Genomic DNA, 1,049,035 nt, shown 5'->3' with positions numbered 1-1,049,035 from the left:
ATATATTATTTAAGCTTTTTACTTTATTTTAAAATAAGGGAGTAGATTAGCTTATATAATAGCTCTTTTCTATTAATAGTATTAATTAAGTATTTTATACTTATAAGTATAAGTAATTTTTTTATTATTTTAAAAAGATAATTTTAAATTTATCTAGTTCTAGTAAGAGGTTAACTTTAAAGTCTTTCTTAGTTAGCTCCTTATTACTATTTAGTTACTTATCTTTCCTATTTAAAATAATAGTTATATATATAAATAATATAAAGTTTACTTTCTTCTTAAAAAAGTATCTTTATAAACTAAGTAATGTTCTTATTTATTATAGTATTAAACTACTAGCAATCTATTATTACTACTACTATAATTCTTAAATCTTATATACCTAAGTAATTAATTAAAATATTAGAGATATTTCTTTTCTTTTTAATCTAAAATAAAAAAACTATAATATCTTTTTATTTTCTTCTATAATTAGTTAATTTTATTTAGATCTTATATATTCCTTAGATTTTAAGCTATCTCCTATTAATACTTAATAGCCGTAAGTTATTAAATTCTTATATATACTTAAATATATATTACTATATAAAATCTATTAGTATAATATTTATTACTACTCTAGTATTTAAGTCTACTTTAATTTTAATTTATTTTTTCTTATTTTTCTTTTAGAGTCCTATCTTAGTTAATATAGCTATATAGAGAGACTTCCTAAGTAAGCTTAGCTGGAGTAGTTTTTTTACTATAGTAGATTAGATTAAATATTTTATTATATAGATTTATTTTTTTAACTTATTTATATTAAGATCTTATAAGTATTTTAATTAATTATTAAGATTAAATATATTTATTATATTATTTATAGCTAGTTCTTTATAATTATATTTATAGTATAACAGTAGAAAAGAAGACATTAGTAAAAAGGGAGACATTCTCAAGATTCTGCGAGGATAGGGGCGGAAGAATATTATTCCTTACTATAGCCCAGGGCTATAGTTATTTCTCTTCTTTCCTTTCCTTCTAAAGGAAATTTCTAAAGTTCCTCAAGTTCTTTAACAAGTTTCTTAAGTCCTTCAAGCATAATAGTTATTAGTTCTTCTTTCAATTAACTTTATTATTATCATTTCTTATAGATCATCTTATATAGTAACTCTAGATAATTCTTTTATTATTTTATATATAAAAGTATTCCCTGTTTAACACTTTCATAATCTCTAGCTTCCCCCTATTTAAAAGCTTCTTTTAATTATAATATAATTCTATTTCTATTAATCAACTATTTCTAATATCCTATTTCTATTTCTATAAATAAAATTATAATAGCTTCTTATAGAAACTATTCTTAATTATTTAACTATTTATTTCTTATTTTTTTTCTTATTTCTTATAGTATTTTAAGTAGACTATACTACTCCATCTTATCTAAAAGTCTAACTAAGATCTACTTAAAGAGTTTTATAAACTTTATCTATAGGTTATTACTATTACTATAGTAAATAAGTTACTTAAGCTAGAACTAGAAAATTAAAATATAATAGATTATAAAAATAACTTAGTATATTAGTACCTAAAAAATAAAGTAAATACATTAGCTAAAAGAAAACCTATTAATTAACTATTTCTAAAGGTAGTAAGATTTAGTAAAGACCTATTTAATTTAAGTATTAAAGAGTTTAGATATAATAAGATTTAGTTAGATTCGAGTTTTCTCTTAGTTTATTTAAAAAAAAATTAAAATCTAATTTTACTTAATTTAGAAAGCTTATATCTAAATTAGTTAATTAATAGAAATTATCTAATAAGATATAAGAAATTATAATTAAAATCTTTATCTAGCTATTTTTATTAAAAATAGCTTTAATAGTTAAATAGCTACTAATAATAAAACTTCTAGATATATTATAATTACTATTTCTATATTAGTAATCAAAAATAAAATAAATAAAAGAAGATTTTATTAATATAAAAACTTTTCTAATAACTATTCTAATATAGTAAGAAAAGCTCTTATTAATAGCTCTAAATATTATAAGTAATAATTATCTTTACCTTTACTAATTTACTTATTATTAATATACTAATATAATACTTATTTCTCTAAAACCTAAAACTTAATATTATAATTAATATTATTTTAATTCTAAATTCAAATATAGTTTTTAAAGATCCTATTCTAATAATAATTAAGAGAGGTAGCTTTAATCTAATAAGACTTTATAGTAATTCTAATTATAAAATATCCTCTAATATATTTATATTTCTTATTATATAAGCTACTAAAAATAAAGAAAAATTCCCTTCTTTTAATAAAATAAATATTATATTATTTATAAAGTACTATAAGAAGAATATTTTTTTTTTAAAAGAAGATAATAAATAAAAAGCTATATTTCTTAGAGAAGCTATCTAAAAAGCCTCTCTAGCTATAAAAGTAATAGTCTAAAAAGCTATTAAAAATTTTATATAATTAGAAACTAAAAAGGACCTAGTTTACTAATTTAAAAATAAAAATATAAAAATATATAAAAACTATAATAAGTAGTATATAGTACTAATTAATAAGAGCTAGCCTAAATATAACTAAAATAGAGTTACTAAGTAGATAAGGAACTAGTAATAGCTTACTAAAAAATATAAGATTTTACTATTAACTAATATAAAGAAAAAAAATCTTTTAAAAACTATAAATAATACCTTTTATTTAAAATTTATAATAGATTATATTATATTATATCTTATAGAAAACTTAAAAATAAAATCTTAAATAAACTAATTAACTATATTTAAAATATTTTTAAAAATAGATTAGAAAAGGAAAATATATAGTAAGATAATATTAGTTACTAATAAGAAAAACTTTTTAAATTAAAAATCAGCTTTAAAAAAGAAAAATAAATAATTAACTATAAAATTAAGATTTTTTAATAACTAAAAGTAATTAATTAATTATTTTATATTAAAAAGAATATAATAAGTACTTAAGTTAATACATTAATAAAGTAGATATATAAATTATAGATCTAACTTATATATATAAAAGATTAAAAAGAAAGCCTTTAGATAAGTAAACTTGAAATAAGCTTTTATATACTTTGATATATTTAGTTTTTATTTTAGGTCTACTTCTAAAGTTAATCTATTAGATAGGGTATTATTAATAGGGTAGATTTTAAGAGCTTTTAATTTATAAAAAGTCTATATATTAATAGCCCTTTAAGCTTAGTTATTTAATTTTAAGTTAATAATATTAAGATTTTCTATATTATTTATTAGATATTAGTTAATTAATTAATATATACTTAATTTATTATTATTTATCTTTATTTCTAATAGTAATTATAGATTAAAGACTTTTTTATATATAGAGCTCCTCTTCTTAAGTTTTACTAAGATCTAATATATATATTTAGCTATATTATATAGTACTTTATAGATAATTATCTTATTATATTTAAGGAAATTTTTAAATAATTAGGGAATATTTTCTAAAGTAGATAATAGGAAGAGGTCTAGTAGTAAATAAGTAGATACTAGTATAGCTTCTAAGGAATTTCTCTTAGTAGGAGATTTCTCCTCTAATTTTCCTAGTACTTAGCTATTCTAGAAGATCTTAAAAGTAATATAATAAGCTAAGTTTTATTAATAATAATCTCCCTTCTAATAAAGTTTAAAAGGTTATTATAGTTAAAAAAGAAGTAAGATATTCTTATAAAAGATATTTCTAGTATTATAAATATATTTAAGAAGTTATTTATAAAAATATAAAACCTAATAGAGAGTTTTTAGCTTCCTATTTATATTAAAATCTTATAGTAATTTCTTAAAGGGAGAAACTATTAGTTAGTTATTAAATAAATATAGAATTATATTAGTTTTAATATATAGAAGATTATTTTTTTTATATAAGAGGTATAAAAGATATTAATTTCTATTTTAATATTAAAAATATTAATAATATTTTTATTTATAACTTTATTAATTTTAATTTTTATATATAGTAAGTATTATATTAAGTAGATTCTTATTAGATTAAACTTAATTTTTAATATCTATATATTAGCTTTTTAATTAAGAAATAATTAATTAATAATTTTTTCTCCTATAAAGAGAGATTTAATAATATTTATATTAAGATTAGAAAGTATTTTCTAGGTATTCTTAGCTTTTACCTTAGATACTTCTAGTATATTAACCTTAGCTCCTTATAAGGGCTTCCCTCTCTAGTAGTTCTCTTTCCTAGTAGGTTTCTTAGTTAAGATCTATATCTAAATACTATTAGTAATATTAATTTCTTACTTTTCTAGTTTTATTATTATTTAAAGTGATAGTTATAGTATTTTTATTATTATTAGGTTGATCTTGAGAATAAAAATCTTATCTATAATAGTTTTCTCTAGTAGTATTAAAAATTTTATAAATAATATTTTTTAAAGAAATATTTTATTAGAGCTTTTAAGGAGATTACTTAGTTTAAAGTCTTTTAGCTACTTTCTATTCTTATCTAGGTTAGAATCTAATTAATTAACTAAAGTCTACTCTCTTTTAAAACTATTTATATTAATAAAGATATCTATAGCCTTTTATTTTTCTTTAGTAAAGGAGTTTTTAATATTAAACTATAACTTTTAATTATCTATTAGCTTACTTTTCTTTCTTATTAAGATTAGAAATATATTAACCCCTTTTCTTTCCTTTTTTTTTTTTTAATTTTCCTTAGCTATTTTTTTTTCTTCTTTATTTTTTAATTTTAATTTTCTTTACTTTTTATTTAGCTTTTTTAAACTTAAAGAACTTATTTTACTTTATATCTATCTTTATATTATAAAAATAGGACTTAATTATTAACTTATTATAAATTAGGTTTTTAAAAATATTATAAAAATTATTTACTTTAAGTTATATTTTCTTATTAATATTAGAAAATATATATTTATACTTATTTAATTAGTAGCTATCCCTCTCTAGAATATTTTACTTAGATAGGACTACTATAATAAATTTTATATATAAGAGTTTATTATATTAAATATTTATAAAGATCCTTTTAGAAATAAATAGTTAATATTTCTTATATTTAGCTTCTATTTCTAAAATTAGAGTATAAGAATAGGAGTTATAGCTATAAATCTTATTATTTTTATATATAAAGGCTATATATTTATTTTAATTATACTTTCTTTAGTAATAGTAATATAGAAAGTTACTTTTTTTAGTTAATATTATAAATACTTTAGCTTTATTATTTTCTTTAGAGGTTTTATATTTTAATAGGAGTCTTATCTACTTTTTTTTACTAAGTATATAAAGTTTATTACCTTATAGTTTATAAAGCTCTAGAAAAGCTCTAAGTTAACTACTATACACTTAGAAAGACTCTTTACTAAAATAAAACCTCTAATTAAGAAAAAAGAGGTAGATCTTTTCACTAAAATCCTCTATAATAGGGAAAAAGCTTTAGCTTAAAAATTCTCTAAGATTAGATAAGTAAAATTAGAAGTTACTCCTCCTTAGAAAATTAAGATTATCTCTTATAAAGCTTAGTAAGTACTATTAATCTATATTCTACTAGCTATATTTAAGCTAATTATCTTTATTTTAAAAAAAAGTAGATAAAGTAATACTTAAATAAAGTTATAGGCCCTATAAGAATAAGATCTTTTTTATAGTAAAAAAGAATAGTAAAGCTTAATTAATTAATAATTACTAAAAAATAAACTAGAAGATAATATAAAATACCTTTACTTTTCCTAAAGCTAAAGAGTTTTTAAAGTAAATAGCTTAATATTTTATATTTATACTTATTAACTTATTCTCTAATTATAATTAAGTTCCTCTTATAGAAACTAATAGAGATCTAATAGTATTTAATTTTCTTATTAAGCTCTTAAAGATATATATATTACCTTAAAAAGCTATTAATTCTATTAAATAATTTATAAAAATAGTTACTATAGTTCTTTATAATCTTATACTTTATATTATTATAGCTTACTTTAATAATATAATTATAAAAAGACTAATAAAGAAATATAATAATATAGAAGTATTTAAATTACCTAGAGTAAAAATATATATTTTTAAGTATTTATAAAATATTAATAAAATACTTTTAAACTTAAAATTAGCTAGCTATATAATCTTAATAGAAAAGATAAAATAATTAAAGCCCTCTTATAAAGTAGTAAGCTATCTCTATAACTATAAAAAGAAATCTTTAATTAATTAGAATATCTAGAAGATTATAAAATAATAAACTTATAAAAATATTAAAGATATCTAATAATTTCTTAATATTATTAAGTTCTATAAGATCTAAATACTTAAGTATATTATTATAATATTACCTCTTACTAAGCTCTTAAAAAAAGAAGCTATCTTTATCTAAACTATTAATTAATAGAAAGCTATAAATTTTCTAAAGAAAGCTCTTTTATCTAAACTAATTTTAAAAATTTTAAACTATTCTGTAGATACTAGACTAATTTATTTTTCAAGGTTATAAAGGGTTCTAGGAATTAAAAGAAGAATAGTTATAAAACTATTAGAATTTTAAAAGAATAAAGAAGTTAAAGGTGAAAATAATTATATGAAAATAGTTATTGTATTAGAATTGTGTGTAAGGAAGTCCTTATTCTTCTATTTTTTAAACTGAAAGGAAAGAGGAGGAAAAGGGCCTATATATAATCGATTTCTTCCTATAGAAAGTTGAAAAGTGACTTAGTTACTTCTCGGATGCCCCGGAATTCTATAATCGTCATTTTCTAGTTTTTAGTTTCTTAGTTTTATTAGAAATAGGTTTTAAGTTTCTAAAAACTTATTTTCAGAACTAAAACTTGTTTCTAGTTTTTAGAAACTAAGACTAAGTTTATTAGTAAACTTTGTTTTCAAGTTTCTTGTTCCGGTTCTTCCGAGAGTTAGTTTTTAGATTTCTTAGTTAAACTATTTCCTAGTTTCTATTTTAGTTTTTTCTAGAAACTGGTTTTTAGAATAACTTCTTTTATATTATATTTTTCTTTTTTCTTTTATAATATTCTTTATATTAGAGTTATTTACTTAAATATAGTAATATTATTTAACTATTAATACTTTATTATTAAGATAAAGAGCTATTCTAGCTTAACTTTTTAAAGTAAAATAATACCCTATAAGATTTAAGAATAGAATATAGATACTAGTAAAGTAAAACTATAACTAAACTAAATAGGAATATTAAAAAGTATTAGTTACTTTCTATAAGCTCTAAACTTATCTAATAAAAATCTATTTTATCTTTAAAACTAATTATTAAGTTTTTATTTACTAGCTTAATAAGTAATCCTTTAAAATTTTAAGTACTTTAATTACTTAATAGATTATATATATTTAACTATTTAACTTTAAAATCTACTATATCTAAGAAAAAGATAATATAATAGTAGATACCTTTTTAAAAAAGAAACCTAGCTTATCTAATATATAAGAAAGAGAGAATAAATAAGATTTAGATAAATTTTATTAATTAATAGATCTTATATATAAAGATCTTATAGCCTCTTAATAAAAACTACTTAGATAAGTATTAATAAATTACTTAATTCCTACTCTCCTTTAAAAAGCTAAATAGTATAACTACTAAGTAGTTTTATATTTTTAAAAATAGAGCTCTTAAGTTTTAGATTAAATTAAGTATCTTATAGTTAAAAAGTAGTAATAATTATAAAAAAAGAAAAGTAATTAGTAGTAAAGAGAAGAAGAAAGTTATTTAATAAGAATTATATTAGAAACTAAATTATAAAAAGAAGGATAATATAAATTAGTTTATTAATAAGTTTTACTATTAGGAAGGCCTCTAGGGCTAGGTAGTAGAAAGATATTAAAGCTATTTAGAATATAAGAACTTTAATATTAAAAGATTTTAAGATTAAGTAATATTAACCTCCTTAGATTACCTATTCTAAAAAATCTATATTAATATCTAATATATACCTTCTAGCTATAAGTACTATTTCTTAGTAGAAGTTAGATATAATTTAATAGAGTATATAATAACTATTAGTTTTATAAATATTATAGTAAAAAATATTATTAAATAGTTTTTAAAAGTAATTATTAGTTTTTTTAAGCTATTATTAAGTATTACTATTAATAGTAGCTTAGAAAATAAAGTAAAATTAGTAAAGCTACTAAAGAAATATAAAATCTACTAAGTATAAATTATAGTATATAATTCCTAAGTAAGTAAATAATTAAAGCTAGTTATTATATTCTTACTAGTATTCTTATAAAGTTAGGAGGAGGAGAAAGAAGATAAGTAAAGTTTTTTAATTTTACTTTACTAGCTAATAAGATTACTATTAGGGTATTAATAAAATATAACCTATTCTATTTAGTCTTTAGATATAAGCTAATATTACTAATAAAAGTCTAAATTCTTATATAGAAGTTAATTAACTAGGAAGAAATTATAGACTATATCTAGTTTATCTTATTATAAATTAAAATCCTTAAATAAAAAAAGACTAATATAAAACTAGTAAAATAAAGAATTATAAAGTACTAGAAGAAGCTAGCTTAGAAGATAGATAAAAATAATATCTATAGGAAAAGGATAAAACTACTTAAACTTAATAATTTAGTTTTCTTATATAATAATATAAGATAGAATAATATATTTACTAAAAATAAATTTAAGCTAAAATAGTAAAGGCTATTTTAAATTACTAAAATCTATAAAGAAGGAAAGAGTTTAAAGCTAAAAGAGCTTAATAATATATTAATTAACAACTTTTAACTATTATATTAAGTTAAGAAGTTCTATAAGGATAATAGGTAGTAGATAAGTAAAATAAACTTACTAGATAATATTCTAATATTTAATAAAGTTAAAGAAGTTCTAGAGGAAGATAATAATTATAATTTTCTATTATATCTTAAAGTTTAATTTTTAAAGAGGCTAGAACTTAATCTAAATAAATATAAGGATTTTATAAGTTAGGGGGAGGATTAGAATAGTAAAGAGTAATATAGTATAGTATTAGTAGTAGTTAACTAAAAAGAAAATTTCCTTTTATTAATTTTATTTTTTATTATTAAATTTTCTTTAATTAACTTTCTTTTTATAAATTATTCTTATTTTTATTTTCTAATTTTATTAATTAATTAGTTTAAGCTTTACTATTTCTTTAAAAGTAAAGGACTAGGGATAGGGAGTTGTTTTCTAAGTACTAGGATAAAATATTATTATAATAGGCTATTATTTCTAGTAGCTTCCTAGTAATCTTTATTAAAGAAATTAATATTATAATTAAAATTATTATTATCTTCTATATTACTAAAATATCTATTTATATTTAAGACTAAGTAACTATACTTATAAGCTTTTATATAAAAAAGATAATTAATATAAGCCTTACTCTAATACCCTACTAAAGATATATATTTATTAAAAAATAAAGTAATAAATATAAGTATTCTAGAAAGCTAACTAAACTTAATAAAGAAAAGCTTATAAGTATATTTATTATAAGTAATTAGGTTTTAATAGCTATAAAAAGCTATTATAAGTTTCTTAATATAATTACTTTACTATTTAAGAAGCTACTTTATTAAAATACTATAAAAATATCTAATAATTTTAAAAATAAATATATAATTATAAACTTTAAAGATCTTTTTTAAAATATTCTATTTATTAATGACCTTAAAAGTAGCTTTAAAATTATATCTAACTTTAATAAATAATAGAAAAAGTTAGTAGATATATTCTTTATATTATATTTCTTAATAACCTTATAGTTAATAATTTATTTTAAAAGAGTTAGATTATATATTTCTTAAATATAGATAATCTTATATAGCTAGAAAATAATTAATTAATTAGTTTTATATCTTTCTTATCTTATAAGAAAAATAAAAAATAAAACTTATATTAAAAGCTAGTTTTAAATTAGTATACTAGACCTTAGAATTAAGTATTTAAGTAGGATAGTTAATAAAAAAAAATATTTAATCTTTAAATTAAACTCTTTAAGAAAATTATTATCAAATAAAAACCTATAATCCCTTAAATCCTTAGCTTAAGACTAGCTTATAATTATAATATAACTAGGAGATATAAAGATATAGAAAGAAAATAATTAATAATAAAATCTAAAGGCTATTAGCTTTTTAAATAGATATTTTTAAAGAAAAATATTATTAATTAATTATAAAAAAAAGATAGAGAAGTTAATTATAATTTAGTTCCTAAAATAGTTTACTATTAATTACTAAAAATTATAAGCTAAGCTTAATTAAAAATATAAGATTAATAAATAAATTATTATAATAAATATAAACTAATTAATATTTTTCTTTTTTTTAATTACTTAATATTTTTATATAAAAATATTAAACTTATTATCTTCTTTAAATAACTCTTTCTCTCTCTTTCTCTTTCTCTTATATCTTACTTTTTTATTTTATTTTAATTCTTTTAACTTTCTTTTCCTTAATAATATCTACTTAATAAAATAATACTTTTATATATTAAATTTCTTAATTACCTAATTAAAATCTAACTCCTAAACCTCCCTCTCTCTAATTAATATAAGCTTTTTATATTATAATATCTTAATATTTTATTAGAAAAGATCAGTTATATAATAATAATAAGTCCTCTTTTAATTATTTTCTATTTAATAAGAAAGAAGAGGCCTCTTTTAGAATACCTTAATCTTCTAAACTAGTAAAAATACTTAGATATTAAAATAGCTACTTAAATAGAAAATACCTATATGATCCTATTTTAAGATCTTATAGATAATTTCTATTTTCTAGATAAATAGCTAGTAATTAAAAAGTAGCTAATAGGGGATAAGGTAACTATAGGCCTAGTCCTAATTATATTAGGGCTAGAAGATATTATTTTCTACTGATTATACTATTTCTTAATAAAAACTAATCTTAGAACTTTTTTTAAATAATTAATTAACTATAAAGAGGAAGCTTTTAACTATAATTAAATAGAAGAAAGACTTTAGATAGGAGGGGAATAATTCTATATTTTAATCTTTTATTATTATAAAAACTAGTATTAAATAATTATAATTTAAAATAATTAAAATAATAAATTATATTATTAAGATATCTTTAAAATAAGTAGAAGAAAGTAGAAGGATATTATTATAAAAGTATAAAAGAAGACTTTAAAAGCTTAAAAAATATAAAGGTAATTTTTATTAGTAATACTTTAATAATATCTTTAAATTTCCTAAAAATATAGATTTTTATATATCTTTAATATATTCTTCTTCTTCTACTTATAAAGTAATAAATAAATAAGTAAAAGAGAGTTAATAAGTATTTATATAACTAGAAGCTAAGTAGATAGAGGATATCTAATAAAAGTAAGAGCTAAAAGAGAATTTTAATAGCTTATTAAGTAGCTAAAGAGAATAATCTATTTCTTTTTTAATAACCTTATTAATATTTCTCTAAATCTTTTCTTCCCCCTTACTCTTAAGAAATCTAGTAATCTAATATAATATAAGATTAATTAAAAATATTTTATATAATATAAAATAAAATTTAATTTTAAAAATAAAGCTAAAGATCTAAAGATAGTTATATAGGAGAAAAGAAAGCTAGAAAAAGAAATCTAAAAACTTATTTAGAAAACTATTAAAAAGAGAGAAGGATATTAAATAATTAAAGAATTAAGCTTTAAAAAAATAGTTTAATTTAAGAAAATTAAGTTATTATAGATTATTAAAAAATAAATTATAAATTATAATTCTTATAAAATAGTAATTTTAGGAGATATTTCTAGTTAGCTATATCTATTAATTATTAATTTTCTAATAAAAGCTATTTTAGAAAGCTTAATAGCTTCTAAATCTATTAATTAACTAATTCCTATTATTAAATTAGAATAGAAGGTAATTAATATCTCTAATAAGCTAATAAAGGAAAAACTTTATTCTTATAGAAGCCCTAAAACTATAGAGCCCTTTAAGAAAACTACTAAGCTAACTATATCCTACTAGTTTGTAAGACTAAGCTCTTATCTACTTCCTATATCTAGTACCCTAATATAATAACTCTAGCTAAAAGAGAAAACTAAGTTTTAGTCTTTTATACTATCTCTACTACTATTTTACTTCTAAGTTCTAGAGGAATAATTACTAGAGCTAATTATTAAAAATTTAATTAATAGTCCTATTTTTAAGATAATTAGATAAAGTATATAGTCTTTTATTACTATCTAAGGTCTACTTAGATATAAGTAGTAGCTATATATAAAAGCCCCTAAGGGTATAGAGTTTAATATTAAGAAGTTTTTAAAATAGGAGAGAGATTTCTTAAAGACTAAGCTTATTAAATACTTTTAAGATAGTTAGAAATACTAATAAGTAACTTACTAAATTAAAATATCTAATATATATAGGTAGATAGTATAGGATACTCTCTTTAAATACTTAAGGGAGAAGGTATTTAAGTAAAAGGTAAAATCTAGCTAATTAATAAATCTTTATTATTATAGTATTTTTCTTTATATCTTTAGAAATCTTATTTTTATTTTAAGTTCTTGCTTGAGATCTAGAGTAATAACTTAAGGGGAGGGATATAATAGTAAAAAAGGAGATATTAATAAAAAGGGGAATATTTTTAAGATTCTATAAGGATAGGTAGGGGTAGAAGAATATTATTCCTTGCTATAGCCTAGGGCTATAGTTATTTCTTTTCTTTTCTTTCTTTTTAAAAAGAATTCTTAAAGTTTCTTAAGTTTTTTAATAAGTTTCTTAAGTCCTTTAAGTATAATAATTATTAATTCTTCTTTTAATTAACTTTATTATTATTATTTCTTATAGATTATCTTATATAGTAACTCTAGATAATTCTTCTATTATTTTATATATAAAAGTATTTTCTATTTGATACTTTTCTGATCTCTGGCTTCCCCCTATTTAGAAGCCTCCTTTAGTTATAATATGGTCCTATTTCTGTTGATCAACTATATCCCATGTCCTATTTCTATTCCTATAAGCAGAATTGCAATAGCTTCTTATAGGAACTATTCTTAACTATTTGATTATTTATTCCTTGTTTTCTTTCTTGTTTCTTGTAGTGTTTCGGGCAGGCTGCACTGCTCCGTCTCAATAGTAGCCCTTTTTACTATAGTTAAAGTAAATAATATATTTAGTATTTAGTTTTCTTATATTTTATATATATTATCTCCTAATACCCTTATTTTAGGAGTCTTATAATTTCTCTCTACTAGTTTAATTTAAGGCCTCTTCTTAATCTCTTACTTATTTATAAAGTAGCTAACTAAAATTTAATTACTTTTAGTAAAAATATTAAAAGTTACTATAAGTTAAGTTAGTTCTATCTTACTTTATATTCCTCTTCTACTTTTCTACTTATTTAATATAATATTACTCTACTTATAGCTACTATATATAGGCTTCTAATAGGACTTCTTTATAGTTAGTAATTATCTTAAAAAAGGTTTTAATTATATTACCTAAAGGTTTATTAAAGTATTTTTATAAGTTAAATATATTTATATTATCTTTTTTTTTTAGAAGTTCTCTAATTATATTATAAAACTTCTACTATTTAGTAGTAAATTTAATAGGGTATCTCTTTAACTATTATAATTCTTCTAGCTTAAGTTAAATTTTAAATATATATTATTTAAAATTATAATATAATTTTTCTATAAAAATAAATAAATTTTCTAAAATAACTTTCTCTATACTTAACTAATTAGTATAAGTTCTTTATTTTAAGTAGAAATTATTACTAACCTTTTATAGGGCTTATTAGATATAAATTTACTAGTTAATTTTCTTCTTAATAGTTTAGTTGCCTTCCTAGATAGTAAGCTTCTAGTCCTAAACTTCTATAGTAGTAAGTCTTTATATAAGAGGTTTTATAGTATATACTAGGCCCCTAGGGGCTATATATAATATTTTATTTAAGTTAAGCTTAGTTTTAACTAATTTTTAAAAGAGGTCTTCTCTATTTTATATTTATTTAATTTTTCTTTAAAATTCTTAGTTTTTAGCTTATAATTTATCCTTTATAAGCAAGTATATATATTCTATTTCTTCTATAGAAGGTACTTACTGTATAGTTAGTAACTAGTTACTATATTTATTTAGATAATCTATTTCTTATACCTTTAAAAGTTTAGAGCTCTCGGATAGAGTCTATTCTTTAGGAGTAGCCTCTTAGGCTAGGATATATCTAGTAATTCTTAGTAGTATAGTCTTAGTTTAAGCTTAGTATAGCTATAGAAGTTAAAAAATTATAAAGATATACTATATATAGCTTAAGAAAAGGCTAGTATTATTTAGAATTATATTTTAACTAAAAGTTAATTAGATATATAAACTTTAACTTACTTCCTAGATTCTTTATATACTATATAAGCCCCTTTTTCTCCAACTATACTCTAACTGGGCTCCGCAGCTGAGTTATCCTAGTAGTAAGTCCTGTGCTATAGTGTGCTCTCGCTTGTGCTTTATATAAATACTACTTAACTACCTTACTTTACTATCAACTGACAACTACCTTGACTCTGTTACTAGTTATATCTACCTAATACTATTAATAAGCTAGTATTAGGATTATAATATTCCTTATATGCCTTTCTATAATAGTAAAGAGGAAGCTTAAGGGTATTGAAATTAATACTAGGATTGCTAGTAGTAGTGTTTACGAGTGACTTTAGCTCTTACTAGATATCTAGGAATAGTATTAGGCTATTAAAATATTTTAAATTTAAAAGTTTAATTTTAATAATATTAAGTAATATATTAGTATATTAGATAGTATCTATTATTTTAGTAATATATTAATAGATTAATAGATTGAGACTATAAACTTTTATATTATAGCTAGTTATAAGCTAGTATATAAAATAATAGAATATATTCTAAATATTACTCTTAGACATTATTAATTAGTAATTACTTTTAAATACTTTAAATTTTATATTATTAAAGTCTAGATAGCTTCTATATATTTAGTATTTTTATAATTATAAAGCTAATAGTTTATAAAAATTACTTACTCTATATTAGAGACTACTACTTTTTAAAAAAAAGTTAAATATTTTAAATAGATCTCCTCTAAATATATTTAAAGTATTTATTCTTCTTAAAAGTATTTACTAAGTTTAAGCTAAATTAATATAAACTAGTAAAGTTTTAAAATAATAACTTTTATATTTATAATTATTTCTAATATAATCTACTTAAAAATATAAAATTTTTTTTAGTATATTAAAAATATAGATTTAATTTTCTAATATATTAGTTAAATATATAATAAATTAATTAAAGTTATTAAAAGTAATATTATAAAAATAAAAGATAATTTAAACTATATAAATACTTTTTATAATAATAAGATAATAAAAAATCTTTTTTAAATATATAATTAATAATTTATTAAAATTAATATAGATAAAATAAATAAATAACTATAAGCTTAGATTATAAAATTATTAATAGACTATATAATCTTAATATCTTTTCTTCTCTTATTAGACTAGTAAGAAAATAAAATATTAAAGTTTAAATTTTTTATATATTTAAAGATTATAAAGAAAATATTATTAAGTAAGTCTAAGATATTTAAGTTTTTTTAGATATAGATATAATAACTTATTAATATAAGATTAGAAATTATTTTATATATCTTTAAATTTAGCTTTTAAGGCTTTTATTTTTTCTAGTTTATAATTTAAATTACTTTTAGACTTAAAGAGACTATTATATCTTATTTAAGTCTACTATTCTAAGTTAAATATATAAAAGTTATCTTTAAAACTTTTAAGCTAGTATTTTTAAAATTGTTTTAATATTTTAAGCTAAATATTAAAATATATAATCTTTATAATTATTAAATAATAGATTTTATAGTTTACTTCTTAAAACTACTTATCTATAATAATATAGAGATTATAATAAGTAATAGTAAGAGTATTATAATTTCTAGTAGTTAAGAGCTTTTCTATTAGAAGATTTTATATTATCTTAAGACTATAATTAAAGTAGAGAAAGCTAGAAAAAAATAGCTATAATAAGAAATATATAGATTCTTCTTATTTTAAACTTAATAAAATATAAAAAAGTATTATTTTATTATTAAATAAATCTAATGGCTATTTTAAAGTAAATATTATAGAAGTAAAATTAAAATATTACTAGTTTACTTTAGCTCTATTATTATATTTAAGTAAAAAATAATTTATTAAAAAGAAAACTATTTTTCTATTTTTTTATTAAAATAGAAACTAGCTTAGAACTAAGAAACTAGTCTGGAACTAAGAAACCAGCCTAGAACCAAGAAACTATAGAAATAACTCAAGAAACTAAAAATAAGTTTCTAGACTTCCGGAATTCGAAAAGCGAAAAATAAGTTTCTGGACTTCCGGAACCCGAAAAGTTAGAAGTAAGTTTCCGGGTTTCCGGAACCGAAAAACGGGTTCTAAGAATAAAAAAAAACAATTTTTAAAATTCTGAAAAACTAAAACTAAGAAGATAGAAGGCATGTAAGAAGTAACTAGGTTACTTTTCGACCTGAAGGAGGAAGAAAGATAATTATATATAGACCTAGATTCCTCCCTCTCTTTCTAGGAAAAGGAAAAATAAGGACTTCCTTATATATAATTTATTAATAATATAATAACTGTTTTTATATAATTATTTTTACTTTTAATTTTTTCATTCTCTTAAAAATTTTAATAGTTTAATAACTATTATTCTTTTAATTTTTAGAACTCCTTATAACTTTAATAATAGATATACTTATATATACTACTTTCAAATTAAAAAAAATTTCTAATCTAATAAAAGTTTTTATTGAATAAATATTTTTAAGTAATTAGGAAATAAAAGTAAAAGCTATATATAATAATTAATAAAACTTTATAATTAATTTAACTAATAATAATTAAAATTAGTTTTTAGTTCCTAGATCTTATAAGTTAAATAAAAATATTTAATATATATTAAACTAGTAATTTAAATAATAAATTCTATCTTTATATATATATATATATATATTTTTTATATCCTCTTCTTCTTTTTTTTATATCTTCTAATCTCTTTTACTAGTCTTACTACTTTACTTATCTTTAATATTTTTCCTAGCTTCTTTATATACGTTAATATAAAGAGTTAGATTATAAATTTTACTTTTATTAAAAGGCATAAAATATTAAGTAGTATTTTAATTAAAACCTTCTATTAAAGTTCTTAAATAAAACTATAAAATAACTATCTTAATTTTTACTAGTAATTAGTTTTTATTAACTTAAGATATTTTTTATTAGTAAGCTAAGTATTAGAAGTAGGTACTTTTTACTAGTAGAGTTTTCTACTAATAAATTAAATACTATTAATTAAAAGCTTATAATAAGCTAGTAAAATATTTACTAGTAGTAACTAACTATTACTAATATTCTAATTTTAAAATACTAAAAGTTATTAGTAGTAAGCTATTACTAATAGTAGCTAGTTATTAATTATATTTTAGTTTAAAGTAATAAGGTATTACTAATAGTAAGCTATTATTATATTTAAGTAAATAGTTTTAATATAAAAATATTATAATAAAAATAAGAAGTATATAAAATAAAATAAAAATTATTTTAAAACCTAGTTTTTAAAAAAACTAAAATAAAAACTAAAAAATAATTTAATTAAGAAAATTAAAAACTAACTTTAAAAAAAACCAGAATAAAAAACTTAAAAATAAAGTTTACTAGTAAACTTAAAATTAGCTTTTAAAATTAAAAATAAGTTTTAGTTTTAAAAAATAAGTTTTTAAAAACTTAAAAACCTATTTTAAGTAAAACTAAGAAACTAAAAACTAGAAAATAATAATTACAGAATTCCGGGGCATTCGAATGACGTCTATAGTATTCCGGGGCATCCGGGAAGTAACTAAGTCACGTCTTAACTTTTTATAAGAAGAAATTAATTATATTATAATAGAGAAAAAGGTAACTGTAATAAAAAAGGTGATATTCTTACATGACTATAAGGATAGGGTAGAAGAATGTTATTCCTTACTATAGGCTATAACTATAATTATTTTTCTTCTTTTTCTTCCTTTTAATAGGAAGAATAAGTTCTTAAATAAGCTTTTTAAGTTATTTAGTAATAATAGTTATTAGTTCTTCTTTTAATTAACTTTATTATTATTATTTCTTATAGATTATCTTATATAGTAACTCCGAATAGTTCTTCTATTGTTTTATATATTTAAGTATTCCCTATTTAATACTTATATAATCTCTAGCTTCTCCCTATTTAAAAGCTTTCTTTAGTTATAATATTAAAATTATAAGAGGTTCTAGAAATAAAAGAATAATAGTTATTAAACTATTAGAATTTTTAAAGAAATAAAGAAGTTAAAATAGAAAATAATTATATAAGAATAGTTATTATATTAGAATTATATATAAGAAAGTCCTTAAAGTCTCCATTTCTTCTATTTCTAAAACTAGAAGAAAAGGGGAGGAAAAGGGTCTATATATAATCGATTTCTTCTTATAGAAGTTAAAAAGTGACTTAGTTACTTCTCAGATGCCCTAGAATACTGTAGACGTCATTCGGATGCCCCGGAATTCTCTAATCGTCATTTTCTAGTTTATAGGTTTCTAGTTTTATTAGAAATAGGTTTTAAGTTCTCGAAAACTTGTTTTTTAGAACTAAAACTTGTTTTTAGTTTTAGAAGTTAATTTTAAGTTTACTAGTAAACTTTATTTTCAAGTTTCTTGTTCCGGTTCTTTTAAAAGTTAGTTTTTAGGTTTTTTAGTTAAACTATTTCCTAGTTTCTATTTTAGTTTTTCTAGAAACTAGTTTTTTAAAATAACTTTTTTTATATTATATTTTTCCTTTTTCTTTTATAATGTTCTTTTATATTAAGATTATTCACTTAAATATAGTAACAGCTTATACTACTATTCTAAAATACTATTTTAAAATATTTAAGATAGAAGTCTTAAAAGTAAGCTAGTCAAAACTAGGTTTAGTAATTCTTTAGCTTTAATAGCCTAGGTAAATAGTATTATAGTATAGTAGTAAAGATATTTTTTATTTATAAAATAGCTTTAATTTTTATATTTTTTTTTTATATCTAACTATAAGAAACTAATATTTTTAGTAATCTATGTATTTAACTAGTAGCTATCTTACTACTTATACTATCCTTAAATTACTAGTTTTATAGTATTTTAGAATACTTATATTAATATATTTAAATTAGAATTTAGTTTACTAGTTATATAATTTCTAAAAGCTATAGAGCTAGCTATTCTTAATAAAGTTTATTAGCTTTTCTAGATAAAGATTAGTATAGTTTTTATCTTCTTAAATATAATTTACTAGCTAGCTACTATAGAATATAATAATAATAAAGTACTTTCTTAATTATTAAATAGCTATTTTTCTTAGTTTTACTTAATTAAGGTTAGTTCTAAGTTTATATTTAAGCTAAGTTAAGAAAGTAGTCTTTTTTTTTTTACTATATAGTTATTTAGAAATTATTCTATCTAGCTAAGTCTAAGGGTTTAGGAGTTTATATACTAGAGTATACCAGTATTTTATTTTGTAAGGCTATTTTCTTTTATTACCTAGTATATAAGAGGCTTTCCTAAAGTTATCTTTTAGGAATTACTTCTAGGGAGCTATTTTTTAATTCTACTCTTAGTTAGTTAATACTTAATATAATAATACTTAGTACTAGCTTATTTTAAATATATTTATAAGTTAGTTTAGAAATTAATTTAAGATAATAGATAATCTTTAAGTTACTATTTATTTCTTTTTTTCTCTTTAATAATATTTATTAGAGTTTTTAGAAGTCTTTTATCTTATTAATAGTTAACTTTTTTTAATCTTTCTTACTTTTAAATATTTAGTTTATTTTAATATATTATTATACTAGTTCTTATATACTTATTAGTTTATTTATAAGCTAAATATAGTTTACTTATATTATTAATATATTCCTTACTAGTAGCTCTTATAGAGCTTTCTTAGCTAGTTTTAAGTTATTAATTACTTATTTACTATCTTAAAGAGAAAAGAAAAAAGAGAGAAGGGGGGAAATAGAGATAAATAGAGCCTAGGATTCTTAGAGAAACTAAGTAATACTATTACTATTATAGCTTTAGTATACTACCTTACTATTATATATAAGTAATAACTTATAATTATAGAAGTAAGGGAGTATAGTTTACTTATTTTAAAATAGATATCTATTAATAGATTACTTATAGAGCTAGTAATTATTTATATACTAGGTATATTATTATTAGTAAGATTATATACTAGATTTTATAGTTAAGTAAGTAAGCTATTAAGAAAGTTAGATTATTATTCTTCTTTTTAGTAAGTAAGTATAGGAGTGCTTATATTTATAGATAGTAGTGTAGGATTGCTGTTTAGCCTGTGATTATATACTGTCTGAGGTAGTATAGTAGTAATACCTAATAGCTAGTTTCTATTTTAATAAAGAATTAAAAAAATAGATTTTTTTTAATAAATTATTTTTTACTTAAATATAATAATAGTACTAGATCTAGCTTATATCTTCTATAAGGAAGTTAAATATTATTTTAAAATTTTTATTAATATTATTAGTAAAAAGAAGTAGATAAGATTTTTATTAAAGTATAAGATTTCTAAAGAAGATAATAGAACTAAAGTATTTATAGTATTAATTAAAAAAAGTAACTTTTTATATTATTATTACTAAAGAAAGTATAATTAGAATAAATATATAGCCTTTATATATAAAAATAATAAGATTTATAGTTATAACCTCTATACTTATATTCTAATTCTGGAGATAAAAGCTAAATATAAGAAGTATTAATAGAGTTATAAGGAATTCTAGGAATAAAAGAATAATAATTATTAAACTATTAAAATTTTTAAGGAAATAAAGAAGTTGAAGGGAAAATAATTATATAAAAACAGTTATTATATTAGAGTTGTGTGTAAAGAAGTCCTTATTCTTCTATTTCTAAAGCTGGAAGGAAAGAGGAGGAAATAGGTCTATGTATAATCGATTTCTTCTTATACAACATTAAAAAGTAACTTAGTTACTTCTCGGATGCCCCGGAATACTATAGACGTCATTCGGATACCCCGGAATTCTATAATCATTATTTCCTAGTTTTTAGTTTCTTAGTTTTATTAGAAATCAGTTTTTAAGTTCTCGAAAACTTGTTTCTTAGAACCAAAACTTATTTCTAGTTTAGAAACCTGATTTTAGATTTACTAGTAGACTTTATTTTTAGGTTTCGTGTTCCGGTTCTTCCGAAAGTTAGTTTTTAGTTTTCTTAGTTAAACTGTTTTTAGGTTTCTATTTTAGTTGTTTTTAAGAACTGGTTTTTTAGAATAACTTCTTTTATTTTATATTTTTCTTCTTTCTTATATAATTTTCTTTATATTAAGATTATTTACTTAAATATAGTAATAATTTAATTATAAAATAAGCTATATAAAAGTAGTTTTTTAATAATTAAAAAAAAAAAAATAAGAATATAGATAGATAGGTAGTTAATTAGTAAAATAAAAAATAGTTAATAAAGAAAAAGAAATATAAGTAATAAATTATTTTACTTTTAATTATATATATATTTAGTAAAAAAATAAGTAAGTAAGTTAATAAAAATATTAGCTATCTTTTAAGTAAAATAGAATATTATTAGATATTATTAATAAGTTACTTAAATATTACTTTTTAACTACTTTAAATAATAAGTAATTATAAGCTATTATTTAATATAATTAAATATAAAAATTATAAATATTTATATATTAATATATTTATTTAGAAAATAATAATTTTACTTTTTTAATAGCTTACTTTTAAAAATTAAAAAATTTAATATATAATCTTACTAGTAGTAATATATCTAGTATATAAATAATTACTAGCCTTATACGTAATCTATTAATAGATATTATCTTTAAAGTAAGTGAGCTATACTTACTTACTTTTATAGTTGTAAGCTATTACTTATATTTAATAATAAAGTAGTATATTAAAAACTATAATAAATAGCTACTATTTTTTAAAGAAAAAAAAAATATTTTAGCTATTATTAAGCTAACCTCTTACTTTTATTAAATATAACTTCTTTATAAAAAAAATTATATTAATTTTATTATTATAAATTTTTTTTAAATATTTTTATAAAAATTTAATTTATTTTATTAAGTTTTTATATAGTCTTTTTATTATAGTAAAATTTATAATTTAAATAATATTATATTTTTATTATAATATAATAAATTAAACTTTTAATTATTTATATATTAGGTTTTTATAAATTTATTAAATAATTTCCTTATATAGTTATATGATCTAGTTACTAGTGTGTGGCGCGGCCACTTTAATTGATAAAGGAATGACTTTATTAAAAGCTCTCTTCCGAAGCTTTTCGTAGCTGTCGTGGGAATCCATCTCTCTACTCTTCAGGGAAGCCCCCAATGCAGCGCAAACGTGAGCCACCTTGTGTTTGAGAACCGCGCTCATGTATACTAATTCGGCCGTAATTTGTAGGGCGATGGGGTGTCGCGATCGACGCAGGTTCCTCTGGGACCCGCGTTCATGTTTACCGATGGGATGCTCAGGGAGAGATTGCATCGATCCCCAAATCCAAAGCGCTCCCTCGCCTGACACCCACCAAGGTGTATAAGATTCACCCGGGCCTCTCAACTTTTGTCGACAAGATTGCCGAGGTTGGCCCAGGCCATCTTCAACCCCTCCTTGATGCTGCAACCAATGCCATCCCGTTCAGTGAACGATCCGGAACCCCCATCTTTTTTATGGCAACTGCAGGTATGCGCATGGTTGCACAGGCACAGCAAACCAGTTTATTGCGTGAGGTTTGCAACTATATCCGGAATTCCAGCCAGTTTCTTGTCAGTGATTGTGAAACGCATGTGCGGATTATCACGGGCGAGACAGAAGGAGTCTATGGTTGGCTTGCAGCCAACTATTTACTTGGAGGTTTGGCTAATAATGTCAATGGACTGCTGAACGATAGCCGTGATACATATGGCTTCTTGGATATGGGAGGAGCGTCTGCTCAAATCGTCTACGCTCCTAATACTACAGAGACAGAAAAACATGCCGATGACCTGAAATTAGTTCGCTTGCGAAACCTAGATGGGAGTATGAGAGAATATAGAGTCTTCTCTGCTTCATTCCTGGGATTTGGGGCGAACGTTGCGCGACAAAGATTTGTCGATAGCCTTAGAGAAAAGTATATCGCGGACGATAGCCACGAGTTCCCCGACCCCTGCATGCCCCATGGCCTACGAATTACGATCGAAGGTGGCTCGTCAGACCTGGAGGAGACGGTTGCCGATAGAGATATCCTTGTTGGCACGGGCGATTTCCTGGAGTGTCTACGCCTAACACTTCCACTTCTTGGAAAGGACACTGTTTGCGAGGAGACTCCCTGTCTCTTCAACGGAAAGCATGCGCCGGCTATCGATTTCCGAGTTAGTCGCTTCGTTGGCATATCTGAATACTGGCACATGACTCATAATTTCTTGAAGACGGCTGGAGCCAAGTCTTATGATCTAATGACCTACCAGGAGACGGTAATGGAATTCTGCAACAGGGATTGGAATGACATTGCGAATGATATCCTACCCCGGAAGAAGGATCCGTCTGAAAAATTACGGAATGCGCAAGATGCTTGCTTCAAGGCGTCGTGGCTCATCAACATCCTTCATGAGGGAGTTGGTATTCCTCGATTGAGATTGGATCCTCCATCAGTGGCTGGGTTCAATATTTCCCAACAAACAGGCCGCAAGGGTACGGAAGCAGGCTTTCCGGATTCTTTCAGGCCGCTCAATAAAATTGACGGAACGGAGCTTAGCTGGACTCTCGGACAGATGCTTTTGTATGCCTGCGGCCAGATAAGGCCTGTCGGTGACAACCTCCCCGTTGGATTAGGAAGGAATCTCCCCGGTGTTCCGCTTGATTTTGAGTATTTGCCTGGAACTTTTCCGGACGGCCTGGACTCGGATTCGAAGACCTACATGACAGGAGGTCAGATGCGCCCGAGGACAACTCTCCCAATTCTTTGCCTCATTGGGCTTGTCCTTGCCCTGGTACTACTTTGTCGCCGAGAAAGAAGGACGAAGATCTATGCGCGGCTCGTTTCGGCACCACGCCATTATCGCCGACGTTGCTGCCCGAGGTTAACCGGCAGGATATTCCCTTTCGCAAGAAAGCTGTTTGGGGATAACCGGAACGTTTATGAGAGGATTCTAGAAGAAGGTGGTGCTGGAGAACATAGCTTATCCGAGATAGATACCGATGACTCCGAGGCCTTCGGCGGGCCTCTTACGGCTATGTCTTCTGGTCTTCTTACGCCAAAAACGACAGCGGAACGGTTTGAGGAAGCGCATACAGGCCTGTTTCTTGGCCGTAATGGACTAGCTGCAAGGACCGAGGGCCGGGAGAGGCTGGCCGTTCAAGCACAAATACTGAATATTGGACGAAGGAGCAGGGCTGGGAGCCCAGCCAGGGCAAAACGCCAGCCATAATTTCCATGCAAAACGGCTAGATGAGATCGTGCGGCTCCTTTATCTTGCCCTCGCACCTACATCGACACTCGATATCGTACACTCTCGAGCTCTGACTAAAGATAACCAATGACTTCTCTTTTTGCAGCGGGAGGAGGAGGAGGAGGAGAAGGAATTGGTTCAGTTACACGGAACATGTTTTTAAAGGCCTGCCAATGCATGTTAGATTGTAATTTTGTATATTAGATTCTACTTTGTATAACATCGATCCCGCTGATGGCGAGGCTCGAATCATGTCCACCTTTGCCTAAAGGAAGGACCTGCTTTGGCCAATTTTAGGCTTGACTTATTCTTTGGGCTCCTTCAAGCGGCCAAAATAACATGGATGGCACACGCGCAGGTATTAATCACTCTTCCTGTCTATCGAGAAAGCTGGGGTCCGATCTAAGTCGGCTCTCATATTTGTGCCACCATTCCTCGAACGCTTTCAGAGGAACAACCTCGGGCTGACCGGGACCGGCGGAGCCACTAAAACCCGACAGAAAATTAAATGCACTTCGTATGATCTTCTGGGCCAGCAAAACCGTGTTGGTGGTGGGTGCAACTGAATGGCCAGACGTCTTGGTATTTGGTACACTGGCTAAGCGATTGGATATGGAGGCCGAGGACTCGATAGATATACCAAGCACCAGCTGGGTTTGCGCATCCAATGGCTTTGGTTCCGAAGGGGCCGTGATCTTGAACACGGCGCTTTCCTTTCCCTGGCCCACCGCCCCGAGAAATTTGAAGTCGGGCGTGCGGCCGGAAGATGATGCGGTTGCTACCTCTTCTGTTGTGGCCATGTATATGGCGGCTGCAGTGTCGGGTGGTAATACCACACCGGGCAAGAGAAACACTACAATGTGAGAGTATGGCCTATTCGGGGGAACTGTATATAGGAAGGATGTGTCGGAGAGAACAGTGGTCGGTTCCGTGATGACTGGATTTCCAGCTGGGATGACACCAAAAGGTAACGCTGACATCGTAGATTGGCAGGCGTTCTGCAAGCGCTCTGCGGTTCTTTGTTAATTGAGGCGCTCGGCGAATTCAACGTGTTGAGCTGAGTATTTTTCTTTTCTTTTTTTTTCCCCCTCCCTTCGCGATACCCCGTCGAATTTGAAGTTGCGAAGCATCAAATGAGTTTGCACCTGAATGTGGCATGTGCCATCATAACGTCAGCAGCTCATCATTGATAGCTGATTGATCAATGGCTCGGGACTTGGACCTTTGTGGGAGGGTATTGCAACGGGCTCTTGCCTTTCAATTGTTGTCGCTTGGGTTGTGGTGGGGCTGCGCTAATTCGTCACCAACTACCTTTGTGTAATGCCACCATTAATTCCTTCCATCAAGATTCTTCTTCGCTATATTCTTCCTCCGTCCATGTCTTCTTTTGTTTAAGAGTCGAAATGAGCCAGTCGAAATCGAACTTGGATCTTGCTAGAGAAGTTGATTGGTGAGTCGTCTTTGCCCCGTGCACAGCAGCGATTTAAACTTATTCGATGGCTCTCAAGCTTTCCCTGGGAAGGGCATGGGGGAAATGCCCATCAGGAAATGCCAAACACCCTCTATAAGTGGGTTGTGAGAGACGGGAGCCAGGCGGTTCCCATTGGGTATTTGTTGCCCGTGGTTTTAAGGAGGCTTATGGAGACATCAGCGTCATTTGCGGGTCGGATACAGATTGACCATCATAGCCGGACGATGACCGTGGTGAGCGACGGATCGGCAGCGGATGTGGGCGAGTGTATCGCTGAAATTGTCCAGTGCTGGAGAAAACAGCGGGTATTTTCAATTCTTGAGACCTCGACACGGGAGCCTTGGCCTGTCTATAAGAATGCGGATGACCTCGTCTGCACCATCGAGAGGTCTGCGGCTGGTCTCTTCGGTGTTAACAGATACGGTGTTCACCTCACGGGATACGTGCGCTGCCCTAACGCCAAGTACGGACTCAAAATTTGGGTTCCGACGAGATCTGCTTCGAAGTCGACCTTCCCGGGAATGCTTGATAGTACAGTTGCGGGCGGCTTGGTGACAGGAGAGGACCCCCTCGAGTGCGTCATTCGAGAGGCGGATGAGGAGGCGAGTCTGCCGCAGAGCTTTGTCCGCAGCTCGGCCAAAGCTGTCGGCACGATTACATACGTCTATATCACAGACCGGCGTGCTGGCGGGGAATCTGGCCTCATCTATCCCGAATGCCAATGGATTTACGATCTTGAAATGCCTGCAGAGATAATCCCAAGGCCTAACGATGGTGAGGTCGAGTCGTTTGATCTCTGCACGGTGGAGGAGATACAGGAACAGCTTTCCAAGGGGAGGTTTAAACCCAATTGTGCCTTAGTTATGGTCGATTTTTTTATCAGGCACGGAATTTTAACCACGGCTGAGGAGCCAAACCTGGAGGAGATTTGCCAGCACATCCACCGTGAGCTGCCCTTCCCTGGCCCGCACGAGAAAGAAAAAGTCACATCGCAACGCAGCGAGTGCTCCATATTTCCATGAGTGGGATGGGAAAGGGTGACGCAGAGAACCCTTGGTAATTTCGCATTGCTTCAATATAGATTGATTGCTGCGCGGGCTTCATCAAGATGCATCTTTGAAGTGTGCTGTAGCTTACTCTGTTGAGAGTTGCAAGCTGGGGAGTTGAAAACGATTGGCCGTGATTTATTTTTTCACTAGGAGGTACGCATACTCAACTCTGAGGGGACTTAGTTTTTTGTAAGGGCCCTCCAAAGACATGAGAAGGCCTCCGAACGAGACGTAAGCCTTTCTGCAAAAAAAAAAAAAAAGGTTAGCCTCGAAAGTCCTGCGCTCGACGAGGTTGACGTCTACTTACATTGTCTGCCCATCTTCGCCGTCCTCAAATTTGTAGATTTTGCCATGGCACACGTAGTCAAACATCTCGGCGAGGCTTGTTTCGGGGTGAACACCCTTCTTGTTATCTCTCCAACCCTTCTCATCGTCCTTGGAGCCATCCAAGGCGAGGGAAGTGGCGAGTACCACGTTGATTCCTTCGCTAACTTGACAAGGAAATAGCTCTACATTGACGTCGAGAGAGATGACAGTCTGATTATCCGTGGAGGTCGCATAGATCCGTGCAACACGGTCATACTTCGACTGATCGATGTTGGTGATGGTGAATGACTCTTCAAAGAGAGTTGCGTCCCCGCCTGTTGTCGTCATCATGGGGATATCGTTCGGTAATGGACAGGGGATCCGGTGATTAAGTGGGAAACGCTCAGAGGAAATGTTTATTGCTGGAAGAAGCCGTCGTTGTCTCATCGGCCTTCCCTTGAACGAACGGCCTGAAAAAAAGGCGTTGGCGTCGGGTAAATCATGGCAATTTTGTTCGCCGTTGCTGCCCCACTACCCAGTTAATTATGTTTTTGGGGTTGTCTTCAGATTGTTATTCGTTTGGTTGAATTGTTTTAAGATTTTCTTACCCGCACAAGGACGGAAAATGTTGAAAAAGGGCGACGAGACAGGATAGAAAAAGAGGGGAAAGATATTAGAGAGCACCCGTGAAGCCTTGAAACAGGGATCTATCCCACGGAGAGCTCAAGCCGATCTTTGAGTTTTACTCCCTCCAAACCGCCCAGGCTGTCGCACCGCACTTTTCCTGCCAATGCCTTTCCATCGAAAGAACGCTGTTGTGGGGACTCTTACTCGCTCGCAATCCCAGTCAATCCCGGTTGGGAGGCGAAAACAAGCCCTTCCTTCTGGGGTTCGACCATCTCCATTGGACGGGCGACCAACAATATCAACAGGGACTGCCTCCCTGGACACCATCCTTGGACACTCTGGCCTGCCTCTTGGAACGTCCATGCTCGTGGAAGAAGCGGGCACAACTGATTTTGGTGGTGTTCTATCCCGGTATTATGCTGCCGAAGGTCTTGTCCAGGGCCACGATGTCCATGTTTTTGGCCCGAGTGATGGGTGGGTGAGCGAGCTCCCTGGGCTCGACGGGGCCGGTGAGAGTTCCAAAGTCGACCTAGGTAAAGATAAAGTTCCAATGAAAATCGCGTGGAGATATGAAGCGCTTGGGAACAGCTACTCTCCCGAAGCAGGTTCGTGAGCCCGTCGGTCCTGCAAACTACCCAAACCCTTGACAATCCACAGCCTTCGGTTCTAGGCTAGAAGCTGTTGTCACATGGGATAACCTAATTCACGACATCAATTGATGTTCTACCGTTCGACTAGATACTTCTATGTGCTTACCCGGAATTGGTGATGCAGATTATCGTCCGGCGGGGACCTTCTGTCACACGTTTGACCTTGGAAAACGCCTCAAGACTAGCGATATGCGAGGAACATTGTCCTTTTATCCTCTGAACCGGGTCGTTGGGACTGGTCAGAATAATATTCCTGACCCCTCTGGCCGCCGCCCGCCCTTCATGGATTTCATTTATGAACTTGCCAGAAAAATGGAGACTTCATCATCAGATGCTGTTCACCGCGTAATACTGCCTGGCTTTCTGTCACCAACACTTTATGGCATGCACGTTTATCAGGTCGACGATATCCTGCAATTTATGCATGGACTCAGAGCACTGTTGAGGCGATACGGCGCGCAGCTCTCTGCGATTATTGTTTTCCCCACCTCGTTGTACCCTCGCTCCTTGGGTTTCACGCGTTGGATGGAACTATTATCGGACTGCGTCTTGGAGCTCTCGCTGATGACGACCACATCTCAGGAGAGCGCAGGGATACTCAGTACTCATACCTTGCCTGTCCATAACGAACGTGGAAGGAATTCTCAAGTCGTGAGCTCATTCTCGACCCTATCGTTCAAATTGAGCAGATCCAGCGGGCTCGTTATCGAAGCGCTGAGTCTTCCACCCTGTCTGGGCGACAACCCTTCAAGCGAGAGTAGCACTTTGACCCCAGTTCAAATTGCCAAAGATCGGCTCCAGTTTTAATGACTAAGCCTTACCTTTGTCAGCTCCAAGCGAACGAGTTAAGACACAAAATTTTTGAAACGAGAGCACTTTTTTCAATTTTTTTTTTTCCTTTGCAAAAAAAGGCAACTGGAAGGATGTTGCCAGAAAATCGATCAAGCACGCTGGTTTCAACATTGTGATTCTAAGTTGCTGCTAACCGGCAAAGGTCAGTATTTATCTAATTGTGATTCCTATCCCTGCAACACATTATGATTATATTTATACCATAATCTGTCAATCCACAGAATACTTGTTTGTGTGTGTTGATAACCTAAGTCTGCATGAACAACCTATCATTACCCGATCCTGGCGGAAAACGACGCGTAACATTCCTCAAAGGCTAACTGGGAAATCTATTCTCTCTAGGTAATGTTGCCAAATGAGAGAGGCAGTCGAATGCGAGGCTGACGGCGTTCTGATCTCCCAAATCGCTGGGCGACATCTTGTCTTCGATCGTCGACACATAGCCTTTCTGCGCCGCCATCATGCCACTTGTGGTATTCTCGTGGGAACAGTACCTCAAAGTCCGACACAGAATGTGTTCCTCGGCGTTCCCCTAGAACTTTCTGCAGAAGATGCACTGGTCCTTGTTGAAAATGGCGTAGCGAGGCTTAGAGCTGAGGCTCCATTTCAACTCGGAATCTTTGATGGCTCTGACATTGGCGGGAGGCGTGAGTATATTACGACGCTTCAATGTAGCCGTAAAGGCGTGGAGGCAAGGATGGGACTAGAATTGGCCAAGAAGCAGCACCTGTCGAATGTGCTCAATGGGCCCATCGCCGAGCCAGACTCAACTCGGACGTCCGCCCCCGATCGAACTGCACCGACCCCGCAGATTGTAGACCAACCTTTGGTTCCGGGGAGCAGACAAACAACAAGGCGGGCTTCGTGTGCTACTACTTTCACTTGCTTTGAAAGCCGGGCCTCCCTGCCCCTGCCGAACTCGGGGTTGTTTACATCCGCGCCGCTCATGCGACAGCTACGGGCTGACGGGTACTACATGACGCCAGGCCTACGCTTTGGTGCGCAACTGAGTGTTTACCCCGGCGATCCGCTTCGATTTCACGCTCACTATCTCGCTAATCAGTATGACTGGGAAGATAAGATTCCCTTGTTAGACGTGGTTAGCGGTGGGAGATTGAGTACCACCGTCAAGAAAGGTTTCCTCATTGGGGGAGGGGATACCCGTCCCGGATCACAGCTTGATACTGGTCGCATTTTCTGTATCGAATGGGCAGGCATGTAAAGTTTACCTTTCTAAACGTCAACAATAATAACAATGATGGTAACTTTGTAAGAGCTTGAAAACTTCTATAAATGGGCACCTTGTGACTATCGTACACAAACGTAACGGTTATGGTACGAAGATGCGACTGAAGCTGCTCACCTCTCCCCGGCAGCATACGCATTTATCAAAGTTATTCATTGCCAGAGCGACTCGACAGTCGTCGCATAAACTGAGGCAGCGACAAGGCCAAATAATGATAGTTCTTGGGGTGCTCTGACAGACGACGCACTGAGGACCCTCTGCGCCCATCCCGGAAGCACCAGTCGCCCACGATTGAGACTGGCGATCTGGTAACGATTCCGATTGTCGCGTTTGTTGTCGTCTCGAGAGCAAAATCCGTTCCAGGAGCCTAGACTCCTGATCAACAGTAAGCTTTGCGAGATGAGACGGAGAAAAGATGGTTGTGACTCTTGGCAGCGCTCCGGCGAGTATGTGCGATGACTGAAGGCGGCGAATCCTTTCATACCGCGATCTTGTCAGTATTTCATCGCTGGCGAGGTGAGCGGATAACGCATCTGCTTCTTCCTGGTCCTCGAGTGTCTTCGGGTGTAGAAGACGTGCGAGATCCGATAGCTGAATTGGGCTGTCAACAGCGGGGCTTGTCTCTCGATCTGAGGGAGATCCTAACTGGAGTAGGGTATTTTGGTCGTACTCTTCACCCCATTCTTCATCATCCTGATCAGATCGACTTCTAGAAATCACGCTTGTGTTGTCCGTGATACTCTCACTTTCGCTGGCAGCGTAATCCCCACTGCGGTCCACCGAACCCCAGGTGCCACCGTGCAGCCACCAGGAATAGAGGCGGGCGTCAAGCTCCTCCTCACTAAAGCTTCTATCACCCCGGGCCGTGGCTTGCACGCGTTTTCTCACTTCTGCCTCTACATCGACATGGTCACCTCGAGGGATCCAGATGCCGTCAAGAGTTTGCGGAGCGTTTACCGACGGTGGAGGGTTTAATTCGGGCCGTGCGAGTTGTCTCCCAGTCGATGATTTGCCCCCTCGGAACAGCCAGAGTAGCCATGGTGGTTGCGATCTTATCCCTAGCTTCTCAAGGATCTTGAGAAACATGAGTGCCCACGTTTTCATCACAACGCGGTAAATGTTGAGCATGTAATCCAATGCTACCAACCACCTACCGCTCCTTGCAGCGGCGCCCACGCCATTTCCTGACTGTCTATCCAGACTGGCCCTTTCTTTGTTGTTTGCTTGCGTAGTTTTCTCACGGGAATACCCGTTAAATGCCCCCACACGAGCTAAACGCTGTGCGGCACCGGATTCCGCTGGCGATTTACGACTGCTGAAGGTCACGTCTGCAGTCCCCGACAGTCTAGCGTGGAATTCCTCCAATTCCCGAGACCGTTGTTCCTCAAGCCAGGTATGGCGTGGAGTGTTGACGGCTGAGTCTTCATTTAAGTAAACGGCCTCGCTTGCAAGCGTGATCGCTCCAAATCCAGTCCTGAGTAATGCGGTGTAAAAGTCCATTTCGCGGCTAATCCGGAGATCGGAGAGGGATATATTGGCTTGAAGATTTCCTTGTGCCTGGGCAAGTCGCTGACGGAAATTTAGATTCCTGAAATCAATTCCCTGGGGAGGGGCTATTGCGGATAGCAAAAGCGCAAACCCGTAGATGGACAAACAGACAACAATGCCTGATAAGACAAGAACGTGGGGGATGAAGCCGATGATACACACGGTCGGAAACCGCAGCAAACTCTGTCTGTCGAGAGAGTCTATGGAGAATGTGGCAACGCTCCACATAATACTACCCATGAAGGAAAGACCCCAAAGTGTAGTGCTCAAGAGACGAAACTTGGCCTGAAGATTGAACGTGCCCAATAGATGGCTCGTTATATGGGCCATTGAGGACAAGAATGCCACAAGAAGTACCTCGGGGGAAGTGTTAACTCTCTGAAGAATCATAGAACGACTAACGGCCATGGTATAGTTGAGGGAAGTTGCCGAGGTGCCCACACTACTGTGGGAGTTGAATACACCCCAGCCGAGTTGGTTGCTGATTGCTGCATCAGCTTCCGCAAAGGCAAGGGAGTGCTCGAACAGAGTCATGCCCGTTTCTGCGGAGAGCGTCCGTCCCTCAACGGCGCACACGATAGTTTCTAGGAGCTGGCTTAGGCAAAATGTACCAAACAAGGGCCAGAGGAGGGAAAGAGATCCCTTGAGCTCCCGAACGTCACGGCTGGGGTCGGTATTTTGTGGGATCATATGGATTGAGACGCAAGATTCGCGATCCGTCGGGTTAAGGAGTAGAGTGGAACTGAGGCCATGAAGAAACGTATTGGTCTGGGGGAACATAAGCTCTGAGTGCTTACTTGTGTCCCCCCAGCGCATAGAGGGAAATTCGGGAGAAGTTTGACATTGGATAGACTGAAGCAAATGTCTCGCCTGCAGGCCGAGGAGAACGATCGGAGCGCCACGTATAAGAACACGTATATGCCAGGGTAGTACTAGCCTCCGTCGGGTAGCCGCGAAGATGTAAGCCCGGTTCAAGATAATAGCCATCGCAATGCAGCAGAGGGCCCATTTACTGGTCGCATAGCTGAATACGCTGCCAAACCCCCTTGTTCCATCGACAGGGCTGTGGAGTGGTCCGGGTAACGGATTGGCGCTCGATCCCGAAGCATGTCTGTTGATGCCGACTGTATTCGGAGCGGAATCCGATGCCATCATGTACGCATTCTGAAGAGAATCTGAGAGGGCCGGGCCGGAGACATGTGGTCCTTCAATAGCGTCGGGAAGGAAGATGATCGATCCGAGCCGTCTCACAATGCGCGGGCCTGCCCAGACAAGATCTTCCAACGATGGCGCGTATTTAGTCACATTGACGGTATATTTGAGCTGTTGTGCTGTCCAGGTTGTAAAATTATACCAAATCCCACGCGATGTGTCTCCGGAGGGAAGATCAGGAAGATGATCATCCATTTTGTTGGCGTCGCGACGGGAACAGAGGCAACGGTCAGGTCGCTGGTGGCACGCTCAGGACTCGCTGACTGATTAATAGTGGGGAGATGGTTCCAGCATCAGTCGATACCATTTGAAGACTAAGCACCAGCGGGCACATCGGGGAAGGAATATTGGGCCATCTCTGGGAGTTCGTCACTAAATTGGGATTTGAACAAACGGATATGAGAGAACGAGAGGGAGGGTCCCCTTCAATAATAACGACGACAGATGAGCGGAGTCAGCACTGTGACGATACCATCGGTAGCACTGTACTGTGGTGGAGTGGATGAGGATGGGATGGTGTCAAGCGCTACCACGACATGCATGAGGCATTATTAATACACCTGACGAATTGCAGCTATTGGCGAACTAAAGAGAAAGTGCCCAAGGAGCGTAAGATACAGCCAGGCAAGACTACACTTCGAGTTGCGACCGATGACGTCACAAAGGCAAAAGGGCGCAGTCCTATCCCAAGGGTCTCCAGGACATTGATGGCTTCAGAGAGGCTTCAGGTCTCGTTATTAGTAGAAGCCAGCTCTCTTAAGCTCTCCGACAGCGTGAGCCCGGTTGCTTTGGCGGACCGGATCGCCGCAGCTATGAGCCGGGTACTATTGACAGAATCTGAAGGGGGAATGTGGCCTTTTACCCACAATGCGGCAACCTCTTCTCTAGAAGGGAGATATGCCACGCAACAAGCTGCGAGAACTTGAGATAGGTCAGATGGCTCTAGAACCACTTCAGGATTACCAGACACTGGAGACGCCGTGAGTGCGGCAGCCCCTGCGGACACGGAGTCAATACAGTCAATACCAGCATCCACAAGTGACGCGGATGCGACCGTGATACAGGCGCTCAAAGTATTCACAAGATCCCACATCTCATGCCCCCCGCTGTGCGCCGCTGCTCTGTCTTGTTCACCCTCCACGATTGTAACAACAACATCCACGGCACTCTTGGGCCACCGATCTGCGATGAGAGCTGCCCGGAGAGCCGTTTCAAGGTGGCCACCAAGGTCTCGTTCGCTAGAATCGCGGAGGTACCCTCGTCGGTGCCAAGTCGCAAAAGGCGCGAATTTGACATGTGTCGTAAGTACAAGGTGCGGAGAGAAGGGGCCTGATCTTGGTAGCGCGCGTGGGCCATGCACCATACAGATAAGCTTTAGGCCGTTTGCCTCTCCCGCAACCGTGGAATTGGTGTGTGGGAGACCAATCTCCAAATATGCAGAACCTGACGCCGACGGAGTCACCCCGGTTTTCAAGACTAGATATGGACGGTCGAATTTAAGCATTTGGCCTTGCCAAGACGGAAGATTAATGTTGAAAAAGGAGCTTTGGCTCTTACAGATGTTTCGAAATTCATCCTCGGATCTTGGTTGGGTTGGCAAATCATCATCATAGAACGGGGGGCAGGTAATCCCAGAGGGCCCATTGATCCGCCGCCTGTCGGCCATGGCTATCGAGCCAGTTAGGGTTGCGTGCGAATGATTGCGAGCTTTGTTGAGCTGTCCTCTCTAAAGTTTTGTCCGAGCACAAAGACGCGAGGAGATGTTTGCTCTGGGTTTATGGGGAAGAGTATTCATGAGTAAGCCCCGCCGGGCCTGTTTGACTATTAGAATATTTCATTATGAGATACCGAGGGGTATCTATTCTTATACTTCGGCTGAACTAACACAGAAAGAGAAAAAAAATTCTGCCCACTGCTTTAAAGCTTTCTCTTTCTCGATTTTTGGCTACAAGTTTTCTCCTCTCTTCATGTCTTCTCCGTTTCGAAACAAGTTTAATGCTGTCTCGCAACCTCGGTCTCTGTAAGTACTAACCTCGCATTGATATGTATCTTGACTATGATGAAATGCAAACCACAGTTCAAGCGACCACCTGAGCTTTTTGAACACATGCACTACCATCTGATTCCGTTTTGGCCTCGCCAATGTTGCTGATACTTTTCTTCCTCTCTCGACTGTCAGTCAGACGCTAACTTGCTCCAGTACAAGATTCCGAATTGTACTCGTATCATCCTTCATCGAACAGGTTTCACAGTGAGTCAGGTCCCACATTTCACTTGGTTTTTTTTCTAAGCTTCATCATCCTATGATGAGTACACTTTCCAGTTCTGCTTCTGATCTCTCTGAAGAGAATCTTTTATACCAAAATACCTGACCTAAAAGCTTTTTTCTACTTATATCGGAGAACGATTTCTTTTTTTTTTTTTTTTTTTTTTTCCTCGAGACTAATTTATTTTATTTAGATAAATTTAAAAGGAGAATATATTAACTGTGTAAATAAATATTCAATCAGACATAACTTTTTTAATATTATCTTTGATATGTCAATACTATTGTTAATTTATTGGATTAAAAGTAATTATGGATCGTAGTAATATTATTATGAGAGATGAGCTCGAAACACTGGGCGAATCCTGGTATCTAATCCACAATTACGGGGCAATACGTAATACACGTTTCTAGATCTCCCTTCAAATCCTTAGCATCAAGTATCCGACTGAGCTTCATCCCCTTTCGGTTCATCGCGTCTCTCCGCAAAGACGTCTTCGAATGTTACCCTCATATGTATCGTCAGAAGATTCGATAAAGATGCCCCGGCATCATCCTGGTTCGTTTGCCAATGGCTATCCTCGTGGCGGCACATTCGATATCTCACCCCATAGGTATGGCCGATCTCTTCGCATAGGATTTTGGAACCCACACTGAAAGATGCCATTCATCAGGTTCGAACCGCGGTCTTCTACACCAGCCTTCCGTCGCCGACGAGCTCTTCTGACTAGAGCCATCTACGCTTTGGTCGCGATTATTGTCTTCGGCTATTTTGTTTGGCCCCGAGGGCCTGTTGTGTCTGTTATTTCCTTGGGACTCCTAACAGTTGGAGGCGACAGTCAATTAGAGACTGTTCGATACTATGATCTGAGCAACGTTCAAGGAACAGCTCGTGGGTGGGAACGCGAAGAGCGTATTCTCTTCTGCGTCCCACTTCGCGATGCGGAAGTGCACCTACCGATGTTCTTTTCTCACCTACGCAATTTCACCTATCCGCACCACCTCGTCGACTTGGCCTTTCTAGTCTCTGATTCAAAGGACCGGACTTTACAGGTCGTCATCGACTCTATGAACGATATCCAATCAGATGAGGATATAACACAGCACTATGGCGAGGTCTCTATCATCGAGAAGGACTTTGGCCAGAAGGTAAACCAGGATGTCGAAAGCCGCCACGGCTTTGCAGCCCAGGCGAGCCGACGAAAATTGATGGCCCAAGCCCGGAACTGGCTACTAAGCGCTACGCTACGACCCTATCACTCTTGGGTTTATTGGAGGGATGTCGATGTGCAGACTGCCCCCTTTACAATACTCGAAGATCTCATGAGACATAACAAAGACGTCATCGTACCCAGTAAGTCTTTACAGACGTCGATATTTACACACTCGGCATCCTACTCACGTGTAGTTAGATGTTTGGCGACCGCTGCCGGACTGGCTCGGAGGAGAACAGCCGTACGACCTGAATTCGTGGCAGGAATCAGAAACTGCTTTAGCCCTGGCGGACACCCTTGATGAAGACGCGGTCATAGTTGAGGGATATGCAGAGTATGCCACTTGGCGTCCCCATCTTGCGTATCTTCGAGATCCCTATGGTGATCCTGATATGGAGATGGAGATTGATGGTGTTGGTGGTGTGAGCATACTCGCGAAAGCACGCGTCTTTCGATCCGGAGTCCATTTTCCTGCATTCAGCTTTGAGAAGCATGCCGAGACGGAGGGTTTCGGGAAGGTAGGAACGGAATCTTGTTCTCGGCACTTCGAAGCCTAAGCTAACGTCCTGAACATGTTAGATGGCCAAACGTATGGGGTACTCTGTGGTTGGACTTCCGCATTATACCATTTGGCATCTATACGAGCCTAGTGTGGATGATATTCGACATATGGAGGTATGTGCCGAAGAGACGGAACACCCGTGCTTCCTGAAGCTAACTTCAGACAGGAGATGGAAAAGGAGAGACTCGCAAGAGAGAAGGAGGAGCAAGAGAAGGCTGAGAGAGCCAAAAAGTTAAAGGAAGAATTCGGCGATACCAACAACCAATGGGAGAAGGACAAGAGCGAGATGGAGAACTTGGCGAAGCAAAAGAAGGACCAGCCTCATCACAGGGGTGAGGCGACTGTGGATCGGTAAATGGACCAGGCGTCTCCAGACAGGTTACACTCTCCTATTGTTTCCATTTTGGCTTGGGTTTAACCGGTTAAGCTCCCATGCTCGTTTGGCCTGTCAAAAATAAATGTGCAATGTATTTCCTCGCTATATGTCTGGTTGTATTATAATATTTATAACGGCATCTATAGATTTGATGGTACTTTCTCTTTCTCTTTCTCTTTCTCTTTCTTTTTTTCTTTCTTTTTTTCTTTCTTTTTTTTTCTCTCTCTTTTTTTTTTTTTTTTTTTTTTTCCCCTCTAAATCAATGCCTGTTGATGCTGACTTGAGCACTTGCTCAAAGGCCTCAACGTGTCCCCAAGAATTTGAACACGAACTTGGGTTAATGCTCTGGTTAACTAATCCTGGATCTCGGCACTGTGCTTCAAATTGATTTGATGGAGACTGCCAGCAGTCAGCCAGCCTGTGACTTGTGCCTGCGAGCCAATGCTTCAATTGTTAGGGCCTTTTTGGGGGGGTTCTTTTTCTGCCTGGCTCTGTAATGTAACGTGCTAGAAGCTGTAGAGGACCCGGGTCAAGAAGCCCGAGCTCTAGCCAAAACCAAACCTCAACTCTGAACTTCGTAGTAATCCAGAACACCTTGCTGCGACCTCGCCCATGCCCGCATTCAGCGCGGTACGAATTAATCTACTAGGAGACGTGTCGACTGCTCGATTTTCTTCCTCGATCTATGAAAAAGATCTGTCAAGTAGAGCCCAACCATCTAGGTAGGTTTTACATATTATGCCCGCACTCTTATCCGCTAGCGTATCCCGAGAACAGAATCGAGGCAATGATGCTGACCCGTCATGTTTGATCAGTATTCAGTTGAGGTCGCCGACTCTATACCTGTTTCCCCCCCTCTTTTCCTCTCCTCTTCTGTTCTTCTCTTTCTTTCTTCTTGATGACGCGAGAAAGCCGAGATGCGCATCCACTGCTACCGAAAATGGATTTGAAGGAGCGCCAGCTAAGGCTCCAGGAAACCCCGACCTCTTCCCGCGCGCAATACCGCAGTCGCCCGGTCTCTGTTGCTGTTGACCCGACGTCCCTAGTAATATCTGAATGCATCTCGATCACGTCTGAAATCCGGAAGCGAGTCCCGTCAGCACATTCGTCCGTATCCGCCATCTTAGGTGGCAACCCAAACACGGTTCAGCTGGGGCAGCCTCACCCCCCCTCGGATTATGGGAACCAGCATCTGGACGGAAGTACAATCCAAGATGTACAGGAACTTGGCCTCGCGAACCGGTGGGGATTAAGGGGAAGGAAAGGACATAATGTTCGGGACAATCCTCTAATTTCGAGCTTCGGAAAATTACGCTATGAGCTCTCCAGCGTTAGAGGTGAATTCTCAAACATCTCCTTGGGATAGGTTGGGGCTGACGGCATATATAGACATACGTACCTTTGACGCGCCGTCACTTTTGCAGCCATTCCTGCAGATCCTTCAAACCAAAGGCACGGCCGCCCCAATCACGATTTTAGCGTTGGGTGCCTTAAGGAAGTTCCTGGCATATGGGTTTATCTGTCCCGAATCGCCCAGGTTTGCACTGGCGATGCAGTCCTTATCCAGCGCCCTTACCCATTGTCAGTTCAGCGACTCGGGTCAAATGGAAGTTGTGCTTCTGATGATTCTGAACCTAATGGAGGACATGCTATCGGGTCCAGGAGGCGATATTCTGAGCGATGAGAGCATCTGCGACATGATGGGTCGGGGACTTGCTATCTGCTCACAGACTAGATTCTCCCCAGTTCTCCGCCAAACCGCGGAAGCTTCGATGGTTCGTATGTGTCAAATCATCTTCGAAGCTGTTAAGCATCTGGATGTCGAGGCAAACGAGGCGGCTGGGACTTTTCGCGAGCCTAGTGGTGAAATGGATTCTATAGTGATTTCTACCTCCGAAGCAGCTATTCAGGGACTACCAGGCACAGGTCGTCACGATTCACCTGACGAGGCGTCCGCCAGCAGTTCTCAGAATACTACCCAGGACTCCAACCCGAGTAGTGACATCTCCGAAGCAAGCTCAGACGCCGACTTACGCCATCAAAGCGAAGAGTTGGAGCGACCCGACTCCCTAGACATGCCGCCCTACTCATTACCAAGTATTAGGGAACTCTTTAGAGTTCTTGTTGGTTTTTTGGAACCCAACGACAGACAGCAAACAGATACCATGAGGATCATGGCGTTGCGCATCATACATGTTGCATTGGAAGTTGCGGGCCCAGCTCTTGTTCAATACCCCGCGCTCGGCATCATAACGGAAGATAAGCTGTGCTCCTATCTCTTCCAGCTAGTGAGGTCCGACAATCTGGATCTCCTTCAGGAAGCCCTAGTCGTCGCAAGCACCCTACTCTCTACCTGTCGCAGCGTCCTAAAGCTTCAACAGGAGCTTTTCTTGTCTTACCTTGTCGCATGCCTCCACCCGGCGATCGATATTCCTAGGGAGCCAGGTATCGACCCATCACTGTACGCCGATATACCCCAGGCTCCCAAGCTCGTCAGACCTCTCCCGTCGCAAAATGGTAGTGGCCGGTCAACGCCGGTACCAATCAAAGATCGCCAGAAACTTGGACTAGAGGGGGGAATTCGCAAGCCAGATGCGAGGCAGGCTATGGTTGAATGCATCAGCGTTCTTTTGCGCATGCCCTCTTATATGGTGGAGCTTTTTGTGAACTACGATTGCGACGAAGACCGGGTGGACCTGTGCGAGGATATGGTTGGCCTCCTAGCCCGCAACGCGTTACCGGACTCTGCGACCTGGAGCACTACGAGCGTGCCACCACTCTGCCTCGATGCGCTTTTGAGATATGTTCAGTTCCTCGCTGAGAGACTTGAATGGCAGCCCACCGAAGTCAATCTTCCAGACGCAGACCTTCTAAGGACCCGACGCAGCCGAAAAAAGATTATAATCAAAGGTGCAAACAAGTTCAATGAGAGCCCAAAGAGTGGGCTTGGTTACTTGGAGGCCCACGGCATCATTGACGACATTCGGAACCCTTCATGTGTTGCCAGCTTCTTAAAACGTAACCCAAGGATTTCAAAGAAAATTCTTGGCGAGTTTCTCTCGAAGAAAGGCAATGAACCCATTCTAGAAGCATTCTTAGACCTCTTTGATTTCACTGGGAAGAGAGTGGATGAGGCGCTCCGAGTACTCCTAGAATCCTTCCGTCTCCCTGGAGAATCTGCGCTTATTGAGCGCATTTTAACTTGTTTTTCCGAAAAGTACTGCGCCAATAGCACTCCGGTCGAGGTCGCTGATAAAGACGCAGTGTACGTATTGACATACGCCATCATCATGCTCAACACCGACCAACACAATCCGCAAATCAAGTCTTCGAAACGCATGGCGCTTGAAGACTTCTCGAGGAATCTCCGCGGTGTAAATGGTGGAGAGAATTTCTCACCCGAGTACCTGAGTGATATCTTCAACTCGATCAAGTCGAATGAAATTATCCTTCCGGACGAACATGACAACCAACACGCCTTTGACTACGCATGGAGAGAGTTGCTCTTGAAGGCGGATACCGCAGGGTGTGTCATCCAATGCGACACCAATATGTACGACGCCGACTTGTTTGCCTCAACTTGGAAGCCCATTGTTTCAACATTATCATACGTGTTCATGTCGGCCACTGACGACACAGTCTTCGCACGTGTCGTGACTGGTTTTGACGAATGCGCCCGAATAGCCGCGAGATACGGCACAGTAGAGGCGCTTGATCAAATCGTTCATTGCTTGAGCCACATGACCACTATAGCTACCACCATTCCGTTTAACACTTCGCTGAATACCGAAGTACAGGCTGGTGACAATAGCGTCATGGTCAGTGAACTAGCCGTGAAACTTGGTCGAGATTTCAGGGCTCAACTTGCGACCCTGGTCCTGTTTCGAGTAGTCTCGGGAAACGAGCATATCATCAATAGTGGTTGGAAACACGTAGGTCGTCTTCGCCCAACGCGCCAGAGAACAATGCTAATCAACAGGCCCAGATTTTACGTATATGGCTGAACCTCTTCCTCAACTCTCTCATTCCACCATTCTTCTCCGACAACCAAGACAAGTTGGGAATTCCCGCGATCGCTCTCCAACCTCCATCACAGGTTATCGATCGAGCTTCACGACCGAGTGAAGTGGGTTTCTTTTCTGCATTCACTTCCTACATCTCCAGTTATGCGGCAGATGATCCACCCGAGCCATCACAGGAGGAATTGGAGAGTACTCTCTGCACTGTTGACTGTATCAACCAATGCCGCATGGGTGACATATTCGCCAGGATCTCGTAAGGCTCTTCCATCACGTTTTACCACGCAATAGCTAAACTTGGCTCACATGGAAACAGCACGCTTTCTGTCACAGAGTTGACTCACCTTATCAATGCACTCCTTGACGAACTCCCCGAGGACCACGGTTCGGCCGTCATTAGCGTGAAAGCCCCGAGCACATCACCGGGTCCTCCCGGAGAGTTGAAATCAAACGACGCGCAGCTGCGCTATGACCCGGGGTTGGTCTACCTTTTGGAGTTTTCTACGATCCTAACTCTTAGAAACCGTGAAACTATATGCGCCTTTGGAGAGAAACTCGCCGAGGCGCTATTTGGTGTCCTGCGAAATGCGACGATCCATCACCCCGTTGCTGTCGCCCGGACAGTATTCTACTTACTAAAGCTTCTTCGTGCCAGCTATGTAAGCAGTGTGAAATTCCAAATCTTCCCACTTGCGTCAATACCACTAACACCCTGGGGGCAACCTAGGAATTTGATTTTGTGAATGTCCCCATCCTCCTGCATACACTGTCAAGATTTCCAGATGCACTATTGGGGAACACTGCATCCCTCACCCTTCAGGGGATTTGCCTCTGCATTGAAGAGCCGGGTCCTCTGCGGAGCGAAATCATGACCTCCCCAGACTTCTGGGCGCTGCTGAGGACTCTTGCACAAAGAAGAGACACGAGTGCAATCGTTTTTGCGATACTAGAGCGCGGTACGACGGGAACGCCGCCTTCCATCATGGCAGACAATTACGAAGCTGCCATTTCTCTTCTAAGTGATTTCGCATCAGCGTCACGAACGGTGACATCGCGTAAATCCGCCACAATCCCCAGAGGGGCAAGGGAAGCCCCCAGCACACAAACGCAGGGACTGGAGTAAGGCATCAACTTCTACGCCACCACCAAGTCCTTAACCAAGCTAATACATGCTATTTCCTATAGCGCCGGAAAGGATGTTATAATCACCAGGGGGACTAAAGCTGTCACCATGATTTATAATATGACTAGTCGTATCTCATACCTGATGAAGCATTCCCACCTCGAAAGCAGCGAAGGTAAGTCACGTACACTATAGCCACCTCGCAACCTTTATCTGACGCGGATCTATGGTCAAACAGCCTGGGCTGCCTACTGGTTGCCGATATTCAACGCTCTTACAATCCAGTGTACGAATCCTTGCAGGGAGGTCCGAAATGTCGCTCTGACATCCCTGCAGAGGACTCTATTATCCCCCGAACTTATTTGCAACGATCACAAAGAGTGGACAGCCATTTTTACGGAGGTCCTGTTCCCATTAATCTTAAATCTCCTGAAGCCAGAGGTCTTCCTCTCGGATCGAGATGGTATGGGTGAGATGAGGGTACAAGTTGCGTCCTTGCTCTGCAAAGTATTCCTCCAATACCTTGTTCTGCTTTCGGCATGGGATGGAATGCTGGATTTATGGCTACGAATAGTTGATATCCTTGACCGCTTAATGAACAGCGGCCAAGGCGACAGCCTGGTAAGCCCACTTGTTATCTGTTCTAAAGGCGTTTGAGCTAATACATTCCCCCTTGGAATATAGGAGGAGGCTGTACGGGAGAATCTGAAGAACGTCATCCTATTTATGGCGACTAGCAAATATCTAGTACCTCCCACTACTGACCCATCGAAGGAAAAACTCTGGGTAGAGACGTGGAAGCGGATTGATCGATTCTTGCCCGAGCTAAAAAGCGAACTGGCACTGGATGGGCAGGATGAGGCATCGAGCTGACGAGGAAATGGGAACTGTTGATAAGGGTCAATGAGAAGGAAACAAACCATATTTGACAGTCCACTCCGCCACAGTCGGTCGCTTCACCACCATAAGAGTTATGACTAAGAACGTGATGGCAGCGAAGGCTCCATTGTCGCTTGCGCTTGCGTAGGTAAATATATATATGAATGTTGCTTTCACCGAGTTACCTTCTTCCACACTTTTCTGCGCACTGACGGGGCCCCGTGGACTGGAAGTCACTGTCTTGGTCCCCCAATCCAAGCTGTCAGGCTCCAGTGGAGCTTGCACCTAATAATAATAGTTTTCTGATTTTGGAATAACCTCCGTATGCATATAACGGGTCAATTAGTTTATACAAGGTCGTCGCTCAATGATTTACTCCGTTGTTCTATTCTTTGGTGACCATTCTCTCTCATCCTCGCCTTCATCTTTCCGTCCATCCCGTTCTTCGTATCAGCTCTGACAAATCGAATCAAGATGACACCCTCTGGACCACCGATTGCTACGTACGCGTCATTGCACTCCGACATGTATCTAGCATTTGGCTGACACCTGACTAGCATTTACGTGAACAACCTGGAAGAGCGGGTCAAAATCGAGACCCTAAAAGAAGCCCTCTCCCAAGTCTTCTCAGAGTACGGAAACGTAATTGAGATAGTGGCGAAGGCGAATCTCCGGGCCAAGGGGCAAGCTTTCATCGTCTTTGACGACCCCGCCGTGGCGCAGGAGGCTATTGAAGAACTTCAAGGGTTTCAGCTCTTCGAGAAGCCAATGCGCTTAGCCCTCGCGAGAACGAGAAGTGATGCAACTGTCCGAGGTCTTTGCTCCGATGAAGACTTTGAGCAACATAAACGAAGACGTGTAGCTGAGAAAGGTAGGCGCCCTTGTTATACTAGCAACCTTACGCATTGCAGACTAATCCTGTTGGTCCCTCACGCAGACAAACGACGTGCCCTCGAGGCTGCCGACGAGCAAAAACGACTCAAGAGAGTTGCCCCCTCTCAAGATCTAACTTCCCGACCTGCTAGATTGACCCGCGGTGCAGGCCTCAAGTCTAGCAACCCTCCCTCGAACACCTTGGTCCCCGACGAGTATTTGCCACCAAACAAAACTCTTTTCGTCCAAAACATACCAGAAGATTACGATGTGGACTCTCTAACGTCCATTTTCGGTCGTTTCGATGGATTTAGGGAGGTGCGACTGGTCCCTGGACGCAAGGGTATCGCATTTGTAGAGTACGAGGCAGAACATGGCGCCATCACCGCGAAGGAGAATACTGCCGGGATGGCCCTAGGGGAATCGGGACAGGCAATGAAGGTTACCTATCAACGGCAATGAGGCTATTATGCTACCGCCAAGCTCCTATCCCAGTCCTATCAAACCTGAGTTGCCCCCGGAAAACCCGCTGAAATAGGAGAAACAACTTCAACGTGTGGGTGGTTCAAAACCGCCCCAAGTAGGAAAGCTCAACGTGCTATCGTGAACGAGGGTCTAGAAGATGACATCATCATCCTCAACAGCCAAAATATTCGTCGGGGTGTCCTCATCCGCACCCACGAGATTACTATCGGCACCACGTCTCTTCTTCAGCTCCGCATCAAGCGCCGCATTATCCCTCTCCTTTTTCTTGGCCACCTACATAGATGTTAGCCACGAACAAGAATATAGGTTAGCCACGAGGCACAAACCTTTTTCAGCCGGTAAAACTCTTCTCGGTCAAGCTCATCGAGTTCGGCGTTGATGTCTAGAGCAAAGTTAGCCATTGAAGTAGTAGCGCAGTGCAACGCGCAAATCCTGCAAAGATAGAGGGGGGACCTGCACTTGATTGTGTTTTCCGTTCTCGGGATTACGACGTGTTCGCTAGAAAGGGCATTAGAACGATGAACAGCAGCAGCTCCCTCGGTGGCATAATAGATACATTGCGTTAACTGTCGCCATGATTAGTGTCGGCATCCTGTTGTTTGCGTTGAGCGGTTCTTACCTCGCCGGTTAACCATCTTGATAACTTCGTCGAGCATAACAAATGCAGTCTTTCCCCCCGGGATGGAGACATTAGTTCTTCAGATTCAAAGTGTGTCGCGTAGCTAGGTAGGTCTTGAAACAAACCTGTAGAGTGGCAAGTTCAACCAATGCCTCAACAGCTCGAGCATATGTCTCTCGGCATTTCTGGACCTGCTGGCCGCCTTTCCCTAGACCCGTGAGGCCAAAGTCACTATTCCCATCTGATATATGACTCTCATATCTAGGCAGCAAGACCCCGGATACGTTATCCTGTTTAGTGGTGAGCCGGAAGCGGGCCGACTTGGCGGACTCCTGCACCTGATACCCGATATCTCCCCCGACGGCATAGGTGACCTCCGCTAGCGAGAATGCAGCTACTGACATGACACGTCCAAGCTTAAGCTTCGCATCGTGGATTCGTTTCGTGATTTCTGAGCATGGTAGTTTAGAGCGCGGTTTGAAGCAACAGAGAGGACTAAAATACCACACCTCTGAAACGCCTGAGGGAAGAGCCCCGTTAGAGAAAATAAAATTAACATATAAATATTCCCAAACCTACTTTGTCAGTGCCTCGCTCTTCCTTTTCAAGAGACTATGTCCTGTTTCAGCACCCTTAAGCTTCGCTTTCATCAACCCAAGTGACTGTCTCGTCGGGAAAACGGCCTCACGTCCCTAAATCGACAACGTTAATCACGGTATCCATCTGAGGAATGTAAAAAGGGATCGTACCGCTGCCTCGGCCATGGTGGTGTATCTTCAATATTCGAACAATGCACGACGTCAATGTTGCCACAAGTTCAAAGCATTTGTCAGTTGTAGGCTGTAGCTCATTGAGGCCGCATCTATGAAGTCCCTGTGATCAATAACTCGATAAGCAGGCTAGTTACGTCACATGTACAAAGGTATTGAATCCGATCCAGCACGAGCCAGGACTTGACTGTTAGTGCGATGATGACATGACCGCCTCGAGTGCTGCCTCTTCGAATCCGAATAGAAGCGCGTTTGATGCATATTTGCAATTAACCGCATTCTCCCGTCAGCCAACCCCCTCCCCCAGATGGGCCAGACCCAAACACCATGAAGCGAACCTTTTCTCATGGCACCGTTGTACTGCTGTTACCCGCCTTAAAAGCGCGCCGATCGAAACCACTGGAATTTGCCTTTCCTTTTCACCAAAATGATGCATGCGTGTCCGACTGTGGTCTCCGCTTCGAATTCCTAGATTCAGTTGCCTGAATCGTCTTGACCCGCCTCACAATCTCTTCAACATTCAACCTCAACTATGCCTCCCTTTAAGGACCAGGCTGAAGCGACCACGAGATGTCCATCTTTGAACCTAGTGGTATGTGAATCCAGAGGATCTAAATCAACCTTCGGTAGTAGTTACCGTCCCTCTACTGACATGCGACCCCAACCTGTAGTCCGAGGAAGATTCGGTTTATGAACAGGACATCATCCGCAACCCTGGGAGCACGAAGCCCTGGCTGTCCTACATTAGCTTCAAAACCCAGCATGGCACAGCACATGAGCAGGCCTTCGTTCTGGAAAGGGCATGCCGGCAATTGCCACGCTCGTATAAGCTTTGGAAAGCAGTACGGGCCTCTTCCCAATCGAATCAACCCAACGGCGATTTTATACTGACGATGCTCTCCTAGTACCTCGACTTTCGAACGAGACATGTTTCTAAGCTCAACCCAGCTATTTTTTCAGCCGAGTTCCGGAAGGTAAATGCTCTTTTCGAAAGAGCATTGATTCTCCTGAACAAGATGCCGCGAATTTGGGAAATGTATTTAAAGTTTCTGATGCAGCAGCCTTCCCTCACCTTAACCCGCCGGGCATTCGATCGAGCTCTTCGAGCTCTTCCGATAACGCAGCATAACCGGATATGGGCTTTATATCGTCCATTTGCAAATTCGGCATCGGGAAACACTTCGATCAAGGTCTGGAGAAGATACATGCAGGTTCATCCTGAGGACGCCGAAGATTTCATCGGGCTCCTCAGCCATCTTGAGCTCTACACCGATGCAGTGCAAGCTTATTTGGCGATTCTAAATAATCCTCTTTTTTCGAGCAAATATGGCAAGGGAACCTATGAGCTCTGGAGTGAGATGGTGGATCTTTTGGTTGAGCATGCTACAGATATTGACTCAAGTGCAGAGTGCGGAATTGATGCGGAACGTATCATACGGACTGGGCTCGCTCGGTTCCCAGATCAGAGAGGCAAACTGTGGTGTGGCCTAGCGGCCTACTGGGTAAGAAAGAGTAACCTTGACCATGCCAGGGATATTTTCGAGGAGGGAATAACTACCGTGATGACGGTTCGTGACTTTGCACTCATTTTCGACTCCTACATAGAGTTCGAAGAGTCTGTCATCGACAGCATGATGGAATCGGCCGCCCACCGTGGCGATGGGCCCGCAGATGCAGACGCAGACTTCGAGCTTGATTTAAGGATCATGCACTTCGATCAACTCATGGATCGCCGGCCCTTCCTTCTCAATGACCTCCACCTTCGTCAGAACCCTAATAATGTCGCAGAGTGGGAAAAACGGGTTGTCCTCTGGGGCGATAATTCCGAGGAAGTCGTGAGGACCTACACCAACGCTATAGCGGCAATCCAGCCAAAGAAGGCGTACGGCGCTTTCCATCAGCTCTGGGCAAACTATGCGAGATTCTACGAAAAGGGGGGTGACCTTCGGACTGCTCGGATCATTATGGAAAAAGCGGTCAAGGTTCCTTTCAAGTCCGTCGCCGAGCTGGCAGATATGTGGATCGAATGGGCGGAAATGGAGCTCAGAAATGACAATTTCAGCGACGCTGTCCGTATAATGGCAAAAGCAGTCCAAGCGCCGAAACGATCAACCGTTGACTACTTTGACGAAAATCTATCTCCGCAGCAGAGAGTCCACAAGAGTTGGAAACTCTGGAGCTTCTATGTGGACCTTGTGGAGAGCGTGGGCTCTCTCGAAGAGGCTAGGAAAGTGTATGAACGCATTTTCGAACTGAGAATCGCAACTCCACAAACCGTCGTGAACTACGCCAACCTCCTGGAGGAGCACAAATACTTTGAAGAGTCCTTCAAGATCTACGAACGCGGCCTTGACCTGTTCAGCTATCCGGTCGCATTCGAACTCTGGAATCTATATCTTAGCAAGGCAGTGGACCGCCGAATTAGCATTGAGCGTTTGCGGGATCTTTTCGAGCAGGCGATTGAAGGCTGCCCTGCGAAGTTTGCCAAAGTCATTTACCTCATGTACGGGAACTTGGAGGAAGAAAGAGGCCTAGCGCGGCATGCGATGAGGATTTATGAGCGGGCCACTCGCGCGGTTGCGGAAGAAGACCGCGCAGATATGTTTAATTTCTACATCACCAAGTCTGCATCCAACTTTGGCCTACCATCGACGCGGCCCATCTACGAAAAGGCGATATCTACGCTGCCAGACGGGGAAGCAAGAGACATGTGCTTGAAATTTGCCGACATGGAGAAACGTCTTGGAGAAATCGACCGAGCTCGCGCCATCTACGGTCATGCTTCTCAATTCTGCGATCCCAGGACGAATCCCGAGTTTTGGTCCAAGTGGGAGGCTTTCGAGGTACAGCACGGCAATGAAGATACTTTCAAGGAAATGCTACGCATTAAACGAAGTGTACAAGCGCAGTACAATACGGACGTCAACTTTATTGCTTCGCAGGCTATCGCTCGAGGCCAGACCCGACAACCAGAATCTGGAGAAGAGGATGTCGGCGACGCCATGGCCGCCTTAGAACGACAGGCGAGAGCCCCTGTTGGTTTCGTTGCAGCCACAAGCCCAGGACTCAAGGCTCAGGGGGTGGTGGCAACTTACATCCATCCGGTGACAGCCAACCCCGATGCCATAAACATTGATGAAGCCGATGAAGAATGACATGCATCTTACAGGCCAGTCTTTATTCCCTGCAGCCATGGCTGAATTTCTCATTTGTTGTTTCTCGTTTCTGTTTCTCACCTTGATTTCCTCGTCGGCTCATCTTGGTGGAAATGACTTGGGGTTGAAAGAAGATCAATGATGGCTTCGGCGTGGGGAAAGAATGATTGTATGAAATGGGCTTCAGTTGAATCTGTATGTAGATAGAATATCTCACTCAGCCAGCAATAATGATACCACCCTCAGACCAGACTCATCAACGGTTTTTTTTTTTTTTTTTTCAATCTACCTCTAGTTTTCTTCCTAGATGTGGAGGTCTTTTATCATGGCGTTTATACTAGGTCCCGACACCGACGGCCCGAATCCCCAAGATAACCCCTTCACAGAATTGCGTCTTATTATTGTACGCTTCTTGCTGAGCCTAGTACAATTGTACCACAACTGAAGGAAGGAGTGCAATTGTGACAAAAAGGAAGCTTATGTCATCGAGCGCACATTTCAAATTGCAACTTTGCCGTACCTGTGTACCTTTATACAAGCCGGGCAGTACAATTGTACAACTGTAGACAATTGTCCTAAAGTTCACAAGGCCCCTCAAAGGCTGCGACCCCGACAATGGAGCAAGGTCAAACAGTCATCAATTGATTCCATGTTGTGTTTATTGTTGTCTTCAACCTGCAATGAGTCAACGCAGGTAAACCAAGCCTCTGTGGGTCAGGCATTGTGTTTACAGGCTAGAGCGAAGGAGATGCAGCGAGCCTTTCTCCGATATCCAACATTCGGCTTCCCTTTTCGCATACATTTTTTTACCATGAAAAGGAAGTTTGGATTGTATCAAGAGGCCAGTAGTCCCAAGCAAAGTATAGCGACCATGGCGCCTACCATTCAACTCTCCCCAGGTGAGGAACGGCTGAAGCGCCTTCTTCTAGATGTTGCCTCATCTATCAACACCACACAGACGGACCTGGACGAAACTGCCTCGGGTCAATCTCGCCGCAACCCTGTACTCCTACGCTGGGCTGGGGGTTGGGTTCGCGACAAGCTACTGGGCATTGAGACGCACGACATTGATGTAGCAATCAATTGCATGACTGGTGAAGACTTCGGCCAAAGGTTTCGCGAGTTCTGCCATTCCCCCTCCATAATCGAAAAGTACTCGATTACAGAGACAGACCTAGGCAATATTCACACCATCAAGGCCAACCCGGAAAAGTCTAAACACCTCGCCACCGCTACTTGCCGCATCTTCGGCGCCGACGTGGATTTCGTCAATCTCAGGAAGGAGACCTATTCTGAGGGCAGTCGGAATCCTGAAATTGAGTTTGGGACCCCCCTCGAAGACGCATTACGTCGAGATGCCACCGTCAATGCTCTTTTCTACAACCTTCACACGGATGAAGTTGAGGATTTCACTGGAGGTATTTCGGATATGAATGCTCGTCTGATCCGAACTCCATTAGACCCATTCCAAACATTCATGGATGACCCTCTTCGAGTGTTGAGATTAGTGAGGTTTGCCAGCCGCCTGGACTTCACGATCGCGGCCGACGTCGAAAAGCTGATGGGCGACGACCGTGTTCTGAAATCGTTCCAGGCAAAAATCAGTCGCGAGCGGGTGGGGATTGAGATCGGGAAGATGTTAAGAGGTGAGTTCGAACCTCAGGCTTCACCCATGGTGCGCTCTCCCAATTTCTCACCAGCTTATACTCCTGGTCTATAGGCAACCGCCCCCACGCTGCCCTCAGTCTCATTGACAGGCTCGGGCTTTACCACACGATATTCACAGATCCAACATTTGAGCGGATGCCTGTCCCAGATATATCCTCGTGGCACGTTGCCTATGGCCTCATGGAAGTATTGCGATCCCATGACGTCATCATCAAGCCTTTATGCAATCAACTCGTCCAAAGCGACGCCGATGCGTACCTCGCCTGGAATCTGGTGGCGCTTGCCCCTTGGGAAAGTGTCGATGACCCGCAACCGCCCACAGGAAAATCGAAGGCACATGCGGTGCCTTTCATTCTGCGAGCTGCCAGGGAAGGGATTAAGGCGGCCAATAGATTGTGTGCCGTTATTGCGTCATCGCATCTCCATAGGAGAAATATTCTACAGCTAAAGCAGCTAGCGTGTTCAGAGGATGAATCTCGTAACCGACGAGATCTGTTCGCCATGGCAATATGCAAGTGGGACGGCTTTGGGGGCTACTGGAGATTGCAAGTTCTCTACTGCATCCTGATCGAAGCCATGCAGGAGCTTGGGAAGTGGCCCGTTTCTTCCGATCGTAAGTACCCCTGCAATTCATCGTCAGGACGTTGGTTAGAGCCTAATTTATGCGCAGGCCTCCACTCGTTTATCGGGGAGTGGGAGAAGTTCCTCGTCCACCTGGCGGACCTAGACGTGATGGAGGCACCCTCAACCAAACCATTGGTCGACGGGCATATGCTAGCGAGATCACTTGGAGTGAAACCGGGACCTTGGATGGCCCAGGCACTTGACGTCTGCCTCGCATGGCAATTCAGGCACCCAGATATTACAGATGCAGGCAAGGTCATAAACGAGGTCCAGAAACGAAGAATAGAACTCGGGGTTCCACAAGCTTAGGTTGATAGCAGGTAATCCGAAGCTCGCCCCATCTCGCCTCATCCCGCATTAAGAACATACACTGGTCCGTATTCACTTACTGGAAGTGACTTACAATAGTCCCCGGGAGCTGACGCACGTCAACCTTCATTCTTCCAGTACACTCTGTTGAGGTGAACTCAGAGGTCTCACAGTGCATCTTCACCAGGTGCAATATTTCAATGTTCCCTTTTCAGATTGGGGTCGTCTGATTTCCTGGCCTTGAATCCCCCCAGTGAGGTTTCTCCATCTTCCAGCAGACTGTCTGGCTAGGATCTAAAGGAGACTCGGGCCAGCTTCAAGAGTTGGTATTTACAAAACTGTGACAGTATTTTGCAAACATGCGTGTGCTGTAGCCGGCGATGTAGTTTCCTTCTGACGACTAGGAGGTGCCCAGATCGGTCGTGGCTCGTATCAGTTGGCGACCAATGATGTATTCGCATCAATTAATTGACCTTTCTCGTTGCACATCTGCCAATTAATGCTTGGTATTTACGATTTTACACCTGTCGGTTTTGGTTGACATTTCTTCAGCACACCGCGCCTGTGTCCGGACTATTCATGGACACAGTGTGAGATAATTGGGGGAAGGGTAATTGGCGGCACACCATCAAGTGCATTTCTCTTCTTCTCATTTGATGCAAATAATAGTGTACGACACTCGTTCATGACTTCATAGGACTCGCTGCGTCTTCGGATACTATTGTCGTCACGTCCTCCGGACCACACAATTCGCCGACCTGAGTGGAAGCTGGTTCACTACGAGTTCCCTGGCAGACACGGCCAGCGTCGTTGAGGAAATAACGCCATCCCCATCCTCAACGCCCCCTTTCATGTGATGCAAGAAACTGGATACAACCAAGAGCCAGGATAAGATTGACTTCGTCTCTCGCCATGGGCGACGAGAATTTAGCTGGGCTAGTTGCGGTAGACCACCCCTATCCACTAAACTCAAACCCAACCACACCTAGTGATGAGCCATCATTTCCCGAGCTTCGAAATGATGACGCCGAGTCATCTTTCTTGTTTGATGGAGGGACAGCAGGCCATTCAGTTGAGGATGACAATGATGATGAACCGGCCGTTGCCAAACCATTTGTCCGCATCTCGAGCCCCAACCAAGGAAGTCAACCTGTGTATCTCGAAGACGACAAGGTAGGGGGGAGTGTCAACTACAAGATGCATAAATTTAGCTTGTATGAGACAGCTACTCGGTATTACATTGTAGGCGGTGATACGACGGAGAGGCGTTATCGCATGCTCAAGATCGAGAGGACTAGTGACGACTCCGAGCTGAGCATTACAGATGATAAAATCGTCTACAGCCAGCGGGAGATGAACCAGCTACTCGACACCATCGACCACGGCAACAAGGCGACTGGGGGCATGAAGCTCCGTTGCACCACCTGGGGCCTGTTGGGATTCATCAAGTTTACCGGCCCTTATTACATGCTCCTCATTACCAAGAAGTCCACCGTGGCCATGATCGGCGGACACTACATCTATCAAATTGAAGGAACAGAGCTCATTCCCCTCACGCCTGCGAGATTCAGGGCGGACGGGAGAAACACCGAGGAGCAGCGATTTCTGGGAATACTGAACAACCTGGACCTCACACGGTCGTTTTACTACAGTTACTCCTACGATATTACGAGTACCCTGCAACATAACTTGTCCCGAGAGAGGGAGGCGCTCGCGAGGGGCTCCCACATCCCGGTTCACCACGACTTCAACTCCATGTTTGTGTGGAATTCTCACCTCCTCCAACCAGCCGCCAGTGCCTTGCAGGATCCCTACGACTGGTGCCGTCCCATCATCCATGGATACATTGACCAGGCCGGTAAGACAGCGACATGGATGCCACTTCTTAGAGGCATTTAGTACTTGTGATAAGAAGTTAACACGATACATACGTAGCCCTTTCAATATACGGCCGCACAGCGCACATAACAATCATTGCACGAAGGTCGAGATACTTCGCAGGTGCGAGGTTTCTCAAGCGTGGGGCCAATGACCTGGTAAGACGGGGTTCCGACATCTCTCTCAATTCAAAACTGGTTCTAATTCCTGAAGGGATATGTGGCAAACGATGTGGAAACCGAGCAAATAGTCTCAGAGGCCCTCACGACTTCATTTCATGCACCAGGCCCTAAACTGTTTAGTAACCATCAGTTCACTTCGTACGTGCAACATCGTGGGAGCATTCCTCTCCATTGGACGCAGGAGACGGCAGGCGTAACTCCCAAACCTCCAATAGAGTTGAACCTCATCGACCCGTTCTTCGGCGCCGCGGCCTTGCACTTCGACAACCTCTTTGACCGGTACGGAGCTCCTATTTACGCCCTTGATCTCGTCAAGGCGAGAGAGCGCATACCGCGGGAATCCAAACTACTCGTTGAATATACGAATGCCATCCAATACCTAAACCAGTTCCTGCCCTCGGGTAAGAAAATCATTCACAAGGCATGGGATATGAGTCGCGCGGCTAAGAGCCGAGACCAAGATGTTATCGGCACTCTAGAATCCATCGCAGAGGAGGTTGTTACCACCACTGGGTTTTTCCAAAATGGTGATGGGGTTGATGTAACGGGTAGAGTTCAAAATGGGATTGCCCGCACCAACTGCATCGATTGCCTAGATCGAACAAACGCCGCTCAGTTCGTGATTGGAAAGCGAGCGCTCGGGCATCAGCTTCATGCCCTGGGTATTCTGGAGAACACTTCGATCGACTATGATACGGATGCTGTCAACCTCTTCACTCATATGTACCACGACCACGGCGACACTATTGCCGTCCAATATGGTGGCTCCCAACTCGTCAACACAATGGAGACGTACCGAAAAATCAATCAGTGGACAAGTCACTCGAGAGATATGATTGAGAGCTTCAAGCGCTATTACAACAATTCCTTCCTCGACGGGCAGCGCCAGGAAGCCTACAACCTCTTCCTCGGCAACTACAAATTCGTCCAAGGGCAGCCCATGCTCTGGGATCTCACAACCGACTATTACCTACACCACTCTGATCCCAGATCATGGGCAGACAAGGCGAAGCATAACTATATACATTGGTATACACCCGAGAACCTTGCCACTCGGGTGCTCCCGAGACTTACACGAAATTTGCAAAGCCGAGAGAACGTCCTCCAAGCTGTCGTCGATGATTACTGGCTAGAATATTACCGGCCATCAACGTTATCATCATTCCTCAAGATGTTTCCGTATAAGATGAACTCCACCATAAAATACATACCCTTCAGGTCGTCGCAAATGGGAAAATACGACCTGAGTCCGTTTCGGGTACGAATGATCTCGGACATTGACGACCAGGATAAGATCAAGGCGAAGAAAGGGGTAGCTGTTGTGGTCCCATCTTCTGATGGTCACGTACCGCCCGACCCTGGAATAGCTTCCGACATGGCAAGTAGGGCATTGGGTGGCAGGGGTATCTCAATCCATCGATGGTTACAACCCACCCAGCATGGCTCGTTGGCCGACCACGCCGCTAGCAAAGAAGTAAACGCAACTGACGAATCGCCCAAGCCGCCCAAGCAGTCGGCCCTAGAGAAATCGAGAGCCGCACAATGGACGTTCAAAAAGGCTGTCCACGAGTCCCTGAACCCCACAGTGAGCGCCCAAGAGATGGATGACTATGCCAGATACATCGCCCATCCTCAGAATCTCCCGCTCGTCGTGTCTGCTAACCTGCCAGAAGAGTATGATTCGGAATACCAGGAATATGTAGCTGGCAACTGGCAATCCAACAGTCTTTTACCGAGCGGAGCGGAAGACCAGAACGAAGTGTATACGGAATTATTGAAGGTCGGTGAGAACCCTTTGACGGTGACGGAGGAAGACGGAGAGAAAAAGCGATATAAAGCTTATCGCAAGTGGCTGCGGGGAAAGTCGTTCTTCAAACAGCAACCAGTCGATTAAAATAATTGACCAGTAATTAGAGCGCCAAGCAGACACGGTGATTTCTGCGCACGTTTCCCTATCCTACCCTTTCTGTAGCTAGCACGCAAGTCCCGATCAAACCATGTCTGATTAAAGATTACCGCTCTCAACATGTCTTTCATAGTATCGGGTTGTCCACATTCGGTGGTGGAGAAGACCATAGCAGAGTCAGTTTTTGCAAACGGGTCTTGACAATGTCCAAGTCCTCACATGTGTGGCCATATTGCTCTTCACCCTCGAGGTTTATCGGGCATAAAGCACTGGCCCGCATGATCTGGGCCCGATAACCATCGAGAGCTCTGGGCCAACAATGAACAACCGCGGATTCTAGGACACCGATGGCGGCCATTACGCATCCGCGGTCGGTGCCAGTGAATGGATCCGTCATGATCGAAGCACCCATGATTATCAATCCCTAACATCGGAGCGTCAATGGGGAGACAAAATCGGAGCACCTTGGCAAGGCAGGAGTCTAACCTTTAGGTGTTTCGCCGCGTAAATACCCAGTTCATCGGTTATTATTCCCGCTTGACGTGCGAGGAACCCGACGATACTGGTGTACTCGGACGAGTGAGCATAGGATAGAAACACGGCGTCTTTTAAGAGTCGGTCAAGTAATCGTCGCTTCCTAGGCAAATCTAGTTCACGGTCGAATGAAACGTGGGCTAATGCAACGAGTGACCGGTACGCGGGTTCCAGGAGCTGCAAAGATTCAACCTCCCCAGTTTGTGCTGGAAGAAAATGAAGTGTTGGAAAGATGACATCCTCCAAAAGCTCAACAATACCGCTGTCCCTCAAGATATAGGCAGGGCATCGGTGTATGAAAAGATCTGTCAACTCCAGCCCATGTTTTCTGAATGGGGTACGACTGTCCTCCAAAAGGCCGAGTAACAAGGGCATATATAGTGGCCAATGTTTTTGGACAAGAGCGGCCTATCAACTTATTAGCAGCTGCCATCCAACGAGGCACACTTGGGAGGCAGTCGCACGTTTGACTCGGCTAAGGCCCATTGAAAAAGTGAAAGGAGATAAATTCCGTCACCTGTGAATGGCGATTCAACTTCTGACCCTGGGGGTTGGATATTTGCTAGGCCGTCGTCAAACCGCGCAACGCGCCCGGTGGAGGTTAGCTTTGTGGACCTGTAGGAATCAAGCCGTTTTTTGATCGTGGCCTCCAGTATTGTCGAGACGATAAAGCCGGCCTTGTCAAGCTGACGAAACTGTCGAGACAATATCTCCGAGGAAACGCGGGCCGATGCATCTGTAGCCCAAGGGGCATTTGAGTCCGCGTGGGCAACAAGGCTTATAAGAATGTCACTTTCCAAGAGGACTTCAGGATCGGACGTGAGCCGGTCGAGAATTGCCAGAGAAAGCTCTCTAACTCTAGGGCTCTCGGTGCGAACCGCATCGTTTAGATAGAGGGTTGAGAGCTGATGGCCCGCAAACTCGATAACCTTGGTGATTCTCGATGCAGCTTCCGGTTCTCCAAACGGGATCTTCTCTAAACTGCTTATCTGATCTGCAATGGTTTCCAGATCCAGTAACTATATTTTGATAATGCAGGATTAGTCTCGCAGGAAGTTCTGCCCTCTTAGTAGGGAACGCAGAGCTTCACCCACGCTGCCTTCGTTCCCCTCCAACTGAGAAACAATATCTTCTAGAGTTGGGTGGGATTGAGCTAAAATTTCACTGGGGTCAGTCTCGCAGTCTAGCAAGGATTGAGGAGGGCAGTCAGGCATGCCTGGACTCAAAGAACACTCTCTGTTCGTAATGGACAGCATCTTCGGCATTTCAAAGAATGTCTCCCATCTGTGACATCAACAAGCAAGTAGGAAAAAACCAGTCCGTTTCGGCGGCGGTACCGTGTTATTACGAACAGCTCAGTGTTCCGTCTAAATTGATGGCTGATGCAGATCCATTGAATTGTTAAAAGCTCCATCAATTGATGTTGCCAATTCCATCTAATTGTCGCTGGTTGTCCAAATGAACGTCCTGCATGTGAGATTGTATGATTAGTCATCACCAAAGGCATCAATCGATTGATCCATTGTCGTATCAGGTCGTATTCGATAGAGGATTGATTGCCTGCCTGGAGCTTCGCCTCAAATCCCCATGCTTCGAATGAGTCGCTGACTTTGTATTTGGGAGGCAGCTTGAGTGATTGAGCCTCCCCGAGTTGAAAGGAGAGAAGTAAACGACAAGTTCAAGAGAAAACGGGTAAAAGGAAAAGGAGAAGAAACCCCCAATTCTTTCTTGCCCTGCCTCTCAACGACCAAGGCTAGGAGTCAAGGCTGGGGATTTGCTTCACAACCTCGCCAAGCTCATCCTTGCGACTTCTGTGGTGGTCTTTGCCTTCGGTGCGCTGCCAGTTATGGTGCATGCTGGAACATCAATAATGGCGGAAAAGGGTAACATACACGCTGAATATGATGGTCAAGGAGGCCCCTCGACGGGTTCTCGTGGAGGGACGGAGACCACACGAGTCGCTACGGTGCCTGTCTCCCTCGCCAGCTTCGGTGATGTCGCAGACAGGCCAATAACCCCGCCGCCTTATTCAGGCCCTACAACTGATATTCAACTCCCTCCAGGCCAGAGACGCAACAGGCATGGTCCTCAATTCTACCCCGGACTCCCCAAAGTGGATTACCAGCTCTATTCGCCTCCACTGTTCGAGCTCTCGGCGGACTGCACTACACTATCGTCCAAGGCACAGTATCTCAGCGAATCTGCTACCGCATTGGTTGACTTGATTCGCAGCCAGGCTAGTATACCGCCAAAGCCGCAGATACACATTGTCGGTTCTCGCAATAGGAAGGCGGACTTCGACATCAAATTCAATCTCATGAGCACAATTATCCCCGACGACCCCAAACAACGCATGGATTATGTTCGCTGCGTGGGTAACGGGGAGGTCGCGTACCGTGGGGGTGTCAAGCCGGATGTTCTCCCAGAAGTTGGCGATGGGGGCCTCGAAGAGTGGTGCCGGCGATTTGTGGAAGACCCCGCGCAAGTCAAGTCCTTCACCCTCAACAGGGTCGTCGCTAACCTCGACACGCCTTGGATCGAGGGTCAGTTGCGTAGTCTCATCGCATCAACCGGATACAAGGGGGTGGTGACGATCACCTTCCCTGTTACGCATGCGCGGGTCGTCGTGCAAAGCCCAGACAGGGTCAACCGCTTCTTCACTAGTGTCACTACCTTGTTTGCCGGGAAGAATAAGTACGAGGTAGTACAGGCTGTGTGGCCATTCGCGACTTCCCGGAATGGAACTGACGGTCGCCGATGCATCGTTCAGAGCGAGGCTGTTTGGTGGAGAGAATGGCGGGATTCTCTTAAATACGCGGTCGCCACGAAGAGGCGTGGATGGGTCACCAACGAAGATAAACTCGAGGCGCTCATGGAAGGAAAAGGTAAAGGCGTGGATGTTGTGGACTGGGGCCCGGAGACAGAATAATAACACATTACCTCGGGCTTTCTGTTGGTGGGGATTTGTGTTATGGAATCCCAGTTGGACAACAAATTGCCTCAACCATTACTCAGTCTTGCACGGCCAGCAACCGAGGCCGTTGTTAAATGTGATGCATTCCCAAAACGCTATATTAGACTTCACTTCTCGTTTTACCAGGCCCCATCTCATCTACACTAATACATCGCGCTCTCTATGTTCGGATCGATCCTACCCTAGGACAATGGTGAAGACAGACTACATGAATCGTCTCCCAGGGGTGCTGGACAGAAACGTGGTTCGTCATGGGTTCGGAAGGTGGAACTGTTTTCAGCTAGGATCAGATACAGAGATATTTGTATACGAGTGCTACGTTTATTAAAAAAATCTTCATTTCAAGCCAACTTTCAAGGACCACTGGTACAACGCGAATCTCGCGGAAAGGCGTCGCCTAGTTGAGTAAGCTGATTCCTACCGATCCCTACCCCAAATGTAGGCCCGCTTATTGACAAGGAATTAACAAGATATGGAGTAGAGTTAAGAGCGAGCGACGGCGAAGGGCGAATGTGGCCGCTCTCGCCGAGCATGGGCAGTTGCTCGACCTCGAAATGGGTAGCCAAATTGAGTTATTTCCGACGACCTGCAACCAAAATCCACGGGCTGGGATGTAAGTGGGCGCATCCTTAAGCTTATTATGAGTTGCCGCTAACAAAATAGTAGATGCCGAAGCACAAGGGATTACGATCAAACTGTCGCTCCCGGTCATATCCCCGATTTTGGAGGGGTACCAGAATGCAATCAAGAAGGCTGTGGCTTGATAAGTTGATAGTCGATGCGACATCGTTTGTGGGGGAGAACAGCGCAACAAAGCATTGTTTGTTTCGGGTCTTCTGAGATGAATGGCCCTTCAGAGTGTGATTAAAGGAGCGGACAGAGGACACTGAAATTAAGACATTCATTGTTGGCGGCCTGCCGAACCTCACACCAAGTAGGGCGCTGTTTTTCCTAGTTCCACAGGAAGTTGCCTTTCTTGATCAACGACGTTTGTTTCCACATTCATGGCTGAATCTAGATGACACATCCGTCTGATGGTGAATCCGTATCGTGTGCCCATGAATCCATCACTCTTTACAACCACACCCCAGTGAGTTGGAGTCTTCTTTGTCCTTGTAGTCACTCGCCACTAGCAATCCCCAAAGGAAAGAAAGAAACAAATAACTGTACCAGGTCCCCCGGCATAGAACAGCGTGTTCCCGTGTAAGTGAGCTGCTGCTTCATGCATGGCCCCACATTACACCCGGCGCTCAGTGTTCAGCGGTAACATTTACCAGCAAACAGAAACTGGACATCATCTCGTTTGATACCATTACCGTCACCGATCCCCATCGCAGGGACAATCTCCTCCTCTCTCCCATGCTGGTTCTACGAAGTAAATCCATGTGCCTTTGTTTCCTCGAAGTCACCAATCTCAATCCATCTCGACGAAGTCCCTCAGTTGACCGAAACAGTTCTGCATAAAAGGACGATTTGAAGTATCGCACGGGATGCTGCCGAAAGCCCCTCAGCTGGCCTTGTAGGGCTTAATTCATCAGGTTCTTGTCTGGAAGTAGTATTGATATTAGTGCTCATGAAGAGATGCAGGAAAAGAGGCTGGAAGAAATATCAGAAGATATACTGGAAGACATGCTGGACGAGATCAAGCGAAACTCGGTTGTGAAGTTTGTCGTTTGCTTTTAGAAGAATTAAATTCACAACTTCAAATAAGCAAACGTACTTCTCTATACATAGAAATTTGGGAGGTAACTAATGGAACAGGCAACAACTGAACGGTCAGCTGTATCGTGGTGGTGAGATGCGACCTCCATATTGACCTGGACGACAATCATCCTAACAATAGGGGACCAATGCAGTCGAGCTGAGTTGTGTGCACAGCCCCCACATTGACTCAACAACCACTCACGGCAGGGAGTCATTTTGATTGCGCCGATGGATTCATGGTGCGGCTGTGATGAGGGCCAAACCGCGAAGGAGTGAGTTGGTTTTTTGAGGCAGGCGACAGCAATGCCACTCCTAACGAACTAATTAATGAATATAAAGCATTTGCCTGTCCAGCGCAGGCCGCCTCTGGTGTGGAGGGACTGATGAATACTGGGAACACGGCTTCGAACAGCGATTTATTGAACTTAGCTCCGGTGGCGTTTCTGCCCCAACCGCTTGCATCCTTTCTTCGATTCTACCTAGCCGTACACGGGTAGTTATCATGGATCCGACTTTGATAGAGCCGACTTCAGACCTCTCGGGTCCCAAACTTCCCACTAATTGCTGGGATACGGCTCTCTGCATCGTGCCCCCAAAGACGCTATGGCCCAGCATTGAGGCATTGCGGAGCCTTTACGACCCAGCATTTGAGAAATGGCCTCCTCATGTCAACCTCATCTACCCTTTTGTTCCAGTTTCGGCTCTGGACCAAGCGGTAGATAGAATAGTTTCATACTTGGAGAACAGAAATTTTGCGTCGGTTTCGCGGCCTGTCAACATACGCCTGGACGCTGCTGGCATGTTCACGCATAAGAAAACAAACACCATTTACGCCTATGATGACAACCATGATCGCTCTTCTTATCTCACCGACCTCCGTGCCGGGATCCTGCGCGCTCTCGGCGAGGACAGTATCTCAGCATACCAATTGCACATGTCTCTCGCCTTGGTAGACGCTACAGAGATAGACATGTCCGAATTTATCCTGGACAAGGTGCGGCTCCTGCCTACGATGGCATGGTCGGTTGACCATCTTGTCGTTCTGAAGCGGGACAGGGACGGCGGCCCACCCATGATGCGCTTCTGGAAAGCCATCGGAATGGAGTCGTTGGACGTGATACGTGAGCCTAAGAGCCTCGACCTCTACGAGGACAGGGTTCTTGAGCTCAATCCCGAATCGGATGCACCTACACCCCGGGAAACCTATCGGCACTCCTCCACCCAAACCCGGTGGACTGTGTGGGACTCTACACTTGCCAAGAACTCTCCGAGTCCCGGAGAGATACCGGAAACCCTGGTAGTCGCATCTTACAATGTCCTGGCAGAGTTTACCTGGCCACCTAGTCAGACAAGGCATCTATCTCTGGTCCAGAACCTCCTCACAGAAACAGCAGTCTCAGACATACTAGTTCTGGAGGAGGTCACCGATGATTTCCTATCCTACCTTCTCGCCGATGATCGAATTGCAGAGCGATATCCATTCTCGAGTCATGGTCCGCCCTGCCAAACGGATCTGGGCCCGTTACCAAGCCTTCTTAACCAAGTTGTCTTGTCCAGAATACCGTTTCACTGGAAGCAACTGAAGTTAAAGAGGCGTCATAAAACCTCGGCAATTGTCCAGTTTCCCAGTATTGTCATGGGAAATGGCCAGCAGCGCCTGCCGCTCGTTCTTGCTACCTGTCACCTTTCGCAGGGCTTGACCGATGGCGCAGTCGCCGCGAAGATAGGGGAATTGCAGAGAATAGTCGACCATCTGCATTCCATGCACGCGAATAATCCATGGATTATAGCTGGTGACTTCAATCTGACCACTTCTCGGTGCACCATAGACGCTGCGTTGAAGAAGAAGGCCATTTCCAAACCAACAGCGACGCGTATCGCTTCATTTGACGAGATTTTGCGCGACTTCGGCTTGCTTGATGCCTGGGTTACAGCAAGGTGTGAAGTGGGTGAGTCCTCGGATGATATGCGCCATCCCAAGGATGTGTGGGACGCGTTTGAGGGGGAGCAAGGCGCCACTTTTGATCCCTCCGAAAACTTACTTGCATCCAAGTTGGTTGGCGATGGGGCAGGCAACCGCCCTCAACGATACGACAGGATCCTGGTTAAGACCGAGAATGCCTTTACCGTTGCTGGATTCAATATGTTCGGCTTTCCTCTCCGGAGACAACTCGATGGCGAGAGTGATGCACTTCCGGCTAGTGATCATTGGGGCATTCGATGTCTACTCCGCCGCAAACCGAGTACCCTAATTGACAGGGCCGATACTACAGGCCTACGCATGGACCCCGTACCGTTGCCGTTGAAATACGCTTCTCCAGAGCTGCGCGACCCGGAGAGCCTAAAGACATACTTACAGACGTTGGGTAGCTTCCCCACCGAAGAAGATGAAGCCCTTCGCAAACAGGCTTTCGGGTCTCTGCGATCTGCCATAATGGACGCCATTGGCGTCGATGGCGTGCAAGGCGATGGTTCTACACGGAAACGACCTCCGTTGGTGATGGATTCCGTTGGCTCATATGCACTTGGAGTCTGGAGCCGCGACTCTGACATTGATTGCCTATGCGTTGGGCCTTTCAGTTCTCGGACTTTCTTTTCCGTCATTGCCTCGCACTTCAAACAATCGAGCGATATTAAGATATTAAGAAGAGTGAAGGCAAACACTGGAACCATGCTCGAGCTCGAGATAGCTGGGATACGGGTTGATCTTCAGTATTGTGGAGCTACCTCGATAGCAGAAAAGTGAGGACATCCCTTCCATCATATTACCGCTCATATGGAATAGTTCTTTTCATTTTCTTCCATTTTTTTTTTTTTTATTTTTAAAAAAATTTTTTTTTTTTTTGCTCTCGTTTCTTTTTCTTTCACGTATGGCGCGCTAACGATGTCTAGTTGGCCGGATGTACTCAAACGCCCGGCGAACGACCCAGCTTTCGCCCTATCTACCCAGACCCTACTCAAGTTGAAACCAGCCAGAGATGTAGCCTACCTCCGAAGGTCCATTCCGGACCTCGCCCAATTTCGTCTCGCATACTTGCTCATTAAGGCATGGGCCAAGGAAAGAGGGATCTATGCCGCTAAGTTCGGATATTTGGGCGGCATTCATATTGCGTCAATGCTGGTCCCGATCTGTAAGATGTTGCGGCATAGCGGCGCCACTGTATCCACGGCAGATGTCATTGTGACATTTTTCAACTACTATGCGGTGTTCAAATGGAATGAGAAGGCTGTTCTCGATCCTTTTTTCCACAAAAAATTGATGTATACAAGAACGCCCAGGGAGGCGATGTGTCTTCTGGGATGGCATGCTCCTTCTCTCAATACTGCACTAACAGCTTCCCCATCAACGACCAGAACAATCTCTACACAGATACAGAGAGCCAACGCTATACTCTCACAGCAAGGGACGTCGTGGCCCGTCTTTTTGGGTGTACAGGAGTCTGAACTGCCTAGCTTAGGATTTGTCCCAGGGCGCAGTGGAGCAGCTGCATTCCTCCGGGAGTTCAAGAGCTATATCAGGATCGACGTTCAATACTGGGGCAAGTCTCGATCAAAAGGAAAGCAGTTCGTGGGATGGTTGGAGTCACGGTGTGTGATAGTGCTCGTTGGTACGTATATCGTTCTTCGCCGTAGCCTCATTCGCACGACTATGCATGAAGTCCATGGCCTGTCGGCTTGTATTAATCATGAGTCTAGATATCGATCGACGAATCCCTGGGTTAGGAACCCGGATCTGGCCAAGCAAGTTTTCCGAGAGCCACGAAAGGGAGGCCCGCGAGGGAGAAGATCTTGACTTCCGAGTATCTATTTTGATAGGGCTTGAATGGCACGATGACGGCGGTATTCGAACGAAGGAGGATTTGAAAGCAGCCGAAGGCACGCTGACCACGGTTCTCAATCAGTTTGAAAGCCGTATACGGGGCGATGAAACCTACTACGATGCTAAAACTTGCTGGATGTCTGCAACGGTGGCGAGCCGGAGAGAGATCAGTGAGTTAGAGCTAGACGGGCGGGAATGGGCGGAGTACACAGGCCGTGAAGATGATAGCGAGTCTGACCTTGACGATGAACCTGTTGGTCCGGAGGAGGAAGGACACACATTCCCACAAGCATGCATTCATGAACACCACGAGCTACCGTCGTCCGAGGGAGGCGCAAGGGCGGGAAAATTCCGCACTGCTATGGACGTTATGAACCGTCTAAGGTGGGATGAGAATATGGATAGCACGGATTACATAGTGGGTTACGAAGATAGGTTCCTCGGAATCAAGGAGAGGGCCTTGGATGAATGGACGGGCGAGCAAACTGACGAGGAATTTATCCCACAACATCGAATCCAGTACTTCAAGCGGAGGGGTGACGGGGTGATAATATGGGATCGAGGCTCGAGGGTTGATTTGATATTTGGGAGTGGCAAAAAGGCTGCAAGGATAGATGATGAATAGTTGAAGTACGGGCTTACAAAAATACCGAAACAGCTCAGCATTGGTATTGAACCACAAGGGGGAAATCTAATAGATGAGAGTATTAAAACTGCAGGCCCTAGTCCTAGCATCGGACGCATGGTATTGTACCGCGACCTCTGCACAACATGAGAAACTGCTGCCAATAAACAACTCCAGAGATATCGCATCGCGCATTTCGCTACTCATTGACTGACAGGCGCCACTGTATTTGTAGGGTCGGCATGTAGTATCGAAGGTACAACGTTGCTTCCGGTGCTGCCAGGCGGCTGCCTCGCCCGCAGCTCGCCTGGGGGCATCTAACAACCGCAGCACCCTCGGTCGCGTAACTGCCGTATTGGTGGTGCCTGCGAGATTGACAAATTTCGGGGAAGCGGTAAAGCCTCTTGCTGCCAGGGCGCGCCCAAGTGCATCACCGGGGTAATAGCCTCAGGGATGGTAAAAATTTGGGGGGGGGGGGGGGGGGGGGCTATATCGATGATCCACAGCCAAGCCCTAGGGGCCCTCGACTTCTTTGCGCGGAGGGGGCGAGGCACCAGAATGCAGTTCAACGACTGGGCGGCAAACAGCAACGTCGGCGTTACCGTGTACACGGTCGCCATATCTGTGAAGGACGCGATCGGAGAGTTTAAAGTCCACGTCGCGTATCATGCACTTTATAGAGCAGTACTAGAAACTAGGCATATCTAGTCTCATGTTTGCTTCCTGTCAAAGTTTCGAAGCAAGTGCATTATGCGGCGAGGGATGAGATCAGCCTCGGGCATGTGTGTGGATCAGATCAAATGTGTTTGGACTGATGGGAGATAGGTAGTGCTGGGCGTTCTCGTTGAAGTTCTGGATGCGAGCCAAGGTCTTCTGTTGAACCGCTCGTATTTATTTTGGCTTTATATCTGTATTTGCTGCTTCGAATCCCAGGGGCTTCTTGACTGAGAAGTATTTAGTACCCCTCTCACCTAGCGACATAGGGAGCCGTGAAGGAGCGAGGTATATGGGCGCACCAACAGTTTGGGGTTTATCTCAGAAAGCTATAGTGTGGTCCAATTCCCCGCACGCGCTGGGATAGGGATGAATCTTCAGCCAAGCTAGTAAAGACTCATAAAGACTGCGGCAATCGATGACTTGTCATACTTGACGTGTTTACCCTTCCCTTTATCAATTTCGTGGTACCGATCCCAGAACCGATTGTATAAGGGCTCGAGCATTTGCTGAACTGCCCTGGCAAACATCTGGCGGACCTCTCGCTCCATACTATACGTCCGATGGCGGGCAACCATCTCATCAAAGCTGGTGTTGAAAGCCTGGAATTTGCTCTTGATGCTATCTCGGTCCTTTGTTGAGAGTCCCTTCAAAATGGACGCAGAATCCGCTTGGCTCGACGTGGGTCGCTGGGCGCGATTCGTATGGATAACGTCGAATAAGTGTGTTGATATGTCTTTGCACGTGTCGGTGTAGAGGGCTGTCGCCTTCTTGCGCCATTGATCAAGCATCGCCATGCGAGGTTCCAGCAGGGGTAAGAGGTCCGAGTCGCGCACCATACGCTCGATAATGACCACGCAATTACCAAGGAACACCCCCTGTGTGGATTTGCCCCTAAGCAAGGCAGTTGCCTTTTGACTAAGAGTGGTGAGGAGAGTGTCGATGGTGTCGATACAGTAGTTTACAAAAATCTCTTTCCCATCAGCACCAATGTCAAAAGAAGCTAGGCTCGGGGCGCGGTCGCCTGCACGCTTGGCCATGGCGCTTGACCTCCATCCGCCATCTCCAATTGAGATCATGATGCCGGAAATCGCGCCAAGAAACTCGGCCATGTTTTGGAGCCTCTGCATGGCTTCGGAGACGAGAGGAATCGGGGCGCCGTCTGGGGGTAGAGTCTGAAGTCCGATGGCCTTTCTTCGAGTCTCCTCCAGAACTTCAGCGAACGATGCTTTGGCTGTTTCTCTGACAGGTTTGAGAGCTGCTGCCAAGGCCGCTTTTAGTTCACCAGTGCGAGTCTCGATGCGACCAGAAAGGTTGGCCATGACCTCGGTGATTTCGTAGGCCAAGAAGCAGTCAGTATTCAAATGGGCCTTCACATGCAAGTTAAGTTCTCTCAAAGTTCGCGCAAGTTCTGCGATCGATGCTTGGCATACAGCCTGGAAAAGGGGACCCCACTCGTCCCGCGTAAATATGTTGCATATATTATCGTACTCCGCAAGAAACATGCCTTCCATGGCCGTGGCGTATGAGCCGATGGCGTTAGCCCCTGCACGATATACGGCATCGAGTGTCTTCTTCTTGGCCGTATTGACACTTGCCGTGGCTAGGTTGGAAAGGCTCGACAGTAGGTACGGACTGCGGATATCGACGTAGACCTTGCCAACCGACGAGTCTTGAGGGGAAATCGAAACACCAGTCTGGCGCAAACTTGATGCCATGTACGCGTTTATAAGGCCAAGTCTCGCGAATTTATCCTGGGAAAGGACAGGGAAGAGTTTGTCTTTGGTTATGAAATTAAGCACTTCCACCTTTGGGGGAGTCTCGCCTTGGACGAGTTTCTGGAAGTGGGATTCGAGAAGGTTGTTCCCGAACTTCACGAGCCGGGTCAAATCTGTCATTGTCTGCTGATTCGCCCGGAGATTTGAAGCTTTCATGTCGGCGAGCGATTTGTTTAACCTCTTCATCGAGGCCAGGTAATTTGAGAGGCCAATCTTGTCCGGGCCAGCCCGAATAATTTGTTCCTCATCGTTCTTAGAATCGGCCGGTTGCCGTAGTTTCTCAATCGCGGAAATAACATTATCAATATCTAGAGAGAACGTTGAGAGAGTTAGGATACATCTGGGAAGATGAGTTGGGTAGGGGCCGGGGGAGTGGGAGGGGACGCATGCGACAGACTCTGGCTCAGTGTTTGTAGCCGCCTTGTTTCACCGCCGAGGGGCCCAACGACGTCACGAACGCTTTTCCCACTATCTTCGAGGCGGCCGAGACTGGCCTGGATCTTTTTAGTCAACTGTGTTGTCTTCTCAAGGCGTGAGTTGAGAACATCGACCTCGGCGCGAGCTTCCTCGTCAGCTGCATTGCGAGTGGAAGCTATCACCAGAGACATCGTAGATCGGAGTTTAAGTACGCCTGGGGAAGCTGAAAATGCAATAAATTGTGAAAAGACTGGTGCAGCCAACTCGGGAAATCATTACGGCTACGGCTCATCAATGCTCTCTCTCCTTCATACTTCGGAAAGCATCACCTTCTCTAGCAATTGTACCTGAGTACCGTGTTCCATGATGACATTATCATTGACTCCTGGCCGGAGTTATATTTTTCCGGAACCAATCTCCAAATGTCAATGGTGACGCGAAAAAAGACCACTTAACGCGTTCGTTTTCTCCCACGCGTCTTGAGACCACCCCTCAATTCTTCCCCGGCGACGACCAAGGCCTCGACTTCTTAGTTCTTGCCCTCCCCTTCCACCAAACTTGTTTGTATCCTTATCCACGCTTATCCACTCTATTCAACATCTTTCAAATTTACAATTCGGCACAAGAAAGATATCTCATTTCCTTGCGCTCTCACAGCCTGCGGGGCGCTGTCGGCATCATGGATTCTTTCATGCTGCAAGATGCGGCGACGAGAGACCGCATTCGTCAAGCCGAAGAGTTCCTCGATCCGCGTAAGAGCCGCTCTCGATTCTATTCATGGACCGGGTCTAATACTATGTACAGATGACTCGCCCAATCGAAGCTATAGATCGGAGATCATTTTGATGTTACAGAAAAACCAACGGAGACTGACTGTCAATCTTGACCATGTCCGTGACCACAACGCAGACCTTGCCCAAGGCCTCCTGACCCGCCCGTTCGACTATTCTCTAGCGTTTAATCATGCATTGAAGGAGATTGTGAAGACTATCCCGCAAGCACGGCCGGACCAGACTGCTCCTGATGTCTTGTACTACTGTGCATGGGCTGGCAGCTTCGGCTTGAACTCTTGCAACCCAAGGACGCTTTCCTCTCATCATCTCAATCACATGGTTTCGGTGGAGGGTATCGTGACACGATGCTCGTTAATTCGGCCAAAAATCACGAAGAGCGTTCACTATAACGAGACGAAGAATATCTTTCAATTCCGAGAATACCAAGACCAGACAATGACAAACGGTGTAACGACCTCGAGCGTATACCCCCAAGAAGATGATGAAGGAAACCCATTAATTACAGAATATGGGTTTTCGACCTACCGGGACCACCAGACTGTTTCTATTCAGGAGATGCCCGAAAGAGCCCCGGCTGGCCAGCTGCCTCGGGGTGTCGACGTCATTCTCGATGATGACCTCGTCGACAAAATCAAACCTGGAGATAGGGTTCAGCTTGTGGGGATATATCGCTCTCTCGGAAACCGAAACACAAACCACAACAGCGCAGTCTTCAAGACGATGATACTCGCAAATAATGTGGTGCTGCTGTCTTCCAAATCGGGCGGCGGCCTTGCTACTGCGACCATAACGGACACGGATATTCGGAACATCAACAAAATTGCCAAAAAGAAGAATCTTCTAGACCTGTTGTCACAATCTCTCGCGCCGAGCATTTATGGCCACGATTATATCAAAAAAGCCATCTTGCTCATGCTTCTCGGTGGGATGGAAAGGAATCTAGAGAATGGAACCCATTTGAGGGGTGATATCAATATTTTGATGGTGGGCGACCCGTCTACTGCAAAGTCTCAGCTTCTACGTTTCGTCCTCAACACCGCGCCGCTAGCCATCGCCACTACAGGTCGAGGCTCTTCTGGCGTTGGTCTAACCGCAGCCGTTACTTCTGACAAGGAAACCGGCGAGAGGAGGCTTGAAGCGGGTGCTATGGTCATGGCCGACAGAGGAGTTGTGTGTATCGACGAGTTTGACAAGATGTCTGACATTGACCGAGTCGCCATCCACGAAGTCATGGAGCAGCAAACTGTCACCATCGCTAAAGCTGGCATTCACACCTCCCTCAACGCTCGTTGCAGTGTAATTGCCGCCGCCAATCCCATTTATGGCCAGTACGATACACGAAAGGATCCTCACAAGAATATCGCCCTCCCTGACTCGCTCCTATCGCGATTTGACCTTCTTTTCGTCGTGACGGATGATGTTGACGATTCCCGGGATCGGCGAGTCTCGGAGCACGTTCTGCGCATGCACCGATATCGACCTGCTGGGCTTGAGGAGGGCTTGCCAATCCGAGAGAATGCGGGGCAGTCCCTAGGTGTTGCGGCTAACAGCCAAGCGGATTCTCAACGCCCCACGGATGTATTCGAAAAGTACGATCCCTTGCTCCACGCTGGGGTCACACGGACGTCAGGACGAGGCCAGAACAAAAAGCCGGAGGTGTTAAGTATCCCATTCATGAAGAAGTATATTCAGTATGCGAAGAGTCGAATAAAGCCTGCGCTTACCCAGGATGCCTCGGACCGCATTACAGATATATACGTCGGTTTGCGTAATGACGATTTGGAAGGTAACCAACGACGCACTAGCCCTCTGACGGTCCGTACGCTAGAGACCCTCATCCGGCTTTCTACTGCCCATGCGAAGGCGAGACTGTCGAGCCGGGTTGAGGAACGCGATGCTCTGGCAGCTGAAGCTATTCTGAGATTTGCTCTTTTCAAGGAGATTGTCGAGGATCAGTCGCGAAAGAAAAGAAGGAAGACCCAAACAGTCGATTGGGCATCATCTAGTGACGAGAGCTCGGATGATGAGGACGGTGATGATGACGACACTAGGAGCTATCGTGCAACTGCTGGCCGACCGTTGTCTCAGGGCAGAACGACGCGGGCCTCGGGGCGTGCCGGGACCACCGGTCAAGTGTCAAATGGCACCGGGCAAACGAGCGCAGCACCCAGCTCCCCCGGGATGCAAGCGCAAAGTGAGAATGGGGACGAGCTATACGACGCAACACCTCGGCGGTCGGGACGAAGTAGTGGTGCACCCCAGCGCAGCGCGGAGCTGCAGACGCAGCCATCCTCTGCATCCCCTGGCTCATCCTCTCAGCTGCAGACGCAGCCGGATGATAGTCAGGAAGATGAACGTCTTGCTAGTGTTGCAGCCGGACTCACTATCGACCCCCCAATCACCCCTCAACGACTTGCTGTCTTTAGAGCCGCCTTGGGCCAACTTCTGAATACGGAACTATTCGGGGACGACGACTCGGCTAATGTCGATGAACTCATCCGGGCTGTGAATCGCAAGGTTGGGTCTACCGGAGGCGGCAGCTTTAGCAAGCGGGAGGCCATAAAGGCACTCAAAAAGATGGATGAGGCAACCCAGATAATGTAAGTGCAGATTTCCCTGGGTAGACGGTATTGTTCCTTTGATGGACTAAACTTGCTAATTGGGGTCCCTCTAGGTTTACGGACGGCGAGCTTGTGTACAAACTCTAGCGAGCTATAGTGTCATTATCACACATTGATCGCATACGCTCCGGAGAAAGCCTAGGGAGATGGTTCCCCCCCCTCCTCCTTTTTTTTTTCCTTCGCTTTTTTTACGCTGTCTTAGATGTGTTTGGCAAGGCGAATAGGCTCGCAGTGGGGAATTGTGGATAACCGGGATGGGATATTTTGGCGTTCAGGTGGTGACGAGTGCCGCCGCTGTGCTTCTGTCGAGCTTGATAATCAACCGGGCCAAGGTCGGGTTTACGGATGAATAAGATGAATGTGAATCCAGTGTTGAATATCTCTATTATGATAATTTCGATGACTATGAATCAGACCACGATACCTTGCTTCTCCAACCTTTGTCTAAACTCCTTTAACCTCTCGTCTACCCTGACCCCGTTCCATCTTTCATGACCGTCTTGATCTTTCTCTAGCACCGGCAGCCCTACCTGTTCTATGACAAAACTGGCTGCAATGGTGCCCCAGACTGCGGCTTCTTCGATACTTTTACCTCTCGCTAGAGCAACGGAAAGGCCGCCGAGAAATGCATTCCCGCCTCCTGTAGGGTCCACAACCTTTGCGGGATCCTGATGGTATGCAGGTATCCACCTTTCAACTCCCGGATCAACTTCGATCTCCTCCCTGGCTATAGATCCGTCTTCATCCTGCATGAGCCCAGCAAATAAGGCCTCCATGTCGATATCCGGGCGCAGCCCACCGTGCGGAAGCTCTTTCTTGGATCGTTTAAGGCCGGTTTGAGTATCTTTTCTTCTTCTTCTGCCGCCATTGCGTGCTATGTAGCAACCCTTTTCCGCTGCTCGAACTACCAGTGTAAAAGACTGGAGGCAGAGACTGGCGAGGAGTTGCTCGGCATGGCGCTCGACGGAAGCCGTTGATATCTCTCCCGTAATGGGGTCTAGCCCGTCATCACCCATGAAGCCCGCCAGTTCGGTATGGTTGGGGCTGCAGATATCCACGACAGGCAGGGTGTTCGTGCACGCAAGAAGCTCTTCGGGCGTGCACTTGTCGGGGACTGGCTCCCAGATGATGAAGGGCCTGACATACTCCTCGGGCCGTGAGCTCTGCTTGCGCAATTTCTTGATGCCTGCGACGATTTCCTGGCACCGAGCGGGGGAGCAGACAAGGTGAAAAGATTTGGCACAGAGAAGGGCTGGAGTGAGATCCTCGGCGTTGATGCGGCGCTTGGGAGTCATGTATTTGAAATCTCGCTTTCCCACGGCCTTGTACCCATTCCAGGCGCGAGTGGTGAGTCGGTCCTCGTTGGGGCGGAGCACCACCGACGTTTCCCAAGCGTCTATGATCGTGGTGAGATGAGGCGGAAAGTCCGTTCCCACATCGACGATCCAGGCTATTGAAGATGAAAGGGGCGGGGGAGACATGAGCCTAGCCCCAAGTGCGGCATACGTGCCCGCTCCCCCCGGCACGTTGTGGACGGGTGGAGTTGGGGGAAGGAATTCAATGTCGTCTATATGATCGTGAATTGTCAGCCCAGGACGTACTTGAGAGGAGCGGCTTGCGAGAACACGACGCAATAACGGAACTTGCCAATTATGAACATGGCCATTGATACGAAGTCGATCCCGGATGAACCGATGTGAGCTGTTCCCCGAGTCTCAACCTTGGTCTGCGCTTGTGAATCCCCATCATTGTCCTTGTACTTGACTGGGAACCCTCCCGGTCGAGCCTCCTGAATGTCGTCACTTTCTGCCATGCTGCAAGGAAGATCATCTATATATAAATATTATATTATATATATTATGATTAGTAGTAGTATTATTTGAAGAGGTTCTTGGAGTTTGCGATCGGGTTGCGGGTGTCAGAAGCCAGAAGCCGGAAACACCCAGGTTTGGGCAACGACCAGGCAGCGGTGTGAGTGGGGAGGCTTGGTGCAGGAGTGAATGGAAGGGCCAGCCCAAAGCCGACATGAACGTTTGGCGACAGATAGGGCTGGCAGGCTCGAGACCAAATGTTCAATTATTGATTAAATACTTCGTAGAGATTGGCAGGACGAAGATTAATACTGCAATAGTGTGGGCGATGGTGGATCCCTTCCCTTAACTTCCGCCCGCGAGAGTCTGGATATTCTAGGCTTGCCATGGTCCTCTCGATGTCCTTTGACCCTGCTTGTCAGCTCCTCGCCTTGATTGATCAACCTCGCACTCTGAACATCGATCAATCCGCTGGCTGGCCGGCTGACAGCGTAAGCTCTCAGAGGTGTTATTTGATGGATAGTGAACGTGATCCCGGAATACTGGGCGTTTATTAGTACTTTATTTCTCAGCTGCTGGCCTTCTTTTTTTTTTTTTTTTTGTACTCCCTGGAAATGGAGGCGTTAGTCATCACATCCACCTATGTACATCATTCAATTGTTTGAATTCAAGTTGATCTCGTTGTTTAATGTTTGAAAGGGAGAAGCCCCGAGAGGAAAATGCATAATATGAGAAAGTACGAAGTACAGGCAGTGGGTGGAAGTACTTTGTCGATGAGGTCCCGCTATGAACTCCAGGCAATTATAAACTATGAATTCGCCAGGTAATGACAAGCCGTTGCAGGCAGCACACCGCTAGCAGTGCATGCAGTGTACGAAGTAGTGTACGAAGGACAATTGGATGAAGTACCAGCTGCAGGTACAGCTTAAGCTTACGAAGTACCTGTGTACAATGATACAACTGTACTTGGACTAGAAGTGTCCAGGGTCCAAGGTAGAATTAATTCAATGTTATTAATACTTCGTACTTTGTCTTGGAGGCGCAGGCTACACTACCAAAGTATTCATTTGATGCTGTTCTGACGAAGATCTCCGTCTATCTGCGCAACCAAGCTCATTCCAGGCAACATTGAAACAAGTGTGTCCCCCTCCCCCAAACTCGGGATAAGAAGGCAGGGTTTCTATTTTCCTACTTCACCCTGTTGTGCGTTGAATTGAATATCCTCGATCCGTTATTGCCCTCGAGCTCGAGCGCCTCAGTTTCCGGGCTGTTTTCTTCTCTCTCATTCGACTCTTCTCAGTACCTACGAAGTAGCTCCCCCTGAGCTGTCAACCTTGCATTGATCGCAGCCATCTCGAGCCTCAGCCCTTTTCTCTCCCCCCCCCCACTCCCCTTTTCTTCTTCTTCCACGCCTGCGATCTATCATCATCCTGCATCTGGAGAGTTTTTCGGTTACCAATTTGCCTCTTTTTTTTTTATCCGTAGCTGTAGTCTTACGAGAACACGACCATGGCTACAAATGGCATGCACAACCTTGCGACCCTCATCAAGAGGTTCGTTAGAACAGGGGCATACCCATCCTCTATTGCGCTTTGCGTTACTGATGTCTGAATAGGCTCGAAGCTGCCACAGCAAGGCTGGAAGACATAGCCGAATCTACTCAAGGCCTTCCGCCTGCTTCCGCCTCGTCTCCCTCTTCTTCGTCTGCTCAGGCCCCGGTAGCATCAATCTCCGCGAACGCTCCTGCGCCCCCAACCCCGGTCGTGCCCGCCGAGCCCGTTCCCGAATCAGTCGAAGAATTTGACCACTTTGTTAAAGAGTCAGTAATGAAATATGTGGATATTGCGAAGGAGATGGATAGCCAGGTTTCCGAGCAGGTACGACACTTCGAACCCCGCAAGTATCCTCTCATGACGCCCACCTCCGCAGGCCGCAACCGCCCGCCATAATACTCCGCTAACGGATGATGTATTCTCCCTATAGGCTCAAGCCTTACTCGACGGATTCCGTGGTCAACGTGACTTTCTACTCATCTCAACAAAGGCAAAGAAGCCCGATATGACCGGTTCGGAAATGTCTGTATTTCAAGATCTCGTTAAGCCCATCAGCGAATCCATTGCCCGCGTAGGCTCGATCAAAGAATCGAATCGCGCTTCCAAATATTACAATCATCTTTCGACCGTCTCCGAGGGCGCTCTAGTTCTCGCCTGGGTCACTGTGGACAACCGGCCCTGGAAGCATGTCGAGGAGAGCCTTGGATCTGCTCAATTCTTCGGTAATCGTGTTCTGCAGGAGTTCAAAGAGAAGTATGCCTGCCTCCGCGTTATATTGACGACACGCGACAGAAGAATCTCGATCTAATCCATAAACCTACTAGGGATCCCAAGCAAGTGGAATTCGTTCAAACATTCTACCAAGTTTTCCGACACCTCGCTGAATACGTCAAGCAATACTTCCCCAACGGAATCATATGGAACTCTAATGGGAAGCCCGCCAAGGAGGTGATGGCAGAAGTCGCTTCTCGCCAACAGCAACACCCCTCAGGCCCTGCGGCACCAGCCGCTGGGGGACCGCCCCCTCCTCCGCCCCCGCCTCCGCCTCCAGCCTTCCTCGTTGACTCGGCTCCTCCGGCGCCGCCCACCTCGACTGGCATCGGCGCTGTGTTCTCCGAGCTTAACAGAGGAGAAGCTGTCACGAAGAACTTGCGCAAGGTGGACAAGTCAGAAATGACGCACAAGAACCCGTCGCTGCGAGCTGGCTCGACGGTGCCGGACAAAGATTCATCGAGCCGTGGTAAGAGCCCTGCACCGGGCAAAAAGCCCAAGCCGGAAAGCATGAGGGTGAAAAAGCCCCCCAAGAAAGAGCTGGTGGGCAACAAGTGGATTATTGTAAGTTGGGTAGCCCCCCCACAAAACCTCGACTTTACAACGAGAGTAGATCTAACACGCCCGTCCAACGAGCAGGAGAATTACGACAGTCCACCAGACCCTATTGAGATCGAAGCCTCCATCTCACATTCGATCCTTATCAGCAAGTGCAGCAAAACCACTATTATTGTCAAGGGCAAGGGGAACGCCGTGACAGTAGAGAACACCAACAGGTTATCCCTTGTTATTGATAGCCTTGTGTCAACCGTCGATGTCGTCAAATCACAAAACTTTGCACTCCAAGTCATGGGGTCGATACCGACGACAATGATGGACCAAGTTGATGGCGCTCAGGTCTATCTCAGCAAAGAGAGCACAGGGACCAAGATCTTCTCAAGCAAGTCGGCTGGTATTAACCTGAATATCATTTCCGGACCGGAAGACGACTACAAGGAGGTGCCTTTGCCTTCCCAGCTCTGCTCTTACTACGATGCGGAGAAAGACGACCTCGTCAATGAAATCGTCGCCCATGCCGGTTAAGGCACAGGCTCTAGCGAGCTGGTCTCTTGTTCCGAACATGCTTGTTCGATTTTTTCAAATGTTGCTTCATGCTGTCCGTCACGGCCAACCCTTCTGTTCTAGAGTTTGCATTCCGGGGGGCGTCATGACAAGACTGCGAGACAATTTGTTTGGGCGGCTAGGGAGGAAATCAGCAGCCAGGTCTCTTGTAAATATTAATCTAGTTCCCAATCTTACCCTTTGGATACTCTTCTTTTTATTTTATAGATATCAGTTCCCAAGATCATCTTTGAGTCGGCGATAGTCACAGTTATATATATATATGCGCCCAACGAAACACTAATGCCAAATGGTAATGTTTGGCTGAAGCCATCTAATTCCTACTCGAAGGACTCCTGCATACCAGACATGCCGGTAAGTCGACCCACGAGAAAATGCTGATAAAAAAAAAGTTACAAAGTATACATGTACATATACGGGTCCATCCGCATACGATGCACACGCAGTTCGACTGATATTGTTTTTTTGTATCCAAGTAGCAGGCTTCCCCCCCTTCCCAGATGAACTCTCGACTCCTTTACAGCTTGGGCTTCGACGCCTCGAGAGTGGGCGCGAGGAGATCCCGAAGCTCGTTGGCGGCTTCGCTGAGGTAGAAGCTCATCCTATCGCTGCCGAGACCCTTGGATACGATGTTGAAGTTAAGGCTAGAAGGCAAGTTAGTGATTATGCATCATAGAAAAAAAAATGTATATGTGAATGAGTAAGGAGAGAGAGGGCGGTGCAAAGTGTAGTAATAAGGAGAAGTCTATATAAAGCGGCGGAAGTGCTTACCTGTTCTCGTTGATCATGTATGCGATGCCGAAGCCCTCAGGGATAACCTGGCTCCATCCGTAACCGTTGAAGAACTCGGAGCTAAGCTGAGAAGTCGACAAATACCACGAGCTCGAGTAGCTGAAAGCGGGGTCCTGGTAAATGGCGGGCACCTGCTCACCGGGCTCGAGGAGCCTCTTCAATCCGAAGAGATGTCGGTCAACGCCCTTGCCGTCCGAGGCGGCCGCGATGTACTCGAGGTGCGAGTCGACGGCAGTGCGGAACAGCTTGACCTTCTCCGGGTCGGAGGCGTTGGGGTCAACCATGGCATTGCACCAGGCAACGGAGTCCGGCGACACGGTTCGGCAGGTCTCGGTGCGGCCGAGCTGGAATCGGCGGGTGGCGGCCGATTCGTATGTGGGGCGGTTCTTGCCGTACATCTTCTTGTAGGCGAGCTGGATGATCATCTGAACGTAGGCGTCGGGAGAGCACCTGAACTTCTTGATCAGGCCCTTGCCGTAGCCCTGGTAGGCCTGGATGGCAAGCTGGTGCTGGCCGATGACGTCCCGGAAGTCCTTGACAGCGCGGTCAATCTCCGCCTGAACCTCCTTCGTGATGTGGAACTTGACGGCCTCCGGCTCGGGGAGGTTGGAGCGAATAGAGGGGTCGGAGATGTCAATCTTGTTGTTGAAGATCAGGTCGTTGATAAAGTCATTAATCCTGTGGGTAGGGGTACCGTCCATCATGGAGTGTTCACCCATGAAGCCGGAGGTACCGTTGTCGTTGATGATGAACTGCAGAGGCTTGTCGTACCAACGGTTGGCACCATCTCCGTGCCAGTACTGGTGCGCGCGCTCCTCGAGAGTCACGGGGGCCGCATCGTCGAGGCAGACAACGAAGGACGACGCCTCAATCGCCTCAATCGCGGCAGCGTGGCTGGGGTGGGCATTGAGGAGGATCTGGCGGGCATCGGACCAAACATCTCGGTTCTCCGACGTCAACGCGCCGACGGGGGGGACGGAGCTCGACGCCAGTTGGTAAATCCTGTTGAACTGCTGCTCAAGCTCCGCAGCGTTGAGCTGCTTTCCGCCAACCTCGTGAGCCACCTTGAAGATCTGGTTCTTTCGGATGACGATGATGTGCTTGTTCTCCTGGGCGGGGAACTGGATAGGGTAGTCGGCGGGACGAGCGGCGACACGGCTGGTGTTGAACATCCACTTGTAGCTGTCCATGCAAATGGGCACCTTCTTCATGTATTCCGGCTCGAGAGTGCCAGAGTCGACCAACTTCTTGAACTCGAGGACGGCGCTGGAGATGGCAGCGGCGCGCTTCGCCGGGTTTCTCCTGTGGCGGTCATCGCGGTGAGAGTAGAAGTAGCTGACGTAGGGGACCACGGGGTCGCGATAGGCAAGGTACGCCGCCTCGTTCCACCAGTCATAGATCCAGTTCTTAACATTGGGGTCCTCCCGCCTGGCGATAAGCTTCTCCTGCAACTTTCGGCCAACACCACCGGGCTTGATGAATTCCTCGACTGCCGCCTTGCTAGCCTCCAGCTCGGTGGGAGTTAGGATAGCGCGTAGGGACTTCAAGTACCTGGCGCTAGTCTCTTCGAGAGTGGGAACGGGTAGTTTAGGGAGAGACTCCTGGAATCGGAGCATTGGTCCCTTGCTCTTATCCTCGACATATCCTGTGCGGCGAGAGAGAAAGCGTTAGGGACACACGACGTATAGAAGAGCAAGGAGACATCGGTGTATGCGATTTTGGGGCAGCTTACCTGCCGGGAGAGAGCTGTTGTTTCGCCGAGCCGCAGGAGCCATTGTCGCAGCGATCTGTGGAAGACGAAAGAGTTGGTTAGCCGACCTTGCCCACCAATTCCTGGGCCAAGGGAAGGAATGGTAAAACATACCCGAGTGGAAGAAGGTGAGTGCTTGGAAAGGGTCCTGGATGATGCCGCAGCAAGACGCCTGGCAGCGAACATGGCCAATAGTCTGGAGGAGCGTGGATAATAGTTGTGGAAGAGTAAGGTTGAAGGACGAGAGCGGGCAGGAGGAGTAGGATTAGTAGAGTCCTTAAGCCTTCTTCCCGGGCCAAAAGATGGCTAACGAGCAGGTGTTAGCCTAGGTTACCAAGTCCTACAGGCTATGAGGCTGGCGTGTGGGGGAGAGGGTCGGGACAGCTACCTACTACTACGAGGTAGACGAGCTTCTTGGTATAACGACAAGGCCCGGTTTTGTCACTCACAAGCCTGCGAAAGTACGAAGTAGGATTAACGACGCGGGCAGGGATGTTGGACTGGCCGGTTGTATTGGAATTTGGAAGTCGAATGGCGTCTCCGAGTTGCCGGGGGGCGTGGACTCAATGGCGCGGGACAAGCAAGATGAAGATGCCGAGTAGCATTGATGGGCGACGGACGAGGTACTGAGGTACGAAAAAGTACACGACTCCGAAAGTGGAAGGTTTCAAGAGGGGCAGATTTCCAGCATGTCCGAGCCGCGGCAACGACCTGGAAGTAACCGTGGTGTTCAAAGAAAGCAATGTCAAATGCCGCTTTGATAGTGAGCCGTCTCTGTTTCTCTTGTTTCTTTTTTGTTCTTTTATCTTGTCTCCTTTTACTTCGTATTTCATTGTCCTTTTCTGTTGACCGACTTATATTGAATGCGAGCAAAGGCCCATCTATGGTCCACCATGCCGCCGTGCTATTGCTTATTATCAAAGAGACCCCGAAGACGGCGCAGATCAATTGATCTTTCCTCCTGTCCGAGTTAACCCTACGACGAGTGTTCAACATTTGAGCGACACTACATCCTTCACAATAAACTTAATTGGAGGCAAGTGAGGCAGTAATTCATGTACCTGCATGTACCAGATCTCTTGGTGAGCTAAAGAGGACAACCCCACATGCCGAGGTTAAAATCCCGGCATTTGCCGAGAGCCATTTTTCGAGATTCGACCGCGGAGCTGCGAAGTGGTGGAGTTGCTGGGGTGTACTTCGTAAACTACACTACTCCGTACAGAATAATCTAGATCACACGACGAAGTAAATAAACTACGGAATACACCACTTCTTCAGGAAGGCACCTTGTTTTCAGAAGCCTGAAAGGCGCAAATTCTGGAAGCCTGCGTGGGGTAAGGATAAAAGTAATTCGAGTGGTTTGTGGTCCGTTGACAGATGTCATCTCGATGTATATCGTACGTAGTGTAATACAACTCCGTTTACAAGTAGTGTACAACTGATAGAGGCGGGAAAGTTCATGTGAAAATGCCATGGGCCGCCGGAATCCAAGGCGTACACTACGCGATATGACGAGGACGTCTCAAGATCGTGTCGCATCGGTCGATAGAAGCAAGTTATAAGGCTACTTTTACTCGAGTTTTGATGAGCCGTAATAGTACATCCGAGCCCGTTTGGTACAAATTGGAGAAGCACAAGACCAAAAACTGCAGGTACACTACAAGACTAGGTGACAGAAAAAGGCAAAAGAAAAAGAGAAGAAAAGAAAAGGAAAAGAAAGAAAAAGGAAAGGGGGAAGGGGAGCCCAATACTACCACCGAGGGAGTACATGCGCACTCATGTCAAAGTAGTCGGCATAAGGCTGCATTCTAACCCCAGTCCAAGGATGGAACCAGTGATCCTAACCCGCTCCACGACCATCACCAAACGCCAAGATTATCTTATGATTCTTCCATTAATGTTTTGCGAGTTTGGCAGGTCGTCCTGTAGAAAGTAGGACTAAATGTCAACAGCGCAAACAAGAACGAAACCCAAAGCCCTCATGACATCCCTAACCCAATTCAGAAACACTGTCGACGCGAAACGTCTGCCTCATTCAAGCATCGTACGTCTTAACTTGCCCCTCGCTCGAGAGTGGTTGGATCGTTGTGCCAGCGTTGTTTGCTTGTTGGAAGCCAAGCCGTTCGCTATCACCACCAACATCCAGCGCCATACGCACACCGGTCTCGCCACCAGCGGCTACGCTCGCCTTCAACGCCTCCTGGGCCTCGCGCACTCGGCTTTTGAATGCCAGCCGGTCCAAGAAAAGCTGCTGCCTTCCCCGCTCGAGCTCGCGCTTCTCAGCTTGGAGAATCGCTTCCATATCATTGAAGTACTTGAGCTTCAGTTCAAGCTTTTGAAGCATGACGTTAGCCGCTGCCGACACAAGCCTAGTCATTTCCCTTTCTTCGTGCGAAGCGAATCCCGCAGCACGCGCGCCGATAGATGCGAGAGGAATTGAAGCTAATGCACTAGTCGATGTGGTAGTTGTTGTGGTCGTGGTCGTCGTGGTTGTGGTGGTAACATCAACTTCCATCGACTCGGTGCTGTCGCCCGCCTTACCCTTGCCATTGGTAACTGTCGACCCTTGCTTTTCCCCCGCGAGTTTGTCTCGAAGCCGCTGCTTGAGCTCTTCTGCAGATTTATTGGCCGCTGCGGCGGTGCTAGCCGGGTCAGCGAGACTTGCAAGGAAGCCGACTACCGACATAACGGGATTATCCGCCTGGCTGAAAGGTAATTGGCCGCCCTGGCTTCCGAGTAACGGAAGCCCCACAGGCGCATTGATAGACGCAAAATCGCTGTCGAGATACTTCTCTTCAATGTCCAATTGAAGGAATCGCAGCACGCACTCCTCTCGTGTGCGGGTGCCGACATGCTGCGCAATCTCTCCCCAATCATCGTCATATCGCTCCAGACCCTCGAGGAGACGGAGGGTTTCCGCGTCAGTCCAGGCCGCGTCGCGATCAAGTGTGCTCGTGTAGGTGGGGTTGTCGACTCGCGTGTATTGCGACTTCAAATGGTTGTTTGGCATTCGGCCTTCTAAACAGCAGCCAGGGCAGAGGTCGTACTTGGTATTGGCAGCCGGGTCGCTCTTGGCGTAATGGTAATATGTCCGAGTGCAATCAATGCCACACTGATAACAATTCACCTTGGCGATTGGCGCCTTGGTGACTTCTTCGATGGATGTCGAGCCTACGCCATTCGTAGCAGGCGCTTCGCCGTTCGTCTTTCCCTCTCCCTTGTTCAACTTCGTACCCTTGGCGGATGCCTCGTAGATGTTTCGTCCGATCTCTAGGTTGAGATCAGTCTTGGCGGCTGTTCCGGCTACTGTCTTCGCTTCCGTGTCATGATTCTTTTTGCCCTCCAGTACAATGGGGTCCGCGGACGGTTGCCAGGGTTGAAGACCTCTGGGAGTGTCGCAAATGATCTTGAAGTGACCAGTAAATGGGGGACCAACGTGGGATGATCGCTGCTGCATATCGACCTATAAAGCAACAGAACGGTTAGTCCAAAAACGGGCATGTACGCGCAAGCTGGGGAGGAAAACTCACTTGGTAGTTTATTAAGCCCCATTGCTCAAGGAAGGCGTGGACACGCATAATTGCGCACACATCTCCCGCCAGATTTCGGCGGCACGCAGTCACAGTTAAGTACTCCGAGGGATTGAGGCGGTATGTGTTGATCATAAAGTCACGGTAATCCTTGTAGACTGCTGGCGTCTTGCTTCGGTTCCTGTTGTTGAAGAACTCTGGTAAAGCCTTCTTCTCAATGGGATGAATATCCGTCATCTCAAACCACGTGCTGTAGCTGGGCAAGATGATGGCATGAGTCTGGGAAATTAGATGCTCTCGAGCTGCTGATTCGACTGTCTCCTTCGTTTTCGTCTCCTGTTTATCGGCTGCGCCGTCGGTTGCGTTCTCGTCGGCCTGCTTGTTGGCATTTTGTCCGTCTTTGCCATTCTCCTGAGCCTCAACCATCACCGCGTCTTCGATTCCCGTCCCTGCACCGTGGCTTGGCGCAGATGCCTGGTCGGCGGGCTTCTCGCTTCCGGATGCGGGGGTAGCATTATCCTGTTTGACGACGGCATCCGCATCGCCACCTTCAGTCATTTGGACATCTGAATGAGAGCGAGAATTAGCAATCGATAAATTCACGGCCGCCAGAATACTCAAATACAAGAAAGATCTTGATGGTTTGAGATAAGGTACCTTCGGATCCGTCGACCTGCTGGAGCGGGGGCTGCGCCAGGATAGCGTTAGCACCGGGTGATGCGGCATTGGTCGGAGTGCCGTATTCTCCAGAATCGTCCATGTTGGAGAGGCTGGGAATGGTAAATGCGCAAGGCGCAACGATATTTGGAATGCAGTCTCAACCAAGTGCCGTGACACCTCCTCAGCAACGACTTTTTTGTTGGTCGCGATAATCGGTCAACTATTCTCAAGCTGTGCGCGAGGGTCGAAAAAAAGATACAATGGAGATGGTTAGAGGAAGCGCTAGATGACGCGATGGTCGCAAGGGGTGCGAAGTGATAGGGTCGAGAGTAAATTGATGAATAGCCTCTTCTCCAAGGTCGCGTTTGGAGGATGAAATTTTGGCGCGCCTTTGGTGAAGGGGGAAAACGAACACTGACTGGCTCCAATGTGACGCAGGCACTGTACGTAACACAGTGTGGAGGCATGAGACAGCCGCGTTGACCCATAACATAACCTGCGAGTGAAAAAATTGTACTGTGTACAAAGGTACACTAGACTCGTAGAAACGGATTATTATATCTCCGACTTGGTTGCACTTCCGGGATTGAGCCGCCGATTATCCACGCTCACTGCAAAAGTTGATAAAATGTCGAAGGATCGCACTAAATCGGTACAATCGACCGGAAGTATATCGGCGTGCAGAATGAACTTTGGCCACGGTGAGCGGGTCAGCGTGACCTCGGGCCGCGAACAAGCGCACCCTCGTCCTAGCTTTTCCAGACCCTTTGAAATCTCTCGAGAACTCCCAGATAACATCCACCATAACACCCAGCCTTGAGGATTCCTTCTTCGCCTCTTCCTCATCCCCACCGCTGGCCATTTTCACCTTATCTCGAGCGGCAGTCTCGCCCAGCGCAGGAGGGCGAAACCAGTTACGATGCTTTTCAATTCGATTCGGCCGTCCCTCGGCAATGTGAGCCGCGGTCTTCACTCCGCCCTCCGCACCCCCAACTCTGCCTCGCTGCTGTCCACCCTCGCGATTCTCGAGCAGCGAGATGGCCAATTGAACCAGGGGTCACTGAGCGCTATCACAGCTGCGAAGAAGCTCGGAGGTTCGGTTCATGCCTTTATCGCTGGCAGTGATGTGAGCGGGGCCGCCCAAGAAGCTGCTAAGGTTGCTGGAATCGAAAAGGTCGTCAAGGTGTCAAACAACGCCTACGAAAAGGTACTGACAGATCAATTACACCATGGCACTGGTAGATTATTACCTAGTTCTATGTCTAGATCTTTTCTTGACTCTCGGTAGCTAATTGGAACCCATTTCTCCATATAGGGTATTCCCGAGAGCTTCGCCCCGCTCCTAGTCGAGAACATCAAGAAGGGTGGCTATACACATGTCATCGCCGGAAATACAGCCTTCAGCAAGAATGTGTTGCCGCGTGTGGCCGCTCTCCTCGACACCCAGCAGATTTCGGACATTACCGCTATCGAGAACGAGAACACTTTTGTGCGCCCCATCTACGCTGGTAACGCCATCGCGACAGTCGAGTCTTCCGACCCCCTTAAGATCATTACCGTCCGAGGCACTGCCTTCCCTGCCGCCGCCGTAGAGGGCGGTTCCGCTACCGTTGAGGATGGTGCGGACCCCAAGGCCGAGACATCTACTGAGTGGTTGTCGGAAGACTTGACCAAGTCTGACAGGCCTGATCTGGCGACGGCCAGCAAGGTTGTCTCTGGCGGCCGTGGTCTGAAGTCCAAGGAAGACTTCGACAAGATTATGACTCCCCTCGCCGATTCTCTTGGTGCCGCCATCGGTGCCTCCCGCGCGGCTGTCGACAGTGGCTACGCCGACAACAGTCTCCAGGTTGGCCAGACCGGAAAGGTTGTGGCTCCCCAATTATACTTGGCCGTTGGTATCTCGGGTGCCATCCAGCACTTGGCTGGTATGAAGGACAGCAAGGTTATTGCGGCGATCAACAAGGATGCGGATGCGCCCATCTTCCAGGTTGCCGATGTCGGCCTCGTTGGTGACCTCTTCACTGAAGTGCCGAAGCTCACTGAAGAGCTTAATAAGATTGAGAAGAAGGCGTAGTCTATTTTATATGTCTATATATCATGATATTATTACAACACATCCCTAGCATGTAGAGTAGTGAATAGATTCGATCCGGATGGTTTAGTCCAGAACAGCGAGCATATCTCTAGTGTTCGTGAACTTGATTCGCTCCCGGTTGGATTCAGCACCTCTTTCCTTCTCAACCCGATCAATGAGCTGCCAGTCCTTCCAACTAACGACGTGGGGGATATTGTCACTCGGGGTGTCCGCCTTGACTCCTTCCCATCCGGCAAGCTCAGACCTAGCCCCGGAGTTGAGGAAAGGTGCGCCAGCATTGAGGTCTTCCACGATCGTATCGGCCGTGGCAAAGGCATCTTGCATCGTAGAAGCAATTACGCCAGTAGGGCCCCGCTTGACCCAACCGGCGCAATAGATTCCAGAGACAGGCTGCTTTGTCGTGGTGTCTCGAACAACTCGCCCTAGACCATCGTTCAAGATAACACCGCGCTTATGGTCAAACGGAATCCCGGCCTCTTCGAACCCTTGTAACGCTAGAGATTTATAGCCTATAGATCTAAACACGAGCGACGACTCGAACTCAACGTATTCCCCGGTCCCGACAGCGCTTGCATGTGGATCTGACACTGAAGAAAGAGCCGTTCGTTCAAAGATTGCGCTGGTTAGACGGTTGGGATCGCTCCCGTTGGCGACGAACTTATTGGGGGTTAGGCAGAATTCCAGTGACCATTTCTTGTCCGCTGTAGATGAGTGAGTGTCTGATCCCGACTGGAGGAGACTCATGAGCCGCTTTGTTGGCCTTGGGAGACTGGAAAGGTCGGATGGGATAAGGCCTTCTTGAATTGGTTGGAAGGCCACATTCGGGAGTTTCATCAACTCGCGAGCCTCTTTGATGGTGAATGCGGCCTAGCACGAGTATTAGCTTACTAGCTTTGAGTTTGACGGGCAGGTGGTGGGCCATTTTTAACATGCCTGCATCGGGCCTCTCCGCCCCACGACCCTCACCCTCTTGACTCTGTTCCTGGATAGCTTATCCAATGCGCCCTCAGTAATGTCAGTCTTCCGCAGGGCATCAACATCAGTCAAGAGAATTCTCGCCACATCGAGAGCAACATTTCCTTGCCCAATGATCGTGGCGGTATCACCAGACTCGAGATCTGGGTCTAGACCCGCATGCTCCGGAAGACCGTTATACCACCCCACAAACTCTCTGGCAGAAAAGATCCCCTTCAAGTTCTCTCCAGGGATACCTAGAACGCGATCCTCCGCCGCACCGTAAGCGAAGGTTGCCGCATGGTAGTGGCTGAGTATAGTGGCAAGATCAACCTTGCTGCTTCCAGGGGTGGCCAGCGGATTACCGACGGAAACGTTGCCCAGGAAGCGGAAGTTGGGCGATGAGGCGACTTCTTCAAACTTTTCTTGACAGTTCTATAATCGGAGGTTAGCGGACGACGGCTGCCGAGTCCACGTGAATGAGGCAAGGCAAGACGAGTTGCCTTTTAGTTGCACAACAAACCTTAACCTCCGGGTGATCAGGAGCCACCCCGAATCTTACAAGACCGTATGGAACAGGAAGAGCCTCGTACATGTCTATCTTTGCCTGTGGTACCCGGGCCATCACCTTGTATGCTGTGTAGAAACCTGCTGGCCCAGACCCGATGATCGCCATCCGAAATGGTGTCTCTGGGTTGCTGGCCGCAAGCGTTCTAGTGGTGGACAGGCATCGTCGGGCAAGTTTGCAAGGCGAACAAACCCAGGGCTTAACGCCTCGGGAGATGTTATTCATACTGCAATGAGGCGCATGAACCACCACTAAAGATAGATAGCAAGGAGGTAAATTCCCAATTGTCCGTTTGTCAATGAAACTTATCAATTGTTGACCTCGACGGAAACAATTGATCTTCACAAAGGACCGAATTTACGGGACCTTCGGAAGCATTCAACGCAGTGAGTCACTGATGTCCACGAAAAGTGTGATAATACCGGAAACTACTTACGAAGTCTTACAAAGTCGGTCCTTTGCGCCAAGGCCGGATGGACATTGGATTTTGATTGAAACCGAGAGTCAAATGAAGTAAATAATTGTCGTTCTTATGCCGCGGCTGACTCATCGACTCCGATCGTCCAGATGCACTTCCAAGTCTTCGTCTACTTTAGTCGACTGCTCTGCCGTGGCAATTGAACAATTGATGGATCAAATGCAATTATGTTACGCAAGTTGAAGATCGGGTTCTTCAATTGTCAATGCTTCGATAATAAATCCTAACTTATACATTATCTAGATAGTCATGTAAGCATGAATCTTGCTCTCTCAGTGCTGGACTGTCTTCAAGCGCTTGGATACCTTAGACTGACTGTCCTTCGTATGTACTAGCGGAAGTGGCCCACCGGAATGGTCCGGAGGTTGAGGCACATGGGTTTCGGTGTCGTGGAAGCTTGACCACATCCCGTCCCGGGTTGCCTTTGCGAGGCACTCCATGCCAGTCCACGCATTTCCAACCTCACACAGAGACCCTTGTCGCCATACCAATGACCCAGGGCAGAGCATCCCGGTGAAACTGTGTCAAAGACGTATACTTACTCCTTTTGTCTTTTATGTCGGGGGCGGAGGTGATACGACTATAAGTCCAAGTCCAGGCCCTAGATGTCGAGAGGGGCCGATCCAGGTTCGAGTTAGTCAATTTTTGACTCAGTTACGCTCATCCCAAGGATGTGGTGTGCCGAGAAGGTGCTCGAATCCGCTTGTTCCTTCCCAGATTCCACAACTCCCTCGTAGTAACTTTGTATACCAGGATCTGGCAAGAACTTCCAACCGAGTAGTTCAAGTGGAAAGACCACGACCAGGGGCCAAGTGGTCATTGGAGCGCTCAGAAGGTTAGAAAATTGCAGTTTTCGTAGCTCGTAGGAAGAAACTGGGATTCGATCCCGGGAGCGACCTGCGAGCGACTTTTTTTTTTTTTTTTTTTTTTTTTTTTTTTTTTTCTCTATATATATATATATATATTATTTCATTTTTGTTCTTAATTCCTCATCCTAACTGTACATCTGGGCCTCATATATGCAACAGTTATTATTTAACACGTCATAGTTTCCTTTCTTTCCTTCAATTTTTCTTTTCTGATTTGATTCTCGAACCTAGACGATACGCGATGTGCCTTAGATGGGGGTTTCTCTTTCTATCTACCATCTTGATCTCCTAGACGAAATATCACAGGTCGTTTGAAGCGTCAATAGTGTATTAGTCACGTCCTCGTGTTGCTCCATTGTACTTCGTATTGTCCAGAGCTATGGCTGCGTGAAGAGCTTTAGTGGGGGAGTGTTGACAGCGGAACTGGTTGCTGTGGTAACAAGCTTAACCACGCTTCCTCGTATTATCTCGAGGTGCGATGCTACCTGTTGACGTATCTCAAACTCGAGTTCCCGCCGCGCAATCGTGCCCCATCCATCGACAATTTAAATCATTTACAAAGTGACAATAACACGAAGTAACCCTATCGATCGGATGGTGTAGGCCTCTCTCACCCATAGTTCCCCTCCCGCCCATCAAGGCGAGACTTTTATATTTAGCCTCTCCAAGCAACTTTACGGCCCGCTCTATCATCGCCTTAAACACTTCGTATCGCTGGTCACAGAACTGTCTGTTTTCTACGCGATGCCGCCGCCTCGAGAGCCGTTCCTCGACGGCGTCGAACGTTACGACCCGATGTCTCCCACTAAGCCTTTCGACCCCAAGGCTGTCACCAGGGCGAGCTTCGAGCCAAAACCCAAGAAACCAAAGCCAAAGGGACCACTGGTTTCATTCAACCGCCATCCTGAGTAAGTGGCTTTGCTCATCCTGTCACAGAGATAAGGGATACTGACATAGTCTCCTCTCGCGCAAAGTGCCCACGTTCCTCTGAGCTACAGGTCGTCGAATTATAAACCGATGAGCCGACGAACGAAACAATGGATTGTGTGGATGCGCAGGGTTCAGCTATGCCTCCGGCTTCTGGCCCTCGTTGCTAACCTAGGAATCTTGGCCATGATGATCCTCATCTCTGGGATCGACAACAAGACCTCGTGGGTTCTGCGGATCATGGTAAATTTAATCTTCTAAACTTTAAGCTCGATAACCTTGCGGGGCTTCTAGCTAACTGGCCTTAGTCTGGACTGGGGGCCCTCCATTGTCTTTATGCCGTTTACCACCTCGCCCGTCCCGCCGGCGGCCGTACTCCGTCGTCCTCCGCCGCCTACCAGCTCTTTGCGGCCTTGTCTGATCTCTGCGTCGTGCCGGTTTATGCTTTTGGCGCCAAGGTTGTTAACGATAAATCCCCCGAGTGGTCCACCATCCTGGCCGACAAGGACCTTGTGGAGACATTCTCCCTCGTCTTGTACTATCTCCTCTTGTCGTCCGGAGGCTTGCACACCTTGTCTCTCTGCATATCCATCTGGCTCGGCGTTATGTTTAGGAAGATTACTCTCATGCCCCCGGATATGAACCCTCTAGAGGAGCACCTCACGGCTCGTTCGCGACACAAGAAAGCCAAGTCTTCGGTTTCCACGGTCTACACGGACTACTCATCGGAGAAGCGACTGTCTACGCCGTCGGAAAGCCGTGGTCCGACCGTCCCATTCCACCATACGCGGGCTGGGTCATCTGTGACGTTTGGCAGTAGGGATTCTCGCCTTGACCTGCCAAGCCGTCACTATCAGATAACACCTGGAACATCAACGCCAAGGCATTCGACTTGTTCGATAGATGTTAAGCGCGCATCCTTGCCGGCATCCCGTTCTTCGAACCGAGGATCATATGTCGGAGTGCCCGTCGACGAGCCGCATTTCGAAAATTCCTACGATAACGACTCGCCCCGATCGAGCAAGCAGCCGAGAACGGGCAAGTTTACGGAGACATGGCATGCTACCGACTCGCTTATTTCTCGTACCCAGCAGCGCAACCGAGCCCTGGCCGCCCAAGAACGAGACAGAGCAAGCAAGTCTTACGAGATCCTCAACCAACCATACACCTATGATGACTCGGGCGATGAGGCTGAGAGGGACGAGAACATCCTCACGGGTAGTGACTGCGAGGATAGTAGAGGAGCGTATGACCAGCACCCTAACCCTCTTCGTCTTAACCCTGCGACACCGCCGAGGCCAAAGACACCCTACTATGCCTTCCCGTCCAATGTCCTGTCCGAGACAAGCCTCAATAAGCGCACCGTGAGTGGTAGCATGGATATCACCGACGAGAGACCCGTAGGGGCGCCGACCACGCGAAATTCCGGGTACAGGAATAGCTCCATCCAGCCAGAGAGCGCCTTTTACTCGAAGCCCTATGGAGAGCTCAAGCCCGCGACCCCACCGATCATGGTGGGAAGCAATCGCCAGGTCTCGTCCGGTAACGATTATGACTCGCAGGCGGCTTCCCGGTTCGGTCGACGGAATGTCAGTGGTAAGGTTGCCGAAGAGGGAAGGGCTGGACGTGCCTACGAGAGGCTGTCTAGGTATGGTGATTGAAGAAGAGTCTTTTCACACACTCCCGGCGTTTTGATATTTGCATATGGTCGATTGACCAGAAGGGAAAGGTAATTGGGTTAAAACTTGGGGATGGACTGGGTTGGACGCCGAGTGGTTGGGATGGGGCAGGTTATGGATTGCAGGATGAGGTTGATGGATCTTTTGTTTTTGTCTTGTTTTGTTGGCAGTGATTTTATTGCCGGATTAGCTTGTTATGTCGCATGTACGAATAAGGTCGGAGTTAGAGAGAGCAAAGATGAAATGGAAGCGTATCAGACATTACTTTTTATTATATCAGTCCTCGGTGAAGCTCCGTGTGCACTGCAACTATTTTCCTCTCGATATCCAAGGCAAGATAATCCTATCAGCGGCAGAGATGAAGAGCTCTGGGCCCTGGGATAGCGAGCAAGTCGTCCATCAGCCTCTCACTACTCACCAACGTAGTCGGCCCATGAAAGGTCAAGACCAGAGGTTGCGGGACCGCAATCTCCAACCCATCGCCGATTGTCCCAGGCATCCATGCTGCAAAGATGCCGCATTGTCGGCCTCCCATGCGGGCAGTTCCACGGCTTGTCGAGCTCGCCCATGTGTCTCACAACCTTCTCCATCTTCCGGTGCTGCAGGGGATTGCCAATCATGATGCTGCTACGGCACGCTCGCATAGCGAACATCTTCCGTACCTTTGATGGCCTGGGCACGGCCGTTGTATCAGAGGTCGCGTGGCTGTCTCCTAGCAAGGAGATGAGTTCCTCCAGGTCGGCAATTGTAAACGTGGTCTCTTTGCTGAGGGGAAGAGCGAGGAGTTGGCATCTTGCGCCGACGGGTGAATCCCCAGATACATCGATAGTTACCTTGAAACCGTTCGCTTCAAGGGCTTGGAGGTTATTCAGAACGATCTCTTCTTCGAGAGCAGTTAGATCCAGTGTTTTCGGGTGTACGAGACGCTGCGATTCGACTACGGTCGATGACTGGAGGCGTTCGAAGTTATACTTCTCGTCGGAGGCGTGTTGGTCGATGATGAAAAGTTCGTCACGTCTCTCGGCAGCATTCTCATCACCCTCCTCACCTGCTGGCCTTACGGCTAAGATGAAACCGAGGTTAAACTGCCCAACAATCTTCATTTTGTTAAAGTCGCCTTTGGATATTGTGAGGGTCAGTTTTTGTTCTGCATCGTTGGTTCCAAGATCGCTCTCTTCATTCGGTGTAGTAGAGGCTGACCGAGGGGCTTCACTGAAACACCCACTCCAGGCAGCTACTCTCGCTCCTAGACTTTCCGCATCCAGATGCAAGCTCTGTTGGTACTGAAGGGTGGCATCTTTCCTTCTGCCTACGTTTCTTGTCGTGATGGGCCGCGTTTGTCTAGTTTCGGCAACCACTGGTGGGCTTTCATCCCGTTCGATAGATGGCTCTCCATCCAGAATCATTCTCTCTGGGCTGCCTTCTATCCCTAGGTCCACGCCATCATCCATGGCAGTCTCTGACGCTCTGGTGTCAGCATCCGCTTCGTCGTGCTCGTCTTCGTTAACCACGGTTGCGATAGGATCCGCTCCAAATTCCGATTCTTCTTCGGGCTCCTCCTCCACAACGATATTACGCGTTGCCGTCCCTAGTGCTCCTAATAGTTGGGAACTATCCGTACCCGATCTCGCAGCGGGTGAAAATAGTTGAGAGAGCCGCCCGCCAAAACTTGGCACGGCTGAGGGGGTCGCGGTTCGATGCTTTGGTACGGATCCTAGGCTGGGGGCGGGCACGGTTGTAGAGTCTATCCGATGACGCTTTGATGATGGAGGTCCAATTAAGCTGTTTGCAGGCGCTATGTCTAGAGTCATTCGCTTGCGAGAGTGATGTTGAGAATTAGCCGCCGTGGAGTTCACCGGAAAATCGCTCGAGTATGGAGGGCCCGCCTGGGCGCGTTGATCGGCCTCTCTCTCAGGTTGTTCAGACAATTCGGCGTCAGGCTCTGGGCTGGGATGTCCTCGAGGAGACGCAGTACCAGCCTCATTCAAATTTCCTGGACGGCTGGTTAGGGATTCGCTGCCAGAAGACTCGTTGTCGGGGGGTTCTGGCTTGAGGGCGTCCTCCAACCCCGCCGGCGCTTTAGAGGGCGTCTCGGCTTTGTTGTCTGGCACCGGGCTATCCCCCACACTCGTCGCTTGACTAGATCGGGAAGACATAAATAATTCTTTGATGGATCCACGGGTAGCCAAGGAGGTCCCTTCAATCTCAGAAACGATACTAGGGTTATGTAACTCGGGGTCACTTCTGAGTCGGTAGGGCTCGGGAGTGGTGATGCTAGACTCATCGCCAATGGCCCTTTTGGATGATGACGGCGTCGTCGCACTTGCCCTGGCTAGAGATAGTGTTTTTTGAGTCGCGAGCTGGGATACGGGAACTGTGTAGTCTTGCGCTTCAAAGAGAGAGTTGAGAGACTCCTTTAGATGTTCCAGCATGCTACCTTGCTCATGGAGGAGGATTGTGCGCTTATCCGGGCTGACGTTTACGTCGTACAGGTGTGTGTCAAGCTGTATGTCGGCGAGAATGAAGGGGGACTGGGAAGAATTGAAGGCTTTGTAGACTTCATTAAATACCTTGGCAAACTGGGGCAGGCCGCAAGGACGTCCGTTGACAAAGAACATTTGACGATCGGGGGCCTGACGGCCTTCCCCATGGGCTGGACGGGAGACAAATCCCTTAACGATAACATAATGTGAGGCTGGCGTGCCCTTGCTACGCCGCGATAATGTTTGCGACTTTGTCGGCTCCATTTCCAAGACAAGATCCAAAGGTATTAGGGCGGTCATGGTTTTTGCGCCAAAGATATTGACTATGTTTTCGCGAGTTGTAGGGTTTCCTTTCGTGGAGAAGAGGACGATCTTCTTCCCCTTCGTCGGCTGCTGGGAGACGGTGAATTTGATACCAGTCAATATGCAAGCATACTGGTTGAGAAGGGAGATGACTTTGGCCCATTCTCTTTTGATATGGCGCTCCAGCTCTCGGCGACGGACCGGGAGATTGTGGAATAGACTGTCGACGATGACGGTTGTTCCCTGCTTTGCAGGCACTATGGATGTGCTTTCAAGGGCTCCTGATGAGGCGAACTGCAACTTAGACCCCTTTGGAGCATCATCCGCCACACAGGTAATGATGGATAAGTGACTTAGCGCAGACAATGACGAAAGGGCCTCACCACGGAAGCCAAATGTCTGCAGGTCGGAGAGGTCATCGTAGACAGATAGTTTCGAAGTATAGTGCTTTAGTGCAATGGATTGATAGTTGTCGGAAGTTATGCCGCTACCATTGTCCTGAACTTCAATAGAGTCCAGCCCTTGATTTTTGAACCGCACCTCTGGGGAAGAGCTCTGGTTAGCCGTGATGCGACCCGAGGGGAGTGGGCATGTCCAGTACCTATGCTTGATGCACCTGCGTCCACACTATTTTCAACAAGCTCCTTTGCAACGGAGCAAAGGTCAACTATGACCTGACCGGACTGGATGCGGTGGATCTACACATCGCCACTGTTAGAGAGATTTGTGATTAGAGATGGCTCAAAATGATGGCCACTTACAGAAGAACTATCTATTGCTTTAATTGTAGCCATGTTTATCTGAAGAAAAAAAAAAAAAGATACTTGGGAGAAAAGAGAGAAGAGTCCGGTATTAGTTAAAAGTTTAGAGCGTCAAGATTGAGAGACGGGTTTGATGCTGTGGCAGGGGCGCGTTTTGCAGAGTGTGAACAGGTACATGGCGAGTTATCGCCAGCTGCAAGAGGTCGCGTATCTTTTGAGAAGGGCGCCTCGGTTTGGAACTGGAGATGAGCCGTTTTCTAAGAGTTGTGCAATTAACCATCTCAGTTGGTGATATTCAAAACTCTCTCATCCAACCCTTCCGAGCTAGACAAGCCGGAATGATGGTCGTCACCGTCCAGTCCACAGTTCACACTCTAAATTTAGGAAGACGATAGACACCTCATCAAGCTCGAGTTCACGCGTCGCAACAGGTCGAGTCTGAATGGTTGGACTGGACTAGACCACTCGGTGCAAGAGCATTGTAGGCTGGTCAAAGCGTGCTGCAACAGGTCTGAGGTCAAGGTGGGTGGCAGGAGGCTTAGTCAGGAGGAGTGGGCCGCCCCGTTGCATGTTGCAATCTTGATGTCCCCTGCAATCTGCATTGTCAATTGTGCTTACAGGATACCTCGGTACATGCAAGCTCACAATTCCATCGGTTGGGAAAGATTCAATTCCTCCATTCTTACGGAGCACTTCTTATGCACCCATACGAAGTAATACTCCGTACATCACGTCCTCGTGTACGAAGTACTTCGTAGAAAGTACTTCGTAGTTTACTTCGTCTTCGCACGAAGCAGTGTGCCTCGTAATGTCGAGGACCGGAGTGGATCATCGCCGTTTCCGTTCTTCCTTGTCCCATCAAAAGAGAAGAGGAATAACATCACGAAATGCAAGTTCTGAGCCCTTATGGAGGATTAATCTTTCTCTTCGACAATCTTATGATCATCTGGACTGGGGAAATCCGCATGTTTGCTCGCGGGCATACTTCGAAGCCGCAATAATAGGAACAAATCGTGCATTTCATATCATCCTGTCCTGGCCGGGATGCGAACTTGGGAAGCGATCTCCGTTATCTTGGTTTAATTGGTGAAGGTTAAATCAACTGTGATAATCAGAGGCATGATGGAGCCGGGCGTTTAAGGATTCGGGACACCTATGCTTATATAGTAAGTAGAATTCTACTGAGATTTGATAGACTGATGACTCGGGCGCTCGCTCTCTCCAAAGACAATGGACCCGGGTGACCTGCTACATCCAGGGCCGCTGCGTGGATACGAAGAAGCCCTTCTGGTATCTCCATGAGGCAGTTCGCACGTGCCGCCCGCCGGCCGGGGACTGGATGGGTCTTTTCGGACGAATTTCCGACTTCTTCACAACCCTGCCCCAAGATATGGGTGATAATCGCACGATGAGAGCGCCATTCATGAAGTGGAATGTGAACATACTTCGTCCTCGTGTCTGCGGGGTATGTTGGTCTATGACCGATGACCCAACTGCGAGCAAAGTTGAGACATGGTGACTTCAGTCATTGAAGTATAACAGCGAGCTTGCCTAGTCGGCTCTTGATTGAATTACAGTACTATGCATGTTGCCAACAGCCGCGCAGATTTGGCCTTCTACTTGCCTCATGGTACTACAACGAGCACCGTTCTAAACCGGAGGCTGAAGGGTTGGATGGACTTTGCGCTGAAAATGCAATGTTGAGCCAGAGCCAAAGAATGAGGTCCGACTCCGTAGAAAATGCGGGCGGATTTGAACTCGCGTGCTGCTGGTTCTCGATGAATGAATAATGCTTGTGCAAAGAATGTGTCTGTCCATGTCCCGTCCATCGTCTCCATCGTCTCCATCGTCTCCACCACCCGCTGCTGCACTAGCTGCACTGCATCCTCAGACTCAAGACTCGAGAGCATGGCGTGCGTGTAGCCCGGCTATTACCAAGCAACGGCCAATCATAACAAAGCGAGAGCTAAGAAGAGAGAGGCTCAATTGATCAATGTATCGTTACAAATGGACAGTGGCCAGCGGCCGGACCTAGTGGGTGGTGTCGCTTGATAACCCGCTGTTATCGATCGTCCTTGAAAACCCGTCCTGTTACTCGTAATTCTGCTGTCTGTGTGCTCTCGGGTTGTCCAGAGACTCCTGCCCCAAAACCGCCGTTTGGGTGTCCTGCTCTGCTCCGCCCGCCTGTCCTGAGGTATTAATCTCGTGTATTAATTCTGAAATCCACTACGGCAGGTACATAATAGTGTGTACAAGAACCATTGCTAGAACCAACATTCCAGAATCCACATGCAGCCAAACGTTTTCCCTCAATGGTAATCTGCTAAATCTAGCGAGCGCTGTCAGTGGCCACTGGTCTGGTTGCAATCCATGTCGCAATAATAACACGCCTCTGCTAGTCCCACCCTCCCACAATTTCCCTGGTGCAGTACGAAGTACTGCGGTACAATTGTACCTTCGTCTCCAAGAGTCCCAAAGCTATCCTGGGTTAATTCAACCATACGAAGTAATAATTCTCGCCTCTCCTCTTCTCTTTCTTTCCTTCCGCCCCCTTCACTCCGCCTTCGCTTTCGCCATCTCGGCACCTTCTCTCCCTCCCTCCCTCCCCCTCCTCAAACCTTCATCGCCGGCACCGTGAAGACTCCTACTATACGGAGCCTTCTGCCCCCATGAAGGGCCGGCCGTCTGCGTCTTCTAAAGACGCTGACGGATCCTCTGTCGACCACGACAAACCGCCGCCGGAATCTGTCGACGAAACGGCCTTGTCCAACGACCGCCCCCAGCCGGATATTCCGCTCTCCCCTTCTTCTGCGAGGAGTAGACGCTCAACCAACATTAGTTGGAAAGTATCGAAAGATCGCAATGGCTCCGCCGACCCCCCTTTCGCCGCTACCACGAAACCGAACACCCTCGGTCGCGATGCCAAGGGTTCGCCTTCTTTGAATTCTTCTACTTCGATATCCAATACCAGGTTACGTCGCAGGCTATGGTCAATCACCCCTCTCATTCTGCTGGTGTCTGTCATCGGACTTGGCTTGCTGTCAGCCATTCTTTATTCCCTGGTTACCCGGCAGCTTGACCCCAAGGGCTGCCGAATGTCCTACATGAGACCCAGCTATATCAAGTTCAGCGAATTCGACACCGAACACACTCGTTTTGCTAGCAAGTATTCTCTCTATCTCTACCGCGAGCAGACGGTCGACGATGACAAGGTACGCGCTTCCCGGCGATACATCCCTGCCCCCTCCCCCGTTGTGCTTCCCCAAACCCGTGGTCATTAACCCCCCTGGCGCCCACCGACATAGTTAAGAGGTATACCGGTGCTGTTTGTCCCCGGAAACGCCGGGAGTTACAAACAAGTACGTCCGATCGCTGCGGAGGCCTCGAATTATTTCAACGATGTTATCCGGCATAATGAGGCGGCAATCGCCGCTGGTACCCGCAACCTTGACTTCTTCACTGTCGACTTCAATGAAGATATCACGGCTTTCCATGGCCAGACTCTCCTCGACCAAGCCGAGTATCTGAATGAAGCAATTCGCTACATCCTCTCGCTATATATGGATCCCCGAATGTCTCCTCGACCGTCTGATACTCCCGATCCTACCTCTGTCATTGTTCTAGGCCACTCGATGGGCGGAGTCGTTGCGCGAACCATGCTCGTCATGCCGAATTACCAGTCTAATTCCATCAACACAATTATCACCATGTCCGCCCCTCACTCTCAGGCTCCGGTCACATTCGATGGTCAAATCGTGCAAATATATGATGCCATAAACTCGTACTGGAGGAACGCCTACGCCGAGAAATGGGCTAACAACAACCCACTATGGCACGTCACTTTGGTGTCTATCGCCGGAGGCGGTTTGGATACTGTCGTCCCATCTGATTACGCTAGCATCGAGTCGATGGTCCCCGAAACCCATGGATTTACAGTCTTTACAACCACTATTCCGACCGTTTGGACGAGTATGGATCACCAGGCGATTCTGTGGTGCGACCAGTTCCGGAAAGTTGCCACTCGGGCCCTGTATGATATAGTGGATGTGAGCAGAGCATCGCAGACTAAACCTCGCGCCGAGAGGATGAGGGTTTTCAGAAAGTGGTTCTTGACCGGCTTGGAGCCTGATGCTGAGAAGGCCCTACCTTACCAAGCACCATCAACGCTTCTCACCCTTGGCGACAGCTCCAATACAGTCATCCCTGATGGGGAAAGGCTTACAATCAGACAGCTCGGCCGTGATTCGAAACCCAGAGCCTACCTTCTGCCTGTCCAACCTCCCGGTTCCCCCAAGAGCACACGATTTACCTTCCTTTCAGATACCCCGTTGAGTTCCCCTGGGGGTAGTGGTAACTTGGAGGTGCTTCTCTGTAGTGTTGCCCCGCCTCAGCCTGGTCAGTCTACCTTGGCACTCCCGATAAGCGTTGATCTTTCGACAGATGGCGACGAGTCTGCCAAGTTTGTCTGCAACAGCGCAGCATCCGATCTCATTATACTGCCCCGCTCGACACCATCTTCAAAGTATCCGTTTACCCCGGCTCAGGATCCGGAGAATCGCCCTTTTTCCTATCTCGAATACAACGCAGAGGAGTTGGCAGACCATCAGTTTGTTGTTGTTTTAGACAAGTCGACGTCACCTACAGACGGGTTTGTTTTGGCAGAGTTTGCGGATCATGCCAGCTCCGTGAGAACGAAAGACGTCGTCCTTGAAGACTTGCTCGCGTTTGGCCTGACCATGACCCTGCTGCCGAATCGGTCTACCGTCTCGCACATTCGCATTCCTGCCATCGAGTCTAGTCTGCTCGCCTATAACCTGCACATCGAGTCCCAGAAATGTGCTAGGAATAAGGAGCTTTTCTCCCCGCTAGTCAGGCAGTACTTGAGTCGGCCATATGAGTCCAAGTTTTTCGTCAATGCTAGAACGGCGGAGATTAGCATCCATGGAATTTCACCATTCGTGCCGCCTCCACTCCGGCCCTATGACGACGATGACGACGACAGAGGCCTCAGTTTTCAGATTTGGGCAGACCCTACATGCGAATCAGAGATTCACATCAAGCTCGAGGTTGACGTTCTGGGGAGTATTGGCAAGCTATACATGCGATACAGAACTGTCTTTGCGGCCTTCCCACTGTTAATAGTGGCCCTTGTCCTCGCGAAGCAGTTCCAGCTGTATGACGAGACAGGCGTTTTCGTGTCATTCACGGAAGCCCTAGATCTTTCTCTTCGAGGGTCCTTCCTGGTCACCGTGATCTGTCTGACCGTACTATCAGTCTCCGGTTGGGGAGCGACCAGGACCATTAGCCCGGGAAGCGGAGCAAACAGCACGTCCGGTGTCGACTTTTACCAGAATGACAGCGTGACCGGCATGAGTGATCCCTTCTTTTGGTTCCTCGTCCCAATCATCGCCGGGATCAGTGTTGGAGTCTGCGCTGGACTTCACTACGTGACCCTTTTACTCACACAAATTACCGCAGTTGTTTGTGGCTTTTTCACCCGACACTCGAGTAGTGCTGATGAAACACCCAAAGGAACTTCATCTCCCGGCCTATTCTCACCAACGTCGCCGCAGCGCCGCGCGATAACGACTGGTATTCTCTTGCTTCTCGTGTCGACATTCATCCCATATCAGTTCGCGTATCTTGTCGCTTGTCTTGTGCAACTTATCACCACCATCCGCGCACTGCGGACGTTTTCGCATCATAATCAAATGATGAATTACAATTTCTACAACTATGCACACTCTATACTTCTACTAATGCTCTGGGTGCTGCCTATCAACCTGCCAATTCTGGCCGTGTGGCTCCGAAACCTTGCGGTTCAGTGGCTAACGCCATTTTCTTCCCACCATAATGTCCTCTCCATTATTTCATTTATTCTTCTCGTCGAGAATATGACGACTGGGAAGATGATTCCCCGAGTCACCGGCCGTCTCAGGCACGTCACAGGAGCCTTATTCATTGGGACCGCATTCTACGCTGGAGTTTACGGCATCACCTATGCTTACCGGCTGCACCATCTCGTGCATCTAATCTCGACTTGGTTGGTTCTAATCTACCTCACTTCTGGTTCGTGGTCGTTGGGCAGTCTAAAGGCTCTTTTCGAAGATGACATGGTGGACGGCCGGAAGCGCGGGAAAACACCATGAATGTGTCACCTCATCATCAATACCTAATTCATTCCATAATGCCTCTCCTACTTGTCACTGTCTACCCCCTTAGTACCGCGCTATTCACTCGGACCGTGGGCTGCTTAGTTCTCTGTATATACTGAACCCTTTATAATTCTGGATACCCCATACTTCTCGCACTACCCGTCCGAAACCGAGATCGACCGCCAAGTGCACGAGGTACGCCAGAGGAGTTGTGGCGTGGAGGGCACTAAGAGGACCTGCCTAGCCCTTAGGCGGCATCTGGATACAAGATGCTGAGCCTGACCGCCGTGGGACGTGGGACCCCTACTTACTCCTTGAGATTGGCGACCTGGCCGGCTCGTCACGTCTGGAGACCCCACCGCACCTGGGAACGACGTGATCTGGCCAAGGGAGCAAGAAATGGACGCGGATGGATCGACGGGACAGAAAAAAGGGGGGGAGCATTTTACTATCATGTAGTATTGAATGATGGTCTAATTGCCTGGGATTAGCTTTTACGTGGTAATCTTTCCTATGTTCTAATATTGTACATAGAACTTGATGGCGATAGGCCCTCATCCGTTACCTATATTTTTAATTCAAGAACATGCATAATAGAGATTGCGTCCCAAGCTATATTATGCGACGAATACGAGCAGTGCCGATAGTGACCATTTTCAAGATGATGGACTTGTAATTGGGGTCGAACAAGGAGAGTTACCAGACGGATTCGGCAGTCATAGTAAGAGCATCGGAAGCAGCTCGACACAGGGAGCACTCGAACTAAGTTAGATCTCATTTGTGCAGGGACTAGTCAAACTTCAGCCGAAACTGAGAAACTATAAAAAAAAGAACACATCCTCTAGTCTAAGTCGTTTTAAGTGACAAAACGTGGCTACCAAGTCCTCGGCCCAACTCCTATACCCAACGCCACCGGCCGTATTGTGCAATTTATACGCGAGATCCATCTCTAGTCTTCTTCCTCCCCCTTGCCCTTGATCGGGTCTCCGTTCCTATCCCGTTGAATAAGCCAAAGAGAGAGCCCAAGCCCAATGACGCTGGCGCAGAGCGTAGTCACATATGTTGGCTTGTAGCAATCCAAGCCCTCCTGGCAAATTCGTTGGCCTCCCGGCCCAATTACACTATGCTGATCGTAAATCTTTCCGTAGAAAATGTTAAATATGTTACCAGAAAGGGCAGGTGCTAGAGTTATAAAGCCCCAGTTCTGGCTGAGCCCATGAATTCCAAAGGTTTCTGCGATGATGGATGGATATACGCCGAAGAGGAAGCCATAACCAAGACCGGACAAGCCGGATACAAAGCCGAGTAAATGAGGGTTGGTGATCACGACTCCGGAGAATTGGGCGAGGAAGAATATGGTGCTCGCCACAACGATGCACCAGAGGCGGTTGGCTTTGAGAACCTTGACGAGGAAATCGGAACCGACACCTAAACGAACGTGTGTGTGAGGCGAGAAATCCAATGGAGAAGTGTTGTCCTCGTCGGACTGGTGATGGGCCACATACCGCTTAATAGTCTCCCAGCAAAACTGCCCAAGGACAGAATAGAGACGTGTAGCTGTTGGATCTGCACGACATATGCTTCGTCAACAGAGTCGTCATATCGTCTCCAAAGTGCCTTGACGACATTTCCGATGTTGCTTACCGACAATGTTAGTTTGGGCCGACAAGAGCCGACAGCGTTTTTGGGGGGGGGGGGGGGGGGGGGGAGGAACATACTTGATCGTCATGAGGCCAATTCCGGAGAGGATGCCCATGAGAGAAAACAACTGCCAGAACCTAGGAATTGGCAGAATCTTTATGCCACGGATATCTACACGATGAGAACGGTCCATATCAACACTGCTCTGTACTAGAATTTCGCCCGGTAGCGACGAGGCTTGCGATATCAGAGAAGACGATTCATCCGAGGCGGCCTCGTCTGGTGTCCCGTCAAGCGGACAGGCGTTCGGTTCGTTTTCAATGGTATGATTGGCCTCGAGCGCTAGGGCTTCTATGTCTTCCTCCTCGGAGGATCTAGGTGGAATCGTGTCGTTTCCGACGGTATTGTACGACGTACCAGGTTCCGGACAGCGTGTGCCTGGGCAAACTGGCCTATCCCCGTCACCGGTCATCGAGTTCTTACGAAGGAGGGAGCCAGATGCCGTTTCCGCAGCCGGAACAGAATGATAAGCATGGTGGGGAATAACGCGGAGGAAGAGAGACCCGACCAAAACCACACCGGAAGTGCCACACGCCAGGAGCATCAGGAAAGGACTTGTATCACCAGCAAAGAAAACAGCTCCCAAGGACGAGAAGAAGAATGCGCTTAGGCCAAATGCGGCGAGTGGAAAGGCAGTGGCGGTTCCGCGATGGTCTGGCCAGTTGAGGGCTGATGTCTTCATGGCGGCGGTGAAGGCCATGCACGAACCCAGGCCGGTCAGGAAGGAGAAGAAACAGAGTAGGGGGACGGAACCAGCGCCTTTATCGTAGGCCTCATGCAACGGGAAGTAGCCTAGAGCAAGCAGGATCATGCCGGAAATGATGGCTGGCCGAGGTCCACGGCCGTCGATTAACACGCCAACAGGAAATCCCAAGATGTACATGCCCATGTTTCCAAAAAGCCCGATCAAATTACTTTCGGTTGATGATAGCTTGAGGCGGTCCGCGAACTGGGGTGCCCAAGCAGAATAGACATACTGATCAAAGCCGAAAACACCAATTGTTAGTTGGTCTCTTGGTAAAGAGGAAGTCCGGTTCTGGAGGAAGGGAATCTGGTATCAGAACGAACATTGGTCCCGCAAGCCAAGGATATGGCCGTGGCAGCAACGCTGGCCACAATCCGGGCGCGATGAGCGCGTCGGCCCGTCATTGTTGTAGGTTATCTAAATATATCGTCCAAAGACAGAGGCATGCTGTATGAAGGATTGGGGCGGACGGGTCTAGTCGATCGATGCTATCGTCAAGTCTAGGTCGTGTGGCGGAGCAGAAGAAGCTATTCAGAGGATCGAATGGGAGTGGTTGACCGCAGCGCAATCTCAGCTCGTATCGGGGAGCGGCATCGGACCTTGAAGTTATCGATAACTATCCATTAATCTGAACGTCGGCGTGAAGAGTTGGCATCGGTCTAGTTTAAAAGGGAGCTCGGTTCAGCTCAGAACCCCGAGATCATCATGTGTCGTCGGAACTATTGATTGGGTTGACTGCCGGCACGCATGACTGACTTATGTCAAGGTGTCGCTGACAGTTTCAGGGGGGTAACTCGGCTTGGCGAAGGGTGTTGACAGGTACCGATCCGGTACATCACGGGCCCGCTAAAACAGCGTAATATTGAAGTCATCAATGACGATAGGACGTCAACTCTAAGCGCCAAGTCCAATCGTCAATGATGGCTGATTAGATAAGAAAGCGTGCCGAAAGTGGAGTCATTGTCTCGTGGACACTACGTAATGTTCACGTGAACATCTGCTTTGTCCATCCCCTCGCGAGCCTTGAGCAACCTTGCGACCCAGCCTCCGACACCAACCGTGCGTTGCGTTGTTTGGAGTTCCCGCTCCACTCTTCCACTTCAACGACTCCAAGTCATTCAGTCCACCCCGCCGTCACCATTCGTACTTCCCACTGAATCCAACCTTCGAATAAGAATATCAGTTTTAACCTTAGATTGGATCTTCTGAACAAGTCGGGCGCCTTTCGATAATGGGTGCTTTCCTTTCACTACCGCTTCTCGCGGTCCCGAGCATGGGCACGGTGAGCTTGTATTGGTGCCTACTGACCTGCGAACAGCCTTACTGATAGCACTCTTCTTCTCTAGGTATTGTCCTGCGTCGCGAGCTGCTGCGGTGCAGCAACCTGCTCAGCTATATGCAGTGCCTGTGGGAAATGCGGGAACAGGTAAGAAGTCAAATTCCGGACTCTCTTGCTCTTCGCCACACCGTCCTGACTGACCATTCCTGTGCCGTAGTGTCGCAACGAGAATCGCATACGCTCTCATCCTTCTAGTCAACTCGATCCTGGCCTGGATAATGCTCACACCATGGGCAATTGAGAAACTACAGCATCTTACTTTCGACTACGTTAAAATCAACTGCCCGAACGGCGAATGCTACGGCTGGTTTGCCGCACACAGGGTCTGCTTCGCCCTTGGACTCTTCCACCTCCTTTTGGCAGGCCTCCTCATCGGCGTCAGATCCACGAAGAACCCCCGAGCAGCCTTGCAGAACGGATTCTGGGGCCCGAAAGTAATTGTTTGGCTGGCCTTTATTGTTCTCTCATTCCTCATTCCCGACAGCTTTTTTCTCTTCTGGGGTAATTATATCTCCCTGACTGGCGCCATGGTGTTCCTTGTTCTTGGCCTCATTCTTCTCATTGACCTCGCTCATACCTGGGCCGAGTACTGCCTGGAGCAAATTGAGAATACGGACTCGAAACTCTGGCGTTTCGTACTCATCGGCTCAACCCTGGGCATGTATCTGGCTTCGTTGGCCATGACCATTGTCCAGTACATCTTCTTCGCCTCGAGTGGCTGCAGCATGAACCAAGCCGCCATCACGATCAACCTCCTTCTCTGGATCATCGCCTCTGCCATCTCCGTCCACCCGACCGTCCAGGAATACAACCCCAAGGCTGGCCTTGCTCAGGCCGCAATGGTTGCTGTTTACTGCACCTACCTTACCATGTCCGCTGTTTCCATGGAACCTGATGACAAGAACTGCAATCCCCTTGTCAGGGCTCAAGGAACCAGAAGAACATCTGTTGTTATTGGAGCCATCATTACCATGCTTACTGTTGCCTACACGACCACACGTGCAGCAACACAAAGTCTGGGCCTCGGGGGATCTGGTGGTGGCATCCGCCTTCCAGAGGAGGACGAGCATGATCTAGTCACTCAGCAGCCTTCTGAGAGGAGAGAGATGCGCGCCGAGGCCCTCCGCCGGGCTGTGGAGGAAGGAAGCCTGCCAGCCGACGCCTTGCTCTCGGAGGACGACGATAGCGACGATGGAAAGTCCGGGAACCAAGACGATGAGCGTTCCAAGACGCAATATGACTATTGCGTATTTCACATCATTTTCTTCCTCGCCACGGCCTGGGTGGGTACCTTACTCACCATGAATTATGACGACTCGACCAAGGATGGAGACTTTGCAACGGTGGGTCGAACCTATTGGGCGTCTTGGGTGAAAATTGTTTGTGCTTGGGTGTGCTACGGAATGTACATCTGGACGCTTGTGGCACCTGCGGTGCTGCCAGATCGTTTCGACCTTTCCTAGATTTGAACATTCATGTTCATCAGTTCATAACTTGTTTCTTTCCTTTTTTTTTTTAGATCATGCATAGCGGTTTTTATTTTCCAAGTTAGTTTGTATTCTAGGATGTTGGAGGACTACTCGAGCATAACTACCGAGCTTCTCGGGCGTATATATAAGAGAATTACATTTAGCTCAAGCTCTTCCCCTCCTTTTCCGGCATGGCTGTCTTGAAATAGACCTCTATGCTACGCAAAAAAGCAGTCGGCATACTGGTCTATCAGGGACGACCATATCGTCTAAATGCACAAGATAGGTCGGTCGTGCAAGCCTTATCTTCAGACAGAACGCGTAATCGATTTTCGCATCAGAACAGCTGAAGGAGAAGGACTGCTTTTCATCCCCTGCCGTGGCCGGCATAAGCTGCGGGCGCTCGCCTCAGCAAATGGCAACACCATGATGATAGGATAAGGAAGTGTAGATCACGTACATCGTCTAATTTATCTGCTTATGCTTATCTAGGGTGGAAAGCTCAACGGTCTTGCAGTTTCAAGCACTTTTCTCAATATCAAAATCCCTTTTTGTTTAAGCAGTAGCTATTTGAACATGACGCGGCAAAACAGTTGAAAGGAAGTCCCCGGGGTTCGCACCCGTCCCAAAGTCTGATCAAGGTCGGCATGCCGGACGACTAAACCTCGGCCTCCTGCTCCCCTCGGTTCCAATTTGAGGATACCCCACACCCTGATTCAGCAGGAGTTGGACTTCGGGAGGGGCGCTAGGGCGTATCGCAGCAGTAGAAACAAGCTTGCGGTTCGGAGCTGGTATACCCAAGCTTCGACATAGATGGGGTGTTCGATCTGGTCGCATAGAGTTCGTGCACCCATCATCTCGGGGTATTCGAGCGCGGTTCCATCTTTTGCTTTCCATACATGTAGTTATAAACCTGGCGAGGAATGGGGCGGGAGAGTGCACGCATGGCACAATAAAGCGCAATGATATATCGCCTCGAGGCTGTCCTCAAGCCTAGGCAGTATTGTTCGTCATATCTGCGATGTCTTCTGGCCGCTCCAGGAAAATCAACGACTTAAAGATACAGAACGCCAGACCATACGCCTCCCAAGAATAAGTCCATCTCTAATCAGAATTGTTCCAAACTTTGGGCTTCAACTGCTGTTCGGTGCCTGTGATTTTGGGTTTACAATGACCTTTTCAGCTCAGCTACTATTCCACAGAAGTTTAGAAACTCGAGGGAATCGAAAGAAGCAGACATGGTGCCTTTTTAAGACAGCTATTGACTGTCCTCGGTCGCCGGAGTTTCTGAAGATTCAGTGGCAGGTCCAACCGCGGTGAAACCTTCCAGGGTAACGTTCGCAGCGCCGGCTTGCACAAGCTACATGAGAGAGTTAGTCAAGTACGGTCCTGAAAGGGGCTTCATCATGTCCTTTTATACATACAGCGCGCGACAGGTCGTCGATTAGGTCATTCACGTCCTCAATGCCGACGCACAGTCTGATAATATCCTCTGGCATATGTCTTTCTTCTCTTGTCTTCGCATCTATGCTCGCGTGGCTCATCTGGCAAGGCATGCTGATCAAGCTGTTGACACAGCCAAAGCTGACACTGATACCCCACAATCTAGCGGCCTCCACAATGCGCTCGGAGAGTGCGGTATCTCCTGTCTCGAAGGAAAGAACGGCACCGGCACCCCTCGCCATGGAACGATGGAGGTCGTATTGCGGATGAGACTTTAGACCCGGATATCGTACGCGGAATCCATGGGATTCCAAGAATTCGGCAATTGCTTGGGCATTTGCCTGCTGTTTCTCCATGCGGATCGCGAGTGTCTTGACACCACGCATCAAAAGGAAGGCATCGTTGGGTGCGAGTCCACATCCCGTCGCATTAATGGTGAAGAACAACCGATCGCCAACCGACGCATCATTGCAGCCGATGACACCGGCCATAATGTCGTGATGGCCTGAGAGATACTTGGTTCCGGACTCATAGACGATGTCGGCTCCAAGATCGAGAGGGTTGCAAAGCATGGGAGAAAGCATAGTGTTGTCCACAACAACAAGAGCATTCTCATTGGCCTCGTGGACCATCTGGGCAATAGCGGGAACGTCGACGATCTTGATCAACGGATTTGTAGGCGTCTCCAGAAGAACCATGGCAGTTTTGGGGCAGATAGCTTTGCGGACGCTCTCTGGGTTCGTTGTGTCGACATGATGCACGACAATGCCTTGGTTTGCAGCCATGTAAGTAAGAAGTCGGTGAGTGCCACCGTAGAGGTCGTCACCGGTGATGACATGGTCACCGGGCCGTAGTAGTCGGCAGATCACATCGAGCGCACCCATTCCTGAGCTGACTGCCAGAGCCCTTGTGGCATTCATGATCTTCGCCAGGTGCCTTTCAAGGTGTGTTCGCGTAGGGTTGCCTGAGCGGGTGTAGTCATACTCTTGCTGGCCACCAGTAGCCTTAACTTGCTTGAAGGTGGCGGTTTGGTAGATGGGAACGCTCGACGATCCGTACTGGTCATTGCTATCGGTATAAACCAGTTCCGTGGCGAAGGCATATCGGCGACGGCCACTGAGAGGGCTGGAGGGTGCTGGGGATGGTGGAAGCTCATGACCATCAAGATCTAGTTTCTTGAACGGCTTCGCCGTCTGGGGTGGATTAGAGGTCATTGTGCTGGAGGAGCGGGATGAAGGTGGAAGGATAGAAGAGGTACGCCCTACGCGGACGCAAGATGGAAAACGACGGGGTGTTAGGTACAGTAGAGGAAATGTCAATTGATCTCGAAGAGAAAAAGGAAATGATCTAGAGAAGGATATCGCGGGAAGAGTCAAGTCCAATCCGCTTGCGATTGATGGGAGAATTCGACATGACATCTTGGGGAAGTACTTAGTCAGCACCGCTACTCTCGGGCGAAAACTGCGAAAATGTCGCCATCGCTGTCCCCGCAAAGGGAAGTTCAAACGAAACGGGAAGTCATACTTGGACAGCCCGGCCCATCTCTAGAAGTATAGATGTAGATTATATCCTGGGTGATGGCTTCGTATTGAAGGGTTACTTTGAAACTGGTCATTATCGGTTTTCCGTGCAAACCCTAGTTTCCGAAGTGCCTACAGCATTTCGGCGGTGGTGGTAACTTAAACATCTACCTACCAATTGATCCATGACGGCGATGAAGAGAAAGGACTTCTCCCTACTTCTCCTTACTTCTCCTGATAGGCTAAAGCCCCTCTTACACTCCGCAGTACTTCATTGTAAGGGCACCGGGTAAGAGGGCCGCAAGTAGACGTGCATGCTCACGCTGGCCTCTCATACGGCGCTCAACCATGCAAGTCCACGGCTGGCCGAGAACCGGCACGAGAACCTGCGAGGCGGCTCGCGGACAGCATCGGCATTTCTGACCAGCCAAGTATCCCCCGCAAAGATGGGGTAGCTTGATCTTGGAACCTGAAATATCGGGCAGATGCCGGGGAATTGTCGGAGAATTGATGTCGAGTATTACTTCATCGAAGCTGAAATAAGTTTGGAGATATATGGTAAAGTACAATTGTACAGAGAGGGAAGAGATGACTCTTCCAGCAATTAAGAGTCGTGAGCCTACCACTTTCCTTTTGACCTTATTTCCATCTATTTCCCACACCAAAAACAAGCCCAATATCAGAAACAAGGAGGTTCGGCTCTTTCTAGACGGGTGGTACTAGGACCCGTCAAGAACCAGCCAAAGCCATCCATTTATTTGGGAGTATGGGAAGAACAGGTGAAACAGAGCTCTTAGAAGTAATGATAGCCAATAGAATGATAGAAAAAAATTACAGGTGTCTTGGATGGATTTGGATGGGGTTTGATCGTAGCCTCGTAAGAACTGACGGTCCTTGTTTCTGATATTGGACTTGTTTTTGATGTTGGAAATAGATGGACGAGGTCAAAGGGAAAGTGGTAGGCTCGGTCGCTTACTTATTGAAAGGCATGTTTTCGTCGAAACTATCCATAAAGAAAGAAAAGGAAGAAACAAAAATTAAAAAAAATCGCCGTTCAGAAAGGTTCAATGTACAGATCAAATAGCAAACCTTGAGCCTCACATAGACGAAACCACTCTCGAAAACGCTGTTTGCTCCGTATTGTGTTTTGAAGCGCAGCCGACTAGCTCAATTCGACGCATGCATGGTTGCATGTTGAAGACACGATCACCTAGAATGTGGACAACGTTGAGTTAGATATTGGCCACCTGCATTCTCATAGCGATAAGTATCTATATGTGTACATCGATTCTAAAACAGCATCTACAATCATCTGTCCGAATCCTTCCAATATCTCGAGACATAAACCTAGTTATAACCCATAGCCAGACGCCATCCACGCTCTAATTATCTCGTCCAATGACCATTTTTAGCCCAGAGATTCCGCTTCCGCATCAAGGTATCCGTCCGATGAACCCTTCTCCGCATCGGCGGTAGTCTGATCGCCTTGCTTATTAGCCTGAGCATGTAGTACCTGGCCACCCATCCTTCCGAAGAAGTCTTCCGTGCGAATGCCGCGGATGTGATCGGGGTTAATCGACCTAGTTTGAACAGCACCATCACGGTTCTGTCGGATGTACTCCCGGACGGGCACCATCGCCGCGTCACGGCACGCCTCCTTGATGTCGCTACCTGACATGCCAGCCGTCACCCTGACAATGTAGTCGAGATTGAAGTTTTCGGGATCCGTCTTGGTGTCCGCTAGCACGAGTTGAAGAATGCGGCGCCTCTGCTCCGCGCCGGGGAGAGATACGGCGAACTTTTTGGGCATTCGCCTAAGGATGGCTTCGTCGATGTCGTGGATTCGATTCGTTGCGCCGAGCACGACGATCCTGGCGGGGAGACCGGACGTGTTTGCCGATGTCAATCCGTCCCAGAGGGTCATAAACCTTTGAAGACCTGTTAGCTGCTGTTGCCCATGAACGATGGTGTAAATTACAGTGGACGTACTCTGCTTTAACCATGGCGCTCGCTTCGTGGTCACTGTTGGCCCGCATCCTCAGCACAGCATCAATCTCGTCAATGAAGATGATGGCAGGCTGCATCTTGCGGGCCAGGGTGAAAACGGCTCGTACAAGTTTGTTCGAATCTCCGTACCACTTCTCGAGGAGGGTCGAGATGTGTAGATTGATAAACGAGGCACCGCTCTCACGCGCAAGGGCCTTTGCAAGCATCGTTTTGCCACATCCAGGAGGACCGTAGAGAAGAACACCAGACGGTGCTGATAATAACGCTCCACCATGCGAGTATAGTTGTGGCATCGTTAGAGGGTAAATGACGGATTCTTTGAGTTCTTCGATAATGCCATCGAGGCCGCCGATGTCTGTGAAGCATTAGCATTAGTACACGTAAACTGGACAATTCAATGACGGGGCTGGTATGTCTAACCGTTGAAGCCGACATGTATATCTTGCGGCGCCACCATATCCATGGCGACGATGTTCTCATATTGATTCAGAGTCAGGTCTTCCACACGAGGGCCTCGTTGCGCTGTATCGTCCGAGCCATCTCCGGATCTCCTTCGATCTTTTTCCCGCTGCAAACGTTCTAAGTGCGCCTTTGCTCGCAGGCTTGCTTGTTCGTGCTTCTCGCGTTCTGGATCTGCGATTACGTTGGAGATGACCTGGCGGATCACGTAGGCACCGGTTGCGATCTGGGGATAGTTAGCATTCATAGACGTCATCGGGATGGTTTTAGAACGGCGCATCGTACAAGACCAGCAAAAAGCAAAAAGTCAACGGCCAGACTGTCTATCCTGCGTTTATCGGCCATGATGACGCTGCGGACGGAAAGCCTAGTATTGAGGTTCTGGGAAAGCTCGTGGGTTTGAACAAGCCCGAGGATGCCGAGGGTAAGGCGGGATGAAGTCTAAATAGGAACACGACTAGCTAGCTATAGCATTCGCGTCTGGCGGCGTCGAAAGAAGGGGCGAAGAAAAAAAAATTAAAGAAAAATAGGAGAAAAAGAAGTAACCCTCTAAAGGGGAGAGGGATTTGATAGCTGCCCAAATACCAAGGAGAATGTTAATCTGCTCGTCAATGAGAAGGATAGATGCCCATTTTTGACTTTCTCATCGCCTCATGGGCTGTGGTCGAGGAAGGCGAGCACGAGCCTTCCCTTGGACCAACTGCTGGCACCACACATCAAATTTGATGGCAACTTCCGCCACATGTCAGGTGGTGTCTGGACTGGGCGGCGAGAGAACAATTTGTTAGACAAAATTGCTGGACAAAGTAATCTACGTATCTCGCACAAAGGTACAAAGGTACCAGCGTAAGTACCTCGGTACACAGTATTAACTTCGTGACAATCCCATTGTTTATGAATTTCCTAATTCGGACATTATCTCAACCCACTGTCAACAACATTTTGCGATGGGCAGCAATTGAAGAATTTCACCGCTCAAGACAGCATACTTCGAACTTTCATCAGAGAAGCCTCCGTACTCAAGGCTAAGTATACAACACTTTGACGCCGAATAATTACGCAAGACGCTCAAATAAGCCGACTTCGTGACGACTCGACGCGCTCGATCCCTAAATGCCCGGCACGAAATCTCGAGCTCCCCTCATGCGCCTGGTGGGTTCCGACTTGGAGGACGAATCGTCGGATTTCTCTCTTGCACCACGACCGACAGTCGCGGTAGCACCAACGATGACAACCAAAAGACCTCGCGGCCGACCTGCCGGGTCAGCGAACAAGGTGACGAAGCCGGCTCAGAAAACTACAGGGCGCCGGACCAGTGATAGAATCGCTGCCGCAGTGGCAGCCGAGCTCAATCCGGGAGAGACGAATGGAGTTTTATCGGAGAAGAGCGCCAACCAACAAAACATTGCTGCACCGAAGAAGGGGGCGAAAGGCACCGTTCCAAAGATCGTCGAGAAGCCAAAGCCTACACGTGGAAGGCCACGCACCGTCAAAAAAACCGCCGAAACCCCCACGGAGGTTGACCTAGCCGAAGGCGAAAGCATGGCCGTTGATACAGCGTTACCCGCCCCTACTCCAGTTCCGAAAGGGCGTCGTGGCCGGAAACCAGTGTCTTCGAAGACGGAGATCCCGGAGACTCAGCCTCCTCCAGAGCAGATGGACATCGATGAGGGAGAGGACGACGAGCTAGGAGAGCTTCCCCAGCATCCATCAATTGAACCCGAAGCGCCCGCCGCTCTCCCAGCTGTGCCCTCAAGCGTTAGGAGTCAACGTGTGGTCGATCTAGATTCCAACGATCCATCGATTCGTCGAAAACTAGGGGATCTTAGCAAAAGATACGATATCCTAGAATCCAAGTACCGACACCTACAGGAGGTTGGCGCACGGGAGGCGGAGCGGAACTTTGACCGGCTTAAGAAACAGGCGGAAGAAAGGGCTCAGAGTAAGTATTAATAGTCAAGAGTACCCGCTCCAGCATTCACTCTAGGACGCCTGTTAACACGGACCGCTTTATAGCATCCAAGGAACTGATAGCCGATTTAAAAGCCGAGTTGGCGTCGCAAACTTCACTCGCCAAGGAGGGACAGAAAATGGCAAAGACAGTCGAGCAACACGAAGCGACAATTGCCGGGTTACAGCAAAAGATTACGGACCTAACGACATCTCTCTCGGAGGCTAGGGCAGATAATAAATCTCTCACCACGAAGTTAGCGGCTAGCCGGTCTGAAGCTGCTGCTCATGCCAAGGTGCCTAGTAGTGCCGTTAAGTCTAATAGCCAAGCGGCGCGCAATGGCGGGAACTCGGAAATCATCCAGGCGGCTCAGATGAAGGAAGACCTCTATAGCGATCTGACCGGCTTGATTGTGAGAGGGGTAAAATTCCACGACAAGGAGGATATATTCGACTGTCTGCAGACTGGAAGGAATGGCAGTAAGTAATCCCCCTGTCTGAAATGGAGGAAGAGAGGATGTTGGCAGGTACTAACCCGATCACCGTAGCACTGCATTTCAAACTTTGCATCGAGACCGACATGACAGGGGATGGGTTCGAGGAAGCTCAGATTACGTACCAACCCCAGCTCGATGCCAACAGAGACAGGACCCTGATGGAGCTGTTACCGGATTACCTGACGGAGGAGATAACCTTCCCCCGCCCCCACGCAGCCAAGTTTTACGCCAGGGTGACGAGGGCTCTAACTGACTGAGCTTCCAGAGTAGCCCATCCGGGTTGGGGGTTTTTTCTTTTTTCTTTTTTTGGTACTCTTAGGTTTATGCTGGCAGTATACCCTGGGAAACGGCAAGGACCATCATAGCGGACTGGTCTTTGCTTATGATTTAGCATGCGGGAGGCGTACCTTGATTGTGAAGATGTCAAGGCGATAAAGGGACATGGAGTTATGGAATTAGCCATGAGGTTGGGCAAAGCAATTGTTATAGGATGATGTATGCGGGGCAACTAGCAACGGGCGATTGATGATTGTTTCGGTTTCGATGATGGGTTATAATTGTTCGGTTCATTGATATACCACTTCTGGGATTTGCTCGTGTAACCCCTCACCTCGTATGGGAACAAGAGCTGCTCGCAACCTTGAAGGCTTCATCGTTCAATTGTCACTAGCTTCAGGAAGAGAGAACCACTTGATGCCTCATACCTGTGTATTACTGTGCGAAATACCTGTCAGCGTACGAAGTATGGGATGCTCATAGGAGATGTTGCACTACGACATCCATTGCATCTCCACCTCCCCCTTTTTATGCATGGACACCTGCATCTTACTACATATGATTACACTAGTGTTTGGTACGTACACAGGTACACTCGTCCAGTTCGGCGGGCTCGGAGAGTGGGGAGGATTGGAGGACCCGGAGGGTTCTCATTTGACGTGACATTGGAACCAGGAGTTAAGCTCTTAACAATGGACACGGTTGCCACGAAGAAGTGGACCTCGCGCCGCGTCCAAGTTTGCAGTGGATTTCGAAGTGTAGATTAGATTTGTAGCAGCATTGAAAAAAGTCTCCCACATGCAACTTGCGACTTGCGGTTTGACTTTACCAGGCATCCTCTCCTTCGTGCTCGTAACAACCATTGAGGCTTGCCTAGTGGAGTTGCGCTAATTAATTGGGTATCAAATGGCCACAATTTGAACAAGTCGAACTTGAATCCTCGATAAATCCGACTCGATCGGCCACCGCTAGGCTTGTGGGTAGGTTGCGACAACCCGGATCGCCAGTAATAACCGGAAAGCAGCCCACGCCGCGCCGCAGTCTTAATGGCCGACACTCCTTAAATCGCTTCCTGTCGTTATTCAGCCGCCGACGCCGCGTTCTCGCGATATTAGAATTTCTTTGACGTTTTCGATACGCTCTTTCAACTGTTCTTTTACATAGCGGCTGGTGGTAGATACGATTCACTCTTTTATGCAGCCATGGCCGGGGTCACTCGCTTAGGCTTCTTAGCCGTCGCCGTGGTCTTTCATCTGGTCTATGTTCTGTCCATTTTCGATGTCTACTTTGTTAGCCCGATCGTGTCGGGCATGCAATTGTTCCAAGTTGAGAGGAAGGCGCCCGATTCCAAACCACCGGCTGACCGCCTTGTCTTGTTCGTCGGTATGATGCATCCCTGCCTGACATGCAGCCGCGCCATCGCCTCGAGGATGTTGCTTCTAACCCCAGACTCTTGACTCTAGGCGATGGACTACGTGCCGACAAGACTTTCCTTTCCTTCCCCGAGCCGTACCCGAAAACAGAAGAGGATTTAGTCCCTCGACCACTCGCTCCCTTTTTGCGCTCGCGCGTCCTCGAACACGGAACCTTCGGCGTCTCCCACACAAGAGTCCCCACCGAATCCCGTCCTGGCCATGTCGCCCTCATCGCGGGTTTATATGAGGATGTATCTGCCGTCACTACGGGCTGGAAGCTGAACCCCGTCAACTTCGACAGTGTGTTCAACAGAAGCCGGCACACCTGGAGCTGGGGAAGCCCTGACATTCTGCCCATGTTCCAACATGGCGCTGTACCCGGACGCGTCGATGCTTATACTTATAGCGAAGAATTTGAAGATTTCTCGCAAGATGCCACGGCTCTCGACTACTGGGTTTTCGATCATGTGAAGGAACTGTTCGCTGAGGCTGCGCAGAATAAGACCTTGAACGACGCTCTTCGCCAGGATAAGGTCGTCTTCTTCTTGCATCTCCTCGGCCTCGACACCACTGGACACGGATATCGGCCCTACTCGAAAGAATACCTGCATAATCTCCAGGTCGTTGACAAGGGCGTCAAGGAGATGGTAGACCTCATCGAGCAGTTTTACGGCGATGATCGCACAGCCTTCGTTTTCACTGCCGATCACGGCATGAGTGACTGGGGTAGTCACGGAGACGGCCATCCCGATAATACTCGAACGCCTCTGATCACCTGGGGTTCTGGAATTGCCAAGCCCGTCCTTACGCCGGATACCGTTGCCCCTGGCCATGACGAATACTCGGCCGAGTGGGGCCTGAGCAACATTAAGCGCCATGATGTCAACCAGGCCGACATCGCGGCGTTGATGACATACCTGATCGGCGCCGAATTTCCGGCCAACTCGGTGGGAGAGCTGCCCCTGTCGTATTTGTCTGCGGACATCAAGGAGAAGGCGGAAGCGTCCCTTGTGAATGCGCGCGGAATCCTCGAGATGTACAGGGTGAAGGAGGAGCAGAAGAAGAAGACCGAGCTGCGATACAAGGCCTTCGCGCCTCTCAGCGCCGCTGAACTCACGCCGAGCGCCCGCCTCGCATCCATCCAGAAGCTGATCGCGGGTGGAAAGTATGAAGAGGCCATTGAGGAGTCGGACTCTCTGATGAAGCTCGGACTCGAAGGTCTCAGGTATCTTCAAACATATGACTGGTTATTCCTCAGGGCGCTCGTCACGGTGGGATACCTAGGATGGATGGCCTTCGCCCTTACCACCGTCATGGACGTCTATGTTCTCCAAAGCTCCACACCGCCCTCGAGAACACTACTTAGTACCGTCGTGTTTTCGTCCGCTCTCGTGCTCTTCTACGCATCATTCATTATTTCCAAGTCTCCCATGACTTATTATGCATACGCCTTCTTCCCCGTCGTCTTTTGGGAGGAGGTATATGCTCGGAGGCATAGTCTAGTAAAGGGACAGAGGGCACTCTTTGGCCATATACAATCCAGTGCCGCACTCTTTTCCTTGGTGTTGAATGCGACTCTTTACGTCGGCGTGGTGCTGTCCCTGGTGAGTTGGTCTTCTGTACACTTCCCCGAAGCTCTACTGGTGGGTTAACGCTCTGAACTTTCTAGGCGCTCGGCTATATTCATCGGGAAGTCCTCACGGTCTTATACGTGCTTGGAGCCTTCTGGCCCCTAACCCGTGGGGTCAACTTCATCCAAAAATATACTGCTTTGTCGGCAACTTGGATTGTATCCTGCCTCGTCATGAGCACATTTACCCTGCTCCCAGCGATGAAAACTGAAAGCATCCCTCTAATGTAAGTTTTTAGGCTGATGAAAGAACCGGTCCCTAGTGCAGTTTACTAACAGGATACCAGCATGCTCGGTGGTATTCCTATGGTTCTGATTGGCGTCCTGTACCTCTTGTTTGAGGATTTCGTGTTGTCAGACTTTGGGACCCAAAAGCCGACAAGCTCGAGTAAGGGTTCGGGCAACCTAACTAGCCGGATATTGACGGGAATCCAAGTATGTTTCGGTCAGAGTGAAAATGCGATTCGGCCCTTCGCCGTTACTGACACTTCTTGCTAGATCGGGTTCGTCCTCTTGGCCATGGTTGTGACAAGATCGAGCGCTTTGTCGCTCCAGGCCAAACAGGGCCTCCCCCGCGGGAATCAAATTGTGGGATTCATAGTTCTGAGTATGTTTCCAGCGCGAAGCGAGCATCCTTGGACCCCGCTGTTGCGGACCTAGCTAACATATATATCTAGTCGTTCCTCTCTTCATGCCGCTAGTGTACCGCGGACAGGACAGCCATCATTACTTGCACCGGTTACTCATCATGTTCCTCACCTGCGCGCCGACATTCGTCCTGCTAACCATCTCCTACGAGGGCTTGTTTTACGTCGCATTCTCCACCACACTTGTCTCATGGGTTAGGCTGGAGCATCGAGTTTACACAGACAGGGTTGCAGCCGAAAACGCAGCCGCACAGAAGCCGAATGGCTCCATGGGTAGTAGTGAAACGAAGGTGGCTGATTCCGAATTCCGCCCCTTGGACCTTGCAGATGCAAGGGTCGCACTCTTCTTCTTCGTGCTTCTCCAGTCAGCATTCTTCAGCACGGGAAATATCGCCTCGGTATCGGCCTTCAGCCTCGAGAGCGTGAACCGGCTCATGCCCGTTTTCGATCCCCTCTCCCAGGGCGCATTGCTAATTCTAAAGCTTATCATCCCGTTCGCGCTCATCTCGGCCAATCTCGGCGTGCTGAATAAGCGTCTGGGTGTGGCGCCGTCGGCGCTCTTCATGCTCGCCATGGCCGTCAGCGACATCCTGACGCTCTACTTCTTCTGGGTAGTCAAGGACGAGGGGTCGTGGCTGGAGATCGGATCGACGATTAGCCATTTTGCAATTGCCAGCTTCCTCTGCGTGTTCGTCGCGCTGTTGGAGGGTGTTAGCGCGTTATTCATCTCCGGGATGGAGGTGGAAGTAGGCGCCGTTGAGGTCCCCGTCGCTAGTGGGAAGGGTGCGGAGAAAGCTTCGCTCAAGACCAATGGTGTGGCGGGTAATGGAAAGACGAAGCGCATCTCAGATAATTAGACAAAGGAGTGAATTTAGCCTCGTGGTCTATTGCAAGTCGAGATAGAACACATCACATCGGGTTGGGAATTTTCATTGAAGGAAGCATCTCTCTAGAGCATAACATGAAGCATTAATATTAGTGACTAACTTATCCGTCATTTCGTCCAGTTATGCACGCCGTAATTATGAACACCATGAGCATAAAAAATATTTTGGGGGCTGAGGATCAAGGAGGAGGAAAAATGGTTTTGCTTGAAATCATTCCAAGGGTCCCTCAGCCTTATACAGAGCTCGACTTACCTCGGCTGAAGTTGGGAACCCACAATCGCGAGAGCAGACCGGAAAAGCTCTAGCCGAAAATCGGGGGGAGCCATGTTGAAAGAATTTGATCCCACCCTGGGTTTGGTGGACCAGCATCCAGACAAAGTAAGCTGTCTTGCGGTCCCGCGGTTCCCGTCCTCACCCTCATACTCCCTACATGTCACGACTCCGTAGACTCCCGAACGTCACACTAGGGATCTCAAGGGAAAATCAAAAATCAGGGGAGGATAGAGAATTGTCCTTGCTTCGTACGAAGTAAGCTAAAACTTACAATGCACTGAATGTAGCTTTAATCAAATGTAGGGACAGCGTCCAGTAAGGTACCCCAATCCCCTTTCGTGCATGGGCTCTTGTTGATCGATCCTGTTACAAGTCATTTACTGAGGTACACAGGTAAACTTCACTACACCTGTTAAGTACGGGGTCTGGGGGAAGACACATTTGTTGGGGGTTGTGGCCAGGTTTGTGGGTCGAGAGACAAAAGAAGTGCGGAGAAGGACAGTGGCGAGGGAGTCCAGAGGACCCTCTTAGTAAATAACGGTGACGTTTTGGGGCCATGCAGCGAGGACTGTGATTGATTGAGCGTGTGTCCCCTCCAGGTTGGTCATTTCGTCCTCGAGTTTTTATTTACACAAAGGCTGGATGGCGGACGAAACTCGGGCGAGGGGAGAATAGAACCCCGAAAGGCAGATGGTTGTACGAACTTCGACTCGATCACTTCACTTTTCCATCTCGTGCGCAGATTTCATTAGTTCACATGCACGAAGTAGGTCGATAGTTGCCAAGAGAGAGCCTGACAAACTTGCGTCGACGTCGTAGGTATGTCGGTACCTTCCTCTTTCCCGGGTTTGAGGAAAATGCGACTGCCCAGGAGGCTCTAAGGGACCAGGGATTCGATTCCATCCTACGAGAATCGTCTGGTTTTTGTGCTGGGCAAATCGTAGATTCGATTGAACAGATCGTCCCGAAAAGGGTAGTGGCTCCGGGATGAAACGGGGTGGGACAGGAAGCTAGTAACTCAGGCACCAGTGAGAAGACGCCTTTTCTTTTGGCCTAGAGGTGAGATTGGTGGCTTGGCTTGGCCTTGCTAAAACTACGACGTCGATGTGATGGGGGGGGGGGGGGGGGGGGGGGGGGGATATTGCATTGGAGGGTAGTTTGCTTTCGAAGGATGGTATCAAATCAGTTAAATCTGGTTCGTAGCGGCTTTCGCACTGGATGTGAACCCCAGAACTCGGAAGCCGCTAATCGTAATCCCCATCAGACACCAGGTTCGTTAGTAAACTACCAGACGCTAGGCGCATTGTGTCAGGCGCAAGCCAGCTTTAAATGCTTGGGTTTTCTCTGGCATGGTTCGTGGACAGCATCGTGGCGAATGCGTGGGAACGTGACTTGCATCCGAACTCGAAGAACGGATTCACCTCGACCTGTCCGAAGCATGCCTGCTGTTGACTCACTGCAAGGAAGCTAGTTTACGCCCACAGTCATTCTTTCGCCGACGTATGCGACCTCACGGTTCGCGTCAATCTTGGCGGACCAAGACGCTTTGGCAATTTCCAAATCCCACATTCCCACATCCTTCACGCCGCCTTGGATGCAGCGCGCAGCATGATGGATGGCTCCCTCATCTTCACATGTGAATTTGATTCCTGCTTGAAAACACCTGGTCCTGTTTCTGCAACCCCAAATCGCAAATAGCAAGGAGCATTGCATGTGGGAGCAGTGAGATGAGACGCGGCATCCACATCCACGAGGTGCCTTCCTCACGTCACGCGAGCTTATGTTGGCTACTTTCTGGAACCTGAAGAACCTGAAGACTCGGGACCTTCCAGGACGTGCGGGGGACAATATGCGGGGCAGTGATCCCCTTCTCGTGTTAAACTGCAGAGTGTACGAAGTAAGTACGAAGTACATCTCTGTGTAGTGTGGTGTAAGTGTGCGTGTACAAGTTCTGTATTAAGGGTACGTACTCTAGTACAGAAGTACACCTCCAGGCATGTACAGTGCAACACGACCACGGGTACATGATAGTAGTGTGGCGGGTGGTGTACTTGAGGTGTTCTCTCGATCTACCTCCGAAGGACTGCTGTTAGCTCGGGGATAGACTCCCAATCAGGATCGGCTCCGATTAACTGCGCTTTCCAGCTTGTTGACTCCAAATTATGCTTGGGGCTTGGATAATACTGAGTACACAGGTAGCTTGCACTCCATTGCTTCGTGCATGTGCTCGTCCATCACAGACACCGTTTTCTGGATCCACATGGTTCTCCTCCACATTCAGCAACTCGATTAACTTCCCATCTCCATGCTCGCTCGTTTCCCCCTGAGATCCGGGAGAGCGAAGTGTACCCCGTAGTTTACTTATCCACTATGGTGGCAATTGAATAATCTAGATTAGAATGTGACCGGACACTTGATGCTAATTCAGAGCCATGGCGATAATGGCGGCGAAAGTTTACCTTTGCGAGGAGTTATGCATAGTGTGCTTCAGGAATGGTCCTGACGCAAACCTCCGTCTCGTCACCGTAATGCCGTTCTTCGACTAGCCCCGGGTCCGTTCTCTCGAAGTACTTCCACCATCCTGTATGACATCAACGCCGTGCAATGCACGAAGTATCATGTATCAATCCCACCGGAACCAAGCCCTGCGTGTAATCATGGTCAGCTCGTCCGTCGGCCCTTGCAAGAACGGTGCTGCCGCCGTCGATTTTGAAGGGCTTTTGAACCCAGCATCCATGATCCCCCCTCCCCAGGGCCTTCGAACACTTGTTCCTCCTGATAATCTAAGGAGTGCTGCTCTCGCTCTTACACCTTTTGTGATTTCCAGGTCTGCGCCTTCCAAGACCGACCCACTTCTGAGAAGATCCTAGGTGCATGGTACAATCTTGCTTGTACAGTGTCTGTCTGCAATGGGACTAATCAAGCTACCTACGAAGTCATAATTAACATTTGAACAACGACGGACACGGACACGGACGGCCACCTGAGCAATTTGAAAGTTCAAGTAGCCCAGTAGCCCACCCAGACCTGTGCGATTTCCAAACACCGAGTTCTGTAGCCCCCCTTCTCCCCACTTACCTCCACAAAGCATATCCACAAGCACCCACAACCGCCGGACCCGGGAATCCCAATTCCAAGTCGCCGTGTTGACTTCAACCGATTTCTTCTCTCCCCAGTTTTCATCGTCTACTCCCAACTGCTGCGCGTCCCCCTCCGACCCCAACTTCCCGCTCCGATACGTAGCCACCCCGGCATGACTTTGCACAAGTCTCCGTAGCTCACATTGCATTCATCGCGTTGAGACGCCCAAGAAGCCGTCCACTGAACTGCTAACTGTCGACCCGTCTTTGGCTCTGGGCAAACCGACGGAATCTGGAGCCATGTCGTCCGCCGACACTCCCAACTCCAACAAACAGGAGTCCAGCTCGCCGCCTGCCGCCGTTCCGACTGCTCCCAGCTCAACCGGCGGCGCGACCCCGACCCCGTCTGGTGCGGCGGGTACTACTGGTGCTGGACAAGTCAGTTTTCGAAGGTTCGCCTCCTCCCCGTCCCTCTACTCCTCTACCTTCCGCGGATCGTTACTCGAAATTTTGAAAGATCAAACTAACATAGATTTGCGGGGAGGAATAGACAGAGAGCTTCGAGAGCATGCGAGGTACGTGATCGCTTGTCGCATAACCTAACGAGGATCCCTCCCATACTCCCTCTCCGTCCCTTCCGGGCCACATCACACAACCCCAACCTCGAGGCGTTTAAGAGAAGATCCGCCCGGGGCGCGGACAAAAATTCACATGTGTGCTTTGTCATATATTTAAGTGATTCCGTACTGACAATGTGCCACTTTGAAGACGTGCCATGCCAGAAAGGTATAATACCCTGTGCAAACGCCTTTACATCTTCTCTGGGAGTCATGTTAACCAGCCAAGCTAGGTCCGCTGCGATGCTGCAAGTCTCGGCGTGCCTTGCACAAACTGCGTGGCTTTTCAAATAGAATGTCGCATTCCGGTTCCGAAGCGCAAGAAGGGACAGCCTGCCCCTGCTGCTCAAAAGGATCCTGATAGGTGCGTTGCCCTCCCACCGAAGCCTTTCACATATCTGGACTCCATCGCGTCTTCTCACACTAACCACGCGGCCGTCTCCAGTGACCGTGGCGAGCGTAACGAAGGCGCCAACGAACAGTCCCCCCAACCCCGTAACATGACTACCGCTACCAGTGTCCTACCTCACAGAGCTGCCGTCCCACCAGCCGTATACCACACTACTGAAGGAACTCCCTCGACCACACTGACCGAAGCGCAAACCCGGCAAGGCGAGATCGACGACGGAACCTATTTAAACCTAGTCATGAAGCCCAAGTTTACGAGAGCCCCAATCACCGAAGCCGGAAGAGTCGCTTATCTCGGAGAGTCCTCGAATCTCACACTCCTCGTCCACGACCGCCAAGGCTCCTCGGACGTCGTCCACTACCCGCTACCAGAAAACGTGAGGGGCTCAAGGGCCCGGTTAACAGAGCTTGACAATATCGAGATTGAAATCCTGCATCAGCGAGGCGCCTTTCTCCTGCCGCCTCGCAACCTATGTGACGAGTTAATTGAATCCTACTTTAAATGGGTACATCCCATCGTCCCTGTGATCAACCGTACGCGGTTTATGCGACAATATCGCGATCCGAAGAACCCGCCGTCTCTGCTGTTGCTCCAAGCGGTCCTCTTGGCCGGATCCCGTGTTTGCAACAATCCGCAGCTCATGGATGCTAGCGGCTCGACAACCCCGGCTGCGCTTACGTTCTACAAACGGGCCAAGGCGCTTTATGACGCCAACTATGAAGATGATAGGGTTACTATTGTCCAGTCTCTTCTCCTCATGGGCTGGTACTGGGAAGGCCCCGAGGATGTTACTAAAAACGTTTTTTACTGGAGCAGGGTCGCCACGATTGTCGCCCAGGGGTCGGGCATGCACCGAAGCGTCGAGCAGTCACAACTCAACATAGCCGACAAGCGTCTCTGGAAGAGGATATGGTGGACCCTCTTTACTCGGGATCGATCTGTCGCCGTCGCTCTCGGCAGGCCTGTCCACATCAACCTCGACGACTCGGATGTAGAGATGCTTACCGAAGACGACTTTATAGAAGACGAGCCCGACGTCCCTAGCGACTACCCGCCCGACCCCATTCACGTTCAGTTCTTCCTACAATACGTTAAACTCTGCGAGATTATGGGCCTTGTCCTTTCGCAGCAGTACTCAGTGGCCTCAAAGGGCAGGCCACGGAATGCCATTGACTTGACTCACAGCGACATGGCACTCGCTGACTGGCTTCAGAACTGCCCTAAGCTGGTGTATTGGGAGATGCCCCGGCATCACTTCTGGTCGGCGCTTCTCCACGCCAACTATTATACGACGCTTTGCCTTTTACATCGTGCTCATATGCCTCCTCATGGCACATCTCGAACCCCCATCGACTCACCATACCCGTCTCGAAATATCGCATTCCAAGCCGCGGCTATGATTACCTCGATCGTGGAGAATTTGTCTGCTCATGGAGAATTGCGCTACTGCCCCGCCTTTGTCGTCTACAGCCTGTTTTCAGCCCTCATTATGCATGTCTACCAGATGCGATCGCCGGTCCCGTCGATCCAACAAGTCACGCAAGACAGGCTCCGCACTTGCATGAATGCCCTAAAGGAGGTGTCTCGCGTATGGCTGGTCGGAAAGATGGTGTACAAGCTTTTCGAGGCTATTTTGGGGAACAAGGGGATGGAGGAGAAGCTCCAGAAGGCCAGCGGGAAGAGGCACCGTAGGACGCAGCAGAGCTTGGGACAGCTTGAGCAACAGGCTCGCGGAGCGGACACGACCAAGCGCAAGTTCAATGATATGGCGATGGATTACAGTGTTAACAATGCGCCGACACCGCAGGAGTCCTACGAACGATCCCGGCCACAGACTCCCAATGCCAAGGCCGAAGCAGCATCCCAGGCCGTGGTGAACTCGAACTCGAACTCCATGCCGCCGCCGGTGGCGTCCCCCCACGCCGTTCGGCACTCGACGGATGCGTTTATGGGCGGAACAGCATCACGCCCGCATACTCGGCCGACGACGCCTTTCAACCCGTCGTTCTCGATGCCAGGAACGCCTCCGGATCTTTACCTTGTTACTCGCAACTCGCCCAACCTCTCGCAAGCCATTTGGGAAAATTTCCAACCGGACCAACTGTTCCCGGAAAGCAGCATCGTTCCGTTCCCGCATCATTCACCGACGGCGACGCATCAGAACGTGGATCCGAACCTAGTATCACAGATGCACTCGACGTCGGGAATGAGGACGGCTCCAGGAGAAGCCATGGACGAAGGAGGCGACCCATTCCGTCAGCAGCAGCAGCAGCAACAGCAGCAGCAACATCAAGATGCCGGTAAGCTCCTAAACTATGGAAACCTGAATCAGAGGAATAACCCGGTACCACCCACTATGGCAGGATATACGGCGGGACAAATTGGGGGCCTTTGGCAGAACAACTTCGATTCGAATGTCCAAGATGGAATGAGCCCGAGCGATAGCTGGAGTACAGGATCCGGCCAGGGACAGCCTATTCCGACTGGCTTGAACGTTGAAGACTGGTAAGTAGTCTCTCTTGCCTGGAGACTTTTCGTTTGCACTTTTATTTGTCGGAATACTGACCCAGCCTTTTCTTCCAGGTTCCAATTCTTCGGCATCAATGGCGACACGCCCAATCTGGGTCTTGATGTTCCAATGACGTAATGTCTTGGATACCTAGACGGCGAGTTTGGTTAGATATAATGATATATGTATGGATGGAGGATTACGGCGGTACATATGAACGAATGCAAAGCGTTGGAGGTGGATCTGTACAAAGTTGTTGTGGGTTAAGTGTTTGATCTGGCTAAATCTATCTAATGGAATCAACCCGCGGGGGCACGCAGCGGGTATGGGAGTCGGATAGGTTACTGCTCCGGCACAGTCGTCTATTCTGTTGGCTTTTTTCTGCTTTTATTCTTGCTTGTTTTCCTTTTCTTGAGAATATTGTCAGGGACATGCTTCGCGAAGGGAGTAATGGGATAGGAGATCAAAAAGGTGGATTTGTGTATTATTTCCTCTGACTTTTTCTATTTAACGCCCCGGACGTCTTGTCCTTATCTTCGATTCCCATTGTCCCGGTTCTCACGACACCGTCACGGCCGAGTACATGAGAGTGACACTCGAGTTGTGAGATCTGATGTTCGCGGTCGGCATCTATAGATGTTTTTGACACTTCTTTGGGACTCCCGTCTTGACAGGGCTGACGGCCAGGCGATGAAGTTGTTTCATGGATTTACAGAAGTAGGCGTGGCCGGTGATAGGGGCTGGAGATGAGATTGTGACATTGGAGGGAAGAGATTGATGTAGTATTACACGTCATTTTGGAGGCACTGTAATAATACTGCACCCACTCAATAAGATGGTCAGGACTGGTCGAGCATCATCCCTCGGAGCTGTGGCACTTGAAGGATTTGCAGGCGCATCAAGTATCCGGTGACGGGCATGGATCAACAACACTGAACCTCCTGGATCAGATTGCGGAACAATCATTGGCTTGATTGATCGGAGCTGGCAGGCACGGTATCGGGGCCAGGCCATCTTCCGCCGGAATGCGATGAGTGGGCTCAACTTCTCTCAGGAGCACGACCTGTCAACTGTACAGTACTGCAATTACACTTGAACCTTGTAACAGTGCCCGGTTGCAGCGCTAAGGACAATGGGCAATAACAGCCCCTCCTACCTATCAATTAGCTCCCCTTGGGCATGAGCCAGCCAGCGCCAGCGCTTCCTCGCCAGCTCCGGGATCGCCAGCTGCTGGGACTGCCAGCCAGGTTATCAATTACTGGCCCACTGGAGCGCTGGCGATAAGCGTGCTGTCGTCACCATCAGCCTGGGGTCATTCCTCACCTGGCTCTAAGCACCATCGATCCAAGTGTTCTTCAATTGCGCCACCCTCAGATTCGTCGCCTCTTTCCTACTTCCCAACCACCATTTCTCCTCATTCGAGCAACTTCTTCATTTTTTTTTCTGTTGCTTTGGCATCCTCAATTCTGGCCACGGAGTACACTATACTTTCCGATGGACGTTGGACTCCCGCAGCCAACCCTGGCCCCAGACCCCGTCCCCTGTCTGAAACCGCCCTTTTCTCTTTCTGGCGCCTCAGAGCCACCCACATGCGGTTACGTAGTGCTAATAACCGGCCATCCCTATTAACGCGGAAATACAACATTAAAGTACATTACCTCAGAACATAGGTACACCACCGCTGATCTGAACACCTCTCGGGCTTGGCGGGGGAAACTCAAGAGTAGCAACTTACTCGACAACATCACACACAAATCGGCATCGGCATTTCTTTTGTCCCCGTTTATTCGAACCCTGCTACGAAGTTCCCCTTCCACCGCAGTTCCATAATTAGCTACGTGCACTGATGCCCACTTCTTCCCTCCATCTACTTCTGCCGCGGCCACCAGCCAAGGTCTAAGATCCCTTGGGGAGGGAAGAGTGACGTGACTCGGCAACCCTATCTACCCAAGGACCAGCCGAACTCGAACATTCCACGAAGCCACCCCCCGGGGGCTCCCCTCTTTCCGGAGGTCTGTTCACATGGCCTCATCAACCCTCGTCTCCTCGACAAACGACCCCGATTCGAGCTCCATCCGACCCCGCAACCGCCGATTGATTAGCGTCGAGAGTACCAACGCCGCCAGCTCCCCAGAACCCTCCATTCGCGGTACTGCCCGCCTCGCTCCCGGAACATCAACCCCTTTGCGCGATGCCAGCCCCCTTCCGACGAGCCGGCTAGATGTGGCGGCCCCTGAACGTGGACAGCGCCGCAACAGCAGCAGAAGGAAGAAGAGCCCAGCTGGCGGTGGAGGTGGAGGCGGCGGCGGGTTCGGATTTGGATTGCTTGATGGATCGTGGGCGACAGGCTGGGGTACCGTTCAGGACATTGCTACAGGATGGCTTTCCGGCGCTAGTACCGAGAACAACCGCAACAGCCCTGCGCGCGCAGGTAGCAGGAGCGCAAGCCACGGGAGGGAGCTTGGTCGGAAAGCGTCGTCTCGGCCATGGGCTCAAGAGACGGCCGCGACGGGGAATGTGCGACCCACTATCCAAGACGTAGGCGCCGGCATCCTGGCCGAGAGGGAAGCCGCCCTGATTGCGGCAAGAACCGCGAGTGTTCTGGAAAGCCACGACGGCGTCAACGGCGGGCTCGATGTTGCTGGCAGATTCAAACGTAGGACGTCTGATGACATAGCGAGACGGTCGACCGACGGCGCCGGCGATGCCGAGGAGATACTTGCTTATATACACCATGTCAAGCCGACCGATACCTACGTCGGTGTCATCCTCAAGTACGGGTGTAGGGAGGAACCTTTTAAAAAGTTGAACGGGCTGTGGTCACGCGACAGTCTCTTGACGAGGAAATGGGTCGCGATGCCTGTCGATGCATGCGAGGCGAAGGGAAAGCCTTGTGCCGGTCCGTCGGCCCCTGATGAGAAAGTGGATCTCCTCGCGCCGACGCCAGAGGCCGAAATTGACGACTACGGGTGGAGAGGGAGAGCCTCGTCTTCCGCGACACAGCAACACGCGGACGATATCTTTGGACCTTCCGCGAATGGTTCTTCCCACAAGCCCCCCGACTCGGAAGAAGGAGAAAAGGCAAGGGATTCCAATCAGCCGTGGTCGCACGTGAGATGGGTTTCGCTCGACTCTTTCCCCGAACCTGTGGAGATTGGTCGGGTATCTCGGAAAGCGTTCGGCTACTTCCCGCCGCGCAGGAAAAGGAGCCTCCTTAACGCGAGTTCCACGTTTTCTACGCCGCGCCAGAGCTTCGACGTGCAGAGCTCGATTTTAGGGTCGGGCGATGGGGGGCCTGATCGGGGTGGGCCGTCATCGCGCCGGCAGAGCACACTGAGCAACCGGCCGAATATCTCGGGAAGCATCGCCGGCACCGACATGTCGACGCCGACATCGGCCCGGAGCCGCGTTGGAAGCGTCGGGGCGGATACGAGGCCTATGTGGATGCGGCGGCCGGGAGGTGTCGGATCGCTGAATCAGAAAGTGAGGACGCCGGGCCCAGACAAAGACCCGCTTAACACGTGGGCGAAGAAGCACTTTCCTTCACTTATACTAGATAACCTACCGTCCATGTCCGTCTTGGGGGCCGAGACGGCGCATTTTGGGTTCCCGGGCGACATCGGAGCCATCGCGGAGAGCGCACCGGCTGAGTCCGGGCGAGACGCTGCAGCACTAGCGCGGCAGGGAACGGGGTTCGACCGGGCAGCGGCCGCCGTGGAGACTTGGCTCAGGGGTGCGTTTACCAAGAGGCCCGGAACGCCGATGATGGGAGGACAGGGTCAGTGGGGAGGAGACGAGGACGTGAGCGACCTCATCGAGCTTACGGATACCCAAAGCGAAGACGACAGGAGAACCCCGACTGCTACGGAGCCTGGTCATGCTGCGCGCCTGCCCACCCTGCCGAGGACTGGACGAGATGGAAGTCGGGGGAGGCCAGATGCCGGGCCCTCGACATCGGCTGGCGGGACAAAGTTGAGGGCGAGTGGCCGAGTTGCCTCTTCGGCGTCGCTCGGCGGGAAGAGCATGGGGAAGAACAAGGACGATTGAACGGCTGCCTTGAAAATATTGAAGAGCAGAACTACTATCTGCGAGGATGCCGCAATAAGGGGGGTAGTTATTTTCTTTTGTCCCCCCACCAGAAACGCACAGGATATCCAACGAAGTGCTCGAGATGGATATCTGATGCATACATTCTTACATGGCGTGTGGGAATAGATGACACACGCCCAGACTTGTTTTTTTTTTTTTTTCTTACTATGTAGTTGCTTTGGTTTCGTTTTTTCTTTTCAGCCCTGTTGCATTATATCCGGCATCGCTTGCTTATCATGCAGCGTTTTACACAGGAAGAGAGGCTTACTAGAATAGGTTTATACTATACCAATGGTTGTTTGAATTGTGGTGATTTGAAGCCTTTGAAGCCAGATGGATGTCGCGCAACTTGATTGATTTTGGTTGAGACTGACATTATGACATTAGTGCCTCGGCAGACGTCAGCAGCCGCGACGCGACGGTGGACAGGGGACCCACTCTTTACTAAATCGTGCAACTGCAATTGACGACACCTTCAATTGTCTGCCTCACATCGACCCCATGAAATCAATGCGACAGGCTCCGGCCAACCAAGAGGGCCCGGTGTTAACAATCTCAACCCTCGGTACGATACGGCGCTGAATGACGATGAAAATAGCATTATCGAAAAACCGGCCAGATTGCCTTCCCTAACCTACCAACAACTCAATCTATCATCGCCCCTTTCGCATGTGAACGCGAAGCATTTCCCTCGCCTCTGCACCACCAACGCCCCGTCCCCCCCGCGCCGAGATCGAGATTCCCCCTGCCGAGAAAAGAAGCAGCGGCTCCGTTTCCGTGAGACATGCCCATTTGCATCGAGTGCCGCCACCCCGTCAAGACGCTATGGACCGAGTACTCGGGCGCTGGCGGGGCGAAGGGCGGTGGCGGGCACAACATCCGGTTGACGGTGTGTCGCAACTGTGGCAACTTTTGCGACAAATACGTCGAGCATGACTTTGTTGTCATGTTTATCGATCTGGTGCTCATCAAGCCGCAGGTGAGGGCTTTCAAACGAGGGGATGGCGGGATGTGTTAACGGTTTCCTTGTATTTCGCTAACGCAGGCGGGACGGACAGGTCTATAGGCATCTACTCCATAATACCCTCATGCGCGAGAATGATCAATTCGACGTGAGTCCTATTTTTTCTACAGCGGCCCCCCCTTTGCAGGAATTGCCTCGTGAGATGCTAACATGTTTGGATTTCCGACAAGCCGTCCATCGTCCGCCTCGGTGTGCTACTCCTCCTCTTCGACGTCTACCTTACATGGGCGCGCATAGAAAAGAACGCCCTCCCGCCGTCTTCAAGCCGAGCCTTGGGCCGACTCGCCGAACAGCCCATCATCCTTCAATACATGTTTTTCCGTAAGCCAAATACAACCTGCCTATCCTTTTCCCCGTCTAGCTCGGCATCCCTTCGCCAGGGCATAGAAATCCAACTAATATCCTCACCCTCAGTCATCCACTGCACCCTCTCAACGCTCGCCTTCCACCTCAGCATCCGAACCCTAACCTCCTCCCGCTTCTCCCCCCTCACCCTCCTCGGCCTCCTCCCCCGCTACCCCCGCCCCAACTCCGTCTCCACCGCCCTCCTCGTCTCCTCCTCGACGAAACTCTTCCCCATCCTCATGGTCATCTGGGAATACGACGTCCCGGCCGCCGCCCGCTCGCTCGGCTGGGCCGTCGTCGCTAACAACGTCGAAGCCCTCAAGATCCTGCTGGACTGCGGCTACGGCGTCGCCGGGTTTCTGACGCTCGTGGGCGCCTTGTCGAGGTGGGCCGTGGGGAAAGGCGTGTTTTGGTTGGCGGGGATGGAGGGGGTTGATGCTGTGGGGGAGCTACATTTTGCTTCGGCGGGGGCGAAGGCTGCGGAGGTTTTAGGGACTTTTTTGAGGGATTGGACGGGGTGGCTTGGGGCTGGATGAGAGTTGAGGAGGTAATTAGAGTTGTGTTTTGAACTCGAGTTTGCATTTTAATAGAATGTTGTTTCTTGGTACTGGAAGTGGCTTCCCCAGGGATGCCGAGCCTCTTTTCTCTGTTAACAGCCAATGAACCCTTGAAGGGTTCCGTGTCAGGTTGAAATTCACTGTTGGAATCTCAGTCGAACAACGTATGAAGCACTTTCCCCAGCTCAAAGGTATAGAACCCGGAGCAGTAAGTTGTATTAGATGCCGAAAATAAACCCCGAACGCCCCTCGTTGAATGATGGAATATCTGAAAGTGAAAAGAAACCCAAAAAAGGTCCAGAAATCCCACGCAAATGATAATGATACAAGTAAAACAGGATGCCGTCAAATTCCAATAGCACACTCCATTGACATCGTTTTCCGAAGCGCCATTTTCCCTACTACCGCCGCTGACCCCATCCCTCTGAGGGGCTCTTAGAAAAGCGGATTCTACTCTCCTTTGGGGGATACGAGAACCCGATTGTAGCATAGGATGAGAACCGGGGCCTAATAACCCAGAAAAGGGTGGTATATAGACACTCGCGGGCCGGGGGGTTCAGCAGAAAGGCTCAAGGATGCGCCGGAATAACAACGTTTCGTGGCGCAGTTTTTTTTCTCATTCTTCCGCCCGAAGGTCGGATCTCCGGGGTGCGACGAGGGGGTGCAGTTGAGCGAGGTAGGTGATGGCCCACATTAAGTAGCAGCTCACTATGGCGAGGATGAGAGACGACCGCCAGACTCTGGAGGTTCGAAACAGTTAGTTAATCATAGAAGGACACGGAGTATGTGTTGGTAGTGGTGGTAGTGGGGTGCTGGAGTGGGCAGGATATAGATATATACCAGGGATCGAAGGAGAAGAAGAGGAACGTACAGTTGTGTTTCCCGGGGGAAGACGCGCGGGACTCCGATGTAGGTTGCGATGCAGAGGGCGGCGACGAAGGCCAGTACTACGAAGATGACGAGGCTATTCCCGAGTAAGGCTGTTAGCATTCGAAGCGGAGGAGCTCCGTAGGTCTGGACGATCCCACCAGATCTTGGTGGAAAGCTTGGGCATTGGCTACTTACAGTCCCATGGCTGCAGTTGTGGGAGAGATGGGTGTCGTGGGGAATATGCCGTCCGCGGGTGGAGCTGCGATGATGTCTCGTATCTCGATGGGAATAAAATGAGGGACTAGATCGATCGATCTTGGAATCTGGGAGCTTTGCTTCTGATGGGGAGAATCCAAGAATCAAGCTGTTTGGAACGAGTTCGTCACAGGAAGCAGGCATCCCAATTCATGTGCTTAGTCATCACAGACGGCAGGTCAAACGTAGTGTATGTACAAAGTACCTGGGTACTCATGTACCCATGTACCCATGTACCCATGTAACAGTCTCTCAACTCTTCGTTCCAACTCAACTCCCTCCTCCGCGAGAGCGAGATCTAGATCTAAGAAGAGTTTATTACTTCGTAGGCCCTTTTATGCGATTGATTCAGCTGTGGCTCTCTCGCTGTTGGCCCACGACTCGATTGCGCCCCGAAAGAAACTACTTTAATACTCGTGCTCCGTATCACTCGTAGAGGTCGAAATCGAAAATTAAATCTTGAAATTGAATCCCTGTGTTCAAATCCAGCTCACGCCCCTCCATATTCAAACAAGACGATCTCAAAGTCCCTCACTCATTCTCAAACTTCAGTCCCGCCTCCTTCCTCACAGCGCCATAAATCCCCGCAATATCCCCCATGGCACCAGCATGTTCCTTCACCATCTCCAAATGCCTCCCCGCCGCCTCCGCATTCTCCATCTTGACCCCCGCCTCCTTCGCAATGCTCTTCGCGTGCCGTAAATCCTTCAGCGCCAAATCGACGGCAAACAACGGATACTCCCTCTTGTAATAATCCCCCGACACCATCCTGTGCGCATACCCAGAGTAAGGACCGGGGAACAGCGCCTCGACGAAGCTCACCATGGTATCCGTGCCGAGCCCGGACTTCTCCGCAACCACCAGACCCTGCGACAGCTGCTCGACCATGTTGAGGATGAACGTGTTGCCCAGCACCTTGAGCGTCAGCGCTTTCGAGTACGGCTGATCCGAAAGATCAATCTCCGCGCGCCCCATCACGCCCTTGAAGTACTTCCTCACCGAATCCACCGCCGTCTTCGGCCCCGCCAACACGCAGACAAGCTGCCCTGCGTCCGCCATAGCGGGAGCCCCGAACACCGGCGCCGCAATAAACTGCGCTTTCCTCGCCATTATGGACTCCGCGATGCCCTCCGTCGTCGCGGGGTGAATCGTCGAACAATCGACAAAGATCTTGCCGGTGACGTCATTGTCCGCCAGCGCCGCGGCGACGGTCGATTGCACGGCGGCGTCGTCGGCGATGCAGGTGAAGATGATGTCGGCTTTGGAGACGCCTTCGGGGATGGAAGGGGCGATTTCTACGATGGAGGGGCCGAGGGCTGCGGCGAGGTCTTGGCTTCGTTTGGGGGTGCGGTTGAAGATGATGAGGGGTTCGGAGAGGTTGCCTTTTTCGACGAGGTTTTTGCACATGCCCTGTGAAGAGGTTGGCATTTATTGTCTGGTTATTTGTTTATTTTGCAAGCTGTCACTCACCCTGCCCATGTTCCCCAGACCTATCCACATAATTCGGGGCGCCATGATGTTGGAATCGTGAGTGGTGAGAAGCTGATTTACCAAAGCAGAGCTGTGTGTAATGTTACGAGCAATGACGGCGAGAGAACGGATAGCTTCAGTAGTGATAGAAATAAGAGGCCGCGGAAATACGGCAGAATATATACGTTTATATTTCTCGGAACGATGCGAGATGATGCATATAAGTGTTTCGAGCTTCCAATGGTGCCAATCCCAATGCGAAGTGCTGCTAAATGCTGATAAATGCTTTGTTTGCTCTTTGCCTTTCTTCTTCTTACCCAATTTATTAGTAAAAGCTTCCAATTCCCGCTACGACCAACAACTAGAAGCTTTTAAACGCTCTCCCCAGCCAGCGGCAGCGGGGAGACGCGGAAGCAAAGAGCTAAAGCCGATGTCAGTAAAGGCCGAAGTGACGAAGTCTACATGACAGGTCCACTCGCTAGTTATAGAGGAGCGAACCGACCCGAATTATACGTCATAGACAGGCCGTGAACAGAGTCAAGGATGGATCAACACCACTCACTACCGCGCCGTGCCGAAGCGAAACACACTCGAAAACGAAGTCTATTTTCTCGTTTACTAAACAAGACCCTCTACTACAGCTTATCGTACTAGTATATGATATTCGATTCAAAAGGGCGCGCGAAAAAGTGGGGATTTCTACTGGCATTTCCGAGTTCGTGATGGTCTCGGGGACGGTTGAATTCCTAGGTCTTTACAAAGGGCGAGTGAGCACCTAAGTCATGGGCTTCGCTGAACTGAAGATCGTTCTCTACGTTTTGCCTGACATGAGCACACATCTTCACATCTTCCATCTCCATCAGACCGATGGGCAACAAACGGTGCCTCGCATGCATGTCACAATTGGGGGCATTGTATCCACAATACCTCGGTATCCACTTGAGAGTCCAGACCCAAGGAGCGAGCTTGGCAATTGTGGTAAGTGCTTTGGGTGTATGAGTGGCCGGTGGTGTCCTAGAAGGTGATAACGGAGTCGAATCTATCCTCTACTGTAGTCGCTATGTATGGTATCGGCTGGCTAAGGCGCTTCGTGAGTGCCTACCTTTGCGAAACGGTCAACCTTTGGCGGATTTACCTTTTAGATTTACCAAAGAGCCTCTCGGGAACCAGCTGTGTATAAGGAATGCGCTCCCTGTCATTTTTGGGTCGTCAATCTCGGGAAGTTCGTTGCTGATCTCAGGCACAGCCCAGCCATATCATGGTGCACTGGTTCTTGCTCCACTAAGCTCCAACTCGGTGGCATACAGTCTTTTGGTGATGTCGTCGATGCCTGTCGATCTCGGTTTTGTTTTCCAAGGTGTCGGATTCAACACCCTATTCGTCCAAGGCGACCTTCTCAGCCAGAACACTGAACTGGCCACCGCCTCCCGCCCAGAGAAATTCCTTGCCTCGCGTCGCTTTACACTCGATCTTCGTAGGAACTTCAACATCGTTATCATCCTTCTGGCCCGTCTGATGGCCACTGTTGAAACCCCAGCTGAAGGGTTGACCATCTTGACAAATGGCGATGGAATGATCACCACAGGCAGCCACGAAACTCACCCTCAAATCCGGGAGAGGAGTTGGTTGTGTTAGAATGCGCGGGTTTCCGCGAGCGTCGCGAATCACACCCTCGTCGGGAAGATTATCCAGCTTCATTCCAGTAGCGTAGCCGTCAAGCTGGCCCCAGGCATAACAGTGTCCTTCGCTACTGCGTGCGAGGCTATGCTTGTTCCCCCCCGAGACCTGCAAGATTGTACCCGACTGTAGATTCGTCAGACTCTCCACCACAGTGGGAATGGTTACCGTAGCCGAAAGTCCACCGGCATTTGTCGAGATACCAGTTTGTCCAAAGTTATTCGAGCCCCAGCTATACACTTTGCCACTCGCATCAATGGCAAATGAATGGTCGGAGCCACTTCCGAGATCGACAATGTTCTTCAGGCCAAGGTTGCGAGGGATGAGCCCACCCCAGCTGCCCATGCTGCGTTGAAGAACGCGGCGTCCGAGCTGACTCTGTTCGCCGAAACCCCAGGTGTAGACTTTCCCATCCGAGGACAGGGCTAGGATGTGATTACACCCGGCAGCGATCTTGGTGATGTTCTTCAATCCGGGCATTGGGGTGGGGGTTCGCTGGATATCAATATCCGGTTGAAACCTGATGACCCCGTCGCTTGACTAGCTTGAGTTAGGAAATGTAAAGATGAGCTTGAAAAAGAGGGAAACATACTCGCATAGTTCCCCAGCCATAGATGGTACCTTGACTAGTCAACGCAAAGGTGCAATTGTCGCCAGCAGCTACTTGCGTGAAGATAGTATCCTCAGGGACACCCGTCAGATCCACCTCACCAGGCGTCGACTCCTTAGGATTCCTCTCAGCATCAACATCATCCTCAGCATCGCTAATGTCCACGAGGCCACCATCCCAAGTAGTGTCTCGACCAAGCGCACCAAGGTCATTAACGCCCCACGTTAGAATTTTGTTGTCATGGGTAAGAGCAGCACAATGCATGCCGCCAACCGCCAACTGCACGACTCCAGCGCCCGCGAGATGAGGGTTCAATCGCGGTCGAACAACCTCATCATCTGCCGATGGTCCAAGCCCCAACTCGCCATTTTCGTTTCCCCCGAAAACATAGGCGTTTAGGCGCTGCGTTGGAGGGTGATTGAGGCCTTTGCTCGCGGCTTTTTGGCGCTTCGGGCCAGCTTTTTCTGGGAGTGTGTCTTCTCGCGCCCTCTTGCGCGAAGAGGAAGTGGTCGAAGCTTTAGCCGAGGCTTTGGTTGGGGCTTTTCGATGAGAGCTTTTCGCCGCTACGGCGGCCGATCGTTTGGGTGGCATTTTGTTAAGCCAAGTCCAAGAAATGTTGAACGAATAATAAAGGTGGACAGAGTTATGGGAGCGTGAAGATGGCGAATTGTCAGGATGTCGGATTGTGAAGATGGTGAGTTGTGAAGATGACGAGTGGTGATGGGCCGTTTTTGGGCAAGACTCGTTGGAAACATCAAGATCGAGTCGCGGTTGGCGCCGAGATACGTGGATAACGAGGTATATTGCATATATATTAAACCGGGGGAAATTCTTTAGAAGATATAAACACAGCGAAGTATCTTGTTGAATCATTCCTTCCCGGTTGGCATCTATTGCAGGAGCGACCGAGCTCTCGCTTCTTCGCACATGTAGTCAGTGGGCGTAGAACCATACACAGGCAGAGGGAGCGTCAAATCTAGAATACAACGATTCATGCACGGGAGAGACGAGGATATGACATTGAAAACTATAACTTAACAAATCGAGAAAATAGAAGCGACTATATCGAAAAGTATACACACTCTCTCTCACGCACGCAACGTATCCCCATCGACTTATGCCCACCTAACCACCGTATCAACCAAACCAACATAAAGATAATCTTCCACCAAGAAAGAAAACGAAGTGAACCCCAGCTCCTCAGCTTCTTCGCCGAAAGGAAGCGGAAACGAAAGAGAGTCCAAACGGCTTAGTACCTAAACACTACACCCCTAACTTCCTCCTGCGGCTGCTGCTGCTGCTGCTGCTGCTGATTAACCGCCATCGTATCAAGCCAATTCTCAGCCTGCGGCTCCACGGCCTCCTCGCGCTGCCACATCTGTTGCGACGGCGCAAAGACCGGGAGCGCCTCCTCCGTCTCCGATGGGCGGGGCCGGCTCGAGTTGGGAGGAGTCATCTCTGCAGCGATGGGCTCGCCAACGGTCCTGCTCACGGCTCCCTCGCTCCAGAGGTCTGTAGTATTGGCCGGGAGCGTCTGGGGCTCGCTGTTGCCGGGGTTCTGCCAGAGGTCCGTGCTAGAAATCTCTAGGGAAGGAAGGCGGGCCGGAGACCTGGGAGACGGTGCGTACACTTGAGGCTCGGGCATGAGGAAGGAGGATGGCTCCGGTGCTGGCTTGGGGGACGGCTGAGGGAAGCGCATGGGAGATGGCTGGCGGGCTGGGACTCCCCACTGCTCTAGGTAGCCAGGAACCACGGGCATCTCCCAGGCGGGAGCCGGTGCCGGTTCAGGGACGGCGGGTTGGAAGTACTCTTGATAGCCGGCCACGACGGGCTCCACCCACTGCGGCTCCTGGTAGCCTGCGACTACGGGCTCAACCCAGACGGGAGCAGGGGCTGGAGCTGGCTCGGGAACAACTGGCTCAACCCAAGCGGGTGCAGGCGCCGGCTGGACAACAATAGGCTCAACCCAGACTGGTGCGGGAGTTGGCTCAGGAATTGTAGGTTCAACCCATGTCACGGGTGCTTGTTCACGAACGACAGGCTCTTCCCAAACGGGCGCCGGAGTTGGTTCGGGGATGGCAGGCTGGAAGTACTCTTGATAGCCCGCGACGACCGGCTCCACCCAAGCAGTAGTCTCTTGTTGAGCAGGCGCAGGCTGCCACTGCTCCTGCTGCTCCTGCACGTTCTCAACCTGGATTGACGTGGACTGCCACTGTTCCGGCTGCATCTGCCGCTCTTGCTCAAACACGACCGGTTGCTCCACCTGAGCGATGTTCTGCCAACCGCCAAGAGCAATCGCTTCCTCCAGTGCAGAGTCCCACTCCTCCTCACTAGCTGCAACCGGCTTATTCGCCTTCGCCTTCGCCACCACGGGGTAACTCTTCTCCAGCGCCTCATTGAGAGCAGCCTCCCAGTCAGCCTTGTCAGCAGCATTCTGGCGATGGCGAGGCTCTTGCGCCTCGACAATCTTGTCAGCCATCAACCAGTTCCTAGTAGCGCCCTCGGGTGCAGAGTTCCTGTTGTTCTCAGCCTTCCAGAGAGTAGACGAGTTAAGGGCCGGAAGAGGGTCACGCGAAACGCGAGACTTGCGCTCCATGTGGATAGCGGCGGGTTCCTTGCTTGTAGTCCTGTAGTCTGTCCGCTTGTGCTGGAGGTTAAAAAGGCCGGATGGCTCTTCCGTGGATCTAAGCCGCGCCGGAGCAACCCAGGTCATGGCGCGCTGGACCTGGGGTTTGGGGGGCATACTGGAGTTCAGATCCAGACCAACAATGATGGAGTCCTTGCGGCCGTCGCTGTCGGCATCGGCATCGTCCATGTAGTCACCAAGGACCGAGGTAGATTCTCGAGGCTTGTTCTCAACTCCGGAAGTAGGGAAGAGAGAATTCTTGGACGGGATCTTGTCGGTCTTGAGCAGGCTAGCAATCTCCCAGAGGGTCGTCTCGTCAAAGTCCTCATCGCTCCCATCCATGTCGAACTCTGCATCCGCATCTCCGGGCAACTCCTCATCGTAGTCGTCGAAGAACGAAGACGAGTATTCCTGCGACTCGAGCTGCCGCGAGCGGGCTTCAAGTGCAGCGGCTATGGCAGGTCCACCCGTAGACATGGTGCCGGGCATGGCCATGAACATGTGGCTGGGACGCGAGTTGAGAGTTGCCGTGTCGGACTTCTCACCCCATGGGAACTGGAAGATGCCGAGGGTTCCGTGGTTGTCAGGGAGGGGCTGCGGGCTCTCGAGGATATCCGGGAGCATGGTGACACGGCGGCTTCGGCGCGCCGGTCGCTGAGTCGTGGGCCGATTTTGGGTCTTCTGCTTCGCCGGAGGAGCAGTCGATCCCCAGAGACGACCGGACGAGGAATGGGCCTTTTTGGGCTTCTGCCACAAGCTAGTGCTCTCAATCTTGGAGAGGGGTTGGCCAGTCAGCGATCGCTTGCTGGCCTTCCTCGGGATAGAAGAAGTAGTCATAACATTCAAGGTGGCAGTGTCACGCTCCTTCGGCGCTGGCCTCACAGGGGCCCAGAGGAGATGGACGATCGTGTTGCGTCCAACGGCCGCAGAAGGAGCACGGGTCCATAGCCTAGCAGGTGCTGCAGGTGCGGACTTCCTTTCCTTGGGCTGATCCAGTATCTTGCTAGCCTGCACACGCTTGTCGATGGCATCATCATCAGACTCATCAGTATCCGGTGGAGTGGGGCTGCTAAGCGGGACACGAGCGACTTCGGTCGGCTTAAGCAGGCTGCCCTTCTTCGCAGCAGCTTGTCCACGTGCAGCAGCCCTGGCGGCAACCTCATGGATGGAGTCCCTCCTGGGAGAGGTCCTGACTGTTGACACGGAGTCGCGGTTGATATCATTCTGTCTTTCAAGCCAGTAATTCTCCTGCTGTCCCATCTCCTGTTCCAAGTTGTCTAAAAGTGCTTGCTTGCGACCTTCGCTTCCAACGGAGTCCCGGTTAGTGTCGTCGAGCTTCTTCAGCTTCAACTGGATATCACGGTAAGCCTCACTGGGCGATTCGAGAGGAGACGGCTCCGCGGCTCGGATGACGACCATATTCTTATTGCCGACGCCACGGAGGAGGAGTGGGGTAGGTGGCACCATCTTCCGTGACCTCGTCTTTTCCTTGCGGTCGGAGAAGGTCGGGCACTCATCACCGACTCGGCGGTGCCAGCGGCTCTCCCGCTTCGAGTCGTCCGAGAGATCCTTCGGAGAAGTGTTCAGGGCTGTTCGGCCGTCAGCGAACCACGACTCCCTCTCAGCGATATCTCCGCGTGCACCGTTAGAGTCATCGAGCATGATTGTCATAATCTCCTTGTCGCTCTTCTTAGAGACGTATGTCTTCTTCGGACCTCCCTGCTGGTGTGCGTTCCTCATATTGACCGCCTTGGCGGGTGAATGGACGGAGCCCCAGTTCGTCGTAGCATCATCATCGTACATCGTCTTGCCGTCGCTGAAGACGGAGGCGTTGTCAGGAATGTAAGGGAGCACGGGAGAGGACTGCCTCTTCTTGCCCTCCTGCGTCGGGTACGGTAGTCCCTGTGTGCTAGGCACAGGAGGGAGCCAGGCCTGGCTGACACCAGTCGTAGTCTCAGTATCGACGCTGAATTTGGCGGTGTTACGTCCGTTGAGCCCACGGTTCTTGAGATCGGAAATCTCCACGATGCTCTGGGTCTGGAAGGAGGTCTTGGTCGTGCGGTCCGACTTTTCCTTCTCAGATTCGCCATCCATTTCTAGGAACGAGGCGGGCAAGGCCGGCATAGCAGGGATGGGAGAGAGTGTGGGCTTTCCAGCGCCGTTGTTGCTGTGGCTGGAACCGGGACGGCTGGGAGGCCCGGCAGGGAAGAACATTGCCATCTTTTCATCAAATGTCATGCTCTTGGTGTCGTTCGGGAGAGGGCGGATCGGATTACCGGGGCGCTTGGGCATCGGCGCGGGAGGGAGCGGTGGGAGTTGCGTGGGGCTGCCAGGGTTGGACCTTAGGATGGACTTCTTCCTTTCCGCTGTGGCGCCGGACCTGGTGCGCTGGAGCACCGGAGACTTAGGAGAAGGAACGCCCTCATTCTCCTCAGCATTTCTTGTTCTGGGAATCGGTCGCGGCCTGTGTAAGACAGAAGCCGTCTCCGTCTTAGCATCGGCCGCTGCATTCTTGGCGGCCACCTTGTCGGCCGCACCCTGAAGGATGTTGCGAACTGTGACAGGGTCGTTGTACTCGATGTTGTTTACAAACATGACGGTCTGGACACGCTTGTTCTCGGCCTCGTTCATGAGAGTCTTCATAGCCATAGCCTTGGGGTTTCCGGGAAGGCCAGCTGCAACTCTCCGCTGGACTGCAGGCTTCTCAGGCGACGGAAGATCCTCGACTGAAGGAGGTCGTTGTCTCGATGGCCGGATATCCGTCTTTACGGAGGTCTTCCTTGGAAGAATCGACATACGGGCATCGACTTTCTGTGTCTGGCTAGGCTCCTGAGAAGGAGGGGACGGCGGCGGCTTAGGGATAGCACTGGTGCCAACCCCGGCAGGTGGGCTCCGACGACCTACCTGGGGAGGTGACGGCATTCCTGGGGGAGCAGACATCTTCTCCGGGGAGACCGCCCTAGGAAGAGCCTCCGCTTGGGTTTGTGGAGGGCTGGGAAGTCGAGGAGGCGGCGAGCTGCTCGCAGGTTGGGGTTGGACTGGCTGAGCAGTGACTACAGCCTCCTGTGTTGGAGGGGGTCGCCTCCTCTCCTCTTCCTCCCAGGGGAATCGCGGCGGGGATTGGCTTCTCTGGACCGGCTTCGGTACCGACTCCGGGGAGAATCTCGGAGGGGCCGGAGCTATCGGTCGGAAGACCTTAGAAGGGGCAGGAGTGACGTCAATGTCTAGACTCTCTGGGCGAGGTGGTCGCTGGGGTATGGTCTTTGCTGACTCGGGCTTCGTCTGGCCCGGCTTGGGAGGAGCAGGTCGAGGATTTTCGAGCTCGCGAGCGGGTTGTTGAAGTTGAGCAGGTTCTTGAGGAGTAGGCTGGGGAGCAAGCCTTGGCGACCTCCTACGGATCTCCTCCACGCCAGGAGACAGCTGCGCAGAAGTTGTGACAGCGGTCGGCACCGCATCCTCAACACTTAACCTTCCGCCGGAAACCTCGTCAGCTGACGGGGTTGTAGAAGCAACCTCCTTTCTCTTGACACTCTGAGATCGTTTCATGGCTTCCTCGGGTGTAATTGCGGGAGGCTGAGGAGCGGGTCGCTTGGCGATCAGACTGGAGTCTCTCTGCAATGCGTTCTGATCCCTTCGCTCCCTCTCGTTCTTGGCGGCGGTGGCCAAGTCGACGGTGGCGATCTTGTTGAGGGGGTTCTGATCGTCAGCTCGGTTTTGCAGGATGGGTCCGGAGATGGCAAGTTTCGTAGCCGCAACTCCACCAGCTGGGCCCTTGCCGAGATCAAACAGGCTCTTCTTTGGTCGAACAGAGTTGGCTCGGCCCTCCGAAGGCTTGAGCTGCTGCTGCTGCACAGGAGGAGGGGTGGTCTCGGCTCGCATTGGCGGGAAGAGCTGGCCCTGGACAGGGAAGCCACCAACCCCGGTGATGGCTTGTCCAATGATGGGTTGATCAATGGTCGGGAGACTGTTTTGCTCAACGGGGCTTTCACCGGAATTAGGTCCTTCACGACTCGGCGGAGTAGGGAAGGCGGAGATGGAAATAATTTCCCCTCGCTTCACGTCTTCGTAGCGGCTTGGAGGGTATTCTGAAGACGCGGATGACAGGGTTCGGCTCGGGAGGTCTCGAGTCGCAGTTTGGCGTGTAGGTGAAGGCGCTTCCGGCGGGCTCGAGAAGGGGCGAGAGTTATTCAGTGAAAGAACGCCACAGAAAGCGGCAATGATAGCTTGATATCCGGGTTAGACTCGATGCTCTTCGAATGGTCTACCAACTTAAACTGCGCAAATAAGACGACTTAAAAGGGCTTCGCGACGGAAACTTACCAACAAGGATGGCCAACGCGGCGGCGGGGAGAGCAGTTCTCAGGATTAGGGGGATGCCGGTAAGTCCCAGGTGCATTGGGATACTCGCCTGCGGCTTATAGTCAGTATTCCCGCCTGCAACGATAAAAGAAAAGAATAAAGATTTAGTCTCAAAAAAAAGTGAGAACTTACTGCCAGCCAAAAACCATAGCCGGCCATAGTCAGCGTGACGCCCTTCGCCTTCTCCTCGCTCTTTGCATCATCCTTTGCATCCCTAAGCCCACCAGTGGAGAAGAGTCGAAGAACACACGCCGTGAATACGACGGCGTCGACGATGATGGTGGTAATAGAAATGGGAAGAATCTCGGTGGTCGTGACGCAAGCGGGTTTGAACTGAGGCCTCTGCATACCAACCCACACGGCGCCGACTATAAATCGCACGAGCAAGAGACCCTGGGGGATGAAACGCTGCGTTGCGGTCTTGGCCACGGCGGCAGTAGCCCACAAGAAGTATTGCAGTAAAGCGGTCCTCGCGATCTGGTCGAAGGCGGCGGCGATGACTGTCGCGACTTGGCAGTTGGAAGGGGAGGAGGGGTCGATTGCGGTTGCGATGAAATCGATTCCAGCCCACAGGGCTGCTGAAATGAGGGATATCGTGAGGACCAGCCTCTGGCCGTCCTTGGATAGAGACGTTGTCTTCCCCCTAAACATAAGAAAGGCAGCTGCCGATGCCCCATTTATGGCGATACCACTACAAGTATTCCAACCCGCGCTGTTAGTATGGCATCGAATAGAACACTCTCTTTCCCAACCTAGAGATCGTAGGAGCTACTGACAAGGCGAACGCGGCGACGAGAGCCTGAGTATCTAGGGCTGATGTCGCTTGGTTAATGCCGGGACTGATGGCAGCTGGAGTCACCGGGTTGGCGACCGGAGGAGTAACACCTGTCGTCGCCATGATGACGGCAGAAGCCGACTAGCGGCCGTAGAAAAAGAAAGAAAAAGAAGGGATAGAATCGAAAGCCCAATCAATGGGGGTCTGAGAAAAAAGAAGAATGAAAATTAAGAACGAGAGTTCATGAGGTCGGACTCGCGGCCACAGACAAGAAAGGAAAGGAAGAAACGATGTTTTAACGCTAGGAAATACGGACCATCTCAACGGTCAAAGATGGTGATGTCTAAATCACGACATGGTTAAACGAACAACATGCCGGGCAACGTCGACGATTGCCTCCCTCACGATGATGATTCAAGATGGAGGAGAAGATGTCAGTAGGGAGGAGGGAGAGAAACACGTTAGACGACGGGGCCCACACAATGCAACCGCAAAGAGCGGACTGGTCCAAGGTGGGATTGTCTACTACCAAAACACGCAAACATACAAAGTAAGGGGGGTTCAGGGTCCAGGGACATCAAAGAGCAGCAAAACGAATGCTGGGCTCAAGGTTCACGTTACAACTCAACCATAGCAAGTACGAAGTAGGGACCCAAGAGAGGGTAGCCAAGGATGAAGAAGAGTGACAGGCAAGGCCATGATTGGGAGATGGACCGACCCCAAATGCAAGGAAGATCAAGAGAAAACCATACTGAGGGGGAAAAAAACCGCCGCGGATACTTCGTACAGGCCAAGTACCCCCGTGTTTGTACGGAGTAAGAATCTGATTTTCTGTGGAGGTCTGAAGCAAGCAAGGCGGACTCGCGTGCCCCTCTCAAAGACACACACACACACACACTCTCTCTCTCTCTCTCTCTCTAAAAGTACTTGTACGATACCTCAATTGTGGTGTGTTCTTCAGCTCAGAGCCCGTCTCAGAGACAGAAGAGCCGTGAGAGAAGGTTTTGGCGGCAGACATTGATTGGATTAGAATGCAAGGCTGACAAGGGGAAAGTGAAGTCAACCAGTCGTGAGGTTTCACTTGAAACCCGAGATGTCGGAAGCTAGCGGGGCGTCGAGCATGGCGAGCCAGGGTCGGTCACTCGGCAGCCCATTTTGGCTCTTGGCTGCAAGGTACGAAACGGTGGAGCGTCCACTGATTATCCACCTCCTTGTACTTGGACACGGATACACGGTGCCGTCAAGCAGTGATGATAGTGGCGTGGTACTTGGCAACATGCCGCACCTTCCTTGTTAGTAGCAATGGCCCTTGTCTCTTACCTTTTCTCTCTCTTTCTTTTCTATGCAACGCTTTTCTCCTTCGTCGATAGCAAATGGATAAAATTTTAGAAGAGTGTTCCTTGTCTTCAATTGCGATTAGACTTTCTCTTGTTCCGCGCACGGGCTTCCCGCTTCGAGCGAGGTCGAACAACAGAAACTCCAGATGGCAGGTCTGGCAGGCTTGATGAAGATGCAACTGCATCCGAGAGGTTCTGCATAGTAACCCTCCCTTTCCTGTATCTGCGCCTGTGCCTCTCGCTGTGGCCCCTTTATTCCCAAGGAGGGGCTGAGAACTGTGGCTCGCGATCCGGAGCGAGGGACTTCCAGAGTGAGGGGCGGCATAAACGATGGGTGATCATGATGGTCATGGAACAATCATTGTGTTTAAGCGGAAGATCCCGAAGTAGGGAATCAGGAGGTGCAGGAGATGAAGATGAGGAAAATGGGGGTTGGAGATGGAGATGGAGATGGAGCGCTGACTTAAGGAATTTCGCTGGTTGATCAATTTCTTTGCTGATTTAAGTCTACCCATAAGGTACTCAATCCGTCGTGCTTCTCTCAACTGTCGACAGGTGTGTTGGCGAATCTAAATAACATCGACATCACGACGGACGACGGACGACGGGCGGATGATCGAGCTCTCCCTCAACCTGAGGAGCTTGAGCTATATTCTCATTTCCGGCAAGTCCCCGTATCAGTCTCGATCTCCCTCTCTGCGATCATTCGGCGTCGTATCGCATTCTTTGGTTTCCCGACAGACTTTCCAGATGCTCGGTGCATCTCCCACCCACTGGCTCTTCCAAATCATGTCCTGACGATCAACCCCCTCTCCTCTATCTCTCCCTTCTCCTCTGAGCGAGAGATCTCCAGTTCTACAAGTAACGTAATTCCCGAACCAGAGCACACCCAACGGATTTTCCGTGGCACATCGAGCTGCGCTTCACTGCGCTGCTCTCTCTGATCGACCCCAATATCACCCTCGCGTAGCCTCTAGATGCCCACCTCCCACATCTCCCACGGTTAGCCAAAATGGAAGAATGTGTAGAGCTGGAAAATCTGCCTCAATCTCAGATAGCCATACCTGTAGAAGCTAAATATAAGATGGTAAATATGAACAATAGAACGCCTTAAAGTCACGCGAAACCTGCGGCCCGACACGAAGATCTCTCAACGCCCCGACACCGCCTAATAACACCAGCGACAAGAAAAGACGAATGGTGCACAATATCGATCTGCCATCTTCTCGGATAAGAGAATCCTCGTACGAGAGAAAATAGATTAGATTCGTGAGCTCTTGCTTATACATTGATGAGTGAGAGAAGAGATGGCCGCTCTGCTCACGACCATTTGTTCTGCTCCCCTCAGAGAATATCAGATATACTCAAGCCCCGAGTAATTACGTGAGGAATTCCAGTGTCAGGACCGTTATCTCATGCGGTCGGAAGCCTGTGGCCAGGTCGATAAGAGTATGTAGTACCTGGAAAGAGAAATGGGGACAGAAATGAGGTGTCGTGAGCATTTGAAATGACTCTAGACCAACTTGTAACTTAGTGCGCGTCTATTAATCCAACATTCTTGCAAGAATTGCGAGAAAGAGGGAGAGTAACAGATATCGTCATCACCAACGTCGTACACACTACCCAAACCGCCGGGCTACCGGGGTATACCACCCAAGGCCTCTCCATCACCACATCTCCCATACCTTCGCAGGCAACACAATTCTCATAACATCCCAATGCCCAACAGCACTCTTCTCCTGCTCCCCCGCCAACTCCTGCGTGCCATTCGCCATCAGCAAGCCCACACCCTCATCCCCAGCCGTAGTAAACTCGGACAGGTCTACCTCGTGCTTCGGCACAAGGAACATCTCGCGAGACCTGCTCCTCAGGAAATCCCCCGCCACGGGCTCCCTGAACGCCACGGGGTCGCTGGCGCTCTTCCTGCAGAAGATGACGGCGTTGATAAAGTCCTGGCCGGACTCTTCCATCTCTTCGGCCGACGGCTTTTCCGACTCGCGGAAGACGCGGCAGGATGGGAAGACGTGGCGGATGGTTTGCATGACCATTTTGGGGGCCGGAAGGAGGAAGTCTCCGGCGTAGTTCTGCGAGGAAGATCCATGAATTAGAGTCTTCACAAAAAAGCATCAAATATAGACAGTGTTTCGGATTTTTTTTTCTGAACACTTACAATGGCAATAACACCGCCGGGCTTCAAAAGAGCATGAAGCCCCTCAAGGAACTCGAGCGTGAAAAGAGGCAACGGTTCAGCACCGCCAGTAAAGACGTCGTGAACAATGTAATCAAACTGTTCCGTCGACTCCTTGGCCAGCTTCTGCGTGTAGCTGACGGCATCATCGATGACGGCGGTATGCTTCTCCGGCAGCTGGAAGTACTTGCCCGCGAACTCGTGCACCACGGGGTCAATTTCGACAATGGTGGTGTCGATGCCGTGAGCGATGAGGGCGGCCGGCGTCGTGCCAATACCGAGCCCGCTAGTAAAGTTATAGTTAGCAAAAAGGTGATCCAGAGTAAAACAAAACAGGGAGTCGCCGTACATTACAAGAGCTTTCGCCTGGCTATCCTCAATAGGCTCCGGCACCTCCACAAGCCTAACAGCCTCCAGCATAACAAACACGCTATAAATCGGCTCAGCCACAACAGGGCCCGCAAACTTGACCCATTCCCCTCCAAGAAGGCTATGATCACATCGTAAGACCCTATATCCGTGGTCGACGCTCTCAAGCACCGAGATGTACCCGGTGAGCGACTCCTTGCGGTCCAGGAGCAGCCAGTTGTCGGCTTCCAGCTTTGCCTGCAGGGCCGTCGTAGCCGTGGGCGTGGGGAGGTGGTAATTGAAGAAGGTGGTGTGGATGATGGCCGGGATGGTGAGGAGGATGAGTCTGGAGGGCGCCAGCACGGTATAGATGGCTGCTAGGATCATTTCCAGACCAATTCTGGTCAGGAAGATGGACCGGCCGACATAGTGCAGGAACAACCTTAACGACAGATTCTCGATGAACTTGAAGTACAAAAGCGAGACGAGACCGGGAGCCGAGTCCCCGAGGAACTTGGGCAACGGCTTCAAACTCATTCCCTCCAGCAAGCCCGCCACGCAAGAGGCCGTGAGCACCGTAACGGGAAACAACGTGAGCGATTCAATGACCAGAGGACCCCATCTCGCCGTCAAAAACCCGCTGAACTGGCTCAAAAAGAACTGCACAGTTGGCGCGTAGATGGCAAACACGGGGATCAGCTTGGCAGGACCCACGGGCAACGCTCGCTCAATGAACACGTTCCCGGCCCATCCCACAAAACACGCCGCGGCTGTCAACTTGGAATTCCAAACGGCCGCGGGGAGCGAGCCGAAGACGGGAGATAGAGCCTGCTGGGATGCGGTGGAGCTGATTCCGAGGAGGGTGAGGAGGAGGAAGGGAACGAGATAGCGCACTACGCGTTCGGTGCTTTCCTTGGCCCATGTCTGCTCTTGGGCTTTTGTTGCGAGGCTTTGGAGCTCCTTTTCAAACCTCTCGGGCGTAAAGCCCTCCGGAGCCGGTCCGGGGTTCTTGGAGGATTTGCTTTTGGGCGGCATGGTGAAAGTTTAGTTTTCCAATGGGCAATTCCCTCCCGGCCCAGCTGAGGTGAATGAGGCTTGGGGCCAGAATCAATGGCTAATAGAACAAATCAACGAAGGGAACTGAAGGTGAAAATAAGAAAATATATATATATAATACACAAAACGAAGACAGAGCTCAGCTGCCCCTCACAGATATGACCCGACGATTGTTTCAAACAGCCCGCTGTTCTCGAGGTCTCAATGGTGGAATCGCTCTCTTTGGTTCACTGTTCTGTTTCCCCTGTCCTGGGAACGTGGCACGTTTCGGCGCGGTGTCTCAGAGAGGTCCGAACACCAAAGCCACAATTGATCGTGGCGCGTGAATAAATCCTTTGGTCGTTCAAACATCAGATGTGGCGTCAAGCCCCTGTTTGGGGTTCAGGTCAATTGACTTGCGAGGTTCAGGTCCACGGAACAAATCCACCAATCATAGGCGAACTCTGTCAGGAACTCGACCTCATTGGTAAGAAGTGCTTGTACTAGTACATCTTTCGGTTCTTCACAAGAATCAACGTTCAAGACCACTCAGCACTCGAGGTTGAGATGGGCATATCATGACAACCTCATTTCCGACGAAAGAGTGAGAAGAACGACTTATCCCAAACCATCTATTCCTAAAAGCTCCAACAGACATGCAAGTTGGCGCGAACATACCCTCCTTTCGGCCCTCCGCTCGTATGGTCGTTTACATTCGTACTCGATCTTTCTAAGCCACCGCAATTAATCTATATCCAATATCTGGTCCTTTACCTTCCATTGGGCTGCCCACACCCCCATCCTTTACGGCATATCCCGATCTCGTGTAAGATGTTGCTTGATTTGATTGATTTACGAGTGTAACGAGCTCGATTCTTTGGCCGGTTAAAAACAGGAACGTGGATGACTTCATTTAAGTGCCTGAGTGAATCTCACAACTCCGCAATCTATTGATCGGGGAGTCGTTAATCCGGCCTAGCATCTACTCATTTCATCTCATATTCTACCCAACGTTATATCATTTATGCTTATAACACGCCTAGATATGCAGGTAAGTTCCTGGCTTTGAAAGATGGGGTGTTCAATGTTTGTATGTGATCAGCAATCTCCAGCATCGGTGCAAAAGAAGAGCGCAAGAAGCCGAAGGCGTACAGATGAGTTGTAGACTCATATGAATCTATGTCCATAACCAGTCTCATCTTTGCCGCTAAGGATTGCTACAATACGAAGCGACGTCGGCCGCCTGTAAAGCCCCACGACAACCGGAAGGTGGCCATTCAATATCGGCGTAAATGATTGCGGCTCGGAACCGCTGCACAAGCTTGGTAATGCTCCTACAGATGCGAATTCCCGGAACAATGCTGTCACGAAGGATTCGCCGTTGGAGCAACTTCTCGTCCGATGTCTCCGGCCGGAATTTTCTTCTCTTCGCAGTTTGGGTTTTGCTTTCTCTAAATATATCTAGAGTCCCCTTCTTTCTTTCGATTTCTCATCCGGGTATAAGAGGCGGCTGGTTTCCAGGTTGAGGAGGAAGCTATATCCGAATCATTAATCAGCGGTAGCTCCTTACGTCTTTCCTTCCCTTCCATCATCGTTTTCTATACAACTCGTTGCACCCCCCAAACCTGCAAGGTCTATCCAGTCACCATGCGGATATCTATGATAGCCAACCTCCTCTCCTTAGGGAGCTTTGCCTTGGCGGCCTCCAAATGCAAGACCAGGTCCATCAGTAAGAACCATTCTTATCCACATCTCCCTTCACCGAACAAGACTTCCCTCAAGAACCCGCAAGCTAACAATACCCCAGCCGAGAAGATTGAGGTCCTTGACCCAATCCACTTCAAAGATCTCGGTGCCGAGCGCCTCAAAGTCCGCTACGGCCCCTTCCTCGTCCCGGGCGTGCACGACCCAGAGACCATGGGCATGAAGAACTTTGAAGGCCCATTAGAGGTCCCCTGCACGGATTGCTACATCACCAACTTCCACGCGGGCCTCGAGTTCCAAGACGGGTCCGTCGCGAATGCCGACACGGGAATGTGGTTGCACCACACCCTCTTGGTGGACTTTAGTGAGCCGGACGTTACTTGCGATGAGGCACCGGCGAGGCTTTTCGCTTCGGGGAATGAGCGGACTGTGTTGGACATTTCGAACAACGGGTATGTTAATATGAAGTCAAGGCCGCCCCCCAAAAAACTGGTTACTCACTTCGCTCGTAGAACCCGAAACGTAGGCGTCTACTTCAGCCCAAACGCCAACATCACCCACACCACCGAACTCATGAACGAATCCGCCCTCCCACGCGCCGCCTTCCTCACCATCGACTACGAATTCGTCCTCGCCTCAGACAAGTCAGCCGCCGCCAGCTTCCGCGCCGTCACCCCCGTATGGATCGACATCGCGGGTCTGTGCAGCAACGCCGAGTACAACGTGACGCTTGATGAGCCCGTATTCGATGCCGAGATTGTGTGGGAGTCGACGATTTCGGGGGAGATGCTGAGTGTGATGGGGCATTTGCATGATGGTGGGGTGAGACAGGATGTTGGGGTCAATGGGGAGGTTTTGTGCGAGCATGTGGCTAGGTATGGGGAGTCTGCTGGGTTTATTACGCATGTTGGGATGTATGGGGATGAGGACGCAGAAGGGCAGGAGGGGGGTCATGACCACGGAGATGGATCGCATTCTCATGACGAGGGAGAAGCCGGCCATGACCATGGAGAGGAAGGCGAACCAAACCACGATCACGGAGAAGGAGAAGGCGAGGCTGGCCACGAACATGGCGAAGAGGAGGACGGCCACTCCGACGAAGGCCACGACCACGGTACCGACGGCCACATTCTGCACATCTCCTCCATGAGCTCCTGCAAGAACCTCGGCTCCATCAAGCCCGGCGACGAGCTGTCCATCAAGGCCTACTACAACCTTACGCAACATACTCCCATGGCCGGGCACCACGGCGGCCTGGAACCCGTCATGGGAATTACCATGGTGTATGTTCTTGAGGATGAGAGCGAAGAGAGCGAAGCCTAAAGGATCTGGTGGATTCTACATGATACTCGCTGAGGCGAAATGATGCGAGCGTTTCTCATCTCGAAACGAGAAATTTCATAATTAGGGATTTCTTCAACGAGTATTTTTAGCCAGCTAGACAATACTCCTTTCTTCAGAAACACATTTTCATAGAAAAATAACACCAAGGGAATACATTTGTAAAAAGAGAACAATTCTAGTCTAGGATACGTGGTATGGCGTCTCTCTTTTAAAACCAGCACAGACGGAAAATTCGAAATCAAAACATTTCCCCGTCTTTTCTTTTTCCCTAGTCCCCCTCGGACTCCCATATGAAACGCCACGAATCCATCCCTCAGAAAGAAGTTTTTTTAAAAAAAAGGGGTGTCAAGAAGAAAAAACACACTCCCCTATCTCCTCCCAAGATTAAAAAACAAAAGCCAACCTCCCAAGAAAAGAGAAAAAGAAGGCCTTAAGCCTCCTTAAACGCCCACCGACTCGCAAACCCTTCCTCCTTCTTCACCTCCACAACCTGTCCCGGCGGAATCATCTCATGCTCCAACTCCCACCCCATCCTCCTACACAGCTCCACGACAACAACGTCGCAATCGCCCAACAAATCAATGTCGAAATTCAAATGCTCGACGGGTGTCCTCGAGATGTAAATCTGTGGCACATGGGAGGGGAGATAGCTGACGATCTCGCTAACGGGCGACACCTTTAGCGACGTGCCGATGACGACGACGAGATCGACGACGTCGCGGTCGTGCTCCGTGAGTCGTAGGGCGAAGTCATCGGGCAGCGCCTCGCCGAAGAAGATGATGTCGGGCTTCATGACGCCCGCTTCGGGGATGTCGAATTCGGAGCCCGAGTCGTCATCGTCGTGGTAGCCTCCGTAGCCGTTTCCGTTGCGCTTACGCCTCTTGTTGGCGTCCGAGCCGCGGGAGCGCTTACGCTTCGTCCTGCCGTTGGAAGCCGTGGAGCGGAGGGTTTTGGCGCATTCGGGACAACGGGGAAGGGTGCCGGAGCGGATGTCTGGGAAGATGGATTCGCCGTCGGTTTTGAAGCCGCACTCTATGCAGCTAGCTGTGGCGAAGGATCCGTGACACTGGACAAGCTTGGACGGATGGATGCCGGCCTTGGCTTCGAGGTTGTCGATGTTTTGCGAGTAGTTTGTCAGGAGTTTACCTCGTTGTTGCAGCATGGCGATGAAGGCGTGAGTAGGCGTGAAGCGGTCAGTTGAGGGTAGGATATCCTTGGCCACGGAGTAGAAAATGGACGGATCGGCCCTAAACTGTTCAATATCAAAGACTTCCTGTGGGTCGTTGAGACCCAGGTACTCCAGCTTCGAGTACAGACCGGTTCCCTTGGATCGGAAGTCGGGAATACCCAGACTCGTGGAAATGCCAGCGCCGGTGAGGCAAATGATGTTCTTGCTGCGGCTGATCAGGTCGGCAGCATCCTGGACGGTGTTAAGGTGGGGTAGCTTGGCGCGCTTGTTGAGCTCGCGGGCAATGGCGGCGGAGAGGAGGCTGAAGTAGGCCTCATCGGGGCAGCCGTCCAGGAAGGAGGGCGGGCGGATGTTGAAGGCGGATAGGAGCTTCCTGGCGGTGTAGGTGCCTGAGTCTATGGTGCGGCGACAGAACTCTTGAGGGCCTAGTTGGCGGAGTTGGTGGCGAAGGCCGGCCGCCTCATCAGGAGTGCAGCACTCAGGGTCTAAAAAGGATGTTAGCAGAGAGCCTGGTATAGAGAAAAGAGGGGAGAGAGAGAGAGAGTGAGAGAGAGAGAAAATGGAAAGGGGAAGATTTAAAGAAGGTTAAGAGGAAAAAAAAAAAAATAAAATAAAATGCGACAGTGCGTGAACAAGAGCCGAGGGCATGTTCCTCCCTCTGTCCTTCCAGCAGCCTGTGATAAAGGGGCAAAAGACAAAGCAGAAAACAAATAAGCTCACCATCTGATCCATCTCGCATATCTGTCAAGCCCTCAATGACCTCAGCTAAAATTGACTCAGTGTCCCACGCATCGATAATGTGATCCTCCAATTCCTGCAACGCCGACGCCCTGCTGCTATTGGTGCCTTCATCATCACCATCCTCCCCAGCCTCACCTTGATCGGACGTAGAAGCCGACCGAGACGCGGGTTGTTTCTTCGTCCTGGGCTTCGCCTTGGCTTTGGTTCTTGTGCTGCTGTTCTTTGCCTTTGTCTTGGACTTGGACTTGGAGCGCGATGAACGCGATGAACGCGACGACACGGACGAGGCGCTGCTGGTGGGCGACTTGGTGCCCTTGCGGGTGGTGGGTTCTGTGGGGAGAGTGTGCTTGGTTAAAGGGGCCGCGGTCGTAGCCTTGGCCGCGGTTTTGGAATTGGCCATGAGGAGGATGTGGCCTGGGTATGTGAGGGTGCGAGATGGGGGAGTGATTAGATTCTAGATGAGTCGTGAAGAAAGTTGATGAATGGTGAAAAACAAAGGAGAGGAAAAGGTTTCGGTTTCGGGCGAGGGTTGTGAAACAGGATGGACTGGGGGAAAATAGTTGAGGAAAGTGATGAGACAAAAATAGGTTGCGAGAAGTTGGAAGTTACGCGTCGAGGAACCTAGCGGATGAAGGATGGTTCTATGCTGGTTTCCGAGCACACGTCAAAGTCAAAAAAGCGTGTGATGGGGTTGCGCCAGTCGCCTGGGCGAGTTGAGGTTTATCTTGATGCTTTGTCCCAGTCCCGGTTGAGTTGTCGATAAATTCTCAGTAAAACCAGCCAAGTCCAGCTCCTAGCTCCAACTGGTTTCCGGCTTCTCGGTTATTGGATCTCGATGGAATTGAGATGCCAGCTTTGGGTCCCTTTTCGAATTAGTTGTAAAATTGGAATTGGCGTTTGCCCCAAGAAATGAAATGGAGCAGGGACCAAGGGTTGAGAGAAGGTTTGGAGGAGACAAAGGGGTTGTGGTTCCTCTTGAGGCGAAGAGGAAAGAGGATGGTTTTAATGTGGTGGCGGAATCTATCGTGTAGATGCAGAATCAGGCTGAAATTAATGGATCAATTAGAGCCGTAGTTGTGGTTGTGGTTGTAGCTGAGGTTGAAGCGGATGTTGGCTGTGGATGGGATGAAGTGTAGAGAAAGAACAAGGGAGAGAATTAGAGAACAAGAATAAGAAGAATAAGAAAGAATCAGAGAATCGGACGACTAAGTCGGATAACACAGGAGAGTACTTTTCTGTGTGTACTTGTAAATAGTATAAGACTCGAGACTTGCTCTGCCCTCTCCCTCTGCCTCTCACTCTCGTGATCTTGCTCGTGCTCGTGCTCGCTCCTTCCTCGATTGGTAAGTGAATAGAACCGAACCGATCGAGAGAGAATTCCAACCAAGCCCAAACCTTGATATTTCAAGAAAGAAAAGAGAGCAAGGGGACGAGTTGAGCAGTGCAAAGGAGAGACCGGAGAAGATGTGTCTGTAGTTCGATTGCTTGCCCGTTTCGCGTTCCGTCTTTCGCGGTTCTACGTGCTATGTGCGATGAGGGATGGGGGAGAATAGCACGGCCGCATCAATATCACCAATATCACGACCCGGTCGATGCAGGCAGTGGTTGATGGATTAGTGGAACACCTAAACAGTCCTGAGGTAGACTCGAGGATGGTGAGGGTGGATGGTATCAAGCGTGATGTACCAAGATCTGGTTATGTCCAAGGTTAGATAGAGATAGGCCAACCCGGTGAATAAAAAGAAATAGAGGAAAAGAAGAAGACAGTTGGTGTAAATGGACAAAACGCAAGTTGTGCGTCTTGGTCTTGGTGCAACTAGGAATATTGAATGGAAGAAGATGAAGAAAGGAAATAAGAGAAGGTTAAAAACAAGTAAACCTCTCGGACGACGCTAGGAAGAAACGTGGCTTGGGGTGGACGAGCCAGCACAGAGCAACTCGATGTCATTCACTCAATCACAGCCGAGTCCTAGGCACACTCGGTCACTCAAAACTCTCACGCGTACTCTATCTCTGTGTATCTCCCTCCCTCTCCTAGACTTATACCAAGTACTTGGCCGGACAGGGAACCGGGGAACCTTGAGAAACCTTGATCATAGGCAGCAGCACAGTGGCTATCCAACATCGAATCCAACATCGAATCCAAAATCGACTGATTCTCTTGCGATTTGCTGTTGCTCTCTAGGGAATCAATATCAATATCAAATTCCGCGGGAGCGCCGCAGCAAGTGTTTCGCAGACTATATGTGTCTGTGCTGTAGATATAGGATATGGGACTCGACGGTTTATAAGCCTCCAGTCCCAAGATTTGATACAAGCACTTACATGGAAGAAATAGTCAGAAAACTGAGGAAAAAAAATCTAGCGCGCTAAAAACCGCGACGTGGCAAACGCAAACCCGCCACGGAGAACCCAGTAACCCATATTCCATCGCATCCGCCATCCACCATTCGCCATGTCCGAACTTGCCCGACACCACTGCCCGGATACATGGATCGATCAATCGATGTGCTTCGGTCGACTCCGGGAAATCTCCGAGTTTCTAGAAACAAATGATAGGACTAACAAACGAGGAACCATGACGAAACCAACTGACAAAAAGCCAACTCGGAACGTCCGCCGATCATGGCCTGGTCCTGCCCAAGATCTCGCACGGTGATAGGGCATGCCGCATCTATGTCTATCAATCGCATCGCATCACATCACGATGGCCACGTCAGGTACGGCATGCAGCAACACACTCACACCGACATCAAATCACCAACACCGCACCAACTCGGGCATCAACGTCGCCATGATCGCATCGCATCACACACACACATTTTGATGCAGCCAATATATAGACAAAATCCGTAGTGTTGTGTAGTCCTCTATTCAAATTCCCGACTACGATACTATACACACAGATCCCTCTTCCCTTTCCTCCCCCCCCACCTCCTCTCCCAAAAAAAAGGGGATTAAAACAAAATATGGCGATAATAGGCACAAGAATGTTATGTCAAGAATAACAAACTCCCCCGTTCTCGAAAAAGGGAAAAAGGCAAAAAGAAAACCGGAACCAGGAAATTCCAATTCTCCAAACGCCCACTCCTTATTTTGTTTCTCTCTTTTGCAGAATAAAAATATCAAGGCCAACTCCTCAAGGCGGAAAATCGAACAAAACAGAAAAGAAAAATACAAAAACGAAAGTCTATGTGTGTTGCGAGCGAGATACCAATCAAAATAGGAAACTGGTCACTGTCCCCGTCTAGTTGCTCCACTGGGGGGGTGCTATATCGTACAGGAGTTTAAGGAAAAAGGAAAGGTAAAAAATGACGGTAAGAGACAAACACAAGGGCATGGATTCGCACGGGAAGGCCCTAGGTGCAGGACCTGAAGGAGGTATGGTGTGTTGTATGTAAAACGACGGGAAGAAAAAAAAAAAAAGTTGGCGACAAAAAAGACTTAACGAGACAACCAACTCCTGGATGAGCAATTGGTAATGGATGGTATGCATGTGCAAGTGTGTGGATTTGGGTATATGTGCAAATGTGCTGTGAAATCAGTCATAAAGCGATTCATGCCTTCTTCCTCCCTCACTCCTCGGTCCTTTGCGTAATCAGCGACGCTTCCCTATTCAAAGAAGCTTCTCCGCGATCCTCCCTCGAGGTAGACCGGTCGATGGGCGACCATCCCGCGGCGACACCAGCCGCCACGATACCCGCCATCACCGTCGGCGCGCCCAACGCCGAGTTCGACCTCGATCTTATCGACCTCGACCTCTTGCGGTTATCCGGAGAAGGAGGTATCGTGGTACCGCCGACAGATCCGAAGCTGTCTTCTCGGTCCGGCGTCCGCGGAGGTCTGATGGAGTTGGTGCGCGAGTGTGACGGGCTGCGCGATCGCGACATGAGCGTCTCGCGCGGGTGCCTCATGGCAAACTTGAGGTTGTTGAGCCGCCCACCCTTGATCCTCTTGAGGAACGCGAGCTCGTCTCGCACGTCGGCGAGTGCCGGTGGGTAAAAGTCAAACATCTCCTCGTTCGACACCGTCAAGTCTGGAACATTGCTGCTTCGCCTCTTGAGGTAGTCTGGCACTAGCTTGAGAATCAACCGGTCGGGGATCAGCCGGATGATGATACCGAACGGGATCGAGATGAAGCCTAGGACAATAGCGACAGCCCACAACACCGGCCCCTGAGGATCTCGCGTGCCTTCGGGTGCGTCATTAATTTTGAATGCTGGGCCACCCACGAAGACGATGAGGATTTGGCAACCGCACATCAGCGCGCTAATGGCGAGGAAGATTTTGTTCTTGAAGACACCTTCAAAGATGTTGAATTCGTTGTCCAGACGTCGATTGCTATTAGAAATATTGTTAGTATCTCGGATTCTTGAAGGGACCGTGAGGTGAATAGCCGAAAAAATAAAAAATTCACTTACTTCCACTGGTTAAAGATTTGCATCCAGACAAACGTGTTGAAAACCAGCGTTCCAATCGTCGCATCGTCGAGTACATATTTGCCTGTCTCGGGAAGAACTTTCTCGCGCCCAAAGTAGATGAGGAACGTAATCGCGAGCTGATACACAGCCTGACCAAGAATCATCTTCCACATCGTGACCGAGATGATCGATGCGTTTCGTGGCTCCGGCAGCCGGTTCAAGACGCTGTCGCGTGGCGGATCAGTGGCCAACGCGAGGGCCGCGAGCGTGTCCATGATCAAATTGACCCAGAGAAGCTGCACCGCCGTCAACACCGAGGACTCGTCTTTGTTCACCACCGCCGAGACAAAAGTAAGAATAACCGCTGTCACGTTAACCGTGAGCTGGAACTGGAGGAATCGCTTGACCGCATCGTTGACGGCCCGTCCCCACTTGAGAGCCTTGACAATCGAGTTGAAGTTGTCGTCCATGAGAATAATCGACGACGCCTCCTTGGCAACCTCTGTTCCTGCAATACCCATAGAGAAACCGACATCAGCCATCCTGAGGGCCGGCGCATCGTTCGTGCCGTCACCGGTGACGGCAACAATGTCACCCTTGTCCTTGAGCCGCTTGACCAGGATGCGCTTGTCCTCGGGGCTCGAACGTGCGAGCACGTGGAGTCGGGGGATGATTTTCATCTGCTCGTCCTTCGACAGGTTTCTAAACTCGGGCCCTTCCATGACGATACTGTTGTGCTGCATGATACCGCATTCGCGAGCAATGGCTTGGGCCGTGAGCTTGTTATCACCAGTAACCATCCGTACGACGACGCCGGCCTTCTGACATACGCGCACAGCCTCCGGCACACCGTCTCTCAAGGGATCCTGAATACCGACCATACCGACAAAGACCATCTCGTGGAACAATTCCTCAAAGGGAATCTCATTGCTGTTCTCGTCGCCGGTATTTCGTCGGAAGCGTCTAGGAGGCCACTGCTCGAAATCCCTGTAGGCAAGGCCAATAGTTCGGAGAGACCGGGAGGCGTAGTGATTGATGAGGTGTTCGACGGTGCGCGTATGGTCCGAGGTCATTCTGGTGAGACCCAAGTCGTGAGCGGGGTCCTGAATCATCTGCGTACACTTGCCGAGGACAATCTCGGACGCTCCCTTGATGTAGAGTCGCGCCTTGCCCTTCTCGCGAGCCACAACGATACCCATGCACTTGCGGCCAGAATCGAACGGAATTAGTTGCAAAGTAGTAGAGTTCTCCCGCTCAATGTTTACAGGACCCATGCCGAGGAACTGCTTGGCAAAAAGGAGAAGCGCAGTTTCGGTTTTGGAGCCGATAAATGTCAGCTCGCCGTCCACCGTACTTTCGAACGCGGTGGAGTTAAGGGCGATCGAGTCAACTAAAAGTTTCTTAACCGGAGCAGAGAGCACAGAAGCAAACTCGCTAGGCGAAACACCGCCGCTCGGATCCATCTCTACGGACTCGGCGTCGGATTCGCTTCCGTTAGACTCACCCGAGACTGTCGCCGGCCCGCTGGCTCCAAAGCGATGGCTCGTGCCGACTGTTCCAGCGACGACTTGCATCTTGTTTTGAGTCAAGGTACCTGTCTTGTCCGAGCAGATAGTCGTGGCGTTACCCATAACTTCGCAAGCCTTGAGATGCCTGACCAAGTTGTTGTCCTTGAGCATGCGGTTGGTGGCAAAGGCAAGGGCCAGTGTGACGGCGAGCGGAAGACCTTCAGGAACAGCAACGACGATGATGGTGACGACGACGATGAAAATCTCCAAGAAGTTCTGGCCCTTTTCTGCTGGTGTGGCGGTAGATTTGGGTAGGCCAGCTAGGAACTTGATGAAAAGGACAATGAAAAGTAGGAGACCAGCAGCACCACCAATCTTGGCAATGTAAGTCGCAATCACGTTCAGCTTCGACTGGAGAGGAGTAATCTCGGGGTCTTCGTTGAGCGCCATTAGGGTCCTGCCATAAGTCGAGTAGACACCAGTAGATGTGCACATAAAAGTGCCGACGCCCTCCATAACGCGAGCTCCGGATTGAATAAACGGATCGAGCTTCTTGACACTACCGTGGTTACGGATGGCGGCGTACACTTGATCGGCGGGTTGCTTCTTGATGATGTCCGATTCTCCGGTAGCTTGAGACTCGTCGCACTTCACGTTGAATCCTTCGATAAGAATGCCATCAACGGGCACAAGGTCACCGGGCTCGAGGTGGAGGACATCTCCAACAAGAATATCGAAAACCGAAATCTCCTGAGTCTTGCCGGACCGGATAACTTTGACTAGACGATCTTGCTTCTTGCGGTTGAGACGGGCAAATTGGCGTTCCTTCGAGTAATCATTCAGAGATCCGACAACAACAACGATGACAATGGCGGCGATGATAGCAACTCCTTCAACCCACTCGACCCTGGGCTCGTCTTCATGACCGGGGTTCGGGGCAAACGTCTGGTAGAGACCGATGGCGAGAGACACGACGGCAGCAGCAGAGAGTAGCATGAGGACCTTGTCGTTGTACGTGATCCACATAAGCTGGAGCAAGGTCTTTCCCTTCTTCTCGGGCAACCTATTGTCCTTGAAGACCCGTTTCCGGTCGACAAACAGATCGCCTCCGCTAGCATGGTGAGACTGGGCAGTAGATGGTCGCGTATCCCCGTCCTTCTCCTTGCTATCTACCACCAACCCCTCGGCAACAGAGATCGTGTCGGACGCAGGCTTAGCCCCATCTACGCTCTCTTCGGCGACCTTGATGGCTTCGGCGTACGAGACCTTGTTCGGAACGATCACTTCTTCGACGCTCAAACCGGCCTTGCAGTCGGTCTGAAGGCCCCTTTCCATTCCTCGGAGACCTCCAAGCTTGTAGAAGGCGGACAAACTCTTGGGGTTCAGCATTTTGTTCAGCTCACCAGGGGTGAATGCGAAGGGGTTGTCCTCGACCTGGAAATCCTCCTCGCGGCCCTGATCGGGCTTTAGGGCATCCGGATCGTTCATGATCTTTTCATTGGAGAACTCGTTGGACTGTCTCTTTTTCGTCGAAGAGATGACGGATGGGGTTATGGTCGCGGCGACAACTGTTTCGCCCTGCGATGATACAACTGACCGCGACGCGTCGTCCGACTCGAGTGAGTTTTGTCTCGACCGTAGATTGCTGGGTACCGAAAGAAATGTTGGCGCTCCTCCTGATCTATCGGCTCCTCTGGAAGGAAGCGTGCTTGACACATTGTGCGGGCTAGTGGGTCGGCTATCCTTGCTGTCGAAAGAGGTGGTATCACGTAGCTGGAGCCCGGATGTCGTCGCAGGGCTCCCGCCATCGTCCTGGGGAGATACCGGAGAAGCATCCGAGGCACAGGGAGCTGGCGCTTGGGTGCTGTCCGGGGGGTTTATCGCGGTATCGATTGTGATTGTAGGGCTATAAGATAGAGTTAGAGAAACCGGCTCGAGTTTCGGCAACGGAATCGGCGACACGTCGCGGGTAATGAAAGAAAAGCCCCCGGCAAGGCTCATATCGAGGGAGAAGAGGAAACCTACGCTCTTGGCCGCCTTACTGGTCCAGAGTCAGCCTCCGCCGGAGTACGGGTCTTGTCACCCATTTCTTCCCCTGGTCGGTTTCGTCTCAAGGCCGTCCAGGCGAGGTGACTTCGTTTCTCGTGGTAATAGTGTCGTCTGCGGTGTTGCCAATTCAGGAGGGTTCGCTAAGGAGTTGGGATTAGGGGAGACGAAGCAGACCCCAAGGAGATTTCAAGAGACAAGAGGGTTCCACGAGAAGAAGATGTCAAACAAGTGAAAGAGAGAGGGCAAAACTATGTTCCCATTCCCGATTTAAGAAGTGAAGAAGTCGGCGGAGTCAAGGCAGGACCTCGGTGTAAGTTGGATCAGCAAGGCCTCCTCCGATGCGAAGGATTCCTATAGAATAAGGCCAGGTCTTCAGCTGTCATGAGCATGGGCTAGGCCAACTTCATGCTAATGTCGACGCAGTCAACGACGAGTGTGTGGCTGTACCGAAGAGCGCGTGGTCGATCAACGGACTCGTTGACGTTAGTCGAGGCTGAAGGCGAAGTTTCGATCTATAAGAACATCGGTTGCCTCTCTTTAGTATTTGGAAGACACGCACTCTTGCGATAATACCAATTGCCAAACACAGAAACACGAAAAGTGAAAGGGAAGGTTAGGAAGGTCTCAACCTCAGAGGAAGTCCAGAGCGACCCGTCTCCAGAGCACCAGTGGAGGCCATTGAGGCTGTGCAAGCTGGGTGGACTTAATTGGCCGGGAGAAACAAACGGATGCAGAGCGGGACATCGCTAAATCACTATGCATACACCCCTGTCGCCTCAATACTAGCACCCGCTTCTGGCTAGGAAGATCCAGAAGTGGTAAACCAAACACAACCTCAAGTACCGCGGTACTTCAGTGCTAAGATATGTATGGGTCTCATCATGTACTCTGATAACAAAGACTGTGCTTGTATTGAGAATGAATTTGTAGCAAATACCTTCTTCTTTCATGGTTAGCTCACAAGAATTAGAAGTAACTAGTACCTCTCTATACGAGCGGGTCCAAGTTCCTGTGTTTATTACTTTGTTTGCAACGCTAGCGCAGGACCAAAGCAAAAGTAAAAAAGAAACAGGAAGGACAAAAAGGAAAGAAGTGAGAATAAGAAAAAACTTGAGATGTGATCTGCACTCTCCGCTTTGGGACTTACCTGCTACAATCGCACGGAACATTGGAGTAATGATATTTTCCTTGCTGTGATATACGAAGAAACACACAATTTCGTATGATCGTGGTCCACCTCAAAGTACACATTATTTATTCACTCCACTCTTGTTGTACTGGTAGCGCTCGCCCCTATTTTTTGACTCCTGGCTGGTCTCCCCGGTCCACTTCTTCGTACATAGCTTATATTGAGCAGGGTCACCTTCCACCTCACAAATGGAGTGGGCCTGGAGGAAATGGCACTTGCCAGTTCTGGACCTTGGCCGTGATCATGAAAGAGAGAGGGAAATATGTAGCAAGCGAGGCATAATGACGATGATTTCGTCACAAATGCTCGAATGGCGATTCGCGCCACCCTCCCACAGATTTTAAGCAAGACAAGGAAAGGGGACAAAACAGTCAGGTGCAGTGGCAAGTGAAGGACAAACATCCGAGGACAAATGTGGAAGGACGGGCAGAGCGATGACATGAAGTTACTTGCCACGGGTTTCAGCGCCTTCCTGACTTGAAAGTCAGTTTAATCCTCAACTGTCACTCGAGGGAAGAAGGGGGGCTTAGATTGAGTTGTTCTAGAGTCGGGCGGTAGTGGAGGGGTGCAAGGCACTTCTCTTGTGAGCCAGGCACGGACGGCGGCTGGTACTTGGTACTTCAGTTTTAATTGTTACGAGTACGAGAAAACGCCACAGCAATCAACCTCCTGTCAAAGACTAGTACTTTCCGGATTTGTCATTGAGGTAACCAAGGCGAAGCAAGGTGGAATAAAGTTCAGGGGAAAAGACAATGAACCAAGGACGAAGCAATCTTACGTCTTGAAAAGTGTTGGAAGGCCAGAATTGCAGAATGGCGAGAACATGCCAAGTACGAAGGTAAACCAGAAAGAAATAAAATAAATTATAGAAATTATTTGAGAATAAAAACAAAAAGATGGGATTTTCTGGGGAAATAATTGATGAACATCAACAAATCTCCAGTCAGGACAACAACCTTACTTCAATGTTATGCAATAAGCAGTCTGCCACTGTCAGGCAACTCGGGTACTGAACAAGGAGCATCAATGATTGGTGACCTGCTAAGGGTACCTGAGTACTTCGAAGTGGAAAGGGACATCAAATTGACGATCCCAGCACAACACCATAGACAAACAACAGTTGTCATCTCAATCAATTATACTGACGAAGTCGAACCTCCACTAAGCATGGCGATCTATCACAAGCACCAAGTCCCTTAACAGTTTTGCATATTCTCCACATCAGTGTTACAGACGGACGGCCAGCACAGCGGCATTGATTTACGTGTACCTGCTTGTCCCACAAGCCTCGTGCTCTTATCGATGGTATGACGGCGAGTCCGTTTCAAAAATCCATTCGCCTGGAGCGGCATCTGGAGACATCGCTGTCCGACCATCTTGTTCTGGGCATTCAAGCTGAAGTTTGCATGATGCAAGACATCACAACCAAGCAGGAGGTGGTCTGTCTCTACGAATAGTAAAGGCAAAGGCTTATGGGGGTTACCTCGTCGTGCCCTCCCGCTTGGTTAAGCCAAGACATAGATCCCACACCTCACCTCTACTATCGTACCTCCTAGTTCGGGAAGTTGGCACGATAGCAGCCTTCGTTTTTTTGTCAATACCGCGGTCGAAGTCCATGGCCACGGTTGTCGGGTCTTTGCCACATCGATTGGATAGAGGAAGCGCGATGCCATCCTTCGTACTCCATATTGCGAGGCATCCAATATCAGGGGACATAAAAACTGTTGAGGATTGTGACAGCGCACTGAGCACAGCTAGCAACGGGGCATTTTAGTCTTCGGGGCATTGGCTTCTATTGGTACCCACTTTGGTGGGATGTGTCCTCGGTGGCTGAAAAATCGGCGTCGCCACAGCTCGAGGTGGCTTGCGCCTCTCCGATTGGACCCAAGCGGCTGGTGAGCCCCTGTTTTCGGTCTTTGCTCCGTACGAGTCGGAGGGTCAGGTAACTTTACAACCTCGCATCAACGTTCACCTGCGCCCACGAGGACACGCATTCTTCATACGCAATCTGCCTAATCCACGTGTATTATAGGTCTTGAGGATTAATGTCTGCCGCCATTGACCGAGGACGCCTGAGCTGAGAACTCCGCTTCCCCACAAAGCTTGACGATGTTCATGGTAGCGGGTCACATGTCAGCAATAACACAATTGCGTACGAAGTACGAGTCCTCCTCTGCTCTCGTATCCTTCCGGGCCACTGAGGGCTCTTCTCGGCGACTTGCCTCCTACACCGAGTTGTGTTTTGACAAGAATATCGCAGAACGCCTTGCCTTCAGATCACCGTTTTCAAGCCAGAGTGGTCGAACCTCCTGACTGTGGCGCAGCCTTCTCGAAGACCTCACTAGTGGGGAACTTGTTTCGAACTGAAGAAAAAAGAAAAGCTTATTCCGTGCGATATGAACTAACGTGTACTCTCCTTGGCACTGCCAAGCTCGAGGCACCAACTTGGCATCTTTGACTTGACGTTTACGAAGTACGATACGCGTTCCATGTTTCGCAAAGTCGGGCGTGAGCTCTGCATGACTGGTCATTGAGGTCTTCGTCTTCCATTACCCCTTGCGATCGCTGCCCGATGTTGAGATAAAACCGATTACAAAAAGCTGAAGATGCAGTCTCCGCCACCTTTGTAAGACACTAAGACACGACAATTGCCATACATACCAGGATATATGGGAGAATATACAGAATCGTGCTTGGAGTGGAGATGTCATTCATGCTCGGTATCAACCAGCGTCGTAATCGCTCTGTGACTTTGTCGGCGTCTTGACTTAACATATTAATGTAAACGCTTAACCCGAGGATTGACCTCCCTCTTGGACTTGATTGTCGTTCTGTACGAGTACGAATGAACGAATCAACCTAAGTTAGCAAGAAAATAACGAAGCATACGAAGTAGATCAACCGTTGAATGACACCGACCATCTTACATGCAGCCTAGGTGCAACCAACGGCGCGGCTCCAACGCTTCCTCGGCCCGCCTCATCTTTCCATTGCTCGCCGACTTTAATTCGACAAAAGCTTCTTGGTTGGATCCAACATCCAATACAAGAGTCCGCCTCGCCTTTCCCCCCAAAGTTCCAAGCCCACGCACACCCCCTTCCACATCTTCGGTAACACGTCCAAAGTGGAATTACAAAAATATCTCTGGTCATTGCCCAAACCGTCCAACCCGATTGATTCCATGAAAAGTCATGCAGCAGCTCAGCCTTGCCTACTCCACGCCTAACGACATCGGTCGACAGCCAACCGATCTCGCACATTACACACAGCCGACATCTGCGGCCTGGGGAGAGACGAAAACTATAATCCGGGGAAAAGACTAAGTACATGTTATATCTATATTTCGATTCGATCAACGGCTTCCGTGCTGTGCCATTTTTGGGGGCCAAGATTTGAGTGTGCATTCCATCCGGTCTTGGGGCCAATATATTTTTAGCAATGCCACAATTGTGCACCCTTCCCCTTGCTCCAACCTTAATTTCCCATTGCAATTTTGGGGGAAAAGGAGGTGATATTCTAAAGGGGAAAAAAATATGTTTTAAGAGAAACAAGCAGGCAGCAGATGAGAGCAAATGTGCAGGGCAGAATTCTCTCCGTCCGACCTGACCCGTGATGATGATGAACAGGCGTTTTTTCTTGGAAATGGATCCATCAAAAATGGAACTTACATCAATCGTGCTGTGCTTCGCCTCAATCCAACTTCCAACTTCCCGTCAAGGTTAAGGTAATACAAGAAAAAAACGGCCGCCGCTCCCTGCAAACCGATCACCCATGCTGACCCGGTGCGAAGGAGTGCAATGATCAAGAGAGTTGCACTTCCAAATCCTCCTTTGGATAAATGTCCATGACGAGGAAGACTTGGAGCCTACGAAATTACATTGCCCGATCCAGCCTAAATCGAGCTGTACGTAGAGCTAGTTCTTCGGGAGATGAGCCGCACACACTAGGCGTGCATCATGGAAAGTTCGTGAATGGATCTTTTCGCCCCCAAACGGCTTGCCGCCGCATGGTCCTGGTCCTCTCGGGATTCATAAGCTCCGAGTTCCAGTCAAAAGTGCCAGGCGTTTTGGGGTGGGCCCGGCGGTACTATCGAACATTCCGGGTTATGCAAAAGCGAACTGGCACACCCTCTACGGCCGCAGGATCTCTCTTGAAAAATCGAGCTTCGCTCTCAGCGAATTGGAAATCTGTCGAACTGCAACTCGAGACATGCTAAGCCCCGTCAGAGTGGGCTTCAAACTTTGAGGCCAAATATGCCATGGGGTAGGATCAGCGGCTCACCGCTGGAAGGAGGGGCATCGACAAAAGGATCCTGGGGGCGTGGAAGTATGAAGAATCATTCTGCTCTTTCGGGAGGCTTTGACAAGCCTGGCTGTTTCCCAGAATTGAACCTCGTGAATGTTCGGTGACGTCGGGCGGGAACTATCCTCGACATGGGAGTTGAAGGAACACATCGTGAAAACATCCCGGGTGGGTCTCATCTTCCTTCTTCCTATATTGTCATATACTTATAAAGGCCCCGTCCAATATGTCCACAGTCGTGTAGTTTGAATATTCAGCGTTCGGTCTAAGCCACCACATCTCATCCTAATCCCACCTTGTCTCAGCCAAACGGGCCCGGTTCGCCCAATCTCCGCTCGAGGAGTTGTTACTCTGGCGTGTTCGGTGCCCGAACTATCAACGCCCTTTCCCCACAACCGATCATCCTCTATGATTCCATCGCGCAGCTTCGATGCAAGTCTTCGGGGTCATACTCAAATCACAACCTCTGTATCCGCTTCTCGAGGACTTTTGTAATAAGAAAACAAAAAACCTTAACTTCAAGATTAGATCTAGAAGGTGAGTTCATACTATGCGAGAACCTACTTTGTAAAGTCTGCTCCTCTGCTAGGATCCGTTTGATCTATCGTCTAAGCCCCCATGCGTCGTAACCCTACTAGTAAAACAAATGAGATTACACGTTCTTCCTTGGAATTAACCCATATCAAGATTTATTAGTGGCGATACTGGTGGCGATGAGAACTTCTGGGACATTGGGATATATCAACGATGTTAGAAGAAGACTGAATTGACGGGCAGAAAAATAAATACAAAATAGCCAAAAAAGCAGGCGATCCGTCTCGAACGGACGGGGAAGGACGTTTCATAGCATCTTCCATGGTTCAGATAGATAGATCTGGAGAACGTGTGATTCGTAAACTAAAAACGACCTTCCCCGACTCCCGCCGCCATCGAAGAAGATCGTCAACATGCATTAGTAGTCTCTTCGACCACCATCCACAACCCCCTCCTCCTTCGGATCAGATATGGTTTGCACTTCTGTCCATATCTCGAGTCATTCCAAGTCAAAACAAAAAGTCTCACAGTTGCAACAGACTTGCGGTAATTATCATGTCGAACCCCTCTTTTCCAAGACATCTAAGCCTCGCTGCTAGCTGGCTCCCTGCAGATAGCGTTTTCCTATAAGTCGCTAAGTGAGGACGAAGATGCAACTTGCCCATTCCAGGCAATTTCACGGGAGACAAGGTCGAGGGATTGGCTAACGGTGGGCAGATGTCTATTTGCACCCTCCTGTTTCTCAACGTATTAGCATCTCTTGTAAGTTGTGAATTTTCATCTCGCACACCACCCTTGCAAGAAGCAAACGCTTCTACGCGCCCTCTTTGATATACACTCGAAACCAATATTCAAGGCTTCTCACTGAGGTAGCTCAACCTTCTTCACAAGAACCATATCCTCCTCCTCTTCCCTCTTAGCGCCTTCCCTAGCCTCAACCCCGAAAAACGAACCAACAGAAATCCTCACAACCTCCTCCCAAAACCCAGCCACCACGCCCTTCAACTGCCCACCCGTCTGCTTAAAGTCAGGGAACGCATTCACCTCAAGCAGCCACGCAGTTCCCGCCTCATCAACGAGGAAATCCAACCCGTAAACCTCAAAGGCATTCGCGAGCGGCTGGAAATGCACAGTCATGCCCAGGGCTGCCGCCTCGAACAACTCGCCCACCACGTCGAAGATTTGCTTCTCGACGCTGCTCTTGACAATCTTGTCGAGGGGCAGGGCGCCGAAGAGCTGGACGGAGGCTGCATCGGGCGTAGATTGAAGACACGTGTTTGTCAGATGCTTCTCGAGATCGTCCTCCTCCCAGGGTGGGGAGTATTCCTTGGCCGCGAAGAGCGCTAGCATTTGCCTATAGACGTAGACGTTTAATCTGCCCATGCAGAACACGTAGGTTCGTATGTGGAACTTGCGCCCGCCGACGAGGAGGGGCGGGTGGATGTAGGGTTGCGCAACGAAGTGGCGGAGGTGAGACGTCGTAATGAAATCTCCTGCGGTTGCCTGGTCATCCTCAACATTGTCGGCCGCACCCGTCGAATGCGCATCGTCGTCCTCGCCATCAGAAGGCGGTTCCCACTCGTCAAAGATGGATTGAAGCTCCGCCGTCGTGCTGAATAGGCGGATTCCTTGGCCGCGATCGCTCATGGACGGCTTCAGTATCCACCACTCACGCTGGTGAGGTGGCTTTGCTGATAAGTCCACTTCGTCTTGCTCATCGTCATCACCATCCTTCTCTCTAATTTCCGACGCTTCCGCTTCAACTTCACCCGCACCGTCCTCGTTCTTCTCCATGCTCTCCCTCAAGTCCCAAGCCTCCACGAGCGCATCGTCCAGAAACTCTGCAAAGTCCACCTCGAACGCCTCGCTCCTCTTGACGTGGTCCCTGAGGACGCTCTCCGGTCGCTTCGCCACCCAAATGTCCACCGTCGTAGACAGGAAGTGTTTCCGTATAAGCGCCTTGCGTATCACGTAGCTGTTGATAAGGCACGTATCCCGGTGATCGTTCGCGAAACTAAAGTCGATGGACTCGTAGGACGTGATATTCAGGACTTTGACTCCTGGTGTCGGTAGGTAGCTTTTGAGGTTTGGCTCGCCGTCGTTCGTCGTCGGCGGTAACGTGGATAGGACGTTGATGTCTGGGTAGAGTTTTGATATCGCCTCTAGGATCAGGGGCTGAACATATGGATCTTCGTAGGCCACGACGGCGTATATTGTTTCCTTCGCGCCCGTCTTCCCGGTATGTTGCGAGGAGATAAGGTGAGCTGTGCCTGGGCTGTTGGCCACAGGTGCCGTTGGAGGACTGTTCGAAAGAGAAGAGAAAGTGTAAGATTATGATCTATTGTAAAAGCTTCATGGTAACTCTAATGTATGATAATGCACATTAGAGGGCTACGCATGTTGATGTCTTATGCATGCCCTATTACAGAATACCTGATAATATGCCTTTCTTGGTCTCTTCCGATGCCATCCCTATCAAAGTCTTCTCCTCGGGAGTTCGTAGTATGGTTGGCATCTGGCGAGACGGCGGTACTGAGAAACGGAGAGGAGAGGCGGGTATGTGAACGGATATGCGCGTGTGTTTTGTTACTTACAGTTCCAACTCTTTACCATGCAGACTCGTAGCGGCATGCCAAAAGTTTGCCTTCAACGGTGTAATGCTGTTCAAAAACGTGTTAGCAAGAGGTAAGTTCCAGACGGCGATATGGGCCAACGAAGAAACCCTGCGACGTACCTGGTGTTGCCCTCCTTGACTTCCCATCCATCACTCCCCGGTCCGGCATCCTCGACGCTCTTATACACATCTCCAAACTTGGGCGCCCACTTGAAATGCTTATGAACATGGCCCGGAACGGCACCGGCCTTCCCAACGACCTCTCCGAGTATACCCTCACGTATCCTCTCCTCTTCCTCATCCTCATCCCCAATACTTCCCTCGACCTCCTGGAAGCAGCTCCCCCCACCCCAGTAATTCTGCAACATCCCCGTCCACAAAGCCTTGCTCTTCTCGACCCCCTCCACCAGCGGCACGTTGACGCTGTAAAGGTCCACGCTCCCATCCTTCGGCCACTGCTTATATATAGCCTCCAGAACCCGGACACTATGCTTACACGCCCCCTTAATAATAATAGGATCATGATTCCTCGAGAAGAAAGCAAAGCTCAATGCCACAGCCTTCCACCCACAAACAGCCGCCTCAAGCGCCGCCCCCAACGTCCCCGAACTCAGCGCAAACACAGCCGTGGAATTCCGTCCATAATTGGGCCCCGAGACGACGAGGTCGATCGGTCCGCGATCCTGGAAGAAGTGGTGCAGGCCGATCTGCACGCACGACGCGGGCGTTCCGTCGACGAGGATCCATTCCTCCACGGAGCCGTCGGGGCTGGGGCGGTGGTGCGTGCTGCCCTGGGCGTCGTCGCCGTAGATGGATTCGCTGGGGCGGTAGTAGAGGGGCTTGACGGTCTGGCCGATCATGTGGGCTTTGCCGATCCAGGATCGTTGCGTGTGCGGGAGGCAGACGGAGACTGTGTGGCCGGCCTTTTGGAGGGTGTCTACGAGGCAGCGGATGTATGGGGATGAGTGGGGGGACGGAGGGCCGTCATCGTTGGTTAAGAGGATGTGCATTTTCTCTTTTCTCTCCTTTTAGCTGTTTCCTTTGAAATGTTGGGAGGAGTGAGTATGATCTTCGACAGTCGGGAAGGCTTTCGATCTTCAGATTGACTTTGGTCTCGGTGGGGTTTCTCTGGAGTCTACAAAGCTCCAACACAGATGGATAAACGAGGGTCTAAGGATGGACAAGGGTTATATATATGGCCCAAATATCTAAGGGTATAAACTTGCGAAAAATCTGCCAAGCGTTTCCGGCAAGATACGAGGTTCTGCCCGTCTCAATGCGTGACTGAAGCTTTTCAAAAAAAACGTTGGGTTTCGAACAAGAAGAGAGAGACCAGTGACGATGGTGGGGTTCCTGACGACTTAAAGGTGCCACTTTCCCCGAAGGCAATTATTACGTTACCATGGCGGGGCATGACAACAACCCACCATTTGACGAACAAAACCCGAGAACTCAACGAAATGTTTCTTTTTTTTTTACGAAGTATTTTTCTTCCAGAAGGGGGAGGGGATTCTTGGCTGGCCAGCGTTAACCTACATCGGGCCACAAACTGACCAAGTCTGCTTCCACTGGCTGGACTAAAGCATTGTTGGCAGTTGGGCACCGAGGCTAAATCCGATCTACGGAGGCGCATCATCTCGTACCACGGCGTGCCTGGCGTGTTCTTCGAATCGAAAAACAAGTTTGCCCCAGTCAGACTACATCGAGATAACAATCACAGCATCAGAGATTTTTACACTCCCACTAGCATCAGGGGCAACGGTTCATGTTACCTTTAACGGCGCACATTGCGGATCGTACCAAGTGCTGCTTAACTGGGCGGAATTATCCTCACCCTTTGCGCATTTTGAGTATCTGAATAACTAACTACGTTGCCCTCAAGTTAGGAGGGTCTTTTTTCGTCTGCCCGTGGCGACTCTGTGTAAAAAACAACCTGGGTTTCATTCCATCAATCCTCAAACGCCCGTTGTCCTTCCTGTGTAGACGTAATAAACCTTGTTCTCATCGATCCCATGCATAGTAGACGGGTGAGCCCTTCCTCTAGGCAGATCCCCGCTGATTTCGTTCCTCTTCTGGTAGAAAGTGAAAGAGAGAGTGGAAAAGAAAAACAAACCAATATACACAGGCAAAAGTCATAAACCGGAACCCCAATCCTAACGGGTTTCTAGCCTAGATAGAAGTGGCGCGAGAGCAGCGGCAAACAAAGAAACCCAGATAAAAAGACGAAAAAAAAAAGAATAAAAAAAGGAGAAAAAGAAATCGAGAACCTCGGCCCTTCTGTGGCTCGTCCATGAATCGGGAAAGAAAGGGCTGACATGATTACCGGCCCAATGCCTAGTCACGACTTGGCCTCGAAACCCAGATGGAATGCCAGAAATGGAAAAATCGTATCGCGACCGCACACGCCTAGGGGCGAGCCTTCTTGGCCGTGCTGGAGCTTAGGCTCGAACCGGGTCGTTTCGAGGGTAGACTGCTCTCCGACCTGCTCTTAACACGAGGCCACGAGTCGAACGGGCTAGTCCTGCCTTGACGTTGAACGGGGTTAGGCTCGTCGAACTTCTTATCTCGGGCTCGGGTGACTCGGCGCGTATCAGGAGGAGAAATCGGCGAGAAACGGGGAGCCTTGGGGGTCTCGGACTCCTCGACCACTTCCACAACAGTAGTAGGCCGAGGGTTCTTGCGGGGTTCGGTCGTCTTCTTTAAGTGCTCTATCTCAACGTCGGTATCGGCCTCTTCCTCCTCGAGGGCGCTCGGTTCTTGAGGCTGTGGGGGGAAGAGCAGACGAGGTTTAATGGAAGATCGCGTCATTCGTCGAACGGGGGAGCCGCTTCGTTCCTCGCCGTTATCTTCGGTATCGGCGGGGTCTGCCTCTGCGAACTTGCGGAAAAAGCGCTTTCCTCGGCTAGAAACAGAATTAGCTATTGTCGCAGTGTTGGGAAGCAGAAGGTCGTCAGGGTTAATCGAGTCAAACTCACAATACGTAAACTAGTCCATCCTCACGTTCCATGGCTTCCTCAATGGTCTGGCGACCTTCTCCGGGAACGTGAACCTTGTGACGCTTGCTCCTGCGCCTAGCAGGCTCCTGGACATCTCGACCAGCGTTTCCGTAGAAGGGGTTATCGGCGCTCACGACCTTTTGCGGGATACGCTCATTGGAGTCGGTGAAAATCTCAATTGGCGCTTCGTCGTCCTCAGCGGTAAAGCTCTCGAGCGAGATGCCCGTGTACTTCTTGGCGCGGGTCTTCTGGGGACTAGGCATGACTTCTTCTTCGGTCGCAAAAAGGTTTCGAGCGATGGCCTGGATTCCAGGATTCTTCTCTGTCGGAGCCTTCTTGGGCGTCTTGGCGGGGGTAGGAAGCATTCCGGTCCTACGAGAGATGGTCGTGGTCGAGGTTTGATGGGTAGAAGACTTGTCGTGATCGAATCCGAGCGACGAAGCGGCTTTGGAGGAAGACTCAACGGTTAGGCGACCGGTGGTGTAGGAAAGAGAGTTAGGATCCATGGCGGCGGACGTTCGAGGCTTTTTCTTGGGTGACTCGAATGGGGAAACTATGCCAGCGACGGAAGAGGCGTGGGTTCGTGACTTCCTGGTCGGGGTCGGGCCAAATGGATCTGAATTGGCGAGAGAAGAAGGTGGAGGAGGAGTTCGGTTTGCAGCGCGCTGGGCGGAAATGCGTGCGGATTTTCGAGGGGAGTAAGGTTCCCAGGGGTCGCTGAAGCCGTGTTTGGGTGTGGGAGGGGTCCGAATACTCGGAGGTGGAGACGGCGTCGAAGGCATCATGGCTCGAGGCATCTTGTCCTTGGTTGCAGGTCGGTCGGCTAAAGGTCGAGGGTGGTCAAGCAGGTTGTAGAAAGGTGATGAATGAGGAAGATGAGAAACTGTGTTTGAGAGAAACTAGGTTCACAGCTTCTCTCTGCACCGGTAGATTTATCCTCTTCGCACAGTTGGTCCTGCTCCCTTTGTCTCAATGTCCCCAAGCTACCAGAGCCTTTGCGATGGTGATGATTGGCTTTTGTGGGTTGCTGTGATGCTTCAATCCCGCAACTTGTTGGTGAGGAGAACAACAGTTTTTTTTCCCTATCGATGCCTCGAAACACATGAAACACACAACGAAGATGTCAACAAAGCGGTGAGAGAATCGACTGAGGGATATCTCCAGAGGGATAGTAAATAGAATGGAGGAGGTTAGGTCGTAACAGAAGAATAACTAGGGAAATGCAGGAGGATGGGGAGAGTCAATTTCCGAAGCATTAAGCATTACGAAGTGTACAACAATATGATGGAGTCGGCAGAGGCAGATAAGGAGGTTAATCGAGGAGGTGGGTGGCATCGACCTACAACTCTGCAACTCTGGTGGCTGGTGTTTGTTGGCATGGGTCGGGGTTACCTTGTTCCTTTGCAAGCCCTTTGGTTTGGGCGCAGGAATTTTGCAGCGGAGGCCCTGCAGACTGCACTTCCGGACAGCCTAGCCAGTCAACGCGTACGGTGCGCTCTCCGCGCCAATTTCGTGTTGGCAGGGCAAAAGTCGACCAATGGGAAGCAGCTGTTGCCCCTTCCAACCACAGCAACGCGTCTTTCCCAGTGGAGCAATAGCTAAATACAGTGCCTAAATGGCAAATAATAACACGGAGTACATACGAAGTGTCGAGCAGATTACCCCTCCCATCTCAGGCGGTCTTCAATGCTACCTGCAGCGAGACGTGGAATTCGTACAGTAGCCAGCAGGGCCTGACGGCAGTGGATGGTTCAATTGCCCCACAATCAGGTCCCAACTTGAACAGTGCATTCGACTGTGGCAGTATTCGATTTGGTCTGACTTCAATGTTGCTCCGTCGTCACACATTGACCCCACCAAGCGCAAACACCAAGTCTAGCTGTCAAAGTCCAACATCCATTCATTGCCTCAGCCTTAACGGCACTGCAAACACCCCGGCGCCAATATTGTTCCGTACATACAGCACAGACAGCCTCATCGCAACAGCGTCTGGTACAGCCTAACCCCAGATCCACCATGGCTGACCCCGCCGATGACTCGTTGACGGAGGATATTTGGGCCTCGCCTACGACCACAAAACCTACCCAGTCTCAACCCCTAGAAAGGCCCAAAACACCAAAGACGCCAACGAGGCCGGCCTCGCCCACGTATGACCATGAGGCTGCGCTGCGCAAGGAGCTCGAGGGAGTTAGGGGCGTGAATCATGCAATCGAGGGTCTCATTGGAACCCTTGAACGGGCCAAGGGCAACATGAATGTAAGTGGCCTTCGGGGTCTTGTGCTCTCATGCATACCCGGACCACTTTCGTCTTATCCCGCGATAGATCGTGACGCTAACTTGGCTTTTTGTCCTCCCCTGCTCGTAGACTGTATCCGGTACCGTGTCTAACGCATCCGCTCTCCTCAACACCTGGACCCGAATCCTATCCCAAACCGAACACAACCAACGCTTAATCCTAGACCCGAACTGGAAAGGCTCATCACAAGACCTCCTCGATATCGAGGCCGAGGCGATACAAAAACAGCAAGCCGCCGAGCGCAGAGCTGCCGAAGAAGAGAGGAGACGCGAGGAAGCGCGGCGGCGCGCAGAGGAAGAGGAGCGGAAGAGGCTGGCTGGCGCTACCGGCGCGCCTCGGGCGACCCGCGGAGTACGTGGTCGGGGACGTGGTATCGGTAGGGGGACGAGCTCATCGCTGGGCTACCACAGTGAAAGCAGCACGCGAGGCGCGGGCAGCAGTAGAGGGGCTTCGGGTATTGGTAGGGGGCGAGGTACGGGCTCTGTGAGAGGTGTGCGCGGGAGAGGGGTGAGATAGAGAAGGGGGCTTTAGGGGAAAAGAAAAAAAAAAAAAAAAGAAAAGAAAGGAGACAATCGTAGAGTAATGATATCATGATGCAACCCGGGGTTTCGGTGTATGATTATATCAGGTTGAAATTGAGGTCCCAATGGCCTAGAAATCCCCAAGACCCTTTTACGCCCTAACGCCGGCCCCGCTATCTAATACAAGATCCAATAAGCCAAGGAACCCTGTGAACTAATTCAACCACCCCCCCATTCACTTCTTCTTGAAGAACTCGCTGAGTTTCTTCATCCCCGAGGTATTAACCTTCCTGAGCTCGCGCACGCCCCTGCTCTCCATAGACTTCTTCTTCTTCTCCCCCTCCAACTTCCGCTTCTTCTCCTCCCGCGCCGCATCTTCATCCTCGTCCCTAGCATGTTTCCGACCATACTGACCCCCACCTCTCACGGCCACAGCCTCCGCACGGATCTTCGTTAACTCGGCGAGGTATTCCTCTAGAGGGGCAAAGTCGGTACCTGACAATTTCTTGTCCGCTAGCTGCTCACGGAGACGGGAGGTGAGCGCGGGAGGGATGTAGCTGGCGCAGATGAAATCGAACGAGACGCGTAGCCTTTGGAGGGCTTGGACTTCGGACGAGGCTTGCATTGCGGTGGTGATGGCGTCTTCGGTTATGGCGTCTGCGTCTTCGGGGATGGATGTGGCTGCTGTTGAGGCCTGGGAGGTGAGGGAGCTCGCGTTGCTTTCTGTGGTGGCCGTTGAGGTTTGTGAATCGACGGAGTCGGTGCTCGGGGTCGAAGTTCCTGAATCTGCTGAAGGCACATCGCGCCGGACACGTGCGACCATGGGCGCTTGGAGAGCCTTGGTGACAAATTTCTCTTCCATACTTCGCGGCAGTGATCCCTCCGCAAACCTCCTCGCCTTGGCTAGTATCTCCTGGAATAGTTTCTCCTCGTTGATCCGGAACATGGATTCGCTTCCAGCCTCCACCATGTCACATACGGCCTTCATCCTCTCCTCAAACAACTTGCGCGTCTTCTCCTCCCGTAGGATATCGTTCAAATGAGACGACTCCTCGGGCAGCTTGTCGAAGTGGTCATCGCTCGCGAGGAATAGGCGCTTGGCGTCGGTCTTGGGGGCTGTTTCAAGTAGGGCAGGTAAGACGAGGAAGAGGGGGTCGAACGGTGTCGCTATGAAGAGATCTGAGCTCTTCGTCATGTATCCATTGACTTTTTGCGCCTTGCTATCGGTGGTCTTGTCATCGTCGTCATTTGGAGCGTCCTTCGATTCGAAGAACCAACTCCGCGGTGTCGAGGTGGGCGCAGAGACATGGGTGAATTCATAGACGCCCGTTTCGGGACATACTAAGTATCGCGTAGGTTTTGAATAGCGCGGATTGGGAAGGGTTACGATCTGCGCGGCGGCCGTGGCTGCCCGAGGTAGTATGAAGGCGAGGGGAGGGTTGGGAATCTGAGGGGGAAGCGTGTAGATGGATTTCGAGTCTGTTACGGCGGGCGCCGAGTCTTTGGCGGCGGCCGATGGCTTTGAGGATCGAGTTCTCGCCATGAAGGGGAAATTGGCGGCGGCGACGGGGAGTAGGTTTGCAATTGAATGAAACGGGGCGGGAGACGAAGAAGATTGGAAGATGAAAATGGTTGTAAGTGGTGGTTGTTTGAAGCTGAAGGCAATGTCGCGGGGTGAGCTCGAAATTCTAAGACGCGTCTGGAGCCGGCACCATTGGTGTTAGTGTGTTAGTGCGCACCAGCGTATCAAATTGTAGACGGCAATTCCCTACGACAAAGTGCTGGCGTCTGTAACACTTATTTCCCAGTGTCTACCCTGTGTCCACCACAGGCTATGCCTCCCCTCTGAGATCTATGTTACTGCACGTGTGGTTTCGATTTGGCTGAAGGTACGAAGTACATACACGAGTAAATTCGATGTTCCCTACCTTCACATTACCCGCTTTGTAAGTGACCAAAGTGAGGATTCTTTTTCTGTTTGAACACATCTTTCTACTTGGATGCAGAAGAAGCCGTGGAGCTTAAACCCCAGCTGAGGGATAAGCTTGCGTTTAAGCGCCAATGGCAACTTGAAGGTCAAACTTTCTATCCATTGCTCTTCCTCGTTGTCAACCGAAAGGTATCAATGGTATTCCGATATCACCAGTTTCCCCCATCTCATCTTCGACAGTCGATATTATTGAAGAGACCTCGAATTGTGAATTGTGCTTGCTGGTCTTAGGTACAATTCTACAATTGTACAGTTGTAGCACAGTGTCCGATGTCTCTGCTGACTAAGATTCCAATTTAACCCAGCGCGACTTAAACGCGTCGTCGCGTTCTTCAAACGAAAGATCCACGCGTCGCCGTTGGAGAAATCTGGCAACCATTGGACCATCATCCATAACCCTGCAGTGATACAAGATGATTCTTGCATCACAGACTCTTTTCTAGAAAAAAGTGGTTTCCGCCAAAGTATCACGTGCCTACGAAGGGAGGTCGGTCCATTGCCGTCTTGTGTGGATCAGTGCTGCAACTGCAACTGTCAAGGCTTGGAAATTTTGAGATGCTGTGTCGAGTGGGACTTGGCAAGTGACACTTGGATAAATTTGATACTGCATGGCCAAGTCTGCTTTGTATGAAATATTCTTGACGGGTGTCAAACGCTTGTTCCTCAGTTCTCTTTTCCATCCTCACTGCTGCCAACGACTGGTAGAGCAAGTGACAGTCATCCCTGTCCTTGGTCTCCCCCTTCTTTTCAGAATATCTAGTTTCTGCTTTCTCTTTTATCGACGATTCTCGGGGTCGGATATTGCAGGGTCTGAGTTGTGTATCATGGCACCCTGCTATCATACCTCTTCTTTTTGATCCGGCTCTCAAGATTCGAATCTTTGCCTTGGAGGCGATTTCGGCCCAAAGGGCTTCGAAAGAGCCCGGTCTTTTCTCCTGCCAAATTCGCCGACACCTCCAAATCCCACCTTACTCACCGCCTTCGTCATGCCTCCACGTACGTTTTAAGCTGCGGGAGATTTTACCTTCGGTCTTTTCCACTGACTTGGACAGATCAACCCGCCGCCGAGCCGCAATGGCCTCCCCGATCTCCTCACGAAGCCCTCATAAGCACCCCCGGCGGTCGCGAAAAACTACGTCGGATGGCCGAGCGGACCTCACCCTCGCCGTCGCCCTTGCGAAAATCGAGAGCGATGAATAGTACAAGAACCTTATCGAATGCCTTATCGCTGGGGAACGAGATTGATGACGAAGGGGACGAAGACGAGGAGACTCTTCAGCTTAAATTACAGGAGATCCAGGCTCGGTTAAAGCTGAAGAAACTACAAAGGGATAAGTCGCAGGCCCGGTCGTCGGCAAGCGGGAGCACGGCGACGACGTCGAGCCTGGGTTCGGCGCCACCACTCGCGAAGGGCGATGCACCGGGGACCAAGGCAGGGCCGAAACCAGGCGACACCGATCAGCGACCATCCGTACCCACCGTTATACCTGCCTCTCCAGTTCGCAGAGTCCAGCCGCCATCCGCGCAAACATCACCGAGCCGAGTACTCTTAGGTATCGACAAGGGTCTCAGGGCGAAGGATGTTTCGTTGAAGCGGGCGCCGAGCTTGCGACGGCCTACCGAAAATCAAGCGGCTGGGAATAAATATCTGAGAACCTCGAAGACGAACCATCACGACTCTTCACAGTCTTCCGTTGAAGCGCCTCGTCCTATGAGCTTTAATGAAAGACTTGCTGCTGCAAGAGGAGAGGAGGAAGAACGCCGGGAACGTCAGGAGAGGATAAGGAATATTCGGACGAACGCTTTCGGGATATCGAAAGACGAAATGGACAAGTACAAGTCGGCCGCAGTGAGCATTCCCGACGAGGAATTACGTCCCCCGGAGTTCTCGCGCACCGATATCTTAGGTGCACAGTCTAACCTGGCCGGAGGCTTGAGGAGAAGCAACACTACATCAGGCGTCTCTTCACAGAGAGAGCAACAACTACAGTCTGGAGTGGCTAACGAGAACATGGCTGGAAACAAGCCAGAAGAACCCAAAGAATCCGAAAGCGCCTCGTTCGAAGTGTATTCGTCCTTTCACCTCTCCAAACGAATTGTACCCCACCCAACTCTCGCGCGGCACCTCAAAGGGAAGGCGATGTTTGGGATTAAGGACTTACTGAAGCAGGTCAAGTCTCCCGATTATGAGCTGCCGGATCTCGAAGAGGATATTGTCGTCTTCGCAATAGTTGCTAGCAAATCGGAACCTCGATCCCACAAAGCCCCGGAAAATGGTGGAACGAAGAACCCCGAGCGGACGAAATACATGGTCGTCACAGTCGTCGATCTCCAATGGGAACTTGAGCTATTCCTATTCAACTCGGGATTTACTCGGTTCTGGAAAATCCCTGAAGGAACCGTGATTGCCATACTAAACCCCACCATCATGCCACCGCCCGCGTCCCGAGCGCATTCGGGCAAATTCAGTCTCGTCATCAACTCGGACGCCGACACGATTATCGAGATCGGAACAGCGAGGGACTTGGGCTTTTGCAAATCTATGAAGAAGGACGGAAAGCTCTGCAACTCGTGGGTGAATAAGAAGCGGACGGAATTCTGCGAGTTTCACTCCAACGAGATTGTAAGGAAGGCTCGCTCGACGAGGATCGAGCTTAACCAGATGGGCTTTGGGAGCGAGTACAGGAAGAAACCGACGGCTAGGAAGAATTTCGATCCGATGGCGATGTCGAACGGGCGTGGAGCGTACGATCGCGAGACGCACAGTCATTGGTATGCGACCAAGTCGATGAGCGCAGCGGATCTTATCGATGGCGCGGCGGATAGGAAGGAGCGCGAGGAGGCGTTGAAGCGTAGGCTGATCGCTAGGGAGAAGGAACAGCAGATTATGAAGGCGCTTAGCAAGACCGGGAGTGGGACGGGCCAGGAATACATGCGCACCGCGGGACGTAAGGCTGGAGCTATATCGTCGTCATCGGCGGCGACCTCGGCGTGCTCGACCCAACAATCCGCACAAGAAACGAAACCCCCCGATGCGAGAGAGCTCGGCCTCCTCGCGCCAAAGGGCGCCGAGACGTCCATACGGCTAAGCCCCATAAAACGGAAGCGGACAGATAGTTCCCTGTCCTCGCGATCAGGTGGTGGGACTGTGTCGGCGCTCGGGTGGGGTACTTCGTTAAAGGACAAGCTGGCGCGGATGAAGGAAGGCGAGAAGCTCGTGCGGGAAGAGCCGCAATCCCCCGTGAAGAAGAAGACGCGTTTCATCACGGAGAAGGGGATACGCGAGGCGGGGAGGGAGAGTCTCGGGGAGGAGCTGATGAGTCGGCAGGTGGTCTTGGATGATGATGACGATGACGAGTTGGTGATCCTTAGGTGAAGAAGTGGTGAAGAAGAATACTCGGGCGTTTTCCTCAGCGCCCTCCTTGCTTTCTCTTTTGTTTTATTTTGTGTATACCTCGGTTTGGCTGGTGCATAGGGCTCGGTTTTTGCCTGTGTGAGTTTGTGTAGAAATACCCCTTGAGAAAGAATCGCTGATGAATTCAGAAGACAGGCAAGCAGACCTGCATTTTCACTTGTGTCTTGAACGATCATATATATATCAGTGCCTCATATCGACACAGAACTTGAGACGAGTATATTTCGCACAAGTGAAACTCATGAAACCAATACCTTTTTCCCATTCCCACCCCGATACTCCCAAATCAAAAGTCCTACCCGTCCTATATGCCTATCCCATGGCTCAGCCTTCTCTCTCTCTCTCTCTCTCTCTCTCCCCCTCCCCCTCCCCAACGCCCGAACCAACCATTCCACATCCATTTCTCAAGAAAGATAAACAGCCACATACTCCACCTCCAAAGCAGCCCCCGCCCCACCCCTTGTCCTCGAGTCAGGCGTCCTCCTCCCGGCAAGTGCATCAGGGAACGCTCCCCCCACAGCAACATTCACCAGCAAAAACTTGCTCTCATGCGCCAGCGCCGTCCAAGCCGCCAAATTCCCAACCCTATCCCCCGTGATCCTAAACGTCTCCTCACCATCCACGGCCCAGGAGATGGATTCCTCGCGCCAGGAAGTAGCGCGGCGGTCTACATCAACGGAAACGACGTGGAACTTGCCGTCCCTGGGAAAGGACGCGCGGGAGCCTATGCCGTCTGGTTCGTTGCAGGGGCCTTGGGGGTTCGTACCGCAGTGGACCGTGTGCCAGGTGGCATTGGCGCCGTTGGGGGATTCGAGGATGTCGATCTCCCCGACGGAGGGCCAGTTCGTGTAGACGTCACGATAGGCTGATCCGAGAGCCCAGAAGGCGGGCCAGATCCCCGACTGGAGCGCGGCAGGGTCGGCGCCGAGGCGGAGGTTGGCGGAGATGCGGAGGCGGGAGGAGGCGGGGCAGGAGATGTCGTGGCGGGGGTGGGTGCGGATGCGTGCGGAGGTCCAGGTTCGCGCGGTGGTTGTGCCGTTGGGCGGTAGGGGCGTTATGATGAGGGTGTTGTTCCGGATGGAGATGTTGGATGTGGAGTTTGTGTAGGTTTGGATTTCGTTGGTGCCCCATTGGGGAGGGCCCGAGGGGTAGGAGGTTCCGAGGTCGAGGATCCAGGAGGAGTTGGGGGCTGTGAGGGCTGTTGGGGAAGTGAAGTTGGAGTAGAAGAGGGTGGTTTGGTAGCCTTCGGGAGGAGATGGGATGGCGGCAGCGAGGATGCCCGGGAGGAGGAGGAGGGTGGGAAGGATCATCGTGGAGGATGTTAGTGATGCTGGATGAGTAGAAGCTAAGGAAGGAAGGTTGGAAACCAAATGGAAGGAGGATGAGAGTGTGCAAAGAGGATCTAATCGCTTTGGTATAAGAGGTGTAACGAGGGCTGATATCGTGGCGCTTGTCGATGCGATCTCAAGCTCACCACCAACGACGAAACGGATATATTTATATCCCGTTTGTATCCCGACTCTTGGAAACCAGCCTTTGTATATCCCAGCCGTGATGGATCAGAGCAAGAACACAATCAATATTGCCTCTTTGTGGCATCCCACTCGAACGACTTCAATGTCCCTCACGGCATGGACAAAGAAGACCAAGGACAATCCCCTTCAAACGAGGGTGGGGTCCTCGTTTCTTTTCAATCCTATTGATATATATATATACCGAGATATATACCACTTGGCCAGCTCATTGTCAAATATCCTCCTTCGTGCTCTCCCACGAGAACAGAAAGCGAACGAAACGCGACGTGGAGTCCGGAAAATGAGCAAACCAGCCCACCATTCTCACTCCCGGCGAAACGTATGGCAATATTCACAATTCAATGCCCTCATGCGGCACAGTGCTACTCATATAGCTGTCAAGCCATCCCCATTAACGGATATATTAAGATCGACCTGCACCCGGGAAAGGTTGGGCATTTCCAGCCCGCCTCCGCGCCGTCTGGTTTATAGGGACACTTTATATTTCATTATCCCGCTGACCATAATCTTCATGCCATTCCTGGTATCTCCATAAATGCAACAGGTGTTCGCCTTGCTGTCCTGCCACCCTTTGCTTTTCTGAAATTGAACGGATTATCCTCTGTCGTCCTAGTTCGCCGACCTCTTTTCGGATAAATAATGACTGAATCTGATGAAGAGAAACCTAGAGAGGAGCATGACATAACTTCGTAATCGCTTTCTCTCATGAGCGACGCTTGGTGTCGCCTAGAGAATAGGTACACGGTGGTAATACATGGAAGGTCCACGTAGGATCATCCGTATCCATATCACCAAGGCAGATCCGATCGTGAGAGGTTGTTCTCGTTTGGGAATGACAGAATCTGGGGCGACGCATGTAAGAAGGCGGACTGCAGCGAGCAAACTTCCCCCAGACGCAACACATTCGCTAAATCGGGCATTGGTATTGCGCAACGATGATGGGCAACCCTCAACGTTGGCCGTTTGTGGCGGGTTGAGAGGATTCTCTCGTCCCCAGCTGGTTGAAACCATCATGTTTCGGATCGTTCGACCAACGAAAAGAACAAACTAGAAATAAAGTTGATAAGTGAATACGATCCTTTTTCCTACCCAAAACCAACCATCATTGAGCCCGCTACTAAAAGAGAAACCCGAAAAGAAGAAGACGAGAAACAGAGCTGCTGCCGCCCAGGTCTATTCATGTTGGCATTGTAATGCAATGTCGAAAACCACATGCGGACATCAAAAGAAAAAAAAAATAACTCTCCTCTCCCTTGAAGGTGCCAGTCTGCCGTTCCAATCCCCCTATTCATTCGTAAATCCACTTCTTTTTTCCCAGGCATAACATCATAAACGTGCAGCGATGTAGAAAAAGAAAACATTCCATCGTAAAAGAAAAAGAATCTAGATAATCCATCCGCTCAGGGTATCATCCGCGTCGATCAACACCTGGATGTCCTACTCCTCTTCTTCCCCACCAATTAGAAGTGTAACGAGAGGATCCCTTATCCTCCCCTTTCCCCCGAGAACAGCCAGCCACCCAACGCAAGACCTCTTAAGCAACTCGCCATAGAAGCTTTTGTTGCTATTATCAAAAGTGCCAGCTCTAGGATGCTAATGACTCCAGCCCCGAATGTCATCCAGCAGTATTGTCGTACATATCATCGTCGCTGCTCTCGCTCTCACTTCTCGGGCTCACAGCCTCGCTCGCTTCAGTCGACGGGAGTCCGCTGAATCCCTCCGGAGAGAACCAGTCTCGAGGCCGGGACGGACCGCTCGTAGAAAGGGGCGCAATGCTATTGAGCCCCGCGATATCGGACACGCTGCCGCTCCGGCTTAGAGTTGGCTTCTCCGGAAGCTTCTTCAGCAACCCCGTGCTGATGTCTAACATGGTCATGGCGAACTCCGTCAAACCCCTAGACCCGCCTGGCTTGGAGCTCACGCTCAACGTCCACCTATATTCTCCAAGACGCCGCCGGTACCATTCTGCCTCCTCCTGACCGGGACTCGTGGCCCACAGGAGGGACCCAAACGTTCCTATCAGTGCAAAATTCGTCTTGGACGCGAAGTACCAGAACGCTCGGAGGTGGTTCGGCGAGAGACGGTTCACAAAGTCCATGGCTGAGATCAGTCGAGCCTTAGCTGCATTGCGGCAGATGTGCTGGAGATAAGGGTCAACCGTTCCGCCGGACTCTCCTGCCGAGAGCGACCGAATGATGCGCCGATGGAGTGTAATTTCCGTCGCAAAATACGCCAGGTGGAGATATCCCACGCTCGATAGCCGCCCGCTGGGGACTCCCTTGGCCGAGTAAGACGAGTCCATACGAAGCACCGGGGGCAGGGCCGAAAACCATTCCTTCAGCTTCAGCTGCACGGGTTTGGCGAGGGATAACACCATATGGGTACCTTGAGAACCCGCGTCGGCCACCGTCTGCATCGCCTGGATGGTGAAAAAGGTGTCGAGGATCTCCGCGAGAATCTGGGAAAGCCGTACCATACCAAGAAAAATCAGGCGGCCCGCTTCTACCTCACGCCTGTCCTCTATATCGTCCTCGTCCCAGTCAACATCCGGAAAATCGTGTTCTGTTAATTGCTGCACAGCCCAGTTCGATGGAAAGATATGAGACGGCCGTCCGTGAACCAAAGCGCCCCATTTATCCTGCATGTACAAGGCCCATGCCAACCGCTTCCGGAGACCCTTCTCCCACGGAGGAATCTTCCAGGTCGAGCAGTCGAGATGCAGTCCCAATTCCTGGGAGATGGCCACTAGCTGAGCCGTCGGTGCCCACTGATCGCCCTCCGGTCGTTGCGACAGCAGCAATCCCGCTTGAACAGTCGATAGCTTCGGTCGGTACATCGCGTCGGCAAGAGTAGATCGCATAAGCCTCTCGAGCGATCTTATGTCTGGTCGCGGGAACGGAGCCAATTCCACAGAATGGTGCCACCAGTTGACAGCAAGCAGATATACAGCAGCGAGAAGAGGCGGAGAAAACTCCCGGTAGGATCGTTCGTACTTTTCCAAAAACACGCCCTTCTGGATGATGGGAAACGCTGGATGGACGACCCTAAAGTAGAGATCAATAAGTTTCCTGCCGTTAGGTGCGACTATCTTCTCGATTTCGTCCACATCCTGGAGCATGTGTTCGTAGCCAGGAGTGCTGTGATCCGGCAGCATCAAAAAGGTATCATTTTCGCCGACTTTTCGCAGCGTTCCTCTCGAGAGAAGACTTTCGTCGTCGGGATTGAAGGGCGAGAGGTTGATGAGGGACGGTTCGAAGTCGGTCGTGGGCCCAATGTACTGACTATACCGGTCGTTCTGCATACCCAGCGTCCGCTTCAGCAGGGTGGGGCCTCCGACGTTGGCCATTTCTTCGATGAGTGAGGCGCTCGTGGATGGCGAAGATAGTGCGGAGGCCGTCTGCTGGCGCCTTCTCCTGCTGTCTTGAACCAGTGGCGAGCTGCATTGCAGACCGTTTGTTAGTTCTCGTCGTCGGGCGCCAGGAGCATGCTTTATGTCGGCAGCAGCACGACGATGGCGAGGGGAAGGAGGATCCAGCGTGGCAGGAGAGTGACAATGGTGACAGGTGGCAGTGGGGGATCGAGGAGGTATCTTCATGGCTGTTTACGCTCGTGAGGCATAAAACATGCCCGGTGGAATGGGGGATGCATACGATCGTGCGCGTGGGAGATGAGATTTGTATGAATTGTACATGTAGAATGATACATATATATGCAAGGAGACTGGAAAAGGGAAGAGCAAGCACGAGGTGGGACGTTTCGAATACTCATGATACGAAACAATGAGGGAAAGATAGGGAGCCGTTGTTCAGACTGATAGGCGATAAAGCCCCAAGACTCACCTGCGTCGCTGTGTCAGACCGTTCGGACCGACAGCTCCCTTCGTTAATTTACGTTTCCTAGGTCGCGGGCTAACGACCAGCGAGCACTCTGAACCGCTTCTCTGGCAGGGAATGCAACCGTCGTCTTCGTCACTAGCAGTGGTGCACTTGAGGCGAAGCCTTCGACAAGAGTCGCAAGGAATCGGAGGGGAGCTAGCGAGGGAGTGGGGCGCAGACGCGTCAAGCGATGACATGCTACTCTTAGCAACATCAAACTTGTTGTTTCCGTCTAGTTGATGTTTCTGGCGGCGCCCAGCGGACCCGGATAAGGGTGCGGAAGTAGATACGGCGGCGGCGGCGGTAACAGGGGCAGCCGGCTTGGGGGCGATGGCGATTGGAGCCGTCCTGGGGATGGCGGGGGAGTTGGACATGGTGGGCAAGGGCCCAATCTAAGGCAGGAGGGATATGCGACGATCCGACCGGGTCTAAGTCAAGAATATCGAAGGCTATTTGCTGGCCGTCCGGTAATGGGATGGTGAGGGGCCGAGCTTGCGGGCGCTGGAGCTCGACAGGTGCAGGAAGGGATAAGCAAAGAAACCTTGACCGGAGGTTGTAGGTAAGTAAATTTTGTCACCACCTTGTATAAAGATAGGGGACCAGATTGGTCCATGGGCTAATCAGCCCAAAACGGGCTATCTCTTACAAGATACAGACGTAGCAAGGAAGGTGACGAAAGACGTCTTCCCTTCCTTTGCTACTCAGAAAGAGCTGGCTATAATAAGTAGCGCGGAGTTTTGGCAGGAAATGCTACAACCACGGTGTAGGGTCCCCGAAAATGGTAATTAGAGATGTGCGCGTTAATCCCATGCCCATGGGGTATGGGTTTTTTTAAGAGGAGAGGGTATAGACGGGAAACCCAACCCTGTTGCTCGGAACAGAGAAGTCTGGTGGACCCACTAGTCCAACCGAGCGCGGCTCCCGAAAGAAGCTCTTCTTGTTTCCGGAGCTAGGGTGATGTAATTGTGTTGATATCTCAGTGGGAGAAAGGGAAAATGACAAGAGTCCCGTTCCCTACCTGGCCAGCTGATACAACAGAGAGGTAGGGTATAGGGCCAGGTGTAGTAGGAGAGTAGTGGGTTGGCTCGGAAGAGGAATGGGAGGTATACTCCACCAAAGGCAAGTTAGGGCCTTCTTTTCTCTCTTCCTCTCTTCTTCTGTTCTTCTTCCTCGTCTTCTTCGTCCTCTTCCTCTTTTGCAAATGCTGGCCCAATACACAGGTATGACCAGTCAACAGGCATCCCACGCCCGTCAATACTGATGGGGAAACGGGAAAAAGGATTCAAGTTTCCAATTCAAGTTTATTAAAATGGGGTCTTAACGACACAAGGTAGAGGTTCCCCCGTGAAGAGGGGTAGGCTGCCTTCCCAACTGTTAACGCAGGAACAAGGCGTTACACGCGCAGCGGAGGAAGACACGGCACCGAGGCTCTCCGAGGATGCGGAACGACTCGCGTCAGTTAGCGCAGACTCAATTCGAGATAAGAGCTTCAGGGGTGTCTGATAAGACCGAGGTGCTAGTTGGAGGGAGGAGGGAGGAGGGTGGTGTTAGGCCTGGGAAGAGCAGGCTATTGTGGACCGGTGATGTATATTCCCATGCGACGTGGTTACTCGTGATAGATGGTCGAGAAAAGCAAGCGCTCTTAGGCCCGTATCGATCCGAGGGGTGTGTGTGTGTGAAGATGATGGTGGTTTGGGCGTATCTAAGAGTCGCCTTATGCCGGTGTGTCCTGCGGGCCTATGAGACCAGGGGGGCCAGATCGGATCAACGAGACATTGGGGTCTCCAAAGGGATCGTCCAATATCGGAGAGAGAAAGGATCGATGATGGAGATGACGTGCGGATAGTTTGAGCAAGTGTTGGGGAAAAGACGAGAAAGGACAAAAGTCAAAAAGTTGATGGGAAGACGACAACGAAAGGGGGGCGTGTGTTTAAGTGATAACAACGGAAGAGTGAGAGATAAGATTGCCTTATCTCAGGGATGGCGGCTGGTGTTGAGATAAAAGAATGAGAAAATGGAAAACCGGCGCAGAGTGCAGATTCGGGAAAAAGTATTTGTACAAAGTTGAAAGAGGAATGAAGAGTCCCAGAAACGCTAGAGGGACCTTGGATTATTATTCAAACGCTTTCGACTGGCGGACCCCATTCAAGTGTCGAGAGAGAGTCAATGAGTCGAGGTTTGTACAGGTCAAGTTACTAAATCATAACCATTTGATCAAAATCCATCTAGTGCCGGCATTTACACTCCTTCATACGGGTGTGCCTGTCCGGATTAGGTAGTGGGATGGGAGAGCCAGGAGCAGGAAGAGGCATCTGCGAGAATGGGAGGAGGAGAGGGGGAAAGAAAAGGTGAGGCAAAAGAAAGAGTGATGTGGCTTCGAAGACTGAAGGAGAAAAGGAAGAAAATAAAAGTTAGTCTAGTGCAGTGTGCCGTGGAGCATGGAGCATCCAGGATGGCAGGGGGTGACACGCAAACGGCGCAAGGCAATCCGATCGAGTCTAGTGCGGTGTAGGTTTAAGGGCGCAAAATATAAAAATAAAATAAAATATAAAATAAAAATAAAAAAGCGACGGGATTTAGAAATCCGGGGTTCTGCGGCCTTCTCCAGTTTTGGTGAAGAAGCCAGCAAGAGTGAATGTGATGTGGTGTGCCAGGGAGTCTGAGAAGGAGAGTTGAGTGAGGTAAGGTGAGGTGTGGTGGTTGTCCCTGGGCTGGTTGGTGTGGGTGTACGAAGTACATGGCTAGTACCAGCCAGCCGGGATAATGTTCTTGGACTTCCATCGCAGATTATTGTATTCCTGTACTTGTACACTACACTGCTTCGTACGGAGTACACTATTGCACACTAATCCTCGGGGTTTGTGGGCCGGCAATGGGGAGACTTTTTGATCTTGGCCTTTGCTGGGTGGGTTTGGGATTTCAGTTACGGCATCAGAACGGCGAGTGGAGGGCTGGAGGATGGACAAGCCAAGAGGCTCCTCCCTCTTAAGGTTCAATGTTCCAATGTCCATCCATCTAGCCCATCATCAGTCATCTAAAGTCAGCGACTCGGCATCACCAATTCTGGCCATTAGGTCGGTCAATGAATTGATGAATGTACCAGTACACCTGGCTTCTCGAGGTTGTTTCCTTGCGCCTGGCCTGTAACTGGCGGCAGGAGCGCTTCATGAGTCTTTCCAAGGCAGTGTAAGTCGCTAACAAGTTAGATACAATTGTATGAACTACGAAGCAGGAGGATCAGAAACCACACTGCAGCGAACTCGAGACACGTGCCAAGCCATCAATCCGTCTTCCTCAGTACGAAGTACTTGGTGCAATTACGTAGTGGATGGGATCAGATTTGATTGATACAACCCGCACCTTCTTCCTTTGTGTGACCACTGACCAGCTCCAAGCTGTGAGCCTGTGTGATGTACGCGGGCAAAACATCCAATTTACAAATTTACATTGAGCTTTGCGGAAGGAGCAGGAAACCAGGTCGTCCTCGTTTCGTTCCTTCAGGTCAGGTTCATTCCTTCTCTGCTAATTGGTAGACTTCGGTCATCGACATCAACTGGAAGGTACGATCGTGTTAGTGGAGGCAGCCAGATTGGGTGTCTAGAACTGCCGTTAACAGTCTAGATTGGAGGCTAACGTGCGACACACGACACTAGTCCGCCGGATTTCTCGGTCGCCCGTATCAAATTGCGGCGGGGAAGCCTACGGCATGCGACAGTCCATAGCCCCACGATCGTCGAGGACAACATGACAATGACCTTATTACGGATCTGGCCAGACGCAGGGTCCCGGTAGGCTAATGAAAAATATCAGAGAGAGACGGGCTGACACGGACTGTGATACTTGGAAAAGCGTAGCAGGAAACCACCCAATCACGTCGTCACTTTTTTGATTGTAAATGGTTTATCTTTCTCCCCCTTAACATTTCCCCTCTTGCAGCCACACATACTTCGTAAAAATCGAAATTGAAGAATAAACCTGCATGTTGGGAGGAACATAAAAGTGGAGGGAGCGAAAAGAGCCAACGCACCCCAGCTTCCGATATTTCCCGAAATGTGTAACGATTGCACTGAATCCTGGGGTCCAAGGGAAAGAGATGAGAAAAAAAAAAGACGCTGTTACGGTAAAACGGGAAAAAAAAAAAAGAGGGTCTCCACCAAAAGAAGAACTCCAGGCACTATGAAGCACTCTAAGAGTAGGGAACCTTCTTATCTCTGGATATCTCCGCTTGTTTTCTGGAGATTAAAATACATAATGACTGAGATAGGAAAGCGGGAGACCTTGGAGCATGGCATTGAGCGCCAAGCACGACGCCGACATGCAAGCATTGGTGGAGTGTACAGGTGCAAAGGGCCGAGAACGGGCACGACGAAGTCGTACCCTCCGTCGCTTTGTGTGTTTGATGATATAAACTTGCTTGGCCGACTAATCAGAGTCGAATGCGTCGATGCGGGAGTTCAGCAGAGCCAATGACAGCCACCGACCAAGATACGAGTCTGTTCTTGAGAGGCAGGACAAAGACTGAGCTAATCTCGAAGTACACCGCTCAAGTGAATTGGCAAATTAGCGACTTCCGGTCGATGACAAGTTAACCTGACGAGACTACTGTGGAAGGACCTTGCACGGTTGATGACGTAGTTGCTTTTTTCTTAGGTAGGCGCAGGGCATGCGAGGACAACTACCCTCTTCAGACGGAGAAAACGTGCCTGATGGGGACGTTGGGGTATGGCGGGGTTGATTCCCGCCAGTTCAAAGTTGCAATTGATGCCACACCACACACCCGGTTTCTGGAAATCTCCAACAAGCAGCGATGAACATACTTCGTCGGAAGATGAGAACCCAAAGCATCATCTCCATTGACCTATATACCTACCGAGGCAGAGCCACCTACATTGCATTGCACCGCCATTCCAGTGGCTCGTTGCAGGAATCAAGATTGTCGATAATCTCAAGCGTTCGAGTCGCAGACCAGGGACGGCACAGGACTGAACAAATCAGAGCAAGGGTTACCTCAGCCCCGACATCATTGTCTTCATCAAGAGGGACGAGTTGTTTCGCCATGCTTGAGCGACCTCGGACCAAGCAATTGAAGCTAAGTTTACCTACTCAGGTAAGAGCTAGTTCCAGGACAAGATTACCACGACAGTACAAAGTACGGGGATTCGGTCGAATAGCCCACCGAGCACACCTTGGGTTACGGATGTACCTTCCTTCAATGCCATCTTGATTTTTCCGCTTTCGGTCTCTGGGGGGACGACATACAAAGTAGGACGGCGCCTCGAAGCCTCAATCGAACACTTCACTTTTGCCCAGAGTTGTGCGACTCCTTCTGCCGCACCACATCACTCCGACGGGCGCTCTGAGATCTCTTGATCCTCTTCTTATGTCTGCTGATAACGGCGATAAAGAAAAATGCGTTTGTTCCAGAAGCAAGCAGATTATGATCCACGCACTGTCATCCTTTTCCCTTTTCGCTTATCCACCGCCTGTTAGTCGTACCCGCAAATGCTCGAGGCTGGTTACACGGCACCCTCACTATCAACGCCCGAGAGCCAATCCAGAATATCTTATTACGCGAAAAAGCTGGAGCTCGGGTCAAAGCCACCTATGGAGCCCCGTGGGGGAACCACACACCACTACCCCTCAAACTGACCTATCCCCTCCAGGGCCTCCATCTCTCCGACCATTTACCGTATACTACCTGCCGGTCTGTCGAAATTCTTCCCACCTTACCTGCAGCATCCGGGAACTTTAGGAAAGTAACCAAACCGGCAAGCTGGCGCGAGACCATTGCATGCGATTTGTGCTTCAAAGGGTCGTGGCGTTCTTAGCCACCGAAGTCGGGCCACGCTGGTCAGACTAAATTATAATCGTAGCTCGCCGTCGAGAATCTGTGAATTGGGTTTGCATTGGGCCGCCGAAATCTGAAGATATGGTGAACATGCTGTAAGTCTGTCGATTTTGACCGAACCATTTTGCTGCTAAGCCTCGAGTATTAGAATTCTTATGTCACGTAGCGGGGCTGCTCCTGGGCTAAACACCCCCCCAAACTTGAGCCGCGCATCACAATGGATCGTGCCGTTGAATCAACATTTCGGCGTTGTATATATTTGAGAGTAGTAGCTTGCTTCGTAGATGACCTGAGTAACGTCAATCCGTGAGGTCTAACTCTTCCCGCGTAAAACAAACGTCGAGATATCGATGCTATGATTCACATTATTACTCTAGTCCACGCTTTCGTTGAGCTTAGCTTGGTTCGACAGCATTGGACAATTGAAGAGGCCTCGGCAGAGCTGTTGGCATCTTTGCCGGGCGACCTCATCTCTATAACGTTATCATCGAGCCTCACAGTGAGGTTAAGCTGTTCTTCATATGAAATCAAATGCCTCATAGCGCCTATTGCCTCCTCGAAGGCATAGAGCAGCGGTAAGAGGCAAACCATGCCTGGAGCTTCACTACTATAGCCTCGCGGCATGTAGTGCGGCATTTTGGTATGTAGAGCAGGCGCCTCACGGAGTAAACTAGTAGGAACGAAGCGTGCGATATCTTTCGTCGCGGTTACCACGACTTCGTGTAGGGTAAGTTGAGCAGGAGGAAGGGATATTGCTGATCTTGGAAGTATTTCATCTTCAGAGGAAACGGGTAATGAAGCTAGCATGGCGGGAACATCAAACTTTTTGCTTCTTTCCTACGCTAGACGTCTGTGAACATACCGCCTCAGTTTAAATGAAATAAATGTTGTTGAAAAGCATGCCGTATGAGATGCGGTATCGCTTTACCCAAACCCCGTGCGTCCTTGTGCTATATATATATATATATATATATATATCAAAATTTAGCTCTGGATTCTCAACGACTCGTGGGAGCTCAGATGGTCGAGCGGTGACGCACTGCCTAGAAACTACTTTCGCAAGGCGCCGGCGTGGAACCCGGTCTGGTCGCGGAGGAAATGGGAATTGGGGAGGGAGAAGTGGGAAAGTGGGAATTCTTTTTTTTTTTTTTTTTTTTTTTTTTTTTTTTTGGCTAGATCATCTTCGTATATTTTCTTTTTCTTCTTCTCCTCGAGAGGCCTTCTCGTGGGGGCCTGTTCAAGTTGTGAGGCGTTTCGAGGCACTCGGTGATGCTTAGGGTGAAGCTGAGGAAGGAGAATGTTAGCGAGACTGTCTGTTCGAAACGAGGCCTGTGGGGAGGCACTTGTTTTCCTTCTGCAATATCACATGGGAGAACCAAACAATGCGACGCCTCTGCTCATCAAATATATTATTATCTGGGCCCATGACATGGGAGAATCGAACAGTAATATTAGGAAGGGATATCAGCAAAAAAGCAAAAAGCATCAAGATTTCCCCACTACAACCCAGGCAGCGCGACTCATCCATTTCTCTCGGACTCCCGTAGAAAAACCACCTACTCTCAGCCCCCGGTTCCACCACATCTCACACTCGGAGCTTAACGCCGGGGATATCCGCATATCGGTTTCGGCGTCCGCACTTCTTCCGGAGCGGCGCCGGCTTGGCGCGGACAGGCGTGTGACGGCTCTCGCCGTACTGGGGGAACACGTCGGGGCTGGAGTCGAGGGTGACGTCGATGTCGACGAGGTCGATTTCGAATTCGCTGTCGTACTGTTCGTAGGGGATGGCGGTTCCGTTGGGCTACAGAACACTAGGTTAGCTGTTTTCAACACTCTTACAGACACAGTGTGTATTTTCGACTTACGTGCAGGATCTCGACGTGGACGTTCTCTCCCAAGATAGAAACGGCCTGGATGCCCGTCTTCGCGATCGCACCAAGGCCAATGGCCTGGACAAGACCCTCGAGGGGAATCTCACCCTCGACGATTCCTCCGCCGTGGGGCGCCGTCAGGATATCGAAACTGCCGGCTACTTTTCCTCCGATGTAGACGTTGATCTCGCAGGGCGTTGGGATGTGGCTTCCGTTGACGCGAATATTGGCGAAGAATTCGACATCCAGGAGGTCGTTTACCAAGTCCACCTCGTCGTCGACAGCGTTTTCCACTGTGTCGACAACCTCGTCGACAATATCGTCTACGTACTCGAGGGCCCTGCGAGTCTTGGGCTTGGGGGCGGCAGGCCCATAGAGCTTGTTGACGGTGGCCTTCATGGCGTTACGGCGGGAGGTAGTGCTCTTGACGCCCTTGGGGATCTCGGGATAGGTGTAGCCGAAAGTAGAGATGTCTTGGACGTGCGCGCTGGTGTGTACTTTGTTGCCGGGGCCGTAGAAGGGGAGCATAGGGGAGGTGTTGGAGATGGTGGTGCCGCGGGGGATGGCGAAGGTGCCGCCGGATTTGTAGGGAGGGGAGAGGGCTTTCTGGTTGGGGTAGAGTTCTTCCCACATGGCCCAGAGGCGGTCGACGTTGGCGTGATGGAGCATGCTGTTGGAAGGGTTAGCAAGAGAGAATCCTATAGGGTTGACTAAGAAGGGGGAGAGGGGCGTACAAGAGAGGATCGAAGGCGGAATCCGAAGTGTAGGCAAAGTTGTTTCCACAAGCAGCTCGAACGTGGATGGAGTTATGGGGCTGCTCAAAGGACATTACTACGCCGTCACTTCCTACTGAGGCAACCTTGGCAAACGTATCGCTTCGAGTGAATGCGTCATACTAATGAGTTTTTCCAAACCATTAGCTCTGGGAAACTGCCCCCTCAGGAGAGAATAGGGTCGGTCCAAATACTTACGACGAGACCTTTAAAGTTCACGCCTGCCATGCGGGCATTCGCCTCTGCGGCGGAGCACCTCACTGTCTTGGTAGCGTCACGGTTACCAGTTATCGAACCATACTTTCCGTCGACAGCTTCCTTGGGGAAGTTGTAGCTGTACAGGGGATTCCGGATCGTCTTCTTGCCCTTGGGCGTGTCGACTTGGATCTGGGCCTGGCCGACGGACGGGGGAATAGTGGCATCATCGGCCCAGTCCCAGTAGGGAATGCGGAGGGTTTGGGCGGCAGAGCGGTATTTGGCCCTGACGTTGGCCGGGTACTCTTCGGCGAGGGTGAGGGCGTGTTGGACGAGTACTTGCTAATGGGGTTGTGAGTGGAAACGTTGGGAGTAGTCAGTTGAGAGCAGGAAGGGGCACCAACCTCGAAGAGTGCTAGGTATGAGCGATGCCACGGCAGGAAAAGGTTTTCCTATTTCTAACGTTAGATGAACCTCCTGTCAAGCGGCCGGGCCTGGGAGCTTTTCCGTACCGCGTGAGGGCAGTATCCATTGGGCCCAACAGATTTGCCGTCACCATCCCACGGTATCAAGGGGCGTCCATGAATACCTGTTCATGAGATATATCAGTAGCCGTGTTGGATGTTCTGCAAAGTTGTCTTACCGGCGATTTGGAAGTACGACGAAGCATCAGACGACTTCGCCTCTTGCATAGCGGCAAGGGCTCTCACGTAGAGTGTCCTACGAAGGGTGGTCAGTTCAGAACTTGAGCAGGGTTCCTTTCTTCTCTCATATAACCCAAAAGAGCATCTTACCATGCCGGACCTCCCTGCTTATGCAGAGTATTAATATTGAGCCTAGGAGGCGCCTCGCCGCTAGCGGAGTTGATGCCGGTAGTTGCGCCTGTGATAGAGATCCTCGCCGAGGTGAGAGACGCCAGGCAGAGCGTTAGAAGGGGAATGAGCTTTTGTGGAGACCACATGGTGACCCGCTAGCAGCTGATTTACCAAAAAAAAAAAAAAAAAAAAAAAAAGATGGACTGAAGAAAAGAAGAAAAAAGGACACGGAAACGACTGAATATAGATCGGCGATGGAGACAGAGTTCAAACGAATGGCAGGAGCGATAGCATTAACGCTAACACTAACACGCTCAACGAAAGGGAAAAAACAAAGAAGGACAGAAGCAGGACTCAAGTCCCGAGTCTATATATTACCGCTCTCACCACTGCCCCTTTGAGCTTCGAAGACATACGAAAAGAGATGGATGATACATCCCTCTAAGAGGCTCCTCCCAGGGAAACAGAATGCAACGCTCCAAATTTGATCTGGACCACCGGACTCCCGTCCAAATCAATAATAGGTTCGGACCCGTGTACCAATGACGTGGGCCCATCAGCCACCTCCTCTCATATGAGCAAGCCAGCCCTGCCGGGAGTCGAGAGAGAGGCCGAAAACCCGCTAGGCCATTGGGTGAGATTCCCCGGGGTTCCTGCGTCCGTGTCAACCCTTCCATCTCCGTTGGCCATGCAGAGCGCTAAACACGAGACGAAGAGACGGCTTTCCCCGGGCAGGATGGAGGACTCCTGTGAGCATTTCCCTCTTAGGATGATGTTAAAGTCAATTGGAGAGTGGATCCCCCGCATAGGCCCCTTTGTTCCAATGTAAATCATTACCCTATTTATAGGACGACGAAAATCCTGGTCGAAGCTTACTTCGTACTGCATGTCCCTCCGCGAATCTCCGGGTCGGCATGAAGCAGAGTTTGCCCTACCGGTGCTGCTACCCTATTCGGAGATTTGAGGAAGATCAGAGACAGCTGTCCGGGCTAGGCTACTCACCCTCCAAGTCACGAGCGGAAGAAATAGCATGCTGATCTCAAGAAGTAGAGCGTGCGCAAAGCTGTTTGGCCGTTTCGAGAACACGGATTATTTCCTTAAAGAGTAGTTGGTCGATGAAGAGGCACGAAATCGAAATCCATTGGCGAGGAAAGGACACTACCTGCTTGTGGTGCCAACGCAAGTGGGAGCTAGTCTAGGCTAGTTCTCCTGAATTTCAAGAAAGAAGCAAGATCGGCATCTGGTCGTGGACAGGGACATGGGGGTCGTTGGCAACGTCGTATCAATGCTCAACGTTCAGGGTCCAGTCTCGGCCCCTAGCCCCTTGCCCCTTGCCCCTTGTACGGTAAGCTGCAGGAACAGCTCCTCAGGGGCCTCGTGCTCCGGGAGGCAGCATTCAGCTCGTCTAGAATGATGGCTCTCTCCAAAGAAGTACAATTGATGGTTTGATTCGTCGGCGGAGGCAGTAATTAAGTTTAGGTGGTACCTAAGAGGCCAAGCCCAACGTTGTCTTGCCTGATGACCATTGGAGAGGGCAAATTCCGAGAAACGCCAATCATCAGCCCAGTCCAACGAGGTTCTCACCAAACTGGGAGAGAGTCATTTGTATATGAAAATCTAAGAAGAAACACAGAATCAAATTAAGCCAAAGCCCACTGCCGACAGCGACACGATTCGGATGAGGAAGGCATAATAGGTAATCTTATTATTAGGCTATTAAATATAGCAAACCAAGTAATACAACGATTTTCCTCCCAGGAAATCAACGACGTTTTTGATCCTCAAGAGATATCTCGGGTGGTGTGGTCACCTCTGCTGCGGCTCTGTATAACACACGATTGGAAGGGGAGTGCAGAGTGAATGCCTTAAGCTGTGTTATGTTGACACGGTGGGTTTTTGGTCTGCTGTACGAAGTAGCCTCAGAAACCGCTCTTCTCGTCATTAGAGTTATCTCCGTTCATCTCGGTTCGCTGCGTTGATGACCCATCCTCTCCTTCAAGTTTGAGAATGCCATCGACCACCCGTTCGACAGTCAACGTAGCATCGTCGCGGCGCTAAGATTCGTCCATCAGCGATTTCCAACTCACGGCTAGGAAAGGGGGCATGAGGCGAACGTAACTGCCGAGGTCACGAAGAAGCAGTAGCATAGCAAACGCTGATGCCCGGCCGCGGCTGGCGGGCGCGCCCGATGGGCTGCGTGAATCGGATGAGGCTCGGGCGATGGGCGGGGGGTTCCGGGATAAGGGCATTACTCCTGCTTTTGACACGCCTGCTTTAGAAGAAGGGTTCGTGGATGTGGATGATGAAGAGTTTGCCCACTACCAAGAAGTCACAGCTGGAGCATCCCCAAAGAAAAGGGAACCCTCATATATCAACATGTGGATCGATGACACCTAAAGGGTCCGCGGGCCGACCCGAGCCTGAATGGATTTGTGCGAGTCAAATCTACGATAGAGGTGTTAACCAGTTAACATGTCCTGGAGGCGGCAACGGTCTGTTCTACCATATCCCAGTTTTGGAGATCGGGTTAGAAACTGCCTCGCACATTCGCAGACTCCTTAATTAGACACTCAGGGTATACGAAGTACAACCAGCTCATCTTTCTGGTGCTTGCTCTCGGTCATGCTAGGCTTGTTCCTCGCCATAGCTTACCATCCGGCTCCTCGAGGGTAACCACGGCTGCTCTCCGATCCATTACTACCCATCGAGGACGAGCTCCAGTTACTGCTGCCCTCTCCATCATCCGATTTTCCTGTTATGGGACCTCTTAGTCACGAGAGGATGACATGCATCTCGTGTGGGAGGCCCGGCGAACGCTCCTCGAGCCCCACGTCGCGGTTCTAGCTCGAGACGCACTTCCGGTTCCACGATATTTCGTGTGCTCGTGTTGCTGTTCTAGGGAATGTGTCCGAGAAATGGATTCCCGCGCCTTGGAACTCGTCCCACCAGGCACCGGAAAGCTTCGGAACTGCGCCGTGGATTGAGTGCCCCAAAAGATCCTATTGACCGACGTGTCTACTGCTCAGTTACGTTCTCCTCTGAAGCTCAATTCGCAGCCGCGCGGGTCATTTCAAAAGAATTCGACATCGTTCTCAGTAACAAACTATTGGAAGCGGACTGGAAGCTAAATGCTTGTCGTTGCTATGTCCTTTGGTGAGGCTGCATGAGCGGGTGGGTGGCTGCCGTCCAGTCTGAGGCGCACCGCCTGCCAGCCTGGCCGTGGATACCTTACGGCATTTCACCCCGCAATCAGGCCGCCTCATTTCCGATCAGCAACTTCGCCGCATATTCTTTCCCAGAAAGGCCGACCTTGAAACCAGTGTCTTCTTGGTAGTGCCTTTAGTCCTGTGGGCCCCGAATCCGGCTTACATCCGTCAAGCACTACCGGAATTTTCTATCTCTTCTCCTTGGCACTCCGATTGATCCAAGGTGATTGATCAAAGGTACCTCCAATGATAAAGAAACCCGGGTCTATCTCGCGGTTTTTCGGGAGGTGGTGGGAGACTACGCCGGGAGCCGATCAACCGGGAGGAACAAGCGACGGCCACCTTACCCTCCCGAATCTGGAATCACAATCCGAGACAGAGTACCCACCAAAGTCTCCGGGGTGCCCTCCGCCGGTCCTCTTCCCCGACGGTATTAAAGTGCTGCACGACCCTCCAGATGCCACGGTTGACATCTGTTTTGTCCACGGCCTGACAGGTGGCCGGGATAGCACCTGGACCGCCTATGGAGAGTCCACGCCCTGGCCAAAGAAGCTACTCCCGCCGAGGCTTAGCACCGCTCGCGTGCTTACTTATGGGTACGATGCATACGGAGTACGAACCTCGGTTGCATCATCAAATCGGCTGATAAATCATGCCGCGAACTTTCTAGCCGACTTGACGACGGACAGAGCGTCCGTGAATGCGTCATCTCGTCCTCTCATCTTCGTCGCACACAGCCTGGGCGGCATCGTCTGCAAGGAGGCCATCCTGCTCTCGCGAAACGACCCTGAAGCTCATATTCGAGATGTATTCAACTGCACCAAAGGCATCGTGTTCATGGGTACTCCTCACAAGGGGTCCTGGATGGCTGACTGGGCCAAGATGCCGGCTTCGGCTCTGGGGCTCATAATATCGACAAACAGGCCACTGTTGGAGATCTTAGAGACAGATAGCCAGTTCCTAGAGTCCATTCAAACGAGGTTTTGGTCGATGGTACGGGAACTCCGAGAAGCCGGAAGGCCTTTCGAGGTTACCTGCTTCTTTGAAGAACTACCTCTGCCCGTGGTCGGGGCAGTCGTGTCTAGGCAATCAGCCACTCTCGAGGGTTATAGATCACTCAGTATCCACGCCAACCATAGAGACATGGTCAGGTTTAGCTCCGCAGAAGATAATGGATTCAAACGGCTACTTGGCGAGCTGATTAGATGGACATCACAAATCAGGGATTCGGCCGCAAGTCAGGCTATACCATCTATTATAGGAGAAGTCAATAAGCCAGTCAACCCACCCCCCCACAACCACGATCTTGGGCCCCAATTCAACTGTTTTGGGGGCACCCAAAACAACAATACAGGCAGTGGTAACCAATTCTTGGGGGCAACTTTCACTGGAAATGTGTACTTTGGCAAGAGTCCGCCTTAGGCAGCAGGACTGGCCTTTTGTATGTTTCATCATAGTATTGGAAGAAAAGCTGGAGCGGAAGAGGAAGACCGACTCGCGACCATATGTCTCGTTCTCTGCTACTCTTCAACGTCGGGGAATACATTAAGTAACCTGAAGCACAAGGTAATGGGGCAAGAACCGTTCTAACCAAAAGACACAGACCCGGTAAAAGTGGTCCCAAGGAATTGGTTGCCACTGCCTGTATTGTTGTTTTGAGTACCCCCACGAGTGATGAATTGGTTGCCAGAGCCATGATTAACGTAAGAGCCGCCCCCATGCTCATTCGGCACGGACGGTTCCATCGCTGACAACCTGTCAATCGCATCGCGCAATCCCTTGACTTGATCTCTCATTGCTGCTCCGACCACGCCGTCCCTGGCCAGGTCACTCACATCCTTCATCATCCCCTGCACCAAGACCTCCACCTTGATTTCTTCGCCCTCTCGTCGCACGGCCGCTTTATAACGCTCGAACCTCGAAGCCTCTGCTGCTTGAGCCACGTCCTCGAATATGCCCTGGGACAGCTTTGCTTTTGTGTTGCAGGCCTCCATTGAGCTCACGGCGTGTTGGAGATCTCCGCCTTGTTGTTTTTGGGCAGTACGGAGCGCTGTTTCGATAAGAACTAGCCCTCGACCTGCTTCGTGGAATGTCCCCGGGAGGTGTTCATCATCACTGACAGCATTGTAGGCATTTGTTGTGATCTTAATAATGTCGATCGTGCTGGAGATCCAGTTGTTTATGCCCGCCATTTTCATCCTTGGAGAGAAAAGACCAAGAAGCTTAATATGCGAGAGAAAACGTGCTTCTTCACAGTGTCGGAGATGGAAAAGGAAAAGGGCAGCCAGAGATGCTGGTTGAATCTCGTAGGAGTGAGAAATGGCCGCTGGGGGATGCTTTGAATAAGATATCTGCGTTCCCTTGGTTGGCCAAGTTCACCAAGATCAACACAACTTTCCTTAACTAATATGATAAGAATGAGTTGGGACGCGTCCGGCTACATATCTGGTCATGATCGGGCCTTCAAATTCCCCCAATTTCGAGGACCTACCGACTCTACACCCCCTTGATTGTGATATTGGCTGCACCTGTGGCCCGAATCGCCAGCACCGAATGGTCTGCCCAGAAGGAGGCGCAGGAAGGAATATGCAGGCTAGGCCAGGCTACCAATCAGCACCGCCTTCAACAGACCGACACACACACCCACCCACATTTGTGTCTGCTGAGCGGGCTGCGCCTGTAAACAACATGGTCGTGGCGAGCGGGGCTGGGCAGGTTTTGACACCGCAACAGTTTCCTCGGTGAGATGGCTGGATGGCCCGTCTGCAGGGGTTAGACTTGATACCGCCAGGCTTCCAAACGAACCTCTACATTTTGTCCTCGTACTTGTCTTTTTGTTTTTCGTGACGACTGGAGTTCCATTCGTATCCTCTATGTTTCCGTCTGAAATTAGCTGCAAGGCTCCCTTGGCAACGCCTCGCTGACACCCTCCTGGCCCCCAGCCCCGCGCGACAACCGCGTTGTTAGGACTGTTGGGTAAAAGCTCTCGAACCTGCCAGCCGTGATCAAGCCGACGTTCGTTAGGCACAACTCCGGTTATCCACACTTTAACGGACAATGCTGGGATCCGCTTCCGCGACCGAGACTTTGCGGCAGCAGCCTCGAGCTGCCCGCTATCCCTTGCAAAGCGAGCAGCCGAAAGCGAGAAGTGGTCTCACTGTACCCAATCGACGATCCAATACTGAGACGAAACAATCTCGGCCGTTTTCCAGCAGCCAGTCCTTTAGCAACTATGATGGTATCCAGAACAACAACACTGGCGGTGGCAACCAGTTCCCTGGGGCTACCATTGGCACTGTGAATATCGGCATCCAGAATGACCCCCGGAGAGAGGAGAGAAAAAATATTCTGAAATGCCTCAACGTATCACCATACGAAGATCGAAAAGACCGAAACCCACCTCGGGTCCAGGGGACTTGCCAATGGTTCGTGTCCCACAAGCTCTTTCGAGACTGGCAAAAAAGCACGTCGTCGACAATGCTCTGGGTTTCCGCAGACCCCGGATGCGGAAAGTCGGTTTTGGCAAAGTATCTGGTTGATTCTGTCCTCCCTACTACAGAATCCAGAACCGTGTGCTACTTCTTCTTCAAGGACGACTTCGAGGATCAGAGAAGTGTGACTAGCGCCCTCTGCTGTATCCTCTATCAACTTTTTAGGCACAGACGCATCCTCCTCTCTGATGCTATCCTCGACCAGTTCGATACTGTCGGTGAAAAATTCACCAGCTCATTTAGCGAACTCTGGCAAGCTCTTATCAATGCTGCAGAAGACCAGAACGCTGGCGAAATCGTCTGCCTCCTCGATGCGATCGACGAATGCGAAAATCAAGGAAGGTCTCAGCTTCATCAAGCGTTACGCAGATTGTATGAGACTAAGAGAAGCTTTAACTTGAAGTTTCTCCTGACAAGCCGACCCTATGGTGATATTCGCCTGGACTTTAAGCCCTTGCTGATCCCAGGGTTAGAGTTGCCAGTGATTCATTTGAGTGGTGAGAGCGATGAGGAGGTGGAAAAGATATCCGAGGAGATCGATATTTACATCAGAGCAAGAGTCTCGGATATCGGGGCACGACTAAAGCTTCCACAAAAAGAGCAAGACCTTCTATTGCGAGAACTTATGCGTGTCCCTAACAGAACGTACTTATGGGTACATCTAACGCTAGACTTGATCGAGAGCAATATCAAGAGCAACAGCGACAGCAACAGCAGTAAAACCGGAATAGCTGAAGCCACTTCTCGGCTCCCCAAATCAGTTGACGAAGCATACGATGCAATCCTCTCTAAAAGTTCCGATCGCAAAGAAGCCAGAAAAATACTGCACATCATTGTGGCAGCAGCACGCCCTCTGACCCTGAGAGAGATGAACTTGGCATTAGCTCTTCGGGAACGCGACCGGTCCTATGATGACCTCGATCTCAGACCCGAAGATCGTTTCTCGCAGGATGTGCGAGAAATTTGCGGCCTCTTCGTCACGATCATCGACTCGAGGATCTACCTACTTCACCAAACGGCTAGGGAATTCCTAGTTCGGAATAGGAAATGGAAATTCCCCAAATACATTTCCGGAGATCCCAAATGGAAACACGCACTATGGACGCGAGAATCTCATCGTATTCTGGCTGAGATCTGTGTCTGGTACCTGCTCCTTCAAGAATTCGATAGCTATCCCCTCGTCGAAAGCGCTTCGTTATCCCAATACGTCGAGGGCCACACCTTTCTCGATTACTCTGCCAAGCATTGGGCTGCTCACGTCCGCGAAATGCACACTGGAAGACAACACGAAATGACACAATCAATACTGGGGCTCTGTGATACAAATTCAAGGCGTTGCTTGACTTGGTTCAGAATCTATTGGACGAGTACAAACACAGACTTTCCCGAGGGGTTCACCACTCTCATGATTGCGTCATATTTCGGACTGAGAACGGTGGTGAAACATTTGTGCAAGACGAACGATATTAGCGTCAATTCTCTGGATACAACATATCAGCGGTCGGCACTATCCTGGGCTGCGGGAAATGGCTTTGACGGAGTTGTCAACCTACTGGTCATCAAGGAACCTGGTATTGGCCCAGAAGAACCCAGGCTATTGTTTGGGACCGATGTCGACACACGAAGCAAAGATGGTCGAACACCGTTGTCGTACGCTGCTTGGAATGGGAACGCAGCGGTCATCAAACTTCTAATTAAGGCAGGGGCTAGGGTGGATGCGAAGGACGAAATTGGAGGAACTCCATTATCTTATGCTATCTGTAACGGGCGCAAAGAAGTGCTTAAGCCACTGCTCGCGAAAGGAACCCAGGTTGGTTCAGCAGATGATGTTATTGAAGAGCTATTCCTCTCTGCTGTGGGGAACGGCTATGAGGAAATTGTTAAGCTGCTGCTTGAGACAGGCAAGGTCGATATTGATGGGAGAGATGCATATAGTAAGACGCCGCTGATGTGGGCAGCTTGGAATGGGCATGAGGCTATTGTTAAGTTGCTACTTGAGAAGGGAGCTGATGCTAATGGAAAGGATGTTAGTGATGGGACGCCGCTGATGTGGGCAGCTAGGAATAGGCATGAGGCTATTGTTAAGTTGTTACTTGAGACAGGCAAGGCTGATGTTAATAGCCAAGATAGAGATGGTCGGACACCGTTGACGTGGGCAGCTGGGCATGGGCATGAGGCTATTGCTAAGCTGCTACTTGGGAAGGGAGCTGATATCGGAAAAGATATTGGTAGTCAGACGCTGCTGATGTTGGCTGCTAGAAGTGGAGTTCAGGTTATGGCTGAGCTGCTGCTTAAGACAGACAAGGTCGATATTGATGGGACAGATGCACATAGGAAGACGCCGCTGATGTGGGCAGCTAGGAATGGGCATGAGGCTATTGTTAAGTTGCTACTTGAGAAGGGAGCTGACGCTAATGGAAAGAATGTTAGTGATGAGACGCTGCTGATGTGGGCAGCTGTGAGTGGGCATCAAGATATTGCTGAGCTGCTACTTAAGAAGGGAGCTGAGGCCAATGGAAGAAATGTAAATAGTCATATACCACTACTAGTGCCGAGAGGCCGGGGGGAGAGAAAAGCGAGTCTAGTATAAGTGTACTTGTACTTGATGTTTGATGTTGGAGCGTTGATATGAACAGGAGCGGGTAGTGGGATCAAATCGATCTGTCAATGACAATGCAATTTACATCAATTTTAGCTCTGTACCTCGGTTTAAGCTTAGTTCTGTGACGGGCCAGTAATTTTGGGGTTTAGGGTTTGGGGGAATGGGGGAGCACTTGAGCACTACACCAAATCGTCGAGGGGCTTCGACCGGCTGGCCTCAGCTCTAGTGCGTGTTCTAGCGCTCTAATCAGCAATTGGTTCAGTCACTGACGGTGAGGAGGGTTCTTCCTCAGCAGGGTCGGCACCTCTATTTATCATTGCCATCGAGGCTCCTATAGATTGATATTTGATCCAAGTCGGTCCGTGAACCACAAAGTGCCCACCGTGAAGCAAGTCCTCGCCTTATCCAAACTCGACTTCATTCTCGCCGCCAATTTATATTCGGGAAGCCCAAGCATTCGTCGCACCCTTGGTCATTTCACCCGAGATACTACAATGCCCTCCCAATCGCCGATGCCTGATTTCGGCCCAATCCCGGATTGGGCGATGGATCCTCTTCATCGCGAGCCTGGAGAAAACCGGACAATGATGCACGGTTGGGATGCCGCTGCGAGACACCTGACATACGTCCAAATGTCCGATCGCTATACGAGATCGCCGTCTTCATGGGGCTACAACCTATACCGCGCAGTGGATGGCCCCGGAACTGACGAGAGATTTGAAGAGGCAGTCAGACGCCTGACCGCCTGGGTTCAGTGGATGGTGAAGCAGTTTCGCTATCATGGATTTAGTGAGGGTGAGGTTAAGGAGCACCCGGAGCGGCTACCTATCCCGGGGGAGCCCCATCCTTCCGACGAGCTCGCGCGCCGGTTCTACCTTAAAGTGATCGAAGACTACCCCAATCGAGACAAAGTCCGCGCTGGCCTTAACGTCGAAGAAGGGGATGAAAATTTTACACCCGTTGGAGCTGCGTTCCTGGACTGGGTTGACGAGAATGCCCTGGAGGTTGACGACCTGTATGTGCGGAACGACCACTGTCTTGTTATTGACGAGAGGTCTCTTGTCAGCCTGGAAACGCTCCCAGACGTCCCTCCTGTCAGGCCGCAGACAGCAGCAGAAGAACGCGATCTATATTCAATCAAGGACATGGCTTGGGTCTGGCTGGTAGATAGGAAGACTACCCTTGATGAAGAGGATGGAGAACCGCCCCTTCGACTTTTCTGGATGGAACCGGACCACCCATCGTTCCGACCGTGGTGCCGTATTGAATTCGTTTATCTTGTCGATCTCTGGTTTGGTCGCCCGCAGGGCCATTGCATAGCCCGTTGGATAGGCGTTCTTGCCGAGGATTCGGATATCACGAAATTTGGCAAGGTTCGCTGGTGGCTCAATGTTGGCGCCCAAACGGAGAATGCACTTCGTGCGGCTGCCAGAAAGCGGAAGAGAGAGACTGCCAAAGAGTCTTGAGTATGAAGGGTCATTGTCACTTTGCGGTATCTTCTCGACTTGTAATCTTCAATGCCCAAGAACTGATCATCCGAAAATCTTAGAATCTTACTAGGGTAAAGGTTTCAAGTGTTGTAACCTGGAAGTTGCTCCTTTCTCTTCTTTCTTTCCTTCCCCCCCCCCCCCCCTTTTCCCCCCCCCTTTTTTTTTTTTTCTCCCTCTCTTGTAGTCGAGGAGGCAGGGCGGGGTAATATTATTACAGATTACAGATCATGGCGTTGGATTGATGTGTCTTTCTCACACTATGAGCCTCACATGCATGACTATAGCCATAGTCACATCACCTTGCCGGTGTGGTATATTTCTCATGTCTCTCTCTCGTGATGACGTTTAAATCAATGTTGGTCCGTCCGTTCCGAAGCTCAATGTCGCTGCGATTCTTTGCGTTGGGTGTGGCGCGGTTGAGAGAAACAAATGGAAGAGCCCCAACTGACACTGACACGCTTCTTTAGCCAATTCATGCCATCTGGTGCGATCACGAACACATTGTTTTTATCCAGGCTACTCAAGTGCATTCATGAAATCTTCTACATGACACCTAGTGACACGCTGCGGCGCGCAAAACTGACATTTAGCGGGCTTAACCACCTACTCTAGACTACAGTGAACTTGCGTGGGCCGGGAGCGGCCTGGCCCAACCTGGCCGGCTGTTAGCCAACCGACCTTCAACGAAGAACTGCGCCTTCGCGCAATTGTGGCATTTCTTTGATTTTGAGCACGCGGTCGGCTACTGGTTAGCCTGATTTGAAAGTCCAGACTCGACGCCGATGTGGAAGTAAGTTGTGGGGCATCGAAGGAAACAGATGCAGGCTGTATTAGGAGCATCCACGGGATTTACTAACTTGAACATATCTGTCCACCGGGCTGGTGACCAATGATTCCTACAAGTCGATCTATAGTGCTGGTAGCTAGGTTGGTGCTCGGAGGCTAGGCATCAATGATCTCTCAATCCTCCAGATACCTACGTGGGGTTCGACACCAGGTATCCTTATTCCCTAGCTAATAGTTTGATACCGCAGTCTCGAAGAGAAGGGAACCCCAGGGCGCCAACAGACTTGCCTCGGTCCCTGCTCCATGGCTTGGTGCGACACAAGACCAACAGACATCTTCATCTGCTAGTGTGTGTGACCTGTTGTTGGTCCAGTTCATTAATACATTTTGTCTGTCACCACCTCTATCACGTTCTCTAGGCAGAGAAAGATCGCAAACCGGCATTGCTGGAATCGAGTATAAATGACACTCGACTGTCGCAACAGGAACCTCATTATCGCCATCCCTTCCTCAAGCTCTCAACTGCCCTTAGAAACCGAGCAACTCTCACATTCTACGTCCAGACCATCCCAACATTCTACATCCTAACATCTTGCCGTCCTGCCATCCTGCATTTCACCCCCTTCGCTTTTGCCTCATTTGTTTCCCGACAAGTATCAACTAGGCCAGGACACCCCCACAACGAAGATGACCGACAGTGGCGGATTCATTAAGATCCCCAAGTCCGACGAGGAGGAACGGATGCGCAAGGCGGCCGTCGAGTCCCAAAAACGCCGCGAGGAGGCCAGGAAGAGACGAGAGGCGGAGGAGTCGATGAAGAAGGCTGGAGAGAGCTCGCAGAAACGCAGGGCAAAGAAGCACTAAGGCTACTTAAGTTGTGTGCTGGCCTAGTCTTCGGTGAGCCTCCCCAATACACACTACGTATGATACACATCCTCCGCCGAAGCTGTTTGTTCTAACTCGGAGATAAGAAGAAATAGGGTAGCCAGCTTCAAGTCGTAGAGGGAAAGGGGCTACATAATGGCAGGCTCGCGATAAGCTGACGAGACTGGATGTTCTGACTTGGAGTGTTGTGTATTTACCTACATATCTCTTTTTTTTGCATGTGCGGGTTTGATGCAGACAAACTATTTTATTTCGTGAACGAGAGGATGGTCCTTGCTTTATAGCATTGCTGTTTCTTGTTAGTCGTTTTATCAAATTTATCATCATCATCTCACTGTGGAGCCAGTTTGGTAGGACGTACTGTCGTCGTTCGCATAACAGAGTAGGTTGAGCCTAGAGTAGACCATAATAGAAGACATACCCAAATAGAAACAACCGTCCTTAAGAAAACATGGCGCGACACTCCTCCTTGTAAGCCTTCAGTTGTTCCATTTTGTCTTCAACGAGCAACTCCATCTCAGCCCGTGACTCGTCGTCAAGCAGCTGCTCGTCGCTGCCACCACCATCCTTATCGTGCAGCGCCCCCCAGTACACCATGTCGATGTCGAAGCTCTTCTTCGCTGCATAGTCAAACCAGAAACGCCCCGTCTCCCAGGACTCGCGCATACTAGTAGAAAGAGTGGGCCCGTCGTGTCGACTCGACGACTGTGACTTCCCCTCAACACGCTCCAGTGCCCGTAGAAACTGTTCCAGCCGCGGCTCATAGCAAGCCACGAAATCGTCCACGGCTCCTCTTTCAAGCCACGACTCCGGGCCTGACAACAAGAGCCACCAAGGCGGGTCCCGGGCGAACTGAGCCGGCATAGCATTCGTGAACTCGAGGTCTATGAGCGCAGTGATTCGGAGAGTCTCCGGGTCGACGAGCATGTTCGCCGGTCGCAAATCGTCGCAAAAAAGGACGAATCCCTCGTCCTCGAGGCAGTACTTTGGGATGAGCTTTGCAAACCTGTGGCGGGCGATGAAGCGTTTCCGCGCGATCTCTGCGTTGTCGGCGAGGTTGCGCTGGGTTTTGAGATGTGTGAGGTGTTCCTCGGCGATGGATTCGAAGTAATCTCTAGCTCCGTTGAAAGGCGCTGTGGGAAACTGGTCTGAGGGATAAGTTGTAACAGATGCCAGCTCGTTCATGTTATAGGTTAGGGGCCTTTTGGTGACGGACCAGCCAGTGGGAGAGTCCCTCTCTTTCGAAATGGCCCCGACGCAAGGAAATGCGAGTTGTGACAGCTGAAGGAGGTAGTCGGCGATTTGGTAGTAGATTTTATCAAGCACGGCATTGTCGATATCCGCATTTAAAATATGCTCATCTTCTTCGCTCGCCGTTGGCGTCTTCAGTACGGTCGACAGAAGCACACCATCAACATAGTCCATGATTATGAATGGCCCAAGTCCCAGCGGGCTCTCACTCGTCAAGCCCCAACTATGGATGCGCGGAAGGGGAATAGTGGTGTTCTGGCGCAGGTACTCGATGACTGCAACCTCATTCGCAACCTTTTCATCCCTCAGAGCCGTGGCTATGTGTCCTGGTTTAGGGAAGCGGATAATAGCGTCAGGCCCTTCCTCGAAGCTATAGCGGAAGCTCATGTTGAATGAGCCTTTTAGAAACTCCACGTACGTTCCCGTTCCACCCCCTGACCGGCGACTCGCGACGAAGGTTGCTAGTTCTCCCTTTGCATCAAATAGCAGGTTTATCCAGGCTCTGCATTCGTTGTCGCCTCTGGTTTCGGCCATCTCGTCGAACCATGTCGAGAGCGACGATATATCAGCCAACATGTTAAGGAGCTTCGAAAACAAATAGGCGAGGATTAATAAGAATTTATAGCTTTCGCCTATAATTCGAGAAAAAAGACGCTCGAGAGGGAACAAAAAATAGATGGGCCACTGGTTTGGCGAGAATTGAGAGCGAAACAACAGTCCGATTCTTGTACATCATTGATGTTGGTGCCTGTAGGGGCCCATGATTTCTTTAATTGCATTGGATCGTTTAGAAACAATATCAAGCATCAATTGATGCATATATCCTGGAAACATCATAGGAGGGGGATTGCAGCCTACTCCTTCGTGCTGCCGAGGTTCAAAGGTACGGAATCCGCCTTTACAATTACAGAAAACCCACAGATATATACGAATTACAGCGACGGTATTTCACGGTTTAATCGAGAAGATGAAGGAGATTCTGGTATATTCGATCTGTCGAAGTTGGGGGTGTGGTTTAACAACCGTTGCAACTGTCGCGGGAGGACCTTCGTTCCTGGACCATTCAGGGATGAGGAGGAAGGAAAATATTATTGTTGCGGCTATTTACTGCCTGTGTATTTCATAACCCTTCCCTTTTTGCAACCCTTCCTCACCTGCAACCGTTGATAATGTGCAACTTGTCCGCAGGCGGTAACTAGATCCTTTCGGCTTCTACTCTTGATGGTACCTCTCTGAATATTATGCATAATGGACTCAAGAATGAAAATCAAGGAGAGGTTAATTTCCTCGGTCGTCTCCTGCCGGAGTATGATCCAGCTGAAGAGCGCAGATCAATTGATGTCGTTTGTAGATGGCCCCGGGTGGGTCGAGAATGGGCAATACGATTAGACTTGTTGACTCCTCAGCAATCTCATTTTCGCCAGGATCGCGACACCCACTTCGACGGAAAAAACAAGCAGACAGAATTCTGAGCAGCTTCTGGATAAACCCATAAAAGACGGGTTATTTTATCTGGGAGAAGCTCGGCGCCACCTTCCTTATGATGTCAATGACATAAAGTCAATATCGGGAAAAGTTGCCCGCTCTTGGCCCCACTCCGTGTTGGTGGCCCCGCCCCGAGTTCCGAACTCTGACCCGCTTGCGCCGATCCGGAATGTTTCTTTGTCCACCGATCTCCGGAACAGGTTCGGTCGTCTGCCCCGAGTGGAACGCGGGAGTGTCTCTGCCTATGGCGTGAAATAGCGGGAACTGTATCCACTACCCTGCGTCTTGCAACCACCTTCTATATCGCTTCTTCTCATCACCCGCCTCTAACCGGAGCCTCCGAAATTTCCATCAAGTGCCACCCATTTCCTCCTCTTCTAGCCCGTCCGCCCGACAAGTCCGGTTCTTTCGGGTTTCCTGCCTCGGAAAATCATTCTCAACCTCTTCCCAGAAAGAGCATGCTCATTCGGTTCTCTTTATCTGGCTTGTATAATCGCTTCCGCCCGACTTTCCGCCAAGTTTGGGATGAAGGAGAAAAGGAACGTGGGCGTAAGATCTCCGACAGAGAAATGAGGTTGAAAAATATCTGCGACTTTTTGATTAAACTCAAATTCTACATTGTAAAAATGAGAAGGAATAAGAAAAGAAAAGAAAAAGAAAAACCAGATTACAAAATTTGAAATATCCAAGAGGTGACACAATCATGTCAGCTCTGTTTAAATCAAGCGAGACAACCAAAATTCTAGGAAAATACTAAGAGGAAATCCAGTAGCAAATGCAACACCCCTTTGACCTTTTCTCTTCGTACAACGCCAGACCAGCTTTTCCCCAAACCCTCTAACCTCATCATGAAACATGGTCGTGTCAAGACATGTACCGAATTTGACATGTCTCAGTCCAAGCGAAAACTGAGAAATGAAGAGACAGTCTCGAGAAAAGAATTAGATAATAATTCGAAACGCCCTTTAGACCATAAATGCCGTAGCGTGGGGTGGGCTCACGGCCATTCGTGAACGTAGTGTGCGGTATTATGTTGGCGACCGAAAGGGGTATACTCTGTAAAATCGATTGCAAGGAGTCAGATGTCCAGACAACAAACGAGAAATTATAAACGCCTTCCTCAAAATTGGCGCAAATTTCCCCCAAGGCTTAACCCGTGCCAAGGAACTTCGTTTGCGACGTAACTTCTTCAGAGTCTCTTCTCCAGCATGACAAGATTCCTGAATCCTTCCTTCCACTTCTCCACCTGACCACTTGTCGGTCTCGGCAACGGGCTTCTCGCGAAGCCTCCATAGGCCAGCCACGATTCCATCCCAGCCTTCATCCCGACCACACCGCTCTGGATGGCAGTCCAGTCTCCATGCGAGAGCACGTTTTGCATCTCTCGAGCCTCTTGAATCTTGCCCTCGTGGAAGAGTTCTAGGGTCTTGACGCAAGCCTTGGGCGCGAGGTTCGCCAGACCCGCGAGGATACCGTGGCCTCCTGCAATGGCGGCCTGAAGCGCAAAGTCGGCTGAACCCGCAAGCACAAGGAAACCGGGATCAGCGGTATCACCGCCCATACTATCGTCTGCGGACTTGCGAAACCTGTTCCGCGTAGCATCAACGACTCGGTTCAGCTTTCCTGTGTTGCCACAGGTGAACTTTACCCCGACAATGTTGGGATGCTGAGCTAGCGAGATAATCACATCCGACGTGAGGTCTAGGCCACCGGCGCCACCAGGATAATTGTAAATCATGATGGGTATCGGCGAGGCGTCCGCGACCTCCCGGAAGTATTGGAGCACGGTCTCCGAAGATGGTGCGAAAAGCGGCGCATAATATGACGGCGGTAACACGAGAGCATAATCGCCGCCCGCTTCCCATGCCTCCCGGCAATATTGGATAGTTTCGCGAGTGCTCTGGCACCCACAGCCAACAATTACCGGGAGGTCACGGAACCCATTCTCGTTCAAGGCCTTCCGTGTTACGGCCGTGACAAGCTGTCTCTCGGAGTGGGTCAGGTGCACGGCCTCGCCGTTGGAACCTTGTGTTGCGAGACCGGCTACCCCGGCCTTGGCGAGCCGTACGGCGTGGCGAGCAATGGTCTCAACATCGACGTTTTCCGTGCCAGGCTCAAAAAAGCAAACGGTGGGAACGTAAACGCCGGGTTTGAGGCGACGTTGGCGGCGCTGAGATCTGTTGAGGTCTGTGTCGATCGACGAACTGTCAGAAGAGCTATCGAGAGGAGAAGAGGATCCGTTGGCCACCATCAAGCCTGAAGAGGGCCCAATAGGGAGATTGACAAGTTCGCCAAGGAAACTGTTCCGAGGGGAGGACAAATCGTTGTGGGGAGACATCTTTGTGCCGGGAAAAGACTTGGCCTAGACGATGGAGAATGAACACTCTTGGAGATGGGAATCCGAGCGTTGAGGGGGTTGGTGTCTTAAACTCGGCTCAATACCATAACAGGGCTTGGGAGTTCAAGGCGAGTGGGCAGTGTGAGGCGAGCTGAGGTTTGGTGGCACACCCGGTAGGCGAAAAGACTATGGCTCAAAGCACCAAAGGAATGGTGATGGCTTCAGTCCATAAACTTGAGGGGGGAAGGGGGGAGACAATCTCAATTTAACTAAAGGCGAAGATATTAACCCAATCATGGCAGGGTCGAGAGCAGAAATTTTCATCCCGTATTTAGTCCCGAATCGGACCCGTGGCTCTGGCAGGCATGATACAGGGAATAGTCCCGGGCATGGGGTCTTTCAGGTAGCTGGGGCTAGGACCCCAACCCTGTCCTGTCCGGTGTTGGGATTTGTGTGTTTAGACATGCGACTGCTGCTTGGGCTGGGCGAGTGCAAGGAGGTGAGATTGTGGTGACGCAGGACCACGAGGATGAAGGTAGGTGACAGGAGGGACGGGGATTACAGATGGTGTGCTGGTGGAGGAAGCACAACACCCTCCCAACACCAACCACATTCGAGGACCACACCGGGGGAAGAGAAGAAGTGCCCCGGTGGCGTTAGAATGAGGTCCTCTTTCAAGGAAGAGGCCGTGGAATGGAATGCGTCGTAGGCGCCTGACCACCTATGCTCTTTGGAATCAGTGGCAAACAGGGGCAGGGACCAGTCTCGTACACAGGAGATTTTGAATGCGGACAAAAAGATGGGAATGGTAAAGGGGGTAAGCACCTGGGGGCAAGGGTTAGGATAGGTCATAGGCAAGAGATGAGTATGCGAGGATCATCGACCAAGAGCACACTCGCTGAGATTGTCTCGTACGAAGTACGGGCTGTGCACTTCCATGGCACTCGCATGATGGCATGTTCCTACCACCTCCCTAGAGGCCAGTGCTGGGAGGGTTTACAGTACTTCATGGAGGCATGGGAGTCGCTTCCATGTCTCAATTACTTAAAAGCTGTCCGAAAGAAAACAAGGGAAAATCCTCGAAGCGAAGAGAGGAGTGTGTGATTCACCTGGGATTGTGAAGACCATGACACAGCGACGTACTTCGTACAACCTCGACCGGTGGTCGCTGCCAGGGTTGTCAATGAGAAAGTGTGGGGGTCCTCAGTCCTTCACCCCAGACTTGCTTTTTTGTTGTTAGCACCACGGAATTTCCGGTCATCGTTCCGTTCGAGTTCGAATCCGCGCCTGGAAGCGAGGCTAGAACAATTGTGGAAATTCTGCGGAAATTCTCTTTGCACATTAACTCGAGAGATGCAGGAGGTCCAAGCCTTGGCGAGTGGATCAAAGGCTTAGAAACTCTCATTGCGCTCATTAATACAGAAAAAGATTCAATATCTTGTTGTCCGATATTGACTAGGATTCGTGTGGGGGTTTAGTGACTTTGGGGTCTCCTAGACACCGGTGACTGCCGGCCAGTCCATTTGCACGTACCTCCTCGTAGAGCGATCTCGGTATGAAAATCGAGGATCTCCTGCTAGTAATACCTCAGCATGGCTCTCGATGAAGTAGTATAGGTGAAATGGAAAATGCACAATCCTGACTGCAGCCAGTTCCGCCTTTCCCGGGTGTGATATTCCATTATAGGATCTTGTTACCAGGCTATCCCGACCATTCGGTACTGAACTACTCTCCCGCTCCTGAGACGCGGCATCTCCAAAGAGTTCTGTGGTGTGCGTTTCGGAATGTTCCAACAACGACTGCAGATACGTGCGCCCCGGGATTTGGGTAGGGAGGCAATGCTGGGACTCAACATGTTCCATGAGGCCAAACTCTGCGATGAAGAGCAAAAACAACAGCAGTGGCTTCGTGGCCTACACGCCTTGGCGACATGGGTCAAGCTGAAGCCAGCAATGACAAACTGATGTGGGATGGTACTACCCGACACCCTGGGATAATATTCTCCTGCGATGCAACGTCATGGGGAAAGTCGCATATTACCAGAGTTTCCCCCGGCATGGGTGAATGAGAAGGAGCGGCCAGAGACGTTGTTATCCCGCATACGATTTCAGAAAACCGGGTCAACGCTAGCACAAGCATAAACAGACTATTGGGAGTGGCGACGGGATCAGACCCAATTCCACGGTCGCGTCTTTTCCAGATTTTCCTTGTTGGGCCTCGGTCTAGCCAGAGTGCAAGCGAATTGAAATGTGGGTTCAGGTAATCGACGTTGTTGGGGACCCCGTATTATTACCCCATGGGAGACCTGGTCGAGATCAGCGTTGGGTTGATGTTGGATCAGGCAACGTCCATTGGGGAGCACAGCAGGACACCAGGGTTGGAAGAAGCGCGGACTGCGATAATACCGCCTTGCCGAATTTGGCTTCAATGGCGCGGAAATTAAAACGAGATGAACAGCCAGCAGAAGCAAGATGGGGGGGGGGGGGGGAATTGCTCGTTTGGAACGTGGTTCCTTTGTTATATCTGAATTTGGAGTCTGGAAGCCACCCGGTGAGGCGTGTCGGATGTGAGCTTTCCAGCACCTTCCTCATACGAAGCGCAAGTAGGAAGTACGTCCGATAGTGTTTGTGAGGAAGGTGGAACCCAGTCCAATGGTCTGGGATTGTCGTGCGAGTTCGATTCCGATGTTCCAGGATGACTTGGACCGAGACGAGCCCTGAGCTTTGATAATGTGTGCGAAGTGAGGCATGGGATTTCCTTGGACAAAGGGGTGTCGAGTACTGAGGTATTATGAAGTAATAAAATGTCGGATTTGGAAAGCCAGGGTGACAGGAATCTGAAGGAAGGTCAGGATGTTAGTTCGAATTCCATTCTTGCCCTTCAATGATAGGAAAGTGCCAGGCGGGGCAGGCATGCCCATCCACAACACACAGGCTCCTTCAAGACGAGGTGATGAGGACTCTTCCTCTGATTCCGAGGTAAGGAAGGAGCCATGGATTTGTGACAATATCCCCAACATTCTACAAAGTACTATCACATGAAAAAGTCGCAGGCGCCTTCCCAGTGATGCTCGCATCTGTGCCTCGTGCCTTCTCGTCTTCCTCCAAACCAAGCCAACTCTGGTGGCATGCAAACAGTTGTCTGGAAGGTGCTGCATCAGTACCATTGCCCTGACTTCTTCCACGCCTCGCAGAAAATTGAAATCGGCACTCTCCGCTGTACATTTGTGCATTTGTTAGGAAACCCGTGGTCGAGTCGGGAGGAAAGTGTCAAGTTTGATAGTACCATGCTCCCGACAGGCTGTTTTGAACCACGAAGCTATCTCTAAATTTCCAACATCGGCTCATGGAGGACAGAGACAGCAAGTGCCAATTGCACAACGTTGTGACAAGAGATTTTCTGGAAATTATCACCAGGGGGCTTCCCGTGGGATTCGAAGGAAACGATACACAGGTACGAAGTACACCGCATTGTTTCTAGCTCGGTTTGAATGGTCAGACATATAATGAAGCTGATTTGCCCTCATGAAGTTGCAGCTCTCAGTACTTCGTACTTTGTACGTTTCCCGCATGCAAGCACTCCCCATACGTATCATGTCTGTCCAAGACGAGATCAGATACTGAGAAGCAAGTAATTCCCTTAATAAAATTTGGAAAGACAAAAAAAAAAAGAAAAGGCTCCCGGAATTCTCGTAGGAAAAATACATTTGGCGTTTGCAGAAGGCAAAGAAGCTCGGAGAGATTCACACTCTAGAGAAAATGTGTCAAGTACCTTTTACATGCACTTACACAACTGATTGCGAGGGCGGTGAGGGGCGGCACAAAGCCCATTACGAAGCTCGCGATTCTCGCATTGGGCTGAGGCCCGAGCCGCGCAAGACGGCAAGACAAGATATCAATTGATCGCAAAGAATTATCAAGCCTCGTTTCATCCGCCAAATTTCGTGATTCAACTGCGACACAGGCAGAGAACAGCGCGAACGTTCCTTACGAAGGCACCGAGCGAATCCCCATCTGATTCCCCGATCGGAGCACGCGGCACCGGCGGTGGCATTTGGCCAACAGGAGATATTCAATCTCCCCTTGCAGCTCGATCGCGAGTCCGTCCAAGTCTCCACGACGCATTTCACTCGATCCATCATGTGTAACTAGGCGACGCCCGCCTCCTAAATCCACCACAATGTCCATGTTCTCCTCAGCCTTTAAATCCATATCTGCCACCAACATTACCGGCAACTACTCCATCTCTCCAGACCCCACATCCACGGCCGGCCCTTGGAGGATACACGATGCCAAGAAAAAGTCCACCGGGAAGGCATACAGCGTCTTCATCTTCGACAGGAAGTCCCTCGATTCGCACGGGAACTCGCTAGGTCGGTCCGGAGCGTCCTCCTTCAAGCGCGCCGCCGATGAGGTTGTCGAACGGTTGCGGAAAGAGGCGTCGAGCCTCGCGAAATTGCGACACCCGAATATATTAGAGCTTGTTGAGCCCGTGGAAGATACTAGGGGCGGAGGCCTTCAGTTTGTCTCCGAGGCCGTTACTGCGAGTCTTTCGAGCTTACTGGCCGAGAAGGATGACAGCGAGAGAAGCGGCGGTCCGGGCGGACGATCCAGCCGGTTCGTCGTGGAGGATGCCGATGGTGTGAGAAGGAGAAGGGAACTCGAAATTGACGAGCTGGAGATACAGAAGGGCTTGTTGCAGATTAGCAAGGCTCTGGAGTTTTTACACGATAATGCGGGGCTAGTCCACGGCAATCTCACACCAGATGCTGTCCTCGTGAATGCAAAGGTAAGGAAGACGCTTTGATCTCAGCCCGCGCAACATTCTAACAACCGTAAAGTCCGACTGGAAGATTAGTGGTCTCTCTTTCTGCTCTCCAGCAGAGGGCTCGAATAAGCCCACATCTATCCAAGGGATCAGCCTCTCCGAGGTGCTCAATATTGATCCAAGACTTCCGCGATACGTTCAGTTGAACCTCGACTATAGCTCGCCCGACTTCATACTCGACAATAATCTTAATACATCCGCAGATATGTTCTCGCTAGGGTTACTCTGCATCGCTCTGTACAACTCGCCACATCGATCTCCTCTGGAAGCACATGGAAGTGTATCCACGTACAAGCGGCTGTTTTCTTCCTCATCAACTATACCATCCATATCTAATAAATTTCTCGCCTCGGGAAACCTGCCTCGGGATCTTTCCACCCATGTGCTACCACGCCTCATCACTCGTCGGCCCGCCCAACGCATGACGGCAAAGGAGTTCCAAGAGAGCGAGTACTTTGACAATATCCTTGTGTCTACCATCCGATTCCTCGACGCCTTCCCCGCCAAAACTTCCGCGGAGAAGTCTCAGTTCTTGCGCGGTTTGGTAAAGGTCCTGCCTAGCTTTCCGAAATCCGTGATGGAAAAGAAGCTTTTGCCGTCGCTATTAGATGAGATGAAGGATAAAGAGTTGATTTCTCTCATTTTACAAAACGTCTTCAAGATTATCGAGCTTCTCCCATCCGCTAAGCGCGCCTTCGGAGACAAGGTGCGCCCAGCTCTAAGAGAGACTTTTGTTGTGCCTCCTCCTAGCTCCAAGTCAGCGCCACCACAAACACATGAGAAGGATCCCGCTAAAGATGCCGGCCTCATGGTTGTGTTGGAGAATATGCCCTCTATTTGTAAGAACTCGTCTGGGAAAGAATTCAAAGATGGTAAGCCGCGAACGCCCCTCTATAGCATTTCTGTGACGTGACGGAATCTAACTCGGGTTTAGACATTCTCCCGGTGGTCGTGACCGCCATTGAATCTCCTACTCACTCGCTTGTGGATGCTGCCTTGAGGGGCCTTACCGTTATCCTTCCAGTCCTCGACTTTAGCACCATTAAGAATGAACTCTTCCCGGTTATTGCGACTGTATTCAGCAGGACAAACAGCTTGCAAATCAAGATCCGCGGCCTACGCGCATTTGTCATCCTGTGCGGTGGATCCCCTGATTCACCCGGAGACGACGGATTGGATGGATTGAGTGGAAACAAGAAGTCGTCGTCCTCCTCAAGCGCCCTCGACAAGTATACTATGCAGGAGAAGATCGTACCTCTCATCAAGGCCATAAAGACCAAGGAACCAGCGGTTATGATGGCGGCCCATGAGGTCCTCAAAGTCGTGGGTCAGACGGCGGATATCGAGTTCATCGCCCTAGACATTCTCCCTATTCTCTGGAACATGAGTCTCGGCCCTCTCCTCAGCCTCAAACAGTTCCAGGCGTTTATGGATCTCATCAAAAGCCTCTCTCGAAAAGTCGAAGATGAGCACTCGAAGAAACTGCAAGAACTCACGGGGCCGTCCAACGGCGCCACGGCGGCGCCTGCCGAGGATTTTATGGCATTCGGCGGCCTTACTGGCACGGCGTTCGATCCGGCGAACGGCAGCGACGAAAACGACTTTGAGGCGCTTGTCAAGGGGAGGTCGTCGACGTCGAAGGACACAAGTCATGGCGGGACATTCCCTAGCTGGGACGATAACCCACCTAGCGCATCCGCGTCAGCTGTCAGCCGCTCGGCGGGTTCCCCACAGCCACCAACATTCTCCTGGTCGACGCCGACTGCTACGCCCAAGCCTGGGCAGCTCGGTGCGATAAAGACCCAGCAGCAAGGTTCGGGCTTTAGAACTGTCACGCCCGATCTTTCTGGTTTCGGCGCTCTCACTCCGACGTCCACCCAGTTCTCGAAACCGCTACAGCCGGCGCAACCGATGCAGTCAGCGTTTCCACCCCCTCCGCTTTCGCAAAGCCATACTGGTACGTCGACATCTTCCATCAACTGGCCATCGGGCGGCGCTCCTGCCGCCACTTCCTTGTCCAATCCATGGGCCTCCACGACTAGCTCCACGATGGGGCAGCAGCAAGCTTCTTCCTCGGCGTTTGGAAACCTCGGTTCGTCAATGAATAGCCTCGCGCTCAACGCACAGCGTCCGATGGGCTTGCAGCCGTCATCGTCGTCAACGTCCTCGTTCTCGTTGCCACCGCCACCAACAACGAATACGGGTGGCTCTTCGTCATTTAGCCTCCCACCGCCCCAGGCGTCAGCGCCCGCCGGCGGAAATGTCTGGGCAACTCAGACTTCAAAGGGAGGAATGGGTATGGGTATGGGTATGGCATCCATGGCAAAGCCGGCCATGTCTAATCTGCAGAATACAGGGATGGGAATGGGAATGGGCGCTGGTGCACCAGTTGGAAACATGATGGGTATGGGAACGGGTATGGGAGCAGCTAATAACCAGGCGAAGCCGAAGAGCGGACTTGATAAGTATGAAAGTTTGCTCTGAGAATGGAGTTGCAATGAAGGGCAGGTACCCATATCCAGTTTTTACCTAGACTCGTCAGTCATAGCGAGCATGTATTTTGGCATATGGAAAATGTGATACAGTCATTGGCGGATATTTGCACTTTCCTTGAGTTGTCACCATTCAGAAACAGAGGATTTGCATACGTTTTTTTATTCCACCCCTTGGCTGCTCTTCAAATTCAAGTTTCCCCTTCCCAATGAGGGCTCTAATGTGCTAACCTTCTAATTTTGAGAAGGCAAGCCAGATCTGCGCCTTGGACCAAAGCATGAAAATGTCAAAAATCAACGCCTGCCATTATGCCACAACTCCTCGCTTTACCCTCTAGTGAAGAGAGCTTGTATCCTGTATCACCAGCAGAGCCACTAGGGACACGAAGAAAACTCGGAGCGACACGCGGGGAAGGGGCCACTTAGGATACCATCATTGTTTTTGATGTGATCACCTCAGAAAACAGCAGAAGTTAGCAATCTGGTCTACTGAAACAAGAAGTTGACTTACCAAGGTTAACGGTAGAGCGGTCGAAGGTCTTGCCTTGGAGATCGGTGCAGATACACGATAGCTTGGCCCTTTTCTGGTCGTACTCGCACAGCTTGCAAGTATTCGGGAATTCTCTATAAGGAGTCCAGCGATCTCCACTGATAGCGCCAGTAAAAGGTCAGAAACAATCGAAACACACGACACGTATAGAATCGATCCAAGGGAAGAAGAAACAAGAGACGGAGGGAGCAAATCAAACCAACGGAAAAAGGAAGGCGACACTCACGTCATGATGCTAAGTTGACCATCCTTGTTTCCCACGCACTTCGTGAGGTCGAGCTCGACGCACTGGGGGGCCATGCCGCCCACGCGCCCGCAGACGTACTTGATCTTGGCGGGAGCGTCGTACAAGGTGGACATTGAGTTGAACTTGCAGGAGTCCAAGCCGCCGACCTTGACGTGCTCGGGGCTCGAGAAGGCCGCGAGGCCCGCGAGAAGAAGGTTGTTGATGCGCATGATTGCGGGGATGGTTTGATGGGCTGGATATCGAGTTCAAGTTCAGTGGTGAAGAAGTTGGAATGTGATTTGGATGTTGGAGATGGAGATGTTTTGATGATGAAGGAGGAAGAAGTGGAGGAAGACAAGAGGAATCTTTGTTTATATCAGGCTGCGGGAACAGGGATGATTACAGAGCGATGAAGTGGAGGAAAGAACAAGTCAACGTCAAGAGGAATGGCATGCGGGCAATGAGGATCATCAGCTGGGAGCATGTTTATTTGGGCAGATATGGAAGTCTCTATCTCGAGTTGGGATCCTGGTATACAGCCTCCGTCTCCTTCCTCCCATCTATTCTAGTCCCAGCATGGCTAGGAACTGAAGGCTGAGCTGATCAAGGTATCTCCTACTTCTTGATGGTGCTACCGGAATATTGAGCGGTTCATTTCTTCTTCAGCAATGAGCTGACTCTTGGGGAACCAGACTCAGATCGCGCTTCCTTCCCAGTTACGGCAGTCCACAACCTTGGCAATACAATTCTTGTCATTGACATTTTGGAGGGTACCATCCACATTGTCAAGGGAAGCAACTGCAAAATGAGCGCATCGGTTAGCCGCGATTTGTAGCGAAGTCAAGTAGAATTGCAGTTGACGTTATCAAGTCCACCAAGAGGAAGCGAGGACGATAAACTTACGAAGGTTGAGGGACGACCATTTTGAGATTTGGCTTCCTGGAGATACCTGGCAAAGGCAGCTGAGGTATCTGGCATATCCTAGGTACGTGCACTCGCAGATTTCCGAAATGGAATTGTCGTCTTTCTTGGGCCTGTCGAGATCGAGCAGGTTAGCCTTGGCAAGGAAATGTTTGAAAACAGAAAGTTGCAAGTCTCAAAGGAAATTGTTGGGGAGGGGATGAGAGTGCATGCTCTTACGACCCGATTTGCAAAATTCCGTCCTTTGGGTGGACACAGTTGTTAAGAGGTAGCTCATTGCAGAAAACATCATCTCCAGATTTGCAGCGGTAGAATGTCACCATATCGGGGTGTGTAGCTACAGCTACGCAGGATGGCGTCTTTGCTGCAAGGGCTGGAAGGACAATGGCCCCAATGGTGGAAAGGACGGATGTGATGCTGAGATGCATGATTGTGGTGTTTATGTTGTGATGGATTCCTGTTTGTGTTGAATTGGGAGATGTTGAAGAAGCTTTCTGGTGATGGAGAGAGAAGATATCTGACAATGGGATTTTCCAGAAAGATTTCAAAGAGCAGGTTTATATACTGGTATATATATACAACCGGTATACTTTCTAGCTCCAGCGATTCTTGGGTATTCGCAGACTTGTGATGGAGGTCCTCGGTTGCTCCTGCCAGCTTCGGATTGCACTTCAGCTAGAGGGCTATCCAAGGGCATCAAACCATGAAAACCCAACCCAACCTATTCACAAAAGAAGAGGGATTCATGGCTATGGTATATTCTGGATCTATGAAGAAGAGGTGATATTCAGGAATCTAGACAAGGAGAAATATTTAAGAGTCGTTTTGACGAGGTGCACTTAGATCCCAGGGAAAAAACCTACTTAGCCCTTCTGCAATACTAGGTAGAACAACATCTAGGCACTATGAAGAATGTCCCCTACTAGATTTACAATGACTTCAAACATCTGGAGAGCATCAATTCGAATCTGCTGGGCTGATGACTTGAGTTGAACTGCAGAACTGACCTGACCTACGAAGTAGAGCTGAGGTTAAGCTATGCTGTCTACTAGAATATTCCAATAAACCTTTCCCGAGCTTTCCCCAGAAAATCGGTATGCATGTATCCACCCGGGCCGAAGCCATTGGTACAAAGGCCGCTGATTGCCGCATTTAGTTCTTATCTCTAGCGCATTGGCCAACTAAAAATTACGAAATCAACTGAATTTTGGCCCGGCAATGACTCAAGTCACGATACTTCGTACCTCGTGGGTGGGTTTGCGCCGGCTTTGGTACTTCCGGCTCCAAGTCGAGCCCCCGTCTTGGTGGTAATTATCTCCTCCGGTTCGGCCTTCATCCCTCCCTCCCTCTCAACCCTCTCTCCCCGCCCTCAACAACCATACTCATTCCCATCCTCCAGGTCCCTTCACAATGCGCTACCTCGCTACGCGATGGCGCTCCGCCATTCCTCGCTCGGCGTTACTAGCTAAGCGATCCCCAGCGCTCGCATGGCAGGCTTCGAGGTTATACAGCGCCGCGGCCGCTTCGCCGCCTCTACCCGTTGACGTCTCGAAGCTTACTATCCAGAAGACCGAGAAGCCTTCGGAGTTGAAGAAGCCCGAGGAACTCGTCTTTGGAAGGACCTTCACAGGTATGCAGCCTCCAACATTACTGTTTATCTAGGGGCTAGGGGAGAGTTGCAACTAATGTATTAATTTTTATTTTAGACCACATGCTCACGATCGAGTGGACGAAGGAGGATGGATGGAATGCCCCCAAGATCACCCCCTACCAAAACCTTTCCCTCGACCCCGCCACCTGCGTCTTCCACTACGCCTTCGAGTGCTTCGAGGGAATGAAGGCCTACCGCGATTCCAAGGGCCAATTCCGCCTCTTCCGTCCCGACAAGAACGCCGCGCGCCTCAACAAGTCCGCCTCCCGCATCGCCCTCCCCACCATCGACCCCGAGGCCCTGACCAAGCTCATCGCTGAGTTCGTCAAGCTCGAATCCCGCTTCATCCCCAACCAGAGGGGCTACTCCCTCTACCTCCGCCCCACCTTGATCGGCACCCAGAAGACCCTTGGCGTCGGTCCTCCCGGCTCTGCGCTTCTCTTCGTCATCGCTTCCCCCGTTGGTCCTTACTACCCCACTGGATTCAAGGCCGTCTCACTCGAGGCGACCGATTACGCCGTGCGCGCTTGGCCCGGCGGTGTTGGTGATAAGAAGCTCGGCGCCAACTACGCCCCTTGCATCGTCCCTCAGTTGGCTGCCGCGAGCCGTGGGTTCCAGCAGAACCTCTGGCTCTTTGGAGAGGAGGAGTACGTCACCGAGGTCGGCACGATGAACATGTTCGTCGCGCTCAAGGACAAGGTTACCGGCCAGAAGGAGCTCGTCACCGCTCCTCTCGACGGAACCATTCTCGAGGGTGTCACTCGCGATTCCGTCCTCAGCCTCGCTAGGGAGAAGCTCATCCCCGAGGGTTGGAAGATCTCGGAGAGGAAGTATACCATGAAGGAGCTTGCCGAGGCGTCGAAGGAGGGTCGTCTTCTCGAGGCTTTCGGCTCGGGTACCGCTGCTGTTGTGAGCCCCGTTAGGGCCATCAGCTGGAAGGGCGAGCTCGTGGGCTGTGGTCTTAAGGATAACGAGGAGACCGGCCCTGTTGCTCTCAAGATGAAGGAGTGGATCGAGGCGAGGCAGTATGGTGATGAGGACCATGAATGGAGCTATGTTGCCAATTAAATACAATGGCGAGGGTAGGAGGGAGCGCTTAGATTTAGACTTTTGGTTCTTGCTGGCCTTTTTTTTTCGATAGACGGAATGGAACCATTTGTATATAATTTATGAACACAATTTTTGGTGATTTCGTTTTCATTTTTGTCCTACAATTCTAAGCCGATCTATTCACAAAAGACATGGGAGAGGGTCTTTAGGCCAAACATCCACCAGGACACTGACTCATTTTCAGCGATGGAATGTGTAAAGAGGACTGCAGGGATCTGGGAAACAAGGTGGCGGGCTGGTCAAGCACCGCCATTCTATGTAGCGCAGCGTCTACCAACTCCAGAAATAACAGAGCGTGAAATCGGAGGGGCTGTATCCCGGGGTCGTAGAGATAAGAACAACCGACACATGATGACAATAACAAAAAGGAGATATAGGATTTGACCATGATACAGATCCTTCCCACTAGCGTTTTAACAGGGTTCGCAGGTGACGGCGGGAAGCATTAAGAAAAAGGAGGTGTTGTTTTTAAACAGGAGGACCTTGTTCCGAGAATTCCTTGTCGTTTCCCACTTTGCTTGATTTCCATTCCATTTAGACGGGGGGATGCTTTCCCTCTCTCGTGCTCGTGTACTCGTCAACGGGGAGGACGTGTTCGGGACTGGGATCCTCGAGGATGCCCTCGGCCTCTAACCTCCTTCGAGCCTCTTCGAGGGCCCAGGTGTCGAGACTAGATGGGGAAGCTTGTTAGCCGTCATGATTCATCATATCAAAATGCCTCAGAACGGGGACCTTGATAACGCCATTCCGGAGAGACCGAAAGGAATGCATTTCCAACTCAATTGGTTCGCAATTCCCCTTTCCGGTATTCCTAATGGAAGAGCAACAGGGCAAAGACAAAAACTCACGAGGTATCAGGCTTAAAAGCAAGCGCAACGACGAGAAGCAGACAGCTGGGAACGAAGACGTAAAACATGAGGTTCTCCCAGCCCTCCTTCTGGTACTTCTCGCCGGGCTTCACACCAAAGAGGTAACCCGTGGGAGGCTCGTAGGGCGACTCATGGTGGTGGGCATCACCGCCCAGGCGGCGCGACGAAGCCGTGAAGGGTCGAAGGGCGACGGTGGAGGGGGTCGCGGCGAGGGTGCGGGACCGCACGTTCCTGGCGGCTCGTATCGCCGTGTTGGCTCGGAAAAGCACCATTGTTTCGTCTCGTGTGTTCAATTCGAGGAGGGAGGAGAGATTGGTCTAGTTTCGTTGGCGATCCCCCAATTGGAATTGGGCTTTTCGTATGGGGCGGATTGGGGTTCTCCTTGAGGTTCTTGATGAAGGTTTCTTGATGGTGGTTCTGGCTCACTTGGCTTGAATCATCGGATGGCTACGGGCCGAAATTCTGCCGGTTCTGGTTGAGTGAATGACTGACAGGTACCTTTGTACACACCCAGAAGAAGAGTAATATATCACGTGGTTGATCATTACTGGGTTCTTTGGTACCCTGCACTGTGCACTAACGCACTAAGACCATCATGAGTGGTCAATTGATTTACTTCATCAACTACTGGATAGGAAAGAACGACTTGGATCCACTCTAGACTTTCACTGATCTGAGAAAGTAAGAAAACCAGGGGTTGCCAAGTTTGAATCCCTCGAGACGAAGAGAAAGCAAAGATGGCAAAAAGGACACCCTGAGACATTTCAATACCCCTTTGCCAGATTCAGCAAGCCACTCACTTACAGCAGCCTCACACCAAAGGACTCATCTCGAGTCCTGCCTTCATGAGGAAATGCCAATGTCCAGATCTATGAGATGAATCTTACTCTCTTTTTTCCAGAATATATAGATCAAATATTCTATGGCCGCTCATTTAAAAGACTGAAATGAATCATCTCCACTCATTATATATCGGCGAAAAGGGATCGGATATTTGGTAGCAAGGCATCACACGAACCATGCCTACTCTTCCAGCGGCGGATGAGCCGGGCGAGAGCTCGGCCACCACGGGAGCATATCCCTTCGGCGCGGATTCTGACTGGGCTCCTCCCTCACTACGGAAACATGCGATCTTGATGGGCGCCATGCGCCGGCGGGCCACTGTCTCTGGGCCTCGACCGCACAGAGATAGTTGGGATGAGGCGCGCCGAGATGGAACCCTGACACCTCCTCCAGAACGAAGTTCGGTATCCAGGGCCTCCTCGGCCGTGAACTTGGCGCTGATCGAAGAGCTGCTCGAGGACACGATGAGTGAGACGGACACCTACGACATTCACGAATCGAGGGATGGGTTCTTTGATGCCTTCTTCCTGCAGCCGCCCAAAATTGACTACGCCGAGCTCATGGAGGGCGTCGAGTCGACTCTCCCCGAGAACATGCGCCCTCAGAACGTCTTCTCGGTTTATCGATATCTACGCCGGCAATGGACTGGGATTCAAGATGCATTTACAGATGCGTTCGAGACGCGGGCTGGTCTTCTTACTTGCAAATCTTTCATTGCTTTCTACATTGCGTATTTTCTCTGCCTTTCACCTCCCATCCGGTTTTGGCTGGGTCGATATAGCTACATGATGGTTGTTTCTACCATTATCAACCATCCCGGCCGCACGATCGGATCGCAGATAGACGGTGCCGTTTTGACGATTCTTGGCACGGCGGCGGGCTTGGGATGGGGTGCGGTTGGTTTACAGCTCTCTACTTTTACGCCTTGGGTGTACGGCGTCATGTTGGCAGTGTTCCTTGCTATTTTTATGGCGTTCATCGCCTATCTTCGATCATATTTTATCCGGCTGTACCAATTGGTACTCTGCGCTGGGATGGCAATTTGCTATACTTGCCTTGCCGACGTTGATGGAGGGAAAGTCAAGTGGGCGAAGATCTATGAGTATGCTATCCCGTGGGGTCTGGGCCAGGCTATTGCCTTTGTTGTTTGTCTTTGCATATCGCCGGATGCTGGCGCTTTGCCAATGGCTGAAGTGTTTCATAAAGCATTTCTAGCCATGGATGTAAGTGGAACCCTTTTTCTCACCTGCCGTCCCGTGCCTCTAATTCCCAAGGTAGGAAGGGTTCATCGTTCCCCGTTCTAGAGACTACGGGATGCGCCATCGCCTGTCTCAAGCCTTTTTCGAGCTCAGTACTGCCTATCGTGACATGAAGCTCGACATCACTGTTGCGAGGTTCAGTATGGATAACCTCGCAGAGCTGCGAAATCTTATGCAAGGTGTGATTAAAGGCATCCTCTATATGAAGATCGACTCGGATCTTTTCCTCGACATGCTATGCGGTCGGCCATTAACCAGCAGGAGCTCCATGCTTAGCGAGAGAAATTTTGGTACTAGCCCCGTGCAAGAAGGCCGCCCTCCCAATAGCCGGCGAGTCTCTTCCGTCTTCTCGAATACGAGTACGAGTGCTCTCCAGTCCGGAATTACAGCACTCCGGGAGCCGACGCAAGCACTTCTAGACGGAATGCGCGAGGGTTTACGGACATGCGATGCTGTCTTCGTGGACATAGCGGGATACCGCGAATACCTAGGCCCACCGAAGGATGTTTCCTCGGACCTCAAGCATGCCGAGGAGGTTCTGCATGAGGCGATGAGGGCTTACGATGGTGTCGAGTCTGCTCTTGCCGATTTGCAAGAGTTGCGCGATTATAATCCCGAAATCGTGAAGATGCTCAGCCTTGCGAGGTCGGTTCGGATGGCTGCCAACCCAGTTGTTAGTCTTATGAGGAAATTGGAGCATATGCAGGAAGAGTCGAATGATGTCAAATTCCACCCCCCTGCGTATGCGTTTTGGAAGTCTTTGACGAGGACGAACGCGCAGGTGCGGCATGACCGTGGAGCCGTCACCCCCAGTGAGTATATCTGCACACGTCTCTCCATTCCTAGCGCTACATTCTCGTACCGATGGATTACTAATTATACCGAATGGCTAGGCTCTTATAACCAAACTTTCGTGCAGACCTTGGACCTCATCGAGAAGATTCAGGGACAAGAGCACCTCCCAGTGATACAAGAAGAGCTCGAGGAAGGGGAGAGCATTGCGGAGAAGGCGGTTGAACCCTCGCAGAATCCACAGACTGTACGTCATAAGATATGGAGGTTCTTGCACACCTTGCAAGGATTTGAGGGCAGGTATGCTCTCCGAGTTGTCGCCGTCACTGGATGTCTCGCTATTCCGGCATATTTTAGCAGTGCCCGGGGGTGGTGGAATACATACGACTCGTGGTGGGCGGTCTGTATGGCTTGGATTATGTCCCATACCATGTGAGTGGTCTTTTCCTCTCCTTAAAGGGGCTCATCTTGTACCTGGAGATAACTGACATCCCTTCGGTCCAGGGTTGGAGGAAGCATTCTGGATTTAACGAATCGCGTAGTCTGCGTGATTTTGGGCGCTGTTTGGAGCGGAATTGCGTGGAAAGTTGCATCCCGAAATTCCTATTACATGGCTGTATTTGCACCTTGGTATATGCTACCTATGCTGTACCGTCATACCCGGAGTGTTCATGCCGTAAGTCTGGCCTTAGTCTTTCTTCTCTCACCAATACTGACAATTCGAGCATTTAGCGGTCTGGGCTTGCGGGATGTCTCTCGTTTACTATCGTCTCTCTCGGATTGGTAGCCGAGGGAGACCATTCTCCATCGTTCGCAGTGCGCGGCGTATCGCTCCTTGCGGGTGTGGTCTCCGCCACGATAGTCAACTGGATAATCTGGCCTTTCATAGCCAGACATGAACTTCGAAAATCCCTTTCCTACATGCTCTTTTTCCTAAGTGTCATCTCCAGAGGCATGTGCAGAAAAAAAGACCATCCCCCACCTCCCCCTCCCAAAACCAATCATTAACCCTCTTCTAACATCCCTTAGATATGGTCGCCAAATACATATACTACGAAGAATCCGAACCAGCCACCGCCACCGACCTCCGCGAATCCGAAATCCTCGAATCCCACCTCCGCGAAGGCTTCATCCGCATCCGCCAACTCCTCTTCCTCACGCGCCACGAACTCCGTCTCCGCGGCCCCTTCGACGGCCTCCCCTTCGCGGCCCTCATCAACGCCTGCGAGGGCTACTTCAACGACCTCAGCATCGTGCGCCAGGCGGCGCTGTTCTACGCGGGGGAGTTCGTAAGGGGAGGCGAGGAGGCCAAGATGGTGCTCGAGTTTAGGAGGGATGCCGTTGCTAGTATTTTGACGAATTTGTATGTTTTGGCGGGGGCGTTGCATGCTGGGAGTAAAGTTCCTGTGAGTTTTGGTCTCTTCTTCCTTTTTTCGGTCTTAACAGTATATTGATTGGGATGGCCCTGGTAGCGATATCTTCCGAGCGCAGCCGTTGCGCGGAAGAGACTCATCGACGCCATGTCAAAGTTGGATTCTGAACACGCGTATCCTCTCGGGCCCGACGAAATGTCGAGGGAGAAGCTGGCGCTGATACATCGGTATACGTATAACGAGAGCATGACGCGGTGTGTTGCGTATTTGGAATCTATCGAGAAGTACTCCAAGTTGATTCTTGGTGAAAGGGGGTAAGTTTCTTGTTTCTCACCCTTTTCCTCTCTCAACCCCTTTTTCTTAACCCCTTTTCCTTCCTGCCTTTGCGGTTCTTCTCGCGGTTCGCTAACTTGGGGGGAAATAGATTCGACGATGAATTTAGAGATGAATCTGATAACGAGTCAGACAACGAATGAAGTTTAGATCACGAACCATGACTAGAGAGAATAATCCAAATGGAATACCTAGAATAGACATGATGATGCTCTTCGCTCATGATAATTATCCAGCAATGCCCATATACAAGAATACAGTAAAAACAACACGCGCCTTTCCATCCCATAGTAAACTCCGACCCCATGCTCCAGATCATAACATCCTCCACTCGTACCAAGAACCCACATGCGTAAAGTAACAACATATGCCACCCAGGCTTCTCGTTCTTACAACTGACGTCCAGCTTGCCCATCCGTCAACTCATTAAGAATATCCCTCCCAACAACAAACCTGCTCCCCAGCACCTTGTCACTCATACCGACCCTCTTCGGACCCGCCCCCGCCATATTCTCCTTGCCAACCCCAGCACCAAACAACTTCCTGCCAGCCCCGAGGACTTTCGCAGGCGACTTCATCCTCCCTTTCAACGGCGAGCGCTTACTCGGCGACCCCCTCCCCTTCAGCGGCGTTCTCAAGCTCTGCGTAAGCCCCTCCTCGAAAAAGTGACTGTGCAGCGCATCCCCGGGTAAATCCAACACCCAAGCCTTCTCCTCCATCAACCTGACAAACCTGGCCACCATCTCCGTCCCCGCCCCGCCGAGCGTCTCTCTGCTCCCGACAACGAGCAACTTCGTCTTGGCACGCGTGAACGCGACGTTGATGCGCCGCCAATCACGCAGGAGATCGCCGATGTTATTCGCGTCGTTGCAGCGCACGAGCGAGAGCACGACGACATCTTTATCGCGGCCCTGGAACCGATCGGCCGTGTGCATCTCGACGCCTGTGTGGCGCAGCGAGTGCTTGAGGAGCGAGAGCTGCGAGCGGTAGTGCGTCATGACGCCGATTTCCGAGGCGGGCACGCCGATCGTGATGAGGGACTCGACGAGCTGTGTGACGATTTGAGCTTCGGAGGGGTTGACGATTCGACTACCCTTGGCTTCTTCGCGGATGCGGGGGACGAGCGTGTCCGTGTTGATGAAGCACACGCGGGTTTCCGGCCGGAGCGCTTTTTGGAGCCAGCACTGGGATGCGCCGCCCTTGCAGACCGAGGTCGGTGCCATTGCCGCTATGGTTGGGTTCGCGAGCGCCGTGGCATCATAGTGCCGCTGCTTCAGCCCCGCCATGTTTGGTACCTCCAAGTTCCTGGTCTTCAACTCTTCCGTGCCGCAGCGAAGTCTGCCGTTGTAGATGAGCGTATTGCTGAGCGTCATGATGTCCTCGTTCATTCGATATTGATGCTCCAGGTTGACGACGCTATCGGGGTGCGTATCGGACAAGAGTTTGAAGAGCGACACGTCGAGGCCACCTTCGCGAGCCTTTTCGTTCTGCACGAGTGGGGGCAGCTGGTTGTGGTCCCCAACGAGTACGAATGTGCGCGCCATGCGAATGGGGCCGAGACAGACGGGGAGGGTAATCTGCGATGCTTCGTCGACGATGCAGTAATCAAAAGTTCGTTCGTTGAATATCGGATGGCTAATGCCCAGACAAGTCGTGGCGACGACGGGAGTGCCATGCCACGCCTCTTTGATCTCCTCAAAGGATGTCATGGGATTGCCCGCGAGGGTAACAAAATCTTGGACCTCGGGGTGGACCTTGACGGGAGCTCCGAGACGCAGAATATTGATCTTGTCTCTCATGAGCTTCAGCAAGATGTTGTCCACAGCTGTGTGCGTGTACGAGGTGAGCAAGACGCTCTTGCCCTGTCCCACCAACGCGCGGATAATGTGGGCGATGGTCGTCGTCTTTCCAGTTCCGGGCATGCCTAGAACGAGTGCGTAATCCTGAGCGCTCATGACCTTTTCGACGGCGCGCTTCTGGTCAACGTTGAGGCTATCGTGTCCTGGAATATGGTATTGCGTGGGTGCTGTCTTGAATCGGGGGGAATCAAGGTCTACGACAAGCCGGCGAATTTGCTGCGCACCGAAGACGCCATCTGCCATGATTTGGACTAGGTTGTTCCGAACAACGGACATGCCGTTGCTGAATTCGTCCTTGTCTATCCGATACCTGGTCATTGGCAGCGCATTCGCCTCGTCGAGAGATGCCTGATCGCCCTTTTTGGTGTTCGTGTCCATGATTCCAGCAAAGACTTGGTTGTCGACTTCATCGAACCCGGGTTGCCGAATGCGCGCGTTGTGAAGTCGTCGATCTACGGCCACTGTAACCCTGTTCTTTCGGACGCCAGTAACATACCCGAGAGCCAGGGCAAAGTGGCCCTGCTCATCAGACACAACCACGGGCTCACCAACCGTAATCTGCGACTCTAGGAAAGAAAAGCTTGATGCGGGGGAGTGCTTGACAAAGGAATACTGGAATCGGTTGATTTTCGAGCTGTCCGACTGCCCTAGGACCTGGTCAATAACCACATCCGAAAAGCAGCGACCCACTTTCTCGCGGGCAGAGCTAATCATCGTCCAGAGTTCGCGCTTCAGCTTCTGGCTCTCCTTCTCTTCCCAAGTCAAGAGATTCTCCCACTTGAGGAAGAAGTCGCGGTGGATAGGCGTCAGATGCTTCACAACTTCGTTGAACTTGGTACCCATCCCGCTCGTCTCGCCGTCCCCTTCGTCTGCTAGCTTGTGGTAGATGAAGCACGACGTCTGGGCGTAGCATTTCCCGCACATATTTTGCTTCTTCATCATCGGCGGAAGCTGGACGCTTCGCTGGCGAATATAAGCCGCAAGCCTGTTGCGCTGCATAATCATGTGCAGAATCTCCCGCCGAATCGTGGGCACTCGCATAGTTGTCGACGACTCCATGTAATACAATAGACCAGAGGTAATATCGATGTCGTAGCGGTCGGAAAGGAGCAAGTTGTAAAGTGCCGTTTGAGCAGTGTGATGGGCACTGGCGTGCTTGCCAGTCTTAACTTCCAACGGCACCGTCAAAGTCTGTGACTGGAGACCATCCTTGAAGGTGGCTTGTACAGTGGCGTCGATATTGCCTTTGAGCCCGTACATGGGTGACCAGACATGTTCTTCGACGTCGAGGAGCTTGCTTATACACATATTGACCTTCTTTTGGTTTCGGTCTTGGACGAATGCGTCGGGCTATGGGTCTGTTAGTGGGCGATTGCCTGGGAATATATGTCTAGTCAAACGTACCTTAGGGTAAGGAGAGACAAAAGTCGCCGCCCAATTCCTGAGCTCGGGCATTTTCGACTGGAGATGCTCTCGCGCCGTCGGTATGGTAACCTTGATGGTGTAGAGATCCTCGACATGCTTCTCTGTGATTCGGTTGATAACGTCGGTAAGGAACCGCGGTTCCCAGCACCTGGCCGTGAGAGCTTCCTGGAAGATTTCGTGGAGGAGAGTGCCATAAACGAGCGGAGGCGTAGGCTCGCTCGTCGCCTTGACGCGATCCTGCAACACAGCACGCCGCATACAACCAAAGGAGTCCGCCACGACAGTTGCCGAGATGAGCTGATCGGGGTGTAGGATTAGTATATTCTGATCATCGTCTATGACACAGCGCCCGGTACTATCGAAGTCCCCAATGACGTGGACATAAGACGATTCTTCCACCTCGGTATCGTACCACTCTCCTCGAAGCGAAGCTAATTGCATCTTATTTGTACCATCGACCTCGAGTAGAAGCATCTGTCATGCATGTTAGTCGGGAAGTAATAAATATATCTGCCGTGGAATCTGTCACCTTCTCCGGAAGCTCTCTTCCATGCTTATCAACATATTCACTAGGAATAACAGACGTCACCAAGTACCGCTGGATAGCTCGGGGCTTTTGGCTTCGCTGGGATTAATCTTTAGCATGTGTCCAATGGGAACCAGGTTCGAGTCGATCGTGGTGACATACAGGAATGGATTCGGAAACGTTCGACGGCTTCGGAATGTGCTGGTGTGCTGCCTGGCTAGCTACTGCTTGTGTAGCTGCCAGTTCTACCGCATTCCAGTCATCATCGTCGCCGAGGTCATCATCCAGTAGATCTTCTTCTTCAACGGCCGGTTTCTCTTGAGACACCAGGTCGATCGTAACAGCGGGCACAGGATCCCTCACAACGGCCTGCTCAGCGAGTACAAACACGTCGTCATCGATGTCGTCAAGACCATAGTCGGATGTGTCGTCTAATATCGTCTGATCTTGAGCTAGAGGGTTGGCCTGTTCTCTGGGAGACTTTCGTGGAGATCGCCTCGGTGCTTGGTTTGTCGCTCCAGGAGTAACTGGAGGCGCCGCAACGGCCGTAGAACTAACTTGAGCGTCGATCGCCATTAGGATGTCATCATCGAAGTCGTCGTCACCATAATCAGATACGGCGGGAGCAGGTAATGCCGGGGCGGGTGGAGTCTGGTTCGAGTTAAACTGGATCGGTTGGGGAGTGGGGACCAAGGCCGCCCGTGTCCGCTTCGCTGGCGACGGAGATTCTGCCGGAGGTCGCGGGTGAGATTGCCTGGTGCCTTCCCTCATGTGCAGTGGACTCTGGTCCTGATTCTGGGGTATGTCCTGCATACTAGACGTGACAGAATCCAGAAGAGAGGTTACCAGTGAATATTTTGACTGGCCACCACCAGTCGTCATATAGGTCGGCGAGTCGTCTTCCGTCTCAATCTTCCGCCTCTTGTTAAAGTGAAGACGATTGGACGCCACGGCTCGTCGCAAAGCGGATTCCTTCTGCGGGGTGATACCATTTCCGTCATTCGGTGGCCTCGGCGACGAAGACACAAGAAAGTCCGCCAGCCCGTTGCCACACCTGTCCTGGGGAGAACCGTCACCAATGAAGCATCTCCGAGTGTATCGGTCCCAGAGTTCCAAGGTGGGATCAGGATGGGGAGACCTCAGAGCTTGTGCTAGCTGCTTGATATTGATTGCCGGTGAATTCGCCTTGCTTATGGGCGAAGAAGTGGGCGACGAACTTCTGGCTCGCTTCCTTCCTTTCCTACGGCGCACAACATCTCTCACCGAGGTATACATGTCTCGGTCATCTTGCATAGCTGCGGCCCACATGACTCTATCATTTGGGGACGTATGCCCGTCATCGTCGAAAATTGAATCGAGCAATTCATTCGTCTTCGTATTGCTGCTAACATCGTTTACGGGGGTGGAGGTGGGTTGGTTCGTTCCATCTTCTGCCGTCTCTGCATTATTAAGGCCGGGCCTGGTGTTTTCTTTGTTCGATGGGTCTGCTGTCTTTGCTTCGGCCGGGGAGTCCTTTTTCGCACGGAATTTGAGCTTCTCGAGCTTCTTTCTCGTGGCCTCGGATATTGTTGTCGGTGTCCTATCAACTCGATTCGACACGGGCGTACTGTATGATCTCTGCCATGGTGATCTCTGCAAACAGGATTTAGACCGTTGATTGACAGGCACTCTGGGGACTGGCGACGTGGGACGGGAGACACGAAATCTTCACGGGGGAGGATCAAATAACCTACCTTGACCTTCCCGACGGCTGGGTTGGTAGGGAGAGGCATGTTGATCAAGGCACATGGAATATATGTGCCTTGATTGTACTTGGTAGTATTCTACCTCTTCATTGAAGTTTGGAGCGGGCTAGGTGGGAACTGGGGATATATATTATTCGGAGAAATCTACGAAGTAACGGGGTTGGCAAGCCGAGTCCAGAGGCTAGCAGGAATTAAGGCAATTGCTCTTCAGGCAGGTAGTTTGACCAGGGTCTTGATGGAGACGCGACCAAAACACGCGTTTAATTGTTAGCGTCATAAGTGTTGTCGTGCAACTGTGCTGCCCCACCAACAACGTACTGAGGTGCGAAGTACGAAGTACCTTCAACACAATTGAGAGCTAGAATTTGCCGAGTTATTACCGCCACCTCGGAGTGTACCAAAGTACACACCTTTGCACCTCTGCAGAGAAAGCTCAGATGACATCGTCATTCCATTCAAGCATCAAGCTTCAACAGACGATGCCAACCCATTAAACCATGGCATCCCTCCTCACACACCACGTCTAAGCCAACTAAGTCAATTCAATATAACCATCGATCCTTACATCGCCTCCATCTCAGAATCCAATTAACCGCCCACCACAATCATGTCGTCCTCCAGCTCCCCACCACCCGAACCCTCCCTCTCCGACCCCTCCGGGTCCCCCCAACCCCAATTCGAACCCCTCACCCCCGAACACGTCCAATCCATCCTCGAAGCCCGCGGCCACCACGTCCCCTCCCTCATCTCCATGAGCTACAGCAACGCCGCCAAGCTGCACTGCTCCACCATCACCCGCAACCTCAACCACTTCCAAACCAACGTCCTCCGCTCCCGGCCCCTCACCGAGGAGGAAATCGGCGCCCTCACCGACCACTGGAACTCCTCCACCAACATCACCCTCATCGCCAAGCCCTTCTCGTGGGCGCTGGCCCTCTTCCTCACCTGGCGCGGTAGGAAGACGTTCCGATTTCCCTTTTGGCAGCCGAAGTGGGTTAAGACGTCGCCTGATGCCTTTCCCACCGTGGCGAGGCCCATCTTTACGGGGCGCACGGCGAGATTCACTTGGGGCGTGAGTAGGTTCTCGGCGTATTTCTTGCTATGCAATTGGTTGGCCATGCCTTTCTTCGTCTCGTATGCTAGACTTCAGGCTACGGTGGGCATCTCCTCCGATCCGAGGTTGCAGGATATCATGAGGGAATCTTTCAAGGATGCCGCGGACCAGAGGAGGATTCATCACATGCAGAAGAGGACGGGCCGTCTTCCTACGAAGTTCCCGCCCCCGGAGCAACAGGGTGGCGCCGAAGCCTCTCCGGCCCCCTCGGATGGCTGGACACAGCAGGAATCCCAGCCCAGCAGTAGCTCCGGCTGGGACTACCCCCAGCGCGAACCCTCCAACAAACCCGAGCCGGCCCAGCCCTATAGCATTGGCATTTCGCGACCTCAGCAGCCTTCCCCACCCCCGCCGGCCTCCGAGCCTTCTGCGTGGGAAGCAGACCCCTTCTTGGAGGAGCTCGACGCTGATGATGCCTCTCCCGTGGCACCCTCTGCCCGTGCACAGGATGCGCAGCGGAGGAGAGCCCAGCACGAACCTCGCCGCCAGAGTCCTCCCCCCGATGATGGTGTTTCGGCTTGGGAGCGTCTCCGGGAAAGAGCTCAGGCTGAGCGAAACGATGACGAGGCTAACAGACGGAGGTAAATCTGGCGACCGAGAGTCGCCAAATGGACCTTTCCACCTCACCACTCCGGGTGCTGGAGTTGTATTTATTTGGTCTCCATTCATGCGTTTTTAACATCACCGCTGTATATTATTAATGAGGTAAAGAGCTAGGCAGCCCGCTCTCCATTAAAATAGAACATCAAGTACATGTAACCCAGCCATCCTCAGTAGGCCCGCCCAAGCTGGATCCCTTTCGACATGAGTTGAACCCGTACGCCGCTCGCTCGTGCGGGGGAAAAGAGATATGTATTAGACGTCTACACAAAGCAATGAGACTCTCTAACTCATGCCAAAATCTCGTTTGAAGGAGTGTATAGTTTCTACCCCCAAAAAAGAAACACCAAATGCTACAAGACCCAACAGTAAAATACAGAAAAGAAGAACTCTCTAAACACTGTCTTGTGCAACTCTCTTGTGCGAGGAGACACGAAAAGGAACTGTTCGCTGTTTCAAAGTGAGGAGTTATCCTCTTTAACAACAACGTTTTAAACCGCCAGGCAAATAAACAAAAGGCCGTTCAAACGCTTATCCCTTGGGTGGAGATCCCAAGAATGAAAAAGATACTCCGCTACGCCCTGATATTCTCGGCATCGAGAGGCTTCTCGGCACCAGCAGCACTCGACTCCTCACCGACAGGCTTATCCATATCCCCGACCTTGCCGATCGTGACCGCCCCAGCATCCACTTCAGGTACCTCGACCTTGTCCCCTATCTCATCCACAGACACTGAGCCCACCTTTGGTTCATCAGCGGGAGCCTTGTTCTCGGCCAAGTCAGACTTGGAAACCTCCGGGATCGCAGCGGCTACCTCCTCGGGCTCGGACTCGGGAGATTCGTCACTCTTCGGTTCCGCTTCAGTGGGCTCTGCCTCCGGCTCCAGCTCCGGCTCGGAAACCGCAGGAGGAGATGATTCTTTTTCGCTCTCAGACGTAGAAGGCTCAGGCTTCAGAGGCTCCGCCTTAGGGACCTCCGCAGCCTCGACTGGCTCGGCAGATCCAACAACAAGGTCACTCTCCTCCGGATCAATGCTCCAAACAGTCTGAGGTTTCGAGAAGGAAAACGAGAGAGTCCTGGGTTTCGTCTCCGTGGAGGCGGCCGCAGCAACGGCAGGCGGTGCCGGGCTCTTAGCGGGAGCTCTCCTCTGAGGACCCCTAGCTCGTCCCTTCCTAGCGTCGGCGAGCGGCTGCTTCTGCACAGGCTCCTTCTCCTCCTCAGCAGCGACTTCAGGCGCGGGATCCTCCTTCTTGGGTGCCTGGGGACCAAGCTGCAGACGCCTATTCAAGTCCGACATGAAACCAGCCTGAAGCGCGGCAATCTTACTGCCCATGGGTCTGGCCGGAATCGCAGGCTTCGCCTTAGGGACGGCGGGGGCCTCCTTGGCTTCGGTCGCAACAGCAGCTGGTGCCCTGTTTGGTCGGGCAGGAATAGTAGGTCTAGACTTTGGCAGAGCCGGTTGCTCACTAGCCTCTACTGGCGAAGCCGAAGCCGACGACGCCTTCACGGGGCGGGGAGGAATTTGGGGCTTCGGCTTGTCCGATACGACGGGCTTGCCCTCACCGCTGAGTTCCTTCTTCGGCCTAGGCCGCTCGGGAATGACTGGTCGTTCGGAGCTTCTCCTAGCAGGACGCTCGGGCACAGCAGGCCGTTCCGCACTTCGCGCCGGCCGCTCGGGGACGACGGGCTTCTCGGCGCTCTTCGTCGGGCGAGGCGGGATCTCGGGTTGATCCGGCTTAGTTTCCGGCTGTTGGTCGGAAGACACAGTCGTCTCGTGGAGAAGGCTGTCGGGTGCATCCTCCCATATGTCACGGCTGGGAAATCTCTTCTGGATGGGCGGGCGTTTCAAAGGCTCCTTGGGGAGTTCTTGCACGGGTAGCCAGGATTGGCTGAGGTTCTCGCCCCTCGGGACAAAGTTCTTCGTCCTCTCGGCTTCCTTTTCTGCCAACTCCTCTTGGTACTGGGCGAACGCTTGGACTGGAGTGGGGATGTGTCGCTCGGGAGCCTCGACGGGCTTAAGACGGCCTTCGTCAGCAGGAATATCAGGCGTCGAGACCTCGGCCGTATAGTGCACGCTACTAGGGGCGTCCTCCCAGACATCCTTGCTGGGGAACCTGTGGACCGTTGCATCTTTCTTGGCCGGCTTCTCTTCATCCTCAATGGCCTCTTCTTCGCCGTCCTTGAACAACGCTTCATATTCTATGATAGGGACAGGGGCCTTCCGGGCCTCGGGGCGAGGGAAGTCACTAGGAAGGACCTCGGTGTTAATGGACGGTCGCCTGATTGGTTCCGTAACGGGCTCCTCAGGTCCCGCAGGCACGTCCAGCGATGGTTCTACAGCAGCGTGCAACTCGAAATGGGGAGGGCTCTTCGCGACCTCATCGTCCGCCAGGATCGGGGCCGTGTAAGGCTTGCGACCGCCGACGGCAGCTTTGACATCCTCGGGACTGATGCTTCGTCGAGGCTCATCGATATGTATTATGTCTTCCTCGGCGGCAAGACCTTCCTCGGGCTGTTCGTTGGCAGCAGCGAGAGACGTGTGGTTGGGCGAGGCGCCGCCGATTCGGGGCGACGCGATTCGGGCGACATACTGCTCCTGGCCTTCGAAACCGACTTCTTCGCTCGGCGTTCCTAAGAAGTTGGATGCTCCTGTGAATCCGTTTGTTAGCCCAATGGCCCAACAAACCCAAGGGGAGAGCGCTGCCCATTTTCTCCCAACGGGTGTAAGCGACTTGACAAGAGGGTAGTCGTACCACGGGTAGCTGTGTTGTGCACGATCTCGTTGAGCTCGGCACTGCTCATTCGTAAATCGGTGTTGTCGCTCATCGTCGATAATTCATACAATCTCTGGTCTCTTGGGTGAGATTTGGGATTAATTCGAGAAAGAGAGAGAGGAGGATGCCGGATGTCAAAGCAGGGCGTTTGAAACAGGGCCGTGACGGTGGGGGACTTTGAAGGGACTCTGGAGTCTGGGAGCTGTTGACCTCATAGCTTCAAGTCCTTATCAGGTCTCCCTAAGTACCGGGGTACGTATTTCGTACAGCGGTCAGATGGGGAGGTACAGCATTCTGGTGTGCATCTGCAGTAAGCACAGGGCGCAAAGCAACGCATTGCAGGCGTTGCAGAAGAGGGGACGCGCTAACTGTGGCAGCGAATCACACTTGCAAACTATCCCGACGCCCCTGAATACCCTCAACGAGATGTATCGAGGTACTTCGATTCGTGATCAGTCCAAGGTCATCAAGCAAGTGCAGAATACGAAGGACGCAGATAAGGAACCTGCTCAACACAGGTTTTTACGCCATGATATATACCAACCATCAAGCTAGAACAGATGAACCTGGCGGTGAGAGTGATCTTTACTACTTGGAGTAGTAAAAGTCATCCAATGACAGGAAAGTTCATTGTAAGCTGAGATCAATCAATTAGTGCCTCCGTTATTAAGAGTATCTCTCACAGAGAAGGCCCAAGTACGAACGAAGTACACAGTAACAACATCCGAGCTGTCCGTCTTCCTGAGAATTCAATTGATGGAAGAACGAGCCAATGAACCCGCATCGAGTTCGAGTCTCTCTTTCAGGATTCCAATCAGTTCCAGATGCCTCACTCGTGATGCCAGAGCCCATAATAGTGGCCCAATATTATTAGTGCTCTCGAATGTTCTTGCCCTCGCCCCAGTACCTACGATGTACACTAACTACACTACGAAGCAGGGCTGAGGACAACGGAGGACAATTGACAACTTCCAGGCTCTGATGGTCAGCTGCCACTCGCTACACTGCAAGGAGTCTAGTCCGGCTAGCTCTGGCTTCGGAGGAAAGCGCCAACATGAGATGGCGCTCATCCAAAGAGAGGCACAGAATGAAGAATATTCTCGGGGGCAGGATCACGCGGCAAGCAAAAAGAACAGAAATAATGGCTTTAGTTGCTGCCAGTATCCAAGTACTATAGAAGGAAACAGCTCTTGGTTTTCATCCTTCTCCCAGCTCTCTTACCAGTTGAGACGGTGGGCTGCCCCCGTTATCTTCTATTCCCAAGCTATTGCTCGTTGGGGTCATGTTCACTTCTGTCAAGTCTCTGTAGATGAACGACCAAGATATGGAGCTCCGAGAGTCCTCGGTCTCGCAGGCGCTCGACAGCATTTTAGGGCATTTCATGCGTTGCCCAGCTCGTGTGCCTTAGCTATTGAGAAGGGAATACCGGAACGGACGGGGAAGCAGAAGAAGACTGAGGAACTAGGTCTCCACCGAGACTTTCATCAATCTGTCTTAAGTGTGGCTTCGTGGTTCTGTTTTTTTCTGCTTTGTGATTCCTCTCCATAATAGCCACACCCACGAATACATCGTTAAACCAGTGGTCCGTCGCAGACACGGTTAGTTACAAGGAAATAGCCATTCATTGTCGGCCCAATCCGTCCCTACCTTGAAAATGAAAATAATCTTGTTTTCCTTGAGAAACTGGGTGTTTCGGGCTTCAACATTGAGGAGAACTCATTTCATTCATCCGTGGCTCGCATTCTTTGAAAAATCCTACTATACTCCCGCAGTCATCAGACCTAGGTCAGTGCCGTACCGCTGAGGAATAAGAAAAAGAATAAGAATCAAATTTCAATAACCAGGGCGAAACGGAAAAAAAAATACCACTCTCTCCATGGCCGCCAGGGGGCTTAGAGATAGTCGTAACAGAGATACAACGAATAATCATAGAAACCGAACGCCAATTTCCCCATAAACCGACTGATGCGCATCGTTTCCACTTTTATGCGGTAGGCAGTTCAAACCTGAGGGTATAAACCGCCCATCAAGCATTTCTCCTTCACCATATCACATTTCCTCGCTCCCCGGCGCTTTCTCCAACCACCAGTCCCCCGCTCTTTTCCCCGCACTCGATCATGGCATCTCAAGGCCATCGAAAAAGCCACCCTCTCCAAAGTCGTACAAATACGTCCCCCGTCGGTGCGTAATCGAATCCAGATTGGCTTTCCTTGAGACATCAGCGCTGCGACGCAGAGTCGACGCCCACAAGGATTCATGATTCGATTATACAATCATTTGCGCGACACCCTGACCACCAAGGGTCTTGCTTCCAACGAAAGCCTGGCCCTTGATAGCGGCAAGGAGGTAGCTGAAGGCAGCGAGGGCGAGCACGACAGCGGCGGCGATAAGGCTGGTAGCTCTCCTCGAAATGCTAATGAACTGAATCGCAGACATGATTCCATAGGCGGCGGCACGGGTGTAGTTGGTCGAGATCTTACGGAGGGTGGCATCGAAGGTGGCCGAGGTGGGGCATATTCTCAGGAGGAGAGGGACCTCGATGAAGAGAATGACGAAAGCCGATGCCCTAGACGAGTGGTATGGGGTTAGCAACTAGTCTTGTATGTGGGAGGGCTGGAGGACGGGTTTGACCAACAGGGCGAATGCGCAGAAGATGATGATGATAGCATCAAGGGTGAAGATGTTGGAGATTCCTACTGCGAGGCAGAGAATCATGGCCAGTATGCCGAGCCTGCCAAATTTTGTTAGCAAGGATTGACTCAGAATCGAACTATCCCGCATTTCTAGCTTGTGCCGTCATCGTCGATGCCACAGTTCTAACCCCCAAGCCACTAGGCTTCCGAAATCGTGGAAATCGATATGGACCGACTATGGAGCTAGGCGTGGATTGGAAAACGTTCAGTCATCTTTCTTACCATTGCCCGTAAATACCTATTAAAAAAAAAAGGGTTAGCGAAAAGTACGATTCCGACGACGCCGTGCCAAGTTCAACGTACTGAAATTCCTTGTCGCGAACTCCTCCTTGAGAGACATTTTGACGGATGTAAACTATTTCCTTCGGCTAGACAGCCGACTGTAGAATAAAAGTGTTCGGGCGCTGTTCCCAGGTCCCACGACGGCAGCTTTTGTGTATCGGACAGCCGACGAAGACGACGGATTCTGCGGCTTGCGTTGCGGCGGGCGGGACGAGCTATCGTGGAGCTACCCCCGAAAAGCTGTTGAATTGGAAAATGGAAGACTCGGAAATTGAATTCGCAAGAAATGTTCGATTTCGCGGCGTTGGCAATCGTAAGGTTGTTGTCAAATTCGATGTTGGTGATGAGGTGACGATTTGTTTCTTTGGGGGAAGTGGTTGCCACAGGAGGAAAGTAGCAGTTACGTTTTAGAGGAGGAATACGTAGCCTCTTTTTTCTGGCTTTCTGGATGGCCCGGGAGATGAGGCTGGGCCTGGCACAAGCTCAATGTTTCTGAGGTGACTCGAGGTACCTCGTACTGTCCAAGAGGTTACGTGTACAGCGTGGCGAAGGGGGCCTTCTATTCTGGAATTAGAGTCGCCTTTCAGTTCCCCTGCAACGGCTTCTAGGTCAGCACTCAAAGCCACTACCAGTGAGTCGCGCCACCCCAGTGATTCGTGGACTCAGGTTCCGGTACATCCAGGATACAAATCCAATGAATGAGTTTTGTCTTGGCCAAGGCTGTTTCCGGCCGAACTTTCCTTGTCGCTTCAACGGTAGATGAATGAATGAACTTTAATGTGGTCCCTCAATGAAAATCCCGCTAGGGACACGAGAAACTGGGATCCCTTAAATGGTCCCCTATAGTGTAGTTGTTCTGTTCCTGGCGACCGGAATTCGAATTGCAAAAGGGGGGTTATTCGCTTACCTCTGTTGTTTTCGTCCAATAAAGTTTTCTGGTGATCGGGAGGGAGGATGATGAAGCTCCCGTACGCTGTAGTGCCCAAAACGTGTGGTCTGTACTTCGTAGTTGTGGACGGTTTTATGCTTGTCCGGTTCCTTTCGAAACAAGTTCCAGACACTTTGAATCCCCCAGGAGATGCACTGTTGATCTGTTCTCGAAAACTAAACAGAAAACAAGAAGATCAAGGGAAGGAATTGCAAATCATCTTTGACCACCAACTAGGCGATACAAATTTTACTTATATTTGCTTTCGTATTTCGAGTGTTAGTTGAAGTTGTTGGGCATCTCCAATATAGCTGACGACGCCGGTCTTACGAGTTACCTGCAGGCAGCAGAATAAAATGGCGATCGATCCAACACGGCTTAAGCCTCTGGAGACCTCTTCTCCTTTGATGCTGGGAACATTCGCTAAGGATTGCGATTAGAGCTGGCGAACACAACCAATCAAGGAAACTCCCGATGGTCTAGTTGGTTCATGACATCTGACTGTAATGGCAACAGTTCAATCAGAGGGTCACCTGTTCGATTCAGGTTCGGGAGATTTCCACTTTCATTTTTGCTGTCTGTCTTTTTTGGGCCGACTTTCTGATTTCGAGGAGAAGGATCGTGGGATTTGTTCAGCTTGTCTCATCTTACAATTGTTTGTGATTATGTCTGCTGCGGCTATGAATCGAGTCGCGCATGCTCTGCTGTGGATAAACCCCGGTTCTTCTGTCAGGTTCCTGAAGATAAACTGTCAGCTGCCCCTTTGCTAATGCACGTGGCGGAGGAGAGGTCTAGGCTGCATAAGAGCATCAGCTGTCTTCCCTCAATTGGCCTTCTCCCTCCATCCTTGGAGACTGTCTCCTCCCCAGATCCCAATCCAATGCCCCCTTCAACGCACCAAGTTTCAACATGACCGACGATCGCCTTCTCGGCCAAGATGCCGATGAAGACCTCCGACTGTCCGAACACCCGCCTCCTCGCTACGCTGGAGAGGATACACGCCCGACTAGCACAAAGGAGCTGGCAGGGTGGTACATGTATGCGTTCGCGGCTGAAACTTACGTCATATGTGGTGAGTCGACCCGCCTCTCAACAATTTAGACTCCCAACTTTCAGAAGTTTAAGCATCTCGACAGGGATGAACGCGAGATGACTGTTGTTTTGAGCGTGTTTTTGCTAACGTTGATACTGTTCCTTTCTAGGAATCTGTATGTTTCCCCCAATATCTCCAGTGCTGAACAATCCAAGCCTTCCGCGCCCTAGACCGCCCCGTTTTGTTCGCCTTTGGGATCAATACCGCTGGGTCATCACTTTTAGTCTTATTCCGGTTTTATTTGACAACGTATTGTAGGCTAATCCACAGTCCTGTAGCATCCTTCATCCCTATCCTCTTAGAAACTCTTGCTCGAGAGAATGGTGTCCTCTTATCCGATCCGTCGAAGCCGTGCCCGAGCTCGACGAGCAAGGAACCTGGCCAAGACTCGCAATGCGTAGTACACGTCCTTGGCATGACCATCAACACTGCCAGCTTTGCCATGTATACCTTCTCCGTCAGTGTCCTGATACAGGCCCTGCTGGTAGTTAGTATCAGCTGCGCTGCGGATCACGGCAACTACAGAAAGAAGCTTCTCCTCACTTTTGCTTGGACCGGGAGTCTTGCTGTCGCCTGCTACATATTTGTCACCTCTTCCACGTACCTCCTCGGAGGTCTCCTCGCTATCGTTTCCAATACGTCCTTCGGCGCGTCTTTTGTGCTGCTCAACTCCTTCCTCCCCCTTCTTGTTAGGCACCATCCTGACCTTCCACTACGAGCCCGGAGGGCTCTTGGCGGAGACTCTTCCCCTGATGACCGGAACCACCATCTTGACGATATAGCCGGCGACGATGATGGCGAGATAACTCTTGTAGACTCGACGACCAATCTGCTAGCAGACAGCGAAGGAAACCCACCAACTCTAGCTCTGCGCCGCGAGCACACGGAACAAGAAATCAATTCCATCGAGGTTCAGCTGTCATCGCAGATATCCGCCAAGGGCATAGGAATCGGATACATAGCCGGCCTGTTTGTGCAGTGCATAGGCATTGTCATTCTTCTGTTTATGCATGGGACCACGTTCGCCCAGAGACTGGTCTTGTTGATCATTGGTCTTTGGTGGACCTTTTTCACCATTCCCGCCGCCATGTGGCTCCGACCTCGACCGGGTCCTCCGCTGCCCGATTATCTTGTAAATGGACGAAAAGGATCGAGCGCGTGGCTTTCTTACTTGAAGTACTCGTGGACGTCGCTTTTCAAAACCATCCACCTAGCTCGCCGACTCGTGGATATTGTCCTTTTCTTGGTCAGCTGGTTTCTGCTATCGGACGCAATCGCGACGACATCCTCGACGGCAATTTTGTTCGCCAAGGTCGAGCTCAAAATGGAGACCTGGGCTCTCGGCATGATCAACGTCATCTCCACTTTGGCGGGAGTGTTCGGCGCCTTTAGCTGGGCCTACATTTCTCGAAAGTGGAACATGCGCCCGCATCAGATCATCCTCATCTGCCTGGCGCTCTTCGAGCTCATCCCCCTCTACGGACTGCTAGGCTACCTCCCCTTCATAGAACATCTGGGCTTCCTAGGCTTACAACAGCCTTGGGAGATGTATCCGCTCGCAGCTGTCTACGGCTTGGTTCTCGGCGGCTTGAGCAGCTACTGTCGATCGTTGTACGGCGAGCTCATCCCGCCCGGTTCCGAAGCGGCGTTCTACGCGCTTTACGCCATTACTGATAAGGGCTCGAGTTTCTTCGGCCCGGCCATCGTCGCTGCCATTATCGGCAAGGCTGGCCACATCCGGCCGGCGTTTTGGTTCCTCGGAGCCCTCGTCGGATTGCCTGCGCCGCTTATCTGGCTTATTAACATTGATAGGGGTAAGAAGGAGGCGGAGAGCCTTGCTGAGGTGATTGAAGGGTTTAAGATGGGCAACGCCAATGGGGCTGCTCATGAAGATGCTGATGAGAGGTGATCTCTCTCCGCGCCGTTCAGTTCTAGAGAGATAGAGGAGGCTGAGTCTGGCTTCTGTTGTTCCGTGCGGGTTTAGAACATTCCGTTAGAATAAACACATGGCCGGAGTCGGGTTATAATGTTCTGTACGCTTATTTTTTTACTACCATTCGAACATTCGCCCATTTTAGCAGGGCCTGTTCTTATTTTTAGTTTGATTGGTTTTGCTGGTAGCAAGAATACTAATAGAGATAGGGAGTAAGATCAAATGGAACATGAAGCATCAATTTCATGCATTCTTCATGTAGATACAGGTGCATGCATTAGTAAGTAGTTTCGTTTGCGTGTTACTGAACAAAGTAAACGGAATCGCCGCGGCGGGCGTTGATATCAGTTACGCCGTTTCTTGCGTTCTGTGCACATGGGGAAGTTGGTTGGACGAGACGTCTGTCTGTCGGCGAATTGCGCCTTCCCTCTCCCTCTTTAACATGACAGCACTGGCACACTGGCACACTGGCACATCGTGAGAAGCATCGACCCAGCTCGGAGCTTGTCAGCCGGGTTCACGTGATTTGACCCCGGAGTACTACGCGTGCCACTGCCATGGTGACAGTGTGTCTTAGCGTTGCACTGGTGTGTTCCAAGTCCTCAATGTTATCATTTCCCAACCTCCCTTTCCTGTGGCGTAGCCGTTTCTGGTAAGAGTCAATCACACTATTTCCTACAGGTCAGACCGCATTCGTTTCTTGGGACGCGACTGCTTTCTCCTCATCTTGCGAAAGACTCAATCAGGTCGGTAAGCTGGAACCAGCCGCACATTGTGAAATTCCCTCGTCCAGTGGACTGCTCCCTCTTGTCGCCGTCCAAGAGAACACAGCGACGAATCCTGTCTTCATCATCATCACCGCATTGGCCGCCCAAGGTCTCCGCGCGGATTAATTTTTCCCTTCTTTTTTTGTTCTTTCCCATCGATCGGTGTTTGGTTTGTCGGATTTTCGATTCGTGTTCCCGTGTTTTCCGACGACGAGTTGACGCCAAGTCATCCAATCCCTCCTTCCCCCCTCCCAAATATCGCCATCCCTACCACCTTCCACTATTTTCTGTCGGAAAAAGCGTGCGCATCGACCCTTTCGACACCCCAACCATCACAATCCAATTTTACTATTCCGACCATCTCCGTTCACGGGGAAAAAAAAAACTTATCCCACGACGAGGCCACGCATTTTGGACCCCTCATCGGTGTGCGGGTTTGTCGAGGTGGTCTGCTTCTCCATAAGCTAAAATAAGGGCGGAGAAAAAAAAAGAGAGACGTGTTTATAATTTTCATCGACGGCGCAAACCTTGCCAATTTCCCATCCACTCCGCCCCCCGCGCCTCCTCTCTTCGACTTGATCACGAAGAACCGAGGAGCGACTCCGATCATCCGTTGAGATTCGCGACAACGTAAAAACTCGCCTCATCTCTCGCGGAGATATTAATTTTCCCAATCAAAGATGCCGGCTTCAGCGCGGAAGCGACCGCGGCGCGATGTCGAGGAGAACCGAGCCGATTGCCCCTTCACCGTCACCCTCGAGACCGACGTCAACAAAAAGTCCAACAAGCGACGAAAGCGAGGGGATCAGCCGGAGCCTCCTAAGAAGGTCTACCAGCAACTCTCTCCGTTTGCCCCCGTTGGCAAGTTCAAAACTCATGAGACTCTCGACCTGGGTTACTCGGTTGAGCCCAGCGCTAAGTGGCAGGAGATGACGCGCTATAATAGCTTTGTCCGTAAGTCTTGCCCCCCGAGAGCCCAATGCCGCATTCGTCTCCTTTCCCATCCATCTCGGAGATGGCAGATTTAGCTCGCGCATCTTTATGCGACCGTAGTTGATGCTAACGTGATGGCTTTCCTCACTTCTAGTCAACGGCGCCAAGTATTTCAGCGAGGGTTTCATTTACGTAGCCAATGACGCCAGCATCGAACGTCAACAGGACCCCACGGGAAAGTCTAACCCGAAGAGAAGAACCGAAGACGAATGGGTCGCCCGTATCTTGGAGATCCGAGCTAGCGATGAGCATCACGTCTACGCCAGGGTCTATTGGATGTACTGGCCAGATGAGCTACCCGCGGGCACGACGGACGGACGAAAGTATGTCCAGGGCAGGCAACCATATCATGGTGCACACGAGTTGATCGCTTCTAATCATAGTACGTCTTTCTTCCTCGTCTTTTTTCTTCTTTTCACTCCCTGTTGGATTGATTCCGAGTTTCAATGCTAACCGTGGCTGTGCTTCTACAGTGGACATTATCAATGTCGTCAGCGTTACCGCAATGGCGCATGTCAACCACTGGGTCGAGGAGAATGACGATGAAATTCAGAACGCGCTTTACTGGCGGCAAGCTTTTGATTTCAGGAATTTGGAACTCTCGGTATGTCGCCTAGCTTCGACTCTTCCACCTCTGCCAGCTTTGTGTCGGAGATTCTCGGATGCGCTACTTCTGTTTTCCCCCTCTTTGCCTCACTGGCTTTGACAGTAGCCGTAACAACGCCAATGCTAATAACCCCCCTTTCTATATAGAGCGTTGAGCCAGTCTGCAAGTGTGGCCAGCCCGAACACCCCGACAAGACTCTAGTGGGATGCTCGAACGAGTCTTGCGGAAAGTGGCTCCACGATGACTGCCTTCTCCACGATGCCCTGATGCGTGCCTACGAACGACTCGGAAAGGATACGCCATACATTCCTTCCGGAGAAGCCGCCAAGAAAGTTGAAGAGGATAGTGATGGGACGAAGAACCCACCCCTGAGCCCTACCGAGACGGGTGTAAACGAGACACAGCAAACAATTGATGTGAAGGCTGATGTCCAGGAGAAACCTGACGTCACAGCTCTTCCCGAGGAGAAGGTGGAGTCGAGCCCAACCGCGACGGCAGCCGAGGTAGCAGCGAAGGGGGATACACCTGGGAAAAAGAAGAGGAACAAGGTGGCCAATGGCTTCACAGCGCGAGAGAAGGCTGCGAAGCCGTACCTCGGACTCTTCACTGGGTCTCTCAAGATGGATTCGAGTCCACCTGAAGTCGAGATTGTTGATCTTCGCGAGGACGTGAAGGGTGGTGTCAAGACCTGGACCGAACCCTTGAAGTGCCTCATCTGCAACACACCCATCAATTAGAATGACGGCGTCCGGCCAGCAAGCATACACCGTTCGGATGTCTTGTCGAATGTCGGATGAGCACCAGCCTGCGCGGTTTATTAGTGTTAACACTGGCGCTACCCACACACTAATCTGTCAAAGTCCTTACCAAGTCTCGGGTTTGTTTTTATCTTTTGTCTTTTTTGACCTCTTTTTTTCTTTTTTCTTACCCCCGTTTACGGTTCCGGGGAAGGGTGAACCGAGTTACTCCTTTGCTGTCGAGTCTTGTATGTTTACCGGGGGCGTTTACAGGTCCATTTTGTTAACTGCATATGCGCTTGCAGTCTGACTCTGGTCAGGCCTAGGACTCTTCAAGATTGGGCCTGTTATTAGGACAGCTGCACCCGCAATTCTTTGGAGCGATGGTAGTGAAGTTTGTTAACTCACGGTGTAAGGGTGGTCACAAAACATTATCCTTTTTACTTCTTTTGTTTTCTTAGTTTCTGCCTTGTTTGTTTTGTCTCTCTTTCTTTTTTTTCCTTATTCAGACAAGATGTATGGTATGGGGCGTGTATGCCTCTGCTCAATCTTTTGTTGGTTTAACTGTTACTTTCGCTGTACGGGTATCAATGTTCATTTCTTGTTCTTTTTTTTATCTAGTTTAGGCGATTCACTTGGAGAGTGATCACACAGAGAGGCGATGGTTTCGCTGTTTAAGTTTCATGATGAGTTTCGTATCTTATTTTTGTTTTTATTCCGTTTATTCTGTGCCTATTATCCAAAGAGATAGCCGAAGAGCATCGTTTACCCAGGCTTGTGATATTCATTGAATGCGAACTGGTAGATTGATTGATGGCGATGTTGCTGGTGTATTTTGGGAGTCGAGGCGCGGACACTTTAGACTCTGTGATTCTTCCATCCTCGGGATACAACGGGAAACACACATTTACGCAACGGGTTCGTTCAAGAGGGTTATTTTGTTATTCATGTATTACAAGTAAACGTCCGTCTCGTCAGAACTAAATTGACCGGATCAAATATGTCAACTATTAGAGCTTAGAGCAGTCATCAGGCGGAGTTGGTCGACGTTGAGTCGTGGACGACTCCCTCTGTAAGGGCCTGATGTCAGCTGGCAAGCCTAAACAACCACGTCCCAGCTGCCCCGCACTCCTTCGCAATTGCAACGACTCTCCCCCCACCACATGAGGCAGCGAAGCAACCTCCAAGTTCAAATCGACAACCGTCCTCCATAGCGTTTCTGTGTTGAAATCCTCCAGAGGGGAAAACACCCGACCATTTCCCTACCATACAACAGTCTCCGAAAGTACAATTGCCAACCTCAGTCAAAATGGCCCAAGACCCCTTCGACTCGGCGCTGTAAGTCCTTCCCTCCTCCCCCTACTTCCCCCTTCTCGCTCCCCCAGCCCGATTCCTAACCCCAAAGCCTCCCCCTGACATAGAGACCTCCTCCGCCGCCTCGACCCCAAACACACAACCAACCACCTCAACGCCATCCTCACCCTCGCGCCCGACCTAACCGAAGACCTCCTCTCCTCCGTCGACCAACCCCTCACCATCAAGCGCTGCCGCCAAACCGGCCGCGACTACCTCCTCTGCGACTACAACCGCGATGGCGACAGCTACCGCTCCCCTTGGTCCAACCGCTTCGACCCGCCCCTCGACGAGAGCGGGCCCGGCGGCGTCGGGTTGGGCGGGAACGAGGGTGCGGGAGAAGGGGCCGTGCCGAGTGAGAGGGTGAGGGCTATGGAGGTTAAGGCGAATGATGCGTTTGATATTTATAGGGAGTTGTACTATGAGGGGGGCGTGAGCAGTGTTTATTTTTGGAATTTGGATGATGGGTTTGCGGGGGTTGTTCTTTTGAAGAAGGGTAAGTTCAGGGAAGAAAAGGTCTATTATATATCCATAAGAACCTATGAAGAAGCTAACAAAAAGCGCTCAGCTTCCCCGTCCGGCGGTTCCTCCCAAGGCGTCTGGGACTCGATCCACGTCTTCGAAGCCATCGAGCGCGGCCGAACAACCCACTACAAACTCACCTCCACCGTCATCCTCCACCTCTCCACGAACCCCTCTTCCGCCTCCGGCGGCGGCGACATGGACCTCAGCGGCAACATGACGCGCCAGATCGAGCAGGAGCTCCCCGTCGAGTCGGACGACAGCCACATCGCCAACGTGGGCCGGCTCGTCGAGGACATGGAGCTCAAGATGCGGAACTTGTTGCAGGAGGTGTATTTCGGCAAGGCGAAGGATGTTGTTGCTGATTTGAGGAGCTTGGGGAGTTTGAGTGAGGGGGCGAGGGATAGGGAGGCACAGAAGGAGATTATTGGGAGTATGAGGAGGTAGAGAGAGAGAGAGAGAGAGAGAAGGGGAGGTGATTAAGAGGGGCACACAAGGCGGGCAGAAACGGAGGAAATCATGTAATGGTATGGTGTTTGAGAGGTTTCGTGAAGATGCCTCGATTCATGACTTAGTGATGGGGATTGGGGTTCTAAAACGAGTTTTAAGCCAGCCGTCATATTTCGTCGATTTCCGTCCCCGTCGTCCGACGGCGGGATGAGAGACCTAACCGCCCGACGTTTGGTGTACACGATGCTTTGGCCTTGGTGGCTGCAACCATTCTTCTATATTCTAGCCTCTGCTTCACAATAGTCAACAAGCCCCCCCCCCAAAACGTTGCGAGCACTCAGCCAAAGCTACAGAGGCTCGATTCAGTCCCCGTTGTTTGAGTTGAGAAAGAACAAGGAAGGAGCCCTGTTGCCGCAAGCGCGCCTTCCCATCTTTCCAGCTCAGTTTTCGAAATCCAGAATATGCCTTATATACCAAATTCGGGGCCAAAATTTCTAAGAAAGGAACCTGAGGGGGTCTGTAGTCGTCATCGCTTGAACTTCTGGGATCTCCAATGGGACTATCTAGGTTCGAAACGCACAGCGTACGAACGAACCTTTTTTTTTCTTTTCTTTTTTTTTTCTTCAAACACCCCCTAATCGTCATTGTTTCCCTCTCCTCTCTTCCTTTCCTTCTTCACTGCCATTTGATTTCTCTTCGGTGTTAGCTTTTCTGGCCATTGTCTTTGAAAATTTCTTTAGAAACCCCCCTATACCGACAGAGGTATGAGTTCAATGTTTTATTAGGCCGGGCAAAGAGGCCGAGTAAGTGGGAGTCGCGGTGATGAACGAATCCACTTTCAAGGAGAGATCGCGACTGCAAGTTGTTTCAACTCCCCCTCTCCCCCGAAATGCTCTAGAGTAGAGAACCCATTTCGGTCTAGCAGAAGAGAAAAGATGGGCTTAAAAGTCGAACCGAGGAATCTAAGGTGGGCTATACGTAGGCTAACAACAGGACGGGCTCATCGCTCCCAACTGCTCCAAGTACCACCGTCAAAACGAGCTAAGAAAAAGGCCAGAAAGGCGGGAACCGCCGACGACGGAACCTCCTGTCAGAGACAGACTAAAGTCCGCGGAGCGGGGATTCCCCGGAGAATGGAGACGGGACCTTTTGATCGGGCTTTGTATTTTGCTTTTTTTTTCATTTTACCTCTTTTATTCCACTGGTCCTCCGATGGTTCTTGGTCGGCGTTTAGGTTTGTGACTACGCCGGATTTAGATATCGGTGCCCGGGACGGGGCGAACGTTTGGCTTGAGAAGGGGGCCTTAAAGAGTGGGACCACGGAGCGGTTCCTGTTCTCTAGCTCGCGGGCTTTCGACGATGAGAAGGTGGGAGAGGTCTGAGAGTAATGTTAGATGTCTAACTAAGTTCTAGGAGGCGGTTGGTTCTTTTAGATGAAAGAGCGTCAATGAAAACCTTGGGGAGATGCAAATCCGAAGGAAAGAGAGAACGAAAAAAAAATTCGGGACATCTCGAGAACCAGGGTTCCGGGGTCTTGTTTCAAGCGTTTGCTGTTCTTTGTGGATGCCGTTGAAGCTCCATCGGTGTGATGATATGAAATTTGGCTCTGTCATTGTCACACTGGGGATAAAGATGATAAAATTTAGGTTTCCTCTCTTTTAGTCCCCCAGAGTCGCAATGATATTGCTACAAGGTGCTTCTCAACCAGGGTCTGCATGGCCTGGTCAAGCCGTTCCTCCTGATGACCCGATCACAACGATGATCATATCCGAAGACACTTCTTTTACAAATAAGATTACGAACAGGAGAATATTAGGGTCATCGTTGCTATCAGAAGCGTGGGATCGATCGCAGCCCGCAAGCCACCCGCCGCTCGGCGAGTTCCCACCGGTCACCGGGAACAGAAAAAAAAAGAAAAGATCTGCCGTAGATCTGCTTTCACTTTACTCTGCGGATCCACTCTCGACCCTAGATGCATATATGGCCTGGGAGGGAGACCTGCAGGAGCGCATCGACAAAGCAACAAGAGTTTGCATGCAGAGGGTCTTGGTCGAGCCCGCCGCGGTGAGGTGCGAAGCACATACCTGGTCCGCTGGTCAGTGCGGCATAATGCTCCTGAAATGATGGTATGGCGATGCCAATATCGCTGGCGGGCGAGGAGTGAAGGTGCATGTCGATCCAAGAGTTGATGGAATGGTCCGCTAGGACAGGGGATGTTCATGAAGTGTGATCGAGCCGCCTCCTTGGCGGAAAATCTGACAAACACATATTCCGTAAATGACCTAGTTTTGGACTCTCCGGGCCTTCAAGGGGGGGGGATGGGTATGTAGATCGGATGAAGCCTGCCCGGCCTCAGTCCGAACCAATATCCCCAACTACGGAGTAAGACCGTAGTACGATGTGGAATATGAACTACATGTCATAAGATTCTGGCCGTCTGGCATGCTCGAGGTGCGCAATTGTATTGGCAAAGACGAGTACGAAGGGATACTTCGAAGTTTTCCCCGTTGACTGTGAACGCAGAGTGTTAAAAATGACAATATCAATTGATGGATCAGATCAGGCCCTTAAGAGTACAGGTAGCATCGGCGATGACTCTTTGAGCGTGTACATATATTATACCTAGTCCAGGGGTCTCGAATTCCGGGGTAGCCTGCCCGCGCATGGATCAATATACAGACGACCCGGAAATACGTTGGACAAAGAATCGAGTTCCATCACGGCACGATGTCTTTACCCCTTGCTGCAGGATGAGCTCTCCGGGAACACGAGGACACTAATGCCTTGGAAGGTCAGTGCAGGAAATCAGACCCCAGCTGCGCATCTGCTTGTACGAAGTACGTTAATAGCCCACATTCTTTGTCGCCGACGTCTAATTATGCCGATGCGTACTTCGCAATCCTATCTTCTTCCCGATAAGGGTCGAGAAGGACCACGTCTCGGCCTGGTTGAGAGAACCCGAGGAGTCCGAGATCGGGACTCGTGCACCGGGCTCCCACCATCAAACATGCGTCACGGGAAAGCTGATTGTTGTAAGGATCACAAAAGTTCAGAGGGCTCAAAGTTCGAGGAAGTACGCATACTATCAAGAATGGATCGATGGTCGACCATCGTGCCGCTGCGCGCCTTACATACATCAAGTTTTCCATGCTCCATTACTTCGTAGTGTACTTCCCTTTCAAGGTTAACCCGGTTAGTTCTGCTTACCCTCTTCTCTGGATCATCACTAGGCAATTACACATGTGGAATGTGGAATGTCCCCTGAACAGGGGCCAGGCCATCGGGTGAGCATAGCGCAGGCATAGCCAGGCCAGGCGGATCGTGCCTCAACCAGGTCAGGGTAGGTATGAGTCGGTATGAGCCCTGATGAAGCGGGATCAAGCGATGCGGCACACCTTGACCCCCAAAGGTTGCATCCCTCGAGCGAGACATTACTTCGTAAACATTGCTTTGTACTTTGACATGGTACGTCGGGGTTCCGAGGTCGTTTCTCATCCGAAGCCCTCCTCTTCCGAAGTCGAGATTCGCTAAAACGAAAGGAGGAAGGCGAGAACCCGTTCCGTCACGGCCTACTCCGTAGTCGGTTATGGAGCGGGACATCTTCCAAGTTTGTCAGGTAAATCCTAGCTAGTACCGATTCGAGTCTCTCGAAGTTCATGCTGTTTCCCGAGAACTCCGCCCCGGCTTGAAGCTCCAAACGATTGATGTACCCTTCCCTGCCAGGCGGGTTTTGACTGTGGAAATTGGGCTAAAATATCCCGGCATACCAAGGTAAGAGAGGCCTGAATATCTCGTTCATCGTATTATGAGATGAACTCCAGGGGAAGGGGGAAAGGAAAGGAAAAGAAAAGGAAGAAGCGGTATTCAGATATACAGAGAGAGGGGTGAACTCGCAGGAAATTTTCGAAAGATCACGAGCCCCATATTCCAGGGTCTATCCGTGAGTCTTCGTGGGCCGCAACCGCAAGGAATACAACTCTACAACTCTACAACTCTATACACCACCATACAAGCAAGTACACTCTGCTACTCCGCTACTCCGCTACTTCGTACATTACTGCTTCAAGAGGAAAGGGCAAATTCGACGTTAGTTCTTCACGAAGTACTTGTATTAGTTAGTACTCCGGGAATCATCGTCTTCATACAATTGCATGTACGATGTACGCTATTGTCCAAGCACCATGTATGTTCAAGATGTGACGACTCCTTCCAATTAATTCCTGCTTACATCGCAGTAGCTCCCTTTGCTATTGCCAAGTTCGGTGCCAGCTTGCCTGAGATTGGAGGCGCGATGTCATATGTCGTACATCAGCATGCCTTCACCCTGGATATCCCTGGCAGGAGTGGCAGGGGCAGACTCGACCCGCAGCTGAGGAAACCCTCTCACGAATCTGGAAGCACGGGAAGTGCGCCCTTGGTCCTGCAGTTTCGGGGCAGACTAAACTGGTTTGGAAACTCGATGATTTCTAGTCTGATGTTTGGTCTGAGCACGACACTTCGAAGTACGGAGAACAAAGTCTTGGCTTATTGCTTCTAAGGGTTCAATAATAGCCTTTTCCATGCATCAATCGCGCGCCTGCTCCATACTTCTAAAAAACGTGCTTGCTGAAGTCTATTCTCTCAAGTCTTGCTCGCCTGGACTTGCCTGGCCGGAAAGATCCTAACATGCCGAACTCCTTCGCACTGAGGCATTGAATTTCCGAACTGATCTTACTAGGCGTCCACAGCATGCCAGAGCAAAGCTGCGAAGCAGCTCCTGTTTCCTCCACCCACCCTCCTCCTTCTCCCTCACGCCATCAATTCAATGCACATACGAAGTACCTTTTCCGGAGCACTGGGCAGGGACGAGTCTTGGGGTCGGCATGAGGGCTCGGCCACGGCCACGGCCACGAACAATGGGTTTGATTCCATCAATGGATTTTCCCGCGCCCGCAGCCCAGAAGTCCTCATCATCCCACTCTTTCCTGACTGGTCCGTCTGGTTTTCTTCTTCTTCTTAGCCCCACCATCCGACTCGAAAACAGGACACTGCCATGCAGTGCTTGTTGTGCTGTGGTCCTTTTTAGCTCGCTGCTTTCATGGGACTGGCAGGTTCCCGGTGTGATGAATACATTTGATTTGTCCGGTGAGATTTTCTTCGTCTCTCTCTGACTGTCCTCTTTTGTCGAGTACATGCTCATTAGTACACGACGAAGAAGCCAACTGCGAAGTCCGCACTTCCCCTTTCATTATAGCCCCTCCTCGCCCCTGCCCCATCCAAGCACTCACCCCTGGCAGGGAAAAGACCTGACCAGACCACATCTGGTGGAGAAGGAGTATTAGTGCTTCGTACTTGTACATATTCGTTTCCCACATCTCCACCTGGTCTGGGCTTCTGGGGGGGTGTCGTCTCGAGAATGTAGGAAGTATTGCTTGTAGTGTCGGCGAGCAGTACACTAACACAGCCGGCTAGGAAGACGATTGAGGTATGGAGGAAGTATTGCTGTAATATTACTGCTATCAAATCTGTCCCTGAGCATTGTCCTCTTTCTTCTTTGTACTCGAGGTACGGGAACACAAATTACCCCATTCGGTGCCGCATAATATTACCCCTCCAGCCCTCTCTCTTTCCTCCTAGCAAGCGGCCTCCTCCACCTCCACTGTCCTCTCTTGATCTGCCCTTGTCATTGCTATCGTACTTTCGTTCCCACCATTATTGCGTGTGGTGTACTCTTCCTCCTTTCTCCCTTGCGACCACGACGGAAATCGCAAATATCCAAAAAGCCTTTTTTTCAGGGGCGCTAGCTCCCTTCTTTCCGAATTTAACTAGTCCGCTCCCGCCCAAGCCACCATCCTCCTTTCACATCAAGCCAGCCAGACCACCCTTAACTTCCCTCCCTCTCCATCTCGAGGCGGGGCTCCAACTAGCAACCGAGTGCCAAAGGTCCCTCCTCCTGCCTGGGTCACTCATTGCCTCACACCTTCTTCGAACACTACCGAATAGCTACCGACGCCGTCTTCCGTTTCGTGTCAACTCCCTCGATTGCTCTCCGGTGTCCTCTCGTATATTCTGTGTCGACGCTGCTGCGGTCATAGGTGGGCGAGGGCAGCAACCATCGTTGGGTGAATTAGCCCCGCACATACCCGTCTAGTCGACCGAAACCGACATTCGCGACAGCGACCTTTGAATCATTCACCATGGCGGAAAAGCCATCAGTGCTCATTATTGGAGGGCTGGGATATGTCGGCCGCTTCCTCGCCCTTTACATTCACAACAACGACCTTGCCTCCGAGGTGCGAATTGTCGACAAGGTGCTCCCCCAGCTGGCGTGGCTCCCACCCGAGTTCAAGGAAGCCTGCTCCCCGGACAAGTTTATGCAAGCTGATGCGAGTAGAGAACGTGAGTGCGGCCTATCTTGCCCGATAAATCTTGCATCAGCCAATTCTCCCACCCCAAATCAACCCGCGCCCGCCTCCGAAACTCGGACTCAAAACGTGTCACGGCGACTTGATCATGGGTTTTTTAAGTTATACCGCTGACGAACAACCTTTATTTGCCATAAAACAGAAGCGTTAGAGAAAATATTTGACCGCGGCGACGGGAAGTCTTGGGACTACGTTTTCAATTGTGGTGGTGAGACCAGATATTCTCAGGAGGATGAGGTTTACAGGATACGCTCTCTTGGCCTGTCAGTCGCGTTAGGGAAGGAAGCCGCAAAACGAAACGTCAAGGCCTTCATCGAGCTCAGCACCGGAATGGTATATAAGTCGGATTCGACGCCAAGCAAGGAAGGTGACAAGTTGAAACCCTGGAGCAAAATTGCTGTTTTCAAGCTGAAGGCCGAGGAGGAGCTGGCTAAGATTGAGGGGTACGTACCTGAACCATTTCAACCGCAGCTTCTACATGCATGCTATGTCCTTTTTTATACGAATATGCTGACTCGAAAAACTCGCTCTCAGCCTCAACTTGGCCATCGTTCGACTGGCTCATGTCTACGGCCCTTATGCATCTCAATGGGTTGCCACGGGCCTTTGCATTGCCCGAGTCTACCAGTACCTCGAGTCCGAGATGAAGTGGCTGTGGACCAAGGACCTACGAACCAACACTGTGCACATCCACGACGTGACTCGAGCAATATGGGCTGTTGCGAAGTGGTATGCTGACGGCAAGGCGAACTGGGACAGCAAGACGATGGGCCCGACTCCTATCTTCAACGTTGTCGACAATGGCATTACGACGCAAGGCACCATGGCCGAGATTGTTGGCGAGATCTTCAAGATCGAGACCGGTTTCCAGGGCCAGCTTGTTAGCACATTTGCCCGGTTGAACATGGACAGTGTGGTGGACGATATCAACGACGAGCTACTTGGACCGTGGGGAACTCTATTAGAGGAGGCGAAGATCACACGCCCAGGCCCTCTCACACCTTTCATGGAAAAGGAATTGCTCAAAGATACAGACTTGAGTATGGACGGGAGCCGACTAGAGGCAATTGTTGGCTTCAAATACGAGAAGCCCACAATCACCAAAGAGCTCCTTGAAGAAGTCATCGAGAGTTACAAAAAAATGAATTGGTGGCCCTGATCGCCGGCATTCGTCAATAGATGGACTACCTAGAGATAGGTGCGGACAACTCATCCTTCTCTCAGGGTCTAGGCACGACCTTTGCCGAGCAAACATCCGAGGCATCGTAGCTTACACTGCCGTTCCTCATCTCTGTCTCCGTCAGCTCTTCGTCAGGTATTTCTCGGTCTTTTGACGGGCGGCTACTTGCGATTTTTATGCTCGTCCCTTGGGACCGACGTTTGCGCACCTGTATTATTACGATATCCTCTTATCGGACTGAGACACTGGGAGAAAGTGAGGAAGGGGAGGACAAAAAAGGCGAAAAGAAGGCAAGGGGAAAGTCAGGATAGGAGGACATTGCTCGACGAGACATTTAGCATGGGAGGAAATACTTCGTTCCACATCAAACAACATTGTTGTGCGAGACATCTGGATTTCAGCCTGACATATAGTTGGTTTCTTTTTTTACTCTTCATATAAACTAGATATCCCATCTTATCATTTTCTTTCCTGTGTGGTATTTTTGATGTACCTCTCGACTTGTGCCACACACCATAGAGTCACGGCCAAACTACACTCAAAGTGGACACGACCTCACGGAAGAACGCAACTGATCGAAAGCTTTCTATTGTATATGTTCGAGGATGAGAATACACAGATCCCGTCACCGCCTCGGCGAACCGGGGGCTCTTGGGGCCGGGGGGTTAAACTAAAATAGAAAAAAAAAAGACGGAAAATGATGCTATCCCTTACATTCTCAACAGACCCTGACCAGTCAAACCACACCACCACCCTTCCCCCTTCCCATTTATTTCAGGTAAACCCGCATGTTTTTGTCGCATTCTCATAAGACAACGAGACAAAAGAAGTTGTCTCTGGAAAACAGAGGGGTGGGAAAACAGTACAACAAAAGGGAGCTTTCATTCTCTTTTTTTCTTCTTGTTTTTTGTTGCATGATTTTTTGTTTTGGAACAAAAGGAAAATTTTCGCAGCGCGCCTTGCCCCATGAGTTGTTTTCCAGAAGAACAGAAGAATAAAAAGAAGGCCCTAAAACACATTATTATCCATCCCTAAAAGGATTTATAAAAGAAGTTCACACTCTTCAACAAGCTAGAAGAGGTCTAGTGTGATCTCTCTCATCTTTTTCCTTTCGTTTAGAGGGACAGCTCCTTCTTTATCTTGGCAATGGCAAGACCGGGGTTGAGACCCTTGGGGCAGGCACGAGTGCAGTTAAGAATGGTGTGGCACCTGTAGAGAGCCATGTTGTCGTTGAGGTTCTGTCTCCTCTCGGCCGTCTTCTCGTCTCGGGAGTCGGCGAGCCAGCGGTAGGACTGGAGGAGGATGGCGGGGCCGAGGTACTCCTCCGAGTTCCACCAGTACGAGGGGCACGAGGTCGAGCAGCAGGCGCAGAGGACGCACTCGTCGAGACCGTCGAGGCGCGCGCGTTCTTCTATCGATTGACGGTATTCCTTGCCCTGTAGGTGCGGGGTTTAGTACAACGTGACTTTGAATTTAGGGGGCACAGGAGCTGGGGGGCAGCCCCGCCTAGGTGCTGTGCTGGAGGGAGATCCAACTTACATCAGGAGAGGGAGTAGTGCGGAGGAGAGTAGGCTTGATGGACTTGAGCTGAGCATAGAAGTGGGTGAGATCGGGGACGAGGTCACGAATGACGTAGGTGTGAGGGAGAGGGTAGATCTTGACATCCTTGCCGTCATCGGGGATACGGCCTTTCGAACCCACGTTAGCTCTTGGTTTCTTCAAGTCTGAAGCAAGAAACAGGCCATTCCGTGGGCCAATGGGTTTATAGGCTGAAGCTTACAAAGGCACGCGAGATGGTTCTGGCCGTTAATGTTCATGGCACAGCTTCCGCAAATGCCCTCACGGCAACTCCTCCTGAAGACGAGCGAGGAATCCTGCTCATCCTTGATCTTGATGAGGGCGTCGAGCACCATCTCTCCCGTCTCGTTGAGGTCAAGCTCGTAGTTCTGGAGACGCGCCTTCTCGGTGGCGTTGTTAGGGTCCCAGCGGTAGACCTGGAAGGTCCTCATCTTCTTGGGCTTCTCAGCCTTGGGGGGTTCGCTGACGGTCGCCATGGTCCTAGCAAACATGGACGCCGCGGGCCGGAAGGCAGCACCAGAGAGCTGGGCGCCGAGCACCCGAGAGGTGGTAGAGCGGAGAGCGGCCATTTTTGTGTGTGTGGGCGATTAGAGCGAGAGGGGGAGAGAGAGCAATTGCTGCGAAAGAAAGTCCCTAAAGGATCGGAATATTGACCCTTGGGTAGCAACAAGAGCAATTGAGGGCTTTAGAATCGCCAATAAAGCCTGGGTGGTGGTGGGCGAAGGGGGGGTTGAGGAGCTGCTTAGCAAAAAGAGATCTCCAGAACCTGGTGAGAATTGGACGCTGGGGAATTTCAAGGTTGACGTTCCTTCCGATGCTTCATGACATTTGGAGACGGGTTTATCCTCCACCTCGGTTATAGCACCAAATCCACGACCAATCAACTTTGACTTATTGTCAATGATCCCGTGCGTGGTTTGCTTAGTCAGTCCGGAGCCTCGAATCCAAGTGCATCCAGACGGAGACACGGACCTGGAGAAGAGACATGTGCTCCTTGGCAAATGTACTTCGTACCTCCGGCTGTTCTTCGTGCGCCGTTCGCCCTAAAAGTTTGCTGGCGATGTCATCGTCCATTGTCCAGTCCTGAATCGATGGGTAAAAAGAGTATACAATTTTAGTCTTGTTTCTACGTGGTAGTGGCCAATGGCTATAAAACCGTATTGTATGCGTAAAATCTAAGCATTGAAGTACAATTCGAGTTATTGTTAGCACAAACTGCCGTACTCCCAGCAGATATCGGAACCTTTCGAGCGAGAGAGCCGAGGCTTTGTTCCAGTGAAGTGGAGTCGTCGAAGTGGCCCAGGAAGAACACTCACGACCCAGAACAAGTTAATAAATACCACGGTGGATCTGGGAATGCCCCCCCCTTCTCCCCCCCCAAACGATTTGGACGGTAAAGAGAGAAGGCAAATGGTCCACCAAGACAGCTTCATGTCCTCAAAGACCCGGTCGCTCCCGATTTCGCGGGTCCGGATCGGCTGGGACCGAGCCGGCTGGCAACATCTGGCCAGATTTCTGCCAGTTGTCGGACATGACTACGATGATCTGTCCTTCGATCTTGGATTTTTCGATGTTCCAATTTCCCTTGTGAACGACAAAAGTTGCACAATTTCATGTGCCAAGTAAACATTAGGTAATTGGAGCTCCAATGGACCCTTGAACGAATCAATTGTTCCAATCGTGGTCCCTTGCATCGAATTTTCCTTGAGATTGGTTCTTCACAAGAGCGCCGCTAGTGCTGGACCGGCCTGCGAACAGGATTCTAATTGTTGAGGAGTGGGCAGAAAACCAAAAAAAGAGCAGAAAAAAATTAAGAGGTGGACTAAATCGAGGGCCTCAGAGCTTCCCCTCTTATCACTGGTCACCGAGCAAACTCCGCGGAGAGCTCTGATTGCTATCAACTTCTTTCTCTCTCCCCGCCGCGCATCTCCGATACGACTCGCATCTCCGCGAAACAATACATTTGCGACCTTGGGACCTGATAATATCTAGCGTTTGATTCCTTTCCCTTCGTGATTACGGCGCGTCTCCCGATATCTTGTTGGTGTGGCTATGGCCACATTTGCGTCCCGGATAGCGAGAGCGTGCTATCGTCAACCTGGCCAAGGTATGCATGCGATCCCTCAAGGCGAGGCGAGAAATCCCTTTCTCTTCGAGATCTACATTACGCGCTGGAAGCCTTCTTTACCTCTTCTCCCTCTGTTCTAACACGTTTCGACCAACTCTAGGCTCGTTGTCGACGCACATCCGAACAAGCGTTAGCTACGACATGCCCCTTCCCCCATACACCCACATCAGCGGCTGCACTCGATACCTCTCCTCCCAACCCATCGAACCCCGATACAACTACGGCATCGCGGCCTCCTTCATAGCTAAGAACCACAAGTTCGACCCTGCGACCCACACCTATCAGTTCAACCCCTACCACCGCATCCAGCGCACCAAGAAATCCAAAAAGTCGCGCCCGGACAGCGGTCACGATGCCTTCTTCGTCAGCAGAATCGGCGACACGGGCGCCGTGGCTCTCGGCGTGACGGATGGTGTGGGCGGATGGGTCGATTCGAATGTCGATCCTGCTGATTTCTCACACGCGTTTTGCGACTATATGGCTGCGCAGGCGTACTACCACGATACGGACCCGGAGCAGCCGAGGGAACTACTCACGGCGCGGAGGTTAATGGAGAAGGGGTATAGTGACGTGCTGCACGATAGGAGCATCTCCGCGGGAGGAAGCACGGCGTGCGTCGCCATAGCCTCGCCGGACGGATGTCTAGATGTGGCGAATCTGGGCGATTCGGGATACCTGATCCTCCGGCTCAACGGCGTACACGCGTACTCCCGCCCGCAAACGCACAATTTCAACACACCCTTTCAGCTCTCGGCGATTCCGCCCATCATGCTCTCGCGCATGGCCATGTTCGGCGGCCGCGGGTTCAGTGACCTGCCCCGCGACGCAGACGTCACGCACAAGTGCCTCCAGCACGGCGACGTCGTCATCTTCGGCACCGACGGTCTCTGGGATAACCTCTTTAACCAGGACGTCCTGCATATCGCGAGCCGGATCATGACGAGCTCCGGCGCCTGGCAGATGACCGAGTTTGGATCCATCCGCGCCGCTCCCGACCTCGCGAAGTATATCAAACAGAACCAAGACGAGGTCAATGATACCCCATCGGGAGGAGCGCAACAGCAGCCCCGAACGCTCCAGAACTCCCTTGCCGCGTCCATCACGGCCGCCGCGAAGTCTGCTAGCTTGGACAAGAAGTCCGAGTCGCCTTTCTCCAAGTCCGTTAGGGAGGCGTATCCCCACGAGCGATGGGACGGCGGCAAGGTCGACGACATTTGTGTGCTCGTCGCTGTCGTCTGCGAGGACAAGGGCCCCCAGCCTCATCTGTAGTCCCCTCTTCAGGTTGGCCTCATTTGCAATTTTGGTTTTTTCCTAGCGATTTTCTCCTTTGTATGGTTTTTGGGTTAGATCTTTTGTTTTCCCCTCGTTGGCAACTCTGTTTCCTTCTCCCCCATGTCATATCATTCCATCCATCTAATGAAAATCTGGGTAGTGTGGCTTTCCTTTTTTTTTCTCTTTCCTTTTCCCTTCACTATTATATACTTTGCCATCACTGGCCCTTCTCATCCCTACCCCCCAACCCCTTGTCACCCAACTATCGCCATCTTCCCTTGCATCCACCCGGAGTTCATGGCTGTTTGCTTAAATCGGTCGCATTACAATCGTCAAAAGGAAAGGGGGAAGAAACTAAAAAAAGAAAGAAGCAGGGAAAATGTGGAAGAGGAGAGGAATATCGAAAGGGCAAAAAGAATAACAATAGGATATCAATATAATCAAAAGAGGTTATATCTCTTTCATGTTACCAACCCCATCTCGGCTTTGTGTGAGCCTAGCCCCCCTCTGTGCTGCATAGTTTTACAGATTTGAAAATCATCCCTTTTGCCATTTGTTATGGATGCACGATGCACCATGGGAGTAGACAAGACTCGAACCACAATGCTTTGTGGAGAATTCATCGGCTCTTCTACAGTCGACGTTTGGGGAGGCAGAGACAAACCTCGACAGCCGAACCGCCCTCAAACATCCGCTGCCATGCATCCTAAGGGCCCAGTTGCTGCACGAGTAAGTTAGCAACCGGTGAGAAGTGAACCCTGCATATTGACGGAGTCCAGCAAGCAACCTCCTTCCCCTGCCGCTGACCGGGTACATCCATCAATTGTTTGCTTCTGCAGGAAGCCGATTGTCAAAGCTCTCGTTGGTTCACCCCAGGCTTGTCGGTGGAACCCGAAGACCCACCGCTTTCCACGGCTCTTCAATGCCAAGTTGCGACTGACATCTCCTTCAGATCCGATGAAAGGTTTATGGGTGGGAACGTCTCGGATTCGATGTGTGTGTGGTATTGGCCTGCGGTATCAACTGTTTTATACACATGCAACCCATTCCCTAACGTACTACACAACACGACCAGAGAAGAAAAAATAATCAAATCGAAAGAAAAAAAGAGACCGCTGTAATTCCGTTTTTTTCCATGAGCCATGACGATCCGGTCCATGGCTATATGTGCCATCCATTATTAATATACGGTATCCTCAACCCTCTAGACGCCTGCGCAAAAGAAATCACAGAACTGCATTCCATCCATCCATCCGCAAGTCGCTTTCATAACTTCCGAACCACTCTCGGAAATGCCTCTAGTTCAAGTAGAACATGGCGGCAACAGTGACAAGGACGAGCGCGAAAGAAGAGGTGAGGCGACCACCGGCGCCGGTATCGGGAACGGAGGTGGGTTTCTCGTCAGCAGCCGAGGACTGGCTAGCACCTACAAGGTGAAAGAGAGAGGTTAGCATCAAGTTACAGGGCGAGTAAAGCAGGTTGAACATGTAAATAATAATAATACATACGGGACGAGGAAGTGCGGGTGGCGGACTCGCTCTCAGAGCTAGAAGCACTGGGAGAGGCAGAGGCAGAGGTGGTAGTACTGGCAGGAGTGCTGGAGGTAGGTGTGGAGCTCGCACCAGTGGCAGTGGCCGTCGCAGAAAGGGTACCACTGCCAACGATGTTAAACTGAGTGCTGTAGTTGGGAGCTCCGGGGTTACCCGAGTCAATAATCTCGAAGGCGTAGGTGCCGGAGGGGTACTTCTTGGGGTCAATGATGACCTCAGTCGAGCCGCCAGTAGCACCAGCTATGGAAAAGTCTCGTTAGCAAATGGCCTCTTGCACCCACCATCTCTAGTCAATGCGGATCATCACTTACAGACGAGGGTGTCGACGGTCTGGAGGTTGTCCTGGGGGCCGTTCTTCAAGAGAATGGTGACTGAGCCGGTAGCACCGGACCAAGTAAGCTCGAATGGCTTGCCGGGCTCGACATCGAAAGCGCTGTTGGTGAACTGGACAGCGTTGGCGACAGCCGCAAGGGCAGCGAGGAGGATGGTGGCGAAAGACTTCATTTTGATGGTGTTGGGTGATGAATGTGGATTTGTTGAATGCTCTAAAGAAGAGATCTGGACCAGCGAAGGGGAGATTGTCAGTATTTGAATGTTCTTGGCAATCGGTTGTACAGATCTAGGAACCTGAGACCTGAAATGTCACGCAGCCAGTCCAACGCAGTCAGTTGTGACACTGGGGGCACGGCAGAGGGAATCGGGAGCAACAGAGATTGCTGCTTTGGAGAGAGGAAATGAAGGTAGAGGGTGAAACTCACGGTGATATACAGATTATTATTAGAGGCGATGCTCAAGAGTCAAGTCGAAAAGAATTCCTGAAGAGAGAATGTGTCGAAAGAAAATGTGGGAAAAGAATGGTTACAGTTGATGGATTTCGAGGAGGGAGAAGAAGAGGGAGTAGAAAAAATAGGAAACGAGACGGGCGTGGAGGTCTATTAATTTCCCCTTCGGTATAGTAGGAACGATGGAGAATAGGAGCCCAGGGGGGTTGCAGGGAAGGGAAGGTACATTGATGGAGGCGAGCTGTGCTTGGAAGGAAAGAGCGAGTCTGGGGGTGTTAGTCTTGTTGACGATGGGCAGGTCGATGTCGAAGTACGCTACGGAGAACGAGGTACGCCACAGGCCACAGCTGGAACAGGGCAGTTGCAGCACAGGCGAGACGGAAGTTGCGAGGTACCTTCTAATACTCTTCATCACCACCAGAGCAACCATGATGCAAACCATGAAGGACAAGATGGGTTACAATTGAACGCGTGTTGCTACGGCACGCGGGACTCAGTTCAGGGAAGTCAGGGACTCGACTTGTATCTCGACTGTACCGGCCATGGTGTAACACCGAGACCCCATGAAATATTTGCTCTTTCTAACACACTAGTGGTACATATACTAGACGCTACGTCCCTGAGCAAGGCTTGTTCCTGCGCTAGGCCACTTGGGGGATTGAACAGGGGAAATTAATTGAGCTCGACCCATCGCTATTGGTACCTTGGTGTACTCCCCGCAATAGATTCCCTGACAAACTACAATACAGGGCCCACTTTGTACAAAATCTTGCAATTGTGCTTTCCTGATTCCGCATGTTGCAATTAGTGGAGTGTACTTCGTAATGTACATCAATACACGGCGTCGGAGTGGATTCATTGATGCCATCTGATTTCCTGGGTGGAGCATTTGCATGGATCTCTCCAGAGGAGAGGCGCTATCCTATCATTGATCTCTTCTGAGATACAGTCCGAACTCTAATGGACGGCGCTGGGGGCAGTTCCTCTCGAATGTAGTATGTGCACTTCTTACGAGGGAAAGTCCTCCAACCTCCGATGACCAAGAGCTTGTTTACAACGTAAAAGGAAAGAGACTCGTCATCCATCCGGCAGAGGCGATCAGCTCAAGTGAGAACTTTGCCTAAGTCTGTAAAATAGTGCTGACATCGTTGTTCGTGTTGGGGAGACAACGTCGCAAGAGCGACGTACAAATCGGCTTGGTGTGGTACCTCCCGTCCAGTGACAGTCCAGTTTGTTGATGCACTCCAGCTCCTTCATCCAGCCAACACAGCTCGTCCTACACCCATTCGGGCTTCAACCCATCTATCTCGCTTCGTGTTGCCAGACGTGCATTCATCCGGGTGCTCTTGCGCATGTAATCGAATGCTTCTGGACCAAACTAGATTGCAGGTGCGGTCCACAGAACCATGAACAATTTGTTGCGGGAAGGAGGTATGTGTTTCCCGACTTGAGTAACCAACACACGTCGTCTCGTCGATTTTCAGCGAAGCGCCTGTGCCTCTCAACGGCAGTGACCTGTCTTCCTTCGTACTCTGGTGGTACTTGCTCGTCCGGTCAGAGGGGCGATTCGTCTCTGAGCTCACACGGACATGCAGATTATTGAGGGGCCATTGACATCTCGATAGGAACTTTCGGCGATCAGTGATTCTTGAGGGGACGATCTTGTCCGCAGTGGCTCCCGGCAATGCGACCCACTAATATTCAATTGCATCATTAGAGCATGGAGTATCAAGATCTTGCCCACTCCACGCTTCCTGTTGTACATACGAAGTACAGCATCCCTTGGCCTCAGCAACAGCAAAGGCGGAAAGCACAGGGTACGCAGGGACCAAGCTGTATTCACATGCAGTTGTGGCGCCTTCGCTAATTGAATCGTCATCTCCTCCTGGCTCTCCAGTCATTTATCGACCTGTGTTTCCTTTAGAGACTGCTTCCTGTTTAGGCCCCGGTGAACTGACCAGGCTCTCCAAAGCGGCCCACCTGGCACCAGGGTAGAAGGAATGGCCAGGACTGAAGTTCTTGCCTTTCTCTGCCGGCCAATCGCTGACATCTCCCACCGTCTACACTAGTCCTGTGGCGTCGAGGCATTTCTGTCCATCGTTAGCGCATGGATTGCACTACGGCTCTCCTTGCCGTGACAGCCAGCGTTGACCTTGCTCAGAAAGGTTCAACAGTTGATGAAGGAATAGCGTCCCTCCAGGTCCTAATTAGCGCTCACTTCCCGATCGCACCGGAGTGGTGGCAGTGCCAAGTACGAAGAAGGAAAAAAAGTTTAATCTCACGCTTGCATCATCGCATGTCTCTCGTAGAGTCCGGCAGCCCGGCAATATCTTGGTCTCCATGACACATGGAGAACACGGACGAAGCAGGAAATAATCATGGAAGAGTAGACCACCACATCGTGGAAAGAGACTTCCTCGCAGAGACGAATCGCCACCCACATCAATCCTCCATTCCAAAAGAGGCGTCACTCGCTCATATGCAGCTTCCTGGAAGCCTAGATGCGAATGGCATCACATTCCACGGCTTCATAATCATAATTTCCTCTTGTGAAATGTACAAAGCAGACCCCTTGTGCATGCATGCATGTGACCCGGATCGATTCTCGTTCTAGTTACCAAGTGCAGCCAGCTGTATCCACAATGAAGCAATCCCTCGATTCGTTGCTGCTTCCATATGAACAGAGTCATCGCCATCTGCGACAAGCCTGAAAACCCGGCTGTTCCGTGTTGCAGTGTACATCTCTCACGGCGGCGACCGTGGGGCAGTAACAAGACGCGTAAGGAAGGGGGCAAGAAACGAACGATGATGCTTCCTTTACAGAGACAATCTTGGCAAACCAAGGCATAGAGTGTTTGATATGCACAACATGGCGGAAAAGAAATTTCGAAACACACCCTGCGAGATCAATCGGTTTTGGCCATACAGGATGCAGAATCTAGAGCTTGATTTTCTAGAAAGTTTCCCGGATTCAATGCCACTTCTGTTGCGGCGCCTAAATTAGGATCCCTGTCAAAGTTGGTTTCCTTTCCGCTCGCTGATTAGAAGAAGCCAGAGGCGGGCTTATCAAAGGGCCGTTATAACCTCTCGCTTTTCATCAGCCGGCCGCCTGGAACTCCTCCGAGGTCTGGGAACCGAAGGAGATCGTCCGGAAGTAGGGTTAGACGGCCCGCTTAGCAACATATCTCGCCAATCTTGCTCTTCTTTTCTTTTAATTTGTCTTTTTCTGATTTTTCTTATGGCGCGGCTAGCCTACACTGAACCACGCCCCTCCTGACACCATCCGTCTCCTCGGCTAACTGCTCAACCACAAACCCGCCGCCTCTAGCCATCTCGACAAAGTCGTCCAGGGATCCACCGACACCAAAATAGTGACGCTTTGCACCGACCAAGACTTGGGCGTCAGATCCCGGCCTTTCTCGGTGCTCCCGCTGTAGGATCTCCACGAGAGTCTCGTAGAAAGCCCGGAGCGCGAAGGGCGAGTATATCGTTTCGGCACCTAGGACCAAGGTGGTGAGCGATGTAGGCAGACCCCTTTCTTCCGCAGCGGCATAGAGGATCTCCACAAACTCGTGGGACCAACCCCCGGAGATCCAGGACAGGGTGACGTTGGCTGCTGCTAAGGAATGGGAAAAGGCTTGCTTCAATTCATCAGTCAGTTCAAGTTCGTCCTCTAATTCGAAGGCGTCTTTGAGAGCCGGTTCGGTGTCTTTGAACAGCAGCGCCCAGGTGAGGATGAAATTGGGCAGAGTGACGAGCTGCAGGACTGATGGGTTGTAGTCGGCCACCGTCATGAGCAGCGCCGGGGGAGGAGCCGCCCCGGGCTCGGCTGCAGATTTCCTTTCTGACATTACTTGCCGGAACAGAGCGAGCGAGGGTAACGCGGTGCCACAGCCCAGCTACGGAAGTAAAGGTGACGTTAGCTCTCAAGTTCGATTCGCTAGAAAATCGTAAGGGATCGGAGTTGAGCCGTAGGGCGTTCCGGTTTCAACGCACCTCGATTACATGAAGCGGCTGGGTGCTGCCATCATGTCGGCCATAGTCGAGACTAGCGAGCACCTTGACGAGATCGACGCTGCTTTCCCAGCTCTTGAAGCCGCCCTCGTAGACTCCCGTCTTCACATCATGGCTACCGAGACCTTCGGTAGTCGACCCGCTCCCATCGTCCTCCGCCATGAGTTGAACGCGGACGTCCCAGAGCTCTCGACGAGGTAGGCCTATGATGCGCCCATCAACCAACGTGACACTTAATAGATCGTACGCGATCTTAGAAGGTAGTAAGCTTAACATCGAGTCCATATTCTGGCGCGTGGGCTGCAGCTGTGGCTTTCCCTCTACGGGGAACGCACTGGTTGCCTGCTGCCGTTGAGTTGAAGACGGCGCAGCGATGGGCGCAACGCTCCCAGGTCCCTTCGGCACCTCGACTTGCTGAACACCGTCATCTTGGCCTTCTATATCGTCGCCGCTAAATGAAAACGAAAAGGACATTATGGCGGTTGTGAGCCACCAGCTGCGGGGCTCAACGAAGCCGTTTCTCGATATCCGCCGTCTGCTGTGGCACGCCGGCTCGCGTTCGCGAGATAATCCGTTATGGTCGTACGGAAGATTATTGGAACAGGAAGTCCCAGGCCGTCGGCATTACCTGGATGGGGGATACCATTCAAGACGTAAGGTCTGAAGACGTTGATTCCGTGGTGGTTGCCACGTTCAGCTATTGGCTAATTTTGCATGGTGGGGAAGCCCAAGAAAAAGCTTCCGACATGATAAGAAGCTAAAAAGAACGGATGGACGCCTCCTCCGCACTCAATTCATCCTACCCAATCTGCTGCATCTGTGCCCTGGGATTGGGCTTTTCCCCGAAAAAGCCAAAGCTGGCCTACAATGTCGACAGATGCTTTTGCTGTTTGTCGCCATCAACCTTATTTGGACTCAAGAAGAAGAAGAAGGAGGTGATGATTGCGCAACGTCGGTCAGCTACTCATCAGCCGCACTCTTTTCTGCCTTTGATGCTTCCATAGACGAAAAGATTATCGCCATGATAATGTTCTAGACCTTCGATTTGAATGCGTTTCCGAAAATTGATCAACCTACTCCAGCTGAGGCAGGGCCAACGAGGGGCCAGTCCCCGGACTCGGACCCCGACCCCAGCTCTCAACGGACGGATCAACGATGCATTCGACAGCGGGGTTCGTTCTTCTCCCAATTGAAGCTCCCAAGCTTGATGTGACTGGCTTATGGTTGGATGATTTACGACATCTCCGACTTGGCAGCAAACATTCTCACCATCGGACATGGTTAGATATTTCCGGATGCAATGCTCAGTTTGACCTTTTGTTGAATCGAGCAGCACTTCGCGTGCTCTTCCCTAGGACACACATCCACGGAAATATTTTTCCGGGGAGCAAAGAGGATGATGGCGAGATATCGTGCTCTCCTCCCTCAAATCTGGGGAGCCGCAGCACAACCATAGATGTACGACAACGCAAGGCAGGTGCCGTATCTCTCCCATCCCACGGTCGTAAAAGGACCAAACGAAAGTATTGACTCCCTCTTATGAAGCAGTCAGCCAGACTGTGACCCTGCAGGCACGCTTCTCTCCGCAGCGGGGAGGAAACTAACCTGTCACCCTTCGGCAGTTCCCCCACCACCCACCTTGATTGCTTCCCTCTGCTTTCTGACCCGCTGGATACTAACTGCAGGTGAGTATGGACTGTAGATATGACGGGCATCGGTGAGGGGGATCAACTTATGGGTCGAGGATCGATAAAGTTCTCATCTCCCCGGGTCGTTCCGTTCTTATGCTTCAAATAAAGACCTTTCCAAACCAGGTTTTCATTTCCTGTGGCTCACTCCCTTTGCTGGGTCGCGGAGCTGCTCTTCTCTTCTTACAATGCCATCTCCCACTCAGCCGGGACTTTGACTGCATCTTCCCCACTGTTGTACAACAAACATCCATTCCTCCACGTGGGGTCATTCCATCTTGACACCCGAGACCGGGTCCAGCCTTTCTTCGACTTAGAAACCCCCGGCTGCCCGTTACCCGCACTTCTAATTGTGTGTGGAATGCGAACTTCCGAAGTAGTAGCCGCGTCTAGGATCTAGATAAAAATACCAAGAAAGGGCTGTGTATACCGCCGTATCTGATAGCATCTCCTCCGCATTGTAAGAAGTAGTTACGAAGCTTACTCCTCAGTATTGGACGAAGAAGCACAACAGACTTAACCACTCATGTGATGGTTGATGTCGAAGCTACGATTCCGGGCGGAAGCCGATGAAGGGCCGGTTTGCATGCCCTCCAAGGGATGCGGTTGCTTGCGCAGGGTCCCTTGGCGCCTAGCTCTCTTCTCCACCTGCATCCCTTGTAAGTCAAAGGTAGGATTTTCCGTGGCGTGGAATGTTGGTACACGCTTCGCTTCCTCCTCTGGATCTAGCGGGTTCCCGGGAGTCCTTATACCTGCACCCTTCCCCCCTCTTTCTCTTTCATCTTTCTTATTTCCATGTAGTTTTTGCCTGTATCACCATATTACCATGTTACCGGGCCCCAAGATTGATCTCCCGGTCGTACTAGGATTCTTAGTTTAGTTACAGTGCTCTATTCACCCTGTCACTCGGGTTGTACCTTCCACTCAGTGAAAGCGGCGTTGACGGCCATCTACCAAGCTTAACCTCCAACCTCTGCCCCCTCTTCCGCATCCAATCCATCATCATGTCCCGCACAAGATTCCAGCCGCACCTCTCCCAACACCAAGACACCAACGGAGGCACCATGCCTCCCACAACCACCAACCAATATGCCATCCACGAAACGCCTCTCTTCTCCCCCCGACCCCTGCGCATCATCACCATCGGCGCCGGCGCCAGCGGTATCAACATGATCCGTACGCTCCGCCAAACCCTCGGCACCCTACCCTACTCACACGTTTTATACGAGAAGAACTCTGACGTCGGCGGCACGTGGTTCGAGAACCGGTATCCCGGGTGCAGGTGCGACGTGCCCAGCCACAACTACCAGTTTAGCTGGCGGAAGAACCCAGAGTGGACGAACTTCTTCGCGTCAGCGGGGGAGATTCATGGGTATTTGAGGAGGATCTGCGAGGAGGAGGAGATGTGGGGGGAGATTAGGACGGGGTGTAGGGTGAAGGGGGTGAGGTGGCATGAGGAGAGGGCGAAGTGGGAGGTGAGGGTGGAGAAGGGGGATGGAGGTGAAGTTGTGGATTTGGGGGATTTTCTGATTGATGCTTCTGGGATCCTGAAGTAGGTGCTTCCTCACTCCCTTTTCTCTTCTCTCCCTTCCTAGGGCATGTTGTTCTGAAGGTGACCTGAGAATATCGGAGGAAACGAAAGACTGACTTGAGTTTCTCATGACAGCAATTGGGTGTGGCCGGATATTCCAGGACGAGAAGAGTTTGAGGGGCAGATGGTGCATACGGCGGCGTGGCCGGAGGACTTCACGTACGATGGCAAGACACTCGCCCTCATCGGAAACGGAGCCTCGGGTGTCCAGGTGCTCCCTCAAATAGTACCACGTACGTTCTTCCCACTAGGGAAACGGGACAGAGCCTATTGTCTACACCCCCTTGTCTCTTTCCCAATATCTAACCGGGCCTACTTATACAGATGCCAAAAAGCTCTATCACCCCATCCGCACACCAACATGGATCCTCCCCCCACGCGTCCAAACCATGAAAATGGGCGCCGCCGCCCCAATCGTAAACCAAATCGAAATGGACACCTCAGAGAACTTCACCCCCACACAAATCGAGCGCTTCAAAACCGACCCAACCTTCTACGACACCTTCACCAAAGCCCTCGACACGGACTCAAACCTAAAGTTCGCGCTATCCCTCATGAGCACGTCGCCGCAGCAGGAGTGGGCGGCGCAAAAGTGCCGGGAGTACATGGCGGCAATGCTCGGCGGCGACGAGAGGCTCTGTGAAGTGCTGATTCCCAAGTTTCCTATTGGGTGCCGGAGGCTTACGCCAGCGCCGGGGTATTTGGAGGCGATGCGGGATCCGAAAGTGGAGGTTGTGACGGAGGGAATCAAGAGGTTTACAAGGAAGGGCATTGAGCTGGAGAATGGGGAGGTTTTGAATGTGGATGCGGTCATATGTGCCACGGGGTTTGATCACTCGTTTGTGCCGCCGTTCCCTGTGGTAGGGCGGAAAGGGAACCTTCAAGATATTTGGAAGAAAGAGACGCCCACGTCGTACATGTCCCTAGGCATCGCCGGAATGCCGAACTACTTCAGTACGTATCAAAAGTCGACGCAAGGACACCCTGTCTCCATCCCAATGCCACCTAACACAACATCAACAAGAAGATACTAAAACAAAGGCTCTCTAGAATTCCTCGGCCCCCACGCCCCCATCTCCCACGGCGACGTCTTCACCCTCAGCGAACACATAGCAACATACATAGCCCGCGCCATCCGCAAGTGCCAAACCGAATGCATCCTGTCCATGACGCCCTCCGACGCCGCCGTGGCTGACTACGCGGAGCACGTCGCCGCCTTCATGCCCCGGACGGCGTGGGCCGGATCTTGCCGGTCGTGGTATAAGGCCGGGGGTGATGGGGCCGTGACGGCTTTGCATCCGGGGAGTAGGTTGCATTTTATTGAGATGTTGGGGGAGTTTAGGGGGGAGGACTGGGAGTATGTTTATGAGGGGAGAGGGAGGAGCAATAGATTTGGGTATTTGGGGAATGGGTTTACACGGTTGGAGATGGATGCCATGAAGGGAATGAAGATGTAATCGAGGGTAGGATATATACATCTTCACTCCTCACCAAGTTCATCGACCCAGCCGGAAGAGTAGACTTGACATTTTTAAGGCAATTCGAGACCTGATGCATGTGAACTCATGCACCAGCTTTCCATTTCTGCGTTTTTGTCCCGGATGCTACCTGATTCATTAAGCTTAACTCTCGGACGAGCTCATGCACATCTTGCTCCCAGCCCAAAGAGGCGAAGATCGACGTTAGATGCCAACGAAGCTCCAGAGACTTGTATTTCGGAGCCTCAATAGAAAAACTTGGTCACTGAGGTCGTTCAAGATGCCTCTCCACTTCGAGTAATAATACTGGCATGGTTTCTCTTTGATGTATTTTCCGAGACTTCGTACAGCTTTTTTTTTTTTTTTTTTTTTTTTTTTTTTTTTGAACATTCTCTCTTTATTTCGTCTTCTGTCTTGTGACGCAAACATCCGTACTCCTCCCATCCTGTTTATAGACCACGACCGGCAAGGCAATGATAATAATGATAATGGTTTGAGAAGAAGAAGCAAAGCATAAAAAAAAAAACGAAACAATCCGCCTCCTAGAACTAAGATAAAGAACCAAGTAGAAGAAGAAGAGGAGGAAGAGGCAGAAGTAAAAGACCATCGACACACCCAGCGTCGACGACAAAAGAAGAACCATGACTCGAAGAATAAAAGTTCCCTAGAAATATGCTTCTGACAAGAAAAGGCTTCCAGTTAAGGGAAGTAAGCCGGCAATAAAAATGACATTGTAACATTATATGTATCCACGGCGCCGAGCCTCTTTATCCCTTTTGTGTGTTGTTGTATCCGTCAATGCAGTTTCAAAGGCATTACCAGTGTCCGGAATCGTTACTGTCGCAAGCATTGGGGTATACTGATATGACAAGTGCGAAATCAGTCGTACAGGAGAAAACCAAAATAAAAGAACAAATCCTCCTCTCTCTCTTTGCCTAAGGAAAAAGAAAAAAAAGGTAGTAAAAAAGGGGGACGGAACAGTTCTGCTCCGTAAAAGTGCCTTCAAACAAGAACCGAATCGACGGATGTCGTTTCAAAAGAGCCGATGCAACACCAATTCTGTTCAAGGGTCCAGCCGGGAACAATCGACAAGAATAGGCGGTCCTCTCGGGTACTGAAGCTCGAGGCAAGTTCGACGAAAGTTTTCGAGGGGAAAATAAAAGCTACGCGCCCTAGGGAGAGACAAATAGCGCCAGGCAAAAGAGAGAAGAAGAGTAAAAAGAAACTTCGGCGTCTATAACTTGACCTTTTGGCCTGTAATCTTAAACCAGATAACAGCCACAAGATCCTCCTTGAACCTCTCCCAAGGATTCCTGTTGAGGTAGTAGCTGAGCTCGCGATATTGGTATATCTCGCCCCAGCAATCTCGGCCCCATTCGCAGCCTGCCATGTTAACGAGAAAATCGCGATCCTTCTGATCGTAGTGCCATCGGGGATTGGGTCCGTTGTCGGCGCAAGCTCCGGGAGGAAAGCTGTTGATCTTGCGCTGCGGTAAGAAGGCCGTGTGCTTCCTCACCCAAGGCTGATTCGTGTACAGCTCTTCGAGGGCGTCCTGCTCGGCATGGTCCCAAGACATGTGTCGCTGCTCGTATGAGACGGGGTCCCACCATACGTCTAAGAGCTGTGTCGTCCACTCACTCCTGCGGACCATGAAGGATCCGAGGTTGAAGCCAGAACAGTCTTGAGCTAGGAGAAGGTTGATCGAGTCAGGGTTACCGTCGCCGACTGGGCTTCGGTCGGATTCGCTCAAATATTTTTCGGTAAAAGGATGAGAGATGTTGAGGGGGTTATATTCGTTGATATCGCGGTAAACGTTCTTTTCGAGGTTCTTAAAGATGTGGTCCTGAAGCGTGTACGTGGGTTCCATTATGTAGGTGTTAAGATCGAGCCACCAGAACCTATCAACGCCATCAGTCACACAACAGAACTCGGGGACTACGTCTTTCCACCCAAGGGACGGGAAAGGGGAAAGGGGGAGAGCTTACCACTCGGCATCGGGATACTTGCGCATCGCCGCCCGCAGGTAGTCAATCTTTTGCCAGCCCTCGCGCCACTCGTGGGCGTACTTCTTCCTCTTCCTCATGTCGACAATCTCGAGCTCGTAACCCCACCTCGCAACGTACTTCTTCTTATTCCTAATGCTGTCACGTTCGATAGCCCACTCGCGGGCTCCCTTCCAGTCCATCACTCCACCACCAACATTTGCGCCGAGCACTATAACGAACTTCTTACCACCGCCGAACTTTTCGGATCTCCTGAAGTAGTAGGGGAGCGCTATAAGTTGATGGAAAGTTAGTCACACGTATGTTCATGGCTCATGAATCGGCGTTGCGAGCGGATGATTCGGTCCGACTTGTGGTAAGAGATGAGTGTTCAGGGTTGGTGGAACCTACGTGAAAGGTACCACGCAAGCACGAGCAGCAAGAGGACCAAGGTCACCAATAACCTTATCTTTAGCTTCCTGCTCATGCGTGATAATATATTCCTAACCACCAACATGGGCTTAAACCCTCGCAGGGACCATTGGCCGCGACCAAGCTTCTCTTTTTGAGCATATGTGTGATGTTCGGGTCGGAACTGCGGTAAGCTACTCGAAATCTTTCGAATGTGTCGGCTGAAGAACCCTCGATTCCTACTCGAGACGGGCGGGGTCAGCGTCGAGGCGCTCACTGACTTCCAGCTCTCGGGAGCTGCAAGTATACCCGAGGCAGGACTCGATCGACCGCTGGGTGTGTGGAGTCCGGGGCTCGACCAGCCACCTCCGCCCAGGGCTGGGGAAGGGCTTCGTGATAACGGCATGGGCGTCGCAGGTGTACCTGGATTCGTGGGCAACTGATTAGTATAGGGTGAAGCCAAGATTGTGTTAGATCGCGAGGGCGGCAGTCGGGCGGCAGCTGTTGTTTGTCGGGAGGATTCCGCAGATTGTGGCAGCTCGGCTTCATACTGACGCCTGCTTCCTCCTTGGCCATCTCCTACCACCACCGCCTTCGACTTGTTCCGGCGTGGAGGCATGGGTCGCCGGAGACAGGGAGACTGAACAACTCAAGCAAACACACAAAGGAGCCGCAAAGAACGATGCCTTAGTAGTTCCGGGAGGAGGGATTACGCTGAGGTTGGAAGGGGAAATAAAGGAAGGCGAAGATGGGGGATCCGGGGCAATCAATGATGGTAACATGAGAATAGTACGACATCGAAATTGATGTACATCGTAAAGCAGTAGTAGCTGGGATGGAAGCATTCTGAGACATACCGGGAATGGGAGGAAGCGAATCAGCAGTTAGGTACTGAGCGGACCTCTTCTGGTCCGGAGGGCCGACAGTCAAGTGAACGGAGGATCGGCGACGGTGATGGGATTTTGCTTTGCGGTCGTTGAAGGAGGAAGTGGAAGCCACTCCGGATTCCTGAGAGGTCGCCAGTTTGGAAAAAATGCCGGAAGCGGGATGGGACCAGGTTGGCGCTCGAAAAGGCCAATCTGGAACCAGCACGCTAAGGAATCCGTTTTTTTATTTTTGGTGGACGAGTGGAAGCGTTGGAATGGTGAGAAAGGGTGGCGGTGGTGGGGACTGAATCAACTGGGCTTGGGCCTGAACTTTGAACGGGGGCAAGACGGGGACAACAGGACAATACGAAGAATTGAGGACCTGGATCAATGGATTGAGGTGAAAACGGCAGATGCTGAGGGCCTCGTAATCTTATCGGCGTAACCAGCTGGCAGCGCCTGGTCTTCTGGTTTCTGGTCCGTTCAAGCTGTCCTCGTCTGAGTCCGGCAGTGGGAAGATCAACGGCAAACTGCTGCTGCTGGCGCCGTCGTCGGCTGTTGATCAAGGTGACGAATCTTTCAGATTGTTGTAGTCAAATTTTGTGGGGACTTCTGCTGGAAACCTGAAATTTTCCTTTTCGCAATCTTGTCTCTTGCTCGGTCTCTTCCCCTGGCTTCTTCAAGTTCTTGGCCGTTTCCAAGAATTGCTCCGTACTTTCGTACTTTCGTACAATTGCGGGTCCCGGTCTGAAATGGTGACAATTGGACAGTGCCAGGCCTGTCCGGGCGTCAATATCGGTGCTGATTGATGCCCCTGCAAGGGCCTGTACTTGTACGAAGTAGTGGGCTGCACTTGGAATAGCGTGTACAAGTGCTTGGTATTTGTTGCTCAGGGAATTAACCCCCACTGCGCTGCCGATAATAATTGCAATCAATCTCTGCTGGCTTCTAATTTGATCCCCACTAATAAGCAATAAGCAAGCTGACTGTCTGGCCTGGCGATCGGGGGCAAAGTATAAAGTACTTCAGCAAGTGCAAGGGGATAGATAGTATACTTGTACAAGGTCGGAGATCTTAATTAAGCCTTGCAAACCTCGAGCGTGTGTTGTTGTTCGGGGCTTTTCACGCGTGGAGTTGCAATTGCAAACTGCAACTGTAACAGTATCTGAGAACGTGCTGCGACGTCCACAGACACAACCTCGCAGGTGACAGCTTGGCGAATGCGCCGCTCCCCTTCGCGCTCACAGCCTAGCTCGCTAACAGACTCCGTACAAGACTCTCGGGGCCGGAGAGGGTTCTTTGCAACTCGACCACACACGAAGAGGAGCAGGTCTTAGATTTGTTTGCGGAAGACCGCGCTGTTCTCCTGCGACGCGAGGGGGGAGTTAGGCGGGGCAAGGGAGGAAAAGAAGTAAGACAGGTTCTGTCTTGGTGATGTGATGGTGTCTCTTTAAAAGTTGCCGCGGGCACGTTTTAGTCTGTATTCGTGAGGGATGGGACGGATCAACGGAGCGTATGGCTGCAGAGCGAGATCGCAATCGCTGTTTCGTTTCGTTTCACGGAAGAGTTCGCTCGAGAGGGTTGTGAAGTTTCTTTGACGGGAAGGGAGAGGGTTCAAAGGGCCGATCACGATCTCCGTGTTTGAAGGCAAACCGAGTGGCTATCTACCCAACGCAAGGAGTGAGCAGGTCCGAGAGGAGAGGAGACTCGAGGGAGAAGAAGGAGACAACTTCCCGAAAAGGGAAATGGAAATTTCTTCGACGGAAAAAACACCTGCGAATATGATTGAACGAGACAAGGACAAGCTACTAATGATGCTCCAGACGTAGCCGCACCTGTCGTCCCAATGTAACTGAAGAGGATATCATTGATGCATATTGAGATGTGCCCCTGACAAGACGCCATGGCCGGCCGAATGAGGATCCAGAAACGGCTCAAACTTCAATTGACCGATTCTAGGGGCTAATTACTTCACAGCGCTAAGGGATTTGGTGACCCTCCTTGATCTTTCAACAGTCAATGAATACTATGAAGCACAAAGTACGAAGTAACAATAACCCGCACAGATTGGACTCCGGCCCAGATCGAATATCGCACCTCTTGTTGGAGTCAGGGTTCATGAACAACTTCAAGGAAAACGAACAACCAGGAACCGAAGCCTAGTATACTTCGTACCAGGTTTGGAGCAGTACTACATTATCACACGGCCCACTGCGCTGCAGATGCAGATCAAGATTAGACTGGATTCGAGCCAGAAAAGATTGATGACCGGGTCCATCTCTGATAAGTTAATATCAATACTCCTCGGCTAGCTTCGATCTCAATCTCTCGCCAAGCGCCGTGGCCAAACAGATTGATGATTGGGACTAATAATACTCCATCCAATAACTCCCCCTGCCAAGCAAGAAAACCCCCTTGAACCCCTATTTTTACAACTGCTCCAACTCAATTGGTTCTGCCACGATAACCACTCACGCGTGGACGGTAATCTTTGGTAATGAAAAACGCCATTGAAGCCAAATTTGACGTTGTCCTGTCCCTAGCCCCTGCGTGATACTTCATGGTTGGAATCGCCAGCTGTCCATATTTCCTTATCTTTGATGACTGGATCAATCTTGATGCGTTTTGTTTGCCGTCGGCAAGTTTAGATGCAAGGAAGCCTGGTAGCATTGAACTTCCCCAAGACCACTTCAACTGGCTGTATTCACGCCAATGCGCGAGCCTCTTTTCCATCATGACAACCGCCTATCTCGTAGGCTGGACTCCTTTGGAAGGACAAGTCTCGTTTGTGAATTTTCCATGCCTTTTGGTAGCTTGAAGTTTGCGGATGCAATTTAACATCACCGAGCGCCTCGAGCCTGGTCGCATGCGCGACATGACTTCCGCTCCTGGAACGGGCCGTCTATTTTCCATCCACTCTGTCCTTGCTTGACATGCCCGACGGCACTTTTCCAAGTTGAAATTCCGTGCATGTTGTCTTAGATCCTCTCCTCGTTACGGTGCCCATGTCTTTCGTATCGCAATGGTTCTTCTGTCTGGTTTAGTTCTCGTATTCCATCGCCCAACTGAGGTTTACCCACTTCGTAATACGAGTGTGGTCCATCTCCTAGGCTACGGAAAAGAAAAGATTTCCGTAATAAACTTTCGAGAAGATCAAAATATGACATGGATCCAATTTTAGTACTCATCTGATGCTTCGCAATTGAACAACTGTCTCAAACCCAATTTCTGGGCTTGTTTGAGCTCGACGCCGCACCTCAATCAACTCCCCATTGTAAGCCATAGCTCAGCTGGCTTAAGCCCTCGGACCTCCCCCGCTGCTTTAAGAGAGAGGAGGGCCCGAAGTCATCCCTGTGTTCTGCCGTTTCGACCGCGTCGCGGCGTGTCTATACGAAGTAAATCGTCGACCCCTTCCAAGATGCAGACAAAAAATCATTGAACAGTTGAGGCTTAGTCAGTAAGGGATGTAGACCGCCTTCTCCATTGTCCTTACCTCACCCGCCTCCAAGCCCACCCTACGGGGCACGTAATTGATGGCCACCCTTGACCTCTATCTGCCAGAGCCCCCGGGCATTAAGGGTAAGGCTATTAAAGATGCCACCGATACGCAGGCCTCCATCATCAAGGAATGCACTGACGCTGGCAGAGAGCCGCCCCCCTATGTCCTTTCAGAACTCATTGGCAAGGGGAGCTTCGGCCGCGTATACAAGGCGATCACCACGAAGCTTCCCAGTCGGATTGTCGCCGTCAAGATAATCAGTATCGAGGAAGGTGATGGCCTCGTCCCTGGTGCTGCGGATACGTTCGGGGATATCCTCAAAGAAATACAAACACTCAAGCTCCTCGGCCAGAGCGGCGCGAAGAATATAAACATTGTCGTCGATTCTCTCCTCGTCGGCCAGTCGGTATGGATGGTGATGGAATACTGTGCTGGTGGCAGCGTCGCGTCCCTCATGCGGCCAACGGGCGAGTTACCGGAGAGATGGATCATCCCTATCTTGAGGGAAGTTGCGGAGGCTGTCCACTGGGTCCATAAGTACGGTATCATCCATCGAGACATCAAGTGCGCAAATGTCCTAGTCACTGAAGCTGGTGGTGTTCAGCTCGGCGATTTTGGCGTCGCAGGTATCATCCAAACTAAGTCTGATAAGAGAAACACTGTCACTGGCACTCTCCAATGGATGGCACCCGAGCTTTTCGACTCAACTGTATCCTACGGGACGGAGGTCGATATCTGGGCATTTGGCTCCATGGCTTATGAAGTCGCTTCGGGCCTACCTCCCAACGCCACTACGAGGATCGATCTACCCCAGTTCGGCGCTTATCTGAAGCAGAACTGCCCACGACTCCAGGGCAATCGATACTCGCCGCATTTGAAGGGTCTTGTCGCGTACTGCATGGTGGAGGACCCAGCACAGCGGCCCCCTATCGAGGATGTACAGAAGCACCCATATATATTCAACACACATGATGAATATCCGACAGTCTCGCTCCGTGAGCTCGTTCACGCGTATAAACTCTGGGAGGCCCAGGGAGGCGCTCGGCAATCCCTCTTCTCTGCGGGTGGCGCTCAGGGACCAGCCAGCACCGGCTCATCGCCTGTTGAGGATGAGTGGGATTTCGATACCCATAAGAACCAAGTAGCACGAATTTCATTCGGCAACGCAACGGATGCACAGGCCGTGTTCGGCGCCTATGGCCCCGGCCCCGGAGTTCTCCCCGGGCAGTCGCCAGGTCTGCAAGGCCGCCGTCGTCGTCGACCCCCACAAATGAAAGAGTTCAAGGGCCCACTTGAGAGGGTCTTCGATCCAAACACGATGTCAAACTACAAGGACAACATCCGCGCTGCCTTCTTCAGGCCGAGCACCCCGCCGGCATCCGACTTGCCGCTCAGGCAGAACTCGGAACAACTTCCTCCGCGCGAGTCGTTAATCGATCTAGATTCATCCCTTGAAGGGGGCGAGCTGGCAACATTCGTAGACCTAGAGACAATCAAACCCTGCTCATTCTCGGGCGAGCCGTCGGGCTGGAATCACAACCGCCGAACCCAGGACTGGTCTTTCCCTGTATTCGCTCCTGTGGACGCAGAACCAGACGACGATCTTGAACTCCGAGAACCAAACAATGTCGACACTGCGGCGCCGTCATCACGAGCTGCCACCGCGTGGGATGGTCACCGACGGACCCAGGACTGGACCTTCGCGACGGCGATTCTATCTTCTCCTACGCACCCTGCGCCGGCCTCTGTACACCCGGACATCCTGCACCCCGGCGAGGGTAGGGATTCCGACCGTTCTCTAGTGGGCCCAGCCAACCGCACATCGGCCATGAGCCTCATCGATCTTGATGGAACGATTCCGGTAATTGACAGACCATCGTCTGCCGACTCGGACGCCCCTTCGACCCGCTCGGATATCGGGAGCGCTTTCTACCTTGAGTCATCTGCTAACGTGCGCAACCTCGACCATTTTGTCCTCCCTATGAGCGCTAGCCCTTCCGGGAGCGAGCAGCCTTCCATTTTTATCACTGTAGATGAAGCTGCTGCCGCCAGCACTGCTCTTGGCGCCTCGGTGGAGAAGCCAATCTCTTCCCTTCAGCTCCACCTTCAAGAGCTGCCCCCGCCCTCAAAGAGCGTGATGGGCGGGACGGCCTCGCCGGACGAGGTGAAGGATGAGTTTCGACGCCTGGTGTCAAGTTTAAGGGAGCATCTACAGGCTTGTAGTGATGCTTTCACAAACCAGCCCGTGTGAGCTCATAAGTATTGGGAACTAAAGAAGAGGATCTGTTGGCATACAATGTAAATGTTTGGTAAACAAGTCCTTTCTGCGGAGGCTCTTTGAAGCATAACATGGTATTTCTATATGCTCTCGCATTCGGCGAAGGAGAGCACGCGGACGAATGGCTCTTAACTCATCCCCTTCTCGCCTTCTCGCTCACAAAACACATCAGCTGGCTAGGGCGAAGAGTCATATTGTGGTAGGCTCATAATACGCAGTACACCACCCAGAAGGTAACAGGCTTCATAGCCAGACGTAAAAGCTACAGTACCTGCACTAAATAATTCTTCCTATGAGCCTTGAGTCTATCTAATGGGAGAGGATGGCACTTAGGCCTTTATATATGCGAATGAGAGAGGAGAAATTGAACATACTACTAATGGAGAGAACAATAGGAAGAGCCTTGTAGAGGATGGCGAGGCTATATTCAAGTCTAATTAGGTTCTACATCTCCATAGTCTAAATAGTTTAAGAATCCAAGAAGACGAGCCCTCCACCCCAACCTATTCCGAAGGAAGTGCCAGCATCCTCTATTTCTGTGATGCTCCGAGGCAAAAGAATGAGTATGAGTATCGGATTGCAGGATGAAGTTCGTTGGAGGTCGCCACCAAGATCTCACCCGAATACCTCAATACTGGAAGTAGGGGTGTGCGGGACACGAACATCCACAAACCAGAGAAATTGACCAGGCAGTCGGGCCAGACTGGCACCGAGGAACGGCTCATAGTAAGAAGGAAAAAAGAAGGGGATTTGTAGAATAATTTACCCCCATTTTATTCTTCTCTGGCCGAAGTCCTTTCAGAGTTTGAAACTATTGTGAACACTGAAGCCACTATTCACGCTGTCATTGATATATCAACGTTTTTATCAGTTTCTGCATAACATCTCAATCTGGGTTCCTAAGCGAAGAGCTGTCGTAAGCGCGGGAAGCGACTCTGGAGGTCTGTACGGGCTTGCGACCTGCACTTCACCCGCGAAGCTCCGCCCTCCTGTAATGCTCCTCCCGTAACCCCAGAGCAAAATCCAGCAGCCCAAGAGCACATCGCAACCGGTGCGACAGGAGCCACAAGAATTACGCCCACAATTCCGCCCGCACAACCAATCATGCCTCCAAGGAAGGCCTTCCCGCACTTTTCGTTTCTAGGCTTAATAACGTCGGTGTTCTTCAGACACGCTAGCCGGCTCATTATGGCGCAACATGTGGATGCGGCTGTCTCGTCAGTCAGAAGACAGGCAAGGCTTAGCGCAACATCCGCATCATTCCACCATATGTTGAGATAGCTCCAGTTGGTTCGAAGTTCCAGATAATCTGCGAAATAATCAGCGTATGGAATATAAGCCTCGATTTTTCCATCATTAGACATGTGAAACTCACGCTTTGTGCACAACTGGGCACCATCTCCGTCTGATATGGCGATCCCAAGCTACTGAATACAGAGGCGGGAGTCTGTGTGTCAAGTTTTCTGCCGTTCATATTAGCTAGACCTCCAGATTAAGGGCGGGCTATCATTACCTCGTAGTTGTGTTGATGAGAATGTTAACTACGTTGATTTGGCGATCCAGATCCTTACGAAGCTCCTGAAGCATAGTACCGTGCTGGTGCCATCGGATTTTGGCTACCGCAGTCCGCGGGGACTTTCTGACGCGCCCCAGGCCTAGGTGCTCCTGAAACGCTTCGATTCGGCTAAAGTACCTCTGGAGCAAGGTTTCAATATTGCGTTGCGTTGATCTGAAGTCATCGTCGTCCGGGAGGCCGATCTCCTCGATGAAGGAGTTGATCCGCCGGGCCACCGTCGTGAAGCTCTTGTATGATTCCGCACATCGCTGGAAGCTATCCAGCGCCTCCCGTCCAAGAATACTGGCGAGCTTTCCAAGTGCCCCGAGAGGGGTGATCACATCGCTACAGCTGCCCCCGAAAGACATCGTCCCGGAAATAACTGTTGCCACTAAGCGCTGTTCTGAAGAAGTGGTTTGGGCCTAGTGTTTGAAGCTAAGAACTACGGGTAGAGGCGAGAAAGAAATAGTCTTTACCAGACAGCCTACTGCACAAATGCGCAGTTTCATAACTTGCGAAGAAGATAATGATTGGTCCTACACAGATATGCCATGGGGGGCATATGGCATTTTGAGGCGAACAACTCTGCACTTGTATGGCCAACGTTCGGAGTGTCATTAGTCCTGGTCCTGGTCCTGGTCCTGGTGCAAGTTGATGGGACACGAGTCTGCTCTTCTTGTTTGGCGTCTTCATGCCTAGGCGAACTTAGGACCTCTGTTCAAGGACATTAGATGCGTCCTGGTTGGTTGAAAGTGCATACCGCAGGTTTGATGTTATCCACTGCTTGTTATTTTGAGGGTAGCACAACAGGAGTAATTGAGATTACCAAGGCGCAGTTTTCTTTCGAATATTGAACTACTTTATGCCTCGCCACTCGACGTGTAGATCCTGGTTGGTAGTAGCATGAATTAACTGGTTCTCTGGGAAAGGGCCGCAGCAGCTGAGGTGCTTTTGCGCATACGAGGATGGTCAAGACGTTGAGGAGTGTGACGAGGGAAGGACGCAATTCTCGGACTCGACATGCCGTTGGTCTCGATCGATGACGGCATTCATCACTATCCCCGCACTCAAGAAGCCTGGCATTTCCTAAATATCATCAATTCTAACTGGCTCTGTACTCTTGCTAGAGTTTAGAGAAGAGCGATGACCGTCAACGTCTTGCTTTCGCACACTCCAATCGAAGCATTTCGGGACTGGTTAGAATAGAGGATTTGTGAAAGTAAGGGCGCCGACATGGCCAGGATGAGAAACAGGAATGAAAAATTGGAATCGAAGACATGCTTGAGGAGGGAAGTGGTTTTTGATGTTTGTCGAAAGAGGAACTCGGGAAAATAGAAGAAGTAGAAAACGGATGCCTCTCGATCGAGGCTTTCATCTACGCTATTGCATATCGACAGTCACAATGCAATAGGGACAAATCCCTCTAAAAGGGAGAAGAATCATGCCCAACAATGAAGCCGCACAAGCTTTCATAGTAGCACAACAACTAGCCAATAAGCACGCCAGAATACCACACCAAATCGCCAAGAAAGGGAAAAGCGTCCGAGACCGAAGGTTGCATCGAAGCTTGGTTGCGGTAATCGTGGGGTACAGCTTAAGATCAACGCAGACTCCACACTCCACTGGCGAGGAGCTCTGATCACAACTGAATCATCTATGGAATCAAGAGCACGAGAGGATCCATTTTGCAGACCTCCTCGCAATGGCAACAGTAGGAGCAGGAAAAGGTAAGCCATGCCTCAAGAGGAGGGTTCACTCTGGCCAAACTTGAAGAGGAGAATTTGGGTTACGATTCAAGCGCTTGAAGTCATTCAAGCATTGTATCTCAAAGTCGGGTAGGTGTCAATTTGTTTATTTTCTTAGCTAGAACTGTGACTGGTCTGACCGGATCAGATCAGCAAGTCCAATGGCAGCGTTACAAGCAGTGTGACCTTCAACCTTCCCATGAGAACGGTTCCTCTAAAGCGAGCCGGTTTAAACCGTCTCCGGTCACTGGGACAAGTCGGCACCCTCTTCAGGGAGGTTCTCTGACGGCTTCTTCCCCTTGAAGGGACTGAGAATGTCAAAGATATTCGGCAAGCCGGCACGGTAGCGGCGGTCATCCAGGTCCCACAGCCACTTAAGGAGGCCCTTGGAGTCATAGCTATCGACGAACAGGCGGTCGCCAGGCGTCCCAGTGCGATCCAGGATAGCAGTGGCCGCTAGTCTGCGCGTAGGTAGCACCGATGAACAAGTTCTCAATGTCCGTCACCGCGCGGGGCTGACCGCCCCAGGTACCAGCCTCGGCGCCGAAGAGCGGCTCCGCGTTGACAACGAGCTTGCCCGACTCGTAGCGGAGCAGGCGGCTGGCGTCCCATTGAAGCACGTTGGAGCGATCAAGTTTGCGCGAGTTGGGGTGAGGTGCCACGGGCGTAAGAAAGAAGACGATGCGGCAAGACTGCTAGACGAGCCTCACTGGCAGAAGAGTGTGTAGAGCGTCATAGTATTCACAGTGCTTGTGACCGCTTTGTGGAGAAAATTTAAGAAAATAGTCTATTGCGACTCGCATTGATGCTGCCTCTCATTCGGATGCGGGCAAGCTTGTACGATGATGGGGATTGTGCGAAAGTGCGACTCGCACACCTCTTGGCATTGCCATTCGTATCCGGCCAAGACTTGGGGAGCATTGAAGTCGATGGGGGTCGTTGATCGTGCAAGAATGCGGCTCGCACGCAGTCTGGCTTTGGGGCTGGCTGTAGAATATCGGCGACTCATTTGGTATGACTCGTGCAGGAGCTCTCGCTTCGCCAAACGGGCCGACAGCCTTCAATCGCTTGCTTTACACCTCTGTATATAGACCGATCCTGATGGGTTTTTCTTTTCCTCTTCTTCTTTTCTATCTATTTTCCCGCTTAGAACTTGACCTACGAAAAAGCCTTCAGACCAAGCAAGATTCCTTCGCTTTCACTTCCACTTCCACCATCTTCATATCATCTCATCGTCAATCCACCTCGAAAATGCCTGTCACAGCTACCGTCGCATATCCCAACGAACCAGACGCAACGTTCGACTTCGATTACTATAGATCCAAACACATGCCCCTCGTACAGGAAAAATGGGCCAAGTACGGACTCAAATCATGGAGTACCACCAAATTCACCGAAGACGCCGGATCTAAGCCGCAATTCAGTATCATAGCCACTATGGTCTTCGATTCGTTCGATCAACTTCTTGCCGCGATGAATGCGCCGGAGTCTAAGGCTATTTTCGATGACGTTGCTTCTTATACCAATAAGGCTCCCGTTATCTGGTTTGGCGAAGTGATTTTGAGCTCTTAGATTATGCCGAGGGAAGGGGATACGTGTACTGAGTTGGAACTTGGAGACCGAATGCACGAACACACCACCACCTACAACCGAGAAAGATCAACCTGTGCATCGTATCTTTTGCCCAGATGAGGAGTGGGACCGGCTGCCTCTCACCCTCCTCTCCACGGACAAGCTTGCAAGTATGTCGATGTCGACATCCCCAATAAATTCCTCGAGCGTGGCAAGATTGGAACGGATGGGCATCGGGGTATACTATGTCGCTTAAAATACAGAATAAAAGAATAAATAGAGAATGTTCATAAAATGTTCCTTCATATTATCTATCCGTTGATACAAAATGATGATCAAGCCTGGATCATTGATCCATCTTGCTGTGATTAGAGTGTGTCTTAAAGTACATATAAGATCGCGTTCGTCTATCTGTAGCAGCGTCTGCTACCCGCACAACACGAGTCTCTCTTGGGAGATAGTTCTTCTTCCATATTGTGCCGGACATGTGGGTTCATCTCGACTCGGAGCCCGGCCCCGGACTATCTTTGTACTGGTGCCGGAATGATCAATACTCAAGACACAGTGTGAAGCGGTAGCTTGGTATCTCCATAGGTACCCAATCACGTGGCCACTGGCTTCGTGAGTCGATGACTTCCTTCGTAAGTAAAATCAAAATAATGAAGAGTCAAATTCAAAATCACCACCATGACTCTCACAAGAGTCAAATCGAAGAGGAGGATGGAACTAGGAGTCTGCCCTTCAACAACCCTGCACCCTGCCCAGTGCCAACCCTGTGTCAAGACGAATCCTTGGGCCTGCTAGCGAATGCAGGGACGCGACAAGCAGCCAATGAAAAGGGCCGAAGCATGCCAACATTGCCAAGCCACGGCTTCGAGCCTTCATCCAATGGCCAAGCTCGGATCCCCTTGGTCGGCGGCTAACTCATACAACTTCGGTGGAGTGACCAGTCGGTGCCCCGTCCTGGCGCTTGACCACGACATCCTCTCCTCCCACTCGTCGACACATCATGCAATCTCTCCAGTTTGGAATTGCTAGCCAAGCCCTCTTGACCACTGGAAGCATGGAGACACGACGCTCATGGGATGCTTTTTTTGGAGTGTGGGAATTGGTCATGTAACGCGAGTCGATCCAAAGCAGATGAGTCCTCAATGGACATGCCACTAATTCCAATTATGGACAAAGGCTGGCTGCAAGTCGTTGCCTGTCTGCAACATGGCCCTTTATGTATGGCGCTCCTTGGCCCAGTTGAGCTTTTCTTAAAACACGAGGGTCAAGGCCGGTCGAAATGTCCCTTATGACACCCATTCCCCTTCCTCTCTTTTATTGTCTCCTTGCCTTTTGTTTGTCTGGAAGGAGTCGTGTTGTACACATACTGTTAATACTTCATACACTCTTTTCGTGACTGGCCTTTTCTGCGTTCTTTAGCATTTTCATCCTCTGCCTCCCCTTCTCGTTCTTACTGAGGCCTTTTGAGTGGTTTCTTTTGATAGATTCGTGCTGTTGTATTATAGTCCTATTCATTGTTCGTCTCTCGTTTCATCCATCTCGATGACTGCGTTTCCAGTTCGCTCCGAGTCATCTTTTCTGGCACTCTGATTCTTTCCTTCATTCCATCCCGTACCAAAAGCAAGTTAGCCGAGTCAAGCGAGCAAACTAAACTATTGCTGATCTACTTCGAGCCACTCGAGTCTCGCATCATCGCCATATACATGCCATTTCCAGCTCTCCTCGACAACTGCAAGCAATACCTACACCATGACCTTCTTCGATATACCGAGGAACGAGGGGCCTCAGCCTGATCCCATGCCTTCACCGCACGACGATAACAAGAGCAACGACTGGGATGAATGGGAAGACGAAGGCGCTGTAACTCCTATTCAGGATGACGAACAACTCCTCCATCCCGGCCCAGCAGCTCCTGCGTCAGCAAAGAAGCAACCGCTGAGGAAACTCTCGACGAAACTCCACATAGCCTCGCGATCCTCAATCCACAAGCCAAGACGCCTCAAGTCTCGCCAACGACAAAAGGCTCAGAATGCGAAGGCCGGCATTCGAGTCATTACCGATCTTCCAAGATTTCAAAGACCCCCCGTTCAACAACCTCAGAAGAGCCCCAATACTACTAAGCCCAAGTTCGTCGACCTTGCTGCATTGAGGGCCCTGGAAGGTAGCCCAAACTCCGCCTCTGTTGGGACCTGGAACTGGCTTCGACGCAAAAAGTCTATTGCTTCCTCAAATCACCCTCATCCTCCCCGGGCTGGCCCGGGACAAGACTTATCCCCGGCAGACGGACCTATTGTCATTGGAATTGCTATGAATCCCGAAGCTCTTGAGGGCCGAGAGATCAGCCCCCACACTGCGTTCATCGATACCCCTGTTCAGTTCCCACCCGCCCGTGCTGTCGCGGGGCCTACTATAACGACTACGACAACGACCACATCGCCGCTTACACCATCTCAGATGAGATCAGTCTGGTCTCCAGACACCCCAAGCACAGCAACCACAATTTCCTCTCGACCTGCCTCTAGTATTTATTCACAGATGACCGGCGCGGATCAGACTCGGTTTGCTTCAGCTACCCCCGTGCCACCTGTCCCCGAGGTTCCTGCCGGTTATCGGCAGAGCCGGCGTAATAACCTTATTAGCATTGCTTCCGAGGACGACCTCGACACCGGCACTCCTTGCACTCTCTTTGAAGAGGATGGAACTCTTAGCCCCGAGAGGGCTCGTCGCCTTCAGAGACAGCCATCCTTAGCTGCCACGATCCTAACTTGCTCGCCGCAAACTGCCGGGAGCCCAAGGGGTTGGTGGGATGAGCATATAACCAGTCCCACACCTACGGTACCTACTCCTGTCGCTCCATTGTCCCCTCCTGAGCCCTCACCCGGCCCTGCGTCGCTTGTAATGGCAGGAGCCTTGCCTCTGCCCACAACCTCGCGCCAGGTAGTGCCTCTTCCTCAGCAACAAGAACAAGGATCAGATGACCAACAGGAGACAAGGAACGGTGTGGATGATTTGTGGGGAGGATCTGGTGTAAATCAGCATCCGGGTGTGGTTGAGCCCGCAAGAAACTGCCCGAGCCCGCAATCCGTGAGTACCCTAAGGTCTGGTTCCACGCCGATAATTCGGACCCCGAGTCCAAGACGTACGCCGTCACCGCATACTGTTCCATCCCGTAGCGGATCACCTCTATTGCCTTTGGGATCTGCCACTATGGCTTCTTCGCAATCTCCCCTGAGGCGCGCCGAGACCATGGCGGACAAGGCAGTTATCCTGGAAGAGGAAAATGAAAAGCCGTCAGAGGATCCCCCTCCGTACTCACCGCCACAGCGCCAAAATCAAGCCCCGGTTCGATACCGAGCAGTGTTCCCGCCGGATCACCCACTCTACAACCAGTTCCCTCCGTCTCCAGGTCCCGTCTCACCAGGTATTGTGCGATCCATGACGGCCCAGGGAGCTCTCAGCATGACCGAGATCCCGTTGACCCCGGCACCGCAGGCGAGTGCGTTCAACGATCGGCCAGCTGGAACTTTCGTTCCTCATGAGCACTCTATTCCTGCCGATGGCCCCCAGAACCGCGTCGAAAGGGAGCGCAGGCGTCATGAGAAGGAGGAGATTGCGGCCCGCAAGATGGGCGGAATGTGGAGGGGCCGATGCTGTATTCCGGCTAGCGGATGCTACGGCCGACCTGGTCGTGAGGGGCGCAAGAGACGCCGGATATGCCTCGCCGTAGTGACGTGTGTTATCGTCATGATTGCTCTCGGTGTCTCCCTTGGAATTATGCTGTCGAGGAAGCGCCTCGCGCCACCTCCCGTTGAGCAATCCCTCTTTGTGAATCTCACGGGGTTTCCTCCAATGCCGACGGGCGTCTTGACCGTTGCTGGCCCCGACAACTCCCGCTCCTTTGACGGATGCACGGCCCCCTCGACCTTGTGGAGCTGCGAGCTTCCCAAGGAGTTGCACGATTCGGTGTCGCCTTACAACCCCAACCAGCCGACGGTAGCTTTCCAGATCCAGTTCGACAATAACCCTGGACTCCACTGGCATGTTCCGAATGGAAAGCCGCCGACCCCTAACGTGACGGAGAGTTCCGGACCGTCGTCATCCCGACGCCGGGCTAAGAGATTCGCTCCTGGCATCTCGCCCAGCCCCGACCCGCCCTCGTTCGAGGAGATGTGGTTCTTGGGGAACACCACGGATGGTATTGTTTCCGACGACAAGGCGGGCGAGCCCACGCCGTTCTACATCAGCCTCTTATCGTCGATTAGCCAGCCTGTGGGATCAAACATCATTGAGAAGAGAGGGAGTGGCCTTGTTACGCGTCAATTCGGAATCGAACTGCCGCCACCCGACCGAAAGGAAGACGGGACAGGTGCACCGGCCCGATTGCTTCCGGAAGTGAGACAGCAGCCCATTCGGCTCTACGACAGAGGCCTCCCGACGGAACACTACGGGTTCTACACGTACTTCCGGCGAACTATCTATCTCCGATCCGTGACGACTCTTAACCGGACGGGCGTCATAGACGATGTTCCTCTCGACAAGGAAGGTGGGTCTCGCGAAAGCGAGGCCAACTTTCTCGTCACCTGGGCCGAAACCCGGTTCCTGATGCAGATCTGGACCAACAGCGACGCCACCAAGGGCCTCCTTCTCAAGGGCGACAAGCCCGGCATCGAGGACACCGCCAATCTGACCCGACCCGGCACGATGCCGTACCCAGTAACGATGAAGCTCGACACGCACGGCGGCGACCCTCAGAAGAAGTTTGTGTGGGCGTGGCCTATCAACGAGCGTCAGCAGATCGATACTGGTAGCACCAAGTTTCTAGCCAATGACCTAAGCAAAGGCGGCACGGTTGTGAACCTGCGGAGCTCGAAGAATCCGAGCTTCGGAGGGTTTGATGGTGGCTCTGGGGGCTGCCGGTGCGAATGGTTGAACTTTGTTGAGAAGAGATGAAACGACACAGACATATTTATAGCTTAATATTGCATAAGGAGGGAAATCGGCTTGCATCATTATATCTATCAACCATTTATTGCCTTTTTTTTTTCTTTCCTTCTTATTCTCGATTTGCATCAATATATACATACAATGGAGGGAGGCGGCTTGTGGCATTGGGCCAGTCTGGAACCATCAACTACGATTTTAGAGTTCTACCAATGCATTATGAATAACCAAAGTTAATCAAATCAAAATAAAATCTTTAAAATATATTCCAAGTCGCTAGCAATTGGAGCCTTTTCAGCATCTCGTAGTTCTGTCCGGATTTGTTAGGAAAAAGAGTTCCAGGAAGAACACGGAACCTTTTGCACCGAGTTGACCGAGGTCCCCCGAGCTTTTTAACTTCAAAATTTCCCACGCAACGCTGGGTTCACCTTTGGAACATCACATCGCCGCCGATGAGGTTACTCTCTCACCACAACCCTCGCTTGCGCAGCTGCCCACCGATGTAAGGCAAGGAAAGGTATTACTGAGGAAAAAAAGGATATAGAGCCCGCCGCCGAATATGGGATATTCCGGTCTCCAGAGGGAAGTCCTCTCTCTCTACAGGCAGTGCCTCCGTGCCTGCCGCGCCAAACCAGCCGTACGTCACACGACACACAAACCCGCTTTCGTTCCGATTCAAACCTCAATTACGAGGTCGCTAAATGATGCGAAACTGACAAACTGATCTCCGATAAATTAGGACGCGAGACCGGGCTTCAAGGCGTTTGCGAGAGAGTCATTCGAGAAGAACCTGGGGATGAGTAAGCGGGATTTCGGGCTGATTGAGTATCAGCTGAGGAAGGGGAAGAGGCAGTTGGAGCTTTATTCGAGGCCGGAGATTCGGAAGATTGGGGTGCAATAGAGTGTGGGCTTGATTGTGAGATGGATTCTGCCATTGTCGACGCCTACTGGGAGGACGAGCGAAGCAGCGATCGATGGCTGGGCACTTTTGCATGGGTCCTGGAGGGGACGAGGAGCTGCATTTGTATGGGGGTTTAGGGATCATCGCGTCCATTGTACGATTAGGCATATGGGAAGCATAGGAAGGTGTTCATCGGGTATCTTCATTCAGCTAAATTACAATATATATATATAAGCAATCATCACCGCAGCCGTGGCAATCGTTTTCTAAAGGCATAGAGCTACACATAATAGTGACGAGTAACGGTAAAAAAAATAGTGGTTACGAAAAAGACCACAAACGAGTCGATCACCCCGAGCTAACGGGAGGAATGATTGCAACTTCGTCGCCCTCGCCAATCACCATCGTGTCGTTGCCTTCCTCCTCGCCCGAGATATCCACATATTCTAGATTCACGGTGACGAGGCAGGATCCGAGTAATTTGGCCTTGATGCCGGGATACTTGTCCTCTAGGACATCGAATAGCTTGCCTAAGGGCAGAGGGGCTTCTAAGGACTCGGATTCTTTCGACGTGTACGAGGAGACGGCAGCAAAGTAGAGTACGGTGAAGTGGTCGGCGGGTGGCGTGGGCACTACGGAGGTCATCGTTGGGAATGGTCTGGGGATGAGAGTAGGATTTGATCTAACAGTGTGTCCGAGTTAGCGAATTTGCTTCGAGAATTGGTGGACAGACGGGATAGTTGAGATGATAGGTATGGACTCAGAGATCTTGGTGATAATGAGAACATCATGTAGTTCAGGTACTTCATGCATATTTGACATCATGTTCCATGTTTTGTGATTTGAACAATAAAAGAATTAAACTTACCCATTGAGGTTGGACTGGTCTGCGGTCTTGACCAAGAGAAGAGAGCTGTTGGAGAAGGAGAAATTTTTATCGACGAGCTTGAAGGGGGGAAAATTGCTTCAAATACTTCCTCGATGGGGCTCGGTTGCCCCACGTGACAGGAAAGATTGGAACTTCAGTGTCTCGGTTCCAGGAAAAAAAAAAAGAAAAAGACCTATAAACGCGTGGAAAATGCAGAATCGTAAAGATCTCACTGGCGGCTAGCTAGCAAATCCTCGACGTGAATTTCCCATATTCTGTTTTTCATCACCCTAGTTCTTCTCCATGCTGGCGCTGGGGTCGCCCATCCACACGCAAATCACCTCGAACATGGGATATCTTTTTCGCGAAAACGAGAAGCGCAACTCCCTCAAGGGGAAGGATATAAAAACCGAAATTTCAATCCCTTTGTAGGAGAAAAAAATATGTGTCCTTCGATTCGTAATGCAGATGCCGGTGACTCCTCTAACAAAAAGAGATTAGGGCCTCAGCTGTATAATGTGAATGCCCGCCCTCCCTTGGACAAAAGTGTTTTTCCCTTTTCCTGTAATTTGCCCTTCCTTGAAAAGCCAAGTTTCATGAACACCACCAACCCGTCGCCGAATTCCTCAACCTTCTCTCCCCAAGATTCTCGACAAAACTCCCTCCCCATTGTGGGGGTTGTTTATCGTAGACGCCTGGCCTCACGTTCGGACTCGAGGAGGCAGAGGATATCGTCCTCACGGACTAGAACGTCAAATGTTAGTTCACACAAAACACGCCCATATCGCACCGATTGTAAAATTCGAAGAATTCTCGAGAGGGGCCGGGGCTGGAGGGGTATATCGTACCGGGTCCCTTGACGTTTCGGATGATGGATCGGGTAGGGTCGTCCATGAACTCGACGCGAACCTGGGTAACACCTCCACGAGAACCTATTTGCATTTCCCAGGTCAGCAATTATAACCAAACCACAACAATCTTGTGACATGTATATTTTCCCCCTCCTCCTCCACCTCTGGGGATCCCCAATCCGACGAGACGGTCCCCCATCATCGGCGCCAACAAGATATCAAAACGACGGGTTCGAGAGCAGCATACCGGTACGGCCGAGGACTCGGGTGACCTTGACGAGCTTTACGGGAGCCTTCGAAGCATCCATTTTTGCTGTATTTTTTTTCGCGTTGGGAAGATTGTTCGGCGAAAGGGGGTGGACGGGACGTTGGGTGTGGTTGAAAAATGGGTGTTGTGAAGGATTGGTAACTCGGACACCTGTGGTTAGCTGGGCTCACAGAGGGGGGTCTCCTTCGACTTTTTTTCGGTCTGCGAATTTTTGATGAGGGTTTTGGTGGTGGGAAACCCTCCCTACTGCCCCACGGATGGTCCGTGCATGAGTGTGTGTGGGAAGTTCGATGTCACGTGGATTTTATAATCAAGACCAGACGTCACCAGGTGGTGGTTCTCCAATTAAGTGCAGTTTTGGTCACCTTCAAACTTGCAATGAGTTGCAAAGTTCAAAGGACGAAGTCGGCGAAGGCATCGAGCTGCAGAGACATGGCTTGCTCCAGGGATTGATTGCCATTTGATTGAAAGCGGTATCCGGACATGCTCGCCTTGCCGTTGCTGACCTAAATCACTCAAACTGGCAAGAAATGAACGGAGAACTAGGGTATCTTAAGTACACAATCTACACAGTAGAACTAGATCAACAGTAGCACAGCGCCACCATCACAACTTCTCGACTCGAGCCTCCAGATCCTTGATCCAAGATTCCATCACCTTCATATTTCCCTCCATGACAGAGCCTCCTTCTTGCATGGCTTCGGAAATCCTCTCTAGCCCGCTCTTCCACTGCTTCAGTTCCGCCGCAGTCTCGGCCTGCTGCTTCTCGATGCGATCCAGCGTCTCGCTCGCCGTAGCTGCGTCGGTGTGTATGGCTCTTAGGGACCTGAGGCGGTCGAGAAGGGGCTGGAGAAGAGGAGTAAGGGCCTCAATGGTAGCCAGTGTCCCGTAGAGCGCGTTGATTTTGGACCGTTGTTCATCCTCTTCCCCCTCGCCTGACTCTTTCCCTGTGTTCTCCTTGATTCTGTCCTCTACATACCTCTCAATGTGCTGTTGTTCACCGGCACTCGCTGCACTACCCTTGGCCTTGTTTAGATTCTGGACATCTGTGACTAAGGTCCGGACCCGACGGCTGATCGAGTCGAGGTTGGCCGTCGAGGCCTGCGCTAGAGCAGAGATCTGCTTGTTTAGCATATCAACCGTAGGCAGCACGGCTCGAGGCAACCCGTTAACTCCAATCTCCAACCCCTTCGTTGTCGTGCCGATTCCTAGAGACTTTTCTAGAGCAAGCAGCCTCTGGTCGAACTCGGCCGCTTTGGCTAGAGCATGAGACTGCTCGTATGATGGTGCATACGTGACCGTGTACGTAGCCTCGCTGACGGCAGCATTGTGACCGGAAGTACCGTCACCCCCCTGAACGAGGGGTTTAGAGAGCCTCACGGGACGCGCCACGCCCGCCGGGCGAGAAATCTCCTCAAGAACCCTCCCCAACGACTCTAGTCCCTCCTGACCCCCCTCTTCGCCGCTCTTAGTCTCACCACCCGTAGTAGCCCTTCTCCGCGCATACTCCTCCTTAGCCTCCTCCACCTCGCGCTTTAACCTCGCAATCTTCCGCTCCAGACTCTCGGACGCTTCGTCGGTCTCGTCATCCTCGTCGCTGAGGTCGCCGAGCTCCTCGGTACCGTCGTCAAGGACGCGGTGGTGTCGGGATCGGTAGGATCTGCGCTTGCTATCTACGCGGTCGGAGAAGTCGACGCCGGCGGAATTGTAGCGGGTGGATTCGAAGCGGGAGCGGGCTTCGTCTATGCGGAGCTTGGCGCGGGAGATGCCGCCGTCTTCGTCGGCTGTGTCTTCGTCGGAGGCTACGTCGGAGGGGGAGCGTAGTGTTGTTCCCTGGAGGGGGGAGGGGAAGGGGTTAATCTCTGGGAAAGACCGGAAGAGGGAGCAGGAGGGTACTCACGGGTACGGTGGAGTTGTCATCTGTTAATTCGGGGGTTTCGTAGATGTCTGGCGCGGAGTCCTGTGGAAGAACGGTAAGTGGTCTGAAGAAGGGAGCTGTCTTGTGATTTGGAGTTCCATACCAGATCGGGCAGCGCGGCATACTTTCTGTTGAGAGCCATTACCGGTGTCAGGGGATGACTGAAATACAAAATGAAGTTTCGCCCTTGCCCCCAACAGTTTAGATGGAGGAAGGAAGAGCGTTTGCAATTCAAGAGCCAGCCTTATTACTTTCCCAAATGTTTTGGGTGACGTTGATAAATGGTTCCGAGTTCAGGGGTCTGCCAACTCCCTATCAGCCTCTCTGGAGCTCGGACTTTTCCCCACTATGCCAGAGCGCTACCCAACAGAGGACAACCATGAAGTCACTGGTCGGTTCTTTTCAAATTACGATTTATATACACATAAACAGGGCAAAATAAAGAGAAAACTCCTAGTTTGATTTTTAAGAAAATCTTAAATAATATCAAAATTATTTAAAGCTGATATCACAATCGATCAATATCTCTCTCACCTAAGGGTCAAGGACATTGCATCAATGAGTATGGAGGGGTGAAGTGTGGGGTGTTTGTTAGCGGGCTTATAGTGGGTTCACGTGATACTAGAGAGCTGGACCCGCTGTGTCAGACCCAGATTAGCACTCAACATTCCCCTAGCAACCAGCATCAATACTACTCAGCTTGAAGAATTTATTGTTCACTTCATCGATCGCATACTGAAGGACGGAACAGGGCTATGTGGCAGGAGGGCTTAACTCGGTTAATGTAATCATCTTGAGATCTCTTCTTCACCAACCATAACAGCCTCAAATCACGTTCTCGCCCCGTCCTTTCCCGGCATCTCACAAGATGAGTGCTTACACATGGAACCAACGGCGGGTGGGAATGAGCAAGAATGCCAGGCCGCCTCAGCTACTGAAATCACTTAATCGGCCGGAGACAACATCTCGGGAAAACCTCCACAGCAAGCCAGCAATTCGGGAGCCCGACGACATCGAGGCACCCCCAATCAGCTCGGACGAGGAAGAGGCGGAGTATGCGGAGAAGGACAAGGCATCAAAGGCAGCTCCAGGGAAGAGGAAGGGAGCTAACCATTCATGGTCCAGCGACCCTGAGGAGGAGGATTCTCCGCCGCGGGGTGATATACGCCCCACTACCTTCTCCAAACCGGCGAAAGAAAGGACGTTTAGCAAGCAGCCTGCGAGATATGGGGGTGTGCGATCATTCAGGGAGGGATTGGAGCGAAAGAAAGAAAACTCGAGCACCAAATCGTCGGCAAAAGCTACCTCTGGGGCTGATGTCAGCTTCCAATCTGGCGTTTTGGAAACAAGCCTTCTTCGAGATTCTGAGAAGACGTACAAGGGGGCCAACAAGCGATGGATAAGCACGCCTCCCAAACCCCGCGACCAGAAGCGACCGAAAAAAGTTAAAGGTGAATACATCAGCCACAAGTTTCTGTACACAATCCGCTAAATCGGACTAACCTGAGGCTGCGTAGCTGTTGGGAAAGAGCTGGAGTTGCCAAAATTGAAGCTGCCCGATGATCTCTTCGATAGCTTCGATGCGGGGACGCCGAAGGCGCGGGTAACATCTTTGCAAATTCCCAACAGGACGGCAGACTCACCATCCCCTACCGAGGCCACCGCATCCACAAGGACTCTCCGCTCGCTATCTGCTTCTCCACCAAAACCCACCGCGCCTGTCAAACTTGACACGAAGTATTTGGACTCACCATCGAAGGATTCTAAGGCTAAGAATTCCAAGAAGAAGTTGACCAAACCGGCATCACCCGACGAGAAACCGCGATTGAGAAATGTGGGGGACTCCGTGAACTCTGGCGCACGCCTGGACGGACTATCAGACAGTGATGACTCCCCACTCTCAGATATCGATTTGAGCTTTGATGAGATTGAAGAGAATGCCGCAGCAGTGCAGTGCCCGTACTGCAAGAAACCAGTGGACCCTGACCTCTTGCAGACTTTCTCCAAGGGGAAGCGCATGCCAATCCGAATGCAGAGGCTCTTCTGCACCGAGCATAAGAAGGTCGAGGCGAGGGACCTCTGGAGGTCCAGAGGCTATCCCGACATCGATTGGAAGGCTCTGGACACGCGCATATCGGATCACTACAACTACTTGGAGAGGATATTAAAGGGCGGCCGCAGCCATTTTGGAGATCTACTGGCGCGAGACATCAAGGAAGGAATCAATCGCAACCTCATGAAGGCGGACTTTAACTGTTCCCCGGGGTATTACGGTACTAGAGGCTTCAGGGTCATGCAGGAGAGCATCTTTGGCCGGTTCTCGAGCCTGCTGCGCAAGAGGGCCGTGGAGGACAGTCTCGTGTCGTCTCGCGGATACTCGCTCTACGTGCAGGCGGTACTGGTCCCGGAGCTGGCGGTGCGGCTCGTGATGGAGGATATGGATGTTGAGGCGAAGGAGGCTAGGCAGATTCTGGAGGAGAGTGCTTGGATTGGCGAGCTTTTGTGCGAGGATGTGGGCGATGTCGTCGATGAGGACGACGATAATTTGTTTTAGGGGCTGTGGCGTTTTCCCCTCCTTGTTTTTGTTTTACTTCTCTTGATCATCCAGTCATGACTTGTATGATTTGTATGACTATTGTACTAGGAAAGGCGTAACGGACAAGGCACAAAGGGCGAGGGATGTAGACTTGAGCATACACGACGAGGGTATTGCATGAGGAACTAGGGCAAGAAATGGATCCAGACCGACTACAACATGGCCGGCGATATTCACTCTCCTAGACCAAAAAGAGACGATTCCCAATGAGTAAACTGGACCTCAGGTCGGTGAGTGTGTCTTTTTGACGGATATCCACAAGAGAAGCGAAATTGGATGCTCTGCTACTTGGCATCGGTGAGCTCTAGACTCGAGCTGCGGTGTAATCCCTGAGCATAGATGACGGGCACTCAGGGACTCTGTGCCAGGCTACCCGTGGTAAAAAGCAAAGAAATAAGGGAGGCTTAGGGAGAGAAAGGGCAGTGACATAACAAATGTCATCAATTGATACAGGCTGGTACCGAGTACAGAGTAGTGCGATTATCATCACACTAGCGTCGTTGATCTCCGATTAAAGTAGAGGTCTGAGCCAAACGCTGAAGCCAGCGTAGGGCTAAGAGAGACCCCGGAATGAAGAGCAGCAAGGCTAGGCCGCCTGAGGCAGCTGCCAGAATAACATCCCAGACATGGTGGGGAAAAACTGACCAGGTCCTTCACAACAAACGACGCCACATTGCGTAGTATCTGAGATTGCATTGCTGCCTCTATTATTCTCATGGTATTCTTACGATGTGTTTACACTTGGAGCGATGAGCCGTGGGTCGGCGGTGTGGCTCAGGAATGGTGCGTGACGGCAAATGCAAGATCTTCGCAGTACGTCGATCGATCTGCTTACGAAGTTTAGTTGTACAGCAGGGTATACGACTCTCTTCCCTATTTACTACGATCGTCATGCGAGGAAAGGGCCGAGAGGGAGGAGGGGGGCGCGGCCCAGTTTTCTCCTTTGGAACGGGTTCTCGGGGCGTGGAGGCGAGATGGTCTTGGTCAGGGCTTATTTCGGACCGTACTCGGTGCGTCGTTCACTAGCTCCGGGGCATTTGTGGGGATTCTTTTTGGTATGTAAACTAATAAATGAGCAGTAGATATCTTGGGGAGAGCGCAGACCGAAGGTGTATCGACGCGAAAATGATGGGAGGGCTAATCCACTACTTGTGGATGAAACACTCGAAAAGAACAAAGCCTGGCAACATTGAACATTGGCGGAAGCGAACATCAGAAAAGTCCAAGCTCACCGGTCTCGAGATGTCTCGAGCTTCCTTTAGACCCTGGTTATTTCGTAGCGTCCGAACCGTTAGACAAGGACCTCCCTTAAAGGGTCCTCTTAGCGGGTTCTGCACAGATCGCGGAATGGTTCGTGGGAACGGCAATTTGAGTTGAGGCTTTCTCGGCCCTTCAGGGTGATGTCGCGGTACTGTGATACGGTGCCATCGCAGCTGGGGCGAATTCTCCTGACAGTCTTTAAGCCCAATGAAAAGGTTGCGTCGGGACCGCCTTGGAAAATAGCAGTAGGTGGTGGACTTGGCACACGTCCACGGGAAGGACGAAGTATCACGAAGTACAAACTAGAGGGGATTCCCGTGATGTATGTACTAGAGACGACGCCTCGGGAGTATATGCGGTCATTCTTCGTACTTCGTACTTCGTCTTGGTCCACCCAAGCCAAACTGCGAAATATGTACAAGCGTTTCCGGTTCTGCGCGGAAGGGAAAGCGGAACGAGTGAAAATGAAGGAAGAAGGTCGTAGTAAAGGCCTAGTCCGCATTGGCCAGTCGCCGCTCAGTTCGACGACATGCTCGCATCCACTTGCCAACGGGGTAATTACTCTCGATTTGATGCTGGGCAGTGACTATTACGGTCGGTCGAGTTCGTGGGCGTGTGCGATCGAGTCTTGATCAATCTACGAGTACATCCCTAACTATTATTCACTCCACTACTCAAGGGCGTATGCTCAATGTTACGCCGTTACACCTAGAACGCTGCCAGGGTCGTCCATCCAATTGTACGAACAGGTTCGAGGATCTATTGTTACCACCAGATGTTACTTCGTACATTCTAATATTTGTACTCGTCCGGGAGTCTTTGATTAGTATTTGATGTTGTGAACAAGACGACGCGAATGTCCCAGGACTCCAGGAGTACTGTGCCTGCCTAAACCTAGTCCTTTTCGCGATCCTTGTAAAACGAATCGAGAAAAGGATGTTTGAGGAGCTCCTTTGCCGTCTTTCTCTTTTCCGGTAACCAGTGGAGCATACAAGATGCGAAGTCGAGAAACGCCTCCTTCTCATTGCCCTCCAGTTCTGTCACCGTATCAGCCAGACTCTTCTCTGGATGAACAAGGTCCTTGCGGAGAATTTGGCCTGCCAAATACAGCGCCATGGGTTATTGCAGTCCTTACTATTGGCGATTTAGACAGTCGGGCAACTCACCATCATCATCAAAAAATGGGCCGCCCCAGAGCTTGTTCATGTTCCGGCACGCTTCACCACGTGGGCTTATCCACGGCTTGTCCACTAGATGTTCGCGAAAGAGTCTCTCTCGTGTGACTACTTCCTCAGGCGGATCACCAAGCAAAGCAACCATCTGGGCTAGGTGGACATGCGCATCATATTCCCCATCTTCGCCGGCCGGTCGGTCAAATAAGGTAGTGTCCTCCAAGAGGTTCCACATCTGCTAGATTGATTAGTTTTAATACTGGGGAAGGGGTACCATGGTGGAGAAGGCAATTCTACTTACGAGAAGTCCTAGGTTCCATATATCAACGCTATATGACCAAGGGCAGCCAAGCAACACCTCCGGGGCCCGGAAGCAGTGGGATTGGATGGGAGCAAGATGAGCAAATCCCTTTTCTAAACCGGGAAAGGCCAGGTTGAAATCAGCTAATTTAGGTAGTAACCTAGAACCTCGGAGAGGACCAAAGTCGCCTTGCGAGAGATACGTTACGCGCCCATCCTCAGGCCTGATATGCCTGGGCTGTGGGACTCTCTGTTGAAATCTGATAAAGTCTTCTAATACAGCATCATTCTCGATTGTAACCATGATGTTGTCGGCCTTGATATCTAAGAAGCCATTACATTATTAGGATTATAGGGACGAGGGTGCTGTATTTCAAAAGAAGAAGAAAAAAATTAACTTACCCGTGTGGATGAGCTTGCACTCTGTGTGCAAGTAGTCAACAGCTTGAAGAAGGCAGTAAATGAAAAATTTAAATAGCGCCGGTGCTAGCCTTTTCGTCCGTAACCTATGTTGGAGCTTGAAAAGGGTTTCTCTCGTCGGCTCGTATACAAGACAGAAGTGCATTCCACCCTGCCCCGGTAACTGAAACTCATCTCCAGGAATCCTGGTGAAGTCTATGCCCTCATGCGATGGATTGGCGTTGCAAATGATCTTTGAATTTTCCGTCTCCCTGCCAGGGTCAGTATCGAGCGCTGAAATTTTGATGCTGACGTAGCGCGGCACGTCCGACTTCCTCCATCGTTTGCTGTTCATGATGTTAGCTACTGATGTGCTAAGATAATTTGTGGAAGGTTACAACTTGAGGTTCTCTGCAAGCCATACCGTCGAGCCTGAGCCATAACCAAGCTTTGCGATTGTTTTGAACCTACCGTCCAATACCTGTCCCGGATGTGTCTGATGAAAATACTTCAACCGATCGCCTGGGAACAGCTCCTCGTCGATAAACTCATCAATGATGCAAGGTGCAGTTCCATATTGATTGACAGAGAAAAATAGCCAACGGGGCACTAATCTCCATGGCCGTTTCGATGCCACCGCTAACGCATTCGCCATCTTCGAGTTCGGCGCGTTTGTGAGCTCTCACGGCGCCTGGGTTGTGTGCGATGTCTTGTCAAGGGTCGAATGTGTCTTCGAAACGACGCGTTGGCAGGCAGCGCTTAATTATTTGGCCGATGTGCTCCACCGCCTGGTTACCCCTGGTCCGGGCCGGGCCAGTCCCACCCATCCGCGCTCTCTCAGATGAGCGTCGCCCTCATGGAAGCAGCAGCAAGGGCAATAATGCGGACTCCTCCCAGTATAGTCGGCACCCGCAAACTGGCCAGCTTTACCGTTATGCGGCGGATGGCACGGTGGTGTACTTGGATCCCAGTACCAAGAAGGAGTACTGTTATGATGACGAGGGGGAGGCTGCATGGCTCCGAAATGCTTGTCAGGCTCTGACGAGTCACAAAACTCTTGGGTAACCCGCTTCCCGTTCCTACCAAATAAAACTAGAATATCATCTTGGGAATCAGTCGATGGGGCTCCTTCGAGGGATCTTCCGACATCTCGGTGTCTTGTGAACCATCCGGTGACTGATAGAATGTCTGGCGAGAGCTCGACCATTATTTGCTATCGTTCAAAATACATCTGGGCTGATTTAGTGTAGACCGAAGCTGGAGATGAAATTGCCCGATCGAGGTAGTTAAAATAGTACCGTCTGTCCCATAACTGGAGAGACCTTGTTTGAGCGACCGATCAGCAACACGCCAAAGGTGCTGCTCGTCGACTTCTGCAACAAAGGTCAAGGCGAGGCTTTGACTGTCCCACTTTTGGCTTTCTTTTTTCTTCCTTTTTGAGTCTCAATCCTGCGTTGGGGACTCGGTCCATCAATGACGATGCTTTATTATGTATTATTGGTCTGAATTGTGCTTGTATGAGGCAGCCACCCGCCTAGCCTGTCTATTTGAATGATTGATACTTCGAGGTGGCTTGCATTTTTGGTGTGATGCTGGTGTTTATTTAGCACCAACACTTTGTCTTCAATGACACTCCCCGCAGCAACATCATGGAGCATTGACGTCCAGCGGGTGTTAATGAAATACAAGGAGTTCCAGCATGGCGAATAGGGCCGGTCTTGTACACTAGTATTGGCGAAACGTTTCTCGTCAAGTGTAACTTTTCGCGGCATGGATCAAGAGACCCGCCCCCAGCCGCTCACTGCACTAGTAAAACGATTGATACCCCCAAGACCAGGTCAGACCAGGCAGGGCAGGCCATGTCGTGGGGACAGCTCGAGGTACTTCGTACTTCGTAGTGAAGTCGGGTAGTCAGGTACAATTGTACACTACTTACTCTGGACTCCTTGGTTGGTACAAATCAAATTGTACATCTTCTCTTCGTCCTCATGTATAACACTGCATGTACTTTCGTGTACCACAATGCACCTTCACCCTGCCTTGAGTATTTGATATCTTCAGCCTGTCGTGTCATCAAATGTTGTCTAATGTCTCAAGACTCCCTTCGCAGCAATGTACGAAGTACAATACACAGAATACGTCGGCTCTACTTTAGAGGGTCTACATACGATTGATACCTCATAGCTCGCAGGATTGGCAACATGCTGCCGAACTTGCCCGCCCCACATAGGCAACCATGGGGTCGAGGGGTCGTTCCAGCCATGAGCCCAGTTCTCATTGATCAATGTTCTTGAATGGAATCATTCATTCGAACCTTGTGCTGCTACTTGTACTTCTTAGCTGTACCTGGTACACTACCTCGTACTTCGTACTCCTCGTTGTACCTGTGTACTGTGCTAGCTCAAACTGGCTCAAAACTGGCACATAACTTCTACACACTGACCACCTCCCACATTTTGACTCTCACCAACCACGCGGTCGCTCCAAGGTGCCCCAGCATCCTGCCGCAGAAACCTTGAACCTCTTAACTTCGTACTCCACTTCTTTCGACGATTTGATCCATCATACCAAAGGACAGAATCAGCACACAGCACAGGTTCAGCCCCATCGACGTCGACATCATCATCAGCTTCTCTTTGCCCCCAAACTCCCCCGCTAGAGCCTGCGATCCATCTCCACGTCCCGACGACGACAACGAGACCACAACACCGCGCTGATTGATTGGATTAATCTCCCGACGAATTTCTCTACGAAACACGCGATTATCTCCCATCTTCTGACAGCCCCAACTTACCTGGCGAGATGACCTGAAGGAGACACCCACGCTTGTGCCTTTTCTTGTTCTCTCCGCCACCTTCTCCGCTACCTCTACCGCTAATTACCTCTGCCTCGACCACTGCTGCCGTTGCCGCCGCTGCCTCTCGCATTTCGTGGGCCCCTCCCACTTCTTCTCGCCGCACCCATCTCTCAGCGCCGAAATATCGGAATCACGCTCTCCGTCGTTGCCGATCGATCTTCCTCGCTCGTCGACCCATTCTACCTCTTCGCTCGAGATGCTTCTTGACTCCAAACGACAGCAACCATGACTCGGAAGGACTCCAAGTCCTCCCGCTTTAGCTCGCTAACGGGCTCAAGCACCGATAGTGGTCGGTCAAATAGCACAATAAGGCCTTCGATATTCCACTCCTCGTCTTCCTCGTCGAGGAGAGCAGTCCCTATACGATTAAAGTTGGAAGAGAGTGGACTTTTAGCGTGAGCATTCTTTTTTTCTTTGTTTCGTGCACTCGTTTCTTCATGCAAATGGGAGCAAAGCTTCTCGGCTGGTGCCCTCCCCTGCCCTGTCCGGAATCCTAAAAATGCCAAGCCTGCCTCACAAGTGTCCTGTGCTTTGTCATTCCAAAGAGCTCCACGATGGCAGATGGCATATGCCAATGCCAATGTCACTGTTGCGCTGGTCCCTGCTACCCGAAGTGGTGCTTTTGCCTTTTGATGCTTGTGTTCTGCTCTCGTCCTTGCCCACTGGTCGTCATCGCATCCTATTTCTGTCCATCGTGGTCTATGATTCCAAAGCTTGTAGACTGCTGCTGACCCAACACTTCCTCTTTTAGTCGATCAAATTCAGTCGATGACCAGCAAGTGTCGCCTACCTCTACGAGCTTCAACCGCCGTCCGTCCTCCGCCTCGAGCGTATCGCTGCGTGATCGCAGGATGAGCGACCTGGCCAACTATCGTCAGGATCTCGCCGTTCTGGAGCCCGCCGGCTCGCGATCTTCTCGAAACAATCATGGCGCCCCGTCGGCTGGTCATTCTAACCTTGGCCAAGTAGCGCCCTGGGCGACTTCATCATCAAGTAACAATAACAACAACGTCACATCTCCTAACGTGCCCATGAGCTTCTATAATGATTCGAGCGACAGCGTTTCGGTCAGTTCCCACGCCTCGCCAAACTTCAACCCCCCCCCGAACTACCGTACCGGTACGAGCTCCGGTCCGAATTTGAACGTGCCTGATTCTCCTGATGCCGGTTATCCTGATGAGAGGCGCCCGTCGATCGCTAGCATCACGACGCTTAGCAGTCAAGGTTCGAAGAATAGCTTGGCTCGCGGCGGACTGCGGAAGCTCCAAGGGTTCTTCGGCGAAGAGTTTCCTGGATCAGACACTAGCCTCCCCCCGGCTGTCCCGCCAAAGGACAACCGGCCGCGGTCCTATAGCCATAGCCGGGGGCATCGGGATCGCAATTACTCCAACGCAACTGATCATACCCGTGATGCCTCGCCTTCTTCCTCGAGACCGCGAACTCCCGTACCCGCGCCCGAGGTTGTTCCCTTCCTTTACCAGGAGGCTGAGGTAAGCGCTTTGCTTTTTTGCTTTTCTTCTTCCTCTCTTCTCCACCACGATTAAGATCCTGCTTTGAAAAAAAGACGCGAGCAAAGACTGATCCGAAATATATAGGATATTGCACGATATGGCGAGGCGCCGGTTCGCGACATCTTGACCGGCCCTGACCGGGATCGATATATGAGTGAAGGCGGCGCATCTTCGCGAGAGCCCCCGAAAACTGCGTCATCTTCGAGATCCGGCCACTCCATCGTCCACCTCTCTGGTCACCATCACCGTCACAACAAGAGCAATGACGACCCACGGGCTCTTCGTCCCTCCATAACAAGAGAGGATTCTCTGCATGCGCCTCGGGACCGCGGTGGTTCGGCGGCTACGTACAGCGGCGCGAGATCCCGAGCTCATAGTCCTACACCCCCCGTGAAAGCGGGCTCGTTTGATGGGCAGACTTCGCCTGTCCACCCACCGAAGCGAAGTCTTCTTGGCCGCCTGCGGAGGAATAGGGAGAAAGATGAAGATGGGAACAAGTTGCGCGATCTCCCCAAGTCGAGCCGATCCCTCGCTTCGAAATCATCCCGACCCGAACTGAAGAGGACCGATTCTCCTGCTTCTAATTATACTATCGAAACTTTCGAGCCCCTCGAATTACGACCGGCGGCCCCCCGCGGTGCGACATTCAACAACAAATTCCCTTTCTCTTCCAAAAGGTCGAAAGCTCCCCGAACGTATGATGCGACCGACGAGGCGATCGGCCCTACGGACCAATACAAAGATGGAACCGTCTTCTATCTTGATACGGACCTGGGCGACATGGACGGTATCCTGAACCGACCCGCCGCGGCATTGACTCCGATGGATGAGACCGCCAGCACGAGACATGATAGCGAGCAGCTGGAGCCGGGTATCGTCAACGGCGCCTGGAATGCCCCTGACAGCTGGGCTGTTCGTCGCAATACCGAGGACAACTCGTACCACATTCCGGACGTCGACGAACTAGAGGCCCCGGCGAAGGGTGAGGGTGATATGCCGTACTGCATCCGTATTTTCAAGGCTGACGGTACCTTTACAACCCTCTCCGTACCGCTCGCATCCACAGTATCGGACGTGATCGATTCTATAGGCAAGAAGATGGGCATAGGAAGGGATGGCCTACCCAATTTCCACATCATCTTGCGCAAACGAGAGCTGGTGCGCATTCTCTCGGCCATGGAGCGACCGCTGATACTGCAGAAGCGCCTGCTGCAACAGTTTGGCTACGAGGATAGGGACAGGCTAGAAGAGGTTGGTCGCGAGGACAATAGTTACCTCTGTCGGTTCATGTTCCTCTCTGCCATGGAGAGCGAGTTCCGGCCCCAAGACTTTGGGCTGGGCCGCATGCAAAAGTTTAACAACGTCGACCTTTCTGGCCGCAACCTCTTCAACATTCCTCTATCGCTCTACCCCAAATCTGGCGAAATCGTGTCGCTCAATCTCTCGAGAAACCTGTCTCTCGATGTACCCCGAGATTTCATCCAGTCGTGTACAAATCTCAGAGATATCAAGTTCAACAACAATGAGGCACGCAAGCTGCCTCCGAGCTTGAGCCGCGCATCTAAGCTTACTTACCTCGACGTGTCGAACAATCGCCTGGAGCAGCTGGACAATGCCGAACTCGACAACCTTCCCGGCTTGCTCAAGCTGAATCTCGCCAATAACCGACTCAAGCGCCTTCCCTCCTACTTTGGCTTGCACAAGTCACTGCGCACTCTCAATATTTCCTCTAACTTCCTGGACGTCTTCCCCGACTTCTTGTGCGAGCTGGAGAGCTTGGTGGATCTCGATCTCAGCTTCAACTCGATAGCAAGCCTTCCCGATGACATTGGCAAGTTGAAGAACCTAGAACGGTTCGTGATTACGAACAACAGGCTTTCCAATGCGCTTCCCGACACCTTTAACGAGCTTCTGAGCCTGCGAGAGCTCGACATCAAGTATAATGCCATCACCAGCATCGACATCATCTCACAGCTGCCCAAGCTCGAGATTCTGTCGGCGGATCATAATTCGGTATCGCGCTTTATCGGCTCCTTTGAGACGCTGCGAACCCTCAAGCTGAACTCGAACCCGGTTACCAAGTTCGAGATTATGCAGCCTGTCTTAACGCTAAAGTCGTTGAACCTATCGAACGCCCAGCTTGCTAGTATTGACGAGTCGTTCCATCACATTCTCAACCTGGAACGTCTTATTCTCGATAAGAACTATTTCGTGTCCCTCCCGCCGCACATCGGTAAGCTCACTAGACTCGAGCACTTCAGCATCGCCCATAATACCGTCGGCACCCTCCCGCCGCAGATTGGATGCTTGACGGAGCTACGCCATCTCGACATCCGCGGCAACAACATTCGCAAGCTTCCGATGGAGATTTGGTGGGCGAACAAGCTTGAGGTTTTAAATGCCTCATCCAACGTGCTGGACAACTTCCCCAAGCCTGCTTCGAGAGCACCGCGGTTACCGGGTGAGGATGGAGGCCCTCCTGGCGCTGGAAGCAAGTATGGGTCTGTGTCTGGTACTGTCACGACGAAGCCGAGCATGGAAGACCTTAACGACCCGTCGCGACGGCCTAGTCAGGCATCGAGCACATTGTTGAGCGTCGGGCCGTCGCCGGTGCCCGGCGGACCGGACAGGAAGAATTCCATGGTGTCTGTTTATGGCAAAGGTGGCCGGAAAACGTCGGTTGTGTCTCGGTCGACGTCTGCCGGAACCGTGTCGACCGGCATGCCTTCAAGCGCAAGAAAGGATTCGAGTTTATCAACGAGACTTGCGAATACCTTTGCTGGATCACTTAGGGCTCTTCACCTGGCGGATAACCAGCTCGACGACGATGTCTTCGATCAGATTGTCCTGTTGCCAGAGCTTAGGGTCCTGAATCTATCTTACAATGAGATTGGCGACATGCCGCAGAGGCTAATTAAGAGCTGGCCTCAGCTGGTTGAGCTGTATCTCTCGGGTAACGAGCTGACGACCCTTCCGGCGGATGACCTCGAAGAAACCAGTCTTCTTCAGGTCCTTCACATCAACGCCAACAAGTTTACGAACTTGCCTGCGGACATTTCGAGGGCGAAGAAACTTGCAGTGTTTGACTGCGGAAGCAACTATCTCAAGTACAACATTTCCAACGTCCCCTACGACTGGAACTGGAACCTCAACCCCGAACTGAGATTCCTCAACTTGTCCGGCAACAAGAGGCTGGAGATCAAGCAGACCGTGAATCAGCGGGATCATTACTCTATGAACGGCGAACAGTATGCCGACTTCAACCGCTTGCAAAACTTGCGTGTCCTTGGCCTTATGGATGTCACTCTAACCCAACCGCGCATCCCTGATCAGAGCGAGGACCGCCGTGTGCGAACCTCGGGATCGATGGCTGGACATCTACCGTATGGTATGGCCGATACTTTGGGTAAGAACGAGCATTTATCGACCGTCGATTTGGTAGTGCCGCGCTTCAATTCGTCAGACTCGGAAATGCTGTTGGGCTTGTTCGACGGACAGGCTCTGTCGAATGGCGGGTCAAAGATTGCCAAGTTCCTACACGAAAACTTTGGCCGTATCCTCACGACTGAGTTGAAGTTGCTAAGGACGTGGATCGGGGAGACACCTGTGGATGCGCTTCGCCGAGCCTTCTTGTCGCTAAACAAGGACCTCGCCACCATTGCTACGCAACATATTGACGAACGTTCGCGGTCTTTCAAGACCATGCGCAGTATGTCGCAGCCGGCGCCTCTTGTTTTGAGCACCGAAGACTTGAACTCGGGTGGTGTGGCGACAATCCTCTACCTTCAGGGCATGGAGCTGTATGTGGCCAACGTTGGCGACGCGCAGGCGATGCTTATCACGGAGGGTACACATAAGATTCTCACCCGGAAGCACGACCCTGCCGAACCGAGCGAGCGACAACGTATTCGAGAAGCGGGCGGCTGGGTCTCTAGGCATGGACTTCTCAATGACCAGCTCGAGGTTTCGCGAGCCTTCGGATACGTCAACCTTATGCCGGCGGTACAGGCTGCACCGCACGTCAGCCACATCACTATCCGAGAGCAGGATGATATTATCCTGCTAGCTACGAGGGAGCTCTGGGAGTACCTGTCCCCCGGTCTCGTCGTCGACGTGACCAGGGCCGAGCGGCGGGACTTGATGAGGGCTGCCCAGAAGCTCCGAGATCTTGCCATCGCCTACGGCGCTACAGGCAAGATCATGGTGATGATGATCAGCGTGGCCGATCTGAAACGACGAGTGGAGAGGTCGCGCGGCCGGCCTAGCATGCTGTGGCCGTCGGGCCTGCCGGAGGACATGCAGATGCAGGCAACCAAGCGGTCCAAGAAGAAGGGCGACGTCCTCGACTCTACGCTACAACGCCTCGAGGCCGAGATTCCTGCACCTATCGGCAACGTCTCTATCGTTTTTACGGACATCAAGAACTCTACCACGCTATGGGAGATGTATCCCTCGGCTATGCGCTCAGCCATCAAGCTGCATAACGAAGTCATGCGAAGGCAGCTTCGGCACATTGGCGGATACGAGGTCAAGACTGAAGGAGATGCTTTTATGGTGTCGTTCCCGACTGCAACGTCGGCCTTATTGTGGTGTTTTGCCGTGCAGATGCAGCTTCTCGAAGTCAACTGGCCGGCGGAAGTTGTCAATTCTCTCTCAGGACAGGCTATGTTCGACAAGGACGGCAGCCTCATTTTTAAGGGTCTCTCGGTTCGAATGGGTATCCATTTCGGAGAGACTGTCAGCGAGACCGATCCGGTGACGCGCCGAATGGACTACTTCGGTCCCATGGTCAACAAAGCCTCGCGTATCTCTGCGGTCGCCGACGGCGGCCAAATTACCGTCTCATCAGACTTTATCTCGGAGATCCAGCGCTGTCTCGAGAACTACCAAGACACCGACCGGAACGGATCGGCCAGCACAGAAGAAGACTTCGAAGACGAGACGTTCGCGGCGTCGATTCGCAAAGACCTCCGCGCCCTCAGCTCGCAGGGCTTCGAGGTCAAGGAAATGGGTGAGAAGAAGCTCAAGGGCCTCGAAAACCCCGAGGTCGTCTACTCGCTGTACCCGCACGCGCTCGTCGGACGCATCGAGTACCACCAGATGCACGAGCGACAAGAGTCGGCGGGCGCCTACGAGAAGCAGCTCACGGCGTCTGTCATGGGCAGCGCGGGCCCCTTCGCCGTGGATCCGGAGATGGTGTGGGAGCTCTGGAGGGTCAGCCTACGGCTCGAGATGCTGTGCAGCTCGCTCGAAGGCGGGGCGAGCCCGAAGCCGCCGGTGGTGGATGTCTTGGAGAAGATGAAGCTTCGTGGTGGGGATGTGACGGAGGGGTTCTTGATTCACTTTTTCGAGCACCAAGTGAGCCGAATCGAGGTGAGTATTTTTACCTGGAGGGAAAAGAAGAAGGAATTTGTTTATGACGTGTTACTGACCTTGTTTTTTCCTTCTAGACCTGCGTCAATACCATTGCGATGCGTCACCTTGCTGCAGGTGGCGGCAGGATCAACAGGCTTCAGGATCTCCAGGGATCTTTCCCGAGCGTCCTTGATAGTCTCAAGGAGCAGCTTCTCGAGCTGCAGGAGTATAGGGCTAAGTTTGGGCCGCTTAAGAGGCAGAACCGAAGGCCGGACTCTATTGAGGTGGAAGAAGTTGATGGTGAAGATGAAGATGAGGATGAGGGAAGCGATACGGAATCGGGGTAGTCTGGTGGGAAGAGGAAGAAGGAGAGTTGAAAGCGATTCGGGTTAGGAAAAAAAGAGGAGTTCTTGTTTCCTTTTTTTTTTATGCTCTTCCTCGATGCGATGGCGTATAATAGCGAAGGGGTCAATATTGGGCTGCGTTTGTTTCTCTCACTAACGGCGGCGGGAATGTTATATCTTTTCTTGGAAACTTGGAATGGGGTTTTTTTGTCTTGTTTTTTTTTAACCCATGTTTTCGGAAGCCCTTTTTCATTCCTCGGGTCTTGCCTTTTTCTTCTTCTTTTTTGCACCTTATACTTTCACTTCATGTTGTACTAATGACGGGGTGTGTTGGTATGGAGCTTGGGAAAAGGGAATAAGTTTGTATGGATATTTTTGTGTCCTTTTTTTTTTTTTCTTGTTAGGGAATTGGAAGGGAAGGGAATGAGGTTCCCTGGTTATTATAGCTTTTTTTTTTTATATATATTATGAGGAACTGGAAGGGGGGGAGAATGAGATGGCTTTGGAATGATGTCCGTTTTTGTCTTTTCTGCTTGGTGCTATGAGATCTTTGGATGGTTAGGAATGTCTTTTTAGGGGTTGTTCTGGTCTCGGTCATCTGTGATGATCGGAATTGGGGTTCCTTTTATCTCTCTTTGGCTTTTGGGGAGTCCTTGAGGGTAGAAGAGCATTGTCTTTTGAAACCTAGGTAGCGACTGGGTTGGGGATGCTTTCTGCGCCTAAGAGTTGTCCATTCTTGAAAGGAGGACTGCTCTTCTCAACGTCTGGGTAGATTTTGTATAGCCTTCCCGATACCATTCATCAAACGATATGACAATCTTACCACCTAGAATCGAATCCGTGAGAGTCAAATAGCTGCCCAGGTATCCATCCCATAACCCTCAAATTCAACGCGCATAATCGTACAAGAAAAGAAAGTATCAAATCCCTCCGAAACCTCCCATCTCCCTACACCCCAAAGCTCCCGCTCGGTTTAGCCCCCGAACTCTCCCGCCTCCCCAACACCTTGATCCTCGGCACCATCCTCGGCCCAACCCACCAACCCCCCGTAGCCAGCCTAACCCAATGCCTCAACCACGCGACCTCCTCGCCCTTCCCCACTAGATGTCCCCTAACCTTCGCATCGTGGGGATCCACGTCGCGCGGTTTAAGGATCTCCAGACCGGAGAGGCCCTCTACGACGGCGAGGGTCTCCCACGAGCCGCTCGGGGGAGTGGTACCGGTCTCGACAAGGAGGTAATCGAAGGAGTTCCAAAATTCCGGGTCCTTTAGGGTCTCTTCGTCTTCGGTCTTGTCGAAGCGCACGGTTACGCCGTTAGGCTGCTTAGATCCGTAGGGTACACCATAAGGATTCGTAGTGAAGAGCGTCAGCCCCGTCATGCAGGTAAAAACGTCGGCGTGCACGGAGACGTCGGAGCGGGGGTCGTTGGCGAGGACGTCTGCGAGGTGCGACAGGGCGTCTCCGCCGGGGTAGTTTAGCGATGAGAAGAGAAGCATAGCGGAGGAGGCGAGTGTGGTCGCGAGCACAGAGAGGACGAGCGCGAGCGTCATGAGGCGCGCAATGGTGGATTTCGCCGCGCGAAGGGACAGCGTGGATGCGCCCAGCGAAGCGGTGGCGGTGAGGGGTGGCGAGACGTAGAAGATGAAGCGGGTTTCCTTGTGCGGTTGCAGGGAGTAGATGGCTACGAATAAGAGGCTGGGGACGAGGAGAGAGCGCGCGGCGCGGGATGTGGCGGGGTTAAAGACGGCTAGCGGGATGAGCACGAGTAGGGCGTACGGGTTGAGGATGATGCGCGGGATGGCGGAGGTGAAGTAGTAATGCCAGGGGGAAACGCCCCAGTCGGACGAGGAGCCCAGGATGGCGTTGAAGTAGAACCCCCAGAGTTCGGGCCAGAGGGGCTTTTGCCAGAAGTACGAGTCGATGGGGACGGATACGGCGAGGGCCACGAAGGAGGAGATGATGAAAGGCTGGATAAGATTGATGAGGTTCGTTTGGCCCGTTAAGAGGAGGTAGAGGCCTGTGGTGCCGAGGAGGATGGCTAGCTCGGCGCGGAAGATGATGGCTGAGAAGACGAGGAGGGTGATGGCTAGTCTCTGGCGTCGGGGGGCTTCCTTGGCTTCTTTCGGAGGCAAGAGGAATGAAAATGCCAGGGTAGCTTTATTTGTTTCTGAGGTTAACACTTTTGTCGTGTGGTGGAAACGAAGAAGAAGAAAAGAGGTTAATAACTCACTCAGTCCAAAGGCAAACATGTTCGGCAACGTCCTCGACGCATAAAACATGACATGAAACTGACTACTCAACAACATCACAAACCAACACCCCGCCCACCCCCCAAAAGCCCTCCTCACCCCCCTCGCAAACACCACCAAACACCCCGCATTGAAAAGTCCCAGCACTGCCCTCACGACGAACTGCGCGCGATGGAACCCCAGCACGGCCACGAGCGTCTGCGACACGCCCGCCAGGAGCAAGGGGCCGATGAAGGAGCGCGGCACGGCCCCCGGGAAGGTGAGGTGGTCATAGGACTCGCGCAAGCGCGTGTTGATGTCTGTGGTGGGCGTGCCGTAGACGAGGATGTCGTGGGCGGCTTGGATGGAGAAGGATTCTTCGACTTTGGTGGAGGGGGCGAGGAGGAGGTGGATGAGGACGGTGAGTGGGATGAGGTATTCTGCGGTTTTGGGTTAGCCTTTGGGGAGGAGGGAAGCGGCGGGAAGGGAATCTGGGAGAGGCAGTGTTGGGTCTCGGACCTAAGTGCATCATTTTGAGGAAGTTGATTTATGATTTTGGGTATTCCCGGTTGAAGGTGGTTATGGTGATGTATAATAGTGCTTCGAGCTGTGGTTCACATGGGACTGGACGGATGAGCCTCCAAGGGGAAGCTACCTGGCACTATTGATACTATTGATAGCTCCGAACCCCAGGGATGAATTGAAAAGAAGGACTGAGATAAACAAATAATCACAAGTAGTGAGGAAAGGATGAGTAATTGCCCCCCTCTCAACCTTTCTCCTCACAATTCCCTGCTGAGTGGACGATGGATGAGGTTGGGATGTCTGTTTTGTGAGAGTGAGACTGTACGGGCGAGGCGAGGTTGTTGTGAAACAGCTGTTGGCTGTAGACAGCTGCCAATTCTGGGAGTTGCCAGGTGCCGACACTGTCCATGTTTATATCATAGCCAGCCGAGAAACTCAACGATGTCGTCTCTCAAACGTCGTCTCTCAAACGTCGTCTCTCAAAGGGGTCGAAATCACGAACATAGCTTGGAACTTTTGATTTCTTTTGAGAGCAAAGGTTGACAACACTGGGTATATTATATCAACGCTTCGCGGCAACATATCCCGCCTTAGAATGGTTCTCTTTCGAACATTCCAAACATCATCCCCTTCCACTCATATTCCTCAGGTATATTGATCAACACCTCGGGCGCCTCTGATAGTGCGCTTCGTCTTCAAGCTCCACCTCCTTGCCCATAATGCCCTCAATACGGGCTGAAGACCTCACTAAATATCGATATCCCCCCCCCCCCCAAAAAAAAACATTCACATCTCTTCGCCTCCCCACTCTCACAAGTATTCCGCCCATAGATTAGAGTAATATTTTGTCTTTTTTTTTGTTCTTCGTCATCTTCTTCTTCCTCCTCTTAGTCCCCTTCTTCTCCTCCCCGCCATCTCTCGATATCGATAACTGAATGCTTCACAAAAAAGCAAAAGGCTCCTCGACGGGGGAATCAGAATAAAAAAAAGAAATCGTACAAAAAACTTTCCAACCAGGGGTATACCACCAAAAAGGTTCGCCTCCACCCCGTTTTTCTCTGTCCAAATCAGCCGAGCCACATGCGCTTAACCTATGCTTGAAAATACCGAGCGTCTAGCAACAAAATCGAAGACCAACTCACGTAACCCACATCTTCCTCCATCTACTTCATCTTACATTTCCTGATCGTCGCTATCATCATCGGGCACTTCGTGTCGTTTTGCTCTTTAAAACCAAACATGTGGAGGAAAAGAAACTTAAAAGGGAAGAGAAAGAATAAGAAGAAAAAAAAATGCTCGCGCTATGATAAGACGTTGCTACTCTTTTTCCGCCCTATTCCAAACGTAAACCGGTCCTTGAGCTTGTCGTGCCTATCATGCTTGTCGTGCTTGTCGTGTCTGTCGTGCTTTTCGTGCTTTTCGTGCGCAAGGGTTGGCGTTAGGGGTGCGCTATCCCCATTCGTCATCGGCTCTCCCTGGAGGGTACTCGAGCTCTCTCCCGCATCCTTTTCCTTGTTCAAAAACATGAAGCTCTTCTTCGTCATCATCGACCGACTACCGCGAGATGATCGGTTAAGGAACGAGTTGGACAGCATCCCCTCTTTGAACGAGTTCGACAACATCCCTTCTTTTCCTTTCTTCTCCTCCGCTCTGCTGAGTTCCGTCGTTTTGCGCACGTTTTCTTGCTCGGCTTTTAGTCGCTCCTTCGCCTCTTTGCGCTGCTTCTCATCAAGCTTCGCCGCATGCTTCCTGGCCTTCTCCGCCGCCTTTTCCGCCGCCTCCGCCTCTTTCTTTTCCCGTTTTAGTTCCTCCTTCGTCTTTGATACCTCCAGCTTAGTCGTCGTCGGCGTGGCTGTCGCGGTCAACGGGGTTGCTGGGGTAAGAGGTGGTGCGGGTACCGAAATAGGATTGCTAGTAGTAATCGTTGAAGGGATGGGCTCGGTATACGAATGAACTAGCGGCGGTAACGTATCGCCGTCAAGCTCGGCGCTAGCCGGTTGAGGCTCGTGCTTGATCGGATGTGCTCCGTTGGCACCATTCGCAACGCCATTTTCCTGCGCCGGCACGTCGCAAGCTGCCTTGTCGTTGCTAATTATAAGGTCGTCAAAGCCTTCCGCCTCCTGCTCGGCTCGGACTTTTTCAAACGTCGTCTCCTGATAAAATAATACATAGGCGCAAGCCATTCCGGGCTTGTCGCCAAAGAAATTCCTCACAAAGTGTTTATCGACAGGCTCAACCATCTCGTCATCGAACAGGAGCCAGCCGCGATCCTTCGTCTTGATAACCGACACATAGTGGCCATGATATGCATTGCCGCCGATATGCACCACTACCGCATAGAGCTCGTACAGCCTGTCGGGATCTTCGGCGTCATCCGTCGTGTTGAAGAGTCGCAAATGATAAGGATACACTACACGGTGGAAGAGTTTTTGCAACCTACTATAGTCTTCGGTATACTTGAACCGCTTCAGATGGAACGCGAGCACTTTCGGAAGCTTGTGAATCTTCATCCGCTTCTCCGCCTCCTGGAGGCCGCCGCAGTGATCGCAGTGAAATTTGTTGCGCTCGCAGAGCATTTCCTCGGCCGAGAACTTGCCAAGGCAAGACGTTACCGATGTGTGCTCCTCCAGATCAATAGAGAGGTCAAGGAAAGTTTCGTCTCTTTGCGATGTCGTCTCGCAGGTCAGGCACTTAGTTTCCGAAGTTAAGACTCCTTCAAAGATATCGTGGACCCATCCCGTAGATGCTAGCTTGGAGTTCCCATTCGTCACTACGGTAGGTGAGCTGACTGCCACCGCCGTCGACTCCGCTAAAGCGCCACTGCCTATCTGCTTTGCGAGCTCCCTCTCGCGTGTACGCTTCGCATTCGCCTCGACATTGGATATTACGTCGTTCAACACCAAACCATAGAACTCGTGGGCGTCCTGGTGCATCGAGTTTCGAAACATCTCATTATCGCGCTTGAAGATTTCGAGGAAGCGCTGAGGGCTCAACACGCCGGTTCGGGTTTGGCTCTCGAGTAAAGCGAGAAATATATCCTTGAGACCTGTAAATGTGCACTCCTCCATCCCGTAGGCGGTCGTATTCTCGTGCGACACTTCTAAAATCGGCCCCTTCATCATAGCCTGCTTCTTCTTATACTCGGGCGAATCGGGCTTGTCCTCTGGTCGTGTGCCCGGCTGGTTGGGGCCTCCAGCTCCGCTGACCTGACGGCGCTTAGTTGAATCGGACGATGTGGATCCCTTCTTATTCGGAGGCTGTGTCGCGCTTCCGTTCAAAGGTGGTCTCATGGTAACGTTGACCTTTGGTCGCACGCCATTCGTATAGTCTTCGACGGGTGGATAATTTACGACGTGGTTGCGAAACGCTTCCGAGTAGTATAGTGCCTGCACAATGGAATTGCAATAGCTGTACGAGGGCACGCAAGCATCTCACGTGTTAGTTACTTCCGGCGTCCACGAGTGGAGGAAAAAGGAGGTTTCGAGTAGTACCATGTATTGCCAAACTGATCTCGAAAACGTCTGTTAGCTGAAAATTAAGAACCGGGCCTACTTCTCTGCCTAGCAAAGAAGCACAGGGAGATAACGTTGGGCCAATTGCAACAGGGCCAGAGGGGAGTCGACATACGTTTTCTAGGCCGAAGAACTTGTCAGTTCCGTCTTTTCGTAGAGGGCCGGCATTTTGGAGCATCTTTTCTAAGGGAGTAAGTTCGGGAGGCGGTTCCTCCTTCTTCTTGCTGGCAGACTCTTTGCCGCCGGGCGCTGACGTCCCCTAGTAGCACAACATTCCACATCAGCGAAGGGGTCGAAGTCACGGTCAAGGAGGAGAGGCCGGGAGAGGTTTGGTGTCATATCGGTAAGGCACAGAGAGAGAGAGAGAGAAGTAGCCTGAAATACGGCGACAGTTCGGCTGGCGCTTGAGGGTCGACCGAGGTATGGCATCTTGTCGCGAGGCATGGATGTGTACACAACGGCGAGTATACTAGGGAACGGCAGCTAGGAGCGAAGGGCCTTACCACGCTTGTTCCTTTAAATTTGGTGAAGAAAGACATATTCGTCGGACGTTTTGCCTGCTCGAGGCAGGCTCGACGGTTGTGGATTGGGGTCGGGGGCAGCCGCGGTTTCGAGGTGATCAAAGGTTCGTTTGTGTCGAGGTACGAAAGGTATGAAGGGTGTTATGACAGAGGGCGGGTCCCTCAGCGACGGGAAATACGATGAAGAACGGGTATCATCCGAGGAAATCGAGGATAATGATTGGACGCTGCTGCACTGATAAAGTAAATCGTCAAGAATGGTGAACGATATGAGGCGAGGCTAGGCTTCGAGAAATCGCGTGCTCGAAGGGCGGACTCGGTTGGTGGTAGGCGAAGATGAGGATTCGAGGGCTGAAGAAAGGGAACCAGGTCGAGAAGCCTATTAAGTCAAGCTACATGGCTTAGTAGCTATGCGACGTGCAGAGCGATGCAGTAATTGGAACGTGCAGCAATTGAGAGCTGATTAGAGGGTGGTGGGCATGAGGGAGGGGCGACAGACCACGGCGACGGGTGGTGTTGGCGTAGGCGTGGGGTTCATTGAGGGTTTTTGTTCTCGTTGGGGGAGCGGGCTTGCCGGGAATGCTGTGCAGGACACAAACGAAGGGAGGAGTTTATAATACAACGGATTCGGGAGAGAGAGAAAAGCACATACCATAAATACGACGATAAATGCAAAGCCACCAAAAAAGAACCCCAGAGAGAAGAGGGAAGAGCAGAGTAAAAACAGAAAAATAAAATCAAGAGTTTCCAAAGGGCTAAATTATTGAGGGACGGCTCGAGAGGATAAAAAGGAAATAGAAACCGGCGTGGCAGAAAAGGGAGTCGATCAATGCTACATGTACTCAAAGCGGTTGGTGTTTTGGGGGAGGCACTGGATTTTTGCGCAAGGTTCCCGATGTTGCGTTCCTCTTGTCGTCCTGTCCTCCTGTCGAATCCATGGGCCTAACGGACGCCTGGAATGGGAGAGAAATGTACCAAGTAGTGTAATCCAATTGGGGGGGAAATGCGAGGCACAGGAGTAGTAAAGATGCCCGTTACTGGATGCGGTTAACGCCAGGCTCCTTTGGGAGAGAGGCCGGCGCTGGATCAATCTGTGATGCCACTGCCACTGCCACTGCCACGTCGGATTGGTAGGTATGTCGCAACCGATTTCGTTCTCACAGCGTTGAGGTCCGTTTTCGTCTTTTTATTATTCGGCTGCCTGCATTGTGTAGCGTCACCAAAATTATCAAGCATCAGCAAAAGAGCCCCGAGTCCTAGCTGTGAAGCGTGAAGCGTAAAGTGGTGAACGTCGTGGATCGTGATTGACCAAATGTCATAGGACACAACATCCACTCCGTGCCTCCCAGTGTCCAGTGCCCAGTAATACCCCGACTTCGTACCTTCCCACGCGGACGGAGGCAACTGGGATGAAGCAAGAGTGGAGACGCACGGAATAATGCAGCTGGGGCCAGACCAGGCCATGGAGCATTGCTAGTGGAGATGGGCTGGCGTGGGTGGGAACATGGTGAAGTCATCAAATCAATATTGGGAAGCTCGCAGCAGGAGCACAGCACCAAGGCCCTGCAGGGTGGGACCGAGCCAAGTCAAAGTGCTCATCCTTCATACGAAGCCCATTGATTGATCCCGACTTGCTTGTCTAGACGAAGTATCCACGTAGAGGGCAGACTTGTCGCCAAAGTCTGGGTATGTCGGGTCGCCAACCGTTTAAAAGCAAGTGTCGCCGTCCCACCGGGATGAGCAATACCAACTTCAATATCAGATCCAAAACTCTGCTTGTATGGGAAGATTGCTACCGCCGATGGCGGGGTCAAGTATCATTTCAGCCCATGGATTACATTGATCCACGCAACTTGCTTTCCTGTCGTTCACCAAAAGAATTCCAGAGTACCTTTCGCACCCACATTGTCACGGGTTATCCCAACAATCACGAGCACCAGCTTTCAAGGAAGGAGCCGTTGGCTTCATTCCACTAGTTAGACCAATGAGCTGGGCCTGGTTTCAGGGTAGGTGCGATTAGAGTGTGGATTGACGACTGACCATTCGGCAAGAGTAAACGAAGCACAGGGGGGATTCATCCGTTCTTCATTCCGCTCCAGGTACAATCATACTACTGTAGATGGATGATAGAAGCAGTGATCGGCAGGAAGATGCCACAGGCATTCAGCAATTGAGTCTTCACCACATTTGTACTATTACCCGTTCCCCGTGTCAGTTTGATGCCAGTGGCGCCAGACCGGGCCAGTCAGGGCTTAGTAGGATCGTCGATCGGTTCGTCCTAGTTGCAGATCATAGCGATGTCAATCGAGCCCCATCCCATCGTCTCTTCTGTGATGGGTAAGAGCTGACGGCGAAGTGACGAAATATGTCTTGCGCAGTAATGGTCAGAAGGACCGACCGAGTGACCTTTAGACGCCGCTTCTGTCATCTGAGATGATGTGTATCTTGGAACACGTCCATTGCAGAACGACAGTCTAACACTTCCAGACCTAAGGGCAGAGAGCTTATTGGGTTGGCAAACGTTCTTTGCCGAGACGCCGACCATGCGCGCTCACTTATAAATCCTACCTACTCTCTGCCAGGCCTGCCAAGCGACCACGACGACCTGCCTCGTTTCCTTCGTACTGCATGAGTTCATTACGAAGGGAAGCTTGGATTGTACACTACCGCTTCCGGTTGATCTTTCCAAGGAACCTCTGAAGTAGACAGGTACCCTTGCAAGATCGCGTGTTGGGAGTGGATCGAATCGTCGCCCTATCACGGGCTCACAGACCACTTTATCGCGTTGGAGCGACTGGTACGTAATTACTACTTTCTCTCCCGGACGTTTGGTCCTCCCAGGACTATTCGTAGTGCAATGGTTGGAGACGGTTTGCCCATCGTCAAAATAAGGTGGCAAGATCAAATCGTGGGCGTGTGCCCGTGGACGCATGCCAGACACCAATACCCTGTCCCTTAGTGGTTCCAGTCTCTTGCAGCTTCTGGTTCCGTCGGTCGACCGTAGAGGGAGGATGCGTCCGATCTGCAGGAGGTAAAGCAAGAACATTTCCCTCAGGACTGGCTTTGTACTTTCCCAAGTTACATTAGTGGTTCCTGCTAGTGTGAAGTACAAAGTACTTACATTTGATCGACGGCCTGGCAGTACGGATTGATGACTCCTCTGTACTCTCGAGTGTACTCTCAAGCATTCCAAGTTGGGACGGAAAGCATTGCCCGACTTGACACGCGGCGTCATGGATCAGACCCCGTTTGCCCCTGCCTAGTTTTGACGTTTTGATGCACGGATACACAGAAAAAGAAGGAAAGAAGGGGTTGTACAAGCAGATGTCGCTTTACGAAGTACGCGCAATATCAAGATCTACCAGAGTTCGTCGTGGTACAGTTTTGTCCAGTGGTCCATGTCGCATCAATTCGATCCTTTCTTTCCAAACTGCCACTCAATTTCTCGAATGTTAACGGCAATTCGGGACGGGGCAACCGCCGTGGACATGGTCGTTACGTCAACGAAGTCACACACCCCTCCTCAAGCTCTCCTGCCCCAGCTCGGGTACAAGAGTAATAATACTTGCGAAGTAGTCCATACGAGAAAGGAAGGAGTACCTGTGTACGATGTACGTACTTCATGTTGGCACACTGGTGATATTACTACATCAATTCTGCCCTCCCATTCCAATTTGAAGTCGAGCTGGATGGTTCCCCTTTTAAACAAGGTCCGCGGCGCACCTTGACTCTACCAATCACGGCCATCTCGTTGGTTGCGCATATTGCGCCAGACTCGCATTTATTACTACCCCAGACAAGTTGATGAGAGAAGACTCAGCGGCGCGAATGACAGTTGCCGTCCAAAGTAGCAGACGGCGATACTCCGCACGCCATACAACCCATCCACCAGGCCCATGGGACTCGATTCTAATCAAGTCGCACTGATCGAACTTTCCGTACCCCCATAACCGGGAACAGCTAATACTACCGCACGTAAGTCTATGTCAAAGTATTATTATTGACGCCTTGACAGCATTTACCATTTTCCGGGGAACGTGATCATATCCAGATACGAAGTAGTTTCCACCGAGTTGCTGACCTCGATCGCCTGCGCTGAAGTCGTAATATTGGCTGCCATCCCATCCCACAGACTCAAAGGATGACAGGCAAGAGATGGACACCCTCCATTAGCATCTCGCTAACGCCAAGCCTACATGCTTCCCTGATTAGCCGCTACAAACCCGGTCTTGCAGACCGTCAATTTAAAACTGACCTTCGGATCTTCCTCCTGTAAAGTTCGATGAGTACTATAGGCTTTCGGCGATTACGAAGTACGAATCAAAGTGCACCCGGCTCGATCCCCGACTCGGTAGTAGCACAGGCTGTACCAGACACTTCTCCCGTCAAAACGACACAGAAGGGAACTAGCTGCGCAACATTGGCAGCAGGCGAACTGTCCCACAGTTCCAGGCGAGAGACGCACGCCAAGTGGTAGCAGAGCTGGAAGATCCGAGCGGGAGAAACATTTCTTAGCTCTCCTTTCTCCCTCCCAGTCGGCATGTTTTGTCGGGTCCAATAGCCCGAGCATACGAAGTAAAATGACGAAGTAAGCACTTGGCCGGCGGTTTATAGTTCCAAACCTTGCCGTGACCTGGCGAGCGCTGGAGGGCTTCCCCCCAGTCACCCCGACCCTCCCCCCGCTTCAATGCAAGTTCGAGAACACCAACACGATACTAAATTAGGGGGTGCACACGAGGGCAGAAACTGAAGCGGACTAGCGTTGAATCGAAAGCGTCCTGCGTTTCCGACCCCAACAATTCAGCAAATGGGCTAGACTCAACCTCACGTTGGCACAGAGCTAATGGTTTGCAGGGGAAAAACGTGGGAGACTGGAGTCGTTGTTTGCCGGGAGTCCTGTCGAGGGGAAATAAACCCCGCTTCTTGAGAGAAGACGCCTTGATATGCGGCACTATTCGCGGAGAGAATGCCTTTTAATGACATCTTCTGCGTCAGCCGAACTACCGTTTCCTGCAAGAGACATCGGCCTTGCCGCTGGCCTGACGTAATTTTTCTTCCTGGACTTGGTCTTCGATTCGTAGTTCATGTTCGCTTTCTAACTCGAGGACTACACTCCTACACCATCCTACACTCGCTGATCGGAAGACTACGATCAATAACGTTTCTAAAGACAAACAGGGGATGTGAGTCCCGCCAAGGTGGTTAATGCTGTTGAACCCCAGCCCAGCATCATTTCATCTCGCAGCTTGGCCTCGTGGCAAAAATAGCACGAGCCCGATGCTGGTGCTCGCTTCTTCATCCTACGGACACGTTATACGGTAGTATCGCTCACATCGGCGCACCGGACATGATCGGATCTTCCGGCCTGCCCCAGCCTGGCACTTTTCCAGAGCTTCTCTCTTTGAATTTGTAAACGTCCTTTTCCTCTTGTCCGCCAATCGGTCGGTCGCATCCTTGTTCTCAATCAGACTCGCTGCATCTTTCTTCTAGTCCGGCTGTGGAGGTGAACGACCAACTCGGAAGTCCCCTCCTCCCACCCCCTCCACTCCTTCACCCCACCTCACACTTGCCGCCAACAGCTTTTCCTGGCATGAGAAGCATGCTGATGCTGTACCACACAACATCGTCGGGCTACCCTAGGCGGGCCGATTGGCAACAGGTTTTTTTTGACCAGCTTGATGTGGTTACCACCTTCCCTTCCCCCATCTTGTACTCCGTACTCACCACCCCAGCCATCGTCCGGAAGGATCCGTCTGCGAATGTCAAGTCGGCCGATGTTTGCCCAAGAAGAAGTAGTCTAGAATGGAAGAGAAGGACAAGACGACGCCCTTTTCTTTTTCGTCCATCTGCCATGTAACGTTAAACAATTAAGGCCTTGCAGTAACTCTCCTGACGTAGGGTAACGGTCGAGTTGCCCCGTTTGGAGAGATGGCGAGCGTATCATGCAAGTCTTACTTATTTCTAGAGTTTCACCGGGGGGTTGCCAAGTCCTTCGACTCCATTGCGGGTTCCCGATGCGGAATCCTTTTCCTGAGCAAATGGCAACGTTCAATACTTTGCTCTTCCTTTCACAGCCAGAGGACACGCCTCTCTCATGACCTCCTGAAGGCGGACGGGAAGCAAGTCTATTTAGCAATTGCTTAGTTACGGTGCTGATCCACACTTTGAAGATCACTCGAGATGTTTTCCACTCCGGGACGAAGAAATGTTTTCACGACCATAAGAACCAAGGGCGCCAAGTAGCTAATCATAGCTGCATCTAACTTGCCATGAAGCAACGCGATCCGAAACTTGGCTCAGAATTGGAGAAGCCGAGCACGAACTGGGCGGACGAGATGAGCTATCTTCTGGAAGGTCATTCTCTCACACCAAGATATTGGAACGCAGCGCTTCACTTGCCTCCTGAGCTAGGTATATCGTGGGTTTGGAGAAAGACACCCCTAGTCCCCAACGACCAAGTATACAAGAAAACAAATATTGGATTCGTCAAAGCTGTTAGATCGAAGTGTTTAATCTCTAAGGTTTCAAGGTACTCGGCTGGTTTTCAAGTCTGTCATGTCATTCTGGTGTCCTGCCCGGTGTGATATGGGCGTGTGTACGGGACCAACAACGGCCAACTCTTCATCTAAGTATCATTGTTGATACCGCCGACTTCCGCTTCGTTGCAACTTACTAGGTCTAGACGAGAAAGGGGCCAAACGAACTGAGAATATGCGAACATCGATTCTAAGTGGATCACAGAGCCTCATATCTGAAGGGGGACGTGGATGTCGCCGACTCAACCGGTACGCTCCATAGCCAAACGCTGGCCACTCTAGCTGTGCAGAGCGAGCTCGATTTGGGGTAGAGATTTAGATCAAATATAATAACTCGAGAATTAGTTTTTGGCCTACCTTCAAAAAAGTCATAGATGAAGGGACAGTGGGACGGTTCGAAGCACTCGCCTCGACTTACACCCTTCTGTCAATGATAGAGAGAAGACGCCTGGCGACTCATGTGGAGGATACAGCATGGAGAGCAGGTTAGAACCCTGGCCAAATGCAGCAGTAACGGGAGCTCATCGCATGCGAGGACGTACGAACACGGATGGACAAAGTCTATCCATCCCTCGCGTCATTCATCGGCGAGACAGGTAAGCCTCTTTCCGAGAGAAGTTTGGAGCCCGGCTAAGTAAATTGTACTATTGAAATACAAACAGGCGCTAGCAAAAGCGGTCTCATCAACCTTTTGATCAAGGTATGTTACTACATTATACCCGTTCTTTGCTGTGTTGCAGTCACAACCGTGGACAAAACGAAGTCAGCCAACTGACAAGTCGCGCCATGTCAGGGCTTGAACAGGAGCCACCGAGACTTCGAGGCTCCTATTGTCGGGGTGGGTCAGAACGAGCAGCGACCTACCTCGGGGGATGTTCATCTTCACATAGACCCGACGATCATCCAGTCTGATCATCCCAAGCTCTACGCCGACTGTGAAGGGCTCAACGGAGGGAACAGCCCGCCTCAGAGCCTTGCCGCCGCTGCCAAATATAGCACCAAGAAGATGCTGCAAAGGCTAGCAAAGAACGTTAGGCTCTATTGGCGGGGAAGCGAAGACGCAGGACGTGAGTTTATTGTCTCGAATCTATTCTCTCGAATGCTGTACACATTCTCGGACGTAGTGGTATTTGTTCTTGGGAATTCTAGGTAACCCCCCCCTCCCCCCATGGTTCGTTCTAAGATGGCCTCAACTGGGATACTGACTCTCCTGCAGGACAGTCGAAAATGCCATCGAGCAACTGCTAAGATGGGGATCCGAGTCCGTTTCTCACGTTTCGAATCAACAGAAGATGTCTCACTGCAGACCAGATCAGTCCTTACTTCGGATTCGCTTTTGATCACTTTGCATCGGAGAACGGGCTGAAGGCCCCGTTCGACTTTGTGAAGGCCTCTTTCTCCCTTCAACCTGTTTGCCGCGACTTCGGGGACAACATCGTCTATCTCGCATCTGTCTTGATCAAGAAAGAATTAAATTCGGACCTAGATGCGGCAGCCATTTTCAACCCCATGAGTAGGGTCATTGCGTCTAGTATAATGCTGGACGCGGAGAGAAAAAGGTACATGGGAGATGAGGCCGAGCTCATGACCAAATATAAAAAGTTCTGCCTGGATGCATTCGAGTCCATTCGAGACAATCACTGGCTTGCAAACGCCCAAGATGCATCAATCGGAAGTCCGGCCATGCGAAGAGTTGTCAGGATGAGAAAGGAACCGTTCTGAGAAGGCCCGACTCCGAGCTCGATGACGGCTATGAAACCACATTGAGGAAATCAGATGGCGATGACTTCGTTCGGAAAGTCGAAGTCCAGCTAAGAGAATTGCTGGAAGCGCGGAATTCTATCTACCCGTAACTGGCAATGTCTGTACATCTGGAAATCATTTGGGACTTTTATGGTACTCACATGGGCGCGTCCTCCTTCAAGGACCAGCCCATGTGTCTTTCGTGCCTCATGAACGTCCCCGAGTATGTGCTGCCGTGCAATCACATCCTCTGCAAGGATTGTGCTATTTTTCAAGGAAATCTGGTCGACTGGTCTGATGATCGACTTATCAAGAGCCGCCAGTGCCCGTTGGACCCGTCGGATGAAGGCGAGACCCATATTCGGCTTCAGAAGCCCGACATGGGGGTCCGTGTTCTATCTCTAAATGGGTAAGTTTTACGCCAAAAATGGGAGAAGGACCTGGACGAGGCTTACCAAGACAACAGAGGAGGAATAAGGGGAATAGTCACGCTTGCCATTCTCCGAGAGCTAGAACTGCGTCTAGGAGGGATCCCCATACACTCGTTCTTCGACCTTATCGTTGGCACAAGGTAAATCTTCGTCCACCACACTCGGCCTTTGAACTTACTACCGAGAATGAAACTTCCAGTGTGGGAGGAATCATTGCGGCCGGCCTGGCGAAGAAGGGCTGGACTGCTACTGAGTGCGCCGAGAAGTTCAAAGAGCTCTGCGGCTCGGCGTTTGTCCCAACTTTCGTAGAAAAGTACGTGGGTCAAAGTCTTCCTTTCGACCGTCTCACCTTTCTCATAGGCTACTTCTTACCTCGTTTCGACACTAAGGGTGTGGTGAACGCTCTGATTGAGGCTTTTGGGCCTGGTTCCAACCTCTTTGGTGGCGGGCACGACCTTGCGACAGCATTCCAGCCAAAGGTTGCTCGCGTGGCAACTGAAAGTGCTGGGAAAGCAGTCCTTGTAGCCGACTACAATCGTGCAGGATCCGGTATGCATCATCTTGGTGATATGGAAAAAAAAAAAAAAAAAAAAAAAAAAAAAAAAACCTTTCGCGATGCTGATGAATCGCAGAAAATACCCACTGCGGGTTTATACACCAAACGAATCTTTCCGCCAGGTGGAAGATCTGGGAGGCGTGGGTTGATCCTGGATCCAAGCTCTTCCTCTCTGTACTTGCTGTCTAACTCATAATTTAGTGCTCGAGCAACATCCGCTGCGCCAACTTGGTTTGAGAGATACAGTCATGCCTCAACTGGGAAGTCGTATGTTGATGGCGGCCTGAACCACAACAACCCCGTCTACGTCGCACGGCAAGAACACCAATTACTCTGGCCGCAGTCTCCACTGGATCTTCTCGTATCCCTGGGAACCGGCTTAGTTGAAGATATAGAGGACACGACGCCTGCCGAGGAGCCTCCACCAAACCAAGGAGGCTGGATCCGCTGGAAAAAGTGGTTAGGCTCGTTGGAGCTCATCCAGACCGCCATCAACCACATCTCGAATAGCCTCAACTCACAAAGGACTTGGGCTCAATTCGAGAAAGACAACCAATCTGAAAGGGAGCGGATTATCCGCCTGAACAATAAGCTCAATCCCCCCTTTGCTGAGTTGCACGACGTCCACAGGATTCAAGGCCTCGAAGAAGAAACACGCCAATACTGGCAGAAGGACAGGGAATGCAAAGAAATGCTCGACAGCTTGGCCAGAAGATTGCTCGCCAGCTCGTTTTACTTTGTGGTCAACAGCACCGCGTCATCGGAGCATCATTATAGCGTCCAAGGTAAGACGAGACCTCGTTTGATTGCTGTAGACTCTAGTTGACCTGTCTTTAGGAGAGATTCGGTGCCGCTTCAGCAGGAGTGCCGATACCAAAGAGATCTCCAAGCTTGGGCAGTTATTTGAGAGCATTCAAGTTCAGGATCCGTCCTACCCTTGCTTCGAGATTTCGCAGGAGGGCTTCATGTCCCAGAAGACATTAGCGGTGACGGAGTCGGTCATCAAGAGCATGATTGACTCCAACGAATTCGTATTCCCAGAGGGCCAGAGTGTTTCTATTCAGCTTGGGGATCGCAATTCGAAGTGTGAGGTGGTGCTTTGCCTTGGACAGGATGAGAGGTATCACATTAGCGGTTCCCCACGCACGATGTCGAGGATCTGTTGATCCTCTTTTCTTCTTCTTCTCAACTCTGCGGGCTCTTGTGTCGTTTTTCTTGTGTTTCTTTCAATATATTTGACATTAACTACGTCAATCCTAATAAAACAATGCTCCCGACAAGTTCGAATCTCTCTTCCACTTTCGAAAGAAGCAGGACTATAATCAAAGAAGGACCCTTCACCTCTGGAACAGCATCCTCCTCTGGCTGCTGTCACAGAGCCGGGGCGAGGCCTGGTTCCTTTGGCGCTGATGCTTCCTGTTCACTCGAAGCCAATAGGCACCGGATTTCGGTGATCATGGAACGGAATGTCCTCATTCAATCCCTTGCGATCAACTGTCGAAAAAGCCTCAAGGCGATGGATAGACCAATTGAGATGGCAGGAGCTCTCGCTTCCATTTCGGCTGAGGATATTGTAGTCTTGAAAGAGGTGCTGGCGTGTCTTGATGTCTTGAAAACCGAAACCAAGATGCTGAATTTGCGCCCTCACCCGGCGCCTAAGCGACGAAGTGGGAAACGGGAATTGGCCGGTCCTCCCCCGAAAAAAATTAGACAGCGTGGGCGGCTGTTGGGATCCGGTATCGCGACTATCGACGAATGCGGCATGGGCTTGCTTAAGAAAATCCGACTAACTCGACGACACTAGGCCCCGTAAATTAAAATGGGACTGTTCCCGTTGCGCCTTAGACGCATGATCTAGCGTGCTAGACTTGCACCAAGCTCTGGTGCCAACCCCGCGGCTCTCTTTCGAGCAGTCGCCTCTCCCTCTCCAGGCGCAAACCAGTTAACCGTTAATTCTGGTTGCGTCGCGTGCTGGAAATCTGCCGAGATGGGAACAGTCGAGCCGCAATCGCCTGCTGCCAAGGAGCCTCAGATCCGGCTCGTGATCGCTTGCCCTCGAAGCGGCTCGGGTCTTCTTATGCGAATCTTCGCAGAGTCCCCCGACTGCGCCGTCACGAGCGGACTCTTCCCAACGGGAAATGAGGGATCAAGAGAGGCCTTTCGGCCTGACTACTCGATCCTGGATAACCCTTCTTCTCAAAAGTTCCTCATATGCAAAGAAGAGCTTAGCAACAACAGTCAACTGTACAGCGCGTTCTTAACACCCGCCGTATATGAAGTAACTCGGCCCGTCTTCCTAATCCGCGATCCCATCCGGGTCTTCGACAGTTGGAAGCACGTCGGATGGACGGACGCGCAGAGTCTGATCGGCTGCTATACGAAAATGTTCCGGCTTCTCGATCAAGCCCCTTCGCATCCCGTCTCGTGTCTTCTCTACGAGCGACTGGTGAAGAAGCCCCGGAAGGAACTCGAGGGTATCTGCGAGAGGTGGGGAGTACCATTCTCTGAGACTATGCTCAAATTCAAGGAGCCGTTTAGGTCGTTGCTCTCCTCCTCCTCCTCGGCGAATGACGAAAGGGGCATCTCCAGCGAGGAGGAGAAGCCATTGGGTTTGTACTCGACTGTGGAGGCTAGCTCATCCATGATTGCCGATGTACCACCCTACGGCCTCCTCTCCAACAACGAGAAGCAAAACCTCGAAGAGCATCTAGGCCGTCTATACATCCGCTGCTGGCAGTCCAACGTCCTCCAACTGCGGGCCATCCTCTCGCAGAAAATGTGGATCGGCTTCGACCTCGACGACACCCTGCACGAATTCCGCCGCGCATCCTCAACGGCAACAGCCAAAGTCCTCTCCGCCATCTCCTCGCGACACGACATCCCCATCCCTACCCTCAAAGAGGAATACTCCAAAATCCTCCGAGCAAAGACGGCAAATGCCTTTTCCGATGGAAAGACGTCCTTCGACTACCGTGAAGAAAGATTCCGTTCCCTCCTCGCGCACTTCTCCTTACCCCACGACCCACAATTCATGACTAGCCTCCTAGAATCTTACGAAGATACCCTAACTGCCTCCCTCGAGCTAAAGTGCGGCGCGGTATCTCTCCTCTCGACCCTGAAAGATATGGGCAAGAAGATCGCTGTCATAACTGAAGGACCGCAGGACGCGCAGGAGAGAACGATCGACGCCCTAGGTATAGGCAAGTATGTCGACTTCCTCGCTACGACGAACCGTTTTCGCGTGGCTAAGACGGACGGCCTGTTCGCCGAGGTCCTCCGGCACTTGGGCATCTCCTCGGGAGATATGGCGTACGTCGGCGACAGTGAGGAGCGGGACATGAACCCTGCCATGGCTAAGGGCATCTTCTCGATTCATCTTGCTGAAGCGAAGCATGTCTCGTTGGACTCCTCTCCGCCACGGATCAATACGTTAAATAAGCTGCAATACATTCTTACCGGATGACTTGGGCTTTCATGGTGCGCTCCGTAGGAATTTAAAAGGTCTGTGTTCTGTAACAACGCCTCGTTTTATCGATTTTATGTATTTCTTTAAATAACATACACAAGTACAGCCCATGAGTTCCAACTCGCTTACTATTGGTCTTCTCTTTTTCTGGTTTCTCTATCACGCCAACCCATCGAGGCGATGGGCTAAACCCGAAGTAAACAAATCTATTTGAGCTTGGCCTCCTCCACCTGCGCTGTCTTCGCCGGTCCACCGGTCGTCGGGAGGCCCATGAAGATCTTGAAGTAATCCTGCAGCAGTCTGTTAGCCAAGAAGAAAAGGAAGGGAAAAAAAGAAGGGGGTTAGTCTTGGCAGCACTTACATAAATCATCCACTGCAGACCCGTCAGAGTACCAATCATGACAATCCTCACAGGCAAACCGTTCCAGAGACCCATGAATCCGATATCCTTGTATATCCTACCCATAGCGGCGCCGAACGCCTCTCCAGGTTCGCGGTTGGCATTGAGCTTGCTCACCATCACGTCAGCCGGGTGCGAGACGATGGCGCAAAGAATACCAGCGAGATAACCAGCCGTGAAGGAAACACCCGTCTGCGCAGCCTTGCCGTAGTCGTTCTTCTGTCCGGGGAGTCGGTCGTAAATCATCTCAACAATGGTCTCAAACGAAGCAAACTTCATCATGGTGTAAGGGATCTGACGGCCCCAAAGGGGATACAAGCCCTTGTACAGACCGGCAGAGCCCTCCTTGGCCAAGACGCTGCTGATGCCGTGGAAAGTGCCCCTGTAAGGGTTCTGCAGGGCACCCTGCATGCGGACCTTGACGGCCTCGAAGGGGCACAGGGCAATGTCGGCGAGGAATTCGGCAGAGGCCGAGGCGGAGAGGTACAGCCAGGTCTTGTGCTTGTAGGCGGCCTCAGGACCGGCTAGGTCGGAGTAGGTCTTCTTGAAGAATTCATACCAGCCGTACTTGAAGGCGCCCTGGGCCGAGTAGCCGAAGAAGGTCGGGCCCCAGCCGGTGAAGATGCCGCGAAGGCCTTCTTTTCGGTAGATCATGGACCAGCCCTGGATGTTGCTCTTGTAGAGTCCGGGATCGACCTGGCGGCGCACCTTGACGAGATCAAGTGGCGTCACGGCCGTGTGGGTGAGGCCCTGCAATTGGAGACTGTCAGTTTCTGGAGTTCCCGTGGAACTTCCCCTAGACAACGACGCCTGGGCGAAAGATGGCTACAACTAGCATCTGCAAAATATCGCCGGGGAGAGAGAGAGGAAATGAGGTGAATTAACGATAACAACTTACACAGGCCAGCGTACCGCCAAAGGTACAGGCAGCGTAATACTTGGGCGAATAAAGCGCAATGGTGCCCGTGGCACTCTGGGCCTTCGCGCTGGCCTTTTCAAGCTCATGGGCAGCTTCCTCACCAAGCTTCTTGGCCTCCTTTTTGGCGTCGTCGATGATGGAATAGTAATCGAACGAAGTGCCCATGCGCTTGCGGGGAAGGGCGGGTTCCTGCGAGTGGGCCGACTGGCCCGTAGCGTCGTCGGCGGGCCTAGAGGCCAGGGGGCTGTAGAAGAGCCCGCGGAGGGTTTCTTGGCTGGGCTGGTTTTTGGACATGATGTTGATCTACCGCCGGAAATGGCGGGGAGGGGAAACGGGTAATGGATTCAAAAATAGGAAATGGAGAACTAGAAGGAATGCCTGGAATCAATTGAGGGGTGTGTGAGGCTACTGCCGATGGGTGACGAGTCGATAAGTGAACCCGCGCTGGAAGCTTCACGATGCAGGGATGAGGGGAGAGGAAGAAGGAGAGATGGAAAATAATACTGGAAGAAGAATTGGAAAAAAGAGTAAAATGGCTCTTGAATGTTACTGATGATCCGGAATAACCCTAGGAACGAGAAAAACCCGAGGATAGAGACTTGGGCGGTACAAACATGGGCGCCACCAACGTGCGACCTGCGACCTGCGACCTGCGACCTGCATCAAAAGCAATACTTGTTATCACTTCATTGTTATCTCGTTCAGGCGGAAGGGACGAACCGGGCCTGAGACTGGGAGACGTGGAGACCTGGAGCTGGGTGGAGTGACATCACAGCTTTCCTGATTGACTGAGCGTGAGCAAGTATTCAGAGTACGTACTGCAGTACCTTAGTACCCTAGTACAATCTGGGGTACTTGTTCATTCGACGGATTTGAATCCTTGAGGACGGGAGGAAGGAGGAAACGGCAGTACGTACTGTTTCGTAGAGCTGAGTTCGGACTTAAGACGTCGCGACAATTCTTTCCGGGAGGACAAACGACCGCCTGACCTGAGAGATCCAGGAGGATCGTAATGCCAGCAGTCCTTGCAGGGAGTGGCCGAAATACCAGCTCTGAATGGCTAATTTGGAAGCTCCAATACTGGCCCGATAAAAAAAAAAAAAAAAAAAAGCAAATGAATTGAGCTGACACCAACAACCAAGGATATCGCGCTGGAGTTTATACAGGCTCGCTACTAATCTCCAGGCCGAGTCGATGAGATCGAGCTGGAGGTGTCTGAGGGAGACGGTTCAGGTTACAAGCTATTAAGACAGTATTGAAATGTTCCATCCTTGTTCGGTAGATTAAAATCGACATCGAACCTTGACTTCTTACTGCTAATACTTGTAATCTAGATACAGCTGAGGCCTAGTCGAGCTGACAATAATTGATTCAATGACCGCCTTGATCTCTACCAGCCTAGCCAAATTGGCCCACGCTGCTTTAGCCCTTCTAGGAAATTTACTTGTGCTTGACCTCACCAGAATGACAAACCGACACCCCCACGAATCGAGAAATCCACGACCTCTTCCCAACCCATTATTTCGATACGCCTACTGGGATTTTTTTCCTCTTCTTTTTTCGTCGGAGTTCTTTAACCTTCCCACCATCCTCGACACCGATCAATCACGAATCCGCTCCCGTCAGGTAGGTTCCAAGATCTGAGGAACATCAGAAAATTTAAAACGAACCATCCGCATCCCGTTATCCACCATCTCGATCAAAGCCAAAAGTCTCACCGAACCCCACCTCACACAACCACCCACCGCCCACCGCCACGATGACAACCCACACCTTTACCACCGCGCCCCAACCCGACGCCGCCTCCAAACTCTTCTCCTCCAACTGGTCCTCCCGCTACCGCGGCGTAAGCACATCCCCATCAACCTCACCCTTCCCCCCCCCCTCTCCCCTCTCAAACTAACAGTCCCCTGCCCCCCAAAAAATCAGGCCACAGTCCAAGACCTCGACCCCCCCGCCGCCCTCTCCGTAATCCCCTCCGACTCCATCTCGCACGCCCTCATCTCCGCCTTCGAACGCGAATACACCCACCTCACCGTCGTCTCCTCCACCACCCGCTCCCTCCTCGGCTACGTCTCCATCCCCCACCTCCAGCGCCTCCTCGACTCCGGCGCCGTCCAGCCCACTGACGAGATCTCCAAGGCCATGACGCGCTTCCGACGCAAGGGGACAAAGTATACCGTTATTACCATGCAGACGCCGCTGGAGGAGCTCGAGGCGTTTTTTAGGGGCGAGGGGAGCGGCGAGAAGCAGGATTTTGCCGTTATTACGGATGAGAAGAGGAGGTTTGTGTTGGGGGTGGCGACGGTTGAGGATTTGGGGGAGTTTGTGAGGAGGAGACCTGCTTAGGATGGGGATGAGGAGGTAGGGGTGGATGTGTTGGGTCTATGAGATATTGAGAAGTGAGGAAGTAGCGGTATGTGGTTTCTAGGAGAGCTTGTCGAAAATCGGGGCTATTTAATGCCTCTCGACAGTTTATAATGAGCCCGGGAGGTCTGCAAGAAACATGGGCGGACAGAAAATATCTCATGATATCACCTCCCTCGGCTATATTTCACATAGGGTGTTGTACACCCTTACCCTCAAGGAATTAAAGCGACACGTATAACGGGCAACATGAGGAAGCGAAGGGTTCATATTAGGAAAGGAAAGGTTTCAACACTGGCGCAATTAGATGGCACAAACTCTGGCAACGTTTCGGGACTCGAGCTCATGGAACTGCGCGTTTATGTATAATGCTCAACACAATACACATCTTGGTTCATTGGGATTTTCACCTTTTTTGGCTTGGAGATATAATGCGCCCTTCATGTCTCCCTCTCCTTAAAAAAGGAAAGGAAATTATTCTCGCGCGTGTTAAACTCATTCTGTCGGCAAAAACAAGATACTCAGGATACTACTTCTCATTTCTTCTCCCCCCAACTAGGTCCATCAATCCTCTAGGTATAAACGACCCCTAAAAGCCCTCGCCCAAGCAAGCTCAAGCATCAAGAGGACCGAGATAATCATAAACCAATCTCATATCAACCCTCTTATCCCCCTTCTTAATAACAATGTTCCTCACATACCTCCTCTCCCCCTTGACCTCCTGAAACCCCCAAATCTGCGTCGCCGTCCACCCATTATCGACGCTCTCAACATGACTCAAAACATGCTTCTTCCCCTCGGGGCCAGCCTCCTCAGCGTCATCGATGGTCCACCCCTTCTTGAGAAACTCGTCCTCGACCTCCTCGAGCGAGATCCACCTCGACTGGCCCCTAACGCTGCCGAAGATCCAGTCCGAGTGCGGGCGGAACGTGTTGTCGAGGCAGCGCTCCTCGCGGGTGCCCTTGAGACCGGCCGTGGCGATTTGCTGGATGTCAATGTGCGTCACGGGGTCCGTCGAGGTGTTGGGGGCTTTGGGCGGGGCCGTGAATTGTTTGATTTCGAGGGTGACGGAGGCGAGGGTGATGGTTTTGCGGAGGAGGAAGGAGATGCCTTGGAGGGAGAGACCGGGCTCGATACTATCCGAGAGGGTGTGGTTCTGATGGTGGGGGCAGGTTTATTGTTAGTCGAGGGGTTTGGTGAATAGGGGAGTTGGAGTATACGTGTATGGCATGGCAGGGGTAAAAAGAAGAAGAAAAGAAACAAATAAAACTTACCATGAGCCAACGGCCCTCGAGGTTGCTGATGTTGCTGGAAGCTGGGGCAGCCATGGTGAATGATGATGATGCTACACGGAATCGGGTATCTCGGTGTCTAGCGGTGACCTTAGGTAGTAGGAAAAAGAGGACCACAAATATATATGGTACGTACGGACGTATACCAATTCGAGAGAACTATGCAAGTGAGATGAGGTGATAGAGCCGGGAGGAGAAAGAGAAGAGGTAAAAGTCAAGATGGACGAGAGCGACGAGAGGTTGTCGATATATATAATTGATCTCTAATACTTCAACGAGCAAGGCTCGGACGGATGTTTTCCCCAAAGCGTCTAGTCGTGACGCTTTCCCTCGTGCTTTTTCTCTCGTGCAATTGTACCTAGGTCATTTAAATCCACCTCCACGTCCAAAATGTAACTCCACGCTCTTGAAACAAGCACGTATGCGGGAAGGTAGAGCCACGAGTGGTTTAGTACTTGTATCTCTTTTCTCTTGGGGGTGTGTCTTCTATTTCCAGAGTAGGAAGCAGGAGCGGGCGAGGGGAGCTAAGAGAAGGAACCATTGAAACCACATGAAGGAAGTCGCGATGGAGTTGGGGGGGCGTGTAGGACAGCCAGCCTGGACCTGGAGCAGCCATGGCCAGCTACCCCGCGCCCACCACCACATCCACAGACCACTACGCAATTGTGCTGACCCCCCCCTGGTACCTGTGGGTTCCTTGCTTAGTGTCTTGGTCCCCGGCGGACTCGGGCTCATTTTTCTTACTCTGCCACTATCACAAGCTAAATTCACGGGTCCGAAACCATCGTCCAGCCTTTTCTCACATATTTTTGCGCCTCACCCGAGGCTCGTCGATGCCCACGCACTCCAAACATTTGAAATGCCCGTTCCCCCATTCCCCCTAACGAGATGAATTTAATTTCATGACTCCATACTGATCTAAACTGGGGAAACTGGGACGCCAAACATGGGTTCATCTCCGCAAAATGCTTCCCCGCAAAGACGAGCATGGGTTGGCATGTTACATTCTTATCCACTTTCACAGCTGATCTTTCCTCTTCTCTTGATATCGATATACTTGGCTCAATGATGCAAGGGGTTCGATGATGGTATTTTCGTCTACTTGTATGTACAAATGGTGCCTGCCTTCTTCCCCTTCCTCCGCATCGCCGGGTATGCTTTCTTCTTCGGATTAGCCGTCTTCTTGGCCCTGCGGCTGTGTATGCCTACTTCTTCTTATCCCCCCTCTTCCCCCGAGTGACAAAAGAAAGAACAAGAAATAACAACAAAAGAATCCTTCTAAAATCCAATCCATCCTTCTTATCATCAACTCATCTGCTAGATCTACATTTCGACGTGTGTTATGCTGACTCGTAGGGCCGGGGGGCTCTCGAGCCGAAGCTGCCAGGCTTTGTGATGTGATGCCTGGATGGGACTTTTTTTTTGTTCAAAACCAGGAAAAAAAATGACCAACCTCCCCCTTCTAAGTTGGAGTGGAACCATCTATGTAAACACCAGAAAACAGGGTTTGTGCCATATTATGGGATTAAAAGCTGTTGGTCGGAGGGCTTAGGCCGTTTACTCCTTGTGGACCTGCTCGAGCTTGTCGAGGATCGCCTTGGTGAACTCGAGAGTGGAGGCCTGGCCGCCCATGTCGCGAGTGAGGAACTTGCTATAGAAGGGGAACAAACAAGTTAGCACACATACTACTATATCAATCCTGAGATGGGACTGCAAAGTGACGACTTACCCCTCGGCAATAACATCGTAGACAGCCTTCTCGATGGGGTCGGCGTGCTCGTGGAGACCGAGGTGTCGGAGCATGAGGACACCGGAGAGGAGCATGGCAGTGGGGTTAGCCTGGTCCTTGCCCTTAATGTCAAGACCGACGTGACGGCAACCGGGCTCGAAGACGGCAATATCATCTCCCATGTTGCAGCCAGGGACAACACCAGGGCCACCGACAAGGGCAGCACCGATGTTGGAGAGGACGCTGCCGTAAAGGTTGGGGGTAACGAGGACGTCGAACTGCTGGGGCCTGCTGACGCACTGCATAGAGGCGTTATCGACAATCATGTCGTTGACCTCGAGGCCGGAGTAGCCCTCGGAGACCTTGTGGAAAGCGCTTCGGAAAAGACCATCGGAAAGCTTCATGATGTTGGCCTTGTGGATACAAGTAACCTTCTTGCGCTGGTTGGCCTTGGCAAAGTCAAAAGCAAAGCGGGCGATGCGCTCGGATTGCTTGCGGGTGATAATCTTGAGCGACTCGACAACGCCGGGAACGCTCTGGTGCTCGAGGCCGGAGTACTCGCCCTCGGTGTTCTCACGGATGATGCACATGTCAACACCGTCGTGGCGCGTCTTGTAGCCGGGGATGTTCTTGATCATGCTGACGGAGGCGTAGATGTCGAGGTGCTGGCGCATGGCGACGTTGAAGCTCTGGTGGCCGGATCGGGAGATGGGGGTGTGGAGGATACCCTTGAGACCGATCTTGTTGCGGCTAAGGGAGTTTACGCACTCGTGGAACATGGACTCGGTGCGCTCGACGGGGGTCTCGAGGGTGGTGATGTCAATCTCCTCCCACTGCACGGGGGCATTCTCGGCCTTGAAGACGGTCTTGACGCTCTCGGCGACTTCGGCGCCGATACCGTCACCGGGAATGAGGGTTACTGTGTACTTTCCGCCGGTCCTGACGGGGTTGACGGCGCCAACCTGGAAGGTCGAGTTGGCGCGGGCGAGGAAGGGCTGTCGAGTGGTGGCTCGCACCAGCTATAATGGGAGACAAACACATCAGTCAATTCGCGTCCTTCTGCCTCCCTCTCTCTCTCTCGCCTTCTCTCCGCCCTGCAGCTAGCCCAATTGGGAGCTCGGAATAAGAGAAAACTCGAAGATACATATTTTACATACCTGCGACGCCGTCGATTGTCCACGAGCAAACATTTTTGTGAGATATGTGGGAGGAATGAAGAAAGGAGACTAGGCGATACACGGAGGTGTTCGATTGAGTTGGTGAGCGGAAAGAAGGAGATCGTGGGTGAGGATCGGATTTTGCTCGTCCTATGGCCTAAAAACTCCGAGATAAGCAAAGTTAGTGGGGGTGGTGGACTAGATAAACTGGGAGAGCATCATGAAATGCATGATGAGGCAATTGGACATACCTCTAACTTCTAAGTCTATGCCAGGTTGAGAACAATCATAGAAGGGAAGAGATATCTAGAAAAGAGGGAATCACGGATGAGGGATAACAGGCACAAGAAAAGATGGAATTGGGAAAAGAACAGGGAAAGAAAAAATACATGTGGAAGAAGAGAAAAAAAAAAAAAAAAATCTGAGAGGTAACACTCGTGGTGTTGTTATGATGATGTGTGAAATGCCGCAGGGACAAAAGACCAAGCTTGGCCAGTGTGGCCCAGCCGAGTCCAGCCCAGCCCAGCCCAGCCAGACCGTCCAAGTACTTCCGTAGTGTAACTTCGTACCAATCCAATTGTATGTACTTCTTGCAAAAGAGAGCCTGGGCAACGACCCGGAATGACAGGAGCAATGGACCGGAAGAAGACATGGAAAGACCGATTGACAAGGCAAGCAGCGGCTTGAGAAGGCAAAAAGCGGCAGGTACCACCGCAAGTACTACTCTACTTCGTGCCCAGAGCCTCGACTGCTACTTCGTACTTCATACTTCGGAGAATAGCTTCTCCATCGCTATTCCACTGCACTGTGACAGTACTACGCTGTTTCATCAATGATCTTTCTACCTTCATCTTTGGGTCCATCTGGTCTCTTAGTCTAGAACTTCGCCAAAGCGATACGTCAATTGATGGTCCCTCAAATCTCTCCCGGATCCGCCGAGAAAAAAGCTTGTCACCCAACACTCGGCGTCCGCCGTTTCGAAGCTCCACGAGAGAAGCGCTGATGACGGAGAATTGGCCCAAGTAGCTTCTTTTTTTGCGCCGTGCTGGCACCTTGCCCGATTGGGCCTAATCAATTCAAGATTGGCGGAACCATGGCCCTGCTCGGAGCAAGGGAGCAAACGAGCCGGATCTAATTGCTTGTATGAGGATACTATTTTAGAGGGCTTCCCACCACAGTTACAGCAGCACTACCTACGTACAGCAATTATTCGTCTGAAGATTCGAGCTCAAGCAGATCACTTGCGGCTCGTCTCAAAGATCAGATGCATCTTTTATTCTCCTGCTTTTAATTGTCGTGTTTTTGACCTATTCAGAGCTCTTTGTCGTCTTCTCCGAGAGATCTCGTTGTTGCTCGGCGATATCGAGGCGCGGCAAACCCAACGCGCAATTTTCGGAGATCGGCATCGGCTCCGCTTCGGCTTCCGAGCCACCTGAACGCCGCCGCCCGTATCAGCCGCGACGAAGAAAAAGAAAGAAAAAATATGGTACGAAGCTACGGATACCTCTGGAGAAACGACATCTTATCAAATATGACCGAGAAAACAGGGGCCCATTATTGATTGTCCCATGTAAGAAGTACTACCCCCTCGCTCTCAAACGGACATACGAAGTAATTAAGAGGGCTTTTTTGCTCCCGCCAAGCGGAATGTCCATGTGGAGCTTTAACAAGGCATCCAGTAACTATTCCTACATTGGCATTCCCTTTATCGTGGACCTTGGGCAATGGATCGTGGACCTTGGGCAATGGATCGTGGACCATGGCAATGTCTCGGGTCCACGGCCGGACACACGCGGACCAGCTTCCACTTTGGCGCATCGGTTCGGGACAGCGGATCCCCGGGTTTGCCGCTAACATTTGATGTCATGGGTACTACAGACCAAGAGAGAACCCCTTTGGATCTTCACATTCTCGTGACGGGTAATAGCTCTTATCAACAGTTTAATTTCCCAGGTATATAAAGCCTCATCTGTTTACATGCAGTTAGCGATTGCTCCAACAACCGGCTGGTTCGGTGATGCCCCGGTTCAGGAATGGGAAACTGCTCTTACCTATGTTCTATCCCACTAAACCTTTCTTGCCATTGCTATCTAGTGATAGATTCTCGGCCCTTCCTTATAATAGTTACATACGAAGCAGGAAGAGATCGATCGATTACTGCCCCTTGACGTCGACTTTGTCGTCGCCGTACTTGTCCATGGCCCTGTCATTTCTGGAATAGAAAGTCGACATGCGATACTTGGTCTCACCCTTGTACTGCTGAAGATCCGCAAGCGCCTGCTCGCCCTCGCGGGCAATGGTGGCGGCAATCTCGGGCGATCTGGGAATGATGTCACATTCGAAGGGCTGAGGCCTCATGTTGAGACCGTTGCTACGCTGTGTGTTAGCTGCGCTCCATCTTTTGAAGAAAGGCGCTGTTTGTGAGGGTGGATGAACTCAGAACTTACGTGTAAGCGTTAATGTCAACCTCGACGACACTTCCGTCAGGCCTCGTCTTCTTGGCAATCTTGAAGCCCCAGAGCAGCCTAGCAACGGTAATCCAAGTCCCCTGCTCCGCTAAAGCCTGGCCCGAGCACACGCGCCGGCCCCACCCAAACGTCATATATCCACGCTCAGTAGGGAACGGCCTATGGTTCTCATCCCCATCAAAGAACCTACAAGGGTTGAAGCGGTCCGGGTCCGGAAAATCGCGCTCATTGTGATGAATAGCCCACACGTTCCCCTGCGTCCAGGTCCCCTTGGGGATGAGGTAGCCATTATAGTAGTCATCCTCGATAGGCGCATGGGGCTGGCCGCCGATAATGGCCACGGACCTCCACCGGAAGACCTCCTTAACGAAGGCGCGAACGTAGGGCAGGTTCGGCTCGTCGTCGAAGTGCGGGCTCCGATCGGGCCCCACGACGCGGTCGAGTTCTTCCCAGGCCGGGATTAGCGTCTCGGGGAAGGCGCAGCAGGCGAGGATGAAGGTGATGAGGGTGCTGCTGCTCGTGTCGCTGCCGGCGCCGAAGAGATTGCCCGTCAGGCTAGAGATATCCTCTTCCTTGAGCTGGTACTTTTCACGTTCGGAGAAGAGGTACTTGACGAAAGAGTCTTCGTGGCCTTTTTTCTGGTTTGCCTCGTCGGCGAGGGCGTAGAAGAAGTGGAAGCCGCGCTTACGACCTAGTCCGCACTTCCACGGGGCCAGAGCATCGGGGAAGCGAGCCAGCCAGGGGAAAGTCTCCATGAGCATGGGGAAGGATTTCCCGGGGACGTTGAGATCGGCGGCGAGGTGCATGGTGGCGATGACCTCCGTGATGATGGGATCATCCCAGCTCTCGACGCGTCTACCGAAGCCGATGATGGACACGACGCTCGTAGCGTAGCGCTCAAACGACTTGACGTAGTCGGCCGGCTTGGCCAGCATGTCGAGTGCCACGACGCGGCTCTCATCGTTCTGGAATGAGCGGTACTTCCGGACAGACTGCACGCCGACACCATGGTGAATCAGCTTCCGGCGCGCCCGCCACTTTTCGCGCTGCTCCTGCGTCCCAGTGTACATATTGACGAGGTTAGCCTGTCCGGAGCCCAGCTCGGCGAAGACGACCATGCGTGGGCGCGAAGAGTAAAGCCCCGCGCGCTTGTCGAGGAGCTCGGAGGCGGCCCAGGCATCGTTGATCCAGACGGTGGGGTTGCGGCCGATCCAGAAGGTGATGACGGGAGAGTTGTGGTGTTTGGAGAGCTTTTCGAAATAGAGCCAGGGCTTGTTCTCGGGGAGCTGCCAGGTATTGCCGATTATGGGGAGCGGGAACGGGCCGGGGGGCTGTGAGTGGAAGAAACGAAAACCGGGTCATGGTTAATAAAATAACAGATATGAACTTGCGTGTTGCATGGAGAGGGATTGGAGGCTCATCTTGCATCTAGATGGTCTGATTTTTTTTTCATTTTCGGGAACGGGAAACAAGAAAGAGGGACTTACCATTTTGAAACGCAGCCATAGCATTCGGCCATAGTCGAGGATGAGAGCCAGCAGGGCGGCTTGTAAGATCAAGATGCCCAGGGTCTTGTTTGAGTTGAGATTCTTTGAAGACCAGCGAAGGAGATGGTCTGCCATGACGGCGACATCTTGGAAGTGGTCCGCCAGCATGGTTATGGCTGGGTTAATCAATCTATCGAAGCGCTCGTGTGTTTTCCTCCCTCCTCTCTCTCTCTCTCTTCTTTTTCTTCTTTCGAAATCAGTGCTATAATTCCTCCCAAGATTCCGTTCGTAAGACGCAACAGGCAGATGCGAAGAAGGGTATAATCGACAATCGAGAGGTAAGGAATCTAAAGAAACATTTAAGAACTTAATATCTTAATATCCTCTTCTTTTTATTCTTATTTGTCCTCCGCACCACCAGGCCCAAAGAAGCACCAGTTCCCGCTCCCGGTTGGAAGCAGAGAAACAAATATATATATAACTAGCGTTCCCTGGCCTTTCACGCCTCTTTTATCCTACGAGGTAAAGAAGAAAAAAAATTAGCACTAGCTCTTTCGCCGAACGCGAGGAGCGAGTGAGGGCCGCAGGGGAAGAGCTACTCCACGGGGGGTTTGGCCGTGGATGGCTTGGCTTTCTTGGAGGCTAAAGACGTCAATTGATGGGAGGGACTTGGCGATTTGCCGATCGGGATGGAGAAGCCGTTGCGGGGTGTGGGACGCTGGAGAGACGCTAGACTCGAGGGAGGGAGCGGGGGGAACAGGGCGGCTTGAAGCTGGGATCCATGGATTGTGTCCCCTCGCGGCAATTCTACGATTGGGGGATTGGGGGAGCCTGGCCCGGGTGGGAGCAGCACAGCGTGAGAGTGTGGGTATGAAAGGGGGATCGTGATGGGGCGACTCGACAGTCAGCTGGTTCAGCGAAAGTCGGACAGCTTTCTGGTTCTTGCTCCGTAGGGGTCTTTTGTTAATAAACTGATACAGACTATTTTTGGCGTCGCTTGTTTCTTCTGTCCTTTCGAACATGGACAAGAACGCCAAGACAGCTTCCTACCACGGTTAGCACTACATAGACGCCGCCTCTTCTCCAGACGGCACTGCGGAGAGAGAACTAGAGATATCAGACTTCGAGCGATCAAACGCTCTCTCTATGTTGGCAGCTCCTGTAGATGTTCGACTTGATGGGAATAAACAAATAGAATCAAATAAAAATAAAATAAAATAAAAAGCTCGCTCGCGGGTCACTCCCAGGATCGAATCCTGGTTGCTTCCCACGAGCTACGAAAATTGCAATTTTCTAACCTTCTGAGCGCTCCAGTGACCACTTGGCCACTTGGTCGCGGTATTGCCGCTTGAGCTATTCGGTTGGAAATTCTTGCCACAGACTCACATATAAAGCATGGGGCTGGGGTCCTTGTGTGTCGAGGAAGGTGCGGAGGATACTCTTTCCTTTGGGTTTACATCGCCACCTGCCTTCAGGAGAAGGAGGAGGAGAATGGCGTCTATGTTTCAAGTCAGACGAATTTTTCTGGACACCGGACTTAATAGGTCGTGTACTGGGATCAAGGCTATTTAGTCTATTCCAGTGTAAGTCGCCTTTCTTCGCCTGGTGCCCTGCCCTGCTTTACTCTCCCCCTCCCCAACCTACACCGTAGCAGCCACCTCATCGTAGACCTCCTCGGCATGCTTCTCGGCATCATGCCCAAATATCCACTCCGGTCTCGGAAACTCAATCAGCTTCGGATCCCTCCTCACAGCCTCCCAATCCGTCTTATGCCACATATCCCTCGTCGACTCCCCCGTCTTCTGCACCTTCTTCACCCTCTCGTACCGAATCTTCTCGTGCGTCCTCAGCGCCGTGCTCACGCCCGCCTTGCCTCCCCTCCGCAGACAAACGGCAATCGTAGCGGCGTCCTCCAAAGCCTGCGCCGCACCCTGGGCACTCGTGGGAAGGAACGGATGGGCGCTATCGCCGAGCAGGAGAATCCTTCCCTTGGGACTCACCCAGGTGGGTAAGGGGTCGCGGTAGACGAGCTTCCAATCCACGAGGCGGTCTTGGGGTGTTTTGGAAATGATGCGCGTGCAGAGGGGATCCCAGCCTTCGAGGGCCGCGCGGACTTCGTCGAGGTTTCCCGGGAAGGACCACGATTCGTCGATGTCGTGGATGTCGCGGTGGGTGAGCACCCAGCAGACGTCTTGGCCGCCTTTGATGGTGCTGAAGAGGAAGTGTTTGTCGGGGCCGATCCAGCCGTTGAAGGTGTCGCGCGAGCAGAAGTGGGCTGTTTCTGGGTCTGCTACCATGTCCTCGTTGGAGAACCTGATAGTGTTTCTCTTAGGTTAGCGGAGAGGAGGTCTAAACTTGCTGCGGGGGTAAGGGGAGTGGAACGTACCAAGCGCGCCAGACGGCGTAACCGCTGCTCTTAGGCTTGTCTTCGTAGCCGAGAACAGCTTGGCGGGCTTTCGACTTGACTCCATCGGCGGCAATGACCACGTCCGCCGGTACCTGTTGTCGCAGTGTTAGACTTGGTTTCAAAGAGAAAAGGAGAACCATCAATATGCCACGATCTCTCTACTACTCACCCTCTCCCCCGTATCAAGCACAATGCCCACCCCCTCATCATCCTCAAAATACTCCTCAATCCTCCTCCCCAAATGCACCGGAATCCCCAGCTCATCCCTCACATGATTAAACACAACCTCATGCAACTCCCCACGGTGCCCGTTCAAACTAGGCGTTTCCCACGGATACTGCGCCGCGGGCTGATTGACGACGATCTCGCCTGTGTCGAACTTGCGGATGTTGAAGCCGTGCTCGCGCGTGTCGATGCTGAGGGGCCGCATGCGGTTCACCACCGAACCGGCGCCGTCGCCCCAGCGGTAGAAGATGCGGCCGGCGTTGGGGCCGAAGGAGATGATGTCGCCGAGGATCTTGAGCTCGGGGAAGGCTTCGTAAATGGTTACGGTGTGGCCTTGGCGGTGGCATTCTATGGCGGAGGCGAGGCCACCGAAGCCTGGGGGGGAGAGAGGGTTTAGTTAGGGGGGTGGATTACATTGGTGTGCGACTTTTCGGTATCGTGGAATTGGAAGAGAGGAGGAGGAAGGAGAGGACAGAGAAAAGAGAGAGAGAGAGAGAGAGAGAGCTGTAAGAGATGATGCTAACCTGCGCCTACGACAATGACATTGATGCCCGTCTTTTCTTTGGCCATTCTGATCGTCTAGACTATTGAACACTCGGTAATCTTTTCGAATGGATCTATGGACTATACTGAAAGAAATAAAAAAACATGTAAAACAATGGCCTCGCCAAAACGCAGAGTGCTTCGCTGATCCCATCACATCCATCGTCTGCCCCTCGCGATCATCCCACCCCTCCTTCCAGGCTTCCCTTCTCCCTTGTCAGCCTATATTCATGTATAACACAAAGTCTTAAGAGGCTCGGACGAGACGAGCTCGCGCTGGTGCAGAGCAACCTGCAGTGCAACCCGCAGAGGAACCCGGCGTCTCGGCACGCATTTCCACGTCGTCCTCCTGAATGCCTTTCCCCCGCATTCCCCACTCGGAAAGGAACGTTGAGTCTCTTTGCTTGAAGCTGGACATTCTCCGGTTCTAGTGTTATTACCCCCGTGCGTGTGCCTGTTGTGTGTGTTGCGACTCTCTGCCTCAGACCACACACGCCACGGCAATTTCCTAGACGACTCGCGGACCCTTCGATTGCAAGTGCCAAGGGGCGGGTTCTAAATCTAGGGAGCGATCGCTGAGTCCACCTTTGTGCGGGGGAGGCACTTCGTCTCTTTGGAACCCAAGTCCTTTTAGGTGTTTCGCCTATAACGAATTAGCCTATTGATACGAGGGCCGAAAAGGGTATAGAGCAAGCACGTTGGCTAGAGGGCGGAGGCGGGATTGCCTACTGCCGGCGTTCCTGAGCTTTGAAGGCGTAAAGCCGGCCGGATGTGCGAGCGAGGGCGGGTCAAAGTGATAGTTGGGGGTCTCCTTTCTTGCCTGCTTCGGCAAGTGGGAGGACGAGGATGTGGGAGAGGGAGAGGGCAAGTGATGTGCTAAGAGGGAATAGGGAATATCAATATTGGATCGCTTGTCTAGGTTCCGGTTCCTTCTGGGGAGCTCTCAATTGTGTTCTTCTAACTGATCTCGTCTCTCCTACTCAATTGCGCCGAATACTCAGCTCCAACCAGCGTCGTCTAAGTTTCATCACCACCGCCATCACCATCACCATCACCGCAACCATGACCACTCACCCCGAATTCGACATCAAAACCTCCGGCCTCCACGTCGCCGAAACCTATGCCGACCAGATCAAAGGCAAAACCAGTTTCGTCTCCCCAAGCCCCAATAAACCAACAAATGAAAACAGAAAAAAAAAAATGATAAAATAAACAGAACCCTCACTAACAAAATCCAGTCCTCATCACGGGCGTAAGCCCCAACGGCATCGGCGCCGCAACCGCCACCGCCATCGCCTCCCAATCCCCCGCCCTCCTCATCCTCGCCTCCCGCACACCCACCAACCTCTCGACCGTCGTATCCTCCCTCCACGAATCCTACCCAACCGTGCGCATCGAGCCCCTCACCCTCGACCTCGCCTCGCAAGCCTCCATCCGCGCCGTCGCGGCCCAGGTCGCGGAGCTCACCCCCAAACTCGACATCCTCATCAACAATGCCGGGTTGTCCGTCATGAAGCGCTTCGACACCGCCGAGGGAATCGAGGGACAGTTCGGGACAAACCACGTGGGGCCTTTCCTGTTGACGAATTTGTTGCTGCCGTTGCTCGAGAAGGCGGCCAAGGAGGAAGGGAGGAGACCCGGGGAGACGAGGATCGTGAACCTTGCTAGTGGCGCGCATGTTATTAGTCCCATCCGCTGGAGTGACTATAACCTCGAGGGCAAGGAGGTGCCCGAGGAGGAGAAGTGGAGGAAGGGCTTGCCAGAGGTGTATTTGCAGCCTGTGGATGGGTATCTTGGGATTGTTGCGTATGGGCAGAGTAAGACGGCGAATATTTTGTTTACCGTCTCGCTGCAGAGGGAGGTGCCGAAGAAGGGCATCTCGGCGTATTGCTTGCATCCTGGTGGTGAGTACAAACAAGTCTATCTCTTTTGTTATTCCTTTTTTTATACGCACGATCTTCGAGTTAGGAAGACTCCTGACACTGGCATTTCTAGGTGTGAGGACTCAGCTCGGCAGAGAACAAGACGACGACATCACAGCGGCCATCGAGAAGACTGCATCCTACTGGAAGGACATCGACCAGGGCTCGTCCACTACCCTCGTCGCTGCTCTCGATCCTGCCCTTGACAGTGAGTATTTCCATTACAGTACAGGAGAAAAAAAAAGATGAAGAAAAAAAATAGAATCTAACTCTCACTCTCTCCGCCAGCGCAAACCGGACTGTATCTCGACAACTGCCAGTTCAGCAAGGCGATGCCCCATGCTACCGACCCCGTCGCCGCTGATAGACTGTGGGCTCTGAGCGAGGAGCTTGTCGGGGAAAAGTTCACGTTGTGATGAGAGTTTTCCAGTAGGATATTCACTTGATGTCATAGCAGGAAATAGTTCTTATAATGCAGAAGAAATTTGATAGAGCACAAAAAGTCAAGGAAATAATGGAAGAGCCAACCCTCAAGTCCTGACTATACCTAACCACCCCTACTTCAATTCCTCCAAAACCTTCTTCAACGCCTCCTTGACCGAAAGACTCCTCTCCTCCCCCATAATCCTCTCAACCGCCCCCTTCACAACACCCCCGATACTCCCTACCCCCTCCCCACCAAACACACCCCTCTTCCAAGCCCTCGTGATAGCCCCAACGGCCTTCGCCCTCTCAATCCTCTGCGCTTCCGTCCCAATCTCCACAACATCAAGACTCAACGTATCCAGATATCCTTTCGCAAGCGCGCTCTGATCCTTCCCATCTTTACCTTTCTTAGCGTCGTTCATGACGTCCACGAGGGCCGTAAACCACACCTTCCGCCTAATGAGCGAAAACCTGTGCTCCGCGAGGTACGGCTTCAACGTCTTCAGTATCATAGACAAAGCAGGGATCGCATCCTCCGCCATCGCCGGCCGATTATACCCCCTCGCAATAGCCTCGACCGCCTTCTCCGCCAACTCCGCAGCGTGGTCGTCATCCCCGTCGTCTTTGGAACGATCCACGTCCATCTTGTCGGCGCTCGCCTCATCCTCGAACTCGTCGAGCGCCGGCTGCACGACGTCAATGATATCCTCGAGGAGATCGAGGTCCTTCCTCGCCTTGGCGAATTTCCAGAGACACTCGTACGCGTGGACTTTGTAGCCCGCATTGTTCCTCTTAGCTTCCCTTATCGCGATCTTGCGCTGTTTCTGCGCGATGGCGGACGAGCCATCCTTCCACAGCGCCTCTCCCTTTTCGACAAAGGGGGGAAACGCCTTAAGCAGCCTCTGTTTCCCATCAAACGTCTTGAGTGCCAGCGCACGATCAAACACGGGCCAGACAACCTCAAGATTCGCCTCGCTAATCTGGCCCGTCGCCTCCGTAGACCCCGCTAGCGCCTCGACGGCCGAAGAAATCGTAAAACACGCCGTATGCTGGAGGCTCCATCTAGGTGCATCCAGCCCGCGAGTCACGAGCGCAATTATCTCTTTCAGGTGCCACGCGACGGTCCTGCTCCCTCCCGCGTGCTGATCCCACGCCACGCCGAACGCCGTCCGCGTATACTCGTCGACGTCGTTCGAGGCAAAGTACGCAAAAGGGAGTAGAAGACTCGCGAGGGATGTGAACTGATCCGGTGAAGTCTTGGACAGCGCGACGACCACATCCGCCACCTTTTGCCGCCGCCGCTCGTCCTCGGCGTTAAAGTACAGATCGATAAACTTTTCACAAAACTTCTCCTTGGCCGCGCTGGGGGCCGACCGGATGATGTACGCCGCTGCGCGCGCATACGCCTTGCTCACCTCATCGTTGGCGTCGAGGGTCTGTTTCTCCATGAGCTGGAGGAAGCGGGCCGCCAGCGGACGCATGGAATTCGCGTGCGTGGAGAAGAGCGTGATGAGCATGCGGCTGCAGCCAATCTTAGTTGGCATGCCTAAGGCGGACTTGATCGTCGCCTCAAGCGTCGGTGCCAGCTCAACTAGGGTCTCCTCGTCGACGAAGCGGAGGCAGTTCTCGATGGCCTCGGATATGGGCGACTGGCTGACCATGGCCGCGCGGCGCTTGTCGATGAGTTCACGCCCGCCTTCGCCGACGCGCTGGTAGTAGAACCCGATTTGTGCGGGTTCGATGGTGCTTAGGAGACCGAGTAGCTGCGGAATCATCTCCGACATGAACGGCCGGAGATTCCTGCCGCCCTTCTTTGCAATGTTGATGAGGGTCAGAGTGGAAAAGAGCTTGACGTCCTCGACGGAATTGTCCACTCCCTGACCCGACAGGAGGAACGGAATCACCTCCTTCAGCATGGCCTGCACAGAACTACCTCCCGTCGACTCCTCCAGGAGTCGGAGAAGACCGTTCGACAACCCAATACAGAGCTTGAGCGCCGCGGCTCTCACGCTACCCTTGACATCATCCATCAGCTTCAACGCCACCTCCCATATCTCCGTATAATATTTCTCGTACTTGGGGAAAGGCCTTCCCTGAACAAGATCAGCGATAGCGCCGCAGCTCGCCTCTCTCATACGCCACTCTCGACCCAGAGCACTCTTGAGTAGGTCCTCCATGATGGCGTCAAAGTGCTTCTCGAGAACGGCGTTGGAATCCTTGACAATGGACTTCCAGATATCATCCATCGATCGCTGCACGTTGGGATTCGGATCGAATCGATACCTGTATAGCTTAGGGTACAGTTTCGGGTCAACCTCCGACTCGGAGAGGATATTGCTGAGGCCGAACCGTCCAAAGGCGGATCGGGTCGTCCACATGGCCGCGTTGGCAGCGAGCGACATAAATTTGTAGACTAGTGTCTGGTCTCCAACCTCCGATGCGAGGTTGACGATATCCTTGTAGGACGTGATAGACTTGCCGTCGCCTGTGGGAAGTGCCCCGGCATCAAAGAGTTCCGTATCCTCGTCCACCTTGAGAGTCTTGCCGTTGCCGGTAAACGCAGAGACCAGATCCTTCGTAAGCTGTCCCCTAATCGACTCGTCACCCTTCTCGTAAACCAACGAGAGCCCCCTGGACGCGGTCTCCTGCGTCAGCTCATCCCTAGTATGCAAGAGCCTCATGAACGACGCCTGGATTTCTCGTAGTCTCGATTTCACCTCCTCCAAGTGCGGGCAATACTGCACGATGCAGAACAGCCAGATCCCCGAAGCCTTGAGGAGGGATGGCTTCGTGCCCTTGCAATCTTGAATGAGCTTGTTTAGCACACCGGTTAAGTGTGCAGGGCGGTGGGGTTTCTGAAAGCTACCACTGGGGTCGCTATCGACGTTGAGGCCGAGCTGCACGCAGCTGGCTTCCCAGCGGCCAACTACCGCCGCAATGGCTTCGCCAACGGCGAAATGGACTTCGGCTTGTTTAATTTCGTAGAGTTCAAAGAGCCCCTTGAGGATAGAGCCGATCAATCCATCGTTCCACTCTTTGCCTTCCTCTTCATCCAGGGCAATAGCCAGCTTCCCAAGCGCAGAAATGGCCCGCTCGTTACTCTTCTTCGCCAGGCCTAGCAGGAACTCGATGACCTCCTTTGCTGGAATGGTGTCCGGGCTAGGCGTAGCCAATCCAGCCGACCAGAGCTGAGGGAACGCCTCCAAAAGAGTCTCCTTGAGAGAATGTGGGATGCGCTCCTTCACAAGCAGGTCGAGCGGGTAGGTGATCCCCGCCGGCACCTCACGACCATAAAAGACGAGCCTCGAGCAAAAGTGCGCAAGTGCGAGAATCGCGCCTTCGGCAGCATTCAACTCGGAGCCAAATTTATTCTCGCTGCCCTTGGTAAGTTCCAATATAGGCGCCACGAGGTCGGAAAGCTTCGCGTCGCTGTTCGCAGGATGAGCCGCGAGAATTCCGAACGCCTCGGCCGCGAGGACGCGCAGCTCCTTTTTATTCGATTTGATGAAGGGGACCAGCTGCGGCGCGAGGTGAGCGAGGTACGCAACGGAATTTCGGGGGCTTAGAGAAGCCACGTCCACGAAGGAGCGAGCAGATTCTTCTACCGTTGCCTCGTGATTCAGATGCAAACCGTCAAGACATCTCTTCAGGAAATACATGTTGTGGCCATCATCGGGAAGCCCACGAAGGTACTCTCGGATCTCGTTTCTCGTCTTCAGATTCGTCTTGACTAGATTCTGCAGATTCCGAGCCCAGTCGGGATCCATCTTGAAGTCCTTTAGAGCGGCGAGGAACATCATCTGCTTGCAGTAATTGAGGGCTACAGGATAGGCGAGCATTGTATCGTCCGAGAAGTGGAACCGGGGGATAGGATCTGTGTCGACGTCCATCTCGTCACTGTCATTCCGTGGCGGCGATGGCGATGGCTTATTATCGGCAAAGTACATGACAAGCATCTCCTTCCAATCCGGGAGTTTGACGTCGTCATTAGAGGAGTGCGCGTATTGCGCCCACGGATCAAGACCCTTGTGTCCCTCCTCGATGACATCACTCCTCTCGTCTGGACGAGCTCCGACGGCGAGAATATCTATCCAACGAGCCTGCGCCGAGTCAAACGGCAAACATTTATTCGCCCACTTCACGGCTGCATGGCGCGTGCTCCGAACAACGGGCGGCTCGACTTTGACCGTCATATAACGCAAGAGCATTGTTCGAACCCCAAACCTCTTCGAATTCGATTCCTCCTGAGAAGGGGGATACAAAGCCGTCAGCATAGACAGCGCGCCGTCGATGTTGACAACCACCTCCGGATTGGGGTCTTCGGCTAGAGCGCGAAACATCCATCCAGCGAGACAAAACCGTTGCTGTCCCGTCATCTTAGCCGCCTTTCCCAGTATCCCTATGCTTTCGTAGGCAAGCGACCGGAGCGCAACATCATCCGCGGACGTCTTTTCCGCCACGGGCCAGCCCTGCCCCTGGATGTATTCCTGCATCTTCTCCAGCAACTTGAAACCGATGTCAAAGTCTCCCTTGGAGGGGCCAACGGTCGCAGCCCAACGGAGGTATTGAAACAATGCGCGATGAAGCTTTGTCCTCTCCAGTGTCCCTTGTCTTTTTCCTTGCTCTGAATTACCCGCCTCCGCAGGTGTAATGTCCAGTTTCGCCGCCTCGAGGATTTCCGCCGTCATGGTCGTAGAGACGGTGGATTTGCTCAGGATGCCCAAGATCCTCGTCCGGTAGGCTGGGCCCAGTCTTGAATGGGAGTCGAATAGTGACTTTGTAAGCGTGACATCCTCTAGATCCACAGAACTCTTCTTGAGGAGCTCATCGCCGACGGATGCGACTCTTGAGTCAGCGGCCGATGCAGCATAGAGCGCTGGAATAAACCTCTCGCTATCCTTGAATGCACCGCTGGCGAGGAAAGTAATCACCTTCAGCTTCAAGTCTGCTAAGGCCGTAAAGGCAGCCGAAACAGGTCGGTGGGTAGGAACGAGGAAGTCAAGCTCCGATGCCGTGAACGTAGGAGGAGGATTCGCAGCCCGTAGAGCCTCCGCCGTCGCCCCAGAACCCGCAGACTTTAAGAGGATTACCTTGCCTAGCCACCTGGAGAGGTATCGGGCGTCACTGTCGGTTAGTCCGAGCGTCTCTCGCAAAGCTAGATCATCCTTTGTACCCCTCCCAGGCAGCCTAACATCGGTGAGTAATCTCAAAAACACATCGAAGAGCCCTGCGTCGCTCGAGCCAGCAGCATCAGCATCCCCATGCGATATCTCCTTAGTAACCTTAGGGAACAGATCTCTCCTATCAACGACATCCATCCGAGGAAGACCGTGCTGTATGAAGACGAGATCAAACTGTTTCACCACGGGCGAAGAGTTCGCCTTGAACTGGTCTACCAATGCGGCAACCGGCAAAACAATCCTGCAAACCGAGTCAGCTAACTTCTTATCTCCATTCCCTCATTCTTTCCAACCATTCATTCCCTCCTTTCTAGCGTGCGAAACACCTTCCCTCGGACGAATAAAGCAAAGAACATACCCCGGAGGCTGCACAAAAGTCATCACCCTCTTTAAAACCGCAATCACCTTCGCCCTCACACTCGCATGCGGACTCCCCGCCTTGAGCATCAACGGCGCAAGATACCGCGACAGCAGCTGCTCCAGCTTCTCCTCGTTGTTGGCGACCTCGAGGATGCGGAAGTCGACCTTGTCGACGAGGTCGAGCTCGCGCTGTTCCGTCGATTCCGCCATGGTCACTCTCCTCTTTCTCGGATGGGTATGTTTGGTAGATAATCGTGTATTCTAGTGTCGTGGGTGGTTCTCAAGTAGGTGAGGCTCCGTGTCTATGAGAGTGGTTGGTAATGCGGGATGAGACGGTCACGGAATTTCATCAATTTCAACCCCTCTGGCACTCTGGCGGGGCAGTGAATGAGTGAGCAGAGCTCAGGGAGATGTCGGAAAGTTTGGGTAGCGTCTCATTTGTTTCAGGGAAAATAATAAACACAGTCTAGGTCACACAAGAACCTTCGAAAGATACCAATTCAAGTCTCGATCGAGTATGGGGGGTTTATAGCTTCGAGAAGTGGCGATTCCGACATCTCAAGGCAGCGTTGAGTGACGTTGGGAGATGATGCGGCAAATCGTACCTGCTTCTGGAGCGGAGAGAGCTTGAGACTGAGTTATATATTCGCACTGTAAAAGAACACATATATCGGTATGTGCGTACAGTGTAGTCATATTTATTCACTGCGCGGTCGACAGCTGAGCCGCCTCGACCGCAGCTCGAGAACATTGCCTCAAACCTCATACTAAACACAAGACCTCGCAATGTCTAGGCCGATTATATACAGAGTAACAGAGTAACATACCACATACCTAGGCCAGTGAGCATATAAGCAACATCCACTTCTGAGGCATCCCACTTCTTCCCCCAAAGCACATTCCAGACAAGTAAAACCAAAACAAACATAAGAATAGAATCTATGAACGGAATATGCTTCGTCCATAATGAAATGGCCAAAGGCCTCTACTACATGAAGAAAAGAAACAAGTGCCAACCATGCTCGCTCACCCACGCCATTGATCATAAAAGACAGAAAGAAAAGGGGAAAAAGAAAAAAAAGAAATAAAAGGAAAACCATCCCATATCCGAACACAACACATGAAACACCCATAACCATGCCCTGATGAATGTACTTATCAGGGTGTTACAGGCTCCATTTGCCCTGCTTTGCTTTGCCAGGGCAATGAAGTCATCCGACCATGCCTGCTGGCCCTTCGTGCCTAAAGAAAACTCCCCCAGAACCGTCTTTTGCATGTAAATGACAGAACCACGAAAACGCCAACCCCCAGTTTTGTTGCCATCTATCGCCTTTACACCTCAGTTTCATCAAATGGTTCCACTCTCACAAGAATCTCCTCGAGAAGACCCTCGAGGAACATGCCCACGTCCCTACCCATACCCACCGGCTCAGCCTTGTCATAGTGGTCGATCTCCTTACAGACGTGGGCCAGCTTATACACAAGGTGTCTGATCCTCTCGTGCGCCGCCTCTGCGCGTTGCTGTCGAGGTGTAGGCGCCGCTCCCGGAGCAGTTCGGCACACGGTCTGCAGGCGGATCTGCCTCCTCTTCAAGGCCTCTTCCAACGCAGGGAAGATGACGTCATTGAGAGCGTCGAGGTCGCCGTCAGGGTTGGCGGGCGCCGGGGAGGGGAATGACGACAGAAGCGCGGCGCTGGATTCCGCCACGCTCGGGGGCTGGGCCTTGGACAGGAGGCCGGGGGGTTGGGTCGGTACCTGTACGGGCTGATAATGTTGTTGGGCGTGCTTCGGAGGGAGTGGAAGCGCGGAAGCTTGGCCAGAGACTTGGCGCAGCTGAGTTTGAGGTGCTTGATTGGGCAATCTATGCTGAGATGGATTCTGTTGTTGATAGGCGGCACTGCCGCCTCTGTAGGGGGGTATCTCTGGTAGGTCAATAGGACCTACGCGCGAGCTGGATGACGAGGGTCGCAGCTCTGGTCCATTTTGTAGCGACGCGTACGCCGACGAAGAGGAGCCGGCTGACGAGGCCTGGATAACCGGTGCTAGACTCAGCACTCCCATATCACGTTGGAGTTGTTGCTGTAGCAGGTGGTCGTAATCCGCCGACTGGTCAAGAGGAATTGGTGGCATGGGCTTAACAACCCGCCTAGACGTGTCGTCGCGTCTTCTCTCTGGTGAGGCGGGAAGGGGTACCCTAATGGGCGATGGAGGCGTTTCGGTAGGGAGGGGTTTCCTCTGGGGAGAGGTTTGCCGGGACGTTCCACTCCCGGCTGCCTTGAGAGTATCTGAAACGGTAGGGCCGAGTCCAAAGTCCCGTACCTTCGCCGGGCCCGCATTCTGCTCTCCATAATGATGATCCTGAGGCTCATAAGGTCGCGAAGAGGCACGCGCGTTCGTGGCTGAATCGTCCATGGGATTCAGACTAGGCCTGTGAACGACGTTGCCCCGATCGTTAACCAGCCGAACGGTACCGAAGTCCCACATATCCTCGTTTACGGGCTGCCTCTCCATAATCTCCTCGTGTCCTTCCATGTGGTCTTCCTCTTCGCCCTTGTGCGTAGCCATATACCTAGTATGCCTCTCGATGAGCTCCGTCAGGTACGAAGTCTTCTTCGCCTTGCGGATGAAGGGGTGACGTAGCAGCTCCTTGGCGCTGGGCCGCTCTTTGGGATCTCTTTGGAGACATAACTCAATAAAGTCTTTGAAAGCCTTCGTGAAGTTGCCCTCGAGTCGAGGCGGAGGGTTCTTGGGGATTAGGAACAGAACTTTCATGGGATGAATATCGGCGTATGGAGGCTCTCCGTTCGCAAGCTCGAGCGCCGTGATACCTAACGACCAGATATCTGCCTTGTGGTCGTAGCCGGACTGTTTAATCACCTCTGGCGCCATCCAGAAGGGAGTGCCCACAAATGTGTTTTTCTTCGTCATGGTTGCAGAAAGCTGGCCAGACACACCGAAATCAGCCAGCTTGACTTGTCCGTTAGAGCTCAGGAGCACGTTCGCCGCTAGGGATATCGGAGTTAGTACCAGACCGTCAATCTCAAAAATACGTGTTGGTTGGAGGAAGAACCGAAGCGTAGGAAGCGGCGTACCCTTAACGTCTCGGTGAAGCTTCTTGTCGGAGTGAAGATAATCGAGACCCAACAATAGCTCCCTGAGAATTATGGCAATATAGTCCTCTCCAATCAAGCCTGGCTTCATGAGGTCGGCACAGCTACCTCCAGAACAAAACTCCATGACGATCCATAGCTCGGCGCCCTTGGCGTAAGAGCCGTAGTACTTAGTTACGTAGGGCGACTGAAGCTCGGAGAGGATAGCAATTTCCTGGATAATATCCTCGACTTCGTCTTCGGCGCTCTCGATGTCAATGACTTTGATCGCGACGGCCTGACCGGTTCGCTTGTCGACCCTATCCGCCCAAGCACGAGTCAGCAAAAGCACAAGATAAATAGGAAGCAAACCCCGAGAGACGGAGAAGAGCCGTGGGTCTGCAAAAGAGAGAGAAAGACAAAGAGAAAGAGAGACCTAAGGGTATCGACAGGGGAGGGGGACGGAGACCAAGAAACTTACCCTTTGTAGACTTTGCCAAAGCTTCCACCGCCTACAGCAGCTTTCTGTTAGGGCTCTCATAATGCAACAGCCAAGGACGTAGACAACATCACGAACCAATGCAGTACTCCTTCGTGTAGAGAAGCTCCGGGTCAAGAGCCTCGTTCCCCTCCTCGTACTCTCGCTCCCTCTCCGCCATGGTGGGCTGGTGCTCCCAGGTTCGGGACGGTGTGGTTCTTCTGGGGTATGTTCAGGGATTGACGTAGGGGCCTGAGACAGTCGGTTCCGCTTCTCGAGGCACTTGGGTAGGCAGTAAAGAACGTCTTTCGGTCGGACAAAAAGAGTGTAACGAAAAAAGAAAAAGATCGAACACGGCGCAGTCGTTGGGGTTGGAAAGATCGTTCTTGTCTGGCGGCGTGTGGTTGCAGGCGGTGGGAGAAGTAGTGACGATGGAAGGAAATCAGCACTGTTGCGGGGTCTGGCTTGTGCTGGCTGGGGTCGGCGCCAGGTGTCGTCACAAGTCAAAATTGGGCTGGCGAAGAAGGAAGGAAATAAAACTCAGACCGAGGTCTTGTTTGAAAGACAAAGAGAAACTTGAGTTACAAGTAGCTATGCGCCTCGAGGGGATTATCAAGTCGGTGATATCGAGGAGGGGCTCACGGGTAGAATCGTTTATCGTAGCATTAGGGACCAACAACCGACATCATTGATCGCCATCAGCGCTAGGACCGGGGACGGGGGCGTGTAATAATAGTGGACGCGTAAAAAAAGTAGTGATCGTTTTCGAGGACAAGGATGATAGGATTGATGGGAGAGAGACTATGATAGCCAGGCTGGCAGGACAGAGCACCAGGCTTTCCAAGGGATCAATTTCTATGGTACAGAAAGTACAGAAAAGGACCACCCCTAAACAACGTCAAAACACGGCACGAAGGACGAAGAAGGCAGTAAAACAACATTGATCATCGATATTATTCCATAGCCTATAGGTGCCAGGTTGTCCTGGCTACAGCGTACAAGTACCTATGTAAGATCCAACACTTGACACTCTAATCACAGATGCACCACGCGCCTCTGTGCCAGCGCACCTTGGGGATTGTTTACTTGGTGCTATTGAATTGACCACAATACTGGGGATATGGATAATGTCCAAGGTCGCCAATACAACGGAATTGAGGAAACGGCACAGATTTGACCAATTCAATATTGATACGAAGTAATTGACTTGACCCCAGGCAACGACGAGGACAAACCCCAACGAGAGAGGTCCTCGCTCGCCAGTAAAACCCTCAGGTCTCAGCCTGCAGCGTTGACTAGCAACCAGCCAACCAAACATCTGCAAGGAGTGAATCCTCCGAGAACCAAAGATGAGGCAAAGACGAACAGAACCTTTGACAACTTTATCGTTCAATCCCGCTTAGACTGAGGCGGAAGCCGAGTCGTTGCCTTCCGCCCACGCTGTCTCACCAAGCACACAAACCCCTCCCCCCTCCCTTTTCGAGGAATCGACGAAGCAAGAGTAAGACCTAGGAACCGTCGACTCCCGGCTTCTTTTCTTCGTTTTCTTCGGGACCTGAAGCTAAACCTCTTGGCGGCCTTCGAGACTTTGATGCGCCCGTGTCCCTTCGCCTTACACGTCCTCCGCCCTCTGCTGACCTGCACGTCCCCCCACCTCCTGGCCGTACTACCTTCTTCATTGGTCACGAATGAGCCTGTCAGATCGAGTGAGGTGAGCCTGGCTGAGAACAGGGAATGAGCCAGAGTCTGTCCTCTCGATATCATTGGCAGACAAGCGTCCGTTGGGAGGGAAAAGGGAAATGAGGAAACCTGGAAATTCGGTCGTGGAGAGGGTTGCACAGACATCCAAGGGCTCATTCATTCCTGTACCTGCTTCAAAACAGACACCGAAAGCATGAAGTATTGATTTCTCACCTCACATTCAACCGGGATACTTGCCAAGTACAATCCAATGGATCTCTTCCCCGGATTTCTCTGCGAGAGTAGGAGGGAGGTAATACCTGTATAGGTCGAGTGCGGTCTGCGGTCGATGGTCTAGAGCACGAAACCAGCTGACTCTTGCTCCTTGTGGCTGGTCGGCGATGTACCGTACCTGCGAACCCCCTCTCTCTCTCTCTCTTTTTTTTTTTTTTTTTTTTTTTTTTTTTTTTCTCCTTCTCATGTTACTTTCTACTTCTTCCTCCCTTTCTCTTCGTCGCCAGTCTGCAAATTCAAGACTCGGGAATGCTCGAACGTCGCGTCGTTAACTTATCCGTGAAAATGGCCACCTCGCATCGCCTGCCTGTAATACTTCATAGTTTCTCAACTTGAGGGATTTGGTAATGTATTGATGGTATACTCAACGGGATGCCGCTCCCACGATATGTCTTCCCTGGCTCATCACTCTTCTATATGCCTGTACCTTTGCCTGTCATCGCCATGAAATTCATCATCACCTGCTTACGGCACAATCTCCGCCTTTTACCTCACTTCAACCTAGGTCCGAAGATCCATCACCTTGTCCTCTTGCTCGGCATTCCCGGATATAATTCGAGCTGAAAGAATCCCTCATTTCCTCTAAAAAGCGTAGCATCTCTTCTCTATTAATATTTGCAAAAAAAAAAACAAGCCATGTCGTAAAAAACCGTCGGAACCGGAACAAGGGACGAAAGAAAGAGGAAACATAGGAGAGTAAGAGAAAGACGCGGGAAACGAGGAGGGGGGGGGGAAGAAAATAACACCTCCTGTAGAAAACCAGCCCAGAATATCCCCAAGAGTGTCATTACTCGAGGAATTCAATCATGACGGTTCCCTGCTTCAGCCCCACTTCCTCGATAGTACCATCGAGGTTCTCGATAAGGTCATGTCCCTGAGGCATCTTCTTGAGCTCAAACTCAACGCCTTCCTTGCCCTCCATAGGCTCCGCTTTCAACCACTCGTAGATCCTTCTGACGGGATCCTGCGTGTTGAACCGGCGAATAATGCGGCCGGTGGCGTGGCGGAACTGAATACGCGTGGTCGTTGCGGGATTGTGTTCGGGCTCGGTGTGGGGGTTCGTAATTGAGATGGCGGCAAAGGCACTTTGGCTCGCGCTCAGTTCCGGCTCGGCCGTCGCTTCCCGGAGGGGCGATGTCACTCTCTCGCCACCGCTTAGCAATGGCGACTTTGTCAACGAGTCGGGATCGACGATATTCGACTTTTGATTCTCCGAGCTGCCGCCGTTGGGAGCTAGACTGTTCTTGAGCGCCATCTCCAGCATTTCCTCCTCCGTCATCCGGTCCACATCTACAGCCTTTGACTGCTTGCTCTTCACCTTGACGACGGGGTTCTTGGTGTTCGCGTTAAGACTGTACCGGTCAAGGAACTCGACAAGTTGGCTGTGAAAGTCCAGCGCAGATGGGAAGGGTCGCCCACTCCAGATCTTGACCTGCTCACCAGTCCGGGGATCAACGATGGATACGTGAGGATAGTTTTGAGGATTTTCGTGGTTGGGAAAGTAAAAGGTGATGTAATCTCTCGCGAGGACGTCTTCATTCGAATACTGGAGGAAAATAAAGTTCTCGGCCACCAGCTCCTTAATGGCCTTGTCCTTCCAGATGTCGCGGTTGAGAGCCTGGCAGGTGAAGTCACTCAGATCTTGAATGTTGACGAGGATCCATTTCTTGGTATCCTTGCCCTCCTCCCTCGCTTCGTCCCAAGAAAACCTCGAGATGATATCGTGGGGTGGTCGGAACAGATCCGTGAGGCGCTGGGCACGGGTAGTGGGGGCGCCAGCCGTGGCTGGTCCTGGTCGGGCGTCTGGATCATCCCAAATCGACTGGTTAAATGGGTTGGGTGCTCGTCCTAAATTAGCAAATCGACATCGTCAGCATTCAACGGCCTATTTGGGGGGGCGAGCCAAGGGAGGGAGGGAGGTCTTACTGGCTCGGGCCTGTCTCTGTCGTAGCTGCTCGAGAAGGTCCGACTGGATATCGTCGTCACCATCAAAGCCCGATCCCCAGGCAGGATGAGGTGCGACTAACGTCTCCGTGGTGCTTCGAATGGGCGACCTTATTTCGTCATCAGGGGCTGAAAATAACTCCTCTTGGAGTCTCTGGGCCATTGCAGCATCTTCCTCCTCCTGCGCGTTACGAGCCACGGCCTGGACAGAATCGACATCCTCGTCCTCGTCATCATCACTGTCTATGTGGATAACTCCATGCTCGTCTTCGCGCACCGTCTGGCGATGTGTCCCAGAAGGAGCGTTTCTGGTAGTTGTTTGTGTGGTCGCCGAAGCAGAGTTAATGCTGTGCTGTAGATCGGGGTTCTCAAAGAAGAGCTGAATAGCTTGTTCGAGGTCATTATTCGTCATTTCTAGGAAACCTCGCGCCACGTTGGCGGAAGACCCTGTGATGTCGACGAAACTCGAGATGGTCGCGTCCGCCATGGTAGGTATACCCGGTGTTGTCTTTTTTTTGTGTTTATCGTTGATTCGGGAGGTATCGAGTAAAAAGGAAGGATCTAAGTGAAAGCGTTGGACACTGTCGCGCCGGATGTTGGATGTGGCGATGCGGGGTGGTTTATTGGACAAGGAGGGGTAGGTTTTGGACAACAAAAAGGGAGAGCGTGTCCCCGCCTATTGTGAAAATGCGATGTAGACACGTCCGGACTTTACTGATACTGAGATTCGGAAATGCTAGGCTGGAGAAGGTTAGAGAGGAAGCTGGAACTGGCCCCAAAGCGATTCACTGAACGCCAGGCGACAAGCACCTAAAATATCTGTTGCACAGTTCTCAGGTTGGGAGAGCCCAAATTATAGACGGTGGTCGAGGGATGGTGGGAGGCGAGTCGATGGGCCACAAAGAGTTTTGAGAGGCGGAAACAAAGGCTCGGGCGACTAGGTAAGTGGAGAGAAAATATTGTACGCGATGGTCGGAGTTCAGGTCACAAAGGAGTGGGAATGGTCATTGCAGAGGTTAGCAATAAATGTTGCCTTCTTGGAAAGGCAGGGGGCTTTGACAATCAATCAATGGCGCTTCGAATTTCAGGTTGAGAGTGTGACGCAACCGCATGACCGGGGCAAAGAGGGCCAGACCTGTTATCGACTGTCAACAGCTGTTGACAGAGCATCAGGTCAATTAGGCTCTGAGGCTGAACTTGTCTCTCAAAAGTCAACTGCAATCGCATCAACGATTGAAACAAGCTCTTCTAGTGCGCCCTCTTGTGAGCTCAATCTTTTATAAGACGATATCGGGAGAAGAGTAATATATGGTATATACTATTCGAGTCGTATAATTTCTTTCGTTTTCTCCTTTAGCTAGATATCTAGGCAGCTCCAGTCGCTCGTTCAGTCATTACTCAGGCACTCGTCTAATAACATACATATCTAATCACCTCGTCGAGAACAATCTGATACAATTGTACTCAATATCCTTATCAAAGTTAAAGTTAGGAATGAGAACATCCAACTCCGTCTATGACTGTGGAGAATTGTGTTCCCTTTTAACTTGTAAAGACACTGCTGATATTGTTAATCCACTTGATGCCCTTGGTTCTTTCCCTGCCATTCCTCCATTTCACAGGCGTCAGGTTGCTGGTGTGGCAGTGTTGTTCGTCACCATTGTCGTTTACAAGCGGAGCAACGCGATCCTCGTGGTCGTCGGCCCCTTCCATTCACGAACAATGAAGCAGGGGAACCAAACTAGAAATATGTGAACGATTGGAATTAGATCCAGCCTGTGGAAGGAGAGGGCTTGAAATCAGATTCATGCTGTTGAAACTTGGCATTGTTCCTTCCTTGGGTGTTCTAAACCAGCGGCTCCGCAGCTTGTGTATCAAGGTAATCCTATTTCATTGTTGTGTTCTGATTGCAAGAGTAAATCCGCCATAACTCAAACTCGGTTCGATTTGACAGCTGCGAGTAGTTTCCACCTCGAAGTCCTAGAAGTCGTTTCATGTTCTCGAAGACGACATTGACAGCACCACCCTGAGCTTGCTTCGCCCCTCCAATGCCATCACCCCGCCATGTGATTTCTCCCCCGACGCAGTCACGGGTAACGCAGGTCCCCCAGATTTGCACTTTCCCACCCAACGGCAAATAGAAAACGGGTGCTGCATTGAGGCTGGTACGATAGCTCGCTAGGTAGGCACGCACAGGGCAGGTGAGAGCGAGGCAACGGTGTTTTCTGCCCTTCATCATCAGTCCCACCAACAGTCTGGGGGAATGCACTGTACCTGCGTTCCGTACCAAATACCGGTGGTCTGTTAGCAGACAACATCAAGGAACCTCAAGTCAGTGTCAGGTACTCCAAAGTCGTACAGTTGGGAGCTTGGTCTCGCCAGCCCAAAAAATCCCCACCGTAGCCGAGGAACATTGGTTCTAGGTTCCGGCTGTTGCGCCCTTTACAACACTACACTAGCTTTTTCTAATCTACTCAATCCACTGTGGCGGAGCTAAAACACGACAGACCAAGAGGGCAGCTTCTGATTCGCCACTACCGGGGAGAGTCTAAGACTCGCCCATCTTAATTGACGTACTCAAGCTGTCGTTGGCCGGCCTAAGGAATCGATCAGAAACACTTGGAAGTGGGATGTTTCCCGAACCCGTGCCTGGTGGGATGTGTTTGACCGAAAATCGAAAATCAATTCATGCCTTGCATGGGGTAATAATATGATGGAGGATTAAGGGAAAAGAAGGGAAGAAGAAAAAGAAATGGAAGAAAAATATATTCTTCCGCTCTTATGATAAGGATGGTGGGGGAGTGTAAGAGCTCTCTCTCCCCACAGGATGGCCTGAATATGGCGCTTTAGCCTTTGGGGTTAAAAAGCTTGTGGCTTCGGAAAGGCCATGTGGTGATGTGGTGATGGGCATGGAAGGATCGATTCCTTCACCCGCGGACTGCTGTACGATCATACCAGCCGGACAATTTCCTCTATTTGATGCAAGGGGTACGAATCATTTATCATCTGCGGGTGCATAAGGACCTGCAGGTTCCTGCCTGGGAAAAGAGCCTCTTCCCTAGCTTCCAGTCGGTCCGTACACCACCTCAAGTCACAGTGCAATTGCCAAGACAGAGAGTACAGAGGTGACCAAGAATCTAGATCTGATGCTCTTCACGGTGCCAGCTCAGGACATCCATCCCCCATCATAGTTTACTTCGTACGAAGGTACTATCATACGAAGTAGGCCGCGGATATTGATTCATCCCGTAATACCCCAACAGGCTGTACGGTCATCGGGGACATGGAAGTGAAGTTGAAATCTCAGGCGCTAGCAATGCCTAAAAGATCGGCGCGCTATTATCTTCTCCATGCCTTCCGGTAATAGGAACACACGAGGTTCTTTTTTTCTCCTTCATGCGACTTGATCCGGTTCCACGGAAGATTCAGGCGGAGCGGAAACCTTTTGGGCCTAGCTTTCATCATCGAAGAAATGGACAGCGCGTGTGCTCGCGTTCTTTGGCTCCCCCATCTCTTGGCCTGCAGGACTGCCAGGACTGCCAGGACAAAACGTTGTCTGTGGGCGGTCTGTGCATGAACAAGTGTCACCAAACTGTCCCCGAGAAGGGGCCGGGGCTCGCAGCGCATTCAGAGGATCGTCGAAACAGTGTTCTTCGTTCATGGGGACGAACGACGAAGGTGAAAAATAGTGAGCCTCTTTGTCAACTCGCCTGGTTCTCCCTTCCCATTAGAGTGTACGAAGTACAAGTTGAAGTTAGTCGGCATTCACCCAAGCCACGAATCAATGATACCCATTCTAGTATCGCCTGTGAAAGCAATACCGTTTCGATGGAGCGGGCCGTAAATATTTAGGAAACGTAACATTTGACACCAAGGACGCACTTTCCCAGGGTATCCTTGACATGCCGGCTTCCTCATATTTGTGGTACCATTCGTGTGGAGAGGATCTCGGACAAGTACGAAGTAATACACTAAATTACTTCGTAGTTGTCATATTTCCGTTTGCACACACTGATCTTAAGTACGTACTTTGACGGAGGGAAATCGATCGCCAGTTCACGGGAGCCGGCCCCTTCGGCTTTGGAGGGACTTCAGGGACAGGGGGTGGTAGTGAGCATGAAGTTCTCACTAGCGTACAGGTACACCACTTGTAGATTACCATATCCAAAACCGCACTGGCGGAACTGAGCTCTTGATCTTGCTGTTGGAGTTCTCCGGAGGTTCGGGTGGTGAAAGAGAATGATTAAAAAAGATCGTGCCTATCCGGACTTAAAGCCGAGAGCCGCCGTTTGAAATATCTACTGTTCCCTCATCGACTGTTGACATTTCCGACTGGCTAAGTCCCCAAACATCATTTATCGATGACGGACTGGTCATATTGGCGAAACAGCCTGGACCGACCGTTTCGAATTTTAATTCCTGGAAAGACGTGTAATTGAATCGTGGCTGTTTCGAAACACCAGCCAGGGTCCAGGTATTATATTGTCCTCCTCGAAGGCTGGAGACGTCGACCAAGTAGATTCGTGTCACGGGTGGTGACTGATGATTCAAGAGAAGTGTTCAAGAGACAAACACTTGCGAGGGACCTCCTGTCGAGGCTTTCACGGCCAGAGACAGGATGTCTCTCGTTCATTTATCAACCCTCACACATGGTTAGTGCCAATGATCCTTCGAAGTTCTGCCAGATTGTAATTGTCCGTATCATTGAAGAAGGTCCGATTGATCAACAGCATTACTCGTGTCAACCCAAATGGAATTGAAGGGAGGCTCGCAGACCGGCTTCCGTCTTTCCAAGTTTTTCAAGTCAGTAGCTTCTCGTAGGTATCAATTGCATTGCAAACATCAATGCCCGGCTGTATCCCAGAGGAACTGATATATTATTGATCACCAACTTGAACGGGAAGGTTCGGGTTGAGAATCCCGTCTAAATGATGGGCTGGACGACTGTCTGCATGGTACCAAAATTAGGCGACAGGAAGATCTCTCTATCCCTACACTATTATATCAAATCTGGCATTTGTTTGGGGCGATGTCCGGATGTCAAGCTCCTGCATGTCTTAAATCTGTCTAAAGAGCTGCTCAAAGCCGTCATGATGGTCTCCGACTAACCTCGATATCACAGCTTCCCACCTAACAAACGGAGGGAGGGTATGGGCAGTAATGATAATGGAATTGATTGATTTGTGATTTCATCGTTGGTTCCACGTGAACCATGCGGCTTGCAGTCCTTGGAAAAAAGTACTTCGAAGGAGCCTTGACTTGTCACTGGGGTCAGTGATTGAGGCCCTCGTACCTTTGGACAAAGGGTGCTTGCGAAGTACGAATGTACCTCCAAGTACCTCCTTAGGGTGGGGAAGGACCCGGCCTTGGTTCTCTTTCGAGAGGATCGACCGGTCCTTCCAATTCATGCCAGGCTACCCCATAATACCCCTCCCTTCGATGTTCCACATCAGAAACTCCAGAGAGCACTGACCTAGAAACGTCATTCAATTCCTCTCCGGAATTTGGACTTGCGTTCCTGTCGCTTTTCTTCGAGAAGTAGCCATAGAGGGAGGGTCGCTTTCAAGCTATATAGGTACCCTCGATCATCCCATCTACTCCGTAGGATTGCAATGTACACTACAACATGCATTGATCCGATCTTCTCTTATAATCAGTGTGAGGGGAGATCGGACAGATCCTAGGAAACTGGGGGTGTATCTTTCCTTGCTTTCTACTCAACAGTAGCTTCGATATCTGGTGCCTCCCAAGATTTGATCCCACCTGTTTTAGGCGATCCGTGGATTGGAATCGCGTTTCGTTTGGTGAGCTGACAGCTCTAATGGATGCACCGCTTTTATTGATTGTGCAAGACCTCGCTTTCGTGGAAGACCGAGGTCGTGATCAGGAGGTTACATGGGGCTCTAAGATACAGACTGGCCAGGCCACACCTCTTCTCTGGTTCCAATCCAATACAATCCTGCTACCTCGATAGATCTGCCCCTACACCCCTACACCCACTGTAAGTGCCTCTCGCAGCTTCCTAGCCACCAGCTCAACTTCGACGAGACACATGCAAGTACAGCTGATGCTGCAACGAGCCGCGGGGACTACGACTTCTCACACACCAATCTCCCACCACTGGTACCTGAGATGTTGGGTGTCGTGCATTTGATCAGCGATGTACCGAGTACTGAGGCACCTACGACAGAGACTATGAAGTACGAAGTATATTGTACACCTGGGAGAGGACCGCCAAAGATACTTCGTACTTAGACCTGTGCACTTTTGGTTCGGCTTCTCGTCCAAACCACCTTCATTGTCCGCAAGAGGCAGCACAGGGCTGGGACCCACCACGAGCTTTGACACGCTGAACTCAAGGGAAAATACAGTGCGAGATCCCAACTGATTCTGAGCTTCTCGCGTCTCGTGGGTAGCTCTTCCGCGCATCGCAACAATGGGGTGTGTTGGGGCTTAGAAAGTAAGAGCTAAGACGTCACCTGGTCCAATTCAAGAAAGGCTATTATATATGGAAGCCTCGTGCTATTAAGTGCTCCTCACTCTCAATATTTGTCAACGTAACATGAGCCGAGAACGATTGAGAACGGATGATTCCCGCGAAGCCAAGAAGAAGCATTGTATCGCCAAACAGGCGCATACCGAGCGATCCGTTGAATATGAATTGAAGTGCTCCGTGGTAGGAATTCATAAGGTGCGAGTGGAGCCTTGAGAAAACCTTGCTCACTTAGGAGGTGGGTCTAGAGTAAGACACAACTTCTGAGTATTCCCGTACGGCGTACGAAGTACAGTATTGGTTTCGCAAGGACCGGAATACGGTGCGGTACGGTACAATATGTAGAATATGTCTTATGGTACTTGATACGGATTAAGTTCGATATCAGTGTGCCACTTCATTCTGTCTGGTGTATGACAAGGCTTGGAGGTTAAGTGAAGCGGAGTGTTGAACTTGGTGGTGCTGCTTGGGGATTCGTGAGATCAACGAGAGATGCTCATTGAATGAGGTACACAAGACTGGTGTTCAACACTGCCGAGTCTCTTCGCCTATTGCGGTGGGTTGTGAGTTCCCCCAAAGAATGCGGGATATCGTCGTAGTTGTCCAGGATGCCCATAGGAACTGATACGTGGTGTACGAGTACGAAGCAATAGCAGGAGCGCAGCCCTGGCTCGTTCGCACTTTCTATGACTCCGCGCTCCCTCATCGCTCCTGTCGTTTCAATGTTTCGTTTGTTTCGTTGGTGCTACTTCGTACTTCGTTCGCACTTGCCAGGCTAGTGTACTTCTCCGAGGTACCCAGCACTACTGTCAAGTTAGTGGGGCACACCCATGCACTTTGCCTCGATCGATTCCTGCTCAGCTCTTTGACTTCTTAGCCTACTTTCCTTTTTTCTCTGGCCTTCGCATCCTTCCCTCTTTCCTTCCGTTTTCCATTACCTCACCCGCTCCACCATTCATCGACTTGACCAACTCGCCTCTTTTTCTTTTTCCTTTTTCTTTTTTCCCCCTTCTTCTTTTCCCTCCTCGAGCACTTGGTTGTCTTTGCTACTCCTCCTCTTCTCAGCACATAAATCCTTTTTGTCTGTGCCCGTTGAGCGTTTGTCAGTGCTGCGATTTCAAGAAGCATCTTTCGTGATCGTTTTTTTGTTGTCGTGCCACCTTCTGCTCTTCTCGGGTTCCCACTATCAAACGCCCTACAGCCGGCTCGCTTCAACACACGATTTTTTTTTCTTCCCTGATTCTGCGCTTGCCGCCCCACGACCAGCAAACACGATTTCATTTCCGAAAACCAGCCAAGTCCTTTTCGAAAGTCCTTGACTTGTTTTCGCCTTTGTTCTCTCGTCTGTCTTTCCGCAGGAACGATTTACGACTCGCAAGCTATTCGCGCTCTCCTACGTCGCCGTGTCTTCTGCTCATCGTTTGTCGCCGTCCTTTGGTCTTTCGCAAACTCCAGCCTTCGAGACGAAACACCTTTCGCATCGCATTTTAATATCATCGTCAATCCGATCTCGATAGTCACCTTACTACCATCTCGAGTCTCACTTGTCTTGCGCTTACTTGCCTCATTCAACTCCCCTACTGTCATAATCCTCGAGAGCTTTTACTCTTGAGTAGTTCGCATCAATTGATTCATCCCGGAATCCACTGTACACTGTCGCGTCTAAGGACAAGCGAAACACCATCTCTTGCTGCTTTCTTAAGGGGCGCCCAAAAGTAAGTGCTACCTAGTTCTTCGTTCTTGCTCTTTTTTTTCCTCTCTCTCTCTCTGCAACTTCTCCCCTCGTTTGTTGTTTCGTGCCATGATCAGCCCGGTGGCTCCGCATGGGACGGCAAAGCTGCCACCACCTCGGAAATATTCTTCCATCACGCAGATCATCATGTGCTTGGCCATGATGGGTATTCCCACCATTCTGTCAGGATGAGACATGCGCCTGTCGCTCTCCCTATCAATTGAGCGCTTATGGTATCTCAATTTGCGCTGGTCGATACTGTCATCCCAGTACGGAAAATTGTGTTTCTGAGGGCTGCCTGAATCTTATTCACGAAAACACCGAAATATGGCCGTAACATTCACGATGCTTTTTATGCCGATTTGCGCGACCATATCTAGAATTTACCCGCGGAAAGCCCATCTATTGATCGATGCCCCGACTTCCATTATTGGCAACTTTTCGCGATGCTCACCGATCGTTGAACGCCGGTATTCGCGGAGCTTCAATTCGGCTGTAGGAGTTTGCGGGGCACCTGGGAGCAAGTTTCACTATCAAACACGCTTGGGGAGTCTCACCAGGCTGCCTATATCACGACACCAGCTTCCTACCCCCTCGGGTGCTCCTTCCTCCAGGCGAACCTCGATGCTTGCAATCAAGCGATGCACGTGGCGCGCAGGCCAGACCCATGAGTGTGGGTGTTGGTTGCTGGTTTTCAATTGAGATCTCGTGGTGATGAGGGCAGAAGGGTCAGGGCTACTTTGAATCAAGGAGCGCTGCGCTAGAGGACTTGGCTTTTGAACCTCAATATGACTCTTGGTACCAGCGTTCCAGCCCTCGGATCTCCGTATAGTCCTTGGACCGTGATCACCAACATGCCCTTATACAATAGATTAATCTCTCTGTTTCATTCCATGAGAAGCAACTAACGGATCGGCGTCTAGGTTTGAGTTCTTACCTTGACCGTTTCGGCTCTCGTTATTGCTCTTCGTCGTCATCAGTCTTCTAGCGACCTTACTGGGAAACCAACTCGGCGTGACGGTGTCATACATCTCGGCTACTGCTTTCTCGGAGTCACGGTATCAGGCCTGGATAAACGTCTCGGTTCCGTCCGCACTATCACAGGAGTGTTTTGTTTTACTCGGCGTAAAGCGAAGGTTAGTCCACTTGCGATCCCCGAACCCAAGCTGAACCTGCAACTGGTGAATCCACATGATGAGCTAGCTGTATATGCTCGCTCTTCCATGAGCATACCCGCCAGGCCCCGCTCATCGTCAACGTTCCCCTCACCACACACACACGCACGCACGCACACTCTCTGTGCAATAAACATGCTCTCCCGACCTTGGCTAACAAAACTTCTCCAATGCTGTAGTTTTCCAATTTGACTTGCCTCGTCCTCAGCTCTTCTACTTGATTTGTTGAGCCGTTAACCTTTTTTTTCCTCATCCTCTTGACATTGATCTTGTACGTCTTCCTGAGTCCCTTCGCTCAACCCCCCCCCCCCCCCCCAAAAAAAAAAAAAAAAAAAAAAAACCATCTGGGCTTGGTTTCCGTCCTGAATGTTTTTACCTCGTCCTTTCATATTCGAGATATATTTGTCAGACCGTCCGCAAGCTAACACCTTTCTTGTGCAGTTGAAATTCGTACAAAATGAGTTTCCCTGCTACTGCCCCTGCTGCCGCCCCTGGCGGCGAGATCCAGCCTCTCGGCTCGGGCCCTAGCGAGTCCGCCAAGAATACTCTCTGGTACGTTCTTTTCTGTGACTGTCTATGATACCCTTGCCGCAACATGCATACTTACTTTTCTGCCCTATAGGATGGGTGAACTCGAACCTTGGATGGATGAGAACTTCATTAAGGGTGTGTTCCGTACCTGCTCCGACCAAACGGTCAACGTCAAGGTTATTCGCGACAAGAACTCGGGGTAAGTCCGTCTGGTAACTATGTCCCGGCCTCAATCTCATCTAATGATTTTCGCTTAGAAGTGCCGGCTACTGCTTTGTTGAGTTCCCAAACAATGAAGCCGCTACGTCTGCTCTTGCCCTTAACGGATCTGCTATCCCCAATTCGACCCGCGTCTTCAAGTTGAACTGGGCTTCCGGTGGCGGACTAGTCGATCGTCGGTAAGTTGTGTTGACCTCATCTTGGAGGCGTGTGCTTTTTGCCTAACATGTTCTATTTAGCGATGACCGTGGTCCCGAGTACTCCATCTTCGTCGGAGACCTTGGCCCTGAGGTCAACGAGTATGTCTTGGTCGCACTCTTTCAAGCTAGATTCCCCAGCTGCAAGTCGGCCAAGATTATGACAGACGCTGTGTCTGGCCAAAGCCGAGGATACGGTTTCGTTCGATTCTCCGACGAAACTGACCAGCAGCGAGCTCTGGTTGAGATGCAGGGTGTCTACTGCGGCAGCCGCCCCATGCGTATCTCTACTGCCACACCCAAGAACCGGTAAGTTTCGAGTATAACCATCCGCGATGCCCTCCCACTGACTTCACCTGATGGCCATGCTAACGATTTTTCTAGATCCCACGGCTTCCCCGGTCACCATGCTCCCCCTTCAATGATGAACAACGTTCCTCAACAGCACATGTGGCCTGGTCCCTTCGCCCCTCCCTATGGCGGTGGCGGCGCATTCAACCCTGCTACTCAGATGAACCAATTCACCGACCCCAACAACACCACTGTCTTCGTTGGCGGACTTTCGGGCTACGTGACCGAGGACGAACTCCGATCCTTCTTCCAGGGCTTCGGTGAGATTACTTATGTCAAGATTCCTCCTGGCAAAGGCTGCGGTTTCGTCCAGTTCGTCCACCGCCATGCTGCTGAGATGGCCATCAACCAGATGCAGGGCTACCCCATTGGTAACTCTCGTGTCCGCCTCAGCTGGGGTCGATCCCAGAACAACTCGGGTGTCGGAACTCCCTACCGCCCTGCCCCCCCGCCTCCTCACTACATGGGAATGGGACCGAACCATGGCCCCTATGGCGGCCACCAGTTCGGCGGTCCTGGCATGAGCCCTCAGGGACCCCAGGGACCCCAGGGTCCTCCCCAAGGTCCTCCTGGACCCCTTCAGGGTCCTCCCGTCCCTCCCGGCCCCCCGGGTCCGCAGGTACGTCTGCCCTAGAAGTTTTCCTGGGGCTTGCGTTGAGTTGGGCGTTAGGCTAACCTGGTCTGCTACAGTAATCGATTGATCCTCTCTACGTGGACATGAACTCGACTTTTTTTTTTCTTCTTTTCAGGCCGCGTCCAGTTTTGAAATGAGGAATGCAACGGAAATGTCCTGATAACGAACGAGGAAAGAAAAGTCAAATTCGAGTATGAAATGGCATGGATTGTTTTCCTTTCCTTTTCCTTTCGTTTTATTTTCCCCATTGCGTGGTTTTCTCCGGGTTCAGGGAGGTGGTCGGTGTTCGTGAGGCTGGATTTACACTTGGGGTCCAGTTGAAATTAAAATGTTCCAACATGGAAGCTTCTTTTTAACTCTCTCATCATCATGGACACTATGGATTTGTCTTGATACCAGCCTGCATGCCGAAGTTGGCGCAAGCAAGTTTCCATTCTCCTCGAATATTACTTTCCTTTTTTTTCTCTCCTTTTTCTTTTGTTTGTCCTAAATCATGATGTCTCTTTTGACTGTTTACTCAATGTGCCTTTGAGCCGGTGATGTCCTAACTCTGTGATGATTCCGTGATTTAATATGTTGTTTTTACATATGTACGTGAAGCCTTCTGACACTATTGCAGGAGTTCATGTTGATGGTGGTCAGTTCATGAATCCAACCCAACTAAGTTGGGTATCATAGCCCAAGTCTGGCCGGATGGTCCTTCTCACATCTCTCATGCCCACCAAGGGCAGGTTAGCACACGATAGCCATCCAGCCGTCGAACCGTTGCTATTTTCCTCTGGTGGCCACATTGCAGCACTCGCCTGTTTGTTTGTTCCCCCTCATTCTACCATGGAGAAGAAGGACTCTAGTTCTTGACCTCTACTCGAACCGTAGACCAAACCAACCCGGATCGAGCTCGTCTAGAGTGTCGCTCCGCATCAAGGTTAGCTGTTTCAGCAAACCGTAACAACAAGCACGTACAGGTTTGACCCTAGCCGTCAATATCAAGTACGGGGGAATGAGGAATGCTTTAAACTGACACGTCAATTCTCGATGGAACTTAGTAGATAGACTCGTCGCGCCCTTCGATCCATTTCTACCTCTATTGACTCGTTACGAAGCTGGAAGCAAGTTCCGAGTGACAGGATGGAGCAAATTATCTGGTTTCTCTGCTTTCTGCTTATGGCGACTCTGTTCACCATCTTGGCTGACATTTACTGCACCATTTCGACGGTACGTTCCCATCCATCCTGGGGATGTCTACAAGATTTATAGTCTCCTTCCCCCACTTCCACCTTCTTCATTTATCCCTTTCTGTACAGTTTCTATATTGGAAGAGAAGTCTAGCTAACATAGGGAAATGGTCATGGCCTTGGCGTCGTAGCGACGAGAGACCCACGTCTACTCGATCAAAGCGGAGAGTCGATTCGGAACTACATGGATTCACATCAAATGCCAATGCCACCTCGACGGCAAGACCGAAGCTCTCCACACTCGGTACGTTGTCCGACAGGACCGTCTCTCGGCTTGGGTTTATGATGAGGAGAATGGCACCTACGTCGAGATGCCCAACGTTCATGGCTGAGTGGGGAGATTGACTGACTGCCTTTGGGTGGTTATATATGTGACGTACGATGGAAGGCCATGAAGGTTTTGGAGGAACTAGGGTCCTGTTAAATGATGGGGAGTTCTGGAGTCTGGTTCGATTCATTTCATGAGGCCATGGACGTTACGTCAACTGTCGTATAGTTAAAGGAACAATTCAACATTCTCAACTGGTGCCTTCTGGGTGATTTGGCTTTGTGCTTGAGATTTGCAAAGATTGGTGATTTCGTCGCATCTTTGAGGATGCTCAGCACATCTCTCGACTACATACCCACTCGAGGCATCCCGAGGTATCTTGAGGTTCTCTAAGTCATCCCTCTCCAGCTTACATTTCCATTCTCCAGGCAGCCTCCTTCAGTACAACGTCGTGCACATGATAGAACCCTGTCCACCCCTATAACAGAGGCCATGAATGAGGTAGGGGACGAAGCTATCTCGAAGAATACCTCGGACGACCTGCGTAATTAATCCTGTTGATATTAAGAGGACCTGGCTCCTCGTTTGGGCTCCTTCAACCCCGCAGTTTTCCTTTTATATCCCTAATATCTTGTTAATCTTTTCGTCAGCAATACTTGAATCGACCTACATACCTTCGTTCTGGGGCTGGCTCTGGTGAGATAGGAGTACTTCTCTCATTGGAAGTCGAGTCAAGGGTCGGCATCAGTGCCTTGGCAACGGTTTGAGGAGTGTTCGCCTCTCTCGATTTGAAGTCGAGGCAAGGAATGGTTGAAGATCGCAAATGATGATGGAGGGCCTGCTTAGAAAGCTTGAGTGCTTCTTTCGATGGAAGTCGAGGAAAGCTGGGAAAAGAAGAAGGAGAGAAGAGGATGGTCTGTCTGGTCTATCTGGTCTGTAGCTCAACAATAGTAGACATACTTGATGCTAACCCCCACCCCACCCTCCCCTTCCTGTCCTATGTCTATCAGGGACTCCTTCTATATTGTCTGCTATGTGTAAGTTCACATGCTCACCTGCACCAGCGCTTGCGCTTTTGCATGAGGAAGACCCAACTGGATCAAGGGCGACTCCAGGGAAAGAGCTCTTCAGATGAAGGTTCAAGTGGCAGCTACAGTCTGCCTTCAATCAGCCGCTTTCTGTTTTCACTTCTGTTTTGATGACGAGACTCTGCCTCTTTGCCTTCCACACCTGAAAGAAATGAGCATTTGATTAGAAATGTCTGAACACCAACTCTCCAGCCCCTTCCAAATATTTCAAGACTAGAGGGACTGAAGACTGTCTAGCTCAGGTTGCTGCGTCGAGGAGGGATGCCATGTCTTGCTTGTATCTAGATTACCGTCAACCATCACCACCCCGTTCCATCCACTCGGTGAGTCAAGCTCGACAAGGTATAAAATACAAGATACAAGATACAAAAATACAAAAAGAAAATAAAATGCGGGGGAGGGGCAACCCACAACCGGACAAAACCTAGCAATAGCAGCAGCCCACATCCTCAAGTCCGACATCGGGCCAGTCGCATTTCTCGGATTTCACACCACAACCATGCGATGTCAGAGAGAGGGAGCGTACAAGTCGTTTTAAAATACACAATTAAATATTGAAAATAAGAATAAATAATAACGGGAATAAGCTGACCCAAGCCATTGGTCACCCTTTCTCCAACTATTAGGGACACTCAGGCGAGATAAGCTGAAGCTAAAGCTTTCTGTTGGTTCCCGTTGTGCCTTCGGGTCCGTCTGATACTCGCCTGCTCCCAAGCTGAAGTCCGAACTTGAACTTTCTCCACCCTCGAGCTCGACCTTGACTCAACGCGGAACCTAACCCCGACATCTCAATTCTCCTCCTCCTCCTCCTTTCTCTCTGTCCAATATAACCTACCTCTTCCTCTCCGTTTCCCATCATCTCCTCTGAAGCGTTGAGACATAACCCTCCTCGAAAATGGCCGCTTTCCCTCCTCCTGCTACTACCAGCATCGACTGGGCCAATGTTGGCTTCAAGATCCGTGAAGGTAAACGCTAACCCAAGTCCCAACCCCATTCGCCTCTCCCTTCTCCCAACCCAACCAACTCAGGAAACCCTCGTCTCATTAACCACTCCCTTCAACAGTCAACGGCCACATCGAATCCCACTGGTCCAAGAAAACTGGTCAATGGACGCCCCCCAAATTCGTCCGCGACCCCTTCATCCGCATCCATGGCATGTCCCCGGCCCTCAACTACGGCCAACAAGCCTACGAGGGTCTCAAAGCCTTCCGGACCCCCGGCGACGCCGCCATCCAAATCTTCCGCCCCAATCGTAACGCCCTGCGCATGCAGCACTCCGCCGCTGTGGCCTCCATGCCCGCCGTCCCCGAAGACCTATTCGTGGCCGCCTGCCGAGCCGCCGTGGCCCTCAACGCAGAGTTCGTCCCGCCCCATGAGACCGGCGCCGCTATGTATGTTCGTCCTCAAATTTACGGCTCGAGTGCCCAGCTGGGTCTGAACCCTCCTGATGAGTACATGTTCTTGGTCTATGTCGTGCCGACGGGCGTTTACCATGGCGTTCATCCCGTCAAGTGTTTGATCTTGGATGAGTTTGATAGGGCTGCGCCGAATGGAACGGGTAATGCAAAGGTTGGCGGTAACTATGCGCCTGTGTTGAGGTGGACTGACAAGGCGAGGGATGAGGGGTATAATATTACCTTACACTTGGATAGTGCCAAGCATGATGAGGTAGATGAGTTTAGCACAAGCGGCTTCGTTGGCGCTCTGGTAGATGGCGACAAGGTCACGATTGTTGTGCCGGACTCCAAGGCTGTTATTGATAGTGTTACGAGCGATAGCGTGCAGCAGATTGCTCGTAGCTTGGGCTGGAACGTGGAGAAGCGAGCGGTAAGTACACTTCCAACGCATCTCACATCCCAGGATAATATTCTAATAAGCCCCTTCGCTGGCGCTCTACACAGATCAAGTACGCCGAACTCCCCTCTTTCTCCGAAGTCATGGCCGCCGGAACCGCCGCCGGCCTCGTTCCCATCCGCTCTATCACCCGCAACATTTCCGCTTCTCAACCCCTCTCCCTCGCCTCCACCGTCAAGAGCCACGAGCGTCTTTCCCTTGGCGACAACACCGAGACCGTCACTTACATCCCCGACAGCCAGGAAGATGCCGGACCTATTTGCTTGAAGCTTTTGGGCCAGCTTAAGGGTATTCAGGTTGGCAAAGTCGAGGATAAGTTTGGGTGGTGTTTCGAGGTTAGGGAGGCGGATGGTAACGTCGAGAAGGAGTAAGAAAAAGAAACGATGGAAAAGGGAAGAGTGGAGAAAATGGTGAGAGGAGGGTTTGGATGTATATAGACTAGGGTTTTCTGTGTCATTTTTCTTTTAGGATATCTCTGTGCTAGAGACAAAAGGTACATGAAAAAGAATCAAGAAGATATACGCCATCAGCAGCAGTTGGTTATTTTGGAACCGAGGACTTTGGTCATTTTCGTTTCAATTGTAGCTATCTAGTATAAAGTATAATCATGCTTGTTGTTCATCCATATCTCAAGCCCATCAAACGGATACCAAGAAACGCCAAAACTGGGAAACTAGTAAGACTCTTATACAAGCTCATCTAAGGAAATCAAAAGAAAGGAAAGTATCCGCCCGTCCCACAGCGCATCAATCAAAGCCCCATTCATCGTCCTAAAATGTTAAGCCTATGCCTGGTGCTTTCGCGCTTAGACTCATGCCTCGAAGGCGAGTGCCCCTGGTACGAAGATCGAGGCGTATCGGGGTATCTGTCGTCGTCGTCGGCCTTGGGGGGCCTAGGAGGCGGGGGAGGTGCCGAGACGGGAGCCTGAGGAGCGGCATTGTGGTCTCCGGAGGTGGAGTAGTAGTTCTGGGCCCACTCGGAGGACATGCGTTGGGAATCAGCACGGGAGAGGTTCTGTCCCCTTGTCTGGATGGGAGGCTGCTGCTGCTGCTGTGACTGCTGGGACGGCGGTCTCTGCTGTTGCTGTTGTTGTTGCTGATACTGTTGCGCCTGGGGCTGTTGCTGCTGCTGCTGAGAATAGTTCCCATTCACCTGCCTCGAATCAAGCGCATACCCCCTCGGCTCCCTCTGCAACGGCACACTCTCCTGCGTCTTCGCCCTCTGATACGCCGCCGCCGCCGCAGCCACAGCCGCCGACGACGTATTAGAATACCTCCTCGTATCCTCCTCATCTTCGGACTCCTGGCCCTCATCCTCTAGATTCCCGTCGAACCCGCGGAGCTCGCTGCGCATGGCAAGGCTGGCGCAGAGGCTCTTGGCCTCCTCGATGGCCTTCTTCTGCTCCTTGAGGGCGAGGCGCCGGTCGCGCGTCAGCTTGTCCTCGGCGGCTATGCCTTCTACTACCTGGTTTTCCATCTTGAGGATTTGGAGGGGGTTGAAGAGGCGGAGCATGCCGAGGAGGAGGTGGCGTTCGACGACTTGGGTGATGACGTTGCGGATGAAGATGCGGGCGGTGAGCTGTGAATTATGTTAGTCTATACAGATAATAAAAGAAGGTTGTTGGATATGGAAGAAGTCAACTTACATCGTAGTAGATCAACATCTTTTCGAGAACTTCCTCAGCCTCTGTGTACGTGGAGCCATTCTCAGCAGCCTTGACACGCCAAGCGCGAAGCCTCTCCTCATACTCTGGATCAAAAGGCTGCACCTCAAGCTCCATATCATCAATAAGCCTCGCAAGCTCCTTATCCGCAAACTGCACTAGCTCGCTCATATTCGGTTCTAAGAAGTGTGCGCGCAGGGGATCCCGCATGCGCATCGGCCACACGTACTCGATCACCTCAGCGAGGAACTCGTTGCAGATGACGCCGACGTTATCCCTGTACTCCTGCGCAAGAACGGGCCAATTCTCCGAGTAATCCTGGAACAGGATGTATGGAGCGCGGGGGTTCGAGTCCATGGGCAACTCGGTACCCCGGATCTGCCTCAGCAGCGGCTCGACCTCGCGCTTAGTGAAGTCCGCCTTGGAGCGGTTTCCCATCATGCCGCTGGGTAGGATAGGTTGCTCGGTCTCAGAGAAGCCGACCTTCCTTCCGGAATCCCTGAAGCGTTTCGAAAAGCGCTCACTCTCCTCGCGGACACGAGCGCGGAGCTTCTGACCCGGCGTCCCTTTGCGCGTGGCGGCCTTGGGGAAGAACTTTTCTCCCGGCGGGTTCTTGTAGTTGCCGTTGACGGAGGCCGTGACGAGGTTGTTGCAGGCGGAGAACAGCTCGCCCATCTGGAAGCGCATCTCCTCGACCGTGTCCTTGCCGACGCCTAGGGCCTTGAGCTCGGCTTCGCAGCGCGCGTGTGCGTCTTGGATCTGTTTCCGGAGAGTGTTGACGTGCCGGCCGATGTGTCTTTGGAGTTGGATGCTGAGTTTCTCGCGCAGGGGACCGACGCCGCACATGTTGGGTGGGAGGGTGCTCCATTTCCCCGCGCTGAAGAAGGCGTCTTCACGCATCTTGCGCTGGTCGGGCGTGGGCCATTCTTCGCCGGGGCTGGGGGGTCCCGGATTTAGCAGGACGTACCAGCCGAGCTTGAAGTGGTTCTCTTTGTCTTTGTTGGTAACGAGGCCGATGAACTTGTCCTCCAGACCAATCTTCTCGGTGAGGTCGGGCTTGGTGAGCACACCGATCGTGCGGGATCCCGAGGGGTCGAACTGGCGGGCCTTCTTGAGAATAGGCGCTTGGACGTAGTCGTTGTTTCCGCCGATGACGGCAAGGATAATGGTCCGCGAGCTCTTCATGTACCTGTCAGAGAGGGCCTCGATCGTCTGGATATCGGCCTCCGACTGGTCCCGGTTGGCAACGCGGACAAGACCGGGAAGGTCGACGAGTGTAAGGAGCGGCATATCCGGACCTCTCTTATCAACGACGAGTATATCCCTGGCGGCGAACCTCCCAGGAATATTCCGCGGCGCAACGAGCTCCGCAGCATCCCGCATCATAGCATCGAAGGGCGTATTCTGGTTAACAGTGCCGCCAAACTGCTTAAGCCGCTGCTGCTCGTTATACGGCCTATTCTTATCAGGTATGATCGACACGCTGAGCATCTCGTCCTTGGCCCTCCTCATACGAATCTCCGTGGCGAATCTGGTGCAGGCGCCAGCATCGCGGGGGAACGGCGTGCCGGTGAGGGCCTCGAGCACGGAGCTCTTGCCGGCCGACTGGTCGCCAACGACGACGATCTGGGGGAGCTTGACATTGTCGAGCTGTGCGAACTGGAGCTTGTCGACGAGGTCGAGGAGCCCGCGCTGCTCGTCGGCGAGCCCTGTTGTGTTGAGTGCGGAATCGAGTGTTTGTCTCATGATGTTTGTCTCTTGGGGTCTGACAAACAGAAATCCCATAACCTATAGGTTACGAGAGAGAGAGAAAGGGAGATATGAAGAGAGAGGAAAGGTGATGGAACTTTTATATATTCCCTGTTTTGCTAAGTAACGTAAGAAACTAAATGGGAACAAAGCCTGGTGTGTCCGTCTTTGTATTTATACACCTCAAGCATCCATTGATCAGCGTGACGCAACTCGCCCTTGCACCAGTTCGCTCGCCTCGCCACTGTTTGCCGGATCCGCCATAGTACAGGTACCAGCTTGGCATGCCCCCGGTGAAGTGGAGGGAGCAGGTTGCCCCAATTTGCTGGGGCGAACCACTGCGCAATTGTGCTGCCTTGCGTTCCAATATCTTCCTCCTCCTAGAAACATTTTGCTAAAATTGCACAGCCTGTCAAGCGGGGCGTTGCTCTATGGTAAGTTTTTCTTCCTGAGTCGTTGCATGGCCTTCGAAGCCATGTTTGCGCGGTGAAGGGGATCTGGGGGATTTAAGGTTCTCGGCTGCCTCAAGAAAGTGACGTGTGGGCGTTACGTATGATGCATGTTGGTTTGGCGTATCTCTTCGCGTTCTCCGTCTTGGGGATGCATACGCTTTTCCCCGAAAGTCTTGGCAAAGATTGACTCTGAGGGAACCAGACCGGAAATGTGGACACCTGAGGCTATTTGAGTGCTGCGCCACAGTGTCCCGCCACACCAAAATTGGAAGAATCACATGCAAGAAAGTTCAAATGGGATGGTTGATTATGTAAAATTATACATTCGCATTCCAGTCCAAGTCTGGATTGCTTCATTGCTTCGTGTTGGAGGACTTGACTTGACCAGCTCGGAATCCGAACCGCGATGGATACCCCTGGGCATCAAGTCGAAAAAAAAAATACAGCAACAAAGTGACCCCGGTATCAGGCTACCGATGCCTCTCGAGCTCTACCGCGTGAGCTTTAGACAGAAGCTGCAGACAACCTCACAACCACGCATGACTATTCAGCCCATGAGCTGGGACAGGCAGACTCGCTGACTAGGAGTGATACCACATCGAAACATTCCCATGGATTTGCAAGACGACTCCTCTGGAGTTGACCCAGGACCCTAGACAGCCCCGTCTCAATACCAGCCGGCGCTAGTGGTGCCGTCGTTACCCACCAGCACTATTCCGAGGTGGGGGCAGGACCCTTGTAAACAACGCCGTTGGTTCCATCATGCTGGACACCATGGACCGCGAATAGAGCCAAGCTTAGGCGGTTGTCCCCAGAAAAATCTGTTGAGCTCTATAGGGCACTGGAGCGAGGTATACTTCTGTAAGGCAGCTTTCACGCCAACCCGCAAGCCGCTCCTAGGCCCTATCGTACCCCACCAGTGGGAAGCTGGGTGGAGAGAAAACACCTCTTTCCAGTGCATTCCGCCTGTCTTGTATCGAATCATTAGCGCCTCGCCCAAGCAAAAGTGAGAGAAACAAGATCAGTGGGATGACAGCAAAGGCAAAATGCCAAACAGGTATCAGAGTAACTATGACATAAAAAAGAGATAAGATCATGCAGAGCAGTGCTCTGTCAGATAACATCTAGCGTAAAAAGGAGACTCATCATGCAAGCGTGGAATTGAAACAACAGTGCAGAAATCAAAGACAAAAACTCACCGTGTAATTTCAACTTCGCTTTCAGATGAAACAGCACACGTCACGTTTGATGACGAGTTAGCATTTCCCGCCGTGTGAGTACAGCGGAAGAATCGGTGCGCACGAGCCCCAAGGCATCATGGCATTGAGACGCGAATCCCAGGAACGCTGTCAATGTGGGTTCTGGATGAGATCGATTGAATTCGAACCGAAAAAAAAAAAGCTGAACCGTGAAAAAAACGCCCGCTAGCAGCCCAAAGAGAAAATCGTTATACATCTCGCCTTCCCTCACCTTGACCAGTGATCTGGCCAATTGCACCCAAAACGCCATCAACAACGGCCTTGACGAGTCCCTGCCTCCGGCCCTTGACATCTCCACCAATACGAGGTTCCGAGGAGCCCATGGTAGGCAGGACATTGTCGTTTGCAGACAAGCTCACGAAAAGGGAGAACGGGACGAGCCAGACGCAGATTCCGAAAAAGGACGCAATCTGTGTGAAGCTGGGAACATCGGGACGGTCATAGTAGGATGTCATGTTACGGTACGATTCCTTCTGGAGGGCAGAAAAGTGTCGGAACCAGACATAATGGTTAAGCATCACAAGACCTAGGGATGGTAGTTAGCATGGTCTGCTTCTATAAGACGGTTGGTGAATATCGAGGACATACAACAAGAGGCAATAAATAGAGGGTCCGTCAGTTGGACAAAAGGGAATCTCCTCATGTTTCCGAGGTAGATGACATGGGAGAAAATGCTCAGAAGCGTCAGGCCAAACGGCAACCTGTCCACGGCCCAAGCCAAGAATAGTAGTCCAATGACGAAATAAATTACTCGCAGGAGAAAGCGTTTTGCTAGAACGGTGTGTTCTTCGACGATTTCAGACAGGTAGTAGAGGCCAGATGCTAAACGGACCGGTGTTAGTTGATGGGCTTCTGGAGCAAACCTAACACACGCGAAGGATTTTAGTTCACTCACCAATCGCTAAAGTCAGAAAGCAGAAGCCCAGGAACGAGCCCAGGTATCCGACTAAAAGCATAATAAACATCATGATGGGCGTACTAGAGCTTGCCACAACATGAGGTGGAAAATCTCAAGCGTTGATGGACGCGCTGCGTGTGGAAAGGTGGAAACCACACGAGGTTGGTTTTGGACACCTTTGAAGTTTTGCAAATTGAAGGACAGGGGGAAAGAAGCTTCTTGTGTGGTGCGAAGCTGGAGCTCCTGACGGTTAAATTTCGCTGCAAACGAATTCTTTAGCCGCAGATACCCCCGATAAGATAAGCGAGCGAGAGACCTTGTCGATTGCTGCAGCCAATTTCTGCCCCACCAAAAAATCGAGGAATTCCAGTGACTGCCCACGGAAATTTCCTTGCTCACCGAATCCTCTTGGGCCGTCGAGTCGAAAAGCGACGGCGTAAATAAAATAGAAAAAATCGTTACGAATTACATAGGGGAATCCCACAGTCAAGATGTCTCGGCCAGAGGACACCCTGTAAGTCAATTGTCCTGCTTGGCCATAGTTTCTTCTCACAGTCGACTAACACTCCCCCTCAGCGCTGCCGACATTCACTACGATGACACGGAGGCGCGAAAGTACACCACATCCTCTCGGATACAAAATATTCAGGCCTCAATGACCCGTCGGGCGCTCGAACTCCTCGACCTGAAGAAGCCGTCATTCATTCTCGACGTCGGTTGTGGAAGTGGATTGTCGGGAGAGATATTATCGTCGGTCGAGCCCGACGAGGGCGGTCCTCACACATGGGTCGGCATGGACATTTCGCCGGCGATGCTTGATACCGCCCTTCAGAGGGACGTCGAGGGAGACTTGATGTTGGCGGATATCGGCCAAGGGATCCCGTTCAGACCGGGTACCTTCGACGCAGCGATTAGCATCTCCGCCATTCAGTGGCTTTGCAACGCCGAAAGTAGCGACACCTCGCCTGCGGGCCGCCTGACTCGATTCTTCAACGGATTGTACGCGTCCATACGGAGAGGTGGTAGGGCGGTTTGCCAATTCTACCCCAAGAATGACACACAAAGGGATATGATTACCCAGGCGGCGATAAGGGCTGGCTTTGGCGCCGGTCTTCTCGAGGACGACCCCGGAACGAAGAACGTCAAGCTGTATCTGGTTTTGACGGTGGGTGGCACCTCCGACGAAGGTGTTGGTGGAGATATCACCAACGTTGTTCAGGGTATGGATGGCGTCGACGTCATGGACGTCAGGAGGAAAGCCAAGAGCGGTAAGGGCGAGATCAAAAAGGGCAGCAGAGCTTGGATTGTGAAGAAGAAGGAACAAATGGAGCGCAAGGGGAAAATTGTCAAGCACAACTCCAAGTACACCGGACGGAAGAGACGTGTGGCTTTCTAGCTTCGTCTTCTCTTTTCTGTCAGTGTTTGAGGGTTACGCCTTTCGTTACGCGTTATGAAACATCTCACGGCGTTTATGGGGTTCGGAAAATATATATCTCGATGAGGTCCATTTATGGCACACTGTTCTTTTTCCTTTTTTTCAATACAATAGACAATCTTCGATACCCAAGCCCGCATCTTCGTGGTCCAAAGTGATGATGTGCTCAATCCACGCAGAAATAGCTTACCATTCCTCATCTTCACCGAGACCAGCAGCCTTGCCTGCCGTGGCCTCCTTATGAATGGTGTAAACGCCCGAATAAACCGGAACACCATCTTCACCTAGGGTCACCGGCATCGAACAAACACTCACCTTGAGTCTAGGTACCTGATCAACTGCATACTCAGTCCCATCAAACAGCTTGACTCTCCAGTGGAGATCCTTCTTCAAATGCGGAACCACATCCTTTGGCTCAAGGCTCTGCAGCTTGCCCGCGGCGATATCCTGTAGCAGCGCAGAGGTAAGAGGTACAGCCCCAGCAATCATGAGATCGTTCTCTTGGTCCTCCTGACACTTGCCGCACTGGGTGTCCGAGTTCCGACCAAGCATCGTGACACGGCCAACCGTGTTGTACTCGGCGTTACCTGCCCAGTCAGCTGGGCTGGGGCTGAAGTCACCGAGGAAGACGATGACGCGGAAGGTTTGGCCGAGGCCGTGTTTGAGTGTGCGGACGTTGACGACCCAGTCGGTGTAACGGCCTTCGGGACAAAGACGCTTCATGCTATCGGGGATCGGCGCTAATGATGTTCGTTAGACTCATTGTTGGACAGGATTATACGGGGGAGTGAGTTCATTTTCTTACCTGAAAGATCACCCTCTTGGATCGGATTCTCGGGAGGCTTCAAGCTCTCGCCGCTTGGCTCCGGGTTAGCAGCTGGGTTCTCCTTCGTGTCATCTTCCACCACCTTCTGCTCCTGCGGTGGTTCCCGTGCCGCGGCCAACTTGACACCGGCCGCCAAGGACCTCACCGGCAGCATGGTGGTCGGGAGAGCGGCAAGAGACTCAAAAGTAGGTCTCTCCGCAGCGGCATCCTTCGGAGCGATCGTCTGCGCAAAGTTAAGGAACGGGTTACTTCCGTACAGACGCGCGATAGTCTGGCGCAGCGCCCGTTGGTAGGCCTCCACGCTAGCGTACTGCCAGCGCTGCGTCTCGGGATAGGCGTAGCCAAACGTCGTCGTGCTCTTGACCCTATCCGAAGTCCAGAATTTGGTACCGGTCTCATCCCAGAACGGAGTAAGCGGCGACTGGGCGTCCTCCGTAGAGCCCCGCCTCACGGTGAAATTCGAGAACGGAGCAGGCCGAGGGCTCATGAATTCATCCTGGTTAAGGTCCTGCCACATGGCCCAGATCCTGTCGACGTTGCTGTGATGCAGCCAGAACACGGGATCCATGGCAGAGACGTCGAGGGCACCCATGTGGCCGCCACTACCGCCTGTGCGTCCGTGGATGTCGTCGTGGACGCTCTCGAGGCTGGTGGTGGCGCGGACGCGGCTTCCTTGGCGCCAGGTGCTGTTGGAGAAATCGTCGTAGTCGGTGAAGGAGAGGAGGAGAAGGGAAAGTTCCTGCCGAAGGGAGGCGGATTCGTTGTCTAGTTCTTGTTCGATGACTTCGTTGTGGGAATTGTTCCTTGAGTCTGGATGACGGAGTGTTTGGAGGCGAGTTGCCCACTGAGAATTCGTTTAAGTTAGAATAGATTTCGCCAATGGCCATGGCCAAAAAATAGAAAGGAACTTACACGGCCAGTAAGGTCACCTCGGTCAGGCTGGACCTGGCCAATGTTGAACGAGTAGAGAGGATTTTCGATGGTCTTTCGGCGTCCATCGATATCCACAATGGCAATGCGCGACTTTGCAATGGAATCGGGGAAAGAGGGAGCTGGCTCTCTGACTCGGGCGGCCCAGTCAAAGAACGGGAGGCGAAGTTGCTTTGCGGCCTCGACGTAGCGGCTGCGGACGTTCTCTGGATATCGTGCTGCTATGCCTTGAGCAGCGGCATAGAGTGCTTGCTAAATGGATGGTTAAAAATGCTTCTTACAGTCGACCATATAGGAGATTTAGATATACCTCGAAGAGGGCCAGGTAGGGTCTATGCCAAGTGAGGAAGAGGATTGAAGAGTGCGTGCAGTAGCCTCCGAAGTCGAAGTTTGAAAGTCCTCTGGCATTATTCCAGACCTTGTACGGCATGCCATGGATCCCTACAAAGACAAGACCGTCAATATTCCAATCCTATATCTCGACTGGTCTGGATGCATACCGGCAATTTGATAGTAAGAGGTAGGGTCAGTCTTGTCCTTGGCCTGGAGAGCTTTGAAAGCCAGAATGAACAGACTGAACTGTTCGGGAAAGTTGGCCTCGAGATCTCTGATCTCACGCCTCAATGGAAGAGACCCTATTAAGATGTGTTAGAGAGCTATTCAAAAGACACTTCGATGAGAACTTGCCATCGGTTCCAGGCGTTGGCTGGGTACCAACAACTCGGATATTTCCTTGAGAACTCATGGTTTCTACGAATAAATGTGATCACTTGATTATAGGAGCTGACTGTAGAGATTCCGAGGACGAAGGTGATTCCATGGAGAGGTCTACCGCCTTATATATTCCGGATGCCCTGGGTGAGCTCTTCCCCAAGCTATCTACAACCAGCTGGAGATGTCATTCATCCCTCATCCATTATTCTCCAACCAGCCCAGTTGCCGTCACCACACCCCCGCAGTTCAATCCCCGTGTTCGTCGTCTCCCTGCCTTACATACCGCACCTCTCATTAGCTGAAGATGCACCAATATATCAGCCGTGGCGTCGCTGGCCCCTCCGTAATCCCATTTACCCCTCTCATCTCCAACCTCCCATTCGATCCGTCATCCAGCACCTGCCAAGCAAATCATCTCCTCGCAGATCCATTCCAACTCTTTCTGGTCACTGGAAAGCTGCGTCGCCAAGAGGCTGAAGAACGAGATGCGTCTGACGCGTCGAGGAACCCCGCATCAAAAAGCAAAACGTCAGAACCTAAGCGACATCTGAGCTCATGCAGGGTCATCTTAATAGAGGTGAGAAAGGGACGAAAATCTGACACCTTTGGATTATGGTGGTAAGACGCTGGGAGGAACGGTGACCCGCCACACCCATTCTCGTCTTTTCCTGTCAGACTCTTTCCAGTCTTTGGATTTGCTGCATTGTTGGGTTGGGATGTTCTGGGCATGTTAAGGCTGACTTGGGCTTCGGCGCTTGACAAATGCATAGTGTCTGCACGAATTGGGTGCTGCGAGTGACCTTGAATTAGTTTCATTCAGATTATGTTGCGGTCTCTGGACTTCCCGAATATCGGGAATGGGGCCTTGGTTTTGGTGACACTCTTGTTTCTTGATTTGTTTGCCGATTCCTCTTCAGCAGCTTGGACGGATTCCATATCCACTTCCATCAAGGCATACTCGTAGCGGTGCTAGTCGGTGTAAGTTTTGGAATAAATTCCGAAAAGGAAAAGAGAAAAAATTATCCAAGAAGAATTTCACGGCTAAGCTCTAAGTTCGATTAAGTGGATCAAGATCCCTTCCTATATTTGGTGCATCGAGGCTTCATACATGACAGTGGAAGAAGATTGGCCAGGGATGTTAGCCTCCCTTAAGACAACAGACTTTACATCACATGTCTTTCCTTAATCCTGACTACTCCATCTCCGCAGCAAGCTCCTCGAGAATAGTATCTGTCGCCTTCTGGCTGATGATAAAGGTAGCCACAACAGGGAACACACCTGGAATGCGCGGGAACACCGAGGCATCAACAACTCTGAGGCCCTCTACACCCCGGACTCGGAATTTCGAGTCTAGCACCGCTGTCGGGTCGTCATCCGCGCCAATACGAACCGTAGAAGTAGGGTGATGGCCGAACGTATGCGCGATGATCCACTCATCATCCTCCGACTCATCCGTGCAGTGCCCATCTTCTGTGATGCCGGAGGGGCAAGGGGGTTCCAAAGGCTCGATTGGGCCCGCTGGCGCCGCAACGTTCGCATACACTCTGCGAACCCATGCGATGCTGTCCCTCATACCACCAAGGTCAGTCTCACTGCCCTCGACATACAGATTAAAATTGATATCCGGAGTGTCCAAGGGGTCGGCGGACTGCAGGCGGACGTAGCCGGCTCGATTGAGGGGATGCTGCTTGACCATAGAGGTACTGTAAACACGAGGGACTTCTGAGGGCAGCTCATTCGTCTGGTTCGATGGCCAGAAGCCACGGAAAACGCCACCGGAATTGTGCATGAGGAACATATCGCGCTCATCGTACGTGGCATGGTCGGTCTGGATCATTATGAAACCGGGGTCCCCAAATCCAACGGTGCCCGAAGCCTGACCAACAACAGGCATCTCTTGGTTGTCCATGAGGGAAGTGCCAACGCCGGTCGCCTCGACGAGGACCGGGATGTCGAATTGCTCCAGTTGTTCTGGGTCTCCAATACCGCTGAGCATGAGGATTTGAGGGGTGTTGAAGGTTCCCCCTGAGATGATAACCTCTCGACGGGCAGTGGCCGTCTTCTTGGTGCCTTCGGAATCGGGGCCTCGCCGCGGGTCTGCTCCGTAGATGGCCTTGCCCTCGAGATACTCGACTCCAATAGCCTTAGGCTTCGCTTCCTCCGATTCGCTGGTCTCGAAAAGAACCTTGGTGGCAAGAGAATTGACGGACAACGTCAAGGGGATACCCTCTTCGATAGATTCGAGGATATAGTGGCGAGAGCTGTAGCGCTGGCCGTTAGCTCGCTGGTGCCTCGGCAGGCCGTAAATACCTTGAGTGGTATCGCGATCGGGATCTAGAGCATTGGGGTCGGAGGATACGAGCTCGGGAACGTCAGCCGGATCGAGACCCAGCTCCGAGGCCATAGACTCCGTGACGGGGTTAGCTGGACCATCGCCTCCGCTGCCTGGAGGACCGAATCCACTGGTCATCATGGTCTGGAACCATCCATCAAAACCGTGGCCTGGGGTTCCCTCTGGAAGATAATTGTTCTTCTCGATACGCGTAAAGATTTCCCGCATATTTTCAGCTCTGAGCAGCAGGTTAATTGATTGATCGAATGCAGACTCTGCTCTTCTGGGGGGGCTCATGCTCGACTTACTTCCAGGATTCGTCGCCAGTGACCTCAACGACATAGTTCCAATCGCTGTCCGTCGGAAGCCACGTCGCCATGGCGTTGATCATGGATGATCCTCCAACAGTGGCACCTCTAGGGTAGTAGATGCCCAAGAATTCGGCTCCTTCCGGAGGGTTGTCCTTTCCAACCCAATACCTTCCCTCGACTGTCTTCCAGACACCGTAGTCGTTGGCTTTATTCTTCTCATCATCTTCGAAATGTTTGACGAAGAAATCCCAGGTGATTTCGGGTGGATATTGGCTTGATCCTCCGGCGCTGGTGTCTCCCGCTTCGAGGAGAAGTACGGAATGGCCGGCCTTGGCGAGATTTACGGCGAGGGGGCCTCCTCCCGGGCCGCTTCCGACGACTATGTAGTCGTATTCATCGGAAGTTTCCTGTCTCGCAGCAGGGGCCGCGAGAACAGCTCCTGCTGCGAGCAGAAAGAGGGGGGTGATAGCCTTGGCGTGCATAGTATCTCGTCCTCACAAATTCGGCCACATGAGATGAGTACTAAGAAACGTCTTACGGATCATGTTGAGTGGGGAGCCTTGAAATATATCAATAAGCTTAACAGAGTATTAAGCCTAGCTTTGATGCTGCTTTAACCGTGTAAGTTGTCGTCTAATTGGATCAATATATTGGTGACCTGGCTTTAATATCTTCTCTGTGGAGACAGCGGCTCCGAGGAGTTGAATCTGGACGCAGCAGTAGTTCTATCTGACATTTATTATTACACACGGGTCGGGATCTTTCCGACTATTATTATGCGCGGGAAGCAGATGATGTTCATGTGGTGTTGGCCTGGTTAAATAGGTAAGTCGCTCTCCAGTGAGATCGGAGTTGGCAAAGGTAGTCCGAATAATCTCCCCGAACGGGTATTCATCCAAGTGTCCTGATTAGAGGAGGATTCCCGGGAATTCTAATATCCCAGATTTCTAATTACGAGGGTCTGTTTTCACCGTTGTCAATGAAGTTTCTGCTTATCCGAATGCGATCAATCGATCCTGGTATCCCCACCCGGACATAGAGGACGATGGCTGCCTGAGCATCTTGCATTGAACTCCGTCATCTACTTCGCTTAGCTACGAGATGTCTTGATGCTGGTGTGGTGAGATTTCTAAATTGGCACCATTGGATCGCTCTTTCATTCGAGAGCCCATCTACCTCTCACATGCCAACTGGTACTTCTTGGTAACGACGGACGGGAAAGTGCGACATCCTGCCTTTCTCCTGGAAAGGGCGGTACTTTCCTATCTAAAAAGCGGCTTGAAACTCGGGGTGCCCTTTACACTTCTGTCTACTCTAGAGTTCGGTTCACATGCCTAGACTTGCTCGTATGGAAGGAACACAGCTCTCCGATGAAATGCAGAGCGGTGCCATCTCACTTACGACAACTGGAAATCCGACTCCAATGTGAGCAGGTTGCCTGTCTTTAATTAAAATTTCGAAATAGCATTCCAGTTAAGATGGATCGTAGGTTCTCCTCATCATCGAGAAGTTGGGCGTCGTTGTCCTCCGATGTGCCGCGATCTTCTGCGTCCAGCAGCGGGAAAACGGCTCAATCTGCGGGCTTCTCTATCTCTGGATCGTATCCTTCTATGTCCAGTGCTCGCTCTACAGATTCGACAAATATCCGGAGCATGGGCGGCACGGCTCGCTCATCGAGTCGGCCCCGAACCCGCACTTCTTCGGTTGCAAGGCCAAGCACTTCCTCGGGACGGAGATCACGGATGGCTTCGTCTCTTGGAGTCAGAGAATCCGAGGACATCATATGCGCCTTGAGCGAAGGCCGGGGGATCTCTCCTTCTGTCGGCATCTGCTTCATCAATATGTCCATGGGCGAGGTGATTTTAAGCCACATCTGCGACAATCAGTTTTATGTCCGGACGGTTCACAAATTGCAGGTGTACGAGCCGTCCCGGATCCTCATCCTAGCCACTGCGTGCCCACCGTATCCAAAGTCTACCTTGTATTCTCTGGTCGAGGAGCACGTCGTGGGTCCCCAGTTAGTCCCTGTTGATCGACGATACTGGTCCGAGGCGGCTGGCCTAGAATATATCCAAAATCTCGCTTTTAAAGAAGATGCAGAAGCTGTCAAGGTTGCCATCGAGGGAAATTTTTACGCGACTTGTTCTTTTGCAGCTGTAAGTCTGCTCTTAACTCCACGGTGTTGGTGAGTAGATTCTGACCGGAAGGAGGTCATGGCGTACCTGGAAGGAGAATTCAGCATGAGGGTTCACCCACATTCTTTGCGGATTCGATACCAACCTTCGGAGGATACGATGATGATCGACATCTCAACCATTCATTCGCTCGAATTAATCCGCAACCTAAAAGATTTCCAGTCTAAAAGTTCTCTGTACGGCTTGCTTAATACTACGTTGACACCGATGGGAGCTAGGATGTTGCGCAACAACATTGTCCAGCCGTCAACTCTGACAGAGCCCTTCTTGACTCCAAGGTACGACGCCGTGGAAGAGTTGATGGCAGACGAAGAAATGTTCAATTTGATCAGGAAAGGTGAGGATATTTTAGCGTTTGACAAGAAGTTTGGAGCGAGGCTGATGCTGGTCTAGGGCTTCGTGGGTTCTCGGACATTGAGAGAATATTGACCAAGGCAAGACAAACTTACAGATCCTCGTCGTGGGCTGGGCAGGCTGACCTTCCCGTAGCTCATCATTGTCCCGACGAAACCATCAATTCATGAATCTGAACAGGCAATCAACAACGTGCTTATGATTAAGAAGTTCCTCGAACTTGTTTCCGGGCTCTATAAGGTCTTAGCCCCGGCCAAGAGCGCTCTCCTTTCAAAAATTCGAAATCTTTGCTGTCCGGAAATCATAAACCCCCCATTTACCCTCATAATGGACACGATCCAGGCCGATGTAACATACGTGAAGAACCCACTCGATCTGCGCAACCAGAGAACCTTTGCGGTCAAGGTATTTATTTCCCCATGTCCGTGAACATTGCTCAGAGTTGCTAATGGTGGTTTAGCCTGGCACAAACGGGATGCTTGACGTTGCTAGACAGACATACCAGGAAGGATCCCAAGATGTATTGACTCTTGTGGAGAGTTTACAAAGTGGGTGGTTCAGCTTTCCTCCAATCTGTCTTCTTCTAACCGTGCCTCTTTCCCAGATTCCCTTCAACTTGATATCACTCTCAAATTCGACAGCAGCCGACTGTTTTACCTCAGGTTGAAGCCAATAGATTTTGTCAGCAGACCAGTTCCTGAAATCTTTGTGAATCAGATTCGGAGGAAGGGCGCTATCGAATGTCAAACAATGGACCTCAAGAAGTTGAACCAACGTATCTCCGATTCTGCAACGGAGGCTATCCTCCAGAGTGACAAGGTGATACAAGAGCTAATTGATAGCCTCCGAGTTCAGGTGCCACATCTTTTTAGAGTGTGCGAATCAGTGGCCCTCCTGGATGTGATCGCTTCTTTCACCCAGCTAGCCGCGCTGAAAGGGTACTCGCGGCCAGACATTTCCGGGACCTTAGCATTGAAGTCAGCGAGGCACCCTCTTCTGGATGCGGTAAGATTCCCGTTGACACACAATAGCTAGTCCGATTCTCTAACACATACTCTGCAGAATGTTTCCGAGGTATTCGTGCCGAACGATTATTACGCCACGGAGCAATACCGCTTTCAGATCGTGACGGGTCCTAACATGAGTGGCAAAAGTACTTACATACGGTCGGTTGCGCTGCTCCAAATCATGGCCCAGATCGGCAGCTTTGTGCCGGCGGATTACGCTGCTTTTGGAATTGTCGATAAAATCTTTGCAAGAGTGACAACGGATGACAGCATCGAATCGAACCTGTCAAGCTTTTCGTTAGAAATGCGAGAAATGGCTTTCATTTTGAGGTGAGTGATGCCAACTCTAGAGGGTGAAATCAAGCGATGTGTTAACTTCAAACTCAGAAATGTGGACAGCCAAAGTATGGCAATCATCGATGAACTCGGGCGCGGAACAAGTACCAGAGATGGGCTAGCCATCGCGCTTGCCATATCAGAGGCTCTGTTGGAAAGCAATTGTATGGTTTGGTTTGCTACGCATTTTGTCGATCTCGGTACGTTCACGCCTGCCTTCCTTCCATTGGATGGGCCGGGCGCTGACTGGTTACCGTCTAGCGGAGGGACTCGCCGACAGACCTGGAGTCATGAATCTCCACCTTGCTACACAGGCATCCCTTGCGGGGGGCAAAATGCCCCATATGTCAATGTTGTACAAGGTGGCAACGGGAACGGTCAAGGAGAGGCGCTACGGAATCGCACTTGCGAGAGCCATTGGCCTCCCCGAAGACCTAGTCAACGACGCCGAGAGGATTTCGAAAGCTCTGTCAGAGAAACGGCAGGCGAAGCAGCAAAATTCCGAATACAGCAAGACCCTGCGACGAAGAAAGCTTGTCTTAAATCTCCAGGAGACCCTGCGTCACGTAGTGGAGTCGGACGTGGACGAGAAGGCCTTCAAAAGCTTCCTAATCCGCCTTCGCGCAGAATTTATTACGAAAATGTCAGCGATCGACGGAGGAGACGTTGAAATGTCTCACATTGAGACCTGCGAGCAGGGCTCCGAGCAGCAGGTTCCAACCGATATAGAAGATGGGGATATTGAGGTTGAGAATGACTGGGATATTTATTCAAGCTAAGAGAGAAATTCACAATGCCGAACATCAATCGATACCTAATTGTAAACTAAATTACTCCCCCTTCCATACTGAAGGAAAAAAGACAAGCAAGAAATGCAATTTAAAATTTGTTGGTGGGACTGTCCTCCGGAGCTAAACCGAGAATGACCGACTCCTGCCGGGAGTAAGTGGGGCCGGTCCGGCCCAGCAGAAGGTGACCTGCCGGTGGTTTCCGTTTCGGGAAGAACAAGATTCAAGATTCAAATTCGGAGCTTGCTAGCCGCCGGAGACACCTAGGCAGATCATCAGCTTCGACATTTCACGCCAAATATGAATGAGCGCCGCACCCTGGCATCCAATTACGTGAGAGCCAGCTAGGAGAGAACTACTTCTTCAGCGCCTTCCGCATCTCTCCCCATGCTAGTTGCCAAGTATCCAGGAAGGGCTTAGGCCTTCCTTTCTTCACCTCACGCATGGCGACAGTGTTTTGATTGGAGGCGGAAGAAGCGAGCATCATGAGCCGCTCAGGGAGAGTCGGGGGGTTGGCGAGGAATATTTCCAGCATGGCTCCGGAGCCATCTTTTCGTTGTCTGTTTCCTTAGTTAGTTTGAGGCGGTACATGACTTCAATTAGAATTACAATTCGACATCCTATCAAAGGATTAGGTACGTATCGGCAATTTCTTACTTTCGGTTTCCAGTTGTCGTACTCGATGTGTTCTGCTCCGAGGACATCGCGATGCCAGCGTATTTCGGCGAAGGAGAGTTAATTACCTGTCTAGTTGAGAAAACAAATGTCGATCAAATGAAGACACTACAAAAGCTTTGGAGCCACTGGATCCCCCGAAACTCGAAAGCATGATGATATACCAGGGCTCTGCATCTAATGCATTCTATGGTGGGAGGATGTTTTTTTTCTATCTAATCCCGTCACTGACTTCGCCTTATAGTTCACACACGAAGATCTATGACCACAAGCGTGGGAAGAGTGGGCTCTTGAGGCTGTCAATAGCCCCCATTGCGATGGGAATGGATTTAATGGTGCAAGAGAGGTCGGTGTAAGAGGTAGGGACGTATTACACATTGGAGGTCAAGGTCCCTACTTCATTCGACTAAATGGAACCGTTTCCACCTGCGCTTGTCCAATCAATCCTGTGGGAGAGCTCCTTCCTCATGCCAGAATCCAAGGCCACCGATGTGCGTTAAGCACAGCACTTATTTCCGAGTCGCCAAGCTCTCTTCGCTCGAGCCAATAAGGCGCAATGAACACAAATGTGGCATCGGAGCCTGGTGGCCTTCCCTATTCCTCTTCCTTTGCTCTGCGTGCCCGCCTCACTTTTCCCCTCATGTTACGAACCCGAAGAGGTTGACAATAAATTATCCAGCGTTCTAAGATGAAGTAGGCCTATGTGGCCACGACCTTGAGCGGAGCAATTGAAGTCCGTCTACTGCAACTGACCTCCCACCACGGACGCCGAGCTGATAGAACCAATGGATCCGAGCGAAACCACGAAGCCAACTTCGCCTAAGAGATATATAAGACGTCGACGTGATAAGCGTGGTGGAGGGCAAAAACAACTGGGACAAAGAAGTCGACATGTCAATAAGGGGCGCTCTACTAGGCTAGTGATATTTGGAGCTATCTGGCCGACTTCCAAGATGAAGCTGGGTCATGATGACGATCACTATTCTACACCAGCGGGAAAGCAGGATTCTGCCTACCATCAAAATCAACCCGTACATGTCGTTCCTTTGCCCGTCAAGAGATGTATTGATGAGCTCTGCCAGGATATTGGCATGAGAGTTCAGCCGCATCTCGGGTTGGACTGCGTGGATATTCTGGAAGAGGACCTGCAGCGATTTATCGAACACCTATCCACTCGGATCCGCAGTGATAAACCATCCGGGATGGACAGTGACATTCTAGATTTCGCGAGGGAATACTACAGGTGACTCTGTCTCCAGGTTCATTTTCTTTCCCCGAGATTGGTGATGGATACTTACGGTAGATAATAGGGAAATCGTCGACCAGCTTCGAAACCTCTTAGGTGGGAAAGATGACGGCGTACCGAGGCCACGCGAAGACAAAGGCCTTTTGACCTTCGAGAAAGAAGTCCGACGGGCAAGTAAAATGGCTAAGGCAATGCTAAATACGCTGCGGCAACCCAAAGTTCCTGAAGAATATGACGTTGACGTCCACGAAATAAGCCTATTAAGTCGGCATCTATTTGACACGCCCGAGTATCACCACTTACTTGACGTAGTGAAGAGACGGCTTTGCCGGGGATCAAGTCCATCCGACTTTTTACGCGAAGAAATGTTCTCCGTTTTGATGAAGGATGAATTCTTTATGGGGCATTCTGCCAAATTCAAGTTGGAGTGGAGACCGATAGCCGACCGTATTCGGTATGAGAATCTCAAATTAAGGACGCTGTCGACGCCTGCGACCGGAATTTCTGATATCATTACCGTTGTTGCTTCTTGCGGGGAAGCTGAAGCTGTTCCTGTGTCTGAATATATTGGCCGACAATGGGGAGTTTCCGGCCAACGCCTCGTGGATTTCATTCAGACCGCGATGGATAGAAGATCGGGACAATTAAGTAGGATAACTAACTTTCCAACCGCGAACATAACTAACTGTTCCTAAGGAACCGCTGGAGATGTCACCACGCTTGAAGCAGTGATAGACGGCAAGGACCTTGTCATCACCGCAACTGGACCGGTCGACTCCGTTTTGGATTGCGGCGAGCTGCTCGGTTGGTTGGCGTCGGCTCTTCGGCCCCAGCCGACGGACCCCATGATTTACACCTCTCCCATGGTCGTGACGCATCGGGACCTGCTTTGGACTCAGCCCGAGTTCAGAATAGATGTTCGTGAGGAGCTTGTTCCTCATAATCAGCTGCAGGGAGAGTGTTGGTACAAGTTACTTGGTCCTACCATTGCTCCCGTCATAGTCCGTGGGTATCCTACAAGGGGCCGACCAAGATGCTGTTCGGGTATCGAGATGTCATATAGGACGCTTCTGTCTTCAGTAGCAGCTCAGCCTCCTACGGCTATGAGCTACCCATTCAGGCTTAGGGGCTCCCCGGCCGAGTTACAACTAGCGAGTTGGGACGGAAATCTGTTTTATTGGCATGCATCTCGTTGCCAATATAGCTGGAGAGACCAACACTTTTCACAAGGAGAAGGAGAAGCCAGAGGGTTAAGCATCACCCAGTTGCAAACTGGCAGGCATATAGTTTGTGCCTGCGCAGGCCCACGCCCCATTAAACCTGTTGAAAGCGAGGCCGTACTATCTGCCTCGAATATTAACTTTCAGGGAGACGGAAGGGGAGAAAGTCATGTGAAGTCACCGACGCCGAGCGAGTCCTTGAGCTCTGGCCTTCTCTCAGCATCTAGCGACTCTGAAACTGGGTTTGACACAACTGATGATAGCCCTGGTTTTCAATTCTTCAAGCGTGTGTTGGAGCGGCTCGTCATTGGATTCCGAGGGGAATCGACCAGACCAACTTGTGGAGATTCCTCGCCCTCGGCGATCATTTTGAAAAGCAATCAATCCTCTGGAATACGACTCGAGTCAGACGGGAGGCGAAGATGTCGAAGAAGAGGCGATGGCAGCGATGACGACGAGGACGGGGAGGGTTCTCCACATAAAAGAGCAAGGCCCGAGGGGCCCCGGAGTCCGGGGAGGCCCGTCCATTTCGCCTGTCCGTTCTGGAAGATGGACCCAGAGAAGCATTGGGAATGTTACTTGAAGAGAATTACCAGTATTAGCTACGTGAAGCAGCATCTTCGCCGGTGCCACACCCCTAGTTATTACTGCCAACGCTGCTTCACCATCTTCGACGGCATGGAAAGCCGAGACTCACACGTCATGGCTACACCACCCTGCGCTCCTAAGCCTACGGCTCGCCTGGAAGGAGTCTCCTCCGACCAAAGCAACAGGTTGTCACGAAGATCGAAGGGAACAGTTAAAGATCAATGGTTCACCATTTGGGAGATTCTGTTCCCAGGCGAGCCACGGCCGATGTCTATCTACGTCGACTACGACCAATCAGAGGACTTTACGCGGCTGTGGGGATTCATCGAGCGCCAGGGTGTGGCTATCTTTCGAGAACAGCTCCGAGCTGATGATCTCGTGCTGAGGCCGGACGTGTCAGATGAGCGCGTAGAATCTACGCTTCGGCGGGCCATGGAGAACATGCTGGGCCGTTTCCCACCCAAGCGGCTGCGTCTCTTGGAGTCTTCCGATTGTAGCCAGCTCCCTACCAGAGAAACGTCGAAAGTGTCGCGAGAGCCGACGGAACCTTTCAGAAGTGACCGGGAGACCACACTAAACTCGGAGGGTCTGATCGCTAGCTCGGAGCCACGCGGTATTCGGGATTGGGAGAATGTAGACGCAGAGACTGAGCCTGAGTTTCGTGATCACGGCGAGGTTTTCAGCGGTTTTCCTGATGCCCAGTCGAGTATGGCAGATGGTAGTTCTGATGACATCCTGGGGGGTCTGGACACTGACTGGGATTCCCTCTTGAAAGAAATTGCAGTTAGTGAACAGATGGTGAAGGTAGACTTGAGTGTGAGATGAGGAGCTATGGTCCAGTCATCAGATAGCTTATAACAAGGCGGAGAAGAAATGCAGTTTAATTGTAGTTCATAGTTGAAGTGTAACGAATATTAGAATACAAACGCCAGCTTGTTATCTCACAGCCCGTCCCCATCAGTAGACTCCCCACGCCCTATGGCGGCGTATCCCTCCGAACCCGTGTATATCTTCTCCTACCCTTACTGCTTCCATTGCAATGAATCTTCTCATGCCTATCAACGTTCCATCTATCCGTATCGCTGTAGCCGCACCCATTCTTGCAGTTGACCCTCTCCGCTTCACCCGAATGATGCCTCTTGATGTGTTTGTTAAGATTGCCCACCGCGCATCGGCCCTTGAATACCTTGTTACAGGGGATGCACCTAGGCCAGTTGTCTTGTGAAGACGAAGAGGATAGCGGCGAATCGTTGCGAAGGGTTCCGTTGGAAGGTGACGCTGAGGAAGACGTTGAAGTTGGGGGAGAGAGTTCGGGCTGTTCGCTAGTGGAGGGTGTAGAGAAAAACGGAAAGCTTCCGATGTCGTAATCGTTTCTGGCAACATTGTTAGCTCTCGGAAACCTAAGAAAGCTTGGAAAGCTTGGAAACAAACCCTGGTTCAGTGATGATCGGGAGGCTGTTTACTAGTGGCAGTATGGATGCCGTGATATCCATACTGCGGTTGTCATGACTTTGGTTGCCCTGGACTGGACTGCTAGATTTACCCGACTTCAGGGTGTCAAAACAAGAAGAGAGTCCGAGAAACGCCATGAGAACTGCCAAGTTTCTGTTCAGAATTCCCTCCGAATCCCACTGTCCACTGAACGCCAAAGGATGAAGACGCGGCATGGTAAAGCCAAAACGAATCACTGGTAAACTGTCAGTCGTGGGGGAAGAAGGGGATGAAGGGCGCCCAACACTCACAGCACAAAAATAGAAGAATAACGCCAAATATCGCACCTGCCATCAACACGGTGATTGCCGCAAGTTTAGCCAAATGCTCGCTCTCGCCTCGTAAGGCGTATTTGTGGCATGGCTCCTGCCACAGTTTCCTCTCCGGTAGATCGGGTGGATCCGGCGGATCAGGGGGAGGAGGCTCGACTGGTGGTTCTGCATACTCCTGGACATGTGGTTGGGGCGAAGAGTGAGAGCGTTGCTCTCGAAGAATGTGTAACGGAGTACCGCCACCGGGCACCATTTCCTCATCGTCGTCGGAATATGTTCCTGCTACATTGACGAGATTACTGACCACCTCTTGAAAGATTGGTAGTACATCGGATGCAACAAGAGGAGTGGCTTGCTGTCCTGTCGAGGGACCCTTGCCCCAAAGGAAATGGGATATCTCCCAGAATAAAGGCTGGTCTTCGTCACTCAATAGCGCAGCCCATCGGTCCAAGTCGTTAATGAAACTATCTAATCGTTAATAGTTGAACTCGAAGTCTGAAGGGCGAGGATTTATATATACTTACACTTTTTTAGGACACTTCATCTTTCTCTCTGGAATTGCCGAGCGCATAGCGTTCGTGGCAAGCACGCAGTCGACAATGTCCAGAACTGTATTTGGCAACTGGCCATCAACAATGCTTCGAATCACTCGTACTGCTCTCCTGAAAACAGACCAGGCTCCACCTTGTTGTTGAAGAAATGCTTCCAAGTCGACAGAAGCATCTGAACTGGAACTTGATTCTTCCAGCCCTTGCAGAGACCTTGCAAGCTTCTTGAGGACTTTGATGTAGATCCTCTTCCGTTCCTGGTTTCGTATGGCTGTCTCCATTGGGCAGGCCTTGGGCACGTCTATCATGTCTGACGTTTCCCTGATTGTTGGAGATGATAAATAGCGACTCTGAAGCATAAAATCCAAAAAGTGGGACATGCTGATGAAGTCAGCGACGGCGAAGACGGTGGCCATGTCCCTGCCAGAGGATTTAACAATGGGCTCTGAGACGACCGCAAGATCTGCCAAGTCGAAGAAAAAGCAGTAGTCCCCGAGATGCGTGTAAAAGGCACTCGGGGGCCCACTGGGGACATTGGCGAGAGCAGGAAGTGTCATGTTGGTAGAGATGGCCGGATTAGTGAGGCCGAAGGCAACGAGATCGGGGTTGTCATCACGATAGCTCCAAGCAAGCTGCACTCGACATCGAGCGCCCCGGGCTACCAGATAGTTGGCAACATCGCAATGGCCGTTCTCCATAGCGAGGACCAACGCGGTTTTGCTGCCAGGCATCGAATTTACATCGATCCTTTGGCACTCAACCAACCATTTGACAATGTCACTCCTCCCTAGCTCTGCTGCTTTGCAGAGGAGGAGCTCGGAGTTAGAACACCCAACATAGTGCACATGTTTGACGAAGTAAAGGGCAACGTCCAGGTCACTGCTGTTAACGGCTCCGGAAAGCCCGTCGCCATCCCATTCGATTCTCGCTCCATGTTCGACGAGGTATTTGATAATGTGAATGTGGCCATGTTTGATGGCTCGAGACAAAGGCGACTTCATTTTCTCGCTATTGATGCTGGCTCCATTCTCGACTAAATATTGAACCACACCAACGTGGCCGCCTGAAGCTGCGCCGGTGAGCGGACTGGAACTACCCCGGAAGGAGTTCCCTTCGATGCCGGCACCAGCTTCAAACATGGCCTTCACTGCGTCCAGGTTCCCTTCTTTAGCGGCACGGTATAAGGGTTCGGCTGAGATATGACCTTTCCAGTCGGCATCAAATACGCAACAGTGTTTGATGAGGAGGCTAAAAACAGAAGGGTTATAGGACCGTATGGCGAAGCATAACGTTATCGGGTCGACCCAGCGTCGGTTGTTCTCGAGTATGGAAGCCACAGCTTGCGAGTCATGTCTCCCAATGGCACGCCGCAAATCTCGTCGCTCGGGGTAGCATAATAAACCCTCCCCATTGCCTATAGAGGTTCTGAGCTCGGGCGGCAGGAGCACGCTCCATTGTTCGAGCAAGGCACGGAATGGCGTTGAGACAGTCGAGAATTTGATGTCTTTCCAATGGTCATGAGTGAGGATGCCCCGCTTATAGAGGCTTTCACAGTCGAAGCCTAGGAATATAGAATAGTCCAGGAGGAAGCTATGAGCGAGCAGTTTATATTCGAAATAGTCGTCGAAGTCAATGTCCCGATGAGACTTTCTGCGCAAGAAGCTGGACTTGATTGTCGGGTATAATGGGAGTAAATCCTCGATGTAAATAGTAAGAGACGAAGGACTACGTTCGAGGCTGGCCAGGACAGGAGTAGGCAAGAGTGCTTTTAGCCATTTGATGAGATTGGCTGAACGAAGAACAATTCTCAGGGAGGATCTGTCGAGGGTTTCCGACACGCTGAAGCACACATAAAAGTGGCTTCGGTTCGGAGTATTGCGGAAGTAGTTCCCTCCGAAACACCAGTATCTCTCGAATGTACTACTGGTAGTTGTTAGTGTTGAATGTAGACTTCAACTCCAGGTATAAACGGATGGGACGGTGCACATACTCTGGGCCGACTTTATCAAAGGTAAACACTGGCCTCAGGTGAGGTCCGCGAGCAGTCTTATATGAAGTCGCTGCCATGATGCAGATAATAATAACTTAATCTTCAGAGTTCATATGGCATCGAAAGTTGTCCCTCCATCCACGGTTGGCGGTGAGGCCGCAGATACAGCGGCAGCGTTCATGAAGGTGGCTTGGCGGATGCAACTGCCGTGGGTGGGAGCCAAAGGGTGGTTCATTGGAGAGAAGGAGAAGAAGAGATGAGAAGAGGAAAACTGCTACAGCTGAGATGAGGGAACACCCGGGGTTTATATTCCACGAACGCACGAGATTGCCTGGCTATTTTCCTGTTCGTCTTAGCCAGGCTCGGGACTTCGCATCATGCATCTATTTAGGAATACAGACCAGGCTCGAGCCACGTGAAATGACAGGGCGGACGACAAGAGAGCGGGAGGGAGAGGGAAAGACAGAGTGAGACCAATGACCTCCTTGTTGCTGCATGTCGGATCGGTGGCGTTCATCGGTCGGCCAATAGAAGAGTCCCTGGTCCCTGAGGAGGGTGTTCAGTATTCCTAAATATTCCTCGTTTCAACCCTGCATTTTACGGAGCAGAGGGAACCGTCGGATCGGCTCATCGAGCTGAGATGTGGACAAGTTTGGTGTAACGCCAATCGCCATCTCCTCTAGACGAGATGCAGCCGATGCCTTGGAGGCTTGGAATACCCTTATATTCTATTTATTCCTCAAAATTGGCGAATATGAGATTCCTCAATATTGAGGAATAGCTTGACCCGCGAATGTATTCTAGAGGGCCTCATATTCCAAGTTATTTCAGGGAGCTCCTTCAGCCAAAGCCTCCTCGCCATATTCCTAACACCTTTGACGTCGTGTGAAGGTAAGCCCTTGAGCCGGGTATAAAATCGTCCCTGAGGACTCGTATGAATCGGCATGAATAGAAGCCGCGTGTGCATCATCTTTTGAAGACTTAGTCGCCCCACTCAGCCGAGCCTCCAAACGCCTGAAACCGGACGCAGCACAAGTGGAAGCCATCCAACGAGCCATCGTCATTTCGGGAGTCTTGACAGGCCCATCCCAGCTCCATATGGGGAAATTGTAGGTCGAGTTCATCCTGAACCCTCTGCTCTAGGTGGTCTTGGGCACTACCCGAGAAGCCCAACACTAACGACTCGTCCTTTGTTTAGATCGATGTGGTTGGGCGCGAGGGCGATGGGAAGCTACATGTGGCCGCTAACCTACCTCTGTCTACTCCCCGCCGTCGTACTTCCCTGTCTCTGCCTCCTAGCCTCCGAGGAGCGCCCCAAGAGGATCTTCGAAGAGTTTGGCTGCTTCTTCAACACCGTGCTGTCCATATATCTTAGCCTCATCCCACTCTCTGCCGAATCAAACCAACGCCCGTTGATACCCGCCTTGGCTGTCTTAGCCTTGTCCACTGCGACAGCACTGTCGGCAGTCGTACTCTCTTTCTTCAAAGAGGAGGCCAAGGTGAAGGCTTCCTACGGTATGCAGCTGATTTTGGGGCCAGCGCTGAATTATGTCTTTGCCACCATTATCAGCGCTTATGCCCCGACCCTAAAGAATCAACCGGACGCCGTGAACCGTAGCCCGGACCCAATGTTCGGTATGGAGACGAGAACAACTGTCTATCCACGAGGAGAAAAAGGCTGTGCTATGTATTTGGGTGTTAACTTGAAGGGGAGGATAGAGATCGCATGCGTCGAAGACTTGTACAGTATTTCATCTGGGTAGAAACACTTGACCACCTGGATTCCCAATAGAACCTGAATTGCAAGTTTATCCTTCCGAGCCTTGATATTTGATGCTTTAGTCTTGAATCTCGCCTCAAGAGCAATTGGACGAATCCAAGCAGCACCAACATGACTAAGCTGAGAAAAAGCTCCAAGTCCTTATCGATAAGACTTGTCTTGCCGGCCCCACCTTATCAAAGGCAAAAAAGTTGAAAATGGACCTGAAATTTTCTAGCAGCGTACCCCGCCATTAACGACAGAGAGCCTGGAGCCCAGCCACAAACCTTCAAAATGTCGACAATCCTGCCGCCTCCGTCCAAGAAACAAAAGAGGGAAACCCTCGAACGTACCAAGACACAACAGGATGTATCCCGGCCAGTGTCGACAGAGGCAGGGTCCTTCAAGGCCCGCTTCGTTGACGGGGACGGCAACCAATTGGCCGATGTGATTGAAGTGCCGCTCGCAGATGCGAGCGAAAAGAATATTTCGCTACTGCTCAATACTTTATTAGGAAGGGTACGGAAATTCTTGGTGTAGCAGTTAGTAGGCTCTAGACTAATGCCCTCGGCGTATAGGATCGAGAAGAGTTCTTGCCCTACCGCTTCCGTGTTCACATTCCCGACTCCGACATCATTGTCGACCAATACCCGACAGATCTCCTCCAACTCCTCAGAAGCCATGGTATATCCAACCCTTTCGAGACGACAATCACCCTCGGCGCCGAGCCGCAGGCCGTCTTCCGCGTGCAGATGGTAACGCGCATGGCAAGCAAGATACCGGGCCACGGCGAGGCGATCCTAGCGGCCCAATTTAGCCCCGCGAGCAGTAGTCGGTTGGCGACCGGGTCGGGCGACAAGACGGCGCGGATATGGGATACCAATACGGGGACGCCAAAGCATACCCTGGCGGGACACGACGGCTGGGTGTTGTGCGTGTCGTGGTCGCCGGATGGCAAGCGGTTGGCGACTGGGAGCATGGACAAGACGGTGCGGCTCTGGGATCCGGAGACGGGCAAAGCTATCGGCGCCGGGGCGTTTAGGGGCCACGGCAAATGGGTCACGAGCTTGGCGTGGGAACCGTATCACCTCTGGAGGGACGGCACGCCGAGGCTGGCGAGCGCGAGCAAGGATGCGACTATTCGCGTGTGGGTTGTGAATACGGGTGTTACGGAGCACGTCCTCTCGGGCCACAAGAGCAGCGTCAGCTGCGTAAAGTGGGGCGGTACAGACCTCATCTACAGCGCGAGCCACGACAAGACGGTCAGGGTATGGGACGCGATCAAGGGAACGCTCGCGCATTCCCTTTCTTCGCACGCGCACTGGGTGAACCATCTCGCGCTGTCGACGGACTTTGCGCTGAGGACGGGTTACTTCGACCACACTCCCGTTCCTGACAGTGAGGAAGGGAAGAGGAAGAAGGCGCTGGAGAGGTTCGAGAAGGCGGCTAAGATCCAGGGCAAGGTGTCGGAGAGGCTTGTTTCTGCGAGCGATGATTTCACGATGTATTTGTGGGATCCGTCGCAGGGGACGAAGCCTGTGGCGCGATTACACGGGCACCAGAAGCAGGTGAATCATGTCACGTTTTCACCTGATGGGACGTTGATTGCGAGTGCGGCGTGGGATAACCATACCAAGATTTGGAGTGCAAGGTTAGTAGTGTTCACTGAATCAAATCACCATCGTGTGCTAACGAATAATCAGGGACGGGAGGTTTATCAACACTTTGCGGGGCCATGTGGCGCCGGTGTACCAGTGCGCATTCTCGGCCGATTCGAGGCTTCTCGTGACGGCGTCCAAGGATACGACGCTCAAGGTGTGGTCGATGGCGTCGTTTAAGCTGGCTTCTGACCTGCCGGGACATCAAGATGAAGTCTACGCAGTGGATTGGAGTCCGGACGGACAGCTTGTTGGCAGCGGAGGCAAGGATAAGGCGGTGAGGTTGTGGAGGCATTAGATAGACACACATCAGATACCCCTTGATAAACATGGCTCACAGTTTCTTGCATTGTTGGTCAACTTGAAAACACCGTCTCGGTTTTGTCACTCAACTTGGAGAAGGGGAGTGTACACCACGTGACCAACGTATTTTCTCGTCGAAACTGCGACTGTGAGTCGCGCCTAAAATATGAGGTGAGTGCGACTTGTTGCTGCGGAAGCTTCAATTGTTACATTTCTTAGTCCCCACCTTACGTCATGTGGTCAGTCTTCAAGGGTCATGCTGCACGCTTTCCACAGGCAACTGCGACCGTTTAAGTTGAGCCTTGAACCGTTGTGAGTTCACAAAGAGCTTCCCTGGAAACTCCATTTATTCTCCCCTCCCACGCCGACGCTTGACGATTCCGATTCCGATTCCTATTCCTAGTTTCATGTGCCCTTTGTAGCTCCGAGAAGCTGGTAGAGAGTATCACCAGTCCATCTAGCATCTCTTTTTCTGCATCCGCCCTTGTCCTCGCGCCGGAAAGAATGATTTCGCAGACGAATACTATCAGCCCGACATGAGTGACCCTACCTCATCGGAGCCTGCTCCGACCTCGACCCAGAGTCTCATACCGAGCGAATGCCCTACCGAAGAATTCCTCTATCCCGGGTCCAAGGACATATTGTTGATTGTCTACGTGTCGCTAGCCCTGGGAATCTCCTCCTTCCTATGCTTTTGCGTATGGCTTTTCTAATCACTACTGCATCTGTATTATGGGTGACTGGCGGCTAACCTTTTCGTTGATGCTATTTTGTAGTTTTGGCGCCCACGATGGAAAGCCTTATATACGGCGCGAAAGCGTCGCCTGCACTCCGATGTTGACCTGCCGACCTTGCCGGATGGCTTCTTCAGCTGGATCCCTTCGCTTTACAAGATTACAGAGGAGCAGGTGCTTGCCTCTGCTGGTCTAGACGCCTTTGTTGTACGTCGGCAACCTTCGTTACTCGGATGACTTGGTATCTGTGTACTGACGATAGGTTCAAGTTCCTCAACTTTTTCAAAATGTCAATTCGCATTATTGCCATCATGGCCTTCTTTGCGGCTGTCGTTTTAGCGCCTATCAACGATCACTTCCTTCCCCGTATAGAGCCCAATCCCGGCGATGGTGATGGCGAGACGTCCAGTTTTACGACACAATCCTCTGTTTACCTCGATCCCTGGGACGAACTGCATGCCGCCATGGACAAGAAGGGAAAGAAAAACAAGGATATAAGTTACCTCTACGCCTACCTCGTCTTTACGTATTTCTTCTCTACACTTGTCCTCTACATCCTTAACAGGGAGACCGTCAGAGTCCTACGTGTTCGTCAGGAATACCTCGGAACGCAGTCTACTGTTACCGACCGAACTTTCCGTATTTCTGGAATTCCGACCGACCTACGCGACGAAGGAAAAATCAAGAACCTTATCGAAAAGCTCGAGATCGGTCAAGTGGAAAAGGTCATACTCTGCCGCCAATGGCACAAGCTTGATGCCTTACTTGAGGAGCGCGACCGCTGCCTGAGGGAGCTCGAAAGAACCTGGAGCGAATACCACAGGAAACTTGAGTCCACTAATTCTGGCATATCCGGCCGCCTCGACGGAAGCGGCGAAGAGGGTTCCACGGACACTGGCGGCGGGGATGCTTCTCCAGATCCCGGACTGGAAGAGGCTGGGTACGGGCTTGAAGAACGGGAGCGGCCTAAGATCCGCCTCTGGCACGGATTTCTTCGTCTTCAGTCTCGCAAGACGGATGCTATCGACTACTACGAGGAGAAGCTGCGGCGTCTTGACGAAAAGATTATCGAGGCTCGGAAAAAGACGTACGAACCTGCCGACCTCGCTTTCGTCACGATGGATTCTATTGCTTCGTGTCAGATGGCCATTCAAGCTCTGATTGATCCGCGGCCCGGGCGACTTTTGACGAAACCCGCGCCTTCACCAACTGATGTTGTATGGAAAAACACCTACGCCGCCCGCGGAGTGCGGAGGCTGAAGTCGTGGGTGGTCACCCTATTCATCACAGTTCTGAGTCTCGTCTGGTTTGTCATCGTCGCCACGCTTGCCTCGCTCTTGAGCATCTGCACTATCAACAAGGCCTTCCCGAAGTTCGGGGATTACCTCGTTCACCACGAATGGATCAGGTTTCTTGTGCAGACCGGCCTGCCTACAGGTGCCGTGTCATTGCTCAACGTCATGGTACCGTTCCTCTACGATTTCTTGTCTCACTACCAGGGCATGATCTCCCGAGGCCAGATTGAACTCTCAGTTATTTCCAAGAACTTCTTCTTCACCTTCTTCAACATCTTCTTCGTCTTTGCCGTTTCCGGGTCGACAACGCAGTTCATTCCCGTGCTCTGGGGTGCTCTCGATAATACCCACGAGCTGCCCAAGCTCATTGCGCGGTCGATCATGAACATTGGCGACTTTTACATTAGTTTCATTGTCTTGCAAGGTGTTGGGCTGATTCCTTTCCGTCTCCTCGAGCCTGGCGGTGTTGCCCTGTACGTCTGGGGCCGACTGACAGCCAAGACGCCGCGTGACTTCCACGAGATGAAGGCGCCTCCGCTGTTCAGCTACGGATACTATCTGCCCACGGCTCTTCTCATTTTCATCCTCTGCCTAGTGTACAGCATTCTTCAGAACGGCGTGTTGGTACTCCTCGCCGGACTCATCTACTTCACCTTTAGCTACTTCACGTACAAGTACCAGCTGCTCTACGCCATGGATCAGCCCCAGCACGCGACGGGACAAGCATGGCCGATGATTTCCTACCGCATCGTGCTGGGGCTCGTCTTCTTCCAGCTGACGATGGGCGGTGTCCTCGGTCTACACGAGGCCTTCAAGGCCGTCGTGCTCGTCATCCCGCTCATCGCCTTCACGGTGTGGTACGGCTTCTACTTTAAGCGGCGGTACGTGCCGCTGACGAAGTTTATCTCTCTGCGGAGCATCCGGGCGGAGATCGATCCCGAGGATGCGGCGGCGGTTAACGAGGGGATGTCGCCGAGTCGTCTGACGTTGGGGGTTCTTAGGAGGGGGAGCACGCTGGATGAGGAGAGGGAGAAAGGCTTGGAGTATGTTAATCCAAGCCTCAAGATACCGTAAGTCATCCGGTCTCTTTCTCCGCAAATTTTTTTTGTTTTGTTTTCTTATTTTTTTGGGGACGGTCATGGGATTCTAACATCTCTTTTCAACATCTAGTCTCGTCCAGCCCTGGATATACCAGGATCCGCCTCCCGTCCTTGACGAGTCAACGTCAGGGACTCGCACACCTCTAGACATTCTAGGACCCGAAACCCACAGCTCGACGAGCTCCCTGAGCCTAGGAGACACTCACATCTGGAGGGATGAGGGGGCTTAGTAGCGCCGCGGTCCCCCCTCGTTCTTTGCCTATTTCGTACGCGGTGGTCGGTTTTGGAAGGCATCCGCTCGTGAATTGTTACTGGATCGGCGTTTGGGAGCATATTTTTGATACCAGAGTATAATAGACGATGAGACCAACCGTTAATGATATGGTGGGTTCGTGGAGGTTTGTTGAGCATACGGGATAGAAACACATTGGTACGGACGGCTTGTATTGCGTCTTGGAGTTTAGGAGAGCATAACCCCTTTTCCCCCTCGTTATTACCGCCGGTGGATTGAGAACTTCTATTTTTCCTTAGAATTGAAAAGGCATTAATCTAGTCTATTTCCGTTTTATCTCTTGCCTGGGGAGTTTGGTGCTGCATTGGGTTGAGTCGCAACGCCTCGTCGACTCTTCTCGGCAATGCCCTTCGCTCTGTTGTTCATTATCATACATGCGCGGGTGATTAGTATTGAGTTCAACACCGCAAGGGGAAATGATGAAGATTGCACTTTAAGGAAGAGATTTATGCGAAATGACTTTAGCATAAAGAGGTGAGGGAGGGGGACGGGTAGAAGCGAGGGTGATCAAGAGGGGGGACGGCGCGGCAGAGGGGGATTCCTGGGACTTTGAATGCCGAATGCAAGAAATTGGGGGGAGGGAAAGCGAAACCAGAAACCAGGGATTCGAATGAGGATTGGCTGGGTTAAGCCCAGAGTATCGGGACGAGAGAGCGAGGAAAGTGACAGGAATTGCCGATGATAGCGGGCATTGTCCTGGTTGCAGGTAGCTTTGACGACAAGACGGGTTCGTTGCAGATGATCGCCTCGGCAAGGCATGTTCACCTCTTGCCCTGACAGGCCCAGATCGAGATGACAGGGCCGGCAGATGAGATTTAGCCCAAATTTAGGCCCTTTTTTTCTTGGGAGAGAGGCATTTACATGTTTAGTGATTATGCGCGCGGCTCTTGACGATACTTGGCGCGCTTTGTGGGCTGTGCCTCGAGGTGAGCTTGTCGTGATGCGTGTTCAAGGAAGCTGTGGGAAGTGGATCGAGGTTCTGCATCAATGAATGGTGATAGACTATGGGGAGGTGCAGCATCATGAGATGTCCAAGATGATGCGAGTTGCATTCTTTGGCTTATCTCTTCTTGAGCATCGAGGTAATCTAGATCGAAATGCCCATCAACCTTGTCCTTCATCTACCTTGTCATGGGAAAACGACGACGATCCACGGCAAATCCACGAAGATGTCCAAAGATGAGCCTATCGTGAACCTCACGATCGAGGATAAAATGGCCTCGAAGCTCCCTCCATCTCTCCATCTTCTCCCCTTTCTCACCAAGCTTCCAAGAGCCAGAGCAAACAACCCATCCTTCAAACCCAACTTCAAAGCTTCCCCTTGATTATCAAACACCACAACCTTCACAATGCGCAACCCATTCTTCCTCCTCTATCTCACCCTCCCCCTCCCCCTCCAAGCCCAACACCTCATCTCCCTCGCCCTCGGCGCCCCTTCCTCCCCCCTTCTCATCGAAGAAGAACCTCTCCCATTGATAAGCGGCCGCTCCGCCATCCTCTCCCTCCGCGCCGAAGCCCCGCCCACCTGCTCGCCCAGAGAATCCGTCTGCGACACCGGCTGCATCCCCCGCGGCGCCAACTGCTGCCGCTTCGGGAACAATGCCTACTGCGACGAGGGCGAGTACTGCTCCTCAGATAACATTTGCTGTCCGTTGGGGAAGGCTTGTCCCGGGCCTGGGGCTTGCAAGGAGGGTTTTGTGAGGTGTGGGGAGGGATGTATTCCTGTGGGGTTTGTGTGCTGTACCTCTTGGTATTGTAAGTTGATGTTTTTGTTTTCCCTTACGAAGTGGAAGCAAGAGAGGAAGAAGGAGAGAAAAAAAAAAAAGGAAAGAAAATCAAGTTGTTTTGCTGACAAGAGAAACTTTCAAGGCAATCCGGGTGATACTTGCTCAAACACTGGATGTGCCGGTGTTCCCAACGGAGGAGGCAGCAGTTCTACAAGGGTCCCGGGATCTCCAACGGGTGGATCTCCCCCTGCCGGTCCTTCTCCTACTAGCAGCCGTGGGTCGGGTGGCCCTCCCGGGGGGCCCCCCGGTGGATCATCAGCCAGCAGCCGTGCTCCAACCGGCCCACCCTCTGGACCCGCACCTACGAGCAGCAGGGGATCCGGTGGCGGGCCTCCTCCCTCAGGCCCCGAGCCCTCCAGCACTCGAGGCGCGGGCGGTCCGCCGTCTGGTGGTCCCTCTCCATCGAGTACTCGCGCACCTGGTGGTCCCCCTCCGTCTTCCGGACCCTCCCCCACTGGCAGCAGCAGAGCTCCAGGTGGTCCGGCCGGCCCTGACGAAGGACCTTCCAGCAGCCGCGGAGGTAGCGTCCCCGTCCCCACCAGCAGCGCCGGACGAGGCGGACCTCCCGGCGCGAGCTCTAGTGGGGCCTGCGAGATCAGGACGGTAACCGTCACCGTCGGCGCTGGAGGAGTTGGTGGTGCAGGAGGTCCTGGAAGTGGTGGCGCTTCGCCTACTGGCGGCAGCGGCTCCGGAGGTCCTGGTAGTGGAGGAGGTTCAGGAGGCGGCGCGGGAAGCGGAGGACCCGGCCTTGGAAGCCCTAGCGCTGGAGCACCCAGCGGTAGCGGAGGTGCTCGACAACCGCCAAGCTCGGCGGCGAGCGCAATTGGTGGACCATCTGCGACGAGGCCTGTTACTGTTAGTGGTGCGAGGAGGTTGGAACGTGGCAATGGGGCACTTGTTGGGATGGTTGTTGCTGTTGTTGGGGGCATAGTTCTTCTCTAAGTGACTCCGTCCCGATTGTGGGGCTTTGGGTTTTTCTTTTCTTTTACTCTCATGATCTCTCGTATATATTCGGTCATTTCTGTTTATTTCTATTTTTATACCGTTACCTTGTCCTTCGCTACCATATGAAGTAGTTGCGCATCTGGCCGAATTGACCAGGTACGTTATGTCTCACCAGGCGACGGAGTTATTCTACCCCCTTAATCAATACGATGAATGCAGACAGTACGGCTAGACAATCAGAATAGCATCCAGATTTTGGGTTACTCTTCCAACCGCGAGACTGAACTACCGCATGGTGGGCCTTGAGAGCCCCGTAAGCTTTCGCCGTCTACCGAAAGGTGCCGAGACCTCTCGGGGCGGACATGCCGAATGTGCGCTCAGACACGGGCAAGGGGCTCGCCGTCCTTGATCTTCCTTGCACCGTACTTCTCGAGGCGGATAGATTGTATGGAGATGAAGCCCGACGCGTCTTGGGGCGTCCAGTTCATGTCTAGAGTGTCCATGCTGCTCTCATCGGCAGAGTAGAGGTTGGAGGTCTCGCTGGAACGTCCAACGACGTACGCGCAACCCTTATAGGCGACGAGACTTACCTTGCCCTCGACTTGACGCTGTGAGAACTTGATGGCATGCTGGACAAACTCCCGTTCAGGGCTGAAGTACATGCCTAGTTGAAGAGAGTTAGGATGTTCTATTCAACGGCAAGACATGAGCGTGGACGGAGATGACTAACCGTTGTAGATCGCGTCTGACCAGTCCTTCGAAAGACGGTCGCGGATGGAGCGTACCTTGGAGTCCATGACGAGTCCTTCAAGATCCAGATGAGCCTGTCGAAGAATCGTTAGGCCCGGAGTATCTATAGACGCGATGTTAGATTAGAAATTGTATGGTCATTTGGAAGTAGATTTAGTTGCATACCGTAACAGCCCCTACTCTTCAGGCCTGCAAGTCGTCAGCGGATGACACAGTTGACAGAAATACACTTCCTGGCGAGCGCCAACTCACCGATAAACCTGGACTCGACAATGTCGACACGTCCGATTCCTAATAATTGGTCAGCAGGGATTCAAGGAGCTTTCGTAAGCCTGAAGCCTCACCATTAGCCCGGCCGATCTCATTTGCTTCCTTGAAAATCTCCAGCGAGCCGGTGATGACCTTGCCGCCGACCTCAAGCTTGACGGGAACGCCTTCTTCGAAATGGACGGTGAAGGGTGTCGGCGCGTCAGGAGCCTTCATCGGATCTACAGATGCACGTCAGCGTCTACCCGACTTAGTTGGAAAGGCAGAAGCGAGCGTCTTACCAACAGTGCGCTTCCACATATCCTTCGGGGGCTCCATGTCTGTTTGCTCGAGGATCTAATAGGGTCAGCACGATGCAAGATAGAGTCTATCAAGTGGATGGAAGGTGGCTTACTCCGGCCTCATAGCTGCAGTGGATGATGTTGTCGTCCATGGACCAGGGGGCCTTGGGCGTAGAGCTAACGGGGATGTTTTGCTCGGCAGCGAACTTGAGTAGATCCGCACGTCCTCTGTGCGCTCGTCAGCTTGGCTGCTAGAAAGTGAGGGATGAGTGATCACGAACGCGAATCGGTTGTAGAACTCCGGCATACGCCACGGAGCGAGAACCTTCAGGGTGGGGTCGCAGGCCTTCCATGCCAGCTCAAAGCGAACTTGACTAAAGAGAAAGAAGTAAGTATCGACAACAGAAGATCCTTGGAGATATAGACATACTCGTTCTAGGAAACGTTAGTATCAGGACCGTGCAAAGATAGGATTTTGAAAACTTACACCCTTGCCGGTACCTGAGGAAATAGGACACCTGTGTTAGCAAATTACCGATACGACAAGCGGGCTGTGACCCAGCCGGGAGGCCGCTTACATCCGTGGCTCAGGATCGTGCAGTTATACTCCTTCGCGACCTTGACCATCGCCCTGGCAATCACCGGGCGGGCAAGACTCGTCCCGAGCAGGTCATCTTGGTGTTAGCTGGGATGTCGATAAGCGGTCAAGCTGAGTTATCTTACATCGGTCCTCATAGATTGCGTTGCCTATGAATGTCAAGTGTCAGCAGGCTCGTAGAACCCAGTCCAAGACGCAGAGCGGGCGGCGGACGCACATTGAATGGCAGGCCAGACCAGTTCGTCAATAAGCTCCTGTTGGACATCCTGGATGATCATGCGCTCAGCCCCGAGCTTAATGGCCTTGGACTGCACAGCCTCGAAGTCCTCCTCCTGGCCGCAATTGGCAAGAAAGCACACGACCTCATAGCCTTGCAAAACCAACCACCGGAGAATTGTACTAGTGTCAAGGCCTATTACGTCCATGAGTACAAATTTGTGATCTTCTCTTAAGCGTGTTTAACTTACCACCTGAGTAGGCACTGAATCAGGTCATTCGTCAGTCAAGCTGTATCTTACACGGGCGTCGGAATGACTCACAGACAAACGCGTTCCGGCGCCATTATAATGATTTCTTGAAGTTAAGAGGTGACGTGAAGAGGGAAGTGCGAGAGATTGACCCAAGGGTTAGATGCAAGAGGTATACGGGAAGCGAAGCAACTTGGTGTCTGGCACAAAGTAGGTGAAGATGCTGTCTGTTTTTTGTGGGACTGTCTCCTGATAGTGGATTGATTGTCTTATATAATCTACGCACCGCAAATTGATAAGGGCTGGTCGACCCCATGACTCACAGCGCGCCCAGTTGGCGGCCCGGCTAGCTGTGGCGGCTGCCCTGAGTTTGCCGAACCTTCTGGGAACAAACGTTGGGGAAAGGAAGTTTCCTGTGGCACTAGAGAAAAAAAAAAGGCGCCCTGTATTGCACTTAGAGGCCAATGTCTGTCGTTCCAGGCAGGGTGTTCCCGGCTATAAGCAGATGATATTGCAATGAACCTCTCCTAGCTACTACCTTCGCTGCTAATAATGAGAAGGGCATATATTATCCTCCACAGGTCTTTACAGGCCTTGGCCACTACGGCTGAAGGTGGTGAAAGCGAACGAAAGAACGCAACGCAGGACTAGGCGGAACGGCGGTCAAGTGCGAATGCGGGTCGGGTCGGCTTAGTCATAAACCGCACGGCGGGCGGTCGGGTGCGAGTTGCAGCTTGCCATTGAATATGAAATCCTCGTTGTGCCCACGTTTTCTTCCATGCATTAAACCTGACTGGCCATGCAAGCGATTTTGGTAGTGCTTTTAGCAGTAGCACCAGCAATTATTAGGAAGCCAGGCTCTTGATTGATCTTTCGCAAAAGGGGCATCAGTTGATGTGGATGGGCGTGGGCGTGGGCGTAGGCACCATCTTTTCAGCAAGATCCCAAAATCGCCGCTTTCGATATCCACAAAATAAAGGCCCGTGAGACGGGTCAAGGTGAGCGAGCAGACAGCTCAGGGACGCGTGGATCATGGCGTTGAGACGATGGGTCCTGGGTGGAGAGGGACGAGTAGGCGAGTTACAATTGGAGGAGGGGAGGGTAATGAATGGTGGGAACAAGCCGTGGGCCGGCGTGCCTGTGTTCCGCAGGGTTTTCACGTATACGAGGTGCTCCCATACGATGAATTACTCCGTCGTCGAGGCACATTGGAGTACCGCAGTCCGGGCAAAGTATCAATTGATCTCGGTCGGAGAAACTAACAACTGACGGCGCCGCCCGATATACCAACTTGGCAGTCGTGGTCGTACTCGGTGATAAACCCTCCAATGTCCTCGACAATACTACTCCAAACAATGAAAACTTCATCCGTCACCCGTTCCAGGTCGTCTCATTGTTTCGTCGACACCATTTTGACTCATCGGGATCGGGTTTCATTGGACTCGCACCTTCCGATGCTTCAAATATTCTTTTGAAGTAGTTAGTAGTTTAATTCCGTGCTCGCTTCTTAATCTTGTCGATATCGTCCATACCTGTACCTTTTGTAAGTACGAAGTACAGGGAAGAAAATGATTTTCACATGCGGCCGATACAATCGATATATGATGTCATGCGTGGCTGAACGAACTGCGGGGGTAAAAAGAGGGGGAGGGGTTGGAGGGGAAGGGGAAGGGGAAGGGTTCTGGTCGATCGAGGAAACCACGCCCAGGAGAGAGACGTGGAAACCTGCGCCGCCAAAGTTTACAAAGGTAGACGCCAGGGACATCAGGGTGTAAGAATAGGATTGTCCCGTAAGTCAAAGTCAAAACCGCCGAACTCAACCACCAGATTATGGTTGCTTTCTTTTAGCCGCCCCATCCACACAATTAGGGCGGAGGAGCCGTACCAAACTGTTTCCGGGTTCAGGGTCAGGGGTCCGGCGAGGTCTGTCCATGGATAGTGTATCGCCTGAGAATCCGAGTAGCAGAATTCGCCCCTCCGATGTCCTCTTTCGCTCCTCTCGTTCCCACACGTTCCCACGCAGAGCTAAAGATTTCAGGGTCCCTTCGCCAGTCAGTCTCAGGCACAGATGGCAGCACCGAAAAAGAAAGAAAAAAGAGAACTCGTGTGTCCAGTCAGTTCCCTGCAACGTTCCTTGCCCAGACTCGAATCGAACCTGCCAATACGCCACATGTACCGATTGCGCACAGCGACTGGCATCGGCCTCGCATCCGGGCCTACAGCGGCGCCGCCGCACTTGCAGGTCCGTTATCGACCAATTGTCTCTTGGATCTGGCTGGATCGAACACCCCATTCGGTGGCCTTGTTCGCCTTTTCGCTCTATCGCCATCGAGTCCATCTCACCACTTTCTCTTTCAGGCCGAAGCCGGACAGCTCCATCCCGTATTTGCATATTTGCATGACTGTTTTGACACGTGAGACTATATTTTAATTCTATCTTTAGAAAACTGTTCCTGCGAAACTGGATCATCTAGATTACGGCAAACTAGCATGATGTTCCGTAGTGTTCTTCGACCGGCTTCCATCATCTTACCGCCTTGTCGGAGACGAACCACCGCCGATCGCCGTCGTTACCCTGAACCCTGATAAACTCCGAAGTAACAAGCAGTTTTACCTTATTGGCAACAAGAGTCTCGGACGGAACGATATCCTAATGATGTCACTTTGATTCTCCGAGCTGTCTTTCGTAAACGCCTTCTTTTGTATCTATCCGCCAAGCTTGCTCGGTGTTGAAACCTACACCTTAGGACTGTTCCTAGTTCGACGTCTCCCGTGGTGTGTTTCTATTGATTTTAGCTATTTTTCCACTTCAATTTTTTCTTCTCTCCCCTTTCCTTCGCAGTAGTTTGCCACCGAATTCTGTCATTCAATGACGAAGTCTGCTGAGTTCAAGACGGCTTCAGTTCGGCCGGATGCGCAACGATGGTAGCGAAGGACAAGGTAACGGTATAAAATAGAAATATCAATAGAAATGGCCGAATATATACGAGAGATCATGAGAGTAAAAGAAAAGAAAAAAAAAAACCAGTCACTTAGAGAAGAACCATCCCGCCAACAACTGCAACAACTGTCCTAGAAGGACGAGCAAGATAACAGCTGGACGGGGGGCTTAAAAGATATCAAGATCGTATGTTAAAAGAGGATCAGATATATATTTTTTTTATCGTTATAATCGCTAAAAACCCCAATTACCGATTGGCTTTGGCTTAGATACTTTGGGCGGGATGGGGTCTGTGTAGTGACTCTGCCTCCAAGATTGTTAATCTCATGTCGTCTTAATGGGAATGCAACGGTAATGGGGGCTCTGGACTTCCCGTTCCTGATGGCTGGATGGCCGACGGTGGACAGCGGACGGCGGACGGCGCGTGGCTGATGGATCCGATGGACCATTGATCGCTTTCTTCGTATGATGCATGATTTCAATGATGCATCCGCGGATTCAATCGACGCAATCCAACCTCAGCTCTTCCTTGCTGACATACCTGCATCAACTGTCGTTATCTCGGTGCCGATAAATAGCTGCAGGTCTCCTCCTCCCCTCCCTCCAAGACCAAGTGTCTGACCCTGAACTCAATTCTCATCACTCAAGTTCATGAGCATCCATTAGCATCAAATTGACCCTCACAAAGCTCATCTTATCCATATATATATCTCTATACATCTGTACGATATTAATCTTTTGTGGATAAGCCCTTTTAAAACCTTACAGCATACAATCCCACATCCAACCTCACCTCGCACAACTATTCAGTCAAATCTACAACCCAGCATTGAAACGTTGAAACAATGAGACTCGCCGTCTTCAGCGCAAAGCCTTACGACAGGGTGTTCCTAGACCGCGCCCACCTCGCGCGGAACGGCAACGCCTCATCCATCAAGCTCACTTACCACGACTTCGCCCTCACCCCCTCCACCGTCGACCTCGTCAGCGACGCCGACGCCGTGTGCGTCTTCGTCAACGACGTGCTGACGGCCAAGGTTCTCGAAATTCTCGCATCCAAGGGCGTCCGCGGCGTGCTCCTTCGCTGCGCCGGCTACAACAACGTCGACCTCGAGGCCGCCGAAAGGCTCGGTCTCTCGGTCGCCAATGTGCCGTCCTACTCGCCCGAGGCTGTTGCCGAGTATGCCGTGGCGCTGATCCAGACGCTCAATCGCAAGACGCATCGCGCGTATAATCGCGTGCGAGAGGGCAACTTTGCGCTCGATGGGCTGCTGGGGCGCACGCTGCACGGCAAAACCGTCGGCATCATCGGCACGGGCAGGATCGGAATCTCCTTCGCGCGCATCATGAAGGGCTACGGCTGCACCCTGTACGCCTTTGATCCCTTCCACAACAAGGCTTTTGAAGAGTACGGTGAGTACCTCGAGCTCGATGATTTGCTGCCGCGCTGCGATCTCGTGTCGCTGCATTGTCCGCTCATGGAGCAGACCAAGCACATCATCAACGAGCGGACCCTCGGGCTCATGAAGGACGACGCCATGCTCGTCAACACGTCGCGTGGAGGCCTCATCGACACCAATGCCGTCATCGCGGCGTTGAAGAGCAAGAAGCTTGGTGGGCTTGCACTCGATGTGTACGAGGGCGAGGGCAAGATCTTTTACAACGACCACTCGGGCGAGATTATTGACGACGACCTTCTCGCGCGACTCATGACGTTCCCGAATGTCATCATCTCGGGCCATCAGGCCTTTTTCACTGTTGAGGCTCTGCAGGAGATCTCAGAGTGCACGCTTAGGAACCTCGAGGACCTTGTTAAGGGGAGGCACTGTCCTAATTCGTTGGTGAAGGAGGGCTTTACGCGGCTTAGGCGAGACTCTCTCCCGGTTAGGAACGTCTAGAAGAGGCTCCATCGGGTTGAGGAGGAGAGAGTTTGCGTGAAGGAGGATTTTCTTAGTGTTCTTCTGTCCATTTCTTCATATTTCCTTACATTTCCTCTTCTTTTCTCTTTTCTTCACTATTACTCTTCTCCTTTTCCTTTTTTTCTTCTTCTTTTAATGATCCAAGCTGGAAACAAAAAAAGATGCGGTCGGCTGTTGTCTATTTCGGAGATACCTGCAAGTAATTCGAGGCTTGGGGCGATTACAATGTTTGTAGATGCTAGACAGGAGGAGCAGGTTTTCTCCGCTCAACTCGGACAGGATAGATTGACGATTTGAATAATGAAACTACCAAACGGCGTTAGAATTAAGCCATCTTACAATTGCTTGAGCTTGTCCGCGAAACTATTTTCCATCCTGCGACGCACTATTAATGGTTGGCGCGCCCGACAATTCGGCAATTAATAGTCCATCGGACTTGAACCGGCCCATGAGCTAAAAGTCTTAAAGTGTCGCGATGATTGATAATCCATTGATCAAGCTCAATTCTCACTTCTCAATTCTCACTTGAGCTAATATTTTCGTTGTTCCCCACAAACTCGTCCTCAAACCCGATATCCGCTCATCGAAATCCAAATGCCGCTCAGATAAACCGAACAATTTGATCAATATCCTCCATCCCCCATCCTCTAATGCCACGCTCAGTCTGCATTATCGGTGAGTCCCTCATCCCCCCTCCGCGTGCCCATCTCAATCTCTCACACAGCCCCTCCCCCTCCACCAGGCGCCGGCCCCTCTGGCCTCGTAGCGGCAAAAACCCTCGCCAACCACCGCCACCCTCCCACCCTCGAGGGATCCCCCGTCTACACCGTAACCGTCTATGACGCCAACGCCGCCATCGGCGGTCTCTGGCCCCTCGATGCAACGGACGACTCGCGGCCCATTCACCCCTTGATGACGACGAACCTGAGCAGGCACACTGTTCAGTTTAGCGATCTTGCCTGGGAGGGACTGGAAGAAGGAGCGGAAGGCCGGAAGATGAGTGCGGTGCCTGAGTTTCCGAGGGCTTGGATGGTGGGGAGATATTTGGCCCGGTATGCGAAGGCGTATCTGGAAGGGAGTGCGAATGTGGAGATGAAGCTTGGGACGAGGGTTTCGGGGGTGTGGAGGAAGGGCAATGGTTGGGTCGTTGAGGCTGATGGGGAGGAGAGGGAGTTTGATGCTGTGGTTGTCTCATCGGGGTATTTCGGGAAAGAGAGGATCCCTGAATGGCTTGGCCCAGACAGGGCGGGTGGTGAGACCGAGCGGAAGGTTCCCGTCGTGCATAGCACTGCGTATCGCGATTTGAAGCGGTTGTTGACGAGGACGGATGGGACGACTGCTGCGGGGGGCAAGATTCTCGTTGTTGGTGGGCAGATGTCTGGCGTGGAGGTTGCGGCGACCATTGCGACGCAGTTGTCCTCGGCCGTGAATTCTCCTCTCGAGAGTCCGATTCCTAACCCCGACAAGTACTCAGTGCACCATCTCGCAGATAGGCCTGTTTGGGTTCTGCCTCTATTCACTACTCCTACAGTACGCGTCCTCTTTCTCTTTTCATCCTGCCAGATACTGACCGTCTTTCCAGCCAGCAAATGCTGCGCCCTTCTTCTTGCCTTCGGATCTCAACTCTTTCAACATCGCAGGAAGACCCCACCCCCTGAAAAATACCCGCGGCGGCATCATCTGCGAGGAAGCAGCCCGAACCGCCCACGAAAACCTCCGCCGTTCGCTCGGAACAAACCAATCCGAGTTCCACCCCCTCGCCGTCGTCGAGGATACCTCGTCCCCAGCCTTCGTCGCCATATCTCAGCTCTACCTTCCCCTCCTCCGCGCCAAACTCCTCGACCTGCACCGCGGTCAGCTCACCGGTCTATCCGGCACCACGGCCGAAACTACCTCAGGGCCCATCGAGGACGTCGCAGCCGTTGTGCTGGCGACGGGCTTCGATCCCTCGCCGTCGCTGAGCTTCCTCTCGGAGGACGTTTTGAAGGCGATTAACCACACGCCAGAGTACCCTGATCTTACTCCTGCGCTGGCTTTCCACAGCACGCATCATCCTTCCGTTCCCGGTCTAGGTTTCGTGGGCTTCTACCGCGGACCGTACTGGGGCGTTGCCGAGATGCAGTCTCGATTCCTGGCCGAGCTATGGACGCCGGAAAACATCGCCCCGCAATCCGAGGCCATGAAGAAGGCTCTCGAAGCAGACCGCTCGATAGAAAACGTTCTCGCTATGAGAGGCAACAAGCAGACGGCGCAATTCCCCATGGGCGACTACCCCTTCCTCATGCAGGAATTCTCCACCGCGCTCAACCTCCCCATCTCACCCTCCGTGGCTCCCCAACTCTTCATCCCCGACTCCCCTCTATCTCTCGACCCACTAACCCCGGCTCGCTACACCTCCCCCTCCGCCAACGCAAACACCTTCTCCAAGTCCCAAACCGCCAAATCCCTCGCCCAAGTACACTCGTCTGCCAACTCGGCCCTCACATCAACAAAATTCATCGCCGCCTCCATCTTCAGAAATCTCCTCGGCACATGGCACCTCGAGCGCGAAATCAACAGCAAACTCCCCTCCCACCCCAGCGGCACCTTCACCGGTACGGCGCGCTTCCTCGTGCGACAAAAGACCCTAGATGGCTTCGACGGCCCCTCTTCCGAATCCACCAACCCTGCTGTTATTTCCGAAGACGGGGGGTTAGAGTATCTCTACATCGAGGAGGGGACATTCAACTCTACCCTCGGGTTCTCGTTCTCCGCTACGAGGAGGTACGTTTATAGATATGATGAGGTGACGGATACGCTTAGTGTCTGGTTCGTGCGTGTCGATGATCCCAGGAGGGCCGATTACCTCTTTCACGACGTCGAGTTCTTGCCTCGCGAGGAAGATGATGACGCCGGTGATGGTGCTGGTGCGTTTGATTCGGCGGGCGTGCATGTGGGCGCGAAGGCGAGGGGCGTCAAGGCGAAGGCGGGTCATCTGTGCGGCGGGGATTACTATTCCGTTGAGTATGAATTTGGGTTCAAGGCCGTGAATCTGGAGAGGTGGACAACTGGGTATCAGGTCAAGGGGCCGAAGAAGGATTATACGCTGCATGCTGTCTACACGAGGGATTGAGCGTTTTTGGATTCCTCCACGATCTGCAGGTAGACCTAAAATTCTGAATTAGACATGATTCCTCCTTCCACTGCGTGCCTTCGTATCTTCACTTGTTGCTGGTAATGTACACTCAGAAGTAAACCTGTTCTGATATTTTGAAATTCTCAACCAACCCTCCTTCCATCCGTACAAGTCATAATCCGTAAACCCGTCATTAGTTGTTCAAAAGAATAGAAGTGAGGGCCCCTCGATATCCGGGCCCAATATACAAGAAAAAAAAAAAAAACCTTGAACCCTCCAGACTAAAACTCGAACGGCACAGCCTTCACAAGTATCATACAGCACCTAAACAATAAAAGGAAGCAAAAAGAAGAACAACCGTGTCGAGACAGTCACGAATGTGAACGAACGCGCTCGGGACATTCGCCAGCCAGGCGCCCCCCTTTCAAGTTTGCGCTTGCGGACGACCTCTAAGCCTCCGAGGTGGAGGAGCAGGAAAGTGGTGGAACTGGCCGACGGGAGGCGTACCAACACCCGCCTGTGGTACTTGGACCTGGAACTGGGCTACGAAAACAAGATGAGAGTCAGTCTCCAAAAGGTCCAGTGAATAAGAGATAGGGTGACGAATAACATTACCATGTATGAACGAATCAACCTCATCCTGCTGCGTCTGCCCCTCCATAAGATGCTGCCCATCCCCCATCTGCCCCTGATCCAACTGCAGCCCCTGAGCATCCTGCTGCACCACACCCCCCTGCCTTCTCCTAGCAGGACTACTACTCGGCAACGTCCTCCCCTCATCATCCCCTTCATCCTCGACCATCATCGCCGAAGTTCTCCTCGCGCGCTTCTCAGCTACCGTCGTCGACTGCCTCCTCGTCTGGTCAATTTGTCTGTGTCGCTTCTCCTGCTGCTCCATGCGCACCTGGCGCTGCACGTCTTCGTTCTCGATGGCGTAGATGGCGGCGATGCGCATTTGGAGCTGCGCGAGCATTTGGACGCGCTGTGGTTTGGCCATTTTGCGGTATTCGCCTTTGAATTGTTGGAACGTGTCGCCTGTTAGGCGGAAGACGGCTTGCGATACACCTGCTACGGCGAGGGCTGCGGACGTTTCTGCGTCTGGAGTCGGACCCTCCGCGGCGGCAGCTAAAAGGGACTCCAAGTTAGCCATTACCCCCTCAAAACCCGTTCGCATCAAAAGAAAGAAAGAAAGAAAGAAAGAAAGAGTGTTTACCCTCGTTCCCATCCGGCTCCCCATCCGCATCCCTCTCACTAACCCCCGGCGTCGGCGGCTCCGGCGTCCCCGGCTCATGATTATGCTGATCACAAATAACCGTCAAGATCCAACCGCCCATCATCTTACGATTGACGGCCTTGGCCTTCCACGGACAGTCCGTCTTCTTGGTGCTCGTCTTGTGCTTGGTCGCCTGGCACTTGTAGGGGCGTCCGCCGCGGTCGCACACGAGGTCGCACCGCACCATCTCGTTGTTGGGCACGTCGGCGCCGCCGATCTTGCCGCGGTGCGAGCGCGCTTTCACGACTTTGTAGCCGTCGCTTTGCATTCGGGCGCTGAGGTCGGCGAAGAGGTCGTCGTAGGTTTTGTAGACGTAGGTTGGGCCGGGGGCTTGGGGGCCCGGCGTGAGCATGCCAAACATGGTGGGTGGGAGGGGGGAGGTGAGGTGTAGCTGCTTTTCGGCTTGGTACGTGTAGGAGAGTCGTGGGAGCCGGGTAGTGTCGAGGTCTCCGGAGCGCCCGGTGGAGGGGGAGCTTGTTAGAGCTTGTTGGAGAGCTTCTCGTGGAGCTGATGAGTGGGCGTGTGTGGATTTAGAACGCGATGGGTGCGAAACATGATGCGCCACTATGACCCGGACTTGGCAGCTGTCAGCCCACGTTTTCCTTGGGAACAGTCAGCGTAGATACATTACCCCGCCAAACCTGTTGACCCGATAATGGAATAATTATCCTCCTTTTGTAGAAGCCAGGACTTTGCATCAAAGCGAAGGCACTTCAAAAGGAGATCGTAAAACGTCTTCAACATGATCATTAATATTACTCGTACTCCGTAAAGCTGTAAATAAAATCTGGCAAATGCCCGTTTCCTGCCCCATTGCTTCGAAATGTCCCTAACTTCCTGACCCAGGATCACGGACAGTGGGGGTCTGGATCCCGCACTGACTTTTTTGCCCCTGCACCCTCTTAACGCGTCTTCAGCCCTAGAGACGCGACCAGAAATGAAAGTCTACTTTCCAAGTCCTCTATGCAAATCCACCTCCTTGATCCTCCCAAATTCAAGGCAGAAGACTACATATCGACGGCCCGCCAAGATGACAACTCCCGCATCAGGGAAGAAAAAACAAGCCTCCCTAACGAGCTTCTTCTCGCCGAAATCTACCACCCCATCCAGCAGCCAATCCCAGAGACCCAAGCACCCGCCGACCTCTAGTCCGCTCCGACCCTCCGAGCCGCTACCGGCGAGGAAGAGACCGCTCGAAGAGGATGCCGATAAGGGCAACAACGGATCCGGAGCTTCGAAGAGGCAGAGGCCCGCCAAACCGGCTGCTCCGGTGATAGATGAGGATGTGCCAGCGGAAGACCTCGAGAATAACAAGCCGAGATCGTCGCCGAGGACTGATTATTATCTCTTCGGATCGAGCCAAGATGGACTAGACGTCAGCCCCGAAGTTGTGCGTCGGCGGGAGGACCTACATAGGAAATTCGTGAAGAAGTTGGGACATCCAGACAGTCTGGTTTCTCTGCGCCGTCTTGTATCAGATCAGGATGCAATAGTCGCGGGTGAAGATGGCGGCGATGATGACGCCGAAGAAGAGGAAGCACCACCACCTCCGCCGAAGGGTAGGAAGACTGCCAAAGGTGGAAAGGCGAATAAATTGACACCAATGGAGATCCAGTTCCTGGACATAAAGAGGAAGCACATGGACACCGTTCTCATTATGGAGGTCGGATACAAGTTTCGTTTCTTGGGAGAGGATGCTCGCATTGCGGCCAAAGAGCTTAGCATTGTCTGTATACCCGGGAAATTCCGATACGATGAGCGTATGTATATCTACTACCTTGTTATCTGTACCTTGATCTGAGAGCTTGTCGATTTACTAACAGCCGTGATAGACCCCTCCGAGGCCCATCTCGACCGATTCGCGTCCGCGAGCATCCCCGTTCATCGCCTACCCGTCCACGCCAAGCGCCTCGTCGCCGCAGGCTACAAAGTCGGAGTCGTCCGGCAGGTGGAAACCGCCGCGCTAAAGAAAGCTGGGGACAATCGAAACACCCCCTTTATCCGGAAACTCACCAACGTCTACACAAAAGGAACCTACGTCGACGAGATCGGCGAGCTCGACCAGTCTACCACTGGAGCGCCGTCGGGTGGCTACCTCCTTTGCATCACGGAAACTCCCAGCAAAGGTGGCGGTACCGACGAAAAGGTTGACGTGGGCATCCTCGCCGTCCAGCCTGCTACGGGCGACATTATATATGACAGCTTCGAAGATGGCTTCATGCGCAGCGAGATTGAGACGAGGCTCTTGCATATTTCCCCCTGCGAGTTCCTCATCGTCGGCGACCTCACCCGAGGCACGGACAAACTTATCAAACACCTTTCCGGCTCGAGCACAAACGTCTTCGGGGACAGGAGTCGAGTCGAGCGGGTGGGAAGGTCCAAGACCATGCCTGCCGAGTCACACTCGCATGTTACTCAATTCTACGCCGACAAGCTGAAGCAGGGTATGGGTGACGACGATCGAGCAGGCGCCTTGCTCGATAAGGTCCTCCACCTTCCCGAACAAGTCACGATTTGTCTCTCTGCCATGATCACGCACCTGACGGAGTACGGCCTCGAGCACATCTTCGACCTGACCAAGTACTTCCAGAGCTTCAGCACACGCTCGCATATGCTCATCAATGGTACCACGTTGGAGAGTCTTGAAGTCTACCGTAATGCGACCGATTATTCGGAGAAGAGCAGCTTGTTCTGGGCTCTCGACAAGACGCACACGCGTTTCGGCCAACGATTATTGAAGAAGTGGGTTGGCCGACCTCTTCTCGACAAGGAGAGACTAGAGGAACGAGTTGAAGCCGTAGAGGAGCTCCTCGAGAACCAGTCCACTGCCAACGTCGATCAGCTCGAGAATCTCCTCGCCCATACCAAGACCGACCTAGAGCGTAGTCTAATCCGTATCTACTACGGGAAATGCACCCGCCCCGAGTTGCTCTCCGTCCTCCAGACCCTGCAAAGGATAGCGACGCACTACGCTCAGGTCAAGACCCCCGCCGACACAGGATTCCACTCCCGTCTTCTCGGCGATGCCATCTGCTCCCTCCCCCTGATCCTGGACACCGTCATATCCTACCTCGACAAGATCAACCCCGAAGGCGCGCGCAAGGACGATAAGATCAACTTCTTCCGCGAAGAGGAGCAAACGGAGGCCATTCAAGACCACCTAATCGGCATCGCCTCTGTCGAGCAGGAACTCGACAACCACAAAAAAGTCGCCACGGAAAAGCTCGGCTGGAAGATCCCCGTGAAATACGCAACAGTCGCCGGCATCGAGTACCTCATCGAGGTGAGCAACTCCGACATCAAACGCGTACCCGCTTCGTGGATGAAGATTAGCGGTACGAAGAAGCTCTCGCGCTTCCACACGCCGGAAGTCGTGCGTCTGATGAGCGAGCGAGATAGACACAAGGAGGCGTTGGCCGCCGCGTGCGATGACGCCTTCAAGGATCTTCTGTCCTCCATCTCCGCAGACTACCAACCCCTCCGCGACGCCGTATCCTCCCTCGCGACCCTCGACTGCCTCATGTCCCTCTCCAAAGTCGCCTCCCTACCAGGCTACTCCAAGCCCACCTTCCTCCCCTCCGACTCCCCGCCCACAATCTCCATCAAGGACGGCCGCCACCCCATCGCAGAACACACCCTCCCCCACGGCTACATCCCCTTCACATCCACTCTCTCCTCCCCCTCCCCGCTAGCCTACCTCATCACGGGACCCAACATGGGCGGGAAATCCTCCTTCGTCCGCGCTGTAGCCCTCCTCGTCCTCCTCGCCCAAATCGGCTCCTTCGTCCCCGCCACTTCCCTCTCCCTCACCCTCTGCGACGCCATCCACACCCGCATGGGAGCCCGTGACAACCTCTTCGCGGGAGAATCGACATTCATGGTCGAGGTCAGCGAGACCTCTCGCATCCTCCGCTCCGCCACGCCCCGTAGCCTCGTCATCCTCGACGAGCTAGGCCGCGGTACATCCACGCACGACGGCGCCGCCATCGCACACGCCGTCCTCGAACACGTCGCGCGCGAAACGAAGTGCCTCACCCTCTTCATCACGCACTACCAGAACCTCGCCCGCGTCGCCGACGGCCTCGGGGGCGGCCTCGTCAAAAACGTCCACATGCGCTTCCAGGCTACCACCGCCCGCCAAGACGACAACCAGCTTTCCTCTTCCTCGCCCGCTGAAGCCGCCGCCGCACAGGACGGCGACGCCGACCCCGCCGACGAGGAAATCACCTTCCTCTACGAAGTAACAGAAGGCGTCGCACACCGCTCCTACGGCCTAAACGTCGCCCGTCTTGCGCGCATCCCTCGTCCCATCATCGACCTCGCCGCCTGCAAGTCGCGCGAGATGGAGGCCGACGTGCGCGCGAGGCGTCTTCGCGCTGCGTCTTCCCTTTTGCAGAAGCTCCTTGGGCCGGGGCTGTCTGGCGAGGAGGGTTCTTCGGAGAACATGGAGCAGCTCGTGTCGTGTATCGAGCAGCTGTAGGAATTTTTTTTAATCTTCTCTTCAATGCTAAAGTTTCCTTGTGTTCACATTCAAGTTGATTAGTTTGTAATAATACTCTATTGCGTCTCGGTCTTGTTCTACTTCGACCGCACTCTTCCTTTTTCTTCCTGTGACCTCAAGCCTTGTGTGCCATGCCACTCCGAGATCTTGCGAGTGTTTCGATCTCTCTCTCTGTCCACGTCTCTACAGTCATCGTTTCTGACCGGAACTGCAAAAGAAGCCCCAAGACCTACGTAGAACTATCCTTGCGCATTAGAAAGCCCACTACATCACAAGCAAGGGGCACGCCGACGGAATATGGAGCGTGGACCCCACTGACGATCACTGGCAACATGGTGGAGGCAATAACAATAATATATTTACCGACCTTGAAGATCCCCGCATGTACAGATGGGAAAGACTTTAGCTCAAGGCCATTGTAAAACAATGAAAAGTGAGAAAAACTACATGCTATATGCGGGGTTTCGTGTAGGATACTCGAGAAGTCGAGATTCCATGATGCATATGTCGGGCAAAAAACGAAGTAAAAGAAAAGAAAGCAAAAAAGACTGGAAACAACTTTTCCCAACAGCCCTATCACTGCCTCGGCTCGATCGTGCCGAGCTGGTCCAGAATTGGAAATCAAGCATGGCATGCCTCAACGCCGTTCATAAACTTCGTTACTCGTTCTAGGACCCGTTAGTCTCCTCACAATAAGGTCGATAGATGCTCAGAGACACTTACAATCATTCGACAACAAGAAAAAGAAATGAAAACAATGAAAATGCCGAGTATCAAGGATGATGCCCGAGAAGCCGAGGGGGAAATCACGGAAGGAAAACAAAAAATCGCCGCAGAGGATGCAAGCTGTAGCCGTTTAGACTCGTTGCACACAGTTGACGATAAAAGCTAAGGGAAGGCTATTCCGCGAGGAGTTCAGACGGAATTCTCATAAAAGGCGTCCCCTCCTTGAGTATTGGCATTGAGTGCTTCACGGCCACGGCGGATAGCCAGGTAATGACTGAACATTTCCTGTTGACTCATGCCGTTGACAGGTGTGAAAGTGCTAGAAACGACATCGGGCCGATAGGAATTCGAAATAGAGCCTCCAAATGGGTTCAGATGAAATTCACTTGGTTGAAAACACAGAGGATTGCTATTCAGGCGAGTCGGCATCCCATGGACGCCGTCACCCGCCCCAGAACCAAAGATATTGCCATTTCCCTGGTGATGGGAAAGTCCATAACCAGAAGAAAAGTTCTCTTTGCCAGACTGGAATACCCTCAGAGGCAGCTGATGTTTGGGGACAGTGGTGGGAGAACTGATAATTGAGTTGGAGCCAAGGCGCTGAAGGGCAATCCGATGACTTGAAAAACTAGAACGAACAGTTAGCTTTAGGCATCTCACCTACAGTCCCCCTCTATCGATTGACAAGGCTCGAGTAAGATCTCCGTACCTTTTACTAATGCGGGAAAGCTCGCTGGAAGGTGCTCGGTCTGGACAAGAAGGCGCAATAGTTAGTATCCTCATCGCAATCAAGAGGGGCCACTCGTGATTCCGATATGCCGCACTTGCGTCCGCTCATTACAAACAAAATTCAGTGGTGTTCCGTCATGGTCGAAAGGCAGTGAAATGAGGATCTTCTCAAGGGTGTAAAGTCGAACAAATATGGCAATGTGTGGAGGAGGGTGGTTTTGCGTGACACTAGTCAGTGGGCGGGCCAGATTGTGCGCCTTTACTGACAATGAGAGAGATTTCCTCCGACAGAAGAATCATCTCCGTCGGCGCCCTGATCCTCCGGATCAGCGTCCTTGGAGGAGTTCTCCTCGTCCTCCACCATAGAGTCCTCAGCGCCAGTGGCGGACTAGATAAAATGTTAGGTCTCTGAAAGCCAGCGTTAGCGGTCTGGGGGATGATACTTACAGGGCTAGGGGGCGGCGAAGGGCGATCGAAGACGCTACGAATGCGCATAAAGTTGAGATTCATATCGAAGACCATCTCGATAGGCTCGACTGCATCAGAGTTAGCCTTCAACTGCGCCGTGAGGGACGCACTCTTGCGTTGGTTCCGGTTCTTTTTCATCTCATCCGTTGCGGCATCGAAAACGCCCATTCCGGGGTAGACGGTGCCCTTAAGCTTAGGGCCGCTGCGTGTCTGCACGGTGTCCTCATCTATGTCCTCTGAGACAATAGAAGATTCGTCCGTGGGAACGATAGCGAGACTGACTCGCTTCTTGGCACGCGGGCCGTCGCCTGCATCGTCCTCGTCCTTAATATAAGGCATCTTGTCCTTGATCTATAACCATGTTCCATTAGTGATCGAGATAGGTGGACGGTTTGGGATTATGATCTTTCTCTCTCACCTGCTGGTTCAGATCATCTTGGGCCTTTCGCTTCTTCTTGTCCTTCTTCTCACGCTCTGCCATACGGGCGGCGAGAAGAGATTGGATCTCGTGCTCGGCATACCACTTGTTGAACTTATCGATCGACGCCTTGGCGTCGGTGTCCGTCATGGCCTTAATCAAAAGCTTCTGGTGAGCGCCAAGGTGGCCCTTTGAGCCAACGTGGGTCAAAAGATGAGAGGGGTCCGAAAACTTGGGCTCATCAGGGCAGGCGTAACAAATGAGGGGGATCTTGCTGAGCTTGTTGTCCGATCGACCCTTGGACGCGCCTGTCTTCGAGGCAGAAGAGTCCTACTCGTGATGAGGGCACAGTTAGCGAATCGACTTTCCCACCTTGAAGGAAACAACTGAGATAGACCGAAAACAGGTGTCTGACGCATTTCTGGGCGTAGGGGAGAAACGAGGAAATCGGATAACCGACCGGGGAAACGCGCGATATGTGCAGGTACCCGTGTCACAGCTGGCCATCAGAAAAACAAAGGCCAGTCCGAGGACCAGGAAAAGGTAGATAGACAATGATTGAAACGTTTTGAAGCAACTTACCGATGAATTACCCTTCTTTCCACCTCGAGTCTGCTTGCCCGGCTTTCGAGGCGAGCTAGGAAGGGGGGTACGTCCAGACTTCGCCATTGTGTCTGACTCGTTTTCCTCAAGCTGGTTGCTCGGCTCGGCTTCAGTGAGATTCTGATGATGAAGGTCGGACTGAGGATCGACCTGATAATCGAGAGGAGGTTGAATCGAAGCCTCAGGAGACTGGGGTTGATTGGAGATGAAACCTGTTGCAGCTTCTTGGCTCGAAGGCAAGTCGAAGGACGGGTTCGCGTCAATCAGAGGCTCCTGGTACTGGAAATGGCCCAAGGGGACGGGTTGAAACTCGGTAAGCTGCTCAGATGGAACAGCCGGGGCGATGCCAAAGTTATGGTGAACGTAGTTGGGATCAGACAAGATCGTGTTTGGGTCAAAGGACGCGGGATCAAGGTTAGTAGACGTCGGAACGAACGCGTTTGGCTCGAAGAATGTGTTTGAAGGTTGGTCAAGAAAAGAATCGGTGTCGAAAAAGTTCCAGTCGAGCTGGTACTCGGTGTCAAGAAGATCCATGGAAGCCTCCGCCATCAGCTCCGTAAAGGTCCTCTGCATATCAGCATCTCCTTCGTTGCCTTCAACTTCCTGAGGAAGGAGGCCAGGGGTAGTGAGCTGCCCATAGTTATCCCCTGTGTTCAGGGCAGTAGCTGTTGGTATGTAGCTCTCGCCCGTTTGAGACAACATTTGGTTATCGTAGGCAAGGTTGTCTTCGCCCTGGGGCAGGATGATGTCACCAGGCATGTTTTGGTCAACAGCACCTGAGTTGCTGCTGCTCTCACCTGCCATTCGGGGCTCGGGAGAGCTAGGAGGGGGAGGACCTCCCTGAATCAAAGTACTAGAGTCTGTATTCTCCATCTCTGTACCCTTGAGATGACACTATTGTACATGTCAATGGGGGTCCAGTGCAGCATAAGCCAGTCTTGCCAAACCAGGTAGTGGAGGGGGGTGGATGCATTTGATGGAGGGGGTGAAAGTGAAGATACCTTTGATGGTGAAAAGGGAATTGATGAAGTTCCAGACAATGACAGTTGATCTGATGGTGGTCAAAGGATGTGTGAAGGTATCAATAGATCCACTTGGATGACCTGTATCAGATGTGAATCTGGGGTGTAGTATATAGTAAGGACTTGGGAAGAGGAAGCCAGAAAACGAGACTGCGATTCTGACTGGCGACAGAGGGCGTGTGGTGTGAGAGTGGAAGAGTTTGGGTTGGGGACCCCAGGGGTGGAAGTTTCTTCTGCTCACCTGGGAGACGAGACTCCATGAAACATGTCAGATGTGTAGATGTGGAGGAAGGTGCTTTCAACTAAATGTCAGGAAGGTGCTTGGTAGTGACTGGAGCAAGAGCTTGTGGGCAAGGTGAGGAAGGTGCTGGTGGGAATATGAGGAAGGCGCTGATGACTGAGGTGAGCTGAGATGTTGCAGAGGAAGGTGCTGATGGTACAAGTGTAGGTTTTTGGGGCCTTGGGGAGCCTAAGACAAGATACAATTCAATCAGCTCTGTAGCTCCCACCAGCGGTAAGTGTATTAAATCCCGAAAATGGTCGGCAGACTTGAGTAAGGATGGACGGCTCATCTTCTGTTTCTTGGGGAATTGGATTTGGCATTTCCTTGGCTTGGGCGGTAGCTCGAACCGGTAAAGTACATTTAGTTGTTGAATAGAAATATCCTCTGTATCCATGGTCTTGGGCATTTGGTGAGAGACTCAGGGTGAAAGGGAGAACGAGGCACCGAATTTTGGGTGTCAGCAATGTTGGCCACTACGGGCAGGTGAACGGGCGCTCATGGTAGATTTAAGAAATTATTTAGCTTGGTCTTGGGAAAACGATAAAAGATAGGTCCGCCGGCGGGTCTGCAAGGAAAGGATCTTGACAGGATTTGAATATGGACTTGGATTAGGAATTCCTCAAGGTGGATGGAGAAGGGGTGACGATGTTTTCCGCCCTGGCCGGATCGTAGAGTGTCTGATCTTGGATAGCAAGTTACAGGAGTTTGGAAATGGATGGAACAGGCATCATCTAATGGTCGAGTTGCAGTTTTTCAAGTCTTAGAAGCCGGGTATCGGCTATAGATGGCCTGGTTGTGAAAGGAGCAGGGTCGGCTTAGGATCTCGTCATGTCGCGGTCAATACGGTATGAGATCCGCGTCCCTCATGCCCAGCGGCAGTCTCCCGATACTAGGCTTCTTATTTGGGGATCCTTAATCCAGAGAACTATTTCCAATCGAGGAGCGGAGACTGTGTTTATAACTACCACCGTCGTTTGGCGGGACCCATGGTGGATTTCTGGGATGAACAACATGGTTAGTCAAACCGATCGACTGGACAGCTAGAAGTGATGAGACGACTCGCCAATGGCATTAATATTTCCTTTTTTTATTCTAACCTACAGGATACGTATGATGCAAAGATGTATGGCTGCTAAGCACAGGGCAATCTCACACAATGTCAAGTGGCGCCCTTGAAAAATGACCATTAAGCTTGCTCTTCTCTTGCCTTGTATCCTTGCTACCATGGAACGCATAGCTAGCAGGTTATTAGATTGCAAGAGGTACACCCACATGAGCTCGACCATCTGCTCGTGCGTGAATCAAGGTATATGATCTCTCATTCTCCACGAAATATCATTGCTACTTCCCCAATACCCTTTGGATAGTCTTCTTCGGTAAACAGTAGACGGGGTCCACAGGCTCAAGGCCCGGATAACCCAAGAGACTCAACCCTGTGATTCCAAAGAGCGTATGCCAGACGTCGACCATATCTCCCGGCCTGTCGGAGATACCGCCAAGTTCAACGTCCTGGCAACGCAAGATAAAATCGACGAGCTTCTGTCGGTCTATCCAGTGGGCTCGGCCTATTATCTCGAGGCTGCTCAGGACCCACCAGCTGTAACAGACATCCTCGTCCTTCTCGGGCCGTCCATTCAGGCCGCCAGAGGGCAGCTGCCGTTCGCTCAGCCACCGCCCAAGCTTGTCCTTCTCGACGAGATCTAGTCGGCCGGCAATAGCAAGGGCGGCAACGCAGGTGAAGATCTGACCAGAATGAGACTCTGCTCCGGGACAGACGCCGTAGCCGCCGTCAAAGTTTGCGCACGCGGCAACGTGCTGGACAGCTTTGTCAACATCGACTAAGTGCAAAAGACCTAGTAGGGATAACGCGTTCAAAGCGCCGTATAAAAAGCGTGTATCTTCCTCTCCCCATTCATCCCCAGCAAAAGTTCCCGTCTCGCGGCTTTGTAGATCGGCAATGACTGTAGACATGTCAGCGGTCCTTTCGCAATTGCTCGAGATAGATGTGACACCTTCTCGGAATACTCGGACATACACTTTCCAACCTTTGCGATGCCCTTTCCCCGCTTCTCCAGATCATCCAGGGCATCAATCATCACTAGGATTTGGACTGCGCTGACTGTGGAGAGCATGTGGGCATCGTGGCCAGGCGCGGCACCGAAGCCGCCGTTATCGTGCTGACAGGAGAGGACGAAATCTATCGTCTCTGCCCTTGGTAGGGCGTCTGGATGTCCAAGGAGATGCAAAGCTGTTAAGCCCCAGTATACACCATTTAACCTCAAGTGCTCGGTCAACCAATAATTGAAGTCATCCTTTTGCGTATCCAGGCTCTGGATGTATTTTACATGCGCATCCACTGCGAGCTGAAGCTCATTAGGCAGGCTCTCTTGGACGGCAGCCATTTCGAATACTGGAAAAGAAAAGACCTCTAAGAACTCTGGGGACTCGGCAATATCGGTGCATAGAAGAGCCTTCGACTTATGAGGAGGATTGCGTACTGGACGTGTTAGAGTTTTCTGCTATTCTGCAGCCTGGATGAAGGTGAGGTTAAGAAGGGCATTATATCCGATGATTTCCCGGCCGTTGTTTGAGGAGCCATTTGGAAGGCAACAGCAACATTTGATCCGAACGTTGTACTAACATCGGACCCACACTAGCGATCTCAATTGGTTTGACCCTAACCGAGAACAGTTTGGATACCAATAGAGTCGACAGGAATTCCCATAGCATGCAAGGGTCTATTCATATTCTGGCATCCGAAATGCGGACAATCGGTGATTGCGTTTGGCCACCGGCTCTGGCAATGCGACATCTACAAAGCGCCGAGTGCGACCATGCAACCTGGGTCATCGTGTCCTTGTATCCGTCTATTAATCTATCTAGGTTAGGTGGAATGCATGTTAGGATTTCCATTCTGTAAGTGCCGTCTTACTTGGTCACCAGTTGAAAGTCCGCCAGTACGTCTTTGTGGGGACAGCCCATAGCACCCGCCCCCAGGATGAATACGAAGTAGGTGTAGTCTCGAGGATGAGTGGGCCTGACGCCCTGTCAAGTCCCTTTCAGTCTTTCATTTCTCTTCCCCTCATGAAAAACCCATCGGAATTATCAATAACCATATTCAAAGAGCTGGTTTCATGCTGGTGAGGATGATCTCGACAAGAGGAGGGAAACATTGCCGAGTTTCAGGGGCTGTTCCTGGTCTAGGCTGGATTGGGTTAAATTGCTCAGAGGCTCACGACACTAAACAACCATCTGTGTCTTGCCCGTCGAACCTGTCTTGCTCTTTTCTTTTTTACTTCCTTTTCCTCCTCGTTCTCATCGGGATATGGCAACGGGATTGGCAAAAATCCAAGGGCATGGCTTGAGACGAGCGTCACCGGCTGTTCTGCGAGTTTCTTATCGTGCTCTCGTTCGAGGTGAGCGCATTGCGGTGACCATTAATGCCTCCCGCAAGTAGGCTTGGTGTGCCTGCAAGACAAATATAGCCAAATTGGAGAAACATACATGAGGTGGCAATTTCTGAGCGGATTTCGGCTAGATAGAGGTTTTCTCGAAGTTCGCTTCCGAGAAACTTCATCATTCTTTGCAGCGGTACGGGATTCAGCTGATGTTTGATGTCGGGAATCGATGAATTTGATGCAAAAGGCGATATTAATTAAATGTGTACAGCGTAATTTTGGACGAGAATCAAGCGAGATATTAATTAGAAAGGTCATGAGGCACACTCGATGGACTATCACACAGAGGGGAAATCATCACAGTCAAGGACAGCGGGGTTGAACAGCCAGCGCACTTGTGGCATCTAGATGGCAGGATTAATATGCAGGTGGATGACGATTGATGAGGGACTCGTGAGAGGGCTATCGTTGCCCTCGTCCATTCAAACGAAAACATCAATCTGCACCAAGACACGCAAGCCTGACCCACTCCGGTTGAGGCCATGGTGGCGGTTGGCGCAGTCTGTAAGAGGAACATCTGGAAATATTGATCTGTTGGGTGACTTTCTTTTTCCAAATATAATTCCAATGTTTGAACCGTTAACTGCCCTGTATCATGCTATTTTTGTGGAGAAACTTATTTGGGTCTTGATGACAATGGCTGTTTCAGGAAGAGCTTCTCACGAGGATCTGAATGGTCAATGCGTGGTTCAAGGTTTCTAAAATCCCCACACAACATTGACGTGTGAATTGACTTGGGGGATAAAGAATACTTTGTTCACTCCCATGACCAAGTAGACTCCTCACTGTGCCGGCCTTCACAATGGCTGCCCAACTACAACGTTCGAGGTCCCTGTTGCCGCGATTACTACGTCCGGAGGGGACTTTGAAAGGACACAGCGGAGATTTTTTGTGAGTCACCAAATCAATGATCCCGCTTATCTGTCAAGATGTACGCGTACAACTTTGAGATGTGGTCTTTCGTAGGGCGCAGCGCTATAAATATCCTCAGTCAATGAAGTGCGTGGACGTTCCACATCCAGCGACAAGCGTAGGATCAATCGATGCACATATTAATGCGATTTGTGTACTGCCCGGTATGGCGTGAAGAAGTGTAGAGAGGGGAAGCCGACCATGTGTTAGGTGTTGTGATGATGCTGACTGGAGAGAGGCGCAGAAGCATCGCCAGCAGCACCATGTAGACGGCACCCAATGAGATCCTCCAGGATGCCGTGTTTTGGAATCAGCAAAGATGAGGGCCCTGTGTCTGGTTTCAAGGCTCACTGAGCTGTATGCAATATGCTGTCCAGACTGCTGTTATTGTTTCTCTTTCCCTACCAACCTGAAGGCATTCGACACTCGACACTTCGAGGCTCAATACAGACGCCAATTCGATGACGGACTCGTCTTAGGGCTTTCTGCAAAGTTGGGCCAGCCAACGCCCGACTGTGCCTGGCTAAGACGTAATCTTCGTAACACACAGGTATGGTACTTCGGAGACGGAAGTCTAGACCAACCCGATCAATCGCCGCCTCTTTTTTCTGCTAAGTTTAAAGTTTGGGTGGATCAACTACTCCATGTATATGAAAGCAAACGCATGCAAAGTAGTGTCCACTAATCAGTAGTGGTTGGGCTGTCTTGGCGTCTCCATCTTGGGCTGTTCAATGCTGGGTTTACCACAACTTTGAAGTTATTATCGGCTCGTCTCAGCTCAACCCAGGCATGTGCTGACAGTCCAAATCTCTGCTGCTTCCTGCCTGCTCCATCTGGAACAGAGGTCATTGCCCTACACGTACCTGATTCTGCTTGGCTACTGCCGTGTACTTTGTAGGGTTCCTATGTACACTAGTAATACTTCCGAAGTTGTGCATTGCACTTTCCCCAAATCAAATTCCGAGGAGACAACCCCACCTGCCGTGTTCAAGTTGAATTGAACAATCAGCAGACGCAGGGATTGATCGAAGGAGGAGAGAGGGATCGATGGATGTATAGTACCTACGAATGTAGAGTGTTGAAGCTGTACAAGCTGACAACCAAGACCAAGCTGTGGAAGCAAAACGAGAGAATGCTACTTCGACGGATAATCTGTTTCTAGCTGTGCCCAATAACAATTCAAATTCTCCATCCTCGATCTCAGAAAAGGTTGCTCAAGTGCTGAAGTGCTCAAGTGCCTCTTTCGTTTATAGACTTGGTAATGATATAAGGGTACTTATCAACCCCCTTTACACTCTCTTAAAACCGCCCCGCTCCTAAAAACCTCCGCCATTCAATCTTCATCCGCCTCTGTCTCCGCCTCCGCCTCCGCCGCCTCCCTCCACTTCAGCTCCATCGACGATCACAAAAATTCCATGTTTAGTTTTTCATTCCCGCCAGTGTTAGGTGGTAATGATGACCAGACGCCTCTAGCAAAGAAACGAGACTGGCGACTGCAACAAGTACGAGCTCGGAGCGCGGCGCAATCGAGAGCCGTTGTTGATCTCTAAATTTAGGGATTGCCCCTCAAACCTTGGTTCCCCGCCTCTTCCCCCCTTCGACGGCTTTCGGACGGTACATGCGACTGGCTCCAGCCTGGCGTCTCGACGATTCGACTCTTTCTCTCATCGAAGTGAGGTACTGAATCTCTCACACGTCTCAGATCAGACTGCGCAATACACCCTCAAATTTTGTCCTCGCCAGCCATCACACACAAACACCGCGTCCCCCACCCGCCACACTACGCCGTACTTTTGATCTTCTTATTTTTGATTTTTCTTTTTTGTTTCCCTCGGTGTAGGCTTCTTGCTTTCTTAGTCTGCGCGAATGAACCTCCCTTGTCCATCCGTCTCTTAATATTAGCCCGGCTACTCTATCCTTAGTCTTACATCTTACGTTTTACGAAATACAATACTGAGGTACCGGGAGCTCGCAAGCTTTCTGGCATACAGTGATAATAAAGTTATAGGCACCGTGTCCCTGGGAGGTGCCAACTGCGACCTGTTCGTTCGGTTGACTCTTAGCGCCTCTCGTACCTGGCTGACCTGGTCCATCCAAGCCCGGCTGCTGCATCTGGGTGAGTTTGGTCTGAGTCTGCCCCAGTTTTCTCTGTCTGCGCCGCGCAAACAACCACACGAGACAGAATTGGCGAACTCAGGCTACAACCACCCCAAACACACACACCTCTTCTTTGTTGACCCCAGCACGATCTCCGCACTCCCAGTTCTGCTCTTTTGGCAGTAGTATCGCCCACGGGTCTCTCACTCCCTCAAGGCATTGTCTGGTCGGACCTGCGCTGGCGCCAGATCCGGTGCTACTCAGGCCCCCAGATTATTGCTAGGGTCCATTCAATTAAACCTGCCTCCTTTGTTGTCGACACCTCCCCCCTTTCTTCGCAAAACTGAGTTTCTCTCCTTGTTTGAGTGTTCAGGATTCAGGACCATGGGTCGCAAGCCAGCTCCACAACCGCTAACCCTGTCTGATTCGGCGGCGACCCCGGCGGATGCTTCTGACGTTCGCCAAACCATCAGACAAGTCCATTCACCGACCGCTGCTGCTGCTTCGACAAGATCTCCCCGATCTCCCCTCTCCCCCTTTCGACTAAGCCCCAAGAGATCCCCCCGTGATCGCGAGAAACAATCGTCCGACACTGCTCCTAGACCTCGGCAGCTTCGAAAGAACAGTCCTAGCTCAGCCCTGACCAAAGACAAATCGCAAGCCCAGGCCGCAACTCAGACCCAACCTCAATCCCATGTTCGTAATCGGAGTCAGAGCCCGAGCCCTGTTCGCCCACAACACGACCCTACCATAACCTCTGTCGAAGAAGCCACTTCTCCATACCTTCCGCTCGCTGCCACTCTCCACCAAGCTTCTCAAGAGCCGGCGACGTCGATGCAGCGCCAGCCACTTCCGCCCGTGATCAATCAGCCCCCGGAGAAAGACGAGCTGCGGTATCAGGAACCTCGAGCACCCAAGAGCAGCGGTTTCTTTTTCAGTTTCCACAAGTCGAGCAAGTCGAGTAGCGGTCAGCGTTCGAATTCTCCCACTTCACAGCAGTATCTGTATCCACACGCGCAGCGACCGAAGCAGCAGCAGCAACAACAACAACAGCAGCAGCAGCAGCAACAGCAGCCACCCGGGTCCAGTGGAAGCGAGACCATGTCACGCGGGCCGGAAAATTCTATGATGCCCGCCAAGGCTTCTCAGTATCCAGGTAAGCGCAAACACTTTTATTGTTTTCTTCAATGCCCATCTTCTTCTTCCTTCAATGCTGCTCCCTGCATTGGCGATGCGATGTTACACTATCTCCGCTCTTTATCCCACCAACCCCCTGAACGAGCCAGGCAGTCTCTGTCCGTCGTTCCACCGCCAGCCAACAGAGAGGGTTCCAGCCTCCAATGTTTGTCCAAGGCAGGCTACAAGTAGTAGTGGTGCCATACATTGATCAAGTCCTCATTCACGCCCTAATTGCGACGCTCTGGCCGGTGATGCTTGCAACGGTCAAATCTCTTGTAATTTCGTTACGGCTGCCCTGATTATTGGCGCAAATAGAGACTCGTGTTGAGAAATCAATTCTTCGCCTAATTTCGCATTTTTCTCTAATTGCGCCTTGTTTTCCATTAATCCTTTCCCTTCCACCCCTTCTGCCTTATTTGCTTACTCTTGTTTCTATTGATGTTAATATTTTATTTGTTTGTTGGATTCCTTTCCAATACATTTTCCTTTTCGCTCTCTTTTTTTCGTTTCCTGATCCTGTGCTCTCATCTATCCTATCCCAATCGTTCCCCCTGATCCACATCAGGTGCAATCGATTTGATCCCTACCTGTAGAATCTGCAGGGGAGCAGTTTGCCTTGGACTAGCCGTTTCCAGTTATTATTATCCGGGCTGTTAGCGCTAACCCCCTCGCTCACGCTGCCCCTTGCGAAACAGATGCGTCGTATGCAGATCACTCACTTCAGAAACCAAACCCCTCCTTACCTTCCAAATCCGATTTGTCGCTCGCCTCCTCCACCGACTACGAACCTGCTCCTCCACAGCACCAGCAAGCGCAAGCCGCTTCCAAGAAGGGCAAATCCAAGCCATTCGGCCTTTTGGGACGAACAAAGTCACTCCGCGACAAGGATCGAGACGCCAGCCCGAGGTCGCACTCGCACTCACGCGATCGATCTCGAGAACCAACACTCCCTCCGCCTGTCAAACTCTACGACCAGAACCAGGTCGAGCGATCTTTCTCCTACGGGGTCCAGACTCCCAAGACGGCGCCGATGCAGACCCAAGATAGGTCTTTCCGCGAAATAATGACGTCGGCCTCGCGCAATCGGTCGGAAGACCGGGCAGGGTATCGTGACGTTTCCAACAAGGAGAATCAGAACCACAGAGAAAAGGACCAGACGCGGACGCAACCGTCCTCTGTACGCGAAAACGGCGGCGGCAGCACATTCTTCAGCGGCCTCAAGAGCTCTTCGACGAGAGCGGCTGACATGATTCGCGGTGGTCTTTTCGGCAAGGCCCAAAGAAGCGCCCTGGCGTCCGAAAAGGAACCTGTTGTTGATGACGAGCATTATGTTGTCAAGGTCATTAACCTACCGCTTATCGAGCAGACTAGGCTCACGCGCATTTCCAAACGGCTGGAGGATTCTCGAGACAAGACTGAATTCTGGATGCCCGCGTTCCCCTGGCGTGCGATTGACTACTTAAACTACAAAGGATGCGACGTCGAAGGCCTGTATCGAGTACCTGGTAGTGGCCCTCAGATTAAGAAATGGCAGAGGAAATTTGATGAAGGTATGTTTACTTGGCCCCGAACAGGAATCTCCTCAACAGTTCGGTGGAGGGAATCTTCCAAATATGATGATACTAATCCGGATCCTGTTGCCCGGCGATAGAATATGATGTCGACCTCTTTGCCCAAGACGATCTGTACGATATTAACATCGTCGGCTCGATGCTTAAGGCATGGCTTAGAGAATTGCCGGACGAGATCTTCCCGAAGGAAGCGCAGGAACGTATATCTCGGGAGTGCGCTGGCGCCGAAACCGTCCCTCAAATGCTAATCGACGAGCTCTCCGAGCTACCACCCTTCAACTACTACCTCCTCTTCGCCATAACCTGTCATCTAAGCCTCCTGCTTGCGCATTCCGACAAGAACAAGATGGATTTCCGCAATCTCTGCATTTGCTTTCAGCCCTGCATGAAGATTGACGTTTTCTGCTTCAAGTTCCTCGTTTGCGACTGGCGCGATTGCTGGAAGGGCTGCAAAAATGAGTCCAAGTACATTGAGGCAGAGTACATGCTCTTTGACCAACCGCCTCCCCGTGGTCTTGCCGAGCCTAAAAAGCCTGTGCAGGATGAGCAACCGGTAGTAGAAGAACGAGCCATCTCCTCATCAGATAGCAGTAACAAACCGCCCAGCAGCCAAGACGGACCCAAATTGCGGTCGAAGAAGAAGAATAATCTCCAACTATTGGAAACCAATGGCAGCAATTCTTCCTCTACGCCGTCTATCAACCTCACCGTCAGCAACGACCGGGAGGTGCCCAGCGCCACCACAAACACCGACTTACGTCCGCTCTCACCTATCAAGCCTTTGTCGCCCTTGAATTTTTGAACCTCGAGACGGCCGATTTGTCCGGTTGCCGAATTGGCAATTGGCGGGGCGAGCTTTCCGTGTTCTGCAAGCATTCCTTACTCTTCTTCGTGGGTGCGGGCGATGGAGCTTTTTGTGTGTCCACACTGTCGATTAGCATGTTGCCGATCTAACGATCTCACGCCGTTTACGAGTCTCCTTTGTCCTTAGTTTCGTCCCGCTTTCTACTCCGCCCTTTTCATCAGCAGATATCGTATTCCGTTCGACTTACAATACTATTCGTCTCTTCCTTTGGGTGTTTCGACCCCAAAAGTGCGTCGCTACTCGCTCAAGTTTGCCCAATGACTTTACCGAGATCTGTTTGCAAGGAAGATGCTTTCCATCCCGTGTGGCGTTTTGGGATAGAGGAAACTTTTGTCGGCCCTCTTTTTTCGCCTTTCTCGTTTTACTTCGTTTGAAGCCTCAGGATAAGCAGCAGCGTTCTTGCTTCATGGCCCCTCGATGTCATTGGCCGGTTTCTCGTGCAGCAACTAGCAAACACGATTTTTCGTCTGGGTTGCGGCCGCCCATACACCGGTTCCACGTATGTTGACGCGGGCAATGATGATTACAAAGGGCTGCAGGCGGCACTAGATTCCAAGATGCTACCTGATTATTCGAAGGCTGCAGCTTTTGGACACACGCGGCACTCGGGGGACAGACCTTGATGTTTCGCTCGACATATGGAGTTTGGGCGGGAGGGGAAAATGCACCTTTTTTTTCTGATTTCGCTCCAACTCAATTTCGTTCATCTGTTCAAGAGCCGGGCAGTTTGCATAGTGAAGAGAGTTAGGATGTTCATCTTTTTTTTTTTTTTTTTTTTTTTTTTTTTTTTTTTCCCTTTAAATCACTTCTTTTCTTACATTTTTCTACATTTCTTTTCTTCAATGACTGGGTGTTGACTTAAGGGACATGGATTTGTGACGAGATGTAAGAGTGTATAATAGTTGTGCATGGCTTGTCTTGTGTCTCGTTTGTCGATGCAACAATATATGGGCCCGAGCTGTGGGTGGGTGCAATACAGGGACGGATAATTTGGAATAATGAAGAGCTTCTTTTCATCCCGGGTTGCCTTTTCCTCAGTCGGTTGCCGGACTCTTTGAGTAGCATTGACTTGTGTAAAAACATTCCTCGACCGTGATAACACGCCATGTTCCAAAACGCCAATCGAATAAGAAAAACTGCCATTGCCGTCTTTTCCCATACCAGTTTCCTTCGTAACCCCCCTCTTCTCTCTCTTTTCAACTTCTTCACTTCTTCTTGCCCTCCTTTTGCCTCATATTTTTCCTCATCTTCCTCTCATTCCTCTTCACCTTCTCCACCCTCTCCCTCCTCCCCTCGGCCCTAGGATTGGTCTCCTTCCCTTCCATTTCCTTCTTCATATCAACCTCGACAATAGGATAATCCTCCCCCTTCTTATTAACGCCTCCATGCCCCCACTTAGGCCTCCAAGCGCCTGACTCCTCATCATAGACCAAATTCCTCCTCTGCTCCCTCGTCTTGGGCGTGATACCCTTCTTCGCGGCGAACTTTTGCCATTTAGTCAATGGCTTAGGTTGAGGTAGGGGTTTCTCCCTCGGTAGCGGGGTCGAGACGGGCGGGAGGGTCAGGACGACGCCCTCGGAGGTGGAGGTGATGGGGCATGTTGTTAGGAGCTGGTTGATGAGGGCTTGGGCGCCGTCGCGGGCGACTTCGGCGAGGGATTGCTCGAGCTGCGCGGAGGAGGTGGATGGGTCGGATGGGTTGGGGCGTGGGAGGGTGATGGGGTTAGGGTCTGTTGCGAGGAGGAGGCCGAGGTCGAAGGTGTAGGGGGTTGGTTTTGAGACGACGACGGGGAGTTTTGGGGGGGCGTCGGAGACGGCCATGATTCCGGTTTCGTTTTATTGTCTTTGTGTGGTTGGTTGTGTTTGGATTTTTGGGCGTGCGATGGTGTTTTCAGTTCTTCATCTCCGTCAAAAAAAAGGATTTTGAGATGCCCAGGTTTTTTTTTCCTTTTTCTTTTTTTTTCGTTTGATAAGATAAGGACAAGGATTATGAGGATTTCGGCAAAACAATGGAAAAGTGTCAACTTGCGCCCCACGCCGTAGCTCCGTAGCCTTGACACAGATGGACAGGACGGACGGCCTGCCCTGTCTTCACCGCTTTCTGAAAGTTATCGGGGTGTCATGAAGAAAGACCGAATTCGTCACAGGTTCAATCAGTGATGTGGTTTGTATTGGGAAGCGGGGTGTGTGAATATTTTTTATTTTTTATTTGTTTTTAAAAAGCGAAGAATGAAACAAGAGAAACATCAGACCCAAGTCAAATAACAAGTGGCAGCTGCTCCGTCCCTGGCGAGCGCCAATATTCCAAGCACAGATTAGAGATGTCGAAATTACAAAGTTAGTCGCGGCACTCTTGCAACGTAAAGGCATACATCAAAGTCGCCAGATTCCGCATGTGTTTGTGGTTATCGACATTGTACGGGCCAGTTTCTTGGATCGTGAGAAATGCTTCGGTCTCGTCGAAAGAAGGAGATCCCCGAATATAATCAACGTACGCTGCGCCGAAAGTCGCGAAGTTAACGTAGATTTCATGGCGGTCTTGGGAGATGAGCAGCCGACTGTAGACATCCCGGTGAGTAAAATGGCTTAGAAAAAGAGTGGGGAGTGGTGTGGCTGGCTTACGTTGCCTTCTTTTTTTTATTTGCCCGTAATTCATCGAGGTTAGCAGGAGGATTGGTGCATATCCACGCAGCCATCTGCGCGGCTTCCTGCATCCTGACATCGTTGTACTTTTTCTGGTGGCGTAGATATGGCTTGACTTCCGCGATGGCCTTGACTTCGCGGCCCTTCCTCATGCGAAGGACCCCGTCCACCCGGGCCTCGAATATTTTCTTCGAACCCTGCGCCTCGTCCGAGACACTAAAGGCCATTCGCGACAGAGACCAATCGGCCTTGATTTGAGGGGAATGGAGTGTGACGGCAATGAGAAACGAGATGAGAGCGGTGTTGACGATTTGCTCGTCCTCTATAGCCTTCACTTGACGTCCCGTGACGCTGTTCATCGGGGATTGCGGGGTCATACTCAGATCAGATATTTTCAGTTTGCTAATGTCAGGGGTATCCCTTCCAAGCAAGTGGGTCATTACACCAGTCGACTTGGTGGGTGTGGTTAGCATATCCCGAACGGCGGCTTTGGCCTTGACAGCAGCCTCTCGTGGCGCTGGCGGGGCGAATTCGAGCTTGGGTGTATCCTCATAATCGGTGGTGAGCAAATCCATTGATGCGAGCTGGAAGTAACGGACAAGTGTGAATGTACCCAACTCAGGGAAGGCGGTATCTGAAGCGGAGAAAGGTCGGCTTGAAGTGGGTTGGCTCTCGATCGAGGCGTGGTACTGTGCAAATGACGTATTGGACTCTGAGGCAATGAACAGAAAAGCGCGTTTTATATAAGACTCGGCGATGAAGTCCTTCAAATAATCTTTGCTGAACAATTCACCTGCGTCCTGTAGCGGTCTGTGAAGCACACGGAGGAGAAGAAACTGCTTCTTGTTGATCTTGGAAGCTGAATCACGGAAGCTTGCCTGGTGGATCGTCTTTCCCCCGAGTCCATGCGACGCCACCTGCTTTTGCCAAGCGGTATTGGAATCAGGGAGGGAGGCATCCATGGCTGCTGTGGGTGGAGCGAGTTGAGCGAGTTGAGAGAGTTGGAAGAAATTGCTAAGGGTTTGGTACTGGGTGGTGGGAAAGGGAGTAAGCAAAGGCTGGGAAGCGGGAATCAATGGTGTCTATCGATGCTAGCTCTCTAGCCCATAGACGGGGTAGGGCGTGGATTCATAGGCCCTTATATAACTCGGGGGGACAGGTTGGGAGATGGATTGATGCGGCGTGTCGGCCGTTTGATCACAGACGCCTTCGACCACGCGAAGTGGGCATCGCCTCCCTCCCCCCCCCCCCCCTTTTTTTTTTTTTCTTTTTTTTTCTTCTTCTTCTTCTTACTCAAGACTTGCCAAATCGTAAGTAGGTCGTATGTACGAAGTAGTGAGGCCTGAGAAGCGGGATATGATTCGTGGTTCGAACCTCAGAGCAAGAAAGCAGGACGGGAGGTAGACTGTGGGCCGGGCCAATCGCAGAGTACGATGTTCACAGCATCACACTCACCGGGCGGTAACTGTTTGAACTCGACGCTGCGCACAGCAGGAGTCTAGGCGAGACACATCTTGCCGCGCTCTCCCTGCGCTGCAGCTGCATAGTTACGTCGCCTGCAAGGTCATATTGTGACACTGGAACCGGAAATCCAACTGTCGGGGTGATCTGGGCCTATGAAAGGATGAGTGGGGGGACTCCATTCCCAAGCGCTTGTTCAACCCAAGCGATGCTGCTTCGCTGGTCAGCTCAGAGGATCCGACGAGGACCGATTTGCCAATAATGTGGACGGAACAAGCGCTCCGGGCGAGGATCATCACACCTGAGACTTGCGATATCGTGAAGCGGCGTGGTATTGTGATCCAAGAATAACGCGAGCGCTTAAAGGAACATAGGGCGTTGAGTTAATTGGCTCAGCGGCCTGAATTGAAAGGAGAGGAGAGTGGATGCGAGGGGGGCAGCGATACGGTTCGATGGGTTCCTGGTCTCCGGTTCCTGCAGCTTCGATTTTGGGTGTAACACGCACCACACTCGTTTCTCAGCTTTTCCCATCCGTGCCACCGAGGTAGGTGTTCCATTGGCGCGTCGCCAACCTGTCCAGACCCCAACACAAGGGGCCGGATGGTGGGCATGGCACGGTGGGCCATGGTGGAGACCTCCGCGGGATATCACGCGGGCTGTGCCTGGCGGCGGCAATTGTTTCGTTTCCTGGCGTCTGTCGGCCTGTCAAACATTCTCGCAGTGTGATCAGCTCAACACGCATGATACGACATTCGATTTCCGGCCGAAAATAGCTCCAGTGAGTCGGCAACCGCGCGGTGGCCATGGACCACAATGTTGCAGGAACTGAGGAAGGAAGAATGGACTCGACGGAGTGCCTTTGACTGGAGCTTGGTGTGACGTAACAATTCAACGGCGACTGTGCCACTGTGGGGCAATTGTGTGGTTTGAGAACAATCTCAGCGCTTATTCTGTGGCTTGTGTGATTGGCTCCAAACACCATCTCTCCAGCTTCCCAGCCAACCATCAGTTCGGATTGGTCGATCTTTCAATTGTTATGACAACATTGTGCTGGCAAGAAGAGAAGACTCGACTGTCACTCGCCCATCTTGGCGTCTTCTCACCGATTCGGCATCCACTCATACCAGGCACGTACCGACTGCGCATAAGTCAACAGTCAATCGCTCCCTCGCCTACATAATGCGGACTGCTCCCCGGCCTCTTAGGGGCAACCCCGTACCTGTAGGAATGGATGACCAGTGCCGACTTGAACATCAGCAACACTCTCAAACTCTGGAAAATACCATGAACCCGGCAATCCCTCCTCATGTCTCATTCGTGAGAACCAGGCTTGCTCCGCTTGTCAAGTTGAAAGATGACTACGTCAGTCCAGATTACTTGGACCAATACGCCATCAAATGCCGTGGTCTCGACTTCTACAACGGCACACCCTTGGACCCAAGGTCGAATAAACCTGTCTCGCACGCCGAAAAGTTCACGCAGCTCATCCCTTACGAACGTATGAACCAGTCCATCCAAGCTACTCAGCCCTGGAAAGATCCCGACTATGGAGATTCCTCCCACCTTGGGTACTGGGACCCGGGTCTTGATAACTGGTGGTACGCGAATAAAATCGGTGAACGTCTTAACATGTACTTGTTCAACCACTACAAGGCAAGAACTGAACACGTCATGGGCGTAATCGGTGATACAAAGTGGGATGGCATGGCGTGAGTAACTCACCAAACTAGATAGTGTACTGTCCAACATAATGTTAACTAATGCTTAAAACTAGAGTTCCACCCGAATACGAGCTGAACCAGCAGGATGATGTCGTCAAATGGGCGGTCACCCATATATGGCAAAGACGGACCCCCGAGCCGCCGCATGTTGTATGCGCCCTAGCTGATAGAGTCCCTCTTCGAAACGATCGTATTTCCGTTCCTGAGTTGAGGACGATCTTGACCCTCGGTGGTGTCAGGGTTGTAGATGAGGGCTACAGTAATTGCAAGCGTATTCCGGTAAGTGGGAGGCTTGTGCCGAATGTCTTCATATTAATTAACCCCGGACAACTAACTTCAATGGCAGGTTACTGTCGTTTCCGCAGCAGGGACACAACTGCGCATTGTGGTTGGCGTTGTGGATAGCAGGAATAAAACGGTCGAGGTTCGGAAGGGCCCGATTATTGACTTTGCAGAGGGTGAGGTGAAGAAGTGGAAAGAGTGGATAACCGTCTTGAGTTGGATTATAGGCGATCCCCTGGGGAAGACCGACTGAAGGGATTGAACTTCTTCCTACTGTAGATAGGATTGTTTTGATATGAGAACGGCCGTCTTGGGGATTTCAATTGGTTTCGAGTTCTGGTTTAAGCAGTTTTTATTTACATTCGTCGAATTCCTTTTTGCAACTTCTCTTTGTTCATAAGATTATGATTTTCTGCCGGTTTTTATTCTTCTCACCGCTCTCGGGAAATTATCGGGTCGTGGGCAGTGAACCACTCGCATGGAATTTTCGGGCCAATGAAGAAGAGGAATTCTTCGACCTCGCGAGCGACGTAAAAAAAAAATAGGTTCATGGGCGAAGCTGTCGGGGAGAACTTCGAACCGCCGTGGGATATCCGGAAAGAACAAACCATCCCCCGGTAAAATCCATGATGCTCCAGTCCATATAAACCTCTTCGCCAATTGAACCGAAAGAACCCCAGAAAAGAAGCGCAAAAAGCTAGGCCCACAATGGCCTCAATCGCCCTCCGGTGCCTCGCCAAGGCCCGCCCAACACCTACTCTCCCGACGACTTCACGACTCGTCCCCGTCCTGACACTCCTCGCGACGACGACCGTTTCCTCCTCCTCCTTCTCGACATCCACGCGCGTCAACGCGTCGGACAACCGCGGCAAGCACGTCATCAAGGGACGACACAAGAAGAACTACAAGAAGAAGGGAACGCTCACGCGAGCCAAGACGCCTGCACCCGGCGAGCGAAAGGCTTTCCGGAAGAGGATCCAGCTCAGTAACAACAATGCCATTACCGTTACGGGGCTCGGGGACCTCGCTCCCGAGTCGATGGCGTCGGAGGAGTCTCAGGGTCGTGTGTTGGGAGTGCCTGATGCTGTTGTGGATCAGCTGAGGGCTGTCGAGGCGTTCCGGCCTACGCAGTCGTGGGGATTTTTTAAGAGGCCGCATGTGCTCGTGAGGTCGGAGACTGTGGAGCTCGGGAAGATGATGGAGAGCGCTAAGAGGGAAAAGAATGTGCTGAAGTTGATTGTGAATGGTGGTAAGGCCACGGGTAAGACGACGCTTTTGCTGCAGGCGATGGCGCATGGGTTCTTGAACAAGTGGGTTGTTATCAACATTCCTGAAGGTAAGGATGAATCACCCCCGACCGCCTGAAATGTCTTGTTTCCTCCCCAAACCCTAGCTAACCTTCACTCTTGCAACTGTAGCCTTCCAACTTGTTAACGCCCATACCGACTACGCCCCCGTCCAAGACACCGACCCCATGCAATTCAGCCAGCCCTCCTTCGCCCTCAAGCTCCTCCAAGCCATCTCCAAAGCCAACGGCGACGTCCTCCAGACCCTCCCCTTGACGAAGGACTACTCCAACGTAACGTACCTGGCCCACCTCCCCTCGAACCCTACCCTCGCCGACCTTGCCGCCTCCTGCCGCGAGCTCGAGTTCGCTTGGCCCACCCTCTCCACCTTCTGGACCGAGCTCACCACCGTCCGCGGCCGGCCCCCCGTCCTCTTCACCCTCGACGGCCTTGGCTTCGTCATGAGGGACAGCGCCTACCGCGACCCGTCCTTCAACCCCGTCCACGCCCACGACCTCACCACCATCCGCCTCTTCACCGACGCTCTCGCCGGAAAGACCGCCTTCCCCAACGGCGCCGCCATCATCGGCGCCTGCGGTGGCAACGACAACGTCAAGATCCCCTCGCTCGATCTCATCCTGTCCCAGCTCGAGGCCGGCGCCCAGGGTAAGGAGATCCCCCAGCCTGACCCCTATGAGCGCGGCTACGATGATCGCGTCTTTGATGTTCTCAAGGACGCGAGGCTTCTTTCGCTCGAGGGCGTCAGCAAGCCCGAAGCTCGCTCTATTATGGAGTATTGGGCTGCTAGTGGGGCATTCTTGGAGGCTGTTACGGAACCGGCTGTTAGTGCTAAGTGGACTCTTGGTGGACATGGTGTTCTTGGGGAGATGGAGAGGGCTACGCTGAGGAGCATGAGGGGATGAAAAAAGGCTGAAACTGTCCATCTTGTACGCATAGTAGAGAGGTTATTTCTGGGGAGTATGTAGAATTTTTGTATTATGTACAAGTATAGAATATAACTCCTTTTTTGTATTGCAATCCGAGAGAGAATCCTACAGAGGGCGACCAAGCCGAAGACTACGGGCTTGAGAATTCCGACGGAGTGATCCGGTGCTGGAAGGAAAGAATAGCATGATAACTAGATATATTGCTTTCTCCATTCATTAAACCTAGCCACATAACCCCAACCATCCATCCATACATCCACCGAACCCAGCAACTGCTAGCAATCCTCCGACCCGAAGTGAATTAACAGCATGATATTTCCCTATCCAGACGCCGACGCCGGCACACACAAAAGGTCAAAGACACTTTCTAATCTTTTGATCAAAATCAATCAGTAAGTCGAGTGAGACAGGAAACCCAGTTTACTCCGACATGTCCTCGTCTGAATCGTCATTGGCATGGATGAAGATGAGGCGAGTACCGTTGCCAGCAGTTTGCCAGACCTATATTTCCCGAGTTAGTTTCAATTCGTTCGCGATGCAAAAAGAGAAGCAAACTTACGTTCAACTCGGTGTACTCTTCCAACGCCCTCAACCAATGATCCTCCGTGAACCCCTTAGCAATAACCCTCTCCTTCACCTTCCTCATGCTCAACTCAACGCCAAGCTCATCATCCTCAGCGTCATCAGCCCTGCAAGCACCCGAATCAGCAAGACCCTTAACGATGTTGTAAATCTTGCTGCTGGCATTGAGACCCCTGTTCCGCTTGGGATCCTCAGCCTGAAGACTCTGCTTGCTAGCCTCGATGAGCCGCAGCGCCTCGTCGACATCATCCTGGATGACCTCGTTGCTGAAGCGCAAGCGCGCGAGGGCCTGGCTCAGACGCACGACGCCGAGCAGCGTACGCGGCGTCGTGTGCGTGAACTGCTGGCCTCGGCGCTCGGCGCGGCGCTGCTGGTCTCGGAGCCGCACGTACGTCTTGACCATGTACTCGCTGACACGCTCGGGGACGACGGGTCTGTAGGTACGGGCTTGGGCGACATAGCTGCGGACCTCATGTGGGGTGAAGACGACAGCGTCAGCGCCAACCTCGGGGTGTCGCGAGTGCATGTGCACGTAGGTGACGTGCTTGGCGAGCTGGGCGTCTGTCTCGCGCGTGGGCGTGTCAAGGAGCAGGAAGAGCACGTCGAAACGTGAGAGAAGGGCGGCGGGGAGGTTGATATTCTCGACAGGGGAGATGCGCGGGTTATACCGGCCATAGAGGGGGTTAGCGGCGGCGAGGATCGAAGTGCGGGCGTTGAGGGTCGTGGAGATTCCCGCCTTGGAGATGGAGATGGTCTGCTGCTCCATAACCTCGTGGATGGCCGTCCGGTCGTTCTCGTCCATCTTGTCGAACTCGTCGATGCAGCAGATGCCGTTGTCAGCGAGGACGAGGGCGCCGCCCTCGAGCACCATCTCGTCAGTGACGGGGTCGCGCATCACGGCGGCCGTGAGACCGACGCCGCTGGATCCGCGACCGGACGTGTAGACGCCGCGGGGGGCGACCTTGGAAATGTACTTGAGAAGCTGGGACTTGGCTACACCGGGGTCACCCATGAGGCAGATGTTGATGTCGCCGCGGATCTTCATGCCGTCGCCCATTTCTTTGGTGACACCGCCGATGAGGAGGAGCAATAGAGCTTTCTTGACGTCGAGGTGGCCGAAGATTTCGGGGGCGATGGACTTGGCGAGAAGTTCGTACACCTGCCCGCTCTGGCGGTACTGGTCGATGCGGCGGACGAGAATGGGGTCTACCGTCATCTCGGAATAGGCCTTCTTGTGCTGGACGATGTGGTGTGCCTCGAGATAGGTATCCGTCAAGAGACCCGCCTTCATAGCCTGGAAACCGGTGTAGGGCGTGGGCAGGAAGATACCAGTGATGTCGACAACGTCACCGGGGTTGATCTGACGTACGCAGGTACCGTAGCAGAGAACAGTCAGACTCCTAGGAATCTGGCCAATAGGCACCTGTTCAGCCAACTCCTGCACCTTGACCTCCTGGAAGGGTTGGAACTTGCTAGCCCTAGACGAAGGGTTAAGCTGACCCTTGGCCTGGTTCTTTCGGCAGTCCTCGGACGGGCAGACTGTCAAGGGACCGTACGACCTTTCGGTGACAGGCTGGAAGATTTCGCAACCGCAGCGATCGCAAGTGTATGCGCTGACCTGTACGACAGGCTTGACGTCGGATACGCGGGTGGCAATGGCACGGATGGTGATGAGGTGGCCGAGGTGCTCGCCGCGCACTTGACGGACGGCGAGGGCCTTCTTGTCCGCATCGCCAGAGAAGGTCCGTGGCTTGAACACAAGCGTGTACCTCCTGGTCAGTGCAGGCGGGAATTGGTCTTGGAGGACGGTTGGATCGTTTTCGGCGGCTTCTTGCATACGTCGGTTTCGATCTCGGCGGCGAGCCATGAGGACGTCAAGCACATCATCCTTGAAGCTAAGCGAGAGGGTTGGGGGTTAGTGGGATGCGATGTGGGCGGTGTATATAAAGTCTACCGTATCAAACTCACTTGATCTCAACACTGGGAGTGGGAAGAAGTTTGTCAATCGCGCGAGACATGACTTCGGTGTAGTGTTTAGTGTTCATCTCGATTGAAGGAACGAGCCTCAGGTTCTCATCGAGAGTCTCCTCGAACTATTCAATGGTGGTGAGTACACGAGACAACACAAACAGTCGCGACGTAGCAACCGAGACTTACCGATGCGAGCTCGTTGAGATCGATCGTCACTTCTTGGACCTTCCTGTCGGCAAGATCTTGGAGGATCTCCTTGTATTTGTGATGCGGCCCTCTCCGCCTCTGGGCGCGCTCAAGGCGCTCTTGTCGGCGACGTCCCTGCGCCTCCTCATCCTCGTCCAAAAAGTCATACTCATCACTTAGTCCATCCTCCTCAATGGAAATATCTCCGAAGGCTTGCGCGATCGATTGTTCTGGTGTTGTCTTGAACTCGGAGAGGAACTGCTCGAAGGCGGCTACGAAAGAAGTTAGCGATTGACAATGTAAACAAGGGCAAGGAGAAGGACGCAGGTCGTGGCCCTACTTTGCTGTTTCTCGTAGTCCACCGGTGCTGGATACTGCCGAAGCGCCATTTTGATTAATAGGGCGTACAAAATAGTGCTTCACAGTTGGATGCGGGGTGAGAAAGAAAAGAAAGATGGCGATGGGGAGCTGAGGGGCGAGCTAGACTTGGAGATTTGATTTCGCAATTGTCCGTCGTCCATTGAGGCCTGGTCTCTCTCTCCTTGTCCTGAGTGGCTGGGAAACCAGCGCCTGGACCCATGAAACCGGACGCGTCCCAATTCAGGGTCGCGTTTTTTTCGCGTCGGATCGCGATGGGTTTAATGGAATTGAGCCACACTGTGGCACATGAGAGCGGTCAGCCTTTCGTCGGGCGCTGCCAGCTGGAGACGCACAATCTCCGAATCGCACACTCGCCACTGGCTGGCAGAGCTGGCAGACCTCGGCACATGCTCCGACGGACTTGGCGCTAACTGCCGCAAGGGCAAGCTACGACCGAGGAGGGAAACATCGCCAAAACTTGTTCGACCGAATGGGGTTCTTATAAGTTGCCGACCTGTATTGCTCCATTCGCTCTGCTCTGTACATGGGAATGGCCAGTCTGTTCAACCATGCCTCCCCAAAGAAATGCACGGCCGACGCCGGCTGAGATCTCTCTCGTCCACCTCAAGAGCTGTCTTGTGAACCTCCCCGCCTCTCTAGAATCCCTGCTGGTAAACCTGAATACGGTATGCGTTTTGCCGAACTCCTTAAGAGTCACACCGCGGAGTCGAGGGAAGGAGTTGCTCAACTAACTTTGCGCGTTGCAGCCCGCGCAAAATGTCATCGTCGAACTAAACTACCGCCCCTCTCCTGTCAATGGAGCCCCCCCGCCCGGCACGGCGGCGCAGGGCGTGTCGGTCTTCCTTGGGTGGACCGGCATGCCCAGCAAGCGCAAGGTGTCGGCGCCCATCGGCCGTGAGAATGGCTTTCGGGCGAGCCCAGCTCGCAAGGACCTCCCTCTCGTCGAGATCGATACCGTCCTAGCGAATACTCTCGGCCTCAACGATGGCCAAAAGGTTCTTACCACCGTCCATATCGATCCGCCCCTCGTGCACACGATCAACATCGAGCCCTCAACAACCGAAGACTGGGAAGTCATTGAACTTCACGCAAACTTCCTCGAGCTCAATATGCAGTCCCAGATCCGAGCGATTCCGAACCCCAAGTATCATCCGACTGGAGGTTCCCCCGTTCCTCCTCACCTCTTGACAGTCCATCTTTCCCCGACTACGACGGCCAACATTAAGGTGACGGCCATCGAGCCAGCTTTGCCTGCCGACCAACCCTTCGCTAAAGTGTCGCCCGACGCGGAAATGATCGTGGCACCCAAGACCCGGGCTAAGGCCGCCTCTCAGAGTCGTGGGGATACCCGCAGCGTTGCCAGCACATCAAAGTCGAAGAAAAGTAGGGGAAGTTCTAAGAAGCGCAGAGAAGAACCGCCACCGGCCCTGTACCTTCGTGGTATGGACCGCGCTGTCTGTAGTGACTGGTTCGATGATGAGGCTACCGTTGGGGAGTTTAGTGTGTGGGCCGACCAGGATGTGCTCGCCGCTGGTGGATTCAGAGGGGTGGATTACGTCGTGGTAGAGATTATGAAGCCTTCTGGTATACGCCAGGCTAAACCCGAGGAAGCCCAGGCCGTTTCAGCGACAAATAAAGCAGTTGCGCGGCTACGCTTCTGGGAGGACTCTCCCAACAGCCAGGCTATTGCCCTTTCGTCTGCCCTGTGCTCCGCATTCGGATCTCAGGATGTCCTAGGAGGAATCGTCAAGATCCAACCCGCACCCTTACCTCTCCAACGCAGCGCCGTCAAGTCGTTGAAGGTCTATCCATTCGCCACGGGGGAGGACGAGAGCGAAGGCCTGAAATTTGGAGGAGAATCCAAAGCGGAGAAGGAGGAAGCCGCCAAGCGCTTCAAGACCATATACTCGAGGAACGGCGGCCTGCTTGGTGGAGGGCCTATTACGGACGGCACCGTCTTTGGTCAATTCCCCGGACTTCACGCTGCTGATGGCTGGGAAGGTGGTCTTGTGAAGTTCGAGGGCGACACCCACAAGGATGATTCTGTCAACTGGGTCGCGTCCCTGGACAGCAAAATTTCCGTCCAATTCCAGCCACCTATTCCGAAACCACCTTCTCACGTATCAAGCGAGGATCCCTGGGAGTTAAACCCCATCCCCGATACCGTGCTATCGGGCGTCGATAGCTTGATGAATAACCTATTCACACAGCTGCGACATATGTCGTCGACGTTGCTTGCCGGCGCCATGGGCTCTGGGAAAACTTCCCTCGTCAAATTCCTAGCCCAACGGTTACGCAATGAATTACTGTACCACATCGTCTACGTTCCTTGCAGGAGCCTAATTAACGAGGAGAACCGGACCTCGAACATAAAAGAGATCCTCACGCGCGCCTTTATGGGCGCAAGCTGGGGCGCTCGCCTCGGAGGCAAGGCTCTTGTCATCCTTGATGATCTGGATAAACTTTGCCCCGTCGAAACGGAGCTTGTTGTCGGGAACGATAACGAAAGGAGCCGACTGCTTAGCGAGACTGTTGTCTCTATTGCGAGGCAATACTGCGATCGGGCAAGCGGTGTCGTGTTGCTCGCTACAGCTGCCGGCAAGGAGTCGCTTCACAAGGTGTTAATCGGAGGCCATGTCGTACGTGAGATTATCGAACTAAAGGCTCCCGACAAGGACGCAAGGAGGCAGGTTCTCGAATCCATCATCAACGAGACTCTTAAATCCTCCGAGCGAGCCGACGGGGACTCTAGCGATGATGAGGGAAGCCGGCCACCTACCGCAGATGGCAACTCGTCTGCGGATGCTCACGGCGACTGGATGGAGAGCGGCAGCCCACCACAACGTCGAGGTTTGAAGAAAGCCGCTGCCGGCTTCACTTTGGACGCTGACCTGGACTTGTTGGACATTGCTGGACTGACCGACGGCTACATGCCTTCCGATCTTTTCACTCTCGTCAACCGAGCGCGCAACGAGGCCATCTTTAGGGTAATTAATGGTGGAGAGCTCGAGGAGCGGGCTGGCTTCCGCCTCTGTCGGGAGGATTTCGACAAGGCGCTCAAGGGGTTCACTCCCGCCTCCCTTCGAAACGTTCCCTTGCAGAGATCCTCTACAACCTTTGCCTCCATTGGTGGCCTGAAGGAGACGAGGCAAGTCCTGCTCGAAACACTAGAATATCCCACAAAATATGCTCCCCTCTTCGCAAAGTGTCCTCTTCGGTTGCGCTCGGGTCTTCTCCTTTACGGCTACCCCGGCTGTGGTAAGACTCTGCTCGCTAGCGCGGTAGCCGGCGAGTGCGGCCTCAACTTCATCAGCGTCAAGGGTCCCGAGATTCTCAACAAGTACATCGGTGCTTCGGAAAAGAGCGTGCGAGACCTCTTCGAGCGAGCTTCGGCCGCAAAGCCCTGTGTCTTGTTCTTCGACGAGTTTGACTCCATCGCGCCGAAACGTGGCCACGACTCGACCGGCGTGACGGATCGCGTCGTCAACCAGCTCCTCACACAAATGGACGGCGCCGAAGGGTTATCGGGCGTATACGTCCTCGCGGCGACGTCTCGGCCCGACCTCATCGACCCGGCTCTTCTCCGACCCGGTCGTCTCGACAAATCTTTAATCTGCGACCTGCCCGATATTGAGGACAGACTCGACATCCTCAAGGCTATGTCTCAAAAGGTCCGCCTCGACGAAGATCTGCTAGACTCGGATGACGCATTTGCCGAACTCGCCCGCCGCACAGAGGGATTCTCAGGCGCCGACTTGCAAGCCCTCGTCTCCAACGCCCAGCTCGAAGCCATCCATGACGTCCTCAAGGGCCACGACCTCACCGCCGCTAGCACCAACACCCACAACGGCCAATCCAGTGGCGCTTCCAAGGCCGGCACCCCGAGCTTCATACAGTTTCCCTACGGCGCCCCCGCACCGGGCTCATCATCCTCGCGCTCCGCCACCAGCCGAGCCAACGAACTCGCCGAGAATGCGCGCATCCTATCCAAGCTCGAAGGGATCCGGCTCGCGAAGAAGAAGGCCAAGCTCGTCCAGAAGACGCGCGTGGCGGGCGGCGGTGCTGTCCTCGGCGTCGAAGAAAACGGAGGCAAGGCAGCTCCGGCGGCGGGTCACAAGGAGGCTGTGATTGGGTGGTCGCATTTCGAGGCGGCGCTGGAGGGTATGAGGCCTAGTATTAGTGCTGAGGAGAGGGCGAGGCTTGGGAGGATTTATAAGGAGTTTGTGGGGGAGAGGAGTGGGGAGATGAGGGATGGGCAGGGGAGTTATGAGGTTGGGGGCCGGACTAGTTTGATGTGAGGGTAGAGGAGTGGATTGTATACATGTGTGTGTAGTACTACTCGTTAGGATTGATGGTCTTAATTTTCATTCTTTGCATTAATATATGGTAGATGGATTGGTCTAGTTTTATATAGAATTTCTACTGTCAATTGCTGTCTATGGTTCCTTTCACTTTCATGCCGTAACTTTTCGCTTGATGAGAAGAAATCAACAACGCTGGAGGCGCAGTCGGCACAGAGAACCTCCTTAGGACTATGGTAATGCTTCATCTCTGCTTTCGTCCGAAGTGCCAAAGAGGGGGGAAGAGATTTGTATTACGAGGGACTGTATCCATCCCCGAGAGCATCGTCCGACCCAATCCAGGAACTGGAATGTAAGGAGTTAAGCATTAAAACAGACATCGTACAGGGGATATCCAACATTGGGAGAAAAAGAAACAAGGATATCCTAGAAAAAAGAATACAAAGCTCATACTCAAGGGTATAGATAGATTAATTATTCCTCCTCTCCGCCCACGGGATACGCCTGAAACGACTTCTTGAGGATATGCGGCTTGCGCTCCTCGAGATCCAAGATCATCTGCCCAAACAAGCCATTGGCCCACGAGAACCTAGAAACTCAAGTTAGTAAACGAAAAACAAAAAGTGCACGTAGTTTCTCTGTCCAGGCAACAAACAACTCACCATTCTCGCGTCCACTCAGCCGCGCTAAGGCTGTTGATGCTCTCATGCATCAGCCCCAAGCCATCCGTACTCGAAACCAGCTCCGCCAAGGCCTGCTCATCTCCTTATCGTCGCCCGTGGTCATAATTTGTATGATGCTCGCCATCGGCCACGCGGCACCGGGCTTGATATGTGGGCTCCCAACGGCATTAATCACAGGTCCGCGAGCATACCACGGATTCTTTCCGCTGAGGATAAATTCTCTCGTATTTCGGTATACCTCGTCGTCCATTTCCAGATATCCGATGAATGGCGCAGAGAGAAGCGAAGGGACGTTGGCATCGTCCATGAGGTTTTGTCCGCCGAAGCCATCGACTTCGTACGCGTACATGAGCTCGCCTTCGGGACCTTTAATGATAGCGTGCTCTTGGATAGCCTCTCGGATTTCGGTAGCAAGGTCCCGCATCTCGTCAGCGAGGCCGGATGGGGCCTTTGAGATTTGATCCATGATTGCGGCTGTGTCGTTGAGGTAGCGCGAAAACATCATGTTGGCGGGAACGAGGAACTCGAATACGGAGGTATCGTCACTAGGTCGGAAGGGAGAGCGGACCATGCCCGTTCGCGAAACTGGGTTTCCGGTTCCCACGAGGTTGAGAGTCGACGTCATGGTGCGGGTGTAAGATGAGAAGGTATACGGCGGTTTCAAACGCTTTCCATCGTCGTCGTAGGTCGGCGCCATCATGTCCTTCGCCGCCTTGAGCATGGATTGCACGGCGTAGACCCATTGGAATTTCCCAAAGAACTCGGCGTCATCCGTGGCCGTGTAATAGTCGTGAGAAAGCTGCAAGAACGCGCCAAAGGAGTCTAGCTCGAAGTTGCACGTGGATACGACGCTCGTATCGATGGGTGGGAAGACGGTTGAACCCCCGCTTCCGACACCGGTAGGGATGCCAGACTCTGGAGGGGCCTGGAACGCGTTGCAGTAAGGGTGTACGACGATGTAGCGAGCTTGCAGGTTAATGGCGCCGCGGAAAAGGCTCGCGATGTCGTCCTTGGGGGACGTCATGATGTCGCGATAGACTTGTAGTTGATTTGCCGAGTCGCGGAGCCACATGGCGTCAATATCGCCGGTGATTACGAAGCACAGCTCCTCCTGGGAGTTGTTTGCAGCAACACCCTTCCATTTGATGGCGGTATCGATGGTGTTGGGGAAGGTGTTTTCAAAGATGCGGTAGAGGTCCGGGTCCGAGATGACATCCTTCATGCGCGTAACTGTCTTTTCGGCCAGCGACGAGTTGAAGGAGCGACAGGCTGGCGGCGGACGCTGGTATCCGAGCTGGAATCGTCCCTTGGACAACGGCTTCTGGGCAACCTTCGCGCGCTGGGAGTAGCTGCCGCAGTCTCCCGGAAGGGGGTGCCAAGAGTCCGTCCTGGTATTGCTGGGGGGCTGGACATCATCTGCGAAGCTCGAGGGGACCTCGGAAAGCTCAGGGGGAGGCTCAACGGGACTCTCAACCGCTGGCTTCACGACGGATGGCTTCTCAGATGGCTTCCCACTCTTAGTGGCCCCATCCTTGGCGTTGTCAGATTCCCCGAGCTGTGCATCACCCTGCGGCTTGTCCTGCGGGATAGGCGGTGGTGGACCACCATGAACGGGTGGTGGTCGATGGCCAGGCGCTCCTCCAGGGGGAGTCTGCAGATGGTGCTGTGGTGGCTCCCTGAACCCCGAGTCACCGAGCCAGTGGAAGGTGAGGAGGAGAGCGCCGAGGATGAGAAGCACTGAAGCGACTCGGATCGCGGCCGAGACGTTCGAGAATGAGCCCATCCCGATAGCAAAAGACGAAAATCTCCGGACTACTGGTTTATCACCATCTGGAACTTCGGAGAGTCACCCAACCTATGATCTGCGCTGTCTGGTAGATCGAGGGAGTGTGAGTGTGAGCGAGAGTGTGAGAGAGAGAGAGAGAGAGTCTGAGGTGTGGCTGAACTAAAGTTGGGTTGGCAACCGCGTTCAGCATTCAGGGTGCAGCGTGCAGTCTTCAGCGTTCAGGGGTGATACGTTCTAGTAACGAGCTAAGGAATGAAAAGAGGCAAGGGCGAATCTGGGGTAGTTTCAGAACCCAATCTCGATTCTGACCAATCGGAGAGCTTCAAAAATCAGCTCGTTGGTTTGAGTTTAGCCATGTGATGGAGGGAAAGCTCGTGGAGGCATTTGGCAACTGGTAACGGCTGCAACCCCACTCCGAGCCGCTTCGGGTTAAATGTGCCGCCTGTGATGATCAATCCTCCTTCCTTCTTTATCTTCTCCGCTCGTTATCGTCAGCTCGTGCCTCCAGGCACCGAAATAAAAACGTGGAGGGGCGGACTTGGTGCTTATTTTCTTGGTTCTCAAGCTGTTAGTTTCGCGCTTGTCCAAAATATTCAAAATTTTACCTTTTTTCCTACAAGTCGTATTTCCACTCTCAATCATGGCTCGTGGCTGGTCCCGATTCGCCGTCGCCGCGCTCGCGCTACAGGCTAGCGGCGCAGGAGCTTCCCTATCAGCGGCCAAGTCCAACGACCCCAGCTACTTTAGATGGGATGACGTTGAGCCCTCGAGCCAGCTCGAATATCACGACTGCTATGGTCGATTCAAGTGCGCTCGTCTCCTCGTACCACTTGATTGGCTCGACGAGGACAGTCCGCACAAGGTTGCCCTTGCCATCATCAAGCTCCCAGCCACCGTTCCCGACACGGACCCCAGCTTCGGAGGCCCTGTCCTTCTCAACCCCGGCGGCCCCGGTGGAAGCGGTGTCGGCATCGCGTTAAGCTGGGGTCCTCGCCTGCAAAAGATTCTCGATGGCGAGAAGCACTATGAGATGATTGGCTTTGACCCTCGCGGTGTCGCATTCACCACTCCTCGCGCCAATTGCTACCCTGACCTCCTAACCCGGGCGACCGAGCTTCTTCAAGCTCACAGCATTGGTAACCTTCGTGTTGAGAACCCCAGGCTCGCTTGGCGACATGGTCTGAGCAACGCTTATGGGCAGCGGTGCGAAGAGACGCTGGGCGAAGAGGGAGGTATCTTGGGCTATGCTAGCACGGCATCCGTTGCGAGGGACATGGTCGAGATCATCGACAAGATTGAGGAGCTACACGATGGGGAGAAGGCAAAGGCCACTAGACATGGCTCTGGGCAGGAAAGGTTGGGTGATGATGAGGGCAAGGGCAAGAAGGAGCCCGCCAGGCTTCAGTACCTTGGATTCTCGTACGGAACCCTTCTGGGCAATACATTTGCTTCCATGTTCCCCGGACGTGTGGGCCGCATGGTTATTGATGGAGTCGCCGACATTGACGATTACATGGCTGGGGTAAGAGAACCCTGATTCTTTGTTGATTCCTTGACTTTTTGAACTTCCTTTACTAACTAGTGGCGGTTGGCTAGACATGGTTGACAAATCTTATGGACACCGACGAACTTCTCGATGCCCTCTACAAGTCATGTTACAAGCTTGGTTATAAGAAATGCGCTCTTGTCGATGGCACTGACAAGAGTTGGGAGGATATCAAGGCCAAGGTGAACAAGGCGCTAGCTCGGCTGGCCAGATCCCCCGTGCCAGTCAAGACATCCGGCGGCACCATCCTCCTCGGCGAAACTGATATTAGCGCCTTGGTATTTGCGTCTCTGTACAAACCAAATATCCTCTTCCCACTCATTGCATCGGTCCTCGCCACCGTGGTTCGTCAAGATTACCAGGATCTAGCCTCTGTGCTAGAGGCTCTGTTCCCCGCTATTCAGAACTACTGCCCTCTCTGCACCACTCCCGACTACGTCCCCATCTTTTCTTTCGACGCTCAGCCGGCCATATCCTGCGCCGACGGTGAAGACGGATCCCTCCTGTCCCTCGATGACTGGACCGACTACTTCGCGCAGCTCAACAACCAGTCCTCCATCAGCGCGCCCATCTGGGCCGAGATCCGCTTCCGATGCTCTGGGTGGCGCAACCGTCCCAAATACCGATTCATGGGCCCCTTCGAAACACCCGAGGCCGACCCCACAATCGTCGACGGCAAGCCTGCGGCGCCCATTCTCTTCCTAACTTCACGTCTCGACCCCGTGACGCCGCTACGCAACGCCTTCGCCATGTCGAAGCGCCACCCGGGCTCCTCTGTCGTCATCCAGGAATCCCTCGGCCACTGCGCCCTCGGAAGCGGTGTCAGCCAGTGCACCGAGAAGATTGTGCGGGAGTATTTCGAGACGGGCAAGCTTCCCAAGTCTGGCACCGTATGCGAGGAAGATCACGTGGCGCTTTCGGCCGAGGCGATGGCGAGCGCGGCGAGGGACACGGCGCCGGTTGTGCCGTTTGGCATGCCGGGCTTTGCGTCTGAGGACCTTTTGGAGAAGATGATTGAGTTGAATGCGGTTTGGGCGCAGAGTGTTGAGGATGTTGAGGTGAGTGACCAGGAGACTTGGGAAGTTGGTGAGTTGTGAGCTGTGAGTAGATTAGAGGAGTACAGACTGAATTAAACGTTTCCTGCGGAGGGTCGTGATGCGAGGTTGCCTAGATAGTTGTCCGATGCTTCGACTGAGTTGGTGTATTATTATTCTACCTCCGCTCACACAAAAGTGACTAGCAGAGAAGCTTTCACCCTTAAAATCACATTCTTTTTGACACTACAACCGGGGTTCGTCTATCAATAGGTAGCGCGGAGCCCGCCGAGAAACGCCACTCTAACACAAGCCTCGTGTGGAGCAGGCTCAGCTCAACGATCTATTCGTTGTGCATTAAAATCCAACTGCTCCCATGCATCGAGACTTACTCCATTTTATTACTCATAGCAGAGCGGCTACCAGCTAACCCCAGTGGAGAGTTTCGTATTTCGAGCTTCGATACTTCAGTCTAAACCGCATCGACCAGATCTACTCCCAACTCCTTCCCGCAAATGCGTGTGTTTGTGTTGTTGAGTATGAGCTAGCTGATGCTTATTTCCGGACACGTCATGAGCAAGTTATCAACCGCAACTCAATCCAATATGCCTTGGAATCTTGGAATCCTCCATGTGACAACAGCGCCGGTATATGAGGGTACCGGTGGGCCCAACTCACGTCGGCTTTCCTGATTCCCGCTCTTCAACCATCCATGCCCTATACTTACGGCAAACGTCTCCTTGTCTACTCTCTCTTCGCAGGATGGATGTTGCGCCTCGACTCCTCGAAGCCGAGCCTTGCGCAGGGGTAAGGTTGAGGGACATTTTCTCCAGCATGCCCCTGGATGTACTGTTTATGATACATGAGCATCTTCCCAGTTTCTCACGTGTTTCCCTTGCTCTGTCAAGTAGGAGCCTTTATGCGGCTCTCTATCCATCACGCCGGCTTCCTTCTCTATCCGATCAGGAGAAGACGGAACTGATCCTGCCACTGGAAGGGAAAATACCCGGCCGCTTCTTTTGCTTCCTCTGCAAGAAGCTCTGCGCTTTTGATCAGGGCCTCGGCTGGCGAGAGCAGAAGCGTCACCAATGTGCTTTGAGGGACACCCTAAAAACCGCTTGGGAAATCCCTACAGACGAAACGTCGCCATCTTCTTATGACGAGTGGGGTGACATTCCCAATTTTTATTTTGATACATTTATACCAGAGGTCGGCGAAACATTTGAAGCTCTGTGTCACTGGAAACCGCCACAGTCTCACATAGACGAGCGATATCCGCGTCTCTTCATAGATGAAGTAGAGCTGGGGTTTCTGGAAGCTCATCTCGCAATGAACGGGCATCTGTACGGCCAGGACTATGGGCTTCCAGTGGGAAGTCTGGAGTGGAGAAGTACTCGAAAGGCGTACATTTCTACGAGATGCGAATCCCCTCATTCTTCTCCTCGCTTCTGCCAGGGCTGGTCTTACGCAAGCCCCCAGGACCCCCCCAACAAAGGCAAGCTGCATTTTACCAGAGGCACCCGTCAACGCACAGGCTTCCAGTCTGCGAGCGAGACCGAGCCCTGGGAGTTTCACCGTCATCTCGAAGCCAAAGTCATTAATGGTGGCTTCTATCTGCACATATCCCACAGCATATCGGCACCTGCTGTTAGCCTAAAGCAGTTCATATACATCCTTGTGGAGTGTGGACTACCAATCTGTCAACATCAACAACTTTACTCGAATAGGCCGTACAACAGCGATATTCCCACCCTACGGGAAGCGTATAAACACGCTCATGCTCGGAGGAAACAAAAGCAACGCGTTTCTCTGATTCGGAGCTTTAAAGACGAAGTGAGATCTTGCAACTGTTGCCTCACGGACTTCGCCGTCTCGCTCCAAACGGGCGATGATTCTCAGGGCTGGAAGTTGGATCTCTCGACGTATCATTTTCTTGGGAGCTGCAGGACTCCAAATGATGCAGAGTGGAAGTGCTTTGTTAGCCCGCTCGGATATGAGGAGCATTCTCAAACTCGACATCGTCGTGAAAACAGCCCCGAGTTGGGACTAGGGATGATACGAAAGCAATGGTGTGAAAGCAGTGGTGTAGTGGTGGAAGACGACGGCACAATGAGATGGGTCAAGGCCTAGGAGAATCACTACTAGTGGTCTGTAGTGGGAAGCCCAGAATGCCGGAGAACTTTTAAAGAAAATAAGAGTGAGGCGGGGATTACACTGGTCGAGTCACGGTTGGACTGAGGTTGTTGATAGGTCTTAGCGAGGAGAACAAGTAATGATCTCCATGAGGCGAGTTTAAGGACCCTACGAGGGCTATTGACGGAGTATCTGTTGCGACATTTAGGTTGAACTCCTTAGTATGAATTACCTAGCAGATTAGAGGAATGCAAGAATAGAGGATCGGCAACAAGATCCTAACTCCAAACCTAACTCTACTTAGGTGATCTGAAGGGATTCTTAGCTATAGAAATATGGCGACTCGAAACAATCTATACTGCCTAGAAATAAAAGTAGATGGGCGGTTTTGTTATTCAGCTCCCTCGCCGAAACCTTTCCCACTTTCAAATTGCTACTGCTTGTACTTTTACCTCAACAGCCTTATTTGCCGCATCAGCCCTCTCAATACATTCTTCCAAGATTTGCCAGAACCTAGTAGTGTCTATTCCACGTGGAATCGTAACTCCTTCTTCCCAAGGGCAGGCCTTTCTTAGACTTGTTCGCCCGGTTTGCGTCCTACCTGCAAGTGCGTCTTCATAGGATCCTTCCGTGGCAACAGACACGGAAAACCGCTCTGGTGTCCGCCCGTTTTGTCCGGCTCGGAATTCCTCTCGAGGGTCGAAATCGTAGAACGGAATCTCGTATTCCGTGTCCCTCAGCACCGCAGCGACAGCCAGAGGATCGTGTAGTGGCGGGCCGGCAGTAATGCCGTGTACGTCGGCGTAGGTCTGGGCAAAGTAAAAGAGGAGGTCGACGAGCATGCGACGTAGCGTAGTCTTCCCTGCTCCAGTTTTGCTCCCCTTGGTGCCGTAGAGCAGAAGATCCCTTATGTCCTGCGTGGCAAGGACCTGGTGGCTGAGGTCCAGAGGGATGACAATAGTCTTGGCTGCAAGTTCGGTATTGCTGAAAATGGCCGCTGCCGCCTCCGGATCGGCGACAATGTTGAATTCAGCCCATGGTGTGTAATTGCCAATGTAGCCTTTGTGTTGGTTCTTTCCTAGGACGACATCGGTGAAGCCGTCGCCGAAGACGCCGCCCATAACGCTGAGACCCTTGATGTGAGTTACGACTCGTGGAAATCGTCGAATAAGGAGAGCAATGTTGGTGAAGGAGCCTGTGGCCACTAGGTATGCCGTTCCCGCCGGCTGGCCCAAAATGGCCGTGGCCATGGCTTCGATAGCGTCGCTAGTCCAGTCCGGAGCTCGGAGAGGCTGAGGCAGTAGCGTCGTGCCGTCAATGCCAGACTCGCCGTGGATCGCCGTGGGAGGCTGCATTGGAGGACGTGAGATGCCATGGGCGGATCCGGCGAAGACCGGGATGTCGTTGTGCTTGTTGATGGCGGTGAGGATAGAAGCCGCATTGACAGCTGTTTTCCTGACGAGAGAAGAAAAATTGCATTAGCTGACAGGTTCGCATATTATCTAGTCGACCAGAATAAAACAACAACAACTCTCCCCAATGGCTGACATCGGTAACGTACTGTACACACGTGTTCCCATATACGGTTGAGATGCCCAGAACGTTAATGCCTGGATGGTATGCGGCCAAGACGATCGCAAAGGTGTCCTGGAAAATAACGTTAGCCCGTAGCTGAAAGTCCTTGTCTTCGTCTTCGTTCCCCGCTCTTCTTCTCATCTTCTTTCCCTTTGTCTCTCGCTTTTAGATGCTGTGTTGCACATGACAACGTCAACCTGCAGGTCGAACCAGTGTCGAAATGCAGGATGAAAAAAAGGTTACACAGCACCAAGTACTTGGTACCGTAACATCATGTGGCGCGCTCTGCCCATTGGCAATAGTATGGATGATACCACTTACATCATGCCCAGGATCGCAATCAAGCCATACAGGGACTCTCTCACGGACTGGCATTGCGAGGAAGCGAGTAAGCTGTCAGCTAGGGGTGTACGGAAGCCGATAATCGAAGAGATCATCGTCTCAGCACAGGAGTTGCAGCTGTGCGCGCCCACTGGTATAATTATGAAGATATCAACCCACGAAGCTTCGTCTTTTAATGCCCCATACTGCTTATCTCAGCAGAGGTCTGGTCTCAGCTTGTAGGAGGTACTGGCATGTCACTTGCATATCCGCATTTCCACAGCCGAATATATCCGTTCCGTATGCACTAAGACAGCCCCGAGAGATTAAAAATCGGTTCATGGGGTGGACTGGCAACACCATCGGAATGGTAGGTCATGGAAGCTGGTTAGCACTGGTACACTCTGCTAGTCCCGAGATCCGAGTCGCAGCGGTGAGGAGAAGGCGAACTGGCAGGCCCAGGGTCCCAGATGGGGTGCTAGACGTGTAAGATGCATCACGTTCAGCGCGATGACGCCCAGCCTGGTGGTTAGTGACGCTAAGCTACTAGTGTTTTTGTGCCAGGGCTATCCAGGTCATCTCGGGAGGGCGCAGAGAAAAGCCTCAGAGTTGCCGTCAAGGATTTCCGGCCGCGGCCCCGCAGCACCTAGGACTGCATAAAGTAGACTGCCTCACTCGACGCCAATGCCGACTGAGGTGAACAAGGACGGGTTTCCACACCACTAGGACATAGGCTCGGCTTCACAAGTCAGCCGCTTCTACAGGGGCCACCTCATCCACGTACGGCCGCCAGGACCTCCCATGATCACCTGGGATGTCTAAGAAATACAGAAGCGCCTAGTTGGCGCAGCGATGAGACTAGCCGAGTAGACTTGTTCGTCCCGCCCAACTTGAGCTGGATCTAGAATAACGGCTAGGGTAGAGAGTCAAGTACTAGGTTCTCCGCACAAGGAGGCACGTACGTATGTATACAAAGCTATATAGTAAGGCCGAGCAATGACCAACCCCCTAGATATAGGTGCAATGGCGGGAGTGGTTCATTGTACAGGCATTGCGTAAAAAAGAAGTTGCCAAAGCGATCGATGCGTTTGCCTTATATGCCGTTTCGTCTTAAGCCGGCGAATTACGTCTTCTCCCCAAACTCCACATGCTTACTATCGGCAGCTTCCTTGAGGCCGTCCTTCAATCCGCCCTGTCCATCCGCGAGGATTTCATCGGCAAACTTGATCTTGCTAAATTTGAGAGTAGGTGTCTTCTTGGCGTACAAATAGTCAAGCTGTTCGAGAGAAAAGCCCTTCATTTCTGGCAAAAAGAAGAATACCCAAATAGCCGTGATAAAGGAGAAGCTAGACCAGATGAATCCCTATTTACGAGAGTTAGCTTTACGTAGCCTTAGAAAACATGGATGAATGACTGACAATTTTGCCCTGAAGGTTACCGTAGCCCTCGTCTTGCAGAAAAGGCGAGACGGAAGTAATCAAAAGTGACACGCCGAAGCCGACAAACACGGCAACGGCAAGAACCCTCTCACGATTACGAGTAGGAGCGGATTCGGCCGTGACGATCCAGATCAGCGGCGACTCAATTCCGAAACCAATGTTCCAGATGAAAATTAATGCGATGGCAGCGTTGGAACTGGCGTCGGTTGCAGGCACCAGCACTGTATTCATAATAGCCACAGCCAGCATCGTAAGTCCGCAGAAGAGCGAGGTGGACATCATGAGGGGTCGGCGGCCAAACTTGTCGGGCAGATAGTGACCGGTGAGGATGGAGACGTAGTATATAACGTTAATACCCATGATGACAGGGAAGACGTTGGTGACGCTGGCGGCCTGCAAGAAGGACACAATGTAGTTGCTCATGTAGCTGGAGCCCTGAGCCTGCTGCAGGCACTGAACACCGACGGCGATGAGCAGGCGTCGGAGATCTGGGCCCTGCACCAAGTCAGACCAGCCGTTGACCTGCGAAGTTTGGCTTCGATCGTTCTCGATGGCAGCTTCTATGGCGTTGACGTATTGGACTGCACTGAAGTTGTTGGTGGCGGTACCAAACAGTCGATCCGAGGCCATGCGTGCATCTTCCAAACGTCTGATGTGTTTTTTTTCTCAAGATTAGACCAACCAAGCAGGCAACAGGCGTTTCAGTCCCCCGAGATTTACTTACTGTTTCCATACGAGCCAACGTGGGCTCTCGGGCAAGAACGGCGAGGCAGCCAACATGACGATAGGCGGAAAAGCCTGTAGGCCTATGGGTATCAGGTAGCTAGAAGGGTCCTTACGAGAGGCTGAGCCGTAGACAGTTCCGGAAGCAATGATGACGCCGAGCATGAGCACATTCTGGTACAAGCCTACTGCAGCGCCTCTGGCCTTGGCCGTGGACGTCTCGGCGAGGTAGATGGGCACAATATTGGCGCAGAGACCCATTGCTACAGCCGCTAAGGTTTTGCCCACCACAAATTGGTCGAACCGGGCCTTTGCTCCGGCCGCGCTCGTCAATTCGATAGTGACACCTATTAGGGAGATGATGGCCGTCACCTGCATGGCCCTTCTGCGCCCAAGGTGGTCGTTAAGATAAACGGCAAACAAGCAGGCAATCACTCGAAAGAGAGCGTGTCAGTGGGGTGTCTTCCAAGGCAAAAGGGATCGGTGAGAAGCAACTCACTAACGCCGGCAGACTGTACAGCACTACCCGCAGACTGCTGGCTCGTGGAAAGATTGCATTTCTCGGAGCCATCAACCATAGTACAAGATCCATAATCTCGAAGGAAGGTTTCGGAGCCGAGGAGTGTCGACCACCATCCGTTGTCAATGCCCTGAGCGGAAGAAAACTCAGCCTAAGTCGCACAGCACCGGAGCGAATGACGGGAGAAGTCATCTTACAAAGAGAAGAGCGCCGGCTGACGCAAACAACATGCAGGCCACCCCGGTGGGTGTTGTTCCTTCAAACACATCCAGGATCCCCATTGTGATAAGTGGTTTGGGTGAAAAAGGTGCTTTGTGACAGATAAAGGAGAGGATGGAGAAGTTGGGGTTGTTTTTGGGGTTGGGGAAGTCTGGGGATTTAAAAGTGTCCGAGCACAAGCAGGGTACTTCTACCTTTTTTCCCCAGAATTTTGGGCAAGTGATTCCGGAGAATGCAGAAGCGCATCTGGGGTCCAGAATCCGGGGAACGCCTCTGCCACGTGAGATCAAACTCTTGCGACCGGGTATCGTTGTGGAAAGCCAGTCAGAATCTAGATCCGGAGCGTGAGGAAGCAAGAGGCTAAGCTAAGCATGGAACGTACTACGATAACAGTTGGATACGGAACCGGAATTGGATTCGGCTTTGGAATGGAACGCCGACGACCGGGCCCGCATAGGATGATTCTTTTTGGGGCCGGCCCACTTACAGTAGTCCTACTAGTTTTCTAGACTAATAACCCCGCTCTCGTCGTCTGAAAGAATCCGGCGTTAGGTTGTCGTATACCCTCCTGGTGTCATGCCACAACTCCGACATGGATGGCCTTGATCGTTTCAATTTGATTTCTGTACTCACTCGCAATTTCTACTTGTCGAACCCCAGGTGAAGAATCTAGGCAATGCCCGAGTCATGTGAAGGGTGCATAGGTGCATGGTTGTTCCCTGATTCCTCCTTGGCCTCCCTAGCATAAAGGAGACGACCTTGAGTCGTGTGCAATACAAACAGACCCCGACGCGAAGCCAATCCTGAACGACATGTACGTATGTACAGGGTTTCCGTCCCTCAGCTCTTATGAACAGGGCCGTTCCCGACGGGAGTTGAAGTAGTTTACTCTATATCCCAAGGACGGGCCATTTGTGAGAATGGGAACTCAAGGGAATATTTAGCTACCTGTTGAGCTATCTGTAAATTCAATGAAAGAAAGTCGTTCCTCCCACTACTCTCATCATTCCTTGCGGACAACATGGTTCCAGATTGCCTGAACCGACTTTGCCGAGTTCTTGGGTATTCGCTTGAAGCCGTTCTCTTTGTCGACGTATGTGACTCCGAACCGAGGTGTGTACCCGCATGTCCACTCAAGATTGCTGTTTATAGGACCGGTTAGCCATGAATTGCTGAGCCGGCAGATTCACGTTTCTATTCCAACTTACTCGAGCAGGCTCCAGCAATGGTAGCCCTCGATCTTGACACCGTGATCGAGAACAGCATCGCACAGCCCCTGGATATAGTCGGAATAGAATTGTTGGCGGTCCTTGTCATCAATGATCTGCTCCAGAGGCATTTCTGCCTCGTGCTCGACTGGGAATCCGTTCTCGTATACGTAGATGGGCATGTCAAGCTTCTTGACGTACTCCTCCCAGCAGTGAACGAGCAATTTACGGAAACCCCAGCCCACTAGAAGACTGGTCAGATAAATTCCATATACCGCCCCATCATTTGGGTTAACAGAACTAAAACCGAGCCTACCATTGTGGGGGTGGCCGTTCTCGCCACGCTTGCCAATCAACTTTCCCTCCTTTACCCACGTCTTGTTCACCTCGTCCATGGTCTGCCAACCGATCGAATCTGCCTCTGTGTAGGGCTTGCCTGTGGCATACATGGTGCCATAGTGGTTTATCGAGAAGCTGATTGCTATTATTAGCCGGAGGGGTCTCATAAAGTAGGCTTACTCACAAATCTGATGAACCCTGGACGAGTTTCAGCTCCTCGTCCGAGAAGCGAAGAAACAAGTCTCCCCAAGCATCCCATCCATCTGTTTGAGTCCCCTTGACTGTTGCGGACCTGGTTAGTTATCGAAACAATGTATATTTGAAGAACTCACATATCGGATCGGCAAACTATATTGAGAGCCATTCGTCGTTAGACATGAAGTAAAAACCTACTGTCTTAGGTTGGAAAGGGGAGAAACAAGGAAAAAAAAAGGAAATAAAGATGGGACCAAGGAATAGCTTACCCAGCCGAGAGTCCTTGCCAGGGATTGCTTTGCTGCAGCAATAGCCGCTGGAGATTCATCAATAGGCTCCACCCATTCGTTGTTCTACTTTTCTATTATTCCCATTTCTTTATAGTCTTGTGGGAAGGTCCGCACCAGAGCAATTCCTATAACTCCTTTTTGCTCTCGCTTGAATTGTCTGCGGTAAAGGTCCACGACGTAAGCATGAGCGAGCATAGAGTTGTGTCCAACCCTAGTAGGGAGTAAGTTGGTTTTTGTATTATCAATCGTGAGACGTATATGGACAGTCAACGCACCTCATAAAGTCAGCCTTTGTCCAGTTCTCGAGATGGTCAAACATGTGAATTGCCCAAATGTACGGCTAGATTTTCGGATTTTGTTAGGTGCCTGTGGTTGGTGGAAGGCAACGGAACAAGTCTTGCGTACTTCGTTGATGGTCAGCCACCGCTTCACGCGATCGCCAAATCGCTGGAAACACACGCGAGCGTATTCCACAAAATCTTCAATCAGCTCAGCAGGGTCGACGGCAGCAAAACCCCTGTACCGGTCCTGTAGCGCCTGAGGAGTGTCATAATGAAACAGGGTGACTGTGGGTTCGATCCCGGCTCTAATAAGTCCATCAATCTACGAGACATGTTCTGTCAGGGTCCGCTGGGATATCGAATAGAAGACAGTGGTTAGAAACTTAAGGGGACAAGCAATCTTACCAGGTGGTTATAGTATTCGACTCCCCGCTCGTTTATGGGGGTGTCCTTTCCGCCCAGGGGTTTAATACGTGACCATGAGATGGAGAAGCGATAGGACCTGGCCCCGTATCGCTGAAGCAATTTGATATCCTCCTCCCATAGATGGTAGGACATGCAAGCTTCCTCGCCGTTGTCGGGATACTTTTGCAGAGCCACATCCCAGAGGCATGGGCCTCGACCTCCTTCGGACGCCCCTCCCTCGACTTGGTAAGCAGCCGACCTAGATGGACATCAGGATCCAGAGCTCGTACTCGGACAGGGTGAGAGAAAGAGCAGTGGCTAGGCGTAAGTGATGGCGAAAATGTAAAAACCACGCAGTCGGAGTTCAAAATGAGACACACAAGAACATTTTGAAAGGAGGCAACACTTTGAAACGGCAACATGCAACTTACGCGTAACCGTGAAGAAAATCCGCCGGCAAGACCCCGCGGTACTTAGGGTCATCAGCAATCGTCTTTGCAAACACGTTCACCATGGTTGACTTAGAAGAGGACTTGATCTAATCTGAATGAAAACGTGTGTAAGATTTTGTGTGTGTGCGTGTGGAAGTACGGGAAAAGGGACGCTACTCCCTATGAATTTGATCCAGTGAGAGACGTAATAAAACACTCATCCCCACACCTGGACCAAAGAGAGTTGGACAGTACGGAGTAACGAAGACAAGAAGTCAAGTTCCACATGGGTGGGGCGTGTCCAGCGACGAAGCAAGCTTCCGCGTTCATGCGGAGAAGACCGAGAGCCGCAAGTCCGTTGCTGGTCCGGTTAGTCGACTGGCGCCCAAGTTTGATGAGCGGGGATGGATGCGGCGAATGCGGAAGGCATTCCCGGATGGTACGAATACTCGCGCCATAAGCTAGAAGAGAGGGAAAAAGAAAAGGAAAAACAAAAGTGGGCCGTTCCTGTACTAGTGTGACTATTATCTAGGGTTTGAGATTGAAAGAAATGGCATCGTCGGTTAGCTGATGTTCGTCGATTTTCGGTATATTTTCCCAATGGCACCCCTTGCATTTGCTGCGGTGCGAATTCGGAGGACTTTATTATAACCCTTATCACAACCACAACCTACTCTATAAGCTCCCTGAAAACAGCAAAACTGCGACTCCTGCTTTTCAAGGCCCGCCCAGGCACCCCGGACACCAGGCGCTCTACCAGATTGGTGACACTATATCACGTGACTCGATTACTTGCCGAGTTAACCAGCCAGATTTCTCGTACGTGACGGTTGGCACAGAGTCAACTCATAGATTAAGAGTACTCCGTAGCACCTGGATCCTTTGACGTTATTATCTCAATGTTATTGAGCACCCTGAATTTTCGGGCTACATGTATACACGTGTGCGGGAAATCCTGAAGGATCCTGTTCTCCGTCCTTCGGATATATAGCTAGAGCAGGTTCGGTTAAAAAACGGATATAGATAGAAGTGCTCGGCTTAAGAGGCGGGGTAAGATAGAGTGGGCCGGCTTAAGAGCGATACAGAGTGGGCCGGCTTAAGAGCGATACAGAGTGGCCGGCTTAAGAGCGATACAGAGTCGGCCGACCTTGGGTGTCCGGATTTGTGAACGCCGACGACCGGAAACAGAATCCTAACGAGATGGCAGCCAATCGGTGGCGCAATGTGGCTCCATCATCATCTGGCCCACGGATGCCAATGGCCCATCCGTCTCGGAGGACCACATCCCTTCCCTCTTCCCCTGTCCAACACAGACAGAATACGGAGCAAGAGGCAGAGGCAGAAAATGATAAAGCCGGATCCGAACAGAACACCAAAGGCGTGCGAGCCGTGCCGTCGGCGTAAGGTGAAATGCGACGGCCAGAAGCCGTGCCGGCTCTGCCACGACAACCCCCTAGCATGTGTGTACCGCCTGAAGGCCCGGAGCCATATTCGCCGGCCCGCGTCAATTTCTCCGACGGCCGACAGCAACGCGGCCGGCCAGTCCAGGCGGCCACCGACGCCTAGTGCTGCTGCTGCTGCTCCTGCTGCTGCCGCGCAGGATGCTGCTGGCTCCCGCAGGTACAATGAGAGCGTTGTTGCTGTCCACCGCGCTCCCAAGTCAACCGACAGCTCCCAGCTATTCTACGGATCGTCATCCAACTTCGCCTTCCTGCAGCATATCCATCGGACTATCATCTCCTACGCCCTCCCCGCACACGCCCACAGTGGTTCGGAAGAGAAAGATGCGGGCGAGGACGACTCGGGGCTAGACACGTTCATGCAGAGGAACGTCTTCTTCGGGGTTCCTCTCAAGGTCAACCCCGTGTCCGTTGCCCGGTTCGATGCCCGCTCGGCCTTGACTGACCTCGTGCAAAAACCTGCTGCCGTGTCCTACCTCGACAACTTCAAGACCGCCAGCTTGCATCTCCTCCCATTCATCACGGCCTCGTCGCTAGACCATCTCCTGGATCGCATGTATTCGCCCGAGATAGCCGACGCGCATATGATACCTCCAAGATGGGCCATAATGCTCATGATCTTGGCAATTGGCGCCCTAAGCACAACGCAGACCGAGGTTGCCGACACGCTCTTCCTGGCAGCCAAGCGCGAGGCTGCCATCTACGAGGATTCCGTGACGCTACCCATGATTCAACTTTCCCTGCTGATGGCCGACTACCAGCTTAACATGGGCCGGCCCAGCTCGGGATACCTACACATAGGCAATGCCTGTCGAAAGGGACTGGCCATGGGTCTCAACAACGTCGCAGCCAACAGTGTCTCTCACGAGGTGGAGGAACGCAACTCCACTCTGTGGTGCTTGTACTTTTTTGAGACGTAAGGCTTTTCGTTCTTTTCTCTTTCTCTTTCTCCTTTTCTATTTCTTTTTCTTTTTTTTTTTTTTTTTTTTTTTCCCTCGCCGTTTAACCATTAAGAGACAAGAAGAGATTTGCAAATGGACAAGGCATCACCAAGCTAATAGGTAATATGGGCTTGCCAGGTGGTTGTCTTTGACCGTAGGCCGGAAGAGCATCATCAGGCGCAAGAACATCGGCTGCCCTTTTCCCACTGGACAACCCGTCCTGGTGCATCTCTGCCATCTAGCCGCCATCGCGGAAGACATGGCTGGATCCTTGTACAGTGGTATGTCCGACTCTCTCTGGCAGCTGCATGAGATAGCCGACCAGATTCTTCAACGTCTTCGACAATGGAGCCAGACTGTAGGCATCGGGCGTTCGTGTCGTCGTCAGGAGACGTCGGATAAGCCAATGGCCAAGTTGACGCTGCACTGCGGTTAGTGTAATTCCTCGCTCACTCATTCACTCCCTTATATATCCACCCCAGGAGAGAAAACCGATTGAGTAGTGAGAAGCTCATCTATACGGGGTAGTATACTTCCATCTCCTTCACACAACCTTCCGGCCGTTCCTCATCGCCGAGTCCATGCTGCAGGCAAGCAGTGGAAGGAATGAATTCCACGACCTTTGGTTCCGACAGGCATGTAGGAATGCCACCGACGCGGCGGTAGACTCCATTGTCTTTATGAATGCCACGTTCCAAAATAGTGACTTGATAAAGGTTAGCCGAGTCACAGCCCGCGTACACCTTTTGCCCCTCTTGGAGGGAAAGTCGTCGTTGACAATATTAGGCCCGCCGCTACGACTCATTCTTCGTCGAGGCATGTTGCTCTGTTCTCCTCCTCGACTCGCTGAGCCATCCATCAAAGCACCCCAACAATGTCGTCTACATAAACCAAGCTCTGGAATGCCTTCAGCGCATGACGGCCGACGAGCCTGTCACGAACGTCATCGCCTCGATCCAGCAGATCCTGAACGCCGTGCAGCTCTCCATCGCGCGAGAGGCAACCGCTCTATCCATGGGAGGTGCTGCAACCCAGCAGCTCTCGTCATTGCCGAGCGACGAGAATTCGCTGGCCCAAGTTAATGCACCTGGCGAAGTCCCGCCTCTAGACCGTACACCCTCGTATGCCACAGACGAACCCATTTTCCTGCGTGAATCTGGCATGCCCTCAGTCGATGATGCATCCTCCCGAGGATTCACTGATTCGGTCGTATCTCGAAATCCGTCGCCGGCGGTAACCCAAGATTGGCCTCCGTTCAATTTTGACGTTGTCACGACTGACCTATTTAAATTTTTCCCCAAGGACGTGGGCGGCTTGTCGGAGCATTGAGCAAGGCACATCTAAGGTAGCTATGTGACCACAAGTCGCGTCCCGAATAAAACACTAGATCGAGTCATTGAAACGTGACTAGCTGCGATGGTTCTAAATGAATGAATATATAGGCCTACTTTTGCGATGATACCTACCTGAAATAGGATCCTAGAGCTGTGGTGCTTGTGTCACTGGCACTTGCCTTCAATTACGGTATCCCAAGTCTCGTAAGTCGGTTCACTCCTTCCTGCGGCGACTCACAATATCCACTGCCCACGCGTGTAAGGTACCTTGAGTGCCAACGTCTCTATTTTAGAAGTTAACGTGCATTCATGCTACCTTTATACCTGTACATCAGCCCTTCCCTCCGTCTCGCCAGCCGTCCTATGGCTCATCTAGGTTTCGGGATGAGGGGAAATGTACCTCGGTATGTATGAGTAGTACATTGTTGTTGTGCTTCGGCTTGTTTAAGCAAATAGCTCTGCTAGGGGTTCCGCTGGAAGGCAACACGATGTAGCAGGATAAACACTGTGATCCTGTCGTGCTGTGACCTTGAAATAAACTTCTAGATTCTTTAGTTCTCAAATATCGCGACTTCATTTCCATTTTGTTTCTCCTTATTCTCCGCCCGAGTTATAGTTAGATAAAACTATTAAGATTCGCCTCTCTTCGATCTTAGTCTACTCCTAACTAAGCCTCAGAAAGCCCATAGGTAATCCGTAGGTTACATAACCCATCAGGCCCACAGGCCTAGAAAATAAGTAGTAAGGTAGTGTGACGGTGAAAAAGGGGACATTGGTGAAAAGGGGGACGTTCTTAGGATTCCGCAAGTATTTGGGGGGGGGGGGGGAAGAATGTTATTCCTTGCCGTGGCCCAGGGCCATAGTTATTTCTTTTCTTTTCCTTCCTCTTAAGAGGAAGAATAAGTTCTTTAATAAGTTTCTTGTGCCTGGCTAGTTAGGCCAGGTGGCAGGAAGGGCCTGCTGCCTAATGCTCTAATAGGAGTGTAGAGCTGGCTGTCGCCAGTTGCCTGCCTATGGCGTTAAATAAACACACATATACATACACACACACAACAGACCCGAACGCGCTATTCTGTCGCGCACATGGGGATCTGACGTGATCGTATGGACATCTGGGGGTATTAGTTCATCGGCAGGTGAATATGATGCAGCTGCCTGATAGCCGAGGTGAAACGACAGTTTGACTCACAGGCACTCGAACGTTTTAAAAGTCATACCAGTAACCGGCTGATTATGTCCTTCGCCAACTACACTTTTATGTCTCCATGCAAGCACCCCTCGCATGCATCTGTCTCGAATCAATTGGAAAACTGATTAGATCCATCCCATCACTCTGACACAACATCAATCTTGGCTGAAAAGGAGATTCAGGGATAATACAAATGTGCTGGCTGCAAACGCGCTCTTGGTGACATCCCCCCGCACCTATGGCTCTTAGTATGTAGTTAGATGTGTTGTCGCAGCACATATTCTCCTGTTACCACAGACGCTGACTCGTTCCCATTGCCTCTCTGACCTAGACGACGCCGGCACATACGCGGCGTCGTAGTCAAACGGACAGCGAATTTGACCCTTCTAAATTGTTGAATGGTACTAGCAGCGCGGTGCATGGTGAGGGCCGACACAACCCCGGAGTGGACGACCTCGTCCGCCTCCTGCAACGTCCTACGACAGGCATTCTGACCAACCACGTCTCTTCTGTTCGAATCAACCTTAACCGCAGATCCTTCGCCGTGCGTCTCGTTGAGTAACATCGCGGGGAATCCGGCGTTCGCCATGTCTTCCATGGCCGTGGCTGGAAATCCGGGGAATCCGGGGCAACGGAACTGGGGACCAGACACAGAAAATCTTGTGTAGAAAATGGGGGCGATTCCCTTGTGTTTTGTGCCGAGTTTGCCTTGCTCGTGACAACTGGCTGTAGCAGATAACACTCTACCTTTACGCTTGCACCTAATCATTGCATACCTGCATCCTCTGCCATGTCCATCTCAGCCAACGACGAGAAGCCGAGCCTTCACCAGTCGGAAAAGGAGCCCGGCACTCCCTCCGATCCTGAGCACCAGCAGCCAGAGGAAGAGCTCTTCAAATGGGACCTTGCCATTTTCACCAATCTTTTGGCCCTGTTCATGTGTTACTTTTCCTCGACATGGGGTCTGTTAGTCCCGACTTCTTCCATCGCCTTCATCGTTGAACAATTCCCTGATGGTGCCGGCAAATCGGCATGGATCGCTGCAGCCGTTTCCATCCCCAACTGCGTGCTACAGGCCTTCATGGGAGAGCTCTCCGATATCCTCGGCCGCAAGCACTTCCTGCTGGCCGGGATGCTGCTCGGTATCACCGGCGCCATCGTGTCCAGCCGCGCCAACAACGTTGAGATGATTATCGGAGGACAGGTCCTTAATGGCTGTGGTTTGACGCTTGGTTATCTCGCCATCCCTCTTGTGTCCGAGGTCGTGCCCAAGGATAAGCGACCCCAGATGCAGGGTTTGGCTGGTGTCATTGCTGGCATAGCCACCATGATTGGTCCCGTTATTCAGGGCGCTTTCATTAAGAACGGCGTGGGGGGGGATACAAATGGATGGCGAGGTGGCTTTTACCTCTGCGCTGGCTTCTATGCTCTGACTTTCATCTCGCTGGTTCTCTTCTACCATCCCGCTCCACGACCCGGCCAGAATGAGCTCTCTACTATGAGTAGGGTCGCTAAGATCGACTGGCTCGGTGTGTTCCTCGTTGCTTCCGGTCTCGTTCTCTTCCTTGTTGGTCTTCACTACGGAGGGAACCCTTACGAGTGGACTGATCCGTTGGTCCTCTGCACCTTGATCATCGGTGGTGTCCTTCTCATGATCTTCGGCATCTACAACTGGAGATTCCGAAAGGATGGTCTCCTTCACCATGCCTTCTTCGAGCACCGCAATTTCGCTATCTCTATGGCCCTTAATTTTGTCGGTGGCATCGTTCTCTTTGGTGGCCAGGCTTATCTTCCCCAGGAAATCGTTACTCTTTTCACTAACGATGCCATCCTTACTGGTGTATATAATATTCCCTTCAACGGCTTTAGCATCATCTCGGCCTTCATTGCCGGTATCATCATGGGCCTAACCAAGGAGGCCAAGCCTATTGTCATCACCGCCTTTAGCTTCCTCCTGGCTGGCTCTGGCATAATGGCAGTCATGGAACCGCACATCAACTTTACCGCCTGGTTCTTCCCTACCGCCCTTCTTGGTTTCGGCGTCGGCGCCCAGTTGTCTATCCTCAACGTCGTAGTCAGCGTGTGCACGGCTAACGAGTATATTGCCCATGCCATGAGTGTTGTCGCTGCCGTTCGTGCCCTTGGTGGGTCCATTGGCATTGTCATTTTCCACGCGATTTTCCACACAAAGACCAAGGAGATACTTCCCAAGCAGCTAGCTAAGGCTGTCCTTGTCGCTGGCCTGCCTCAAGAGAATCTTACTCAGTTCCTGACTGCTGCTGCTGCCGGCGTCGGGGCTCAGCTTCTTGAACTACCAGGTGTTACGGAGGAAGTTATCGAGGCCTATAGGCTAGCGTATCCCAAGGCCTTAGCTGATTGCTACCGATTTATTTGGTACAGTTTGATTCCGTTTGCCGCTGTTAGCTTGGGGATTTCTTTCTTCCTCAAGACTACTAAGGCACAGATGACGCGCCAGGTTGCTGCTGGTGTCCAGAGGAGAGGAATTAGGAAGCCGACCTAATGAACAAATGTAACTATCTAATTGGAAAAATACGGGAGCAGTAGTTAAATTAAACACACGGTAGATTGCTATAGGAAACATGGCCTTATTAGTTTATAATGAAGAGTATTGGTTTTTTTATTAGTTTATATAAGGGTAAGTAGTATAGTGCACGAGAAGGAACAATATTTAGTAAAGCTTGGAAATTGGCTGTTAGCAAATGAAGTTGAGTTTCGATTGGTCAGTCACAATGACTCTCTCCTACACGGAGCACCTCAGTAACGAAAACACCTGTAGGCGGGTGCTGGCCTGGTGCGGCTTAGTTTTCCAGGCTCCGAGCGCTGCACTCTCCCACCACGTCCCCTCGGCACAGTCCACTTCGTCATCTCCGGCTTAGCTAGCCTCCGCACCGCCCCTCGGGCCGTTCTACTACGCCTACCTTCTCGGCGGTGCCCTCCCTTCCCGCGCTCTCAGCGTCTTCAACTACACGTTCTTCGTCATTGGGGACAGTAGCGCCGTTATAGGAACGGCGATGTAGGTCGCGTTGTACGGGAACTAGATGGAACGGTCTTTTTGGACACGGATATTCTCACCGAATACCTGCCGAACGGCCATAGAACACAAGAGCTCGATTTAGACCGCGAGCCTAGCCCGACCTAGGCCAGTTCTGAGGCTAGCTTGAGGAAACTGGCTGTCAAACAACTGGCCTTTCCATGCGTTCGACCGCAGTTCGTTCGCCCTGCGGGGTCGACTGGTTGGCCATCGTACCTCACAGCCCCTCTGGAGCCCTGGGCCTCCGATGTTGTGACATCAATGGCCAGATGCTGCAAATCTCAGAGTGCAAGGTCTACTAGGGATTTTTGGGTGCGCCCGACTTAGCAGATGCCTTCTTTCGAATAATTCCCGACATTCCCCCCCCCTCCCGTGAAAACCAAATCCGTCTTGGGAATCCCGCCGGTTCTGTTCAACTTGGAAACAAGTGCCATGCCTTCAACGGTACCCTGCATCATGGTGGGCTGGGCCTCCTGCAGGCAGCCCAGCTTGAAAGAGGCCCGGCACTTTTATGCAGTACGACTCGAGCGACCAATCACGGTCAAAATGATGCGAATGCCCGTGAATCGGGCCCAAAATACGAAAAGTTCTATCTTGCTCGGCCTGACGTTTGGCCAGCTATAAAATCAACCGTTGTTCGCAATTACGACGCCGGGGTATCCGCGTCATCATCCTCGGCAGACTCCTTTCTTTTGTCTCAGCCCTACTGAGTACATGCCGGAAGTTCTTAGTTCCCCAGTCACTCTACTCCATACTTTATGGTTCATGGGAACCCCTAACGTCATATCCCCCTAAGATCGATACGGCCTTATCCCAATTGTCTCCACGTCTACTTCTGCTACTCTCCGAGTCTTCCACGGAACTTTCAATATGGAAGAACCCGTCACGCCCCCAAGGAGGACCGGGTCGAATGCGCTCACTGTCGCATCCTCATTTATAGACAGCTTCAACTCGGAGTACGGTCTTGCTATCCGCGTGCCGAACCTAGACCTGTCACCGCGGCAGCGACGAGAACAGCTTAAAACCGACGCGGACCGGCTCGCCGAAGAAATTCACCGTCGGGCCCGCTTCCTAGCCGATAAGTGTCCGGAGCAGCTTCCATGCGTCACGGCTGCGTTCCGAGCGTTCCGAGCGTCCGGAAACGTTGCGCGCGTCAGCCAGGCGCGGGATACCCTGGGTGGTAACGGCGTTTCTTCTTCGGCCGGCTGCCGGGTAAGGGCTCCCGATGCCGAGAAGAGCTATGAGCTACAAATGTGCCTCTTGCGGATTTTGGAATCGCTGACCCCGACCATATCCCCTCTCTCCCTCCGTCAAGAAAATTCCCCACCTCGGTATACCGCTTGCACAACTCAACGTGACAGCCAACTCGACAACGGCCTGGCGCTCCCCACGGGATGCAAGCCACCGCGTGAGGCGTACTTGCGCACGCCGGAAGAAGAAAACCTCGAAAGGACTCTCCAGTCCACTCCGACCAGATCCATGGTGATCAGAGAAGAGAGCCCCGTGGAATTCGCATCACCCAATGGGCACTCGGCGAACCCCAGCACGCAGCGTCTTTCGCATCGCCCTAATGGCCGGGACCACTCCTTGCCCAGCTTCAATGGTGTCAGTGGCGGTGGCCGCATCCGGAGTCCCGTTGGGTCCTTGACACGGTTTGATGCAAACGGCCAACCAGACAGCCACGAGACGGCCAGTTTAAGCTCTCAATTCGGTAGAGGCGGCCTCTGGGATCTCTTTAAGCTTGGCAACCGTTCCATCCATCAGTCGCAGGCACTAGACGGGCCACTTGCGCGCGTAAAATTCGCTAGCCATACGCAAGCAACGAGCCAAGAGATGCAGTCCTCGGAGAACAGTCCGTGCCGTCCCAACGAGGAGGAACTCTACGCACTTCGTAGCCCACCTGGGCCTTCCTTGCCCCCTCCGCAGAGTCCTCCCGAACCAGGACCGTCCATCCTCCGCGAGTCTAGCAACAGAAAGTCCGTCATAAAACCAAATTTGAAGCGGATGCTCGAAATGTCCTGGCGTAGGTCCTACCCCGTCTACTTTTATCACTTTAGAGCCGGGTAGCGCAGGTTCGCGGTCTTCCATCCTTGCTACTTACGTACCGCAGTGATGTAAATGTCCTTACATATAATTGACACGTGGCAGCGAAAATGCCTGGGTTCCTCGCCAGTGCTCCTTTCCCCATCATCTGGGAGACCACCAGGGCGGCCCTGCACTGCGGCGTACCGCTCGACACCCTCGCGATGCCATACGACGCGCAGCGCTGGGCCACCCAAGCCGGGTTCCACAGCGCCCTCAAGGCTCACCCGGACTTCGGAGTCAAGGGCCCCCTGCCCGTCATGTGTAACCGCCGGGCCTGGGACGCCGCCTTCTCGACCTTCCAGCATGATAGCTACTCCGTCACCCTCGTCATGGAAGCCAGGTACGCGCGCCGCCCGGCCGACGGCCAGCTCTACACCATGGCCCTCCAACCGCTCAAGCTGGAACGTAGCCATCGCCTCGCGCGGCGATTCGGCGCCGATCGGTTTCTAGAAGTCGTGCTTCCCTCTCCCGCCGCCGACGACCGGCCCGCCTATCTGAAGTCCTACGACGTCTTGGTTCGTCTGTTCCTCGAGAGTGACCATGTCATGTTTGGGCGTGTGTGGCGTCCGTTCTTTACAAAAGCCCAGCCGAGCGTCAAGAAGAATGGCGGCCCGATCAAGTATGAAATGCGGGACCGCGTCTACTTCTTCGCCGTCGATGGCGACGATTTCCGTCCCTGTGGCCCTCATCTCCGGTACCCTCGCAAGGAAGATGCGACTGAAATCAGCCGCAGAAGCAAGATTGAAATTTCCGACCTTCTCGAGTGGGCCATCGGTATCGGTATCTCGGAGAATACTGAGCAGCCGATCTGCAAGCTCTTCTCACGACTAGCGCTAAGTACGGCTATGTCCCTATAGCTCCCAAGAGAAATCGGTTTGGCTAACTTAATCTCTGGTATGTCGTCAAACAGGCCTTAGCAGGGCCACCGCGACTGTCGTTCTCAAGCCTCACCAGCTACGAGTAAAAGAGGACGACGTCAGGTCCCCACAAGGCGTTCCCATGAACGATGGCATCGGACTCATGTCGCGGCGCCTAGCCCGCAAGATTGCCGCCCATCTCGGCCTCGACACGGTACCGAGCGGTTTCCAGGGCCGGCTCGGCGGCGCCAAGGGCTTCTGGATCATCGATTCCAGCCACTTCGACGACGACGACGATGAGTGGATCGAAATCTACCGGTCCCAGACGAAGTGGGTGTGCCGCTACGATGAAGACCCGGACCACTGCACGTTCGAGGTGAGAGGGGCCCCGTCACCACTGAAGCCCGCCGACGTGAACGAACAATTCCTCGTCATCCTCGAGGACCGCGCTCCGGACCGATATCGCCTGCGGGACGTCGTCAAGGCCCTCTTCGAGCGAACGGCTGCGACTGAGCTCTGGGCCATCGCCCGCGCCGCGAGGCACCCCATGACCCTCCTGAGCCTAGTCCATCAGACCGAGATCTCATGCGCCGAGAAAGCCGCCGATGGCTACGTGCCCTTCCTCGGAGGGCTACCCAGGCAGGATGGGGAGATGCTCAAGTTCCTCTTGAATGGCGGCTTTGACATGTCCAATGTCTTCGTCGCCGACCTGGTCAAGAAGATGGCCAAGCAGGTAGCTGATTCGCTCCGCAACAACCTCAAGATCTCGGTACCCCGGTCTACGTATGCCTTCATGGTGGTAGACTTTGCCGAGGTCCTGGACGAGGGCGAAGTGCACTTGGGCTTCTCGACGCAATTTGTGACGGACGGCGAGGCCACCGGCGAGCTGCACGACCAGGACGTCCTCGTGGCGCGTGCCCCGGCCCATTTCCCCAGCGACATCCAGAAGGTGAGGGCAGTTTTCCGGCCCGAGCTGCGGCACCTCAAGGACGTCATCGTGTTCTCCATCAAGGGCGCGGAACCCTTGGCAGAGTACCTCTCGGGTGGCGATTACGACGGCGACAGAGCGTGGGTGTGCTGGGACCCAGACATCGTGGACAACTTTGAAGGCGTTCCGGTCCCGGAGAAGAAGAAGATATACGAGGACGAGCTCCTTAAGGATTGTTACATCCAACAAGACAATACGACGGTCGACGAGGCGCTGTCCCGTAATTCCGGCGGCGCGGGCCGCAGCACCTCCGAGTTCATGACGCACGGCTTCCTCCACGCCATGAGGCCCAACATGCTCGGCCGGTGCACCGCTTACAAGGAGAAAGTGTGCTATCATGACAACAGCATCAGCAGCGACAGGGCCATCGCTCTCAGCGCCCTCTTGGGTAGGCTCGTCGACCAGGAGAAGCAGGGCGTCATCTTCACGCCGGAGGACCTGGGTAGAGTGAAGACGCGGTTCGTCAGGATGCCCCGGATTGCCGCGGACATGCCGGCGTATAAGTCGGGGAGCCGCCCGGACCGGTGCAAGCACATCCTTGACTGGCTCAGGTTCGAAGTGGCCGAGCCCGTCATCGAGAGGGAGATGAGGGGGATCATGGCCTCCTTGTCGAAGACGCAGAAAATCGCGAGGACAGGGGGAGACAAAGATCTTGAGTTCTACTCGGATGAGCTGGACATCCTCGCCAATAGCTTGGATGTGTACGAGAAGCTCCGCAGAGCCCTCCACCGGGACTTGAAAGGTGCACTGCAGTTCTGGAAAGACACAGTCCCCGGGCCCCTGGTAAACGATAATTTTCCCAGCAAACTGGAAGCCGCATACCAGAAGTGGCTGTCCATCCGCCCCCCCGAGGAGTGCCTCGCCGACAGGGCGCTCAGGGTTCAGCTCTTCGGCGCAGCCGCAGCGGCGACCGGCGTGGAGACGCCCGACTCCCACAGCTACTGGGGCAAACTCAAAGCGTCAGTCACGTTTAAGCTTTTCCAATACTCCAGCGTCAGGTTTGTTTTTCGCGTCGCCGGACGTCAGCTGCAGGCCATCAAGGCGGAGCGGTGCACCGCGCGTGACAGCGGCGACGGCGGGCCGGTGCCCATGATCCCGGGGATGTATGCACTGCACCGGCCGCACAATAAGTTGATTAACAGTCTGGTGGCTCTTGAGAAAGACGAAGAGTACGAGAACGTTGTTGAGAGCCTTCAGGGTTTGAGTTTTGCGGACGAGGCATAGACGTTTTCGGCTTCCAATGTTCACGAGCTTGCCGTTTGGGGCGTGCTGTTGCCTTGATAATAGTTACCCGTTGGGTCGTAGGAAAAGCTCGCTGAGGTTATCCGGATCTGGGACGAGCTGGGGAAGGTTGGTGATTTTCTAGAAGAATGTGTGTTAATCGTGGGACACGCGCAGATGGGGGAGGTTCCATTGAACAGTTTCTTGAATTTGAACTCAAACTTGCAAATTCTGCCAAGCAACCCGATTATGATCAAGTCGAATGTAACCGGTTAGACAGAATAAGCTACGACACCATTCCACAGACCACCACATCTGGAGTGTGATAGTCCTGTCTTCCGTCTTTTGTTCCGACCGACAAGCGTATTTGAGCACGGGGACAGCGAAGAGGGAGGCTGGAGCTGAAATATAACTTACCGGGATGCCTTGTGTGTCCCCGTCAGCCGGGTTACTCGGTCCTGGTTTCATCCATCATTGTATCACCATAGCTAAGCTGAAATGTATCCACGGCGACGAAAAGGCCGAATCCGCTTGCGCCTCACGGAATACGGGTTTCCGGATCCCAAATTTTTTTTTCCGTGCCGACATGTTGCTACGGCTTGGTGGTGATGTGCTCTGATGCTATTACACGACTTGACGTGGTTCGGGAGCTCCAGAGCGATATATTCTGTGGATGTGTCAATTTGCCCCCTACTAGAAATTACCAGCCGCAACTTACCAGCCGCAATAGTCAATTACCTGGTGCGCGCGTATTTCATCAATACAAACGCTGCCCTCTTTTGGAAGTCGCTATCAATCGGAGCTGTGGCACCAGCATGACATAAAACGCGCCACGTCCAAAACAAATGATTCACGTTCTGGGGTCGTGTCTGCTCCTGCCCTATAGATTTTAATCAAACGACAAGCTTTCACCTTGCTTCGTACCTACCTTTCGGTGAATTCGCTTTATTTTGGTATTTTTCCCAATTCTTATTTTACCTCGCCATTCACTGCCAGTAGGCCCATGAGAACAATTCGTTGACCATGGATCAAGAGCATCTCGTCGACGACGACGGTCTTCCCTATTCGGGAGAGGACATTCTCTCTTGTACGAGTGACGATGATCCCTACGGCGCGGAGGAACTAGACACACTCCGCTCGATCAAACACAGCAGGGAAATCGAGCTCTCCATCACTGCAAACTACACCACCGACTGGAAGCCTCGTGAGGCTTTCCGCGAATTCATACAGAATTGGCAAGTTTGGAACAGATTACTTCCCTGGGATATCGCACGCTTTCGTGAAAAAGCTTCGATGGTGACTTCTATCGTTCGGCGCTAACTGGTACGCTGCACCTACATAGGCGAGACGCGATCATCAAATCGTATGACATTCAAGAACACGACTTCCAAGTAATACGAGAAGAGAAGTCCTCAGGCCGGAATACGGAAATCGTATACAAAGTCTTCAAGTTCGGTGTGGAGCCCAAGTTATGTTGTGGCTACATCCGCTTCAAAGCCCGCGATGGGATGGGAACGATCGAAATCACCAACAGAAGAGCCACCCTCCAACCGTGTCATCTAAACCTCGGAGGCTCGTCCAAGGTCGAGGACAAGACTCAAGCAGGCGAACATGGCGACGGGCTCAAGGTCGCTCTCATCGTCATGACGCGCAGTCCTCAGAACTATCGGATCCGATGCCAGTCGGGCGGTTTCAGCTGGAACTTTAATTTCACCAAGAAACGGAACATGGTTGCTCGGCTGACGAGAATGACACCCAAGAAAATCGAGGACGTCACGCGTCACGCCGCACAGCAGGTCTCAAACTCTCTCCTCCCTCTTGCCGCTGACCCCAAACGGGACGTTCAATTCGTCATTGGAGAGCGCTCGAGGAGGAGAAACGAAAAAGGGAAACTAAGAGATTGCGCCCAAGTCAGCCGAGAGGACTTTGACAAATGGACAATGGCGGCCTTGTTTCTACACGACATTCCCTCGGGAAACCTTGTGGTGAGTAAGAAGGACGAGATCCAAATTGGCCATCTGGTATTGGACCCAAGGTTTCGCGGCAACATTTACCTGAAGGGCTTACTCCTTCAGGAGTCGACCCCGGACCAATCGGCGAGCATGTCTGGTAAAGAGTTGAAATTTGGCTACAACTTCGTCTCTGGACGAACGAATAGGGACAGACAGGTTATGTCCAGTGCTCGTGAAGAGTCCCAAGCTATGCTCCATATTTGGCAAGGAATTCCGAATGCACACAACCTGATCGAGGAGTTGAATAGCATGCTAAATTCTCCTGATATTGAATACGCCGACGTCACCGCTGCTAAAAACTATATGAACCTTGAGACCGCCGGACGCCTGAAGGCCTACCTCTTTAGCGAAAAGTTCAACGGGAAATGGTATTACTGCAGTGAGGAAAAGGCTCAGGTATCTATCACCCTACCGCTTCAAGCACATTTTACCTTTCTAGAGAGCTGACACAGGTCTAGAATCCAAGGTTCGACGACATAATTAGGAAACTGGGCCGTGAGAGCTCTGAACTTAAGAAGCCGTATTGGTCTATCCTGAGGAGGCACAACTTAATATGGACTGCGGAAGAGGAAGAGAAGCGTCGCTTCTTAGAGGCCAAGCCAGCCAAAATCCCACAGACTAGCTTTGCTAGATGCGTCGAGCGCCTTTTCCGGTCCTGTATCCAGGCTTGCCCACACTTGGACGGGATCTCAGTCCAGTTCGTGCAAGCCGGACCCCTTGATCTTCAACTCTTCTACTCGAAAAAACCCGACCACAAGTTCAAAGTCCATGAAAGGTGGCTTTCCCAAGAGGCCGCCATCCAGAGTTTGGGCTTGCTTGCCGTCATCGCCGACTACGACGTGGTCTTGCACACGGTTAAGACACTATTCAGTGACGGGCTAGACCAAGTGCTCAGCCAGGAACTCAAAAGAAGCCCGGATCTTCAAAGAGCTTGGGGAAAGAGGCATGAGATATGCAGAAACATGGAGCAGCGACTTCTCAATTTCTTGCGAATGGATAAGATTAGGGTGGAGACCACGAGCCCTGGTTCTCTCGAGGTGTTGTGGCCCAGTGTTCAAGGATGGCCAGACGACACCCCCATCACCGTCCAAGTCCACAGTACCGATCACCATCACTGTGCAGAGCTAAAGGAGCATCTCCTAGCCGATGACGGTCAGTTTTTTCGGGGACACTTCCATATGAAATGAGCACATGAACTGATTTTAATCGACCACAGTGTCTTCGCCACCATGTGTCTTATTACCAGGCACATCAGGGACAGGCTCGGGCATCCAGCCTTGCCGGGTCGCGACCGTACCAATCGGTCGAGTTTCTCACCGTGAGGACAACCTAGAAGGGGGCCAAGAGTACTTCATCATTATCAACTCTGCGTCTGATCCGCTGTCTTTCAACATTGTCTCCGAAGATTGTTATATTGAGACTCCCGAGCCTCGAAATTCCAGGCCCTCTAGTTCCGCCAGGCCTGAAGACGATGGAGATGGCTCTGCATATTTGAACGGAGAGGAACTGCGGCCAGACGCGAGCCTAGGCTCTAAGGATGCCACTGACATTGACATGGACATGTCCGTTGACGAGCCTACTCCGCCTCCGGCTCCATTTTCAGATCCGCCCATACCAGAGTTAGTCGGGCGAAATACCACGGACCCCCCGAGAGCGGCGTCCCAACGAACACTCTGGCCCTGGGAACGCCAGAGTCAACTCGATACTGATGAACTATTCTGTGAGTAATTGAGATACCTTTGTTGAGTACGCCCATGATCCTTTCCTAGACTAACTTAATCTACAGCCGTCGGAGCAAAGCTCACGAGCCTAAATATTTTGGCAATGGACCAAGACCGCTGGTTCGAGGCTACGAATGGTAACCAGGTTAAAGCCGTCATCGGGTTTCCAAAGGAGCAGCCTCTTCCAGAATGCCAGAGAAAGCGCCGGAGAACGGACAACGGGGATGATGTGGATTTGTAGTATTAGCATCCGGAACTTGTCGGCTCTTTAAGGGTCTGGCCGTGATCACCAACAAGCATGCCGGGACCTGGTCCCTAGGGTAGAAATAAAGAAGTCTTTGCCCCCTCTGATGCTCCGCCAAAGGTGCACACCATTCAAGCCACTAAAGATACCCTCGAGTGTGAAGCAAGGGTTCTCGTCGATCCCGAACGTCGAGCAAGCATAATATTTTACACAAATGGCCCCCGAAGGACCAGGAAATCGTGACGTCCTCAGGACGATAAAATGAGAAAGGAGCTGGAATTGGCCAAGGTAGCCGAGGCGCGGGAGTGACGGCAAGGTCAATCTGAGCAGCCCTAAGGAAATAGATAGATCGAGCATCGTGGCTTCTATCCCATATCAATTTGCTCAAGATAATATCAATATAATACCTACTACTCTGTGTAATGCATTACTTCCTCGCCACGGCCTCTCTACGGTTCCTGATTTCTCTTTACCTCCGACCTCTCGATAAGTCTCTACCTCAACGAAAAAACACAGCCAGAGAGAAGAAAAGACGAGGTTCAAATCTACTTAACAAGTAATAATTCTTTTCTTCTAGAAGGTATTCTAACAAAATACAAAAAATTAAAATAAAATAAAATAAAAAATTATATTAAAAAAAAAAAAAAAAAAGCAAAAAGCTCGCTCGAGGGTCGCTCCCAGGATCGAATCCCGGTTGCTTCCCACGAGCTACGAAAATTGCGATTTTCTAACCTTCTGAGTGCTCCAATGACTACTTGGCCACTGGTCGTAGTGTCACCACTGCTTGAGCTGCTCGGTTGGAAGTTCTTGCCGTTAACTAATATATACAGCATATGGCTGAAGCCGTGTTGTGTTGAGGAAGGTGCGGAGGGTGTAGAAGGCGCTCCTTCCCTTGGGTCTAGAACCGCATGGCTCTCTCCACAGAGAAATTCTAGTGGGAGATAGACTCGGTGATATTATACAACCCGACTATCTTGAGATACTTGCCCCGACTTGAGGGTATTTATGATTAGGAGAAGTGAGAGAGACAAGTACGAATTTTCAAGGCCGCCGGAAACCAGATAGCCCTCAAGCTCCTTTTAGTAAGACTATCATAGAGGGTCTCAACCACTATATAGAATTAATCCCTGTTATGAACTGGTCTCTTAATTTTACCTCGGCCTATGCTTTCCTTTTGTATGGTACGGTACAGCTATCGACTGCCCGCTTGTTGGTGAAGGGCACACTCCGATCACTCGAGATCATCCGCTTTGTAGGCTTCTATGCATACGTAGCGGGAATGAAATCCACCTCCGGAGGGGTCGGCCGTCCGGCAAGGACTTGGCGATGACGATGTAGACTTCATTCTCTTCAGACACCCAAATCAGGGAATCGACGTCACACTTGTCTACGGCGGGTAATTCCCGCCCAAAGTTAGCCTCCGGTGACGGACTCACTTGGTGATCAAACGGCAATATGCGCGTGGAAAAGAAGCGGGTGATTATGATTAAAATTTCTATCAGGGACCTGTGGAGCTCGCCTTCCTACTGAGGATGATGGGCTCGTGTCTTTGGGCAGAGACGATGGCCTCTACGACAGTAGTGTGCTCGCATTTCCTGTCCCGCATGCGATATCTACGGCAGCTGTATTTTCGTTATGCTGCGAGGTTGGTTCTAGTTGATTAATTACTTAGTGACGGCTAACGGGTCTTAGCGCTTATAATCTTTTAGATTAACTCGGTGAGTAAACGTGAGGTCAGTTAGGACAAACTAAAGACGCGATCGTTTGAGCTAACCTATCCGGCCAAGACTTTCGCGGCCAAAGCATCCCATGTCCTATAACCCACACAAAAACAGAAACTGTTAATCTCCCTCTTCCTCTTCATCGTCGAAGGTCGTGCCGTAAATGTGGGAATGTGGCTCCGATCGATTCCCAAGTCCCAGAATGGAAGCGAGTTCACCGGGAAAGAAACTTCTGCATAGGAGCGTCATATTTTCCATTACACTAATAAGTCTCATAACCTCAAGAAAGGTTTGGGGGAGAAGAGGGGGCACTTATGCTTGTCGTTGATTGCATCCAGGGACCAAGATTGCTGTGAATGTAGAGGCGGCTCGGGTGCCTGCTTGGTTGTTACCCTGCCGCCCCAATTTATCCCGCTTCCACATATCCCATTTTGGCGTGACCCCTGCACTCTTCCTGCATGGTTGTGAACTTGTGACGTGGCGGGGACACCGCCCTTGTCGCCACTCACGGCTTGGCTTTTGCGCGTTTGTCCTGAACATCAACCTGTGTGGAGTTGATCAAAATCAAATGACCCGATAATAACAAGGGAATATGGCGAATACGAAGAATTCATGATGACTTTAAGAGACACCAATGCGTCGCGGAAAGTGCCCTTACCTAGCTAACCGAGAAGATAGAAGCCATACCTCGTCTGCGCCTTCTCGAGATGTTCAAGCGAGGCGTCTCCTCCCCTCCCGAAAAAAGTGAAGGAAATAAAGGAAAAAGGCATTTTGGCAATTTCCGGCGCTCGTACCTCAAATTTCGACCCTCAAGTTCCGATCCTCGAAGGGGAGAGACCGGCCGCCGGACTAGTGAGGAGGGTCCGTCCACGACAAGCGGGGATGACCTCGCGTGTGACCTTCCCGCCCTTCCGGTGCTGTCGATACCTGGGTCCGAGCAAGAACAGCTTTCATCAGCATCTAATCCGGCCACTATCGGGGTCGATAGGCGTCTCTCAGCAGCGGCAGGTTATACGTCTGTCTTCTCCTCGGCGTTGACGCGCCTGCTTTCGAGGCAAAGGACCAATCATGAACCAGAGCCGGACGATCCGTTAGGTCTTATTTTCATCCACGGCGTACCTCAGTCTAGCGCCGACATAATCTTTGTCCATGGTCTTGGGGGCTCCTCCCTTCGAACATGGTCGTGGCAGCGGAGACCCGAGATATTTTGGCCGGCATGGATTCGCCAGGAGGAGGGACTCTCGAACTTCAGAGTGTTTTCGTACGGCTACAACGCTAATTTCAAAGAGTCCGAGAATCCCCTCAGCCTTCTGGACTTTTCGAAGGGCCTGTTATTAGGAATGAAGACATACGGTCATGGAGAAGCCGACGGCATAGGACAGGTGAGTCTAACCCTTGGATCACATATATGCATTGAGCACACCTATAGGTTATGGAACACCGTGACTGCTCCAGTGGGACATGTCTACCATACATTGCTCCAATCGGGAAAGTTCAATTGCTGATAGCAATCGTAGCGGCCCATCATTTTCGTAGCTCACTCTATGGGAGGACTTGTCGTCAAGAAGGTAATAAAATGACCCCCATCTAACGAGATCAATTTCAGTCTCTGTCAAACCGGAATCCTGACTTTTCTGTCTTCCCAAAACAAAACGAAGGCCTTGATCCTGGGGAAAACAAACGACCACTACTCGATGATGGTGTCAAAAGTCCACGGCATAATGTTCTTCTCAACGCCCCATAAGGGTTCACCGCACGCGCGAACCCTCAACCAGTTCCTGTCCCTCATGGTCGGCACGTCTCGGAAGGTTTACATTGGAGAGCTCGAGACTTCTTCAACATCGATCGAAGACATTAACGAGCAATTCCGAAATATTTGCAGCCAGTGGAAACTCATCTCTCTGTACGAAAGTCTCCCGACTAAATTGGTGTCGGGCATGAAGAAATTGGTGAGTATTCCAGTAGAAACTGCTTGATTATCTCTGCCTTCCACAGTGAACTTTTTTCCTCATTCTTTATCTATTTTACCTAGATCGTCGGAAAAGATTCTGGGGTACTAGGCTATCCGCAGGAGATGTCTGTTCCGATCGACGCTGATCACCATACAATCTGCAAATTCGAGAGCAGCCAGGATCAGTCTTATTTGATGGCGGTAAATCTCCTCCGACAACTGACCAAAGATTTGAGAACTAGAGGTAGGATAGGCCCAAGACCAGCTGGAGGAAATGACAAGAGACTTCTGCTGCGACCATGTCTAGCTAACCCTCGAGAATGGTGGAACAGCTTCTGAAGAGTCAAATCGACCGCCTTCTTCCAACGATGATGCGGCGTTGCTTAGGGAAATTCTTGGAGTCCAGGAAGAGATACAAGACGACTTCCGGAAACACCTCGACCGCGCCGCGCATGGATCGTGCCAATGGCTCCGCCAAGTCGAAAGCTTCCGAAGGTGGCTTGATGCATCCGACGGGCCTTCCGAGGTGCTCTGGCTCACTGGCCCTCCCGGGTCCGGTAAGTCTACGCTGGCAGCCAAGGCGATCCAGCACATTCAAGGGGGCCTTCAGTGCCAGTATCATTTCTTCGTAGATGCTCAGCCAGCCAAAAGAAGCACGTCGTATTGCCTGAGAGCCATCGCGTACCAGCTAGCGTTGGCATACCCAAGATTTGCAGAGAGGCTCCTGGAGCTGCACAGGCAAATCAAGTTCTCTGCGGCCCTCCTGAAGTTCCAGGTAATCTGGGACACGATTTATGAGAACATCGTTTTTCAGATGGATTTTGGTTCCACCTTACATTGGGTGCTCGATGGACTTAACGAAGCCGATACGCCGAAATCCCTATTGCAGAATTTGATTCAAATGCGCCCACAGACCTCTATCAAAGTTCTTCTTCTCAGCCGACCAAAGCGGGAACTCACGAATCTTGCCGGGTCGCATCCCAATTCGGTTTTGGTAGAGCCCATCTCGGCGGCCCACACGAGGGCCGACATCAGTACCTACACTCGATCGGTCGTCGCCGAGGTATTGCCCCGGGACGAGTCACTCCAGCGGTTCATAATCGAGCGAATCACAGAGAAGGCTGAGGGTTCTTTCCTTTGGACAAAGCTGGTCCTGGACTCGCTCTCGGACAACTGGCACACCAAGGCTGATATCGACAGAGCGCTCGACCTTGTCCCCGGCGACATGCAAGCCATGTATATGAAGATGATGGAAGATGTCAAGAGTCAGCCTCCCCGTCTTCGGGACCTTGGGCTCCGCGTGCTCACCTGGGTGGCCTGCGGCTTTCGTTGGCTCACCGTCGAGGAACTGGAGGCTGCGCTGAAGCCAGATTTTGATGGCTTCGTGGACTTGGCGGAGACGGTAGTACAGGTCTGTGGCCAGTTCGTCCGCGTCGACCAGGGTACTGTTTGTCTCATCCACGGAACCGCCCGCCAGTTTCTCCTGGATACATTGTCCCCTGATGCCCCCATCAATCATGACCACATAGCTGTTGTATGCTTACGGTATTTGTGCAACAAAAAGTGGAGGCAGGTCCTCAGTCAGGTTCCGGAAACTCAGTACTCTACGTGTATGAGTGGGGATAGGCTAGAGTCCGTCTACGATGAGTTTCCTTTCCTAAAATACGCCATGAATTTCTGGGGAGGCCACGTCAGCTTGGCTGACCCCAAGGCGCCTGATTTACTTGCGACCTTGCGGCTATTTTGCAACAGGTATATTCTGCTCTGGATCCAAGCCGCCGCTCTCTCCGGAAACCTTCGAATCATCCCCAGGGCCGCACAGTACCTGAAGAAGTGGTTACAGCGGAGCAGAAGGATTGGCTCTTCCGAGCCGCACCAGCTGGCCGAAGATCAAGATGATATGAATGTTATTTTGGCTGAGACGGCTTTTCTGGAGCAATGGACCATAGATCTCATCCGACTCGTATCAAAGTTTGGTAATATCCTGGCGCAAAACCCTTCTGCTATTCACCGGCACATTCCTCCGTTTTGCCCGCCTACCTCTGCCGTCTCGTCGAGGTACTTCGAAAACACAGAAAACCCACTGATTACCGTCAATGGGCTTACCACCGAGTGCTGGGACGATAATTTGGCGCGCCTCTCAGTTGGCCACGAAGAGATTGCATCCCGCGTTAGGTGCACGGGAATCTATTTCTTGACATTGGTCAGCCGCAACGGCACGGTGATCGTGTGGCACATCGAGACATGTGAGGAGCTGCGTCGGATATGCCACGGTGAGTGGGTCACTGTGATGGAGACGAACAAGACGGGGAGTTTGGTGGCAACCGCTGGGCGGTACACCATTGCCGTCTGGAGCATTTCCACCGGCACGCGGCTTTACTCCATACCCAAGCCAAGTGGCGCCCGTATTATGAACCTAAACTTCGGTCAAGCTAGTGCCGAGCTGGCGGTAGGCTACGATGATTGCTCTCTCATACGGTACGATTTGGGGACCTTGCAAGGGACGACTATTTTGCCTACGCAGGGTCTGGGCGTTCTGGGAAACTGTCCTCGTTTCATGGTCCTGAGCCCCAGTCATTCGAAGCTCGCCATCGGGTTTCGTGGAAAGCCGGTTGTGGTTCAGGATATGGAACGGGAATCCCAGTCGGACTCGCGGACAGTTATCCGCCTCGACGATATGAATCGTTCGGAGGATGGTGAGGATGCCTTCAATTCCCCGGAACTTGCAAGATGGCAACCTGATGGATCCGTTCTCTATATCCTCTACCAAGACACCACGATTCTTGCTTGGAACGTGATCGACGATACCCAAGTAGAGTTTGGGAACACCGAGGCGCGGGAGATGGTCCTCAATGAGGAAGGAACCTTGCTTCTCACAAGTAACAACCGCGGATCAGTTAGCGTTTGGCGGCTGCCGAAGTTCAACCTCATATACAGATTGCAGTCGAGCGAGTTCGTCCGTGACCTGGCCTTTAGTCCGGATAGCCGACGTATCTATGACGTCCGGGGTTCCAGATGCAACGTATGGGCACCAGACGTCCTAGTACGGGTGGAAGAGTTAGATGTGGGCGAAAGGTCTAGCAATCTCGACGACGCAGCCGTATCGGAGGTTGTCGGCGACGCCGTCTTCGCTGAGGATCAGAGCCAGAAAGGGCAGGTAACTGCGTTGGTATGTGATAGCGAAGATGAGTTCTTCTGCTGTGGTCGAGATGATGGATCCGTGTCCATTCATGAAATCAGCAACGGCACAAGAGTCCGCAAGGTCACTAGGCACTCAGCGATGCTCAGCGTCATTGCTATTGACTGGTCTTCGTCCCGTCGCTTCATAGCATCCGCCGACGACTCCGGGAAGGTGATTGCCAAGAGACTCAGGATTAAAGAGGACAATAAATGGGCCGTCTATCCCTTACTTGACCTGCGAGTTGAGGGGGCCGTTGCGCAGCTCTTGTTTAACCTTGAAGAGACCTTTCTTCTTATTAGCACCGATACCACGGACCACATCTGGGACTTGAAGACAAGGTGTCAGGTTTGCAAAAAGAGAAGAGAAACGGAGCAGAGATGCAAGTGGATAAACAATCCTAGCCGCATGGATGAACTTGTGCGCGTGGAGTCAAATCAGCAGCTCGTCTTTAAGTGGAATAGTCTCGATCGTGTAGAGAGTGGAGAAGCAGAATCAAGAGCACTCACACCCTCCCTTGTGTTGTCTGTTGAGAGTAGTCCTCCGCTAACCCAGGAAACGGTCAACACTGTTGTTTTGGCCGAGAGTGGCCGGTATCTGATCTACGACACCTTACAGGGGAGGGGGTCCAAACGGAGTCGTGGACTACGGGTTTATTTGGTCCGAGTTCAGGGGCCAGGGACGTCCTCTACGTGGGATGCTATACCTTTATCAGGTATGGAAGACAAGGTCAGCTATCTACTGGGCAGCCTCGGGGACCGCCTCCTTTTTTTGGACCACGACAACTGGGTTTGCATAAGCACTATCGGCCGGGAAATGGGCCCCATCAAACGCCTTTATTCCTTACCGCGCGACTGGGTTAACGATGAGACCATACATTTGACACTGGTAAACAAGAAGGGTGCTCTACTATGCCCCAGAAATGGCGAGGTGGGGATTGTTAACTGGAAGGGAAGGTTTTAGAACATCAGAGAAGGGGCAAGACCGTTATTACGACAGTCTCGTAGATTTTATCTCGTTTCCAATTGAATTTTCACCCTCTGGTATGCAGCACGATTTAGAATGATCCCGGGTTCCCCCTGCACCTACTTCACAAAACTGTTTGGCCCCCATCCACCACAATATCAGCACCTGTGATGTAACTCCCGGCGTTGCTAGCAAGTAACAACACGGCACCACAAAGCTCCTCTCGCTCACCCATTCTTCCCATGGGCGTTCGGTTCGCCCAGATCTTTTGAGCGGCTTCCAGGCCGTCTCCCTCGTTTAGGATCGTATTCATGTAACCGGGGCTGATGCTGTTCACACGTATTCCGTGAACAGCCCATTCCGAGGCGAGGGAACATTTCAGCATCAAAACTGCAGCTTTGGAGACATTGTACGGTGCTTGCGGCTGAGGGTAGCTGACGGTGTGGCCCGAGATACTGGCTATGAAAATCATAGAACCTCCGCTGCCTTTGGCAACCATGTTTTTGGCGACTGCTTGAGCGACGATAAAGGTACCCGTTGCATTGACGTCGAGGGTTCGGCGCCACTGATCCGGCTTCACTTCCAGAGCGGGAACGCAACACACAGTTGCTGCGAAGCTGAGAAGGATATCGACGGAACCGAGCAACCTCGCGACTTCGTCCACGGCGCGTTCAACCACCTCGGCTTCTGTTACGTCAACTTTCAGGAATAAAACCTTGACGGATGGGAAGTCGGCCTGTAGCTGCTCAACTAGCTGGTTCTCCTGCTCCGTATCCAGGTCGAAGATGACGAGTCCTTGCAGGCCATGCTGGAGCAATGCGCGACTCGCGGCCGAACCAAGGTCACCCGCTCCTCCCGTCACAATAGCGTTTCCGGAGACTTTGAAGCGTTCGCCGGCTGAGGTAGTGGATGAGTTCTTCCAGAGAGCCGCCGGCCGCGGGGACGGAGACTCAGGCGGACAAAACGCCATCTGAGGAAGGACGCGCGACTTCAAATCTGAACGGTCTGTCATGCTGGGCCCCGAATTTTCCGCAACAGTTTCGTTCAGGACACAAGAATTATGTTAACTGATCGAAGTACCTAAGCCATTCCGTATGTGGGATACCGTTTCCAGTTATCCTACCTACCATCTATAAAGGCTTGTCCTCGACGCTGTGATCACTCTTGCCGGATTCTGGTCATATCACGCCCCTTCAGCCAAGACTTCAGCCCATCACAATAAGCCTGTCGTGGAACATTGCACCCCGAAGTCCCCCAACAGTATCATTCTCAGCCTGCTTGAAAATCTAGTCACCTTGAGAGTGCACCTTTGGCCCACTCAAGATGGGGTAAAATCCAGCATGCCCAACACATTCCAATCAAGAGAAATATTCACTTTCTTTGGGATCACAAGGTAAGCTACCAGAGACCCAAGCTATGTCCCCTACAGTCCCGTGGCAAGACTACGAAAGAGTGACATGCGGAGTCCTCTGACAGGGCGGTAAAATGAGGGGAAAGGGCCACGATGTACTGTACATGTTGGGAGAAGTTGGAATTATGCAAGGGCAATGGCAGGGATCGGAAGGTACGTCTTGCTGGTCTCCCCTTCTGCATTCGTGCAGTCCCTTCCGTTGTATAATAAATCCTCTCCTGCCCATGCTCGAAACGAATACCTCACCAGCGTAATCGTTCAAATTTAATCACTAATTTGATTCTCGACAATTGGAAAAAGGCACAGGTTAGAATGATTCCCCCGGATTTTTTCGAAGTCAACGGCGCGCGGATCCCAGCGCGAGGACTCGGGACCTTTCAGCCCAATCCTGAGCAGTATGGTCCTAAGAGCGTCAAGCAATCCGTTTTGACTGCCCTAAAGATTGGCTATCGGCACATTGACACCTCGTTGCGGTATGGGGATGGCCAAGGAGAGAAGGAGGTTGGTGAAGCTGTGAGGGAGAGCGGCGTACCCCGGGAGGAGATCTTCATCGTCTCTAAGCTGTAAGCTCAAACATCTACCTTTTACGTCGATAACGAGGCCAACCGACTGACCAGTTGTTATCAACACAACGAATAGGGAGAACGTGTACCATGCCCCAGAAGATGTAGAGGTGAATATAGACATCAGTCTCAAGAACCTCGGGTTAGACTACGGTATGATTTGCAGGCGATAGATGCGAATTTTCGGCTGCCAGAATTCACTAACCGGAGGTAAACTCGCAGTTGACCTTTTCATTATGCACTGTAAGATAACGGCCCGCGGAGATGTGATTTGTGCGCGATAAGAAACATCTTCTGACGATTGATTAGTCCCATATGCCTATAAGCGGACTGAGAATTACGGATCGGTCAGAGACGAGAACGGACGGGTGAGACTTCCCCCCAAGTACCCATGCGAATCAAGTGCTAATACCAGCTTTTTTTTTCCTTTTTTGCTGCCGCAGCCCTTAATCGACGTTGAGCCATCCCGGTCCTTTGATATCACCTGGCGAGCCATGGAGAGGCTAGTGGATATTGGGAAGACAAAATATATTGGTGAGTCCAACGATTCTGAATCGCAAAACCTTCCTTCATTGCTCACATCCTCGAAGGCCTTTCCAACTTTTCCTCCCCAAAGATCCTCAGGTTGCTCCAGTCCGCTCGAATCAAGCCGATCTGCAATCAGATCGAGTGCCACCCGCATTTCCCGCAGAAGGGCCTCGTGAAACTGTGCCAGGAAAACAATATCCACGTCACTGCATTTGGGCCTCTTGGGTGTGTACCCATTCCGGCCTTGGTCGGACGACAAGGTCCCGGCCCACTCGAAGACAAGACCGTAAGTTACCTTTTTAATCTATTATTATTTATTTTAGCTGTTCCCTCTAACCAAACTTATTTTGTTCGGCTCGCGTTACAGATTGCCGAGCTGGCGAAAAAATATTCCCGGACGGCCGCCCAGATCATCCTCTGCTACCTGCTCTGTCGAGGAATCTCCGTGATTCCCAAGAGTAACAACCCCAAGAGACTTGCGGAGAATTTCGACTCTCGTTTTGATCTCGCACAAGATGATTTCGACGTCCTCGATAACCTTGTTGGCGAAAATGGAGAAAGGGGAGTTCGGAATTTTAATTCCTTGGAGTATCTTGGGTTTGACAATTACAACGAGGAAGTGGAAGAACCATAGTAGGAGATAGCTTTTGCCTGTCTATTACTATTACTTTCGAATCAAGTTTGGAAAGCTATGCACCGTTGTGTTTAGAGGGGTTCAAGAATGAAGGAATAAAGTGAGGTGTTGATGTTGATATAGTCCTAAACAGCTCCTGCAACCCTCTCTAAGAAAAGAAGAAGTAATCTTGTAGGTTCTCAACTTTTTAGAATACTTCTAGGAGTATAGAATATGAATCCAGAACATCAATAATAATCTACAAATCCTAGCTCAAGATGTGTCGCAAAGAATTTCCTAGTTATTACGATAGGACCTATAGATCGATGATAATAAAGTAGTAACTCCATTTACACGAGCAGCAAAGTATTTTTCGCATATTATATTCGCGATCCTAGAAAGTAATAGGAATTATACCAAATAGATATAGTACAAATAAAAAAGAAGTCAGGCAGTCAGCCAAGAAGAGGGTGTAGGCACAGGCATCTCTAGAAAAAGCACATGCCCTTCAAGAATATAAACCACACATTTAAGAAAAGAAAAGGAAGAAAAAGTATGGACCACGCCTTTGAGAAGGAAGACCACGCCCTTAGTAGATGCCCCACAACACATCGACGTGCGTGCCGGCGGTCACGCCGTCACAATTCATGACGCCTCTAGCACCGATCTTGCCGCCGCCGCCGAATTTCTTGACCGCATCGTTGATGATGTCGATGACGTCCTGGCCGCCCACCCAGAATTCCACAGTGCCGCCCGTTCCTCCAGTGCGTTCGATCCCAAAGGCGCACGAGCCATACTTCAGGATCTCGCGCTGGCCGGTAATGTGGTGCCTGAACTCGGTGCCGCCGTCGCCCTCGATATTCGTGATGATCTGCAGGCAGTCTGACACCGTGGGAGAGGCATCGCTGGTCCGGTCCTCAAATGTGGAGTCCCCGCAGTGGTCCTTGCCGGGGGGGATGTCGCAGGGGTAGTTGTCACTGCTGCCCTTATCGGTGGTATCCCAGGACTGGAAGGCGCGGTCAGGGCTGCAGACGGGAAGCCGGACGACTCCGGGGCTCCTGATGCCCATGTTGAGCAGGTCGGTCGGGGCCGAGTTGTCGTTGACCGGGTCCGCTACGCCGCCTCCGTTGGCCTTTCCGTTCTTTTGCCACGTACGCACGGAGCCGATAACCAAGTCCTCTTTGGTCACGCCGCCGAACCTTCCGAGCTCGCTCAGGCCGACGGGAGCGGAGAACTTGTTGTCGTGGCAAACTTCCTGGCAGGGGCCCCCGTCGAAATGCTGGCACACGCATTCTCGGGCTTTACCATCCGGGTGGACCAGGTAGTAGAGCCTTCCTTCGAAACAGACGCCGGTGTCGTCGGCGGTGCTGTCTTCGACGTACTTGCTGAGGGGATGGCCGTTGCAGTCGGCGCCGGAGTCGATGACGAAGGCGTACGTCTTGGAGCGACGCCACAAGAGAGGGATGGAGAAGCCGAAGAAAGACTTGAGGACGTTGGAGTTTAGTTCGGTACCCGTCGTGTCTTCCGGCCGGTCGTAGTTCTTGTCCCATTCACCCTCGATAAGCTGGCCGTCCGACATGGCTTTCCCGAGCAGCGTGATGGATTCCGGGCTGCCGTCGAACAGTTTGCGGAGGGCGAGTTCCGTGGTATTCATCCAGCCGAAGATGACCTGGCCTACGTAGTTGGAGAACTTGTTTTGCTCCTGCGGAGTCCACTTGTCTGGCTCGGGGCTCTGCAACATGTCCTTTGCCAGCGTTGTGCTCTGGCCGATGAGGTTCAGCGTAGTGTCCTTGGCGTTGTCGTACGTCACGGGGTTGGCAAAGGCTGGCAGGTTCTTGAGGAACCCGTTGAAGAAGGGCGCGGCAGTGGTCAGGGTTCCAATGGTGAGGATATCGATCAAGATGTTGAGCCATTGGTTGGTCTTGGGCTCCGGGATCGGCGCGAACGTGTCCTCCATATCGTCCGCGCTCAGTGCGAAAGATCCCGTCATGCCCCGCACGGCGTCCCAGTACGAAAAGTACATCAGGTGGAGGTTGATCAGCGAGTCCCAGATAAGTTGAGCCGCCGGTCCGGAATTCGGGCCATCGAGGCCTTTCTCGCACTCTGTCGGTCCCTTGCACTGGTCTTGAGCCGGATTCAGTGTCTGGCAGTTGCCGCCACCCTTCATCTTGGTCGTTTGCTCGACCGACTCGATGAACTTCAGTTTGTTCGGCTTGTCAGTGTTGACCCACTTAGCGACGATCTCTTTCCAAGCACTGTCGGCGTCCAGGCCCTTCCAGCGCTCCGACGGTGTGTGCTTGTATTTGTCCGAGATGAGAGGGTCCTGGCAGTCGAAGTTCTTCCAGGTGCCGATGTTCGTCGTGGTATCCTCCTTCGGGTTGGCCCCGGTGGATGCCAGCATCTTAAAGGCAGCCCAGTCCTTTGCCGGCTTAGGAACGTCGTTGAATTCCTGCAGGTCACTGGCCCAGTCCGTGGTACCTGCCATGCCCCAGCTCGCGTAGAGCGTGGAGCGGATCTTCTTGGTGTTCGCGCTCATGTATCCAACCCACTGGTTGTTGTCGTAGACGAGAATATCGCTGTTGCTGCTAGCGTCCAGGAAGTGCGTCACCACGCGGCTCTGGCGCTTGGCGCTACCTCCGCCAGATATAATCTCGTTGATCTCGGCATCGGCGATATACCCAGCGGTGTCTGTGCACCTACCCGGCGTTGCCTGGGACTCTAGACGGGTGCCGAGGAACTTGCAGCCGGGACCCCAGCAACCTGGCTGCTCCATGGCGAAGGAGCGCCCGTAGCTGGTCACGCCGACGACGATCTTGTTTCCGGGAACACCGGCTTTGGTGATCATGGCCAGCGCCTGTCTGGTCTCAGTTAGGTTGACCTGGCTACGAAGGCAGTTACCCGTATCGCAACCCTCCTGAGAGTACTGGTTGTGGGCGTCCCACTGGCCGTGGAGATCGTACGTCATGTAGACGATATAGTCAACGATCTTGCTAATATCCTTGATAGGGAACTGCTTCAAGTACCAGTACGAGGCAGGGGCGGCGATGGCGACCGACTTTCCGGGCAGGAGGTTCTTGAGGACAGCAAGGAAGCCTAGATAGTTAGGGCCATCCTCCTCCTTACCAGGGTCAAAATCGGGGAGGTCTGGCGCGCCAGGGTATTCCCAGTCAATATCAACACCATCAAGATCATTGTCCTTGATAAAATTGGCGATGTTGGTGGCCATCTTCAAGCGGTTAGCCGGCTTAACGCCTTCACGGAAGATTTTGTAGGTATCGGGCTCGGTCGAGAAGGCCCAGCCGCCAAATGACAAGATCCTCTTAGCACCAGTAATACGCTTGAACTCGCCGAATTCATACGAAGACAGCGCGTCGCCAACCTGGACCTCGTACGAAGGTGTCAAGGTACCAAATCCGAAGTGAAGATGTGTGTATTTCGAGGTGTCGATCTGGAGTGCATCCTGGTAAAGGCATTTACGGCCCATGCCATAACCTTGAAAGTAGGCGAGCTTAATAGCACCAGTTCCAGTCCCTTTAATCACATCAACACCACAGTTGGAAATGCAGCCGTAGGTGCCAGGTTCGGCTGTTCCCGGCGGGCCAGTGTTCGTGTCGACGCAGAAGTCCTTGGTAATACCGCATTGGCCCCAGATATTACAACAGGCGTTCAGGGGGCAGGGGTTGAGATCAGTGATGTTGGTACCATCCGTCGGCGGCTTGGACCCCGGCTTCTGCGGGCCGCACACGGCATTGGGGATAGGAGCAGGGAAAGGGGGCGTTCCCGTGCTCAGACACATGATAGTCTGGGCAAAGAGCAGCTTGCACCCGGACCATCCCCACGTGTTCTTGTTGAAGCTCTCGATCTCCTCGTTCGTCAGGCTGTACTCAGCCCCTAGATTGGCGCAGTTGTCATCGTTCTGGACCTGGTACGAGAAGCACGATCCATCCGCATTAGGCTTGGGGCGGAAATCCGGAAGTGTGCCGCTGGAGCAGCACACATGCTGCTTTGGCTTCAGCGAGCCACAGATACCAGGGTTGTACTTGTCAAAGTCGGCACCCGAGATGCCACACTTGACTGCTAGTTCAGCACAGCCATTGCCGGATTCGACCTGTACCGTCCTGCAATCGGCACGTGCTTGAAGAGACTTGGCACGCGGGTCATGCCGAGCGCGGACGGTGGAGTTGGTCAGGGTGGAGTTGTTGGTCAAGGTGCCGTTCAGAAGAGGCGTAGTGAACGAGGCCCTGCCGGGGAAGCTTTTCGACCCGGCGAAAGACAGGCATGTCGCGTTGGCCCAGGACTTGATGGCATTCTGGATGGGCCCAAATGTGGCATTGCTGGTAACTGCGACGCCAAAGATGTGAGAGCTGTCATAGCCCAAACCACAGAGCTGCATGGCCAAGCTCGGCGTCGTGGTGTTGACTTTGTCAAAGTTATCTTGGAAAGTCTGGAGGGCTGAGTTGCTGAGGCCTTGGTTCAGCAGACCTCGGCCGATGTAAATACCAATGGCGGCTTGTCCAGACCGGCCATAGAGGATGAAGGGCCGATCCGAAGTTCCGTGGCCGTTGTCGATATACTCGCGAAGCTGCCCGACGAGTGAGCGGATGGCAGCCTTCGCAAGACCATAGCCCTCTTGCCACCATCCGAGCTCAAACTCAACATCAACGGAGTTGGCGGACTGGAAAAGTTGGACCGAGACGGACTCTGATGGCAAGCTGACGAAATCCGTGCCGTAGGAGGAGCATGCCTGGATGTGATGATTGGTGTCCGGGTTGTCGACAGGATCGTAAAGAGAGAAGTCGTAGAACATGGTCTGCCGGCACCTCTTGATAATTTTGAAGTTGGGGTAAACGGACCAGTTTCCGGTGTTGGGACCGGCAACGGCGCATCGTTCAGGACAGAAGTCGACAGCCCGTACCGCTGTGCGAACTGGAGGGGTGAACGCTGCGGCCCCTGGCACGAGGCTGACAGCCGCGAGTGCCGCGGTGAGCCATGGTGAAGTCACCATGGTGCAGGGTAGCTCAGGGCGTGATTCTTGTATTACGGACGCCTAGATGAGGGCAGTATCGTGTCAGTAAGCCTCAAGGTGTTGCTAAGATTTATCGGACTCGTACCTCAGAGTCTGTGGGTCTCAGTTACCACACAAACAGTAAGTGTGTGCGCGGGAGGCTGCTTGGTGCCGGAATGGCTCTCGATGTGGAAGAGACGGCACCCTAAGTAAGGAGGACCTTCTCTGCCATTATAATCTTGCCCCCCTTCCCGGGAACGCCCCCTTTTCTGACCGAGAGGAAGAGCGGAAGAGTGGACGGGTAGAAGAGTGGGTCTCCAACAGGCGCCGAGGCAGTTGCACTAGAGCATGACCACCATAAGCTGACGTGACAAAGACTGATGAATCGATGAACCGACGAACCGACGAACCGAACAAGTTCATCAATTCAACAAGATCCTTGATGGGGTCACAAGGCCGGCCAAGAACACCGGAAGGATCGGTAGGATCCCATGGGATATGAGAGGAGAGGGGTGTGGGCCTTGAGAAGAGTTGGTCATGTTTCTCGTTTTGGGCAACTACGCCGCAAGGCAACCTTGCCAAGATGTAGGATGTGCTAACGTGAGAAAGCCGTGAATAGGTATGTGAGGTGAAAAATGGTGTAAGCAAAATTAATCTAACTACACGGCGCAGGAATACCACGTGGTAACTATCAGGCTCTATCTCAATAATTAAACTACAACCCCTGCATCTGCATAACAAAAAGACATGAATAAAAGGGGTCCGGGGAGGTTAAGATAAGATGGGAAGAAGGGATGGTGTGGGGGTGCGGGATCGCGTCACCCATTGTCCGATCAGGCAAGAAGGAAACCAATAGCACCAAAGGCAGCCGCGAAAGTCACGACACCAGCAACGACCAGCTGCTGGGCCACATCTTCTTTCGGGCAGTCGGCAGGTGGGTTCACGCCTTTGCACAATGCATCATGCAAAACGGCAGACATGCTCGCAGCTGCGGCCGAGTCAATTTTAACCTGGCAGGGGTTCAGAGTCGGAGAAGAGGAGGCCAACACTGCGCAGGTGCCAGACGGTTGTCCCTGCAGAGAGGAAGGAACTTCGTGCGTTTCGTCAGTCACACTGATGGCAACTCCGTCTTGTGGGGAACATGTGGCGGTAGCAGCAACAAGATCGACTTCTTGCCCGCCACTCTTGATGGTGAATGGGATAGCGAAGTTGGTGCTGTTGTCGGCTATGGCGACCTGATCACCGCTCTTGTCGCAGCTTCGCCAGGCAGCACTAGAGAACAGCTCATACGGGCCCTCGGTGTTGACGTTCACGTAGTGGTAGATAAAGAACGGCTCGCTGGAGTAGTTGGCATTGGTTAGGTCGCGGACGGAATGCCCGAAGGTCGAGTCCGAGTTGGAGCCATTGCGGACGAAAGAGTCGATAACGGGGTTAAGATGTTTGGCCAGCTCGGCATTCTGCAGCGCGAAGACGATGGGAAACTTGTCTGTTGGCGCGTATGTCTCGTTGGTCCGCGGGAAGACAACGTCGATTTCCAGCACGCCGGCAGCATTGACGACGGCGGCCCCAAGGTAGGCTAACGAGCCCACGAGGGACCAAGCAGCACGGGAGACGAGATGCATCTTCGTGTTGTCGTTGTTGTTGCTAGTGAAGGTATTGATGATCAAGATAGTGATAGTGGTGATTCCAGTGATGGCGGTTGTTAGGAACAGTAGACTGGAGTCGGTATCCAGGCGCAGTTGGGGGCGGCGACACTGTGAACGAGTGAGGTGAATGCTGAACGCAGTTGGACTGGGTGGAAACAAGGAAAGAAACAAACGAAGGATTCGATGCGTGGCTGTGGCTGTTGCAGGGTACTGGAGGGTCCATGCACGATGCCGGCCGGCCCAGCTCTGCCCCAGTCCTGCCCCCCACGGATCCGGTCCTTCCGCTGGGCCCGCAGGCGGGACAGGGGCTCACCCTCGCACTCGCATCATCAAATCTTCATCTTGGTTTAGGCTATTGAAGAAATGACAATATTCCGAAGAAAGGGCCGACTGGACGACAGAATCAGCTAAGGTAAACAGGCATAAATGAGGGAAATTCTGACTCAAGGGATCTGGAGGATCAGTTTGGTACGACCTACCCGCCTAAGGCAATTAAGCGATCCACGACACTCCACAACAATCCACAACGATCCACAAGACGGTCCACAAGACGGTCCACAAACAACTCGCACATGCCATCACAAAGGAGACCTGGCCAAGTCGGCCGGCCGCCCTCGCCATCTTGCCAATCAACATTCCTGGCCCTGTCGGAAGTACCCGGCGTGACCCGCTTGGCGCCATGCCGCTTTCCCGTCTGAACTGTCTCAGTACCCCTGGCAGGCTGCAGCTGCCAAAAGGGACTCGGCTGGTGGATCCGGTCCGTTTGTAGCCTGGTACAACTGTGGCCTGGTGGATTACTTTATGCCAGAGACCAACAAAAAAGTCCCAATGACAAATTTAATGTTGCATCAACCCGTGCCCCACAACCTTAGTTTACGTCCGTAATTTAAAATTGCACTGACAATTGGAAATTCGGAAGGAACAAAGGAACACCCGGAAAGCGGGGGATGCGGCGGGAGGATTTACATTGTAGTCTGCCCTGGTTAGTCTGCCGAGTCTGCCCTGCTGCCCGCGCCAGAAAGGCAGAAATACGCGCGCATGCATGACATGAAATCCATCATTCGCCAAGATACGTAGTATCAAGACTCAAGTCAAGGAGCAGTGAGACGCTGCACTACGCCCTACTCTAAATGAGCATATTCCCTCTTCAAGTTCTGTCTCCGTCCGGGGTTGTATTGAAGAAAAGATTATTGATCCATCTGCGTACAATCACGCCGGATAATTCGGACATCACTCCAGAGGATGCCTCCAAGACTGCAGTCCGCCAAATCATCACGAGGTCTCATTTCGTGGGTCGGACTTCCATCGCGTCCTTGCTAAGGATTCTTATCGATCGAGCCATCTAGTCCGGGCTGCGGTCAAGAGAAAGTGAACTTACGAGAAGATAGCACTTCATCGGAGAATCGTAGGCCGCCGTAAACATATGACACCATAGCGAAGCGAAGTACTCTCGCAGTATGCGTATAAGATGCCGGCCTGGCGTCAGCTCTGGCGATCCTCATTTTCTCCTGCACGACACCCGCCTTCCGTCTCGTCTCTCTTCAGTCCGCTTCTAGTTTCTGATTCCTATCGTTAAACTTTTTAATCAGACTCAGGAAAGGATGCGCTTCTCAAGTCTCCACATTCTTGCCGCCGGGCTCCTCTCGGGCCCGGGATTGGTCTCGGCTGCGAGACACGTCCGCCGCGGCGTCGTGTGCTACTTTGAGATGCCCGCAGCGAGCGGTGATACTTGCGATAGCCTTGCGTCCAGCTGGGGTATCTCGGTTGACCTCTTCAAGAACATCAACCCGGGGGTTACCTGCCCCAATCTCGAGGCCGGCAAGTCGTACTGCGTGATCGGCGAGTACACTCCTGACGCGACTAGTACCTCTACGTCTTCGCAGCCTCAGAGTACCACAAGCAAGACTTCTACTACTACCACCAAGTCCTCGACCACGCTGTCCACGACCACTAGTCCTTCAGCCACCCCGAGCATCTACCCTACCATGCCCGGGATTGCCGAGAACTGTGATCGTTTCTACAAGATCAAGTCTGGTGACACCTGTGATGCCATTGCTCAGAGCAATAGCATTACCCTGGACCAGCTGAGAAGCTGGAACACCGAGATTAACGCCTCATGCTCCAATCTGTGGCTTGACTACTACATCTGCACCCATGTCCCCGGAGCTGTGCAGCCGTCGACTACTTCCACTGCGCCCACGCCAAGCAACTCCCCCACTATGCCTGGCATCGCCGAGAACTGTGATAGTTTCTACAAGATCAAGTCCGGCGACACCTGTGATGCTATCGCATCGAGCAATGGCATCACCGTCGCCCAGCTGAGGTCTTGGAATACTGAAATCAACGCTGGCTGCTCGAACCTTTGGCTCGACTACTACATCTGCACTCATGTCCCCGGAGCTGCTCAGCCGTCTACCACCTCTTCTGCCCCGACGCCAAGCAATTCTCCTGTTCTACCCGGAGCCGTATCGAACTGCAACAAATGGTACAAGATCGTCTCTGGCGATACTTGTGAGAAGATTGCCGCGAAGAACACCATTACTGTCGACCAGTTCCGAAGCTGGAACACCCAGATCAACACCAGTACGTTTCATCCCCTGAACTCTCAATTTTAATTTCCCCGTTTCTAATCCTTTCCTCTTCGTACAGGCTGCAACAATCTTTGGCTTGACTACTACGCCTGCGTCGGCGTTCCTGGCGCCGCCACACCCATGCCCGACATTGTGTCGAACTGCAGCCGCTTCTACCTTGTTGTTTCTGGCGACTCGTGCGATGTCATTGCACAGAAGAACGGCATCACCGTGGCCAACTTCAAGCGCTGGAACCCGTTCATAAACGCCGCGTGCACGAACCTGTGGGCTAACGCCTTGGTTTGCACCAATGCGCCTTAAGCTGAGAGCAGGCGGCTTGTTGTCGTCTTTGTTGCCGTTGTGCTTCATTTGAAGGCGGGCCAATGTCTCTGAGCGTAGCTTAATATCTAATATCATTCGATACACGCCAATTAATCCATAATTCTACACACGTACAACAAACATTTGATGCAATTCCATCTTTACTCTTCTATCTTTGGGGCCGTGTTGTGACAATGTCTTGAGTTCTTGCGTGCTTGCGTGATGCAAGCGTTAGGGTTGGGAGTACAATTGCACGATGTAGTTTAATCGAACGCCGGACTTATACTAAGTCCTCCCCCAGCTACTCCCCGAGTTCTCGGGTATACGGCGGCGTATATTCTCCCGCTTCGGCGACGAGACCCTCGGACTTGAGGAGACCGCCGACGGCGAGGCAACGCTTCCTATACGAGAATGCCAAGAGCCGCCCGTCCCATCGATTCGCGAATTTCGCTTACAAGGGAAGGCTAGTTATTGTGGAAAATGTCCTTGGCTAGATAGTGGGTGAGGCCCTCGCGCGGCGGCTATAATTTGCTGCAGTCGAGTTAAGCTTTCTCAGGAGTTAGTTTCCTCCAAGGATCTTGTTTTTGTTCGGCCAAAAGACTTCCCGCGTTACGCTCGGAAAAAACTTCGACTAACATTTAGCGCCATCGTAGAGGTTGCGGCTATGCGCATGGTTATGCTTTATCGGGAAAGGCTCCCGGAAACGAAGCTTTCCTTTCCCTCCTCTAAATCTCCTAATCCGGGGATTAGACTTGTTAGCTCGAAACAGGACCCCTCTTGACTAGGGACCCATGTAAGTACGATCTCACATTAATTTATATGTAAGATACCCGTCACGTTCCTCTTAAGAGAGACCATTGTCTTACTTCGTGCATTGACACTTGTAATAATATATTATCACTCGACACTACTTCGTAGAAACGGACTAAATTAGAAGACATTATATCACCCATCACCCTCCTTCGCCACTAGCCTACGTTGTTTCTCTCGATCGCAGAAACAGGTCCCAGACTAAGGCAACCCCATTCCATGTAAGCACGCTGTGGCTATCAACAGCAATATCCATGCGTCTCTTCCCATGTGCGGAACTGGTGGTATCTCCCGGCTAGCAGGGGAGTTGTACTGGTCTACTGTACCGCAGAAATACTCCCCTTTAAAAGCCCCTTCACGCCTCAACCTGTCAAGCTCTCCGCAGTCCGGATCGACAACCGTACGGAGCACAAACTTTTCGCGGGTAAGAGGCCGCTGTGTTAAATTCCTCGATGATACTGCCAAGTAAATACTATTGATAGTCAGAAGAGATTTCTTTATCATTAATTGACGTGTTATGGCTCACCTAAAAAGGTCGCCTCTCCCGACCTCAAAGACGATAGATCGTGCGCCAAGTAACGGCCAACGCCACTGATTACCTGGGAAGTTTGGATTCGACATGTCCAACCGGGGATTCCCCGTGATCTCGATATTCTCCCAAGGGAATAAGTCGAAATTCAAAGGGAATGCTAAATAGCCCAAGTGCGCATTATTGCGGACATACAAGTTCGTCACGCGATCGAATATATCCAGTGGAATCTTGCCGATCGTATTATTTTCGAATGTGAGGTTCCCAACTTTAAGGTAACGGTAAGGCCATTCGACGTTGAAAGTTCTTTCTAGAGACTTCACACCCGATATCGTGAGATCTTGTATCGTCTGTGTCTCAGCATACCAACCCCGGTAATCGGGGTGAGTAAACGCGATGTCAAGTTCGCCATTGCCCTGTATCGTAACCGATTCTGACAATACATAACTGAAGGTTATACGATTGACATTTGGGATCCCCTCTATCGCGAGATGGCGGCTCTCGGTAAAGTTGGTAAATGCGTCCACGGACTCCAACGCCACGTCTTTCATTGTCACGTTCAAACCAAGAACAATCTCCTGCCCGCTAGATCCGATCTTGCGTAGATTTGGAAGTCCTGTCAGAGTCACGCTGCCCACTTCCAACAGCTCCAAGTTTTGCGCTATGTATGGATCAATGGGCGGTCTTCCGACACCCCAATCCAAAGTTGCTAGTTTTGGGAGGCTGCGGAGGTCCAAATCGCCCAGCCTCCACACGGAGTCATCGAATACCAAGGAGCCTAGGCTAGTGACGTTGATGAGAGATAGCGAAGGAGATGTCTCCGAAGTGGCTGTCGTGGCGTTTCCGAGCTTTAGGCTCTCCAGGTATGGATTGTCGGTGGCGACTATCCTTCCATTAATGTTGCCAAAACTCGCAATCTCGATGTCGGTTGCTGTTTCTGGGGATATCACTACCTCACCCCTAATCTTTTGCCCCGACTCGGCACATTCGTCGAGATCAGAGGCATCTTGTTGACTTGAGATGGTGTGGGACTCGGCATTACAGTCGATGGCCGCAAACGAGACTCGATGAGACGTTAGTGGGTAGTGCGAAATTAGGGTGGGTTGGGTAACGGACAAGGCACAAGGGTAATTATGCTTGCGAGTGCGGTCAAACACCGGATTGTGCCACGCGCAGGCATGGCTGTAGTGCAAGGTGTCCGCCAAAATTGATATTCGAACTCGAAATATCAATATCAAGCTGCCAAGTCAAAATTTGGGTGAGGATGGATGGATGAATACCCAGGAGTGTTGGGTTTGGCCTTCGCGGTTTGTGAAATAAAGATTTGGAGAAGGGAACGGAAAGGGAGGGATAAAGGGGGAATCCACGTCCATGAGACATTCCATAGGTAGGCGAGCCGTGGCCTGATTATGCTGTCGGTAGATTACTTCCGCCGGCTTGCCGTGATTGTCGCGGTTGATTTGGATGATGGCAAATGAGCTTTATGCTCCGTGGTGGCATCTCCCATGTGCTAGGTGTAGCCTCAATTCAACGGCCTAAAAGGTACCAGAGTGTCGGGTCCATGTTATAGTACCAACTCGAAACGTGATCTTTCCCATTGGCAGGCGCGGCCACCAGAGTTATTGAGGCCGGAATGACGCGGGCGTCGTAGTCAAAACATCGCTGCACCGCTTTCATGAACTGACGACTTTCGAAAGTATACCATGTCAGTGCTGAGGCCCGCTGCTGCAAATTGGGCCACATGTATCCACTATACGTGCCGCCCTCCTAAGATGATTAGGCCAACCATGTCTCAGAAGCATACGGTTGGCGGAGCGGAGTTAGTAATTAATGGCGCCGAGAACGAGGTCGTACAACATGAAGCCACCGCAGCCGGTATGTCGTGAGAAACCTCTCTTGCCGGCTCATAAGATAGAAATGGGAACCGCCCCCAAAAACGTATATTGAAACTGTTGGCTCTAGTTCCGAGGGGACCTTGACACGGATCCTCTTCCAAAGCCCCGACTCGGCAGTTTTATTTCCCCGCTCTGATGATAGTGCAGTCGAAGTATTTAAGAGGTTCAGAAATGCCTAGTTCGGTGTTTGGTGCCCCCGGCGTACAAGCCAGCAGCATCTTGTTCAAAATGAATTTCCCTTTCAAGCGACGGTGCCGGTGGCGACGGGTACTTGTGGGGATTATCCTAGCCCTATTGTCGTTATGGTGCAACGGCGCCCTTCGTGGAGCGACGGGAGGTGAGACCCCAACTGTCACCCAGTCAGTTGGGTGAGTATAATAGACCGTACTTACGAGACTTGTCCAGCAAATCCCAATGCTCTCTCTTCGAAGGAGATAGCCGATCGCCGTGCCGAATACGATACATACGTGGAGACTTGGAAGCTAGAGAACCCCCGACTTGCGGCTTCCCTTTCCTCTGATACAGTCGAGGCCTACTGGGAACAACTCTTAAGTCACGTCTCCCCAATTTATTCACGTACTTCCGGTCAACCTGTTGCCTCCAAGCTCGATTATGTTCAGAAACGTCGCTCAACATCGGAATCGGAAATCTCCAACGCCCGACAGTTAGTCCAGATAGCGATGGAAGAGACACGTCAAAAGAGTTTGGAGATTTCCAAGAACCCAGGACGGAATCATTACAGCCTCAAAGGCAGCAATGGTGGAAAGAAAGGATCGAAACGGGATCTAGTCCGGCCAATGATCACGGAAGAAGTGCGGAAGGCCGCTGCCTTGATAGCCGAGCTCGAAGCACAAGATCTGGACCGCGAAGGAAGATTGTATAAGGAGTATAACATCACTATCAAGGACCAAGCAACTGGTCGTAAGGAGCAAAAGATCCAGAGCTATCGGTCTCGATCTCGCCGTGCGGGTGAATACTGGCTTGCACAGCTGGGCAGCCAGCATCCAGGCCGCAGTCCATTCCAGAATGACCCCGGTTACAAGGTGTTTAGAAACGTCCGGGATTATGGAGCTCGGGGAGATGGTAAAACGGATGATACCGAGGCCATAAATCGGGCTATCAGTGATGGAAACCGGTGCGGCGACAACTGCGGATCATCAACCGTTAAACCGGCTACTGTTTATTTTCCACCCGGCACGTATCTCGTCAGTACGTCGATAATTGCAATGTACTACACTCAACTTGTGGGCGACGTAAGTTCAGCGACTTCCATTACGGTCTTCCTCCAGTTTTACTTACCTGACGCATGCGCAGCCGCACAATCTACCAGTTCTTCTGGCCGCTCCATCCTTCGTGGACCTTGTCAAGTCCCCATATCTGATGTCTAAGTCTTCACGTCGTTTCTGACACAGCACAGGTGTTGTATCGGCGAACGTTTACACCGGACAATGGAACGATAGGTGGGGAGGTGATGACGAGTGGTACTTAAACACTGTAGGCTAGGCTGCCGAAAATCAATTGGTCTTATTGATCGAGATACCTTCAATACCCCTGAAGCGTGCCTTTCATCTCAAGGATCCTAACAGTTCTTCAGGCGAATTTTTTTCGACAAGTCCGAAACTTCATTATTGATGTTTCGGAAACGACCAGCCAGGCTGTCAAAGGGATGCATTGTGAGTGGACCACCGCTTATCATTCATTTTGGTCGCTGCCCCGAAGCATCTCGTTCTAACCCGTTGAGAGTAGGGCAAGTCGCACAGGGTATTCATCGATACTAATTTTGACCTCCGACCCTGCCTAGATGAGAGACTCTGACCAGACGTGATTTAGCTGCAAGCCTCCAGAATATTCACTTTAAAATGAAGCGAGATAGCAGCCAGGTTGGCCTCTTCATGGAGAACGGGTGAGTGAAATTCACAGATGAGACAACTGCAATATATTTCATCTACGACGCTTACAACGAGGGTCACAAGGTCCGGGGGCGGAATAGATGATCTCACATTTGAAGGTGGAGAGAGTGGAATGTTGTGTAAGTCTCTATGAATAAGAACATGCCAAAAGCTCCGCATTGCTTTGCTAAAGACGTGTAGGTGGCAATCAACAGTTCACAGCAAAGAACCTAGTGTTCAACGGCTGCAAAAACGCAATTACGATGCTGTGGGATTGGGGATGGATTTGTATGTATATTCAGCTTCCTACCGGCTCTTATACTTGGGTGGTTGGTGATGAGGTTAACGGGACATTTAGGGAAGGGGCTCGATATTTCAGACTGCGACGTCGGCATCAACTTTGCAACCAGCAACTTTCCTGGGGGATCACTGACTGTCATGGACTCTCAGTTTGACAACGTACAGACCGGCATTCCTCGTTGATACGCAGCCGGTTAACTCTGAGGAACAGGTAACTGTTGTTCTGTTAAACACTGCGTATACCAATACGCGTACATTGGTTGATTCAAAATCATCGGGTGCTTATTTGAACGGAGGCTCGAACGGATATGTCGAATCTTATTTCGTTGGCAAGACCTACTCCGAAGGCTCCAGCAAGAATGGATTTTCCAACGGTGAAACTGGAGATGCCACCGGTATTCATTACTCGATTCCCCAGGAGCTCCGATTTGCGTTCGAGAAGACTGCAGGAGTATATAGCAGATCACGACCACAATATCTGGACGAGAATAACTGGATGGTGGTTGAAGCGGCTGGTAAGAGGATACTCTTTTTAGGCTATTGTCCAACCTAACACAGTTCACCTAGGCGACGGATCAACTGACGATTCGGCCGCTTTGAGTCTGGCGTTTTCGTTATCTGCCCAGCAAAAAAGGCCATTATTTGTTCCGCATGGGGTGTATATTGTCACGCAGACCATTGCAGTGAGTTCCCCATATCCAATTATGGGACGTGGCTGACTTGCTGCCGTAGATCCCAGCTGGTGCTGTCATTGTCGGGGAATGTTGGCCTCAGATTATGGCCTCTGGTCCAGTAAGTATAGGACACTGCAGCAAGAACAAGGTCCCTGAATGAAAATTGACTCACACCCACAGTCCTTCCATGACATAGACGACCCCACAATTATGATTACAGTTGGGAATCCGGGTGACGAGGGAGGCGTTGAAATTTCAGATCTCCTGTTCACTGCTCGGGGACCAACTGCTGGCCTGGTCGCAATGCAATGGAATATCAAAGCTGACGCTGCTGGGAGAGCGGCCATGTGGGGTAAGCCAAGCCATCAAGATGAAAGAACACATCCATACCTAGTACCCCCTACTTATCTCGATGTTTATTCTAGACTCTCACTTCCGTATCGGTGGTGCCTCTGGGACCGATCTCAGACCGCCAATTGCCCAAAACTCTCTGGTCAAGTTCGGCCTGAATGTATTGCAGGGGCACTACTACTTTACATCAGTAGTGACTCGAGTGCGTACCTGGACAATGTTTGGGCTTGGTAAGTCGTACGCTTGCATATCTCCCAGTTTTCATACGCCATCAGCCCACCTAACCTCCCTGCTTGGCCCAGACAAGCGCCTTGGATAACCAGAGAATGCGTCGAGTCGTGAGCATCTGCCTTCAAGCCGGGATGAGTCTTCTTGGATTGAAGGGTGGTGGTTACTATATCCTGAAGAACACGCTTTCCGAGGAGCCTTGCAATGACAGGGAGGCTCACTCAACAGCAAGATGGCTAGATGGACAATGCTATGCTCTGCACTCCTCTGGCCCGGGGAATACTGGATACACAGTTGAGTCATCTACCATATTCTCGAGAGAGGGCAACGACATCATCGCAGGCTTGTTTAATGGCACCATTGACCAGAATCCGGAACCCACGGCATATAAGGACGAACTGGAACTCCTCTACGGCAGTTCGCAGCGGTGCCAGGATTTGATGGGAGATTATTCCTCACAGAGATATGGAGACGTGGAGGAAGAAGAAGGTCATGATCCAGCGGAGTATGCCGCAGGTGGCTTGGACCTACAACAGAACTGCTTCTTTAATTTACCAGTTCTTTCAGTGGACGCTTGGACAGAAGACGATCCGGTTGGATCGACCCCTTGTGTTTTCCTACGAAGGGGCCTGGGCGACAAAGTCGGAGAAAATAAGCTTCCGGACTGGATGGCAGAGGTATTTACGCCTGACTTCTGCAGCACGAAATGCCGGGGCCAAAAGTGCCGAGACGACCTCGAGCCTTGCAACCGCCGAAACGGGGATCCGCTATGTCTCGCCGGCAACAAGACCCAAGACCGCACCAGCAAATAATTCGTCAGGCACATTGATCTTCGTGAGGAATGGCACGGGGTTCCAGGCTGAGGTGGGAACTGAGAACAGACTTGGACGTAACACGACTGAGCTTCAAGTGGTTATCAAAACTGACTGGGCCCGTGGCCGATCAATATTTCTCTTCTTCATCAGTCGTTACTGCTTCCATTTTTGGATATTTTCTTTCTCAAACTGCTATATATACATATTATCGTCGACATATGTCGAGGCATAGTGTTACTAGTAAACCTCGTAGCTTCGTTCGGCTTGGACCTGCCGCTGCGGCTCTAGCCGTGTCATGCCGGGACTCAGATGCACCCTGACCGGGATGTTATCGATGCATGGCCGCGCAACATCCGCAACGCCTGGGAAATCTGAAGGGTTACGACCCCGAACAACGAGCCGAATACAACATCGTCTCTACCGCCTTCCCTCTCGGTGAGTATGAGGGCCCACGCTGCCCTTGATGGTTGTACCGATAGTAATGTCAGGGTAGTTATCGCCACGGCCGGATTCATGCACACGGGTGCTCAAATTACCCGCCGGATCAAGCAGAGGTATCTCGAAGCAGTATTGAGGCAACACCTGGTCACCTTTGACGCTACGGGTACCGGTGAGATTCTCTCCCGGCTCAACGCCGACTCGAACTCTACTCAAGATGCTCTTTCGTCTAAACCCTCCTTGACCATCAGCACTATGGGTACTCTAGTGGCCACCATCATTGTATGCTTCGTCTTGAACTGGCTCCTCACTTTCATCCTGCTCTGGTCATCCATACTTCGTGGTATCTCGGAGGTAAGGCCATGGTCCGATACAGCGCTCATTCGCTCACAGAATCCTCGGCGGTCACCTCCATTGTCGAGTCTTTAACCTCCCTCAACGTGGGCAAATACCGACAGTGCATCGGTTTGGTGAACCAAGATCTTACCTTGTATAATTGAACTGTCAAAATGAATCTGCTGACGGGTTCGGAAGTCGGCAGACGTGTTTCCGATGAAGCAATAGCGGACGCATGTAGGCAAACCGACATTTACGACTGTATTGCAAGCCTACTGTACGTATTCCCCCTGCCTTCCCTTCTACCTACCTTTTCAACCTCGTCTCGTCTATTAACGTCAAACTCACTTTTTTTTTCTTCTCTCTCTTCGTTCTAGAGATGGCTTCAATACGATGGGTAGGCAACCGAGGTAGCCAACTTAGCGTTGGGCAGCAGCAGCGACCCGCCCTGTTCTTGGCGAGCGTCACGGTTAGACGATGTAAATTTGGTGGTGCGGATAGATTAGACTACTCCGTACCGAACGATGTAGTATGCAAAGACGAGAACACAAAGGTAATCTAACGTCTACCTCTATGTTTACCGTAGGAACTTTGAAGTGCGCCGAGAAGTCGTGTCAGATGTACTATGTAGTCTTTGAGGATCATGTGTTGTCGCTGCCCTTCCTCTTTCTGATTCGTGCTGACTACACTACTGTCACCAAAGTAAACACTGCTTAACTGCCTCGCTTACTTTATAACAGGAACTCCTGCCCTTTACACCAGTTGTATCTACCTGATAGGAGCCAACGGGCTGGCGGTAGGGTCGTAACATCCATAACATGTGAAAGTCTTGACAGTCTTGCACCATCCATGCCCATCCTATCAAGTCTGAGCTAAGTTTGGCGTTTCATTTCTCTATGGCGGCTAGCGTACTATGCCGCATCAGATATTCCAACATTAGCTTGAGGGAGAAATGCGAAAGGGGTACTTTTGCTGCATGGTGATGTGAGAAAGATCAGGAATATGCAGCGGTGCGGTGCGGTGGGAAGGAATTGAATTTCACTCCGCCCTAAGCAAGCGAGCGCAGTGATACATCGTTTGGAGGTACGAATCGAGCGACCGAGTGCTTTGCGTGCGGCCCGGATGCAGATTAAAGAGTGGAGTAGATTGTATCCCAGAAGGTGATGCCTATCGTGCGTCTATCCACGTCAGAAATGTTATAATCCGATACCGGGGAAACAGAATCAACTACTGCGCAGGCCACGGACTGACAACAAGCTTGACCTCTCGTGATACTATTTAGTTGCAGCCCGCGACCACGCCAATACGAGCGAAGTGAATAGCCCTTCTAGACGCCTGCCGCTCATACGGCGTATCTTGTTACCCTTTCCGACCGAAACTCAACCAATCTTCTTCAAGCGAGGACTCTGATCATGGTGGAGCAACGCGAGGTTTGTTTTCTCCATTTCAACGATGTGGTATGTTCCAACGCCGCCGTTTGGCCAAGACCCCCCCCCCCCCCCCCCCCCCCCCCCGCGGCGGCCCTTCTCCTCCTTCCCCCGCGCTCTTCCCTCTTCCCAAACCGACCTTCAGCAGCGATTTATCGTGCAATGCTCATATGTGTTTTTTTCTAGTATCACATCTCCGATGCCGCCTTGATTAGTCGGTTTGCGTCCGTTTACGCCGATCCATGCCGCATTACAAGTCCAGCAACGACTGCCCGAAACGGACCGAGCCTTTACTCGCTCAGGCTCATGAGTACATTACTAAAGACATTCCCGGATACAGGATTGGCTTCTTTGGCCTAGCTAGCACGTAACTTACTTCATTTTACTCTTCCCTATATCCAGAAAGATCTGACTCAAACGTTAAGACCGAGGGCACCATGAAGGTGCGTGCTAAGCATTCTACTTGTTTGACTTAAAATAGTGACTGGTCGTCAAACTGCCAACACCTCCCGAAGAGTGACATCTCGGATCCGACGACCATCGCGAAGAAAATTGCACGTCACCTCCGAAGGTACAAAAACTGCGATTTAGTCATCGCTATAACACACATGCGGGTGCTGAAGACATTATGGTTTCTCAAAACACGCTCGCTGGAGACGAGAGGGTTGACTTTATCTTCGGCGGTCACGACCATTTCACTGTCCAAAGAGCATCCCATGAGACTAACGCGGATCCAAAAGTAGCTCAGCTACACTCTGATGACAATACTGGGTTGCCAATTACCGAGTTCGGCGGGGACGTACGCATCATTAAGAGCGGCACAGACTGGAGAGGGCTCTCGATACTTAACGCTATCATCCAGCGCGGACCTGATGGTCGCGCATCCACCAAGGTGAGACGTAAGGGCGAAGTCAAACCCCAAAATTTTGATAAAAAATGGATAATCTGCTCCCTTACTTTGTCAATTTTAGTAAAGCAGATTCCCGACCTTTCATGCATGTCGCAGTACACTGGTATCCCTCCTTACCCGAAGTTGCTCGAAATCCAAGTAGCGACCCACGCCCGAATCGAAATTGTGGTTGAACGAGCTCTTGAATACTGAAGTTCCCTTAGAGGGACGGACACACATAATCCGTAGCCAAGAGGAGAGGAATCTTGTACAGGGCTTTAGAGAGGCAGATCCCTGACATCACCTCATAGGAATAAGTCTAGCTCCGCATAGATATTATTTTATTATGACGTTTGCGGTAACACCCATGTAGAATTCTTGGTTTACGGATATAAGTAACCACGACTTCCGATTGAGAGAACATCCTAGACAAATTGAACTAGGTTGCTCGAAATGTTTCAATGAAGGGCCCGGAGGACAAATGCTCACGCGGAGACCATCTGGGAAGCCATTTATCGTTGCCTCCCGAGCCGACAGAGACAAGCCCTGTAAGTTACTCTCAGAATACAGAGTTAGCGGCAGCTCTCTCGCGCGTCTACTCGAGTCCCAAGACGGAACCCACTAGATCGACCGAGTCCAGCCGCGCGCGTCAGCCCCGAGACCTCTCAAAGACTACGTATCGAAATCGACCCACAGTCCCGCTCAACACCAAAAAGCCGATGTCTCGCGTTTTCGCGACCGAGCTCGACAACGCAAATCCCGCGGGTTCTGCTTTTGTATTGCTCGAGTTCTTGCCTGGTAACACTGCCCCCGATGACGCTTGAGGTATGAGATACCCAGTTGGGGCGTCATGCCACACCAACATCGTCATGCTTGCTACCATGGCATGGCTGCCGCACATGTAAGCCATATACTTCCCAAGTGTTTTCACCTACTGCGTTTCATATGGACACGGCTTTAGACTCTGTCAGAGAGAGGGGGTAGTAAACGTCCACTCGATTTAAATTTCCTAAACTAACTCACGGAAGAGGTCCAGATTCGCTCAGCCCGTCTTCCACGGATGGGCGCCTTTACCTGGCGCGCAGATGGCAGCTTCGTCGTAGGTCCTGTCCCACGCATTGGGGGGGGGGCGTCTGATACAGCCAATATATGCCCCCAATATGCTCATCAAGAATTTCTATTTCCCTCTTCGGAACTGAGCAGCTCCTCCAGCCCGAGCAAGGGTGAGCAAGGGTGAGCGAGGGTGAGCGAGGGGGTTCACTATTTTGGGCCACCCTGCGGCTATAGTTACCAAAGTGTAAAAACTATTGGTGGCAATGCGAGGATGAGTTATGGACCCACTTTTGGGACACTATTGCACTATTTAGACCCTCTATGTCCGTAACAGAATGGATCGGCTGCACCTTCGACATGATCCGACGTGGCAATATAGCTAGAGGCTCTAACCTTATCGTACTGCAGGGTTCCCATCAGTGTATGTTATCCCATCCCCATGCGAAGTAGCAACAGGCCATTACTTGATCTCGATGTCCTCAATCCTGCCTTGGAGATTCTCCCAATTAACACCGCTCGCATCCCCAAATCCCACAACATGACACGGCGACAACCAAAGGAAGTGGTTGCCTACCAGCCGCAAAATCACCAAGTCTGCACACGACCCCAGCATGTAAATAGAATCACCGCCCTGGATGCCCCTTGCTGCGTATCCCAGGAGGCCATCTATCGTTCGGAAGTAAACATACCTACTTAAACCTGCGCGACCTTCGTATCCATCCCCTAATAGGCTATTGTAGAATGCCGGTCCCTGAAAATGATACGCAGCCTCGCGAAGGATGTCGTTCCGGTCGAGTGCCTCGGTCCTGTCCTCGTCGCATACCCTGGAAAGGACATGACATCCCGGGCAGCGCACGGCAGTACCAACGACGTCGGCGTCGTTGCTCTCAGCCGGCAATAGAGATATCCCTCCGGAGATGATGAAGCAGTGGATAAGCGATGCCACGTCATGGGATAAGGAGCATTTCGAAGCCCGCAAAGCCGTAGGCATCAACAGGCCCAGCACAGCGACCAGCAAGGGCATGCTGTCCTGGTACCGATGCGTGGTGAGTGGCTTGGAGAGAACCTCGTCTAGGATCTTCGTCATAGAGCAGCCCATCAGGTACTCGGCAGCCTCCGAGGTACGGCGGCATCGTTCCTTCACGCTCGGAGTCGCGCGTGCCCCCATGCTCGTCCTCGCACCAGGAGCAAGGCCAGGCTGGCTTGTCGACTCAATGATTCCCAGGCACACGCCTCTAACTTGCAGGGTCTCGCCTAAGAATACAGGTTGAAGACTTTCCAGGTTGGTTATCTTGAGCTTGCTGCTATACACCGGAGCGCATTTGGGAGACACTTCCCAGTCGGGCACCCAGCTGGGCAAGCCAAGCGCGGACGACTGGCTGGACAACCCAGCCCACATTAGCAACTCGAGAAGATCATCTAGCTGCGTGACCATCCGCTTAGCGAACGCGACATAAAGGTCCTTAGTCGACATATTATAGTTGATCTCCACGCCAATGTCCACGAGGGCGGCTAAGCCGAAAAGCTTGTCGCGCGGATCCGTCGCGCGACGGCTTGACATGGAGCCCACGCAGTCCATCGTCTGTTCCACGTCGGAGAACTTTCGACGTGCTCCGATCCTGAAGGCCGCGTTTCTAACATGCCTCAGTTGGGTAAGTGGTAGACCCCGTTCTGCGTCAAACTGAATGTTGCGGACCATGTCTTGGATCCTCCGCATGACCATGGCGACCTCAGCAGGAAAATCAGCGCTCACATCGCGGGCGAGGAATTTATCCATGGGTGCCAGGTATGCCCATTCCATTATATCGATGAGGGCATGGAGGAAGCAAGTCTGGTTTCCGGCGATAAGGCGACATGACTTGGGGAGCACGGCCTCCTGGACGGTCCAGATGCGATCCCAGTACGCCATGTCGGTGAAGACCTCCGCGCCAATTAGGCTCGTGTCCCTTAGTTCCTCCAGCAAGTGGAGTAGTTCCGGCTCAGCGAGTTTCTCGAGTTGAGGTTCTCCCCCCGCAACGCCCATGATATCGTGGTAGTTCCACAGTCGGTCGGCAAGTCGCATTGCTGCCTTGCTGGAAGCGTCACCGGCCCCAAGCCAGGCGAGTGTCTCAGTGGCGCCGGCATAGATGCGGTCCATCATGGCGACTTGGACGTTCTTCTCCGCCACATCGACCTGGTTGATACACACGGCGTCGACCCACAGGCCGGCGCGGCATGCCGGCTCGACGGCGCAGACATGGATCAGCGCGTCGACAAGGTTGCGCGTTGCGGCAAAGGTTAGGCCGTCGACCAGAATGGGTCGCGTATCGCCGGCATCTCCCCATACGTACGAGAGGGCGAAGTAGCCAGCCTTCTGAGCGTCGGCGAAAGAGTAGGTCCGGAGGATGCAGGAGATGAGCTCGCTAGAGGCTGGGTCGACGGGGACGGTGTCAATGGAGAGGAGGCGCAGCTCTTGGATTGTGTCGTCTGTTCTGTCCTGCCTGAGGGGCTGATAGAGGGTTGCGGCGATGGATTCGTTCGGATTGGGAGACATTTATGGGTATATCACCGGCTCGGCTGAGGGAGTTGCCGCTGGGATTGGACTACGGATGCTACGTGTTCGGACGAAATAGTCGCTGTGGTTGTTGATTGAGGCCCAACTTAGCCTAATCTATTTCAGCCACGACACCTGAGGACTCCGGCAGGCTGGGAGCCGGCTGCGCCAATCACATGCCGGCCGACGATAACTTGGCACGGCAAGGACCCAATGGCAACGGATTCGGAACATTCGACCGCACCCTTTGTGCCTGACACACTTCATGTGGAAATTGTCCGCTGACAACTGTTGACTGCTGTCAACTCTAGAGTTTCTGGCACATCCCGAGACCTTGAACCTGTCAGAGGCTCTGATTAAGGTTATATATATAGTATAGCTTATTATAATAGATTTAAGTACTTAAAAGTACTAGTAAATTTTTTTTTTTTATAAATATTAGTATTTCTAGTGAATTTACAATAATAATAGACTTATTACATATATTTTTAAGTAGTAAATAGTGAAACGGAGCAGTGCAGCCTGCCCGATCACTACAAGAGTGAAATAAAAGAAACAGATGGTTAGATGGTCTGGAATGGTTCCCGCAAGAAGCTGCTGCAATCCCTCCTGCAGGAATAGTAATAGAACGTCGGAACTGTTGATCAATGGAAATAGAGCTAGATCATGAAGAAAGGAGACTTCTGAATAGGGACAAGTCAAAAAGTATGTAAGTGTCAAATACAGGACACTTAGGCGCATAAAACAATAGAAGAACTGTCTTTGAGTCACCACACATCCGACCCTCACTTACACATAAAAGGCGATGGTAGCCCCCAATTTCATAGAATAGATCTTAGAGAAGAGAGCAGCGCGGAAGAAGGCGAAGGACAACGTGGCAGCAGCGAGTAATCAGTCGTTTCCTGTCGCCAGAGAGTTGTTACTGAAAGTCGTTCTTTTACTATTCCTTTCTCAATACTACTTCTTTTCTATCTTATAATATTTTTTCTCTTCTTTGGATGTGATGTCCTACGGTGCAGATTCTGACTGATTGTTGACTTCGCGATGTCCTACTTTCCCACTAGACTATTCCGACGACCATCAGACCATTTCTTCTTCGCTGCGTGGCTCCCAGCCACTGTCAGTTATTCCTGTGGGCGGGCGGCACGGTCTTGTTTGTGTTATTGGGTTGTGCTGCTGGGCTCCGACAAGCTATGTTGCGGGAATTGGATTTCCCTGGCTGTATCTCCTAGGCTGCCTTATTTCTAAAAGTGGGCCTGTTTTGCGTCGCTTACCCCCCCATCAGCCGAGCTCAGCATTGTTACGATCCTACCGATGGATTACTTGTAGCTTGAGTCTGGGATAGGGTTGCGGGGCCTGTTTAATAAGGCAGGTGAGGTAGTCAAGCAGTATGCAGGGTGATTAGTGTGTATACAAGTGTAGGGTGTAAGTGTTACTTAAATTAACTACTGAAGAGTCTTTGAAAGACAAACTAGATACATGGTGGAGCATGTGGCTTATATAGACGTTTCTCTTCCAAGCTCCTCCCTTGTCGGTCGGCCCGTGGGCTGACCGACCGGTCGATCGTTCTTGCGACCGTTCCGTCGAACTTATCTTCGACCGATCAGTCGGACATACAGTCCTCCGACTTCCTTGGCTAATTCTCCACGTGACTTCTTTTCTGCCGTGCCACACCGCTTCCTCGTGACCTGGTCGCGGTCACGTCGCGACAAGCTTTCGCCAGCCCTTGCTCAGCCTTGATGATACTAGAACTCAGCTTCGAATCCGAAAATGGCTTTTAGTCTGCGCACTCTTCGTCTTTGATTCTTGCGGCATCCGGGTAGACCAGACATACGGTGGAGACGACATTTCTAATATTATCATGAACTTCAGGGGGGCCCGACAGCATAACATCCGGAGCGTACATCTCTCTCGCGTCGCCCATCATGGAGAAGAGTCGCTGGTTATCACCGGGGCAAACGGCACTCTCTTAGAGGGAAAGCAGGTTACGATGCGAGATAGCGCTGGGAATGAAACCTTTCGCTTCCGGGATACGTTGTGATCCACTCTATGCTCCGGAGCTTTTCAGCTTGGATTAGGAGTGAATAGTCCTCGTCTTCAGTTTTTCCTGCCGCACTAGGTAATCTTGAAGATGTCGTCCGAGTCACAGATGCAATCCGCCGCTCTTATCGTAATAATCCAGGAACGACGGAAACTCTACAATCCTCAAATAACTTCCACGAAGCATCACTGAAGGGTGACCATCATGTCTGGCCATTGCTCTCCCGAGACTCGGAGGAGGCAATCAAGCAGCAAATGCACTCGTCCTTATTCATCTACAACCGCTCCAACGTATACGAGGCCTTCGAGAACAGGTGGCGCGAAATTCACGGGCTGAAACATGCCCTTTTCTGCAACTCGGGGACTATCGCCATCCCTCACATGTTTGAGGCGTTGGATCTTCGCCTAGGCGACGAGGCTTTATGCCCAGTGTACACATTCTTCGCCACGGCTACCCCAATGCTGCAATATGGAGCTATTCCGATATTTTGCCCGCTCTCCCCGACGGCAACAGTGATCCGGAAGAGATTTCGAAACGAGCGATGCCCAAAACCAAAGCCGTTATTGTCACTCACATGTGGGGCTTGCCATGCCGGATGGCCCAGGTTGTGAAGAACACCCGCAGAGTCAACGGAGGTATCAAAGTCCTCGAAGACTGCTCGCACGCCGCCCACGGAGCCGTGGTTGATGGAAAGCTTGTTGGGACGTGGGCGACATGGTGGTCCCTTCAAGCTAAAAAGAACTTGGTGAGTGGGCAGGCTGGCGTGTTAGCGACGAATTTGACCGACTCTTTTTCTCGAGCAATCCTATAAGAGAGCCAAGCAGGAAGTTCCAGAGACTCACCCGCTTCACAAATTCTGGCGTAAGCTTCTCTAACCCGGCCTCGCTCTCCCCGAGAAGCTCTGCTCTAATTGTACTAATTGTAACTGTCTTCTCACTACTCAGTGACCGGATTGGGTCTGAATCTACGTGCCCACCCGTTGGCCATAGCGCTTGCGAACCAGCAACTTGATATCTTTCCAGCCATGACCGATACCGACAGCTTTATGCGGCTTACTTCACTAGTGAGGTAAAAGAGATCCCGTTCCTTGAGATGCCTGAAGTACATGACTCTCAAAAGGATCGTCACTCTTGGTACGCGTTCCTGATGCAATTCAACCCGGACGAGGCCCCACGAGGGTTGACTCGTGAAAAGTTCGTCAAGCAACTCGAAGACCGTGGGCTAAAGGAGGTAGACATTCCGAGATCGACTGGCCTCCTCAACGATGTGCCATTATTCACGCAGTCACACGAGGCCATTCCGAGATTCGGCGACAAACGGTGGACAAAGCCTCAACCGACATCAGACTTTCCCCGTGCCAACGAGTTTTGGAAGAGAGCAATTAAATTACCCATGTGGGCAACCGAACATGATAAACCAATTGTAGAGCATTACGCTCACACGTTCCTTGCTGTGGCCAAGGATGCCATTCGCAACGCGATTGCGAATGGCGGAATGGCGGGTCAAGGCCAAGAAAGGTTAAGGCATTCTTTTACCCAAGCTTGACTATAGATAGGGACGTCTCTCTATCGAACGCAGAGATGTCAAGGTGTGGGCGGAGGAAATTCAGCTCAGCTCTTATCGTCTTCATCTTCCATTTCATGACTAGAACGTTTTGAAGAATGTAGTGCAATGACTAGGTTCGCGAAGTTCGACACCGGCCTATAAATAGCCTCGGAGCTCGGCCACTAAGATTTTTTCCTTTCCTCCTTCAGACCTGAACAACTGGTCCTGCTTTAACCTGGATAGGGGTGAGGAAGACGAGGGAGGAGGTCAAAGGGCAGTATCACGTAAAACCGGGTTGAGAATGCGGAAATAACATTTAGCAGGAGTGGTTTTTCTTCCTTTTCGTTTCGAGTATGCCCGGCCCAGGCAGTCTTTATTAATGAGTGACGAAGGTAGTTAGATTCTAAACAAGTATAAAGAAGAAGAAGAATAATCCGGGGCAGTCCGTCCTAAAGCCTGTACTAGTGTTGTATTTCCAAAACATCATTTGGACCCCGATTTAGAGCGAAAGAGATGAGAGCGAGGGTTAGGGTGATGTCGGGTGTTTTCGATTCTTGACGTTGTTGCCTCTGAGGGAAAGCTGCCAGAGATGGTGACTAGCCACCTGCATCCCTGACAATCCTCACAAAAGCCTGACGCGGAAGGGATAGGTGTTCAAAACCTAAATCCAGACGCACCCAGTACCCGCCTGGCCGCAAACCATCTATAAACAAAAGAAAGGTCTTTAGCAGGTAGTTCTTTTCTCGCGAGACGACTGGTTGTGTGCATTGCTTGAGTAGTTAAAGGGTCGGTTAGTAGGGGAACAGGAAAGACTTACGGTGTTAGGGGCAGGACCAGGGCAAGTCCAGAGATCACAGGTCTCCTTCTGGCCCTTGCAGCGGCAGTTGGTCTGGCCAACGATTTTCCCGCCGTTGCAAGCAGGTAGGATGTGGCTGCAGTCAGCGCGAACCTCGATGTTGCGTGCCTCGAGGCCGCCAACCTGAGCGTTGCCTGGCATGGCGATGGCGCCGACACAGAAGAGGGCGATGGTCTGGACAATAGTGAACTGCATTTTGAAAAGAGTTGCTTAAATTTGTGGGAAAGTTTTGGAAGGCTGGTGTTCTGAGTGTTTGAAGTTGTGGAGGAGATGTGTGAGTGAATTGATGATGGCGAAGATGGGAGCGAAGAGGGCGCGGGCTCGAGCTTTATATAATTTCCTGCTCATGAGGAACGCCGGCGTGTAGTACTAAGTTTGATTCCCTAGCCCTCTGTCTCCATGCAGTATTCTCATCGAGTTTCTCATCTTCATGACGGTCCTTTTCCCAACACCCCAAGGAGGAAAGAGTACGACTGGCTACGTAAGTCTACCCCATCGGGCTACCATTCCGATTCTAACCTGCTGACGCCCGTCCTACCCCGATGCAACATCGAATCCTTCCATGTGAGGTCCTTTCGTTATTTCGACTGTGGTTGCTGATCATCGCCGAGCTAAAGGGTTCATCGAATACACGTGTCTAGGAGTTGTTACTGGCGAGGTGGATATTCGGTATAAGCGGCAACCGGGCGGCCGACCAGCAGCCAAACGATGAAAATCTTTTCTCTGTAAGGTAGTACATCATTCCAGATTAACACGAAGTTCAGGGGGTTGATATTTCACATCCCTTAGGGGTTCAAGAGGCGTTTGGCTCCTCAGGAGCCCGATCTGAAAGGTCCTGCCGATGTGGCTTCTATGTATTGGAAGTAGGTAGGAGCCAAGAATGGCGGAAGGGCTAGCCAAAATATCGCCCTCGCTGGCAACGAAGGCTATAAAACAGTGTATTGATTAGTGATCGACATCATAACCGGGTCCAGCATATTGTTGTTACGTTTGGTGGCCGGTAAACTTGCGACCCACCCTTGGGCGCGAAATGTGATTCGTTCTCACTTGATGCAGGTTCGGGCGCCCAATGCAGGCATCCGACGGCCCGTTGTAAGCTGACCTAAGCGTTGATTAATCTGCACGCTCCAACTGTTTCGGCGTTTCTTGGTAGATCGCGACGAAGCAAGCACTTATCAACGCCCCCCGTCGTGAACCACTTAGCACTTCTGGCGAAGTGTAGCCAATCTCTAGGTCATCGTATAGAGTGGGAGGTTCGGCCGACTTTCAGATGCTTAGCCACTTCCTCGATTGCCTAGGTACTACAGTAATCATAAGAACCATGCCAATCAAAAATACTATTTCATTGAGCCCTGTTGACTATGCCCATGACGCGGCCCTCTACTTTCAGATGAGAGTGTTAGGTTTTCAGTTTTCCTCTTACGCATGCCGACATGCGAGATGGAGTAAGGTAAATATGCATGTCGGTGGCTGCGCCGCATCAGTAATATGTTGTGTACAAGAACCATGGGGACTTTGTTGGTGGATCTTGGGGCTATTATTGACAAAAGAGCTGACATGTGGAAACTGAATATCAAAACTGATGCTGCCTGAACCTTGATTATAAATTGATGGACTATGGATAACTAGCTACTGGGAAGAAGAGGAGGAAAAGAAGGGGAATGGATGAACGCCACGGCTCCTGGCACGAGGCTAACAGCCCCAAGTGCCACTGTGAGCCATGACGAAGCCACCATGGTGACTGGGTAGCTCTGGGTGTGATCTTGTATTGCGGACACCTAGATGAGGGCAGGACTGTCAGTATGTCTCAAGTTGTTCAGAGGGACTGGACTCGTAATTCAAAGTGTGTATCTCAGTTACCACTACACAGATAGTAAGTGTGTTGAAGATGCCGCTTGATGTCGGAGTCGGAATGGATTTGATTCTCGATGAGGAAGTGACAGCACCTACCTTTAAGTAAGGGGGACCTCGGCTGCTATTGTCATATTACCCCTTCTCCTATAACCCCTTTTCCTAACCGAGAGGAAGAGTGGGAGACGGGAGGAACGGTTAAGAGAAGGCCCACAGAAAAGGAGGGGGGTCGTGAGAAGGTCGTGGGTGCGGGTGGGTCATATCACCCGTTATCTGATCAGGCAAGAAGGAAACCGATGGCGCCGAGAGCAGCGGCGAAGCTCACAACACCGACAACAACCAGCTGGTGGACGGCATTTTCCTCTTCCTTCGGACAGTCGGCAGGCCGGTTCAAGCCTCTGCACATTGCCGCATGAATAACAGCAGACATGCTCTCCGCTGCAGCTGTATCGATCTTAAACCGGCAGGGGTTGATGGTTGGGGTTGGAGAAGAGACCAATACTGCGCAAGTACCGAATGGTTGCCCCTGCCAAGACGGCCTCTCAGGAACCTCGTGTGTTTGGTCAGTTACAGTAATAGCAACTCCATCTCGGGCAGCACATTTCTCTGTAGCAGTAACAAGATTGGCTTCTTGGCCACCTTTCTTGATAGTAAAGTAGACACTGAAGTTGGTGGTATTGCTACTGAAGGCGATTGGATTGCTACTCTCATCACAGCCTGCCCAGTAAACAGTACCAAATAGTTCATGAGGCTCCTCAGTGGTGAGGTTGACTTGAAATAAAGTAGGGTTCGCTGGAGGAGAGGTTGGGTTTAGGTGGCGCAATGAGTCCCCAGTTGCTGACCGAAAGTCAGCACCTTGGCGAACAAGCGATTGGATAGAGATTGGGATATGTTTGGCGAGCTCGGCATTTTGTAGTGCAAAGACAATGGGAAACCTATCTGACGGCGTATGTCTCGTTGGTACGCGGGAAGATCACGTCGAATTCCAGCACACCCGCAGCATTGACAACAGCCCCAAAGTAGGCTAACAAGCCTAGAAGGGGCCAAGTAGCACAGGAGACGAGACGCGTAGTTGTTTCTGCTGCTGGTTGTCGATATGCGAGCTGAAGTATTGAAGTGCTTGATGGTAAGGATGATCGTGGTGGTGATGGTGATGATAGTAGTGACAATATTAATGGTCGCGACTGTTCGGAAGAGAGGACTGAGAATCAGGGATCGGGGATCTAGAGCACAGTTGGGGGCCGACACTGCGAGCGAGCGTGAAAGGTGGATGCAGAGGATCAGATGGATCGGGTCGGGTGGAAATCGGGAGAGAAAACTTTGAAGATTTGGTGCCTGGCAAGACGGGCCCAGGGGCACTGATGAATAGCCCATGAGCCCTGCGCGACGATGCAGACCGCCCCAGTTCCATTTGACCCCGGTTCCACCCAGACGGATCAGGCCCGCGGGGTGGGACCTCGATACCACCTGCCTCATCGCATCTCACAGCTAAAGTGCATCAGACACCCATTGGTTCGACACTGGGATCGGCGGATGACAATAGAACAAAGGGGCCATTGTCACTTGAGTGAATTTCAAGTACCAAGTAGTTTACAACCTCTCCTACCTAACACAATCAAACAAATCATGGTTATACAACGTACAAACCCAGCTTTGCAAAAGGACTTAATTTAGTTTAGTCAACTTTATTAAACGCGCAAAGCACCTCCTTATCGCCTCATGTATCCCGATCTTGTTATGGTATGTTCGGAAATAATCCTCAAGCAAAACCCACTTGGCACGGAGGGTGGCGGTGACACAGCTACTGTAGATTAAAAAAAAAAAAAAATTCTCTGCCCACCCGCGGCCCCGCCCCGGACAATGCTCTTCCAAACAGAGGAAGCGGGTCCGGACTTTTCAATTCCTCGGAGTACCTGAATTTGACAATTATCACGAGGAAGTAGAAGACCTCGGCCTGTAGTGGGAGGTCAATCGATGGCTTTTGCACCTCTATTGCCATTAATACTTTCGAATCAAGTAGGGGATCAATAATGAACAAATAGAGCTATTAGGAGCTCATGTTGGTACAATTCTGAACACGTTTTGTAACCCACTGAGAGAAAAGAGGATAGCCATATCACGGGTGATCCGTTAGAATAAAGGACTCCAGTGATCCAAGGAACGCAATGCCCGTCAGGGTCCAGAACGCAATGCCTACGTATCCAAGCTCGAGGCCTATTGTGAAGATTTTGCCGGTCACGATAGGACCTACAGATCGTGTAAGGCATGAAAATGAAGCAGAAGCTCCATTTACACGAGCAATGTAGTACTTTTCGGATATCGTGTTCGAGATTCTACTCAACGAGTTAGGGTGTGTGTAAACAGAGGAGCTGAGGGGTCTCCCCGTATGCGAACATTATTACTTATAACATCGCAGAACATATATTATATCCGACAGAAGAGAGAATGACCTTTGTCCAAAGATCAAACAGTACGAAAATCAAGGACATCCATGGCGCCAGTTTCGGTAGGATAGGTGTGAAGAGGTACATCGTCGGATAAACGCAGAGGATCACACGATATGCCCGAAGCGGCCCCATGCGATTGATAAAGAGAGGCACCACGGTGGCTTGAGTGACGACGGCAACTACGGCTTGCGATAGGAGAATCAACCCGATTTCGTAGTTGCCGTATCCAAACCCGCCGGAATATTGTAGAAGGTTCCGACGAGGTGAGGATTCCGGTCCATTCGACGCTACGGAGATGGCAAGAAACGTGGGCATTACTGCATCTGATGATACCTTGTGGAGGGCTAGAAGCGAGACTGAGACGATTTGGAAAATAACCTGTGCAGTGAACGCAACTGCCCTGCCCTCGCCCACGGGTGGGCTGAGATGGTCTCCAAACTCTTTGTCAACGGAGATGTCTTCCAGTTCATGGATGGAGGGAGCGCCATACGCCCTTCTGAGGGCCTGCAATTCTGGCTGACCATTATCCACGAGCTCGTAGTCGCCCTCAGCTGGTGACATAGGGCTCCAATTCGCGACAAAGCTTTTTATGAGGCGCAAAATACCCAGAGTTCGGCTAGGTTGGACCGATAGTTCGGGGTGAGTTTCCGGTAAAAGGAAGAAAGCTGTTACCCAGCTCGCGGCTTGGAAAAACGCGATAGCCAGGTTTGGCAACAAAACATGGATACGAAGTCCATATTGATTTTTGTGGAAAGATGGATGGATATAATGTAGCTGGGTCTGCTAAAAAGCCTCCCAACACTGGCCCAGCTAAATTGCTGTCGACGGGAGCAATGGGTGTGATGTCGGCTTGAGGTTTAAGTTTGGACTTTTCACTAATAAATATGCCGGGGCCTTCCCCAGTGGATCTCAGGAACGTGATAAACGATAAAGCCTTGGCTATAAGATTACTGTCGTCAGATTTGGGAGCCGTAAAGAGTCACGCGTCATGCAGTTAAGATCTCATGCCATGGCTTACCCTGCTCATCCTTCTCCGGAACCGACTCCACAACGCAGGTTTGGGCAAGGCCCACGTTTGGGTTGAAAAGGCCGCCAAAAGCCCTCGAGGCAACGGCCAGTGAGATCGACTTCGAGAATCCCAAGGCAAGCGCGGTAACGATACCACAAAACGACCCAATCAGCAAGGCGGGCTTGCGACCAATTCGATCGCTTAGCTTGGCCCAGAGCATTCCACTCAAGAATTCGCAAAAGGTGAATACGGCTATCATGAGTCCTGCGTAGTAGGAGATCTGCGTTTCTTCGACGCTGCCGTAAGATCGAATCATGGAATAAACGTAGGGGAATATACTTGTCCACGCGATTGAGTCAGTTGCCCGAAGCAGGCCTGTATCCGAAGAAAACTTTGGTGTTAGAAACAAGTACGTTCCTATGAAGATGCGCCAAAACCGTACCGAGACTCATGAGCTGGGATTTCATATTATCTCATTGATCCATTCATTTCTCCGATATATCTTTGCCTGTGGGGAATGGTTCCCAGGCATCGAAGGGATGATATATTTTGATAGTTGAGGATCACATTCCAGAGCTGGCTGACTAAAGATGTGAAGGGAGGGAGGTGAGACAGGATCCGCCGACGAGAAGCGTAGTTGAGAAATGCTTCTTATATGTGGTATGCAGACAAATTTACCGTCTATCCGGATCCCCTTCCTTGACGCAGTTTGCTTTTCTCGTGTCTATGTCTCTCCATACCTCACTGTCATGTGAATCGACTCTACGGTCCGCCATCGAAAACGTATTTGTACACCTGCGAAATTGATGGATAAGAGGAACACTTCACCCACTCTAGCCATTTTATCATTTTTTTTTTTCCTGACACCACCTGAGAATGCTGGAACTTATATCTGGCAGTTTCAGATAGCTTGATCCCTCAGACTACATAAAATCGAACCCATCTCATGTACCCCCTTCCGGCTTTCTGGTCCTTCAAAAATACCTAGCACCATCTATGGGGAAGAGTTTGTCCTTCGTCGAAACCTGCTTCCCAATACTTGACGAAATGGAACAAACAAACCTCTTTCGACATCTCTTGAAGTTATATCTCGCGCTCGCCCGCTTCTCCCAGGATCGGGTTGGGAGTTATGGGTAGACCTGGCAGAGAGAGTGTGTCTCCGTACCCACTACTGCCTGCTGCCACGCTTTAAGCTCAAGGTCGTCCCCCACTCGCGTCTACCCCAGGCCACTACTCTAGTCCCCTCGAGCCAATGAGTGATGCAGAAGATCCGGGCTAGGAAAAGAGCATCGGCCCATGTCGCTGCTTTATTCGACGACGCTCCCGGCTCGAGGATGTGGGCTTACCGGGACGTCATGCGATTAACGACCGCCTCAGTATGCAGCGCACCATGAGGGTGCTGAATACGTACATCGATAAGGCAAAAGCCACGAAAAAGTATCGGTTGAAACAACGAAAAGATAAATGGATAAAAAAATTCCAAAAAGATCGCATGCGCTGCTCTGGCTGGACTTCGAACGAAGCAATTCTCCCCGCCGGACACGTAGCTACGAAAAACACCTTTTGTTCTAACTTTCTGAGCGCTCCGATGACCGCTGGGCCGTTTGGTCGCAATGTTGGTGCTTGAGCTGCTCGGTTGGGAGTTCCTCCATAACCTCATATAAAAAGCATAATACGGCGGAGCTCGGATCTGCCCAGGAAGGTACAGAAAGTGCTCTTGCCGTTATATCTAACCCCCCGGCGCATCTCTCCGTTCGCCTCTGAACTTCTGCCTTCTCCAGGTTCGCGCTGGGCTGCTTTCTAGAGCTCCTCTTGATACTTCAGTATGTGGACGAAGACGACCTCGAAATGGAAACATACAGCAACTGTCTGGTGCTTTCCACCGTTCTGCCAGATGATGGACCCCAACATGAGGAATTTTAAACCGCTTGATGACTTTTTTTTCTTCTTTTTGTATTTGACACTTTACGCATTTCTTACCTCGACCGTCATAGCCGAAACTATCTAAGTACCCATTTTAGCTTCCGTGAGACGGAGGCTGACTACCTTCTTAATATCATTACCCGCAAGCTCAACAACTTCGCTAATAATCGACGTTGCCTTGCCAGAACTTGCTCAGAGGGTACTAGGAAGGTCTACACGACAATAGCACTTTGAGCATTGGACGGCGCAGCTGCGTCCGGATATGGGCACGGCCGTAGCCGCCCCCCTTTTTATCCGAAATCACTGTCGATTGGAATCACATTCCAAGGAAGACACTAAGAGACGCCCGGTATTTAAAGGTGAAGAAGGGTCAACCGGTTTCAGGGTACAATAGGACGGTGAAAGTAGAGAGAAAGTAGATCACCACCTCAGCAAATCATATCTTCTCTAACAGTGGGTTCCTACCAATCCCGAAATAGTAGATCTCTCAAAGGCCTCGGTGGAAATTCTACGAGCAGGTTGATGGTTTGGAGTGCGGTATGGGCTCGGTTGTTCACCGTCGACATTGTCAGATCTCCTCGGAGTCTTGAGAAACACTGCATTCCCAAAATCCCGTTGCTGGTGCCGCCTCGAAAGGACCCGCAATTTTCTAGTTACCCCACATTCAAAGTTACACAAGTTTTGGGTAGAGTACCACACTGCTAAGTGGTACTGTGGTAGGACTAACCTGAAACACATTACCTGTGTACCGTACCCGTCTGTGTATTGCACCATGTAGCGAGCTTCATTTGCGCTTTGAAAAAGAAGACCATTGCAGATAATGGCTCGAGGCCCTGGGTTATTGACTGCTTAGCTTCCTCGTATTTTAAGCCTGAAATTGAGTGGTTGAGATGTCCGTTGCATTCACGAAACACGCCCAAAACAGCCTATTGCGACGATTTTCGTATTCATTAACGCTGGCCGGCCCGCCTCGACCTGGATATTATCGCTCGATACAAATCACGGAGTCTCGGAAAATTGCGCCCGCAGTGTGCGGATCCAGGATCGACTAGGACCTCGTATCGCCCAGCTTGCCCGCATTGCATCATTTACCTGGTACTTTTGTATCGAAGGCAGTATTATACAAGTCACCTTACCTCGGCAAAAGAGGGAGGTTTAAAGAACACTCGCGCTTGTATCCCCATTTAGTGAACCAGCAAAGACTTTGTACTCCTTAACAATTTCATGTGTTAAAACCTAATCGGGACGCCGCAGCACGCTGTCGGTATCAATTTGGGTTTTGTCAGGGTTACTTCCCGTTTTACGTTAATTAGGGAAGGTCATAAACGGTCGTCAGTTAGCCATCGGCTCCTGCAGACGGGATGGCCTCCCCTGGGAAGGTGATCTCACTTGGGTTTCGTACCCGAGCCTATCAAACGCGTTCTTTGCATATTGCTGCGTGAGTGGAAATGAGCACTCTTCCCCACCATCACTGGGACGCGTCGTCAAGATTTATACAAATGGTATTACAGTCGGACCCGATCATTAAGTAGAGAACCGTTGGTAGACTGAGGTGGAGTCTATCAGACACCCTATAGGTCGCGTGCCTGAAGTTCCACGCCGCATCTCTTCGTTCTCCTTTTTACTTTCGTAGCAGAACCTTCGGAGCGCAAGATATTCTATCAGGAAGTATTGAAGCAGACTCGCGCAAGCCGGACTGAGCGCATTATGTATCCACCACTTCAACTTGTTTCCGCTGCCTTTTCCACCTTGTTTCTGCTGCTGCTGCCATTCCGCCTCTCGAAGCTTCGCACAGAAACGATCAAGGTCGCTCCGGGGCGCCACGGTCTTACGAAACTAGTCCGTAGTCAAGGGGTGGAAACTTGGTTCGCAAATCGACTAACCTGAAGATAGATAATCGCGATCCTACTATCATTGGTCCAAGCAATCGTTTCGATTACACCGGTGTCCCCGACATCTCAATTCGACATTAGAGTTTTCTCAGCCGTTGCTTCCTTTATAGCATGCCTAGGCCTCTGCCCGCTGCTCTTCCTAGAGCACGCTAGGTCTGTTAGACCATCCGATCTAGCTGTTGTCTATTTACTTGCATCTTTGGCGTGCGATTCCGCCGAGTTGGGAACGATTGTGTATGAGAATGGAGTCTCTGCCAGTGACGGGCCTCCCACAGCGAATCTCTTCCTCAAGGTCCTACTTCTAATGACCGAAAGTCGAGGAAAAGAAAAGATCCTCCGAGGCCCCCAGGGTCAATGGCCCCCGGAGGAGTTGGCTGGTATCTTGAGTCGGGCGTTCTTTTGGTGGATCAATCCAATTCTAGCACGAGGAAACCGGAAAATCCTCACTGGGGATGATCTTCCACCGATGGATCATAAGCTGTCGTCGAAATTACGCCGTCATCGGGCCTTGCAAGCTTGGGACCAGAGAGGTATTAATCCCCGTGCTTCAACCCTGCAGCCAGTGCTCGATCTTGCAGGAATTCCCTAACAAGTTCGCAGCCAAACCAGAGACAAAGACAACGCTGCCCAAGGTTCTGGCCCACAGCATGCTGCCCCATTTTCTCGCACCGGTCATCCCTCGACTTTCCCTTATGGTATTTCGATACGCTCAACCAGTTCTAATCAGCACCGCAATCCGCTCCATGAGCAAGCCATCGTCGCAATCTTCGGAAACAGAATACTCCGTAATTCTGATGGCGGTTATCGTATATGTCGGCTTAGCGGCAAGTCTTGTCAATCCTAGATTTTGCGTGACTCTAGTCGTTAACTTACAATTTAGTTATCCGGGGCATGGTACCAACACCGCCTGAATTTGCTCCGGGTTATGGTTCGAGGTGCTGTTGTCGGTCTCATCAACCACAAGTCCCTGAGTCAACAGTCAGGCGGCTACGACGACGGACGAGCTGTGACGCTGATGAGCGCAGATGCGGATAATGTAACCGAAGCTGCGCCCATGTTCCACGAGGCATGGGCGCAGATCCTCGAGGTTATATTGGGTCTGACGATGCTAGCCCGAGAAGTCGGGTGGGTTTTCCCTGTTCCACTCGTCATCATCTTCTGTAGGTCCTCGTACGTCATCTCCTTCAGTCTCACGCTAATAACTAGTATCAAAGTCTGTTCCAGAATGAGCCGGTACTTGGCCAAAAATCTTCAGACCAAGCAAAAGGCCTGGAATGTGGCTACCCAAAACCGCATTGCGATGACCACATCAATGCTCGCCTCGGTGAAAAGCTTGAAGATGCTTGGGGTTACTGCGTACACTGAATCGCTGATCCAGAACCTGCGACTTCAAGAGCTGGAGATGGCTAGTAAAGTGCGGTGGATGATGCTTGCCTACAATGCAAGTGGTATGTCCTTCCCTTGATCTCTCGTTTTGGGGATCTCATTGCCTGACCATTGCAGCAAATGCCCTTGGGATATTCTCGCCCATCTTGACGCTCGTGCTCTTCGTCATTGTGGCAAGCTTCAGCAGCACAGCACTTGACACGGAGACTGCATTTACGACCACTGCACTTCTCGGATTAGTGACTCACCCTGCAAACATGATCATGACGATTATCCCTAGGGCAGTTGGCTCTTTGGCCGCTTTCGATCGCATCCAGCAGTATCTCTTGCAGCCGCCTCAAAATGATGAAAGAATAACATTGAAGAAGGTCCATGATAGCTCGAGCGACACTTCACCAGCCATCCGCTTCGAGGATGTTACAATTCAAACCAGTCCATCAATGCCTCCGCTCCTCACAAACATCAATCTGGTCATTAACAGAGGGTCGATCGCTATATGCTCCGGATCAGTAGGAAGCGGCAAGACGATGCTGGCCAAGTCCCTCATGGGCGAAGTTTCTCCGGCGCGTGGGGAAATCTCGGTGTCGTCGAAGCGCATAGGCTGGTGTGAACAGTCACCATGGCTGCCAAGTGGCACTCTCAAGGAGGCCGTGTGCGGTTTTTGCCCGGAAGAGCCAGGCTGGTACGAACAGGTTATTCGACTTTGCTGCCTCGACGAAGACCTTTTAACACTCCCCAAAGGAGACCACACTCCGATCGGAAGCCGAGGCTTGAATCTTTCCGGGGGACAACGACAGCGAGTAGTATGTTTCCATCCCCATTCTTCCTCTGGTGCAAAATATCTACCCGACATGCGTTCTTGTTGGAGCCATCGCAGTACCACTCTTAGCTAGAGTAAATTGTGATCTCCGCTCTTACAACAGTCTCTTTGCCTCATCTTCCAAGGTCAGACTGGGAGATTTCTGTACTAACAAACACGCAGGCACTTGCCCGCGCTGTGTATTCCCGTTGCGAGATTGTGGTTTTGGATGACTGCTTTAGTGCCCTCGATGGCAAGACGGAAAGCCGAATCGTGGGGAACCTCCTCGGCCCAACGAGTCTTTTTAGGAAGATGGGGATAACTGTCTTTTTCGCCACCAACTCTTGCAAGTTCAAGACCTTCCCTGTAAAAGGCCGGGACGAGCACTAACTATCATAAACAGCTACGCATTTCCATTTGGCAGACCAGTTAGTCATTCTCGGGAATAATACAATCACGTACCAGGGGACATGGGCGGATTTCACGCAAGACCCAAAACACATTCTCAAAGTTCACATCAACGACACACAGCATAGCACTGCCGAGGAAAAGCCCCAAATGGACAAAACCGTTCAGAGCCAAAGTCTCAAAGTTGCCGATGCCATCTCTGATCTGAACAGGGCAACTGGGGATTTTTCACTTTATGGTAATGGCCCAAGGTCGCTCCATAAACTTATATTTCTTCCGTACTAACTTGACTCCCTGGTATAGATTATTATATTCGGTCCGTTGGCGTTCAGAACTTCCTTCTTCTTCTAGCCTGCACATCGTCATATTCGTTCTTTATCACGTTCCCCCAATATTGGTTGCAAAAGTGGACTGAAGCGCCCATCTCCCAAACGTGGTTTTACGTCGGGGGCTATCTAATTTTATCCCTGCTGGCCTGGGTTTCTACTAATGGTTCGATGTGGTGAGTAACGGCACATTTCACTTATTTCGGACTGCGGCGATACTAAATTTGGAAAAGGTCTACGCATATCCGTATTGCACCAGAGTCTGGAGCTGAACTCCACCGCCGACTTCTTTCAACCATCATCGGGTTCGTGCAGATTGCCCTGCCCGTGGCTGCTGTACTGTACTAATGTAATCCAGGGCTCCATTGCTATACTTTTCGACCACTGACATCGGAGTTATATTGAATCGGTAAGTTGATACAACCATCGTCGCGCATGCCGCATGCTAACTCTTCGCAGATTCAGTCAGGATATGCAGTTGGTTGATACGCACTTGCCACCAGCTTTTCTGTCTATATCGACCCGTGAGATTCCTAAAGTCTTCGCGGACCTTCCCCCGAGCTTTCTAACCTATTTTCAGAGGTCTTCAAGCTTCTAGTACAAACCGTCTTGGTATTCAGTGCACAGAAACTGATGACTCTAACACTACCCCTGTGCGTGGTAATTGTATATCTCATACAAAAGATATATTTGCGCACCTCACGTCAACTACGATTACTTGATCTTGAGTCACAGTCGGCAGTGTATTCAAGTTTCCTCGAGTCGGCATGTGACACTTCTGAATTCGTGAGTGTTTCTTCTTTTCTAACAATGATATTGATAGGTCGAAGGTGTTGCGACAATCCGGGCGTTCGGCTGGGAGAAGCAAGTCGAGCAGGCAAATATCCGCCATCTCGACAAATCCCAACAGCCTGCCTACGTACTCTTCTGTCTTCAGCAGTGGCTGAGGATCGTCCTCGACCTGATGGTAGCCGCCCTAGCAACCAGTCTCATTACTCTCGCTATTTTGATCAGGGGGACGACAACAGCGGGACAGATTGGTATGGCGCTGAACATTGTGCTAGTTGCCAACGGTACTCTGCTTGCACTTGTGACATCTTGGACGAATGTCGAAATATCGCTCGGTGCCATTTCTCGCCTCAAAAGCCTAGAGGCTGAGACGCCGAAGGAGGACAAACCGTACGAGGATTTTATACCTGCTGAGACTTGGTCATCGACCGGAGTTGTCGAGTTCGATGATGTCACGGTGGCATACAAGTAAGATGAAGATTGGTCAACGGCCAGGTTATTTTACAACTAACACGGGACTTTAGCCACGAAGCAGTAGCTCTACAGAATGTCACGATGAAGATTTCCGCAGGTCAACAACTAGTCATTTGTGGTCGGACAGGCAGGTCCGTGGTCTTATAGCGTTTTTCAACACTTCTTCTTCTAGATTCCAGCTGACACTGTTTGACAGCGGGAAGAGCACCCTGTTGCTCACCCTCCTGCGTCTATTGGACGTAAAGTCTGGAACTATCAAGGTTGACGGCCTCGATCTAAGCCTAGTCCCCCGTTCTTTGATCAGGCAGAGATGCTTCATCACAGTTACTCAGGATCTTTTCGTCCTTGCCCAGGCTAGTCTACGCTTCAATCTAGACGTGAGGGAATTCTTGCCGAGTCTCATAACTATTAGTCGTTGAAAAAAGACCACTGACCAACCTGTTCATTCCAGCCTTCTGCTTCTCTCCCTGATGAAGCCATCGTTGCAGCGCTCCAAAAGACCTTCCTGTGGTCACATTTCAACGCAGGGAATGCTGTACCGAGAGAAGCCCACGACATCTTGAACAGCTCCATCGCGTCCTTGCCGCAAATGTCTACCGGTCAGTCACAACTTTTCGCGGCAGCCCGAGCGATTCTTCAACTTCAATCCCTCAACCATGCACGGAGTTCATCGGGGCCCCAACTTGACGGCGGACATATCATGCCGATCTTATTACTGGACGAGGCTACGTCATCCCTTGATCCAGAGGCCGAATCAGCCATCCGCAACATTATTCACCAAGAGTTTACGGAGAAGGGACATACCGTCATTACTATCACGCATAGGTTGAGCGGTATAACTGAGGGTCTGCGGCCGGGCCGGGATATTGTTGCCTTGTTGTCGAAGGGGAGAGTAGAGAGAATTGGCGAGGTGGAGGAGGTCTTGAGCATAGCGGCTCTTTAGATGGAGACATCTCATCCGGACTCGGATTAAAGGGTGTTCATTCAGGCTTCCTTGAACGATATAGCGTACATCTAGGGACGAAATTTTCTTTTCAAGTAGGGCGAGCTGGGTCTAGTTGGTGCTGCGCTTCAGGAGACCGGACATACTACCATATTCGTCGAAGAGGTGCACCATACACACCGAGAAAAGAGTTCCGTTTTCGCGCGGCAAGATAAGTTTATTTACTGGTTTGCTTCCTACCGTGAGTGAAGCTGAAGGCATCTCCTGACAATGATCCTGGTCTGGGGCAGCCGAGGGGGAGTTAAGCAGGCCCGTATACGTTTATATGATCCGCAGTTAACAGCTAATTGAGGTAGAGAAGGATCGTCGTCGGTACGCCCCATTCAGTTTTAGAGAGGAACTCTCAGCCATTAGTAACGCGTCCTCGAGGTTGAACATGATGTTAGTAGAAAAACGAAGCCAAGATTATGACGAGGTGGCAATTCCGGAGACTTTAACGGGGGCCCCATTCATCATCAGTGCCACAGGGCTCCAAGCAGACAGAGCCCGGAAGGACATCCCTGCCCATCGACGCCCGCCTTAACCCTAACATGGAATTATCTAGCCTCTTCATGAGGATGCCAACCCTGTTTGAGTGGGTTTTTTCAGTGGGTCGCTGGTGATCTTGGGATTGAACAAGGAAGGCGGGAGAAAATTGTCATGTATGATCTGCTTACAGCTAGAACATTTGACAACAAAAAGATGCTCCAAGTGTCACGATCAGCGCCACTTGACTATAAGCAGTCTTATATAGCCACTGCACCAACTGTCCTTACAGAAATCTGGAGGGTATCGATAAGTCCCAGTGGATGATAAGCTCTCTCGTCTAATAACATGGGATCGGCTGGATCATGGTGATGACAACAAGTCAGGGGTCAGATTTGACAGCTTCAAGAGGGAATGATTGGCTTGAGCCCGCGCAAGCCACGGTAGAGGGGTTGCATCACACCCACCCTGGGCGAATCCTACGCACAGACACAGAGGGACAGCATGTCAGTGGGACATCCCGATGGATTGGCCCCCTGTTGGGCTGCATAGATTTGAAACCTTTGCACCCTTCAGAGGTATTACTCCCCAATTCCTTAAGATCGGCGGACCCAGAGTCTGGAGGATGATTCACTGGTTTTTTTAAGGCTGCAGGATGAAATCTTGAAGGTGGGTTCTCCCCCATAACATTAATGAAAAGAATAGAGAATGAGATGTGATCGTCCAGATTGTTTGTGTTGCGTTCCACAAACCTAGATCACCCGACCCAAAAAGGCTCCTGGAGGGCCTAGATGGACCTGGGCCGGGCTTGGCATTGAACAAGCTGTGGCTGAGGGTGGTGAGCAGCATGGGGTTGCGACTCTAGGTGCATGATCTCCAGGGACACAAGTGGTCGACTCCTTCTTGTGCTGGGACCGCCAATTGAAAGTCTGTTGGTGGCGCCCTACTATCCTGGGACGAAACAGGGAACATGTACCAATGCCCAGGGATGTCAACACATAATATAAGGTCTACGAATGCTCAATGGCACAAGAAGAGTTCTCTTCGGACGGTGTTGTCCCACCGAGGTGGAAACAGACTCTCCTGGTGGGAATAACAGCCCCCATCGCACGTTCAAAATGTCTCGGCCGACGACTACATACCCGACGGTGACGACCGTCATGCGCGATCCCGACTTCACCTTCTACTTCAACACGTCGAGCTACGTCGTCCAACCACTTACGACAGTCTTCACTGCCCCGGCGGCCTGTGAGTACCCGTTTCCGAGCTCGTTCTCGGGCCCGGCGTCCTGCGTGCCCGAGAACTGGGTATCCGCCGCGCAGGCACCTCTTGGCTATTATTCTCCCGGCATTTGCCCCGCAGGGTATACGGTTGGATGTGACGCGTGGACGAGCTTGAGGATATCGTACTTTGAGATGTCAGGCGTGTCAACCTATCTGCCTAGCGACGGGGAGACGGCAAAACTCTGCATACCAAGGTGAGACTGGGCTAAGGACATTTTGCTTGTATATTTGTGGGGAGCTTGCCTTCTCTAATACATCATTTGGCGCATGGTAGTGGATTTGTATGCGACTCGGATATTATTTACGGCATGTCATGGACCTCGACCGCTACGCGATGGGCCCGAGCCCTTCAAATTCGATGGCACGAAAGCGACCTAATATACCTCGAAACACATCCTCTTTCCCCCGGCGTAGTACCAGCGATACCGGAAACTGCAAAGGAAGGCCCCGGACCTACTGGCACGGAGACTGGAACCGTGCTTCCTGAATCGGACGGAGGGCTGTCCAGAGGAGCTGTGGCGGGAATCTCGATCGGGGCCCTCCTCGGCGCGCTTGTGATCGTCGGTGCTGCATTCCTCCTGTGGAGACGGCGGAAGAAGCCATCGTTAGTTGGATCGCCCGAAGCAGGGTCAACAGCGAGTGCGCCCCTCATGCAAGGCCCACATATGTACGGCCAGATGCCAGTCCCCCAGCAACCCTATTACCAGATGATGGCACCGGCTCCGCAGCCTTACCAAAATGTTTCTCCAGGTCAGGAGCACAGGGCGCGCATGAGCGACTACTCATCCACACCCCCGAGCACGTACTACCAGCCGCAGCCGCAGATGGCACAGATGGCTTACCTGCCGCCCGGTGTACTCCCACCGGCGATGCCACCAGCCTCCACGTCTCCGCCAAATGTGATACCGCGGACGGATTCCACCGCTGCTGAAGCCTCAGCTGTCGCTGAGCCTACTGAATTATCCGGTGTACCGTTTCCCAGAGGTAATCAACATAACCAGATTCGGTGAACCATTTGTTGTTGTTGGTTGGGGGGTTGAATGAGAGGGTCTAGAACCAACGGCGAGAAGTGAAATGCTAAGAGGATATACCCATACACATACTGGCGGCGGAAGTAGCGGGCTGATAAGTTATGACACGTGCTAACAGATGAGAATGTCTCGAGGACCTAGGTTCGGGAGATAGGGTGTAAGATAGTATCAACATCCAAATCAAGTCATTTGATAATTCCATCACTTATGTAGACTAGACCAGGTAGAGTGTTGCTAGGCAGGTGAGAGATGAAGAAGCTGTGATATGAGGAACATTTGGCTGCCGATGTACAGATATCTCCTAATAGGCGAAAAGAGAAAGAAACAAAGGAAAAGAAGCTGAGGAAGAGAGAGACAGGTGGAAGCCCAATGACGCAGCCTCCAGAGTCAACTGTAAGACCGGACCTGGGAAAGAATTACCCAAATAGCTTGGCAAGCGGCACCTTTCAACGATTGACAGGCAGTTTAAGAACGGCGACCCTTCCCTCGTCTCAAATCCTCCCATAAAGACTGCTATTGGTGGCACTTCTATGCCATGAGAGAAATCCCTATGCTCCGGTCGGAGGATAGGGAACCTGTCTATATCCGCGCGACCATAAGAGGTATCAATTGGGTTTGGGAGCCGAACATCGCCCCCGCCGACCCCGCAAACATCTATTTACAGTGACACTTGGGGATAGATGGTGGAGATAACAATAGCGTCTCGGATGCTACGGTGACATAATCACTTTCTACCGAGGAACTCTCCTGTAGCGCTGAAGGAGCCTATGTAGCTATGGCCAGCCAACTTTCGGATGTGCGGGCCTGAACAGCCAAGTTACATTCACTAGAGACAATGGGGACCTAACCCAGTGGCTCAAAACGGGCCCTGGCAGGAATGAGAAGCAGAGCTGTTAAAACGCCGTCCGCAAAGTGAGAATCAATATTCAATCCTTGCCCTTACGAGGTCAATTCTAAGCCCAATTTTGCGCATGAAGCTTGACTACGATGAGAATACATAGCTTCGGAGATACAGACCGCGGTCTTCTGACAACCCCAGCGGAAACAACCACTAGAATGGCACGGCACTTGCAAATTATCACCGGAGTGGTGGTAGCGAAGACGGTTTGATAAATGAAAGCAGACTCGGTAAAGAGGAACATGAATGCGAAGACTATGCAAATCAGATATGACCCCGGCAGACAACCCGTCTCCAGTGGAAGGCTTGGGATGTGGCAGAGCGTCGACAACATAGACAACAAGAAATGCAAATGAAGGATCCATGAAGTGTGGTAGAACCCTGGGGAAAGCTGGGGAACATGCGACATAAACTCAACATCTTGAAGTCGTGGATGCACCATCTCCCACATTTTCACGCGACATGCGAACAGAAATCAAAATGAGGAGGGGACGGCCGGTAATTATCGCAGCGTATCTGGTTTTTTTTTTTTTCCCCTATTCCTTTTTTGATGGGAACCATGGAGAATTGGTCTGCGATCATGGAAATGAAAGGGGCCAGGATTTACTTCGTCGTATCCTAGAAGGAGTTGCATCGTCGTCATCAAGTTCCACGAATGCGGCGCCAGAGATCGGCGAGAATTAATCTATTTCGCGGCTTTTTTACCCGGACTTTGTTCCTCCGTTTGACCCACGCCGAGTCACGGGTTGTCTTGACCATCTTCAATGTCGCCAAGACGTTGCATTGGTCTCCCGCAGAATGCTGTTTGCTCCCACCACACTTCTTCATGTTTGGATCACTGCCACGTACACATTGTTTCCGAGTCTGATGAACTGGTCCTGCGTTACGCTACTGGGCAGAGTCGCAGCCAGGGCGACAAGAGGTTTCAGGAGATTTCACCACCAATAAGCCCATTCCCCATCGCCAAGATGCACACGAGGCCGAAGTGGTCGCCGTCGTGGGGATGTCTCGTCCCCAGATCAATATTTATATCCGCGTGCCTCACCCCGGCACGATCTTCAAGGAAAGAAAACCACCTCAAACCAGCTCAGTAGTACTTGGTTCTTCTTTGGCTTTCTGAGAAACCTTCTCACTACATTCTCACATCATGAAGCTCGCCACCATCCTCTCGGCCGCCGGCCTCGCCAGCGCCCACACCATCTTCTCCTCCCTCGAGGTCAACGGTGTCAACTACGGAATCGGCAACGGCGTCCGCATCCCCTCTTACAACGGTCCCATCGAGGACGTCACCTCCAACTCCCTCGCCTGCAACGGGCCCCCCAACCCCACCTCCCCCACTAACACCGTCATCGACGTCCAAGCCGGCAGCAACGTCACCGCCGTCTGGCGCTACATGCTCAGCTCCACCGGCTCTGCGCCCAACGACATCATGGACAGCTCCCACAAGGGCCCCATCATGGCCTACCTCAAGAAGGTCGGCGACGCCAAGACTGACTCCGGCGTCGGTAACGGCTGGTTCAAGATTCAGGAGTATGGTCTCGACAGTTCTGGTGTTTGGGGTACCGAGAAGATCATCAATGGCCAGGGCCGTCACAGCATCCGCATCCCCGCATGTATCGAGTCAGGCCAGTACCTCCTCCGTGCTGAGATGCTTGCTCTTCATGGTGCTAGCAACTACCCCGGTGCTCAGTTCTACATGGAATGCGCTCAGATAAACGTTGTTGGTGGCTCTGGTTCCAAGACGCCCTCCACCGTTAGCCTGCCCGGCGCGTACTCTGTAAGGATATATCATTCTCCTCCAAACTTATGTTTCTCGTCCTTCAGTTACTGATAAGCGTTGCAGGGTAATGACCCCGGTGTCAAGATCAACATCTGGTACCCTCCTGTCACCAACTACAAGGTCCCCGGACCCAGCGTCTTCACCTGCTAAACGAGATAACCCCTTCATGACCTGGTTTCTAGGGATAATAATGACTAAGAACCTTCTGCAGGGGGATTAGAGGTTATTCCCGGAGGGCACAATGTCGTGGGAGGTGGTTGGGGCCATCGTCGGGGCGGTCAGGGCGGTGGCGACAGCGGTGGCAACCGCCTTCTATTATCGTGTGAGTGAACAACGGCGATAGAGACTATCTTCGTCCAAAGGGGGGGTCATTCACTCCTCTACGGGCTAATCCCATGAGCCATGCACATCAGAACCAGGCTTGGTGTGAAAAACCAGGAGTAGCAGTGTCGGAGGAATGTACTTACTGGTTCATCCCGCAGATCCTGTTGACAACCCAAGCGCTAGCTGACCTCCGCAATCATGGCTAGTTGTACATATAGTAGCCGTCAAAGAGAATTATGCACTTACCGCAGCCTTTTTTTCGATAGTCCTTTTCCATATTGCCACGTTAGCATCGCGGACACTGTAAGAGTATGGACGTGATCTTTCGGTACCTACCGCAGCCTGTTGGACTTGGGTCTGCCGAACCGCAGGAAATCTGCCTTAACGCCCAAGCGGGAATCTGTGTTGAAGAAAAACTTACGGCTCGCTCTATTCCGGCGGACTTCAAAACTGTGTTAGGTAAAACCTTTCCCTCCCTCCAACGCTTTAAATGGGGTGGGTGGTGATGGAGTCACGGAGACTTACAACCAACTCTTCTCGAGGCGCTTCAAGACAAGCCAGGAATATCAGCATTGAAATTGGCTTCCTCTCTACCGAACTCAAATGTCTTGGCGCACGGAGTGATCCGAACAGTGCGAATTCTATTAAAAGCATGCTGCTTTAAGATCAGTGCTATTAGGACCGGATATATGATTTGCCGTGTTCCGATTGCGGGGCCTGGTCCCAGCTGCCTCAACATGTAGGGATGTCCCAGACTAATATTGGGCATGGAATGCCAACTGAATCTCTGCAACTGCTCGCGGACTCAACCAGGGCCGGTTCAGGTGCTGCCACATATTGGGCTCTGCCCTCAAGATGGAAGCGAGCAAATCCGCAAACCATTGCTTGTCCTCGTCGTATCCATACTCGCCGTTGGCAAAAGGATGGATTCGGTTGCTCCGACTACTGCCAAATCGACATCGAGATGCACCAATTGAATGTCACCTCTTCGACTATCCTCTCCTGGATTCAAAGAAGGAGACTCATCTATACGACGCCCTTTCTTATGCATGGGGCTCTTCGGAGAAGATCAGGTCAATATACATAGGCAAAGATACGCTTCCTGTTACCGAAAACCTTCACGTTGCACTTCTACATCTACGTGACCCTATTCTTGAGCGACTGGTATGGGCGGACGCTGTGTGCATCGATCAAACAAACCCTATGGAGAGGAGGTACCAGGTTCAGATGATGGCAATGATTTATGCCAGGGCTAGTCGAGTAGTGGTTTGTCTCGGAGAGGAACAAGACGACAGCGAACAAGCCCTCGACGAGTTGCGTAGAGTAGCGACCGAGGAGCAAAAACTTTCAAAGAGGAACAAAAAAAGAGAGAAGGCAATCCTGGCACTGCTTCAGCGTCCTTGGTTTAGGCGCATGTGGGTAAGAGTACTGACATCTGTGAAGAAGTCAAAGCTGATAGCAATTCGGAATAGGTTCTTCAAGAGGTTGCTGCAGCCCAGCATGTCATAGTCATGTGCGGGTCGACAGAGATTGATGGCTATGTGTTTTGCTCGGGATTAAACTTGTGGAAAGACTGCTACGAAGCTAACCCTGATCTCCGGAGCCTGATACATCCAGTTATGTACCTCATGCGGCACTCATTTCTTCGTCCAAAATGGGCAACGAGAGATGATGGCAAGCTATCTTTGAATATACGGCCTTTGGCGGAGCTTATCGACATGTACCACACACGCGAAGCGACTGATCGCAGAGACAAGGTGTATGCCTTGCTCGCCATGAGCTCCGATGATGCCACAACAAGAGACCTATCTCCAGACTACGAGATTCCGTGGAGTACCCTTCTTGAGAAAGTTGTCAAGTCAGTCCTAAGCGAACGTATATCGCTATTCACTTGGGACAATCAGGATTTGATCGTGATTCAAAGCAAGGGTTGTGTCCTAGGTAATGTCAATTGGGTGGAAAGTGACATCGCCTGGTCTGACAGACAGAGTGTGGAGTTCACCTTGACTTCACCAGAGAATTCAGTTTCCGACCGGGGGTGGAGCTATACCTATACACTTCAGAGCTCCGCGAGGCCTATACAGAAAGGCGATCTCGTCTGCCTTTTCGATGGAACATCCAGACCTACAATACTCAGGCTTTGCAAAGACTTTTGCGTCGTTATTGCAGTAGTAGTCTCATATTCGGAGGATGAGCGGGCTGGGAGCCGAGATTTCCGCTGGGCAGACCTTATAGAATCAGTAAAAGACTTCCCACGTGGTTTTCTTATTGTCTGGGACATGGGACCGCCCTGGAGGGAGCCGATAAGCCAGATAGACTATGAGGTCTTCATGGAAAGCCTGGGGTTGAGCAAAGCACAGATGGGGCTTGAAAGCCTCCCCAACGCGGCCACCAGGTATCTAAACGTTGAACTTATAATTAAAGATACTCAAAGGTATGCCGAAACACTCAATAACAATCTAAAGCAATCTGACAGAAGATAGGGTGCCTAAAAAAGATCGCCAGCCCACGGAAGTCGAACAGCTCAGACAGAGAGTGAATATTTTGGAGGAGGTGATAGCAGAGGTCCGCGTTCTTTTTATTTCAAGGCTTGAAGGCTTTCTGACCCAATTTTTGACGTACAGAGCACCGCGATTGTGATGGAAACGAATAACAAAATTTCGGCCTTTTTTGGCGAGGGGGGAGAAGCTGAAAAACAACTTGAAGCCACCATTGCTAAATTCCAGACTGTATTCCTGACTTAGTCCGGAAATACATATCATAAAGGGAGTGGCATTATTAAAATATTGCTCCCTCTATCCAAGGCTTTGAAAGGTGGGCGTGGTGATAGGGTCGTGGAAACTTACAGCCAATTGCCGTTCGTGGCGCTTCAAGACAATCCAAGCAGGTTAGCATCGAAATACATATCGCAAGAGAAGTAGTGTCATTAAAATATTGCTCCCTCTATCCAAGGCTTTAAAAGACAGGTGTGGTGATGCAGTCGTGGGAGACTTACAGCAACCTGGTCCTCGTGGAACCTCAAGACAGGACAAGCATTGGTTAGCACCAGATCTCAAAGTCGAGAGGGCCGTGTGACTAGCATACATCGGCTGTGCCCATCTGTACACCGCTTCGTCAGTCAAGGTCCGAGGACATCGGCAACGATCAAACATATCATGTCGCGATGTGCTTACCTCAGGGGTTTGAGGAGCCGGTTAGGTGCTCTGCAATTCGGCAATGTCAGCGTAACGGACATCAACGGACGTTCTGAGCGAATACTCACATCGGCCATAATAGCTACTAAGCACCAGAGCCACGGTATTAGCCAAGTCCAGAGAGACCGTAAATGTAACACGCCGCAAGTGTTGGATTCAAACTCACTAGTGACTAGTCGAGACAGGACCATCGAAGTGCTGGGTTAGCACATATAAAAGGTTTCTGAAGTGCATATGATGAAGTTTTAATGGAAAGGAAATAGCCTTACTCACAGGTATTTTGGTTTTCACTACAATTGGAGGAGTCAGACTTCTTCACCGATGATGTGCTGTCACACCAACGAGGGACAGCTTACATCGGGGCTTTGGTGCTATTCTGTCGGTCAGCACGTGTGCCAGAAAAGAATGAGGGTCCAGCGGAAAGCCAAGGGCGGAAGCGATCACTCACATCGTTACTAAAAAGAAAAGAAAAAAGAAAAAAAAGATCTAGTAACCACATGTCGCAACAGTCAGCACTCTTGATTCCGACCAGACAGCAATCGGGGCATGGCAACGGGAGAAAGGGCTAGACGTACGGGCGACGGCGATGGTGATAGAAAGGAAAAGAGAAGAAGACAGGAAAGAAGTTAGATGTCAATCCTACAAATTCAAAAGTCCGCGGGCGGGGCTGCTCCTTCCATCGACGTCTCCTGAGCCTCTCCATAGCGACTTCCCGGATTTTGAGAGACCACACACCAACCCAAGGCAGGTGTCAATTATTCGCTGCTCTTTAGTTCTCAAGACATCAACTACATCAAAATGGACAAGACACTCACAGCCGGTCTGAAAGGCACACAGGAGAGAACGCCGTAGCGCAGAAAGTTATACTCCCACATGAGCATGCTAAAATCGAGACACGAATTTTTTGATTTACTGGACATGCGGGCGCCGCATCGATGCCAAATTATGCTTGCTTGTCTGTCGGCACGCAGGCCAAAACACCGAGGCAGCTCCCTCGTGGTGTCCCACGAATCGTCCTTCCCCAACGATTAAGCCTCTTGCATAGGTAAAACACACTATCTCTTTCCCTCTTCTTCTTCCCAATACCAAAGAAAACATCCTGGCTCTTAATGCTAACGTATGTATACTTTAAATCGGAAAATTTCCAAGGAGGGTAGTAGCATAGTTCTTCTACTTCCTTCCTCAGCTGTATGCTTCGGTCAATGAGCCAAATCCTGATATAGCCGGGGAGCTCGCCGCAACACCAGGCCTCAAAAGCACGAGAGACAAGGCCACGGGGGCTAGGTTCCTCACACAGGTCGAATTCCCCTTCCGGGAGAGAAGTGATCCAACTTGGATGGAATTCAAAGGCAATATTGGATGGGCTAAGTGTAAAATAGCTGAAAGAGAGCTGGCAAAGGAGGACACCCCAACGAATAGACATAGATGCCTCAACATCCTCACGCTCGAACTCAAAGAAAAACAGGTCCCGTCCGTGGTCGCGGAGGTATACCGTTTCTCCATTGTGCTGGGCTTTAATCACCCATTGGTCAAGATCTAAGCCCAGCTTGATAGACTTGCGAATGATCTGGCTAGACTCCCGGCATGCGCTGAAAAGACCTGCATCCCAGGCATAGAGAGACTGGTTTCCGTTGAACCACGAGTACTCAGGCAGAGTAGAAACTCTTGGGGCAGCAGCTTTATACTCGATATTAAAAAGTCTCTGATCTTTTTCTAGATACCTGTCGTACTGACGGTCGGCGACAGCTTGGTCTAGGAGCGGGCTCTCTCGATCGCCAATACTCCTGAAGAGGGAAAAGTAATGGACGCCTCTTAGATCCGGAGGGCGTATAGCCATCTGCCAGATGGCGATGCGGAGCTCTGGGGGAAGTCTTGGGAAGTAGTGGAATTGTTCCAACGGCTTCTTGTCGGACATCCCGGCGAGAGTGGAGGTCGCCATAATAGTGACAATGAGTGTTTTCTCGGAGAGACGATGTATATCTACTCCACCAAGCCGCGGGATAGTAGAGCTGGGGTGAAGGACTGCGAGGACTGAGATGCCAGTTCCGTTCGGTCGTCTGTCGTCGTAGCGGTTATGGGAACAGTGGGAGCGGCGGTAGGAGCAGTAAGTCCAAAAAAGCAGGCCCAGATGGCTCGTGCGGCCAAATAATGGGTTTGAGCTAAGAAAAGCTAGTTTATCCCGTCACAGCAAATGGTTCTATCGCGGATTCATGTGGAATTCAACCTTATTTCCTGCGGACGAATATTGATATCATAACCCTAACCCATCTAAAATTCCATATTTTAGCCATTTTAGCCATGTACGATGATGACTAAACATGCACCGCGACATCCATGAGACGGACGATAAAACAACAGACGCTCGGCGAGAAAATCCTGCTACCATTTTTCACTGGATGAAGAGAATAAGTCTTTCTCCCGACGAAAAGTAGAGAATGGCGAAGACCAAGAGACGAAAGGAATGATCAGGCTTGAAGCTTATGAGGGGGAGTCGTGGGATCAACAGGCTCCAAGATCCCGATGTGAGTTTAAGCTCTTCGCATCCCGTGGCCCCCGACTATTCGTACAAGTACGAAGTAGTTTAGCGGAAAGGCTGATGATCACCACCTCTGTCCCTTTTCAGGAGCATTTTCCTTGTTTAAGATAGCTTAAGCGGGGTCACTAGCGTCACCGATGGCTCGGTGAGCAGGGGAGTCGGACTTGGCAATTAAGCGATCCTATTTTCTGGTTTGGGCTCTGAAGGGCTTCTCCTCAGATGGAGTGAGGTTGTGACTTGATTGGTACATCGGAAAATGGACAGAATCCCTTCTCCGAGGAGGCTTCCCGATTTGCCTGCCGGACAAGACGCGAATAGGAACAGGTCGGGTTGAAATCGATCTGCTATGGGACGGCGCTGGGCGGCGGACGGACATGAACCGATTGTTATACCATTTCTAGATCATTGATTCATCGTGACCCATGCATGGTTCAAAAAAATGTACGACGTACTCATACCTCATTGTCCTGGACTGTCCAGAGAGAATGGTGGCCCCCACGTCTCTCGGTTACAGGATCTTTACCAAAGCGACGCGAATCTTTCCTCGTTTTGCAGATCTCTTGAATCGCAACGAACCTTCACTACGTACCCATCCTTCGTCGCATTTTGTGCAATCACAAGGGATTCCAGGGAAAGCATTGTGTGGCGTCCAAGAACTATCCGGCTGCGCTTGGACCTCGAGACAATGCGAGCGCAAGGATATTTTTGATTTTAGGTTGGAAGGATTCCGGGGAAACCTCTCCTAGTTACACAGCCATCATGCTCTGCCGGGTACCATGGGAAGACATCAAGGTGCTTTGTCCTCGTGGATCTACGAGATTTCAGAGGTATCTTTGTGGTTATTATTATGAAATCCAACGAAAGGCTCTGGCGAGGTCCTGGTCTTTGTGGTCCAGTACTCCCGGTCCAGCTTCCCCGAGGGGAACCGGGCTGAGCCTAACCCTGTCTGGTGGCGCTGCCCTTTCCGAGGGTCTTGGGCAATAATGTGATTATTAGCGACGTCCTACACTTCGTGCTTTCAGGAGATCTGGGGATTTTGCCAATCACGCCAGTCGTCCCGTCAATCCAGATAGTTACACGGCATCGCAATTTTCGAAGAATGAACTGTGAAGAATCCCGCAGGAACCCGATGCGCCTTCGAATGATCTCGGCTACAGATATTATTATTCATGCAAGCGCAATGCTGAAAAAGGGGGAAATATCCTGCCCGTGTTGTGTCGGTTCTTGCCAAGTCTCAAGTCTGTCGCCTCGATTCTTTGATATTAACAACCAGATGGACACGGGTAGCACTGCCTGCCTACAAAGTACGTTCTTGCCATGGCAATCCGAGCCTATCCATTCCTCCCGGCCGTCCTCAATACTAATCTTAACTGCCAAAATGGTCCTGGCCAACTTCAAAGCGCAAAGCTTAAAGTACTGCTTATAATATACAAGTACTTCGGAGGCCAGCCGTAGATCTCCTTGGCCCATATCCTTGAATCAAACATTTACTTATATAGTGCAACGCCGGATCACTTTCCAAGAAAGCAGGTATTCACCAGGTTGGGACCGAGTTGGCCCCTACTTCGTAGTGTCCATGATCCCGGTGTCAGAGTCCCATGTCAAGTTGTCCCCAATGCTTCGCATCCTATCGTACCATCTCCAGACCCTCATATTACCGCTTTGTAAAGCACGTCCCACTTCGTAGGCTAGTGAACTGGCCGAGAAGTCCGCTCATCAGCTCCTGCACGCTTTAATGGTGTTAAGGTGTCGCTTCTCAACCCACAAGCCAAATCCTGTCATCTCCCTATGCCGACGCCAATATTACAGGTCACCATCGCCCCAGATTTCCAAGGGGACCCTCATCAAGAGGACCACGCCTTTTAAATGCCCCCTTTCTGAACTTCCCTGAAGAGGCAATCATTGGCGTTCCCTTAGCCGGATTCTTGCTAGTATCGAATACCTCGCACGAGCAAACCTTTCTCGGCCTCAATTGCCCAAACACACACAGACATCTTTCATCGACCTTGTGCATCGACTAGAAGAGCCTCGTAAACTTAAGCTCAGCTCGTCGTTTCGTAGACCCCGTTTCCGCAGACAAGAATCACCTACGAGCGACCCTGCAGTTCGGATATAAGAGACCAAGGGGCCTCAGTAGGTGATCCGCCTCTCCAGTCAGGACTCCGCAGGGCGACCGTAGCACCAGTTCGACAAAAAAGCACCGCTTACCAGGTGGAGGAGGAATGCCATATTCACCACGAGCCCTCGCAATATCGACGGCCTTCAACGGTCTAGATCGAGACAGAGATAAACATACCCTACGAGATCGAAATTTTGGAAATAGGCGAACAGGATGGGCGAGAATACTGACTTCCCCCCAGAGTTCATTACCGAGACCAATGGGCCGAACCTCAACGCCGCCAACCGGGCATTGACCGTCATGCAGCCATCCTCACGACTTCGCAAATACAAGCGACAGTTCTCTACTACAAGATAGCATCGACATTTTCCATCAAGGCTTCGTCGTGGAGCAAGACCTCCTTTGCCCTTACAATGCTGCGTATTACCAAGGGTCGTCGCATACGATACTTCATTTGGTTCGTCATCATCTCGGTGAATCTGACCACGGCGGGGAGTGCGATGGTTGGGTGGATCTTATGTCGGCCGTTGAGGAAGTCGTGGGACCTGCTGATTACCGAGGGGACATGTTGGGACCCAAGGGCTACCTCCAATTTTAATATGGTATTATCGTCCAGACTCTATATCTGCTGATCTTAAGGAATTGGGGAGTAATACTTTAGAAGGGCACAAAGGTTTCAAATTTATATAGCCCAACAGGGGACCAACCCATCAGGATGACCCGCCAACATACTATGCCTCTGTATCTATGTGTAGAATTCGCCCAGGGTCGGTATGATGCAACCCCTCTACCGTAGTTTACGTGCGCTCAAGCCAATCATTCCCCTCTTGAAGGTCGAGCGTTCTGTCAAATCCGACCCCTGCCTTGTTGTCATCACCATGATCCTGCTGATCCCATGTATTCATTTACTGGGACTGATTGACACCATCTAGATTTCTCCCCGCCTTCCTTGTTCAATCCCAAGGTCACTAGCGACTCACTGAAGAAACCCACTCAAACAGGTTGGCATCCTATTTTACGACCCAAACCAGACCTCACCTGACATGATGCGGACGGCTAAACTTGTCTAAGAATATTAATCCAATGGAGCCCGGAGCCTTCCCTTCTTCCGTCCATCGTTCTCGCTCCCCTGAGAGCCATCTGGGCCCTCTTCAGCCCCGGGTTGCTCACACCATCACTCGCCACATTTGCTCAGGAACTACTCAGAGTATCCTCCTTATTCCAATTGCCCAAACAACACCCAAATCCACTTTTACCGATATTTTCCTAATTACGCCAGATATCTCAGGTTCCGATAGAGTCATGTTTTAACAGAACCTTTGCCTGGACTATGTGCTATACTACCTACCTAGCGTTTCCTAATTGGGCGGACGCCGGCTTTCGGGGTATTTGACGGTCCGAGGTAAGCATACTACTGTGGTACGGGAATTGCGGCTCGGAGAAGCTCAGTGACCATCGGACGGCGGTCCGAAGGGAAACCTGAGGGAAGGCGCTTCCAATTAACTTATAATTCTGATTCCAAGAATACAACAGCTCGCAAAGATTTGTTCGGTGAACATACACCCATTAGCACCACTGAACAAAGTCACGTCAAAACTACCCAACATGCAGGACCTCATGACCACGGAGGCAATTGTCTGTCACCCCCCTAAAGATGGTGAGAGGCAGTGGAAGCTTGAGTCCATTCGTCTCACACCTCCAGGGAAGGAGGATGTCATTGTGGAAATGGTCTCCAGCGGGATTTGCCATACTGACCTTGGGTGTGGAAGTCTGCCCGACGGTTCGCCTGGGTTCCCAGTGCCACCATATCCTAGGGTTCTCGGGCACGAAGGTACCATCGTCTGTTACTGCCCCAGACACTTCTAACAGAGTCCATACTAACTTAAGCCAGGAGCGGGCATTGTCAAAGCAGCTGGAACAAACGTCACAAAAGTTAAAAAAGGGGACTTTGTTTTGCTCTCTTTCGCATTCTGCATGAGCTGTCACAATTTCCAGTTTGGGGCCCCAGGATACTGCCACAAGTTCGCCGAGATCAACTTTACGGGCAGCAAGGAAGCCTTTATAGGCTCCCCCACTAAGGGCCAGCCAGCAATCGGCGGCTCGTTCTTTGGCCAATCCAGTTTTTCAAAGCTTGCCCGAGTTCAGCAGACATCTATTGTCAATGTTTCTGGTGTCATCCGGAATCTGGAGGAGCTCAAACTTATGGCTCCGTTAGGCTGTGGAATCCAAGTACGTACCCCTAAGCCACTTTGTTAACTAGGTTGCGCTGACTTGCTAGACTGGGGCGGGAACAATCACGGAGCTGGCAGAAGCTGGCTCTCGAGATAAGGTGGCCATCATAGGGCTGGGAGGCGTCGGGCTTTCCGCAATTATGGTAAGAATATAGTAGTGGCGCACCATTGTCTGCATATGTCCGCAGATACTCACAATATGGTAGGCCGCAAAGCTTCGAGGTTGCCAAACTATAATCGGCATCGACCGGGTACCTTCCCGACTGGAAAAGGCTACGTCTCTGGGGGCGGCCGACGTTGTAGACACTACTACTATTTCAGGAACCTTAGTGGAAGAGATCCACAAGCTCACAGGCGGCACTGGAACTACCGTTACGGTCGATGCGACCGGAGTCACCCCCTTGATAAAGGCGGGCCTTGAATTCACAGCTAACCAGGGCAAAATGATACTCCTGGGAGTTGCTCCTATGGAGGCCGTGCTTGATATTCCCATTGTTCCGTACACGCTTGTGAGTGGCCGGTTCCGCTGAAGTAACAGAGAAAACCGGCAGCACTGACAACGATGCAGAGCGGAAAGCAACTCATGGGGAGCATGGAAGGAAGCGTCCGGCCTGAAGATGTAAGTCCCCTACTCCCCGATAATGAGTATTTTGCACCCGCGACTAACATGTCATGAGTATATTCCCCGGATGATCCAGTGGTATCAGTCAGGGCAGTTGCCACTTGATGAGATTGTGAAATTTTACCCCGTCAGTGCAACCGCTCGATCCCGGGCTTCATCACTCAAGTTCTAAAGCCAGCTAACCTTCAAGTATAGGTCAAGGATTTTCACCAAGCAATCAAGGATATGGAAGATGGGGCCACAATTAAGCCGGTAATCATTTGGTAATAATAGGTAGCAGGGTGACCTTGGTTCGTAGATGAATAGTATTATAGTTCGGGAAAGACTTCATTTTCTCCCTTGTGACATGTAGGTGTATGTCAAATTTCCGTAAAAGTTTCCAAAATAGGTCTGGCTATCCAACGCTGGAGCCCCTTATGGGTATTTGCAGAAGAAATGGCCTGAACATTGCCTACGCTTCACAACCGGCCAGCCCACCTGTCAAAACGCAACGTTGCTCAAGACGCTTCGCAAACAGAAATAAATGCTCAGTGGATATATATATATATATATATATATAGCTGAAGCAATGGCAATCTGACTAGTAATAAAACTAAACTCTCTTAGCTAACGATGTTCTTATTGAAGAACAGCGTCTGAGCGTTACAGAAACCCTTCAAGCCGTTTGCACCCCACTCGGTGCCGAGGCCGCTTTCCTTGTGACCTCCGAACGGAGCATAAGGTGATAGTTCGAAATGCTTGTTAATCCAAACGGTTCCAGCTTGGATCTGCTTCGCAACCTCGGCCGCCTTATCTAGATCGTTGGTCCAAACCGACGCACCCAGGCCCATGGTAGTGTCGTTGGCACGGGAAATGACATCCTCTTCGTCTTTCCAAGAGAGGATAGGCACGATAGGGCCTAAAAGAGATCAAAATTAGTACTTCCAGGCCGGTAAAAGTGGTTTATGGAAAGCTGAAAGAAGGGGGTGTGGTACCAAATGGCTCCTCGACTACGATTCGGGACTTCTCGGGTGGGCGGTCGATGATGGTCGGGGTGATAAAATAGCCTTGGTTCTTTTCAATCTCCCCGCCCACGGCGACCTGCCATCCCTCCGTCTTGACGTCGTTAAAGAAGGTCTTGACTCGATCAACTTGCATCTTGTTTTGCAGCGGCCCGTGGGTAACGCCCGGTTTTGAGCCGTCTCCTAGGGTGTAGCTCTTGGTGTGCTTCACCAAGGCTTCCTTGAATGCGTCAAAAATTGTTTCGTGTACATAGATACGCTTCAAGTTCAAACAAATCTGTTTTCAATGCCCTTATGTCAGCACGTCCATATCCTGTTTAAGTAATTTGATGTATAGATGCTCACTTGGCCCGAGTTCAAGAAAGCATAGAATGCGACCTGGATGAAAAATTCAAAGTGACTCGTCGACTCGTCTTAGGGCCCGTCACTTGTTCATCAACGAACCTGCTCGGCAACCTTATCTACGTTTACGTCGGGGAAAACGATGGCGGGGTCGTTTCCGCCCCTACGGGAAAGTTAACTTGGTGTATTGAGCGCACTGGCACAAAAGGGGGCGACGCACAGCTCAAGAGTGACCCTCTTCAAGGTCTTGCTGGCACTCCTCATGACGGCTTTTCCCGTGGCTGTAGAACCTGTAAAACTAATCTTGTCGAAGCCCGGATGTTCAGTGATCCACGGGCCAAGGTCATCGCCGCCGCTCAAGGACTGTACTACGCCGGGGGGGAAGAATTGCTGAGCCAGTTCGACCAGCTTCAGCCCGCAATAGGGCGTAAATGGCCTGTGTGTCATTAGGAGGATGCAGGTAAGAAAATCACTGCGGGCTTGGACTCACGATGGCTTAACGACAATAACATTTCCTGTCAATAGAGCCGGGGCGATCTTGGCCGTTGCCAACATAAGAGGGAAGTTCCATGGAACAAGAGCGCCAACTACACCGATAGGAGTGTATCTTGTGATGACTGTGCGATCCTTGTTTTCTTCTAGAGTATCTTCTGGGAGCGGGATGTTTGCCATTCCTCGCATCCATTCGATGGCACAGTCGGTCTCTACATCTGCTTGGGGAATCTGTGACTCGTGAGCGCCTAGAACTGAGGGCATGGGGATGTGAGGAGAAAAAGCCAAAAGAGCCACGAAAGGAGATGATGAGGAATGGGAGTAGTTGGGATCATACAGGTTTGCCTTGCTCGGTTGTGAGCAAATCTCGGAACTGGGTGCGGTGCTTGTCCACGGCATCTGCGTACGCCAGAACCTTGCTACGCCGTTCCTCGTAGGGGACCCTAGACCAGGACTTAAAGGCCTTCTTGGCGGCTGCGGCTGCACGATCAACATCGCCATGGGTAGCGACTGGAACATCCCAAAGCGGCTTCAAAGTGGCTGGATTGATGCCATGGCGGTGACCCTCAGTTGGAGAAGAGTTTCCATCAATGACGTGAACAAAATTGCTCTGGAAATCGAGATTGGCCATTTTGTGATTAATGGGGAAGTTAGGATATACTACTTTTCAACAATAATGAGTATATTTAATTTGAGATCGTTCGATTATCATGCGAGCATGGCTAAAAGAGAGCGCGAGCTGTACTTAACGAGGCCCTTTAACTGATAGATGTGAAGGAGGCCGGTGTCATTTCGGTCTGGTCATTTGTCCGGACCGAGCTAGGAGTCCGGAGTAGGGCTCGGAAAGCTAGAGGTATCCGAACCTAGGGAATGGGTAGGTGATGGGCCGGTCCGAGGCTTTGCTTGGAAATAAGCTCCGGTTGTAATTCTGTTACCTATTAACTAATAAAGGGGGCATCAGATAAACTTTCCATTTTTCTTTGGTCTTGTATTCGTATTTCCATGAATTACATTCCTACTTGAACTTTTGCTTTTGCCCTCTACTCTTGATCATATGCCCAGTACACTCTTAGTGTTACTCTTTCTATCAATTGCCTTCCTGCGTACACCTAGCCTAGCCACTCGAGATGACTATTACACCAAGCCAGCGCCTGCAGCTAGACCTAGACAGGTATGAGAAGCTCGATTCTCTCCAGGCGGGCCACCTACGCCACATCTACAATACATCATCTCAGCCGGATGGACAATGGAATCACATGGGTGGAGTAGAGTCTCTGCAGGAATCCTTTGACTCGTACCGGTATCAGTTGGCCACGATGGCTTACGCCACTGCTGTGACCCATTATCACAGGATTCCTGCCGCAAGGAGCATGTTCAAGCCGCTCTTTCGACAGCTCATCCATAAAATGCTCCTCCCTGACGTCTGGGCTTACTGGTATACCTCAAGCCAGTCCGGGCCTCTGTTAGACGCTAGCCTTACTGCGCTCAGAGAACCATGTCCGGATCCCGTCTGTAAGGAGAACATCATGTATAGCGGTCACTTGCTCCTCATGACCAGCTTGTATGCGATGCTCTTTGACGACGATGAGTTTGAAAAGCCGGGTTCAATCACGTTCACATGGGCACCCATGTTCTGGGGTTTTGGCGCACAGTCTTTCAAGTACGACAACGGATCCTTACAGAACGTCATCTTTTCACAGATGGAACAGAACAACTGGGTCGGGGTCTGCTGCGAGCCTAACGCAGTGTTCATCGTTTGCAATCAATATCCTGTGCGTATCCACATTTAGTGCTTCCTTGTGAATTGTTAATTGACCTTGGGTCTTCTTGCGGGCAGATCATTGCGATGCGATATAACGATGTGCGGCATGGAACTAACAAGGTTGAATCGGTTCTGGAAAACTACAAGGCGGCCTGGGACAAAAAGGGGATGGTTACCCCAGAGGGGCTTTACATCAGCTGGCTCCTTTTGAAACAAGACCATATTGTGCCACCGTTGGGTATTGGTTTTACGGCTTGGTGAGTACTGAGAATCTCATCCCCGAACATCGATCTAACACAAATATAGGGCAAACGCGTTTATGAACTCGTGGAACTCTGAGCTTGTTGCGTCCTTGTATGAGAAACAGGTCTTGGGCTACGCTACCGTCATCGGCGACGAGGTACGATTGCAATCATCCGACGTGGCACAAGAGTTCCGTCGCCTCGTCAGAGAAGAGGGGGCCAACCCTCATGATCCGTCAACCCTCACCAAATCTCGTTCTTCCCCTCACCCAGCGCCATCCGATCCAGGCACGGGATCTCCGCTCCCATATGTCCTATTGTGGCTTTCGGAGCTGGGGAGGAAGACTGAGCTCGACGGACTGCTGCGATATCTTGACAGGCATCAAAAGCCCACATGGGAGAATGGCGGGCTCTTTTACTCGAGAAATGACACGGAGACTAACGAGGATGGGAGTCTGGCTCAAGTGGGTCCACTCGCTGGGAACGCGTGCGCAGCGTACGCTCGACTGAATGTTCATAATGGCCCGAAAATTATGTGGGAAAGGCCTTGGACTGGTCAAGATCTATCAACTCGTCCTTGGATTGATAACGTGACTCTCTCTCAGGTAGATTGCTTGCGAGGAATGTGGGATAATGAGGCCATGGTGTTGATTCTCACTGTGAGGACTTGGGAGAACAGGCGCGTACAAATCCATCCAACCGCACAGAACCTGGACGCAGGATTGTGGGCTGTGTATGTAGATGGGGAGCTCTTGAAGTATGATAATGTTGAGGCTGGCGGTTTGATGGTAGCTGATGTGGAGGTTGGGACTGATGAGGTGGATATTCTTTTTAAGAAGGTTTAGGACTAGTATTGTGACGGGGGAAAAGGTGACAGTGGTGGAAATGGTGACGTTCTCAGGGGGCCGCAAGAATGGAGGCGGAAGAACATTATTCCTTGCCATGGCCGAGGACCATAGCTATTTCTTTTCTTTTCCTTCCTTCCTCAAGAGGAAGAACAACTTCAACAAGCTCATCATACTTTTCAGTCAAGTATTTAGTCATTAGTCTTTCTCTTAATTAACTTCTTTTTTACGATTCTTCTAGATCATCTTGTGTGGTGACTCCGGACAGTTCTTCTATTATTTTACATGTCGAAGTGTCCCCTATTTGAAACTTACATGATCTTTGGCTTCCCCCTATTTGTATTTCGACGTGCTTACTATTTTCAATGTACTTTCCAAGGATGCAATCGGCGGAGCCAAACGACCGCTGGGCTTCAGACTGCGCGCGGACGAGTTCCGACATGAGCTGTGGTGCCTCACTCACCACGCGCATTCCCTTGCCACCGCCTCCGACAGACGCTTTGAGCATCACAGGGAACCCAATCTTGGCGGCTGCACGCTCGAGATCTTCAGCCTCTAGGCTCGTGCCTGCGAAACCGGGAATCATAGGCACCTCGGGCGCCTTGGCGCGCAAGACCTCTTTAGAGCTGCGCTTGTCTCCTAGGGTCAAGATGGCTGAGCCGGGTAGGCCGACAAAGATGAGAGCGGCCTCGCGTACGCGGTCAGCAAACCTGGCATTCTCGCTCAGGTAGCCATAGCCAGGGTGGACGGCGTCGCAGCCGGTTTCGACGGCTGCCTGGACGAGGAGCTCAATGTAGAGGAAAGGGTTTGTTTTGCTGTGTTCGAGGGAGCCGATACAGATGGACTCGTCAGCGTCCGAGACATGGCGTGATTGGGCATCCCTAGAGAATGCGCCGAGTCAGCGATCTTCCGTGCTGTCCTAATAGAATCCTGGTGACACCATCCAGTCAGCAGAATAGCAGCTAGGACTTACTCTACGGTATAGATTGCAACAGAGACGACGTTGAGCTTGCGACAAGTCGCGATTATGCGGCAAGCGATCTCACCACGGTTCGTGATTAGTGACTTTCGTATTTTGGGGAGCCCGCTGGAGTCAACAGGGAGATTGACCACGAACAGGTCACGGCAACCTCTCCAAGCAATTGCCTTGCTACCCTCACCGCTCCTACGGGTTTTCATCTCTAGCTGTGACATTGGTTGAAGTTGAAATATCGTATTGCTTTCGAAACTCCCAACATGATAGAACTGCTTATGCAAAGATTCCTCTTTTCTGGACGACGCTCAGTTTTTTTTTTCCCCTTGCATTAATTGCCATGTTACCGCGCTTGTTCTTTCTCAGCAGGACGTTGATTGAGCTGCAGTTACTACCGAGCAATCCGAAGGGGGCGAGACCTCCTGTGTAGTGGGTCCTTGCAATCTATCCCTATGCGGACAAGGATCGTGACACCTCGGTCCGACGACTGCCCCACGTTTCCTTTCCGGTTTCCCCGGGCTCGGACCGCATGGTGTGAAATACAGTGTTATAAAAATCCACGGACAGTGTTACTCCAAGGTGAAAGGGACACCCACGGCTCCGATCCGTGCAGGGACGAATCTCCGTTTAATAACTACCATGACATCGCCATCAGATCTGTCGGCGCCCCAATAACCTCATGCCCTGAGCTCATCGCAAACCTCTCTACAGACCGCGCTTGTCACACTTCGAAGAGAGAGAGGTGTGTGTGTGTGTGTCGCCTCCGTCCTGCCATGACCGTGCGCATTGTCGAGGTTGGACCACGCGACGGCCTCCAGAATGTCAAGGCAGCAATTCCTACTAGCACAAAACTACAGTTGATCGAGCGGCTTCGCCAGGCTGGACTCCAGACCATTGAGCTCACATCCGTCGTTTCCCCCAAAGCCATTTCTCAACTCGCCGATTGTCGAGACTTGCTGTCTTCCTCTCCTCTTCTGGGGCAGCAAAGGCAACAACTACAAGGACGGTCACCCTCGAAGCCAATCTACCGCTTCCCGGTTTTAGTACCAACCATCAAGGGATTGAAGATAGCGCAAGAACACGGCGTCGCAGAAGTAGCTGTTTTTGTTAGCGCAACCGAAGGGTTTAGTCGCGCCAACCTCAACTGCTCCGTCGACCAGGGCCTCGCACAAGCGAAGGAGGTGGTGGTAGAAGCCATCTCCTCTGGGCTTAGTGTACGAGGGTGAATTTATTTCCCAGCCGAGTACAGGCATCTTTGAACGTCCATTCCAGATTTTTACGATTAACTTGGCCGGCCGGTTTAGTTATGTCTCGTGCATCTTTGCCGATCCTTTTGATGGCTCAACACCGTTATCTGCTGTGCTTCACGCAGTGAAAGAATTATTTAACGCGGGGTGCTACGAAGTGAGCTTGGGAGACAATCTCGGCGTCGGTACAGCGCCACAGGTCCGGGGACTGATAGAATATCTGAATGCGCACGGCATTCACTCGAATAAGCTAGCGGGCCGCTTCCATGACACCTACGGCCAAGGTCTGACCAACGCCTGGCAAGCGTATCATTGTGGCATACGGACCTTTGACAGCAGCGTCGGCGGCCTAGGAGGATGTCCTTTCGCGCCAGGGGCCAAAGGCAATGTCGCCACCGAGGACATCGTGTACCTGTTCCAAAACGCGGGTATTGAAACGGGGGTCGACCTGGACAAGCTTGTGGGCGTCGGCATCTGGATTTCCAAACAGCTATCCAAACCGAACGACAGCCGCGCCGGCGTTGCTCTGTGGTCAAAGTTCCAGAAGTCGGCCGCCACCCAGAGCGTAGCAGCCGAGCCCTCGTCGGACCGTAAGACTAGCTCTTTAGTATATTGGTCATTAGTCCAAAAACAGAGCTTCTGTGCATCATGCGGTCCGGAGCAAATGTCAACATCATCCTTGACAACCCACTACAGGGTAACAAATTAACCTTGCCCATGATATCTCAGCTCAAACACGAGTTTGAGCAATTTGAGAAAGACCCAACCATATCTCGCATCCTCATAAGCGGGTCTGGCAAGTTCTTCTGCGTAGGCATGGACCTGGCTGCGGCGGCTAGTGCAGCTAGCAAGGGTGGCGACGCAAGTTCAACGTTGTTGGAAGGGCTAACGAGCCTTTTTGAGGCTATCGAGAACTCTACCAAGGTAACCATCGCCGTGATCAACGGTCCAGCATTCGGCGGTGGAATCGGACTGGCTTTCTCGTGTGACCTCATAATCTGCGTGAAATCAGCTACGTCTACGCTCTCCGAAGTTAAACTTGGGCTTTGACCGGCAGTCATCTCCAAATATGTCATCCGAGAATGGGGCTCCTCACTTGAGAGGGAGGCAATGCTCACAGCGAGACCCGTCCACGCCGCTGAACTTCAGGCACAAGGGGTGCCATCTCTCTCTTGGTAGATCGGCCCGAGACGCTACAAGATGCCGCAAACCATTTCCTTGACGGCCTGCGAAACGCCTCGCCGACAGGATCGAAGATGATTAAGCAGTTAGTCAAACTGGGCTGGGCCCATGGTGGAAAGGCAGAGCAGCAGGAAGGGATCTCGGCGCTATTCAAGCAGATGCTGCAGCCTGGGACCGAGGGCGAGCACGGCATGAAGCAATTCCAGAAGCGGCGTGAGGTTGATAGGGACGCATTCTTATTGAGTAGACATCAAGCAAAGCTGTAGAAGGCGTTTCTCGAGAGTTGGGAACATCATATGATGTAATGCTTGTCTGAGGTCAATTTCGAGTTCTCACAACCAGTCCATATCTGTTGGTAGTGGGGATTAAAGTGCTCTGATTCTTCTTTGTCAAATAATAGTCCAAAAATGAGGAAGCATTGAGCCTCTAGACATCGCTCTACTTGGGGTAGCGTTTGTGGCGTGGAGTGGCACACCCGAATTCCGACCCTTCCGCAGTATCGGTATCGAGGCCGCTGCACCTAAGTAACTATTAACAGGTGGGCCTGTCACGATTCCAGAGGAAAACAGCCGGAATATTACCACAGCGTACATGAGCTTCCAAAGCTTTAATGGCAGGAACCCGGCTCTCTAGTGTGGTTCCATGTTTGCCAAGTGATCTTAATTTATACTTCGTTCCGTGGGGCCCAGTGTAATGGTTCCAAAGTCAGTGTGCTCCATATCACATATCTGGACTACCTGTCCACCCCTCGTGTCGGTGAGCGCAGAGTTTGGGTGTTTACCACAAATATGTTAAATATTCCCTCCTGTCAGAATAATTGGCCCCTAACTTATCAGGCCACAACTGACTTGCCTAAAATAGGCAAAGTGGGTCAGCACGGAGCTTCCCCTATTTGCTCCCCTTTTCAATACACACATACCATTCCCTCACAAGCTGAGCTGTTGGATTCCTCCATCACCTCCCGTTAAGGGTGGCCGACGAATTTGGTGCTAGCCGAAACGGGGGGGATACAAACACCCCATATCCGTATTCTTCCCCGCATTTTCCCCTTCTTTAGAGTATGTGTGTACATGCACCCCAGATTCCAATAATTTACTCCCTTCACCATCAACAACAGTCAGCCACCAGCTCCATTCTGCAAGGCAACGTGTCATCAAGAATGCGGAGGATATGAGGGACCAAGTCATGCTGTCGCTGAATACGGTGGATGAAATTTCTTCCGCTTCCAGCGGTATCCGGAGGATCCGCCAAGCTTGCACCGGCTGTCGGTACGCGGTTCCCTCCCTGCCCCCCTCTCGTCTCGCCGGCCCGGCTTCATCTCAACCAGCCTAGATTGGCATGAACTAACACTGTTACAGGTTAAAGAAGATAAAATGCTCGGGAGAGCGACCAGTCTGCGTCAAATGCCGACGGAGCAAGCAGAAATGCCTGTACGAGCCTTACTCGGCAACCTCGGTCCCTGGTGGCGTTCGCAGAGGGAGCCCTTCTTCCGGGCGCTTGTCTACCTCGCACGTGAATGTGAGGGACCTCCAGTTGTAACTTCTTAACCTCCAACGTATCATAGGTTAACCTAATACATTGGGGCGGCCCTAGAGAGACCTCCTACATCGCATCTCTGCCATCGAGAGTCAGTTAGCGAGACTAAGCGATCCCCGATCTGACCCTGGCTTCAGGTCTGTATAGCCTTCTCCAGAGCTATACCGTCTTATCGCCATATATGGACATCTTCTGACCATCTCTAGACGGCTTAGCGAGAAAAGTGATGGGCGAGATGACTGTGCGAGCCAAGTTTCGCCTTTAGAGGACGACATTATTGTCGGCTCAAACACAACCCCCTCAGGCATCGCCGCCGAAGTAAGTGATTCTCGAATTTCAAAATGCCAGATTCTGCTGACTTCTTTCGATTGAGATCTTTCCACTCTCTCCCCCCTCAGCAAGTGGTAGAATCGCTCATCAACACCTATTTCACTTACTCACATAATCAACCCTATTCATACTTTCACGAAGGCACCTTCCGTCAGAGGCTAGCCGACGGGAACCTTCCAAAGTGCCTACTTCTCGCCATCCTGGCATCGGCATTGCGATTCTCCGACCACGAATACTTCGAAGGTGCAACTCGCGAAGCGACGGAAACCTACGCTCGGGAAGCTTGGCTTTCTGTTTTAAGCGACCACATGACCGCGGACAACTCGCCCCAGCTATATGTTGCCCAAACTACAAACATTCTTGCCATTGTTGATTTTACGGGTATGTATCGAGCTCTAGAGCGCAAGATGGGCTCGGATAAGTATCATGCTAACAGCCCTTGATTAAGCTGGTCGGACGAGCTCTGGGTGGCTGAAAATTGGCCTAGCCATCAGGATAGCCCAGGATCTGCAGTTGATGAAGGAACCTGACGCTAGGCTACCTGCGCCAGAGCAGGAAGAACGAAGGCGCTGTTTCTGGTCGGTGTACCTACTCGACAAGCTAGTATCTTGCGGCAGAGACCGCCACCCGGCCCTGCTGGACGATCGCTGCTCTGTACGGCTTCCTTGTCGCCAGGCAACATTTCACGCGGGCTCCCACGGAGCTACGGCAACTCTTCATCAGCTCCTCGACTGGAACGAGGATCTGAACGCACTCAGCGGGAACTTCTCGCTCGCGATACTCGCCGGATCCATTCTAGGCAGGTGCACCCGGATTACGTTCCACGATCGCGAAGTAGACGACCTACCTCCGTGGGACTTGGGATCCGAGTACGCGTCTTTGAACTCCGCCCTCCTCTTGCTCGAGTCCCGTCTTCAGATCAGCACACAGCCCATAATTAAGCGATGTTATCAACGCGACTCGCTGCCAAGATGGTACTGTCAACCACCAAGTTGCTGGGCACGGAATATTTGCTCATACTGTCTTCCACCTCTCCTACTGCCTCCTCAACCATCCCTTCCTCCTCCGCATACAGCTGCGAAAACTCAAGATAAAGGCGCCTTCGAGATTCTTGTATCTAGCATTCCAGCGGAGCTGTGACCATGCACGAAACTTAGTGAAGGTGCTGCGCGATGCGGAAGAGGCTGGCGGCCACCTCGGCGCGTCCTTCTACGCCTATGCTACCTGCGTGGCGGGCGGCATCCTGTTGCTGAACCAACATGCAGAGCTTCATAATCAGGCAGCTCGGTATTCGGAACTTATGAGCGCGACGCAGATGGCTATAGATATCCTAGAAAAGCTGGGCTCCTTCTGGGACCATGCCTCGCAGATCGTATGTTTCAATGGACTCCAATATAGCATCTGGCTGGCCATGACTGACTCGGAAGTTTTTTTCAGTACCATCGACTTCTCAACTTCAACGCTCAGGCTCACGCCTTTGCCTCGCTACTAGACTCGACAATACCGCCGAATATTAACGCAGAGGCAGAAGCCACGCTATGGAGCATGGTCGATTACGGGCATATGTGCGGGGACTCAGACCTCGCCCTCCCCAATTCTTGTGCTACAGTGCCAGCAGAACCACGCACGACAGGAGCGCCGGTCTCCCGTCTCTACCCATCCTCCGAGGCTGGATTTGCAACCGACGTTGACCTTGCGACTCTGGCAAACGGCGAGGCTTTCGATGTTATAAACTTTGATAGTCCGGCAACGGGGTATCTTTTAGATTTAGCCTCTGGTGGAGGATGATGCGTGGCCCGCGCAGCTGTTCCGCAGAAACATAAGGCAATTCCCGTTATTGAGATTGGAGGTTGTGTATTAATCGCTGCTGCCCGATAATAAACTTAACCAAGGCTTTCTAGACCATTCCGGCTTACCACGCCAATACGAACGCCAGCTCACTGACTCCGTTGTGCACAACGTTAGACCATGCTGGCCTTCGGGAGCGTCGAATCCGCTGAAAGCATAGTCTTCCTAGCATTCAACCACGGTCACGTAAGCTAGTGAGCGACGGGGTTTCCGGTTAGAGTTTATGGAAAATGTCGCCGTTGGCAAAATACATCACCAACACCGATAAACTGGGACTTTGGCATTCCCGTTGAAATTTTCATTGAAACTTTGGCATTTAGGCGGAAATTTATGTCCCTGAAGCCTGCAATGCATTTTTCTGGAACCAGGAAACAGCTCCGGCTTCGGGCAAACTCCGACTAATACTATTCCAAGCTTTTTGTCGATGCTATCACCATGACCGTGCAAGAGTCAGTATGCAGCGCAATCGACTTCTCGAGCATGTTCCTAGTACCTGGAACTACGAGTTCGGCGTAACAGCCTTCAATAGGGATCTCGAGTCAGAAAAGTCTAATTGTGTCGTTGCGCCTAAGGAGGCGACTGAAAATCTGGCCGAGTGCATGTTATGATAGTGTTGTATTCTATAGGAGTTACTATGAAATCGCTCTTAGTTCATTCGTTCCTACAGGTGTGTTTAATGCCACATTCCCCTCGCAGAGATCTAATTAGCTTATAGCAAGGCACACTTCGCAAGTAGGCGCTCACTCGACCTCAAAGTCTATTCGCAAAACATATTATAGACTAGATGTCGGAATGATCCGGAAGCTATGGATGGAAAGCTGCGGAGAATCAACTGGAGGGAACGATGGTGCGCGATGGGCACAGCTATGCTTCCGTGAATAGGCGAGGTAATTTTCAACGCCGACGCTCGCCTAGTAGGGACGGATGGTGGGACGCGGGCCAGGATATCGTCCCATGTATGAGGGTGATGGACGATTCCCAAGACGGGTTTTTAACAATGGGCCATTTTGTGTTTTGGGCTCCTATAATTCTAGGAACTTGTGACTAGTTCAAGGGCCACGCCGTAACGATTAGCTTTCTCTTTCTGTGAAGGACTCTACAGGTTCTCGAGCGATCTATTGTGCTAAAGCTCAAAAACTATCTCAATCCTCGCCGTCGTGCCGACCATCCACGACCATATCTACCCCCACGGCTACAGTATTGGCGGCATTCTCGAATCTGATCCCTTTTCGACCAAAGACCTCGCCCTCGCGCTGAGGGCCATCGGGCGCGGATACTCGAACCAGGAAACAGACAAGGTGCGAGCTGTCTTTGCCGAGTACGTCCAGGACGTGGGCGCCGACACCGGTACTGTCATCAAGATTACAAACGAGGTGTTTGATGAGGTCGGAAAGGAGGGTGTGCCGAATTGGGTCCTCCAGCAATTGGAGACGTTTTTGGGAAGTGACAATGGCTGCGGCTTTGACACAATGGACCGCCTGCCGTGGAGAAAACAGATTCGTAAGCGACCAAGATAGTATGTCGAATACTGACTTCGCGCACGAGGAAACGACACAAATACCTGCATGTATCTGGCAAGGCGTAGACTAAGTGACTGAACTAGTTTTTCACTCCTTGTTTCCGCTTCAATGTCGTCTAACGTGATCACCCAGACCAAATCGAGCCGTTGGCGATTAGGAGCAATGATGCCTCTAAGCCCTACCTCAGGATACGGAGCAGGACCAATGGCTATTTTGGGCCATGGGCGGCTCAGTCTATGTTCTGGTATTCTCCCTAGCATAGCTGACTGCCCTCAGCAGTCCCGGGGGCGAGAGGCAATTCAGCTGAGGAGGCTGAACGATGACTGGGATGGAAATATTACAGACCATGCATCACCGATCCAGGATAACCGGCTGAATGTAGAGGCGTTGGTCGGACCGGCTTGGTCGGGACAAGTCTACCTAAGTCCGAACGATGTGAAGATATTATTGCGGCTATACAATCACGGAAGCACGGATATGCCCCCTATGGTTAGTTTTCCCGTAACGCGGAACACATCGACACTCACACCAGCCATGCATTTCTCAATAATCGCCGTTCTAGACCTCACCGTAGTTCATGGCGGGAGATTAATTCAAGCATGAGCGTAGCCCGGCACATTTCACATGTGGCTGTCCCTTCTCGGATTTGGGTAGTGTCATGTATTAATACTCGAGCTTGATCGACTACTCTTCAAACTACCCTGCGAGCTGCTTGCAATACTATTGGTTCTTGGCCCAAATGTAAACCTCCTGTCCCTCCCAACGTAGTCGGACGGCGTCGGAAGCGGCGGCACGCTACTAGCAAAACTTAATCTTGTCCGCGCGCTCCGACTGGACGTTGTGTCCGAGTCTGTATCAGCGTAGGTGTAGAAACTCGTCCGATGCCCAGTCCGCGAGGTCGCAGCCGACCGTATAATGTCCCTCGCCGACTTGATAGCGGCGAGTGACTTGCCGTAGAAACCCGTGGATCCCTCCAGCTCGAACGGCCCTCTTTGCGCCTCAAGCTCCGTGAGTGGGGCATCCGCCTGGTCGACGGTGATTTCGACCACCGGCTTCTGGTGGAACTTGACTTGGTTTGCGGTGCCGAACTGCACCCGATCCGACTTCCTCCCGGCGCAGCAGGGGAAAGGCAATGGGGTTAATCGCGCGTCGCGATTTTGCCTGGTATACATGAAGAAGGCTAGGGCAGCAATGATAATGACGTTTGCAGTAATAACACCAACAGCTATTCCCACCTTTGCGCCCGTCGACAAATTCGAACTGGCAACGGCAGGTGGCGCAGCCGATGCCGTCCGAACATCCTGGACATCGGTGGGAGAAGGAGCCGCCCCGGGATCGGAGGGTCCGGCAATTGTAGGAGACTGTCGAGGAAACTGCGTCGAATCTTGGCCTGGAGTCGGTGTCAGTGTTGTCCCCGGACGATTCGATTGCTGTATTGAGGATGTGGGCTGTAGTGGGGTCTGCTGCGGCGGAGAGGGAAGTGGTGATAGTGCGTCAACCCTACTCGTGCTCAAGACCGGAGCTTCGTTCCGGGCCTGGTGGTCCCGGATTCTGGCCGGAAAGTCTTGAAATCCTTGTGTGGTGATGACGAAATCGAAATTCGAGGTCGACGTGACCGGTTCCGACGCAGAGCCGAGAACGGCCTGGACGGACATGAGATCGTTCCAAAACAAGTCGAAGGGCCGGTAAGGGATCGTCAATTTGGCCACTGGCGGATTTCCTGGGGTGCGCTGTATAGAGACTATCGCCAGTCAGTCTCCGAGGTATTTTTTGTTTTTTTTATCAGCTTCAGAATGTCACCTTCTAAAGTAACAGGCAGGGCCGTCGAGTCCGACGGCTGGCTGTTCGGCGTCCAAACTCCTACCACCGTCTTCGCGCCCGTCACGTCGGAAATGATGCGAATCTCGGTGAAGTCGGAGACTGTGTCCGTCCCTGTCAACGTCACTGTCGACTTGTCGTTGGAATCGACGCCGGTTGGGAAGATGGGCGGCTTTGGGAAACCACTGAAGACGGTGCCCCCGGCCTGCGCGGCGACCAGCGGCAAAAATAAGGCCTGCAGTAGGATTGTCGCGCCGCCGTACAAGATGATGCTGTGAACACTCATGGTAGATCGTGCTTGTCGACGACGTCACCACATGTCGTACTCAAGCAGTTTACCTTCGTCCCTTTTGACGATGGGAGGAAAAAGAAGAGGTACGCCAGAAAAGAGCAAAGGTGGGATGATCGGCGTGAGCGATAGGATCGCCGAATGCAAGCGAGGCGGTGTCGACACTTTTTGACACGTCTCTACCCGGTTTTTCGGGTTGACTCGCCCTGTCTTTCCGGGGGTTAAAACTGGCTCGGTTTCACCTACTTCGACCTTGCCGGCTCGGATTATCATGACGTCCAATAGGACTGCTTTATACGCCAACTAAGGTTCCACACGCGGTCCGTGGGATGCTCGGCAACATACTTTATTTTCTCCGTCCTGCACGCGCGAAGGATCCGTGCTAGTACCCCGCATGCGGTGCCTGGTTTCAGCCAAGTCGTCGCGAGGGGCCTTAGCAGCCTCCTAGATATTAGCATTACATTTAATAATAGTAGCTACGAGGGCATTTAGTCAGGATACAATTTTATTTACTAGAGGGATATCTTTAGAGGTACTGCTTTGAAGGACCCTGATATATCAGTAGGCCAGGTTAATAGTACTGATTTTTGTCTTTAAGATATAGATAGTATTATTATCTAGGGTGTCCTGGACAAGTTTCAAGACAAGAGTAGGTGTCTCAAATATAGGCTGGCTAGTATTTAATCTTTTCCAGCGACGATGAATGGTTCTTCTGCACGCCCTGGATGGTTTTTACGAGCTATGGCGACGGTGGAAACGGATGGTGGTCCCCGCCCCACGGGCCACCGTGGATCCCGGTTCGCCGGGCATTGGCTGTATCCCGGAGCAGAGGCTCCTGTTTCTAGTTGCTACATATCTGCCAACTTCAGAAGGATTTAATCTGAATTTCGTGAATTATACGGACACGTGAGTCTGAGGAGTGAGATGGAATTGGATGGATATGGATTTTTAAGAAGCAACCTGCAAGCTGCAAACATTACACGATGCTTCGGGCTGCTGTGTGCCGGCGGTGTAAAGGAAATCATTGACGCAAGATCGGCCACCGAAGCCCACCAAAAGACATGTACGTTTCAATCAGGAACTGGCACACGTTTATACAGTAATGCATTTACTATCAGTAGTCTGTACCCCTAATTAGTAGTGAAGAGAGCGGAATACAGTGAGAGAGGGAGAGGTAAGATATTATTAAAGGGTTCGACGAGGGGGACTGTGTCTCCACTTTTATTCATTTATCCAAGGTTTTACCATCCCACCCGACAAAAAAACTTTAGCTCCTGAAAAGGGTGATGGCAGTGAAAAAGGTCCGTAAAGACAGGGGCGGAAGAACATTTCTCCTCGCCATGGACCAGGGCATAGCTATTTCTTTTCTTTCTTTCCTCTCATCTCAGATGGAGGACAACAAGTTGAACATCATCATCATCAGTTCTTCTTGATTCAATTGACTTCTTTTGACCCAGTTCTCTTTGATCATCTTTCATGGTGACTTCAAGTAGCTTTCCTGCTTGTCCTGTGTGCTTAAGTGCCCTGTAACATGATTCTTCACCTCTCCTAATTTAGAGGTCTCCTTTTTACATGTTCTACTATCATTCCCATTAGTCAACAGAATCGACATCTGTCCATTCCTGTACAGGAGCTTTACAGCAGCTTCTTGCAGGAATTTCCCAGACCATTGATCACACCCATTTCCTTTTTTATTTAAATGATGAGCAGGTAGGCTGCACTGCTCCGTTTCAGCAGCAGCCCTTGAAAGGCTAGTATTTGATAATTGTATCAGGACAGCGAGGATAACTGCCCCGTAATTGTAAGCCAACCTTCCTATACCATCCATCGGAACGACTTATTCTGCTTATCCGTGATATCCTCCAAGCCGTGCCGGAATTCCGGCATTCCATACTTTTCATCGCGGTTCTTATTTCGCCTCGAAAGGAGGAATCTTAGGCATAGTGATATAACGAAGAGAAGAGAGAAGCAAACGAGGAGGCCGGTGAAACTCTCATCGTACCGCGGAGCGTATCGTCTGCCTTTTGTTAAGGCGAGTGCCCATCTCAAATGATCCTGGTGGGGGGATGGGGAGCGGAAACTTACGCGTGGAAAAGCAGCGGCCCGATGATGTTGCCAATGCAGTATCCGATCCAAATGCCGGCCGCATACGCTCCTTTTTTGGAATATCCGGCGACATTGGAGGTGCCCAGCGAGATAGCTTGCAGCCAGCAGGACGAGAAGAAGGAGATAAGATAAAGGCCCACGATGCGGCCCGCTCGTTTACTTGATGGAAGTCTCCACCTGTGCGGGGTCAGCTTCCGACGCGTAAACCTCTAGTAGAATCCGGACAAGAACTTACAAGAGGCAGCAACCTAGGACGACGGGAAGAGAAGCAATGCAGCAGGTGTACAACCTTCCAATTCGGGTCGAACCAAGCCAACCCGCCCCAAGGACGCAGAGGAAAGCCATGAACCCGAAAGGCATATTGAGCAAAAGGGACGTACGCAAGTCGAACCCCATGCCGGCGAACACAATTGATGAAAAAGTTGTCAGTGTTGCAGCTCCCGTGTTTGACAGCAGCCCTATCAACGCGAGGCCCCAGAACTGATAGTCGGTGAGCGCTTCCCACACCTGGGATGGCTTGAACTGCCTGTTCTCCGTGCCAGAATTGTCGCGCCTGATACGCTCTAATAGTACTCTCTTGTCCTCTGGAGACCACCCTTTCGCTTCCTGGGGCGTATCCGGGAAGACCCAGATGAGAGCGACTCCCCAAGCGAGAGTTATGAGACCAGCGACGATGAAAATCCACTGCCAGGACTTCAGACGACCTCCCTCAATGTGGGCGAGGCCATAGTTGATGAGCGGGCTGATCAGTAAACTCCCTCCGCTGAATGAATACCACAACGAACTCCGCAAGCTGTGCTCTTCGTGCGTGTACCAAAGCCCGACGACTAACATGAAGATGGGGCTCACACCACTCTCGACGACTCCTAGGAAGAAACGGTTTGCCAGAATGCCAGAGTACGATTTGCACGCAGGCGTCGTGAGAACGATGATTGCCCACAAGATGCTGAGAGCGCTGCAGACACGCTTAGGGCGGTACCGCTGGGCGAGGAGGGAGCAAGGGTACATGCCCACTATGTGGCCGAAGAAGAAGATGAGCATGACCCAAGAGTAGCGAAGACCGGTTTCTAAGTCGAGGTCCGACCGTAGACCGAAGATAGCGGCTTGCGAGATGACGGCTTTGTCATAGTATTGCATAGTATATGTGATGCACAGCTGTTATTCCGAGATTCGGTAAGCTCGATGGGGCTAGGTATCGCGGGAAGGGGGAGGGGGGTTTGGAAACGAAAGCACGCACAACAGGCATCAGTTTCCGGTCGATCTTCCGGACGATACGCTTGTTGGTTTCTTTGTCAAGCGTGATGGATTCGCCGTCGATGATGTCTTCAATGGCATCGAGTGATGGCTTAGCAGGTGCATCAACATCCTCCTCGGGGAGACTTGTAGTGTAAGAAGCTCTCATCTTGGGCAGTGCCGCAGGCTAAACGTGACGGGGTGTATTTTTTGATATACAACGTAGGCCTACAGACCTGTCCTCTCTTTCCCCTTTTAAGGGCTGAAGTTCCCCACATCTAGGTGATATTAGCTACTTTTAGAGTTTAGTAGAATCTGGGGAAATGCGGGGTAAAAGTCTGGAACAAGAGCCTTGAGATGGGATGTCCGACTCCCAGAATCTAGAGCAAATACTGGGTTGATACACTAGATCCCCACTTGCAGGGCAACTGCTCGCTGCCGTCCGGGGTCCACTTGATCGAGAAGAGAACCAGCACGTATTAGCCGTGCCACGTAGCCCCGGTAGGAGCTGCTCCCCACCTAGACGAAAAGCCCACCACCCAAGGGAAGGATGGCCGAGCGTAGTGGCTATGCCTTATAAGACTACTTTCGGTCAAGGGCCGCGGGCCGTTAGCCGCGACACTTGGAACATCAACTCTTTTACTGTCAGTTGGCTCAGTCACAAGTGGGCCAATCCGGGCAAGAACATCAGTAGTAAAAGAGCAATACACTAGTAAAGGTGGTCCCAAAATAATAGAGAAAACTATTAAGAAGAAATATAAATATCATTACTGTAGGGACCTGCCAGGATGTGAATTTGTGGGACTTAGATTGAAAGTAACTACTCAACGTTCTTTGTAGGTTGGGGGGTGGGGGGAAAACCCCTACACCTACTTTGTACTTTAGCAAGGAACGAAACTTTCGTTTCTCCTCTCGTCCTGTAATGCGCTCTCCACTCCTTTCTTTGTTTTGGCTATGGGTGGGTTTTTTTTTGTGTGGGTGGGAGCACTCCTACGTGGGCTTGGGATGCGTGGCTGGATAGTGCCCCCACCTGCCCCACGACGGAAGTTTTCTGAGCTCGAGCTCGACAGGTGGGTGAGGTTGCCTTCTAAGACTCGGCAGTTCTCGGGATTGTTTGTCTATTCCAAGGCATGCTTTCGACCAGCTTTGGGCCTTTATAATACGGTTAGGTAAATAGAATTCCGTGGTATTAGTGCCGCTTAAAGCGTTCTTTATCAACTGTTGAGTGTAAAAGGAGAATTGGGACTCCGTATTTACAACCACCACTCCCCAAGTCCTCACGAGTCCCCACTTGCCCATTTTGACCCCCGTCCTCAGCGATGAACCAGGACCTTCATTGGCTTGGAACAATTCCGCGTACTTCCTAACTCCGCGGGCGGGGAAGCCTTGGGATCACCGTGAAGGTGGGGTGCGCTGCCTGGCATCGGTCGAATTGGACTCCGGCGAGAAGTTTCAACGGAGAACGAAACCTTGGTCTCTTGGTTCCTTTTTTCTCTTTGAGCCCAGCGGATCCCCCAGAAATATTGTTGAACCATGTCACCGCTCTGGGCCTACATTAAGTTGGCCCGTGGCACACCTGACTCTAGTCTCCGCCGCTATCCCGAAAGTCACGAGTTGTCCTCCCAACCGGCCCCATCTAGGAGCAGGGATTCTCCTACGATTCATGCCCGTTAAATAAGAGCAGAGCCGGGTTTATGCACAGCTCGTTTTTCCAATCCTGGTAATCAGGCGTATCTGCGGGAAGGCCCGAGAATCCCCGTATACCCATCTTCATCTCTTGTCCCTTCTCTAGCGCTAGAGTTTTGTCAAGAGCCATAAAGTCGTCTATCGCAACGCCTCCTTCAAATGCTCGTATATGTATCTGGGCCAAGTCACTCTGCATTCCGACATCTGGCCCCACTCCAGTGTCGTCGTCAGTGTGGACACATGAGTTGGCCTGGGATGAGCCCGCTACGCTCAAAGGTGCAAGTGCCTCGGGCGTGGCGGCTCCCGGTCTAGGGCCGTCTGCGTCGTCATCGGTGAGCTGTCCTTGCAGCATTCTCGGAAAGTCCTGCTCGCCTGGCAAATGACCCGCGCTGAGACTAAGATCCACTGAGAGGGCCAGTCTCATGTAACAAACAGCGTGGAAATCCGTGATGTCCATCCAGCAAGTAGTATGTGTTTGCATATATATAGAAGTCGGCGGAAAATTAGACTCAATGTGCTGAACGAGCTGGTTTTGGCGAAGGATTACTCGGATCGTCTCCATAAGGCCCTCAACCCCATCGTAAAGAGGGTCATAGATTTTCATAACCTTCGTGAAAATATATGCGCTAGGATTCAACGAAAGCTTCCTCATCTTATAGTTGACCGCCTGCAAAGCGAGTGGAAACGCGATGCACGGAATGCTACAGTACTTTGGTTTCAGTCGCCTCTCTCACGTCGGGGCGAGGGGTCGCACACAAGACTTACACGCTAATGGGGAGGAAGCGGGCTAATTGAAGTTCCATCAGGGTCAACAGGCACCTGCCGATGGCAGCAGTCGCTTTTTGTACCTCTTCATGGAATACCAGCACGTCCTGGGCTGTGACGATGGGCGGGTCATAGTACAATAGCATCTGCCGATTTGCTAACGCAATCTTTGCCGAGCTGTGAGCATTGGTTCGACAGAGTCAGCTTCATAGCGGTCGTCCAGTGGGATTTCGGACATACTAGTAGTAAATGTGCTGTAGAGTCGTAAAGAGTATCACCGATGGGTGGATTAGCTCCGTTCCGTCTGTCTTAGAGCCACCAGTGCCGGCTCCTTGGCAGTTATCCAGTTTCTGCGCCGTGTTGCTGTGCCACCGATCCAAGGTTGTTTTGCATTCCAATATCCTAGTGGTCCTTTCGACCAGCCCGTATTGTTTCATTTCGTCTGACAGACCTGCTTGGTGGGGGAAGAGCAGCTTAGATACGTCCGTCAGGTACATGCACATCTCAGCAAAACCCAAGAAGGTTATGATTAGATGCCTTTTCGTCTGAGAATCATATACCCTCGATTCATGTATCTCATGCTCCAAGTCTTCGAAGGCCAATGAGAACCTGACGTTCGTATACAATTCTGGTCCTCCGATCTGGCAAGATCGTCTCAATGCAATGGCCGAGATGCAATCGCGAACAATGCAGCAGCCCCACAGCCTCTTCAGGGAGATCTGCTCAAGGATCTTGGTGGGGTTCGTCTTTGGTGCTAATCCAAAGTTCCACTGATGGGCTTGAACAGATTTGGCGTTTTCGATGGCAATCCGTAGCCAGGCTGCGTTTGGTTTGCTCGCAGCTTCTTCAAACGGCGGTGTCCAGTATGAGAGTAAGATCGCAGCCTGGGCGATGTGAAGCCGTGAGTGTTCCGTTTCGAAGTTATACAATGTCTTGGCTCGGCCGTACATGGCCCGCCGAGCATCCCGAGCAGAGACGTAGCCTAGCTTTTCAAGCGTTCTCGGACCAACGAAACTACAAGCGGCAAGGAGCATTCCCTGAAGCACGAGGAGCGGAAATCCGGGGGTTAGGCAGTCATCCGCCTCTTCGGCGCCATGATACATTTTCCAAAAGAACGCCTCGTCTATAAGCGGAAGGAACGGATGGACATAACGAAAATACTGTTGCAGAAACTCATCGAGATAGACGCGCGAGGGGACTCGGAGGCATTGTTTGAGGTCCAGATAGTTGACGTCCTCCGGTGGCAGTCTGTGGAGGTTGGACACAGTGATGAATGGATACGTATAATATGGCACGGTGGTTGTAAACGTGCGATCATTTTGCCGGGGCGGGTGCCAGGGAGTGGTGGCATCTAGGTCCCGCGGGTCCTTAACACTGCGCGGACAACTGCGCGGACACGTGCATTCGGCTCGCTCGCCAGGCGGCCCCTGGTCCACACAGGGGCTGTGGAGCGTAGAAGACATAGTACCACCCCAGCTCTGGCCTTGGGCTGTAGAGCAGCGCCCTCGATGTCAATGTCGGTCGGATCAACGACCGTCCGTGGCTTTGTTATATTAATGTTTCCAGATTTTCGTTAAAGTCAATTTCTGACCTTGTTAACTAGACAAGGAAGCAGCTGCGACCTCACAAACAGGCCAGGCGTCGTGACCGTCTACGATCCTGTAGCACTCTGTAAGCTTGCTGACAGTAGAGCTAAGGGGCAGGGCTCATTACCTTCCGCAGGCCGTCTCGGGGATGACGCAGGTCCCCTCGTCGCGTACGCGGTTCGAGCAAGCACTACAAATACTAGCAACGTTGCATTTAACTTTGCGCTGGTTGACAAACACAACAGGCCTTGCGGATGCAGGTACGGATGCAGGTTTTCTTTGGCCGCAATTGAAGTCCGGACCCTATGGGGGCTCCGGAGAAGACACGATGAGAAATCTAGGGGGCGGCGAATGGCAAGATGAGAGGACTTAGGTCATCGTTGAGCCACATGACGGTCCTTGACGGTGACCAACTAAGGCATAACGCGGCTGCTCGGTCAGTCAAGCCCAGGCGCCGGGTTGATACTGCCAAGCCAAGTGTTTTGGTAGCCCCACATAGATTCTTGACGGCCTGGAATTCGGGCCTGGAAACCTGCCGAACCTGCTATCATATAATTTGATCCAATCGTCCTGAATGCAGCTTCTCAACCCTGTCACAGCTCAACACCATCCCGTACCATTAGCAGAAAGCAGAAAGAATGCCTCCCAGACTACCCATTCAGACTCCAGCGAAGAAAGCTGCAATTGCCGTCTTGGCTACCACAGCGACTCTTCTCAGCGCCCTGTACGCAAATAATCGCTACGGAATTTCGTATGATATCAATCAGCTCTTAAATGAGAAGGCGTTCAGAAAACGACTCACCGAGCGAATCCAAGCCTTAGGCGACGATTTTTCCCTCTACCACATGTTACAGCTGGCAGACCCACAGGCGGAAGCTCTCTGGTTTGAGGGCCGCCGGTGGACGTACGCCGAAGCTATTCTTGGTGAGCTGAGCAAGCTGTGCCTCAACCCTCTAGATTACGGGAAGGGCTCACAGCATCGATAGAATCTAGCAAGCTGGCAGCTGCGTTACAACATCGAGGCGTAGCGAGTGGAGACGTGGTGGCAATACTTGCTACAAACTCTCCCGAAATGGTCTTCGCTCAAGCGGCCGTTTCTAAGCTCGGCGCAGTGCCGGCGCTCATTAACACTGCGCTCCAAAGTAAGTTAGCTCTCTATCAGTCCCCCGCCCACTAGGCATGCACCCCGCCCACTAGGCATGCACCCCGCATCGAGGGGCTGGCCCCATCCGCTCCCTCCCTGTTCGGCATTTCTCCGCATGCTGTCCCCCATTCTCCCACTTTGACGCGTTCTTCATCCACACGTTAATATGAATGTGGGGCCTTCTTGGCGTCCGTCTGTACCGACACATTCGCTGAATCATCTGACTTGCAGAAGAGACACTCCAGCACTGCCTGGACATTGCGAATCCGAAGATCCTAGTTTGCACTCCGGATCTTGCTCCAGTCATTGCGGAGCTGAGCGATGTTAGCCAGACGCCCCCCACATTCTCATTGTCACTGTCCTCGTATCCCCCATTGCGACTCTCAGCGGAGGCCTGTGCCGGCTCCGGAATTTCCCAGTTGCGATATGAGGACCTCGCGGACATCACGGCTGATCCGGTGGCACCGCCGACCAAGCGTCTCCTCCAGGACGTTGGTGCGTTGATCTATACCTCTGGTACCAGCGGCAAGCCAAAGGCCGTGGCGGTGAAAAACTTCTTGCTTGTCCTGGTGTCAACTCCCTCCACGATCGACGTGAAACATGCGCGAACCTACCTGCCTCTCCGCACCTATTCCTGCCTGCCCCTCTTTCATGCAACCGGCCTCTTCGTTGGCCTCTACTACAGCACAGGCCTCTCGGGGACCTTCTGCCTGGCGCGCAGGTTCTCGGCTTCGCGATTCTCCACCCAGCTCCTTGAGAGCAGAGCTACACGCATGCTCTATGTAGGAGAACTCTGCAGATACCTTATCGCCGCTCCCCCGTCTCCGAATGACCGAGCACACAAGTGCATCGTAGCATTGGGAAACGGCCTTCACCGAGACGTCTGGCTAAACTTTACGGCCCGTTTCGGCATTCCAGAGATCCGGGAGGTCTACCGTTCCACCGAAGGCATCGCCAAGTTTGACAATTACTCACGTTCTATGGAGGGTGTCGGAATGGTCGGCTTCGCCGGCCCCATTAAGCTCTACGCCGAAGACGACGTCTTCTTGGTTAAATTCGATCCCGCCACCGAGTCCATCTACCGAGATCCCCGGACGGGGTTCTGTGTACCGGCTAAAGCAGACGAGCCCGGTGAGGCTATTGGCCGTGTGAGGTCTATGGAGTTTTATAACGAATACCACAATGACCCTAGCGCCACCAAACTGAAGCTAATTTCCGATGTATTCGAGAAAGGTGATCTTTTCCAACGGACTGGGGACCTGCTTGTCCGTCATAGTACTGGATGGGTGCGTTTTCTCGACCGATTTGGCGATACGTTTAGGTGGCGGGGGGAGAACGTCAGCGCGAGCGAAGTGCGCGAGCACATTGGAAAGCTCCCCAATGTGAAAGACTGCTCCGTCTACGCTGTGAAGCTTTCCGGGTAAGTATTGAGCCTATCAAATCCTTTTCAATGTGCCCCCGGGGGGGATTGCCTTCCGCCATTGCTAACACATCGGCTCTATGCTTGCTTCAGGTACGACGGCCAGGCGGGAGCAGCTGCCATCACGTTGGTCGATCCTTCGCAGGAGTCGAAGTTTGTCGAGAAGCTCTACGACCGACTTCGATCTCGCGGCTTAACACTTTACCAAATGCCTAAGCTCATCCGCTTCCGTCCTGTGTAAGAATACCGGCCCCCAAAATGATATTGTGCCTTAATATAGCTTGATACTCACGACTTGATATAAAGAATCGAGACGACGGCCACATTCAAACAATCAAATACGGTCTTGAAATCCCTGCCTTGGGATCCCGCTGCCGAAAACCAGAAAGACAGTATTTACTGGCTTAATGGTGATCGGTTTGACAGGATTGACTCGGCTGCCTGGTCTCGAATCGAGTCGGGCAAAGCAAAGCTATGAGAAGCTGTCAAGTGGTCCCTAATTGTTTCGATATCAAAACCATTGTCTTTGCTGATTTGCATCGTTGGTGGGTGTTAGTATCTGCTCGTCCCACCATCGATGGGAAGGCAAGCGGGAGGCACATCTCTGGGTCCGTGAAGATGTGGCACGGCGTGTAGGAACCAAAATGCTTGAGCATATTTTGAAGACATGCTCATTTTGCTTCGATCTGCATAATGTTAGTTGTTTCCTTACGAGACAGCGCCGGGACAACGAATGAGTGATAGCGACATAGAAGAGTAACCCTAAGGACTTGAATATGAATAAGTTCCAGGATATATCCGCTGGGAATATAATACTTAATTTGAAAGGCTTGACCTCCCAGTTGCTAGGAGTAACCTTAACAATTACAAGCCAGCGGCAACTAAAGAGGCCATAATTATGCTGTTGTCTTCTTCGAACTGCTAACCCGTAATGGTCTAGAGCTCGACACCCTTGGAATGGCCCGAACCCAACGGCTGTCCCGGACTGCACGGTATTTCTCCGCCCACAACCTGGATCCATTTCTCCTGCGTCACGCGAGAGACGTGCTGTGCTGCCTGATTGTGGGACATGTCAAATCCACCGATAGATAAAGTAAACCCCGTGGTGAGCTCGGCTTGATGAATTGCCCTGGATTAGGCTGGTCGAAGAGGAAGCGAAATGCCAGCCTGTTAGCTTGTTTGGGTCGTGCAAGAAACCTATCTATTGGTAAGCTGAACTGAGCGTCATTTAGCGGGTCCAAGGCTCCCAATTTGCACGAGACAGGCTCGTCTGGAACGATGCCGGTATTGTTTCTTTAAGCAGGCGGCTGCTTCTGAGGCAAAGTCGAATGCATTGTAGATAAATTCTGGTGTGCACCTCTCGATCCCGTTTCGTAAAAGAGCCGACCAGAATGTCTATGTCAGCAACAAGTACCTCGAGGGGTCCGCATTAAACTTTCATACACAATATTACCTTACGAATATATCTAAGAACAGGATAAGGCGGTCTGGAGAGCGGTATAGCTACAGGTGAAGGCATGGTGATATCGAGATTGAAGCACGCGAACTCGTCCTCATCTTGCCAAGGGACCTGCCCATCCCTGGGCATGCGAAGCCGGTGCCGAAGAAAGTCTGGCGTGGTTCCGTGGGCAAAGCGAACACACCGAATGGATGTTGGTGCCAACTGTCAGCACGCCCCTGCCCCCGCATTCGAGAGCTGCTGCATTCTAGTCCCGCGGTTATGCTACCCCGGCATTCACTATTTACCAAACTAAGAGGATTAATCCAGCAAATCCAGCTGTGAGCCATTCACCACTCAGAAAGCTTGTAATTACTCCCTCCCTGAACCACCCAGAACCAATCCGAGTTTTCGTTCCAACGACAGTAAAGAACTGCCCGCCTTTATTTCCTAAGTTCCCACCGCCCACCGGGCCAGCCTACATTGCCAGAATGAAAAACTGCACATATTGCAATAAGACGTTCTTCAAGACTGAACACCTCGTTCGCCACGAACGTTCTCGTGAGGCTCACCCAGGGAAGGTTAGCTGGATAGCCCGTAGAGAGCCTGAGCTGACGCACCACAGACACGGGAGAGAAGCCGTATCACTGTCGCAAGTGCGGCCGCCGGTACGCACGGAGGTTGGTCATTGTCATTCCGTGATGCCATACGTAACTACGTTTTCACTAATCAGGGTTGGAGTTAGCGACGTGTTGCTACGACACGTCAAGGTCTTCCATGGCCAGGATAACGCGGCAAATGAAGGGCGAAACAACCAGCGGATCGCTGTCGAAAACAGCCCGAACTCTCTACGCGGTGGCCAATATCCCAGCAACAGCAGCCCTGGCGACGAGAGCGAGATTGACGTCGATGATAGCGAGGATGATACATCACCAGCCCAGGAAACTATGCCGGTCCACAGCCTCCACCTGGAAGACCCACCGGCGGCGGCTGGCCAAATGGGCACCACCGACCTCGATGGGTTAGTTGCCGCATCAATGCTGCAGGCTCGCAAGGAAGGACTAAACGGATCCGTAAATGCAGCACTGCGCCCTTTACTCCAAGTAACTCACCCGAACCACCCTCATACGGCACCAGAACCTACGGCAACACAGGACTTCGTAGCCCCTGACCTGACGACGGCACCAAGAGACATCACCAGTAGCAACACTGGTTTCCGGCCACATGAACCTTTGTTTACTACTGGTGGCAATCTTGTACCGGCTTCCTTCATAATAGGTAAGCGCATCTCCCCACCCATCTGTGGTCCCGAGCTTGACGCTCCCCAGCAGCTAACTTAGTTATTAGGCAACTCCTATCCCAGTAATCTCCACCTCTGCCAGGATATATTCGACTCGTTCGACAACAACATCAACTCGCCGAATTTTATAAACTTTAGTACTGAAAGCGGCCTTGCGTCCAGCGTGATAAGCTCTCAGATATCTAGCAAGGAACGGGCGAGCTGTATTCCCCTTGAGCGTTTCGCTCGTGTTGCGGGGCTGTGGCCAAACAAGAGGGGGTCTACAGCGGGTCACGAAGCAACTAATATATGGGCTGAAGTGGTAGAGTACAAGGGCGATAACATTTTGGCGGATACTTCCATCGCGCGATCTTCGCCAGTTCCTTCAATCGGTAAGGAGAACGAATCGAAATGGGGCCTGGATGAGGATAAGCGCCAGGAGCTTATCCACGAGCTCGGGTCGGACCTTCTATCTCTCAATGGTAGCAATAATTCCCCTGATTTTCCGCCCACGCGACTACTAAACCTCGGCCTGGACCTTGTTTTTAGGCAGCCCAATTCCCTGCTCCCTTTTATACATCAACCTACATTTTCGGCAAAGTCGACGCCGAATCTGGTCGTCTTATCATTATGCCTCCTCGGGCTCGCGCTTCTCGACTCAAAACAAGTCAAAGCACTCGCATTCAGCTACTTGCCAGTACGTCGCCTTGTCTATCTCACCCCCTTCATATCACAGATGGTAATAACTTTGAGAGAATCGTCCTCGCAGGGCGCCACCGAGAAATGCTGTCACCAGTTAGCCACGCCGTGCTTCGGACCAGGGAGCTCTGCGACGCTTATCTCTCGCCTCACATCTGCGACGCTACTCCTGACCGCTTGGAGGATCTGCCTGGCTCGTGTACTGTTCTCTCTTACATTACCCCTTTTCCGGCGGTCATGAGTCGTACTGACATTGGACTTTTTACAGGGCTCTCAAGATGAGATGCTGGCGCGGATGCTGTACAATCAGACATTGTCGGTAAGAAATTGATGGCTAACAAGAAATCATTGATAGCACGCAGGAGATACTAATAACCCTGTTTCTCAGCTTGCTCAACTCTCAGGGCTATTCGCCATGCGCTCAGCTTCACCTAGTATAGAAGATCTCCTAGATCGACTCAGAACGCAAGGCGAGGCTCAAAGTCAGCGCCAGAGCGACGACGCTCTGTGGAAGGCTTGGGCGCGAACTGAGAGCCTTAAACGGTGTGATCACCTTCGGATTGCGTTTCCAGGAACAGGCCTTCCTTTTACTGACTGATTCTACGTCGCTCTTAGGCTCATTGCTACTATGATCGCTACTGATGCTTGGTGGTCGTATAGCCTAGGCGAGGCGCCGCTCATCCGTACCCGTACAATTCAATTCGAGCATCCATGCTCTGCTGAGCTATTCCAGTCTTCCTCAGCCAGGTCGTGGAAGCGGCTCGTCGAAGATGGCTCCAGTATCGTGTCCGGATCTATCTTGATCCAGATGCATGAACCCTCAGTGCGCCTGTCAGAATCGCAGAATGTCTCGCCGACAGGCATCATCGGCCTGCTCTCTATTATCTGGATCCGAATCCTCGAAGTCCACCATCACGCAGCCAAAGTAGACCACAGAATCTCCAATGCACCGCAAATAGTATTTGCCTTAGAAGAGTCCGGGAATGTGCTGTCACGTATGTTAGATGACATATACAGGGCCTACGCTCGTTTCCTCGGGCTCAAGAACCCCAACTGCATCACGATGTGGCACTTCCTAAACCTCAATCTCTTCTCCAACCTCCAAGTCTTCGAGCTCGCTGCCGGCCGAAATGGAGCAGACAGTGCTCACGAAGCATTGAGGAACATCGCCGCGTGGAGTCATACCTGGTATGCACGTCGGGCTTGCCTCCATGCCGCGGGCATCTACACCGCCATGAATCGCCGCCGCATCAACGACGGAACCATGTTTCACTCTGAGGTTTCCATCTTCGCGGCGGCCTTGGTACTAGGGCTCTATGTGTTTATGATGGGCTCGAGCCATGACGATGATCTAAGCCATCAACTCGGCGCGGGAACGGATGTGGAGCCTTACGAGTTTCTAAACGAAGCGGATTGGCCTGGGTTGGGCGGCGATGGGAGCGCGTCATCATCGTTCTCACCTTCGATAGCTGCCGATGATGGCCAGGAGAACGCTGCGAGGCGTTGGGTAAGGGAAGGGGGCGTAGTTAGCTTTTCGGGAGTCATCTGTGAGGGCGGGTACAATGCGGCCAAAATGATCCTTCTTGAATTTGCTAGCTTACTGGAAGAGGTGGGGAAGTGGGACGCGAAACCCCTATGCCGTATTTTGAGAATCATGAGTGATTCGTTGCTTGATATAGAGGATCAGCCGGACTGTATCTGATGGCCGCTTGTACTTGTCAGTGTACTAAAAAGAGCTGTTTTAAAAGTAGCTATCTTCTGTTCTTTTTCAAACGTGAAAGAGAAAGACCGCGTCCGGTGTAGGTCGAGAGAAAGAAAGGCGGTCGAAGATAAGTTAAGGGAGCGGCGGGGATCGACGGAAGGCGCAAGTGCCTCAAATTCCCCGGTGGCAGGAACACTTTTTTTTTTTTTTTTTTTTTTTTTTTTTTTCTTTTTACCCCCTCCTACCTCAGTTATCATCCGATAGCTTGACAAACCTCACCATCGTTTCCTTGCCATCCTGCCTGTATTGTATCATTGGCGTGCCCGTTCGTATGAGGAGGAACCACTGCGGTCAATATGGTCGACAGCGCTCCTGTTCCACTCCACGAACTTGGCCAAGTCGTAATAATTTTATTATTTTATTTCTTATGGTAAGTAGTGCCTAGCCAGTCAACATAATCGAAGGTAAGGGGGGTTTATGGACGGCTCACCTTGTATGTTGTATGGTACATAGTTGCCGTGCCGTGCGACCACGTCAAGTGGGCCGTGGCCTTGCTTGATAGCCACGTACTTCCCGTTGCTCTTGATTACAATATTAAAGAGCACATGGAGGCCCTCATCGATGTGGGCGACTGCGAACGAAAAGCCGGGCGGGCTAGCAAGGCTGTGACCTCCCTGTTTTCCATGGAGGCATTTATTATGTGGCCATAGGCGGCGATCCTCTGGCGGAGGTTTGGATCACCAGTGCCGCCAAGGGTGTGAAGGCTATCTATGAAGTCAATGCTCTGGCCGTCTGCAGGGAGAGAGAAGTGAGACCATCCGGCCTGCTCCGAGATAGCTTCTACCATGGGATTCAAGGAGAGGAAACAGTTCTCGATGCGAAACCTGGTCTGGATCTCAGCGTAGTCTTGAGAAGCGGCAGGGCTGAATAGGCGATTCCCTCCGTGTATAAGCCAAAGCCACTGTGTCTATGGGTTATTCTGACGGGCAGGCGGGGCCCTGGTAATACCCTCGGATTGGTGCCCGTTGTCCTAGCTGGCCTGGTAATCATATGGATCGTTCTCGGGAGTAGGCTTGGTCCTCACAAGGTCTGTGTAGTGAAAGACCTTCTGAGGGTCAGTCACGGGCTCGCGGTGTTCACCGCGGCAATCGTGCTGTCTGAAGCGTCCATATCGTAGATCAAATACATTGACAACACGTAGTAGTGGCGAAATGAAGTTGGAATGATAGGTTCCTTCTGCCTGCTCTCGGCTTCCATAGCCTAGAGTCCTGGCCCACACTGGCTTTGTCTCTTTCTCTACTCAACTTGTCTGGGACTATGATCCACTGCCAGCGAGGCAATGCAATGCCACGCACTCTGAATAGGCCATACGCCTAGGTATCCCTCCTGTCCGGGCTGGGGTGGGTTCGGTCCACCACGTCCGTGTGGAATGTGGGGGGATAGTCCTGGACCCACACTGCGATTTCACAGGCAGTTCCAGCATGCAGGCATAGCTCCTGTATACGCTTTCGTCTCTTCACTTCGTCGCCACATCCCCGCCAATATCTCGACTCAGCGACAATAAAATCTTCAGTGACGAGGCATATATAAAACGATGCGTCGAGGTTGCGATGGCCTTGGCGGAACCCCGGGCCTTCAACAGCCAAGAGGCGCCCAAGGTCTCCTACAGTCACCCAATTCCGGAGGCTTGCCTGTGGCACTGCTGAGACACCGTTTTCATCTTGAGCGTAGGTATACATAATCTGCCCCAAGTCCTTTTCGGAGCAGATCGTGCACAGCGCAAATGGAAGAGAGCGTGAGCAATGTTAACCCATGACAAGGTCTGACATGGCTGATCATCTATTTACTGGGTGTTTTATACTTTGGCTGCTCGACTTCTTCGGCATTATTCGCCCACCTTGTCCGAGATTAACAGGATGCGGAGAAGTCGTCGATGCGGCGCGCATGGCATCCTTCCCTCCTAGAACCCCACGTCCCACTTTCCCGCGGCTGTGTTTCCCAAAACAATGAGCAAAAGGACCAAGTGGGGTTGGGACTTGGGAGTGTGGGGCCAGGCCAAGTGCTCGTTGCTCAGAGTTTGAGTTTTAAAATGTGGGGTCGAGAGGCCAGACCCCGAGAATGCCTAGCTTCAATGTTCTTTCTTACCGGACACGAGAAACCCGGAGCTGGGACTGAGGGATTGCTGCCGGAATTGGGGGTGCGGGGAGAATCGCCCAGTTCGGATTAGTGATAAACGAACGCTGGCAACTACGGAGTAATATTCTCAACCTCCCCCCTGCCCTTCACTTTGCAACCCCATGACTCTCTTCTCGTCGTGCTCCTATCTCAAGTTCTCAACACAATGCCTTCTCTATTGCTCCAAGTTATCGACGGCCCTGCACCCTTGGTCGTCCTGGCCGTCGGGTTGGCAGTCGCAGCATGTTCAGTCTACGTCATCTACCAAAGGTACTTCCATCCTCTAGCGGGCTACCCGGGTCCCTTCTTGGCATCCATCACAGACCTGTGGCAAGTTGGGCAGTATCTCTCGCTCAAGCAACCGTACAACCTGACGGACCTCCATGATATATACGGCGAGTTTGTGCGCTACGGGCCGGACAAGTTGAGTATCACCGCCGAGGAGGCCGTGGCTTTGGTTTATCAAAAGGGCGGACGCCGCATGCCCAAGACGGAGTTTTATGATGCGTTCGGCGGCAAAACTGCCAATGTCTTCGGCATGCGATCTGTTGATGTAAGTCATATGGGGAAAAATGTAGGAGAGGGGGGGAGGGAGAGATACTGCTCATTCTTTGCTACATGAACAGCTGCATTCACTCACCACTCACTATCATTGTTTGTAGCTTCATTCCATCCGGCGACGTCACATGTCGCATAGCTTCTCCCTTACCAGCGTCAAGGGCATGGAGCAGTACTTGGACGCGAACATTAGGATTCTACGCAACAAGATTGCTGGCTATGCCAAAGAGGAAAAGATCTTTGACCTGAAGAAGCTTCTCCATCACTATACCATTGACGTCCTAGGTGAATTGGCTTTTGGTCGCTCCTTTGGCGTCCAGGTCTCCGACGACGTCCTCGTTCCCCGCGTCGTCCCTCACACGCTCCTCGGCTCAGTAACGGGGGCCTGGCCGGCCATGACACATACGCTCAGGAAATGGCTCCCGCTTATACCGCATAGGGGACTGCAGGACCTTTTCAAGGGCCGGGCAGAGTGCGTGCAGCTTGCCTCGGAGTGCGTAGAGCGGCGGCTCGACGAAGTACGAAAAGGCAAGAAAGACGGAGCTCAGAGGAAGGACATTTTGACGAGTCTTATCCTAGCAAAACATCCAGACACTGGTGAGCACATTGCAAAGATTGACCTTGAGGCCGAAGCCTTTGGGTTTATGTGAGTTTCTGGAATCTGGATCCATATGGTTGGTATTTGCATAACACGAGACATTCTAATCAACCCTTTTTGGCCTTATTGCAGCATCGCCGGAACTCATACGACCAGCGCAACAGCGACGCTGCTCTTTTACAATCTACTGCACAACCCGGATATTCTGCAGAACTGTGTTCAGGAAATCGATGATAAATTACCACCCTTGGAAGCTGACAAAGCGGCCTATTCGGTGACGGAAGCTGAGAACTCGCTACCGTACCTTCGCGCGTGTGTCAGGGAAAACTTTCGATTAACTCCCGTGTTCAGTATGCCGTTGGAAAGACGAGTCACGGATCCGGAAGGTATCTTGGTAGCTGGCCGCCACATCAAACAGGGCGTGCGTTTTCCTCCCTTCTTTCCTACTTTCCATCTCCCCCCCCCCCCCCCCCCCCCATCCCAAAAAAAACCATGCTCCCTCAGTAAGCAGCCTACATGTTGACATTGTCATATTCCAGATGTCAATTGCGGTTTGCAATCACGCTTTCCACCATAATCCCCGAGTTTGGGGCGATGAACACAACATCTTCGACCCCTCACGCTGGAATGTCCGGGAAACCGCAGATCGTGCCCGCTACTTGATGCATTTTGGCCTTGGGAGCCGCCAATGCCTCGGCAAGACGGTAGCACAGACGAACATCTACAAGCTGACCAGCACCCTGCTGCACGAGTTCGACTTTCAGATTGCCGACCCGGCGGAAAGGGATGAAGCGGCCAGCGGTGGATTCCGTGGCAGGCTGCCCGAGATGATTAGTGTGGGCGTGAGTGACCTTAAGGGCCCGTTGATGGTGACGGCCAAGGTTAGGAAAGGGGATGAGAAATGATGGATGAGCTGAGCTACTAACTAGTTCTTAGCTAGTAAAACTAACTAAGTATAAATAAAAACCAGTAATACTAGTTTTATTAAGAATAGAACTTTATATAAAAGAGTTATAAAAGAATTCCTCCTACATAGAAGAGAGGAAGTTAATTAATTTACTTCTTATACTTAAAAATACTAGACTATATATTAGCACTTCTTACAACTAGTAGAACGGCTATTGTAACTTCTAGTAATGATAGTTCTACTACAGAGTCTTTTGTTGTAATATGAATTTATAGATGAATGTTAGAATGGGACAGTTCTAAAGTGGCTCAAATATTGCAGAACGTAGAAGTTCGGTCTATGAAGGGTGCAGTTATTAGAGAGCCGCCTGGACAGGTGTTAGGAAATTGTCACAGCTGGGAAAATAGTCACCGTCCTGTAGTTGCTCTCCCAAGCTCGTCAGGAATTTATCTTGCTCGCTGAGTCCCCAACTGCTATGTTCAGAGACCCTAAAGGGCGGGTGTGTCCTCCCAATATCGCTGGGCAATTGCGCTCGCCCCAAAGTTGGCAGCAGCACAGTGTCCCCGACGTTCCCATCTCGGACCACACGTATAGCTGACCATGAAAAAGACACTATCTGCCTTAAAGTCTTCCTTTCACAGGCACACATTCCTGAAGCGAGAGAGAACTGTTATGCCACGGGGGAAGTGGCTCCTAAGCCCTAGCCCCTAGGAATTTAGCCCGACTTGCTGGTCTCAATCTCGTGCTTGTCAGAAGGGGCAGTCCTGTTTCAATTACAATTGTATCTACGCTCAATACACTTTGGTCGAAAATTTACTCAAACCAGACTAAGCGCTCGAGCCGCCAGTGAGTGGAGCATTTTGTGCGGGGAAGGCGTTCAGAAGTCAGGGACAACATGGGGTGGTTGTGGGGAAAGAGTTCGGCACTTACTTTAGCGAGACCAAAGCACGCTTGAAAAGTTGATGCCTGTCACGCTTGGATGGTAGGATCTAGTTGACCCTGTACCCGGGCCTCCTATCCCTGCATCCGAAACAAGGGACGAGATCCCGATGAACGTTCCAACTCCTTTCTCAAGAATTTCGTAATGCCATAACACGTCATGGCAATGCGCGAATCATCAACGCAACACCGAAAAGCCGAATCTTCTCCGCAATCATCTGACAAGTTATGGACTCAGCCCGCGGGCCCTCGTGGGAACAATGCCAACAACAAATGATCGACCGGAGTCGATGTGCTCAGGCTTGCGAGTGTAAGCTTCGCAAGCAAAGCAAATATGCGGTGACCGCACGGTCGCTCCGGTCAGATCTGCCCGTAGTGCGTCTAGATCTCTCATGCGTTCTCCATGTCTAAGCTCTTCTACCTTCTTCAGCTCCTCGGCGACCTGCGTCTTCATTCATCTTAGTCGCCGTTTCGCTGGTTCTCCATCAACGCGTCCCACAGCCTCTCCTGCATCTGCTTCTGTTCGCTCACTCATGAGATGGACTGGCATCTCCTGGAGCAACGTTCGGGGCATCATATGTATCAGAGATGCGTTGTTGCTCGCCGCAACTTCCGTCACCTGTGAACCACGGCCTGGTCGCAAACTCATTTTCACCTTCTCGCTCTTTCTCTGGGCCGCTCTTGTCAGCCGTTCTGATCGTGCATCATGCTGTGTAGAATTTCCCGCTGCTTTGCAGTCTGTTTTGCGGGTCTCGGTGACTAACGCGTCGCGCCCGCCGATTCTCTACCCTCCTAGAGACCTGTATCCGATACAAAGGCCCGCTAGAGTCCTCCTTCCGATCTTCCGATTTAAAATAAGTCCCATTTGTTGGTCACAGTCTTTGCGGAGAACCGCCCATTATATTTTCCGGGGTTGGGACCATGCCTCATTAGGGGACAGATGTGGATCCCAGTCTGGGGTCCCCGCAATTCCACCCCAGGTTTCGGAAACGGCGTCGATCATGACACTCAGTCGTCTTCCGAAGGCCAGTTTCCGGTCTAACGGATGAACGCAACCTGTTTCCATATAAAGAAACGTGAAGCCTTCCTCCCACACGTCAATTTGTATGTCTCCTTAGGCATCGTCGTTTTGAGCAGGTTAGGGCGTAGAAAAAAAAAAAAAAAAAAAAAAAAAAAAAAAAAGAAAAAAGAAAAAAAAAAAAACCAGCTGCAACGAACTGAGCAAAGCCATCAGTCACGATGTTCGAGTTACCCGACAAGTTCGACATGGTCGAGATTGTCTCAATCTTGTCTACACCCTCTACAATTCTCCTTCTGATAGGCACCACTGCCGTTATCAGTCTCCTCCGAAACAAATTTCGCCCAGGCATCTGGGACATTCCAGGACCTGCTCTTGCCGGCTACACCGCGCTCTGGCGATGGCGGGACGTATGCAAGGGTCAGGCGCACAGGACGGCAATTAATTTACATCGAAAATATGGCTCCCTTGTTCGCATCGGCCCGAACCATGTGTCTGTGTCAGATCCTCGGGAGATTAAGAAGATTTATGGCCTGAAGTCTGGCTACACAAAGGTGCGGCGAAGTCTAACGCCTGATAACATTTTGGATCAACCGCGAGCGAGCAAATGCTGAACAAAAATTCCTAGTCTGCGTTTTATCCCATCCAGTCCATTACCTGGAAGGGAAAGCCCCAGCTGAACCTTTTCGGCACCCGAGATGAAGCTTACCACCGCGAAATGAAGAAACCGATTGCCAATGCATTCAGTCTGACGACACTTCTGACAAATGAACCAGCCGTGGATGCTTGCAGCTTGCTTCTGTTTGATAAGCTGAACCGGTTCGCAGACGAGAACGAGCCGGTAGACTTGGGCGAATGGATCCAGTTCTACACCTTTGACGTCGTGGGAGAGATTACTTTCGCCAAAAAGCTGGGCTTCCTTGACAGAGGAGAAGATGTTGACAGCATGATTGAGAGTATCGAGGGCATCCTGGTACGGCAACCGTGCACACACGCAATTTGGAACTCGGCTAACGTTAGAGATTAATAGACATACGCCAGCCAGGTTGGCCAGGTTCCGATTTGGCACAACTTTCTACTGGGAAACCCTCTTCTCCCATATCTCCTGCCATCGATGGAGAACTGGAACCAAGTGCTTACATTTACCTTAAAAGCTGTCAATTCCGTTCTCGGACTGGACGGTTCCGGAGCAAGCCTCAAGAAGGGTGGAGAGCTTGACGTTGAGGCCCTAGATCAACGCGGAGACATGCTCAGCAAGTGGTACGCCGTCAAGCTTTCGTCGCCGGAGAGGATGTCAACACGTGATCTTGTCGTTCACCTGAGCACAAATGTGTTTGCTGGATCGGACACAACTGCCATTGCCATCCGCGCTGTACTCTATCACCTGCTCAAGAACCCAGACAAGATGCGCAAAGTTGTCAAGGAAATCGACGATGCGGCCGCTGAAGGAAAGCTCAGCCAGCCAGTATCCTTCAAGGAGTCCACAAACCACCTGCCGTACATGCAGGCTGTGATTAAGGAGGGCCTCAGAATTCATCCATCAGTTGGTCTTCTACTAGAACGACATGTACCCCGAGGCGGCGCCGTGATCTGCGGCAGGCACATCCCCGAAGGTACCATTGTCGGAATCAACGCATGGGTGACCCAGCATGATCCTGAGGTGTTCCCCAGCCCAGACAGCTTCGAGCCTGAGAGATGGCTCAACGCCTCCGAGGACGAGCTGAAGATGATGGATCAATCGTTCTTCGCCTTTGGCGCCGGAACCCGCACTTGTATCGGAAGACATATTGCGGCCATGGAGATGGCCAAGATGATCCCGGAATTTTTAAGACGATTTGAAGTTACACTTACTGATCCGCAGGCAGAGTGGAAGACGAAGAATATCTGGTTTGTGCAGCAAGAGGGACTGATTTGCAACTTGAAGAGAAGAGTCTAATAGACAATATCTATATACTATAAGAACTAAGGACGGGGAAGAACAGTATATAAAAGTTAGAAGCAGACTTCTAATTAGCTTAAAAGACTCTATATAGATCTATCTAAGCTAATTATACTCGAGTATCTCTTTAAATATATTAAGACTACTACTAAATTATTATAACTATAGAGATATTGAGACGGAGCAATGCAGCCTGCCCGCACACCGCAAGAACAAAATAAAAGAAACAGTTAGTTAAATAGGTCTAGAATAGTTCTTATAAGAAGCTACTACAATTCTACCTACAGGAATAGAAATAGAATATCAAAATAGTTAATCAACGAAAATAAAGTTATATTATAACTAAAGAAGGCTATTATAATTCTAACACTAAGGCTTAGTATATCAGATAAGTATATCTAGTATTAGGATTGAGAGTACTTATTATAAAGTAAGTAAAGTAATTAAGTAGTATTTATAAGATATTAGTGAGACGTATATATTTAAGTATAGGGATATAGTTATACTTAAATTAATTACTAGAGAGTCTTAGAAGGTAACTTAGATATATATATAGTAAAACTTATAATTTATATAGATATTTCTCTTTTAAGTTTTCTAATAATAATTAAAGCTTTTTCTTATTTGGTATGCCATGTGGGATTTGTGATCAGGGCTGTCGGTACTCTTGCCCGTCCCAACAAGTAGGGAACGTGATGGTTGTTCGGATGCCTCCCAAGCACATGCCCGGAGGATGACTGACAGTATCTGTGCCCGTACACGAAGCACCGCCAGGAGGGTTCTGGTTCCTAGGGAAGCATCGGTGGCAGATCCCTCTCTGCATGCCTTCGGGCCCAGACTGCTGAGGACCACCAGCGAGCATCCGAAAGCCCTAGAGTTCATTTACTGTTAACATATGTTACAACAGCAAACACATGCCTCAGTTGAATATAAGACAATACCTTGGGGAAGGCAGAAACCTTAGTCAGGCCATCATAGGGTGGAATGTAGTAAATTGTAATACCACCATTCTGCACTAAGAAGAAGTTGGGCTCCTGGTGTACACGCTTGAAAGTGCCATTTCGTGCCTTAAAATAAAGAACAGCAGTCCAGTAGTTGGAAAAGTCCTCAGAGTATGTACAGGTCGTGCAGGTGGAAAGCTCTCCAGAATCGTGCTCAACAGGATCCATGGTGACGTTGAACGAGTTGTCTCCGACAATTTAACGCACGTGAGGAGTGTAGACCTGGCCTGGATTAACAATTGGGTCAACGCGCTCAATTACAAGTTGAGAGCAGCCGAAACGCATCATGTCCGGTAAGAAGCTCTGGCCAAGCGCCCGGGATGCGAGCCCAAGAATGGTTGTCGTAGCCAGAGACATAAGCCGCATTGTGTAAGTAGAAAAGAAGTGAGTTTAGATTTCTAAGGTTCAAAGTGAAGCGATTTTTGAATGAGAAGGACCAAATCAAAGATTCAGGAGGATCGTGATACTTGGTAAGGCTACTTTTATACTCGCTGGTGAACTCACGTATCCTCGTTTTCTACTTTCCCCCGCGATGTATACGGAGCCCTTATCTTGTATAATGGCGGAGTGAAACATTCCCCTCTGTTCTGAGTTAATATACACGGATATTGCTTTGGGATGGCGAAGTGTTGACTCTAGCTCAAGCTTCCTCCGGTTCAAGTTTGCGGGGGAGGAGGAATAAGCTGTCTAGGTTGTTTATTGTAAGGGGGGGGGGGGGGGGGTATTTGATGATATTTTCGTATCGAAATATATTAGTCCTATTCGCCGACGATGATATAGCCTTCTTTCTTCTATTCGTCCGTTATATCCCGAGGTCCATTTTACATCCAAGCCGAAGTGTTAGCACTGAGATGCATTGGATTCGCCCTCATTCGGTCGGAGATCAGTGAATGGCGAAAATTCCTCCAATATGTACGAGACAAGGCCGGCTAGTTATCTCAACACTCTCACACATCACCCACATCGCCGATTACCCCGAAATCCTCTCCTTCGGCCAATCCATCATCTCTCTCAGCTCGGCATGACCCGCTAATCTAGCATCGATATCCGAAAACAACTGACGACCCCATCGAGCCAGATACCAGAATCGATGTTCCAATGTCACGATCAACACAGAGTAATACGCAAAGAGCAAAAGCGCAGGTGGGTATAGGGACCGAATATCGGATATGACGGCATCGGATACCGTGTACGGCCAGACGAAGACCATCCCAGGCTCGACATGGATGCCGGCGTGGGCTATTGATTTCGTACAGATGATGAGCAGTTCGGTGGCGTTTGCGTAATCCCCACGGGCACTCGTAGGTAAAGTTTCCTGGAGAAAAGCGTCGAGACGGTTTAGAGAATTAAATATATCTGGTGGGAGAGGAGATTGGCGTAGCGGCGGGTTACTATACACATATTAGCCCGATGTGCTCGGCCTTATGCTGTCTTCTAAGCCCTCTCTTAGGAAATGATGGTACCTTGTGTTCTCTTCCGTTTGAATGACCCACACTCCGTAAGCCAAAGGGGCCAAGCAAGATTGTCGAATCTGGATTAAGAAAGGCTCGAAGACAGTTTGAATCCCCCTCCTGTATGAGAAAAGATCCAAGAGGTCTAATATGGGTGATTGCAATTCTCCCCTCCCAGACCTCTTAGGAAGCAAGGCGGCATATATGATGAGAATAGAAGCAAAACTAAACAGGGGCTTCCAGGTTTCATCCGATACCTTTGTTATCTGCGGCGTATATTCCTCCAACTCCAGAGATTGGTGGTGGGCAGCCAAAGTAAGGTACGTGCTGCGGTCACTAGGGATGAGATGGGCTTTATGAAGGGCCGAAATAGCCAACAATCCATGCGTAATGTAGCTGTGTTTGTAGGCCTCCTCGGGGAGTATAACCCTCCAGACATGTAGCATGTCCTGGCGGAAAGCTATTATATTGCCTGTAGCTGTGCAGTAGTGGTGCATCAGTTCCGGGTCCCGCCTCCAGCTATTAGTGGATGGTGCGTCTCCGTAAGAACCGGGACTGTTAAAGTTGACGTCTATTCGCGGAGTGCAGGAAATTCTGTTGGCCACCTGCAGTCGCGCTATGCTTCCCACGGTAAATGACGCCGGTGAGGTAGTCGAGAAGCTGCAGGGAATGTCGCGTCTCGTTCAGTTGAGGCATGAGGGATGTTTTTCGTCACACTGAGGTACACTAACTTAGTACACCGTACTAGCCTTTATGCTGACTCGCGACACAGCATGGTGGTGTCAATGCCCGTACCTTTATTCGGCGACGTTTACACTTTGCACAGCCGTTCCGAGACTTCGTATGCGATGCTCGGGTCGCCATCTCAAATTCAGGGGCAGGGAATGACGAGTTTGGAAGTAGTTTCCCGTCGCATTTCCATATAGATACAAATGGTTAGGACCTATCCTGGGTGGACTAAATGAATGATACATTGTCACCGATGGGCAGGAAGGAAAGGGTTTATATGCCCGGTACGGATACGCCTCGGTACGAGTACGCGCACACTCCTCGGTACGAATACGCACTTAAATTAACTAGAGCCCCAAGGGCTTGGTCCGATATTAATTATTTCCGGGACTAGCAGAACCGGCGGAGTGGGCATGCCGGTTTCAAGTCACTTTTATACACTCAAGGACCCGTACGTATAGTGTGCCTGGAGTCATAGCCGTACGTAAATTACCGGCTTCAATGTGAAGACACTTTGTGGTGGATCATGAGGCCCCAAATTCTTTCTTTCCTCCAAAGACTTGAATAAAGTAGAGATAAACCGCGCGCAGTAATTCATGGTGTTGGTTCTTTGCGGCCGGAAGCTGCTGTTCAGGGGCTTCTATCCTCCTCTACCTACAGGCGAATATTGGAAGCATGTTGTAATTCACAAATAAGGAGACCGCACAAAGCTCGAGGCGACGAAAGCCATGCCTCGACTAACACTAAACGAGGTAGATATTCTAACCACAGTCATAACCAAGTGAAGACGCAGAGTGACGTGTCTGGCGGGGACTTGAAATGAGAAGTTGGGGAGACATTATTAGCCTGTTCTTCGATAGACAGCGGGGATATAGGGGCGAATTTTGCGTCGCGAGAACGCGAGAATCTCCGCCAACAGCCTAATTATCTCGCAACCTATGAGGAAGCGGGCCACCCAGATCTGCGGATTGGAGACTAGCCATCCGCAGTGATTGATGACGACGTGATATCATGGAGAACTGTATTCAATACACTGGTTCATATATTGGACTCCCCTATCGATAACTCTTGAGCGCGAGCAATCTAACTTGTTTAACTTCTTTTAGTAGAACCTAGACGAGAAGAGTTTGGGGCGAGCTATTTCCCAAAGGATCCAGGTTGCTCTCACTTCGCCCAGGGTCGTGTCAAACAAATATCAATATATCAACGGCGTATACAAGCACTCTAAAAACAACCCTACTAAAGGCTATGCGGTGAGGTGGGTAAGTTGCAACAATGGGTTGAAAGCTCAACATGGGTGATGTTCTGGTGCCGACTGCGAACTTGAATTATAAAAAGGCAGAGGGTGGTTCTCCCGAAGTTTGGAAAATTCTACCTGTTCGTCTGACGAGGATCCCTTTTCGGCGAAGAGTCAGTTTTAGAAGCAGATAAGAGTTTACTGTTCGTCACTTTCAAACTCCATTTTTCACCATGATGCGGTTCGTGAATGTGCTGGCGGTAGTAGCGTTGCTGCTCGCCAACGGTGGGGTAGCCGGGATCCTTCGTTTCTCATGCTCGCAACTCGTCGTTGACCGCCTTGATCCCCTCGTTAATCCTGGCCAACTTCCATCGCCACATCTCCACCAGGTTGTGGGAGGAGTAGGTTCTTGCCTCTTCTTGAAGATCCCGGAACTGACTTTTGAGACATAGAATTCTTTCAATGTAACCATGGACCCCCGAGTTGACATCTCAAACACGGCCACATGCACTACATGTCAATTTAGCGAGGATTTCTCCAACTACTGGACCGCAGTCATGTACTTCCGAGCACAGAACGGAACATTTCGTAGGGTCCCACTCAAGGACAACGTCGGGTCTGAGCAGGCGAACGGCGGAATGACTGTATACTACACCAACAGCCTAGTCGGTAATTCGAAAGTTACCGCATTCCAGCCAGTATGTCGCCTATCTCCCCAAATCGCGGGCTATGTCATTGAGCATCTATGTCTATATACCTCGCCTATCGTTTTTTGTATAGCTCAAGCATTTCTCTTACTGAGACATCGCATTTCTTAGGGCTTCCGGATGCTCACTGGGGACGCAAACTTCCGGACTCGGGAACAGGCACAGAAGTTCCGCCAACTTACCTATACCTGCCTCAACACGCCTAGCACTCGAACTGGTGAAACCCTTGAGTTCCCAAAGAAGCCCTGCCCCTATGGTGTTATGGTGAATGTCCGTTTCCCAACGTAAGTCAAACCACAGAGGCTACTTGCGGTCTTAACCATCCCCCGGCTTGCTGTTAAGAATTGGACATTATCTGATTCAACGTGCTCAATTACAGTTGTTGGGATGGTAAAAACCTCGATAGTGCCGATCATATGAGCCACATTTCATACCCCCAATCTGGCACCTTTGAAAGTAGTGGCCCCTGTCCTGCTAGCCACCCCGTCGAAGTTCCCCAACTCTTCTTCGAAGCCATCTGGGATACGACCGCGTTCAACGACCAGTCCCTATGGACCACAGACGGATCCCAGCCATTTATATGGAGCTTTGGTGATGAAACAGGCTACGGTAACCATGGTGATTATGTTTTCGGGTGGAAGGATGACTCTCTGCAAAGGGCCATGGATGCCAATTGCAACGTGAATTGTCCGACGCTGAAGTCGCAGAGCTTACAGCAGGGGAACCAGTGCAAAGGTCAACCTATAGTGAACGAGAAGTTGACGCATGTAAGTTACGATGTCGGCCTAATGACGCGGGAACTTCTTTCCTGACATCTATCGCAGGGCTTACCTCGCTGCCAGGACTGGACGGCGGCGCGCTCGCTGGGGGTATGTGAGTTCAGGGAGGAATCGGATTTCATAAGACGGGCGTTCTCGGGCAAAATACCTGTGCTCGAGATTCGCAAACTAAGGACCTTCGAGCCGACTGAGGGAAGGCGTCTGAGCGCCTTATTTCTCGCGGTTTATTACCTTTCTTCGTATATATACTGCCACAACTTTACTGATAATAGCTGTCCTATTAAGGATGAGAATTGGCATCAAATTCTCGGCATGCAATTCCCGGGGATTGGGCCCCTGAAAAGGGATGACGTGTATCAGTGCTCGGTGATGATAGCCTTGTACAGAGATAGAGTCATGAGAGTTTGACTCGTAGTGAGTATAAGCACCGGTTCTTTTTCGGCGACCACCCATTACACGTAGGGGCGTAGTAGACGAATCATGACCGGACTCATGAAGTACTTCGAATAATATTTCTCGAACAATTCGCCTGCGTCATGAAGCTGCCTGTAAACCACGCAGAGGAGAAGGAACTGCTTCTTGTTGATCTTGGACGCTGAATCACGAAAGTTTGCTTGGTAGATAGTCCTCCCCTCAAATTCATACGACACCATCTCCTTTCCTCGGTGACATAGGTATCCGACAGAAGGACAACCATTGCTGTCGTAGGTTGAGTAGGTTAGAAGAATTTGCCAAGGGTTTGGCAGTGGTTCATGTCTCCATTATATAAGACGGGGGACAGGTCGAGAGATGAATTGCTGTTGTGTGCCAGCCATTCGGTCGGTCGCGGTCAGATCTGCACTTATCCGTCTCGGTGTCATTGACAGGCGTCGTAGATGGAACTTGGGAATGACCCAATATTCTACCTTCTTAGTATCGGTAATCGTTCGGAAGTCTCAGGCTAAGCAGGCAAAAGATTAACTTCGGCGCGATCGGGAGAACGCCTTGATTCCTTTCACCTCATGGAAAGCGATAAGGGAGTCTTCCTAACTAGCATCTGTGTTTGCTGCTGCCTCGCCGCAATCTCTGAGGCCGATTCCCTTCCTAGTCTGGGCTTCCCGTCCCGAACAACTCAACTATTTTTTTTAAATGCCGAAGTCACCCTCACCTGCTCCCGGTTTGGTTGTCGGAGGAAGAGATCTTCAAACTCGAGTAGTAGAAGGATAGAAATAACTCCAGACGAGGTCGAGTCGAACCTCGGAGGATCAATCCCTGGCGAGCGAGTAACATTGAAGGTTTCCGCACCCAAGAATTATACTTATCTCTGAAGTGACCGAAAGCCAGAAAGGAATTCCAGCCGGCGAACAGAAGGAACCGATATATAGCGATTTGAGTAGATTACATTGGTTCGAAGCGTTAAAACGGCATACTAAGCCGTAAAGTAGTTGCCTTATCGTGGCCTCGCAGCTGCATGAGAGACGCTCCGTGCCAAATGAATGACTGTACTCCGAGGGAGTAGTAGCGGCACGCTCTGTCCCAAAGGAGCACTCGCCGATATATAGCGCAGCAGTTGGTGATGGAGAATTGTCGTGGGGGAGCTTGTTGCCAGATCGCTTGGAGATGAAGAAGTTAATAATAGTAGGTCAGCAATAGCAGGAAAAGGTAGGACAACGGCGACCTAGCTACGAGTCCACAATGGACGGCGGCAAGGTTGGCATCAACCCGTAGCAACTAAAGGCATACGGGAACTCAGATCCGCAATGACAGGGCTGGCCACTTACTATTCGATGTTGTTTGCGGGAGAAAAGAGAAAAGGGACCGAGAGGGGAGTGGGAAGGCCCTTTTGTAGTTGAGGCATGAACTGTCCCAAGGTCGTACTCTCAAGCTCTGGAAGGGGTAACTGCTGCTTTCCTTGCAGATACGATTCATGAATTCTTCCCTGAATAAAGTGTCAACATATTTGCGCCATTGCGCGTGCCCATTCTGCTCTGTCTAGAGATCGCAGGAGAGCTGCGCGAATCGGAAGGAATGCACCCCCCGGGCACTTAGATGTTTTTATTATCTAGGGCAATGTGAATATACTGGAGAATGGGACAGCTAACAAGTAAGTAAGGAAAGCGGCGCATGTTGTATATGGATATTAGTGATAAGACTGTGGCTTTCAAGCTGATATTTGCCTTTGGGTTCGTCACTAGCAAGCATTTTATTTCCACCTCTTCACCGAGATTGCCCATTTTTCCTTTGTTACGTCTCTGATTGTTTATCACGCCTAGTATGTTGTTTACCAACTTTCGCTAGGGGATGGGCAGTCATGTCCGAGGTGAAGGTGCGCAGCATGTCCATCGTCCTAGGTTGGAATATCCTGGTTAGGTGTGATGAGAGTGTTAGCAGACTTAGAATTATTACCACTTGTACTACGTACGCTCTGTTCTGATTGCCCAACACATTTGAAGAGCTTCAGAAGATTCCTAAACTGCTGGGAATGAATCTAGTTGGGATCTTGTTGCGCTATTTTTTTTTCCTTTGACTCATGGCAAACATGAATATGGATGACGCAAAGTAGTCTCATCAAGTTCATTGAATCATTCCTAACTAGAAGATCTTGTTTCTCAAGTGGCACACTCACTGGTAATACCCAAGCCAACAGGAAACAAAGGAAAAGGAAAAGAAGAACAAAAAACAGGGTTCCCGGTATGCGCCAAACACACTAGTCATATATCGCTCAAGAAATCAACTCCTCCATCCCAGTTTGGCAAACGTAAAAGCACATGAATAACCAGCCTAAATCTCCTTCAACGCTCTCTCACCATACTCGATACCCCCCTCGACAACTCCTCACAACTCGTCACAAACCCAACCTCCTCCGCCCAAGACTCCTCCACCATCCTGACCACGCCCTCCGTGGCAGTCGTCCCGCACCCATCCGCCAACATAATAACGTCAAAGCCCCAATTACACGCATCCTGCGCCGAAGCCCATATCCCCGCCTCAGTGCCCGCGCCACCGAAAAACAGCGTCGTGATGCCTCTGGCGCGAAGGAACCTCACGATGTCGGGTCCCCCCGCATCTCCCGATCCCGAGGACGGACCGGCCCAGAAGAACCCCGAAGGTCGCGTCTTGTGGAAACGCGCGTGAGGTAGCGGTGTATCGTGCGAGGCCACGAAGGCGCGCCGGGTGGATTCGTAGAGTTCTGCGTTCCAGGTGTTTCGAAGGAGGAGCCGTCCCCCGAGGACGACTTGCTTATTCCAAAGCGTAATGGGGCCAATCTCATCTCCTATTGTCGGCTTCGCGATGGTCGGCACCGTTGGAGATTTGACGGAATACGAACGCAAGGAAGATGAGGAAGAGGCCGACGACGAAGAAGAAGAAGAAGATGAGGAGGAACCGATGCGCTCCCCGACACCAATCTTATCCAAGAGCGACCCGAACCGTCGCAGAAGCGGAGGCGGCGCCGACCGTATTTCCTCCTCAGTAAAACCCCATGTCAGATGGACGATGTGGATGCCTGCCTCTTGAGCGGCAGGATAGGCGAGGACGCGGAGTGTTTCTTCAGCGGCGTGGACAGCGCTTTGGCGGTTGAGCAGGGCGCGTGAGAGGAAGAGATTCTGGAGGTCGACGACGATGAGGGCGCATTTGAGGGGGTTCACGACAATGGGGTCTGTCGTCGTTTTTAGGCGCAGGACGGGGAGTCGGGAGTGGCGGAAGCGAGTCGGGTGGGTGAGGTCATAGAAGCCGGAGGCGGGATCGAAGGTCCAGCATGAGCGTTTGGGATTGCCCAGTATGATCTCGGCGGGGTATGGAGGTGGAGGACCCATCTCTGGTGATCTTATTTCATTTCTTTTCCTCTCCTGTCCAGAATTCCCGGTCGGTGATTGAGAAAATCGTGCCGTCTTACCGAAGTGTGGGTCTGGTGGTGGTGGTGGTGGATAGAGTACCGAAGACAAGGAAATTGACTACGGATTAGAGAGACAGAAAAGCGGAGCTAGCACGAGGATGACGGGGACCAAGAGATAAGTCGATATCGCTTTTACTTGACGAGACACAAATAGAAATGAAGGCTTAGAATTTCTGTGCAATTGACAGTTGTGGACGAAGGATTTTGCGAAGAGCACCAACACTGCACACGATGGGGCACCACGTCACATTAGGCCTAAGAAAAGGTCGCAGGTCCCAACAGAACCCAGGATTCAAGCAAACACGATGGGTGGCGCATGCCAGGTATATGCCAAAGTCCAGCCCTGCCAGATCAAATCGATCCTCGATTGCATCCCCGAGCCAGTGTTCTCCCAGCATTTGGCGCCGAGGTTGGCACATTGGGACGTACCAAACATGAGATGAGGTTGAGCTCCGCGGAGATGCGGTTTGCCTGACGTTGGAAAAAGTAATCCTTTGGGCCCCTGCATGGGAGGGTGTCGTAGTGTTGGTGCCGGAGGCACATTTGGCTGGACAGGGCACACTAGTTTATTTTCCCCGGGCGTTTAGAAACTGCGGTAGTGGTGAGATGGGCGACCAATAGGGCCACGCACGCCACGTTCCGACGCTGTGGTTGGAGACGTTTGGCGTCGCCTCAGCGCTAGATCCCAGCTGTGTTGGCTGAGAGTGTCCAGAAAAATTTGCAGTGTGAGAAACCTGGGGGAGGGTTTTACAGGGCCGGCAGGGGGGATGCAGGAGTCGAAGGTGCCAACATTGTTTCGAAACGAAGCCAAAGGATTCCTTGAGCGACCATTGTGCGGCCACCTGCACCTTTCTACCTGTTGGGACAATTGAGAATCTTGCATCTCGCTGTGGTCTGTCGGACAATGTGGCCCTGATGTCCTTGACCGATTTCGATTCGGCATTCCCTTGGACGAGCTAGGGAGGAAGAATTAGGCTTAACAGGGCCGCATTTGATACTAAATTTACCTCCGAACCAGCTACAAAGGTAAAATGCTAGCCAATCCTCCATCCTCCATTGATTACCAAATCGCATGCGCGATTGGCCTCATGATTTCAATGTGGGGAGGGTAAGAATTGAAAAGAATTGAAGCAACGAAAGCAGCTTCGGCAGCAATTTGACGCCGACTTTCGCGTCTTCGGATCATCGCTGCGCTTGGCAGCCTGCTGACTCAGCCACCACTCTTCGCACCCCACCCTCAATTGCATGCAGTTGCAGTCATCCGTTCCACTGCCGTGCCAAGACGGAGTATCTTGACGACTTCACACGGCGCACCGATTGCGCAATCCTCAAACTCTTGCTGAAGCTTGAATGTTCAATCCAGAATCGGAGTTTTTGGCTAAACAAAGAAGTCTCTTCATTCCGGGATCGGAGGGAGACCCTTGTTTTCATTGTCTCTGAGCACCCTATCTGCCTCCATTCTCCATTGATCAATGGCAGCTAACCGTAACCCTAAACCCGACCCGTGCCTTAAGTCCGGGAAAGCGATGTCGACATCGCGAACTGCTCACGGCGATGAGACCTGAGATGCCAGGTCGCCTGCAGTGGCTCAGTGGTTCGATATTCATGTTCTAGACCAGGTCCTACTCATTACGTACGGACATTACAAGATCGCGACTTGGATTTCAAGGTTCATCACGCTCAATCCTCAACGCACTAATCAAAAAACGTGTAAGTTGAAACGAGTCTGGATCTCCCATCTATAACGCAATACACGGCCCTGGTGCAGGGTCCCGGTCTGTCAATCTTGCCAATCTGCCGGTAGGAACCCAAGTCGTACGTTGCGAGCTCCGGCTAGAGTTCTAGCTCAGCGACCTTGCGATGGCGATATGCTTCGCGGTTTGCGGATGGTGGTGTGTATAGTTGCACCAATAAACGGGGAAGACAGGCCGAACAGACAGCCAATTTTCGTGCGAGTGCCCACAATTCGTCTTTTCTATCCAGGACTACGAATTAATGATCAGCGTCCCCCAGAGTCTCGAGAAAACCTTCCAATTGTGTGTCCGTCCGTGATTATTATTCGGGGTGCCAGCACTTTGTTCGCACAAATCGCGGGATTGCGTGATTTGGGTCGTGGATTGGCCAAACGCGCTGCGCCATCCCCTTTCCCCTTTCTCGAGATACCCACGGCCGTCAACCCGTTCCCCCCACCCCAGCGACGCCCTCAACTCCCCGCCTCGACTTGCCCATCCAGCCTCTCAGACGATTCGATCTCTGCTTTCTTTGAGGTATAAGTGATCTTGCTGATAAATCCAAAAATCGAGATCCCTCAGGCACGAAAAAAAAGTGGCCTGACGGGACTCTCCGTGCTCTAGTTTTGAGTGCATTTTCCCCTCTTCGACTTGGGGATGTGCAATCGCACTTGGTCCTTGCGCAATCGCATCCCTGTGCCCCGGTTGACTGGGAAGCACCATCTGTTACTGCCGAGCATCGAGACTTGAACTCCGGTTGGCACTCTATTTGAGGAGTAATGTAATCTTGTTTTTCCTCAGAGTCAAGTATCTACATATACATATATGGCAAGGGTCCCTCGACACGGGGTCGCCGTCTCCTCAGATATCATCATCATCGAGCCATAAACCTAAAAGCTCTTGATACTTGCTCCTTGCCTGCTCTGCTCTATATACCAAAATTTCCGTTCTATTGCCAACGCTGTACCTTTCGCCATGGCCCCTGCTGCTGTCGAGACTCTGCCCGTCCAGCTCCCCGTCCACTCGAGCTACAAGAGCTACGGTGGAGAAGCTCCCCCCGGCGACTACAAGGAGATCAGCACTGCCAAATTCTCCGAAGAGGTTGAGAAGAAGGGCACTGGTGACTTTGCCCCCGCTTCGGTAAGCATATTCGTACCCTGTATTATAGGACAATGTGATGTAGCAATACCACGGCCGTCATTCCATTGTCGTTCCAAGTTCCACCGATTGCCCACCCCTTTCCCTCTGCCATGTCAATGACCCTGTCCATGCATGCACGCCACCGTCACCCATGTCAAGTCATCCTTTGGCTCAGCGTCATAACCCGCAAACATTTCCCAAAATGGCAATTGCCGTCTTCCCCCCCACACCAAACCTGGTCTTCAACCATGGATTCATGAGTCTCTTCATCTTCTAACATTCCTCAACAGTACCCCAACTACCTCCCCACCTGGAACCCCGAGCAAAAGTACGCCCCGCTCGAACCCTTCGAGCACGTCGAGCACGGCAAGGACGCCGACCCAACCTACCCGGAGCTTCTCGGCGACGGAGTGACCATCACCCACCTGACGCCCAAGACCGGCTCCGAGGTCCGGGGCATCCAGCTCTCCAAGCTCTCGTCCGCCGGCAAGGACCAGCTGGCGCGCCTCGTCGCCGAGCGCAAGGTCGTGGCCTTCCGCGACCAGGACTTGGCCGACCTGCCCATCGCCGAGGCCCTCAAGTTCGGAGGCTACTTCGGTCGCCACCACATCCACCCCACCTCTGGTTCTCCTGAGGGCCACCCCGAGATTCACCTCGTGCACAGGCAGGCCGGTGATAACGCCATTGACACGTTCTTTGCCAACCGAACCAGCTCAGTGGCGTGGCACTCGGACGTTTCCTACGAGGCCCAGCCACCCGGGACAACCTTTTTGTACGTCCTGGATCTCCCCAGCACTGGTGGAGATACCCTCTTCGCCAATGCGGCTGAGGCGTACAACCGCTTGAGCCCGCTATTCCAGGAGAGATTGCATGGGCTTAAGGCCAGGCACTCTGCTATTGAGCAGGCGAATGGATCTGTGAGGCGCGGAGGCATTAAGAGGCGGGAGCCCGTCGTCAACGAGCACCCCATCGTCAGGACTCATCCCGTCACTGGCGAAAAGGCCCTCTTCGTCAACCCTCAGTGTAAGTCCCACCATTTCCATTTACAGCAGAAATCGTAACGGGTAGAAAAAAAAAAATGGAAAGAGAGAATCTGACAGAGAAAATTTTAGTCACTCGTAACATTGTTGGCCTCAAGAAGGAGGAATCCGATGCCATCCTCAACTTCCTCTACGACCACCTCGCCTGGGGCGCCGACTTCCAGGTTCGTGTCAAGTGGGAGAAGGGCACTGTCGTGGTCTGGGACAACCGCGTGACGCAGCACTCCGCCATCGTCGACTGGACCACCGGCGAGAGGAGGCACCTTGCTCGCATTACGCCGCAGGCTGAGAGGCCCTACGAGACGCCGTTTGTGGCCAAGTCGTAAGCGTGGAAAGCGCAGGAATAACCGAGCCCCGAGCCACTAGCAAGTAGCGTAAAAATCCTTTTTTTGAAAATGGCAATATCAAATGATCGATGTATGTAGCTTCAGAGCGCTAGAATGAGATATCCATTGGCTCTGATTGGTCTATGATGATGAGAAGCTAAAGATTTTAAGAAATCGGATTTTAAACTTCACTTACACGTCGCACCAAGTCGATGAATGGTTTTGGCGCTAAACCCCCTTCAAATTGCAAGATGGCCCGTAGATGTCAGAATAAACTAGCTCATAGCGTACTCCATAGAGATTAAGCTTCCTGCGCCAGAAATTAGGTCCCTGAGAAGCCTATGAAGTAAGCTCTCAACCAATATCATAAACGTCGAGAAGACCACCTCTCCAATCGTCTGGCAAAGTGGTCCTCGAAAGTTCAGGGGTCCTCTAGCCGTGCTATGGACGGATGCGGTTAACTCGGCCGGTCTCCACCCATCCTTCTCGTACCCGAAGCCGTCCAAGCTCAAGGGTTTCGAAACATGCTTCGCCCAGGCGATAAAGTAGTTTTAGTACCCTACACTATTAGTATTAGTATACATGCAATGTTTAAAATTCCCACCAGCCCACGCATCTGCCTCGAGTCAATAAAGTGTATTTGTAAACTCGCATTGGGCGGGACTAGCCAAACTCGGGTGTTCACTAACACGGCAGAACCGCCAACGAGGACCCGGAACTGGGGGAATGCAGAGCGAGAAACATTCAGCTGGATCCTTTGCCTCGTCGACTCAAGTCCGATGAACCCTTAATCGAAGCTTTTTTCTGTGTTTCTGTAGCACGCAAGGTTCATATATTGCCCACATGGCGCCATTTCCGTGGGGGGACCTAGATCTAAAAGCCGACGTGGAAGGGAGGGGGGCAGGCAATGATTTCTTATCTTTCTCTGGACCCGGGCCTCCTTTGAGCCAATAGACGTGTCATATTTTTCGGTTTTCTGGAATCTGTGTTGGCATATTTCCCTTCTTCGTCCAAGGATCCGGGAGTCGGTCTCTCACCCCGGATCAGCAGCACGTGCAGAATGCAGCTTCGTCGTCCTGCAATGTACATCAAAATTGAGGTAGTATTCTGGCCACTGCTACTAGGACCCTCCCAGAAGTGGGTTGGAGTTGTAATGGGCGAACTTTGCTCGACATGTCCCCCCGGTAGGCGTCGTGGGCCCATAGCATCAGATGCATGTCGCCGCTTTGGTCTCGTCGTTGTCTCTGTCCATCTCATTTTCCTTATTTTTTTATTCTCCTTATAATTCCTTTCGAGTGGAAAACATGGCGTCTTGCTCACCCCGCCACTCCGGATGGGGACCGGGCAGTCTTGGCATACGACCGGGACCACTTTCGTTTCTCTCCCAACACGGAAACGATTGCACGCGTTCCAGCGGGCCCTATCATACCAAAAATAAGTCCAATCTTTCTCAGTCACTCGCCCGATTTTTTTATACCTCGCAATTCGGGGATTCCATTGCACCATCGCCTGGGCATCGCCAACCGTCCATTCATCCCACTTGCATCCCCACCTAATCGTATATCCAACACGCGGCGCATGGGCATGCACGCCTGCAGAGGCATCGAGATGTCACCGTTATTTTTTACTCTTTCCTGCTTCTTTCTCGTTATATCGGTCAGGAGCTGTAGCATATGATGTAATCATAGTATGAATGTTACCATCATATATCTGCCGTATTGGGAAAAACGACCTTGGATGGGGGGGGAATATCGATTGCTAATCGTACCAGGGGCAGTTGGGATGTGGCAGTGGGACTGAGATATTTTTTCTTTTCCCTTGAGGGGTCACTGGCCGAAGGGGTATGTAAGAACCTGTCAAGGATGTGATATAAAGTCCTCAGACGTCGCCATTACCGTTTCACGATGAACTTGAGAGGCCATCGATAGTACTCCTCAGGGCAGTCAAACTTCAAACTTAAGGCACGGATAACCCCCTTTGGCCGGGACCACCACACCTAAAACACTTACACCTACGGACCTGTCCCAATACTTCTGCCCCCCCGCAAAGAGCCCATCGCCAAAGTCGACATGGGTAAGAAGATCGAGGTGGAGGATACACCTCCCTCGGTCGACTCCGCATCCGTATCCTCCCGGAACGATGTCTCGGGCGGATACGGCTCGTCCGACGAGCATGTGTTCAAGGACCCCAACGTGGCGGACTACTGGCGCGGCATCTACGAGAAGGCCCGGTATGAAAATCGCCACCGGTTTGACCCAGACTTCAAGTGGACGGCCGAGGAAGAGAAGAAACTCGTTCGCAAGGTGAGTTTTCTTGTGGTTGGTTGGTTGTGTGAGAGGAACACGCTATGGCATGGCTGCCCCATTGGGTCATGTTTCTGAGTCGTATGGATTGGGATTGAGTTAACGTCCTTTGTTGAGAGTAGTTGGACAAGAGAATCATGGTTTGGGCATGGGTTATGTTCTGCTCTCTCGATCTTCACCGGAAGAGCATTAACCGTGCCATTTCCGACAACATGGTAAGTCTCACCCTTCAGGAATAGCAAAGAAAGCCAAAGATCTGGGGAAGAAATCTTGCTAACGGACGGGGGATAGCTTCCCGAACTCGGCATGAACACGAACGATTTCAACTACGGTCAAACTGTAAGTTCAGCCTCAAACACCAACACTGGAGACACCTTGGCAACCAATGCTCATTAATATTGCGTAGATATTCCTCCTTTCTTTCCTTGCGGCCGAGTTGCCCAGCGGCCTCATCAGCAAGAAAATCGGTGCTGACAGGTATGTGCAAACCCTCCCGGTTCACGCTAACTCCCCCTCCACCTCCTTGCAGCTACCTCTTTTGAACCAGTGCAAATTTCTGACGGGAATTATTAGATGGATCCCCACCATCATTATCTCGTGGTCTATTGTCGCCGGTTCGCAAGCGTTCCTGAAGAACCGGGCATCGTTCTACGCTATCAAGGCGCTCTTGGGCCTGCTCATGGGAGGCTTCATCCCGTAAGTGGCCGTGTTGTTATCTCTTACCACAAGGTGTCCCCGTCTTTTATTTATCGGCCATGTATACTAATAAAAACCCCTTCTAGTGATATCGTCCTGTGGCTCACCTACTATTACAAGTCGAACGAGCTCCCTGTTAGGTTGGCGTGGTTCTGGACGGCCTTGAGGTGAGCGAAGCTCGGATGTAGAACAGGCTGAGGTGATATCGGAAAGCTAACAACGTATTCGACAGCACTTGCAACATTGTAGGATCCTTGATCGCCGCTGGCGTACTCAAGATGAGAGGAATAAACGGCTGGGGAGGATGGCGATGGCTGTCAGTCTTCCCACAAACCCTTTACCATTAGAATCCCTACTGACAATGACCCACCAAACAGTTTCCTCCTCGAGGCCATCCCGACTGTGATCATCGGCATTCTATCTTGGGGGCTCATGCCCCCCGGCCCTTGTCAGACCAAGAGCTGGTTCCGCGGCAAGAACGGCTGGTTCAGCGAACGTGAAGAATACATCATGGTCAACCGCCTCCTCCGAGACGACCCCAGCAAAGGCGACATGAACAACAGGCAGGGTGTCGACCACATCCTCTTCTGGAAGACCCTCAAGGACTGGGAGCAATGGCCGCTCTACCTCATCGGCCTCACGGCGTACATCCCCCCTGCTCCCCCCAACACGTACCTCTCGTACATCCTCCGCCAGCTCGGCTTCAGCGTCTTCGAGGCCAACCTTCTCGCCATCCCGTCGCAGTTCCTCTTCGCCGTCAACCTCCTCATCATCACGTGGATCTCCGAAAAGTTCAAGGAGCGCGCCATCGTCTCGTCGTCGTCTAACATCTGGATCTTCCCTTGGCTCCTCGCCCTCGTCGTCCTCCCTGCGTCGACTAGCCCCTGGATCCGGTACGCCTTGCTGACGGGTCTTCTGAGCTATCCGTACTGCCACGCCGTGCTTGTGGGCTGGAATGCGCGGAACAGCAATAGCGTGCGCACGCGGGCCGTCAGTGCGGCCATGTACAACATCTTCGTGCAGTCCGGGAACATCGTCGCGTCCAACATTTACCGAGAGGAGGATAAGCCGCTGTACAGGAGGGGCAATAAGATCTTGTTGGGGATTACGGTCTTTAACATTGTGCTGTTTTACCTCGTCAAGGCGTTTTACATTTGGAGGAACAAGGTGCGAGACAGGAAGTGGAATGCTCTGACCAAGGAGCAGCAGGAAGATTATGTGCTCAATACCACGGATGAGGGCATGAAGAGACTAGACTTTAGGTTTGCGCATTAGAAGGGGGTTGGAAAGGGGGAAGGGTCATCTCAAGTTGGTGTCCGTGTTGTTTTAATTTCAATGGAGAGAGTAGGCGTTAAGAGTTTGAGAGGACAAAGAAGAAAGGAAGAGATTGTGAGATGAGAGTTCGTCAAAAGCTGTTCTGGGGAGTCTAAAATTCTGCTCATTTCAATCTGTTTGCGCCGTTGAGGTGATGTCTCTCCCCGTTTTTGTTATTCAACAAGAACTTGGTCAACTTGTTCATCGGATCAGAAGTCTAGTAGAATTGAACGGATGTCGAATTCTAGTGAGAATTCCTGAGCTGATCGAGGACGAAGATGAACCTAGCAAGCCAATTGCACGCCATGCAAGACAGCGAAATGGTATTGTATCAAATATTAAATAGATTGATACTTGGCTTTTCGCTGGTTTGTTCAGTGGAGAGCTGGAAATCTAGCGGAAACGCGAATCTACTCGTTGTCAGCCTCGCCCATCAGTGCCGACGGCTTTGCACTCTTGTTCAAGTTGAAATTGAAATCACGATCGAGATCGTCACGGTCGCACCTTCCCCGACGCTTTGGCAGTGTTTATCCGAGACAAAACCAAAGAATGGAGAATCAGAACCTCCTTCTCGTCCTTTGAGCTCTCTGGAGCAAGAAGAAGGAAACCGAAGGCGTCTGCCTGTGAAAGCACAACAGGTGTTGATTCAGATGGAGCCTGTTTACCATTCGCCATGACTTGTCGTCGCCTCCCACCTCGATAACCTCCATGATCTTCCCACCAAACAAATCCGTCAATACAAACTCATCAAATATTTCCCCATCATCTTCTGTCGGATCACTCAATCCCTTGCGACGTTTCTGCCATAAGGGAAACTGTTCGACTGCTTTCCCACCGCTGAGAACCAAGGCCAGACTGCAGACTCACTAGAGACGTCTTCAGCCTCAAATCTGGGAAAACCTCGACAGCTTTACCTCGGTGCAGGGTGGTAACCGTCGCCATGGCACCCTACACTGAAGCCGAACTAAAAGATGAGGTCGCGAGGTGGCACCAAGCTGTCGCGGAAGCGAACAGTCGCACATTGGAGGCGAGGCGCTGATCCAAATCCGCAGAGGGTGCCCTACGCGAAGAAATGGCAGAAGAGATAAACTTGATGAACTAGTTGATCGAGGTGATGGGAGAAGAGACGAGGGCGATGAAAGGGAGGATAGACACAGCACAGCCACAACCAACCGGGCATTGTCTTGAAGCTTGTCACGCTCCCGGTCTCGCGATGGAGGTAGCCACCGACGACGCTCTTTTCACTGGAGAGCCCGAATCTCCTTGGGACGATACCAGAGATACGGCCCCCATGACAGCAGCAACAAATCCTCACGCCTCCTCGCTATCGACTAGACCAGCTCTGCAAATACAGAATATCAGACCGCACAAGCATCCCATTGATGGCAGTCGAGTACAAACTTCCATACGAGCTAACCGGGAACGATTTGGTTACGGGGTTAGTGTCCGAGATCCAGCTGGAGCGAGACGTGATCAACAGAGGAGACGACAACCTCGTGTTCCCAGCGAAGGCACTCGCTGCCGCTGCCATCACCCAACTTTTCCCCCATTTGGTCAGGATGGGTGTTCAGTATGGGTACATTTGTACGGGACAGGCATTCGTCTTTCTTTACATCCCAGACGATCCTACGAGTGTGCGCTATCACGTATGTGTGCCGAATCTGGACATTATCGAGGATAACGAGAACAGGCTTCACCGTACCGCTTTCGTGCAAGTCCTGGCCTTTACCCTCCGGGCCCTTCGTGTACCACTGCCTCCACAATCCTGGAATGATACTGCTTCAAGACTCGGTAGGTGGGTTGTGGAGTTCAAGGACATGCTGGCCAGATTTTCGAACGCAGCCGCCCGCAGGCCACCTTCCGCTTCCCCGTACAAAGCCCTGCGTCGGAAGAGCCTCGAGCGTTCGCCAATTTCACGACCTGACAACGATAGCGGGGATACCCATCTATCCATGACTCGCTCCGTCAGCAGAACTGCTATCCTGGACACAATTCCCGACCAGGGACGGCACCAGAGCAGGCAAGAAGGACGGAAGGAGGGCATGGTGACTCGGGAAAGAATACACGACCAGCCGTACTGCACCCGCCAATGCATCTTTGGATTAACATTGGGTCGGGCGATCGATAAGACCTGTCCTAACGCTCATAGCCATGGACCGAGACACATTTCCCAATCTGAGTTCCTTCGTCTTCTTCGCGTTCAGTCAGCTTGCTGAAGACCGTGGACCGGATGCGGGCGCCATGCCGCTCTACCGATCCGAGGGTTATAGGTCGCTCTTCAAGTTCCGACTGTCTGCCTATGGGTATACCCTCCTTGCCAAGGGAGTAGAGGCTGTAAGACTTCAGAGTCTGCAAAATGAGAGCAAGATGTATTGACGGAGCCCTCGCAATCGACGCGATAACCAGGGCGTATGCAGAAATTCATCGGCAGAAAATCCGTCACGGCGATCCATATCCTCGCAATATGTTATACAACGCAGCGAGAAAACGTATCATGATTGCAAAATTTTAAGGAGGCAGGGTTTTACGGTGGCAAGCCCTTCGACCTAAACACCACATCTGGACAAGTCTTGATTAGGACTTTGGAGGAGCAACGGAATCATTTTGCTGAGAGCGAGCTACAATCCGCCGTAGCGAACCTCTCAGAGCTCCTTGGTGATGAACAGGCCAATTAACGGTGAGCAGGCGATGCAGGCAGCGGGGTGATGAAGCAGGGTGTGTAAGGGGTGTAAGAGTGAGAGGCTCGAGCAATGTCTTTTGCCGGTCACGATGGTGGCATATGGCGCGTCTGGCCCCGTTCTGAATGTCGGCACCTAAGAGCGAGCGAGATGTTGCTAGGTACGACAAGGCTTTCATGGGAATCCAGAGGCTTCTGAGTGAGCAGCATTGTGGGCGCACGGCGCAACCTCGATTCATTCGTTCTTTTGGATCCAAGTTCGGATTACATGCAATCGAGGGCTTGAAAAGTGGAAACATGTCGAGATGGAAGTGCAAGCCCCCCTCCCCCCCCGATTGCCTGTGACGATTTTCTCAGGATGCGAGAGCACTTCCAGATAGAGGACTGTCTTCCTTGACGAAGGTAGGGCTTTGTACGAGGCTCGGGAAGGTTCGAAGGGAGCGGCGGATGTCTCCAAGGAGTAGGGTCGAATCATGCCTCGGATGTCCTTTATCATCTCGGGCATTGCCGTTTGAACGAGGATGGTTGCATGGTGGCCTACGCTGTACATAGAGAAGAAACTGGACCTTAAGTAAATCCTCGGCCCCAATTACAGGGAGCCCTCAATTCTATCCCCCATCTTTTTTCCAACTGAGGTCCGCGGGCCGAAAACTTGTATTCCAAGGGGCTTCTCTCGGAAATCCTATGATCCCAAAAATAAACCACTGCAGATCCATCCTCCCTCCCCCCTTCATATTACCCGGCCCGAACTCAGGCACGCCAGGGTACGACGTCGTACGAAGTACTTGAATGGTGAAACAGAGGTACCCGCATACTCGGTCCTTGCGATGATACCTTCCACCAAGAGCGAATGTAAAACCGACACATCTTGTCAGGAACAGGCGATGGGGAAAACGACACGATGCGCAGCACAGGCATCGCCGGGCCTTGTTTGGTCCGTTGGTTGGATTAAGGGTAGGATCGGGGAAGGAAAGAGGCGGGCAGTGCCCTCGTTGGTGGCTGGAGCAGTTTCCCGTTCCCGTTCCCGTTCGAGCTCGTATCTTGTTAATTGAATTGATCCCTTTTGGTTGTGATTGCTCGGGTCCTTGCGAGAGAGTGATTCATGTCCCTTAGTGTGACCCTGTCTCCTTCCCGTCGCATTTTGGTAGATTTCATTCCTCAAACGTCGCGAGAATCATTCCGTTCCTCTCTGCTCCTTTTTTTTTTTTTTTTTTTCCATTCCTCTTCTCATTCATTCCTCAAAGCACCATTGAATGCTGCCAAACAGAAAACGAATCCAAACTTCATCGCCAAGAGAAAACCCGTCCAAGCTCAAACTTCCTACGACTCAAACCACGCCGAACGCCAAGATCCCCCCCTCAGACATGGCCATCGCCTAGGAACGAAGGAAGAAAGAAACGAAAAAAAGAAATAAAAACAAAAATCCTCCCCAGTAACCTCACCGAGCCATGTCTAACCTAAATGCCTTCATCTCCAACGGCACCTGCTACTCCGGTCGCGATGACGAGGCCGATCCGCTTATGCTCCCCTGCGGCAACGCCGGTCTAGGCCACAAGACGTGCTGCCAGGCCGGCGACATGTGTCTCTCCAGCCACGCCTGCTTCAACGGCAAGTTTGGAATCACGTATCTCTCTGGCTGCAGTGATCCCGAGTACAAGGACGAGAGCTGTCCCGACAAAGGCGCCTTTGACGGTATGTACACTCTCTCCGCTTAACACCAAACTAAACCAGCTCGCCAACAACACGCTCACAATTGAAAAGGCCAACCCTGGACCGGCCTCGTCTACTGCAACGGCACCTCCAACCAATGGGTCGCCTGCTCGCAATCCTCCCGTCCAGAAACCCTCACCTCAGCAGACCACTGCTTCTGCCCCTCCACCTCGCGCACAGTCGCCTTCACCGACGCATCCATCCTCGAAAACGTCGTACAGCTCCCCACGGCCTCGGGACAAAGCGTCATATGGCAACCGGGACACGTGCCCTCACCCACAACCGACTCGAGCGGCCCTTCTACGAGCGCGACGTCTGGGGACGCTGCCCCTTCGCAGACTGATGGAGCAGATCTGGGCGATAACAGCAGCGGTGGCGGGGGTTTGAGCGTAGGCGCAAAGGCGGGGATTGGTGTAGGTGTTTCTGTGGGCGCCATTGCTGTTTTCGCCGTCTTGGCTCTGCTTTTCCTGAGGCGGAGGAGGAAGGACGATGAGAATAAATCCAAGGCCGAGCTGGAGAGTAGTGGTGACGGCAGTGTTGCGCCAGGGCCTTTTGGTGCGCCGGGGACGCCCGGTTCGCTGGCGGCGCCGTCGGAGTTGGAGTCGAGGGGCGCGAGACCGTGGTCGATGAGGTCGGAGCTAGATGGGACTGCGTCCACGGTTACCCCGGCGGCGGCGAAGAGGGAGTCGAATCTGAGGCATAGCGATTCGGCAACGCCGGATCCGCAGCCGTATGCTGCGGCTGAGCCGAGGAATGGTCCCATTGCGGAACTTCCAGGCTGATATGTTGATTGGTGCCATGCCATTCGGAAGATGGTCAACATCGAGGCTGGGATTCATCTAATATTGTACTAATAACGAACTAAATGCAAGCGAAGCGATAGATACCAATTAGCATCTAAGGGACAAGCTCACAGCTAGATTTTTAACCCTCATTTTCTCACCCTTTTCACCATCTAGAGTAAACTTCCAAAGAAGAACATCTCCCCATTTGATCTAAAGATCTACTTTTCACACCTCCACCTCCAAATCAACAACCGTCACCTTCCTCTCCGGATACCCTCCCTGTGTATTCAAAAACAAGCTCAAAATCTTACCCCCTTCAACGCCCCCCTGCCCTCTCCACAAAGCCCGATCAAACAACGGCTCGGCATCAAACCTCCCCTCTCTCCACACCTCCTTCCAATCCTCATACCCGCTCGCCTTTGTCGCCGCGTAAACCGCGACATCAACCCCGTCGTTCGCCGCCAAAATGGCAAACAAGTCCCCCGTGACGGGATGCGCCGCCAACTTCCCCCTCCTCCCCGTCTGCGTCAGCGCGCCGAGGGAATGCTTGATGGGGTTCTTAGTCCATTCCCCCGTTCCCTCGTCGCGCCAGTAGTGCAGCCAGGTGAGTACGCCGCCGACTTTTTCGCGGTTGAGAACATGGACGCGCCCAGACGGGTCGACGGTTTGGCCCTCTTGGTTGAGGATGCCGCTGTTTTGCGGGATGGAGAAGGCGTGGATCCCCGAGCTGGCGGGGGAGATTGTGGGACCGATGGACGTGCCGGCATTGTTGTTCCATGTGCGCCCGAGGTCGGTGCTGTAGGCGTACCCGAGATCGTGGTTTGTTACGACGTCGGGGGTTTCGCGCCAGGTCCAGGTGATGTGGAGCGTGGAGTTGGCGTAGTCTATGCCGTTGATGTAGGCGTTGTTGTTGTTCCCTTGGATGTATTTGCCGATGGGGGACCAGGAGCCCGAGGAGTACTTGTACAGGTAGCTATCGCCAGAGCCGGATCTAATTCAGATTGTTAGTAGCAATTGAGATCAAAGAGGCATGGCAAAGCGGGGTATCACCAACTTACTGTCCGATCCTCATCTCAAAAAGCAGTTCTTCACCAGCCCTCTCAAACCGCGGATACGTAACCGGCCTCCAAGGCCCCGTCCCTGCACCTGGCAAATCATGCCTCGTAGCCCCAAACAGACTCGCACTCCACGCATGCGCCTCGGGGTCCGCGGCGACTCCCTCATTACTGACGCGGTAGTTGAGAGGCACGTCGTGGTGGTCGTAACTGAGATGAATCTTCCCGTCGCTGGAGATGCCCAGCGAGATGGTGTTGTGCGAGTCCTGCGTCTGCTGGACGTAGTCCGTGAACTTGAGGATTTCCCAGTCCGAAGGGTCGCTGCCGCCGTTGAGGTTGCGGCGGCCGAGGGCGACATTTTGGCGATTGTATGTGCCCGTCGATTCGTAATAGGCGACGTATTGCCTACGCGCGGAAAAGAAGAGCGAAGTCAGTCTCTGGAAGTGGGAGAAGAGGGTGTGAAAGAGCTCTTTGTTCTCTTCCTCTCTGGCTCTCACCATCCGTTAAAGGTTGTCAGCGCATCTTGCTGAAAGCTCATGCCGTTAAGGCGCGCGCTCCCCTCGGGGTCAGTCCCCAATGCTGTTGTTTTCAACGGAGTAACCTTGATCTCGCAGGTCACCACCGGCACCAATCCCGAAGCCACGAGGGCTAAAAAGCTCCGCAAAACTTGTTTTCCCAACATCTCTTACCTGTCAGGGAGCCAAGGGAACTGAACAGAAGCAAGGTGGCGTTTCGCGAAGAAAGGAATATAGCTTTGTCGCGCAGCAAAAGCCGCATGACCTCCCCGGGTAATCCATTCTAATATGGGAGCACTGTGAGCAAGAACAGAGCAATGTACACTCTTTCTCTGAATTTGCTGAACAGCTCCATTTAGTCGGCGATGCCCTGCCGTGCCTATTTCGGTAGTGATATTGTGGGGTCCTCAAGATGGCCATTGGAGCGGCTTTCGTGCCGTGGCATTGCGGATAAATGAAACATACTTCCACAGTTCGTCGTCCATATTACTAACAAAATACGCCTCCGTAGTGCAATGGAAAGCGTCCATCATCGCAATTGAAGAACCGCTTCGCCCAGCCTAGCGCTCTTGTATTCTCTGGGCAGTGCTTCAAAGAGTAGAGTGTCGGCGAGCTGTGACAGAGGGGGAAAACGTCCAGATGGGTCGCGGTCGTCTCAACAGCTCACCGAAACATCGTACATCGTTTCGAAATTTGACTGGCCTAAGTTGAACACTGGGCTCAATCAACTGTATATATCCCATCAATCACCTCTCGATCAAATTCAGCATTCTCGTAGTCTTGGACTGATTTTAAGATGCAAGGCTAGCTAAAGCACTTCGGCTCGGCTCGGTCCATATGAGGTGTTCGCATTATCTCAAGAGCCTTCATCATCCGTCACAACTCAGCTCTCTTGTAGCAAACTCGAAGAAGACCCTCCAGCTCTCTCCTGACGTCATATTGAGGTCAAGCCCAGTGAGGCTGATCAGGCCTCTGGTGTGGCGTAAACATGGTCCAATGTCAGGTGTAAGTCCACCCCCTCCAAGTTGCTGCCACCCCTCATTGAACTGTCTCCCACACCCGAAGCAAGGCTAAGGAGTGAGCAGAACCAATAAGCCAACCTATACGAAGTAGAGAGCAAGGTGATAGATGCTCTCTAGGATGCGGGTGAATGTGTAAATGCCCGAGCGTGGATATCCTGGCCTAACCCTTCCCGGTTGCTGGGTCCAGTTCTCCCCTATCCGGACGAGGACTCTGACGGCGCACGCGCGGGTGCTCTTTGTCATTGAAACCAGATTCCACAGAAATGCCCGGCAGAGGAACCAGCTTCCGTTCCGGCAACGGCTCTACGAAGTAAACGTACGTACAAGCATGCGGCATGTGAGGGAGGAACGGGGCACGCACCACCTAGGGAAAGCAAGAGAGGGGAAACCGACAGACACCTAGCCACGCGACCACTTACCCAACCTGTCCCTCCGTCCGTACACCGTCCACCGTTCACCGTAATGCCCGAACCCGAGCCAAAAGGCATTCCACAGCCCAAAGCACCGGCGTAGGTGCATGGGCAAGAAGCACCCAGCCTCGGCGTCTTTAAACCCTGAAAACGAGGGAGAGCATGGGGGTGAGACATCCCCATCCCACTCGGGCATGGTACTCCCGCCGAAAAGTAGGAGAAGAAAGAAGACAAGCGTGAAGAAAAACAGCAAATTTTTTTTTAAAAAAAGTCCCGAGGTTTCGAGGAAAACATGATATGCAGCATGCAGGGCGTGCACGCCCTCTCGTTCAACCCATGCCCTCCATCCGCCTTTGTACTTCGTAAGAGGAAGTCGACTGCCTGCCTTGTTCGAATCCTTGCTTCCGAGTCATATCGGCACTTGCTTCCCTTGCCAGTAGCCCTTGTTGGGTCGTATCCAACGTCTTTTGGCATCAACGACGGCAGGGCAGGGCTATGAGCAAGGCCCTCGGGCATGGCGGAAAAAAGAAGGTGCCACTGTGATAGCAACTCGTCCCCCACGGCGGGCTTGACAAAGAGAAACTCATCATGTTCGGGTCTGAGCCCGAAGAATCCATGTCGCGAGCGAGGAATAATACCAAGAGATGCGGAACAGGGATTCGGATCAGATCCCATTGCGACCCCCATCATCCCACGGTTTCACGGGAGAAACCGTTTACGAGGTCGGAATAGCTTCATGATTAGTCGTTGAAGTGGTGGCGCAGAAAAAAAGAAGCGAGAAAAAAAGAAGTTTTACCTGAACCCCGCCGCCCTGCGCTTTGCAAGGATTGATCAATTGACACCTTGCGTCTCGGTCGAGGGAAAGGGAACAGCAGAGAAAAGAGTGGTATTGAGGTACACTTATCGTACTTTCCTTCAAGAGCGCGAGGTTTCCACGTGGAACGTACCCCTGATGTACCATGCGACCCGGTAAATTTAGCACGTCGCAGGGGGTTTTCCCCCTCCATCCGTGGGGTTGAATTCTTCATGGAGCCCAGACTCTCTTTGGCTGGGTTAGAGGGAGGGGCGTGGTTTGAGGGCTTTGCGATTCCAGGGTTGCTTACCACAAGGGGGCGGGGCAAGTGAAAACGCGAATACTCAGGCGGTCTGGGGAAACCCATCCTGGGCTGATGGACGGTCCAATGGTGGGCGTGGGGGTCAGTACGAAGTACCATTACTGCTCTTCCGAGCTCAAAGCTCTGGTGTACTGTAAGCTACCGGGCAAGGTAAGATTGGGGCACGTACAAATTGCCTGACACCTGCCTGGAACTTACAGTAGCGCAGCAGACTAGTAATTCGATGGGGTCGAATCTCGTACGAAATATTAGAAGGAAAGTACGGAAAGTATGCGGTGTAAATTAACACCGAAGCAATACACCCCTCATACGAAGCATCTTGAAATGAAATATGGTTTAAGTGGACGAGAGGGGTGCAATTGGGGACAATCGGAAACTTGGAAGCTGCTACCTTCCCCACGAAAAGGCTCGCCAGGCTTCGGACACCAGCTGCTATCATGTCAACTCGGTGAGCAGGATGGACAAGCTCTTGACAATTTGGAATGATGACGGAGTCACATACATCATCACTCGAACTTGGAGCTTTCAATTGGCAAGCATTAAGTGTCTGGACTCGTGCAAACCCCCCACAGATCAAGCAGATCAAGCCTTGGGCCCTCTCTGCATTCAATTGAGTTGTGCGAAGTACAATTCAATCAATTGATATGTACATGCCACCTACCATCACATTCTGATCCGTCATTCCGAGAAGGAGGGAGAAACAAAAAAAATCAAGGGCAGGCAAGACCAGGGAGAAAAAAAAGTTTCTTGCCAGAGCTCATGTGAAAAGACCATGTGTTCTTCCCCGTGATTCGACCAATGGAGTGATCACGAGACGAAACTTTCACGCCTATTCCTTCCTCTTTCATCGATTTTTCTCATTTTCCCTTGCTGTTCTGTCCTTCCTGCCCGACAAGAACTCGCGCCCCACAAGCCTCCACAAGAGCCAAAGCCTGGACCAAGGGGCAGAGGCAAGAAGGATGGACGATGGCAGAGCGCTGGGCAATGCCCAACATCGGCCCAGACCGGCGGAACGGGGCTCTGTCAGTTATTAGCCAAGGTCAAGGGACGCGTGGTTTAGACGAAAACGGGAAGCCAAACGGGAGATCAGAAAAGGCGGGAATTGCTGAACAAAATCGACCCTCGTCAAAAAGAATAAAAGTTACTGGCTGGCATAGCCTTTTTTTCATGCAGGCTGCGATGCTGGCTGTGAACGAGGGGGTCTGAAGTAAAGCTTGCATGCGAGGTGAGCCGAGCACCGGAGTGGGTTCTCGGGGGCATTGATTCGCCTGACCTCCTCGTAGCACACTGGCCTGTTCCAATAATTCAATGTACGATGCTGGCTCGGCCAGTTGGAACGACTTCTTCGGACATTGGCGAGCGCTGGCATTTGCTGGAGTCGAGGATGTCAACCGACATTGCTTTTCTTCGTTCAATTGATCCGCTCACACGCCGAGGGCGTCCTCAGTTACGGCGCAATCGATTCGTCCGCCTCCAGCACCGTACCCCGTCTGCAGGTCTCGGATGCAGGCTGTAGGGGAGAATGGAATTGGGAAAATGGCACAGTTCTTGATTCACCATTGCCTCTGGTCTTCTAATCTCACACCCTGCTGCCCCTGCTCGTGAGAACCTAGCAATTCACACCAAGTTTAACTGGCCGGGAGCAGTGATGTGCGCTTCCCTTCCACGATGCGTGTAAGCCAGCAGCTGGGCACCGAGACGACGTACGCGTGCACCAGGAATTCACTTTTCGGCCCCCCTCCTCTTCTCCCTTCTGACCCTCCTCCCTCCTTAGGTAATTCGGGGTCCTAGCGCAACTAACTCTCATCGGCTGCACAGCGATCGATCTAGGACGAATAGGTCTGATGCGGGGTGCAGAAGGTGAGCTGTTGGAGGGTAACAGTGGATTGCAACTAGTTGGAATGCTAACGTGGAGGGATCAACAGAGGGGGTGGGATCGGGATTTCGATGGGAGGGGATGGCTAACAGCGGATACACATCGACCGACTACGAAGCACGCTAGGGGACCGCGCCCCGGGGATGAGCCCCTCGAGCTGTTTCTGGCTGGCTCGCATGGCTAGGTGAGCGAGGATGGAGCATGGGATTAAAGAGCCAAGCTCGGGGTGTGGTGGTGGTGTGTTTGGAGCGAAGCGCTCGGGAGGTGTGATCAGGATCTGACGTGCAGACCCGTAAGATACCTGCCCACCCCCAATGTTCCCTCTCAAGAAAGCAAAGCTCACTTGTAAGCAAAGAGCTTGTGTAAATTTGCCTTTCCGCCCTTTCTCTTTTTTTTTTTTTTTTTTTTTTTTTTTTTTTTCCCATGCCTGCGTTTAGGTGTAACGAGGTTTGCATGACGTCCCAAGGGTTGGGCTGCCGGCTGCCTCCCTACTTCGTAGAAAAGTTTATTCTAGGAGGCGTCGAGATGCCCTCATGGGAAAAGTCCCGTCACCTCCGCCGAGAGCCGGCCTGCCTCTGCCCTCTCACAATGAATTGGAACCCGAGGTCTCATGGCCAGCCCAGCAGCAGCGGGGTTTCGAGCTTCCCGCAAAGATGCGGTGGGGCCCAAAAGCTTAAGCGTATACGAGCTAACAACCGGCTCGATGATACCGTACTCCTGAACAGTCGATCCCAAGACGGGCGACGGACAGGACGATCTTGCGCGTCGCTGGAGCAGACCGCCCTTAGCTAGTGCCAGCCTAACTAGTTGTAAATCCTTCTGAACCCATCCCCCAGAGTCAAGCTCGGTAAAATAGGTTGATCTTGCGAGCGATGCAAATACCCTGCCCTCCATTGGCCTGTCCAGCTCATCCTATCCCCCCCTCTCCTCCAAGCAGCTCTTGTTGCTTCTTTCCCCGCTAAGACCCCGCCGCCCCTCCTCCCCCGTTTGTGGGACCGTTGAATTGGAAGCGAACTCGCCTCGCTCACCAACGAAACATTGAAAGAAAGTCACCTGCAATATCACGAGCCGTGTTTGCGAGCTATAGGATGCAGCTCTCCACAAAAGGGAACCCTCGGTATTCGTTGCACGGCACCGGTCTGGCTTGCGTCTCCTACTATTTTGGTTTATTTTATATATTATATTTGGGCAAAATTAAGGGCTAATATTGGCGGAGCGGACTGGGTCTGTCAGGCACAGTCAGTCTCCCTTATTCAACAATCATGTGATGGGGAGGGACAGTAAAATCGAATAGGGTCTATTGCCAGGCTCTGTCCTGTGAACCGAGGACTCAAATCGTATCAATTAACACCGAGGCGAGCTCTAGGGAGAGGGATCTCAAGAATCCCACTCGGCCCCATTAACTTGCATCGCTTGTGTGGGTGTGCTGTTCGCGAGACCAAAATAGCTTCCTCGCACTACGAAGCGACTAGCCATCAGGAACCAGCATTGGAAGGAAACAGCTCACTCCCACTGCCAGCGTGCTCTGCCTAAACTGGAGAAGGATGATAGTCCTCTTTTGAACTGCCACTTGTTTCATGCATATGTCTGTTTGGGAGGGCGGGTCAGGTGAGGGGTCACGTTGGAAAAAAGAGGACTCCAATGTAGTGTGTAATGTAGCAAGCGACCGAGGAAAAGGCGGGGGAGGGGCTGCTGGATGTGTTGTTGTGTTGCTGCAAAGGGGACGAATGTGGAGAGCGTGTCAATCGCTTCGGGGCACTTGCAGCCTGGGGTCGAGACTGGTGGTATTGGTGTGAGCGTGATGGCGATGCTTCGTCCTCAAAATAAACTAAGGATGAGCGAGGCTCATGCAGGGTCGGGAAGATGGCAGCTGCTTCACGCCGCGGAAGTGATCTAATAAAAACACAAGCACAAAAGGGACTCGGCAAATGTCTAAACAAATTACCATGAATAATAATGAAGGTGTATTTTTGCAAGCATATCCAATCCGTCTGTATCATGAAACCGTAACCATAAGGAAAAATAAACTAGATGCCAAAAATATCCAAAGCCCGAATGAATGCACCCATGACTCCAAGAGTCCCAAAAATTTTTGCGATGATAATCGTGACAAGGGGACGAGGTACCATCGAGGCCCTCTGCCGCGCCCCAATTAGTATTAAATTTTCACCACGCATCACAAATCAGCACGGTATGCCGAGTGTCGTGTCACCATCTCCAAGAAGATGCACTTGGGAGGTAGAAGAGAAAGAGAGTCCCAAAATCCAATCCAATCCAACGCCGAAAGGCTCCACCGCCAGGCACGGCTGGCCTGGGAACAAAATGCGGGGAGCAGAAAATCATCAGCCATCGTTGCGCTCAAACGAAGAGAGGCGGGCGGGGTCGGCCGAAATCGAAAACCCCACTGGCAATTTGGCGGATGGAGAGGTCGGAGAAGTCGTCAGTTTTTGTTGGAGTTCGTGGGGACGAGCTCCACAAAAACGAATTCCGCGTCACTGATGTGTCGGTGCAACGTCGCCCAACTTTTGTGTTGTGCCTTTCCATCCTCCTCGAATCAAACGACAACGCCGACCCCACACATCCCAGGCCTGCCTGTTCCTCTGCTAAGACAGAAGGAATCTCGACGGGTAGGTGGTCTCGATCACGCCAAGTCGGCCTCCTCGAATGATTGTTCGAGACGAACGATATCCTCGAGACCAGAAGAGATCCGCTTCATTTCCTCTGGGGTGGGCGCCACACAAGGCTTCCTCGGCACGCCGCCGTAATTGGAGAAGTGAACCATGGCAGCTTTGACACCAACGAATCCGGTCTGGATGGCCACCCAATCCGCCTTGGCCACAAGGGCTTGCAGCTCCCTGGCCTCGCGTAGTTTTCCCTGTTCAAAGAGCTGCATGATGCGGACACAGCAGCGCGGGGCAATGTTGGCGAGGCCAGAAATCGTTCCGTGGGCTCCCACAACCTGTCCCTGGAGGATGAAGTCGGCGCTGCCTCCGGCTACGAAGAAGCCCTCCGGCGCCTCGGCCGCTATTCTTGCAAGCTTGCCCGTGTTTCCGCACGTGAGCTTCACGCCGAGGACGTTGGGGTGCTTAGAGATGCTGAGAATGACGTCAGAGCTCAGGTCGCGACCAGACGCCGCAGCAGGGAAGTTGTAGACGAGGATAGGGATGGGGCTGCGGTCTGCGAGGTCGTAAAAGTGTTGAATAATCTTGTCATCGGAAAGTAGAGAGTTGTAGTAGCTGGGAGGGAGAACAAGGGCGTGGCTGGCGCCGGCCTTTGCCGCGTCTACACAGAGTTGGACAGCTTCCCGCGTAGAATGAGCTCCGCAGCCCGCAATCAAGGGGATGCGGGTTTCGCTGCCTTCATGAAGAATGGCATCCCGCGCAACCCTGATCATGGCAGCGCGCTCGGTGTGGGAAAGATGAACAGCCTCGCCGTTGGAGCCGTGGACAACGATGCCAGCCACGCCGGCATTCACAAGGCGGATGAGGTGACGCTCCAAAGTCGCCGAGTCAATGTCCTCGTTCGGGTTGAAGAAAGCCAAAGAGGGGACGTAGACGCCGTTGGGGAGGCGGAGATGAGGGGCCTTGGGCGCGCCCATCTCGGTGCAGATCTCCTGGGGAGGTGGGGTGATCGTGCTGAGAGTCATGGTGGGAGGTGGTTGAGAAATAGCAAACAAGGGTAATTGAGCCAAGTAGTTGATCGTTTCTGGTGAAGTAGGCTAAAGCGGCCTTGACGAGAGGTGCTGGTCTTTATCCACGCAAGATGGTGAAGGTATATCCAAAAATTTCGTATGTGTAGACAGGAGATTTCCTGACGTACAGACTCCGCACAGTATGGTAGCAGGTAGGAAGATGAAGGTGAGGAAACCTCAGTGCAATTGAAAAAGTCAAGTAGGTAGTGATATGGATGCGAGTGTCTTGATTGACCTGAGAGCAGCTGGTAAGGGGGGGGCTCGTGAGTCTTATATATCCAGCGGGCCTGGCTAGTCGCGGAGTCTAAAGTATGAGGAAGTAGACACGAGACCTCCTATGGGGTAACGGACACCGAAAGGGCTGGGCTGCCAAGGTCTGACTACTTCGTACCTCGTAGGTGGAAGTCTTTCCAAGACGGAGAGAAAGGCGATCCAGTCAGACGGCTTAGATGCTAAAAGTGTCGTCTCGACTACACTAGTCGATACCCCTAGTCGTTCTCGTCGATCCAGATGGGGGAGGAAGGGGTGGATGGATGTTGTGGTGAAAGGGGGGGTGGGAGGGGGCGTGGGGCTTGGCGATCTATGGGGTCGCTTTAATATGAGTACTTGGAACATTTCTTCCGTTCACGATGGGCAAAATTGGGGACAGCGTGGAGGTGTCATCAAGAATGCACTGGAAGCCAAATACAAGCAATTCCATTCGCTCACGGGGGCTCGTTTTAGTGGCAAGAGTAGAGACTCGTCTGGTTCCAAGGAGGGGGTACAGATGTAGCATTTCAGATGAAATACACTCTTGCACTCCGTGTCGTGTGCTAGTACGAAGTAGTAGTTGGGGGCTAGAGACGCCCCGTTTTACCGTCGTTGCTCTCTCATCAATGGCATCGAGGCACTGGTGGCACTGGTGGCACTGGGAATATTTCCAGAATGGCAGGAGGAGGGTGTCTTCTTCGTAAGGGGAGGCGCAAAGATGGGTAATGTGCCTGGCAACGTAAACCTTACATCAATTGATGTAGGGATCTGTTGATCTACGACATTGAGGTACAGATGATTACGACCGTGCTGGATCAGGCGTGGTGGGTGTGTGAGAACACCACCGCAAAGCTTCGTTCACTGGAAAGGAAAGGTACTTTCTCTGTGCAAATTCTCGTATCATAAAACCAAGTACCTCGGTATTCTAGTGTACAAACCCCAGCGGGGCTTCAAGGATGGAAAGCACTGGTCGTCACTGATCACTCATTGGAGGGGGGTGTGGGCAATAACGAACGGCTAGCATGGTGGGTCCTCAGTTGATTGACGTGGGGGTGGGTCCGCCTAAGCCCGGATGAGAGACAAACCCAATGCCCAGGTTCCTCAACTCCAGGGTCTTAACGGCAGGAGGGTTTCGTGGTTGGTGTCCTTGGTGAAGAAATTTCATTTGAATTGAACCGGGGTTGATTGGGGGAAACCTCAAGTGCTCTGTGGAAGCGGTGACAGCATTCGTGTGAAGCACGAAGTATGGTTAAGGTCCGTCTCGGGTTCCAAAACCCAGAAACAGCTCAGGCCAGACTAAGGATGCTATGACGGGATCGCATCAGTAATCAAAAACTCCCAATATGTCTCCTTCGTATTCTCTCCCCTCGCTGAAATCCGTCCAGTTGAAGTTCTGGAGGCAAGAATCGGGCATGGCGCTCTGCGAGCCTCGCGTGTCCTGGATCTTGAAACCATCCATTTACCGATTACCGACGACGGAGTACTCCGGATATTCACCTAGGGAGGGTGGTCACACCCCTCACTTGACCTCGCCTTCTCCAGCAGTCGTAAATTCAACGGCCCAACATTCAACATTGGTAACATTGGTGGCTCCTGCAAGCAATACAAGCCAGGCAAGTACCGACGCTGTCAAGCACAGGACGCAAAGTACATGGGCAGCCAGCCCGCAGACACATAAGTGTTGCATTAACCCAACTTGAGCAACGAAAGAGCAATGTCAAGAGTCCGGGGATGAATAATACAAAGGTTCATGTAGTCTCCTCCAATTCTGGACTTGAAGACGAGCCGGTACGAATCCTGATGTGTCGTCACCGTCTCATTTTTACGTAGAAGACTTTGGTATCAGCTCGGCCGTGAATCTGCACGAGACTGCAATTGGAAATCGCAGGCATGAGAGCCAATATCAACGCCTTGATGTCTATGACTTCTTGAGGTCTGGGCATCCATCATGATGCAAGTGAGGATGTCATGGTGCCATTGATGTCACAGATTGGAGTCCAGAATCACAGACGGGCTGCCTCAAGTCATCCGCGTCTAGACCCATGAATCCGACTGTGCTTCCTTCAAGAGACAATATTGTGGACTGAGAAATGGGTCAACGAAGAGCGTCTAGATCCAGGGACGCGACAACAGCCCGTCCGGCTTAGCTCGTATGAAGAGTTGCCGTGTCTTGCCTACTAAGTTTGCCGACTGATGGAGGTCGACGTGTTCGCGAGCCGCCGCGGACTTGCAAGAGAGTAAACCAGAGCCGCGAAATCTGCATGGTGTGTTGAAAGATGGCCGGATCGGGATACCGTGGCTGGGGGTGTTCTGCGTGGGCTTGTGACCTCGTTCCTTCCGGCATGGTAGTATATTGGAGGGGAGGGTTGAAGGGCGAGTCCCTCTTAACAGGTACCATTATTGAGGTATTTGTTGATTTTGTTGCAGTACCCGCCAGGAACGAACAACAAAGGCGGCAGACAGGCACGAGTTAGGTCGAAATGGGTATCGTAGCCAAGGCCTAGTCCTGTACGAACGATGTCACACCAGCCTGGGGTGCGTTCCAAGTTGGTCATGAAACCCCAAGGCGGGAGAGCAAGATGCAGACAGAGTCATCGTGACAAGACAGGGTTTCAACATTCACTCTTTTTTTTTTTTTTTTTTTTTTTTTTTTTTTTCTTTTTTTTTTTCTCTGAAAAATTAATAAACGACAAATCTCGACGATTGTATTGAGAATTCAAATCATTGGCGGATAATTCTGTTCATTAAACAGCCGGGAAGCACTCGTCTTGTTAAGGGTCCCGATATTATACAGTCATGGAAGCCATCGTGGTCTCAATTGACTCGGATTGAAGGCAACCTTGAATTGAACACTGCCAACAAGAACCGACGTCAACATCCGCTGAAGATGATAAGTAATACATACATTATAATGTCACAGTGGCCCGACCTGGATTCGGTCGTCCTTTCGTACAGCAGCAACTATTGTCGTGACGTCCCTGAACGTCAAAGGTCAGGTCACACCCCGACGCACATGATTGCCCGATTCCCTGTACGGAGTACGAAGTCGGCTGTCGGTCGACAGGTGCATCTCACTCCAAGGCGAGGACTTTCCTGTTCGGCGGACAGGAAGCTTGGTCACGAGATGAAATGGATGATCTGGACCCGGCATCGGGAAAACCTCTGGTCTCGGTTGGTTCCACAGGACAACCTTCCGTCCAAGGGCCCTGCATTTCGTCTGTGCAAATGCAGCGGCGATGGATCAGTGGGTGACCCAATGCGCGAAGAAGGTCATCATGACGCCGTTTGGTCAGTTCTGTCTACCCAACACGAGCCGGAAACACCAAAAAGAACTTGGATTTTTTTTTTTTCCCGCACTCAGGGTCCCCCCTCTCTAGTTCCTGCCGAATGGTACGGGTGGAATTCCGTGGAACTGGAGAAGGCACCCCTCGCATTCTTGACCGGGTGATGTTCTAGGGTAGGCACTTGCCGCTTCAATCTTTTCTAACGGAGGACCCGAGTCGAGTTTCCTTTCCAATCCCGCACCCCCAAAGTGTGTACTTTCAACGACATTACTGAAGGGAACTAAACGGGGGTACCGGCGTTCTTGCCGTTTTGGACGGTTAGTCGAATTACTGGAGTACGATTAATGACTAGGTAGGGTCAACCTAGGAAAAGGGAGCGATAAAAAGACAGAAAAATAAGAATTCGAAGAAGAAAAGAGACAGTGACTTCATGCCATCGTGGAGCTGAAAAGGGCAACCCTGGGTGACCCCCACGCGACCATGAAGCCAGGCGAAACCTTGTCTCCCCAGAGAGCAACAGGGGTGGATGAAGGGAGGAAGTCGCCCAACGAAACGCTCTGTCCTCGTCAGAATTTAACTTAACTTGACTTGGGATCACTTTGATCGTCATGGCCGTTCTTGCAGTTATCGAATTAATTGATACCTTCCCTCCTCAACGGCCTACAACCCGTCGTACCGCCTTGAATTCCTCCCGTGAACGAACTATGAAGTGTCTCATGGAGGCGGTCGAGCCCGCCTAGTGTTGCTTCCTTTTTGTTCCCGCATCCACTCAAGGTCCACTTAGTAACCGAATTGACATTCGATTTTAGTCAACGAAATCATCGTCATTCCCGTCTCCTTCTCGATACATACGAAGTAGAGAGATGATGACAGATAGTGCAGTGTTGGAAGTGTCCACAATTGACCCTCCATGATCGGTGATTAACGCTCTCCTCATGACCTTGGCGAGTTCGATGCCTAGACTTAAACTGTACGAAGTAATCAAGTCTTGGAATTGCGCGTCTCCAGCTAACATTGGCCCTTGAGGTGTGAGTGGCGCCCCCCAACAACCAATCAAGACCACGCACCGCCTTGTGACCTCAGATACTCAGGCTGCCTGGCTGCCCGTTTCGGTGAGGCGCGAGGTGAGATCGGTCGTCGATGAACCGAAGGTAGCCAGGCCTGTCAGCGAAGTTGGTGCTTCCACAAATTCATTTTGCCATCCAACACCAACCACCATCCACTTCGGCACGGCGCTATCCCACAAGAGAACAAATATACGAGGTAATGAGGTAAGCGGAAAGGGGCATCCGCCAGTCCCCAAAAACTGCTCGTACGATCATGAGCGATGGACTTCCAGTAGTAAGATTACACTATGTGCGGCACCCTTCACCCCGCCAAGCTATCCACACACAGCGTACCGCCGCGATAATATTAGCTGATGTGCAGGAATCAGCATGAATAATCCGACTGGAGGAATGGCTGGCGAGGGGAGGGGGGAGGGGTGGTGAGGTGGGGAGTCCCGGGCTAGGATTGATTGGAAAATCCGTTTCCTGGCTCAAGTCCACAGGGGCGTTGGGTGGGAGATCCCTGACCCGAGACTCTGGCTCTGGATCAGGTTTGCAGGGCCCCTGCCTTGTCTCCTTCGTTTTATTGGGGTGAGAAGGCGGGGGTAAATGTGATGAAGGGAGATGTGAGTCTACACTGCGGAGCACGAAGTCATAGATACTTCGCGGTCTCTCGAGTCCATATTGTGGACTTCCCCGACATCCCAAAACCACACAAGCGAGGCGAAGTCAGGCCTCACAATTGTTTGTTCCTTGGCATTTCTGGGGGATCGCTTCTAGATCTCCGAAATTGGAAGCTCAGCTTTCCCCTTCACGAACTAGCTTCGTCGTTAGTCTTGATTGTCATCCACTCCATAAAACATAAAACATAAAACCCAGAGGGCAAACACCACGGCTCTGTTCTCATGCCACCCCATCGTAACGACAGCAAATTGGACAGGCTTCGACATCAGAAAGGAGCCCCCAAGCCATCCAGAAGTAGCCTGGTCCGTGGTACCCCCGCCCACACCCCTTTCCTTTCCTCACGGACCACCACTCACCCGAAAACACAAAAGGTGCCCCCATCTCGTGCCCCCCTAAGCCTCCCTCATCATGCGAGGCGACGAGAACGGAAATGACGGAAATTCCGGGGGATAAATGACCATGGCACGATCCCTAATTCAGTTTTCGAATCAATCCGCAAGGAAACGACAACATCTCAATCAATGGGGAAATCGAAACGATTGCTTGCAGCTCGTTCGAGTCACGTGAGTCAAGTGGGGGTCAGTGCCCCCGAGCCTTGGTGATGAGAAATGGAAATCAAGCGAATGGCAGGTGTGTTTCGACCAGTGCCGTCTGCATGTTATTGCGCATGGGGGCAGGTCCCCATGCGCTGTGTCGTGTTTTGTCAACCCCCATCAGCACTCAACGCTGTCGCCTTTTACCCCAGTGTAACCCTTCACTCCACGCTGCCCCTGTGTGGACTGGGCTGGCTCCTGGGCGCCCGAACTGTGTTGATGAATGTCACCGAAGAGGCGCCCTTCTTTCACAATCACGTCTCACTTCATTGCGTTCGTTTGTGTGCCACCCCCTGGGCGGCAAGTGGTGGCTCTGGTCACCTGGAACCTGTTGCCTTACTCCTTGCTTGAGAGCCAGTGACAGAGATACCGCACATAAGCGCTCTTGCAGCCCTAATTTTAGAGGCGCAGTTGAGCCCTCCTGTCTAAAATAGGAGTGAACTTCCTTGACCAATTCATTTGAAAGACCTCGAAACTCCCCGCACACTGAAATGGTGATCTCTTTCATTATCAGATTTACTCCTAACTCCTAACCTGGGGATCGAAGCTTTCCAGGGGCAAGAATATTTCTAGCTCACCGTCTTTTCGATATCCTCCTTGCCGCCAGCGATCCGATGGTTTCTTACCCCGTGCATTGTCACTCGCCCTCATCGTGTGTCGTGGTTGGTTGGAGCTTCGACAAGGAAACAGTCAACTCCGTGTGGCCATCACCACCAGGCGTCCAACATGGGGGTCAGAAGCGAAATCTTCTCCGATGAGTCCTTTTTGCACTTTCGCCTCACCTTCCAAACCGAGTGCCCTGGGACCCTCAAATTTTATTGCCAATCTGGGTGAAGTGTTGCGATGCGTTGCCCCCACCCCCAATCTACAGGGCTCGACGAGCTGCTGCGGCGAACCTCGATCGGCCTCTGTTGGCTAGCTCATGATCTATGATGGCGTTCCCCCACTTTACACCGTTGTTTTCGCCTCGAGAGTTATTTTGGCGTTTCCGCGTCTTTCGCGCTATTCTTTCGGGGCTTTCCGAAGAACTGGTTCAGCTGTGAGACCCACTAGCAACTAGCAGAGGGAGAGGCGAGAGAGGACTGGCGGTGAACAGGGTGGAGCCACTGGTCATCGTTTAATCGTATATGGAATATCATCGTTCGCTCTGGGGGACGTCAGCGGCGCTCTCCTGCGAGATGCAGAAGGGGCGGTTTGTTTGATTACTCTGGTTACTATACGAAGGTGCTGCAGGGCGCGGATCCTAGACCCTTGCGAGTGATAGGGGATTCTGATCGACTGTGATAGTGTCACAGCTCATTTTATCCCTTGTGAGTATATTGGCAAACAACAAGTTTGTCGGGGTGAACCTCCCCCGTCGCTGAAGAGGAAGACAGATGATGCTCGATGGTGCATCGAACATTCACTTCTGTGCCTCATAACACAGGGTTAATAACGGTCTGCTCTATTGACAATTGGCGCCCGACAAAGACAACAAGCTACCGCTCTTACCGAAACCCCGCCTCGTTTAAGTTTTCGTCCTTCTCATTTCTTTCCTCGTCTTTTACTTTGCCGTTTCCTAAACCACAAAGTAGGGCTTTGTGTATCCCTCACAGCCCGCCCTCCCCGCATGCTTTGGATCCTTCTCGCCGTACCCGTTCGGCTATGAATGCCATGTTCGTCCAATGTGTGCCATCCAGACTGGATCCAAGCAACATAGTGGAAAAAGAGAAGAAAAGAAATGCTGGGTGTGTTGGTCATGAGCCGACCGGGAATGACTGCGGCTCACGCCTTCCGATGCGCCACATGTCCAGGGTCCAAATGCCTATCGGTACGGCATGCGTGGACTATCGCAGCTCATTGATTCGTCACTTCGCAAAAGTTTGGTGCAAAGGTGATACTGGACTTGCGGTCTTTTCCAGGTCAGAGTATCTTGGGGCATCCATATTAACCTGTTAGTTACACATCCACCGGTCTGCCCTAGCTCCTCCTTGGGGTCCCACCTCCCCCCAAGACGAGTCCTTCCCCCGCCGCCACACCGGCGACAAGGACCTCGTGACTCTGCGGGTGATCACTTTCGATTCTAGAAGCCGAGCCTTTCCGCTCGCCTCGAGTTCGTGGGCATGAAGGATTGGCGGGGAGGGAGTGGGCCAAGCATATTGGGGCTTGCGGAGGAGGGCCAGCCATTTAGCTGTTGTGGCGGATGAGGTGAGCTGGCAAGGGCATGGCGTGACCGGGGCATCTCGCTAATGTGCCACTTCACGCCCGCTGGGGAAAGGTTTGGTGGATCTGGGGTAAGCTTGGCATCTGGGCTGCCGAACAAAAGCAGCTGGGCGGACGGTTTCTTCAGGATTGAGGGACATGAAGGCTTGAGACCGTTTTGTCCTCCAAGCTCGGCAATGTTTCACGGGTTCATGGTTCTGCGTGTGGAGAAGCATAAAGCAAGTGGTCAGCGATGGGGAGGGAACCGGGTTACACGATATGGGGGAGACGGCTGTGTGCATGATATGAGGAATATGCAAGTGTATTTCCTTATCTGAGGGGGGCCAGCGTTGATGGCGCGCCGACCTAGTCTCTCCAATCTGTGCTGGTTTCCTGTTATCTGCGGAGTATGCTCTTATCTGGATTCTGCGGCGTCGGCGATATAGAAGAGAGTCGTGATGTTTTGTCGGGGCATCTAGACAAATGAAAATAAGAAGATATTCTAATGCGTATATATGGCTTGTCCGGTTTCGGTCCCAATCATTTCAGCCTCTCGAAGCGCGAATGTAAGTGGCCGATATGTGCGCCCGGGGAGATGGTGAAGTAGATCCAGCTCGGCATCGAGGGATAAATTGCGCCATTCCCTTCCCTTGAAAAGAAATCGAAAACCAGGGGGGTTCTCAAATCAAGAGCAAAATGAGCCAAAGAAAAGTGAAAAGAGATGCTCCCGTTGTCATTAAATCAAGCAAACCCATCCCCATCCCCAAAACCTCACGCATTCGTCCTCAAAATCCCCCAAAGATTGGCCGGACCCGGCACAACAACCCCCTTCGCTTTCCCATACGCAATCAACCTCCTCATATTTGTCGTCTCCGTAGCCTCAAAGTACAAGTCCAACACCGCCTGCCACTTGACGTCCTCGGTCTCCAGGTATCTGTGGACGATGGCCTTCCACCAGTCTTCGAGCGTATATTCCCAGCCGAAGGTCAAGCGGGTACACTTTGCTCCGGACTCGGGGTCGTAATGCGTCCAGCGGTGCTCGGTCGTGTTGCGTCCCTGCGTTTCCCGTCGCGGCGAGAAGATTGAGAAGTCTTCCGGGTGGAGGGGGGTTTTCATGTGTCCCTCGCTTTTGACGAGTTGCTGCGGATCGGGGAGCTTAAGGGGCGGGACATCGGCATAGGCGGTTTGGAACTCGGCGCGCGTGAAGAATTCCTCGGGGTCTTTAACCGATTGGGGGACGTCGAGGGTTCCGGAGGGCCAAGGGTTGTTTGTGTCGATAGGGCGTTGGCAGGGATCTTTTGCGTAGGAGGTCTTGACGTCGAAGCCGAGGAGGGCGCGGCGGAGGAATCCGCTTTCGGAGGCGAGGACTTCGATGGCCATGTCTACGGTGCGGATGCTTGAGAGCTCGATGGTAAGTTCGCCGTTGCCGCCCCAGCGGTATTCGATGTTTACGATATCCTTCACGCCCCTCGATCCGTAGAGGTTCATTTCTACGAGGAAGGGCCAGATGGCCCGCGGAGGCAAGTTTTTTACCACGAGCACACGGGATTTTCCTGCTAGCTCTATACCAGCTAGGACGTGCCCCGCGAGCGGGTACGATGGCGTCGTGGGCCGAAAGACGCTCGGTTCGACAACTTCGCCCGTTTTCTCAGATGTTAGGAGGAGTGGTTTCTTCTCAACTAGGGCCTTGAATGCTGTCGCATGTTCGTGGTAGGCGAATTCGATGAGGGCCGTCATACTACCCTGGATAGGGCGCGTGTCGAGGATTTTGGCCGAGACTAGAGGACCGCCTTGGATGTGGGATAGGAGACTCCAGAGGCGGATGTCGACTGGCAGATTTGAGATGACGATGCGGCGGGAGGGGAAGACGAGGGCGGGAGACGGTTGGTAGAGAGGGTTGAGGATGAGAGGCGGAGGGTGGAAGTCTCTTTGGCGACGGGCTCCTGGTCTCCTTGGGTCGCCTCGGCCGAAGCCCCGGTTGTTATACCTGTAGGCCATTGGAGGGGACTTGCTGGAGAGGAGGAGATGGGAGTAAGTTGAGATAATCTAAGACTCTCTGGGCAGGTCTGTTGACGGGGCGGTGGAGATCTCCAAGCTATCCCAGTCAAGTCTTGAGTTATCCTAGTGAAAGAGAGGTCATTCAGATCCGGCTGTGCCGATGAAAGGCAGGCAGCTCTCCTGTTGAAGAAGGTAAAAGAGCTCAAAGCCCTTTTATGCCTGTGAGCCTCATCACAGGTCTCCCCTTTTTAAAATTCCCCTTCCTTCCTTTAGTCTCCACTCTTGAATCACTTCTTGGGAGACGAGGCGAGTGCTATCCAGACTTGAAGAAGAGCTGTGGTGATGGATATCACTATCCGCACTCGCCTAATCAGTCAACCATGTGAAAAGGAGACAGGAGAATTTTCTGAGTTCAAGTTTCCCTAAATAGCCCTCAGTTCTTCCCTTATTAGGGCCTTCCAGAACTAATTGTGAGTTCATGTTGGCTTTGAATGCCAGTCTAGCTTGTCAAAGGGCTGGGCAGCCATGTTCATAAGAAAGGCCTTCTCACAGCTTGTTTTGATCAAGGACCTTAGCAAGCATTGATTTAAGCAGAGTAGAGAGCGTCCAGTTCATAATCCCATCACATCTAACTACCGTACGCCTACCAACCTAACCCAGCCACCTGTAATCCCAAACCCAATGCAGAACCTCTATAGACCAGCATATTACCACACACATTCTCCCAAGTGTCTAAAACCTCGCTCCTACATTATTCTTTCTAATCATCACACAATCAAGAACCCCATATCCCTCGCCCACAACTCCTGCAGCCACCCAGCATCTCCGATACCAATCCCTTCCTCATCCTTCATCCTCCACGTCTTCTTCAACATCTCTATCGCCGCAAACACATACCCCCATGGACAACACTCCCACAGCTTCAGTAACCTCTTAAGCACCCGCTCCCTCGAGGCTCTATCCTCAGTCTCTGCACCTGCAATAACAGTAGGCCAGGATGTGGCCTTGAAATGTTCATCATTTTCGTCGACGAGATCGAGGTGGCCAAAGATGTCCGCCACTAGCTCGTCAACAGTAACGGGTGCGTGGGCTCGGGTGGAGGGGATGGCTCGGAGAATATAGAGGCATACGGCCGAGCGGTGCGCGGAGGCGACGGCTTTGCGACTGTTTAAATCAGGGACTTTTACCTTGTCCTGAATCCCGAGAGCCCAGGCATGGATGTCAAAGGCCATGGCTTGCTTGATGAGCTCGAGGCCCGAGGCCGTGACGGAAGCGGGTATGGCAGGGCACATAGCTTCGCCGGAGAGTTGAGAAGCAGAGAGGATGATGTGAAGAATTTTGGGCGGGCAGCAGAGGTAACTATCGCCTACCACTCGCTCCATGACAGGGAGAAGGTCGAGGGCATGGTGAGCGATGTTGGCGCCAAGACCCGCCGAGGTGAGAGTTGAGCCGAGAATGTGGTATCTGTTGGAGACCAAAGTTTTAATATCTTGGTGTAAAAAATGATGGTCATCATCGCCGTGATGAAGGATCGTACGTATACTCACATCACAAAATCTGAGACGATGCAATCCTGAAGCACTGCGCTTGAGCGAACCTTGGCGAGGTCGCTCTCTGGGGATAGGAGGTTCAGGATCCTGCATGCTCCATGAAGATGCGTCCTCCACCCACTCTTGCCAAGATCGATAAGTTCAAAATTAACAAAAAACAGCACGGCCGCCAGTAAAACTCCTCCATCCGCCGACCCTGGATTCTGCAACACAGCTCTCAAATCGCCAATAGCTTTCTGTTTTGCAACGAGCGAATCCAAAAAGGCGCGGCGCGATACCCCATCCGTCGATCTCAGGTATTGCAAGTACGCTGAAAGATCCAATGGGGATAACGCTGGGGATGGGGTAGAGGCGCGTTCCAGGAGTGCAGAGGCGGTGATTTTAGGGTGGGCGATGTTGGACATGTGCACAGCGGAGGTGGCTGTTATGATGTGCAGCAGGAAGCGGTGTTTGAGTGCAAGAGGTATGAGTTCCCGGAAAGGGTTGCAGCCGGGGCCATCGTGAGCTGCCAGGTCTTTACATACTCGATCAGCGACTTTTTGAGGTGGAAAAGGATTAAGTTGTCTCGTTAGCTAATTTGCGTCTCCTAGATTGTTGCTCGAGAGAGTAAATAATCTATGAAATGTGAATGACGTGCCTCGCAAGACAGGGCGAAACAAAAACAGGCACCTTGCCCAAGGCACAAAAAAGGAGCATGCGCGGATGGAACAATAGGGAGTGGAGAAAGTAGGAAACAGGACTGCCAACAAGAGCAAAGGGGTAAAAAGAAGAGAAGACAAAAGAAAAGGGATGGACCAACAGTGAGCCAGGTAGCGCCTTGACGGTTCATCGAGATCCTTAAAGGACGGATCAGTAAGACTTGTCGGCCTGCATGCAGGAACAGCAACAGCCGCATGTGCAGGAGCAGTATCGGTGCAGTCATCCGCAGTAGAGGAGGGAGTGGCAGTGACCGTAAGAGCAGTACTGGGCTGCTGCGCATCGCCGGACACCGAATCGAGAGAGTCAGACACGCACGCTGGCGTTGAATAGCTAGGGCCGTCGAAGGAAGCGAAAACTGGTACGGGTGCGAAGACTATAGATGGGGAGGAGGCCGTGGTCCGGTGACCTGTGCGCCTTGCTGTCGTTGCTGTCGTCGCCGAGGCCGCCGTGGTGGTGGTGGAGGCGGCGGCTGAACGAACGCCTCCTTGGGCTTGTCCTGGCACCCTAGTACCGGCGCACTGGGTCCAGATGAAGAGCTTGTCGTAGCCAAGACACTCGCGTCCCGAGGAGGAGCATTTGTTGCAGATGGGACGGGACCGATCACAACGGAGACGGCGGCGGCGGCAGTTGTGACAGGGATTATTGAGGTAATTGGCGAGGCTCGACTTTGGCTTATTTGCAGAAGGTGCCATAGGTTTGTCTCTCTTGTCCTTCGTCTTTGGAGTTCGTTTAACCTTTTGTGCCTGGTCTTTGCCGGATACAGCAGACTGCGTATCTCCTTGCAGATTCTGAAGGCAAGAACTGACTCGAGGGGTTCCTCGGGGATGTGGGGATAGAGCTGAAGGGGTGGGTGAAAGAGACTGAATGGGCTGTATGGATGGGGAAGGGCGTGGGGTATGAAGGGGTCCAGGCCCAGCTCCAAGGTCCAGGGGAAGGGAACAGGAAATGAAAGGTGAAGCCAAGGAAGCAGGAAGCAGGAAGCAGGAACAGGATCGGAACCCGGGCGGGGACGGGGACGGCAGCGGCGGGAATGGAGAATTAGGAATGGAGGATGGGGAAACAGGGAGATGGACGTGGCCTATGGTGATGTTGCTTGTTGCTGAGCGAGAGACTTTGAGATGGTCTGATAATGCCGAAAAAGGACTCGATTCGGCAAATGGAAGCTTGAAGCGGGATACAGCAAGAAGCGGACAAAACAGGACGTGTATTAATTTTTTTACTCCAAGCCAGAATAACAAGCCTCGACAAGATAAGAAAAAAAATATTAAAATTGGAATCGAAAGAAAAGAATGCAAAGGACAGCCGGTGATGATAGCCTCGCCTTGAGACTTCCCATAGAGCCTCAGATCCTCGTTCGTTCTTTTTTTCGCTCTGTCTTTCTTTCTTGTTTGTGTTCTTCTGTTTTGACACTGTTATTGATCCCCATCGGAAGCAGGAAACGACTGAAAGTCTAGGAGTGTAAAGAGGGCCGGCCTGAGATCGTTGCCCACTTGGAGGAGAGAGGGAATGGAAGGGGAAGCGATGCGGAGGCACGTTAGCTACATATGTAGATATAGTTACGAAGGGGCGAAAAGGCCGTTGCTCATAGGACCACGGTCGCAGGTAATCGTCCACTAGCTATCAAGATGGCAATGCGAAGACACGTCCTGCGTCCGACGTAGGCACGGGAGATGCAAGTCGCATTGGCCAGGGCGGGGCAGGCGGGAAGCGGGAAGCGGAGTCTGCGTGGTGCGTGGACAGGGTCCCGAGAAGCCAGAGGAAGAAGAGAAAAAAAAAACAATAATAAGAAAAATAGAGTGAAAAATGACTGGGCGGGACGAGGGTGGAAAGATGCCGGGGTGGCCGGATGTCAACAGCGAAGTCCGGCACGGATTCGATCCAAGTGGAGCGGGAGGAGATGCGTGGACAGACCACAGACCAGGCAGCGTAGGGCGGGGCGGAGCGGGGCGAGATGTCAAAACGCTTGGGCTCGGGTAGGCGAGCCAGGGTGGGCTAGGAGCGAGGAGCCAGAGGTGAGCCACAGGAATATGATATGTGAGGAAGAAGAGGGGTTGATGAGATTAAAGGAGCTGGAATTGGGGGTTGACGATGAGGATGGAAGATGAAAACGAGGACGAAGTTGAAGGTGGAGATGGAGACAGTTTGAGAGGGAAGGAAGACAGGGCTGGAAGGAGGGGAAGAACACCGAGGTACCGAGTTCAGGGCGGGAAGGAACAGCCTAGGCAGAACAGCAAGACGACAAGACAACAAGACAACGCAGACGAGACATGGCAGGACATGGCAGGACAGACCAGGACAGACCTTCCTTAGCAATTTGAACCTTCCCAACCATCTCAAGCCTTCCTTCCTGTAATTATTGCAATAGATGCTACAATCAATACTTGTCTACTTCGTACTTACTGGTACTTCATCTTGTACTCGCCTGGTGGAGGACTTAAACCTCTCATCGCACCTTCCCGGCTCATGTTGACACTTCACATCTTCGCATTGCATCAACTCGGCTTCTTATGAGGTTAGCTCAGGAGGAGTCGAGCACACCGTCTCTCGTTCCCATTCTCACGATCCGGCTCACGATCCGACCGGTGTGGTGGTGTTGTGGAACTAAACTACGTTGCAGTGGGAACAACACTGCGACCAGCGACCAGCGTCGCAAATCCGTCAACCTCCTTCTGTTCGTCTTCTTTGGTCCGTTTGGTCAGGCCATGGCCGATATCCCGCCGATTCTGCAGCACCTGGATCTGGCATCACAGTCCCATACAGTCTCGCAAGCAGGGGATGACATGACGGGTGCTCCCCCGTGTCCAATCCAATGGCTTGCCGATGCCGAAACGGAGATAAGAGGAAAATCCCAAGTGGACGCGTGACTGATGTACGGAAGTAGGTCGCAGCACCTGCGCTTTCTATTTGCTCGATTTCGCCTATGTTTGTGGCATCGTCAGGCTTCAATTCAACCCGAAGCTTGAAATTACGTGACTCGGAAGGAATATTTGATATTTGAATGTTGGGCGTCAAAAATGTCAAAAAAGTGATATGGTCCGCCGGGTCTAACGCAGGGGTTCGATGAAATTTAGCTTGGCCACCAGCCCAAAGTTCCTTCACCGATTCTTCTCGAATTCAACCATTTTTGGTGAAAATGAGAAAGTTAAAGGTTTATTGCTTTATCGTCTTTTCTTGTTCAAGTTCAAGCTCCCCTTTCGCCGTCTCAGTCCATGTCACATCATCGAGAAGGTGTCTGATGCCAAAAAGATATTTATACTAATGCTCGATGCTAGATTTAGTATTAGGGCAAGACGGTGACAGCCACGAGGTAAAAGTAGAATCAAACCACGAGGGCAACACTATGTTGAAGGATTGTCTCAGTCCTCAGTCTCAGTCTCAGAGACACAAGACGCCGACACCGCCCGGACCCTTTTGCCCTTGGCCCGACCTTAACCTCTCTTGACCGAACCAGGTCTGAGGTCTGACCGATCATGGATGCTCTCCCCTCCTCCTCCTTCTCCCCCCAGCCATCGTGCCATCGTGCCATCGTGAATCGTGAGCACCAGCAGCAGTGACATTGGGAACGATGGCAAAGTGAGAACAGCGGTTCCAGCACTGGATACAAGAACCATGAACGTTCCAGAGTCCAGACGCAGTCCCAGCCATTTTCATTTCCACTTCCACTTCCACCCGGCTCCCCTCCCATCCTTTCTCTCTACACTAAGTCCATCAATTCCGGCAGTCCTTAGGAGTTGAACCCACAACCCGGACGTCCTCTTCCCCTCTTCTCCACTTCCTTTAAATAGTTCCCACCATCGTGACTTATGACTTATATTTCCGAGTCCAAGATGGACCGCTGCGACCTCCAACTCCCAAAGTATCGTCTCACCGATCCCCCCGTCGCGCGGCCATTGCTAGCTTTTGTACCAAACAGGAAGTGGAGTGGCAGACACTGCGTCTCAATAGCTCTCCCTTTTTATATGCTAGACCCTCTTTCTCTATCTCTTTTTAAAAATTTTCCCTCCTCCCCCCCTCTTCTCGTGAACTGTTTTTGCTATGACTGATGGGACGGCTGATCAATCTACCAAGTACTCCGGGGATGAACACCGAGATGCGCCATGGCCCATGGAATGTTCGTGTTAGGTATGGTGGATGGAGATGCACACCGCTGGGTGGATGATGGACAAAAAAAACGTGCTCGATTCGCGATGGGGCTCTTGCTATCGCGCCCGTTTGAATGGTTCCTTTCGATTCCTGGGTCCGGGTCCCTATCGTAGTTCCCATCTGTCGCATCGATCCTCCCATCATGCCCCACGAGGTCCCGTCTTGTCCGATCATGACTTAAAGAGAGGGAGGTTCCCGAGTATAAAGAGGGATGGAGATGCCCGTAGTTTTCGAGTTCGACGGAAGAGAGGAGGCTCAGCTGTCAATAGAATCAGCCTTTCGTGTGATTTTTGGAGTATTTCTCTCTGTGTGCGTTGGAAAGTCCCCTTACAAGTGAATTCCTAAGATGCCTTTCACACTCTTTTCAAAGACAAAAACCCCTGCGAGTTGTGAAAATCACCAGCAGAATCAGAATGGACCCGAAACCTCGGAGTCAGAGCAGACTCTCACCCCCTTGGACGGCGATGCGCCGTCTGACCCCGATGGCTTCGACATCGATGTCGAGAAGCTCGGACGACAGCGTCCTGATATCCTCCCGTCCGCCATCGCAGAGTTCGCCTTTTGCTTCTCTATCCTCTGGTCTATGATCATGGCTGTATGTATCTCCCAATATTCCCTATTCCTACTCTATCATGGTCGCAATACTCACATTGCCTCTCGCTCACCAGGAATACTTCATCAGCGGATCGCACATCATCCTCCCCACCCTCGCCACAGATCTAAACATCCCCGCAACCTCCCACACATGGATATCTAGCGTCCTGACCCTCGCAGCCGGCGCCTCTCTCTTCCCACTAGGCCGCGCCGCCGACATGTACGGCGGCTACATCGTCCTCAACGCCGGCATGTTCTGGTTCTCCGCCTGGTCCCTCGCCGCCGGCTTCGCCCCAAACTACATTTCCTTCATCATCTTTCGCGCCATGCAAGGGCTCGGTGCCTCTGCCTTCCTGCCTACGGGAATCATGCTTCTGGGGAAAGTCTACCGACCGGGGCCGAGGAAGAATTTCGTGTTTAGCATGTATGGCGCCATTGCGCCCTTGGGCTTCTTCTTCGGCTTGCTCGTCGGTGGCGTTACGGGCGAGAAGATTAATTGGCGGTGGTTCTTCTACTTGGGATCTGCTATGGGATTCCTCGCTAGTTTTGTGTCGCTGTTTGCTATTCCGAGGGATTGGAAAGCCGCGAGGGAGATGGGCATTCGCATGGATTGGTGGGGGACCGCGACTATCTGTCCCGGTCTTATCCTCGTCGTCTTTGCTATTACGCAGAGCTCTGGTGCGCCGAACGGCTGGGCCACGCCATATATCTATACAACCACGATATTGGGAGTTCTCTTCCTCGCTGCCGGCGTATACGTTGAGCGGAATGTGTCCGAGGATCCCTTCCTCCCCGCCGAGATCTTTAAGCCGAAGTATATGAAGGCCATGCTCTTCTGCCTATTCCTCGCTTACGGTGTCTTTGGAATTTACCTCTTTTACACGAACTTCTAGTGAGTATTGATCCCCAGTTCACTAGGTTGGCGCCAGCTCTTCCTTCAAACAAACAGCCTACTAATGTCCCCGTCTTCTTCACCAGCATCGAACTCGTCCTAGAAGTGTCCCCCTTCATGACCGCAGTCTGGTACACCCCCTGGGCCGTCAGCGGCATGCTCTTCGCCGCCACTTCCGGCCTCCTCCTGCACCTAATCCCCAACCGCATCCTCCTCATCATCTCCTCCCTCTGCAGCATCGCCGCCTGCCTCTTCTTCGCCCTCATGCCCCCCCGCGACTCCCCCTCCTTCTCCTACTGGGCCTACGTCTTCCCCGCCATGGTCGCCGAAACCGCCTTCATCGACATCCTCTACACCCTCTCCAACGTCTTCATCACCACGCGCTTGCCGCGCCGACACCTCGGGCTCGCCGGCGCATTGATCAACTGCACACTGTACATCGGCATGTGCTTCTTCTTGGGCGTCGCTGAGGTGGCGGTTGCTGCTACGGCTGATAGGGGACTGAGGGGGAGTTATCAGGTGGCGTTTTGGATTGCGGTTGGGTTTGGGTGTGTTACGGTTTTGGTGTTTGCGTTTATGGATATTGGGGAGGCGAAGAGTGATCTTACGGAGGACGAGAAGAGGGCGAGGAGGGAGGCGGAGGCTGGGTCGGAGAGTAATGAAGGGGGGAGTAATGAGGGAGAGAGGAAGGCTGAATCTTAAGGATATGAATCATCGGGATACAGTGACACGGTCTTTTGCGAACCTGGTTTTGGTGGGATTTGGTGGGATTCGGTGGTGGCACTCGATTACATGGTTACTGACGGCGGGATCGGATTTTGGTATTGGCTTTGGAAACGATGGCATTCTAGAACAGAAGAAAAGGTAGAGTTGATTTGATTTGATTGATTTACAGCTTCGAGAGGAGAGGCTGTTAATTCTAACGAGGTAATGAGAGAGAGAGAGTTAATAATATACAGCATTGCTTCATCATCATCTCCAGTCGACACCATAGATGGAGAAACCAGCAACACCCACGCCATGCTAAACAGTCGTACTGAATATTGTTGAAAAAGAAAAACGAACTAACTCATCGATGCGCTTTAAAATACCCCATGCCTCCTGTTAAAGATATCAGAAGTGATAGCCGCCAGAGGAGGAGATTCCCGACTCGTCGTTCCTCTCTCCGTAACCTGGAAAGTCTCTTCCACCATCTCATCATCCTCATCCTCATCATCCTCCTCGCTCGAGTCCACCTCACCATTTTCTTGCCCCGTATTCTCAAGCACAGGATCCTCAAAAACTTCAGTAACGCTAGAATATCGCCTCTCAGGCCAAGGATCATCCATCTGGCCATCCAACCCCATCATCCCGTTCTTGCGCAAAAACTTCCGGACGAGATTAGAGGGGACGTTTTCCTCGGGTTCCCATGTAGGGTTCTGATCGGGCGGCCAGTCTCCTTCCCATCGCACCAGGTAATGTCGTACCGGCTTACCCTTGATGATGAACTCTCTTGTGCCCTCGAGCCTTTTCACCGCGAACTGCGCGTCGTCGCCCAATTTCTTAGCTTGCGCTTGTTTGGCCGCGCCGTTCTTGGCTTTCGAGGTAGGCGGAGTCTTGCGCTCGTCTGCGGTTCGTTTGCGCACCGTCGATGAGAGTATACCTGCGCTAGCTGCGTGACTTTCGGACGAGGTGGCGACGATGGAATCCTGCCTTACGGGTGTAAACGAGGTTATGGCGGGTGGTTGTTGGGTCAATAGCCCGGATAGCTTTGCCTTGGGGGTTGGCGTTCCCAGCCTAGAGCTCTTGAATGGTGAAGAGCTTCTCATGCGCTTTCTCGGCGGCTCATAATCCGATACTAAGAGCTCCTCATTCTCGGAGACCATAGGTAGGGACGCTTCCGACGTCGTCTCCCCATACAACTGCTGATAAATGGCAGCTTCTTCGCCTTCATCGCCCGTATTCGCCAGGCCAATCGTCCTTGGTTTCTTAGGAGTAGAAAGCGAAGGCTGATGCTCCTTCGGCTGATCCTTAGACCTTCTCTTTATCTCCTCCTCGATAACCGCATCATCGACCGGTATGGCGGGGGCCTTCCTAGGTCGGCCGGGTCTCTTCTTCGGCGGCCGGCCGATCTTCCTCTCGGTCTCAGTATCAGGTTTAAGCGCTCCCTTGGGAGTCTTCTTCTTTTTCTCGGCCGCCTCCTCTGTTAATCTCTTCTCTTCCCGCCGTTGCTTCCACCGCGCATATTCCCACTCCTCTAGAGCATAGGGGGACACATATTCAAGCACCTTATCAGCCCCGACTGATATGCTCGCGCCGGGGAGATCTCTCCAGCCGATCCAGTATCCGCGTTTGGCAGGGTAGGGCTTACCATCTGCGGCGACACCCGGGCGGGTCTGGAACGACTCGTCTATTATGTAGGCTGTCGAGTCGTTGGGCAGCGTTATCGTAAGAGGTTGGAGGGGTGGTATGTCTGCGGGGCGGTATGCGGGCACGACGACTTCTATGTCACCGCGTATGGAGGGTCGAGAAGAAGAGGAGGATTTTGCGGCCAAGGTCGAGGTCGAGGGCGGGGAGTGTTGGGTAGGTTCGTGGTTAGGGTTAGGAGGTAGACGGGGCACTTTAATGACCCATTTGTCCATATTGCCAGATTATCTAGGATAGGAAAAAACTCTCGTTAAGTCTCGATTCATCTTTAAAGTCGGACAACGGTCGTTTAGCTCGCTCGAGGTCGTAGAAGTGGTGGAGCGCCTCCTCGCCCCCGGCCTTCGCTATCCAGCCTTCCTCTGGACAGAGCGAGGGGCGCGTCGTCGCGCACGATCTAGGTTGGGGGATCTGGAAAATAAAAATTTCTAGAGACATGTTAAATATAGACCTAGATGAGGCGAGAAAGGCGCGCCCATTATAACGAATTGGACTTACCTAGGGCGTGTACGATCGCTTGCTCTTTGAGAAGAGGCTATTGCTTCAAGTGGTAATCTAGCTCAGGATCTAGCTCAGGATTTAGATTAAATCTAGCTTACTTTTAAAATAATAAGCTATAAACACGACCTGCTTATCTAATTTAGCAAGTTAATTTAAATAAAAAATTTTAATAATATTTTAAATTATATAAATATTTAAAACAATAAAAAATTTAAAATTTAATTTATTTTAAAATATAATTAAATTTATTATAATATTAAATTTTAATAAACTTTTATAATATTTTATAATATTAATATTTTTATAAAAAATTATTTTATTAATTTATATATTATTTATTAAAGTTTATTAATTAATTACTTAATAATAAATTATTATAATATTAAAAATTAAATTATATTTTTATTTAATAAATTTATTTTTTTTATTAATTATCTTAATCTTATATCTTCTACCTCTAGTAAATATTCTAAGTTCGTAGAGCTCTAAGAAGAAGTTAGAAGTCCCCGAAACCGGGTGATTCGCTTGTACTCACCAACCCTACTCCACAGAGGGGCATCACGGGGATGCACAGCGCCCAACGCTCTCCCTTGTATAGCCTGGTACTTATAAACACGCTGGGATGCCCGCTGAAAATTCAGCAACCCCCAGCGTCGTAGCACCATTCGCGGATTCTATGAAGCTATTGCTATTACTATTATAGGGCGGATGCCCAAATTTGATTCTCACCAGAGCTCAATCTCAACAGCCCGACTAAACTGCCTAGTCGCTGTCACCTTCACGCCATTTCAAGCTACACGCTCCAGATCGGGTCATGTACCCGCTACGACTGTGGTCAAGTGAGCTTAGCGCCATTTCGCAGACCCAGATGAAGCATATTCCCTGCTTGGAGGCTCAAGATGGGTCCCTGGATTGATGCAGATTGATAAGATTACGAGGCATAAAAACCCTGGCCCCATCACCCACGTCGCCCACGCAGCCCACGTAGCCCCCTGCTGGCGGTCCCGGAGCTAAAGCAGAATCCACCGGACCCAGCAAGGAAGAGTATATAATGCTAGGCTGGTGCGAGGGTGTGGTGCGGGCAATTCACCTGGCTTCATCGCATCTCCCATTACTCTCAGCTAGATCTCCTCTCTGACCCTTTCAGTCACTTCACTTCTACATCTATGCCTTCATCAGACAGCGAGATACAGCCTTACAACCTCTTAACTCTGCAAGCGTATAATACCGACTTGGAACTGCTATGGCTACTCGTCGCAAACCGGACCCCTCGGAGGAGGAACTCGTAGTTCCACACCAGCCCTACCCCAAGGAAACCGATCCCATCCCGACCTACCGCATCGACCTAGCCGTCCCTCCACGCGAGCGCTACGCTGAGGTCGCGCGAGACCTGTCTCCCCAGCTCCGGCATACCACACCGGTCTTCCTCGAGCTCATCCAGTGGTTCGTCCCCAACCGGTTTATCCGCGCTGGTATTATAGGCCTCATGAAGCTGCTGCTGCGCCGCGTGTACGACGACGAGGAGACGCAGGAGATCAAGGGTATCGCGGCCGTGTCGGGTATTGACTTGTACCTTCTCGTGGCGTTAAACGTGCTTCTGGATGTGTTGTTAGGTTGCACGTCGGGTGCGGCTAGGGTGAAGACCGACGCTGGCGAGGAGAACTCGAGACTGCTCCATTTCAGGACGTTGGACTGGTCGATGGATAGGTTGAGGGAATTGCTCGTGATTCTCGAGTTTGTCGATTCGTCCTCCGAAGAGCCACGGAAAGTGATCGCGAGGACAGTTACATATGCCGGATTCGTGGGCGTATTAACCGGAGTGAGGTACGGGAAAAGCCACACTGTCCCTCAAGACGTGCTCAACTAACACCTCCCACAGACAATCGCTCTCTATCTCCTTAAACTTCCGCCCTTCGCACAACAGCCGCTCCTTCAGCCTCCGCTGGCACCAACTCATGGTCGTCCTAGGCCTCCGCCCCTCCATCAGCAGCGTCCTCCGCGACCTCATCTTCCGCCCCCTCCCCGCGCACCAATCCGCCTCAGCCGTAGCTACCGAGCTCGCCTCCACGCGGACGAGCCCGGCATATCTCTGCCTCTGCGACGGTGACGAAGCCAGCATGATCGAAAAGGACCTCCTCACGGGCGCCGTCCACACGGAATCCGATTTTGTCGTGCAGACGAACCACGACGTATCGCGCCATGAATCCGCGCTGCCCAAGCCGCTCGGCACGTCGGCGACGGCTGAGGCGCTTTCTGCTATGACGAAGAAGGAGACGGCAAATGATGAATCTTGGATCGAGGAGTCGGCGGAGAGGATGCAGTGCATGATTGACTTTTGGCGCGAGCGGACGGAGGCGGCAGTTGGACGCAGTAGCGGGAAGGGGGCTTACCTCCTACAGGCGGAGTTGGAAGGCAAGGTGAGGGGGAGGCCGATTTCGAGGGAGTGGACGCACTTTCGGTGTGTGATGGATCCGAAGAACTGCGCGTTTACGTTGGTGGAGAGGGGGCCGCCGCCCGCTCCGGTTGCTCAGCAGAATGGAGCGTCAACATGACAGAACAGAGTCTTGTCGTGTCGCGGGCAAAGTGTCTTCGACGACAGTTGGAGCTTTTCTACAGGCATGTTTATAGATAGAGACGTATATAAGAACTAGATAGAGCATATTATAGAGAACATCTCAAAAGCGCTCTCCTCTTGTGATCCACAGCTAGGCTACACATGCTCCAGGGTAACGTCTTAGGATGGACAAGTCGCACCCGCCAATACTAGATTGAGATTTGGTACAATATGTAAACGGGCGTAAGGGGGTACTGTAACGAAAACAGACCAGTGCTATTATAAGTTGCAGGCGAAATGCCGATATCCGAATGACACCGCACACCCAGCCTGAAACGGCAATTTAGGGCTGAAAGCCATCTATTCACCCATTCTCTTTTTCGGTCTTGGGTAGATTTCAAATGCAAAGCAAGACAGAGGGCAATATTTGTCGTGTTGGATCTATGGTCTCTACAATGTAGTGTGAGGAAGGGCGGTGGGGTTGCCGGAGGAGGCATTGTCCTGGCGTCCCTCTCCGACCACGCCGGCCATGACAATGAGGATGACAGCGAGGGCCAACTTCAGAACTTCGAGGCTCCATCAAGCGCTAAAATAGTATGACGGACGAGGAGAAGCGCGGTTGTGGCGCATGCAGAGGTGGCCTCCCTTGGCATGAGCATGATACAGTGCTTCATGGTGACAATTGTGAATGGCGATGCATGGTGATGCATCCCCAGGCCTCCAGTCACTGAGATGAAACGACACCACCACACCGTTCTCCTTGCAGAGTGTGTGATACCCGCGATACTTCGTCCACTATGAAAAGCGTGCATTTTTTGTTGTATTGGTACGTTCATGCCGGGCAACAGCGGCTCCTCCGACCGAGGCAAGAGTAGCGGGTTGCCTAACCATTAACGATGACCTTCACCTTTGCGAGTGTGCTCAGCCTCAAGACAGAGACAGAATCCGGCGGAGCATTTACGCGCATGCACTGCATCGGGTTAGACCGCCAACCAGAGAGCGGCTTGCTGAGGAGTGCTGAGGATTGAGAGACAATCGCTTGCGTGTAATAAGAACAATCCGAAACCCCAGGGTGACCGCACTCGTGGCCAGCCCGGTCTGGTGATCCGGATAAGAGAGCCCGTCTTCAATCGTCTTTGCCATCAAAGTTGCGTCGCCGGCTTTAGCTTTTGACCGTCTTTCAAGTTTCGCTGATAATCTCGCCCACTGCATGTCCTACCCTCCTTCGCCCCTCGGTGGCGTTGATTCCATCCAACCTTGACCGCAGGGCGAGATCGTCCAAAAAATCTTCATTTGAGCTCGAGCTATTCTGACGCTACTTCCTTACTTCGTACTTCCCATGCCGTTTAGGCTGCGACTGCCCCACGGAGTTCGACCAAGTGACGTGATACATTGACTTTGGAAAGAAGCAAGGGGACCAAATCCCATAAAGAATCAAGCAGGCACGACCCAGACCAGGTCACACTCGGATTGTCTCGACACCAGACCGAATCTCAGAGGGCGCCTCATTTGGTGGTCGACATTGAACTCTCTGCTCTAACTGCTGCCCCACCATTCGCCCCATCCATCTTCGGTCTTTCGGTTGTTTGGACCCATTCAAACTCTGTCCAGTTTGCTTTGTGCTTTCATTCTTGTCCACTACAATCAACCTCACGCAGTACCCCAGGTCCCATTTTCCCCTTCTCTCGTTCCACGTTGCATGTTGCGCCAACACTGCACTCCTCGACGTCGTACCTGACAACGCTGGAACTCTAATCCACTCTTCCCTGCAATTTCCTTGTCGACCGACCGACCGAGCACGCCCAGACCAGACCCAGACCCGAATCGCGTCGCATCGCACCCACCCGCATCTAGCCAAGAGAACTTCATTGATCCTTTTCCAACCCTCAACTCAATCCCATCCGCCGTGTCCTTCTGCTCTAACCCTCTCCCGCATACCTTCCCGATCATGACTCTTCGCTCCAAAATAACTCGCCGTTTAGGCGACCCTGTAAGTTCAATTCTCCTCTCCCGAGCCGATAGGGCAGGCAAAAAAAAATATTTGATCGATAGCAATTATCCGTGTATCGATAAACATGTGGATACCAGTCGTCGCATTGGCCATTGCAGAGCAGCACTAATATTATATTCCCGCCTGGAACAGAAATCCCCCTCCGAACCATTCCTTTCCTGTGAGTAGATCGTCCTGAATCTCTGTTTCGCTGCTTCCGATCTCTGCCTGTCAAATTCGAAGCTAACCTCGTCAGATCACGATATTCTCTGTAGGGCGACCCCACTACAACCGAGCTGAAACCTCTCAGCCCGGCCCGTCCCAAGCGAACCGACCAGGCTGACAGTAGCTCTGCAGTAACATACGAAGATATACGCGCTCTCAGGAATGACTGGCTCACCGATAATGTACATCTCCAAATCCCCTTGCCAAATCCCGAACCATGGGAGCTTCGCATCGGCTCTGCCCATTCGCAAGGACCGTGTGTGCATACAAGAGCCTCGAAACTGACATTGAGAACTCTTCACTCTAGAACATCGCATTTTGGGAAGAGTTAGTATACCCTTGCCCCAAGCCGTCACCCAAGATGAACCGCCCGCAAATGAACACGTTTCGCGACCCACAAACCTTGCTCATAGCTCCCTGCGTGAGACCGAAGCTAATCGCGTGACTTCCGGCTGTCTAGATGGCTCGAACGAGAGATCCTCCCTCGATACCCCCAAGCCCACATCGTCTTACTCAGGCCGAGTATGACATTCCTCCTTATGAAGGAGCCCGACGTGAACTGCATCCGTAGCGCCCTCCCCGACTTCTCTCGCTGCACCCACATCTTCCTCCCCATCAACGATAATCGCTACGTCAACCAAGCCGAAGGAGGTTCGCATTGGTCTCTGCTCCTCGTCAGCAAGATTGACCGTGTCGCCTTCCACTACGACTCTCTCGGCGCGTCAAACCGCGAAGAGGCCAAGGCCGCCACGCGGGCCCTTGAGAGGGTGCTCCGTGTCAGCCTACGCTTCCACCACCTCGAGGATACCCCACAGCAGGAGAATGGCAGCGATTGCGGCGTCTTTGTGTGCATCATCATGAGGCACCTGCTTATTAAGCGGCTGCTGAGTGCCAACGCGCGAGAGAAGGTGTCGATGAGCATGGCGAACAAAATGGTGGACTCCAACGGTGGCCGTAAAGAGATGCTCAAGATAATAGAGAGCTTCCGGAAAGAGGGTGTACGGAGACGATCGTAGGTTTTTGGTTCCTATTCCGCCTCGGGTGTCCCAACTTGGCAATACCTTGACCTTTCTGTGGACTAACAACACAAATAGACGAAGTTCGTCGCCGTATACCTCGAAATCTAAAACGCCTCCGAGAATTGCGTAAGACGTCACGCGAAACTAGAACTTGGATCGGATAGCGACAGCATACCATGCATGCGGCATAATGAGCGGGCGACGGCACCATGATAGACCAAATCATGATTGCATTTCTTTGTTTCCCCTATTACATTCTGTACTTTCAAGTTTACGACAGTTATGATGAACAGGCGCGAGCCGAGGCTTTGTGTGACAGACGAAACATTTCCGCCTCTGGAATGGTCCTCCTCGGGTGCTGTCGAGGTCAAGCGATGTCCCCAACTGGCTACGCATGTTCGTATCTGGACGAGCGCTGGTGTGCCAAGAGAAAGCACCGTTCTTGAAATTCTGTCATGCCTAACGCTGTGGCATGAACTTGGACTCGCAGCGGAAAATGGTGGCTGACCTGGGTATCAACAAGCGTGTCTCATGGTTGATTTTGTTTACTAGTAAGAAATTGGGCACTAGGATAGCGAACGGTTGGTTAGGAGTTTGGTTCATTTATTTGACGGTGGCATCAGAAAATAGACGCCCGCCAACTAGCGGTCTCTTTTTCCTCACTGCTGAGTGAATTCAAACTGGAATCCCTCTTGTAGTCATGTAGAGAGTGAGACAAGATTCGCTGCAGGTCCAGCAGCCTTCTAACCTAACCCCTGGGAAAGAGCCCAATGACGTCTCGTATCATCCCTCGCAATACGCCGGGAATCATCATGCTAACCATGGCATGGTACCAACTTCGAAGTATGCTCCAACGACTTTGCGTTGTGTCAGCTTCCGGGACCCTCGCTTGGTTTCTTCATATCCCGTTATACCCTTGGTAGAAATAAAAACCTGTTTGCGGTCCCCAATCCCTGGCCAATCCCTCACTTTACTCCTTCCCCTTCGCCGCAAAGGCCGGGTTTTGTTCCATAGTCGCCGAGATATACCCCTTCAAAGCCGCCCACCTATTCCCCGTCGGATTCGCTGCCTTCTTCTCCCCCTCCCCTCCACCCAAACCCCCCGTCGCACCTCCACCAGCGACCAACCTCGCCATACTCTCCCCAAACCTCTCCATCTCCCCCCTCACAATCTTCTCCTTCCTCTTTAACGCCCCCGGCCGACTCTTCAAACTCTTATGCCTCACCTTGCCCACGGCCTCGGCACTTAGCTCCTCCACCTCGGGCAACGCATCGACGAGGTCCTCTAACGTAGCGACAAGCTTCTTGCTAGGTCTTCTCCTCTTGGCGGAGGTGGCAGCGCGGGGCGCCGACTTTTGGATCTTGTGGATGAAGGAGGAGTGGCGGATCGTGCGGCGGTCGCGCTTGGATTGGATGAAGGCGTCGGTTGTGGCGGCGCCTTCGCGGTAGGTTTTGCGGGGGGCTGTGGAGGGGATTTCGCCGCGGATGCGGGCAAGGCGTTTTTCTGTTGCGGATTGGGGGGCGGTTTTGGCCTGGGAGCAATGGGTTTGGTTAGCCTCCAGTTTTTTATTCTCTTCTTTTTTCTCGATTTGTTGATGTCTGCGGGTAGGGGGAGAGGGGCTGTACCATTGTGTCTTTGGAGTGTGTGGGTGGTGAGGAAGAGATTGAATTTGGTCGTGGATGTGACCTTTGGCGGTCGATGTCGAAGTTTCGGTGGGTTGAAATTTTTGGCAGGTGCACATGTGCCCCGCCTTCACCGAGACTCACCGGGCTGATATTTCTAAGCTCGTGGAATTGCCCCGCCACCATCGAGACGAGGTTCTCAACTCTGACTCGGAGCGAACCAGACGAAAAATTAATAGACTCACTGGTACTTTATCATTATACCGGAGAAGGCGGATTTTTGAATATTTTATTTTAAAAGCTTCGCGCAGCTCTGCGGTCCGAGGCGTTCTAAACCGTCATGGACACTATCACCAGACTGCGGAATGAAATTGAAGTAACGGAGAAGGAACTCGAGCGCTTAAAAGCCGAGCTCAAGAGGGCTGAAGCTCAAGCCGCAAAAGAGACCTCCTGTGTTCAGAATGGCCACCCCGAAGACGACGTACCTTGGAAATGGCCATTGACAGCAGGAGAATACGAGCGCTATTCGCGCCAGCTCATCATACCCCAAGTCGGAGTCCCAGGTATACGCTTCCGTGTAACTACACTTCAAGAGAGATTTCGATTCTAACACTATCCGTGACAGGTCAACTCCGTCTGAAGAACGCTTCGGTCCTCGTCGTCGGCGCCGGTGGTCTCGGATGCCCCGCGGCAACCTACCTAGCCGGTGCGGGTGTAGGTACTATTGGCCTTGCTGATGGGGATGTTGTCGAGGTATCGAATCTCCACCGCCAGATTGCCCACTCGACGGAGAGAGTAGGCATGTTAAAGGTAGACAGCGCAATATGCCATCTCAAAAGGTAAGACTAAACCACTTTGTCACTCCTATTTGCGAGCAACTCTCGCTCATATACTCACGCCCGCGATCCCAGCTTAAATCCAACCCTCACCTACCGTCCCCACCGCGAACACCTAACCCCCCAAACAGCAGGCTCCATCATCTCCCAATATGACCTCGTTCTCGACTGCACCGACCACCCCACCTCCCGCTATCTCATCTCCGACGCCTGCGTCCTCCACGGCAAACCCCTCGTCTTCGCCTCCGCGCTCCAGACGAACGGCCAATTAATGGTCATGAACTGTCCCCCGCGGCCCCAGGGAGATCGAGAAGGCGGGCCGTGCTACAGGTGTGTTTTCCCGAGGCCGTCGCCTCCGGAGGCCGTGATTAGTTGTGGGGAGGGAGGAATTCTGGGTCCGGTTGTGGGTGTGATGGGGATTTTGCAGGCTCTTGAAGCTATCAAGATCATAGCTAGTGGAAAGCACGAATCTGCAGCAAGTATAGACGGTGCGGAAGTGAATGGGAAGCAGCCTGCGCAGCATCACATGCTCCTCTTCTCGGGCCACGTTGCGACGCCTTTCCGCTCCGTGCGGATGGCGGGGAGGAGAAAGACATGTTTCGCCTGCGGTGCCGACTCTCCCCTCACGCCAGAGTCTCTACGGGAGGGGAGCGTGGATTACATGCACTTTTGTGGCATCCGGCCGGCAGTGGACCACCTACGGCCCGAGGAGCGCGTTTCCCCGAAGGAGTACCTCGAGCGGATCAGAGACCTCGGGGACGGCACCCCCGGCGGCCACTTCCTTTTGGACGTGAGAGAGTCGGAGCATTTCCAAGTTGCAAGCCTAGAAGGCGCCGTCAACGTACCCTACAGGAAGTTCGGCGGCAAGCTCGATGCCGATGCACGACCGGAGTGGTTGCCAGCGGAGCTGCCTCCCTCGGCTCCCATTTTTGTGGTGTGCAGGCAGGGTGAGGACTCGCAGATCGTGACGCGGAAGCTGAAGGAAATGGGACTCGATCGCGCGGGGGAGAGATTCATTGGAGATATCAAGGGGGGCATGAGAGCGTGGAAGGCAGATATTGACCCGACGATGCCATTTACGTAAAAGCGAGAACAAGAATAAGGAAACTTTTGGAGTTTTTTCTAACTAAAAGGGGGGAAGTTTTGCGGCAATTGTACATAATCTGCTTTCCTCCTCCCTGTGGGATATGAGATATACCATCATTGTAGTCTTACACAAAGTGAGCCAGCTGGTTTAAGCAAAGGCGTTTCCGTGTCCACCAATAACACAAAATAAATTAGAGATGCGTAGAGCAGCTCTCTCCATCTTCCTTATCTTCTCTTCCATTTGTGGTGCTTTTCTGTTCTGAGGCTTATACGAATCGGGTTCGCTTCCTGTTGTACGCCCTCTGGTCCTTGAGCCACTGTCGGTATCCGGAGACGCTTGAAATCTTTTCACCGTAGAAGTCGGGCACTAACAAAAAACATGTCAGAATCTGTCCGCCCACGTCCTCTTGGGGTCGACAAATCGTTTAACATACCTGGGTTTCCAACCGAAGAAGTCGAGGGGTCGACTCGGTGCTTCTTGATTCGCGCAAAAAACTCCTTCTCCTTCTATATCCAGAAACACGTGTTAGAGCAACAACATAGCAGCTTTGAAATACCTCTCCCCGGACATGAGAGAATCATAGAACGTACCGAGGCCATCTGAGGCTTAATCCTCCTATGCCACAAATTAAACACCCCCGATCCCAAACTCGGCCCCAAAAGCCAACCCAGCGTCGCCGACGAAAAAGCCATCAACCCCATCGTAATGAATGGATCCAGCGGAATCAAGCCCAACAAAGGCTCAGCGAGGCCCGCAGCAAGCACCCACGACCCAGCCGTACCGCACGTCGCGGCCCCGGCAATGCTGAACAGCACCTGAATTCGACGGCGCGTCTTGCGCAGCTGGAAAAAGGTGTTCCAGTCGAGCTGTTGGGTCGGCACCTGCGACGCGGCGGCCGTGGAGGCGAGGCGGGTCTGTTGAAGGAGGAGGGCAGGGGAGGAGCATTTGACGGCAGCGAGGGCGGGCTTGGAGGGGACGGCGGCGACGAAGGGGCGGAAGGTGCTGATGGGTGAGGATTGGCAGAGCGGGAGGTTGCGGCTTAGGGTCTGGCGGATCACCGCGGGCCGGGCGGTGATGCGGAAGACGGCCGAGGCGGTCGTCGGGTTGAGGAGGCTCATGGTCTTTTTTTTCTTCGTGAGTTTGTTCAATTGGTGGGTGTGGTTTCGGATTGGTTTTGGTGGGTGGTGGCTCGTCTCTTTTTCGGAGCTTAGAAAGTTGTGATGTCAGGAATTGCGAGGTCAGGCTGAAAATGTCGAACTCGTGAGCTATGCTGCGCTAACGTATTATATTGCTTAGATGCATACTGGTCTCAGCTCCACCCAAATCCGATGCTCGAGACCGAGGAGACACACACTTCACCAGGTTGGTATTACTGGGCTCAACACAAATTCTGATGATTCAATTGGTTTAATATATCAAGAGAAGCCGACTATATTACACGTAGATTTCCGTCCAGCAAAGATGAAAAATGTCTGTACAACTTGTGACTCTCTCCTCATGCGCCCCGTCTTCCTTCCTCCTTGGATTCGAGAGGCGTCCTGTAGAGAGTAGTTGTACCTTCCTCACCTACCAAGAGACGTTCCTTCCTTGACTGCTCGACAGTACGTCTTTCTATTTCTCGGTGTAGATCTACGTTATGAGTGAGAACAGACAGCATCATCCATCATCGCCCTCTTGCTCCCCGCTTGATTCTGGTTCTATCAACCATCACCCCTGTCTCGAGTAGGTTCTGTGCTTTACGTCCTGCTCTCCAGGAGGAGCGGGCGGGATTGTACAATTTCTGTTAAAAGCTGCCAAAGTGGCCTCATCCGTCTCCAAAGATGCCAAGCAAGAAGCGTCCTTCGTCGGGAACGTCGAAGGATGTTACAGCGCGGAGCAGTAACAAATTGGCCCCCGTGAATGCCGGCGACTCCGCCAACCCGACTTCGAATGTAAGTCGAAGAGATTGAAGACGCTTTGGCTTCCCTTAGTTGGTGATGAGTGTTTCTCCTAACTTCATTCTCCCTGGGGTTAGAAGGACGCTGGTTCGACAGCCGAAGCCACTGATCCCTTCAGCGACATGATGGATCTAGACTTCGATGCTTTCATTGACGGATATGACGGCGCGGCGGCGTCCATGGCTTCGCTCTCATCTCCAAGTACAGGGCTGCATAGTAAAACGCCTTTCAAGACTCCAGGCCCCAGCCGAATGGGCACCGTCCCAACCGAATCCCCATCGACACAGCAAAACGGTGCCAGCCAGGACGACAGTGCCTCCAGTCACTTTGTCAGCATGCTCAATTCGATCAATGAAGCATTCAAAGCGGAAGATAGTCAACTGGAACGAGTCACCCAGGTCATCTCCAACACGGAAAAGCCTAGACTTGAGGGGGGTGACAGTACACCTGCGGATCCACCGGTGGCAGCTCAATCGCCAGAAAAACATGCAGAGCCTATGAAATCTGACCACGTTCAAGATTCTCCTCCGCCAGCCAAGCCGTCTCCCACAAACCAGACGGGAAGCATCACGGCTACGAAGACACCCACTAATTCGGTTGAGCAAGGAGAGCCGGAGATAAATACCTCTCGGAAACGGACAGCGACTCGTAAACCTACGCCAGTGCCGGGAAAAGCCGCCAGACACGCCCCAAAGGCTCCGGATGGAAAGCCCACGGTAAGACGGGACTTGTTGTCGAGAATGTTATCCGGCCTCAGCGACGCGAGCGGCCTCGATTGGGCGGATCCCTTGATTGGCGGCAAGTCAAGTCGTGACGCCCCAAAGAATGCCTCTCCATCGTCGATAGACTCACCAACTTCGATTGAGAGCAGCGCATCTGAAGCAAAGGGTGAGTCGACTGCCGAAACAACGACATCCCCCCCGGAAGTCGTTCAAGCCCCACCGCCCGTCACAGTCGTTGGTGCCGTTTCCAAGGGTGAACCAACCGCCACTGGACCCACAGGTGAGAAGAGCACATCGTCGAAAAAGGCCCCAAAGAAAGTCTCACCCATCATTCGATTTGGGCCAAACGGTCCTATTCAACCTTCGTCTTCATCGTCGCGGACGAAGGTGCAGGATTCCAAAACGCAAGTGTCTAAGTCACGGCCTTCGACGAACAAGCGCCTGCGCAACGTAAGCGAGGGAATGAAGCGATCATCGAAGCGACCTGCTGCGGCTAAGGACAATCGAGTTTCGAAGCGGGCGAATGCGGCCAACATCAAGCGCATTTCTGTTCCGGATATCGAAGATGAGTTGACATCGCAACTTCATGAGACTCGTTGCGAATTGGCATTGATCACAAAGGAAACACGACAGGCGGGGGGTCGGACTCGGGTCAGTGAGACTAGAAGTCCATTACTTATTGACCTCACGAGAGAAGACACCCCCAAAAAGACGATAGAAGCTAACAAATTGTCCGATGGGGTTGGCGTGGTAGACATTCCAGACAATTCCGAGCCGTCGCCTCCATACGAATCGACAGTTGCCCAGCCGCCAGTAAACCTGAAGCCTGTCTTCGAGGCCCAGCGCAGGGATGCCACGGTTAAGGTGGACACAATGAAGAAGAAGGAAAGTGACAGATCACGAAAAGAGGATGCCATCTCATCGCAATGGAGCCGAAGCGAAATCCTCTCCAGACTTGATCGTCAAAAGATCAGAGTGAACGAACCCATCCGGACAGGTGCATGTAGCAAGTCGCAAGATGCCTTTGTCCTTCACACCCAGCGGCAACATGAACCTACTCCGGCTCCCAAGGCAGAGGTAATGTTGCGTCAACACATCCTTACCAAGGTACCAAAGCCAAAAGCCGACAAACAGCAGAGCAACGCTGACGAATCGAGCGAGACTGGTGGATCTCGTGCATCGGAGATGGAGGATGGCCAGCTCCCACAGCAAACCGACAATATAAGACATAACCTTGATGGCATTCTTCACACCATTACCCAGGTATGCTGGTGCTACCCTTTAGACCACGTTGTGAGACGCCGTTGGAAGTTGGATGGGGGGCTAACGTGCAGATCTAGCGAACACTTGAATTTATCAAGGTCAAGGAAGATGCCTTGAGCGACCTGGTTAAAGAGTATCAGTCTAACGCGGAGGGTTTCATTGATAAAGTTTCAGTCCTCCACAAGAAGGAGATGCTGGAACGAGCCAGGATGGTGGGCGACAGACGCCAGGCCTTCGTCAAGGCGTACTCGGAGGCATCGGACTACTGCGATCGATTCAGAGACAAATTTGAAGCACACCTTATCCCCGACGTCGGTGATAGGGCCGCGAAACTTGCCAAGACGCTTGAATTTGGCAAGGCGGTACACACTGAGCTGCAGAATAAACTTAGGGACCTAGAGGGGAACAAGGATATGGGCATGGCAGATTGACGACAGAGTGGAACGGAAACACGGATATGCAGGCAGTCAGGCTGTTGACGCGGTGTCTCTGGGGTATTATTGTTTGATTTATAATCATTTGGGCGGAATTCCATCCTCGAGTGGACATGGAAAAGGCCTGAAGAGAAATGGAACTTGTGGGAGCAGAGAATATCATAAAAGTCCGAGCTAAACGAAGTGTGGTCCCAGGTTGCGTGTCCCCTGAACCCCTGCAAGGGTAGCCTAAAACTATATTTATAGACCAGGGACGGAACCTTATGCACCTATTTTCTAATCAATCAAACTATTATTTGTATTACTGAACATTTTCAAGATCGCATCGAGATCGCATCGAGATCTTCGTCGGCTTCATCGCCTCCACCGCCCAAGTACTTGAAAGATGGCCGTTAAAGACAAAGCCGAGGCGGAGGCCGTCTCTCTGGCAAATTCTAGTATTTCCGAAACACCCTCGCCTTCAAAGATTCCCCGCACGACGCTCTCGCGACTCGAACAAAGTCCAGCCGATGGTTCGGCGACACCCGAACTAGATACAGTACTCTACCTCGCGTTCGGCTCCAACCTCTGCGCCGAGACGTTCCTCGGCAAGAGGAAAATCCAACCTCTGAGCTCAATCAACGTCACAGCGCCATCGCTTCGACTGACATTCAGCATCCCCGGACTACCATACCTCGAGCCATGCTTCGCGAACACAGCGCCGCGCAAGATCCCCAAGGAACCGCTCCTCCCCGACCCGCGAAACCCAGCGCCTGTGGTGCCGCCTCCTATCGCGGATCCCGACGGACCGCCTACATGGGATAAAGGGCTTGTCGGTGTAGTTTACGAAGTTACGAAGGAGGACTACGCTAGGATCCTGGCGACGGAAGGCGGAGGGTCAAGTTACCGTGAGATCGTGGTGCCGTGCCTCGCCATCCCGCCAAGGATGCAGGTTCCCGAGAATCCTGGCGGGGTGATACCCAAGCCGTTCCTTGCGCGCACGTTGTGCATGCCCATCTTGACTGAATTTCCTACGAAGCCCGAGGAGAGTAAGATGCTGTCGGATGGAGAAGACTCTGGCGACGACGACGACGACAAAAATAAGAAGAGGAAGGGCTGGTGGTGGTGGTTAACGAGGAATCGACAACGACCCGACCCCGAATACGCCGAGCCGAGCCTCCGCTACCTCAACCTCATCCGCACAGGAGCAGCCGAACACGAACTGCCCGACGAGTACCAGGCCTACCTCGCGGCGCTGCACTCATACACGGTCACCCGGACGAGTCAGAAGATGGCGAGGCTCGCGATGGCGATCATGTGGGGACCCGCCATCATCGTCATATTCAGCCTCGGCTCGATGTTGGCCGATAAGGAGAGCGGAAGGGTTCCGACGTGGTATGCGGGGTTGATGACGGGGATGTTTAATTGCGTGTGGTGGAGCTATGATGTGGTGTTTAAGCGGGTGTTTGGGGATGGGGAGAGGACGATGGAGAGGGATGAGGAGGAGAGGGCTTGGTGGGTGTTTGGGAGGAAGGAGGGGAGGATTCGGTTGTGTGCTGGGGATGAGGGACAGAGCTGAGGGGTGGTTTTTGGAAGGTTGCTTGGGTTTTGTGCGAAGCGAGATGATGATTTGGGATTCGGAATTGTTAGCTGGATGAGTTTTGTTTTTGATCCTTGATAGCAAGTAGCAAGCCGAGCCACTGTTCCAATTTGTTTGGAGACGGAAGCAATAATTACTCCGCTCAACTGCTAGTTTACGAGGGGACATTCCATCTTGACACTGCAATCCTGCAAGATTAGCCAGACAAGGCATCACGAACGTTGATGATCGGCCCATATTATTCACATCAATTTGCATGTGAAAAGCGAACAAGACCTCGCGACCTCGATGGTGGCAAAAGCTTAAAAAATAAAAATTCCCCGGACACGACTTTACCCCAGGCCGCCCGGGGTTACCATCCCAAAATAGCAGCAAAGCCACGGGCGCGCGTTGTGGTTCGGTGCGACGGACGGCCTTGGGTCTTTCAATAGGACTCGAGAGTTGGTGCGCCCGAATAATCCTCGGCGTGGAAGGGGGCTTGCGGGCAAGACCGATTTGGCGGCTTGGCCAGTGTTTGGGCTCCTTTTGGTGGGAGGCAGCCTCGGAGGTCGGCGTGACCGGCCGAGGCGGCGAAGGATGATCGGGTTTGGGAGCAGGCGGGAGGGTAAGAACAGAACCAGTGTGTGGCGTGTCTCGATTGAGCAATTGAGCAATTGATCAATGTGACTTGGAGCGGACTTGGAGCGGACCAGCCAGGGCAAGCTGAAGGAGGGCCGAATTCTGCTGAATTCGACGAGGTAGTTTGCGAAGTAGAGTACTGAATCGACCTTGGACCCCTGCCGAGTGTCACATGAACGGAAACTTTGCGATTGATCAATCGATTGATGTTGGCGTTGAAATCTCCGGAAGGGAACTGCTGAGCGCTCACTGGTCTGGGGAAAGAGCTAGTTTTAGTTTACACTCTGGCAATGTTGAACGCAGTTGACTAGGAACAGTGCAGTGTTCAATTGTTGTTGAGCCCCGCCATCATTCGCCAGCCATTGAGCGTTGTGCGTCATCGCTCCTCAACGCTGGCATGGCGGGGATCTGGCATATCTGGCACAGAGTAGCCTCTAAATACACACCGCTGCTTTTCCTAGCTAGCTTAGATCATCGTCAAGAGTCGAAGGTTCAAGGTTCAATAGAGCGGTCAACCCCAGAGTCCACGTCCGCGCGGAGCTTTTGTTCCTCGGCCGAAGTCAATCATTCAGGGCTCTTCCCTAAAAGCCAGAGTCCGGAATATTCTGTAAGGCCAAATCCGGTCCCTAATCAGTGCCCCGGAGGTTCGGCAAGGGCCTCCCATCACACCAAGTCCACTTTCCCGTCCAACTTCGGGTGGCAGCGGTCGGCGGATTCCATTTCCCGTTTAGGACTAGTCCTAGGTCCGAAGCCAGCCGAGGGTGTTAATGGTCGTAGCTTCTTCTTTCCTTTTTCACCTGTGAGAAAGGGAAAAAAAAAAAAATGCATCCCATGTCATGTCACCACGAGGACTCCAGGTCTGGAACTTTGGGAACTTTCGAAGGGGGAAAGACCAACAAGACAAACCTAATGACACACCGAAGTAACTGTACTAATGTTTATCATTCGCCATTGACCATTGATGCCCATCACACACACAAAACACTAAAACACACACCGCACACCACTTGTGCTAGCAAGTAAATTCTCAAGGACCCGGCCGAATTTAGTATATCTTGGTCTCGTTCCTGCCACTACTTTTCTCCACTGTTCCCCTTGTGCTTCTTTCTTCCTCCTTTTCTTCCTTGTCTCCCATGCTCATCCGCCCTCGTTTCGCCCTTCCCAGAACCCTTCAGTCCTCAGTCTCTTCTTTTCGCTATTTCACCACTAGCAGACCTTTCACAATGGCTGGCAATTCTGACCTTTTGGCGCCTGCCACAGCGACGCAGTATGAGAAGAGGCATAAGGTGACTGTGGTGGGGTCTGGTAACTGGTGAGCTCCTGCTCTTACCCTCCCTTTCGCTTGTCATATCTTGTGTGTCGTGTGACCGTGCCACCATGCCACATCACCATAAGCTGTGCCAGTAACTTGGATGAAGAGATTCACTGGAATTCTAACCACTTTTCGACCATTTCCTAGGGGTTCTACCATTTCCAAGATCGTCGCCGAGAACACAAAGGCGCATCCCCACCTCTTCGAGCTCGAGGTCCAGATGTGGGTACACGAAGAAGAGGTGGTTATCGGCAAGGACTCTCCCCATTACGACCCGGCCATTGGCGACAAGCCCCAGAAGCTCTCCGCCCTCATCAACAAGTACCACGAGAACGTAAAGTACCTCCCCAACATCCGCCTCCCCGACAACCTCGTCGCGAACCCTTCCCTCGCCGACGCCGCCGCCGGATCCAGCATTCTCGTCTTCAACCTTCCCCATCAGTTCATCAGCAATGCCTGCAACACTCTCCGAGGCAAAATCCTACCCTTCGCCCGCGGCATCAGCTGTATCAAGGGTGTGAACGTGTCGGATGATGGCATTGCGCTGTTCTCCGAGTGGATTGGAGAGGGTCTGGGTATCTACTGCGGTGCGCTTAGTGGTGCGAACATTGCCAGCGAGATTGCCGCCGAGAAGTGGTGCGGGACTACCATTGCCTACGATCCCCCTCCCATGGACCAGTCCCGCGCCCCGTCCAAGGCCCCCACCCCGAGATCGGGTTCGCCGGCGTCGAACGGTATCCACGAAAATGGGACTCTCAACGGCGTCGTCTGGGAGCACAGGGACGCCAGAGGTCGCAAGTCCAAGGTGACGCTGACACCTGTGCCTCCCGAGTATCCTCCTCTCGACCACGAGACCTTTAAGCACCTCTTCCACCGGCCCTACTTCCACGTGCGCATGGTATCCGACGTTGCTGGCGTCTCCCTCGGCGGTGCGCTGAAGAACATCGTCGCTCTCGCCGCCGGCTTCGTTGTCGGTCGCGGCTGGGGAGACAACGCCAAGTCCGAGATTATCCGAATTGGTCTTCTCGAGATGATCAAGTTTGGCAAGCAGTTCTTCGGCGCCACTCTTGTCGCGGAGACGTTTACCGAGGAGAGTGCCGGTGTGGCCGATCTTGTTACCAGTTGCAGCAGTGGACGAAACTACCGATGCGCCAAGCTTGCCGTCGAGAGGGGTGTTCCCGTTCAAGAGATTGAGCGGACGGAACTCAACGGTCAGCTTCTTCAGGGAACGAGTACCGCTCATGAGGTGAACAGCTTCCTTAAGGCTAAGGGCCTGGAGAAGGAGTATCCCCTCTTCACGACTGTTAATGGTATGTGCATGTCTATTGATTCACAGAATTGCCTGGTTGCGAAACACTAACTGAAGTTCGCCGAATAGGAATTCTCGAGGGCCGCTTTACGGTGGACGATATCCCCAACCTCGTCTCCCCTTAAGTGACGAGGTATCAACTTCCGTGGATTACGTGGAATTTTACACCTTTTTTTTTTTCTTCTTTATTTTTCATCTGCACATACCAGATCTTGCCGCCAGGCTTTTTCACGCATTATTGTTCACACGACCTAATCCTGAGGAGTAATGTTGGTATGATAAGAGGCTGAGGGAGCCACAGCAGTTATACAAGATGATACCATGGGCTGGAAGAGCGGAGAGTGGACTAGGGTCTCTTGCCAAAGGTACGATACGATTAGAAGGGGTATTACCATAGACATGAGAGGGCTAGGGAACGAGGGAAGGACACCGCGGAACGAACAAACGGGGCCGGTGGGGGGACCAGGTTGCTTTTTGTTTTGTTTGTTTTGGCGAGTTTATTTCGGTTTAGCATTGTTGCATTTGAGGGTACGAGTACGAAGTACGAACTCCATTTGGAATTTACTGATGAAAATGACCTGCGTTTCTCTGAGAAACAACACTCTCATGATCGTGATGATTTCATATACTGCTCTAGGATGAATCGAGATGGGACTTTCACGAATACCCGCAAGTTATAAGACGGGGTTTAGTCTTGGGTACTGTTGGGGCAGGGTATTGTTGGAGATCGAGAGACTCGCTACCCGTGCCCACTTTCTTGGCTATGGATTTACTCCCATGTCGTCGCGCTCCCGAGAGCACTTTTAAGCAGCTAATGGCCTGGGAGTGAATCAAGGGAGAGAGCTGCTGGAGAATTAGGAGAGTGCTTTCTCGATTTGGTGTGCTCCTGTCTCAAATATATTGAGTATACGCCGCATCTTACGAGGGAGGAGGCACGACGTGAGACTCGGAAGAGATTGGCTGGAACCTTGGGTATTGGCGTTGGGTACGAGCTGCTTTGCTACATTTTTTGTGACTCGGATTCCACATATATCAATCACTGGTGAACTTGGCTTGATCTGGACCACGTGGCAGTAAGAAAGGTGTGCGAGCAGGTCATGGAATGCTTTTATTACGTCTCGAGAACGAGACTCGAATCCATGAAATGCCTAATCTACTTTAGTTTGGAGAAATGCTTCCAATGATGTATCAAGCGAGGTTGCTCGTTGACAGAAGGGGTGATGATGCTGTTGCCCAATATTCGCGGCTCGAACAATTCAAATCTCCTATAGGACCATGAGTTGCTCCGACTCTACATCCTCCGATGCGAACGTCCTGGTATGGCGTTTTACATATCGTGAAACCGGTAACTGTACTTCAACGTCAATGGTTACCGAAGCATACCTCGTAGCCCTACCTACCCGTTAATATAAAAGAACTGCAAGCGGCGGTGTTAATACGTCGACCTTTCCAAGCCAAGTCAAGAAGCGGCGGCGTGTGCTGGCAAGACTTACACTCCACAGCGGCACCATGGGCTTTAAGGAGAGAACGAACGAGGTTTTAATATCATCTTCCTGGAAGCAAGCCCAGCTTAACTCGAGAGGCTAGAGGCCAGAGGCATTGGGTTTCTTAACTGCGTTAGAATCTAGGTCGTCTCCGTCATGTTTGAATCGACCAGGTAGGCGTGATTGGTAGTCGGTTCCATAGTGGATGCACCCCATGGAGCTACCTTGCGCTGCTCTCGCCGAGTGTCGTCTCTAAACTTGTCATCCTAAGCAATCTTCCAGCCGGCCTCGATGAGAGCATTATAAACGTCAGTGTAGTAAAGATCGCTCTCTACAAGGCAATCTCACGACCTCGACTTCGGCGGTTGATCCGCAAAGTGCAACATCCCGCTTGATTTCCCACGCCTTGACTTCAACTTGGCACTCTCATCGTTTATCCTCCCCGCAGCGGCGCACTTTCAAGAGGACGGCACTACAGACACTGTCCCGGATTCGTGCCTCCTTGGCCCAGAGTGGAAGGCCCTTGCGTACGCCCCCGATGAGGGGTGGTGTATCCGATCTTTCCCTGTCGGGGTACGCAAGCGTTCTTCGCTCTCCGCTTTTCGCTGGATCTTAACCCTCCTTCCCACCCCAACCAACGACTGCCTTCCGGCCACAGCGCGATTATATAGGCTTCGCCGACGCATCCTTGGCTCCGTCTCCGTCCTCATCGTCGCCCCCCTAGGCGTCATAAGGCTCCTGATAAGTAATGTCGACAGGACCTACCGGCGGGTGACTTACGAAATCGACGTCGGTCCTCCCTCATATACGCGTGTTATATTCGCTGCGGACGACGGTCTTGGGCGAGAAATCCATGTCCATGAATCGGTTCTCGAAGACGACGCCGTCGAGCTGGACGAGACCGCTATCTGATATGTCGCCAAGCTACCCCAGCACAAAACCAACAGTAAAATATTTCCGTGTTTGGAGGGTCTCCTGGTTGAATAACTAGTCGGATTTCTCGTTGCGATCTTCTCAGTTGTGGAATGAGCACACCAGCCGCCGTTCTTCACCTTTCTCGACCAACAGGCGAGTGGTCGCCGACGAGTAAGTTTCGCCCGCATCGATGGAACCCATCATTATTCCAGTATATAGTTTCCCGTAAGTTTGGACGTAGTCGGTATCACCGACCACAGGCATACCTTTTTATATACGCTGAGGTAAGGTTTGACTACCTGGGTTTGTGGTTCCCCTTTTGTTCCTTAGGTCACCGAGGATGCCGTTGGTCCGTCTGCCATCGATCGATCGGAAAACGCTCTAAGGGGTCCCCTCCAGGGTACGTCGGAGGTAGATTTGGGAAAGCATCTCGTGTAGGACCTTTGGCTTAGGCGTAACCAAATGACTACGTCTTTCGCTGTTGGGAGCGGGCCGTTATGGTACGCCAGGGTTTTCGGAACACCCTCAAGGTCACTCGGAAGCGCACTCAGGCGAATTGTAGTTCAATGACGAGGGTGTCCCACACGAGTGGGATGGCTTGGCAATCCAGAAAGATGTCGCCGCCTGAGTAGAGGATCACGTCCTCGGAGGGACCTCGACCGGGTTAATTGCGTCCGCAATTACGGGGTTGATGTTCCTGAGGTGATCGGCACCTCCAGGAAGGCCGAGGAGTGGCCAGAAGTCGTCGACCTCATCTACCGATGGCCAAATCGCGATAGCATCACATATGGTAACGGGCCGTTCAGCCAGGCGCTGGAGTTCGCCGTCGCATCCAAGAACATACGAAGAAAATGCGTACCAAAAGCTCGTGAAGTTGTACTTCTCAGTCAGATATTTTTGTAAAGCGTTGGCGTTTCCCCTAGGCGTGCGGACTGTGAACAAATCACCATCCGGGCCCTAAAACGAGGACTCGTCGAACTCCAGGGCTGGGCCAGGGAGGGTGTATTCGTGAAGACCGCTTTCGGGTAACGCGGGAGTCGCAGAAGGCCTCGACCTCGGTTCCGAAGTCAGAAGACATCTTTGGTGGTTCTTGGGAAAAGCAGAAATAGAAGTTTATATACAGTTCGGCTTCACGCTTGTGGAAAAGTGCGATATTGATGCCGCGCTGGAGGGGAGAGAGATGGATTGGGGAAGAGAAGAAGCCGGTGGCCCTTATATAGATTCCAAGGGGACCCAGATCAGAATCCGATGATTGAATTCTAGTGAATAGGCAATCATTCTCAAGCTATGAATCAGTAATGTCGAGCTGCAAGAAAGAACAACGATGAGTGGAGTTGATTGTGATGATTGTGATGATTGTGATGATTGTGATGATTGAAACGATTGGCAAACTTGAAAGGGCCAACAGCGGCTCTGAATATTGAAGTCGCATGCGTGGCCTTGTCCATCAGGTATTGAGGGTATTGAGCATCGGAACTGATGAATTACTTCGTGGAAGCTTTCAATAATGCGGATGAGGGCAAAGCAGAATTCGCCTTCCCTCCCTATTACAAACCATCTGGCGATTCTAATCTAGAATAATTACTTGTAGGAGCTCCGGCATTGAAGCTGAGGGACCCAGATACGGCAGCATTAAATCGCGTCATTGCCGAGCACAGCTTTATTGAGCAAGACATGCCAAAGATGTGATGTTTGGCGATAGAAGGCACCACCGTGACAGTTTGTTTCATGGTGTTAGCTGAAGTTGCCTAATATTCTTTTGATAAAAGTTGCAGTCCGGAATTGGAAGGAAGCTTGGGGCAACTCTCGTGGCTTCGATGACGTACATGTGCCAACCCTGCACCTCATCTACATGTGATCATGGACGTTTTCTTTCCCATGTGACGCTGCGGGGGAACTTGGCTTGACTTGAAACTCGACGAGGTACCTGGCATGGACAGCGCCTCGTAGAGCAGATAGAGGTAAGATAGAGGTAATCTAGATCTTTAGTATGAAGTAATCTAATTCGAATTCATGCAGGGCATTTATAATATTGGCCTAGTACTTCGCAAAATAATCCCACCGCCACGCAGGAGTAGGCGCAGGCGAAAATCTTGATACTGGCAATTAGGTTCAGGGATTGAGGGAAGCCACGAAGCTACCAGGAGTCGGAGCCAGACCTACGCAATGTAGCAAAGGTACTCACCGGGTTCTCGGAGGGGAAGTCTTGGCCCTGACCCGCCTGGTTCTTGACCGATCATGGGCGCACATCACTCGATTCCTACACCCCCCCTGCAATATTACCTCTCCGTAAATATCCTTTGGCATCTACGGAGTACAATCAATTGTACTCGGTGCCTTCTCTGTTGGTTTGGGATAGTCATGGTACTCGCTCACCTGGCGATGTCCATTTGATGTCATCAATACTCCCGGCATCCCACTCAAGGAAGTGACATTGGAACGGCGGCGGCCGCTTTATTATTCCCGACGCCAGCCTGAAGGACCGCCCGATCAATGTTGTAATCTACTCGCGTACCCCGAATCGCCAGCATACTGATCGATCCACCCGAGAACCTGACGTTGTCGTAGCCAAACGAGTCGCGCCCTACCGCCTGCCCTGCTGCCCTACCACCCTACACTACAGTTCTGCTGCCCTGCAGATTTGCAGATCAATTGATGTTGGATCGCATTTGAGATTGTTCTGTTCATCTCTACCCGGTTTTGGGCTTCATCAGTCACGCTCGACACATTGTGTATACGAAGTATTAGAGGCTCCCTTTGCTGGGACAGATTCGTTTCTTGGTGTCTCCGTTTCTTTTCGTGGCCTTGCTAGTTTTTCTTTTTGTTTTACCTTTTGCTCCTACTAGTCTCAGTGCGCCGCGCTGTGGCCAGTCTTGAGCTGTTCAACGAACTGGAGCTCTCCATCTCTACCCCGCCAACGCCAAATCATCCCGCCATCTCGAAAGCTCTGGGCGCAGACCTCGTAAGTTTCAGACTCGCCCCTCCCCGCGCCCATCGGCTCTCTTCCTCTCTCCCCGTGAGCTTTTCTGCCAAATATTCTAAAGTCCGCCGCCATCCATGGAAGTTCCCGTTAAAGGAAAAATCAATGCCTAACACACCGTCCTAGGCCGATAACGCCATATCTAATCTACACAGACGCCATGACCCCAAGGACGGTGACCTCCAACGAGGTCTACCTCCTGAACTTGAACGACGATGGATCACCCGCCGTTCCTCGGCAATACGTCTACATAGAACCCAAGAAATTAGAGGGTCTCGTTCTCCGCTTCTCCATCGAAGGTACCTCGCCGATTTGTCGCCATGGGAGTTTGTGGATCAACATTCCCGCCAAAGATGAGCCCTTCAGGAGAGAAGAGTATAGGGAGTTCAAGTAAGGCAGCCACTTCCGTTGTTACCGCGCGGTGTTGTTCTGAGAGCGAGAGCGAGAGGGACACTGGAGACTAACAGGATCTTCTTCCCCCCGTTCATAGGTTGGAGCCCGACTTCAGCCGGGCAATCGAGCTGTCTATCCCTATCTATCAGGCTGGCGCCTATGCCTACTACATCACCTATGCCGAACTGCCCTCCATCCACGAATCGGTCGAGTCCAACGAACCTTGTCCCGATGGAGAGATCAGGAAATCCGACCTGTATTACATCGTCATCGCCCCGCAACTGACCTTGGACGGTCAACGAATCCCTCTTGAAGCCCTTTCCGTATTTACCGTACTCAGCAAGTCGATGGGGAAGTATCCCCATGACTGGGAACCCCATATGCGTTCCATTAGCGAACGAGGATACAACATGGTCCATTTTCCACCTCTCCAGACCCGCGGCATGTCTAATTCGCCCTACAGTCTGAAGGACCAGCTAGGATGGGACAAGGGCGCTTTCCCAAACGGCGAGAAGGATGCCGTGGCCATGATTGAGAGCCTAGAGAAGGACTATTCTATGCTCGCCCTCACAGACATTGTATTAAACCACACTTCGCCATGTACAGAGTGGTTACGAGAGCATCCCGAGGCAGGCTACAACCTCAGGACTGCCCCCTGGCTCATCTCTGCCAATGAGGTCGATCTCAAGATCAAGGAGCTGAGCGGCACTCTCAAGGACATTGGCGTGCCGAACGATATCCAAAGCGAGGACGATCTCATGAAGGTCATGGGTGCCATCAAAAACGAAGGCATTGCATCCATCAAGATGTGGGAGTATTACGCCATGGACGTAGACCGAGATGCGACAGCTGCCGTGGAATCCTGGGTAAATGGCGAATATTCCTTCCCTCCGGACGAGGAAATAAAGGGCGATATCGAAAACTTGAAGCACTTTCCCTTAAAAGAGCAAGCAGAGCTACTTTTAAAGTACGGTCTCCGGGGAAGCGAGCATCTTGGCGAGAGATTCCGCCGAAGCATAGACCCAAAATACGGTGCCGGCCTCCTCGCAGCCATCTTCGGCAAACACAACGAGGGACATGGACCGGAGCGCATAGTGGCTAGAGACAGGCTCTTACCTGTCCTGGACGAGGCGAATATGAAGTTTTACCGGGAGTACGACCAGGACGTGAGTGATATGCTGCACCACCTTTATAACCGCATCAAGTGGGATCGCCTGGAGCAATACGGCCCTCGCCTTGGCCCCATTACTGCCGAGAGCCCTATTTCCGAGTCGTATTTTACACGCCTGCCCGAGGATGAGAAGACGAAGGCGAGGGGATTCACGGAAGCCGACCTTACCCTGGTCAACAACGGGTGGCTTTGGGACGCGAATGCCCTGGTGGACAATGCTGGTTCCGCCTCTCGCGCATACCTGAAGAGAGAAGTCTTTTCTTGGGGAGATTGCGTAAAACTACGCTATGGGAAGCGTCGAGAGGACAACCCTTGGCTCTGGGACCATATGGCTACGTATGCCAAAACGTTGGCCAAGTATTTCCACGGCTTCCGAATCGACAATTGCCACTCGACAGGAATCACGATTGCCGAATACATGCTGGATCAGGCGCGGTCGGTGCGCCCTAACCTCTATGTCGTTGCCGAGCTATTTACCGGTTCCGAGGAAATGGATTACCTCTTCGTGCGCAGATTGGGCCTCGACTGTCTGATTCGTGAGGCGATGCAGTGTTGGGGAACTGGCGAATTGAGTCGACTCGTTCACCGCTACGCTGGCAGGCCGATAGGGAGCTTCGAGCCGGATGACGCTGTGACGGCTCTTAACAAGCCTCTGCCCAACGGGCTCAACGGGGAGAAGACGGCGGCTACGGATGAGGATTCGGACGGATCTTCAAGGGAAGTCGTCAGAGTTGTAAAGGAGACCATTGTCGCGGCGCTCTTCAACGACTGCACTCACGATAACGAGGTGCCAGCTCAGAAGAGAGACGCACGAGACACTTTGCCCAATGCTGCTCTCGTCGGCATGTGCGCGTGCGCCACGGGTAGCGTGATGGGCTATGACGAGATTTATCCTCGTAGGATCGATCTCGTCGGGGAGAAGCGCCTGTACAAGCCTGTCAAGCTTGGAAAGGATGATGGCATTGGCCGGGTCAAGAAAATTATCAACCAAATTCATACCGTCATGGGTAAGGACGGTTACCATGAGGCACACATCCACCACGAAGATCAGTACGTTACTGTTCACAGAGTACAGCCCGACTCACGCAAGGGATACTTCCTCATCGCACACACTGCCTTCCCTGGTTACGGAAACGGTAACGGAGCCGTCAGCCCTGTGAATTTGCCCGGAACACGGGCCCGACACCTGGGCAGCTGGATGCTTGAAGTTGATAGCAGTGAGGAGGCCGTCGAGAAGTTTTACGAGGATGAAAAATACCTCTGCGGACTGCCAAGCCGCGTGGTTGATGTGCCTGGTATTAAGATGGAGGTCAAGGGAGACAGCACCATAATCACCGTCCGTGACAAGTTCCCGCCTGGCAGCATCGCCCTCTTCGAGACGTGGGTTCCCGCTGCTGAGCACACTGCCGGACTGGATTCGTTTGTGACGAACGGAGCCAAGGAGGCCTTTTGCGAGCTAGATCTCATCGACCTCAATTTTGTGCTGTACCGATCCGAGGCTGAGGAGTTGGACGTCAGCGATGGAGCAGACGGAGTTTATGAGATTCCCCGCCATGGCAAGCTCGTCTACGCCGGCCTCCAGGGGTGGTGGGGTGTACTACGGAATGTCATCCTCAATAACAACCTCGCACACCCACTCTGCGAAAACCTGCGAAACGGGCACTGGGCCATGGACTATATTGTCGGTAGGCTTGAAAAGATGAGTAAGAAGCCGGGCCATGAGAACCTTGCTGGCCCTGCAACCTGGCTCAGAGAGCGATTCGATGCAATCAGGCCTATCCCTGGCTTCTTGATTCCTCGGTACTTTGGCTTGATTGTCAAAACTGCCTATGACGCCGCGCGGGATCGGGCATTCACTTTGATGGGACCTACCATCGACGATGGTCAGTGGTTCTTGCGTAGCTTGGCTCTTGTGAGCGTGCAGCAGACTGGCTGGACCAAGTCGGCTTCTCTCTATCCGGACAGACTCACACCCTCTCTTGCAGCGGGTCTACCTCACTTCGCGGTAGACTGGGCTCGATGTTGGGGCCGAGACGTCTTTATTTCCCTCCGCGGCCTGTTCCTCGGCACTGGCCGATTCGACGAGGCCCGCGAGCATATTTACGCTTTTGCAAGCGTCCTCAAGCATGGCATGATCCCCAACTTATTAGGGAGCGGGAAGAACCCCCGATACAATGCAAGAGACGCAGTGTGGTTTTTCTTGCAATGCGTTCAGGACTATACCAAAATTGCTCCTAATGGTCTAGAGCTGCTGCAGGACAAGGTGAAGCGGCGCTTCCTGCCATATGATGACACTTGGTTCCCTTACGATGATAAGCAAGCTTACTCGAAGGAGTCCACGATTGAGGATATAATCCAAGAGGCGCTTCAGAGGCACGCGGAAGGCATTAGTTTCCGCGAACACAATGCCGGCCCCCAGTTAGACATGCAGATGAGCGACAAGGGATTTGACATAGACATCAAGGTCGATTGGGAGAACGGGTTCATCTTTGGCGGCAGCCAATATAATTGCGGCACTTGGATGGATAAGATGGGCGAAAGCGAGAGGGCCAAGTCCAAGGGTGTCCCCGGAACGCCCCGAGACGGCGCGGCCGTAGAAATCACGGGTTTGCTTTACAGCACGTTGGTCTGGGTGGCCCGCCTCCATTCCGAGGGCAAATATAAGTACTCGGGTGTGAATAAGGCAGACGGGTCCGAGATCTCTTACCACGACTGGGCGGACTTGATCAAAACCAACTTCGAACGGTGTTTCTTCGTGCCCAAGACAGCCAAGGAGGATGAAGACTTCGACATCGACAGCAAGATCATCAACCGGCGCGGAATTTACAAGGACCTCTACCGCTCGGGCAAACCCTACGAGGACTACCAGCTCCGACCCAACTTCCCCATCGCCATGACCGTGGCACCCGAGCTCTTTACGCCCTCTCGCGCCCTCCACGCTCTCAGCGTGGCCGACCTCGTGCTCCGCGGCCCGACGGGCATGGCGACGCTCGACCCCAAGGACCTCAACTACAGACCGTACTACAACAACAGCGAGGACAGCGACGACTTCGCCACTTCCAAGGGCCGCAACTACCACCAGGGCCCCGAGTGGCTGTGGCCCACGGGCTTCTTCCTGCGGGCGCTGCTCAAGTTCGACCTCCAGAGGAGGCAGGACGAGGACGAGGAGTGCAGGACCGAGGCGTTTCAGCAGGTTACCAGGAGATTGCATGGGTGTAAGAAGATGATTCGGGAGAATCCGTGGGCGGGGTTGGCGGAGCTGACGCAGAAGAATGGGGAAGAGTGTCGTGATTCGGTGAGTTCTCCTTGTCCTGCTCACTTTTTCCCCCCCGGCCTCCTCTTATACTTAAGCGGTATGTCCTAACTATATGATTCTGAAATAGTGTCCTACGCAGGCGTGGTCTGCTTCGTGTCTTATTGATCTTTTTATGGATGCCGCGGAGGCGCAGGAGAAGTTGGCGAGGGGAGAATCCATCTTTCCTTGACTGGTTATTTTTCTTCTCGTCTTTTTCCTTTTTCTTCCTTTTTTTCTTTTCTTTTTTGACATATCTTCTTTTTCGGTTTACTTTAGTCCCGTGTTGGATGTGTTTCTTTAGAGTTATGTATAGGATGGGCGGGTAGATGAGCATATCTCAAGGTGGAAAGGAAGCTTGAAGACTGGCAAGTATCAAACTAGGCAGCATACGACTTGGCTTGGGTTGTGCACGAATAGATCAACGATATCCGTCTCTCTCATCCAGAATGTCTACTCCCGGTACAAGTATGTAGCAAGACCCCCAAGTGACTTTTAGAATATTTCATAGGTTAAGGGGGCTACTGCGTGATTAAAAAAAAAAAAAAAAAGAAAAAAAGAAAAGAAGAGAAAGTGAAGAAAAACAGGCATATTCGCAGGTTCTTTTCGCCCCAGCCTCGCTCTTCACGATGACGTCGTTGCTCTTCCACTCCCCTGTAAGAAACTAGGTTGCAGAGGATATGCTTATTCGTTGTTCCGTTCCAGGCAAGTCAGAATTGGTGGCGTGATGGATTTCCCTATTGTTTCCAAGGAGCTGAAAAAAAACGCAAGCGAAGTGTGGATGCCACACGAAGAAAGTTGGTAACGCCAAGGGGAAAAAGAAACGCCATGAAACCATCCAGTCGGCATGAATCTTTCGATTATTTCGGAACCTGCCTGTGCATGCTTCGTACGTAAGAGTCAATGTGCACAACCTTTTTCTTTGTTCCCCCTCCAAGAACGTGGCGTGAAAAAAAGGTATCATATTTTTCATGAGAGCCTCTCGCCAAAGCTAGATCCCACGATGGGAATATATCCAAGAAATTAAAACAAGAAAAATCCATATGCTAGGCCACTTTTCGACAGATGTAGGAGAGATATGAGACGGGGTTCGGAGAATCGGTGCATCGAAGGAAAGGTAAAAATAGAAAAATATGAGATTAAAAGGGAAATGTTGAGGTATGACGATGAGATGCCGTAAGATCAAGAAAAGATATAAACATCCGAAGGGAAGGAAAAGATGGAAAAAAAGAATCCGCACAAACAAATAGAAAAACATAATCCATGAAGCGCCACTCTATTCCGTTTAAAGTTTCCATCCGATGAAAATGCCCTGAATCCAATGACGAAAGAAAATAACGCGAGAAGGAAAAGAAAAAGAGAGAGGAAATCGTAGCTTTCACACAAGCTTGGAAAGAGTAAAACAAAACGCCTCCTGGTTTGCTCCCCCTGTCCGTTATTCCGTTCCGAATTTCCAGTTCGATTTTTTACAAAGTCGAGAAAAGGGGTTTTGTATGCTGCCGCCGCGCGCCGAGTTCGAACATGAAGGAAGCTGTGTGTTGAAGATGATGCGAAGAAAGACGTAGGACCAGAGTCTTGCGCGTCATACCTTGTCCCCCGACACCCACTTTCTTAGTTTCGGTGACCTGCTCCGTGACGCTGCGGGCGGGGGCGGGGTTGTCTTCTCGGTTGTTGTTTGGGAGCCGTGGGTAGACCCGCGGTTAGATGTGCGGTGGGTGCCGGGGGGTAGGAACAACCCCGGAGCGGGAGCGCCATGGTGGTCGGGAGGAGCGGCGCCGGGGCCCCAGGAGTCGTGGGCGGGGAGCTTTCCTAGACCTTTTTGGCGTTCCTTCTTCTTGAGGTAGTGGCGGCGCCAGAGGCAGGCGCCTATCCAGATGACAATGATGCCTACGACAATGACGATGGCCATGATGATCCACCGGAGGTGATTTTCCAGCCTAGAGCTACGTTAGAGGAAAAGAAATTCAAGAAAGGAAACAGGGTCGGCCTTGGATGGGCAATATCACGAACCATGTGCCTCCAGTCCCGGCTTGGACGGGGATTGCACCAGAGGACGTCCCGATGCTCGTGCCCGTGTCGGCGGTATTCGTGTCCCCGGTATTTGTGTCGGCGGTATTTCCAGTCGCTGCAGAAGTCGATCCCTGGTTCTGGGCACTAAACTTTTCCGGGAGGTTGCAAGTGTCGGCGTACCAATTTTGTATCGTGACGAGAGCGGCAGTCTGGTCCTCGCCGGCTCCCTTGCAAATGTTGTCGCATACGTTGTGGAGTCCCGCCTTGAAGCCAAACAACGCGGAATTACCGCAGAAGCACGCATTTGCCGACGCTTCGTCGGCTCCCGGAAGGACGGGGTCGACGCACCCGCCTTCGGCGTCGTGGACAGGCCCGCAGTAAAAGGCACACTGAGGCCATTGGTCATAGGGGGCGATTTGTGTTACAGGTGTCGCTGTTAAGCCAAGTTAGAGACAATAGACCAAACGTCAGGACGGGACGCGGCCTCGGAGACGTGCAAACATACTCATCTTGAAAAGAGAGGAAACAAAAATAACTGGTCTGTGAGAAAAACAAAAAGAGCGGAGCGGTCGGATGAGAAACGAGCGATCGATCCAAGGTCCGCACCGGGTTAAGAGGAAAATCGAGGGCAAATCGGGTTCGTTGGGTGGAGATCAAATCCAAGCCTTCTTAATTCTTCTTCCTCCTTTTTCTTCTTCTTATCTATCTTTATGGCGTTGATCGTTTTATTCGCTTCTTCTTGTTCTTTTTTATCCACGCTTTTCAGGCTGTAATTTGGCGTCGTTCGATTGGGTGTTTTCGATGTTGTCTAATCCGGGTTCGCTGGTTTTGTCCAAGGCAGCTTTTTTCTTTTTTTTGGTGAACCGTGAGCCGATGGAGGACGAGGTGAAGCGAAGGTGCACAAGGGGAGTGATTCAAGCAGGCGTTCGCGAAGTCGTCGTTCCCCCCTGTGATTTGTTTTGGTTCGACCTCCGCGATGATTGTTTTGGTGAGCTTGAAATTGGGAAAAGAGGTCGGAAAGGGACGGAGGAAAAGGGAGGTTGGAAGATAATTTGATGCGTTGGTGGCTGTTTGCCCAGACTCGTTTATGAGCAGTGTGTTTCTTGTGGCTCGTATTAACTTCACTTCATCCGCGCTGTCCGAATTGGGCTTGGCTTCAACAGAAAGGAAACGGGAAAAAGGGCTGCTGGTTGCCAGAGGATTCTTGATGGTGGGACGGGTTCAGTGGATCAAATCTGGACGAGCCCCAGCCACAAGGCCCCGAATGTCTGGTGTCTGGTGTGTGTCTGGTCAAGGTGCGATTCATTTGATCAAATCAGAATTGGTTTGTCTTTTCTATTCATGAGTGACGTGATGTGACTTGGAGAAAGGGTAGGATTAATATGAGGAGTGTGAGGAGTGTGTATAATACCCCATGATACCATAGTCGTACTTCGTACTTTCCGCCTTCCTTCTTGACAGTACAAAGGCAATAAATAACCCCTCGCATTCTTCGTTCTTCGTACTCGCAGTTCTGGCAACTGCAACTTGGCAGATTTCGAAAAAGAAATTAGTACCTAGTCCGCTTCTGCAATGCCTTCCTTCCCTTCCCCTTCCCTTTCCCTTTTTCCTCTTTTCAGGGACGTCTTTTCCTGTTTGTTGCTCTCCCTTTCGGAGTCGACACAGGAAACCCCGAGTCTTCCGGGATTTGATCATTTCACCCGAGTTCTTTCCCCATTCTGGGCGGAACCGATCGCTCAAGGAAAGTGCCAGGCGGAACAGTAAAATCGATTCCTCGCGCGAAGTACATGTGCACCCCAAGTACATACACATTACAGGGGGGGTTCAGCAGGGCAGGGAAGCAGGAACGAACAGAAATGCTGGTCATGGAGCGTACCTCTTGGTAGTGGAGCACTCGACGCACAGCTTAAATTCCTATCCTCCAGTACCATAACTTTTATCTGCACACTGATGTGAGATATCGCCGATGCCAAGCATTTGGGCGTCGTCTCTTACCTCATGGTCTCGTCGCCAGGTGTATCTCAATTCCATGCAAACCACGCTACACAGGGACAGATTCGTGATATGTGCATGATACATGTAATATACTTCCTCCACCTGCCACCCACTTCCATCTCGCACTTCGTTCGGAGAAGGAACAATCCCGAGAGCCAATCAGGCGGACAACTGATTTTCACACGGACCATGACATTGGCGAGTACGCGATAAGACCGACGGGACTAAACTAAGCTGGTCGAGCATACCCACGGGGCAAGGTATCTTTCATGTGCTTTTCCAGATTTAGATCTCGTGCTCGTTGTCACTCCTCGGGAAGGTGTGAAATATATGTACGGAGGTAGTAGTTTACGTTGTACTTATGGATGGAGGAGATTTGCATGGACCATCATGCTCGAATACGATGTGCCATCACCACCAAACAGGCCAAATCGCCAGTAATATTTTGTTCAGATTGAGAATCAAATCATACTTCGCAGTTGGGAGTAACCCAGGTGCTTCCTGGAGTAGGAAGAAGTATTAGTACCTCAGCTGTCATTGCGGAATTCCGCGGACTCCTTGTACCATGCTCCAATGTTGTCTAGGCAATGGTGCGTGGATTAATAACGAAGAGCAAATAAACCGCACATGCATTTTGTACGTTGCGGTGTGAGGGGCAAGCATTAAGCATAATAGTGTGCAAACTGGGTCATCCGATCTATTGCAAGGCACGCGCTAGTGTACTTTGTAGCGTCCTTGAACAGTGGAGCGGAGATGACAAGAGAATCGTGTAACACTCCCAATCTCGTCCCAGCTGCAATTTGCCAAGGATGGAAGTATTGGGCAGTGAACGCTGACAGTCAAACTGCAAACAGATCATTGAGGTATCCAAGAGTATGAAGTACTTCATACCTGTAGTCTACTCGGGAGCCAGCACGTCGTTCTGCTCGCACCTGCCAAGATCGCGGATGATGCGTGGCCCGCCCATCAGGAAGATTGAGCGAGATTTTATCCGGGGGGGGGAAGAGGCAGTCAGATCTGTCTTGTCATCGAGGATCAAGGTTGAGCCCCTCAATGTTAAGGGTGCCCAATATCAATAACATCGCCTCAATTTGATCGCCTCAACAACCCATTTTGCTGTCCAAGTAGTTTATGTGTTTCATTACACTACTTCCTACACTACATCATCTGTCAAATATTCCACGTTCCACTTGTGACTCCAGCTGTCGCTTACCTGAATTCAACCGTCTCCACTCTCAGGGCAGTGGTCTTGCTTGGTTGTGGTTGGACGTTCAATGTTGACTCCAGCGTCCATCGTCATCGTCCACTCGCTGAACCCCCTCCGCGTCGTTCCCCACGTCAAACCCTTCATGCATATTGGTTTGCCACGAGCCGCACTGATGCGACAGGCCCTTGCTAACCGAAGCCAGGAGCCAGGCCAACCCGAGCCAGGTGCCAAGTGGCGACAATTCATGGCATTGTGTGCGATCAACGAGAACCAGCCATAGCACCCAACTAACCAGGTTCATCCAGGCTCCAGGGACCCGAATTAGACATCGGCCCGCCCGTGTGGATAAAAGCCTCCAAAACTTAACACAGATCAATCCATGTTGTCGATCCACACAAGCCTAGGCAGACCAGACACTAAGACAAAGCAACAACACATATCGCGCCCATATTCGTCCGCGTACGAAGTACTGGCAGCAAGGGAGGTCTATTGATGGGCATTGTGACAACGATAAAGGCACTCAATTAGTCGTCGGCCTTGGGAAGCGCCATTTTCATTACGTCCAAGTCCCTGACACAAAGTCGTGGAGCCATCGATGATGCAGGCATAACACGTTGCACGCTGCGAGTCTTATATTGCTGTCTTTCCTCCGCCTGCGGCAACACAATACAATTGGAAAAACTAAGGAGCAGGACTGATCGTCACACTGCGCTCAAGGGTCCAACCATTGTCTCTCACGAGTGATGCGATGCCAATTGCCGGCCTTGGCGTATGAGGGAAGAAACAGTGCTTGTTTTAGACCAGTCTCTAATGATGCAAGGGAATGACAGAGAAGCAATGCCTCAAGGTCTCAGCCATGGCTGCCAGAGGCTGTGTGGCCCGGACAAGCACCGACATGATAGTGCCTAAATGTCTTTCTCTCTTGACCCAGAACTGCACTCCACTACAATAAACTTCATTGTGTCGCCTCCCTCCCGAAACTCAAATTAAGGTTGCCGACCCTAGAGTACCGCCGCCCGCAGATCTGGAATTCCTGAACGAAGCCTCTTTTCATGCTGCATTGCTCTTCAGTCACTTGACTCGAATATTCTTCAAAAAAGACACCGTCTGGGTGTGAAGCCCTCCAGAAGCTCTCATCGCTCTCTAATGCTTCCTGTTGTCGCTTTCCTCACCATCAGGTTTGGAGGTACCATTCGGCACTTGTAAGGCGTCGAGGGCTTCGACCGGCCGGTTGCTCCACTCAGCTTCGGCAAGGTTGTTGTATGGGCCGTGTCTAGCTAGTTCGTCGAGCCACCTACGCATCGGCTCCGACAATGCCTTCTCACGGCCCTCCGAAAGCCTCCGAGGCTCCGGTTGCCCGTGCGGATCTTGCTGATGCCGTGAACGCTGTACTCCGACGACAGAGTCCTGGCCATTTACAGCTACACTTTGGGTAAAAATGTCTGCCAGCGCACTGCAGGTTAGCTTCTCATCTCCTCAAACTGGACGCAGCCTACCGTCCTGGACAGGGAAATACCTTGCTTGGAGGCGTGCCCTCCGATTGTCTTTTGTTCCGATTGTCTGGTCATGGTCTTCCTTGGAGGAATGCAAGCAAAGTAAGTTATGTGAAATGCAGAGCTAGAAATGGCTTCTTGGTTAGGGTGGATGGTTTACCCGATCTAGATGTATCGATCAGCTAGGAGGCTTCTCTATTTCCTTCAAGCGGACTAACATCGATGAATATATACGTCTTCAGATGGAAAAGAGGAAGGCCACTTCCACCAACTGAATCTACCCCTGTCTTTCCTCTGGCTGTGACTACATGGAAACCCTCCTCGCTGATCGGCAGTTGCTGCATTTACATATCGTGTTTGTCATTGCTCGCCTCTGACGCAGCATCCACCATGACTTTATCCCTGACCGGTCCCTCAAGCATCTACTAGCGTAAGGAAGGATGCCATAACCGGTAGCCTATTCCAGGAAGTTCCGACATCGATCATGTTCCACGACCTCTCGTACAGCATCAATGCGGTGGGTTGGTGGAGATTGGATCCCTGATATCTTCATGGGGCCTCTGTTTGGCGTTTGAGTGCACCACAAAAGCAAACCAAGTCGTCATCGACCTAGCACGAGCTTTCGTTAGCAGCAAGTTCCACGCCCTCGTGTTCTGACACTAGCATCTCCCCGCTGCTCCCTCTCGTCGAGCGCAGCCACGCCTAAGCGAGATATCTAAGAAATGTGGGGTGTGATATACACTCAACGATGGTTTGCCCTTGACCGAAAGGTATCGAGCAATGCGGGACGGAGAAAACGATCCGGAGATTCGAATCTCGATGAGCACGGTCGAGTTCTGCATGACTTCCCTCACCGAAGTCTGGCACCCTCAGGTCGGGCTATGGCGGAGAGCAAGCAAGCACTCGTTAGCTGACCTTGATTTTTCTCGTTGATACTAATGCAGGTTTCCATCAATGCCAAAGCCATTCACGCATATGCTTATCTAGTGTAGACTAACCCCATGCCACATTACATCATACGGGGGAGGTTTCTGATTTCAACACGCGAGATGAAATTTTAGTTGCAAACGACGCGGTGTTACCTGAGAGCCTTTCCTCCTCCTCTTTCAGCCGTTGTGTGACATGAGGGGGGGTTGTCTGGTTTTTCTCTCGAATCCTAGCTATCAAGGAAGTCAGCTGGACTTGAGCATAAGCACCAGATTTCTCCTCCTTCTACCCTGTCTGAGTTGATTTTCCTTTTTCTGACCGACCTGCGGTTACCGGCATACCTCAAACATCTAGTCTGCTTTTCCATGGTATCCTGGCTTCCTTTTGCTTTCCCCGGCAAAGCCGGAAAATCGAGAGACACGGTGAAGGTGCCTGTTGCTCCAGAGTAGGACGCCAGTGCTCGTCATATTCTTCCCCCCTCCCCCCTTGGCCCCGCGGTATTCTCGGATATCGAAGAAGAAAAAATATGTCACCTCCATGACCAGATATGAATACCAATGGAACGGGCGGAACTAGGGTGCTTTAAGTTGCAAGTTCACCTCCGGTGGAATAGTCTTCCCCGCCTACAGGCACATTCGACCTCAAGAGTGTTGGCTCGGTCAAACTATGCAGACCTGGAAGCCCCTGCTCTTGGCCAGAGATGGGGAAAGAAATCTCCCGTGGTATTTGGTTTGTCCCATGCATGGATATGGACTTGCTAATTTCCCTCCCAAACCTTCACCCTTGCATCCATCAAGTTCTTTCAGTAGAAGTGTTACCGTGACCCTCCCAACTTCGATTATATGCAAGAGGAAGTTTTACCAAGACGTGTGGGCCTCACGGTCACTTCTCAGATTCCCTGAACATCCTGGCCAGGAGAAATGTGAAAGGTGAGATGGACCGACCCTCGACTTATACGTCTGAACATTTGGAATCATATAAGTCCCGAAAGAGCAGAAGGAAAAAAGAGACAAGTGTCACCTGCAGATAGCCAGCGGATTCACCCAGCAGCCCCCGTTCAACCGGGCGAGATGACTCTGCCTCTCCACACCGAGTTTCGGCCTCTCGCATTTTGCATCTGGGGAGGAGAGCGCCAAGCGAGGCTGAGTGCAGTTGTGTATCCACCACACTCCAGTGCAAAGATGGGGTGTTTCCACGCGTGAATGGACGTGGATTAAAGAAGGGATGAGGGCGCAAAACAGAAACTGGTTTTCTGGTATCATTTGGCGGGAAGGCAAAGTTGACGGAACAACTTCGTTTCGAGAAAGAATGTAATAGTAATTTCCGCCGCCTTCTTTACACCTACTGAGTTGTGACCTGGAAACCTGGATCGTTAAGAAGTCCTTGGTATCGGGTAAGTCCGAATCCCTCTGCCCGGTACGTGGACTTGAGCCACCTTACAGCGAGCAGCCGAAGACGGCCCAGGCAAATAGAATCAGAAACCCCAAGCCGGCCAAGTGAGTTTCTGGTTGCACAGAGGAATGTAACACATCCTCCGGCCATCTCTAGTTCGGCCGAACCTAGGCATCATGGAATTGGCACTGGTCCTCCGTCATACTGTGAAGGGTTTCCCGGATATGAAGCACGAGTTTAGGTTAGCGGTCGAACTCTGAATAGATTGTTCAAATCATCACCATTTTAACCAGCCTATTGTACAATGTTTCCTTTCTATCGGCCACCCTACAGGGTAAACTCCAGAGGCTCTGTGGCTTATCATTACCCTTATCCTCGCCCATTTCCCCATTACCTTTATATATACCGCCAAACCCTCCTGTCTTCCTTAACGCCAATCGGGACATTTTCCGATTACAATCCATTCGATAGCTCATAGAATCCGGCGAGGACTATAAGATATGTTGAGCCATAGTCGTCCTCGCCAGTAGGCAGTCCACCAATGCCATCCTACCCTCCGACGAAACATGGGACGCCTCCACTGAGGCACCAAAGCGCCGAGCACCGAGTGGCATCTTAGGTATCTTGCCCCATCAAGAACCATAATCCGTCGGGTCTTGTAACATCTTCCGCCTGCGCGCCGCTTGATCCGCCGTTGACTTCTGGCCAGGCTGAGAGGGTTGTGCGACGACGGGAGCATGGGACTCAGGCCGAAAACCTGTTGTGCAGCAAACATCCCCGGCTGTAGGCAGAAGAAATTTGAAGCAACAAGTCTGTCGAAAGGCTTCCATGGCGCGACGAGCTCCCGGAAATAGCTGGGCAGATCGCCCCCGAAGACACGGAATGCTTGCCCCTCGAGGTGTTAGCCCTCCAAGTAAGTCTCTTGCCCATCTCAGCGAGACGCATTTCGCCAGAGTTGGCACTAAATAGTACCCAGGTTTATGCAAGGCGTAATTCGGACCCTTCATCTCAATGAACTGTACGAATAAGGCATTCGCTCAACCAAATTTGGCCTGGGGGAAGGATGTCGATCCCTTCGGTTAAGGCTGTCGATTTAGCGCTCAAAGGCCCCGGCTAGCTCACCAAACTCGTTTTGCATCCCCTTTCTAATGAAACCGGAGAGAGGGTGGGGGTAAAAGAGCCCGCTGACTCGGGGAACCTCGGAAATTCGGGTATGCAAAGTCACAGTTAAATACCCTCCCACGTCCCAGCAAACATGTCAATCAACCAAGAATCATGCTGCGTATCCAGCAACTGCTGAAACTCAGCCATATTCACATTAGCAGCCGTCGTAGCAGCGCCCTCAGCACGCGCAGCCGCCACACCGACCTGCTCGAGCGCCTGCGCGCATGAGAGGCGCTGATTCCTCACGAGCTTCGCCGCGCGCGTAAAGTTGTCCTCCTCTTCGAGGCCCGCGCCGTCCATGCCGATGACGACGGGCACCTGGGCGATGTTATCGGCGCAGCGGTCGAGAAGATCGAGGAGGTTGGCAGTGGAGCGGACGGCGGCGCGATCCCAGCCGGGGGTGTCGAGGACGCTGAGACGGTAGAGGGTTTGGAAGCCGATGGCGAGGCCGCAGAATACGTTGAAGGTGATGCCGGCGTAGTCGGCGATGGGGAAGGTGAAGAATTCGTCGAACCAGCCTTTTACGGCGTGCAGGCAGTTGTAGAGGAGGTCGATGCGCGTGACGTCTGGGTTGTTGCCGCTGACGACTGATGAGGGGCTAGCGTGGATGATGAGTTCACGAATTGCTATCTCGACGGTTTGGCGGCTGATGCGTAGGATACCTGCGACATGCGAAGTTAACAAGCGCATGCCACGGGCGCACAAACGTGCGAGCTATCTGCTAGGATGTTTGAAGCACACTTACGGGATTGAGCGATTTCTGGATCGGAAACACTGAGCATAATGTCCTGCAGCCTGTTGAGGAACACTTTAATGTGAAACGCCGGAGACATGTCGATGCTCTGGTCGTGATTAGATTCGCTATTGGGAGTCCGCCACGGCGATTGAGATATGTCGTCAATAAGCCGCTGCATCTGGACCTGCGCGATGAGAATCTGGTCCCGGGGCGTGTCTTGAGCCCCGTGGAGGGTATCCAGACACTGCTGGAGGAGGGGGGACCAATGCATGGGGTTGGGTCGCTGAAGGAAGTTGGCGATGCTGATGGGACACACGCTTATTAGTACACAAAGTAATCGTCTCCCACAACGGGATTCGAAACAAGGACAAAACTTACGCTGAACAGACGACAAAACAGGCGAGAACAGCCCGGCGCTCTTCATGATTTAGGTTCCTGGATACGAGGCCTCCGTGGCATCTGCCCGTGAAGGCGAATCTCGCATCGCCTTTTTCCAACGTTATCGGTCTATCAAGGCCAAGGTCTCCGGCCATGGCCATGGCAAGATGACAGAACATCCAGTTGAAGGGCTTGCCTCGCGCTTGGTAGATTGACCTATACATAAGCATATGTGGGTGAGTTTAATCCGCCTCGTAACTAGCCTAGAAGCGCAGTTGCATTTACTTACCATGCGAGCATAGTGATGAGACCAAGCAAGAGATCGATGCTCCGGTCGTTTGCCATAATAACCCTTTGGGATAATACCTCTCTAGCCTTATCGCCAATGGCATATCGTACCGACGTGACTTTGTGAGTACAAGCCAGAATGCACATGAAAAAGAATGGACGCGAAGCCCTGAGGTCCCTCGCCGTCATGGTATCGGGAATCAGCACGAACGGCATGTATGAGAGATGGATCTTTTTGAACATGTCGAGACACGACTCCATCTCTTCCATCGTTAAGTCATCCGGGCCGCCATGAGAGTGGCAACCCGGTGGTGAGTTGCAAGTCACAGAGTTAGACGCCGAGTGGGAGGGCGACAGGAGTCCCGTGGCGGCCGCCGCTCGTATGCTCGTACATGAGAACGGGATGGCCGCTCGAACAGTGTCTGCAGTGTGGACATGGCTAACGGCGTCGTGAGACGACCCGGGGCTGGCGTGAGAATGCGAGTGGCAGGGAGTCGGGGCGGGTTTGTCCTGCTGGGACTTGAGGAGGGAGACGAGGTCCTCTAGCTTTTCTTCGAGCTGGGCTGTCCTGGTTTGTCTCTTGGTCCCTCGCTTCCGCGTGTAAGTGGCAGGTAGACACGGCTTGCTCAGCCGATGGCATCTGTAGCGAGGGCATCATTTAGTTTAATGTGTCGCTTGATCACAGGAGTAAACGAGAAGACTTAAACTGGAAGATGAAGAGTAGAACTATGACGAGAACGGAACGGAACATGTTGTATTCATGCAGCTTACCTTTCACAGCTCTGACCGGGACCTCGAAGGATACATCGACATTTAGTCTTAACACAATTGGTGCAGGCATGACCATACGGCGCCGGCCGCGGAGCATCTGTCGGCGCAACCGTAGCTGTCTGAGGCAGGGCCGGGGTTGGTCCGGGTTTGGTGGACGCCATCCTGCTGATCGTGGACATTCCTGCCGTCAACGGGTTTGGGAGGTGGCGGCTATTTGGAGTGCGAGTCTTGGCAAAGCGACCTGAATGCTCCGGAGTTGGCGACATGCGCATCCGGGCTGTGTGTGTGTGTGCCCGTGTGTGTCAAGAAGAAGCGAATTACTTATGTGACGTAGGAATCGGAATTGAGATGGACATTGAGGTTTAGCCAAAGAGGAAAGGGATGGGATTGGCATGGATCGGGAAGCCTTTTTGGAAGAAGGTGATGGATGGGGGCGTCGATCGGGCCTCGGAGCCGGATTTAAAACTTAATTCCTGTTCTGACGTCGGGTTGTGGGCAAAGTAGAAGTACGAAATCCGAAGTCCGCATTAAATGTTTGAACTCCTGGACATCCGTCAACTGCTGCTAGCAGTTGCCTCTCAATCGACACCCGCGCAAGCCGGACCAGTTAGACTTGGCAGAAAATCAAAGTGATGCGATATGAGTTGGGGAAGTATCGGGATGGAATATGTGTTGTCAGTCCAGTTTTGGGAAATTTCCAATCCTTTTCTAGAGTAAGATAATGCGGCCACAATTGAATGAATTACGGTTAGCTCGGAGAGGGAAAACGTGCTCGATTCATAAGGACAAAAGAAAACATAATCCACCTTCGCGCTGCCGCGAATTCTATGCATGGTCCCATATGTATACGTATGTAAAGAAAAGTATACAAAAGAAAGAAGAAAAGGAAGGACTCCCAGGTCTATGTACTTTAAGCAAGCAAAATAACTCCATTTCCATACCCACTCCTGTGGGGGCATTCCTCTTGCTCCTCGGCTTCACATGAACAACCTCCAAGCACCAAGCATCAGGGCCGAGAAACCCGTACAAACACCAATGAGCCACTGCAACGACTGAAACTTGACCTGCTCCAGCTTCTCCCTCAGCAGCGCGACCTCCTGATCGACGCGGGCCTCCGTCTCCTTCATCTTGAGCTCCTGCCCCAGGGCCTCCTCGCGGATGCGGCCCTTTTCGAGGTTAAGGTCTAGACGGACGGAGGCGAGGGTGCGGTTGATCTCGTCGCGGAGGCGGGAGTTGAGCTTGGTGAGGTCGTTGTTCAGGCGGTCGTAGGTGGCGCGGGTGGTGTTGTTTTCGGTGGAGTCGGCGGAGAGGAGCTCGGAGCGGAGCTTGGCGAAGTCGACTTTTTGGGTGTAGGTTGCGCGGGCGGCGTCTTCGCGGGGGACCATTGTGCGGGAGAGGGTTTGCGTACTTTTTGCGGGAGAAGAATTGGTTTTTAGTTCGGGAAGAAGAAGGGGTTACGCGGGCAGGGAATGGGAGAAAGGGAGGGGGAGGGGGGGATTGGGAACTGACCTCTCTTCCATGACGTCGTTCAGGATCTTCATGAGACCGGCGGCTTGCTCCTCTGTGAAGCCCTCATCTTTGAGCCTCTGGACGAATATGAGGGTGTCGAAGTGTTGGCCCTCTCGAGCCCGAGGCGGGGTGGTGTGGAAGGGTCTGGGCGAGAGTTGGTTGGAGAGAGATGACGTCAGGGAGGAGAGCGGTGATGCTGCGCGGGCGCGTGAAGGACGTAGATGCGATAGAGACGATGTTCGTAGCGGTGTTATCGTGTGCGGCAAGGCCGCTATCCTGGGTATTGAGGCGGCCATGTCGAGATATTTGGCTGCGATGAGTCTAAGTGGGATCGCGGATGATGGATGCTTTTGGGAGGTGCTCTTCAGGCTCATCTTGTTTCTGCCTGAGGCAGAAATCTATGGGACACCACTCTTCAACTATCCACGTGACTTGTCCCGCAAGTGATGGTGGGGTCCCTTCCCATTTTACATATTTACCTCGCTCGAAAATTTCCTCTTCTTTTTCTTTTTTTTTTTTTTTTTTTTTTTTTTTTTTTTTCCTCATCCAAATTGAACAACGCAAAACCAACTTTCGGTATTCTCTAGTTTATCGGTGCGAGGTCCGTCGGATCCAAGACCATTGATTCTGAGAAGGGAAAAGGAGACCAAATCCCAGCGGGCAATCTTGGGTGCGGTGCTTCCCAGCCCTTGGGCTGGTGGGAAGGAGCGCAATGATTGAACGTACATGATACGACGATGATGATCGACGATTGCTGCTCGAATCAGTTGAGCGACTAGTGGTAGTGATGGCGCCGCGTTCGTTCATCTGGGTCTGGCTCATCGAGGCTTGGTTGACTTGGCGCTTGGGTTTGACCAGGCTCAGCCAGACAGGTTGTCCGCGTGTCCTTGCAACTCGTGACCCGTGCATTTCAGTGCTCCGTACTTTAAAACACATGAAGCGGCTGAGGATCGATGCTGGCTCGGCTCCGGTCTCTCAATTTGTGCGAGTTTGAGTCCAATCCGTACAAGCAAAAGTAAACCTTTCGTTCCTGGGCTGGGCCGCTTCGATTCCTTGCAGGAACTGGCGAGTGCCACTCTCGACAATTCTGTTGCATGGCTTTTGTTCAACATAGAGGCTTCCTTGTTCGGACCTTCATGAGTTCGTGCTAAACTGATACGCGGCCTTCGTTTTGCGGATCTGTTCGTTGCTTCGTAAATGCTAAGACAACCCCTCCATCCCGAAACGGACAAGTTTCCAGAGATGCTGGAAGAAGCAAAGACTCGTTTCGTCTTTCGTCCCATGTTGAACCAGCACCCTAGCTGCCATGATCCCTTCATACTGACAAGGACCAACCCATGGAAGTCGACCTCCTTCGCACTCTGCATTTCATGAATTGAAGCCCCTTTCCCTACACCCGCCAAGGACTAGAAGTGCGTCTTCGAATTCTGATTCTAATTAGTGTACTGCTCCCGTCCCCTTAAAGCCGCCATCTCCGCAGGCTGTTTGCCGCGAGCCCATCAATATCCACTACATACTACAATGTACAACCGACTTCATCCCTGCGAGGGACGGACCATGAATCCAAGGACGGTCTTTAATATATCCGGCACGGCGTCTCAGCACGTCCAAAATGCCACCTCTCACGATCGTCCAATCTACCCCAGAACACATAGCCCCCATTTAAATCGTTTAAGCATCAAATAAGAACCGGCTGCAAGCTACATAAAATAAAAATAAATAATACATAAAAAAGCTCCAAGCTGTCCCCGAGCTCCCAGTTGCCTCCTGACCTTCCCCCCTGCCCTGTTGTGATTCCCCTCTCTTCTCCCTTGGCAATTGTATCCCCTTGAATGCGTACTTGTTGCGTTCTTTGCTTTTTTTCCCATCTGTAGCCTTGATCTTATCTGCATTGTACTGGCCTCCCTCGTTCCTTGACCGGCGTCTTGTTCGAGCTTGTACTTATAGATAACCTCTTTCCTTCTTGGCATCTTCCGCAAGCTTGCCCCCTCGAACCGCACGGCGACAATGGCGAATGATCAGCCCAACGGAACTTCTCGCGATGATGACCTACGTCTCCAGGTCTCATCCGAGGATCTCCTCCTTGACATCGACCCCAATGTGCCCCTAGAGTTCCTGAAGAAAGCCCAGGCCCTCAGCGGCAAGCTCCCGCCCCGCAAGGCCCCACGCGATCTGCTCGTCGAGACTCACAACAGCCACGTGCAGAAGCAATTGGGAAGGCCAAAGGCCACCAACTTGGTCAAGAAGCCCATTCTTGCCCTTGCCTACCCGGCATCGTATAAGCCCATGGCTGAGCTCGAGAAGGTGAGCCGCTGGAGCTTGTCTTTCATTGTCGTGCCGGCTTATTGCGAAATGCTCGCGTGCCATGACATGTTGAATGAGAGTGGCCCCCTCGTCAATGGCTCCGGATGCTAACACGCTGTGCTCCAGATGCGACTCAGTGAGCTTGCAGTAGAGACTCACCATGAAGGAAAGATTCTAATTCTCAGGACCATCACTCCGCCCTACCAGGGAGCTGGAACCGTCGTCATCGTCGAGGATGAGCACGGTGATGCCGATAAGATGGGCATTTACAACCAGAGCGACCGCTCTATATTATCTATTATCCCCGAGGGCTCCGTAATCGCCGTCAAGGAACCTTACTACAAGTACAATGGTCAAGACGATTATATGATTTGCGTTGACCACCCGTCCGATATCATCTACCTCAAGTTTGATGATCCGATCATTCCGGAAAAGTTCCAGCTTGGTGAGGGCGAGACCGATACTGCCGCTGACTGGAAATCGGCTGGCGACAAGGCCTTCCTTACAAAGAGTTACCCCATCTCTGTGCTCTGGTGAGTTTCACTTCACTTTCTTTTTCCTTTGGACTCTTTGACTTGTTCGAGTCTGCGAGATATACTTAAATGAATTCTCACCCCCAGAGTTTATGTATAGCTATTCGAGAGCACTCGAGACGGATGACACCGGCGATGCCGCCTTCCGTACCGACCTCTTCGCCAAGCGCGCCGGCGCAAACCTCATCATGAAGCGCTACGATAACGCCATCTCCGACGCCAAGGAGGCCATGACCGGTAAGGAATCCGACTGGAAGCTGTACTTCACTGCCGGTCGTGCCGCCTATGCCCTCGGCGACTTTGAGCGCAGCAAGGAGTGCTACGAGCTGTCCCTCAAGGCGAAGCCCGAAAACGCCGCCGTCCAGCAGGAGCTCGAAAAGTGCGACGAGAGACTCAAGGAGCAAGCCGAGGGCGTCTACGACTTCAGGGCCATGGCCAGGTCCATCACGGCGAAGAACATTCACCTCGACAACGCGTCTTTCCTGGGTAACGTCCGCATCGGCGAGTCACCCGTGCATGGCCGGGGTCTCTTCGCCACCAAGGACATCAAGGCGGGCGAGATGGTGTTTTGCGAAAAGGCTTTGTGTGTGCCTAACGAGTTTAACCTCGACCACAACTCGGCGGCGCTCTTCGCCAACCTTGTCAGGACCTGTCACGATAACCCGTCCCTTCACGCCAAGGTTCTCGATCTCTACGGCGGGTCGTACGTTCGCAGCGGCCACGAGAGCGACATCGTCGACGGCGTGCCTGTCGTGGACGTCTTCCTCCTCGAGTCGATCCGTCGCAAAAACTGCTTTAGCGGCCCGCGCATCAGCGACGCCATGTGGCAGCGGCGGTGGTCAGCCCGCCGCGAAGGCATGTGTAGGGGTCTCTGGATTACAGCGGCGTATGCTAACCACTCGTGCGTTCCGAATACGAACCGCTCCTTCATCGGCGACTTCCTCATCTCTACGGCCACGATGGACATACCCGCCGGCACGGAGATCACGCACATCTACGTGGCGCCGCGGGCCATCTACTCTCTTCGCAAGCAACAGTTCCGTAACTGGGGGTTCAACTGCCACTGCAAGCTCTGCTCGGCCGAGGAGCAATCAGCTGCCGAGAACCAGGAGAGGAGGATGAAGATGCTCGGTGAGCTGGAGCTCATCCTGCGCAAGAAGAAGCCTACCGTGTTCCAACCTGATGCCGCTATCCGTCCCATCGAGAAGCTTGGGCGCCAGCTCGAGGCCCTCCACGAAGACGACGTTTATGTCGATATCCCTAAGCTGCCGCTCGTGTGGCCTAGCATGTGGCTTCTCCAGGCGTATTACACGCGTAAGAACTATAACAAGACGGTGCGGTGGGCGCATCAGGCCCTGCGGGCCTTTGGACACATCCCCGTTGTCAGCGAGGACGGGAAGGTCAAGTCGTATAGGGAGGGGACGAGGGGCGTGACGACGTTCGAGGTTGTTAAAGCGCTTAAGTTTGCGTCGGATGCGTATGAGGCGTTGGGTGAGGAGGGGTTGGCAGAGGAGTATGTCGAGGCGGCTAGAATTGGGTATAAGACGCTTTCGGGGTTTGATGACCATTTTCCGCATGTTAGAGCGAACCCGAGTAGCTGGGTTTGAAAAGGAAGGGAGGGTAGGCATCGAAGGGGATGTAGGAATATGGTGAAGGGGGGAGAGTCGAGGGAGAAGTGAGGAAGAATCCGAAGAATGAATGCTTGTTTTGTTTCGTTGTTTTCCTTGCATGGGGCGTTTATTGGAGTGTTTACATTTAGTTTGCAATACGAATAAAGAATGACACCAATTATTTTCATTCAAGCTTGGAGACTATCGTAAGGTTTATCCCCCTTAGGGCAAATCGGCACATCCTTTACCAAGCACGTAGCTGCATCTCCACGTTCCATCTCATGCGCAGATCAAGGGTGTTTCTTAGACCTTATTCTTCCAGCAAGGTTGTCCCACACGAGTACACCACGGATCAGCGGCAGCCTCCGCCTCCCTAGCCTGAATCGGCGCAGCAGTGGGCTCCGGCGCGGGCGCGGGTTCAGCACCGGCTTCTCGCTTGACTTTGTTCTTCCAGCATGGTTGACCCACGCGGGTACACCAAGGGTCGGCATTAGCCTCGGGGGCCCTAGCCTCGATGGCAACGGTTGGTTCCGGAGCGGCAGCGCGCTTGTTCTTCCAGCAGGGCTGGCCGACGCGGGTGCACCAGGGGTCGCGAGGGTCGAGGGCGATGGCGGATACGGCAGCTGCCGCGGCGAGGAGGTGGAGGAGGGGGAGCTTCATTGTGTGGGACTTGGGTTTCGTTGCTTCTTTGGGCTTTGTTGGGGATTTGGAAGTGGTGGTGGTAGGTTATGCCTGAGACTCAGTTCGGAAGAAGAGGAACGGAAAATTGGAAAGATTCGGAGGCTACTTATAATTTTAGCCATGGCTATCCTTCTACGAGTTGGTCCTCTCGAGAGGAGGGGGGAGGGAGGGGGAGGGGAAGCTCTTTCGGTCTGGATATCAGGAATACATCGGTCACGTCGGCGGCGTCGATGTCCCTCGCAGGAACACCACCCCTGTCCATATCAGAGACTTTATCACAGTCTGAGCGGGCAAGGCTGCCGGGGTAGTTCGGTATTTGGCCGAATCATAGCTCCGTTTAGCTCTTCGAGTCCGGTCCACTATCCTTGAATGGATCCCATGTCTGCGGGCTTCAGGCATCACTGCGGATAGAAAGCTCCTGTTCCTAAATTTCCTCTAGTCCTGCGTTCCTCTTCATCTCTAAATGCTTCAGGGAAGCCAAGGTAAACGATCCACTCGACGTGTTTGATTTAAAACCGGCGCTGCGGCTCGAGATATGTAGATCTAGACCTACTCTAAGTCAGGGATCTAGAAACACAGGTTGGAACCAACACACCGAAAACCGGCGGGGCTTGAATGCAGGTGAACGTTTCGGGAGAGTCACGCTGTGAGTCTCTGCAGCCTATGGCACACTCACCGAACTCGAGATTGCTGCCTGGGAGATAATTGAAAGCGGGGAGAGCCACGAAGTGGATTTTCTGTTGGACTGTGAGCTTCGTTGATGGTTTATTTGGATGAACCCATGTAAGAACCAGATGCCGCAGGCCAACCTCGTGAGAAAGTGAGAAAGGTGAGTGGTGTGATCTCTGTCAGGCCGAGGGAAGTTGAGCTGTTCTAGTTCAGTCAGTCTCTAAAGGCAAGTCTGGTCTGACAGGCGCCCTCTTTGTTTGATCAAAAAGTACAACCAACCATTCATTACCCCATCATGCTCTTCTCGCAAGCACCGTTCGACATGTTTCCGCGGAGTTGGTGGATGAGAAGTCTCCTTGAGGGGCTCGACTTTCCCTTGGGGAGGAGCCAGCCTCTCGCACCTGTCCTCGGACTCCAACAAGCCCGTCGTAGCTTTATATATGAGGTTATGGCAAGAACTTCCAACCAAGCAGCTCAAGCAGGGGTGACACTGCGACTAGTGGCCAAGTGGCCATTGGAGCACTTAGACGGTTAGAAAACTGCAATTTTGGTAGCTCGTGGGAAGCAACCAGGATTCGATCCTAGGAGCAACCTGCGAGCGAGGCTTTTTTTTTTTTTTTTTTTTTTTTTTTTTTTTTCTCTCTCTTTATCACCTCGGTCATATATATCATCACATACCCTTAAAGTAGATAACTGTTTAAATTAATTCGACATCGGACACCTTCGATTTATTTTGCTTCTTATAATATTAGATGTTTAGAGATGTTATAGTAGTAATCTTTTTAGCGACCTTGAGAGATCTATTTACGAGAAAGTAAGTTGAAAGAAACGAGACCAACCAGCGGTAGGCTTCTTCAATGTCCATGGAATAAAACTTGCCCTAGTTTCCTTTTCATCAATGTCGGTATTCTCTTTTCTTTGAGAGTTCTCTCGGGACACAATACTATGTCTGCTTCCTTTACATACCAAGAGCCTTGTTGTTGACTCGGCCTTAGGCATTGGCAGGTATGGATATCTAGAACATAGAACAATGCAATGCGAAATCCACCATGATGCTACAAAGCCTACCTCACGACAGACAGACAATAGCCCGACGAGTATAAGTATCTACCCTAGCGATGGTCCTAGGCCACATCACCAATCACCCTTCTAAGCCTCGACTTGGCACCTCCATTTGATTTCGCATACAATTAACAACCTATGATAACCCTATAAAGGCAAGTCATCCACTCCGGGCCCAAGTAGGATGTGCGCCTACAGCAAAACCATGTACTTTTGCATCTCTTGTATCAACCAGTATCAGCAAGTCCTCCGCTTCGCAAAGCCCTGCTGGCGGTTCCGGTTAGTCCGGACATGTCGAACTATAACATTTTCACTACTCTCGGATATACGGATTGGAAGGTGCCCAGTGTGTGGAGGAGCGAGGTGGAATGCGCCAGGTGACCGCTTCGATGGAGGCTACAGCTCGGCGTTTGGATTACTTTGGGAAAGGTGGACGATAAGATAGGCTACGAAGGGCCTCGCATGTAAGCTAGTTGGTAATTTTGGCAATAGATGTGTGAGAAGAGGCGAGATCGAATGCTGTTTTAGTTGTGTCGAAGCAATGATGATGCGAGTGAATGTCCCATGTCCGCTGTCAACTCATCGTGGTCTCCGTCTTAAACTGGGTCCAGAGCTCTGGTGTCCGTGCCCAGGCTTGAAATTATCCATCACGTGATAAGTATCGGTCAAACTATTGACCGGCCAACACTTTTCCTTCTCAGCCAATCGTTTGCTTTCCTTCCCTTGTGTGTTCGACACGTAATATCGACAGCCGCAAATCATAAAGAGGTGCCTGGGACAGGGAAGGAGCGGAAAGCAAAGGGAAAGGTACGTACCTCAAATCTAAGCTGGGCTGGAACTTGATGGACCTCTGCAATCAAAGTACAGAGGTACTTCAAAGGATGATTGCAGGTACATTAGAAAGTGCAAACCAAAGGTACCTACCCTACCAGAGACACACTGCCATAAAGCGACGAGGTACTTAGCTATAGGTACCGCCACATGCTCTGGGCTTTCCAGTTGATTGTCTGGTTCCTGTTCCCCCCTGGTTTCCCAGCAGCAGTAGGAGCGCTGCTGCTGGACGAAGCAGGTTCGCGAGTTGAACAGGTAAACCAAAAAAGTAACAACCTCATCATCCTCATCCTCTCCCAAATCTTCCCAACTTCTCCATCAATCCCTCCCCATCTTCCACCATCAACCACTTCTCTCCAACTGCAAGACCCTTGCCCTTCATTCCAGCCATTTTGAGCTGACCAGGTCTAATCTTTGGAATCTCTTGTAATTTCTTCGATTCTCCTGTTCCCTTAACCCCCCTTTTCTTCGTCTCCTTGCGATAGCCAGCAAGTTTCCCTATCCTTTTCCTCGTTTTGCCGCATGGGACCCGGGCGGTTTCACCAGCTTTCGCCCTCCTTCCCTAACCTTGCCAACGGATTCCAAATTCGAACGGCAACTGCGACCAACACGGGTCTGGCATAGGAACCTAGTTACCAGCTCGACGCTTTCCACGATTACCTGACTTCCGACCTCCCCGATCTGCTCCTCCCACCACCCTCTCTCCACATCGCGTCCGCATCCTCATCATCAATAGCCGCGCACCTCGATAATCCCGCGACACGATTCGAGAGCACAGCCTTGTTCCAACATGGCGCCGTCTCTCCCCATCAGCTTTACGGAGCTGGTACAGCTCACATCTGTTGGAATCGATCCCTCATCGATCGCTTTCAACTCATGCGTAGGTTTACCACCTTTTCATCTCCTCTCTACTGTCCCACGAACGATGGCATTTACCGACTTGCTGCATCCCGCTTCCATACATGCCTCCATCCTTTTATCCCCATACTTCCTGAAGCTTATCGGAGCTTGCTAACGGCCGTGCATAGACACTCGAATCAGATTCCTTCGTATGCGTCCAAGAGAAGAAGGGTGCCCAACCTGAGGTCGTCATCGTTGACCTAAAGAACGGAAACAATGTTATGAGACGCCCCATCAAGGCTGACAGTGCCATCATGCACTGGAACAAACAAATCATTGCCCTCAAGGCCCAGTCTAGGACTCTGCAGGTTTTCGATCTTGGCGCAAAAACGAAGCTCAAAGCTACCACGATGAACGAAGATGTCGAGTTCTGGAAATGGATTGACGAAAAGACTCTCGGCCTCGTCACCGATTCTAGCGTGTACCACTGGGACATTAATGATCCCACGCAAGCTTCTCCGGTGAAGGTTTTTGCCCGCCACGCTTGCTTGACGGTAAGTTTGCAATCGTAAAAAAAGGGGGGGGGGGGGGGGGGGGGCAAGGCTGTTTGGGGGCGCCACCGGTGGAGTTTGCTCAGCGGGTCATCTCCCAGGACGACAAAGACCATCAGTGTTTTTCGTTTGCCGTACTAATGCCTTTCTTTTCGTCTTCTTTCTAGGGCTGTCAAGTGATTAACTATCGCTCGAGCGCCGATGGCAAGTGGTCGGTCACCGTCGGTATCTCCCAAAAACAGGGCCGTGTTCGCGGTGACATGCAACTTTATTCCAGGGACCGGGGCATTAGCCAGGCTATCGAAGGCCATGCCGCTGGCTTTGGTACACTTCGTCTGGAGGGCGCGTCTCAAGATACCAAGGTCTTTGCCTTTGCCGTGCGCAACGAGTCCGGTATCGCCAAGCTTCACATCGTCGAGGTCGATCACCCCGAGGCCAATCCAGTTTACCAGAAGAAGGCTGTAGACATCTATTTCCCCGCCGAGGCCACAAACGATTTCCCAGTAGCCCTCCAAATCTCGCAAAAGTACGGCATCATCTACCTTGTCACCAAGTATGGATTCATTCACCTTTACGACCTCGAGTCCGGAACTTGCATTTTCATGAACCGTATCTCGAGCGAGACCATCTTTACGACGTGCCCCGACAGCGCTAGCAGTGGCATCGTGGGTATCAACCGCAAGGGCCAGGTCCTGTTCGTGACGATTGACGAGAACAATATGATTCCCTACCTCCTCCAGAACCCGGCCAACGCTGATATGGCTGTCAAGCTGGCCTCGCGTGGCGGACTCCCCGGTGCCGACGATCTTTATGCCAGGCAATTTGAGCAACTATTCGCCGCCGGCCAATACATGGAGGCTGCCAAGATCGCGGCCAACTCTCCTCGAGGCTTCCTCCGTTCGCCCCAGACTATTGACAAGTTCAAGCGTATCCCGGCTCAGCCCGGCCAAATGACATGGATTCTACAGTACTTTGGGCTCATTCTCGATAAGGGTGCGCTTAATAGGTTTGAGACCCTCGAGCTAGCTCAACCAGTCCTCGCACAGAATCGCAAGAACCTACTGGAGAAGTGGCTCAAGGAGGACAAGCTGGATTGCTCTGAACAGCTCGGCGATATGGTCCGAACCCACGACCTGAACATGGCGCTCGCTATTTACCTCAAGGCGAACGTCCCACACAAGGTCGTCGCGGGGTTCGCCGAGACAGGGCAGTTCGACAAGATCCTCCCCTACTCTGCCCAAACAGGTTACAAGCCCGATTTTGTGCAGCTTCTCCAGCACATCGTTCGCGTCAACCCCGAGAAGGGCGCCGAGTTCGCTACTTCTCTTGCCAACAACGAGGGAGGCTCGCTTGTGGACATCGAGCGCGTCGTGGATATTTTCCAGTCCCAAGGCATGATCCAGCAAGCCACTGCATTCCTGCTTGATGCGCTTAAGGAGAACAAGCCGGAGCAGGGCCACCTGCAGACTCGTCTGCTTGAGATGAATCTTTTGAACGCGCCCCAGGTAGCCGACGCCATTCTGGGCAATGACATGTTTTCTCACTTTGACAAGGCTCGCATCGCCACCCTGTGCGAACAGGCTGGTCTTGCCCAAAAGGCTCTCGAGCTCTACGAGGATCCCGCCGCTATCAAGCGCGTCATTGTCGGCATTGCCGGCCTTCCCAACTTCAACCTTGACTGGCTTACCGGTTTCTTCGGCCGTTTGTCTGTCGAGCAGTCCCTCGACTGCCTCGACGCCATGATCAAGCACAACATTCGCCAGAATCTCCAGGCCGTTGTCCAGATTGCCACTAAGTATTCTGATCTCCTCGGCCCCGTCCGCCTCATCGATCTGTTCGAGAAGTACAAGACGGCCGAGGGTCTCTTCTACTACCTGGGCAGCATCGTAAACCTCTCCGAGGATCCCGACGTCCACTTCAAGTACATCGAGGCAGCCACCAAGTTGGGCCAGTTCAACGAAGTCGAACGCATCTGTAGGGACAGCAACTTTTACAACCCTGAAAAGGTGAAGAACTTCCTCAAGGAGGCCAAGCTTCCTGAGCAGCTTCCCCTCATCATAGTGTGTGATCGCTTCAACTTCGTTCATGATCTCGTCCTCTTCTTGTACCAGAATAAGCAGTTCCACGCCATCGAGTCGTACGTCCAGCGTGTCAATCCTGCTAGGACCCCCGCCGTCATTGGTGGCCTGCTCGACGTGGACTGCGAGGAGGACATTATCAAGAAGCTCCTCGCAACCGTCGATCCTTCTTTGGTCCCCATCGATGAGCTCGTCTCTGAGGTTGAGACCCGCAACCGCTTGAAGATTCTCTTGCCGTTCCTCGAGGCCACCCTCGCCGCGGGAAACCAGCAGCAGGCCGTCTTCAATGCTCTAGCCAAGATTTACATTGACTCCAACAATAACCCCGAGAAGTTCCTCAAGGAGAACGACCAGTACGATTCTCTCGTTGTCGGCAAGTACTGCGAGAAGCGCGATCCTAATCTCGCCTATATCGCCTACTCCAAGGGTCAAAACGACCTCGAGCTCGTCAATGTTACCAACGAGAACTCCATGTACCGTGCCCAAGCGCGATACTTGCTCGATCGTTCCGACCGCGAGCTTTGGATGTTCGTCCTCAGCGAGAATAACATTCATCGCCGCTCCGTCGTCGACCAGGTCATCTCGACTGCCGTGCCTGAATCCACCGATCCCGCCAAGGTGTCGGAAGCGGTTGCCGCGTTCCTCGCCGCTGACTTGCCTCTCGAGCTTATCGAGCTCTTGGAGAAGATTGTCTTGGAACCTTCGCCCTTCAGCGACAACCAGAACCTGCAGAACCTTCTCATGTTCACTGCTGCCAAGGCTGACAAGGGTCGTGTGATGGACTACATTCACCGTCTGGACGGCTTCAGCGCCCCGGATATCGCGTCGGCGTGTATTGACGTCGGCCTTTACGAGGAGGCGTTTGAGATTTTCAAGAAGACGGGCGATAACTCGGGCGCCGTCAAGGTCCTTGTCGATAATGTCGTTAGTATCGACCGCGCCCAGGCTTTCGCCGAGGAAGTTGACTTGGCCGAGGTCTGGAGCACCGTCGCCAAGGCCCAACTTGACGGCCTCCGCGTGAGCGACGCCATCGAGTCGTACATCAAGGCCGAGGACCCCAAGAACTACGAGGAGGTCATCGAGATTGCCGTGCGTGCCGGCAAGGATGCGGACCTCATCAAGTTCCTCCGAATGGCCCGCAAGACGTTGCGCGAGCCCGCCATCGACACGGCCCTTGCCTTCTGCTATGCCAGACTCGACCAGCTCATCGAGCTAGAGGACTTCCTCCGAGGCACTAACGTGGCCAACATCGAGGAGTCGGGTGACAAGGCCTATGCTGAGGGCTACTTCCAGGCGGCCAAGATTTTCTTCAGCAGCATCTCCAACTGGGCGAAGCTGGCCACCACCCTTGTTCACCTCGACGATTACCAGGCGGCCGTCGAGTGCGCCAGGAAGGCGAACAACATCAAGGTGTGGAAGGAGGTCCACGAGGCGTGCGTCGGCAAGAAGGAGTTCCGACTTGCGCAGATCTGCGGTCTCAACCTCATCGTTGACGCCGAGCAGCTTCAGGCCCTCGTCAAGCAGTACGAGTTCAACGGATACTTCGATGAGCTTATCAACCTTCTCGAGCAGGGTCTCGGCCTTGAGCGTGCGCACATGGGTATGTTCACGGAACTCGGCATCGCATTGTCCAAGTACCACCCCGAGAAGCTTATGGAGCACCTCAAGCTCTTCTGGAGCCGCGTCAACATGCCCAAGTTGATTCGCGCGTGCGAGGAAGCCAACCTCTGGCCCGAGTTGGTCTTTTGCTACTACCACTACGACGAGTTCGACAACGCCGCTCTCGCCGTCATTGAGCACCCTGAGAACTCGTGGGAGCATCAGCAGTTCAAGGAGATTGTCGTCAAGGTTGCCAACCTTGAAATCTACTACCGTGCCATCCGATTCTATCTCGAACAACACCCCTCGCTCCTCACCGACCTCCTCCAGTCCCTCACGGCGCGTATTGACGTCAACCGAGTCGTCAAGATGTTCCAGAAGAACGACGACTTGCCTCTGATCAAGCCTTTCCTGCTCAACGTGCAGTCTCAGAACAAGCGTACCGTCAACGACGCCATCAACGACTTGCTCATCGAGGAGGAGGACTACAAGACGCTTCGTGACTCTGTTGAGAACTACGACAACTACGATGCCGTGGCCCTTGCCTCGCGACTCGAGAAGCACGATCTCATCTTCTTCCGCCAGATTGCAGCTAACATCTACCGCAAGAACAAGCGATGGGAGAAATCGATCACGCTGTCCAAGCAGGACAAGCTTTTCAAGGATGCCATCGAGACGGCGGCCATTTCCGGCAAGGCCGAAGTTGTCGAGGAGTTGATCCGATACGTAAGTGCGATCATCTGTGTCTTGAAAACAAAGCCCGCGACTAACCCCCTTTTGTCTATAGTTCGTTGATATCGGTAGCCGAGAATGCTATGTCGGCATGCTCTACGCCTGCTACGATCTCTTGCGACCTGACCTCATCCTCGAGCTTTCTTGGCGCAATGGCCTCAACGATTTCACCATGCCGTACATGATCAACATGCTTAGCCAGCAAACCAAGGAGCTCTCTCTTCTCAAGGCTGACAACGAAGCCCGAAAGGCCAAAGAGAAGGAGCAGGAGAAGGACGAGAGCAACGCCCCCATCCTCGGCACCGGTCGACTCATGATCACGGCCGGCCCCACTGGAGCCATGGGACAACCCTCGGCGTCCCCAGTACCTTTCCAGCAGACCAACGGGTTTGCGCCGCAACCAACTGGTTTTGGGTACTAGGGGATTGTGCCGCCAGGGTGGGGCGCAGCCTCTGCGTTATCCCCTTATCCAATGTACCAATATTATCTTTACCCCCGTCATCGACAAGTGACACCGCCGGCAACCTATCCCGTCAACTATGCACAGCCACCTGCCTCTTTCCAGGGGGCAGGGGCATGCCATTGTCCGGCGGGTTAGCAGAGAATGGGATACAGCATGGAGCATAGTGGTTTCTCTTTTTCTTTTATTGAGTTTCAAGTGTATTTTTTCTTCTCATGAGGCACATGGAGGGTTGTAAAAAATGAATTGCAAAAGAATGGGGGATATCTCAGGATGCGCAACCCAGACATACGCAAGGGATGGTAAAGAGGTCTTACTTATTTCCTTATTTTTCCAAACATGTTCTTATGAACCTTGCTGTTACTGTTTGATTCTCTCTTGAGAAAGAGGAGGATGGAGCAGGACTTGGCTGTTTTCTGTACTGTGCATTTGTTTATTGCTTCTTCCCTCCCTTGATGTAATATGACGTGCCCTAGTTCCTTCAATATCTGCTTTTTGCCACCTTACCACCTTACCTTCATAATGTGTCCTTTATTCGTGGCCTTCATTGATGGAAGGGTCCTCGGGCTGAGGAAAGAATGTTTCATTCCCTTCCCTTCCCGTCTGTCTGGTTCAGGGGAGGGAGTATTACTCTTAATTCCAAGGCGTGTTCTTGTATGATTACCATATTTAATTGACTGGACATGCCTTATCACTACTTCCGTCGAGGTGCAGTTGCAGCCTTCAAAAGCCCTGGAACAAGCGTGAACTTGGAAGATTCAAGTCCAACCGAAAGGGAGGCAACATGTTGGGTTAACAAAGTACGAGGCGGAATACTCCAACGTCAAGTCTAACATTGAAGTTCCCCAAAAAGAATGCTACACGACGACGCCGCCAAAGAATTTCCAATAAAGGCGAGAGTCCAATGCACTAATATACTGAAAAGAAAAATTAAAAAACAAGGCTCCAGCAAAAAAACTCCCAACTCCCAAACCTGATAGCCTAAGGCTTATAACACAAATCGTAGTTCTTACAGCTCTTTTCCCGCCGCTTCGAGAACTAGTTCTTCACCTCGTCTCTCTCTATCTTCCTTTTCTTCGCCTCTTGCTTTGGCTTGGGATTCCGAAGACGAACCCACTCGCCATTGAAGGCGTTGATGAGCCAGTCCGTTAGGCCTGTGAGAGCGCGTTAGCAGGTGATCTTCAATCTCGGGGGGTAGAAAAGAAAAAGAAGGAGGCGAAGAAGTAAAGAAAATGGAAACCCACGATGATATAACGCCGAATTCGCCTTGTGGAAATAAATCCCATGATTGCTATCCGGGTAAACGTGCACATCATAATTCCTCGCCCCCGCCAAATCCAACTCATCCAGCAACTTGAGTGTATTCTGCACATGGACGTTATCGTCCGCCGTCCCGTGCATGATCATGAACCTCACGATCCCGCCGCTACCGTCCGTGGGACCGGCAAGCGCCGACGCGTTGGAAATGGCCGTTGCTGCGTAACCCTCGGGGTTCTCCTGGGGCGTGCGCATGTACCGCTCCGTATAGATGGAGTCGTAGAGCCGCCAGTCCGTGACGGGGGCGACTGCCACGCCGTAAGAAAAGGTCTCGCCCGCGTCGACTTCGAGGGTCTTGAGGGTGTTGAACCCGCCAAAGGACCAGCCCCAGATGGCGAGGCGGGACGGGTCGATGTAGGGTTTGGCCGCCCAATGTTTCCCCGCGGCGATCTGGTCGTGGGATTCCCACCGCCCGAGGTTCCCGCGGATGAGCACGCGGGCCTTGCGGCCTATGAAGCCCGTCCCGCGGCCGTCGACCGTGACGACGACGTAGCCCAGGGAAGAGGCGACGAAGGATTGGTAGTTCACTGAGAAGCGCTTGTTGACCTGTTGCGACCCGGGGCCGGAATACTGGAAGAAGAGCACGGGGTACTTTCGTGCGGGGTTGAAATTGGGCGGCAGACGCTCGACGTAGTTGAGGTGCACGCCGTCGACTTCGACAGTTCCGTAGCGCAGGGCGGGGACGTCGTACGTCTTGACCATGCGCCTTAGCTTCTCGTTCGTCTCGAGGACGTGTTCGTAAGGCGGGTCGTCGGGGTTATTGCTGGGCGTGCTGACGACCTTGTGCCAGGGGACGGAGGGGCCTTGGTAATTGAGGAGTGCGTAGCCGGCGCCGCTGGAGAAGGAGACGCCGTAGTATGCTTCCTCGGTGACGTTCGTCACGGGCGTGAGGTCCGTTCCGTCGAGCTTGACGCTGTAGACGTGGCGTTGGATGGAGGATTCCTTCGTCGAGACGAAGTAGACGAGGTTATTCGCAAGATCGATAGCAGAGGGCGCGTTGACAACTTCCCAGTCTCCCGAGGTGAGGATCTTGGGCTCCGGGTTATCCAGCGGAGTAAAGTAGGCGAGGTGGTCCCCGAAACCGGCGAGAACGGTGTCAACGTATCCGGCCTCGGGTCGGCCGTTGGCGGGATCAGCGGGGATATACTTGGGCTCGGATCTCTCGAACCAACCGCCGTCGATATCCTTGACGTCCACCGTCCTCACCGTCTTGCCCGCGCGCGCTTTCGGATCGATGAGCACGACTCGGAGGACGTCGCTGATCCTGTTCGTCTCCTTGATGATGACCTTGTCGCCGGCCCAGAGCACGTTCGTAACGAGCCTGTCCGCCTCGTCGAACCCGCCGTCCACATTGACGGTAAACACCTCAGAGGCGTCGACGTCATAGAACTGCACGTCTACGACTGGATTCGGCGCCCCGGCCTTGGGATACTTGAGCCACTCCGTCTTTGGATACAACATATCATCTTCGCTCTTCTGGTCTACAGGAGGCTCGATGAAGAAATCGACAGGATACTCGGGCACCTCCGTCTCGTTTGCGCGGAAAACGGCGATGAACTTGCCGTCGTCGGACCACCACGTCCCCTGGTTGCTACCGAAGATCTCCTCCTCGAACACCCAGTCGGGGATGCCGTAAAACACGTTGGGGCCTCCATCGCGGGTGATCTGGCGGACCTTCTTGTTGCTGCCGCGCGCGTCGAGGGTCCGGAGGTACAAGTTGTTGTCCTTGGTGAAGGCGATGGCGTCGCTCTGGGGGCTCCAGATGGCGAAGCGCACGACGGAGGTGACGTCGAGGGGGTCGAGGGGTTCGAGCTCCTGGGTCTCGACGTCGAGGATATAGTATACGGCGGAGAAGGAATGGCGCCAGACGCTTTTGGTCCTGGTGGCGATGAGGACCTTTTTCAGGTTGCGGCTCGGCCAGACTTTTTCGGGGTGGATGAAGTCGTCGCCGTACTTTAGAGAAGAGGACTTGATGAGCGTGCGGCTGGCGGCAATAGACGGATCTTCGGCCTTGGTAGAATCCTTGACAGAATCGTCGCCGCCCTTCAAGGTACGAATGTCCTCGACGACGAGGTAGTCCTTGCCAGCAGCGCCCTGCTGAAGCAGTAATCCATCCTCGTTGTCGGGCCCGGGAACCCAGCTAATAGAGTGGCTCGCAGGGGCCCATTCGTATCCCAGCACCTGCTCCAACGTGACGGGGTTACCGGTCGCCGGCTTAAGGCCAATCGCGGCACCATCAGGTTCGATAACCCCAGCACCGGCGGCCTTGGACCGTCCCGCCGAGAGGAAGGCGAACAGGGCCACGAACCACGCCGTCGTCAGAATAGCGGCAAGCGCGCCAATGGCCCTACACCACCGTTTGTCCATCCCACGGGTCTGGATACGGGCTCCAGGTGCGAGGAATCGCGCCGTCTCGAGATCGCCGTCGGGATCGTCATCTTGCGGGTCGTCCCTGAGAGGGTCGTCGTCGTAGGGTCGGCGGGAGGCGGCCTCGTAGGCTAGCTTTTCGTTGAGGCGCTGCTCGATTCGCTCGAAGACGAGGCTGGTGGTGGAGACGGAGGAGAGGGTCTCTTCGGAGGATCTGCTGTCGTAGGGGTCTTCGAGCTTCGAGGTTGAACTCGGAGGAGAGTCTCGAGGAGCCATCGTGATGGGCGGGAGCGGTGGTGCGAGAGTCTGCCTGGCAAGAATGGGAGAGCTACCGTCTGTTCACGCGATAGCCATGTACGGACCAGGGGAGAGACTATGCCCGATGTGGGAGAGATCGTGAAGGACGGTTGGGATCTAAAGGAGCTCGAAGCAAAGGCCGTATCTCGGTGCACTCCGGTAAAATACAAGAAAAGATATGTGGCTATGTCGACAGGCTAGCCGAGATGGATTCGCCCATCAATTATACGGTAATTGATATCGGGCTGGTCCTCACGCGAGTTGGAGATGGGCACGAGTCAGTCGAAGCCAGGGAATAGTCAAGCATCAAAGGTACCATGTAATTAGACAAGCACGACACGATAGCGCAAGCAACTCAGGAGCTGATGAAGGTACCACCTGTCAACAGCCGGCGCTTCCAACCCTTCAGCTCAAACCTCAGCTTCTGGAGTTTCTCAGCGATCATGATGGCTTCATTTCCAACAGCTTGCGAAGGAAAAGAAAAACAAGAATAAATAAATATCCAAAAAGACCGGAACTTTATAAACATCAACAGAATATAGCGAGACCCGAACTCAATTCTCATCATCCTAAAATCCATGATCCGAAACCAAAATCAGTTCCCAGGTCGGGATCCGGAAGACCCATCACCAATCCCGGACCCTGCGAGGCACACACACGGACGAAACCCCGCCCGATCGCGCCATTGGCCGTGGTACAAAGAACAGGATATTTATTCTCCCCATTGGACGTAACGAAGATGGGTGGCTTGATTGTTTATAACATCTGAGGGAAAAGAGTGTGTTCCTGTCGGATGGCTGACGTCAATAACTTGGACTTATACCTGATCTATATGAAGGGAGGTAATTCGCCCTGCCCATCAAACCTATCAACTTTCCATCATCTTCTCGCTAGCCTCAACCAGCCTCAACATACAGCACAAATCTCCTCCCAATCTATTCCCAATTAATCCATCAATTCCCTCACACCAAGTCATCGCGATGGCCCAATCCATGCAATCCTGGCAACTCTCCGGCCCCGGCCCCGTCGCCACCACCCTCACCCTCAACACCATCCCCAAACCTTCCCCGGACGCCCTCCAACCCGGCGAAGTCCTCGTCAAAGTCGCCCGCGCAAGCCTCAACCCTGCCGACTACAAAGCCCCCGAACTCGGTTTCGTCACCAAAGCCCTTTTCTCGTACCCCAAACCCCTTGGTATGGACCTCAGTGGTCGCGTAGTCGCCGTAGGCCCGGAAGTCGAGGACACCAAGATCGGCGACGTTGTTCTCGCGCGCGTGGACCCCTTCGGTTCGCAGGGGGCGCTTTCGGAGTATGTCGTTGTGGAGAGGGAGGCGTATGCTTCTCTGCCGGCGACGTTTGATCTCGACAAGGCCGCTGGGGCGCCGACTGCTGCTTTGACGGCGTATCAAACCATAGCTCCGTATGTCAAGAAGGGGGACCGCGTTTTTCTGAATGGTGGCTCCGGGGGCGTTGGGTCGTACGGTATCCAAATTGCCAAGATTCTAGACTGTCATGTAACCGTTACCTGCTCGACGGGCAAAGCCGACCTCTGCCGCAATCTCGGCGCCGACGAAATAATCGACTATAAAACGACGGACGTCATCGCCAAGCTCGCCGAAGGGGGGAAGGTCTTCAGCCTCGCGGTCGACAACGTCGGCAACTCGCCGCCGAACCTGTACGGCCGGAGCCACGATTTTCTATTACCCGACGGCAACTTCGTCTTCGTGGGCGGGTCCATGTCGGCGAGCAGCGTTGCGTCTCTGCTCAAGAATCGACTTCTTCCCGGGTTTCTAGGCGGTGGGAAGCGTAAGTTTTCGACGTATTTGACGAAGAATAGCCGGAAGGACTTGTCTCAGCTTGCGGCTTGGTTCTCGGAGGGGAAGTTGGATACCGTGGTTGATTCGGTGTATGATTTCGGGGAGGTGCAGCAGGCTTTTGAGCATTTGAAGAAGGGGTCCAGCGCTGGGAAGATCATCGTTCGCATTGAGAAAGATTAGATGAACTGTGGGCCCGGATGCCGGCTTCAGATTAGGCTGGAGATGTCGGGTTATTTAGTCTGCGATGTCGCGAATACCACCGAAAAATCAGTGCACAATACTATCTCAACATGAAGGATTTCATTATGGCCTTGGAATTTACAACTTCAACTCTTTCCCTGCCCTTTCCCAAACCAAAACCCAGCGCCTGAAAACCCCAAAAAAGAAAAACGAAAGCTGCCAACCCTACTTCGCAAGCTGCGGCACCTCAGCGGCACTCTCATCAATCTTCTCCACCAAACACGCCGTCCCATATGCGCAAACCTGCGCAAACCCGCCCAAATCACCAGCGTCGAACCTCAAACAGATGACGGCGTTTCCGCCGCGGGCCTTGGTCTCGGCGACGACGCGGCTGATGGCGTCGTTCCGGCAGCTGTACAGCATGGAGGTGAACCAGCGGAGCTCGCCGCCGGCGACGGACTTGAGGACCATGCCGAAGGAGGCGGCCCAGTTGCGGGAGCGGACGGTGAGGCCGTAGACTGCGCCGAGGACTTTGACGATGCGGTAGCCTGTGATGTCGAACATGGCTGGGAGAGGGTTAGTATAGAAAATAAGAAAATAAATACAATAATTAAGGAAAAGGGGTAATGCGTTGTTAGAGAGGGGTTGAGGGTTGGTCTCACTTGTTGTGATGACGCCGTCAGTCTCGGTAAAGCAGTGGAGGTCGGAGAGGGAAGGGGGGATATCGGTGGCGTCGCCGAGACGCTTTTCAGAGTCTTTTTGCCCGGCTGAGAAGCTCATGTTGGAAGTTGAAGAGAGACGTTGAGATGAGTTATATATAGTCAAGTTTCAATGCTGGCTTATGTCGTGTGTGTTGCCAGAGCAGGGTGTAAGTGATATAAGTCAATTGATGTCAATGTGGATATCAGGATTCTCAAGAAGTAAAGACTACAATGATGGAAAGAAATGGGACAAGAATAAAAAGACAAAGTTATCCGTCTCAAGAGGAAGAAGCAAGCTCTTATATACCCGTTTATTTCTCTATTTCATTTCCCCATCTCTCGCGTCGAGTATGACCCGAGTTGAGCTCGAGATATCAGGATATTCCTCAAAATGAGGCCGTCTACTGGTAGTGGTGGTTCGTATTTCGTATCGTGCCCTCTGCGGTACTCGATCCCGAGGTGGTCCGCCCGCCATTGCCAAGGTACCAAAACGAGGAGAACTGGTTCCATTCCAACTTGCAAGTGGTCGCAGAAGAGCGCACAGCGCTTCCCCCGTATTCCCTGTAGGTGTGCAATGACACGCTGGTCCAGGGTTTACATGCTCACTTTCCATCCCTGCCCGCCCTACTCAATCGGCACCTGGGATCCGCCCTGTCCCAATTCAGGGACACGGACAGGCAAGGGACGATGGACAGACGTCAGACATTGGCGGATCAGTCGTTTTCACAGCCCGCCTCCTCTTGGTAGTACAATGTAATAACTCATTGATGGAGCCGTCCACTAAGATCCACTCATCCGCCTCGTACTCGTCGGGTTCTGCCAGTCTCACGCAAACCCGGCCTTGGCTGGACATTAATACTGAAGTTGATTAACACCCAAGACCCCGCCAAACCCCCGGATTCACCGCCCGTGGCCTAATGACCTCTCCGATGAACCCCCCAAATCCACTGGTCTATCCCGAAGCCAGGGTCGGAGAATCACGCCCTGGCTCAGCCCGCCCTAATCTTCAAACCCCGGTCCGCCGATGACCGACTTGAGATCCCTGTGCTGTAACACCGGCCAACCCCTCTAATGAGCTATTCACCCACATCAACTTGCCCCGTCGGACCTATTACATTCCAATTTTCTTCTCTCCTTGGCCCACTGAATAAACCGCTCTTCGACCAGGTCGTTTCGGACCAGATCGTAGTGTGATTCTCCCCTTCCCTGCTCCATCATGACCACCCAGAAAGCCTCCTGCTAGTGTTATCCTCATGTTAGACCCCGCCCGCACTGCGGCCTCTGCGGCAGCTCAATCAACCTCGATGAACCATGTGTTATCCGCAAGTTCTCCCCCCTTCACTCCTTCCAGAAAGGAAAATCTTTCTTATTCTAACTTATTAGCCAAGTGCTACTGAGAAACACGGGCTCTGCGCCCTCATTGCGCCGCACATCAACGTTCAAGTTCCCTGACTATACGCCAGGTGACCAGATCGTAGACGGAATGCTCCTTTGTCGGCAATCGGGTTGTGGCATGTGTGCCACGTCGGCTGAATTGTCTCATGAATCATCAACTGTCCATTCCGAGTGTCTCGAGGTTGTTGAAGACCGGTTAGATCAGGAACGCTTGTGGGCTGCTACATCCTGGTGGACTCCGTCGCAGCGGGCTCCCAATCTCCGCCTCGAGGTAGGGGATATTAGGCCAGATCCCTCATTAGCATCTGCCCTTGCCCTAGGGAGGCTGAATGACCTCCCGCTCGAAATATTCGGTGTGATCCAGGGGTATTTGTCAGGAAGCTGGTTCTGGCGGTGTAGCGCAGCTCTCGACGCAGCTCGACTCCTACGCATCGCCCCAGTAGACGAACTCTCGGTTCCTTTACGGCGCGTTGCGGCTTGGGAACGTGGACATCGTCCAAAAATCACGGAACGTGCTTCCAGTGAACTCCGCATCATGCAGTTGACGATTGACTCGCGCGGCTCCTTCCCTTTCCTGCTGCCCTTTGCTACCTCCCTCAATAAGAATAGGATTAACTTTTCTTGACTTCTGGTTTTCAACCTGCTCCTTATCCTATTTCCCCTTCTACTCTTCCTAACACCCAGCATTCCAAGATTTCTACGAGTCGAGACACCGACAGAACGATTGAAACCATGGATCGAGAGACACCAGACGCCGAAGGCGCAGCCGCCCCGAAGCCGCCCCGAAGCCGCCGAAGTCAGTGGAGGCCGCCACGCGGTATCTCACCAAATATATCGTCGGGTAACCCGTGCATCTCTGGGAGAATTTCCGGGGAGAAGAGATTCGCCAAATCCTCGACGCCCTATCCCTCAATTCGAGGGAGGCGGCGAATTCCCAGGGTAAACTGTACAATCGCACATTCAGAACTCTTTCGGGGAAGCGCAAACCCCATCGATTTGAGTGGTTGGCTTACCTCCTGACTCTAGAGGAGAATCCAATCCCAGAGGCGTTGGTGACAACTTGTATTGAACAGGGTTGGATGGACCTCTTCACCTTTGATGGGGCATCAGGCAGATCGAGAGGCTGGCTCCAAGACCGGCCTATAAGCTTCAATGCACCGGCCGCCTCGCGTTCCTCATCCTTGATGCCGACAAGATCCAAGGTATCGCGGTACACTTTAAAGTAGGCCTTGCTATCTGCCAAACTATGAATGTTCTCTAACTTTTTTTTTCTTTTTCTTCTTTTTTTCAAGTTTCGACTTGCCCGTTTAGAGTTGCTCACAACAGTCCGTGGGCTTCACTTCTGGGACACCTCTTCGCCTCCCGACCTGGAGAAATGTCTCCCTTGGCCCACTCATCTCACCAGCCCAATGCGGTTCCGGACCATCGAGCCGCGCAAGATAACCGCGATTACACTTATTTTTCACCATGTTGAAATCTACGCCATCCACGCCCATACTCCTCTTTCTCCATGCACCAAACCATCAATTTCTCAACTGTCCCCTGAACTCCAGCGGTCCGCGGTCTGGATATACATCCCAAACCCGCAAGGGACTCTGTTCTTTGGCGTTTGGAAAGCACCATTAGGAAGCGCGGTCGGCTTACTTGTGAGTTTATTTTTTAATAGTTTCAGGCCATCCCGTCTTGACAGGTCTAATTTAACAGAGCGCCAGTTCCAATTGAAGCTCGCTGGTGATGTCATCGTCCACCGAGCTCCAATATGGGGTGGAGCAACGTTCGAATTCCGGATGAAAGCTTCACCAGTAAGCCTTATTCACGACGTAGCCGAAGACCTACTACCCATCTCTGTCATCGGTGCTTATAGCGAACCGCCCTACGACCTACCGATGGACCCAGAGTTTCGCTCTTTCACTAAAGATCCTCCAATCGGAAACTCATGTTTCTCCGTAGCCAGCCTCGATAATGTCCATCGTGTTAGCGTTTTCTATCACGAACAAATGGGGTTCTGCGTGGGAATGTTGCTTGAATACGAGAACGGTGGGCAGCGGTCGCTCGGCCAGTGCCGGATAGGCGTCGATCCAGTCACATCTTACAGGAAACCTGCGCGCATTTGCCTGCTGCGACGGCGGTATCCTGAGGGCGGAGCACAGCTGAGGCCTCGGGCCACGAACGTACGGATCTCGGAGAGGGATGAGTGTGAGCATAAGCGGGATGAGGGTGGACAGGACTGGACTTGTTTCCCGATGCGTGGAGCGTTGGAATTCTGGTTTTCATCCGAAGAAACGCAGTTGACGGTGAATGTTGACCGGCACTTGCATTGACGCCGGTCCAGATAGCTGGTTTGGCGGGATGTGTCTAGTTTTATATCACAGACTCAGCCGACAGTTGTGGTTTTCAAGAGAGAGACTCTTGGAAGCGGGTATTCTGGCCGAGGACCGCCACAGACTTCTTCCGACAAGACGTCGTGCTTTAAAGTTAAGCAACCTCTACTCTTCCTCTATAGAGGCATTATATTTCTATTATAGCATAGCTAATGCATAGATCAATATATAAACGGCTACTATGCCAGGCTAGTGTGCGTTTCCAGCCGATGTATAGGATACTCAAGGCCTGCTGGGACGAAGAGGATGTCGTTGCTCAGTTTAAAAACAAAACCCGAACGTGGAAGTGCTTGCGGCCCATTAAGATCCTCTCACCCAATCTCGCCAACCTAAAAGCACGTAATGGCCGAAGTGTAATACATCAAATCTAGGACGACATAAGTCAAACCCCGGATTAGCCACCGAACGATCCCCGGTAAGTCATAACCCCCATCAGCCTCATCAGCCCCGACCAGCCCGTCCATCAGCCGGCAGGGTCCTTCCGACGCCCGGCTCGCCCGAAACTATGTCTGGCGGCTCAGCGCTAACGTCATCTCCCGTCCGCGGGTACGATACCCTAACTTTCAAATCCCACAGCCGCCGGTCAGCCGCACCTTATGCGGCTGCTATGCGGCTGCTGCCTATTAGCTAAAAATGCACGAATCTCGATTGGGAGAAGGCGAAAGAAGAAATCCAGAAGAAAAGAAAAAAAAATCATCAATGTAAGACCGAAGCCCCAAAAGCCCGCAATCTCCCCGACTTGGCTCTCCGAAAGCAGCCTTAGCCGAATCATCGCTAGTCATATGCCCCAAGCCACTACACCTTAATGAAGCATTTTTGATAGATGGATTCGAAAAGGTTCCTCCCCCACAGATTAATAATTCACATTTTTTGGAATTTGAAACCGTTTTGCCGACATTTGATATATTTGAGAAGCACAATGAATTGACCTCGTGCGTAATACGAATTGATCCGAGAAACCGTCTTGGTCCTTCCTCCCTCTTGAAACGGGCGGAGCGACATCGTGCAGACCTACACAGATTCGTCATAGATTCTGGCACGCCCTCTTTTTCTTCTTCCACCTGTATATATATTTACATACATTCTTCTGTAACTACCACGTCCCCCCTCTCCTCCGATTCATTTCTTCTCCCTTCGTTTCTTACTCCCCAAGACTTCCCCAATACAGAAGAAAAAAAAAGAGAAAAGGGAAGAGGATAAGATAAGAACGAAACAGAAAGGCGAACATGGCCACCTATACCCCCTCCCAAATCGCCTCCTACCTAACCCACATCTCCTTCCCTCCCCCCTTCTCTCCTACCTCCCTCCCCGAACCAACCCTCGCCAACCTCAACCGCCTCGTAGACCACCACCTCGCCGCCGTCCCCTTCGAGTCCATCTCCCTGCACTACTCCCCGACCCGTAAACTCTCCGTCGACCCGGACGATCTCTTCCGCAAGATCGTCCGTCCCGGAAGTGGCGATGATGCCGCCGATGACGGAGACCACCGGGGTGGATATTGTATGGAAGTGAACACTTTTTTGGGCGGCGTTCTGCGCGGGTTGGGGTATGATGTTCTTTCTGTGGGTGGGAGGGTGAGCTTTGCGACGACAGGGAAATCTGGCGAAGGCTTCTCCGGCTGGTAAGACACACGCTTCCTGTTGCCCTTCCCTGTATATATCTCTATTTCTTCCCAACCCTCAACAACTAACATGAAACTTAGGAGCCACATGGCCAACATCGTAACCCTCAACTCAACCCACTACCACATAGACGTAGGCTTCGGCCTCAACACACCCCCCTTCCCAGTCCCCTTCCCTCCCGTGCCCCTCTCCTCACCCACCCCTCTAACACCCCATCCGACCTCCACCGTCCTCAACCGCAAACTCACCCAGCAGCCCCTCCTCTCCACCTCCCACCCCTTATCCCCTCCCGTCTGGATCTACCACCATCGCGCGCGCGAATCCGACCCTTGGATCCCGGGCTATACCTTTTCGGCTATCGAGTTCCACGAGGAGGATTATAGGGTTATGAATCTTATGACAATGACCTCGCCCGCGTCCTTCTTCGTCCAGTCTGTCATCTGCGTACGGACGTTCCTCTCCAACGAGGCCCTTCCGAAAACTATAGGTGGGGAAGAAGCGAAGTCATCTGCCGAGGGAGAGGAAGAGCCCAGGCGAGCAGGCCAGATCGTTCTCTTCAACGACGAGGTTAAACTCCGCCGTTTGAAGCCCGGGTTCGAGGACGAGTACGGCGAGTACGTGGTCATTGAGAAGTTCGAGTCTGAGGAGGCCCGCGTCGAGGCTTTGAGGAAGTGGTTTGGCATTCGGCTTTCCGAGGAGGAGAGGAGGGCCATTGTTGGGACGTCGACGGAGATTAAGGCGCCGGCGTGAGCGTCTTTGGGGCAGTTGGGGAGAGGTCATGTTCGGGGAGGGGGTCTTGATGGATGGCATATTGGCATTTGATTTTATATAGTCATCACCGTGGCGTTGGCTGGATGAGTGCATCTTCGATATATACTTGGAAAATACAGCTCCATACACACCAAACGCACAGCATACATAACTTGAGATGAACCAAACGAGTCATCAATCGCCAACACTCGCTTCATACTGGTCCCTTGAAACAACAAGTCGCATAGCTACGACATCACAAAACAAAGTCAAACTAGGGTCACTCATAACCTCCTGCCACAGTCCGAAGACTCCAAAACAGAATGTGTCATTTTATCTAAAGTGACGCCCTCCTCTCACCCGCCTTTCCCAGAAAAAAACATGTCCCATGTGTAACCCAGTCCGTTAACCCAGGAAACTGCAAAGAAATAGAAGAAAAAAGAAGAGTAATAAAAGAAGAAGGGCTGAAAAAAAAAAAAAAAAGATGAAGAACACCTTAGTCCCATGTATGAGTTGTATGATGATATCCGTCTCCCTATTCCAATTTCCATCCTTTTCCCTTCCCTTTCCTTCCCTTTCCTTCCCTTCCTTACACACGACCCGACCCGCCGTTGTGCACCGTTCCTCACACCACATGTACCCGGGGTATCAAAGTCGAAAAACCGAAAACAAGGACTCGCCACGATGTGTCCGGCGGGCCAAAGATACCTCCCGCCTTAGATCTTAGCTAGATTTTGGCTCCTCTCTAGTGGACGAATGATCGCCAGCTAATTGTCCCGCAGCATAATCAGTACTCAGCCGTTTGGCCCCACCCATTCCCACATAGTCTAATTTGAGAGAACGACGCCGCCCCCCATCGAAGCATCAAAGCGGAGCTGCCTCGAGATCCGCCGCGCCTGGGAAATACGAGGGACCTGGAAAAAAAGTCTCATGCCATGCCCCAACGCCCCCGCCAACCAGTCTAAGTAACGCCGATAGGGATGCGCAATGAGGTGCCGGAATCTACGGCGCCGATGTAATGGAGACATAGTATTCCAAGCGCCTAGCACCCCCACCCAGAAAAATCATCCGGACCCGGGCGGCTTCAGCACATGGACGCACTCGGTCTGCCGCCTTTAACTGCCAATTTTTGATAAAAGGATATTCATATTCCAGAACTTCCCTACTCGACCTGCATAAGCTAAGAGATATGCCTGCCGGTGTTGATTGGCATTATATGCGCGCGTGTGTCTGTGTGCGTGTTATAAGGATTGCGCTCTGAGAAGACCTGCCCTCCTACTCTGCTTTGTCCCCAGATTGCCTCTGGGCCACTATTTCTCGGGCATAAAATTCGACAAGCATCGTGGCATAAGCTTCTAGATCTTCTACAGGAACAAAGAGCCGAAAGTCGTTGAGGAGAAGGAATTGTAGTTCGAGATGGTTTAGCTCAGCTAGAGGGAGTCCACCAACCTAAATAGAAAGGAACAAAAAAGTTAGATCACTATTTCACCGCTGAGCCTGCTTGTGGACTGGAAAAGGGGGGGGGGAACATACCTTGGCGTATCTCGAGTTCGTATAAAATACGTCCGAGAAGAATTTGCTCGCGCATGTCACACCGGCAATAATTAGTCGGTGGATGTTGAAGCTGTCGACTACAAAATACGTAGCTGGCCCAGACGTGAGCTCGGTAGTGGAGGGGTTAGAAATAATCTTGGGTGCAGAACCGTGGTGGCCCCGATCTTCCATCTCATCATCGTCGTCGTCATCATCATCATCATCGTCATCCGCCAGGTCAGAGTCCGATTCGACGCTATCACTGCTGTCGTCTCTCATGGCCGTGTCGCTGTGATGGCTTTCCGAGTGGCTGCGGGATCCCGAGAGGCTTGCTGTGCGAAGCGCGGCGCGTCTCTTAGCTTGCTCATTTTTCATCACCATCTCGTTTACGCGTTCCGTCATCCGGTCAAAGTAAACGAGTAAACTTAAAAACACGTCGTACGTCGTTGGGCAGTAGCGATGTATCCTAGAGAGATAACTTAATATGGTAATGGCTGGAACGTTTTTTCCGTGGAACGCCAGCACTGATGTGCTCAGCGGGCTCATCTGGGAGCCGCTCCCCGATTCGTTATTCTGGCTCGCCTGCTGTTGATGGGCCATGTTCCTCTGAATGGCGTCGTGCTGCAGGTCGTTTGTAGACGTAATTTTCGTTAACAGGGCCGCGACCATCTCGATAATGTCGCTGATGGGCATGCCGCTAATATCGTATTTTACATGCTGCGCTGCGGGTTCCTCCAGACTGGGTGAAGTAGCTCCGGGTAACAGCTCTGCGCGCGCGAGACTCTGCACGTGGCTGAGATCTCGGACGTGTACAGTCTGGGTTGGCGGGGACTCCTTGAACGAGTCATGGCCGTGGTGGATATAGTCCTCCATGCCAACATCCTTGTACGCCGCGTTGACGGCAAATCCGCTGTCCGAAGACGGCGACGGCTGCTGACGGTGGGAAGCGGAAGAAGAGTGGTGGCCGGCGGGAGGTATCACTGCCGTGGCAGGGCCGACTACAGGGGCGGCCTCGCGAACTAGGGACGCCATGTTGGGATCGGGACGCACATTCTGCGACGACGATTGGCTCGGGATATAGTCGGTGCTCGGCGAGGATGAATCCGGCGGCGAGGGGAAGCGAGACGCCCCGCCGGGGGTGGACCGTTGGGGATCGATCGGTAACTTGGACTGGTCTGGGCGGTATGAGGTCTGTGAGTGGGTGGCGGAGGATCGTGTTTGGGTTTGGGCTTGTGCGGGTGGATATCGTGGGCTCGGCGAGGGTCGGCACTCACTCGATTCTCTGGAGCGACTGGAGAGGTAATGTGAAGGTTCCCGAGAATGCTGGTGCTGAACTGTTGTGGTGGCAATCATTGTAGGTAAATGTGAAGATCCAGAAGAGTCACCGGCCACAGAGACCATAGCATGGTATTGTGCCTCAAATTATTAAGGATTATCAGGAGTGTAAGATGGGGGTGAAAGTCTGCGGCGTTGCGAACGATATTAGCTCTCGGATCAAAGCGACGTCATAAACATAGGCTGAGCTCGAAATTATCTAAAGCTTAAGCTGGGGAGGAGAAGGGAGAAATCCGGCGGTTGCCCTGTAGTTGGTGGGATGTGGCGGACTGGAGAAGAGGGGAGGAGGAAGGAGCGCATGGCGAATCCGAAACCACAGCGCATAGAAGAGCGATTGAAGCAGGTGAGAGCATATAAAACAATCACAAGCACTGCCACAGTAGCGTGAACCAGGCGACGAGGGGAGGACAGCAAAGCTCGTGTGCGATCGGAGCCCAACGATCCTCGGATGGGAAACACGTCTAGGGATGGCAGAACTGGAGCATCGCGTAGGAGGTAAGGCTAGGGAGGAGTGGATCGGGTAGCGAGCGGGGAAAAAAAGAAGAAAAACAAAACTGAAAACGAGAATAGGGTAAAGCGGCAGGAAAAACAAAAGAAACAAGGAGGGCCTCACTCTATGTCATACTTGGGAAATACCAGGCCGCAACCGAAAAAGAGGAGCCAACAACCGAATGAAACACGGTCGGAAATGGGCAGCGCTGCAGGAAGAGGTCGAGGGCAGTTAGGGACGAATATCGTAATGCGTGTTGTTTAGGTTACAGAGTCATCAATGTCATGGACAGAGAAAAAAAAATGGCTGCAAGCAAAGTTGATCGTGATTGCCTGTAGGTTATCGGAATGTGGTGCGACGAGGGGTCGAAGGTGATGGCGTCAAAAATTGGGAGGGCGATATGGAGGGGCACCCTGGACAACGGGGACGTTCGACTCGGTGGAAAATAGAGGGGTGAGAGAGTTGGAAAAAACAGCTCGGCGTCACAGACACAGGATCGGGTCGAGTCGTCGCGTCGGGCGGGAGAAGTGCGAAGGGGGGCGCCTCGTAGGAATCGTCTAAAGGAAGAAAAGGAGAGAATGACGAAAACGGGCGGCTGAGTGCAACGTGTTGTTCGATCGGGGTTTATAGGAATCTCTAGGAAAACGTAAAGCCCCCCTTCGATTGTCCTCAGGCGAGTAGGTGGCGATGGTTAGTTGAGGGGATGGAAGGAAAAAAGTTTAGTGGAAGTGGGAGGCATCTGGTTGGCGAATGTAGGGAGAGCGATCGGAATCTAAGAGAGCAAGACTAATCTGAGAGGAGATGACATAATAAACAAGGAACGAAAAAAGGGATTCAATCCAAGACAAGAACAGAGCAGGACATCAGAGTTGTATTTTTGAGGGATGATAGGCTTAGGATGGGGAACTTAGGAGACGGAAAATGCGGGAGGACGGAGTGAAGGAGGGGAACAAGTTCACAACTTCCCTGTCTGTGTGTGGAGTATGAAGTAGGGGTCAGGGAAGCCAGGGAAGTCAGGGAAGAGGGAAGGAACCACACAAGGACACAAAGGGCGGCTGCGTGGGCTGGCGTGGGCAGCTTTGCGCGGGAGAGTGGGAAGTGGGAGGGGTGGAAGGTGCAAACGTTGGCAGAGGTGGGAACAACCGGAAGCTACGAGGAAGAAGACGATAGGACGAAGTACATCCTGGCAGTACTGCTGCCGTACACGACTTACTTATATTTCAGGCTACTTTGTCCGTGCAATTTGTGGCTGCAAAAAGGAGCAAATGCAGGGCGAGGCTCGACAATTGATGAATGTTCGCGCCGGGAACGGGAAATGGGGAAAGTGGGAGGCGTAAACAAATCTTGTAGATTAGCTGGCAGAGCAGGGAAATGGGCTTGATGTTGTACGAAATACGCCGCAAATCCCTCGCGGTGTCGAAGGTAGTAACACTTGGCCCGTATCGCGTATTGGATTTCGATGCTGTCTTTCCCAACAGAATGTAGATTTCAATGTCGGATGTACTGATTTGCAGTTGAGATTGGACCGGTGGAAAGAGTACACCACTTCGTACTTAATACAACTGCGCTGCAGGGCGCGATCGAGGTGATAGGGGATAGGGTGGAGGACAGTCGGTGACGCTGCTGCTAATCCGGATTCTTCCACCGAGCACGCCAGGCTGTCTTATACGAAGCCAATCTTCCTCGACTGATCAGAACATACAAAGGAGAACACTCCATTCGAAACTGAACAGTGGAGGGAATAGTCTGATTTCACGTTTCAATTGATTGCTCCCTCATAAATCCACTATTAATATCAGGATTCCTCAAAATACCAACTTGAATTCACCGTCCCGATCCCGAGTTGCAATTCGTTTCGTTTCGCGATGACCTATCTCTGTCTGGCGTGGCCCAGAGCACAAGTCAGAAATGATCCACGATCTCATTCCAGTGGCTTTTAGTGGCGCCCTGGTCTCGACCCCGATCGCTGAGTGCCAGTGTCCCGAGCACGTGTTGGACAGGCGCCCAGGGGACCTTGAAAAGTGGATGACGAACAAGGTGCCTCTGCCTCGATTTCCCCAACCGAGCCGGCTCCGTGGCCTGACGAATAGGAAGAGGAAGAGCGCAGGCATTGCCTGAGGAGCAATTTAAGTAGCTCGGTACACAGGTACACATGTACTCTCTTCCCACTCAACTCACCACCGAGGGCCACGGACCCAAGATGCACGAGGGTTCAAAGCTCGGAAAGCTTCGTGAGTCCATGAGCTTGTTTCTCAGCCAAGAAATGGACTCACGCATGTTGCATTCACTTGCCATTCACTCAGAGCTCCCCAGAAAAATCAAAACACGCTGCTTCCACGGCAAGGTTTAAGGATGCACGAGTCAAAAATAGTAGATGATGATTAGCTTGAGCAGGCAAGGCACCTTATCGGATCTCTGGATGTCATCGAAGCTCAGCCCAAGGCGCCCAACCCCAGGTCGAGGCAGGATTAGAGTTTATCCGCCTGAGCCTAAGAAGAGAAGTTTCATACCGGCTTGATGCGATGAATGAGTGCACGTCAATATCTCCGCCTAGGCCTTTGGCCAGCCACGGGGAAAGGCTAGCAATGCCTATTTCCATATTGCCGCACGCTTGCACCTCCAGGCAGTACAAAGCGACCATCCATCCGGTGCAAGCCAGAGAGCGAGGTGGAAATTAATATGTATGTGTGTGTGTGTGTGTTTGCATGCAGACATCGGGTGTAGATGTACGAAGTATGTGCAATCTCTGCGATGTAAGGATCCATTTCAGATAAGGAGGAGGCAGTGCAGGTAGTTGATAACTGATAGACGCACAAGCAGGACGTGATTGACAGCGGCTGGGATCACGATTTGGCTCTGGTGAGACTGACCAAGTCTCTGCGCAGTAATGTCGCGAAGGTATCCTCGACGAGCCTTCTTTATTGTTAAAGTTTCTTTTCTCGCTGTTCCTTGTTCCTTGCTTCTTGTTTTCTTTCTCTTTCGTCAGTAGTTTAGTTTTTTTTTTTTTTTTTTTTTTTTTTTTTTTTTTTTTTTTTTATTTTTTTATTTTTTTATTATTTTTTTTTTTTCCGTTCTTCGAGTACACGTGGGCTGAGAGTCCTGTAGCAATATTCTAGAAACAATTCGTCCTCTGTCGCCGGCACCGCCCAAGCGAAAGAAGAATGAGCCGAAAGAGAGAGTCCATCCGTGACTGGCAGAAATTTAATTGCTCATTCCTAACAGAACCTGACCGCCTATTCTGTGATTTCAGGCACAAAAGCTCCTCTGTCGGAGACTTGGCATCTTGTTCCTATCATGCTCATTGTCAAGGTGATCTGCAGGTGGCTAGCCGATGACGACGAATCCACGGCCCGAAGCCGAGCTTCCATTTCACATTGCTCCATTGAGCCGCGGGAAGAGGATAAGACTGGATCGGGAACCATGCTCGCTCTATCCTAGCAAACAGAGAGAGGAGGCGGGATCTTTTATATCACACACCATATGATTAAACAGAACCGACAAGGTCCAAACAAGTCACGATTTGCGTCATCTCCCATGTGCAGGATTCGAACTTCTTCCCGCGAACACAGCATCCTAACATGCTCACCTCCGATCTATACTCTGGAAAACGTAAGCTTGGTTTTTGGTCGTCCTGGATATAATAGCTCTTGCTACAGTTCCAGCTCTTCTACCCCAGCTATGTCTTGGAGCTCAAGAGAGAGAGACCAGAGAACAGGAAGGAGTCGATTTTCTTTGAACGATGCGGAAACCAAGGGCTCTCCGAGTGCACTTCACTTGAGCAAGCACCAGCTAGATATGATTACACTAGTGTACCCTCGCTGGCTGTCTTCTCCTCACCCGCCTAGCTGGTAGCTCTATTTTGACGACTTTCTTGGCATTTCCATTCTACACTATGCTCAGAAATAATACTATGGATACCAATTCTGGAGCTGAGCTTTAGTCCACATCTTCCCCTGCTGCGGAGGAGTAAGACTAGGAACGCATGAGGAAATGTCTAGCGAGTAAAAAGAACGAGTGTTTTTTTCCATGCCCATGTTAGTTCCGCGATATTGCCCCAACTCCTACCGTCGACAGCCGACGTGGCCCAGGTTCAATCTCGAAGGATATCTCTCACTCCAGGCGTCATTGAGCCTATCGCAGAGATATCGGGCCTCTCTATTGGCCGCAGTTATTAATAGAATACTAGACCTTGAACTGACAGCGTCCTATTTCAGGATCCCCAACATTTAGAAATGGAAAGGGTCCTCCCTAGACATTCTTTCAACATGTCTCGTTTCTAATACCCCTCCCCCTCCCCCTCCCCTTCCCCTGACTAGAGCATAATGAGACTGTAACACAAGACTCGACAGCCAGTGGCATACCTTTAATCCACTTTTACGGCCTGGCGAATAATCCCTCCTCGTGCTTCCGGACCCGTTTCGGCCAGCCCATCTCACCGGAGAGCATTTCTCGATCTAGTGGCTTGCCCGGCGGGGACCCAGCGCGCCGGATCTCGACCGACACGAGGACACCCTCCACTGCTCCCCTGCAGTATGATAGCCAGGCTAACCAGGCCGAAAAGATGGAAATCGCCCTTCGATGCAATAGTCTCAAATCTTTCAGCAGGCGCCGCAAATATATCACCTCGAAACGGCAAATTATGGCTCCTTCCATTGACACCTCTCACTGCCGCAACCTGGTTCAGGCGGAGCTGACAAAGCTCAATGCCTGATATCAAACAACAACTTGAATACAAACCAGCATCGATTGATCTCACCCGCAAAACTCAGGGCACACGGACGTCCAGGGATGACAGCCGGCCTCGCCCGTCAGGCGGTTCAGAAGAATACTCCCGAGATCCATTTGATTGATTGATGCATTAATTCTACTTCGTATGTGATGGCAACGGTGCAAAGGGTCCCTGGAGCTTTGACCTTCCCCTTAATCCTTCTCCCCATTTGTTCCTTGCTCAGCATCAAATGCTTCAGAATTTTCGAGATCTCTCGCCTTGTCAACTAAAATGCTCTTAATGTTCCTAGTGGCGCCTCGGAAGCGATAACCCCTGGTTCCATGGCTTCCTTTGCAGGCTCCCCTCAGGGTCCAGGTCATCTTCCAAATTGTGATGCATTTCCATGTCTGCAAGTGTATGGTACAGTCCCTTGCAGTTGCTGCGGTACACTAGCGAAACATCTCCAAATCGCCAAGACAATAAGGCAACATGAACTGGATCACGGATGCTGTACTCGACCCGAACTATCGTAAAATTCCCTGCCACAATGGTAGTTTCCGGTTCTGGTTTTTGGAGGTCCTCCCCTCTCTCAGTCATGGATGACTCTATCATGTCTTTGGCCCCCCCGGGCTTTCAATGAAGAAGATAAAACTGGAAATTTCAACTCTCCTTTTTCACTTCTTCTCTCTTCTCAAAATACTCCGTTTCCAATCCAGTCTCAAAGCCCCCTTCCCTGTGTGATACCTGGCGAGGCGCATAACACCTACAAGATGGCCATGCGACTCCTCTCATTCAACAAGGACCGTATATACGTTGCGCTCTACTTCAACAAGGGTGAAAATGCGTGAGTTCTATCCTCCTCGTATTTCCTCGGGACTCGAGTCGTAGACCAGAAATTTATCAAGAGTTCGGTCCATGAAGCGGTCGAAGATTCCTCAACTCACCTGTGTTGAATATGTTCGGCGCTCAATAACCACGGCGGGGTTGCAGAAGGGAAAACTAACACCACCCCTCTTCCCTGTCTTTCAGATACCACTGGGCACTTTTAGTATCACCGAAAACCGAATCCTCCCCGTCCAAGGCCACGACTCGATATCACACCGCCAACAAACTCCTCCTCCGAGGCGGAGCTCTCAGATCCACCTGGGAGTACGAGAAGAATGCCGTCGAGAGTGCGCCTGCCGGTTCAGAGGACGCGAAGCCTTTTGTCAGGATACTCATCGGCAAGCTCCGCGGGACCAAAGCCCAGTTCGAGGCGTCGGTTGAGAAGGTGCAGATTTTGCAGGATGTAAGTGGGACACCTGAGATCGCATTTCTCGACACCGGCTTTCGAGCTTCGAGAAGGGGAAATAGAGGCTAATGAGGATGTCCTCTTCCTTTCCTGATAGAACCCTGAGTGGACGTGTCGGAACTGGGTCAAAGACGCCCTGGCACAGCTCCAAAAAGATGGCGTCATAGGTTCGTTCCCCCATCCCACTTCTCTCATCTCACATCTCTTCTCTCACCGATGCGATGAGAGTCTGTCACCTTCCATTGCTCCTCAGAGCAGAGTTGACAATTTCTACCGACATAATAGATAGCTCCGCCAAGGACTGGGACAAGATCGAAAAGGAAAGCATCTCATACGCCGATAGGAAGAAGGATGAGGGACGACTCGGCTCGTGGACGGGGACAGCGCCGACATATGATCTTGTATTAGGTCGCGAGATTGTAAAGTAGGATCGGAGACGTTGAGAGGGTCAAGTGGGGGAAGGAAAAGGAGATTTTCACCATGCAGACTGTGACCCCCTCCGGCGCGGTCGTTGCTTCAGAATCACTTTTACGCATTCCATGAATGTCACGAGAATCCAATGGAAGGAATTCAATGAGCCGGGTCCAATACCTTAAAATGTCGATTGACTCCAAGTCCGTCTGTGAGGTAACCCTGGTCCTCCGATCCTGGCTAAAAGCGTCCACACCCCCCACGGGGAACACAACCCGGGAACCCTGGTCATCAACAGCAGGATGCAGAGAGCAATTGGAACAAATCGGTATCCCAGCCAATCTGATCTTGTAAACAGCCCACGAGGCAGACGGTCCGGGGAGAACCGCGTGCTACATCTTCCTCTTCTCACGACGGACCCTTCCCATAGGATCAAGGTATTGGGTACTGGTTCTCGTCTGCAAAGTATTACTTTTTAGACATCTTCGGAGCGATTGCTATAATCATCTAGGAGGAAAGAAGTCTCGGACATTACTCGAGCAGTTCTCACGAATTCGACAGTATCTCGGACCTTGAACATAACTTCTCTAACTTCCACTTCAAATCTCTTGGACACTTTATCCTACTGGAAATTGGCCTTTACGAAGTGCATCCCACGTGTTCACGATACTTCCTCACCGGCTGTACCTGTAGAACCTGTGTGACGTGGAAATCCTACCCCCAATGACCTTACACACCCTCACCACAGAAGGCATCACATACCTGTAGGGTCACCCTGGATTTCTCTGCACCCATCACTCTTGCCCTAACGTAGGCGGTACATAAACACCGCATAGAAATCTGCTTACCCCTTGCTTCCTCACCGCTCCTCGTCAACAGCGGGTTTTCTTGTCCTTGCCATTTGAGGAAACAGGAGGCGTGCGCTCTTGTCATTCCTAGGTCACCACTCTTCCCGCTCCCCAATGGGCAGGGCCACGTGTCGCGGGTTCGAAGCAGTGTCCGACGCCCACTGCTCTGAATGAAGTATGCCGTGTCCTCCACCTTGAAGGTCTCTCTAGCCAAGGCAGTGGATGTTATCAGTAACACAAACACAACGGCCCGCCTCAGCCCAGCCAATCACAACACGTAAATTCGCCAGGATTCACCTTCAGAGGGAAGAAACAAAGACAAGACAGTTATCCGGATCAGAATAATGGGAACTGAGTAATGGGTACACACGAGCATCGCCCTGCTCGCAAACATTTACACCTCTAGCCTCGTGGCCGACCATATATCAAGGCCATATTCCAGCCTCACCAGCCAGGACTGAACGAGACATCTCACCCCTCCTTCCAGTCTCGAAGACCTTCCCTTCCCTCTTACAGCTGCCTCACCTTGTACCCCGTATCCGGGAGGTACAGATGCCTGTCCGCACCCTTGGCCGTCAACACCACCATGCGAATAACGCCACCAGAGCTTCCATCCCACTTGATGGCTTCCGCAAGCGCTCCCTTGACAAAATCGACGGCCTCCTTCTCTTCCATGCCCTCCTTCCAGTTCGCGTCGCAGTAACCGTAGATGTACGTAGAGCCGGACCCGCCAATAGCGTAGGCCTGCTTGTGTAGGGATCCTCCCAGAGGAATGGAATATACTTGGCCGCCGTGTCGCTCGTCCCAACCGGCAATGATGAGTCCAGCACTATTGAACATCACTTTCGTCAGCCTTCTGTCACACACTCTCTCCCTCTCTCTTTCTCAAAATTTCCATATGCACGACATGATACGTACGAGAGGTTATCCTTGTTGGAGTAGCAAATCTCCTGGAAAAGAGAAGCGGCAGTCTGCGTCGTCGGGGGCTGGCGGTTGACAGCGGCGTAGAGACCAAGATAGTATTGGACGATGTCGGCGACGGCCTGGGTATCGGCGGCGGAGCCAGATCGGCAACACCAGATGGTGTCGTGGACTTGTGTGAGCTTGTCGGTTACTCGGTTCGCAATGTAGGCGCCGGTCGTCGTTCGCGAGTCAGCTCCTGCAGGGTTGTCAGCTTCCAAGGCCCACCTTACCATGAGTTTAGGTCGAGGGGTAACTAGTTAGGACGTACCTAGGATAACTCCATCCTTGAATGTTACGGCCATACTATATTTGAGGTCAGCGCTTGATGCGGTCGCCGCAATTGGGGCGGACTACTGACATCGACGTTCCCAAGCTGCGAGTCGTTAGCTCAAATGGTCCAGTTATCAGGCGCAGCGCGGATCCTGGGTTCCAACTTACTTCACCTCGCCCTTCTTTAACCTGTCCATGTCAAGATGGATGCCATCTAAAGCTTCAGTCAGCGTCGCACCTCGTCGCAGATGAGCGTCGGAGCTCGCTCCTACCTTCATTCATCATGCCAGTGTTGGTGAACTCCATGATGTAAACTGTTGGTATTCCTGGTAGATATCGATGAGGGTCGGGTCTTCTTTGGATGCGACAATTAAATGGGGTCGGCGGTTTCAATTTCGTTTGTTTCGAATCGCGGAGTTGGGCTGGAAAGGAATGATGAATGCTGGGATGTCGAGGCTGGAGGTGAGCTTCCAGCTCTTGCTACAGGCAGCTCTGGGCAACGCGTTGCTGCGAATGCATCACCACCTTGCTGAATAAGCAACGCACATAAAATCACGTGGTGATTGTACCACATCAAAGCATTGGATGAATGAGAAAAGGTGGCTTGATTTGAAGTTCAAAGAACTGGAGAAGCGCAACGAATTAACCTCGTTTGAATCCGAAGGGCTATCGTCTATGATTTACATCTCTTTCGATGCCGAGGTAGCCTTCCCTGGGGTGAAGTGGGCGATAAAGTGGCTTACGTCTTGCCTTGCGATGATTCATCATTATTATGTACAGAGTCTCTGATTTGGTCGCTCTTGCTCTTCGTTCTCCAAATTATGTACAAATCGAGTGCATACCCGAGCTTTCATCGCTCTACTTTAGCTGGAAATATGAAATCATACCCGAGACGCCGTCTATATACATTAAATCCCTTCCTCTCCTCCTCTGTTACTACCGCTCCTCCCCTATTGTAATTCAGCCTTATCCGGTTCCTCGTCCTCCTCCTTCTTCTCTCCCTCGACCTCCCCCTCCTTATGCCCCTCCTCACCACACCCACAATCGTAGAAATCACCAATCTTGGTACAGTCGAACTCGGGCTTGTGCAACCTCTCGTTCACCAGGTTATGCATGAAACACGCCCATCCGGCGGCCGCGTTCCTCGAGCCCGTCTGAGGCGGGTACTTGGCCAGCAGGCCCCGGAAGTGGACGGCGCAGTCTCCGCAGGGGTATAACCTCGCGAAGAGCTGGATGTAGGTCTTGAGGGCGAGGCTATCGTCCTCGGTAGGCTTCTCGGGGAAGCGGGCCATCATCGTGTGGAATAGTTTCCAGGAGGCGCGGCCGAGTTCGGCTCTGAACACGGGTTTGAGTCAGTATCATCTTGGCCACGCAAAATTCCGAGAAGTAGTAAAAAAGGGGAGAGGGACAGTTTTCGAACAAGGGAAAACCGTACTTGATCGTCGCGTTCTCCAGTTTGGGCGCAATGGAGCCTCCACTGAGAATACTATCCGGAATGCTACCGACATCTATCCTGCTCGCATCCTCCGCGGTCGTCTTCTGGTTCCCTGGCCCGGCATGTGCATTATGTTGGGTCACAGGTGATACATCGCCGGGTACGCGGGGCACCGAAAGTGTGCTGTCTGATGGGCCGGAGAAGAGGTAGAAGAGGGTGAAGCAGGCGAAGAAGCCCAGCACCACTATAAGGGAGAGATGCTGGCGGCGCGCCATGGCGTGGGATTCGTTTCTTTTCTCGGATTCGTGAAGGACGGTCAGGTGAACCATCAACGAGTTAAGGATCGTCGTTCAGGTTAATGGTCAAGGGGCGAGACGGTTGGAGGAAAAGAATATTAAAAATAGAAATAAAAATAAGATAACGAAGAATGACGTTTGACGTCCTTCCGTAGGTAACTCGCCTTTAGGGATAGAAAAGTGTGTAGAAAGAAACGGCCCTCGCTCCAGCTACAAGGCTGACGGCGCATTAAGATGAGCAAGTTGTCTGGATGGACTCATGGTGGTTCGAGAATCGGGTTCCTGGCATTTAGCCCATCTGCCAATGACCCAAGAGGGCTTAATTAGGCAAGGATGCTCCTTTTCTTCCGCATTGGTGGGTCAATTTTCTCGAACTCCAGCTGTACATCCTAACATTGAAGCCGCTGGGCTAATTCTAGGACTTAGTCAGCGAACTTACAAAGTAGCTTCGGTTACGAAGCACGAAGCACAATTGGACCGTTGATGAGATGTACCTCGTCAGTGGATCCGGACGGACCCTTCCTTCCGAAACAGGTCCGGATCAGTTGTTACCTCAACTTCCAGGAGCTTCGAGTGCCCGTTGCTGTGAGATGTACTAGACTTATTGGCGTCAATATATTCGGTATATATATAGCGAGGATATATCTTTAACGCCGCCTCATGTGAATTACAAACTGAAGATTGAACCCTCATCCCTGGGAATCGGGCGGAACCCTAAGCAAACGGCTAAACAGCTCACCATCAAAATGTTCGGCTCCCCAGTCCTCGCCACCTGCGTTAATGAAGACATCACCTATCCCCGACGACGCCTCTGGGCCCATATCCGGCAGCGTATTTCCCCCAATCTCCTGACTGCTTCCGCCACCATAAATCCCCACAGTTCCAACCCCTGGCAATGTCTCTAAACCTGGCTGACGATGGACAACTCCTCCGTCTTGCGTTCTCTTCTCAGCGCTCCTCATCACCCCGGGTCGTGATCCCACCGGTGGCGTTAATGAGGCGTTGTGCGGCATATCTCCGATCGCCCCCGGACCAGTGGCCTCCGAACATGAATGGGCAAAAGATGAAGTGCCTGTGTTGGGGGACGAGATGGGCGTCTGTCCCACTTCTGATTGTGATTCCAGGCTCAGGGTCCCAGAGGCTGAACCCGAAATCACTACCGAGGGAACTGGTAATGCCGTCGGGTCCTGCTTCTTCGCTTTCATGTTCTGCGAAACACCTCTCATTGTGCGTTGAACCTGCTCGAAAATCACCCTCCGGTGATGCATCATGGCGGCCGCTTGGGCTATAGGATCGTCTCTAAGTCGAGACACATCAGCCATGCTCTCATCGAGATCAGGATTATGCAGAAGGTTTTCCCAGAGGTCAGCAGACGCCTGCGAAAGGAACCCTTCGTTCTCCTCATAATCTAGATATCGTCCAGCATCAGCTACTCTGAGTCATGAAACATGGGTAGAGCAGTCCCGCTGCAGAGGTGCACTTACGAGGTGATGGGAGCTGGGCATTATCATCAATATTGAAAAGAATGCGGTACATATCCCGCCACTTATCAACCCCCGACTTCTTCGAGAGCTTGCCCGGGGGCAGCTTTTTTCGTTGGGCCCTATCGTGTCCTTCAAGTGGGTCTCTCGCTAAAATAGTTTCGGACCATACGCACGGAGCCTGCTGACGCTGATGCTTGTGCAAGCTGTCTTTGTCCGGAAACTGCTCCTGGCAACGGGGGCACGAGGGCATTTGCCGGTGTTTTCTCCAGACATGCTCCCTATTTTTTGTCAATGTCTGTCCCGAAGTTGCCCGGACACAGTCGGATGCGAACTTACTTGAGTCGACTAAAGTTCTCAAAACCCCCCGGGCCTGGCCCCCGACATGCCCCTTGGTTGAATCGCACTGGGTCCCGCTTGTGATAGGGACAAGCAAACCTCATCTTCTCTTGCTCGGTCGATCTCGTTTCACCACCCCCACCGCCATTGCCATCATTCCCCGACGGCGTATCGTCATTGGTACCGTCATCACCTGTGCGAGCCCGCTTCCTCGAAGCTGCCTTCTTGTCCTTTCCAGAGCCGCGGCCGGTGGGGTCCACTACAGTGGACCTACTCACCGTATTAGGCCTACCGCCGTCCCCGTCGCAAGCCTGCTCAGGCTCCTGCTCTTGCCCTCGAAGCCCGAGAGCTGTGTCTGGTGATATTGGAGTCTGCGGTGCAAGGCCCACCGGCTCCGTGGTCTCTGGAATAGGATCTTTTTGCCTGAGTCTTTGGGCGTCCTCGCCCATCGAGTTATATCGTGACCACGTTTGGCCATTCTCTTCTTCGTGATTGGGCGCCTAGATGGGAATATCAGCGGTTATGTTCATGCCTGGGCCGCCCTTCAAACTCCTTCCTACGCCGGGGGCCGAAATAGAACAGGTACCTACCGGTAATAAGCGGTTTGCGTTAATAGTGGCGACAAGCTTTGGCGTTTCACCGTGAATTATTGAAATCGGGTCGACGTTCTTGACTGTCTGGAGGAGTTTCTTGAGCATGAGTTCTGTCCGAAGAATCGTCATGACTCGGTTCACTTTCGTTACTTGCTCTTCCGACTGGCCCGCGTATCTAGCTAAATCACCCTGCAAGTCAACGTTAGCAAAAGAGCTTCATGTCACAGGTCTGTTATTTTTTGTCTCCCGCCTTCCCTTTGCCGAGAAGCGTTCGAGGAGCAGAAACATACCCACAATACCCATGGACCTTCAAAAAAGGGTTGCCTGCAGCGGTCAATATCACGAGGAATGTCCTACAAAGCAGTCGGGGTGTTAGTGATGGGGGTTCGCCGAGTTGACGGGATTACACTAATCGCCCGGCTACATTCACAACGACATACCTCTACTAACAGAGAGCTCATCACTCTCGCATCTTTGACCGCAACTATCCCCCAGCGCCCGGACTCAACTCCATTATCGAATGACCCTCTCTCGCTTTTCCGATACGAGATATGGGTAACCATGTTCTTATTGCCGTCTAGAAGTAAGCTTCGGGGGATCGTCTGCTCCGCGGAAGAGCTTCGCTCGGTTGACCGAAAAGGCTTCTTAGGAGAGGAGTGTCGCTTGGATAGATGGGAGGGCGTCATCGTGTCTTGAGCAACCAGCGTGTTTTAAGGCAAGATCTTCTGGTGTTAGTGGTGTCATCAGACTTGCTCGAGGAGGGGTCGATGATTCGGCCGTTAATACAAGGCAGGGGAAGCCGTAGGGGTGATGTGGATGTCAATGATCAATGCGTGTCCCAATGCACTCTGGAAATGCAGCGCTGCGGGGTGATGGCCTGGCTTCCACTGCTCTGACAAGGCTCTCAAGAGACGACCATCCTCAGATGTTTGCACAGATAGCAAGAAGAACCGGAAAGGCAGAGGTTGGTTAATGCAGACTCAAGGGGGTAATCGGAAAAAAGAAATAAACACAAAAAATAAGAAAGAAAAAAATGACAGAAGAAGAAAACGAAGAATCGGAGAATCGGAAGAGGAAGAACCAAAAGCGGAAGAACCAGAACAGGTTGCGCCAGACCAGGATGTGTTGGGACAGGATGTGGTGGAAGGGGATTTGCCAGAACAGGATTTTTCAGAACAGGATTTTTCAAAACCCGATTTTCCAAAACCCGATTTTCCAAAACACGATTTTTCAGAACAGGATGTGATAGAAGTAGCAGAACCATAAGTCGGCTGGGAGCTGGCCTGGCTGGCCAATCTGACGAGGGGTTTCCCCTCAGCTCAACGCATTCATTCGACTGCGAGTGTTGCGCCAGAGCGCAGAGCCAATCTGACTGCCATCACTCCACGCCGCATTGCGAATCGACAAACCCTGGCTTGAGCAGGATCGAAATAGGGAACACGTAATGCTTGATCTGGGGCTCCCATATAGAAAATCCCCACCGCGGTGCGCAGACCCTTTCGCGCGGAGCGCAATCATCCCCGATGCAGCAACGCCAAGCCGGCGCAGAGCAGTGTCTTTTCCCGTTCGAGACGCAGTGGGCTCGAGGCGCCACACAGTTGGTTGGGCTGTTGCTCGCTGAGAATGCGCCTGCGCTGCCCCGGGATGTGCCTCGACAGTGAGATCATGGAATTGGGCACACGCGATGCAGCGAACAATGAGAAATAACTAAAAGCGCTCAGCGCGAGAAACTAGGTCATGGTGGAATTAAAACTATAAGAAGGCTCATCAAGGGCCGTGTGGTCGTTCGAGTCGGTGCCGGACAACTCTCACGATAAACTCTCTTCCTCAAGCATCTCGAGAGACTTTTCGTGACACACATTCGGACGGTTTCAACTATCTCTTACTTCAAAGACGGATACTTACACGACGAAGATGTCGGGTTCTACGATGAATACAGGCCCTACTAGGCAGAACGGGTGAGTAGTTCAAGCACATACGAACTGAGGGAACAGGAGGGCATCATGAGTCGAAGGGAGAAAAAGGTCTAACACCCTCCACATCACCCAGCAACGGCAGCGATGGCAGCGACTACTCCATGGCTACATTCCTTCTTAACTCCGACAAATCTCCCGTCTCTGAGAGGCTCACAGCCCAGGCCATCACGGGACTCAACAACACGGCGGTTCGCCTGCAGGACCAAAGCAGAAACGTCGGCCAGCTGGTCCAGGTTATCAAGCCGACGGAGTCTGTTGAGAGCAGCACGACCCAGAGCGAATGATGCGGACCGTGAGGAGCCGTTTTGGGGGGCGGGATTGGTTGGCAGGGGAAAAATGACATCGAGTTGGTGCAGTGGTGGAATCGTGGAGGGGTGGGCTTCTCCCCATGAGGTCGCATTGGGTTTGGAGCTCGCAACGTCTCGCCTCCAGCCATAAAATGAGGCGAGCGAGCCAATTCGTGCCCTTCATGTACACTAACTCAACCGGGTTAAGGCCAGGTCCCAGGAATAGAGTTTAGCTCGCGCAACAGTGTAATCTAATTGCCTCAGGGTCCCTTCAATTATCTCAATCCTTCAGAACCATATTCCCAGCGCCTTGTTTGTTCCCGTTGTAAAGCGACCCTGTCCGTAGCCAACATTGACGTGCTGTGAAAATCAAATGCTTCCCACACCAACCTTGCTTCCCTTCCTCGACTAAAGCATTGCTGCCCGATACACTCGGTAAGCTAGTTTATATCACCAGATTCTAAAACATCACGCCACCTGGGAGGCTTGATTTAATCCGTGCTGACCATTCCAGCCCTTCCTCTCGACGACCAGGCGGGAGTTCGCTCAAGTTAACCCCGCTGTATCACATTTCGGGAGACTGCATTCGTGACGGGGTTTATCCACTTCTAACTCTGGTCCCGTGATGACCAAGTCCCGTGTAAGTCCAAGTCAAGAGCATCGTCGATGCCCGACCCATAGATCCATCCTAGGGCTTGGGGCAACAGTTTCCAGATGGGGAAGATAAGGTAGATCCTAGAGCCGCGTAATATTTGTCAGAGACGGCTATCCATGGGATCGACGGGTAATTATCGAGGGTCAGAGGATGAGGACCGGAAATGGAGCTCGGAGTACGAAGCAGCGTTGTGTCGATTTCAGCTGGATGCCCAAAACCGGGCATCGCAGCCATCGCAATGGCAGCCTGCTCGTAGGTGACGCTTTTCTTCTTCTCCTTCTCGGGTTTTTGGTCTACCTCGGATTTTGGGGGTTTCCCGGCCCCCTTCTCTCTCTTTGATGTCTCGGCTGCATCTGCGGCGATGTTTCTGTGATATCGGATGCCCTGGCATCCATGTCGAATGGACGGACCTACTCGACTCGCATCTCAGCATGGGGTTTTCTCAGGTAGCCTGCCGGGATCATGGGTGTATTATTGCGACCATCATATTTTGGACGACCTGGATTTGGATGTGAATTTGGGTCCGTGACATGTGAGGCTTCAATCTTCTTCTTCCTCAAACAAATAGGAAGGTGGTTTCCTGGCTCCTTCCGCAGCCTAAAGATCATGAAAACATGTGATGATTTACAGCGAAGATTAAAGAAGAAGCACCAGCACAACTCTTCCCCGCTTCGTGGTTCTTCGGCTCGCTAAGATTACCGAGACGTTACAGAGAGATAGAGAGAGGCAATGGCTTGCCGCCTCACCATCGTCGCGTACTCCAAACGAGATGGACCGAAGGCGCTGAACTCTGTTTTTCAGACTGCGGCCTTGGCGGAGAAGCCAGGACAGAAGCCCTTCATCTTCACGGCCTAAACAATATCATGCAATATCTAATTACATTTTCTTCTTGTATTCATCAAGGACTGACTCCAGGTCCGTCCATTTCAGTATCGACTTTCCAACACATCATTCCGCTCATCATGTTACCCATATTCAACATCCCTCATATCACGTATCTCTTGTACTCCATAATAATTACATCAAGAAAACAAAAATAAAGCAGACCAGAAATACCCCGAGAGGAAAAGGCAGAGGAAAGGATAGGAAACGCCTTACCTTCCCATCCTCTCCAGACGACTTAACCCAAACTCAAAACGACCCTCTAATAGCCCTCACAGTCCCCAACGGAGGAACCCCCAGCCTCCCCATCTCCATCGCCGCCATCACCCCCAATCTCTGACCCTCACTCTCACCCTCCCCATCTCCCACGACCCCCTCAATCCTCACCATGTCCGTCTGACTCGCCCCAAACATCCTCCTCGAAACCTCACTCCCCCTTATCCTCCTCACCACCCTCGTCTTCCCCATCTCCTCCCTAAACATCCCCCAACTCGTACTGAAAAAGATCACGGCATTCCACACCCCCTGCAACGGCAGCACCACGGCGCTAGCCACGTTCAACCCATAATTCGGCGCAAACGGATGCACGAGGTTATGAATCCTGTTAACGGAGCTGGGCGTCCACGTGACGAGGATGGAAATGGCGAAGACGAAACTCGTGCGCAGGTACGCCAGCTTGATGGGATCGAGGTTTTTGAGCTTAGCGCGGAACTTAGCGAAGCCCGAGGGCCGTTTCCTTTCGCTGGTCGTTAGGGTGGTTTGCGACGGGCCGGCGGCCGCCGTGGATGTGCAGGTTGTTTCGAAGCGGGGTTGCGATGCGGATTCGATGAGGGCGGCGTCGGGGATCTCTGGGTCTTGGCCTGGGTAGAGGGCTTGGTTGTGGAGGGTGCCTGAGCTTCGGGACGGTTGGAGTGTGGCGGGGGGTGTCCAGGGGCGGGGAATGCAGGTTGTTATTTTGACTTCGGTCACGGCTGTGCCATAGACGTTGGAGGGTGGTACCGGGGGGAGGTTCTTGGGAGGTGGTTAGCTGAAGAAAGGAGGTCTTAGTGGGTTGGCTGGCTCACCTTGTCGGCAGAGTCCCGCAGCTCGGACGTCGACGAAGCTTCCTTCATTGTGTACTCTTCCTTGCTAGGCGTGCTAAAGGTAAGGTTACGTAGTTGGTTCCGCTGCTGGAAGACGTGATAGCCCACGGCGATGTATATGATTGACGAGAAGAAGATACAGATCCAAATAGGCACATAGTACGTGTATATGCGCAGTTCTGTGAACTCATTTCCAATCCAACACCAAAGCTACCAGGAATATCTCGTGTTAGTAAAACAGGAGCAACGGAGCAACTGGACAAGGAAACACATTGAAACACCAGATCCAAGAAACACACGTACCGTTGCGTCTCCGTAGACGGCACCGCGGCTATCTTTATACAACAGGCATACGATAGCCGGTATGAACGGCACGCCGAAGCAAACGAGACAATACACCCAGACGTACTGCCGAAACGAAGCCGGGTTGGCGCCGAAGAAGAAGACTAGAAAGACGTTGACGGCCATGGCGAACGACCACCATGGATCGGACTGCATCATCCTACATAGAATACAAGGTTCAGCAAAATTAAGTTCTTAATACCAAAGAAAGTTATGCCAGCCCCACGCCAAAGACTTACATCTCAAGAAGAAACGCCTGCGTCTTGCAAAGTGCAGAGTCCGTTCCAGCCGTGAGCCCATCATACCCGATAAGACAAGCAATGCTAGCCCCAGCATTGGCGATCGAAGCGAACAATATGAACAAATTGGGCACCGTCCTCAATCTCTTAAACACCCAAAACGTGATGATGATGGCGGCGATGCCACCTAGAGAGAGGGAGGCACCCACCCTCTCGAGGGTGATGATGACTTGGATCTGGTGTTTCGTCAGATTCATCAGGTCGGGGTAGAACGGGCCATATCCCGATTGCTTGTATATGTCCATCCTCTTTCTTTCTCTCTCCTCTCCCATAGAGGGGGAGGGGGGAATGGGTGAGGTTAAGAAGCGGTACTAGGGGATAGAGAGCCGGTCTCTCGAAGACAAAGACAGGGATTAGAATTCGGGGGGGAACGCTGGTGACGGAATGTGGAACGGCACAAAATTGATGTGGCGTCCTGTTATTGTTCAGTGCCGAAGTGGATGGGATGAGTTGGTGGAGGAAAGGGAGGTGTGGGATAATGTCTTGGGTGGGATTTTGTGAGGGTTAGTTGATAGGCAAGGAGGAGGGAAAGGACGGGGGGTGTTTCGCGTGGTTGTTGTCGTGGATGGGCTTGGGTCGTTTCCGCCATAGAATAGTCCTGGTCCATCTGGGTACGGGAACGAGGCGCGATGATGGGATGTCATAGGTCCTCGGATTGGAGGAGAAGGGACAAGGGGTGGAGGATGGAGGGTGGAAGGTGGAGGAACAGGGCGAGTATCCGGTGGTGGTAGGAGAATCTCCATCCACGGAGATGGGATTCTACGGGGGAGGCGCTTGCTCCAGTGACAGTGACACTAGACTCGATACCCACGTACTGGAGTAAGCGATTGATAGCATGGACTTTGTTTTATGCTGTATCAAACTTATTCAACTCTTTTCCGTCTCGCAGACAACCTCACTTATAAGAAACTGAGAGACGATACACGAAGGAAAGATTACTGAAACCTTCAAACATGCACATATCGTGAATACGGAGAAGGACGGACAGATGACAGCAAGACTTCAAACAGAAACTCAAGGCAAACCACAACCAAACACGGACCTCCAGAACCGCAATACGCAAGATCAAGATCTAGCGCCGGGGCTAGGTGAGAGGGGGGCAGGCAAACGAAAAGGCCCATTCTTTTTCCTGCATGGAGCTGCATCGTTGTACCACCCGAGAATATATATCCAAGCTTACACCCAAGGACGCCATATGGTGCCACAAGTCGGACCAAAGAGTCATTACCGACGGAGGGGAGCAGGATGTCATTCGAAGATCGGGACAGGATGATGGAGATCTAAGGACGGGTGTGAAGGAAGCAAGGGATGAGAAAAAAAGACAGATGCATGGCAAGGGAAGACGTGGACGTCTCTGGGATGTGATATGCGTAAGGGATTGTTTGGGGGGGGGGATTAAGCAAGGGACGCGAGGCTGGGGTAGGTGTTGAGTTTATCGGATCATGGCTGTGTTTTGAGCACAGAGCATGCGGCTAGAAATGGGGATGAATATGGAGAAATGGCTCGAGAGTCGGTTTCCTCGAGTATCACAATGTCCAATATATGGAAATGAAAGGAAAGCTTAGTCGCAGCTTATATGTGGTAAGGTAGAACAATCTCACCAGCTGATCAGATGGCGAGAGTACAATGGCCTTGGAGTGCCACTGCGAGAGAAACGGCGTCACAGCAAATGAGCCCCGAGTCGACGGGAGGAGTCGTCATTTCGAGGCCAAACAAGACCAGGCCCTCGAGGTGCCCACGATGGTGTTCCCAGCAATAGCTCCTCCAGGATAGTCAATATCACCCTCAAACGCAAGAAAGCAAAAGCCACAAACACTAAAAAAAGCGGCGGTGAAGAAAGATGGGGGGTACGCTCCGTCCCCAACACCCAAAGCAAGGAAAAAGACAAGACCGCATCGAGCCAGCCTATCAAGAACCGCCCGGACACGGATACCTGCGTTTCGCACCTGCGTTGTTTCGTGATCTTTTGCAGGAAGAATTGTGGCGGAGTCCTTGTTTCGACTGAACGATAAAAAAGAGAGGTGAGAAAGCTGAAGAGATGATACGCTTGACCGCAGATTATATTGGATGAAGGGGGGGTTCTGCAGTCATGTACGATGCCATCCACATCCACCCGTGCTGCTGCTCATGCTGATCTGGCAGATAGTTGTCGTCTGGAACTTTGGACACCGGAACTTTTGCCGAAAGGTCTAAGCCTCCCTCGGGTCGTGTAAGACGCAACTTGGAGAAGAAACATGAGTAACGATTAAGGTTAAAATAAGGTAGTATAAAAATCCCCGACGAAGATGTTGATCATATCCCAATTCAAGAAGGGATCTCCAAGATCTGCGTCTCTACTCGCGAAACCTGCTTAACATCTGAGTGACCTGTTTAATACGAGGCACGTCATCGTTTCACTGAAACAGGAAAAGACAAGAAGAGGAAAAGAAGTAAACAAACCAATCAGAGTCATGGGAAGAGAATCTGTATTTCTCTGGAATGCCCGGCACGATGGCGGCTACGTGCATGCTCGTGTTGGGCCGAGTTAATATATGGGCCTCGGGTTCATGCTCCTGCTTCATTTGAATCTCTCAGTTCCTTGGCGAGGAGTGGCAGGTCACGAATTGGCCGAGTTGGATTTGAAGGCGTCGTGGACAGAGAAACGCATGGTGTCGGGAAAGCCAGGGAGTTGGACATCACGAGGCCATCGCTGCATATCATCAGAGCTTAGGTCGTCGAGGACCCATTGGCAATGATATGTCTCAACAGGAGTCAATAGTTCAGATTCCAGGAGCAAGGGGAGGCTGGATCGAAGCCACTCCCAGCAAGACATGAAGTCTACACGGAAGAACGATCCCGGGTTGATAAGAATCCCATCCATTCATTGACAACGTTTACATCCTTCCCCCTTTCCCAGCCGCACGGTACCGTCCTTCCCTCTTTTCCTTTAATAGGATTAATAGGATGAAACGTTTCCTTTTCTCTTAAGATGCCAGAAACCCCGGGGGTTTGAGGACGATAGCACCCACTTCTTTGTCTTGTCGAGGGATGGGAGTGAAACAGCTAACCGATCTCGAGTGCCTTGTCGTTGGTGAGAAGCTAGGATGATTTGGCGCCTGTTACCAGCTGCTATTATATGGACTGAGTTACAATGATATTGATCTGTCGAGTTAGACATGAAAGTGGTCTCAGATCTTTGTGCCTTCGACAGCATTCGTCTTCTCGTTGAGTGCCTCTGTTTATGTTCACTGGTCGCACTGCAAGCAATGTAATATTTGGGATATTGTTCCCCTTGTTTCCGATCTATCTATCTCCATCTTGCCCCCAAAACTGGGTATAAAAGTAAAATAATGGTATGAAAAGAAAAGCACAGAAAACAGATGTGGGATGTAAGTCTAGGAACCGAGCACGCTATGATCCATGCCTCGCTTGGCTTCCGACATCGACTCCCCTCGCCATCTCAAAACCTCAAACAACGAGGCCTCTCCTATCGGGTATCCCAGATATCCTTCCCTCTAAAGCATGTACACAAACGTAGGGTTCTTATCGCCAAGCTCCTCAATCTCCTCCTCAGTCTTGCCCTCCAAAATTCCATTCCTCAAGCCCTGCGCCCTCTTCTTATTCTCAACCGTCAGGAGAACGAGCATCAGCGCACTACCACCGCACAAGAAGACAGCCAAGAACGCCAACACGATCGCATGACCCTCGATGTACTTAGGTCCGTTGAAATAAATGTTCGAGCTGATCACACCGCTGAGGTTTCCCCAGCCGATGGCCATGCCGAGGACGATACCGCGCTTATAGACTCCCGCTGTGTTGTTGGCGACCCAGGAGATAGAGTTACTGACGCAGGGGTAGATTCCGAGAGCGGCGAGGAAAGTGCCAGCGTATTTGACCGCGGGATCCTGCGATCCGATGAGCAGGCAGAATCCGATGACGCCGACGCTGGACGGGATGATGTTGATTAGCCCTCGGCGGCCGGTTTTGTCGCCGACGATTCCGAGCGCGACGGTGACGACGGCGGCAGCAAGGTACGGCGCGGCGCTGAGAAGCTGAGCCTTGACGATGGAGGTGTTCCAGCCAAGAGACTTGATGATACTAGGGAGGAAAAGACTGAAGGCGTACAGAGGCACGTCGCAGCCCATGTATATAGCCATACTAAGGTACGTCTTCCAATCCTTAACAGCGGACCAAACATACGCAGACTTGAAGGCGTGCTGCTCGGTGTTATTCAGGGGGTCTTCCTTTAGGCGGCGGACGATTCGTGCCCGCTCCTCCTCGGTGAGGCGCTTGGCGTCCTGGGGAAAGTCGAGGACCATCCAGTAGGAGGCGAGGGCGGCGGCCACGGTTACGATGCCTTCGAGGATGAAGATCCAGGCCCAGCCGGGGCGGCCGCCGATTCCGTCCATTTTCTGAATGGCGGCGGCGAGGAGACCGCCGAAGGAGCCGGAGGCAGCGGCGGCGGAGAAGAAGATAGCCTGTTTAACAGAACGTTAACTTACTATGTAGGAGAAAAGAGAGAGACAAAGGGAAGGGGGGGGGGGGGGGGGGGATCTTGGAGAATGGAAAAGGATCTTACAGTTCGAGTACCCATCTCAGACCTCTTGTACTAGCAAGACAGGTAGTAGCTGATGCCAGGAAAGAGACCAGCTTCGGTGAGACCTAGGAACCATCGCGCAGCGATAAGTCCAGAGTAGTTCTTTACAAATCCAGTGAAAGTCATAGTAAGGCCCCATAGGAGGCTATAGTAATAGCAAACAGAGTTAGCCAATACTGTCATCTCAACGTTGAGCAGGCGAAACCACTTACACAATTGTGGGGATAAAGCGCGACGGCCTGTACCGTTTAAGCAAAACATTGGTGAGGGGCTCGAAGACGGCATAGGAGACAAAGAAGATGGTAAGGCAAGTGTTGTATTGCTTCGTGCTGATGTTCACAGCTTCTGTGAAGCCGGCAATCTTTGCATTTCCGATGTTGGTTCGGTCAAGGAAGGCCAGGAGGTAAAGAAGGCAGAGCTGCGAGGCAGTCACAGGTCAGGGTTGTTCCATGCGAGTTGATAATAGGGAAGATACATACCCAGGGGATAATCATCCAGTCGATTTTGCGCATAAGTTTGCGATCCTAGACACATGTAAGCAAATCTATAGCGCCACAGAATAGAGATGTCCCAATGATCAATGACTTACATTGGGATCATCATGACTGGTATCACTAATGTTGATACTGTCCTCGGCATGCTTCTCAGGCTTCTCGCCCGGAAGGGGTTGGTCGATCGAAGAGCTCATGTTTCCAGAGCTGTTTCTCCTCTATATACGATGTGGGTGCAAGGTGGTGAGTTGGTGGGTTGTGAGAAAGGAGATGCCTAGATTCAACTTGATTCGAAAGAGAGTGGGAGAAGCGATATAAGACAAGATGTCTGGGTAGGATCCGAGATCTTATATATCGAGGTCAATAGGCTCTGATAGTAATGCTGAAACCGGTGAGAGAATCGTAGGTAGTTTCCCTCCTGATAGTCTCCGAGTTTGTTTCTGCCACAGGCATCCGGACTACACCTCGCGACTTGATATCGTGAAACTGGTAGTCGAGATGCGAGAAACAAGGCAAGAGTCAAATGAATGCGAATGAATGGGGAAAACTCCAAAGAGGCTTGGATATCGAATTACTGTTGTCGAGAAGCTTGTGAGCCAGGAAACACCCCAAGTTCTTGTAGAAAAGTAAACACACAAGACGGTCTGACTCGAGTTGGATTATCTTCTTCCATCCATCTTCCAACACGCATCTTATATATTATATCCTCTCCCTTAGGGGGAGAAGGCAACATCAAAGCAAAAGGAGGACGAAGCAAACAAGATTGAATGGTGATGCCCTAGAAACCCACAATCTCAGCGTCCGCCCATGGAGCCACAACCTAATAACGCAATACTCAAGCGTGAACAGAAAAAAGGATTAGATTTTTTTCTTCCCGCCCCAGATCCTTTCCCCATATCTTACCATTTGCCGACCCCCAATATAGCTTAAAAGACAAGTGGCTCGACACTCGTCAGGAACTTACCTCTTTGGGGCGTGGGGAGAGGAGAGAATAGCTTCATTCTGGAGCCCATTCACCCGCCAGGTGGTATCGAAGGTGAAATTCGCAATTGACCCGCTGTGTCACGTCAAACTCCCTGCTGGCTTACGCTGCGCTGAGGAATCTAGACAATGAAGACATCCGGGACGGGGTTTGGGCTTCTCATTACGAGACGCAAAAGCCTTCAGGCTGGGGGCGTGAGCTAGTTTGCCCGTTCCATAGCTTAATTAGCCTCGACATGGAACGTTAAGCATAGGCTCCCTTGCTCTTTTTGGGCTAGATTCCCTCTTAGTGGTGATTACCTTGCAGATTAGCGTAGGGCCAAGGCTCTTCCATGTTCCTGATGCCTACCAGGTAGTATGAGCTCGTTTGTGTAACTTCCCACGATCTAAGGCGAGACCGGACGTGGGCATGGGAACGAGTCGGGATGCTCGAGTCGTCCGTCGAGATGTCTTCTTCCTTTCTCTCCAAGCATCGCGAACCCGATACCGCTCAGATTGTTTCTTCCCCTTCCTACAAGACCCGCAGTGCCGTGATCCATGTATGAAGGATGTCCTCCGGAGACATTAGCCAACTGCCTGCAGGTAACCTATATCTACAAGGTACCAAGGAATCCTCCTTCAACTAGCGCTCCCTGTTCTCGCGTCGGGCAGAGATGGGACTGTAATCAACATGAGGCATCACAACATCAAGAGAAGACAGCCAGCCCGAATTCTGGTAGAAGTGTAAGAGGCCCAAAAGCGTGGCTTCGGCAGAGCCCCATGCATAGCTCCGACAGCGTAGAAAACCGCCTTGCAGTTATCTAATCTCCGATCCATGGGGGCAGGGATGAAAATTTTTTTTTTTTTTTTTTTTTTTTTTTTTTTTTCCGCGCTTTTCTCAATATGTCTAGGCCTGTAACCTTGTGTGTGCGGGAAGCCCATGGAAAAATGAAACAGAGAATAACACTACACTACACCACACTACACTACCCGGCACTCATCACGCGGCTCTGTTCCTGTTCGATAGCTTCAACACTACGAATTAGAATAGGAACCAAGGCCAATGAGAATAACGACTAGACATCCCCTCCCAAAGACTAAAGACTTGGTGAAGCCATCGCATCGGAGAGGACGGACAAGGTTGGCTGATCCAATATCAGGTCGAGACCCCCAAATCATACCAACATCGCCCGCCCCGAGTTTGGACCGAACCCGTCCGGCGAAAGAGAGCGTAGACCGGATTGCATCATCGACGATATTTTCGTGGCGGGCGCGGAATGGATATCAAGGTGAAAAAGGCTTTCCAACGAATCTTCTTCTCCAAACGACATGTCCTTGTCATAGTGCTAAAACCCCATGTGGGTTTAGGCCTCGGCCTGGCCCACTTGGGCTAGCGACAGGCTGCGCTCCTTTGCATGCTGGGTGGGCAGGGCATATAGCTGGGCTGCGAGGATGTTGAAATGTTTTGTGATCCTGGGCGACTATACTCAAAACGGGTACTCGCGTGAAATAGGACGAGGGCCAAGAGAGACCGGCGTACAAAGTCTGCAGCCCAGCGATGAAATCAACGCAGCACAGCACCTGGGCTTCGGGATTCTCATTATTGCGTGCTCACTTGTGTGGGTTCATGGCCTTTTGATGATTTGATGATGACCCTGGTGTGCGCATTTCTGATGAGGACTGGGGACGGATTAAGCACGGCAACGAAGCCGTGTTCTACCAGGTTCGCAGAGAGGGATACGAAACTTTTAGCCCGGAGTGTATCAGTCTGACGTTAAAGCCCGGCTCGGGAAATTGCAGCGGCAGTTGGTCAGGCGGCTCATCACACGGGATGGCACGGCTATCTCCCCGTCCCCACACTCCCCTGGACATCCAGGGAATGGGCGGACCGGGGAGCATCTCCGCCGGGGCACACCGGGTGGGGAACCTGGTGATGGAGAAGGCCCTTGAATTTGAAAGGAAAGTGTTGTTGTCATCTACGCTAGAGGAAAGGAGGCTCAATAATGGGATCATTGGAGAATTGGAGACTTGGAGAAAAATTTGGAGAAGTCTGCTATTCTTGCAACTAGCTCGCTTTCTTCCCTTTCAGATTTTGGAGTCATCTCGCTGTCCGAGGGCAGAAAGCGGCTAGCTACACTGCCACACCAACAAGGATTCTAAACTAACTTCGTAGTTGGAGAATTGGGGGCGCGTCTAATCTAACATCAATCTATTACCATATCGATAGATCTACGGAAACCCTGCCTTGGAAGTCCCATCGGGGCTCGATCCACGTAGTGCCGCCTGCCGGGGAAGCTAAGGTCGAGCACGCCATCGATCCAAGGTGAAATCATAGGTTAAAAAAAAAATACCCACAAGTCGTACGGGGAGTGCGGAACTCGGACCAGCTGCAATAACATCTCGAGCTTCGAAGAGGGACGACATCCCGAAGACATGCCGGCTTCAAACCACGCAAACCACGGTCACTGAGCGTTGGGGAACGCATCTCCCCGGTGTAAAGCATCAATACGCGGTTTCGGTTCGAGCGCAATGGTCTGACAGATGTTAGTCTAGTCACTTCAATGCGGCTCTTCTTTTTTTCTTACCAGAAGAGAGGAGTCAGAGAGGGTGGCGTGGTATCGTACGAAGCAATGTATTACGACGTACGTGTCGTCCGTGGCTTGAAAGAGACAAGGAGGGAGGGAGTTCCCAGGCCAAGGAGTCGGAAGTGAAGGAGGAAGATCCGGAATCTAGACTGTGTGCGGCTTGCAGATCCCTTCCTTGGTCGACATTCGACCTACTTTCGTAGCTCTGTGTCGCTTGGAAGTTTGGCATACGGGCCGAAGAAGGTAATTGTGCAAGGGGTTCGAGAAAGCCGTCAGGACGATGAAGGAAGGATCATGGCCTATTGTCAGTTCCGTTCATTCCGCATCTTGTTCGTTTCCTTCTTCCCTTCCCCCTCTTCCCGCTTCCAACTTCTCTCCTACTCTCTTCCAACTTCTCTCCTACTCTCTCCCAACTCCTCTCCTACTTGCTTCCAACTTAGCCCCTTCTCTTTATTTTATAATTGCTCCCTCTTCCGTCCCCGTTGCATGTTATAGCAGAGGCCTCAGCGCAGCCGGTAAGTATGAATATGTGCGATGCCAACCGGGAAAGGGAAAAAAGCCCCGAGCCAATATATAATCCCATCACCTCTGAAAACAGACCAGTTCTAGGTTATATTCAACAACGACTCGGATCCAGATGAAGCCGTCAACTTGGTCTCTACGATGATGGTGGAATCGACTAGTATTACCAGCATTAGCCGTCGCGTCTTACTCCTTACTTGAGTAGGACTGCATGCGCCACTGGGAGTTGCACGAGCATGTCACGCTGGACCTTCCTTTGGTAAAACGACCCTGTTTGCTTGTGGGATGACAACGCATGAGACGCAATATCGCATCTCCGTTCCGGAGGAAAACGGAGACGTTGATTGGCAAGTCCACGCTTAGACTTCCTTCACCGACCTGGCGGATTGATTAAAGCAGCATCAGTGTCACCCACCCCAGTTCCACTTGAACTCTGGAACATCCGGTACTTGGAACGGGACTCGACCGACTTTTGGCGGAACCTCGGCCAACTCGGGAAGGGTCCCGAAGTTTTCGTGCGGACGCATTGAGGGTGATAACGGGAGAACACAGATGGTGACCGAGGAGAAGAAATGAGACGATTGCCGCAGCCGCAGCAGTACTTAACGTATCTGGAAAGAGAAAGGAACATACCTATACGGAAGGTAAGGTCATTCACGGACGCGAGCTGCATCTGTTTGACCGCGTTGCTCGCCGTTCTTGGCTGTAAAGGTGGCGTCACTCTTGATGCACGAAAGTAAGCGCTGAAAGTACGGACTGTACAACCCCAAACCTCACGAACCCCCACGCCCAGTATTGGCACTCAATTGTTGCCTCGAATGATTTTAAGGCGATACAAGGAAAGCCATACTGGGGATTGACCGATCCATAGAAAACACGTCAAGTCTCTACCGTTTTCATGCACAGCAGTGCTATGCAGAAGTCCGGGGTAGGTCAAATCTATATAATCTCTATGGGATTGATTATGGGTGTCTACACCGGTCTTATGCATTTAAGGGTATTCTGTGCCGTCTTGCGTGCGTACTGTGACGGACCCATCGATAAGATTCGGGAGATCGTCTGGAGATGATCAGCAGAAGAAAACGGCTGGGGAAGCCGGGCCCCCGGGCCTTTCCCTCCCGCGTCGCTAACTTTGTCTGAGAGAGCACTTCCCATTCGGAGACATTGGAGATTAACACACGAAGGCCAAGACCCAAATTGATTTACCTACTGCAAGGTTGCGCAGACTGGGCGCTGGCGTTGGTTTTGTTCCGATCCAGTCTCTCCCTTGCTAAAACTTCCCCTTTAGGACGTGCCTGACCGTTTCTTCATGCCTGCGCCGTAGTTATGCTTCGTAGAAGTGGGCAATAGGTCTCTGGGAGGGGTGAAGTGCTATCGTATCGTACATGGTAGGTTATTTTATGCAGACAGCATTGGTCAGGGGCTGATGGCTTCTCGGATTCGGTTGGGGGTCCGCCCTAACAAGTGAGATCGAGCAGCTCAAGCCGTCCGACGATCGAAGCAATATGGCACTAGAATTCTTCTCCCCCACGCTTCTTTTCCGGGGCTGGGAGGCGGTGGCGGACAGGGGGTAGCGGACGGGACAGTCGTGATATCAATCGAGGCGTAAATTCCAAGATGCGGACGTTCGTCTAGAATGCACCTTCCTCCCGAGTACTGCCGATTGTTGGCTTATGTGTTATGTATGAGATTCTGGCTTTGGATTCTCAACGTCTCGTGGAAGCTCAAGTGGTCGAGCGGTGACGCACTGCTTATAAACTACTTCCGCAAGGCACCGGCCCGGAAGCCGGTCTGGTCAAACCATGAGACGTGGAGGAAATTGAGAAATGGGATTGGCAAAGGGAAATTGGGAGTAGGGGAGGGAGAAGTGGGAACTCTTTTTTTGCTGAGTTTATCTATTTTATCTAGATGTTTTCCCCCCCTTCTTTTCTTTGAGGGGATGCGCTCCTCTGAGGTTGTGAGATTTAGAGGCTGGAGGTGTGGATGGGGTTGAGGTGAAGGGGGAAGCTTGGGGAGGTTGTCGATTCGAAACGAGTGGGTAACTTTTGCACCTTTTTTTTTCCCCTTCTTGTGTTTTTCTCCTTATTTCCGCCTAAATCAACTGCTCCAAGTTCTGCCTGTCGAAGACGAAAGCTATCCTGTCAGAGCACAGCTTCAAGAGATTGGCTTTTCACGATAGTTGAGCGAATCAATGATGTGTTGTGTCAAAGAGGTCGAGACTTGGTTGAAGGAAGCTTGCCAAGGCTTTTCTTCAAAAAAATGCCGCTGGCTATTTAATTCTCGATCAGCCAGAATCGTCCGGGTTCTATTTCAAAAACGGTTCACCGACGTTGTGTCCCCCCTCCTTTTCCCCCTTCGCGCAGAAGCACCGTTGATTTGTGGCACAATGCGTCCGCATGCCTCATGCGCACTCCTCGGCAGTCACTGATTTTGGCCTGGTTCCCAAGGGCGTGGTCCTCACCGTGGGAGGTGGGATGGCATGGCGCAGCAGAGTATTCTAGAAAAAGAGAGGGGGGAAATGTTACTGAGAATATCACCGTTTCTCTGAGTTTAATATCTGAAGTGTGGCTTTCTGACCGAGCCAAACATCGTGGTGAAAGGGGGAGGGAAAGAAGGCCCATCGTTAGCGGGTGAACGAGGCGTTTTACTTCGTCATAACGACTCGCACTAGACAATGCTGGCGCTCTTGACAAGTTGGTAACTAACATCGAATCTTAAGCTGGGCCCGCCCGGGGGTTCGGGGTCAAAAAGAGGTGCCAGGACCGGTTACAACAACCGCTCCCCACGACTGAAATGGAAGCAGTCCTCCGTAGTGGAGCACATGAATCACAGTCCGTGGACTTTTAAACTTACTATGCACATATCATGGGCGATTCCCCCTTCCCAAGAGTTCCAAGATCTGTCCTGGTAATGGCATGGACATTGGAAGAGGTGCTGAGTCAGGGATGTTTGCTGGCACGCGACCCATTGTTGGGGGATCAGTATCTGGGGCAGCTTGCTCAACAGCATACTCTACGGCCTGATGTTAGGTGAACACTCTAGACGCCATTGGGAATAGTCAGTGTGTTAAAAGCAAGATGAAGATTAGTCGACAAGATGCCCTTGATAACAATGACTTGGTGTGACCTGTCCATTTCATGCTCCGCTCTTTGGGGACCCTGATCTAAAGGAGGGCTGAGCATACGAAGTAGATTGGTTGACGTGCAAGACCTAAGTTTACCACCCGTCGGAGCCCCTATCTCCTGGGAGACTCGGAGCCTGAGCTGAGCCTCACGCAGTTGATGATCTATTCCCAGACCATCACATCCGCCTTCCAAGGATTATCATCTGACCAACCTGTTGAGCCCGGTCTTGTCCTTGGCTTGTGCGCAACATCAAATATTTCTGTAAAGAGGTTTCCACCATTCACCTTGACATACCAGGCTCAGAAGACCTGTTGACTGCATGAATCAAGTGCCACGGCCAGCCACTCATGTACCCCTACGTCACCGCAGCCAGAGCCGACTTCGCCCCCACTTCTTCCGGGGGGTTCTCATAGGCCAGATGGGCAAACAATCACTGGTTGGTCTGCATGAATGGTGAATTGGGGGGGGAAGGGACCGGGGGAAAAGTGGGATGGGAAAAGCAGCGAAAATGGAAGGGAAGGATGATGGAAGCGGACAGGGGTGCCCACGCTTGGGCGGCAAGGCTCTTGGTTCTTGGCACTTGGCAGCGTTAGCACTGAAGAAAAACGGTGAAAGATGGGGGACGAAGGAGAGGAGAGTCCAGGGCCAAAAGGGGCTCATGGATACTTGCACAAAACAAAGTTCTAATCTACTCTACAGTACTCCGTACGAAGTAGTTAAGTTTGAACTGAACCGGAATGCTCTCTTTCCCTCTCCCATTTTTTTTTTTTTTTTTTCGTCTTTTTCTTTTGGCTAAATGGCCCAATGACTCGGCGGAGATTGCCATTGCGTCACAGATGCTGATTCGACCCCTGGCATTAATCCCGGACACTACTACCCTTCTCGTAAGTGGATGTATTGATTGATATTGGTACGTGCAGGTGGACGGATATTATTACCTGGTCGTTAAACATCCGTTGATGTAATCGTGGTTTCCCGAATGCTTTGTCCTCCATCCTTCGCTCTGCTGGCTTCCTTGGCAGCCACCGAAGCCGGGCGTGCTGATGGTGATCGCACTTGCCAAGACGAACGTGCTGGCGAGACGGCGTGACGAGCAATCAATTTGATGGTAGCTGCGCTAGCGTATACTTCTCTTCCCAGGGCGCGAAGTACGGAGTGATAGTGCGGTGTAGCGTATTGTCGCCTTCTATTTCGCCTTCTAGTTTCTTCTGAGTGGTTCCCTCGTTCCTTCGTCCCAACTTTGAGGACTGACCCCAAGTGGGCTGGCCATGGGGTCTTCATTTCCTTCTTTGCTAGGCTCTCGACCTGAGGGCATCATAATAATCTAACACATGCATGCGCTAGCGTAGACTTGGCTGCAAAAAACGGTCGGCAAAAGTGCACTCATTCCATTGATGATTCGACGGTTCTCGAAATCGATTGGTACATGAACCATAATGGAAGGCAGGATGGATCGACCAAGGTCGGCGACAGTCCGGGGTCTAGACCTGCTTCGAAACCAGTTTTAGCGTTCAATGCTGCCTGTTTGCCGCCTTTCTTCGCTGCAGGAGCAGGTCAGGAGGCCTTTCTTTCCTTCTTTTCCTGTTCTCTAAATGTACTGCAAGACCGACTTGGACGGGCGTCGTACAGCACAGTACACAACATTTGATTGAGGCCAATTGAGTTCGGTCTGAACTGCCCCCCCACTGCTTACTTAGAAGTCGGCTCTGGCAAGGGATTGATCGATTGATTGCCTTGAGCGCGGGGCGCATTGGATGCCAGATCGTGTGATTGCTCTTGCTCTCCATTGATCAATTGAGAAGCTGCGACCATTGTTAACCTGACTCGCTTCTCCTCTGACGTCGCGGCCTAATGACTTGCCATTCTCATAACGGATCATCGGCAAGGCTAAGAAGGTATCGGTTACTTGACAACTCTAGGTCTGCCCGTAGTGGGACTCCAGTAGCCTATACTGGCCTCCTAAAGTGGTCCGTTGGCACTTCCGAAAGAAGTTAGTACAGTTTTAGGGAACGGAAGGCGTCATTGACGTCTGTTCAATAGTAACGGTACCTCGTACAGAACGGAGTACCCAGACAAGAACCGATTCCTCCTCCTACTTCGTGCGCTGAGTGGAGGTTTGGGAATATCAATTCAGCGTTTCCCTGTTTCTCCCCGTTCTTGATCTGCACCTTCTCTATTTCCACTAGTAAAACTATTTCTTTCGGCTTGTGACCTAAGGAGATTTTTTTTCTAATTTTTTTTTGTCCCTTCTCCTCCTTTCGTTGCCTCTCCCGTCGCTCTTGTGCTGGATTTGGCTTGCATGTTCTCTTCTGCGGCATTCTGAGAGAGACAAAGAAAACTGGCTGTACACGAGTCGCCAGCCACAACACGTTGAACCGAGATTTTGGGTGCCTCGCTGCCTGAGTACCTGACGTTTACCGGAAGAAGCCGCAGACCCCGTTGAAGCTAGGCCAGCCACGCCCTCGACTTTTCACGGGGGGAAAAAGAATCAAAAAAATTACACGATTCGCACAAGAAACCGAGGGTTGTCGTCTCTCACCCTTGTCTAGATTTCGGAGCGAGCCGTTTGGAACGGGGATAGAGTCGAGAATCCGAGGCCCAAACTCTAAGCCTTCTTAACCCAACCAACCATCGAAAGTCGCATTGTCATCGACACGAGATCCCCCAGTCTTTCGATCGGACCTCTGTAGCGTCAGCTAGTCGTGAACTTGAGAACCCAGACGCGTGCGTATCTTTCGGACAGGAATACTTGTCGCCACTGCCGAACCATTCGGCACATGACTGAACGAGCTGAAAGAGACGGATTTTACAATCTTGTGAAGGACCCGAACAGGAAAAGGCACCTTACGATCAAGGACGTCCTTCGTTTTTTCTCCGCCCCCACCTTGTATCCGTATTTTTGGTTTTGCCTCTTCGACGTCATCGCCATCTACCGACTCGCCCTATAACCTTCTAGAAGCCTAATCACCAGGTGCGCAAGCCGGCTAGCCGTTATCGTATCAGCGCGATCGAGACAGCGACTTTCCAGTGTGGTAATTGAGCAGCGAATTGTTGTTCGGACGCCCTGCTGCAACTCTAGCCTCCTCCGATCATTTTCCTCTTAACCTGCTCATGCGAATCACGTTGGACGTGATCGAATCCCAACCTACACCCACGACCAGAGAAAGGTGGCATCTCGTTCCGTAGAATATTGTATCGGCACGGGACGCGCCGCACCGAACTCCTACCCTCTCGACCTTGCAGACGAAAGCTCTTCAACGTTCCCACCCGGATTATATTTCTTCCTATCCTTTCCAACAACCTACCTTTGTTTGGTTCTTTGTCCTTTCCCGACGCGCTTGTAATGGCTTCAACTTCTACCGACATTGAAACACAGCATCCTGCAAACCACTCCCCAGCGAATCGCGACGCGACAACGCCGACGGAGCTCTCGAGCTCGTCCGATTCTTCGGCTTCCAACGACGCAGATAGTCTCGGCATACACGCTCCCGTGCCCCAGAGACCACCTCTGCTTAGCCGGAAGAGCAGCGGGCCCCTCGTTATCCCACGCGATAGTGAGGTAGGCCCGGTCGATATTCAGTTCGGACCCGACGACGTACGCGCCATGAGCCCGCGAAGGACGAGCGAGGATATCGAGGCTATGGGGAGGGAAGCGCGGGAAGAGTTGAGAAGGTGTGTCTATACTTATTCTTTCCCCCCGAGCCCTTCAGTCTTCAAAGACTTTGTGCTCGTCTCGTGAGGCACTGCGCCTTGACTGACGTGACTAACTTTTCCTACTACAGACAAGCAAAGGCGCTTCAAGACTCGCTCCTTGCCATCTTCCAACGCATCGAAGCCGTCAGAGAGGAGCACGACAAGCTGGACAGCAACAATAAGTTCCTCCAGAAGTACATTGGTGACTTGATGAGCACCAGCAAGATTACTGCGACCGATACGCGACCGAAGAAATAGACGAATTAATGATACCGCCGTATGGATGGCGCGCTGAGATGCGCAATGAACCGCTCGATCGAACCGATCCCGAGATGACGACTCCATATCCTCGACCACACACATACACACATACACAACACTCATGCATATATACTTTTTATTTCTCTTTATTGTCTATGGCATCTGCATTACGCTTATGACGTGTATTCTATACAGGGGGAGAAAAAAAAAATAAGGAAACCGAAAAGCCGCTGGGAAGCATTGGGATACGGGATCGATTGGGCACTGCGGGAGGAAGAGAGTGACCTCGTGCATATGCGAGGAGGTTATGACCGACGACCGGGACACAGAATAATGTAACATGCCCGCGCATATACCGCTTTCAACATGTTACGGGGCGGGTCGAAAGGCGGGAGCGACCGGAAAGGAGAAACTCTGGAAGCGAGGCAACACAGTGGTGGAGATACCCAATGATGTTTTTCTTTTCCTTCTTTTCTTCTTCTTTTTCTTTTCTTTTCGTTATTTTTTTTTTTTTTTTATTCCTGCGACTTTTTTCTCTTTCTTCCTTCTTTAGGAAAGGATTATACTTTCCCATAGCCCTTTTGGACATGCATTCTGGATGGCGGGCGTAACAAGAAATATAAATGCAATTCTGCGCATCATCACCTGGTGCAGCTTCTTTTTAGCGACGCGCTCTGTTGTTTTATAACCTGGGCGGGTAAACTCGAGCCAAGAGCCAACCAACGAACGATCGTATGCTATGGCAAGTTGAATGAGGAAGACTCAGATGTAGTCTTGCATGCACGGCTTGAGATGTCTGAACCTGGCTCGTCTTTGCTATTCACTAGAGCAAGCAGAGCGAGCCTGTCTGGGAAGGAAGGCCTAGCATTGTGATGTTCGACGTGTCCCGAGAGATCAATATCCGAAGCTGGGAAGATAGACAAAGATTCCGACGGGCCTAGCTGTGTCTAGGCTATCGTCAGCTTCGGCCAACCCTGACCACAATCCGTCGCAAGATCTCTCAGCTCACAGAACAAAGTCGCTAGAAATCGAAACAAAAAAATTGGATGCTGCGAACTTCAATGTTCCCTTCATATATAACTCCACCACCCCAGATCTTATGCTATTCATAATCCCTAATTGTACAGAAGAGTGTAAAAGAGAAAAAAACAACAACCTCACACTCGATTAAAAAAGAAAAAAAAAAAAAAACTTGAGAAAAACAGAAAGAAAATGCAAGGGGGGGGAAGAAAAGAACAACCCCATCCTCTCCTTCTCCGCAGGAAAAAGCCCATATTTTCTCGTTTGTCTCTTCCCCAATCTAATGTTTGTAGAAAAAAAAAAAAGGAAAAAGAAAAAGAAACCCCGCCTGTGCATGTACCTTTGGCCCGATTTTTTTTGTTTCTCCCATACAATGAATACTTGATCAAAAGATGAACAAAAAAAAGAAAAAACACACTTCTTGCGAGGGTCGCAAGATAAAAAAAAGCCGACATCATACAGAAACACGGCACCCGAGGGGGTGCTTCACCTCTTCCTCGTGTCCTTCCCACGACTCTTCTTCCCCTTCTTCTTATCCTTCGGAATCTCAAGCGGCGTCCCCTTCAGCTGCTCCGCCATCACCCTCAACATGAACCGATCAATATTCTGAATCTTGTCGCCCCATGCGTTGAGCTCCAGGATGGCGTCCTCTTCGGACTCGACAGTAGGCGCCGGCGTACCCCCGCCAGGGGTCGCTGTTGCTGTACGAGGCGTGTTCTGCCTCTCCGTTGCAGTGGCCGACGCCGCACCGACGCCGCCCCTCTCTTGGAAGTCGATCTCGTCGGCTTGGATTTCCTTCTCGGCTACACGTGCGGCCGTAACGTCTTCTTTGTCTTCCGCCTGCGCGAGGACACGACCGACGGAGCGATCGTCGCTGGCTCCGCCATCGACCCCGCCAAGGACACGGTCCATGGCCGCATTAGCAGCGGCGACGCCGTCACTAACAAGCTCGGCATCTTCCCTCCTCGCGCCTGTCTCGTCGCCAATGACATCCCGCACGGAGAGCTTATTAAAGTAATCAGTCGTGAACTCTCCCTCCTGGATGACCACGTCATCAAGCATCTGCTTCTGCGACGCCTTGCGCAGGATATTCGCCTCGATGGTATGCTCGCTAACGAGTCTGTAAATATGCACGTCGCGCGTCTGTCCAATACGGTGACATCTATCCTGGCACTGCTTGTCCATGGCCGGGTTCCAATCCTGATCGTAGAAGATGACCGTGTCGGCGCCCGTGAGGTTGATTCCCAGACCGCCCGACCGCGTCGACAGGATGAAGCACAGGATCCGCGGGTCGTTGTTGAACCTGTCCGTTAGGATCTGCCGCTGCTCGACCTTGGTCGCGCCGTCGAGCCGGAGGTACTTGTGCCCGTGGATATTCAGGAACTGCTCAAGGATGTCCAGCACTTTCGTCATCTGCGTGAAGATGAGCGCGCGGTGGCCCCCTGCTTGGAGTTTGCGCAGGAGCCGGTCGAGGGTCTGGAGCTTGCCGCAGTCGAACTGCAGGAGCCGCTTATCGGGGAACTGGACGCTGAGCCGCATCCGTGCATCGTGCCATGGGTCGACGGGTGGCTCCCGCGGCATGTACGGCGCCCATCTTGTCGCCTTGGAGAGCTTGAGGTCAGTCTCCTGGAAAGCCTTGACGCCACGCGAGCCGAGGACGAGCCGGTGAAGGTCCTTGGCGACAACGGCGGGCGTGATGCACGCGAATTTCTCAATCGTCGTCTGCAGCTCGGCAGACCGCCGCTCCACGCCCTTCACCATCGAGGAGATGAAGACAGAGTCCTCGTCGAACCAGTTAAGTACCTTGCGAGGGACCTTGGAGCGGAGTTTTCGCGGGCTATCGTGGAGATCCAGGGTAAGCATCTTGATGACGTTTTCGCCGTAGATGGGCCGTTGCTGCCGTCTGAGAGCGTTGAGGTAGACCGAATGTTGTAGTTCTTCGAACCGATCCCATCGCCCGATTCCCTCGAGGTAACGGATATTGGACAGGACTGTTGTGGGATCTAACTCCTTGAAGCCGTCCTTAGCGCGCTTCTTTTGCGCGTCCCGCATGTCCATCAAAATCCTTGGAGATGTGAGTCGGGAAATGGTTTCGGCGGTATGAGTGGAGAGGTTCTCGTGAATGACGGGGATAAGGTTGAGGAAGCTCAGGCTCACAGTCTCCATCGGATTACTGGCGAGGATCGATTTCTGGACGAAGCGTTCCGTGTACTCGTAACCCCCTGGCACGGAACGGTCCATGGGGAAAGATGTCATGATGGGACGGTCGACGAACAGGTCGGGATGGTTGCACACTTTACGGAGCTGCATGAGGCAGTTGATGATGGATAGGTAATTTCCCGAGGCGAGGGTGTTGCGCGTGTCCGATCGCGCGAGGAATCCGTCGTAGAGCTCGCGCTGCCGTTTCGACAGCCGGCAGAACTCGACGTGCTCGTATTTGGCCGGCATCTGCTTCTCGACGTCGGCCTTGAGGCGGCGCAGGAGATACGGTCGAAGGACCTTGTGAAGCTTGGAAATAATGGCGCGGGCTTCGTCGTCCATCTTTTCCTTGCCGCTCTCGAGGATCTGAGACTCCGGCTTGTGAAACCAGTCGTGGAATTCTTGCAGGTCGGCGAAGCCGCCGACACCGTTCTCCGACGGCATGAGGAAGAAGAGCAACGACCAGAGCTCGGTGAGGTTGTTTTGGAGGGGAGTACCCGTCAGGAGGAGGCGGGCCTGCGTGTTGAAGCCTAGGAGAGTCTGCCACCGTTGCGACTTGAAGTTCTTGATGTTGTGCGCTTCGTCGAGAATCATGTAGTGCCAGCGTCGCCGCTTGAAGACCTGGCTATCCTGTAGCACAAGTTGATAAGACGTGATGCAGACGTTCCAAACATCATCGTTATTCCAACCCTGGCGCTTGCGTTTGCGCTCTTCCTGGTTTCCGTAGTATGCCAAGATTTTGAAGCCCGGACACCACTTCTTGAACTCCATCTCCCAGTTGAGCATCACACTTGTCGGCACGATGACGAGATGGGGGCCCCATACTTCGTGGTAGCACGCCAGATGCGCGAGGAGCGCAATGGTCTGGATCGTTTTACCGAGTCCCATCTCATCGGCGAGGATGCCATTGGTGTTATTGGCGTAGAGACCGGCAAGCCAGTCGAGACCGAAATGCTGATACTCTCGAAGGGTGCCGCGGAGGAGGAAAGGAATCTCCGTCTTGGGAGTCGTTGATTGCGCGGCCGGGGAGGCGCTTCTGCTAACAGCATTCTTCGCCGGCACCAATTCCGAGGCGGACGGGGTGTCGAGATCTGAGGGCTTGGTATCCGATGTTCGGGGGGATTGGCTTCGCTCGGGGCTTTGGGGATCAGTAATGGCGTCAGTCTCTGGACTGGGCGGCTTCACCACAGGCTCGGACGGAAGCGGGTCGTCCGCCACGTCCTGCATAACCATGTCCTCATTGTCGACGTCATCGTGAGTGGTGATGATCTTCGGTGGAGGCATAATAGCAGTAGTAGTGCTCTTGTCGGGCGACACATCCGATTCCTTTGTCGAAGGCGAGCTCGTAATTCCGTTAGGGATCTGGAAGCCAACAGACTTTTGGCCGGGAGGTAGAGAGGTGGTCCTGTTGCGGTCATTGTCGCGATCGGTTCCAAGCCCATTAGGCAAATCTTCCATCTCGGAAATCTCTGGAATGGGTGTGGCCGCTTTGCCAGGATTCGCCTCCGGCTCAATGGTATCGCGATGGTCGCCAGGATGATGTATCAAGGAGATAGCGTCATCGTCGTCGGTAACGTCTGGCGCGCCATCAGACTTGACAATGCCGTTAACCTTTGGCTGGGCGCCGTTGATGGGATCATCTGCCGGACTGGGATCATCCTCGGGCTCGTCGATTTGAGGTTCATCTTCAAGAGCGGAAGAGTCGGCAGCAACCTCTTCCTTTAGCTTCTTCAGTTCCGACTTGCCAAAGAAAAGGCCGAGGAGGCCCGAGGGGGCATCCTCCTCGTCCGAATCCTCCTCTTCGTCTTCGCCCTCATCGTCGCTATCGCTGCCCTCGTCACTATCTGAGTCCATGTCTGTCGAGCCGAGATCATCGTCCATGTCGATCGATTCGTCACTTGTGTCGTCTTCTTGCTTGACCTTGGCCTCATCGTTCCCTCCATCCCCTTCGGTGGCAGGTGTTGATATTGTATCTTGAGGTAGGTCGGGAAGATTCGCATACTTCGCTAATAGCTGCTCACGGGTAAGATGTTCGTCACCAGCATCATCCTTGCCCTCCTCACCCTCCTCTTCGTCAGAGGACGAAGACATGTTATCGTCATCCTCCCCGTCCTCATCATCATCACCATCATTGTCGTCATCGGCGCCTTCGTTATCACCGTCATTGTCCAAGTCATCAGCGATGTCAGCATCGGACAAAAGAGCCGAATCGAGGTCCGAGTCGAGATCCATTCCTTCCTCGTCTTCGTCCGAGTCCAGGTCCGAGTCCGCCATCGCTTGCCGGGCTTGGAGTTTTTGCTCTGATATAGTAACTGCCTCATTAAGAGCAGCCTTGACCCTGCGCTGCTCCTCGGCCTCCCACTCTTCAAGGCGTCGGTGGTTGATCTCAGCCTTGACATTCTCCCAGGTTCCAAAAACGGCGCGAACGACGAGACGATACCGCGCAATCCAGAGCTCCCTCGCCTCTTGCTCAAGCTGCTCGGCGGTCTTGGGCTGGCGGCGCTTCCATTTATCTCGACAGGCCTCCGCAATTTTCTTGGCGGTAGCCCTGTGACGCACGTGCTCAGCAACTAGAAGCCTTCGGAAGTTCGCGGCGGCTTTGGCCAAGTGGTCCATGTGCGCCCATTGTCGCGGTGGCTCGTCTTGTGGCTCGGGAACGAACACGGAACATCGCTCCTCGGATAGAATGCCGCCCGGTTCGGTTTCCGTCTCGATCCTCCGTATGACTTGGGCTTCCTTGTTCGCAGCTTCATCGGTGATGCGCGCCTCGTCGTCCGCGGAGAAGAGGCCGCCCTCCTCGACGGGTATCTCCCATGCGCGCGCCCAGTATTCGTCAAACGTCGGGAAGAGCTTCGGTCGTTTCGTTAGTTGATCGGGATGGAGGATGGGAATAGTGTCGAGGCGGGTGCGTAACCGGATCCTAGCGGGGGTGTCGCGTAGGCTAGACGCTCGTCGGCGGCCCGGACTTGTGAGCTCCTGCGACGCTGCGCTCTCTGCTCCATATCGTGACGTCCTTCTTGTTCGAGTAGATTGGCGGGTCGGCGGTTGGGGTGGCGGGGAGGGGGGCTGTCTCCTTGGTTGGGTGGTTCGTGATGAAGTTCTGAGCTCCCGCGAAGTGGGTGGCTTCGGTGCGGTTCGGGTCGGTTTCGGAGTAGGCTTCTTTGCGGGTGCCTTTTGGGCGGATTTTTGGGCGGATGGTTGGGGTGTGGTGGTGGCTCGGCTGCCTACGGCTGAGGGTCTGGGGCTAGCAGCAGGAGATGCAGTCGGCTGGACAGCTCGCCTCGTCAGCCTCTTGTCGCCCCTGAGAAGTTCCTCCAGAGGGACAGAGTTGATCCGTCCAGATTTGCGTCTTCCATTCTCCGTAAAGGTCGTCGGGCCATCAGCTTCGATCTTCTTCCATGGTGGGGAGATGGGTCGCTTGCGGGGGCCAGCTTGGGGAGTGGCATCTTGAATTCGTCGACGTTTGGCTGGGCGCTCATCATCGGCAGGGGTGTCGGCATCGGTTGTGATGTCCAGGTAATTCTCCTTTTCGGTGTCTAACAACGACCCGTTCTCGGTTGAATGTTCTGCGGTTGATCCAACTTCTTTCTGTGGCGAGGCTCCACGCCCAGATTCTGGTTCTGCGTCGGATTCGCCATCTGATATCGACTTTGAAGGGGGGTTCGGTGGGTTAGGATCGGAATCAAAATCGGAATCGAACGTGTAATCGGCTAGGTCGGACAGGGGAGAGTCTGAATCCAGGTCATCAAGGTTGGCCAAACCCACATCCGGCGTTGTTGGACGCGGCGACGCGGAAGGGGTCATTACGGCAGGGGAGACAGCGAAGACGAGAGGGTCGTGATCTCAATGAAAGTGGCATTTGGTGGGTGAAAATTAACGTCTACGGAATCGTAAGGATTCAAGAAATACCCATGCGAAGTTTGGTCATGACCACGATCTACATCGGATGCTGGCGTTGGAAAACGTGAGCCAGGTGATGGAATCGCGGCAAAGGGAAAAAAAAAATCGTGAAGTGGTTGATGACGGGAGCAAAGGTCAGGCTCAGGCTCGAAAAGGGAGCCACATTATAGAATTTGACGTGTACTCCGTATGTTGGGATCTTCTGGCACGGTGGGAAATCCTGGAAGGAAGGCGGAAGACGTCGGTTTTCAGAGCAAAATGTACCGCCTACCGCCTGATTTAGGACATCAATGCGGGAAAACGAGGAAGGCAGCAAGCTCAGACAGTAGCTAGTACTTTTGATTAGTCACCCGGATCCAATTAGCCAATCAGAGCGTCCGGAATCAAGTTTGCCCTGCACCACTCTCGTCGCTTGCTGCTTTTGTCTGACGACAACTTCAAGTTCCGCTGCTTGCGGCCTCGAGCAATACAATTCATCCCCCGACTACGATACTTCGTCCACTAGCAGCTGTGTCTGCATTTCTCGATTCGTAGCTCATCGGTAGACGTCCCGGCTGCGCAATTCTTGGACAGTCAAGGTACGCTCCGGCCTCCGCTCCATGAGCCAATTACCTCGTCGCCATATCGATCAGGGACGAGAAGAACCCCAATGCCAGAGGGCAACAATCCGCTGACGAACGCTCAATTGAACTATAACAGATGATGTCTCGACGACTTGCTTCGGCTTCGACGCGGCGCGTCCTCGGCTTCGGTGCCAACCCCGTCCCCGTCGTCCAGAAGCGATTCTTCTTCCCCCCATCAATTAACTCACGGGAGGTTATCAACGAAAAATATCCCGACTACCCTAAGCTGACCGATGCCGAGGATCCTGGAATGGTTAGTGACACCCGTTAGAGGGGCATTTTTGTCCGGGCGCATGGATGCAGGTCAAATGTGCGTATGGCTGCTGACAGAACGGCAATTCCACCCGTGCTAGAATGGCGGCTACATCAACCCTCCCGCGATCAAGAGACAATTCCGTGACCCCTATGGCGACTGGTGGGATACCCAGGAGAGGAGGAACTTCGGCGAACCCGTCCACGAGGATAATGATTTGCTGGGCATCTTCTCCCCTTACGAGTACGACTGGACGACCCCCGGCAAGGGTGCCGTGATGTTCGCGACCGCGACGGCCGTTCTTCTCTCTGCAATTGGGCTTGTATACCTGACATATCCCGACATGAAGGCCGTTCCCAAGGAATACGTCGACGGTTTGGAGCGGGAGCTTGGTGGTTCGGGAGCCGTGAGGGTAAGATTCAGATCTTCGAGCTGTCTTTGGACACCCGCATGCCCAATTGATTGCATTCGGTACTAACATTCTCCTAGGCAAGGAAAGCTGGTGATCCGGATCCTTGAATACAACTTGGGGATGGATTAGCTGGGGCAATTTAGATACCTGACGTCGAACATCGTTGATGGCCGTTCATTTTGTCTGATAGAGTGCACTTTCATTGTATATTACTCTCGCGGCTGCCGAAGTGGTCGTGCTGAATTGACTCTAGTTGCACATTCCTCGCTTGTTTCCTGAGGATCTGTGGTAGATGCAGGTTCTTTCCCTGACCAACGCATCTAGTTGTACCGCGATTGCGGAATGACGGTGCCTTATCTTATCGTCCCTCAGTTGGGGAAGTCACAGGCAGCACAGCCAAGGAGGTACCTTGGGCAAGAAACACTCAAAAGCATCAAATTGGTTGGTCTCTCTCCAGCAAGCCAGGTCTTGCTAAAAAGAGCTCATCCAATATCCGCAGCCGAGAAACATAAATGGCTTACTCAAGAGACGGTTTCGCCTGAGTATCGAAAGCCAGACCGCTGTTGTACGGAATCCGAGCACCTAGCTTCCGTAATAGACGATGAGTCCCTCCACTCTCCTCAGCCTCCCGTTTAGTCACTGCTGGTTTGCACCTAGTGGTCACGATACCGATCGGTATACAACAAATGCACATACGCTCTCTTGTTTCTCGCACACGGAACCAGTCCTTTAGTCCCAATTAAATCACGGATGCTCTATACCGACATCGTGAGAACCCGTAATCGGCTGATCGTAACTATCTAGACGTTGGGTTCCTTCTCTTAACGCTCTTAACCCCTCCCAACGCCCTCAACATCTGGCAGTAACCCTTCCTTTCCAGGACTCAAATGATGCTATACAGAAGGCGCATACCTCGAGTAGGTACCTTAATTTAGTGATTAACCGGCATCCCCCCGAAAAGTCATCCAAGTGCTCCGATCTTGATGCCGATAGCAAACCTCTCGTGCTCCTTTTCTATCTCTCCCCTATCCCCCAAGCCTTTCGATACTTGAGCCCATCGCTCGATATCGGGAGATTGGGATCAGTATTTTTGCTTCCAAACGACTAGTGATTTTATTTGGGGACTGGCTTTGCCTTCAACAACATGCGATACGATGATTGGGATGTCTTGCTCTTCCCATGGGACTGTGGCATCCCAATGAGGGAGTTCCAGGTGACCTGTCACTTAGTCCAGGACCCAGGTGAGTGATTTGGTCTACTCTATTTCCACCTTCATTCACTGGGTCTCTAGGACTAATCACAAACTCTCTGCCTCAGAGTTCTCGGTCCCGAATTGTGCTATGGGGCTCCCGACAATGACGTGTTTCATTCCTAGCCTCGAAGCCGGCTCCCCATTCCACATATCAATCCACAGCTGGGTTCAGAACCCGGAAGCGAGCGCTTTTACGAAGGCCATCACCAAGCATCCGGAACTTGTCAAGTTTCAAGCAAGGATTTACTTTGACGGATGCCTGATCGGGTAGGTTTGTCGTGAGGACAGCAACAACACCTCACTGACATCGCCTATTCCCCAAGGTCCGATGTGTTCGATGGCTCCGGTAACTGGCCTCAAGTTATCAATAACGCAAAAGGTACGACTATTTCTGCGTAGCCTGTCAAACAGGGATGGGTGAAGTAGCCCATAGCTAACTATTCCCGCATCGATAGACCATAATACAAACGGCCAGGCCGATATTCTACGGTTCCCTATATTCCTTTCCGATGTGCTCCAGCAAAGCTCTTGGAGCGCAGCCGACGATCTAGGCCGCATTAAAGTTGTTATCAGCGAGGCATTCTCCCGGGGGCCACCGGCCATGGGTTTGGAGACGGTGAAGAATATCGTGGCCTTCTCCTTCCAGCATGCTCCACTTGGTAGGTCCGCCAGCATTTCTAAGCGGCGGATACTGTTGCTGACCCGAATATCACCTACAGTCCTCCTCGAAGCCGCTGCCATCGCCTGGCCCAATCCCTCGATGTGGTTGGAGACGCCGATCGTGCCTTCTAGACCGAGCTCATGGTTATCATCGCGGGATAAGCCATTTTTGCATGCTCATTCATCCCGCCGCCCTAAACCTAGGCGGGTATCGAGGACACAGGAGATTGTCGGCCATAAAGCGTTGCATACCAACAGCCTAGTTCGGAGGAACACGGAGCCACCAGTCTCTAATTCTTTTGCCCACCCTGGGTTTCCACTAAATACCTCCGCTAGTCTCCTGGCTAGCCCAGGATGCCATAGCACCGGCTATCAAACACCCTCCAGTGGTTGGGTAAACCCTCCTTCCCAGTCTAGTGAATCGGGAAACTGCCACAGATCTAAGGACAAATCCAACTCTGACACGAGTATGCCGGATTTTGTGAACCAGGCGGACCATAATCCTTGGACTGGACCCAATTCCAGTTATGATCCGAGTGCAACATTAGGAACCGGGGAAATGGGCATCAACTGTTTCAACGCAGCGGCGCCCGTTGCTCCCGTACTGCACAGCGGTAATGGTCTCCAGTCTTGCACCGTGACGAACCCATTTACTCAGGGGATTGTCACCTTCGATGGTCAGGCACTTACATGCACGACCGAGTCGACGAATCGATCTCAGCAACCAATATTGACTGAACGCCGTACAATTTCTACACCGATTCTCGCACGTAATGTACCGCTTCCGCTTTCGGATATGCCGAGCACTCAGGTGTCTCTTCAAAACCCTAATGGCCCAGAGGTGACCCCACTGGCTACAAGGAGCATGGCGAACGCTGCTGGCAGGCCTGGAATGACAACTCCAATGTCTGCAACGGCTCAAAAGAGCCACCGAACACTCTCTGGAGGTTTCTTCGATACTCGAGGGTGCAAAAGTCCCTTGGCCCGTTTCGGGTCGGTTACAGCGGAAATGAGCAGACTCGTTAACGGAATGTCACCAACAGACAACTCGAATCCCAGCCTCGCAACACCAAACGGCAGCATGGTAGGGTCGGGGTCGTTGACTAATTTCCAGCTGACGTCATTCGAATCCGGTGTACATGGGCAAGGTTCGTCATCGATGAAGCGGGAACACGGCGGAGGAGGGAATTTTTCTGAGGAGGCCATTATTGAGGCATTGGGCCTCGCTTAGTGAAACGGAAGTCAACTGAACATTAGGTTCAAAGCATGAGCAACTTGCTACCTGTTAACATCAAATTACTTCAGGGCAAGGCAGGGATCGGAGTAAGGCATGTGCCTGTAGTTTATATATTTTAGAGGAAAAGGTTTTACGCCAATGTTTTATGTTTGGTTCCTCGTCGAATTTGTTTCTGCTCTGCTTTCTTACTATTCCCATGGAATTTCCAGATCAAGGATTGAGAATACATGTTTACAATAGCAGTGTGAAATAGATAATTCATCTTCTTAACTCTGGACTCTTTTACGACTAGTGCACACCCGATCTCCAACATCGTCATGTTTTATCATTTTCGTTCCGCGAGTCAGGACTTTCTCCTCTTCTTTGGATGTAGACGATTTCATGACTGGCTTGCAAAGAAATTGCCGACTACTTTTCGTAGAGCGCTTCCTGCTCGTCCTGAATATCGTTTGAAGGACGGAGGGTTCTCCGACGAAGCCGGTGGAGATCTTCCGTCCCCGGAAGAGAAGTGGGGCACGTATCGGCAACAAAGCGGTGGAGTTTGGATCAGCGATGGATTGTCGGCGTAGAAATCAAGTGAAATTCTAAGATATGCACCCGGCTGATGTATAAACTGACTGGATTCAATTTATTTAGGACATCAATTGGGTTTGCTAACTTCTTGGGTCAAGCCGGTGTTTCGTGAAATGCCCGTATCTACCAGGGCCCTAGTCCACGCAAGATATCAATATCGCTTTCAGTCCAGTTACTAAACCAGATCACATTCCAAGCAAGTTTTCACTTCCCCAACCAGCTGGGCAGCTTTTGGGCCTACTGCAATAGGCCATCACACGCAAAATTTGAACCCGCTGCAAGACTGGCCTGCCCCTGTATTCAAACGTCGTCTATGATAACAAGGTCCAAGGTGACGTCTTCAGCTACCACGATTGTTATATCCTCGGTAGCACGGAGAACAAAGCCCTTCAGTAGGGTAATATCCTCCCCCAGGCCACTATTGCGTCGGATCTTCGGTAGACTGGGACCCCACAACTGAACGAGGACTATGTCGGCTGAGGTGGGCACTTCAAGTGGCCTCTGGATTTTGCCTCTGAGGCGCATTGCACCCGCCTTCTTGAGGCCCAGTTAGACAGGCTCGAATAGATTTGAATATAATGGTATATTGACTTACTTTCCCCCACGGAATTCCAATAGCTTCTGATAGCGAATGGCATTTAAATCCAAGGAGATTGTCATTGCAGATTTCAAAGCGGTCAAAGCTTGCGCGATAAAGAAAATTCGCTAGATCCTGAAGGATGCCTTCAGCATCACCGGGTATTTCCCGTAGTTGTAACATCGCTTGTCGGTCGAACTGCTCTTAGGCTTATAAGGATTTACTAGCAAACCACGTTTTGAGATACTATTAATGAAGAATCAATCCCATGTGGTATAAGCCGTGGGTAGATCGATGCTCATATCATGGTGTATGAAACTGAAATCCCCCTCCTTAAACCGTGGCACAGCCGAGTTAAGGCAAGCAGTCCAGGGTCTGCATTCGAGAAACCAGCCTGGCTCATCATTCGCTGTTGAGCGGAGGCGCATGCGGGGTGGCTGTAGGCGACGAAGTGGTTTGAGTGACCGCAGCCTGCTCTCGCTTCGCCCTATCAAATCGGACAAAGCACCCTCTTCACTTCACACCAGATCTTCTCTCAACGTTTAATAAAAGTCGGATCGTAGAGAAACATTAACGGCTTGCCCAAATGAGTTTCGGCTACGCAGTGGGCGACGTAGTCGCCGTCCTCGGCCTCCTCGAGCGCATCGCGATAGAGATTCGCAACTACCGCGATGCGCCGCACCATTTCCAAGAACTCCAGGCCCAGTTGGATATTCACAAGACCACCATCCAGACGGTCCTCAGTATCGAGCCGAGATGCGTGGAAGATTTTGCCGTTATCCAGCGTATGAGGGCCATCGCACTGCAGTCAGGGCGGCCATTACAGCACTTCATCGACACCCTGCATGGCAAGGAGACTGCCCTGGGGCATTTTCGGACTCGGGGTGCGCTGAGATCTATCGGGACGAGGTTGCACTGGTCTATGATTGCTAGGAAGGATGTGGAGGAACTACGAGCTGCTTTGCTCTCCAACATGCTTGCGATCAACGTCCTTCTGAGCACCGTTCAGTTGTACTGTTGTCCTGCATCGTCTAGCAGCATTCGCGATTACGTGCTAATATTGATGTCTTGATAGGAGTCAAGTTCAAAGATTGGGCCCGGAGATTATGGACTTTATGAAGGGTCACTCTCACAGACTCGCCGCGTATTCCCAGGAGATTATTATCTTACAAGATGCCGTGAACAAAACTCCAATCCTCATTGGGGACTTGAAGACTTGCTTCAGCCGAAGTCAGACGATGACTCATGCACAGCTACAGACGATTGACAGAAAAATGGGCCAAGTTCAATCCCGTGTTGACTCGTTAGGAACGTCATTCGACGCCGTGGTGGCATTCGGACAGTGTCTAGGCGAAAAGCTTGATCAATCATGGCGGCGGTTGTTTCGCACCTTATTACGACTACGAAACTTGATTGAGTTGTCAGTCTACAGATATAGGCCACTCGACTATTGCTGACACGAGGGTGAAAAAGGCTCTTGACACTTTCTCGAGACACCCTTCAAAAAGTTTCCGAAAATGCGTGGGCTGCGTCCTCCCTTATTATTTCCGTTGTCAGCGTGGCTAACCTATGACATCAAGCTCGATACTTCTGGATATCCGAAGAAGCATGGCTGATATCTCGCGGGCTCTTGAGGCTTTGCCGAATCATGTTAACCTTCCAATAGTTCGGTTCGATGATGTTTTCGGAGAAAGTTGGGCGTTGCCGTTTCAAGCCTGTTCGGAGCAGAGAGTGAGTTTCCCAAATTCCTCTTCCATAATCAAGAAAGTCGAAGACAAGTTCACTGGAGACATGATAGGCCTTTGAAGATATGCTCGAGGCGGTCGTGTTTGGGAAAGATAGGCCATTACCTAAGGGTATTTTTACCAAATGCATATGCACCGGTGTTACAAAGCCCAATAGAAATCCCAAATCTGAGCTCAAGTACTCCCGAGTTCAACCAGGTGTCACTATTGAGCAGTCAATGCTCGTCCCTTGGCCCGCATCCGATTCTGGGTTATGTCCTTCCCCACGTTGCCGTGGAATGCTTTGTCCGACGCCGGGAAGGCCCAAAGAAGAGAGATGGTATAGTTTCCCTTCGATTCGTGGTAAGTACTGGCGAACGCTAAGAGGAGTACAGCATGGTGTGTAGGCTCACCGTTGTTACGACTGAGCTACACGAAGACCTTGTTGCGGTCCAAAGGTATTATACTTGTACCTAATGATACCTGAGTACGGTCCTACCTCCACTAACAGATTTAGGTTAATTCCACTTCTGAAACCTCCTACGTTTCCCCCAGTGGCAGAAAACTGGGTTGGGTATGTCCGTCGTATCCACGCCTACCGACGAGTCAAATCCGTTGCGAGCTTCGAAGAGGCCCAACGACTTCTCTGCAGTGACGAGGACGATGCGCGAGCGAACCAATACATGGGATGGCATTACCTAGCACGGGGAGACGCGGAAAGAGCCCTGCCCCATTTGCTGGTGTCTTCAGAGTTCCACGGTACGGTGCCCCAAGCAACCCGGGCCATGCGCCGCCAATGCGACTTAGGTTAACGAGGAGTACGTAGGACGCGATTGGGAGAGTGGTCAGCAATCTAATTATCTCTTGGGGCGCGCGTACACGATACTCAAGAAACCACACTTGGCGCGTGATGCTTTTGGAAAATCTATTATGCACCACGTTTCCGGGTTTGCGATAGAGTATTGGCTAAGTGCAGGTAACCTTGAGATTATAGAGGGAAACTTTGTCATAGCGCGTGGATGCTACCACGTCTGTAGCATTGTGGACACAAACAACTCGTGTTGGGGGGCCTTGATGAATGACGGTATCGCGGTAAGTTGGATATTGTCCGTCGCCGATGTTGGTCTTGAAATGCTTATATATCGATCCAATTAAGCTGGATCTGCTAGGCAGACACACGGAAGCTCTAGAAGCTTATAGCCGCTGTCTGGCCTTGAATCCCGGCGCAGAGCATGCGGTGTCGAGGCTCGGAAACGCCCCGCCGCTTAGCAGGGCAGACATGGCTGAGGTAGAAAGGATCCTGTTCGTGCCCCCATTAACGCATGTTGGAGAAAACCGCTCTAGTATCACACTGAAAGGTGGCGGGGAGAGTTGGGACCGCTGGGGGACTAGTGACTTGTTTCCATGAACAGATGCTGGACGGGATGTCTTCGGCAAAATTCCAAGAGGACTTCGTACCTTCGTAGACCCTGATGGCCAAGCCGACGCTGGGCCCAAATAGGAAATAAACTTGTTGTGTCATTGCTCACATCCATTGTTCAATTGTTCAGGTCCAAATTCCCCCTCCCTCCATTATCTTAAGCCTTCTTCCGAGCAAGAATTGTTTCCTTCCACGAGAACGATGCCAGCACTCCTTTCTCTCGCTTTGCTGGCCTTGCTGGGGTCTGCTTTTGCCACCCCGAACCCCAACCCTCAACAACTCCCATTGATCAACGCAGACCTGCTCTATGGCAATGCTCCACCAACAAAGCTGCGTGATGACCTTCTCTCGCTTCACCGGTCTCTGGTAGAGGTCGAATCCATTACGTACCATGAGACTGAAGTCGGCCACCATCTTGCTCGATATCTCAGGCGTCGGGGTTACACTACTCAACTCCAGTACATCCCCTCCAAAACTGATTCCCCAGATGAGAATCGGTTTAATGTCCTTGCCTGGCCAGGAGACTCGGCGCGCCCTAATCCCCGCGTCATCATAAGCTCTCATATTGACGTGGTTCCTCCTTACATTCCCTACTACATTTCCGACGACGAGCCGACGTCCGACACCGTCATCGGAGGACGTGGCTCCGTAGACGCCAAGGGGAGCATAGCTGCCCAAATTATCGCTTTGCAGAGCCTGCTGGATGCAGGCGAGGTCCGCGAGGAAGACGTGATGCTCTTGTTCGTAGTCGGCGAGGAGAGTCCCGGAGACGGCATGAGGCACTTTTCGAACAGCTCGGAAAGGCACGCTCTCAATTTCGAGTCCGTCATCTTTGGCGAGCCCACGGAAAACAAGCTGGCTTGTGGACACAAGGGTGGGCTCTTCTGCTCTATCGAGGCTAGCGGAATTTCCGGTCACTCTGGCTATCCCTGGCTTGGGAAATCCGCCAATGAGCTCCTCGTCAAGGCCTTGTATGAAATGATAAATACCGATTTAGGAAGCAGCGACAAGTTTGGCAACACTACCGTCAATATCGGGCGCATCGATGGCGGTGTGGCGGCGAATGTCATTCCTGATCATGCTAAAGTAGACCTTGCTATTCGGGTTGCTATCGGCCCCGAAGATGAAGGCGGAGAGATTGTCGTTGACCGCATTAAAAAGATTCTGTACGAGTTGGACCCGGAATCGCTAAAGTTCGCGTACACGCATGGATATGGCGTTGTAGAGTGTGACTGCGCTGTTCCAGGTAACGTATCCCCCTTTGAAGCGAGGTTGTCGAGACTGGAGAGCTTACTCATTTCCTTTAGGATTCGAGACGACTGTTGAGAGCTACGGAACAGATATACCGAATCTGAAGGGCGTTTACAAACGCTATCTCTACGGACCCGGCTCTATTCTTGTCGCTCACGCACCGAACGAGAGGTTGACAGTTGGTGACCTCGAGACCTCAGTTGAGGGGTATAAACGTCTAATTCTGCATGCGCTGCAAAATTGAGGAATCGGTGCCTCTCGTTGTATAACCCTACTTTATTCTTCTACATAGCGTAACCCCATTTTATCATCCAATCAACGGTCTAATCTAACTTACGCCTTGGCGACATCGCTCTCGCTCTTTATTCTCGCGAGGTCAAACTTGCCCTCACTATCCTTGACTACCACTCCAGCTTCAGTCACAATGGCATCAATCAACTCATGGGGTGTCACGTCAAAGGCGGGGTTCCACACATCGATCCTCTGGTCCGCCGTCGCGATCCGTACAACCTCGTTGCTGTCGACCGTGCCATCTTGCTTGACAACCGGCCCAGATACTTGCGTCAACTCTTCCTTCTTGCGCTCCTCGATGTGGATGTCGGAGCCCGCTGCCGTCGCGAGGTCGATACTGGTTCGGGGCGCGGCGACGATGAATTTGAGACCGTGGTACCGCGCGAGGACGGCCAATTGGTACGTGCCAATCTTGTTAGCCGTGTCACCGTTTGCAACGACCCGGTCGGCACCGACGATGACCGCCGCGATGTTCTTTTCAGCCTTTTGCGTGGCAAAGAGAGCACCGGCCATGGAATCCGTGATGAGTGTGCTGGGAATTCCCTCGTAGACGAGCTCGAAGGCGGTCAGACGGCTACCTTGGTTATACGGCCTCGTTTCTGTGCAGAAAGCGTGCTTCAAAAGACCATCTTTGTGCAGGCTTCGGATGATTCCGAGGGCCGTGCCGTGGCCCGACGTTGCGAGGGAGCCCGTGTTGCAGTGGGTCAGCACGGATATCGTATTGTCCTTGCTAGCGCCGACGACGTCGCGCAACCAGTTGGTGCCATTATCGCCGATGGAGACGTTGGTGTGGAGGTCACGGTTCATGTACTCTTCGGCGCCCGCGATGTAGGCCTTGACGATATCGTCGACAGTGCTCTCGGGTTCGGTCTCGCGTACACCGCGGATGAGCTTCTTGAGAAGGGTAATGGAGTTTCCTAGGTCGACGGCAGTTGGGCGACTTTCCTTGAGGTAGTCGAGTCTCTTGTCGATGTAGGCGATTATGTCGTCCACTGTAGAAGCCTCTGGAGACGGGTTCGTTAATTTGGCTCTGGAGCATGCCAATGGGTCATGTAATTGGAATTAGAAGGACCCTGCATATGGTAGGACTTACGGTATTCACCATTATGAAGCTCGACCGCGAGGCCAAGCAGCGCGACGATTGCGATCGCGGGAGCACCTTGTATCCATATTAGTTATAATACATTTTTCTTCCAACACCTGCTTAGTAGTGAATTCTCTTCGCCCATCCAAAACCTAATGCCAACTAACCTCGTACTCTCATCGACCTGATGCAATCAAAGGCATCTTCGCAGGTAGCGACAACTTCGTACTGAAACGAGTGAGGAAGCTGTAGCTGGTCGAGGACCTTGAGCTTCCCGGGAGAGTACTGGATAGCTTCGAGAGTGGCCATTTTCGACGGGGAAAAAACTGCGTTTGAGGAAAAGAAGTACCAGAAGGAATAGATCCAATTCTTCACGGGAATATATGCGATGTGAGCGCTTTTCTCTGCTGAAGAGACTGAACTGCCCGGAATATTTTCTTGATAATGATATGAGAGAGCTCGTCATCGCGGGGGAGGGGCAGACGGTATTCAGTTGGGAACAGGTGGCGGATATCTGTCAATTGAATCTCGAACTGCGCGTGGTCATTTTATTCGCTGAGACGTCACTTGAAGAATGACAATGGACGAACTGCCTGCTTTGCGCTGAACCTTGCCCCTGGCTTAGTCATCAGAGGCCAACTTCAACTCTCGGGAGCTCGCCGAGAGCAAAGCATCAAGGGGATTTACGAAATTGTTTCGGCGCGGACATGATATCCTGAATTTTACGAAGTTACGAACTTGATACGATCTCCTTTCCGTACATCTCATCTCCGATTTCCGTTATAGAAGCAATATTGGGCTCTCCATGCATCTATGAAAGTTGCATCTCACGTGCGCAAGAAGAGCCCCCTAGATCGAGGTCAATGACATGTAACGGGCTTGGTAGAGTTCTAGCTAGCAATCATGGAGCAATTTTCGACCTCTAAGGTGACGGGTAAGTGGTATTCTCTGCGGAACCGCGATCTTACGTGCTGGCTAACCGCTGCGCGTAGTCGAGTGCTTCGACCCCCACGACGTCTACAAGCTCGCCGCCCCCGGCCTCATCCCGAGACTCCCCCTCCGAAACCTCCACTGGCAATCGCATGCCGGCCACCTCCGCTCCATCAATACCTTACATGTGGACCTCATACTTGCGGGAGAAGAGGTGGACTTCAACAAGTCTGACCCTGCGCTTCGACGTTCTGCGAGCGTCAGCACCAACCAAGATGGTTTCCAGACCCAGACCGTTGGCGGTGGCGGGGGACCGGCTACCCCTAGCGAAAGCTCCGAGTCGCCATCCGTAGTAGCGACGCAACCACAGGCGAAGGCACGCCGACATCAGATACCTGGACTGAGGCGGACCCCGTACCTCAAGGTCCTCTTTGTGCGATGCGACGACAACGATTCCTACAAGAGCCAGGTTCGATCCGAGATACGAGAGTGGATCAAGAAGAATACGGTACCGCAGGGCTCAAGCAAGAAGGGGACTATCGAGGCACATGATGCATTTGACTGGTTGATCGTGCATGTGGTCTTACCTAATACTGTTGCTGCGACGCAGCCGAGGACAAGCGGAAAGGGCGCAGATGCCTCGGGCTCAGAGGCAAAGAGCACTTCAAGGTGGAGGGGTGGTTCTTCGACGCTATTGGAGAAGTTACAGGCGGACTTTAACGTCACGGGGAAGAACTCGGTGGATCATGTCGCGCAGATTCGGGTCGGGATTAATGACGTCCCCTATGACATGTTGCCACGAGTGGTTCCTGCCGTCCCGTCGGGATACGTAGAGACGGAGCAGGACGTCGAAGCGGCGTGGCAAGATACGATTACGAAGCTAAAGGCGCGCATCTTGACTTCGTTTGATATACGAGTCACCCGTTACGAAGAGGATATCAAGGAAAAGGACGCTCAGCGCATTCTGCCCGGCTGGAATTTTTGCACTTTTTTCATCCTGAAGGAGGGGCTGGCTCGCGGCTTTGAGAGCGTGGGCCTCGTGGAGGACGCTTTGGTTGGTTATGACGAGCTCAGCGTTGGCCTTGACATGGTCATCGCGAAACAGGCGGCCTCTGGCTCCCCCGAGAGCCATGGTGGAGCGCTGCTGCCTTACACAAACGATCTGAAAGAAGCTGTCGATAAGGCTTTGGCGTCGCTAAACCCTGAAGCGGGGGAGACCACGGATGAGGAGTCTGTCGACCTCCAAGCCGGCGGCGACGACGAATTCGAAGATATTCCGATTATTGCTACAAGAAAGCCGTATCGAGATATGATTCTAGCCAACAATGTTTCCCTTTTCGACTTCAAGTGCTACATATTTGCTCGCCAGATCGCTCTATTACTTCGCCTCGGAAACGCCTGGTCTACGCGGGAGGAACTCGTGGCGAAGTTGAATGAGCAGCGGGAGGCAGCTCTACGGGGAGTGGACCCCCGGATACCGGCCGAGACGAAACACACGGACGACTCGGAAAATTTATCTAGGCTGTCGGAAATCTGTAGACGGACACTTGAGTTTATACCTGTCGCGTCGCAGGTTATGCAGCGTGACATTATCGCCGCCGCGCAGGCGTCAGAGGCGGCCGGCAGCGAGTCGGCGGAACCGAAAAAACTGCCTCCATCGCTCTCTACGGTCGTGGACAACATGGTGGCGTCATTCGCTTTTTCCGTTGCGCAGCAGGTGCTCGCTCAAACCTCAACCAAGGCCCTTCCCATACCCCCTTCTACTCTAACTACTCCCGACGGCCACGAGCCTAAGCTTTCCATTCCTGAACCGAAAACGATGATGCACCCGGCGAGGACGTCATCTCTTAATATGCCAGCAGGCTCACGTCCACCGCCAAGTCCCAACGTGTTCCCAGGTCCGGGCCGGAGTTCGAAGGTATCAGAAAAGGACGCTACAGCCCATTCACACTTCCTCAAAGCTGGTCTGGAGGAACTTGCCGCTAGGCGAGCCGAGCTGTACAGTCTAAGTCGAAATATCTTGGAGAAGTTGGGACGCACCAAGGGCTGGAATGATGGATGGAACCAAGTGCCCATCCTGCCAGACAGCATCGATTACTCAACAATGGAAGACGTTAATCTTGATGACGACGACTCGTCTCAATCAAGCAGCGAATCATCATCCGTGGACAGCGAGAAATTCCTCTCACACTCTGTTCTGTCGAACCGACTGCTTAGCGCCGCTTTTGCGAGCAAAGAGGATTTCTACCGGCTGTATGAAACTCTGACGGACAAGGCGTTGAGACACTATACGGTAGCGAACCATACGCACTCCATCAAGTCCTGTCTGGCCGACTTGGCGGTCTTTAAGTACCAAGCTGGCGAGTACCCCGATGCTGCGGGGTACTTTGACCGCGCCACTCCCTTCTTTGGCGAGAATGGGTGGACTCTGCTCGAGTTGTCCATGCTTATAATGTATTGCCGATGTCTCAAGAAGCTGGATAGGGAGAAGAAGTTGGTCCAGGCGGTGTTGAAGCTGCTTATGGGCGCTGCGGCGGCTGAAGCTGAGTACGCCAAGCAGTCGTCGCTGATGAGGCTCAGGAGGGGTCGCCCTGATTTGTCAGCTGTCAAAGGTTTCGTCGAAGAGCTCTTGGCGGCTTCGACGGCTCTTCCGGAAGAGATCATTATTCCACTGAGCAACTTCTTCCTTGATATTGATATCTGTGGAACAGTTAAGTACCTAGATGGCTCGGACTCGTTTTCGCTTGATGTCGAGCTCAACAGTCTATTGCAAGATGATCTGCCGATTCAGAGAGCTACGCTGAGGCTGGCGTGTGTTGATGGTGGGCCGACCAAGGAGATTCGTCTCGAAAGTGCTGGGAAGCAAGTTGTCAAGCCAAAGAGGAGCCGTATGACTTTTATCGGCAAGGTGAGTTGTGGCCTCCCAGTCTTCCGGCGAAGGCCGTTATGTTGCTAACCAGTATGCTCTAGGCCGTCACAACGGGACGATACAAAGTTGATCAACTCTTTTTAGAGAATGGCAGGCTTGTTCTCAGCTACGAACGGGACGTAAATCAAATCTCGCCTGAAGGCGATACGATATTCCGGAGCCCGCCGATTCTCCTTTTCCAGCAGACGCACTCGTTTGATATTGGCCTGACAGCGGCCAAGCATACTCGGCTTGATCAGAACAACGCGCTCGAAATCGAAATTTCAACCGGGTGGAACTCGATTAAATCATGCGAAATTGCTATTAAACCCGCCACGGGAGGACTGCGCACGATTACCGCCGAAGCTAAGGTCTTAACACCAGATGTCTCCTTTGCGAAGCCTCCGGAGGCGGGTATGCTCTTCTTCAGCGACCTCGAACCCGAATCTAAGGTTACTGTTAGCTTCCCCTTCTCTGTAGAGCAGGATGTCCCCAATGTCACGGTCAGGCTCGAGGTGAGCTATGCTACCAAAGATGGGGTCTTCCGCTGCACCAAGTTGGCATCGGTACCCATTGCGCTGGCCCTTGGAGTGAACGTCCAGGATGTCTTTAAGCACCATGCGCTCTATTCTCGATTCACCGTATCAACGGCTAGCTCGAGTCCCCTGAGGCTATTCAAGAGTGAGCTAGTGGATTCGGAGATATTCGAGTCTCACTTTGGTATCCCACCCGCCGCTCCCGTTCTCGTCTTCCCTAAGCAGCCGGCGACCCTGCTATACAAGATTACACGCAAGAAGGCCAAGCCTGGGCCGAAGACTAAAACTACAATGTACTTAAAGTTACACTACAGTGAATTGCGCGAGGAAGTCGATGCTCTCCTGCGCTCGTCCCTCGAGGAAGCCCTAGGAGAGAACGATGTGGGCCGCTTCTCGAGGCTTCTTCTACCTGTTATCATACGACACGCGCGTCAAAAAATCACAGCCTACGACCTCGAGAGGACGGCGCTGACAGGAGCGGTACATACAGGTTTCCTGACGGGGATTAACTGGAAGCAGGAACTCCGAGGCGTCGATCAGCATGGCTCGTCAAAGACTACTGGCGTCTCTGACATTATCGCCTTCTTCGAGTCATGGCAAAAGAAGAACAAGACGCTCTCCCTCGAGCGTCCCACGGACGGGTCGTCAGCTCGGTCCCTGTTGATACCGGTCGATATACCGCCCGTCCCCGTTCTTGTGACGGCAGATATCAAGCTGAACGTCGACTTGCCCTTCCTCGCTCAGCAAGAATACGACGGCGTTCCGACGGCGTGTATAAACCAACTCCTCCCCTCGAGTCTTCACCTCCGGTGGACCCGTAAGTGGGACATGACAGTCCTAGCCAAGAGCGGCACCACCGACACGGGAGCCCGCGAAGTAAGCTTCGAAGTAACAGCTCCTCCCGAAACCTGGCTTATCGGCGGCCGAAGGCGAGGCCACATCCGGATCCCCGCCAACTGCGAAGAAAACTCAGACCCCATCGAGATGCCCCTGATGCTCTCGCCGCTCCGCGAAGGCTGGCTTCCCTACCCTTCCGTGGACATACGCGAAGTAAAGTTCGAAGGCACTCGCGGTGACAACGGCGAGCAGACGCACGTCGGGACGCACTGCGAGACAGATTTCAAGAATCTCGGGGAGGTGGTGAGGGTTATTGCGGATCGGGCGAGGGTGACGTTGAGTTTGGATTCGAGTGGGCCGGGGGGTGGGCCGTTGGTTTTGGAGAGTGAGAGGGTGGGGAGGGATATGAGGGTTTTGGCGTGAGGGTCACCGACCTCACTCCCGGCCTCGATGCCTTTTTGATACCTGAGGGGGATGGACATATACCTAATGAAGAGACGAGTTTCTTTTCTATATTGCTTTGTTGATGATATCACTCGCTCTGGCTCGAAGTCCGCCAATAACCCTAAAACATGCGATCTATAAAATCGAACCCAGCTGCCCTATATCCATCTCTTCAACTTCTTTAAAATTCGCCGAGAAGCACTAACCGTCTTTCTTAGCAGGGGAGGAAAATAAATATTTCCTTAGTTGAGATAATTAGACGAGATCGGTTCTTGTGCCTTGTTTTGCTCCCGCAGACTCAGGTGAGATGATGGCGAATTTCGTTATTTGACCGCCTTAGACCACTGGCATATTATGCATATGCCAATCCCTGGCGCATTGGTTGCGCCCTAACTTGACGAAAGGCCCCGGTCAGGAATCAAGGCGGTGCTGAAGTGTGCCCAACACACAGCCTTGCCCGGCAGATGTATCCTCAACCTTCCTCTCAGATCTTTCTCCTCCCCAACAACCTTGGATTTAATTCCACGTCTATTGCCTTGCACTCGCTCCTCGCCCTTGACCCAACAATAACCGTCTGCGTGGCGTAAACGTTCCTTCAGTCATCCAACTTTATGGCAGAAACGCAGATTGGACGACTGCAAGCCGCACTTGCCAGCGCGACCAATGAAGTCACCGTCGCGGCGGCAAACATCAATTTCGACTTCTGCCTCGTCAAATATGAAGCCCCAAAGGAGTACCAGCCGATCGGGGCCCTCTTATCCAGCAGACGCAAACATGACGCCGAAAGTGGCAAGAGCCACGTTACGGCCCGCCGCCTGGCTGCCCTTTTCCAGGGCGTCTGCCCCGAAACGCCAAACCTGCTGAGTGCCTACGGCGAGCGGGTATCCGTGATCTCCAAAACGGCGGCGGACAAGGAATCGACCAAGTTCGCCAGCTCGATGTTCGGTCCATATGCAGGCATTGATGCGACTTCGATCTGGGCTGCGGCTACCTCTTCGGAGACCGCTAGCGGAGGCGCGCTTCACATCCATCTCCTGGCTAGCATGCTAGCCAGGATGTGGGACCCGCCAGAGGCTGTGTCGATATGGGACCAGCTCGTGCGGGAGAGGCGTGGCTTCATCGCTGAGCAATTGGAGAAGGGGGAGTCCCTCCCATTTTCGATGGCGACGGCTGCCGCTCAGCAGGACATCTCGCGAGCCCAGCTCGCAGAGTGGGATACAAGCGCCAGGGCATGGCTTCAGACGGCGGATGTGATCATGAGGAAAGAACAGACTCAGCTTCGTCTGATACTTGGCAACGTCGGACTCTCCATCGACCGCTCGGAGACGCTTTACTCGAGCGTTATCGAGGCCTGGGTAAAGGCTCTGACGGTGATGGAGAGGCTCGTGACCGGTATCCCTCAAGAGGTTCACGATGGGGCTTCTTTACTTGGACTTGCCGCGTGGCATATATACCCCGATATGCACGTGTTCGGAACTAGAAACGTCGAGGTTTGTATGAAAGACAGCCTTGTAAACCCTGGAGGCATCTTAACGCTGGGATGCTCTCTATCCGCAACAACCCCAACAACGGGCGTAACTTGGTCGCTCTCTCTTGCGCAGCTCAAATTCTACGGCGATCCCGTTTTGAGCAAAGGATCACTAGGAAGTGACCCGGCTCTCATTTCTTTCGATGAACTGATGCTCGTCACCCTGGGTTGCATCCTTCGGCTTTGGAGGATACCTTGGGAACAAACTTCTCTTGTAGCCCGAGTCCTCACTCTCATGGCCCAGTCGGTTGAATCGTTGCAGCACTTAGCTCAGGCATGCAGCGCGTACGTCCGCGACCCAGATACATGTGCAAAATTTGTCAATCTCGGTATGAACCGGCCAAAATTCATCCCGGAGAGGGAGAGCGCGAACCCCCCTCGCCCAATGTTCAGCTACTTGGAGGACAACGTTTTCTTGAAATACCTGAAGCATTCGGATGCGAGAATACTCTTTCTACAGCGAATGGCATCCCGATATCTCAGCCAGCATCCGGGGGCTGTGGAGAGCGTGATCCGATGCCCTCGTCCCGGGTGGACCCAAGATTGGGTATATCCTTTCCCAGGCGAAGCGCCCCAAGGAGCCGTCCCTCCTCGAAGATCTTCTCGCGTTCAGTCTCGTCGGAATCCCCATCCACGAAACCATCACCGCGGTGAAAATCCTCACGATAGAAGTAATCGCTCATCCGTGCAGTTTTTGAATAATGGAGCACGTGTCGAACGGTGGTATGGCAATACGAAAGTCGACATGGCACTATGGTACGGAGACCTGGAGTTCGGTGCAATATTTGTCAAGTCCGAAGCTGCGATACCTTCATGGACCGTGCCGAGTATTGACCTAGAGGACTTGTGCTGGGCACTAGAGAATGACCTTTTGAAAATCGGGATATGGGAGGGAGACATTGTGCCAGAAACGCTGGCGTTACTCGAATATGCTCACGAAATAGTCTTCAACCAACTCTCCGGGCCGATAATTCGAGTCCAAACTCTAATGTCGCCTCTTGTCGATGCAGAGTGGGCGCGAGATCTCTGGGAAATTGAAGTTGGCAGCCCGTTAGACTACGAAAGCCTCGACAGCCCAGGCCTTCGGGTAACAATGGGGATTCTCTCATACTTCATCTCGGACTATAATGTGCGGCCCATCTATGTCCCGCCTAACATCTGCGGGATATCCATTGGGAATTCCATCTATGTCCCCACAAAGGTACGACTGCACGGTGTCGTTCCCACCGCCTCCCTGGATGACAGTCACTAATTCTCCCTTCAGTTAGTTTGCGACCCGTTTGAAGATTGTAAGAAAAATGCAGTCGTCCAAGTCCTGGGAAACATTGGGCGTCCCGGATTCGTAATGTTTTCTTCCGTCAATGATCCTGTGGTATCTCGCCCGAATGAGAGTTCCTGGAGAGTAATCAACAACAGTATCTTCGACGGCAGACCTGATGATGCATTCCGTTCAACATCTCTACACCTATCATTCACAAACTGGGAAAGGTCCGTCGAGGAGCGCGGAGCAGATGGCATCCGAGATATGCAGTTAATCAGAATGCAGTCAGTGATTTCCATTCGCGAAGCTGGGCGATGGATTGGGGATGTCGATATCATCGAAGCTCTTCGCGATGACAAAGTATCAAAGCTCCGTCCCCAAACAACATGCACACACCAACCAGACGAGAGGTTCGATACACGGATGACTTCTGTCGAGTCATGGGACGAGCTGCGGGACTGCCAAACCGGCAATGTAGTTGTGAGAGCACACGGAAACTGGGTTGCGAGACTCGCCATTGCCTCGTTCCTGTCGCAAGGAGTCCTGAGAGGAGAGTTTCAGATCGACAATATCATTGTATGCCCGGAGAGGGTTTGCTGGAAATGTACAGAGATATATCCGGCTTCCGTATATATCTTTTAGATAGGGTTTGGAGCAGGTCGGGTGGGTTCGCCAGCTTCTGAGGACTGGCATCTCGATGTTGCTTGCCCAAGGCTCATACACCATGACGTCGGAAAGGAAGAATTTTGGTTTGGGCGGCAAGTGACGGCACCACTTCGCCCATAGTTTCGCAAGGTTGGAGTCTTTGAAGAGGGATATAAAATCGGGTTGTTTTCAGCTGGATTCTGGAGTCCATACGGACATAGAGGGAGGGAACCTTTTTGCCCTCTTTATATTGACATGATTGTCTTCTTAAGGAGCTTCCAATTTTATATCCCCGCTTGAGGTGAACAGCCCTCCCACAATCTCAAGATCCATGGCTACTTGATGACGGACATGAAGGGCTGTGTCCAACCAGCGACCAGTTCCGGAGGTCGCGGCGATAGCTTCACATCGTCATCGCACCTTCCATCTACTAATCTAGATGGCGCAAGTGACAAGTGACAAACAAGTTGACGCGACCTAATTTGCGGAATAGGATCGTGCATACTGTGCGGATTGATGGCACTTGACTGGCTCCTCTGTGACATCGGTTGAAAATACCTAATAGCTCATAGCATCATGGAGAGGATTCTTGTATCGGGGTCTGTGCACCGCTGTGGGAACAGTGTATAGGAAACTGATGATCATTCTTGATACTGTGGGGTGATGCAGGGTCCAGGAGGTCAAGTCCAAGTAAAGGTACTTCAGATACTGCGCTCCGAGGGTACTTCTCATTCCGCTATTACATTGCAATATGACTTTAGCTCCACAGGTACCTTCTAAGAGGTACAGGGAATCAGTGCTTGGAGACTGCTTAGCAGTGTGTTTTCGGTCGCTGCTCCCAAATTAGCACGCTAACCACTGCCTCTATCGTTCCTCCCAAAGCAGGAAGCCAACTAGAACTCCTTGGTCGTACCTGTGGCTGCAAGTGGAAGGAGCAAGACACCACTTGACTGATCCCCAAAACCTCCTGCTCTAGCCTCAATTTTTCGATTCCTCACCGCAGACGAGCTCGACCAGGACACTCGGAGGTGAAGAATACGACCGGAAGGCAAAGCCATCACGAGTGACAACGAGGGACCCGAAAAGAGAAAAGCAACAATCGATTCCTTCCGACCAGTGGCCCCCCCTTTGCGACGTTATTCATCTGATGTCGGTAATTTTATGTACGATTTGACACGAGACGAGCCGCCGACGACGACGACTGCGAACATCGAAGCGACGATTGATTTTTCCTTGTCTAGAGATTGTACACTAGTCTTTTTCTGTTTCATTTCTGCTCTTCAACTGCTTTTCTTGAACCCACGTATTTTTTGCTTTATTCCGACGATCATAGGCTCCACGACTTTGCCTCAATCGACTCGCATGACGACGCCTAGTTATCCAATCCCCAACGACCCGAACTTCGCTCTGCATCGACGACGCCCACACTACATATTCGCATCTCCCTCCCACGAGCGCACCTTTCCCGACCCGATATTCCTACCGGCGCCGTGCCCTGAACGATACTCCCACACCTTGCTCCGAAGTGACATATCCGGAGTAGAGTTGTGGACTCGGTGGTTTTTGCAGAGGCATGCAACCAGCAAGGGGGAGACCAGAGGCTTCGGGACGAAAGGCCAAGGTTCGTTTTGTTTCTGGGACTCGGGATGATCTGAACGGGTCTGTGTTGGAAGTGCTCCAGAAGCATTGCTAACTGTTGAGCTTAAAGCTTGCGCATTCGTACCAAGAACTCCTCGAGTATGTCTCTCTCCTTACCCTCTCAACTTGCGGAGTCTTGAGCTTTCAACATCGTGCTAGCTTAGCACTACACGAAACTGTCCCAACGGGATTCCCCCGGGGAAATCGGAAGATGCTAACGGCGTTATGTTGTAGTGAATTCTCGACAAAAGATCTCAAGTCGGTCGGCAACTATACTCTTGGGCGACTAATCGGAAAAGGATCCTTCGGAAAGGTCTACCTCGCCAACCATAAACTCACCAATGGCTCCAAGGTATGCCAAAACCCGAGAGGCATTGCCCGCATCGAGACACTGATCATGTTCCGCCCCCTAGGTCGTCCTCAAGTCGGCCAACAAGAGCGACTCGAATCTCGCGCGTGAAATCCACCATCACCGACAATTCGTTCACCCTCATATTGCGAGATTATACGAGGTAATAGTGACGGAATCTTTGGTGTGGATGGTGTTGGAATACTGTCCAGGTATTACTGGCTTGCCTCAACTCTCATGAGTCGCGGATGCTGACCCCGTCCAGGCGACGAACTATACAACTACCTTCTCAAACATGGCCCTCTTCCGGTACCGAAAGTCCAACGCATCTTCGCCCAACTCGTGGGCGCCGTCTCCTACGTTCACATGCAGTCATGCGTCCACCGTGACCTCAAGCTCGAAAACATCCTCTTCGACAAGAACGAAAACGTAAAGCTTGTTGACTTTGGCTTCACGCGCGAATACGAGGGCAGGGCGAATCATTTGCAGACGTTTTGCGGCACGATATGCTACTCGGCACCGGAGATGCTCAAGGGAGAAAAGTATGCTGGTGAAAAGGTTGATGTATGGAGTTTAGGTGTTATTCTGTACGCGCTCCTATGCGGCGAGCTGCCTTTCGATGACGACGACGATAACGTAACGAGGACAAAGATTCTGACGGAGGAACCGAAATACCCTGACCACCTCCCACCCGATGCCCTTTCGCTAATCAAGTTGCTCCTTTCTAAGCGACCACTCCTGCGCCCATCACTATCCGAAGTGTTGAACCACCCCTTTCTCTCTGAACATGCCCCCAATCAGCAAGCTATCCTCAAACTCCAACAACCGGCACCGTTCTCGACCGCCCTTGAAAAAGAGGTCCTACAGCGGATGCGAAGCGCCGGGGTGGATATCGACTCCGTTATCGAGAGTGTGCTCGCGCAAAGATGTGATGTGCTAGCAGGATGGTGGACTCTGCTGCTCGAAAAAGAGGAGCGTAAGGCGAGGCGGAGAGAGAGGAAGCGGAAGGAGAAGGAGGCGGAGTTGCGCAGTTTACGACGCTTATCGGCAGCGTCGAGTCGGCTGGAACGCATGACCCCTGTGCTACACGACGTGCGCGAAGAGGGAACTGTTGGTAATTACGTGCGGGTGGGCGATCCACCTAGGACGCGGGGGAGGAGCGAGAGACGTAGCGCGCACTACTCCGACTACCGCGTGCCCGATTTGCCGCAGCTTGCTGAGGCTGGTAGTGACAACAAGGTCGGCAGCCAGTCGGAAGGGGAGGTGCCGCCGCCGCCTATAGATAAAGATTCTATCCGGTCCGCAAGCACTTCGAGGACTCGCCGCCCTATACCGCCGCCCAAGGAAGGGATCCTGAGAAGTGCGAGATCCAGGGGCTCCACGCTGCACCTTGTAACGACGTCGGAACACCTACACCAGATGCAGGGCGGCTCAGACGCCGCGCGACCACCGCAAAAAGTGCGCAAACGACCGTCGCAGGCGATACTCGCCACGTGGAAGAACTGGACCCACTGGATCTTCGAAAATACTCGGCGGAGCAAGTCGCATATCCGAAAGGGCAGCCTCTCGACCCCGGACCTGCGCAAGAACGGCAAGGCTGGCAACCGCAAAGGGGGTTCTGAGACATCTAGCCCGAGGCCCCAGACGGGGAAATACCCCCACAGCAACGCCAGCGTCAGTCCCAATCCCGCCACGAGCGTGCTACCGCCGGGACTGGTCGCCAACGGGCAGCTGCCGAAAATAAATCCTACGCTGCCCATCTCCAGCGCCATGGTTAGCCCTACATCTCTGGGGATTCCGTCGCCGCCTCCTAGTGCGAGGGTGCCTTCGTCGCAGAGTTACAAGCGGCAGTCATTGTCTCCGTCTCCCCTGACCCCCCGATCGGCCATGCGACGATCCTCGACGGGGCTGAGAGGTAGGAAATCCACGTCCTCGTCCGTCTCGTCGATTCGCTCGATCCACCACCATCACCATTCTCACTCCAAGGCGTCATCCACGAGTTCCAACGGATCTATCTCAACAACCATGTCCAAATCGACGCTTCACCACCGCGGCACCTCACCCCACCACAGCGTCAAGGTCCTGCCCGCCACGCCGACGCACAACTCCATCCCCTCCAACATCCGGCTTGTGCGCGGCAGCGGATCGCCCGCGCCGCTGAGAATATTCAACGAAGGGATGCCCCCGAGCGGCGGCGGGATGCAGACCCCCGGATCGCCGAACCCGTTCGGTGCTGGCGGGGTGATGTTTGCCAAGCGGAAGAGGAACCTGTTCAAGGGTCCCATGCTGAATATGAGTGGCGGTCCGGTGGGTGGTCCGCCCCTATCCAGAGGGAGTGGATCGGGAAGTCATTCGAGGAGTGCGAGCGCTTCAGGCTTGGGGCGGAGATCTGGTGAGATTACCATTCAGGAGGTTGATGAGGATGACGAGGAGGAGAGGGATCTAGAAGAGGAAGTAGAGGAGGTGGATGTTTTTAGTCCGGTGATTCGGGGTCCTGGTGAGAAGATTGAAGAGCATATCTTTGATGATGGGGTGCCGGTGCCAGACATGATTAGAGGGGGGACCCTTGCGCCGGCGCCGAGGATTACGGGGTTGGCAACTCCAAAGGAGTAGTGGGCCTCTCTCGGGAAGAAGAAGTCTCCGACGGGCGAAGTGTGAGGATAAGAAGAGAAAAGCCTGAGAGGCATTAATGGTCGTATGAAGGGACAGCAAACTTTGGACTTGGGTAATGGGCTGGAGGAACACACCCTCGATGAAACTTGGCTCTTTTTTTTCTTTCTCCTTCTTTCTTTTCTTTTTGCGGCTAATGAGAGAGCAACACGCTTGCGGCAGACGAAGGCATTTATGGACGGCGACTTTTTTTTCTTCCTTCTTGGGATATTCAATTTTTGGGTTCCCTTCCTTATTTTTATCTATGTCCCCCTTTCCTTTTGTTCCGTTTCGTTGCTCTAGGGGTTTCCTGTTCCTAGCAGCTGTATCATATACCGAGATACCACCGTTTTTACTCCTAACCTATCCATTTTTTATTCTAATTCCCTTTGAACAAAGACTCTTTTTTCAAACCTCTCCCCTGGATTGCCCGTCTCCATGTCACCGCCTAATAAGACCCGCCCTAGCCTTCTCAATCTTGCTCACCGTATCCAAACTAGCGCAAAGCTCAGCATCAAACTCTTTCAGCTGCCGATCCTCGGGAGGGGACTCGTCGAGGACGGCGAGGGCGGCTAGGCCTAGGTAGGCGTGGTAGACGTCGGGAGGGCCGCCGGGGTACTTTGAGAAGCCGCCGATGATGTGCTGGGTTTTGGAGGTGATGAAACGGCGGGAGGCGGGCTTGTTGACTAGGTCGAGGTGGCCGAGGATCTTTGAGGGGGGTAGGGTTTTAGTTTTTTATGGAAGGGAAGAACAAAAACGAGAGTTTGGGGTGGGGGGGAAACATACCTGGAGAGTGCCGCCTACCCACCAGCAGTAGCAGGTATCCGCGTTCTTATTCCATCGGCCATTATAACCAACGCAAAGCTCATCACCGCAAGGCACGGAACCAGGCCGTCCATCAATGTAATTCCCCGTCTCCGGGTCGTCTTCCTCATCATCGTCCGAAGAAGCGGACGGGGCCTCGATGTAGGCGAATTGGCGACACGCAAGGAACTTGACGAGGGCGGGCATGTTGGGGATCCCGGCGTGGAGCGCGGGCCGCGGCCGGGTGGAGCTCTCAGCAAGCGGGCGCTCGAGGAGGGAGAGGGCGGCGACGCCGCAGTAGGCATAGCCGGCTATTTTTTTTAAAAAACTTCAGGATCTAAGGAAGGGGAATAAGAATTGAGTGAGGGGGGAACGCACCGTGGGATTCGTGCTGGGAGCTTTCTGCCATGCCGCCATCGTACGTCTTTTTTTACAAGTCAGAATATGCCGAGCACACAATATTTTAAAAGCTACAAGTCGCCCAGAGAAAAGAAAAAAATGAAATATGATAGCGAAATAAATAAAATAAATGAGAGACAAAATGAAAATGAAAAGAAACTGACCTGGGCCTGCCGCACATGCCGAATAAGCCCCTCAACATCAATATCCTCCACCCACTCCTCATCGCCCTCCTCTACGTCCCCCCTCAAACACCACCTTATGCTCGCCGCGAGGTAACAACACCGCATATCCCTCCCGCCCTGGACCCTCCCCTCGGAATCCACCACCTCCCCGAAGCTCCCGTCGTCGCGCTGCAGCCTCCTGAGCCAGCGCAAGGTAGCCTTGCGATCCACGTGGGCGAAGGCAGTGCGCGCTGATTCGTCGTCTTCAGCGGCGAGGGCGAGGAGGAGAAGAGCGAAGGATGTCGCTGCTAGATTTGCGTCGTGGGCGTGCGGGTGGTGACGATTGTGATGATGATGGCGATGGGGAGTAGTACTGCTGCCGCCTCCGAATTGTTGTCCTAATCCTCCGCCTTTGAGACCGAGATAAAAGGGACTGGGGAGGAGGTGGTTTGGGGAGCCGACGAAGCCGCCGGCGGGGTGGCGGAGGGAGAGGACGAAGGAGCGGATGGATTTGCGGTCGGCGGGGGTGAGGAGGGGGGGGTTGGTGCTAGGGGAAGAGGAAGTGGAGGAGGGACCGGATAAGAGGTCGAGGGCGGAGATGATGAAGAAGGTTAGGGTGAGGCGGATGGAGTCTTGGGGCGTGTAGTAGATGGGGAGGAGGGAGCGGTGACAGCGTTGCCAGTAGCGGATGTGACGGGGCTTGTCGAGGTCGGAGGGGGGATTGGCGGAGGCCATTACGGAGGCGGGCGGTGGGAGGCGGAAGGGGGAGCGGGGGACAAGATTGGAGGGCGGTGGGTGTTGAACGGGGTGAGGGAGGTGGTTTTTGTGTCTTGGCGATGAGACGGGATGGGATGAGCGATGAGAAAGAGTGAGAGATCAATGGCGGATTGAGCGTTGAGGATTGAGTGGGTTGAGTGGGTTGCGATTGGAGGGGCAGATGCCAGTCAGCTGGAATGAAGTGGAGCTCGGATGATTTTTTTTTTAAAGTCTTGGACGGTTTTAGTCTTGGGAGGATTCTTAGTCTCTTCTTCTCTGAGCTTTGGTGTTTGGGAAGTTGGAAATTCTTGGCGGGGAAGACGAGGACTGGGGACTTGGCTTGGAGGGGAGCTTGTCAGGTGGGGATTTTATCAGTGATTGATTACAGCAAGGGATGGGATGGGCTTCAACCTTGCGTCTCCCTTAGCCTCAGCTCCCGAGTCATACATTGGCATCGAACGGCATTTCGTACCGTTTGATATCAAAAAGCAGTCTCTCCCTTGCATTCACGATTTGTCTTCAGCATCGTATCACATTGGTATTGACGTTGACCGCTATGAGCACTACCGAGGTAGGGAGCATCTGAATGCTGAATGAGCAGTGAGTGTCTTGGTGAGGGGTACCAGCCTGAACCCTCCATCATTGATATCCCAAACCGTTGATGCAAACATCCAGAATAATCTAATCACAAGCTAGCGACCTTGTCTAAACTACTAAACTACATAGACCCAAGAACATGTGATGAAACGATCAAGTCTTAAAAAAGTGACAGGTTCACGCTCACGCATTTCAAGGCGCAATGTAGAAATACCCGTCATGGCCCTGGTACCTGGATTGAGACTTTGTGCTGACAACGACAACATCAGCGGGCCGTCACGGTGATAAGTGATAAGCTAGCACTAATTGACCGCTAAACTCTTGGGAATGAAAGCGCCGTTTCAGGGGCAGTCTGTTACCAGCTGGCCGACCGTTGTCTGACCGTCACCAACAGCCCCACGAATTCCTAGTCCAATTTTGGTCCTGTCCTAGTGTAGCCTGCCGCAGCCCACAAAAACCATGCCAAGCCCTAGGCTGGCCTTGCTGGTCCTGAACTGGCTTTAATTTCTCTGAAACCCCGCGACTCGGTTTCACGCGCCAAGTACCATTGTACCCGTGACATTCCACGTTCCGCAGTACATGTTCCATTGTATCCTTGTATCCTCCCCTTGAGTGCAACCTAATTTCGACAACTTTCAACTTGGCTCCATCTTTCCCTATCAAGATCAAATCGCAAATCTTGATCCCAACAAGGACGCCCATCGCGCATATCGGGACAACACAACAACCTCCGGCCTTTTCACCCTGGATACCCGCGACGCCCTTTGTCTATTCCAGCTCTCACTCTCACACCGCGATCCCCACCGAAACATCCTCCTGTGCAAAACAGAAGCTCCCGCCCACCATGGCGCTCATCTCCGCCCGCACAATCATCACCTCCATCTCCCTCTTCCACATAACCCTAGGCTTCTTCTTCCTCACAAACCCGGGTACAATAGCCGACCAGGCCATAGTCTACGTGCTCGGCGAGGCCATGGGCATGGTATAGCCAACCCCCCCCCCCCCCCCCTTTTTTTCTTCTCCTCCCGGCCCCACGCGCCGTGATTTCTGTTTCAACTAACAAAACCCGTTTGTTCAGCCCTACGCCCGCAGCTTCGAGTCCCAGTCACCACCTCTCGCTTTCCTTGCCGTGATCCTCGCCATCATCGGAATTACCGACCTCGTTACTCTCAGTCTCCCCGAGGAGATTAGCCTCTTCCATCACTGGGCCACACAAGGTACATCCCTCCCCCACGCTCCCTGAATTTGGCGACCACCAAGCTAAGAACTCTTTCCCTTCCAAAATAGCTCCCATCCGCCTCGCCATAGCCTTCGCCCTCAGCTTCTACTCCTTCATCTTCTCCTCCTCCTCGCCCCTCTACGCCTCGCCCTCCCAGAACCCACGAGGCCGCATGGCCCACCCTTCCGCCCACGCCCACAACCCGAGCTACAGCGCCTCCTCGTGGGGCGGCGACGGCCTCAAGAACCGCGTCTTCTTCACTTTTGCCTTCGTCGAGATGGTCAGCTGGTTTTGGATCTGGGTTACCTTGAGGGAGGAGAGGGCCCAGGCTATGGCTAAGAAGGCAAGGAGGAAGAGCTTGAATTACTAGGTAGCCCCTTTGTGCTTCAATTTTTTTTTCCTTTTTTTTTTCTTGGGACGAAGTGAGATGGGCTGAATAGTCTGTGACTTGAGCTTCATGTCTTGCTTCTCCTTTTTTTTTTTTTTCTTCTTCTTCTTCGCCATCTTTTTGCTTCCGATTTAGCCAAGGATAGCGTTATGTTGCATGTTCGAGGTTGGGTCTTTTTTTTTTCTTTTCCTTTTTTTTTTGCATTGCGTTTGGGTAACGAATTGTACATTTACGGCATATGGGGATGGACGGAATCTCTAGGAACAACACCATGGTTTTTATCATGTAGAATAATGAACGAGCTGCTCTACAGACGTGTCTGAGCAGATCCACCCTTCTTTTTCCCCTCTTAACCAAGAAATATTGACCCTTTTCATGCGACCCTTTTCATGCGCATGTCTACGAAATCCCCTCTCCCTCTCTACCGTTTGCTTTTTTTTTTCTCTAATCTCTATTTTCTACTCCCACTTTACCTGCATCCATCCGTCCAGGTTATTCCTCCACCCATCCACAACCCTCTTAGCCCAAATATTAACCTCTCCGTCCCCCTCCCTCCTGATAACCTTCTTCACCACCTCTTCCAACTTCTCATCACTCCCCTCCTCGGGTACTTCATTAACGAAGCGAGCCAGCTGCTGCACGAACCCAGCCTTAGCGACATCTCTCCTGGAAGACGCGATCCACCCTTGCGCCTCCTTGAGGGCTTCCTTCGCGGAGCCGTCCAGCTTCTTGATATCCGCGAGGACTTCCTTTCGAAGCCCCGTCTCGCCGGAGCGGTCCCTCGCGGTCTGCCGATCATGGTAGCCTTGCACGTAGCTCGTCGCCGCCCGGACGGCACTAGCCGCGTCGCGGACGTATGATATCGGAATCAGCGAGGTGAGTGTCCCCAGGATGCTTTCCGACGCAGACGCATCAGATTGTCCCGCCGCCGCTAGGTCCAGAAGTAATTCCAAGGAATCCGTGACCGAGGCCACGAGAGCCGGAAGTGACTCGATGACGGGTCGCGAGCGGATGGAATTCACCGCGTCGAGGGTGAGGGACGACAGCACCGACAAGAGGTTGTAGTAGATGCGCTCGTGGGGGAGGAGTTCGGTTTTGGGTCCGCGGAGGAACCTGTTGAAGGAGTTGGCGAGGCGCGAGAGGGACTCGATGATGAGAGTGTGGTCGGCTGTAGAGGCGAGGGCGGGGTTGGAGGGTTTGTAGGCTGTTGGGGCTTTGAAAGTTAGGAGGGAGAAGTATTGCTCTGCGAGGAGAGAAAGGTGGGATCGGTTATTCTAGAAAGCTTGTTAGGCTGTGATTCTTTTCCGTTTCTGGAGAGGATGCGTTCTTACCGAAAGCCTTGGTCCCACGGACAGGACCTCGTGGAGGGGAGGCTGAAAGCTGCTTCCAAGGTTCGGGAAGGATCCATAGTCGATCCTGACAGAGAGTTCTGTCTCATCCGTAATCTCACCTACGCAACGTACCCGTTAGTCTTCATTAGCTCCCGAAAAGGACCTACTTCGCCATCATCTTACCCAGTAAAAGAGCGTTCAGGCCTTCTCCTCGTCGAAGCCCCATAGCCCTCTGCGCCCGCAGCTCCTCCACATACCCCATAGCCATCGTGCAACTCGTCCTCAGCTTCCCGGTATTCTCCGGAATCTGCAATATGCTCGAGTAACTCTCGCAATCAAAAGCGTCTGCAAGCCGGCGAGGCATCCGCAACCTCAACGAGTTAAGGTAATGCGACTGCACGCTGCTTGCGAGGAGAGGTCCCGATGCCACGTCCGGCGCGATGCCGCTGATACGATCGAAGAAGATGGGCGCCAGGGAGTCGACGATCGTTCGCTTCACGTCGAGGCTACTCCATACTTCACCGGCTCTCCGGGCGCATCCGATCCCCAGGTATATTCTGACTAGTAGGAACAGGATGCCACTGTGCTTAGGCGTCTTTTGCAGTTGGTGCTCTAGGATCGTCGCCGCTGTCAAGAGGTCTCGGAAGCCGGTGGACTGGCCTGACGCTTGCCCCACCAACGCATCCCTCTTCTCGAATGCGCCCTTCCTCAGCAGACTGACCGCCGAGAGAACAGCCAATTCTGGGAGGAAGTCCTGTCGAGCTCGCTCGTTTTCTTCATCCCCAGCGTCAACGTCCTCTAACTTTCGATACAACGAAAGGCTATCGACAGCGATCGTTGCCCAATCGATGTTCCGCCCGTGCCCGTCGTTCTTGAGATCGTCCTGCAAAAAGCCGTCTCCTTGAGGAATTGTCTGTATTAGGTAGCGTATTTTCAACGTCAAGACCCTCAAGGCCACCGACTTGTAGCCCTCAGCCTCGTCCGCAATTTCGGGCAACCGCTCGTAGGCAAGGTATTTCAGCTCCGGGGTGCTCAACCTCTCCACGAACCGTTTAATGTCCTCGAAGCACGCCGGACTGCTATATTGCTGTTCTATGAAATTAACCAGCTTCAAAACTCGCCTAGAGTCTGCAGGTTTCAAAGTCATCGCCGGTTGTCCGATATCGCCAAACTCGAAGGAGATGAGCACAGATACCAGTGCCAATGTTCTCACATATACCGGTTTCTGGTCCGTCGCTTTCGAATGACTAGCGAAAAGCGAGGTGACGTCCTCGATCACCCTGAGAGTAATGTTAGCGCACACATACAGCCAACCCCCCCTTTCTCCTTTTTCTCTCTCTCTGTCTGTCACTGGTCGACAAATACTTACTGTATATCTGACAGCATGACATGGGTTGCCGCCTCCATAAAGTGCTGCCAAATCCTCCAATCGCAAGCGAGGAGAGAAGGAAGAACCTGGTAGTCCCTTTCTTCCTTCTCGGACAGGGCATCCTTGGCGATAGTGTAGAGCGTCTCCCATTCCTCCTTCTCCTTGAGGAAATCGAGAGTGCGAAGGAGAACCTCTTTCCTCCCTAGTCGCAGTTCCTTGATCGGGTTGAGTAGAGGCCCTTTGAGGGCCTGCTTGAGTTCGGTCGGGTCATCCCGGGAGGCTAGCATGTCAAACAAGAGTAGAATTTCCTCCTCACTCTGGATCCCGCGGACGGGCAAATTATGCTCCTTGGCTTCAATGGCCTACATTTCGTCAGCCTCAAGAGGACTACAGTGAGTGAGAGGGACGGAGACTTACTTGTTCTGCCACCTGAGCGGCCTTCTGAATTTGCTTGGTCGAAAGCTCCCTGTAGAGCTTCCGCTTGTCTGCTGGGCATTGATCACTCCGCTATGTAGCACTCCCAAGTTAGGCGGATATTACCACGAACGGGAATAACACTCGTAATCTTACCGAGAAGAGATAAGTGGTGACGATATTCCAGAAGAAGAACCTGTGCTCCTGAGGGAACGTTCTATCGATGAGAGCGGCTATCTTTTGTCGGACAGACGCTTGTTAGAACTTTCACTTTGGGGAACTAGGGAGAATGAAAAAAAAATTAAGTATTGATATTGACATACTTGCTGTGCGCTACTAAGATCCCAGTGAAGCAGGCAGGACTCCAGGCAATCTATAGCTGTGATCTTGTCTCTAGGCTGGGACTTCACTAGCCTCACACGAAGAGGTCCAATCGCCTCGAGGAAAAAGGACTCGGGCATGATGTCATGGCACGCCCACTCAAGCAGCTCAAGGCTCTCGACGTCCTTGACCGTGGTTCCATCCTTGAGCAACTTCTGCACGTAGGAGACGACCGACGACTTGTCCACCGGAGCTCCTAGCTGAGCTTCCGCTGCGATTTTTACGATCTTTGAACGTTAGTTAGCCCCGAGTACAACTTTAAAAAGAGTAAAGTAAGGTGAAAAAACGAGCCAGAACGACAACGAACAAATTCCGGGCTCTCAGTGCAAAAAAAGACGCGGCCCATACCTCATAGTACTGGTCTTTTAGAGTGCGTGCTCGTTTGTCGGCCAGGCGCACAACCGCAGACCAGTTCCCCTCGCTAAAGGCCGATTGGAGCTGTAGATCGACGCCACTCCTCAGCTGGGGCTGCTGTGAAGCCATGGTGAACTACGGGGTTACGGGGTTTATCCTTGAACCATTCAAGGGCTGCAGCAGATTGATATTGGACCTGGGAAGGGTGGTTTATCTGCCGCGGTCGCGCATGGTGGGGTTTTTGAGCTCTTCCAATTCTCTCCCTGCCCAAAGGATCAATTTGAACGGCATCTTTTGGTGGGGTTGAGTTAAAGACTGGATAGCAGCACAACGCTGGATACATGCATGTGCCTGATTACATAATGGCCCGGGATGGTGGGATGACGATGTAAAACTGCAAGGTGCTCTTTCATAGTTCCATCCTATCGTCAGTTGGAGCAATTGGCTTCTATTCCTCAGTAAATAGTTTGGCTAGATCGGTATATTTGATTGTATGCATGACATATAATACATGAGCCTGGTGGCACGAGGAGGATCTGGAAGTAAAGCGCTCTAATGCACTCAGAGAGTGGAGCTGCACAGAGTCGCCTCGGTTTGATCAAACGCCCTCTGTGACTCTGCGATGAGTGCAAGCACGCCGAATCCAGATCCTTGTATATTATACAGTGAAATACTCATTGCCTCTTTTATTTCCAGTGAGGCAATGGCACCTATCCCTATCAAAGAGTAGATGCGGCGCAGGGTCGATGCGAATGTCGCTGGCCGCCGGCCGCGCGTGATAGCATTGTTCTTTGCTAGGACAGCTAGCACCCAAAGTATACCTGGTTCCAGTTCCGGTTTCGGGTCCCAGAAACTAGAATGGGCTGCCACATCCGCGTCGAGTGCGCCCCTTGCCTCGCCCTCTTACCAGAGGGAGTTCTTCTTGCGTTCGGCCTTTCGCTTCTCGAGCTGTTGACAAGAGTTAGAATTGGAGGGGCGGATTTTCGAATTCGGAGTGTTCATGTTAGTCCGGGCCAAAACGTACCCATTGCTTCTTGCAATCGCGATATGCCCTATGGTAGAGGAACATTAGCGAGCCAGGATCTAGATCGACGACAAGTCCCTCCATGCGGTGCGCTTCTAAATGGTAAAGATCTCGCAGACTTACTGGAAATAATCGCCGCACATGGTTCGATCGCCTCCGTTCCTATGTAGGCACTTGATGCTCCTCGACGCTGCTTCCTGGCACGGATCGTAGTACTCGCTAATCGCCTTACTGTTTGTAGAGAACCCGGTTAACATCGAGCAGTTGGATGGTCTGGGGAGAGCTAGGATGTAATACTGACGCCTGGAATTTTGACTTGTTATCGCCGGACCAAGGATGGTCGGACGACGACGACGACTCCTCTGAGTTTGAAGCCATGGCTGAAAGGTGGTGACATAGAGTGGTGCCGAGTTGAAGGTCGAAGACTCGAAGTGGCGGAAATCTTGGAAGACGATGAAAGTCGCGAGACCAAGATCGACATTGGCTTATATAATCATTCTCATGTGCAACACCACAATAGCACAATAGTTCTCCCACGCCAATGCGTCCTCAGGGACCTGCTTACTAGGATACGTACCACCTAATATGCATCATCATCATAAGGAAGCATTGATGGGCGTGTTTTGTCTCATTGAGAATGAGTCTCCTACGAAGTATTCGAAATTCAAACCTGCCCAGCTAAATTGTCCAGACTTCGATCAGTTGATTGAGTAGTGCCCGTTGGCTGGCTCGGCCAGACTTGACCATGCGCTGGGCCAACGCTTCCACCCCTGTGCCGAGTGTGGTCAGCATGAGAGCGCATCCCCAATTCAGCATGCAACTTGCAGGGGGGCTCCGATGGTGGTCGAAGGATCTACGCTAATTATCCTTGCCGCCGCCGCCTTACAGCATGCGGCCAGCGCGATTGACCCAGGATGACAGCTATTATTCTTCGTATTTTAATAACCAGGGGGCCCTGCCCAACATTTGTTTTCTTCTCGAGCGTGCGAGGTAAAGTCAAGTTAAGTGAAGTTAAGTGAAGTCGAGGTCGATGAGAACCATCTCTTCAGTGGACGACTTCTTTTTCCTTTGCTGTGTGGAAGCATTTGTATCGCAGAAGAGGACTCTAGCTCGACACTCTACCCACCTACATGGCAGCGGCCACCGAAGGCTTTACAGTCCCAGAATCTCAGGCGGCTTCCGAGCCCAACTCGCCCACTACACGAAACTCTGTGGGCGGCGATGGGTCCGAGACTTCGGGAGCCGTGGGTGGCGCGGTAGCGGAGGAATCGGAGAGTCTCGCCGCGGACGAGGTAGACGAGCACGCGGATGAAGAAGTAGACGAGCACGCGGATGAAAAGGTAGAGGAACACGTGGATGAAAAGGTAGAGGAACACGCGGATGAAAAGGTAGAGGAACACGCGGATGGGGCTGCTGAACAACCGGTTGAATGGACCCCCCTTGATAAGGACCTTTTAGACGCAGCCGTCAACAACCCAGCCAGGATCCCGTGGTTGGTCAACCGAGGAGCCAATGTCGCCGTCAGATCCTCCTCCGGCCAGCCCCTTCTGGTGATCTTGATCAAAAACGGACTGCGGAAAGATGAAACGACCACAGTGCTCAAAGTGCTTCCTGGGCTCCTGCGCCGCATGACCAAGGAACAAATCAACGCGCGGAATCGCAAGCAAATGACCGCGCTGGTTTCTGCCGTCTACGGAGACCCGCCCCAAGTTCACCTAGCCCATCGGTACGAAATCATAGAGCTCCTCATCAAGCACCATGCCGACCTCAATGCAAAAGACAAGGATGGATGTACCGCGCTAGATTGGGCCTGTCGAAGAGGTTATACGGGGATCGTCAGGCTGCTTCTTGATAGCGGCGCGGATGCTGATGTCAAAGATAACGAACTCTGGACCCCCTTGGAAACGGCTGCGAGATATGGCCACGATGAGATCTTGAAGATGCTCCTCGATAAAGGCGTCAAGGTAGATGAACCCGATATCAACGGCCGGCCGCCGCTCATGGTAGCTTCCTGCTACGGCCAGGACAAGATTGTCAAGCTTCTTCTAGAAGAAGATGTGGAGATAGACAGAACAGACGAGAGTGGGTTGACAGCACTTGAGGAGGCCGTATATGGTTGCTACGAAAATATTGTTCAGATGCTTTTGGATAGGGGCGCGGATCCCAACAAGTTGGACGGGGACGGGTGTACGCTCCTCTACGCTGCTAGCCGAGTCGGATACGACGGGATTGTGAGGCTTCTACTCTCAAGGGATTGCGATGTCGACGAAGCTGACGAGGACGGCTGGACTCCGCTCATGGCCGCCTGTCTCAATAACCACAAACAAGTAGTGATCCGACTTCTCGAAAGGGACCCTGATATTGACAAGGCCGATTCCAATGGGTGGACCTCGCTTGGAATAGCTGCCCGCCATGGTTATACTGAGATCGTGGATCTCCTCTTAGATCGAGGGGCGGAACCCAATATAACAAACGGAGAGGGATGGACGCCGCTCGGGGTTGCCTCGCGATATGGGTTTGACGATATCGTGCGGGCTCTTTTACGAAAGGGCGCCAGACCAAACATCAGCGATGCTGGCGCATGGAACCCGCTGATAAGTGCCAGCAGGTGGGGGTACGAGGCCATCGTTGGGATGTTGTTAGACGCCAAAGCCGATATCCACACCACCGACGAATCCGGCCTCAGTGCCCTGCATTCGGCTGCCTTCTTCGGTCACAAGGAAATTGTCAAACTCCTTCTCCAACGCGGGGCTGATACGACACTCCATGATCGCGACGGTGAAACCCCTCTCCACCTTGCAAGTCGCCAGGGATACGCCGTTATCGTCGAAGAGCTTCTTAAGCATCAGCGACGCGACGGCGTTAACACTCGAGACAAGGATTCTGAAACCGCCTTGCATGTCGCGGCTCGATACACGTCCGAGCGTGTATCCTTGCTTATCAATGACGACGCAAAAGAGGATACCGATCGTTTCTGTGAGACGAGGACAGGCGACGATGCTCCTGGGCGGTTCCAACGCGTCGTCGAACTTCTTCTCGACAACGGCGCAGACCCGACGTTGCTAACCGAAGACGGAGAGACAGCACTGCACTCGTCGGCGCGCATTGACGACGGTGAGCGGACCAAGTTGATTCTTAATAGGACGAAGGAAGATAGGAGGGCACTCCGGAACAACGATGGAGAGACGGCACTTTACATCGCCGCCGACAGGGAGAACCCGGACACGCTACGGCAACTGCTTTTTGGTCTTAAAGCTATAGACTGGGGCACCGACGATATCGAGGAGGATACTTTGCTTTGGGCGGCCCGTTCCGAGTCCACTCATGACATTGTGCGTCTGCTCCTGCTCTACAGCAAACGTCCGACGACTGCCCAGTTCCCTTTGGATACAAATTGGGACGCCTTAACTATGGCGGCTTATTATGGCGAATATGAGTTAGTGCGGACGTTGCTTCAAAGTACGGGGCTCCATCCAGGAGATAATAAGAGGAGAAAGACGGCCGAAGCCGTAGTCAAGAAGCTTATCAAACTTATGGAAAGTAACGATGCGGGACAGGACAAGAGGATCTCCGGTGACCGCAGCACACTGCTGCGCCCAAAGGACCCGGACGCGGGTGGCTCGGTGACTGAGAAGGATGACTCGGAAAGTGTGAAGAGAGGCTCGATGGAGGTAGGCAGGGACGGCTCGGATGCGAAGAAGTCTGATGATGAGGGAGGAGAAGACGCCGGAAGCAATACAAAAAGCGAGGCCCGTCCCTCGAAGCCGAGAGTAAATGTTGCACGTTCGCGAGAGTGCTACGACGAGATCCTAGACATTTTACTTGACCCCCCCATGGTCAGGATGATCGTCAAGACATCGGCCGAGCGAGTACCATACTTCAAGCCAGAGCTCGAGGTTGAGTTTCCCGAGATCGACGCCTGCATCATCGACTTTTATGCCAAGGACGGCCGATCGGGTTTCCTGCGCAGGTTCAGGGACGTCAAGGAAGTGATATATAACGCGGGACCGAACGAGATCATGGAGCAGGCTCGAAACGCCATGCAGAACGGGGACGAGGACGAGGATGATGATGAGACGTATTCCGAGGAGGACCTGTCGTTCAGGTGGATCCATCTGCCAGCGAATAATTTGCAGTGGATGAACGATTTGGTGCTGAGGATTTTCATCGACGATGATGAGCCGCAGGAAGCTCACGAGGAGTTGCAGGCTTTTTTGAGAGCTAGTTGGCATGAGGTTCCCGATGCGTCATTTGAATCTCGGTTTATGAAGCCGAGTTGCTCGACGTGGCTTGGGGACAAGTGGAAAGATAAGCCGCAAAAGCCGCCTCGAGGGGAGCCATCCGAGGATGAACTCCCCGAGTCTAGGCGTCGTACTGGTTCGGCGGCTTCTATCCACACCACCGGTAGTAGGGCGAGTGGTAGTAAGGCCGGATCGGTGGAGCATCCCGTGGACAGGAAATCAGATAGTTCCTCACATTTGGAGAAACCGGAGCAGAATTCTCCAGAGAACAGATGCCATGTTGCTCTCTACGTAAGTGGACGGCGCTAATTCAAACCAATCCGATGCTAACTCGCTCATAGATGCCCTACATCACCTTCTCCGAGCAAAGGAAGGATGGTACAACCAGCGAAGAATACCAAAAACTCCTAAAGTGCTACGAAAACACGAACGTCGTGATGCACGGAACCCGAACGCTAGACGAATTTTACTACCACTTCGAACGAGACCACGCCTCCGAAGAGGAGAGGAGACGTCGTAATAAGGATCAGATCGTTACGGCTGAGCTTAATGCTGGTGGTGATGTCGCAGAATGCGAATCTTGGACGATTCTAACAGTTGATCAACTCTGGCTCTGGGTGATTAATGAGAGTGAGTTGAAACACTCACCCTTAGGATTGAGTCGAAGGTCTAACGGTCTAACGCTTGTCAGAATACATCATTACGTCGTCGACTCACCGCGTCGACGACGCCGACGACATTGTTCCTATTACTGTTCTAAACTACCTCAGCAACATCCCCGGAAACGAGCGGGCGCAGCCGCAGCCAGACTCTGCCATCGCGATGAGCAAATTTATCGTAGACTTTTGCGTCGGGTTCTTCGGACACTTACGCGCGGATGCCGGCTTGATGATTAAGAAGCCGGAGGGTCGTCGATCGACTCGCCAGATCTTTTCCGATGCCATTAATCGAGCCGTATGTTCTAGAGATTCCTATTTCTCTCGGGTTCTACCACGTGTTAATTTATTTCCCGAATAGTCCATCAAAGAAGCAGAGCTCTTTCGAAACTTCACGGAGCGGGGTGGTAATTCCGCATCCGATGAGAACAGGCTCAAGTCGGTCCGCGCGGCAGCGGACCTTCTCCGAAAAGTCAAAGATATCCGCGACGAGCTTAACATACTGCGGGTTATCGTGACGCATCAGCAGCGCGTGCAGGAGGGATTACCCGTGGGTATTGCGAGCAATGATCGCCATGCCAGGTCTATCCTTGGGGACATCGAGGAGTTGGACAAGGTTGCTAAGAAGATTGAGGGAGCGGTGAGTTTCTTTTTGGGGGAGCGGTAAAATCGGGAGACTAACATCGGAACTACATTTGCAGGTCAACGCGACTCTCGGCCTTGAGCAAAGCGCCATTGCCATTGCCCAGTCAGAAGAAACTGTGCAGCAAGGGAGAACGCTGATGGCGTTCACCATTATGACCATTTTGTTTGTACGTATGCACCATGCGGGCGTTTACAATCTTTTTTTGCTGACATGGTGACCCGTAGCTCCCAATATCTTTCCTCACATCCCTCTTTGCTCTGAATATCAGCTCGTTCCAGAGGCGGGAGGATGGAGATCTCAGCTACACGCCCGGCTGGATATACCCCAAGATCTGTGCGTCTTCCCTTTCCATTTTTCTGGCGGTTGGATGCCTCGCTACATGTGGCTAACATCCATGTCTACAGTTGGTCCATCACTAGCCGTCTGGGTTCCGGCTCTCCTGTGGGCGTTTTTCTCGAAACAGACGATGAACTTCTTCACGAACTTGAAGATGCCTAGCATTTCGCCCACGGAGTACAAATCGAGGATGAAGAAGCAGAAGAAGATGAAACCCACCCCATTCAAAGACTCGATAGAAACGATAGAAATCACGACGAAATGGGAGGAGGGAAAGGAGAAGCACGGCCACGCTTCGCCCTTGGCTTTTGACAAGGATCGTCTGCGGAAGCGTGTACCTTGGGTTGGTACTAAGAAGAAGGCACCCGTAGATGAGGAAGCCGGGGCCATGGGGCGGTTCGGAGATGGGTGCCAATGGCAAGTAGCAGAAGTGTTGAAAGATGAGAGTAGAAACATTCATCTTCGGCGCAAACGCGTGCTGGTTTGAGTTAACCCCTGAGACTAGCATGGTCCTGGTTAGCGTTCTTGAAGCCGCAATTGATAGAGCCATCCCCAACATGATAGGGCTGCGACTGAGACCCATTGGCATCTCTTAGCGATGTTACTCTACATGGAGGATAGAACCGGGCAACATATTTTCAGGATCTAATCTTTGACTACATCACCCTAATAAACCCGGACCTGGGAAATATCACGTTTGATGTACTAAGGCCATGCACCGATGAGTCCATTAATACCACCAAAAAGCTGTCTATCGTGTAATTGCAAGGGACCGAAACCCTTTAGCGCAGCCAAATGCGGAGTGGAGTACGTCACTCGTTACGTGGCTTGGCATTCCCGACCTCACGATTCAACGTCGCCTTACGCAGACTGGTTCAATGCACCTTCCCACAGACCTCGGATTCCATCGTCGTCGGCACTCAGGAAGGTGCAACCCAGCAAGGTTGCTGCTGTGGACCTTGAAATGTTGTATTTTGTATCTCTGGAGTCTGTCGCGGAAGGGACGCTGTAAGATGAGCAAATGGGAGCGGCCCAGGCCTGCTTAGCAGGAACAGAGATGTATATCAGCCTCACATTGACGATTTCAATTTATCCAGTTTGCCGGACCGAACTGGCTTTTCCATATTAAGGGTATGGGCTCTTGTCTGATGGGCAAATCTGGCTACTTGTGATTATTTGCATTTTGAACCCGCCTAGTTTACATCTCGGCAAGCTCGCTTGCGCCAGACAGAGGGCGTCTTGCTATCCTTGAAGCCATCCACGATGCTTCAAAGTGTGTTTTCTCGGAGGGTTTCCCGAGGACCCTCGCCTTTGGCCCTTCTTCTCACCGCCCTTGCCGTCTTCTTGCTCCTAAAGCTGCACAGCGAGCGACTGTCCTCGAGCGGGCCCGACGATGATGCCCTTCGCCACCCCCATCCACAAGCAAGTGGCCAAGTTGGCGAATGTCCGGCCGAGCTCGAATACCTTCGGTCTTTGCGCCTGACCGACCAGATCGTTTTTTCTCGGCGCTGTATTAAACCGGTGCTGTCGACACATGTCGATAGGGACCAAGTAGTCCACATCCCGGAATCGCTGTTCCCCTCGAAGCGAAACATTGAACTTTCCTCGTGCAATGGCGCTGAGGTCGAACCCTGCGAATCGATTCCATTACACGTCCCACTTCCGCATCCCGATAGGACATATTCGGAATTCATATTCGGCATCGTCACTTCGCAAGAGCGCTTGAGGGACTCGGTGCCGACTTTGGCGCACTGGCTGTCGAGGTCGTCTGCTAAGCTGGTAGTTATACTGAGCGATTCCAAACCGGCTACTCGGGAGCAGCTCGACGACTTAGAGCTCCTGTTCTCCCGCCAGAGCATCGATGCTACAATTATCAATCCGACGATCGAAGGGCTTACTACCTCACAAAACCACTTCGCTATAATACGGGATTTGTTGCGCTACTCCGACTCTCAGACGAAGTGGATCGGAATCCTCGACGACGATACCTTCTTCCCCTCCTTCTACAAATTGGCTCAAGAACTCGATCGTTACGATCATACCAAAGACCAGTACCTCGGCGCTCTCTCCGAAGATTTCCGAGCCGTTAAAAATTGGGGATTCATGGCCTTCGGCGGAGCCGGCGTGTTTCTCTCCGTACCAACGGCAAGGACTTTAGACAACCACCTCGAAGAGTGCCTCGCCGAGACTCAGTCGGACCAAGGCGACGGCATCTTGATGGACTGCGTATACCTCCACACCAGGGCCAAGCTCACCCACATCCACGGGCTCCACCAACAGGACATGCGCGGCGACGTCTCAGGCTTCTTCGAGTCGGGCATCCAGCCCCTCAGCCTGCACCACTGGAAGAGCTGGTACAAGCACCCCGTCGACAAGATGGCGCTCATAGCAAAGTTCTGCGGCGATTGCTTCCTGCAGCGCTGGGGTTTCGGCGACGACACGATTTTTACGAACGGATATTCCATAGCCGTATACCCTGGGGGCTTGAGCGAGATTGATCTTGATAAGACGGAGGAGACGTGGGGTGTTACGGACGGGGCGTTTGATGTTAGCCTAGGGCCGTTGAGGGGCAAGGTCCCCGAGGGAGAGAAGCTTAGTTATCGGCTGGTTCACGCGGAGGCGCTTTCGCCGACTTCGGTGAGGCAGGTATACGTTCTCAAAGGGAATTCACGGAAACGGGAAGCTGATCAGGTTGTTGAATTACTGTGGAATTTTGACTGAGTGGCCCATGAAAAGAATAGGGGAATCAACGATATCAGGTCATATACTCTTCATGCCCGAATTCCTAGCACCTTACCGCGCTTCCTACATTGATCTCGTCGACGGGATGGAGGGGCGGTGCGTGTTCCGGGGAGGCGGGCCTGAGGGATTTGTTGTTAGTGGAAGCTTTATTCTAGATGGAGAGTGCCAAGCACATCTACCGAGCTGGGTGGTATTTTGGGGTCGGGACTTACACTTCTTTTGCACCCCTGCCCATCTCGAGCCGAGAAAGGAATATATTTAAAGAATATATATTCATACCTCAGTACTTCACCCCGACCTTTTCATGCGAAGGAGCGGCCCCATGGAATTCAACCCAAACTTGGACGAGCTAATCGAAAACCGGACGGGATATAACATATATAAAGTCATCAATCTGCCGCTGTCTTCGATAGGTCTTATACTCCGCGATGCTTTCAGGGCTCTGATACGGCGGCACATGCGGAGTTCGTAGCGAGGCGTCTGCACACCGCGCCTCCTTTGGCTTTTTGGCGGCGCTTGGCAGAGACGACGAGGCACCTGGGCAGGCAGGTAGTGTTGAGGAGGTCGGAGCAAAACGGTCGCAGGTGGAATCGACAAATAGTCGCAGGCGGGTGATGGGTGGTCCTAGGGAATGGACTGGCGCTCTCAAAGGCCCAAGAGTTTATATCGATGATAATGATTATAAAAGTCGGAAGTCGGTCGGCATAGGTAGTTAAAGTACCGTAGAGAGAATGTTAACATATCGCACCAGCAGCGATAGCTGGATCGAGTCCATCCGCTGTTACATGATAGATCGGACTGAGGAGGCAGGCTCTAAAGGCTCCTCTGCTTTTTGATCTGGTGGAGATCGGGATTCGATTGGGACATTCCCCTTCTCGGCGGGATAGACGGTCTGTTTCTGTCGTGTATCGCGAGCTGGGCACAGTCTTTGTCTCCAGAGGTAGAAGACATAGACGCCAGTGTAGATGAGGAAGCTTAAGAAAGCGATGACGAGGATTTCGAATTGTTCCATGGCGGCGAGGGCAAAAAAAAAAGTGAATGTGTTGAAACGAAGATCTAGGGGGGGCAAAGGGGGATTAGGTTGACGATAACCTGAATATATTTATCAAATGATAATGAACAATACTTTGGTAGACCGCCTCTGGTCTGACCCATGTCACGCGGATGAGCTCTTAAGAGGTGGCGTCATGAATGAATCGATGCTTTCTGTCAGTTTTGGGGCGGTACAGTGTAGTTTAATATATCATTACGAGATATCAATCGATGGGACGTGGCCCCTTGCCAAACGTCAATTGAAGTATTGATGATGATTATCAGATACAGCTTGCTTAGAATACGAAGTAGCTCGGCATCTCGAGACCTGCCTCGGTCAGGAGAGAGGAGCCTTAACATGACATCAATTGACAGCGACGGAGGCGAGGAGTTAGTTCACCCCGCAATGCGCGAGGTGGGGGGAGATCTGCTTGAATATCTTTCGTCTGCAGCTTCGATATTGGGATTTATTTATTTGTTGCTATTGCTTTCTTCGGTTTATTCCTCTTCTTCGTTTGCTTGGTCTGATTGAGTAAAACGCTGTGTGACTCGAAGAGTCAAAGGTACACAAGCATGTCGTTTTTCACATGCAGTCTTGCATGGATTCTGAAATGCTGGCTCACCCATTGAATTAATTTTGCAAGGGGGGTTGCTGCAGGCCTGCAACTTGTGCAGAGATCTTGCTGTCCACTGTCAAGATAAGAACATAGTGGAAGCAATCAAATGAAGGATCAAGTGGGATGAGGCTGGAGCAGTAGATAGACCTGACAGAAGTAGAATCATGGTAATAATCATGGTTAGTATTTGTTTTTCGCAAAACTACTGGAGAGCTTCAAGAGATCTGGTTGTCTGTGGCTATCGAGACGAGGTCCCTTGGCGATCCAAAAGCTTGGTGACATGATGAGAGTGGTTCCAGGTGGGCCCGGCAAGTTCCGCGTGGACGCTGCAAGCGGCATCGATTTACCATTATTACGAATAAATATTGAAGCATGCAACTATCCGAATGAAACAGCCTGCTACAAAGGTACGCTGTTCATCACCATCGTAAACCAGTGCTCTTGATGGCTCTGAAAGCAACACACAGCATGCACAGTTCTATCCATCCAAGACAGTGATAAACTTAGTTTCCCCGATAACGTGCCCTTGATCGTGTCCCAGATCTTGTCAGGTGTTGGTCCTAGATCGACGTGACACACCAGACCAGTCTTGTCCCCATCATTGATAACATTGAGCACTGGAATTTTGGGGAAAAGACACAGAACCCCCAAACTCTGAGAAGGAAAGCCACCAGCCTAGACCAGCCATCCTCCATTCTGCCCAGGTGAGGGTGAACTCCGAGAGCCAGGCCCATCCAGGCAGTTGAGCCCAGCCCAGGCGCGAGACCCGCTGGCGTGGTATCATTGCAGCAGGTGGCTTCACTGGTTATCAAGCGACTGAAGCGAGAACTCAACTGTAACCAACATTCCTGCAGCGCACACTGGGCACTACAACTCAACTACAGTTACAGTTCATGCACCCCACACGGTCGTCAGGCCTTATCAAATCACTCCAGCCGTCGCCAACTAAAATCCAGCCCGCAGCCTCTCGGTTTTTCCAAAATCGGCGTAGCCAGCCGCAGACTCCAACATTTCTAGTGTAGCTGGCTGCTCCGGACTAGCCCGACTGTTACTACCCTAGAGCCTGGGCACGGCACTTCTGAAGCACTAGACGATTGTAAACTATTTCGGCGAGCCGCCGACCGGTCTTGCTCACGCTGCTGCAGGGCCTGCACTGACTGGACAGCACTACACTGCGGTTGTACTTCGCACGCTGCAAATTCCACGCACGCCAACAATTTGATCAATCTCAAACATCAATGATCAATTGAATTGGTCCATTGTTCTCTTCCTCTTAAACTTACAAAGTGCCAAAGTGGCTTAATAACGGCGGCGCCATTCCTCGAACCGCCCGTTTCCTTTTCCGTCCCGAGAATATTTCAACGACACTTCATCACCCCATATTCCTTGCCTCCCCCCCTGCTGCAGGATCGTCAGTGCCCGTGTGCCACCAAACAGTTAATTCGTCATAACCTTCAGCCTTTCCTTTCCCAGTTCAAACATTGAACCCAATCTTAACCTCGACAGTCCTGACTCCTCAGTCTCCCTCCTCTTGCCTAGCACCTCTTACCGCCAACCAATCTCCCCTCTCCCTTTTCTTGCCTTTCCCTCTGAAGCTGAAGTCGCAAACGGAGAATTTCCAGCGGCTCTTCTTCTTCTTCCCCACCCTCCTGCCGCGGGACGGAACGTCACCCACCAACCAATCCCACGACGAGCCTTTCAGGTTGTCGCGATAACTGACCACATTTCTTCCCTCGCCTCTTTGTGCGCGTTCCGGACTTCATCCGAACTTCCCAGCCATCTTCTTTGAGAAATCGAAAACCACCACCGCCAAAAGACACAATTTTGTTAAGAGCATCGCAACTCATCATTGCATTATAGAAAACTGCGATATGCTCTAGCCTCCTCTTGGCCCTTTCATCTTTCACGCCTTTCTTTTTTTTTTGGTGCCCCGTCCCGTTTGCTGCTTGCTTGCATCATTTCTAGCGCCGCCGCCTTGCCGCAGTCGGGTTCCGCCGTTCGTCCACCACCCCACCACCCTGGCCTTGCAAATATCCTTCTCGTGCCTGCACGTGCGGCTGGTGGATAATTGTTGATTACTCCTGCGGTCAGTTGATCGTTGGTATCGCAAAGACTTCTGGTCTGCGGACGGCCCTCTCGCCGAGCATCTGCTTCTATCACCCCGCCACTCGACTCAACCGGGGATACCCGACCGCCTTTTCACAATGTCTACTCCTTGTGCGTATATATCCGCTGGCACATGCGCAACGCGCACGACTGCTCTGTTGCTGTGCAGTGTTTTACGTAGCAGCCTTGCATGCTGACCTTATCGGGCTTCGCTGCCCCTGATACAGTGACCCCCGAAGAGGAGACCAAGTACACCTCCATCATCGACGCCATTCTCGCGACTGCCGACCTCAACACCGTCACGCGCAAGAAGATTCGCCTCGGCCTGGAGAGGGCCTTGGGTGGTAAGGATCTGAGCGAGCAAAAGGTGGGTTTGCAACATACCCGGCTAGTGACTATTTAATCTATGCCAAAAGCCGCCGTCTCCACCCCCTTGGAACACCGGGCTGCATGTTTCCTTTCTTTGCGTTCCTTCACGTTCTTCCTTTCGCCGCTCGGAATGAGTCAACTTCTGACATTTCCTTTCTCTACAGGAGGCGATCAAGAGACTTATTGAGGCTCGATTCGATGCCATCTCCGGAGCGTCCCAGGACATTGTGATCCCCCCTCCCTCCTCCCTTCCCGATGCCAACCACCAATCTCCCAAGCGCCAAGCCAACGGCCGCTCCGTCTCCGCCGACGATACCCAAGGCGAGATAGAAGTGTCCACGACCGTCGAGCCCGCCCGCAAGAAGCAAAAGCGAGACCCATCCCTCGACGCCGACGCGAAACTTGCCGCCGAGCTGCAGGCCCAAGAGAACAGGCTGGCGAGAGCTAGGACCACTCGCGGTGGTGGAAGCGCTACCCGCGTGGTCAAGAAGAAGAAGAAGGCTCCCAAGAAGAAGAGCGAGAAAAAGGTGCGCGCCGACGACGATAGCGACGTGGAAGGGAGCGAAGATTCGGGTCCTCCTAAGCGCAAAGCTGGAGGCGGCTTCCAAAAGCCATTTAACCTTAGCCACCACCTTGCCGAGCTGTGTGGTGAAACTCAGGTATGCCATCAATCGCCTGTGATGTGTCACAAGCTACTGCTGCTCGCGATGCGGCCGCTACTGTTATTTATTTTTCTCTTTTCTAACGTTTTCCCCTCCGCTTCTTAGCTCTCGCGACCCCAGGTCGTCAAGAAGCTCTGGGAACACATCAAGGCCAATGACCTGCAAGACCCCAAGGATAAACGACAAATCATTTGCGATGAAAAGATGATGGCCGTCTTTAAGCAGTCCAAGGTTGACATGTTCCAGATGAACAAGCACATCGGAAATCACCTATACCCCGTTGAAGAGGAGTGATGATGATGACGGTGATTCGCGTATACAACGCTCTAGCTGGGGGTTAGTTCAGCGTGCCGTCCCTCCCCCCCGGATGTAGCCGCGGACAGACATTTCTTTCTAGTTCGGAAAGCATATCACGGCGTATTGGCAGCAAACATTTTCAGTCTTGACATGGATCTAATTCTTCCCCGTCACACTGACCGTGTGTGGAAGCGGGGCAGGTCTGTATCCAACGCATTTCGCATTTTCTTACTCGCGTTTTCAGGTCATGACACACATCTTTTCTTCCGCTTATTACGTCGATCACTTCTTTGGTGCGCCAGTGGGAAAATTCGAGTTTTTTTCGGGAGCGGGGATTTGGTTTTCTGTTTTCTTTCTCTCTCTTTCGTCCGCCTTTTTCTCTTTTTGGTGTTTCTTTCCATAGTCGGTAGCTTAGGCATTACAGGGCATCTTGTGGTTTTTTTATATCTGGCTTTTCTTCTTTGCTTTTTGGTCTTTTTTTTTTTTTTTCTTTTCTTCTCGGTTTCTTGAGTGCGTCCTCTCGCCTCTACTTTTTTTTTTTTTGAAGCTCCTTGTGTTTTTATGGGTTGATGTGGAAGGGGCGGTTGCTGGAAGGTGGTGTTTGGGAAAGGGTTCACGGTGGAATGAGGTCGATGGCTCTAGGGGATTCGATAGCGTCCATGGAGTTGTTGATAGGGAAGTCAGTTGAAACGAGGGTTTCTGTGGTACATGGCTTGCTTGTGATTTTGATGTTGTCTCATGTGTGATGGCGTGTTTTGGGGACGTTCCGAGACAATACCTGCCTGGGGGAACTTGATCTCAGGGTCGGTTCTTCATTGCCACGATGGGGGACGGAGAGACAGACCCTATGAAACCCGGTGTATCTACCAAGTGTGATTCCTTGGCTACACGAAAACGAAACGTTGGTGGAGAGGCGATGTGAGGTCGCCGTGATGGGTTACCTATGGGTTTCTATCCACTCTCCCCATAATAAATTGACGATTTTCACCTGTGCATTAGAGCCTGGGACAATGGAAATGACAATAGTCGGGGCATAACGATTCACACCTCTTAGGTTTCCAAATTAGAAGAGCTGGCCAATCTTAAAATACGAAGTACATCATCTGACTTTGAACAGGAATGGCTATGTGCCTTCTCCATAACACTCTCCCTGATATTGTGGTAGAGGCAGCCTCCACTTACTTGACGGACAGTCCCGTAACCTCAAGGAGCGAACTGTCCGCGTAAAACACTTCTATCAAGGCTTTCGGTTCCCATTTCCCAGCGCCGTCAACCCCGCAGAGAGGAGATATCATAGACGTCTTCCTCCCCCGCGAGGCTTGTTTACTGCCCGGAGTCTACGCCTAGCCATCGGGGAACCGCCCCGACGAGCCTCTGCTCGCGAGAGAAGACCCTCCTTCGTACAATCCGCTACGCTTGAGGATATTTAGAGAGGCAGCTGGGAGATTGGATGGTGGAGCTGGACGACTTCAGGCAGCTTAACTAGGCCTGGACGATAGCTTCACAGGGGCGTCTAATGCGTTCCTGCTCAATATGGCTGGATTTACAAGGGTTTCTTGCCGGATGACGAGCAAAATGCAGGTCCACCCATTAATCCACCCTACGATAACCTGAAGTCGTTGATTCATTTTAGTGCGTGATTTTAGGATGACACATCAAGATGGTTGGACAGCCGGATAATTGCCTTGAGGTGGAAGGTGCGCCACAGGGCTGGTCTGGCCGGATGACGCACCAGATTGTGGCGAAGGCGGGAAGGAGGCGCCAAGGACTCAAGGTCTCCCAAATTGACCCCGCCAGGAGCTACCTCCGAGTTGTAGCGTTTGCTACACTAACTTCGGATTTTCTGTGACCGGGGGGGAGCTACGACTCGACCTAGAGTGTAAAGCCGCCGGCTCTTTTTTTTGAAATCAAAATCTCAGAATATTTTCTACCCACTTTGTAATATCTTCATTAGTTCTTTCCAAATAACCTATCTCTAAACATTCGTATTCCCTTCATTGCATTCAATTGAAAATATTTCCTTACCTCTCTCAGCACCATCGATTTTTCTTCTACAATTGTGTCGAGGAAATTCGCCGTTGACAGCGACAAGGTAGCAACCCTACTGATACCCCGCGACCGACCACACTCTACAGTTTCGATCGGTATTTCAGCAGCAACCCCAAGTGTCGGGAACAGCACCCACCAGTAGATACAACTCAAAATACAATACAATACAACCCCCAGCACAACCGATCATGGCTGGGACACCATCTAGTTCTGCTGATGCGGCAACAAATTCACAATCTTCACAATCCCAAACAAGAGCTGATGGTTCAAGAGGTCGCGGCCGAGGCGGCGGTCGAGGACGAGGGAGGGGTCGGGGCAGAGGACGAGGAAACGCGATTCAAGATGGTGGACGCCAGAGAAGGCAGGCGCGAGACAGCTCGGATCAGACACCCGGCGAGGGCGCCCCCTTACAGCCCGTAGCGGAGCCCGCGGCCAAACCCCCCCCAGCTGACGATGCCCAGTCCGTTGCTGCTACAGACTCAGATGCCGAGGTCTGCTTTATTTGTGCGAATCCCGTTGTGCACTATGCGGTTGCTCCTTGCAATCATAGGACGTGCCACATTTGTGCCCTGCGCATGAGGGCTCTCTACAAGACCAAGGACTGCCCTCACTGCAGAGTAAGCCTTCTTCCCCCGCCCCCCGTTAACGATGTTAAATGTTTCGACAACGCTAACCAGTTCCCGACTCTAGACCCAGGCACCCTTCGTCATCTTTACAGACGATCCGGAGAAGCGATATGAAGATTACACCGACGCTGACGTCACGAGCACTGACGATAACATCGGCATACGATACGTCAACGAGGACATTGTCGGCGACACTGTCCTCCTTCTACGATACAACTGCCCCGACCCTTCTTGCGACTTTGCCGCTCTTGGATGGCCTGATCTCCATAGGCATGTTAGGTCGACTCACCACAAGAAGATGTGCGATCTTTGTACGAGGAACAAAAAGCTCTTTACCCACGAACATGAACTCTTCCAGGACAAGGAGCTCGAGAAGCACATGAGACGAGGCGACGATCGGCCTGGTGCTTTGGACCAGACTGGCTTTAAGGGACACCCTCTCTGCGGCTTCTGCGGGCAGCGATTCTACGACGATGACAAGCTTTACGAACATTGCCGAAACAAGCACGAGAGGTGCTTCATCTGCGACAGACACGATTCTCGACAACCCCACTACTTCCTTGACTACGACGCTTTAGAAAAGCACTTTAAGGCGGCCCATTTCCTGTGCTTAGACAAGGAGTGCCTGGAGAAGAAATTTGTTGTCTTCGAGTCGGAACTCGACCTCAAGGCCCACCAGCTCAGCGAGCACGCAAACACGTTATCCAAGGATGTGAGGAGGGACGCCAGGGTCGTTGACATGTCGTCGTTTGACTTCCGTCCGTCCTATCAGTGGGAGCTCTCCGAAAGGCGCGGCGGAAGGCGGGGGGGAGCAGGCCGAGGACGAGGCCAAGATCCCAACGCCGAGCCCGTGCCGGCAAGTTCAGCCCAACCGATGCGGAGGGATGAGCTGGCATATCACCGGCAGCTTGCGATTCAGTCGACCCAGAGTGTATCCAACCGCAGTTTTGGTAGCCAGCTTAGCACGGATGCTAGGCCTGCTGCCGCCCCCGCTGCTGCTGCGGCTGCTGCACCCAGCCGTCCCAGCGCCGCCGCTTCCTCCTCGGCGGCGCAGGCTGCAACGACACCCGTTTTCTCGCTCGGTAACCAGACGGACTCGGTAGAGTCGATTGACATGGCATCTCTTTCGGTACAGGATAGGGCACGCTTGACGCGCCACCGAGGCGTTATCGAGCGTGCGCAGACGTTCTTGGGCAACGATGCGGCCAAGATGGCACGCTTTAGGCAAGGCGTGTCCTCGTACAAGAACGGAAAATTGACGGCGCCGCAGTTTGTCGATGCACTTTTTACCCTCTTTTCCGATACTTCGTCAAATTCTCTCGGCATCCTAGTCCGAGAACTCGCTGAGCTCTTTGAGGATCCCGGCAAGGAGGATGCCCTCCGCAAGGCATGGCAGGATTGGAGGGCTATCAACGAGGATTACCCGTCTCTTCCGGGACTCGGCGGTATGCACGGAGCGACCACGGCTAGCAGCGGTTGGGCTGCCGCCGCCATGGCTTCCCCGGCATCCCCCGCCGGCACGGCATCACAGAGGCATTCCAACCGTGTGCTCCGGCTCAAAAGTAGTACTCGTCAGAGTGCGGAAGGCCCCGCAGTATCGAGTGCTTCGTCTTCATGGACCGCCCCACCTTCGATGACAGCCCGTCCGCCGCCGGCCTCCGCGTTCCCGGCTCTTCCCACCGTAGCCCGACCATCGGCGAGTACATCGAACGTGGCGAGATCGTGGGCCGTATCTGCGGGAGGCCAATCCGGCAGCAGCGGCGGAGGATCCAAGGCTGCCGGCCGCCCGCCACACGGCGAGGATAACTTCCCGGCCCTACCAGCAGCGCCGAAGCCCGTGACCAGCCTGTACGGATACGGCAGGGGTAGCGTCCGCCGAGACTGGGGCGCAAACCGAGACACAGGTTTCTCGTGGGGCGGTGGTAGTTCGCAGCAAGCGGCTAGCGGAAACAATACGGAGAGAGAGGAAGAAGACGGAGGTGAAGGAGGAGGCAAGAAGAAAGGAAAGAAGGGGAAGAAGGTGTTCGTGGCGTGGGGATAGGAGGACCCGAGTTGCGAAGGTGAGGAGTCGGAGGGGAGTTTGGGCATGTGACGCATTGGTTCATTTCTTGCTACGCTTTCTTTACTTTATCGGCATATAGAGTGGTCGGTCGAGGAAAAGTTGGCGTGGGACGAATCTGCTTTCTTTACCTTACTCTTTTTTTCTCTTTTTCTTTTCTCCCGCGGTTTGAGTCATGTTTGACTTACTTATTGTTCCTTGGTAGTTGGGAGGAGCGAGCATTGTTCTTGTCGGACTACATATTGATGGTATAGATCACGGTAGATTGATGTGTATCTCGAGGGACATGTCTAATGTACACATCTGATGTTGAATGACTGGCGAGCCTGTGAAAATGATATATTGACGAATATTCCGCCGTCAAATCTCCCCGGACTGGGTTTCCTTGGCGAGACTCTATTATGTCTATTTCAATCAAGGACCTGGATAGCAACCATCAAGGTTGGACGTCCCTTGCTAGTACGGTCTTGGCCTTTAAATGTAGCTCAATGTGGCTGTCTTTGGGGGGGGGGGGCTGTTTCTCGTAGCCTGGCCCCTGCAGGGCGCGTCTAGACTTGATCAAGACGGGGGTAGAGATCGAGCCATTACACTCCTTCGTACAAGCTCTCTACTCGTGTAATACTCCGGGCTACGTCGAGAAGTTGGGTTAAGTCCTCGACACTTCATCTCTCTATCACCGTGGGATATTTTATTCTCCTTCTTTCATGGTAAGAGCCAAGACTTCGACCACCGCCAAAGACGACGAAACTCGTTCGTGCGGACCTGCATGGTGAAACCACATCGGGTCTCCGCACACGATGCTATGGCCGGAGAGTAATTTAAAAAGTGGTGCAGGGATTCGTTCCTTCGAGAGAAGATCCAAGAGATATTATGTGCTGATAATAGCGGCGAGGCATAAAGATCGAGGCCCCAAGTTCTCCTGAGAGTGCATGTGGTGTTGATGTCGCTGGAATAGGTAAGTCCGAGCTTGATCGCATGGCGGGTTCACTAGGTGCGAGGCATTTCCCGCTTCCGAGACCCTGCTCCCCCTCCCGCGCTTTCAAGACGGAATCACCGGAGGGGCGGAGGGCATTGAAAGGCAGACTTTTGAGGTTCCGGGTCATGAGGTGCTTTATCTGATACTTCTGGTGGTTCGGGGAGGAAACAGGAATGGGAGACGGCATCAATGGTGTTGTCTGGAATCGGCTCGATGGGAACGAACAGGGATCGAGTCTACGAAGGGGAGCATGGCCCGAAAAGTGGAGGACCTAGAAAAGCTGAGCGCCGCCGGGAGAGAGAGAGGGAAGAACTCGATTCAAAACTAGCGAGCAGTGGCTGTAATGTTTAAGCTTTGGAGGATCCCATTGAGCTTATTGTAGCTACTAATCTTGTGAAGCTTCGGGTCCGGTGCTCTCTTCCCCGCCAATCTTCACACAAGGCCTCCATCCAAACCAACCTCGTTCATGCCCCTCGTGCTCTCTTGAACTCCTTGTTTCTTCTTTTGGCTTCAGCCGAACCTCAATTTTTTTCTGAAGATCCAGGAGTGCGGGGATGTGGTGGAGGCATAGTTTGTGCGTGGAGGGATTTGCGGAGGAGGAGGTAGGATCGACGTTGGGATTATGGAAGGCTTAAAGAGGAAAAGCAGGGAATTGAGTTGGATCAACCAGACTTTGCTTTGAACCATTCCCGTAAACCGGCTAACCAGAGCAGATGCGATTGGGGGCAATGGTCTTGTCTCGGAAAGTCGAGGGATTTGATGCTTTTCCTTTACAGTTTAGGGCATATTATCAAGTTCTCGTTCTTGAGAGGATGGTTGTCCCAAGAGAGCCCAGAATCTCCGTCGCCAACGCACCTCCATGCATTGCCCTAGTCCATCCCGCTTTGCTCAGCTAGAGGCGGGACCGGGATGGTAAGGGATCGATGCCATGTGAGAAGCGATGCCAAGCAGTTCCTCTGCACAGACTTGGCGGCTCGCTAAAGAGCAGAGCAGATGCTTCTTGCAAGCGGAGCCCGAGGAACACCAACCGATGGATCAAGGAAAAAAGGAAATAAATAAATAAATGAGAAAAAAATCCAGTCAGGAGAGGCGGCTGGCAAATGGGCACACGACCCGGCTGGGGCTACAGGACATACCATGGCGGAGTTTGAGAGTGCCTTGCCAGGGAAAGCAGAAAGCAGGTGGCTGACTCGAGATCCAATTCTTGATCAATGATGGCTCACACAATATCCGCCTTTGTTATGGTTAATACCTCGTAGCGCTATTATTTGCCGGAACTTGGGGCAATGTCTGGCACCGTTGCCACCTCTTTTCTTTTTTTCATCTATCTGGGGCTCTATCGACGTTGATCAGGCTGATAATGGCGATAATAACCACAAAAGTCAGCCGGAAAGACCACGCGGGCGCCGTACGACGGCGAGGCAATGTTCATGCCGATCGAATGGCTATTGTATGCAAGTCTCTGTTTCTATTAAGCCGTGTCGATTTATATGTCTATTTTTTTCTCTTTTGTTATTGAGAAAGAAGCAAAAAGACTTGAGATTTTCCTTCCTTCGTTGATCCAACTTCGATCTTGGCCAGATTCAACTCGACATCCGAACTCGGCTGGATGAAAAGCTGAACCGGATGACGACGGTCTGGCCTGAGACTTGATTCGGATCAATGATGGATTATTCGACACTAGACCAGACCCCCTTTTCCTTGTGGGCGTTACTAGTGTTGCTCCTTCGCGGCATGCTCGGGGATCCACGATGCCTGGCTGAAAGGTGTGTGTGGGGGGCTGACTGAGGGACATCGAAGTGCATTCCAAGGATGACATGAAGGGAAGAGGATGAAGGATGATGCACTTCTGGTGAGGTCACCCAGTCCGTTCTGTTGGGTGCTGAGTTTCGCTGTGCATGCTCGGGGCGAACCTTACACACTACGAAGGAGAGGTTAGCATACAGACAGATCAGAAAAAAACCGCTTATTTTTTCCCAAGTGAACATTGAAAGTTGACAGACAGCAGTTTCTATCCTTCCGGATGTTCTGTCCTTTCCGGACACCAGCCGACGGGAAGCACACCCAGGTTCTCTCTGCCTTGGCCTGTGTCTATGTCTACGGTAGTTGCAAATTGCCAGCGGAGAACTTTTCATCTTCATTTAATTCTCTTTTTCTCAAATTAATCTCTGGAGAAACTGCCCGTCCAAACGAACCTTGAGTGTTCCTGGAAGCCGAACACGCGAAAGGGGTGGCAGGGGCAATATAGAGTTTAGAGTGTCGTGGAGTCGGATGCAGCCTGTCTAAAGTTACGTTACCTGGCTGTGTTACTGAGTTAGGTAGGTGAGATTGGTACTTTGGTGACTTGGAATTTCGAGATGTTGTTTGAGACTGGCAGAATTGTGTTGCCTAGCGATGGCTTGACTTGATCGAGTCTTGGACGAGACATCAATTATTTTCATTCTCACGTATTATAGTTCGCTTGTTTTCTCTCTCGTTAATTCCGTGGAAGCCAGTAGAACCGAGACTTGAAGGCTCCGAGTTTCCACTTGCACCTTCCGCTGAGCGAGTCTCTCTGTCTGCTCATTCCGTCGCACTTGCTTCGTTTCTTGGCCCCACGATGACCAGACTTCGGACTTCAGACCCATCCCGTCCGCACCGTGCAGTACACTGTCCACCCATGTCCCTTTTCCTCTCAAGCGCCAAGCCCCTCTTTGCAACAATTTGAACAGAGGTACGTACCGCTCACACCCTCCATTCGAATCCACCAAATTCGATGTTGTGCCTGGAACTGCTCCATTCAAAATTAGTAACGTAGCCAACACCGACTGGCTTTTTGGATCTCGATCTTTGACGCCGTCATCGTGGCTATGATGGGGCTTTTTCCTTGGGGTCCAAAACTCTCTTCGAATCGAAATCAACGTTGATATTTGATGTAGCCGGCTGGCCAAGGAATCACTATTTTTATTCGAGTGGCAGAGTGAATCAAGTGGAGCAGCTTGAGGGAAGCTATTGATCGGATATCAATCAGTTCAACGTCATTTACGAAGGTGGGCAGAAACCCTAAAGCACAGAGCGCGCGGTGTTTGAGAACAAAGGGACCGCCCCGCTAAGTTTTAGTGCTCGCCTTCGTGATGGGGAAGACGGGCCTGGATGTCCGCCCTCTCGGTGCCATCCTCTTAAAGGTATGGACAAGTACTTCGTACTTCGTAGTGGAGGGCGTCCTCAGTTGTAGCGTTGAGATCGACCTTGGGACACCAATGCTTCAGGACTTGGGTGGTACCAAAAATTGTGGAGTGGCTGGATGACGACATGCGCGAAAGAGGAAAGAGGTCGGCGTACCGAAAGGGTATACCGTGCGCCTCCACCTTTCTCGTCAGATTTCAGCGGAAAGACAGGGCCTGAGTCAATGGCGCCCAACTGAACAGTCCCTCACCCAGCACTGTGCCTCGTAAGCTAATTCCCGCCCCTTGCAGGGGAGACATAGGGCTTACGGTGGTTGCTGGAATTAAATGGGAATTTTTTGTGCCACGAAGTTTGACCGAGATGATTTGAATCACCACAGCACTGGGATGGATGGCAATACGAAGCAGCCAAATAACCTTTGCTTAACCTGGATATTGAACTGGAATTCCTCAGGCTGGCATGTTGCTCGGACGAAGTAAACTGCACAGCGTACTGTACGAAGGATTGTTCGTGGCACGACGCCTCCAGTGCTGTTTGGGGAAAGCCGCCCGAGCGAAAAAGGGGAAGGAAAGAGCAGTCGCTTGCGAAACACGAAACTGTACCCACCACATTGAACGTGCGAAGGTGAAGTGGGAAGTAATGGAGAGGCATCGCTCACTAATGCTGGGTAATATTGTGACAATAATAGAGGTGGGTGGTCTGACAAAAGCAGTCTGAAGTACGAAAGTACCAATATCCACAGTAGCACATCCCAAGTTCCTTACTGTAGGCAAAAGTAGACAACTAAGTACTTCGTATCTCACATGTGGACGAAACGGACGGTACGTCAAGGGTACCAAGGTACACGAGTGACGGTCGGTCGAGAAAAGGGAGGGAAGGAGCCAAGGCAAGGGCCAAGCTCACCACTTTGTGCACGCCCGTGGAGACATTCTCATTGACTCTGGTCCGATCCAGTAAAGAATCCGCACCCCCCTTCATTGCGTTCCTTCCCGTGCCGTCCAGGGAAGGAGCCCTTCATATGTTCGATGTCCCCAGCCATCTCGGTCCAGGCCAGCCATCCATCTTCTTGCTCTGCAACAGAGGAGATTGGGGTACACTCGAAAAGTGAATAGCGAACAATTCTTATTGTCATTTTTTTCTTCCTTCTCTTATTCCCACGCGTCCCGCTCGATTTGTTCCTGCATTCTTTTTTCTTCAACCCGTCGAGAAGAGGGCGCTACTTTGTTGTCATTGAGACCTATTAACCCTAGACTCTGTCTGACCCAACAGCACACAACAACCTCCTACGACCCAACGCCCGACTCCCATCACGATCTCGACCTCGACTTCGATCTGGTCCCATTGTCCACCTGGCCTAACTCGAATGATCGGACCCTCTCCTTGGGGAATCAATTCCCGCCGACCCTCGCTAGCTAACGCCTTCATGTAATCGCCCGAGCTTCATCTTTCCACGCCCCCCCAAAACCATGCCGCGACGGCCACCCGGCGACGGTCGCCATGGGGGAGGTGGTGCCCAGCGCAAGAAATTCGTGCTCGCCTGTGCAGCCCTCTTCCTGGCTTCCTGTGCAAACGTCGCCGACGCCGCCCAGAACAATCAACACCAAGCCGAAGCTCACAACCCTCAAACCCGAACCATAGAGCCCCTGGCTCAGATTAACCGACAAGTCGCTGCTGACGAACTTGACGACGCCCTCAACGATTGGGCTCATCCCCACCCCGTGATCCAGCCTGGTTCCATCAAGTCGAACCCGAACCCCCGCCGTAAGAGGACGGTCGAGTCCGCCTCTCCTCAATACTACCAACATCACGGCAAACGAAACGAAAACAGCAACAACAACAATGAACACCCCTACCAAAATCTGGTTATTCCTAATGATGCGAGCGCCATCGCGACTTTGGCTCCGGCTCAGTCCGTTCGAGCACCGCCCGCAGGACTCCGACCCAGCGCCTCGGCTGCTGCCTCTGGCTCTGGGCTCGCTTCGCCGCAGAATGCGCGGAGTCTTGCGGACTGGGAAGTGGAAGACTTTGTTCTTTTGGCGACCGTCGATGGAGATCTCTACGCCTCCGACCGCAAGACTGGTCAGAAGCGATGGCATCTCGAAGTGGAGCAGCCGATGATTGAGACAAACCATCATCGCGCAAACACCTCTGCCCTCGATGACGACTTCCACCCCGTCGACCACTATATCTGGGCTGTTGAGCCCAGCAGGGACGGAAACCTGTATATTTGGATTCCGGCTGCTCCGGAACCCACCCTCGTGAAGACGGGCCTCACCATGAAGAAGCTCGTTGAGGAACTAGCCCCGCACGCAATCGAAGACCCTCCCGTCGCCTACCTGGGCGAGAAGAAGACGGCCATGATGACGCTCGATGCCGCTACCGGCCGCGTCCTCAAATGGTTCGGCACCAGCGGCGCTCAGATCAACGACGCCGATAGCTGCTTCCGTCCCAACGCCATTTACGAGCAGGAAGAGTGCAGCTCCATGGGCACCATCACTCTCGGCCGGACCGAGTATACTGTTGGCATCCAGCGCCGAGACGGCCGACCAATTGCGACCCTCAAGTACGCCGAATGGGTCCTCAACACCTACGATCACGATCTCCTCCAGCAGTACAACGTGCCGCTGGACCAGTGGTACCTTACCACGAAACATGACGGTACCGTTTTTGCCTTCTCCAACGACAGGAAGAACGGGCCACTCGGTATCGAGAACGACGGCACTATGAGGCCGCTGCTCAAGAACCAATTTCCTACCCCCGTCGCTCGGGTGTTTGACGTGTGCCGACCACGCGCTTCCGGTCTCGAAGACGCCGACCCGAATCCGGAACTCATCATCTTACCCCAGCCTCCCCCGCCAGCCCACGATGCCAACGCGGTTTACGAACGACGTAACAACGTCTTCCTCAACCGCACCGAAGACGGTGGCTGGTACGCCTTGTCAGGACAGTCGTATCCTCTCATCGTCACTGCTCCGACGGCCAAGATTGAGCGACCTGAGTGGTGGCAGCTTCGGCAGTCCATCGACGGCCTGACCCCTGAACAGTACTCCAGCGCCTTGGTAGGCACTCACCGCCTCGATATGGTGGGCGACGTGGGTGACTCGCCAGGAAAGTATCAGCCGCCGACCCTTCCAGCACCCCCCATAATCGATACGGAGAATGAATCCGTTCTTCCCCAGCTGATAGACGAGCCTGATTTCCCGCCCACCATTGGCTCTAGGGTCAAGACCTTCCGACAAGCCGCCATTGATAAGCTCATGGCCTGGGTGATGAACGAGGTCTGGATCCCCATCTTTGTCATTCTCATTATCGTTTACCAAAAGGAGCTGCGACGGCAATGTCGACGTCTGGCGAGCAAGAGGTACTGGGTCGAGTCGGGCTTCCTCCCTGGGCGAATGGCGGCTCTTGACAACGACTCGGATTCGGAGTCGGAGGATAAGCCGTCGGGCGAAGGTCCCGAGATTGAGGAGCCTAGGGAATCTGAGCAGCTTCAGCAGCCCACACCGCCCGGAACGCCGGAGAATCCTACAGACCCCGTAGGCGATGATGAGAAGCTTCAACCGGGTGGCGAGCCTGCTCCTTCGGACACCGCAGCCCTACCCTCTAACGATGACCCTGTGGCGGTCGAAGAAGTAATACAGGAGCCTGCCAATATCGCGCCTGACCAAGCAGCCCCGGCCGACCCCCCTGCCGTTGCTGTCAAGGCAGACCCCGTCCAGCCAGTTGCCCAACCAGAAACCCAGGAGGCCGACGCTATGGTCGGCGACAAGGAAGGAGAAAAGGAAAAAGAAAAGGAGAAGAAAAAGTCTCACCGTGGTAGGCGTGGAGGTGTCAAGCACCGAAAGAAGGAAAAGAAGAGGGAGGACTCGGAGTCGCGCCAGGATCCTATGACTGCTGTCGAGGACGCAGTCGACAAGGTTATTCGGCTTCGAGAACCCGGTAAGCTGGAACCGGACGTACACACGCTTCCCGATGATATGCAGTCGGTGGCCGGTCCCATCATCCGGATGGGTAACATTGAAGTCGACATGAACGAGCAGTTGGGCACGGGCAGCAACGGGACGCTTGTGTTTTCGGGCAAATTCGACGGTCGCGTTGTCGCCGTCAAGCGCATGTTGATTCAGTTTTACGATATCGCGTCGCAGGAGACCAGGTTGCTCCGGGAGAGCGACGACCATCCCAACGTCATTCGCTACTTCGCGCAGCAAGTCCGAGACGGGTTCCTCTACATCGCCTTGGAGCGGTGCGCCGCATCCCTCGCCGATGTGGTGGAGAAACCTCACATGTATCCAGAACTCGCCCAGGCCGGAAAGAAGGATCTTCCCGGTGTGCTTCTTCAGATCACCAATGGCATCAGCCATCTACACAGCCTCCGGATTGTTCACCGCGACCTCAAGCCCCAAAACATTCTCGTCAACATGGCCAAGGATGGCCGACCAAGGCTCCTCGTGTCCGACTTTGGTCTGTGCAAGAAACTCGAGGGTGGCCAATCGTCCTTCGGAGCCACGACGGGTCGTGCGGCCGGTACATCGGGCTGGCGAGCGCCGGAGCTCCTGATCGATGATGACGGCTCTGTCATAGACGCCAGCACCCACAGCGGTTCCGGTTCCGTCCTTGTTGGCCACGACATGATGCCCAAGAGCCGGGCCACTCGGTCCATCGACATTTTCAGTCTCGGCCTGGTCTTTTTCTACGTGCTCACCAACGGATGCCATCCCTTCGACTGCGGCGATAGGTACATGCGCGAGGTCAACATCCGCAAGGGCAACTACAGTCTCGACGCGCTGGATTCCCTTGGCGACTTCGCTTACGAGGCCAAGGATCTCATCGGCTCCATGCTCCACGCGGATCCCAAGCTGCGACCGACGGCACGCGAGGTCATGGCGCACCCGTTCTTCTGGTCGGCCAAGACTCGACTCCAGTTCCTCTGCGACGTGTCGGACCACTTCGAGAAAGAGCCACGCGACCCACCTAGCGCAGCGCTGCAGGAGCTCGAGGCGCACGCCCCCGACGTCATCACGAACGGCGACTTTCTCCGGAACCTGCCGCGCGACTTCATCGACTCGCTCGGCAAGCAGCGCAAGTACACGGGGTCGAGGATGCTGGACCTCCTGCGGGCGCTGCGCAACAAGAAGAACCACTACGAGGACATGCCGGAGTCGCTCAAGCGGTCGATCGGACCGCTGCCGGACGGATACCTCGCGTTCTGGACTGTGCGGTTCCCCATGTTGTTGCTGGTCTGCTGGAATGTGGTGTATCAGGTTCGGTGGGATTCAGCGGACCGGTTTAAGGAGTATTATGAGCCTGTGAGGGCATGAGTTGATGTAGAAAGAGTTGCAAGTTTTGTTTCTCTGGTACAGCTTGTCTTGGATGTTGAATATGTTGGTTTTGTACGCACTCGTTTTCTTCCTTCCACAGTTCTTTTATATTGTCGAGAATCTACATGGTCAAATTTGGAACTGTATTTTCATTTTCTGGGCTTGTTCGGGTCTTGTTTTGGCTAGTTATATATAAACATATACGCGTCTACTGTCTCACACTTCTATCAAGACATATTTGACTTCAGATACTCTCCCCCGGAGCGAAGGCTCGCCCTTATAGTAACAGTGTCTTGTTTGACAGGAAACGAGCCGAAGACATATGTCCTTCCTACCTCTTTCCCTGGGTCTAGGAAAGGGGCCCCTCAAAACGTGGAGCCTGCAGGAGTTCGGGGACGGTGTGGATGGGCGACCCGAGAGATCCGGAGGGGTTTACCTCACCTTGGGTCTGCCCAGTACGAGTATTGATGTTATTTTTCCGCATACTTCGTATTCTTCGTGTTTGAGCCTTTTCACTCCCATCATTTTACTATTATTATCCCCGTCACGAGAATAGTTTCCGACAAAGATCCATTGCCATTATTTATGGCATCTGGGACATTGGAATTGGACCCTGGGAACTGAATCTGTGCCATTTCCCTAAACGGGACGGGGTCTCGGAGATCACGACAACCCCTCCTTCGCGCTCTCGCCCTCATGTCATTCCACCACTCTCCTCCGTGTGATCTATCCTTTCAAGATGGGAACACACAGGCAGACACAAACCTTGGGAAACGTCAAGCCCTGATCTCGCATCTCCCCTTTTATGTATCCTTCCCTTCTTGTGTTCCTGATCGTTCCCTGTTGGGAAGAGGACGCTCGGTGACACTCACTAAACAAAGCGCGGAAAGCGTCGGGCTGGTTCAGAAACAGAAACAGGAACAGGAACAGAAACCAGACACAAGAACTGAGGGGTATGAAATGACCTCTCACCTCTCACACGACACACACTACCACTCTCTCATCTGTCACATCACATTTCCTTTTCTGCTCCAGATCCTATGTTTTCCTTCTTTTCCCCCACCTTCATCTGTTTTGGCAAGTCATCAGTTTAATTTATTTCTATATCATGAATGGAACCATGTTCGTTTCGTCTCTTCATCTCTCTTCTCTACCAAGTGCGTGAGATCCAAAACAATCGAAATAGAAAAACAAACTGGCAAGACAAGAAACAAACATTGCAAAAAAGAGATGGTCTATCAATTATAAATAGGACTAGATGGATTGGGGGACCTTCCTTTCAATCTCTGTCCCTCTCTTCTCTTCCCTCTCTCTGTGGTCATTTGGTCATGCATTTTCATTCCTCCTTCCAACATTCTAGGCTCCCGGTCAAAATCATTTTCGTTCTATGGAAACCAAAAAAAAGATCTAAGCGGAACAGAAACAAATCAAACCGCTCTCATTCTTTTTTCATTCATTTCCCCATTAAAAATTTCCAACCCGTCATTTCTTCTCCCTCTCTCTATTTGGACTGCTTCATCGTCCTATACTCCTCCGCATTCAACGGCCTAGGCCCAATCCCATTCCTATTCCTAAAGAACAAAATCTTCTTGCCGGCCCCCTTGGCGCCGACGCTGGGCTCGACCCACTGGCACGACCTGGCGGACCTGTACATGGCGCGCAGGAAGCCCCAGGCCCCGTCCTTGGTGTCGGAGCGGTAGTGCTTGCCCATGACCTTCTTGATGGCCTCGGTGGCCTCGTCGGCGTTGTAGAAGGGGATGGTGGAGACGTAGTGGTGGAGAACGTGGGTCTCGATGATGCCGTGGAAGAGCGAGCGGCCGATGAAGCCCATCTCGCGGTCGATGGTGGCGGCGGCGCCGCGGACGAAGTTCCATTCTTCGGAGTGGTAGTGGGGGAGGGAGGGGTCGGTGTGCTGGAGGTAGGTGATGGCGACTGTCAACGAGTTAGCGGATTTTTTCTTCTTCTTTTTCTTTCTTTCTTATTTGTTTCATCCTTTTCTTCTCGAGGAAAACTTACCGAGCCAGTGGTTCACCCAGAGGTAGGGGATAAAGTACCACACAAGCATGTTGGTCCATCCGAAGCGGTTGCCGAGGTAGTACAGGATGGTGCTGGTAATGAGGATACCAATATCGCTCATGATGATACGACCAGCGTGCTTGTTGTCATAAATCGGGCTTCGGGGATCGAAGTGGTTAACACCGCCGAAAAGACCGTTGCTCTTTCCCTTACCCCTACCCTCGCGCTGGCGCTCATGGAAGTTGTGGCCGGTGACGTTGGTGAGGAGGTAGTTGGGCCAGCCGAAGAGCTGCTGAGCGATGAGCATGATGAGGGAGTAGATGGGGGTCTCCTCGGTGAGCTCGCCGAGCTCGTGGGCCATCTTGCCGAGGCGGGTAGCCTGCTGCTCGCGGGTGCGGGGCACGAAGACCATGTCGCGCTCGAGGTTTCCGGTGGCCTTGTGATGGGCCGAGTGGGACAGCTGCCACGAGTAGTAAGGGACGAGGAGGGCCGAGTGGAGGAACCAGCCCGTGACGTTGTTGATGGTCCTGGAGGTGGAGAAGGCCTGGTGACCGCACTCATGGGCGAGGACCCAGATGCCGGTGCCGAAGAAGCCCTGGAGCACGGTGTACAGCGCCCAGAGACCAGCGCGGGCGGGCATCGAGGGGATGTTCTCGGCGGTCACATAGTTGTGGAAGACGTAAAACGTCGTGGCGAGGCAGAGCAAGTCGCGGGCGATGTACAAGTAGCCCTTGAGGGCGGACCGCTCGAAGCAGTGGGCGGGGATGGCGTCGCGGATGTCCTTGATGGTGAAGTCCGGGGGCTCGAAGGGGTTGCCGTAGGTGTCGAGGAGGACGCCGAGGTCCTTGCTCTCGATGACGGCTTCGGAGGCGAGAGAGGAGAGGGAGGTGGAGGAGGCCGAGGGCCTAGGGGAGTCGAGGGGCGATGCGACGGCTGTGGAGGGCGATGAGTATTCGGAGTCGAGGCGGGAGACTCCGCGGCGGGTAGCCGACTGCGAGTCGGCGACGGCGGTGGAGGCCATTTTGAAGGGGGGAAGAGGACCGCGAGCGAAAGAGCTACGGTTCCAATGGGTTAGGGGCTGAGAGGAAAGAAGAGGAAGAGAAAAGGATCTCTTGGTGAAGAGAAGAGAAGGATATAGAGTCTCGGGAGGAGAGGCAGGAAAGAAACAAAGACCGATCCCAATTGGATCCGTCCGGGAGAGGGAAGCAGAGGTGTGGGAGGGAAAGAGGAGGACCTAAGAAATAAAAAAGGGAAGACCGAGGTGGTCGGGGGTGGAGGAGAAGGAGGATAAAAGAGACTGGGGAAATGGGTTTATTTACACTAACCTGTGCAGGGCGGCAAGATTTTTTGTTACTTTTTTGCCTCTGGTGACTTTTTTTCTTTTGGTCCTTCTCAGATCCAGTCAGCCTGCGCCTTCCTTGCTGCGTTTCTTCTTGTGTCCTTTTACCACGTGAAAGAAGAACTTTCGGACTTGAGCGCTTGTTCAGTGGATCCAGCCAAAGAGTTGAGAACTTGAGCGGCGAAGAGGGTAAGAGCAGGGGCAGATGGGCAAATGGGCAAATGGTAATTGTCCTGTCGTTGATTTGTTCTTATTCGGGGGCCCCGTTGCCGGTTTCCTTGGCTGGTCTTCATGAAGGGGTCCTCTTTTTTTTTGGTCTCCTTTTTTTCTTAGTGTTTTAATGCCCTTTCTCCGAACTTTTTTTTTTGTCCTCGTTTTTTTTTTTTTTTCTTGCTCTAGTTTGCGGCAAGTTGTTTTAGGGTCCTCCACAGCGGAGTATTGGATACAAAGTTTTGGCCAAGAGTCAAAGTCTCCGGGCTAGTACTGTCTACCTCGTTGGCGGGGCCATCCGAACAAATATTTCCACTTTCCACTTATATGGTTGGGTTGGGGTTGGGGGAGAGGTGGAGAGCGAGAGACGACGTGCCATACGGGGATCTACACTACGATGAATGGTCAATGGCTCAATGAGACTTGCTTCCCTGGCTGGACTCGGCAACCGAAGGTCGAAGGTGGTCAGAGAATCGGAGAAGATACCTCAACTTTGTATCTGCGCTCGCTGGACTTGGGATGCGAATTTGCATTGAGATGTCGAATTCTCCCCCTGGAAAGGTCAATGTTGGTTCAGTCCAGTGCCCTTTCCACTCTTCCCAGTATTTGATTTCCAGGGGCACAGGTTCCAGCTTCCAATCCAAATCGCCGCATCCAAACTTTGTTGGGGCATGTGGGGGGAGGGGTTGATCTATCATCCAAGTCCACTGTGACTTTACTTCCCGCGAAGTACCCTCACCACTCATCGCTCTCCAAGCAACCTCAATTGCACTTTGGCTCCGGCATCTTCAACTCGGTCTGCGAGCTCGATGAGTACTTACGAAGTAGGAAGTAGGAAGGAAAGTGGCCCGTTGATCGCTTCGGGGCTAGGCTACGCGGTATCGATACTGATACGTCCGGAGACGCTCATCCGCTCTCAGCTCACTTTATCTGGTTCTCGGTCTTCCTGTGTCGCTCCACATGCTTCATTCGAAGTATTGATCATTGATGGATACGAACGATAGCAATAAGTAAGTGCGCAACACTGCCGTATACTACTACGCTGGGCTACAAGTATGTAGTCACAAGTATGTAGTGTATATCTAGGTTGCACGCAGGCCTCCCGCGGAGGTGGCAGTCCAGCATCCTCCCTTCTCAAACATGTCAAAGGTACGCTTAAACCCACTTATTACGGGACTCTGACCCGATTTGGCTTCGGTTCGGCGATAGCTTGGATACCAACTTCCTCGACGCCACGAGAGCACGAGAGATCCCCGATGCCCGGTTCCCTCCCCCCCCAAATCCCCCCAAAATCCAACGTCAATACCGTGATCTCGATGTGGAGATGCGACCTTTTGGAGATCTTCGCGTTAGCTTACTGCCAGAGTTTCCGGATCGTCCCATCTTTCAGTTCAAAGACCAAGACAGGAGACTCGGTTTTCTTACTTCGAAAAATGGGGGATCAAGGCACACTTGCGGTTCATCGATAATCTACCGCCTTTCGAACTCCGAGCGGGTTTAATCCTGTCTTTTCGGGATGACTCGCATCAAACTAATGCCAGCTCAGACCGCAATACTCGCGTACTCTACTTAACTGCAGCGTAAAGCCTGCGTAGAGAACCAACAAGTTCAAACAATCCCATTCACCAATCCAACAATCGGGTTTTTCTTCCTCCCTTGCCCTCCTTGTTCTTACAAGGACTTGCAAGCCATGTTTTGAAGCCATCCCGAGATCTCCTCAAGATCTGCAAGAAAAATCTCACCGCCCTTCAACATCTCGCCATTCCAAACTCAATTGATCCCTTGGATCGTCTTGGACTGCACTTGTGGGACGATTCTCTCGGGAAGAGCAGTGAACTTTTTTCTCTTTACTTCCTCTTCTGCCCTTGTCTAGGCCAGAGCTGTCACGTCACTGTTTGAAAAAATTGGTGAGGTTGAGATTGATACGCGACGATGGGACCAAACAAGGGCCAACCAACTCAGCTATTATAGCCAGAGTGACATTAAAAACAGGGCGGGAAAAGAAAAATAAGAGAACAAAAAGAAAAATGAAGAGAAAAAAAAAGTGAGGGTCTTGGCGGGGGGCGTGTCCCAACAAATTTACATGCGGGGCCCCAACAGAACGTACATGAACCTAAAGGAGGTACCTGCAACAGCACCCGCTCTCCCACTCCCTTCCAGGTACCCGAGAGAAAAAAAAGCTGTGTTCCCCTCTCTCCATAAACATGCCCATCTCCTCTTCCAAACCAAGAAAAGATACCTGTAAATCAAGGGGGAGGCGAAAGAAGGGGGTGGCCGAGGTTTAGAATTCAAGCAAGTGTTTTGACATGTGGACGTGTTGGAAGTCGACCAAAGGTTCAGACATGCCAACCTTCCAATATAAACTCGTCGTGGCGTAACATTCGCCCTTGGCGGACTTATGCTTTTTCTCGGCCGGATCTCGAAAAGGAAAAAAAAACTCACAGCGAGATTCAAACCACCCGCGTCCACAATCTGCCGGGCCGGCATCGGGCCTCCACCAGTGACGGCCGGACACAGGTGTCAACCTGTCACATCTACTTTACTTCACACTTTTCCTTTTTCTTTCATTGTTTTTGTGTTTTTGCGTCGTGGTTCTAACGTTTCGAAGTTTTATAAACTTAGACGCCTACACACCCGCTCTCCTTGGTGCCTGGTGGTGCTGGTGACCGACATCGACGGCCATCACAAGCAAACGACGGACGCCACGTCCTTCTCAGCTCGCCACCAGAAGATGCACAGCAGCCCCCAAAAGGCCCTTCCAAGACATTATAGTTGCGGGGTGTCCGGCGGGGCTGGCCTTGCAAAACAAATTCTTGGATGTTTCTGAGTGGCTGAGGCAAACCACCCCCCTCTCGCTTGGTGATGCATTTCGTGATGAATTCTGCAGTGATCGCCGAGGAATAAGTCGTAGATATGCACGGCGGGACATGGCTGAAAAAAGAGCCACAGGCTTACAGCTGAAGATCGAACCTTGACGAAGACCCTACGGAGGGAGAAAGAGAGAATCGAACTCTCGCCGTGGAAAGAAACAATAGCACTTTCGCCATAGAGGGAAAACTACTCGCATCATGCAAACCTCTGTATGGGGAGTTTCCATTTCCACTCTAACGCCTACCCTATCATATATCATCGGTTTTTGTTCGATAGACCAGCCTCCTCCCCCCTCCTCCTTCATTTTGTTTGTCGGACGCGCATAAACTTAGAGAAGAAAAAAAAAGTGATCATGTATAAACACAAGTGGAAAATGACCAAACCAAGACCTCAACCTCGACCTCCCCAAAATTAGCTGATGATCTCTTCGCTCTCCTCCAACACCTCCTCCACAATCTCCTCCACCAACGTCTCCTCTTGAGGGCCCTCCAAAGACGCCGCCTTGGCCTTCAGAAGCTCCGCCACAGGATCCTGAGGCAGGCCGTAGGCCTCGCGCTCCTCCTTGACCTCGGCCTCGATCTGCTCGCGCCAGGCGTGCCACTCGTCCAGGAGACGGCGGCGCGCCTCGACGACGGCGAGGTCGGCCGACGCGCCGCGGTCGGCGTCTTCTTGCTCGAACACGCGGCTGTACTCGCGGAGGTTCTTGCGGATCTGCTTCTGCTCTTCTTTAGTGAGGAGCGTGGGGGGGCGGGGGCGCCAGGCGAATTGCTTGAACTTTTCGAGACCTTCTTCGCGGAGTTGCTCGCCCTTGAAGTCGTAGATGTGGTATCCGTTTTCCATCTGTAGAGAAAGGAATTAGTTACCAAATTAGAAGTAGCTACGGAAAAAAATGGCCTGGTGAAAGAAAAACTTACCGCATGCTTCCAGGCCGACGCCCAGGTGGCGACGAAGCGGCCCGAGGGATCCCACTCGACGTCCGTGACACCGTAGTGATCGGCAGTGTTCATGAGTTGCAGGTTAGCCGTGAGGTCCTTCTCCGCCTCGGGCTTCTCACCCTCGAAATCAAGGTCGAAGAAGTCAAGGTCGGAGCTCTGCTGGTTGTGCACCGTGGCAATGACCACAAACCGACCCTTGGGCGACCAGTAGATGGCGTTGCTGTTCTTCTTGTCCAGCGTCCTGAGGTGCTTAAAGTTGCCCGCCGTGGGACCCTTGTTCTTCTCGGGGCAGAAGAAGGCGACCGAAGTCTTGGGGGGCACCGCTGTGGGGCCGGGGGGTTCCGTCGTCGTGATGATGACGAACCTGTCACCCTTGGGCTCCCAGGCGAAGTTGATGACGGTGTCCTTGATGGTGTCGACGACCTCGACGGGGACGCCCTTCTCCTTGACGCGGAAGATCTCGAGCGTGGTGTTCTGCGACTTCTTGGACTTGGAGTGACGGTCTACCTTGACGCAGAGGTAGGTGGCGTCCGATTGCCAGTGCAGCTTCACATCGGAGACGTTGAAGAGGTTGAGGGTGCGCACAATCTCCTTGGAGGGGATGCTCATGAGACCGACCTTGGCGGGGTTGCTGCCGATTTCGGGCGTCCAGTAGCAGAAGAGCTGCTCGTACTGCTTGACGCCGTCGCGGCGAGGGGTGGAGGGCGCCCAGTCAAAGTCCATGACACCGTCGATCTTGATCGTCGTCCTATCCAGGAGGTTCATGCGCGGGAGTTCGTAGACGGAGATGGACGAGCCCTGGTTGAGACGGGCCACGTACTTGTCGTCGGCCGACCACTTGAAGGCAGGCCAGGGGAATTTCCTCTGCTTGGCAGCGCCGTGGTCGTCGCCGCCCGCGGTGTCGAGGTTGGCGAACGAACGGAGGGGCTTTCCAGTGACGACGTCCCAGATCACGTAGTTCTTGCCATCATCGTCGAGGCTGAGGACGGGATGGCCCTCGTCGGGGACGGAGATGGGGCGGGCGGACCAGGTGACAATGTAGTTCTCGTTGGGTGAGAAGGCAACGAGGTTGACGAAGGGATGGGGGAGTTTTTGGAGACTCTTCCAGGACGGGCCGCCCCAGAGCTGGACACCTTGCTGGTGGACCGAAGTAAGATAGGTGCCCATGGGAGACCACTGCACGAAGGTCTCCGTCCAGTGGTTCCTGTCCACGACGTTCTCTGGCGTGTCCTTCTCGTTGTTCCAGAAGACGCCAACATTATCGCCCCTGTACATGACGAACTGGTCACGACCGCGGCCGCTAGGGTCCTTGAGGAAGGATTTGAGGTGCTCCTTGGGAGTGAACTCCTCGATCTCGGGGGGAACGAAGTTATCGTCTATCCTGCCCTCACGTCCGTACCGCTCGATATCGGTAAGCTTGTTGACTCGGAGGGTGTGCTTCTTGTCGAGAGGCGCTTGGTCGAGTTGCCTAACGGCGGCGGCGGCTTCACTGGCAGTGGAAAATTCGACAAAGGCAAATCTGGAGAGAACAGAAAGTTAGGTACACAGCTCTCGACAACCACCTTTCCCTTTTGATCCCAAAACATCCTCCACTTCCCTCGCGGCTCAACTTATGATCAACTTACCTTAGAGACTTTCCATCATCTCCAAAAGGCATAAAAATGGAATCCTCCCTCGCCGTCCCCACTGCGTTGAACTTCTTCATCAGGAACTTGATAAGCCTAGGCTTCTGCTCCTCGGTGACTGCCGGCAGGCCGTCGATGACGACGAAGGTGTCGTAGCCCTGCTCGAGTTGAACCTCATATCGTTCGCGAAGGTCGGAAATATCAATCTCATCCTCATCAAATTCCTCCTCGTCGAGGTCGGCCTCACGAAGGTGATCGAAAGAAGGAGCCATGCTGGGCGATTCTTCTCGGGTTGGTGATTTGTTATGGCGGTTTTGGTTACTTGGCGGGGAAGTGGGCTTTTCTCTCTGATTTTTTTTATTTGGCTGGCGGGGTGGCTAGGGTAGGTCTCGCAGCGCAAAACCCCCTGGACGAAGGTTGGGTGGCTCGAACTGTTGCGGGTGTCAAATATACGCAAGTCCGGCAATGTAATAGCTTAAAGGAAATCGAGTCCTATTATTGTTCGCTATTCTAGCGATACTGGTGAAGAAGCCGTTCGCCGAGTCGAGACAAATCCGTCTTCTAGAGGCAGGTCGGGCAATAGAATGGGAGATTTTCAAGATTGTGTGGTTTGACGTAGTGGGGCCTGCTCGGGTGAAGTTTGGCAAATTCTCCATTTTTTGACGGTTGCCTGCCATTTGCAGTTGTGGGCGGTGGGAGGTCAATTGGTGTCTCTCAGCACGTGTCTGCCCTCTAAACTCGTTTCTCCAGTGCGGCACCTGGCAGAGGGTGACAGTGGGACCGAGACAAGATTATGTCAGCTGGGGGGACGACAGAACCTCAAGGAAAGAGTGGCGGCAAATCCTTGGTTGATGTTGCTAGCTTGGAAGGCACTGTTCTGCTGTGGCGGGATGCAAGCTTCCCCTCCAACCAGGCTCCCAAGAAGAAAAAAAATCAGGAGTTTGATTCGAATAGAACTAGTTTACCCCACGTAGCTTCTGAACCTCACCGAACGACCACACGCATCGAGACTCCCCCGAGACACGCAGCCATTCCCCTTACCCTTTCGTATCGTATACAGTTCTAGCAGCGGTTCAAATGGTTTGGCTCCTCCACCGTCAGAGTTATACCCGTATATCATGTATACTCGCCACTAACCCGTCGCTGCAATAGGCATCCTTCAGTCCCACCCAGATCTTCGAGGAGGGCACCACGCAAGAAAAGGGCGAGAATGCCCGTCTCGCCGCCTTCGTCGGTGCTATTGCCGTCGGTGACCTAGTCAAGAGCACTCTAGGTCCCAAAGGCATGGATAAGATTCTACAGTCTGCGTATGTCCACCGCCTCGTTCTCCCTTTATCCCCCCCGCGCATCGCCGCAAACCCCTGAATGCCTGATTAACAATCCACTTTGCAAAGTTCCACCGGCGAGATCATGGTAACAAACGACGGTGCCACCATCCTCAAAGCCATTGCCCTCGACAACGCCGCCGCGAAGGTGCTTGTCAACATCTCCAAAGTACAAGACGACGAAGTCGGCGACGGCACGACGTCCGTAGCGGTGCTGGCCGCCGAGCTCCTGCGCGAGGCCGAGAAGCTCGTCGACAAGAAGATCCACCCCCAGACCATCATCGAAGGATACCGGATAGCGTCCAAGGCCGCGCTGCAGGCGCTGGAACAGTCCGCCGTCGACCACAGCCGCAACCCCGAAGCCTTCCGGAATGACCTGCTCTCCATCGCGAGGACAACCCTCAGCTCCAAGGTCCTCGCCCAGGACCGGGCGCACTTTGCCGAACTTGCCGTCGATGCCGTTCTCAGGCTCGGAGCCCAGACCGATTTGAGCCATATCCAAATCATCAAGAAGGCTGGTGGGAAGCTGAGCGACTCGTACCTCGACGAGGGCTTCATCCTCGACAAGAAGATTGGCGTCAACCAGCCCAAGCGCCTGGAGAATGCGAAGATCCTCGTCGCCAACACGTCGATGGATACGGACAAGGTCAAGATTTTCGGCGCCCGCGTCAAGGTGTCGTCGACGGGCAAGCTCGCCGAGCTCGAGAGGGCCGAGAGGGAAAAGATGAAGGCCAAGGTGGACAAGATCAAGGCGCACGGTATCAACTGCTTCATCAACAGGCAACTCATCTACAACTGGCCCGAGCAGCTCTTCTCCGACGCCGGCATAATGTCCATCGAGCACGCCGACTTCGACGGCATCGAGCGTCTTGCCCTGGTTACCGGTGGCGAGATCGCCTCGACCTTTGACCACCCGGATCAGGTCAAGTTGGGCCACTGCGATCTGATCGAGGAGGTTATTATCGGAGAGGATACCCTGATCAAGTTCTCTGGTGTGGCTGCGGGGCAGGCTTGCACGATTGTTCTCCGAGGTGCCACCGACCAGCTTCTTGACGAGGCCGAAAGGAGTCTGCATGACGCTCTTGCCGTCCTCTCCCAGACGGTGAAGGAGCCTCGTACCACTCTCGGAGGAGGGTGTGCTGAGATGCTCATGGCCAAGGCCGTGGAGGGTGCGGGAACACGCGTCGAGGGAAAGAAGCAGTTGGCCGTGGCCAGCTTTGCCGTTGCGTTGAGGCAACTACCCACCATCTTGGCTGACAACGCCGGTCTCGACTCTGGTGACCTCGTGGCTCGTCTACGAAAGGCCATTTACGATGGCCTAACGACGTACGGTTTGGATCTTATGACGCCGGGTGGTGGTATTGCGGATATGAGGGATCTTGGTGTTGTTGAGAGCTTCAAGTTGAAGAAGGCGGTTGTGTCTTCTGCCAGCGAGGCGGCAGAGGTGAGTTCTTTTCGAGGTATCCTTCAATTCTGGTGTATATGGTGTGGACTAATATGATTGTGCTTCTAGCTTCTTCTCCGAGTTGACGATATTATCCGTGCTGCTCCAAGGAGGAGAGAAAGGCACTAAGCGGCGGGCGCTGGTGGGTTTAAAAAAAAAAGGGAAAACTATGGGTACGAGAAACGTAGATACCATACCATTGATAGACTCGATGTGAAGACAAAAAGTTAATGCCTCTGGTACTTGTACTCATCGGTTTCTATGGTTCTTGGATCCTATCTGTGACACATGGCTGAACATGACTGAAAACAAGCTGTCCGGAACTGTGGCCACGCTCTTTTTCCAAGAATGTTTGGTCTCCTTATTCCATTTGATTTCCAAGTCCGCCAGAGACGAAGATGCTCGTATGTACACAACCCCCCCTTTCGAAAAGAACTAAATCAACGGGTTCGGTGACAAGCGCCAACCCCCATCCTCAATTATATCTGCCCTCTGCCCACCGAGAAGTATAATTAAGGAGAAGAAGAAGAAGAAGAAAAGAGAACGCCTACCAAAAGAATTATTTTTGCTTCCATCTCTAATCGCTTCCAATGTTCACATGATAACTTTCGTAGACAAAAAAAAAAGAAAGAAAACTCCCAAGCAGCCCTAGAGCATCAAAGAATCGAATAATCGAAGGACAATATCCAACGTCTACGCCTTACCCGCCTCCCGGACAGCCTGCATCCAGCGATCCTCAGCCCCCACCTCCCCCAACACCTTCTTCTGCCTCGTACTCGCCCCGCCCCCACCAAGCACGGCCCTAACATCCTCCACGGACGCCGCGCCCAGCAGCGGGCCCTCCTCCCACACGATCAGCGCAACAGCGGCGCGAATAAGCACCGCATCCCCCTCGAAGACATACACGTCCCAGAGCCTGGCCGCCTCGTCGACGGCGAGCGAGGCTGTGAAGAGCGTCGTGAAGATGCCGGAGAGGTAGGCGTCTGGCTCCGGGTCGGGGATTTTAGAGGTGATGTGCTGGTGGAGGGCGGGGGATTTATCCTTGAGGGTTTGGACGACGAGGTTGTAGGCGGAGGACTTGGCGCCGGGGTCGCCGGCGTAGAAGCTGAGGGGGATGGGGCGGTTGAGGACGTTGGCGAGGGCGATGAAGGTGTCTGTTGCGTTGGGGAGGTTGAGGAGGAGGAGGGCGGCGATGGACTAGGACTTAAGTGTTAGCATAGTGTTTTTTTCGGGTTGTTGGAAAACTGAGAAACAAAAAAAAAAAAAAAAAAAAAAAAAAAAAAACCTTACATTGCAGCCGGAGACGTATCCGATGTCCCCGCGGTACATCGCGTACGCCGAGAGAACGTCAGTCAGACTCTCATGCAACGGCCCTCCCTCCTGGAATATACGCAGATCAGGCCAAGTCTTCTCCGCCACATCCTTCCGTATCGCCTCGAACCACGCAGCGCGACGCGTATCTTCCGGATCCCCCTTATCAGCCTTGATGCGCTCCTCAGCATCCTGCGCCCGCTTCAGGGCAGCGGTATAAGAAAGCTCCGAGAGACCCAACTCATTGCCGATGGCCTTGGACCACACGACGCCTCTGCTCCGCGGGGGGATACCCTTCCACCATAGTTCCCGGGTGCGAGGTTCTCGCGTGGCGTGTCCCCATCGGGGTATCACCTCTTCCTCCCATATCCGCATCAGATTATCGGCCGCGTTGTCACGGTGCGTCTTTATCGCGCTGCGGGTAGCTTCCTTCCGACGATCGGCCTCAGCGCTCTGTGCCATCATCTGCTTGTACTGCCGTAGATGCCTCTTCTCCTCGGCCGGATCCTTGGGCGGGAGCCACGACGGTCTCGTACGGCTCAACACCGCCTCCTTCTCCTTTGAAATAGGTAACGGGTCGATCATGACGTTGTTCCTCCGCAGGGGCGGTAATTCCGGCAGCTGCGAGTGTTTCCGGAGCTTCGGCTTCCAGTTGACGGGATCGAACGCCTGCCTCGACACGTCCCACGTCGCGGGCCTCTTCTCGTGGCTTGACCGCGTCTTCTCGTCCAGCTCGTCCGAGTGCTCCTCGAGCTTCTCCGTCAGCGCCTTCATCTCGGGGCTCAAGCTCGCCATGGCGATGTTCCAGCTCTTGGCCCGGCCTTTGGCCTGTCCGTTGAACTGGGACGGGAAGTTGTGCTCGGTGCCGTTGCAGTCGGCGAGGGCCGTGTCGGATTTCCACGTCGGAGAGCGGAGGCTGCCCTGGGCCGTGGCCACAGCGGGAGTGCCGTTCCCTACGCTTCGACGGTCCTTGGAGGACAGGGACAAGCCGTGGGGTAATAATAAGGGGGATTGGGGCTGGCTTTTCGGTCGTTCGCTCGTCGGCCGCGGGGAGATGGGTACGTTGTCGAGGATGAGGCCGTCGGGGATATCATCGTCGTCGTCTTCGTCGTCATCGAATTCCCTCTCGAGCTCTAATATCGTCTTTCGTTCCCTGTTCGATTGCCAGCTGCTTCTCCTAGGACGCAAAATCTGGTTCGGATCCTTGGGCCCCAGCAGGAAGTTGGGACTAGGACTCCTCTGCCGCGGGAGCAGATTCGGGGCCGTCAAGGACGGCTGTATGGGTAACCTCCTAAAGGAAGGGCTCCGGGGTGGAGGATCGAGGGAGCCATGGGCGCTAACGCTTCGACCATTGGATAACCGGCCGGGACTCTGGGGGCTCGGAGGATCCTGTCTCGCTCGATTGGCTAGCCCAGAGCTAGTGTCACGTTGGGGGAGGAATTTCTGCGACACGTCTCTCGTTCGCGTCAGGGTACGTGTCGTCGAGAGGTTTCTCTGGCCCGCGTGGGCGCCGTGGCCGTCGGACTGGTACACGGGAGATGCATGGGGCTGCTTCGGGATGGTGACTTTCAGGTGATTGTCCCGGGTGAGAGGGCGGCGGGCCGAGACGGACGGGTTGTTGTGGACGGGCGCGGCGGTCGCGGCTGCATCGTCGAGGGAAATGTCCTCGAAGTTGCGGACGTCTGAGAGCACGCCGTCGTCGTCGAGGTGGGACTTGTGAGACGAGGATCGAGAGGTGGTCATTCCGCCGCGAGAGACGGGTGTAGCTTGTGGGGGGGCGGGAGAGGGAGAGAGGAGAGGAGAGGAGAGGGGAGAGAGAGAAACAAACGGGCTGAGGGGAGAATTGAAGGTGGGTGTGATTTAGGGGGGGTGTGAGACTTGTGAGTGATGTCGCAGATTGGAAGACGGGAAGCGTGAGACTGTGTAACTATGCAGTTATGCCATATTGAATCGAAAACACTCCGATACAGAAATATCTTTAATTTTGAGCGACCAGGGGTGATTTTTCAGGGGAGATAACGAATCATGAGCTAATATCTCGTTAGGTGGTCCACTCAGGCGCTGAGGGGAGGAAAAATGAAAAAGGGGGTAATAATTGGGGAGGTGTTGAATTTTACCTTTTTCCGTGCCGGTGTTTTTTTGGGGATAATTACAGCTAGATTCTTCATGGCGAAGGAAAGAAGGAAAGCGCCTCGTCTGGTGCTTCGTTTGTTCAAGGACGGAGAAGGAAGACCAAAAATGGCAACATGTTACTACTGACGACAGACGACTGCTACTTTTCCTGTCTGGGCTCCCTCCCCGCCCTCCGTACCTGGCAAATGGCAAATAGCCAAAACTTGCTTTTGCTCTTTACAAGATCATCAGGCAAACAAGAACGACCCAAACACGAGCAGAGCCGCTGTACTTTGTGCATGATGAAATCAGGAATAACGTCATTGAACTATTGAACATTAAACCCTCTTCAAAACATCTTGTACCCAATCTATTTTCCCGCCTTTTCCCGCCTGGTCTCGGATCATCATATTCTTAGGAGGGCTGGCCTCTTTAGGCAATCAGCCACGACCTGTAGAGAGATACCAAGTTCGATATCAATTCCAACCCCTGCTGCGTTCCGCTCATTTATCTAATGTCTGCTTGGTGCTTCGGCCACCCTCTTCAATCTTTCCCAAGTTTTGATCAGCCAAGACACGAAATTCTAAGTTTAGTGGATCTTCTTGGCGTTTGATCTGATCAGCCAAGGACACGAGCCGTCCGTTGATCTGTGATATCAATTCTCTAAAACAAATTAAATGGCATCTCCCGCAAACGCTATTTTCGACAAATTGAAGCCCAAGCATTTATTTTCAGCCTCATGAACCGAATTGATGTCGGATGTGTCTTAACACTAACAAACCAGCACCATGACTCCTACATATTGAAAGTCTACTTTCTGTTCCTTCACTTAGCCAGCACACGTGGCTAAGCTCTCGTCTTCCTCCACAGATACATCGTTGAAGTTATTAACTCAATGCAATCTTCAATGGTAATACTGATAAGAAAAGACCCTTGAGATGAGAAGCACGCCTTTGCTAGTCAAGGATGAAGTCTGCCAAAAACCCAACGTAAGACCAACATTTCTCAAAGCTTATCCACGATTTAGTCGAATTCGGCTTCGCTTGATCTCTATACACCTCCCACGGACGCGGTATTAACCAGGGAGGTTAATAAAAGGTCGGGTTCTCTATCGGAAGGAGCCGATCCAACGGAATGGCCGGGAAAGTTGGTCCCGATGCTCGCGCTCTATCGACGGCTTTAAAGCCTTCCTCGACATCAGCATGAATACAAACACATTCCCTAGTATTAGATGGTGGTCAACTTACATGGACCGCAGAATCCCTGCTGATTCGTGAATTGGACGACAGCCGGGGGCTCGTGGCATTCTTAGCATGAATCTGATACTTTTTATAAACTTCGTCAAGCCATCGCCCCACCCGGTCATCCGAAAGAACGTTTCTTCGGGGATGCTATCATAACTCTCTAAAAGACGATGGCAGAACAGAAACGCACGCGAACAGTGCGCACACCAAAGTCCATCCCCGGATTCAAAGCTGAGCTCTGGTATCCCAGGGGCTGAGCAGTGTAAAAGGGACCACTTTTGGGGTAACACGGGAACCCAAAACAAGGCCAAGGCACAGTGACTCAGTTTTGACCACTCTAGCAACTGTGACCAATTTCGCTAGCATGAAAAAAAGCTGACCGGGAATACTCTTGCGGGCCCAGTTTTGGGCACATGGAACTACGTGTAACGGTCCAGGGAGTGTCTTTGCAACTAGCTAGGGGAGTTATGCCAACTCGTTAAGCTTAGAGAAAGAAAGAACTAAATAAAAGAAAACAAGAGGGTTTGTGATGGAATCGTGGATTCCATTCCCAACCCAATGCCTACTTTTCAGAACATGCCTGTCGTGTCATGGACCGACCAATCAAATTCTATTCCGCAAGGCAAGATTTCGGATACAACCAATGAGCTCTTGCTTGGCTCCTCTTCCCTGTCTTGATTGCTGTGGTTGAGCTCCACGGCGGCGGGTGCTCATTCAAAATTACGGCCATCCCCCTGCACACCTTTCTTTACGCCTTAGCTTTCCTTCCCGCATCTTCATTTCTACCCCGAACGACGTTCTCAGACATGTCTGATTCTCTTTGCGTGGTGGGCCATGACGATTGGTTCCGGTGGGAGCTCGTACGGCCACTTATCAGGCGTACATTTCTCGAGGAAGGCAAATCTGGTGAGGAGCTCGTGAGCGAGATGGCTTCTAAGTACAGCTTTTACGCTACGTGAGATCAACCATTATTTTGATTGCCAGTGTCAAGTCTCACACGGAACTAGAAAAGGTCAATACGACAGACGTCGAAAATTTTGGAAAATGCGCAAAGGCTTGCCTGAACATATATGGAAGTGGGTCGCCCAAGAGATTAAGGACATTCAGCAACTCGGTGGCCGCTATGAGGTTATACTGAGCGGCATCCAATTGTCTTCGCCTAAAATCGACAGGGCCATTTCGAGACACTGTTTCGAGTCGACACTCGACAGGCTGCAAGGAAGTATGTTCAAATTTACTGCGTCTGGGCGTGTCTTGCAACGATCTCCTGGGTCCGTCATGGCCTCTGACGTGCGATAGTAGCATTCTCAAGCCATATCCCTGGGCTTCCACGCGATGTGTCGGTCTTAGTCCGATGTCCTAGAAGGAGAGTGCACTATGAATCTGACCAACTGCCATGGTTTTCATTGAGAAACCAGCTCTACGAGGGTAATGTGACTAGGTCATTTTTAGTGGCATCAGAGACACACTAACAATAGCCAGCTTTGGCATCCTGCGCTGCTGGTGGCAAGGTCGGATATTCTAGATGCGAAGAAGTGCTCTCGAATGCCTTCCAAAACGGTTTCTGGACACTGCAACTTCCTGCGAACACTACATCCCGGGCTCAAGTCCAACAGCATCTGACCCAATTTCTTGATCTATACATCCCAGAAATCCGTACTGGAGAGAACTGCGCGCGTGCAGACTACCTACAAATGCCCCGAACCATCGTCGAAAAACTTGAAATTTTTTTCTTCGTGCTCTGCAATGGTCTCTCACAGGGACTCGATCCCACTCGCTACGACGACTGGGATCGAGTCGTGGTTGAGGTAACGAAACAACTCAAGGTGCTTCTGAATAACGGTTGGCTACAAAAGATTGTAGCTTCGCACCATGAATACCGCAAAGTCATCGCTGAAGCTATATTTGCCAGTGCTGTCAGGGTTGGGGACCTAGATCTCGTCTCATGGCTCATTCCTGAAGGGATTGACCTGGAGCTGCCCATAAAGATGGGCGCCTCTCGATCTGGGGTCTGTGTCTGGTGGATCCTGACATACGACACTTGTTCCATGACACCAATAGAGGTGGCCTTTTGCAATAGTGACGTTGATCTTGCTTCACTACTTATTGCAAAAGGTGTCATGGCCAGCAGAAGGCTTAGCTCTATGTCTTCGGCTGAGCTTGTTGTCGCTGACATTGGCAACAGTCGCTCAGCGCAGTTAAGGCTACTTGAACTCGTACTGCAGGAGGACAAGACGTTGTCTGTGGCGCAGTGCTTGAAGGCCTTGAGTCTGGCGACCTGCTATTATTCCTTCGACTGCGCTCGACTGCTTCTTGAGGAGATCAGGCTTAGAGATCACAAATCAGCTTGCACTACGGAGCTGCTACGGATTGCGGTCATAATCGGCCATGACACCATTGTCGATGCCCTGCTGGATGAAGGGGTGAATGTCAACGGCAATTACACTGACATTGATCCTTTAGAGGGGCGTTTCGCGAGGTCGCCAATCGCTGCGGCATTGCTCGGAGGAAGAAGTAGTATATTCCGTGTCCTGTTAAATCGAGGAGCATCGCCCGACGGCCACTTTCTAGAGCCAACTCCACTACAGTGCGCAGCATACATGGACGATCCAGAGGCTATTAGGCTCCTTCATGAGTTCCATGCAAACATCAATCAGGTCACAGAGAGATCCTCCATTCTGTTCCACCATCACGTGTTTGAACGCACTGCTCTGCAGGTCGCAATACAAGCGGGCAACAGAAAAGCTACTTACGCTCTACTGGAAAATGGCGCGGAACTTCTGGGGGGCGAATTATCTATGGCGATTAAGAGCAACTTCAGCGCAATCTACAATACGCTTCTGGATCTCGGAGCCTCAGTCAATGACACGGTGGTAGGATCAGGCGACTCGGCTCTGGAACATGCCATCCTTCAGCGGAACGAGTTGATTGTTCATCGGTTACTTTCGTCGGACAAATACACATACTGCGCCGGGGCTCTTTGCGCCTCAGTAAGTATAGGTGGGATCGGCAATCTGTCCCAACATGCAATGGTTAATGCTATCATGCGAAATCGAAAGCCACAAATGTGCGAAAAGTTGTTACTGGAGGGTACGGCCTTAGCCATAGCCATGAACAGAGGAGAGGCCTCACTAGTATCTCTGCTTCTTTCAAAGGGCGTCAGATCTGAGCACTGTTTTAATCGTGGCAGCTGGAGCGGAAGCAGAGATGATGAGGATCTATTCCGAGAGGGGCATTCCAATTGGTGGCGTCGTAGTCCCATTTCGACATCTGTTCTTGCATCTTCTGTGCAAGCAAACCCTGAAATAGTTGCTCTGCTGTTGCAGAACGGATATACTGTCGATGAGGTCGTTTTCTGCGCGGCTGCACAGTACTCTCGTCGCCCAGTCTTCGAGATGGTGCTAGGCAAAGCAGTGGGGACAAACCACGATCTCTTCCTCCATGCTAAACGAGCACCACTACAGTGCGCAATCTCGAGTGGGAATATAGAAACTATCGAACTACTACTCCAGCATGGTGTCGCTCTGGATTTGGCAGCACCAGGATTCGATGAAATTGCGTTTCAATATGTGGCAGAGTCAACGAGGCTGGAGTTGATCAAGCTCTTGCTTGGTGCTGGTATTGATATCAGAGCTCAGAGGTCATCATTCTTTCAAAATGCTCTGGAATTATCAATACGCAGACGTGAGATAGAGTCTGTTAGGTTTCTTCTGGATGCAGGCGTAGATGTGAACGCAAGCTTGGGTCCTGGGTGTCGATCGATGTTGCAAGCGGCCGTTGACGCCGGCGCACCTGAGGTAGTGGAGATGATTCTTGACTGCGGTGGAAAAGTTGACTACTGCAGCCTGGAAATTGCTGTACGAAAAGGGTGTTTTGGGCTTGTTGAGGCCCTGCTTGCGGCGTGTGTTCATGGCCACGAATTCGAAGATTCGGAACATCCACAGGCATTGGAGGAATTGGCATCTCTATCGCAGAAAATCGGCCACCTGGACATGCAGCAGCTTTTTCTCCAGGTTTCGATATCAATGGCTAGTGCTAGTCAGCCCAGGACCCTAGGAGACTCTCGACTGCTATCGCAAGCTGGATGTTCGACCACTGCAGAGCCACAGCAGAGCAATAAACCGGGGCAAAGGCCCTCAATGCCTTTTCCAGGATGGACCTCGAACTTAAGCGAGGAATATCAATTTTCTCAATTTAGGGACAGCGGCCGCAGAGATCTGACCGAGATCGTTGAGCAGGAGCCACAGCTCGGAGCAACGAAGGAACCTGCATTTGCTAACTGCTTGGTAAACATGCGGGAAAGTTGCCAAGTACTGGAGAGAGAACCCTATGATTCCCCTGAAGATTTGTTCGACATGTTCATTCAAATTCCCGATTAAACCGATAAATAATACTGTTGGTGTTGTCGAGAATTCAATGTTCCTCTACGAGGCGTGCAGTTGTAAACGGTGTGGATTGTATTACATTCCGACGCGAGGTCTAGACAACTAACGCAGCGCAGCCTTATCGATGCTCTGCAACGGAGGTGAGAAGTGCATCGCCAGCCAAGCATTCCCGAAGAGTTTAAGGTTGGCCGGAAGGCATCTCGGGAACGGATGGTGACGGTATACTGCGAGAAATGGAAGGAATAATATGACGAACATCACGACGGTAGGTCCATAGAATGGTATAGAAGGGTTGAGGAACAGCAATATAATAGAAGAATACAGTCCCCATAATCGTGTAAGCCTCCTTGCCCATCTCTACCAACGTAAGATATACGCCCTTTCTCTTCCAGCACACGCCATTCGTTCCCTCACCAAATCATAGTGTAAGAACGTCTACTGTGGGGCAGGAACACCTGCTGGACAGAACAAAGTCGCATAGATGCAAAGGGTGCAGCAGGTGGCGTAATAATGTGGAAAAAGTTAGGAATTAATTCAACATTTCCGTTTCCCCGATCCATGGGTGATAAACGCCGATAGCACACCATTCAAGTTGACGGCAAATCTTCGGCACCCATATGGACCCCGTGAGATCGAAGGCTGCCATACATGGCTGGCTCCCAAATCCTTCAAATTTTGGAAGCTTCTGATCAGAACTACATAAATCAAATAGAAATTCCTGGATGAGGCGATTGGGGGCATGTATATACTGTCGTAGCCAGCACCTGCCACAGCCTCAACACAGCAGGTGATACCACCAGTCAGTGACCCAGAGCCGCACCGAGTTAGAGACCCCTATCTCGACAGCCTCATCCGCAGAACAGCATAACAAGCCAGAAGCCTCCCTGAATTCTTGGTGAGGCCTGTTGTAAAGAGCGTTGCTATTATTGAGAAAGTGAAACATGGTGAAAGCGAGCGTCTTTCCCGCTGTTCATCCCTCGTTCAGCCTTCGTCACCCAATCGCCCCAAGCTCCTCTCAGGTTCCGGAATACCCGTATCCTTGAGCGCTTTCAACAACGTCTCATGGCTGGGCAAGCCTTGCTTTATCTTATCCGGATGGTCAAGATCAACCTCTTTAGTCCCAGCACCTTACTCAAACTAGAGTTCAGAAACTGGACAAATCGGAAAGGTAAGAATTTCTCAAGCGTCGTGATGATGGGGAAAAACATGAAATAAGGGGAGATTAGAAATCAAGCTATTCCTAATATCATTCTTGAAATCGTCATCTTCCAGGTATCGAAGCCTTTTGTCCATATCCATACTCGGAAATAATGTCTGCCTTCGGAGCTGAGAATGCCGAGTCCATCTGATGGGGTTGCCTTGATGATGAGCCTTTTCGAATCTTTTGAAATAATATTGACCTTTTCCAAGATCAGTGGCTCGATTTTCTCAATCGACCTCTTGAATGACACGGGAGTATGACTCGTGGGCAGACACTTGTAGCTGTTGCAAGGTTGGACCAGGAAACTTGGATAGAGGGTGGAACCAGAGCCGGTAAATAACTTTAAGGAAGAGAGGTAAGCAGGCAGAAAGAAGAAGGTTGCGGATACTATATTGGAGCTATGAAAGAGAGATGAACTGTTGAATTGAGAGAGAATGTCTGTGAGCATGATGGCGCATGGTGTCCTGCTCCTTTAAAGTGTGTTCTTTACACACTTTGAGCAAAGAAGGAGTGGTTAGCTATTAAATTGAATGACAACACTTTTGCATCCTGTCTAAGAGCTCGACATTATTTACTTTCCGTTCCAATCTCCTTCATTTGCAAATGATGCATTTTTGTGCCACATAGGGATATATCTACCTCGGTGATTAACGCAATTTTGAGCTAGGATGTGTGGGAGATGCATACACTAGATGCGGCCCCCGTTGGAGCAAGGCCAAGGGTCTTGGTATGGGGCGGGACCGGCCAAGTAATCTAATACTCATACTTCGTACCTCGTATTGTGTAACAATCTGATCCCGCGCCTTTGAGAACCCACACGTCAATGAGCTGGTCCCGCGGCAGTTCGAGGCTCCTAAATCAATGTCGGCCCGCTGGCCCTTGTGCGTCGTCAGCAGATCACCAAACACCATACTACCACGCATATTCTTCATTCACTCGTTCAAATGGTGTAGGGGCACAATCCACTTTGGTCGCGCCACTTCGCAAATGTGATGAACATGGGAGCATCTTGAACATTTTGGCGACCATCGGTTTCCTTTGCAGCTCATTTTCCGAAATCCCGTTCTACCATTAACTGAAGAGAATCGCCAACTTTTTATTCGTAACGGGATGCCTCCCACACGACCCACGCAAGAACCCTTCACCCAAAGCCTGCTCTCGCTGCATAATCAATCCCTCTCTCATCATGCCTTCTAAATTCATTTCTGCAAGCGTCGCCTCGGCACCTTATAGCTTCTGCATGACGGTAATGTCAGAGGACTGAACGTAGTCCTCGAGCTCCTGGATCTCGTCCTGAAGGTCGATCAGAGAGATCTTGTCGTCCTCGACGACCAAGTTGATCGTGAGCTTGCGGATACCGAACCCGACAGGAACCAGCTGGGAGGCACCCCAGGTCAGGCCATCCTTCTCAATAGCACGGACCGCAGCCTCGAGGCCAGCCATATCGGTCTCATCATCTGTAAAGGACTCATGTTAGCGCTATCTGTGCATATGAAATCAGCAATCGAGAGCCATACCACTTACCCCAAGGCTTGATATCTATGGTCACAAAAGACTTGGCAGCGGCCTTAGGTTTGGCTTCCTTCTTCTTGCGGTAAGCCTCAAGGCGCTCCTCGCGGATCCTGGCAGCTTCAGGATCCTCCTCCTCGTCGCTGTCGAACAGGTCGACATCTTCATGATTGTCGCCAGTCTTCTCCGGGGCCTTGGCGGGGTTTGTGGTGAGCACTGAGTCAAGTGGTCAGTGTCTGGTGCCGCGAAGAACAGCAAATCAGCTGCAGCGGCGATAAGGCATACTAGTAGCTCCAGCATCAGTACGAAGATCGGCGAAGCCCATTTTTATTTTGGGGGCCTGTAGGAGATTAGGAAGGTCAATGACGACTATAGAAAGGGGTATCGAGAACGTGTAGCGTACGCGGTTTGGAAAGAAGTAGTAGGAAGAAAGGGTGAGCGGTTCAATTATTATTTTGTCGATGGTTGGTTATAAGTGAGGATTCAGGGCTTTGTCCCAAATTTGCGCTGGCTGAGCGCTGCCGACAAACCTCGGGCTACTTAAGAGATTTAAGATTGGTTAATAGCTGCCAATGCCTTGATACAAGCTGTTGAGTCATTGCGAGCCGTGTTGATTTTGCTGTAAAGGTAGCTTGCATCACTGAGCTGCATCAACCTGTCGGAACTTGGGGCTGCCAAGTTCCAGCAGAGGACGTAGAGAGGCTAAGGTGGGGAAGTCTAGAATCAAAAGGTCAAAGACATCAGAATGAGATCCTGGTGCCATTCCTTACCTTCTTTCCCCTTATCGGTCCGATGCGATGAGGCCTTTTGCGGAGGGGCACAAACTCGAAAGCTGCTCCCTCCGTCCATCTCCCAGCACAGCCCACCTCCTCGCGTCTTCGTTCGGGTCTTCCATGGTCAGGCAGATGGTTTCCCGGCTTGGCAACTCAGCTCTGGATGGACTGTGAGATTGAGAAACCAACAGCACAAAGCCACCCATTCCCGTTTGATCATCTGCCTAGTACCTGCATCGAGCCTGCCTCTCGCCAAGTTAGTCTTGCTCGCCGATTGACTCATTCATCCCGTGCAGCCCAGAAGTTTCTGACTCACTTACCACAGCCCCAACGGCGGCACGACTAACTGCATGACCTATCGCGGTCCTTTCCACACCTGTCGGAAATTAAAAGCAGGACCTTGTAGGATCTAAGGCAGCATCGGAGCCCTCCATTTTTGACTATATATGCCCTTGAAGGGGCCGGCTGGGCGTTCTCGCAAACTTCACTACACCGTCCAGAACCCGAAGCGAAGAAGAGCTCTAGCATCTAGCTATAGCTCCTCTACAACCCCCCCTTTCTACCGAGGAATATCTACGGCACCTCGCAATCTCACAATGGCTGTTACAACCACCTCCACTACCGCGGCCGTCAAGGCGCCCTTTATCCCACAAGGTCTCGGAAGGGGCCACAATGGTCAGGGGCCGAGACGCCGGCAGGAAGCCCAGCGGCGGCAGCAAGAAAGATTGCAGGGTTAAGAGAAACGCATTTGACGTTTTCAACTCCCCTGACGGAATTCAGGTGGACTCGTAGAAGTTTGCTAATTGGGACTACAAGCATCGGGACCTCCCTCAAGCTCCTATACCTGCAGCCTCCTAGCTAACAAGGCACTACTATGATGAGCCTTAGATTGCTGTGCGAATCTCTGCCAAGTTTTTCAATAGTACTAAAGTCCATAAGATCAAGTCGAAGAATATTGTATAACAGACCAAGGGACCCGGCGATGAATCTTTGCCCCGCTGCCACCCCTGTGTCTAACTAACCAGGCTGCCGGGATGGAAATATTGGGCCAGTTCGTGTTCGTACGGTACATCGGTCCTACTCGCGGTATTGTGGCGCAGATCTTGATCCCTCAGCTCCGGCATCCCTTGGCGCCACGCAGCCTGGTGAGCTCGACGCAAATAATGCCGCCGGTTCTACTTAAGATGTCCCCTTCGGCGAAGTTGAGAACTTGATCGTTTCATCTCGTCAAGATAACCCCGTTCTTTCAGATCTAGGACCTTTCCAATTCCTTCTCTTTTTATTGGTTAAAAAATCTTATTCAATCTTGATTAAGCATGAAGTCTCCGAAAGAGAGCAGCAAGCCGCAGGTAGTGTGGATGTGGCTCAACTCCCATGCATTCCCTTTACTCTACATACTCTGCTGCACTGCTTTTGCTCTCACCCTCCATTTTTATCTTGATGGCAAACCGTTCCGCATTGTCAGTCGGCCCCTAGGTACCTTAAATATACCTAGCCCATTGTACCAGACGGACGTGTCATTCCTGCCGGCCAGAGCAGCAACCCTCATACGCTTTATCTACACGTGCTGGTGCGGAACCATCTCCTGGCGCATCATATACACCGTCCTGGCAGAGCGAGGCATGACTCTCAAGGAGCTCTGCCACGTTGCCAAGGACTGGCCGCCTTACATCAGGCCAGGTGACTACGCAAGGAGGCATCGCGTCCCGTCCTACACATTCGTTGCGGTGGTCTGGCTGGCCCTGCCGGCGCAATACCTATCCAAGCCGCTGATGTCCGCTTCCATGGGTTGGACTTCAGTCACACGTCAAAGTCCAACGGCGAGTCGAGTTTCTTTCTCTGTCTCTGGAGAATCCGATGCTTGGGATAGGTTCAATGCTGCCGAAGATGAGCGAAAGGACTTAGTTCTTCGAAGTGCGGCCTTAGCGTCCGCTGCTTGGTCGACTTTCTTTAATAAAACCAGTCTGGTAATGCGGAGAGCGTACCCGGCGTCTATGGGCATTCCGGTAAACTCAACCCTCGGCGGATATTCTGGTCCCTTTTCTCGCCGTCGATGATCTCCACTGGCTCGAGGACGACAACTAAACCTTGCCCGACAAGTTGATCTCAGCCATCACGAGTAAGACTACTGGTCTCCTAAATATTAGCAGCGTGGAAGGCACCATCACCAAGCCTGTTCCCGGTAACGCTGCCCTTATCAAAATGGAGCCGTGGGAGGCGGCCCCTATCGAAGAGAAAACCGCGCAGTACCCACGACGCATGTTTCCCCAACCGGTGGCTTTTCCGACCAAATTTACGTCGCTGTTCTTGTGGACCGTTTTGAAAGAATACATCCAGATGACACGTGTCACAAAATATCGCGCTACTTTGGACAACCACCTGCGACAAGACTCATTCCCAATAAATGGATGATGAAGGGCGAGCCGTATGCACTTGATTGCTACATTGTCGCCAACGTAACTCTCACAGCGGGTAGTTGGAATTGCACGAGCTGCCCCGTCGTGGCAGAGGGCGTTGCCGAAGCCGACCTAGCATTGCAGCCTGACCCGGAACCAGAGAAACACTCCCTCGCTACGACTAGCTTCGACGCAATGCCAGAGGTCATGACGAATATAGCCATCATGAATGCGACGAATGCTACGCTCTGGAATAATATTGACGGCTAGGCCCCTGGCATGGTTATGCTCTCGTATCAGACGACCTGGAACGCCATGGCAGAAACCTTCCGTACGGGGGTGCGTAAAGAGACCGACGCATTTCCGCCTCAATATTTTATTGTACGTCCCGAGTCTTTGCTACTCGACAAGTCTCTCGGAGGAGGATGAGAGGACTACACCGAGGTTTAGGAAGGGCCCAGAAGTAGGGGGACACAGTCACAAGGAAACCGATTGGGGTCGATATCGCACATTGGAGAAGGTTTTGTCGGATATTACAGATGATGCCGGGGACAGTGATGAGACTGTGCGAGGTGTATAAATGGCGACTGAGCTATTCAGTGTCGCACCTCCCCGAGTTGCAGCTATCCTAGACCCAGGTAGGGCTCGTTATGGTACTTCTATCTATCGCCCACTTGAGTACATTTATTTTTATCTGTTTGGCTATTTTGATGTCCCGTGGTATATATATATATATATATATATGATAAAAGCTCGTCGGGAGAAGCCTCGTACCGCAACATCTGGCGTAATCAGCAGTCACCTAGCACGCTCGCCCCATTTACATCCGCGGATGTGGAAATTCATGCGGAGTGAGTGCTAGTATGCGGTTAATTTAGCAACCCCCCGAGTAGAAAAGTCTCAAGGGTAGTTCATGATATGACGATCCTATGCGCCGCTACTGTCCCGCGTGTGATGAAGCCTGACTTTCCCGAGGATGAGCCGCAGCGGCTGGCTTTCAGGAACATCGTAAGATGATACGTGCCTAACAGGGTCGGGCAGAAACCAGACGGGCCTGAAATTAGCTCATTCAAAATCAAGAATCTCTCGTCTATGTAAGATAAGGTTCTTTATACGAGAATGGATTTCCTCGGAAGGCTGAAGGAACGTGACAAAATCAAGAAAGTGAGCATCAAGAATACCGGCGAGGACGAGCATACAAAAGCCGCCACAGCTTCAGCGAGCAAGGAGCGGTCCGGCCTCTTCACCTTGCACAGCTTGCCTTCTGAGGCATCAAATACAACACTTGAGTAATAGAGCCACATGCAACCGCCGCCATTGAGGTTGGTCTAACAAAAATACCAGCGTGATTGCAGTTCACGGCCTCGGCGGAAATTGGCAGAATACGTGGACGGCATCAAACGGGAAACTATGGCTTCGCGATTTCTTACCACTACAGTTGCAACACATAGGCCTTGCAGCGCGTGTACTGTCGTTCGGATATGACTCTGAGTCGTTCTTTAGCAAGTCGACATCGGACATCGACGACGTCGCTCGCGTGTTTGTGGATTTTTTGGATGCCATGCGCCAGAGCGAAGATGAGAAGGCTAGACCCATCATCATCCTTGCGCATTCCCTCGGCGGCGTCGTAATAAAACGGGCAGGTTTTATGAATTATGAGACTGGAAGACACCTAGTATCCGGCTAATGGTGCGGCAGGCTTTAAATCTCTGCCATGAACGTCAAAACCTCTACGGCCACCTCCTACCGAACATCAAAGCTGTCATGTTCTTTGCAGTGCCGCATCGTGGGGCCGATATTGCCTACTGGGGCCTGTTCGCCCAGCGGCTGCTCCATTATGGGCAGTTGACTATCCGCGGGAATGATGAATTCCTCAAGGCACTGCAGAGAAACTCGGAGGTTTTTGCAAAAATATCCCAACAGTTCGTCGAGCGCGCTCAGGCCCTGCGTATTGTCACGTTCCTGGAATCGGAGCGGCTCGGTGGCCAGCTCGTAAGTCTTCGGTGACGAATCTTCACGGTTACGCCTTGGGCGTATTTCTGACTCCTTGGATTTGGCCAAGATCGTCGAACGGAACTCTGCCGAACTTCTCTTACCGAACGAGAAGGTTGTCACCGTCCCCGCAGCTAATCACCGAACCATTTGTAAGTTCTCCGCCACATCTGATCAGAATTATTTCCTTGTCTCGGCCAATATCCTCGCCGTTGCGCGAGACCTAGTGCAGGAAGGCATGGCCTCCGGTAAGTATTAGAATCACTAACCTGACCATGATCTAGAACCGCTCTCTAACATGTAATAGATAATCTGGCGGCGAAAACTGAGAATGCCATCACCTCGTTGCCCACGATTAATTCAGATGGTAAATGGCCCAGGTCTAGTTAGAAATAGTTGTGGCGTACTAACTAGCTTCCCGGCAGACGAGTCAGAGAAGCTGCTACAACTCCTTTTCCTGACCGATCCGAAAGATGATGTTGCCGCCATTTCGAGAGAAAGAGGAGACAGGCATCCTGGCACGTGTGAATGGCTTGGCGATAGAGAAGAATACAAGTCATGGTTTAACTCCGCTGACCCGTCCTATTTGGCAATCACGGGCCTGCCCGGGATCGGAAAGACGACTTTGGCGCGCTTCATCCTGGAGAAACTAGCAGCACACGTCAAAGGCTCGCCGAACCACATGCTGCTATACTACTTTTTTGACAACAAGATCGAAGACAGGAGGACCGCCTTGACGTTGGTTAGATCGCTAGTCTGGCAGGCGGTCTCCCAACATGACGAGCTCTGGAAGATTATGGGGAACGACCTCAGGTTGAAAGGCGACGGGATTCTAACTTTTGACACTCTTTGGATGCACCTCCAGAGCATGCTTCAGCCCGCCAGTTTCTCAACAGTCTATATACTCATTGATGCTCTCGATGAGTGTGACGACGCATCTCGGAGTACAGTACTATGGGCATTGTCAAGAATTGCTGCAGACGCCGCGAAGCAGGCAGGGCTGCCGATCAAAATCGTCGTGACTGCGAGACCTGAGGCTGAAATTGAAGAGGCCCTGGGCCAAGATTGGCTGCGACTTCGAATAGACTCCGCGCTAATTAACATCGATCTGATGAATTTTATAAATTCAAAAGTCAAGGATATGGCAGCCGCTAAACACATTCCGGAAACAATGGCCGGTGAGATCAAAGACGCTCTGACGAAGCACGCTAGTGGAACCTTCCTCTGGGCGTCATTTGTCGTTCAAGAACTTTCCCGGACTCCGCTACATAAGATCCGACGAGCCCTGAAGGAACTTCCAAGAGGCCTGGACGAGGTGTACTGCCGTATTCTTCGGCGCATAGACAAAGAGAACAGAGAAGATGTTAAAGTTATCCTGACGTGGATTACCACCACCGCCAGGCCGCTCACTACAACGGAGCTTGCACTGGCTTTTGGAACTGAAACCAAGCACTGGGCGGATCCTACCTCGCCAACCTCTGAAGAAGTCTCCGAGTGCTCTGCAATCTACTTATGTTGTCAGGCGCTCGTGTACAAGGACTCTGAGACAGATGAGATTCGTCTCGTTCACCAGAGTGTAAAGGACTTTCTCACGGGACCTCGCCTCGAGGTCGAGTCAGATATTTCCGACTTCCGCATTTTCCCAGAAAGTGCCAACAATGCAGTGTTTCGCGTTTGTTGGACGTATCTGAGTTGGCCAGAATTCAAGTCATATTTTGACGTCTCAAAACGGGTTGATTCGAAGATCGAAAAGATACAAGGGGAGAGCATCGCTGACAGCACCCAGGCTCCTCAAAACTGTCTTATACGGTACGCAATGGAGAATTGCCTCACACACGCGGATGCCGCCTATACGGCCGAAGGATTCGACTGGAGCGTTCTCAGCATGCTACCGAACCTGAGGGACCAGTGGTTACTAAAGGCTATCCAGTCAGACGAAGGAGATCTCGCACGTAGCCTTTTGGATAATGGTGCCGATGCCAATGCACGGGGTCCTGATGGAGATGGTGCATTGCATTATGTCGCACAAACCGGGAACCTGGCGGTAGCGAGGGCGATTATCCAATCGGGGACTAACCTAGACCTGAAAAACGATTTGGGAATAACGCCAGTGTACGAGGCCGCTCACGCAAAAAACTCGGATGTGTTCTTCTTATTCCTGGCTTACGGTGCAAAGGCCGAGTTGTACACAGCCGAGAGGGTCTGCACAGGTAATCTATTTCCCTCTTTTGTGATTGCATTCTTCCGCAATAAGCGTACTAACAACTACCAGGGGTTCCGAACAAGGCTAGATGTTTCCCAACTGAGAGTGATATTTACCTTGAGGGCGAGGGTGGTGTTCCTAACACCGACTTTCTGAAAGCCCATTTCTATAGGGAGGGGAGGCTTACTGGCTCGCAAGCTATTCAGCTCTTGTCCCGAGCAAGGGAACTCCTACGAACGGAGCCTAACCTCCTCCACCTAGAATACCCCGTCGTTATAGCTGGAATGCTACACGGCCAATATTACGACCTTCTAAAACTCCTCACGGTCGGAGGCGACCCCAGCGATACCCAATACTTATTCCTCGGGAATTACGTGAATCGAGGCTACTTCAGCGCCGAGACAATGTTCTTGCTCTTAGCCCTCAAAATCCGGTATCCCACGACGTTTTGGCTGCTTCGCGGCCAGCATGAATGCCGTCTCCTCACCGATTATTTTACTTTCAAAATAGAATGCTTGAACAAGTACTCGGAGGAAGTATGGGAGGCGTTCATAGAGACGTTTTCTGCGCTCCCACTCGCCGCCATTGTTGGGAAACAGGTGTTCTGTGCCTCCGGCGGGCTCAGCCCCCACATGATCAAAGCTGAGGAGATCGACGAAGTATAATGATAACCCCAGCCTATGTCGGAAGCCCTAGCCTATTGAACGTCGCAGGCTAACATTCTCACTAAACGCAGATAGATCGATTCCAGGAAATACCGCAGAGCGGTTTGTTCTGTGACCTCATGTGGAGTCAATACGACGAAGAGTATGACAGCAAACAGGGCGACGATGATCTGCTGTTCGTCCACAACCACGTAAAAGGAATCTCATATTTCTACACCTATGAAGTGGTCTCCCGGTTCCTCCAAGCTAACAATTTCCTGGCCCTTGTTACATCCACTTTCAAACAAGACTCTGGGTATAGACTTCTCCGCAAGAGTAGTACTGGGTTTCCCTCGATTGTGGATGTTTGCAGTGTCCCGAACTATCTCGACGTCTACGGCAACAAGGGCGCTGTTATCCACCTCACGGATAGTACGTGGGACATTCGGCAGTTTAACGCAGGGCCTCATCCTTATATTCTTCCCAACTTGATGGACGCTTTTACGTGGTCGCTCCCGTTTGTGGTCGAGAAAATATCGGACATGTATTTGGAAATATTAAGAAGTACATCAGGGTGGTGTGATTCGGGCAAACTGATAGGCAGTCCGAGGAAGGAGGAACCAACGGCCGATCCAGCATCCAAAATAGCCGTGGAGAAGAAGAGCCGAGATACTAGCTCTGCAAGCTGCGAGAATCAACCTCAGACGGAGCCCGACCCTACCGTGGACGAGGCCTATTTTCTAGAGCAGCTCCAACGAGAATTCCCAGGAGGGCTTAGGCTTCCGCCTGTATGGGATCTTACTCATCTGTTGATTGCTCTATCGGCGGCGGAAAAAGATCGAGCTTAAGCAGTGGCCCTGCACCTTACACTGTCTTGCTTAATGCGATGGGTCATGGATCTAGTCCGGTGAAGAGTTAATTGTCCAAGCAGAGATGGATATGAAATTGTCAGGGCGCGGTAAAATACTATCTGCTCCACTGATTTTGTTGTGTGCGACAGCCGCCGGGATATCATATTCCGCCAAGCAGCTCTCTATCTAGTTATTACTGTATTATCCTTTCCTGCAGTTTGAAGCCACTCCTTTATAGCAAATATGCACATTCGTGCTTGGCTCCCCATCTCCTGTTTGCGTGACTTGGGTAAGGATGGAGCAAGAGATGAAAATTGTGAACCAGATAGCACTGTAAAGTTGAATGCTGCTGCATCGTCCTATTTTGGTTAAAACATCCTGGTTTGTGCGATCCACTTGCAAATTGGGACGGCGGTCTCGCCTAACGCAAGCAGAATGCCTCGAGACATACAAGTTTCTTGATCTCCTTCTACCAGTGCCGCGTTATCCTTTTCAGGTCGACGATCGAAACCATAGATTATTAGGAACAAGCCAAATAACTTTCCAACTTCGATCGCTCGCCGATCGTGATCTGAAAGGTATCCAAGGGGCTTATAGAAAATCTTCCAGAACTGAAGCCGGAGGTAGTTATGGCCAGGATGGAAGAGCCAGCATGATGATGAGGTCTGGATCCCAAGTATTGTTTCGAGGCCACCAGGCGAGGTGCCGAAAGGGCCAATTTTAGCATGAGCCCAATCTACGATGCCGGTAATGCGACCAGTGTCCTCGTCTACGTTAATATTCATCTCCAAAAGGTCATCGTGGTTAAGTAGCATTGGGTAGTTGGACCGAAAGAGTAGCAGGAGCCCTTGGCGTACTTCGCGTAGCTTTATCTGGAAACGTTCAGGCAGACCGTGGGAGAGTTGGTCCAGGATTTCGGAGTAATGGGCGAACAATTCGCTAGCTGAGTCAGGTAACCGCTTCAAAACTGGCCTATTAATCTACGCTGAAGCGAAAAATCTAGCCATTCCATCAATCAAGGCTCGATATAGTGATGATACCATGGCAACAAACCTTTCAAAGTCCTCCACGGGTTCGACGCAGACGCTGTTCCATTCCCGGGGCGAGGAGTTGACATCGGGCCCGCGAGAAAGCGAATCCCGGGGCAAAGTCCATCTCGTAAACGTAAGTCTACATGCCGCAGGACTTGCAGTTGGGAACAAAGTCTCCGTAATTTTGTCGTGCTCGGTTCATGAGTTTGATATCTAACGACTCTCGGCCGCTGGTTTTTGTGGGTTGCCACAATGTAGCTGGCCTCGCCCTGTACACGCGTAGGAGAGATAGGACCACCAGTAATGTCCGCAGCCATGAGATTGCAATTATCCCTCGTAACGGATTTGTGGCGGCAAAAATTCTGGATTGGATGGATTGAAATATAAAGAACCACCGAGGCTACGATTCCGAAATCGTGCTACCTGTGGAAATCCTATCCTCTGCGATCCCAAGCTGGCCATTCTTTCCAATGTAAGATTATATCTTAAGTAGTCAACTTCGCTATGACCATACTGAAAGCGCTCTTATGAAAAGGTTCATCTCAATCGAGAGATAACGGTCAGCCGGCCTCAACACGAAATGGAAATTATATTGAAACGGAGTAGTGCAGCCTGCCCGGCCACCACAAGAATGAAACGAAAGAAACAGATGGTCAAATGGTCTAGAATGGTTCCTGCAAGAAGCTGCTGCAATTCTCCCTGCAGGAATGGTAACGGGACGTCGGAACTGTTGATCAATGGAAATAGAGCCAGATCATGAAGAAAGGAGACTTCCAAATAGGGGGAAGTCAAGAAACGTATAAGTGTCAAATCAGGACACTTGGACACACAAAACAATAGAAGAACTGTCCGGAGTCACCACGCAAGATGATCCATGAGGAATTGATAAAAGGAAGTCAATTAAAGGAAAGACTAATGACTGAATACTTGAAGAACTTATTGTTGTTGTTGAAGAAACTTGAAGTTCCTCCTCGGAGAGGAAAGAAAAGAAAAGAAACAGCTATCCCCCTGGCCCATAGTAAGGAACAATATTTCTCCGCCCCCATCTTTTAAGGTCCCATGAGAACTGCACCATTTCCACTGCTGTCACCTTTTCCCCCATCACAAGATGAAATTTTCTTCCAGCCAAGTCAGATCCTTGCGACCCTTTCCAGTGCTATAACTAGATAACAGCATCAAGGCCCTGCGGACCGGAAAAAATTATGTGGACGTGCCCACAAACACTACCAAAACAGCCGTATATGCTGCAGTTGTCCCAACCAGAGCAAAGGGAGGTGCATCAGGTCCCCGATAACTTGCCATAACCAACGCAAACAAGAAGGTAGCTACGGAGGTCGTCACCAACTGTGCAGTTTGGTTGTTGAAGAAAACCATTAGAAGCATTGGAGCAATCAGAGCAAGCCCCCCCATCAATCCAAACGTGAGACGTGTGAGGAACAATCGTATCCTTTCCGCGTCTTTCGCTGATCCACGAGCATCCCCAAACAGTCTCGGCTTGGAGACATCATCTGGATATGGGCTAGGTTTCCCCAAACGGCGGCCTGTGGCACAATTGAAGAGGTCGATACTATCCATAATTACTCGATCTCTCCACCGAGAACTCACGAGTTTAAAAGGATCTTGGCTGAGATCATTAGAGTGCTTTTCCTTCATATAGTCGTAGTCCCTAAGTGCATCACCTACGGGTCGTTAGCGCATACACAATAATGGATAGGTACGAAATCTGAACATCAATAGCAATAGTCCAACGTACAATATTTGTGCATCAGAGTCATGATATGCATAGCTTGCCTCTCTGACAAAGCCTTTTGCTCCGATATGCCGAGGGCGCTCTGAGCAAGTCTTGTTCTTATAGCCTGGAGGCTCAGCCGCTGTAACCCCGTCAAGTTCATCACATATTCGGCCGGATATTTGGTCGGGTCTTCCGGTAGTCTATAGATGAGTTCTTTGATGATACCATCCTCCAACCTTCCCGAGAGATTAAGAATGGCAGAGGTTCTTGCTATATCGTCCAGATAGTCCAGAACCTGAAGACGAGAGCAAGCGGGGTCTTCCGCTTCATCGAACCCATATTCCAGCCCGCAACAGCCTAGCAACTGCTCGACTCCGTCTTGTAGTACCTGCCATCGCCGACGTTCTTTTCCGGGACTATTGTTAGAAGCTCCCCCCGCCCGTTCGGTCTGTGTTGGCGGTGACATCGCACCCATTTTTGGTGGTCCCTGTCCTGACGATGATGCCATCTCTGCTACATCTGACTTCCGAGATTGAATTCTGTCAGTCAGGGCTGTTGGGTTTGCTGGTGCTGCGATTGCGATCCTGTTGGCGGCGGTTTCCTCTCCCTACGGAGGCGTTTCTTCTTCTGATGTTTTCCCCCTGTTGTCTGCGTCTCGCTGGGTCCGTTAGAGGAGCTTTCTGCCGCGGTCCTGCGCTCCTGGATGGCTTCTTCTAATCTGGCTTTTTCTGACTCGGCTTGTTCTTTAACTGTGGGGACTCGCGCTGTGTTCCACAGTTAGTGGTTATATCAGAATTGGTCCATTCAGAAAACCTATGGGTCATACCATTGGCTTCGCTGTCGGGTTCTTCGTTTCCGGCGTTCTCTGATATCGCTGGCGGTATATTTTGGTCCTTGGCTCGCCGGCGAGACTGGTGGTTGGCTCCGTCTCTCTTTGAGCTTGATGTTCTTCTTGAGAAAAATGATAAGGAAATTGTCATAGTGCCCCCTACTAAACAGGATTCAGTTGTGATTGTTGTCGGGGAAGGACCTTGGGGTAGGTTTACATCTATCTCGATAGCAGTTAGTTGCCTCATATGTGAGCCAATCTGTCGCGTTGATGTTAGGCATATGAGCATATGCATGTCTGCCCAACCCTGTCGGGCGCAAATCCGATAATGCCGCTTCCGCCTTGCTGCTGACGTCTTCCTGCTAACTTTTCCCGGTCTCCGGTTTCGGTTTTCGAGAAAACAAATATCCATCCAGACATAAAGTCACCGTGAAGTATTAAACACGTTAGAGTTCTAGACAGAGGAAATCAGTCTCGCTCCTCGCTTCTAGTGCACTGGATGCATTTGATAGGCTTAATGTGAAGCTTGAACCTTAAAGGAATACTTAAAGGATGCTTGAAGCTTGCTTTCGAAAAGAACGAAAAGAAGGAAATAAAACTTGATATCCCCTGCCTCCAGAAGAAGCTTTTTCCAGTTCCACAGTTCCAGAGGAGCCCAAAAAGCGCGCCTGTCACTAAAAGCTGTTCCTGCACCGTCTCACTAGCAACAGACCCGGGTTTCAAAGGAATTTCTGCGTGTCCGCCCCACTAAACAAGCATCAATAGAGGTGCGGGCCTAGAAATTCACGATCGAGACATACTTTGGTTCCTGGTTCTTTCCGCGCGAGCCCTGGCCTCCCTTTTTCGTCGTCTGCGAGACAATGGCGCCGCCCTCTTGAGAAGCTCTCGCCAAGAGCCTGCATCCGTGACCCTTTGTGTCTCGGTCCTGTCACGATTGGACCATATCGTCGCATATTGTTTGTATCGAGTAGGGCTATTGTCATCTGTCGGCTTTCGGGGAAATAAGTTGAGCCGAGCTGCAGTTCTGGTTACCAGGCTGCGGAGTGCTCGACATCCACGGGGGCGTGATTTTCGCTCTTTTGCGGATCTCCGTTTGGCGTGGCTGCCAACGCCACTCACACGATCTACGCACACGGTTAGAAGTGGCTTGCAGCGATTTTGTTAGAAGATCAATTGCTTCTATTAGAGACTCTCTATATAGCTAATATTACGTACAGCTAAGATTGGAGTCCGCTCTCCGGCGATGCCTAGCACCTGCCAAGGCAAACCCTCATCATACCATTATATATAACATCAATGTATTCACGTCGCCGTCCCACCCTCTATTTCGATACCCAAGTTATTTAGACAGGCACCTTATTCCAGGTTCCCGGAGCATGTAGCTTCTCCTCGCTTTCATTCCTCCCAACCGATGTCACTTCGACTTGGAATCTACCCCCCGAGGGACTCAGCTTGCTGTTGCTATGAGTCGAATTCCCATCACCTGCCGGATTAGCAACTCCGTCGCGGCTAATAGAAGAAAGACTGTAGACGCCGTGACCCCTGGAAAAGTAGCCGTCGGGATTGGATCTAGGCTGGCGCCGCGACGAGTGCCTATGGTCGGAAGGCTGTAGGGACACCGATCCGGCAGTAAGGCCGAGCTTAAACGCTACCAGCTGAATCAATGGCCGCAATGTTGCGAGACTACCTGCTGTGACTGCTAGGCCTTGTTCAACGTTCGACCAGATTGCGACGTCGACCGTATTCCCTAATAACTCTACGTTAGGAGCTATTCATAAGTAGCGAAGGCGGCCGGTCTCGCTTACAGAGGAAGTCGGGCTCCTTTAGTTTCGGAAGATAGGGGAATCGAGCAACCACTGCCGAGCTCGCACTGAAGACCATTGTCAGCAAGAAGAGCCCATTCGCCGGGTCGAGTATTACACGTACACGCATCCCATAGCAAGGAGAGGGATCAACAAGAGTTTCGTCTTCTTATTAAGCTGTAATTTCCAAATTATAACACCTGGGAGAAGAGCGAAGATAAAGTCTGAAATGACAGCCGTTACGCTGTACACGGTAGCGATTGTGACGACGACATCGGCGCTAATACATTTCCCCGGTGGTTGTCTAGTCCAAAAGAATGAGATCGGGCTGCATTGGAAGAGGGTGACGAAGAATAACATGGCGCAGGAGAAGGCTGTCGTGCCCATGGCGAAGTAGATGATCCATTTGTGGACTTTGCTGACGATGACGCGGAGGAGGAACCAGCCGATCGACAGTTTCGACGATATCATAGCTAGACAGTACCAAAGGTAACAATACCACCAATACTAGACACGCATATATTAGAATCGCGTCGATTGGCGATCGTGAGAGTCTTACCATCATGGCAGTCGAGATGTTTGTTAGCTCAAGATCGGCATGGTGGCGTCCAGTTCCGTATATGACGCCTACATTGGAGAAGGTTGCGTTTAAGGTAAAGAAGATCTGGGGGGATTCTCGGTTAAGCATGATTCAAAGCGATAGAAAGTAATACTAGAAGGGCACCCCTTACGGCTGCAGCGACCATCAGCCAATCGTCAATGCCGAATGCTTTGACCATGAAAGTGCGAACGTAAATTCGCAAAAGTATGGCGATGAGGGAGGCGGTCAAGAAGGTGCTGTTGACGGCCACGAGCTGTGGCCCTCGGTTCTCAATTTCTGAAGCCATGGTGAACGAGGATGGGGACGAGGATGGAGACAAGGCCGTCCGTCTCACAGTCAGGGAAGAGGATCGATTACCCTTGCGGTCCACGGTCCATCAGTTGTTTTAATACATGCAAGAGATGGTTTAAAGTAAGGACCCTAGCCGGGGCGAGTTGTATTCTATGCATGCAAATGGGGGCCTCACGCAACTGCCGAGGTTCCCCAGTCCGATTCGATAAGCTCGATGATGCGCCGAAGCGTGGAGAGATCTACTAAGGTGAGCGAATCTGGAATATACCCCGAGGGCACTACAGTCAAAAGGGCAAAGTGGACGAGCTAGTCCCATCAGCTCGGCATCGAGACCCTTGAGGGAGCATGCAAAACGCATGGACGTCAATGGCATGTTGTATCTGGGTTTCAAACACTGCCAGTGGCGGATGCTAGTTGTTGTCGAATGAGGAATCGAAATGCCAACCCCGTGGAGTCGGGTTGAGGGGGTCAAGAGACTCGAGATAAAGAATGACAGCGCCATGTCCTATCTAGTTTAGGGAAAACGCCCGTCCGGTCTAAAACGTGGTTGGCTTGCTGAACTCTGTGGGGATTGTGATTCAAGGTTTGTTAAACCACGGAACATTGCCGTTTCCATCTTTAGCCAAAGCCATACATACTATTGAGTCTCAAGTTAGATTCAACGATGCCGCACGGCCAGAAAGACCAGCAAACTTCTCGCGCAGTTCGGATCGCTTGCTGCTAGACATGTATCTTGCCTAACCAGGGATTCCTCCTCTAGCATACTGACCTCAATTAAAGAAGACGCCAGCCCGGTTGTCCATTGTCCACTCTTGTTGATATTGAGAGATCTTGTACTCATTCGGATAGTTTAGCCATGAGCTGAGGTCAGGCCGGGAAGAGAAATCGGCCGGTGGTATGCAAGGTACAATTTGTGGATCAGATCGGCGTATTCATGATACTACCCTAATTGGCGATCCAGCAACCAGAAATTAAGGTATGATTTGGGACAAAACAGGGCCTTTGGAACCGTCGTTCGCCCAGATGCATCAATTGATCAATTTAGGGCGGGTTAGCAACAAACTATAATACGCTAAGTATTAGTTTTAGCCCACTTGCTGTAACATCTCGCGTTTTCGAATCGGACAAACGTCCACTAGGGGCCATGTTCCTAATGCCAATCGAGTACGACCCATAGATTCGACCTTTTTAGTAGAATAAACCGGCTTTTTAACGGTGCTAAGGAAATAGGGGCCCCATGCGGACGGGGCTGCTAGTTGGTAAAGGGTATGCCGAATCCACTTTCGTGGACGAGAGCGGAATTTGAACCACATTATTGGCATAGATTCTCCGAGAAAAAAATAGATTCTCCGAGCGGACACGGACACGAAATTGTCGAGACATAAAGGGCGCGATATACACACGTGCATAGTGTGTGAGTGTCCGTGTTGCGGGAGCATGGCATAATAATTTAGTTATGTTGCAGCTTTGCTCTCGGGCCGTGAACACGACCTTCACGACGTTACTTACTTGTATGAGAGTAGGTGGTTTGGCTGGTTTCACAGAATCTCCTCTTGGAAGTGAGGTAATACCAACTCTAATCGAGAGCTCACCGCCACTAGACCGAGAAAATGACGGACTGGGCGTGAACAATTGGGCCGACATTCGCCAGATACAATGCGGAATATAGAGGAAGATCGACGCCATCGAGGTCACTTCGGTGTAGCAGTTTTGCTTTCTTGCTGGTGTGAAACCTATCGAATCTAGTCATGAGGCAAATGTCTCTGGCGCTGTTAGTCAACAGGTAAGAAGTTTGAGAAACAACATCTCGCTTGCCAATCATCCTTCTAGATATCCGGGGCGTTATAGAGCGTGGTTAACGCGATACTAGAGGGTAGCTAGGGCTTGTGAGGGACTCAAGGTCACATCCACGAACTTTTCATGAAGGGAAGGTGGGAAGAGGCAATCAGATCCGAGGATAGAAATAGTAATCTTTAATGACTAGGTTGGGGACGTGAAGAGGATGCTAGAAGATACTACTAGTTTGGGTTCATTGGGCCGCTTCATAGCTATCTCATGAAATGGATCCATAGTTTGGCAGAAGACGTTAATATTAAAAGGGAACCGGATCCTGCCTGATAGCGTTCTAATAGGTCGAGCAATTATGGCGGGCACGAACCTCTCCCGAACCGAAGCCACAGGGTCGGGCTTTACGCGAGTGCATGCATGCGAGCCCCTTGTCAGGAGGGCCTACGAGCCCACGACGTATTGTGTGCTTCTTCACTGAGCTCCCAAGACTCGGTATAACCGTACGAACTTGACACACAAATGCGGAGAGAAGAATAAGCCAAAGCCAGGCCTCGGTGTTTTCTAGAGTCCGCGCCAATGACGCTCCGCATTAGAGTTTCACATTTCACATTTCCCTTCATGAAACATACAAGGTCAGCCACATTTCGTGGCGTTGATTTTGGATAATTCCTGTTGGTCCCCAACCGCGACTGCGCCCTTTTAACCGCCCTTTTTAACCGACCAGGAGGATGCCTTGGCCTCGAGTATGGCCCTTCATGTCTGCGACCACCATCCAAGGCCGCTTCCCTACATTATCGACAGTTGGTTTGGTGCCAGTAGAGGAAAGCTTGTGAGGAGCAGTATGACAGTTCCTTGAGCCAATCTATACCAACCTCCTCTTCACCTCACCCGTATTCAACCTTCAAAATGCCTTCAGTATCTGCCGAGACCTTGGAGCAATTGGAAAGACTGTGCAAGCTTTACAAGATCGAATTCATTGATAACCTACCTCATTCTCAATGGCCAACTCGCCTCCAAGGCATCCAATCGGCCGTGGCTGATCTGGGAACTCGGAAATTCGACGAATACGCAACAAGAGCGACTGAGGAATGGAAGCTTAAGGCTAAAGCCGTCGCTGAGCACCTCGTTTCCGAAGTCCGGCGGCAACGGCAACGAAACGAGAGTACCTGGAGACACGCCTGTGAGCCCATTGTCTTCGCTCGGATGAAGTTGGAAGTGGCATGGTAAATCATCCTCTGCCATCGAGCTATGAATGTATGTGCGTCCTGACGTCTCTTCAGTAAAACTTGTCGCAAGCGCGTATGGAGATCCGAAATTGAGGCTTGCCATGGGAGAGTTTCTTCCAAGGCAGCCAGGGCTCTGAGAGATAGACAGAGGGCCCGAGAGCCTTGTCGCTGCGCGAGGGTCGCGAGACAGCACGACTTGTGAGCCAAATCCCCAGGACACACGGTTGAGTAATGGTTCTGTATGGGTTAACACTGATTATCATTATTTAGCCTTGAACCTGTCGGCCTGAACAACATCTTCGGTCGCAGGGAAGACGAAGAGGTACGATTAGAACCAGCTGTGGCCAAAATTCTGAGCAAGAAGTTCCAGAAGCCGGACGCGGTATTCGGGCTTCGCCAAACTAGGAACATTGAAAACCTTCTGAACGACAACGAAAAACCAGGTCTCGAGCTACACGATGAAGAGGCGCTGGAAGGACGGCAAGTGCATGAGATACTGGATCTCGTTACAATGGTACAGCCTCTCAACCAGAGAGGTGACGAGCTGCTTTTTCCGTTTCTGGTTCTCGAGGCCAAGTCAGGCAGTTCCGACAGCGACTGGAATGCTATTCAGATGCAGACTGCCTTTCCCATTAAAACGTTTCTTGACGCTCAAAATAGGTTGAAAGTAGCGACAGGGCAGCAGTCAAAATGGGAGTCGGGTCCTCTTGTGTGGTTTTTTGCCAACCGGGGTAGAGATTGGAGAGTATCCATTGCCTACATCGAGTACGAGCAATCAAAGAAGAGGAAGAGAGATGGCCCAAATAGTATCGCATATGTGAGTATTGGCATTGTCCCAAGTTTCCTTTATACGCGTCTGAATTCGGATGATCTAACGGCGCTTATTTTACATGCAGAAAGTGGTTGATATTTGGAGTGGCTCAATCCAAACCTATGATGGAGCACTGCAACTGTTACTGCTGGTGGACTATGTATTCGACTGGGCTCGGGACTCTTACCGACCAGACATTTTGCAAGAGCTTAGAATTATTGCATCCGGAGATAATGACGCAGCGAGTAGCGTATATTATTCGGATCCGGACGTTGCCTCTACGCGTCTAGTCGAAGCTTTACCCGGCGATACCTCGATCGATGAAGGAGAAGAGTACCATCGGTACACTACACTCCAAAATGCCTTTACCTCTTTTGACAAAGAGGAGGGGGCTATTCGGCATGCGGCATTTGTCGAATACCGGTACTGCTGCTTGTTCGTCACCAAGGACAACGTAAAAACTCTCGTGCAGTCCACCAACCAGCAGCACGCGCAAAAGCTGTATCGCGGCATCTTGGACCAGATGGATGATTGCAACTTGATTGAGATGTCGACTCTCTCTGCATTAGAGAAGCAGTGGACCGGGACCTCGCGGTTTGTGCCTGCTAGCCCGCCTTCAGAGCAGACGTTCTACACCGTCATATCTCATACAACTTACTTTTCGGGCCAGTGGAATCAAGTTCGGGAGCTCTACGTTGTTGCTATCTCTCCAAGCGCATGGGATGACGTGGTTGGAGCATCGGAGCTGCAAAGGCGTCGGAAGAGTAAAATGAGGAAAATGCAACCACGTACCTTGGGACTCACGGATCACGACTCATTGGTAACAGTTATCGAAAACCTACGGTCGGGGACGCCACGGAGCATGCTTCTCGACGCGATCAAGCGCGTTTCGGTCAAAGTTCGGGCGGGCACATCTAGGATTTCCGATGATAAGCCCACCTTACCAGCCCACCTTTCACAAAATGATGGCATATTTCGCCATATGATACACTATGTGTACAAGTGGTTTAAGAAGGGAAACATAGAGCCGCAAGAGCCGTTCATGAGAGTATCAAAGCGATTCGTGCAACAAACCGAGGTTCAGCCTGAGGTTGAGACCGCATGCGGGGAATCTGCAGAGCCAACATTATCCGTGTCTCCCGACGGCTATGTTTTGATCCGGGCCGAGGATTACGATCGTGATAGAGAGAGATCCAAGTCCGAGATATGTGTCTATATCGTCGACGGGGACCCTGTGATGCCCGAGAAGCAGGATCTTTACAAGAAAATCAAGCGCGCCATTGCGACGGCAAACATCTGTCATACCACACGCGACAATGGGTATTCAAGTCTTGCTAGCGGTGAAGGAGTTCAATGGAACAGAAACCAAGACGAAGTTTACCCGGGATATCATGCACCCTTCGACTTTGTCAGTTTACTTTTTCAGGTCGACAACCCCAGAAGGCATATGGAGACCCGCGTTGCGCCGGGCTCTCCGCGATGGTGCAAATCTCCAAATTCCCGCTTGAATGTCGAGAAGGTTTGCTTGCCTGGGCCACATCGCGCCATTGGTGTCCTGACACCCCTCTCGATCGCCAACCTCCGCCCGACCGCGGCACGACACATGTTTTTAATATACAAGGTTGTGTCTGACGAGATAAATTACTGGAAAGGGCTGGCCGAAGCCACCATGGCCAAAGGGACTTTCTGCTGCACCGTATGTGCCGACACTATTAGCGAGGATGCGGGTTTGGGGGGGCTCCGATGCGCAGCCTGCGATTGGGCGCTGCGCCTCAAACCGGAGTTTCCGTGGGTCGGCAGAATGTTGAAGGGAAAGGCACCATTTGATGGTAGTGCGCGCACCGGTCGCTGGACCGGTCTCTGGACCGGAGCTCTGAAAGATTATCCTAAACTGGATGAACCGCTTACGACTCTCGAGCAACTTCACAACCAGTACGTGGAGTTTTACGAGTGGTATAGAGGACGAGGACTCAACAAGTAATTAGAAAAGTATGCAAAGCAATGCCATGTCTACTTCGTGCCTCTTGTCGATCGCTTCTCTTAGTGAGGCACGTCAGCGACAAGAGAGCCCGACTACGTGCTCTGCTTCTGGTGTCCCGGGCTTGGATGGGATGGCGCCAAGGCAATTAGTGCTTCTGATTTGCGGTCGAAAGTATTGTTCAGCTTCAATAATAATAATTTCTTTCACGCCCTGCTTGCTTCTGCGGGTGAATATGTACGATCCACATACCAAGACCTCAGTACATACGCCCAGCGAAACAGTAGGGGCCACTATAAAGTGTTATCTCCTTTCCTTTCTCGAGGGACAAGAGTTTGGGGGATTAAGTCCCTTTACGATACTTTGGCAGCCTGTGTTGTTCGTGCGAGGACCGGATAGCCTCTCGTGGGCTGAGCGGTGATTCCGAATTATGCCCTCCCGTACGCCAGTCTTACTTGTGAGTTGGTTTAATACACTACCTCAGTACTTTCTAACCTATTAAGGCTCCATAACTACCCTAAGGTGATTCCTACTGACGACTGACTGCGCGATGAATGAGGACCCTATTATGACGAATATTGTTGAACCTGTAGATTGACTATCCGCGATTCTTCATTGCCTCGTGATTGCCCAATTTATTTTAACCCTCAACACTAGGTTGGGGCTATATTGAGTGAGAGCTAAGCAGTGTCTGTATAGTCTTAGCTGGGAATTGCCAAGGGGCAAGTTTAGATTGGAGTGAAATAGTAAGAGTAATTATATAGTCGTGGCCTCAATTTGAATCATGAGTTGATACTTGTAATTGCCTCCATCTCTACCATAGATAGTGTAGAATCCCTCAGGGACTTATGAGCTTTCTTTATAGTGGAGAACGTAATTAGTTGCAATTCTCGAGGCAGACCGTTACAAAGGTGTGGTGGCGGCCTGGCTTTTCCAACCCAACTAGATTGCACCTAGAGCTTGTACTTTGTTTATCATTCCTTTCTAGGGCTCACATGCTTTCCAATCTATCCCAAGATTCATCTTAAACGCCATCTCCGGATCGAAATTGGTCCCATAACTCTCTTCCACATCGGATGTCAACCACACCTTCAACTTGAACTTTAGCGTTTTTACCTCCTCCTCTTTCTCGCACCTCGAGTACAGCGGATCTTCGCTCATCGACGCGGCGGTTATACCGTAAGCGAAATTGCCGGCCGTGTACACGTCGTCTATCGGCCCGACACTGCCCCCCTCGGTGGTCCATTTCGTGCTCGTTCCCCAGTCCCCCTTGGCGTTGAAGGACGAGATGGCAGACATGTGGTACGAGACACCCTCCTCTATCGTATACCCGCTGAACCAGACGATCGACTCCACCGCGAATTGCCAGCCCGATGGCGGTGCGATCTCGAAGAGGAGCGTGCACTCCTTCTCGTTTTTCTCCGGCACGATGTCGGGCCCGATGAAGATGTTGAAGCCGTCGAATGTGATTTCGATCTCACCGTAAGGTGGGTCTTCCGAGAAACGTATCATTTGGGGATTAGGTACCGTCCTCTCTGTAATGGAGACGGTGCCAGTGGGGCAGCCGGTGCCGTTCCAGGTGGCGGAGATGATTTTCAAGTTATCTGGGTCGGGTAGCTTTACATCATCTCCGAGTACAGGGGTTGAGATCAGGAGCAGACTTCCGAGGGAAGTAGCAAGTTGTGGAAGAAACTTCATGGTGAGAGCAGTTGCGATTTCCAACAACGTGCGTGGACGGTGGAGAATTAGCTGAGAGTGGACGGCTCAGTTGTTATGTTGGTGTTGGTAGCAATAGAGGTTTCATGTCTGGGGCAATGTGGTGTCTTTAACAGTGGAGATGGACCAATTCCTGGGAGGAAAAGTCGATTGATTCATTAATTATATTCCCAAATTGGATGAAAATAGGATCTAGCATTTATCGTCAAACGGTCTATTCTTGGAGATGAAAACGCGGTAGCAATTACGAGCCGCGTGCACGAGGCTTACAGGGCATCAGTCTTGTCTACTTATATTGAATCCTCCCACTGCGCCACGGGGTTCTCTGGCAACGATAGGTCTGGAGGCACGCAGCTACGTACGTAAGTAACACAGCAGGATCATATTGATGAATGACCACACGCACAGTCTACTTTAGCCTAGCGGCAAATAACATCCGTTGAGCTGCGTGGTTCTGTTTCCTGCAACACCCACGCGCGCCTCGTTAGATACTCTCGTAGCGTGGGAGATAACAAATGTGTAAATTGGACTGGTGAAACAAATTTGGGGGAGCCACAGAGTGTCTCTAGAATTCTTAACCCTTGGGGGACTTTCCGCCTGGTAAAATATTCCGTGATTGTTATGATCCAGCGCTGAACTCATGTGCAGAGTGTTGCCGTTCGTTGCTCCGAATTATATCTACTGAATGCCTCCAGTACCCTACCTTCTAGTTCACGACTCTTCGTCAGTTCAGCTTGGAGTAAGTACGTCCCCTCCAGATGCTGTTGGGTTTGGATGATTCGTCCAGTTTTCGAGGTAAAGTTTCGAATATCCTGGTAGATTCCCTCAAACGAGTAGGCAACGAGGCCAACAGGGGCTGGGCTAGAGATTAGTTTTACATCGACCTTGGACTTCCGAGAACAAACTCACCAGACAAGACTTTGGTCGTGAATCCGACGACACCTTTTCCTAGCCCCTTGGCAACACCACGGGCGCCATCACGACTACCTCCAGTATACGGTTGTAGAAACAGGTCTGCCACGCCTCCTGATATACCAAGGACAAACTGCTTTCCGCCCGCCATAGCGCCAGACCTAAAGTCAGTGATGACATCCCGCTCAGGCACGTGTTCGCCGTAGAGCTTCGGAACGGCGCGAAGGCCTTCAGCAGCGGACAAGGGAATATCTAGCAGGAAGCCCTTCCACTGCGCTTTGAAGAATCCACCAACTCCTGACACGGAGGCCGCTACGACTTGTCCCGTATCTGCCAGACATGACCGATTCTGGGTATGGTTAAGAGAGTGACTCGAAGATCTGGCTGCTGACCTAGATGTTCCAGGGGTTGGCGGTGGCGTGGTCATGCTGGGTCCCCTCTCTATGTCATCAGATCCCGGAGATGGGGAGTGATTCGCGCTTAGAGATCGATACGTCTTTAAAGGCTTTATGACGATATCCGAAGTTGCGACCAACATTCCTTTGCCGGTGTGAAGGGTTGCTGAAGCTACTCCCGTCATTGGATCCCAGCGACGGTTCCTAATCTCGACAGGATTGACTTCATACCTTTTACCAGAAAATGTTAGGGTATCTGTACAAATACGCCATGTAAAAAAAACACCCTGCACTCACCGTTTGAGATGTTTCCTTTGGATGACGGAAGAGTGCACAAGGATCTCGCCAGCGAGCTTCGACAACTTGATTGACCTTCCGCTCTTCGTCTTATACACCCATGCCGCGGGCCGTGTTGGAAGCAGGTCGCATCGGATGTTATACGACAGGATATGATTATGGAACGATTTGACAGCCTGCTTGATGCCGGTCTCTGCCTTGATGCTTGTCGCTAACCTCTGGGCAGCAGCTGATGCCTCCGGAGTAAGACAGAACCGAATAGCATCTATAAAGTTTTGCACATCCAAGAGCTTATGGGGGATCGGGTTTGGCCCGGCACCCGCCATTGCGACCATCTCCCCCCAGAACGGTTGGCTTTGCTTTCGTGTCAGTAACAATAATGGCTGTAGTGATTCAAAAAAAAAAAGCATGCTCACTCTCCAAAAAATGGCACCACGGTCGTCGGTCGCCCATTCAACAGACCGCACGCCGTAGTCCCCGCTCCACCATGATGCATAACCGCCGAAACGTGTTTAAACAACCACTCATGGGGACAGTCCCCCAGGTAGAAAACGTTGCCATCATCCGTGGGACCGATCGTCTTTCCGCCAAGATTGCTCCACCCCTTGGAAATGATGGCCCTTACCCCTACTGTCCGTACAGCTTCGACGAGGATGGAGTTTAGCTTTTCAGGGTCGTCGAGCACAATGCTTCCGAACCCGATGTATATTGGTGTCGAGCCTTTGCCTAGGAAGCTGGCTAGAGAATCTGGCGGTGTGTAATCAGGTGGTTCTCGGAAGAAGAAGCCGCAGATATCTAGCTTAACAAGTTAACCGTGATTGCCGATGGCACGCGACAGGAGTGGCAAACCTATTGACGAGGGCCAGTCGGCTGGCTTAGGGACGAGTGCGGGTGACCAGCAGTACGTCACGGGCACACCGAGCGTCTCGAGGAGTCTGGGGCCCTCTGATGTAGGTACGGGTTCCAGGTCGACAGTCGTCCTCCATTCGTTAATCACATCTCCGAGCCTGTCGTTCAAGAGTCGTGAGTTGAGTTCATGGGACCTTTTTCAATTGTATCCATCATCTTACCCTTGCCATGTCATCCATTCCACTAACCAGTATGACATATAATTTGCAGTGCCAGGATCGATCTTTCCGTTACCCAATGTCAGATTGGCCAGTGGATGCGAGAATTGCCTCGTGCTCGTCCACGGCATAGTAAACATGATATGTAAAGGTACAGCCAGTGCCTGGGCGCAATGCACATGAGCAAAGCTCGGCGGGTTCGCAATGATCGCATCCGCCACGAACGGCTCGCCGCTATCCGGATCGGCATCTATACACGACCTCCAGCAACCATCGAGCATCGTCCGGACCATGGTCCGCTTCCCTTGCACCTCGCCCGCAAGGAGACTATCCATGCTAGGTATCAAGCCGGGATTCTTGACCATGAACGCCATGAGACCGCTTGGGTCGCCGCCAATGGGGTAGAAATCCAGCCCTGCGCTTTTGACGAAGTCTTTGAAGACGTCGTGCGTTGCAAGCCGGACGCGGTGGCCGGATACACGGAGTTCTGCGCCCAGCGCCACGAAGGGCTGGACGTCGCCTCGGCTTCCGACGACTTGGATGACGATGTTTAAGCTGATGGAGCTTTGGGTAGACGTTTGCGGTCGCGGCAACTCGGTTACTTGGGACTTGAGGGGATCGATGATGGAGTATTGAGGAGGCGGCATCGAAGAAGTAGGGGGATTTGTTCGCGACAAACGGTTGGCATTGATGGTGGGATCATCGCGCATGAGGCGGTTGGCGATTCTGCCCAGGGCAGCGTCGACCACGATGTCGACGCGACCATCATCTGAGCCATCCGACGTTAGTGGTTTGAGGACCCCGGTCAAGGTCTTCAATCATCCATATTATCTGTCTTGATAACTGCTTACCTCTGACATTAGCATTTTCCGCAAATGGGTTCTTCGCAAGGAAGGACGATGCCTTCATAAAGGGGGAAGACTTTTCTCCCGCCATGATGTCTGTTCAGTCGATAGCCGGGTGAAATGGATGGAAGAAATGTTGCGAAATCGGAGAAACGGCCTCGTGAAACGTCAGGACAGAACTCAGGAAAGATGCTGCGTGCTTGTTCTGTTCATGTCCGTTTCCATGATCTATTCAAGCATTCCATCGCGGATGCCCCCTCGATCTATATCGAACGAAACATGCCGACGTAGGCTCTTCGGTCAAATATTTATGTGCTTCGTGGCGCAGCGCCATTCTTCTCCTATTTGAAGAGTTTGAGTCGAGCTTTTTGCAGTGTTTTATCGCCAATAATACCGCTCGTGAATGAAGATACGAGTATTTCGGACGAGACCGCAATGGTGGAGCAATACGCAATACGCGTATCCGGGAACTTAATGCAAGAGACAGGGCTAGCAGCCTGGCCCTATCAGATCCGACAATGTGGAACCAGGATCTCATTCCCGTATTCTAAATCGGGTATAGTTCCGGGGGTCCCTGGATACGCGTATTCCTGCGTCTCCAATTGCACGCTATGAGGAGCTTAATCTTGTTGGCAGATGGATCCGACCCGCCGATAAAAAGAGATGGATGGCAGTGCATGGCACTACGAAGTACGCGTACCTTGCTCGTAAGGTCAAACGATGCAGGGCTTGGTTGCGTTGAGCAAAAGCGGTAGGGCTGGTGGATCGATGTATTTCCGCGTATTTTTATCTGAGGATGGGTCTAACCCTCTTCAGGAGAGGATACCAGAGCTTCGGAGAAAAAGCTCGTCTGCATCGAAGGGTGGATATTTATATCCTCCGACATTCGCAACAATCTGGCCAAAGTCTAGACTCAGGCATTCATTGACCTTTGACGCTTCTCGTAGCTCGCCTTGACATCCTCGAACCTTGATCGACCTCCACTCCTGGTGCTAGCCCTCTCGTGATCAGTCTATCTATCTTCCCCTATATTATCTTCGAACTCTGAAGCAATGGCGGCCGACGATGGAGGAGCCATCGGCTTCGTCTTTTACCGATATCACCCCTCCATGGTGGCTGCCGTCATCTTCATTATCCTCTTCTTCCTCTCCGCGGCCTGGCATGTGAAGCAATTGGTGACCAGCAGGACCTGGTACTTTATACCGTTTGTCGTGGGTTGTTTATGTATGCTCCCCGATGTTCTTTCCCAGAACTCATAACCGAGAGCGGTACTAATAATTCCTCTCATCTCCAGTCGAAGCAATCGGTTACGTCGGTCGCGCCATGTCATCGAAAGAGCATCCCGACTTTACGAAAAACCCCTACATTATCCAATCTCTGCTCCTCCTGCTCGCACCCGCACTTTTCGCGGCTTCTATCTACATGATCCTCGGTCGACTCGTGGTGCGCCTCGGTGCTGACTCCTACTCGATTATCAAGCCCAAGTGGCTCACGAAATTCTTCATCCTGGGCGATGTCCTATCTTTTTTTACACAGGGAGGAGGTGGGACTTGCCAACCACACCCAAGATGCGCCGGAAAGGGCGAAGATTATAAAGAAAACAATGCTAACACTTTCGCCCTATAGGCGGTGGCATTATGGCGACGGCGAAAAGTAGTGAAGATGCGCGCAGAGCCGAAAATATCATTCTTGGTGGTCTCGCCATCCAAATCCTGTTCTTCGGCTTCTTCATTGTCGTTTCCTTCATCTTCCACCTACGAATCAGTCGTCACCCGACTCCACAATCCCACTCCCTGAATACGCCGTGGAAGGGTCTCCTCTATGTCCTCTACGGCTCAAGTATTCTCATCATGATCCGATCGGTCTTCCGAATCATCGAGTATGTTATGGGGTCCGAGGGCGAGTTGCTGTCAAAGGAGGTATATCTGTACATCTTTGACGCAGTGCCTATGTTTATCGTGGTTGTCATGTTTAACTGGTTCCATCCGAGCCGAGTCATTAGCCACGAGGCTAAGGAGCCACTTGCGTCCGTCACAAGCCTCGAGGTCCTTGGGGGAGATCTTGAGAGCGGCCACCAGAAGTCGGCGCAGTGGAGTAGACAAACTCACGAGTACTCAGCAGGGCAATCCCGCAGCTATTCTTAGAGACCCCCCGCTTGAGTGGGATAAAGGCAGACGCAAGTTTCGGGGTGTCTGGATGGTGACGAGGGGTTGAGGGGTAGGATCTATCTATAGCGAAAGTTAGTTCCGAGATGGAGGTTGAGGCGGATAGACTTCTCAAGTTGGATCGGTTGCATTTTAGCCATAGACTGTTCTTGTGTTGACGTTCCCATTTTTTTTTCTTTCTTTTTCTGTTTCTTTCCTTTGTTACTCGTTGCGGTGGGTTCCGCTGTTGTTTTCTAGCATTAATCCTTGCGCTGTTATTTGTTCCTGAAATGTCTTTTTCGAGGACAATTAGAATATCAAGTTGTAATCATTGACATTGGCCACGACAGCCATTGCGACCAATGCGGTCCTAGAAACTGAGAGATAGAGTTTACAATGTATGCCCCCGAGTCCCCAATCTGCCATGTAGACCTCGCCCCATGTAACAAAACAGCATAGTATGCCAGGATAACTAAGGCCTCGGGGTGGTGCTGCTCCAGCAAGTCGAGAAACTCCATAGGCGCCATGATCGACCACATATACACGATTTGGCAAAGGAGGGCTCCCTCATCCTCTGAAGAGCGAAGCTCATCAAATCCCGCCTGGAGAGCGTCTATAGCCTTTCCACACGCCTCCGCGGCATCGACAGGCAAGGACGACTGGGAAATCAGATGGCGAAGGGAGTCGCACTCTGGACCTTCGCCCGGCGACTGCATGAGGCGCGACCCCCACGAGAGAAAGGCCTTGAGATCAGTCTGGAGTAGCAGTGGCCATGAACCCTTCGCAACAGCTCGGAGACCCTGGCGGATGCGGGTATGCTGGGTATATCTGGCCAAGAAATGAGCAAAATCAGGGGTTCGTACGGCAAGGGCGTCGATGAGGAGGTGGCGCCCGAGGATGGAAGAAAAGAGAATCATGGCAACGCAGTTGGATTCATCGACCTGCACTTGACCGACGTTGAAGTGGGAGATGGCCACATTCTGCAGCCTGACGGATTGCGCGAGGTACTCTTGGGATTTCTCGGGCCGCAGAGCAGCCAAATGGCGAGCTGAAAACGCCATGATTTCGTGTAATAGGTAAGGGGCGTCTGCGCTGGCGTCGAGAGCAACCCTCGTGCCTCTCTCGCGCAGCTCGTCATCCATTTCCGGCACGGGGAGGCCTAGGTCGAAACGGATGAGCAGTTCCATATGGACTAGATTCACGGGCGGTTCGCGGTCGCCGTCTTGGACCGCGTCGGTTTGTGTCGCGGCAAGCAGCTCCGGGACTAACTCCGGGATGCTCACAGGGGCCGCAGCCATCGGCTGGGCCGGCGGTGTGCTCGCATTGCTACCGGAACGAAGCTTTTCTGGATATTGGCAAGTCCTCTCAGTAATTGTGCAGTTCACACACTCGGGACGCTTCTCATCACACTATTTTTTGGGGAGGTCCAAGCCGTGAGTTATTGGCGCCATGTCAGATACGCAACATAGCGATTACCGGAGACACGGGCGATGGATGGGCAATACCTTGATGTGTCGCTGCTTGCATCCAATGCAACCATTACGCGACTTCTTGTGGCTTCGGCGGAGCATGCCGCTCCCACGTGGGGTATCCGGGGTCTTTCTAGCCCGCGGAGCCATGGCGTGTGAGCGAATACGCGTTTGCTGGAAGGAAGCTGAGCTGGTTGCCTGGGGAAGAGCTAGTGTGTACTTCGATGTCGGAGCCGGAGCCGGAGAGGGCGCTTAAGATAAGGTCACGGACACAGCCACAGACTCGGGCCACTCTTCAACAATCAATTTCTGGGAGAGAGGCTTTGGGGCACATTAATGGGTGTTTATGGGTGAGATGGTAACAAGGATAATGTGGGTTTTTAGTGGTCAACTCTGAGTTCAACTAGTCTTGGTCTGTGCGGGATCGCTCCTTCCAGGCCCAGCAGCGAGCGTCTCATCTCAGGTGTTTAGCACCAAATGTTGAATTTAAATGGTGGGACTCGGCAATCAGGATGCACCACCAGACCACTTCGCGAGCAGTCCCCACAACGTCATCAGGGGCTTCGTACTTCGTTCCTGAAGGGTCATGGCTTGCGTCACCATCTCTGAGGTTACCATGAACCTAGAATGTGCACAAAGGGGACGGGGCTATTTTCGGAGTTTTTCCTTCTCTTTTTTTTTTTTTTTTTTTTTTTTTTTTTTTGGGGTTCTCGATTTGACCGCACACGTCTCCAAAGCCACCGGCTGGGGCCTGGCGCATGAATTTGCGAAGTCGACAGGGGGTCATGGATCTTCTGCTTATTACTACTATCGGTATTTTAATCGCCTGTCGTTTCGGGAAGTAGAATCAGTAAGCGTTGAAACTTTCATTTCTTCGTTGAGAATTTTACGCCATCAATGAAGATATGATATAGCCCTGACTCCTCATACATTTTCGAGTAAACGAATAAATCACCGTGTCTGACATGCCAGACATAGGCTCTGTGTGTCCGCCACGGTTCGCAGTCTTTGGTCTCAGGACCCCCACCCGTAAATCTGTAGTTCAATGATCCTTGGAACCAAAGAAAGAAGTTACGCAATAATAGCGCAGCGCCCCTCCGGCCGACTCGCTATTGCCTCTTTAATGCAGTGAAAAAGAGAAACACCCCTGTGCCTAATAAAACGCTTTGTATCCGCGGACAGAGGGCTCCCTGCCATTAAGAATCGTAACTGCTCATTTTCTCTCGTCGCGCCGTCACGTAGCAACTAAGGCGGTCAGACCAGCCTCCCACATGACACCACCGAATCCTGTCGAGATAGCCCTTTTTTTTTTTTTTCCACTCCGCGGCCAGCATCTTGAGTTGCTCTAGGCGAGATACTCCTTGGGTAAGATGTCTAGCAAAGGCTATGGCATCTATAGACTGATGCCAGCTGGCTGGGACTCGATTTGGAGGCTGAGCCGGATCATACTGAACCTCAATGTAAGTTCTCAAGTTGATAGATGGGTCACCCAAGACGGTATTGAGACTCCACAGGTGCACTACCCTCGCGGGGATGGAGTTTTGAGAATCTGCCTCGTTCAAGATGCATCGGTCACCATCGTAGAGTCGATCCGTACAACGCGATCAACGTTCATGCGATACCGTACTTGCGAACCACACCGACCCTAATCCCACCCGGATATGAACCAACGTGCGACTCAGAGCATGTCTACCTTCGCCCTACCTACCAAGATCATCATTTACATGCTCGAGTTTTCAGAATGCCGAGAGATTGCTGCACTAGCAAGCACGAATAGATGGCTTCGAAGCCAGGTCGATCATTTCCTATATCAAAAAGATGCTAATCGCAAAAATCCAATCGCTCTTCTCTGGGCGGCACGACATGGGCAAGTAGTTACGCTCTACAAGGCACTTAGAGCTGGCACAGATGTCAATGTCCAGGAAGCCAATACGGGCAAAACTCCTCTATGCTGGCTGCCGAGAGTGGGCATGAGGCAGTTGTGAAGCTGCTCCTTAGTACTGGCAAGTCGATGTTGATTCTAAGAGCAGTACTGGCCGGACGCCGCTGTGGTTGGCTGCCATCAACGGCTATCGTGAAGCTGCTACTCGATACTGGCAAGGTCGAGGCCGATTCAAAGGACAATCGTGGCTGGACGCCGCTTTCATACGCTGGAGGTGGACATGAGGCAGTTGTGAAGCTGCTGCTTGGTACTAGCAAGGTCGACATTGATTCTAAGGACAGTACTAGCCAGACGCCGCTGCTAAAAGTGGATATGAGGCAGTTGTAAAGCTGCTGCTTGGTACTGGCAAGGCCGATGTTGATTTTAAGACCTATTCTGGCCTGACGCCGCTCTCATGGGCTGCCATCAACGGGCATGAGGCAGTTGTGAAGCTGCTGCTTGGTACTGGCAAGGTCGACGTTGATTCTAAGAGCAGAGCAGTACTGGCCGGACGCCGCTGTGGTTGGCTGCCATCAACGGGCATGAGGCTATCGTAAAGCTGCTACTCGATACTGGCAAGGTCAAGGCAGATTCAAAGGACAATGATAGCAAGACGCCACTATCGTGGGCCGCTGAGAAAGGGCATAAGGCTATCGTGAAGTTGCTTGATGCTAGCAAGGTCGCGGCCGATTCAAAAAGACCTTGAGAGAACTTTGACTCTACTATTTCTCATATCTTTATAGAATATGGGGTCTGAGGAGTATGATTTGTATATAGTTTGCATTATTGCCTCCATATATACATATCTAAATGTCAATTTGAAGGATCGTAACATCCAGATGAAGCGCAGGGCCGGCGAAGACACCACAGATAGGCCGTTGCACAAACGGCATCGCCGCCTTGAACAGAACAAGCCGTACGCCGTGTCAGTTGATCTTTCATACACCCGGAAATGTATAATCCTATCTTGAGTATAGGCTGGAAGGATTTGAAGTTTCTGGCCGCGATGGAATCCCTTCACTTGACACGGTCGCCGCCCGCGAGGAGCCCAGCCTTTGCGCTGCATCCCGATGCTTCTATCCACTCCAGTCTCAATAAAGGCGGCCTACCCCGAACCCTCCTATCTTGCCACCTGGATGCACTTCTTTCGCCGTTTTTGGACTCCGCCTAACGCCAATCTCACCCGAATTGACGTCCTTACCGAGGCCCTGGCCGAGATCCCTGCAGAATCCGGGAACCTCTTCTCCACGGAAGAGGTTGTGGCCATCATCCGCGGCGCTGCTACTCAGGACATCCAGGACTCCGTCAAGCAGGCCACGCAGGAGGCACTTGACAGAGGCATCTACTCGCGCGCCCTGGCTCTGGGTCACCAACGACAGGGATGACAGCGAGCCGTTCTTTGGCAGCGACAGATTTGGGCACGTGTTCCGCTTCCTAGGAGTGCCGTTCCGAGACTTCACTATTTTGCCGCCGGGAGCGAAGCTGTAGTTTGGGTAGTGTAAGAAGCAGCACAGGAAGGGGCTATTCCGTCGCTCGCCGCCTCCGTATTGCCCTCGCGCTGATCGCACCCGCCGTGACGGCTTACCCTGCGATGCTAAGCGGAGCCTCGCGATTGAGCACGATAGAACCAACATCAAGAACTACTACTCATCTCCCATTATGTGGCTTGACGAGGATAGACGTAAAGGCGACACGGACGTGGAATGGTAGAAAATATACACCGCAAGTCCATCCGCATGTATCCAGCTTATATAGGGTTGAATTCTGATTTATCTTCGGCTTAGGGCGTTGTCAGAACACGGTATAGACCACTGCTGAGTGAAGGGGTCTCTACTGCTGGAACTACTAGACGTATCGAGGTAACAGCATTGCGCCAGCACTTGGTCGTATATTCTAGATCAAGGAGCTGATCTTTGGCCCATCCATCTGCTGAATGGCTGGGCCGTACCCTTTTAGAGCTGTTGCACCATGTGACCGGGGGATTTTCTTGGTCTCCCTAACAAAATGTGGACTAGATACGGTGCTGTGAATAGCCCGTAAGTCCTGCAGCCTGCCTAAACATACTGAAAATACTCTGTTGATCTGAACATTCCATGTATTGGTATCCCCATTTTGCGGCTAATTCCCGGCCTTCTATCCGATTGAATTAGTTTCATCTTCCACTGAGGAACATACTCTAGTGCCCACCTTCTGGCAATACGGATCTCTCTGGTGTACAATCGCAGGCATTACCCACGATGAGTGAAAGGGTACCGGTCATCAACCCCGCATAACATAGTCTTTCTCGAAGGCCCGGGAGTGCTAGAAAACTCGCCTTGTCCTTTACGGAATAAAACAAGAGGACAGCATCCGAATTGCAAGCAATCTTCTTCACTAGTTCGGGATGCTCCACAACCAAGCTAGTATATACCTCGATATCGAAGAAAACGTTCACCCCATCTATGACGTGAGCAACCCGGAAGTTATCTAGGACTCGTGTCAGAAAGGTACAGTAAAAGGGCCTGTGGTTAAAGATTAACATTACCTTCTATAGTCGGGTCGTCATAATAATCCTCGCCCTCAACGAACCGCTTAACTGGGTCGTAGGAACTGTGCCCTAGTACAAGGAGTTTTCGGTAGGAAGATTTCGCCGGCTTTTTGGCGCTGGCGCTGCGTGTTTTGCCCGGTTTATTCTTTCTTCGCCGGAGGGCGATATTCTTGAAGTGTTGTAGCCAGCTCATGAAGATCAGGGCGGCTTGAGGCCGACTGGAAGACAAGGCGGTGGATCAGGTCCTCGTTCCTGATTGTCGAGCGGAAATCCAACGGTAGTGACCTGGCTCCTCACGACCCTCGATGTTTCAAACGATCAACTCACAGGGTACCTGGTCATCTATCTTGGTAAGACGGAGTGATATGTGGCCCGACGCTATGCTCGTGTATGCACCATGATAAACCCGTTATGGGTCCCGCTACGGCTCATCGTTTTTCTCTTGTCTTCTTCCGATTCGCCGCTGTTGGTTTTGTCGTGTGCCCTTAGCTGCATATTTACTCAGGACCAGTAGTGTGTCGGTGGCATGTCATTGCGAGGCGGATGAATTACTCGCCGACATGACTCCAGGATATGACCACTCTCAACGGTGTCTTATCCCAAAATATATACATCTTTTAAATATCTTATAAGCTTCTTACTAGTTATATTTACTTAATACTGTTAATAGGCTAGTATTAGGATCGTAATATATTATATATAGTAAAGAATATACTTATAAAATATAAGGGATTGTAAATGTCTAGGTGCGGGGCTGGATATTTATCTAGACCAAATAAACGCATTGCGTTATGCATCTACTATCCAGCGCATAGATGCTCGACCGCTACGAAGTACCCGCCATCGAACCAGGCAGCAGCAAATCCTCTGCCTCCTGTGGACGAGCTCGCTCAATCCGCCGTAACACCATGTCGTCTCTTCCAGACTTACCCCCTGAGATCATCCTCTCTATCGCCACTACCCGCCGGACCATTGCAAGAGTAGCGCGCACAAATCGCCGTCTCTATAACGTCCTGAATCCGGCGTTATACGAGCTCAACCTTTCTCAGTCCAGCCCCACAAAGTCGTGTATCCTCTGGGGCGCGCGAAAAGGCTGCTTGGGGACTGTAAAGCTGGGCCATCAGTATGGCGGAGATCTCAACTTGGACATCAAGGATACCAACTGGCCACAGTCTGGAGCTGTCAAGGCGTGGCACGGTGACAGATGGGAGTTCGTTACCGAGTGCGGGACCGCGCTCCAGCTTGCCCTTCGCTATGGCCACCTTGAAATTGTTTCCTACCTCCTCGAGCATGGAGCCAAAATCCATGCGCCATCTCTAGCGTGTTGTCATTGCCATACGCTAGGGCGCCTCTCGTATCCCCTTCACGAGGTTGTTTGTGACGTCCCAAGCGTGCTTAGGGCGTACCGCGATCCCGGGCGGGATAAAGAGGCCGCGTTATTGCTAATACGGCACGGGGCTTACCTCCACGCTCCCGAGCAGCCCGTTCTGCCTTCCTTGGTCGAAAATGGCCGTCTAGACCTTATCATCCCGCTCCTCAAGCAGCCTGGGGTTGATTCCGGAGCCGCAGCATTCATGGGCAAGACACCTCTTCACGTGGCGGCCGAACTCGGCCGCGATGACATCGCTAAGCTCCTACTGGACCGGCCCGAGGTTGACATTGATGCCCTGGATGCTTCTAGGCGCACGGCTGCAGAGAGAGCGGCCGAGCAGGGACACACTGGAACCCTCAGGTTGCTTCTCGAAGGCGCAAAGAGGAAGTCGAGTATGGAGCCAAATTGCTGTGCGCGAGCTCTTCTCGCTGCTGCGGCTTCCGGCCAACTCGATGTGATGAAGCTTCTGCTTGGCGAGTATAAGGTGCGCGCTTTGGAGCGAGATGCACATGGGGATACTGCCCTCCACGTTGCCGTGCGGGGTGGGCACACCGCAACAGTCAAGTTCTTGCTTGGGAGGCCCGACGTCGATGTCAACGTCGTTGGGTGCTCGGATATGACCGCAATCCACTATGCTGCCGGAGAGACACAAGATGTTCCCCTAACACCCCTCATACAGGCGCTCGTTGACGCCGGCGCCGATGTTAATGCATCCGCCTCCTCACCTAATGGGACCAACACACCCCTTCGATATGCCATTGAGAGAAAGAGAACGACCGCCGCGCTGGCACTGCTATCCCACGGCGCAGATCCCTCGCTAGAGCGTGGTCCTAGCCTTCGCACGGGACTGACGCTGTTGCATCACTGCCTGGCGCCCGAGGGCTCACACTTGTCGAAGGAAGAGTTGAGATTGATCAAGCAGCTGATTGAGAAGGGCGCCGACACCGAATCTACCTCGATATCTGATGCCGTGAGACCGCCGTCCCGCACTGATGGCCCACCGCTCTTTTTTGCTGCTGCCTATGCTAAGTCAGACTCGTGCGTCCAGTGGCTACTCGAGGCCGGCGCAAGCGCCGACTTGTCCCTGATCAACGCACGAGCGCCTGCAGCGAGCAACCCGCAGTCCCTCCTCATGGCCCTCTTCTACTACTGGTTCCCCAATGACAACTATCATCGCGCCGACGGCCCGATATCGCCACGGGTTTCTCTGGGCGATGTCCGCCGCGTCCAGGCCTGTATCAAGATGCTCTTGAAACACGGTGCGCGGCTGGATGGCGTGGGGTCGGAGCAGTCTGCGCTGCACTATGCCTGCGAAGTTGCTATGGAAGAATGCTTTGAGCTTCTCTGTGTCCTGCTACGTGGATCGACGCATCGCAACGTCTGTCTAGCCCACGTAGAGGCGCTGAAGACGGAGTACGGCCCGGGAGGATCGGGGAATACAACGCCTAGGGACCGTAGGAAGACCGAGCGTCGAGGAAGAGTTTTTCGACAGTTGTCGGACTTCACTGCGAGGGCGTTCAAGCAAAAGCAAAATAAAGCTAGCGCGAGACCGAAAATAGGTCCAAAGACTCACTGATCGAAGTAAGGGTAAGGAATAGCGTATAAGTCAAACCTACGGGGGCCAGAGCGACAACGGGTGTTACCCCTCATAAAACAGCGCTTCCTCGAAGAGAAACGGGCGGCAGGTGTTCCTCGGGAACCCGAATTCAACTTCACCGTCCGAGCGCCTCTCACAGGCAACGATCCGCACGTATCCGGATCAGTCTCGAAGGCTTTCGCGGGGTACTGTAGTAGCAATTCGGTGGAAATGGCCTTCACACGAGCAACCGAGGATTTCTCAGCTTTGGGTGGGGGCCACAACATCCCGTACGCGTACTGGGACTACGGCGGCACACCCAAAGGTGCTAAAGAGCTGCTTCCGACGAATCACTCTCCCTTCTTCGCACCGGAGATCGAGACCACTTTGACAACTGGTGGAGACGCCATTGCTCTTGCAGCCCTCGTGTTCCCCGTCGAATAGTTTGGAGGTATTAAGAATGTTACGTACGGGTCGTAAGGGGGTCCCCTCTATAAGCTTTTAAGAGACGAACTATGCCCCAACAATCATCATGAATCGCCATGGTTTCCAGTCACATTACCCCGGTGCGTGTAAAAATGATGAAAGGACCTCATGCTATCAACCCCACCCTAAGGGCGCGCACAAGGGATATCAAAATGGACGCGAGGACGACTCGGCCTACGCCAGACATCACAGCCTGCGTGGTCTTGGAACCGCTGGGAGAGCTGGCTGTCTTTGCGGCGTTGCTGTCCCCAGAGGGCATGCTTGACCTACCGCAGGGGAATAAAGTGCAGGGAGCGCAGTTATTCGGCAAGACGCAAAGGGCTATTGTGCCCATGATTTGGTGCCAAGAAGGGGATAGTAGTTCTAGTTGTTTGGTTGCCGAAGTAGACTCGTTTTAATTCTCCCCCAGCCAAGTCCGCAAGGTCTAGCGAGACGCCCCAAAGCCGAACCGGGCCGGCTAGCCCTGCTGAGAGTCACCTATCCTTGTCTGATAACATGCACAAAAAGGGGAGGGGCCAATTTTCTGGGTATTTTATTTCGATTAGATCCATTCCACTAGCCTGGCGGGTTAACTTGCTTTGTTATTTTTTCGATGCAGCATCGTACATTCGTGCTGGAGATTATTAATACACATCCCGCCGCCAACTTTGAAATCATCAATCTTTTGTATGTCAAGGTAACTGATTATACGTTGGCAAGAATGAGTGTGCCGAGGTAATCTCAAATGCCTTTCTTCTCGCTCCGTATGTGCGGGTACAGAGTGAGGCACAGCTCTCATGTGTTGAGTGGCCCAAAGAAAATGTTGAGGATGACGAACCGTAGGATTCTTCGAAATACCCGTGGCTCCCACACCACGAACCTAATGCGGCTCCGTACATCTCTTACCATCCCTCAAACCAGTGTGTCTATGTATAAAAGTAAGCCGATCTGACCACCGAAATCGACAATCATCTCTTCCTCCAAGCAGAAGTGTCCGCATCCTCGCCATACTAGCAACATGAGCCTCACCGATACTCCTGCAGGCTCTGGCCGCATCGAGCGTTTCAAGGTCGACTTGTCCAGAAACGTGCCAAGAATGCTCGATCTGGTGAAGAATACCAAGTTGCCCGGCAAGCCCGTGTATTCCGATCTTGAAGCATCGGCCGGTATCGACCTAGACATCCTGAAGCAACTGCAGAAGGAATGGATTGATGACTTTGACTGGAAAGCGGAGGAAGAAGATATAAACAGGTGAGTGCTAAATGCCACGGCCTTCCAATGGCATATGCCACTTGCTCAAACGGTACGAATATAAGATACAACCATTTCACCACGACCATTGAGGACTTGAAGATCCATTTCATCCACGAACGTTCTGGCGAACCGGATGCGATCCCACTCCTGCTCTTGCACGGCTGGCCAGGCTCCTTCCTGGAGCTTCTACCTGTCATTAAGCCTCTCACGCAGACAGCAAAAACATCCACCGGAAGAGACGTCTCGTTCGACGTCATCGTCCCCTCGCTCCCTGGGCACGTCTTCTCTCAGGCTCCGCCGGCAAATTGGACCACTGACGACACGGCTCGCATCTTCCATACACTCATGACAGACGTATTGGGCTATAAAACCTTCGCTGTCCACGGTACCGATTGGGGCTGCGTGATCGGCTATGCTCTGTACGAGCAGTATACCGCGGCCACTCGGGCAGCACACTTTACTTTGATCCCCTTCTTCCCCATGCTGCCTGAGCAGCTCGCAGCTAATGACATTACGCTCACTCCAGAGGAGCAATTCCAGGAGGATCGTTTCATACAATGGAATACGACGGGAAACGGCTATTTCGTCATCCAGGCCACGAAGGTAATCGACACCAAGAACTGTGTTGTGGTAGACCTCCAGTAGCTAATAGTTTCAACCAAAAACAACAGCCCAACACGATCGGACTGGCATTACAGGACAACCCCATTGGCCAACTGGCGTGGAATGCCCAGCAAGTTATTGACTGTAGGTCATATTGTCCCAAGGATCAACAGTAGCATGGGGTATAAACGGGAACATCCTAATGCTCTTACAGGGTCCGATCCACGAGCGGGAACGGGTTCGTCCGTGCTAACTAACAAAGAGATACTGCGAATCACGTCACTCTACTTCCTGACCGAGTCGTTTCTTTCATCTATTTTCATCTATTTCTCAAATCCTAATGGGTTTAGGCCAGAATACACCAAGGCGCCGACAGACGCTCCCTTGCTTTACAGCAATTTCAAGTATAACAACGCATTTTACCCACGAGCAGTGGTAGAAAAGGTCGGAAACTTGGTGCGTTGGCAAGGTAAGTCCCTTAACTACTTTCCCCTACCCTTAATTTCCACTCCCATGTGAGAACTTTGTGAAGAAATGGAAGCAGTCGGTGGTGGGTATTAATATTCTTTTTTAACTAGATCATGATTTTGGCGGCCACTTCGCAGGTCTCGATAATCCGTCGGCTCTCACTACTGATATTCGAGACATTGGAAACTATTGGCACCAGTGAAGCAACCACTTCTCACCAAGGGACCAATTACGCTGATTTCAAGTACCTGTTCTTTGGGCGGCTGCTTCCCCCCTCCATGTTGTCCAAAGCCGGACGGGAGCCTCTCTGAGGAGGTAAACCGTCCGGCCGCGAATCTCCCAATTTGCTCAACGTCTCATCCCCTTTAGACAACCTTGAGAAAAATCGAAATAGGCGGTTCCCTTGCAGTCTCTTACATAGGGTTAAATAACTTAGGAGATTTATTCAACTGTTAATTATGACATAGCAACTATAGTCCCGCTGACCAAGACCAGTGACCTTCGTCGTTTACGTTGATCACTGCGTCGTCGTCTGACCTGATCATCCTGTCTTGCCTTCTCCCTTATAGACAACCATAGCGAACAGGACCAATATATACGACCATAGCTCGCAGAATATTGAGGGTCCCGTCCGCTCCCCTGTACACAAGCTGCGAAGCGCCGGATTAGTAGTTGGGTCGGTGACGACCAGCGAATCCCCGGTGTTGTATGTTTTCTTTTGCTTTTCCCGTTTTCGTTTTTTTATTGTGGATTTTTTTTTTTTTTTTTCGTCTTTCTTTTGGGTCTTTCTCCACCCTTTTCCCTTTGACAATTTAGGAATTTCAATGTCCCTTCAAGAGAAGACACCCCGTCAGAAAGGACAAGCTGCCATATCGTAGAGTGGCTGCCTTGGCAAAAATTGCCGCGATGATCCGGAGCGGTTCTGGGACGCCCTCATTGATATGATACGCCGCAACCGCGTAGACGACTCCGTAAATGGCACCGGCAAGTGAAGTCCAGTCGCTGGGCTTGGCACCACCTTCAGATCGGTAACTAGAGGCAATCCAGCCGCCCGAGGGTACGAACCAGATCAAATTGATGTAGCCTTCAAGAAGGGGCGATGCCCAAACGCTCCACGAGGGATTCGCTACCTGGACGCATGCCAGATTATCTGCCACCGTCTTTGCGACGGCAATACCCGTTATCACGTCGTTGAACACGGTCATCCAGTCTGGGGCACCATGGAGGGAGTTAGCAATGTTTGGACTTATGAGGACGAGGTAGGCGCCAATGTTGAATGGCGCGAATTTTCCGACGCCTGCTGATTTGGCCATGTCTGTGTCGAGGAGAACCAGGATGGCGGCCCCTATGGGTGCTATAATGTCACAAGTGCCCTGGATCGTGGTCAAAAGGCTCTCGTCAATTCCTTTAACATTTGGGGCAACGACACTTTCCCCACCGGAGTCATTTAGCTCGGACTGTTGCTGGACTCCGTGGTAAGTTTGAAGCCGAGAGCTCTTAGCGCTGAGGGCTTTCCTCAGTTCATCCCAGTCACTTGCGCAAATCAGGGCTTTCGTTGAGTTGTTGTCCGGGAATGGTGCCCTGTTTACGGTGATCTTGTGGATGACGGTTGCCGGGATGGCAGTAACTAGGCAGAATAGGTCCAGCACGCTCAGCTCACTTCCCCGTGTGACCTCGCGATACAGCCTCGAGAGGACCGGGATCTTCAGCGGCACGCTGAGGATATCGATGAAGCCTTTTGCAATAAGCTCGAGAAGATCGACCAAAGTAACGATAACATTCCGCGCAGATTTGAGGATGAGATCGCCCATAATGGCCATAATCTTCTTCATTGCCTGGACTGGCCTCAGCGAGTCGATGTTGTCCAATATCGCGTCCTTGAGCTGCGTTGCTGTGTCCTTGATGTACTTCCCCTCGTTGTCGACCATATCTAGGAGGTCCTTTAGCATCGCCTTGAGATCACCGCTCACACTACTGTCCGGCTCATAGGTTGTCTCAGCTGATTTGAGTCCATTTTTTGTATGGTAAACTCCCCAGTGGGCTTGGGGTAGATTCTGGCCCGGAGCTCCTGCTGCCTCCTTCAGATGCGTCCCGATGGTCTCTCCCGGGTCCGTAATATCTGCCCAGGAATTCAGCTGGTCCTCGAAACCGATGAAGGCCTTCTCGATAGTATTTTCGAGGCTATCGAATTGGTCTACAATGTGTCTGCTGTACTGGATAAACATGTTTTTGAAGACGGAATGCGTGCGCAGGATGTCATTCCAACTGAACACGAAACCAAGCCAGGCAACCACGTCCGCGAAGAAGACCTTGATGTGTCGCAAGACAAACTCTATAGCCCCGGCCACGGCATGGTAGCAGTCCAGAGCCACGGCGTAAGTTTTCTTCGCGATCGTACACACGAAATGCCAAATGCCATCGAGTTTGTGCATGACGGCGGCCTTGACGTCATTAAAGATGCGCTTCGCCCATCTCCAAAACGCACCCGCCTTCGCTCTGATAACGTCACCTATATCGCCAAGTTCAATCGGGGCCTGAGAATTCATGAGCATTCTGTGCGACTCTGGAGAGATGAGGAGTCGCATTGCATCGTCGCCTTTGTGGTACTGGACAGCTCCCTTCTCGAATGTGAGACCCCAGGATTCTGACGGCTCTACAGGCTCCGCCGGTCCAGCTCCCAACCGGGACCGAACTAGCGCCGGCTTCTGCACAGACCCGTCGTCTGGAAGTGAATGTGTGACTTCGGCGAGCTGAGCTATAGCTGTGGCAATTTCGTCTTTCGAATCCAACATGTCTTTAGGAATCAGCGGTTTTGAATCGCCATTTCCCGTTGGGATTTGAACTTTGGCCAAGTCATCCCCGCTTTTGATAGATGACAGGGTCTGGAGTATTTTGGACATGGGCTTGACAGTTTCCTCTAGCGGGGACTCGCCTGGAACGGTGATTGTCAACGGTGCGGCCTCCAGATTCTGGGTTTCTTGGACAACCATGATGGTGCCAAGGTCATCCGTATGAACGACAAGTGGGATATCAGGGCTGAGGATGTGGTAGACGTTGTTCACATAAACAGACACGGAAGTCTTGGCGGTGATCTTAATGGGTGTAGTCGGAATTCCCATGCCATCGTCACCTGCGACCTTGATATGCGTAGTGAATGAGTCAAACTCGACGAAATCATCAGAATCTCCTCGCGGCAGCAAGATGCGGCGCTGTGCCCAGCTGCTGGTTACTTCATCTTCAGATAACTGGGTCAGCTCTTGGCCGGAAATATGGGCAAATAATACAGTGCTTCCCGTAGTTTCTTTGAGGTAGAAGGTGAAACTTTGGACATTATCAAGAATCGGCATCGGTGGCGCCCATGCAGACGGATTCGTCTCACTCCCCGCTGGGCAGTACGTGAAGACGAGGTCGTTTTGGGAATTGAGGGCACAGATCTGGGTCCGGCCGCCAGTAGACGAAGCCGACAAGGTCCGGATTCCAGACAGCAGATAGGATTCTGGGTCCTCCTTCAAAATCAGAGTTGGTGTAGCTTGGTCTCCCTGGTTGTCCGGAGCGAAAACATAAATGCCTTCCTTGGCAGCGAGAAAGAGGTTGCTGCATCCATCTCCGTTCACAGAAGAAGCGATGCTGGTGGCGCCAGTTGGAACAACGAGCCGTGCTGATGTTGGAGCTACCCCTGGTCGGTAGACATTATACAGAGGAGTATAGATGAGCTCCGGCTCGTCGGCGATAACGCCAAAGGTGTAAATGCCCCCAATCCTGTCATGAGATCGATGACCGAGGCAGGTAGAAATGGACCCAGCCTTCAGATCAATGGCCAATTTGTGACGAATCCATGAAGGGGAACCTGGCGTCATTGCCATGTTGATGTAGTATCTATCCAAGAGCTTGAGAGGATCGTTCGGCTGGCGCTCAATGTCGACAATGCATGTTTTAACGACTCCCTGGTCCGCAGGAAGCCTCAGGACAAACACGTTGGAGATTAGGAGCGGGTTTGGGACCGTCGTGTCAGTCGCGTCAAATGCGATCTGAGTCCAAGAAAGCCCCTTGGCTAGACTTTCAGACTTGGCACAGTTGTCTAGCGATAGATACAGATGATCGCTCCCATCTACGGTAGCGACCAATGCCACGTCGAACGCGAGTGTCTGCGCGTCCTGGGAGACCGCAAAGCATTTCGCGCTGACAGGTGCCCCTCCATGGTTTTGGGATAGCGAACTGGTTAGATCCGTTTTGTCCCAGCCGGCATCCGAGGCGCGAACCTCCCTGGTCATGTGGAATGCATGGTTGACGCCGATGGAAAAGTAGATGGCGTCGTTTTCAGGAGTTTGAATGGCGTCAAAAGCAAAGCCAGGCATCAAGATGTCGGCATGCTTTTGGTTGCGCATCAACTCCGACTCCCAGAGAATAGAAGGCATGGTTCGTGAAGGGTGAGTTGATGTTGCGGTCAAGAGAACGAAGATCCAAGAGATGAGTTATAACGCCGGAGCCCTCAGAATCGTTCTTCAGCTTCAGGCGTGGAACGGCTAGAAATATTCCAAGAAAAAAAAACCGGACATCTGGTGAAGGAACCAACCGTCGAATGCTCCCACTCGAGCTCGACGGTCAAACGACTGACACAACTTCGGCCGCATGCGGCACTCGGCCTACCTATGCGCGAAATTCATCATCATGCAATACGTATCCTGCAGATCGTATATGCGTGTCGCCTGCCAGCAAGGGTGGCGATACTCGATATAGAGGCAAAAGAAACTTCATGATCTTCGTGAGAAGTGGATTGATCAATATGGCGCGGGAATTGGCTGTTGCCGAACGCACTCCGCCCAAATGCCATGTCATGACTGCATATCTGCAGGATTGGCCCAAACTCGATAGATATGGAAGCCAATAAAACTCGACGTGTATCATCTAGCCCTGGTCATACGACTTATGATCTATTGCCAGACGGTCGACGGAACACTGCGATAGAAGAAATGGGCGAACGAACATCCCATTGATATCGTGAAAATCAGATTTTCTCCCAAGAGCCGCCAATATTGGTAGTATCTATAAGCTGTGAGGGGTAAAGCGTGTATCTACCGCACCTCTTGTGTATTGGTGGGGATGCCGTTCCAGTATTCTGGGGGAGGATTTAGAGTAATAGAAAAGGCAAACTTCCCTGCCGACGGCGTATGCCTTCTCACTCAACTAGTTCTACCGCTGCCATACCAGGAGTAACTCTTGCCAATATTACGCATCTCTACCAGCTACGCTGACACGACGAATAAACAAAATGGCCGCGTCGTATCTGTCAGATCCCAACTACAACTACGATTTCGTGGTTGCCACGACTCAGGCTAGCATCAACGCTGTATGTGTGCCAACGAGACTACCCTAGTGATGTGCCTATGTTCTGACACCAGACGTAGAATATGATGCGGTTTCTTGACTCGATCGAGCAGCCGCTGGTTGAAGCATGTTACGTGATGGGAAAGAATAACACCTACGAACGGGTCGAGATGAGCAGCTTTTTGGAAATGACTGGTGGCGTCGATCCTTTCGTCATTCCCGGTCAGACGAACGTGGATGATCCACGTATCCAAGCTCTACTCAAGATTAGGTTCGTGGCCGGGTTCAAAGCCCGTCCAGGGCTGCCTCCCTGTGACCTTGCCTCCTTACCAGACATTGTGACTCTTGGTGAGGACATTTCGTCGGTAACCTTCCGTACCATGTGCTCCGAGTTCGTTCTCGTTGCCATCCAAGGTGGTCTGTACACACCTCCCACCTGGACGCGGACGTCGCAAGATCCAAAAAAGCCGTGGATTTTCCGCTCCCAAGTCAACCTCAGTTTGTCCGTTATGGAGGAGCCAGATATCAAGAACCTGCCCATAGACGTCCAGGAAAAGATTGCCGAGATTCGCAACCTCTCAGGTTCCGCCTTTCACATCCAGCAGCTGCTCTTCGATCTCGCTAGCGCAAACCTCTGGGACATGCCGCATATCGAGGGGTTTGATGAGTCTTCGGCCGCCCATGTGCTTCTCCAGACGTACTTCCTGACAGCCTATGTGAACGAGATGAAGAAGGATGGAGATCTCGTGCTAGGATGCAGTGCCGTTGTCACCGAACCTTCTGTGTCGACTCTGACGTTGACAGGCTTCAACTTCAACGTAAACCCCTATATGGGAGCGAACGGCCTGCCAATTCCACAGCAGGGCAAGGATGAGAGTAACTGCGCATCGTTGAATTACCTATGTGCTGCAAACCACAACCCGCTTCCGCCACGCCGACGATTCCCATGGAACTGGGTCAACGTCTCCGAGATGAACCAGCAGGATGGTGTCATATCCATCAATCGCAACTCCTTGGCTAACCATTTGAAAGTCAAGATCGGGCCTCTGGTCCCGGAGTTCTGCGTGCGTCCCTGGGTCAACTGCGATGTCTCCCATAAGTCTGGGGTTGTCTCGTTCGACTCTGAGTTCTACAAGAACCAGTTACCTACCTCGACAACCCTCCCAGGTTCCGGTGCAACCATCCTCACTTTCGCTTACTCAAGCAAGGACCAGGACCAGGCGGGTGTGAATGGGTGTCTTGGTAAAATCGAAGCTACCAGCACCTACAACCTAACAGTAGTCGTCTCCGGAACTTGTGTCACAGTGACACAGGACCAGGTCCTCCACGTGTACCTCAAGAAATTGGCAACCAGCAAATCGGGAAACGTGGTGAAGAGGACAGTAGTGGACATCTACTCGATCGGAGTCGATCCGAATGGCGCTCTGGTCTTAGCTCTGGCAGACTCTAAGAGCGCCGACGACCCGGACAAGATTGCCACCGACAAGTTTCAGGATTTCTGGACCCATTTCAACAGCATCGCCCAAAAATTTACAAACAATGCAATCCAGTCATTCAAAGAATTAACGGACATACCGCTGTCGACACTTCAAAACTACGTCTTTCCAGCCGGGAAGACCTTTGTCTTTCGGGACGCGAGATTTTCGGACCATCAAGACCTAATTGCCAACATTGGGTATGCTGATCCGAAGGCACCTGTTGTCAAGACAGTACCACGTGCATTGAATCTAGTGAAAACAAGTTACTGGAGACAATGATATCCATTATCATAGTGCCGTGCTGGACGGAGGGTGCTATAAGACCTCGAGGAGAGCTGGCTAAGTAGAAATAGATTGCTGATGGGATGGCAGGCCGTTCACAATAAACATTCATAATTTGACCCGAGGAGCAATGCATGTTCTCTGTGCACCTTGAATAATTTGACCCATCTTCCGTAGTGGAGGGTCAAGTTGACCGACCGCTGTCGAGCTTTTTTTAGTAGACCCACCGCAAGGCCGCCCCCTTCGCGTCCGGCCAGGTTTCTGGTCGCGATGATGCGATCGTGAAGTGTGGCTCAGATTTCATCACCTTCCCACGCATGAAGCTGCGCCCCAGCTCCCTAAGCAACATACTAACCGAATTTTATCACCTCAAACACTGAGGAAGGATCAGTCCATGTGTGTGACCTGATGTGTGTGGGTGGGGAAAGGAAGATCTGGAACCAACAGCCTATAAAGCAGCCAATCGTGGGCCAGCTCGTAACGCCCTGTTGGTTCGCATTGCGGACCAAGCCTCGGCCCGGTCTGTCTGGGGAGGGGAGCTGCGATCGAACACGATCGCTGGGGGGGGACCTGGACTCTTCTTTGATTGCTACATAATAAGGGGCGCCTCTGCCCACGTTTTGATATTACCATTCACGGCTGATCAAAGCCGGGCGACACTTCAATCCTGAGAAACCCATTGCATCCATTGCCTCCTTGTATCTTTCCAAGCTTTCCTCTGCAACATTAGTAAAAATGGTGATGAGCGATTTGAATAACCCCATGTCAACGGCGATTATTGCTGACATTTGAACAGCGCATCCGGAGTACGTCTTCCACCACAGCGTCATCGCACCGCCAGTACACTCCAGCCTCGGGGTCAACCTCGTCGAGAGGTATAGACACTCCTTCGGCGGACACTGTTGGACCGGATGATCCGATTCCTTCCATCGAGGAGGGTGACAATGCACCAGAACCAACTCCGACACCCAGCCCCCCTTCTGTGGTCTTCACTCCTCCGACTGTGACCTCAGCTGATGACGCCGTCGAGAATTCTTCGACCGGAGAGAGTATGGCGAACCAGATGCGGAACCTGCGACTCTCAAGCCCACGCTCAAGTGCCGGCGTAGCCCAACTCGGTGTTGCACTGGATCAAGTAGTGCTAAGTGAACCCCAGCGCCCAGAATCGAGGAGTCGCAGGCGACGCTCTCGATCAGCCACTGTCAACGGAGACGAGCCGCGACACCAGGTGCGAGATGAAGAGATGCCGCCGGACAGATTTCACGAACCCGCATTTCAACGGGGATTCGCAGACGCAAGGAGCCTCGTGGGTCAGCTCGCCACTGTATTGTCACAGTCTTCAAGCCACCGAGACCCTGGATCGACAGCAAAGAAGCTTTATGATGCTGCTACGAAGCTGGCCGCCTTTGAGCCTCCCTCCACGAGAACGATCGGATTTGTTGGAGACTCGGGTGTTGGTAAGTGTAGTGGAATTGGCATCGGTTAGCACTTCCATGCTTAAGCTAACGATGGCCAGGGAAAAGTAGCCTTTTGAACTCATTGCTTGATTTTGAGAATTTCGCGAGAACTGTGAGTGCTTTCTGCAACTTTCTCCCACCGTCTCACGGACTAATAAACCGTTGTTTGCTCTAGAGCAATAGCGGAGCAGCATGTACATGTGTTGCTACAGAGTTCCACTACCACGGCACCTCCGATTTCAAGATCACCGTTGATTGGTTCTCCGAGGATGAAGTGAGAGACCAGCTCGAAGATCTGGTGGACTCGTACCAGCACTTCCACCTCCACGAGGATGAGCTTGATTCCGGTGATGAAATCCCCGCAGAGAACGCAGCCAAGCTGGCTATGGACGTGTTCAAAGTCCTATTCACTGGACGCCTCATCAATCCGGAATACCTTCTTGGTCGATCACAAGAACGTATTATCGACAGAATGATGTCCGAAATTCAGACCCAAGGCTACCTTAACGCGATTGAAGAGGCCACGTTTAATAGCAGTGCACAATGCTCCAACGCCTTACTTGGCCTTACCTCGGAGTCTTCTTCAACCGACAGGACCATCCGCTGGCCTCTGATCCGAAAAATTAAGTGAGTGGGATTGAGCAGTGTTTAAAGATTTCAATCTACGTACTAACGCAATACACAGGGTCTATTCCAACGCTATTATTCTGAGCAAGGGACTCGTTCTCGTCGACCTTCCTGGTAAGCCGTATCGTAGCCTCTGTCTCGAAGCCGGCCTGTCTAACCATTACAATATCAGGCCTACGTGACTTAAATGTGGCTCGGCGCAATATAACAGAGCGTTATATCCTTCACTGCGACGAAATATTTGCAGTTTGCAATATCGGGAGGGCGACTACTGATGTCGGTGTTGCAGACGTGATAAACCTCGCGCGTCAGGCACGATTGTCTGGTGTCGGAATCGTTTGCACTAAGTCGGATGTAAGTCCTCAGCTGATAAACACTCTACAAAAAATATCGCTTTAACCTCACTCAAAGGATATCAAACCTGGGGAAGCCAGACAGGACTGGCCTGGACCCAGAGCAATGACCATCCAAGAATTCCAGAACCAAATCGGGCGTGCATCAGCCGAGTACGAGAGATGCACACGAGAGATGGACGAATTTGGACGTGACGAGCTCCATGATCCAGAAACACTCCAGGAATATCTCGAATTGGGGTAAGCTCTTGGATGTACCGTGAAGCGCCGCGGCTGGCTAACGGTACGGATCAATAGCAGAGAAAAGGATGAATATGCCAGACGCAAGCGGGAACAAGAATATCAGTGAGTGACAAGGCGATGCATATTTTACGGATTTCCCGCTAACACTGGCACGAAGGTTGATCCGCTTTCTTATCAACAATCGCAATGAAGAAGTTACGGGAAAGCTTGAGACCCAGTACCGTGCCCAAGTCCCCAGGGCGACCCTGCGCATCTTCTGCGTCAGCAACACAATCTATTGGGAGAATAGGGCTAAACCTAGGGCCGAAGCTCTTCCCTACTTAACTCTGAGCGGCATCATTGCCCTTCGGAGGCACTGCATCTCCATCGTTGGGCAGAGTCAGCGCAGACTCGCGGCAAGATACGTCAATGATGAGATCCCCGCGTTTCTCGGCGATGTAGGCCTGTGGCTTGAGTCCGGTGCCGGAACGATTAGGGCTGAGAGGAAGCGAGCTATTAGGCAGGCCCTGGACGCTCTTGATTCTCGTTTGACGAGGGTACGCGGCCCGCGCTAAGCATCAATTTGTGACTGCTGGATATAGCTGATTCGAACGTGGTAGGAACTCATAGGCGCACAGGCCCCAGCTAGAAGCATAGCACAATCCGCGATCCAGAACCTAGAGCAACAGATGTCACAAGGCAAGTCCTCAGACAAGTCAATAAAAGGAAAGTTGCCTAACAAAATAAGTAGGCCTTGCTCGAACCGACTGGTCTCGAGGAGCTCGGAGGGCTAGCATGGTTTGGAGTGGAGTAAGTTGCATTCTTGTTAATCTCAGAGAAAATGAGCTAATTCGATCGGTTTAGTGGCATCATTGTAAAGACTCACTCACTCCGCGGCCCACAGTGGATATGTTGGTTACTGATTCATCTATAGCTTCTTATGCGGCATTCTGTCGAAATTTTGGCGATTATGAGACGCCCAAAGCTGGGCGGCATAACTGGAACGAAGAGGCAATGGAAACCATGGTTGTTGACATGGAGCAGCCGTGGCTCGATGTTCACTCCGCACTCCAAGCACACCGTTCTAGAACCCGAAACTCTATGAATGAAGCCCTATTGTGGAGTCTCACGCACTTGGGTAAGCTTCTCGAGCACGACTTGCGCTTCTCCAGCCGTTTCTAATCCTCCTGCAGGCAATGAATCGGACTCGAACCCAGACCTACTACCTATTCTCACAGTTCTTATTGACACCATCAGCTCCCGCTATCGGCTGCTACGTGCCGAGACAGAGGATGCCTACGACGATTTCGAATCTAAATTAACGTAAGTAAGATAAACCGGCGGTACAAATAATAAAGCTGATTTGAAAAATGTGCAGGACCTTCCAAACTGACGCGTTTTCTGGTATTCGCACTTCCATATTTGGAGAGCTCTTGGAAGATTCTTACCGAGCTTGTCAGGCGACATATGGTGCGCACAAAATTCTTTCCTTCGTCAATAGGTCAATAGTTTCTAATGGTAGTAGGTACCGGAAGCGACCGCAAAAGGAAGAATATCATCGAAGGGAAAATGGGTGATCGCCGGCTCTTCCAGCAATGGGAAACCAATTTCCGCAGCAAATTCAAGGAATTGGTAGAGACTCTGGAGCAAGAGATCACCCTGATTGCTGCAAGCCACCTAGACGTTATCGATGGAACCTTGGACATTCTTCGAGATGAGAACGCGGAGAGCGAGGCTGACCGGGATCCTGCATTGCGCGAACAGCTCTCCCAGGAAGTGGCAGCTGCTCGAGGTGACTTGAGGCGCATACAACAAGTTGTCAACTAACGAAGCGAGTCTTCACTCACTAACTCTATCCCTCCCACTGCGGAGAGTCACGACAACGGTGTGGGGGCGGTGTGGTGATTTCTTCCTCGTCTCTGACGGCATTGCTGCGCATCTGCCTCGCTGGGTTGATAGAACGCGAAGGAATTGGCTCTTTTCTTTCTTTCTTTCTTTCTTTCTTTTTTTTTTCTTTATCGTTTTTCGGGTGGCGTTCCGGAAGCTCGGAGAGGCGGGTAGGGAAGTGTCAAGCGATCTGAAGTAAACATGATTCACGCAGTTGAATCTCAATATATACCAGCAAGATCAAGTTGTGTATGGGAAAGAAGTTCTTATACGCAGCAAGAACCAGTTTTGCGGATTCCAGTAAGAATCAATGATACAGCATTTGGATGTGCATCCGCTCCTGTATTCAATAGATGCTTTCAAGGAACCATATTGCTTCCACACCCTAGCACTTCGCAAGACGAGTGAGTCTTATAAACACTATAGTACGTTCGGGTGAGTCTGCTTATATTCCGTGAGCGTGAGATTGGGGAGAGAAGTCCTCTCTCTCTTTGTACAGCCAAGCCAATCCATGAGATACGACAGACAGTAGTCGATGAGCAAGTCCATGTACTCATGGAGAATAATAAGGTTTGAATAAGAGCAGCGCGGCAATTATTGCTATTCTGTACTTAGTGTAGCCTCTTCAGCCTCCTATTTTACTAACGCCAATGAATCTTACCCCGCCTGAGCCTGACGAGAACTCAAATCAGGCTCCCTCAGACTCATCCATCCATATTAACTATAGGTAATAGAGTTAGAGTTAGTACTGGTTGACTTTGCGGAGCCCTTCGAACCTGTTATTATTCAATATGGGTAGGAACACTACAGGATCTCGCCCTCTGCTCACCGAAGAAGAGGTGGCGATTCAACGGCCGCGAGGTAATCGACACCATTAGCCTGTAGTTGCTTGGAAAGAACTTCCAGCGAGCGGAAAACATTGTTTCCCTTGCAGTGTTCTGGTTCGGGGCTGTTGGGGATGTTTTCAAATGCATGGCGTCAACGAGGGAGATATTGAATCTTGTAAGCTTCTCGTCTACTACCAATAGGTTCTCGATAAAGATGACGATGTCGACAAAGAGATTAGCATTATGTTGAAAGATAGAAGCCGCTTTGGCATACAAATATTCATCATAAGTATGGATAGGGGAGTTTTGCCCAAAGCAGTCTTCATCTCAGTACACTCATTGACGGTCTCATGCGCAGAGGATGGCTGCCCCGTACCTTCCGGTTCTGATGCCGCCATAGCCAAGATCCAAGACTTGGTACACACATGCTTAGAAGATGATGCCGTTTAGTACTATTGTGCCTCTCCAGAAGAGCCAATTCTACCGATAAGAGTCATTGACAATGGTCTTGCGGATGGAATTATCAAACCAACGGCAGGAGAGCGAAGTACATCACCTTGAACCATTGCTCAGGGCAGCGTCCATAATTACTACAACCAAATCAACACTTCCACAATGGAAATCGGGCACTCCCATGAACGCCCTCTCGAATACCTTTTGAGATGCCGTGGTTCTAGCGAGGCAAGTTGCAAGGCCCAGCCTTGGCGGCCGTCATCCGAGAGCCAACTCGGAAGGAAGGCAGGTGGCAGGCGCGAAATCCAACCCACATGGTTTAGAAGGCGCGTTTAACTTCGAGCTCAAGTCGTGCCTGCCGCTTTATCTTGGTTCTTCTTAATATTAGTAATATTAACGTGAATCACGAACCCTCAATGCTCATGTCATGTGAGGAAGGAAGGGACAAGGCGTTTCCCTCCTGTGTCAACGTCGCCCTCATCTACCACCAAAAACGAACCCCGAAGTTCTTGAGATCAAATTTCTTCCCAGCAATCATTTTTTTCTTTACTTTCGAGAGCTACAGAAAATGGAGCCCTCAAACAAGAAAGTCCCCTTGTCGGAAGACTTTAAACAAGCCTACGGACGAAATCCGGGGATAATCGACGATACCCTCCGTGCCATCGCCAAGGATCCAGTCTACGCAGAGCCTACAACGGATTATATCACCGATCTTAAATTAAGACGGGAGAGCTGTTTGCGGAAATCCAAATTTTCTTGAGAGGGAATTCTCATCTTTCCCCAATTAACTGCGCTGCACTGGCAGTCTTGATGGTTGCTCCGATCGAACACCTTTCGAGAGACCTGGAACGAACTGAAAGCGGATGAGAACTGCTGGGCCAAAATGGAGCAATGGATAAGAACGTTAATAGAGTACTCGCCGGCCGCGATCAAGGATTGTATGTCATAGCCATCGTAAGCCATTACGATCTACCTTGCTAGCCTTTCAAGACTGACTCCTTCTGGATTCTTTAGTTGTCGTTCGAGGTGGACGGAGCTCAGGAGCGGAACCGCCAGGCCCTGCACAAGTATCATGGGCTAGCGCAGGGGCTCGTGAAGCCTCCGAAGCGAAGCGTGTATATACATCCGCCCAATGGCTTAATTGTGTGCGGTTCGCTGATGTCTGTTAGTGCAAAGGTGTGTGTTGTGGAGCCGAGGAGGCTTGCGCAAAGGATTGTGGCAGCGTGGGGGTCACCGATTTTATCCCGGTCCGGTCCATCGGAAGGGGCCGTCTGATCCTATAATCTCCGATAATGACGGATGCGTGCTAATGGGGCGAGGACTCAATCAATGCACAGACGTCGATGGAGAGGTCGGCCAGGGTGTACGAATTTATTACGTTGATCCTCGGCATTGGGGACGAACGGATGTTGTTGCCAAGAGTTGATCCACAGACTTGAGACAATAAGAACAATTCTCCCAATTTTACTTCACGAGCTTTGAATGAAACACGATGCATGTTCTGCAGTGACATTACAGCTCCCACGGCCCACGGGCCTTTCCATCTGTGCAAGTATGGACGCTTGACCTGCTGCCAACGACCTCCACGGATGTATGCCAAGAAATTGACCAGACTTCTTCTGCGCCAGTCCTACAACCACGACCTGTCAGAGAAGGGACTCCAGGGATAGCGCCTGCTGAAATCGACATCGACTCATCTTGATGGCCACTGTTTCTGGTTGCTCCTAGAGTGTTTCGGTTTGGGCCGTTGCTGCGGCCGTCGGGAAGATACGGGACGTTTTGTGGTTCCTCCAGGAGAAGCCCATGGAAGGCCAGTATTCGTGGGTTAATGACCGTTCACCATCAATTCCAGCAATATTGGAAGCCGAAGCAGTCCATAGGAGTATATTCGCTCCCAGGTTATGGGAGGTCGCTCCACTGTTTGTCATTTCGTGCGTTCGCGAGTTCCGCGAACCCCCAAATTTTGTAATCGGACCTGCTCTCGAGGGTGCCACTTTAGTTCTACTTTAATTCTACTTCGAATAGCCATCTCAGAACGTGGGAGGGTTTCCGATGAAGGAGAATGGAGGAAGTTATTTGTTTTTTCCTTTCTCTTTTGAAGCCCGCTCGTTGGCTGTTCCTTTTCGAACCACCTTCATCATGAAGTCTCCATGTTTCCAAGCCCTGGAAGCACGCCGCGAAGACTAGAGAACACTTAAAACAAAAGATAATTGAAAGTGGTAATGAGGTAAAAGGTTTTGGGATTATTTACAGCCTCGTGAGGATACTATCTACCTGAATTGGAAATTTGTTCATACATCCCATCGTACCGACGACCAAGCTAGGATGAGGCCATCAAATTGATGTATGCAGCGAGGCACAACCTGTGCGCCTGACAACGACCCTGCGAAACAATAAGAGACCACAGAGTGGATTGCAGCTACGCTTGCCAGAACTTGCCAGAACTTGCCAGAATTGCTGAAGTAGTTCGGGAAAAAGAATGTCGGTCCACTAGAACTCCTCTAGTCTGTCTGCTCAACGGCGAAGCAGCCTATGATGCTCGTTAGCCATGCCAGCTTTTCCACCAGCTAATAGGGAGAAGGTCGAATCTTACCTCCGAAAGGTCCAGCAAGTGCATTGTTTCGGCAACGGACAGTGCAGATGTTTCCCGTCGAACCTTGATAATAAGTTAGCTCACTATCTCCGAAGCAATACAGCTACAGCGAAGAACGACGAACCGTCAGTACAGGTGAAGCTTGTCGGCATTTGTACAGTTACGTTGAAGGCCTTAAACTTGGCCTGAGATAGACCATTGAAACCTGGCACATCATTCGTAACGGCCAACCTTTGACCAGTAGTAGTGCTCGAGTTGGAAAATAGCTCGCATGTGTAAGGGCCAGCACCTATGCAACACCAGATGTCAGTGACTGTTACTGCCAAGAAATGGATTGCCACTTACCATCCTGGTTCACTTGGTGTATAGTCACTGTCAAGGTAGTGCCAGCCTGGACTTGAGCCACCTGGTTGTTGCTAATTGCGTTCTCGATGTTACTGTTGACATCGATGTTCCCTTCAATTTCCGTCCGTCCACAGAGACCGGTAATGTTTTGGCTGATCTCGACATCCCGGATGATGGTGGTGTCCTGCTGGCAAGGGCTGATACCGGAGCAGTTTCGCGCAATGGAACTATCGACTATTGAGAGACATGTGAGCGAATATCCTACACCTTCAGAAGACTTTACTAGACAAACCTAGGAACCCAACTGATGAGGGTGATCCTGCTTCTCCAAAGGCGGCAAGGATCACGCTGTGCCCTTGCACCAAGGAGAATAGAGCCAGCGACAAGACTGAAACGAACTTCATGGTGGAAACGAAATGTGGTGCACTGCACGAGGAAAATACAATAAACGGTGGTGCTCAGCACTGGAAAGTAAAAGAAAAGAAGTCTTGCCAAAAAGAGCTGGCTCGAGAAGAAGAAAGAAAATCCGTTGAGCAATAGAAAAACCCTGTCCTCATAGTCGAAAAATCTAGAAACGAAGAAATCGGATTATCATGTCCCTATATACGACCCGCTTTCAATTGGACCCGCTGACCATCATTGCTTCTTGACATCCTTTCATCCTTTCGTCAAACAAGCCCCTCTGCATAATTGGGATCATCTCACAATAACCATCCAATGTGTGAGAGATGGCCGACATTGTTTCGTCGCGGCTCCGCTCGAGATACGACCGTTTCGCAGATTTTCCCCTGGGGCATGAACGTCCACGTTCCCAATTCCAGGATTCGGAGGCGGTGAAACGGGGCATAACCTACTCGGCGGGGGCTGATCGGCGCACCTTGGTAGATCGGAGATCATTGATCGGCCCATCTACAGGCTTGGCGGACCCTCTATTCGAACTTCTTGACACAAGGGGGGGTCCACGAACCAGGAGCGCCTGTGGGTCATCAACCCGAAGCCAAAACGAAACTAATAAATCCAATACACCAAGGGTCCAAGTAGCTAGTTAAAAATAAGCGAAGGCCAGTTGAAGTAGTAGCGAATTGGTTGCGTCTCCATCGTTTCTGACATCCCTATTGGATCACCCTCGTTAGAAGCTGAGCCTCAGCCAAGACCTCTGCGACAATTGGACATCAGATTGATTGATACGCGCCCTGGCCTACTTAGAAGGTCTCTTCTTAATTTTTTTTTCTCCTTTTAACGAATACGCGTGGATATCAGGGTCGTAGGCGCATCAATCAACATCGTATGACGTGGTGGTCAGAATGATACTCAAGGACGCATCGGTCTCGGGGTTGACGTAGAGCCTATCTAGATTTGGGGCGTCCTATGTTTGGGGCTTATCAACAACTACGTCGTGTGCAAAGTGGATCAGTAGCCACCCAAGCCATCACCAATGGACTCTCCTTCAACAGCATTTTATATAATCCCCGATGCCCAGATGACTGAAGGCCGATTTGGTTGTCGGAACACCACCCCCATAGGCTTCTTTTCTCTTCTTGCTTTAACCTACTTTCGGTTAAGTCTTTTTACCTTCTTTGCTGGTCAATTCTTTTCAATCGTACCTATATTCTTTTCATTCCTTTACATTTTTTTCTTTCCCCTCTGACCTTCCTTTTTCCTTTACTCTACCCGTTCTGCTCAACACGTCTTACACAATGCATTCACTTGCGCGGGCTCTCCTGGCTTCGGCAACTCTCGCGTTCGCTCGCCCCCAGGGCGTCATCATCAGCGCAAAGGGGACTCTCGGAACTAGTGTTGGCATGGCCGGTAAGCGCCCGATACCCTCTCGTCCCATGTCGCATGACGAAAGATGTTTGCGCAAAGTATTGCAACATGGTCTCTAATACAAGGCGTTCCCAGTTGACATTAACAACCCGGCCGACGCGAATTTCATCTCCCAGGAAGAGACCGTGCGCAATGTCGTGAACGCGTGCGGACGAACCCTCCTGAAGGGCGGCATCAGCCAATCTGGTGAAACCGAGAAGATTATCGCCGCAGGCACCTTCACCAGGGTGGAGAAGGGCGGCGACCTTACCGTCACCATCAGCCAACGCACCGCCGAGGGCTCTGGTCCCTTTACCTGCGACCTTGACGAAGCCAGTAATGTTCTCGGTGTCTCGGGGCAAACACCTCTTACCGTCCAACAAGACAGCGCCGAGTTCGGAACTGGCAACTTGACGTTGACGGTTACAATGCCTGCCAACTTGACTTGCATCGGAGGTGAGCACCTTTACCAACATTCCCCGCCCCTTCCGGACAGATTCCTAACCTATTAAAAACAGGGTCGACCGGAAACTTCTGTACCGTTCGTTGCCGAAACGAACAGAACTTCGGAGGATGCATTGCCGTTCAGCAAACCGATGTCACTCCCAATGTGAACGTCCCCGATGAAATCGTCAGCGCAGAGTTCGAGGACGACATCAATGCCCAGATCGAGCAGAATAAAAAGGACTTGGCAGCTGCTCAAGCCGGTCTTGCATCAGCAGCCACTACTGACGAGCAGGGAATTGAGATCGCCAAAGCCATTCTGGGATCCGCCGTTAATGTTGGTGGAGCAGCCGCCACAACTACTTCGGCTACCGCCACTCCGACGGGTAGGAGAGGCCGCAACCGCAACAGGCTTGGCAATGGCAGATCTGGACGAAATAGGAATAATAGGTTCAACTGACGGGGTTACTATAGCCGGGGGTAAGTAGTAAAGCCATTGGTTGAGGAGGGGGCTTCCCAACAGATGGTTCCATGACCACATCGTTTCGCAAGAAGCTGTGCACCCCGTTCATATAGGCGTGGCCACGGGTGGCTGGCCTAGGACAATCAAGAAGACTCAATTCTATTTGTTGAAGTAGGCCAAGCATCCCATTGAATATTCCTGCAAAAATGTACCTGTAGTAAGACCGTAGGTTTGGGAATATTTGAGGTGGAGACTCCGCTAGGAGGAGAGCAAAACAGAACAGGCAGAGGGGAACAGACAGAGTGGCTAAATATTGTCGAGTCAGTTTGTGAGAAAGTGTGTGCATGTGCCTTAGCCCCATCCGTTGATCTTACAAATGCACAGCTATCCGTAAGGTGCAAGTGAAAATCAGAAAACACAACGGGCTTTGCAGAGATCAAATGCATCAAGTATCACGGACGTAGCGATTGTTGGTAGATATCCGGACTGAACAGAGAATGGAGTACACGGCCAGTATCCCTTTTTCACTCGACGTCATGTGAAACCCTTAGTTCGTGGTACAGATCCAAGACTACGGTGAACTGGAGGGCAAGTTAAGAGAGGAAGCGTAAAGCGTACGAAGGAATCCGAGTGCTTAAAGTCGGGCATGAGAACCATCTTTATAAATGATATCACTGTAATAAAAAATATAAAAGATAAAAAAGAAAAAAAAAATTAAAAAATAAAATAAAAAAATAGTGATACATGCCGAGCAGAAACTAGAAGAACAGTTGAAACGCTACAAAACGAGTGCTCGCAAGCTGTGGAGGGGGTTCTTGGCACCTCATTGAACAATACTCCCCCAGTCATCGCAAAAGTCTGGCCGATAATTGAACCTAGCCCTGCCATGCACCTCCTTGTCCGTATCCATGTTCATGAAATGGGTTTTGCAAACCTCCTCAGCAATGGGACAAAAGAAATCCTCACCCATGAACCATCCACACTTGGTGTGCGGACGCATCAGTCCGTCCTTGACTAGTGGGGTGCAGAAGTCGTCAGTTTCCCCATCCAGCCAACGTCTTAAGGCATGCATCGAGAAATTCTCTGAGATCCAGGGGTCATTATCCTTGAGGCGTCGATAAGTCAGAATCTCGGCCTGTATGGCTGCCCATAAAACTCCAAGATCAGAATTGCCCCCTGGAATCTGCACCCACGTTGTATGAACTTGCCAGTCATCGTCCAATTGACAGCATTCATAGTCATCGTCATTGTCCTCATCGTCCTCATCGTCGTCATCGTCCACATTTTCAACGCCCATGTACTCGTTATGAAAAACGGGCGAGCGAGCTTCTGGTCTTGGTTTCGGCGTAATGAACTCGTGGATCACGTCTCGAGGGTTTCTGTCGGTGTAGGACTTGTCAATGGACCCCTTCTCGGCGAGGAGAAGTGTTTGGGACAGGCACCGCCATCCAGTCTGACACTCTGCCGTCCATCTGGAGACCGCGTGAGGAGGGACAGCCTCCATCAGCTGACGAGCGGTCTGGCTGACATGATTGCATCGACTTGGATCTGCCACTCCAAGAATGTCGTCGGCAGATACCGATACAGAAAAATTTGCGTCGGCTCTAAGTCGGAGAAGACACACGAGGACCGCCAGTGGCCCAAAGAGAGTCTCCCCCACCATTCCCTTTTCCGCCAAATAAAAAGATGTGACCACAATAGCATGGAGCGGTCCAAGCTTGAGCTCAGTACCGCAATGTGCGCAACGGCGAACGAAAAGACCATTCGTAGCGTTAACTTTGGGGTGTATTGGTGAGCCAAAAAGTCCAATTGTGGCGTGGCACACGGCCTGGACGGCTGTGTGACAGAATGGGTGCTTCCACCCAACCGGTATGCGGGCATAGCCGTGTTGGAATAGCTCGCGGACGGCCGGAGTATCGACGTCCCATCTACCGCAGATGTCCTTCTCTTCCCCGGAGAACCGGGTGGATGATCCAAGCTGGAGACTAACCTGATCTGGAGTAATTGCCGTATGAGATCGTAGGACTGCGATCAGCAAAGTATCCAGAACCGTGTGTCCAAGGCCATCAACGGGATTCCTGAAGCGATATCCCGGTCCCAGCATGTAGCAAAGCGTACTGAATACCCCGCAACATGACTTTCCGCCATTTAGATAGTTTGCAGCGAGGTGAAGAGGATAGATATCAACTAGGGAGTCTGGCACTTCTTCGTCGTTCTTATTGAACATGTCCTGGAGGAGGTCCACATTTTCAGCAATGATTGCAAATTTCCAGGCGTCAATCTCCAGTGCCGTGGAGTCCTTCTCGAGCGACTGAGACACAGCCGAGATGGAAATGGGCAAATCCTCAGGAGCCACAGAGGTGAAAGTGCTCTCCATTATGGAAGACCTCATTGAATCTGCGAAAGACGACGCGTTTATCTCCTCATCTGTCCATGAGCTCCATGATGAAGTATTTGTGACGTCAAATTCCACTTGTGGCTCAGGTGATGGCTCGGGAATGGCTTCGTACGACGTTCGGTTGACGTGGATAACCCATCGACAGAATGGATCCGGTGGCTGGAATTTCAGACGAGGGTCTCGCGCCGCCGATGGGTAATGGGCTGCGGGGCCGTCCACGATCGATGCAGGGGTATGTGGCCCTTCCTCGTTCAGTATGCCGAGTGTCAAGGCAGACACCATGCCGCCTGTCCAGGCTTTTGGGCCGTGGCCCCAGTGCTTTGCTGCCACGAAGGACTGCATGTAGAATTCATGAAGGTAGTTGGTCAAGATGCTAATCTTGGTTGTTAACGGAATAGTCACAAGACTAAGACATCTTCTAATTGAAAACGTACATGCGGTCTTCTTTTCCGCAATTCTGGAGAAGTTCCTCATGGCGGCCTTGACAAAAAAGGCCCGACTTGTCACGAAGGAGAGCTTCTCTGACCAGTTGCATTGGAGGGGATGGTCCAGCGTTTTGCCGACCAGGTGTTGTGGCAGAGGGGCTGTTGACAACCAAATAGCCCGGTGTCGCTGCTGCAATTCCAAAAGGTGATGGCTTGTCCGGAGCCTTGGAAATGGACTTTGTGAGTGCTGCATATGGGAGGTTCCAAGATGAAAGACTGAAAAACCGTTATCAGATTCATGACCCTCTTTCCCGTGATCGCCCCGTAGTTACTTACACTCCCACGGCTACGGTTTGCAGCTGATCCTTGCGAACCTGGTCCCGTAGATACCTCTTAAGCTGTTTCGTGTCGACTCTTTTTTCACCGCTGCCTTACTGAATCAGGACATTTGATGTACTTGTATCCTCGCGCTTGCGTCTACCGAGGGCTTGGACGATATCTTTCTTCTCGTCGCCAATGATTCGCTTGCGGACATTCCATTTGCTGAACCATCTCTTGTATTGGCTCTCCCTAGTCGGTTATTAATTAGCATAAAGCCTTAGAGACCGTCCTGTGTCCTATTTAGCTTGTTGGAACTTACGCAGCATGAAATGAATAGTGGACTTTCATGAACTGTGCGACTTGACTGATAGTGAGGGATCTACCATTCGGCCCGTGGCGGCCCATGTAAAGTTGAACGATGACGGGCTTCAGCCTCTCCCAACGATCGTCATAAGGAAGATTGAGGAATTTGTCTTCCTCCGAACGAGGATGCAAGTCAGCAACGCTCGTGGCTGCTTATAGTGAGACGTGACAGTGAAATACGGGGGGTATGAGGGTTTGAGGGCATATGGTTGTGAAGATCAAGATGACGAGGGAGTTTTCTGGAGCTACGAAGCCAGTGATTGTGGAAACTGAGCGGTCGACGGTTCTTAAATAGATTTTGGCATTCAGGTATGCAAGCCTGGTCGAATGGTTGGCAAACGCACCACATTCTAAGGCGTCCAAGGCGTGCAGGAGCTGAGACATGAGTTTGCCTGAACACGGAACAAAAGGCCATGAACCAATCACCACCACCTTAAAATCCCGTCCTCCCCGCTTTTTTTCCTTGATGGGGTCCTTCGATTGCTGGGTGCAGGTGAGTGATACAACAGCTATGACCCTGACAGGGGGGAGTGTGGACAAAACGTCATAGGCCAATTAGAATCAAACAAGAACCATACATCCATAGCCCCACTTTTTTTTACCAACTTTGAAAGTTGGTAAAAAAAAGTGGGGCCATCGCTCTCTCAATCCCCGCCCTTCGTTCAGCCCATTCCGCTTTCCGAAGGCGAAGCATTTGATGCGCCGTTTTATTCTGCGCCGTTTTATTCCCCATTATGAAGGCCTCCCCTGATTACTGACACTCGGCAATCTGGGCGACAATGCATACATACATCGACGGAGTGAAATACATATGCAAGGCTCCCCCGAGATGCACCTTCATCTCGATCTCGATCGTCTCTGCATCGACCAGGCTGGCATGGTAGGACCAAGCAAAACATCTTTGCCCGCGTGCGTCCGCCTTATTGTTCGCGCACGATCAATTATTTGTGTCCCTGTACTGAGCTGCACTTACAGCACACACTGCACACTCCCGATGCCACACCCAAGTCAAATGATCGAGCCCATTGTGGCCTTCGTCGCCGTACAGCTCATATGCGTCTCTACATCAAATCCGTGAGAAGCACCAGTATCTATTGATGACCCCGGTTCTTTGGTGCCCTGCTCATGGATTCATCGTTATCTGTATTTCGAGCTCAAAGATGGCCCAGGAGTCACATTTACAGTCCTTGAATGCTTGGGCTATCAACACGAAAGTCCAGTGTACATCTATGATGCAGATACACCCAGGAGAAGCGTTAGTAGACGAGACTTGCGAGACCCGCTATTCCAAACGAGCCTCATCTACCCGGTGACTCTGGTTATGTCCCCCGATTTTTCATTGATATAAACCACAAGTTGCCCCTTGGCCCGAGTCCATGAATACTTCATCATCTTCTACAATATCCACGGCTCTCCCCCTTTCCCCAACAAGACTTCGTGAAGCCTATCCATCAATTATTATTGGCTAGGAGGTCAGGCTCCCTGACCTAATCTACTGGGAAAATGTCCAAAAGGTATCTTACGACTCAATTTCCTCTGTCCAGCTGAGCTGCCCTTCCTTCAATGACCACCATTTCATCCTATTCGGCTCATGTTTTTGACAATTCTGCTCTTACACACCTGCAAACATGTGTCTCTTTACCTCAAGCACTGCCCATTTTCACGTCGTAGCCCCCCTCCCGGTGGACACATGATACAAGATCTGCTTGTTATGTGTACGCTGAGTCCGGCTCCATGCTGTCTTTCCTTTATCCTTTATTGTTTACGCGCATCTCAGTTGTCGACACCTTGGCTTCCCCCTCAACATCGCCCCAGAGTCCTCCCGCTGCCTGGGGAAGCATGAGTATCTCGAGCCACTACTCACATTCTCATAGCCATAAATTCGACACTGCCAGCACGACTGCCCGCAAAGGCTCGCCGGAACCATCGCCGGCGAAGTCTGGAAAGAAAGAGCGAAAAAGTTCTGCCAAGAGCACTTCTAAAGCCAAGCCGAAGACAACAAAGGAAAGTCATACTGTCGATCTCATCGGCATAGGGACCCAGTTTACGAAACAGCAGTAAGCCACTACGTGATGCCTATTTTACCGATGGCCTCCGTGAAAAATGCACTAATGATATCTAGATGCAACAGACATCACCCCGAGATGCACATGCAGCTTTAGTCAATCTGGGTAACGATACAACGAATTGAGCTTGGAAATGTCGCAGTGATGGCCTGTTTCACAAACTTTCAAGCTTTCTAATAGTATGGTATTGTGTGTTGAGGTGCTTTTTGCAGAAAAGAGTCTATTGGTGTTGATTCATAGCAATTTCGTCTGGAATTCTTTTGCAGTTTCTAATGAACCCTGGCAAAGCTCAAGGTGATTTTCAATGAGGCCATGACGTCTATTAGCATAGCCATACCAGGTATCCGCTGTGGGCATGCCGTCGATTATCTGCGCATATATTACCCCGGTCGTGTTGGTAGATAGAATGTTGGAGAGGGCACTGGTAAATGCGGTATAATAGTAGTCGACGTCAAGGTCTCTTGTTGGGCATTTAATCATGGCTTTCTTTGACATGTTGTTTGTAGCCAAAAGTGCACTATGTAGTTGTCGCCGTTGTCGGTGCTATGGTTTGGTTTGTCTACGCGCGACAGTAGTTAAGGACGACTACATTTAATGAGCTCTCGCAACGGAGGGTGTCAAAATGCTGGGCACCTTAGGTGAGCACCGGTTACATTATTAGCAGAAAAGGCCGGTCTTCCGATACCGTACTATTTTTAGCACAACTTTGACCTACTCTTAGGCGCCGGAGGATGAAACCGCCGGTCAGGCAACCAGAATATATAAATAGAGCTTTTATTTGAAGACATGTCAAAAAAGGGCTTTTTGAATATAGATGGACAATAGGAACGGCTGATTCGTAAACGAACTCAGTATAGCGGTCAGAGATGATGGTAAGCCCTACGGTAGATACGTGTATTCTTTCGTCCTCCTAGTTTAGACTAGCTATAGGTATTTGGCAGGACAAACAGGCTCATGAAGTCGTCAAAGTTGATAGTTTGCGTCACACCCACACTATCGCCCCTGGCCTCGCTGAGTGTGAAGCCATTACCCAAGTACGCGAAGCGATTCGCCGCTGAAGGCTCTCTTGTCATGTGAAAGTCCTCCCAACGCGGGTGTTTGAGAGCCTCCATGAAGTGAAACGTGGTGCCGCCATACACGGCGGTCACGGGCCCGTCAATCGTGCCGTTCTTATACCAGCTTCGGCAGTTCCGCGTCCACACCGTACGCTCTAGATAGGCCTGTATGTGCTGATTGAAGTCTTCATTGGCGTCACTGCGTACCTCAACGGACCGAAGCATTTCCGTCTGTATCTTCTCGATCCATCTATATATATAAACTGCAGTCATTTGGATTCCAAGGACCAAGGATCCGTTGTTGATAACACTGTTCGGACCAATAAAGCAGAAGTAATTCGGAAAATCAGGTACCGTAAGGCTGAAATACGCTTTTGGCACCTCTTCGGTCCATTTGTCAGTGAGAGATACCTTATTGCGACCGATGATTGGAAAGGAAGGTTTGAAGGATGTATCAAAGCCGGTAGCGCAGACGATAACATCGTACTTCTTTTCGCCTGACTTGGTGAGTATCCCTCTGCGTGTGATCTGGCTGATATCATCCCAGCGCAGATCGACGTTGTCTCTGGTCAAGGCCTCTAGGAATCCAGGCCCTGGGGTAGGCCTTCGACATCCGACCGGAAATGAGGGCAAAAGGCATTCAGCGGCCTTACGACCCTTTTCGCTGTCGCCAAGCCTCTGTTTCATGGTGGCACGGAAGAGCTCCACGGCCTCTGCTTGCTCGTCACTATCAGCTATCCAACGCTTGTAGTTGACGTTGCGACGATCAATCATGGCTGCGCGATAATCGCGAAGAATTTGGGGGTCTTTGAACAGCTCGAGCGCCGCTTCCGAAAAGTTGTACTCCGAGTCCATGTCGGGATCGTTGGCAGTAGGCTCATTGATGCCAGGACCAGGAGAGATCCACGTCTGGCTGCGGATAAAGAGGTCCAGAGAGTCGCAGATAGTAGCGAGCTGCGGCGCAATTTGGATACCGGAAGATCCGACGCCAATAATGGCTACTCGCTTTCCGCTGAAGTCGTACTCTGTATCCCATCGAGCCGAATGCACCAGCTTCCCTTCAAAGGTCTCCAGACCTTGAATATTGGGCCACTTCCAGTTGCTATATCAGTTCAGTTAGCCTCGAGTGAAATACTCGATAGTACGCCTGGAAACATACTTCAGAACGCCTCCAGCGTTGATGAAGATGTCGACCTCGTCTACGAATGTAAGACGTTGGGGTGACTTTTCAATAGTGACCTGCCATTTAGCCTTACTTTCGTCCCACACGGCGGACTTGATGCTGTGATTATATTTGATATACTTGTTGCAGTCATACTGGTCGGCTACGCTATGCATGTACTGGTGGATCTGCTCGGATGTAGCGTAGTAGTTGGGCCAGTCGGGCTTGGGAGCGAAGCTAAAGGCGTAGTTATGGGCTGGGATATCGCATTTGCATCCGGGGTACCTAAATCTTGACCTTGAGAATGGAGCTTGCTTTCGAAAATCAACCAATATAAAGATAGGAGAAAGCTCTGGGCAAGCAGTCGTGGGGAAAGAATGAGAGAAGATGATAGAGACTAACCTATTTTCTAGCCACGTCCCACCCAGGTCCTCATTGCGCTCGTAAATAACAAACTCGGCATTTTTGCCCTGGAGGCGCTGGCTAAAGACGATGGCCATCATGAGGCCCGAGTATCCAGCGCCCAAGCAAGCGATGCGGATGTGGCGTCGCTGGCCGAGTGGTTTCTCGATGATCTTGTAGAACTGTTCGACGTGGGCACCAGCCGCCTTCACCGTTGCGTCGTCAACCTCGCCGAAGGGACCAACACCGTTTTGATGGTTATTCTGGTAGGCGACCTTGCCTCCAGCTTTGATCATCTCGGGCTGGCCAGTGGCCATTGCTCTTGCGGCGGTTTGCTCTAGAGTCGCGGCGGTCATGATCGAGGTAAGGGTACAGGTTCGAGTGATGCAAAGTTTGACAAAGTGACACGTTCATGACTATCGGACTGGGATACAAATGCTCATCGACTGCCTATATACATACACAAACATTGCCCTTACTTTCCAGTTATCGTACGCTGAAACGGGCTTCTCATTGACAGTTGACACGACATCGGTGCCGCCTCGATGTAGCGGCATTTGTACACTTACCTTGTTGGCGGACTTTAAAGTCCGGGCGAAGGCTGGCTGCCAGATGAGTAAACCTAAACCAGCAGAGATGCGGGGGGGATGGTAGACTAACCCCGGATATTGAGTCCCGTTAGTTATGCATAGCGTCCTAAACTAGTAAGCTGTCTGGGGTAGCTTGACTACAAAGGATAATACTAGTATTATTTATTACCGAGGCGATAAGTTATTCCTTTTAGATCCAGGCTTATTATAGATCTACTTTTATACTTTTAGGTATTATTACACGCATTTTATATAAAGATGTACTTACATGGCTAACTTTTCTATAAGTCGATTTTATACAAGTCGGACGCTTGCTACAGGAGTCGAATAAAAGGACGAAAGCTCTGTATAACTAAACTAATTACTAAAATTCGCCGTTTTAGAGAGCACTCTGCATTACAGTTTGATGATTACCCCGCATGATCCTTGTACCCTTACAGCCCGGGTTCTCGGGGCAGATCTCCTTGATCTGGCAGATTCTAATGTATCCCCTTCGTGATCACCCTGCCTCAAGGCACGATCACCCACCCGCCATAGAGCAATTCTATCTCGACTACAATCGCGACGTCTACAGCGCCGTTGCAGCATAGTAAAATGGCAAGAATGACCGCAACTGGTAGAAAACCAGGCCAGACCGGTGTAGGCCAAAAGACGACTTCGGCGATCAAAACTTGCAAAACCTGCGCATCCTGCCGCCTAAAAAAGGTCAGATGCTCCGGGAGCCAACCCAAGTGCGCCGAGTGCATCGTTGATGAGCTCGAGTGTGTGTACCCCCAGGATGCGCGAAAGGAGCCGCGGCCGTCGAGAGCCCGCGTCAGGAGGCTCGAGACTACCGTCGCGGCTATGTTAGACCGTATGAAGGCCGCTGGGCTTGCTCCCATGGACACGAGCACGGAAGAGTGGATCTCGAGCGCCGTCGCTGGAAGTGGCGAATCTTTGTCGCCGCGAGGACAAGCTGAACACCAACTCGAGCGGCCCCGGAGCCATGATGATGAGGCGAACTCCGCACCAGGCATCACCAACACGGCAACGGCAACGATGCCCCAACAAGGAGTCCTCATCGTATCACCTCCGTTACCATCTCGGCACGTGGACTCGTCCACAGAGACTACCATAGACAAATGTGCAATGGATTGCCCAGACCCGGGACCGACTACAAGTGTCGATAACAATAACAGCACCAGTCAACACCTGACCCCAAGTAGCACATCCACCGACATCATGGCCGCCTCACAAACACAGCCGCTGGCAGAAGCAGCCGAGTCAGACTTGAACGATCGTAGCCGAGAGGGAAAGGACCGCCTCTCTGGCCTTTCTCCCGGCGAAGCGCACGTCGCGGGCGTATCCCATGAACACGGCTGCGTTTCGTCCGTCCACGGCCTGGCTAGCCCGATGAACAATCGCTCTGGAAGGCATAAGGACATAACGGCTGTTGCCGGGATGTGGCAGGAGGACGAAGCTCGGACTGCCGCTTCGAAGGCGCGGCTGATCAGCTACGCGGCGCTCCAGAGCCAACGCGAGGCCTGGGTGTACAACCAGCCGCAGATCACTATTGACCTAGACGGGTGCGATGTTGACCTAGCAAAGCACCTGATAGAGCTTCACTTCAGCATGCAGCACTATGTCTATCTCATTTCCTATCGCCCAGCCATCATGGACAGCTTGGCTAGCGGTGGGGGCCCCTGGGTTAACAAGCTGCTGTTGAATGCCATATACTACTCCAGCTCCCTCTACAGCAACCGGCCGTGTCTCCAGCAAGATCCAAGGGACCCCCAGAGTATCGGCTCTCGCTTCTACGCCCGGTTCTGTCAGCTACTGGGCGGCGAGATCGCCCAGCCGAGTATCCCCTCTGCAGTGGCGCTACTCCTCATGAGTGCCTCTCTGGTGTCCCACGGCCGTCCAAGTGCCGGATGGAACCTATCGGGACTCGCGTACCGGATGGTCATCGATCTGGGGTGCCATCTCACGCCCGGGCTCGATTGTCAGGCGCAGGCGATTATGCACTCTAGCGCAAGAAGCGCCCTTAGCCAGGACCTCGAGCAGGAGATGCGTAAGAGGCTGTACTGGGGAGCATTTGCGACAGACGCTACACAGTCTCTCTACCTCGGTCGGCCTTGTATGCTTGCTCCGGTCGAGGCCAGGGTGCCGCTCTGTTTCCTGGACACATTTGAGGAGCTGGCAAAGTGGGAGCCGTACGTTGATGCTCAAACGCCGCAATACTGCCCGCCGCCATACGCCCCGCAGCCAGCCCACGCCGTGTCGACCTTTGGTGCGGTTGCCCGGCTTTTGCAGATTTCCACAAGGATTACCAAGATGTACGGCATTGACGCCATCAAAGGTCAGGCACAGGATATGCAGAGGGAACTGACAGACATTGAGCATAACCTCCAGCACTGGAGTGCCTCGCTACCTAGCCACCTCCGTTTCGACCCAGAAGGGCCCTTTATACCCCCTCCTCATAAGATCACACCTCAGTACGTTGACCATTCCCGAGCGCCCTCCCCCTATCCGTAGCTGCCTCGACAACTCTAACAGGTTACGCCATAGCACCACCTTCCATGCCCTCAATATCTTACTACATCGGGCCTTTTTGGAAGACGGGCACCTGTACCACCATTCAGACAGCGGCGTGACGACTCGTAGTGAGGAAGCCTGTCTTCACAGCGCACTCATGATTGAAAAGCTGCTACGGTCGTTCCGAGACACATTTACGCTGCGCGGTGCACCGTTTCTGCTGTGCTATGCCACCTACTCCGCCGTTAGTGTTGTCCTCCGCCATGAACGACATCACAGGGGCCGGTTTATGGAGCATATATCCTTTTTTTGGACGTGCCTGAGCGACATGCAGAGAGGCTGCAATTTTGGCATGAAGAAGCCGCTGGCTATCCTCAAGGAAATGGTTCGGGAGTATAATATCAGCATCAAGCAGAGCGGTATAGCGACCATGGCGTCGGACGACGCCGGTGGCGGTGACAAATATGTACAGGCCGGCCTGGACGAGAGCTTCTTTGAGTTCCCGTTGCCGGCGCACCCCTCCGTCGGCGACGCCACGTCAGAAGTGATGCACATCCCCAACGACGATGGCTTCATTTTGAATCACTCTGGCGTTGGCGATAGTCGCATGTCTGTGGTGGGCTCTGACTACTACTCCTATGACACCTCTATGGCCGGCCTCATGACGTATCTCGATGAGCAGGAACAGCAGATCTGGCAAGATACGCTCTACGGCCTGTTCACCTCATCGATGCAGTTTGGTTAGAGACAACGGGAAACAAAGCATTGCAAAGCAGACACGTGACAAAGTTGTAATTATATTCGTTCTTGTGCTACCTTCAACTATGCCTGGCTGGTTTCGAGGACCCTCCACACGCGGCGAAGATTCGGCTTACTAGCATTGCCCCGGACCTTTTCTGTCCAAGCCGTCATGCTCGCCTGCCACTCGGGCCCGCCAAGACCATTCTCCGCGTCGTAGTAGTTCCAGCCGTAATAGGTCGCCGTGTCCGTTTCGCCGTACGTCTTGACGTGGCGATAGCGACGGCAGTTGTTCCAACCGGGCACCAAGCTCAGTAGGGCGCTGTGCTCGAGGCTGTACCAGTCGTTATAATCCTGCTCCCAGCCAGGCCCCGGGGTGCCGCCGTTGCTGACCATTGTTGAGTCTACGGCTGGTGGTTTGGGTAGGAGGTGTGGCTGCGACGAGAGCTCCTTGGCCTCGATGGTGTCGCGGCCGTGCATGAAGGCACACACCTCCCATGTGAGCGACGCGAGGTAGTTCGCGTTCGCCTCGACATCATTGTCGTAGTAGGCCGACGAGTCTAACACGGGGCGAATGTCGCTGAGGAAGTAGGTAGTGTTGTATCGCGGGGCCAGGTCATCCCGGCCCTCAAAGATATAAAACCCCTCCACGTTGGGGCACGGCGCCGGAGGTGCCAGGATAGATTGGGGGGGCTTGGGTTGCGCGTCGTGAGGCTGAGCCATGCGCATGATGATTCCGGGGACGGCCATTGTCCCAAGTGCTGGTGTGATTACGGTGTTGGGTGGGAAGTTGAACGTGCAGATGGTCTCCGCCTCAAAATAGAAGAATCACAGCTTAAGATTTGTGCAAAATATTTATCAATCACAAGGAAGAAAGGAGGAAGAAAGGAAGAAAAATGACGAGAGGGGGTGGGCGGTCCATCGCCTTAATATTAAGTCTAACCGCGGATTAAGATCTTGAAGTACAGCGGCAAGCAGTCATTCAGGTTGCGCACCCAGCTACAACGCTTGAGCCATCAAGTCTATGGTTGTTCATCCAAAATCCCGAAGCGCAATCTGGTACTTAGTGCCATGGACTTTGAATTCCGACACAGAGTCCGGAGAGTCGTGCGGGGACGTACATTCGAGGTTGCGACTAAAATGCGGAGTGGAGGGTGTGATCGAAACTAGCTAGACACTTATCAGGTATGGAGTACTATCTAGGCAAGGCTCACCTCGGTAAGCAGACAAGGAACAAATAATTAGTGCCATCGAACAGTCTCTACTATGGACCTCCTTGTTCTTCTGCTTCCTTCTTCTATATTCAGGAGTGTGACCTTCAAACCCGAATCGTACACCCTCTCGCTGCCATAGCTATATACCAGCCCATCCGAGAATACCATACCCATCACAGTAGCCGAGTTGAATCTTGCCCATGGCGCCACCAGCGAATCCCATCCCTACCATTGACAAGCTTCCCTTGCGAGAGGGCGACCCCGCCTACTCGGCCTGGGGACTCTGGGGCAACGGGCCTGACAGCGCATTGGGTAGCCTCAACTATTTGACGGATGAGGTTGTCCTTAAAACCATCAAGGAGGAAGTGAAAACCGGCGAGCGGGTCGGGCTCAAGTAGGTCGCCACCCGGTATAACGACATGGGCCATAGTGCAGACCAGACTTGAGAAGGTCTTTACATGGTCATATTTGCTGACTGGAAGCGTGCGGCGCCGGTAGCCTTCCTTTGGATCTCATCAACCCCCCTCTCCTCGGCCGAGTTGGCTTCGAACAGAAAGTTATCGACAAAGCCCCCCGGGTCATCAATGATGACGTAGTAAGATCTTTGTTGCCAGTGTCCAGAGATGATTACTGACAGGACCTCTGTTGGAAGATCACCTTCAACACCCAGGGCAGCTCGCAATGGGATAGCCTTCGCCACTTTGCATATCAAAAAGACAAGAAATTCTACAATGGGTTGGGAACCTACACCTACCTTATACAATTTGCTCGGTTATATGAAAGACCTGCTGACTCTTCTCGTTGCTAGAACAACCCAGGAACAGATTCACTCTGCCCCTCGCACCGATTACAATAGTTTGCAGCCATGGACGAAGCGCAATCTTGCTGGCCGCGGCGTTCTCATCGACTACGCCTCACATGCCAAGCGACAAGGCATCTCCTATGAGGCATTCTCCGGCCATCCCATCACCGTGGCAGACATTGAGGCCATCGCCAAGGAGCAAGGCGTCACCTTTAATGCGGGCGACGTTCTCTTCATAAGGACAGGCTACGTCGCTGCCTACAAGGCCGCGGACGAGGCGAGACGCAAGCTGGCGGCTGAAGGCAAATGGGTCGGCTTGTCACAAGGGAAAGAGACGGTGGAATGGCTATGGGCCAAGCAGTTCGCGGCCCTTGCGGCTGACTGTCCTGGGTTCGAAATGCTCCGTGAGTTCTTCCAGTTGATAGGGTGATTTTCTCCTTTACTTACTTCTGTGATCGACTAGCACCGGCGGACCACGACTGGTTCCTCCACCCCATTGTGCTTTCGGGCTGGGGCACACCCCTTGGGGAGCTCTTTGACTTGGAAGGGCTTGCAGCCTTGTGCGAAAAGAACAAGAGATGGTCCTTTTTCTTCACCTCGTCTCCATTGAACTATGCCGGGGCTGTGGCATCGCCGCCAAACGCGACCGCCATCATGTAAAGGGCACAATGAAATTGCCGGAAACTTAAATGAATCACTACCTAGATTTTTATATAAGAGCATTACAACTATAACCGAATGTTACTCTACGTTATTAGTAGCTGACGCGACGTGGGATTCGATCCCGCTCCAGTTGAGAAACGCACTCCCAACTCCGAGACCAACGTCCCACGAACAGTGAATGAGTGTATGCCTTCTTCCTTATCTCGACAGGTAGTAACGGTTTCTGTAATATTCATTCCCATGCCCAAAATACTGACAATTTTTTTCCAGTCTCCTATGCGGACTACTGGAATGAACTACGTGAGAATGCTATTTCCAAGTACCTTGACACTCGGGATTTATTTTTAACTGACCACAACCTCTCAATGAGAACATTGTGTCATCAGTCATCTACCTTCCTAAGAATCCAATGCCAGCCTCGGTCCACGTCGTCGTCAGTGCCGCCTGACAGAGATCACCGACAGTTTTCCAAGTCTGCCCGGCATCCGTAGCCATAAATGCTTCGTAGCTGTTCTTGCAATCGAATCTTGCAAATACTATCACATCATCACCATCCTCCTTGTTTTCCCGTTCGAGAACCCAAAAGCTGCCAACACTGGAAACGCTCTCAACGGAGTTGACCACGGACCCAAGGGTGTCCAGCACCTTGCTCTTTGCGCCTTGCTTGGGAGACAAATCCTGCACTATAATGTACTGGTTCTTCGTCGCTTCACGGTCCGCCATCATGTTGATTGGGGCACGCGTCAGGAACCCCACCCCAGTAGCACGCCAGAATCGCATATCGGGATATCCATTAAGCAAGCCTTCTGCGGCAACGGCAGCGCGGAATTCCCGGTACGCCTCGCCGGCACGGTGCGTCTCTCGATTAGCCTCCTGGGTTTCATAGCTGGTGCATTTACCATCATTAGCTCTATTGTAGTTCATTTTTGACTATTTAATGAACGGAATAACCAACACTTCTATGCCGCGGACCCAGTGACCAGGCACCGCGTCGGTGTCCTCGGCGTTTCGAAACCAGGCGTACGCGCGACATTCGGGTTCACTCCGGGCCGTAAAAGGTGCGATTCGCGCAATTAATTCGAGAAGCTGTCGAGCGAAAGACTTTAGTCCGGAGACATGAATGCTGGACGCTGCGGGTATACTTACCCGATCGCTCTTCTCCCGGGACGGGACGTCGCACAGTGGAACAAGGACAAACATGATGACGAACGGGTGAACTCTGTGGCTGACGATTCAGTTGGGGTGCAGTGGTGTCCCTGGGTTTTCCTCTCCGCCGGCGTCTGGGATGTACAAGTAATGAACAAAATCGCCGAGATAGCTCCACTGCTAAGCGACCGTAGTACGTCACGAACGGGTCTAACCCTGTTCGCGGACTTTCAACTCCAACAGCCCCTCACTCCCCACCAACCCACAATTCCCCGTCTTCGTGTACACGACTTGCATTCCGTGGTAGACGATCCCCTGAGTAGTCGTGGACATATGATGTCGTTGCAGCAGCCAACTTGAGCTTTCGCCATGATCAGGTTCACTGGGAGTATTATTTCTATCATCATTTTTTGACCCAGCTTTGTGACGCGATATTAGCCACAATGCCACCGCCAACTCCAGTACTCCCGGACTCATTTTTTGCCCCGGTCCTTGCCATAGGGGATAGAGATCTCAAGATTCGATGGTACATGTGCGTCATCATCAATCTTTCGTCCCTCAATTACGCCGATGTTATTCCCCAGGTGTATTCGCACCTCGACTCCAGTCTCCTGTCTCAGCTCTCCCACAATGACCGCTTCGAGGCTGTTCATCGAATTCGCGAGGGCCTTACAAAATCTCTTGGTATTGCCGGGGCGGCTAGAACGGGAAATGCTATTCGCATCATTTCCCACTGTACGCCCGAAGACTTGAGGCTGAAGAGCTCGCCGAGATCGCTAGAAACCGAGGAAACCGCCATCCAGAGGGGCAACGAGTTTTTCGGCAGGATCTATGACGGCAATCCACTCTTCGACGTGCGTGACACTGAGAGAGCCAGCCCTGACTATCTCTTCCTCGTCAAAGGTATAAGTTTTATTATTGAAGACGTAAAGAGGAAACATTTTGGCTGATTACGGCATCAGATATTGTATACGGGAGACTCTTCTCATATGACGCGATCATCGATGACACGACCTCCTCGTATGCCATGGTGTCGGCACTATATGGGATGAACAGTCCAGGCCAGATGCGTAACCACATGATTGGCATGTTGCTGAACGGTGCCAGCAGGGACGAACTGATAGAGCTTCAGAAGTTACTTCTTGGGCTGGCAGAGATCCTTGGGGTCACGTTTAGATTCGAGCCCGTTCCAGTTCCCACGCTTCCTGTAGAAAAGAACTGAGAGAATCCAATTTAATCCCACATGTCTATTCATACTCGTGCCATCCTGGCATTGACAGCCCCTGTGCTTCGTCTAGCTCTAGTACCCAACGGATAAGGTCCATTGTTTTCTCATCGGACTGCTTTGCGCATGGCAAGTTTGGCCAGCGTCGAAATCCGTGAGGAACACCCGCAAACACGTGAACACTTGTTGTCGTCCTGCGCGGTGCCTATTTGTCAGTACAGACCAACATTCAGGAGGAAGTTGCGCTGCTTACCCAGACGCTTTGAGCCTTTTGGCAAAGATCAACCCGTCATCCCTCAAAGGGTCCATACCCGCGATCACGAATCCTGTCTTCGGCCATCCCTTCAGCTCAGAATCGGGGCGGAGGGCTGCGTTAAGCCTCGGATCTGTGATATCCTCGGCAGCCAGTAGGTCGCTGAACAGTTTAAGCCGCGGCCATGGAATGACGGGCGCGTCGCGGCACTGAACGCTGGAAGCCTTTTCGGGCGACTCGAACAGGTGCAGCGGGACATTCTCGATGTGCATCAGCCAGGGGATTGAAAGAACGGCCCCAGCGACCAACGGCCTGTGCGACAGGCTTGTCTTCGAAAGCTTCAAGTCGTGTTGGACGAATTCCGCGGCGAGACTCGCCCCAGCAGAAATACCAAGCACAGCAAGTCCAGCGACTGGTGAGACTCCGTAGGCAGAGGTGTTTTTCAGAATGTGGTCGTACACGTCCAGGGCATCGTCGTGGGCCATAGGATGCACGTATTGGGGTGTATGGCTGTAAATCACACTCAAGACAGTGATACCCACGCCCAACGCAATCTCGGCGCACAGAGAATCTTCCGTCGCCTCGGAGCCGAACAAGAAGCCCCCGCCGTGGAAATACACCAGCACTCGCTCCGCAACATTCCCCTGGCGGCCTTTAGACGTATAACGTCGAATGGGGATCTGATGATGCTGATATCTTGACGGCACTGACGTTGTCGAGATGTCGACCTTGCTGTCCAAGCCTGACTTTGCGAGCAACTCCGCGCCGGCCGTGGCCCTTGTCTGATTTGCCGTTTCCTGAAGCTGGATAGCTTCCGATGGATTGTTTCCACTGAAGCCATCCTGTGCGGCGCTGGGGTTTGTGGTGAGGAACTCGCGCCACTGCGCACTCGCATAGCCGTATTTTGAAAAGTCCATGTTGTAGTTCGATTGTCAACTGTCCGGGGGAGAATGCTGCGAATTTTTTGCGGCCCGGCTTGCGCAGAACTGGGATATGGTTAGTAGTGTTAGTTAAGGGGGGAATCAATCATGTACTAGTTGGGATGTTTCGTAAATTCAAGATTTATATTGTGCTTTCAACGGCCTTGCTTTGTAACTTGGACGGGAATTTACAACCTCCCGAGGTTGATCAAATTTGAATCGACCTACCGAGTATTTTTTTCCTCTCTTTTTCAAAAGTTTTGTCCTCGAGACCTGTAATTTTTAATGTATTCACTACATTATCCGTATAGCATGTACCTCCCTGTTAGATTCAGGGAATACCCTCTACGACAGCCTTACTTTTAGAGCGTTATCTACTATAATTATAGAAGGCCCATGACTATATTATGGCTAGAGGCACGCTATCAATTTAGTAGTATAACATCGGTACTTTATACTTTAAGCCAACATATGATTTACAGTACCCTGGCAAGATTAATTCTAATGAGCTACATGTATACATTTTTGGGGAAGTAGAGAGGACAAAAAATAATCCCTCGGTATTGCATAGGTCTGCCGAGAAATCCGACTTATGCCACTCTTTTTTTACTGCCTCCTCTCGGGAACCGGCATGCTTTCGGATATTAAAAACCGAGTGTGAGAACCGCGTAATCCCAATAATCATAAAGAAGTCATCCGGCGGGATCGGCAACAACCGAGCGAGTCTGATCAATCGGAGGTACCATAGTCAATTCTGCACTTCTAAGCCTCTTCGAGGGTTGTATGCGTTAGTACGAGAAATCAACGGCACCACCCGACTTAACCCACGTCACGTACCATACAAGTATTATTTCTAATATTATATATATTATAATACTTTTCCGAGACAAAATCTGAAAGTGGTTAATATATGACGAGCTAACGTTTAAACCCCTGGAATAGGATTACAAGGAGACCCCCTTATACTAGACGATCATAGACTTTGTTCACTTGCCAGGTCAAGACAACCGTGCAATCCGAATGCGACTGACACAAGACGAGCGAGCCAATAATAGCGACATTAAGCGTTGCGAGCTGTTGCCTTGCGACTTCCCATACCGATCTCTCGAGCACAATTTGCACCTAGTACATGTATCGCCAAGTGATGGCTCTATCGCCCAAGAATGAGAGTTGCTCCTCGGTGAAGTCGGCCCTGCGCCCATTCCTCAGGGCTTGCCCCCTCTTCCTGTTCATCAGGTAATAAGTCGTTACTAGACCGGATGCAGTGATGATGCCCGCGACGACAAAGCCCATCGCCAGGGAATGGCCTAGGATGTATCGGGGCATGTCCTGAGCACGGTAGAAATTGGAGGCCATGGCACCTCCCAGGTTGCCCACTGAAATTTGAAGGGCCATGCCCGTGCTCCGCTTGTAGCTACCACTAAGGTTGTTGGCGAGCCAGGTAATGGTGCCAGGCGTGGCAGCGTACACGCCGATAACAGCCAGGACCAGGCCTGAGTAGACGACTCTGCGGCTTGCGGAACCGAGACACCTGGCAGTTGGAGATTGGTTAGCAGGCAGGACATGACTATAGGGCACGTACGGTGGGTGCGTACATTGCTAATCCCACCACCGTCAAAGTTAGACACCCGATGATAAATGGACTTCGAAGTTTGGCTCGATCAGAAAAGTAAGCGACGGCAATTGAGGCGAACGAGGCTGCAACGTAGATGGGGATCGTCATGAGCTGGGATGTCGAACGTTCGTAGCCCATATCCTTGATGATAGTAGGCAGCGATAAGGTGATACCGAAAATAGGGCATACGACCTTGCGCATGACAAGGTTATTGGCTGCGAGTTCATGAGGGTCAAGAAATAGCGGCTTTACTTACCGCCCAGTAACATATGACCATAGCCCAGGCCTGGAAAGCTTTGAAGGCTTGCCGGACATATGCCCACTTGAACTCTTGAGCTTCTTGCACGCTGGGCCCAACATCTTCGCTCAATGCATCTCGCATGCTACCTTGGTATCGAAGGCGGGACATAACATACTCTCTCTCGTCCTGGGTCAGAAAGCTCGCGGTTTCAGGGAAGTCGAATAAGGTCCAGAACGCGAGAATGGCCACAAGGACAGTCGCTATACCCTCGAGGATGAAAATCCAACGCCAGCCGGCCAGACCGCCCACCCCGTCCATCTTGGCAATGGCGAAGGCGAGCAGGCCACTAAATGCCCCTGCGGCGGACGCAGCAGAAAAGAAGAGAGCCTGTCGGATTTGCAATTCGTGACGGCAATACCACATGGTAAGGTAGAACTACAGATGCGAGGCGATTAACGAGACAAGACCAAGCCGAAAACATGTACGGGGTTTTATCAATGCACACTTACAGCAACGCCTGGGTAAAGCCCAGCCTCGGCCACGCCGAGAAAGATTCGAGAAATAATCAGGCCGTGATAGTTTTGCACAATGCCTGTCAGGGTCATGACCACGCCCCAGGCAACCATAATAGTCGGCAACCATCTGCTCGGCCGAATTTTCTTGAGAACCAGGTTGCTAGGGACCTCAAAGGCCGAATAGGTAAAAAAGAAGACGGTCAAGCACCAGTTGTACTGGTTGGGTGTCAGATTCAAGTCCTCTGCAAGGCCCTCGATCTTGGCATTTCCGATACTTCCGCCTTTGGCAGCATGTCAGGCCGTGCTAAACGAGAGCCCTAGTTGGATAACTCACGGTCTAAGTAAGATAGGAGATAGAGAAGCGTCAACATGGGGATGATATGCAGGTCCATCTTGCGCAAAATCTTCTTCTCGTCGAGGTGGTTAAATGACCTTAAGGTGACTTCGTTGGCCTCAGAGCTCGTCTGGGCGGCGGCAGCCCCCATTTTCTCTGTCGCATGTTCTGTCTCGTCGACGTGGATCTTGACCGAGCCAGAGGACCGGGTGTTCTGCTCCAAGTCGATCGCCATGTTAAACAAAGTATGTGTATGTAGATGCAGAGTAGAATTACTAATGCTAAAGGAAATGAATCCCCCGTGGAGGAAGAAAAGACAGAACAGGCGGAGTTATCGTGGAAGTCGTGATATGCGATCAATCATATAGACCACATTGGAGTGATGTCCGAATACCTAACGACGCCCTAAGCCGACAATCAAAGTCCGGCGGCAGAGTTAGTCCAATTTGCCATCATGCAAGACAGTGGGGCTGAACGGCCTCGCCCCGCCTCCGCATGCGGGGAAGCCTGGGGTTGTGGATCAAGGTTCGATCTAACCTGGGGTTAGATCCTATGCTTCGCATCCCCTTTCCTCCACACTATTCATTAGCAACGCTGAGGACAATGCATTCCCTCGTATAGGTCCGGGCTTGAATCAGGCAGGGGTGAGGTAAGCTTACCATAAAATTTCCGCCCTTCGCGCCACATTTTTTTTCACGGTGGTGAAACCTCCATCGTAGTCACACTTTTACTCACAGCTATTCCGGAATAGGGCGACGATGATGACGATGGTGATGACGATGGCGGCGTTTGTCCATTTGATCCGTCGGTTCCGATAGACAACGATACTCCCGACAGCGGAGGGTCCGTTCCCATTGTCGGACCACCCGGATCCGGGTGCGAAAATGGCTGCTCTCCCGACCAGTTCTCCACTGTCACGGCCTCGCCGCCAACCGCGACCTCGACCTCGAGCCAGACACCAGGTCCAACACCACCTGCTGACCCGGACCTTCCCGTTGTACCTCCCGCCACTGCACCGTACTGCTTCGGCGAGCACAACGAGGACGGCCGGTGGCGGCTCTTCTCGCAGGATCAGGCCAACGACATCCTGGATGACATATGCAACGTCGGCGACGTCCTACCGCCCTCCAATACCTTCGGATACGCCTTCCGCGGCGACGGCGGCATCCTGGCATCCGTCACCTGGGTCGACGATCAGTCAGGCTGCCAGCCGAAAACGGACGTACCCATTAGGTGGGACAATTGGTGCCTCGACACCTTTCGCGAACTCTTGCAGACCTGTGATCCTTTCCCCGGAGATACAGGCGCCCGCGGTAGTGCTTTCATAGATAACTCGCAGTACGGGTGCGTGCGCTGGTGGATCGCGTCCGACTCGTTGGAGAATCTGAGGCTGCGCTTGAGCCGCGCTGCTGTGCGTAGAGCAGTGACAATGGTGGTGGGAGTGGAAGTGGAGGCGGTTAAGGCAGAGTTGGATGCGATAGAGCCGGCGCTGCCGAGATGGGACAGGCGGCCCAGCGTAGACGGTAGAAATTAGTTCACCTGGGTAGCTCTTCTTTCGAGGTATATATATGAACGACAGATAGATTCTATACCAGCTTTGAAAAAATCGAAGAGTAGCATCTGATCTTTTTCATTTTCTCCTGTCTATGTATTGTTGCGGAGGTACTCTCTGGGCTTCCGGCACGATTCTTCGCACAACATCTGCCTTGACACCCCAGCAGGATCGCCATCTTGCATCCAGCCAGTGCCCGCCACATTTTGATCAGGGTACTTTAAAGAGGCCTCGGACATGCTCAGAGAATCTCTAGGATACAGTAGAAGGTAGAGAACACCACAAGCGGCGAACCCGGTTGCGTATGTAGAACAAGTTTAGTGACGTCTTCATCACTATACTTATACCGACCCCTATAGGCCCCAGTACCCTCTGCTGATGACTTCTGTTTCGGACTGCTTCCCTAATCGAAACTATACCCGCGAAGCTCCTCTCCCAATGCGGAACATGGGAGAGCCAGACAAAACTATCGACTAACTATATGGGTGGACCGCAACAATCTGGGTCGGTTGGAAAATTTACAAGTTCATACATAGACGTCTTCGAGCACCCCCACATCTACAGCGCGGAATTTCACTGGTTTAGGCTGTATGCCGACCATTGCCATGCTGACTTGGCAGTACGTTGTTGAGCCATTGGGCGAGGGGAAGATCGCCCAATGCTGGTTACATAGCCGGCAGCCACGGCCTTGACTGTTGGCCACCTGCATCATTACCGAAAGTGTTTCATCAGCCACCCCCTGACGGCCAAGTGTGCGGGCCGGGAATTTTACCGCTGTATCTTATAATTGCTTGTATTTAACTGTGTTAGTCGTGGAGTCGTTGGTTGCTGCCTAAACCCGCAACCCTGGTCTATCGTCGCTTGAAAGAGCTCTCTTCAAAAGCCGTCTTCTTCGCAGAGGATCAACCGTTAAGGCTTCTTCGCTTTAAAACTAGATCACTACGCGATCAAAGGATGGCGAGCGACCAAACTCCCACAATGGAAAGGCCTATACAGCCTGTTCTTCGTTTGAGACCAAGGGCCCCAACGGAGCTAGTTCGACCTCGTCAGAAAATCAAGCAACCTGACGGACCATGGATCGCGCATCCCGGACTGATCAACGAAGACTACCAGGCACCCAATCCCGCCAAATATCAATATGCGCCGGACGTTACAGTAAACGCCTACCGAGATATGTGGCGAGACAGCGAAGTGGAAAAAAAGGAAGAACTCAGGGGAGCAAAGCCCGAGGACCTGTACATAGACTCTGTTATCACCATGGCACCTGCAATCGATATACAGAAAATGAAGGGTATGACAGATCACGAAATAGCATCAGCTTCCGAGAAATTTTATGTAAATGCACATCAGTAAGTCAGTCTACCCTACGCCAAAATATCAACATGACTCACTGAGAAAAGGTACTTGTTCCCTGGCGCGTTTATGCCTCCGTCCCTAATCGAGCGGTGGGGTGCGGATTGGGGTATGAATGCCCGCGGTATCTATTATCGTCACCATTACTCGCCTGGGTGGGTTACGGCCGGGCATGATCTCTGGCTGCCCTCACTCGATGCTGTGGATTGGATGGATCCTACTGAAAAGGGCCGTCGCCGAAGGGCCAGGGTATTTGTGAAACATGTGCTGGAAAATGAAAAGTGGAATAAGAGTGAATACGCCTGGGAGGCTGACGCTTGGCATGATGTCTTTGGCCAGATGAGAAACGACCCGGTTCTGGCAGTGTACGGCTAGCTCTCTCCCCTCCTCCTCTAACGAACTCATCGCTAACTGCTTAACTTCTATAGCGATAAACACGAGTACAATACCATCAGAGAGAAGAGGCACCCCGTATCCTGCCTCCTGGCAGGGGAGCCAAAATTTATGAAGAGAATTCCAGACCTAACCTTTGGCCTTGCAACTTTCGAACCTAAAGACTACACTTCTGCATGGGCAGAATTCGACTTGGATCGCGAACGCCTTGAAGCGTTACTCCTCCATCAACACTGCGGCCTCATATCTGACCCTCGATGGGGCGACACAAACCTAGTGTTTCCCTTTGCCGTGTACGAAGCCAAAGGTTGGAGCGGTGACCCTCGCGAGGCACGCAGACAGGCATGTTCTGCAGGAGCAGCCTATCTAGATATACTGGATAGGCTGACGCGACATCCTGGGAAGATTGGCGAGAAAGATGGTGCCTACCAAACACCACACAGCAACAACACTCAAGTATTCGCCTTGACCTCGTTTGGTGCTCATTGGCATATCCTGGTGGGCTACAAAAGACCAAGGCTCAAGAGAGAATTTGCAGGGCATCATGGTATGAGCAAGTCCGTATATGTACGTTGCGACTGTATCCACCTTCGAGCAATACTAGTGCCAGGCTGATTCTTGGCTATCAGGTCTTCCAGAGAATTTGGAGTGGTCGAGTCACCACGGAAAGGAGGGCTTGGGAACTGTTACACTTCGTTGATCAAATACACCTCTGGGGAGTTACTGATTTTAGAGACTTTGTAACTCGACACCTGAAACCATGGCATGAATTTGCCAAAAAGTGTTACGTCAATGATGTCGACTTCATGCACTCAATCCCAAAAACGGGCCTTACAACTATCAACGGCAGCCCAGCTTACAAGATTCCTAAGCCTTGTGTACGTCTACCTAAGTGGACGGCTCACATGGGAGAGGAAGCCCGAAATAACTTGGAACAGAAGTTAGCGACCCACATGGGAAACGCCTATGCCAAATATCAAATCGACATTCGAGAGAAAAGAGACGAATTCCAGAAAAGTTATTCTTGCCTAATAGACGAATGCGGCTCGGTAGGAACTGCTGGATATCCGCTAGCGGGCTTAGAGGAGGCTGCGCTACATCTCCGAGAGATCCATGGAGCGGACGATGCGGACTTGACTGTCCCTCCCGATCACCCTTGGCACGCAGCGGTTGAATTTACTCGTCCAGATTCCGCTCGGACGACACAGACGATTAACCTCGGACGTCGACGAAATCGAGATGACATAGACGAAGGGTGGGACAACCGTAAGAGAGTCAAGAGGTAAACTAGTTAACTTGCCGAAGGTGGAGAAGTATACTGTTTGACGAATAGCCCAGCTTGAGGTACTAGGCGTTTCGGGAGGCCGACACATCGCTCAAACACACTTGATATGAAGAGGCAGATATGTTCCCGTTCTAGGGGATAATAATCAAGCTGACGACCTGGTGACTGCTGAGACGTGGAACTCTGCGTCGCTTTAACCTTCTAGAGCACCAGACGCCTTAGCTTTTGTATCCACTTTCTAGATTTCCGCTTCTAAGGGGGGGCGCAAAATCTCGTGAAGTGCAAGGTGATCCGATTAAGGGATAGGAAAGACCAAGTGTCATCAAAGATGATAACTAATCTAGGTTATAACATAGCTATAGGAGCAATCATGAGGGCCAATCCTTCCGTGACTTTCTCGATCTCCATCATAAAGGCATCACCAAAGTAGAGAGCGAACCTCCACTCCGCCACGAATAAGTATTCAGTCCGACTTCGTACCGTGGACCGTCCGGGCAAGTTTAGCAGGTATTGTTCAAGAGACAATCGATAGTCAATCCAGCCTTTTCCAGAAACTGCTCCGTCAGCTGCACATTGGGACGCTCCACAATCTTTTCAATCATTTTTCCATCAAGAGTCATGGTAAGGTCAATGGTGTACGCATTGCGGTACTCGGTCCCATCCCACTCATTGTCCGTGACCAAAGTACCAGACCCGCCTAGGGTCAGGGTGACCACCGGGGATCCCCCATAAATTATCATCGGTTGTGTTTGTGTCAAGGTGAACCCGCTAATGTACTGACGGATGACGCCGCTAAATTCAAGGTACTTGGCGTTGTTGATAGGGGGGATTCCGAGCGTGTCAGGTTCGAAGTGATGTAGACACCCATCGGTACGATATGCGATTACACCACGGAGGTCGGGGCCGGGGTTATTGAAGCTGTCGATGTAGCCGGTGGCCGTGGTTCTCAGGACATCGCCGATTGATTGCCGTGGCCGTATGGCTTGGGGATCAGCGTGGCACTGGCTGAATAAGAAAAGAGAGGCCGTAATAGCAAGCCTTGTGGCTGTGAACTGGGAAATAAGCATTGCGTTTCTCGAAGTAGAGAAAGGGAGTATATGAGGCGATACAGTAGAGGATTGTGATGGAAGTGAATGTTATCCTTGGGTAGGAATGAAAAAGACCAAGAAACCGAGATGGCACTGGTTATGTACTTGTCGACATGAGCTGATGGCGAGTCTATCTCGCCAACATTCTACGAATGGACAACGTGTGTATCTCGACGTACGAAATTAATATCCGATCCTTTTATTGATGCGCCTATTAGTTTAGACAGATCAATGTTAAGCATCTGTCGATTCAATGTGTATCTTCCGTATCAACTTGATTGCACCTGGGCTCTGCCACAGAATATGGCGCCCGGAGACCGATGAAAATAGTAAAGAAACATGGATAAGTGAATAGCCTCTTTAACGCGAGGTCTCTACGGCCGAATGCTGGCCTTTGTCGCACGATGGGTAGCAACCGTTCGTCCTATCATCACTCAGCATCTCGAACTCGCATTCATCAAACGCCTCCATTCAAAAGAAATTGGGTTCTCAGGAAGACAATCTTGAATTCTAGTCCAGCTAAAGCCATAGGGACTGTCGGGAATCATTATGAGCCGCTCTATTTTAGGTGACTTTCGCTTGACCTAGATCTTCTAAAATTAGTCACACCCGGGATCCGAGAGGCTATCTGGGGCGAATTGGGATCTTGATCTCACTGACCTGGGCCTGACACTCTCATTAACCATGTGACGCCACGAAACCTCCGGACCTACATCCAGATACGCATTTTGACATCAGAGGCGCTTGTGGCGGGTCCAATTTATAATGATGCTAACATTGCAGTCTGTAGAGAAAAAGGAGAGAGTTCAAGTGAAGAGGGTCGTAACGTAGACGCGCGGGGTTTGGGTTCAGGTTTAAGTATCCTCCGTCGGAACATGAGGCTCCCGGAAATTCGTGGAAAGGAATACGCGGGTCGACCTGGAATCTTTATCGTCCGGATCATGTCTCTCAAGCAGCATGCCATGATCTACTATTGCTAACAGCTCACTGACCAGCTTGAATTGTCGGAGTAGTTCAGAGCACATGCAAATGTTGAAGGTGCTATCATCCTCCTCTATAGAGGCTTCCTGCCGCCCTTCGAGGTGTGGTAGCGAACTCCCACATCACAATTTAGATTGATAACGTTTGATCCTTGCCCCTAAACCGCCTATAAATATGGGGTGAGGGCCCATGCGGACGAGGACGCGGGCCAGTAGCAGGTCACAGGTTTGAGGTTCATCTTTTAAAATCCAAGCCTGGCAATTGAGACATCGAGGTTTCCACTAACAAACAGCTCATTTAAAACGGCCGTGATGTCCGCTACCACTAGATGAATAACTTCCCACCGTATAAATCGTGGGCGGTTCTCAGGAAAGGCAAAAATTTTGGATACAGCAGTCTATTCTTCCAATTCTTCCTTCTAGGCTCTGTCATTCGCAAAATCCCGGATAGTATCCTTGCCGATCATTTGTCTGGCTGACTCGCTGGGGATGGCGGGCGAGGACACTGAGGTTTCAAAGTCAATCTCCTCCTTCCGTCTCCTCAAGAATAACGTAGTCCCTGGGTCTGTCAAGAAAGTCATTCCATAGTTCACAGGCTTTGGGTAGAATCCGTCTGGGAGTCGCCAGTCGTACTTCAATAGAAGATGGCACAGCGCAATCTTGATGTCGTTGGCCGCAAAGAATCGTCCAGGGCAGGCGTGAAGCCCATGCCCGAAGCCCAGATGGCTGCTGCTAGTGCTCACTAGCCGGGTGTTCTTGTCCTCCCCTGGAGTCTCGCGCATTCTCAGAAAGCGATACCCGTCATACTTTTCCGGGTTTTGATAATATTCTGAACCCCACATATGGCTACTATCAATTACAATCCTCGTGCCCTTCTTGATAGTGTATCCATTGGTGAGTCTGATATCTGCAGTTGCTTGGCGCCGAAAGCTTCCTAGTAAGTGCGACCTGTATTAGCATAAGTCGGTCGGAGCCTGCAACATTAAAGAAAAAAAAATGAAGGCATACCAAGGAGGGAGGGTTTCAGCCGTTGGCTTTCTTTCAGCACGCTATCCATCAGCTTCAGATTGTAAAATGAAGTCTTCTTGAGACCATGTGAGCCAAGCACTCGAATCACTTCTTCTCGGAGCGGCTCAAAAAGTTCCGGCTGCAGTGCGATATCCGTCATTGTCTGGTGGAGCAGATCGGTTGGAGTGCGGATGGCCACAACGGAGAGGGTAATCTGACTGATGGTAATGTGGTGGGGTCTCCCGCAATACTCCGCCTCAAACCATTCAATAGAGTCGTCGAAGACCCTTTTTTTGGCCTCGCGCTCTAGCCTCGGCTGCTATTTCTCTGCGCCACTCAATGTGAGGTTGCAAAACACTTCGACACTCGGCGAGCTTATCCCGTAGCTCCTGGCAGGATGGTATAAACCAATGGAAGATCGGCCTCAGTGGTCGAGGAACCAATCTCAATTTGTCGCCGAGGCTGAAGGCCACGCTCGTATACTCCGTGGACCTTGATCCATTCAGAGTTTGAACACATGTGCGGACCCAGAAATACTCGTGTTGACATTCGGGCTACAATTTGGAGGAGGGCGGCCGAAGGCGTAATCTCATGCCAGTCTAGTTATACACAGACCGCAAATCAGCTCTGCTTCGTCTTACTTTTCGTAGACCTTTATCAATATGGCCATATTATTACTTACCGCATTCATTTGTAAGACAGTCCCGGATTGCGTTTGAGGCTTCCTTAAAGAGTGGTGCAGTGACCTTGTCTGTTCAAGTGTAAGGAAACCGTCCCACCTTATCATCATCGGGGTAGCTCGCGAAAGGTATTCACTTACTAAGGGCTTTAGTTAGATATTTTATAACAACTTTGTTGATGACGGGGTCAGACCCAAACGGCTCAAAACCGGGTATGTACGCATGGGAGTCCTTTACGTCTTGTCAGAAATTCATTCCATTTGCCGCGTAGGATTTGAAACTGACATCCGTGACCGGTGTTGTAAAGTACATCCGTGGGTCGCTTCTCAGTTCATCGACACATTCAGGGGGCAGGACAACCATCCGTCCCCATTCTGACATGACTTTGTAGGGCTTGTCCTTGAATCGTACGCGGCCATTCTGCAGTATAGTTTTGCTATTCCGTATGAAATCGAGAATCCGGCGTCGATCTGTGAGCTCTGGGGGCATCCGCGGGTTGAGTTCGGGCAAGTCATCTTGTTCTGGTCGAAGCCAAAAAGTAAGGAGTAAGACGACCACAGCAGCGTAAAGTGGAAACTGCGGAGCACCAAATATATGCTCAATTAGCACCGAGAAGCTTTGTACGATAGCCATGGTTGGACTTCAAGCTGTTGGGAGTGTGCTGGCGGATACTGCGTAGCGAACATGCTCCGACAGGTGATGTCTAACCTTTCAAGAGCAACTTAGAAACGCGCTTATATAGATCATCTCCTCTCGGGGCACGGAGTCATTTCGTTCACCGGTGTTCATGTCGGGAGCCCCGGCAAGGACAGGACCGGCAACGAAACTCGTAGAAATGATCGACAGTCGCTTGTGGTTATACCACGTCGTTTAGCTGAGCCGTGCATGGAAGCTCGGGTTCGCTCTGCCGCGTCCTTGGCCCGGTTCGCTGCTTTCTCGGCTGCTGCAGCTGCTTTCTCTCTCGCGAGCATTTCCTTGGCTGACGGCGGCTCCCAATACGCGTCCTGGTCGCTATAAATGATACGATACATCAGCCATCAGACTAGATCTTACGGAACTCATAACACACGTACCTAATGCCCAAATGGCCAAAGCGCGGTCCGGTCCGTCCGGTGGCGCCGTGCCAAAAGCAGTGATCCCACATGGGGAGCGCTACCCCGATGAGTCTCTCGACCGTCTTGTAGATGTCCGCGTACTTGGTCGGGTGCAGGTTGTTGATATAACTAGTGAAATGCACGCCGCCATCGGCCGTAAACTTGAGATTCGCTGGGAGCCACTGGTAGGTAGTCGACCAGTAGGGATCTTTCTTCGCATCTCTTCCCTCGTCCCCTTCTGCGGGACGGGGAATCACTTCCCCCTTCCCGGCCCACTTATCTACGGCGTCTTCCACCCCGACAACTTCGTCTGGAGAAAGAGCGGGCGGCCGTAGACCAGCGGGTACATGGACGGATGGACGAGGTCCAGCACCGTTTCGTTCGTCCAGGGATGCCAGTCCGGCCGAGACGAGCTGTCCGCCTGCAGCCGCGCAAAGGCTTCGCGCAACGCGGCCTGTAGCACCTGAGGCACGAGGGTGTCTGACTTAGCGATGGTGAAGGTCGCGTCCAGCGTGGGGGTGATCCCCGGCTGCCGAAAGTACTCGGCTTTATCCCGCAGTTCAAGGATGAACTGCTCGACTGGTAAGCAGGGCGCGACGGCATGCCGGTGTGCAATGACAGGCTCGGTACTCGTTGGGGAGAACTCACAAAGTCGACGGATTCCCTATCCAAGATACCCGGGGGGCAGGAGCCGCTCGGGGCGAACCGACTACTCAAGGCGTGGTCGGACCAACCAAGAGCTTCCTGGCGCCACTTCTCGGCGATGTCGTCGTCAAACACCTTGACATGCCAGTCGGGCTTGTCCGTGAGGAGGTCCATGACCATCATCATGGCTGCCTCGCGCACACTTAGAATCGCCGAGCAGCAGCTGTAGGAGTGGAAATCCCCCAAAAACGTGACGGTTCCCCTCCGGGCAGTGTGCCGAAGATCCAGACCCCAGCCAGGATACTCGGGCATATTTGCGGCGTTGTGTGCGGCTGTCTGGGGATCGATGATCTTGGAGTTGGGAGGTACTAAGGAGGGAGTGATTTAACATCAATTTGGATGTTGACGTGAGTTCCAGAGATTTAGTTCTGTGAACGTGGCTCGGAGTAATACCCCGCCGCCCACATTTGAGATTGCTAAAAGCTTGAGCCCGAGCCAAACCATTTTAGGTACCTAGTTCCAGACGCACTAGCATACCGAGGTACCTTTCGAGCATCCGTAGCTACCGACCTAGGTGACCGGCTCGCGTGCCTGGCGCGCTTGGTCGTTGGCTCCCTTATATGTTTTACTTGCTCATTAAATAAGTGAGTTCAAGTCTTGGGCGTCGACTTTGTCATGAATCGTTTCGGCACACTAAATGTCTCTCTTCCGTCTACTTAATTAGTGAACGGCCTGGCTGTACACTGCCTTGAGTCCTTGATATGGACGGGTATCCAGACCAACTACGCGGAAAGAGCCCGGATTCCACAAGACAGCTCCTCCAAGACAGCTAGTTAGCGTGTAGCGTTGGGATTGATATGTTATGGTGTATGGGAGGGCCTTCTGGAGTGAGGGTACGTAGCCTGCCGTCCACTCTGGCTTGTAGTATGTCTGTCGAGATGTTTACTAGTTCTATCAGAACCCGTCTCCTTCCAGGGAAACCCGCTTTCGAGGAGCAGCAATTTTAAATTACATCTATTCAAAGTGTCACACGAGTTATATAATACAATTGCTACTTCGCTTTTATGATAAAATCCACGCCAGACCTCAGACTCGATTGCAACTAGTTACAATCCAATCAGATCTACATCTACCAATCCGACAACGCAGGCTCAACAAGACATATAATGATCTACATTTCTAAGTACAAACCGCCTCATGTCACGGCCACAGATGATCAAGACCTGTGGCCAGGAAGTCAAACCCGGCAGAAAAGGGTAAACTACGGAAGTCCAAGAGGATCACAGGAAGTATGGATCACCCGTACTCACAGTGAGCCACAAGTGATCCGAATCAAAGAGGATCACAGTGAGCCAAGGTGATCTAGGGAGAGTTTGGAAGGGAAATGTCTATATAAGTTATGGAAATCCCCATGTATCTAGTTTGTCTTTCAAAACTCTCCAGTAGTCAATTCAAACACAACTACACCCCTACACTTGAATACGCACTTCTCACCAATATCTTGTGAATACTGTTTGACTGCCTCACTTATCCATTAACAGACAACCACCTTGACCCCGACACCAGCAGTACCCACCTGATATACTGAGAGCCAGTGTTAGGATCGTAACACCAGGGAGGTCGGGGAGCTTAATATAGTCAGTAAATTCTAGTGCGATACCTGTAGGGTGGGGGTGGAGGAGGAGGAAGCAATAAATAAGGTAGGCTATACTGTACCTAAAAGTGCTTTTTAGGGCTTATCAGGAGCGGTTTTCTCGACCTAAGATGCCTGAACATAGTACTTCACAGCTGGCAGCCCAGCAATCACCGTAGCCACTACCGTGGCCTAAGCCGCACCTATACCCATCATCCAATCGATTACGATAAATTTCTTGAGGTTTTCTAGGAGCAGCTAGAATAGTCATTAGACGATAGGATCACGCCGTTGGCTCCTAGTTCCTCCATCTTCTGGCACAAAGTCCCACGAACCGTCTGATTGGGTCGAATTTTTTTACTATTACATCGACATTCGTTCCTTCGCTATCTCAAGGATGGCTTCAAGATCATGAGTCCGTGGGCGAGTAATGAAACGTCCTGACTTGAACATGGCAGTGCAGATAAGGAAAGGGGAATAGTACTTGCTCTTTTCATCTCTGTATCTTATAACCTTCCCAATACATAACCCCACTCCAATAGCGAAGCTCCTAATGTAAACTTGACCCAGGTGAGTAAGTGGCGAAACCCGACGATCCTACAATATTCCAGGCATCAGGCCATCCAGGAGAAACGGAGATGAGACGCCTACTCTCATTGAGCACATAGCGATATAGGTCTGGGCAGCCAAAGGCACTGGGATCATGTGTGGAAGTGCTTTTTGCAGAAAAGAGTCTAATCGTGTTGATTCATAGCAATTGAAAGAGTGTCAAGGTGTGTGTCACAGAGTGAAGAAGAACAGTAGTAGAACTAGTGGACTCAAGTAAGATTGATGTCTTGTGCTTAATATTATTAGGCATCATGCTGTGCAGCAGCCGAACCCCAATGTATGACATTCTCCCAACTCCCCGTTCAGACAACTCTTCTAGGCATGTATTCATAAACTTTCTCAACCGCGCGGAATTCACAGCGTCTTATTCTCTGCAAGCAACTCTATAAACTGGTCAATTCTCTTCTTCCTTGTCTCCGGCCTCTTAGCGGTCGCTATCCGCCACAGAAACGCATATCGCTGAGACTTCCCCAACCCCTCAAAGAACCTCTTGGCCTTCTTATTCTTATCCAGCGCCGTTTGAAACTCGGGAGTCACTTGAATCGTGCTCGACCCAGCGTACGCCTGCTCCCACCGCCCATCCGCCTTCGCAGCTTCAACTTCAGCCCGACCCCGAGCCCTCATACGCCCCGCCTCAGTCAGCACGACGACCCGGTCGATATTCTTCTTGGACCAGATGCTACGCTTCCGACGCGGGGTGAAACGCTGGATGAAGTGAAATTCATCGTGGGACCTGCGCTGGCCGTCGATCCAGCCGTAGCAGAGGGCAAGGTCGACGAGTTCGTCGTAGGTGACGGAGGGGATGCCGGAGGATTTCTTGGCGAGCTTCACCCAGATCCCTTGAGTTCGCGTGGTGTGGTTTGCTGCGAGCCAGGTTTCTAGGGCACCTGGGCTTTCGAAAGCGAGGGTTTCTAGGGCGCTGGCTTCTGGCGTTGCCGTCTTAGATTTCGAAACCGGCCCTGGTACCGAAAGCGGACCATTCGACGGGATTTCTACCTCGATATCCTTTTTGGAGGCCGACCTTGTCTGTCTCATTGCAATTGCATGCGCGCAGTAGTAGAAGTGGGGAAATGGAAGATTAAGTTTGGGGACGCGGTGTGAAGGAATGGGGCAGGAAGCGGCGATGCGCTGGCTGGACGTGAATTCGCCCAGCGTAGGGACACCACGGATTTCACGTGTCGCTTTTTGTATCGAACTGTGTGCAGTTAGGGGCCAGATACAGGAAAAATTTTGGATTGAATCGAAAAACATAAGGTAAATATGTCCCAGGCTATTTTTTAAGCTGGTCAGGTCAATACCATCATCAATTGATGCCTCACCGACTGTCAAAAACACTGGACGAAATATGTGGCAGAAATGCTCAAAACGGGGATGCGTCAATGTTGATTGTTGAGGTGATCTTTCCAGTCCCTCTTTCCCATTTCGCCCTCAACATTTCGTGCCAAGGTTTACCCGATCGCCAGGTCAGAATCATGATGTCAATTGACCTGCTTCTTTGGCTCAGCACTCCCAACCCTCTTCATATCGCCAACTCGACTCTTTGCGTCCCACGGTCGCCATTAGATCAGCCAACCAAACACGGATCTGACGTACTGAGCTATCCCACGCACCGGATAACAGATCATCGACCATGGCCGAGCAACTTCCCTGCCCTTCATGGATTTGGTCCAATAATTCCAATGTCCAGTAAGTATCATGACCACCCTCTTCCAAGATGACCGCCGCCAAGTCATACGCACCCCCTCGTCCATCTGTAGTCTATGACATACCGTCCGTTGGTAAATCCCAGGCCCAATTGAAGTCTCAGCTAACGTCTAACCCATTTCAGCGCCGCTAAGGATCGGTCGTGGTTTGGCGCCGACTACACACCTATCAATTCCACGGTCGGCTCCTTGATCGGAGGGCCCGAGATCGCCGTCGTAGGGATCGGCACGGTCGATCTTCCTGTCAAACGAGACCCAAATGCTACCGGACCGCAATCCCACGGCATCCTTCGACTCCACAACGTCCTTCACATCCCAACAATCTTTTGTAACGTCATTGGAAATCCGATTTCCAAGGAATATGGTATCCTGACGGGAGGACCTGGCACGGAAAACACGAGTGGAGTGATCTTCGACAAGCAGCATAGGACCGTCGCCTACTTTGACCCCCAGGCCGTACTCTTCGAGGTCAAGTTGAGCGATCCACCGGTTGGGCCCGCGGTTGGCCCCTCGCCCTTTGTTCGGGGGGCAGCATACTACATCAACGTGCGATGGGCCGATAGCGAGCGGGAAAAATGGGAGGCATCGCGTGCGGCCAATGCAGCCGAGTCCACGGAGGTGCCTCCCCTCTCGGATGAGGAAAAGCAGTGGCTCAAGAAACACTGGGACGGCGAATTCAAGTTCCTAGCGAGCCACGGCCTCAGCATCTACAAGGATGAGGATCGCGAAGAGGGTCGCATTATCCTTCGGGCCATCATGGCCCACGACCGCGACGGTAATCACAACGACCGGGATTAGCTCCCTGGGAGGCAGTTCTGCCTGACCCAGATTTCCACGCCGACGAGCTAAAGTTCATGGGGGCCCAGTGCGGTGATTCGGTAGCATTCATATGCAGCTTTGGGCTGAAGTTCGGTGAACCCGACGACTGCGAAGATGCTCAAAATCTCATTGTTTAAGGAAGGGGTTGAGCAGGGGTCCTATTGATTCAATATGTTAGTGCTGATTCGGATGTTGACATTAGGGCAAGGTGAAAGGGGGCAAGAGGCTTTTAGGTGTGGTGGACAGCCTCTATGAGTACTAGATGTTAGATTCGCTACTTCGCGAGAAGCATTCTAATTCACGACTACACGGACGAGACGGGCATGAGAAGTTGAAATGCGGCAGGAAAATGTGATTGAAACGTGACTTAAACTGGCGCTGTTGTCTTTTTCGTTTTGCCATCCGCGTTGACGCTGGTGCTGGAACATTGGGGCCAATTTCCATTCCAATTCCCGTTTTCGAGGCTACCTTATTAGTCTCATTATACGTAACAAGGGTCATGAAACAGAAGATTAAACTTGGCGACGTGCAAAAGGGAGTGGCGGGAAAGGGTGTTGCATTGGTCGTGAATTCGTTGCGGGTACAGGCAATCACTGCGTGTAACGACGCGGCGTCGGCTAAATCCCCGAGGTAATTGTCTGGGCGGATGATCTACTCTTTGTCAAAAGGAACAGCCCCTTAAAATATCATTTTTGATTTTAGATGTACCTTTCCAGACAGAAAAGGGCCGGTGGGTACCTGCCTGAATCCTTGGTTGGGCAACTATGCAGGAACTTGTCCTGGCAGAGCCGACGAAGCACTAATAATGTCTTCTAAGGCGATACTTCAGAGTATCAGTCCTCCGCATCCCGCAGACTAGAGTTTTATATTTCAAGAAAGCACGACTAGCCGAGCCATTTAGCAAGGTGAGAAGTAGAGTAGACGTAGGTAGGACTGAGGAAGATTCAAATTGTCATACATGACACCAGGTGAGAACGGGATGTGAGAGTCAGCGGCGTTGAAATTAAGGCAAAACAACAAAACCCCCCAACGGGCGCAATATGAATTATGGCCGCCTTTATACCGATACCCGGCACAAGTCGGCGGAAAGAAGAGAAGAGAGATAGATACAATAAGAAGTGAACGACATAGGAAAAAACAAGATTTTTATGGAGCACTAGCAAAGGACAGAGTCTCCCGCAAGCAAACCCCAATGATTAGGAGCATCGCCGTCATAGTTCAACATTGCGAGCTCCAGCCTTCCCGAGTTCCGAAGTTTCCTAGGCTCTTTCAGCCTGATCCCCGACGGGACGTTTAAACCTTGACGTGAATGTAGTTGAAGGTGCTCTTGGGAACGGTTCGGGTGCCGTAGCGCTCCTTGCCACCGTAGTTGTACTCCTCGACAGTCACCTTGTCACCAGAGACCTTAGTGACCCAGGCGACATGTCCCCATTTACCCGCATTGCTCTGAGCGATGCAACCAGGGACGGGGTTCTTATCAACCTTGACGCCAGTCTTCCTGGCAGCCTCGTCCCAGGAGTTGGCATTGCCCCAGTGGGCACCCTTGTACCGGTTGTGGAATTTGAGACCAAGTCGCTTGTTGACACGCCAAGCAACAAAGCTGGTGCATTGGCACTTGTAGTAGTTCCAGGGGTCGACACCGCCGCAGCTGCCCTTGTAGGGGTAGTCATCCTTGGCGGGTCCGGGAATACCAGTGCCTGGGTTCGAGCCGCCACTAGAGCACTTCTTGGTGACGTAGCCATTGGTGCCAGTCTTGACGTAGTAGTCCGCTACGTAGCAGCCATCACCAGTCTTGTCCCAGATGTTGTTTCCGTTGACGCTGGTGCCTGAGGTCTGGCAGGAAATGGTGACCTTGGTACCCTTGGAGTAGGACTTCTTGACGGAGTAGCTGGTGCCAGGCCCAGAGCGGCAGTTGACAGTGCTGCCGGTGATGGGGTACGAGGCCGCGCTGGCCAAGGAGGAGAAGGCGAGGACGAGGGTGGTGAAAGCAGTGGCGAGCTTCATTGTGGAAATGCTGACGGAGGCACGGCTATGTGTAGATCTAGCTGAGAGCGGCTGGCAAGAAGAAAGGAGTAGTTGAGTGGATGAGTAGGGGAGTAGGCTTGGTGAATGTATGGATGAAGGTGAGGAGTTGATCAGATTGTTGGGATGAAGCTGAGGTCTTTATATAAATGCGTGAAGCAGGAAAGTCAATCCCGAAATTCCGGCTGTGGTTTGTTCAATCTGAAAGGAGAAGTTCGCAATATTCCGAGCTGAACATGACGGGGCTGGAGATTGGGGGACAATACACGCGCCAGTGGCATTCGTCGGAGCAAGAATTTGACGATATTACTCTCAGTACTCTCTCAGTATTCTCCAGCGATCTCTATTCTTAGTAGCTTCAGAGGATATCTGACCTCCGTAAGTACTACTTCGTAGAGAAGATGCCCCGTACATACACTAATCCAGCCTCCCATACCGAGGCAGCCACGACCGAGTTCCAAATTTGTTATGTGCTTCAAAGGAGGTCGGACAATCGACTTTGGACCTTACGATCAGAATAGATGCTGACAGCCGAATCCGTCCACATTAGCAAGGGGAAAATCCTAGCGGAGACCAATCCCAGACGCACGTGTTAAGTAATCTTAAACGACTGCGACAATTCACACCCTGTGCGCTACATTGTGGTATCGTCGCAACCTAATATAGATCTACTAATCCGAATCCGGGGCAGCCGCGGCACAGCCACCTTAACCTTGGCACTTGGCAGGGGAAATAAACCAGGACAAGGTTGTTTGCAGAATGCTGCGCTTATTACGGACACTCTCACCAGCAGGGTGGCACACCTTCTTCATGCTCCATGGAAAGACCAAGCGGGTGGCTGCAAGACTAGAAGGTAATCGCACGACGCTGCACAGTTTATCAAGCGTTAACCAAGCCATCAACAAGGTAACCAGCAACCCGTTGCACGTTCTGCAAATCATTAGAGCTGCTTTCTCCACCTCCGTATCATCATCAAGCTAGCCTACACGCGAGCCAAGTCTCCTCCGACCACGAATGCCACACTGGTGGCGTTTACATTAGATGCAGTCCAGACCCAGGCGTGGCGGCGGCAGCCACGATCTTCACTTCACGTGTAGTTATTCTTTGCTTCGAATTGATCCGTGCATACATGCCCCTTATAGCCTGCAGATGATTTGCCCCTGCATTGGGAAGTCATGCAAAGCCTCGTGCTCTTGGTTTCTGGTCCTGCCCAAATTAGCCATGCAGAAATCGTCCAATAAAGCCTGACTTGGTCCGTGGTATGAACTTCATAATCACCCCCGCCCTTGCCCCTCACCCCGGAGTCCCCGACGGAGCCAGCTGAGCAGCCCGGTCCCGACTGGTGGGTCCAGCCGTAATCCGGGGCAATATTCCTCCCCTCCCTCTCCCGTTTGCCTTTTTGGAGCTTCTTCACTGGAATTTCTTCCCTTCAATGAGCAGTCTCTCCCCTCGCTCCTATTCGACAATGCTTGCCCCCTGATTCTCTACAACTCCATAGCCATAAAAAAGAAGCTGCCTCGTATAGAACGGTTTATCATTAAAACTTGTTGATGGATGAGAATAAGAGACCATGGAGGCCCTATTCACTTTGGGATAGTAAGTTCGGAGGAAGTGGTCGATGGACTATTTTAAGTAATGCGGATCAAGGCGAGCAGAGTGGTATTGCGGTGGGAGAACCGCGCTCTTGTCCCCTTCACTTTCTAGGCAGTTAGAGAAGATGTCTACGATAGCTCTGATGGGTCTTTCATGCTGGCTAATCATGAACATTATTCTCGCCTTGACTTTTGATCCACATTATCAAACCAAGTATCGCTCTCTTGTGGATCGCTCTACACCATGTACGTCGACCGACTAAGTTTCGCGTCCCTGGAACTAATATTTCACTCGTCGAGGTGAAGCTGCTCGTGGATATCGCCCCAAGTAGCATCGAGAGTGTACCGAAGCCGAGATTCTGCAGCTCGTCCAATTCTGTCACCGACAATCCATTTCCAAGAAAATGCTCACGCAGGATTTGAGGTGCTTCGCGGCGGTAGAGAAGGCTGTGATCCAAGAGTTTAACCTTCCGAGCCGGCTTGAGGAGAGGGAGGCTATGGCCTTCTTTGTCCCAGAACAAACATCCCACATCCTGAACCACGTTTCTGCCGCGAGAGTTCTTCTAGGCCCGCTATGAGAAAACTCTGTGAGTTGGTGCGTGTATAGACTGCGGTTTGGGATCATTCTTGCCGAACGAAAGGCTCGTCGACCTGGAGAGGCTGATTCACTTCTTCTTACATTGGGAAATGTAGACTAGCCGCGTCTGCCACGGGTGACTCTCGAGTGTGTGCGACTTTTGTCGGTCTTGCTTGACATGCTTGACTCTTCTAACCTCAATTTGAATGTGTTATCCTGTTTCTTTTCTGGAATAGGCAGGCGAAGAACCTCTCCTTCCCGTGATTCCGTTTTCTCCTCTTTGGCAATTGGTATACTGAGCCCCCTCACGATTGTTAAATGAACCGCATTGCACTTCTTCAGTGACGCCAGAATTGCCTCTTTCTCCGGCCGCCTTAAGAAATGTGTTGTTGCCCTGGCGGCCTGCCAAGATGCGATCGGCAGCAGTGGGGGAGCTTCATAGCCCCGCTATCTATAAATATCAAACTCATTAAAAACTTCGGTGATCTAGATGACCCGATTCTGCACGAGGGCCGTTGGCATCCAAGTGTGACAGAGTTTTTCCGTGCCAGACTTGGTCGGTGGATTGTCCTCATTAGAGCAACCTCGGGCACTCCGTACTCCTTCAAAGTTCGCGAGCGGGTGGGCTTCGTGGAAGCCAAGACTGAGGTGGACAGATGCTCTCTGGATGGTGGTTCGACTTGATATTGATCCAGTATCGAACATCACACATTGTGAGTTGCCACGTTTAACCCATTTACGGCTGAGCCAAATGGCAGCAAAAAGATGCCACAAGTGACTCGGCCAGCGCCACTTGACTGGAAGTAGTCGTGTATAGCCACTGAACCAGCTGCCTTATTATAAATCCGCGCCTACCCCCTTGTTCCTGTCCGGACTTATGACACAAGTACGGCATTGGTGTTTCCCGTTTCTTTTGCTACTTCTACATTATACACTATACTTAGTCTGTAGTCCTGTGATGCGAAGCCAAGATACGTGGTGGGAAAGTACGAACCGCCTAGTCTTGTGTTGAAAATGCTGCAACCTAAAGAGTACGGCGCACCATGCCGCAGCCCCAGGCTGCTTTGATTCCATTTCCAGCCGCACTAGGCCGCGGAGGAGTCGAATTCGCCACTGTCCTTGAAGGGTAGTTGAAGTCTAGGTCGATAAGCCTATTTAAAATACCGCCTTGCACTTCGAAAAGGAGTATTTTAAGTCTGGTCTTCTGACGTACAATATTTTGTCTCGAACGAAGTCACCAGTTCGTTGACAAATACATACATAGCACATAGATCCACTACGAAGCGAGATGCAATTCTAAGGCTCTGCAGACTTATTGCATGCTGGCATTTTCAGGGGTAACGGACGTAGAAGTAATTTTAGTTCCATTTAGATTCCATAGCAATCCCACGGACCAGACACCCCTTAAATCCCCTTTTTTCTACTATCCTCTCTACTGTCTTCGAATAGCTTCTGGACCCTGCTTCTGAATCACTCCCCATTCCGCCGAGGGCCTGGATGGCAGTTTGTAGAGGCATTGCGGCTGAGGCAGCTCCGTATATTCCCAGTTTTCCCTGGGTCCAAAATTCCATGCTTTGTATAATCTGGGTGGACAGCTGGATAATTTCCCCAGTTACTTCGACCCCGTCTATGGATTTCCCGTCTATACTTATTGCCTGCAGCAGTAAACTTGGAGATTCCCTTCTTAATTGTATAACGTTCGTAAGGCAGATAATTCTGAAGGCCCAGAGGTTGACGAGGCAGCTGGCCACTTCAAGGTTCCGGAACCAGAGGTATATCTCACCATCGGCCGTGGTCACTGTCCACCACAGGGGGCTCTGATAGGCAGACAACTCCGCCTTTTCCCATTGCTCAAGGCGATTCACTACCTGGATTAATTTAGACGTCGACTCTAAAACTTTCAGGTCCCGGCTCTGTGGATCGCTTTTTGCGTTATCGAGGTTTTCAAATATAGCGGATATCATGGCAGCCTCACTCATGAGAGCTTGAACTGGAGTTGCTGAGAAAATACCGAATGGTTCACTCTTCCAGTCGTCATCTGCCAGGAATGTGGACTTGCGATTCAGGAAAGCATGAAGCATCTGCGAGAGTTAGTCAGGCTGGTGGATTCAAGTTTGGGCTGTCTTGATATACGAAAAAGCAGTGAAGCCTACAAGAGTTGGCCGGAATCCAACAAAGAGTTTGTGCGGTACCCCAAAGGAGTAGAAGGAGGGCTGATTAACTCGAATCAAGTCACCAATGCCCCTTTCGTGGATCACGGAGCTCATAGCTGAGGTTGGTAGCAGCATCTACCAATAGGGATGGTTAGTTTGATCATGCATCCAAGACGAGATCATTGAACTATCATGCAATTTTACCTCTGATACGAACAAGCACATTATAGTAGCCGCCAGTTCGTTCGAAGGCGAAACGGTATTATCGCGGATGGCGGACTGCAAAGTACCAATGGCGGCACATTGAGCCTCAAGGGCATCCGGAATTGGTGCTCTAGTTGTCTGGCTGAAGGCGGCCAGTGTGACACCAAGAGCCTTGATGGCAGATGGCAAGGGCTCGGCGTCACCCCCAATCGCCAACTCCGGAAGCGCCTCTACCCAGGCTCCGCACATCTGCGGGCGGGGTCTCCGCGGATAATCAGAGAGCAACGGGTGTTCGGGAACAGGGACGAAATTCTGCACGCAAAACGAGATGACATCACGAAGAGGCCAGCTCAGCAGGCGAATAGGAGGTAACATTGGTGCAGCCATAGCGGATGAAGGTCCGCCAGGGCTTGAAAGCGGCGGCAGCTGCTTTCGGTCCACTCGGCGCTTGGAAGTGGTCGCATTTTGCCGCCTTCGATGTAAAGGTATTGGTCCAGGAGAGCTAGGTACTAGCAAGGGGGGCCGGAAAATGAAATCGGTCGGGTATCCGGGGCACTGCCTTCCAGAATGAAGACACTGGGAACATGCCGGCCGTTTGCCGTCGCACTAGAACGTTTGTCAGGTCTCCTCCGCTCACTCAAGGGCGGGCTTGTAGACGACGTACACCTAGTTTCCGTGACCTGCAGGTATTACATACTGTGAATTGTCGAACCTTCATCTTTCTATGGTCGGTTGACGGACGATGGCATGTTCCTCTTCCGTTCGAGCCTAGTTTTGGCAAGTGACTGCCAGGGCTTGATATAAACTCGGCTTGGCGGGTAGTACTTCCACAACCGGCTTAGGTTGCTCTTGGACATTCGTAAACCTCGACATGATGTGCTTGGGGTGTTGCTAAACCTGATTAGGAAATAAAAATCGCCAAGACTTTGGAATGAAACGTTGAGTTGGAGGCGGGAGATCCTGATTATCAATCCCCCGCATTTGATTTTTCATGATGAATGTGCGATCTAGGAATACAATTGTAAATCACCGCCTTTATCGACGATTCACCGTTAGTTTAGTAGGCCGAGCGGTGGTTCTCGACTCCCGCCTGGTGGCTCAGCATGGACGGAAACTCTGAGACTTGACCCACCGGGTTATATTTCCCAATGTGTCGGCATGGCTGCCTCATTGCGTGATAACGTCTCACCAGCGGGAGACTGAAGGTCTCCCAGACACTCATGTCACTCATGTTACTTTTGGAAATATAAACTTAGACTACAACCCAGAACCCCGTACTCAAATCTCTCGCCGTCTTCAGTTTTGAAAATTGTTTCATTGTTGGTCAATTGAATTGTGACACTACTAGCACTAGCCCTCACCCAGATCGTTCACTTCTCTCACCATGCAGATTACTGTTGCTCCAGCATCAGCCCAAACCTTACGGGCCGCGGTTGAGAAACTGCTCAACGACGAGACGCGTCCGACCGTCATCGGCATCTATCGAAACCTGAACAAGGTACCGGCTGAGTTCAAATCTCACCCCAACTTCAAAGCTGTGCAAGCCGATCTCAGTGATGCTGGAAGCCTGGACTTCACAGGCTCGGATGCGGTTTTGGCCTTGACTCCGCCCAAGTACGACGGCTCCGACTTCATCGCCGAGACAAAGAAAGCCGCTACCAACGTGCGCAACGCGATCGAGAGGTCCGGCACGGTTCGGCGGCTTGTTTATATTTCCAGCATGGGCGCGCAACATGCGGAAGGTGTCGTATGTAGTCGTCTTCTGTCTATATCGGTGATCCAGGTACTAAACTAGCTTTTTATTTGGATAGGGAGAGGTTCGGACTAACCACGAAAGTGAGGAAATATTCCGGTCGGCGGCGCCGGAAGTCGTGTTTATTAGGAATGGCTATTTCATGGAGAATTGGGCCTCCGCTCTGGAAACCATCCGGGCAGATCCGCCTTTCTTCTATTCAACCATCACCCCGATTGACTATAAGCTTCCGATGGTATGACCATAAGTATCCATTAGACTGAATAGTGTACTTGCTAACATGTCTTCTGTTTAGATATCGGCCCGTGACATTGGGAGAACTGCCGCGACTGAGCTACTCGCGACGGGGTCCCCATTGAAGGCAAACCCGTACATCTTCAACCTCCACGGCCCGAAGTCGTACTCGACCTTGGATGTGCAGCGTGCATTCGAAGAAGTCACTGGGAAGAAGATCGAAGTCAAGCTAATCGAGAAAGATCAGCTTACTTCCTTCTACACCAATATCCTTCCCCCTAACATTGTTGGTGCTTTCGTCGAGATGACACTCTCCTTCTTGCCGGGAGGCATTCAAGAGGAGGAGATGAATAGTTCAGAGAACATGAGACGTGGTCAGGATACGTTGGTCGATGCGTTCAAGGCCCTGCTCCAGAAATCCTAGATTTTATCCTGGGACTTTGTTAATACAGTCGACAAGTGAATATATATTTAGTTTCTGAAGAAGACCCACGCATAGGATCCGCTATTTCAAAGTCATCCATGAGTACAGAGGCATGTGCAACCAGCATCTCAATACACAATGGCCCCCTTTTTGAGAAGGATCCGTCTTACATTTACGCACCTTTTGACCACCGTCGGTGCCACACTCGGAGCAATAATGAGGCTTCAGGGCAGGGCATGTATGCCTACGTAGTCGGCAATTGCTGAGTGAGAGAGCCATGTAGACTTGACTTGGCATGGTACTTCTTTACTGACAGCCTAACGGCCATGCAGACGTTAAGAAATTTTATTCCTGCACCTTGGAATCCGTACATTATCCAGGTTTTGATTGAAGCCTAGGGATGCAGCGTGTCTGAGAATCTACTTGGAAAAGTTCTGCTAAAAGTTCTGCTAAAAGTTACTGCAAAGGCAAGCTTCCGTCGGCTAATGTCAGGCCCGGGTCCATCGAGCCTAGAATGATGTCTGGGACGAGCTAGGCGTACACTTTGCAGTCAAAGAGAGCTGGATGGCAAATACCTCCAAGAACCACCACGGGAGCTATGAGATCTTATTACCGCTGGAGACAATTCGGATACGGACCAGTGAGAGATTGACATGTGTATTGAGGAGATACATTATCCATGCATAAAATATTCTAGGAACAGCCAGCGAATTCCCACGCAAGATGAGCACGCCGAAAATAACATTACGGCACTTCAGGCAGCTCTTGCCATCAACGGACAATCGCCAACTCCCTTGTGGAGCCCGTCCCCGTCTCAGCATCCACATGCAGTCCTGTGAAAGAGTGGCTTTGCATGGCAAGGGCGCTTAGATTGGCCCAATCAGCGGCTGACGAGTCGAGGGCAGGGTCTTCCTCCCCGTGAAATTTCCAGCGTTTCTTGGCCTCGATAATAAAACTTTTCCCGTCATCTTATCTTGTGTTTCTTGATTTCCCTGGGATTAACTGACGATTTCCAAATTCAATGGAGCTGAAAAACGGATTGAACGAAGTTTACACGCCTGCCTCGGATGTGAAAAGCATTGCGATGTGAGCCCCACTGTGATGGCTAGTCTCCAGGCAGAGACGGCGGCTCTTGGGATATGTTTCACCTACCACGAAGCTGACACGCTTTCCGACTTTACAGAATAATCTTCGTTCACGGCCTCTTCGGCCACCCGCAGAAAACGTGGACAGGTAAATGCCGAAACCGCTCAAAATCGTCATTGCGCAGAGAATCTGGGACCAAACCAGCTCTCAACGGTCCTCAAGGAGAAACATTACCCATTCCCACATCCAGGAGCAGGAATAACTCCGAATTCGTGTTCTGGCCAAAGGACCTACTCCCAGACGCCCTTCCCAATGTCCGGATCTATAGCTGGGGCTACGATGCCGATATCTGGAAACTCATGTCCTCCGTCGGCCTCAACACAGTTCACCGACATGCCCGAAATCTCTTAAACGATCTCGCTGCCCTTCGAGACGAGCTAGAGGACCGGAAGCTCCCCCTGATATTTGTCGCGCATAACCTGGGCGGTCTAGTGGTTAAGGATGCGTTAAATCAGTCTGCTGGTGAGGTAGGCAACAAGCGTCTGGGCGACATCCTACCGGCTACTTTTGGCGTCTGCTTTCTAGGAACGCCTCATAGAGGGTCTAAAGCTGCATCGATACTTCGAAAGGTGTGCCGCGTAACAGAAATATTCGCAGGTCAGCGAGCCAACACCCAGCTCCTGCGGGCACTTGAGAAGAACTCCGAAACGCTTGAACGTCTCACCAAGGGCTTCTATGATACTCTTAAGAAACACGAGGGCTTGCAGATCTTCTCCTTCTTGGAAGAGAGGGAGGTGCGCAAGTTCGGCGTGATTAGTATAGTTATTGTCGATCCAGACTCGGCCCAAGTCGGCCACGGCAGCGAAGAAACGGGCTCGATCCCGGCAAACAATTGGGAAATGGTGAGGTTTACGTCCACTCGGGATACCGGGTTTGTTAGAATAAAGAACGTTCTTAATCGCTGGGTGGGAGAGATTCAATCGGCCGCTACTCGTAAGTTTTGATCCTCTTCTCAGTTGATGGCTGTCATGTGTTTTCGAGGCACTGAATGTCCCGCACGCTCTACGTGCCGGGGCTGGCTGGCTCCATTTGATACCCCCTAGCAGAAGACATCTGTTATGTACCTGACAAGGAAATTAGCATGACTTCATTAGGCCGAGGTGAGCTGGGTTTAGACTACGCTCCTATGACGTTACGGATCATCACAGGCCCGTCAGTGGTTGATCCCTCTTGGATTTTGACTCGACACTTAAGAGGGAATGAGATTAAACCAACACATATCTTCACTTTACGATCCTGTTTTATCATTGCCCTATTGGGAATAATCTCAGCTTGTGGAGGATACCGTTAATATGTTTAAACCCATCAAGTGGGGGCTCCATTATTCCTCCTGGTACAAATGTCTAGCAGAGATTGGAGGAATGTCTCCGGGGAGAATGCTCGGGAGAAAACTCCATTGGATATAGACTTCTTCTGTAACCTACAGATGATTTTGCTAGGACCAGTGAAGGCAGAATGTGAAAGAGTTGATACCCCGAGTTTGCTGTAGGAGCCTACAGGCTTCACAGAGCCAACCAGGCAATACCCCTTGATCCCTAAGAGCGCTCCAGCAGAGACATGTGGAAAGGGATAGTGCGGCGAGAGTTCACATCACTAAAAAGTCGAAAAATCGCTTGTGGCCATGCGCAAACCTCGGAATGAAAGTTGTGTGGTGCCTCATTGACACTTAATATTTCATAGCTTATTTTCCTTGCCTTGTGGTATGTCGACGACGACCTTGCCCCAAGTCTCCCTACCTCCCAAAGCGATCAATGCATCAGGAACTGCCTCAAGTCCCACAAAACTCTTATCCGAGAAAACCGTCCCCTTGAATTTGCCCTCATCAATCAACCTCATGATGCCCTCCCAAACAATGGGCACGGTCTCCTTCTCATGGTTGGCGTACTGGCCCCAGTGAATGCCAACAAGGCTAATATTCTTCAATAACACTTTGTTCATGGCCACCTTCTCAATAGTTCCTGCGGCGAAGCCAACGACAAGGATCTTTCCATTCCACGCAATGCACTTAGTACTTTTATCCACCAGGCCCACGGGGTCATAGACAATGTCGACACCCCTGCCCTTGGTTAGCTTCTTCACAATCTCCGGCCACTTGTCGTCCCGGTAATCCACGACATGATCGGCCCCATAGCGCTGAGCCACCTGGCGCTTACGCTCCGTGCCAGCGGTTGCAATGACAGTAGCACCAAATGCCTTTGCGATCTGCACAGCAGCTAGCCCGACACCGCCAGCCGCAGCGTGGACAAGGACGTAGTCTCCGGCCTTAACATCCGCGCGTAGGACCAAGGCAGCGTAGGAGGTAGGAGCGGTCACGAACAGGCCGGCTGCGTCGCGGAAAGACCAGCCTCGGGGCACGGGAAGAAGTTGTTCTTCCTTCGCGACGACCTTGGTGGCGTACGAGCCTTGAGATGCGCCGAAGACGCGGGAGCCCACGGGAAACTTGGGAGATTTGGAGGAGGAGGGCGTGGCCATGACCACACCGGCGAATTCGGCTCCAGCTACCCAGGGGAAGGCTATCGAAAAAGATAGTTAATACATGCCCACCTGGACGGCTGTAAGAGAGACAAAGCAAAACTGGGGGGACTTACGTGGTTGATGCTGATATTTACCCTGAATTTGCAGGATGTCGAAGAAGTTCGTGGCTGCGGCATGGATTTCGATTACATATTGGTCAGAATTGGGCTTTGGTTCAGCGAGATCCGAAATTTCGAGCTCTCGAGGCCCCTGAGGCGAAAAGTCAATCCCCGATGTTCTCATGGTTTCTTGGGCTTGGTCTCGGGCTCACCTTGACGTATTTGGAGACTTGAATGCCACGCATCGTAGGCTCGATAGGGTGGTTGGCTTTAAACGATGAGAAAATAAATGACGGGAGACGAGAATGTCCTCGCTCAGGGTCGTGGCGATTAGATATTTTCGGCGACATGTATAGTTGAAATGAAATTGGACGGGGAAGTAATTACGGATCACTGAGCTGGAGGCCCGGATTGGATTCGAGTTGATGTCTTTGTCGTCACCGGAGATAAGAGTTCACAATTAGAATGCCGAGGTTCGCTTGAATTGAGTTTAGTGTTATCGGATAATTTGATTCCCCACACCGGCAAATCTGCTTGCTGCCTCGATAATTGCACAATGCGTCGGGTAATGAATGCAAAGGTAAGTCCGTCGCGACTAAGGACCGCATTCGGACAACCCCAGCTGGGGCAGCCTTGAAATGGAGGCAGAGAAAAGGGAACATCCTCAGCGCCGAGGGTTCTACCAACGCCACGATCCATAGTGATCAACAGAACCATTCTGTGGGACGCGGCTGTCTATTCCCACTGCGACGTCCAGGCAATGCATGAGAATCTCCTTTTCCACTGCATCCTTACTCCCTTTCTCGCTTACTCCAAGAAGGGTTAACCGAAAAACGGCGCTTGTTCGAAGTTCTGCTGCTCTGTGCTTCTTCCATCAAATCTCTTAAATACACCTGCTCAACCGTATCATGAATAAATCGACATCATTCACATCTGGGTTCGCTTGATAACAGTCAATGAATGCAAATCCTATGTTGGAAACCGCTCAAACCATCTCTGAAACTCTGTTGCAAAAAAGTGGCCGAGTTCAAGCTCATCCTCAAACCCAGTAGCGGATTTTTCAAAAAGCAGCGGCATGCCGGCCAGTAAGTCCGGATTCATTTCTCCGTCGCCCTGAAGAGTATCTAGTTCTAGGTGTTCATTCTGTAGTCCCGCTGGGGTAGGACCATTGAATTGAATTGTCCGAGGAGACGAGGGATCTGTTGAGGAACAAAAAACAGCGTTAGTGGCTACGGGATATGTTGCATCAAGAGTCAATTGTTGAAGCTGAAACCTACTCCAGGTAGTGATGAGCCCTGTAAGCTGTCTGAGATAATCTATACATCGGTTTAGAACAGCATTCTGGGTATCAAGTCTCGTAAGAGCCTCAATGGCCTTTTCTAGAAACCGTTTTCTACGATCTCTGTGATCTACCCTGGAAGCAGGGTCCACTGCCCTGTCATCGCTCGGCAGAAGAAGACTCCCGAAAATTGCCAGGGCGGCGTTGAAGGCTACGGCCTCTGTCAGCGACATTGCGGAGCTTGCGAATGATGGTAGTTGACGGGGACGGACAGCGGACTTACTGTAATATAGCGTGAACCACCATGCTCCAATTAACTGCCGTCCAAGGCCAGGCCTTGTCAGAACAACGTGAATGATTTCAATAATATCCTCCGCTACTCGCACACATGTACGATTAAAGTTGACCTGCATTTGATTTACAGTTTTCCCTTGTCGAGCTGACGCATTCGACTCCATGGTAAAGTCACCCAGCGATTTGACGAGGCTAGGTCTGTGGAGAAGGAGTTGGACATTAAGATATCGAAGACTTAGAATTAATCTAAATCGTTCGGCGATTATATCCCCGGCATCGCCTTCTGTCGGCAGATTAGACGATGACCTTAGGAAGAGAGGTGGTGGAAGCGAATTCTGCCAGTCGACTAGCTCCTGCTCTAATTGGAAAATCTGAGTTATCATTGACGTTTCGGACGGCGACTCGTTGAACCCCAAGTTGTGCCCGTAAAGTGTCGCCATTATCTTCCACATGACTCGGTATAAGTTTCTGTTGAAGGTGACGTCAGACCTCGCTTGCCAGGGCATACTCCTAGGAAACTCACATCGTAGCATTGAAGAAGACGACACTAGTGCCCTCAGTGACACTGAGTTGTCCATCACAGGATGGGATCGGTGTTGGGAGATCTATCTTAACATAATCTTCGGGTATTGCACTCGGTCGACCGAAGGTCATGCTCAAACTCCTGAATCAAGGTAAGAAAATGTTTTAACTTTGCAATCCAAAAAGAACGGGGAAGTAAAGTACCCCTCGAGACATCGAACAAGGGGAATAATTACCTGTCTAGTAGTATACAGCCAAACCAAGTTCTTTTCCTCATTTCTTGTTCTATTGGAGGAAATTTGGCCATTGCGTCCGCAGAATGCAGGCCGATTGACAGAGCAGCTTTAACTGCCAAGCCGTGCGTTGTCCATGTCTGCACTGACTTCTGAGTCCCTTGGAGATACTGGCTAGTAAGTAAGAGATACTGCACTGTTCCAGAGTTAACGCTTGCTGACCTCCAAATGCTAAAACTGTTCCCGTTGAGGAACGAACTCTTACCTGTTTCAAGAGTGGTTCCCCTCAGCATCTGCGTCTTGCAAAGTTCCCTCGCTCGACGGTAGAAGACATCTGACTGTTCCGCTCGATACTCCGTGGCATCTTCTGCCCAACCAGTAGTACAGACAGCCATGGCGAGGATCATGTTGAGAAGACCCAGCCAGACGCGCCTCACGTTAGTACGGAAATTTTGCGATTTCATACTCTCATAAACAGCAAGAAAGCTCTCTTGGTGGATGAACGGAAAGAGGAGGCCTGTGTTCGAGAAGTACGCTCTGATAAGTTTCTCAGTCTCACAGTGCGGAGGGAGAAGATTAGCCCCCGTCGCGTCTGCCTGGGCGGTAGGATGAGCAGGGTTTAAAGTGGGCGTTGTGGGGGAAATTGGCCGAGAGACGCTGATGATGCCTGCTTCGTACAGACCGATGTTCGATGTTGAGAGCGGAGAGAGACCGTCATGTAATGCCTTACTTCTCCTAGTCATAGCACGAAAGATGTGACGCATAAAGGCAATGTTGGAAGTAGGGCCTGCTTTATATCAGTCGATTGCCCCTTGGAAATGAAGGAGATGGAATGGTTGGTCCTCTCACCAAAAAACCCACAATCCTGTTCATCGACGAAGGATATGGCCATGCCGTCGGTCATGCTATGATCTGTTGGTAAATCTTGGTTGCCTTCGACATTCACCACCACGGTTCCCGGGATATTAAGTCTAGGCTCTAGAGCTAGGCCGGGCACCGAGCCACTCTTGTTTGGTCGATCATTTTCTACTACGGTCAAGCGATCGCCATGCTGCTTAATGACGGTCTCGAGAAGTCTGACTCTGTCCTCGAGAGCAGAGAAGAGGCTGCGTTCCGGCCAGCCGTGTCAGTATATACGGGCTCTTCAATGTCGGGGTTCAGAACTACGGGATAGAACGCTCACTCCTTTGGCACGAGGAGGTTGGCCGATGTTTCAGGCAGTTCGTAAATGCATTCGAAACCCAGTCTTTCGCAGGGCTCACACTTAGGTCTTACACCATTACACTGTCAATTAAGAACTAGTTAGCAATGGCATGAAGGGCACGGACTACTAGAGAAGGAGTGCTGACGCGTGATTTCCGTATCCGACACGCAGAGCAGGCCAGGGCAATCCGACGGCGTTTTGGAGGTTGAGAGGCCGACTCGGCGCCGTCCGGACCAGGCCTATATTCGGCGGGTACAACGGTACCGGCTGCCGAACTTTCGTCGTCATTCCCCATCGACGCAAGTCCGATCCCGGAGACGGAACTGCCAAATTATGCGGGACAAATGAGCTAGTGGGGACGGGACTCGGAATGTGAGTACGGAGTAATCGACATGCGTGCTTGTTTTGGGAAGAGTGGTTCGATCTACCGGGGAAACGCTGGGATTGAAGCCGACCATATATGGAGGCGGCGACGAGGATGATGCGCACTCTCGAGATCAAATGGTTCAAGCAAGACTAAATTCTGCACGTCACGGTCCCCCACCCCCCTTTTTCCTCCACATTCCGCTAGTCCCCACTTCCCCGCAACTTTGGTTCTACCCTCTCGGCATGCACCACAACACCCACTAGGCATCCCTGACCAGATTTGATGCATCTCGCCAAAGTAATCGGGTTTGCCAAGGACATGATTGGAGCCTGTTGGGTGGTGTGGAGCCTGCCCACCCAATACAAATTAGCTCTCCTTTGGGAACCAAGAGCCAATTTATTTGGCTACCCTCGGTCAGAGTAGAAAAGATCCGGGGAACCATCGGCTAGGTTCCGGGCTCCGCGTTCCGCCTTCCGTGGTTGACCTCGTAACCGAATTCGTCCCATAAACCGACCACCTCGACATGACGGGAAAACAATCTGTCTATTTCTGTCAAAAAATATCTAACCTGCAAAGGTAATCGGTTCTGTGAGATCTGACATCAAGCAGCAAGCTTTAACCCAGCTCAGAATTTATACCAAAACTTAGACATGAAGGTCGTCTGGGAACGTTTGATACGCTTCGTGGCCACAGATGGACGGACACTATATGGGGAGCCCGTCCTTCCCAGTCCAGACTTCGACATCGGCAGTACAACTGCGGAAACAGGTCTAAAGGCCAAGGTTATCCAAGGCGACCCTTATGGCGAAGCGCCGTCGACCAAGGTGACCGACGAGATCGCCACGGTGAGGAAGCTGCTCGGTCCCCTTGCGCCTGGGGACGTCCCGATATTGCGTTGCGTGGGGCTGAATTACGCGACTCACAGTGAGTTTGTCCTGCCGCCAAATTCGAGATTGCGAGTGGGAGGGGCCAACTGACAATCGAATGTTTTTGAAAGTCCGCGAGGCTGGCCGAACGCAGCCCCCATTCCCGTCCATCTTCTTCAAGCCATCGACTACCGTAGCGGACCACGATACCAACGTAGTTATTCCAAAGATTGCTCAAGATGACCAGGCGGATTACGAAGGAGAATTGGTAATCTGAGAAACTCCATTTTATCCCCGTCCTCATGCGACTAGAGGCTAATAGAGACTGCATATTCACAGGTTGTCGTCATAGGAAAAGACGCGAAGGACGTATCGGAGTCAGAAGCGCTCGATTATGTCGCCGCGTACACCGCGGGAAACGACATCTCCTCGCGAAAATGGCAGCGAAGTCCAGCCCTAGCAGGTGGTGTGCCTCAGTGGGGGTTCTCCAAAGGATTTGATACTTACGCGCCCATGGGACCGGTTCTCGTCTCTCGCAGTCTCATCCCAGATCCCGCTGAACTCCACCTGCAGACCATTGTTGATGGAGAACTCCGGCAAGACGCTGGTTTGGACGATTTGGTCTTCTCTGTGCCGCGCCTCATCGCGCACCTCTCGTCTGGAACAACATTGCAGAAAGGCAGTGTTATTATGACGGGAACACCTGGAGGTATCTACTCGCCCATATCCCCTTCATGACTTACTACGTAAGAATATACTAATAGGCTGTGTCGATGAAAAGGAGTGGGTGCTGGGTTGAAGCCACCAAAGTATCTTGTGCCTGGAACAATGATGGAAGTGAAGATCTCTAAGATTGGAACTTTGAGGAATGGAGTAGAATTTGCTCCATAATTACTTGAGTATTTCGCCGCAGGTAGAACATGGGACTCCAGGCCATATAAATAAACGGAGAAACGTATCGGATTTCGAAGGTCAAATGACTGGTGATTCACAATTGCTCTCACATTTCTAAATATAACCTAAGAACAACAGCCCAGGAACGTCCTGCCGTTCATTTCTAAAGAGTGCTAATATGTCTAATTCAGAACTACTGTCGAGAGGTGATGTTGCCCTACGTCAATGGTAACGACACGCGCCCTTCGAATACGGTTGAACAATAAGATACGGGGACCTTTTCCAACTGGGAAGCAACAGTCAAGTCGAGCTAGAGACTAGAATAGTTCTGGTACATGTAGAGCACTTGAGAGGTAAAAAAGAATCTCTATATGGGAAATTGTACTGTCTAGGTATTAATCTTTAGCAGACACTGACAATGTTCTCTTTCACAAGCGCGACTCCTTCATTCCCATTTCAGCGTACCACAACCTCCTTACGGCCTCTTCCGCATCATACCCGTATGCCCACATCTGCGTCACAGGGTCGCTCCATTGGTTGGTGCTCTCAAGGAAATGCTTTCCTTCCACCTCAGCCCTCATCCCGCGGTCTCGAGCCTGCTGCTCCGGCCCGTCGGGGAAATGCCACAGCTTTCCGTTCACGAGGCTGGCCGACTGCATTCCTCCACTCCGTTTCATTCTCTCTTTTTCAAAGAGCCGGAAAGCATCGGGGATTTGCTTTTTCGACTGGATCAGAGAGAGCAACTCGGCCAATGCGGCACCATCCTCGACAGCCATGGCGGCCCCTTGCGACATGTATGGAACCATGGCGTGTGCCGCGTCACCAAGCAGGACGATTTTCTGACTTTTCGAAATCCAAGTAGGGAGAGGAGTGCCGCTTAAGAGTGGCCACTTGATCGTTTCTTTGATTAAGTCGATCACCTTTCTCAACCTGGACATTGTCAGCGATGATATTCAATCTGTATGTATGATTTTCCACTGGCCAAGGGAGTAGTTACTTCGGATCCCAGTTATTGAAGTACTCCTTCATATCTCGAATGGCATTCTCCGGTTTCCAAGTGGAGGGGTCGCTATGGTCAACGTGGGACAAGACCATGTTGAAGGCCTTCCCGCCCGCAATGCAATAGGTCATGACATGTCGGTCCTCGCCAATCCTATTTCGTCTTAGTCAATCATAGCTATATGGCCGAATCTAAGCCTACCAGATATTGAGCTGAGGTTTCTCAAGTAGCCACGCCGTATCAGGATCATTCATCATCTCGTCAGTGTTGACAACGGCACGATATGCCGCGAATCCGGTCTTCTGCGCAGGCTTGTCCTGTCCGCCGAGTACCATTGGCCGCGCAACTGACTTCACTCCATCGGCGGCAACAACTATGTCAGCCGAGTATTCTCGGCCGTCCGAAGTCTTTACCGACGGAAGGGCCTCATCGTAGCTGACAACTTTGCTATTTGTGATAATTTCCACACCAAGCTGAGATGCCAGGCGGCACAGGGCACTGTGAAAATCTGCGCGATGGATGACCAGGAACGACGCCCCGTATGTCTCCTCGAAATCTGGGACTAGTTTCGTGTACCCAATTGCCTCTCCGTTCTGCCACCTGCGAAATGTCATCCCTTCTGGTGCAACGACGCGACCATCAAAGTAAGGACCAATTCCCCAGGAGAGGAGGAGACGGGCAGAGTTGGAAGGGATTTGGATTCCAGCCCCAACCTGGTCGCGGGTCGTGTTATCAGCATAGATTCAATAAACAATGGTTCCGGTTCCGCCATACTTCTCCAAGGATAGGGGCCTGCTCTAGGACGGTTACTTCATGTCCTCGACGTGCGAGTGCGACTGCGGTGGCCAGTCCACCAAGTCCTGCGCCGACGACCAGGACACGTAATGGAACATTGGCTTTGAAGTTGGCACCATTCTGAGAACTGCTCGTCTTCGTTAATCTTTCGAGAAGTTTTGTGGACCGAGAGGGATATTCGAAAGACTTGATGCCATAGCAGAGAACAATTAGATAAGACATCAATACGACTTTGTGGAATGGGGATTCCGAGGGAAAGGTACCCACCGGCTCAAAGCGACCTATGCCATTAAGCCCCATCCTGCTTCCGTCCATGGTACAATAGAGACACACAGAATATTTGGGGACTAAATTATGAGGCTCAATAAGACTGTTACGCGCTACCTAATTGTCATCTTGAATTAATCTGTCACGGTGAATTTGTACGATGGCAGGAGTATTGCTTGAGATCCACTTCTCGGGAACGTTCCGATACATCCCCGGAGGCAGCCGAGGTGAACCGTTTGCTGGAAATCGGAAGCCGGAGTGCCACAAATTAGCCAATGAACTCATGTCATTCAGATCCGGGGGTAGGTCGGAATGTGGGCGGGACAGGTAACCTCTAACTCAAGTAGTATGGGATGTTATGCATACCATGAAAATACTTGATATTAATGTATGAAAATTCAGGACAGGGGAAGATGTGTTTGTCCAAAAAATAACCTTTGGTAGACAACCTCCGTGTAGTCCCCCACTAGCATTTGATTTGGACGTATTGGACAATATCCGAAAACCGCGACAATGACACACGCAAACGGATTGGGCGAAAACGGCCTGTACACCAATGGACACAACAACAAGGCAGAGTCAATCAAGACGGCCAAGCAACTTGTGGAGGCGATTAAGGCTACGAACATGGCCCCTCTCTGGGCACAGATGCAACGGCTGAACCCCCCGGCCCCGAATCCACAGACAGTGCCATACCTTTGGTCCTATGATGATGTCCGGCCCTATTTGTTACGCGCCGGAGATCTGATTACTGAGAAACAAGCCGAACGACGCGTTCTGATGCTCGCTAATCCTGCCCGAGGTACTACTTTGTCTCAACCCCTTAATAATCCCCAAGACACAGGAAGAACCTTGTTAACCTCTGAATAAAGCTGCACCTTACACAACCGACACTCTCTACGCCGGCCTCCAACTTGTTCAGCCGCACGAGACTGCCCCTGCCCACCGGCACACGGCCTTTGCCTGTCGCTTCATTATTGAGGGTCAGGGAGGTTTCACCGCTGTCCATGGCCAACGCGTGGCCATGAGACCCCGAGACGTGATCGTGACTCCGACCTGGAACTGGCACGACCACGGTAAGAAGGGGGCTGACGAAGAAGGTGGAGACGATAAACCGGTTATTTGGCTCGATGGGCTTGATCTGCCTAATTTTATCCACTTTCCGATACACTTTGTCGAGCACTTCGCATCATCTCGATATCCGGCCGAGGATGTCGATGATTCGCCCATAGTATTCCCGTGGGCCGAGATGCAGGGGAAACTTGATGCGAAGAATGAGAACTGGGCTTCTGAGCCGTATTTGAAGAAGGATGGCCGAGAGAGTAAGTCCTACACGCTTAACTGGCCCATATTTCGCTTTTGTTTTTTTCTCAAACTCTTCGGCCAGTAACTATTCATGTCCTTCGACGCTGACACAATTTATAGTTAGTCGAGTCATCGGCGCCTCTGCGGAGAGGCTAAGCGCAGGAGCGCACTCGCCAGCTGTCTGTGAAACTGCATCCTCGGTTTACCATGTCATAGAGGGGTCGGGCAGCACAAGCATTGGTGATACGACGCTCAAGTGGAAGCAGGGCGATACGTTTTGCATCCCGGCCTGGCACCGCTACCAGCATTCCGCTAACAGGAATGAGAGGGTGTACTTGTACCGTTTTGATGACAAGCCCATGCTTAAAGCCCTCGGCTTTTATCGTGTCGAAGGCGTAGATGTTGAGAAGTATGTCTCGGATTAAACTCACAACTTGGGCGCTAGGGACGATGTCATCAGACCTATTATCTAGTTGTAACATATTATCTTAGTTCCCCCCTCGAGTTAGAGTCAAAGATTTTTTTTCCTTGGTGAGAAATAATGCTTGTGAAGTAGGCACAGGTCTTTTAAGTCCTGGAACAGTCAAAAGCTGGCGAGCCTGCTTGGCGTTGCCAGTACCGATGCACTGCTTCTGCCACGAAATTTCATTTAGAGAGTAACTGGAAACAGATTATGATAGATGAATGTCAAAGTCTTAGAAATCCTAAAGAAATTTTCGCGATAGTCGGCGGAATCTATTCTATCCGGCTTTTCTTGGAGGCAAAGAAGTGGGTGAAGGAGCGGACACCAGATATGGCTACCAAGAATTCGTAAATATCAGGAGCAGAATTGTCAATTGTCAATTTGACCTCGATAATCTCAACTAATAACACCACCGGAAGCACCTAAACCAGGCCTCCGTAGCATCCCGAGCAACCTCACTCCGCAGCAAACTCTTTAGCGTCAACCCAGTTGCCATGCAGACCAGCTCTCAGCCTGAGGTTAAGCAGGACAATAGCCTTCGCGGATGAAAAGTCCTGCGTGTCCACAATGTGCAGCTCGCTCGACATGGTAGCATAATTACTGACCAGGACTACCAAGAACCCGTCACCTTCCGGTGCGTCCGTCGAGCGTGGCACAAACACCGGTTCCTGTACCATGTGTGTCGGACCGGGGAAATAGACTTCAAGCTTGCCAGTTTCGTGGTCAAGGTGGCCGAGGGAATTGTAAAGTGGGTGCCCGCCACCGAGAACTGGCGCGATCACCCCGAAGTCCGTGCCTAGCTTGGGGTCCATCATATCAAAGAAGCTGTGGCGGTGACGTGTCATTGCCACTCTATCATCAATCCGCGGGAACTCCATATCACTTTGGAGGATCACCTCCGGAGTCGGCAGCTCGAGGTCGGTTGCCTTTGGATCTATGGTAAATCGGACATACTCGGCCTTGATGCTTTCAGGGTCTGGGGCATTGCCTTCGGCATCTGGCCACCAGAAAAAGACGTTCTTATCTGTCAGGGGTAGGTCAAATATGACTTTCCCGTCCGGTGTTTCGTATGCGTTGGTGCTGTGGCCAGGGAAAGCATTCGGTGCTCGAAACCACTGCGTTTGGTAAGAAGATGTTAGCGTTTGGCAGTTTCAACGTAATTTTGATGGACTAATCTTACCTTGACGTCACTTCCCTTGGCTCCTCGGCGCGGTAAGACACCTAGGTAGACGGGCACTTTCGGGTCCCACTGCCAATGCTCTCCCCCTTGCTTGAGCCGGTCAATATCGCAGATCTGTGGGATGATAGGGAACAAGACCTATTGCTGTTCAGCGGCCGCGCCATCGAAAATCTTAACAGTAGAATTTCAGAGCAAAACGCACCCAGTTTTCAGTCACGGCAAAGTCGTGTATGAGCCCAACAACAGGGGCGACAATCCACACGACTTCGGTAAACTTGCCATCTGGACTGATCGTGTAGTAGCAGACATCTGGAGTGCCGTCTCCTCTGGCCTCGTAGCCGAAGGCGACCAGCTCTTTGGTGATGGGATCGACCTTTGGATGAGCCGTGAACGTCAAGCTGGGCAACTGACCGTCGAAATCACAGAGCCCTATTGTCTCAAGTGTCACAGGGTCGAGTGCATACGGTGGAGCATCTTCCTTGATGGCAAGAAGAACTTTGTTGAAGTAGAAGATGTTGGTGTTGGCTGTCGTACGAATCTTGAACTCCACAGCATCCGTGTACTTGTTCCGATATTTACCTAAGGCGGTTTAGCTGGCATTGCTTTACAAACATGACGAATAACGTACCGCCAAGAGCGCGTTGTGCTTCTCTCTCACGAATAAATTTCTCGGTTCGTACGTACTTCTGCTGGAAGTTCACATTTCCATTGTGAAAGCGAAAGGCACTAATGCTACCGTCGCCATTGAACCACTGTTGTTGCCCGAATCAGCTACACACGGAGAGCTCCACGCTGGCCCGAGAGACTATGTAGCTCGCTTGCAGATGGAAAATCAATTGGCCAAATGGCAACACTGGGCACTTACCGGGTCGTTGTCGACGAATGGCGGGAACTGTGGGTCAGGCATGACCCTGTAGAACGTGCCATCCAGTTCAGGGGGTATTGTGCCTCGAACCTCGAGATGGTGGACCTCGCCCTCAAAACGACATGGCTTCATGAAACCCGAGAATTGAGGCAGGCTAGGGAAGGACTTGCTTGCTGGCGGTAGCGTACCACGGAAGTGCCCGGCCATTTTGTTGACAATGCTGAAAACCACACTGATAAATCTTTGGGGCAAATATGGCTAGTGCTACTACATTATGGATTACAATTATACAGGGGTCGAGGGGAAATCGCGTCCTTCATATCTTCTCCTACCTCCATCAGTGTCGCTGGTCAAGAAACCTGTCGGCGACGACCCGATATAGCCCCGTCCCGTCCCCGAGTCCCGACCGAATGATACCAGCCTCGTATCTTACGACCAGGGCGTTTCAGGACTCGAGGTCTGTGCGCAGGATCCGGCAGAGCCTTGAGAAACACGTCAGCTAAGGATATTTTCTCATGCAGGAATCTCCGTCCAAGAGCAAAGACCATGACAGCGACACTGGGACAAACGACAAGAGATCATCTGAGATCTCTCCCGAAATTGCCGCCATTACCCCGTGGGGAAGAAATAACCCTGCTTAAGACTAGTCTCTAACCAGTCTAGCGTCTCTTCACTTCCAACCCATATATCGCGTTGACCAGCCAACTTTAATTGTGACAATTCCGAGTAAATTTGCTCTTCAAGCCTCAACTAGACACTACACGCAGAAACAACCGACATTGTCGTTTCTCTTCAACCTTACACGGCAATGGCGCAGAATCAGATTGCGTTCGTTCCCGAACAGGTCGCGGTTGATGTCTCGTCGAAGCATCACCACGGCCTGGGTTTCTGGCCACCACCGTCAAGCGATCCGAAGGATCCGTTGCGCTGGCCGCGTTGGGTCAAGATTCTCGCCCTGCTGTCAATGGCTCTCTTCAACTTCGTCGCAAACTTTGCGGGAGCTGGCCTTTCCGTGGCAACCGTCTTACTGCAGGCCCAGTTTCAAAAATCCGAGCAACAAGTAAATGCTCTGTTGACGGTAGGCCCCCACTAGATTTCCTGTAACTTGTGTTTAACGAGTCTCGGCTTGCCAGTGGGTCTGAAGGTGTTAATCGTGGGATTGACCGCAGTTTAATTTCCTCCTCCTCGGCGTCGGAAACATGGTGTGGGTACCATTGTCAGTCAAGTATGGCAAGAGACCTGTTATGATCATCTCAATGGCCATCGTGTTTGCAGTTCTTGTCTGGACAGCCAAGGCCAGGACTTTCACAGAACTCCTTGCTGCACGATGCATCTCCGGATTCGCCTCGGCGGCGGGGGAGGTAAGTCGACTGAGGTGGGAAGAAGTTGCGTGAAGATCCGGACAACATGATTGACCCATTACTATTATTTCTGTTTTAGAGCATTGTCCCGGGTGTAGTCTCTGACATATTCTTTCTCCACGAACGAGGAGCGATGATGTCCATGTATGTGTCTACCTTCAGTTGATCGCATTGCCACTTACATGTCATCGGCTGAGTCCTGGCTGACCAATGTTCGGTGGCACCAGATATGTCATACTTATTTCCTCCGGGTCAGCTGTCGGTCCTCTCATCGCTGGATTCATGATTGAAAACACCCCTGAGACATGGCGAGATTTTGTCTGGCTGTGCGCAGCCCTCGCCGGATTCAATCTTCTCACCATCTTCTTCTTGTATCCTGAATCCTCTTACAATCGTCCACCATTGCCAACCCCTCGCTCTCCCAGCCAAGAAGGCGCGCCGAGTATAAATAAAGATGAGGGAGACGCCACCTGCGAAAAGCTTGAGGATGCCTCCCAGCCGATCCATATTACCTACAATGAAGATTGGGTCGTCAAAGTCTCCTATCCTCGAGTTTGGAGGTCTTTCTTCCAGCCTAACCATAGAGTTGACCTACTGAGGGCTTTTGCGGTGCCCTTTGTCTTCCTCCTCTCGGCTCCAGTCCTCTGGACAGTCTTTGTTTACGGATGTTCCCTTGCGTCTCAGATCATAATGATGTATGTCCAACCTCCCATTTCATTTCTTTTCCCTCAACTATACCGGCTTATCTTGAATGGTGACCAATTCGCTAACTAAAACCCGACTGCTTTAGTTTTGCTTTCCCGTCCGTCTTACTTGCTCCACCGTATCTACTTCCCCCCAGCAGCGTTGGCCTTATGCAAATAGCTGCTATCATCGGCTTCACAATTGCTTGCTACGGTGGAGGTTACATCTGCGATGTGATCACGGCCCGTCTGATCATTCGAAACCACGGCATCTTCTCGCCCGAAAAGCGACTGATCTCCTTAGCACCGGGGTGTCTGATTGCACCAGCGGGTTGCATTCTTCTTGCGTTTGCTTGCCAGAATCAGCTTCACTGGGCAGCTCTAGCTGTTGGATTCGGTATGGGTATGTTAATCTTGAGACTCAACACTTCCATTTACCGCAAGACTCAATGGCCTAACGAATGCTCAATCCCAGTTTCCTTTGGCACCGTGTACGCCCCAAATATCGCAATGACGTACCTTCTTGATTGCTATCCTGCCTTTGCACAGGAGATTCTAGTCGCTGTCAATGTTATCAAGAACCTTGTGGCATTTATGTTTCTTTACGTTGCTGTTAACTGGGTCAACTCTCAAGGCTGGATCCAGGTCTACATGATTATGTTCATGGTGGTCGCGTTATCGATGCTGTTGGCGGTTCCCCTCTACTTTCTTGGCGCGAAAGCACGGAAGAGTTTTGAGGGGACCCTTGTCCGGATCATTAGCCCTCTGGATGATATCAGTTCTTGAACAATGGTGCTGCTCAGTGAATTCATATCTAGCCGATTTGTTTCTCAAAGTGTTACCCCCGAGGCCAGTAACTATAATGCATCAATTGATGGCTTACAATAAACTCAACGGGATATTTCACGTGCTTATTTGATGTAACTATGAATATAGATCTTAATTGCCTTTGTGGCAAAAGGTGCTACCGTTTGTGCTCCCCAACATCGTGCTTTCAACACTGAAATTCAAGTTCAGGTATTATTTGATATCTCTTCCCCGAAGTTGCCCACCCTATTTCAGGACATAAGTATTCACACCTAAAGCTGCCCCAAACGCATTCCGATAAATCAAGAATTTTCTTTCCCTTTCCCTTCTCCCTCTCTCTCTCTCTTTTTTATTTTATTTTTATTTTTCCTCTGAAGCCAGCCCAGTGACCAATAACTACAAATATACCTACGCATGGCAATAAACACAGCAAGTAAAGCATTCTATATTCCCATCTGTCCGATGCCGATGCCTAACAACCTTTCCCCCAACATATTGCTATTTTATTTCCTTCCCCATTGAAGTCCGGACGGATAGCCATCTCCTGACCTACAGGGGATTCGCTCGACTTGAGTCTTGCATTGGAAGCGCCCCCTGCCAGTCTTCTCCATACACAACAGTTCTGGGTCAAGATTCTAATAAATTGTCGAGAATCGTGACTGGTTTAACAATGCCTGACCAAAGGGAGCTTCGGGGTACATCCCTGGACTAGACAGCGACGCGTAGACCCTATTGTGAATAAACGGCTGCACCTGGCATGGTCGAAGTTAGAGCACTGACAACGTGCACTTCTTTTCACGACTCTTGCGCGACGCGGGCCCGCTTTGCAGCCGTAGCGGGACGCCAGGGAACATCGCTTTCTTGGACGACGGCCATTTGTAGACGATGAAGAGTAGCCCTTTAACAATTACAGCAGGAATCGGAATTGACCTAGAGACACACAAGGCAGGATTTATTTGCACACAGCAGCGCTCCAGATCATTGATCACAATTTCCCAGTCCCTTCTGGGTCGCAGTACCAGAAAATTTGCGGGCCGAGTTACCTAAACCTATATCGGGATCTTAAACATTAGCGTGGGAGATCAGATCAACCATCTGACATATCTCATAACAAGTAGTGGATAGGTGTTTTAAAACATAAATTGTTAAAATATATACCAAGTCAACACTTGATCTAAGATATGTTAGGTGTAGCAATGATCTCTCGCACTAACGTTTAACACCCCTGTATAGGTTTACAAGTACAAAAAATCCAGGTGGCATGGCTGGTCAGCCAATTAACTTTTCAGGGCTGAATCCTTACCCTTGTGTTGACGGATCCGGGGACCAGTGTGTGGGGACCAGCGTCTGGGGACTGTTTTGATCTCTGGGGACCAAGGAAGCTGATCCCAAAGCTGTCAGTACTCCTATTAACCTAACCTCCTCCCAGGAAATTTAAGAAATAACCCCATTCTCAAGAAGCAAAACTCTTCAATACTTGCCATTCACCTATAAATCACCATTCGATTTTTCCGTTGTCGAAATGATTGGCGAACATTATCCACTCGACTTGCTGGATTGGGTTGACCAATGTACCCCAATCTTCATCCGAAGGGCCTATGCTGATGCCATGTTCAATGGAATGATTACAGGTTTTGAAGTCCTAGATGAGCTGGAGCCCGAGGGCTCTATCGTCTTGGATACATCGCAGTCCGAGGAAGATGGAAGCTCTATACACTTTCATGATTCGATCTGGGAAGGTGACTCTCCTGACCCCGTGGTGGGACGCACGTCTTTCCCGACCATTGGCCAAAGACACTCGGAATTTTCCCAGCGTGAGAGTATCCATAAGGAACTCTTCGCCTGCTGGGGCGACTCTTCTGATGCTCCCGCAGTTCCTACAGTTGCAGTGGAACCTTCCACCTGCTCTCATGAAGCAACCTTCTCCGCTGATGCGGAACAGCAAGTACAGGACGATTCCCAGCGCCCTCATCCTGACCCTGCCGAACACATATCAGCTGTTAGGAGGATAGCGTCGAATTTTAAAGAATCATTTGAAACCGCCTGGAACGACTTGAGGTCCCTTCGACACTATTTTGTGCGTGAATACAGGAAAATGAGGCGTATTGCCAGAAAGTTCACTTCACCGGCACTTTCCCGGGTTTTGAGCACCCTTCGGGGACCGAAAGATCTCAGGAACCGCGGGATCTTAACATTCAAGGATGTTATTCGTGGAGTGGTGACAGATGACCTCACTAACATCTTTGCACTGTTGACCATGTCGTATGCTATGTCGAAGGTTCTTGTCGCCAAAGAGAAGATTAAACCGGCGGATGTTCTATCCGGGTTGAATCTCTGGAGGGATATCGTTTGTGATCACGAGCGGGAGGACTTTTCTCGGCTTGCTGAGAGCCTATGGCCTGAAGCGAAGAGTCAACTCCAGACTCAGAAAAGCCCAGACGGTCCTGACTTCGACATTACATCTGGTGTTGGTTTTGGCTCAGTTGCTGATATTTTTCGTGTTGACCTTGGCTCGATCACCAATGCTTTCGCAAAATCTCAAATTTTGGAATCCACGATGGGTCAAGCTGGCGTTTGGGCTGAGAATTTTCGCTTTCAGAACCTCTCTGCTGAGAACTACTCTCCTCCACGGGCGACCCCTATTGGAGGAAATCTCCGCAGCACACAGGCATTTAGTACAGGCCCTGGATATACCGTCCCACCGAACCTTTTGAAATCGGTATGGTACAATGGCGATGAGACCGAGCACTGCATCGATCCGCAACTCCTCTCGTCGATAGAACCGCCAATGGCGGCGGCAAAACAGAATATCCACCGGCCCTCGATCGAGGCACTGCATGAAACATCCATCTTTCGGGTCGTGTATGCCTTTGCACAGGGCGAAATTTTCGACTTGTTATTTATTCTTTCCGGAAAGGGGGCAACAGTCAGGTATTACCGACGTGGATTTTCCACAGATCAGGACCAACGGGTGTTCGAGACGAAGGTCACAGAGGGAGCCTTTGCGCGGCTTCGGACTGGTGACAGTCGTGAAATACCGGGCCTTCAGGCTCTTGTCTCAGCCGCCGAGACATTCGTGAGGCTGGCTTGTCTCAGATCTCTAGATCACGTCCGAGAATTCGTCTTAGAAGTGGCCCAGGTATTATTAAGCTGCATCACCTCGCCCCACGAGCTATATTATGGCGGCGTGGGAATGCTAACAATATCTATTAACAGATCTTCGCACACGATGAGACGTATAGGTCATTGACGTCTTGTTTGCGCGAGAACTTCACTTCCCCTTTGTCTCATCCCTCAGAGGTAGTGTTGGATAGTAAAGGCGAAACGCAAACTCGAAGGCGAACTCGGACTACCGGGCCTTCCAGTGTCGATATTCTAAGCAATCCCTCTCCATCCAGGGTCAATAAGCAGTTGAGTTTCCTCGTCACTCCATCGTATATTGGGCTGTTCTAACTCTGGGTCTAACTCTGGCTCCCTGCACCCAGGAAGGTCTACCTATGCCGCGCCCCTGGATGCTCGAAAACATGTCAGTCCTCGTCTGCCCTTCGCAAGCACAGAATCACCAAGCATCGTGATCTGTACCCCTCATCCGAGAATTTGTGCTCCATATGCGGTTACTCCACTCGGCGACTTGACCATTTCCGCCGGCATATGAAAACGTTACATAACGGCGTGGAAGTTTCGCCGGGACTGACAGTGTGAAGGGGATATTTCTCGCGGAGACGGCTTGAGGTTTTAGGGGAGGTAGGAGGCTATTGAACATTAGTTTAGTGACGGATTTAGGTCTTGGCGTTGAACAGTCCCTTATAAATGTGTACTCCTCTTATTCCCGATCAGAAAATGTACTTCATCCCCGGCTGCCCCAAACTAATGATATCTTCCTTTAAACTCAGCTATCCCACTCCAGCGTCCAGAGCCACTGCTACCCCAAATATCCCCATTCGGGAGCGTCGGCTTGGTATACGCCATTTGTCTGTTGATATTGCAACTACCCGCCCTAACAAGCCTGGCACTCTCCATCGCCCTGATGACATCTTGGGAAAACACGCTGGTGCATATCGAAACCTCACTCTCGTTGGCCAGCTCTATGCCTCATCCTCAGTATCGCACTGTAGTCGTATCATGGCTACCCTCAAGGACTCCTAGTAGTAGAGATTCATATCCCCGATCACCACCTCGAGGACATGGAAAGTCTAGTTCCGTCTAGTATTGCTATTCTGAGATTGGAGTCGCTGTGGCTCACACCGGCTTAATACCTCAACACGCAATACCCTCAGACCTAGCTGGTACTTGTGTACCGATTGTAGGGTCATAGCACAACACTGCCTGATGCACAGCCTCGCCAATACTGTTATTAGGTTGGCTTTTCAAAGTAAAATTAGGGGAAAGAGAGATCTTAAACTTAGTGGATTTAGAATACCTAACTATACTAAGATTGATCAGGAAGAAACGTTTCTTTAATAATATTTGATCGCGTAGATTCCTTCTTTAGATGTCTTGCTCGAGGATGACGAGCTCCAGATACCGGACTTCCCAGGCGAGACAATCCCATTGGGGTCAAGGGCGTTCTTCAATGTAGCTAGGAATCGGGGAAGAGCAGACTGATTAAAATTGAGCTTCCCAGATACCTTATCCATAAACTTCACGTGGATTCGGTACCCCATATATCCCTGCCGCGCCGCATCTTGCAGGAGCTCCTCGTAGAGATCCATAGCAGCCTTCTCCTCAGGCAGTTTATAGATCATGAGCTCAATGCCGATGATGTATCGGGGAAAGACGTGAAAGTCCGCAAAGAAGTCAAATTTTGCCTCAAGTGTGCGCTGCTTGGCGCCGAGATACCATTCGTATAGCTCCCGGCCTGAAGGCGGCAAGATAGGTGAGAAGCAGGTGTGAGCACCTCCATCCTCGGAGACACGTGTATTGACAATTCCGAGTGGGGCAAGTGTCGGAATACCGTTGTGTGGAATCTCCTCCTGGCCGATTTCTGATGCCCGGATGTACTGGCCCTCTACCCCGCGATGTTCTTTCCAGCGGATCTGCACACCTGCGATAGTGTTGAATGCGCGTTGTGTGGTCTTCAGCAGGGCAGGCAACAGCTCGACGGAGCCGTAAAGGGAGAAGTATGCTCGCCAGAAGCCCCATTCGTTTTGCACCCGGATCTCCTCCAAAACAACGTAAGGTACACAGGAACCAGGTCTCATATACTTAGCCAAGTTCGCCTGTACTTCGGGAAGGTTGGAAGTTAGTGCGATGCGGAAGATGTTGGCGATAGATGGAGAGTTGAGGATGATGGAGCGACGCATGAGGTCGGAGAGCGTTCCAACAAGGGGGACTAGATCTTCTTCGCGCGGGACATCGATTTCGATCGTGGCATATGCCTGTGGCGCAGGAGTGATGTGGATACCGAGTTTGGTAACGATGCCTAATTCTTATGTTAGACGCTTATCATCATGAAAGGTGTTTGCGGGAGAGGCCCAGCTGCGAAGTGCATGACTGAAAAGAGGCTCACCTAAATTTGACTGATAGAACAGTCCGTCAACGCTTGGACCGAACCCTCTGATTGACAGTCATGCGTTAGCGTACCTGATTCGCCCCCTCCACCATGAAGAAGATGCATTGTGGAGGCTCTAAACATACCCTTTGTAGAGAGGAAACGTTTTATTGTCTTCCATGGCTCCAGATCCGGTTCGAAGAAGCTCACCGTTGGGCAAAACAACCTCCATCCCACACTGAAACTGCGAGTGCTCTCCATTTGGCGTGTAGCCGAATCCCCGATCCAAGGTATTACCCAGGACAGAGCCCCATCCAATTGCCGGAACCGAGGGCCACAAGTTGAGTCCCAGCTGCTGGATTTCTTCGTACAAGTCGAAAAAGGAGACACCAGGCTCTACTATAGCGTATCCATACTCCTCATTAATCTCGACAACCTTGTTCATACGTTGGAGGTCCAAAACCACAGTGCCCTTGACGACTGGTGCTGACCCGCCATAGCCTAGATTTTTGCCCCGGGAGATGGTCCATAGGGCTACCCTATGTTTGTTGGCGAGCCTCACAACATTTTGGACTTCTTTGACGCTGCTGGGTCTGACTGCGCCGCTAGGTTGATGATCTTCAGTTGGCGAATATGGATCGCCGTAGGAATATTGGCCGTGAGGTCCCTTCAACGCACCAGATTGGTGATCTCGTGAGATGTTGGCTTCTCCAAGGATGGCACTAGCATCATCAAAGAAACGACCCAGTTTGCCCTCCCCGGCAGTTTCGGTGGTTGATGTTTGAGGCATTGCGGGTACCTGGGCTGCTATGAGGATGCACTATGCTTTGAAATGGCTGTTGTGAGGTTGTAAGAATGCTCCCAAGGTGTATCTGGATAAATGTCTTACAGCGGAAATGGTCTTGTAAATGTACAAGTGGGAAAGTACCAAGTCTATAAATAAGTAAACCCGTTCGTGCCCTTTCCATCTATGTAATCCATCGCTAGAAAATTCCAATTGCCGATATTATTGGACCTACGATTGTCATCAGTACAGAAGCTTCGGCTTGCGTCCGGGGAGTCCGGGGAAGCCGGGGAAGCCGGAAGGCTGGAGACTGAAGCACTGAAGCGGGGAACTGTCGGAAAGAACGTTCCGGGCTGGGACTCTCGTGAGATATTGGCTTCTCCAAAGACGACACTGGTATTATCAAAAAAACGACCCAGTTTTCCCTCCTCGGCGGTTTCGGTGGTTGATGTTTGAGGCATAGCGGGTATCTGGGCTGCTATGGGGATGTACTATGCTTTGTAATGGCTGTTGCGAGTTTACAAGAATGCTCCTAAGGTGTATCTGGATAAATGTCTTACAGCGGTCTTCAGCTTTCTGTTAGCGGAGCGGATCTCGTCGGGGTCGTAACCACTTTAAATCACGAGTGGACTGGTGCATGGCTCACTACGTAGGTTTAGGAGATTATACCTATACCGGCATTGTTGCGGAAAAGGGGACCTCCCTTGACTGTTTCTATCAACGGGCTTCTGCATGGCCTTCACGGGGTCAGCATGGCGGACACAGACACATCAATGCGGAAATGTCGCGGAGTCGGCATAGAGCATTTGTCGATCGCTCAGCTGCAGAAGCACATGACGGATGGCACATTCACCTCGAGGGACCTGACGGAGTGCTACCTGGAGAGGATCAGACGGGTGAATCCGGTTCTGAAGTGGGTGGATGGCCAATTGAAACGAACTAAGCCCTTTTGGCGGGCGCATCACGCTAAATAGGGTGGCAGGGCGGTGATTGAAGTCAACCCGGATGCGCTAAGCATCGCTGACAAGTACGACGGGGAACAGAAGGAGGGGAATGTCAGGGGACCGCTACAAGGTATCCCCTTTGTGGCCAAGGATGTAGGGCACTCCGACAAACGATTGAGCACTGTCAATGAGATATCAAGCACTAACGCGACCAGCTTGTAGAACATTTGCACGAAGGATAAGATGCAAAGTACTGCGGTTCCCGATGTACGGAACTATAAGGAAACTTGGTGCTAGAATCTGCTAACCTCTCTTCAGTCCTGATTGGAACGAGAGTCGCAGACGACGCGCTCGTCATTAAGAAACTCCGCCGCGGCGGTGCGTACTCCTGGAGCACTCGAACCTTTCAGAATGGGCATGCATGCGATCTCCATACTCGTATGACACCAACCCAGACGATCCTCGTTTGATAATATGGGGACGGACATCAGCTAACCTCATCGTGGTCTATAGTGCGGAAGGATACTCAAGCCACGGCGGGCAATGCCGAAACCCTCATAACCTCGCTGAACACCTCGGCGGATCCAGCTGCGGAAGCGCAGTCGCCGCATCTGTATCAATGTGCGCTTTCCCTATCGGTACAGAGACGGACGGAAGCGTCACGCACCCAGCCGACCACAACGGAGTGGTGGGTCTGAAACCGAGTCTTGGAACGACTGTCTGTCGGGGAGTCATTCCAGAATCCAGGAGTCTCGATGTCGTGGGAGCGTTTGGAAAGACAGTAGAAGATGCAGCTGCGGCGGTGACCCCAATCGCTGGGGACGATGAGAAGAATTACTGGGTATGGTGCAACGGTGGTCTACGGCTAAGGCACGTACTGTCCGGTTCAGAAACACCTTACGAATCGTTAGTCTCAAAAATGGATTCCCCCAAAGGAGCCAGGTTCGGCATGCCTTGGAAACAGGTATGGGAGTCGGCATCGGAAAAGGAATATCCATATAACATGCTTATGAAGATGCTCGATCAAATCAGACAAGCTGGAGCTGAAGTTTATGAGCATACTGACTTCCCTAGCGCGGAGGAGATAATATCGCCTGGCCTCTGGGGTTGATATGTCGGTGCCCAGACAAGGTATGACGAAGCTAACTGGCGTTAAGGGGCTACCCTGGCGAGGCGAATAATCCGAACTTACAGTCGTCAAGGTTGACTTTTACAACGACCTCAAGGCGTACCTCGCCTCACTAGCGGAGAACCCCATGAATCTGAAGAGCCTGGAAGACATTATCGAGCTCAACAAGAAGCATGCAGAGGAAGAAGGCGGTTTACTCGGGCTACACGGCGCTTGGCCGACTGGCCAAGACACGTTCGATCACGTCGCTGAGACTCTCGGATTAGGAGATGAAATCTACCAGTCAGCCCTCAAGTACATTCGACAGAAGAGTAGAGGAGAGGGCATTGATGCCGTGTTGACGTCAAAAGGGAGAGCCACTAGACGGAATCCTTGTGCGCATACAAGCAGATAGTGGCGTCGCACACCAACTAGCCGCCAAGGAGGGTTCGCCTGCTCGCCCTTGGCTGCCTCGAATGCATACTGATCTTCGACGCAGACTATCCTGTGATAACAATTCCAGTGGCGGAGAACAGGAACGGTAAGCACGTGAAGAGCGCCGTCGAGTCTAGCGCGGATACTGATAGAATATAGTACAGACGTCCAATTTGATCTCGCCATCATTCAAACTTCAGGAAGAGAAGACTTGTTGGTGAAATACGGCTCCGCAATGGTGGACCTGATGCGGGGTAGGTCACCCGCGAGGTTCCTAAATCTTGACGCGAACAACTACATGTACGTTGGCGGACCACCAGAGGATTGATTTGCCGCGGCCACATGAACGCATGAGGGGTGGGGAGAGTCCGCACAACTAACCAAAACAAGATTGCATGAGACCAACGCTACATGTATCGCCTAACTATATCTCCAATGACTTCACATCTTCAAACAGTTCCCGGGGGACCCCCTCAGCCTGCTCCGTTACTGCCTCGCCAACGGCTGCGAGGTTGCCCTCCGGAGTCTCAGCCCAGAGCGACCACGTATTGTCTCCCGTTTGACGTCCAGATAGCTTGACGGGCTCTCCGTCAAATAGAGGTGAGGTGTTCCTGTACTTTATGCTCTTGATTGCCGTGTACCCAGACGTAGAAGAATCCTGGATCAAGTGGTTCTTGAGCAAAGCCGTAAGGAGAGTTAGAGTAAGCGGGCCGTGGAAGACAAGCCCCTTCAACCCTTCAAACTTCTTGCAAAACTCAGGGTCGAGGTGGATAGCATGTGTGTTGTAGGTCAGCGCACTGTACCTAAATAGCAGCTTCGAGTTGGACACAAGCGTATGGCTGAAGTCCTCCTTTCCTTGGTGATCGGGGACCTGCTTCCTCGGCTTGGGGACAGGCGCACCAAGCTTCGTGGGCTTCATGAACACGACATTTCTAAGTTCTTTGACCGCCACCTCTGAGTCATCGGAGAACCGTTCTCGAACGGCGGCATCAGACTCGCCTTCCCTAACGGAGCCCATGCGCCTCTCAATCGAGACAAAGACCAGGGGATTTTCGGTCTCTGCCTTCTTGACATTCACATCCACGATACTCTCAATGCACGCCGCGCGAGAGTTATCCAAATTAAGCCGTTTCGCAGGAGAATTGTTAAAATGAACCTCACCTCCCGCCCACATGCGTCGCGAGAACGGCTGGCCGGGCGCTTGCCGAGGATCGGTCCCGTCCGGTGCTGTCTGTCCATCCCGCATCATCGGCGAGAAATAAATGAGATGGTGGGTGGGTTGAAGGGCAAACTTGTCTGATGTGGAGGGTAGACGCGGTTCGGTGTATGTCGTATCTTGTGTAGGGGATTTGGGGAGGTAGCCGGCCAGAGTCATGTTGAGGAGGTATGACGGTCGCGGACTCATGTAGTCGTAGGTGATGGGGATTTGCCGGGCCTTCATCTCCGCCGCGAGCTCCTGCGACGAGAAGGCGCGAGAAAGTGGCAACGCCATGGAGCGGCAGCCCCGTTCCAGGAGCTGGGGACGTCGAACTGAAGCCAGAGAGGATCGTATAGAGGCACTCATTTTGCGTAGGGACCGCAAATGGGAGTCAATTGATGTTCCTCCACTAGTCTGTAACCGCAGGGTTTAAGTCCAGAGCTTGGAGGTAGCACCGAGATTTGAGTCGGATTACTTAAACCTCCGAACGAGCTAAGCTAGCTCTGAGCACACGAGTGGGTTGGCTCAAAGGGCGCCGGGCCATATAGCCGACTTCCTTTTTGCGGGGCGGTCCAGTCTCGGCTATGCGCTCCGACCAGGGGTTTGAAGCCAGCCCGCCGCAACAATCCCCCCGGTCCGAGTAACGACGCGTGAGAGAGTACCCGGGGGAAATGAGCCATCACTTGGCTGGATATTTCTATTCCTTAGTGGTTCCGAAATGTAGCAGGCAAGTGGATTCGGGTGTCGGATGATGAAGCCGTAGAATGCCCGTACCTCGAGCAAGCAGGTGGCATCTACCTTGCAGCTTCATTCCCAATATACATGATAACTTCCTCAGTAGCATTCATCCTCAGTATCTGTAGTCGAAGGCTCACCTGGTGAAGGGATGAAATATGGCAGCGAATCAAGTTCTTCGGCGAGCAATGCTCTACAGTAAGCTGTCGCCACGATTATAAGTCGAAATCTTTGCTGACTCGGCGACTAGTTCCGGCCTCATCAAGGAAAATGCTCGATAAGTCTATGGGACTCACCGTCGACTGCGCGGCCTACGATGTTGAAGACTCCGTTACGCCCGATCTGAAACAGAGCGCGCGACATGGACTCCGTGATTTTCTCAATACGACGCGGCCAAAGGGCATCAGTGAGGTGGCGGTTCGAATCAATTCTGTCCACAGTAAATATGTGCTGGATGATTTGGTGGAAGTGGTGAGCAGGCTCTGAAAGATATGCAGTCGACAAGAGAGACTGATCGATGAATCAACAGTTGAAATCCCCGCACGTTGATACGATCGTAGTTCCAAAGGCACAATCTGCGTCTGACCTGCGGCTCGTCCACTAGTGACAGGGCTGGCCTTTGCCGCCGAGGACTTTTGCCTGGATCTGTCAGTTACGAGGACCCCTGGCCTTACTGAGTTATTATTCGCCCGAAGCACCATCGTGACGGCAGCGAGGGCTCATAAACTACCCTCCGCGATTGATCTCGTCTGTACTGCTTTCAAGGGCAAAGAGGGACAGAACAGGCTAAGAGAAGAATCCGAAAGCGGAAAAGGACTCGGGTTCATATGCACCCCTAATTATACCTGCCCTGCTAACTGTATATCCACCCACGTTACAAATTACGGAGAGCGAATTCGACCGTTGTTTTACAGTTAATGTGAAGGGAATCTACTACGGAACTGCTGCGTTGATGCCTCGACTCTTGAAACAAGGCCAGGGCGGTGTCATGCTCAACGTTGCCTCCGTGGGGGCGACAAGACCTCGTCCAGGCCTGGTCTGGTACAACGCTTCCAAAGGAGCAGTTTGGAATGTGACGAAGGGTCTTGCGGCTGAATTTGGACCGCACAAGATTCGCGTCAACTCTGTAAGTCCACTACTGGGAGCCACTGGACTGTAAGTATTACTACCCATCCACGATCATTATGAAAAACGAGCTCTAACGGTGGGAAGATTCGAGGCATTCTCTGGAGTCCCCGACACGCCGCCAGAGAACAGGCAAAAATTCCTGGACAACGTTCCACTCAGGCGACTTTGCGAAGCTGAAGATGTGGCCAATGCTTGTGTGTACTTGGCATCAGACGAGGCCAGCTTCATCACCGGTATTAATCTCGAGGTTGACGGAGGCCGAGCGGTTTGATTGTAGCACTAGTCTAGCACCCAGAATATACCGAACTATTCTTTGTTCATTGTTCAAAACTTTTTATGCCATTGTCAATCTTGGGAGCGCAGTGTAGCTTTTCGCCTACCCCCCCCCCCCCCCCCCCCCCCCCCCCCAAAAAAAAAAAAAACCCAAAACGCCTAGGTAGAGAGAGCTTCATCCAGGTTCCCATTCTGGATTTAGTGGCGCTTGGTGCCCCGAAACCGAGGATCTACTTGTTCGAAGACTGTTGATCAATCTCGAGTCGCTCTGAACCCCACTAAAGTGGGCAGGAGCAGGGGTGACCTGCGGACCCACATCATATAGCCGAGTCGACCATGGGTGTCGGCAACAACTTCGACGATCGAAATGCCTGCCCCCATCACGGACCCTTCAACCCGGGTACTCGCCTCAATTCATGGTACGGAAGCTCCAGGCTCTGGCTACTGCCTGCCCTGTCCCGTGCTTGGAGCTTACCATAAACTTGACCGAGACCCTGAAATTTGACCGTGGCTGCGTAAAAAGAAGCACTGCATTTTCCCTTCCAAACCACACGACCATACACAATGTCCTCCAACAATCTACCCATGACGCTGTTAAGGCGCCATTTCAGAGCGACGAGGGTATGTCTGTGGCTTTTCGCAATACTAGTATGTCTAGCGATCTGTAGGCCGCATTATTACTGACTTGAGCGTACCACAGCTTGCACAGCTACAGCAACTCAGGCGACTGAGCCTCTACGAGTACCAGTCTCAGGAAATTCTACGCAAAGTAAGCGAACGAAACAAGGTGATACGTAAGGTTTTAGATGTGGACTGATATGTATCCTCGTATAGGCTGGGATTCCTGTTCCTCGAGGGCGGGTAGCAGAAACACCAGCGCAGGTTCGGGATATTGCAAAAGAACTCGGTATATTAATCGAAGGAGCACCCAAACATTCTTGAAGCTAATATCTATCAATTCAGGAGGATCATGCGTCGTAAAGTCCCAGATCCTCAAAGGCGGCCGTGGCAAGGGCACGTTTGATAGCGGCCTCAAGGGCGGTATCCACATCGTCAATAACCCCGAAGAAGGCGAGAAAATTGCGGCGCAAATGCTCGGTCATAAGCTCAATACAAATCAAACCTCGGGAGACGGACTGAAGGTGAACAAGCTTCTCGTCGCCGAAGCTATTAAATACAGTGACGAGTGGTACCTTGCCATGACCATAGATCGCGAGGCGTACTTGCCAGCGATTATCCTCTCCAAGAATGGCGGCGTGGATATTGAGACGACGGCGAAGCAGACGCCAGAGCAGCTTCACTCCTTCCACTTCAAGTTATCGGACGGTATTACACCTGAGCTCATGGAGAAGGTTTCTTCGACTCTAGGCACATCCCAAGTAGAGACGAACAACCTTAAGGATATCCTTGAACGTCTCTATAAAATCTTCGCCGAGAAGGACGCTACGCTGCTTGAAATAAACCCTCTCGTGCGCAGCGCCAACGGGTCATTTACTGGTGTGGACGCAAAGTTCTCCTTCGACAAGGCTGCCGAGAGGAGACAGAAGGAGCTCTTTGCTCTGAGGGACTCTGCCCAGGAAGTCCCGGAGGAAGTCGAGGCGGAGCAGTATGGTCTCATCTACGTCCGCATGGACGGGAACATTGGTAATGTTGTCAACGGCGCTGGTCTAGCCATGGCGACGAATGATGCGATCGCCCACCATGGTGGCTCGAGCGCCAACTTCCTCGATGCCGGCGGCCAAGCTACCAAGGAGACGATGCAGAAGGCCTTCGAAATAATCCTGCGAGATCCGCGGGTGAAGACCATCTTGGTCAATATTTATGGAGGCATCATCAGATGCGACATGATCGCAGAGTCCATCATCGGTGCTGCCAAGGAACTTGGCCCCTTCCGTGTTCCTGTTGTCGTTCGCCTCCAGGGGACCAACTCCGTCAAGGGATTGAGATTGGTAAGTACTTGAACGGTCGATTTATTTTACAGAAGCTGATCATTCACTGTATAGCTGGAGGAGGCGAACCTTGGTCTCCATACCGAGGCCGAATTTGGTGAAGCCGCTAGGAAGGCGGTTGAGCTGGCAGGGGCTACGGAGCATTCGACCTAAGCTTCATTCGAGGGAATGCAGGCGGCAGAAGCGTAGGAGGGTACATCTTAGCACGGGAACAGGATCGATGCGTTTCCGTAATTTGATAGAAAATGACTTTTGTTTGCTTCAATACCTCCAGCTGGCCATCGTATTGCCGATGGTGTTTGCAAGTAAGTTGGCCGTCACGGATTTAACAGCGCATATTTCGAAACATCGACACGTACGGCAGAGCCGAACGGAGGAAATAGAAATCTGTAGGTGTCTGGCTTGACGGGGTCTGCCATTGACCAACGATGCTCAAATTTAGGTGCGCGCCTGAAAAGAAAAAAAAATTTAAACCGGAGTAAAATAAAATAAAATAATGGCATTGAAATTTTTGGCAACTGCACTGTATATAATAAACCGGCCTAAAATCTAAGCTCCAAGCAGTCTCTTCATCTCAACGCCCATTACTCCAGGGTGAGGTACGACAAGCGCTCCGGCCTCCTCAAGCGCCTTTGCCTTGGCATCTGCTGACACGTCTCTGGGCGAAAGTAGGGCTCCCGCATGACCCATCGTCTTACCAGGTGGCGCCGTCCTGCCGGCCACCATGGCAATTATGGGCTTGGGGTTCGGCGTGTTCCTCCGATACTCGTTGATCAATTCTGCGGCCTTAAGCTCCGCCTCCCCTCCAATTTCCCCAATAACGATTATGCCCTCCGTATCGTCATGTTCGAAAAACAATTTCAGCCCTTCCACAAGGGTGGTTCCCGGGAGCATATCTCCACCCATTCCGACCACGATACTCTGTCCAAGACCGGCTTTTGTCGTAGCACCGACCGCTTCGTAGCTCAGCGTGCCACTCTTCGAGACGATGCCTACTCTGCCTTTTGAATATTGCCCGTACGGCATGATGCCAATTCTGCACTGCTCGGGGGCAATGATACCGGGGCAGTTAGGACCGACGAGACGAGTCTTTGTCTGCGTCCTGAGCGCTTCTTGTACGCGCAGCATATCGTGCACCGGAATGTGCTCGGCGACGGATACAACCAGAGGAACCTCGGCTTCTATGGCCTCGAGGATGGCCTTGGCTGCAAAAGGCGCGGGTACGAAGACGGATGTCGCGTGAGGCTTTACCCGCTCCATGGCCTGGTAAACACAATGGTCAATCATCTCGTCTCTCACTGAATGTCACCGAAGCTTGAACCCACCTCTCGAACGGTGTTGAACACAGGTCGGTCGAGGTGTATCTGGCCGCCCTTTCCGGGTGAAACACCGCCCACGATATTCGTCCCATAGGCAATTGTGTCTTTCGCATTCGCGGTGGCCTGTGAGGTAAATGCGAAAAAAAAAAATTAGCGAGCGAAGAAAGATGCATTATTATCTGTTCGATGCTTACCGCTTTTCCTGTGAACCCTTCACGCCCAAGTTAGCTTCCTGTCATGACGAGAAGAACGATGGACTCACCTTGGTAAATTACTCGGGTATTCTTGCCTATCCGGAGATTCTGGATTGTCGATTCTTCATACGGCGACGCTTTTCGCAAAAATGCGGATGCGGATATGCTTCTCCTCGTGGCTTGACCACTGAGCCGCAGAATCAGCCCGGGCAGCTTCCAGACGCGTTGTGAATGCATGGTTGAGAGAGGAGTGTGATGCAATGCGAATGGGACAAGTAAAAAAACAATGAGACGAGCTCTATTGTTCGCTGTCGGGCCAATTCGTCGGCATATTTGGGAGCAGAATCTCGGAGCTTCTCCACGTCATTGCTTCTCCGACATCGAAGCCGCACGTTTGGAGCTGCTCGATCCGGATACTCCGCTCCAGTTACTTGCCACAGGTACCTCAAAGAGCAGATCTTCAAGTCGGCTATCTAACCCCAGCACTGGCGGCTCCATGATGTGACTAAGCATCGGCCACAGTGGGGCCGGGAACGAAGCCCTCACGGAGATTCCGTCCCCGTTGTCCTCGTTCCGCTACATGCTACTGTACTTAGACAATCAGATGCCGAGTCGCTCTTCTGAAGCATTGGCTCCAGAGTGAGTTGAGATGCACGGGGTGTGAGCCCTCCAGCTTCCCAGATTTCCCGAGATCCCCAGCGACCCTGGGTCAAGTCTCACCACTGAGCAAGCGCACGTGACTGCCTGCGGTCCCCACATCCCCTGGAACCGGCATTTCATCCACTGAATTCCCCTTCCGCTCCCCACCGAGTTACCGGCTCGGCTTTTTACCCTTTCCTTTCCCTAAAATTCCAAGTCGCCGAACTAGTAACTAATTTGAAATTGCGAGGTGCCGCGCCAGTCACACCGCACAGCAGAATGACGGGACCACCGCCGCGGAAACGGGCGAGACAGGCCTGTGTCACTTGCAATGCTAGGAGGGTAAGATGCGATGCCACTGAGAGGATGCCATGCTCCAATTGCGCTACGGCGGAGACGCCTTGTGAAATTCGGGAATCGAGACGAGGGAAGCACCCAAGGCATTCATCGAGTCATTCCAAGGCGTCAATATCGCCTTGCGAGGTGCCTGAGTTTGCGGAGGCTACACCAAGATTGCCGGCAGTTATTGTACCGCCGGCTCAGGTTAATGAGCATGTCGCCGCATCCCAGGCCCTAGCTACTTTACGCCGAAATGGGAGCGGCAATACGGACAGTGACCCCAGTCCTCAGCAAGAAGGGACTCCGGCCACTGATTCTCGGTCGCCAACTACACTTCCCCAGCACACCGTCTCTCGGCCGGATGATGAGCAGTCTGTGTTCCTGGGCGAATCAACCTCAATCCGCTACCTAAGCGAACCATCTCCCCCCGCAGCTGGCCCCTCTCCACCACAAAGCATACGTTTCCTACACTCAGTACCCAATGTAATCAAGGCCGCGAGCATCATTCCCCAATGGGAAGCCGAGAGACGCCAAGCTAAGATCGAGGCGCTACGCGCGGAAGGCGTCTTTTCATACCCGCCCAAGGTTGTTGTCAAGGAGCTACTCAAGGGCTACTTCCAATGGTTCCATCCTTGCTTCGCCATAGTAGATGAGCTTGACATATGGAACCAATACGAAGACGGGACAATACCCCATCTGCTACTACAGTCCATGCTTTTCATTGGATGTCTACATTGCGACGAAGATTATTTACAACAGGTTGGACTAGGGAGTCGCCGTCGCGCCAAGTACCGCTTCTATAACCGTGCGAAAGATATCTACGATATCGGCTATGAAGAAAAGAGGCTCGTCGTCATCCAATCCTTATTCCTATTAAGCTTCTGGAGGGACGGCGCCCTATTTGAAAAAGACGTGCGTCACTGGCTTGGCGCGACGATTAGTCTTGCGCAAACAAAAGGATTCCACAGAAATGCTGGAACGGGAGAGACAAAAGCAGATAAACTGAGGCGGCGGATGTGGTGGTCCATATACACCAGGGAAAGACAATGTGCAGCTGCTCTGGGTCTACCAAATCGTTTTCGCGACGAGGACTGTGATGTGGGAGTTCTTACGAAGGCTGACTTTGAGTCCGCCTTCCACCCCTCAACGCCGCCACATAAAGTTGACGAGTATGTGTCATACTCCATTGGCATGTGCCATCTCTCTAAGACGCTGGGTCAAATCTGCCATTGTGGATATCTCCCTAGCAAGGTCCTGTCCTCCAGCGATAGGAACCGAATGAGGGAGGAGCTGATCAAATGGAAAGAGAAATTACCCAGGGTCATGCAACTCTCCAATAGTGACTTTGATGCACCGCCCAGCTTCTACGCCAACATGCTGCACCTGTCCTACAACAACCTCCTCATACTACTCTACCGCGCCGGGTATATCGGTGGGCCGGGAAGCAGCGAAGTTGATGGGACAGTGGCATTACAAGCTGCTTCCCGCAACTCTCGAATAGTCGAAGATATGCTTCCTGAGGGGGACTTGCGACATGCTCATGTTCATGTCATCACGAATCTATTCAACACGCTCTGCGTCCATACCTTTTGCTTACGCGAGGCGAAGAAGGGAACTGCAAAAGCCATCGCAGAATACAGAGCTAAGCTGTGCCTGATCGGATTACAAGAGCTGCAGAAGACGTGGGAAGTCCAAAACTGGGTTCTACAACTCTTCTTTCATTACCTGGACCGTCAAACAGCTGCAAGACTACAAGTGCAAGATGATTCTATGGCGTTATCCAACGGCATGGGATCTCGAGGGGCGGCCCACGCCCAGAGAACGGGGGTGGCTACGCCGAACACACTGCCCATGTACCCCATTCATGAGGCTGACACGCGGATGAGTGCGGCAGCCAGTGCTGACACACCGTGGTCTTGGTCGACCGAAGAAGCAAACCAATTTCTGTTCTCCCAGATCGAGAGCGAGTTTGCGTTTGGAGAAGGAGGCTTGCATATGATGAGCCTAGAGGAAGATTTTAATATGGACATGTTTTCAATGATGGAGAATAATCAACCCATGACGGATGCGCTGGAATAAGTTGATCCACTAATTACTTTTACGAACGTATTATCGCGTCACTTTTGAAATATGATCTCCATGTCAGTGCACCACGATTCTCGGTACCAGAGAGATATATTTAGAACCTAACGTGCTAACTCATTAGTTCATGTGTGGCTTCCTGAACGCTCCACATTGGGACGATGAAGGGAGGCGATCCAGGTCAGCGCAGGTGAACTTTTGCCGGAGATGGCATGCAGTCACGCGTTCTTTATTTCTTAAAGCCCTCTGGGCTCTAGCGTCACGCCGCGTCGTAATAGAAACTAATTCTGCTTGGCGCTCGCTGCCGCTTGAAGTAGCGGCTGGAATCCTCCGCTAGCTGGGAGCGGAGAACCAGAAGAGTTATCGCTTACCTTGCCGTCACTTCAACAGCCAAGCGCTCAGCTCGGCTTTGCCTCATTCTTTCTACCGCAAGACGACAAATCTCGAAGCAGAAAGTCTGTCCTCGCTTGAAGCTTTCGCCCGGAATGATTTCTTCGGTCCAATGGTTCGCATTCTACGTATAGTGGCTGAAAGCAAGACCACACTCACCAAATCGTCGGAGGCAACAGCTTCTCCACCTCCATGCCGTCCTCCACCTTCGACCCGCGCAGGAGTCCACCTGTACGAGCTGCAACTTCCTCGAGGACAACTCAAACTACTGGACGCCCATCCTATACTTCCAGGCTCGTAACAGCTCCTTCAAGCGCTTTATTCTTCGAGGGGCAGCTTGACAATGAGTACTTTCCCATTGAGTCTACCCCGTCCGGTGCCCTCTACAACAAGGGTCTCTCGGCTACCACCCAGGTCATCGCCCTCATGGCTCGTCTCGGCCGCCACCAGGATCTTGCCAACGCTACGCTCCACGGTCCTGACCCAGTTGCCATGGCTGGGCCCCTTCTTGCTGAGTGCAAGTTCCCCGATGTCCTTGTCGCTAAGGCGTACAGCCACGATGGCAAGTCTCTCGACCTTGTCCTCTACAACGGCAAGGCCCCCGGCAAGCACTCTCTCACCTTTGGGCGTCTTACTCCCAACACCACCTACCAGCTCGGCAACGGTCAGACCCTCAGCGCGGACAGCAAGGGTAGGGCTATTGTTGAGGTCAACCTCAACGGTAGGACTCCCTTCAAGCTCTCTCCTGCTTAAGTGGAGGGTCACGAAAGATACCGGGGCGTAGAAGATGTGGGGTGTATCTAAATACAAGTACCGTCGGACTATGCCTGGCCGCAATATCGAGAAGAGAACTTGAGGATTTCTTTTGTCTACTGCAGGAAAACATGAGGAGGTTAATAAGCATATGGGGTTGAAAATGATTGTAACTGCTCGACGGCCATTACCGAATGTGATACACAGCTACTATTCCAATGTGAAGAATGCCTTACAGCGTACTGCCTTGAACTTCTTGTAACTATCACGTATATATACGAAATCACTCATCTATACCCACACGTTTCCTCGGCCATTCCGGAAATGCATCCCACGGCTCTGTAGCTATTGAAGAAACTTCGAATATCGGCGGCCTTGTCCATCTCCTCCCCACCGCCTGTCCTCAAGAGCATATAACACGGCATTCCAATGCGCAAGTACCGTGAGTGCATCATAGTTTCTTGGCCTGGCCTCTTCGAGGAAGGCCTCGGGCACCGGCCAGGCGATTACCAGCTCTCAATCCTTGATAGAGAATCATAAGGTCAATGTGCTCTAGTGTGCCGTTATGAATGGCGATAATGCTCTGGTTAAGCTGCTCCTTAGCTGTAGAGCTAATATTAAAGAGAAAATCAAGGATAATAAAACTATATACTACCTCTAAGGGGCATGGATCGATAGTTTGGCTGCTTCTAATAAAGGGTGCTAATAGAGAGGCCAAGGACAGGTTTAACAAATCACTTCTAATATATATAGCTAAGCAGAAGAATATATGTCTAGTAAGCATCTTATGGGAGGCTAGGTCTAGTCCTAGTATATTAAATAAGACCTGAAGGCTAGGGGATTGAAGTACTAAATTGGGAAGCTATTGGAAAGAACGTCCTAGGCTGGGGCTACCTAGAAACAGTCTCCTAGGATAAGTCCCGGCATCCGGTCCTCTCACGCGGCAACACCCGCCGGGTTAACATAATAACACATTAGTAGCGATTGACAGCATTTTGTAGAGGCGCTCATATCCCCTAACCTATATAGAGCCGGTATAACCGGGCTTGATGCTTCAGACCACAGTCAGGGATGAAATCCACGTCCGCCACTCTCCCCCACTTAAGTAACAATACCACCCACGGTCTTCGCCTTTTCGGGAATGTCACATTGCGCCCCCAACAACAGCGACATTGGCATGATGGACGGAAGCCAAGCCAGCAAGAAATAAACAGCACAGGATTCTTGATCTCTCTCTCACCTGGCTATATCACGCTCAAGTTCACGGGTTTACTAACCTGTTCCCCCGGTGAATGGACCGGGCGCAAGAGGGAAACCAAATCCACCGAATATCTTAGGCTCCTGACCCTCACCCCCATCTCGTCCAGCGATTCCATCAGCGTTTTATTACTTTTCTTTGCAACCCGAGTGGAGTCGCTTTATCAGGCATCCCATAAACTTACCAGACTATGCTAGTCCCGCCCTTCAGTACAACTGTACGACTCGAGCCTGACCCACATGTCAGCCAGTTGCATATTTTGTCTCCACCCCGTAACTTGAGGCAGACGGGAGTCAGCCACCTGCATTAGTGATTCTATCTCATGATGGCACAAAATGATCAGGAAACAAGATCATTCACAAATCGCCGTGTCTACCGAGCACGCAACTTCACTTGACTGTTGACCCTATAAATTCCGCCTTTTTCTTACTCGATCCAAAGATGGCAATTGGTTCATATCTATTCAAAACACCTCGAATTTTTAGAAAACATGGCACCTACATTTGACGCTACCTCTACTGCACCCCAGCTCGTCGCGGCCCTCGCCAATGAGATCAGGGGCAAGACTATTCTTACAACGGGTGTTTCCCCAGGAGGTATCGGTGCTGCTTTCGTAGAGGCCATCGCTATCGCCCAGCCATCCACATTGATCCTCGCCGGTCGCAATGCCGCCAAGGTCCAAGCCACGGCTGATGCCATTACCAAAGCCAACTCTGGTGTAAAGATTCGAACGCTTCAATTAGATTTGAGGTCCCTGGGCGCCGTGAGAGCCGCTGCCGCCGAGGTTTTGTCCTGGAATGATGTATCGGTGATTGATGTCTTGGTCAATAATGCGGGGATCATGGCGGTTGATTTCGCGCTCACCGTGGATGGGTTTGAAAGCCAGTTGGCGTCGAACCATCTTGGGCCCTTCCTATCCACCAACCTCATCATGGACAAGATCAGTGCATCCAAGTCTCCTAGGGTCGTCAACGTTAGTAGCGATGGTCATCGGCTACATCCGATTCGGTTTGCCGACTACAACTTTGATGTGAGTAAATCTCTGGAATCCCAGATAATCTCTCTAACAGGATTTTGCTATGCTAACTGTATTGGGCGGGCCGCCTTTTAAGAACGGAACCTTGTGCAACAAATGGTTCGCGTACGGGCAGTCAAAGACAGCCAATATTCTGACGGCACTCTGGCTTGCCGAGAAGCTCGGGCCCAAGTACGGTCTCCATGCGTTCAGCCTACATCCAGGTGTAATCGGGACGAACCTCGGTAATCACTTGAACTGGGATGTGGAAATGACAGGACTGCGTATGTTCTGCACGCCTAAAGAAATAGGAGATCTTCTAATCTGATTATTTATAGGGGATGCGGACAAAACCTTGGGTAATAGGGAGGGCTGGGAAGACTTCAAATTCAAGACACTGGAGCAGGGTGCCGCGACTACGGTATATGCAGCATTTGATCCCGCTCTCAAAGGTAAGAACCTTGAGCAGCCGTAAATTCATGGACTATCTATCGACTGACAAAACCACTTAGCCCACAATGGCGCTTATCTACAGGATTGCCACGTGGCTGATCCCTGGACGGACACAGTGAAACCTTGGGCCACGAGTTCGGTCGAGTCGGAAAGGCTTTGGAAGTTGAGCGAGAAACTAGTAGGACAGGAGTTTACGTACTGATATCGCATTGAGAGTACAATGGGTCAATGCCCAGTTTGAATACCGCGGAATTTTGCTCGCCAGATCGCGCAAAAACCGCCGAAGGGCGAAGAGTGAATGGGGAGAAGCGCAGCTGTGATTAGCATTTGCCAATAATTTTAGAATATAATCCGGAAGAACAAAGTTGATGGTAATATCCGCCAATAATGGCGGGGGAAAGGTGGCAGATTAAGAAATATCTCTCTCACCAGCTCATAACGTAAAAGGAAGGGGGTTGATTCAGGTATTACCTACTTATCAAGGGTTGTGCTTCCTTCCATATCTTGTCGAGGGCGCCAGGATATTACCCAACGAAAGAGCGAACTAACTGACGATGGACTGATGTACTGCTGCTGGCCAGGATAGCAGAGATATGACCCCAACGTTCAGCGTAATCGGAAAGCTCAAAGTCAGTGGAGGGGAACCCCTACGCTTGGGGAGAGCCTGCAGAGCAAGTCGGTCATGATCATGAAACAACACCATATTACGGATATCAACGTGCACATCTCTCCAAAATAATGATTTGAAGCATTCTTCTACATATTGAATACAATGCTGTATCCTGTTTGAGGAAATGGCGCCATGTCTGAGGCGGCTGCCGTTTGCACGTTCATTCGTCCAAAAGTTGGGGGAAGTTGGGCATGTCTAGGGCCTGCATGAAGATATGATACGGCCGACCTAACTCCTCCCATATCCCAGCGCCCAGGGACCTAAGAATTGACGCGTAGGTGTTTATCTAGTCTGCGAGCCTTTGTGCTACGCAGTCATGACGAAGGTGTCCGTCGGTAGGGAAGTTGGGAACTTGGGAGAGAGGAAGGGGGGAGAAGGAAAGAGAAGAAGAAGGAGAAGAAGAAAAAGGAGGAAGAGAAGAAAAGGGAAGGGGAATCAGAAAGAGAAGACGAAACCGCTTATCGGATGGTGAGGTTCTGGCCGTTCAACTCATTGTTCGCAGTATCTCGAAGAATGAGACAACCATCGAAATACTTCTGCAGCTGGTCAAAGTCCTCCAACTCACCAACCCAGCCAACATATTGATCGGGCCTGACGGCTACCACGCATCCTCTCTTCCTGTCGACGCCGTAATTCTTGTACGCCTCGCCATAGCCCTCGTGGTAACTCTCACCATCGACAAACACCTTGTTGTAGTCCCAGCCGGCATGCTTGTCGAAGGGGTGGAGGATGTCAGGGAAATCCCTGAGCAATTCCGTCTCCGTGCGGGGAGACGAGTGGATGGTCAGCACCTCGATAACGCTATCGATCGGCGCGTCGGCCGGGGTAGCGGCATGGAGGAAGCTTTCAGGTGCGTCCAGGGCATCGCAGAACTTTTGGACACGGGCCTTCTGCTCCGGGTCCAAAATGTCTCCGGCAAAGAGGACGACGCGGAATCGTCCATCGGCCTTGAGTCTTTCTTGGAAATGCCAGGGGCGTGCGCATGCCTGGTTGAGGACCTTGAAGCTGTTGAAACGCATACCGACAGGTAGGCCGGTGGCGAGAGCCTGCTTCTTTTCAAACACCTCCGGAGTCAGATCCTTCACCAGATCAGAGGTGGCAGGCGTGCTTCCGTCGCCCTGCTCAGCAGCGTCGCCAGACTTGGCTACAAGGGTGCTAGGCCCATAGTTCACGCTCAGGCCCGAAGCGAACAGGTTACCCTTGAGGAAGGCATCTTTGAACACCTCCATACTGACGCCCTCGGTGTCCATGACGTCCTGGGCTGGCCTGCCGGAGAAGAGCCTGCTGAAGCGGTGATCAAAGTTGATGAGGTCCTGAGCCACGCGGCGGCGCTCGCTCTGGTACGTGGTGAGGATGCTCCGCTTAGCGATGCCCTTGGCAACGAGAGCGACCTTCCAGCCGAGATTGTAGCAATCCTGCATAGACACGTTCATCCCCTGGCCTGCCTTGGGGGAGTGTGTGTGGACGGCGTCGCCGGCAAGGAAGACTCGGCTGTGGGAGTCGAAGCTCGTGCCTACCCTCTGGCCAATCTGGTAGGCGGTCCACCAGTCGCAGTACTCATAGTCGATCTTGTAAGGGCTCAAGATTTTCTGCGCGGCGCCGAAAATGAAGTCGGGCGTGATCTTGGACCTGTCCGCGCGACCGGAGGCATCCGGTGTCACCTCCACCAACTGGATGTAGAGACGAACGAGCTTGTTCTCCCTGGGGATGACCATGAGACTGCCGCTCTCGGCGGAGTGAATTGCGCAACGCATTCGGATATCCGCTGTGGTAGAAACGTAAAAACGTCAGCAATCACAGAACGAGTATATCACATCAATGTATGGTTGCACTAAGAAAATCTGCTCACGGAAATCAGTGATGGGAATTATGTCCATCACTCCCCAAATGAAATCAGTAGCTTCGCCTTGCAGTTCAAATCCCAACGCCCGTCGGGTCCAGCTGCGGGCGCCATCGCAACCAATCACATACTTGGCGTGGACTGTCTCCGCCGTTCCCTCTCGGGCCCGACTCTTCCGGATCAAGTCGTCCTCATCGTCTTCGTAGATGAGATTGCTGCGGAAAATGCCATCGCCGGCTTTGCCGACTTTGCTACCACTAACTTCCTGCCTGGGCGTGGCTTCTTCCTCGGAGAGGTGGCGCAGCTTGACTGTCACTGGGTACGCCGAGTTGTCCTCAACCTTCGAAACATCGATCTCGAGAGACTCGGGCAAGATGCCACGCTCGACCTTAATGGTGTCTTTGGAGAACTTCCTGATGTTGTCGAGGAAGAAACGCTCGATGCGGCCCTGGTGAAGGACGATTTGCTGGAAGCGGGAGAGGCCGACGATGGTGTCGGGGATTCGGTCGGAGCGCCGAATCACGCCGTCCGGGCCGGGGTTCTAAGACCCTAGGTAAGAAAAAGCACACACACGCATGCACACCCACACGCACTAGAAGGAAATGAAATAATAAAAAGAAGGAAAAAAGAACAAATTCCCTTAAGCTGTGTAACACGACACAGTCCCTCAGAGTGAATGGCGAATAATACGTACCCACATGCAAATCTGTGACGCGGTGCGGTGAAAAGCAAGTCAGCTTCATCCGGGCGGGTCTCGGGTCGATCTCTCTCGGCGCTACATGCAGGGTGCTGCTCACCTCAATCATATGGTTCGCTTCCTTCCACGCTCTGTCGCCAAAGCCGAGGCTATCGAAGATTTCTAGACTTCGACATTGCAAGCCATCCGCCTGGCCGCAAAATATTTTGGCGTTTCGCTTGTCGATAATTCGTGCTTTGACCCCGCAGTGCGCCATCCAGCACGCCGCCATGAGTCTGAGCCCATCCAATGTTAGTTAGCCTCCGAAGGATGGTGGAGTTATTTAACTCGAGTCTAAATAAAGTCAAATTTCCCTTACCCAGCAGGACCTGCGCCGATGATGAGCCTATGAGTACTCCATTGTTAGCCAACCAAATCCTCTCTCTCTCCTCTTGAGATGGTGTGAAAGTTGGTGCGGTGTTTCTGCCTACACATCGACGTTGGATTCAGGGGTTTCGGGAGCGGCCATTGCGTGTCAAGATCTTCGGTTAATGGATTGGGAATCTTAGTTGGAGCAGTTATTAATACCAAACAATGAGGAACGGCAAGTTGGAATGTGTGAAGAGAGGGACGACACGGCCAAGATTTGGGGGGAGAACGGGAGAACTGCCATGCTTAAGAAACAGGAACACGCCCGTGTCCTGCGTCCTACCCTCCCCCTTTTCTCCTCCTTTCGCCCTACATTTCCCCTCCTGTTTCTACCTATAATTCCAGCAGTAGGGATTCCTACCCGCACTGGAGAAAACTCCCGATATCGTATGTTGCGAACCAACAGGTTGGAACCGGGAGTATGCAGTCCCTTTCCCCGACGGAAAACAAGAACAATTCTTGCCTTCCCGAGGATGGAGAGCTCCAGTGCCCCTCACTGCGGTTCCGAGGCCAGGTCTGGGTGGCCAGTCCGTGTCCACCAACGGCTTTTTAGTACGCGGGAGCTATCCGAGAAAAAGTGACCGGTAACAATAGAAAGCTCCATCAATCCCGGTCGACCATCCATTTCCATCCCGCTTCCTTGTCGACGTTGCACCCTGCACGACCAACAGAACAAAGTTTTTCTTTTTCGTTCTTTTCTCGGGGTAACCCAATACCTCGTTTCTGACAGGAAGCACTTGGCATTTTCGCTACGGTGGAGGTGGGATCATCCCCTGGGCGCAGGAATCGACAATCCTTCGAACCGCATTGGTGTTTGGTTCCCTGCACACTGCACGCAGCAGGATGTGTCGTGTCGTTTTGCTTGTGAGAAACGAAAAAAGGCCTTTTGCGAGTGCACGGACGAGCCGGGGAGGATGCAGGCTGCATTGCAGGCAATCTCTCCCATACAACCCAACCTCGGACACTTCCCCTGACCCGTGAGATGAAGCGTTTCTAAAGCATGTTGGAGATTTGACGCCAGTCCCTTTCAGCCATAGTGCAAATCACTGCAATGTACCTCGTAATTACTTTCGAATGGTTCGACATGGACACGGCACGAATGCAAAGCAGAGAAACGTTCCGGAAGACATGACTGGCCCATCTAAGTTTGCAAGTCCAAAGACGCTAATGCAATTGCTCAACAACCATGTCCCCAGCCTTTTCACACGTGAAATCGATGAGGAGCCCAGCCATCTCGTCGTGCACTAGTGCGCTTCCTACTTGGTGCTAGTTGTGGAGATTTAGTGCTGGGGCTGAATGATAGATCGCAGGAAAAATGGAGCCAAGGGTCAAACAGGGTCAACATACGTGGGGATAGTACCAGGCATACCCCTGCAAGACCGCGGTTTCCCCTCATGCTTTGTCTTGATGAGGAATCGAGTCTCGTCCACCGTCCTGTGCTTTTCTTGGGCTTTTCCATGACGATCGACGTGATTTTACTAGTTTAGAAGATGTCATTTTGGAAGCGAGAATGAAGGGCTCTGGCCCCTTTTTTGTTTTTGCAGCGGCTCGGCATTAATACTACCGACCCTGTCCACAATTCAGTTCGACAGGCTACTCGCTCCACCTCGAACACTTATCCCTTCCCCCACGGCTGGATAGATGGCCAAAGAATGAGGTAGACAAGCGAACCCAGATTTACCCAGATTACGCACGTTACACAGCCTGGCCCAGTGACAGTCAGTCAGTGACAGTACTTTCGTACAGTCGACAGGCAGGGCTGGTGACTCTGAGACCGCCACCGATATTTAGAGACCGAGGTTGCCATGTCCTCCTCTTTTGTTGCCATGATCATAGATCGAAGCCAAACATCACCCTCCACCTTTCCTCGAGGTGAAATTGGTGCACCAATCATGGCCAGCGATGGGCAGGCTTTCCTCCGCGAAGTCTGGGCCCTCCAGGCGACCGCATACGTAATTGTCAGCTTGCGGTACTATCAAAGAATCTCGACTCTCGGATGGCACAAGCTCGCCTGGGACGATGCCTTTATGGTTCTGGCAACTGTGAGTGAAAGGAAAATCCTCACATCTTCCCCCATTCCCCAAGCAGTCAATTATCTAGTGTCTACCTCTCCTAATCTTCTTCCTCCACTTCTTCTTTCTCCATATCTCTCCATGGCAAACAATCAATTAATGTTTATTGGAACTAGCTTGTCTACACTGCCGAATCCGTCGCCGCACACTTCGTGATCGCCTACTGGAAGGGCTTCGCGAACAATGCAATGACAGAGGAGCAGCGGGCCGCCCTCGACCCGAATTCCGAGGAGTGGAGGCTTAGAGTCAATGGCTCCAAGACGCATGTCATTGGCCTGCTCCTGTACACCACTCTCCTCTGGATACTGAAAGCTTGCTGGCTTGTTTACTACTTTCGCTTGACCGAGGGAATTCGCAAGATGCGCAAACTTGTCCGCTACGGCGTGATTATTATGCCCTTGACATACATTTCCTGCCTTCTCGTCGCCTTCTTGAAGTGTATTCCATTCGACCATCAGTGGCAAATCTACCCCATCCCGCCAAGTGAGTGGAGTCAAACTTTGTGCGTATTTCATGATCTTCATTACTCACTAGCCTCAAAGATCGCTGCATGCCAGCCATCTCCTTCATCCAGACCATCTACGTCATGGTCATGAATACTGTCACGGACTTTTATCTTATGGCTATTCCCATTCCAATCGTGTGGGGATCTCAATTGCCATGGAAGAAGAAGGTCAGGCTGGTCATTATGTTCAGCGGTGCTTTTCTGGAAATGACATTCGGCATTCTCCGATGCGTGTCAATCTTGACGGTACGTTCTCCTCAGACTTATCCTACCAATATTCTCATTTGGCCGCCAACATCTGGTCTCTTAAAATACAAGATCAATTACTAACAGCTCCATCGTAGGTCGGCGACAAGGATCCGGCACAGTCCGGGTATTGGTCTGTCCGTGAATCATTCGTCTCCTTCACCCTAACAAACCTGCCGATGATCTACCCCATCATCAAGAAGTATATTGATAAGGGCACGACCAAGGGCTCATCAAACATGAACAGTCACCCACTCGGCCAGTATCCCCGCAGCGCGATGATCTCCAGTGGACCGCGCTCGAGGCCCAACGACACGGCGTGGGACTCTGAGGAGCATATTGTCGTCAGCTCGGACCAGAAGATGGCCTCGAGTGAGGACGGGTCCGCCAAAGGCGTGGAAATATCCTCAGACCGCAGGACGTCCGGAGCGCGGCAAGGGGGCCAGTCCGGAAGGCACATCGTTGTTACTACCGAGGTCACTGTTCAGGAGTCAGCAGCGAAGCATGACGATCGTATGCGTAATATCGATCACTTCTAGACTCTTCTTTCTGTTTTGTTTCTTTCATCATCGGTGGACCATTGTAACATAGGTGTCTCGGGACAATTTTTGGTATAGGCGGCAGCGGATTTGATATCCGCTTCGTGACTAAAAAGCAAATATTTAGAGAAAAAATTAATGTTCTTGTATAGTTGTATTTTAGGATTTAGAACAATAATTAATTTCCCTTCCCCTGTTTGAAGATTGGGTGCCTTCGGTCGTACTTCGTACTTCATGAGTTCTGTCGTTCCCTCGGCAAGTTCACTGCTACGGTTTCATCAGTACAGGGGCCGACCTGGGTCGAGGGTGGCAGGGCGTGGATGCCAAGAATGCTTCATCATCTTGGAAAGGAGAAAGGAAAAACCGTGTACTTTTCATTCACCGAGTTCGACGTTGGTCAGAAGAAGTCTACATCAGGTTGTGACACCGAAGACTGTCCTGACTTTGGCCGAGGTAAGAACGGTCGTGAATAGACCTGGCGCTAGCCCAAGGCCAAGAGCACATCTCGACAACGTCGATCAAACGGCGACCGTTCCGAAGGTGTTGCTTTGTACTACCACTAGTCCCCCGGATCCGGTGAATTGCCATCCCTATTAAGTGTTACTAGTGGTCGATGACGGAGGGCGTACGCAGTCTCAGCTCTTACTCCAGCAAAGTGAGAAGCTCCCAATTAGTAACAGCACCGTGGTGGTCTCCATATACGAAAGGTATGTCGATAAATAATAGCACACATCGTCAATATTATAAGATCCGGTATTATATCCCTGCCATTGCACCAGGATATGGCGTCAATGATCATCATTCATTACAACAACGCCCTTGGCTTGTTCACCCTCATGAGGTCGCTGGGGTTCTGTGGTAGAAGCCTCTCTTGCTTGAACGGTCGCCTGCGCGTTCTCGAGTAATTGTCGGATTCTAGCCCGCTCTGCTTTCTCCGAACGGTAGCAGGCTCTGCACATATAACAGCACGACAAAATACCCAAAAGGAACTGAGTGGGGCTGTTACAATTCTGTCAGCGAGCGACGGCAGAGGCCAAGGGCGAGAGAGGTACACCTACATGCAGATAAGCATACTAAGAAAGGGGATGGACGCCCACGGGCCTGAAAGCTCGCCTTCGGCCTTTGCGCGAGTTTCGGGTGTCCATGGTGTTCCATCCGGCTGCTCGCTTCCGTATTCAAAACCGTACCCAATGAACAGGAAGAAAATGAGGCCGGGGATACCCCAAGCAACGGCACCAAAGTGTAAGCATGCGAGGCAAGGTGGAGCGGTGCGACCACAGCGTCTCGATTTTTCTCTGGTGTCGAGGAGACCTATCACATCGAAAGTGCTGAGGAAAATGATCCAGATACACTGAACCGCCAAGGAAGAGATTAGCTATGGTTCCTAGTGTCATAGTCTTGGAGGCCAACCCTGATGAGGCCTGCGTGTCCAAGGACGTACCGCTATATACGCTGCCCAAACGTACTCGGCGGTTTTTCTATAGACGACTTCTTTTGACGTCCAGATTAATCCCACAATGGCTGCACAGGCGGCCCCTATCGATAATAGATGCAGGAGCACCTGGAGGATGCCGATCACTGAAGGAACTCGGGACCGCATCGTAGCCCGTCATCGACACGATGGTTGGGTGTCGACGAACAAGAAGAAGATTGTTTCCCAGTACGGTCCCGCGGATGTGATGATGTTTATACTGCATCGACTCCATCGAGGGAGGATTTCCATATGCAGGGTGCAGACAGCGCACGTGGGCATCGACTTCAAAAAAAAATACGAGCGATGTAACAACCCGTTTTCACGATAGGGAGCGGCGCGGCTGTGGCGCAGCAGAGGTTTGGTTGTATTGCTCAAGCGAAAGCAGGTGGCATTAATTACTGTTTCCGTTTCATCGTGGCGCAGCTGTGGCATCGCCATTCCGTATCAACCGATAAGAAACAAAAGGTCCATCGATACGATGGATAAAATGTAGTTTATGATCGTTCTTGCGCGTTTGGTTCCATCGATCTCGCCTTTGATCTATTTAGCCGCGACGTGCATTCGAACGAAAGAGGCTCATGTCCAGTCCAACAAAGATGTTCAAGTTAGAGGCTGTGTAACTTCGGGGAGATGATCGAAAAGTGACGTGGCAGCCACAAGTCGCGTCGATACCGTCGAAATCCCAAAGTATTGACATCTTCCGACTCTGGGAGGTGGACGAGCATATTGTCTTACGCCTGGCATCCATAAGAGCGCGGGGCCTGGAAAATGACGGTGTTTCGGCCCAGCTACCTGCCCCTATGAAAGTTGATTATCAGCCTGTCCGCCTCCTTATCCGAAGTTCCCTTGGAGGTATTCATTCTTGTTCCGCATCTGAATGAAAGGGACTGCAGTGTATGCCATGCTTATCGGAACGTGGGGGTAAATAAACTTCCCCGTAGGAGGATGTACGGGATCTGGAGACGATCGTTGGTGGTTCGGCTGACTCCCGATCCCGCTTCTGCGTTTATCCCATTTCCCGGGGCTACCAAAACCCGGTTTTGATGCGGCTTTTTCCTCCTGGCCTAACTCTCGGAGTAGCAATGGTTTGGCATAAGCAGCGGCTGGAAATGGCCCTCGAAGGGAGTTCGCAAATGCAACGTGAAGCCAAGCTCCACCTCAATCGCCCGATCACGACGGTGGCAAATCGACGGAGACTCAGAGTTCATCAGGAAAACATTATCAGGAACCGTCGACGGCACGAGACAATTTCAGCGAGCGGAGAACGGCAACATGAAGATCTCTCATCGGACTCCGCGATTCCCGTCCCTTAGATTTGCCATGCTCTCCTGCGATTACAACTTCTCCTATGTCCGCTTGCTTTGAGGCCGGCGGCGGACCTCGGTAAGGGTCCAGAGCAGCGTCCAGAGCGGGGCCGGAGTCCTAAGATCACCGACGGACGGCCTAAATTTCGCGTCGATCTGCTCCGCGTTTGCCATTTCTGGCAGCAGAAAGCGACTAGTTTAGCAACCTCCTGAGTGAAAACGGATTGATCAATCGCATGGACATCTCTTCCCGCCGCCATCCCTCGCGTTAGTGTCTGTGACAATGCGGTACGACGCGGAGAGAAAAGACCTTCATTCGAAGCAAAAATGCGGGGAAGCCCCATCGTCCGTCCAGATTCGGGCGACGCCCCAAGCACTAATGTCGATACCCGAGGCATGGTTTAATTACATGTGACCTTTTATCGAACGATTCACCAAGTTTAAGGAGTTGCTTGAACTGGGGACAATTGCTCAACATAAGTTGCCCACGTATAAAGTACAGCTTCATTTAAGAACTAATCACACTTCTCCTCCCGCTTAGCATGTCGAGGGAATGATTTGGTTCGTTCTTCGTGCTTGGAAACCTGCCGCCATTACTTGTCCTAGCCAACCACGCGCAGCTTGTACACAATCATGGCTTCAACACAAGATCCAAAGAACGCGACTTACAGTCAGTTTGCTTGTATCGGAGCCGGTGTCTCGGGAATTGCCCTTGGCGCAACGCTACAGAGGTGGTATGGCATCACAGATATCCGCCTATTCGAGCGGCATCATGACGTTGGAGGGACATGGCTAGCGAACGAATACCCAGGTGCGTGATTCCGCCGGCCGGCAATGGGTTTGCCTAATGATGCCATGTTCAGGCTGCGCATGCGATATACCGAGTGCCCTATATAGCTTCTCGTTCGAACCGAAGGCGGACTGGACCCGAGTTCTCCCATCCAATGAGGAGCTCTGGCTGTATATTAAAGGCGTTGCTGAAAAGTACGATTTACTGACCAAGACGTCCTTCTGTTCCACCGTCGAGAGGTGTGAATGGATACAAGACACCAACCGCTGGCGCCTTCACGTCCGGCACGAAGCCGGCCAACTTTTCAATCATGAATGCCAGTTCCTATTCAGCGGTTCCGGCATACTCGTCCATCCGCGAAAGCTAGACGTCCCAGGCGCCGAGACTTTCAAGGGACCTATTTTCCACTCGTCCCAGTGGCGGAAAGACGTGGACCTCACCGACAAGAATGTGGTGCTCTTCGGAAACGGGTGTACCGGCGCGCAGATTGTTCCTGCTATCGTCAAGTCAACTAAACACCTCACACAGATTGTCCGATCGAAGCATTGGATCTTCCCTCCCATAGACGGACTCAATTCGAGGTTAATAACCCTCGTAAATAAGCTTATACCCGGAAGCATGCTTCTCCAACGGTTCGCGGTCTTTTTAGTAGCTGAAAATTCTCTGCGAGGGTTCGCCATGACGAAAGCAGGCACCCGGTTCCGGAAGAAAAAGCAAGCCAAAGCTGAAAAGTACATGCGATCAACGGCACCCGGAAAGTACCACGACATTCTGATCCCGGACTTTGAGGTCGGTTGCAAGCGGCGAATCTTCGACTCCGGATACCTCGAAAGCCTACACGAGCCAAACCTGCTCTTGACGGATGAGCCCGTTCTAGAAATTGTTCCAGAGGGCGTCCGAACGAAGGACCGTGTCATCAAAGCCGACGTTATCGTTCTCGCCAACGGCTTCGATACTAATAACCCGTTGGCCGGTGTTGAAATTGTTGGTCGCGACGGCGTAGAAATTCGGCAGCATTGGGATTCCTTCGGCGGAAGCGAGGCGTACCAGTGCTCGGTGCTTAATGAATTCCCAAATTTCTTCCTAATTCTCGGTACGTTTGAAGGAGATAGTCCTTTTATTTTTATTTTTATTTTTATTTTATTTTTATTTTTATTTTTATTTTTGTTTTTATTTTTTACTTTTTTTTTATTATATCTATAACGTCAGTAGTGAAGTGATGCTAATGAGTGGACTCTACTTAGGCCCTAACTCCGCCACGGGACATACCTCGGCGATAATGGCAGCAGAAAACTCCATCAACTACGCTCTTCGTGTCATTAAGCCGGCGCTTGAAGGAAAGTGCAGCACTGCTGAGGTGAAGATGGAAGCAGAAAAAGCGTGGGTGAGCCGAGTCCATTCGGCCTTGCGAGAGACAGTTTGGTTCTCCGGCTGCCATAGCTGGTACATTAAGGATGACGAGAAAACTGGTGAACGTTGGAACGCCATGAGTTACCCGTATTCACAGGCGTATTTCTGGTACGAGAGCTTGTTCCCCAAATATCGTGACTGGACTTATACGGTAAGTTTCCGATGTAGTTGAAACATGAACCCCTGATGACTTGAGCTAGGATAGCCACGTGTGCTAACCGAAATGTAGGGTCCATCATCCACATCGTCCATCCGACGCAAGACCCATTGGAAAAAGCTGGCATTGCTCCTGGCGATAGGTCTGGGAATTGGCTGGTCCAAGAGAGCGTTACTTTTGAAGGTATACCTCGGGTGGCGCCAACAGGGGCTCTCATCGGTCTTGTCTTCCATTCGCCAACAATAATTATGAACGGCGATGACCTCGACGTCTGATACAGTTTTGAAGGAGTCGGATCAGATATCAACCTACCATATTCTTTGTGACATACCCCAAATGTATTTACTACATTCCGCGGCTTGGCCTTGTTCAGAGCAAGCCACGACGTAATATCATCCGTGTATATAAGATCAAGCCTGGCCAGTCTGAATTTTACTAGCCCCATTCTCCCCAGTAATCAACATGACCTCTGTACATGATTTGTAGAATACTGTCACTCCTATAATTCGACGTCAAGCGAGCTGTCTAATTGTAGTGAATAGGAAATGCTGCCCATGTTTTAGTATCGGGGCTGGGATATATTAGTCTCACTCCTATTCATCATCATTCCTAGCTCTGTGAGTGTTGAGTGTACGGGGAAACTTCTGAGGCATTCCTTCCCCTGGTGTATAATTACGAGGTAGCAACTACCAAGGCAATCACTCAACTCCGTACTCATGTCCCCGACGATCAATGCAGCTGGAAGCAGAAGAGGACGAAATGAAGGACGCGATAGACGAACAAGTCGAGGGTATTTTGGGTCAAGTAAATAAAATATGCAATTAGTTAAGATAAGCTTCTGAAATAAACGGGCAAATAGCTTAGTGCGAGAGCTTCGCCTGTTAAAAACCTGTCATCGCCAGTTCTCTAATAATAAAGATACTCAGGTCCCTTTCTAGCGGTTCCCCCTTCTCACGTATTAGTTCGATTCTTCCAGATTTGCAGTGAGAGGGTCACGGGCGATAATTTATTGGCGGTACGAGCCAAGTGGGTGGCGGGAAAGCGAAGGCGAGATTTATGGTCATGATGTTGACATGGATAAGTAAAAAAATGAAAAGGGGGGGGGGGGGGGGGGGTTGATGGAATTTGCTTTCCCTAGTGTTTTTTCTTGTTTGCAAGAAACGGCTCTTGAGGGGAAAGGGGATTTTAGATCTGTTTTACTGTTTACATCTCCACCAGGCTTCGGCTCTTGACACGGCCAGTCGAACTGGAGGGGATCGGCCTACGAAGGTAGATATGAATATATTGTGCGGACCTTCCTCCCGGTTTTTCCGTGCTGCGTCGCCGAACCGAGTTATCATGATCGCCAACGACGCTCACGTGCCATGTGATACGCCAATAGCTTCGGAAATCTCTCGGGGAGTCCAGAAAGGGCTTTCTGCTCTCCACTTAGATGTTGGCAATGTAGCAGGACGGGTACTGCCCCTGGGATTTGACATGCTGGGGCGACAGCCGTTTTTAAGTCCCGAGAAGAAAACAGGGTTGAAACTCAATCGAAGACAAGATAAATCCTATGGATTTGCTGCAGAGCAAGGGGTGCGCGAGGGACAGTGGGGAACCAATAACGCGAAGCCTCGGCACTAGTCTACTTGCCGACTTTTAGAGCCGCTTAGGGTGGCTGCGCCAAAAGGTGTGTGAGATCCTACGCAATCCAGCACATAAGAAATCTGCGAGTCTGCGGGGTGCACTAGCGCCGTGACTCGGACCCAAACATTGGAGGGCTAAAGGAAAGCAAACAATGAAAAGACGCGGAGAGGCGATGCCCGGTGAGAGGGGGAAGCTGGGGTCCTTGTTGGGGGTCCTGGGGTACTGCCGGGGTACGTACCAGGGAACTGGGGTACTGGGTCGGGGTCGGGATTTTCTGGCCTTATCGCAAAGTACTTAAACTCGACCAACTCTCTCTCATAAACAGAGAGAAAGAGAAGGATTATCTCTGTTGTGCAGAGCCCCCAATTGATTGCCATTCAACTCCAGGAATACAACGGGTTAATTCAATCGCAGACAATGGCTATCGCAGAATTGCTCGTCTCCCCGTGGGCGCCCGCGGGGTTGGTCGCCGCGGTGCTGGCCTACTACATCATTCCATATTTCGCCACATTCGGGGACCTTCGAGACATACCGGCGCCGTTCCCTGCGCAATTCACCAATCTCTGGTTGCTCTCCGTAGTGAGGCGAGGCAACAGATACGAGGTTGTCGATAAGATGCACAAGAAGTTCGGCAAGGTCGTCCGCATCGCCCCCAACCACGTGAGCATCGCCGATGTCAGCGCCATCCACTCCATCTACGGCCACGGAAATGGCTTCCTCAAGTCGTAAGTGCCTTTGATTCTATTCGCTACACTATGTGGCAAAAAGTTTGCAACCCCCCCTGCCCAAGTCTCGGTTTTTACTGGTTAGCCTGGTTGCGTTCTTCCTCCAGCCTTGCAAAATGTTGCAAGGGGGGTTGCAAACTTTTTGCCCCCCACTGTACATCCGGTTGAGGTCGCTAATGTGCGGCCAGCGATTTCTACGATACCTTCGTCTCGATTCGACGGGGTCTCTTCAACACGCGCAACAGGGCCGAGCATACCCGCAAGAGGAAGCTCGTCTCCCACACCTTTGCTCCTAAATCCGTCCTCGAATTCGAGCCCTATATCCACAACAACCTCGAGCTCTTCGTGAAGCAATGGGATAGGATTGCCGCTACGCCTGCCGCTGATGGTGCCGGCAAGTTGGATTGCCTGTCATGGTGTTCGTTTATCACCTGCCAGCCTTTACAACTCCCACTCTAATTGGATTTTACTGACGATATGGGTCAATGCAGTCAACTACCTGGCATTTGATGTAATTGCAGATCTCGCCTTCGGAAAGCCATTTGGTATGTCAAGTGTGAAAGGGGGAGAAAAATTTTTCCATCCTGAAGCACCAAGTGACATCAGCTGACGATCTTCCTTTTAGGCATGCTCGCCTCTGGTGCAGACATCGCCGAAGTCAAGGCGAGCCCGAACAGCCCCGCCATCTACGCCCCTGCCGTTGAGATTATGAACCGCCGCGGAGAAGTTTCGGCCACTCTTGGCTGTCTCCCCCAGTTGAAGCCCTATGCCAAGTGGCTCCCCGACCCTTTCTTCAGCAAGGGTCTTCAGGCGGTTGAAAATTTGGCTGGTATTGCCATTGCGCGGGTCAGCGAGCGGCTTGAGCGTGGCGCCCCACCGGATCGGAAGGACCTTCTCGCCCGCCTGATGCAGGGTCGCGATGAAAAGGGAGAGCCTCTTGGTCGGGACGAGCTAACCGCCGAGGCCTTGACCCAGCTGATCGCCGGTAGTGACACGACATCGAACTCCTCGTGCGCCCTCCTCTACAACGTCGTTAGAACTCCCGGTGTCTTGGAAAGGCTCCAAAAGGAGGTTGACGAAGCCATTCCCGACGGTGTTGCTGTCCCCACCTATGAATCTGTCAAGAACCTTCCTTATCTTGGCATGGTCATCAACGAAACCCTACGATTCCACTCTCCCTCCGGCATTGGTCTTCCCCGTGAAATCCCTCCCAACTCCCGCGGAGTCACCATCCTCGGACGTCACTACGGACCTGGCACTGTCCTCAGCGTTCCAACCTACACGATCCACCACGATCATGATATCTGGGGACCCGACGCCGACGAATACAGACCCGAGAGGTGGGAGTCGGTCACCGAAGCTCAAAAGGCGGCATTCATCCCCTTCAGCTATGGTCCGCGCGCCTGTGTCGGAAGGAACCTTGCCGAAATGCAGATGAGGATGTTTGCGGCGACGTGGGTTAAGCGCTATGGCGTCTTCCTCCGACAGCCCGTCATGGAGACCCGAGAGGGATTCTTGCGTAAGCCAATGGGGCTCTCGGTGGGAATTACGAGGCGCTAAAGGGTGTCGCGGGGGATGAGGAAAGGCTGCGGTTGGCAGGGGGGAGATTGTACAGTCCAGTTGGAGAAATTGGTGAATTGGTGTACCAAAACAATTATCAATGGATGGAGTTATCTTTACGCGATATCTCTGGATCGCCACTTTCGATAACACGATGTAATTATGAGGCAATATAATGAAATCTGATGTTGGGACGTTCATTGATCTCTCCACCTGTGAATGGCGACCGGTTGCCTCGCCCAACTCCTCCCCAATTAACAAATTCCAACCACGATCAATATTGAGACTTTGAACTGTGGGGGGGTTCTCCAATAATGGGGCAATCAATCAATGCATCAATTGACGTTCTGTACTGTCTGTCCACCACCCTAAACCTCCTTCCTGTTGCGTCTAGTGAGAAAAAAGCCTGATGTCTCCCGATTTCATGAGCCGGTCCACACCTCCTTCGGTGCGGCGACCTGTGCGACCCTGCACCTGCACAAGGATTAACGCAATTGATTTGACTTGGCTCCTTTCCTAGTGGTTCGCCTCCACCAACACGACGCTTTGCACCCCGCATCCGCCTCGACGGGCATAATTCGGACTTTAGCCAAGAACACTAACAGAATGGACTAGTCTACCTCTCCCTGCATCGGAGATCTTAACTTGGACTTTTGACGTAGTGAAGGACAGTAAGACCGGCGCTAAAAGGGGTCGGCGGCAATTTTTGTCGGGAAGTGAGTCTATTTTAATACAGTTCTTGCTATAAAATACAAGTCTTCGGTCATGGCGTCTTAATCCGGCGGTCCCGCCGAGCCGGGGCTTCTGTTTCGTTCATTCATTTTATCGCTCACGGAAGACGATGTTCGGAAGCCTTTTCGGCATGCAGATACGGACTGTGCGGAGAGAATACATTGCCGCATGGTCTTACCGGCCAGATGCCAGGGCCAAACCACCAGACACAAAGGTGCGTGTAGAGGTGTGTTGCGTTTGGTTATTATCTTGAATTGCATACAACGCGATACAGCTTAGTACACCAATCCTTACTACTCAATCCTTTGAAAGAATATCGAGATGTACACCGGGCCAGTTTGAAACAACGCTCTTTCCAGCAGGGAGAGCTAATTGCTCCTTCGAAGCTATCCCACTTCCCAATATTGTGTTAATATTCCCTTAAAATGTCAAATTTACTTAATATTCTGTGATACATTAAATTCTATTTCTTGTTTATCGTTTCACTGTCGTATTTCGCTTGGAATGCGGTCATAGTATCTTGTTGCTCAAGGTCGAGCCGTTTCTTGTTGATCGACCACCAGGACTGGCGGAATGATGATCGTATAGCCTCGGGATTATTTACCCAAGAAGATATGAATGATACGTGAAAGATAATTCAAGCCGTGGGGTTTGTGTTGAAAATTCGGGCATGAGAACGGACCGGTGGAACTTGATCGGGAGGGATGCATCCGACACCATATCCGAGCCGAAGAACCGGCTTCGGCTCCGAGAGAGAGCTTCAATCTTGAAATCAAGGGTACATTTCGGAGGAAAAATAAGGCAATTGCTTGATAGAATCGATCTACATTTTGGTAGAAACATTCAATGAGCATCTCATGTCATCCCTATGTCACCAAGACCTAACTAAATGATGCCGGAACTGGATGGCGGGATATTTCGCCCATGTCACGCACTTTCATATCCGTGGGTGGCATTCCTTCTCAAATCCAACATGAAGCTGCACTCCAATCATGGACAATAACAATGCAGTGCATAGTATCATTCATGTATCCCTTCCCGATAACTTTAGCAGTGATGCAATTTGACGCTCAAGACCCCACTTGTGAGCACCAATCTGCGGGAATCAATAAATCCGTTCATTACTTCGTACTGACGACTTAATGCATCAGATAAAGGAGCTTCCACTCGATTTTTCTCGAGTCCACTAGAAGTTCACTCATCCAAGGAAAACGGACCTCTCCAGCCCAACCATACGTCATCATTATCGCTGCCCGGACGAGATAGATTATCTGTCCAATCGTCACAGGCTGACCTCCATAAACCGCATTTAATGCGGTGTGCTGCAGTCCCCGAGAAAGCACAGAGTATTCCATAAGAAGGACAAGATTGGATTAGCGAATCGTCTGTTGGTCAATATTCGTGCGGTCTGAGCTAAACTATCCAACGAGGAGAGAAGATCGTCCAACAAACCATTAAACCGACTTATATTTTGTGTTAGCTACTTGGCATGCCCTCGAACACTTCTGCCTGCCTCATCAACCGCTGTTCTTAAGCCCGGAAGTAGTGGCGCTGAAATGCATTCACTCTTCGTCTATAACTGCTTCTTTCCAGACACCGACGCAGCCACGGTCGTCCTAGTAGGCGATTACGCATATGAATGTCCTGGGAGAAGACACGCCTCACGTATGTCACGGTGTATGCCGCGATGCGTGGGTGGCGCCTTCTTGACATTACATGGCGGTTGATGAATCTAGGCACGCGGCGCTATTAGGCGAATAGCTTCTGTCAAGCTTTCTACCATTGGCCACCGGCGTCAAAGAATTGTGTCTATACCCGGTCGTTTTTTGCACGAATCGTTATCGATTCTCTTGCGCCACATCCAACCAGGCGGAGGGAGACGAGGTTGGGAAGGTCGCTTGTCTTTCGTTTGGCAACCCTGAGGCAAGTTTCCCTCGGGTCAGGGTGCACTCTATCTGTAGCCAGAAGGAAGAAACTGGAGGACTTGCCAAGTGCACTCTCCAACGAGGAGCTGTCGAGGCTCAAGGCGATCGAACGTGAGTATCTCGGACTTCCCCAGGAGGCGAGGCCACTGTTCACAGACAAAACCAGTCAGAATACCCAAGCTTCGAAACCTGGCCGCAACATTCGCTGAGATCCTACTTTCCTCAAATCTACTGAAACTAGTAGATTTCTGATAAGGGCTGTCCTTCGGGGCCACCTTGTTGTCGACGATTCAAAGATATCCCCACCCTCAAAAAGCCCGCGATGAGTCCTTCCAAGATTGCTGCCGCGTTCTGCGTCCGGCCAGCGGTGTTCAGGGAAAGTATCGCATTGTGTTTAAATCGTCGTTCCCTTTAATCGGCGTTTTTTCTGCACGGGGCTGATTGTTATACTTAGCACCAAGGCTGTCGTGTCTCGATGCCCATCTCGCAGCAGTGTTCCGGCGCTAGTGAACATGGATTGGGCTTATAAGACCAATCTAGACACACAGCTAGTACATACGACCATAGCTCGCAGAGAACTGAGGGTCCCGTTCGCTCCCCTGTACATAAGCTGCGAAGCGCCAGACTAGTAGTTGGGTCGGTGACGACCAGCGAATCCCTGGTGTTGTATGTTTTTTTGCCATCTCATTGTTTTTTCTTCTTTCGTTTTTTGCCCTTCTTTGCTGAGTACACTTGTGAATGTAGCCAGAAAACGAGACGCCGCGCCAAACTCGAAGGTTCTCGGAGGAGTGTGACGCTGTCCCCAATGCGCGGCTGAGTGGGTATCTTAGCCATCACGTCGGGACATGTTTCCCGGCGCCTGGTCGGAGTGTTCGGAGTTACCCATTGGATATGGTTTGCGTTGTTATCCTAATGGCATTAGCAGGCAGACTCGTAGACGGTGGCTTTTTTTGCACCATGGTTGAGTTGAGAGTCCTTTGTATCACAGAGGCGTTGAAGAGTGGCGATGCCAGTTTCACTAGAAGAGGCTGATCAGGTTCTTGTACTTGGCTATGGAGAGGATTCCATCCTTGTATTTTCTGGCTCGATCATGAAAGCCCGTTTGGCTCTTCTTTAGCCTTCAATGAATCAATACATTCTTCGACCATTTTTTTTTTCCACTCGCTATTCTTACACATACATGGCACCCTCGTGGAAAGGCCCATAGATAGGACGCACCTATTTGGTTACTTTCTTCGCAAACTGGCTATCGGTGACCAGCCAGGTCTCGAAGTCTTTGAGCCCTGGGTGAATTTTCCTGACCTCCTCAATATTGGCCGCATAACCAATATCGTAGAACCAACTGAACATGTACCCCATATCCTTCACAGCCCAGGTCAGAAGAGAGCAGATAAACTGGTAGGTCCATGGAAGATCCTCTCCAGTGTGCTTCTTGAAAATCTCACCGGCCTGGTCAATAGTCAACTCATCGCCCGCAAGGGAGATGGCACGATTCTTCCACTGGTCCGGGCGAAGGAACGCCTGAGCTGCGACGGCACCAATGTCATCAACAGAAATCAACTGAAGTGGCTTTTCCTTGACGGCCATCTTCCAAGTCGTCACGAAGAATCTGCCGAAGAAGTTGTCCGTGAAATTCTTCATGAAAGCGACAGGGCGAAGAATGGTCCATGTCATCTCGCCATTCTTGGTGCTGTCAATTAAGTGTTTTTCGATCTTGTGCTTGCTGATAAAATGGGGAACATTGGTTGGGTTGTCGATGGATGCATCTCCGTGGCGGTCAACGGAGGTGTAGACGAAGTGCTTGACGCCGGCTTTGAGAGCCGCGTCGACAAGGTCTCGTCCTTGCGTGTATTCAGCGTCTGCTCCGCTGGTAAAGCCCATTACAACCTATATTATGTAGACTATTTAATGTTCGTCCGGGATTTGGGAGGAGTGAAAATCATTGGAGATTGGATATACCTGGACAGAAAAGACACCCCAGACCGGACCTCCGGCAACTGCTTCCGCCGCGTCAAAGATTTTTGTTGGATCCGCCAAGTCTCCTTGGATGAGTTTGATGTTTGGAGACTTTTGTACTAGGCGCTGGGCGGACGGTGATTTCTCGTCCCGAGTAAGGGCTAAAATTTCAAAGTCCGCGTTCTCTCGGATCAACTGGTTGATGAGTGCGCCCCCTTGCTTGCCAGTGGCACCACAGACTAGAATTGCTGGGGCCATCGTGAAACTGGGGTTTTGCGATGAAGAAATAACGAAAGACGTGCTCTCCGCGGTAGCGAATAGGATTAGATGTTAGGGAGAATCTTTAAATACGAGATAGTGTAGAAACCTGCATCTAGTGAAGGACTGCGTTTTATGTCGTCGTTGATGTGGCGTGCCTCTCTAGAAGGCGAAATGGGACCGTCGATGTCGAATTGAATTGATGAATCAGATCATGGTCAGACACATAGAGCTGGTGTGTCTGGGATTGGTAAGCCTTATTGACCAGTTGGAGATCACAATTGAAGCGCGTCGGAGTTCCGCCAACCAGACGGTCACTGGCTTCGCGTTCGAATTAGCCTCTTTCCTCAGGCTGATCCCGCCCAGCTAATGAGCCATCGGTCATGTTCTTGAAACTACTCGCCTAATCTTAGTTCACAAAGGAAATCTATCGAGGCTTCAATGTTCCTTTCGATGCTGGCAATTGAGCGTTCGGATGTGTAGGATGAGGCTCGATATCCAACCGAGCAGAATTGAAAAACTCAAATTCAGGTTGGAGAAAGCGTTCATGGCCGACTTCCAGGCTATATCTCGCGTTACTAAATACGACCAACCCGTCACATATTAGACAATCGAACTAAGATCTTGAGCGGTATCCATGCTAAGGGAAAGTTAATCTCCGCTCTAGCCAGCTGCCGCGGACTCAAACCAGCGTGTAGATTGCCGCGGCGTCTTAGGCGGCTGGATATCATATTCTGATCTCCAGTGCTCGAAATAACTCGGAATTCGACGGGCCACTGTAGTGACTGCATTGATATTTCATCATCCTGACGATATACACGTTCCCGAGGTTGTGGTTTCTGCAACCCGCCTTTGTGAGTTGGCAAAGGACCCTGGTTATCAAATTCGAGTCTAGAGTTGACCTTACGCATGTCTCAATCGAATGGAAGGGTGTTGCCGTTTCGTTTTGCTAAGAACGACCTCTGTGAGCTCTCTTGATATAATGCTTAACTTCCATTGAGTATTGTTGGTGGGATTATGATATCGTTAGTGGAGGTAACCATATTTACCAGAGGTAACCGTATGAACCGTGGTTCCTTTCGCAAATCCGTGTCCCCGTGAGTCGATAACTTCGGTCTTGAAAGTAGTTCGGCCACAAGTCTCACCACATATGCCTGCAGAGGTGCTCGTGGAAAACTTCAATGTTGGTGGATATGATATACCTCTTCGGGTAGCCACTTTACGGCAGGACAACACAAACCCCCGCGGTTGGTGGTATCAAAACGGAGATGTTGCCAGGCAGTGTTAAAGAGTCTGCGTTTCACTCGCTAATCTGGAGGGTGGTTGGAATTGGTGCGCTAATGTGCTGCCCGCATCGACCGATACGAGATGAATGCCACGCAAGCTTTTCGCCCCGGAAACGTCGCATTATATGAACACGGCTTCTTCTTGGCATCTGCATTCTCCGGTTATGGATAACCCTGCTTTCGGTCGCCCCTTATTTTCCCTCGAGTTAGTTACCCTCATCGGCCCAGACCCATTTTCCCTCCAACCAACAATCTCGGTGCAATTGCGGATGGCGTATTGACCCCTGCACTGGAACTTAAGGCGAGGATGCGGTTCCACTACTGAGACACCGATCATATGTTGCCGATTTATATTCCGTTTCGGCCTGGTGGCCCTTACTTCCGCCAAGAAAATCCCAGACGACATCACACGAAATCAAAGAGTTAGGATGGCCCACCTATAAATTACAGAACCTTTCTTTGATGGAAGGTGGTGGCATAACCAGGCTCTTATGCCACAAATACATATCATTTTGGGCCAAACAGGAAGATTACCATGGCAAGATTTTCAGTATTCGCCGCTGTGGTCGCGATTGCCTCCCTTGTCCATGGACAATGTGGCTCGGGAACTCCCGACGCCAAGGTAACGGGCTCTGGTAATTCGTTCACGGCCACAAAGGGATCCAGCACAGTCTACACGGGCTCCGACTATCGCGCCGCTATCCAGGCCGCCCTCGATTCTATTAGCAGTGGCCAGCGTGTCTCCGTTATTGCATCAGGATCCATTGGCGCCAACACTATCTCTATTAGCAGCGGCAAGATTTTCGAGGGCTGTGGTACCATCAACGTGGGCAATAAGTCTGGTCGCGGTGCTATCGAGTCCCTGAATACCGCGGATGTTCAGATCCCGTACTTGACTATGACGGGCAATCCGTACTTTGGCTTACGGTTCTACGGCACGCGCAACCTCTCGCTTGGTAAAATCAACATGAATCTGAGCGGTGGTCTCGGCATCCGTTTCGACCGCGACCAAGCTGCCAACTCCAATGTGAAGATGGATGTCATTACCGTGACCGGGGCTGGTAGTCACGCAGTCGAGACCTGGAACATTGACGGCCTCAACATTAACCAAGTCATAGCGCGAAACGTTGGCGAGTCTGGATTGCTGCTCCAGAAAACCACAAACGCTTGGGTGGGGCTCGTCGACGGCGATAACGTTACTACTGGCACCGGATACGCGACTTTCCGCATGGCGAATAACAATGGGCAGAACTCCAACGGCAATTACAATACCAACGTCTATATCGATAAGGTTATTTCCCGCGGTGGCGGCCGAGGCGTTTTCTGCGTCTCACAATCTGGTGGTGTCGTAATTCAGAGTGTCGACCTGCAGAACAACGGCAACAACGCTATCCTCATCGAGAACTGCTATAACGTGTCTATTCGCGGCGGAACTGTTAATGGGGGAGGAGAAGTTCGGCTCGCGGCACGATCGGAGTTCCCCAACAACCGGGATATCTGGATTACATTGACGGTCAACAATAACTCGGTTAAAGAGTCTCCTTGTGGCACAAACATCAACTGGTCTCTCTCTGGAAATGCGAGCAAGAACATTTGCTAGGAAGTACCGTCCTACGCCCTGGCTCCGTTTGCCCTGTACTTCGCCGTCCCGGTTGCAGAAACGGATCTGTTTGGGAAGATTTCGGTGATGGGGGTAACTTACGCTTTATACTTCACTCTCTCTAGCTGTCCCATCATTTTTTTCATGCTGGGGATTTCTTTTGATAAAGGGCCAATTTCATACCTAACCTCTTTCGCTTTCCTCCAAGTTTCTTCATAACCAAAGACGCCTGGAGCCCTGGACTGTTTTACCAGATGTGATGTCTCCGCTACGGTGTTGGTTTTGAGGCTGTCTCGCTCTAATATGAAGAAGAAATACCTATTCTACTGTTACAAGATTCGCCCTTAGATGTTGACCTTGGTTCCGAAGACAAGGTGTCGAATCTGGCACTGCCCATGAGACGAGCGGCAATGAAATGGCAGGGGCTTGTTTAGTGCTTCATATTCAGAAATTCCAAAGGGAGTCTTGCCATCTATGTCTTCACAGCCACGGCCGATCTCGGGCTATGATTTGAAAATTAAGTCAGGAGTCTTTAAACATAGATCAAGTGAGGATTCGTAAAAGAAGAATTGCGTAAGGTACACCAGCAAAAACTGACAAATTTAGGTCTGCATTTTTCGGCGACTGTTGTCTCTGACTCAGAGATTTCTTCCTTTCAAGCGATTTGACTTTGAGTGGAGAGGCTCCCCCACCATTGCATATGCCAAGGCTCTGATACCCGCTCAGTTCACGGGGTGTTGGAAACTGATGCTCAACCAAAAACATCAATATCTTGGACGAGCAATTTTTTTCTATTGGCTTCGTGGAATGTGACCCGTGGCTGTCACGTACCCAGTTCGCTGCATCTGGCTTGCCCATCTCAATGTTGTAGTCATAACAACCTGGTGCATCAGGCATCAGGCAGCAGTGGCTGTCTGTTGGTCCCACTTTCCCGAGAAAATTCACAATCTGCCAAATCCAGTCCACGGAGCGACTCAATCTATCTTCAGCCATACACTAATTCAAGAAGAGAAGGGTCTGGATATAACATAGTAAGACTCATACCTTCTGCGAGACACTGCCAAGCAAATGGCTGATTCTTCCAGGGATATGACTACGTATCCTGTCTTCTTGGTGGAGTCTCTTGGGGCTCCGCGAAATCATCAATCCCTTCTCGTTGAGATTCATTCGAAGAGGGGGGCCATATTCCATGTCACAGGAAATATTCAAGAGGGCATGGTGTTCGAGGTCAAAGATACGGACACTCCCGAGCAGTGTTCGCCGACATTCATCTCGAGGTCCGAAATAGGAAAAATCTCGAGCAGCAAATTGAGTCTTTTCCAGCAAATCTGCGAGGGGAATCCTCCCCCCACCAAGCAATTTAACGGCCCCAGGCGGCTAGACCCGACCAAACCCCTCCGCCGCTGCCAGGAGTGGACCCTGGAGACGATCAACGCGCTGAGAGCGCAGGGTGTCCTCGAATAAGGCGTTTGCATGCTCTGGTTGACCTGGCACCTCTAGTCACTAAATCTACTCCACTTACAAGCTCAGCGCCCCGGAGTTCGATGGCATTTAGTCAACTGAATATTCATTGAAAGCCCCGGATGCTGGGCGGCAGGGCAGGTTTGTGCATGAGGGTTCCATTCTCGTGCTCTCACAGCTACCGCTAGTTTCTAGGATTTCCTGGCTTTGGATGTAGACCAAGTGCGCTCAAACCCGAAAATACCAAGTTCTCAAAGTCCATATTTCTACTCTAGCTCCATGCGATATTCCGTGAAGATAGTTTTCGCCACCGTGTCATACAATGCTCGGGCACGAGCATTGGTGTGCTTTGTGACCCAGTGGACGCGAGCGAAGTCGTTGTTTTTGGCCACGTCGCCAACCGCCTGTATCAGTTTGCGTCCCAGGCCCTTTCGACGAACCGACGGATCAACATATAAATCTTCGCGGAGGAGTCAGATCAGCTTGCCACCTCCGGTAGGTGGATGTTTTGCATAAGTCGCGCTTTCATCCAAACACCAATCTTCGCAAGATCGTGAGAAGAACTTACCATCAAGGAACAGAATCTTCTTTTCAATCCAAGTCGATTCCATAGGAAGGAAATGAGCAAAGCCAACGATTCTCGTTTTATCGTCTGAAACTTCCCTCATGACCAATGCTCCGAGGCCATTGGTCTTGTTGACGAGGCGGTTAAAGGTCTTTGTATACTGCTCATCGGGGAGGGAGGATTCGTAGAAGTCGATGTAGGCCCGAAACAAGGCGTTCCACTCCGCAAAATCGGAAGGGGTCAGATCGGTAATCTTGTATTCTGGAGTCGACGACATGTTTGATTGACAGGAGATGGGATTGATGATTGATGATGATGCCTGATTTCCGAGAGACAAGCTCTCGCAAGGTGGTCCTTATATAGTGAGTGCGAGAGGGATGCGGGGTGGATGAGGGAGGCCGATTTGAGTCACGATAACGCGTCGCTTTCAGCTCAGGCTTGGGATAGCCTTTAATGCCCCGAGTTGGATCTAGTGGGAAAGCACTTGCGTTATCTGCAAAGCACATGGACTAGCTTAGGAGGTGCAGGTGAAGGGGGCGGAGCGAGACCAGACGGGTACGGACTTCACAATGACAGCGCCACGCCCTATTGACATAATTCCGTCCCAAATAGGTTATAATCGCTCTAGCGCTTTTGGTGAAGCGGGGCCATGCTGGAACAGGAAGGTTTTTCCTTCACAACAAGAGAGTCTTTGGAGGGACAGACTCACCCTCCTTATCTCTGTTCGACTTCCCAGTCCTGCAATATATGCTCATCCTTCTGTCGGAGGGGCGGAGTGCCTGACTTGCAATTGTATTTCAATAGTATGTTCCAGGTGCTTGTCCGACACCTTTGTATAGCAAACGTAGGACAATGCAAGAGACGACCTGCTCACCCTCTCATTTGTGTTTGCACGGAATAAAGGCATCTTGTTTCTGTATGGAAGGTATATTATCGGTTGAAGATTCTATTTGAATATAATACAGATGGCCCCTCCTAGCGACGTCCCCAAGCGCCATGAAGAAGCCAAAATTTAGTATCAACAAGTCGGACACTGTCTCCAAAGAATGAAGTCAAGTGCATGGGTGACGAAAGCAGTGGAGGCTTCTAGGAGAAATGTCTAACACGATGTCCAGCAGCCCATACCCTATTTACCGGAAGACCGCTGGGTGAATGCTTCGCTTTGACACGAGCTGGTCCTCGAGCTCTCCACGTCTGTCCTCTCCGTCTTCCGCGCTCTGAGCTCGACCGATTTCCAAGGAATAAAAAGCAGCGCAAGAATGGTGGCAGCAGACAGGACCATGCCGATGAAGAAAAGCTTGCGGACCCCGGAAGTGATCGTTTCTATTGCGTATTGGTGTTCCTCAGGCGATGCTCTCTTCATAAAAGCGAAACTCTTCTTCGTAACGCTTGGTTCGAATTCGGTCGCTGGGTCGGATAAGGCAAGGAGCTCACTGTTGAAGAGTCTCTGGAACACAAAAATGAAAATGGAACTACCAATGGCATTCAGTGATAGCACCGACGAGATGCTATTGGCAACGTCAGCCGGGCTCACGGCCAACTGGGCACCGACGATTGCTAGTTGACCACCCATTCCCAAGCCAAGACCGTAGAGGGCTAAGTATCCGATCCACTCCAGCATAGGCATTTCTGATTCTAGGGTGAAGAGCATTCCGGCTCCTACGGATGCCAGGACTGTGGCCGTTATGACAAGTGGTGGCATGTAATGGAGACCCCAGACTCCCAAAACCGCTACTATGCTGGCAACGATAATAGCGCCAGTGATGGAGAGCATTCGTATCCCAGAATCCAAAATCGGGACGCCTTGTACAATTTGGAACCACATGGGCATCTACGAGGAGAAGTCAGCAAAGGAATAATCCGAGGTCAAGTCAAGCTTTGAGACCGTGGGGAGCTCGCCAGCTTACGTAGTAGAGGGCAAGTGATTGAGCGCTTGCAAAGCAGATGCAAATGAATAGGTAGGCAGTGACATGTTTCATCTTCTTCAGCCTCACGGGGAGAACGGCCGCATCTCCCTTGTTCGACTGCTGGATAAGCGCGTAAAGGAAGCTGGCTCCGAAGGCGATTAGGAGGACAATGATCCTTATATCACTCCATTTCCACCTCTCGCCTCCCCACTGAAGGGCAAGAAACAAACAAGTCAGACTCCCAGCGATGACGGAGCCGCCGAATAGATCGCACTGGTATAACTTGTCCCTGAAGCTCATGTCGTCCAATTCCTCCCTCGACTTCCAAGACAGGGAGAGCGGAAGACGTAGCGGGAAGAGCAGAATGAGAAAGGCCAGGGCGCCAGCCGGAGGATTTATCCAGAAACACCAACGCCATCCGAGGCGGCTTGTGATTGCACCACCGATGACTGGTCCAGCAGCTGTTGCCACGACCTCCAAGAGTAGCAATATGCTGCAGTAGAGGGATTTTTGATGGACGGGCGCTACCGAACCCATGATTCTTGGTCAGGAAGATACCGTTAGCGCTAGAAGAAATGAATGAAAAGCCGGGAAAAAAATGATCTCGACACCACTCACACCATCGCACCAGACATAATCCCGCCGCTTCCAAGGCCAGATACTGCTCTTCCTCCAACAAAAGTAAGCGAGTTGCGAGATATGGCACAGATCACAGAGCCCCCGGCAAAAATCAGTACCGATATGAACAAGGCGATTTTTGAAAATACGCCAGCGGCGTTCCCGAGAGCGGGCTGAGTGGCACCCATCACAAGGAGACTGGCTTCAGCGTTAATCGTCGCTCCTGATAAACAGGGACCTAGGCTGAGATTCGACTTACTATATAGAACCATACCAGGCAGCCTCCCGCAAAGAGTCAAACTCATCAACGAGGGTGGGCATGAGTGTGCCAATGATGGTACCATTCTTCATTTCCCAACAGACTGTTAGTGAAATTACATACTCTTATGAACCAGAGGCCATAGGCCTAGGTTTAGCTACCCGCGGGTGGTTGGCTCACCACACTAGCCGCAAGCACGGCCACAGCCAGGCCGCTCAGTGTTGTTATCCGAACAATGATGGATGGTTCTCGCGGTTCCAGGGATCTGGCTGTGATGGATCCGGTCGTTTCTTCCGATACTGGCGAGTGTAACGTGCTCCTGGAGTCATACCGCTGAGAGCGGATGCGAGCTCGGGAATCCTTCATCCCCATGGCTAGCGACCGAAAGTCCACCTGGCGTTGCAAATTAAAAGAGGCGGTGCATGAAGAAAATTCAAAATTGATTCGACTTTGAAGGCTTATATTATACTCTGCTCTGAAACGATCACGTTCTTCTCGACTCGGAGGGAACTGTGAGACATATCGAGCTCCACGCCGCGGCCTTTTCGCTCACACTGATGTCTCACACACTGGAGCATGAAATTTCCCACAACCATTAGCATGTTGACTTGAAATCGATTCATGGTTTCAGATGTGTTAAGTTCCATTGGCTACTGTCAGTGTTCACTTTCATAATATGCCCCCGGAGATCCGAACTTTTCCCCCGATAGATCAGGATACGCTCTTGGCATCCTACGCGGAGCTTTGCTCTATGCTTTTCACTCCGGCTACCCTTAAGAGGCCCCCACCCAGCGTTTATATCCTATCCACCTCGCCTCTCTTCTATGGCACCTCCAGAAGGCCGTCAGACCTCCACGTGTGCTTCCACGCCCTCGAAGGGTATGCCGCGGGACGAAAGAGACTGAGCCACTGTCGTACCATTGACACTTTTGTACGCAACAAGTGCTGTTGAGGCTTTCTTCATGTGTTCGTAAGAGCCAAGGGCCCCGCTTCCCAGGGCCCCACCCCGAATACGAAACGGAAAATACAAACTCTTTCCTTTCTAGTGTTTACTGCTGCATGCACTCCACTCCGTCTCGGTTGCGGCGAAAACGAAAAAGAAACGTCGGGCCAAGATGAACATGCCTGAACTGCCTCGGGTTTTATAAGCAAGGCCGAGAGATATATAGCTCATGAGTCCCGATCGGCACAATGGAGAGAAACCTCCCTTCAGAGGTTTTCTCGGACATAGGCAAGCATAGAAACAACGGAGACGAGAGTTACTAGGAATCGCTGCTCAGCCTATAAGGCTTTTATTCCTCAAGTTAGCCTTGGATAACAAGCGCTTTCCGAGGACGCGGGTGCAGTTTGATTCCATTCCTTACTCTCTTTCGATACATTCTACGTCTTTCAATTCTCATGTGGATCCCGCGAGTGATGTGGCTGTGCTGATCCCTGAATACGTGACCCTCTTTCGCACATCTCTCATAACAAGATGCTGGGGCGCGCGTGTGCCAAGTAGATGCCGACATCATCTGCCCGTGGACTGATCCGTTCTATGGTCTACCTATCGGCATTCCTCACTTCTCAGTCTCAAGGTCCCGTCGGGTCGACCTACTGGTCTTCGCCTGGTATCCAAGGCTTTCGAGGCGATCTCTGCCCTAGGAGGCCTACCCCTGGCAGTTTGGAGAGTCCGGCGTTACACAAGATCGGAGATCTTTGGATTGGCGCTGGAACCTGACGAGGGTCTCGTTCTGGGACGACCAATAGACGGGCGCAAGCCGTGTGAATTTATCAAGACTCCATTCTATACGCCTCCGCAACAAGTAGTGTATCTGGATATGCCGTGGTCATCGCAGGGTCACACTGGAAGTCGTATTTGTGACGGGGCGGCGATTTAGGAACTGAGGAGCTTCATGGGACTCCATTGGGCTTCATGCTAGGGGCCGTAGCCGTGCAAGGGTATATCGGCATTCCAAATGGAGATTGGTGAGATTGTTTAATATTGGGTGATGAGATACTATTCAAAAAGGAAGGCATCATTGTCCTTGGACATGCGGGCGGACCTTCAAGGAGCACACAGAATTTCTTAAAAACAAATAGAGACTATATTTAGGATGGGCGTGCGAACCTGGTGCCCGAGGAAGTCAAATCGCCATCTTCGAGGACGAAGAAGGGAATTGCATGCCTAATGTCTCTCTGCATTTACCACTTCTCGACTAATCGCTGTTTTCTTGGTCTCCTTCGAAGGGGTAACTAAATTCCCTCGCAATCCTGTCCATCTCGCTCTCCAGAAGCTGGACACCTCGTAATCGCTCCTCAACACTTGTCTGCCTTATCCACCTACAGGAGTTCCACCTTTCAGAAGCATCTCTTGCAGATTCCAGGTTCTTCTTCACAGACGGGATTTCAATTCGCTGTGCATCCCAGAAGACATACCCCATCTCCCGGAGAAGTTCATACACTGGGTGGCCAAAGGAGTCGCAGATCTGGGAGTAAACCGTCCGGCCAGAATGCTGAAAAACAGTGTACCCCAGATTAGGAGAAGACAAGAGGTCAATGGTACCTGTGGTTGGTGACGTAACGTTCACATCGGGGTGAGTTGGAGGGGAATGCTGTAAAGCTTCTGGAAGGAAATCACGAGAGAATGGCGCCCTTGCCTGAATCATATCTTTCCGTCGCTGATCATCACCATCTATGAGCTGTATCACGAATTCTAGGCCCAAAGATGCCATTTTGCTCAGGAACCCGGGAATCATTCTCTTCGTTGTTTCCTCAAAGAGGTCAAGGCCTTGGAGATCAAGCTTAGTGAAATACACCAGTTTTTCGCCCCTTTCCGTGCTCTCCGAGGGAACGCGATCCTTTGACGTTTGTCGACAATGAGGAGGTACGAAAGAATCGTCCCCCAAGCCGTCTCGAGTCACCATGGCATTCGTGCGTCTAAGCGGTGGGCTTGGGGAGGAATGTCGAGTAGGGCCGCGGACACCAGGCGAAGTCAGCACGGCTTGGGTTATCTGGTCTTCGAGGTTGTTGATAAAGCCAGCAATCAGAGAGGCGAAGTAGGCGTGAAGGCAGCTCATCTCTTCCACTTCCCATGGCTCGAGTCTGCTGAGGAAGAGGCGGAATTGCTGGTCACCGGAAAAGAGTGATGAGTTAAAACGAGAGTATGGCCAGTCCCCGGGTTCCGGGGGAAATACTCTACAGTATATCTCGTAACGAAAGAAGGCTCTCTGGAGGCGAGTACGCTCGACCGATGACAAAGGAGAGAACTCGGAGGATTCAGATCCTTTAGATGGGAGGAATTCCCCTTTAGACAAGGAATAGCCCCCAAGGAGACGAGCAGAATGCGTAAAGAAATCGTCCGTTAGACGCGACACCCGGTTATAAAGCGTGCAGATCGAAATCAGTGGTGCCACGTCGGTTGGAAATTCGAACTCTTCTCGTGAAAAGTACCGCTCGAGGAATAGTAGCACTGCGGGAATTTCATTCCCGGCCGGCAGTGGAGAGGGAAGCTGACTGATGGCTAAGGCATGGCGGAGCGCGCTAGGTTGGATCGCATTTTCTAAGACAGACGACAGGATCTGCACCCGGTTCAAGGAGAAGACGCGAAAACAGGGAGCGGATGCGCAAATAAAGCTGTGCAAATCCCTTGGGGAGGACGCAGAAGACAATGTCAAAATTAATATTTCTGGCGCAAGATGATGTAGAGTGGCCATGCTGAGTTGAGGTGGACAGTGAGGATCTTGGGCTGAAGATGATGGAGACGATGGAGATGATGGACATGAGGCGGAGCTAGACAGTGGAGGCACTCTAAGAAAAGCATAAACACCCGTCACATGGTGGAACGAGTTTATTGTCCGGGAGGAAGGTGCACCCTTGATTGACGATTCAGATGTGCCTTCAATGTTTGCCAGGGACATGAGTTTAGCGCCAGGACTCGGAAAACTCAAGGGTGATCCACTAGTTATGTGACCCATCAGACCCACGGGTACAGAAAATGGGTAGCAGGTTAGTGTTGGCCCACATGTAAAAATGGAACCTAATATTTCAGGCGGAAACTACGTGGAAATCGGTGGCTATTTAAGGAAGGTAATTAGGGGCTGGAAACAGAGGAAATTTAGGTTCTTCAATAATCACAGTTTTCACACATACTATATTTCACCCCCAATTTAATACCAATATTCAAACAATTAAGAGTCTTATTCCTTTCCTATACCCTAGACACCTGCTAATTACTTTTATATAAGAAATACTATAGAAAAGAGATATCAAAATATCTAAAAAGGTATCTAAGGGGATTAGACTTCTTAGAAAAGGACCTAAAATAACTATTAAACTATAAAATAAACCTTAAACTAAGACTAAGTATAATCTAGCTTAAAATATTCTATATATCTATATATATATCTAGCTTTAGTTAAAGAAAGCTTTTTCTTTTAAGAAAAGAAAACCTTTACTTTTAATAACTATATTAGTTATATTAAATCTACTAACTATAGCTAATAATACCTTATTAAATCTATTAAACTAAATAACTATTATTATCTTTAAAAATTAAGATAACTAGAAAAGCTAAAAAAACTAACTTAAAAGCCTATTTTTTAATAATAGTATTAGGAAAGTTATTTTTAAAGGGGAAAAATTAATTAAAAAGCTAACTTCTTTTAAAAAGAAGACTTTTATAAATAATTATCTTTATATTTCTAAAATAATAATAACTAAAATAATATTATAATTAGGGAATCCTAAGCTATCTAAAGAAAACTTAAAATAATAGAAATTCTATTACTTAGATTATAAATTCTAATTAACTAAATTTAAAAAATAAGAAAAGAAATTAAAGAAAGTAAAGAAAGAAATCTAAAAAATATTTTCTATTTTCCTTTTTAATATTTATTATATTTAAACTCTAATTTAAAATTAGTTTAAAAACCTAAAGGAAGCTATTAATACTATTAAACTTAAAGAAATTATAATAGCTATTAATAACTATTTTAAAATAATTAGCTACTTAACTAGAATATTAAAAGATTAGAAGATATAGCTTACTTAATAGTAAAAAGTTATAATAAAAAGAAAATAATTTAAATTATTAAAAACTATTAAGGCCTACTACTAGTTTTTATATCTTATATTAATAGTTAATAGCTTTACTAAAGACTAGGCCTCAAGCTATAAGTTAATCTATTAAAAGGAAATTAAAAATAATATTTTTATCTATTAAAAAATAATAAAAGCTCTTAACTTTTATATAAAAGGAAAAATAATAGAAGTTTAAATAAAAAAGGTTACTAAAAAAGCCTTTAGCTTAATTTTTTATAGAAAAGAAGATAAATACTTTAATAATATTATTAATAACTCTAAACTTAAAAATAAAGCTATCCTATTAAAAAAAGTAGGAAAAAGAAGAAAAGTATATTTTAATATTTACTAAGCTTACTAGCTCTCTAGATATTTTTAATAGAAATATTTCTATATTATTAAAAAACTTCTAAAAAAATAGATAATAATAGAAAAAAAGAAATAGTAAATTAAAAAGCTATTAGCTAATAACCTTAATTAAGTTAAAAAAGTAAAAGAGTTTTAAAAATAAAATAATAGAAAAAAAGTTAAGTTTTAAAAAAAATAAGATAAAGATTAATTATTAATAATTATATATATTAAAGCTATATTCTATATAGTAAAAATAACTTCTTTCTTAATCTCTAATTACTTTCTAAAAAACTCTACTATATTTAATTCTAGATTTAATATCTATATCTTTAATTAACTTAATTAATTTTATAACTTTAAGCCTACTTATTATCACAACATAGCCACAGCCAGGTCATAAGGAAGCAGTATAGCACAGCAGAATAAAAGGTTATATAATAAAGGAATTAGATAAGACTAGGTCTAACTAATCAGTTAAATAGAAGTTTAACAAGTTAATCAAGCCTCCAACTAACTAATCAGTTAGATAAGAATATAACTAACTAAAAGAGAGCTTAGAAGAGAAATATCTATATAAACTATAATTTACTTTATATATCTAGTTTATCTTTTAAAACTCTCTAGTAGTTAATTTAAATATAACTATACCCCTATACTTAAATATATACTTCTTACTAATATCTTATAAATACTATTTAACTACCTTACTTACTTTATAATAGGTACTTATAATTTTAATATTAGCTATATTTATTTAATATCTAGATTCTAGTATTAAGATTATAATATATTAACTATTTTTATTTAGTAAGTAATCTTATTAATTAATATTAATATCTAGGAATTATAATACTTATAAAAGAAAAGATATCTATTAAATTAGATAATAAAGTTAAGATATTAGAAGTTATAACTCCTACTACTAAGATAGGAAAAGATAATTCTAGTAAAGATAAAGATAATAATATAGCTACTATTAAGTAACTATAAAAGGCTATAAACTAGTAAAAAAATAAAGTAAAGGATATTAATAAGAAACTTATAAAGATTAATAAATTTACTATTTACTAAAATAAAAAAAATAAGAAACTTAACTAGTATATTACCTATATAAAATAGATAATCTAGTAGCTTTATAATAACTTAAGAGTATAAGGAATCCCCTAAGTACTTATTATTTAGCTATAGATACCTAATAAACTTAAACTTAAGATTACTATATTTAATAAATATAAAAGAAACTAGTAGAAACTATAAAGATTTCTAATTTAGATAAAAACCTATTTATAGTATTATAAAGGGTAATTTTATATTAAGGCTAATAAAGTTACTACTATAGCCTAATATCTTATAAGTAATATACTTACCTAGTTTAAACTAACTTTTAGGGATTACCTAGAGAATAATAAAATTAGATAGAAAATAGAAACTATTAATATTTTTAATAATTATAAGATATTTAAAGAAGTTTTTAAAAGAGCTTTTAGAGAATCTAATAAGTAATAAGTTATAATTTAATAACTTAAGAAATTATAATAAATAAGCTCTACTACTAAATATATTACTAAATTTAAATAAGTTACTATATATTTTAATTAGGGAGATAAATTTTTAATAACCTACTTCTATAATAGATTTAAAAAGAAAGTTAAAAATAAATTCTATAAACTTAAAAAACTAATATAATTAACTAAGTATATAGAAAGTATTATTAAAATTGATAACTAATTATATAAATAATAATAATAGAAGTAAGGCTAAAGTACTATAATAAAGGCTTATAAACTATAAGCTCCTATTAATATAAAGTAGAAGAGAAGTAATAGTAATACCTTATAGAAAACCTATTTAGAATCTATAAAACTGGGAGCTAGTAAAAAGAATATTATCTTTAAATTACTTAAAGATAAAATTAGTAAGTATTTCCTATATAGAAAGTATAGATATTTTATATAAGAATACTAGATAAAATATAAGCTTAAACTAAACTATAAAAGGCTTAATAAAAAGAAAACTAAATTTAAACTAGTATCTAAAAGATAAATATAATAACTTAGGGCTAGTATAGTTAATTATAAATCTCTATTATAGACTATATATTATAATGATAGCTATATTACTTATTAAAGTAAAAAAGAAGGAGCTAGATAGTATCTTAAGAAATTCTAGACTTTTAAGATAATATAATAAAAAGAAATTATTAAAATCTTAAAAATTAAAAACTATATTAAGAAAACCTAATAGGAACTATTAAGGAAGTTTAAAACCCTAATACTAAAAGACCTATCTTATAAATAATACTATAAAGAAATATACTAATACTATTATTAAATACTATACTTACTATAATAGCTTATATATAAGTTAAAGCTAGAAGAACTAGTAAAAACTAGAGGGGAAATAATTTTATATACTAGACCTATCTAATAATTTAGCTTAAATAAAAATAAGCTAGGAAGCTTATACTAATAAACTACTAAGATATAGAAGAATACTTTAAAGCTATTAATAGGCTATTAATTTTATAATAAGGGATAAGAGGACTACTAGTAAAGGATCTAACTAAGAAGAAAATAGTATTAGTTTAAAGTAGCTATATAAGGAGAATAGGTATAAAAGGGAATAAAAAGAAATATTAGTAGGAGGAACTTTATATAAATAGAATAAAATATAGATATAGAAAGTAATTTAATTAACTTATAAAGATAAATTAATAAACTATATTATAGCTTTTAAAATATAAATCTATAGGTTTAGAGGTAATAAAAAGTTATCTTTAATATATTAGACTAAGTTAATTAGTTAGAGAAAATACTTTATAGTAAAGACCCCTAAATTAAATTTTAGTAGTAAAGTAATAACCTAGGGGAATAAATTGACTTTATAGAAGATATTAGAGCTATTATAAAAAGAGAATTAATAGAGTTTTAGAAAGCTTTTAAAAAGAAGAATAAAGATTATACTAAAGGAATAAACTAGAAATAAGAAAAATAGTTTACTAACCTACTTATTAGCTATTATATAGCTTTTAAAAAGGAAGAGGAAAAGAAGATCCTCTAGGAAATTATTAAGAGATTAGAAGAAAAAGTACTTTAGTAGGTTTTAAAAATAATAAGGGAATAGCTAAACCTAAAGTAATTAGAATAAAAAACTATATAATATCTATTAGATCTATAAAATATTATTAAATAATAGTCCTATTATTTATAGATTTTAAAAGACTTTAAATTAGAATATAAAATAAAACTACTTAATAAAAAGGAAAATCTAATAAAATAACTTAATTAAATTAGAAAAGAACTTAATAAAGAAATTAATAAGTAATTAGAACTTATATATAATTTAGTTAATAATAGATAAAAAGTATTAGAGTTAAGGAAAGCTTAGTAAGTATAATATAAAGAAATTAGGAAGCTATAATAATAACTAGCTAGCCTATAAAGATAGTAATATAGTAATATATTATTAGTTATTAAAGAAGTTATTTAAATAATAAGACCTAGATCCTAAGGGGATATTTAAGAAATAAATATTTGTAAGGATATACTATATATAGCTCGAGGAAAGGCTAGTATTACTTAGAATTGTATTCTAACTAAAAGTTAATTAAATAATAAAACTTTAACTTACTTCCTAGATTCCTTTATATACTGTAGAAGTCCCTTTTTCTCTAACTATAGTTTAACTAGGCTCTATAGCTAAGTTATCCTAGTAGTAAGTCCTATATTATAGTATACTTTTACTTATACCTTATAATTGTCTCCTTAAAGCTATTTATTAGTCTCTGTAAATAGGTTTTAATCTTGGCTTTAATGGTATTATGCTCTTTATTTCCTCTAATTATTTCTTTATATATTAAGGTATTATATTAGTAGTATTATTTTACTTTGTTAGTATGTAGTTGTATTGATTTTTTGTTAGTTGTTATTAGGGTAATTGTTATATTGAAAATTTTTGTCTTTCTATTTACTATTCTATCCCCCTATAGTTTCTAATTAGTCTCTAATTAAGTAGTGTATATATTCTTTATTATTTAGGTTAGCTTTTTATTATAGAGCTTAGTTAAGTTACTTATTAACTATAAATATTTTGCTATATTATACTATTCCTCTTAGGGAAAATTTTCTTTTTATATATATCTTTTTCTTTTATTTTATAATAATAATTATTTCTCTTTTAAGATATTATATATTCCTATTTCTAATCCTTTAATAATATCTTCCTATTAAAATTAACTAATTTATTATAAGATATCTATAGTCCTATTCTTAGCTAAGATTACCTTTTAGCTTTACTTTATTAAGGGTAATTTACTTATTACTTATAATCTTAAGATTAAGTAGTCTATAGGCTTTAGAGTAAAGCCCTATTTTTACTATATTGTTAGTTACTATTAATTCTCCTAGAGCTTTTATCTTTTTATAGATACTAATTAAGTCTACTTACTTTACTTTATTAATAGGAAGGTATATTATAAGGTTTAAATCTCTACTTCTTTACTAATTAAGCTATATTAATTCTCTATTTCTTAAATTCTTAAAGAGCTCTTTAGAGCTTACTAGTAAGTTTTAATATTTTAGTTAGATATTATAGTTTAATAAGCTATTAGAGATTATTATAAGCTTAAAGTAAAGGTATTTACTAATTAGAACCTTTTAAAGTAAATCTATTCTTTCTTATAAAATTTTATAGATAATATTATTTAAGCTATACCTTTAAAAAAGCTTAATTAATAGGTAGGTATACTTTTTACTACCTAGTTATAGCTTTATCTTAATATTATTATTATTATATAAGGTCTAATATATATCTTACTCCCTCTTACTTTTTACCCCTACTCTTATTTTTTAATCTAATTCTACTTTACTTTTTAGGTTTAAGATAATAATCTTTATAAGATCTAATATTATCTTATTATCTTTAGATATATTAGTTTTAAGAAAGTTTACTATAAAACCTTTAAGGAGATTTAGAAAGCTATTACCTTTATTAATACTAATACTTATCTTTTTAATATTTATAACCTCTTTAACTTCCTCTAAGTTCCTATTTTATATATTTGGAGCTTTACTATCTTTATTAATTAACTAGATAAATTATTTTATACTTATAGTTCTTTTTTTAAAGTTAATTATAATAAGTCTAATTTTACTAAAAATAAGTTATAGACTAGATAGTATTATATTTAGTAGATAGACTTTAATATTATTTCCTTAAATTGTAGCTGCTTTTCTGCTGATGAGGTTAGAGCTATATATAATATCTTTTATATCCTTGGTTTGCTCTTTACTTAGGATATAAACCCTTACTATTACTATTATATCTTCTATAAGCTTACTTTTACTTAGTTAGCTAGTTAGTATTGAATTTATACTACCTATTTTTATATTAGTATTTAGATCTAGCTTTATAAGGGTACTAGTTAAGATAAGAAGGATAATATTAATATTAGTAGTATTAATAGAGGTAATAATAGTGATAGTAGTAATAATAGTAATAGTAGTCCTAGTATTTCTATTCTAAAGTATTATAAGGCTAGTAGTAGTAGTTTTATATATAAGTATTTTATCTTTTATAAGTATTTTACTAACTATATTACTAATCTTAATAGTAAGCTTAAAGATTAAAGTAAAAGAAAAGGTAATAGTACTATTATATCTTAGATATTATTATAGTCTAGTTACTTTTTATAAGCTATTAGGGGTAATTATTATATTAGTTTTTTAAGTTATATTAGTAGCTATTTATATTTATTTTTTCTTATATTTACTTTTTAGTTTATTATTTACTTATAGATATTTAGGTTACTTAGTCTTAGTTTTATTTTTAATAAGTTAGTACCTTATTACTTTCTTTTATTATATAAATTTAGCCTTTTATTTTTATTAGTTATCTTATTTATAGTAAGACTTTAGTTTCTTCTTTTAGTATCTTTATATAGCTTCCTAAGTATTTTCTAAGTATTCTTTTAGCTCCTATATATTATATTCTATAGGCTAGCCTTCCTACTTTATAAGGTACTACTTTTTATCTCTAACTTATTAGTATATAATTACTTCTTCTAGAGCTTATTCCTCTAATTCCTCTAAATTAGGGAATATATCTTCTCTATATCCTTCCTCTACCCTATTATATTAAAGCTCTAGTAAAGATATATAAAAGATATTATATACTTAGCTATATTATTCTAGTAGTTCTACTTAATATACCTATATCCCTATCTTTTTAACTATAGTTACTTAGAAATAGATTAGTATGATTTTTTTCTTACCTACCTTAAAATAGAAATTTTCTATTAATAATCCTATAACTTAGCTAATATTAAAGTTTATTAGGGTATACCTTTAGTTATATATATATATATATTTAGTACTTACTCTCTACTAGTAATACTTTACTACTTTCCTTATTACTACTAGATAAGTTAGATATTCTTTAACTTCTTAGACTTTCTCTAATTAGTCTATAATATATTTAATATAATATAAGTAATAACTATATAGGGCTTTAAATAGGGATATTTTTAATATTATATTTACTATATTATTTATAGTAAATTTTATCTCTTTAGTCTTCTTTAACTAGTAATAGGGAGGTTAATTAATATATATTTTTAAGTATTTTATAATTATAGAATAAAAGTATTTATTAACTTTATTTATTTAAAGATACTAAACTATTAAAAGTTATCTTTTTATATTTAAGGCTAGATAGAGCTCTAACTAAAAGGTACTTGTAAATAGACTATCTTAATTACTAGTAATACCTTTAAAGATATTAAAATAGTATTTAACTTCTTAATATAATAATATTATTAGCTCTATAACTATTATTATTTTTTTTATAGGGATTAAGACTACTATTTAGGTAAATTAATATAATATTATAAGTATTAAATTATATAGTTTTCTATTTTAGTAAATATTATCTAGAAGTTCTATAATAAAATTAAGACTAATTTCTTAAAAAAGGTATTTAGAAATTAGTAGAAGTTAGAGGGTATTATACTTTTTATAATATAGTTTATTTATACTCTAATATTAATTATAGATATATATATAATCTTAAATATCTAGATATATATTAGTTTAGTAGAATTTATATTTTAGTAAGTTTAGTATCTAGTTTATATTTATATAACCTATCTATAAGTTATTATAATATTTATATAGTAGCTCTACTTTTAAAAAGCCTTCTTTAGGGATTACTAAGTAACTTTTATAAAATAGAGTCCTATCTAAAGCTAAGTAATATCTACCTTTTATTTTAATATCTTATAGACTATTAATAAGTTCCTTATAGTTAAAGTCTAGCTATTATAATTAGTATATAATCTTCTAGAACTTAATATTAGTTATTAAAGAATATATTATTTTATTCTTTATAATTTCCTTTATAACTAAATATAGGATCTATTAGTTATAAACTAATATCTTAGCTTTAGCTAATAGCTCTAGACTATTACTATCTAATTAGTAAGTAGTTTCTATAGCTTTTCTTAACTATCCTTTTAAACTAGAGATCTTAATTTACCTTTTTATAATTACTATTATCTATTAGCTAGCTTTTATTTTTAGCTAGTATATACTATATTTATACTTTCCTATATAGCTTATTAATACTATCTAACCTTTAGAGATAACTACTTATATCTAGTAACTAGGGTTTCTATTAGCTATAAGATCTTAAGTAATATTTATATACCTCCTATATTCTTTTCTAATATAAGTTTTTTTTACTTTTACTTTTAATAGAGCTTTATATATCTAGTATCTTAAAGTATTTAGTAGCTTTCCTATAAAGTAGACTTTCTAGTTTATAGTTAGGATAAGGTTTATTAGATATACTTTTAACTTTCCTTCTACTTTAAGGCCCTTCCCTAGCCTAAGCTTAGTTATAAGCTCCTTAGTAACCCCTTAATATTTAAGCTCCCCTAATATATAATTAGGTTACTTTAATAATAAGTTTATAAGATTTATTTTCCTAAGTTTATATTTAATTTTAAAGTTAAATATTAATAGTTAGTAGACTTATTAGGCTAGCTATCTTTTTAGATTATATACTAATACTTATATAATACCTTTTAGTATTTAGTAATTAGTAAAGATTTTAAATAAGTCCCCTCCTTCTAAAAATTATTTTTAATATTTAAGGCTCTTTATAATAGCTAGTAGCTTCTAATACTTTATAGTTTATTAGTATTTAATATTAGTTAGTTTTTTTAATTAGAAGGCTATTAAATATTATTTCCTATTAATTAATTAAAATAAAATACTTAAGATAGTATATATTAATATATTTATCTTTATATATATAAGCCTTCCCTAGTTCTAGTAGCTTAAGATAAGAGCTTTACTAAAAGTATCTTTTAAAGTAGTAAAGATATCTTATACTTCTTATAGCTATTTAAAGAAGCTCTTTTTAATATCTTTTTTATTTTCTTTTAATAGTATAATTATTAGTATAGTTATTTTTAAGTATTTTATAATAAACTTATAATAGAAGTTTATAAGCTTAAAGAATATTTATATATCTTTAAAACTTATAGGCTCTAGCTATTTTTATATAGCTTATACTTATTTTAAATCTATAGAAATCTTATTTTAATTAATTTAGAACTTTAGGAATTTTATTTTATCTTAGTAAAATTAATATTTAAATACTTTAAAATAGAATTAAGTTATTTTTAATTATTTTATAATAGCTAAGAGGTTATATATATATTCCTTTCTAGTTTTTAAGAAAATAAAAATATTATCTAAGTAAACTATATAATAGATATCTACTAATCCTATTAGAGCTTTATAAATATAGACCTAGAATATAGCTAGAATATTTATAAGTTTAAATAATATTATTATATATTAGAAATATTTATACTTAATATAAAATATTATTTTCTACTAATTAGAGTTTTTAATCTTAATCTTATAATAGGTATTTTATATATCTAACTTTAAAAACTATTTTCTACTAGATAACTATAAAAATAGTTTTCTAATTAAAAGTAGAGAATACTAATTCTTAACTATAATATAGTTTAACCTTTAGTAGTTAATATATAGGTATAGTCCCCTATCCTTCTTTAATATAAATAGGATAGATATTCCTACTAGGCTTATAAAGTAAGTAATCTAATTACTCTCTAGCCCTTCTTAGATATACTATTTAAGCTTTTTACTTTATTTTAAAGTAAGGAAGTAGATTAGCTTATATAATAGCTCCTTTCTATTAATAGTATTAATTATATATTTTATATCTATAAATATAGGTAATTTTTTTATTATTTATTTTAAAAAAATAATTTTAAATTTATCTAATTTTAATAGGAAGTTAACTTTAAAGTCTTCCTTAATTAGCTTTTTATTACTATTTAATTATTTATCTTTTCTTTTTAAAATAATAATTATATATATAATATAAAGTTTACTTTCTTTCTAAAAAAATATCTTTATAAACTAGATAGTATTTTTATTTATTATAATATTAAACTACTAGTAATCTATTACTATTACTACTATAATTTCTAAGTCCTATATACCTAGGTAGCTAATTAAGATATTAGGAATATTTACCCCTCTTTCTAATTTAAAATAGAAGATTATAATATTTCTTAGTTTCCCTCTATAATTAGTTAATTTTACTTAGATCCTATATACCCCTTAGACTTTAAGCTATCTCCTATTAATACTTAATAGCCTTAAATTATTAAATTCTTATATATATTTAGATATATATTATTATATAAAATCTATTAATATAATATTTATTATAGCTTTAATATTTAAGTTTACTTTAATTTTAATTTATTTCTTCTTACCCTTTCCTTAGAGTCCTATCTTAGTTAATATAGTTATATAAAAGGACTTTTTAAATAAGCTTAATTAAGGTAGTTTTTCTATTATAGTAGACTAAGTTAGATATCTTATTATATAGATTTATTTTCTAACTTATCTATATTAAAGTCTTATAGGTATTCTAATTAATTATTAAAATTAAATATATTTACTATACTTTTTATAGCTAGTTCTTTATAATTATATTTATAATAGTTTTTTTTATTATAATTAAAGTAGGTAATATAGTTAGTATTTAGTTTTTCTATACTTTATATATATTATCTCCTAATACCTCTATTTTAGAAGTCTTATAACTTCCTTTTACTAGTTTAGCCTAAAGCTTTATCTTAATCCCTTACTTATTTATAAGGTAGCTAGCTAGAGTTTAATTACTTCTAGTAAGGGTATTAAAGGTTACTATAAGTTAAGTTAGCTCTATTTTACTTTATACTTTTCTTTTATTTTTCTACTTATTTAATATAATATTACTTTACCTTTAGCTACTATATATAGGCTTCTAATAAGACTTTCTTATAGTTAGTAATTATCTTAAAGAAGGTCTTAATTATATTACCTAAGGATTTATTAAAGTATTTCTATAAGTTAAATATATTTATATTATTTCCTTTCTTTAAAGGTTTTCTAATTATATTATAAAGTTTCTACTATTTAATAGTAAATTTGATTAGGTATCTATTTAACTATTATAGTTCTTTTAGCTTAAGTTAAACTTTAAATATATATTATTTAGGGTTATAATATAACCCTTTTATAAAAGTAAATAGGTCTTTTAAGGTAATGTTCTTTATACTTAATTAATTAATATAGGTTTTCTATTTTAAATAGAAATTATTATTAACTTTTTATAGGGCCTATTAGATATAGGTTTACTAGTTAACTTTCTTCTTAATAGTTTAATTACCTTCTTAGATAATAAGCTTCTAGTCCTAAACCTCTATAGTAATAAGTTTCTATATAAATAGTTTTATAGTATATACTAGGCCCCTTAGGGCTATATATAATATTTTATTTAAGTTAAGCTTAGATTTAACTAATTTTTAAAGGAGATCTTCTCTATTTTATATTTATTTAATTTCCCTTTAAAGCTCCTAGTTTTTAGCTTGTAATTTATCTTTTATAGGCAAGTATATATATTTTATTCCTTCTATAGAAGGTACTTACTATATAGTTAGCAATTAATTACTATATTTATTTAGATTATCTATCTCCTATACCTCTAAAAGTTTAGAGCTTTTAGATAGTATCTATTCTTTAAAAATAGCCTCTTAGGCTAGGATATATCTAGTAATTCTTAGTAGTATAATCTTAGTTTGAGCTCAGTGTAGCTATAGAAGTTAAAGAATTATAAGGATATATTATATATAGCTTAAGGAAAGGCTAGTATTACTTAGAATTATATTCTAACTAAAAGTTAATTAAATAATAAAA

General features: G+C 50.8%; 228 protein-coding genes and 58 pseudogenes across 228 annotated transcripts; 147 read left to right on the top strand and 139 right to left on the bottom strand.

Annotated features, from left to right (window-relative positions):
* Positions 1–22,490: 22,490 nt before the first annotated feature.
* Positions 22,491–24,566, top strand: SAPIO_CDS0867 (GDA1/CD39 family protein; the record flags this gene model as incomplete). The annotated part of the gene is made up of 2 exons (XM_016783553.1): positions 22,491–22,503; positions 22,564–24,566. 2 exons carry the CDS (start codon positions 22,491–22,493, stop codon positions 24,564–24,566), a joined length of 2,016 nt encoding a protein of 671 aa, XP_016646319.1.
* A 386-nt stretch (positions 24,567–24,952) lies between these two features.
* SAPIO_CDS0866 lies at positions 24,953–25,387 on the bottom strand (annotated as a pseudogene; the record flags this gene model as incomplete).
* Positions 25,388–26,282: 895 nt separating this feature from the next.
* SAPIO_CDS0865 lies at positions 26,283–27,080 on the top strand (annotated as a pseudogene; the record flags this gene model as incomplete).
* Positions 27,081–27,242: 162 nt separating this feature from the next.
* On the bottom strand, positions 27,243–27,764 carry SAPIO_CDS0864 (DNA-directed RNA polymerases I, II, and III subunit RPABC3; the record flags this gene model as incomplete). Its single annotated transcript, XM_016783552.1, has 2 exons — positions 27,243–27,348; positions 27,415–27,764. The coding sequence occupies 2 exons, from the start codon at positions 27,762–27,764 to the stop codon at positions 27,243–27,245; spliced, it is 456 nt and encodes a 151-aa protein (XP_016646318.1).
* A 3,176-nt stretch (positions 27,765–30,940) lies between these two features.
* On the bottom strand, positions 30,941–33,743 carry SAPIO_CDS0863 (Uncharacterized protein; the record flags this gene model as incomplete). The annotated part of the gene is made up of 2 exons (XM_016783551.1): positions 30,941–31,163; positions 31,273–33,743. 2 exons carry the CDS (start codon positions 33,741–33,743, stop codon positions 30,941–30,943), a joined length of 2,694 nt encoding a protein of 897 aa, XP_016646317.1.
* A 2,611-nt stretch (positions 33,744–36,354) lies between these two features.
* SAPIO_CDS0862 (Uncharacterized protein) lies at positions 36,355–37,945 on the top strand (the record flags this gene model as incomplete). Its single annotated transcript, XM_016783550.1, has 5 exons — positions 36,355–36,428; positions 36,489–37,168; positions 37,227–37,546; positions 37,608–37,703; positions 37,757–37,945. 5 exons carry the CDS (start codon positions 36,355–36,357, stop codon positions 37,943–37,945), a joined length of 1,359 nt encoding a protein of 452 aa, XP_016646316.1.
* Positions 37,946–39,516: 1,571 nt separating this feature from the next.
* Positions 39,517–43,981, top strand: SAPIO_CDS0861 (ARF guanine-nucleotide exchange factor 2; the record flags this gene model as incomplete). The annotated part of the gene is made up of 8 exons (XM_016783549.1): positions 39,517–41,898; positions 41,952–42,241; positions 42,302–42,644; positions 42,713–43,104; positions 43,171–43,283; positions 43,347–43,394; positions 43,683–43,729; positions 43,793–43,981. The coding sequence occupies 8 exons, from the start codon at positions 39,517–39,519 to the stop codon at positions 43,979–43,981; spliced, it is 3,804 nt and encodes a 1,267-aa protein (XP_016646315.1).
* A 480-nt stretch (positions 43,982–44,461) lies between these two features.
* Positions 44,462–45,322, top strand: SAPIO_CDS0860 (RNA recognition domain-containing protein; the record flags this gene model as incomplete). The annotated part of the gene is made up of 3 exons (XM_016783548.1): positions 44,462–44,490; positions 44,545–44,858; positions 44,925–45,322. 3 exons carry the CDS (start codon positions 44,462–44,464, stop codon positions 45,320–45,322), a joined length of 741 nt encoding a protein of 246 aa, XP_016646314.1.
* Positions 45,323–45,475: 153 nt separating this feature from the next.
* On the bottom strand, positions 45,476–46,729 carry SAPIO_CDS0859 (uncharacterized protein; the record flags this gene model as incomplete). The annotated part of the gene is made up of 7 exons (XM_016783547.1): positions 45,476–45,619; positions 45,673–45,778; positions 46,091–46,173; positions 46,250–46,416; positions 46,475–46,485; positions 46,545–46,657; positions 46,715–46,729. The coding sequence occupies 7 exons, from the start codon at positions 46,727–46,729 to the stop codon at positions 45,476–45,478; spliced, it is 639 nt and encodes a 212-aa protein (XP_016646313.1).
* A 538-nt stretch (positions 46,730–47,267) lies between these two features.
* On the top strand, positions 47,268–49,890 carry SAPIO_CDS0858 (Pre-mRNA-splicing factor SYF1; the record flags this gene model as incomplete). The annotated part of the gene is made up of 3 exons (XM_016783546.1): positions 47,268–47,327; positions 47,407–47,577; positions 47,641–49,890. 3 exons carry the CDS (start codon positions 47,268–47,270, stop codon positions 49,888–49,890), a joined length of 2,481 nt encoding a protein of 826 aa, XP_016646312.1.
* An 871-nt stretch (positions 49,891–50,761) lies between these two features.
* SAPIO_CDS0857 (putative trna nucleotidyltransferase protein) lies at positions 50,762–52,491 on the top strand (the record flags this gene model as incomplete). Its single annotated transcript, XM_016783545.1, has 3 exons — positions 50,762–51,536; positions 51,611–52,171; positions 52,229–52,491. 3 exons carry the CDS (start codon positions 50,762–50,764, stop codon positions 52,489–52,491), a joined length of 1,599 nt encoding a protein of 532 aa, XP_016646311.1.
* A 912-nt stretch (positions 52,492–53,403) lies between these two features.
* Positions 53,404–56,445, top strand: SAPIO_CDS0856 (SacI domain-containing protein; the record flags this gene model as incomplete). Its single annotated transcript, XM_016783544.1, has 3 exons — positions 53,404–54,349; positions 54,493–54,527; positions 54,583–56,445. 3 exons carry the CDS (start codon positions 53,404–53,406, stop codon positions 56,443–56,445), a joined length of 2,844 nt encoding a protein of 947 aa, XP_016646310.1.
* Positions 56,446–58,861: 2,416 nt separating this feature from the next.
* SAPIO_CDS0855 lies at positions 58,862–59,920 on the top strand (annotated as a pseudogene; the record flags this gene model as incomplete).
* Positions 59,921–62,171: 2,251 nt separating this feature from the next.
* On the top strand, positions 62,172–64,415 carry SAPIO_CDS0854 (annotated as a pseudogene; the record flags this gene model as incomplete).
* A 940-nt stretch (positions 64,416–65,355) lies between these two features.
* Positions 65,356–66,114, top strand: SAPIO_CDS0853 (annotated as a pseudogene; the record flags this gene model as incomplete).
* A 1,100-nt stretch (positions 66,115–67,214) lies between these two features.
* SAPIO_CDS0852 (Exocyst complex protein EXO70) lies at positions 67,215–69,214 on the bottom strand (the record flags this gene model as incomplete). Its single annotated transcript, XM_016783543.1, has 2 exons — positions 67,215–68,914; positions 69,037–69,214. The coding sequence occupies 2 exons, from the start codon at positions 69,212–69,214 to the stop codon at positions 67,215–67,217; spliced, it is 1,878 nt and encodes a 625-aa protein (XP_016646309.1).
* Positions 69,215–69,702: 488 nt separating this feature from the next.
* On the top strand, positions 69,703–72,525 carry SAPIO_CDS0851 (DNA replication licensing factor mcm3; the record flags this gene model as incomplete). Its single annotated transcript, XM_016783542.1, has 3 exons — positions 69,703–69,775; positions 69,933–72,417; positions 72,492–72,525. The coding sequence occupies 3 exons, from the start codon at positions 69,703–69,705 to the stop codon at positions 72,523–72,525; spliced, it is 2,592 nt and encodes an 863-aa protein (XP_016646308.1).
* Positions 72,526–72,848: 323 nt separating this feature from the next.
* On the bottom strand, positions 72,849–74,251 carry SAPIO_CDS0850 (MAK32 protein; the record flags this gene model as incomplete). The annotated part of the gene is made up of 2 exons (XM_016783541.1): positions 72,849–74,005; positions 74,131–74,251. The coding sequence occupies 2 exons, from the start codon at positions 74,249–74,251 to the stop codon at positions 72,849–72,851; spliced, it is 1,278 nt and encodes a 425-aa protein (XP_016646307.1).
* A 1,507-nt stretch (positions 74,252–75,758) lies between these two features.
* Positions 75,759–77,656, top strand: SAPIO_CDS0849 (Adenylyl cyclase-associated protein; the record flags this gene model as incomplete). Its single annotated transcript, XM_016783540.1, has 5 exons — positions 75,759–75,802; positions 75,865–76,126; positions 76,233–76,555; positions 76,627–77,137; positions 77,213–77,656. 5 exons carry the CDS (start codon positions 75,759–75,761, stop codon positions 77,654–77,656), a joined length of 1,584 nt encoding a protein of 527 aa, XP_016646306.1.
* Positions 77,657–78,212: 556 nt separating this feature from the next.
* SAPIO_CDS0848 (Carnitine O-acetyltransferase, mitochondrial) lies at positions 78,213–80,423 on the bottom strand (the record flags this gene model as incomplete). The annotated part of the gene is made up of 4 exons (XM_016783539.1): positions 78,213–78,339; positions 78,467–80,132; positions 80,220–80,274; positions 80,352–80,423. The coding sequence occupies 4 exons, from the start codon at positions 80,421–80,423 to the stop codon at positions 78,213–78,215; spliced, it is 1,920 nt and encodes a 639-aa protein (XP_016646305.1).
* A 1,849-nt stretch (positions 80,424–82,272) lies between these two features.
* Positions 82,273–84,527, bottom strand: SAPIO_CDS0847 (SWIRM domain-containing protein; the record flags this gene model as incomplete). Its single annotated transcript, XM_016783538.1, has 3 exons — positions 82,273–83,700; positions 83,768–84,333; positions 84,425–84,527. The coding sequence occupies 3 exons, from the start codon at positions 84,525–84,527 to the stop codon at positions 82,273–82,275; spliced, it is 2,097 nt and encodes a 698-aa protein (XP_016646304.1).
* Positions 84,528–85,346: 819 nt separating this feature from the next.
* On the top strand, positions 85,347–86,501 carry SAPIO_CDS0846 (putative electron transfer flavoprotein subunit alpha, mitochondrial; the record flags this gene model as incomplete). The annotated part of the gene is made up of 2 exons (XM_016783537.1): positions 85,347–85,634; positions 85,743–86,501. The coding sequence occupies 2 exons, from the start codon at positions 85,347–85,349 to the stop codon at positions 86,499–86,501; spliced, it is 1,047 nt and encodes a 348-aa protein (XP_016646303.1).
* An 84-nt stretch (positions 86,502–86,585) lies between these two features.
* Positions 86,586–88,152, bottom strand: SAPIO_CDS0845 (putative NADPH:adrenodoxin oxidoreductase, mitochondrial; the record flags this gene model as incomplete). The annotated part of the gene is made up of 3 exons (XM_016783536.1): positions 86,586–87,389; positions 87,489–87,911; positions 88,000–88,152. 3 exons carry the CDS (start codon positions 88,150–88,152, stop codon positions 86,586–86,588), a joined length of 1,380 nt encoding a protein of 459 aa, XP_016646302.1.
* A 1,983-nt stretch (positions 88,153–90,135) lies between these two features.
* Positions 90,136–91,979, top strand: SAPIO_CDS0844 (uncharacterized protein; the record flags this gene model as incomplete). Its single annotated transcript, XM_016783535.1, has 3 exons — positions 90,136–90,299; positions 90,366–90,561; positions 90,627–91,979. The coding sequence occupies 3 exons, from the start codon at positions 90,136–90,138 to the stop codon at positions 91,977–91,979; spliced, it is 1,713 nt and encodes a 570-aa protein (XP_016646301.1).
* A 428-nt stretch (positions 91,980–92,407) lies between these two features.
* SAPIO_CDS0843 (Uncharacterized protein) lies at positions 92,408–95,577 on the bottom strand (the record flags this gene model as incomplete). The annotated part of the gene is made up of 3 exons (XM_016783534.1): positions 92,408–95,325; positions 95,385–95,481; positions 95,545–95,577. The coding sequence occupies 3 exons, from the start codon at positions 95,575–95,577 to the stop codon at positions 92,408–92,410; spliced, it is 3,048 nt and encodes a 1,015-aa protein (XP_016646300.1).
* Positions 95,578–98,213: 2,636 nt separating this feature from the next.
* Positions 98,214–101,693, top strand: SAPIO_CDS0842 (GPI inositol-deacylase; the record flags this gene model as incomplete). Its single annotated transcript, XM_016783533.1, has 2 exons — positions 98,214–98,756; positions 98,850–101,693. 2 exons carry the CDS (start codon positions 98,214–98,216, stop codon positions 101,691–101,693), a joined length of 3,387 nt encoding a protein of 1,128 aa, XP_016646299.1.
* A 955-nt stretch (positions 101,694–102,648) lies between these two features.
* On the bottom strand, positions 102,649–104,549 carry SAPIO_CDS0841 (Major facilitator superfamily transporter; the record flags this gene model as incomplete). Its single annotated transcript, XM_016783532.1, has 4 exons — positions 102,649–103,127; positions 103,205–103,338; positions 103,418–104,376; positions 104,469–104,549. 4 exons carry the CDS (start codon positions 104,547–104,549, stop codon positions 102,649–102,651), a joined length of 1,653 nt encoding a protein of 550 aa, XP_016646298.1.
* A 1,153-nt stretch (positions 104,550–105,702) lies between these two features.
* SAPIO_CDS0840 lies at positions 105,703–106,947 on the top strand (annotated as a pseudogene; the record flags this gene model as incomplete).
* A 1,264-nt stretch (positions 106,948–108,211) lies between these two features.
* SAPIO_CDS0839 (Cystathionine beta-lyase) lies at positions 108,212–109,610 on the bottom strand (the record flags this gene model as incomplete). The annotated part of the gene is made up of 2 exons (XM_016783531.1): positions 108,212–108,313; positions 108,378–109,610. 2 exons carry the CDS (start codon positions 109,608–109,610, stop codon positions 108,212–108,214), a joined length of 1,335 nt encoding a protein of 444 aa, XP_016646297.1.
* A 1,714-nt stretch (positions 109,611–111,324) lies between these two features.
* Positions 111,325–112,727, bottom strand: SAPIO_CDS0838 (ATPase family aaa domain-containing protein 1; the record flags this gene model as incomplete). The annotated part of the gene is made up of 4 exons (XM_016783530.1): positions 111,325–111,844; positions 111,906–112,278; positions 112,344–112,608; positions 112,668–112,727. The coding sequence occupies 4 exons, from the start codon at positions 112,725–112,727 to the stop codon at positions 111,325–111,327; spliced, it is 1,218 nt and encodes a 405-aa protein (XP_016646296.1).
* Positions 112,728–113,609: 882 nt separating this feature from the next.
* SAPIO_CDS0837 (Uncharacterized protein) lies at positions 113,610–115,086 on the top strand (the record flags this gene model as incomplete). The annotated part of the gene is made up of 3 exons (XM_016783529.1): positions 113,610–114,324; positions 114,399–114,812; positions 114,881–115,086. The coding sequence occupies 3 exons, from the start codon at positions 113,610–113,612 to the stop codon at positions 115,084–115,086; spliced, it is 1,335 nt and encodes a 444-aa protein (XP_016646295.1).
* A 1,221-nt stretch (positions 115,087–116,307) lies between these two features.
* SAPIO_CDS0836 (GPI ethanolamine phosphate transferase 1) lies at positions 116,308–119,654 on the top strand (the record flags this gene model as incomplete). Its single annotated transcript, XM_016783528.1, has 6 exons — positions 116,308–116,488; positions 116,569–118,124; positions 118,190–118,377; positions 118,438–118,585; positions 118,649–118,757; positions 118,828–119,654. 6 exons carry the CDS (start codon positions 116,308–116,310, stop codon positions 119,652–119,654), a joined length of 3,009 nt encoding a protein of 1,002 aa, XP_016646294.1.
* Positions 119,655–123,337: 3,683 nt separating this feature from the next.
* On the top strand, positions 123,338–126,710 carry SAPIO_CDS0835 (Uncharacterized protein; the record flags this gene model as incomplete). The annotated part of the gene is made up of 5 exons (XM_016783527.1): positions 123,338–123,475; positions 123,588–123,612; positions 123,949–124,018; positions 124,100–126,568; positions 126,647–126,710. 5 exons carry the CDS (start codon positions 123,338–123,340, stop codon positions 126,708–126,710), a joined length of 2,766 nt encoding a protein of 921 aa, XP_016646293.1.
* A 1,884-nt stretch (positions 126,711–128,594) lies between these two features.
* Positions 128,595–130,619, top strand: SAPIO_CDS0834 (annotated as a pseudogene; the record flags this gene model as incomplete).
* An 826-nt stretch (positions 130,620–131,445) lies between these two features.
* Positions 131,446–132,566, top strand: SAPIO_CDS0833 (uncharacterized protein; the record flags this gene model as incomplete). The annotated part of the gene is made up of 4 exons (XM_016783526.1): positions 131,446–131,640; positions 131,720–131,773; positions 131,856–132,006; positions 132,100–132,566. 4 exons carry the CDS (start codon positions 131,446–131,448, stop codon positions 132,564–132,566), a joined length of 867 nt encoding a protein of 288 aa, XP_016646292.1.
* A 637-nt stretch (positions 132,567–133,203) lies between these two features.
* On the bottom strand, positions 133,204–133,660 carry SAPIO_CDS0832 (uncharacterized protein; the record flags this gene model as incomplete). Its single annotated transcript, XM_016783525.1, has 3 exons — positions 133,204–133,327; positions 133,459–133,551; positions 133,653–133,660. The coding sequence occupies 3 exons, from the start codon at positions 133,658–133,660 to the stop codon at positions 133,204–133,206; spliced, it is 225 nt and encodes a 74-aa protein (XP_016646291.1).
* Positions 133,661–134,243: 583 nt separating this feature from the next.
* SAPIO_CDS0831 (Uncharacterized protein) lies at positions 134,244–135,227 on the bottom strand (the record flags this gene model as incomplete). Its single annotated transcript, XM_016783524.1, has 2 exons — positions 134,244–135,122; positions 135,183–135,227. The coding sequence occupies 2 exons, from the start codon at positions 135,225–135,227 to the stop codon at positions 134,244–134,246; spliced, it is 924 nt and encodes a 307-aa protein (XP_016646290.1).
* Positions 135,228–136,556: 1,329 nt separating this feature from the next.
* Positions 136,557–138,060, bottom strand: SAPIO_CDS0830 (putative Ran exchange factor Prp20/Pim1; the record flags this gene model as incomplete). The annotated part of the gene is made up of 2 exons (XM_016783523.1): positions 136,557–137,399; positions 137,452–138,060. 2 exons carry the CDS (start codon positions 138,058–138,060, stop codon positions 136,557–136,559), a joined length of 1,452 nt encoding a protein of 483 aa, XP_016646289.1.
* Positions 138,061–138,718: 658 nt separating this feature from the next.
* Positions 138,719–145,352, bottom strand: SAPIO_CDS0829 (uncharacterized protein; the record flags this gene model as incomplete). Its single annotated transcript, XM_016783522.1, has 5 exons — positions 138,719–139,043; positions 139,098–144,318; positions 144,416–144,503; positions 144,587–145,145; positions 145,231–145,352. The coding sequence occupies 5 exons, from the start codon at positions 145,350–145,352 to the stop codon at positions 138,719–138,721; spliced, it is 6,315 nt and encodes a 2,104-aa protein (XP_016646288.1).
* Positions 145,353–148,233: 2,881 nt separating this feature from the next.
* On the bottom strand, positions 148,234–150,137 carry SAPIO_CDS0828 (Spermine/spermidine synthase; the record flags this gene model as incomplete). The annotated part of the gene is made up of 3 exons (XM_016783521.1): positions 148,234–148,650; positions 148,737–149,040; positions 149,104–150,137. 3 exons carry the CDS (start codon positions 150,135–150,137, stop codon positions 148,234–148,236), a joined length of 1,755 nt encoding a protein of 584 aa, XP_016646287.1.
* Positions 150,138–151,784: 1,647 nt separating this feature from the next.
* On the top strand, positions 151,785–153,164 carry SAPIO_CDS0827 (uncharacterized protein; the record flags this gene model as incomplete). Its single annotated transcript, XM_016783520.1, has 3 exons — positions 151,785–151,866; positions 151,945–152,293; positions 152,354–153,164. 3 exons carry the CDS (start codon positions 151,785–151,787, stop codon positions 153,162–153,164), a joined length of 1,242 nt encoding a protein of 413 aa, XP_016646286.1.
* Positions 153,165–153,615: 451 nt separating this feature from the next.
* SAPIO_CDS0826 (Histone deacetylase) lies at positions 153,616–155,515 on the bottom strand (the record flags this gene model as incomplete). Its single annotated transcript, XM_016783519.1, has 2 exons — positions 153,616–154,859; positions 155,095–155,515. The coding sequence occupies 2 exons, from the start codon at positions 155,513–155,515 to the stop codon at positions 153,616–153,618; spliced, it is 1,665 nt and encodes a 554-aa protein (XP_016646285.1).
* Positions 155,516–158,690: 3,175 nt separating this feature from the next.
* On the bottom strand, positions 158,691–163,131 carry SAPIO_CDS0825 (Calcium-transporting ATPase 2; the record flags this gene model as incomplete). Its single annotated transcript, XM_016783518.1, has 3 exons — positions 158,691–159,456; positions 159,537–162,950; positions 163,070–163,131. 3 exons carry the CDS (start codon positions 163,129–163,131, stop codon positions 158,691–158,693), a joined length of 4,242 nt encoding a protein of 1,413 aa, XP_016646284.1.
* A 6,848-nt stretch (positions 163,132–169,979) lies between these two features.
* On the bottom strand, positions 169,980–172,742 carry SAPIO_CDS0824 (uncharacterized protein; the record flags this gene model as incomplete). Its single annotated transcript, XM_016783517.1, has 4 exons — positions 169,980–171,420; positions 171,552–171,650; positions 171,713–171,778; positions 171,853–172,742. The coding sequence occupies 4 exons, from the start codon at positions 172,740–172,742 to the stop codon at positions 169,980–169,982; spliced, it is 2,496 nt and encodes an 831-aa protein (XP_016646283.1).
* A 1,396-nt stretch (positions 172,743–174,138) lies between these two features.
* On the bottom strand, positions 174,139–175,525 carry SAPIO_CDS0823 (uncharacterized protein; the record flags this gene model as incomplete). The annotated part of the gene is made up of 2 exons (XM_016783516.1): positions 174,139–174,634; positions 174,708–175,525. 2 exons carry the CDS (start codon positions 175,523–175,525, stop codon positions 174,139–174,141), a joined length of 1,314 nt encoding a protein of 437 aa, XP_016646282.1.
* A 1,219-nt stretch (positions 175,526–176,744) lies between these two features.
* On the top strand, positions 176,745–177,467 carry SAPIO_CDS0822 (uncharacterized protein; the record flags this gene model as incomplete). Its single annotated transcript, XM_016783515.1, has 3 exons — positions 176,745–176,984; positions 177,094–177,375; positions 177,444–177,467. The coding sequence occupies 3 exons, from the start codon at positions 176,745–176,747 to the stop codon at positions 177,465–177,467; spliced, it is 546 nt and encodes a 181-aa protein (XP_016646281.1).
* Positions 177,468–177,780: 313 nt separating this feature from the next.
* Positions 177,781–179,088, bottom strand: SAPIO_CDS0821 (annotated as a pseudogene; the record flags this gene model as incomplete).
* Positions 179,089–180,521: 1,433 nt separating this feature from the next.
* Positions 180,522–182,911, top strand: SAPIO_CDS0820 (Cell division cycle protein; the record flags this gene model as incomplete). Its single annotated transcript, XM_016783514.1, has 2 exons — positions 180,522–180,531; positions 180,588–182,911. 2 exons carry the CDS (start codon positions 180,522–180,524, stop codon positions 182,909–182,911), a joined length of 2,334 nt encoding a protein of 777 aa, XP_016646280.1.
* Positions 182,912–183,354: 443 nt separating this feature from the next.
* Positions 183,355–184,260, bottom strand: SAPIO_CDS0819 (annotated as a pseudogene; the record flags this gene model as incomplete).
* Positions 184,261–186,100: 1,840 nt separating this feature from the next.
* Positions 186,101–188,734, bottom strand: SAPIO_CDS0818 (Nitrogen regulatory protein otam; the record flags this gene model as incomplete). The annotated part of the gene is made up of 2 exons (XM_016783513.1): positions 186,101–187,922; positions 188,325–188,734. 2 exons carry the CDS (start codon positions 188,732–188,734, stop codon positions 186,101–186,103), a joined length of 2,232 nt encoding a protein of 743 aa, XP_016646279.1.
* A 7,059-nt stretch (positions 188,735–195,793) lies between these two features.
* Positions 195,794–198,008, bottom strand: SAPIO_CDS0817 (uncharacterized protein; the record flags this gene model as incomplete). Its single annotated transcript, XM_016783512.1, has 7 exons — positions 195,794–196,009; positions 196,074–196,749; positions 196,814–196,974; positions 197,051–197,389; positions 197,560–197,636; positions 197,691–197,767; positions 197,842–198,008. 7 exons carry the CDS (start codon positions 198,006–198,008, stop codon positions 195,794–195,796), a joined length of 1,713 nt encoding a protein of 570 aa, XP_016646278.1.
* Positions 198,009–201,314: 3,306 nt separating this feature from the next.
* Positions 201,315–202,490, top strand: SAPIO_CDS0816 (annotated as a pseudogene; the record flags this gene model as incomplete).
* Positions 202,491–202,654: 164 nt separating this feature from the next.
* SAPIO_CDS0815 lies at positions 202,655–203,260 on the bottom strand (annotated as a pseudogene; the record flags this gene model as incomplete).
* An 865-nt stretch (positions 203,261–204,125) lies between these two features.
* Positions 204,126–210,301, top strand: SAPIO_CDS0814 (annotated as a pseudogene; the record flags this gene model as incomplete).
* A 462-nt stretch (positions 210,302–210,763) lies between these two features.
* Positions 210,764–211,960, bottom strand: SAPIO_CDS0813 (annotated as a pseudogene; the record flags this gene model as incomplete).
* A 2,287-nt stretch (positions 211,961–214,247) lies between these two features.
* Positions 214,248–215,396, bottom strand: SAPIO_CDS0812 (annotated as a pseudogene; the record flags this gene model as incomplete).
* Positions 215,397–219,575: 4,179 nt separating this feature from the next.
* Positions 219,576–222,707, top strand: SAPIO_CDS0811 (Protein kinase domain-containing protein ppk32; the record flags this gene model as incomplete). Its single annotated transcript, XM_016783511.1, has 3 exons — positions 219,576–220,184; positions 220,237–221,095; positions 221,158–222,707. 3 exons carry the CDS (start codon positions 219,576–219,578, stop codon positions 222,705–222,707), a joined length of 3,018 nt encoding a protein of 1,005 aa, XP_016646277.1.
* A 383-nt stretch (positions 222,708–223,090) lies between these two features.
* Positions 223,091–223,721, bottom strand: SAPIO_CDS0810 (uncharacterized protein; the record flags this gene model as incomplete). Its single annotated transcript, XM_016783510.1, has 3 exons — positions 223,091–223,170; positions 223,227–223,363; positions 223,492–223,721. The coding sequence occupies 3 exons, from the start codon at positions 223,719–223,721 to the stop codon at positions 223,091–223,093; spliced, it is 447 nt and encodes a 148-aa protein (XP_016646276.1).
* A 2,101-nt stretch (positions 223,722–225,822) lies between these two features.
* SAPIO_CDS0809 (Branched-chain-amino-acid aminotransferase, cytosolic) lies at positions 225,823–227,131 on the top strand (the record flags this gene model as incomplete). The annotated part of the gene is made up of 2 exons (XM_016783509.1): positions 225,823–226,042; positions 226,119–227,131. The coding sequence occupies 2 exons, from the start codon at positions 225,823–225,825 to the stop codon at positions 227,129–227,131; spliced, it is 1,233 nt and encodes a 410-aa protein (XP_016646275.1).
* Positions 227,132–227,707: 576 nt separating this feature from the next.
* Positions 227,708–228,314, bottom strand: SAPIO_CDS0808 (uncharacterized protein; the record flags this gene model as incomplete). Its single annotated transcript, XM_016783508.1, has 2 exons — positions 227,708–227,843; positions 228,022–228,314. 2 exons carry the CDS (start codon positions 228,312–228,314, stop codon positions 227,708–227,710), a joined length of 429 nt encoding a protein of 142 aa, XP_016646274.1.
* A 747-nt stretch (positions 228,315–229,061) lies between these two features.
* On the top strand, positions 229,062–232,785 carry SAPIO_CDS0807 (uncharacterized protein; the record flags this gene model as incomplete). The annotated part of the gene is made up of 6 exons (XM_016783507.1): positions 229,062–230,108; positions 230,164–230,956; positions 231,038–231,187; positions 231,966–232,342; positions 232,409–232,623; positions 232,734–232,785. 6 exons carry the CDS (start codon positions 229,062–229,064, stop codon positions 232,783–232,785), a joined length of 2,634 nt encoding a protein of 877 aa, XP_016646273.1.
* A 246-nt stretch (positions 232,786–233,031) lies between these two features.
* Positions 233,032–238,224, bottom strand: SAPIO_CDS0806 (Uncharacterized protein; the record flags this gene model as incomplete). The annotated part of the gene is made up of 5 exons (XM_016783506.1): positions 233,032–235,851; positions 235,906–236,400; positions 236,456–236,551; positions 236,615–238,084; positions 238,186–238,224. The coding sequence occupies 5 exons, from the start codon at positions 238,222–238,224 to the stop codon at positions 233,032–233,034; spliced, it is 4,920 nt and encodes a 1,639-aa protein (XP_016646272.1).
* A 580-nt stretch (positions 238,225–238,804) lies between these two features.
* Positions 238,805–239,896, top strand: SAPIO_CDS0805 (annotated as a pseudogene; the record flags this gene model as incomplete).
* A 589-nt stretch (positions 239,897–240,485) lies between these two features.
* SAPIO_CDS0804 (uncharacterized protein) lies at positions 240,486–242,737 on the bottom strand (the record flags this gene model as incomplete). The annotated part of the gene is made up of 2 exons (XM_016783505.1): positions 240,486–242,560; positions 242,665–242,737. The coding sequence occupies 2 exons, from the start codon at positions 242,735–242,737 to the stop codon at positions 240,486–240,488; spliced, it is 2,148 nt and encodes a 715-aa protein (XP_016646271.1).
* A 2,213-nt stretch (positions 242,738–244,950) lies between these two features.
* On the bottom strand, positions 244,951–245,718 carry SAPIO_CDS0803 (uncharacterized protein; the record flags this gene model as incomplete). Its single annotated transcript, XM_016783504.1, has 4 exons — positions 244,951–245,251; positions 245,321–245,416; positions 245,601–245,616; positions 245,682–245,718. 4 exons carry the CDS (start codon positions 245,716–245,718, stop codon positions 244,951–244,953), a joined length of 450 nt encoding a protein of 149 aa, XP_016646270.1.
* Positions 245,719–247,497: 1,779 nt separating this feature from the next.
* Positions 247,498–249,590, top strand: SAPIO_CDS0802 (Autophagy-related protein 22; the record flags this gene model as incomplete). The annotated part of the gene is made up of 3 exons (XM_016783503.1): positions 247,498–247,660; positions 247,791–247,796; positions 247,960–249,590. 3 exons carry the CDS (start codon positions 247,498–247,500, stop codon positions 249,588–249,590), a joined length of 1,800 nt encoding a protein of 599 aa, XP_016646269.1.
* Positions 249,591–251,061: 1,471 nt separating this feature from the next.
* SAPIO_CDS0801 (uncharacterized protein) lies at positions 251,062–252,718 on the top strand (the record flags this gene model as incomplete). The annotated part of the gene is made up of 4 exons (XM_016783502.1): positions 251,062–251,335; positions 251,469–251,756; positions 251,848–251,978; positions 252,128–252,718. 4 exons carry the CDS (start codon positions 251,062–251,064, stop codon positions 252,716–252,718), a joined length of 1,284 nt encoding a protein of 427 aa, XP_016646268.1.
* A 1,309-nt stretch (positions 252,719–254,027) lies between these two features.
* SAPIO_CDS0800 (F-actin-capping protein subunit beta) lies at positions 254,028–255,040 on the top strand (the record flags this gene model as incomplete). Its single annotated transcript, XM_016783501.1, has 3 exons — positions 254,028–254,056; positions 254,140–254,567; positions 254,640–255,040. The coding sequence occupies 3 exons, from the start codon at positions 254,028–254,030 to the stop codon at positions 255,038–255,040; spliced, it is 858 nt and encodes a 285-aa protein (XP_016646267.1).
* Positions 255,041–261,219: 6,179 nt separating this feature from the next.
* On the top strand, positions 261,220–262,606 carry SAPIO_CDS0799 (NAD dependent epimerase/dehydratase; the record flags this gene model as incomplete). The annotated part of the gene is made up of 3 exons (XM_016783500.1): positions 261,220–261,421; positions 261,590–261,890; positions 261,982–262,606. 3 exons carry the CDS (start codon positions 261,220–261,222, stop codon positions 262,604–262,606), a joined length of 1,128 nt encoding a protein of 375 aa, XP_016646266.1.
* Positions 262,607–263,742: 1,136 nt separating this feature from the next.
* On the bottom strand, positions 263,743–264,774 carry SAPIO_CDS0798 (Succinate dehydrogenase [ubiquinone] iron-sulfur subunit, mitochondrial; the record flags this gene model as incomplete). The annotated part of the gene is made up of 3 exons (XM_016783499.1): positions 263,743–264,063; positions 264,167–264,315; positions 264,408–264,774. The coding sequence occupies 3 exons, from the start codon at positions 264,772–264,774 to the stop codon at positions 263,743–263,745; spliced, it is 837 nt and encodes a 278-aa protein (XP_016646265.1).
* A 1,700-nt stretch (positions 264,775–266,474) lies between these two features.
* Positions 266,475–267,602, top strand: SAPIO_CDS0797 (annotated as a pseudogene; the record flags this gene model as incomplete).
* Positions 267,603–268,903: 1,301 nt separating this feature from the next.
* SAPIO_CDS0796 (Extracellular matrix protein) lies at positions 268,904–269,659 on the bottom strand (the record flags this gene model as incomplete). Its single annotated transcript, XM_016783498.1, has 3 exons — positions 268,904–269,031; positions 269,114–269,395; positions 269,467–269,659. 3 exons carry the CDS (start codon positions 269,657–269,659, stop codon positions 268,904–268,906), a joined length of 603 nt encoding a protein of 200 aa, XP_016646264.1.
* Positions 269,660–273,173: 3,514 nt separating this feature from the next.
* SAPIO_CDS0795 (uncharacterized protein) lies at positions 273,174–274,425 on the bottom strand (the record flags this gene model as incomplete). The annotated part of the gene is made up of 2 exons (XM_016783497.1): positions 273,174–273,836; positions 273,934–274,425. 2 exons carry the CDS (start codon positions 274,423–274,425, stop codon positions 273,174–273,176), a joined length of 1,155 nt encoding a protein of 384 aa, XP_016646263.1.
* A 2,218-nt stretch (positions 274,426–276,643) lies between these two features.
* SAPIO_CDS0794 (Phenylacetone monooxygenase) lies at positions 276,644–278,687 on the top strand (the record flags this gene model as incomplete). Its single annotated transcript, XM_016783496.1, has 4 exons — positions 276,644–277,191; positions 277,306–277,463; positions 277,555–278,184; positions 278,281–278,687. 4 exons carry the CDS (start codon positions 276,644–276,646, stop codon positions 278,685–278,687), a joined length of 1,743 nt encoding a protein of 580 aa, XP_016646262.1.
* Positions 278,688–279,942: 1,255 nt separating this feature from the next.
* On the bottom strand, positions 279,943–281,507 carry SAPIO_CDS0793 (uncharacterized protein; the record flags this gene model as incomplete). The annotated part of the gene is made up of 3 exons (XM_016783495.1): positions 279,943–280,606; positions 280,694–280,982; positions 281,345–281,507. The coding sequence occupies 3 exons, from the start codon at positions 281,505–281,507 to the stop codon at positions 279,943–279,945; spliced, it is 1,116 nt and encodes a 371-aa protein (XP_016646261.1).
* Positions 281,508–285,500: 3,993 nt separating this feature from the next.
* Positions 285,501–287,717, top strand: SAPIO_CDS0792 (annotated as a pseudogene; the record flags this gene model as incomplete).
* A 3,571-nt stretch (positions 287,718–291,288) lies between these two features.
* On the bottom strand, positions 291,289–292,053 carry SAPIO_CDS0791 (uncharacterized protein; the record flags this gene model as incomplete). The annotated part of the gene is made up of 3 exons (XM_016783494.1): positions 291,289–291,500; positions 291,565–291,739; positions 291,922–292,053. The coding sequence occupies 3 exons, from the start codon at positions 292,051–292,053 to the stop codon at positions 291,289–291,291; spliced, it is 519 nt and encodes a 172-aa protein (XP_016646260.1).
* A 242-nt stretch (positions 292,054–292,295) lies between these two features.
* On the top strand, positions 292,296–292,616 carry SAPIO_CDS0790 (annotated as a pseudogene; the record flags this gene model as incomplete).
* Positions 292,617–294,374: 1,758 nt separating this feature from the next.
* SAPIO_CDS0789 lies at positions 294,375–297,575 on the top strand (annotated as a pseudogene; the record flags this gene model as incomplete).
* Positions 297,576–298,125: 550 nt separating this feature from the next.
* Positions 298,126–298,467, top strand: SAPIO_CDS0788 (uncharacterized protein; the record flags this gene model as incomplete). Its single annotated transcript, XM_016783493.1, has 2 exons — positions 298,126–298,203; positions 298,306–298,467. The coding sequence occupies 2 exons, from the start codon at positions 298,126–298,128 to the stop codon at positions 298,465–298,467; spliced, it is 240 nt and encodes a 79-aa protein (XP_016646259.1).
* Positions 298,468–298,815: 348 nt separating this feature from the next.
* On the bottom strand, positions 298,816–300,494 carry SAPIO_CDS0787 (uncharacterized protein; the record flags this gene model as incomplete). The annotated part of the gene is made up of 4 exons (XM_016783492.1): positions 298,816–299,149; positions 299,336–299,380; positions 300,126–300,267; positions 300,434–300,494. 4 exons carry the CDS (start codon positions 300,492–300,494, stop codon positions 298,816–298,818), a joined length of 582 nt encoding a protein of 193 aa, XP_016646258.1.
* Positions 300,495–301,060: 566 nt separating this feature from the next.
* SAPIO_CDS0786 (Uncharacterized protein) lies at positions 301,061–302,514 on the bottom strand (the record flags this gene model as incomplete). The annotated part of the gene is made up of 3 exons (XM_016783491.1): positions 301,061–302,287; positions 302,355–302,414; positions 302,476–302,514. The coding sequence occupies 3 exons, from the start codon at positions 302,512–302,514 to the stop codon at positions 301,061–301,063; spliced, it is 1,326 nt and encodes a 441-aa protein (XP_016646257.1).
* A 726-nt stretch (positions 302,515–303,240) lies between these two features.
* SAPIO_CDS0785 (uncharacterized protein) lies at positions 303,241–304,926 on the top strand (the record flags this gene model as incomplete). The annotated part of the gene is made up of 2 exons (XM_016783490.1): positions 303,241–303,823; positions 303,890–304,926. The coding sequence occupies 2 exons, from the start codon at positions 303,241–303,243 to the stop codon at positions 304,924–304,926; spliced, it is 1,620 nt and encodes a 539-aa protein (XP_016646256.1).
* A 2,196-nt stretch (positions 304,927–307,122) lies between these two features.
* Positions 307,123–308,454, bottom strand: SAPIO_CDS0784 (Protein kinase domain protein; the record flags this gene model as incomplete). The annotated part of the gene is made up of 4 exons (XM_016783489.1): positions 307,123–307,325; positions 307,395–307,638; positions 307,702–308,024; positions 308,103–308,454. 4 exons carry the CDS (start codon positions 308,452–308,454, stop codon positions 307,123–307,125), a joined length of 1,122 nt encoding a protein of 373 aa, XP_016646255.1.
* Positions 308,455–311,181: 2,727 nt separating this feature from the next.
* On the top strand, positions 311,182–318,169 carry SAPIO_CDS0783 (Adenylate cyclase; the record flags this gene model as incomplete). Its single annotated transcript, XM_016783488.1, has 4 exons — positions 311,182–311,249; positions 311,708–312,446; positions 312,552–317,840; positions 317,918–318,169. The coding sequence occupies 4 exons, from the start codon at positions 311,182–311,184 to the stop codon at positions 318,167–318,169; spliced, it is 6,348 nt and encodes a 2,115-aa protein (XP_016646254.1).
* Positions 318,170–319,114: 945 nt separating this feature from the next.
* SAPIO_CDS0782 (Alg9-like mannosyltransferase) lies at positions 319,115–320,927 on the bottom strand (the record flags this gene model as incomplete). Its single annotated transcript, XM_016783487.1, has 3 exons — positions 319,115–320,322; positions 320,398–320,835; positions 320,915–320,927. 3 exons carry the CDS (start codon positions 320,925–320,927, stop codon positions 319,115–319,117), a joined length of 1,659 nt encoding a protein of 552 aa, XP_016646253.1.
* Positions 320,928–322,221: 1,294 nt separating this feature from the next.
* Positions 322,222–324,861, bottom strand: SAPIO_CDS0781 (putative ubiquitin carboxyl-terminal hydrolase creB; the record flags this gene model as incomplete). Its single annotated transcript, XM_016783486.1, has 3 exons — positions 322,222–324,306; positions 324,548–324,691; positions 324,823–324,861. 3 exons carry the CDS (start codon positions 324,859–324,861, stop codon positions 322,222–322,224), a joined length of 2,268 nt encoding a protein of 755 aa, XP_016646252.1.
* Positions 324,862–331,963: 7,102 nt separating this feature from the next.
* Positions 331,964–335,385, top strand: SAPIO_CDS0780 (uncharacterized protein; the record flags this gene model as incomplete). The annotated part of the gene is made up of 10 exons (XM_016783485.1): positions 331,964–332,027; positions 332,152–332,189; positions 332,283–332,556; positions 332,796–333,007; positions 333,415–333,641; positions 333,699–333,803; positions 333,863–334,212; positions 334,296–334,359; positions 334,421–335,004; positions 335,057–335,385. The coding sequence occupies 10 exons, from the start codon at positions 331,964–331,966 to the stop codon at positions 335,383–335,385; spliced, it is 2,247 nt and encodes a 748-aa protein (XP_016646251.1).
* An 821-nt stretch (positions 335,386–336,206) lies between these two features.
* SAPIO_CDS0779 lies at positions 336,207–337,682 on the top strand (annotated as a pseudogene; the record flags this gene model as incomplete).
* Positions 337,683–337,891: 209 nt separating this feature from the next.
* Positions 337,892–339,298, bottom strand: SAPIO_CDS0778 (Uncharacterized protein; the record flags this gene model as incomplete). Its single annotated transcript, XM_016783484.1, has 3 exons — positions 337,892–337,975; positions 338,047–338,835; positions 338,984–339,298. The coding sequence occupies 3 exons, from the start codon at positions 339,296–339,298 to the stop codon at positions 337,892–337,894; spliced, it is 1,188 nt and encodes a 395-aa protein (XP_016646250.1).
* A 1,465-nt stretch (positions 339,299–340,763) lies between these two features.
* On the top strand, positions 340,764–341,353 carry SAPIO_CDS0777 (uncharacterized protein; the record flags this gene model as incomplete). Its single annotated transcript, XM_016783483.1, has 2 exons — positions 340,764–340,850; positions 340,934–341,353. 2 exons carry the CDS (start codon positions 340,764–340,766, stop codon positions 341,351–341,353), a joined length of 507 nt encoding a protein of 168 aa, XP_016646249.1.
* Positions 341,354–341,984: 631 nt separating this feature from the next.
* On the bottom strand, positions 341,985–342,699 carry SAPIO_CDS0776 (Uncharacterized protein; the record flags this gene model as incomplete). Its single annotated transcript, XM_016783482.1, has 2 exons — positions 341,985–342,527; positions 342,646–342,699. 2 exons carry the CDS (start codon positions 342,697–342,699, stop codon positions 341,985–341,987), a joined length of 597 nt encoding a protein of 198 aa, XP_016646248.1.
* Positions 342,700–344,220: 1,521 nt separating this feature from the next.
* On the bottom strand, positions 344,221–345,582 carry SAPIO_CDS0775 (Isocitrate dehydrogenase [NAD] subunit 1, mitochondrial; the record flags this gene model as incomplete). Its single annotated transcript, XM_016783481.1, has 3 exons — positions 344,221–344,314; positions 344,393–345,411; positions 345,550–345,582. 3 exons carry the CDS (start codon positions 345,580–345,582, stop codon positions 344,221–344,223), a joined length of 1,146 nt encoding a protein of 381 aa, XP_016646247.1.
* Positions 345,583–347,703: 2,121 nt separating this feature from the next.
* On the bottom strand, positions 347,704–349,672 carry SAPIO_CDS0774 (uncharacterized protein; the record flags this gene model as incomplete). Its single annotated transcript, XM_016783480.1, has 3 exons — positions 347,704–347,920; positions 347,997–349,348; positions 349,505–349,672. The coding sequence occupies 3 exons, from the start codon at positions 349,670–349,672 to the stop codon at positions 347,704–347,706; spliced, it is 1,737 nt and encodes a 578-aa protein (XP_016646246.1).
* A 1,472-nt stretch (positions 349,673–351,144) lies between these two features.
* Positions 351,145–352,706, bottom strand: SAPIO_CDS0773 (putative fad binding domain protein; the record flags this gene model as incomplete). The annotated part of the gene is made up of 4 exons (XM_016783479.1): positions 351,145–351,817; positions 351,891–352,003; positions 352,081–352,511; positions 352,661–352,706. 4 exons carry the CDS (start codon positions 352,704–352,706, stop codon positions 351,145–351,147), a joined length of 1,263 nt encoding a protein of 420 aa, XP_016646245.1.
* A 1,035-nt stretch (positions 352,707–353,741) lies between these two features.
* Positions 353,742–355,017, top strand: SAPIO_CDS0772 (uncharacterized protein; the record flags this gene model as incomplete). Its single annotated transcript, XM_016783478.1, has 4 exons — positions 353,742–353,826; positions 353,918–354,583; positions 354,675–354,809; positions 354,890–355,017. 4 exons carry the CDS (start codon positions 353,742–353,744, stop codon positions 355,015–355,017), a joined length of 1,014 nt encoding a protein of 337 aa, XP_016646244.1.
* A 141-nt stretch (positions 355,018–355,158) lies between these two features.
* SAPIO_CDS0771 (Uncharacterized protein) lies at positions 355,159–360,777 on the bottom strand (the record flags this gene model as incomplete). The annotated part of the gene is made up of 2 exons (XM_016783477.1): positions 355,159–360,448; positions 360,566–360,777. 2 exons carry the CDS (start codon positions 360,775–360,777, stop codon positions 355,159–355,161), a joined length of 5,502 nt encoding a protein of 1,833 aa, XP_016646243.1.
* Positions 360,778–361,899: 1,122 nt separating this feature from the next.
* On the bottom strand, positions 361,900–364,315 carry SAPIO_CDS0770 (Ste ste20 ysk protein kinase; the record flags this gene model as incomplete). Its single annotated transcript, XM_016783476.1, has 3 exons — positions 361,900–363,976; positions 364,138–364,168; positions 364,234–364,315. The coding sequence occupies 3 exons, from the start codon at positions 364,313–364,315 to the stop codon at positions 361,900–361,902; spliced, it is 2,190 nt and encodes a 729-aa protein (XP_016646242.1).
* A 2,580-nt stretch (positions 364,316–366,895) lies between these two features.
* On the bottom strand, positions 366,896–368,539 carry SAPIO_CDS0769 (putative UBX domain protein (Ubx5); the record flags this gene model as incomplete). Its single annotated transcript, XM_016783475.1, has 2 exons — positions 366,896–367,956; positions 368,035–368,539. The coding sequence occupies 2 exons, from the start codon at positions 368,537–368,539 to the stop codon at positions 366,896–366,898; spliced, it is 1,566 nt and encodes a 521-aa protein (XP_016646241.1).
* A 9,370-nt stretch (positions 368,540–377,909) lies between these two features.
* On the top strand, positions 377,910–379,372 carry SAPIO_CDS0768 (annotated as a pseudogene; the record flags this gene model as incomplete).
* A 3,498-nt stretch (positions 379,373–382,870) lies between these two features.
* On the top strand, positions 382,871–384,200 carry SAPIO_CDS0767 (putative branched-chain-amino-acid aminotransferase TOXF; the record flags this gene model as incomplete). The annotated part of the gene is made up of 3 exons (XM_016783474.1): positions 382,871–382,940; positions 383,039–383,802; positions 383,877–384,200. The coding sequence occupies 3 exons, from the start codon at positions 382,871–382,873 to the stop codon at positions 384,198–384,200; spliced, it is 1,158 nt and encodes a 385-aa protein (XP_016646240.1).
* Positions 384,201–384,591: 391 nt separating this feature from the next.
* On the bottom strand, positions 384,592–387,238 carry SAPIO_CDS0766 (uncharacterized protein; the record flags this gene model as incomplete). The annotated part of the gene is made up of 2 exons (XM_016783473.1): positions 384,592–385,407; positions 385,475–387,238. The coding sequence occupies 2 exons, from the start codon at positions 387,236–387,238 to the stop codon at positions 384,592–384,594; spliced, it is 2,580 nt and encodes an 859-aa protein (XP_016646239.1).
* Positions 387,239–389,140: 1,902 nt separating this feature from the next.
* SAPIO_CDS0765 (Duf396 domain protein) lies at positions 389,141–389,920 on the bottom strand (the record flags this gene model as incomplete). Its single annotated transcript, XM_016783472.1, has 3 exons — positions 389,141–389,478; positions 389,541–389,774; positions 389,848–389,920. The coding sequence occupies 3 exons, from the start codon at positions 389,918–389,920 to the stop codon at positions 389,141–389,143; spliced, it is 645 nt and encodes a 214-aa protein (XP_016646238.1).
* A 421-nt stretch (positions 389,921–390,341) lies between these two features.
* SAPIO_CDS0764 (putative methyltransferase BUD23) lies at positions 390,342–391,246 on the top strand (the record flags this gene model as incomplete). Its single annotated transcript, XM_016783471.1, has 2 exons — positions 390,342–390,364; positions 390,427–391,246. The coding sequence occupies 2 exons, from the start codon at positions 390,342–390,344 to the stop codon at positions 391,244–391,246; spliced, it is 843 nt and encodes a 280-aa protein (XP_016646237.1).
* Positions 391,247–391,471: 225 nt separating this feature from the next.
* SAPIO_CDS0763 (Tyrosinase) lies at positions 391,472–393,786 on the bottom strand (the record flags this gene model as incomplete). The annotated part of the gene is made up of 6 exons (XM_016783470.1): positions 391,472–392,025; positions 392,091–392,955; positions 393,024–393,293; positions 393,352–393,482; positions 393,542–393,676; positions 393,756–393,786. The coding sequence occupies 6 exons, from the start codon at positions 393,784–393,786 to the stop codon at positions 391,472–391,474; spliced, it is 1,986 nt and encodes a 661-aa protein (XP_016646236.1).
* Positions 393,787–394,947: 1,161 nt separating this feature from the next.
* On the bottom strand, positions 394,948–396,880 carry SAPIO_CDS0762 (Choline dehydrogenase; the record flags this gene model as incomplete). The annotated part of the gene is made up of 2 exons (XM_016783469.1): positions 394,948–396,325; positions 396,396–396,880. 2 exons carry the CDS (start codon positions 396,878–396,880, stop codon positions 394,948–394,950), a joined length of 1,863 nt encoding a protein of 620 aa, XP_016646235.1.
* A 2,394-nt stretch (positions 396,881–399,274) lies between these two features.
* On the top strand, positions 399,275–401,069 carry SAPIO_CDS0761 (uncharacterized protein; the record flags this gene model as incomplete). The annotated part of the gene is made up of 6 exons (XM_016783468.1): positions 399,275–399,352; positions 399,408–399,495; positions 399,552–399,952; positions 400,010–400,284; positions 400,342–400,490; positions 400,552–401,069. The coding sequence occupies 6 exons, from the start codon at positions 399,275–399,277 to the stop codon at positions 401,067–401,069; spliced, it is 1,509 nt and encodes a 502-aa protein (XP_016646234.1).
* A 364-nt stretch (positions 401,070–401,433) lies between these two features.
* Positions 401,434–401,782, bottom strand: SAPIO_CDS0760 (uncharacterized protein; the record flags this gene model as incomplete). The annotated part of the gene is made up of 2 exons (XM_016783467.1): positions 401,434–401,638; positions 401,736–401,782. 2 exons carry the CDS (start codon positions 401,780–401,782, stop codon positions 401,434–401,436), a joined length of 252 nt encoding a protein of 83 aa, XP_016646233.1.
* A 3,115-nt stretch (positions 401,783–404,897) lies between these two features.
* On the top strand, positions 404,898–405,632 carry SAPIO_CDS0759 (annotated as a pseudogene; the record flags this gene model as incomplete).
* Positions 405,633–406,012: 380 nt separating this feature from the next.
* Positions 406,013–409,185, bottom strand: SAPIO_CDS0758 (uncharacterized protein; the record flags this gene model as incomplete). Its single annotated transcript, XM_016783466.1, has 4 exons — positions 406,013–406,122; positions 406,586–407,034; positions 407,095–409,041; positions 409,109–409,185. 4 exons carry the CDS (start codon positions 409,183–409,185, stop codon positions 406,013–406,015), a joined length of 2,583 nt encoding a protein of 860 aa, XP_016646232.1.
* Positions 409,186–410,206: 1,021 nt separating this feature from the next.
* SAPIO_CDS0757 (uncharacterized protein) lies at positions 410,207–412,823 on the top strand (the record flags this gene model as incomplete). The annotated part of the gene is made up of 5 exons (XM_016783465.1): positions 410,207–410,217; positions 410,307–410,743; positions 411,106–411,386; positions 411,446–412,518; positions 412,571–412,823. 5 exons carry the CDS (start codon positions 410,207–410,209, stop codon positions 412,821–412,823), a joined length of 2,055 nt encoding a protein of 684 aa, XP_016646231.1.
* A 541-nt stretch (positions 412,824–413,364) lies between these two features.
* SAPIO_CDS0756 (Duf221 domain-containing protein) lies at positions 413,365–416,187 on the top strand (the record flags this gene model as incomplete). Its single annotated transcript, XM_016783464.1, has 4 exons — positions 413,365–413,526; positions 413,605–413,769; positions 413,832–415,927; positions 416,028–416,187. 4 exons carry the CDS (start codon positions 413,365–413,367, stop codon positions 416,185–416,187), a joined length of 2,583 nt encoding a protein of 860 aa, XP_016646230.1.
* A 1,411-nt stretch (positions 416,188–417,598) lies between these two features.
* SAPIO_CDS0755 (uncharacterized protein) lies at positions 417,599–418,978 on the top strand (the record flags this gene model as incomplete). The annotated part of the gene is made up of 2 exons (XM_016783463.1): positions 417,599–417,896; positions 418,119–418,978. The coding sequence occupies 2 exons, from the start codon at positions 417,599–417,601 to the stop codon at positions 418,976–418,978; spliced, it is 1,158 nt and encodes a 385-aa protein (XP_016646229.1).
* Positions 418,979–419,358: 380 nt separating this feature from the next.
* Positions 419,359–421,439, bottom strand: SAPIO_CDS0754 (uncharacterized protein; the record flags this gene model as incomplete). Its single annotated transcript, XM_016783462.1, has 15 exons — positions 419,359–419,645; positions 419,712–419,834; positions 419,897–419,920; positions 419,984–420,022; positions 420,076–420,219; positions 420,280–420,334; positions 420,393–420,507; positions 420,561–420,653; positions 420,710–420,714; positions 420,767–420,780; positions 420,858–420,953; positions 421,003–421,026; positions 421,095–421,289; positions 421,345–421,358; positions 421,417–421,439. 15 exons carry the CDS (start codon positions 421,437–421,439, stop codon positions 419,359–419,361), a joined length of 1,251 nt encoding a protein of 416 aa, XP_016646228.1.
* Positions 421,440–425,130: 3,691 nt separating this feature from the next.
* On the top strand, positions 425,131–426,183 carry SAPIO_CDS0753 (annotated as a pseudogene; the record flags this gene model as incomplete).
* Positions 426,184–426,854: 671 nt separating this feature from the next.
* SAPIO_CDS0752 (uncharacterized protein) lies at positions 426,855–429,316 on the top strand (the record flags this gene model as incomplete). The annotated part of the gene is made up of 3 exons (XM_016783461.1): positions 426,855–426,879; positions 426,947–427,734; positions 427,787–429,316. 3 exons carry the CDS (start codon positions 426,855–426,857, stop codon positions 429,314–429,316), a joined length of 2,343 nt encoding a protein of 780 aa, XP_016646227.1.
* Positions 429,317–429,743: 427 nt separating this feature from the next.
* On the bottom strand, positions 429,744–430,953 carry SAPIO_CDS0751 (uncharacterized protein; the record flags this gene model as incomplete). The annotated part of the gene is made up of 3 exons (XM_016783460.1): positions 429,744–429,862; positions 429,935–430,444; positions 430,533–430,953. The coding sequence occupies 3 exons, from the start codon at positions 430,951–430,953 to the stop codon at positions 429,744–429,746; spliced, it is 1,050 nt and encodes a 349-aa protein (XP_016646226.1).
* Positions 430,954–431,622: 669 nt separating this feature from the next.
* SAPIO_CDS0750 (DNA mismatch repair protein msh-3) lies at positions 431,623–435,072 on the top strand (the record flags this gene model as incomplete). Its single annotated transcript, XM_016783459.1, has 2 exons — positions 431,623–432,352; positions 432,425–435,072. 2 exons carry the CDS (start codon positions 431,623–431,625, stop codon positions 435,070–435,072), a joined length of 3,378 nt encoding a protein of 1,125 aa, XP_016646225.1.
* A 1,735-nt stretch (positions 435,073–436,807) lies between these two features.
* SAPIO_CDS0749 (uncharacterized protein) lies at positions 436,808–438,910 on the bottom strand (the record flags this gene model as incomplete). The annotated part of the gene is made up of 4 exons (XM_016783458.1): positions 436,808–436,936; positions 436,996–437,367; positions 437,435–437,764; positions 438,017–438,910. The coding sequence occupies 4 exons, from the start codon at positions 438,908–438,910 to the stop codon at positions 436,808–436,810; spliced, it is 1,725 nt and encodes a 574-aa protein (XP_016646224.1).
* A 1,773-nt stretch (positions 438,911–440,683) lies between these two features.
* Positions 440,684–441,744, bottom strand: SAPIO_CDS0748 (Geranylgeranyl transferase type-2 subunit beta; the record flags this gene model as incomplete). The annotated part of the gene is made up of 2 exons (XM_016783457.1): positions 440,684–441,303; positions 441,378–441,744. 2 exons carry the CDS (start codon positions 441,742–441,744, stop codon positions 440,684–440,686), a joined length of 987 nt encoding a protein of 328 aa, XP_016646223.1.
* A 4,449-nt stretch (positions 441,745–446,193) lies between these two features.
* Positions 446,194–449,361, top strand: SAPIO_CDS0747 (uncharacterized protein; the record flags this gene model as incomplete). The annotated part of the gene is made up of 3 exons (XM_016783456.1): positions 446,194–446,965; positions 447,684–448,538; positions 448,640–449,361. 3 exons carry the CDS (start codon positions 446,194–446,196, stop codon positions 449,359–449,361), a joined length of 2,349 nt encoding a protein of 782 aa, XP_016646222.1.
* Positions 449,362–450,629: 1,268 nt separating this feature from the next.
* On the bottom strand, positions 450,630–451,244 carry SAPIO_CDS0746 (annotated as a pseudogene; the record flags this gene model as incomplete).
* A 517-nt stretch (positions 451,245–451,761) lies between these two features.
* SAPIO_CDS0745 (uncharacterized protein) lies at positions 451,762–453,028 on the bottom strand (the record flags this gene model as incomplete). The annotated part of the gene is made up of 2 exons (XM_016783455.1): positions 451,762–451,981; positions 452,046–453,028. The coding sequence occupies 2 exons, from the start codon at positions 453,026–453,028 to the stop codon at positions 451,762–451,764; spliced, it is 1,203 nt and encodes a 400-aa protein (XP_016646221.1).
* Positions 453,029–454,811: 1,783 nt separating this feature from the next.
* SAPIO_CDS0744 (uncharacterized protein) lies at positions 454,812–455,783 on the top strand (the record flags this gene model as incomplete). The annotated part of the gene is made up of 3 exons (XM_016783454.1): positions 454,812–455,236; positions 455,302–455,527; positions 455,595–455,783. 3 exons carry the CDS (start codon positions 454,812–454,814, stop codon positions 455,781–455,783), a joined length of 840 nt encoding a protein of 279 aa, XP_016646220.1.
* Positions 455,784–456,238: 455 nt separating this feature from the next.
* Positions 456,239–457,739, top strand: SAPIO_CDS0743 (uncharacterized protein; the record flags this gene model as incomplete). Its single annotated transcript, XM_016783453.1, has 2 exons — positions 456,239–456,866; positions 456,949–457,739. The coding sequence occupies 2 exons, from the start codon at positions 456,239–456,241 to the stop codon at positions 457,737–457,739; spliced, it is 1,419 nt and encodes a 472-aa protein (XP_016646219.1).
* A 444-nt stretch (positions 457,740–458,183) lies between these two features.
* Positions 458,184–460,891, bottom strand: SAPIO_CDS0742 (DNA replication licensing factor mcm7; the record flags this gene model as incomplete). Its single annotated transcript, XM_016783452.1, has 5 exons — positions 458,184–458,264; positions 458,323–460,240; positions 460,314–460,438; positions 460,503–460,774; positions 460,843–460,891. 5 exons carry the CDS (start codon positions 460,889–460,891, stop codon positions 458,184–458,186), a joined length of 2,445 nt encoding a protein of 814 aa, XP_016646218.1.
* A 540-nt stretch (positions 460,892–461,431) lies between these two features.
* Positions 461,432–465,181, top strand: SAPIO_CDS0741 (Uncharacterized protein; the record flags this gene model as incomplete). Its single annotated transcript, XM_016783451.1, has 2 exons — positions 461,432–461,548; positions 461,630–465,181. The coding sequence occupies 2 exons, from the start codon at positions 461,432–461,434 to the stop codon at positions 465,179–465,181; spliced, it is 3,669 nt and encodes a 1,222-aa protein (XP_016646217.1).
* Positions 465,182–465,658: 477 nt separating this feature from the next.
* On the bottom strand, positions 465,659–467,650 carry SAPIO_CDS0740 (uncharacterized protein; the record flags this gene model as incomplete). The annotated part of the gene is made up of 3 exons (XM_016783450.1): positions 465,659–465,773; positions 465,847–465,949; positions 466,006–467,650. 3 exons carry the CDS (start codon positions 467,648–467,650, stop codon positions 465,659–465,661), a joined length of 1,863 nt encoding a protein of 620 aa, XP_016646216.1.
* A 643-nt stretch (positions 467,651–468,293) lies between these two features.
* Positions 468,294–470,296, top strand: SAPIO_CDS0739 (uncharacterized protein; the record flags this gene model as incomplete). The annotated part of the gene is made up of 2 exons (XM_016783449.1): positions 468,294–469,175; positions 469,250–470,296. 2 exons carry the CDS (start codon positions 468,294–468,296, stop codon positions 470,294–470,296), a joined length of 1,929 nt encoding a protein of 642 aa, XP_016646215.1.
* A 2,495-nt stretch (positions 470,297–472,791) lies between these two features.
* On the bottom strand, positions 472,792–474,316 carry SAPIO_CDS0738 (uncharacterized protein; the record flags this gene model as incomplete). The annotated part of the gene is made up of 4 exons (XM_016783448.1): positions 472,792–472,889; positions 472,968–473,821; positions 473,937–474,013; positions 474,263–474,316. 4 exons carry the CDS (start codon positions 474,314–474,316, stop codon positions 472,792–472,794), a joined length of 1,083 nt encoding a protein of 360 aa, XP_016646214.1.
* A 1,069-nt stretch (positions 474,317–475,385) lies between these two features.
* Positions 475,386–477,225, bottom strand: SAPIO_CDS0737 (uncharacterized protein; the record flags this gene model as incomplete). Its single annotated transcript, XM_016783447.1, has 5 exons — positions 475,386–475,625; positions 475,681–476,350; positions 476,426–476,858; positions 476,924–477,074; positions 477,142–477,225. 5 exons carry the CDS (start codon positions 477,223–477,225, stop codon positions 475,386–475,388), a joined length of 1,578 nt encoding a protein of 525 aa, XP_016646213.1.
* Positions 477,226–478,166: 941 nt separating this feature from the next.
* Positions 478,167–480,395, bottom strand: SAPIO_CDS0736 (Cyanidin 3-O-glucoside 5-O-glucosyltransferase (acyl-glucose); the record flags this gene model as incomplete). The annotated part of the gene is made up of 8 exons (XM_016783446.1): positions 478,167–478,305; positions 478,372–478,615; positions 478,688–478,845; positions 478,895–479,002; positions 479,471–479,535; positions 479,601–479,798; positions 479,882–480,140; positions 480,313–480,395. The coding sequence occupies 8 exons, from the start codon at positions 480,393–480,395 to the stop codon at positions 478,167–478,169; spliced, it is 1,254 nt and encodes a 417-aa protein (XP_016646212.1).
* Positions 480,396–481,657: 1,262 nt separating this feature from the next.
* SAPIO_CDS0735 (C6 zinc finger domain protein) lies at positions 481,658–484,042 on the top strand (the record flags this gene model as incomplete). Its single annotated transcript, XM_016783445.1, has 4 exons — positions 481,658–482,688; positions 482,852–483,144; positions 483,242–483,429; positions 483,500–484,042. 4 exons carry the CDS (start codon positions 481,658–481,660, stop codon positions 484,040–484,042), a joined length of 2,055 nt encoding a protein of 684 aa, XP_016646211.1.
* Positions 484,043–485,492: 1,450 nt separating this feature from the next.
* On the bottom strand, positions 485,493–485,834 carry SAPIO_CDS0734 (uncharacterized protein; the record flags this gene model as incomplete). Its single annotated transcript, XM_016783444.1, has 2 exons — positions 485,493–485,521; positions 485,585–485,834. The coding sequence occupies 2 exons, from the start codon at positions 485,832–485,834 to the stop codon at positions 485,493–485,495; spliced, it is 279 nt and encodes a 92-aa protein (XP_016646210.1).
* Positions 485,835–486,026: 192 nt separating this feature from the next.
* SAPIO_CDS0733 lies at positions 486,027–487,757 on the top strand (annotated as a pseudogene; the record flags this gene model as incomplete).
* A 1,401-nt stretch (positions 487,758–489,158) lies between these two features.
* On the top strand, positions 489,159–493,442 carry SAPIO_CDS0732 (uncharacterized protein; the record flags this gene model as incomplete). Its single annotated transcript, XM_016783443.1, has 3 exons — positions 489,159–490,311; positions 490,437–491,210; positions 491,284–493,442. 3 exons carry the CDS (start codon positions 489,159–489,161, stop codon positions 493,440–493,442), a joined length of 4,086 nt encoding a protein of 1,361 aa, XP_016646209.1.
* A 1,020-nt stretch (positions 493,443–494,462) lies between these two features.
* SAPIO_CDS0731 (uncharacterized protein) lies at positions 494,463–497,413 on the top strand (the record flags this gene model as incomplete). The annotated part of the gene is made up of 6 exons (XM_016783442.1): positions 494,463–494,643; positions 494,782–494,802; positions 494,856–495,847; positions 495,910–496,603; positions 496,698–497,171; positions 497,238–497,413. The coding sequence occupies 6 exons, from the start codon at positions 494,463–494,465 to the stop codon at positions 497,411–497,413; spliced, it is 2,538 nt and encodes an 845-aa protein (XP_016646208.1).
* A 3,445-nt stretch (positions 497,414–500,858) lies between these two features.
* Positions 500,859–505,229, top strand: SAPIO_CDS0730 (uncharacterized protein; the record flags this gene model as incomplete). Its single annotated transcript, XM_016783441.1, has 2 exons — positions 500,859–501,086; positions 501,396–505,229. 2 exons carry the CDS (start codon positions 500,859–500,861, stop codon positions 505,227–505,229), a joined length of 4,062 nt encoding a protein of 1,353 aa, XP_016646207.1.
* Positions 505,230–505,356: 127 nt separating this feature from the next.
* SAPIO_CDS0729 lies at positions 505,357–506,244 on the bottom strand (annotated as a pseudogene; the record flags this gene model as incomplete).
* A 711-nt stretch (positions 506,245–506,955) lies between these two features.
* SAPIO_CDS0728 (1,5-anhydro-D-fructose reductase) lies at positions 506,956–508,368 on the top strand (the record flags this gene model as incomplete). The annotated part of the gene is made up of 7 exons (XM_016783440.1): positions 506,956–507,206; positions 507,283–507,359; positions 507,429–507,449; positions 507,516–507,574; positions 507,650–507,740; positions 507,797–508,020; positions 508,102–508,368. The coding sequence occupies 7 exons, from the start codon at positions 506,956–506,958 to the stop codon at positions 508,366–508,368; spliced, it is 990 nt and encodes a 329-aa protein (XP_016646206.1).
* Positions 508,369–508,936: 568 nt separating this feature from the next.
* On the bottom strand, positions 508,937–513,352 carry SAPIO_CDS0727 (annotated as a pseudogene; the record flags this gene model as incomplete).
* An 833-nt stretch (positions 513,353–514,185) lies between these two features.
* Positions 514,186–514,974, bottom strand: SAPIO_CDS0726 (annotated as a pseudogene; the record flags this gene model as incomplete).
* Positions 514,975–516,599: 1,625 nt separating this feature from the next.
* Positions 516,600–517,889, top strand: SAPIO_CDS0725 (Uncharacterized protein; the record flags this gene model as incomplete). The annotated part of the gene is made up of 2 exons (XM_016783439.1): positions 516,600–517,581; positions 517,648–517,889. 2 exons carry the CDS (start codon positions 516,600–516,602, stop codon positions 517,887–517,889), a joined length of 1,224 nt encoding a protein of 407 aa, XP_016646205.1.
* Positions 517,890–518,190: 301 nt separating this feature from the next.
* Positions 518,191–520,408, bottom strand: SAPIO_CDS0724 (uncharacterized protein; the record flags this gene model as incomplete). The annotated part of the gene is made up of 4 exons (XM_016783438.1): positions 518,191–518,339; positions 518,526–518,623; positions 519,595–520,291; positions 520,345–520,408. 4 exons carry the CDS (start codon positions 520,406–520,408, stop codon positions 518,191–518,193), a joined length of 1,008 nt encoding a protein of 335 aa, XP_016646204.1.
* Positions 520,409–521,015: 607 nt separating this feature from the next.
* SAPIO_CDS0723 (Glucan 1,3-beta-glucosidase) lies at positions 521,016–525,377 on the top strand (the record flags this gene model as incomplete). The annotated part of the gene is made up of 9 exons (XM_016783437.1): positions 521,016–521,103; positions 521,529–522,332; positions 522,954–523,026; positions 523,478–523,827; positions 523,880–523,995; positions 524,045–524,104; positions 524,167–524,338; positions 524,412–524,539; positions 524,640–525,377. 9 exons carry the CDS (start codon positions 521,016–521,018, stop codon positions 525,375–525,377), a joined length of 2,529 nt encoding a protein of 842 aa, XP_016646203.1.
* Positions 525,378–525,718: 341 nt separating this feature from the next.
* SAPIO_CDS0722 (uncharacterized protein) lies at positions 525,719–526,318 on the top strand (the record flags this gene model as incomplete). The annotated part of the gene is made up of 3 exons (XM_016783436.1): positions 525,719–525,815; positions 525,874–526,100; positions 526,178–526,318. 3 exons carry the CDS (start codon positions 525,719–525,721, stop codon positions 526,316–526,318), a joined length of 465 nt encoding a protein of 154 aa, XP_016646202.1.
* A 3,665-nt stretch (positions 526,319–529,983) lies between these two features.
* On the bottom strand, positions 529,984–532,056 carry SAPIO_CDS0721 (annotated as a pseudogene; the record flags this gene model as incomplete).
* Positions 532,057–534,351: 2,295 nt separating this feature from the next.
* SAPIO_CDS0720 (uncharacterized protein) lies at positions 534,352–535,642 on the top strand (the record flags this gene model as incomplete). The annotated part of the gene is made up of 3 exons (XM_016783435.1): positions 534,352–534,410; positions 534,506–534,842; positions 535,139–535,642. The coding sequence occupies 3 exons, from the start codon at positions 534,352–534,354 to the stop codon at positions 535,640–535,642; spliced, it is 900 nt and encodes a 299-aa protein (XP_016646201.1).
* Positions 535,643–536,303: 661 nt separating this feature from the next.
* Positions 536,304–536,693, bottom strand: SAPIO_CDS0719 (uncharacterized protein; the record flags this gene model as incomplete). Its single annotated transcript, XM_016783434.1, has 2 exons — positions 536,304–536,345; positions 536,460–536,693. The coding sequence occupies 2 exons, from the start codon at positions 536,691–536,693 to the stop codon at positions 536,304–536,306; spliced, it is 276 nt and encodes a 91-aa protein (XP_016646200.1).
* Positions 536,694–540,542: 3,849 nt separating this feature from the next.
* On the bottom strand, positions 540,543–542,121 carry SAPIO_CDS0718 (uncharacterized protein; the record flags this gene model as incomplete). The annotated part of the gene is made up of 4 exons (XM_016783433.1): positions 540,543–540,563; positions 540,643–540,682; positions 540,879–541,347; positions 541,815–542,121. 4 exons carry the CDS (start codon positions 542,119–542,121, stop codon positions 540,543–540,545), a joined length of 837 nt encoding a protein of 278 aa, XP_016646199.1.
* Positions 542,122–546,312: 4,191 nt separating this feature from the next.
* On the top strand, positions 546,313–550,745 carry SAPIO_CDS0717 (Beta-glucan-transporting ATPase; the record flags this gene model as incomplete). The annotated part of the gene is made up of 14 exons (XM_016783432.1): positions 546,313–546,426; positions 546,501–546,745; positions 546,845–547,068; positions 547,124–547,809; positions 547,989–548,171; positions 548,271–548,451; positions 548,517–548,715; positions 548,773–548,844; positions 548,898–548,948; positions 549,005–549,020; positions 549,363–549,796; positions 549,853–549,933; positions 549,999–550,179; positions 550,254–550,745. The coding sequence occupies 14 exons, from the start codon at positions 546,313–546,315 to the stop codon at positions 550,743–550,745; spliced, it is 3,159 nt and encodes a 1,052-aa protein (XP_016646198.1).
* A 1,643-nt stretch (positions 550,746–552,388) lies between these two features.
* Positions 552,389–553,563, top strand: SAPIO_CDS0716 (uncharacterized protein; the record flags this gene model as incomplete). Its single annotated transcript, XM_016783431.1, has 2 exons — positions 552,389–552,747; positions 552,828–553,563. 2 exons carry the CDS (start codon positions 552,389–552,391, stop codon positions 553,561–553,563), a joined length of 1,095 nt encoding a protein of 364 aa, XP_016646197.1.
* A 2,066-nt stretch (positions 553,564–555,629) lies between these two features.
* Positions 555,630–556,412, top strand: SAPIO_CDS0715 (putative cellulose binding protein; the record flags this gene model as incomplete). Its single annotated transcript, XM_016783430.1, has 2 exons — positions 555,630–556,259; positions 556,326–556,412. 2 exons carry the CDS (start codon positions 555,630–555,632, stop codon positions 556,410–556,412), a joined length of 717 nt encoding a protein of 238 aa, XP_016646196.1.
* Positions 556,413–560,723: 4,311 nt separating this feature from the next.
* On the bottom strand, positions 560,724–561,719 carry SAPIO_CDS0714 (annotated as a pseudogene; the record flags this gene model as incomplete).
* Positions 561,720–566,040: 4,321 nt separating this feature from the next.
* Positions 566,041–567,555, top strand: SAPIO_CDS0713 (uncharacterized protein; the record flags this gene model as incomplete). The annotated part of the gene is made up of 7 exons (XM_016783429.1): positions 566,041–566,266; positions 566,327–566,367; positions 566,431–566,664; positions 566,714–566,809; positions 566,873–567,175; positions 567,235–567,285; positions 567,484–567,555. The coding sequence occupies 7 exons, from the start codon at positions 566,041–566,043 to the stop codon at positions 567,553–567,555; spliced, it is 1,023 nt and encodes a 340-aa protein (XP_016646195.1).
* Positions 567,556–567,890: 335 nt separating this feature from the next.
* On the bottom strand, positions 567,891–569,754 carry SAPIO_CDS0712 (uncharacterized protein; the record flags this gene model as incomplete). The annotated part of the gene is made up of 6 exons (XM_016783428.1): positions 567,891–568,186; positions 568,263–568,566; positions 568,734–568,794; positions 568,852–569,067; positions 569,122–569,354; positions 569,461–569,754. The coding sequence occupies 6 exons, from the start codon at positions 569,752–569,754 to the stop codon at positions 567,891–567,893; spliced, it is 1,404 nt and encodes a 467-aa protein (XP_016646194.1).
* A 496-nt stretch (positions 569,755–570,250) lies between these two features.
* SAPIO_CDS0711 (uncharacterized protein) lies at positions 570,251–571,972 on the top strand (the record flags this gene model as incomplete). The annotated part of the gene is made up of 4 exons (XM_016783427.1): positions 570,251–570,895; positions 570,961–571,142; positions 571,192–571,591; positions 571,733–571,972. 4 exons carry the CDS (start codon positions 570,251–570,253, stop codon positions 571,970–571,972), a joined length of 1,467 nt encoding a protein of 488 aa, XP_016646193.1.
* Positions 571,973–572,198: 226 nt separating this feature from the next.
* Positions 572,199–573,166, bottom strand: SAPIO_CDS0710 (Propionyl-CoA carboxylase; the record flags this gene model as incomplete). Its single annotated transcript, XM_016783426.1, has 3 exons — positions 572,199–572,245; positions 572,330–572,853; positions 572,946–573,166. The coding sequence occupies 3 exons, from the start codon at positions 573,164–573,166 to the stop codon at positions 572,199–572,201; spliced, it is 792 nt and encodes a 263-aa protein (XP_016646192.1).
* A 552-nt stretch (positions 573,167–573,718) lies between these two features.
* SAPIO_CDS0709 (uncharacterized protein) lies at positions 573,719–579,028 on the top strand (the record flags this gene model as incomplete). Its single annotated transcript, XM_016783425.1, has 13 exons — positions 573,719–574,159; positions 574,218–574,799; positions 574,922–575,138; positions 575,342–575,587; positions 576,492–576,642; positions 576,733–576,892; positions 576,968–577,047; positions 577,117–577,228; positions 577,396–577,621; positions 577,689–577,894; positions 577,964–578,231; positions 578,398–578,612; positions 578,678–579,028. The coding sequence occupies 13 exons, from the start codon at positions 573,719–573,721 to the stop codon at positions 579,026–579,028; spliced, it is 3,255 nt and encodes a 1,084-aa protein (XP_016646191.1).
* A 515-nt stretch (positions 579,029–579,543) lies between these two features.
* On the top strand, positions 579,544–580,865 carry SAPIO_CDS0708 (uncharacterized protein; the record flags this gene model as incomplete). Its single annotated transcript, XM_016783424.1, has 3 exons — positions 579,544–579,626; positions 580,218–580,588; positions 580,741–580,865. The coding sequence occupies 3 exons, from the start codon at positions 579,544–579,546 to the stop codon at positions 580,863–580,865; spliced, it is 579 nt and encodes a 192-aa protein (XP_016646190.1).
* A 399-nt stretch (positions 580,866–581,264) lies between these two features.
* Positions 581,265–582,712, bottom strand: SAPIO_CDS0707 (uncharacterized protein; the record flags this gene model as incomplete). The annotated part of the gene is made up of 2 exons (XM_016783423.1): positions 581,265–582,338; positions 582,473–582,712. 2 exons carry the CDS (start codon positions 582,710–582,712, stop codon positions 581,265–581,267), a joined length of 1,314 nt encoding a protein of 437 aa, XP_016646189.1.
* A 1,818-nt stretch (positions 582,713–584,530) lies between these two features.
* Positions 584,531–586,223, bottom strand: SAPIO_CDS0706 (uncharacterized protein; the record flags this gene model as incomplete). The annotated part of the gene is made up of 5 exons (XM_016783422.1): positions 584,531–584,732; positions 584,801–584,998; positions 585,057–585,069; positions 585,202–585,976; positions 586,059–586,223. The coding sequence occupies 5 exons, from the start codon at positions 586,221–586,223 to the stop codon at positions 584,531–584,533; spliced, it is 1,353 nt and encodes a 450-aa protein (XP_016646188.1).
* Positions 586,224–587,708: 1,485 nt separating this feature from the next.
* On the bottom strand, positions 587,709–589,968 carry SAPIO_CDS0705 (uncharacterized protein; the record flags this gene model as incomplete). Its single annotated transcript, XM_016783421.1, has 3 exons — positions 587,709–588,441; positions 588,506–588,682; positions 588,746–589,968. The coding sequence occupies 3 exons, from the start codon at positions 589,966–589,968 to the stop codon at positions 587,709–587,711; spliced, it is 2,133 nt and encodes a 710-aa protein (XP_016646187.1).
* Positions 589,969–590,729: 761 nt separating this feature from the next.
* On the top strand, positions 590,730–593,133 carry SAPIO_CDS0704 (putative Bifunctional fatty acid transporter/acyl-CoA synthetase (FAT1); the record flags this gene model as incomplete). Its single annotated transcript, XM_016783420.1, has 5 exons — positions 590,730–591,015; positions 591,078–591,233; positions 591,467–592,655; positions 592,749–592,892; positions 592,962–593,133. The coding sequence occupies 5 exons, from the start codon at positions 590,730–590,732 to the stop codon at positions 593,131–593,133; spliced, it is 1,947 nt and encodes a 648-aa protein (XP_016646186.1).
* Positions 593,134–594,794: 1,661 nt separating this feature from the next.
* On the top strand, positions 594,795–597,773 carry SAPIO_CDS0703 (uncharacterized protein; the record flags this gene model as incomplete). Its single annotated transcript, XM_016783419.1, has 6 exons — positions 594,795–595,371; positions 595,441–595,854; positions 596,109–596,270; positions 596,350–596,390; positions 596,460–596,614; positions 596,687–597,773. The coding sequence occupies 6 exons, from the start codon at positions 594,795–594,797 to the stop codon at positions 597,771–597,773; spliced, it is 2,436 nt and encodes an 811-aa protein (XP_016646185.1).
* A 2,341-nt stretch (positions 597,774–600,114) lies between these two features.
* Positions 600,115–602,009, top strand: SAPIO_CDS0702 (Cytochrome p450 monooxygenase; the record flags this gene model as incomplete). The annotated part of the gene is made up of 4 exons (XM_016783418.1): positions 600,115–600,501; positions 600,611–601,152; positions 601,237–601,525; positions 601,644–602,009. 4 exons carry the CDS (start codon positions 600,115–600,117, stop codon positions 602,007–602,009), a joined length of 1,584 nt encoding a protein of 527 aa, XP_016646184.1.
* Positions 602,010–604,189: 2,180 nt separating this feature from the next.
* Positions 604,190–605,904, top strand: SAPIO_CDS0701 (uncharacterized protein; the record flags this gene model as incomplete). Its single annotated transcript, XM_016783417.1, has 3 exons — positions 604,190–604,522; positions 604,597–604,941; positions 604,999–605,904. 3 exons carry the CDS (start codon positions 604,190–604,192, stop codon positions 605,902–605,904), a joined length of 1,584 nt encoding a protein of 527 aa, XP_016646183.1.
* Positions 605,905–610,882: 4,978 nt separating this feature from the next.
* SAPIO_CDS0700 lies at positions 610,883–612,016 on the top strand (annotated as a pseudogene; the record flags this gene model as incomplete).
* A 2,566-nt stretch (positions 612,017–614,582) lies between these two features.
* Positions 614,583–615,605, bottom strand: SAPIO_CDS0699 (annotated as a pseudogene; the record flags this gene model as incomplete).
* Positions 615,606–618,390: 2,785 nt separating this feature from the next.
* SAPIO_CDS0698 (uncharacterized protein) lies at positions 618,391–619,921 on the top strand (the record flags this gene model as incomplete). The annotated part of the gene is made up of 3 exons (XM_016783416.1): positions 618,391–618,555; positions 618,846–619,578; positions 619,668–619,921. The coding sequence occupies 3 exons, from the start codon at positions 618,391–618,393 to the stop codon at positions 619,919–619,921; spliced, it is 1,152 nt and encodes a 383-aa protein (XP_016646182.1).
* A 2,069-nt stretch (positions 619,922–621,990) lies between these two features.
* SAPIO_CDS0697 (uncharacterized protein) lies at positions 621,991–624,195 on the top strand (the record flags this gene model as incomplete). Its single annotated transcript, XM_016783415.1, has 8 exons — positions 621,991–622,224; positions 622,347–622,439; positions 622,516–622,563; positions 622,631–622,701; positions 622,798–622,920; positions 623,007–623,087; positions 623,153–623,236; positions 623,298–624,195. 8 exons carry the CDS (start codon positions 621,991–621,993, stop codon positions 624,193–624,195), a joined length of 1,632 nt encoding a protein of 543 aa, XP_016646181.1.
* Positions 624,196–625,616: 1,421 nt separating this feature from the next.
* Positions 625,617–626,909, top strand: SAPIO_CDS0696 (uncharacterized protein; the record flags this gene model as incomplete). The annotated part of the gene is made up of 3 exons (XM_016783414.1): positions 625,617–626,104; positions 626,439–626,568; positions 626,748–626,909. The coding sequence occupies 3 exons, from the start codon at positions 625,617–625,619 to the stop codon at positions 626,907–626,909; spliced, it is 780 nt and encodes a 259-aa protein (XP_016646180.1).
* Positions 626,910–628,359: 1,450 nt separating this feature from the next.
* SAPIO_CDS0695 (Uncharacterized protein) lies at positions 628,360–629,403 on the top strand (the record flags this gene model as incomplete). The annotated part of the gene is made up of 2 exons (XM_016783413.1): positions 628,360–628,603; positions 628,673–629,403. 2 exons carry the CDS (start codon positions 628,360–628,362, stop codon positions 629,401–629,403), a joined length of 975 nt encoding a protein of 324 aa, XP_016646179.1.
* Positions 629,404–629,631: 228 nt separating this feature from the next.
* SAPIO_CDS0694 (uncharacterized protein) lies at positions 629,632–631,143 on the bottom strand (the record flags this gene model as incomplete). Its single annotated transcript, XM_016783412.1, has 3 exons — positions 629,632–630,397; positions 630,465–630,866; positions 630,959–631,143. 3 exons carry the CDS (start codon positions 631,141–631,143, stop codon positions 629,632–629,634), a joined length of 1,353 nt encoding a protein of 450 aa, XP_016646178.1.
* Positions 631,144–638,040: 6,897 nt separating this feature from the next.
* SAPIO_CDS0693 lies at positions 638,041–639,045 on the bottom strand (annotated as a pseudogene; the record flags this gene model as incomplete).
* Positions 639,046–647,898: 8,853 nt separating this feature from the next.
* Positions 647,899–649,125, bottom strand: SAPIO_CDS0692 (annotated as a pseudogene; the record flags this gene model as incomplete).
* Positions 649,126–649,892: 767 nt separating this feature from the next.
* Positions 649,893–652,066, bottom strand: SAPIO_CDS0691 (uncharacterized protein; the record flags this gene model as incomplete). Its single annotated transcript, XM_016783411.1, has 3 exons — positions 649,893–650,589; positions 650,673–651,189; positions 651,475–652,066. 3 exons carry the CDS (start codon positions 652,064–652,066, stop codon positions 649,893–649,895), a joined length of 1,806 nt encoding a protein of 601 aa, XP_016646177.1.
* A 3,797-nt stretch (positions 652,067–655,863) lies between these two features.
* SAPIO_CDS0690 (Major facilitator superfamily transporter) lies at positions 655,864–657,705 on the top strand (the record flags this gene model as incomplete). Its single annotated transcript, XM_016783410.1, has 3 exons — positions 655,864–656,112; positions 656,186–657,003; positions 657,090–657,705. The coding sequence occupies 3 exons, from the start codon at positions 655,864–655,866 to the stop codon at positions 657,703–657,705; spliced, it is 1,683 nt and encodes a 560-aa protein (XP_016646176.1).
* A 380-nt stretch (positions 657,706–658,085) lies between these two features.
* Positions 658,086–659,624, bottom strand: SAPIO_CDS0689 (annotated as a pseudogene; the record flags this gene model as incomplete).
* Positions 659,625–661,150: 1,526 nt separating this feature from the next.
* SAPIO_CDS0688 (Uncharacterized protein) lies at positions 661,151–662,459 on the top strand (the record flags this gene model as incomplete). Its single annotated transcript, XM_016783409.1, has 2 exons — positions 661,151–661,731; positions 661,787–662,459. The coding sequence occupies 2 exons, from the start codon at positions 661,151–661,153 to the stop codon at positions 662,457–662,459; spliced, it is 1,254 nt and encodes a 417-aa protein (XP_016646175.1).
* A 1,950-nt stretch (positions 662,460–664,409) lies between these two features.
* Positions 664,410–665,803, top strand: SAPIO_CDS0687 (uncharacterized protein; the record flags this gene model as incomplete). Its single annotated transcript, XM_016783408.1, has 4 exons — positions 664,410–664,451; positions 664,727–664,932; positions 665,137–665,674; positions 665,771–665,803. The coding sequence occupies 4 exons, from the start codon at positions 664,410–664,412 to the stop codon at positions 665,801–665,803; spliced, it is 819 nt and encodes a 272-aa protein (XP_016646174.1).
* Positions 665,804–666,665: 862 nt separating this feature from the next.
* SAPIO_CDS0686 (uncharacterized protein) lies at positions 666,666–667,503 on the bottom strand (the record flags this gene model as incomplete). Its single annotated transcript, XM_016783407.1, has 2 exons — positions 666,666–667,226; positions 667,462–667,503. The coding sequence occupies 2 exons, from the start codon at positions 667,501–667,503 to the stop codon at positions 666,666–666,668; spliced, it is 603 nt and encodes a 200-aa protein (XP_016646173.1).
* A 154-nt stretch (positions 667,504–667,657) lies between these two features.
* SAPIO_CDS0685 (ThiF family protein) lies at positions 667,658–669,237 on the top strand (the record flags this gene model as incomplete). Its single annotated transcript, XM_016783406.1, has 3 exons — positions 667,658–667,880; positions 667,943–668,035; positions 668,285–669,237. 3 exons carry the CDS (start codon positions 667,658–667,660, stop codon positions 669,235–669,237), a joined length of 1,269 nt encoding a protein of 422 aa, XP_016646172.1.
* A 268-nt stretch (positions 669,238–669,505) lies between these two features.
* On the bottom strand, positions 669,506–670,358 carry SAPIO_CDS0684 (uncharacterized protein; the record flags this gene model as incomplete). Its single annotated transcript, XM_016783405.1, has 3 exons — positions 669,506–669,606; positions 669,674–669,746; positions 669,831–670,358. 3 exons carry the CDS (start codon positions 670,356–670,358, stop codon positions 669,506–669,508), a joined length of 702 nt encoding a protein of 233 aa, XP_016646171.1.
* Positions 670,359–671,060: 702 nt separating this feature from the next.
* On the top strand, positions 671,061–673,593 carry SAPIO_CDS0683 (uncharacterized protein; the record flags this gene model as incomplete). Its single annotated transcript, XM_016783404.1, has 3 exons — positions 671,061–671,171; positions 671,255–673,162; positions 673,240–673,593. 3 exons carry the CDS (start codon positions 671,061–671,063, stop codon positions 673,591–673,593), a joined length of 2,373 nt encoding a protein of 790 aa, XP_016646170.1.
* Positions 673,594–673,981: 388 nt separating this feature from the next.
* SAPIO_CDS0682 lies at positions 673,982–675,154 on the top strand (annotated as a pseudogene; the record flags this gene model as incomplete).
* Positions 675,155–677,016: 1,862 nt separating this feature from the next.
* SAPIO_CDS0681 (Glycerol-3-phosphate dehydrogenase [NAD(+)]) lies at positions 677,017–678,539 on the top strand (the record flags this gene model as incomplete). Its single annotated transcript, XM_016783403.1, has 3 exons — positions 677,017–677,105; positions 677,253–678,415; positions 678,484–678,539. 3 exons carry the CDS (start codon positions 677,017–677,019, stop codon positions 678,537–678,539), a joined length of 1,308 nt encoding a protein of 435 aa, XP_016646169.1.
* Positions 678,540–683,953: 5,414 nt separating this feature from the next.
* On the top strand, positions 683,954–688,842 carry SAPIO_CDS0680 (Glycogen debranching enzyme; the record flags this gene model as incomplete). The annotated part of the gene is made up of 3 exons (XM_016783402.1): positions 683,954–684,183; positions 684,284–688,652; positions 688,741–688,842. The coding sequence occupies 3 exons, from the start codon at positions 683,954–683,956 to the stop codon at positions 688,840–688,842; spliced, it is 4,701 nt and encodes a 1,566-aa protein (XP_016646168.1).
* Positions 688,843–690,231: 1,389 nt separating this feature from the next.
* Positions 690,232–691,168, bottom strand: SAPIO_CDS0679 (uncharacterized protein; the record flags this gene model as incomplete). Its single annotated transcript, XM_016783401.1, has 3 exons — positions 690,232–690,586; positions 690,660–691,092; positions 691,165–691,168. 3 exons carry the CDS (start codon positions 691,166–691,168, stop codon positions 690,232–690,234), a joined length of 792 nt encoding a protein of 263 aa, XP_016646167.1.
* Positions 691,169–698,900: 7,732 nt separating this feature from the next.
* Positions 698,901–702,815, bottom strand: SAPIO_CDS0678 (annotated as a pseudogene; the record flags this gene model as incomplete).
* A 1,711-nt stretch (positions 702,816–704,526) lies between these two features.
* SAPIO_CDS0677 (TPR domain-containing protein) lies at positions 704,527–706,963 on the top strand (the record flags this gene model as incomplete). Its single annotated transcript, XM_016783400.1, has 3 exons — positions 704,527–704,823; positions 704,950–705,356; positions 705,457–706,963. 3 exons carry the CDS (start codon positions 704,527–704,529, stop codon positions 706,961–706,963), a joined length of 2,211 nt encoding a protein of 736 aa, XP_016646166.1.
* A 306-nt stretch (positions 706,964–707,269) lies between these two features.
* Positions 707,270–707,626, bottom strand: SAPIO_CDS0676 (annotated as a pseudogene; the record flags this gene model as incomplete).
* A 3,373-nt stretch (positions 707,627–710,999) lies between these two features.
* Positions 711,000–716,430, top strand: SAPIO_CDS0675 (putative clathrin heavy chain; the record flags this gene model as incomplete). The annotated part of the gene is made up of 4 exons (XM_016783399.1): positions 711,000–711,089; positions 711,238–711,603; positions 711,768–716,003; positions 716,065–716,430. The coding sequence occupies 4 exons, from the start codon at positions 711,000–711,002 to the stop codon at positions 716,428–716,430; spliced, it is 5,058 nt and encodes a 1,685-aa protein (XP_016646165.1).
* A 1,077-nt stretch (positions 716,431–717,507) lies between these two features.
* SAPIO_CDS0674 (putative dipeptidyl-aminopeptidase B) lies at positions 717,508–720,429 on the bottom strand (the record flags this gene model as incomplete). Its single annotated transcript, XM_016783398.1, has 2 exons — positions 717,508–717,623; positions 717,714–720,429. The coding sequence occupies 2 exons, from the start codon at positions 720,427–720,429 to the stop codon at positions 717,508–717,510; spliced, it is 2,832 nt and encodes a 943-aa protein (XP_016646164.1).
* Positions 720,430–721,430: 1,001 nt separating this feature from the next.
* On the top strand, positions 721,431–722,447 carry SAPIO_CDS0673 (annotated as a pseudogene; the record flags this gene model as incomplete).
* A 225-nt stretch (positions 722,448–722,672) lies between these two features.
* Positions 722,673–723,227, bottom strand: SAPIO_CDS0672 (YjfJ protein; the record flags this gene model as incomplete). Its single annotated transcript, XM_016783397.1, has 2 exons — positions 722,673–723,013; positions 723,110–723,227. The coding sequence occupies 2 exons, from the start codon at positions 723,225–723,227 to the stop codon at positions 722,673–722,675; spliced, it is 459 nt and encodes a 152-aa protein (XP_016646163.1).
* Positions 723,228–728,150: 4,923 nt separating this feature from the next.
* On the top strand, positions 728,151–729,296 carry SAPIO_CDS0671 (Arylamine N-acetyltransferase 1; the record flags this gene model as incomplete). Its single annotated transcript, XM_016783396.1, has 2 exons — positions 728,151–728,545; positions 728,627–729,296. 2 exons carry the CDS (start codon positions 728,151–728,153, stop codon positions 729,294–729,296), a joined length of 1,065 nt encoding a protein of 354 aa, XP_016646162.1.
* A 1,275-nt stretch (positions 729,297–730,571) lies between these two features.
* SAPIO_CDS0670 (PHO85 cyclin-6) lies at positions 730,572–732,182 on the bottom strand (the record flags this gene model as incomplete). The annotated part of the gene is made up of 3 exons (XM_016783395.1): positions 730,572–730,745; positions 730,830–732,004; positions 732,104–732,182. 3 exons carry the CDS (start codon positions 732,180–732,182, stop codon positions 730,572–730,574), a joined length of 1,428 nt encoding a protein of 475 aa, XP_016646161.1.
* Positions 732,183–738,132: 5,950 nt separating this feature from the next.
* SAPIO_CDS0669 (uncharacterized protein) lies at positions 738,133–739,081 on the top strand (the record flags this gene model as incomplete). The annotated part of the gene is made up of 4 exons (XM_016783394.1): positions 738,133–738,206; positions 738,392–738,650; positions 738,751–738,820; positions 738,939–739,081. The coding sequence occupies 4 exons, from the start codon at positions 738,133–738,135 to the stop codon at positions 739,079–739,081; spliced, it is 546 nt and encodes a 181-aa protein (XP_016646160.1).
* A 1,341-nt stretch (positions 739,082–740,422) lies between these two features.
* Positions 740,423–741,451, bottom strand: SAPIO_CDS0668 (uncharacterized protein; the record flags this gene model as incomplete). The annotated part of the gene is made up of 6 exons (XM_016783393.1): positions 740,423–740,741; positions 740,831–741,071; positions 741,144–741,178; positions 741,234–741,248; positions 741,314–741,359; positions 741,418–741,451. 6 exons carry the CDS (start codon positions 741,449–741,451, stop codon positions 740,423–740,425), a joined length of 690 nt encoding a protein of 229 aa, XP_016646159.1.
* A 644-nt stretch (positions 741,452–742,095) lies between these two features.
* Positions 742,096–742,855, bottom strand: SAPIO_CDS0667 (FAD-linked sulfhydryl oxidase ALR; the record flags this gene model as incomplete). Its single annotated transcript, XM_016783392.1, has 2 exons — positions 742,096–742,480; positions 742,581–742,855. 2 exons carry the CDS (start codon positions 742,853–742,855, stop codon positions 742,096–742,098), a joined length of 660 nt encoding a protein of 219 aa, XP_016646158.1.
* Positions 742,856–743,565: 710 nt separating this feature from the next.
* SAPIO_CDS0666 (uncharacterized protein) lies at positions 743,566–745,975 on the bottom strand (the record flags this gene model as incomplete). The annotated part of the gene is made up of 7 exons (XM_016783391.1): positions 743,566–744,284; positions 744,361–744,479; positions 744,534–744,638; positions 744,697–745,196; positions 745,287–745,478; positions 745,580–745,642; positions 745,730–745,975. The coding sequence occupies 7 exons, from the start codon at positions 745,973–745,975 to the stop codon at positions 743,566–743,568; spliced, it is 1,944 nt and encodes a 647-aa protein (XP_016646157.1).
* Positions 745,976–747,218: 1,243 nt separating this feature from the next.
* SAPIO_CDS0665 (uncharacterized protein) lies at positions 747,219–747,549 on the top strand (the record flags this gene model as incomplete). The annotated part of the gene is made up of 2 exons (XM_016783390.1): positions 747,219–747,247; positions 747,339–747,549. The coding sequence occupies 2 exons, from the start codon at positions 747,219–747,221 to the stop codon at positions 747,547–747,549; spliced, it is 240 nt and encodes a 79-aa protein (XP_016646156.1).
* A 1,789-nt stretch (positions 747,550–749,338) lies between these two features.
* On the bottom strand, positions 749,339–751,009 carry SAPIO_CDS0664 (G-protein coupled receptor; the record flags this gene model as incomplete). The annotated part of the gene is made up of 4 exons (XM_016783389.1): positions 749,339–750,100; positions 750,154–750,381; positions 750,475–750,673; positions 750,753–751,009. The coding sequence occupies 4 exons, from the start codon at positions 751,007–751,009 to the stop codon at positions 749,339–749,341; spliced, it is 1,446 nt and encodes a 481-aa protein (XP_016646155.1).
* A 3,297-nt stretch (positions 751,010–754,306) lies between these two features.
* SAPIO_CDS0663 (uncharacterized protein) lies at positions 754,307–756,076 on the bottom strand (the record flags this gene model as incomplete). The annotated part of the gene is made up of 5 exons (XM_016783388.1): positions 754,307–755,269; positions 755,497–755,533; positions 755,601–755,806; positions 755,868–755,912; positions 755,978–756,076. 5 exons carry the CDS (start codon positions 756,074–756,076, stop codon positions 754,307–754,309), a joined length of 1,350 nt encoding a protein of 449 aa, XP_016646154.1.
* Positions 756,077–766,414: 10,338 nt separating this feature from the next.
* SAPIO_CDS0662 (Uncharacterized protein) lies at positions 766,415–767,022 on the top strand (the record flags this gene model as incomplete). Its single annotated transcript, XM_016783387.1, has 2 exons — positions 766,415–766,743; positions 766,854–767,022. The coding sequence occupies 2 exons, from the start codon at positions 766,415–766,417 to the stop codon at positions 767,020–767,022; spliced, it is 498 nt and encodes a 165-aa protein (XP_016646153.1).
* Positions 767,023–768,531: 1,509 nt separating this feature from the next.
* On the bottom strand, positions 768,532–774,048 carry SAPIO_CDS0661 (annotated as a pseudogene; the record flags this gene model as incomplete).
* A 795-nt stretch (positions 774,049–774,843) lies between these two features.
* On the top strand, positions 774,844–775,539 carry SAPIO_CDS0660 (uncharacterized protein; the record flags this gene model as incomplete). Its single annotated transcript, XM_016783386.1, has 3 exons — positions 774,844–775,020; positions 775,121–775,432; positions 775,510–775,539. The coding sequence occupies 3 exons, from the start codon at positions 774,844–774,846 to the stop codon at positions 775,537–775,539; spliced, it is 519 nt and encodes a 172-aa protein (XP_016646152.1).
* A 1,037-nt stretch (positions 775,540–776,576) lies between these two features.
* On the top strand, positions 776,577–777,476 carry SAPIO_CDS0659 (uncharacterized protein; the record flags this gene model as incomplete). Its single annotated transcript, XM_016783385.1, has 5 exons — positions 776,577–776,673; positions 776,750–776,951; positions 777,008–777,063; positions 777,140–777,347; positions 777,404–777,476. The coding sequence occupies 5 exons, from the start codon at positions 776,577–776,579 to the stop codon at positions 777,474–777,476; spliced, it is 636 nt and encodes a 211-aa protein (XP_016646151.1).
* Positions 777,477–780,317: 2,841 nt separating this feature from the next.
* Positions 780,318–780,850, top strand: SAPIO_CDS0658 (annotated as a pseudogene; the record flags this gene model as incomplete).
* A 2,226-nt stretch (positions 780,851–783,076) lies between these two features.
* SAPIO_CDS0657 (Peptidase M20 domain-containing protein) lies at positions 783,077–784,370 on the top strand (the record flags this gene model as incomplete). Its single annotated transcript, XM_016783384.1, has 2 exons — positions 783,077–784,121; positions 784,183–784,370. 2 exons carry the CDS (start codon positions 783,077–783,079, stop codon positions 784,368–784,370), a joined length of 1,233 nt encoding a protein of 410 aa, XP_016646150.1.
* Positions 784,371–784,459: 89 nt separating this feature from the next.
* SAPIO_CDS0656 (Methylthioribose-1-phosphate isomerase) lies at positions 784,460–785,810 on the bottom strand (the record flags this gene model as incomplete). Its single annotated transcript, XM_016783383.1, has 3 exons — positions 784,460–785,421; positions 785,511–785,576; positions 785,669–785,810. The coding sequence occupies 3 exons, from the start codon at positions 785,808–785,810 to the stop codon at positions 784,460–784,462; spliced, it is 1,170 nt and encodes a 389-aa protein (XP_016646149.1).
* A 594-nt stretch (positions 785,811–786,404) lies between these two features.
* Positions 786,405–791,135, top strand: SAPIO_CDS0655 (uncharacterized protein; the record flags this gene model as incomplete). The annotated part of the gene is made up of 3 exons (XM_016783382.1): positions 786,405–786,435; positions 786,494–789,339; positions 789,402–791,135. 3 exons carry the CDS (start codon positions 786,405–786,407, stop codon positions 791,133–791,135), a joined length of 4,611 nt encoding a protein of 1,536 aa, XP_016646148.1.
* A 632-nt stretch (positions 791,136–791,767) lies between these two features.
* Positions 791,768–793,936, top strand: SAPIO_CDS0654 (annotated as a pseudogene; the record flags this gene model as incomplete).
* A 2,227-nt stretch (positions 793,937–796,163) lies between these two features.
* Positions 796,164–799,190, top strand: SAPIO_CDS0653 (MAP/microtubule affinity-regulating kinase; the record flags this gene model as incomplete). Its single annotated transcript, XM_016783381.1, has 5 exons — positions 796,164–796,211; positions 796,299–796,327; positions 796,463–796,580; positions 796,642–796,789; positions 796,843–799,190. The coding sequence occupies 5 exons, from the start codon at positions 796,164–796,166 to the stop codon at positions 799,188–799,190; spliced, it is 2,691 nt and encodes an 896-aa protein (XP_016646147.1).
* A 477-nt stretch (positions 799,191–799,667) lies between these two features.
* On the bottom strand, positions 799,668–801,328 carry SAPIO_CDS0652 (Prenyltransferase and squalene oxidase; the record flags this gene model as incomplete). Its single annotated transcript, XM_016783380.1, has 4 exons — positions 799,668–799,934; positions 800,013–800,341; positions 800,409–800,454; positions 800,594–801,328. The coding sequence occupies 4 exons, from the start codon at positions 801,326–801,328 to the stop codon at positions 799,668–799,670; spliced, it is 1,377 nt and encodes a 458-aa protein (XP_016646146.1).
* Positions 801,329–802,790: 1,462 nt separating this feature from the next.
* On the top strand, positions 802,791–803,535 carry SAPIO_CDS0651 (uncharacterized protein; the record flags this gene model as incomplete). The annotated part of the gene is made up of 3 exons (XM_016783379.1): positions 802,791–802,928; positions 803,025–803,163; positions 803,234–803,535. 3 exons carry the CDS (start codon positions 802,791–802,793, stop codon positions 803,533–803,535), a joined length of 579 nt encoding a protein of 192 aa, XP_016646145.1.
* A 476-nt stretch (positions 803,536–804,011) lies between these two features.
* On the bottom strand, positions 804,012–807,531 carry SAPIO_CDS0650 (Cytoskeleton organization protein; the record flags this gene model as incomplete). The annotated part of the gene is made up of 8 exons (XM_016783378.1): positions 804,012–804,827; positions 804,885–805,003; positions 805,068–806,164; positions 806,254–806,615; positions 806,671–806,760; positions 806,824–806,904; positions 806,991–807,275; positions 807,397–807,531. 8 exons carry the CDS (start codon positions 807,529–807,531, stop codon positions 804,012–804,014), a joined length of 2,985 nt encoding a protein of 994 aa, XP_016646144.1.
* Positions 807,532–808,305: 774 nt separating this feature from the next.
* Positions 808,306–808,804, bottom strand: SAPIO_CDS0649 (uncharacterized protein; the record flags this gene model as incomplete). The annotated part of the gene is made up of 4 exons (XM_016783377.1): positions 808,306–808,350; positions 808,427–808,454; positions 808,550–808,657; positions 808,728–808,804. The coding sequence occupies 4 exons, from the start codon at positions 808,802–808,804 to the stop codon at positions 808,306–808,308; spliced, it is 258 nt and encodes an 85-aa protein (XP_016646143.1).
* A 752-nt stretch (positions 808,805–809,556) lies between these two features.
* Positions 809,557–814,792, top strand: SAPIO_CDS0648 (1-alkyl-2-acetylglycerophosphocholine esterase; the record flags this gene model as incomplete). The annotated part of the gene is made up of 7 exons (XM_016783376.1): positions 809,557–812,958; positions 813,009–813,297; positions 813,359–813,621; positions 813,685–813,963; positions 814,025–814,135; positions 814,194–814,302; positions 814,374–814,792. The coding sequence occupies 7 exons, from the start codon at positions 809,557–809,559 to the stop codon at positions 814,790–814,792; spliced, it is 4,872 nt and encodes a 1,623-aa protein (XP_016646142.1).
* A 776-nt stretch (positions 814,793–815,568) lies between these two features.
* On the top strand, positions 815,569–817,026 carry SAPIO_CDS0647 (annotated as a pseudogene; the record flags this gene model as incomplete).
* A 3,874-nt stretch (positions 817,027–820,900) lies between these two features.
* SAPIO_CDS0646 (uncharacterized protein) lies at positions 820,901–822,127 on the top strand (the record flags this gene model as incomplete). Its single annotated transcript, XM_016783375.1, has 4 exons — positions 820,901–820,913; positions 821,030–821,169; positions 821,336–821,830; positions 821,939–822,127. The coding sequence occupies 4 exons, from the start codon at positions 820,901–820,903 to the stop codon at positions 822,125–822,127; spliced, it is 837 nt and encodes a 278-aa protein (XP_016646141.1).
* A 2,313-nt stretch (positions 822,128–824,440) lies between these two features.
* SAPIO_CDS0645 (Zinc finger protein) lies at positions 824,441–826,846 on the top strand (the record flags this gene model as incomplete). Its single annotated transcript, XM_016783374.1, has 3 exons — positions 824,441–824,488; positions 824,566–824,796; positions 824,870–826,846. The coding sequence occupies 3 exons, from the start codon at positions 824,441–824,443 to the stop codon at positions 826,844–826,846; spliced, it is 2,256 nt and encodes a 751-aa protein (XP_016646140.1).
* A 5,625-nt stretch (positions 826,847–832,471) lies between these two features.
* On the top strand, positions 832,472–836,323 carry SAPIO_CDS0644 (annotated as a pseudogene; the record flags this gene model as incomplete).
* A 1,501-nt stretch (positions 836,324–837,824) lies between these two features.
* On the bottom strand, positions 837,825–839,360 carry SAPIO_CDS0643 (Uncharacterized protein; the record flags this gene model as incomplete). The annotated part of the gene is made up of 2 exons (XM_016783373.1): positions 837,825–838,255; positions 838,340–839,360. The coding sequence occupies 2 exons, from the start codon at positions 839,358–839,360 to the stop codon at positions 837,825–837,827; spliced, it is 1,452 nt and encodes a 483-aa protein (XP_016646139.1).
* A 3,810-nt stretch (positions 839,361–843,170) lies between these two features.
* Positions 843,171–845,591, bottom strand: SAPIO_CDS0642 (Eukaryotic translation initiation factor 3 subunit B; the record flags this gene model as incomplete). Its single annotated transcript, XM_016783372.1, has 3 exons — positions 843,171–843,599; positions 843,674–845,213; positions 845,320–845,591. The coding sequence occupies 3 exons, from the start codon at positions 845,589–845,591 to the stop codon at positions 843,171–843,173; spliced, it is 2,241 nt and encodes a 746-aa protein (XP_016646138.1).
* An 805-nt stretch (positions 845,592–846,396) lies between these two features.
* Positions 846,397–848,217, top strand: SAPIO_CDS0641 (putative T-complex protein 1 subunit beta; the record flags this gene model as incomplete). The annotated part of the gene is made up of 4 exons (XM_016783371.1): positions 846,397–846,399; positions 846,472–846,626; positions 846,714–848,088; positions 848,158–848,217. The coding sequence occupies 4 exons, from the start codon at positions 846,397–846,399 to the stop codon at positions 848,215–848,217; spliced, it is 1,593 nt and encodes a 530-aa protein (XP_016646137.1).
* Positions 848,218–848,781: 564 nt separating this feature from the next.
* SAPIO_CDS0640 (uncharacterized protein) lies at positions 848,782–851,142 on the bottom strand (the record flags this gene model as incomplete). Its single annotated transcript, XM_016783370.1, has 2 exons — positions 848,782–849,285; positions 849,379–851,142. The coding sequence occupies 2 exons, from the start codon at positions 851,140–851,142 to the stop codon at positions 848,782–848,784; spliced, it is 2,268 nt and encodes a 755-aa protein (XP_016646136.1).
* An 8,426-nt stretch (positions 851,143–859,568) lies between these two features.
* SAPIO_CDS0639 (uncharacterized protein) lies at positions 859,569–860,175 on the bottom strand (the record flags this gene model as incomplete). The annotated part of the gene is made up of 3 exons (XM_016783369.1): positions 859,569–859,798; positions 859,866–860,066; positions 860,136–860,175. 3 exons carry the CDS (start codon positions 860,173–860,175, stop codon positions 859,569–859,571), a joined length of 471 nt encoding a protein of 156 aa, XP_016646135.1.
* Positions 860,176–864,138: 3,963 nt separating this feature from the next.
* Positions 864,139–868,706, top strand: SAPIO_CDS0638 (uncharacterized protein; the record flags this gene model as incomplete). The annotated part of the gene is made up of 8 exons (XM_016783368.1): positions 864,139–864,308; positions 864,364–864,646; positions 864,718–865,011; positions 865,082–865,259; positions 865,319–865,378; positions 865,437–867,221; positions 867,284–867,873; positions 867,951–868,706. The coding sequence occupies 8 exons, from the start codon at positions 864,139–864,141 to the stop codon at positions 868,704–868,706; spliced, it is 4,116 nt and encodes a 1,371-aa protein (XP_016646134.1).
* Positions 868,707–872,018: 3,312 nt separating this feature from the next.
* SAPIO_CDS0637 (uncharacterized protein) lies at positions 872,019–874,990 on the bottom strand (the record flags this gene model as incomplete). Its single annotated transcript, XM_016783367.1, has 9 exons — positions 872,019–872,236; positions 872,299–872,411; positions 873,102–873,197; positions 873,421–873,425; positions 873,720–874,048; positions 874,107–874,171; positions 874,228–874,610; positions 874,663–874,767; positions 874,835–874,990. 9 exons carry the CDS (start codon positions 874,988–874,990, stop codon positions 872,019–872,021), a joined length of 1,470 nt encoding a protein of 489 aa, XP_016646133.1.
* A 2,699-nt stretch (positions 874,991–877,689) lies between these two features.
* On the top strand, positions 877,690–880,801 carry SAPIO_CDS0636 (uncharacterized protein; the record flags this gene model as incomplete). Its single annotated transcript, XM_016783366.1, has 3 exons — positions 877,690–878,006; positions 878,280–878,826; positions 878,906–880,801. The coding sequence occupies 3 exons, from the start codon at positions 877,690–877,692 to the stop codon at positions 880,799–880,801; spliced, it is 2,760 nt and encodes a 919-aa protein (XP_016646132.1).
* Positions 880,802–881,782: 981 nt separating this feature from the next.
* Positions 881,783–882,496, bottom strand: SAPIO_CDS0635 (annotated as a pseudogene; the record flags this gene model as incomplete).
* Positions 882,497–883,088: 592 nt separating this feature from the next.
* Positions 883,089–886,121, bottom strand: SAPIO_CDS0634 (Catalytic activity: SGTs can use different sterols such as cholesterol; the record flags this gene model as incomplete). Its single annotated transcript, XM_016783365.1, has 8 exons — positions 883,089–883,111; positions 883,218–883,370; positions 883,424–884,052; positions 884,119–884,472; positions 884,535–884,913; positions 884,968–885,125; positions 885,216–885,954; positions 886,037–886,121. The coding sequence occupies 8 exons, from the start codon at positions 886,119–886,121 to the stop codon at positions 883,089–883,091; spliced, it is 2,520 nt and encodes an 839-aa protein (XP_016646131.1).
* Positions 886,122–887,082: 961 nt separating this feature from the next.
* SAPIO_CDS0633 (Uncharacterized protein) lies at positions 887,083–888,174 on the top strand (the record flags this gene model as incomplete). The annotated part of the gene is made up of 3 exons (XM_016783364.1): positions 887,083–887,254; positions 887,325–887,573; positions 887,657–888,174. The coding sequence occupies 3 exons, from the start codon at positions 887,083–887,085 to the stop codon at positions 888,172–888,174; spliced, it is 939 nt and encodes a 312-aa protein (XP_016646130.1).
* A 317-nt stretch (positions 888,175–888,491) lies between these two features.
* Positions 888,492–889,793, bottom strand: SAPIO_CDS0632 (uncharacterized protein; the record flags this gene model as incomplete). Its single annotated transcript, XM_016783363.1, has 2 exons — positions 888,492–889,583; positions 889,680–889,793. 2 exons carry the CDS (start codon positions 889,791–889,793, stop codon positions 888,492–888,494), a joined length of 1,206 nt encoding a protein of 401 aa, XP_016646129.1.
* Positions 889,794–892,634: 2,841 nt separating this feature from the next.
* On the top strand, positions 892,635–892,949 carry SAPIO_CDS0631 (annotated as a pseudogene; the record flags this gene model as incomplete).
* A 1,957-nt stretch (positions 892,950–894,906) lies between these two features.
* On the top strand, positions 894,907–897,483 carry SAPIO_CDS0630 (uncharacterized protein; the record flags this gene model as incomplete). The annotated part of the gene is made up of 3 exons (XM_016783362.1): positions 894,907–896,917; positions 897,031–897,050; positions 897,121–897,483. 3 exons carry the CDS (start codon positions 894,907–894,909, stop codon positions 897,481–897,483), a joined length of 2,394 nt encoding a protein of 797 aa, XP_016646128.1.
* Positions 897,484–898,522: 1,039 nt separating this feature from the next.
* On the top strand, positions 898,523–899,618 carry SAPIO_CDS0629 (uncharacterized protein; the record flags this gene model as incomplete). The annotated part of the gene is made up of 4 exons (XM_016783361.1): positions 898,523–898,755; positions 898,821–899,361; positions 899,430–899,509; positions 899,576–899,618. 4 exons carry the CDS (start codon positions 898,523–898,525, stop codon positions 899,616–899,618), a joined length of 897 nt encoding a protein of 298 aa, XP_016646127.1.
* A 1,032-nt stretch (positions 899,619–900,650) lies between these two features.
* SAPIO_CDS0628 lies at positions 900,651–904,244 on the bottom strand (annotated as a pseudogene; the record flags this gene model as incomplete).
* Positions 904,245–905,098: 854 nt separating this feature from the next.
* On the top strand, positions 905,099–911,400 carry SAPIO_CDS0627 (uncharacterized protein; the record flags this gene model as incomplete). The annotated part of the gene is made up of 14 exons (XM_016783360.1): positions 905,099–905,176; positions 905,235–906,851; positions 907,711–908,371; positions 908,431–908,483; positions 908,547–908,998; positions 909,057–909,112; positions 909,171–909,176; positions 909,501–909,591; positions 909,649–909,696; positions 909,752–910,130; positions 910,325–910,383; positions 910,831–910,896; positions 910,952–911,043; positions 911,099–911,400. 14 exons carry the CDS (start codon positions 905,099–905,101, stop codon positions 911,398–911,400), a joined length of 3,960 nt encoding a protein of 1,319 aa, XP_016646126.1.
* Positions 911,401–915,241: 3,841 nt separating this feature from the next.
* Positions 915,242–916,082, bottom strand: SAPIO_CDS0626 (uncharacterized protein; the record flags this gene model as incomplete). The annotated part of the gene is made up of 4 exons (XM_016783359.1): positions 915,242–915,270; positions 915,458–915,622; positions 915,679–915,912; positions 915,971–916,082. 4 exons carry the CDS (start codon positions 916,080–916,082, stop codon positions 915,242–915,244), a joined length of 540 nt encoding a protein of 179 aa, XP_016646125.1.
* A 1,293-nt stretch (positions 916,083–917,375) lies between these two features.
* SAPIO_CDS0625 (uncharacterized protein) lies at positions 917,376–918,388 on the top strand (the record flags this gene model as incomplete). The annotated part of the gene is made up of 3 exons (XM_016783358.1): positions 917,376–917,487; positions 917,581–917,940; positions 918,003–918,388. 3 exons carry the CDS (start codon positions 917,376–917,378, stop codon positions 918,386–918,388), a joined length of 858 nt encoding a protein of 285 aa, XP_016646124.1.
* Positions 918,389–919,214: 826 nt separating this feature from the next.
* SAPIO_CDS0624 (uncharacterized protein) lies at positions 919,215–921,883 on the bottom strand (the record flags this gene model as incomplete). The annotated part of the gene is made up of 4 exons (XM_016783357.1): positions 919,215–921,162; positions 921,224–921,490; positions 921,650–921,784; positions 921,855–921,883. The coding sequence occupies 4 exons, from the start codon at positions 921,881–921,883 to the stop codon at positions 919,215–919,217; spliced, it is 2,379 nt and encodes a 792-aa protein (XP_016646123.1).
* Positions 921,884–924,884: 3,001 nt separating this feature from the next.
* On the bottom strand, positions 924,885–926,939 carry SAPIO_CDS0623 (uncharacterized protein; the record flags this gene model as incomplete). The annotated part of the gene is made up of 3 exons (XM_016783356.1): positions 924,885–926,121; positions 926,179–926,418; positions 926,584–926,939. The coding sequence occupies 3 exons, from the start codon at positions 926,937–926,939 to the stop codon at positions 924,885–924,887; spliced, it is 1,833 nt and encodes a 610-aa protein (XP_016646122.1).
* An 837-nt stretch (positions 926,940–927,776) lies between these two features.
* SAPIO_CDS0622 (Uncharacterized protein) lies at positions 927,777–930,432 on the top strand (the record flags this gene model as incomplete). The annotated part of the gene is made up of 2 exons (XM_016783355.1): positions 927,777–929,647; positions 929,721–930,432. 2 exons carry the CDS (start codon positions 927,777–927,779, stop codon positions 930,430–930,432), a joined length of 2,583 nt encoding a protein of 860 aa, XP_016646121.1.
* Positions 930,433–930,509: 77 nt separating this feature from the next.
* Positions 930,510–931,175, bottom strand: SAPIO_CDS0621 (annotated as a pseudogene; the record flags this gene model as incomplete).
* Positions 931,176–931,839: 664 nt separating this feature from the next.
* Positions 931,840–933,101, top strand: SAPIO_CDS0620 (uncharacterized protein; the record flags this gene model as incomplete). The annotated part of the gene is made up of 3 exons (XM_016783354.1): positions 931,840–932,033; positions 932,448–932,845; positions 932,905–933,101. 3 exons carry the CDS (start codon positions 931,840–931,842, stop codon positions 933,099–933,101), a joined length of 789 nt encoding a protein of 262 aa, XP_016646120.1.
* Positions 933,102–933,494: 393 nt separating this feature from the next.
* SAPIO_CDS0619 (uncharacterized protein) lies at positions 933,495–934,304 on the bottom strand (the record flags this gene model as incomplete). Its single annotated transcript, XM_016783353.1, has 3 exons — positions 933,495–933,990; positions 934,060–934,190; positions 934,251–934,304. The coding sequence occupies 3 exons, from the start codon at positions 934,302–934,304 to the stop codon at positions 933,495–933,497; spliced, it is 681 nt and encodes a 226-aa protein (XP_016646119.1).
* Positions 934,305–934,693: 389 nt separating this feature from the next.
* SAPIO_CDS0618 (uncharacterized protein) lies at positions 934,694–935,472 on the top strand (the record flags this gene model as incomplete). The annotated part of the gene is made up of 2 exons (XM_016783352.1): positions 934,694–935,153; positions 935,213–935,472. The coding sequence occupies 2 exons, from the start codon at positions 934,694–934,696 to the stop codon at positions 935,470–935,472; spliced, it is 720 nt and encodes a 239-aa protein (XP_016646118.1).
* A 252-nt stretch (positions 935,473–935,724) lies between these two features.
* On the bottom strand, positions 935,725–936,645 carry SAPIO_CDS0617 (annotated as a pseudogene; the record flags this gene model as incomplete).
* Positions 936,646–937,770: 1,125 nt separating this feature from the next.
* SAPIO_CDS0616 (uncharacterized protein) lies at positions 937,771–939,588 on the bottom strand (the record flags this gene model as incomplete). Its single annotated transcript, XM_016783351.1, has 5 exons — positions 937,771–938,179; positions 938,244–938,455; positions 938,520–938,939; positions 939,014–939,300; positions 939,354–939,588. 5 exons carry the CDS (start codon positions 939,586–939,588, stop codon positions 937,771–937,773), a joined length of 1,563 nt encoding a protein of 520 aa, XP_016646117.1.
* Positions 939,589–939,807: 219 nt separating this feature from the next.
* On the top strand, positions 939,808–940,887 carry SAPIO_CDS0615 (uncharacterized protein; the record flags this gene model as incomplete). Its single annotated transcript, XM_016783350.1, has 3 exons — positions 939,808–939,878; positions 939,975–940,002; positions 940,105–940,887. The coding sequence occupies 3 exons, from the start codon at positions 939,808–939,810 to the stop codon at positions 940,885–940,887; spliced, it is 882 nt and encodes a 293-aa protein (XP_016646116.1).
* A 3,549-nt stretch (positions 940,888–944,436) lies between these two features.
* SAPIO_CDS0614 lies at positions 944,437–945,003 on the bottom strand (annotated as a pseudogene; the record flags this gene model as incomplete).
* A 1,420-nt stretch (positions 945,004–946,423) lies between these two features.
* Positions 946,424–949,743, bottom strand: SAPIO_CDS0613 (uncharacterized protein; the record flags this gene model as incomplete). Its single annotated transcript, XM_016783349.1, has 6 exons — positions 946,424–946,938; positions 947,013–947,331; positions 947,978–948,213; positions 948,555–948,703; positions 948,766–949,249; positions 949,329–949,743. 6 exons carry the CDS (start codon positions 949,741–949,743, stop codon positions 946,424–946,426), a joined length of 2,118 nt encoding a protein of 705 aa, XP_016646115.1.
* A 2,284-nt stretch (positions 949,744–952,027) lies between these two features.
* Positions 952,028–952,708, bottom strand: SAPIO_CDS0612 (annotated as a pseudogene; the record flags this gene model as incomplete).
* A 595-nt stretch (positions 952,709–953,303) lies between these two features.
* SAPIO_CDS0611 (uncharacterized protein) lies at positions 953,304–954,174 on the top strand (the record flags this gene model as incomplete). Its single annotated transcript, XM_016783348.1, has 2 exons — positions 953,304–953,359; positions 953,502–954,174. The coding sequence occupies 2 exons, from the start codon at positions 953,304–953,306 to the stop codon at positions 954,172–954,174; spliced, it is 729 nt and encodes a 242-aa protein (XP_016646114.1).
* A 1,314-nt stretch (positions 954,175–955,488) lies between these two features.
* On the bottom strand, positions 955,489–956,199 carry SAPIO_CDS0610 (annotated as a pseudogene; the record flags this gene model as incomplete).
* A 4,065-nt stretch (positions 956,200–960,264) lies between these two features.
* Positions 960,265–961,130, bottom strand: SAPIO_CDS0609 (uncharacterized protein; the record flags this gene model as incomplete). Its single annotated transcript, XM_016783347.1, has 4 exons — positions 960,265–960,299; positions 960,398–960,467; positions 960,540–960,674; positions 960,744–961,130. The coding sequence occupies 4 exons, from the start codon at positions 961,128–961,130 to the stop codon at positions 960,265–960,267; spliced, it is 627 nt and encodes a 208-aa protein (XP_016646113.1).
* A 997-nt stretch (positions 961,131–962,127) lies between these two features.
* SAPIO_CDS0608 (Uncharacterized protein) lies at positions 962,128–963,154 on the top strand (the record flags this gene model as incomplete). Its single annotated transcript, XM_016783346.1, has 3 exons — positions 962,128–962,490; positions 962,555–962,731; positions 962,792–963,154. The coding sequence occupies 3 exons, from the start codon at positions 962,128–962,130 to the stop codon at positions 963,152–963,154; spliced, it is 903 nt and encodes a 300-aa protein (XP_016646112.1).
* Positions 963,155–964,175: 1,021 nt separating this feature from the next.
* On the top strand, positions 964,176–965,244 carry SAPIO_CDS0607 (uncharacterized protein; the record flags this gene model as incomplete). The annotated part of the gene is made up of 2 exons (XM_016783345.1): positions 964,176–964,240; positions 964,338–965,244. 2 exons carry the CDS (start codon positions 964,176–964,178, stop codon positions 965,242–965,244), a joined length of 972 nt encoding a protein of 323 aa, XP_016646111.1.
* Positions 965,245–965,974: 730 nt separating this feature from the next.
* On the bottom strand, positions 965,975–967,118 carry SAPIO_CDS0606 (uncharacterized protein; the record flags this gene model as incomplete). Its single annotated transcript, XM_016783344.1, has 3 exons — positions 965,975–966,813; positions 966,889–967,024; positions 967,086–967,118. 3 exons carry the CDS (start codon positions 967,116–967,118, stop codon positions 965,975–965,977), a joined length of 1,008 nt encoding a protein of 335 aa, XP_016646110.1.
* A 4,304-nt stretch (positions 967,119–971,422) lies between these two features.
* On the top strand, positions 971,423–972,376 carry SAPIO_CDS0605 (Uncharacterized protein; the record flags this gene model as incomplete). The annotated part of the gene is made up of 3 exons (XM_016783343.1): positions 971,423–971,696; positions 971,770–971,906; positions 971,978–972,376. 3 exons carry the CDS (start codon positions 971,423–971,425, stop codon positions 972,374–972,376), a joined length of 810 nt encoding a protein of 269 aa, XP_016646109.1.
* Positions 972,377–972,960: 584 nt separating this feature from the next.
* On the bottom strand, positions 972,961–974,642 carry SAPIO_CDS0604 (9,9'-di-cis-zeta-carotene desaturase; the record flags this gene model as incomplete). Its single annotated transcript, XM_016783342.1, has 5 exons — positions 972,961–973,462; positions 973,530–973,685; positions 973,734–974,245; positions 974,307–974,447; positions 974,595–974,642. 5 exons carry the CDS (start codon positions 974,640–974,642, stop codon positions 972,961–972,963), a joined length of 1,359 nt encoding a protein of 452 aa, XP_016646108.1.
* Positions 974,643–975,107: 465 nt separating this feature from the next.
* On the top strand, positions 975,108–976,324 carry SAPIO_CDS0603 (Uncharacterized protein; the record flags this gene model as incomplete). The annotated part of the gene is made up of 3 exons (XM_016783341.1): positions 975,108–975,396; positions 975,467–975,916; positions 976,020–976,324. 3 exons carry the CDS (start codon positions 975,108–975,110, stop codon positions 976,322–976,324), a joined length of 1,044 nt encoding a protein of 347 aa, XP_016646107.1.
* Positions 976,325–976,817: 493 nt separating this feature from the next.
* SAPIO_CDS0602 (Lignostilbene-alpha,beta-dioxygenase isozyme I) lies at positions 976,818–978,614 on the bottom strand (the record flags this gene model as incomplete). The annotated part of the gene is made up of 5 exons (XM_016783340.1): positions 976,818–977,477; positions 977,543–977,680; positions 977,745–978,121; positions 978,171–978,294; positions 978,408–978,614. The coding sequence occupies 5 exons, from the start codon at positions 978,612–978,614 to the stop codon at positions 976,818–976,820; spliced, it is 1,506 nt and encodes a 501-aa protein (XP_016646106.1).
* Positions 978,615–979,215: 601 nt separating this feature from the next.
* Positions 979,216–981,237, top strand: SAPIO_CDS0601 (uncharacterized protein; the record flags this gene model as incomplete). Its single annotated transcript, XM_016783339.1, has 6 exons — positions 979,216–979,485; positions 979,577–979,768; positions 979,848–979,912; positions 979,996–980,463; positions 980,559–980,854; positions 980,927–981,237. 6 exons carry the CDS (start codon positions 979,216–979,218, stop codon positions 981,235–981,237), a joined length of 1,602 nt encoding a protein of 533 aa, XP_016646105.1.
* Positions 981,238–982,780: 1,543 nt separating this feature from the next.
* Positions 982,781–984,711, top strand: SAPIO_CDS0600 (uncharacterized protein; the record flags this gene model as incomplete). The annotated part of the gene is made up of 3 exons (XM_016783338.1): positions 982,781–984,397; positions 984,475–984,500; positions 984,657–984,711. 3 exons carry the CDS (start codon positions 982,781–982,783, stop codon positions 984,709–984,711), a joined length of 1,698 nt encoding a protein of 565 aa, XP_016646104.1.
* Positions 984,712–985,715: 1,004 nt separating this feature from the next.
* SAPIO_CDS0599 (uncharacterized protein) lies at positions 985,716–987,539 on the bottom strand (the record flags this gene model as incomplete). Its single annotated transcript, XM_016783337.1, has 3 exons — positions 985,716–986,680; positions 986,768–986,814; positions 986,896–987,539. 3 exons carry the CDS (start codon positions 987,537–987,539, stop codon positions 985,716–985,718), a joined length of 1,656 nt encoding a protein of 551 aa, XP_016646103.1.
* A 746-nt stretch (positions 987,540–988,285) lies between these two features.
* On the top strand, positions 988,286–990,348 carry SAPIO_CDS0598 (uncharacterized protein; the record flags this gene model as incomplete). Its single annotated transcript, XM_016783336.1, has 8 exons — positions 988,286–988,446; positions 988,516–988,630; positions 988,700–988,727; positions 988,796–988,915; positions 988,991–989,098; positions 989,672–989,980; positions 990,109–990,126; positions 990,185–990,348. 8 exons carry the CDS (start codon positions 988,286–988,288, stop codon positions 990,346–990,348), a joined length of 1,023 nt encoding a protein of 340 aa, XP_016646102.1.
* Positions 990,349–990,444: 96 nt separating this feature from the next.
* SAPIO_CDS0597 lies at positions 990,445–991,584 on the bottom strand (annotated as a pseudogene; the record flags this gene model as incomplete).
* Positions 991,585–992,223: 639 nt separating this feature from the next.
* On the top strand, positions 992,224–993,352 carry SAPIO_CDS0596 (4-formylbenzenesulfonate dehydrogenase; the record flags this gene model as incomplete). The annotated part of the gene is made up of 3 exons (XM_016783335.1): positions 992,224–992,359; positions 992,868–993,108; positions 993,166–993,352. 3 exons carry the CDS (start codon positions 992,224–992,226, stop codon positions 993,350–993,352), a joined length of 564 nt encoding a protein of 187 aa, XP_016646101.1.
* Positions 993,353–993,918: 566 nt separating this feature from the next.
* Positions 993,919–995,456, top strand: SAPIO_CDS0595 (Succinyl-CoA ligase [ADP-forming] subunit beta, mitochondrial; the record flags this gene model as incomplete). Its single annotated transcript, XM_016783334.1, has 5 exons — positions 993,919–993,975; positions 994,055–994,123; positions 994,189–994,261; positions 994,318–995,303; positions 995,358–995,456. 5 exons carry the CDS (start codon positions 993,919–993,921, stop codon positions 995,454–995,456), a joined length of 1,284 nt encoding a protein of 427 aa, XP_016646100.1.
* Positions 995,457–995,852: 396 nt separating this feature from the next.
* Positions 995,853–997,053, bottom strand: SAPIO_CDS0594 (Succinyl-CoA ligase [ADP-forming] subunit alpha-1, mitochondrial; the record flags this gene model as incomplete). Its single annotated transcript, XM_016783333.1, has 4 exons — positions 995,853–996,566; positions 996,629–996,745; positions 996,817–996,833; positions 996,885–997,053. The coding sequence occupies 4 exons, from the start codon at positions 997,051–997,053 to the stop codon at positions 995,853–995,855; spliced, it is 1,017 nt and encodes a 338-aa protein (XP_016646099.1).
* Positions 997,054–997,734: 681 nt separating this feature from the next.
* Positions 997,735–999,873, top strand: SAPIO_CDS0593 (annotated as a pseudogene; the record flags this gene model as incomplete).
* A 585-nt stretch (positions 999,874–1,000,458) lies between these two features.
* On the top strand, positions 1,000,459–1,001,019 carry SAPIO_CDS0592 (annotated as a pseudogene; the record flags this gene model as incomplete).
* Positions 1,001,020–1,002,767: 1,748 nt separating this feature from the next.
* Positions 1,002,768–1,003,947, top strand: SAPIO_CDS0591 (uncharacterized protein; the record flags this gene model as incomplete). Its single annotated transcript, XM_016783332.1, has 4 exons — positions 1,002,768–1,003,307; positions 1,003,390–1,003,576; positions 1,003,631–1,003,744; positions 1,003,805–1,003,947. The coding sequence occupies 4 exons, from the start codon at positions 1,002,768–1,002,770 to the stop codon at positions 1,003,945–1,003,947; spliced, it is 984 nt and encodes a 327-aa protein (XP_016646098.1).
* Positions 1,003,948–1,004,873: 926 nt separating this feature from the next.
* On the bottom strand, positions 1,004,874–1,007,460 carry SAPIO_CDS0590 (Phenol hydroxylase; the record flags this gene model as incomplete). Its single annotated transcript, XM_016783331.1, has 6 exons — positions 1,004,874–1,006,180; positions 1,006,265–1,006,796; positions 1,006,950–1,006,961; positions 1,007,053–1,007,227; positions 1,007,311–1,007,337; positions 1,007,423–1,007,460. The coding sequence occupies 6 exons, from the start codon at positions 1,007,458–1,007,460 to the stop codon at positions 1,004,874–1,004,876; spliced, it is 2,091 nt and encodes a 696-aa protein (XP_016646097.1).
* Positions 1,007,461–1,009,252: 1,792 nt separating this feature from the next.
* Positions 1,009,253–1,010,722, top strand: SAPIO_CDS0589 (uncharacterized protein; the record flags this gene model as incomplete). The annotated part of the gene is made up of 4 exons (XM_016783330.1): positions 1,009,253–1,009,402; positions 1,009,549–1,009,915; positions 1,009,975–1,010,183; positions 1,010,282–1,010,722. 4 exons carry the CDS (start codon positions 1,009,253–1,009,255, stop codon positions 1,010,720–1,010,722), a joined length of 1,167 nt encoding a protein of 388 aa, XP_016646096.1.
* Positions 1,010,723–1,014,133: 3,411 nt separating this feature from the next.
* Positions 1,014,134–1,016,132, top strand: SAPIO_CDS0588 (Monooxygenase; the record flags this gene model as incomplete). The annotated part of the gene is made up of 5 exons (XM_016783329.1): positions 1,014,134–1,014,311; positions 1,014,364–1,015,383; positions 1,015,535–1,015,851; positions 1,015,930–1,015,999; positions 1,016,065–1,016,132. The coding sequence occupies 5 exons, from the start codon at positions 1,014,134–1,014,136 to the stop codon at positions 1,016,130–1,016,132; spliced, it is 1,653 nt and encodes a 550-aa protein (XP_016646095.1).
* Positions 1,016,133–1,017,900: 1,768 nt separating this feature from the next.
* SAPIO_CDS0587 (Uncharacterized protein) lies at positions 1,017,901–1,019,768 on the top strand (the record flags this gene model as incomplete). Its single annotated transcript, XM_016783328.1, has 4 exons — positions 1,017,901–1,018,208; positions 1,018,397–1,018,626; positions 1,018,700–1,018,753; positions 1,018,834–1,019,768. 4 exons carry the CDS (start codon positions 1,017,901–1,017,903, stop codon positions 1,019,766–1,019,768), a joined length of 1,527 nt encoding a protein of 508 aa, XP_016646094.1.
* Positions 1,019,769–1,023,643: 3,875 nt separating this feature from the next.
* SAPIO_CDS0586 (NmrA-like family protein) lies at positions 1,023,644–1,024,639 on the bottom strand (the record flags this gene model as incomplete). Its single annotated transcript, XM_016783327.1, has 2 exons — positions 1,023,644–1,024,312; positions 1,024,385–1,024,639. The coding sequence occupies 2 exons, from the start codon at positions 1,024,637–1,024,639 to the stop codon at positions 1,023,644–1,023,646; spliced, it is 924 nt and encodes a 307-aa protein (XP_016646093.1).
* A 1,821-nt stretch (positions 1,024,640–1,026,460) lies between these two features.
* Positions 1,026,461–1,027,525, top strand: SAPIO_CDS0585 (annotated as a pseudogene; the record flags this gene model as incomplete).
* Positions 1,027,526–1,029,252: 1,727 nt separating this feature from the next.
* Positions 1,029,253–1,029,828, bottom strand: SAPIO_CDS0584 (uncharacterized protein; the record flags this gene model as incomplete). The annotated part of the gene is made up of 2 exons (XM_016783326.1): positions 1,029,253–1,029,446; positions 1,029,555–1,029,828. 2 exons carry the CDS (start codon positions 1,029,826–1,029,828, stop codon positions 1,029,253–1,029,255), a joined length of 468 nt encoding a protein of 155 aa, XP_016646092.1.
* Positions 1,029,829–1,030,677: 849 nt separating this feature from the next.
* SAPIO_CDS0583 lies at positions 1,030,678–1,032,707 on the bottom strand (annotated as a pseudogene; the record flags this gene model as incomplete).
* Positions 1,032,708–1,034,533: 1,826 nt separating this feature from the next.
* On the bottom strand, positions 1,034,534–1,035,394 carry SAPIO_CDS0582 (annotated as a pseudogene; the record flags this gene model as incomplete).
* Positions 1,035,395–1,049,035: the final 13,641 nt, after the last annotated feature.

This window comes from Scedosporium apiospermum (assembly GCF_000732125.1).
Source record: "Scedosporium apiospermum strain IHEM 14462 chromosome Unknown SEQ_SAPIO_0033, whole genome shotgun sequence".
In the NCBI taxonomy this organism is placed as follows: domain Eukaryota; kingdom Fungi; phylum Ascomycota; class Sordariomycetes; order Microascales; family Microascaceae; genus Scedosporium; species Scedosporium apiospermum.
The sequence above is the reverse complement of the archived record's forward strand: the minus strand, read 5'-3'. Positions and strand labels throughout refer to the sequence as shown.